This window comes from Engystomops pustulosus, chromosome 7 (assembly GCF_040894005.1).
Source record: "Engystomops pustulosus chromosome 7, aEngPut4.maternal, whole genome shotgun sequence".
Lineage (NCBI taxonomy): Eukaryota > Metazoa > Chordata > Amphibia > Anura > Leptodactylidae > Engystomops > Engystomops pustulosus.
In genome coordinates, this window is record NC_092417.1 from 127,409,904 (window position 1) to 128,563,336 (window position 1,153,433).

Here is a 1,153,433-nt window from a genome sequence, read left to right on the forward strand (position 1 = left end):
GGAGGAGAAGGAGGAAAATGAGGAGGAGGAGGAGTGGATCAATTATTCAGGTTGAGCTTCCTTCACCTGGTGGAGATTGGAAATTATGAGAAATCCAGGCTTTATTCATCTTAATAAGCGTCAGCCTGTCAGCGCTGTCAGTCGACAGGCGTGTACGCTTATCGGTGATGATGCCACCAGCTGCACTGAAAACCCGCTCGGACAAGACGCTAGCGGGAGGGCAGGCAAGAACCTCCAAGGCGTACAGTGCCAGTTCGTGCCACATGTCCAGCTTTGAAACCCAGTAGTTGTAGGGAGCTGTGTGATCATTTAGGACGATGGTATGGTCAGCTACGTACTCCCTCACCATCTTTCTGTAAAGATCAGCCCTACTCTGCCGAGACTGGGGACAGGTGACATAAAGCTGGCAAAGCTTTGTAAAGCGTACCCTTGCCAGTGCTGGACAAGCTGCCTGCTCGCCTACTCTCCCTCGCTACTTGTCCCGCAGAACTACGCTTTCTGCCGCTAGCGCTGTAAGAAGGGAAATACTGTTTCAGCTTGTGCACCAGGGCCTGCTGGTATTCATGCATTCTCACACTCCTTTCCTCTGCAGGGATGAGAGTGGAAAGATTTTGCTTGTACCGTGGGTCCAGGAGAGTGAACACCCAGTAATCGGTGCTGGAATAAATTCTTTGAACGCGAGGGTCACGGGATAGGCAGCCTAGCATGAAATCTGCCATATGCGCCAGAGTACCAACGCGTAAGAATTCACTCCCCTCACTGGCCTGACTGTCCATTTCCTCCTCCTCCAACTCCTCCAACTCCTCTTCTTCTGCCCATACACGCTGAACAGTGAAGGACTCAACAATGGTCCCCTCTTGTGTCTCGCCAACATTCTCCTCCTCTTCCTCCTCATCCTCCTCCACCTCCACCTCCTCCGATATGCGCTGAGAAACAGACCTAAGGGTGCTTTGGCTATCAACAAGGGAATCTTCTTCCCCCGTCTCTTGTGACGAGCGCAAAGCTTCCGACTTCATGCTGACCAGAGAGTTTTTCAACAGGCCAAGCAGCGGGATGGTGAGGCTGATGATGGCGGCATCGCCACTGACCATCTGTGTTGACTCCTCAAAGTTACTCAGCACCTGACAGATATCAGACATCCACGTCCACTCCTCATTGTAGACTTGAGGAAGCTGACTGACCTGACTACCAGTTCTGGTGGAAGTTGACATCTGGCAGTCTACAATCGCTCTGCGCTGCTGGTAAACTCTGGATAACATGGTCAGTGTTGAATTCCACCTCGTGGGCACGTCGCACAACAGTCGGTGAGCGGGCAGTTGGAGGCGGCGCTGCGCTGCCCTGAGAGTGGCAGCATCTGTGCTGGACTTCCTGAAATGCGCACAGATGCGGCGCACCTTCGTGAGCAAATCTGACAGATTGGGGTATGTCTTGAGGAAACGCTGAACTATCAGATTTAACACATGGGCCAGGCATGGCACATGTGTCAGTCTGCCAAGTTGCAGAGCCGCCACCAGGTTACGGCCGTTGTCACACACAACCATGCCTGGCTTCAGGTTCAGCGGTGCCAGCCACAGATCAGTCTGTGCCGTGATGCCCTGTAATAGCTCTTGGGCGGTGTGCCTTTTATCGCCTAGGCTCAGCAGTTTGAGCACCGCCTGCTGTCGCTTAGCGACGGCACTGCTGCTGTGCCTAGAGCTACCGACTGATGGCGCCGTGCCCACGGATGGTAGTTCGGAGGAGGAGGTGGAGGAGGGGTGGGAGGAGGAGGAGGCATAGTAGGCCTGAAACACCTGGACCGAGGTAGGCCCCGCAATCCTCGGCGTCGGCAGTATATGACCAGCCCCAGGGTCAGACTCGGTCCCAGCCTCCACCAAGTTAACCCAATGTGCCGTCAGCGATATATAGTGGCCCTGCCCGGCAGCACTCGTCCACGTGTCCGTGGTCAGGTGGACCTTGTCAGAAACGGCGTTGGTCAGGGCACGGGTGATGTTGTCTGACACGTGCTGGTGCAGGGCTGGGACGGCACACCGGGAAAGTAGTGGCGGCTGGGGACCGAATACCGAGGGGCGGCCGCCGCCATGAGGTTGCGAAAGGCCTCGGTCTCTACTAGCCTATAGGGCAGCATCTCCAGGCTAAGCAATCTGGAGATGTGGACATTAAGGGCTTGGGCGTGCGGGTGGGTTGCACTATATTTGCGTTTCCGCTCCAGCGTCTGGGGTATGGAGAGCTGAACGCTGGTGGATGCTGTGGAGGATCGTGGAGGCGACGATGGGGTTTTTGTGGCAGGGTCCTGGGCAGGGGGCTGACTATCAGCTGACACAGGGGAAGGAGCAGTGGTGTGCACGGCCGGAGGTGAACGGGCTTGTTGCCACTGAGTGGGGTGTTTAGCATTCATATGCCTGCGCATACTGGTGGTAGTTAAGCTAGTAGTGGTGGAACCCCTGCTGAGCCTGGTTTGGCAAATGTTGCACACCACAGTCCGTCGGTCATCCGGTGTTTCCTTAAAGAACCTCCAGACTTCTGAAAATCTAGCCCTCGCCGCAAGAGCCCTCGCCACGGGAGCTTCACTAGTTGACACATTTGGCGCTGATGCACCAGCTCTGGCCCTGCCTCTCCGTCTGGCCCCACCACTGCCTCTTCCAACCTGTTCTGGTCGAGGACTCTCCTCCGTCTCAGAAGCACTGTGTTCACCCGGCCTATCAACCCAGCTTGGGTCTGTCACCTCATCATCCTCCGATCCCTCAGTCTGCTCCCCCCTCGGACTTCCTGCCCTGACAACAACTTCCCCACTGTCTGACAACCGTGTCTCCTCATCGTCGGACACCTCTTTACACACTTCCACTACGTCAAGAAGGTCATCATCACCCACAGACTGTGACTGGTGGAAAACCTGGGCATCGGAAAATTGCTCAGCAGCAACCGGACAAGTGGTTTGTGACTGTGGGAAGGGTCCAGAAAACAGTTCCTCAGAGTATGCCGGTTCAAATGGCAAATTTTCCTGGGAGGGGGCAGACTGGGGGGGAGGAGGCTGAGGTGCAGGAGCTGGAGGAGTGCCGATTTCGGTGACATGGGTAGACTGCGTGGAAGACTGACTGGTGGACAAATTGCTCGAAGCATTGTCGGCAATCCACGACATCACCTGTTCGCACTGTTCTGGCAGTGCTCTACCACGAGTCCCAGTAACTTCAGACATGAACCTAGGCAGTGTAGCTCTGCGGCGTTCCCCTGCTCCCTCATAAGCAGGTGGTGTCTCACCCCGCCCAGGACCACGGCCTCTGACCCCTGCAGTAGTTGGACGCCCACGTCCCCGCCCTCGTCCTCTAACCCTAGCCCTCGGGTTAAACATTTTGAAAATGAGAGTTATAACTTTAACTTTTTTTTAACTTTTTTTTTGTGTTTTTTTTTTTTTTTTGAGTTTTTAAAACCAAACGATGCTATCCTATTGCTATGGCTATTTTCTAGCCAAGTATGAAAGCACACTACTATGCCAGATGAGATGACGCAGAGTTATGAAACAAAATAAACGTAAAATAAAAAAGGAAAAATGGCAGACTGTGCCTAATTGAAATCCAACCCCTACTAAATTTTCCCACTTCGGTCTTTGCAATGGATATGTGCGTCACTAAGCGCAAAACACAGCGGTCGCAAGTCTCACTACAAATTGCTCACAATTGGCTAGTAGATGCACTGCAGCAAGTACAGCCACCAGCAGATCAAGCAGAAATCAAATATATATAACGCTACTGTAGGCGTAAGTAAGCCGTTTAGATTCTCCTATGGCTATTTTCTAGCCAAGTATGAAAGCACACTACTATGCCAGATGAGATGACTCAGAGTTATGAAACAAAATAAACGTAAAATAAAAAAGGAAAAATGGCAGACTGTGCCTAATTGAAATCCAACCCCTACTAAATTTTCCCACTTCGGTCTTTGCAATGGATATGTGCGTCACTAAGCGCAAAACACAGCGGTCGCAAGTCTCACTACAAATTGCTCACAATTTGCTAGTAGATGCACTGCAGCAAGTACAGCCACCAGCAGATCAACCAGAAATCAAATATATATAACGCTACTGTAGGCGTAAGTAAGCTGTTTGGATTCTCCTATGGCTATTTTCTAGCCAAGTATGAAAGCACACTACTATGCCAGATGAGATGACACTGAGTTATTAAAAAAATAAACGTAAAATAAAAAGTAAATGGCAGACTGTGCCTAATTGAAATCAAACCCCTAATAAATTTTCCCACTTTGGTGTTTGAGGTGGATATGTGTGTCACTAAGAGCTAAACACAACGGTAGCAAGTCCCCCTGCAAATTCCTCACAATATGGTACTAGCTGCAAATAAAAAAAAAAAAGTAGAACGTTATTGTAGCCCTAAGAAGGGCTGTTGGGTTCTTGGAGAATCACTCCTGCCTAACAGTAAGCTAATAGAACACCCTAACGCTTTCCCTGACCAGCAGCAGCTCTCTCCCTAGCGGCATCCAGACACAGAATGATCCGAGCAGCGCGGGCAGCGGCTAGTCTATCCCAGGGTCACCTGATCTGGCCAGCCAACCACTGCTATCGACGTGTAAGGGTACCACGTCATGCTGGGTGGAGTGCAGAGTCTCCTGGCTTGTGATTGGCTCTGTTTCTGGCCGCCAAAAAGCAAAACGGCGGGAGCTGCCATTTTCTCGAGCGGGCGAAGTATTCGTCCGAGCAACGAGCAGTTTCGAGTACGCTAATGCTCGACCGAGCATCAAGCTCGGACGAGCATGTTCGCTCATCTCTAAATGGCACCTGTACCTCGCTTTATTAGGTGCCTATGCAAACCTCTACATGGGCACCTTTGAAAAAGAATACATCCATGGCCCAAACCCATTCCACCACAACATCATTTTCTTCCGCCGTTACATAGAGGATTTAGTCTTCATCTGGGAAGGGAGTCCAGGCACAGCAAATGAATCAATCTCATAACTAAATAACAACAAGATGGGCCTCATTTTCACCCACAACCACTCAACCACACAAATCGATTTTCCATACAGTTGAATAGCAGAGTCATCCTCTCCACTAGCCCCCATTTTAAATTTGTAGATGTTAATAGCTACTTGAACTTCTGTAGCGCACATCATACACCATGGCTTCCCAACATATCTTATGGCCAATTCAAACCGATCAGAAAAAAATGTTCTGATACCACCACCATCCTTTCTCAAGCACAAGTCCTCAAACAACGTATCAAGGAAAAACACTACCCAAAAATATTGGTGCATGATGCTTTCACTAAAACGCTATTCTTCACTCAGAAACAATGCCTTCATTCAAACAAACAAGGAACCCACTCCCCAAAACCCCTCCACTCAACTTCATCACTGCACACAATACCTATTGACCCTGAAAGCGGCTTTCTAGTGCTGGTCTTCAAAATGCCTGTACTGTCTAAATATCAAACACAAGAGAAAATCCTTCAACTCAATCACCTCTGGTGAAAACTTTGAAATACTCTTTCCTTAACTGTCACTTCACTTATATCATTTAATTACTCGAATGTCCATGCAATCTTCAGTATGCAACCCCCCAGGAACTGCACATCAGAATCAACAACCACAGGTCCAATATCAACAATATCAATTCATTTTGCTCTCAAGCACAAGAAAGACTTCAGTGGCAACAGGATCACTCCGATAGAACAGATACCCTCCCCCATCAGCAACAGATTTCATAAACTCCGTCAAAAGGAGTCGTGCTGGATCTACAAACTGGACACCCTTTTACCCTCAGGCTTGAACCATATGGTCGAAACATCATTTTAACTCCGCCACTTCTGGTCAAACCCCCCTCTAACCCCGGGACTATACGGAGGCATTCCGATTGCATGACCTTAGGATCCAATACGACTCCGACACCTGTTGAACTCCACACTATTTACTGTTGGTCTGTGGCTTTAAAATGATGCATTGTGTGATATTTTTTACACTAATGAACTGGGACACGATAAGGCTTGAGGTATTTCTCTTGATTAGATGGTTGATAATACATTAATGTGGTTCTTATTGAAGACATTTTTGAGTAACAATTAAAAGTTAAGTTTTATTTATAAGATTGGAACATTCTGCTTGTCCCCCCACTTTTGCCCATCCAATTGTCCTATATGTTTGGATCTACTCCCTGACCCATACCTTAGGTCATTCACGTGCCTCCATACCAGTGTGCCTGCGCACTCTTCCTCCACTCTTGCTTCCAGCTGACGCGGCTATCAATAAGACCGCACCGATTCTGACGCACACCCTTAGCCACCTTTCCTGGCAAAATAAGCATCATGGTAAGATAACTGATACCCCCGAATCTCATCTTTCACCCTCCTTTCTGCTATTTTGCTGTTCTGGCTCTTCATCTCTATTTATATTCCTTTTAAATAGGGTTCAGACACCAGCAAGAGATCAATCTGTGCCAGTCCGCTCTTTCAGGTACACCAATACTGTAATCCTAGTCTACACTACACAGCTCATCCCCAGCCACTTCATTCCATTTATTTATTTATCCAATTAATTTATCTACATATTTGCATCAAATTACTATATATATATATATATATATATATATATATATATATATATATATATATATCACATGCATTTTTGTTTTATTTAGGCAGTGAACTGAGAAATTGTTCAAACGTTTATTTATCTGCTCTGCGCGGTCCTAATGCTTTTATTGGCCTGATTGAACTGACTCACTGGCCATTTTATTAGGTACACCATGCTAGTAACGGGTTGGACCCCCTTTTGCCTTCAGAACTGCCTCAATTCTTCGTGGCATAGATTCAACAGAGAATAGCATTCCTCAGAGATTTTGGTCCATATTGACATGATGGCATCACACAGTTGCTGCAGATTTGTCGGCTGCACATCCATGATGCGAATCTCCCGTTCCACCACATCCCAAAGATGCTCTATTGGATTGAGATCTGGTGACTGTGGAGGCCATTTGAGTACAGTGAACTCATTGTCATGTTCAAGAAACCAGTCTGAGATGATTCCAGCGCATTATCCTGCTGAAAGTAGCCATCAGATGTTGGGTACATTGTGGTCATAAAGGGATAGATATGGGCAGCAACAATACTCAGGTAGGCTGTGTCGTTGCAACGATGCTTAATTGGTACCAAGGGGCCCAAAGAGTGCCAAGAAAATATTCCCCACACCTACCTTGGTTGTAACGGGTGGCGATTTGAGTCACTGTTGCCTTTCTATCAGCTCGAACCATTCTCCTCTGACCTCTGGCATCAACAAGGCATTTCCGCCCACAGAACTGCCGCTCACTGGATGTTTTTTCTTTTTCGGACCATTCTCTGTAAACCCTAGAGATGGTTGTGCGTGAAAATCCCAGTAGATCAGCAGTTTCTGAAATACTCAGACCAGCCCTTCTGGCACCAACAACCATGCCACGTTCAAAGGCACTCAAATCCCCTTTCTTCCCCATACTGATGCTCGGTTTGAACTGCAGGAGATTGTCTTGACCATGTCTACATGCCTAAATGCACTGAGTTGCCGCCATGTGATTGGCTGATTAGAAATTAAGTGTTAACGAGCAGTTGGACAGGTGTACCTAATAAAGTGGCTGGTGAGTGTATTTATTGACTGATTATTGATTCTTCTTTGATTACTATTTATCGATTATGTATATATTCATTTATTTTATTGATTTAGCATTTATTTCATTGATATTTACCCTATTGATTTCCATGATACGACACTCTCCATTTATTTACATATATTTACATATATTTTTAATATATTTAAACATTTTTTTTAATTTTGATTCATATTTATATATTCATATTTCATATTTTTATACATTTATATTCCCTATCCACCATCGGTTTCCATATTTATATTTAAATTTTTCATTTACATATGATATATCTACTTTTCTACAGATATTTGTTTTATGTTTCTTATTTGTATGCTACTTGCTACTAATTAGCCTTTTTTATTTTGTTTGTTTTATTTCATTATGACTATAGACTCTGACCTGATGAAGACACCAATACAGTGTTGAAATGCAATATCAAACAATAATTACTAGTAAAAACTCTAACATTGAACTTTGGAAGTAGCGCATCAATCAATTCCCCTTTTTTCTCTACTTGCATTCATTGCAGGTCACAAATATATCTACATATATAAATAAGATCAGCTCTATTGGTTACCTAGTATCCAACTCCATCTTCCAGAAAGCCACTCAATGTATGAACCCAATTGCCTCCTCTGTCCGGGGCAGGGACAGACTGGGAAATTAAAGAGGCCCTGTAAAAAATTCTAAGAGTGGCCATATTTTGTGGGTGGAGTCAAATGAAGTAGCAGGGGTGATGTGATGTAGGTGGAATTTGCAAAATGTTAGTATCTTTATAGCTTTTCTTTCTTGTAGCGCTATATCAGCGCTATATCCTCCTACAAGTCCTTGTGGCTATCCAAGGATGCTTTGCTGGTAAGATCGCACAAGCGCCCTTGGATACCCATAATTGCGCATGGCATTGGCTTGTTGGAGGATGCAGTGCAGAAGCTTTATTTAATCTCTGGTCCCATTACAGCAAAAAAAAATTGAAACTCCAATTGTCACTGTGGCAAAAAAAAAAAAAAACTACAATTTTAAAACATACAGTTTCGACTTACATGCAAATTCCATTTAAGAACAAACCTATGAACTAACTTTTTAGTGGCACAATTTAATATTCAATGCAATGTACTGGAAAGCTGAAAAATTCCAAGTTCCAGGATTTACAGCTTTTTCTGTGGGTTCTGTTTTTATGTCTTTCATTGTGTGCTCTGCGCCTGGAGTGCCCGGGGCTTCTGCGCCTGGAGTGCCCGGGGCTTCTGCGCCTGGAGTGCCCGGGGCTTCTGCGCCTGGAGTGCCCGGGGCTTCTGCGCCTGGAGTGCCCGGGGCTTCTGCGCCTGGAGTGCCCGGGGGGCAGGAGCTGGGCACAATATGGCATAATGGATATTTTTTTACTATGTACTTTCCATTATGGCATCAACAAATGTTTCATAATGGCAAAAAGAAAAAAAATTGTCTGTGCTCCAATTGCCAGTTATTCCCTTTTGAGCCCTGCTGTCTCTGCATCCTGCATATTATTGCCACATATGGGGTATTGCCCTAACCGGGGTAACCTGTTGAATGATTTTTGATGAATCTTTCGCCAGTGGCAATAGTTGAGAAAAATACATTTGTCACTACAATGGCATGTTTGATAAATTGCAATGCAATTTTTACTCTGAACTGCTCACTTTGTATTAAATTGGAGCCAGCATCTTTAGGGTTAAAATGCTCATACAACCCTACATACATTCTTTGATGGTGCCCTTTCCAAAATGGAGTCAGTACTTGGGGGTTTCTATTGTAGTGGTACCTCAGGGGCACCCCCAACACCAATCTAGTGAAAACTGAGCTTCTTCCCTTGTCAGCCATGCTGTGTGCCCAGCCTGTGAATTATTAGCACGTGTGGTATTGCCGTTCTCGCAAACCCGCAGAATGATTTTTGGGGTGTTTGTTTAAAGTGGCATGGGTTGGGCACAATATATTAGGCACTAAAATGAAATGTTTGCGATAAAACACAATTTTTACTCTGCACCTTTTACTTTGCATTAGATTTTGGCTAGCATGTTGGGGGTTAAAATGCTCACCTTAACCCCAGATAAATTCTTTGAATGGTATAGTTTCCTAAATGGTGACATCTTTGGGGATTTTCTATTGTACTGTTATTTCCGGGGCTCTGTGGCACCACAAAACATTTGCAGCCAAATTTACCTTCCAAAAACCCAATAGCAGTAACTCTGTTCTGGACATCGCTGTGCGATGAAACAGCAGTTGACATCCACATCTCTGGTATTGCCGTACTCAAAAGAAGCAGGGCAAAAATTTGGGGATATATATTTATTTATAGGTGCGGAGGTTTACATTGAAATGTGTGTCCATTCATATGCCTTAAAAAAATTTTTTTGGTCAGTACACTCAAATAAGAGCTACAATTTAAAGAGAACCCGTCATGCAAAATAACCCCCCTAAACTAAATATATTTTCATAAACTGCCATTAGAGAGCATTGCCTCTATCCCTTCATTGTCCCTCTACATGCCTGTAAACCTAAGCAATGAGGTCCTAAAGCTGTATGCAAATGTCCAATGAAGCATTAGCATATTCAAGCTGTCCACTCTATTCATGAGTGGGAGGCACAGCCACACCCCCAGTGCTTGACTGACAGCCTGTATAATGGTGTGAGGCTGTATAATGATGTGCTTGCTGGTGGCCATGCCTCCTGCAGCCTGTGTGTGCATGTGTGTGTGTATAGCAGCTCCAGGCAGCCATGTTACAGCAGAACATGTCAGATTCATGTGTAGCTGATGTCTGTGTCTCTGTGTATTAGGAGGATGCAGCATGTCAGCAGATGCAGCACAGACACACTAGCAATGCTTTACTATACATTACATACAGGCATGAGCAGGGGGAGGAGAGGGGAGGGGTAACAGGGGTGACATCACTGTCTATGACCATGTGACCAGCCTCATTTACATAATAAAAAATAGATGATTTTACAATGAATAATGTATGAAATAACTAGATAAAGGCTGGGATGGATCCTTGTGAGCTGCTCCAACAGGTAGTAGTGACACAGACCTGATGACAGGTGTCCTTTAAAATATTAATTGAAATATTAAATATGTAGTTTATTTGATTTTTTGTGAACAATGCTATTTGCAGTACATCGGTAGTACAAAGAGACCCTTTATGGTTTACTTGCGCAAACATATGCTACTAGGAAAGATCAGTGTTCAGCTGAAATAAGTAAATATGAGCATGTCAGGTGTATCTAGACATTGAGTAAAAAATTGTGTTGGGGGATTTTTTGAGCCAGGCGCCAAGATATGTGTGCATACACAGGGGAGGGGGGGTTGATGTTTTAGGTCACGGTGGAGTTGCAGCGTCAAACCCTGGAGCTGGATGGCAGTCCAGAAGAAGTGTATAGCCAAGGAAGGAAAAAAGCACAGGGTCATATGGATTGACGCGCTACATTCAGAATAAGGTAATGTGTGCTGCGATTGCTCACGGTGGACAGCGGATGTGGCTGTTAACTTCGAAGTAGTGTTTGGAGCAATTTAAGTGAGATCTGAAGGAGCTTTGCGTCGGGTTGTCGCTGTTGATGAAACATGGATTCATCATTACTAGAGATGGGCGAATCGATTCTAATAATTCTAACTTCGGTAAGAATTTCATGAAAAATTTGATTCATCACAAAGCCAAAGTTTATGCTGATTCGCGGGAACGAAGTTGTTTTTTTCCCCTCATGTTTCTGCTAAATGGGCGCGAGAACAACGTGTTACATGGGGCAGAGAACTCTGGGAAGGAGAAAGGAACATCTTCCGATGACATCTGCAGACCTGTAAGCCAATCAGCGACCGGCAGGCTTATGTGATGTCACACAGCCCTATAAAACCCAGCCATTTTCTATCTCAGCACTTCACACTTCATGTTGTAGCGTCCAGCTGCTGCTATTGTGCTGTATGATTCTTGCTGCAATCCCTCGCTGTTCTCTAAGGGGGTTCTATATGCCCCAAATAGCAGTTCTTTTTAGTGACAAAATCCAATAGGAAGAAATCTGTTTGACTTTCATGCATCTGCAGTAGAGATTGGTGGACCAATCCCTGGTTGTTCTTTAAGGGGGATCTGTATACCCCAAATAGCAGTTCTATTTAGTGACAAAATCGAATAGGAAGAAATCTGTTTGACATTCATGCATCTGCAGTAGTGAGCTGTCAGTTGTGGGGTATCTGTATAACGCACATTGCCATACCTTATTGTGGCTCTAGTTTACAGCCAGATTTACGTGTCAAATCCACATACTTTATACAGTGATTTTCGCTGAAATTACACCGTCAGTTGTGGGTTATCTGTATAACGCACATTGCAATACCTTTTGGGGGCTCTAGTTTACAGCCAGATTTACCTGTCAAATCCACGTAGTTTATAAACCACTATGTCAGACAGAAAGGTGGCAGGTGGAGCAGGCAGAGGTGGCAGCACAGTAAGGGGATGATGCAGCAAGGGTGACTCTGTGAGGCCAGAACTGCTGTTGTCATCTAGTGGCAATGTGTTGATCAACAACCCAAAGGTTGTTGAATGGTTGACTAGGTCATCCAATTCCTCAAATATAACATCTAACAACCCTAGCCAAGAGTCCGTGGGTTCCGCTGACACAACAGTTAGTTGGCATGGCCCAGGAGCAGGTCAGCGGCCCTCACCTGTCCTCAACCAGGCTCTGTCCTGTTCCTTTCCCGCAGCCAGAGAGCTACTAGGTGGTCTGGGCTCTGCGCCACTATTCAGCGAGGATGAAGTGTTTGAGGACAGTCAGCAGCTGCTTTGCAGTGAAGAGGTGGGGCAGACTTGCGCTGCTTCCTGCAGTAGGCAGGCTGTGCATACTGACACTGGTGAGGAGAGTAGCAGTGACCAGTAAACGCAAATTGACGACGATGTAGCCGATCGCACTTGGAAACCGGGTGTGGCAGGGGATTCATCATCGTCGGGCGGAGAGAGTGTCAGCTTACGGAGCAGGCAGCAAGTCGCTACTGTGGCTGTGAGTCAGCAGGGTGGCAGCAGTGCGAGGACGGGAGCCAAACGTCAGCGGGGTACAAATCCTGATTCGCAGGCCCAAATAAGCAGTGGCACAGGGGCTCAGCGAGGCTACAGCGGTAGTAGTCGCTCAGTGCAGAGTGTTGGCAGTAAAATTACCACCTCAGAGGTGTGGCAGTTTTTTGTGAAGACACCAGAGGAGCCGAGCAGGGGTATATGTCGTATCTGCGGGCAGAAAGTGAAGCGTGCCCAGGGAGCTAACCTTGGCACCACGGCCCTGCGCCAACACATGCAGCATCACCATCCAATGGCCTGGGAGAAACGGGTGTCAGATGCGGTCCATCTTAGTGGCACACATGCTGTTTCAGCAAGTCAAGGCTCCAGCTCCTCTGCCGAAGGGAGCTGTTTGTCTTTGACATCATCTCCAGGTCCAGATGCTCCTGCTCCTTGCTACGCATGGCGCCTGCAGTCGTTGAGCGGGGCAATTAAAGAAGAAAAAAAAGACACCGTGGCAGTATACTGCGGATATGGAGGCCGGGAGTCCCTCAGAGTCACTTGCGCAGATGGCCCGCAGCATTTTACTTTGCCTAACTAGTGACAGCTGAATAGCCAACATCCGGCATAGGGATGACTTTTGGCTCTACACCCTATTGGACAATCGCTACTGGTCCAAAATGGGTGACTTTTTTCCTGCTGCTGAGAGGAAGGAACAACTGGCATACTAGCGAGAAATACTGAGCACACAGTTGGCCGCTGCCTATGTGCGCCATTGTCCATCCTCTGTCAGGTCTGACCAGGGGATTCCTGGCAGTCATTGCTCACGTACTACTACCACAGCTGCTGTGGGGAGCTGGGGGGGTAGGAGCAGTAGCAGTTCCATCAACAGTCGCTTAAGTCTGGATTCCTTAATGAGCAATTTCCTTCACCCACCTAGTGAGGAGGGTAGCCGCCACCAGCAGCAGCAGGACATGAAGCAGACCCTGCAACAGCAGGTGGTGGCTTACTTGGACATCACTTTACCACCTGAGGTAGAGGATCCCATGGACTACTGGGAAGCCAAACTTGATGCGTGGCCGCGACTTGCAGAGTTTGCAGTAGAGAAGCTGTCCTGCCCGGCCAGTAGTGTGGCATCAGAGCGGGTGTTCAGTGCGGCGGGGCCATCGTTACCCCCAGGAGAACCCGCTTGTCCACCCGTAATGTGGAGAGACTGACCTTTGTCAAGATGAATCAGGCTTAGATTGGCCAGGATTTCAACTCACCAATGCCTAATGCATCAGATTAGGTCAGCCATGACGCCTCCTCCAAACGTTGAGAAATGTTTGGAGGAGGCTCTAACTACATGCCTTAGCTACTACTGCTGCCCCCTGCCTGATGCCACACATCTGCTGCTAGTTGCACCATCTGCCTCCTACCATCTTTACCAGGGACTGGAATTGTTCGCCACCTCCACACTATATCATGGTGCCACTCTGCAGGCTCCTGCTGCTTCTGATGCCACCTTCACACTATATCATTGTGCCACTCTGTGGGCTGCTGCTGTTACTGATGCCACCAACACTCTATATGATTGTGCCACTCTGCGCGCTCCTGCTGCTGCTTCTGATGCCACCTTCACACTATATCATTGTGCCACGCTGCGGGCTCCTGCAGCTGCTGCTTCTGATGCCGCCTTCACACTATATCATTGTGCCACTCTGCTGGCTCCTGCTGCTGCTTCTGATGCCACCTTCACACTATATGATTGTGCCACTCTGCCCCTCTTGCTGCTTCTGATGCCACCTTCACACTATATCATAGTGCCACTCTGCGGGCTCCTGCTGCTTCTGATGCCACCAACACACTATATCATTGTGCCACTCTCTGGGCTGCTGCTACTGATGCCACCTTCACACTATATCATTGTGCCACTCTGCGGGCTCCTGCTGCTTCTGATGCCACCTTCACACTATATCATTGTGCCACTCTGCAGGCTCCTGCTGCTTCTGATGCCACCATCACACTATATCATTGTGCTACTCCTGCTGCTGCTGCCACTGATGCCACCTTCACACTTTATCATTGTGCCACTCTGTGGGCTCCTGCTGCTTCTGATGCCACCTTCACACTATATCATTGTGCCACTCTGTGGCTATCCCTGTTGCTGCCACCATGTTGCTGCCACCTGTGGGCTCCTGCTGCTGCTTCTGCTGGCGCCACCTCCACGCTCTTATCATTGTGCCACTTTGTGGCCTACCATGTTTCCGCCACCTCCATAATTTGTCATTGTGCCACTCTGCAGCCTACTCATGCTGCTGCCAACTGACCGCTGTCTCCCTGGAACACCCTGTGATTTCCATAATGCTGTTTTCACCCTCCATCACTCTATGACGTTGCCACTATGTTTGGTTTTCCCCTTTATTTCATCTGTCAGAAGGATGAAAAGCTTCAGGATTGATAGCCAGAAGCAGGAGTTGAGTCAGAACACAGATGACATGCAAGTATCCCATTTGCTGCTCATCTCTATTCTGGATCAACTCCTGTTTGTTTTTGGCTTTAGCAATACTGATGGATTATTGACCGATTGAAAGAGGACACTGACGTGTGAAAAGAAGGGCAAAATGATCAATGACGTCAATGCAAAATTACTGCCAACATCCTCTGCACTCTTTTGGGGGGCTTTCACATGTATCCGCGTTTAACAGAACAGGTTCTGTCGTAATCTATGGAATCATCTAATGTCCGTGTAAATAGAGTGCACTCTTTGATGTTATAGTGTGATCTTGGCCCTCCTTTCGAGCTGGCACAGACGTTACCTTGTCAGGCTGCGTTCCCGCTTCGCTTATTTGGGGAAGTTGGCCTATGTAAGTGCACATGGAAGTGAAGAGTGAAGCGATTCTAAGAGCCGCGGCTGTCATGTGCGTGTCATACTAAAACACAGCACTGTTTGAAGACCAAACATCGCTCCCTATGCGTATTTAAGCTTGGCACAACGTTATACAACACCCTACAGGCTCTATGCAGCCATGAAAGGCCTGTTTTTTAACGTGATTCGATTTGATTCGGGTCGAATCAAATTTTTTCGAAAAATCGGGACGAAACGAATTTTAACAAATTCGCTTATCTCTAATCATTACACACCAGAAACTAAGCAACAAACAATGGATTTCTCCCAGTGAATCTGCTCCAAAGAAGGTGAAGACTGTCCCATCAGCCGGAAAGGTCATGGCGATGATTATTTGGGATGCGAACAGTGTAATCTTCATGGGTTTTTTAGAAAAAGGTAAACTGATCACTGGACAATACTCCAGTGAGTTATTGAAGGAGACACGGTCGCACTTGGCGAAAAAAAAGGTCCTGTTTCACCACAATAATGCACCAGCACATTCATCCGGAGTAGTCGCCGCCAAACTGCATGAATTGCATTATAAATTGCTGCCACACAACCCCTTCTTTCACCAGATCTGGCTCCCTGCAACTTTTTCTTGTTCCCGAACATGAAGAAATGGCTTGCGGGAAAATTTTTTTAGCTGAAACGAGAAAGTCATCCCCCAGGACAGAGGCGTATTTTGGAGAGTTAGACAAAGCCTATTTTTTGTTGGGGTTAAAAAAAATGGCAGGAACGTTGGGAGAATTGTATCTTTCTAAAAGGGGACTATGTTGAAAATATAAAAAAAAAAAATTGAAAAAATGGTGTCTTCATTTCTAACACGGGTACTTATTGAACCACCCTCGTAAATATGCAAATAATTTTTACAGGATGGTAAAAGGAAAACTCCTCTTTTAGCTACCTTGTAAGGCAGCCTCCTGAACATCAAGCATGACCAGGAAGCCTAATGACATGAAGAAACTATTCCAGAAGAAACAAATTCATAGCTGTAGACAGCACTGTTTGGGCCTGTTTGGGTCTCTTCAGTACAAAGTGGGGAACTGGTTTGAGAGGCTTTTTGCCAGTTAGGGCCACATTGTAGATCCCTTCCCTCACTTCTGGGACGTGCCAGTCAGATCCCTTCCGGGTCTGACTGTAAAGTGTCTGCGCATGCTCTGCATGCTCAGACAGTTTACACTGCTCTACAATGGAAAAGTATTGTAGAGCAGTGTATTGAACTTGAACCAGCGATCAGATCATCGCTGCTTCAAGTTCAAGTAAGTATAAGTAAAAACAAGTAAAATCACTGAACAATACACATTAGAATAAATAAAAAATAAATACATAAAAATATAAGCCCCTAAAATGACATTTTCCCATAAAAACACTTAATAAACTATTAAAAATACAAACACACAAAAAACTGGCACATATTTGGTATTGCCGCGTCCGAAACAATCTGTATAATAAAACAGAATCGTTACTGGACCTGCACAGTAAACGCGGGGGGGGGGGGGACGCCAAAAACTTTTCAAAAAAGATCATTTTTAATTAATATCTTTTTAAAAAAATGATCTAAAAAGTGATTAAAAATATGTTACGCACTCTAAAATAAGACCACTAAAAAGAACTTTTCTTCTCACAAAAATAAGCCCCTAACCAGATTTGTCAGCTGAAAAATAAAAAAAAGTTATGCATATAAAAAGATGGTGATGCTAAAATGAACAACATTTTCTCCAAATTAGTTTTTATACAGTAAAATTTAATAAAATGCACAAAACCCCCACATATTTGGTATCACTACGTCTGTGAATCTGCATAATAAAACAGAATCATTATTGGACCCGCAAAGGGAACCCCATAAAAAACAAACTCAAAAAACACTCCGAAAAAAGATTATTTTTAATTAATACCCTTTAAAAAATGCTCTAAAAAGTGATTTAAAAATGTATCGCACGGTAAAATAAGACCACTAAAAAGAACAATCCTTCTCGCCAAAAATAAGCCCCTAACCAGATTTGTCAGCTGAAAAATAAAGTTATGCATATGAAAAGATGGTGATGCTAAAATGAACAAAATTGTCTCCAAATTAGTTTTTATTCAGTAAAGTTGAATAAAATACACAAACTCCCCACATATTTGGTATCCTTGTGTCCGGAACAATCTGCATAATAAAACAGAATCGCTATTGGACCTGCAAAATGAACCCCTTTAAATAAAATCTCAAAAATGCTGCGAAAAAAAGATAATTTTCAATTAATACCCTTTAAAAATGCTCTAAAATGTGATTTTAAAAAGTTATGCACTCTAAAATAAGACCACTAAAAAGAACATATATTTTCGCAAAAAATAAACCCCTAACCAGATTTGTAAGCCGAAAAATAAAAAAGTCAGTGATGCTAAATTTAAAATTTTTGCCTAATTACTTTTTATTCAGTAAAATGGGATTTTAAAAAAAAAAAATAATATATATATATATATATATATATATATATATATATATGGTCTTTTCGTAATTGTGGAGACCCATAGAATAAAAATAATATACTATTTTTACGGTACGGTAAACGGCCAAAAAAAAAAATACTAAAAACGTTCCTAAAAACTGATGATTTTCATTTTCTCCACCAACAAAGAGTTAATAAAATCTCACCAATTAGCTATAGATGCCCCTAAATTATGTACCAGAAAAGTGCATCTCATGTGGCAAAAAAATAAGCCCCTATAGGTCCACAATAAAAAAAAAACATAATAAATTATAGCCTGTACAATGTGGCATAGCAAATCTGATCTGCATGGCGCCTCCTTCCCTTCTATGACCGGCCGTGCGCCCATACAGCAGGTTACCACCACATATGGGGTATCAGTGTACTCGGGAGAAATTGGGTATCAAACTTTGTGGAGCCTTTTTTCATTTTATCCATTATAAATGTTTAATTTTTCACCCAAAATGAATGTATTGTCAAAAAATATTACAATTTGTAGACCATACCTCCATTTTGTTTTAACCCCTATAAAATACCGAAAGGGTTAATAGACTTCTTAAAAGGGGTTTTTCATACGTTGAGGTGTGTAGTTTCCATAATGGGGTAATTTATGAGTCTCGCTTTTATTTAGGCCGCTCACCATCAATTAAAAGTTGAGCAGGTCCATCTAAGTATTAGTTTTGGAGATTTTCCCAAAAATTTGAAATATGGCACCCAAGTTCTGAGCCTCATAACATTCTAGTAAAATATGTGGAATCTTAAAAAACCATGCCAACATAAAGCAGACATTTGGGAAATGTAAGTTATGAATTTATTTGGGTGCTATGACTATCTGCATCAAAAGTAGGGAATTTAGAACTTTGAAAATAAAGAATTTTTCCAAATTTTTGCCAAATTTAGTTTTTTTTCATAACTAAACACAAAAGATATCATCCAAATTTTGAAATTAATTTGAAGTACAATGTGTCACGAGAAAAAAATCTCAAAATCTCCTGGATATCTTATATTGTTCCAAAGCTATAACCACTTTTAGTGACACAGGGCAGATTTTACAGCTTAAGGCTCAGCCCCATTTTTTGGATTCTGGCTTGCGTCGCTTTATATGGTCATAACTTTTGGACACTGTAACTTATCAAAGGGATTCTGAGATAGTTCTTTCCCCACATGTTGTACTTCATTTTAGTGGTAAATAATTGATGATAAGTTTTGTGTTTATTTACAAAAAAATGATGAATTTTCTGAAAAATTTGCCATTTTCGAAATTCAAAATCACCACATTTTCAGGGTGATAGATTTACCACCTAAATAAATTGCTGAATAACATTTACCATATGTCTGCTTTACATTTTTATAATTTTTGAAATGTCTGAATAATTTATTTTGATGTCACGCGGCTTACAAATCGAATATCGATTTTCCGTATTTTCAGAATTGACTATTTTGTGGATAAATACCGTTTTGAATGAAATTTTACACATTAAACATAAAAAACTCCCAATATACTCAACCCATTTTCAAATTTGCACCCCTCAAACTATCAGAAACAACTTTTAGGAAGATTGTTTACCCCTTGAGATCTTCATAGTAATTGAATCAAAATGGAGATGAAATTCAGAATGGGCAAATTGTGCTGGTTACATGTTAATTTAACCCTAAAATTTACACATTTCCAAAAGTGTACAGAGACCCCCCACATTTGGCCCTACTTGTTTTAATGGGCGCACAGCACGGAGCAGATGGTAATAAGGGCCCTGCAACTGCCTGGATTTTAGTTTTCTTGTTTCCTCCTTTTGTAGGCTATAACATTTTTGCTTTTTCGTTATTGGGGCCATGTGATGCCATTTTTTTTACGGGATGAGATGCTTTTTCCAGTGTTACCATTTTGGGGTTGGTATCACCTATTGTATAAGCCAGAAAAGGGATGAGGGCGGCACTGTGAAGTGGATTCAAATCCAGGTGGGTGCAAGCTCTTTGGGCCCGACTCGAGGCACCAGAGGGATCCAAAAGAAACAGCAGGAGAGCAGCACTCCGTGGTGATTAGTATTTATTCAAACACCAGTGGTACAAATAAGCAACGTTTCGGCTAGCTCCATGCAGCCATTTTCATTGTATAAAATGTAGGAACTTGTTTTTGAGGGAAGAAGTAGAAAAGCATCATTTATGTACTGGCTTTTGACTTTTTTTTTTTTTTTCGTGTTCACCGTTTAGCCTAATAATCATGTCATCTTTATTCTACGGATCAGTGCGATTGCGGGGAAACCAGACTTGAATATATTTTCTTAAGTTTACTAAATTTGTCAAAGAAAACCATTTTTGCATTGCCGCCTTCCCAGTGGCATAACATTTTTACTTTTTTTTTACGTATGTTTTTTTGATTCCTTTTTATTGCTTTTTTGTAAGATTGAATGTAAAAATGATAATTTTTGGCAGGTTTTTAACAGCGTTCATTGTGCGGGTTCAATAATGATTTACTTTTATTCTACGGGTTGTTGCGGATGCGATGATACTATATATGTGGGGTTTGTGTTATGATTTAGACTTTTTGGGGGTTATGTGTCTCTTTATATGTTATGGGGCTTATTGGCATTTTTACTGTTTCCACGTGAACAAGATATAGCAGCGATTGGCGGCGCGGGGGCGCAAATCATGGGGGAAAGAACCCCCAAAGGCATGTTAAATGCCGCTGTCTCGCTGACCGTGGCATTTAACGGGTTAAACACCCACGATTGGAGCCCACTCCGACCGCGGGTGTTACAATGGGGTGTCGGCTATATGTTACAGCCGGCACTCTGTGTTTGCTAATGCCAGTTCGGCTCCGCTCCAGAGTCGGCAGCATCTCAGTGGCGGATATATCCACTGCAGAGCGTGATGGGGTTAAGAAACATTAAATCTGTTTTGTTTTTAACACCACATGGAAATCTAGTCTGAAGTGTTAATATCCAGTAAGCTTCTCAAGAAGGCAACAACATAGTCCAGTCACCTCCCCGTAGGGGGCGGGACACTGGTTCAATTGGGGTTACAGTCAGAGAAGAAACATCACAATGTTGATACTGTTATATCATAGAAATGTTGAGATAACCCAGATATGTCTGAGGGTAAAGTAGACTTTTGTTTGGTTGCTGTTGTACTATGTTCAGAGATTCTTTTTTTCAAACTGTGTATAGTGCAGTCCACATTGGACATTGCAAGGAAAATGGGGGCGTGGCTTGGCTGCTAGTGTGAATGGCCGCGTGAGTCCAGAGCTCTGCCACTCCAGCCGCCTAAAAGCGACAACAACCAGCACCAAATCGCACCAAAAGCTGGTAAAATGCCCAACAACATCGGGGGACAGCCTGGCAGAAAGCGGGGGGCTAAAGAACAAGTAAACAAGCCAATTCGGCAGTACTTTAACTCTGCTCCGTCTAAAAATCAAGATGGCGCCGGAGACATGCTGCAGACACCTAGCACACGCTCCAGAGGAGCACTGGATCGTCTTACCTTCAGCAGCCAGCTGGGAAAGAACAGGAGTCCACACAGCTCCCAGAGGCTCCAGGACACACAGGAGGGCAAAAGTAAGTGCCATCAACAGCCCTTAACAAAGGGAAACTCACCATCACACTCCCCTGCATACACTGAGGATGAGAGCAGCATGCCCCCACTGCTATTAACCCAGAGCAACAGCCCTGCAAGCTCCTCTCCCTCGGCATCTAACAGCTCAACCTCAATCAGCATGGGAAGAATGGAATCACCCTCAGGAAGCCCTGCAAAGCAAAAGCAAAGGCAGAACGATCCATATGAGCAGGAGGTGAGCAACTCTTCACAATATAACACCATTAATGATGAGGGGAATGACATGTTTGCTTCTATTCAAGCATCAGACAAATACATATCTGAGAACATGCTTAAAAATATGCTGACAGCATTAAGATCTACTCTGCAGAGGGACATTTCCTCCTTGATTAAACCACTCCAAAGCTCTATTGAGGAGGTGGGGGATAGAGTATCCCACGTGGAAAACAAAATGGCAGAATACGCCAATGCCTTTAACGAATTAGCAGACTCACATAATGAGCTAGAAGATTCAGTAACAGCTATACAAGCAAAGTTAATAGACACAGAAGATAGAGACAGACGAAACAATATCAAACTAAGAGGAATACCAGAATCAGTACTGAACTCTCAACTACGCACATATGTACAACAAATGACGAAAACGATTTTCCCAAATCTAGCAGAATATGAGCTCAGCATAGACCGAGCGCATCGCGTTCCTAAACCCAGCAACCTCCCAGAAACAACACCGAGAGATGTACTTGCTAGATTCACCTTTTACCATGTCAAAGAACAACTACTGTCGCAGGCAAGAAAATTATCAACACTACCGGCTCCATATGACTCAATAAAATTGTATGTGGACCTCTCGGCTGCCACTTTACAAGCAAGAAGAAATTTTGGGCCCATTACCTCCCTCCTAAGGGATCACGAAATCCAATACAGATGGGGATTCCCCACCAAAATCTTGGTAAAACGGCAAAATGCTATCATACCAATAAGGTCACTGGAGGAAGGATTCGGATTATTGGAAACCTGGGGCATACCCAAAGAAAAAATAGAATTGATGAAAACAAGACCCAACTCCACTCCAAGGCTGAACCCAGAATGGCAAAACATCCCCAGATGAAGAACTCTCTCTTAACACAGGAACTCTGGCGGTTTGGGACGGTATACTCTGGATCTTCACGTTTCCACAGAGACGGTTTATACCCTTTTCCCACATCAGTACTAAGCAGGTGATATTAGTACTATTTTGTTATATACTGTGGTTTTTAACCAGTTGTTAATCACAGTTGTTATGTTTGACTTAAGATCTTACCACTTGGATCACTATCGACCATTTATAGGGCAACTAACACTTTCTAGACAATATAAAAAAGTAGTTATTCATCATAGCGTGTTCCACTTTATTCCACCATGAGTATTAAACTACTTTCCCTTAATGCCAAAGGACTTAACAGCCCTTTTAAAAGATCAATGCTATGGAAACAGGCTATGGAAAGCAAGGGGGACATAGTTTGTATCCAGGAGACCCATATATGTGTAAAAAACCCTCCAAAAATAGCACATGCCAGGTTCCCTGAAATTATTATGTCTTCTTTTGACAAAAAAAAAAGAGGGGTGTTAATAGCATTTAAGGACACACTTGCTCTGTCAGTGCACATTGGACATTGCACATTTCACAAAACTTCATGGTCACGTAAACAATTCAGATGAGTATTTATATTGAAAGATTTTGTAGTGACAAAAGATGTAAAATGTGACATTATCTGAATATGTATTTGCATAAATTACAATGTCTATGTCCACATTTAGCACTACCTTTGTACCCTAGCCAGGATGTTTTTTTTGTGTTAAAAACATGTTTAGAGCAATGATTTTACCCAATGAAGGGGCATTTAGGGATATATAACGCACGCCATTATTCACTACTTCAGATAAAATGTTATCTTGATTAAGGATGGGTATGTGTTTCTTTACTATATGCTTGACATCTTGATATTGGGGGCTGTATTCAGTGCTAAAAGTAATCAGATGGGATACACTAGTATTGTTTTTTCTGTTTGTTAGATTTGGTGTGTAACATTTACTGTCTGGTTTTGCTATTAAGGGAGGAGTTTTTACAGGGGACATTATTCATAACTGGACCCTCTGCTCTATTATTATATATATTACATATAGTGTAAATGGATTCAGTATATACTGATAGCAGTCACTGATACTCTGTGGTGAGATGTCAGTGTGTACTGAAGCCATTGGGTCATTAACATATCAAAAGGCTTTGAACAGTAAGAAGCCACCATGAACCAGGTGTGAGATTCCCTGCACACACTGGGGTCTATCCTAAGAGGGTCTTAGGGTGGAGTTATAGGTGGTGGGAAGGGATTACACACAAGGATATTTAAGCATGGTAAAAACAGAAATCAGTCTTTTTTTGTCTCTTGCTTCCTGACCCCCCACTTGGATGAACAGCACTTACCTAAGGGACCAGGTCATATATTGTGTGTGCTTTCTGTGTATGTATATAACTTTATAAGAGTAATTATAACATAGTACTTATTATAATATAGTAGACTTTATACGTGTACCTATAGATATTCCAGGTGTTATGTGTTTTACCATATATATACATAGCTACAGTGAGTGTGTATATATTAGTGTAACTACATGTATAACCTATAGCCGTATCCCATTCACACGTGGATCCCTGCACGTGTATTGGAGTAGATATATAGATGCTATTGTGCATGAGTCTCTATATGTACATGTATATGGTCAGGTACTGGATGTGACTCCTGCTTCAGGATATATCCAAGAGCTTCTGTAGTGTTAGAATATATTGTATATACATACACATTACTGTGTCCGGGAGGGGTCAGGAGAAGAAGGTTTGTGTGTAGTTGTGTTCTCTATGTATTTTGTATTGTATTTTATGTAGTTACTTTGTCACATGTATGTTGTTAGTAAAGTCTTTTTGTATATAAGTATCTGCGAGGGTTGTATGTTATTCCTGTGATATATGAAGGACTGGAGTGGGTGCTTATGGTAAATAGCACAGACTAAGGGGCTGGACAGAACCACTGTAGCCTAGAGGAACTCAACAGAAACCCAATTCCCCAACCCCCCTTTATCAATGGCGAGCCAGGCCCAAATGTCATGATCCATCTATATTAGGATATAGTGATGAAATTGTTGTTATACTGTGAACTTAGGTTACTAGACTGGGTAGGTTCGGACAGGTAGCACAGTTTCATCTGAGGCCTAGTATGAGTGTGGTTATTGGCAGCGAATCTATATAAGTTCAGTTCTTAGGATTCTGGTTGTTTTCTGTTATCAGACCCTTGTGAGGTGACCCTGGTGTGAGGGTCTTTGCTTTGTATAGTCCTTAGTACAGGAGTAACACAGATCGCAGGGATACAATGACTGGCAAAGTGGAACATGTGACTTTTGAAAAGTTGAGTAAATATAGTTCGTTTAACCCTGTGTTATCTAAGAAAGAGGAATCTATTGAGCTGCTATGGGAATCCCTGGTAGAGCAGGCGAATTCCTATGATAAGTTGCATATTGCTAAGCGCAGTGTACTGAACCAGACATCTAAGAGGCTCCATATGATGTGTGTGTATTTGAGGAGGCCATTAGTAAGATGGACAAGATAGATGGAGACAAAGGATCAAAGGTTCCTGAAGATTTGCATTGCAATTGTTGTAAGGAAGGGGTTAAACGGCTGAACAGCTTAGAGACACAAATGGAGGCTATAAAAGATAGGGAAAGCCGCATGCACACCTTGCAGTCTCAGGTCGCTGAGAAGGAGAAGTATTATGCAGATGTGGATAAGGTGTTTATACAGTTATACATGGAAATAACCGAATATAAGCAAAAAGCAGCAACTACTGAGGTGATTATTGAGAACTTGAAATGTGAAATAGCAAAAAGGGATGAGATCATCTGTAGCAGGCAGACGTCCATCAAAGAGTCTTTGCCCACGAAACAAGTTTGTGTTTCGAGTGCAAACAGGGGGAGAGATGAGACTGAACCTGCGGCTGCTACAGATCACTCTACACCCCTGCTTGTTACTAGGCCTGGACTAGTGGGCAGTGTAATAGATGGAGGGACAAGCATTGCTGGTGGGATAGATGGAGGATTAGAGGGCGACTCAGAGACGTCACTGATCAGCCATAACCTGCATGTGTGTGACAGTAATGTACAGGAAGCACAATCTTCCCATAAAATGGAGAGGATGCAATATCTGTTGAATATATGTAAATATATCCCAAGCTATGATGAAAATTTAGATCCGTTCACTTCCTGTGACATGTTTGAAGGTTATTGTAAGAAATTTTCTGTTCCAATAGAACATCGCATGGAGCTGTTCAAGCTATGGCTACCAGCACATCTTTATCAAAGATATGAGGCCATAGGGAAAGCAGCCCCCAGTAACGGCCAATTTCATGATGAGGGAGACAGACTTTCCATCCTCATGAAATTGGTAACAGGGCATTAGGATGTCACCCCAGACATACTGGTTAACTTCAGACCAACCATCTATGATGAGCCCTTGTCTCTGTGTGGGAGGTTTGAAGTTATGTATAGAAAGGTGACTAAGAATCATAGTCCAGGAACCCCACAAGGCATGATCCGGATGTTTGTGGAGAAGTTTACATACCTTGATACCACAATTAGATTGAATGTAGCAAAAGAAGCTTCACTCATGGAGGCTGCCCTGGTAATAGAACAGGTCAGACAGGATCTACTCAAAGATAGAAGGTCTATAAAGATCAAGAAACAGATAGCAATTCACCCCAGACTGCAAGGAACCCATGTACAAAAGAAAGCATCTCCCAGCCAAATACTGAGGAAGTGGGGGAGTGTTAGGTGTTTTCACTGTTTACAGTATGGACATATAAAGAGGTTCTGTCCACAAAGGGTTAACTTGTATGAACGGGGGATGGTCTCACAAAATGAGGGGCACAAATGTGTGGCTTCACATGGAGCAGGACCACACAACTGTACAACAGACAGCCCTACTGGGAATCTGCTGCAATAGGCTTAAAGTTGGGGATCCATAATATACTTGGCCAAAATTAGTAAAATCATGGATTCCCCTTATAATGGCCAGGATGTGTATTGTAAACCTCATTAGCTCTCATTGCTTGGTGATGAGATTCAGTCACCTAGAAGGGGGGAGGGAGGAGGTTTACTGTTACTGAACCTGTGTAAATAGTCTGTTTGTAACAAGTGTTAATGAGGTCCAGTCCTTTTGTTTTCAACAGCTCAGAGGAGCAGAAGTACAAGGGAAGTGTATTGTTCAGTCATTTATGGCTCAATCCTGAAGTCAGGCCTCTGCCTGTAAAGACAAAGGTGTTAATCGTAAATAACAAATTTGGTCCTTTCTTTATGTTTGCATATTTGTTTTGGCAATATGATGGTTCTTAAGTAGAGATGAGCGAGCACTAAAATGCTCGGGTACTCGTTATTCGAGACGAACTTTTCCCGATGCTCGAGTGCTCACCTCGAATAACGAGCCCCATTGAAGTCAATGGGAGACTCGAGCATTTTTCAAGGGGACCAAGGCTCTGCACAGGGAAGCTTGGCCAAACACCTGGGAACCTCAGAAAAGGATGGAAACACCACGGAAATGGACAGGAAACAGCAGGGGCAGCATGCATGGATGCCTCTGAGGCTGCTTAATCGCACCATTATGCCAAAATTATGGGCAACAGCATGGCCATGACAGAGTGACAGAATGAAGCTAGATAGCATGTAAAACATCCAATAATTGACCCTGACACTATAGGGGACGGCATGCAGAGGCAGCGGCAGCAGCGGCAGGCTAGAGAGTGGCATGGCGACATACCATAAATGGACTCAGGCTTCAAACCAATGGGTGGCAGAGAGGAACCAAAGGAGGTGAGCAAGAAGCGCTCAAATAATATCGGTACATGATAAAAGTTTGCCAGTATATTTTGTGGATTACACAGCAGGGTGGCGACAAAGTTAACATGGAAGCCATGAAAACAACCCAAAATTCTGCCTGACACAGCTCGTTTGATAAGGGGACCATGTATGGAGGCAGTGAACTAGTAGTAGATTAAAGGTGCTGCAGTTAAAACTATGTTAGTTGGATCTTGGCATGGAGCTGGCGCTCCGCTGCCAGGCGAGCTTTCGCCAATCCAAGCCCCTGTCTCTAGGCTACTCCCCAAACAGCACTTCTAAGAACCTTTTGTATAAGATCAAGTGTAGTAGCGTTCTTATAAGTTTGGGATATGGCGGGTGAGGGGAATGTAAACATATGCGCAAGAAGCGCTGAAATAATATCGGTAAATGATAAAAGTTTGCAAGTATATTTTGTGGATTACACAGCAGGGTGGCGACAAAGTTAACAAGTTTGATGTGGAATGCCCTGTAATAGCTCTTGGGCGGTGTGCCTTTTATCGCCTAGGCTCAGCAGTTTGAGCACCGCCTGCTGTCGCTTAGCGACGGCACTGCTGCTGTGCCTAGAGCTACCGACTGATGGCGCCATGGCCACGGATGGTAATTCGGAGGAGGAGGAGGTGGAGGAGGGGTGGGAGGAGGAGGAGGTATACTAGACCTTTGAGACCTGGACCGAGGTAGGCCCCACAATTCTCTGCGTCGGCAGTATATGACCAGCCCCAGGGTCAGACTCGGTCCCAGCCTGCACCAAGTTAAGTGTAGTAGCGTTCTTATAAGTTTGGGATATGGCGGGTGAGGGGAATGTAAACAGATGCGCAAGAAGCGCATGATGCGCATGGAGCTGGCGCTCCGCTGCCAGGCGAGCTTTCGCCAATCCAAGCCCCTGTCTCTAGGCTACTCCCCAAACAGCACTTCTAAGAACCTTTTGTATAAGATCAAGTGTAGTAGCGTTCTTATAAGTTTAGGATATGGCGGGTGAGGGGAATGTAAACAGATGCGCAAGAAGCGCTGAAATAATATTGGTAAATGATAAAAGTTTGCCAGTATATTTTGTGGATAACACAGCAGGGTGGCGACAAAGTTAACAACTTTGATGTGGAATCCATGAAAACAACCCAAATTTCTGCCTGACACACCTCGTTTGATAAGGGGACGATGTATGGAGGCAGCTATATGGACGACTTTTGGAGGTAGCAATGGAGACAACGTGTGGAGGCTGCTATGGAGACAATTTAATTTGGATAGTGCCTGTATGTGGCAGTCCAAAAAAGTTTTCAAACCAGAGGAGCAGGTAGGTGGCCCTCCAGAAAAATTGAATAGATTGAGTGCCTGTATGTGGCAGTCCAAAACACTTTTCAAACCAGAGGAGCAGGTAGGTGGCCCTCCAGTAAAATGGAATAGATTGAGTGCCTGTATGTGGCAGTCCAAAAAAGTTTTCAAACCAGAGGAGCAGGTAGGTGGCCCTCCAGAAAAATTGAATAGATTGAGTGCCTGTATGTGGCACTCCCAAAAATTGTTTAAAACAGAGGACCGGGTAGGTGGCCCTCCAGAAAAATTAAATGCATAAAGTACTATAGCTAGAGCCAGTGGGCCCTGTCAAAGAATAGCCAGTTTCCTCTGCTTTAGTGTACAAAGAGGAGGAGAAGGAGGAAAATGAGGAGGAGGAGGAGGAGTGCATAAATTATTCAGGTTGAGCTTCCTTCACCTGGTGGAGATTGGAAATTATGAGAAATCCAGGCTTTATTCATCTTAATAAGCGTCAGCCTGTCAGCGCTGTCAGTCGACAGGCGTGTACGCTTATCGGTGATGATGCCACCAGCTGCACTGAAAACCCGCTCGGACAAGACGCTAGCGGCAGGGCAGGCAAGAACCTCCAAGGCGTACAGCGCCAGTTCGTGCCACATGTCCAGCTTTGAAACCCAGTAGTTGTAGGGAGCTGTGTGATCATTTAGGACGATGTTTTGATCAGCTACGTACTCCCTCACCATCTTTCTGTAAAGATCAGCCCTACTCTGCCGAGACTGGGGACAGGTGACAGTGTCTTGCTGGGGTGACATAAAGCTGGCAAAAGCCTTGTAAAGCGTACCCTTGCCAGTGCTGGACAAGCTGCCTGCTCGCCTACTCTCCCTCGCTACTTGTCCCGCAGAACTACGCACTCTGCCGCTAGCGCTGTCAGAAGGGAAATAGTGTTTCAGCTTGTGCACCAGGGCCTGCTGGTATTCATGCATTCTCACACTCCTTTCCTCTCCAGGGATGAGAGTGGAAAGATTTTGCTTGTACCGTGGGTCCAGGAGAGTGAATACCCAGTAATCGGTGCTGGAATAAATTCTTTGAACGCGAGGGTCACGGGATAGGCAGCCTAGCATGAAATCTGCCATATGCACCAGAGTACCAACACGTAAGAATTCACTCCCCTCACTGGCCTGACTGTCCATTTCCTCCTCCTCCAACTCCTCTTCTTCTGCCCATACACGCTGAACAGTGAAGGACTCAACAATGGTCCCCTCTTGTGTCTCACCAACATTCTCCTCCTCTTCCTCCTCATCCTCCTCCACCTCCACCTCCTCCGATATGCGCTGAGAAACAGACCTAAGGGTGCTTTGGCTATCAACAAGGGAATCTTCTTCCCCCGTCTCTTGTGACGAGCGCAAAGCTTCCGACTTCATGCTGATCAGAGAGTTTTTCAACAGGCCAAGCAGCGGGATGGTGAGGCTGATGATGGCGGCATCGCCACTGACCATCTGTGTTGACTCCTCAAAGTTACTCAGCACCTGACAGATATCAGACATCCACGTCCACTCCTCATTGTAGACTTGAGGAAGCTGACTGACCTGACTACCAGTTCTGGTGGAAGTTGACATCTGGCAGTCTACAATCGCTCTGCGCTGCTGGTAAACTCTGGATAACATGGTTAATGTTGAATTCCACCTCGTGGGCACGTCGCACAACAGTCGGTGAGCGGGCAGTTGGAGGCGGCGCTGCGCTGCCCTGAGAGTGGCAGCATCTGTGCTGAACTTCCTGAAATGTGCACAGATGCGGCGCACCTTCGTGAGCAAATCAGACAGATTGGGGTATGTCTTGAGGAATTGCTGAACTATCAGATTTAACACATGGGCCAGGCATGGCACATGTGTCAGTCTGCCGAGTTGCAGAGCCGCCACCAGGTTACGGCCGTTGTCACACACAACCATGCCTGGCTTCAGGTTCAGCGGTGCCAGCCACAGATCAGTCTGCGCCGTGATGCCCTGTAATAGCTCTTGGGCGGTGTGCCTTTTATCGCCTAGGCTCAGCAGTTTGAGCACCGCCTGCTGTCGCTTAGCGACGGCACTGCTGCTGTGCCTAGAGCTACCGACTGATGGCGGCATGGCCACGGATGGTAGTTCGGAGGAGGAGGTGGAGGAGGGGTGGGAGGAGGAGGAGGCATAGTAGGCCTGAAAGACCTGGACCGAGGTAGGCCCCGCAATCCTCGGCGTCGGCAGTATATGACCAGCCGCAGGGTCAGACTCGGTCCCAGCCTCCACCAAGTTAACCCAATGTGCCGTCAGCGATATATAGTGGCCCTGCCCGGCAGCACTCGTCCACGTGTCCGTGGTCAGGTGGACCTTGTCAGAAACGGCGTTGGTCAGGGCACGGATGATGTTGTCTGACACGTGCTGGTGCAGGGCTGGGACGGCACATCGGGAAAAGTAGTGGCGGCTGGGGACCGAATACCGAGGGGCGGCCGCCGCCATGAGGTTGCGAAAGGCCTCGGTCTCTACTAGCCTATAGGGCAGCATCTCCAGGCTAAGCAATCTGGAGATGTGGACATTAAGGGCTTGGGCGTGCGGGTGGGTTGCACTATATTTACGTTTCCGCTCCAGCGTCTGGGGTATAGAGAGCTGAAAGCTGGTGGATGCTGTGGAGGATCGTGGAGGCGACGATGGGGTTTTTGTGGCAGGGTCCTGGGCAGGGGGCTGACTATCAGCTGACACAGGGGAAGGAGCAGTGGTGTGCACGGCCGGAGGTGAACGGGCTTGTTGCCACTGAGTGGGGTGTTTAGCATTCATATGCCTGCGCATACTGGTGGTAGTTAAGCTAGTAGTGGTGGAACCCCTGCTGATCCTGGTTTGGCAAAGGTTGCACACCACAGTCCGTCGGTCATCCGGTGTTTCCTTAAAGAGCCTCCAGACTTCTGAAAATCTAGCCCTCGCCATGGGAGCCCTCGCCACGGGAGCTTCACTACGTGACACATTTGGCGCTGATGCACCTGCTCTGGCCCTGCCTCTCCGTCTGGCCCCACCACTGCCTCTTCCAACCTGTTCTGGTCGAGGACTCTCCTCCGTCTCAGAAGCACTGTGTTCACCCGGCCTCTCAACCCAGCTTGGGTCTGTCACCTCATCATCCTCCGATCCCTCAGTCTGCTCCCCCCTCGGACTTCCTGCCCTGACAACAACTTCACCACTGTCTGACAACCGTGTCTCCTCATCGTCGGACACCTCTTTACACACTTCTTCCACTACGTCAAGAAGGTCATCATCACCCACAGACTGCGACTGGTGGAAAACCTGGGCATCGGAAAATTGCTCAGCAGCAACCGGACAAGTGGTTTGTGACTGTGGGAAGGGTCCAGAAAACAGTTCCTCAGAGTATGCCAGTTCAAATGGCAAATTTTCCTGGGAGGGGGCAGACTGGGGGGGAGGAGGCTGAGGTGCAGGAGCTGGAGGAGTGCCGATTTCGGTGACATGGGTGGACTGCGTGGAAGCATTGTCGGCAATCCACGACATCACCTGTTCGCACTGTTCTGGTATCAACAGTGCTCTACCACGAGTAACTTGAGACATGAACCTAGGGAGTGTAGCTCTGCGGCGTTCCCCTGCTCCCTCATCAGCAGGTGGTGTCTCACCCCGCCCAGGACCACGGCCCCTGCAGTAATTGGACGCCCACGTCCCCGCCCTCGTCCTCTACCCCTAGCCCTCGGGTTAAACATTTTGAAAATGAGGGTTATAACTTTAATTTTTTTTTAACTTTTTTTTGTGTTTTTTAGTTTTTAAAACCAAACAATGCTATCCTATTGCTATGGCTATTTTCTAGCCAAGTATGTAAGCACACTGCTATGCCAGATGAGATGACGCTGAGTTATGAAAAAATAAACGTAAAATAAAAAGGAAATGGCAGACTGTGCCTAATTGAAATCCAACCCCTAATAAATTTTCCCACTTTGGTCTTTGCGATGGATATGTGCGTCACTAAGCGCTAAACACAGCGGTCGCAAGTCTCACTCCAAATTCCTGACAATTGGCTAGTAGATGCACTGCAGCAAGGACAGCCACCAGCAGATCAACCAGAAATAAAATATATATAACGCTATTGTAGGCGTAAGTAAGCCGTTTGGATTCTCCTTTGGCTATTTTCTAGCCAAGTATGAAAGCACACTGATGAGATGACGCTGAGTTATGAAAAAAGAAACGTAAAATAAAAAGAAACTGCCAGACTGTGCCTAATTGCATTCCAACCCCTAATAAATTTTCCCACTTCAGTCTTTGCGATGGATATGTGCGTCACTAAGCGCTAAACACAGCGGTCGCAAGTCTCACTCCAAATTCCTGACAATTGGCTAGTAGATGCACTGCAGCAAGGACAGCCACCAGCAGATCAACCAGAAATAAAATATATATAACGCTATTGTAGGCGTAAGTAAGCCGTTTGGATTCTCCTTTGGCTATTTTCTAGCCAAGTATGAAAGCACACTGATGAGATGACGCTGAGTTATGAAAAAATAAACGTAAAATAAAAAGAAACTGCCAGACTGTGCCTAATTGAAATCCAACCCCTAATAAATTTTCCCACTTCGGTCTTTGCGATGGATATGTGCGTCACTAAGCGCTAAACACAGCGGTCGCAAGTCTCACTCCAAATTCCTGACAATTGGCTAGTAGATGCACTGCAGCAAGGACAGCCACCAGCAGATCAACCAGAAATAAAATATATATAACGCTATTGTAGGCGTAAGTAAGCCGTTTGGATTCTCCTTTGGCTATTTTCTAGCCAGGTATGAAAGCACACTGATGAGATGACGCTGAGTTATGAAAAAATAAACGTAAAATAAAAAGGAAATGGCAGACTGTGCCTAATTGAAATCCAACCCCTAATAAATTTTCCCACTTCGGTCTTTGCGATGGATATGTGCGTCACTAAGCGCTAAACACAGCGGTCGCAAGTCTCACTCCAAATTCCTGACAATTGGCTAGTAGATGCACTGCAGCAAGGACAGCCACCAGCAGATCAACCAGAAATAAAATATATATAACGCTATTGTAGGCGTAAGTAAGCCGTTTGGATTCTCCTTTGGCTATTTTCTAGCCAAGTATGAAAGCACACTGATGAGATGACGCTGAGTTATGAAAAAATAAACGTAAAATAAAAAGGAAATGGCAGACTGTGCCTAATTGAAATCCAACCCCTAATAAATTTTCCCACTTCGGTCTTTGCGATGGATATGTGCGTCACTAAGCGCTAAACACAGCGGTCGCAAGTCTCACTCCAAATTCCTGACAATTGGCTAGTAGATGCACTGCAGCAAGGACAGCCACCAGCAGATCAACCAGAAATAAAATATATATAACGCTATTGTAGGCGTAAGTAAGCCGTTTGGATTCTCCTTTGGCTATTTTCTAGCCAAGTATGAAAGCACACTGATGAGATGACGCTGAGTTATGAAAAAATAAACGGTAGCAAGTCCCCCTGCAAATTCCTCACAATATGGTACTAGCTGCACTACCAGTGCCAGCAAGCCCCGCCACAAGCAAACAAAAAAAAAAAAAAGTATAACGTTATTGTAGCCCTAAGAAGGGCTGTTGGGTTCTTGTTGAATCACTCCTGCCTAACACTATTCTAATAGAACACCCTAACGCTTTCCCTGACCAGCAGCAGCTCTCTCCCTAGCGGCATCCAGACACAGAATGATCCGAGCAGCGCGGGCAGCGGCTAGTCTATCCCAGGGTCACCTGATCTGGCCAGCCAACCACTGCTATCGACGTGTAAGGGTACCACGTCATGCTAGGTGGAGTGCAGAGTCTCCTGGCTTGTGATTGGCTCTGTTTCTGGCCGCCAAAAAGCAAAAAGGCGGGAGCTGCCATTTTCTCGAGCGGGCGAAGTATTCGTCCGAGCAACGAGCAGTTTCGAGTACGTTAATGCTCGAACGAGCATCAAGCTCGGACGAGTATGTTCGCTCATCTCTATTCTTAAGCTAATGTTGCACACAGAACTCTCTGCTCTCAGTGATTGGATATTCACCTGGTAACATGTTGGACAGTTACAAAATAATATCCACTAAGATTGGTTGTATAATCTCTCTAATTTCTGGCACCTCAGTAATTAAAATTCGGGTAAAGGGGTGATTACCTGCCCCTGTCTAAGTGCAATAGGTCTCAGGAAAGAAAGTGGTCAACTATCTCTAGGACCTATGGAGCGTACAGTGTAATTCGCCAGCAAAGTCCGCGGCGCAGCCAATAGTCCGTGGGGCATAGCTCTCGCTATTGGGGATCCTGCAGGGAGTGGGTAAAACCACGGTGAACCGCAGAGGCGCATTACAAAGACTGTTCAGTCGGACGCGGGTCTTTTAAGCTGCCGTTCAAAGGGGAAGCACCATAGGAGTGACATTCCCAGCCTTGGTTTATACCGTGTGATCTGAAGGTGCCAGGTATACAGTATATAAAGCTTGCTTTTTGCTAACCAATGTCTTAATGGTATATCTGAGGTAAACGCTCTGTCCACAGGGGGAGAACATCATGTCTCCTGATTGATGAGGTAAACCGAGAGAATAAACCATGGTGGATGTACAAAGAATAAATGTATTGCAGGTTGCGTTCTGTATCATGCGGCAGTCACTGAGGATTCCTCCTCTATGCAGTGTCCTCTTCCATTGATCATTCCAGGTGGGAACACACAGAGAAGCAGCGAGTGTCTGTCTACTGAAGGAAGTGCAACTAGCCAATCCCTCTTCTACAAAGATGGCGTGAAAGCTGGAACCATTCATCCAAAGAGCGAGCCAAAGATGCAAATGAACTTGTGATGTGCACTCAAGACCATATGGACTGTGACCTCTAGATGAAATATAATCTTAATGTCTTTGTTTTTATTTTACACCCATACATGAAAGGGTGATTTTTGGTTGTATTTGTCTTTATTTTGTACTTAGTTTGTTTTATTTTATGTCAAACATCATCACATAGAAGAGCAGACTCCAGCATAGTGTGTCAGGCGTCTGACATCAGGGGGAGATGTTACAGGGGACATTATTCATAACTGGACCCTCTGCTCTATTATTATATATATTACATATAGTGTAAATGGATTCAGTATATACTGATAGCAGTCACTGATACTCTGTGGTGAGATGTCAGTGTGTACTGAAGCCATTGGGTCATTAACATATCAAAAGGCTTTGAACAGTAAGAAGCCACCATGAACCAGGTGTGAGATTCCCTGCACACACTGGGGTCTATCCTAAGAGGGTCTTAGGGTGGAGTTATAGGTGGTGGGAAGGGATTACACACAAGGATATTTAAGCATGGTAAAAACAGAAATCAGTCTTTTTTTGTCTCTTGCTTCCTGACCCCCCACTTGGATGAACAGCACTTACCTAAGGGACCAGGTCATATATTGTGTGTGCTTTCTGTGTATGTATATAACTTTATAAGAGTAATTATAACATAGTACTTATTATAATATAGTAGACTTTATACGTGTACCTATAGATATTCCAGGTGTTATGTGTTTTACCATATATATACATAGCTACAGTGAGTGTGTATATATTAGTGTAACTACATGTATAACCTATAGCCGTATCCCATTCACACGTGGATCCCTGCACGTGTATTGGAGTAGATATATAGATGCTATTGTGCATGAGTCTCTATATGTACATGTATATGGTCAGGTACTGGATGTGACTCCTGCTTCAGGATATATCCAAGAGCTTCTGTAGTGTTAGAATATATTGTATATACATACACATTACTGTGTCCGGGAGGGGTCAGGAGAAGAAGGTTTGTGTGTAGTTGTGTTCTCTATGTATTTTGTATTGTATTTTATGTAGTTACTTTGTCACATGTATGTTGTTAGTAAAGTCTTTTTGTATATAAGTATCTGCGAGGGTTGTATGTTATTCCTGTGATATATGAAGGACTGGAGTGGGTGCTTATGGTAAATAGCACAGACTAAGGGGCTGGACAGAACCACTGTAGCCTAGAGGAACTCAACAGAAACCCAATTCCCCAACCCCCCTTTATCAGGAGTTAATATGAGTAAGAGAGTTTCTCTCATAACTAGAGATGAGCAAGCACTAAAATGCTCGGGTGCTCGTTATTCGAGACAAACTTTTCCCGATGCTCGAGTGCTCGTCTTGAATAACGAACCCAATTGAAGTCAATGGGAGACTCGAGCATTTTTCAAGGGGACCAAGGCTCTGCACAGGGAAGCTTGGCCAAACACCTGGGAACCTCAGAAAAGGATGGAAACACCACGAAAATGGACAGGAAACAGCATGGGCAGCATGCATGGATACCTCTGAGGCTGCTTAATCGCACCATTATGCCAAAATTATGGGCAACAGCATGGCCATGACAGAGTGACCGAATGAGGCTACATAGCATCTAAAACATCCAATAATTGTCCCTGACACTATAGAAGACGGCATGCAGAGGCAGCTGCAGGCTAGAGAGTGGCATGGTGACATACCCCAAATGGACTCAGGCTTCAAACCAATTAAAAAAATTCCTTTTGGCAAGGATAACGTGTAGCACTGTAAGTCTCAGTATTTTGCCTGGTTAAGGCGGCAGAGAGGAACCAAAGGAGGTGAGCAGGAAGCGCTGAAATGATTTCCTATGTGAACAAAAGTTTGACGGTATATTTAGTCGATAACACAGCATGGTGGCGACATAGTGACCAAATTTCATAACGTATCTGGTGAAACACCCGAAAAATGAGCCTGACACAGCTCGTTTGATAAGGGGACGACATGTGGAGGCAGCCATGGAGACAACATGGGGCATCCATATGGGGCATCCATATTGCGCTGCCTTGATTGAAACTTCAGGTCTCCAGCATGGCGGCGACAGATGCGCCAAGTTCCATTATGTATCTGGTAAAACACCTGAAAATTCTGCCTGACACAGCTCGTTTGATAAGGGGATGATGTGCTGTATATCCTCTCGCGCTCCAGCGTCTGGGGTATAGAGAGTTGAAAGTTGCGCATGGAGACATTGGTGGACACTGTGGAGGATCGTGGAGGCAAAATGGACAGGAAACAGCAGGGGCAGTATGCATGGATGCCTCTGAGGCTGCCTAATCTTGGGATGGAGCTAGCGGTCCGCTGCCAGGCGAGCTTTCGCCTGTCGAAACCCCTGTCCCGGGGGCCAGAAACGTTTACTTTGAAAAAATTATAATTTTCAAAGCAGGTGGGGTCGTTTGAATATTTAATCTAGGAATAATGGAATAGCATAGCGGTTCTATTTTTAATTGTTTTTTCGGAAATGGTTCCATTCTCAAGAGTGACAGTATGGGGCATGCATATTGCGCTGCTATGATTTAAACTTCAGGTCTCCAGCATGGCGGCGACAGATGGGCCGAGTTCCATTATGTATCTGGTGAAACACCCCAAAATTCTGCCTGACACAGCTCGTTTGATAAGGGGACGATGTATGGAGGCAGTAAAGTAGTAGTAGGTTAAAGGTGCTGCAGTTAAAACTATGTTAGTTGATTCTTGGGATGGAGCTGGCGGTCCGCTGCCAGGCGAGCTTTCTCCTGTCCAAGCCCCTGCCTCTCGGCTCCTACCCACCCAAAATGGGCCTGGGGGCCAGAAGCGTTTACTTTGAAAAAATTATAATTTTCAAAGCGGGCGGGGCTGCAAACAGCACTTCTAAGAACCTTTTGTATAAGATCAAGTGTAGTACTGTTCTTATAAGTAATTGGCTTGGTTGTGGCAGGTGAGGCGAATGTAAACAGATGCGCAAGAAGCGCAGAAATAATTTTGGTAAATTATAAAAGTTTGGCAGTATATTTTGTGGATAACACAGCAGGGTGGCAACAAAGTTAACAAGTTTGATGTGGAACCCATGAAAACAACCCAAAATTCTCCCTGACACAGCTCGTTTGCTAAGGGGACGATGTATGGAGGCAGCTATATGGATGACTTTGGGAGGCAGCTATGGAGACAATTACATTTGGATAGTGCCTGTATGTGGCAGTCCAAAAAAGTTTTCAAACCAGAGGACCGGGTGGGTGGACCTCCAGAAAAATTAAATACATAGAGTACTATAGCTAGAGCCAGTTGGCCCTGGCAAAAAATAGCCAGTTTCCTCTGCTTTAGTGTACAAAGAGGAGAAAAAGGAGGAAAATGAGGAGGAGAAGTGCATACATTATTCAGGTTGAGCTTCTTTCACCTGGTGGAGAATGGAAATCCTGAGAAATCCAGGCTTTATTCATCTTGATAAGCGCCAGCCTGTCAGCGCTGTCAGTCTCCAGGCGTGTACACTTATCAGTGATGATGCCACCAGCTGCACTGAAAACCCGCTCGAACAACACGCTAGCGGCAGGGCAGGCAAGAACCTCCAAGGCGTACAGTGCCAGTTCGTGCCACATGTCCAGCTTTGAAACCCAGTAGTTGTAGGGAGCTGTGTGATCATTTAGGACGATGGTATGGTCAGCTACGTACTCCCTCACCATCTTTCTGTAAAGATCAGCCCTACTCTGCCGAGACTGGGGACAGGTGACAGTGTCTTGCTGGGGTGACATAAAACTGGCAAAGGCATTGTAAAGCGTACCCCTGCCAGTGCTGGACAAGCTGCCTGTTTGCCTACTCTCCCTCGCTACTTGTCCCACAGAAGTACGCCCTCTGCCTCTAGTGCTGTCAGAAGGGAAATACTGTTTCAGCTTGTGCACCAGGGCCTGCTGGTATTCATGCATTCTCACACTCCTTTCTTCTCCAGGGATGAGAGTGGAAAGATTTTGCTTGTACCGTGGGTCCAGTGAATACCCAGTAATCGGTGCTGGAATAAATTCTTTGAACGCGAGGGTCACGGGATAGGCAGCCTAGCATGAAATCTGCCATATGCGTCCCAACTCGCAAGAATTAACTCCCCTCACTGGCCTGACTCTCCATTTCCTCCTCCAACTCCTCTTCTTCTGCCCATACACACTGAACAATGAAGGACTGAGCAATGCTCCCCTCTTTTGTCTCACCAACATTCTCCTCCTCTTCTTCCTCATCCTCCTCCACCTCCTCCGATATGCGCTGAGAAACAGACCTGAGGGTGCTTTGGCAATCAACAAGGGAATCTTCTTCCCCCGTCTCTTGTGACGAGCGCAAAGCGTCCAACTTCATGCTGACCAGAGAGTTTTTCAACAGGCCAAGCAGCGGGATGGTGAGGCTGATGATGGCGGCATCGCCACTGACCATCTGTGTTGACTCCTCAAAGTAAATCAGCACCTGACAGATATCAGACATCCACATTCAGTCCTCATTGTAGACTTGAGGAAGCTGACTGACCTGACTACCAGTTCTGGTGGAAGTTGACATCTGGCAGTCTACAATCGCTCTGTGCTGCTGGTAAACTCTGGATAACATGGTTAATGTTGAATTCCACCTCGTGGGCACGTTGCACAACAGTCGGTGAGCGGACAGTTGGAGGCGGCGCTGCGCTGCCCTGAGAGTGGCAGCATCTGTGCGGGACTTCCTGAAATGCGCACAGATGCGGAGCACCTTCGTGAGCAGATCAGACAGATTGGGGTATGTCTTGAGGATCCGCTGAACTATGAGATTTAACACATGGGCCAGGCATGGCACATGTGTCAGTCTGCCGAGTTGCAGAGCCGCCACCAGGTTACAGCCGTTGTCACTGGTTCAGCGGTGCCAGCCACAGATCAGTCTGCGCCGTGATGCCCTGTAATAGCTCTTGGGCGTTGTGCCTTTTATCGCCTAGGCTCAGCAGTTTGAGCACCGCCTGCTGTCGCTTAGCGACGGCACTGCTGCTGTGCCTAGAGCTACCGACTGATGGCGCCATTCCCACGGATGGTAATTCCAAGGAGGAGGTGGAGTAGGGGTGAGAGTAGGAGGACGCATAGTAGGCCTGAGAGACCTGGACCAAGGTAGGCCCCGCAATCCTTGGCGTCTGCAGTATATGAGCATTCCCAGGGTCAGACTCGGTCCCAGCCTCCACCAAGTTAACCCAATGTGCCGTCAGCGATACATAGTGGCCCTGCGTGCAGCACTTGTCCACGTGTCTGTGGTCAGGTGGACCTTGTCAGAAACTGCGTTGGTCAGGGCACGGAGGATGTTGTCTGACACGTGCTGGTGTAGGGCTGGGACAGCACATCTGGAAAACTAGTGGTGGCTGGGGACCGTATACCGAGGGGCGGCCGCCGCCATGAGGTTGTGAAAGGCCTCGGTCTTTACCAGCCTCTAGGGCAGTGGTGGCGAACCTATGGCACGGGTGCCAGAGGTGGCACTCAGAGCCCTTTCTGTGGGCACTCAGGTCATCGCCCAAGGACCAAATCCATCAAATCTTCCTGCATTCCCAGGCAACTGCTATTTTAAAGCGACACTTGGAGAGAAGCTACAATGATAGTCTGAATTTGCCCTCCTTCTTTCAACTGTATTGGTGACCTCAGGTAGCCGATACAATTGAAAGATGTGGAAGAACAGGTTATAGTGAGTTACTGCTTAAAATGCCATGTTGGCACTTCACAGTAAATAAGTGGAATTTGGTAGTTGTTTGGGCACTCCGGTCTCTAAAATGTTCGCCATCGCTGCTCTAGGGCATCATCTCCATTCTAAGTAATCTGGAGATGTGGACGTTGAGGGCTTGGGCGTGTGGGTGAGTTGCACTGTATTTCCTCTTGCGCTCCAGCGTCTGGGGTATAGAGAGCTGGACGCTGCGCATGGGGACATTGGTGGATGCTATGGAGGATTGTGGAGCTGAAGGTGTGGTTTTTGCACGGGAGGTGTTTGGGCAGGGGGCTGACTAGCAGAGGTAGCAGATGACACAGGGGAAGGAGCAGTGGTGTGCCCGGCCGGAGGTGAACGGCCTTGGTTCCATTGAGTGGGGTGTTTAGCATTTATATGCCTGCGCATACTGGTGGTGGTTAAGCTGGTAGTGGTGGAACCCCTGCTGATCCTGGTGTGGCACAGGCTGCACACCACAGTCCGTCGGTCATCCGGTGTTTTTTTAAAGAACCTCCAGACTTCCGAAAATCTAGCCCTTGCCACGGGAGCTTCACTACGTAAAACATTTGGCGCTGATGCACCAGCTCTGGCCCTGCCTCTCCGTCTGGCCCCACCACTGCCTCTTCCAACCTGTTCTCGTCAAGGACTGGCCTCCGTCTCAGAAGCACTGTGTTCACCCGTCCTATCAACCCAGCTTGGGTCTGTCACCTCATCATCCTCCGATCCCTCAGTCTGCTCCCCCCTCAGACTTCCTGCCTCCTCTCGTCCGACACCTCTTTACACACTTCTTCCACTACGTCAACAATGCCATCATCACCCACAGACTGCAACCGGTGGAAAACCTGGACATCGGGAAAGAGCTCAGCAGCAACCGGACAAGTGGTTTGTGATTCTGGGAAGGGTCCACAAAACAGTTCCTCAGAGTATGCCGGTTCAAATGCCAAATTTTCCTGGGAGGGGGCAGACTGGGGGGGAAGGAGGCTGAGGTGGAGGAGCTGGAGGAGTGCTGATTTCGGTGACATGGGTGGACTGCGTGGAAGACTGACTGGTGGACAAATGGCTAGAAGAATTGTCCGCAATCCACGACATCACCTGTTCGCACTGTTCTGGCCTCAACAGTGCTCTACCACGAGTCCCATTAACTTGAAACATGAACCTAGGGAGTGTAGCTCTGCGGCGTTCCCCTGCTCCCTCATCATCAGGTGGTGTCTCACCCCGCCCAGGACCATGGCCTCTGACCCCTGCAGTAGTTGGACGCCCATGCCCTCGTCCTCTACCCCTACCCCTAGCCCTCGGGGTTCAACATTTTCAAAATTAAAGTGTAATGATGATTGCTATGGCTTTTTTCTAACCTACACTGACAGCACACAACAGGATTTTGTGCTGTGCCTGTGATGACTTTCGGTTTTGAAAAAAAAAAAAAAAATCGGCAGACTGTGCCTAATTCAATCAAACCCCTAATAAATTTTCCCACTTAGGTGTTTGAGATGGATATGTGTGTCACTAAGAGCTAAATAGAACGTTTGCACGTCTCCCTGAAAATTCATCACAATATGGTACGAGCTACACTACTAGTGCCAGCAAGGTCAGCCACAAGCAAATAAAAAAAAAATATATATATAACGCTATTGAGGCCCTAAGAAAGCTGGTTGGGTTCTTGTATGGCTAGTTTCTAACCTACACTGACCGCACACAACTGGATTTTGTGGTGTGCCTGTGATGACTTTCAGTTTTGAAAAAAAAAAAAAAAATCGGCAGACTGTGCCTAATTCAATCAAACCCCTAATAAATTGTCCAAGTTAGGTGTTTGAGATGGATATGTGTGTCACTAAGAGCTAAATAGAACGTTCGCACGTCTCCCTGAAAATTCATCACAATATGGTACTAGCTGCACTACTAGTGCCAGCAAGCCCAGCCACAAGCAAAGAAAAAAAAATATTCTAGCCCTAACAAGGGCTGTTGGGTTCTTGTAAACTCACTCCTGCCTAACAGTAAGCTAATATAACACCCTAACGCTATCCCTTCAGCAGCAGCAGCTCTCTCCCTAACAGCATCCAGACTGAGAATGATGCGAGCAGCGCGGACAGGGGCTAGTCTATTCCAGGGTCACCTGATCAGGCCAGCCAACCACTGCTATCGACGTGTAAGTGTACCACATCCTGCTGGGTGGAGTGCAGAGTCTCCTGGCTTGTGATTAGCTCTGTTTCTATCCGCCAAAAATCAAAACGGCGGGAGATGCCATTTTCTCGAGCTGGCGAAATGTTCGTCCGAGCAACGAGCAGTTTAGAGTACGCTAATGCTTGAACGAGCATCAAGCTTGATTGTGTTCCCTCATCTCTAATCATAACCCTTGGATTTTAATCTCTTTGTAATATGACCAATAGTATGATTATACAAGTTATCATTGGAGCAGATATATTTTGCTTGTATAAATTCACCTTTGGTTAAATTATGCAATACTGTGGGAGGTGGCATGTATTTGCAAAAATTAGGTTTTCCTGATATAGGTTTTCTAAATAAATTAGTTTATATATAACCTGTATTTTGATCCCCTATTAATTTGACAACCAAAAAAGGAATGGATGTGCTAGAAGAATCACTTAACAGGTTATCCATGTCTTGTTTTCAGTCTAACTAATTTTATCCATGGTTTTGAGAACCTCAACACTATCTTTAACCACTTCCCGAAGCATGCAGTAATAGTACGGCACACGGCGAGTGCATACTGCATATTGCAGTAGAGGCTTACTGGTAACACCCACGATCCCGCCGTTCAGCGGGAGCAAAGCAAAGATGGTGGCGCATTTTGCCGAAGATCATAAATAAAATTATAATAAAAAAAACATAAAAATTCTAATCACCCCCATTTCCATAGAAGTCATATAAATACAAATAAAAAGTAAAAATCACAAAACATTAGGTATCGCCACGTCCAAATGCCCGAACTATCAAAATATAATAACGGATTTTCACTGCGTTTAACCTCGTAACGGAAAATGTTGCAAATAAACACGTTCCACCAACATTAGAAATTGGCCCATGATGGGAACTTGTGCATTAACTTGGTAGAAGTAAGGATTAGATGAACATAATAATCATAATAAAATGTTGACTGGCCCCTTAAATTATAAACTTTTGTTGATGTGGGTCAACAGTATCTGCCTCAAATAAAATGTCTCTTGAGTGTTAAGACGTACAAATTTGTTAACATCTTTAATAGTTTATTACAACTTCGTGTTTGTGCTAGGAATTAAATGTAATCCTTTAGGCAAGGCATAAATTTGTTGCTATGTGCATGCTGACATATTGATAACATTGTAATCACCACAGCATTTAATGTTTTTTGTGATCAATGTTTTCTTCCTCCTCTTCATTTGTTTCTTCTCTTTTTTTGTTGTGTTTTGCTTTTCTCCCAAAGGAGTTCACGTTTTTTGTCTGTTTGGATTCCATTTTGTTGGTTTTCGGTGCATTGTCCACTGTATCATTAAGTTCATAATTAGAAAAATCAATATTAATATCTGTGGTAATACAATTGGAGAAACTAAAAGTTGCATGAGACTGATTGTTCACATATTTGCGTTTTTGAAGATAGATCTGGGTGTCTTATTCATCTTATTCCGCAAAGTGTAGACTGAGTCAGATTGATAATCCTGTAAATCATTTGTACATTTATTCTTTTTCGTTGTAACGATGGTGGCCTCAAGTTTTTTAAAGTTGGTTTCAATTTTGGACATTAAGATTTTATATTCTCGAAAGTTAAAGGAAACCTACCACTTCTGAAGGTAGGTATGAGATACAAACACCGGGCACCAGCTCAGGGTGAGCTGGTGCCGGTGCTTAGTCTCGTTAGTGTTAAAACCGCGGTATCGCGGTTTTAACACTTTTGAAACTTTCTAGCAGAAACTGCTTCGGCGCTGCGCGCGACCGTGCGCGCGCAACGCCTGCGGCGTTTCCAATGTAGGCGCGCGCACGATCGTGTGCACGAAGCGCCGAAGCAGTTTCTGCTAGAAAGTTTCAAAAGTGTTAAAACCGCGATACCGCGGTTTTAACACTAACGAGACTAAGCACCGGCACCAGCTCACCCTGAGCTGGTGCCCGGTGTTTGTATCTCATACCTACCTTCAGAAGTGGTAGGTTTCCTTTAATCCATGCTGGACTCCAAGTGGGTAATTTGTTGGTCTAGATCTGCGAGTTTAGCTTCTTCATTCTGAACAATTAGTTTAATAAGTTTAGAAGAACAGTCCAACAAAATATTGTACCATTGTTTCGTGAACTCCTCTGAATATATGGTTGTTGGTAATTTATAAAGTCTCAGACAGAAGGGTGTTAACATGCCTACAAGGTGGTCCCAGTAGCCTCTGCAGTTAATTTACATATTACTAGAATAAAGTTTTTTTAACAATTTAGGTTAAGATCCAGGGTTATTAAATTATAGATTATAGCATAGGTAGGCAATTGTAATTGTTTACTTTGAGTAAGTCTGAGACCACTTTTTCTCTCTTCCTATTATGTTGTATCTCTATTTGTATTATTGCCCCTCACACAGCTACTTGATTACCACAAATTAAATAAGTCTACCTCTAATTCTACATTATGATGGAAGTAGTCTATGATTGCTTGTGATATTATTCTTTTATATGAAGGGAGGGTGAATAGAATTGGTTGGTTATGCCATCTATTCTGGTTAGGTATGAGGTGAGAGAAAGATAGAGTAGTAAATGTAGGTGAGTGGTCTGACCATATCGTTGTTCCTATTTCTGATTTGCTGATTTGTGTCAATGCTTCTCTATCTGCTAAACAAAGATCTATCCTAGTACATGACCTGTGCCTGTGTGAATGGAATGTATATTCTTTTAATGAGGAGTTTAAACAACGAAATGTGTCATATAGGCCTTCTCTATGTAGCCAAAACAATAGAGATGGGGGGCACCCTGTCCCTACCAGTTGAATCCAACTTAGGATCAGGACTGTCCTGCCCCCACTTCACGTACCCCCGGGGTCTATGCGGAGCTCGACAGGCAGTTAAACGCCTTCCTACAGTTCAACAAATAAGACTGGCTGAAAATCTGTAGATGTCCTCTAACCCCTTGCTGCAGCATAACATTCCCCAACGTCATGGTGCAGCAGCCAGTGTATGATGCATAATGCAGCAAACACCTATGATCAGTATTGGCACCAATTGCAGGTGTTAACCCTTTACATGCCACCGCCAAAGAATAAAAAATGTTAGGTATCGCCACCTCTTAGTAGTCCCGATCTATCAATATTAAAAACCGGTTATTCCCGTTGGTGAACTCTGTAATGGAAAATAGCGCCCAAATGTTTCAAACACCACTGCTTTGCAAGACATAAAAATGTTTATTAAAAGCGATTAAAAAAAGTAGGGCAGCATGGTGGCTGAGTGGGTACCACTACAGCCTTGCATCGCTGGGGTCCAGGGTCTTAATAGTCCCACCCAGGTCAATGTCTGCAAAGAGTTTGTATGTTCTCTCCGTGTTTACATGGGTTTCCTCTGGGTCCTTCGGTTTCCTCCCACACTCCAAAACATACTGGTAGGTTGTTTAGATTGTAAGCCCCATGGGAACAGGGACTGATTTGGATAGCTGTAAGCAGCGCTGTGTAATCTGTAGGCGCTATATAAATAAAGAATTTATTATTATTATAAAATGTCGTACAGTCCCAAAAATGGTATTAATGTAAACGTCATCTCATACTGCAAAAAGGACACTTTAAACAGCTCTGTACACTGATAAAAAAGTAATTGGTCTCAGAAGAAGGACATCTGTCACTGTTCTTTGGGTTTTATACTGTTCTCTAACTAATGCTTGTTACCTATAGGGGATGTTCTCACTTCTTTCTGCTAGTTTCCTGGCTCCTGCATCACGGCAAAAATGACTTTATAATCTTCACTGAGCTCAGTAAATTATGCAGCCCCCCGGGTACTCTCTATCGTGATGTCATGTGGCTCCCCCGAAATCTTGCGCATGCACGAGAACTTGTCTCTTGCTCAGCCCACAGGTCACCACTGCAGCTGTGCAAGGGAAACAGAAGATGTCGGAATTTACCAAGGCCGGTAATTATAATTTTTCCCTACTGTGCTCACTGCCCATACCTCCAACGTATCTACTGCCACCAATGTATATACAGCAGCATATACACTCACCGGCCACTTTATTAGGTACACCATGCTAGTAACGGGTTGGACCCCCTTTTGCCTTCAGAACTGCCTCAATTCTTCGTGGCATAGATTTAACAAGGTGCTGGAAGCATTCCTCCGAGATTTTGGTTCATATTGATATGATGGCATCACACGGTTGCCGCAGATTTGCCGGCTGCACATCCATGATGCGAATCTCCCGTTCCTCCACATCCCAAAGATGCTCTATTGGATTGAGATCTGGTGACTGTGGAGGCCATTTGAGTACAGTGAACTCATTGTCATGTTCAAGAAACCAGTCTGAGATGATTCCAGCTTTATGACATGGCGCATTATCCTGCTGAAAGTAGCCATCAGATGTTGGGTACATTGTGGTCATAAAGGGATGGACATGGTCAGCAACAATACTCAGGTAGGCTGTGGCATTGCAACAATGCTCAATTGGTACCAAGGGGCCCAAAGAGTGCCAAGAAAATATTCCCCACACCATGACACCACCACCACCAGCCTGAACCGATGATACAAGGCAGGATGGATCCATGCTTTCATGTTGTTGACGCCAAATTCTGACCCTACCATCCGAATGTCGCAGCCTAAATTGAGACTCATCAGACCAGGCAACGTTTTTCCAATCTTCTACTGTCCAATTTCGATGAGCTTGTGCAAATTCACTGTTGCCTTTCTATCAGCTCGAACCAGTCTGCCCATTCTCCTCTGACCTCTGGCATCAACAAGGCATTTCTGCCCACAGAACTGCCACTCACTGGATGTTTTTTCTTTTTCGGACCATTCTCTGTAAACCCTAGAGATGGTTGTGCGTGAAAATTCCAGTAGATCATCAGTTTCTGAAATACTCAGACCAGCCCTTCTGGCACCAACAACCATGGCACGTTCAAAGGCACTCAAATCACCTTTCTTCCCCATACTGATGCTCGGTTTGAACTGCAGGAGATTGTCTTGACCATGTCTACATGCCTAAATGCACTGAGTTGCCGCCATGTGATTGGCTGATTAGAAATTAATTGTTAACTAGCAGTTGGACAGGTATACCTAATAAAGTGGCCGGTGAGTGTATATACACACATATATTGCTGTTTAACCCCATCACCAATGTATATTTATACATATAATTGTGGGGCATATTCCACTCCCCCTAGACAACAAGCATGCCCCCCCCCAACAACGAGCCTGGCCCCCCCAACAACAAGAATGTCTCCCCCTGTGGCTGCGTGCCCTTTTTTGTGTGTGTGTGGTTTTTTTTGTCTTCCAGGACCGTGCCTGCAGTGGATTACTTTGGATTCGAAGGATTACGTTGATGACCAACATTTCTAACAAATAAAATGCTCAATGAGGGTGTGTCTGCGTTTTGTCTGCGTTTTTCGTTCAATAAAATTATCTGTTTGTTAAAAACAGTGTGATTTTTTTTTTGCAACACTCTTCATAGTTTGCCATAGTAAAATTCACACTAGGGCCACGAGGGGTTCCGGGAAGAGCCGGGTACAAACTAGTACCTGACCGTCTATAAATGGTCAGGTAGTGGGGCGGCTGCAGGCTGTTATTGTTGCGCTGGAATAGCCCCCTAACAGTGGGCTATCCCAGCTCCATAATGGCAGGCTGCTGCTGCTTTATTGTATCTGGCTGATTTGTAGCCCCCCCCCCCCATTTTTGAAAAAAAAAACGACGTGGGGGACCTCTCGCCGTTTTCCCATCTTTACAAAAATATGGGGAAAAAAACGGCGTGGGGTACCCCCTATTCTCCAACTCAGCCAGATACAAAAAAGCAGCTGCTGCCTGCCATTAATGAGCTGGGATAGCCCACTGTTAGGGGGCTATTACAGCGCAACAATAACAGCCTCCAGCCGCCCCAGCACCTGACCATCTATAGACGGTCAGGTGCTGGTTTGTACCCGGCTCTTCCTGGCACCCCTGGTGGCGGTGGGTACCGGGGTAATGGTATGGGCGTTAGTGTGAATTTGCCAAAAAAATTAAGGCAAACACTAAGGCCAGCCCTTAGTAATGAGCACCGTCATCTAGCCGGCACCACTACTATGGCAAACTATGAAGAGTGTCGCAGAAAAATAAATCACACCGTTTTCAGCAAATAGAAAATTTTATTGGACAAAAAACGCAGACACACCCTCGTTGACCATTTTATTTGTTAGAAATGTTGGTTGGTCATCGACATAATCCTTCGAATCTGAAGTAGTCCACAGCAGGCACGGTCCTGGAAGACAAAAATAAAAAAAACTCCACACACAAAAAAGGGGAGCCACAGGGGAGGACATGCTCGTTGTCTAGGGGGGGGGGGGGCGAGGAGACATGCTCGTTGTCTAGGGGGGGGGCGGGGAGACATGCTCGTTGTCTAGGGGGGGGGGGGCGGGGAGACATGCTCGTTGTCTAAGGGGGCGGGGAGACATGCTCGTTGCCTAAGGGGGCGGGGAGACATGCTCGTTGTCTAAGGGGGCGGGGAGACATGCTCGTTGTCTAAGGGGGCGGGGAGACATGCTCGTTGTCTAAGGGGGCGGGGAGACATGCTCGTTGTCTAAGGGGGCGGGGAGACATGCTCGTTGTCTAAGGGGGCGGGGAGACATGCTCGTTGTCTAAGGGGGCGGGGAGACATGCTCGTTGTCTAAGGGGGCGGGGAGACATGCTCGTTGTCTAAGGGGGCGGGGAGACATGCTCATTGTCTAGGGGGGAGACATGCTCGTTGTCTAGGGGGGGACATGCTCATTGTCTAGGGGGCGGGGAGACATGCTCGTTGTCTAAGGGGGGGGACATGCTCGTTGTCTAGGGGGGGAGACATGCTCGTTGTCTAGGGGGGAGAAGACATGCTCGTTGTCTAGGGGGGGAGAAGACATGCTCGTTGTCTGGGGGGGGAGAAGACATGCTCGTTGTCTGGGGGGGGGGAGAAGACATGCTCGTTGTCTGGGTGGGGGGGAGACATGCTCGTTGTCTAGGGGGGGGAAGACATGCTCGTTGTCTAGGGGGAGTGGAATATGCCCCCCAGTTATATACATTAATATACTTTAGTGGCAGGGGGGTTAAACAGCAATATATGTGTGTGCATATATGCTGCTATATATACATTGGTAGCAGTGGATGCGTTGGAGGTACGCTCGTACCTCCAACGCATGAGCACAGTGGGCACAGTGGGGAAGAATCATATTTACCAGCGCACACCCGAATACAATAAACTCCAACGTCCTCTGAAGATCGCCGGCTGACATCTTCTGTTTCCCTTGCGCAGCTGCAGTGGTGACTGCGGGGGGAGTCAAGTGAAAAGATCTCCTGCATGGGCGAGATTTGGGGGAGCCGCATGATATCCGGGGGTGGGGTGGGGGGTTTGTCTGGAAATTGGAACGGAGACGATATGAATAGCAAGCAGCCAGGGGGCCACATAATTTACTGAGCCAGTGACATCACCCTAAGCGCCTCCATATTTGCAAATATTATAAAATCAATTTTGCCGCGACCCAGGCAACTAGCGGAAAGAAGCGAGAACATCCCCTACAGGTAACGAGCATTAGTTAGAGGACATTATGAAACCCAAAAAATGGTGATAGATGTTTTTTAATTTTTTTAAATCTACTTAAACGTAATAAAATCTATATAAGTATGATATTGCTGTGATTGTACCAAACTAAAGAGTAAAGGGGAGGGATCCTATGGAGTGCAGTGAAAGCCATGAAAACCACATTTGATATTTTCTTTCCCGCTTCCCAGTACAGGGCCTGGAATATTTAATACCGTCACTAGGAAGTGTAATTTGTTACGCAGAAACAGGCCACACACAGCTCTGTACATGGAAAAATAAAAAAGTTATTGATTTTTGAAAGTGGGGAGTGAAATATGGAAACGCAAAAATTAAAAAGCGCCATATCCTTATAGGTGTTTTCCTGCAAATACAAATTAGGCCCTATCCACGGGATAGGGCCTAACTTGCTGATGTGTGGGGGTTTCAGTGATGAGACCCCCACAGATCATGAAAACGAGGGATCCTACGTACCTCCATCAGACCCCTCATCGCTCCATCAGAGTAATGGAGCAGACGGCTGCGCATGACCGTTCTGCTCCATGAATCTCTATGGAGCTGACGGAGATCGTCGAGCGCTCCCTCTGGACATTTTCATTTCGCTCGGCGATCTCCATCAGCTCCATAGAGATTCATGGAGCAGAACGGTCATGCCCAGCCGCCTGCTCCATTACTGTCATAGAGCGATGAGGGGTCCACCTGAGGTACATGGGACCCCAACAGACCCCTCGTTTTCATGATCTGTGGGGGTCTCATCACTAAAACCTCCACACATCAGCAGGTGAGGCCCTATCCTAGGGATAGGGCCTAACTTGTATTTGTGGGAAAACCCCTTTAAGGGTTAAGTATATGGTACAATAAAAACAGAATAGAAGGACACTGGGGGGATTAGGGATGGGGGCAGGGGGTCTATGGGGGAAAGTGAAGTAGACTCTTATATACGTGTAAGGTTCTGGTAGCTTTTGCGCTTTTCTAAAGTGAAGCATGAGGGAGTAATGCAGTCTCGCAATGGCCTCTCTAGGCAAATTGCCTGGAATCAATTTTGGTTTGGGCAGCCTATGTGCCCTGTCTATAAGACACTCCACTAGTGGGATTGTGGATAGTGTAGCATGCAGGAGTGCTGTGAGATAATGTTTTAATTCAGCCGGAGAGACAGATTCCGGGACGCCTCTAAATTTCACATTGTTGCGTCTCCCGTGATGATCCCATGTCTTCTATTTTAAGTTTCATGGCTTCCACCTTCTCTTCCAGTGCATAATGTGCTTCAATCAACTTGTTATGGGAGTTCATGACCTCCCCCATTTTATCTTCCAAGTGATTAACCCTTGTCCCCAGCTCATCGACCAATGCTTTAGTCTGATTGTACATACACATAAAGGAGCTCAGTTACTAAGGGTCCGAACACCACACTTTTGTCGGGTTTCCCGAATATTTCCGATTTGCGCCGAATTGCCCAGATCGGATTGTGGCGCATCGGCGTCAGCTTTCACGCGACAGAAATCGGGGGGCATGGCCGCCTGACAACCCGACAGATTAAGAAAAAACGCTGAATTTAAAAAAGAATTTGTGTCGCAAGATCAGCACTTACATGCACTAGGAAGAAGCAGGTGAACTCCGGCGGACATTGGCACAGCAGCGACACCTGCTGAATATCGGGCGCACAACCTTGGTGAATCCCAGCAGACCCGAATCCGCGTCGGACATCACCAGTGCTGTAGGTATATCTTGCTCTCCTTCAGACTGTGGATCTGACCAGTGGGGTCTCAGCTTATCTGGGCTGTAGCTTGGTAACGTTGGTTGCCACGTGTGGTCAGGTGCCATTTTGTGTCTCCCGCCTCCGGACTGTCGCTGCTATGGATTCAGGTTCCTCGGGCTCTGCCTCTACAGTGTATGCAGCATTTGACGAAGATGGGCTCCTCTGCTGTAATGGGGAGCTTGCTGGGGAGGATGATGGGGCTGGGGAGTTCACTTTACCTCCCATCTCCTCATGTCGTGTTCTCACGGCACCATCTTGAAAAGAAGTCAGTAAGACATTTAGGGCCGCTTTTGGCTGTTCTCTTGCGAGTCATAATATTTCTGGCAGCTTCTGAGATGTCCGTAGGTTGTTAATTATGCTCGGTATCGAAGATGGAGTTCAGAGCTACACGTCTGCTCTCAAGCTCATCCAGGCCACGCGCCCCCAAAGTTAAAAGCACTTTTAATTTCTCTGAATATGCAATAAGAGTTTACAGACAGTCTCCTTTTCTTTTGATCCACTGAAACGGTTTCTCAGACGGATCTTATATGGTTTTATCGGCTTCTTTATGTGCGCTTAAGAGAGAACAAGTCCATAGTGCAAATTGCCCACACTTTTTTAATGCTATTAAAAGTATTTATTATACTCAAAAACAACAATAAAATGCACTTTTCACAAGCCAGCAAATATATCTGTCCAACCCTGGGTTTCGCCGTTCCGAAGCAAAACACCTGATGTCACAGCTGTCCAACACTGTCGGACAGATCGAACAGAAGACCTGCAGGGCGCCAGAAAGTTTTAACTTATTTTTTTTTAAGCAGGACAAGGGGGCGGCTGGCTGCTTTATACTGTGGGGGCTGCTGGCTGCTATAAACTAGTGGGGCTGCTGGCTGCTATATACCGGGGGGGTCTGCTGGCTGCTATATACCGGGGGGGTCTGCTGGCTGCTATATACTGGGGGAGCTGCTGGCTGCTATTTAATGTGGGGGATGCTGGCTGCTATATACTGGGGAGGACTGTGACCAATGCATTTTACATTCCAGGCTTATACTCAAGTCAATAGGTTTTCCCAGTTTTTAGTGGTAACATTAGGGGCCTAATACTGGCTAATGGTGGAGGCCCTGTGACTATTCTAGCTAATTAGGGGGGCCCTGTGACTATACTAGCTAATTAGGGGGACCCTGTAACTATACTGGCTAGTTAGGGGGCCCCTGTAACTATTCTGGATAATTATGGGGGCTCTGTGACTATACTGGCTAATGGTGGGGGCTCTGTGACTATACTGGCTAATGGTGGGGGCTCTGTGACTATACTGGCTAGTGGTGGGGGCTCTTTGACTATACTGGCTAATGGTGGGGGCTCTGTGACTATACTGGCTAATGGTGGGGGCTCTGTGACTATACTGGCTAATGGTGGGGGCTCTGTGACAATGACTATGTTGACTGCAGTATTGTTACTGCTACAGTATTGACTGTTACAGTATTGGCTACTGTAGGGGCACTGTGCCCAATTGTGGGAACACCATTAGTATATTGAGTACTGTGTGGGAATAGTGATTATTTTGGCTTCTGTGCAGGGCACTGTTAATGTTTTAGCTACTGTTTGTGAAGTATGGAACTTAAAGTTTTGGAACTTAAAGTTGTATTGCTAAATCTGCAGAGACAAGTCCTTGACTTCAATATGCTAACATGGCGGACATGGAAGATGATAGAGACTCCGCATATCAAATCGTGTCTGTAAGTCGACAGATTTAAAGTAAATGCTGATATTTCTCCAACACGCACAATGCTGCAGCATCTCTCTGTGCTGTGACTGTTATTTTCTACTAGGATGAAAAAATAAGACTAGCTACAGCTGCAATACACAGCCATACATGGGGCTCCAGCCGCAGTACAAAGGCATACATGGAGCTACAGCCACAGTACACAGCCAAACATGGAGCTACAGCCGCAGTACACAGCCATACATGGAGCTACAGCCGCAGTACACAGCCATACATGGAGCTACAGCCACAGTACACAGTCACACATGGAGCCACCTCCACAGTACACAGCCATACATGGGGCTCCAGCCACAGTACACAGCCATACATGGGGCTCCAGCCACAGTACACAGCCATACATGGGGCTACAGCCACAGTACACAGCCATACATGGAGCTAAAGCCACAGTACACAGCCATACATGGGGCTACAGCTGCAGTACACAGCCATACATGGAGCTACAGCTGCAGTACACAGCCATACATGGAGCTACAGCTGCAGTACATAGCCATACATGGAGCTACAGCCACAGTACACAGCCATACATGGAGCTACAGCCACAGTACACAGCCATACATGGAGCTACAGTTGCACTACACAGCCATACATGGAGCTACAGCCACAGTACACAGCCATACATGGAGCTACAGCCACAGTACACAGCCATACATGGAGCTACAGGAGCAGTACACAGCCATACATGGAGCTACAGGAGCAGTACACAGCCATACATGGAGCTACAGGAGCAGTACACAGCCATACATGGAGCTACAGAAGCAGTACACAGACTTACAATAGAATGTATTCCCACTGTGTATGTAGCTCAACCCAGTGACAGGAGAAAATATAGCACCCAGAGGAATAACACAAGCACAATTGAGAATTGTAACTATGCTGGCTACTTGGGGGCTGTGACTATACTGGAAGATGATAGACTATACTGGCTTGTGCATTATAATTGCATAGCTCCCAACCGTCCCGATTTTGACGGGACTTTCCCGTTTTTCTTACCTCTGCCCCGCGTCACGGGCAGCTATGAGATTGTCACGGATTTTCCCCCCAGGTCCCGCTGTGTCCCGGCGCTGTGTCCCCATAGTAAATACTTTGAAAGCCAGAACTCACAGTACAGAATCGGGAACCCTCTACAGACATCGGGAGGGAATCTTTTTCAGAGAAGTGTCGGGCTTAGCAGAGAGCAGGGACCAAGTCATCAGCTTCAGATCAGCATCTGTCCATATATGATCACTGCATCTCCTAGGGTTCCCCAGAGCAGACATCGGGCAGGGAATCCTTTTCAGAGAAGTGTCGGCTTAGCAGAGAGAGCAGGGACCACATCATCAGGTCAGATCAGCATCTCCAGGGCTTCCCCAGACACAAGCTATTTATTTAATTAAATTACATAAAGTATTGCCCTGAGATTCGAACCTGGGACCTTGTGCACCATAGACAGGAGCCTTAACCAACTGAGCTATAAGCTCAGTGATACAGAGTTTAGGATTTCTGGTAACTAAGAAGTGTTATCTGCCATTTACACTGTGACACAGACTAATGCACTGATATATAGAGAGGGATCTTCTCAGAGATTATTATTGTAATTATTGAGACTATTATTATTATTATTATTATAAATTTTATTATTTTTATTATTATGGAGATGATTATTAATAATAGTAAAAATAATAATAATCATCTCAATAATCATCTCCATAATAATAGTAAAAATAATTACAATAATCTCTGAGAAGATCCCTCCCTATATACCAAAGCATTAATTCTGTGTCACAGTGTAACAATAGTCATAGTTCTTAGTTACCAAAATTCTACACCTTGTTAATTGCTGAGATTATAGCTCAGTTGGTTGGGACACTGTGTCATTATTGTACATCAGTGGTTCTCAACCTGTGGGTCGGGACCCCAGCAGGGGTCGAACGACCAAAACCGGGGGTCGCCTAAAGCCATCAGAGCCGCAATTTTACTGTGTTTTTACTGCGAGTTGCATGGTGCATGGGGTCACCACAGCATGAGGAACTGTATTGTGGGGTCACAGCATTAGAAAGGTTGAGAACCACTGTTGTACATGGACACTGCAGGTTCTGGGTTCAAATCCCAATGAGGATAATTTTTTTTTTTTTATTGAGATGATTTTTATTATTATAATATGGCTAAAATGTGGGGCGTGGCCAGGGAGTGATTGGGGGTGTGGCTACGTTTCTTTTTCTTCTATAAGATGATTGCATATTAACCCTTTAACACCAAAGCCACTTTTCACCTGAGCAGTGGACCACCCCATCCGTTAAGCACCATGGGGGTTACGACTACCTTAAAATTCCCTTTACACACAGTGTTCAAGCATGCCCGCGGCATTTAAGGGGTTAACACCCGCGATCGGAGGAATCACTGATCACGGGTGTTAGAGGCGGATGTCGGCTATAATATACAGCCGACACCCGCAGCTTCTGGTGCCTGAAGCTTGACGTAATAGCACTGCAAAATGCGGGAATGCACCTCCCGCCATGCAATACTATAATGTCAAATGTCGGGAAGGGGGGTTATTGTGTGTGGGCATTATTTGATATTTAGCTGTGTTTACTAGAGATGAGCGAGCACTAAAATGCTCGGGTACTCGTTATTCGAGACGAACTTTTCCCGATGCTCGAGTGCTCGTCTCGAATAACGAGCCCCATTGAAGTCAATGGGAGACTCGAGCATTTTTCAAGGGGACCAAGAATCTGCACAGGGAAGCTTGGCCAAGCACTTGGGAACCTCAGAAAAGGATGGAAACACCACGGAAATGGACAGGAAACAGCACGGGCAGCATGCATGGATGCCTCTGAGGCTGCTTAATCGCACCATTATGCCAAAACTATGGGCAACAGCATGGCCATGACAGAGTGACAGAATGAAGCTAGATAGCATCTAAAACATCCAATAATTGACCCTGACACTATAGGGGACGGCATGCAGAGGCAGCGGCAGCAGCGGCAGGCTAGAGAGTGTCTTGGCAACATACCCCAAATGGACTCAGGCTTAAAACCAATGGGTGGCAGAGAGGAACCAAAGGAGGTGAGCAAGAAGCGCTCAAATAATATCAGTAAATGATAAAAGTTTGCCAGTATATTTTGTGGATTGCACAGCAGGGTGGCGACAAAGTTAACAAGTTTGATGAGGAAGCCATGAAAACAACCCAAAATTCTGCCTGACGCAGCTCGTTTGACAAGGGGACCATGTATGGAGGCAGTGAACTAGTAGTAGATTAAAGGTGCTGCAGTTAAAACTATGTTAGTTGGATCTTGGGATGGAGCTGGCGCTCCGCTGCCAGGCGAGCTTTCGCCAATCCAAGCCCCTGTCTCTAGGCTACTCCCCAAACAGCACTTCTAAGAACCTTTTGTATAAGATCAAGTGTAGTAGCGTTCTTATAAGTTTAGGATATGGCGGGTGAGGGGAATGTAAACAGATGCGCAAGAAGCGCTGAAATAATATTGGTAAATGATAAAAGTTTGCCAGTATATTTTGTGGATTACACAGCAGGGTGGCGACAAAGTTAACATGGAAGCCATGAAAACAATCCAAAATTCTGCCTGACACAGCTCGTTTGATAAGGGGACCATGTATGGAGGCAGCTATATGGACTAATTTTGGAGGTAGCAATGGAGACAACGTGTAAAGGCAGCTAAAAAGACGACGTGTGGAGGCTGCTATGGAGACAATTTAATTTGGATAGTGCCTGTATGTGGCAGTCCAAAAAAGTTTTCAAACCAGAGGAGCAGGTAGCTGGTCCTCCAGAAAAATTACATAGATTGAGTGCCTGTATGTGGCAGTCCAAAAAAGTTTTCAAACCAGAGGAGCAGGTAGCTGGTCCTCCAAAAAGATTAAATAAATTGAGTGCCTGTATGTGTCAGTCCAAAAAAGTTTTCAAACCAGAGGAGCAGGTAGCTGGTCCTCCAGATAAATTACATAGATTGAGTGCCTGTATGTGGCACTCCCAAAAATTGTTTTAAACAGAGGCCCTCCAGAAAAATTAAATACATAGAGTACTATAGCCAGAGCCAGTTGGCCCTGGCAAAAAAATAGCCAGTTTCCTCTGCTTTAGTGTACAAAGAGGAGGAGAAGGAGGACAATGAGGAGGAGGAGTGCATACATTATTCAGGTTCAGCTTCTTTCACCTGGTGGAGAATGGAAATGCGGAGAAATCCAGGCTTTATTCATCTTGATAAGCGTCAGCCTGTCAGCGCTGTCAGTCGACAGGCGTGATGATGCCACCAGCTGCACTGAAAACCCGCTCGGACAACACGCTAGCGGCAGGGCAGGCAAGAACCTCCAAGGTGTACAGCGCCAGTTCGTGCCATATGTCCAGCTTTGAAACCCAGTAGTTGTAGGGAGCATTGTGATCATTTAGGACGATGGTATGGTCAGCTACGTACTCCCTCACCATCACCAGGGCCTGCTGGTATTCATGCATTCTCACACTCCTTTCCTCTCCAGGGATGAGAGTGGAAAGATTTTGCTTGTACCGTGGGTCCAGGAGAGTGAATACCCAGTAATCGGTGCTGGAATAAATTCTTTGAACGCGAGGGTCACGGGATAGGCAGCTTAGCATGAAATCTGCCATATGCGCCAGAGTCCCAACGCGCAAGAATTCACTCCCCTCGCTGACTGTCCATTTCCTCCTCCTCCAACTCCTCTTCTTCTGCCCATACACGCTGAACAGTGAAGGACTGAACAATGGTCCCCTCTTCTGTCTCGCCAACATTCTCCTCCTCTTCCTCCTCATCCTCCTCATCCTCCTCCACCTCCTCCGATATGCGCTGAGAAACAGACCTAAGGGTGCTTTGGCTATCAACAAGGTAATCTTCTTCCCCAGTCTCTTGTGACGAGCGCAAAGCTTCCGACTTCATGCTGACCAGAGAGTTTTTCAACAGGCCAAGCAGCGGGATGACGAGGCTGATGATGGCGGCATCACCACTGACCATCTGTGTTGACTCCTCAAAGTTACTCAGCACCTGACAGATATCAGACATCCACGTCCACTCCTCATTGTAGACTTGAGGAAGCTGACTGACCTGACTACCAGTTCTGGTGGAAGTTGACATCTGGCAGTCTACAATCGCTCTGCGCTGCTGGTAAACTCTGGATAACATGGTTAGTGTTGAATTCCACCTCGTGGGCACGTCGCACAACAGTCGGTGAGCGGACAGTTGGAGGCGGCGCTGCGCTGCCCTGAGAATGGCAGCATCTGTGCTGGACTTCCTGAAATGCGCACAAATGCGGCGCACCTTCGTGAGCAAATCAGACAGATTGGGGTATGTCTTGAGGAAACGCTGAACTATGAGATTTAACACATGGGCCAGGCATGGCACATGTGTCAGTCTGCCGAATTGCAGAGCTGCCTCCAGGTTACGGCCGTTGTCACACACAACCATGCCTGGCTTCAGGTTCAGCGGTGCCAGCCACAGATCAGTCTGCGCCATGATGCCGTGTAATAACTCTTGGGCGGTGTGCCTTTAATCGCCTAGGCTCAGCAGTTTGAGCACCGCCTGCTGTCGCTTAGCGATGGCACTGCTGCTGTGCCTAGAGCTACCGACTGATGGCGCCATGCCCACGGATGGTAATTCGGAAGAGGAGGTGGAGGAGGGGTGGGAGGAGGAGGAGGCATAGTAGGCCTTTGAGACCTGGACCGAGGTAGGCCCCGCAATCCTCCGCGTCGGCAGTATATGACCAGCCCCAGGGTCAGACTCGGTCCCAGCCTCCACCAAGTTAACCCAATGTGCCATCAGCGATATATAGTGGCCCTGCCCGGCAGCACTCGTCCACGTGTCCGTGGTCAGGTGGACCTAGTAGGAAACGGCGTTGGTCAGGGCACGAAGGATGTTCTCTGACACGTGCTTGTGCAGGGCTGGGACGGCACATCGGGAAAAGTAGTGGTGGCTGGGGACCGAATACCTAGGGGCGGCCGCCGCCATGAGGTTTCGAAAGGCCTCGGTCTCTACCAGCCTATAGGGCAGCATCTCCAGGCTAAGCAACTTGGAGATGTGGACGTTGAGGGCTTGGGCGTGTGGGTGGGTTGCACTATACCTCCTTTTGCGCTCCAGCGTCTGGGGTATGGAGAGCTGAACGCTTGTGGATGCTGTGGAGGATCGTGGAGGCGAGATGGGGTTTTCGCACGGGAGGTGTTTGGGCCGGGGTCCTGGGCAGGGGGCTGACTAGCAGATGACACAGGGGAAGGAGCAGTGGTGTGCCCGGCCGGAGGTGAACGGGCTTGGTGCCATTGAGTGGGGTGTTTAGCATTCAGATGCCTGCGCATACTGGTGGTAGTTAAGCTAGTAGTGGTGGAACCCCTGCTGATCCTGGTTTGGCAAAGGTTGCACACCACAGTCCGTCGGTCATCCGGTGTTTCTTTAAAGAACCTCCAGACTTCTGAAAATCTAGCCCTCGCCACGGGAGCTTGACTACGGGCAACATTTGGCGCTGATGCACCATCTCTGGCCCTGCCTCTCCGTCTGGCCCCACCACTGCCTCTTCCAACCTGTTCTGCTATAGGACTCGCCTCCGTCTCAGAAGCACTGTGTTCACCCGGCCTATCAACCCAGCTTGGGTCTGTCACCTCATCATCCTCCGATCCCTCAGTCTGCTCCCCCCTCGGACTTCCTGCCCTGACAACAACTTCACCACTGTCTGACAACCGTGTCTCCTCATCGTCCGACACCTCTTTACACACTTCTTCCACTACGTGAATAATGTCATCATCACCCACAGACTGCGACTGGTGGAAAACCTGGGCACCGGAAAATAGCTCAGCAGCAGCAGGACAAGTGGTTTGTGACTGTGGGAAGGGTCCAGAAAACAGTTCCTCAGAGTATGCCGGTTCAAATGCCAAATTTTGGTGGGAGGGGGCAGACTGGGGGGAAGGAGGCTGAGGTGGAGGAGCTGGAGGAGTGCCGATTTCAGTGACATGGGTGGACTGCGTGGAAGACTGACTGGTGGACAAATGGCTGGAAGCATTGTCCGCAATCCACGACATCACCTCTTCGCACTGTTCTGGCCTCAACAGTGCTCTACCACGAGTCCCAGTAACTTGAGACATGATGAACCTAGGGAGTGTACCTCTGCGGCGTTCCCCTGCTCCCCCATCAGCAGGTGGTGTCTCACCCCGCCCAGGACCACGGCCTCTGACCCCTGCAGTAGTTGGACGCCCACGTCCACGCCCTCGTCCTCTACCCCTAGCCCTCGGGTTAAACATTTTCCAAATTAAAGTGTAAACTTGAAAAAAAAAAAATTGTGTTTATTTTTTTTTAGTTTTTTATTTTTTTTAACAAAACGATGCTATCCTATTGCTATGGCTAGTTTATAACCTACACTGACAGCACACAACTGGATTTTGTGCTTTGCAAGATAAGTTTGAGCTATAAAATGAAATAAAGGTAAAAAAAAAAAAAATCAGCAGACTCTGCCTAATTCTACTCAAATCCCTAATAAATTGTCCCACTTCGGTGTTTGAGGTGGATATGCGTGTCACTAAGAGCTAAACACAACGGTCGCAGGTCTCCCAGCAAATTCCTCACATTATGGTACTAGCTGCACTACTAGTGCCAGCAAGCCCAGCCACAAGCAAACAAAAAAAAAGGAAAATATAACGCTATTGTAGGCCTAAGTAAGCCGTTGGGGTTCTCCTATGGCTATTTTGTAGCCTACAATGAGAGCACACTGCTTTTCAAGAGGAGTTTGAGCTATAAAATGAAATACAGCTAAAAAAAAAAAAATCAGCAGACTCTGCCTAATTCTACTCAAACCCCTAATAAATTGTCCCACTTTGGTGTTTGAGGTGGATATGTGTGTCACTAAGAGCTAAACACAACGGTAGCAAGTCCCCCTGCAAATTCCTCACAATATGGTACTAGCTGCACTACTAGTGCCAGCAAGCCCAGCCACAAGCAAATAATAAAAAAAAAAAGTATAACGTTATTGTAGCCCTAAGAAGGGCTGTTGGGTTCTTGTAGAATCACTCCTAACACTATTCTAATAGAACACCCTAACGCTTTCCCTGACCAGCAGCAGCTCTCTCCCTAGCGGCATCCAGACACAAAATGATCCGAGCAGCGCAGGCAGGGGCTAGTCTATTCCAGGGTCACCTGATCTGGCCAGCCAACCACTGCTATCGACGTGTAAGGGTACCACGTCATGCCGGGTGGAGTGCAGAGTCTCTTGGCTTGTGATTGGCTCTTTTTCTGGCCGCCAAAAAGCAAAACGGCGGGAGATGCCATTTTCTCGAGCGGGCAAAGTATTCGTCAGAGCAACGAGCAGTTTCGAGTACGCTAATGCTCGAACGAGCTTCAAGCTCGGACGAGTATGTTCGCTCATCTCTAATTTTTACTAATTTCATTCTTTGTTGAGATTCGTCATTTCATATACATGTTTCCCCTCCCCCCTTTTTCCCATTCTTTCCCATGTTGTCATATCCACGCCCGTGGAAGGGGTGTTCCCTATGACCTTACCGGAAATTTGTTCAGGATCACCACTTGGTGTTATTTAAACCCTGTAATAAGTTACTTGAGTTAGGTATGAGTAAGGACTAGGTAGCTTAAGTCCGAAACGCGTTACCGCAAGCTCTGTTTCTGTGTCATGTCTCGTGTGTACCCATGCCTGTTTTCTTGCCATTGCAAGTTTTTAAACTGAAGATGAAATAAATATTTTTTGAAATTTTTATACAAAAAAATGAATTCTTCTACATTTCTGCTGCTGGAGTCTTTGCCTTTGGATATTAGCCTCTCTGGCGGTCCTGATACCGGATCGGACCTTGGACTCCATGCAACCTGTCGTTCTAAGGCCACACAAGATTCAGTTTGGGTGAGCTGTTTTTCAATACCTTTTTTCTTGTATCTGCATAACTACTATAATACTGCCCCCTATGTACAATAATGTGACTACTATAATACTTCCCCCTATGTACAAGAATATAACTACTATAATACTGCCCCCTATGTACAAGAATATAACTACTATAATACTACAAAAATCTAAAATGGTGGCACTCCAAGTTCTTGTGAAAAAGGAATTCTTTTATTCCAAAAGTGCTTTTTTATACACCAGTATAGAGCTCTTGCTATGACTCAGACATAAAATGAATGGTCCCAGCCTGTCACAGACATAGAATTAATGGCCCCAGCCTACCCCAGACATAGAATTAATGCCCCCAACCTACCCCAGACATAGAATTTATGCCCCCAACCTTCCCCAGACATAGAATTTATGCCCCCAACCTTCCCCAGACATAGAATTTATGCCCCCAGCCTATCCCAGACATAGAATAATGCCCTCAGCCTACCCCAGACATAGAATAATGCCCCCAGCCCGGCCCAGACATATAATTAATGCCCCTTGCCTGCCCCAGATATAGAATAATGCCCCCATGCCCCAAACATAAAATCAAAGTCCCATGCCAGCCCCAGATATAGAATAATGCCCCCAGCCCGCCCCAGACATATAATTAATGCCCCCTTCCTGCCCCAGACATAGACTAATGTCCCCTCCCACCCCAGACATATAATTAATGCCCCCTGCCAGCCCCAGATATGGAATAATGCCCCCGCCCCAGGCATATAATTAATGCCCCATGCCAGCCCCAGATATAGAATAATGCCCCCCCCCCGCCCCAGATATAGAATATTTCCCCCCGCCCCAGACATATAATTAATGCCCTCTGCCTGCCCCAGACATATAATAAGTGACCCCCACCCCAGACATATAATTAATGCCCCCCATTCTATAATTTAAACAAAAAAAACACATAATACTCACCTCTGTGGCGCAGGTTTCTTCCTGTCCCTGGTCTTTGGTAGCTTGGTGTAGAGACGCTGGATAGTGACGTCACTGCTCCGCGCCTCTTACATCATATACTGGTTTTTTCATCTACTTATTTTGCAAAAATGTAAAATAAGGGCATAGAAGGCTGTTCAAGTAGACGCAGTCTGGGGAAGTTAGTGAGTAGCACATCTGCCTTGCAGCACTGGGGTCCTGGGTTCGAATCCCACCCAGGTCAACATCTGCAAAGAGTTTGTATGTTCTCTCCGTGTTTGCGTGGGTTTCCTCCGGGTACTCCGGTTTCCTCCCACACTTCAAAACATACTGTTAGGTTGTTTAGATTGTGAGCCCCATGGGGACAGGGACCAATTTGACATGCTTTGTGCAGCGCTGCGTAATCTGTGTGCGCTATATAAATAAAGAATTATTATTATTATTATTATTATTATTATGCCGTGGAGCTACACAGAGGGCCGGACAGCCGGTAAGTGTCAGCACTCCTCCACGCTACACAGGTCGCGCAATGACGTAAATTGCGTGACCTGTGTAGCTGCGTGTATTAAATGAAAAGTTGAAGGGAGGGAGTGCCCCTGCTTTTGGTCATTGTGCATTATGGAGCATACCTCCAAATTATGCATGAACTATTTAGGGAAGAAGCAGTTTTCTATCTGTAACGGAGTGGCCAGCCCAGTTACCAGATCTCAACCCCATTGAGCTGTTGTGGGAGCAGCTTGACCGTATGGTATGCAAAAAGTGCCCGTATATACAGTGGGAAAAAAAGTATTTAGTCAGCCACCAATTGTGCAAGTTCTCCCACTTAAAAAGATAAGGGGCCTGCAATTGACTGCATTGGTAGTCCTCAACTATGAGAGACAAAATGAGAAAACAAATCCAGAAAATAAATTCTGATTTTAACCCCTTACCACCGAAGGCACTTTTCACATTCCTGACTTGGACCATTTTTTCAAATCTGTCCTGTCACTATGAGTGGTTAATAGATGCAAGGGGTAATAAATGTTACGGGGAAATAGATCGACGCGCTACATCCAGAGTGAAATAAAGGGAATTGTATTCGTATTTATTGACAATGCGTTTCAACACCGTAACGGTGTCTTCATCAGGTCAGACTATTATAATAGCATAAAATGAAACAAGAACAAAAACATATAGAGTAGATTAGTAAATTAATGAATTAGTAAATTAGTACTTATCCATGTGTAAATATAAGATAATTAGGTACATGTATGCAGGTAAAGGTAATTAAAAGGATAAATGCACAAAACACTGGTCCATCTTACTCAGTGATCCACACCTTAGACTCTCTTTTCCCAACCGACCGTCAGTCACTTTTAGGAGGGCTAGAACCCTCCGAAACATACTTGCCCCCAGTAAACTGAAGGCAGAGACCAAGACCCAATCCACCACTTTCTTGACCCTAAAAGGAGCTTTCAAATGTGGCTCCTCCAGATGCCTGTGCTGCCTGAATATTCAGCACAAGAGAAAAGTCTTCCACTCCATCACCACTGGAGAAACCTTCGAAATTCTCAATTGCCACTCCTCCTACATAATCTACTTACTTGAGTGCCCATGCAACCTGCAATACATAAGCAGAACCACCCAGGAACTGCACACCAGAATACCTTCCACCATCATCAATAGATTCCAGAAACTGCGCCAACGTGAATCCTACTGGATCTACAAACTAGATACCCTCTCACCTTCAGGTTTGAATGACATGGTCGAAACATCATTTTAACTTTTAATTTTTTTTCTTAATTCCACTGCCCCGGGACTCATATCTTTACCTCAGGATTTTTTACATATATGTTTATATATGTATTATATGTTATATATTATATATTTTATACTGTATTTTACATTACATTATTTATATACTTCATATATTATGTGTTATGTATCATGTTGTATTATATTATATATTATACATTGTTTATTATGGAACTTATATTGAATTTTATATTGATTTTATAGATATGTGACTTTCATCTGTCCACCATTACTTCATTTAATCACCAATGACATTGATTGTTGATTTTTCAATATTTCAATATTTCATATTTCATTCATTCCCCTAGTATCGACTACCCAGTATACACTTCCATTTTAGAGTCATTCACTTCTTGAACCATTCCCCTAATATACTATTCATTCATGCATGCATTTATTATTTATTTATCAATTTATTTATTTATGTTTAACCTATTCTCACCAACACCATGATAAATGCATCAGCCCACTATATCGCTACTGTCCTCCTTCCCTCTCTCATCCCTCCCCTCGGCCACAGCCGCACACGACAGCGCATGCGCACCGTTATCCCATCACCTGGTACCAGCCCGATGCGTCTTATAACCGTGCGTCTTTCTGGCGCGCGATTCCTCCAAACCGCTCCACAGTCCCTAGGCAGCCGTGTTCCCCGCGACACTGGAACCAACGGTAAGCCCTTCTCTCCACCATTCCCATGCACCTCCCTTCCGATACCCGTTTCACCCCCCCTTGCTGGTCCTTCTTCTTTTTCTCCCTCAGGTTTGGTCACCGGCTCTGGGGGAGGGGTGGCAGAGCCCACACTCTGCCACCCCTCCTGCAGGACCCTGAAACATCCCCCCTCCCAATCTATCCCCATCCTATGTATATGCATATACTTATTTCTATCTACCCGATTTGCACTATTAGCATCATTGTCATTTATTACTATTATTAGCATTATTACTTTGTGGATCAGTTCATCACCACCTTTATCTTTTTACTGCTTTTGGATTTTAACTAGTATCTACTTGTATATCGATCTGTGCATATATCCTTTTAATTACCTTTACCTGCATACATGTACCTAATTATCTTATATTTACACCTAACATGGATAAGTACTAATTTACTAATTCATTAATTTACTAATCTACTCTATATGTTTTTGTTCTTGTTTCATTTTATGCTATTGTAACAGTCTCTGACCTGATGAAGACACCGTTACGGTGTTGAAACGCGTTGTCAATAAATACGAATAAAATTCCCTTTATTTCACTCTGGATGTGGCGCGTTGATCTATTTCCCCGTACCATTTTTTACCCCTTGCATCTATTATCTCAATCTGGACCACCATCCAGCATCGGGGCCCGACGCTGCAACTCCTTCCTGACCTGAAAAGTAACTCCTCATCTGCCCCCCCCCCCCATTTGTGCACATAATCATAGGCGCCTGGCTCAAAAAAATCCCTCAACTCCATTTTGCATCCTAACTCCACTATGAGTGGTTATAACTTTGGAATGCTTTAACATATCCAAGTGATTTTGAAATTATTTTCTTGGGACAATTTGTACTTTATGTTAGTTGGAAAATTGTTGTGGTATGTTTTTCGTTTACGAAAAAACTGATATTTGGTGATTTTTGAAATTCAAAATGTTCTACTTTTTATACAGTCATAACAGCAAAAATCTTGATAGCTAACATAAACTGAATGTCTGCTTTGTCTCCATGGTTTTTATGCATGCTCTCATTTTTATGGGCCTTTAAACTTTAGGTGCGATTTTTCACATTTTCATTTTTTGGACAAATAAGGGCTTATTTTCTGCGACATTGGCAGCACTTTACAAAAACTTCATTTTAGTTGATTATTAGCTTATTGATAAGATTTTGTTAACTCTTGAATGTATGGGGAAAAAGAAAATCATAAATTCTTGTTTCCTTTTTTTCTTGTATTTTTTTAGCGCCTGTATACCATAATAATAACATATTATCTGTATTCTATAGATCACTCAGATTACTGTGATACCTCATTTACATAAGGGAGTCCCCGGGTTACGTACAGGATAGGTTCTGTAGGCTTGTTCTTAAGTTGAATTTGTATGTAAGTCGAAACTGTATACTTTACAATTGTAACCCCAGTCAAAAAAAATTTTCATATCTGTGACAATAGGATTTTAAAAATGTTGGGTGTTCATAAGAATCACGATTAACACTAAAGCCTAATTGCAGGCACCTTTACTATTCTAACTGTTTATTGTAACCTAAGGCTAAAGTACAGAAAATTACCAACATCCGGAGGTCCGTGTAACTAGGGGGTCGTCTGTAAGTTGGGTGTTCTCAAGTAGGGGATTGCTGTATTTTTACAATTTTACTGAAGAAAAACTTATATAGTGAAAATCTCGTTATTTTCGTATCGTCATATTTTCGGAGACTTAACTTTTTTAGTTGACAGAGCTGGTTTAGTGCTTATTTTTTACCTGTTTCGTTGTCCTTTTCAGTGGTACCATTTTGGCAAACATAACTTTTTTTCATCACTTTTTAGAACATTTTTGTGAAGGGATTCTATCAAAAATGTTTCAGGTTTTGTATTTATGGCACTCACCGAGCGGGTCTCATAATATTTGAATTATTGTACAGATAGTTACAGACGTGGCAATACGAAATATGTGGGGGTTTCGGTGATTTTTTTTTTTTTTTTTTACTTATTAAATATGAATATATCATTCCTCCATGCAGATCTCTTCTAGAGCAGTGATGTTTTGGGGCTGTAAACTCCAAAGGTTTTCTATAGGGTTGAGATCTAGAAACTGGCCAGAACTGTGGTTCTGGGATTTTTGTTCCCCATTCTTGCGATCCTTTTTAACCCCATGGAGTGAGATCTTTCGTGAAGCGCCTGACCATCAGTAGTCAGTAGTAGATTATCAGTAGTCATGTATGTCTTCCACTTTTTAATTATTGCTCCCACATTTTTCAGATTTCTTTACATGAAGCAGCTTGCATATTGCAGATTCAGTCTTCCCAGCTTGGTGCAAGTATTCAAGTTTGTTTCTGGTGTACTTCGACAGTCTTCACCATATTGAAGTTTGAAGTGTGACACTATGAGATATCTTAAAAAAGTTGCAGCTGACCAAATAATTCTACATAATTTGCAAATAATTAGAAAACCGGTTAACATACACGGTTTATTTCTTGAAGGAATCCCCTGAGGGGATTATCCCACTTTCTATTTTATTGACATATGTCAATGCTGTTGTTTTTTTGGTTCACATTGATGTTCACAATGTTAGGCAAGCAGTATCTTTATGACTTATTGTAACATGCGGGATTAACACAATTTCTAGGTTATTGCATGTGCTATATCTGATTGGTCACTATGGTGATCCGAATTACCTCAGACAATGTCAAGGGGCTTAGTAGCCCCTATAAGAGGTCTAGGATGTGGAAGGAGGCTTAGGATTCTAAAGCAGATGTATTTTGTGTGCAGGAAAACGCATTTAGAACAAAATTATCTGTTTACATCATCCTCATTATCCACATATATTTGCTGCACCAGCTATGAGTAAAAAGGGAGTCCTTATAGCAAAGTCCATAAGGGCGTCAAGAATTGTCATAGGTATTAAAGTGGCTTCACAGGAGCACAAAATTGGTTTATTTGCCGATGATGTGATCATTGCTTTAACTGATCCCTTGAACTCCCTACCTGAGATGTATTCGGTATTAGAGCAATTTGGGAAAATGTAATGCTTTAAATTAAACGCCAGTAATTCTCTCATTTTGGGGATGCACATTCTGACTAAAACAATTGAAAATATAGAAACTTGATTTCGCTTCCAGTGGGCCAAAGATGGTATATCTCATCTTGGAATTGAAGGGGTATTCCCATGAAGACAGGTTTCTTAAATACCGTATTTTTCAGACTATAAAGTGCACCAAAAATCCTTTGATTTTCTCAGAAATCAAAGGTGCGCCTTATAGTCCAGTGCGCCTTATATATGAACCGTACTTACAGGCAACAGCTGCCTTGAACTGAGCACAGGTCTGCCACCTGCTGATCATTCATCCTTATAATCAGGTGCGCCTTATACTCCGGTGCGCCTTATATATGAACCTAGACGTTTTAGCAGGCATTTATTGATGGTGCGCCTTATACTCCGGTGTGCCTTATAATCCGAAAAATACTGTATAATCAGGATAACAAAATAACACAATCTCTAATTCACTGTTAATAATATAATATTAATTATTAATAATATCATGTGTTATAGGAAAAAACATTTGTTTAATTTTAAAGGGCTGGACTTGATGGACTTTTTCCAGCATTCTATACTATGATACTATAGCATTTCAGAAATCTAATTCAAACCTGTCTCTATCAACCCTGGTGTATACAATTTCACGTGCCCCTGGTTTCCGATACTGGATCTTATGACTTTAGGCTCTGCAGCCATCTTGCTTTTCCCTTAGTTGATGGTGCCACACAGAAAGGGGAATTATGATGCATACGTTTTGGCAACGCTCAGCTATACCAGGATTATGAAGCCAATTACAAATTCTATTACAAAACGTAGAGGTTGGCCACTTTTCAATAAATCTCTTCCATTAGACGTGTCTCTGCATGTATATGTACCTGTGTCTTTGCCTCCTGTTAGTGCTTCAGTGCATTCTCTGTTATCCCCATACTGCACTTAGCATCTCTACACAACTTCCTGTTTCTCACTCCTTCAGTCCATCTGTAATGGCAGCCTGCAGTGTTTTTATTTCTCTGTCCATCTTACTGACAGACACAGGGAGAGGGGAGGGAGGGCAGCAGGATAAGTCATAATCTCCTGCTGCAGCGCCATCCTATTATCAGTGTTCAGACATGTAAACGAACATCCTACAGAGTGCACTGAGAGTCTGCACACAGCAAGGAAGCCTCAGGGATGAGGAATCAATTGGTGAGTATTCAGGGATTATTATTAAGGCAGTAAAAGCACATGGGTAATTTATGTAAAAAGAGTGGCCAACCCGTTTAATAGGGCACCCATTGGATTTTTCCCCAGCTCTAGCATTATTAGGTTTTGGCATAGCAGACTGTTTACCATGTGAAAGAATAGTAATTTTTCATATAACCACAATTGCCTCTCTTTGGAAGTCAACGGAGGTCCCATCATTCACTGAGATAAATATATGAATGAAAAATACCTGTAATCTAGAAAGAATGTTAGCATTTCAAGCTGGACACTGTAGCAGAAGTTACAAAAACTTTGATTTATTGACAAAATTCTGTACACTATAAAGCCTCTACAACAGCTATACCTATACCATCAGAGCTTGATAGGCGTTAAAGTTTGTATAATGTGGTAATTTATGGGGTTTTACTATTATTTAGGCATCTCAAAGTAACTTGAAATCTGAGCAGGTCCCTCAATAGCATGAGTTTTTTATGAAAATGTGAAAAATCGCACCTAAACCGCGTTCAAAACCCCAATAATATCCTACAAAAATGAGAGGATGCATAAAAAACACCATGTCCACCGAAGAAGACATTCGGTTAATGTTAGTTATCAAGTATTTTTTGCTATTATTTGAAAAGTCCTTTGTGGTAGCACACCAACTCCACCAGTTTTTTGTACATTACCTGTATCCCTGCATCCACTATGTTTCCTAGTAATCTGTCATTTTAGAGAATAATAATGGTATTTATTTTTATAATAATTATGATATTTTATAATAATAATAATATACCGTATATACTCGAGTATAAGCCAACCCGAGTATAAGCCGAGACAACTAATTTTACCACAGAAAACTGGGAAAACATATTGACTTGAGTATAAGCCGAAGGGTGTAGTATACAGCCAGCCAGCCCCCATGTAGTATACAGCCCACCAGCCCCCATGTAGTATACAGCCAACCAGCCCCCACGTAGCATACAGCCTTCTCCCATGTAGTATACAGCCAGCCCCTATGTAGTATACAGCCTGCCCCCATGTAGTATACAGCCTGCCCCCATGTAGTATACAGCCTGCCCCCATGTAGTATACAGCAGCCCCTAGTAGTATACAGTCTGCCCACATGTAGTATACAGCCTGCCCCCAGTAGTATACAGCACTAACCCCAGTAGTATACAGCACTGCCCCCAGTAGTATACAGCACTTCCCCCAGTAGTATACAGCCTGCCCCCATCAGTATACAGCCTGTGTAGCATACAGATAAAAAAATAAACTTAATACTCACCCTCCATTGTCCCTGATGTTCGACACGGCTCCCGGCGGCTTCCGATCCCCATCGCAGCTCCCGGCGGCTTCTTCACTCTTCTATCTTCTCTGGCCGGGAGATCGGGCCGGCCGTCGCTTGGCCGGGCCACGGATGACGTCATCAGCAGCGACACCACCGCATCATAGTGTGCGACAGCCGGCAGATCGCATGGACGCGACTCTGCTGGCTAGAGAAGTATAAGCCGAGGCGAGGTTTTTCAGCACATTTTTTGTGCTGAAAAACTCGGCTTATACACGAGTATATACGGTAATAATAATTCCTTTATTTATATAGCGCACACAAAGTTTTTGTCCTGGCATGTCTATATTTTTGTATAAAGCAATAATGTTGTTTTTTTTTCCCAATTTTACTTTAGGCACAATTGATAAAGGATAGAAATTCTATCATTCGTTTAGATGGCATGTATTCTGACGAGGAAGAGGAGATTGAGATGGAACCCCAGAACATTCACATGACTTGGACAACAGAGAGACACAGTGCTGAGAAGCAAGGGAAAAAAAAATCATCAGAACACTTCAGGGATCTTGTTAACATAAAACCGTATGTTGGTTTTAAGAATTTTTTCATTTAGACCACAAACTCACTGGCATCTAACATACAATAGTAAACTAGATGTCCGACAGCATAAAAAAACCTATTGGTTGCCGGGAACCTCCGCGGTTCCTCCTGGTGTGTGCCGTGCTGCCGTCACGCTGTTCTTTGCTCCATGTAAACAAACAGGGGTACGGAAGCCACGTAGCATTCAGCTTCTTTCCGGCCATGCCCACCCATGCCTATTCCCAGCACTGTATCATGCAGGACGGGTGGGCACAGCCGACCACCATGGCCGGCCTGAAGCTGAGCGTACATTTGTTTACATGGGGCACGGACGTAAGTGATGGCAGCGTGGGACGCCTGCAGGGATTGCAAAGAAAGTAAATGTTAAATTTTTTTAACCGGCCCCCTCCCAGCCACCAGTAGGTTTTTTTGCTGTTGGACAACCCCTTTAAAACAAGTTGCATCCACACCTTTTAAGTAAATTTTTCCTGTGTTCTATACCAAAGGGCACCAGATATGTGGTTGGGGGGGTTAGCCATGGTGCCTTGCAGATTCTGCAGTACGATTATCCTAGATTGCTGCAGCTGAAGGCCAGGCACACACATAATTTACACCAAGTTCTGCCTTGTCCAGTGCTCCCCGCTTTCTCCTAACTCCTTTATTTTGATTGATGGATCTAGTCCACACTTATTATGGAATTAGATGAGATGTCTTCTTCTGACTGCCTGACCATGTCCAGCTGGATAGGTAAGTGTACAGTAGTGTGTATGTATGTGTAGAGAATGTGTGAGTAATGTGTGTGTTGTGTGTATATACACTCACTGGCCACTTTATTAGGTACACCATGCTTGTAACGGGTTGGACCCCCTTTTGCCTTCAGAACTGCCTCAATTCTTCGTGGCATAGATTCAACAAAGTGCTGGAAGCATTCCTCAGAGATTTTGGTCCATATTGACATGATGGCATCTCACAGTTGCCGCAGATGTGTCGGCTGCACATCCATGATGCGAATCTCCTGTTCCACCACATCCCAAAGATGCTCTATTGGATTGAGATCTGGTGACTGTGGAGGCCATTTGAGTACAGTGAACTCATTGTCATGTTCAAGAAACCAGTCTGAGATGGTTCCAGCTTTATGACATGGCGCATTATCCTGCTGAAAGTAGCCATCAGATGTTGGGTACATTGTGGTCATAAAGGGATGGACATGGTCAGCAACAATACTCAGGTAGGCTGTGGCATTGCAACGATGCTCAATTGGTAGCAAGGGGCCCAAAGAGTGCCAAGAAAATATTCCCCACACCATGACACCACCAGCCTGAACCGTTGATACAAGGCAGGATGGATCCATGCTTTCATGTTGTTGACACCAAATTCTGACCCTACCATCCGAATGTCGCAGCAGAAATCGAGACTCATCAGACCAGGCAACGTTTTTCCAATCTTCTACTGTCCAATTTCGATGAGCTTGTGCAAATTGTAGCCTCAGTTTCCTGTTCTTAGCTGAAAGGAGTGGCACACGGTGGGGTCTTCTGCTGCTGTAGCTTATCTGCCTCAAAGTTCGACGTACTGTGTGTTCAGAGATGCTCTTCTGCCTACCTTGGTTGTAACAGGTGGCGATTTGAGTCACTGTTGCCTTTCTATCAGCTCGAACCAGTCTGCCCATTCTCCTCTGGCATCAACAAGGCATTTCCGCCCCCAGAACTGCCGCTCAATGGATGTTTTTTCTTTTTTGGACCATGCTCTGTAAACCCTTTGTAAACTTTGGGGCAATTTACTTACCCGGTCCCACGGAGTTCATGAAAGGGCATTGTCAGGCGAGAATGCACTTTGTCACGATTCACTAAGATTTTGCACCTGATATCCTGCATGTGTCACTTCCCCGCTCAGGTCCGATGAAGTTCATTGTCTTGCGACACAATTTGAATCTTAAATCCCGTGCTCAGTCCAAATCGGTAGGATCGTCCAACGGCACCTCCCCCGATTTCTGCTGTATGGAAGCCAGCGCAGCTGTACCACTATTCGATCATGTGCGACACAATCCCAGCGCAAACCCCTATTAAATACCTGTCAAAGCTCTGCAAATCCCGTAAACCGTGAACAGTCCGACGAATGTGCAATCCACGACCCTTAGTAAATAAGCCCCTTTGTGTCTCAACTCTCTGAAATGCCTTGCTACTCCTGTTTCGTGTTTAACCCTTTTAGTGTCTTCAGTTTTTTTAACCTCTTCATCCGTTTTTGTCATGTACTGTACTTATGGATTTATGTTCATTTACACTTCATTGCACTTCTTGATGTCTGGCCAACATATTCTAATCCACATGAACATTTTAACAAATAAATTATATGTAAAAAAAACCTCTTATATTTATGTTGATTCCATATCTTGGATGTCTCACAGTATTTCCTTTAATTATATTGGGCAATCAAGCAAGTGTGCCGCTTCTTTTAGTAGATGAAAATGTTTGACGTGATACTTTTCTGTATGTCTGACCTGATTAGTTCATTACCAATCGAGTGACCTTTCTTGTAAATGAACCTTGGGGGATCTTTAAGTGACTTGCTATATTTTGGATTGTGTGATAATATGGGACAATTTTTCAGAAATACTTTTTTTAATCATATGTGCATGTTTATCATATTTTGACGTGAAAGTTACATTTTCTTTTTGATCTTTAATTTTTCGGAACCTCACTTTTTCAATGGGCTGTTTTAATATATCCATCCCTACTTTGAATTCCTCTGCTTTTGGATATCCTCTATCTTCACATTTTTGGACTAGTTTATTCATCTGCTTAACATAGTCTTTGTCTGGGGGCGTGGCCTGTGTGCTGATGTGAGCGGTCGTGTGCGAGAGGAGCTCCCGCTTGCAGTTTCTTTTTAACCCTGCATTTTGGCCCGATTCAGGGGTAAGAAGGCTCGCACAGCAGCACCCTAAGTCACGGAGCCTGCCGGCGATAGAATCCCGGCTTCTAAGCAGAGCATGACACGCTACGGCTCCCGAAAGCTGAAGCCAGGGAAGAGCAGCGTGGCAGGCAATATGGCGGTGGAGCGCTGCACAAAGGATGAAATGGCGGAGATAGATGCCCGCTTGGGAAAATATGCCAGAGATGGGAATGCTGCCATAAGAACCCCTGAGGAGAACCTAAGCCGAGAGGGTGTCTCAGTTACACCATGCCTGGTGGTGCAGGCTGATATCCATGCTGAGGGGACGCAGGAGGACAGCATGGAACACTCATCTGCAGAGAGTGAGAAGGAAGAACTGCCGGAGACTACCCCAATAGGAACTCCTGAGCTCCTAAGAACACCGGAGCGGCGACTCAAGTTAACCAACCCGGAGGCCACAGCAGAAGAGGTGAGCCAGACTGATAAGGAACCCACACTGAGAGATGTATTACTGGCAGTTACGTCCTGCATAGCTGACCTGGCCAAACAACTGGGAGGCCTCACAGAAGAGGTTGTACTGATCCGCCATGACAGGCAGAAGGTCATAGAGAGGGTGAAGGAGGTGGAAGATAGAGTAAGTAAAGTTGAAGATCAGCTCCCTCCTATGACAAGGGACATGAGAAGAGTTATATCCACTACCCAAACTCTCATGTCCAAAGCGGATGACCTAGAAAATAGGCTCCGTAGGAACAACGTCAGAGTGGTGGGAGTCCCAGAGAAGTCTGAGGGGAATAATCCTGTGGACTTTTTCAAAAAATGGCTGAGAGAGATTTGTTGCCCTGATGTCCTTTCACCATTCTTTGCAATTGAAAGAGCACATCGAGTTCCTACCCGACCATTACCACCGGGCGCTCCACCACAGTCTATTCTTATTAAGCTTTTGCACTATAAGGACAGAGATACTGTTCTCCGCAGAGCAAGAGAACTCAGATATATCCCTGAATGGGAAAAGAATCTCATTTTATCCGGACTTTTCTACAGAAGTCCAGAAGAAAAGGGCGCAATTTACAGATGTGAAGCGCCGGCTGAGAGAGTCGAATGTGATCTACTCCATGTTATACCCAGCGCGGCTGCGCGTGGTAGCGCAAGGAACAACACCAAAGACGTCTAGCCAGTCCAAAGATGCAATGGACTGGCTAGACGTCCAAGGAAACAGAATCCGAGCCGAACGTCGTGGATCACCAGAACACTGATCTTCAAACCGCTTGCAAAACCTCGTTGAGAGAGAAGTCTAAAACATGGGCCAAAATGAACGTTAACCTAAGTCAAATGGCGGGACTATTCTTGTTATTTGTACAATTGCTAGTTTCATTATAGGACTGCAAGTAAAGGGAGACACTCTTTCCCCGACTCCTACCTCCGGTGGGAAATGTCGAATGTGTCTACGTTTTTCTGTTGTTCCCTCACAGGAGTTTTGGTTTTTCTTCTTTTTGTTAAAATATGTTTGGGGGGTAAGGGAAGGGGGGAGGGGCTCAGACTGAGATATTGTGCGACACAATGGGGTACGATTGAGTTACCGTCTATGCAGGGGGGGGAAAGAAACTTGAGTATATGTGGGTATGGCTAAGGTCAATATTTTGGCGTGGAACGTCAGAGGTACAGGAGACGCTAATAAGAGATATGCGATATATAGGTCTCTACTGAGCCTTCAACCTGCAATTTTATGCCTCTCTGAGATGCATCTAGTAAAGGAAAATATCCCTCTTCTAAATAGAACATGGGTGGGACATCAGTATCACTCAGTCTACTCCACACATGTGAGAGGAGTTAGCATTTTAGTGCATTGTAATGTGAAAGACGAGTGGCATGTCAGGAGGACGGGTATATATGTTTACAGTGTTCTATATACGGAATTAAATGTATAATTGCTGCAGTGTATGTCCCCCCTCCATACTCCAATAAAATTATTAAAAAAGTTATCTCATTTGTGGACCAGTCCCCAGCGATGCCGGTGTTGATAATCGGAGACTTTAATAATTATTTACATCCCTTCTGGGATAAGTTTCACGCTGGCACCATCGCGGGGTCGGCCTCACTGACCATGTTGGCGCGCTTGCTAAATGAGGTGGGTTTATGTGATATTTGGAGGGAAAGGAATGTAGGGGTCAGACAATACTCATGCTACGCAGCTTCTCACCGCTCCCTATCCAGGATAGACCTGGCACTGGGTACACAATCTCTTCTCCCCTTTGTCGCAGATGTTAAATACATGGCTTGAAGCATATCAGACCATTCTCCGCTTTTGGTTTCATTGACCATGCGCCCAGAAGTGGGACCTAGAGGAGGTTATTGGAAGGTTAATCCATATTGGCTTCAGATTGTGGGTGGCATTATCCCGGAAGCCTTACAGAGATATTTTGATAGAAATGACGGGTCTGTCCCGGAGAATGCTAACTGGGACTCCATGAAAGCACATATAAGGGGGACCCTACACCAGGCTATAATTAGACATAAAACTAAATCAAGAGACCTGCATTTGACACTGATAAATAGGGTGACGGAGACGGAGGGCAAATACATTTCTGACCCATCAGATGACCACTTGAAAGAATGGACAGAGACCCAAACCACATATAGAGACCATATGTTGAGCTCCGCTGCTAACAAGATGTACTTCATGAAACAGAGGTACTTTGAGGAGGGTGAGGCGACAGGACATCTTTTGGCAACCATAGTACGGGCACAGCAGGGAATGGGACATATTACTTACTTGGATAAGGGGGACGGGTCTAGAGTGACCCAGGATAGAGAGATATTGGATGTCTTTTATACATACTATAAGTACCTATACATGTACACTATTATAGACACCTGGGAGGACATAATGCAATATATAGAATCCCTGCCCATCAAAAAGCTTTCTGACACAGCAAGACAAACCCTGGAATCCCCCATAACCCTTGAAGAACTAGAGACTGCAACAGGGACCATGCATAACGAGAAGCCCCAGGGATGGATGGACTCCCAGCGGAGTTATATAAGACCCATGGAGACATTCTCCTTCCCAGATTATTATCAATACTTGAGCAGGCATATGAGACAGGTAGACTTCCCAATTCCATGTTAGATGCAGTAATAGTGGTAATTCTCAAGAAAGGAAAAGACCCTGCTAATCCGGAATCATATAGACCCATTTCTTTATTGCCTGTAGATGTTAAAATATTTGCCAAAGTACTAGCTATGAAATTAAATCAAGTAATATCTGAGGTCATACACCCCGACCAAACTGGGTTTATCCCAGAGAGGGTTACATCCATTAATTTAAGGAGGCTATTTCTGAACCTACAACTCTCAGAAAAGGGAGCTGGCGAAAGGGCAGTCCTCTTGCTCGACGCTGCCAAAGCCTTTGACAGCATCGAGTGGAGATATTTTTGGGCTGTCCTGGATGTGATGGGTTTTGGACCTAGATTTACAGCCTATGTCAGATTGCTATACTCCTCCCCCAGAGCTCGGGTGAAAGCGAACGGTTGCGTATCAGAGGCCTTCTATCTAAACAGGGGTACGAGGCAGGGATGCCCCCTATCTCCCCTCCTGTTCGCCCTGGCTATCGAGCCGCTGGCGAGTCTGATCAGGCAGTCACCGGACATTGTAGGGTTTAAGAGAGGGGGAGGTAGAAGAGCGCGTATCTTTATACGCAGATGACATGCTACTATACTTAGGAGACGTGGAGGCCTCCCTGACACCTGCCATGGATATAATCAGAGCATTTGGCCAGAAATCAGGACTCAAGATAAATTGGGGAAAGTCTGTGCTGCTACCGGTTGATACAATCCCGGACTCTCTTAATTTGGAGGAAACACATATTAAATTAGTACAGTCCTTTAAATACCTAGGAGTGATGATCTCCAAAAACTCTTAAGGACTATGTTTCTCTTAATGTAGAACCACTACTGGAAAGAACCAAGACTAAAGTCCAGGCAATTGTGGGGCATTGTAATCTGATTAAAATTCATTTGGATTCCACTAAAGCTATTTAGAAAATTGGATGGGGTATTTAGAACTCTGATCTGGAGAGGGAAACATCCCCGTATTAGACTGGAGACGATACAGAGAGGGAAAGAGGATGGGGGCTTGGCACTCCCCAATCCTTAGATTTACTACTTGGCTTCCCAATTGCAACATCTAAAAGGATGGCATAGAGAGGAGGGACTGGGCTCAGCCGAGAGGCTGATTAGTGAAGGTTCACCATGGAGCATTCTGATGTACATAGTAGAAGTAATGGATAGCCACAAACAATGGAAAGATGCACCGACGATACAGCTGATATACAAGGTGTGGGACAGAGGCAAGAAATGTGTGGGATTCTAGGGCTACACTAAGTACGTTCCAGTATGACATAATAATGCTTTCCCGGAAATTAAAAAACTAGAAGGGGTTAATATGTGGATAATGGCGGGTGCGGTGATGATCTCTCAGTTATTAGAGGATGGAAAGCTCAAGTCGTTTGAGCAACTACAAGAGCAATTTAATATTCCCCATCGCGCTTTCTATCAGTATATCCAGCTTCGCCATGTGTGGTCAAGGCAGTTCAAAGAGGAGGATCCGTCAGTGGGGACCCTCTCCTTTTTGGGATTACTGGAGCGCTATGAAAGTACGAAAGGTCTTATATCAGCATTATATAATTTGCTGTTATCCAAACACTTGGAAAAATGCCCCATTCAGACTAGAAATAAATGGGAAATAGTGGGACAGCTAACAGATTACCAATGGAATGCTATATTAGAAATGACCCCACAGCTATCTCTCTCCGAGTCACATAGGTACTCACAACTTCTGTTAATCCACAGAGCATACAAGTCGCCTGACCTTCTGTGGAAAATAAGGGCTTGGGACACTGCAAATTGCCCCAAGTGCGGCATAGATAATGCCAGCCTTATGCACATGTTTTGGAGGTGCACTAAACTTGGAGCGTACTGGACTGACGTGCTGGTACTGATCAGAGAAGTGTACTCTTTGACCCTTCAACCCTCCCCTGTAACCTGTGTGCTAGGTTATTTAGATGAGGTCTGTGATGTCAGACCGGTTAAGCTGACCACAGCACATATATTATATCAGGCCCTCAAACTTATAGCAGCACACTGGATCCAGACTACTGTCCCCTCTTCTGCGGAATTACGCAATAGATTGAATAACTATATAAGACTAGAACGAGCAGTATACAAAAAGAGAAATGCATTAAAGAAATTTGATGCCATCTGGGGAAAATGGATGGATACTCCTGGGCTCTACTGACAGACGCTTTACTGCATGTGTAGGGCTATCGATTGTGCAGAGAGAATGTTACTGTGGTGAACCTGCTATTGGAAAAGAGTTACACTTAGGAGTTCAGTCCCTGAATATTGATATAAGTGTATACCTTACTGCATAGTGGTCAATTATATATCGCAGTCTGGACAGAGGGGGGGAGGGACGGACGGGAGAGGTGTTTGTGTTTAAATGTTAGAAACGGTTAAAATTTTCCTATTGTATTACTGTTGCCTGTGCAATGTCTGTACTGGATTTGTGTAATGAAAATGGAAAATTGGTTAAGTGGTTAATAAAAACGACTTGATTTAAAAAAAAAAAAAAAAAAAAAAACATACTCTTTGTACTGCATATTCTACGGGCTCTCATGAATTGGCCTTTTGGGATACATCTAAATGTTTGGGGGGCATGAACTAATTTATCTTCTTCATCATTTTTTTGTAATTCCACATCTAAATAATGTAAAGTATGAGTATTTTCTCTAGTGTAAACTAAATCAAAGAATGGCAACCATTGAGATAGCTAATAAAGTCAGCTAGGTCTTTTTCAAGAAAATGTTTCTAAAGACTATGTGAAACAATTAGAGGTATTAAAAAATGTGAAGTCAATTTAGCCTTGCTTTCCTCCACACTGACTATGTGAAGACCCAAAGGATTCCAAGTGGAATGAGATGCAACCTACGCCCTTTGTTGTTGAAAGATGACCCATTGTTTGTGCAAAAATGGTTTGCTTTGTGCAACCATCATTCTGTGGATTTAATGCTATTAACAATTCAGCACCTACAGATATGTAGCATATAAATTAGAAGAGTATAATAAAATTGAGGATGAAAAAAAACTTAACATGGAGAAACTAAGAGATAAATCGAAAGAAATAAAAAGTATTTTGATTCTAGCCAGATGGAAAGCAATTATACGGATACAGAGAAAAAGAAAACAAAGAAGAATTAAAAATATCTATATCTAAATGGATATAGTCCAAAAGAGAGATCTACTGTAAATCTTTTTAATCAAAGGAACAGACAGACCAAACAGACGAGGGAGATACATTAAGCGAGGGGGCAAGTGGAATAATGCAGAAAGGGATGACGACGAGGTTAAAACAAAAACAGAAGTGACAGAACTTGCAATTAATATCTCCTCTAGAGAACTGACAGAAGGAGAAAAAGATGTTATTTATAAAGGATTAGGTTTTGTTTCTACTCAAGAATGTGATCAATTTGCGTTTACTGTAGACTTTTATAAGTTCTGCGTAATTTAAGAATGAAAATGTTTTTTCAAGGACAACCAACAAAAGCACAACTGATTCCTGCAGCGTTGAAGAAGAAAAGTTTGTTCGACCCCAGCATATCTTCCACATTCCTAGAGACTTTTCAAAAGATTGTTACAGGTGAAGTGTCCAAAAATTGGACTTGTGTAAAAATAATATTAGGAATAACATGCCAAACAAAGAAAGAGAAGCCCTTAGATCACTAAAACAAAATCAATCTATTATCATTAAGAAAGCCGACAAAGGTGGAGCAACTTTAATTATGAATAAAGATGAATATTGTCAAGAGACAGCTAACCAATTGAGTGACACAAACGTGTATTGTAAATTAAAGAAAGATTCTACTGAAGATTTCAAGAAAGAGATTGATAGTATTCTTCATGTGCTGTGTTAATGGAGATAATCCCAGATAGCTTGAAAAGAACACTGGTAGTTGAAAATCCAGGAGTTCCAGTTATTGTATTTGTTGCCGAAAGTGCACAAAGGGTTAAAAAAACCTCCTTGGTGACCTATTGTCTCCACTGTGAATTCTTTGCAACAACCATTGTCGATTTATGTGGATGCGTTTTTGCAAAAAATGACCTGGTTGTGACCTGGGATTTAATATTCAAATTGTGTCACAACCAATGCACTTACATACACTGGGAAGAAGGTGAACTCCGGCAGACTTGAGCAGGGAACCAACAGATGCAGGAAATCGGGCGCACAATCTTTGTGAATTGCGACACAGTGCATTGATGTGGGACAATGCACTTTGGGTGAACTCCGGGTTAGTAAATGTGACCCAATAGCTTTCATGCCCCCCAAAAACTCAGCTGCATCCCAAAAGGCCAGTTCATGAAAGCCCGCAGTACAGAAGAAGAGTATGTTAAGCAGATAAATAAACTTGTCCTAAAATTTGGAGAGAGGATATCCAAAAGCAGAGATATTCAAAGTAAGGATGGATAAATTAAAACAGCCCAATTGAAGAAGTGAGGTTACGAAAAATTAAAGATCAAAAAGAAAATGTAACTTTCGTGTCTTAATATGATAAACATGCACATATGATTAAAAAAGTGATTCAGAAAATTTGGCCCATATTATCACACAATCCAAAATGTGGCAAGTCATTTAAAGATCCCCCAAGGTTCATTTACAAGAAAGGTCGCTTGATTGGTAATAAACTAATCAGGTCAGACATACAGAAAAAAAAAGTATCACGTCAAATATTTTTATCTACTAAAAGAAACGGCACATTTGCTTGTTTGTCCTGCCAGAATTGCTTCGGTATAATTAAAGGAAATACTGTGAGACATCCAAGATATGGAACCAACATAAATATGAGGTTTTTTTACATGGGCCATTCAGTGTGTAATTTATTTGTTAAAATGTCCATACGGATTAGCATATGTTGGCCAGACGTCAAGAAGTGCAAAAATTAGATTAAATTAACATAATTCCATAATTAGACAGTACATAACAAAAATGGATGAAGTGGTTAAAAAAACTGAAGACACTAAAAGGGTTAAACAAGAAACAGGAGTACCAAGGCATTTTGCAGTACAGGTGTTTGCAGATAACCTATCAAAACCAGCATGAAGTCTTTTGGATAACTGAGCTAGATACATTGTTGCCTTTTGGGTTAAATAAACAGTGAAATTTTAATGTATTTTTGTAGTACTTACAATTAGGATAGATGTCTATTTTCTGTAGACTATTTCTATGATGTTTTTAAGATTGTTTAAAACCCCCCCTCCCAAGAGTTATACTGGTATGACAAAAAAATTATTGAATCAGAATTGCTATCAACTATAAATATCAATGTGACTCCGATCCCTAGTGCTATTCGGGATCATAACCTGGCAACAACTTGGTGGAGAGAAAAAAGTCTCAGCAATCGCTAACTGCAAGTGAGCAATATTAAAAGGATACCCCCACTAGTGGCAGGGCCTTCTCAGGGTAGAGGACCTTTGGAAGACCCCCTGGAGGGCTGCCGTCTTCTTTTCTTGTGAATTGTGTTCGATACTGGTGGCAGCGTTGGGGGGGGGGGAGTAGTCCAGTTACCAATCGCGGATGGGTGGGAACGGATCGCCCATGTGCTGCAGAAGGACTCGAGATCCCAGTAGGAGTGTAATGTGGTTGATCTACCATCCTTGGTTGCAGAAAGTGTGAACGAGAAACCCCATCTGTAGAGAATGCCATGGTTTTTAGCACATCTAATAGGGGGTATAACTGTATTCTGTTCTGCAATGTCAGCCAGGACTGATCTTGATATAATTGATTCCTTCAAAGTCAACATCTCTGCACTTCCTGGCCGCTGTCATAATTCACTCTTTCAGTCCGAAGTCTTGTAGACTACATATAATGTCTCTGAGAATTGCAGACGAGGATTTCGGGCGTAGGGCCCTATGGGCTCTGTCAAGCTTTATCCGAATGGATTCATCTCTCTGGATTGTTGCGAACAAGGATTTCAGGGTAACTTTCACATCTTCTCTCCCCTCAACCTCTGGGTAAGGCAGGAGAAAGAGTATGGTATTGCGGATGGGTGCGCTTGTAACCAGGAATGAATTACCAAAGCGAAATTTGGTAAAGGTTTGGATCGTCTTTATTATAAGTGATAAACAATGTTTTGGTTCATAGGTAACGCGTTTTGGGATAACCCTTCATCAGACCAATACTAGAAAATATTAACAACAAAAAAACACAGAACATATATAAAAAATTTATAAAATATAGGTCAACACATAAAATTAAAAGTATAATTTAAATTAAAAGAAAGGTAAAAATGTTGACCGGTCATGTTAGTAAGTGCATTTAAGCAAGCATAAAATGATGCAGAATTATATGTAGGAATGCAAGATTGTGGAAACGTAAAGCAAGGGGGGAGGGAAGGGGGGATTTGATGCAAATAGATAAAAGGAATATAAGGAATATAGCAGTGCAGTTAAAGAGAGTGGATATTATTGGTAGATGCATCTGTGTGTGCAGATGAATTAATAAATAAATAAATAGATAAATACGGATGTTGGGACAAGAAGTCTATAATTAAATAATTACCTTATATACTCAAGTATAAGCCTAGTTTTTCAGCACAAAAAAATGTGCTGAAAACCCAAACTCGGCTTATACTCGAGTAAAAAATATATAGGTTTTACCAGGTTTTTGTGGTAAAATTAGGGGCCTCGGCTTATACTTGGGTCGGCTTATACTCGAGTATATACGGTAATAGTATATGGACGAGGAATGTATAAATAAATAATTAAATAAATGGTTGAATAGAAAGGAGACTAAAGCAATTATAATGCATATGGCTAAAGTAGTATATTTGCATATTGTAAGTAAAGTCTGTTGCTTTGCAACAGGGGATTGCGGTACTTACATGTTCTAGCCGGGCAGGAGATGTGCGGCGGCTGTAGACAAGAGGGCACTATTGTGCCGTCTGAATTTAACAAAATGCGGACGCTGGCGCATGCGCAGTGGGATCGCGCGCCTAATATCGGAGAAGGGAGAGAAAGGTGCATGCGCAGCGGGATCGTGCGCACACGCCTAATCTCAGAGAAGGGATACAAAGGAGCGTGCGCAGTGAGTGTATTATGGATCAGGCGCTCGGATGAGGGGAGATAGGAGAAACAGTGCATGCGGATATGCGCCTGGGTGTGATGGAATATATTGCTAATACCGGGAGAAGTCGCAATGATGGTGAAGATATAAGATATATAATATATTATATTTTATTACCTAGCCAAGGTACACAAAAATATCCACAATCTGCCTGGTCGCCCTATTATTTGAGGGATAAACTCCCTTACCGCTAACTTATCACACTATGGATCTTTTTCTACAAAAACACGTAAAAAAGCTAAAATCTTTCACTTTAGATACCTCAGATTTAATCAAACATGTCTTACCCATACCCTGGGAAGATTTTTACTACTTGGATATTTCATCTCTCTACACGATTCCACTTGACTTAGGAACACAGGCCATTTCCCACTACCTCAGAAGTGACGAAGCCATGTCCGACATTCAGAGCAGCTTCATGCTTAGAGCTATCACATTTATTCTCTCCCATAACTTTTTCAATTTTCAAAGCCAAATCTTTATACAACAGAGAGGTACAGCCATGGGCAGCAAATTCGCCCCCAGTTACGCGAATCTCTACGTAGGTCTCTTCGAGGAAGTCAACATCTTCACCCACCCTGAATATGAGAAGTGTGTAGTATATAAATGTTGCATAGACGACATTTTTATAATTTGGAGAGGTAGTAAAGAAGAGGCCCTTAGTTTCATCCAACATAAACGATAACAATTGGGCTCTAGAGTTCACCTCTAATATAACCACAAACGAAATAGAATTCCTCGATGTTGTGGTCTACCATACTAATCAACAAATCAACACCAGAACCTTTTTCAAACCAGTAGACAGCAACAGCTTTCTAGACTTTAGCAGTAACCATTTTAAAAAATGGAAAACCAACATACCTTATGGTCAATTCAAAAGGATTAGGAGAAACTGCACTACCAACGACGATTACACAACACAGAGCAGAGTCTTATATGATCGTTTCAAGGCCAAAGGGTACCCCCCTCCCCTCTTGTCGTCTGCATGCTCCAAGGCGAACACCCTGAGCCAAATTGAATGCCTCAAACCAGGGTCTAAAAATGACTCCGAAACACACAAGGAGGTTAACTTCATCACCACCTTTTCAGATGACGGTAGTGAGATTAGGAAGGTACTTAGAAAAGATTGGAACCTATTACTTCATGACCCGCATCTTAAGAATAGTCTGCCTAGTAACCCTAAAATCACATTTAGAAGATCCCGCACCTTGAAAAATATCTTGGCTCCCAGCAGTTTACGTGAGCCCAGAAACCAAACCACTTCTTCTTTTTTTCCAAAGATCATAGGGAGTTTTAAATGCGGTCACAGATTGTGCAAATGCTGTGAAACTATTTGTCATAAAAGGTCTTCTTTTACATCCAATAACTCTGGTGAAGTTTTTCAGATTAAAAACTTCCTGAATTGTAGTTCCAACTATGTCATTTACCTGATTGAATGTGGTTGCAAACTACAGTATGTGGGCCGTACCATCCAACCCTTGAGAGAACGCCTTAACAAACACAGAAGTAACATCAATAATGGCTTCCCTCTACACAGCGTATCCAGGCATGCAGCACAGTACCATAAGCGAGATTATAAAGAGTTTAATATCACTCCAATAGAATACATCCCCCCGTCTACCCCACAGAGATACAACCATCTGATCAAACAAGAAATGTACTGGATATTTAAACTCCAAACTCTCACACCAGCTGGACTAAACAAATCACTAGAGAATATCTACTAATATCTTTCAATATCTCTATTTTATACTCCTCTTTCATTCATTCATTCCAAACAATATTAAGCCCTAATCACCTACCACATGTGACCTGGGTCATTGTTCTATTGCTCAGTTTATTGTGTTTCTGTAACATCTGTTTTACCCATTCCATTGATTTTTATTGAATTTTATGTGTCTCTGAAATTGTTTCATAGTTGTAATAATTTTTACTTGTTTCATCAACATTATTCATTTTACTATCAAGTATCAATCTTACTATAAGCATTCCCACATGCTCTTCATCTTTCCACTAAAAATACTTTTGATGTTTTCGATATGTTAATATATAAGTTAATATATATGTTAATCTACTTGTGCATTTCCCATCCTAATTTCTGCATATCTGATTTTTAATCCATATTTTATATTTATATGCCTTTATATCTAACTGTGTTCCAAGTCTCACTCACATAATATAGATTCTTATTTAAGTGTTTACATCCACATATACACATTCCGCTTCACCATCGTTGCGACTTCTCCCGGTATTAGCAAAATATTCCATCACACTCGGGCGCATATCCGCATGCGCTGTTTCTCTTATCTCCCCTCATCTGAGCGTCTGATCCATAATACACTCACTGCGCACGCGCCTTTCTCTCCCTTCTCTGAGATTAGGCGCGCGCGATCCCACTGCGCATGCACCAGCGTCCGCATTTTGTTAAATTCAGTCGGCACAATAGTGCCCTCTTGTCTACAGCCACCGCACATCCCCTGCCCGGCTAGAACATGTAAGTACCGCAATCCCCTGTTGCAAAGCAACAGACCTTACTTACAATATGCAAATATACTACTTTAGCCATATGCATTATAATTGATTTAGTCTCCTTTCTATTCAACCATTTATTTAATTATTTATACTTACTAACATGACCAGTCAACATTTTTACCTTTTTAATTTAAATTATACTTTTGATTTTATGTGTTGACCTATATTTTATACATTTTTTTTATATGTTCTGTGTTTTTTTTGTTGTTATTAATATTTTCTAGTATTGGTCTGATGAAGGGTTATCCCGAAACGCGTTACCTATGAACCAAAATGGTGAATTAGTACTCACCGGTAATTCGGTTTCCATCTAGTCCTCCATGACGGCCCACTTGGAGGATGCCCCTTGACCTCTGTAGGGACAGGAAGCAGAGAGGTTAAAAGCCTCCCCCCCCCCCCATCCTCCCGCCAGTGTCTACCAAATAACTACACCGGAGGAAGGTAAAGAAAAATTTTTTATTTGTATGTTGAATATTCACATACATTTACAGTATAGCAAACCATAGGGAGGGAAAATATATAGGCCGTCATGGAGGACTAGATGGAAACCGAATTACCGGTGAGTACTAATTCACCATTTCCAAAACGTCCTCCATGACGGCCCACTTGGAGATCTACCAAATAAGTAGAAACTCTAGGGTGGGATGACTGCTTGTAGAACCTTTCTTCCAAAGGAGAGATCCTGAGACCCTGGTAGGTCCAGGCGATAATGTTTTATGAAGGTCGAAGGCGAGGCCCAGGTGGCTGCCTTGCAGATCTGCTCAAGTGATGCGCCTCTTCTTTCAGCCCAGGAGGCTGACATAGCCCTGGTGGAATGAGCCCTTAGATTGGTAGGAACCTCTTTCCCTTGTAGTGTGTAGCAGGTGGAAATAGCCAACTTCAGCCATCTTGCTATCGACGTTTTGGAGGCTTTTTTCCCCTTATTTTTCCCCTGGAATTGAATGAACAAGTTATGATCCCTGCGCCAGGGTTCTGTAGCCTGCAAATAAGCTAACACAACACGTCTTACATCCAGAAGATGCCACGAGGCTTCCTCATTAGAAGAAGGATCCTCGCAGAAGGACGGAAGGGTAATCTCCTGATCCCTGTGGAATTTGGATACCACCTTGGGAACGAAGCCAGGATCTAAGGTAAGAATAATACGGTCAGGAAGAATGCGCATATAGGGTTCTCTGATGGAAATAGCCTGAAGTTCCCCCAATCTCTTGGCTGTAGTAACAGCAATCAGAAGGGTAGTCTTTAGCGTTAAGTTTTTAATGTTGGTACTATCCAGAGGTTCAAATGGAGGTCTGGAAAGTGCATCTAAAACTAAGGTGAGATCCCACGTAGGGGTCTTCCTAAGGACTTGCGGTCTGATTCTGGAGGAGGCTACAATAAATCTTTTGACCCACCTGTGGTCTGCAAGGGGAAAATCGAAAAATGCGCCCAGGGCCGAGACCTGCACCTTCAGAGTGCTAGTGGATAGGCCCAACTCCAATCCTTTCTGCAGAAAGTCCAGGATCTGGAAAATATTTGGGTTAGGTTGAGATGGGGGATTGTCCCCACAAAAAGTCACAAATCTCTTCCAAATTTTGTGATAAATGGCAAAAGTAACTTTTTTCCTACTTGCCTTAAGTGTGGATACCACCGCTCTGGAAAGACCCTGCGATCTTAAGAAGTCGGACTCAGGATCCAGGCCGCTAACTGAAGCTTCTCCGGGTCTGGATGCAGAATAGGACCCTGGTGCAGAAGGTCCTTCCTTGGAGGCAGTATCACTGGTTGCTGGATGGCCAGGGATGTCAGCAGAGGGTACCAGCCCTTTTTTGGCCAGTTCGGGCAGATGAGTATTACCCTTGCCTGGTCCATAAGGATCTTCCTGAGGACCCTTGCGACCAAGGGAATAGGGGGAAAGGCGTAGGAGAGAGGTTCGGTCCATGGGTGACTGAAGGCGTCTAGTCGATCCTTCGGCTCCCTTGCCTCCAGAGAGAAGTATAGATGACACAATGAGTTCTCTCTTGTGGCGAAAAGGTCGATTCGCGGAGTGCCCCAAAGATCTGTCAACTGGCAGAAAATTTCCTGATTTAAACACCATTCGTTGGGAGAGACCACTCTCCTGCTGAGGAAGTCTGCCTCCGTGTTCAGGACTCCTTTTAGATGAGTTGCAGAAAGAGAGAGTATGTTCTCTTCTGCCCAGGAAAAGATGGTGCGAGTCAGGGAGGAGAGAGCTACCGACCTTGTACCTCCTTGTCGCCTCAGGTAAGATACCACCGTGGTGTTGTCTGTCAGAATGTGGACGTGCTGATTCTTCAGAAGAAGAGGATTGGTCCTTAAGGCTTCCCAGACGGCTCGTAGTTCCCGATAATTTGATGGTTTCTTTGCTAGTGAAGGGGTCCAGGATCCCTGGGCGTAATGCGAGGGGAAGACTGCTCCCCAGCCCAGACTGCTTGCATCGGTCGTGATGGTAAGACACGGAAGGCAGTGCCAAGGAACCCCTTTTTTCAGATGCTTTACCTCCAACCACCATAGCAGATCTCTTTTTACCGAGGATGGAATGGTGATCTTTTTGTCCAATCCCGAGGTTCTCCGGTTCCAAGAACGGAGGATCCAACTCTGTAGGGTGCGACAATGGCTCTGGCTCCAGACTACAGATGGAAGGCAGGCCGTAAGAAGACCCAGGATCTTCATAGCTCCTCGGACTGTAATGGAGGTTCTTCTTCTGAAGGAGCGGATTTGAAGCCTTAGACCGTCGGCTTTTTCCTGAGGGAGAAAGGACATCATAAGAGTAGAGTTTAACATTACTCCTAGAAACTTTTTGTGCGTGGAGGGAGACAGATCTGACTTTTGGGTGTTGATTAACCACCCCAGATCTGAGAGTTTCCTCATGGTAAAATCTCTTGCGGTAATAAGATCTGATCTGTCTCTTCCTATAATCAGAAGGTCGTCTAAATATGGAACGATAGACACCTTCTGTAGCCTCAGGAAGGCAACAACCTCCGCCATGATTTTTGTAAAAACTCTCGGAGCTGAGGAAATACCAAAGGGGAGAGCCCGAAACTGAAAGTGGAGGATAGAGCCCTCTGGAGAAAAGACTGAAAATCTGAGGAATCTTTGAGAAGAGTAGTGAATTGGAACGTGGTAGTAGGCGTCCCGAAGGTCTATCGTGCACATATAGTGGTCGGTATATATAAGCTGAGTAGCGGATCTTACCGATTCCATGTGAAATCGCCTGTAGGTGATGAAGCTGTTTAGGGATTTCAAATTTATGATCAGCCGATTCGATCCATTGGGTTTCTTGACCAGGAACAATGGAGAGTAGAAGCCCGTCCTTTCTTGGTCTTGAGGAACTGGAACCACCACTCCCGAATGGATGAGGGATGAAACTTCCTGCCAAATAAGAGAATGGGTAGAAGAAGAGGTAGAGGGGGATGGTGAAATAAATCTTGAGGGGGGGTAGGTGCTGAATTCTATTCTATAACCAGACCTGACAATATTCAAGACCCAAGGGTTTGAAGTAATATCTGTCCATTGAGTGGTGAATTGTAGGAGACGCCCCCCCACTCTGGCGTCACTGCTTCTTTCCCCCCGAGTTGTCTGGAGGATTAGAGAACAGGAACCCCCTACCTCTGCCTCCCTTAGGGTAGCTCCAGCGCCCCTGTTTACCTTTCCCACGAAAGGAATCTTTAGGGTTCTTGAAGGGGCGAAAGGAAGGTTTCCTGGAAGATGCTCTGTTTTCAGGAAACCCCTTCTTCTTGTCAGAGGCTTTTTCTAAGATGGCGTCCAACTCTGGGCCGAAGACGAAATCACCTGTGAATGGTATACTGCAGAGTTTGGACTTCGAGCGTATATCGCCGCCCCACTGTTTGAGCCATAAGGCTCTTCTTGCTGCATTTGTTAAAGCCCCTTCTTTTGCAGCGAAGCGAACACCTTCGGCGGAGGCGTCCGCCAAGAACGCCGTGGCAGATCTTAATAGTGGAATGCTGTCCAGTAGAGATGCTCTGGGAGTACCTTCTCTAATATGTGATTCCAGTTCATTCAGCCAGAAGTAGAGGGTCCTGGCAACGGATGTAGCAGATATGTTGGATTTTAAACTAAACATCGATGTTTCCCAGGCTTTTTTCAGAAGAGCGTCGGACTTCCGGTCCATGGGATCCCTGAGTTGTGCCGAATCCTCAAAGGGAAGATCTGTTTTTTTGACCACCTTCGTCACCTGCACGTCTACCTTCGGGACTGAGTCCCAAACCCTGGAGACCTCCTGATCGAAGACAAGGCGTTTCTTAAAGCTTTTGGAAGTTAGGATCTTTTTTTCTGGGTCCTTCCATTCCTCCGTGATTAACCCCTTCAAGGTTTCGTTAACAGGAAAGACGCGTTGTTTCTTAGCCCTTAGGCCCCCGAACAATTCGTCCTCCCTAGACATACAGGGAACCTCCTCTTCAATGTTAAGTGTCTCACGGATCGCCTTCAAGAGGTTATCCAGATCTTCTATCTGAAACAGGTGACGGGAATCCAATTTCTGACTAATGTCCTGGGAATCTTGCTCCTCAGTATCCACTAGGGAACAGGACGGACCCTCAGAGTCATAGTTTTCCTCATCAGAAGAAGAGATATCCGCCAGTCTAGGTTTTTTAGGAGGGGGATCTTTTTGTGTCGCTGACGCCACTGATGCTACCACCTTATCTTCAATAAAGGATTTTAGCTCATCCATAAATGATGCTTTTTCACCCCGCATAAATTCATCAATACAGGACCTGCATATAGGTTTTGTGTATGATTCGGGCATAACCTGGAGACACATATTACATTTCCTAGCAGAGGTCCTACTCTTCATAGTACGGTCGGACTTGCTGGATTTCTCAGACCTTTCGGGTCTGTCCTCTTTGCCTTTCCCCTTAGACCCTTGATCCTTATCCTAAGAGGGAAAGGTGAGGAAAGTAACTAACTTGGGGTTCACTATGTATCATAGATACTATGAGAACATGCCATACAGCACCACTTACGTGACCAGGAGGGTGGAGTAGGCCCAAGTCTGCCTCATCAGCCATAACAAAAAAGTCTGGGACGGCAACCAACCAACAGCACGCTGTATAATCACAAACGGACGCCGAAACAGACAACCGGATGTTTTAAATACCTTATCGGGGAGCCCATCCCCCATGCAGGTGGCAATCTGCTGTCTCTGGTGGTTTCCGTGACGCTGCGGCCCCACTTCCGGTCGCGGCCGGAAGTCGTCACGGAGTGCAAAGGACGCCTGGGAACGGAACCTCCCCCAGGCGCCGCGCGTCCTCGCGTGAGCCCGAAGTCGGCCGCGGGTGAAGGACGGATGCCGGATCCACAGGGACCAGGGAGGAAGCATCCGGCCGCGGTCCCGATCCGGAGGGGAACTACAGCCTGCAATAGGCTGGCGTAACCCCAGGTAATATAGAAATCGAAAAAAAAAAACGTCCCCCCCCCCCACTTGGAGGAGAGAGAGACCCTCTCTTGCCTGCCCTCTGTAGGGACAGGAAGACACTGGCGGGAGGATGCGGGGGGGAGGCTTTTAACCTCTCTGCTTCCTGTCCCTACAGAGGTCAAGGGGCATCCTCCAAGTGGGCCGTCATGGAGGACGTTTTGGAAATATTGTTTATCACTTATAATAAAGACGATCCAAACCTTTACCAAATTTCGCTTTGGTAATTCATTCCAGGTTACAAGCACACCCATCCGCAATACCATACTCTTTATCCTGCCTTACCCATATTCTCACGGTTCCGTTGGACACCGGTTATTGGAGCGTTTGGGAGCTGCTGAAGTGACCTAAAAGAGAAGTATCTACCAAGGGTAATTGATACCCCCTCAATTGTTTTCTGCAACCTTGCAGGTTGCTACCAGGTGAGCACCTCTCAATACTTACCTGATAACCAACTTCTGTGACGTTATCACAAGAGGCGCTGTCCTCTCTCGTTGTCTCTTTTTTGTTTTCTCTTTCTTCCTCAACCTCTGGGATATCCCTTACTCTTATTTTACTGTGTCTGCCCCTGTTGTCCAGGTCCTCCAAGTGCTTTGACATTTCTCTCAGGACATCCGTTTGGGAGGCAACTGTCATCTGTACTTGCCACATAGTGCATCTAGTTTCATCTGTAGCTGACTCTAGGCTGTCTACTCTCCCCGCCATAGATTGGAATTTGTTTTGCATCTCAGCTATCTTGGATTTAAATGCATCCTTCACCTGTGCTATCAGTAATTTAAAGTCCTCTGGAAAGTAGGAAAGTTTGTATGGAGGTTATCTCGATCGGCGGGGAATGCATATTTCCCTGGGTCTCATAGTTTGATTCTGGGGATGAGGCCCACACTGGGAAGGGCTCCGGATGTCTTGTGGAGGTTGGGGTAGCCCCGACATTCTCCTCCTTTATATCATGTGATCCCCAACATAGGTTTGCTGTCATTGGTTCAGTGTGGTTAGATGGCTTTCTTTGTGGCTTTGGGAGGTGAGGGGATGTAGGGTCTGTACAGAGTAGAGAAACATGTTTTGTAGTTGGATCACACATGTTCTTTTGTGCAAGATGACTGTGGTTTGAGGGGGATCCCTTTAGTGCCTCAGCTTCTGTGGTGCTAGGTTTAGCTGTTGCTTTTCCCCTCATTGGGGTACATCCTCGTTTGAGGTCTCATCCTCCAGGTTCCCCATTGGCGGGGAGGTGGAAACTGCTCTTCACCAGTGGTTGCTGCTGGCCTGTCTGTGCCCCTGCTCCCCTTGCCTTTTCCAGGCTGCGTTAGTCTGCGGTGCCATGCTCACCGAGGACTCACCCCTGTCCATTTTCTGAGGCTGTGTGTCTCATTTCGCTTGTGCTGCAAGTGACGTCGCTCCACTGCGCTCCACAATGCTCTCCTCCGCTCTGGCTCTGCAAGATGGCATCTGCAAATGTGAGCAGTGAAATGGCGAGGACTTGAGCAGCTTCAGGTAGCGGCTGATGGGGGAGATTTTCTGCCGATTCAGCTTGGAGGCTATTGTGGGGTTCTCTGGCTCCTTGCTGAAGCGTTTTCGAAGGTTTGGTGCCAAGGTGTTCAGATGTTTTGGGGCATAATTAGCACCAGGGCTCCGGAGCTCTGTGCCTAAGCAGCCATCTTGGTCGGTGGTTGGTCACGCCACCCCTCCCCCTCACACACATATATTTACTGTCTCTTACATCAGCTTTTCTTTTCTTTAACAAGGACATTTTAAAGAGAAAGTGTCAGGTGAATTTGGGACACTAAACTGGCCACAGGTCCTTATGGGGTCTATATTTAGCTACATGTGAATCCAATGAGGAGGAGCATAACTTAAAGGAAACCTACCATGTCTTTTGATGCCAAACATACCTTGAGAATGCTGTAGCTTCACTGAAGCAGTATCATATTTAGTTTGAATGAAAAAGGATGTCCATCGGCAGCAGGCGAAAAAAGTCAGTGGCTGGTACTAAAAGGCTTTATTGAAAAAACAATGGTTAAAATAGGATACCATGGTAGCAGGTTACGCGTTTTGGACCCCAGAGAGCGGGTCCTTAGTCATACCTAAGAGGTAAAGCAATGAACTGGTATTTAAAGGAAAAGGAAGTAAACCATTGAGGTACTCGGTAACAGGTGATGATATTCAAATGAGCACAGGCACAGAATATACAAAAGATGCAAAAATTATGCGTGAAAAAACAACAGTGTATGACCACAAAGACCAAAGCACTTATATAGAGAGGCAGAGAAAATAATAAATTTAGTAAATATATAGAAGGTCACTTTTGTAGTTAAGACCAAGAGGATGTCTGGTATCAAGCAGCAGGATCCATTTGGCTTCTTTAAGATGTAAGGTTTTAACCCTGTCACCGCCACGTTTCTGTGGAGGGACATGATCGATGGCACACACTTTGAGGGACGTCATATTTCCCAGATATGTGTCTCGGAAATGCTTCGATAGGCCTGTTAAATTGCGGGTGCTGGCGATGGTATTTGGGTTGGCACCGGTTATATGTTCTGAGAGCCTATCTTTAAGCTTCCTGTAAGTGCAGCCTACGTATTGCAGTTTACAGGTAACACACTCGGCTAAATAAACAATATGCGAGGTTTCGCAATTCATGTGTCTGTTGATGTTGTAATTAGTATTGGTGGACACGGATGTGAAAGTAGATGTTTTTTTCATATATTTGCAAATATTGCATCGAGAGCCCCGCAGCAGAAACTGCCCTTATACGATAGCCACGTACTGCCCTGGGTAGAAGCAGTGAAAGTGTTTGGAGAGATATTGGCCAGAATCGGAGCGCGCCTGGATGTACACATGATGCCTTCTTGAAGGGAGGAAAGACTTGATGGCTTTTTGGGAGGAAAGACACCTATACAATGCCAACAACCCATTTGTTCACATGATAAAATGGTACGGTAGATACATCGACGACTGCCTCCTGGTGTGGACTGGGCACCGGGAGGCAGTCGTCGACTTTATCTCCTACATCAATGCCAACGATCTTAACTTATCTTTTACTTTTGAACTTGGCAACAATTCTATTTCCTTCTTGGACATCATGCTCACCGGTAACTCGAACGATGGTACAATTCACACAGCCCTTTACCGCAAGCCCACTAGTGGTAACACACTCCTCAGAAAAGATAGCTGCCATCCAGCTCACATTACAAAAAATCTACCTATAGGAGAGTTTATTAGAGCCAAACGTGCGTGTTCTGACAATATTTCTTATGAAACCGAGGCCATTAATATGACATCTCGCCTATATCAAAGAGGCTATTCTAATTCTGATTGTCTACGAGCCCAAAATATTGTGAACGCAAAACCTCATTCACACTACTTAAATGAAAAACCAAATAAGAGTAATACTGCCATCTCCAAACCGGTGTTTTGCACTTGTTTTTCTCCTATGTACACTCAAATTGTAAATACTGTAAAAAAAATATTTACCCATCTTACAATGCGATCCCACGCTTAATCAAATCCTTCAAGAAGGCATCATGTGTACATCCAGACGCGCTCCGATTCTGGCCAATATTATCTCTCCAAACACTTTCACTGCTTCTACCCAGGGCAGTACGTGGCTATCGTATAAGGACAGTTTCTGCTGCGGGGCTCTCGATGCAATATTTGCAAATATATGAAAAAAACATCTACTTTCACATCCGTGTCCACCAATACTAATTACAACATCAACAGACACATGAATTGTGAAACCTCGCATGTTGTTTATTTAGCCGAGTGTGTTACCTGTAAACTGCAATACGTAGGCTGCACTTACAGGAAGCTTAAAGATAGGCTCTCAGAACATATCACTGATGCCAACCCAAATACCATCGCCAGCACCCGCAATTTAACAGGCCTATCGAAGCATTTCCGAGACACACATCTGGGAAATATGACGTCCCTCAAAGTGTGTGCCATCGATCATGTCCCTCCACAGAAACGTGGCGGTGGCAGGGTTAAAACCTTACATCTTAAAGAAGCCAATTGGATCCTGCTGCTTGATACCAGACATCCTCTTGGTCTTAACTACAAAAGTGACCTTCTATATATTTACTAAATTTATTATTTTCTCTGCCTCTCTATATAAGTGATTTGGTCTTTGTGGTCATACACTGTTGTTTTTTCACGCATAATTTTTGCATCTTTTGTATATTCTGTGCCTGTGCTCATTTGAATATCATCACCTGTTACCGAGTATTGAAGGGGCGTAACCCTCAATGGTTTACTTCCTTTTCCTTTAAATACCAGTTCATTGCTTTACCTCTTAGGTATGACTAGGGACCCGCTCTCTAGGGTCTGAAACATGTAACCTGCTACCATGGTATCCTTGTTTTAACCATTGTTTTTTCAATAAAGCCTTTTTTTACCAGCCACTGACTTTTTTCGCCTGCTGCCAATGGACATCACTTTTCTATGAATAGTGCCCTATAAATCAACCATTTGAAACCATTTTTTTGTTTCATCAAGTTTTACTTCTTTCAAATATATACATGTATTTACATCAATTCATTTTCATTTTCTTAAATCTTCTTATATATTACAACATTTTTTCGGCTAGTGTAGGTACGTCCTAGTGAGTGTGCTATCACATGATTTTTAGAGATATAAAGAAATTCACCTCATTTGGCGTTCTAGTAGTTTTTTTCTTCGCAACACTCACATGTTTGGAGGCCCCAGGGCTGAGACTGCCTTGTCTCTGACTGTTGGACAGAGTGGTATCGTCCACCTGCTGTGACGTTTCGAGGGACACGCCCCCTTCCTCAGACGTATACGACACACCTCTCCAAGGTATTTAAACCCTGTTGGCCGGAAGTTACCGTATTGTGCATAATATAAACTTAGCAAATGCATACAATAACTAAATGTGAATACAAATTCAATCTACGATCTAAATGGTGGCATAACATTAGGTATATAGACGTCAAATATCAAAATGTGCAAATTTAACAATATGTAAACATTTTTTCAAATGTGTAAACATTTTAAAAGTGTAAACATTTTTTAACATGTGTAAACGTCATTTTTTCGGTATATTTTTTTGATATATTACATTACCCTGTTATATGTTATTATAAAAATACTTTATAGTTACAATCCTCATTTAGACCTTTAAGACTTAGAGGTTCCAAACGGTTAGTCCAATAGACTTTTCTTCTGAGTAATCGAGTTTTTATTTGTTCGCTATCACTGCCTTCAATGTGCATACAAATTCAATCTACGATCTAAATGGTGGCATAACATTAAGTATGTAGACGTCAAATATCAAAAATGTGTAAACTTAACAATATGTAAACATTTTTTTCAAATATGTAAACATTTTTTAACGTTTTTTAACATGTGTAGACGTCATTTTTTTCAATATATTACATTACCCTGTTATATGTTATTATAGAAATACTTTATAGTTACAATCCTCATTTAGACCTTTAGGACTTAGAGATTCCAAACGGTTAATCCAATAGACTTCTCTTCTGAGTAATCGAGTTTTTATTTGTTCGCTATCACTGCCTTCCACTTCTTCGATAATCATCCATCTAAGATCTGACACTTGATGGCCTCTTTCTACAAAATGTCTTGCTACTGTCGTCTCTCCATATTTTTTATTACTACTCTTGTCCTCTTTTTTTATTGTTCCTGTTTTTGAATGTGTTCTTATGGCACTCTTGTGTTCGTTTAACCTGATTCTGATGCTTCTAGATGTCTGTCCTATGTATGTTTTCCCACATGGGCATTTCAACATATATATAACATTTTTACTGTTGCAGGAGTGCCAACCTTTTATTGGAATGGGTGTACCTTGAGTAGGATGGTATAATATGTCGTCCTTTATAATGGAATTACAGTTTTGACATGATAAACATGCAAATGTACCTTTGTGTTGTGCTTTAAGGAATGATTGTTTTTTAGATTTATTAGAGTTCTTTTCTACATCTGCTCTGATTAGATAATTCGCTAATGATTTTCCTTTTCTGTAGACGAAACGTGGTTTGTTCTTGAACATTTTACCATAATTGGGGTCACATTGGAGTATATCCCAATGTTTCAATATTGTATTCTGAATCATTCTTGAATGTTTGTCATATGTGGAGATAAACGTCAAATTGTCTCTATCTGTATTATTGATGGGATTTCTTTTAATTCTTAATTCTTTCCAATTTTTTTGTGCTACTGTATTACCTACTTGTATAATATCACTCTTCTTGTACCCTTTCTCTACAAATTTTCTTATCATTTTTACTTTATTAATTTCGTATTCTTCATCAGTGTTACATATCCTGCGGGCTCTAGTAAATTGTCCCTTTGGGATCCCTTTGAAGGTATTTGGATGATGGAAACTTGATCTCGATAAGAGATTGTTTTTGTCTGTAGGTTTGGAATATAATGTAGTAACTAAGGTATCGTTTTTTCTATTAATTTCTACATCTAAAAAATGAATTTTATCGGTGTGATATTCTACTGAAAATTCAATGAGTGTATGAATTTTATTGATCTCGGTGACCTATTCTGTAAGCTCTGTGTCGCTACCCCCCCAGGCAACAAAGACATCGTCCACATAGCGAAGCCAGAGGACCACGTGCTGGCTAAGGGGGTGCGACACTAGAGCTTCTGTTTCAAAACTTGACATAAATATGTTAGCTAAACTTGGTGCAACAGGGGACCCCATTGAGGTCCCCTATAATTGTAGAAAAAATTCTGATTGGAACCTAAAATAGTTCTTTTTGAGGATGATTTCTAATAGTGTTATCAAAAAACCTATTTCAGCATTGGATATACAAGGGTTTTCACATAGTTTGTTCCTGATAGCATGTATTCCTTCATCTGTAGGGATGTTAGTATATAGACTTTTAATGTCCATAGTGCATAACAATTTTACATTCTTCATGTCTAGATCTTCGATACGTGTCAAAAAGTCGCTGGTGTCTTTAAGGCACCTCGGTAGTTTTTGTACAATTGGTTGTAAGTAATTGTCCACATAGATCGCTAAAGGGTACATAAGAGAGTCAATTCCTGAAACGATTGGACGTCCAGGGGGAGTTTTTAAATTTTTATGTATTTTAGGGAGTAAATACAGAATTGGTATTCTTGGGTGATCTTTTGACAAACATCCTCTTGTATATTCATTTATAATATTTTCTATTACTGCTTCTTCCAATATATTGTCGATTTCTCGTTTAAACACCTTGGTGGGATCTTCATTCAACTTTCTATATACTTTTTCGTCTGATAGTTGTGTTATGGCTTCATTGATATATGCATTTTTGTCCCATACTACTATCGCCCCCCCTTTATCTGCTCTTTTTATGATGATTTGATCATCATTCATAAGTTTTTTCAGAGCTTCGTCTTCTTTTTTAGACAAATTATTTTTAACGTTTGTCACAGATTGCCATTTATCTTGTATTTCTTTAAGGACTACCTTTTGGAAGCTTTCAAGCATAGGGGTATTGATATCCGGATCGAATGTACTCTGTTCTCTAATCTTATTAGGTATCTTATTTCTACTTCCAATTATCTCTTTTTTATCTTTGAAGAACATTTTTAATCTTAAGTTTCTACAGAAACGGTAAAAGTCAACTGTAAAGTCAAAATTTTGAATTTCAAAAGTAGGTACAAAGCCCAATCCTTTGTTCAGAACATTTATTTCTATTTCTGTGAGGGTCTTATCCGAGATATTAACCACAAGATTTACATCCTTTTGTTCTTTCTTCTGTTGGAAGCTTCTTTGTTCGCTCTTTCTGTTAGTGACTCTTGTGATGAGTTCGTTGTCGAACTTTCTCCTTTGTTTTTGTCTAAAAAATTATCTCTGGATTTTTGTGTAGAACGTAGAGTCATTCGTTCTGTTTTCTTGGGTTCATCATTTTCCGAAGATCCATGTTCAGAACTTGTAGTGTGTTTATTGTATAATTTTCGATTGCGTCTAATTTCTTTCCTTTCTTCTGACCATGTATAAACTCTATTGTGAGCATAGTCTTGCATGTCACGTGCAAATTTCTGTAATTTGCCTTCTAATATGATGGTTCTTTGTTGTTCCACTGTGATCTGTATATTTTCTAAGGTCGATTTATATTCTGTTTCTGCGCAATTTTTCTTAAGTTCATCGTTAATGTTTGTTATTTCATCTTGTAGAGTTGTGATAGCTTTTTGTAAATGTTGTATTGTAAGAAGGATAAGGTCTAAAGAGTAGCGGTTACTAATTGCAAACCATCGCTGTAGATATATAGCGTCTTCTTTTAGAAAAATTGGTCTTAATGGACTTCTCATTCCTCGAGGTATTCTTTGTACTTTTATGTACTCTGTAAGCGTGGAGGCGTGTAGTTGTAAGTTAATCTCTCTTTTTTTAAGTTGTTCAAGTCTTTTTGGAAGGTTTTGTTTGGAGTCTTTCTTCGCTCTGTCGAGCGTAAGTCCAGCTGATTCGGCTGAGCGCATGATTAGCTCCCGGTCAGCATCAGTCATTGAGAATGTCTCAGCCCTATTCGGGGTAGAACTAGCCATTTCTTCAAAAGACATTTTTCTTTCAAATTATCCTCTGTATTTTTATCGGAGAAAATGCAACTGGACAGACGTATTTGATAATAAGATACAGAGGTATTTTAGTGAATCTTAGGTCTAGGGCTTCGGGGATCTCCTGGTCCACCAAATAAACTCATCTATGAATAGTGCCCTATAAATCAACCATTTGAAACCATTTTTTTGTTTCATCAAGTTTTACTTCTTTCAAATATATACATGTATTTACATCAATTCATTTTCATTTTCTTAAATCTTCTTATATATTACAACATTTTTTCGGCTAGTGTACGTACGTCCTAGTGAGTGTGCTATCACATGATTTTTAGAGATATAAAGAAATTCACCTCATTTGGCGTTCTAGTAGTTTTTTTCTTCGCAACACTCACATGTTTGGAGGCCCCAGGGCTGAGACTGCCTTGTCTCTGACTGTTGGACAGAGTGGTATCGTCCACCTGCTGTGACGTTTCGAGGGACACGCCCCCTTCCTCAGACGTATACGACACACCTCTCCAAGGTATTTAAACCCTGTTGGCCGAAAGTTACCGTATTGTGCATACCCGGCCAACAGGGTTTAAATACCTTGGAGAGGTGTGTCGTATACGTCTGAGGAAGGGGGCGTGTCCCTCGAAACGTCACAGCAGGTGGACGATACCACTCTGTCCAACAGTCAGAGACAAGGCAGTCTCAGCCCTGGGGCCTCCAAACATGTGAGTGTTGCGAAGAAAAAAACTACTAGAACGCCAAATGAGGTGAATTTCTTTATATCTCTAAAAATCATGTGATAGCACACTCACTAGGACGTACGTACACTAGCCGAAAAAATGTTGTAATATATAAGAAGATTTAAGAAAATGAAAATGAATTGATGTAAATACATGTATATATTTGAAAGAAGTAAAACTTGATGAAACAAAAAAAAGGTTTCAAATGGTTGATTTATAGGGCACTATTCATAGATGAGTTTATTTGGTGGACCAGGAGATCCCCGAAGCCCTAGACCTAAGATTCACTAAAATACCTCTGTATCTTATTATCAAATACGTCTGTCCAATGGACATCACTTTTTCATTCATTCTCATTTCATGTGCTTGGAACCGGACCTGCAACCAAACCATCTGTGCACGGCATACACGAGCTTACTACAAACTCAGGGGTGAGCATATACCACTGCATTTTTTGCTTTGTTATTTGTACATCATATTTTGTTTATTCCCTTAGTTGAGTGGTTTTGCAAAAAAAAAATTATAAAATTCAGGACACTGGGAAAGCTGGGTGATGCTGACTGCCTACATAAACATTTTACACATGGAGCTTGTCATTACACACGGAGCTTAGTCAGGACATGACTAATCAATCTGAGCTGTATCACTCATACACAGCAGCTGAGGGATGGTGCAGCTATTGAGTATTCTGCCTTTAAGCACAAAATGGTGATTACATTATCCTGTAAGCAGTGTGTAACTAACGTGCTAGGAAACGCCCAAAGGATAGTCACAGCTTCATTATCATAATTTTATAATTGTTTTATCAGCAAAACCACTCAGCCCAGGGATTAACCAAGATATGTTTCTGCATCAGTGCAGCTACAGCATTCTCATGGTATGTTTGGTTCAAACATACTTAATATAAATCATACATTATAGTCGGGAGCTTGGCACTGGGGGTCCGTCAGCCCCAAGTTATGCCACTGTCGATGAGGCAGATTGAACTCACATTTGGAGCTCTCCTTGCCTCCCCTGTTAATGCTTTAACGAAGCTGGAATAACACCACGGCTTCATAGTGCATGCTACAGTGCTTGTGCAGCAAAATCGGGGTCTACTACACCAAATTCCTAGTGCACACTGCATACCTACAGCGCTTGTGCAGTGAAGCCTAGGTGCACTACCTTGGCTTTACTAGCAGCATCAAGGTGAGTAAATGTCAGGTTGGGTATAATTTGAAGATTTATGGTGGTTTAATGTTCCAAATTGCAATGCAGTGAGGAGGAAATTTGAGGTGGTAAAACAGAGGACTCAGAGGAATAGATATGAAAATAACAGTGCAGGACGAAAAAAATTGTTGAGGGATTCCCTGTGTCCTCCACAACGCCAGAAAATGTTTGCTGTATCTGGAACAATTGATGAGTCTGGGAAGAATTGTGATTCCAGTGAAACAGCAGCTTATATTTAAATTAATTTTCTTAATCGTATAAAGCAACATTTTAGCAACATAACATCATGTTGTGAAATTAGCGGGAACCTAGCGCTGCAAGTGCGCCAAATTTTAAGTGTGAAGATAAAAGGACCCATTATATGGTCTGAAGGAGGTCTGTACTGGGTGTTGGTAAGAATTTGGATGGAATGGGACAAGCCATTGTTTTTCTATTTCCATCCACTATGAGTAGGCCCAAAGGTTAGACCATGCTGAGATCAGTGGCATAAAATCCTCACCTTCTTTTAGAAGGATTGTCATGTCAACATTCCCCAACGTAATGGAGCGGCATTGGGTGCATGAAGAGGGTTCACGGGCAAAGGTCACTTAAAACACATTGGGGGTCATTTAATAAGGGCCCAATTCGCGTTTTCCCAACGTGTTACCCGAATATTTCCGATTTGCGCCGATTGTACCTGAATTGCCCCGGGATTTTGGCGCACGAGATCGGATTGTGGCGCTTCGGCGCTGGCATGCACGCGACGGAAAACGGGGGGCGTGGCTGAATGAAAACCCAACGGATTCGGAAAAACCGCCGCATTTAAGAAAAAAAATGTGTCGCGAAAATTACACTTACCTTCACCGGTGAATTTCAGGGCATTCCAGCGCGCCTCCGGGGAACTTCAGCGCAGCAGCGCCACCTGGTGGACGGCGGAGGAACTACCCTAGTGAATCCTGGCCGGACCCGAATCCACCACAGAGAACGCGCCGTTGGATCGCGAATGGACCGGGTAAGTAAATCTGCCCCATTGTGTGCTTGCTGCATAATGCAACAAACACCCACGATCGGTGCAGACGCCAGTCAAGGGTGTAAACCATCTTGACTCTGATTGCTGTTGATCAGTTGCTGTGACAAGTCTCGATTTCTGCTGCGACATTCGGATGTTATGGCATCCAAATGTCGCAGCAGAAAACGATACTCATCAGACCAGGCAACGTTTTTCCAATCTTCTACTGTCCAATTTCGATGAGCTTGTGCAAATTGTAGCCTCAGTTTCCTGTTCTTAGCTGAAAGGAGTGGCACCCGGTGTGGTCTTCTGCTGCTGAGGCCCATCTGCCTCAAAGTTCGACGTACTGTGCGTTCAGAAATGCTCTTCTGCCTACCTTGGTTGTAACGGGTGGCGATTTGAGTCACTGTTGCCTTTCTATCAGCTCGAACCAGTCTGCCCATTCTCCTCTGACCTCTGGCATCAACAAGGCATTTCCGCCCACAGAACTGCCGCTCAATGGATGTTTTTTCTTTTTTGGACCATTCTCTGTAAACCCTAGAGATGGTTGTGCGTGAAAATCCCAGTAGATCAGCAGTTTCTGAAATACTCTGAATTCTGAAGACCAGCCCTTCTGGCACCAACAACCATGCCACGTTCAAAGGCACTCAAATCACCTTTCTTCCCCATACTGATGCTCGGTTTGAACTGCAGGAGATTGTCTTGACCATGTCTACAAGCCTAAATGCACTGAGTTGCCGCCATGTGATTGGCTGATTAGAAATTAAGTGTTAACGAGCAGTTGGACAGGTGTACCTAATAAACGCGCGTCGAGGCAATCACCGGGCGGAGACCTCCCCACTGGTGACCGGCACAAACTTCCTATCCCTGGACAAAAAAGGTAAAAGTATATATTCTACACATAGCGACTATATAGCAAATACAATGGTAATTGCAAAATACTAATGTAACTATGTTTTGGCCGGGCAAATAATGATGCAATATCTAGCTTTCTCATTCACCAGCCGGGACCCCCTCTTTGCCCAGTGCATAAGTTTTAACATTTCTTACTCTTTTTCTTACGTTTTTAAAAATTGTTTGTTGGTACCCACCTAAACTTTTCTCTATGCAAGAGATGGGCATCTTATAAACAAATTGAAAATTTATGAATGTATTGCATTTTAACTGAAGTCTAAATAAAATAAAAATTTTTTAGCACTCTACTGCCATCTGGTGTCACTAAGTTATAGGTGCAGTTGGTAAGACTAAATTATGATATAGAGTCTTCTGTACTAGTGGACATATATATGTCTGTGAGAGGACAACTCCTTTGTGAAATATATATTATATATATTATACATATAATATACATTTTTAAAAATCTGAAAGTTCAAATCACCCCCCCCCCCTTTCTTTAGAACTGCGCCAAATGTTATGACAAAATTAAATAAAAAGCAATAAAAATGTTGTACAGTTCCCATGATGGTATAAAAACGTATAAGGTATAAAAAGGCATAAAGTATAAAAAGCTATTGGTCTATGGAAAAATGAAGTAAAAATGAATATTTTTTGTACAAAAGATTTTATTTTTTTAAATCTACCAAAACATAATTAAACTTATATAAATGTAGTATCTTCATTATTGTACCGACAAAAAAAATAAAGGGGAGGTGTCATTTGGAGCACACTGTGAAAGATGTTAATACAGGGCCCTAAAGAAAATGGCGCAAATATCTTCAATTCTCCACATTTTGGATTTTTTCCATTTTAGCAGTACATGGTATGGAATATTAACCCCTTCCCGGTGCATGGAGAAGGCTCTCCATAACTGGTAAATCTTTGCTGCCGGCAATGCTGCGGCCGGCTTCAAAAAGCCATTGGGGAGCGGCGATCCGTCGCCATGACAGCCTCAGGTCTTTCAAAGATCCGAGGCTGTCTCGTTTTAACCCATTCATTACAATGTGCAATTAGCACGATGTAATGAATGAGGAGGAAAATCCCCATATGCTGCCATACTGTAGTATCCATTTTTATTTAGTAAGCTCAATTTTTATTTTATAAGCTCAATTATTCTTATAGTATTGTCACCTCCCTAACCAAAAGGCTGTATGGGGAAGCCACAGAATCAGTTGGTTTGACAAAATCAGCAAGGTTATATAGGAATAGATGAGGAGGTTGGGTATGGATCTTCTTCCAAAAAAGCATTAAATACTTGTGTCACATGAGGGGGCACAAATAGTAAAAATGTTTAATACAGATATGTAAAATTGTAAGTTAAATCATCATGGATATGTAGCTTTCAGCAGTGCTTCGTTCCACTGCCAGTGGCAGGAATGTGTAGACCTCAATATAATTTAAACTAATTTAAATCTAATTTTACAACAAAAAAAGAGAAAACTTATGTCCAGTAGCTTCTCCTATTAATTAAATGCCCATCAGCCTCCCTCCCTTATGAAATGCCCATCAGCCTCCCCTCACTCATGAAATCCCCTGCAGCAGCCCCTTATATAAATGTAATTGTATAAATACATAATAAACTTAGTACTCCAGTGCTCCTTACAGATCCTTTTCCCAGCTTCATGTGAACACACACAAAGTATGATGTTATCTGGTGGTGACAAAACTGGGGCTCATTTACTAAGGGTCCGCGGACCGCATTTTCTTTGGGTTTCCAGACGATTTCCGTTTTGCGCAGCATTCAACAGGGGTTTTTGGCGCACGCGATCAGGGTTGTGCCCGTTGGACAACCCGATAGATTCGGACTACGTGCAGGATTTAAAATTCCAATTGTATCGCAAGACATGCACTTACAAGCACTGGGAAGAAGACGGTGAACTCCGGCGGACCTGCAGGATCTTGGGCGCACGAGCTAGGTGAATCGCGCCGGATTTCATCTTCGTCAGACCGTCTGGATCGGGAATCGCAACAGGACCGTGTAAGTAAAATTGCCACACTGAGTCATAGTTTGTGCACATGTGATAACATAGGAAGTTTAAAGAGAAAAAACTGGTTTGACTGACGTGCTGTCCCGAAGACTAACCTATAGACATATGTTCAATAAGAGTCTTACTAGGAGAATGTGGACTATGTGTTTCAGGGACAAATTGTCCCCATCACCGGCTGCGAAAGTTGTATATGTGTCTTTGTTATGGTGAGATCGGCAGTGTTTGGAGACACTGGTAATGAGGAAACCTAATTTAATTGTATTTCTATGTCTATTCATATGCTCTTTGTTTGCATAGTGCGACCTACATATTGTAAATATTGTAATGAATTGTCTCTACAGCTTTCAGAACCCTTGATAGCTCAGAACAAGCTCACACAATCTGAGTAGAGGAGAAAAAAGGTTGTTTAAGCAACTCACACAAAACCTTACCCAAGTCATCAAACTTGCTCACAAGGAGGGGGGGGGGGCACTGTCCTTCTTAACAGACCATATCACAGAGTAAGAACATCCTCTCTGACTCACAGTACTTGACCGTGATTCCAAAATGAAACATGTTGAGTTACTTAACTCTCTAGTATTGTATCTATTCTCAGAAGGCATACTCACAAAAGAAGGAAAGAAATCCAGAGCCCCCCCCCCTTTTTCTACTATTTACCCAAAATACACAAAGGTCTCATAAAACCACCTGGTCATTCTACTGACCATGTGGAATTGAGAACAATTCCCTTTATGTTCCAAGAACAAGAGCAGGTCATGCAATCCTTTAAAGGTAAGGGGGGGGGGGGGGCAGAATATATATAAATGCTATAGTAACCATATAGTTTCCTGTATAGAAAGACGTATCTCCCTTATTTTCTGCTTGCATGTAACAATGTCGATATCTGCGTGAATCAACACTGTGACCTCTCTGGAGGAGTAAATACTATCAAAAGAATGATTTTCCTTAACAACCCATTTTTTCCTAAATCTATGTACATATTTTTCAATTAAATGGGTTTCAACAAACAGATAATGGCTGGCAAATGTTTATTCACAATGTCAAATATCTGACATCATTTGATCTTATCACTGGCCCCACGGATATTCCATGTTACTTTTCTAATGCTATCTGCCATTCAGGGAAAAAGAGAGAAAAGCAAAAAAAAAACCCACCTCCCTGATGGGGACCCTCCCCCCAACTTCATACACCCCACATGACCCATCTTAATTGTTCTCAACAGGTCCCCTAAGACATTAGCCTCATCATCCCACACCCCTCCTGCCCTGACCACTGTCCAGTTTTACCAAGAAAGAAAATACCTATATTCCCAAAGAGGCCTTCTCTATGTCCTTAAAGGGGTATTCCCATATCAGCAAATTAATGATATTGTTTGTCTTATAAAAAGTTATACAACTTTTCAATACACTTTCTGTATCAATTCCTCACATTTTTCTAGATCATTGCTTGCTGACCTTCTATAGAAAGGTTCTATGTTTACTTCCAGTGGACAGAAATCTGACCATGGTCACACAGGTGCATGGCTCGTTATAACACACAGCTCTGATTACTCTATGTGATACTAACGAGCTTGTACACCTGTGTAAACATGGTCAGATTTCTGTTCCCTGGAAGTAAACTTAGAAACTTTCTATAGAATGACAGCAAGCAGAGATCTAGAAAACCATGAGTAATGGATACAGAAAGTATATTGGAAATTTGTATAACTTTTTATAATACAAAAAATAACATTAGTTTGCTGAAATGGGAATAACCCTTTAAAGGAAACCTACCACTTAAAAATGTTAGTTAAAAGCCTGAAATACCTTGCACCAGCTCATATCTTACTAATTTTCTAATTTTTCGCTGTATCGCTTGAAAAATTTCTTTATTCATTTGATTTCAACCCCCCTTCGGCGACCATGCGTGCGCCTGAATAGGCAGTGGCGGAGAGCCAGTGACGTCACCGAGCTCTTGGGCAGACATGCACCTGCGCAACTCAAAGTTGAGCAGGCGTGAGTGTGCCCGAGAGCTCGCATGGTGCTCATGGTGCGCCGTGAACCCGTTATGGTGCGCCGAAGGTGGGTTGAAATCAAATGACGCAAATAACGCATATTGTATCCCAGCTTCTGCCATACTTCTCTTTACTCCTTTAAAGCTGGCCCTGGCTCTCTGTGTCTGTGAGAAATCTCTGTGAGAAATCCTTGCTCCCAAAAGTATTAGCCAGCCATTTTTGTATTGGTTCTATGGTGTAGTGTTACTACATTAGTTAGGGCTCCTGTTAGCACATGACTGAATCCTGGAGTACTGAGATAAACAGTTGAATGCAGTGAAAGGAGAGACAGGGGAGGTGTCTCCCTCCATAGTCAGCTCCTCAGTGAAGACGGAATGTGCCTAGCAACAGCTATCTGATAGATCACTGACAACAGGGGGAAAGCTCCAGAATACAAGAGGAAGGAGCAAGATTCAGTTAACTAATCCAATTGCAAAATCGCTTAAAATTATCTGTCCTACAACATATCAATGTTTTTTTTGATGACTGTTACTCTTTAAAGTAAAGTGCAGCCAATCAGTTAGTAACTATAGGGCATAAAGTAATCCAAAGCAAACAATTAAGTAGTATTCAACTTGCAAAACAATTGACATACATAGCTGCCTCTTCCACACCCATAGAGAAAGCACAGATTTATACAACCTGATTTATACAAGATTCATACAATGTTAGCAGATATTAAATTGATGTTTTACTATTACCAGCAAATGAAGACAGGGCCAAAATCTTTCAGCAGTTAAAGGCAAATGCAGTTAAGATAATGGCAATTGGACTAAAGGAACTGAAAGTTGGTCAATGAAATAATATTAAACTTCCAGAATAGGTTTTATTTACTTGTGAAGTTTATGGTCTTAGAATACTTTTATTTGGGATACATATTTTAAACAGTTTTTTAATATATAACGTTTTAAAATAAATGATTTCTTTATTTTTATCAATGTGAATATACACATAAGATCTAGTCAATTTATAACATTAGTTAGTTTCAGTCATTTTGAATTTATATTGCCTATATACCAACTAGCTTTTTGATTTTATAATATTTTCTGGTCTATGCATCTTTTGGACCTGATATAGCAGGTTGTCACCGAAACGCATAGTCCTGTTCGCCACCCCCCTTTTTTTTTTGTCATAAGCTTAAGGCCATTCTCACGGTTAATGGAGACATCATGTCCTATTACAGAATATGAATAGCAATATTTGCAGCTATGTGGAATACCTTCGCATATCTACCATGCATCTCCCTAATATCAACTTATAACTGCCTCATAAATATCTAGAATATTTTGACAACTACAAAGAGAAGTAAATGGATATATATCTACTGTTTATAAGATTCTGCATACACCCATTTACTATGGTGTGCACATTCTACCATCGTATTGACAAGGGGATAGGTTTGTAGCACATAGGTGGATAGCCTCCAGCAATAAGAGTTAAAGATGTAGAAAACAAGTTTATTTACCTCTTGTGCTTTCCTCTAAGTCGGAACGCATGTGCGAATATATATCAAACACCGATGCAACCGTAGCAACGGAGGTCCAACAATGATGACAAAACAGTAAACACTAGAGATGAGCGAACACACTCGTCCGAGCTTGATGCTCGTTCGAGCATTAGCGTACTCGTAACTGCTCGTTGCTCGGACGAATACTTCGCCAGCTCGAGAAAATGGCATCTCCCGCCGTTTTGATTTTTGGCGGCCAGAAACAGAGCCAATCACAAGCCGGGGTATTCTGCACTCCCTCCAGCATGACGTGGTACCCTTACATGTCAATAGCAGTGGTTGGATGGCCTGATCAGGTGACCCTGGAATTGACTAGCCCCTGCCCGCACTGCTCGCATCATTCTCTGTCTGGATGCCGTTAGGGAGAGAGTTGCTGCTGCTGCAGGGATAGCGTTAGGGTGTTATATTAGCTTACTGTTAGGCAGGAGTGGGTCTACAAGAACCCAACAGCCCTTGTTAGGGCTAGAATAACGTTATATATATATATTTTGTTTGCTTGTGGCTGGGCTTGCTGGCACTAGTAGTGCAGCTAGTTCCATATTGTGAGGAATTTGCAGAGAGACTTGGGAACGTTCTATTTAGCTCTTAGTGACACACACATCTCAAACACCTAAGTGGGACAATTTATTAGGGATTTGATTGAATTAGGCACAGTCGGCTGATTTATTTTTTACTTTTATTTTTTTTTATAACTCAGTCATCAGGCACAGCACAAAATCCAGTTGTGTGCTGTCAGTGTAGGTTAGAAACTAGCCATAGCAATAGGATAGCATCGTTTTGTAAAAAAAAAAAAAACACATAAAAACAAAAAAAATCCCCAAAAATTTACAGTTAATTTAATTTTGAAAATGTTGAACCCGAGGGCTAGGGGTAGAGGACGAGGGTGTGGACGTGGGCGTCCAACTACTGCAGGGGTCAGAGGCCGTGGTCCTAGGCGGGGTGAGACACCACCTGCTGATGAGGGAGCAGGGGAACGCCACAGAGCTACACTCCCTAGGTTCATGTCTCAAGTTACTGGGACTCGTGGTAGAGCACTGTTGAGGCCAGAACAGTGCGAACAGGTGATGTCGTGGATTGCAGACAATGCTTCTGGACCATTTGTCCACCAGTGAGTCTTCCACACAGTCCACCCATGTTACCTAAATCAGCACTCCTCCAGCTCCTGCACCTCAGCCTCCTTCCCCCCAGTCTGCCCCCTCCCAGGAAAATTTGGCATTTGAACTGGCATACTCTGAGCAAATGTTTTATGGACCCTTCCCAGAGTCACAAACCACTTGTCCTGTTGCTGCTGAGCTCTTTTCCGATGCCCAGGTTTTCCACTGGTCGCAGTCTGTGGGTGATGATGACATTGTTGACGTAGTGGAAGAAGTGTGTAAAGAGGTGTCGGATGATGAGGAGACACTGTTGTCAGACAGTGGTGAAGTTGTTGTCAGGGCAGGAAGTCCGAGGGGAAGCAGACAGAGGGATCGGAGGATGATGAGGTGACAGACCCAAGCTGGGTTGATAGGCCGGGTGAACACAGTGCTTCTGAGACAGAGGCGAGTCCTCGACGAGAACAGGTTGGAAGAGGCAGTGGTGGGGCCAGAACTGGTGCATCAGCGCCAAATGTTTCACGTAGTGAAGCTCCCGTGGCGAGGGCTAGATTTTCCGAAGTCTGGAGGTTCTTTAAAGAAACACCGGATGACCGACGGACTGTGGTGTGCAGCCTGTGCCACACCAGGATCAGCGGGGGTTCCACCACTACTAGCTTAACTACCACCAGTATGCGCAGGCATATGAATGCTAAACACCCCACTCAATGGCACCAAGCCCGTTCACCTCCGGCCGGGCACACCACTGCTCCTTCCACTGTGTCATCTGCTGCCTCTGCTAGTCAGCCCCCTGCCCAGGACCCCAGCCCAAACACCTCCCGTGCGAAAACCACATCTTCGCCTCCACGATCCTAAACAGCATCCACCAATGTCTCCATGTGCAGCATTCAGCTCTCCATACCCCAGACGCTGGAGCGCAAAAGGAAGTATAGTGCAACCCACCCACACGCCCAAGCCCTCAACGTCCACATCTCCAGATTACTTAGCCTGGAGATGCCGCCCTATAGGCTGGTAGAGACCGAGGCCTTTCGCAACCTCATGGCGGCGGCCGCCCCTCGGTATTCGGTCCCCAGCCGCCACTACTTTTCCCAATGTGCCGACCCAGCCCTGCACCAGCACGTGTCAGACAACATCATCCGTGCCCTGACCAACGCCGTTTCTGACAAGGTCCACCTGACCACGGACATGTGGACAAGTGCTGCCAGGCAGGGCCACTATATGTCGCTGACGGCACATTGGGTTAACTTGGTGGAGGCTGGGACCGAGTCTGACCCTGCGGCTGGTAATATACTGCCGACGCCAAGGATCGCGGGGCCTACCTCGGACCAGGTCTCTCAGGCCTACTGTGCCTCCTCCTCCTCCCACCCCTCCTCCACCTCCTCCTCCGAATTACCATCCGTGGGCATGGCGCCATCAGTCGGTAGCTCTAGGCACAGCAGCAGTGCCGTCGCAAAGCGACAGCAGGCGGTGCTCAAACTGCTGAGCCTAGGCGATAAAAGGCACACTGCCCAAGAGCTATTACAGGGCATCACGGCACAGACTGATCTGTGGCTGGCACCGCTGAACCTGAAGCCAGGCATGGTTGTGTGTGACAATGGCCGTAACCTGGTGGCTGCTCTGCAACTCGGCAGACTTTTTTGCTGCCTCCACACGTTGTCTCCATTGCTACCTCCACACGTCATCTCCATAGCTGCCTCCAAAAGTCGTCCATATAGCTGCCTCCATACATCATCCCCTTATCAAGCGAGCTGTGTCAGGCAGAATATTGGGTTGTTTTCATGGCTTCTCCACATCAAACTTGTTAACTTTGTCGCCACCCTGTTGTGTTATCCACAACATTTACTGGCAAACTTATCATTTACCGATATTATTTCAGCGCTTTTTGCACATCTGTTTACATTCCCCTCACCCGCCATAACCAAAACTTATAAGAACACTACTACACTTGATCTTATACAATAAGTGCTGTTTGGGGAGGAGCCGAGAGACAGGGGCTTGGACAGGCGAAAGCTCGCCTGGCAGCCGACCGCTAGCTCCATCCCAAGATTAGGCAGCCTCATGCATACTGCCCCTGCTGTTTCCTGTCCATTTCGCCCCCACGATCCTCCACAGCGTCCATCAATGTCTCCATGCGCAACTTTCAACTCTCTATACCCCAGACGCTGAAGCGCGAGAGGACAGCACATCATCCCCTTATCAAACGAGCTGTGTCAGGCAGAATTTTTGGGTGTTTCAACAGATACATAATGGAACTCGGCCCATCTGTCACCGCCATGCTGGAGACCTGAAGTTGCAATCAAAGCAGCGCAATATGAATGCCCCATACTGTCGCTCTTAATCATGGATCCATTTCCGAAAAAACTATTAAAAATAGAACCGCTATGCTATTCCATTATTCCTAGGTGAAATATTCAAATGATCCCACCTGCTTTGAAAATTATCATTTTTTCAACTTAAACGCTTCTGGCCCCCAGGCCCATTTTGGGTGGGGAGGAGCCGAGAGACAGGGGCTTGGACAGGCGAAAGCTTGCCTGGCAGCGGACGCCAGCTCCATCCCTAGATTAGGCAGCCTCAGAGGCATCCATGCATGCTACCCCTGCTGTTTCCTGTCCATTTTTCCTCCACGATCCTCCACAGCGTCCACCAATATCTCCATGCGCAACTTTCAACTCTGTATACCCCAGACACTGGAGCACGAGAGGATATACAGCACATCATTTAGGGCCGGATTAAGGTTGGTGGGGGCCCCTGGGCGCAAAATCTGGTGGAGGCCCCCACTGAGTGCAGCGTGCATACACGTCCTCCTGCTCACTATCCACTATCCCCGCAGTAACACCGCTACATACAGCCGCCTCGCCCCCGGTAACACAGCTACATACAGCCGCCTCACCCCAGTAATACAGCTACATACAGCCGCCTCGCCCCCAGTAACACAGCTACATACAGCCGCCTCACCCCAGTAACAGAGCTACATACAGCCGCCTCAACCCCAGTAACAGCTACATACAGCCGCCTCACTCCAGTAACACAGCTACATACAGCCGCCTCACCCCAGTAACACAGCTACATACAGCCGTCTCATCCCCAGTAACAAAGCTACATACAGCCGCCTGGCCCCCAGTAATACAGCTACATACAGCCACCTCACCCCAGTAACAAAGCTACATACAGCCACTTCATCCCCAGTAACACAGCTACATACAGCCGCCTCGCCCCCAGTAACACAGCTACATACAGCCGCCTCATCCCTAGTAACACAGCTACATACAGCCACCTAATCCCCAGTAACACAGCTACATAAAGCCACCTAGCCCCGAGTAACAGAGCTACATACAGCCGCCTCACCCCCAGTAACACAGCTACATACAGCCGCATCACCCCTAGTAACACCGCTACATAAATCCGCCTCGCCCACAGTAACACAGCTACATACAGCCGCCTCATCCCCAGTAACACAGCTACATACAGCTGCCTCATCCCCAGTAACACAGCTACATACAGCCGCCTCGCCCCCAGTAATACAGCTACATACAGCTGCCTCATCCCCAGTAATACAGCTACATACAGCCGCATCACCCCAGTAACACAGCTACATACAGCCGCCTCGCCCCCAGTAACACCGCTACATACAGCCGCATCACCCCTAGTAACACAGCTACATACAGCTGCCTCATCCCCAGTAGTACAGCTACATACAGCCGCATCACCCCAGTAACACAGCTACATACTGCCGCCTCGCCCCCAGTAACACCGCTACATACAGCCGCCTCACCCACAGTAACACAGCTACATACAGCCGCCTCGCCCCCAGTAACACAGCTATTCACAGCGGCCTCGCCCCCAGTAACACAGCTATACACAGCCGCCTCGCCCCCAGTAACACAGCTATACACAGCCGCCTCGCCCCCAGTAACACAGCTATACACAGCCGCCTCGCCCCCAGTAACACAGCTATACACAGCCGCCTCGCCCCCAGTAACACAGCTATACACAGCCGCTTCACCCCCAGTAACACAGCTATACACAGCCGCCTCACCCCCAGTAACACATCTTTGTATCTACCTTCTCTCCTACCAGATATGCAGTCCCATTTAACATACACCTCAGCCCGCACCAGACATCCAGTCCCACAGTTTATACAATTACACACATTTTTACACTGATATATCCACACCTTTATATACACACATAAAGTTCTACACTCATATGCTTGCACCCATATATATACAAGTATACACACACATTTATGTATCCATATACATTTATACACTAATACACAGAGTATAAACAAACTCATAAAGTATATACACACATACAGTATATAAACATCACACAAACGGCATACACTTTATATACAATATATATATATATACACACATAAAGTATACAGTGACCATATATACACATACATGCAGTATAAAAATACCATATACACACATGCTGCATATACATACAGAATATACACACATACAGCAAATTAACACACATTCAGTATATACAGCATGTTCATACACATACGGGAAATACACACACATTCAGTATACAGAGCATATACATACATACCATATACACAGCATATAAACATACATCATATATATAAATATATGCGTGAATAAATACAGTAAATGCATATATACACAGTATATACATATGTAGACAATAGATGCATATATACACAGTATATACATATATAGACAGCAGATGCATAAATACAGATATACACAGTATATACACAGTATATACACATATACACACAGGGGAGAGCGGAGGAAGGCCGCTTGTTCCGCCGGGGGGTAGGAGCAGAGGAGAGCGGAGGCCGGACGCTTGTTCGGGCGCGGGAGGAGGGAGCGCAAACGGGGTTTCGAGCGGGTGGGGAGGCCTGGCCATGCAGTGGGATGGGCAGGCAGGGAGGTGGGAACCTTTGCCGGGGGGGCGGACAGCTCGGCTATGCACCTGAAGGGCGGGCAGGGAGGCGGTTACTTGTGCTGGGGGGCGGACGGCTCAGCCATACAGGGGGATATGCGGGGAGGCGGTCACCTGTGCCGGGGTCGGGCGGATGGCTCAGGGAGGTGGCGGATGAGGAGGGAGGTGGCAGCTGAGGAGTCAGGGCCCGGGGGGCACGATCTGGTGGGGGCCCCCTGGGGGGGGCAAGATGGTGGGGGCCCCGGGGCTCGAGCCCCGCCTATAATCCGTCCCTGACATCATCCCCTTATCAAACGAGCTGTGTGAGGCAGAATTTTCAGGTGTTTCACCAGATATATAATGGAACTCGGCACATCTGTCGCCGCCATGCTGGAGACCTGAAGTTTCAATCATAGAAGCAATATGGATGCCCCATACTGTCACTCTTAATCGTGGAAGTCATCTCCATGGCTGCCTCCACATGTCGTCCCCTTATCAAACGAGCTGTTTTTCGGGTGTTTCACCAGATACGTTATGGAACTTGGTCACTATGTCGCCACCATGCTGTGTTATCGACTAAATATACCGTCAACCTTTTGTTCACATAGGAAATAATTTCAGCGCTTCTTGCTCACCTCCTTTGGTTCCTCTCTGCCACCCATTGGTTTGAAGCCTGAGTCCATTTAGGGTATGTCGCCATGGCACTCTCTAGCCTGCCGCTGCCTCTGCATGCCGTCCCCTATAGTGTCAGGGTCAATTATTGGATGTTTTAGATGCTATCTAGCCTCATTCGGTCACTCTGTCATGGCCATGCTGTTGCCCATAATTTTGGCATAATGGTACGATTAAGAAGCCTCAGAGGCATCCATGCATGCTGCCCCTGCTGTTTCCTGTCTATTTCCATGGTGTTTCCATCATTTTCTGAGGTTTCCAAGTGTTTGGCCAAGCTTCCCTGTGCAGACCCTTGGTCCCCTTGAAAAATGCTCGAGTCCCCCATTGACTTCAATGGGGTTCGTTATTCGAGTCGAGCACTCCAGCATCGGGAAAAGTTTGTCTCGAATAACGAGCACCCAAGCATTTTAGTGCTCGCTCATCTCTAGTAAACACCAAAAAGAACCAATCGCATGTCGAGTTTGGGGAGGGCTGGTGAACAGCTGATACGTCGAAGGACATACTTGCAGTTGATTGGCCTTTGTGTATACACCCATCTTTGATGATGTAATGGAACAAGGTTTTAAAAGGTGATGGGAGCACACCAAGCGCATTAGTCAGCCCCGTTACCCCCTGAGGACGGCATGAATATGGCGAAACATGTCGCTGTATGAGCGTTCATATTTTTAACAGCGGATCAATGTCGTACTGCAGCGATATATAGGACTAGGAGATGTAATCAACTGGAGAAGTTTTAGGGATAACAGGGTTAGAGGAGTATCCACAGCAATCTAACATTTCACAAACAGGGATGAAATGATTAGCGGTGAATGAGAGAGCTGCTTAGGCAAACAGAGGTAGCAGTGTGTGTGGGGCTAGTAGGAGATACATTAGAAGTGGAGTCAAAAATCTTACAAGTGGGACACCTTGCACATCCATTCTCACTCGGTATCACAAACTAACAAAAAATCTCCATTCCAACCAGAGATTGATATCACGATCTCCTAATACAGATGCACTAGAGTGCAGGCACACTTACTCCGGATATACCCAATACCTTCATTCCATATAGTGTGAATCAGAAATCTACTCCCACCCCTACTTTTTAACTCATTGGTTTGCACATATATTCCAATTAAACTTAAACACAGACCGTTCTGATTTTATTAATTGAAAGTAATAAAAGTAAATTTTTACTCTTGGTCTATGGAACTGAGAAATAGTGTGCCTGCAGTTATCAGTAGCAGTCTCCAAAACTTCCACTCTATGCACTGTATATGGAAATCTTTGATACAGCTGTCTCAGATTTGGAAGTGTCTTTGGCTTCTTATCTAAGCAATTGAAAGTCGTCTTTAGCGCTGAGGTTTTGAAGCTGTGCTTGCCAAGAGGTTGCCAAGGATGAAACATCAGTATGAGATTCAGAAGATGAGGGCCAATATTAACGGTATGTGGTGAGAGTAGGAGTAAACTCTAGATCATAAGGAGGGCAACTGGCGATGATGGGACAATTGAGGGAGGGGGGGGGGGGTCAAAAGCTTACTGTACTTGCAGCTGTATGAGATTGTATCCCATTATCAGTAGCTGCGATATTGTCATTGTTACCCTGCAGTCTAGGGATCTTCCTTGGGAGGAATTACTCCTTCTGAACAGTACCCCGTGGTTCCTGGTTTATAGTGAGAAACAGAGACCTAGGTTGGATCAAGGTACAGTTTATTTCTGCCTCTGTGAGATGGGGCTGCTCTGAAAGCTGCTGCTGCGGAATTTGTTGCACAGCCTCCCCACATGTTTTAATATGGGTTTTGTTGCCAGGGTGCAACAAACCTATTTCCTATCTCCATACTGCTCTCGGTACTTGGTTAAATAATTTTTGTAATCAATTTTTTTCATTATCAGTCTAGTCTATATTTCCTGCTTTGTCTTATTTCTGCTCCTAGTGAATAAAAATACTGTATTTGCCTTTGTTTCCTTTCACCCCTTCCTTCATGTCATCAAAAATAATACTGATAGTGTTGTCTTTTCAGGAACCATTACAATGTCCGGAGGATGCACACTGCAGTGAAGCTGAATGAGGTCATAATCACAAAATCACATGATGCTAAATTAGTACTTCTCAACATGCCAGGTCCACCTAAAAATACAGGCGGGGATGAAAACTGTATCCTTTTGCACCCAGTAATTTATCACTACAAAACCATCATTCTTTTTCTGGAAATTCAGTTTGGAGCCACTACTTGCTTTTTCAGGTAAAAAGGTAGCTAGGATTCTCCAAGGGTTTCCCACTAAAGTCAATACAGTCTCCTAGTGCTATTCCAGCTAGATAGCAGGCTGACTGTTGTTAATTCTTTATTTGCGACTAAATGATCTAAAAGAGTGTCCCTGCTGAGGTAAGTTTTGTACCGAACAGAGCATTTCATTGCCAAATCCTGCCACCATCGGGGCCTAGCAAGTCTGTGTGTGTTAGCCTATCTATCTGTATGAGCTGACAATACTAATAAACTGCAAAATAATGCAAAAAAATATTGCATAGAAAATAAGTTCTGACCGGAGCTCCCGATTCTCTTGCTTCCGTGTGTTCTTCTTCCAATATGTCACTCCCAAAATAGAGTAGTTCACACTCCTCCAGCACAAATTCCTGAATCCTCCGATAGAAATATACCGCTGTTCAGACCAACACTCCTGTGTTTCTCCTGTGACCTCCTCCGTTTGCACCATATGTTGCGGTGGATCGCTAGAAGAAATTCACCCGCAGATAGCGTAGTATACAGTTTAACACTCAGGATTTATTTAGATTAAAAACATACTCGCAAAAAAGCTATAAAAATGTGCATTTAAAACTCCTTGCCTGACCCTGGATTTCGCCCTATATGGTTTCTTCTGGGGCGTTGCTAACGTCCAGTCCCAATTACTCTTTATACCCAACATGTGCTGTAACTTACATTGAAAAACATTTATAAATATCCGTTTACAACCTATTCGTTCCTATACATATTTCATCTCACTGTAGTTTTTGTACACCTTTATAAAACCAATTCCTCAACCATACGTTGTTTATCCACTGTATTCATTTCATTCATAGATGTGCACGTTAACAATAATGAATTGAACATTCCATAAGGCTCCAACTACTTTCTGGATTTTTGAGCGCCGGTCCATTTCATTATCATTCTTCTACAGGCATCTGCAGAGTAGCAATCTCTCATCTCTACTTCCTGCTGCCTACTTCCCCCCCTGTGGTCTGCAGCTACACGGCTACATGAAATCATATGACTATGCCTCTGACACACCCCTGGGGTAAGAGCGCTGGCTGACAGTGAGTACATAAATGTGTGTATGAGTGTATAAATGTATGTGTGTGTGTATCTCATGTATGTGTGAATATTCTGTGTACACTATATATGTGTATATTCTGGGTGTATATCATGTATTGTGTGTATATATTTTACTTATGTGCGCACATGACGTCTATGTACTTTATGTATTTGTGTATATGCTTTATGTATGTACATGGCCAGATTATAGGGAGGGCTCCAAGGGCACACGCATCAGGGCCCCACCACTTTAATCATAACTGGGCCAACACCTGCATGTGTGCCTACTTCCTCACTGTGAAATTGACTCTCAGTGTGAGTGTGGCTGCCCAGCGATAATCAATCACATTTTGCATGCAGCTTGTACTACAGAAACTGCCACTGTGCCAGCTAGGCCAGCAGCTATACTAATACCACTGTCACTGTGCCAACTGCCCAGCAACTAGACTAGCATGTAGGTAGAAGAAAGTTTAGAATATCAATGATAATTTAGAACATTAACGTTTACCACTGTGCAAGCTACATTCAGTGGGACCCCCACTTTCCATTTCGTCACCATGACGGCCCCACTGGAGGTTGCTTCCCCTTCCTCTGTAGGGACAGGAAATTGAGAGCATTAAATAGCCCCTCCCTCAACCTCCCACCAGTGTTTTTCCTGTCCCTACAGGGAAAGGTTGAGAGTAAACCTCTCTCTCCTCTCGGGGGGGGGGGGGGGGGAGGTGGAACCTCGTACCTCTCGTGGGTGCTTGTTTCCCCGGGGCTTCCCTCGTCTGGCCTCCTCGTGAGTCCTACTTGGGGTCTCCAGGTCCCGGAGTGCCAAAATTGGATCTCCTGTGGCGTGCAGGAGGCAGCGGGCAGTGCCGGCAGCTTTTTACGGCCCTCTCGGGGGTCCGCGGCTGCCGGCATATAGTGCATCTTCAGGCGCTCGGTCACTTCCGGTATACGAAGCGCGAACCGGAAGTGACGTCAGAGACCTCAGCGTCTCGGCCTAGGAGACAGGCCATTAAAGATGACGTCAGACGCCAGAAGGTAAGCAAGGAGAAGCTTCCACCAAGTCTGCAGGTCTGCTGAGGTCTATGTGGAGCAGCGAATATCCCAACATGGATGAGGCGGAATTCTGTTCCTTAACCCTGGGCTCTGTAAGTAGGACATTAGCTGAACGCCAATAGGTTTTGGCACTATTTTTTATTTTTGGATGAATTGCGTGTTGTTATGCGTGAAGAGATTAGGGCATCAAAGAGCCCACCACATAAAAAAATTAGGCAGAACCCTGTATGTCTGGATTCAGATGATGAACAGCCCTCTTGTTCCTATGAGCTAGACATGGAAGAACAGGATATGATAACGCATCCATCGATACCAAATGACCCCAAATATTTATTTCCTAATGAGGATTTGGATGGGCTGATAAAAGCATTAAGGGATACCTTAAATATTGAAGACACTATAGAAGAAAGGTCGGTAGTAGATGAATTGTTTGGTGGATTAAGAAGAAAGAAAGTTAGAGTCTTTCCCGTTATTGAAAACTTGAAGGATCTTATCCAGGATGAATGGAAAGAACCGGAGAAGCGTATAACAATGCCTAAGGAATTTAAAAACCGTATGTTATTTGATCCAGAAGAAACAAAAGTCTGGGATAGTGTTCCTAAAGTTAACATCCCTATAGCCAAAGTAGTTAAAAAAAACTGATCTACCCTTTGAAGATTCCACCCAACTAAAAGATGCCATGGACCGTAAATCAGATTGTTTGCTCAAAAAAGCTTGGGAAGCTTCCATGGCAATCCTAAAAACAAATATTACTACTACCTCTGTATCACGTACTCTGTTTTTTTGGCTAGGACAGCTGGAGGATCATCTTAGAGAAGGCACGTCCAGAGAAGAAATGCTAGACTCCATTCTGTTATTAAGATCAGCAGCAGCCTTTCTGGCAGATGCCTCAGCCGAAACCATCCGGTTTTCAGCAAGAGAAGCTGCATTATCTAATGCAACCAGAAGAGCCCTTTGGTTAAGGCAATGGTCTGGAGATGTGCGCTCAAAAGCCAAACTGTGTAGCCTGCCTTTTTCGGGTGATTTTTTATTTGGACCAGAATTGGATGAAATCCTAGCTAAAGCAGCGGATAAAAAGAAAGGGTTTCCGGAGGCCAAACAACAACCCAAGAAGCAATTTTTTCGGAGCTTTCGCCCCACTAAAGAACAGCCAAGATTCAGGAGCAAGCAGACCTGGAAACAGGGGTACTGGAATACAGCCAAAGGAGGAAAGAACAAGTCCTTTCTTTTTGGTGCCTCAAGTAAACAAGAGAAGAAACAATGACGCCAGAGTGGGGGGAAGATTGAAAAATTTTCTCCCCCATTGGAAAAATATAACATCCAACAGGTGGGTACTCTCTATAATAGAAGATGGCTATTTTATGGATTTTGTGTCACCTCCTCCTCACCGGTTTATCCTATCCAGGCAACCATCGTACAGACTAACATGTCACCTTTGGAAGGAAGTTTCTGACCTGCTAAAATTGAATGTCATCTGTCCAGTCCATCCAGAAGAAATAGGTACGGGTCATTACTCACCTTTGTTTTTGATAAAAAAGCCAAATGGGACTTTCAGATTAATTACAAACTTGAAATACTTGAACAAATGGGTAACCTATGTCAAATTCAAAATGGAATCAATCAAATCTACTACGCCTTTGATACCTTACAAAGCTTGTTTATGTACCTTGGATCTCAAGGATGCCTATTATCACGTACCTATCCATACGAAATCACAAAAATACTTAAGATTTGCCGTATTATCTCCCTCTGGGGAAGAATTTCATTTTCAACTTACTGCATTACCCTTTGGTCTCTCCTCAGCCCCCCGGGTTTTTACCAAGGTCATGGCAGAAGCAGTAAAATATCTCCGAACAGAAGAAATCAACGTGATTCCATACTTAGACGACTTCCTAATAATAGGAGATTCAGTAAGTCATCTAGAAAGCCAAAAGGATACAACAATAGAAGTTTTACAATCTCTGGGATGGATCATAAATTTAGACAAATCAGACTTAATTCCGAGTCACATAAAAGAATTTTTAGGAGTGTCTTTAAATTCTCTAACCCAGACCTCTTATCTTCCACAGGAAAAGAGGGAAAATCTTCTTGGGAAAATCAAGAAATTCGAGAAGAGGAAGTCTGTCTCAGTAAGGACAGCTATGAGTCTTCTGGGGACCATGACATCATGCATCCAGAGTGTGGCCTGGTGCCAAAATCACTCCAGAACACTACAGTCATGGATTCTTACAAAATGGGACAGAAATCATCATCATCTTCATTTTCCATTGATAATCCCCTCAAAAGTGAAGGAATCACTAAGATGGTGGAAGAATCCCGGGAATCTACGGAAAAGCGTAAATTGGGTCCAATGGCCGTTAACCCAGATCCAAACAGACGCCAGCAGCTCCGGATGGGGGGCTTTCCTTCCAGGCAAATATATCCAGGCTTACTGGACCCGGGAAACAGCACATACCTCTTCGAACGAGAGAGAACTAAGAGCGGTCCTGAACACTCTAAAATCCTGTACCAGCGAGCTGAAAGGTCACCATGTGAAAATTATGTCAGACAACACTACCCCCAGACGAAGGCTAGCGGCGAAACGCGCGTCGGGGAACCTGTTTGTGGCAGACGGGTGGTGTATGATGGCTAAAGGTATGCTTCCATTTTAGGATTTGCACATGCATTGAGCACTTTATATACCTACAGGGAACCTATGTACATTAAGCTGTATGGCAAGCACTTTATTGCAGTATTTGCACAGCAACCCACTATTGGGTATAAATTGCATTATGCATTTGAAATTGTATATGTATGTGATCCATATGACTATGTACCCCACCTTTTGATCCCGTCCCACATGTTTTTAACATTTCTATGTGATAGCCCCACTGACCCACATGCTTCTCCCTGTTGAACTGTATATGTACTGTAATTTTTGGTTTTTGTTTTTACTGAATATGCAATAAAATAAATGTAATTTTTGAATTGGCTTAATGTTCTGTTTGTAGGTGTTTAGTATTTGTTAGCCAATTTATGATTTGACGCATTAAGGAAAAAGGGAATCCCCTCTAGGAGTGCATCATGGCGATGCTATAATGGAGAAAAAATGCACTAATTTGATATCCCTTTTAGCATATGTAGCCCGTATTTTGGTGTTACTACCACAGTTGCCTATCTAAGAAGACAAGGAGGTACCAGATCAAAAAAGCTACTGAAAATATCACAACAAATATTTTCCTGGGCAGAAGAAAATATCCAGTCGATCTCGGCCATCCATCTGAGGAGCTCAGAAAATATAGTAGCAGATTACCTCAGCCGGTCTCAAATCCTTCCCCACGAATGGAGTCTGAACGAGGAACTCTTCCAAGAGATTGTTCTAAGATGGGGACTGCCGGACATCGACTTGTTTGCCTCCAGGAAGAATTCCAAAGTGAAAAAGTTCTTCTCCTTGAACCCAAAAGAAGTCCCCTGGGGACTAGATGCTTTTTCACAGACCTGGAACCAGGACCTAGTGTATGCTTTCCCTCCGATTCCATTGATAAGCAAGGTGTTGCAAAAACTACTAGTCAGTCCAACCAAGCTCATCTTAGTAGCACCCTTTTGGCCAAAGAAAAATTGGTTCCCAGGTCTACAAAAATTGGCGATAGACCTTTCGTTTATCCTACCCAGGAGGCCGGACCTTCTACATCAGGGACCAGTCCTTCATCAGAACCCAGGGTTCCTAAACCTAGCAGCCTGGATCCTGAAAGCACCTTCTTAAGATCAAAAGGTTTATCATATAAGGTAATAAAAACCTTAAAGAATAGTAGAAAACCTGTAACCCATGCCATATACTTTAAAATATGGAAAAAGTTTTGTTCCTGGTCAAAAGATATGCCTAACCAGGGTTCCCCAAATATCTGTCAGATTCTTGATTTTCTGCAGGAGGGGTTCGAGAAGGGACTACGACCTAGCACCCTGAGAGTCCAGGTCTCAGCCTTGAGCGCCTACTTCGATACAGCGCTGGCAGAACACAGGTGGGTAAAGAGGTTCTTTCAAGCCTGCTCACGCTTACGTCCTACTGTTAAAGATTCATCCCCTCAGTGGGATCTATCTCTAGTTCTAGATGCTTTAACTATGGGGCCCTTTGAGCCAATCGACCCTAGTCATATGCGTTTTTTGACACAAAAAACTGCCTTTTTAATCGCCATTACATCTGCTAGAAGACTGGGCGAGTTACAGGCCTTGTCCATTTGTGAACCCTATTTATCTGTGTCAGAAGATAGGATCACGCTCAGACTTGACAGAAATTTTTTACCAAAAATTGTCTCAAATTTCCATAGGAACCAGGAAATAATCTTACCTACGTTTTGCCATCATCCAAAAAATCCTGTGGAAGAGAAGTGGCATCTACTGGATGTAAGACGTACTGTTATTAAGTATCTCGAAGCATCCAATCCTTGGAGAAAAGATTTAAATTTATTTGTTCAATTTGCAGGAAGAAATAAAGGCAAGAAAGCTTCAAAAGCCACTATTGGACGCTGGATTACAGATACCATCAAAGAATGTTATAAAATCAAAGGTGTTCCACTACCTCTCTCCGTCAAAGCCCATTCCACTAGGGCCATGTCTACATCTTGGGCTGAGAGAGGAGGTGCATCCATTGAAGAAATCTGCAAAGCCGCTACGTGGAGTACAAATGTCACATTTGCAAAGCCCTATAGGCTAAATGTCTTAGCTGCCAAAGATCTGGCATTTGGCCGAAAAGTGCTTCAGGCTGTAGTCCCTCCCTAAACTGGGCATAAATTTGGTATGTCTCCAGTGGGGCCGTCATGGTGACAAAATGGAAAAAAGGAATTAGTCCTTACCGGTAATTCAATTTCCATAAGTCCACCATGACGGCCCTGATATTTCCCTCCCATGTATATAAAAGTATTTTCCTTTTTTGGATCTTTGCCTATGTATGTGAAATTTAACATACTAAATAAAATTATGTTGCAACCTATACTGGTGTAGTTATTTGATAAACACTGGTGGGAGGTTGAGGGAGGGGCTATTTAATGCTCTCAATTTCCTGTCCCTACAGAGGAAGGGGAAGCAACCTCCAGTGGGGCCGTCATGGTGGACTTATGGAAATTGAATTACCGGTAAGGACTAATTCCTTTTTTCCATTTTGTCACCAATTTTTCACCCCAGAGCCACCAGCTTATTTAATCTGCCCTCTTTTGTACATTCAGTATGTTTGTATATTGTGTGTTTATACTATATATATATATATATATATATATATATATATATATATAGTGTGTATATGCTGTATGTCTAAGTGTATAATATTTATAAGTGTGTATATATGTGTGTACTATACAGTGTGTGTATATACTGTATGTGTGTATGAATGTGTAGATGTGCACATACTGTGTATTTAAATGTGAGTTTAGAAATGTGTGGTTGAACTTGATGGACAAGTGTATTTTTTCAAGCGTATAAACTATGATACTTTGAAGTATATAAATGTATGTATATACAGTAAAGACCAAAAGTTTGGACACAGCTTCCCATTCAAAGAGTTTTCTGTATTTTCCTGAATATAAAAATTGTAGATTCACATTGAAGACATCAAAACTATGAATTAACACATGTGGAATTATATGCTTAACAAAAATGTGTGAAGCAACTGAAAATATGTCCTATATTCTAGGTTCTTCAAAGTAGCCACCTTTGGTTTGATGACTGCTTTGTAATACTTTTGTCATTCTCTTGATGCGCTTACCGAAGTAGTCACCTGAAATGGTCTTCAAACAGTCTGGAAGTAGTTCCCAAAGATGCTTAGCACTTGTTGGCCCTTTTGCCTTCACTCTGTGGTCCAGCTCACCCCAAACCATCTCGATTGGGTTAAGGTTTGGTGACTGGGGAGGCCATGTTATCTGGCGTAGTACCCCATTACTGTACTTCTTGGTCAAATATCCCTTACACAGCCTGGAGGTATGTTTGTGGTCATTGTACTGTTGAAAAATAAATGATGGTCCAACTAAACGCAACCCGGATGGAATAGCATGCTGCTGCAAGATGCTGCTGCTGCAAGATGCCGTAGTAACCATGTATATCTTTAATTTAGAATTTTCGTTCACCTTTTCTGCATCGCACAAAGACACGGTGGACACTGTGTGGCATTGACCTGGTCTCTAATAATGGGGTGCTGTTAACCTGCAATTTCTGAGGCTGGTGACAAGGATGAACTTATCCTCCACAGCAGAGGTGACTCTAGCTCTTCCGTTGCTGGGGCTGTCCTCACGTGAGCCAATTTCTTTGTAGTGCTTGATGGTTTTTGCAATTTCACTTGGGGACACTTTCAAAGTTTTCCCAATTTTTCAGACTGACTGACCTTCATTTCTTAAAATAATGATGGCCACTCGTTTTTCTTAGCTGCTTTTTTTCTAGCCATTATAAAAATTGTAACAGTCTATTCAGTAAGATTATAAGCTGTGTATCCACCTCACTTTTGCACAGCACCACTGATGGTCCCAACCCCATTTATAAGGCAAGAAATCCCACTTATTAAACCTGACAGGGCACACCTTTTCAGTTGTTTCACACTTTTTTTTTATTTATTTTTCACACTTTATTAGTATATAATTCCATGTGTTAATTCATAGTTTTGATGCCTTCATTGTACAATTTTTATAGTCATGAAAATACAGAAAACTCTGAATGAAAAGATGTGTCTAAACTTTTGGTCTGTACTGTATGGGTGTATAAATGTGTGTGCTTGTGTAAAGGATTGTGTACAAAAATGAACAAAAAGCAATCAAAAACTCTTCCTGCGAAGAAACAAGCCATCACACAGCTCCATACGAAAATAAAACAAACAAAAATGTTCCGTCTCCCAAAAGAAGGTGATGCAAGTAGCACAATAAGTTATGCCTAGCTTGTGTTCAACAGGATAGCCCTTGTTACAGTTTTTGGAGTGTGCGTCTCTGTGGGAACAAGTGTGGTACAACCTATTGGTCACTGAAATGGCATATCAGTAGAAAAACTCAGTACTATACAGCTCCTGCATCGACTAACATCCGTAATTTGTGCAGATAAACTGTTAAGTGCCAGGACCAAAGACCCAAACGGAGCACCTTATCAGCTGACATCATCGGAGGGTCCCGGTCAATTGGCAGGACTTTGAATTTTCTTTATAGCCCCCACAGTAGCGGAGATATCAGTCCAAGTAACTGACCATTGTCTACTGTCAGAGAGGAGGTGCTGGAGCTGGAGGAGGGGACACATTATTCTAATCTTCTCTGATACTGTTCAATAAGTGGCAGACAAATTACTGTAGAGTACACACTGTGATCACTTTTTGCTCATCTGTTGCTGTGCTGTAAAAGTGTGTTTACATAAACATAATGGCTGAAATATATCGGGGTACATTTACTAAGAACAGTGCAAACTGCAATATGTACAGTATAGTGCAGAGGGTGCCAGATTCAGGATTACTGGCACATAATTTGGCAACCTGTGCACTGCACTGATAGAGTACACACTTTTTTTTTTTTTTGGTGCACCCTTAACATGGGCCATGCAACACACTTTTATTGGACTTTGCATGCTAAATTTGTGTTGCGGGCACTTCTCTTCAAGCAGGTTGCACAGAAACAAACGTGCAAAGTCTGACAGAAAACTGGCACACGGCCCTTAGTAAATGTGCCCCAGTGTTTCTGTGTCAGTTTTTTTGTCTAAGTTTGCAAAGTGTCTTTGGAGCTTGCACATATATTTTTATGTGTTTGCTCCAACATTTTTGTCGCAATTTGTGTTGCATTTTGTCCTGTACTTTAGAAAATTGTGCACGTAATAGTGCTTGTTCATAATTTTGAGACACAATTTTCTCGCACAGAGTAGATTAAAACTGCACCAGAAAAAAAGATGAAATCCTGAAAACAGACAAAATTAAGTGTGGTGCAAAGTGCACATTATTGAGACAAACTGCACTAAGGTAGATTGCACTAAATTTCATATATATGGACCATTGTTACGGAATTGTGAAGTAGTCAGAATGTAAACATGAAGTAAATCTTATAGAGATGTGAACATAAGCAAATGCAATATGAACGAAACGGGATGATAGCACAGTGTAAACGCAAACACAATGTAACTGTAATGTAAACGCAATGATAGCGCAGTGTAAACGCAAACACAATGTAGCTGTAATGTTAATGCAATGTAAATACAATGTTCGTGCAAATGCAATGTGAAAGTGTTGAGTGTGATGCAAACGCAATTTTACCATAAAATTTCAAATGCGATATTTACCTTAAAGAGAACCCGTCAGGCAAAATAACTCCACTATACTAAATAGATTTTCATAAACTGCCATTAGAAAGCATTGCTTCTATCTCTTCATTGTCCCTCTACATGACTGTAAACCTAAGCAATGAGGACCTAAATATGTATGCAAATGACCTGTGAGATGTCCATTGAGTCATTAGCATATTCAAGCTGTCCAGCTTATTCATGAGTGGGAGGCACAGCCAAACCCCCAGTGCTTGACTGACAGTCTGTATAATGGCTGTTACATGTTCTTCCTGGTGCTGGAGGCCACGCCCCCTTCAGCCTGTGTGTGAATAGGAGAGATACAACAGCTTTAGGATGCAGACATGTTATAGCAGAACATGTCAGGAACTTGTGTAGCTGATGTCTGTATCACACATGTTATAGTAGAACATGTCAGGTACTTGTGTAGTTGATGTCTGTGTCTCTGTGTATTAGGAGGATGCAGCATGTCAGCAGATACAGCACACACACTAGCAATGCTTTACTATACATTACACACAGACTTGAGTAGGGGGAGGAGGGGGAACAGGGGTGACATCACTGCCTCTGACCATGTGACCAGCCTCATTTACATAATAAAGAAAAGATGATTTTATACTGATTAATACTTCAGCCGTATATATGTCCCCCATACGTGTGTGAATGTAGCCTAATGTATGAAATAACTAGATAGAGGCTGGGATGGGATCCTTGTGAGCTGCTCCAACAGGTAGAGGTGACAGAAATAGCGACAGAGACCTGATGACAGGTGTCCTTTTAAAGAGGCCCTTTCACCACCAGCATGCCATTCTGTAGGGGCTGCTACATAGATTCACGGGCACTTTGAATTTCTAGCCCCCACGGTTATTAGTCCCGCGATGTGGTCAGAGAGGATGAGCTGGGGCAGGAGCTGGGGGTGTGTGTTATGCTTATCTTCTCTCATACTCATAGTGGTGAGAGGTAATTTCTCTATGTGTATCTAAAGGCCTCATAAATGTGATGCAAATTCTGCGTGAGCGTAAACGTGACGCAAACGTGGAAAAGTAAACGTAATTCAAACGCAACATAAGAGTAAATGTGACACAAACGGCGAGTAAGTGTAAACGTGATGCAAGCACGGCGTAAGTGTAAACGTGATGCAAATGCGGAATAAATGTAGGCTGCCCTCAAACGCCGCATAAGTGATACAAACGGCGCATAACCATGCCGCAAGGGCTGTGTAAGTGTAACCGTGCCGAAAGCGCTGCGTAAGTGAACCATGCCGCGAGGGCTGTGTAAGTGAACCATGCCGCAAGCGCTGCGTAACTGATCCATGCCGCAAGTGCTGCGTAAGTGTAACCATGACGCAAACGCCACGTAAGCATAACCGTGATGCAAACGCAGCATAAGTGGAAACGTGACGCAAACGCCACATAAGCGCAAACGTAATGCAAATGCCGCATAAACGCAAATGTGCCGTAAGCTGCGTGTAAGCGGATATGTGACACAAACGCCTTGTAAATGTGATGCAAACGGCGCGTAAACGTGATGCAAATGCTGCGTAAGCGTAACCGCGACGCAAACGCCACATAAGCATATCCGTGATGCAAACGCGACATAAGCGCAAACGCCGCAACGTGCCGTGTAAGTGTAAATGTGACGCAAAAGCCTCGTAAACGTGATGCAGACGGTGCGTAAACATGACGCAAACGCTGTGTAAGCATAAATGTTACATAAACGTTGTGTAAAAGTGAACGTAATTCAAACGCCACGTAAAAGTAACTGTGTTGTAAACGCAGCATAAGCGTAAACGTGGTGCAAACGCAGTGTAAGCACGACGCAAAAGCCGCATAAATGCAACCGCAAGCAAAACTGACAAAACATTGTGATTATGTTAACACAATGTCAAGAGAATATGAGCAGAATGTGTGTGAACACAGCCATTAGGTGAACATAGAAAAAACTCATAGCTCAATATTCATAATAACTACTCTGACATTGCTTGCCTCTGATTGGACAGTATGAGAGAAGAGAGAGAAGATTAGAATAACACACGCCTCCAGCTCCAGATCTCGGAGACGCACTGAGAGCCTAGGGAAAAGGGAGATGCAGTTTATTAGCACTTCTCCCTTCTCCGCTCCACACAGCATCACATTGAAGTATTGCGATGCATAAAGGAGCAGAGGGCTTCCGTCGGCTCTATAGACTCGGTGGTCACTTGAACACCGAGTCTAAAGAGTTCAACCAGAGCTGCGGGGTCTAATCAGACGCAGTACAGCTCTGATCAGCATCAGCCCTCACATGGGTAGTTTCCCCCTGTTACTGGGACTCTTATAGATGCCCCAGTTACAGAGTAAAACTTGTTAAAGAAAAAAATCTACATTGGCCCATCTATATTTGCTGAACCCAGGAGTGACATAGATAAAGGGGAAAGGATGGAAGAAGGCACTGGGTGGTGGAAGTGTATGTGTGTTATTGTTGTGGAGTCGGAGCCCAGATGAGCTTTGGTTATATCCCCCAAATCATTTCAGCCTCATTTTTATATTTTTGCTGTGAACTTTTGGCACAGATTGAGCAGCTGGAAAATAAAAAGCAAAGGCATGTGTGAGCATAGCAATACATAGCATAGTTAATAGTTTTTGTTGTTAAATCATGGTGATGGAGGCCATTTAACCCCTTTAGAATACAGCCAGTTTGTTTTTAATCTTACCAGTATCTCTTCCTGTGGTAATAAATAAGTCAAAGTGTTGAAAAGTTAAGTGAGAATTCTGAAAATGTTCAGAATTCTTGTGACACATTGTAGTTTATTACTTCTGATATAGAGCAGGGGCACTATATTTGAATATTCACATATATTGGAAGATACTGCATATAGAGATCGTCTAGGATTAGGCTAGGGTTTTCAGGGAAGAGGGGATGCTCTGCGGGAGCGTTTCTCTGGGACGAATCATTTTGCATTGTATAGAAACGCTTATTCTTGCCTACACTACTTGGCGTTCGCAACTGAATTTAATTGCTGGCGCCAAGTAGTGTTGCTATGCAACTGTAATACACAAAGTTAAAAACATCTTATTGGTTAAAATCAATCTTATGGGAGGAGTATTTCTTGTGGACACTACCCATAAGTCATATTGGCAAGTCAGGTCGGACCTGAAGGAGAACTTTATTCTTTTCTTTGGACCAATCAAATTGCAGTAGGCGGAGTTTTAGTGCTCTTTTACAGCGAACCTTAAGGAGAACTACAGGATATTTCACTGACCAAAAGTATCAAATGGGACGAAAAAGAATGCCAAAGAAATGCTCCTGCAGAGCATCCCCTCTCCCCTGTATTGTCGCAACCTGTATTTTAAAGGCATGAAATAAAGGAATGCTTTTAGACTGGCCATTGTTAGTAATGTTAATAGTTTAATTTGCTGATCAGTTAGGGGTTTTTGGGATAAAAATTCAACAATTTAGAAATAATTAGAAAAATTTTTCAAATACAAATGTTTTATTCATTCAAAATACACTTAGATAGATGCCATGCATCAAAATACATAAAAACAATTGAAAGTGTGAAAACACACATCACTTCTTGATGTGTGTTTTCACACTTTTAATTGTTTTTATGTATTTTTGATGCATGGCATCTAAGTGTATTTTGAATCAATAAAACATTTGTATTTATTTGTGCCTATACACACTAGCCTTTTCTTGTATTTAGTGTGTTGACTACCTTACAACTATCTAGTTACTGTACATCTCTCCATTCATTAAGTACAAATGGTTTCATTATGTAGGCATGACTTTTTAGATGATCCCAGAAGAAAAAGTCTAATGGAGACAAGTTAGGAGAACGAGCAGACCACTCAATATTGCCTCTTCTTCCAATCAATGGTCTAAGAAAGTGGCCATCAAAAAAATTGTCGAATTGTTACAGCAGAGTGTGGTCCTGCACGGGAAGAGGTAACTTGTTGAATATGGTAACATTGGATAGTTTTTAGAAAAATATTGCATATGTATAGTTTAACCCCTTTATGACTGATGGTCATTGGTGCCTTAATGTCCAGGTCAATTTTTGACATTCACTTATGTGCTTCTTTAATGACGATATCTCTGGAAAATCTTTATATATTTTTACTTTTTTTTTTTTTCATGGCATGTGAGACTCTAACTTGATAGGATAGTTTAATTAATAACATATTTTTTGCTTTATAAAATTTGCCAATAATTGACTACAAATGTGAAAAAAGAAGCTTTTTGTCATTTTTCCAATTAAATCTTTTTTAAATACGTACCATATATACTTGTGTACAAGCCGAGTTTTTCAGCACAAAAAATGTACTGAAAATCCTCACCTCGGCTTATAGACAAGTCAACACAGAGCCCAGCACTTTAAAAAAAAAAAAAACTTTTATATTCACCCTACGGCGGCCCCGATGTCAGCGCGGCTCCTCCTCTGTCTTCCACGCCTGTCTTCTTTCTTCGGTAACAGTCTGCAGGGTGCAGCCATGTTTTCTCGCAGTTGGCGCATAGTATGACGTCAGCAGCGGCAGCGCATTGTATTCGCCTACGGCCGGGAGGAAGCATGGCCGCACCCTGCAGGCTGTTACCAAAGAAAGAAGACAGGCGCGGAAGCCAGAAGAGGAGCCGCGCTGACATCGGGGCTGCCGAAGGTTGAGTATATAAGGTTTTTTTGGTTTTTTTTTGTTTTTTTTTAGTGTTTGGCTGACTATATACTACTGGGAGCAGGCTGGGCTGGCTGTATACTACTGGGGGCAGGCTGGGCTGCCTGTATACTACTGGGAGCAGGCTCAGTTTTTGGTGGTAAAATTAGGGGTCTCGGCTTATACTCGAGTATATACGGTAGTAACTTTTACCAAAATGTTATAAATCTATACAGCATTATTTCATCACCCTTTTCCAGGTTCAGCTACGGATGCAGAGGGTGCATGTACTTCAGCAAAGTGTAAAGTAAAGTCTCCAGCAGCTCCTTCTATATTGTGCCTTCAGCTGACAGGCTGGAGGGGGGCTTACTTCAAACGCTTATATCTCCTGAACCCTTGCACGTAGAAACACAATTTTAGTGTCATATTAAACTGGAGAGTCTCTTTAATAAGATTTTAGAGGCATGAATATCTTCGCTTCTGTTAAGCACTCATACACAACATTTTATCCATATCCATATTACATATTAAAGGGACCTGGCTGCTGCATTAAGATTAGAGGAGATTGTTTAGTAAGTCGGAGACCTATTAGTAGCATATGGTAGTCTAGACAACAGTGGATCAGAGCGACAAATATAATATTTTCAAGTATAGAGTGCATGACGGAGTAAAAATGAAATGGAAGGATGGATGAGCTGGATGGTGGACACTGTTGGGATGGATGGATGGATGGATGGAAGGCAAGGAAAAAAACTGTTAACATTAGTACGTCATTAAAGATGTTGACAAAAATGCTAAATAGCAATAGTAATGTTTTTTTCTTTGTAAGCTTATTTTCCTATTGCCTTTTCTAATTGCTGTTATTATAATTGCTGTGTTCTAACACTCTGGCAGATTGGACACAGGTATCCTAAGATTTGTATATCTTAAGCAAGCTCAAATTTAAAGAGTAGGGACAAGGCCTAATTCAGATTGTAAAGCACTTAAATACAACAGACAGCAAATGACAAGACGGTGCTTTTGCAAAGAAAAACTAAAATAGTTGCAGTCAAAGAAATCAATTAAAGAACATCAAAAGGATTTTAAAAGTTAGGGTGGGTTCAGATTGGTGTTTTTTCACGGAAGTGATTTTTCACTGAACCCATGTTGGCATATGGACACATACTGATTGAAAAGAATGGTTCAGTAAGGCATCAGTGAAAATCCAGGAAGAGAAAATCAAACGTCTTTTTCACACTTCATTTTTTTCCTACTGACCCAATGTTATCATTCAACACAAAAAGAACAGGTTCTAAATTGACGACTAATTGGTGAAAAAAAAAGAATGTGTGTACATATGCCACCAGATATGCCCTTAGTAACAGGAATTTAATCGAAGCTATGTACTAGCTATACATAGCTGACTAGGCATTCCGGAGTTCAGAAATATGAGTAGCACAGAAATGTGACAGCAAGCAGGGATGGTGAATATAGCATGTATCAGCTAGACATTAAAATACACTATACAGTACAGACCAAAAGTTTGGATCCACCTTCTCATTCAAAGAGTTTCTGTATTTTCATGACTATAAAAATTGTAGATTCACACTGAAGGCATCAGAACTATGAATTAACACATATGTGGAATTATATACTTAACAAAAAAGTGTGAAACAACTGATAATGTGTCTTATATTCTAGGAATAGAAGTAGCCACCTTTTGCTTTGATAACTGCTTTGCACAGTCTTGGCCATTTCTTGATGAGCTTTAAGAGGTGGTCACTAGAAAAGGTTTTCACGTAACAGGTGTGCCGTCAGGTTTAATAAGTGGGATTTCTTGCCTTATAAACGGTGTTGGGACCATCAGTTGTGTTGTGCAGAAGAAAGGTGGATATCAGCTGATAGTCCTACTGAATAGACTGTTATAATTTGTATTATGGCTAGAAAAAGCAGCTAAGAAAAACAAGTGGCAATCAATACTTTGCAAAAAGTGCATTTGCAAAAAGCATCGGGCGCTACAAAGAAACTCAGTCACATGAGGACCACCCCAGGAAAGGAAGACCAAGAGTCACCCCTGCTGCGAAGGATAAGTTCATTCAAGTCACTAGCCTCAGAAATCGCAGGTTAGCGGCAGCTAAGATTAGAGACCAGGTCAAAGCCACACAGTGTTTTAGCAGCAGATACATCTGTACAACAACTGTAAAGGGAAGACTGTCTGCTGCAGGCCTTCATGGTAAAATAGCTGCTAGGAAACCACTGCTAAGGACAGGCAACAAGCAGAAGAGACTTACTTGGGCTAAAGAACACAAGGAATGGACATGAGACCAGTGGAAATCTGTGCTTTGTTCTGATGAGTCCTAATTTGAGATCTTTGGTTCCAACTACCGTGGTGAAGAATGGACACCGTGTGATGTAGTGGGGGTAGTTTACTGGTGACATTGTTTGGGATTTATTCAAAATTGAAGTGTGTTTAGTTGGACTATCATTTATTTTTCAACAGAACAATGACCCCAAACATGCCTCCAAGGCTGTGTAAGAGCTATTTGACCAGGGAGGAGAGTGATGGGGTGCTACGCCAGATGACCTGGCCTCCACATTCACCACACCTGAACTTAATCAAGATGGTTTGGGCTGAGCTGGGACCACACAGTGAAGGCAAAAGGGCCAACAAGTGCTAAGCATCTTTGGGAATTACTTCAAGACTTTTGAAAGTCTGGCGACTACCTTTTGAACCTCATCAAGAAATTGCCAAGAGTGTGCATCACAGTAATGAAAGCAAAATGTGGTTACTTTGAAGAACCTAGAATATAAGACATATTTTCAGATGTTTCACACTTAAGTTAAGTAGTGTATATAATTCCACGTGTTAATTCATAGTTTCAATGCCCTAATTGTGTGAATCTACAATTTTTATAGTCATGAAAATACAGAAAACTCTTGGAATAAGAAGGTATGTCCAAACCTTTGGTTTGTACTGTAAGCCGAGTTTATACTGAACTAGGCTTATACTCAAGTCAATAAAAAAAAAAAAAAACACTTTTCCAACACCCCCCGCAGGTTGTCTTCTTTTTCTGGCGATGCTCCAGCTCGATGTCCCTCCGCATTGGTGGACCCACAGACCAAGACGTCAGGGAGCTGGAAGACGCTGGAAGAGCTGGATCTACTGTGGCTTAGTATCATACAAGTTGGAGATCTCATATGCACCAGCACTGCGTCCGCCAGGATGACAACTTAGTTTGCATAAAAGAGCCGATGCGCGATGAGAACTTTACAAACAATCAGCTTTTATGCAAATTAAGTTGTCATCCTGTCAGTATACATACGAGATCTACCACTTGGGCGATACTACATCCCTGCATATCTGCCATTCTGGGTTAGCAGACCTGCATCTCATGGCCAGCTGTGTCATCATCCATCATTGTGGACTCACTGAAGTCCGATATTCTTTTGATTAAGCTATGCAATGTGAGAGTCATTTGTCTTTACCAATAGCTACATTCTAACAATACACTTGAGTCGTTGAGCTCAAGGGACTGCAGGCTATACTAGGGCTGAATTGCTATTTACAGTGGGCATGGACTGCTGGTTATATATTGGGGGTTGGGGGATTCTGGCTATTTACTTGGGCAGGGGCTGTCACGCTAAATTCTAGGGGCAAGCGATAACTGGCTGTAAACTGGGGGCAGGGACTGGCTGGCTGCTTATATACTGGAGGCAGGGGCTTGTTGTATTTATAATGGGGACAGAGGGCTGGCTATATACTGGCTGGAGGCTGTGACAAATGCAATTCCCACCCTAGGTTTATACTTGGGTGAATAGGTTTTCCCAGTTTTGTTAGGTAAAATTAGGTACCTCAACTTATAGTCGGGTTGGCTTATTCTCAAGTATATATGGTATATTGTTCTAGCGTATATTAAATTGTACCTGAAGAAGGGTGTTCCCAAAACACTTAGTTCACTATTTTACTATTAAATAGATTGATCCCCATATCATCTCTGGACAATCATTGTGGTACTATGAAAACTCCACCTGTTTTTAACAGCTGTGAAGTCCAATCAGGGCCTCAGGGCTGACCGCAGGCAGTGCCTGTAAGATTCCATCTGTGACGGCCATAGTGTCAGCCTATGCATGCTTCAGTGTTGCATGGTATTATCATAAACAAGCAACCAGCTCTGTAGCCAAAAAAATAAAATGTTATGCCACTTGGATAATAAAAGATATTTTTTCTTACATTTTAGTAAGTTTGCGAAAAAACCTAAATCCCTGTAATTGTATTGTCCCATTGATGCTTTTCTTCTCCTCAGCCCCCCCCCCCCCTCTCAAGTTAAGAGATTTTCAACACAGCAACCACAAAATGTTATCACTGGAAAATCTCCTCCCACAATGCCAGCCACATGCCCCCACTAACATAAAAATGTTATATAACTGGCAACTACATGGCGCTCCTTCCCTTCCGCACCTCGCTGTGCGCCCATAAGACATGTAATGGCTACATGTGTGGGGGGTCTCTGTACTTCTGAGAAATTGCATAACAAATTTTAAGATGGGTTTTCTTTTTCATCTTTTGGAAATGTGTACATTTTAGGGCTGAATGAATGCATACCAACAAATTTAGACCTTTCTAAAGGGTTAAAATTCTTCATAAAAGCAGATTCTTGAAGTTTGAGGGGTGTACTTTTGAAAATGGGGATTCTTAGGGGGGGATTCAAATCATTTATATTTGAAACTCATTAAAAAAAAAAGAAAACAGAAATTTCAATCTCAAATTCTGGGAAAAAATTAAAATCTTTACCATTTGTAAGCGGTCCACCGTCATATACGAATAATGAAGTATAGTTTTTTTCTGTTTAAAAAAACATGAAGTATAATCTCAAAATTATTTTGTTATGTTAGTGTTCAACAGTTACAACCATATGCAGTGACACATGCCAGATTACAAAAAAAGAATTTGAATTTGAATGTTTCAGGATGATTCTAAGGTGGTTACAAATTTTAATGCTAATTTTAATATTTTTTTAATACCTTTACTTAATTTATAAAGATATGGAATTCCTCGAGGTGTTAACAGAAGGTTTGGAAAGAGTGCTATTAGTTCGAGGAGGAGGAAGAGAAGTTATCACCATCTACTCCTGATCTTATAGATCTTTTTCTTCTAGTAAAAGGTTTTAGAAGAAAAAGTACATTTATGAATCTTAAACATTTGCATATCTGTTTACTGAATTTGAAATGGTTTAATGTCTGAAGTTGTATAAAAATGTATTTATTTACATAGATGGCTGACTATCTTTAATTATTTGGCTTAAGCCAAAATTTGTTAATAGCTTGGCATATACAATTCAAGATGAGATGATTTATATAGTGTTGAAAAGTAAGACATTAGATGTAAATTGTCAACTTTTGAAAGATATCTATTGAAAACAAAATGGTACCAGAAGTTCTTGATAAATGTGGTACAAGACAGTTTTTGGCACAAGTTGAGACTGATTTCTGAAACTATGTAAACGGGAAAATTGCACAATGCAACAATAAAATTTGTGAGCTAATAAGGGTTTTTAAAAAATATTATACAGCATTGACCAACTAATTTTAATGTTAAGTAAATTATAGGCACACAGCATATCTATTGGAGTGTAGTAGAGATACCTCTCTGCCTTCTACAAAATGGAGATTGGGTAGCCCGTATATTTCTTCTAGTTTTAGTAATTATATTGCTAAAGCGTATTTAAAATTAGATGCTTAATTTATAAAAAAAACAATAATGATTCTAATGAGGCAGTATAATGTTTGTTTTTCACTCTACCGCTAGTCTGAAGCCACATGTTTTTGGTCCAAGTGTAGGAATACTCAAGTTGCATGAAGATTAACTTTCTTGTCATTTTTCTTTAGTGAAGAATATCAGTGTTAGAAATAGATATTTTTGCATAGTTTAAAATTTGAATAAAATGGGTGATTTATGCATTTAAACATGTATTGTTCATTCTTAGTAAATGAGTTTTCAAAGTCCAGTTACAAAATCTAGCAAAGTTTTGAAAAAAGAATATAAAAGTTATTTGCTCTTTGCATTCTCAATTTTTTTTTTATATCAAAGCTACATTTATTTTCATTTAGAGAATTTGAAAAAATGGAATGCCAAGTTTAAAAAAATAATTTTTTTACAGCATTGGTGCAATGTCCTGAATTAAAGGACCGTGACAAAAACCTCATGTGGGAATGCCTGTTTGCAATGACATTATTATTCCTTTTTAGTACAGTAACTAACAGTAATCTTTTTACCGTGTGCAATTTACCTTAATGTGTTTAATATTTGGACTTGTTTTTGCTCTGTTATTTGACATAAAATGTGTTTCTTGCTTTTTTACTAATATAATAAAGTTTAGCAATTTTATTACTACACTTTTTTTTGGAATACTTGAAAGTAGATACAGTATGCTTTAAGTACTTGGCTTCACTGCACTGCCTTTTCAGTTTCAAATTAGCAAACACATTAATGGGATGTAAAATGGTAGTGCATGATTCACTCCAGCATCTCAAACTATGTCTGGACATCTGCAACCACTTTGAATCACTGCCCATGGAAGCTGAGCTGCAAGGCCTCCAAAACACCTGGAGGCTTCAAGAAGGTGGAGCACAGAATTGTGGATGCTAAGTCGGCTCAGGAGGTGTGTGGGATCATTTAGAGCTAGCTGCACACATAAATTCTGGGTTTGGTAACCACCTCACAATTGTTCCCGTAAAAAAAAAATGGAGTGCCCCGCTTTGACTTTAACGCCTACCCATACAATACCCGATTTCCTGAAGCCTTCCATATCAAATGCCTGTTTCCTGCACCGGCCCATTGTCTGTAACTCTCATTTATAGTATCCCTTTTTCTGTACCCCCTCCATTTTCTATAGCACCCTTTATAGTGCTTTCTTTTCTGTACCTCCATTGCTCCATGTACATACATTGCTCCCCTCCTAACAGTTCTTCTTTTTCTGTAGCTCCTTTTTCTGTTGACTGTATTAATAAAAAAATGACCATAGAAAAGGATACATTATAATACCCCTTTTACTCTAGACCCCTCCCCACGCACAATTACAGGCAGTCCCCAGGTTACACACAAGAAAGGTTCTTTAGCTTTGTACTCAAGTTGATTTTTATGTAAGTCAGAAGAGGTATATTTTATAATGTTTTCTCTACATAAATCAATTGTTGTCCCTGTGACTATTGTTGCTGTTATGTTTTATTGGTGATCCTTGTAACTAGAAATTGTTGAATCGATTCTAATGAAGTGGAATTCGGTCCAAATTTGAGGGAAAATTTGATTCGTCTGAAGTGTATGGTGATTCGTGGGAACAAAGTTTTTATTTTCCTCCTTAATTACCAAAATGGGTGCACAACATGTTACATGGGGCACAGAACTCTGGGAAAGATAAAGGAACACCCTCGATCACATGTGCAGACCTGTAAGCCAATCAGCGACCTTCAGGCTTATGTGATGTCACACAGCCCTATAAAAACTGGTTTTCAATCTCGGCATTTCATACTGCATGTGCGGTCTGTAGCGTCCAGCTGCTTGTACTGTGTTGTAGCGATTTCTGCTTCATGGGTGTCCTTTTTGGGGGATCTGTATACCCCAAATAGCAGTTGCTGAAGTGAATAAGAAGAAATCTGTGTAAAATCAACATACTTTCTGTAGTGATTTCTACTCGTATCCCTGGGTGACTGTTTTGGGCCATCTGTATACCCCAAATAGCATTTCTTTTTTGTTGCTGAAGTGAATAGGAAGAAATCTGTGTAAATACCACATAGTTTCTAGAGTGATTTCTGCTCGTATTCCAGGGTGTCTGTTTTGGGGGATCTGTATACCGCAAATAGCAGTACTTTTTTGTTGCTGAAGTGATTAGGAAGAAATCTGTGTAAAATCCACATATTTTCTGTAGTGATTTCTGTTAATATTCCAGGGTGTCAGTTCTTGTGCTATACCCCAAAATTCAATATTTTTTTTTGGTAGATAAAGTAGATCCGTATCAAATCAACATTAAAGGGGTATTCTCATCTGGACATTCACTTTCAATTTCATTAATCTGGTGGTCAGGAAGAGCTCATTAGCGCATGTCTGGCCACCGCTGCCAGAGTGTGATGTGGTCGTATCCGGGGAAGCCATCTCGTTTCTAAGGGACTACATGACTACATTTATGAGAAATTATCTTCACACAGGAACATTTTTTTTTAATAACATCCAATTGAAGAAATGTTTGCATATGGCAAATGAATTTAATTAAATGTGAATGCCAAGATGAGAATACCCCTTTAACCAATATGTCACACAGAGAGGTTGCAGGTGGAGCAGGCACAGGTCGCAGCAGGGGTGACTCTGAGGCCAGAACTGCCGGTGTCATCTAGCGGCAGTGTGTTGATAAACAATCCAAAGATTGTGGATAGGTTGACTCGATCATCCACTTCCTCCCAGATGACAACCTCAGCCAAGAGTCAGTGGGTTCATCAAACACAACCCTTGCGGGCAGAAAGTGAAGTGTGGCCAGGGAGCTAATTTTGGTACCACAGCCCTGCATCAACACATGCAGCGTCACCATCCAATGGCCTAGGAGAAACGTGGTACAGATGTGGCAGCACCTAGGGGCACACATGACATTTCAGCCAGGGAGCGGTTTGTCTTTGACATCATCTCCCGGTGCAGATGCTCCTTCTCCTCGCTACGCATGGCAGCAGCAGTTGTTGCACGAGGCAATTACAAAGAAACAACTGTATGCATCCAGCCATCCTAAGGTGCAGAAGCTGACCATGTTCCTGTCCAAGTTGTTGGGTATTGTAGTCCCTCTTTTTCCAAGTCGTGGACTCTGCACCCTTCAGAGAACTAATGGCTTGTGCCGAACCGAGTTGGAGAGTTCCAAGCCGATATTTTTTTTTTTCCAAAAAGGCAGTGCCAGCCCTTCCTAAATATGTAGAATAGAAGGTGGGCCAGTCCTTGAGCTTATTTGTTTCTTCCAAGGTGCACGGCAGCACTGACACATGGAGCTGTAACTATGGTCAGGGCCATCACATGTCCTTTATGGCCCACTGGGTAAATGTGCTTCACGCTCAGCCACACCAACAACTTGAACAAGAGACGCCGCTTTCTCCTCCACTTTGTCAAACTCCTGCTCATGCGCCACTGTCTGCCTCCTCCTCCTCCTGCTCTGCCTCATGCAAGAAGAAATCAATGTGGGGCTTTCTCTGCGACAACTGAAAATCAGAACCATTGTGACAGACAATGGGAGGAACATGGTGTCCGCGCTGCACCGAGGAGGGATGGCCCATGTGCCCTGCATGGCGCACGTATTCAATCTTGTTGTCAACAGGTTCCTCAAGTCTTCCACCCAAGGTTCCAAGTTTTCTTCTGCAAGACATTCTAAAAATGGCAAGGAAACTGTGCATGCACTTCAGCCCTTCTTACAAAGCCAAGAATACCCTCCTCGAGTTGCAGCGGCAGAACGTCCTACCCCAACATAGTCTGATATGCGATGTTTCCACCCGTCGGAATTCCAGCCTCCGTATGTTAGACCACCTGTATGAACAAAGAAAAGCCATTAATGATTTTTTTTAAACGATGCAAGCGGAACGGCGTACTCCCCTGTGTAACTTTGATGTCATCCACTGGCAGCTCATGTGTGACACCTGCCATTTGCTCAGGCCCTTTGAGGAGGCTACGTTATTTGTCAGTCGCCAGGACTGCGGGATGAATAATATCACTCCACTGCTTCATGTCCTGGAACTCATGCTGCAAAATCTGTCCGGTCAGGGCACTGGAGAAGTGGGGGCTGGGGGGCTGAACTGGAGGAGGACATTGGAGCACAAGCAGAATCTGGTGAAATCAGTGTTTTTTCCACTCAGGTGACAAGAGAGGAGGAACAGGAGCATCTGGAGGAGGTAGAAGACGAAGCAGATGAGCCAAAAGCACCATGGCAGTATACGGTAGAGATGGAGGCCGGGAGTCCCTCAGAGTCACTCGTGCAGATGGCCCGCTGCATGCTGCTTTGCCTATTTAGTGACAGCCAAATAGTCAACATCTGGCATAAGGATGAGTTTTGGCTCTCCACCCTCTTGGACTTTTTTCCATCTCCCAAGAGTGAGGAACAACTGGCATACTGTAGAGAAATACTGAAAAGAAAGTTGGCCACTGCCTTTGTGCGCCATTGTCCATCCTGTGTCAGGTCTGACCAGGGGATTCCTGGCAGTGATTCGCTCACGTACTACTGCCTCGGCTGCTGTGGGGAAATGTGGGGGGGGGGGGGGGTAGGAGCAGTAGCAGCTCCATCAGCAGCAGCTTAAGACTGGAGTCCATAATGAGTAACTTCCTTCACCTGCCTAGTGAGGAAGTTTGCTGCCACTAGCAGCAGCAGGACATGGCGCAGATCCTGCACCAGCAGGTGGTTGCCTACTTTGACAGCACTTTACCACCCCAGGTAGAGCATCCCCTGGACTTCTGGGCAGCCAAACTTGATGCGTGGCCACAACTTGTGGAATCTGCAGTAGAGAAGCTGTCCTGCCCGGCCAGTAGTGTGGCTTCAGAGCGGGTGTTCGGTGCCGCGGGGGCCATCACTACCCCAAGGAGAATTCACTTGTCCACCCGTAATGTGGAGAGACTGACCTTTGTCAAGATGAATCAGGCTTGGATCGGCCAGGATTTCCACACACCAATGCCTTATGCACCAGAATAGATCAGCCATGATGCCCCCCCAAAACATAGAGAAATGAGTCTGGATTCTAACTACCTGCCACTATTCTGATGCTGCCACCTGCCTGATGACATACATCTGTTGCCAGTTGCTCCATCTGCCTTTTCCATGGACTGGAATTGTCTGCACCCCCACAATCTGTTATTGCGCCACTCTGTGGGCTCCTGCTGCTGCTACTGACGCTACCTCCGCACTGTATCAGTGTGCCACTTTGTGGCTTACCATGTTGCTGCCACCTCCACACTCTGTCATTGTGCCACTCTGTGGGCTCCTGCTGCTGATGCTACCTCCACAATCTATCATTGTGGCACTCTGTGGCCTACCATGTTGCTGCCCCCTAAAGAATTTGTCGTCATGCCACTCTCTGACCTTATGCTGCTGCCATCTCCACACTTTGTCATTGTGCCACTCTGTGACCTGCCTTGTTGCTGCCACCCCAACACTCTGTCAGTGTGCCACTCTGTGGCCTCCTGCTTCTGCCGCCTCCTCCACACTCTGTCATTGTGCCGCTCTGTGGCCTACCGTGTTTCCACCACCTCCATAATTTGTCATTGTGCCACTCTGCTGCCGCCTCATGCTGCTGCCAACTGACAACTGTGTCCCTGGAACACCCTGTGATTTCCATAATGCTGTTTTTACCCTCCATCAATCTATGACATTGCCACTATGTTTAGTTTTCCCCTTCATTTCTTCTGTCAGAAGGAATGAAAAGCTTCAGCATTGATAGCCAAAAGCAGGAGTGGATACAGAACACAGAGGACATGCAAATATCCCATTTACTGGTCATCTCTGTTCTGGATCCACTCTTGTTTGTTTTTGGCTTTAGCAATACTGATGGATTATTGGCCGATTGAAAGCGGACACTGACGGATGAAAAGAAGGGCAAAATGATCAGTGAAATGAGCTGGTGCAGACGTTACCTTGTCAGGCTGTGTTCCCACTTCACTTATTTGGTCCCTGTAAGTGCACATGGAATTTAAGAGTGAAGCGAAGTGAAGAGTGGCAGCTGTCATGTGCATGTCATACTAAAACCCAGCATTGTTTGAAGACCAAACCACACACCCTATGCATATTTGAGCATGGCACAACGTTCTACAACACCCTATAGTCTCTTTGCAGCCAGGAAATACCTGTTTTTTTAACCAGATTTATCATGATTCGGGTCGAATCCAATTTCAACAAATTCGTCCATCTCTAATGCTAACCACTAAGCCACCATGCCGCATCTAGACTCCACTTGATCTGTCTGCCAGGTTCCTGTTCTTGACATGCAGCATTGACACCATTGTATATGCCCATAATGCTAGCCAGACCAATTTAATAATAATAATTCCTTTATTTATATAGCACACACAGATTACGCAGCACTACACAGCTTGCTAAATCAGTCTTAATTGAATTCTCAGATTTCTTAATACGCACTTTAGATGAGCCTCCCACCTTCTTTATGGGTTCCCTTCTGCTTTGTGGTGACTTAACTATCTTCTTAACATGTCTTCAGGTAGATAGGAAGGGTTATTGCTTGTTCTACCCCGTGCATGATTCATATAGCCGCATAGATTATATCTTTGCACGCCAAGATTTCCTATCTCAATTTTTATCTCTTTTGTTAGTAACATCTGTCTGCCTGTCCCATCAACTAGTAGACAAGGTTTTACCTGGCAGCTTAATGAGTCCCTGCTTAAGGATGCGGTCTGCCTCTGACCTACGGGCTAAAGTTCTGCAATTCATCCTTTACTATGCCCTTACAAAACCTAGAAGCGAAGCACAAATGCTACAACAAGATACTCTACATGCCTTTATTAAGGTCTGACATGAACTGAAAGCCCCACTAGATCATGGTCAGAAGCACCTCTACGAACTCTGCTCATGCTCCTACTATGGTGGGACAATAAACCTAGTGCCACGTAGGCCAGGGCATTAAGGCCACATCCTACATGTCCACCATCACGATCGCCTCAGGCTCACGAGTCCATAAGACATGGGAAAAAGACGTCTTTACAGAATTTTACATGGAGTTATACAACGTTTCCTCCCCTCCTTGACATATCCCATTCCTCCTTTTACTGATGATATGGATACATTTGGCAGGAACACAACTCTGCCTTTACTCAAGCCTGATAAAGTAGCCGATCTGGATTAGCCGTTTTTACTGAATGAGTTGGCGACAGTTATCAATTCCCTCCTGTTGGGTGAACTACCAGACCCAGATGGTTTCACAGCCCCCTTCTTTAAATCTCTCCTAGACAAACTGTCCCGGGATATATGCGTTCAGCCTTTAATCACATTACCGACCACAACATTCCATCCCTCCTTCCTACTTACCCACATCACAGTTATGCCCAAGGAGGGGAAAGATATGCAGCGTTGCGCCAGCTATCGACCCATTTCACTATTTGACAATGACGCTAAAAAATACCCTAAACTGATCACCAATTGTCTGTCTCGCCTCTTGGCGTTGTCTCCTATTGTGAAACAAGAGATAACACTCTTAAAGAGGGCCTGTCACCAGATTTTGACCACTCTGAGTAACAATGCCTGCTGATAAAGGGTTGCAAGTGCTCCCCACATCACCTAAAATTAGCTGCCAGTGGGGCACTGTACCTTAGACATTTTTTCTGACAATTTTTTTCTTAGACAATTTTTCTGACATGTAAATAAGCTTTTGTGACATGTCTGCTCTTTGTGACTCTTCTCTTTCTCAGGCTGGCAGTGAACCACCCCTTTATTTTGACTAGAGTCGTAATGAAGGTAAATCGCGGCACTTCCGTAAAATCAATATCTTTATTCCAAACGAATTAAAAACATAGTGGGGTTGGCAGGTAAACGCTGAGGCGTTTCGGGCAGCTTGTGCCCTTAATCATGGCATAGAAACAATGAATCACATTACAAATTTAAAGGAAACATCCACCAATCACAAAATGAGGGTGTGTATGTCATGTGATGCACCACGTCATCAAGGGGGCGTGTGCAGCAGACGAAACCGGGAAGAGAAACAGAATGTAATAACTTCTCCCCATATGGTGATAAATATCATACAATATTCATATAGGAATACAAATTTTCATTTGAACATACAAAAAATTCAGACATGTTGGTACAACAGTAAGAAAAAAGACTTCAATTACAAAATGTCTTAAGAAGCAGCAGGGTTCTCGTTCAATAACATGGCAAAATAAGAGACTCTGACAGAAGGCTACTGACAACCGTAAGCAACGTGTCACCTCTCCAAGGTGTCCGACCAATATCAGTGATAAAACACCAAAGGACGGGTGAATCGTTGCCATCAATCGCTGTAAAACTAATGGATGTTGGGCAGAAATTTTTGCCGACTTAGATTTGGACCGATTAATAAAAATATGAGAAGTTTGTTCTAAAATTTAGACCGGTAGGGAATCGTGTGCCTAACCTTGACTGACAGCTCTGTGTATCTTTAAATCACTGCCCTGCCTCCTTGTACTTGGAGACCGTCTGCTAATATTCAACTACAGACATATAAAGCTCTATGTACAGATGGGAAATATGGTGTCAATCTTTTTACACTGTGCCTTGTGTTACATTCATGACATGTGACCAGTGACATCATCACAGGTCCTTTAGCCTTCTAAGAATAGAAAACTGTACACCAAGTAAGTGATTACATGAAATCACAGCCCCCATGGAGGATGGAAAGAAGTAGAAGTCCATGGAGGCTTCATGTGGTGAGATACATGCATGTGGTACAGTTTACTATTATTAAGAGGCTAAAATACCGGAGATGTCACTATGGTCACATGACATTAATAGTGAACAGTAAGAAGGCACAAGGCATGGGGAGGATTATATGGGAGGGGCCAATCGAGCAGGACACACCCTCCTTTGATGCCAGGTAATAGAAGATATAAGGTGATTTATGTGGATGTAAGCTAAACAATTTTTAGCTAAAAGAAGGGTGTCCGTCACTTAATAGGGCTCTATATGAACCTGTGACTGGCTGTATATGTGCAAATGTGGTGACAGGTTCCCTTTAAGACTTTCTTCTTAATTCAATATGTCCGTCAGGCAAAGCTCCATTTTCTTCTGCTCTATCTGGATGCTGAAAAGCCATTTGATCGGATAGATTGGGGATTCCTTGATTCCAGGAGTTGGGACCAATATGTTCTTGCGCATCCTTGCTCTCTAGAACAGCTCAAATATGGTTAAAAGGCTCTTTCAAGTCCCTTACCATACACAATAGCATGCACCAGAGCTGTCCTATTTCCCAACTATACCCTAATGATGGAACACCTGCTAATAGCAATCCCCTTCAACCCTGATATTAACCCCTGATAGCACATTGTAATGAATGGGTTAACCTGAAGTAGCTTGGGGTCTTCGTGAGACCCGAAGCTACCATGGCGACGGATCGCCGCTCCCCGATCACGTCACGGGGAGCGACGATCCTCAGAAAGATGGCATCTTTTTGAAGGCTCGCAATCGGTGCCGGCCCGCGAGCCCTCTCCATGCACCGGGACCCGACATGTAACGTACTATTACGTCACATGTCGGTAAATGGTTAAGGGTTTTATCTAGGGCAGCCACCACTGCAAGTGGCCTGCTTTCGCCAACAATGTGGCTTGATATCTCTCTGATAGAAATGCTTCATAAAATTTGTTTCTTTTGCAACTACAAGGTCTACGCCAGCATTAGTGAAAGCTATGAACGTGGGTCTGAACCCCATGTTAATTTGCTCCTTGAAAACCATGTACCCTTTCTCCTTGCAAGAGAAATTGCTCAAATACTTATGGGTCTAAATTCCTAAAAACATGGAAGACACCTACTCACTGAATTTTGCCCCTCTTGGCCAGTGCGGGTCAGTTTGATAAAAATGACAACAGCAGGAGGACAAACAAACAATAAGCTGAATTTGGAGTTCTGCACCATTGCGCAACCTTTTCATGTTAGCAGTTTTAATACTACTGCTCATAAAAGTTCCCACCTTAGTCATTGAAAGTACGCATCACACTAATTCCAAAGGAGGGCAAGGATGGTTATTTTTGTGCTGATAAACTTACTATTTAACACTGACTGACCAAAATGCCAGCATACCATGTTAAGCAATTCTTTGCCTCCCTTATCCGCCCAGAACAAGTACTGTAGTCTTTTGTCCTTTTTGGAAAATGGAAGAATAACACTACCAGACTTATTAATTTAATTCACTGCACAAACAACAGCAAAACAACCCATGTCCAGTTATGTACCGACACAGAATAAGCTTGGCCGAGTTAGCTGGCCTTACATGCAAGCAACGATTTTCAAGTTGGTTTCCCCGAAAAACTTATAAACGCAATCTTCTCCCTGTACATATGCTCCTTATTTAAATTAAGAATTATTAAAAACAAGTCATCTGTGTATAACATTAATAACGGCACTTAACAGAGGTGCCCACCCTCCCCAACCCATTTTATCCTAGTCATAGAGACAATTATCTAAACCTTTAAAGAGGTATTCCCATGAAGATACATTTCTTAAATGTACTCAGGATAACAAAATAACACATTCTCTAATTCAATGTCATTAACAAAAATACAACATTTCACAGATATAAGATAAACCTGTCTCTTTCAGTCCTACTGTAGAGGTCCGACCACTAATTTTCTCACTTTAGGGTTGGGAATGATGGATTCTTCTCATGAAGAGATTCACCAGTCTCTCTGTATCACCCTTCCCCCCCCCCCCTGCATTCCAAGACAAGCTCACACACACCGACTCACTCACATTTCCAGACGGCAAACAGCAGTCTGAGGAGAGTAAGTCTACAAGCTACAGACATATAAGGTCTTTATAGCAGGGGAAGGAGGTACAGCAGATCTGACCGCGTGTGTGATTTAGCTGAGTTAGCATAGCTGGAGAGTGTAAATGAGTCATTCATCCCATGGATCTCATCATCTCTCATCTGTCTCATCTCTCTTTTTTTCTATGGGTCAGATACTAGTGAATGTTCAGAAACTAAATGAAAGTGTAGATATGCCTGGAACCTGATAATGTAACTACATTGTGAGAACATAGGATTTATATAATGTGTCTGCTTTGAGAGTTTCTGCCCACACTCTGGAATTTTACACTGATCATCACTGAGTTACATGAGCTGAAACGGCAATAAAACAAGTAAAATTGTAAAGTAAGGGGTTAAAAATGGTGTTTATAGTGTAACCATTACTAGGGGTTACAATTTGAGAGCTTTCTTTCATGAGAAAACTCATTTAAGGGTCTCTCAGGTGAACCCATTCACCCTTATTCTCCTACCTCCTTTAAGCTTTAAGATGGAGAATGCTGCTGAAAAATTCCGCTTTTTACTTCCATGGGAAAAAATGCTTGGCATGAACTTCACAAGAGAGGAGTCAAGTTTAATACAGGCGGCATGACAGCGGAATGACGTGAGACGTCGTGTTTCCGGCTCCTCCCCTCTCTCCATATGGAGATGCTTCTCTCAAAATTGCCCTGCGGGACTCGGCGTGTTCTGGCCTGCCGGATTTCCCTGCAGTAGGAGAAGTTGTCTGCGGTCGGTGCTTCTGGAAAAGGACAGGTTGTAACGGACAGGCAGGGCCCTTACCTCACAAAGCGGATTATCCGCCACTTCCTCCAGTGCTACCCGCCTGCACAGCAGCAATGCATGCTACATTTATCTACTATTTGTGTCCGACGAAGGTCAGGGATTGACCGAAATGTAACACATATTTGCATTACTAAATAAAATTACAAAAAAGCAACCAGAATCAGTGTGACTGGATTCCACAATTTATTTACTTATGGGATTGGGATTCCAGAGCATCTGAATTGATAAAATTATTGGTGTGCGGTACAACTCCTAGACAACAGGCAGCAGTCCTGATCGTGACCCTGGAGCACCGCCTGAAAGTCGGACATCATAACGGACGGGTGGCAGCCGTTCCGGTCGGGATCTATAAAGTACCGCCTGGAGGAGAAAGCCAGACAGCGTGTTCGAAGCAGAGGATCTGCATGGGCCATGGCTATGGGGGCCATCTGCTCTTGCTGAGAAGTCCAGGATGGGTATAGGAATAGCTGGGACCCTTCTATAGTCTATGTGGGGAGGTGAGAATACAGGCTCACAGCAGCATAAGGAGTGAGCATCGCCAAACAGGTATCCATATGATATGTTAATATGCTCCATGTAGAGGCTTGTCTGAAATGATCATTTCATTAAAAAAAAACAAACAAAAAACAACGGAAGATCTTGTTTAATGCCTCCTTTGAGAAGTTTTAAACCTTTCTGAAAGTCATATCGTATTATGCTTGTATACATCAACATTCAAGACTAAGGTAAAGAAATTATATTGCCTTGATGACTAACTGCTGTGACTAATCTTTGTAAGAATCTCAGAATGACTAACCTGTGAATCAAAGGCTTGCATAGTCCTTGTTGGGATAATTTGCATCATTAACCTATGTTCTAACAAAGATAAGGGGTTATCCCTGCTGGTTGACTAACTGTTGCATGGATCTCAAAATGACTAACTAACCTGGAGATAAAAGTTTTGACTAATTTTTACTGGGATAACTTGCATTACTAACCCTCACATTTAGAAGATAGGGGTGTCACCCCTGGCATTTGACTAACCTTTGCATGGACACTTGATTGGCCAACTAATCTGCAGATTAAAAGCTCTGACTAAACCTTACATGTATAACCTGCATTACTAACTTTTTCACCAATAATAGGGGGTGATCCCTGTTGTTGGATATTTCCAGACTAAATATACGACTGGACATTTTTGAGAAAGTTGGAGATTAATTGTAAAAACTAACTCTCGATAGGACATATTGTCTGAATTTTCCTATGCTCTAACCACTGTTTTGATGAATAGTCTGACTAATTTACATTCTGTTTTATGCACGGCTAATTGTGTATGGTGTTAAAAGCGGTGGTTTACCCCCACTCTGCCTGAAGTTCACTCATTTCATGGTGAGACAATTTGAGTGACAAATATATGCTGTGACAAAGACGGTAGTTGACCTCTGCTGGATTATATTTCTGATTAAGGGTCTTTTATTAGTTGTCCACACAGCAGCGGCACGACTAAGAGGTGTCAGGACTTAGGAGATAGATCTTGATATCCAGTATTTGGAAGATGGACTCCAAAAGTAGGAAATGTGCAGGAGGTGGTTCTCCTAAGGAAATTAAAGATCTGTCAGGGTGGAAAAACAAGACTAAATTAGATAAAATATGGAGTTCTCCAATCACCAAAACAAGACATACAGCAAAGGTAGCCGGGGTGGGGGTGAAAATGTCAATCCCATCATGACAGAAATGCTATCTACTGTACAAAAACAGGGGTGATAGTTGAGGACCTAGTGGTACAGGTAGGGACCATTACTTCAGAGACAGGCTTAATTAAGGATGAGATAACTGACATATAAGAAAAAATATTAGGTACAGTGGCTCAGGTCAAGGTCTTAGAAGTAGAAACAAAAGGTATAAAGGAAGAGGAAGAATTAACTGAACTAGAAGATCGGTCACAACGATCTAATGTTGGAATCTTGGGGCTTCCACAAGTGGTTGGTTTAGATGGGTTAGAAACATTCCTACAGAAATGGTTATCAGAGTAAATTGGCCCAGATCTGTTCTCTGGGATGTTTATGGTGGGAAAAGCCCAGCCGGGTGAGGTTTATGTATTTTTTTTTGGCCCCTTTTCTTAAGATAAAATGGCAGTTCAATTTTTTACATAGAATGTTAGGGGCCTAAATGATTGTAAAAAATTAAGTATGGTGGAAGATGTAATGACCCGACATTTACCAAGAATAGTCTGTTTAATTGAAACCCACCTAACCGAGGAGACGTCAGGGTGGTTGAATAAAAAAAGGTGAGTTTAGTTCTTATCCATAATAAGGTGAAAATAAAAAATTTTTCCACTAGATTAGACAAGCAGGGGAAGGTTCATCTTTATCCATTGTTATTTATGTAAGATAATATGTATTTTATCATTTGTTTATATACCACCTCCATTTTATTGATCTAATTCATTGCAGATAAACCCGATTGTCCGATTTTGGTTTTAGGAGACTTTTGTTAGACAGGTTGAGTATGAAGGGATCCCAGACAGTAGGAAGGATAACAGGGTTGAAGGATTTTTGTGAGGAATGGAACAGTAAGGATGTTGAGTGAGTAAAATAGTTAGACAAAAAGGCCTTTTCCTGTATAAGCCGAACACACTCCACACTGTCCAGAATTGACTGACTTACATTGTGAGGATGAATTATGAGTCTATTATTACTGATCATGTACTGACAAATGTAGCTGTGAATATGGTGGAACGGGTTTCTTTGGGTGGGACTAAGCCCTTCCGGTTGAACCCCCATTGGTTGGTGGTTCTGGACAGTGCGATGAGGATGTCAGTACTTATAACAGAGTTCTGGGAACAAAATAAAGGCTCCAATAATCCATTAGTGGTCTGGGATATGTTGAAAGCATATGTAAGAGGAATGTATTATAATGACATCTCCTGGGCAAAAAAACAATTTGGGAGGGAGGAATGCTTAGCGATAATGATTAGAGAAGCATAATGGATTAGGGGGTGGGGGAGAGAGGGACTTATCCCTCTCTCCCCCACCCCCTAATCCATTATGCTTCTCTAATCCATTATGCTTCTCTAATCATTATCGCTAAGCATTCTACAAATAGAGCATGCCACGAGATAAAGAAAAAGAGTTTGACAACATACTGTTGATACTAATCCTGACGTTTGGGGAGCTAAAAAGAGTACAAACCCAGACAATAAACCCTTCCCCAAGACCAAAGCTCTCCAGGACTTTCCACAGATACCGCCACTCCACCTTGTCGATTGCTTTAACAGCATCTAAAGACAGGATGGAGTGGTTTTCCCCTGCTCCCAACTGAATATCCCTGTACGCAGATGATATTTTGAGGACTATACAGAGACCTGAAGAAATCTTGGGAGATATTTTCAGTCTGGTTAATAAGTTTGGCCAGTTCTCAGAACTAAAGATAAATTGGGAGAAAACTGTACTACTTCCATTGAATGGCGAAGTGCCCAACCCTGGGATACAATTAAGTATTTTACGTAGGGATGGTTACTTCAAATACCTGGGGGTGTATGTAACAGCAGACCCAGGTAGTTACGTGGATTTAAATATCTTACCGATTTTTAGCAAAAATTCAAGATAGTATTTCAAGTTGGTTGAAAAATGGCATTCTCGAGAGCGGATAGGGTTGTATTGATCAAAATTATTTTATTACCTCAATTATTGAATCAGCTAGCGGTTTGTCCAACATGGAGAAGATTTTTAAGTTATTAGACTCTATTTTCAACGACTTAATTTGAGGGAATAAAAGGGTGAGGTTGAAACCCACTTTCTTGTGTAGGACAATAGACCAAGGGGGGCAAGGCATTCCATGGGTGTTCGGATATTATATTGCATCGCTACTTAAATTTTTAGTCAGTAGAAGAAATTGTTGTGCGTTTCACATGTTAATTAATCAGTGTTGGAGATAGAGATATGATTTTCACTTGATTGGAGATTGGTTATTTAACACGGTTTATATAGAGCTTTAGCTAAAGCAGTATTATTAGATAAAGTTTGGAAGACACTAAAGGGGATACTTAAGATCTGTAGGGGATTTTATCCTTTTCACCTTTCTGGGAAAATTAAAATTTTGAAAAATTTAGGCTTATTTCGGGAAAGGCTTATTGGATACAGAAGGGAGTGATATATTTTTCACAGATTGTGCTGGAAGCACGGATGATAAACTTTGAGGAACTGCGGTCACAGTTTGGGGAAGGGGATACAAGTTTTTTTTTTTTTTTAAATCCCTGCAGTTATATTATGCATGTATGAGATTGGAGGATAAGAGGATATTTAGTCTAGTGATAAGTAACTGAATAGAATTTTTGAGACATACTAATGACACTAAGAAAGGAATTTCATATATGTATATACACTTATTTTTCAGGCATGGATGGAAACGGAAGCCTGCCCTCTTGTAAAAAATGGGAAAGGGATACTGGAAAAGCAAATGTGTAATTTTGGAAAAAATGCTATAAGGGAATATCTTTCTAATCTTTGTCTTAAAATCACAAAATGGTGCAGTTTAATTTTGTACACCAGTTGTATTATAAACCTAAACTTTTATATAACATGAAAGTAAGACAGAGTTCTGCTTGTGTTAGAGTCGAGGGGGCAGATTTCGTGCTTGTGGCCTGGTCCTGCCCAAAATTGGGGACTTTTTGGAGGGAAATTTTTCAATTTATAAAGTAAGAGTTGTTTATATCTATACCAGGTTCAGTTCAAGTGACTATTTTGGTTGTCTATGATTTCGAGAGGTATGATTTGGGGAAAACACAGGTACTTAGTAAAATTTTACCACCTGCGATATTGGGAAAAGCCAGAAAATGGAGTAGTGCGCAATGTCCATGAGCTGATTAAAAAGGTCAAATCCTGGGAAAGTATTTGCTATGCAAGACAGGGGTCCCTGCATAGATAGAGGAAGATATGGTTATTAGGGGGGCAAAAATTTCAGGAACTCACTCGGCTGGTAGGGGTTGGAGGGGAGGGAGGGTAAGGTAAAGATAAAAAGTTGGGTAGATGTTGTACTGAGATAATGACTGTAATTGTCTATTGACTGTTGACTATTTTGAAAAGTACAGTATTTATATTTTTGTATGTTATGAAGAAATTAAAAAAAAAAAGTTTAAAAATTAATACAGGCAGTCCCCGGGTTATGTATGCAAGTAGTAACTGTATAGTTTATAATTGCAAGTCCAGACATTTTTTTTTGGTCTCTGTGACAATTGGATTTAAAAAATGTTGGATTGTCATCACCAGGATTTACAGTAAAACTAAATTGCAGACACCTTTAATAACTGTTATAACTCTTTATTGTAGCCTATGGTTAAAGTACAGTAGATTACCAATTACCAGTGGTCCATTTGTAACTAGGGGTTGTCTGTAAGTCCGGTGTTCACCGGTATTCGTACTTCTTTGACTCTGATGATTTATTCCACCTTAAAGGGAACCTGTCATCAGCAATTGGCCTAATAAACCACTACCAGTATATTGTCAGGCAGCATAACGCCGTCTACTTTTTGTTTCTTTCATGGCCCAGTGTGGTGGTATCATACAGAAAATCAACTTTGAGGTCATATGTAAATTGGTTCTATAAAGTCAGGGAGGTGGAGGGTTTAATGAAGGTGGAGAACTCAGAACACCTCTTCCATCATGTATCAGACATCAGGAGATCTGCTTAGTGGTGCCTCTGGATGAGGACCATTAATTACAGCAAAGGCAGCTGGAGTGTGTATTTAGAGGTTCTACGGCAGCTGTGTTATGTATGCAGAGGTTCTGTGGCAGCTAAAGTGTGTATGTACAATTTATGTAACAACTGAAGTATACATAAAGAGGTTCTGCGGCAGCTGAGGTGTGCATGGAAAGGTTCTGAAGCAGCTGAGGTGTGTATGTAACGGTTCGGTGGCAGCTGTTGTGTGTGTATATATATATATATATATATATATATATATATATATAGAGGTTATGTGATAGTTGAGTTGTGTATGCAGAGCTTCTGAAGCACCTGAGGTGTGTATGTAGAGGTTCTGTGGCCGCTAATGTGTGTTTTTAAAGGTTCTGCGGCAGCCGGGGCGTGTATGTGGAGGTCCAGTGGCAGCTGAGGTGTGTTTTGCCAGCGGAGTTGTATATAAATAGCTTCTCAGCTCATATCTTAGATATCTTTATAAGTGGAAAAAAATAAATTATTACTATACAATACATTTCATTAATACAAATACAATACCAAAAAATTATCTTGTCAAAAAACAGCTTAGAAGTTCTATATAATTTTTTCTTTTGCTCCTGCATCCAGGATCTCAGAAATTAGTATCCCCTAAGTCTTAATTTACACTCTATTTTCTTATTTACACTCAACATTTTTTCAATCTTTTTCCCTCTTCCTTAACCCCTTTTTTCGTTAATTTTTACTCTCAACAATTTCCATAACTTTTTTCATTTATCTGTCTACTGAGGTGTTTAACCCCTTAACGACTTGGCCTTTTTTAGTTTTTTCACTTCCATTTTTCACTCACCACCTTCAAAAATCTATAACTTTTTTATTTTTCCACATAAAGAGCTCTGTGATGGCTTATTTTCTGTGTAACAAATTGCACTTCGTAGTGACGGTATTTAATATTCCATGGCGTGTACTGAGAAGCAGGAAAAAAAATCCAAATGCAGTAAAATGGTGAAAAAACACATATGCGACATTTTCTTGTGGGCTTGGATTTTACAGCTTTCATTGTGCGCTCCAAATGACATATCTACTTTATTCTTTGGGTCGATATGATTACGTGGATACCAAATTTGTATAGGTTTTATAATGGTTTCATACATTTAAAAAAAATTAAAACCCCCTGCACAAAATTTTTTTCTGGTGCCAATAACTTTTTCATACTTTGGTGTACGGAGCTGTGGGTGGTGTTATTTTTTGCAACTTTTGATGGCGTTTTCATGGCTGTAATTTTTAGGACTGTGTGACCTTTTGATCACTTTTTATTGATTTTTTTATATTTTTCAAAATGGCAAAAAAAATACAATTTTCGACTTTGGACGCTATTTTCTGTTACGGGGTTAAACGCAGTGAAAAACCATTATTTTATTTTGATAGATCGGGCATTTTCAGACGCGGTGATACCTAATGTGTTTATGATTTTTACTGTCTATTTATAATTTTATCAGTTCTAGGGAAAGGGGGGTGATTTTAATTTTTAGGTTTTTTTATTATAATTTTTGTTTCTTAAACTTTTTTTTATTTTTACTTTTACTATTTTTCAGACTCCCTAGGGTACTTTAACCCTAGGTTGTCTGATCGATCCTACCATACACTGCCATACTGCAATATGGCAGTATATGGGGATTTTACTCCTCATTCATTACAATGTGCTGATAGCACATTGTAATGAATGGGTTAAAACGAGACAGCTTCGGGCCTTCGTGAGACCCGAAGCTGTCATGGCAACGGATCGCCGCTCCCCATGACGTCATCGGGGAGCGAAGATCCGCGGCAAGATGGCGGCGCCTTTTAGAAGTCGTCGCCGATCGACGTTAAAGCATCCGCGATTGGTGCTAGCATCGATCGCGGGTGTTACTGGTAAGCCTTTGCTGCATTACGCAGCAAAGACTCACCGGCTATGGAGAGGGCTCAGCCCGCGAGCCCTCTCCATGCACCGGGACCCGGCGAGCCGTACTAGTACGGCGCGCGTCGGAATGGGTTAAGGAGCTCCTTTTCTTTATAACAAATTTTACTTTTCAATGATGTTATTTATTATTTCATGCCATGTATTGGGATGCTGGAAAAAAATCCAAATGTGGTGACATTGGCAAAAAAATGCATTTGGGTCACTTTTTTTGTAGTCTCAATTTTTACGGCTTTCAAGGACGCTCCTAATAACACCTTTGCTTTCTTTTTTGGTTAAATAAGATCACAGAGATACCACATTTGTATAAGTTTTATTGTGTTTTAATACATTTTCAACAATTGAACAAATGTGTACAAAAAATTATTTTTCACCATCTTCTAACGCTAATAACTTTTTTTCATAATACAGTGTACATAGCTGTGTGAGCTGTTACTTTTTGGGAAATAAGTTGACATTTTAATTGCTACTTTGAGGTCTTCTGATCTTTTTTATTAAATTTTTTTTGTGATGTAAAATCGTGTAAAAGTAGCGTTTCGGACTTTTGGGCACTTTTTTCCGTTTTGGAGTTCACCTCTGGCAATAAGTTTTTATATTTTGATAGGGCATTTTGAGACTCGCCCATACCTAAAATGTTTGTGAATTTTACTGTTAATTATGTTTTATATCAGTTCTGGGTTTTTTTATAAGGTTTTTTTTTTTTACAATTTTATAGATCTCTAGGGTACTTTAAATCTAGATAGTTTGATCGTTCCTACCAAATACTGCAATATTACTGTATTGCAGTATATGGCATTTTTACTAAGTATTCATTATATTGAGCCATATGGATGTTTGATGCAGTATACAGCAAACCCCATCTCTGTATGAAGAGGGCTCAGCCTGTGAGCCCCCTTCATATAGTCTCCACACCTCTGTGCCGTTCATGTATGGCGCAGACCGTGAAGGCGTTAAAGAGTAACTGTAAAGTTATAATGATTTTATCAAAATACTATATGTGATTGCCCTTTTAACCCCTTAAGGACGCAGGGTATTAAACAAATGTGTACTTTTTCATACTTTGGTGTACGGAGCTGTGTGAGGTGTCATTTTTTTTTTGCCAAATGAGCCGACGTTTTCATTGCTACCATTGTGAGGACTGTGCAACATTTTGATAATTTTTTATTACATTTTTTATGTCATGTAAAAAGGTGTAAAAGTCACGTTTTGGACATTTGGCCGCCATTCCACATCTCGGAGGTCACCGCCGGTTATAACCGTTTTTATATTTTGATAGATCGGGCATTTTGGAACGCGGCGAGACCTAATGTGTTTGTGATTTTTCACAATTTCTTAGACCATCTAGGGTACATTAACCCTAGATGGTTTGATCGTTCCTACCATATACTGTAATGCAACTGTATTGCAGTATATGGCATTTTTGCACATGATTCATTACAATGAACCACTGGCTCATTGTAATGAATACTCAGAAACCAGGTAGCCTCGGGTCTCAGGAAGACCCGAGGCTACCATGGCAACCGATCGCCGCCCCTGATGACGTTCGGTGGAGCGACGATCGAGGGTAAGATGGCGCCGCATGGGCCGGCGGCAAACAACAGGTTAACACCCGCGATCGGTGCAAGCACCAACTGCGTGTGTCAGCGATGGGTCTTTGCTGCGATATCCAGCAAAGCCCATCTCTGTATGAAGAGGGCTCAGCCCGTGAGCCCTCTTCATACACCCTTCACAGCTCCGTGGCGGATATATCCGCCACGGAGCGAGAAGGGGTTAAAAACAAACAGAACAATGCCTACTTTTCATTGGCATTTCTTCTCTGAAAGTGTTTGACAAAAATGGTGAAGTGGGCGGAGACGAATGTCTGTCTGTCTATGCCCTCAAGCGGAGGCCAGTTAGCTTGACTACAGATCCCATGATGCCTTGTGTTCTCTCCCAAATTAATTTACGATCAAATCCATTTAGTTTCCCAGAAATTAATCCACTGAACACTGCGAAATGCACATACTGGATGTATATGGTGACTAACCTGGCAGCTGCCATCACATGGAGGAGTAGAGACATGTAATAAGTGAAATAAATCATAAGTAAACCAGTTACATGAAATATATAGCCTGTGCTGTGTGAGCACTAAGGGTTAACAGCATATTCTATAGAATCAAAGACTGGGATGTGGAGGGACTGATAGGGAGGTCGTGTACCTCACTATTCTGTGCAGGAGACTTCTGTATCCACAATCTTGAATACATCCAGTTCTGCTTTATACACAGAGAGAGCTCTGTCACATGACCTCCTTCTCCCAGGAGTCGATAGTTTGTAGAGTTTGTTAATACTATGGACTCCAGGGCTTGTCAGCACAGCCAGAGGAAGCAGCCACTGCAGTATTTGGATAATCTGAGGGCTATAACAAAGAAACAGCTGGATTTAGGTAACAAAGATAATAGGCAAAGTTGTTTTTCATCCCAAAAGCTATTGATTTGTGAAAAAAACCTTTACAGTTACTCTTTAACCATTCTCCCCTCCCTAAAATAAAACCCTCACCACACTAAAAAAATGTGGAGAATCTCTCCCTTCTCCCTATCTCTTTCCATTCCATTTGTTTAACATTTTTCCAATGTCTATACATGTATTTATCCAAATATGTTCTTCCAACACTTTAGGAATATTCATACATTGATTTCCCCTTATAACACGCAAGTAGTATAGATATTAAAGAAAGTAAATGCTGCTCACCCAGATGTTTCGGTGTTCAAGGTTCTCCATATGTTGAATCCTTTGATGTCAATACTTGACGCTCCTGGAGACAATGGACTCAGCATTCCTGAAGGTAGTAGTAGGATTTTTTGCACACGAGGAACAAATCAATATGGGTGCTCACCGACTTTTAGGAGTGTATAGCGCGTAGCCTGCTAGGACTGCAGGTGGAAGTCTTCATCTATCCAAAAAAGCAAGAGATTTTCGGCACGTCCTTAAAACAATATACATCTTTATTTCAACCTCTTAAAATCACAGAGGTACGGCAGAAAATGGCCTACATGTTTCAAGCACTATGTGTTCTTAGTCATACTTGGGTGAAGGAAACATTAATTGAGTTAACCTCTTGACTTAGCGCCCAGCATCCGATATATCGGACGCTGAGCTGATGCCGGTTCAGCTCAAGATCCCGGCATCGGGAAACACGGGGTGCTGGCTATAACTAATAGCCGACACCCCAGTGTAACACCCGCGGTCGGAGTGGGCAACCACGGCATTTAACATGCTTTTGAGGGGGTCTTTCCCCCACGATTGCCCCCCCCTCCCCCCGCATAGTTTTTGGGGGGCACCGATCGTTGCTATGTTCCTTCTTCCCCCAGACTCCTCTGTCCTCTTCCCCCAGACTCCTTTGTCCTCCTCCCCCAGACTCCTCTGTCCTCCTCCCCCAGACTCCTTTGTCCTCCTCCCCCAGACTCCTCTGTCCACCTCCTCCAGACTCCTTTGTCCACCTCCTCCAGACTCCTTTGTCCACCTCCTCCAGACTCCTTTGTCCACCTCCTCCAGACTCCTTTGTCCACCTCCTCCAGACTCCTTTGTCCACCTCCTCCAGACGCCTCTGTCCACCTCCTCCAGACGCCTCTGTCCTCCTCCTCTGTCCTCCTACTCCAGACCCCTCTGTCCTCCTCCTTCAGACTCCTCTGTCCTCCTTTTTCTCCAGACCCCTCTGTCATCCTCCTCCACACCCCTGTGTCATCCTCCTCCAGCCCCTCTGTCATCCTCCTCTAGACCCCGTTGTCCTCCTCCTCCAGACCTCTCTGTCCTCCTCACCTAGACTCCTCTGTCCTTCTTCTCCACCAGGCTCCTCTGTCCTTCTCCTCCAGGCTCCTCTGTCTTCCTTAACCAGGCTCCTCTGTCCTCCTCCAGACTCCTCTGCCATCCTCCTCCAGACTCCTCTGCCATCCTCCTCCAGACCCCTCTGTCCTCCTCCTCCAGACCCTTCTGTCTTCCTCCTCCAGACCCCTCAGTCCACCTCCTCCAGATCCCTTATTCCACCTCCTAAAGACCCCTCAGTCCACCTCCTCTGTCCCCCTCCTTCGGAATCCTCTGTCCTCCTTCTCCAGACTCCTCTGTCCACGTCCTCCAGACTCCTCTGTCCACCTCCTCCAGACTCCTCTGTCCACCTCCTCCAGACTCCTCTGTCCTCCTCCTCCAGACTCCTCTATCCTCCTCCTCCAAACTCCTCTGTCCTCCTCCTCCTCCAGACTCCTCTGTGTCCTCCTCCTCCAGACTCCTCTGTCCTCCTCCTCCAGACTCTTCTGTCCTCCTCCAGACTCTTCTGTCCTCCTCCTCCAGACTCCTCTGTCCTCCTCCTCCAGACTCCTCTGTCCTCCTCCTCCAGGCTCCTCTGTCCTCCTCAATCAGGCTCCTCTGTCCTCCTCAATCAGGCTCCTCTGTCCTCCTCAATCAGGCACCTCTGTCTTCCTCAATCAGGCACCTCTGTCCTCCTTTTCCTCCAGACCACTCTGCCGTCCTCCTCCAGACCCCTTTATTCTCCTCATCCAGACCCCTCTGTCCTCCTCCTCCAGGCCCCTCTGTCCTCCTCCTCCAGACTCCTCTGCCCTCCTCCTCCAGACCCCTCTGCCCTCCTCCTCCAGACCCCTCTGCCCTCCTCCTCCAGACCCTTCTGTCCTCCTCCTCCAGACCCCTCTGTCCTCCTCCTCCAGACCCTTCTGTCCTCCTCCTCCAGACCCCTCTGTCGTCCTCCTCCAGACCCTTCTGTCCTCCTCCTCCAGACCCTTCTGTCCTCCTCCTCCAGACCCTTCTGTCCACCTCCTCCAGACCCCTCTGTCCACCTCCTCCAGATCCCTTATTCCACCTCCTCCAGACCCCTCTGTCCTCCTCCTCCAGACCCCTCTGCCCTCCTCCTCCAGACCCCTCTGCCCTCCTCCTCCAGACCCCTCTGTCCTCCTCCTCCAGACCCTTCTATCCTCCTCCTCCAGACCCTTCTGTCCAGCTCCTCCAGACTCCTCTGTCCTCCTTCTTCAGAATCCTCTGTCCTCCTTCTCCAGACTCCTCTGTCCACCTCCTCCAGACTCCTCTGTCCACCTCCTCCAGACTCCTCTGTCCACCTCCTCCAGACTCCTCTGTCCTCCTCCTCCAGACTCCTCTGTCCTTATCCTCCAGACTCCTCTGTCCTCCTCCTCCAGACTCCTCTGTCCTCCTCCTCCTCCAAACTCCTCTGTCCTCCTCCAGACTCCTCTGTCGTCCTCCTCCAGACTCCTCTGTCGTCCTCCTCCAGACTCCTCTGTCATCCTCCTCCAGACTCCTCTGTCATCCTCCTCCAGACTCCTCTGTCGTCCTCCTCCAGACTCCTCTGTCCTCCTCCTCCTCCAGACTCCTCTGTCGTCCTCCTCCAGACTCCTCTGTCCTCCTCCTCCTCCAGACTCCTCTGTCCTCCTCCTCCTCCTCCAGACTCCTCTGTCCTCCTCCTCCAGACTCCTCTGTCCTCCTCCTCCAGACTCCTCTGTCCTCCTCCTCCAGACTCCTCTGTCCTCCTCCTCCAGACCCCTCTGTCCTCCTCCTCCAGACCCCTCTGCCCTCCTCCTCCAGACCCCTCTGCCCTCCTCCTCCAGACCCCTCTGTCCTCCTCCTCCAGACCCCTCTGTCCTCCTCCTCCAGACCCCTCTGCCCAGTTCCTCCAGACCCCTCTGCCCAGCTCCTCCAGACCCCTCTGTCCAGCTCCTCCAGACCCCTCTGTCCAGCTCCTCCAGACCCCTCTGTCCAGCTCCTCCAGACTCCTCTGTCCTCCTCCTTCAGAATCCTCTGTCCTCCTTCAGAATCCTCTGTCCTCCTTCTCCAGACTCCTCTGTCCACCTCCTCCAGACTCCTCTGTCCACCTCCTCCAGACTCCTCTGTCCTCCTCCTCCAGACTCCTCTGTCCTCCTCCTCCAGACTCCTCTGTCGTCCTCCTCCAGACTCCTCTGTCGTCCTCCTCCAGACTCCTCTGTCGTCCTCCTCCAGACTCCTCTGTCATCCTCCTCCAGACTCCTCTGTCGTCCTCCTTCAGAATCCTCTGTCCTCCTTCAGAATCCTCTGTCCTCCTTCTCCAGACTCCTCTGTCCACCTCCTCCAGACTCCTCTGTCCTCCCCCTCCTCCAGACTCCTCTGTCCTCCTCCTCCAGACTCCTCTGTCCTCCTCCTCCAGACTCCTCTGTCCTCCTCCTCCAGACTCCTCTGTCCTCCTCCTCCAGACTCCTCTGTCCTCCTCCAGACTCCTCTGTCCTCCTCCTCCTCCAGACTCCTCTGTCCTCCTCCTCCTCCAGACTCCTCTGTCCTCCTCCTCCTCCAGACTCCTCTGTCCTCCTCCTCCTGGCCCCTCTGCCCTCCTCCTCCAGACCCCTCTGTCCTCCTCCTCCAGACCCCTCTGTCCTCCTCCTCCAGACCCCTCTGTCCTCCTCCTCCAGACCCTTCTGTCCTCCTCCTCCAGACCCTTCTGTCCTCCTCCTCCAGACCCTTCTATCCACCTCCTCCAGACCCCTCTGTCCACCTCCTCCAGATCCCTTATACCACCTCCTCCAGACCCCTCTGTCCTCCTCCTCCAGACTCCTCTGTCCTCCTCCTCCAGACTCCTCTGTCCTCCTCCTCCAGACCCCTCTGCCCTCCTCCTCCAGACCCCTCTGCCCTCCTCCTCCAGACCCCTCTGTCCTCCTCCTCCAGACCCTTCTGTCCTCCTCCTCCAGACCCTTCTGTCCTCCTCCTCCAGACCCTTCTATCCACCTCCTCCAGACCCCTCTGTCCACCTCCTCCAGATCCCTTATACCACCTCCTCCAGACCCCTCTGTCCTCCTCCTCCAGACTCCTCTGTCCTCCTCCTCCAGACTCCTCTGTCCTCCTCCTCCAGACTCCTCTGTCCTCCTCCTCCAGACCCCTATGTCCTCCTCCTCCAGACCCTAATGGTCCATATGTTCAAGAATATAACTACTATAATACTGCCCCCTATGTACAAGAAAATAACTACTATAATACTGCCCTCTATGTACATTATACACATTTTTCAGAGTTTTTTTTTGTATTGCCTCTTTGTTACGTTGGATTGATCAGTATTGTTTGTACTCAAATGTATGTTTCTTTAGGAACAAAATGACATTATATTATATCATGACCTGATATTTTTGTATCATATCCAGTAGGGAATATTTCATTCGCCGACTGGCTTGATCTGTTGCTTTGTATTACATTCAATGAGGAATGTCTTCCTTGTTGGATTGCTATTATTTAGCAAATACCTTGAAACAACAGGTCAAACTGTTTTAAAAATCGCCACAATAAATAGATCCCTATTCAAGCACAAATAGACAGGTCCGTGAACATATAGGTCTATTTCATTTTCATATTAATCCAATGTCAGCAATGTTCAACTCTGTATTGTCAGATTAATGAATGTTTCCTGCACCCAAGTATTTCCCATATTTTTAACAATATGATACAATATAACACATACAACGAAATCAACACATACTGGAGGAGGTCCGCTGTGGAGGGTGTAAAGGAAGTGTCCATTCATGTACATAGATATTTGTAATATATATATATATATATATATATATATATATATATATATATATATATAAAAAATATCCCTCTGTCATATTCCTATCCCCTGGGAAAGAACACACCTGCTGTCTTACTCAGGATGTACTGAGGGCCTTTGGCAACAGGAGGTCAACCCCCTTTATTATGGGAAAGTCATTCAAACTCCTCAGGGTCAGTTATTCGGAGACAATTTATATCTCTATATCTGGATGGGAATCCAGGTCCTTTTGTCTCTAAAGTTGTTTAACTACCCAGGGTCAGATATTCGGAGACTATATGTCTGGATGGGAATCTAGGGTCTTTTGTCATTTCCCACCTGAGGGGGGCTGAATGGGTGACCAAATGGATATACAAGATATGAAGGTAAACATCTGTTGTTCACCATTCTGGGGGGGGAAGGGACAAGGGGCAGACTTATAAGGGCATGAGTGTGGAGGAGAGAGGTAGAAATCTTCCATGGAGACCAGCTAGGAAAGGAGGAAGAAAAATCTTCCCTACAGACCAACTAGGGAAGGAGAAGGAATCTGCCATCACCACCAGCTAAGAGGATCACCATAGAGAAGACACTATAGCACCTTCCCGGATTGGGCTAAGTACCTGTATCTCTGTACCCCTGCTTCCCCGCTTCGATCTATTAACCTATCTCTGTACCCCTGCTTCCCCGCTTCCATCTATTAACCTATCTCTGTACCCCTGCTTCCCTGTTTCCATCTATTAACCTATCTCTATACCCCTGCTCTCCTGTCAATCTCCCTGTCCCCCTTCGTTCTCTGTAATAATAGGGATAGTTAGGTGTGAGGATTATTATATTGTGTGTGTGTGTGTTTATATGCATTGTGGTGGGTTGGATTCTGTGGGTTTGTGGGTATTGTGATTAACATTGTATACTTCTAGTGTGTTAATAAATATTATTGGTATTAACCCTGAGTGTGGTAAATTATAGTGTACAATACAGAGACTAGAAACAGAAGATATAGAATATAGTAAACAGTACAAGGAAGGTAGAGACACTAATCGTTATATCGCATAACAATTTTTGGAACTACCAGCGTCCTACTACATTGGCGAGCCAGGCCCGACTGTTAATTAATTTGTTCTTATGTGTTCATTAAGTTTAGCTGTTTTATACTGTGAACTAAGATAGGTAGAAGCACGGACAGGTGACATTGGTACACGGTGTAGTGTGGTGTCATACTGTGTGCAAGGCCTTGAAGTTCGGACAGGTAACACAGCTGTGCTTGAGAGGACAAGGAAGAATTAATAACAGAGAACCTATTTTAATTTTTTTGTGTACTGTTGTATGATTATTAATAATTTTCTGTTTTCTTTGCAAATCTGTGTGAGGCTCTTTGAGAAGGAGTAGTTGGAAGAGAAATCCATCCGGGTGTCGTTCCACTGCATCAATGTTGGTGTTCATGTTGTACGGTTGAAGTCCAGTTGGTCGGGAAAAGGTGTTCCGGAAGATAAAGGACCTTTTTCAAGCAGCGCAGACAAAGAGGACAGCACCAACAGCGGAGATGGCCATGGAACAAGTAAGTATGGATCTTTCCACACTGTCGAAGTTAGCTAAGAATAGTAAATTTAACCCAGAGCCACCCACATCATACAAGTCAGCTGAAACGCTGTGGTCTGATTTGTTAGAACAAATGCAGAATTATGACAAGGAATATATGAAGAAGCAGTCAATATTAAATAAGGCTACTAAAAGGCTCCACATGCTGGCGAAACTTATTTATGTTTATAATGAGACGCTGTGGAGGCCAGAACATGGTGTTTTGGTGACAAGTAATAAATGCCCAGAATCTCACTGCAAATGTTGTGTCTATAACGCTAAGCAGGTTTGTGCCTTACAGACACAACTGGAAGAGAGTGAGAATCTGGAGTCAAAACTGATAGAAATTGGAAAGCACAATGCTGATATTGAGGCACAGTTGACTCAGTCCTATACTGAGGTCAAAAGATTTAAGGATCAGGCAGCATCTACTGATGTAGTGATTGCTAAGCTCAATGATGAACTTGCAGCCAGGTCTCAACTGATATCTACCTTGCAAGACATCATTAGTAATTTTTCCAAAATTGTGCCAGCCTTGTCTTATACCTTAAAGTCAAGGCTAGAGTCCTCAGAAGTTTTGCCCTCTGCAGGGCAAAAAGGGGGGAATAAAGCTTGCAACAGATTAAACATCCCCAACAGTGATCCTAGCCAGAAAGGTAAAGGTAAAACATTGCTTTCTGGTATAGTAAGGACCTGTAAAAGTAGGATTGTCAGAAGTGCATCCCTAGCTATGGAGAAGTTTAGAAGATGTAGAGACAATCTAAACTGTCCTAAGCCAAGCATGAAAGGTATTACATGTTTTTCTTGTGGTGGCTTAGGTCATATAGCTAAGGATTGTAAATTGGCAAATAGTGAAAGGCAGAAGAAACACTGCTTTGTGAAATGTTTTAAATGTGGCAGCTTTGGTCATATTGCTAGACATTGCTCGTGTGCAAGTAGCTGTAAGATGTCTAGCAACATCACCATAGAAAATTCATCTGTGTGGCACAAAGAAAATGGTTATAAAAGGGTTTCTTCCCAGCCACATGTGCCCCACCATGTGCTAATGACCAGTTAAAACTGGGGAGGATAATCACAAGTAGGCCCTAAATTACATTCTGTGGTCCTGTCTATGTGGTGTCTGTTTGTGATTACCTGTTGTCTTTGGTTTTATGTGTAACCTGTATGTGTAATGTTTGTTTTCTTGTGATAGATCCTTATATGTAAACTGCACCCTGTAGGCACATTGTATGCTGAGGGATTCAGGGGGATGTAGGCCTCACACAATTTAAAGACCAATTGAAATGTTAAAGTTAAACTGCAACAACTCTGTTAGAATACTATGAAATGATCTGCAGCCTAGTAAAACTGGAAAGCTTATGTAGAGCAGCAGTGTGAAGGTACAGGCTGATGGACTAGATCAGAGATATAATCAGATAGAGAGATCTTCTTCCATATGATCATTTATGTTTATCATTATGGGGACAGTTGTGTACAGGAGGTGGCATAACACTACTTTGTCACCTATGCAGAACGGGTATTAGATACTGTAATGGTAATGGCAGATACTAATCCATAGAGATGGAATATGGTATGTAATGGAGTGGATTCTCTAATAATTGTCATATGGTAGGGACCCCTATGACTGAGGTATACTGTGGCAGATATAAATCAGCAGTTTGAAGGTACATGCTGATGGACTCGATCAGATACATAATCAGATAGAGAGATCTTCTTCCATACAATCATTTATGTTAATCATTATGGGGACAGTTGTGTACAGGAGGTGGCATAACACTACTTGTCGTCTATGCACAATGGGTATTAGATACTGTAATGTTAATGGCAGATACTAATATGTAATGGAGTGGATTCTCCAATAGTTGTTGTATGGTAGGGACCCCTATGACTGAGGTATACTGTGGGAGATATAAATTTCCTGGTGGAAAGTGTCCCAGAGAGACTGTTTGGATACAGCCCCAAAGCAACTTTGTTCTTTGATATGCTAATTTGCCCAATGACAGAGATTCTTCTATTCCTGGTCTCTGTTATGTATAATGGACTATTTTCAAGTTAAAATTAGAGAGGACTGATCAACCCTCACAACAGAGACAGGAAGAGCATCATGGACTCATAAGAGGGCAGACGTTAAGAACTTGATGACTACAGACTACAGTCCTTACTCTAATTGGGTTAATTTTTATATTTTTTTTAAATGATGGGAATTTGTGTGTTTGGTAGATGAGGGTGACACAATGGGGCAGATTTACTTACCCGGTCCAGTCGCGATCCAGCGGCGCGTTCTCTGCTCTGGATTCGGGTCCGGCCGGGATTTATGAATGTAGTTCTTCCGCCGTCCACCAGCTGAAAGTCATCTCATCGCGCCGGAATGCACCACCTCGGACCAGGTGAAGGTAAGCGCTCCCCAAGCGACACTTTTTCGGTTTTTAAATGCGGCGGTTTTTCCAAATACGTCGGGTTTTCGTTCGGCCACGCCCCCCGATTTCCGTCGCGCGCATGCCGGCGCCAATGCGCCACAATCCGATCGCGTGCGCCACAATCCCGGGGTCATTCAGGTACAATCGGCGCAAATCGGAAATATTCGGGTAACACGTCGGGAAAACGCGAATCGGGCCCTTAGTAAATGACCCCCAATATTTTGAGTGTGCCTGTGTTATTTATATGTGTAGGGACCTTAGGGACAGGTAAGGTATCCCCACACGATGGTGAGTAATTGCCTTTAAACCTTATATATGGTATGATTAATAACAGGATGGATTGAATGTCAGGTATTGGGGACACGGGAGGCAATGCCCCTCCCCACAATTTGACCTTAGGTTCTGAGACATCGCCTCCCATTCTAGTCTGCTGTTTTGCCTTGGTAAAGATCCAGGTTTTCTGTCCATGGATACCACTTCAATCAAGGTTCTTCATTGTTCTTCATTGTTAACACCTCTGATGAAAAGTTGCTGCCTGTGTGACAGATTGGATGATGACTCTACATGACCATAACACCAGATCAAGGGTGGTGCTGCATGTGCTAAATGGCCTTTCTATCAAACCTGCCTGTGGGAAGTATTAAAGAAGTCCTATATTGTTCAGGATAACAATTGAGATTGGCTACAGCAGGAGACTGGCAACACAGACAAGGTCAACCAAAGAGACTCATACCATAGTAAAGGACTGTGATTCAGAGAGGAAGAGACAAGAAGCAGATGACGTTCTCGGTGGGCAGAGGATACTGGGTTACGGTGACGGGCAGGAAGGTGGCTCTGTGGGAAAGTGATGTCTTGGTACCTAAATCCAAAATTATACTTCGTTCCATCCTGAATCATTACCAGGGATAAATATGGTTAAATAGGCAAATTCAATAAAACACTTCCCTCAAATTTAATTGTCACGTCCCGTGAAACAGGGGGAATGTAAAGGAAGTGTCCATTCATGTACATAGATATTTGTAATATATATATATATATATATATATATATATATATATATATATATATATATAAAATATCCCTCTGTCATATTCCTATCCCCTGGGAAAGAACACACCTGCTGTCTTACTCAGGATGTACTGAGGGCCTTTGGCAACAGGAGGTCAACCCCCTTTATTATGGGAAAGTCATTCAAACTCCTCAGGGTCAGTTATTCGGAGACAATTTATATCTCTATATCTGGATGGGAATCCAGGTCCTTTTGTCTCTAAAGTTGTTTAACTACCCAGGGTCAGTTATTCAGAGACTATATGTCTGGATGGGAATCTAGGGTCTTTTGTCATTTCCCACCTGAGGGGGGCTGAATGGGTGACCAAATGGATATACAAGATATGAAGGTAAACATCTGTTGTTCACCATTCTTTGGGGGAAGGGACAAGGGGCAGACTTATAAGGGCATGAGTGTGGAGGAGAGAGGAAGAAATCTTCCATGGAGACCAGCTAGGAAAGGAGGAAGAAAAATCTTCCCTACAGACCAACTAGGAAAGGAGAAGGAATCTGCCATCACCACCAGCTAAGAGGATCACCATAGAGAAGACACTATAGCACCTTCCCGGATTGGGCTGAGTACCTGTATCTCTGTACCCCTGCTTCCCCGCTTCGATCTATTAACCTATCTCTGTACCCCTGCTTCCCCGCTTCCATCTATTAACCTATCTCTGTACCCCTGCTTCCCTGTTTCCATCTATTAACCTATCTCTATACCCCTGCTCTCCTGTCAATCTCCCTGTCCCCCTTCGTTCTCTGTAATAATAGGGATAGTTAGGTGTGAGGATTATTATATTGTGTGTGTGTGTGTTTATATGCATTGTGGTGGGTTGGATTCTGTGGGTTTGTGGGTATTGTGATTAACATTGTATACTTCTAGTGTGTTAATAAATATTATTGGTATTAACCCTGAGTGTGGTAAATTATAGTGTACAATACAGAGACTAGAAACAGAAGATATAGAATATAGTAAACAGTACAAGGAAGGTAGAGACACTAATCGTTATATCGCAAAACAATTTATGGAACTACCAGCGTCCTACTACAGAGGGTGTCCATCCAGTATGACACACCTCCTCACAGGGATAGGTTGATGTGTATTTTAAATATTTTTACTTTTTTATGGAATGTTATGCCATGACTAAGAGCACGTAGTACTCAAAACTTGTAGGCTGAGGGGCGTGGCTGGACCCTGAACCTGATGGCCGCACATTTGATAGAGCTCCGCAGCCCCGGTGCCTACTTTGCCCTAAAGGAGGGGACCTACCCTGGCCCCCAAAGTTAAAAAGACTCCCAGAAGGGGAGCGAAGTCTTCGGGACCTCAGGGAGCGGGTCGAGCAGGCGAAACGCCACTTACCTGCTTCTTTCTCCGTTCCTCCACCGCAGCCAGCGCAGGACCACGTGCTGCCCGGAACCCCGGTGACCCGCAGAAGACACAGCCGCAGCCTGCAGAAGCCCCCAGCATGGCCCCCACACCTGCAGCGGGTAAGCGGGGATCCGCGGCGACCACTGCCGCAACGCCTCCACATACAGGCCGCAGCGATCCCACCAGAGCTCCCCAAGCCGTGCCGAGCCGCCATCTTGGCCCTCTGCCAGACAGGCAGCGCGGCTCCCCTGTGGTGCAGCAGCACCAGAATAAAGTGGCGCTCCCACAGATCCCTGATCAGGGGGACAGCCAGCGACACACTGGGGGGGGGGGAAATCCCTCCATCCAGAGAAGGCTACCCTGCCACAATTGAAGACCCCAGAAAAGGTCCATGGCCCTATGGAAGAGGAACAAGGAGAAAATGGAGGGCAGGGGTGACATCCTGGGGGCCTTCCACTGAGATCTCCCCAACTCCCACAGCCAGGGGAATTTGTTCCCGGACTCCCGTTTGTCCCCAGATCACAAGGGACGGAAGATGAGCTGGGTGCTACCCCCACTCTCGCCCGCTATGCTGCACCTTCCCCAGAGTGGGCATCATCGCCTGAGCAATTTAGTATGGACACTATGTCAGATAAGAGACCATCGACATCAGAACCGTTCTGGCACACCCACCTCCAGAATCTGCCTACTAAAGAGGACTTTAAATCTTTAATTGCTGATGTCAAAGAGGCATTCAGATCTGAAATATCGGAGGTACGACGTGATATTCAGAGTATGACGCAGAAAATTTATCATCTAGAAGCTGAACAGGCAGACTCAAGGCGTCAGATCTCACATACGCAACATGCTTTGCACTCTCAATCGGTTACTCTACAAGATATGGCCAGGCACCTGCAAGACCTCGACAATAGAGGAAGGGGTAATAATATTAGGGTGAGGGGTCTATAGGAGGTGGAGGGCAAAGAGGATGTTCGTGCCACACTACAAGCACTTTTTTCAGCGTTACTGGGGGAGCCGGAAACACAGGTGAAGCTTGATAGAGCTCATAGAGCATTGAGGCCTAAAGCAATGGGAGGAAACCCGCGGGACGTTATCTGTTGTGTGCATGACTTTGAACTAAAGGAACGCCTCATGTTTGCGGCTAGGAAGAAAAAGAATTTTGACTTCAACGGAGATCCCATACAGCTTTACCAGGATCTCTCTGGGATCACCCTTCAGAAGAGGCGGATTTTACGTCCGCTGCTGGACATCTTACGAGAAAATGACATTTCCTATCGCTGGAACTTTCCTTTTGCCCTGTCGGCCACCAAAGATGGAGTAACGGCGACGCTCTCTGTGATGGAGGACCTGCAGGAATTCTGCGACATTTGGAACATCCCGACTCCACGAATGGACGCCTGGGGGGGTCTCCCCCCTCAGTTGCCCCAAATGCAGAATAAGAACCAACCGCAACAAAAGAGGCAAAGACCAAGAACCAGAGCTCCATCCCAGGACTCTTATGATTAGAGGAGAACTCCTGCTGAACATATATCCTTTATGGTTCTTGCATTTGATTGTTTGAAGGGGGTCTAATGTTTGCTTATGTTTGTGCAACATCCCCCACCGGGGCCTAGCCTTTTCTTGGGGCCTGGAGTCAGCCGGGGCCCACAGTACCTGAGTGGCTGGCGGTTGCGGCCTAGGCACGCTAGTGTCACGGTGCTTGGTATGGGGGAACCGGAGGGCTGTCCTACAGCCTGGCAGGTCTCCAGCAGGGTGGTGTTGGCAAGAAATGATGAGGGAGAGGCTGTTTTAGCGGATCTCCCTGGGGCAACCCTTTGGTGTCTAGAGTATGGGTCTCTGTGTGGTGGACAGGGTGCCTGTGATGGTGACAGCCGTAGTAGCAGGGACCAGACGGAGGCAGACGTTGAACAAAAACAACCTACAGTTCTTTATTGGAACCCGACAGGAACCGCAGCAACGTGCCTTAACAAAATGGTGGAGTGCTGAGATGTACTTGGAGGGAGCCACAGGAGGGATCATCAGCCTGGATGCAATGGCAGGCTGGGAGATAGCTGTGCCCTAGTAGGATGCTTCAGCTTGTCCTGGGTTGCTTCAGGTATCACCCTGGAAGGTAGGATGATACCCCTTTCCTCTCTCTGTCTAATTCACTACACTCTACTGTCTCACTGCTTGGTCTGACTGGCTAGTCTTTCTGACTGAATCCTGTCAGACTCACTTCTCTGACTGAACTGGCTGTTGGAAATCTCCAACCGTCACTTTTTCTCAGCTCTTGGTCATGTGGTGGTTACTCCTCCAATTACATCCCAGCTTACAATACATTAGGATAATACATGTGATTGGATGACACATTTTACATCACATAAAGCAATTAACTCCTGCCTTACCAGGCAGGATCTACCACTGCAGAGTTTATCTGTGTTATCTAGTGTTATGTAGTGACATGCTGTGAGGCTAATCAGACCCTACACAGGCTGCAAGCTACATGGTGGGACGTATTTGCAAACACAGCTCTGCCTTGCATCGGTGAGGGTGTTGCATTTTCTTATATTCGGGGTACCCTTCCCCTCCTTAGTAATTTTGGGAGTAATGTGCATAAGGGCACCGGGGTTAGTGTCTGGATAGTTAGTGATATATCTCAGTTTTTAACCTTGTGTATTACTACATTTGACCTATTTCCTTTTTTTCCTTTAAAAGGTTCCATTGCCACGTTTTTCCCCACTAGGTGGGTCTTTTCTGGATCCCGCCCTCTGGCCCTGACCTAGGGCTAAAACAGGAGGTGGTGAATCCAGATCAGCCGACTATTCTCCCCCACTTTAGGGTCAGACCGGCTGAGCAGACCTGCACTAGGGTCAGGAGGCTTCTCCTCTCCCTGGTTATAGAATTGGGTATTTACCCTTGTTTTCTTGTTATTTTCTTACCTGTTTTTCTTTTTATCTGTATTGATTGTTTGTCTTGTGTGCAAGTTTTGTCCCCCCCCTTGTCATTCTCCTTGTCCGTCTTTCCTAGTGTCCCTGGCGCCCTAGGCCTCCACACACCGACACACTCCCTCACTCCCGCACCAGAGCCTTAAGAAAAAGCTACATATAGCCTCTCCTACCCCCTTCCCCCCCCCCCCCCCCTCCCCAGAGCTTGTTCAGTCGAGTCTTATACAGGAGCGCCCGCACACCTTGACCAGGGGTATCGGTTAGTTAATTCATCATGGTCCAGCTTTTGACACTAAATGTAAAAGGGCTCAACTCAGCTCGCAAGCGACGACTCATGCTTAATGAGCTGAAGAGAAGTAGAGCAGATGTGGTGTTTTTGCAGGAGACGCATTACGATGCTACGGGGAATTTTAATTTTGCTAAGCACCTTTATCCGGTATCTTATATTGTGTCCACGGAGAACAAAAAAGCGGGAGTAACGATCCTGTTCTCAACCTCGTGCCCCATAGTGCCTGAAACTGTGACGTCAGACCCTATGGGTCGCTTTATCATTGTACAGGGTAAAATGTTTGGTTCGCCTGTACTTTTATGCAATATATATGCCCCCAATTCATCACAGGTCCGCTTTATTACCAAAGTTCTGAATAAATTAGCTAGACTTCCACCAGCACCCTTACTGATAGGAGGGGACTTCAATGTCATCTTTTCAGAAAATATGGATCGGCTAGTGATCGATCCCAACCCCGCTACTAGGTCGCAGAACACTATTTCAGCAGCTTTCCGTAGAGTCATTAGGAGGTTTGCTTTGTACGATTTATGGAGAGTGGGTAACCCGGGTGACCGTTCATTTACCTTTTACTCTGCGCCACATGACACCCATACCCGTATAGATTACTGGTTTGGAGATATACAAGTCTTGCGAATGATGCATTCCGTGGAGGTGGGAGACATATTGTGGTCAGACCATGCACCAGTTTTAATGCAGCTTAGAGAGGGTCCCTCCACAAATAGGGTATGTCACTGGCGCTTAAATGAATCCCTTCTTAAAAAACCCTTGATCAAGGAGGAGCTAAATGGAGCTTTACGGGAATATTTCCAGTTTAATGAAGATTCAATTCCCTCTATCCCTATAATGTGGGAAGCCCATAAGGCAGTTTTCCGAGGTCATTGCATAGAGCAGGGAACCAGATTGAAAAGAAACAGGGCCCATCTGGAAAAGGAACTGAGAAAAGAGATTGGTAAGCAGGAGGCAGCTTTGTTAGCTAAACCAACTAGGAGGAGACTACAACAGCTAATTGAGGTTAGGGAACAGTTGCGAGAGGTACAGACCCAAGCGGTAGAGAAATTACTGGTGTTTACTAGGCAACGGTACTATGAGCAATTGAACAAACACCATTCTCTCCTGGCACAGCAACTGAGGGAGAAGAGAGACCACCAAATTCCCCATATTATACGGGATTCTGGGGGGAACCTACTACATGACCCGAGAGCGATTGCCTCTCGCTTCCAAGAATTCTATGCTAAATTGTATTCTCTGCCAAACACCCTACCCCTGGATGAGGGCCTTAGAAAAACGTTGCTGTTAGATTTTTTGAACTCTTGTTCCCTTCCTGGACTCCCCAGAGGCTATCGACACACTCAGCTCAGAGTTAACATCGGAAGAGATAGAGGAGGTGATCAAAGGAATGCCTAATGGGAAATCCCCGGGCCCAGATGGGCTCACATATCTATACTACCAAACCTTCTCCCCTTTGTTGTTGCCACATATGACAAAAGTGTTTAATGCGTTCTTACAAGGTGAACCCATGCCTACAACTTTTACTCATTCTTACATCACCCTTATCCGCAAGCCTGGGAAAGATGCAACTGATTGTGCTAATTACAGACCGATTGCACTTTTGAAAGCAGATTTGAAAATATTCACAAAACTACTGGCCAATCGCCTGATTCAGTGGATCCCTCAGGTAATCCATAAGGACCAGGTAGGCTTTGTACCAGGACGACAAGGTGACGACAACACGAGGAGAACAATTGATCTCATTGATGTAGTGAACAAACAAAATGACTAGGCCCTGATTCTTAGTTTAGACGCTGATCGTTTGATCGCCTCAGCTGGCCCTTCATGTTTCAAGTATTAGAACACATTGGCATAACAGGTCCCTTTCTCCAGGCTTTGAGGGGGTTATATTCAAATCCTACAGCTGAAAATAACCACATGCATCCTCCCCACCTCTGTGGATAAGAAACGGTATACGTCAGGGCTGCCCACTTTCGCCTCCATTATCCGACAGGACCCTAATATCTATGGTATTATGGTTAGAGATAAGGAATTCAAATTGTCGTTATTTGCAGATGATATCCTACTCACTATTACTCAACCTCTAATCTCCCTACCCAATCTACAAGCCAGATTACAGCAGTATTGCCTTCTTTCTGGCTATAAAGTGGACACTTCAAAGACGGAGGCCTTGCCTCTTAACTTTACCCAACCGCTGGTGGATCAACTGAAGGCCACATTCAATTATAATTGGAAGACAGATGCTATTAAGTATCTGGGGATACTTCTGACCCCCTCTTACAATACACTCTATGGGCAGAACTTCCCTGGCAGTTTTCGGGAAATAAGGACACTGCTCGATAAATGGAATAGTCTCCCCCTCTCTCTTTTTGGCAGGATAGCAAGCTGCTTTATCTTTTTGAAACCCTACCAGAGCCAGTCCCGTTGGGTATTCTGAGGTCTCTGCAAGCATCAATACTGCATTTTATCTGGGCGAAAAAGAGACACAGAATCTCTAGGTCTGTTCTAATCTCCCACAAATCTAAGGGTGGCCTATCGGTGCCGGATATAACCAGATACTACTGGGCAACACATCTCCGGCACATTCTAACATGGTCCAACTTGCTGGCATTCTCCAAATGAATGGAGATAGAGAAATTATGGCTGGCCCCTTTTCACCCTAACTCTTACCTCTGGCCTAAAGAGGCGCCTGCATTGCCAGACCCCCAATTGGGCCCTATTTCATTCACGATTAAATTGTGGAGGGCATGTTTTACCAGTATCTCAGTGTTCTCCCATGCAATCCTTTTTACACACCCCCCTTATGCAACAGGCAGGGGTTGGGCAGGAAATGAAACCTTGGCATGAGAAGGGATTGTTTAGATTCGCAGACATTTTGGACTACCAAGATAGGAAGATTTTGCCTTTTGCCACCTTGCAGGATAAATTCCATCTCCAGCATGCGGCCAATTTCCACTATATTTGAATTAGGCACTTCTTACAGTCCCTGAGCAGTACTGAGAGGGTTTCGGCACCCACCACGTTTGAGCACATTTGCAAAACTGCTACCCACACTTCTGGTCTTATATCAGATATCTACACTCACCGGCCACTTTATTAGGTACACCTGTCCAACTGCTCGTTAACACTTAATTTCTAATCAGCCAATCACATGCTGGCAACTCAGTGCATTTAGGCATGTAGACATGGTCAAGACAATCTCCTGCAGTTCAAACTGAGCATCAGTATGGGGAAGAAAGGTGATTTGAGTGCCTTTGAACGTGGCATGGTTGTTGGTGCCAGAAGGGCTGGTCTGAGTATTTCTGAAACTGCTGATCTACTGGGATTTTCACGCACAACCATCTCTAGGGTTTACAGAGAATGGTCCGAAAAAAGAAAAAACATCCAGTGAGTGGCAGTTCTGTGGGCGGAAATGCCTTGTTGATGCCAGATGTCAGAGGAGAATGGGCAGACTAGTTTGAGCTGATAGAAAGGCAACAGTGACTCAAATCGCCACCCGTTACAACCAAGGTAGGCAGAAGAGCATCTGTAAACGCACAGTACGTCGAACTTTGAGGCAGATGGGCTACAGCAGCAGAAGACCACTTTGGGTGCCACTCCTTTCAGCTAAGAACAGAAAACTGAGGCTCCAATTTGCACAAGCTCATCGAAATTGGACAGTAGAAGATTGGAAAAACGTTGCCTGGTTTGATGAGTCTCAATTTCTGCTGTGACATTCGGATGGTAGGGTCAGAATTTGGCGTCAACAACATGAAAGCATGGATCCATCCTGCCTTGTATCAACGGTTCAGGCTGGTGGTGGTGGTGTCATGGTGTGAGGAATATTTTCTTGGCACTCTTTGGGCCCCTTGGTACCAATTGAGCATTGTTGCAATGCCACAGCCTACCTGAGTATTGTTGCTGACCATGTCCATCCCTTTATGACCACAATGTACCCAACATCTGATGGCTACTTTCAGCAGGATAATGCGCCATGTCATAAAGCTGGAATAATCTCAGACTGGTTTCTTGAACATGACAATGAGTTCACTGTACTCAAATGGCCTCCACAGTCACCAGATCTCAATCCAATAGAGCATCTTTGGGATGTGGTGGAACAGGAGATTCGCATCATGGATGTGCAGCCGACAAATCTGCGGCAACTGTGTGATGCCATCATGTCAATATGGACCAAAATCTCTGAGGAATGCTTCCAGCACCTTGTTGAATCTATGCCACAAAGAATTGAGGCAGTTCTGAAGGCAAAAGGGGGGTCCAACCCGTTACTAGTATGGTGTACCTAATAAAGTGGCCGGTGAGTGTATATGGATGTGTCCATTGGTGCAGCCTTTTTGGCAGGAGGTAAAGTCTCGCCTCCGGGAGGTCGTAGCGGTTGGACATTCCACTTTCCCCATTATATTACTTGTTGAACGTCTCTCCTCAGCCCATGGCCAAGACGGCTACAAAATTGAGCCTGCACATACTCACAGCTGCAAGGTGCCTGATAGCGCAATTCTGGAAAAGACAAGCCGCCCCCCCCCCCCCCCTCCCGAATGGACCTTCTCTCCAGGGTAAGGGAAACTCGCAGTATGGAATATCTCACTGCCTCCCTGAATAATCGTATCCCATTATTCGACAAAACTTGGGAACGTTGGGACCGCTACTGGATAGAAGAACGAGCAGGAGGAGGAGAGTGATATGGTCACCCCTTTAGTTTCTACCCAAGTGTCAATTGTTGTTATAGTGAGTATGTATGGATGTCTTTTGTCTGTACCTTTTTCCCCAACCCCTCTAGACCGGTTAGGCATAGCGTTGATGCCGTCCTTGGTATTTGTTTTATTACCATAAACATATTACACTGTTAGACTTTGCACTCTGATCCGCAAATGGAAGAATTAAACTGTTGATATCCTGATGGACAAATCTTGTCTTTCAATTGTATTACTGTTGAAAAACTTCAATGTGAAACATGTGCATGATAACTTGTCTGTTATGTATCTTTGAAAAATATTAATAAAAATACAATTATATAAAAAAAAAACTTGTAGGCCGTTTTCTACCGTACCTCTGTTATTTTAAGAAGATTAAAATAATATTTATATTGTTTTAAGGAAGTGCCGGAAAACTCTTGCTTTTTTGGATACATATTGATTCCCCCTTATTGGGGTAAATGGAAGCATATCTTTAATTTGCCAGAGTGCTTTGATTTTCATCCATATCTGTGACATTAGATACAAAGTAGGTCATCATTTTTTTATTTAATTTCTGTCCCACTTACCAGTCTCCAAAATTTCTAATATATAATATCTTACTACCCTGTCCCCTAAGACAGAGATCTTTGGTTGGCAACCCTGAATAGCCAGGGTTGCCTACCCCTCCAAACCAATTCCCTAAAACCTTTTATTGGGGAGATTGATAAAACATAAAGAATTTTGGGAAGAAGTTGCATTTTAATCAAGGCAATTCTGACAAGCATGTTAATGGGTAAGTTTTTTAACCTTACTTCTAATATATCTTAACACTGGCATAATATTATTCTAACATAGCCAAAAACATCATCCCTAAATATTCTACACTACTCCTTAAGTCAATAACTTTAATCTCTCTTGGGGAGAGATTGAAGGATCAAAGGATCTGCTGGGAGGCATTCAGACTTATGCCATTTAATAGTCAGGCCCGATCTTAGCGCATATTTCCCAAATATTTGGAACACACTCTATCCCCATTTATAACAGACTATCATCTGCATGGAGAGAAATCTTTGCATGTACCTCCGACTGTTTAATACCAATTACAGCAGGCTTTTGCCGGATCCTACATGCAAGAGGTTCAATTGATATATTGAACAATAGGGTGTATAATGGGACACCCTTGTAGCAACCATAGCTTTTACATTCCCACAGACTTCTTCTATGCAATTGTCAATTTAACAGACGCTTAAAGGGGTTGTCCACTCTCAGTAAATAATTGGTATTGTTTGTGTAAGGAAAAGTTATACAATTTTCCAATATACTTTCTGTATCAATTCCTCACGATTTTCTAGATCTCCTCTTGCTGTCATCCTATAGAAAGCTTCTATGTTTACTTCCAGAAGATAGATACCTGTCCATGGTCTTGTGATGGACACACAGATGCATGAGCCATTCGGCTCTAATTACTCTCTGTGATAATAATTGGCCATGCACCTGCATGGCCATCACAAGACCATGGCCAGATTTCTATCAACTGGAAGTAAACCTAGAAGCTTTCTATAGAATGACAGCAAGGAAAGATTTAGAAAACCACAAGCAATTGATACAGAAAGTATATTGGGAAATTGGATAACTTTTCCTTACACAAACCATATCAATTATTTGCTGAAAGTGGCCAACCCTTTTAAAAGTAAATGGAGCACCACGGAAAATGTAATAATTTCTTTATTTATATAGCGTCTACAGATTACGCAGCGCTGCACAGATCTTGCCAAATCAGTCCCTGTCCCCAATGGGGCTCAAGATCTAATCAACCTTCCAGTATGTTTTGGGGTGTGGGAGGAAACCGGAGGAAACCCACACGGACACGGAGAGAACATACAAACTCTTTGCAGATGTTGACCTGGTGTCAAAGCTTTATTTACAGGGGTAATTTCATCTCTGTTTAACTACTACTACCTCCAGTAATCTTACATGTTAAACTATACAGTAAATATTGGGCATACTCTATAAATATAAATATTCTGAAAAGTGGTGCCTGGTACTTCAGAAACATTGCTTCCTTCTTCCAAAAACAGCACCACACCTGACCATGGTTTGTACAGGTCCAGTTCAGACATATAGAAATAAATAAATCTTGGTTATAATACCAGGATACTTTTGGAAGAATGTAGACATTGTCTTTAAGCCCTCGAAGAACCCCCTTGAAGGGGTATTCCCATTTCAGCAAATTAATGTTATTAACTTTAATCATTAGTCAACTTGCGTGTCTGATCCACCTTTACATTGGGAATAATTCTCTGATTCACTAGAAGAAGACCTAACCAAATCAGGCGAGAATACTTATTTAATCTTGCATAGGCGTTTTCCCTTACTTTTTCCATTTTCTTTTGAACCTAAGAAGTAACTATTCCTTTGGCTGGTTTCTTAGTATTGGGCATCTGTACCCTACAAAAAGACAGTTAATCACAGCACCTAAGACAACTCTAAACACCACCCCTGAAAAAGAGAAGAAAAAAGTTTCACTCTTTCTTTCTTTCACTCCCCTTTTCTTCTTTTCTTCTTTCCTTTTTCCCTTCTTTATCCCTCTATCCCTCCGCCTTTGTTTCTTTCCCAGCAAGTATGGCTCACTAAACAACTGCAATTCCTCAAAATTATATTTATATGTATATATATATGTATGTATATTTTTTTCTCAGAAACAATATCCACATACCATTTTTTGGGGATTATTACCACTGGACCTGAACTAAAAATATAAAATATCTAAATACAGACTGCTATTTTTATGCAGAAAAATAGAAATTGGAAATTAAACACAAAAAAGATTAAAAAATGGAATATGCCAATGATTTTAACTTATAAGTGAGCAAATCCGTTCAGACATCAAGAGCAAAAATACTGTTAATGGATCTTTCTAGCAACAATTTTCCATTATATAGAGAAAATGTTGATATGTGAAATGATGTGGTCATTAATAATTTAACCACAAAGGGTTCAAGCTCTGGAAGGAAAAATATTAAATCACAGACTAGAATTAGTTGTAGAGTATTTTATTTAATTAAAGAATAATATATAGCCATCCAAAGTCATAGAAAGTGTTAGTCATTTAGTTACAGTAATCCAACACTGGACGTGGAGATGTTAACTATCTGGGTCAGTAAAAGTCATTATAGAATGCAAAGACAAATAATTGGTAATAAAAAAATTGTTTACTCAAACGGCAAGCAGTTAGTAAGGAACATCATGTTCATTTATGATGAGATTTCATAAGTCTCACCCCCATTTGCAAAAAACATTTAAAAAATTAACTGACTGGAGCATTGAACACAACCCAAAATTTGTAGGATTCAAAGCATTTATTTCTTCCAGACAGGGAACATCAAATAGAATCCGTCAAATCCATCCATCCAGGTCTCACAAAACTGCACCTGTCCCGTTTCACAAGCCTTCACCAGGCCTCCACACCTGCTTCTGCGGATGTGGGGCCCTCCAAAGTGTGGCAACAGGATGCCTGGCAGATTTCCGGGAAACATGCTTTTCCACATGTCCCTCTGGGTAATGAGCGATCATCTTACCAACACTCCGGTTTCCCCACAGATTAGGGACCCAACATCCACAATCTGTGGCTGGTTCGCAAAAGGCAGTAGCGAATGGTCAAAAACTCAATGATAGCTGCACATGAGGCCTTAGCAGAGTAGGAGGCTGAGGTGTATGTAGCAGTCCTACGGCAGCTGAGGTGTATGTAGAGGTTTTATGGCAGCTGAGGTATATATATGTAGAGGTTCTGCAATAGCTGAGGTGTGCATGTAGAGATTCTGTGGCAGGTCAGGTTTGTACGCATGTTCTGTCACAGCTGAGGTGTATATAAAGAGGTTCTGCAGCAGCTGAGGCATGAATGCATAGGTTCTACAGCAGCTTGCTTGCATGCTTATGCATAGGTTCTGCAGCAGCTGAGGTTTGTGTATCAAGAGATTCTGTGGCAGCTGAGGTGTGTTTACAGAGGTTTTGTGTCAGTTGAGGTGTGTATGGTGAGGTTCTGTGGCCTCCTATGTGTATATGTAGATGTTCTGCGGCAGCTGAGGAGTAGGCAAAGGTTCTGTGGCAGCAGAGGTGGGTTTGCAGAGTTTCTGAAGTAGCTGTAGTAGGTCTGTGAATGTTCTGTAGCAGCTGGTTTATTTGAAGAGGTTCTATGGCAGATGAGATGTGTATAAAGAGGCTTTGCAGCAGCAAAGGTGTTTATGTCAAGATTCAGTGGTAGCTATGGTGTGTAGGAATAGTTCTGTGGCAGCTGACGTTTGTATGTTGAGATTCTTTGGCAGCTGTGATGTGTGTGTAGAAATTCTGCTTCAGCTGCAGTGTTTATGTAAGGTTCTGCGGCTGCTATGATGTGTATGAATAAGTTCTGTGGCAGCTCAGCTGTGTATGTAGAGGCAATGTGGCAGCTGGGGTGGGTATGTAGAGGTTTTATGACAGCTCAGGTGTGTATTCGGAGGTCCTTTGGTAGTTGAGGTGTCTAGAGGTTATGTGATGTGTATCCAGAGGCTCTGTGGCAGCTGTGGTGTGCATTATGGTAGCGCCATCCCTATCTTGTGACCATTCCCCGGTTGAACCCAAAAAGGTTTGGGTTAGAAATGGAATAGAGATGGGTGGCTGGATGACTTAAAAGATCAAGTTCAGGATAGTGAGTTGAGCCTAATGATCCGGATCACTATAAAGAGCCCATTACTAGTTCCAACTGTGAAGGATTTTATGTGACCTCACTCAGGGCCGGATCATAGGGGGGGCTCCCGGGGCTCGAGCCCCGGGGCCCCCACCACTTTACCTTTAAAGGGGCCCCCACCAAGTGCGGGTGATTCGGGCGGACGCATGGCCGTCGGCATCACCCACTATATGTTTTGGTCGGAGGCGTGCGTACCTACCATACCGCAAGTTCCCCACTTTGGACTTTTTGAAACAGTGCTGAAGGCAGCCAGCACGCAACAGTATGATCGCTGAACTTCCTGGCTGCAGGAGGAGAGGTCCGCAGGGCAGCGCTTCTTGGAGGTAACTGCTTACTTTCTGGCAGCAGCTGAAAAAGAGAGGAGCTGGGATTCTGCAGAATGCAGGGTGGAACTCACTGGAAGGCCTGGCCCTGGAAAGACCCTCTCTTCTTCAGTCAAAGTTAACCCCCCTGTCCGGGAGCTGTCGGGGGAGGGGGACATCACGGAGCTAGAAGAGCACATGGTAAGGAGAGCTGTGAGCTCCTGCCTGTGCTTTTATCCCCTACTACCCCCCTGTAGTGGATGCACATGGCTGCCCTGGGTGCTGGGGGTGAAGACTTCTCTTCCAGCACATAGGTGAGTTTATGTATATATTGTACTGTGTGTTTATGTGGATGTATACAGTATATATGTAGTGTGTGCATGGTGTCAGTGTGTGTATACAGTATATATGTAGTGTGTGCATGGTGTCATTGTGTGTATACCGTATATATGTAGTGTGTGCATGGTGTCATTGTGTGTATACAGTATATATGTAGTGTGTGCATGGTGTCAGGGTGTGTATACAGTATATATGTAGTGTGTGCATGGTGTCAGGGTGTGTATACAGTATATATGTAGTGTGTGCATGTTCTCAGTGTGTGTATACAGTATATATGTAGTGTGTGCATGGTGTCAGGGTGTGTATACAGTATATATGTAGTGTGTGCATGGTGTCAGTGTGTGTATACAGTATATATGTAGTGTGTGCATGGTGTCAGGGTGTGTATACAGTATATATGTAGTGTGTGCATGTGTCAGTGTGTGTATACAGTATATATGTAGTGTGTGCATGGTGTCAGTGTGTGTATACAGTATATATGTAGTGTGTGCATGGTGTCAGTGTGTGTATACAGTATATATGTAGTGTGTGTATGGTGTCAGTGTGTGTATACAGTATATATGTAGAGTATGCATGGGGTCAGTGTGTGTATACAGTATATATGTAGTGTGTGCATGGTGTCAGGGTGTGTATACAGTATATATGTAGAGTGTGCATGGTGTCAAGGTGTGTATACAGTACATATGTAGAGTGTGCATGGTGTCAAGGTGTGTATACAGTATATATGTAGTGTGTGCATGGTGTCAAGGTGTGTATACAGTATATATGTAGTGTGTGCATGGTGTCAGTGTGTGTATACAGTATATATGTAGTGTGTGCAGGTGTCAGTGTGTGTATACAGTATAAATGTAGTGTGTGCATGGTGTCAGGGTGTGTATACAGTATATATGTAGTGTGTGCATGTGTCAGGGTGTGTATACAGTATATATGTAGTGTGTGCATGGTGTCAGTGTGTGTATACGGTATATATGTAGTGTGTGCATGGTGTCATTGTGTGTATACAGTATATATGTAGTGTGTACATGTGTCAGTGTGTGTATACAGTATATATGTAGTGTGTGCATGGTGTCAGTGTGTGTATACAGTATATATGTAGTGTGTGCATGGTGTCAGTGTGTGTATACAGTATATATGTGGTGTGTGCATGGTGTCAGTGTGTGTATACAGTATATATGTGGTGTGTGCATGGTGTCAGGGTGTGTATACAGTATATATGTAGTGTGTGCATGGGGTCAGGGTGTGTATACAGTATATATGTAGTGTGTGCATGGTGTCAGTGTGTATACAGTATATATGTAGTGTGTGCATGTGTCAGTGTGTGTATACAGTATATATGTAGTGTGTGCATGGTGTCAGTGTGTGTATACAGTATATATGTAGTGTGTGCATGGTGTCAGTGTGTGTATACAGTATATATGTAGTGTGTGCATGGTGTCAGGGTGTGTATACATGTGTATATATGTGTATATATATGTAGTGTGTGCATGTGTCAGTATGTGTATACAGTATATATGTAGTGTGTGCATGGTGTCAGTATGTGTATACAGTATATATGTAGTGTGTGCATGGTGTCAGTGTGTGTATACAGTATATATGTAGTGTGTGCATGGTGTCAGTGTGTGTATACAGTATATATGTGGTGTGTGCATGGTGTCAGTGTGTGTATACAGTATATATGTAGTGTGTGCATGGTGTCAGTGTGTGTATACAGTATATATGTAGTGTGTGCATGGTGTCAGGGTGTGTATACAGTATATATGTAGTGTGTGCATGGTGTCAGGGTGTGTATACAGTATATATGTAGTGTGTGCATGGTGTCAGTGTGTATACAGTATATATGTAGTGTGTGCATGTGTCAGTGTGTGTATACAGTATATGTGTAGTGTGTGCATGTGTCAGTGTGTGCTGTGTAGTGGAAAGCTGTATTCATTACGGGGGTCCATATATTACTGGCATTGTTTACAAAAATTGTGGGGCGGGCCCCCACCAGTTTGCGCCCAGGGGCCCCCACCAGCCTTAATCCAGCCCTCATTACGGGGGTCCATATATTACTGGCATTGTTTACAAAAATTGTGGGGCGGGCCCCCACCAGTTTGCGCCCAGGGGCCCCCACCAGCCTTAATCCAGCCCTGACCTCACTGGTTTCGTGTGGCAGTCTCACGTCACATGATCCAGAAGCTGAGACTCTGGATGCAGTTACATGGAGACTGTCAGTAGCTATGGGGCTGCCAGTCATCTGGGGAGCTGCAGGAGATGGATGGGCAATTTATACTAAGGGCATAAGGAGCTGGGGGTGATAAAAAGCTGATCAGGGGGCAGGGGTATAACTAATGTGATAAAAGCCATAGCAGCTGCTATGTGGCCTGCCGTGCCAGGGAGCCCTGGCATCTGACCTGACACACTAAAGAATGGAGGTTGTGTACCATTATATACATATTATGCTGGATATTATACACCTTAATATATAACATTGCACATCTTCCATCTGTCTGTCTCCAAAAGGTTCGCCATTACTGGTATATCGTATGTATATACTGTATATGTATATATTCTATGTGTATTTGATGTGTATATACTGTATGCCGAAATGTAGTATCCGTACATAAATGTGTGCTCTTGAGTGTATGTGTGTATGATGAGTGAAGAACTGTATGTGAATGTATATAAATGTGTTTATATATGAGTTTATAAATGTGTGTGATTATAACAATTTTGTGACTATACAAATATGTATATTTATCAAGGTTGAATGAGGGCCCCTTTCAGAAGCTTGCTATGGGGCTCTGTCTGTACACCCCTAGTGTGTGTGGGGGGGGGGGGATTATAATGGGTTTACAACTGATGGTGTGCGTATGTAGGTAAACTGAGGGGATAGGGAGTTGATGGAATTTAGTAAACATGATAGATAGGGAGCTGATGTTACAGGAGGAGTTAGTCATTATATGAAGTTGAAAGCTAATGGTGGGGGGCTTGTATGTAGCAGAGCTGTGTGTCTGCATTTAGCAGAGCTGTGTGCGATTGTAGCAGAGCTCTCTGTGTCTGTAATTGTAGCACAGCTGACTTCTATTGTTAACGTTAAAAACTCTCTGTGTAAGCATGTAGTGGAGCTATTCCAAAGAAGTTTGTGTGACCAGAGAATTTTTAATTGGTGTCCAAATCTGGGGTGGTTCTTTTAGTCTGAAAAATACTGTAGTTTGCAATCTGTATACAAATTGAAAACATATATACAAATTTTATATGAAAAGTGCCTTTGTCTTCATTAAATTTGGTTAACAACCTCTCTTGTTCCCATTGCAAACTGCTTTTTACTTTCAGGGTCTTATATTCTGGATCTGGATTCCCTGGTACCTGAGTTGCTGGTTTGTGGTGCGGCCTAGTGCCAGAGTTAAGCCATGGGTCGCTTGGTCCAGGTCAACAGCCCTCATTCACGCCCATTGGGGCTAACAAGGGGATTTAAGAAGTGGGGGAGGCCACAAATGGAACTAAGGGCTCAACTTGGGGCAAAGCCCATGATGTTAGTGGCAGCAGCCAGGGATCACAAGTGGAGAGTAGGATGGTGAAAATTAAACTTTATTAGGCAAACAGTCTAATGCAGAAGGTAACAGGCTGTGATGGTTACTCTCTGCAGGCTTCAAACAGGCTCCAAACAGCGTTGGTTAGATCTGTAGCTTGGTCTTGGGGAGAGCACCTCAGCCCTGATCCAGCAGGTAGGGGCTGGATGATAGCTTAGGAGGCTTAGGCAGCTATCCGGGGCATTCTTTATGGAATTTGGCTCACAGAGCTGCAGGTCTGGCAGAGGGGTACTACTTTGAAGCGAGACAGCAACTGTAGGCTGACTCACTCTTAAGACCGACAGAAAGACTGAAGTAGAAAGACCCAGAAGTCCAGCCAGAGGGAATATTTATAGACTTCCAGCTTTGGGAGGATTTCCAATTATCCAACCAATGACTGGCCTTGGGCTACAGAGAAGAATTACAAGATAAAACATTTAATATAAACATGGTAAACATTAACCCTGTAACATCCAGATATAGCACATGTCAGGTGCAGTAAAACATTGTCACTAGATGGTGGTGTAGGATGAGCAATAAAGAAGGTATCCAGTAAATGATAAATTAATACATAAAATCTCTATACTGGCAGGACACTGTTAGTTAGCCAGGAAGCCAACTGGAGTTAATTACCCGGTCCAGTGGGCCATTATACCTGCACAGCTACGGCTTGTGGGAATTCTGGTAACCTGCTCCATAGCCCTTTTGTCTCTTGAGCATATTAAAAACTGTGGTGCCTGAATTTATGAGAGTGTCCCTGGTTTATCATACTTGATTTTGATGGTAGATTTTCTTTAAGCACAGTAGTGAGTTACAAAACCAAAATAATGAGCAATATGATAAGTATCCCAAACTGTAAATGGGAACACACGACCGAACATACACATTTATTTGGTAAGTTGGTCAAGAGGAAAAAGTTGCTTAATTGACTACAGAAGCAGCAAATGAAGTAGCTTCCAGCACCTTTACAATCAAAGGCATGCCCTCTGTAGGATAGTCATGCCTTTGGTTGGCTGGGATATACATGTGACTCTGCAGTAAAATAATAGGATCACATGTCCAGACGCCATTACAAACAGGAGACGACTAAGAAGAGCTTGTGACTCATAATCGTGTTAGTAAGCTAGGCAGGGACTTGTAAAACAGCAGCAATTACCCTGGCCGGGACACTGACGTGTGTAGAAAAGGCTCCTATTATTAGGGTCTGGTAGAAATCTGAAATAATTGCCCATATATTGGCAGTGTAAAGAATTGAATCAGTCAAGGGATATTTTTACTGTTTGTGCAGGATTCTACAGCAATATTTGCAAAGACCAGACTTGATTATTAGCATGTACTACAAAAACCAGCAAGATCTTAAAGATCCCTTCTTTGTCTAGTTCAACCACAGAAAAATCATAAATCATTATCATTCCTTGTTTGCAAAGTTGCTCCTGTCAGAGAATGTTACCTTTTTCTACCTGGGTTTCAACACACAGAAGCCCTTTAACCGGAGTGAGAGGAAGGATGTCTGGTTTTTATTTTGACACTTTAATCCCTATTAAAAAACTGGGTCGGAACACCTTAAACCACTTTTTAATGATATTTTTCTTTATTTTTTTGTGGGCAGGGCAACTGCATTGTTATTCTCAACATTTTTTAGCCCCTACTTGCCCCATTTTACAGCCATTTTAAAATGTGGGCCCCCATTGGATTCAACAGGGTTAATGTTTAGCTTGAAGTCCAAGTCTTGAATTGTGTCGTGAAATTTGAACAAACCAGTCTAACCTGAATCTGTCTAACCAGTCTAACCTGAACCTGAAACCACATCTGCTCATCACTAATTATGAATACAACACATTCCTAAAAGTATGGGTATTCCTCCTATACACACACTACTAATTGTTAAAGGATTAGAAAATATTTTTAAAATGCAAAATACATTTTATCATCATATTTGAAAACATAGATTGTCTCTTCTTTTTTATATACTTTATGCAATAGAATCAACATCATTTTACAGTATGCTTTAAAAAGGGTAATACAGTGTAACTATTATCAAGATATAATATAGTTTCTAAAATAAATACAGGACATTACATAAGTAATTAGAGTAAATGCTGGCATGCTTCTTTCTTGAACACCAGATGCCTTTTTACTTTGTTGCTGAAATTTCCGCAGGTCTAAACGGCAAGAATAATTCAGCTCACCCTCTGGAATTTCAACTTCAGAGGGTCTCAAGGTTACCAAATCATCTCTTACCTGCAGAAAAAACAGAATATATAAGGCATATACACATACAGGGTAATAAACAGTCTGGGTCACAACTGAGAGAGCATATAAGGAACAGAAGCAGGCTTGCCTTCATTCTCTGTGTCAGACCATGCTTCAGCTCCCTTAGGATGCGGGCGGCATCTCTCTCTTTTTCTTAAAGGAACAGGAAGTTTCTCAGCTAGACTGTCTCAGCCTATCAGCATGCACCTTGTGTCATATAGTCCAGCATGCCCTATTCTCAGGGGCATAACGGGCCCTTTGGTAGGGATGGGCCGGGGCTGTAACTTAAACCTTTACTGTGACAGCCGTGGCCAGGCATACCTGTCAGCGGCGTTCTCCCAGCCTATCACTGCCCAGCGGTGTGGGCCCACTGCCTGCCCACACAGCCGCCCCTCCCACCTCCCCACAAGCCCGCACCCACCTGTGCCATTTATATGTGTATATATATATATATATATATATATATATATATATATGTGTGTGTGTATATTCTGTATGTGTGTTTATGCAGTATGAGGATATATGTGGTGCATGTATATGCTGTATGTGTGTGCATATACTGTAAATATATCTGTTTGTGTTTATACTGTATGAGTTTGTATATGCTGTACGTATAAATGAATATATGACTACATAAGAGTGTGCGCATAAGTGTATAGATGTGTGTAAGAGTACATAAAAGTGTGTGTATGAGAGTAGAATTTTACGGGGCACATTTACTAAGAACAGTTTAGCTGTGTAGGGTGCAGTGGGCGCCAGGTTCAGGATTCTTGACGCATGTTCTTCATGAATCTGGCAGCCCCTGCACTGCCCTTTGGGTGCACATTTAACATGGGGCGTGCAACAGAATTCTGTCAGACTCTGCATAATAAATGTGGCACAACGCCCCCTAATTCTTGTCACATGAAGAATAAAGCATCTAAGCCACAAAACCGTTGTGTGCAGCACAAATGTGGTGCAGACACTTCTTTAATACCTGTGCTAGCAGTTTGAACCTAAAAGAATATGCAAAGTCTGACAGAAAGTCAGTAAATGTGCCCCATGTGTGTATACAGTATATAAACATGTGTGATTGTGTAAGTGTGTGTAGAAATATGTATATGTACAATTTATAGTATGGGGAACATGTTTTCGTAACTGCAGGAACTGCAGGATGCATCTAAAAGAAAACAGAAAAATATGCTGATAAGGTGGAGGCCCTCGTCACCTGCGCGACTCTTGGTACTGAAGACTCCAGAGAAATATGTACGCCCACACTCTTTGAAGTTGAGCCTGGACCCGCCTCCTGATCCATTCACAGGCTTTGATGTCACCAGTTGTCTTCTGACCAGCGGAAGGGACCTGGCTCAACTTCAGAGTGTGGGGGCGTTTAATTTAATTGGTCCGGAGCCAAGAAAAGCGCTGCTGAAGTAGGCCTCTGGCTCATTAGCATATTTTTATTACTTCTTTTCAAACACATGCTGCAGTTTCTGAAGTCGCAATAACCTGCTTCTCATTCTATAAAATGCATAAGCAAAGTAAGTTTGGACAATTTCATTCTGCTAAATCTGCTATGGGTCCTAGTCTCTAGTTATACCCCTGCCCCGTGTCATATATATTCTGCAGTGGTACACTAACTAATATGCGGGGAGGGGGACCCGTCACCCGCGGCTGCAGTCTCATGTCGTTGTCTGATTCCCTAGTGAAGCTTTTAACTGTATTGCCCCGATACTGCTGAAATCCGAGTAAGAAGTGATACATACAGACAATTCTTGCTCTGTCACACTAATGTGTAACGCACGGACGCAGCGCCGACAGCATAATGATGACAATTTTTTGGGGGTAGAATAGGAGCAGGGCCCCATTAGGAACTTTGTTCCAGGGCCCAGTGGACTTTAGTTATGCCACTGCCTATTCTCCTTTCCTGAGCAAGGTTGTTAGCTAGTTCTAACTTGATGTATTGTGTCTGTATCTGCTTGTCTTCCTGTGTGTGACCCTGGCTTGTCTTCTGAAGCTGTCCTGCCAGCCACCACCGTTGGCTTGTTTATGTTTCTGCTAGTATCTTGCCTGTCTCGACTTGGACTGGCTTTGACTACCCGCTCTGCCTGACACCTTGGTATCACGTACCAATGTCTCTTTGCCTGCTGGGCCAGTTGCTATCCACACTGGGACCACCACAAGAGGAAGCGGCCTTGCGATCTCTGCAGCAAAGTCCAGGTCCCTGTATAGGGGTAAAATGGTGAATACCACAGAGGTCCAGGGATAACGCCCTTACTGTGTGGCCCAAAGTCAAACTAGTTGGATAGCACAGTGGGTTCACAAACCGCTACACGTTAAAACTAGTAAATGCATTTATCTAGTAATTAATAAGTTGCGTGAAGGATATTTATAATAAGGAGGAACTCTGCTCAAGGTGGTAGGCGCAGTCACTCAGTCACATGGTATTAAAGGACGAGAACTTGTCGTTCCTGCGCAAGGTTTCTTACAAGCCGGCTGACGTCATGGGAGGCCGGGGAACTGTGATGGAGTGGGGCTATGCATATCAATTAGCGGGGAGTGCATAAATTACTGAATGGAGGAGCTTAGATGATGTGATCCAGAGCACCACCAGTACTATTTGCTAAGTTTATAAAGTAATTTTATCGGCAATTCTGGAGCCTTAAAAACTAAACTGAAAAAAGCAAGATCATCCCCCTACAGGTAACGAGTATGAGTTATAGGACAATCTAAAGTGGTGATAGATGACTCCTTTGACTCTTTCTAGTCCAGAACCTGGTGGCAGCCAGCGACTAGAACATAGTTCACACTGCAGGTTGAGAGTAAACCACAGGACGGTGTTTTAACCTATATGCACAAATTGATAAAGATGCAGACACGGACATTACAGTACCCCCACTCCTACAAGGGGCCACTGGATCCTCATTATGGGGATGATGTTGGCTAAGGAGGCACGGTGCATGAAGATCTCTGCCAGAGATGTGTATATGCTTGTAAACAGAAACTTTCAACCTCAAATTTTAGTTCTCCCTCAATAGGGGTTGATGAGTTGGACCATGGTAAAACAGAATGTACTTTTTGAATAGGGACTTGTGGAAGACATTATGGATATGAAGGGTATTGAGTAACTGTAGTCTGAATGACACTTAGTTAAAGGGGTTATGCCACGAAACAATTGACTACAAAAAGCTGTCAAAGAGGTTAAAATATTTCAAAAATCTATTTGTAATGGTTACCTGGAATTAAAGATACCTTTCTATTTGTTATTATGATGCTTGTTCAGCCTCTATTCTGCTCCACACAGAAACAGATGTGGGAGGGGCCTAGCCAGGCACATGCACAGCACTCACAGCGGCAGTTATTGCACAATTCATCGCTGCAGAGCACTCAGCCTTCAGAGTCTCCTTCCACCTGCTGTTCTCAAATAGTCCCTGCAATTACTGATCCAATAGAAGTCCAATAGAAATGTGTCATACGCCCCATGTTAAAAGTGCTAAAAAAAAAGTTGGTGCAGTCTTTCAAAGCAGTGCAGGGGGCACCAGATTCATGAAGAACGTGCGCCAGAAATCCTGAATCTGGCGCCCCCTGCACACTACACAGGACACTGCACATAGTAGACTTGTACTATGTATTCTCACAGCATCATGGTCGGTCAGGCTGACATGCATGGCGGAAGTCTAGGTGGGTGCAGGGGAGGCAAACCCCACATGTATTGTCACTCCAAAGTCACTTCGAAGTGAGGATACGCATGGAGTTTGCTGTTCCTGCATTTTTCTAGACCTTCGACATATTTACACTTTACTGTCCGCCTGACCTACCCTGATGCTGTGAGAACACATTGGGGTAGATTTATCAAGTGTCTGAAAGTCAGAATATTTCCAGTTTCCCATGGCAACCAATCACAGCTCCCCTTTAAAATATTCATGAGTACTGGTAAAATGAAAGCTGAGCTGCGATTGGTTGCCATGGGTAACTAGAAATATTCTGACATTCAGACAGCTTGATAAATCTGCCCCATTGTTTTGCTCTACTTGTATGCATTGATTGTACAAAATTAGGTGCATTAACATGGACCTTTTTAGTTGTTTTTATGACTTTTACTAATAAACTTTTGTATTTTTGTATGTTACTTTGGGGCCGTTAATTGCATCTCTTTCTGTGTATTTTGTAAGGAATTTCAACTAAATCACTAGATAGATAGATAGATAGATATTTATGAGATAGATAGATGGATATGTGATAGAAAGATAGATATGAGATGGATGGATAGATAGATAGATAATAGGACTTGGATAGATAAATAGGTGACAGCTTCTCACATGTTGCTGATCTTTAGCTACTTTCCTGCTAGTCAGGGACAGGGGCCCATTTGCAGGACAGAAGTGTAGCATGGAGGGACAGTGTATGGTGGAGAGAACAGGAGGAGGACTGCATCAGGAGAGGTCAGAGCTCAGCCCGTTACTTGTGTTATCTCTGCAGCATCATGTGTGACCTTACTATTGGTGGAGGGAGGAGAGGGCTGCTGCATTGCTATGATCCATGTTAGGGGAGGACTCCTCTGTGCAGCATATAGTCATGTCTGGCTGCAGTTACCTTGTATCTGCTGCTGTATGCTCCTGTGGAGCTGGTAAGCAGTGGACATTACAGCACAATCCATGACCTTCCTCCTCTCTCACTTCCTATTGGCTGCAGTGTGTCAGCTGATCTCTCAGTGTGGAGAGGAGCTGTGAGCCCGTGGAGTGATCTGTAGTGCAGAGCAGCTGCTGACTCCTTGTGCGCAGACTCGGCCAGATCAGCTTTAGCTCAGGACGGGACACAGCTACCACCAGGGGGCGCCAGCAACCAGAACAAAAGGAGTAATCTCAGTAAGCCTGCAGATTTTGTAATAAGTGTAAATGGTGAAAGTATTTGTCACAATGCATTGGACCCAATTACAGCCATTTGCTATGGTGACACAACCCCTTTAATTATTTTAATTATAGTAGTATTTTAACCCACATAGCAGGCAGATAATTTTCTAGAAGGAACCATGGGACACAGGTTATTGTTAGATAATCACACATGCTCTCCCCATGCATAGTCAGGACCAGGATTTAAGTGTCAGTCCCAGTTACTAGGAAAGGAGAATTCAGCTCAACAAATTATAAATCAAGAGTGAATACAAAATTCAAATTGATCATCAGCACCTGAATCCACAAAGGCCTTGCGAGAAACGTTTCTCAAAAACTGAAAGGTTACAGACAATACAATTTTCAAAACTGTCTGCCGAAGTGACCACCTAAAGGTCACTTAGGCACTTGTAGTTCTCTGGTGCTGGTCTCATTGTACAGGACTCAATCAGATGACCAGATTTACCACTGCAGAAACAAAGACATGACTCCAACCTGTATGGGTTCTTCATAATTCAGCACAGTGTTTTTAGAGGATGTAGATGAGACAGTGGAAGAAGACAATAACAATCTTTTTTTCATCTACAATTATGACAAATCCACCATTAACTTCCTTGAAATCCCTCTGAAAGCAAACACAAGATTATGCCTATGTTCTCTAAAGCGGCTATCTAGCTGGTCATGTCAGGATTCTCATATTTCGATCTTAAAGTAGAAAAAAACGAATCTACTGAAGAGATCTCTGGATCATCATGGACTAGAGAAAATGCCCATTCCTGAGGGTTTCTACACCAGAGTGAAATGATCATTTCTACCCTCAGGGCGTCATTACATAAAGACTAGAGTCTACAGCCGAAATACAGCTTTTTTAATTATAAAAAAAATATATATTTTCACTCAAACGTCCAGCTTTCAAAATGCTGTAGAACAGGATTTAAAACAACTTGCCAAAATGGAGATTTTTAATCAATCATGGAGAAAGGCTCGAAAAGAACTAAAACAAAATCCCTATATTGTTATCAGGAATGCCAGTAAGTGTGGTTCAATAGTTGTGCTAGACTCCATGAAAATGAAATAACCACTTTGCTGAGCAATACTACCATGTACAGAAAACTCAACAATAACCCTACTGAAGGGAGATATCTTAATATCTTTGAAGGAAGCACTGCAGAAACCCTTCAACCAGATCAACCCAAGTTACCCATCCAAAAATATATTAGGCAATTTTTCCTCCCCTATGTGTCCTATTATCTCTGGAGTGGGTTCACTTACCAAACTGTAAATGGTTAGACAACTGGTTCCAACCACCAGTCCTACATATTTATGGGTATTGTCACGGTTCTTGAGGGGCGAACCATCTGAGAGTCTCTTTGGGAAGAGTCTGTGGACCCTCTGGACCACCGCAGAGGATGGTATGAGACCCGCGGTGGCAGCCAAGGTAATAAATGCAGGAAACAGTCACAACCTAAGATGACAGCAGGAATGCAGAGCAGCACTGGTATCGCTGGTACGGAGTGAAGACACAGTTGGGCTGGAACCCTGGAAGGCACGACAGAAGCACAGGAATGCAGGGGGTCACCACTGGGCTGGAACCCTGGACAGCACAGCAGGAGCACAGTCGTACGGGAACAGACCACAGGATATGGACTACAGCATACAGACCACAGGATACGGACCACCGGGCCCTGACCACAGGATACAGACCACATGACACTGACAACAGGACACGGACCACCGGGCACAGACCACGGGATAGGGACCACAGGATACAGACCACAGGGCACTGACCACAGGATACGGACCACTGGGCACGGACCACGGGATACGGACCACCGGGCACGGACCATGGGATACGGACCACAGGATACAGACCACCGGGCATGGACCACGGGGCACGGACCACCGGACAAGGACCACAGGATACGGACCACCGGACACGTACCTCGGGATACACACAGGAACGGGACCTCAGGATACACACAGGAGGCTTTCACTTCAGTTAGGAAGACTTGAAGATCCGGCGGGGAGTGAAGGGAGCCACCAGGCTATATAGGAAACCCGGAAGTGACCAGCGCCAATAGGAAGGACGCTGGCCCTTTAAGTTCAGAGAAGTCAGCGCACACTCGTGCCCTAGCAGCAGGAACACGCGGCCTGGAGACAGGAGACATGTGGCCTTCACGCCGGAACCCGGACCACAGCCAGGAGAGGTAAGTGCGGGCAGGGGGACGGGGACAGGCAGCCAGCGGAGCACAGGTGTACTCGCAATCCGCAACCTGGATCACAGGAACACCCATGACAGGTATATTTAAGAAAGTAAAGAGGTATTAAAAAGCGTATTACATTTCCCTTGGGATGGAAATCTAAGTTATTATTTAATTTAATAATTAAACCTTAATTATTCAGTTGAATTAGAAGAATTTATCCTTGATGTATTATGGTTTGCTTTTATTTGCAAGTACAAGGTTGCCCAGTGGGGGCAAAATTCTTCAACATTTATATGGCACTGTGAGAGTAACACTTTATACATATTGAACACAATCCATTCATTAATTCTACACTGGAGATACATCAATGATTGCATTGTGTGGTCTGACCCCACATGTAATATTCCCAAATTCTTTGATTAGATCAATAACAATAACAATCTTTTTTTCATCTACAATTATGACAAATCCACCATTAACTTCCTTGAAATCCCTCTGATAGGCAATACTGATCTCAATGCTTTTTCTACATGTTTATATTGTAGCCCACATCGGGCAAAACCCACATTACATGCTAATTGTGCCATCCCAAACACATTATCCGATATTTACCTGTTAGGGAATATATCAGAGCATGTTCTAAAAATCAATCTTTTACTTAAGAAATAGAAATTATGGATACATGTTTATAAAATTTAGGATATACTGAAGACATTAGATTGTCAACAATATAGTTGTGACTATACTGTGCTGTGGGCAAAATCTATAATAATTAGCTTCTTGTTTTCCAGGATCCAAAAAAATACTAGCCAGCAGTGTACAATGTGTTGCCAAGCAGCCTCCTACTATAGTAAATTTGAGTTCTCCCAATATGTACAAATAGTAAAAATACCAGCACCAAATCCACTTAGTTAGAACATAAAGTTATTTTAGGTATGGCCAATACTAATATGGCTAATGTAAATATATGGAAAAAACTACATTTAGCAGCTATGTTATATCTAAGCAGAATATATATGACATATAAATGACATGTCAAAAACCTGTATGTATACACATATGAAAGAGGTAGGTAAAACTGTCGCCCACAATATTTTTAATGTATCGAAACACTTAAAAACTATGCACTATGCATCATTTATTTGCCTCGATGTCTATCAATGTCATTGAAAGAGTGTCTATCCCCAAAAGAGATGGTGATTGGAGGAAATTGTTGTTTTTTTGGGAGGATTTTTGGATACTTATTCTTAGTAAAAGTTTTCTGAATGATGTCAATTAGAGATGGGCAAATTGATTCTAACAAATCGGAATCCATTCCAAATTTCAGGAAAACTTTGATTTGTCACGAATCTGAAGTTTACAGCGATTCATGGGAACAAAGTTTATTTTTTTCCCCCTTTATTAGCAAAATGGGCATGAAGACAATGTGCCACATGGGGCAGAGAACTCTGAGAAGTAGAAAGGAACACCCTCGATTACATGTGCAGACATTTAAGCCAATCAGCGACTGGCAGGCTTATGTGATGTCACAGCCTTATAAAAACAGGCAGCCGTTTCACACTGCATGTGCTGCTGTCTCTAGCATCTAGCTGCTTCTACACAGTAGTTGCTGTAGTGATTTGTGCTCCAATTTCAGGATGTCTGTTTTGGGGGATCTGTATATCCCAAATTTCAGTTCTTTTTTTGTTGCTGAAGTTAATCGCAAGAAATCTGTATGAAATCCACATAGTAGCTATTCCAGGATGTCTGTTTTGGGGTATCTGTATACTGCAAATTTCAATAGTTTTTTTGTTGCTGAAGTTGATTGCAAGACATCAGTGTCAAATCCATATAGTTGATTAACCAATATGTCAGACAGAAAGGTGGCAGGTGGAGCAGGCAGGGGTCGCAGCACAGTAAGGGGACATCGCATCAGGGGTGACTCTGTGAGGCCAGAACTGCTGGTGTCATCTAGCGGCAGTGTGTTGTTTAACAACCCAAAGGTTCTCGATTGGTTGACTAAGTCATCTACTTCCTTCCAAATTATATCTGACAACCACCGGCCTAGAGTCCATGGGTTCGTCAGATACAACCCTTAGTTGGTATGGCCCAGGAGCAGGTCAGTGTCCCTCACCTGTCCTCAACCAGATTCTGTCCTGTTAATTTCCCTCAGCCAGAGATCTACTAGCTGGTCTGGGCTGGGCTCAGAGCCACTATACAGCGAGAACAAACTCTTTGAGGAGAGTAAGCAGCTGCTTGGCAGTGAAGAGGTGGGGCAGACATCTGCTGCTTCATGTAGTAGGCGTGAAAGTAGAGATGTGGAGAGTGGCACGGGAGGTTATGTTGCATTTGCGTTCCGTCACTCACCGTGACTTCATCAGGGGAAGTCACCGTGAGTGACGGAACGCGTGGGGCGGTAGCGTCTTTGCCCTGATTGCATTGGTGCTCTTTCCTCTGTAGCCATGACTGCTTCAGACTGAGATATTGGTATTTGCATGGGGAACACTCTATCTTGGCTATTTTGAGTTCATTACTTTGGTTTACATTGTCATTGCGTTATTGCATAGTGTGCATTGATTGTTTACATACCATGTACTTAGACTTATGTGCTATATTTATTGTTGAGCTCACACCTTTTGTATTTGTGCAATCAGGGTTTAAGTGCTGGTAAATATATCACATTCACCGCAAGGAGTTTCTAGTGTCATTGTTACAGTTTTTGTTTTCAATAATTTTTATTGAGTTTTTTAAAGCAATAAAACATTTTAAAACATGAAATCTTGTTTGTCAGTTATGTAGCAACATAGATACATTTTTCATAAAGTATACAATATGTATATTCTTATAATTAGCTTAAATAGCCCAGCAAAGATCTCTGAAGCTGAGGCTCTATAATACATCCAAATCCTTCTGACAATACAGTAAAACCAAAAAAATAAAAAATAAATAAAAAAAAGGAGGGGGGAATGGAGGAAGATTGGGTACCCCTGGCCTGGGGTGAGAGTCCGAAAAAGGACCTAAAATACCAGTAACACTACTCATTCAGTAGAGGAATATGTGATCCAGTCTTGCCAAATTTTTTAAAAAATCGCTTCTTTATCATGTAACATACTGAATAACTTATCGTTAATCATAATCCAATTTAGCTTAGATTTTACCAAGTGTAATGGAACAACAGCTTTTTTCCACGAAGTTGCTATTGCGATCTTAGCTGCTAAGAAAAGGTTAGAAGTAAATCTATGTTGTGCAATCGAGAGGTCTGGTATTGCTCCATTCAGAAGTGCGTACACAGGAGAAAGCTTAAGATTTATTTGCGTTATGGAATATAACATGTTAAATATGCATCTCCAGAATAGCTTGACCTTAGGACAATGCCACCATATGTGAGCATGAGTGCCCTCCATCCCGCACCCTCTGAAACATTGAGATGATACTATGGGAAAAAATTTTTGACAGGCGAGAGGGCACCATGTACCATCGTGAAAAGACTTTAAAATTTGCCTCCACTAAATTAGCATTTATCGAGATCTTAAAGGTGCGCTCCGCCATGTCTTGCCACTCTCTCATTGTTAGGTTGATAGCAAAATCCTTTTCCCACTCTAGCATATAAGGAAGTTTATTGACAGAAGAAACCATCATAGTATATATTTGGGATAAAGTACCTCTCCCCGTGTTACTGTGTAAACAGAGTGTTTCAAACATTGTTCTAAGACTTATATCAGGAGTTACTTTCGTAAGTGATTGCAAAAAATGTGTAATTTGAGAAAATCTGAACAATTCTGTATCTGGAAGATTATGTATAGAGCGAAAGTACGACACAGACCGTATTCCCAGCCTATCAATAAAGTCAGCGATTCTATATAGGCCTTTGTCCAACCACCATTGAAAAGCTGGTGGTGATAAGCCCGGAGTAAAGCTTGGATTGGAGAACAGCCTCGCAGCTGGTGTATGAGAAGAAACCATCTTAAACCTTCGCTTCAACCTATCCCAAATTGCTAAGTTAGAAGAGAGGAGTGGGCACATTATAGCCGGTCTGTCTTTAGGCGCCATCCAAGGTAGCAGATCTATAGGAGTCGGGGAACATGCCGTTTGTTCAATAAGACCCCACAGAGGGAGTCTAGACCTTCTGTGTAGAGAAACCAGTGGAGCTAGTCTAGCTGCATAGTAATATTTTGTAACATTTGGAACCCCCAGTCCCCCATCTATTCTTGGGGTGTACAGAGTGGTTTGCACTATCCTACTACGTCTTTGCCCCCATATAAATTTATTAAACATAAACTGGAGATTCTTCAAATATAGTCCTGGAATATCAATAGGTATAGTACAAAAAAAGTAAAGCAGGCGAGGTAACAAAGTCATCTTTAATGCCGCAATGCGACCAAGCCATGATATCTGCAAGGAGGACCAAACTCTCAGCTCATCTAAAAATTTGTTGTATAGTGGTTTGAAATTCACTTCAAATAACTTGGCAAAATTTGACGTCAGATTGACCCCTAAATAGGAAATCTTCCCTCCAGCACATCTCAAAATTTAATTGTATTAATTTAGCCATGCGAGTGGGGACAGTTAAATTCAGGGCTACATATTTGTCATGGTTAATCTTAAGGCCTGAAAGGGAACCAAACCTATCCAGAACCTGATACAGATTTGGTAGCGTAGTTAGAGGGGATGTTATCATAAATAAAATATCGTCCGCGAACAAGGCACACTTATGTTCCCTACCTCCCACTCCAATTCCCTTAATATTACAATTTATCCTGACCAAATGGGCCAAGGGTTCAATGGCTAGTATAAAAAGAATGGGAGAAAGGGGACATCCCTGTCTAGTTCCACATTTAATTTTTATGCGATCTGACATGAACCCCTTAATATTAACTTCTGCAGTTGGTGCAGAATACAAGCTAGACAGTATTGTTATAAACTTTTGCCCGAAACCCCAATGTTTGAGTATATAAAAAAGATAATCCCATTGGAGGGAATCAAATGCTTTATGGATATCAATTGCTAAACACATAGCCTGTTTTGGTGGGGTGTTATCCCACTTAGCGTGAACCAGGGAGATCAAATCTATCACTCTCCGGGTTTGGTCTGCTGCCTGTCTGTGGGGTACAAAACCCACCTGATCAGGATGAATATATCCCTCCAGAAAAGTGTTAATTCTCATGGCCAGAATTTTTGTAAGGATTTTCACATCATTATTAATCAAAGATATTGGCCTATAATTTTGACATTTAGTGCTATCTTTCTCTGGCTTGGGTATTAGAGAAATATGAGCCACTAGGGCTCCCGGGAAGGGAAGCGATCCCTCTCTAATAGAATTAAAGTATTGTACTAAGTGAGGCACCAATAGATCAGCAAATTTCTTGTAATAAAAATTTTAAAATCCATCCGGACCTGGACATTTAGATGGTTTAAGCGATTTTATAGCCTTCAGCACCTCCTCATGGGTGAAGGGGGCATCAACCAGGTCTTTGTGTGATTCACTTAGTACTGGAAGCTGAATATCCGCGAATAGGCGGTCAGGAGACCGACCAGGAATTTCCTGACTATAAAGCTCTTTGTAGTAATTTGCAAAAATTTCCAATACTTCTTTTGGATGTTGGGTTAATCTACCATCTGACTTCCGAATTTTAGGAAAAGAAAAGGTTTGGGGACGGAGAGTTAGCCTACGGGCTAGTAAAGTACCAGTTTTATCACTTTGAGAAAAAAATTTAAATTTGGACCATCTAATACTACGCTCCGCCGCAGAAGTAAGGCACAAGTTAAGTTCCGTCCTCGCCTCCTCAATTTGGGCCTTAAGGTCCTTATCAGGGTTCTCTTTGTGGTAGGCCAATAAAGAATAATATTTCCTTTCCAATTCCTTTCTCAATGTATCCCGCTGTTTCCTCAATCTAGAAGCCGATTGCATAAGTAAGCCTCTAATTAAGACCTTATGTCCCTCCCAGCTCGCAGCTGATGAAGTAGGAACCCTTTGTTCTTCACTATAATATGCCTTTATAGCCTTTTCTATTCGGTCTGCTATTACCGGATTTGTGAGCAATGATTCATTAAGTCTCCAAGGAGAGCTTGGGGGTCTCAACCAAAGAGACTCCAGAGTCAGTGAAATTGCGTCATGGTCAGACCACGATATAGGGATTATTTTGGCAGAAATCAGATGGAAAGTAAGATGCGACTGAATAAAGACATGATCTATTCTTGAATAAGTGGCATGAGCCGCCGAAAAATAAGTGTAGTCCCTAGCTGACAAGTTTTTGGTCCTCCATGCATCTATCAGATCAAAAGAATGTAAAAGCTTAGCTAAGCTAAGCCCCTGTTTAGGTGTTGGGCGCAATGTAGAGTTAGAGGAACGTGACCGGAGCTCCCTGAATCGAACCAGAAATTAGTATATACCTGCCATTTGGGTCACAAATCATATGTTTCAATGAGAATGGAACCTTTTTGGAGAAAAATATGCCCACTCCTCTCTTTTTTTCTGACGACAGCGCCAAGTAAAACAATGGATAATGATGGTGCATATATCTGGGACAGGATGTGGTAGAGAAATGTAATTCCTGAAGGAAAATTACATCACTGTGCATAGAATGAAATAATTTAAAGGCCGCTCTCCTTTTAATCAGAGAATTAAGACCCTGTACATTATGGGAAATTAATTTAAACGCCTGGGTAGATGTAGAATTTTCAACAGCCATCATCATCTTGTTGTACTCTGGGCAGACCTTCACTCTCACTTAAATCCAGGCCAGGGGGGGAAAGGAATCTGGGGGAATGGGGAACATCATACAATAAAATTAGAAAAAAATGTAACATATACAGAACCAAAGAAATATTAACACTCTTTATCAATGTAGGGTCATGGTCGAATACCATGACCCCAAAGTAGAATTCTGATCCGTCTCGGTAGCAGATCAGCTAACTACCAGGGTGGGTCACAAATTCAGGGGAGGCCAAGCGACAACCTCCCAGACCTAAGGCAGCAAAGGTATCCTCCTAACCCTCATTCTACATCAAAACGAATAAACAATTTTGTTATTTGAAAATGAAACGTCAACAATAAGAGACTTTCTACGTCATAATGACTGATTATCAGCAGGTTGATAATAAAGTGAAACCTCAGGTCGTCGGCAATTTTCTCTTCCATATTGGAGAAAGAGGCGCAGTCTTTCGAGGCGGTCGAGTAACGGTGGATTTCTGGGAGGATCGCAATTCCATACGTACAGGTTCCTTTTGCAACAGTCCCAGTTCAGTTAAGACTACTTCTCCCTCCTCAGGCTGTTCTGAATCAGTGGAGGCCGCTGAGCTCTGCTGGCTGAAGGCAATTTCAGCCATAGCTTTGTCCATTGCTCCTTGTGAATCCTGTGAAGCTCTAAGGCTTTCCTGAGAAGGATCTGGTGTGGTTATAGCTGGAGTTCCCTCAGGAAGGTTCGCCATATCCTCATATAGCTGAGGAGAAAATGGTGCCGCGTGTGAGACTGCGTCTTCCATCAAAGATGGCGGCGGCGGGAAATCCTGGGTGGGCTCCGGAGCCGATTTCACTGGAGCTCCCGTCTTTTTTTGATTGCCTTTGGCCATCACGGGTAGCCCGCTGTCTTCCTACGTCTCCCGGTGAGCTGTGTAGAGGGTAAGTGCTGAGAGTCGCTTATAATAGCTGCTTGCGGTCTGAAGAGGCGCGGAGCTCTACGTGCTCGCTGCCGTCTTGAGCGCCGCGCGCATGCGCCTCCCTCATTATTACACTTTTTAATTGATTTTATATTGTTTGTCTGGTCTTTTTCAAGTATTTCACTAAAGCATTGATTTTTCAATTTATATTTGTTTGGGTTCTAATGGCACATCTTTCTTGGGAATTATTTATGACTTGTATAGTGCCCATATACCCACTATTGATGTTTGGCTGTGCAGGATCCCCGTTTGTTTGTATTCAATGAATGATGCATGTGGCATCTGTAATCTTCAGGAGAGGATTATTTAAAATTTGTATTAATGTAAATTCAAATTTAAATTTAAAATGTCAACTTCAAATAAATTAATTTCAAAATTCTAAATGAAATTTTTTCAATTCCGTATTTGAATAACTGGATCTGAACACCCATAGCACTTTTAACTACAGTGAGAGGAAGGTCTTTGGTTTTCCCATTGTTTTTTTTATTCCTATGTTGAAATCAACATGATTAACCCCTTAAGGACGCAGCCATTTTGTAGGTTAAGGCTCAGCCCGATTTTTTGGATTCTGACCTGCGTCGCTTTATACGGTTATAACTTTTGAACACTGTTACTTATCAAAGCGATTCTGAGATTGTTTTTTCCCCACATGTTGTACTTCATTTTAGTGGTAAATTTTGGCTGATAAGTTTTGCGTTTATTTACAAAAAAAAAGAAAATATGATAAATTTTTGGAAAAATTTGCCATTTTCGAAATTCAAAATCATTGCGTTTTCAGGCACATCGATTTACCACCTAAATAAGTTGCTGAATAACATTTCCCATTTGTCTACTTTACATTTTCATAATTTCTGAAATGTTTGGATAATTTATTTTGATGTCACGCGGCTTACAAAAAGAATATCGCTTTTCCGGATTTTCAGAATTGACTATTTTGGGGATAAATACAGTTTGGAATGAAATTTTACATATTTAGCATCAAAACCCCCGTATATAACCAACCCATTTTCAAATCTGCACCCCTCAAGCTATCAGAAACAGCTTTTACGAAGATTGTTAACCCCTTGAGATCTTCATAGTAATTGAATCAAAATGGAGGTGAAATTTAGAATGGTCATATTGTTCCCTTATACGTTCATTTAGCCCTAAAATTTACACATTTCCAAAAGATAAAAAGAGAAAACTCACCATACAATTTGTTCTGCAATTTCTCCTGAGTACAAAGACCCCCCACATGTGGCTGTGACTTGTTTTATGGGGGCACAGCAAGGCGCAGAAGGGAAGGAGGGCGCTGCAGCTGCCAGGATTTTAGTTTCCTCATTGGCCCCTTTTGAAGGCTATAAAATTTTTGCTTTTTCGTTATTGGGGCCATGTGATGCCATTTTTTTTGCGGGATGAGATGCTTTTTCCAATGTTACCATTTTGGGGTTTGTATCACCTATTGTTGAAAATTTAGGAACTTTTTTTGAGGACAGGAGTAGAAAAGCATCAATTCTGTACTGGATTTTTTACTTCTTTTTTTTTTGGTGTTCACCGTATAGACTAATAATCATGTTATCTTTATTCTATGGGTTGATACGATTACGGGGATACCAGACATGAATATATTTTCTTACGTTTTACTAAATTTGTCAAACAAAACCCTAATGTGGGGAAAAATCTATCATTTATGTATTGCCGTCTTCCAAGTGGCATAACTTTGTTACTTTTTTGGCTACGGAGCTGGTTGATGGCTTGTTTTTTGCGGGACATGTTGTACTTTGCACCAGTATCATGTCGCAGTACATATGGTTTTTTGATCACATTTTATAGCATTTTTTGTGGGATTGAAAAGGTAAAAATCATAATTTTTGGAGGGTTTATAACAGTTTTTTTTTTACGGCGTTTATCGTGCGGGTTCAATAATGATTTACTTTTATTCTACGGGTTGTTACGGACGCGGTGATACTATATATGTGGGGTTTGTCTTATGATTTAGACTTTTTTTTTGAGTTATATGTCTCTTTATATGTTTTGGGGGTTTGGGGCATTTTTTGTGATTTATGACTTTATTTTTTTATTGAATAACTTTTTTTTTTTACTTTTTCACTTTTATACCATGGGACATGAAGAAGCAATCATCTGATTGCTTCTTCATGCTAATATTCTGCAATACTGATGTATTGCAGAGTATTATCAGTGTCAGCCTATGCACTTGCATAGGCTGGCACTGTGCCAGTAAGATGACGTCACAGACGCCATCTTACTGGCAATTCTTGCAGGTAACTCTGGGGTCCAGATCGGACCCCAGAGTTACTATAGCAACGATCGGCGCACCCCGAAAACGGTTCGGGGGGGCCGATCGTGGGGGAAAGAACCCCCAGCTGCATGTTAGATGCCGCGGTCGCGCTGACCGCGGCATTTAACGGGTTAAGCACCCGCGATCGGAGACAACTCCGATCGCGGGTGTTACACTGGGGTGCCGGCTATCAGTCACAGCCGGCACCCCGTCTTTCCCGATGCCGGTTCGGCTCAGATCTTGAGCTGAACCGGCATCAGCTCAGCGTCCGATATATCGGACGCTGAGCGCTAAGTCACTGCGCTCAGCGTCCGATATATCGGACGCTGAGCGTTAAGAGGTTAAATTTCATATCAATTAAAGTCGCAAGAAGGTAACCGAATGGGCAACACCCTGATAGGGATCACAAATGGACAGTTGAAGGTTAACCCTATTGTAAACCAATTGATGGTATCAAACTCCTGGAGTCGGTCTCTCCCATTATTATGGGGCGTAAATCAGTCACATTGTGTAATTTACTAACAAGTAGTGGAATGCTGTGCCCTCTTATCATGGTTATGTGAGGGGAACACCTGGAGGGCCAACTGTGGTTGTTTACTGGGTTGCTGATACTGCCATAGGCCAATATGACACAGAGTCTACCAGAAGAACAAGGAGTACAAAGGAGAACACTTTGAGAATGGTGAACTGGGTCTGAACACCTGTAACACCATTAACCGGTGTGACCTAAATTTTCAAAAATGAAATTTAATTAATTCTATGGTTTTTCTTAAAAGGTTCTTTTAAGAGATAGCCACGAGAACAACGTGTTACATGGGGCAGAGAACTCTGGGAAGTAAAAGGAACACAGTGTCCGTGTCAAATCAACATAGTTGATGGAGTGATTTTTTTCTCCAAGTCCAGGGTATCAGTTTTTGGGGTTCTGTATTCCCCAAGTCTGGAGTCCTCAATGAGCAGCTTCCTTCACTTGCCTAGTGAGGAGGGTGGCCTACTTGGACAGCACTCTACAACCCCAGGTAGAGGATCCCCTGGACTACTGGGCAGCCAAACTTTATATGTGGCCGCAATTTGCGGAGTTTGCAGTAGAGAAGCTGTCCTGCCTGGCCAGTAGTGTGGCATCAGAGCGAGTGTTCAGTGAGACAGGGGCCATTGTTACCCCAAGGAGAACCCGCTTCTCCGCCTGTAATGTGGAGAGACTGACCTTTGTCAAGATGAATCAGGCGTGGATCGGCCAGGATTTCAACACACCAATGCCTCATGCATCAGATTACATCAGCCACTACGCCTCTCCCAAACATTGAGAAATTAGTCTGCATTCTAACTACCTGCCTTATCCTTAGCTGCCACCCGCCTGATGCCACACCTCTGCTGCCAGTTGCTCCATCTGCCTCCCTCCATCTTTACCAGGGAATGGAACTGTCACCCACCTGCATTGCACCACTCTCTGGCCTCCTGCTGCTGCTGCCGGCACTTCCACACTGTGGCCTACCATGTTGCTGCCACCTCCGCATTGTCTTTGTGCCTCTCTGTGATCTACCATGTTGCTGCAACCTCCAGAATTTGTCATTGTGCCACTCTTCAGCCCACTCATGCTGCTGCCAACTGACAGGTGTCTCCCTGAAACACCCTGTGATTTCCATAATGCTGTTTTCACCCACCACCACTCTATGACGTTGCCACTATGTTTGGTTTTCCCCTTCATTTCATCTGTCAGAAGTCATGAAAAGCCTCAGGATTAATAGCCAAAAGCAGGAGTGGATACAGAACACAGAGGACATGCAAATATCCCATTTACTGGTCATCTCTGGTTTGGATCCACTCCTGTTTGTACTGATGTATTTTTGACCGATTGAAAGCGGACACTGATGGATGAAAAACAGGGAAAAATGATAAGTGATGTCAATGCACAATTACTGCCGACACCACCTCCACTCTTTTGGGGGGGGTTTCTACACGTATCTGCGTTTAACAAAACCGGTTCTGTAGTAATCTATGAAATCATCTGATGTCAGTGTAAAAAGAGTGCACTCTTTGATGTTATAGTGGGATCTTGGCCCTCAGCTCAGTTCTTTTGAGCTGGCCCAGACACTACCTTGTCACGCTATGATCCCGCTTCACTTTTTGGTGAAGTTGGCCCCTGTAAGTACCCATGGAATTGAAGAGTGAAGTGATTTTAAGAGTGACGGCTGTCATGTGCGTGTCATACTTAAACACAGCATTGTCACAGGTTTTTCCTCTGGTTTTTTCCATCTTTGGATTCTTTTGTGTGATGACGTTAGACATTTCTTCCTTTCATGGGTGTTTCTTTTTGTTTTAAATGTCCTCCGTTCCTCCTCATGTTTAATGGCACTATGACTAAGAATTAACTTAATCTGTCTTAATCTGTCTTATTAATTATTATATTTTTTTAACATGCCTTAATAAAGGTTAGCTTTATTTACAAGTACTACATTTTGTTAGGGTTGGGTAACACAGAAGACAGGGGATAGTGTGCTCTGAGCTTACCCCAACCTCTGTCCCTTCCTATAGCCCCCCATGCTAAACTGTGGGGCGACTACTTGAAGGCTCGAAAACACGAACAGACTAACAAACATAAAACACAAAAGAGTAGTTAACTAGCCAGAGTCACAACAAGAGGGTACGTCAAGAGCAAAATCAGTAAGCTAAAGGGTCAATGTCAAAAACCAGCCGAGATCACAACAATTCAGACAACAGCGCAAGTCAAACCAACAGCAAGGAGCAAGCGATGAAAGGGATTTCAAACACTGGCACAGGTGACTAGTGAAGCTGCAATTTATGCAGCCAGGACCCCACCTCCAGAACCTCATAGGAGCTGGACAACTTCTGGGAATCAACCCCTCATGGTGTAGAATAACCAAGCACAATCACAGGTACCATGCAGAGGTACAACAACTCCCAGCAGTCCAGAGCACAACCCCTAAACTGCGTGATGTCTTAGCAGCCACTACCCGGGGAGCTCGCCAGAGACCGCTGGTAGCGGACAAGAGGTGGAGTTTGCACAGATAGGCACCGGAGGTCGGAAAACACTGCTGGAACAACCAGAAGTCCCAGCATTCTCCCCTGCAAACCTGACAGTACCCCCCACTAATGGGGGGGGGCCTTCGGACCCCTAGATCGGAAAGATGGCTTCCGAGGATAGGCCTGATGAAATAACCTGAGTTACCGCAGAGCACGAACATCTCAAGGCGCAACCCAAGACCTATCCTCAGGACCAAAAGCTTTCCAATGGACCAGGTACTGCAGGGAGTTACCTACCCATCTGGAATTCATAACCTTTTCCACCTCAAACTCCAGATTCCCCTCCACAATAGATGGAGAAGGAGGGTCAGAAAGCGGCAAAACTGGCTCAACATATCGCTTAAGAAGACTCTTATGGAAGGTGTTATGAACCCGCCACCCTACTGGAAGAGTAACCTTGAAGGAAACCGGGTTAACAAAAGGACTTACAAACCTGGGCGCAAACTTCAAAGATGGGACCTTCAACTTGAAGGAAACCGGGTTAACAAAAGGACCTACAAACCTGGGCGCAAACTTCAAAGAGGGGACCTTCAACTTAAGATTTTTTGTGGATAACCACACTTTATCCCCCACCACAAACGTATCGGGGTTAGTGCATTCAGAGGGCACAAAATTCTATGGTGCAACAGACTCAAAAAAGAGTCTGTTGGACCATAGAATTTTGTGCCCTCTGAATATTCTACTGAACTTATCACCAGAGCGTGCGCAACTTGGACGTATTAGCTTAAGCCTTAGGAATATTAGGGACAGGCACAGATGAAAAGGAGAAACGAGGATGAAAACCATAGTTGTAGAAAAAAGGAAAAACCTGAGTGGAAGAATTAGTGGTTATTAGTAGCACATTCTGCCAATGGAAGGAATTTCACCCACTGGTCCTGACTGTCCGAGACAAAGAGTCGCAGATATTAAATCATCTCCTGATTCATTTTTTTTCGGACTGACCATTAGTCTGTGTGAAACGCCGACGAGAACGACAAATTCACTTCCAGTCTAGAACAAAATGCTCGCCAAAACTTGGAGACAAATTGTAAGCCCCTGTCTGTCACAATATCATCTGGTATACCATGGAGGCGTACAATATTCTGTATAAACAATTCAGCCAACTCCTCAGCTGAAGGTAACTTTTTAAACGGTCCACTACCACCCAAATCACCGTATACCCTTGAGATGCTGGCAGATCAGTGACAAAATCCATAGACACTTTAGACCATGGCCTGGTAAGAACTGGAAGCGGAAGAAGAGGTCCAAGGTACTCTGCATTCCCAGATGACCTGCCAATATGGAGCAATGCATCTCCTCCAACACTCTCAAACAACAAGAAAGAGGAACAAATAATTTGCCTTCCAGAAGGTCTTTAGGTGCAGATCTTTGTCCTGCTAAAATTTGAGTGGAGTTTGCGCAGTTATGCACCAGAGGTCGGAGAACATTGCTAGCACCACCAGAAGAACCAGAAGATTTTAATTTTTGATATTCCAATGCATGTAATTGTATACTTGCATAACTGTATTTTTGGCTGTGTGTGATAATATAGGTGTGTATATTTCTGTTTACCAAAACCACCTGAACAACCAGGTATAGGGAACTCTCAAAATATTATAAATCATAGGGATAATCCGATGTTTAATGCAATTTAAATGTTTAATATGTGGAGCTGTCAACCAGTATAAACCTTGGATAAGAACACGACAAGCCACGACTGATGCAATATACCATAAAAATATATATATATTTTTTTTTCTTTATGTAACATACAAAGCTACATAGTCTTACAACATACACTAAAACTCTACATTTCATGGCCGCCAGCCTGAAGGCTACCAAATATAAATATATATTTCGTAGCCTTCTGTTAAATATATGCTGATATATTGTTATGATTTATGTTATCAAAATTTTTATAAAATTTTTATAAATAAAATTGAAAAAAGATTATGGATATATTTATGTTTAGATATAACTTTAAAACGTGGTGACAAAGTAATTTGCATATATAGATTTAGAAGGTTGACTCAAGTAGGAAAACTGTTGAGGAAGAAGACAAATAAATTAAAGGGAAAATGAAAGAACTCAGGGAAGATAACCAATTGTTAAAAGCATAAGTATGAGATTTAGAAAATTTTTAAAGGAGAATAAACATTAGAATAATCGGTTTTCCCAAAGACAATAATCAAAGAGATGGTATCGGCTCAGTTAACTTCCCACTTTCTAGCGGGACCAGGCAAGTTTGCCTGCCCCCTCTCCTCCTTTTCACACTATTTATTAAACCTCTGGCAATTAAAATAAAATCGGATGATAGAATAGAGGGAGTGGAGGATCGCAGAATACGCTTTGCCTTTGAGGAGTTCTCTAACCTTTGTGGTGAGGATAATGGAGATTATTGAAGAATTTTGGCAGGTTAGGAGATAAATTGGAATAAATCTAGTCTTGGTTTTGGTGTCCTTTACGGCGCAGGAATGCAAAATCAAACGGACATCTGCTCCTGGATCTTTTCTCCAGCTCAGGGCCAGTACCTTCCTCTTACATCATGGCTGGGTGGCAACTAGGAAGCAGGTGTCCCTCCCCTGCTTCCTAGCTGTCCCCCATCGATGAAATCAGAGGAAGGGACTGGAGCATGTGGGCTGAGGAAAAGATCCGGAATTTGTGCCCCCAGGACTCAAATTCTTGTAATGAGTGGGAGGTGATCAGGCATACATCAGCCGAGTGTCTCCTGTCTCCGGTCGCTAATAAATTATGCACACCCCCATAATAAAAATTCATTTAATGTCCCAGTCCCAGTGATGTCACCCGGGTGTCTGCAAGTCTCACGCATACGTGGTAGCACTTTTCTTGCACAGCCAGCTGGAGACCAGCTGGGTTTCCTTACGCAGCCACAGTGGTCTCCATTCGGCTGCGCAAGAAAAGTGCGACTGCAAATGCACGAGACTTGCAGACAGCCAGGTGACAGCATGCATAATTTGTAAGTGACTGTAGCAAGGAGATGCTCGGCTGACTGATAGCTGATCGCCTCCGGCTCATTACCATATTTTTATAAAATTGTTTTCTTGGAGAAACGGACCTTACCAAGAAGCCGAAAACCGATGCAGAAGACCCCCTAAGGTAACAAGCATGACAGCTGGGACAGTCTTCCACCAGTAAATCTTTAATTTTCACGTATATATTTTCACAGGCATTTATATTCACATCATTTTTATTCATATAGATTAATGGATGTATATTTGTCCAGATACTTATACAGACATTTTATCAAAATATTTTTAAATCGTTTTTTATAGTTGTGTTCATTTATTATGATACATTATATTTTAGACCGACGTTGATCGTGTATGAGATATTATATTGGATGTATTTGTCTGTATTCAAGCAAGATATGAAACTCATGCTTTTAGTAGGGTTAATGTTTGGTATGTTGGATGCTAATGCATGCTAACATATACCACCACTTAGCTTTGTAAGGGCATTATGGTAATAATCATATTGATGGCCACGACTGCTACCTATACTACTATTTATGCTACGGACTAGTGGAGATTTACGGACTGGTGGCAATTTACTGCCTGGTGTTATTCTCCTATTAAATAACTTCCTGTGTGCATGCATTGGGCGGATGTCTGTCCTGGCTCCACAATATGAAGTAGAGATGAGGGGGGCCACAATATGTGCTGAAGGTCGGGGGCACAATAATATTGGGAGATGAAGGGCAGCAATAGATTTATTTAGTCTGGAAAAGAGACGACTACGAGGGGACATGATTAATTTATATAAATATATGAATGGTCCATACAAAAAATATGGTGGTAAATTGTTCCAGATTAAATCAAATCAAAAGACGAGGGGGCACTGTCTCCGTTTGGAGAAACCAAGGTTTAATCACCGGAGGCGACAGGGCTTTTTTACTATGAGAACTGTCAATCTGTGGAATAGCTTGTCTCAGGAGCTGGTCACAGCAGGGACAGCGGAGAGCTTTAAGAAGGGTCTAGATGCCTTTTTACACCTAAATAACATTGATTGTTATGCTATATAGGATTGTTTCCCCTAAATCCCTTCCTCATCCAATCCCTACCCTTCCTTGGTTGAACTTGATGGACAAGTGTCTTTTTTCAACCGTATAAACTATGAAACTATGAAATATGAGGGGGGATGGACAGGCACCAATTGCTTTATGCCGAACTTTAAAGGGGTATTCCCACAAAGACAAGATTCTTAAATATACTCAGGATAACGGAGTAACACATTCTCTAATAAGCTTTTATTAACAAAAATACTACATTTCACGGATATAATTCCAACCTGTCTCTATCAGACCTGATGTTTACAATTTTGGTTGTCCCTGGGTACAACCGTAAACCTTCTGACTATGGGCAGATTCTTCTCATGAATAGCTTCTTGTTTCTGCACACTGCAGTACTCTCTGCCTCCTGCCCCTCCCCCCTGCATTATAACACCAGCTCAGACTCATGAGAGCAAGCAGCAGTGTGCTAAGATAAGCAACAGACAAATAAGGTTTTTTATAGAAGAGCGGAGTGTCATTACGTGTTATATCCATCTCATTGATCTTATCATCTCTCTTTTTCTATGTATCATTGCATCATAGTTTATGCTGTTAAAAAAAGACATTTGTCCATCAAGTTCAACCAAGGAAGGGAAGGGATTGGATGAGGAAGGGATTTAGGGGAAACAATTCTATATAACAAAACCATCAATGTTATTTAGGTGTAAAAAGGCATCTAGACCCTTCTTGAAGCTCTCTGCTGTCCCTGCTGTGACCAGTGCCTGAGGCAGGCTGTTCCACAGATTGACCGTTCTCATAGCAAAAAAGCCCTGTCGCCTCCGGTGATTAAACCTAGATTTCTCCACACGGAGACAGTGCCCCATCGTCTTTTGATTTGATTTAATCTGAAACAACTTACCACCATATTTTTTGTATGGACCATTCATATATTTAAATAAATTAATCATGTCCCCTTGTAGTAGTCTCTTTTCCAGACTAAATAAATCTAGTTGTTTTAATCTTTCCTCATAACTGAGACCCTCCATACCCCTTATCATTTTTGTGGCTCTACGTTGAACCCTCTCCAGCTCCAGGGCATCCTTTTTATGGACCGGTGCCCAGAACTGGACAGCATATTCCAGGTGAGGCCGAACCAATGCCTTATATAGTGGTAATATTACATCCCTACCACTTTTGATACATGACAAGATCCTACTAGCTTTAGAGGCAGACCCAGATTTACTCCCCTAAGTACAAATTTTGCCTTTGGATTATTGGCCCCCCAGGTGCATAACCTTACATTTATCCACATTAAACCTCATTTGCCAAGTGGATGACCAAACATTCAGTTGTCACCCTGCAGTATATAGAAGCAGATCAGGTTAGTGTGACAACTTCTATTCTTAGTAAACCAATGCTGGCTGTCACTTATTATACTATTTGATGTCACATACTCCAGTATATAGTCTTTTACTAACCCTTCCAGTATTTTCCCCATAATGGAAGTTAAGCTTGCCTGGCGAAGTTCTAGAGCCATTTTTATATATTGGCACCACATTTGCCTTGCGCCAGTCACTTGGCACCACACCAGACATTACGGAATCCCTGAAGATTTTAGACAGCGGGACAGCAATAAAAAGAGGGAAGTTGATAAAATGTCTCCCCTTCACAGATGAAAAAGAGCCCTGACCCCAATTTATATTTGGAAAGTTAAAGTCTCCCATTATCACTACGGCCCCCTCCTGTGCAGCCTGCTCCATCTGTTTATATAGGTGACCCTCTATTTCCTCAGAGTTCTTTATTTTTTTTTTTATTGAAAAACATTTTTTTTTACTATTTACCATGGGACATTTACCATGGGACATGAACAAGCAATCATCTGATTGCTTGTTCATGATAATATCCTACAATAATCATGTATTGCAGGGCAGAGTCAGAGTCAGCCTTTTGCGGGACATGTTGTACTTTGCACCAGCATCATTCTGGAGTACATATATGTTTTTGAACACTTTTTACTGCATTTTTTGTGGGATTCAATAGGTAAAAATCATAATTTTTGGCGGGGTTTTTAACAGTTTTTTTAACGGCGTTCATCGTGCGGGTTCAATAATCATTTCGTTTTTATTCAGCGGATTGTTACGGACGTGGTGATACTACCGTATATACTTGTGTATAAGCCGAGTTTTTCAGCACAAAAAATGTGCTGAAAATCCTCAACTCGGCTTATACAAGAGTAAATAGCCAGCCCAGCACTTTAAAAAAAAAAAAACTTATATACTCACCCTCCGGCGACCCCGATGCGCAGAGCTGCTCCCCCGATGTCCACGCTGCTCCCCTGATGTCAGCGGGGGTCCTCTTCTGTCTTCTATCTTCTTCTGTCTTCTTTCTTCGGTAACATCCTGTAGGGCGCCACCATGAAGAACGTGGCGGCGCCCTGCAGGATGTTATGGAAGACGTACTGACATCAGGGGAGCAACGCGGACATCGGGGGAGCAGCGCTGCGCATCGGGGCCACCGCAGGGTGAGTATATAAGTTTTTCCTTTTTTTGTTTTAGTGCTGGTCTCGCTGTATACTACACGGGGCAGGCTGTATACTACACGGGGCAGGATGAGCTCGCTGTATACTAGTGGGGGAAAGCTGTATACTACACGTGGCAGGCTGGGCTGACTGTATACTAGTGGAGGCAGGCTTTATACTACACGGGGCAGGCTGGGCTGGCTGTATACTAGTGGGGGCTGGCTGTATACTACTGGGGACAGGCAGGGCTGGCTATATACTACAGGGGGAAGGCTGGGCTGGCTGTACACTGCAGGGGGCAGGCTGGGCTGGATGTATACTACAGGGGGCAGGCTGGGGTGGCTGTATACTACTGAGGGAAAGCTGGGCTGGCTGTATATTACTGGGGGCAGGTTGGGCTGGCTGTATACTACTGGGGGCAGGCTGGGATGGCTGTATACTGCAAGGGGCAGGCTGGGCTGGCTGTATACTACAGGGGGCAGACTGGGCTGGCTGTATACTTAAGGGGAAGGCTGGGCTGGCTGTATACTACTGAGGGCAGACTGGCTGTATACTACTGGGGACTTGCTGGCAATATACTGGGGGGGTCTGTGATAAATGCATTTCCCACCCTCGGCTTATACTGAAGTCAATAGTTTTTCCCAGTTTTTGGGGGTAAAATTAGGGGTCTCGGCTTATACTTGAGTATATACAGTATATACACTCACCGGCCACTTTATTAGGTACACCATGCTAGTAACGGGTTGGACCCCCTTTTGCCTTCAGAACTGCCTCAATTCTTCGTGGCATAGATTCAACAAGGTGCTGGAAGCATTCCTCAGAGATTTTGGTCCATATTGACATGATAGCATCACACAGTTGCCGCAGATTTGTCGGCTGCACATCCATGATGCGAATCTCCCGTTCCACCACATCCCAAAGATGCTCTATTGGATTGAGATCTGGTGACTGTGGAGGCCATTTGAGTACAGTGAACTCATTGTCATGTTCAAGAAACCAGTCTGAGATGATTCCAGCTTTATGACATGGCGCATTATCCTGCTGAAAGTAGCCATCAGATGTTGGGTACATTGTGGTCATAAAGGGATGGACATGGTCAGCAACAATACTCAGGTAGGCTGTGGCGTTGCAACGATGCTCAATTGGTACCAAGGGGCCCAAAGAGTGCCAAGAAAATATTCCCCACACCATGACACCACCAGCCTAAACCGTTGATACAAGGCAGGATGGATCCATGCTTTTTTTATGTTGTTGACGCCAAATTCTGACCCTACCATCCGAATGTCGCAGCAGAAATCGTGACTCATCAGACGAGGCAACGTTTTTCCAATCTTCTACTGTCCAATTTCGATGAGCTTGTGCGAATTGTAGCCTCAGTTTCCTGTTCTTAGCTGAAAGGAGTGGCACCCGGTGTGGTCTTCTGCTGATGTAGCCCATCTGCCTCAAAGTTCGACGTACTGTGCGTTCCAAGATGCTCTTCTGCCTACCTTGGTTGTAACGGGTGGCGATTTGAGTCACTGTTGCCTTTCTATCAGCTCGAACCAGTCTGCCCATTCTCCTCTGACCTCTGGCATCAACAAGGCATTTCCGTCCACAGAACTGCCGCTCACTGGATGTTTTTTCTTTTTCGGACCATTCTCTGTAAACCCTAGAGATGGTTGTGTGTGAAAATCCCAGTAGATCAGCAGTTTCTGAAATACTCATTACTTTATTTTTTTATTGATAAACATTTTTTTTTACTATTTACTACTTCCACCATGGGACATGAACACGCAATCATCTGATCCCGATCGGACCCCCAGAGATGCCATAGCAACGATCGGCGGCCCTCGAACATGGTTCAGGGGGAACGATCGTGGGGGAAGGCACGTTAGATGCCGCGGTCGCGCTGACCTCGCCATTTAACGGGTTAAACACCCGAGATAGGAGCTCACTTCATGTTACACTGGGGTGCCGGCTATATGTTACAGCCGGCACCCCGTGTTTCCCGATGCCGGTTCGGCTCAGATCTTGAGCTGAACCGGAATCAGCTCAGCGTCCGATTTTCGGATGCTAAGCGTTAAGTCACCGCGCGTTAAGAACTCAGGGGTGTAACCCATCTGGTCCAGGAGATTTGTACACATTGATTTTATTAAGCTTAGATTGATTGTCTACATTCAGCCAGTCTAGTATATTACAGGATGCATGACCAACACTGGAACCACCCACGTCAGAAGTTATTTCTTCTATCGTATAAACGGAGCTAAAAAACCTATTAAGTATCTCCGCCTTCTCTTGGTCTCCAGTCACCGATGCCCCATATTCAGAATAAAGGGGTCCAACCTGTTCTGACCTTTTTTTTTTTTGCATTGATATACTTAAAAAATTTCTTGGGATTTGTTTTGCTATCTTTAGCCATCTGTCTTTCATTTTGTATTTTGGCTGATTTGATTTCCTTTTTACAGATTTTGGTAAGTTTTTTGTAAGTATTGAAAGCCTCAGGTGACCCATCAGATTTATATTTTTTGAATATATTTTTTTAGATACTAGTGGAATGTTCAGAAGCTAAATAAAAGTGTAGATAAACCTGTAGCCTGATAATCTAAGCGCATTGTCAGCACACACAATATCATAGCACAGGAGAATCATAGAGTGTCTTCTTAGAGAGTCCCTGCCCACTCACTGGAATTTTACACTGACCATCACTGAGTCATAGGAGCTAAAACAACAATAAAACTGACTAAAAGTAAGGGGTTAAAATTATCTTTATTGTGTAAACCTCACTAGGGGATTAAATTTGAGAACTTTCTTTCATGAGAAAACCCCTTTAAAGGGAAACTGTTATCATAGAGAATAATGTACACATTGCTAAAGAGTTTCTATAGTACAACTGGCTTTTTCCGAACAAAGATAAGTTAGATCAAAGTTTATCTTTCTGTATGCAGAGCTGTATCCGTAGTATCATGGGAGTGGCAAGTGAGAAGCGGTCGCCCCCACTGTCTGGAAACTGCTCCATCATCCATCGATTGCAAATACAAAAAAACCTCCCATGTCTCTCCCCCCCTGTTGCTTCTCCTCCCAGTACGTCATACATACCAGCCCCACTCCTCATTGGCCAATCCCATGGGACTACGGCCAAAGCTCTGCATACAGAAAGCTAAACTTTTAGCAACATCCCCCACCGGGGCCTAGTCTTTTCTTAGGGCCTTTAGGCAGCTGGGGCCCAGAATACCATAGTGGCTGGCAGTTGCCTAAAGCACTGGTGTTACGGTGCTTGGTATGGGGACCGGAGGGCTGTCCTACAGCCTGGCAGGTCTCCAGAAGGGGGTGTGTGCAAGAAAGATGGAGGGAGAGGCTGATGTACTGAATCTCCCTGGGGCAACCTCTTTGGTGTCTGTAGTATGAATAATGGATGGGGCGCCCTTGGTGTTAAAGCCATATTCAGGGAACAGACGGAGGCAACGTTGTGCAAAATAACTCACGGTTCTTTATTGGAACAACTGCAGGCAACGGGCCAAACAATCTTGTACAGATGCTGGATTACTGAAGAGTCCGGATTACTGGAGTGATCATGTAGAATGATCCTCAGGTGTTGCACTTTGATATAACTTATAACCAATTGTACAATTAAACATTACCTGTTTGGTAAGTAGCAACATGTGTTTTGCGATGTTAAGAAAACATTTGTTGCTGCTTGGTAGACGCAAGTGTTTAGGTCTAGACACATCTGTGTTCAGAGAGGAGATATTCCGAACATGCTTGATGCGCGTTTCAAAATACAATTCAATTGCATTTTAAGAATATGGCACTATGCAGCGTTCACACAATGGGGGAGATATATTAATCTGTCCATAACAAAATTCTGTCATAGTTTGCACTTAAAAAGTGTCTGCACCACATTTATAAAGGGATTTAGACAGTTTTGTGGCTCTGCCACGACTAGCTTGACAAAAGGGGACGTGGCCTAAGAAAAGTGTGTGTGGTCATGCACATAAAAGGTCTGTGCCTCATAAATATGGCTAACCAGACAGAATTGAGTCCTAACTTTCGGCATTAAGTAAGCAAACTAATATGAGGTTCAGGATACTAGACTAGACTTTAATATTTCTTGTGCAAAGACATTTTAATAACTAATAAACGTTATATTTTATCTGCCACAATTTCTCCCAATTTTTCCCTTCCCTTTCTGTAAATAGTAAACTACTGTTGGTGGTGTATACTGGGTAGAAAAGGACAACCTGTCTTTTGTATTAATCCTTACTAGTTTTATACTAGGACAGATTTATCATCACCCCTCAACGTATGTAAAACAACTTCTATTAAGTCCATTAACCCTGTGTTACACATGGGTTAAAACAATATGGACCTGCGATTTAGAAACTATGGAATTTTTTGGGAAAATATATTCATTTAGGCCAAACTGACAGTTTCAGAATAAATTAAATGATGAAACGCACTGCAATGTTTGATGCCCAATTCCTCCCGAGTGTACTGATACCCCATATGTGGTGGTAAACTTCTGTACGGGCACACGGCCAAGTATAGAATGAATGGAGGCGCCATTCACAGCAGATTTGTATTGTCACATTGTACAACCTATACATTTTAATTTTTTTTGGTAATGCAAGCATACGAGGGCTTATTTTTTACGGGATGAGATACAATGTATAGATAATTCATTTTGGGGGTCTATACCTTATTCATGAGATTTTATTAACTATTTCAAGGGACACAAACAAAATCATCAATTTTTATTTTGGATTTTTAGCATCCCCCCCCGCTCACCGTAACATAAAAATAATATTTTATCTTTATTCTCTGGTTCACTACGATTGCGGTGATACCTCATTTATATAGTTTTTCTTATCTTTGCTCAATTTTTCAGAGCAAAACCAATACAGTATTGGAGAATATCGCATTGGTTTTACTATTGACAAATTTTTAGGGCCATAACTTCTGTATTTTTCTGTTGTCAGACCTCGTTGAGGGCTTATTTTTTGGAAAAAGAGTTGTTCTTTTCAGTTGTATCATATTAGGGAACGTAACTTTTTTTGATCACTTTTTAGAGCATTTTTTGTGATGGTGTTTGATGAAAAATTGTATATTATGGGAAGTTTTTCAAGTTTTTTTTTTACGTCGTTCACCGTAAGATTGATTTAGATTTATTGTACAGATTGATACAGACGCAGTGATATTAAATATGTACGTGTTCTCTGGGGAGATTATGGGACTTTTATTTATTTATTTAATTATATAATAAAATGATTTCATCTTTTTTTTTTTTTTTTTTACATTTTCTACTTCTTGGCTAGAACAAGCGATCGCCTTTACACTGCAATAAACTCATGCTCAGTTACTTACAGCCGGGTCCTGCCATGAAGGCAGAACACAGCAAGAAGAGGAGCAGGAAGCCCCGGGTCACTCGTCGGAACCCGGGGCTGCGGCTTGAGGGATCGGATCCCCTGGTAAGCACACCGGGGGGTCCAATCCACGCGGGACACGCTTATACACCGCGGTCATGCTTGACCGTTTCGTGTATGGGGTTAAACACCCGTGATCTGAGTTTTTCCTATCCCCGGTGTTAGTGCCGGGTCTGGGCTGTAAGATCTTACAGCCCGACATCGGCACCAGCGAGACCCGGTGTCCCGAAATCTTCTTCTGACGCGCCGCCGTAGAAAGGCGTACGCGTCAGAAGAAGTACCCTTAATGACCGCCGTAAAAAGCTGATAGGTCGGTCATTAAGGGGTTAAAAAGGATTGCAAGCACGACGAGAAAAACACAACTCAAAACAGATCTGCATTTTTACTATTCTTAACACCTTAACGACAAAAGGTGACATATATTGTCTTTTTCAGCGGGTACTTTGCACAAAAAGACAATCTACACTCACCGGCCACTTTATTAGGTACACCTGTCCAACTGCTCGTTAACACTTAATTTCTAATCAGCCAATCACATGGCGGCAACTCAGTGCATTTAGGCATGTAGACATGGTCAAGACAATCTCCTGCAGTTCAAACCGAACATCAGTATGGGGAGGAAAGGTGGTTTGAGTGCCTTTGAACGTGGCATGGTTGTTGGTGCCAGAAGGGCTGGCCTGAGTATTTCAGAAACTGCTGATCTACTGGGATTTTCACGCACAACAATCTCTAGGGTTTACAGAGAATTGTCCGAAAAAGAAAAAACATCCAATGAGCAGCAGTTCTGTGGGCTGAAATGCCTTGTTGATGCCAGAGGTCAGAGGAGAATGGGCAGACTGGTTCGAGCTGATAGAAAGGCAACAGTGACTCAAATCGCCACCCGTTACAACCAAGGTAGGCAGAAGAGCATCTCTGAATGCACAGTACGTCGAACTTTGAGGCAGATGGGCTACATCAGCAGAAGACCACACCGGGTGCCACTCCTTTCAGCTAAGAACAGGAAACTGAGGCTACAATTTGCACAAGCTCATCGAAATTGGACAGTAGAAGATTGGAAAAACGTTGCCTCGTCTGATGAGTCACGATTTCTGCTGCGACATTCGGATGGTAGGGTCAGAATTTGGCGTCAACAACATGAAAGAATGGATCCATCCTGCCTTGTATCAACGGTTCAGGCTGGTGGTGGTGGTGTCATGGTGTGGGGAATATTTTCTTGGCACTCTTTGGGCCCCTTGCTACCAATTGAGCATCGTTGCAACGCCACAGCCTACCTGAGTATTGTTGCTGACCATGTCCATCCCTTTATGACCACAATGTACCCAACATCTGATGGCTACTTTCAGCAGGATAATGCGCAATGTCATAAAGCTGGAATCATCTCAGACTGGTTTCTTGAACATGACAATGAGTTCACTGTACTCAAATGGCCTCCACAGTCACCAGATCTCAATCCAATAGAGCATCTTTGGGATGTGGTGGAACGGGAGATTCGCATCATGGATGTGCAGCCGACAAATCTGTGGCAACTGTGTGATGCCATCATGTCAATATGGACCAAAATCTCTGAGGAATGCTTCCAGCACCTTGTTGAATCTATGCCATGAAGAATCGAGGCAGTTCTGAAGGCAAAAGGGGGTCCAACCCGTTACTAGCATAGTGTACCTAATAAAGTGGCCGGTGAGTGTATATTGTCATGCATTGAAATCGTCACCCTGTGTAAACACATGGTGACAAGTCTATAACAACAGCTATCACCGACAGCTGATCGTAACTGACATCGGGCCAGGGACCAATCACAGCCGTCCATGCTTGACGATCACTGTGATTGGTGAGTAAATCCAGCCTGACCAATCCCAGTTCAAGAGGGAGGGGAGAGCTGGTTCCCAGGTCTGATTCCGTCATATTTATTCCATGTACCTGAATGCCCCCCTGTCCTGGTAAAATTGTGTGGGATCTTTTATTCCCCCTGCTGGGTAAAGGCTATCACCTTTACATTGATAATTTCTATACAAGTGTCTCTCTCTTTTAGTGCCTCCTTGAAAAAGGAACAGTGTCCTACGGAACAATAAGGAGGAATCAAAGAGGCAGATTACAGCACCCCTGTCTCTGTTTCAGGAAAATGCCACAGTCCTCAAGCCAGTTTGCATATAGGAGTACAGCCAACACATGGGAGGGGTTGATCTAGGTGATCAAATGTGGATGTTGTATATCTGGACTTTTCAAAGGCATTTGACACCGTGCCACATAAAAGGTTGGTATATAAAATGAGACTGCTGGGAATAGGAGAAAATCTGTGTATTTGGGTAAGTAATTGGCTTAGTGATAGAAAACAGAGGGTCGTCATTAATGGCACATTCTCAAATTGGGTGGACGTTACCAGTGGAGTGCCACAGAGGTCAGTATTGGGGCCACTTCTTTTTAATATTTTTATTTACACAGTCAAGTTTCAATATTTGCAGATGATACTAAGCTGTGTAAAGTAATAAATACTGAGGTCGATAGCTTAGCATTACAGAGGGATTTGTGGAAGCTTGAGGAGTGGGCAGAGAAATGGTTAATGAGGTTTAATGTAGATAAATGTAAAGTTATGCACTTAGGCCATGGAAACAAAAAGTATAATTATGTTCTAAACGGTCAATTACTTGGTAAAACTGGAGCTGAAAAGGACTTGGGGGTATTGGTGGGTGGTAAACTTAATTTTAGTGACCAGAGCCAGGCGGCTGCTGCTAAAGCAAATAAAATTATAGGATGTATCAAGAGAGGAATAGATTCTCATGATAAAGACATAGTTTTGCCCTTATACAAATCCCTGGTCAGACCACACATGGAATATTGTGTACAGTTTTGGGCACCAGTGTATAAAAAGGATATAGTAGAGCTGGAACGGGTGCAGAGGAGAGCAACCAGGATTATTAGGGGAATGGGGGGATTAGAATACAATGAAAGATTACAAAATTTGGGATTATTCAGTTTAGAAGAAAGACGACTGAGGGGAGACCTCATTACAATGTATAAATACCTGAACGGACAGTACAAGGATCTCTCCAAAGATCTTTTTATAGCTAGGCCTGTGACCAGGACAAGGGGGCATCCTCTACGCCTACAGGAGAGGCGATTCTACCATAGCCATAGACAAAGGTTCTTTACTGTAAGAGCAGTGAGACTATGGAACTCTCTGCCGCAGGAAGTTGTTATGGTGGACTCTATGTACATGTTCAAGAGAGGCCTGGATGCCTTTCTGGAGAGAAAAAATATCACGGGTTATGGGAATAAAACATTTATTTAATTCTTAAAGGTTGGACTTGATGGACTTGCGTCTTTTTCCAGCCTTATATACTATGATACTATGAAATGCTACAGCGATCCAAAAGGTTGCAGTGCATTTAATGCAAACTGCATTGTATAAATCATTTATCATTTACCACGAGACCCTGCAACAGGTAACCTACTTTGCATATCAAGAACAAGTAATAAGCAATTACTGTTCCAAGAGGGTGAAGAGGGTGCAAGCACTTTCCATGCTACTCATGGCAGCAATTGTGCCGGGACAAAATTTCCCATCTGAGATCCCCCCACAGAAAAGAAAAGACGACAATACAAAATATTTTTTTATGATCCTGAACAAACATACCCAAAATTTCATTGTTGGCCATTAAACAAATTGATATTATACCTAAAATTTAAAACCATTTTGCCTGGAATTAATTTTACTAGCCGCAAAAACCTTCATTATACCCCTAGATGAATACAAAAGGAAAAAGTTTTCTTCACAACATATGCAAATAGATTTTGCCTGCATTTCATTTTAGTAGCACCAAAAACTTTCATTATACCCCTTGTTTTCAATATGTTTCACTTATGGTGGTGTTACATTATTCTGTTAGCTCAAATCTACTATAAGTGTGGAATGGGGCCTATAAGTCACTATTGCTTTATCCTGGAAGCCTTTAAGGGTTTAATTTCCAAAATGGGGTTACTTTTTGGGGTTTTTAACTGTTTCCATTCCCCGGAGTCTTTGTAAATGAATGATGGTGGCCTAAAACTGTTTCAGTTTTATCTTCCTACTCAAATCTTCCTACTCATAATCAAATGGTGCTTGCAATGGTGCATGACGGGAACGCGTGAGGTGCATGGCGGGGACATGTGTCGGCATGACATAAGAGAGACGTCGAGGCCGCTCCTCCTCCCCTCCCCTCTATCCCGTTTGACGCTGTGGTGTCCACTGCAGCGCAGTCGACCACTGACTACAGCAGGGGTCTGGGTCGAGGTGTCCGGAGACAGCACACTGCAGGCGTGTGATAGAAATCTCCCGGGAGACTCTACAGATGCAGGACGACCCAGGGATGATGGTGACAAACTTGGGCTAAGTGGCGGGCAGGAGCTGACCTAGTGGTGGAGCGAGGCTGGATACAACGCTGAACCTCTGGATGGCTCGGGTAAACTAAGGGGCGAAAGCACCAGCAGTGGCTGAAGTGGGCTTTGTAGAAGGCAAAACAGAGGAAATGAGTAACTGCCCGGTAGGCTAAGTACTGTTAAGCATATCCTGATTGTACAACTGGTCTGCTGTGCCTTATCGTGCCTTCCCTGCTTGCTATTATTGTGTGCCCGGTGGAAAAAAGAGGCGCTCCGTGGAGCTATCAAGTGGAGCATTTTCCTAATAACAGCCTGGGACTAGTCTGGTTGGTCTAGGTTCCGTATTATTAACCTACTGTTGACTGTGCTTGCTTTGCCTGTTATTACCGTATGCTCTATGCAAAAAGGTGGTGCTCGGTGGAATTATCATGTGGAATACTCTCCTAAAGACAGTCCGGGACTAGTCCTTGTTGATCTATATTTTGCATTACTAACTTACGGCTGAATGTGCCTGCTTTGCCCGTTAGATACCAAATACCAAAAGGAGGTGCTCCGTGGAAAGTATCAAGTGTAACCCTCTCCTTAGGACAGTCTGGGACCAGTCCTGGTTGGTCTACACATGGTAACACTAACATACTGCTGAATGTTGTGTCCTATTGTGCCTTAATGTGCCTGTTATTACTGGGTAAAAAAGGAGGTGCCCCATGGAGTGATCAAGTGGAGCACTCTCCTATAATCTGGGCTTACTCCTTGTTGGTCTATTTATTGCATTACTAATTTGTTGCTGAAGGTGCCTTCTCCACCTGTTACTTCTGTATGCTCGATGCTAAAAGGAGGTGCTCCTTGGAATTATTAAGTGGGATATTATCCTTAAGATAGCCCAGGACTAGTCCTTGTGGACCTATATTTTGTATCTTTAACCTACAGCTGATGTGCCTGCTCTGCTTATTATTATTGTGTACCACACACTTAAAGGTGACACACAAAAGGTGTGGAAATTATTAAGTGGAACATTTCCTAAGGACAGTCTGGGGCCAGTCCTGGATGGTTTACACATGGTAGCAGGAACATAACGCTGAACGCTGTGCCCTATCGCACCTTAATGTGCCTGCTCTGCCTGTTATTATTTTGTGTTCTGTGCAAAAAGGAGGTGCCCCGTGGAGTGATCAAGTAGAGCACTCTCCTAAGTACAATCTGGGGGAAGTCTTTGTAGGTCCATTTGCTGTATTACTACCTTGTCGCTGAATGTGCCTGCTTTGCCTGCTATTACTGAGTAATCAAGTGGAGCATTGTACTAAGTACAGTCAGGTCTAGTCCCTGTTGGCTTATTCATTGTATTACTAGTTGCTGAATGTGCCTGCTCTACCTGTTATTATTGTGCATCCCATGCAAAAAGGAGGTGCTCCTTAGTATACTCTCCTAAGATCAGTCTGGGACCAGTCCTGGTCGGTCTATATATGGTATTATTAACCCATTGTTGAAGGTGCCCGCCCTACCGGTGATTATCATGTGTTCTAGGTAAAAAAACGGGGTAGGTTGTTTGGGGCTGTGCCTCTTGTTAGGGGTGTGGTAAAGCAATACCCTTACAGAATTCACTTAGGTTTGGCCAGGAAGAAAGGTCCAAAAAAAAAAAGATGATCAAGGGTCCTTAATCTACCCAACGGAAGTTAGAGGGGAAGAAGTTATGGAAAGGGTCCCCCGTAAAAACCAGACAAAACCCAAAGGAGACAGAAGGAGGGTCAGAGGGGGGTTCCAGATTCACGGCCTTGCAGGTGGAAGAATTTTATTTCTGTGCCTTATGCTGTCACTTTGAACTGTCGTTTTATAAAGACTGTGCTGCCTAACCCTGCTGCCAAGTGATTGTGATTTACAAGAAAGATTATGTTATTTTGTCACCACGTGCTATGGAGCGCTGCTCCAGCACCCACGAGGTTAATCCCTGCAAAGATCAGTGTCGGCTCTGCTAAATCCGGCGCTGCAGTTAACATCTGGAAGACTGTGTGGTGGAGCAAGGAATTCCAGTCCACCAAAATCCTCACTGGCGGGAAACCCAGACTGCTCACTAAGCTCCACCCCCTGTGGCGCAGAGTACCTTGGAGGAGGAGCCGGAGCGACTGTGGCCCAGTAAGGAAGAGGGTTAATCGGCCATCTTGGATTTCAGTCCACGCTGTGGCCGAGTCTGCTGACCACGTGCGCACCATCCGGAGTGCTGACCTAAGTGCCCTGCATTCGGAAAGGAGAACTGCTTACCTCCGGTCATTAATGGAGCGTGGCTCTCTACCCGCACTGCATTCCTCCGCTGCCATCCTTCTCTGTGCCAGGTCCAAAATGGAAGACCATTCCCAGCAGCCATCCTCTCCAGCTGGGACTCTGGGTCCACCCCTACAGAGGACCCTCTCCGTTATCAGAGCTCCTATTCCGGACCTCCAGAGCACCACCTCTGAGGTGAGTACCATGGCCCCCAAGAAAAGGCTAGGCCCTGGTGGGGGATGTTGCAGATGCATAAAACTGACACTTCTACTTAGAAATAATATTACGCTTGCAGTGAACACATATGTGCAAGTTTGTGCCGAGTACTTATACATAACACTGACGTAGATAGTTAGCCAAACAAAAACATGCTTGCAGGGACAACTTAGTGCAAGTTTGTGATTATGAAGAAAACTGACACTGCTAGTTGGCAAAAAAATATGCTTCAAGTGAGCATGTATGTGCAGGTTGTTCAAGTGTGTAAGTGATTATGGCAGTGATATACAGCAAGAAACTGCATACTTTACATAGACAGTTGTAAGAATATGCAGTACAGTACAGAATATTACAGAATCATTATCCCTCCACCAAAACCCCTCCCCAACTCAGTGCCACGAACAATCAACTCTGTACTCTAGCCCCCAGCCTTTTGTCCAGTCTGATATACCAAGTAATTCCACAGCCGTATCCGCATTCTAAGCAACATTTCAGTCCCCAATCCCGGGCACTCCAACCATTTGTGCCATTGCTTTTCAAACTGCATTCTGTTTTGCGCTCAAACGTTTGTCTTGCAAACAAACAACACCATCACGTGTGTTTCACTGGAAAACATGTGAGATCAAACCAATGCCTGTCCTAGTGTCACATGTGAACACGCCCTAAGAAATGTGCCCCATACATCCCCCCAAGTAACGTGCGCCACACAGTTACATCCCCAGAAATTTGCCCTACACAGCCCCTCCCCCCAGTAATGTCCCTCATTGGCAGGTGTCCTGCTGAGGCGGGGAGATCCGGGGCCCCGTATCTTTTGACCTAGCGATGCCCCTGCCAATGTAATCGGAAACGGACCTAGTAATCCATATCTAGAGGTACTTAAACAACCTGGTAAACCCCATCTACAAAACTGGGTCGAGTTAGTCTGAGACGGCAGCAGAGCAGACTTTGTCCAATTAATACGGATGCATAGATAATCCCCAAATCTTGCAATAACAACCATTCCGGTAGTGACTGTTGTACTTTGGAAAGAAAAAGCAATACATCATCCGCATATACCGTGATTCCCTCCTCCGTTCCACTATATCTAAAGCCAGAAATATTAACATGCTGCCCCCTGCTGTGTGCCCCGCTGTAAAGAGAACTGCTCCAAGATGGCACCATTCACCCTTACATTAGCCGGTGCCTGATAAAGCAAGTAAACTAATATGATAAAGATGGGGAACAAATCCCAATTTTTCCAACACAGTCCACTCAAACCCCACTCAACATTATCAAAGGCCTTAGCAGCATGTAAGGAAACAAACCACATTATCCAGATCCTTTCAAGTCAACCTCAATAAAGCTGTATCCCGGACCACTCCTGTCGCTCTGAAAAGGGTCAGGGCAAACATATAAAATACTAGCATACATCGTAAATAGGACCACTAATAGATGCCTGCCTGCTGCAGTCTCACTTACCCCTCCGTGCTCCAGAAGGATCTTCCGCGGCTCGGCGTGCGTCGACATCTCCTAGAGAGCGTGTGCGCCGGCGCTGTAAAATTTAAAGGGCCAGTGCACCGGTAATTGTCACTTGTCAGCCGTTGACCTGTTAAATAGCCAGCCTCTTCCTATGGTAGCACCACCTGTACTGCTTTACGCAGGTCATAGCACACTGTCCTTGAATCCGGTACCATTCCCGCTTTCAGAAATTACAGAATACATTCCAGCATATAGACATATTAAGACAAAATTAGAATATACAACCTGGTCATGAGTCTCCAGGCACTAATAAATCTCTCCCTCAAACACCAACTGTAGCAAGAATAAAACGTGCATTAGTCCCATGTTGTTTCATAGGCAAGCAGAGGCATAGATTAGTCCACTCGTGGCTCCTTATCCGGCCTTCTCAGTCACACTTCATTGGCATGCAGCCACTGCAAAGCAACTCTCGGTGTGTCATTAAAATGGGAAAAAACTATTCAGGCATGCAAGGTACAACATAGAGTAGGATACTTCCATAGCCCTTGATATCCAGAAATTGCATCCACTTCTTCTGAACCATGGCCAAGAAATCTTGGAAGAAAGTGAACTTTATTCTGTTCACTGTGATACCATTCTGGTCTCAGGCCAGTCGGAGAATATGATCTCGGTCATTATAGTGCAACAGCTTGACAAGCTCAGGGTGTGGTGATCTGCCCAGCAGCCCCGGTCTGGCACCAGATGGACCCTCTCAACCACAAAGAAAGGAGTAAGGCTGTCTAGCCCAAAAATTTCCAGGAGCCACTTTTTAAAATATTTATCCGGGTCTGGCCCTTACACTTTCTCTGGAATCCTGGCTATATTCAGCCTTGGCCTGCAGAGCCAACACTGCTTTTGACTCATCTCTATTCTCAGAGTGGAAAGCACCCACTCCCCTTTCCTGTACTCTGTTTTCCAACGCAGTGGTTCTTTCAGTCACTTTATGAAGATCATGCACATTAATATAATGTTCTCTTTCAACCTATCCACATGACCTTTCAGCAGAGTTAATGTAGTATGTTGCACAGTTCTTGAGACATCTGCAAGTGTCCCGTCCACCTCATCTTCGGGCATTTCTTCCTCTCCTGGCAGGGATTCCCCCAGAACAAAAAACCTAGTCTGGGGACTTACTGGAGTGCGCCTCCTGTAGTGTCATCTGCTCTCGACACTTAAGGCACACGTCCCCCAGCTGACTGCTGGGCTCCGCTCCCCATGCTTCTCTGCCGACTTCTGCCCTCTGTTTCCATTCATTGCGATCCAGAAACCACTGCACCAGTGCCTTCAAATATTTCCCTGGGACGTGTGCCATTCCACCACCGATCAGGTCGGGTATAACCGGATTATGCAGTATTACCATAGTGGAGCTTTGGCACCTTGCTGTTTACTCTATCAGCAGCTAGGCCACACCCCCCTGAATCAATCTTTGTATGCCTCAGAACACCTATTCTTCTGCAATTGGAATTATACACCAAACTTCAGGAAAGCTAGTTATTTGGGTCCCTAGATGCAGAGCCATCAAAAGCAGTGAAATATGCATTCTGAAGCAAGATGTTTATGTCTTGTAAAAAATACTTATTTAGTAAAAAATTTTTAGGAATAATGTAGATATGTCACTCACTTTTTCAACTTTTTTAAACACTCTCAAGAAATTTTTCCTCAAAACACCTTTAATTTCTTCATCTTGCCATCCACGTATCAGTAGTTCCTGAATCAGCTGTGGATATTTTGACACATCTTCAAGTCCTTCAGGAAACCTAAAAATGTTAATTATTTGTTTAATAAAAAGATCAAAATTAACTATCATATTTAAATAACATTCAATGGAAATAGGTTCTTAATCAGCAATGTGTAGTAATAGCTCTATTAGAATCCCAACATTTTATGGCTTGAGTGGCTTGAGACAATGTAAGTGTCTCTATGGACAAAGGGAGAAATAGGCTTAAAGGGGTGTTCTCACCTGGGCATTCACATTTAATTTATTTGCCATATACATACATTTCTTCAATTTGACTTTATTAAAAAAACTGAAGTAAGTGAAGAAAATTTCCCATAAATGTAGCCACGTTGTCCATTAGAAACCATCTGGCTTCAATGGATACGGCTACCCTGCAATGGATATGGCTACCCTGGTATTGAGTTCTGCCTGACCTCTTGGATTAAGAATTAATTGCCACAGGATGGCTTTAGGGCATGAAATCACTTCTGGACATTTTATATGCAAAACCAATTTTTTCTTTGTGAAATTACTCAAGGACTAGAATCTTGTTTCTGAGGGACAAAATTACTACAGTTATGGGAAATTGTTTTCACACGGGTCTATACATTTTAATAACATCCAATCGAAGAAGTGTATGTATAAAGTGGACAAGTTTAATTAAATGTCATTGCCCAGGTGAAAATACCCCTTTAAATGGCTATGCAATACTCATGACAATCACACAAAGAAGGTATCTCGGAAGACAAGATTTTACCTATTGACCTCTATGAACTGGATTATGTCATTGAAATAAGAGAAAAATTGTTAGCTAAACCTCGGCCACAGCCTAAGATACACATTGTACAATTATTAATACACCACATGAAAAAGGTACCAATAAAATGCATTAACTGTATAATTAATGACAAAACTTTTCTGTTTTTTTAAAGACAATAAGAGGTTCTCTGCATATAGTGCTACTTAGCCCTTTTTCCATCTCATTCATATCCTAATAAATATTAACAGGGAACCAGCTACCAAAGCAAGGAGTATTGTACTAGTTTATTTCCATAATCCATATTTACTTTCTCCAATTATTGGGGTTGTACCAAATATTAATGGGATTTCTTATCCACAGGATATGCAAAAACAATCTCTGTTCAATACTATGGGAGATGTAATCTTTCCAAAACAGAGAAGTCTTTCATTAACTGCAATTCCTGTAATGTTATTTATGTTATACATTGTACTGAATGTAATTTTATGTATTTTGGCCAAACTTCACGCAAACTAAAAACTAGGTTCCTGGAACACCTTAGTGACATTAAGAATCCAGAAAACCGTAATCTTTCAGGAGCATCAAAACATTTTTTTACAGGTACATCATACAAAAACAGAATTTATCTGTGTTTATGCAATAGAGAAAAGCGCTAGACCCCCACAAGGTGGCAATGTAAATGTTCTACTGCGTAACCAAGAAGCTTTCTTGATTTTTACTTTAGATTCACGTCATCCCTTAGGCCTTAATCTAAAAAAAGAACTCATATACCACTACCTTTCGTAAATTTAATATATATATAACTTTCAAAATGTATAGAATTTTAGATGTTTTTCTCTTTATGATTTAGTATATTTTTTTCTTCTGGCTTTTTCACAATGTTTGTTTTTAACCATGATTGTTTGTTTTTAACTCTTTTCAGACTTTGTTAGGGCAACTTCGAGTACCATGGCCGTTCCGGATAATTTCCTGACTTTTCCCCTTTTCATTTACTGACTTTTCATTTACCCTTTCTACACCGGCAATTATTGTATCCCCGACTTCCCAAAAGAAGTGAGCTAGCACTATCTTTATACATGCGCACCATCTCTACGGTATAATGTTACCATTTGGTTGATTGTTATTAGAGATGAGCGAACATACTCGTCCAAGCTTGATGCTCGTTAGAGCATTAGCGTACTCGAAACTGCTCGTTGCTCGGACGAGTATTTCGCCAGCTCGAGAAAATGGCATCTCCCGCCGTTTTGCTTTTTGGTGGCCAGAAACAGAGCCAATCACAAGCCAGGAGACTCTGCACTCCACCCAGCATGACGTGGTACCCTTACACGTCGATAGCAGATAGCTGGCCAGATCAGGTGACCCTGGAATAGACTAGCCCCTGCCCGCACAAGCCCCTGCTATAGCAGAACAGGTTGGAAGAGGCAGTGGTGGGGCCAGACGGAGAGGCAGGGCCAGAGCTGGTGCATCAGCGCCAAATGTTGCCCGTAGTCAAGCTCCCATGGCGAGGGCTAGATTTTCAGGAGTCTGGAGGTTCTTTAAAGAAACACCGGATGACCGACGGACTGTGGTGTGCAACCTTTGCCAAACCAGGATCAGCAGGGATTCCAGCACTACTAGCTTAACTACCACCAGTATGCGCAGGCATATGAATGCTAAACACCCCACTCGGTATTCGGTCCCCAGCCGCCACTACTTTTCCCGATGTGCCATCCCAGCCCTGCACAAGCACGTGTCAGAGAACATCATCCGTGCCCTGACCAACGCCGTTTCTGACAAGGTCCACCTTACCACGGACACGTGGACTAGTGCTGCCGGGCAGGGCCACTATATATCGCTGACAGCACATTGGGTTAACTTGGTGGAGGCTGGGACCAAGTCTGACCCTGGGGCTGGTCATATACTGCCGACGCCGAGGATTGCGGGGCCTACCTCGGTCCAGGTCTCAAAGGCCTACTATGCCTCCTCCTCCCACCCCTCCTCCACCTCCTCCTCCTCCTAATTACCATCCGTGGGCATGGCACCATCAGTCGGTAGCTCTAGGCACAGCAGCAGTGCAGTCGCTAAGCAACAGCAGGCGATGCTCAAACTGCTGAGCCTAGGCGATACAAGGCACACCGCCCAAGAGCTATTACAGGGCATCACGGCGCAGACCGATCTGTGGCTGGCACCGCTGAACCTGAAGCCAGGCATGGTTGTGTGTGACAACGACCGTAACCTGGTGGCGGCTCTGCAACTCGGCAGACTGACACATGTGCCATGCCTGGCCCATGTGTTAAATCTCATAGTTCAGCGTTTCCTCAAGACATACCCCAATCTGTCTGATTTGCTCACGAAGGTGCGCCGCATTTGTGCGCATTTCAGGAAGTCCAGCACAGATGCTGCCATTCTCAGGGCAGTGCAGCGCCGCCTCCAACTGCCCGCTCACCGACTGTTGTGCGACGTGCCCACGAGGTGGAATTCAACACTAACCATGTTATCCAGAGTTTACCAGCAGCGCAGAGCGATTGTAGACTGCCAGATGTCAACTTCCACCAGAACTGGTAGTCAGGTCAGTCAGCTTCCTCAAGTCTACAATGAGGAGTGGACGTGGATGTCTGATATCTGTCAGGTGCTGAGTAACTTTGAGGAGTCAACACAGATGGTCAGTGGTGATGCCGCCATCATCAGCCTCGTCATCCCGCTGCTTGGCCTGTTGAAAAACTCGCTGGTCAGCATGAAGTCGGAAGCTTTGCGCTCGTCACAAGAGACGGGGGAAGAAGATTACCTTGTTGATAGCCAAAGCACCCTTAGGTCTGTTTCTCAGCGCATATCGGAGGAGGTGGAGGAGGATGAGGAGGAAGAGGAGGAGAATGTTGGCGAGACAGAAGAGGGGACCATTGTTCAGTCCTTCACTGTTCAGCGTGTATGGGCAGAAGAAGAGGAGTTGGAGGAGGAGGAAATGGGCAGTCAGGCCAGTGAGGGGAGTGAATTCTTGCGCGTTGGGCGTATATGGTAGATTTCATGCTAGGCTGCCTATCCTGTGACCCTCGCGTTCAAAGAATTTATTCCAGCAGCGATTACTGGGTATTCACTCTCCTGGACCCACGGTACAAGCAAAATCTTTCCACTATCATCCCTGGAGAGGAAAGGAGTGTGAGAATGCATGAATACCAGCAGGCCCTGGTGCACAAGCTGAAACAGTATTTCCCTTCTGACAGCGCTAGCGGCAGAGGGCGTACTTCTGCGGGACAAGTAGCGAGGGAGAGTAGGCGAGCAGGCAGCTTTTCCAGCAGTGGCAGGGGTACGCTTTACAAGGCCTTTGCCAGTTTTATGTCACCCCAGCAAGACACTGTCACCTGTCCCCAGTCTCGGCAGAGTAGGGCTGATCTTTACAGAAAGATGGTGAGGGAGTACGTAGCTGACCATACCATCGTCCTAAATGATCACACAGCTCCCTACAACTACTGGGTTTCAAAGCTGGACATGTGGCACGAACTGGCGCTGTACGCTTCCGAGGTTCTTGCCTGCCCTGACGCTAGCGTGTTGTCCGAGCGGGTTTTCAATGCAGCTGGTGGCATCATCACCGATAAGCGTACACGCCTGTCGACTGACAGCGCTGACAGGCTGACGCTTATCAAGATGAATAAAGCCTGGATTTCTCCGGATTTTCATTCTCCACCAGGTGAAAGAAGCTCAACCTGAATAATGTATGCACTCCTCCTCCTCATTGTCCTCCTTCTCCTCCTCTTTGTACACTAAAGCAGAGGAAACTGGCTATTTTTTGCCAGGGCCAACTGGCTCTAGCTATAGTACTCTATGTATTTAATTTTTCTGGAGGGCCACCTACCCGGTCCTCTGTTTTAAGCAATTTTTGGGAGTGCCACATACAGGCACTCAATTTATTTATTTTTCTGGAGGACCACCTACCTGCTCCTCTGGTTTGAAAACTTTTTTGGACTGCCACATACAGGCACTCAATTTATTTATTTTTCTGGAGGACCACCTACCTGCTCCTCTGGTTTGAAAACTTTTTTGGACTGCCACATACAGGCACTATCCAAATTAAATTGTCTCCATAGCAGCCTCCACATGTCGTCTTTTTAGCAAGCTCCACACGTTGTCTCCATTGCTACCTCCACACGTCATCGCCATAGCTGCCTCCAAAAGTCGTCCATATAGCTGCCTCCATACATGGTCTCCTTATCAAACGAACTGTGTCAGGCAGAATTTTCAGGTGTTTCACCAGATACATAGTGGAACGCGGCCCATCTGTCGCCGCCATGCTGGAGACCAGAAGTTGCAATCATAGCAGCGCAATATGGATGCCCCATACTGTCGCTCTTAATCATGGAAGTCGTCTCCATGGCTGCCTCCACATGTCGCCCCCTTATCAAAAGAGCTGTGTCAGGCTCATTTTTCGGGTGTTTCACCAGATACGTTATGGAACTTGGTCACTATGTCGCCACCATGCTGTGTTATCGACTAAATATACCGTCAACCTTTTGTTCACATAGGAAATCATTTCACCTCCTTTGGTGAAACCTGATTCCATTTAGGGTATGTCACCATGACACTCTCTAGCCTGCCACTGCTGCCGCTGCCTCTGCATGCCGTCCCCTACAGTGTCAGGGTCAAATATGCTATCTAGCCTCATTCGGTCACTCTGTCATGGCCATGCTGTTGCCCATAATTTTGGCATAATGGTGCGATTAAGCAGCCTCAGAGGCATCCATGCATGCTGCCCCTGCTGTTTCCCGTCCATTTCCGTGGTGTTTCCATCCTTTTCTGAGGTTCCCAGGTGTTTGGCCAAGCTTCCCTGTGCAGAGCCTTGGTCCCCTTGAAAAATGCTCGAGTCTCCCATTGACTTCAATGGGGCTCGTTATTCGAGACGAGCACTCGAGCATCGGGAAAAGTTCGTCTCGAATAACGAGTACCCGAGCACTTTAGTGCTCGCTCATCTCTAATTGTTATGTATTGTATAAATGTTGGCATTACTATTTTATTTCACATGTTTCGTATTCCATCATGTTACTTATAATCATGCGATTTTCTATAAGTTTATGTACCGTAATATTGCTTTGCACATGTAAAGAGATTAGTACAAATATGTATTTATCGGTGCCTTCACTAACTCCCCCCCTCCCCCATTATTCATGTTCTCCGAGAATTCCAGAAACAACACATATTACGTCATTAACTTGGGGAGTGTCTGTTTTCACCCATATGTTTTTAGATACTCTTATCATTTAGTCTTGTGTTAGCCATGACTAAGAACGGGGTTACCGATTGAAACACGTTGGTCAATAACTCACTTGGATTTTAAATACAGGCGGTCCCCTACTTAAGGACACCCGACTTACAGACAACCCATAGTTACAGACGGACCCCTCTGCCCAATGTGACCTCTGGTGAAGCTCTCTGGATGCTTTACTATTGTTCCAGACTGCAATGCACAGCTGTATGCTGTCTGTAATGAAGCTTTATTGATAATCCTTGGTACAATTACAGCAAAAATTTTGAAACTCCAATTGTCACTGGGACAAAAGAAAAAAATTTGTCTAGAGCTTCAATTATAAAATATATAGTTTCGACTTACAGACAAATTCAACTTAAGAACAAAACTCCGGACCATATCTTGTATGTAACCCGGGGACTGCCTGTACTATGCCTCGATAAAGCTAGAGTTGCCTTGGACATGACTGGATATGGAATTTTCTTTCCTTGTACAAGTACGCTATCCTTTTAGTCTGGATCCAGCAGGGTCATCCCCCAGTATTCGGGACTGTTGAGTATCTGGACAACACCGCACTGACCCATATAGTGGTTCATGTGGGCAAAACTGCCCAGGGGCAAGGACAAGCTGTCCTAGGGAGGAGTCTCCTTCTTGTCTGCAACTCTCCAGCCCCACTCCACTGATGAGCCCTTAGCTGCTTTAGGTGTTATCCAACTCTTCCTCCTGCTCCAAACCTGTTCCTTTGCTGAACTGTACAATAGGAGACCACTGGTTCGGAACCCACCATTTAAGCCTTTGTTTGGACTGGGCTGGCAACTCTTTATCACGTTCTTCCTCGTCTTCATCCATCATGGCTTTTTCAACCAGGGAAAATATGGGGATGATAGAGCTAACAATGGCATCATTGGCACTGACCATTTTGGTGCGGTGCAGCACTGAACAAATGTCCCTCACAGTGGCCCACTCATTGGTGAAGTGCTGCTGGTCACTACTTCTACTTGCCTGGGCATTCTAGACCTAAAATTCCACAATTACCTTCTGCATAAACACACCCTTTCCAGCATGTGTAATTGCACCTAATTAGTAAATCACAAATGAGGTGGTATGTGGGCAACCCAAAGTTTCTCTGCAGTACAGGCAGGCAAGCAGCAGGGTTTAAACCCCTAAAATATGAATGTATGGCAAGAACTATCACACCACCAAGTTGAGCACGTGCACAATACATGGGATGTATGTCAACTTGGCTCAGTCCAAAGACCGTTCAATTTTCGGCCGCGAGCGGAGATGGCAGCATAGAACCTGTGCTCCGCGCTCACCTCGCCTCAGGACACCAAAATCTCGCCTAATATCTCCTAAAAATGGGCAAGAGTAACAAGGATGAGACCAGAGACACCCCAAGCCCTCCCAGTGGAGGTAAATCCCAGAGATATTTAGAAAAATACCTCAGATAGAAGCTCTTGGTCTCCCCAGCACGAGGTCTCAAGATCGCGCCTGGAGCAGCAGCAGAGCAAGGCCTGGAGGAGGACTCTGAAGCCGACAGCGTTTTCAATAGCTCTGAAACAGGAGGTGAAGACACAGATTCCACAGCCTCCAGAAGCTTTATCAAGAGGGTCCTCTTTCAGGCACTAAGCCCTATTGATAAGGACTTAGCAGAGATTAAGACCGACATAACATCTCCAGGTCCGCAAAGGGGGGACAAAACCTTGACCCTTGACCCTAAATGTGTGCCCTGGATGGATAGGGTAAATATACAGCACTCAAATTTTCAAAAAGTCGCCCGGCTTGCGACCAATAAACCCACCAGGGTATTAGTAGGTATTAAAAAGTAACTTTTATTAGATATTTATTAGATATTTAAGTGAACCGTGTATTAAAAACACAGCTAGACAGTATCCACACTTTTGATTATCAGGGATACAGGGCCTCCTGCCTAGAGACTGTACAGTCTTGTAATATGCAGAGGGTTTGATCAGTTCCCTCTATAATGAATAATTGCGTATAGTATACGCCAACTGCTCCAGGAAGAGATATCCCTGTTTATCCCTGTTGTGTTAACGCACTCTACCACTGGACACTCACTACGAGTCCCTAGAGAATAGCTTTCTCATTGTCCCTTATAATTGTCACAAGAGGTGGAAGCCTGCCTGCTGCACTTAAAAAAAAACAGATCAGCTAAGCCCACCCGACATGTTTCGCCTGAACCAGCGTCATCAGGGGTAAGGGCTGACTGCAGCGTGATCACCTATATCTGAGGTTTATATAAACTACCCCACTGAAATCATCAGTATGCGTCATGTAAGGAGAGGTTCATATACCAATGAGGTATCGTTACGAACTTTTCCCGATGCTCGAGTGCTCGTCTCGAATAACGAGCCCCATTGCAGTCAATGGGAGACTCGAGCATCTTTCATGGGGACCAAGGCTCTGCACAGGGAAGCTTGGCCAAACACCTGGGAACCTCAGAAAAGGATGGAAACACCACGGAAATGGACAGGAAACAGCAGGGGCAGCATGCATGGATGCCTCTGAGGCTGCTTAATCGCACCATTATGCCAAAATTATGGGCAACAGCATGGCCATGACAGAGTGACAGAATGAAGCTAGATAGCATGTAAAACATCCAATAATTGACCCTGACACTATAGGGGACGGCATGCAGAGGCAGCGGCAGCAGCGGCAGGCTAGAGAGTGGCATGGCGACATACCCTAAATGGACTCAGGCTTCAAACCAATGGGTGGCAGAGAGGAACCAAAGGAGGTGAGCAAGAAGCGCTCAAATAATATCGGTACATGATAAAAGTTTGCCAGTATATTTTGTGGATTACACAGCAGGGTGGCGACAAAGTTAACATGGAAGCCATGAAAACAACCCAAAATTCTGCCTGACACAGCTCGTTTGATAAGGGGACCATGTATGGAGGCAGTGAACTAGTAGTAGATTAAAGGTGCTGCAGTTAAAACTATGTTAGTTGGATCTTGGCATGGAGCTGGCGCTCCGCTGCCAGGCGAGCTTTCGCCAATCCAAGCCCCTGTCTCTAGGCTACTCCCCAAACAGCACTTCTAAGAACCTTTTGTATAAGATCAAGTGTAGTAGCGTTCTTATAAGTTTAGGATATGGCGGGTGAGGGGAATGTAAACAGATGCGCAAGAAGCGCTGAAATAATATTGGTAAATGATAAAAGTTTGCCAGTATATTTTGTGGATAACACAGCAGGGTGGCGACAAAGTTAACAACTTTGATGTGGAATCCATGAAAACAACCCAAATTTCTGCCTGACACACCTCGTTTGATAAGGGGACGATGTATGGAGGCAGCTATATGGACGACTTTTGGAGGTAGCAATGGAGACAACGTGTGGAGGCTGCTATGGAGAAAATTTAATTTGGATAGTGCCTGTATGTGGCAGTCCAAAAAAGTTTTCAAACCAGAGGAGCAGGTAGGTGGCCCTCCAGAAAAATGAAATAGATTGAGTGCCTGTATGTGGCAGTCCAAAAAAGTTTTCAAACCAGAGGAGCAGGTAGGTGGCCCTCCAGAAAAATTGAATAGATTGAGTGCCTGTATGTGGCAGTCCAAAAAAGTTTTCAAACCAGAGGAGCAGGTAGGTGGCCCTCCAGAAAAATTTAATAGATTGAGTGCCTGTATGTGGCAGTCCAAAAAACTTTTCAAACCAGAGGAGCAGGTAGGTGGCCCTCCAGTAAAATGGAATAGATTGAGTGCCTGTATGTGGCAGTCCAAAAAAGTTTTCAAACCAGAGGAGCAGGTAGGTGGCCCTCCAGAAAAATTGAATAGATTGAGTGCCTGTATGTGGCACTCCCAAAAATTGTTTAAAACAGAGGACCGGGTAGGTGGCCCTCCAGAAAAATTAAATGCATAAAGTACTATAGCTAGAGCCAGTGGGCTCTGTCAAAAAATAGCCAGTTTCCTCTGCTTTAGTGTACAAAGAGGAGGAGAAGGAGGAAAATGAGGAGGAGGAGGAGTGCATAAATTATTCAGGTTGAGCTTCCTTCACCTGGTGGAGATTGGAAATTATGAGAAATCCAGGCTTTATTCATCTTAATAAGCGTCAGCCTGTCAGCGCTGTCAGTCGACAGGCGTGTACGCTTATCGGTGATGATGCCACCAGCTGCACTGAAAACCCGCTCGGACAACACGCTAGCGGCAGGGCAGGCAAGAACCTCCAAGGCGTACAGCGCCAGTTCGTGCCACATGTCCAGCTTTGAAACCCAGTAGTTGTAGGGAGCTGTGTGATCATTTAGGACGATGGTATGGTCAGCTACGTACTCCCTCACCATCTTTCTGTAAAGATCAGCCCTACTCTGCCGAGACTGGGGACAGGTGACAGTGTCTTGCTGGGGTGACATAAAGCTGGCAAAAGCCTTGTAAAGCGTACCCTTGCCAGTGCTGGACAAGCTGCCTGCTCGCCTACTCTCCCTCGCTACTTGTTCCGCAGAACTACGCACTCTGCCGCTAGCGCTGTCAGAAGGGAAATAGTGTTTCAGCTTGTGCACTAGGGCCTGCTGGTATTCATGCATTCTCACACTCCTTTCCTCTCCAGGGATGAGAGTGGAAAGATTTTGCTTGTACCGTGGGTCCAGGAGAGTGAATACCCAGTAATCGGTGCTGGAATAAATTCTTTGAACGCTACGGTCACGGGATAGGCAGCCTAGCATGAAATCTGCCATATGCGCCAGAGTACCAACACGTAAGAATTCACTCCCCTCACTGGCCTCACTGTCCATTTCCTCCTCCTCCAACTCCTCCAACTCCTCTTCTTCTGCCCATACACGCTGAACAGTGAAGGACTCAACAATGGTCCCCTCTTGTGTCTCACCAACATTCTCCTCCTCTTCCTCCTCATCCTCCTCCACCTCCACCTCCTCCGATATGCGCTGAGAAACAGACCTAAGGGTGCTTTGGCTATCAACAAGGGAATCTTCTTCCCCCGTCTCTTGTGACGAGCGCAAAGCTTCCGACTTCATGCTGATCAGAGAGTTTTTCAACAGGCCAAGCAGCGGGATGGTGAGGCTGATGATGGCGGCATCGCCACTGACCATCTGTGTTGACTCCTCAAAGTTACTCAGCACCTGACAGATATCAGACATCCACGTCCACTCCTCATTGTAGACTTGAGGAAGCTGACTGACCTGACTACCAGTTCTGGTGGAAGTTGACATCTGGCAGTCTACAATCGCTCTGCGTTGCTGGTAAACTCTGGATAACATGGTTAGTGTTGAATTCCACCTCGTGGGCACGTCGCACAACAGTCGGTGAGCGGGCAGTTGGAGGCGGCGCTGCGCTGCCCTGAGAGTGGCAGCATCTGTGCTGGACTTCCTGAAATGCGCACAGATGCGGCGCACCTTCGTGAGCAAATCAGACAGATTGGGGTATGTCTTGAGGAAACGCTGAACTATCAGATTTAACACATGGGCCAGGCATGGCACATGTGTCAGTCTGCCGAGTTGCAGAGCCGCCACCAGGTTACGGCCGTTGTCACACACAACCATGCCTGGCTTCAGGTTCAGCGGTGCCAGCCACAGATCAGTCTGCGCCGTGATGCCCTGTAATAGCTCTTGGGCGGTGTGCCTTTTATCGCCTAGGCTCAGCAGTTTGAGCACCGCCTGCTGTCGCTTAGCGACGGCACTGCTGCTGTGCCTAGAGCTACCGACTGATGGCGGCATGGCCACGGATGGTAGTTCGGAGGAGGAGGTGGAGGAGGGGTGGGAGGAGGAGGAGGCATAGTAGGCCTGAAAGACATGGACCGAGGTAGGCCCCGCAATCCTCGGCGTCGGCAGTATATGACCAGCCGCAGGGTCAGACTCGGTCCCAGCCTCCACCAAGTTAACCCAATGTGCCGTCAGCGATATATAGTGGCCCTGCCCGGCAGCACTCGTCCACGTGTCCGTGGTCAGGTGGACCTTGTCAGAAACGGCGTTGGTCAGGGCACGGATGATGTTGTCTGACACGTGCTGGTGCAGGGCTGGGACGGCACATCGGGAAAAGTAGTGGCGGCTGGGGACCAAATACCGAGGGGCGGCCGCCGCCATGAGGTTGCGAAAGGCCTCGGTCTCTACTAGCCTATAGGGCAGCATCTCCAGGCTAAGCAATCTGGAGATGTGGACATTAACCCCTTAAGGACGCAGCCATTTTGTAGCTTAAGGCTCAGCCCGATTTTTTGGATTCTGACCTGCGTCGCTTTATACGGTTATAACTTTTGAACACTGTTACTTATCAAAGCGATTCTGAGATTGTTTTTTCCCCACATGTTGTACTTCATTTTAGTGGTAAATTTTGGCAGATAAGCTTTGCGTTTATTTACAAAAAAAAGAAAATATTATAAATTTTTGGAAAAATTTGCCATTTTCGAAATTCAAAATCATTGCGTTTTCAGGCAGATAGATTTACCACCTAAATAAGTTGCTGAATAACATTTCCCATTTGTCTACTTTACATTTTCATAATTTCTGAAATGTCTGGATAATTTATTTTGATGTCACGCGGCTTACAAAAAGAATATCGCTTTTCCGGATTTTCAGAATTGACTATTTTGGGGATAAATACAGTTTGGAATGAAATTTTACATATTTAGCATCAAAACCCCCTATATAACCAACCCATTTTCAAATCTGCACCCCTCAAGCTATCAGAAACAGCTTTTACGAAGATTGTTAACCCCTTGAGATCTTCATAGTAATTGAATCAAAATGGAGGTGAAATTTAGAATGGTCATATTGTTCCCTTATACGTTCATTTAGCCCTAAAATTTACACATTTCCAAAAGATAAAAAGAGAAAACCCACCATACAATTTGTTCTGCAATTTCTCCTGAGTACAAAGACCCCCCACATGTGGCTGTGACTTGTTTTATGGGGGCACAGCGAGGCGCAGAAGGGAAGGAGGGCGCTGCAGCTGCCAGGATTTTAGTTTCCTCATTGGCCCCTTTTGAAGGCTATAAAATTTTCGCTTTTTCGTTATTGGGGCCATGTGATGCCATTTTTTTTGCGGGATGAGATGCTTTTTCCAATGTTACCATTTTGGGGTTTGTATCACCTATTGTTGAAAATTTAGGAACTTTTTTTGAGGACAGGAGTAGAAAAGCATCAATTCTGTACTGGATTTTTTACTTCTTTTTTTTTTGGTGTTCACCGTATAGACTAATAATCATGTTATCTTTATTCTATGGGTTGATACGATTACGGGGATACCAGACATGAATATATTTGCTTACGTTTTACTAAATTTGTCAAACAAAACCCTAATGTGGGGAAAAATCTATCATTTATGTATTGCCGTCTTCCAAGTGGCATAACTTTGTTACTTTTTTGGCTACGGAGCTGGTTGATGGCTTGTTTTTTGCGGGACATGTTGTACTTTGCACCAGTATCATGTCGCAGTACATATGGTTTTTTGATCACATTTTATAGCATTTTTTGTGGGATTGAAAAGGTAAAAATCATAATTTTTGGAGGGTTTATAACAGTTTTTTTTTACGGCGTTTATCGTGCGGGTTCAATAATGATTTACTTTTATTCTACGGGTTGTTACGGACGCGGTGATACTATATATGTGGGGTTTGTCTTATGATTTAGACTTTTTTTTTGAGTTATATGTCTCTTTATATGTTTTGGGGGTTTGGGGCATTTTTAGTGATTTATGACTTTATTTTTTTATTGAATAACTTTTTTTTTTACTTTTTCACTTTTATACCATGGGACATGAAGAAGCAATCATCTGATTGCTTCTTCATGCTAATATTCTGCAATACTGATGTATTGCAGAGTATTATCAGTGTCAGCCTATGCACTTGCATAGGCTGGCACTGTGCCAGTAAGATGACGTCACAGACGCCATCTTACTGGCAATTCTTGCAGGTAACTCTGGGGTCCAGATCGGACCCCAGAGTTACTATAGCAACGATCGGCGCACCCCGAAAACGGTTCGGGGGGGCCGATCGTGGGGGAAAGATCCCCCAGATACATGTTAGATGCCGCGGTCGCGCTGACCGCGGCATTTAACGGGTTAAGCACCCGCGATCGGAGACAACTCCGATCGCGGGTGTTACACTGGGGTGCCGGCTATCAGTCACAGCCGGCACCCCGTCTTTCCCGATGCCGGTTCGGCTCAGATCTTGAGCTGAACCGCCATCAGCTCAGCGTCCGATATATCGGACGCTGAGCGCTAAGTCACTGCGCTCAGCGTCCGATATATCGGACGCTGAGCGTTAAGAGGTTAAGGGCTTGGGCGTGCGGGTGGGTTGCACTATATTTACGTTTCCGCTCCAGCGTCTGGGGTATAGAGAGCTGAACGCTGGTGGATGCTGTGGAGGATCGTGGAGGCGACGATGGGGTTTTTGTGCCAGGGTCCTGGGCAGGGGGCTGACTATCAGCTGACACAGGGGAAGGAGCAGTGGTGTGCACGGCCGGAGGTGAACGGGCTTGGTGCCACTGAGTGGGGTGTTTAGCATTCATATGCCTGCGCATACTGGTGGTAGTTAAGCTAGTAGTGGTGGAACCCCTGCTGATCCTGGTTTGGCAAATATTGCACACCACAGTCCGTCGGTCATCCGGTGTTTCCTTAAAGAACCTCCAGACTTCTGAAAATCTAGCCCTCGCCGCGGGAGCCCTCGCCACGGGAGCTTCACTACGTGACACATTTGGCGCTGATGCACCTGCTCTGGCCCTGCCTCTCCGTCTGGCCCCACCACTGCCTCTTCCAACCTGTTCTGGTCGAGGACTCTCCTCCGTCTCAGAAGCACTGTGTTCACCCGGCCTCTCAACCCAGCTTGGGTCTGTCACCTCATCATCCTCCGATCCCTCAGTCTGCTCCCCCCTCGGACTTCCTGCCCTGACAACAACTTCACCACTGTCTGACAACCGTGTCTCCTCATCGTCGGACACCTCTTTACACACTTCTTCCACTACGTCAAGAAGGTCATCATCACCCACAGACTGCGACTGGTGGAAAACCTGGGCATCGGAAAATTGCTCAGCAGCAACCGGACAAGTGGTTTGTGACTGTGGGAAGGGTCCAGAAAACAGTTCCTCAGAGTATGCCAGTTCAAATGGCAAATTTTCCTGGGAGGGGGCAGACTGGGGGGGAGGAGGCTGAGGTGCAGGAGCTGGAGGAGTGCCGATTTCGGTGACATGGGTGGACTGCGTGGAAGACTGACTGGTGGACAAATTGCTCGAAGCATTGTCGGCAATCCACGACATCACCTGTTCGCACTGTTCTGGCCTCAACAGTGCTCTACCACGAGTAACTTGAGACATGAACCTAGGGAGTGTAGCTCTGCGGCGTTCCCCTGCTCCCTCCTCAGCAGGTGGTGTCTCACCCCGCCCAGGACCACGGCCCCTGCAGTAGTTGGACGCCCACGTCCCCGCCCTCGTCCTCTACCCCTAGCCCTCGGGTTAAACATTTTGAAAATGAAAGTTATAACTTTAATTTTTTTTTAACTTTTTTTTGTGTTTTTTTGTGTTTTTTAGTTTTTTTTTGTGTTTTTTAGTTTTTAAAACCAAACAATGCTATCCTATTGCTATGGCTATTTTCTAGCCAAGTATGAAAGCACACTGCTATGCCAGATGAGATGACGCTGAGTTATGAAAAAATAAACGTAAAATAAAAATAAACTGCCAGACTGTGCCTAATTGAAATCCAACCCCTAATAAATTTTCCCACTTTAGTCTTTGCGATGGATATGTGCGTCACTAAGCGCTAAACACAGCGGTCGCAAGTCTCACTCCAAATTCCTGACAATTGGCTAGTATATGCACTGCAGCAAGGACAGCCACCAGCAGATCAACCAGAAATAAAATATATATAACGCTATTGTAGGCGTAAGTAAGCCGTTTGGATTCTCCTTTGGCTATTTTCTAGCCAAGTATGAAAGCACACTGATGAGATGACGCTGAGTTATGAAAAAATAAACATAAAATAAAAAGAAACTGTCAGACTGTGCCTAATTGAAATCCAACCCCTAATAAATTTTCCCACTTCAGTCTTTGCGATGGATATGTGCGTCACTAAGCGCTAAACACAGCGGTCGCAAGTCTCACTCCAAATTCCTGACAATTGGCTAGTATATGCACTGCAGCAAGGACAGCCACCAGCAGATCAACCAGAAATAAAATATATATAACGCTATTGTAGGCGTAAGTAAGCCGTTTGGATTCTCCTTTGGCTATTTTCTAGCCAAGTATGAAAGCACACTGATGAGATGACGCTGAGTTATGAAAAAATAAACGTAAAATAAAAAGAAACTGCCAGACTGTGCCTAATTGAAATCCAACCCCTAATAAATTTTTTCCCACTTCAGTCTTTGCGATGGATATGTGCGTCACTAAGCGCTAAACACAGCGGTCGCAAGTCTCACTCCAAATTCCTGACAATTGGCTAGTGTATGCACTGCAGCAAGGACAGCCACCAGCAGATCAACCAGAAATAAAATATATATAACGCTATTGTAGGCGTAAGTAAGCCGTTTGGATTCTCCTTTGGCTATTTTCTAGCCAAGTATGAAAGCACACTGATGAGATGACGCTGAGTTATGAAAAAATAAACGTAAAATAAAAAGAAACTGCCAGACTGTGCCTAATTGAAATCCAACCCCTAATAAATTTTCCCACTTCGGTCTTTGCGATGGATATGTGCGTCACTAAGCGGTAAACACAGCGGTCGCAAGTCTCACTCCAAATTCCTGACAATTGGCTAGTAGATGCACTGCAGCAAGGACAGCCACCAGCAGATCAACCAGAAATAAAATATATATAACGCTATTGTAGGCGTAAGTAAGCCGTTTGGATTCTCCTTTGGCTATTTTCTAGCCAAGTATGAAAGCACACTGATGAGATGACGCTGAGTTATGAAAAAATAAACGTAAAATAAAAATAAACTGCCAGACTGTGCCTAATTGAAATCCAACCCCTAATAAATTTTCCCACTTCAGTCTTTGCGATGGATATGTGCGTCACTAAGCGCTAAACACAGCGGTCGCAAGTCTCACTCCAAATTCCTGACAATTGGCTAGTATATGCACTGCAGCAAGGACAGCCACCAGCAGATCAACCAGAAATAAAATATATATAACGCTATTGTAGGCGTAAGTAAGCCGTTTGGATTCTCCTTTGGCTATTTTCTAGCCAAGTATGAAAGCACACTGATGAGATGACGCTGAGTTATGAAAAAATAAACATAAAATAAAAAGAAACTGTCAGACTGTGCCTAATTGAAATCCAACCCCTAATAAATTTTCCCACTTCAGTCTTTGCGATGGATATGTGCGTCACTAAGCGCTAAACACAGCGGTCGCAAGTCTCACTCCAAATTCCTGACAATTGGCTAGTATATGCACTGCAGCAAGGACAGCCACCAGCAGATCAACCAGAAATAAAATATATATAACGCTATTGTAGGCGTAAGTAAGCCGTTTGGATTCTCCTTTGGCTATTTTCTAGCCAAGTATGAAAGCACACTGATGAGATGACGCTGAGTTATGAAAAAATAAACGTAAAATAAAAAGGAAATGGCAGACTGTGCCTAATTGAAATCAAACCCCTAATAAATTTTCCCACTTTGGTGTTTGAGGTGGATATGTGTGTCACTAAGAGCTAAACACAACGGTAGCAAGTCCCCCTGCAAATTCCTCACAATATGGTACTAGCTGCACAACTAGTGCCAGGAAGCCCAGCCACAAGCAAACAAAAAAAAAAAGTATAACGTTATTGTAGCCCTAAGAAGGGCTGTTGGGTTCTTGTTGAATCACTCCTGCCTAACACTATTCTAATAGAACACCCTAACGCTTTCCCTGACCAGCAGCAGCTCTCTCCCTAGCGGCATCCAGACACAGAATGATCCGAGCAGCGCGGGCAGCGGCTAGTCTATCCCAGGGTCACCTGATCTGGCCAGCCAACCACTGCTATCGACGTGTAAGGGTACCACGTCATGCTGGGTGGAGTGCAGAGTCTCCTGGCTTGTGATTGGCTCTGTTTCTGGCCGCCAAAAAACAAAACGGCGGGAGCTGCCATTTTCTCGAGCGGGCGAAGAATTCGTCCGAGCAACGAGCAGTTTCGAGTACGCTAATGCTCGAACGAGCATCAAGCTCGGACGAGTATGTTCGCTCATCTCTAATCGTTATACATTTAATGGGAGGGCAATATGTTGTAAAGACAATATACATAGGTGACTGGTGGCCACCACATCGTACCTGCGCCGGATGTCTACATCGGTGTAATAGTCGTGTAGAGATGACGTCAGATGACCCTGTCGCACTGTGATGGCGGCAAGGGTAACGCGCATGCGCAGTGATCCGGATTGTCCGTCAACAGGGAACGAAGTTGCGCGTGCGCACATCGATGGTTGGATACACAGAGCGATGCTGCAGCGCATGCGCTCTCGAGATCTATAGATTATTCTTCAAGGTACTCTCGAGATCCAGTTGAGGTTCCTCTTCTAGGTAAGTATAAGGTGTAATCATTGTAGAAGAGAACACTTGGTTCCAGTATTTCTCGTCTCAAGTTGTACAAAAACAAATAAAGCTTCCCTAGTTTTGAGTATGATGATTAATGCATCATATTTGAGGTGGCTCAAAGAATATCAGCTGTTCATAACGTTGTAAATCATGAGGCTAGTAATCACGTGTAGGGAAGCATAACACACCAGATGAATATATGGTTTGTAAGAGGTGGCAGTTTTTATAGAAAGGGTGAGAAAGAGAAGCCCTTATTTAGACCCTTCGGGCTTAGGCTGTCCAGCCTATAGATCCATTTAGCCTCTTCTTTTAGTGGTTTCTTATTAAGATCTCCTTTCCGTGGGCCCAATTTAACCTGTTGTAAGCCCCAAAAGGTCATACATTCCAAATTACCATCATGTATTTGTCTAACATGACAGGAAATGGGTGTATCCTCTCTGTTTGGAATGGTACTGAGATGTTTGGAGATTCTCCTCCGAAACTCCTGAACGGTCTTCCCAACATAAAGTTTCGGGCAGAGGCATCTGGCAACATAAACTATGCCAGAACTGCGACAGTTGAAAAATTGACAGATGGTGTAATTTTTGTTATTCACCGGATTGGTGAAGTTCCTTAGCCGAGGTAAAAATGAGCAAAAGGAACAATTTCCACAGGGATGTGACCCTATGGTGGCTACAGTAAGCCAATTAGCAATTGGTTGTGGTCTGTGGTCCAGATAGCTATGCACCAGAAGGTCTCGTAAATTTGGGCCTCTGCGATATGTGAGTTTAGGATAAGGCATTATATGGCATAGTATGGCATTTTTGCAGCACATTCATTACAATGAGCCACTGGCTCATTGTAACGAATCTGCAGATGCCAGATAGTCTTGGGTCACACGAAGACCCGAGGTTACCATGGCAACCGATCGCCGCCCCCCGATGACGTTCGGGGGCGCGGCGATCGTAATAAAGATGGCGTCTTTGAAAGGGTTAATAGCCGCGATCGGTGCAAGCACCGACCGCTGTTATTAGTGGTGGGGGTTTGCTGCAATATGCAACAACCCCCACCTCTGTATGAAGAGGACTCAGCCCATGAGCCCTCTTCATACATCCCTTATACCTTAAGGGGTTAAAGGGCAAATAGGAACAGAAACAGTTACTATTGCTAACGCATATGCGCTCAATTCAGGACAAGCTCTGTGGGTTACCCCTCTCTGGATTCAACAAATCCAAACTACACCTCCAGCAGAAAACTAGCGCTGATTTCCAGAGCTTTATCGGACCTGGAACTTATTGATATCTGGCGCACACACTCAAACCAAAGAATATACATACTTCTCTACTCCACACGGAACGTACCATAGACTTGATTATCTATTTATTTCCAGAAAATTTCTCCCTATGACAAAATCGGTAGAAATAGGCAGTATTCATATATCTAACCATGCACCTGTGTCAGTCTCCTTGAATTTTCATAAAATACTGTGACAAGGTCACTATTGAATTGGAGAGAAAAGCGGTGTTTATGTGAATAACTGTGACTACAATGTGAATTGGGTCACACTAGAAGCTGTTTTCCATGTGTTGGTCTCTGGGAAGACCTGGTACAGGACTTTAATTGCTGGAGTGCTGGAGAGACCAAGTGCGATCACTGCTCCAGACCAAAGCTTCCACATTACAATGGATCTTACAATGCACCAGGTGTGCAATCCCTTAACCCCTTAACGCGTTTTCATTTTTCACTCCCCACCTTCATAAATCTGTAACTTTTTTATGTACAGAACTGTTTGATGGCTAATTTTCTGCGTAACAAATTACACTTCAAAATGTTGGTATTTAATATTCCATGCCGTGTACTGGGAAGTGGGAAAAAAATTCCAAATGCAGTGAAATTGGTAAAAAAACACATTTGTGCCGTATTCTTGTGGGCTTGGATTTTACGGATTTCACTGTACGCCCCAAATGACATGTCTACTTTATTCTTTAGGTCGGTACGATTACGGGGATAACAAGTTCATATAGGTTTTATAATGTTTTCATACATTTTAAAAAATTAAAACCTCCTGTACAAAATATTTTTTTGGGATTTTGCCATCTTCTGGCGCTAATAACTTTTTTATACTTTGGTGTATGGAGCTGTGGGTGGTGTCGTTTTTTGCAGATTTTGATGATGTTTACAATCTTATCATTTTTAGGACTGTGCGACCTTTGATCACTTTTTATAGAATTTTTAATTTTTTCTAAAATGGCAAAAAAGTGCCATTTTCGACTTTGGTAGGAGAGATAAGCAGCTACTTATTTGACCACAGTGACTGGGTGTGTAGTAGAATATCAAAGAGAGAAAAAGGTTTGTCCTATTGGGACAATGCCACCCATTTGTCACATAAAATTTAACTTTTATTACTAGTTATCTTAAAAGGTAAGGGGATGGAACGAGATCATTAAACTATATGTGAAATTTAAAATTAACAGACAGTCGCATTCGGCGGATGGAGCGATATGGGGCATAAAGGGCAAGTAGCGATAGGTTCTAAGTAAAGGACTATATGTAAACCAACCGGGTCCTCAGTTCATTTCTCAGCTGGGTAACCCCACTTCAGTGTGACCCTCAGAACCTCCAGTATGTAGGCTATGGTGCGGCACATTCAAAACACAGCACTACTCCTATTATATAGCCTCAACCAGCTGAGGGGAAGGGGGAGTAAAATTCCTATCTCTTGCCGTAATGCTTAGTCTCCAATCATTCCATCATATATGCAAGCATATAGCTCATGCAATCGCTAGATTGCGAAGCGTTTAGCACACTGCTGAATCTAAAACATACAAAACAGCCCCCCCGACATGTTTCGCCACTGCACGTGGCGTCCTCAGGGGTACCGGAGCTATAGTGCGGCACACCAAGCACAGCTGCGGAGTTTAAAGACTCTCGTAGTGACGTATCCATGGAGGGGAGGGGGTGGGCGGATCCACTGCCATTGTCCAATCATAACCCCAGAGGCTCGTCCCTTCTTACCCAGTCAAGGCGCGGAGGACCGTGCGTCACACCTGTTAGGGGCGTAACTCAGGCGCATCTCCCTACTTTCCAGTGCGCGTGTCTGTGTGTCGCGTACTGGCGAGACCACACTGCGCATGCCCAGGGACTTTGTTCCCAGCTACCTCGATGGCCGATCTGCGCATGACGGGGGACTTGTACTTAGTATTCCCTTCGGTAGGGCTGGACTGCGCCTGCCCAGGGACTTAGTTTCCAATTGTTGTGGTTATCGCATATGTCCATAGCGGGAAACTTGGACACATAGATTAGGATGCTGTCGGTGAGCTGTTAAGGGCAAATGGGTATGTGACAGGACGAGGTTAACTTTTTAAGGGGACTAGAGCAAGGTAGTTGGTGTCCATCATTGATGGATTGTGGACTTATTGCTTCCACAGATACTTATATTCCTCCCAGCCATAGGTCTAAATGGGTCCATGATTCGATGTCATGTGTAATAGGTTACGGAGCTTCAAAGTCTGTGCTACTACGATTTAGCGGTAAGTATATTGTGTATTGACTGTGTCTTATCTGTCAAGCGATCTGAGTCTCAGTGTGCCTTAGTAAAATAATCAAGTCCTATCATTTTTTAGATCCATGTCACTTCTCATAGGAATGCTGCGAACGTGAACCCCTCATTAAGGCCTTTGGGGCTGAGTGTTCCCAATCTGTAAATCCACTTCGCCTCAAGTTGTAGAAGTCGACGATCTGGGTCACCCCCTCTCGGGCCCATTTTAATGTGATCAATACCCCAGAAACGTAACTGTTCGAAGTCTCCCTTATGTACTGAAAGCATGTGTCTGGATAAAGTTGTGTCCTTATTTGTTCTCATAGTACTCAGATGTGAGGATATTCTTCATCTCAGCTCTTGTATCGTTTTTCCTACATACGGAATAGGGCATTTACATTGCGCTATGTATATGACCCCAGTCGACTTACAGTTTATATGCTGTTTATGAGAAAAAGAAGAAAAAGGTTTTCAGCTCACCGTTAGTTGCTCGTTCTTGTGCTGGCTGCTGCTCCCGGACCAAAGGAGTTTATTCGAAGTTAGGCAGAAGAAAAAATCGCATGCCGCACCAAAAAAGTTTTGTTGATAAAAAACAATTAATTTTTATTTCATGAAAAAATTCTTAAAAAACAGTAGTACACTGGCAAAGAAATAGTGAGACAACCTGATTGGCTTGAAGTGGAAAAGAAAAGGCTGGTGGATCGCCTACGCGTTTCGGGCGTGAAAACCGCCCTTACTCATGGCTGGTTTCAAGACAAGTGAGGTGTGAATATATAGTCTTATCCTGCCTCCACATCAGTGCACTGATGATGTGCACATGGTGGGGAAGGAGGACTTCGGACCTTAAAAACATACAATAAAAACCTTCATTAAAGAGACAAAGTAGAAAATATCAAACGATTATTAGTCATATATATAATATACATGTATACCTTTTTATAATTATAAGAATGTTACTCCACATACGTTTTATGATTTTCGGGAAGACTGTTTCCGGAAATACGTCATTGGCTACGTTGTTGCATGGACCGGAAGTATACTTCCGATGTTCCCATGACAACATGAAGCTACAATCATCGGGACTCCTAAGTTGACTATGATAGGGACATCCAGTCTCATCAATGGATGACAACTATTAGTATCAACATCATCAGAAGCGGCCCCAGACCTCCCAGAGGGAAGCAGCAAGAACAACAGACGTGATAGATTGGCGGGTAATGAACAGATGAGTAGGTAAGTAAAACTGGAACTAATGCTCTGTAAATCGCTAGATGTATAATACATATTGTAAGTACACTTAATATTCAATCTAAGGTAATTAACCATGCATATGAGGCAATATGGCAATGTTGTTATATTCATATATATTTGGAGTCAATAGTGGAACATGAACTCCCGTTTGAAGTTCATTCCTGCCGGAAATCTAGTGTTAAGGGCAAAGATCCAATATGCCTCCCTGTCTAATAACAATTTGTGCATGTCCCCACCCCTTTGGGGCCGATGGACCTGCTCAATGACAAACGTTTCCAGTGAAGAAACTCCTCCATGATGCCTATCAATAAAGTGTCGTGCCGCCCCAGAGAGGGACCTCTTCTTCTCCAATTGTTGTAATGCATTGAGATTATTCCAGTTGCGTATGTCTCTGAGGTGTTCTAAGAACCTTTGTTTGAATTTTCTGATTGTGCACCCCACATAAAGCTGGTTGCACAATGTGCATTTAATAACATATACTACATGATTTGAGTTACAATTCAGAAAACCCTGTATATCGTATGACTGTGAGTTGGTAGAATCAGAGAAAGATTTTGTAGGTGTGACGAAAGAACAGGTTTTACACGGGTACGAGCCACATTTGAAAAAACCTTTGTGGTGTAGCCACGTTTGTCTATATTTGTTTTTTGTACCAAAATAGCTGGGCGATATTCTATTGCCTATTGTAGGTGATTTCCTGGGTATAACTTTAACGCCATTGGTTAGTAAACGTGACACTTTTTCGTCAGCTTGTAAAATAGGTATGTATTTCAAAAAAATGTTCTTAATATCTGTGAACTGGTTTGAGTACTGTAGTATTAAACATCGTTTGATATTTTCTACTTTGTCTCTTTAATGAAGGTTTTTATTGTATGTTTTTAAGGTCCGAAGTCCTCCTTCCCCACCATGTGCACATCATCAGTGCACTGATGTGGAGGCAGGATAAGACTATATATTCACACCTCACTTGTCTTGAAACCAGCCATGAGTAAGGGCGGTTTTCACGCCCGAAACGCGTAGGCGATCCACCAGCCTTTTCTTTTCCACTTCAAGCCAATCAGGTTGTCTCACTATTTCTTTGCCAGTGTACTACTGTTTTTTAAGAATTTTTTCATGAAATAAAAATTAATTGTTTTTTATCAACAAAACTTTTTTGGTGCAGCATGCGATTTTTTCTTCTGCCTATATGCTGTTTAACCTGATAGGTATGGAGATTAGTGGAGTCGAAAAATTCCTTTTTTCTTGTCATATATTTGCAGAAGGAGCATCCACCACAGGGATATGATCCCATGGTTCGAGATGGTAACCATGTTGAAACCAATGTTTGTTTGTCAGTGTAGTGGCTTCTTACGAGCATGTCTTTTAAATTCTTACCTCTACGGAAGGTAATCGAAGGATGGATAGTTAGGACAGGGCGTAAGTCCTCGTCTGCCATTAGGAGGGGCCAATACTTCTGGAGTATGCCCTGGACTTGTGTTGTATAGCCATCAAAGGTTCCTATACATCTAATAGGGCCTTTTTCTTGTTTTTTGGGGTCACTAAGTGTATCTTCATGACTCATGGTTTTTGCTCTTTGGTAGGCTCTATGCAATGTTTTCTTAGGGTATCCCCTTGCGATAAACCATTTGTATAGTTCTTCGCATTCCCTCTCGAATTCTATGTCTGTGGAACAATTTCTCCTAGCCCGGAGATATTGTCCAAAGGGTATACCCCTTTTAAGGGGAGTCGGATGCCAGCTTTGCCAACTTAATAAATTGTTAGTTGATGTTTCTTTCCTATAAATGGAAGTTTGGATTTTTCCCTCTTGGTCTATATAGATGTTCAGGTCCAAGAAACAGATGTGCTCGTGGTGTATTTCTGAGGTGAAACGCATCCCAATTTTATTGTTATTGAGGTGATGGACAAATTCCTTAAAAGTTTCGATGGGTCCCTCCCACAGGATCAGGATATCATCGATATACCTTCCCCAGTAAATAATATTTTTCGTGAAATGTGTTATATCATCAGAAAAGACTATTTTAGATTCCCACTACCCTAAGAAAATATTTTCGTATGTGGGTGCACAGATGGTCCCCATGGCGGTGCCTCCCACCTGTTGGTAGAGGACACCGCCAAAGAGAAAATAGTTATGAGTCAAAAGGAAGTGAAGAAGTGACAACAGAAAAGTGTTGTGTTTTCTGTATTGTGTGCCCTTGGTGCTCAGAAAATAGGATACTGCCTGTAAACCAAGTGAATGTTGGATATTGCTATACAGGGCTTCCACATCTTGGCTTGCCAGGTAAGTTTCTTTGGTCACTGTTATATCTTGTAGTTTGGTAATTACGTCTTTCGTATCACGTAAATAAGAAGGGAGTGAGATAACAAATGGTCGTAGTAGTTTGTCTAAATATTCACTTATCCCCTGTGTGAGGCAGTCAGTGCCCGAGACAATAGGTCTCCCGGGTATTGGCTTGACACATTTATGCACTTTGGGTAGGGCATAAAAGGTTGGTATCACTGGTTTCTTGTTAAGTAGATATTTATGCTCATCTTTTGAGATCATGTTTTCTTGCAGAGCCTCTGTAAGTATGTCCGATAATTGTTGGACAAATTTATCCGTGGGGTCTTTCTCTAACGGTTTGTAGGTATTCCTATCGGTCAGTAGGCGTTTCACCATGTCCACATATTCTTCTCTATCCATCACTACCAGGTTACCCCCCTTATCTGAGGGTTTATCTATCACCTCATTCAGGGAAGTCAATTCTTCTAAAGCCTTCTTCTCTGCTGGATTAAGATTTGAGGCTATCACTTTTCTATTGGGTCTTATTTGCTCAAGATCCTTGGTTACCATGTTGACAAATGCCTCAATTAATGGGTATTGGGAGAATAATGGCGTATTCTTACTCTTCAGTTTTAGATTTGTAAGTAGGGGGGTAATGTCTGTAGGCGTTACTGTATTTTCTTGTTCAAGTTCTAAGAGGAGTTGTTCCACCTTCTCATCGTTCATTAGGGGACCTGATTCAAGCCGCATATGGTGTTTATGTAGTGCCATTTTCGAGCGAATAAGTTGATGTCCTTTATCCAGGAGAATCTATCAAAACTCGGCACAGGGGTGAAGGATAGACCCTTCCGAAGTACTCTGAGCTGGGTCTCGCTCAGTGTAAATTTCGAGACATTGATCACCAATCTATCTCTCTGATTCAGTTCAAATACATTATCCCTCACTTCCCGTTGTACCCCCATTTTTCCCTGTCTCTTGGGGGCATGCTGGGCGTTGGTCCTAAAAAAGGAACCAGTGTGGACTGCGTCTGTTGGGAATTTCTGTTTGTGACCACCTGTATCGGGGTGGTCGTAGTTACCACAAAAGGGGTGATGGTATTGAATGTTCCCGGTCCCCCAGTCAAGTTGACATGTGACGTCACCGGGATATTCCCTGGTGTGTGCAACATAGAGGGTTGTGAGGAGGCCCCAGAGGACGATAAGGTGTTCGTATGCTCTGTGTTTTGCCATTGTTTCGGTTCCCTCTGGGATTGGTCACTTCTATTCAGTTCTCTTTGGGGATAGTAAGATACAGTAGATTCAATTTTCCGCTGTGTTACAGACGGGGGTCGCCCTTCTCCCAAATGTGCCGGTTTCTTGGGGTATTGTTGGTACGCCAGCCTCCTATTTCTATTTTTTCGTTTCTGACCACTCCTACCCAGCCCTGAGACCCTCTCTTCTGAGGCTGAGTTATCAGACTCCGAGATGTCGGTATAGTGGCTTTGGCGTGAATTACCTCTGGTGTTATATATCTGGCCTGACTCGAAATCATTGTAGTCCCTTATGTACTTGTGGTGCTTCCTTTCCTTAATTTCATCCTTCGATTACCTTCCGTAGAGGTAAGAATTTAAAAGACATGCTCGGAAGAAGCCACTACACTGACAAACAAACATTGGTTTCAACATGGTTACCATCTCGAACCATGGGATCATATCCCTGTGGTGGATGCTCCTTCTGCAAATATATGACAAGAAAAAGGAATTTTTCGACTCCACTAATCTCCATACCTATCAGGTTAAACAGTATATAAACTGTAAGACGACTGGGGTCATATACATAGCGCAATGTAAATGCCCTCTTCTGTATGTAGGAAAAACGATACAAGAGCTGAGACGAAGAATATCCTCACATCTGAGTACTATGAGAACAAATAAGGACACAACTTTATCCAGACACATGCTTTCAGTACATAAGGGAGACTTCGAACAGTTACGTTTCTGGGGTATTGATCACATTAAAATGGGCCCGAGAGGGGGTGACCCAGATCGTCGACTTCTACAACTTGAGGCGAAGTGGATTTACAGATTGGGAACACTCAGCCCCAAAGGCCTTAATGAGGGGTTCACGTTCGCAGCATTCCTATGAGAAGTGACATGGATCTAAAAAATGATAGGACCTGATTATTTTACTAAGGCACACTGAGACTCAGATCGCTTGACAGTCAATACACAATATACTTACCTCTAAATCGTAGTAGCACAGACTTTGAAGCTCCGTAACCTATTACACATGACATCGAATCATGGACCCATTTAGACCTATGGCTGGGAGGAATATAAGTATCTGTGGAAGCAATAAGTCCACAATCCATCAATGATGGACACCAACTACGTTGCTCTAGTCCCCTTAAAAAGTTAACCTCGTCCTGTCACATACCCATTTGCCCTTAACAGCTCACTGACAGCATCCTAATCTATGTGTCCAAGTTCCCCGCTATGGACATATGCGATAACCACAACAATTGGAAACTAAGTCCCTGGGCAGGCGCAGTCCAGCCCTACCGAAGGGAATACTAAGTACAAGTCCCCCGTCATGCGCAGATCGGCCATCGAGGTAGCTGGGAACAAAGTCCCTGGGCATGCGCAGTGTGGTCTCGCCAGTACGCGACACACAGACACGCGCACTGGAAAGTAGGGAGATGCGCCTGAGTTACGCCCCTAACAGGTGTGACGCACAGTCCCCCGCGCCTTGACTGGGTAAGAAGGGACGAGCCTCTGGGGTTATGATTGGACAATGGCGGTGGATCCGCCCACCCCCTCCCCTCCATGGATACGTCACTACGAAAGTCTTTAAACTCCGCAGCTGTGCTTGGTGTGCCGCACTATAGCCCCGGTACCCCTGAGGACGCCACGTGCAGTGGCGAAACATGTCGGGGGGGGCTGTTTTGTATGTTTTAGATTCAGCAGTGTGCTAAACGCTTCGCAATCTAGCGATTGCATGAGCTATATGCTTGCATATATGATGGAATGATTGGAGACTAAGCATTAGGGCAAGAGATACGAATTTTACTCCCCCTTCCCCTCCTCCCCTTAGCTGGTTGAGGCTATATAATAGGAGTAGTGCTGTGTTTTGAATGTGCCGCACCATAGCCTACATACTGGAGGTTCTGAGGGTCACACTGAAGTGGGGTTACCCAGCTGAGAAATGAACTGAGGACCCGGTTGGTTTACATATAGTCCTTTACTTAGAACCTATCGCTACTTGCCCTATATGCCCCATATCGCTCCATCCGCCGAACGCGACTGTCTGTTAATTTTAAATTTCACATATAGTTTAATGATCTCCGTTCCATCCCCTTACCTTTTAAGATAACTAGTAATAAAAGTTAAATTTTATGTGACAAATGGGTGGCATTGTCCCAATAGGACAAACCTTTTTCTCTCTTTGATTTTCGACTTTGGGCACGATTTTCCATTACGTGGTTAAACGCAGTGAAAAAACTTTATCATATTTTGATAGATTGGGCATTTTCGGACGCGGCGATACCTAATGTGTTTATTATTTTTACTGTTTATTTATATTTATATCAGTTCTAGGGAAAGGGGGTGATTTGAGTTTTTAGGTTTTTTTATTATATTTTTTATTATATTTTTTTTAAAAACTTGCCAAACAGGCAAGGATTTTTTTTTGATGTTTCGTTTGATACTGATGTTTTTCTGGAATAAATGCACAGTTTCAACTTGAATCCTGCTGTCCATGAGAGCTTTGTCATTGCCGACCCCCACATTTGAGCTGATCCAATGACACAATAGTCGCAGATCCTGCCCATAAGGCGGTTATTGAGGCAAAACTCAAGGAACACTTCAGTAGTACCCCACCAGGAGATGTATCACCTTCAGGACTATGGGAATCACACAAACTTATTGTGGCTGGCGAAATGATCTCAATAGGCACATACCTAAAATGCAAACGTTCTGAGAATTTAGATGCACTTTTTAATCGCATATCATCCCTTGAAGCATCACATAAAAAGAGATCAGAAGCACATGTCCTATTGGAACTTCAGAACCTTAGGAATCAAGTTAAAGATCTACTCAACACTCAATCATATAAAGCATTCACCAAAACTAAGTTTAAATACTATGCCCATGGGGATAAAGACAATAAAATTATGACAGCTCTTATTTGTATGCAGAGAGATAAAGCACACATTCGTTCTATTCAACACGATTCTAAAGGTAGAGTAACATCCACTGAATTAATTGGTGACGCTTTTAAAAAATTCTATGAATCATTATTAGAGATGAGCGAACATGCTCGTCCGAGCTTGATGCTCGGTCGAGCATTAGGGTACTCGAAACTGCTCGTTACTCGGACGAATACTTCGCCCGCTCGAGAAAATGGCAGCTCCCGCCGTTTTGCTTTTTGGCGGCCAGAAACAGAGCCAATCACAAGCCAGGAGACTCTGCACTCCACCCAGCATGACGTGGTACCCTTACACGTCGATAGCAGTGGTTGGCTGGCCAGATCAGGTGACCCTGGGATAGACTAGCCGCTGGCCGCGCTGCTCGGATCATTCTGTCTCTGGATGCCGCTAGGGAGAGAGCTGCTGCTGGTCAGGGAAAGCGTTAGGGTGTTCTATTAGCTTACTGTTAGGCAGGAGTGATTCTCAAAGAACCCAACAGCCCTTCTTAGGGCTACAATAACGTTCTACTTTTTTTATTTTAATTTGCATCTATTACCATTTTGTGAGGAATTAGCAGGGGGACTTGCTACCGTTGTGTTTAGCTCTTAGTGGCACACATATCCATAGCAAAGACCGAAGTGGGAAAATTCAGTAGGGGTTGGATTTCTATTAGGCAATAACTCAGTGTCATCTCATCTGGCATAGTAGTGTGCTTCCTTTGATACTTGGCTAGAAAATAGCCATAGGAGAATACAAACAGCTTCTTGAAGCCTACAGTAGCGTTCTATATATTTGATTTCTGGTTGATCTGCTGGTGGCTGTAGTTTCTGCAGTGCATGTACTTGCCAATTCTGAGCAATTTGTAGTGAGACTTGCGACCACTGTGTTCTGCGCTTAGTAGCGCACATATCCATAGCAAAGGCCGAAGTGGGAAAATTCAGTAGGGGTTGGATTTCTATTAGGCAATAACTCAGTGTCATCTCATCTGGCATAGTAGTGTGCTTCCTTTGATACTTGGCTAGAAAATAGCCATAGGAGAATACAAACAGCTTCTTGAAGCCTACAGTAGCGTTCTATATATTTGATTTCTGGTTGATCTGCTGGTGGCTGTAGTTTCTGCAGTGCATGTAATTGCCAATTCTGAGCAATTTGTAGTGAGACTTGCGACCGCTGTGTTCTGCGCTTAGTGGCGCACATATCCTTAGCAAAGGCCGAAGTGGGAAAATTCAGTAGGGGTTGGATTTCTATTAGGCAATAACTCAGTGTCATCTCATCTGGCATAGTAGTGTGCTTCCTTTGATACTTGGCTAGAAAATAGCCATAGGAGAATACAAACAGCTTCTTGAAGCCTACAGTAGCGTTCTATATATTTGATTTCTGGTTGATCTGCTGGTGGCTGTAGTTTCTGCAGTGCATGTACTTGCCAATTCTGAGCAATTTGTAGTGAGACTTGCGACCGCTGTGTTCTGCGCTTAGTGGCGCACATATCCATAGCAAAGGCCGAAGTGGCAAAATTCAGTAGGGGTTGGATTTCTATTACCCTGTTTCCCCTAAAATAAGACATCCCCCGAAAATAGGACCTAGTACAATTTTGATCAGGTTTATCAATATAAGGCCTCCCCTGAAAATAAGACCTAGCGGCAGTCATTGCAGCAGTTCCCCCCATGCCATACATTAGTATTAGTATTGGTAAATCTTTTAGATGCTGCAGAAGGTTGTGACATGGAAATTCAGAGTTTGGAGAGTCATAAGATTGTTAGAGAAGTAGATTTTTTGTTAAATGATAGATTTTAATTCTTGTTCATGGAAAAATTAGAAATCCCTGAAAATAAGACCTAGTGCCTCTTTAGGAGCAAAAATTAATATAAGACACTGCCTTATTTTCGGGGAAACAGGGTAGGCAATAACTCAGTGTCATCTCATCTGGCATAGTAGTGTGCTTCCTTTGATACTTGGCTAGAAAATAGCCATAGGAGAATACAAACAGCTTCTTGAAGCCTACAGTAGCGTTCTATATATTTGATTTCTGGTTGATCTGCTGGTGGCTGTAGTTTCTGCAGTGCATGTACTTGCCAATTCTGAGCAATTTGTAGTGAGACTTGCGACCACTGTGTTCTGCGCTTAGTGGCGCACATATCCATAGCAAAGGCCGAAGTGGCAAAATTCAGTAGGGGTTGGATTTCTATTAGGCAATAACTCAGTGTCATCTCATCTGGCATAGTAGTGTGCTTCCTTTGATACTTGGCTAGAAAATAGCCATAGGAGAATACAAACAGCTTCTTGAAGCCTACAGTAGCGTTCTATATATTTGATTTCTGGTTGATCTGCTGGTGGCTGTAGTTTCTGCAGTGCATGTACTTGCCAATTCTGAGCAATTTGTAGTGAGACTTGCGACCGCTGTGTTCTGCGCTTAGTAGCGCACATATCCATAGCAAAGGCCGAAGTGGGAAAATTCAGTAGGGGTTGGATTTCTATTAGGCAATAACTCAGTGTCATCTCATCTGGCATAGTAGTGTGCTTCCTTTGATACTTGGCTAGAAAATAGCCATAGGAGAATACAAACAGCTTCTTGAAGCCTACAGTAGCGTTCTATATATTTGATTTCTGGTTGATCTGCTGGTGGCTGTAGTTTCTGCAGTGCATGTAATTGCCAATTCTGAGCAATTTGTAGTGAGACTTGCGACCGCTGTGTTCTGCGCTTAGTGGCGCACATATCCTTAGCAAAGGCCGAAGTGGGAAAATTCAGTAGGGGTTGGATTTCTATTAGGCAATAACTCAGTGTCATCTCATCTGGCATAGTAGTGTGCTTCCTTTGATACTTGGCTAGAAAATAGCCATAGGAGAATACAAACAGCTTCTTGAAGCCTACAGTAGCGTTCTATATATTTGATTTCTGGTTGATCTGCTGGTGGCTGTAGTTTCTGCAGTGCATGTACTTGCCAATTCTGAGCAATTTGTAGTGAGACTTGCGACCGCTGTGTTCTGCGCTTAGTGGCGCACATATCCATAGCAAAGGCCGAAGTGGGAAAATTCAGTAGGGGTTGGATTTCTATTAGGCAATAACTCAGTGTCATCTCATCTGGCATAGTAGTGTGCTTCCTTTGATACTTGGCTAGAAAATAGCCATAGGAGAATACAAACAGCTTCTTGAAGCCTACAGTAGCGTTCTATATATTTGATTTCTGGTTGATCTGCTGGTGGCTGTAGTTTCTGCAGTGCATGTACTTGCCAATTCTGAGCAATTTGTAGTGAGACTTGCGACCGCTGTGTTCTGCGCTTAGTGGCGCACATATCCATAGCAAAGGCCGAAGTGGGAAAATTCAGTAGGGGTTGGATTTCTATTAGGCAATAACTCAGTGTCATCTCATCTGGCATAGTAGTGTGCTTCCTTTGATACTTGGCTAGAAAATAGCCATAGGAGAATACAAACAGCTTCTTGAAGCCTACAGTAGCGTTCTATATATTTGATTTCTGGTTGATCTGCTGGTGGCTGTAGTTTCTGCAGTGCATGTACTTGCCAATTCTGAGCAATTTGTAGTGAGACTTGCGACCGCTGTGTTCTGCGCTTAGTGGCGCACATATCCATAGCAAAGGCCGAAGTGGGAAAATTCAGTAGGGGTTGGATTTCTATTAGGCAATAACTCAGTGTCATCTCATCTGGCATAGTAGTGTGCTTCCTTTGATACTTGGCTAGAAAATAGCCATAGGAGAATACAAACAGCTTCTTGAAGCCTACAGTAGCGTTCTATATATTTGATTTCTGGTTGATCTGCTGGTGGCTGTAGTTTCTGCAGTGCATGTACTTGCCAATTCTGAGCAATTTGTAGTGAGACTTGCGACCGCTGTGTTCTGCGCTTAGTGGCGCACATATCCATAGCAAAGGCCGAAGTGGCAAAATTCAGTAGGGGTTGGATTTCTATTAGGCACTAACTCAGTGTCATCTCATCTGGCATAGTAGTGTGCTTCCTTTGATACTTGGCTAGAAAATAGCCATAGCAATAGGATAGGATTGTTTGGTTTTAAAAACTCAAAAAAAAAAAAAAAACACAAAAAAAAAAAAAAAAACACAAAAAAACACAAAAAAAACAAAAAGAAGTAAAAAAAAAAAAAAAGTTATAACTCTCATTTTAAAAATGTTTAACCCGAGGGCTAGGGGTAGAGGACGAGGGCGGGGACGTGGGCGTCCAACTACTGCAGGGGTCAGAGGCCGTGGTCCTGGGCGGGGTGAGACACCACCTGCTGATGAGGGAGCAGGGGAACGCCGCAGAGCTACACTCCCTAGGTTCATGTCTGAAGTTACTGGGACTCGTGGTAGAGCACTGTTGAGGCCAGAACAGTGCGAACAGGTGATGTCGTGGATTGCTGACAATGCTTCGAGCAATTTGTCCACCACCAGTCAGTCTTCCACGCAGTCCACCCATGTCACCGAAATCCCCACTCCTCCAGCTCCTGCACCTCAGCCTCCTCCCCCCCAGTCTGCCCCCTCCCAGGAAAATTTGCCATTTGAACCGGCATACTCTGAGGAACTGTTTTCTGGACCCTTCCCACAGTCACAAACCACTTGTCCGGTTGCTGCTGAGCAATTTTCCGATGCCCAGGTTTTCCACCAGTCACAGTCTGTGGGTGATGATGACCTTCTTGACGTAGTGGAAGTGTGTAAAGAGGTGTCCGACGATGAGGAGACACGGTTGTCAGACAGTGGGGAAGTTGTTGTCAGGGCAGGAAGTCCGAGGGGGGAGCAGACTGAGGGATCGGAGGATGATGAGGTGACAGACCCAAGCTGGGTTGAGAGGCCGGGTGAACACAGTGCTTCTGAGACGGAGGAGAGTCCTCGACCTGAACAGGTTGGAAGAGGCAGTGGTGGGGCCAGACGGAGAGGCAGGGCCAGAGCTGGTGCATCAGCGCCACTGTCAACTAGTGAAGCTCCCGTGGTGAGGGCTCTTGCGGCGAGGGCTAGATCTTCAGAAGTGTGGAGGTTCTTTAAGGAAACACCGGATGACCGACGGACTGTGGTGTGCAACATTTGCCAAACCAGGCTCAGCAGGGGTTCCACCACTACTAGCTTAACTACCACCAGTATGCGCAGGCATATGAATGCTAAGCACCCCACTCAGTGGCAACAAGCCCGTTCACCTCCGGCCGTGCACACCACTGCTCCTTCCCCTGTGTCAGCTGCTAGTCAGCCCCCTGCCCAGGACCCTGGCACAAAAACCCCTTCGTCGCCTCCACGATCCTCCACAGCATCCACCAGCGTTCAGCTCTCCATACCCCAGACGCTGGAGCGGAAACGCAAATATAGTGCAACCCACCCGCACGCCCAAGCCCTTAATGTGCACATCTCCAGATTGCTTAGCCTGGAGATGCTGCCCTATAGGCTAGTAGAGACCGAGGCCTTTCGCAACCTCATGGCGGCGGCCGCCCCTCGGTATTCGGTCCCCAGCCGCCACTACTTTTCCCGATGTGCCGTCCCAGCCCTGCACCAGCACGTGTCAGACAACATCATCCGTGCCCTGACCAACGCCGTTTCTGACAAGGTCCACCTGACCACGGACACGTGGACCAGTGCTGCCGGGCAGGGCCACTATATATCGCTGACGGCACATTGGGTTAACTTGGTGGAGGCTGGGACCGAGTCTGACCCTGGGGCTGCTCATATACTGCCGACGCCGAGGATTGCGGGGCCTACCTCGGTCCAGGTGTTTCAGGCCTACTATGCCTCCTCCTCTTCCCACCCCTCCTCCACCTCCTCCTCCGAACTACCATCCGTGGGCACGGCGCCATCAGTCGGTAGCTCTAGGCACAGCAGCAGTGCCGTCGCTAAGCGACAGCAGGCGGTGCTCAAACTGCTGAGCCTAGGCGACAAAAGGCACACCGCCCAAGAGCTGAACCTCAAGCCGGGAATGGTTGTGTGTGACAACGGCCGTAACCTGGTGGCGGCTCTGCAACTCGGCAGACTGACACATGTGCCATGCCTGGCCCATGTGTTAAATCTGATAGTGCAGCGTTTCCTCAAGACATACCCCAATCTGTCTGATTTGCTCACGAAGGTGCGCCGCATCTGTGCGCATTTCAGGAAGTCCAGCCCAGATGCTGCCACTCTCAGGGCAGCGCAGCGCCGCCTCCAACTGCCCGCTCACCGACTGTTGTGCGACGTGCCCACGAGGTGGAATTCAACACTGACCATGTTATCCAGAGTTTACCAGCAGCGCAGAGCGATTGTAGACTGCCAGATGTCAACTTCCACCAGAACTGGTAGTCAGGTCAGTCAGCTTCCTCAAGTCTACAATGAGGAGTGGACGTGGATGTCTGATATCTGTCAGGTGCTGAGTAACTTTGAGGAGTCAACACAGATGGTCAGTGGCGATGCCGCCATCATCAGCCTCACCATCCCGCTGCTTGGCCTGTTGAAAAACTCTCTGGTCAGCATGAAGTCGGAAGCTTTGCGCTCGTCACAAGAGACGGGGGAAGAATATTCCCTTGTTGATAGCCAAAGCACCCTGAGGTCTGTTTCTCAGCGCATATCGGAGGAGGTGGAGGTGGAGGAGGATGAGGAGGAAGAGGAGGAGAATGTTGGCGAGACACAAGAGGGGACCATTGTTGAGTCCTTCACTGTTCAGCGTGTATGGGCAGAAGAAGAGGAGTTGGAGGAGTTGGAGGAGGAGGAAATGGACAGTCAGGCCAGTGAGGGGAGTGAATTCTTACGCGTTTGTACTCTGGCGCATATGGCAGATTTCATGCTAGGCTGCCTATCCCGTGACCCTCGCGTTCAAAGAATTTATTCCAGCACCGATTACTGGGTGTTCACTCTCCTGGACCCACGGTACAAGCAAAATCTTTCCACTCTCATCCCTGCAGAGGAAAGGAGTGTGAGAATGCATGAATACCAGCAGGCCCTGGTGCACAAGCTGAAACAGTATTTCCCTTCTGACAGCGCTAGCGGCAGAGTGCGTAGTTCTGCGGGACAAGTAGCGAGGGAGAGTAGGCGAGCAGGCAGCTTGTCCAGCACTGGCAAGGGTACGCTTTACAAGGCTTTTGCCAGCTTTATGTCACCCCAGCAAGACACTGTCACCTGTCCCCAGTCTCGGCAGAGTAGGGCTGATCTTTACAGAAAGATGGTGAGGGAGTACGTAGCTGACCATACCATCGTCCTAAATGATCACACAGCTCCCTACAACTACTGGGTTTCAAAGCTGGACATGTGGCACGAACTGGCGCTGTACGCCTTGGAGGTTCTTGCCTGCCCTGCCGCTAGCGTCTTGTCCGAGCGGGTTTTCAGTGCAGCTGGTGGCATCATCACCGATAAGCGTACACGCCTGTCGACTGACAGCGCTGACAGGCTGACGCTTATTAAAATGAATAAAGGCTGGATTTCTCAGAATTTCCAATCTCCACCAGGTGAAGGAAGCTCAACCTGAATAATTGATCCACTCCTCCTCCTCCTCCTCATTTTCCTCCTTCTCCTCCTCATTTTCCTCCTTCTCCTCCTCTTTGTACAGTAAAGCAGAGGAAAATGGCTATTTTTTGACAGGGCCCACTGGCTCTTGCTATAGTACTTCATGCATTTAATTTTTCTGGAGGGCCACCTACCCGGTCCTCTGTTTGAAACAATTTTTGTGAGTGCCACATACAGGCACTCAATCTATTCCATTTTTCTGGAGGGCCACCTACCCGGTCCTCTGTTTTAAAAAATTTTTGGGACTGCCACATACAGGCACTCAATCTATTCCATTTTACTGGAGGGCCACCTACCTGCTCCTCTGGTTTGAAACATTTTTGGGACTGCCACATACAGGCACTCAATCTATTCCATTTTACTGCAGGGCCACCTACCTGCTCCTCTGGTTTGAACAATTTTTGGGACTGCCACATACAGGCACTCAATCTATTCCATTTTACTGGAGGGCCACCTACCTGCTCCTCTGGTTTGAAACATTTTTGGGACTGCCACATACAGGCACTCAATCTATTCCATTTTACTGCAGGGCCACCTACCTGCTCCTCTGGTTTGAAGAATTTTTGGGACTGCCACATACAGGCACTCAATCTATTCCATTTTACTGGAGGGCCACCTACCTGCTCCTCTGGTTTGAAGAATTTTTGGGACTGCCACATACAGGCACTCAATCTATTCCATTTTACTGGAGGGCCACCTACCTGCTCCTCTGGTTTGAAACATTTTTGGGACTGCCACATACAGGCACTCAATCTATTCCATTTTACTGGAGGGCCACCTACCTGCTCCTCTGGTTTGAAAAATGTTTGGGACTGCCACATACAGGCACTATCCAAATTAAATTGTCTCCATAGCAGCCTCCACACGTTGTCTCCATTGCTACCTCCAAAAGTCGTCCATATAGCTGCCTCCATACATCGTCCCTTTATCAAACGAGGTGTGTCAGGCAGAAATTTGGGTTGTTTTCATGGATTCCACATCAAAGTTGTTAACTTTGTCGCCACCCTGCTGTGTTATCCACAAAATATACTGGCAAACTTTTACCATTTAGGGATATTATTTCAGCGCTTCTTGCGCATCTGTTTACATTCCCCTCACCCGGCATATCCTAAACTTATAAGAACGCTACTACACTTGATCTTATACAAAAGGTTCTTAGAAGTGCTGTTTGGGGAGTAGCCTAGAGACAGGGGCTTGGATTGGCGAAAGCTCGCCTGGCAGCGGAGCGCCAGCTCCATGCGCATCATGCGCTTCTTGCGCATCTCTTTACATTCCCCTCACCCGCCATATCCCAAACTTATAAGAACGCTACTACACTTAACTTGGTGCAGGCTGGGACCGAGTCTGACCCTGGGGCTGCTCATATACTGGCGACGCAGAGAATTGCGGGGCCTACCTCGGTCCAGGTCTCAAAGGCCTACTATACCTCCTCCCACCCCTCCTCCACCTCCTCCTCCTCCGAATTACCATCCGTGGGCATGGCGCCATCAGTCGGTAGCTCTAGGCACAGCAGCAGTGCCGTCGCTAAGCGACAGCAGGCGGTGCTGAAACTGCTGAGCCTAGGCGATAAAAGGCACACCGCCCAAGAGCTATTACAGGGCATTCCACATCAAAGTTGTTAACTTTGTCGCCACCCTGCTGTGTAATCCACAAAATATACTGGCAAACTTTTACCATTTAGGGATATTATTTCAGCGCTTCTTGCGCATCTGTTTACATTCCCCTCACCCGGCATATCCTAAACTTATAAGAACGCTACTACACTTGATCTTATACAAAAGGTTCTTAGAAGTGCTGTTTGGGGAGTAGCCTAGAAACAGGGGCTTGGATTGGCGAAAGCTCGCCTGGCTGCAGAGTGCCAGCTCCATCACAAGATCCAACTAACATAGTTGCAGCACCTTTAATCTACTACTAGTTCACTGCCTCCATAATAATAATAATCTTTATTTATATAGCGTCATCATATTCTGCAGCGCTTTACAAATCATAGGAAACAAATACAAATGTAATGTAACAGAGCACAACATTTGTATGGAACAACAGGAGTGAGGTCCCTGCTCGCCAGAGCTTACGGTTTATGAAGATGATGGGGTAACACGAGGTAAAAGAATATTTAATGGTCAAGCCATTCTTCTTAGGGAATAGAAAAAAATATAATAAATGGAATTGCTGTCGCTTGAAACACTCAGCCGTCATCTTATATACCAGGTCCAGGGTGAATGGGACTGCAGAGAAGTCTGGTGCCTGTTGGTTGCTGGATAACAGATGGGAGGACGACACAGGACGGGTTAGTAGAAGAGTTAAAACTTCATGCAGTTAATGAGTGTTATAGGCTTGCCTAAAGAAATGGGTTTTAAGAGCACGTTTGAAACTTTGGAGGTTAGGTATTAGTCTGATAGTCCGGGGCAGAGCATTCCATAGAATTGGTGCAGCTCTAGAGAAGTCTTGGAGACGCGAGTGGGAGGTCCGCACTAGGGTAGAGGTTAATCTAAGATCACTGGCGGATCTAAGAGCACGGGTTGGGCGATAGACTGAGATAAGAGAGGAGAGGTAGGGGGGTGCAGCATTATACAGAGCTTTATGGATGAGGGTTATTATTATTTTAAACTATTCGAAAGGAGACTGGCAGCAAGTGCAGCGACTGGCATGAACTGTAAGCATACAGGGTCCCCTTATCAAACGAGCTGTGTCAGGCAGAATTTGGGGTTGTTTTCATGGCTTCCATGTTAACTTTGTCGCCACCCTGCTGTGTAATCCACAAAATATACTGGCAAACTTTTATCATGTAGCGATATTATTTGAGCGCTTCTTGCTCACCTCCTTTGGTTCCTCTCTGCCACCCATTGGTTTGAAGCCTGAGTCCATTTAGGGTATGTCGCCATGCCACTCTCTAGCCTGCCGCTGCTGCCGCTGCCTCTGCATGCCGTCCCCTATAGTGTCAGGGTCAATTATTGGATGTTTTAGATGCTATCTAGCTTCATTCTGTCACTCTGTCATGGCCATGCTGTTGCCCATAATTTTGGCATAATGGTGCGATTAGGCAGCCTCAGAGGCATCCATGCATGCTGCCCCTGCTGTTTCCTGTCCATTTCCGTGGTGTTTCCATCCTTTTCTGAGGTTCCCAGGTGTTTGGCCAAGCTTCCCTGTGCAGAGCCTTGGTCCCCTTGAAAAATGCTCGAGTCTCCCATTGACTTCAATGGGGTTCGTTATTCGAGACGAGCACTCGAGCATCGGGAAAAGTTCGTCTCGAATAACGAGTACCCGAGCATTTTAGTGTTCGCTCATCTCTAATCATTATATAATATCCCAAAACCCTCCTCTTCAGAAGATTGGACAATTAAGCTTAGAGACTTTTTATCTTCTTATCAATTACCAAACATATCCCCATCAATGGTGGAAAGCTTAACCGCCTCTTTTACAGAAAAATAACTCCTTAAAGTGCTTTCTTCAATCATATTGGGCAAAAGTCCAGGGCCCGATGGGTTACCCATCTCCTACTATAAAATGTTTAAAAATATTTTTTTGCCACAATTCACCTCTCTCTGTAACTTCCTCCTTCAGGGCGGCTCTCTTTCTAAACAAGCCCAAGAGGCACATATAACTATTATACCGAAAGAAGGTAAGGATGCTGAATTATGTAGTAGCTACTGTCCCATATCCCTTTTAAATTGTGACCTTAAATGGTGGGCCAAAGCAATGACCTCCAGATTAAACACACTCCTTCCGAGTTTGGTGGGTGGGGAACAGACTGGGTTCGTACAAAGTAGACAGGGTAAAGATAATACCTGTAGGCTTATTCACCTCATCGAACATGTCAGAAATAACCACCTGCACAGATCCCGAGAAGGCTTTCGATAGAGTTAGCTTGGACTTCCTCTATGCCACTTTGGCGCAATTTGGAATCCCATCTCTATTCATCCATGATATCTCCACACTATATAGCTCTCCTAATGCTAGAGTCAGAATAAACGGAGCCCTGTCTGCTCTGTTCACAATACACAACGGAACCAGACAGGGTTGCCCATTGTCCCCTTCCCTGTTTATTTTAGTCATGGAGACTTTGATTAGGAAAATTAGGCTATCACCAGGCATACAAGGCATCCAAATAGACGGCTATGAACATAAAACAGCATCCTTTGCGGATGACTTGCTCATACTCACCTCGAACCTAGCTGTTTCCCTACCTATTATTACCCAACTCTCTGAAGAATTTGGAGAACTCTCTAATTTTAAAGTCAACTTTGCAAAGTCAGAGATACTTAACATCAACTTACCATCCACCCTGTCGAAGGAACTTCAAACTAAATCACCTTTTCGATGGCCTAGAGGGAAAATTACATACTTAGGTATGTTTAATTATCTCCCTCTAATTCAAAATATTCAAAAACAACTAAAAGATTTACAACTTCCATACATGTCCTGATGGGGCAGGAAAAATCTTTTGCAAGCCTACATCATTCCTATACTCATATATTTATATCAAACGGTTACCTAATCCTTCTTTAGCAAAATTAAAAAGGCCTTTTCACAATTTCTATGGAAAAATAAAAAACCCTGAATGTGGGCTAGTCTCCTCAACTCAAGACCGGAGCAAGGCGGAATAGGCCTTCCTGATCCCAAAATATACTACCAAACTTGCCAAATCTCAAGGTGACTATCAATCTCCCAATCACCGGAACATAGTCTATACAATAAACTAGAAAACTCCCTATTAACTTTGGATAGTAGGGCCGCCATTTGGGGGTTCAGAACTCCATCTAAGGACTCCAAGAAATGCAGCGTATTGCATAAAGGATTAAGCCACGTACTTTCACAAATCACTAAAATATCACCAGCTTTCTCAGATATTAGCCCCCTGATACCCCTAGATCTACTTCCCATTAGGGAGAACACACACACCTTCTGGAACAAACTGTGCCATACTTCACTAGAGTCATTTTTTTCACTCAAATTGTGCTTAATTTATATCAAGATCAAATAGCAATTTGGTTGGAAAAACTGGCTTCTTCAACCTCCCTTTCCAAAAAGCTATTGTCAAAGACATACCAGGCGATTGTTAAATTACAAAATTCCACTAGCCCCTACCTCCTAGCACAGTGGGAAAAAGATTTGCAAGAGGTCTTTACAGTAGAAGACAAAACAGCTATGTTAAAAGCCTCCAATGGGTTCTCGAGGTGCATTAGAATCAGGGAAAATGCATACAAAATATTATCAAGGTGGTACAAGACGCCCCACTGGCTCCAACAAATATTCCCACAAATAGATAATAAGTGCTGGAGATGTAATACCTCAGTGGGTACTACCATTCTCATATCAGCTGCTAACCTACTAATTCCACGCAACTGGAAGACAAACTTGGTCCCTTCCCTCTCTCAGTGGAGAGACTAAGTCTCAGAAATATGTAGATTCGAGGAATAAGCCCACTGGGAGGGGGAGACAAGAAAGAAATTCTTAAAAATCTGGACCAAAACAGTTCTGCTACTTGTCTACTACCCCCTCAAACATCTCCATCCCCGCACCTAAGATTTCCCTATACCTTCCTCCCCTGTACCCCCCCCCCCCTAATCTGCCTGCTCTGAATGGAAAGAAGGTTTTTCCTACTGCATTAAGCTTATTCACAAATATTGCCTAAGTTTATGGTTATTATGTTAATGTTTTATCTTTTACACTCTGTAAAATATGAAAAAATGTACAATGCACAGCTCTATACTTGAAATATAATTGTATATTCATATTTGTACATAATAAAAACAGTTTTCAAACAGAGACTGTTCAATTTTCCAGTTGACACACACACCACCTGATGGTCTTGAGGTTCAGCGACAGCAACCACTCATCTTTCTGCTCCCGGATACCAATACACAGCTCCCTGGCAGTGTGTGGACTATTGCCCAGACAGTGATGGTGTGGATGCTACACTGACTGGATGAGGAAGCAGAAGAGGAAGCAAAGTAGGAGGAAGAGGCAAATGAAGGCAAGGTGTGATGTTGGGTAATCCTGGGTGGGTGCAGAATGTAAACCAGAGCACCTCCTGCCACTGAACAAGCCGCCACTTCAATAGCCCAACAGGCAGTTAAGCAGAAGTAACATCCCTGCATTTTCTTACTGGACCACATGTCAGTTGTGTGGTGCACTTCTGACATTGAAACCGGTGCATGTATCTGAGTATCTGAGTCGGAGTCAGTATGTGGTATCACGAAGGAAGAAGGGTTGTCCAGAACTTGGTCAAATCCATACACAATTTATTCCATAATTTGAAAAAATTTCTATTACTCCCTATTGGAAAGAATGTCACAATGGTGTGATACAATGCTTCAGCCTTTTTCCCAAAGAGCACCAGGGTATATTAAAGATAGCTTCAAGGTCTTCAAAATGTTAAACAATGCTACTTGGTTCCGACATATGGGTTACATGTTACGTTGTAGCCCTCTACACATCCATACCTCACACTCAGGCAATCAAAGCCGTTAAGCACTATTTAAATAAGTACAGTAATTTTTCAAACACACTGATTCAATATATTCTTGACATATTTTGGTTTCTTCTTTCCACTAATATTTTCATGTCTGCCAATGACTACTTCTTACAATTACAAGTGTGCCCTATGGGCTCAAAATTTTTGCCGTCTATGCCTCCTCCTCCTCCCACCCCTCCTCCTCCGAATTACCATCTGTGGGCATTGCGCCATCAGTCGGTAGCTCTAGGCACAGCAGCAGTGCCGTCGCTAAGCGACAGCAGGCGGTGCTCAGACTGCTGAGCCTAGGCGATAAAAAGCACACCACCCAAGAGCTATTACAGGGCATCACGGCGCAGACTGATCTGTGGCTGGCACCGCTGAACCTGAAGCCAGGCATGGTTGTGTGTGACAACGGCCGTAACCTGGTGGCGACTCTGCAACTCGGCAGACTGACATATGTGCCATGCCTGGCCCATGTGTTAAATCTCATAGTTCAGTGGTTCCTCAAGACATACCCCAATCTGTCTGATTTGCTCACGATTTGCGCATTTCAGGAAGTCCAGAACCAGATGCTGCCACTCTCAGGGCAGCGCAGCGCCGCCTCCAACTGCCTGCTCACCGACTGTTGTGCGACGTGCCCACGAGGTGGAATTCAACATTAACTATGTTATCCAGAGTTTACCAGCAGCGCCGAGCGATTGTAGACTGCCGGATGTCAACTTCCACCAGAACTGGTAGTCAGTTCAGTCAGCTTCCTAAAGTCTACAATGAGGAGTGGACGTGGATGTCTGATATCTGTCAGGTGCTGAGTAACTTTGAGGAGTCAACACAGATGGTCAGTGGCGATGCCCCCATCATCAGCCTCCCCATCCCGCTGCTTGGCCTGTTGAAAAACTTTCTGGTCAGCATGAAGTCGGAAGCTTTGCGCTCGTCACAAGATACGGGGGAAGAAGATTCCCTTGTTGATAGCCAAAGCATCCTCAGGTCTGTTTCTCAGCGCGTATCGGAGGAGGTTGAGGAGGAAGAGGAGGAGAATGTTGGCAACACAGAAGAGGGGGGTATTGCTCAGTCCTTCACTGATCAGCATGTATGGGCAGAAGAAGAGGAGTTGGAGGAGGAGGAAATGGGCAGTCAGGCCAGTGAGGGGAGTGAATTCTTGCGCGTTGGGTGCATATGGCAGATTTCATGCTAGGCTGCCTATCCTGTGACCCTCGCGTTCAAAGAATTTATTCCAGCACCGATTACTGGGTATTCATTCTCCTGGACCCACGGTACAAGCAAAATCTTTCCACTCTCATCCCTGGAGAGGAAAGGAGTGTGAGAATGCATGAATACCAGCAGGCCCTGGTACACAAGCTGAAACAGTATTTCCCTTCTGACAGCGCTAGCGGCAGAGGGCGTACTTCTGCGGGACAAGTAGCAAGGGAGAGTAGGCGAGCAGGCAGCTTGTCCAGCACTGGCAGGGGTACGCTTTACAAGGCCTCTGCAAGTTTAATGTCATCCCAGCAAGACACTGTCACCTGTCCCCAGTCTCGGCAGAGTAGGGCTGATCTTTACAGAAAGATGGCGAGGGAGTACGTAGCTGCCAATACCATCGTCCTAAATGATCACACAGCTCCCTACAACTACTGGGTTTCAAAGCTGGACATGTGGCACGAACTGGCGCTGTACGCCTTGGAGGTTCTTGCCTGCCTTGCCGCTAGCGTGTTGTCAGAGTGGGTTTTCAGTGCAGCTGGTGGCATCATCACCGATAAGCGTACACGCGTGTTGACTGACAGGCTGACGCTTTATCAAGATGAATAAAGCCTGGATTACATTCAGGATTTACATTCTCCACCAGGTAAAAGCAGCTCAACCTGAATAATGTATGGACTCCTCCTCCTCATTCTCCTCCTCTTTGTACACTAAAGCAGAGGAATCTGGATATTTTTTGCCAGGGTCAACTGGCTCTAGCTATAGTACTCTATTTATTTAATTTTTCTGGAGGGCCACCTACCCGGTACTCTGTTTTAAACAATTTTTAGGACTGCCACATACAGGCACTCAATCTATTTATTTTTTCTGGAGGGCAATCTACCTGCTCCTCTGGTTTGAAAACTTTTTTGGACTGCCACATACAGGCACTATCCAAATTTAATTGTCTCCATAGCAGCCTTCACACGTCGTCTTTATAGCTACCTCCACACGTTATCTCCATAACTGCCTCCAAAAGTCGTCCATATAGTTACATCGTCCCCTTAGCAAATGAGCTGTGTCAGGCAGAATTTTGGGTTGTTTTCACAGCTTCCACATCAAACTTGTTAACACCCTGCTGTGTTATCCACAAAATATACAGCCAATCTTTTATCATTTACTGATATTATTTCAGCGCTACTTGCCCATCTATTTACGTTCCCCGTCCCCGCCATAACCAGGCCAATTACTTATAAGAACAGTACTACACTTGATCTTATACAAAAGGTTCTTAGAAGTGCTGTATGTAGCCCCCGCCTGCTTTGAAAATTATAATTTTTTCAAAGTAAACGCTTCTGGCCCCCAGGCCCATTTTGGGTGGGGAGGACCCGAGAGACAGGGGCTTGGACAGGCGAATGCTGGAGACCTGCAGTTTCAATCATAGCAGCGCAATATGGATGCCCCATACTGTCGCTCTTAATCATGGAAGTCATCTCCATGGCTGCCTCCACATGTTGCCCCCCTTTGCAAACGAGCTGTGTCAGGCTTATTTTTCGGTTGTTTCACCAGATACGTTATGGAACTTGGTCACTATGTCGCCACCATGCTGTGTTATCGACTAAATATACTGTCAACCTTTTGTTCACATAGGAAATCATTTCAGCGCTTCTTGCTCACCTCCTTTGGTTCCTCTCTGCGGCCTTAACCAGGCAAAATACTGATACATACAGTGCTACACGTTATCCTCGCCAAAAGGAATTTTTTTAATTGGTGTGAAGCTTGAGTCCATTTGGGGCCATGCCATGCCACTCTCTTGCCTGCCGCTACCTCTGCATGCCGTCCCCTATAGTGTCAGGGTCAATTATTGGATGTTTTAGATGCTATCTAGCCTCATTCGGTCACTCTGTCATCGCCATGCTGTTGCCCATAATTTTGGCATAATGGTGCGATTAAGCAGCCTCAGAGGCATCCATGCATGCTGTTTCCTGTCAATTTCCGTGGTGTTTCCATCATTTTCTGAGGTTTCCAGGTGTTTAGCCAAGCTTTCCTGTGCAGAGCCTTGGTCCCCTTGAAAAATGCTCGAGTCTCCCATTGATTTCAATGGGGTTCGTTATTCCAATCGAGCACTCGAGCATTGGAAAAAGTTTGGCTCGAGTAACGAGCATTCGAGCATTTTAGTGCTCGCTCATCTCTAGTTACCATACTACAGAATGGTTACAAATTCATTTCAAGAAATGCCTGCTCCATAGGCTCAACTCTTTCACCAAATAACTTCTCTGTTCTGGACAAAAAAAACAACTTGGTTACATACCACAGGTAGTCACAAATGTGGTGGCTTAAGATGCAATCTTTGTAAATTCATAGAAGTTACATCTAATTTCGCGGATGCAAATAATCACACTTATAACATAAAAAAATTTTGAAGTGAGAGTCCGATCACATTGTATACCTTATCAGATGCACAGACTGCAAAGTCACTTATGTGGGTTAAACCATCCGAAAATTAAAAATCTGAATATCAGAACATCTTACAGATATACGCAGTTCTTCTTTAAATTTTGCAACAACTATGTCCGGTGCTTCGAAACATCTCAGAGAAGTACACTCTGGTGACATCAAAACTTTTAAACTAATGCCTATAGAAAGAGTTGACAGACTCAAAAGGGGCATAGATTTGGCGAACAAACTATGGGCCAGAGAAGCTTTCTGGGTCCTTACATTAATCCCTTAAAGGGGTATTCTCGTCTGGGCATTTACATTTCAGTTTGATAAATCTTCCATATATAAACATTTCTTCAATTAGATGTTATTAAAAAAAAATGTTCCTGTGTGAAGATAATTTCTCATAAATGTAGTCATTTTATCCCTTAGAAACGAGATGGCTTCCCCGGATACGGCCACCTCTGCCTGAGAGATTGCACAGATAAACAAAAAGTTTTGTATATGAAATGTCCGGGAGTTACTGCAGGTCCTACACCCGTACTGTAGTAATGATTGCTGAATCCTGGTGGTCCGGCAGGACTCTATACCGCATGTCTGGCCACCGCTGCCAGAGTGTGACGTGGTCGTAACCGAGGAAGCCATCTCGTTTCTAAGGGACAACATGGCTATGTTTATAGGAAATTATCTTCACACAGGAACATTTTTTTTAATAACATCCAATTGAAGAAATGTTTATATATGGAAGATTAGTGAAACTGAATGTGAATGCCCAGATGAGAATACCCCTTTAAGGACGCAGCCATTTTACAGCTTAAGGCGCAGTCCCATTTTTTGTATTCTGACTTGCATCTCTTTATATGGGTATAACTTTTGAACTCTGTTACTTATCAAACCGATTCTGAGATAGTTTTTTCTCCACATGTTGTACTTTATTTTAGTGGTAAACGTTGGCTGATAAGTTTGGCGTTTATTTAAAAAAAACAAAGAAAAAAATTTTTTTGAAAAATTTGATGATATTTGAAATCATTGCGTTTTCAGGCAGATTGATTTACCACCTAAATAAGTTGCTGAATAACATTTCCCATTTACATTTTCATCATTTTTGAAATGTCCGGATAATATATTTTGATGTCACGCGGCTTACAAATAGATTATCGATTTTCCGTATTTTCAGAATTTATTATTTTGGGGATAAATACTGTTTTGAATGACATTTTACATATTTAGCATTAAAACCACCCTATATAACCAACCCATTTTCAAATCTGCACCCCACAAACTATCAGAAATAGCTTTTAGGAAGATTGTTAACCCCTTGAGATCTTCATAGTAATTGAATCAAATGGAGGTGAAATTCAGAATGGTCAAATTTTGTCGGTTATACTTTCATTTAGCCCTAAAATTTACACATTTCCAAAAGTACAGAGACCCCCCACATGTTGCCGTGACTTGTTTTATGGCTATAAAATTTTGCAGGCTATAAAATTTTCGCTTTTTGGTTATTGGGGCCATGTGACGGCATCGTTTTTGCGGGACGAGATGCTTTTTCCAGTGTTACCGTTTCATATGTTTTGTTGATCACTTTTTATTGCATTTTTTGTGGGATTCAATAGGTAAAAATTATAATTTTTGGCAGGTTTTTAAAGTTTTTTTTACGGCGTTCATCGTAGGGGTTCAATAATTTAATTTTATTCTAAGAATTGATACGGATGCAGTGATATTATATATGTGGTTATTAGAGATGAGCGAACATACTCGTCCGAGCTTGATGCTCGTTCGAGCATTAGCGTACTCGAAAATGCTCGTAGCTCGGACGAATACTTCGCCCGCTCGAGAAAATGGCAGCTCCCGCCGTTTTGCTTTTTGGCGGCCAGAAACAGAGCCAATCACAAGCCAGGAGACTCTGCACTCCACCCAGCATGACGTGGTACCCTTACACGTCGATAGCAGTGGTTGGCTGGCCAGATCAGGTGACTCTGGGATAGACTAGCCGCTGCCCGCGCTGCTCGGATCATTCTGTGTCTGGATGCCGCTAGGGAGAGAGCTGCTGCTGGTCAGGGAAAGCGTTAGGGTGTTCTATTAGAATAGTGTTAGGCAGGAGTGATTCAACAAGAACCCAACAGCCCTTCTTAGGGCTACAATAACGTTATACTTTTTTTTTTTTGTTTGCTTGTGGCTGGGCTTGCTGGCACTAGTAGTGCAGCTAATACCATATTGTGAGGAATTTGCAGGGGGACTTGCTACCGTTGTGTTTAGCTCTTAGTGACACACATATCCACCTCAAACACCAAAGTGGGAAAATTTATTAGGGGTTTGATTTCAATTAGGCACAGTCTGCCATTTACTTTTTATTTTACGTTTATTTTTTTAAAAACTCAGTGTCATCTCATCTGGCATAGCAGTGTGCTTTCATACTTGGCTAGAAAATAGCCATAGGAGAATCCAAACGGCTTACTTACGCCTACAGTAGCGTTATATATATTTGATTTCTGGTTGATCTGCTGGTGGCTGTCCTTGCTGCAGTGCATCTACTAGCAAATTGTGAGCAATTTGTAGTGAGACTTGCGACCGCTGTGTTTTGCGCTTAGTGACGCACATATCCATCGCAAAGACCGAAGTGGGAAAATTTATTAGGGGTTGGATTTCAATTAGGCACAGTCTGCCATTTCCTTTTTTATTTACGTTTATTTTTTTAATAACTCAGCGTCATCTCATCTGGCATAGCAGTGTGCTTTCATACTTGGCTAGAAAATAGCCATAGGAGAATCCAAACGGCTTACTTACGCCTACAGTAGCGTTATATATATTTTATTTCTAGTTGATCTGCTGGTGGCTGTACTTGCTGCAGTGCATCTACTAGCAAATTGTGAGCAATTTGTAGTGAGACTTGCGACCGCTGTGTTTTGCGCTTAGTGACGCACATATCCATCGCAAAGACCGAAGTGGGAAAATTTATTAGGGGTTGGATTTCAATTAGCCACAGTCTGCCATTTCCTTTTTTACTTTACGTTTATTTTTTTAATAACTCAGCGTCATCTCATCTGGCATAGCAGTGTGCTTTCATACTTGGCTAGAAAATAGCCATAGCAATAGGATAGCAATAGCATCGTTTGGTTTTAAAAACTAAAAAACACAAAAAAAAACAAAAAACACATAAAAAAGTTAAAAAAAAATTAAAGTTATAACTCTCATTTTCAAAATGTTTAACCCGAGGGCTAGGGGTAGAGGACGAGGGCGGGGACGTGGGCGTCCAACTACTGCAGGGGTCAGAGGCCGTGGTCCTGGGCGGGGTGAGACACCACCTGCTTATGAGGGAGCAGGGGAACGCCGCAGAGCTACACTCCCTAGGTTCATGTCTGAAGTTAGTGGGACTCGTGGTAGAGCACTGTTGAGGCCAGAACAGTGCGAACAGGTGATGTCGTGGATTGCCGACAATGCTTCGAGCAATTTGTCCACCAGTCAGTCTTCCACGCAGTCCACCCATGTCACCGAAATCGGCACTCCTCCAGCTCCTGCACCTCAGCCTCCTCCCCCCCAGTCTGCCCCCTCCCAGGAAAATTTGGCATTTGAACCGGCATACTCTGAGGAACTGTTTTCTGGACCCTTCCCACAGTCACAAACCACTTGTCCGGTTGCTGCTGAGCAATTTTCCGATGCCCAGGTTTTCCACCAGTCGCAGTCTGTGGGTGATGATGACCTTCTTGACGTAGTGGAAGAAGTGTCTAAAGAGGTGTCCGACGATGAGGAGACACGGTTGTCAGACAGTGGGGAAGTTGTTGTCAGGGCAGGAAGTCCGAGGGGGGAGCAGACTGAGTGATCGGAGGATGATGAGGTGACAGACCCAAGCTGGGTTGATAGGCCGGGTGTACACAGTGCTTCTGAGACAGAGGAGAGTCCACGACCAGAACAGGTTGGAAGAGGCAGTGGTGGGGCCAGACGGAGAGGCAGGGCCAGAGCTGGTGCATCAGCGCCAAATGTGTCAACTAGTGAAGCTCCCGTGGCGAGGGCTCCTGCGGCGAGGGCTAGATTTTCAGAAGTCTGGAGGTTCTTTAAGGAAACACCGGATGACCGACGGACTGTGGTGTGCAATATTTGCCAAACCAGGATCAGCAGGGGTTCCACCACTACTAGCTTAACTACCACCAGTATGCGCAGGCATATGAATGCTAAACACCCCACTCAGTGGCAACAAGCCCGTTCACCTCCGGCCGTGCACACCACTGCTCCTTCCCCTGTGTCAGCTGATAGTCAGCCCCCTGCCCAGGACCCTGCCACAAAAACCCCATCGTCGCCTCCACGATCCTCCACAGCATCCACCAGCGTTAAGCTCTCCATACCCCAGACGCTGGAGCGGAAACGCAAATATAGTGCAACCCACCCGCACGCCCAAGCCCTTAATGTCCACATCTCCAGATTGCTTAGCCTGGAGATGCTGCCCTATAGGCTAGTAGAGACCGAGGCCTTTCGCAACCTCATGGCGGCGGCCGCCCCTCGGTATTCGGTCCCCAGCCGCCACTACTTTTCCCGATGTGCCGTCCCAGCCCTGCACCAGCACGTGTCAGACAACATCATCCGTGCCCTGACCAACGCCGTTTCTGACAAGGTCCACCTGACCACGGACACGTGGACGAGTGCTGCCGGGCAGGGCCACTATATATCGCTGACGGCACATTGGGTTAACTTGGTGGAGGCTGGGACCGAGTCTGACCCTGCGGCTGGTCATATACTGCCGACGCCGAGGATTGCGGGGCCTACCTCGGTCCAGGTGTTTCAGGCCTACTATGCCTCCTCCTCCTCCTCCCACCCCTCCTCCACCTCCTCCTCCGAACTACCATCCGTGGGCATGGCGCCATCAGTCGGTAGCTCTAGGCACAGCAGCAGTGCCGTCGCTAAGCGACAGCAGGCGGAGCTTAAACTGCTGAGCCTAGGCGATAAAAGGCACACCGCCCAAGAACTATTACAGGGCATCACGGCGCAGACTGATCTGTGGCTGGCACCGCTGAACCTGAAGCCAGGCATGGTTGTGTGTGACAACGGCCGTAACCTGGTGGCGGCTCTGCAACTCGGCAGACTGACACATGTGCCATGCCTGGCCCATGTGTTAAATCTGATAGTTCAGCGTTTCCTCAAGACATACCCCAATCTGTCTGATTTGCTCACGAAGGTGCGCCGCATCTGTGCGCATTTCAGGAAGTCCAGCCCAGATGCTGCCACTCTCAGGGCAGCGCAGCACCGCCTCCAACTGCCCGCTCACCGACTGTTGTGCGACGTGCCCACGAGGTGGAATTCAACACTGACCATGTTATCCAGAGTTTACCAGCAGCGCCGAGCGATTGTAGACTGCCAGATGTCAACTTCCACCAGAACTGGTAGTCAGGTCAGTCAGCTTCCTCAAGTCTACAATGAGGAGTGGATGTGGATGTCTGATATCTGTCAGGTGCTGAGTAACTTTGAGGAGTCCACACAGATGGTCAGTAGCGATGCTGCCATCATCAGCCTCACCATCCCGCTGCTTGGCCTGTTGAAAAACTCTCTGATCAGCATGAAGTCGGAAGCTTTGCGCTCGTCACAAGAGACGGGGGAAGAAGATTCCCTTGTTGATAGCCAAAGCACCCTTAGGTCTGTTTCTCAGCGCATATCGGAGGAGGTGGAGGAGGATGAGGAGGAAGAGGAGGAGAATGTTGGCGAGACACAAGAGGGGACCATTGTTGAGTCCTTCACTGTTCAGCGTGTATGGGCAGAAGAAGAGGAGTTGGAGGAGTTGGATGAGGAGGAAATGGACAGTCAGGCCAGTGAGGGGAGTGAATTCTTACGCGTTGATACTCTGGCGCATATGGCAGATTTCATGCTAGGCTGCCTATCCCGTGACCCTCGCGTTCAAAGAATTTATTCCAGCACCGATTACTGGGTGTTCACTCTCCTGGACCCACGGTACAAGCAAAATCTTTCCACTCTCATCCCTGGAGAGGAAAGGAGTGTGAGAATGCATGAATACCAGCAGGCCCTGGTTCACAAGCTGAAACAGTATTTCCCTTCTGACAGCGCTAGCGGCAGAGTGCGTAGTTCTGCGGGACAAGTAGCGAGGGAGAGTAGGCGAGCAGGCAGCTTGTCCAGCACTGGCAAGGGTACGCTTTACAAGGCTTTTGCCAGCTTTATGTCACCCCAGCAAGACACTGTCACCTGTCCCCAGTCTCGGCAGAGTAGGGCTGATCTTTACAGAAAGATGGTGAGGGAGTACGTAGCTGACCATACCATCGTCCTAAATGATCACACATCTCCCTACAACTACTGGGTTTCAAAGCTGGACATGTGGCACGAACTGGCGCTGTACGCCTTGGAGGTTCTTGCCTGCCCTGCCGCTAGCGTCTTGTCCGAGCGGGTTTTCAGTGCAGCTGGTGGCATCATCACCGATAAGCGTACACGCCTGTCGACTGACAGCGCTGACAGGCTGACGCTTATTAAGATGAATAAAGCCTGGATTTCTCATAATTTCCAATCTCCACCAGGTGAAGGAAGCTCAACCTGAATAATTTATCCACTCCTCCTCCTCCTCATTTTCCTCCTTCTCCTCCTCTTTGTACAGTAAAGCAGAGGAAACTGGCTATTTTTTGACAGGGCCCACTGGCTCTAGCTATAGTACTTTATGCATTTAATTTTTCTGGAGGGCCACCTACCCGGTCCTCTGTTTTAAACAATTTTTGGGAGTGCCACATACAGGCACTCAATCTATTCAATTTTTCTGGAGGGCCACCTACCTGCTCCTCTGGTTTGAAAACTTTTTTGGACTGCCACATACAGGCACTCAATCTATTCCATTTTACTGGAGGGCCACCTACCTGCTCCTCTGGTTTGAAAAGTTTTTTGGACTGCCACATACAGGCACTCAATCTATTTCATTTTTCTGGAGGGCCACCTACCTGCTCCTCTGGTTTGAAAACTTTTTTGGACTGCCACATACAGGCACTATCCAAATTAAATTGTCTCCATAGCAGCCTCCACACGTTGTCTCCATTGCTACCTCCAAAAGTCGTCCATATAGCTGCCTCCATACATCATCCCCTTATCAAACGAGGTGTGTCAGGCAGAAATTTGGGTTGTTTTCATGGATTCCACATCAAAGTTGTTAACTTTGTCGCCACCCTGCTGTGTTATCCACAAAATATACTGGCAAACTTTTATCATTTACCAATATTATTTCAGCGCTTCTTGCGCATCTGTTTACATTCCCCTCACCCGCCATATCCTAAACTTATAAGAACGCTACTACACTTGATCTTATACAAAAGGTTCTTAGAAGTGCTGTTTGTGGAGTAGCCTAGAGACAGGGGCTTGGATTGGCGAAAGCTCGCCTGGCAGCGGAGCGCCAGCTCCATGCGCATCATGCGCTTCTTGCGCATCTGTTTATATTCCCCTCACCCGTCATATCCTAAACTTATAAGAACGCTACTACACTTGATCTTATACAAAAGGTTCTTAGAAGTGCTGTTTGGGGAGTAGCCTAGAGACAGGGGCTTGGATTGGCGAAAGCTCGCCTGGCAGCGGAGCGCCAGCTCCATGCGCATCATGCGCTTCTTGCGCATCTGTTTACATTCCCCTCACCCGCCATATCCCAAACTTATAAGAACGCTACTACACTTAACTTGGTGCAGGCTGGGACCGAGTCTGACCCTGGGGCTGGTCATATACTGCCGACGCAGAGAATTGCGGGGCCTACCTCGGTCCAGGTCTCAAAGGTCTAGTATACCTCCTCCTCCTCCCACCCCTCCTCCACCTCCTCCTCCTCCGAATTACCATCCGTGGCCATGGCGCCATCAGTCGGTAGCTCTAGGCACAGCAGCAGTGCCGTCGCTAAGCGACAGCAGGCGGTGCTCAAACTGCTGAGCCTAGGCGATAAAAGGCACACCGCCCAAGAGCTATTACAGGGCATTCCACATCAAACTTGTTAACTTTGTCGCCACCCTGCTGTGTAATCCACAAAATATACCTGCAAACTTTTATCATTTACCGATATTATTTCAGCGCTTCTTGCATATCTGTTTACATTCCCCTCACCCGCCATATCCTAAACTTATAAGAACGCTACTACACTTGATCTTATACAAAAGGTTCTTAGAAGTGCTGTTTGGGGAGTAGCCTAGAGACAGGGGCTTGGATTGGCGAAAGCTCACCTGGCAGCGGAGCGCCAGCTCCATGCGCATCATGCGCTTCTTGCGCATTTGTTTACATTCCCCTCACCCGCCATATCCCAAACTTATAAGAACGCTACTACACTTGATCTTATACAAAAGGTTCTTAGAAGTGCTGTTTGGGGAGTAGCCTAGAGACAGGGGCTTGGATTGGCGAAAGCTCGCCTGGCAGCGGAGCGCCAGCTCCATGCCAAGATCCAACTAACATAGTTTTAACTGCAGCACCTTTAATCTACTACTAGTTCACTGCCTCCATACATGGTCCCCTTATCAAACGAGCTGTGTCAGGCAGAATTTTGGGTTGTTTTCATGGCTTCCATGTTAACTTTGTCGCCACCCTGCTGTGTAATCCACAAAATATACTGGCAAACTTTTATCATGTACCGATATTATTTGAGCGCTTCTTGCTCACCTCCTTTGGTTCCTCTCTGCCACCCATTGGTTTGAAGCCTGAGTCCATTTAGAGTATGTCGCCATGCCACTCTCTAGCCTGCCGCTGCTGCCGCTGCCTCTGCATGCCGTCCCCTATAGTGTCAGGGTCAATTATTGGATGTTTTACATGCTATCTAGCTTCATTCTGTCACTCTGTCATGGCCATGCTGTTGCCCATAATTTTGGCATAATGGTGCGATTAAGCAGCCTCAGAGGCATCCATGCATGCTGCCCCTGCTGTTTCCTGTCCATTTCCGTGGTGTTTCCATCCTTTTCTGAGGTTCCCAGGTGTTTGGCCAAGCTTCCCTGTGCAGAGCCTTGGTCCCCTTGAAAAATGCTCGAGTCTCCCATTGACTTCTATGGGGCTCGTTATTCGAGACAAGCACTCGAGCATCGGGAAAAGTTAGTCTCGAATAACGAGTACCCGAGCATTTTAGTGCTCGCTCATCTCTAGTGGTTATGTGTTTAGACATTTTTTTGGGTGTTATATTTCTCTTTAGATGTTATGGGGCTTATGGACATTTTTATTGACTTATTACTTTATTTTATTGAAAAACTTTTTTTTTCTACTTTTTTATTATTTCCACCATGGGAAATCATCTGATTCCTTGTTCATGAGAATACTCTGCAATACTTATGTATTGCAGGATGTTAGCAGTGTCATGCACATGCATATGCTGACACTGTGCCTTTAAGATGAAGTCATAGACGCCATCTTTCAGGCACTGCCAGCAGGCAGCTCTAGGGTCCTGATCGGAGAGACCGCAGAGACCTTATGTACATTTATTAAATTGTATCTATATTTTTACCTTTAGATGCAATTCCTCTTCTAAGCGATCCTTAATATAATTAAATATTAAGGAGCGCTTAGATCTGAAACGCGTCAGTTTTTCTTTATTTGTCATGGCAAATGTTTTTTAAAATTATGGAATAAATTGTAGTTTAAACTCTACTGAATTATCGTATGGATATGGCCAAGTGCTGGACAGCAGTTCTGATATTGTCCACAAACTGTTGGAGCAGGGACTGCCTTCTGGGAAAAGTAGTGGCGGCTGGGTACTTCATATGGTGGCCACCAGATCTTTAAAGCTTGAAATATGGAAATGCTCTTATTTAGGACCAGAGCATGTGACAAATTTTTGATTTCTCTCATTTTTTGGGGGGTGGATGGCGGAACTGAAGCAACTCATTTTTACTCTGCAGATGCCTCATCATACATGAGGTGCTCAGATTGGCCTTTGTTTCATCGGCGTGGGCAGTAGCAGTCAAGATTGTGGCTAGGTGATGACTGCTACACTTTTGCCCTCTTTTGCTTGTTCAGCTGGCTGCCCGTGGCTTCCTGACCACCACCTTTTTGTCAAAAGTTTCTATATATATCGGTTTAAGGACCTCCTTGACACATCACTACTTCTACCACCAAACCCTCAACACTGCCCTCCTTTTGTGTCTTGAGCACTCGAATGAAGTATTAGTGCATACTATTTACTGACCATTGATAATGAATTATGTGCTGTCATCAACCAAAAAACAAAAAAGCTCTGTAGCGTGTGACTCCTAGTGTGTACACCGGTCTACAAATGAGGGCTCTCATAACCCATTAACCAAGCATTTAGAGACATATGACCGGAGTCAGCAATATAAATCAATTTTTCTTTATATCCAAATGTGAAAAGACATAAAACACCAGTACATCACCATATTTTCGGCAAACAGTGTCAATTGTCCATAAAATTGTAGCACGCTAGGAGATCATGGCTTTTCACTGAGCAACCGACGCCCGTATGGTCTAGTGTGATGTTTCGGAGGTGTGTCCTCCTTCCTCAGACATGCGTGATACTAGGTAAGTGGAGATTTAAATGCTTTCTTAATACTCATAGTTATACATAACTTATTATATAGCAAAATCTACATTATATACCACTAACCTAGAAACGAAATACAACAGACATACATACTTACAAAAATACATTAAAATGACATTGTTCGTTCAGACCACGGGGCTGGACGGTGTCCAACGCTGTAATCCAGTAAACTTCACGCTGAAGTAACATTTTCTTAAGAGCGGTCTCTTCTTTTATTTCCACACTCTCTAGCACTAGCCATCTAAGATCACTGACATTATGTCTATACTCACGAAAGTGTTTGGCAACACCAGTCTCATGTTTAACCCTTTCACTGACGCTTTTAAGCTCCTCCTCCGTTTTACTAAGGAACTGTCTAATAACAGATCTATGTTCATTAAGTCTAGTTTTGATGGATCTTGTTGTTTGCCCTACATATGCCAAGCCGCACGGGCATTTTAACATATACACGACTGACTGAGTATTACAGGTAAAAAATCCTTTAAAATTTGTAAAGAGAGGCTATCTGAGAAAAGAAGTAGAAAGAGTTGGCATCGAAGTTTCCCGTCTACCCAGAGACCAAGTTAGGTCATTTAAACCTAAGAATAACCAAGAGAGGATATCGTATATATCCCAATTCGAAAAACATGCCCATTTGGTTAAAAAGACCATAACCAAACACTGACCTATACTTACCCACGATCCGAAGTTTGGATCACTATTCAAAAGCTGTCCTAAATTCATTTATAAGAAAGGGCGCTCGATCGCCAACGAGTTAATTAGATCTGACATTGCAGTAAAGAAAAATACACGACAAACGTTCTTAGCTACAATTAAAAAGGGTACATTTGCTTGCCTATCTTGTCAAAATTGTACAGGTATTATTAAAGGAGACACTTTTAACCACCCTAGGAAAGGGACACCAATACAGATTAAAGGATTTTTTACCTGTAATACTCAGTCAGTCGTGTATATGTTAAAATGCCCGTGCGGCTTGGCATATGTAGGGCAAACAACAAGATCCATCAAAACTAGACTTAATGAACATAGATCTGTTATTAGACAGTTCCTTAGTAAAACGGAGGAGGAGCTTAAAAGCGTCAGTGAAAGGGTTAAACATGAGACTGGTGTTGCCAAACACTTTCGTGAGTATAGACATAATGTCAGTGATCTTAGATGGCTAGTGCTAGAGAGTGTGGAAATAAAAGAAGAGACCGCTCTTAAGAAAAAGTTACTTCAGCGTGAAGTTTACTGGATTACAGCGTTGGACACCGTCCAGCCCCGTGGTCTGAACGAACAATGTCATTTTAATGTATTTTTGTAAGTATGTTTGTCTGTTGTATTTCGTTTCTAGGTTAGTGGTATCTAATGTAGATTTTGCTATATAATAAGTTATGTATAACTATGAGTATTAAGAAAGCATTTAAATCTCCACTTACCTAGTATCACGCATGTCTGAGGAAGGAGGACACACCTCCAAAACGTCACACTAGACCATACGGGTGTCGGTTGCTCAGTGAAAAGCCATGATCTCCTAGCGTGCTACAATTTTATGGACAATTGACACTGTTTGCCGAAGATATGGTGATGTACTGGTGTTTTATGTCTTTTCACATTTGGATATAAAGAAAAATTAATTTATATTGCTGACTCCGGTCATATGTCTCTAAATGAATTATGTGCTGCCCACTGGCAAATGTTATGCAGGTTAAATGATGTTCATAATTTGTCCATTATGTAACAGAGGTTTGTTTGCAGGCGCCATCTAATGGCCAAAGTTAATAACTACTTACATTCTGTTTTCCCCACCCACTGGCAGATACAAAGGATTGTGGGTAGGAGAAGGGCAGTTCCCTTCATGTCTACACAGAGAGAAGACCTATATTCATCCATCTTACCCCTTGTTGTAGTATAGCCGGTAAGGAGACTGTCTATAAGAATCTATAGCTACTAGCAGTTATAGGACCACTCTGTATAAACTTTGTTATATGAAGTGTAATCTATAGATTTGTAATTGCACTGTAATTGCACAGATAGGCCCAACCTCATGGTCGGCCATGTTTGGTCCCAGACTATATGTATCAGCTTGTTTCCTGTTATATGCTAATGTAATGTATGTAACATGCCCTTGTTATATTATTGTACTATTCTAATAGATTGTACACTCCTGTTTTTCTTCAGTTTTACCCTAATCCTACATCAGTTTAATAAAGCTACGGACTTTGAACCAGTCTCATTTGTTGAACTGTAGGAAGGCGTTTAACTGCCTGTCGAGCTCCGCATAGACCCCGGGGGTACTTGAAGTGGGGGCAGGACAGTGAAACGGCTGCTGGAAACTAGCGGGAAAGATTTAGACTACACAGGGGTCTGCTACTGTCTACACAGTCACCTGCAAACAGGCAACACAGCAATCTCTAAACGGTCAAAGCATGTCACAAAGCCAAGCGTCTTCTATCAAGACAAGATCACGGGCCAGTTCCTAAAAAGCATCTACCACTATCAATGCAGCCGCCAGCGCAAAAGCGGAAGCAGCGAGGACACGGGCTACCTTTGCTGAACAAGAGATGCAGTTGAAATTACAACAAGCCTCCTTAGAAGCAGAAAGGGCACAAGAACAGGCTTCTCTAGACTTAGAAAGAGCACGCTTGGAAGCAACACTTGAGAAGCTGACAATTGAGAGGGAAGCAGCAGCTGCCATGGCGGAAGCAGAAATCTTAGAGGCAGCCGCGTTCTCTCACAGCGAGCCCAGCAGACACAGTAGCATGCCTGATCTGGAACAAGAACCCCAGGATACACTAGAACGCACTTCAGAATATGTCCTTCAACATCCTGCGTGTAATCCTCAGACTACACATGAAACAAAGTTTAACAACTGCGAGTCAAGTCCAAGGCATCATATTTTATGTCAAGAAGTGGACCTCAGACCACAGTTCTGCAAGCAAGAGAATGACACGGCTCAAGTCAACTTCCCTGCCTACCAGAGAACCCAAGCTTCATCCCAGCATCCAGGAAGTTACTACACTCCCAGACAGTGTGGCACTGTGAAACCTAAAGAAGAGACTTCTGACAGGTATGGCTACACATAACACTCTCATCAAGGCAACCATTTGCCAACCTGTCTCAGCACAAACCAAGCCACAATAGACTTTGCTAAGTTCTTTGCTCGATGTGAGCTTGTCACCAAAGGACTTGTAAAGTTCAATGATCGCCCTGAGAACTATAGGGCTTGGCGATCCTCATTCCACAGTCTTATAAGAGACTTATACTTGTCTTCTAGGGAAGAGCTAGATCTACTGGTGAAATGGCTTGGAGATGAATCTGCTGAGCATGCTAAGAGGATCAGAGCCATTAACATAAACTATCCAGAAACAGGGTTAAAGATGATCTGGGATAGACTCGATGAGTGTTATGGCTCAGCAGAGGTTATAGAAAATTCATTATTCAAAAGAATTGATGACTTCCCTAGAATAGCTAGTAAGGGCTACCAAAAACTTAGGGAACTAAGTGATCTGTTAACTGAACTACAGGTTGCCAAAGCAGAAGGACATTTAATGGGACTTGCATTTCTTGACACAGCCAGAGGTGTCAACCCTATAGTGCAAAAACTTCCTCACAACCTGCAAGAGAAGTGGGTCAATCATGGTTTCAAGTACAAGGAAACCCATGATGTACAGTTTCCACCCTTCAGTGTATTTGTGGAATTTATTACTCAGCAAGCAAAAATCAGAAATGATCCCAGTTTCGATTTTACTCTATCCTGTGCCACTCCATCTGGTCTTAAACAACATAAAACTCCGGTAGCAGTTCACAAAACTAATGTTTCTTCTAAAAGTAATTCTTACAGGCCTTCAAGCTCCTCCCACCAGGATGGAAGATTCATGGATCCAAGTAAGCAGTGTCCCCTGCACAAGAAGCCACATTCCCTACTGATATGCAGAGGCTTCAGAGAGAAGTCCATGGAGGACCGCAAAGCTTTCCTCAGGGAGAACAAAATCTGTTACAAGTGCTGCTTAGCAACATCACACTTTGCAAAGGTTAAATGTACAGAATGTGACAGCACAGATCACAACTCAGCTTTACACCCTGGGCCACCACCGTGGGCCTAGTCTCATATAGAAAGTGGCCAGGAACAAGGTGGAGAGGAGGGAAATACTGAAACAGAGACACCAGATGTTACTTCTCAATGCACTGAGGTCTGCAAAGGACTTGTATATGGCAGGTCCTGCTCAAAAATCTGTCTTGTCAGAGTTTACCCAACGGGCTGCAAAGACAAAGCCTTCAAACTATATGCCATTCTTGATGACCAAAGTAATAAATATCTGGCTAGATCTACTTTCTTTGACATTTTCAACATTAAGGGACCCAGCTCTCCCTACTCTCTAAAGACTTGTGCAGGCACTGTTGAGACGGCGGGGAGAAGAGCTACTGGTTACACAATAGAGTCTATAGATGGTCGCACCTGCCTGACTCTACCAACCATAATCGAGTGTAACCAGATCCCTGATAACAGGTCTGAAATCCCTACACCAGATGTTGCAAAACACCAACCCCATTTGAAGCATATAGCCCATCTCATACCAAAATTAGATCCTCAAGCTCAGATAATTCTGCTCCTTGGAAGAGATATCTTGCAAGTTCACAAGCCTAGACATCAAATTAATGGTCCTCACAATGCTCCATTTGCCCAGAAACTTGACCTAGGGTGGGTGATTGTAGGTGATGTTTGTATAGGTGGTGTGCACAGACCCACTTTGGTGAACAACATGCTTACCAGCACATTAGAGAATGGACGCCCTTCTCTCTTTCAACCATGTTACAGTAACATCTTCATAAAAGAGCTTCCACACAGCATTCCTCTATCCTGTCATATCACTAGCAACCTTTGTGACAACCATACTTGTACTAGTGACCATGACCACTTAGGATGCACAGTCTTCCAGAGAACAAAAGAAGACAATCAACTGGCAATGTCCTTTGAGGATAGACTGTTCTTAGAAATAATGGAGCAAGGAATAGTTAAAGACGAATCAAATAGCTGGATAGCACCTCTTCCCTTCAGACCCAAAAGGCAGTGTTTGCCTAACAATCGAGAACAAGTTTATAAGCGCTTTGCTTCCCTTAGACGGAATCTTCAGAAGAAGCCTGATATGAAAGACCACTTCTTTAAATTTATGGAAAGAGTATTTGAGAACTCCCATGCAGAGATAGCTCCAACCTTAAAAGATTCAGAGGAATGCTGGTATCTACCTATATTTGGAGTTTACCAGGAAACCAGGACAGATAAGAGTAGTATTCGACTCTAGTGCCAAATTTGAGGGTGTTTCCTTAAATGATGTCCTACTGCCAGGTCCAGACCTCAACAACCGACTCCTTGGAGTGCTCCTCAGATTTCGCAGAGACTCTGTTGCATTTATGGCTGACATCCAACAAATGTTCCACTGCTTTCTTGTTAAAGAGGAACACCGAAATTTCCTTAGGTTCTTTGGGTTCAAGGACAGCAACTCCTTGTAAGAGCCCATCAAGTATCGCATGCGTGTGCATATCTTTGGTAACAGCCCTTCCCCATCAGTGGCTATATATGGACTTAAACATTCAGCCAGGGAGGGTGAGAAAGAATATGGTTCAGATGTTACACAGTTTGTCAAAAAGGACTTTTATGTGGATGACTGTTTAAAATCGCTACCTACAAATGAGTCTGCAATCAGTCTTCTTAAGAGAGCTCAAGAAATGCTTGCTAATTCAAACCTGAGGCTCCATAAAATTGCCTCCAACAGCAAAAAATTAATGGAAGCATTTCCTTCTCATGATTACAGCAATGATTTAAAGGACTTAAGTACTGACACTTTTCCAATGCAACGTAGTCTTGGACTGCTCTGGGACTTAAAGTCTGACACCTTTACCTTCCAGGTAAACGAGGAAGAGAAACCCTTTACTCGGAGAGGAGTACTATCTGCTATAAACAGCTTGTATGATCCTTTAGGGTTTGCAGCTCCTGTTACCATCCAAGGTAAAACAATACTTAGAGATTTGACTCATGATGCCTCCGACTGGGATGAACAACTTCCCAATGAAAAGAAAGCACTGTGGGTAGAGTGGAAGGACTCTCTAACAAATCTCTCTCATCTACATGTTGCACGCTCATATGCCCCTGTGCCATCTACAGAGGTTCAGCTACAAAGACTTTGTGTTTTCTGATGCTTCTATCAAAGCCATTTCTGCTGTGGCCTATCTTAAAACAGTAGACATTAAAGGACAATGTCATAAAGGATTTGTCATGGGCAAAGCAAAACTTGCACCACTCCCTGAGCACACTATACCGAGACTAGAACTTTGTGCTGCAGTATTAGCAGTTGAGCTAGCTGAGATGATCGCAACAGAGATGCATTTGGAGATCAAAGATGCTGTGTTTTACACAGACAGCAAGGTAGTCTTGGGATATATCTACAACGAAAGCCGACGCTTCTACGTGTATGTCAACAACAGGGTTCTACGAATCAGGAGGTCAACTTTGCCAAAACAGTGGCATTTTGTTCCTACTGATCAAAATCCTGCAGACCAAGCAACTAGATCTGTTGTTGCCAACCGCCTTAAAGACACTAAATGGTTTACAGGTCCTGCCTTTCTATACAGCTCAGAACATGGCACTACGGATCTTAAAACATTTGAACTTGTGGATGCTGACAAGGATGCAGAAATCTATCCCAAGGTGTCGACACTACACACAGTGACTTCAGACAATTACCTTAAAGGGCACCTACCACCACAAATCTACCTATAAAGGTAGATTGGGTGGTAGGTGCATCAATGGGACGTGAGGATAGCCCTTTTAAGGGCTAATCCTCACGTCCCCTCACTTTTTTGGTAACTTTTATTCCACATATATTTCAATTTACTTATGCGGCTACCGGGGCGTGGAGTAGCCGCATATGAGATTACATGAGGCGGCTACTCCACGCCCCGGTACCCACTTTACTCCTCCTACTCACCCATCTTCGTCACGCAGCTCCGCGTAGCTGCGCGCCCTCGTCCGGCGACCCTGCCGTCTGCGCATGCGCAGAAGAGCAGGCCCGCGCCTGCGCGGTCACTGCTCCGAAACAGGCGCGGGCCTGCTCTTCTGCGCATGCGCAGACGGCAGGGTCGCCGGACGAGGGCGCGCAGCTACGCGGAGCTGCACGCCGAAGATGGGTGAGTAGGAGGAGTAAAGTGGGTACCGGGGCGTGGAGTAGCCGCCTCATGTAATCTCATATGCGGCTACTCCACGCCCCGGTAGCCGCATAAGTAAATTTAAATATATGTGGAATAAAAGTTACCAAAAAAGTGAGGGGACGTGAGGATTAGCCCTTAAAAGGGCTATCCTCACGTCCCATTGATGCACCTACCACCCAATCTACCTTTATAGGTAGATTTGTGGTGGTAGGTTTCCTTTAAGTCCCACCGATTCAGCAGGTTCTCAACCTGGAAAACACTTGTTCATGCCATCACTTTCTTAACCCACATAGCTCGTTCTTTCAAAAATACCAAGCTTGCTAATGTGAAGGATAGTAAAGGCTGGCACCTCTGCAAAAATGTTCATGCAGTGTCTGAACTAGATCAGTCAAAGCATGTAATCATTCGGACTCTCCAACATGAAGTTTATGCTAAAGAAATTGACAGTATCATTAATCACAGACCTATTCCTAAAGATAGTGTCTTAAAGAAACTTGATCCCTTCATTGATGCAGATGGCCTATCAAGGGTTGGAGGCCGCCTCAAGGAGGCAAAAATAGACTTTGAAGGAAAACATCCGATATTAATTCCTGGGCATCATCACATTTGCTTGTCCGACATTACCATGAACAGGTAAAACATCAGGGCCGGTTGTTCACAGAAGGGGCTTTACGAGCTGCTGGACTGTGGATTGTTGGAGCAAAACGATGTGTTAGCAAGTTCATTTTCAAATGTGTCACATGCTGCAAACTTCGGGGTAATTTCAAAACACAGAAGATGGCCAATCTTCCATCTGACAAACTGAGTACAGAACCTCCATTCACTAATGTCGGGCTTGATGTATTTGTTCCATGGTTTGTGGTTACCCGACAAACCAGAGGAGGTCAAGCAAACAGTAAGTGCTGGGCAGTCTTGTTCACCTGTATGTCTGTCCGGGCCGTGCACATAGAGGTAATTGAATCAACGGACACCTCAAGCTTCATAAATGCTCTTAGACGCTTTATTGCCATTAGGGGGCCTGTGAAACACATTCGCTCTGACAGAGGCATCAATTTTGTGGGAGCAGCCAAAGAGTTACAGATTCCTACAAACCTGGATACTGTCAGTGTAAACAGATACCTAAGTGAACAGGGTTGCACTTGGACTTTCAATCCGCCACATTCCTCCCATATGGGTGGAGCTTGGGAGCGAATAATAGGCATAGCCTGTAGAATTCTGGACTCTATCTTTTTACAGTTGGGTATGGCCAGACTAACCCATGAGTGCCTAACTACTTTCATGGCAGAAGTATCAGCCATCATTAATGCCAGTTACCAGCGATCCTGATGATCCGATGATACTTACTCCTGCAATGTTGCTTACTCAGAAGACTAAGACAACCTGTTCTCCAGCTGGAGAATTTACTACCAAAGATGCCAATTTACTACCAAAAATGCCAATGGAGGCAAGTACAAAGTCTTGCCAATACCTTTTGGGATAAGTGGAAAAAGCAATACATCTCCACACTACAACCAAGAAATAAATGGCAGAAAACCAAACCCAACCTCAAAGTCGGTGATGTTGTGCTGATGAAAGACTGCCAGTCACACAGAAACGCGTGGCCTTTAGCTCTTGTTACTAAAAGTTTCCCAGGGGAGGATGGGAATGTCCGCAAAGTTGAAGTCAAGGTCCATGATCAGAATGAAACCAAAATGTTCTTCAGATCAGTAACTGAGGTTAAATGATGTTCATAATTTGTCCATTATGTAACAGAGGTTTGTTTGCAGGCGCCATCTAATGGCCAAAGTTAATAACTACTTACATTCTGTTTCCTCCCACTAGCAGATACAAAGGATTGTGGGTAGGAGAAGGGCAGTTCCCTTCATGTCTACACAGAGAGAAGACCTATATTCATCCATCTTACCCCTTGTTGTAGTATAGCCTGTCTATAAGAATCTATAGCTACTAGCAGTTATAGGACCACTCTGTATAAACTTTGTTATATGAAGTGTAATCTATAGATTTGTAATTGCACAGATAGGCCCAACCTCATGGTCGGCCATGTTTGGTCCCAGACTGTATATGTATCAGCTTGTTTCCTGTTATATGCTAATGTAATGTATGTAACATGCCCTTGTTATATTATTGTACTATTCTAATAGATTGTACACTCCTGTTTTTCTTCAGTTTTACCCTAATCCTACATCAGTTTAATAAAGCTACGGACTTTGAACCAGTCTCATTTGTTGAACTGTAGGAAGGCGTTTAACTGCCTGTCGAGCTCGGCATAGACCCCGGGGGTACGTGAAGTGGGGGCAGGACAAATTATGTTTTTCCTGGAGATGTATACTATACAAAGTCAAGATCTTGCTGGATGATACAGTAAATGCTAAATCTCTGTCTGGTCAACAAACATGTCTATTTTACTAATCGTATATCTTTCCCTCTAGTAATTCCAGAAGGCTCTTCAATACTCTTTATCAGCAATTGTTGATTATTAGAGATGAGCGAACATGCTCGTCCGAGCTTGATGCTCGGTCGAGCATTAGGGTACTCGAAACTGCTCGTTACTCGGACGAATACTTCGCCCGCTCGAGAAAATGGCAGCTCCCGCCGTTTTGCTTTTTGGCGGCCAGAAACAGAGCCAATCACAAGCCAGGAGACTCTGCACTCCACCCAGCATGACGTGGTACCCTTACACGTCGATAGCAGTGGTTGGCTGGCCAGATCAGGTGACCCTGGGATAGACTAGCCGCTGGCCGCGCTGCTCGGATCATTCTGTCTCTGGATGCCGCTAGGGAGAGAGCTGCTGCTGGTCAGGGAAAGCGTTAGGGTGTTCTATTAGCTTACTGTTAGGCAGGAGTGATTCTCAAAGAACCCAACAGCCCTTCTTAGGGCTACAATAACGTTCTACTTTTTTTATTTTAATTTGCATCTATTACCATTTTGTGAGGAATTAGCAGGGGGACTTGCTACCGTTGTGTTTAGCTCTTAGTGGCACACATATCCATAGCAAAGACCGAAGTGGGAAAATTCAGTAGGGGTTGGATTTCTATTAGGCACTAACTCAGTGTCATCTCATCTGGCATAGTAGTGTGCTTCCTTTGATACTTGGCTAGAAAATAGCCATAGGAGAATACAAACAGCTTCTTGAAGCCTACAGTAGCGTTCTATATATTTGATTTCTGGTTGATCTGCTGGTGGCTGTAGTTTCTGCAGTGCATGTACTTGCCAATTCTGAGCAATTTGTAGTGAGACTTGCGACCGCTGTGTTCTGCGCTTAGTGGCGCACATATCCATAGCAAAGGCCGAAGTGGGAAAATTCAGTAGGGGTTGGATTTCTATTAGGCAATAACTCAGTGTCATCTCATCTGGCATAGTAGTGTGCTTCCTTTGATACTTGGCTAGAAAATAGCCATAGGAGAATACAAACAGCTTCTTGAAGCCTACAGTAGCGTTCTATATATTTGATTTCTGGTTGATCTGCTGGTGGCTGTAGTTTCTGCAGTGCATGTACTTGCCAATTCTGAGCAATTTGTAGTGAGACTTGCGACCGCTGTGTTCTGCGCTTAGTGGCGCACATATCCATAGCAAAGGCCGAAGTGGGAAAATTCAGTAGGGGTTGGATTTCTATTAGGCAATAACTCAGTGTCATCTCATCTGGCATAGTAGTGTGCTTCCTTTGATACTTGGCTAGAAAATAGCCATAGGAGAATACAAACAGCTTCTTGAAGCCTACAGTAGCGTTCTATATATTTGATTTCTGGTTGATCTGCTGGTGGCTGTAGTTTCTGCAGTGCATGTACTTGCCAATTCTGAGCAATTTGTAGTGAGACTTGCGACCGCTGTGTTCTGCGCTTAGTGGCGCACATATCCATAGCAAAGGCCGAAGTGGGAAAATTCAGTAGGGGTTGGATTTCTATTAGGCAATAACTCAGTGTCATCTCATCTGGCATAGTAGTGTGCTTCCTTTGATACTTGGCTAGAAAATAGCCATAGGAGAATACAAACAGCTTCTTGAAGCCTACAGTAGCGTTCTATATATTTGATTTCTGGTTGATCTGCTGGTGGCTGTAGTTTCTGCAGTGCATGTACTTGCCAATTCTGAGCAATTTGTAGTGAGACTTGCGACCGCTGTGTTCTGCGCTTAGTGGCGCACATATCCATAGCAAAGGCCGAAGTGGCAAAATTCAGTAGGGGTTGGATTTCTATTAGGCAATAACTCAGTGTCATCTCATCTGGCATAGTAGTGTGCTTCCTTTGATACTTGGCTAGAAAATAGCCATAGGAGAATACAAACAGCTTCTTGAAGCCTACAGTAGCGTTCTATATATTTGATTTCTGGTTGATCTGCTGGTGGCTGTAGTTTCTGCAGTGCATGTACTTGCCAATTCTGAGCAATTTGTAGTGAGACTTGCGACCGCTGTGTTCTGCGCTTAGTGGCGCACATATCCATAGCAAAGGCCGAAGTGGCAAAATTCAGTAGGGGTTGGATTTCTATTAGGCACTAACTCAGTGTCATCTCATCTGGCATAGTAGTGTGCTTCCTTTGATACTTGGCTAGAAAATAGCCATAGCAATAGGATAGGATTGTTTGGTTTTAAAAACTCAAAAAAAACAAAAAACACAAAAAAAAAAAAAAACCCACAAAAAAACACAAAAAAAAACAAAAAGAAGTAAAAAAAAAAAAAAAGTTATAACTCTCATTTTAAAAATGTTTAACCCGAGGGCTAGGGGTAGAGGACGAGGGCGGGGACGTGGGCGTCCAACTACTGCAGGGGTCAGAGGCCGTGGTCCTGGGCGGGGTGAGACACCACCTGCTGATGAGGGAGCAGGGGAACGCCGCAGAGCTACACTCCCTAGGTTCATGTCTGAAGTTACTGGGACTCGTGGTAGAGCACTGTTGAGGCCAGAACAGTGCGAACAGGTGATGTCGTGGATTGCTGACAATGCTTCGAGCAATTTGTCCACCACCAGTCAGTCTTCCACGCAGTCCACCCATGTCACCGAAATCCCCACTCCTCCAGCTCCTGCACCTCAGCCTCCTCCCCCCCAGTCTGCCCCCTCCCAGGAAAATTTGCCATTTGAACCGGCATACTCTGAGGAACTGTTTTCTGGACCCTTCCCACAGTCACAAACCACTTGTCCGGTTGCTGCTGAGCAATTTTCCGATGCCCAGGTTTTCCACCAGTCACAGTCTGTGGGTGATGATGACCTTCTTGACGTAGTGGAAGTGTGTAAAGAGGTGTCCGACGATGAGGAGACACGGTTGTCAGACAGTGGGGAAGTTGTTGTCAGGGCAGGAAGTCCGAGGGGGGAGCAGACTGAGGGATCGGAGGATGATGAGGTGACAGACCCAAGCTGGGTTGAGAGGCCGGGTGAACACAGTGCTTCTGAGACGGAGGAGAGTCCTCGACCTGAACAGGTTGGAAGAGGCAGTGGTGGGGCCAGACGGAGAGGCAGGGCCAGAGCTGGTGCATCAGCGCCACTGTCAACTAGTGAAGCTCCCGTGGTGAGGGCTCTTGCGGCGAGGGCTAGATCTTCAGAAGTGTGGAGGTTCTTTAAGGAAACACCGGATGACCGACGGACTGTGGTGTGCAACATTTGCCAAACCAGGCTCAGCAGGGGTTCCACCACTACTAGCTTAACTACCACCAGTATGCGCAGGCATATGAATGCTAAGCACCCCACTCAGTGGCAACAAGCCCGTTCACCTCCGGCCGTGCACACCACTGCTCCTTCCCCTGTGTCAGCTGCTAGTCAGCCCCCTGCCCAGGACCCTGGCAAGAAAACCCCATCGTCGCCTCCACGATCCTCCACAGCATCCACCAGCGTTCAGCTCTCCATACCCCAGACGCTGGAGCGGAAACGCAAATATAGTGCAACCCACCCGCACGCCCAAGCCCTTAATGTGCACATCTCCAGATTGCTTAGCCTGGAGATGCTGCCCTATAGGCTAGTAGAGACCGAGGCCTTTCGCAACCTCATGGCGGCGGCCGCCCCTCGGTATTCGGTCCCCAGCCGCCACTACTTTTCCCGATGTGCCGTCCCAGCCCTGCACCAGCACGTGTCAGACAACATCATCCGTGCCCTGACCAACGCCGTTTCTGACAAGGTCCACCTGACCACGGACACGTGGACCAGTGCTGCCGGGCAGGGCCACTATATATCGCTGACGGCACATTGGGTTAACTTGGTGGAGGCTGGGACCGAGTCTGACCCTGGGGCTGCTCATATACTGCCGACGCCGAGGATTGCGGGGCCTACCTCGGTCCAGGTGTTTCAGGCCTACTATGCCTCCTCCTCCTCCCACCCCTCCTCCACCTCCTCCTCCGAACTACCATCCGTGGGCACGGCGCCATCAGTCGGTAGCTCTAGGCACAGCAGCAGTGCCGTCGCTAAGCGACAGCAGGCGGTGCTCAAACTGCTGAGCCTAGGCGACAAAAGGCACACCGCCCAAGAGCTATTACAGGGCATCACGGCGCAGACTGATCTGTGGCTGGCACCGCTGAACCTCAAGCCGGGAATGGTTGTGTGTGACAACGGCCGTAACCTGGTGGCGGCTCTGCAACTCGGCAGACTGACACATGTGCCATGCCTGGCCCATGTGTTAAATCTGATAGTGCAGCGTTTCCTCAAGACATACCCCAATCTGTCTGATTTGCTCACGAAGGTGCGCCGCATCTGTGCGCATTTCAGGAAGTCCAGCCCAGATGCTGCCACTCTCAGGGCAGCGCAGCGCCGCCTCCAACTGCCCGCTCACCGACTGTTGTGCGACGTGCCCACGAGGTGGAATTCAACACTGACCATGTTATCCAGAGTTTACCAGCAGCGCAGAGCGATTGTAGACTGCCAGATGTCAACTTCCACCAGAACTGGTAGTCAGGTCAGTCAGCTTCCTCAAGTCTACAATGAGGAGTGGACGTGGATGTCTGATATCTGTCAGGTGCTGAGTAACTTTGAGGAGTCAACACAGATGGTCAGTGGCGATGCCGCCATCATCAGCCTCACCATCCCGCTGCTTGGCCTGTTGAAAAACTCTCTGGTCAGCATGAAGTCGGAAGCTTTGCGCTCGTCACAAGAGACGGGGGAAGAATATTCCCTTGTTGATAGCCAAAGCACCCTGAGGTCTGTTTCTCAGCGCATATCGGAGGAGGTGGAGGTGGAGGAGGATGAGGAGGAAGAGGAGGAGAATGTTGGCGAGACACAAGAGGGGACCATTGTTGAGTCCTTCACTGTTCAGCGTGTATGGGCAGAAGAAGAGGAGTTGGAGGAGTTGGAGGAGGAGGAAATGGACAGTCAGGCCAGTGAGGGGAGTGAATTCTTACGCGTTGGTACTCTGGCGCATATGGCAGATTTCATGCTAGGCTGCCTATCCCGTGACCCTCGCGTTCAAAGAATTTATTCCAGCACCGATTACTGGGTGTTCACTCTCCTGGACCCACGGTACAAGCAAAATCTTTCCACTCTCATCCCTGCAGAGGAAAGGAGTGTGAGAATGCATGAATACCAGCAGGCCCTGGTGCACAAGCTGAAACAGTATTTCCCTTCTGACAGCGCTAGCGGCAGAGTGCGTAGTTCTGCGGGACAAGTAGCGAGGGAGAGTAGGCGAGCAGGCAGCTTGTCCAGCACTGGCAAGGGTACGCTTTACAAGGCTTTTGCCAGCTTTATGTCACCCCAGCAAGACACTGTCACCTGTCCCCAGTCTCGGCAGAGTAGGGCTGATCTTTACAGAAAGATGGTGAGGGAGTACGTAGCTGACCATACCATCGTCCTAAATGATCACACAGCTCCCTACAACTACTGGGTTTCAAAGCTGGACATGTGGCACGAACTGGCGCTGTACGCCTTGGAGGTTCTTGCCTGCCCTGCCGCTAGCGTCTTGTCCGAGCGGGTTTTCAGTGCAGCTGGTGGCATCATCACCGATAAGCGTACACGCCTGTCGACTGACAGCGCTGACAGGCTGACGCTTATTAAAATGAATAAAGGCTGGATTTCTCAGAATTTCCAATCTCCACCAGGTGAAGGAAGCTCAACCTGAATAATTGATCCACTCCTCCTCCTCCTCCTCATTTTCCTCCTTCTCCTCCTCTTTGTACAGTAAAGCAGAGGAAAATGGCTATTTTTTGACATAGTACTTCATGCATTTAATTTTTCTGGAGGGCCACCTACCCGGTCCTCTGTTTGAAACAATTTTTGTGAGTGCCACATACAGGCACTCAATCTATTCCATTTTTCTGGAGGGCCACCTACCCGGTCCTCTGTTTTAAAAAATTTTTGGGACTGCCACATACAGGCACTCAATCTATTCCATTTTTATGGAGGGCCACCTACCTGCTCCTCTGGTTTGAAACATTTTTGGGACTGCCACATACAGGCACTCAATCTATTCCATTTTACTGGAGGGCCACCTACCTGCTCCTCTGGTTTGAAACATTTTTGGGACTGCCACATACAGGCACTCAATCTATTCCATTTTACTGGAGGGCCACCTACCTGCTCCTCTGGTTTGAAGAATTTTTGGGACTGCCACATACAGGCACTCAATCTATTCCATTTTACTGGAGGGCCACCTACCTGCTCCTCTGGTTTGAAGAATTTTTGGGACTGCCACATACAGGCACTCAATCTATTCCATTTTACTGGAGGGCCACCTACCTGCTCCTCTGGTTTGAAACATTTTTGGGACTGCCACATACAGGCACTCAATCTATTCCATTTTACTGGAGGTCCACCTACCTGCTCCTCTGGTTTGAAACATTTTTGGGACTGCCACATACAGGCACTCAATCTATTCCATTTTACTGGAGGGCCACCTACCTGCTCCTCTGGTTTGAAGAATTTTTGGGACTGCCACATACAGGCACTCAATCTATTCCATTTTACTGGAGGGCCACCTACCTGCTCCTCTGGTTTGAAACATTTTTGGGACTGCCACATACAGGCACTCAATCTATTCCATTTTACTGGAGGGCCACCTACCTGCTCCTCTGGTTTGAAAAATGTTTGGGACTGCCACATACAGGCACTATCCAAATTAAATTGTCTCCATAGCAGCCTCCACACGTTGTCTCCATTGCTACCTCCAAAAGTCGTCCATATAGCTGCCTCCATACATCGTCCCTTTATCAAACGAGGTGTGTCAGGCAGAAATTTGGGTTGTTTTCATGGATTCCACATCAAAGTTGTTAACTTTGTCGCCACCCTGCTGTGTTATCCACAAAATATACTGGCAAACTTTTACCATTTAGGGATATTATTTCAGCGCTTCTTGCGCATCTGTTTACATTCCCCTCACCCGGCATATCCTAAACTTATAAGAACGCTACTACACTTGATCTTATACAAAAGGTTCTTAGAAGTGCTGTCTGGGGAGTAGCCTAGAGACAGGGGCTTGGATTGGCGAAAGCTCGCCTGGCAGCGGAGCGCCAGCTCCATGCGCATCATGCGCTTCTTGCGCATCTGTTTACATTCCCCTCACCCTCCATATCCCAAACTTATAAGAACGCTACTACACTTAACTTGGTGCAGGCTGGGACCGAGTCTGACCCTGGGGCTGCTCATATACTGGCGACGCAGAGAATTGCGGGGCCTACCTCGGTCCAGGTCTCAAAGGCCTACTATACCTCCTCCCACCCCTCCTCCACCTCCTCCTCCTCCGAATTACCATCCGTGGGCATGGCGCCATCAGTCGGTAGCTCTAGGCACAGCAGCAGTGCCGTCGCTAAGCGACAGCAGGCGGTGCTGAAACTGCTGAGCCTAGGCGATAAAAGGCACACCGCCCAAGAGCTATTACAGGGCATTCCACATCAAAGTTGTTAACTTTGTCGCCACCCTGCTGTGTAATCCACAAAATATACTGGCAAACTTTTACCATTTAGGGATATTATTTCAGCGCTTCTTGCGCATCTGTTTACATTCCCCTCACCCGGCATATCCTAAACTTATAAGAACGCTACTACACTTGATCTTATACAAAAGGTTCTTAGAAGTGCTGTTTGGGGAGTAGCCTAGAAACAGGGGCTTGGATTGGCGAAAGCTCGCCTGGCTGCAGAGCGCCAGCTCCATCACAAGATCCAACTAACATAGTTGCAGCACCTTTAATCTACTACTAGTTCACTGCCTCCATAATAATAATAATCTTTATTTATATAGCGTCATCATATTCTGCAGCGCTTTACAAATCATAGGAAACAAATACAAATGTAATGTAACAGAGCACAACATTTGTATGGAACAACAGGAGTGAGGTCCCTGCTCGCCAGAGCTTACGGTTTATGAAGATGATGGGGTAACACGAGGTAAAAGAATATTTAATGGTCAAGCCATTCTTCTTAGGGAATAGAAAAAAATATAATAAATGGAATTGCTGTCGCTTGAAACACTCAGCCGTCATCTTATATACCAGGTCCAGGGTGAATGGGACTGCAGAGAAGTCTGGTGCCTGTTGGTTGCTGGATAACAGATGGGAGGACGACACAGGACGGGTTAGTAGAAGAGTTAAAACTTCATGCAGTTAATGAGTGTTATAGGCTTGCCTAAAGAAATGGGTTTTAAGAGCACGTTTGAAACTTTGGAGGTTAGGTATTAGTCTGATAGTCCGGGGCAGAGCATTCCATAGAATTGGTGCAGCTCTAGAGAAGTCTTGGAGACGCGAGTGGGAGGTCCGCACTAGGGTAGAGGTTAATCTAAGATCACTGGCGGATCTAAGAGCACGGGTTGGGCGATAGACTGAGATAAGAGAGGAGAGGTAGGGGGGTGCAGCATTATACAGAGCTTTATGGATGAGGGTTATTATTATTTTAAACTATTCGAAAGGAGACTGGCAGCAAGTGCAGCGACTGGCATGAACTGTAAGCATACATGGTCCCCTTATCAAACGAGCTGTGTCAGGAAGAATTTGGGGTTGTTTTCATGGCTTCCATGTTAACTTTGTCGCCACCCTGCTGTGTAATCCACAAAATATACTGGCAAACTTTTATCATGTAGCGATATTATTTGAGCGCTTCTTGCTCACCTCCTTTGGTTCCTCTCTGCCACCCATTGGTTTGAAGCCTGAGTCCATTTAGGGTATGTCGCCATGACACTCTCTAGCCTGCTGCCGCTGCCTCTGCATGCCGTCCCCTATAGTGTCAGGGTCAATTATTGGATGTTTTAGATGCTATCTAGCTTCATTCTGTCACTCTGTCATGGCCATGCTGTTGCCCATAATTTTGGCATAATGGTGCGATTAGGCAGCCTCAGAGGCATCCATGCATGCTGCCCCTGCTGTTTCCTGTCCATTTCCGTGGTGTTTCCATCCTTTTCTGAGGTTCCCAGGTGTTTGGCCAAGCTTCCCTGTGCAGAGCCTTGGTCCCCTTGAAAAATGCTCGAGTCTCCCATTGACTTCAATGGGGTTCGTTATTCGAGACGAGCACTCGAGCATCGGGAAAAGTTCGTCTCGAATAACGAGTACCCGAGCATTTTAGTGTTCGCTCATCTCTATTGATTATCAATTGTTATCAATTGAATTATAGTCCCCAATTTCGTGACATTAAGGACATCATTCTCCCACTTCTCAGGGAAAATCCCATTCTTGAAAACATTTTAGCAGGTGGATGTGGCATAGTGTCTCGGAGGAATAAAACCTTGGGAAATATGCTATCACCATCTTTAATTAGTTCAGGGAACAGCAAAGGAACATGGTTGGAGACCGTAGGTTTTTACAAATGTGGAAGCACCCCATGCAAAACATGCTCCTATGTAAAAAATGAAAAATTTAACATTAGAGAATATATCATTTGTAATAGTACGAATGTAATTTATACCATATTCTGTGAGGAGTATCACCTACAATATGTGAGTCAGAGAGGACGTAAATTCAAAACAAGGTTCGTTGAACATCTCAATGACATTCAACATCCGGATAATAGGAACCTTTCGGGTGCCTCCAAACATTTTGTCAATATACATGAGGGCAGAACTAACACTTTGAGGGCATTTGCTTTTGAAAAAGTTTGCATTCCAGAGAGAGAGGGAAACATCAACTCCCTTTTAAGGAATAGAGAGGCCTATTGGCAATTAACGCTAAAGTCTTTCTTTCCATATGGCATGAACTATAAAAATGAGTTGATGTGTCATTATTGAGTATAAACACTTGCATTAGGTTAAGACAGATTTAGCTTCAATTCTGTTAGTTGTATAATCACAATCTTATGTAGGTGACTATTGACTTGAATTTTAAATTGTTTTAATACTTTGTTTTTATTCTTATTATGTTTAATCTTAAAGACTCCTCAAGAGTCGGTTTCCATCGCCTGACCAACCGGTGAACAGTTCATATTTAATAATCATTTATTTTGATACTCACCCGGATGTTTCGTCTGGCCGGTTGGCCTTGGATGGACCCGATGGACCGAGGGTCAGGTGACGTGATCACATGACCAGACAAGGAGCAAAGTGTGGAGTTCCCACGACAATGCTGTGTAAACTTGCGGATTGCAATCTTATTGAAATACAGTTACCATTATGCCTGGATTATCAATTATTGCTAAAGTATTGTACATAGTATTTTGGGGATTGTTTGTTTAACCCCTACGGGACTCGGCCTCTTTTGGCCTTTAGGACGCGGTCCCATTTTTCAAATCTGTCCCTGGATATCCAGGGGATTTTGAGATTGTTTTCTCATGACACATTGTACTTCAAATTAGTTTAAAAATTTGGATGATATATTTTGTGTTTAGTTATGAAAAAAACTAAATTTGGCAAAAATTTGGAAAAATTCTTTATTTTCAAAGTTCTAAATTCTCTACTTTTGATGCAGATAGTCATAGCACCCAAATAAATTCATAAATTACATTTCCCAAATATCTGCTTTATGTTGGTATGTTTTTTTAAGATTCCACATATTTTACTAGAATGTTATGAGTCTCAGAATTTGGGTGCCATTTTTAAATTTTTTGGGAAAATCACCAAAACTAATATTTAGATGGACCTGCTCAACTTTTAATTGACTGTGAGAGGCCTAAAGAATTGTTAATGACCCCATTATGGAAACTACACATCTCAACGTATGAAAAACCACTTTTAAGAAGTTTGTTAACCCTTTAGGTGTTAAAACAAAATGGAGGTGTGGTCTACAAATTGTAATATTTTTTGACAATACATTCATTTTGGGTGGAAAATTAAACATTTGTAATGGATTAAATGAAAAAAGGCTCCACAAAGTTTGATACCCAATTTCTCCCGAGTACACCGATACCCCATATGTGGTGGTAACCTGCTGTACGGATGCAAGGCCGGGCATAGAAGGGAAGGAGGCGCCATGCAGATCAGATTTGCTATGTCACATTATTTTTTTGGCACATGAGATGCACTTTTCTGGTACATAATTTTGGGGCATCTATAGCTAATTGGTGAGATTTTATTAACTCATTGTTGGTGGAGGAAATGAAAATCATTAATTTTTAGGGAACTTTTTTGTGGGTTTTTTTTGGCCGTTTACCATACCGTAAAAATTGTATATTATTTTTATTCTATGGGTCTCCACGATTACGAAAAGACCTCATTTATATAGTTTTTTAAAAAAATGTTTCCCATTTTACTGAATAAAAAGTAATTAGGCAAATATGTAAATTTTAGCATTACCAACTTTCATATGCATAACTTTTTTTATTTTTCGGGTTACAAATCTGGTTAAGGGCTTATTTTTTTCAAGAATGATTGTTCTTTTTAGTGGTCTTATTTTTAAGTGTGTAACTTTTTTAAATCACTTTTTAGAGCACTTTATAAAAGGGTATTCATTAAAAGTTCTTTTTTTCTGAGCGTTTTTGAGGTTGTTTTTTACGGGGTTCATTTTACAGGTCCAATAATGATTCTGTTTTATTATGCAGATTGTCAGGGACGTAGCGATACCAAATATGTGGGGGTTTTGTGTATTTTATTAAATTTTACTGAATAAAAACTAATTTGGAGATAATTTTGTTCATTTTAGCATCACCATCTTTTCATATGCATAACTTTTTTATTTTTCGGCTGACAAATCTCGTTAGGGGCTAATTTTTTGCAAGAATAGTTGTTCTTTTTAGTGGTCTTATTTTAGAGTGCATAACATTTTTTAATCACTTTTTAGAGAATTTCTTTAAAGGTATTTATTAAAAATGATCTTTTTCGTAACATTTGTGCGTTTTTTTCCCATGCGTTTACCGCGCAGGTCCAGTAACAATTCTGTTGTATTATACAGATTGTTACGGACGCGGCAATACCAAAAATGTGCTGTTTTTTTGTGTGTTTGTGTTATTTATACTTTATTAAGTGTTTTATGGGAAAGTGTCATTTTAGGGACTTATATTTTTATGTATTTATTTTTTATTTATTCTAATGTGTTAACTTTAGAGAGGGAGAAAAATTGTGGGGGATTTGTTTCGAGCCAGGCGCCAAATGATGTGTACACAAAAGTGGGGGAGGAGAGTTTGGGTTGGAGTTGCAGCGTCGGACCCCGGAACTGGAATATGGATCCAGATAAAATGTGCGAGGAAATGGAGAAAAAGACAAACACTACCCCAAAAAACTGGTACAAGATGCATACACCAAAACACTATCCCTTACCCAGAATCAATGTCTTCAACCTAGCAATCCAACAATACACCAGCAACGAAACAAAAAAACCCCTCCACTCAATTTCATCACAACATACAACACCAGCCATAGCAACATCAAACGCATTCTGACAAAACATTGGCCCATTTTACTCAGTGATCCACACCTCAAACTCTCCCTGCCCAACCGACCATCGGTCACTTTCAGAAGAGCCAGAACCCTCCGCAACATACTCGCCCCCAGCAAACTCAAGACAACAACCAAAACCCAATCCACCACTTTCCTGACCCTCAAAGGATCGTATAAGTGTGGCACTCCCAGATGTCTGTGTTGCTCAAATATCCAGCATAAGAGGAAATCCTTCATCTCAACCACTACCGGTGAGTTTTTCGAAATTAACTCCTTTCTCAATTGCCACTCATCCTTTATCATTTACCTCCTGGAATGCCCATGCAACTTGCAATACATCGGCAGAACGACCCAAGAACTACATGTTAGAATTAATAACCACAGGTCTAACATCACTAATGGCTATCTGAAACATAGTGTCTCAAGCCATTTCGCTCTCAAACATGGTAAGGACTTTAGCGACATCAGAATTACTCCAATTGAAGAAATACCCCCCTCCACCAACAATAGATTCCAAAGATTGCGCCAACGGGAATCCTATTGGATCTATAAACTGGACACTCTTTCACCCGCTGGTTTGAATGATGTAGTTGAAACATCATTCTAAAACCAACCCCCATCACCTCATTTCCTGGACCTCACCGCCAATACCTCTGGATCACCTTCAAACAATCCTTGTAATATCCTTGCAAATTGCTAATTCTATTGTCTGTGCCAATGGTGCACATACACCACTGCCGTTCCGCACGTTCCTTTCACTACACCATGCCACACTCATGTGTGTGTATGTGCTAAGGTTCATGCACACGCGCATGGTACCATCAGTTTGGTTTTTGCTGTTTTGTTATTCTATTTTATTTTATTTTATCTCTATTTGTTATTTCCATCCATTACCATTACTATTATTATTATTATTATCATTATTATTATTATCATTATAATTATTGTTATTATAATATTTGTTATTATAATTATTGTTATTATTACCATTAATATTTATATTTATATTTACATTTATATTGACTATCACTATTTACTAATTATAAACTATGGAACACGCATTGCATACATTCTTTATGTATTTTAACCCATTTTATTTCCGTGATCATATTTGCATTAGTGTTTATATACACATGGATGTAGGTTGTATACATAGGCATCTCTTGTACCTCTATGTATGTTATCATATATAAGAATTTTTCTCTCTCTCTCTTTTGCAAATAATTATGAATCATATAATATTGGTCTTATCTGTCTGATATATGACTACCTTACTCTGTGTCACACAATCACATCCCCTCATTTATATCCATATTAACATACTGACATCTACAAGCCCATTCCACTCAATTCCCCCATGCAAACCATCCCATCGCCTCATCTCACACTCTCATTCATCGTATCTCTGCTCCGAGACCGGCGCATGCGCATTGTCACCGCCCCAGTCCGGCTGTCAATCAATATAAACCGTGTGTCTTCTTGGCGCGCGCCCTGTTCATCCCGCGCCAGTGACAGCACGCAGCCTTCTCACTGCTGCACTGAAACGCCGCGGTAAGTATCTCCCACACCACATTACCCGGACCCCATCTGCTCACTTTGATTGTCGGCATCATTTTTACCCGTTCCTCTCCCACCAGGCTTGAACACCCAGGCAGCATAGATTCTGCCACAGAACCAGCAGGACCCCCTGCAGGTACTTCTACTCCGCATCTATTCAATTAATCAACCAACTATTTATTTCTTTATTTAATATTTATTTATTTATTCATTTAATTAATTTATTTATTTATATATTCATTCATTACCCATTCGCCTGCTCATTTATGCACTTACCCAGCCTACTCAATCCATTTTATCATACAGTGTTCCCACTATCATTTGCTTATCCAGCTATTTATTTATTGATTCATCACTTTCTATATATGTGTTAACAATACTCCTATATAAGTCCAATTCTATACATGTTTATTCAGATGTCTATACACTGTATATGTGAATCATCTTTTTAACCATTGTTTTACTATATCATTGTTTTTATGAAATCTTGTGTCCGTTTAAGCTCACCTAACCATAATACGTCATGTTCTGCTTCTGTTTTTGTCTCGTATTATGTAATTGTACAGTGTTTGACCTGATGAAGACACCGTTACGGTGTTGAAACGCGTAGTCCTACTTCCCAATAAAAATATTAATACCATTTTGGATGTAGCGCGTCTCAATGTGTTAACTTTAGTGTTTTTAACTTTTTTAACTTATATATACTTGAACTTGAACCAGCGATGCTCTTATCCCTGGTTCAAGTTCAATACACTGCTCTACAATACTTTTTCATTGTAGAGCATTGTAGACACAGTTTACATTCAGACCCGGAAGGGATCTGACTGCCAGGGATGTCGGGCAGCCCCGGAACACTCGAAAGACTTCGGGGCTGCCCAGAAATGGATCGGATCCCCCGGTAAGCGGCACGGGGGATCCGATCCATAGCAGGTACACCCTTAGGTTGCATTCACACACATGTATGGGGGACGTATATACGGCCGACGTAAAAAAAAGCCGATACATCCCCCATATACTCAAGGTGCCCTACAGGTGCGGCACCGTATCGCTCCGTACCCGGGAAAAAGATAGGACATGTCCTATCTTTTCCCGTAATACGGCGCCGTGTGCCATTTATCCCTATGGTGCCCCGTGCTATGGTGCGGCGGGCAACGGCAGTGTGCATGTAGCCTTACACGGCGCAGTCACCCGTGTTACCCGTGCGCTTTAATTCCATTTCTAAACACAGTCAGCGCGACGTGTGACATCACTGCTTATTCTACATCAATACTTAATACGGTTAATCAAAGAACTACAACTTTCAGCATCCCATTCAATTGCTGGGAGTTGTAGTTCTTGAGTCCACTATTATTCTGTATGTATGTACACATTGCAGGGATGTAATGAGGTGCACTGTGTGTGTGTAAATGTGATGCACTTTTATTTTGTAAGAAATACCTTTTTCTTGTGCTGGAAGCCATCATGGGGTGAACAGCAGCTCCTCATCCATCCTGAGCTCCCGCACAAGAGTGCATCCTGTGCTGTGCCAGGGGGAGGACACTTCAGCATGACCAGGAGGAAGGGGGCCCACTGTGACAACTAGGGGGGCCCCATCCTCTGGTCTGTAATTAGTGACAGCTTACTGTCTGCTCCTCCAGCATGACCAGGAGGAAGGGGGCCCACGTCCTCTGGTCTGTAATTAGTGACAGCTCACTGTCTGCTCATCCAGTGAGGCAGCAGTAATGAATCAGGGGCCATGTTCTCCTGCAGTGACGCAGGGGCTGAGGTGCTCAGAGCAGAGTAAATGTCTTACTCACTGCCCCAGCGCTGCTGTGTGAAGTGCAGAGAACCTCTCTCTCCCTCCTGCAGGAAGTCGTTGTCCCCCCTGATCCCCCCTCCTCTAGCCTCAGCTGAATGTGCCTGCTCACAGACACAGATATGATAAGGTTTATTCAATATATCTGCGCCTACTAAAGTTGACAAAACACTAAATCACACAGCAACTGTGGTACCAATACCTCAAATGCACTCATATACGTGTACCCAATGCGTCGTTTAGTAGTGTAACTCAAACACATAAAATTGTATGGGTACCTGAGAATGTAGTGGTGACTTGTTGCTTCCGGATATTGAGTTTTCCAAATGCTGTAATAGCACGGACCTAGGTGGGGATCTATGTCCGTGCTATTACAGCATTTGGAAAACTCAATATCCGGAAGCAACAAGTCACCACTACATTCACAGGTAGTGAATACCCCTTTAACTCTCCTCATTATTCTGGATCTCTCTACAGCATTTGCTACTGTGAACTTCCAGATCCTTCGCAGGATGCTTCACTCCATTGGCCAGAAGTACACTGTGCTTTAATGGTTTTCTTCCTAGCTCTCTGATTGTACAGTGTCTACTTTTCTGGGTCTCTCTCTTCTTCTCTTTCTCTCACACTTGGGGTTCCTTAGGGTTCAGTCCTAGGTCCTCTTTTCCCTGTATACTGCCCCATTAGACAAACCATCAGCAGACTTGGTTTCCAGTATAATCGCTATGCCAATGATACGCAACTATATAATTCTGTATGTAAAATCACCCATGCCATACTTCAGAACGTATCACAGAGACAGTCACTGGCGATTGTCTCTCTCTGTATTTAACAACATGTTCTTTCTCTTCTTTAAAACTTGATCTTTCTAAGACTGAACTTCTTGTCTTTCTGCCATCTATTAATTGACCCAACCTTGACCTCTCTATCTCTGTCTATGGATCACCATAACCCAGAGACAACAGGCCTCCTGTTTTGGGCTTGTGCTGCACTCTGACCTCTCCTATACACCGTATATCCAGTCACTTGCTCACTCTTGTTGCTTGCATCTCAGAAACATCTCTAGAATCTTCCAATTTCTTCCAATTGAAATATCTAAAATGCTAATGCTAGATGGCGGCTGATGGCTGGTTCAAGCAGCAGCATCTTTATTTATAAAATTGTTTTATTCTGTTTTCTTATAAAGAATGCCTGGAGCACAATACAAGCTCTTTTTGTGTGACCCCCTTTAACACTCATAGTCAGTAAGCTCTTGCTAGCAGGACTCTTTCTCCTACCGTTCCACATGACTGTTTGTACTCTGTAATGTCTTTTTATTTGTAAATGTCCCACATGATTTGTAAAGTTCTGCAGAATATGATGGAGCTACATTAGGATTATTTTTATTGATAGCATAATTACTGACCTTTCCAAGAATTGCTTATTAATCCTCTATGATCACTAATAATAGCAATATCTCTGCACCATAGCAGCCTATGAGTAGCCTAAAGCAGAGTGCTTTAATAAGGGTGATTATTTGAGATTTCCAGCCTTCCCAAATATATCAGCAGCCTCCTCTATACAACTAAGTGCCCTGAAAAAAGGCAATTGCAGGTTTTTGCAAGGTGCTTTTCTACTTGACTAACCATATAATGAGCATCAACATCTCCCTAGCTGTGTCCTGTATGTAATGGGCATCTGGACATGTGACCCTTGTGTGAGTCACAAGTACAGCCTAGCCAATCACAAGCATGCCTTCAGAGTACATGTCTGTGGTTGCTATGGGCTGAAAATTGCTTGATTGGCTGCTTCACCAGTCATTCAAGCTCTTTGATGCTTTTCCCAAACACTGACCCAGATCCCGGAAAGCATCACTTGCTTGGTCTCTGGGTCTATTTGTGCCAGTCCTGCAAAATTTTGGCTGAGACCCAGTTTGGGTCCGCTTATCACAGTATAGCAGTAATATTAATCACTATGTGAAGGTAGAATTCATCACTGTAAAATCAGTTACTGTATGACAGTAATATTAATCACTGTATTTGCTACTGGTATGGTGATATGATTGCAAAAAGAAGCAAAATAACCACTGTAGATTGCTTTCTTAAAAATATCTTTGCTTTATATATCTCTTTCAAAAAGTTGATTACATAAATACATGTACATTACATTATAGAAAAGACATTATTCTTATTAATTCTTTCTGAGGATATACCTCTAGATAAAGTCCTTTGTTATTTATGTGGGTTGCATTCATACAATTCCCTCACAGAGTTTCGCTATACCACTAGTAGAGACGTTTCACAGTTATTTTTTTAGCAGAAGGTAGGTTGCGTGTCAACAGTCACTTCTTTAGCAGAGACGGCGCTCGCAGGATTTCTGTGACGTTTCGGAGGTCACGCCTCCTTCCTTAGACATGCGCATCTCTGTCTCTCCTTCACACTTATACACAAATCGCCGGAAGTGTGACGACATATGGGTATACTTTTATATATATTCCTTATTCATCTACATATACAAAAAATCATAAATATCTTAATTACAAAAGGTTTTTTTTATCATACATGTTAAAAAATTCATATGCAAAAAAACGGAGGACTGCCACTGTACAAACAAAGAAGGCTGATAGCAATCCAATATATTTATTTTAATTCAAAGAAATACATTAAAATTACATTCTTCATTTATTCCGTTAGGAGTTAAAGTTTCAATTTTATAAATCCAATGGACATCCCGTTGGAGTAGGTGTCTTTTCATACATTCTTTATCATTAGCTTCTATTTCTTCTAAAATTGTCCATTTTAATTCTGATACATTATGTCTATATTCAAAAAAATGCTTAGCTAGTGAGGTTTCATGATATTTCTTTCCTTTCTTTTCTTTTGTATTTTGAATTAGATTTTTTTTTAATTTTTTTATAGCTGCCCTATGTTCATTAATACGAATTTTAGCTTGTCTTGAAGTTTGACCTATATATGCTTTGCCACAAGGGTATTTAATCATATAAATTACGTATGATAACCATGCAAATTTAATTAAAAAAAAATATTAAAACACAGGAATCTCTTAAAATGTGATCCAAAATATAATAAGTTATTTATTGAGCCCCCTTGTTTCATTTATAGAAAAGGTAAATCTATAGCAAATCATATTGTGAGAACTGATATAAAAAAGAAAAAATCCTCTAAACAAGAATTCTTGCACTTGAGGCATACTGGGACTTTCCCATGCCTCACATGCCAGAATTGCAATTCAATTATAAAGGGAAATAAAATCTCACACCCAAGCAAAGGGGCTCAAACTAACATCAAAGGTAGATTTATATGCGACAGTAAAAACGTAATTTAGAAGAAGTAAAAGCTAATGATAAAGAAAGTATGAAAAGACGCCTACTCCAATGGGAAGTCCATTGGTTTTATAAATTTGAAACTTTAACTCCTAACGGAATAAATGAAGAATGTAATTTTAATGTATTTCTTTGAATTAAAATAAATGTATTGGATTGCTATCAGCCTTCTTTGTTTGTACAGTGGGAGTCCTCCATTCAACAGGAGGACTTCCCTCTGTACAAAGGAAAGTTCTTTTTTCGCATATGAATTTTTTAACATGTATGATAAAAAACCTTTTGTAATTAAGATATTCATGATTTTTTTGTATATGTAGGCGAATAAGGAATGTATATAAAAGTATACCCATATGTCGTCACATTTCCGGCAATTTGTGTATAAGTGTGAAGGAGAGACAGAGATGCGCATGTCTGAGGAAGGAGGCGTGACCTCCGAAACATCACAGAAATCATCTCTGCTAAAAAAGTGACTGATGACACGGAACCTACCTTCTGCTAAAAAATGCCTGTGAAACGTCTCTACTAGCCACGGTACAGCGAAACTCTGTGAGGGAATTGTATGAATGCAACCCACGTAAATAACAAAGGACTTTATCTAGAGGTATATCCTCAGAAAGAATTAATAAGAATAATGTCTTTTCTATATGATGTATTTATGTAATCGACTTTTTGAAAGAGATACAGTATATAAAGCAAAGATATTTTTAAGAAAGCAATCTATAGTGGTTATTTTGCTTCTTTTTGTACTAGTGATCCTGGACAATTAAGGGAGTCCAGTGTGTTCCACTAATCTTCAAAAGTTTTGCCAATTAATATTTATACAAAGATGGTGATATTATTGGTAATATTGGTGATTGGTCAACAGTATTATGCTATGTGCATTGGTGTAAAGGTGGTGATCATCACGTAGCACTATTAGTTGGCCGTCCTATAGTAGAGGGTATAATTATAATATTGTTAGGATTGGTTATCGGTCATCAGTATTATGTTGATTGCATGTGTGTAATTGTGGTGATCATCAAGTGGCAGTATTATTTGATCATCCTACAGTTGTATTATGGGTGCTGTATTATAGGTGGCACTGTGATAGAAAAGTTGGCTTTGGTGTGCAGTTTGCGCACTAGGTCCCTTAAAGGTTTACCATCACTGCCCTAGGGTACCTTTTCCCTATGGAGTCTGATTGCTTTTACCATACACTGCAATGCTACTCTATTGCAGTATATGGATAATTAGCTATAGATCTGTAAAGATGTGCCACCAGCACACTGTTACATATCTTCAGCAATGAAAGGTCCTGCAGTCTCTAATAAAAAAAAAATCTGATTTGATATAAAGTTATTAGAAGAATGTTAGAAACGGGGATGTAAAACACAGACTTTTAAGGGATATTAATATAGATATAAAAGTTGTATGGTACACAGTTCATGTAGATCACTAAATAAACCAAAGGACAAATAAATAAACAGTATAGTATAATTAGTTTATGTAAATAAATCCAAAAGACAAATAAATAGGAAATTAATAAGTTTATCAAAATAGGGATTCAAAACACACTTTTAAGGGATGTTGGTACAAAGAAAATACCGTATATACTCGTGTATAAGCCGAGCTTTTCATCACAAAAAATGTGCTGAAAAACCTCAGCTCGGCTTATACGTGAGTCAAGTAATAAATAAAAAACTTAATACTCACCCTTCGGTGTCCGGATCGTTGGCGCGGGTCCCGATCTTCAGTGCGGTACCAGGCAGCGGCTCCTCTTCTTTCCTCTGTAACGGGCAGATCGCGTCCTTGCGATCTGCTGGCGGGTGCACAATATGATGCAGCGGTGTCGCAGCTGATGACGCGTCCATGCGATCTGCCGGCTACAGAAGAAAGATGAGATGAGGAGCCGCCGCATGGTACCGCGCCGAGGATCGGGAGCCTCGCGCTGAAGGTCGAGACCCGCGCCAACGATCCGGACACCGGAGGGTGAGTATTAATTTTTTTATTTTTTATACGCTTGGCAGGGGGAAAGCTGTATACTTTATGTTGGTGGCTGTATACTTTAGGGGGGCTGGCTATATACCTCATGGGGGACGGCTGTATACCTCATGGGGGATGACTGTACACCTCATGGGGGATGGCTGTATATACGGTAATAGTATTGTACACTTAGTTCATGTAGAGATCAATAAGTCAAATAAGTAAAATTAGATAAATGGTATGATACACTTAGTTCATTTAAATAAGTCAAAAAGACAAATATATAGGAAATTAATAAATAGATTAATAAATAAATAGTGAGATATTAGGAATTGGTATGATTAAAAATATGATTACACATCATTAAAAGTTTAAAATTTATGTGTCAAATATTTTTTAACCCCTTACTGCCAAAGCCCATTTTTATCAAATCTGACGTGTCACTATAAGTGGTTATAACTTCAGAATGCTTTAACATATCCAAATAATTTAAAAAAAAAATCATTTTCACATTTTCATAAAAAAATGCAAAATCATGCTTTTCAGGGACCTGCTCAGGTGTCAAGTACCTTTGACAGGCCTAAATAAAAGTAAAACCCCATAAATTACCCCATTATAGAAACTACACCACTAAACATACGTAAAACAACTTTCATTAAGTAAGTTAAACCCTTTAATTGTTTTACAGGGGTTAAAACTAAATTGGATGCAATTTTGAAATTAAATTTCTTTTGGCTAAATGAATATGTTTTTCATAAAATGTACAAATTCTCAGTGGATAAAATACCAAAACGCTCCACAAAGTTTGATACCCAATTTCTCCTGAGTATTGTTATATACCCCATATGTGTTAGTAACATGCTGTATGGGCACACGCCAGGGCATGGAAGGGAAGGCACACCATTCAGAGCAGATTATGCATAGTCACTTTTTATTGGCTATTCAATCTCTTTTTTTGGCAATTTGGACATGTAAGGGCTTATTTTCTGCGACATTAGATGCACTTTACAAATACTTCATTTTGGTTGGTCTTTAGCTTATTGATGAGATTTTATTAACTTTTGAATTTATGGAGGAAAAGAAAATCATCAATTTTGGTTTCCTTTCTATTTGTATTTTTTTGGGGATGTATACCATACACTAAAAATACTATATTATCTTTATTCTATAGATCACTACTATTTATATAGCTTTTTATATATTTTTACAATTTTAATGCAAAAAAACTAAAATGGAGAAAATCTCATTTCTTTTCGTATTGCCATCTTTTTGAAGACATAACTTTAATATTTTTTGGTTGACACAGCTTTTTTGTGATGGGATTTTATGAAAAATTTTTGGCAAGTTTTTCGGGTTTTGTTTTCAAGGCATTCACCGAGCACTAATGTTACTGAATTATTGTGCATATTCTTACGGATGCAGTAAAATACAGCTGACACTCGCAGCTTCTGGTGCCAGCGCCGTTTAGCAGCCAGTTCTAGAAGCTTGACTTAATAGTACTGCAAAATGTGGGAACGCACCTCCCGCCATGCAGTACTATTATGTAAAATGTCAGGAAGGGGTTAAAAATCTATCCAATGATACCAAACTAGGCCACCTGGGAGAGGGGGTAAAAATAAAAGGCCAACTTAAGTATCACTGGATAGATTTTAAAAAATATTTATATATTTGTCTCATTTTTTTTTTCTATAAATCAATAGCTCTTGGGATGTAAACTTTTTATTAAATTGTTTATTTAATTTCAACTTATTATACCTTTATTATTTCCTTTTTTTATTCCTACTTTTATGCAGAACTTTTTCTGCTATTTTTAGACCTGATGGAGCACCCACAGTAGAGGTTCAAAATGGGTTGTCTTAGTGGTTACTTTTGTCTTCAATATACAGTTTTTACACTATCTAACGTATGACTAGCCTTGCCCCCTTGAAACTTCTGTTGCTTTTTCTTGGGTCTTTGTTGACATCCATTATCACAATTTAGACTCACAATTACAAACTTGCAACAAATAAGAGTGGTTAGACTAACTGTCCGATTAGCATAACTGTTAGAAATCAGAACATCACAAATATTTTTACATTTTCACCAAATTTCAATTTTTATTTTAAAGATACATGCAAAACATAACAACTAAAATATACCACTAACCTAAAGTACAAAGTGTCACTAAAATCATGAAAAAAAACTTCCTCAAAATGACTTGGGTAAGGAAAGGATTTAAAAGAAATCTTCCATTTGTTTTTATGCATTATGAACCACACATACCTTGAGAATGCTGTAGCTACACTAATGAAGAAATATATCTTATTTTTATATATCATTTTATATATCATATTTTTATTTTACAAATACATGCAAAACACCTCAACTAAAATATACCACTAACCTGAAGTGTCACTAAAATCATGAAAAAAGCTTTCTGAAAATGACTTGGGTAAGGAAAGGATTTCCCCCGAAAAATACCCCCACCAAATATGTTCCCCCTAATCCTGTCCCCAGCTCCTTTATATTTATTACATTTTTATTACAATTTGTGTGTGCAAACAACATAGTTTTAATCAATTCGACCTCTCACCAAATAAGAGGTCGGATTGTCGTACAGGTCCCCGGGCAGTCGGCCGTATTTATAAGGGGGCCGGCTCAAAAACCCCCTTCCACGCCCCTGTCAGTCAGGGACCTGTAAGAATCACCGGCAGCAGCGCACGTATTGCTCTATCGCTGCCGGCTCTATGCGATGTGGCACTGTGAATAAGCGTGGCGCAGCCGCTGTTAGTGGGGACCTGTACGATGATCCGACTTCTTATTTGGTAAGAGGTCGGATAGTTTAAAACTATGTTTGCACACACAAATTGTAATAAAAATTTAATAAATATAAAGGGCCTGGGGACAGGATTCGGGGGAACATATTTTTCGGGGGTGACAGGTCCTCTTTAAAGGAAATCTACCATTTATTTTTATGCATTTTGAACCAAACATACCTTGAGAATGCTGTAGCTACACTAATGCAGAAACATATCTTGTTTAATCCCTGAACTGAGTGCTTTTGCTGAAAAAACAATTATAAAATTATGATAATGAGACTCTGTCGCTTCTATGGCTGGCCCAGAGCTCTCCTCACTCTAATTTTGTACTTCTTCAGCCTTGTCCTTCCCAGCATAAGCTGGGAATACGTCATCACTGTGTGTATTCACAGAAGTAATCATTTGCTGCACCATCCCCCAGCTGCTGTATATGAGTCATCCTGCTTAGGTTGATTAGTACTGTCAGGACAGTTCAGGCAGCTCCAGTGGATGTGGATGTATTGTGTTTATGTACAGCAGTCAGGGCACCTAGCTTTTCCAAGATCCTGAATTTTATAATTGCTTTTTGAGCAAAACCACTCAGTTTAGGGATTACTGTTTCTGTATCCGTTTGGCTACAGCATTCTCAAAGTATGTTTGGTTCACAATGCATAAAACAAATGGTAAATGTTCTTTAAAAATTTTAATAAAAGTATAACATATGCAACATATTAGAATCAAAATATAGCAAAAAAGGGGAAAGGAAAACAAGGAAACAAAAGGAGTACAACAAATACATTACAGTCATACTTGGTCCCCCAGCCATGGGAAGTATTTTGTGCATAGAGCTCTTTAACCCCTTAAGGACGCAGCCATTTTGTAGCTTAAGGCTCAGCCCAATTTTTCGGATTCTGACATGCGTTGCTTTATATGGTTATAACTTTTGATCACTGTTACTTATCAAAGTGATTCTGAGACTGTTTTTTCCCCACATGTTGTACTTCATTTTAGTGATAAATTTTTGCTGATAAGTTTTGCGTTTATTTACCAAAAAAAAGAAAGAATGATTAATTTTTTAAAAAATTTGCCATTTTCAAAATTCAAAATCATTGCGTTTTCAGGCAGATAGATTTACCACCTAAATAACTTGCCGAATAACATTTCCCATATGTCTACTTTACATTTTCATAATTTGTGAAATGTCTGGATAATTTATTTTGATGTCACACGGCTTACAAATCGAATATCACTTTTCCGTATTTTTCCGAATTGACAATTTTGGGGATAAATACAGTTTTGATTGAAATTTTACATATTTAGCATCAAATCCCCCTATATAACCAACCCATTTTCAAATCTGCACCCCTCAAACTATCAGAAACAGCTGTTATGAAGATTGTTAACCCCTTGAGAGCTTCATAGTAATTGAATCAAAATGGAGGTGAAATTTAGAATGGTCAAATTGTGTCGGTTATATGTTCATTTAGACCTAAAATTTACACATTTCCAAAAGATAAAAGACCATACAATTTGTTCTACAATTTCTCCTGAGTACAGAGACCCCCCACACATGCTCGTGACTTGTTTTATGGGTGCACGGCGAGGCGCAGAAGGGAAGGAGGGACCTGAAGCTGCCAGGATTTTAGTTTCCTCATTGGCCCTTTTGTAAGCTATAAATTTTTCGCTTTTGCGTTATTGGGGCCATGTGACTGCATTTTTTTGCGGGATGAGATGCTTTTTCCAGTGTTACCATTTTGGGGTTGGTATCCCCTATTGTTGAAAATTTAGGAGCTTTTTTTTGAGGGCATCAAATATTTGAAAAGCATCAAATATGTACTTGATTTTTGACTTTTTTTTTTTTTGGTGTTCACCGTTTAGCCTAATAATCATGTTATCTTTATTTTACGGGTCGATACGATTACGGGGATACCATAATTACGTTTTACTAAATTTGTCAAATTAAACCCTAATGTGGGGAAAAATTGATCATTTTTGTATTGCGTCTTCCAAGTGGCATAACATTTTTATTTTTTTGGCTACGAAGCTGGTTGATGGCTTGTTTTTTGCGGGACATATTGTACTTTGCAACAGTATCTTGAGTACATATGTTTTTTTGATCACTTTTTATAGCATTTTTTGTGGGATTGAATAGGTAAAAATCATAATTTTTGAGGGTTTATAACAGTTTTTTTTTACGACGTTTATTGTACGGGTTCAATAATTATTTTCTGTTATTCTATGGGTTGTTACCGACGCGGTGATACTATATATGCAGGGTTTGTGTTATGATTTAGACTTTTTTTTTTTTTTAGCTATATGTCTCTTTATATGTTTTGGGGCTTTTGGGCATTTTTAGTGATTTATTACTTTATTTTTTATTGAATAACCTTTTTTTTTTACTTTTTCACTATTTTACTATGGGACATGAAAAAGCAATCATTTGATTGCTTGTTCATGATAATATCCAGCAATACAGAAGTATTGCAGGGTATTAGCAGTATCAGCCTCTTGCATAGGCTGGCACTCTGCCAGTAAGATGATGTCACTGACGCCATTTTACTGGCAGTGACTGCAGGCAGTGCTGGGGACCAGATCGGGTCCCAGCACTGCCATAACAACGATCGGTGCCCCCCGAAAATGGTTCGGGGGGACCGATCGTGGGGGAGAGACCCCCTAGAGGCATGTTAGATGCCGCGGTCGCGCTGACCGCGGCATCTAACGGGTTAAGCACCCGCGATCAGAGCAAACTCCGATCGCGGGTGTTACACTGGGGTGCCGGCTATCAGTCACTGAGCTCAGCGTCCGATATATCGGACGCAGAGCGGGAAGGGGTTAAAGTGTAACCGTCATTCTGAGCAAAAAAAAACAAAAATACATAATTCTGCTCCAGGTGTCCCTGGGAATCATTCCTCAAAGTATTTTGCCTCTCGGTCCCCACTTAGTACCTTTTGTCCCATAGCAACCACAGTTTCCAGCTCTCAAAAAAACTACTACATCTATCTATCTATCTATCTATCTATCTATCTATCATCTTTCTAATATCTATCTATCTCATATCTTTCTATCCATCTATCTATATATCCCGTATCTATCTATCTATCTAATATCTATCTATCTATCTATCTATCTATCTAAACAACATTTGAAAAGTCCAGCAGCACCATAATCCACACATTCCTGTCTGTGTGGATTATGTGTTTATACAGTATACAGGTGTAGGGAAAGCTGAGAAGAGAGAAGTGTAGGTGTTTTGTTATTACATTATTCATGGCTTCTCCCTGCACATGACAGTGCTAGAGCTGTGAGACATGACTGCTGCAGCAGTGAGCCATGAGGTGATCAGCTGTAACCTGAGTGAAGTTGGCCCCCCCACCTTGTTCAAATTAAACAAAATTGGTGTCAAACGTTTGTGCTACATTTGTGCTGGTTTGTGCAGCAGAAATTTTCGTTTGTGCCACTATCGTTTTTAAGATTTTAATGAAAGTTTCCAGAGGTCATCAGAGGTCAACCAGCCCCCCCCAAATTGCCCAAATCAAACAAAACTGGTGCCGAACAATTCTGCTACGTTTGTGCTGGTTTGTGCTGCGCAAATTTTTGTTTGTGCTGCTTTTGTTTTGAATATATGAACAAAAAATTCAAGTTCAAAAGTTCAAGCAGCCCCCCCACATTAACCGAATCAAACAAAACGGGTGTCAAACGTTAGTGCTATGTTTGTGCTGGTTTGTGCAGCAAAAATTTTCGTTTGTGCCGCTATCATTTTTAATATATTCATACTTTTTTGCAGAGGTCATCAGAGTTAATTTCTTCCAAAGTACAATGTGTTTGCTAGCTCCCCCTGGTGATCAAACCAGGGAAGTGTCACTAGGTTTGTTTTTTACCAGTTCATCCTAAACACCTCAAACACCTGAACATACCTTAAAAATTATAGCGGCACAAACAAAAATTTTTGCTGCACAAACGTAGCACTAACATTTGACACCAGTTTTGTTTGATTCGGTTAATGTGGGGGGGCTGCTTCAACTTTTGAACTTGAAATTTTTGTTCATGTATTCAAAACAAAAGCAGCACAAACAAAAAGTTGCGCAGCACAAACGTAGCAGAATTGTTCGGCACCAGTTTTGTTTGAGTTGGGCAATGTGGGGGGGCTGGTTGACCTCTGATGACCTCTGGAAACTTTCATTAAAATCTCGAAAACGATGGGGGCACAAACAAAAATTTCTGCTGCACAAACCAGCACAAACGTAGCACAAACGTTTGACACCAATTTTGTTTGATTTGAACAAGGTGGGGGGGCCAACTTCACTCAGGTTCAGCTGTATGCAGGGGGAGGGGGCGTGTCTCCTGTTGTAGTCTTCTTTATGAAGACAGAATATCCATAGTAACAGCTATCTGAGCAGTCACTGCCATCTAGGGGAAGTCTGCAGAATACAAGAGGAAGGAGCAAGATTCGGGTAACTAATCCAATTGCAAAAGTGCTTAAAATTACCTGCCCTACAACATATCAAAAGTTTTTTGAAATGTCGGTTACACTTTAAATTTATAATGACAAAAAAAAAATCTGGTTGTTTCCTAACGATAAAAATGAGCTCTGTCTTTAAGGGGTTAAACCAGTAACATGCATCTCTATCAGTAACTCTTATTAAGACTTTTCAGTAAAGATGTCATGAATTGCTGAGATAAGAATTCCCTTTTTAGTTACTTTATTAAGCAATTCACTGTATAATTTTATAAGAACTGGTTACTGGATATCTCCACAATCTCATGGAGTCAATCAGTCACTGAACACAGAAATACCTACCCAGTCACTCCATCATAATCTGCTCCAATTCCAATTGATTCTGGTCCTGCTACCTTTTTTATGTAGTCAAAATGGTCTAAAGAAGAAGAAAAATACAAACAATTTATATGCAGGTTAATTTTTCTATAACTTTTATCTCAATCTATGATAACCTTAAATAGGTTTATACAGCTACATTTTTTGCCTAACCGGCTTTTTAAAAGGGTTGGCTGAGCGTAAAAGTGAGGTAAACCGGCTACAGCCACCTCGCTTTTTTTAATTACTCTCGAACAACCCTTTTAAGTCTACATTTTTGGATTTTTGAAGGCAAAGGTTTTTTAATGTGTTAATAGTGAATCTGTTTACAAACATAGCTATTAGCCACTTCAGGACTCAGCCTATTTTGGCCTCTAGGACAAGGCCCCATTTTTCAAATCTGCCCTGTGTCACTATAGGTATCCAGGGGATTTTGAGATTGTTTTCTTGTGACACATTGTATTTCAAATTAATCAAAAAATTTGGATGATAAGTATTAGTTAAAAAAAAAAAATTCTTTATTTTCAAAGTTTTGAATTCTCTACTTTTAATGTAGTTAGCACCCAAATTAATTTACAACTTACATTTCCCAAATGTCTGCTTTATGTTGGCCAGTTTTTTTAAGATTCCCTGCATTTTATCAGAATGTTATGAGGCTTAGAATTTTGGTGCCATTTTTAACAGTTTTTCTTGTTCAAATGACTGTGAGAGGCCTAAATAATACCAAGACTAGTAAATTACTCCATTATGGAAGCTACACACCATAACATTCGAAAAAGCACTTTTAAGAAGTTTGTTAACCCTTGAGGTGTTTAATAGGGATTAAAAGAAAATGGAAGTGCAGTCTACAAATTGTAAAATTTTATGGACAATACATTCATTTTGGGTGAATACTGAAACATTCGCAATGGATTAAATGACAAAAAGCTCCACAAAGTTTGATACCCAATTTCTCACGAGTACACCAATACCCCATATATGGTGGTTACCTGCTGTATGGGCACACAGCCAGGTATAGAATGGAAAGAGGCGCCATTCAGAGCAGATTTGCCTATCAAATTCTACAGGCTATAATATTTTTCTTTTTTTAATGTGGATATACAGGGGCTTATTTTTTGCCACATGAAATTAACTTTTCTGGTACATAATATTGGGGCATCTATAGCTAATTGATGAGATTTTATTAACTCTTTGTTGGTGTAAAACATGAAAAATATCAATTTATGGTAAGATTTTTTTTGGTTTGTTTAATCACCGTACCATAAAAATACTATATTATTTTTATTCTATGTGTCGACATGATTAAAATACCTCATCTATTTAGATTTTACCCCACTATTTTACTGAATAAAAACTAATTTGGAGAAAATGTTGTTAATTTTAGCATCACTGTTAGAGATGGGCGAATTGATTCGAACAAAGTGGTGATGTCATAGCCCTATAAAAACAGTCAGCCATTTGCAATCTCGGCATTTCATACTGCATGTGCTGTCTGTAGCGTCCAGCTGCTTTTACTGTACTGTGCTGTAGTGATTTCTGCTCCAATTCCAGGGTGGGCGTTTAGGGGGATCTGTATACCCCAAATAGCAGTTCTTTTTTGTTACTGAAGGCACTAGGAAGAAATCTGTGCTGTATCAGCACAGCTGCTCTAGTGATTATTGCTCCTCTCCCAGGGTATCTGTTGTGGGGTATCTATAACGCAAATTCCCATACTTTTTGTGCTGCTAAAGTTGAGAGCAAGACATACGTGTCAAATCCACGTAGTTGATTAGCCACTATGTCAGACAGAAAGGTGGCAGGTGGAGCAGGCAGTGGTTGCAGCATGGTAAGGAGACGTCGCAGCAGGGGTGACTGGTGTGAGGCCAGAACTGCCATTGTCGTTGGTTGGTTGACTAGGTCACCCAATTTCTCAAATATAACATCTGACAACCCCAGCCAAGAGTCAGATACAACAATTAGTTGGCATGGCCCAGGAGCAGGTCAGCGGCCCTCAAATGTCCTCATCCAGCCTCTGTCCTCTTCTTTTCCCTCAGGCAGAGAGCTACTCGGTGGTCTGGGCTCAGTGCCACTATACAGCGAAGTGTTTGAGGACAGTCAGCAGCTGCTTGGCAGTGGAGAGGTGGGGAAGACATCACTGTGCATACTGACACTGGTGAGGAGAATAGCAGTGACAGGGAAACGCAAATTGATGATGATGTAGCCAATCGCACTTGGGAGCGGGGTGTAGCAAGGGATTTATCATCGTCAGGTGAAGAGAGTGTCAGCTTGCGCGTCGGGCAGTGGAGCAGGCAGTCGGCCATCTCTAATCACTGTCTTTTCAAATGCATAGCTTTATTTTATTTTTTGGCTGACAAATCTGGTTGACAAATACAGATGGTCATGGGCACAGCGATACCAAATATGTGGAGGTTTTGTGTATTTTATTCAATTTTACTGAATAAAAACGAATATGGAGAAAATATTGTTCATTTTAGCATCACTATATTCAGATGCATAACTTTATTTTTCAGCTGAATATTCTTGTCAAGGGCTTATTTTTTGCAAGACGAGTTGTTCTTTTTAGTGGTCTTATTTTAGAGTGTGTAACATTTTTGAATCACTTTTAAGAGCATTTTTTAAAGGGTATTAATTAAAAATTATCTCTTTTCAGAATGTTTTTTTGGGGGGATTGGGTGTTTACCGTGCGGGTCCAGTAAGGATTCTGTTTTATTATTGTTATGGACGTGGCGATATTGAATATATATGGCTTTTTTTGTGTATTTGTGTTTTACTTTATTACCGGTCTGTGTTTGTATAGGGCTTATATTTTTTTATTTATATTAAGGTTTTAAACTTTTTTTTTTTCACTTTTTTTTACTTATCCCCTTAAGGATGCAGGGTTTTTTTTCCGCTCATTTCTTGCTCTCCACCTTCAAAAATCCATAACTTTTTCATTTTTGCATATACAGAGCTGTGTGAGGGCTTATTTAGTACGTAACAAATTGTATTTCTCTGTGTCATGTTCTTGTTGGCTATTTTTTTACGACTTTCACTGTATGCTCCAAATAACACCTCTACTTTATTCTGTGGTTTCGGTACGATCACGGTGATACCAAGTTTATGCAGGTTTTATTGTGTTTGAATACATTTTCGAAAATAAAACAAACGTGTACAGAGTGTCATTTTTAGCAAAATGAGCTGACGTTTCAATTGCTACAATTTTGAGGTCCTTGCAACATTTTGATCACTATTTATTCCATCTTTATGTGATGTAAAATGGTGTAAAAGTCATGTTTCGGACATTTGGGAGTTATTCTCTGTTATGTGGTTCAGCGCCATCAGTAACCGTTTTTATATTTTGATAGATTAGGCATTTTAAGACATGCTGATACCTAATGTGTCTGTGAATTTTACTGTTTATCACATTTATATCAGTTCTAGGGAAAGGGGGGTGATTTGAACTTTTAGGTTTTAACTTTTTAAATTATTTTAAAACTTTTTTGAAAATGTTTTTACTACTTTTTTAGACCCCCTAGGGTACATTAACCCTAGATGGTCTGATCGTTCCTACCATATATACTGTATATTTACATAGTATACATTACAATGAGTCACTGGCTCATTGTAACAAAACTGCAAAAACCAGACAGCCTTGGGTCTGACAAAGACCCGAGGCTGTCAAGGCAACCAATCATCAAGGCAACCAAATGATCGGATCCAAGATGGCGGCGCCCACGCCTCTTGTGTCAACCCCTTCAACCTCTTAGAATGTAAGCTCTTGCAAGCAGGGCCCTCACTCCTATTTTTCCATATGACTGTTTGTACTCACAAACATTACATTACAATGTAATATTATATTTGTATAAGTTCCCTATGATTTGTAAAGTGCTACGGAATTTGATGGAGCTATATAAAAAAAACATTATTATTATTAAGATCCAACAAGAGAGGATGCTTTGTTGGACTTGTGATTTCTAACAATTCCAAAATGTCAGTGTCTGAGAAACCCTTGGGAACAACAATCATAACATAATTATTTTCCGTTTGAACTATAAAAAGTGAAAACATATAGGAAAATCAAAAACATAGAATTTTAATAAAGCTAATTTCCTGAAATTCCGGGCTGTACTACTGAAATCAGATCCTGTAACGTGTTGATACTAATGTTAAATGGGAGGCATTCAAATCTGTACTGGGTACAATATACTTCTAAATGTATTCCTATAGGTAAAAGTTTAGACAGGCTAGCTTACAGGTACAGTTAATTACAATGAATGATAAAAAGGGGCATTCAAAAAATAAATCTGAAGGGTCACCTGAATCCTTCAATAATTATAAAATACTTACCAAAATCTATAAGAAGTAAATGAAATCAGCCAAAATACAAAATGAAAGACAGGTAGAAAGCCTAAGAAATGTTTCAAGTACATAAATGCAAAAACATAGGTCAGAGCAGGTAGGGCTCCTGTATACTGAAAATGGGGCTTTGGTGGCTGGGAGACCAAGAGAAGATGATGATACTTAAGAGAACTTATGACGTGGTTGGTGCAACTGTGGATCATACATCCTGTAATATACTAGACTGAATGAATTTAGACATGTGTACACGGCCCCTGGACTAGATGGGTAACGCATTCCAGAGTTATTGAAGAACTCTAACATTTTAAAAGGAATTTATACAGAAGGTATATTCTGTGATGTTGTTACATAGCTCCCAACCGTCCTGTTTTTGCCGGGACAGTCCCTATTTTTTTACCTCTGCCCCGCGTCACGTGCAGCTGTGAGATTGTCCTGGATATTCCCTCCAGGTCCCGCACTTGCTGGGGTTGTCCCGGCTCTGTGTCCCACATAGTAAATAGTTTCAAAGCCAGAACTCATAGTACTGAATGGCTTCTACAGACATCGGGCAGGGAATCCTTTTGAGAGAAGTGTTGGGTTAGCGGAGAGCAGGGACCACGTCATCAGATCTCTATCCATATATGGTCACTACATCTCCTAGGGTTCTCCAGAGCAGACATCAGGCAGGGAATCCTTTTGAGAGATGTGTCGGGTTAGCGCAGAGCGGGGACCACGTCATCAGGTTCAGAACACCATCTTTCAATAAATGGTCTTCTAGGGATTCCCCAGACACAAGCCCTTTATTTAATTCAATTAAATAAATTTATACCCAGTCTGGGATTCGAACCCCAGACCCTCTGTAATAGAGATAGGAGCCTCTACCCACTAGGTAGAGGATTTTATGTAACTAAGAGTTTCAGTGTTACATTGTGACACACTGATACATAGAAAGGGATCTTCTCAGAGATTATTATTGACATTATTATTATGGAGATTATTATTATTGAGATGATTATTATTAAAATGATTATTGAGATTATTAGTATTGATATTATTGAGATTATTAGTATTGAGATTATTGAGATTATTATTATTATTGAAATTATTGAGATTATTAGTATTGATATTATTGAGATTATTAGTATTGATATTATTGAGATTGAGATTATTATTATTATTATTGAGATTATTATTGAGATTATTATTATTAAAATTATAATAATAAGTCTCCATGATAATAATAATAAAAATAATAATAATAGTCGTCTCAATAATTACAATAGCAATTTCTGAGAAGATGTATCTCTATATAACAGTGCATGGAGCCTGTGTCACTATATGACAGTAAAAGACTTAGTCACATAAAATCCGCCCATCAATAACCACTGGGCCAATAGCCTAGTGCAGGGGTCAGGAACCTTTTTGGCTTGGAGAGCCATGAACGCCACATATTTTAAAATGTTATTCCGTAAGAGCGTCTGTGGAACAACCTGGCGATACCACGCGGTGGGCTCTGGTGAAGACCGAGTGCCACTTACATTCTGGTCCCAGGTGTCTGCTTACATCATCGTCCGCGATGGTCCAGGGAGTTCACTACTCCAAATCCTGACACCCAGTAGATAGGTAATCCCAGCACATGCCTCCCAGCAGATAGGTAGTCCCAGCACATGCCTCCCAATAGCTAGGTAGCCCCAACACATACCCCCAGTAGATAGGTAGCCACAGCACATGCCTCCAAGTAGATAGGTTGCACATGCCCCCAAGGCTTAGATGATGGCGGCAATGGCACCTGGGTTGTACAAAGGACGTAGGCACCGGTAACATCACAGCCATCCCTATTTATTAAAGATATGTCTGTGAGCCAGATGCAGCCAACTGCAAAAGAGCCATATCTGGCTCCCGAGCCATAGGTTCCCTACCCCTGGCCTAGTGGATAGAGGCTCCAACTCAGTTGCATGTAGAGTGTAGAGTTTGTGAGTTCAATTCCCAAGCTGAGCAAAGTTTTTTTTTTTTATTATTATGGAGAGGATTATTATTCTTATTATTATGGTGATTATTATTATTATAATGAAGATAATTATTAGTAATAAAAATTTGGGGTGTGGCCAGGGCATAATTAGTGGTGTGGCTTAGGGGGAATCGCCTCTGTTATTTCAGTAACATAGAACATAGTTACATAGAAGAGCCACCTAGACTGTGATATTAGCACCCTACCTATATTCCCTTCCTTTGATGTGTACCAGTCCCAGGCAAACTTAGGAACATGCTGGAACAAGTGGCTAAAACGTTTTGAGTTATTTTTGTAAGCTCTGAACATCATTGGCAATGCAAGAAAGAAAGCCATGCTGCTGCAATAGGGTACATTCACACAGCAGTATGGCCACCGTGCGAGCATACCGCCGTGTGCTGGAGAGGAGGAGGAGGCGGCCCCTCCTCCCTCCATAGAGAATAGCGGCGCACGGCCACACACACGCCAAAAGATAGAGCATGCTCTATCTTTTTGCGGTGTGCGGGCCGGATCGGTGTGGCACCGCATCTGCGCCGCGCCGCTATTGCCGTCTATGGGGACGTACATGTACGTCCCCGCAGGTGGCCATGTGAATGTGCCCTTATGGTGAAAAGCAGGTCTATGATATTTACACAACTCTGCCTAGCACAGGATATAACACTGACTATGAGCCATGTAAAGCAGCAATAAGCACTTCTTTCCACACACAAATCCAGATTTTGAGGTTTTCAAGTTTAGAAAGTCCCCATCAGAAAGCATTGCTGAATATCATGTCGGGCTTAGATATATTGCCAGTTACTGCGAATTTGCAGACATTGACAGTGAAATACAAATGCAAATCATACAAGGATGCATCTCTTCTAAACTAAGGGAGCAGGCGCAGAGAGATCCCACTATGACTGTTGCAAAGTTGCTGGAGTCTGCACATATAAATGATACTGCAGAGAATCAGGCTAAACTCATAGAGACCAGGGCAGAGCCAGAGCAGCCATCTTGTACAGCAAAGCTCACCCAGAAACCACACATCCCTCATACACAGGGTACAACCTGCTACAACTGTGGTGGTTCATATCCTCACCAGAAAACCTGCCCAGCAAAGGGAGCAGCCTGCCACAACTGTGTAGACAGTTCTGTGAAACGGAATCACTTTGCGAAAGTCTGCAGATCCTCAGCTAAACCACAAGGTCGTCTCCCTTATAAACAGCCTGTGTCACAGAGAGTCCATTCAATGCAGACAGTGCTACCTACTGATGAATCCAGCAGCACTTACCTATTCTCAGTCACAGAAGAGGTCTCTCACACTGTGCACTTTGCTGATCCCAAACCAGTCTTCTTCATAAATGGCAGTCCTGTGGAAATGCTTGTGGATACAGGGGCATTTGTTAATGTCATTAGTCAAGCTGTCTATGATTGTCTTAAGAACAAACCTGCTCTGCAAAATTCCAACCTGAAAATATTTCCTTATGGTTCAGCTACTGCCTTACCCCTGTGTGTTAATTTCAGTCAGAATGGGCAATTGATGGGAAGTCTATAAGAGCCACATTCTATGTAGTGGACTGCACAGCAGACACGTTTCTGAGCTGCAGTAGTTCAGTAGCTCTAGGTTTAGTAAAGCTGCTCAACAGTGTCAACAATTCACCTGTTCCAAAAGTTGTAACTAAATATCCCCATCTCTTTTAGGGACTTGGCAAGCTAAAAGACTTTCAAGTAAATTTACTCATTGATCAGTCAGTAAAATACAGTGCAACCGCATAGGGGCATCTTATTTCATGTCAGCAAGCTGGTGGAGCAAGAAATTCAAGACTTAGAGGCTGAAGATAATATTGAAAGACTGGAAGGCCCAACACCCTGGGTGTCGCCAATTGTTGTTGCGCCTAACCAAAGCAGCCTGGTAAAATCAGATTATGTGGATATGCGAGATACCAATCGGGCTATTCAGAGAGAGAGGAACATCACACCTACCATTGACGAAAATTCTAACATATCAATGGCGCAAAAGTATTTTCTAAAATGGATCTCAAATCAGGTTACCATCAGCTTGAATTACATCCAGACTCAAGATATATCACCACGTTTAGCACTCATGTGGGGCTGCAAAGGTTCAAGAGGCTGAACTTTTGAATTTAATCAGCTGCTGAAATATTCCAAAACATTATCAGCCAAGTTCTTTCCGGAGTCCTCAATGTTAGTGATGACATCACCACCCAGGAGGAACATGACTCCCACTTAGAGCTTGTGTTTCAAAGACTGGGAACCTGCAAGCGAACACTGAATCCATCCAAATGTGAATTCAACCAGAAGTTGTAGAGTTTTTTTGGCTATATTTATCTCGAAAAATGGTGTATCAGACCCTCAAAAAGTTGATGCTATTAAATCAGCTAGTCAGCCACAAAATGTTTCTTAAGTTCACAGTTTTCTTGGACTGGTCACATACTGTGGACGTTTCATACCTGACCTGGCCACTATTTCTGAACCTCTGCGACAACTAACAAAGAAAGATATTCCTTGGTCATGGACAACTGCACATCAGACAGCTTTTCACACACTGAAGTCCAGCCTGACAACTGACCAGGTTATGGCCTATTTTGAGCTTCTGAAATCTACAGAACTTATCGTGGATGCCAGTCCAGTAGGCCTTGGTGCAATCCTCACTCAGGTGTCTGATAATGGTAGCATTTCTACAATCTCATATGCAAGCAAAGCCTTGTCAGAGACAGAAGAGCGCTATTAACAAACTGAAAGAGAAGCTCTGGTGGTTGTGTGGGTGTGCCTACATTTTCATCTTTACCTTTTAGGTCATCAATTCACAGTAATAAGTGATCATAAACCACTTATTCCAATCTTCAATAAGCATTCCTCAAAACCTCCCCCAAGAATTGAACGCTGGGTTCTCCAGCTACAAAGCTACAATTTTTCCCTGAGGTACGAGGCAGGAGTTGGAAATTCTGCAGATTATTTTTAAAACAACCCTCACCATACTCTGCCAAGGATGACACACCAGCAACTGTTCTAGCTGAAGAGCATGTAAACTTTGTTATTGAACATTCTGTGCCAAGAGCAATGAGTATTGAGGAAGTCAAACAAGCAGTGGATTCTGATCCACAACTTCAGCTGGTTATTGAAACTGTACAGTACAAAAATTGGAGTTCATTCAATACTGAGGCTCATCTTCAACAACCTAAACAAGCAGCATACCTGCAAAACTTCTCCAAAGCAAGGCATTCACTTTCGGTGTCAGACTCAAATCTACTCCTGCGTGACAATCGCCTTGTGATACCTCAGAAGCTACAGGACAGAGTGCTTGATTTGGAACATTTCATGCAATCTATCAACAAAACTCTAAAGAATTGTGCAAATTCCATAGACAGTACAGAGCCACACCACTCTCCTCTATGGGCACACTGCCCGCAACTGCACTTTTTAACAGGACTTTGCGCATCAAACTCCCAAATGGGCGTTCAGCTCCCATTGAGTCCCCAATGGCTCTCACGGATACCTTATCAAAAGGAAGGATGAAGAGATATGCTGATAGAGGCAAGGATCGCTACAAAAAGGTATTAATAAATGTGGGAGATTGGGTTAAGAGGTTGAGACCTAGTGACAAACAGTCTGACCAATATTATCCTGAACCCTTTCAAGTGACTTGGGTCAAAGGTACCATGATCACCGCGCAATATCATGGTCACAAGGAACGTGTCCCATTTCAAAAAGCTTGAAGGATATGATCCAGGAGTAGCTAGTTCAGAGCTGGACGAAGATGATTTTATTCCAGACACAAGTGTGGTCCAAAGTCCATTACTGGAGTTGAGATTGATTCCTGCTTCAATAACTTCACCAACATCTGATTCAGAAAACTTTCAAAGTAGCCTTTACAGTGGCATGGCTTAACGCTAGCTGACCGTTATGTCAGAAGAATATTAGTTTTTAGATGTAATTTTTTTCTCCTTGTTACTCTCCTGCCAGGTGTGCACCACCAAAGTTAGATAAATTGTAATTGAAAGGGAAGGGAAAAGTATAGGGAAAAGTGGCAGACAAATATAGCTTTTATTAATTATATTTAAAATAAATAGTAATTGTGAACAAAAATTCTAAACAAATAGGAAAAGTCCATGCAGATATTGACCCCTGTAATTTGACTTGCATGGGTTCCCTTAGATTGAGGGATTTGTTAGAGGATATTGTTATTATATTTTCTAGATATTATTTATAGTATTGTGTCCTGTGTTAAAATGATTATAGCCTTACGTCTCTGTCACCGTCTGTTAATTTATGTGAATGTTCAGGGAACGATGTTCACATAGCTGGTATCGCTACTGCTCTGTTACTGTGTACTCCTGCAGAGTTATCAGATGCAGTCCATATAGCAAAAGATTGCCGTGTCGGGACTGCACTCTGGCAGTAACGCTCTCTCACTATATGTGTGAGTGACGAGTGGCTATGCACGATCGCGGCTTCACTACTCCTCTTATATGATGCCGTTCGTATGCCGCTATCTAACTCTACGACTTTATACTATGTATCCCTCGTTGTATTGAAAGGAACTTTCCCTAATAATACTGGCGCAAGGCAAATGTGGTGCCAATATATAAAAAGGGCTCTAGAACTTCGCCAGGCAATTACAGGCCTGTAAGCTTAACTTCCATTGTGGGGAAAGTGTTGGAAGGGTTAGTAAAAGACTACATACTGGAGTATGTGACCTCAAATAGAATAATAAGTGATAGCCAGCATGGGTTTACTAAGAATAGAAGTTGTCAAACTAACCTTATCTGCTTCTATGAAGAGGTGAGCAGGTGCCTGGATGGAGGAGCAGCTGTGGATATTGTGTTCTTGGACTTTGCAAAGGCATTTGACACTGACCCTCATAGACGCCTGATGGGTAAAATTAGGGCTATTGGTTTGGCAGAAATCATTTGCATTTGGATTGAAAACTGGCTGAAGGATCGTATCCAGAGAGTTGTGGTCAATGATTCCTACTCTGAATGGTCACCAGTTATGAGTGGTGTACCTCAGGGTTCTGTGCTTGGCCCACTACTATTTAATATATTTATTAATGATATAGAGGTAGGAATTAATAGCACTGTGTCTATTTTTGCAGATGACACCAAACTGTGTAGTGTAATACAGTCTATGGAGGATGTTCGTAGGCTGCAGGGTGACTTGGACAAACTGAATGTTTGGTCATCCACTTGGCAAATGAGGTTTAATGTGGATAAATGTAATGTTATGCACCTGGGGGCCAATAATCCAAAGGCAAAATATGTCCTTGGGGGAGTAAATCTGGGAGAGTCTCTTGTTGAGAAGGACCTGGGGGTACTAGTAGATCATAAATTGAATAACAGCATGCAATGTCAATCAGCTGCCTCTAAAGCTAGTAGGATCATGTCATGTATCAAAAGTGGAATGGACTCTCGTGATAGGGATGTAATATTACCACTATACAAGGCACTGGTTCGGCCACACCTGGAATATGCTGTCCAGTTCTGGGCACCGGTCCATAAAAAGGATGCCCTGGAGCTGGAGAGGGTTCAACGTAGAGCCACAAAACTGATAAGGGGTATGGAGGGTCTTAGTTATGAGGAAAGATTAAAACAACTAGATTTATTTAGTCTGGAAAAGAGATGACTACGAGGGGACATGATTAATTTATATAAATATATGAATGGTCCATACAAAAAATATGGTGGTAAGTTGTTCCAGAGTAAATCAAATCAAAAGACGAGGGGGCACTGTCTCCGTTTGGAGAAACCAAGGTTTAATCACCGGAGGCGACAGGGCTTTTTTACTATGAGAACTGTCAATCTGTGGAATAGCCTGCCTCAGGCGCTGGTTACAGCAGAGACAGCGGAGAGCTTCAAGAAGGGTCTAGATGCCTTTTTACACCTAAATAACATTGATTGTTATGCTATATAGGATTGTTTCCCCTAAATCCCTTCCTCATCCAATCCCTACCCTTCCTTGGTTGAACTTGATGGACAAGCGTCTTTTTTCAACCGTATAAACTATGAAACTATGAAACTAAATACCCTACAGCCGTTTCGCCGCCATGTTCTGGCTTCATCTGGGGGTGTCGGTGCCCGTTTCCTGGCGCTTTATATTCCAATCAGAATGATTGACGTTTCTCGTCACCAATCGGATTGGATTCATTGTTCAATTGTTTTGGAAGTGAATTCTTTAATTTTTGTATGGCGAATTCATAGTCAGTGCTGACAGTGTCTTAATAATCATATCATTCATGTGTACATAGGATGAGATTTATTTTTTATTAAAGGAATTTTTTTGGAAATTTTTTAAGAAATTATATTTTTGTTATTTAATATTTTTGTTATTTTTATTCTTGTATAGTTCTCAATCGTATTCAATATTTTTCACTAATATTGCTTATTGCTTATTGTAATATTGTTATGCTTGTTGGTTGTGTCTAGAGATGGGCATATCGATTCTAATGATTCCAACTTCGGTTATAATTTCAGGAAAAATTCGATTTGTCACGAAGCCGAAATTTATGCTGATTCTGGGAACGAAGTTGTTTTTTTTCCCCTCATATTTCTGCTAAATGGACGCGAGAACAACGTGTTACATGGGGCAGAGAACTCTGGGAAGGAGAAAGGAACACCCCGATGACATCTGCAGACCTGTAAGCCAATCAGTGACCGGCAGGCCTGTGATGTCACACAGCCCTATAAAACCCAGCCATTTTCTATCTCAGCACTTCACTCTTCATGTTGTAGCGTCCAGCTGCTGCTATTGTACTGTGCGATTCTTGCTGCAATCCCTGTTCTCTAAGGGGGTTCTATATACCCCAAATACCAGTTCTATTTAATGACAAAATCGAATAGGAAGAAATCTGTGTGACTTTCATGCATCTGCAGTAGCGATTGGTGGACCAATCCCTGGTTGTTCTTTAAGGGGGATCTGTATACCCCAAATAGCCATTCTATTTAGTGACAAAATCAAATAGGAAGAAATCTGTTTGACATTCATGCATCTGCAGTAGTGAGCTGTCAGTTGTGGGTTATCTGTATAACGCACATTGCCATACCTTTTGGGGGCTCTAGTTTACAGCCAGATTTATGTGTAAAATCCACATAGTTTATACAGTGATTTTCGCTGAAATTACATTGTCAGTTGTGGGGTATCTATATAACGCACATTGTCATACCTTTTGGGGGCTCTAGTTTACAGCCAGAATCGCGTGTGAAATCAGCGTAGTTTATACAGTGATTTTCAATGAAATTACACTGTCAGTTGTGGGGTATCTGTATAACGCACATTGCAATACCTTTTGGGGGCTCTAGTTTACAGCCAGATTTACGTGTCAAATCCACGTACTTTATAAACCACTATGTCAGACAGAAAGGTGGCAGGTGGAGCAGGCAGAGGTGGCAGCACAGTAAGGGGATGTGGCAGCAGGGGTGACTCTGTGAGGCCAGAACTGCCGTTGTCATCTAGTGGCAGTGTGTTGAATACAACAATAAGTTGGCATGGCCCAGGAGCAGGTCAGTGGCCCTCACCTGTCCTCAACCAGGCTCTGTCCTGTTCCATTCCCGCAGCCAGAGAGCTACTAGGTTGTCTGGGCTCAGCGCCACTATTCAGCGAGGACGAAGTGTTTGACGACAGTCAGCAGCTGCTTTGCAGTGAAGAGGTGGGGCAGACTTCCGCTGCTTCCTGCAGTAGGCAGGCTGTGCATACTGACACCGGTGAGGAGAGTAGCAGTGACCGGGAAACGCAAATTGACAATGATGTAGCCGATCGAACTAGGGAGCCGGGTGTAGCAGGGAATTTATCATCGTCGGGCGAAGAGAGTGTCAGCTTGAGGAGCAGGCAGCAAGTCGCTACTGTGGCTGTAAGTCAGAAGGGTGGCAGGGTACCCCGAGGACGAGAGCCAAATGTCCGCGGGGTACAAATCCCGATTCGCAGGCCCAAATAAGCAGTGGCACAGGGGCTCACCGAGGCAGCTGCGGTATTAGTCGCTCAGTGCTGAGTGTTGGCGGTAAAATTACCACCTCAGCGGTGTGGCAGTTTTTTGTAAAGACACCAGTGGAGCCGAGCATGGGTATATGTCGTATCTGCGGGCAGAAAGTGAAGCGTGGTCAGGGAGCTAACCTTGGCACCACGAAACGAGTGTCAGATGCAATCCATCTTGCTGGCGCAGCAACAGCAGCACCTAGTGGCACACATGCTGTTTCAGCAAGTCAGGGCTCCAGCACCTCTGCCGAAAGGAACTGTTTGTCTTTGTCTCCCGGTCCAGATGCTCCTCGCTACGCATAGCGCCAGCAGTCGTTGAGAGAGGCGATTACAAAAAGACAACTCTATGCGTCCAGCCATCCTAAGGTGCAGAAGCTGACCGTGCTCTTGTGGAAGTTGTTGGTACTGCAGTCCTTCCAAAAAGGCTGTGCCCGCCATTCACCAATTTGTACAACAGAAGGTGGGCCAGTCCTTGAGCTTATCAGTTTCTTCCAAGGTGCATGGCAGCGCGGACGTGTGGAGCTGTAATTATGGTCGGGGCCAGTATATGTTCTTTACGGCCCACTGGGTGAATGTGCTTCCCGCTCAGCCACACCGACAACTTCCACAAAAGACGGCTTTCTCCTCCACGTTGTCAAACTGCTGCTCCTGCGCCAGTGTCAGCCTCCTCCTCCTTCTCCACCACCACCTCAGCCTCCACAAGTGCTACTCCATCATACCACATGTCCAGGGCACAGAGGTGTCACGCAGTTCAACACCTGGTTTGCCTGGGCGAACGAAGTCACACAGGGGAGGAACTGCTCCGCGTCATACAAGAAGAATTCAATGTGTGGATTTCTCTGTGACAACTAAAAATCGGAACCATGGTGACAGACAATGGGAAGAACATGGTGTCCCTGCTGCACCGAGGAGGGATGGTCCATGCGCCCTGCATGGCGCAAGTGTTCAATCTGGTAGTCAACAAGTTCCTGAAGTCTTACACCCATCTGCAAGGCATTCTTAAAATGGCCAGGACACTGTGCACGCACTTCAGCCATTCTTACAAAGCCAAGCACACCCTCCTCGAGTTGCAGCGCCAGAACGGCCTACCACAACATAGTCTGATGTTCCAGCCTCCATATGTTAGACCGCCTGTATGAACAGAGAAAAGCCATTAATGATTTTTTGATGATGCAAGCGGACCGTAGTACTCACCTGTGTAACTTTGATGTCAGCCACTGGCAGCTCATATGTGACACCTGCCGTTTGCTCAGGCCTTTTTGAAGAGGCCACGTTATTTGTCAGTCGCTAGGACTGCGGGATGAATAGCGTCATTCCACTGCTTCATGTCCTGGAACTCATGCTGCAAAATCTGTCTGGTCAGGGCACTGGAGAAGTGGAGACTACATCTCATTGCCACATGAGTCTGTTGGGGGCTGAACTGGAGGAGGAGGAGGAGGACATTGGAGCACAAGTAGAGTCTGGTGCAATTTGTGGTTTTTCTACTCAGGTGACAGGAGAGGAGGAGCAGGAGCATCCAGAGGAGGTAGAAGATGAGGCAAATGACCCAGAAGCACCGTGGCAGTATACTGTGGATATGGAGACCGGGAGTCCCTCAGAGTCACTTGCGCAGATGGGCCAAAGCATGCTGCTTTGCCTAACTAGTGACAGCCGAATAGTCAACATCCGGCAGCTCCTGCTGCTTCTGATGCCACCAACACATTATATCATTGTGCCACTCTGTGGGCTCCTCCTGCTGCTGCTGCTACTTGTGCCACCTTCACACTATATGATTGTGCCACTCTGTGGGCTCCGGCTGCTGCTGCTTCTGATGCCGCCTTCACACTATATCATTGTGCCACTCTGCGGGCTCCTGCTGCTTCTGATTCTGCCTTCACACTATATCATTGTGCCACTCTGCGGGCTCCTGCTGCTTCTGATGCCACCTTCACACTATATCATTGTGCCACTCTGCCACTCTTGCTGCTTCTGATGCCATCTTCACACTATATCATTGTGCCACTCTGCGGGCTCCTGCTGCTTCTGATGCCACCAACACACTATATCATTGTGCCACTCTCTGGGCTCCTCCTGCTGCTGCTACTGATGCTTCCTTCCCACTATATCATTGTGCCACTCTGCGGGCTCCTGCTGATGCTGCTTCTGATGCCACCTTCACACTATATCATTGTGCCACTCTGTGGCTTTCCCTGTTGCTGCCACCATGTTGCTGACACCTGTGGACTCCTGCTGCTGCTTCTTCTGTCGCCACCTCCACACTCTTATCATTGTGCCACTTTGTGGCCTCCTGTTGCTCCTGCTGCTGCTGATGCCACCTCCACACTATATAATTGTGCCACTCTGTGGCTTTCTCTGTTACTGCCACCATGTAGCTGCCACCTGTGGGATCCTGCTGCTGATGCCACCTCCACACTAAATCATTGTGCCACTCTGTGGCTATCCCTGTTGCTGCCACCATGTTGCTGCCACCTGTGGGCTCCTGCTGCTGCTTGTGCTGCCGCCACCACCTCCACACTCTTATCATTGTGCCACTTTGTGGCCTACTATCTTTCCGCCGCCTCCATAATTTGTCATTGTGCCACTCTGCAGCCTACTCATGCTGCTGCCAACGGATCGCTGTCTCCCTGGAACACTCAGTGATTTCCTTAATGCGGTTTTCACCCTCCATCACTCTATGACATTGCCACTATGTTTGGTTTTTCCCCTTCATTTCATCTGTCAGAAGGATGAAAAGCTTCAGGATTGATAGCCAAAAGCAGGAATGGATACAGAACACAGAGGACATGCAAGTATCCCATTTGCTGCTCATCTCTATTCTGGATCAACTCCTGTTTGTTTTTGGCTTTAGCAATACTGATGGATTATTGACCGATTGAAAGAGGACACTGACGCGTGAAAAGAAGGGCAAAATGATCAGTGACGTCAATGCAAAATTACTGCCGACATCCTCTGCACTCTTTTGGGGGGCTTTCCACATGTATCCACGTTTAACAGAACAGGTTCTGTCGTAATCTATGGATTCATCTGATGTCAATGTAAAAAGAGTGCACTCTTTGATGTTATAGTGGGATCTTGGCCCTCAGCTCGGTCCTTTTGAGCTGGCACAGACATTACCTTGTCAGGCTGCGTTCCCGCTTCGCTTATTTGGGGAAGCTGGCCTATGTTAGTGCACATGGAAGTGAAGAGTGAAGCGATTCATGTGTGTGTCATACTAAAACACAGCATTGTTTGAAGACCAAACCACGCTCCCTATGCATATTTAAGCATGGCACAACGTTCTACAGGCTCTCTGCAGCCAGGAAATGCCTGTTTTTTAACGTGATTCGTTTTGATTCGATTCGGGTCGCATCAAATTTTTTTGAAAAATTCGGTGAATCGGGTCGAAACGAATTTTAACAAATTCGCCTATCTCTAGTTGTGTCTTATCAGTTGTAATATTGATTATATAGTTGTAATAGTATCAAGTCATGTGGGAATTGCAAAGATCTTTTCATTTTCTTATGAGAAAGTGGCAATGCTACCCTACAGAGAAACAGTATACCACCATGTTGTTCTAAAAAACATGGAACGAATACAAGCAAGTAATATTTTTGCTGGAATTATATCTTTTTTTTTTTTAATGGTGAGATTGGATCAAATTCGAATTCTCCCAGATGGGAGAAGATCAATCTTTCACCATAGCCAGGTGTAGGTACGCCTGACCTAGCACTTAAATTTTTATTACAGAAAGCATCCAAAGTTGAAGGTTTCATTAAGTCCTTTAGGGCTGACTGAATTCATTTTAAATATCCATTCACTTTACTTCTGAAGAAGGATCTTATCCAGGTCTCCTCCTCTGATATTTAGTTTTTAATTCGCTGATTTTCCCTTTGTGGACCGCATTCATGTGTCTGGCTACTGGTGTCCGTTGAAAATGACTTTTTCTCTTCTGCATTTTTCTTCTTTTTTCGTATAGTTTTTTATTTTATTCAGATGTTCTCTGATTCTCACTTTAAGTTCTCTCTTGGTTTTTCCCACATAATGGAGATTACATGTGCACTGCAGTATATAAATAATGCCTTTTGATGCAAATGTGATGTGTTCTTGTTTTGGGATTAGATTTCCCTTGTCATCCAAAAAGTTTTTCTTCTTTATGAGAATTTTGCATCCTGTGCACATTCCACATGGGAAGAATCCTGGATGTTTGATTTTTTCGGGGTTTTTTTGGTGGACGTAGTGACTACTCGTAATCAGATCTCCTATAGTAACACTCTTCCTCTATCCACAGCTTGCTTTTTAACTTATACAGTTGTTGAGATCTGGGTCTGATTGTAAAATTTCCCAATGTTTTCCTAAGATAGTTCTTATGTCTGTCCTTTGGGTGTGAAAGCGGGTCATAAATCTTATCTCCATCTTTTTTCTTTTCTTTCACTTTTAGTAAAGTTTTTCTGTACATTCTTAGCACTGTTATATGCAATTTTTATTTATCTGTTACTATAGTGAAGTTTTTTAAGGCGTTCTTTTAAGTCTTTCATCCCTTCTTTGAACTTCTCAAAAGTGGAGCAGTTTCTCCTCATCCTCAAGAATTCTCCTTTTGGGATGCCCTGGATGATTCTAGGCAGGTTGGGCACTCTGGGCATCCAGAATGCTATTGGTTGCCGTCTTTTTTCTGTAAAGCTTGCTTTCGATCTTTCTATTTTCACCTTGGTATATGGTGAGGTCTAAGAAGGGTATTTGACTTCTGCTAGATTCTACTGTGAGCTTGATGTTAAGTTCATTCCTACTTAAGGCCTGGAGTTTGTTTTAGTTGCCTTTTCATATGCATACCACATCGTCTATGTAACGACGCCATAGGACTATGTGGTCTTTACATCCTAGATAGTTTTTTTTAAAGACCACTTCTTCCTCGCACCATCCTAAAAATAAATTTGCGAATTTCGGTGCGTAAGCGACACCCATCCCCCTTTCATGAGTTTGTAAATAGAAGCGGCCACAGACGGTGAAATAATTCCGAGTAAGGACGAAATGCAGGAGTCTGAGTAAAAACTCTCTGCGGATTGGGTTGTAGTCAGGGTCTTTAAGGATTCTCCGTCCCTTTTGTGATCAGGGTGAAAGATTCATGGTCTCCCATCTGGGAGAATTCGAATTGGATCCACTCACAATACAAAAAAAGAAAAAAAAATTCCAGCAAAAATACATGGACAATCCCCTATTGGAACTATTACCTTGTATTACTTGCCTGTATTCGTTCAGGGGGAACTTCCTCCATCATGTGTTTTTTAGACAACATGGTGGTATACTGTTTCTCTGTAGGGTAGCATAAGAAAATATCTCTGCAATTCCGGCATGACTTGATACAATTACAGCACATTATTACACAACCAACAAGCATAACAATCTAAGCAATATTAGTGAAAAATTTTAAATACGATTGAGAACTATACAAGAATAAAAATAACAAAAATATTAAATAATAAAATAATTTCTTAAAAAATTCCCCCAAAAGTTCCCAAAATTAATAAAAAATAAATCTCATCCTATGTACACATGAATAATATGATTATTAAGACACTGTCAGCACTGAATTCGCCATACAAAAATTAAAGAAAACGCTTCCAAAACAATTGAACAATGAATCCAATCCGATTGGTGACGAGAAACGTCAATCATTCTGATTGGAATATAAAGCGCCAGGAAACGGGCACCGACACCCCCAGATGAAGCCGCAACATGGCGGCAAAACGGCTGTAGGGTATTATTAGGGAAAGTTCCTTTCAATGCAATGAGGGATACATAGTATAAAGTCCTAGAGTTAGATAGCGGCATACGAACGGCATCATATAAGATGAGTAGTGAAGCCACGATCGTGCATAGCAGCTCGACACACACTTATAGTGAGAGAGCCTTACTGTCAGAGTGCAGTCCCGACACGGCAATCTCTTGCTTCACGGACTGTATCTGATAACTCTGCAGGAGTACACAGTAACAGAGCATTAGCGATACCAGCTATGTGAACATCGTTCCCTGAACATTGGGATCGATGCCACATCAAACGCTCTACTAAACGCTACACTTTGTGTATGCAGTGTGTACAAGACAACACTTTGTACACACATTAATTACAACAAATAGTGTTGCTAAAAGTCTCATAGCCCAGACATACAAATGCAAGAGAGTTACAAAGTATAAATAAATTAATTATAGACATAAATTAACTAACAGACGGTGACAGAGACGTAAGGCTATAATCGTTTTAACACAGGACACAATACTATAAATAATATCTAGAAAATATAATAACGACACCCTCTAACAAATTCCTCAATCTAAGGGAACCCATGCAGATCAAATTACAGGGGTCAATATCTGCATAGGGAGAGACATCCCCTGAACTTTTCCTATTTGTTTCGAATTTTTGTTCACAATTACTATTTATTTTAAATATAATTAATATAATATTATATAACCAAAAGGGAGGCTAAGGAGCAGCACCGCGTCAAGGGAGAAAAACTTGGGCGCAGGTCTTCACCAGAGGGTCCAACACCGACCAGTACATTCAGGAAAAAATAGCAGCACTCCAAAATGCAGTCAAGTGATTTTATTCCACCTTCATGATGCGACATTTCGTCTTTTCAATCAAGACATTCTTAAGCATATATATATATAATATATAATTATAATATAATTACTGCCACTTTGTCCCTATACTTTTCCCTTCCCTTACAATTACAATGGTTTAACGCTATCCTAGACAGGAAAATTGCCATCCACCAGATCACCTTACGGACTACATTCTTCAGTGAATCTTCTAACCACAAAGAACTCTAAAAATTCTTGAAGAATTAAACTTGGATTTACGGGCAATATAAGTGCCATGTTTATGGTTGTTTTTATTTTTTGTAAGGAGGGGAGAGATGTGATGTTGTTATATGTGTTCTGCTAAAATGTTTACTGTCAATGTGTTTTGCATGTTCCGCCCAGCAACAGTGAGGTGCTGAGGAGGAGGAGCAGTCTGGTCTAGGGCAGTTGTTACAGACAGAGCAAGGAGAAGCATGGAATAAAGTTGTCTCTGAGCCTGCAGTCCAGTGATCCAGTGTGGGTTCCTTCTAAATCATACAATTTCCTATTTATGACATTACAGTTTCTTACTTCCGTGTACACATTATGGAATAATACCTTCACTACAAAGTACAATTTGTTATGCAGAAAACAAACCCTTACACAGTTCTGTACTTGGAAAAATATCAGTTTTAGATTTTTGTGGGAGAGAGTTGAAAATAGCAATGCAAAATAACAAAAAAGGGCCAAGTGGTTGGTAAGAATACATACACAGCACTTGACACTGCTTTAAAAAAAGCTAATTATTTAAAATTTCTAGTTTTCCCACAATGTCATAGTAGCTGTCTCCTCTCCCACAAACAATGCTGGGGGGTCCACTTATCACTACCCATGCAATCTTTTAGCATAGTGACATTGACAGCATTTTACAATAATATTATTTTATTTCTTAGTTTAATTTTTTGCTATAAATGTGGTCGCAATACATGTATAACATGCTCACATTTAACACCCACCAAAACATTCACGTCAGTAGTAACGGGGGAAGAATATCAAATTAAACGTTATATAAACTGTAACACTTCCTATGTTATTTATCTTATTACCTGCACCTCCTGTAACCTACAGTACGTCGGGTGCACTACGAACACCTTAAAAACCAGAATACGCAGGCACATATCTGACGCTTCTAGTAACACCGCAGTCAATGTGTATCCCGGCACTTCCGTGACATACATGCAGGGAATTGCGGGACCTGTAAAGTAGTAGCTATTGAAAAAGTTAGCAAACCTAAAAGGGGAGGTGACCACAGAAGATGTCTCCTTAAACGGGAGACCTTCTGGATCTTCCTCCTACAAACCCGCACCCCCACAGGTTTGAACAGTCGCCAAGACGTGATCTATTTTTATTAACCATTTCAAATCTAATATCATCACATTTTCTTATTCTGAGTCTAAGAATAGTGGATAGATAGGCATAAGTTTAAAATGTAAATTTACTTTGATAAACAAACTTGCCTTCATTTCCATTTGTTCATTCCCCCGTCTCGGAACGGAACTGGTAATCACATGACACCAGCTCATTAGGGGAATATAAGTCAGGGTAGCGAACGTACACGCTAAGCCATGATTAAGATGTTTTATTGAAACGCGTAGGCTTTGCCTGCAGACCGTTTTTTGTTTTTCTATCCATGTTTTCTATGTGGGATATCTCCCTATTTTTAAAGTTGTACTGAATAAATCTTGAAGATTTTATGATACTGCATATAGAAGCTGGATCTATGGGCACTTTTCGGGTTGAAGTCTGGGTCCACACCAAATTTGGACGTAAAATTTGGAAAAACTGTTGATCTACATAATGCCATAATACAATATGGCAGTATATGGGGATTTTGCACACCATCTATTATAATGTGCATATCGCACATAGCCTAAAACATGATAGCCTCGGATCTTTGTGTGACCCGAGGCTGTTACGGCAATGGATCGCCTCTCCCCAATGACATCATGGGTTGCAGTGATCTGAGCGCCCAGGTTCCACTGGTTCGTTAATGGCGCTGGCGATCAAAGGGTTAACACCCGCGATCGGTGGTAGCACAGATTGCGGGTGTTAGCAACGGCCGTTTGCTTCATTGTGAAGCAAGCACCGAGTGCTTGCAAGTGCCCGTGAGCCCTTTTCATACTCCCTTATGCGCAACAAAACATAAAGGTACGTTTTATTGCGCTATGGGGTAAATAGTGCGGCACCATCAAATGAATTTTTTTTTGTTAAAGGATTTTTTTTTACCTCTCTGTTCAGAGATAAACTGAATGTAACAGCTAGACAGGATAGGGTCTAAATTTCTGACAGTTCTGGAGTTGCGCATGCGCCAGCTGCTTTATCCATCTCTATGGTGTTGAGCGACATTGAGATTAATAGGGCACACTGGCACTCTGGCTGCTCTGTTCATCTGGGAACCAATGGGGGCACAACTATTTAGGTAAGATTTTATGGAATAAGTCTGTTGCAAATAAAGTAAATGTAGGACCTGTGTTGATAATTGATCATACTTTAAAGCAGGCCACATTTATGACAGCCAGGGTATTGCAGCCATGCTTGTGTGTCAACTCTACTAGAAAAGTAGCTAGGGGAAAGAAGTAAGCAGATGCCAGTGGCAATACTACCACTAGTAAGTGTATTTTGTCATGTTTTGCTAGTATGGGCACATATGTTTAGCTGTTGGTTGCATGGGTTCATTGAACAGATTTTGTTGATTTCAGGCATTTCTTCCCCAAATGCTGTGTCATAACCTTGGTGGAGCTATATTTTAAATAGGTAAAGGTGTCTCACATGTTTAGATCATTAGTAAGGTGTAAAGTTGAAACGTATCTTTTTACAAATCAATGGTAGCTCTAGAGCAGTGGTGGCGAACCTATGGCACGGGTGCCAGAAGTGGCACTCAGAGCCCTTTCTGTGGGCACCCAGGCCTTCACCCCAGCACAGAATTTGCTAGATGTGACTAATGGCGGTCCAAGACAGCCATGGACATGCCATGCTAAATCGACACCTCCTTGGCTGCCAGGACTACACAAGAAGCGTGTGGACAGAGATGGATTATCATTGGAGCTCCTGCTCTGGGTCCCCTAATTGTTTCTCTTCAGGGGAACCTGGAAGAAAACTATAATTTCTCCATCTTCTTTCTGTTGTATTGGTGTCCTCAGGACGCCAATACGATTGAAACTTGTGATACAGCTGGGATCAATAGGTTACTGCTTAAATTGTCATGTTGGCACTTTGCGACATAAAAGTAGGTTTTGGTTGTAGGTTGGGCACTCTGTCTCTAAAAGGTTCGCCATCACTGCTCTAGAGAAAAGGTAATTCTTATCCAGATTCCTCAACACTTTATTGGGTACCATTTGGGTTCATAAAAATGCCATTCTGTTTATTGCACCCAAAATGGTACAGACAAAGTTTATAAAATGCACTACATAATGCATATTTTTGTTGGTATGCATTCACACATATGAAAGGCTTTTTGGTGTTTACTTTGTACAGAATCTACTAATATAAGGGCACATTTACTAAGGGCCGTGCGCCAGTTTTCTGTTGGATTTTGTAAGTTTTTTTAGGTGTAAACTGCTTGCACATCGTTTTGTGGCGCGACTGCACTATACTTCACACGACTCAAATTTCTGCACTGAAGGGGAAGTACCGGTACTCAGTCGGACCATGCGCCAAATTTAATTTGCAAAGTCCTATAGAAATGTGTTGCACGCCCAATGTTAAAGGTGCACCAGAAAATAAGTGGTGCATTCTTTCACATAGTGCAGAGGGCACTAGATTCTGCAGAACATGCATCAGAAATCCTGAATCTAATGCACTGTGCAGTATACACAGGCAAACTGCAGTTTGCACTGTTCTTAGTAAATGTGCCCCATAGTCTTTTTTTTTTCCAACCTTCACAAAAATGTTTATAATCATTGGTCCTTAATTCATTGGTTCAAGGAATTCCATATAAAAAAAATAAAATTATTAAAAAAAAAACAATAACATGAAAAGTCAAACCTGCCAATGTCGAGATGTTTGCATATTTGCTGCAAGAAATGAATTCTGTATGAAAGTTCACCATCACCAATCCTCCATTCTTTTTCTAAAACCAAACAGAAAACAACTCATTTATATATTGCCACAATAACAATTTCCAAATTTAACTGCTATTTCCTAGGGTCAAAGCAGTCATTTTGAGGTTTACATTTTATTTTATATAAACAGTCACAAAACACATACACGTCTCTAGCAGGCTGTTTGGTACCTAGAGCTCCATGGTCCCATAAAATAGTTATCTAACTCGCAGGTCATTTGGTGAATAGGAATATTTTCCATACACAGATAAAAAAGAATTTCTATTAGTCGGATATATCCGCAATAGTCACTCAAACTAGATATTTTACATGCAGGTCTTATGGATAAACCTTCCAAATGGTACACAGATAGGAACATGTCTATTGGAATTGCTACTAGTCATATATAACTGTTCTTGTCTTCTAAGCCTAGGCCACTAGGTGCCTTCCCTCCCTTCCATGCGATCAGTGGCGCCTGGCCCTTCCCTCTCCCTAACCAGGCAGACCCCAGTTTCTGAGTGTGACCCTGAGTTGCTCCATCAGGTACCATTTTGTTAGAGTAAATTGTTGGAAGATACTGTCCGGTCCCGGGAGGAAACATGGTGTGCCAAGAAACTCTTCCATCTTCTAAATAATTTCCCTGTCAGCTTGGTCTTGGCCTTTTCCACTTGCAACCTCTTCAGTTGAAAGAGTTGAGTCATTTGATCCAGTACTTTGGACACCGGGGGAATCCCTGTTTCTAACCAATGGTGCAATAGGCACCTCTTTGCCACCAGACTGACTACATGGAACAACTTTGGCAGTACACCCAACGTGGGTGAGGATTTTATCTCGGGTGGTAGAGAGCTTTTCTGGACGTGCAACAGGGTGTGAAGGTCCCAAGGGGAGCAGTAGTCTGATTCAAGCTTCATATTTGAGTAGCAGTTGCTATCCAGTACATGTCATGTAAGGCAGGCCAAGTTGTAGCATCTGATGTCAGGCAGGTTCATTCCCCCCTGGCCCTTTGTCGTGGTAAATTTTGAAAACCCAATTCGTGGTCTTTTTCCCCCACCACAAAAAATGTGATACCTCCTTATTGAGGCTCAAAATGTCCTTGTGCTTTAATAAAAGGGGAATTGTTTGCATGGGGTTCAGCAACTGGAGATTCTCATCATCTTAACCAGATTATTTAATCCCAATAGTGATATGGGCAACGCCTGCCACTGTCACAGTTCCTGTGATATCTGTTGGGTCTTGCCTATTTTTATTCCAAAGTAGCTGATCCAGGAGGGGGAAACCAGGATGCCTCCAATCTCAGAGACTTGTGGGACTTGTTGGTTTGATCCCCCTAAGAAAAGGATCTCACACTTTATGTGGTAGCCCGGAAATTCCTGTGATCAGCGAATAACTATAGGAGTGCTGAATACAAAAAATGGGACCAGCACTGCACAAAATGAGGTCAGGTAAAGAGTCTAAAGGTCAATGCATGTAAAAATAGCTCAAACCACAAGACACAGAAAGGATACAAAGAAAGGATGCCAAGTGACCAAGACAATACATTCTTTATTCATATATCAAAGAAACACCACAACACAAGAAGAGAATAAAAACCATTAAAAAATGTGAACAATCTCAGAATAATATACCACAGGAAAACCAAACATGTGATAGTGTTAGTGATCCTGGGACCACCAGCTCCCCCTGGAGACTAAAGCCTTATGTAACACAAAAAGAGATACAACAATATTATCCTACAAGGGATTACACATTGGGCTAGGGAAAATGCGGTACCAATATATAATGTAAGCGGATTGCAAAAAAGTCACATGTATGGAGCATGAGTGTATGCAAGCAAAAGTACATAAATAGATGGTATCACACTGCTAACCTAAATCAAGAGATAAGCAAGTATTACCTGTGCGGCAAACATACACACAAGAGGGAGCTGGGGATAACCGCCCCACGCGTATCGTCACCTGCTGTGGCTTCATCAGGGGTATCTGTATGGTGTGGTGCGTCCATTTATAAAGGAAGATCCCATGTGTTGGTAGTGAGCTAAATTAGCTCATTTCCAGCATTAAGCACTCAATGTGGTGCAACAGAGAAATATGTCCCCGTGTTCTCAATGTGTTCTCATCCTAGGGTGAATTCCACCTGCCTTGGTGTTATTAGTGTGGGCAGTATCCGAGGGAGCCTACTCGCGAATATTCTGGATATGAGTTTAAAATCTACTTTTATTAATCATATTGGTCAGTACGAGGCTGGGTCTTCTGAATCTTTTCCCTCCTTTGGGATTAATTTAATGTATGCCGTGTTAAGGTGCGTCTAAAGGGGCATGCCCTGCCCTAGTTTGGAAAATAGGATGGCTAGTACCGAGGTCACTTATAAAATTCTCCTGGGTACCCATCCGGTCCCGGCGCTTTTCTGTTCGGTATACTTTTAATTGTACGCTGGACATCCTCCGCAGAGATAGGGGCATTTAATGTTAGCAATTGATCTGGAGTCACTTTGAGCAGCTCTACTCGTTGTAGGAACTGTCTCCCCCGTATGTCTCCCCCTGGCGTGTCGGTACATAGAGCTGCGTAAAAATCCCCCAAAATGGAAGTGATCTTTGCCGGGTCAGTGTGCACATTACTTCTACTGTCCTTGAGTTTCAGAATATAAGATCCCAGTCCCCTCCCCTTTGCCAGGTTTACGAGCATTTTCCCTGACTTGTCTCCAAACTTGTGCAAGTCCAGCTGCAGCTGGGCTATTGGGACTTTTAATACCTGCGCAACTACAGGCAGTCCCCTACTTAAGAACAATCGACTTACATACGACCCCTAGTTACAAAGGGACCTCTGGATATTGGTAATTTATTGTACTTTAGTCCTAGGCTACATTGAGCAGCTGTAACAGTTATCACAGGTGTCTGCAATGAAGCTTTAGTGTTAATATTGATTCTAATGACAACCCAACATTTTTCAAATCCAATTGTCACAGAGACCAAAAAAGTTCTGGCTGGGATTACAATGATAAAATATACAATTCCGACATACATACAAATTCAACTTAAGAACAAACTTACAGACCCTATCTTGTATGTAACCCGAGGACTGCCTGTACTCTGTCCAATAGGATGCATGCTTCACACTTCCTGTATCACTAATGTACACTCACCGGCCACTTTATTAGGTACACCATGCTGGTAAAGGGTTGGACCCCCTTTTGCCTTCAGAACTGCCTCAATTCTTCATGGCATAGATTCAACAAGGTGCTGGAAGCATTCCTCAGAAATTTTGGTCCATATTGACATGATGGCATCACACAGTTGTCGCAGATTTGTCTCCTGTTCCACCACATCCCAAAGATGCTCTATCGGATTGAGATCTGGTGACTGTGGAGGGCATTTGAGTACAGTGAACTCATTGTCATGTTCAAGAAACCGGTCTGAGATGATTCCAGCTTTATGACATGGCGCATTATCCTGCTGAAAGTAGCCATCAGATGTTGGGTACATTGTGGTCATAAAGGGATGGACATGGTCAGCAACAATACTCAGGTAGGCTGTGGCATTGCAACGATGCTCAATTGGTAGCAAGGGGCCCAAAGAGTGCCAAGAAAATTATTCCCCACACCATGACACCACCAACACCAGCCTGAACCGTTGATACAAGGCAGGATGGATCCATGCTTTCATGTTGTTGACGCCAAATTCTGACCCTACCATCCGAATGTCACAGCAGAAACCGAGACTCATCAGACCAGGCAACGTTTTTCCAATCTTCTACTGTCCAATTTCGATGAGCTTGTGCAAATTGTAGCCTCAGTTTCCTGTTCTTAGCTGAAAGGAGTGGCACCCGGTGTGGTCTTCTGCTGCTGTAGCCCATCTGCCTCAAAGTTCGACGTACTGTGCGTTCAGAGATGCTCTTCTGCCTACCTTGGTTGTAACGGGTGGCGATTTGTGTCACTGTTGCCGTTCTATCAGCTCGAACCAGTCTGCCCATTCTCCTCTGACCTCTGGCATCAACAAGGCGTTTCCGCCCACAGAACTGCCGCTCACTGGATGTTTTTTCTTTTTCGGACCATTCTATGTAAACCCTAGAGATGGTTGTGCATGAAAATCCCAGTAGATCAGCAGTTTCTGAAATACTCAGACCAGCCCTTCTGGCACCAACAACCATGCCACGGCACTCAAATCACCTTTCTTCCCCATACTGATGCTCAGTTTGAACTGCAGGAGATTGTCTTGACCATGTCTACATGCCTAAATGCACTGAGTTGCCACCATGTGATTGGCTGATTAGAAAGTGGCCGGTGAGTGTATACATTTTATATTTGTAAAATCTTTTCTAGTTACTACCAGACTAATATAGTTTAAAAAGGCTACTTGAGGAGTTATTGTATAGACCTCTGTTTGTGATGACACAGTGGGGCAGATTTACTTACCCGGCCCATTCGCGATCCAGCGGCGTGTTCTCTGAACAGGATTCGGGTCCGGACCGGATTTATGAAGGTAGTTCCTCCACCGTCCACCAGGTGGCGCTGCTGCACTGAAAATCATCTGAACGCGCCGGAATACACCGAGCTGGACCAGGTGAAGGTAAGCGCTTCCCAAGCGACACATTTTCGGTTTTTAAATGCGGCGGTTTTTCCGAATACGTCGGGTTTTCGTTCGGCCACGCCCCCCGATTTCCGTCGCGTGCATGCCAGCGTCGATGCGCCTTAATCCGATCGCGTGCACCAAAATCTCGGGGCAATTCAGGTACGATCGCCGCAAATTGGAAATATTCGGGTAACACGTCGGGAAAACGCGAATCGGGCCCTTAGTAAATGACCCCCAATGTTTTGGTGGGAACTTGCAGAATTGTAATATGTCACAGGAACCAGAGGTGTATCCTTCCCCTTTATTCTAAAGTTAGTTGATTGCGGAGGAAGCACTCCAGAGATGTCTCACTTCAGAAGACCTGATTTGGATGTATCTCTGCTCATATCTTTACTAAATTATTTAATATTTTTGGTCTCTTTTGTGGATTTTCCTTTTTTCTACTGCAATGTGTTTTGTAATATTCAAATATAGTGCTATGTGCCTAATAATTGCAGAGTTTTTTAAATCTGTTTTAGCTTAAATGTTAGCTATAATTATGTAAATTTTCAGTGGAATGTTTACATTTTGATATCCAATTTATTGTGTGGCTAATGTAAAAGAGGATCAGCAGCTATTAGGGGTCCTATAGTGTGAGTGGTCTGTCACCCGACATAACACACTGCTGAATGTACCATGTACCATCATATATATTATGCTGTGCAATGCGCAGCACAATATGTATATAAGTCCATGACTTTTACAGAAATCTGAGACAGCAGTTCATGTAATAAATTTATGCAGAAAGACTGCAAAAATAGTCTACGCTCAGCTTTACTTCTTTATGACTACTTTCCCCATATAGTGTACATTTAAGTGCTCTAATTAAGTGATATATTTTTCCCCAGACTTGGGATAAGAAGACTGCCTGAGATTGACTGGTAAAGGAAAGAAAGAATGGAACAGATATCCGCCAATCGTATGTAACAGAAATGATCAATTCTAATTTCTAGTTTATAATTCTAATATATTATATAACTAGCTGTAGATCCAGGCGTTGCCCGGGATAGTAAATAACTGCTCTTAGCTATACCAAAATAGAATTAGTTAACAATTCTCTGTCTCTGTCACTCTCCCTGTCTGTCTCTGTCTTTCACTCTTGTACTCTTCCTGTCTGTCTCTCACTCACTGGCTGTCTCTCTATCTCACTCACTTACTCTTCCTGTCTATCTCTAACTCACACTCACTGGCTGTCTCTGTCAATCACTCTCCCTGCCTGGCTCTCTGTCTCTCAATCACTCTTCCTGCCTATCTCTCTGTCTTTCACTCCCTTACTCTTCCTGTCTGTCTCACACTCCCTGTCTGTCTTTCTGTCACTCATTCTCCCTGTCTGTTTCTCTGTCACTCACTCTCCCTGCCTGTCTCTCTGTCACTCACACTTCCTGTCTCTCTGTCACTTGTTGTGCATAAACCACCTTACCTCACACATAAGAGTCTTATACGCATTGCCTATAGTAACCAATCAAAGCTCAGAGCTCATGTTAATGACCTGTGGCAGAATAGCAACCAATCACGGGTCAGCAGACGACAGCTCCTGCATATGGTGGTTAAAAAGTGGATTTTGGAAAGCGTGTGGTAAAGTTTTTGGCTTGTATCTCACTTCCCCCATCTGTCTCACACCCACTGGCTGTCTCTCTGTCACTCACACACTCTCCCTGTCTTGCTGTCACTCATTCGCTTTCCCCATCTGTCTCTCTGTCACTCACTCACTCTCCCCATCTGTCTCTCACTCTCTCTGCCTATCTCTCTATCACTCAATCTCCCCACCTGTCTCTCTGTCACTCACTCTACCCAACTTTTTCTCCGTCACTCACTTTACTTCACACATAAGCTTTTTATATTCATTGGCTATAGTTACCAATCAAAGCTCAGAGCTAATATTAATGACATGTGGCAAAATAGAAGCTGAGCTGTGATTAGTTACTTATTGCCTCAGCAGACAATGACTCCTGTATATGGTGGTTATCATATTACCTCACAGATTACTTCACATCTTACCTCACACCTTAGACTGCATTCACACGTTGCATTTTGTTTGTGTTAGGCATACGTTTTGAAATGCCTCACAACAGTTGAGCAAATGAGATTTTCCTAATTACATTGCTGTCAACATTAAATGTATGCAATGTTAACACACATGTTAACATTTTATAAACATATGTGTTAAAATATCATAAACATATGTGTTAACATCACGTTAACACTTGCATTTTGTAAATGCAATGTTGACAACAATGTAATTAAGCAAATCTCTTCTCACCTGTTGTGATGAGTTTGAAAATGCATGTGTTAACGCAAACAAAACGCAACTTGTGAACACAGTCTAAGCTGTTTTGTACTCATTGCCTGTAGTAAGCTATAAAAGCACAGAGCTCATATTGATGACCTATGGCAGAACAGCAACCAATCACAGCTCAGCTTCCAACAACCACAGCAGCAAACAATGGGTCCTGTATATGGTGGTTAAAAAGTGGATTATAGAAAGTGTGGGTTGAAAATTTCAGGACAAAACCTAGTCTATGACTTTCCATGACTCACAGAGAGTGACTGTGCAAAATTTGGTTACTGTAAACATGACTGTGCAGATTCCTCGAGCGGACATTCACACACACATACACTCAGCTTTATATATTAGATATATAAAAAAAATATACACACATTTAATAAAAAGATTAGGTCATGCCTCTTTATAGTCTTTATTTATGAACAATGAATACTAATCTGTTCTTAGATGTGAGATAAGTGAACTTGAATGTGAACGAAACCATAATATGGACGCACCATGGAATTCCAATCTGCACTTAGATATAAATATGATATTCCATGGAAGCCTAATGAGTAGAGATGGGTGAATTTGTTGAAATTAGGTTCGACCCTATTCGCCAAATATTTCGAAAAAATTTGATCCGAATCGAATCATGACGAATAGAGATGAGCGAACATACTCGTCCAAGCTTGATGCTCGTTCGAGCATTAGCGTACTCGAAACTGCTCGTTGCTCGGACGAATACTTCGCCCGCTCGAGAAAAAGGCATCTCCCGCCGTTTTGCTTTTTGGCGGCCAGAAACAGAGCCAATCACAAGCCAGGAGACTCTGCACTCCACCCAGCATGACGTGGTACCCTTACACGTCGATAGCAGTGGTTGGCTGGCCAGATCAGGTGACCCTGGAATAGACTAGCCCCTGCCCGCGCTGCTCGGATCATTCTGTGTCTGGATGCCGCTAAGGAGAGAGCTGCTGCTGGTCAGGGAAAGCGTTAGGGTGTTCTATTAGAATAGTGTTAGGCAGGAGTGATTCTACAAGAACCCAACAGCCCTTCTTAGGGCTACAATAACGTTATACTTTTTTTTTTTTATTTGCTTGTGGCTGGGCTTGCTGGCACCAGAGCCGGATCCTCATTGGCGCTCTTGGAGCACCAGCGCCGGGCCCCCGGATCCAGATTTATTGCTTAGGGGCCCCCAGCCTGGCACTCCAATAGCGCCAATGATTAAGCTCCTGCTGGGGCCCCCGCCGGACACATCGGCAGTCGGGCAGGGGCCTCCGTCCGTCCGGACCGGAAGCTCCTGCCCGTCACTGTATAGTGCTCGATGCGGCCGTTTCCGGCCGCTCGAGCACTATAACTGGAGCGATGTGGCCGGAAGACAACCCCGGCGCACATCGCTCCATGCACTAGGATGCGCGGCCGCATGATGTCGTCATCACGCAGCCGCGCACCCTTTTCTGCCCAGACGCGGCAAGAAGAAACAAGATGCGGGACCTGAGGTGAGTATAAGGTTTTATTTTTTTAATAGAACAGCAGTAAAAGATGGTGGGGGCCCTAAATATATAAAATAATTAATTGGGGGTGGGGCTGAATATTAAATAGTTAATTGTGGGGCGGGCAGCAGCATATCAACTAATTAAGGGGGGCATCAGCATATTAACCAATCAATTGGGGGGGGGGGCAGCAACATATTAACCAATCAATTGGAGGGGGGGCAGCAACATATTAATTAATGAATTAAGGGGGCAGCAGCATATTAACTATTTATTTGGGGGGGCAGCAGCATATTAACTATTTATTTGAGGGGCAGCCGCATATTAAATAAATAATTCTGGGAGGGACAGCATATTAAATAATTAATTGTGTGTGGGGGGTTAGAATATTAACTATTAACTCCTTCACCCTCTTCAGCATACGTGTACGGCGTAGCGGTACGGGGGCTGTATGAAGAGGGCTCACGGGCTGAGCCCTCTTCAAACAGAGGTATGGTTTTCTGCATATTGCAGCAAAGACCCACTGCTAATAACCGTGATTGGTGCTAGTCTGATGCCGCCGGCAACATTTAAAGGATGGTGGCACGTTGGTGCAATCATCTTACAACGTCACCGTACGACGTCATCGAGGCAGCGATCGGTTGCCATGACAGCCTTGGGTCTTTGTCAGACCCAAGGCTGCATGGTTTCTGCAGATTCGTTACAATGTGCCAGTGGCATATACTGCAATACAGTTGTATAGCAGTAGTATTGCAGTATATGGTAGAAATGGGTCTAAAAAATAGTAAAAAAGAACTGATATTAAATTTATTAAACAGTAAAAATCACAAACACGTTAGGTATCGCCGTGTCTCAAAATGTCTGGTCTTTCAAAATATAAAAACGGTTATTGCTTGAACCACATTGCTGAAAATTACGCCCAAATGTCCGAGATGTGACTTTTACACCATTTTACATAACATAAATAATGTAACAAAAACTGATAAAAAGGTCTCACAGTCCTCAAAATGATAGCAAAGAAAACTTCAGCTCATCCCGGCAAAAAAATTACTCCTCACACATCTCAGTACCTTATATACTCAAGTATAAGCCAACCCTTATATAGCCAACACCTGCCCCTGATATAGCTCTCCTCCTGCACCTGTATATAGCCTCCCTCCAGCCCCTATATAGCCAGCCAGTCCCCATATACACCCAGGTCTTGCCCCTGATGTAGCCTGCCCCCCTATATAGCCAGCTCCTGCTGTGCTATAAAGCTTGCACCTGCCCCTGATATAGCTCTCCTCCTGCCCCATATATAGCCAGCCAGTCCCCATATATACACAGCACCTGCTCCTGATATAGTCTCCCGCTGCCCCCGTATACAGCCAGCTCCTGCCCTGGTATATAGCTTGCACCTGCCCCTGATATAGCCAGCTCCTGCCCCCGTATATAGCCAGCTCCTGTTCTGGTATATAGCTTGCACCTGCCCCTGATATAGCCAGCTCCTGCCCCTGATATAGCCAGCTCCTGCCCCTGTATATAGCCAGCTCCTGCCCTGGTATATAGCTTGCATCTGCCCACGATATAGCCAGCTCCTGCCCTGGTATAAAGCTTGCACCTGCCCCCGATATAGCCAAGCTCCTGCCCCCGATATAGCCAAGCTCCTGCCCCTGTATATAGCCAGCTCCTGCCCTGGTATATAGCCTGCACCTGACCCCATATATAGCCAGCTCCTGCCCTCGGTAGCACTTAAAAAATGAAAGTCAAAACTCACCTTTCCGACGCCACCTTTCCATCAGCAGCGGCAGGTCTGTATATGCTGTTGACGGAACAAGAGAAGACCTGCTCAGGTCGGAAAGGTGAGTTTTGACTTTCTTTTTTTTTTTTCTTGACTCGAGTATAAGATGAAAAGCTTGGCTTATACTCAAGTATATATGGATGAAAAAGTTATTAGCGTCAGAAGATGACAAAACCCCCTTTTTTCGTGATGAGGTTTTAATTTAACTCAATAAAACCTGCATAAATTTAGTATCCCTCTGATCTTACTGACCCAAAGAGTGAAGTGTACATAATTAATTTGGGTGCCCAGTATAATTAATGGAGGGAGCAGAATATAAAATAATTTACAGAGGAGCCCAGTGTATGAAATGTATTGGGGGTGAAGCCCAGTATGTAAAATAGTTCAAAGGATGGGGGAGGCAGTATATTAAATAACTAAATGGGGTGGGGCAGTATATTAAATCATTACTTGAGGGGCCTCTAAAATTCATGTGGCACCCCATTATATTAGAAAGGGCCATAAATAGGGAAATTAATTCATTAAAGGGATCAATGTATAAATTAAGTCATGGGGGAACCATTTATTGTGTAATTGGGAGGTGACATATAATTAGGGGTGCAGTATTACTCCGGGTCTGTAGTATAGTAATATATGCAGGGAACACAGGTTTTATTATGGGCTATATTTGGGGGGGGGGGGGGCATATTTCTGTTATCCAGGTGGCATTGTACTGTGAGTAACTGTGGTATTTTTAGGTGCACAGTGTGGGGCATGTGCTGTCGGGAGCTGGAGACATCTGGTGGAAGATTCTTCAGCCATAAATTACGCCGATTCTGGCCCTGAAGGAGAAGACATGTCACCTGTGAGGTACTAGAGCACACTTCTGTCTGTGTCAGATCAGTATTGTACTCACTGACTAACCTTCTAGTGTGAGACAGCTCTCAGCCTGTACTGTACATGTACTGTTATATTCATAGTGTCTATAGTGAGGCAGCATTGGGGTGTGGGGTTATTGTCATCAGTTATTGTTATGGTTTTATCTTATTGATAATGCTGGTGCTGTGACTTCACTGTAATACCCCCTGTTCTGTGACATCTGTGTGTGTGTATTAACCCTCTGTCCTGTGACATCACTGTGTGTGTATTAACACTGGTCAGGGGTACAGTGTGGGGGGTATATGTGTGGGTACAGTGTGAACAGTTGTGGTGTGAGGGGTATATATGATATATGTGGGTGAGCAGAATATATGTGGGGAGTACAGTGTGAACAGTTGTGGTGTTAGGAGTATGTATGATATATATTGGGGTACAGTGTGAACAGTTGTGGTATGAGTATATATATATATATATATATATATATATATGGGAGGGACAGTGTGGTCAGTTGTGGTGTGAGGGGTATATATGACATATGTGGGCTACAGTGTGGTCAGTTGTGGTGTGAGGGGTATATATGATCTGTACGGGTACAGTGTGGTCAGTTGTGGTGTGAGGGGTATATATGATATATGTGGGCTACAGTGTGGTCAGTTGTGGTGTGAGGGGTATATATGATATATGTGGGCTACAGTGTGGTCAGTTGTGGTGTGAGGGGTATACATGTGGGGGCACAGTGTGGTTGTTGTGTATGTGACGGTCAGGTGTGAGGAGAATAAAGGATGATGTCAACCATGTCTGTTTTATAAACCAGCAGAGATGAGTCATGGCTGGAAGAAGTCTCCTGGAAGATCAGAGAGAAGGGAAGAGACAACATGAGGGACGTCACCTGTAAGTCATTGGATGACACTGCAGCCTCTGTGCAGGACTGGTATATACTACTATATGGTCACTATATGCTGGTACATACTGGTCTGTGTGTAGGTTATCATATAGTATTGCAGTATTATCCAGTCATTATGTAGTGGTGATAATCCTGATGTAATGTTATTATTTGGGCCCTGTACAGCGGTATCATTAGTGATATTGCACTTTGCTCGGTGGTGTTTGTATTATAACAATACAGATCATCAGTAAATGGAGTTTATAGTTGGTAAATTATTGGTAATACTGGTCATGTTGTGGTAATCCTGTGGGTCAGTTTCAAGGGATCACTTGCAAATTGTAGCGCTATTGTTTGGAATATTGGAATTATGTTAGTTCTTTTGGTACAGTATTGTGGTATCATTATTCAGTAATAATATGTTGGTAGTATTTTTTTAGTTTGTCATGGACCAAAATTGGAAATCATTTAGTAAAAGTAGGAATTTATTAGAGATGAGCGAGCACTAAAATGCTCGGGTGCTCGTTACTCGAGCCGAACATTTCCAGATGCTCGAGTGCTCGTTTCGAGTAACGAGCCCCATTGAAGTCAATGGGAGACCCGAGCATTTTTCAAAGGGACCATGGTTCAGGAATAAAATGTGTTATTTAATTGAAAAATAATGTCTTCTGATAATTTGCAAACATCTGCGATCTATTCTTCACTGTTCCGCGCGTATATTATCTCCCGACAATAAAATGTAAAGAACAGTGAAGAATAGAATAAAAACAGTGAACACAGTGAACACAGTGAACACAGGATCATTTAAGATAAAAACACAGTGCAGAACACAGTGCAGAATAGATTACAGATGTTCGGCACATCTGCTTACTTGTCGGGAGATACGCGCGGAACGGCGCGAACAAAATAGCATGTGAAGAACAATATATATGTGTGTGAAGAACACATTGCAGATGTTTAAATACATCTGCAATGTGTTCTTCACACATATATATTGTTCTTCACATGCTATTTTGTTCGCGCTATTTTGTTCGCGCCGCGCCGATCTGTAATCTATTCTGCACTGTGTTCTGCACTGTGTTTTTATCTTAAATGATCCTGTGTTCACTGTATTTATTCTATTCTTCATTGTTCTTCACTGTGTTTTTTTTAATTAAATGCTCGATCTCGAGCAGGGGAAATACTCGTCCGAGCAACGAGCCGTCTCGAGTACCCTAATGCTCGACCGAGCATCAAGCTCGGACGAGCATGTTCGCTCATCTCTAGAATTTATCTAAAACTAAAGATTCCTTTGTTTCTAATATCTCTAGAGCTTTGAAACTGTGTAACTATGTGATATCTTTTACATATATTGTTATGGGAGGGGGCCCCGCATTGGCTGCTGAGCTGGGGGGGGCCCCATCCTAAATGAGGTGCTCCATAACGCTGGGACTTTTAATCTGGCCCTGGCTGGCACTAGTAGTGCAGCTAGTACCATATTGTGAGGAATAATCAGGGGGGCTTGCTACCGTTGTGTTTAGCTCTTAGTGACACACATATCCACCTCAAACACCAAAGTGGGACAATTTATTAGGGGTTTGAGTAGAATTAGGCAGAGTCTGCTGATTTTTTTTTTTTTTTTTAGCTGTATTTCATTTTATAGCTCAAACTCATCTTGCAAAGCAGTGTGCTCTCATTGTAGGCTACAAAATAGCCATAGGAGAACCCCAACGGCTTACTTAGGCCTACAATAGCGTTATATTTTCCTTTTTTTTTGTTTGCTTGTGGCTGGGCTTGCTGGCACTAGTAGTGCAGCTAGTACCATATTGTGAGGAATTTGCAGGGGGACTTGCGACCGTTGTGTTCAGCTCTTAGTGACACACATATCCACCTCAAACACCAAAGTGGGACAATTTATTAGGGCTTTGATTAGAATTAGGCAGAGTCTGCTGATTTAATATTTTTTTTTTATCTTTATTTCATTTTAAACTCAAACTCATCTTGCAAAGCAGTGTGCTTTCAATGTAGGCTACAAAATAGCCATAGGAGAACCCCAACGGCTTACTTAGGCCTACAATAGCGTTATATTTTCCTTTTTTTTGTTTGCTTGTGGCTGGGCTTGCTGGCATTAGTTGTGCAGCTAGTACCATACTGTGAGGAATTTGCTGGGAGACCTGCGACCGTTGTGTTTAGCTTTTAGTGACACGCATATCCACCTCAAACACCGAAGTGGGACAATTTATTAGGGGTTTGAGTAGAATTAGGCAGCGTCGGCTGATTTATTTATTTTTTTTACCTTTATTTCATTTTATAGCTCAAACTCATCTTGCAAAGCACAAAATCCAGTTGTGTGCTGTCAGTGTAGGTTAGAAACTAGCCATAGCAATAGGATAGCATCGTTTTGTTAAAAAAAATAAAAAACTAAAAAAAATAAACACAAAAAATTTTTTTTTTCAAGTTTACACTTTAATTTGGAAAATGTTTAACCCGAGGGCTAGGGGTAGAGGACGAGGGCGTGGACGTGGGCGTCCAACTACTGCAGGGGTCAGAGGCCGTGGTCCTGGGCGGGGTGAGACGCCACCTGCTGATGGGGGAGCAGGGGAACGCCGCAGAGGTACACTCCCTAGGTTCATCATGTCTCAAGTTACTGGTACTCGTGGTAGAGCACTGTTGAGGCCAGAACAGTGCGAAGAGGTGATGTTGTGGATTGCGGACAATGCTTCTAGCCATTTGTCCACCAGTCAGTCTTCCACGCAGTCCACCCATGTCACCGAAATCGGCACTTCTCCAGCTCCTCCACCTCAGCCTCCTTCCCCCCAGTCTGCCCCCTTCCACCAAAATTTGTCATTTGAACCGGCATACTCTGAGGAACTGTTTTCTGGACCCTTCCCACAGTCACAAACCACTTGTCCTGCTGCTGCTGAGCTATTTTCCGATGCCCAGGTTTTCCACCAGTCGCAGTCTGTGGGTGATGATGACATTATTCACGTAGTGGAAGAAGTGTGTAAAGAGGTGTCGGACGATGAGGAGACACAGTTGTCAGACAGTGGTGAAGTTGTTGTCAGGGCAGGAAGTCCGAGGGGGGAGCAGACTGAGGGATCGGAGGATGATGAGGTGACAGACCCAAGCTGGGTTGATAGGCCGGGTGAACACAGTGCTTCTGAGACGGAGGCGAGTCCTATAGCAGAACAGGTTGGAAGAGGCAGTGGTGGGGTCAGACGGAGAGGCAGGGCCAGAGCTGGTGCATCAGTGCCAAATGTTGCCCGTAGTCAAGCTCCCGTGGCGAGGGCTAGATTTTCAGAAGTCTGGAGGTTCTTTAAAGAAACACCGGATGACCGACGGACTGTGGTGTGCAACCTTTGCCAAACAAGGATCAGCAGGGGTTCCACCACTACTAGCTTAACTACCACCAGTATGCGCAGGCATCTGAATGCTAAACACCTCACTCAATGGCACCAAGCCCGTTCACCTCCGGCCGGGCACACCACTGCTCCTTCCCCTGTGTCATCTGCTAGTCAGCCCCCTGCCCAGGACCCCGGCCCAAACACCTCCCGTGCGAAAACCCCATCTTCGCCTCCACGATCCTCCACAGCGATCCTCCACCAGCGTTCAGCTCTCCATACCCCAGATGCTGGAGTGCAAAAGGAGGTATAGCGCAATCCACCCACACGCCCAAGCCCTCAACGTCCACATCTCCAAGTTGCTTAGCCTGGAGATGCTGCCCTATAGGCTGGTAGAGACCGAGGCCATTCGAAACCTCATGGCGGCGGCCGCCCCAGCCCTGCACAAGCATGTGTCAGAGAACATCCTCCGTGCCCTGACCAACGCCGTTTCTGACAAGGTCCACCTGACCACGGACACGTGGACGAGTGCTGCCGGGCAGGGCCACTATATATCGCTGACGGCATATTGGGTTAACTTGGTGGAGGCTGGGACCGAGTCTGACCCTGGGGCTGGTCATATACTGCCGACGCCGAGGATTGCGGGGCCTACCTCGGTCCAGGTCTCAAAGGCCTACTATGCCTCCTCCTCCTCCCACCCCTCCTCCACCTCCTCCTCTGAATTACCATCCGTGGGCATGGCGCCATCAGTCGGTAGCTCTAGGCACAGCAGCAGTGCCATCGCTAAGCGACAGCAGGCGATGCTCAAACTGCTGAGCCTAGGCGATAAAAGGCACACCGCCCAAGAGTTATTACAGGGAATCACGGCGCAGACTGATCTGTGGCTGGCACCGCTGAACCTGAAGCCAGGCATGGTTGTGTGTGACAACGGCCGTAACCTGGTGGCAGCTCTGCAACTCGGCAGACTGACACATGTGCCATGCCTGGCCCATGTGTTAAATCTCATAGTGCAGCGTTTCCTCAAGACATACCCCAATCTGTCTGATTTGCTTACGAAGGTGCGCCGCATCTGTGCGCATTTCAGGAAGTCCAGCACAGATGCTGCCACTCTCAGGGCAGCGCAGCGCCGCCTCCAACTGCCCGCTCACCGACTGTTGTGCGATGTGCCCACGAGGTGGAATTCAACACTAACCATGTTATCCAGAGTTTACCAGCAGCGCAGAGCGATTGTAGACTGCCAGATGTCAACTTCCACCAGAACTGGTAGTCAGGTCAGTCAGCTTCCTCAAGTCTACAATGAGGAGTGGACGTGGATGTCTGATATCTGTCAGGTGCTGAGTAACTTTGAGGAGTCAACACAGATGGTCAGTGGTGATGCCGCCATCATCAGCCTCACCATCCCGCTGCTTGGCCTGTTGAAAAACTCTCTGGTCAGCATGAAGTCGGAAGAGGAGTTGGAGGAGGAGGAAATGGACAGTCAGGCCAGTGAGGGGAGTGAATTCTTGCGCGTTGGGACTCTGGCGCATATGGCAGATTTCATGCTAAGCTGCCTATCCCGTGACCCTTGCGTTCAAAGAATTTATTCCAGCACCGATTACTGGGTATTCACTCTCCTGGACCCACGGTACAAGCAAAATCTTTCCACTCTCATCCCTGGAGGAGTGTGAGAATGCATGAATACCAGCAGGCCCTGGTGCACAAGCTGAAACAGTATTTCCCTTCTGACAGCGCTAGCGGCAGAGGGCGTACTTCTGCGGGACAAGTAGCGAGGGAGAGTAAGCGAGCAGGCAGCTTGTCCAGCACTGGCAGGGGTACGCTTTACAAGGCCTTTGCCAGTTTTATGTCACCCCAGCAAGACACTGTCACCTGTCCTTAGTCTCGGCAGAGTAGGGCTGATCTTTACAGAAAGATGGTGAGGGAGTACGTAGCTGACCATACCGTCGTCGTAAATGATCACACAGCTCCCTACAACTACTGGGTTTCAAAGCTGGACATGTGGCACGAACTGGCGCTGTACGCCTTGGAGGTTCTTGCCTGCCCTGCCGCTAGCGTGTTGTCCGAGCGGGTTTTCAGTTCAGCTTGTGGCATCATCACCGATAAGCGTACACGCCTGTCGACTGACAGCGCTGACAGGCTGACGCTTATCAAGATGAATAAAGCCTGGATTTCTCCGCATTTCCATTCTCCACCAGGTGAAAGAAGCTGAACCTGAATAATGTATGCACTCCTCCTCCTCATTGTCCTCCTTCTCCTCCTCTTTGTACACTAAAGCAGAGGAAACTGGCTATTTTTTTGCCAGGGCCAACTGGCTCTGGCTATAGTACTCTATGTATTTAATTTTTCTGTATGGGAGTGCCACATACAGGCACTCAATCTATGTAATTTTTCTGGAGGACCAGCTACCTGCTCCTCTGGTTTGAAAACTTTTTTGGACTGCCACATACAGGCACTCAATTTATTTAATCTTTTTGGAGGACCAGCTACCTGCTCCTCTGGTTTGAAAACTTTTTTGGACTGCCACATACAGGCACTCAATCTATGTAATTTTTCTGGAGGACCAGCTACCTGCTCCTCTGGTTTGAAAACTTTTTTGGACTGCCACATACAGGCACTATCCAAATTAAATTGTCTCCATAGCAGCCTCCACACGTCGTCTTTTTAGCTGCCTTCACATGTTGTCTCCAATGCTACCTCCACACATCATCGCCACAGCTGCCTCCAAAAGTAGTCCATATAGCTGCCTCCATACATGGTCCCCTTATCAAACGAGCTGTGTCAGGCAGAATTTTGGATTGTTTTCATGGCTTCCATGTTAACTTTGTCGCCACCCTGCTGTGTAATCCACAAAATATACTGGCAAACTTTTATCATTTACCAATATTATTTCAGCGCTTCTTGCGCATCTGTTTACATTCCCCTCACCCGCCAGAACCCAAGCTTATAAGAACGCTACTACACTTGATCTTATACAAAAGGTTCTTAGAAGTGCTGTTTGGGGAGTAGCCTAGAGACAGGGGCTTGGATTGGCGAAAGCTCGCCTGGCAGCGGAGCGCCAGCTCCATCCCAAGATCCAACTAACATAGTTTTAACTGCAGCACCTTTAATCTACTACTAGTTCACTGCCTCCATACATGGTCCCCTTATCAAACGAGCTGTGTCAGGCAGAATTTTGGGTTGTTTTCATGGCTTCCTCATCAAACTTGTTAACTTTGTCGCCACCCTGCTGTGTAATCCACAAAATATACTGGCAAACTTTTATCATTTACCAATATTATTTCAGCGCTTCTTGCGCATCAGTTTACATTCCCCTCACCCGTCATATCCTAAACTTATAAGAACGCTACTACACTTGATCTTATACAAAAGGTTCTTAGAAGTGCTGTTTGGGGAGTAGCCTAGAGACAGGGGCTTGGATTGGCGAAAGCTCGCCTGGCAGCGGAACGCCAGCTCCATCCCAAGATCCAACTAACATAGTTTTAACTGCAGCACCTTTATTTCTACTACTAGTTCACTGCCTCCATACAGTGTCAGGCAGAATTTTGGGTTGTTTTCATGGCTTCCTCATCAAACTTGTTAACTTTGTCGCCACCCTGCTGTGTAATCCACAAAATATACTTTTATCATTTACCGATATTATTTGAGCGCTTTTTGCTCACCTCCTTTGGTTCCTCTCTGCCACCCATTGGTTTTAAGCCTGAGTCCATTTGGGGTATGTTGCCAAGACACTCTCTAGCCTGCCGCTGCTGCCGCTGCCTCTGCATAGTCCCTTATAGTGTCAGTGTCAATTATTGGATGTTTTAGATGCTATCTAGCCTCATTCGGTCACTCTGTCATCGCCATGCTGTTGCCCATAGTTTTGGCATAATGGTGCGATTAAGCAGCCTCAGAGGCATCCATGCATGCTGCCCCTGTTGTTTCCTGTCCATTTCCGTGGTGTTTCCATCCTTTTCTGAGGTTCCCAGGTGCTTGGCCAAGCTTCCCTGTGCAGATCCTTGGTCCCCTTGAAAAATGCTCGAGTCTCCCATTGACTTCAATGGGGCTCGTTATTCGAGACGAGCACTCGAGCATCGGGAAAAGTTCGTCTCGAATAACGAGTACCCGAGCATTTTAGTGCTCGCTCATCTCTTATGACGAATCATGTTAAAAAAAACAGGTATTTCCACGTGCAGACAGCCTGTTTGGTGTTTAAGAACGTTGTGCCATGCTCAAATATGCATAGGGAGTGTTGTTTGGTCTTCAAACAATGCTGTGTTTTAGTATGACACGCACATGACAGCCGCCGCTCTTAGAATCACTTCACTCTACAATTCCATGGGCACTTATAAAGACCAACTTGACCGAATAGGTGAAGTGGGAACGCAGCCTGACAAGGTCTGTGCCAGCTCAAAAGGACTGAGCTGAGGGCCAAAATTCCACTATAACATCAAAGACTGCACTCATTTTACACTGACATCAGATGATTCCATAGTTTACGACAGAAACTGTTCTATTAACGCAGATGCATGTAGAAAAACCCCAAAAGAGTGGAGAGGGTGTTGGCTGTAATTGTGCATTTATGTCACTGATCATTACATCCATCAGTGTCCGCTTTCAAACGGTCAATAATCCATCAGAGTTCATAAAGCCAAAAACAAACAGGAGTGGATCCAAACAGAGATGACCAGTAAATGAGATATTTGCATGTCCTCTGTGTTCTGTATCCGCTCCTGCTTTTGGCTATCAATCCTGAGGCTTTTCATTCCTTCTGACAGATGAAATTAAGGGGAAAACCAAACATAGTGGCAACGTCATAGAGTGGTGGAGGGTGAAAACAGCATTATGGAAATCACAGGGTGTTCCATTGAGAAAACGGTCAGTTGGCAGCGGCATGAGTAGGCTGCAGAGTGGCACAATAACAAATTCTGGAGGTGGCGGAAACATGGTAGGCCACAGAGTGGCACAATGACAAAGTATGGAGATGGCAGCAGCAGCATGAGGTCAGAGAGTGGCACGATGACAAATTCTTTAGGTTGCAGAAACATGGTAGACCACAGAGTGGCACAATCACAAAGTGTGGAGGTGGCTGCAACATGTTAAGCCACAGAGTGGCACAATGACAGAGTGTGGAGGCGGCAGCAGAATGATAAGCCACAGAGTGGCACAATGACAATGAGTGTGAAGGTGACGGACAATTCCAGTCCTTGGTAAAGATGGTGGGGAGCAGATGGAGCAACTGGCAGCAGATGTGTGGCATCAGGCGGTTGGCAGCATCAGAATAGTGGCTGGGGCAGGTAGTTAGAATCCAGACTCATTTCTCAACGTTTGGGGGAGACGTCATGGCTGATCTATTCTGATGCATAAGGCATTGGTGTGTTGAAATCCTGGACGATCCACGCCTGATTCATCTTGACTAAGATCAGTCTCTCCACATTAAGGGTGGACAAGCGGGTTCTCCTTGGCTGCGCAGTAGTCCAGGGGATCCTCTACCTGGGGTGGTAAAGTGCTGTCCAAGAAGGCCACCACCTGCTGGTTCAGGGTCTGCTCCATGTCCTGCTGCTGCTGGTGGTGGTTACCCTCCTCACTAGTGAAGGAAACTGATCATTAAGGACTCCAGACTTAAGCTGCTGCTGATGCAACTGTTACTGCTCCTCACCACAGCAGCTGTGGCAGTAGTATGTCAGCAATGAATGCCAGGAATCCCCTAGTTCAGACCTGACAGAGGATGGACAATGGCGCACATAGACAGCGGCCAACTGTCTGCACAGTATTTCTCCATAGTACACCAGTTGTTCCTCCCTCTCGGCAACTGGAAAAAAGTCACCCATTTTTGACTGGTAGCAAGGATCCAAGGGGGTGGAGAGCCAAAAGTCATCCCTTTGCCGAATGTTAGCTATTCGGCTGTCACTAGTTGGGCAAAGCAGCATGCTGCGTGCCATCTGCGCAAGTGACTCTAAGAGACTCCCGGCCTCCATCTCCACTGTATATTGCCACGGTGCTTCTGGGTCATCTGCCTCATCTTATACAGTGCCTACAAGTAGTATTCAACCCCCTGCAGATTTAGCAGGTTTGATAAGAAGCAAATAAGTTAGAGCCTTCAAACTTCAAACAAGAGCAGGATTCATTAACAGATGCATAAATCTTACAAACCAAAAAGTTATGTTGCTCAGTTAAATTTTAATAAATTTTAAACATAAAAGTGTGGGTCAATTATTATTCAACCCCTCAAACCACCAGAATTCTGTTTGGTTCCGCTAAAGTATTAAGAAGTAGTTTAGGCACAAAGAACAATGAGCTTCACATGTTTGGATTAATTATCTGTTTTTCCAGCCTTTTCTGACTATTTAAGACCCTCCCCAAACTTGTGAACAGCACTCATACATGGTCAACATGGGAAAGACAAAGGAGCATTCCAAGGCCATTAGAAACAAGATTGTGGAGGTTCACAAGGCTGGCAAGGGGTACAAAACCCTTTCCAAGCAGTTGAGCCTACCTGTCTCCACTGTTGGGAGCATCATCCGGAAGTGGAAGGCTTATGGAACTACTGTTAGCCTTCCACGGCCTGGACAGCCTTTGAAAGTTTCCTCCCGTGCCGAGGCCGGGCTTGTCCGAAGAGTCAAGGCTAACCCAAGGACAACAAGGAAGGAGCTCCGGGAAGATCTCATGGCAGTGGGGACATTGGTTTCAGTCAATACCATAAGTAACGTACTCCACCACAATGGTCTCCGTTCCAGACGAGCACGTAAGGTACCTTTACTTTCAAAGCGTCATGTCAAGGCTCGTTTACAGTTTGCTCGTGATCACTTGGAGGACTCTGAGACAGACTGGTTCAAGGTTCTCTGGTCTGATGAGATCAAGATCGAGATCTTTGTTGCCAACCACACACGTGACGTTAGGAGACTGGATGGCACTGCATACGACCCCAAGAATACCATCCCTACAGTGAAGCATGGTGGTGGCAGCATCATGCTGTGGGGCTGCTTCTCAGCTAAGGGGCCTGGCCATCTGGTCCGCAACCATCCCCCATCACTCCCCCTCACTGCACTTTATTACTTTTAAGTAAAAAAATGTGGATGTACGCACACCATAGGTATTCCAATTGATTTATTAATTATAAATGTTGATATTTCATCTTCTATAAAGGTCCATGTGTAAATTTATCAATGATAATGTTAAGAACTTGTAAAAAATCTATGTGATGAAAAGAGAAATAATCTGTTTTATCCAATTGATTATTGAAGGAATTCTTTATGCACTTGTCACTTTACCTCCTAAACATTGCACAAATTTCATGTGTTTGTCATGTATAATTCATTCACTTTTTCCTTAAATATTACACCAATTTTAGGAGTCTGTCTTGTAAAATATAATTTATTTAATTTTTTCTTCAGAGTTTGCATTATAATATTTGGTTACACCAGGTCACAGTATTGAACTACTAAATGCACTTTATTTAATCTTCACACATTCGTGATACTTACCCTTTGCAACTAAACTGGTTCAGTGCAATATATATTACATCAAATATCTTTCTTTACTCTGCAATCGGATATCCTCTCTATAGGGGGCGCCAGACATACATGCACTTTATAATGCCTATTTCTTGCGCTTTTAGACTAACAACTAATACATGCTGCAGTCTCGCGATATTCAGTCACGTGACCTGATGACGCTATTGGTCACATGACATATCAGACACCACCTGATTTTTTGACACGTGACTCTGTGACGCCGCGGGTCACGTGACAAACCTCACACCATCTGTTTCTGCAATCAGCAGGTTTGTGACCACACGTAATTCTCCCCACAACGCCTATTGGCTCTTTTTCCTCTTATATACACCTCCTACACCACATTGACGCCAACCCCCAGACGAAGGCTCAGCGCGAGCCGAAACGCGCGTCGGGGACACGGTACACCCTGGACAGTGGAGGACCCTTACATCCCTTACCTGGTAGGAGCTGTTGCTTTCACTTGGCTTTTATACTTACCTATTTACCTTTTCTGCAGGCATTTTTTGTCCCACTTGGTGGGCACTAATGCCCAGTTGATGGATCAATATATTGACATTACACCCTCAGTGAGATACACATTCTCAGGCCCAGCTCCATTCGTTTTATTGTATATACCATCTCCTTCCACTTTGTCCAGGTAGTCCCGTTTCTGTATCTGCTACACCCCACTACCTGTTTTTGCCATTTTTTCATATAAATTTTAATCATATATCAGTGTCTTATCTTTGTCACTTGTATATATTTTTACAAGTTTGCATTGTGCCACCAATAAAAATGTACTTTTATTCTAACAACAGTCTTTAGTGTTTTTCCAACTTCCCCTACAATGCAAGGGGTACCCCTCTTAACCATGGGAAGATGGATAGCACGGCCTACTTGGAGATTTTGGCCAAGAACCTCCGCTCCTCCATCAAGGATCTTAAGATGCGTTGTCATTTCATCTTCCAACAAGACAACGACCCAAAGCACACAGCCAATAAAACCAAGGCCTGGTTCAAGAGGGAACAAGGTGTTGCAGTGCCCTAGTCAGTCTCCTGACCTTAACCCAATTGAAAACTTGTGGAAGGAGCTCAAGATTAAAGTCCACATGAGACACCCAAAGAAGCTAGATAACCTGGAGAAGATCTGCATGGAGGATTGGGCCAAGATAACTCCAGAGACCTGTGCCGGCCTGATCAGGTCTTATAAAAGACGATTATTAGCTGTAATTGCAAAGAAACGTTATTTCACAAAATATTAAACCTAGGGGTTGAATAATAATTGACCCACACTTTTATGTTTAAAATTTATTAAAATTTAACTGAGCAACATAACTTTTTGGTTTGTAAGATTTATGCATCTGTTAATAAATCCTGCCCTTGTTTGAAGTTTGAAGGCTCTAACTTATTTGCTTCTTATCAAACCTGCTAAATCTGCAGGGGGTTGAATACTACTTGTAGGCACTGTACCTCCTCCATATGCTCCTGCTCCTCCTCTCTTGTCACCTGAGTGGAAAAACTACTAATTTCACCAGACTCTGCTTGTGCTCCAATGTCCTCCTCTTCCAGTTCAGCACCCACCGTACTCATGTGGCCATGACATGTAGTCGCCACTTCTCCAGTGCCCTGACCAGAAAGATTTTGCAGCATCTGTTCCAGGACATGAAGCAGTGGAATGACGTTATTCACTCCGCAGTCCTGGCGACTGACAAATAACGTGGCCTCTTCAAAGGGCCTGAGCAAACATCAGGTGTCACGCATGAGCTGCCAATGACTGACATCAAAGTTACACAGGGGAGTACTCCGGTCCGCTAGCATCATCAAAAAATCATTAATGGCTTTTCTCTGTTCATACAGGCGGTCGGACATATGGAGTCTGGAATTACAACAGGCGGAAACATGGCATATTAGACTATGTTGGGGGAGGTCATTCTGACGCTGCAACTTGAGGAGGGTGTGCTTGGCTTTGTAAGAATGACTGAGGTGCATGTACAGTTTCCTGGCCATTGATAGAATGTCTTGCAGACGGGTGGAAGACTTGAGGAACCTGTTGATAACCAGATTGAACCAATGTGCCATGCATGGTGCAGCGCGGACACCATGTTCCTCCCATTGTCTGTCATCATGGTTCCGATTGCAGTTTTCCTGGAGAAAGCCACACATTTTTTTCTTGTTGCATGACATGGAATATGTTCCTCCCCGTGTGACTTCGTTCACCCAGGCAAACCAGGTGTAGAACTGTGTGACACCGCTGTGCCCTGCACATGTGGTATGATGGAGCAGCACTTAGACTTGTGGAGGTTGAGGTGGTGGTGGTGAAGGAGAAGGACACTGGCGCAGAAGCAGCAGTTTGACAATGTGGAGGAGAAAGCGGTGTCTCCTGTTCAAGTTGTTGGTGTGGCTGGGCGGAAAGCATATTCATCCAGTGGGCCATAAAGGACATGTACTGGCACTGACCGTAGTTACAGCTCCACACGACCATGCTGCTGTGCACCTTGGAAGAAACTGATAAGCTCATTTATCAACACACTGGGGGAGATTTATCAAGCTGTCTGAAAGTCAGAATATTTCTAGTTGCCCATGGCAACCAATCACAGCTCAGCTTTCATTTTACCAGTGCTCATGAATATTTTAAAGGGGAGCTGTGATTGGTTGCCATGGGCAACTGGAAATATTCTGACTTTCAGACACTTGATAAATCTGCCCCACTGCCTCTAGATGACACCGGCAATTGTGGCAGAGTGCCTCACTGTGCTGCGACCTGTGCCTGCTATACCTGCCACCTCTCTGTCTGACATAGTGGTTAATCAACTATGTTGATTTGACACGGATCTACTTTATCTAACAAAAAAAGATTAAATTTGGGGTAGACAGAAGCACAAGGACTGACACCCTAGAAAAGGAGCAGAAATCACTCTAGAAACTATTCACTTCAGCAAAAAAATAATGCAATTGAAGAATGCATTTTGGGGAATACAGATCCCCCAAAACGGCCACCCTGGGATTGGAGCAGAAATCACTCCAGAAACTATGTGAATTTTACAAAGATTTCTTCCTATTCACTTCAGCATAGAAAAAAATATGCAATTTGTGGTATACAGATCCCCCAAACCGGACACCCTGGGAGATCAAAGCAGAAATCACTCCTGAAACTATGTGTATTTTACACAGATTTCTTCCTATTCACTTTCGCAAAAAAAAATGCAATTTGCAGTATACAGATCCCCCAAATTGGACACGCTGGGATTGGAGAAGAAATCTCCAGAAACTTTGCATATTTTACACAGATTTCTTCGTATTCACTTCAGCAACAAAAAAAATATGCAATTTGGAGTATACCGATATCCCAAAACAGACACCCTAGGATTGGAGCAGAAACTATGTGGATTTTACACATTTTTATTACTATTCACTATTCAGATACAGATCCCCCAAAACGTAAACCCTGGGATTGGAGCAGAAATCAAAACAGAAATGTGGATTTTACAGAGATTTCTTCCTATTCACTTCAGCAACAAAAAAAAATATGCAATTTGCGGTGTACAGATCCCCCAAAACACACACCCTTGGGATACAAGCAGAAAACACTCCAGAAACTATGTGCATTTTACACAGATTTCTTCCTATTCACTTCGCAAAAAAAATATATATATGCAATTTGTGGTATACAGATCCCCCAAAACGGACACCCTGAGATTGGAGCAGAAATCACTCCAGAAACTATGTGGATTTTACATAGGTTTCTTCCTATTCACTTCAGCAACAATAAAGAACTGCTATTTGGGGTATACATATCCCCCAAAACGGACACCCTTGGAGCAAAAATCACTACAGCACAGTACAGTACAAGCAGCTGATTGGTACAGAAAGCACATCTAGTGTGAAATGCCAAGATTGAAAATGACTGCCTGTGAATGACTGCCGGTCGCTGATTAATCGAATTGTCCCTGAAATTCACACCGAATTCCACTTCGTTAAAATCGTTTAACCCAACTCTACTATCATTCGATTTTTCAGGGAAAATTGGGAACACCCCTTTAACACTCATGTGTTAAAGGGGTGTTCCCACTTCAGGAAATAAATGTTATTGTTTGTATGATGAAAAAGAATAGAATTTTCTAATATACTTGCTGTATTAATTCCCCTCAGTTTTCTAGATCTCTGCTGTCGTTCTATAGAAAGCTTCTATGTTTACTCCCAGTGGACAGAAATCTGACCCTGGCCACACAGGTGCATGGCTCATAAGTATTATAGAGAGTAATAAGAGCTGTGTGTTATAACAAGCAATGCACCTGTGTGACCATGGTCAGATTTCTGTCCACTGGAAATAAACATAGAAGCTTTCTATATAATGACAACAAGCAGAGATCCAGAAAACTGTAAAGAATTGATACAGAAAGTATATTGGAAATTTGTATACATTTTCATTATTCAAACATATTAATTACTTGTTGATATGGGAATATCCCTTTAAGTCATAAAATGGATACTCAATAGCATTACAATGTGAACTAATACATAGGAATATGTTTCCCAAATGTATCAACATTTTTCTTCTTTTTTCATGTACACATGATAACCTTTTAAAACACACTGGATACATTTTGTTTTTAACTTTTTTCTTTTCCACGCTGGAGCAACCATTATATTGCATTTCTCAGGTTATCTTGGAGCAGTCTGACTTTATCTCAGATATCCATGCTGTGGAAACTGCTTTTGATTGGGAGACTCCCTCCATTTGGTGAGCTGGCCTGTGCCCCCTTTTTCTTATATTTGTTTTATTTTTTGCTAAACTTAATGAATGTTATTGGTCAATGATTCATACAATTCCGGCACAAAAAATTCAACCATTTGATCTAGGTATTTCTTGCACGCTTTTCACTATTCTGTGAAAACAACACTTTTCTAAGCCACATATTAGTGTGCCCTATTCTCACTGACAAAAAAACTTATCTGACAGAAACAACTTTGCAAACAAGGTATGATTGGTGCCGATGAAGAATGATTTTTCTGTGGCTGAATACTATAACGAGACAGGACCTTCAAGATGTTGCTGCATCATGCAGTAAATGCTAACAATACGGTCTAGTCTTTGCAAGTATTGCTGTATAATCCTGTATTATTAGTAAGAATATCACTGCAATTTTTCACTGTGCCCTTATAAGGGCAAATATTTCAGATTTCCACTTGTCCCTAATAATTTGAGCCTCTTCTATACAACTAACTGCCCTGGTCAAGGCAATTGCTGCTGTTTCATAAGTCCCTGCCTAAGTACTGACCCTATAATCAGTAGCAAGCTCTCCCTATCTGTCTCGTGTTTGTAGTGGCAAACAACCACAACAATAGAGACAATCAAAAAAACTATTCAAATACTACAGAGTACTTCACTGGTGATTTTTTTGTCCACAGACACAAACGACCAAGATACTGGACAAGAATGGGTCAACAAGAAAAAGAAGGATCAAAAATGGAGAATGTTCTCCAATCAATAGGAGATACAAAAGGAGTTACAGGCATCATTAGACCCCCAAAAAAAATTGGATCTAGTGAGACTCAACATCAATTACAGGTGATTAATCTAACCACACATTATCCAAAACTGAATGGGTACATTCAGCATTACAAAAAGGTTTGACTTTCACACTCACAAACAGGCTGGACAAGTTTGTTAACCCCTTAAAGGAAACCTACCACTGCTAATGGTAGGTATTAGCTGTAAACACCGGGCACCAGCTCAGGGTGAGCTGGTGACGGAACTTACCTTTGCTAGTGTTTTAAACTGCTATATCGCGGTTTAAACACATTTTGATGAACAGCCCCGACCTACGGAACTTTCCACCGAGGCGCGTGCAGCGCCGAAGCTACCTCGGGGCTGTAAATCAAAATGTGTTTAAACTGCGATATAGCGGTTTAAAACACTAGCAAAGGTAAGCTCCGGCACCAGCTCACCCTGAGCTGGTGCCCGGTGTTTACATCTAATACCTACCATCAGCACTGGTTTCCTTTAAGGATGCAGCCAGATTAGAGCTTAAAGGGGTATTCTCATCTGGGCATTCACATTCTGTTTCATTAATCTGCCATATATAAATATTTCTTCAAAACAAGACTGACTCCTCTGATACGGCCACCTTTGCTGAAGGGATTGCTCAAAGAAACAAAAGGTTTTTGTATATGTAATGTCTGGGAGTTACTGCAGGTCCCACAGCCATCCTGTGGTAACGAGCGTTGAAGCCAGGAGGTCAGACAGGACTCAATAGTGGCATAGTAATGCCACTGCTGCCAAAATGTGAGGTGGTTGTATCCGAAGAAGCCATCTCATTTCTAAGGGACAACATGGCTACATTTATGAGAAATTATCTTCACACAGAAACATTTTTTTAAGAACATCCAATTGAAGAAATGTTTCATATGGCAAATGAATGAAATTAAATGTAAATGCCCAGATCGGAATTCCCCTTAAGGCTCAGCCCCATTTTTGGATTCTGACTTACGTTGCTTTATATGGTTATAACTAGAGATGAGCGAACATACTCGTCCGAGCTTGATGCTCGTTTGAGCATTAGCGTACTCGAAACTGCTCGTTGCTCGGACGAGTATTTCGCCAGCTCGAGAAAATGGCATCTCCCGCCGTTTTGCTTTTTGGCGGCCAGAAACAGAGCCAATCACAAGCCAGGAGACTCTGCACTCCACCCAGCATGACGTGGTACTCTTACACGTCGATAGCAGTGGTTGGCTGGCCAGATCAGGTGACCCTGGAATAGACTAGCCCCTGCCCGCGCTGCTCGCGTCATTCTCTGTGTGGATGCCGCTAGGGAGAGACCTGCTGCTGGTCAGGGAAAGCGTTAGGGTGTTCTATTAGGAGTGATTCTACAAGAACCCAACAGTCCTTCTTAGGGCTACAATAACGTTTTATTTTCCTTTTTTTTGGTTTGCTTGTAGCTGGGCTTGCTGCTATTAGTAGTGCAGCTAGTACCATATTGTAATTTGCAGGGAGACTTGTGTTTAGCTCTTAGTGACACACATATCCACCTCAAACACCGAAGTGGGACAATTTATTAGGGGTTTGATTTGAATTAGGCAGAGTCTGCTGATTTATTTTTTTTTACGTTTATTTCTTTTTAGAACTCACAGTAATCTGCCAAAGCAGTGTGCTTTGAGTGTGGGCTAGAAAATAGCCATAGGAGAACCCCAACGGCTTATTTAGGCCTACAATAGCGTTATATTTTCCTTTTTTTTTTTAGTTTGCTTGTGGCTGGGCTTGCTGGCATTAGTAGTGCAGCTAGTACCATATTGTGAGTAATTTGCAGGGAGACTTGTGTTTAGCTCTTAGTGACACACATATCCACCTCAAACACCGAAGTGGGACAATTTATTAGGGGTTTGATTTGAATTACGCCGAGTCTGCTGATTTATTTTTTTTTATGTTTATTTCTTTTTAGAACTCACAGTAATCTGCCAAAGCAGTGTGCTTTGAGTGTGGGCTAGAAAATGGCCATAGGAGAACCCCAACGGCTTATTTAGGCCTACAATAGCGTTATATTTTCCTTTTTTTTTGGTTTGCTTGTGGCTGGGCTTGCTGCTATTAGTAGTGCAGCTAGTACCATATTGTGAGTAATTTGCAGGGAGACTTGTGTTTAGCTCTTAGTGATACACATATCCACCTCAAACACCAAAGTGGGACAATTTAATAGGGGTTTGATTTGATTTAGGCACAGTCTGCTGATTTATTTTTTTTTACATTTATTTCTTTTTAGAACTCACAGTAATCTGCCAAAGCAGTGTGCTTTGAGTGTGGGCTAGAAAATAGCCATAGGAGAACCCCAACGGCTTACTTAGGCCTACAATAGCGTTATATTTTCCTTTTTTTTTGGTTTGCTTGTGGCTGGGCTTGCTGGCATTAGTAGTGCAGCTAGTACCATATTGTGAGTAATTTGCAGGGAGACTTGTGTTTAGCTCTTAGTGACACACATATCCACCTCAAACACCGAAGTGGGACAATTTAATAGGGGTTTGATTTGAATTAGGCAGAGTCTGCTGATTTATTTTTTTTACGTTTATTTCTTTTTAGAACTCACAGTAATCTGCCAAAGCAGTGTGCTTTGAGTGTGGACTAGAAAATAGCCATAGGAGAACCCCAACGGCTTATTTAGGCCTACAATAGCGTTATATTTTCCTTTTTTTTTTGGTTTGCTTGTGGCTGGGCTTGATGGTATTAGTAGTGCAGCTAGTACCATATTGTGAGGAATTTGCTGGGAGACTTGCGACCGTTGTGTTTAGCTCTTAGTGAGACACACAAATCCACCTTAAACACCGAATTGGGACAATTTATTAGGGGTTTGATTTGAATTAGGCACAGTCTGCTGATTTATTTATTTTTTACGTTTATTTCTCTTATAACTCAAAGTCATCTGGCACAGCACAAAATCCAGTTGTGTGCTGTCAGTGTAGGTTAGAAACTAGCCATAGCAATAGGATAGCATCGTTTTGTTTAAAAAAAAAACACAAAAAAAACACACAAAAAAATTTGAAGTTTACACTTTAATTTTGAAAATGTTTAACCCGAGGGCTAGGGGTAGAGGACGAGGGCGTGGACATGGGCGTCCAACTACTGCAGGGGTCAGAGGCCGTGGTCCTGGGTGGGGTGAGACACCACCTGCTGTTGAGGGAGCAGGGGAACGCCGCAGAGCTACACTCACTAGGTTCATCATGTCTCAAGTTACTGGGACTCGTGGTAGAGCACTGTTGAGGCCAGAACAGTGCGAAGAGGTGATGTCGTGGATTGCGGACAATGCTTCTAGCCAATTGTCCACCAGTCAGCCTTCCACGCAGTCCACCCATGTCACCGAAATCAGCACTCCTCCAGCTCCTCCACCTCAGCCTCCTTCCCCCCAGTCTGCCCCCTCCCAGGAAAATTTGGCATTTGAACCGGCATGCTCTGAGGAACTGTTTTCTGGACCCTTCCCACAGTCACAAACCACTTGTCCGGTTGCTGCTGAGCAATTTTCCGATGCCCAGGTTTTCCACCGGTCACAGTCTGTGGGTGATGATGACATTATTGACGTAGTGGAAGAAGTGTGTAAAGAGGTGTCGGACGATGAGGAGACACGGTTGTCAGACAGAGGTGAAGTTGTTGTCAGGGCAGGAAGTCCGAGGGGGGAGCAGACTGAGGGATCGGAGGATGATGAGGTGACAGACCCAATCTGGGTTGATAGGCCGGGTGAACACAGTGCTTCTGAGACGGAGGCGGGTCCTATAGCAGAACAGGTTGGAAGAGGCAGTGGTGGGGCCAGACGGAGAGGCAGGGCCAGAGCTGGTGCATCAGCGCAAAATGTTGCCCGTAGTCAAGCTCCCGTGGCGAGGGCTAGATTTTCAGAAGTCTGGAGGTTCTTTAAAGAAACACCGGATGACCGACGGACTTTGGTGTGCAACCTTTGCCAAACCAGGATCAGCAGGGGTTCCACCACTACTAGCTTAACTACCACCAGTACGCGCAGGCATCTGAATGCTAAACACCCCACTCAATGGCACCAAGCCCGTTCACCTCCGGCCGGGCACACCACTGCTCCTTCCCCTGTGTCATCTGCTAGTCAGCCCCCTGCCCAGGACCCCGGCCCAAACACCTCCCGTGTGAAAACCCCATCTTTGCCTCCACAATCCTCCACAGCATCCACCAGCGTTCAGCTCTCCATACCCCAGACGCTGGAGCGAAAAAGGAAGTATAGCACAACCCACCCACACGCCCAAGCCCTAAACGTCCACATCTCCAAGTTGCTTAGCCTGGAGATGCTGCCCTATAGGCTGGTAGAGACCGAGGCCTTTTGAAACCTCATGGCGACGGCCGCCCCTCGGTATTCGGTCCCCAGCCGCCACTACTTTTCCCGATGTGCCGTCCCAGCCCTGCACAAGCACGTGTCAGAGAACATCATCCGTGCCCTGACCAACGCCGTTTCTGACAAGGTCCACCTGACCACGGACATGTGGACGAGTGCTGCCGGGCAGGGCCACTATATATCGCTGGCGGCACATTGGGTTAACTTGGTGGAGGCTGGGACCGAGTCTGACCCTGGGACTGGTCATATACTGCCGACGCCGAGGATTGCGGGGCCTACCTTGGTCCAGGTCTCAAAGGCCTACTATGCCTCCTCGTTCTCCCACCCCTCCTCCACCTCCTCCTCCGAATTACCATCCGTGGGCATGGCGCCATCAGTTGGTAGCTCTAGGCACAGCAGCAGTGCCGTCGCTAAGCGACAGCAGGCGGTGCTCAAACTGCTGAGCCTAGGAGATAAAAGGCACACCGCCCAAGAGCTATTACAGGGCATTACGGCGCAGACCGATCTGTGGCTGGCACCGCTGAACCTGAAGCCAGGCATGGTTGTGTGTGACAACGGCCATAACCTGGTGGTGGCTCTGCAACTCGGCAGACTGACACATGTGCCATGCCTGGCCCATGTGTTAAATCTCATAGTTCAGCGTTTCCTCAAGACATACCCCAATCTGTCTGATTTGCTCACGAAGGTGCGCCGCATCTCTCAGGGCAGCGCAGCGCCGCCTCCAACTGCCCGCTCACCGACTGTTGTGCGACGTGCCCACGAGGTGGAATTCAACATTAACCATGTTATCCAGAGTTTACCAGCAGCGCAGAGCGATTGTAGACTGCCAGATGTCAATTTCCACCAGAACTCGTAGTAGCCATTTAGGGTATGTCACCATGACACTCTCTAGCCTGCCACTGCTGCTGCTGCCTCTGCATGCCGTCCCCTATAGTGTCAGGGTCAATTATTGCATGTTTTAGATGCTATCTAGCCTCATTCGGTCACTCTGTCATGGCCATGCTGTTGCCCATAATTTTTGCATAATGGTGCGATTAAGCAGCCTCAGAGGCATCCATGCATGCTGCCCCTGCTGTTTCCTGTCCATTTCCATGGTGTTTCCATCCTTTTCTGAGGTTCCCAGGTGTTTGGCCACGCTTCCCTGTGCAGAGCCTTGGTCCCCTTGAAAAATGCTCGAGTCTCCCATTGACTTCAATGGGGCTCGTTATTCGAGACGAGCACTCGAGCATCGGGAAAAGTTTGTCTCGAACATTTTAGTGCTCGCTCATCTCTAGTTATAACTTTTGAACACTGTTACTTATCAAAAAATTCTGAGACTGTTTTTTCCTCATATGTTGTACTTCATTTAGTGGTTAATTGTGGCTGATAAGTTTTGCATTTATTTGCAAAAAAATAGAGAAAATGATGAATTTTTTGAATGGTCAAATTTTGTCGGTTATACGTTCATTTAGCCCTAAAATTTACACATTTCCAGAAGATAAAAAAGAGAAGACCCACCTTACAATTTGTCAATTGAATCAAAAATGGAGGGGAAATTTAGAGTGGTTTAAATTTAGAATTTCTCCCAAGTACAGAGACACCTGACTTGTAGCCATTACTTGTTTTATGGGCAGAAGGGAAGGAGCTTAGATTTTAGTTTCCTCATTGGCCCCTTTTGCAGGCTATAAAATTTAAGCTTTTTTGTTATTGGGGCCATGTGATGGCATCTTTTTTTGCAAGATGAGATGCTATTTCAAGTGTAACCATTTTGGGGTTGGTATCCCCTATTGTTAAAAATTAAGGAACTTTTTTTTTGAGGGCAGGAGTAGAAAAACATCAATTCCGCACTAGATTTTTAATTTTTTTTTTACGTATTCACCATACAGCCTATGATTGTGAGGATACTATACTTTTTATAATTTTGGCTATGGTTGATGGCTTCTTTTTTGCGGGGCATGTTGTACCTTGCAACAGTATCATTCTGGCGTACATATGTTTTTTTGATCACTTTTTATTGCATTTTTTCGGTGGGATTCAATAGGTAAAATTTTTGGTTGTTTTTTTTACAGTTTTTTTTTTTTTACGGCATTCATTGTGCAGGTTCAATAATGATTTACTTTTATTCTACAGGTTTTTATGGACGTGGTGATACTATCTATATATGTGGGGTTTGTTTTATGATTTTGACTTTGTTTTGTGATATACAGGCAGTCCCCGGGTTACATACAAGATAGGCACTGTAGGTTTGTTCTTAAGTTGAATTTGTATGTAAGTCGAAACTGTATATTTTATCATTGTAGTTCCCGACAATTTTTTTTTTTGCCCCAGTGACAATTGGAGTTTCCAATTTTTTTGCTGTAATGGGACCAAGAATTATCAATAAAGCTTCATTACAGACAATTTTAAGCTGATTATTGCAATCTGGGACTATTTTAAAGCATCCAGAGAGCTTCACCAGAGGTCACAGTGGGCAGAGGGGTCCGTCTGTAACTATGGGTTGTCTGTAAGTCGGGTGTCCTTAAGTAGGGGACCGCCTGTATGTCTCTTTATATGTTATGGGGCTTATGGGCATTTTTATTGATTTATTACTTTATTTTTTATTGAATAAGATATTTTTTTTACATTTTTTACTGTTTCCACCATGGAAACTAATCCACTGATGTATTGCAGGGTATTAGCAGTGTCAGCCTATGCACATGCATCATCGACGCCATCTTTCAGGCACTGCCAGCAGGCAGCTCTGGGGTCCTGATTGTACCCCAGAGCTGCCATAGCAACAATTGGTACCCACCGAAAAACAGAGTTGGGGGTATCATGGGGGATAGACCCCAAAGGCGGGTTAAATGGCGTGGTCTCACAGACTGCAACGTTTAATGGGTTAAACACACGCAATCGGAGCCCACTCCGATCATGGGTGTTACACTGGGATGTCGGTCAGTAGTTCCACTCAGTTCAGCTCAGATCTTGAGCTGAACCGGCATCAACTCTGCGTCCGATATATCGGACGCTGAGTGCTAAGGGGTTATAGATCTGTATTTATTTTGTAGGGAACTAACATTTAAAATATTTTTTCAGCCTTCAACAGTGAACATGCTTTTTGAGAATGGTTGCAGGGTATTTAGAAATCTACTAGACTTACTAGAACAAAAAGGAAAGCAATACCCCTAAGAGAACAATTTCCCACAACCGTGTTCCCTCTCAATCCTCGCCATCATTAAGCTTCTGCTCAGCTATTAACATCTTTTTTCAAATTACCTACAGGGACATTCAAGCATTACCAATCGATACTGTAATTGTCAGTACAACTATTTGACCAGACAGGAACAAAGGGTATTACAATCACTACAGGAGAATAAGTCCTTTCTCATGAAAGAGGGGGACAAAGGAGGTAACATCGTCCTTTGGTCTGTGGAAAAATATTTGGCAGAAGCCAAAAAATAAGGTAAAGTAACCAACGCTTCTATTGTATCTTGCCCTTAGGTCCAACGGATATTTTTAAAGGAAAACTAGATCGTTTAATCAGCACAGCCTTTATGAAGGGTATAATCAATAAACAAAAGATGAAATACCATCTCAATGAATCAATCAGTGGATGAACCAGGAGTACCAACATTTTACCTTGCTTCAAAGGTACATAAATCTCTTGTTACCCCACCTGGAAGACCGATAGTGGTGGGCATTGGTAGCATATGTGAAAAAGCTTGTGTCTATCTGGATTATTTCTTGCAGCCCTTTGTTTTGGAATTGGACTCCTATCTACCTGACTCCATGCATCTCATTGAACAACTGAAGGCTATTCAGATACCAACAGGTACGCTAATTGAGATGCCCCTCAAAACCAACATTGCACATGTTGAAGGTGTAGGGGCAGTGACTTACTTTCTTGATACCAGACAAACTAAGATAGGGGGCGTGACTCTTTCTTGCTAGAATTACTAGACTTTGTGCCCAGGGATAACTATTTTGATTTTGACAGAGCCTTTTACCACCAAGTGTCTGGAACTGTGATGGGTGCATGCTGTGCTCCTTCCTATGCCAACTTCTTTTTGTTTGGTGAGAGGAGACCAGGGTGTACCCATTGCAATCCTTTCAGACCATGGTCACGCATTGGCATCGTTTTGTTGACGGCATTGTCTTTTTTGGCAGGGCACTTATCAGAAATTTCTTCAGTTTGTGGCTGAACAAATTCATACAACATCTATTTGGTCCCCCAGATTTCTGAGTCAACAGTAGAGTTCTTGGACTTGAAATTGACAATACAACACATTGATTGCCACTAATAATTTACTTCATTACACAAGCTCCTACCCAAAAGATCAAAAAGATGGCATACCGGTAGGATAATTCATGAGAATAAAAAGAAATTGTAGTGATGATAAAGAGTTTAGGAAGCATACGCCAGAGCTTACGGAAAGACTAAAAGCAAGAGGTTATCCTAAAAAGATAATCTCCAAGGCCTACATGAGAGCAAAGAATTCCAACAGGGAAGATATCCTAAAACCTAGATAAAGAATATCTAAAAATAAAGTTAAACTCATTACCACATATAATAATCAGTGGTGAGACAATTTTCAGATTCTTGGAAAAATTGAAACATACTTTTAAGTGAACCCAAATTAGAGGCTTACATTGACACTCATCCAACCATCACAAGAAAACCACGGAATCTTAAATATATCTTGGTCAAGAATCACTTCAAACATCATGTAAACACAACGGGAGGAATTAAATTAAAAGGATCATATGCATGTGGGAATTGCAATATCTGTCAGTACATGGCTCCAGTCAACCATTTTGATGATCCCATTGATGGTAAGAGATATTAACTTAAGCACTATATCAATTGCCGAAAAAAAGATGTTGTCTATGCGATTATATGTTCTTGTCCCAAGATATTAATAGGACAAAATACACAGGAATTACGAAAGCGAATTCAAAAACATATATCCCCTATTTCCACAGCAAGATGGGATTTCAATAAAGATAAAAGCCTCACCTCAGTTGCCTCTCATTTTCATGGACATCATAGAGGTAAGTGTAAAAAGATCAAAATCCTAGGGATAGAGAAAGTCTTCTCAAATATAAGGGGAGGAAATGTAACTCTATGTTTATTAATAAAAGAGACTAAATGGATTTACCAAACTCAGTCTATGGCAAGAAGAGGACTCAATGAAGAGTTCCTCTTTACTGGTTTCGATAAAAAATTAGACATTTATCTTTCATTATAGTATTTACAGTTGGGCGAATCGATTCGAATGAAATTTCACGGAAAATTCGAATTGTCATGGATCCGAAGTTTACACTGATTCATGGGAACTAAGTTCACGAGCACAACGTGTTACATGGGGCAGAGAACTCTGGGAAGGAGAAAGGAACACCCTTGATGACATCTGCAGACCTGTAAGCCAATCACACAGCCCTATAAAAACAGGCAGCCATTTGCAATCTCGGCATTTCACACTGCATGTGCTGTCTCTAGCGTTTAGCTGCTTCTACTGTGCTGTGCTGTAGCGATTTCTGCTCCAATCCCAGGGTGTGCGTTTGGGGGATCTGTATACCCCAAATAGCGGTTCTTTTTTGTTGCTGAAGCCACTACGAAGAAATCTGTTTAATATCCACACAGCTGCTGTAGTAATTTCTGGTCCTCTCCCAGGGTGTCTGTTGTGGGGTATCTGTCTAACGCAAATTCCCATACTTTTGTGTTGCTAAAGTTGAGAACAAGAAATACGTGTCAAATCCATGTAGTTTGTTTAGTGATTTTCGCTCCAACTACAGGGTGCCTATTGTGGGGCATCTGTACACAACTTTTGTGTTGCTACAGTTGAGAGCAAGAAATATGTGTCAAATCCACATATGTTATACAGTGATTTTCGCTTGAGTTACAGAGTGTCTGTTGTGGGGTATCTGTATAATGCAAATTCCCATAATAATTCTTTATTTAATAATTCTTTATTTATATAGCGCACACAGATTACGCAGCGCTGCACAAAGCATGTCAAATTGGTCCCTGACCCCATGGGGCTCACAATCTAAACAACCTACCAGTATGTTTTTGGATCTTGGGAGGAAACCGGAGGACCCGGAGGAAACCAACGCAAACATGGAGAGAACATACAAACTCTTTGCAGATGTTGACCTGGGTGGGATTCGAACCCAGGTCCCCAGTGCTGCAAGGCAGAAGTGCTACTCACTCAGCCACCGTGCCGTCCATTCCCATACTTTTGTGCTTGCTAAAGCAAGAAATACGTGTCAAATCCACATAGTTGATTAACCACTATGTCAGACAGAAAGGTGGCAGGTGGAGCAAGCAGAGGTCGCAGCACACTAAGGGGTCGTCGCAGCAGGGGTGACTCTGTGAGGCCAGAAATGATGTTGATATCTAGCGGCAGTGTGTTGATCAACAACCCAAAGGTTGTTGATTGTTTGACTAGGTCACCCAATTCCTCAAATATAACATCTGACAACCCCAGCCAAGAGTCTGTGGGTTTGTCAGATACAACAATTAGTTGGCATGGCCCAGGAGCAGGTCCGCAGCCCTCATCTGTTCTCAACCAGCCTCTGTCCTGTTCTTTTCCCTCAGCCAGAGGGCTACTAGGTGGTCTGGGCTCAGCCCACTATTCGGCGAGGACGAAGTGTTTGAGGACAGTCAGCAGCTGCTTGGCAATGAAGATGCGGGGCAGAAATCTGCTGCTTTGTGCAGTAGGCAGGCTGTGCATACTGATACCATTGAGGAGAATAGCAGTGACAGGGAAACGCAAATTAATGGTGAGTTAGCCAATCACACTTGGGAGCTGGGTGTAGGGATTCATCATCATCGGTTGAAGAGAGTGTCAGCTTGCGCGTTGGGCAGCAGAGCAGGCAGAAAGTCGCTACTGTGGCAGCCGTGGAGTTCAAAATCTGTCTGCTCAGGGCACTGGAGAAGTGGAGACTACATCTTATGGCCACATGAGTCCGGTTGGGGCTGAAGTGGAGGAGGAGGACATTGGAGCACAAGCAGAGTCTGGTGAAAATAGTAGTTTTTCCACTCAGGTGACAAGAGAGGAGGACCAGGAGCATCCGGATGAGGTAGAAGACGAGGCTGATAACCCAGAAGCACTGTGGCAGTATACAGTGGAGATGGAGGCCGGGAGTCACTTGCGCAGATGGCCCACAGCATGCTGCTTTGCCTAACTAGTGACAGCCGAATAGTCAACATCCGGCATAGGGTTGACTTTTGGCTCTCCTATTCGACCCTCGCTGACCCGCAGCTGACTTTTTTTCAGCTGCCGAGAGGGAGAAATTACTGGCATACTATAGAGAAATACTGTGCAGACAGTTGGCTGCTGCCTTTGTGCGCCACTGTCCATTCTTTGTCAGTTCTGACTGAGGGATTCCTGGCAGTCATCTCTCACGTAATACAGCTATGGTGTCACGGGTGCTCCCACCATCCATGTCAAGGATCGCGGGTGCACCCATGCTCCGCTGCCTGCCGGTCCCCGTCTTCCTACAGTGCCCGGCGTGTAGGCCGCACGCTCCCGCCACTAGGGGGCGTATGCGCGAAATTCTCAAGCCTTAAAAGGCCAGCATCCTCCTGATTGGCTCCTGCTAATCCGGCTCGCCCTTATAATTTGGCACCTCCTTTCACTCCCGGATGGATTCTAATGGAACTTCCAAGGTTTCCACACCTCGCTTCCCACAGCGGTTCCTGTTGAAGTGATTGCCCATCAGCGTTTCCAGGCGCTCCTGTCTTCCAGCGTTTCCAGACGCCTCCGTGTTCCTCCAGCTTTTCCAGACGCCTCTGTGTCTCCTGTCTCCAGTGTTCCCATACGCTTCTGGTGTTCCTGTCTCCAGCGTTACCAGGGCCCCTCAATGTGCTCCTGCCAACCTGTGTCAAGTGTTCAGTCTGCCTCCGTGCTTCCTGCTGTGCCTTCCAGGGCTCCAGTCCAGCGGTGTCTCCAGTCCGTGCCAGCGTTACCAGTGTTCCTCTGTGTTCCTGCTGTCATCCCAGGCTTGGACTGTTTCCTGCACATCCCTGTACCTTGGCTGCCTCATACCAGTGGGTCCACTGGTCCACAGACTCCTCCCTCCGGACTCCCTTTCCATAGAGACCTTTAGTTCTGTCGTCTGTGTGACCCTTTACACGCGGCTGCTGTGGGGAGATGGGGGCTCTTGCTGCTGCCACCTCCACGTAGTATCATTGTGCCACTCTGTGGGCACACCCTCTGCACTCTTTTGGGGGTTTCTACATGTATCCACATTTAACAGAACAGGTTCTGTCGTTATTAGAGATGAGCGAGCACTAAAATGCTCGGGTACTCGTTATTCGAACTTTTCCCGATGCTCGAGTGCTCGTCTCGAATAACGAGCCCCATTGAAGTCAATGGGAGACTCGAGCATTTTTCAAGGGGACCAAGGATCTGCACAGGGAAGCTTGGCCAAGCACCTGGGAACCTCAGAAAAGGATGGAAACACCACGGAAATGGACAGGAAACAGCAGGGGCAGCATGCATGGATGCCTCTGAGGCTGCTTAATCGCACCATTATGGCAAAAGTATCGGCAACAGCATGGCAATGACAGAGTGACCGAATGAGGCTAGATAGCATCTAAAACATCCAATAATTGACCCTGACACTATAGGGGACTATGCAGAGGCAGAGGCAGCGGCAGCAGCGGCAGGCTAGAGAGTGTCTTGGCAACATACCCCAAATGGACTCAGGCTTAAAACCAATGGGTGGCAGAGAGGAACCAAAGGAGGTGAGCAAGAAGCGCTCAAATAATATCGGTAAATGATAAAAGTTTGCCAGTATATTTTGTGGATTACACAGCAGGGTGGCGACAAAGTTAACAAGTTTGATGAGGAAGCCATGAAAACAACCCAAAATTCTGCCTGACACAGCTCGTTTGATAAGGGGACCATGTATGGAGGCAGTGAACTAGTAGTAGAAATAAAGGTGCTGCAGTTAAAACTATGTTAGTTGGATCTTGGGATGGAGCTGGCGCTCCGCTGCCAGGCGAGCTTTCGCCAATCCAAGCCCCTGTCTCTAGGCTACTCCCCAAACAGCACTTCTAAGAACCTTTTGTATAAGATCAAGTGTAGTAGCGTTCTTATAAGTTTAGGATATGGCGGGTGAGGGGAATGTAAACAGATGCGCAAGAAGCGCTGAAATAATATTGGTAAATGATAAAAGTTTGCCAGTATATTTTGTGGATTACACAGCAGGGTGGCGACAGAGTTAACAAGTTTGATGTGGAAGCCATGAAAACAACTCAAAATTCTGCCTGACACAGCTCGTTTGATAAGGGGACCATGTATGGAGGCAGTGAACTAGTAGTAGATTAAAGGTGCTGCAGTTAAAACTATGTTAGTTGGATCTTGGGATGGAGCTGGCGCTCCGCTGCATGGCGAGCTTTCGCCAATCCAAGCCCCTGTCTCTAGGCTACTCCCCAAACAGCACTTCTAAGAACCTTTTGTATAAGATCAAGTGTAGTAGCGTTCTTATAAGTTTAGGATATGGCGGGTAAGGGGAATGTAAACAGATGCGCAAGAAGCGCTGAAATAATATTGGTAAATGATAAAAGTTTGCCAGTATATTTTGTGGATTACACAGCAGGGTGGCGACAGAGTTAACAAGTTTGATGTGGAAGCCATGAAAACAACCCAAAATTCTGCCTGACACAGCTCGTTTGATAAGGGGACCATGTATGGAGGCAGCAATATGGACTACTTTTGGAGGCAGCTATGGCGATGACGTGTGGAGGTAGCAATGGAGACAACGTGTGAAGGCAGCTAAAAAGACGACGTGTGGAGGCTGCTATGGAGACAATTTAATTTGGATAGTGCCTGTATGTGGCAGTCCAAAAAAGTTTTCAAACCAGAGGAGCAGGTAGCTGGTCCTCCAAAAAGAGGATGCTCCAGCGTCTGGGGTATGGAGAGCTGAACGCTGGTGGATGCTGTGGAGGATCGTGGAGGCGAAGATGGGGTTTTCGCACGGGAGGTGTTTGGGCCGGGGTCCTGGGCAGGGGGCTGACTAGCAGATGACACAGGGGAAGGAGCAGTGGTGTGCCCGGCCGGAGGTGAACGGGCTTGGTGCCATTGAGTGGGGTGTTTAGCATTCAGATGCCTGCGCATACTGGTGGTAGTTAAGCTAGTAGTGGTGGAACCCCTGCTGATCCTGGTTTGGCAAAGGTTGCACACCACAGTCCGTCGGTCATCTGGTGTTTCTTTAAAGAACCTCCAGACTTCTGAAAATCTAGCCCTCGCCACGGGAGCTTGACTACGGGCAACATTTGGCGCTGATGCACCAGCTCTGGCCCTGCCTCTCCGTCTGGCCCCACCACTGCCTCTTCCAACCTGTTCTGCTATAGGACTCGCCTCCGTCTCAGAAGCACTGTGTTCACCCGGCCTATCAACCCACCTTGGGTCTGTCACCTTATCATCCTCCGATCCCTCAGTCTGCTCCCCCCTCGGACTTCCTGCCCTGACAACAACTTCACCACTGTCTGACAACTGTGTCTCCTCATCGTCCGACACCTCTTTACACACTTCTTCCACTACGTGAATAATGTCATCATCACCCACAGACTGCGACTGGTGGAAAACCTGGGCATCGGAAAATAGCTCAGCAGCAGCAGGACAAGTGGTTTGTGACTGTGGGAAGGGTCTTGAAAAAAAAAATTTTTTGTGTTTATTTTTTTTTAGTTTTTTATTTTTTTTTAACAAAACGATTCTATCCTATTGCTATGGCTAGTTTCTAACCTACACTGACAACACACAACTGGATTTTTAGTTTGAGTTTGAGCTATAAAATGAAATAAAGGTAAAAAAAAAAAATAAATCAGCAGACTATGCCTAATTCTATTCAAACCCCTAATAAATTGTCCCACTTCGGTGTTTGAGGTGGATATGCGTGTCACTAAGAGCTAAACACAACGGTCGCAGGTCTCGCAGCAAATTCCTCACAGTATGGTACTAGCTGCACTACTAGTGCCAGCAAGCCCAGCCACAAGCAAACTAAAAAAAGGAAAATATAACGCTATTGTAGGCCTAAGTAAGCCGTTGGGGTTCTCCTATGGCTATTTTGTAGCCTACAATGAGAGCACACTGCTTTGCAAGATGAGTTTGAGCTATAAAATGAAATACAGCTAAAACAAAAAAAAATCAGCAGACTCTGCCTAATTCTACTCAAACCCCTAATAAATTGTCCCACTTCGGTGTTTGAGGTGGATATGCGTGTCACTAAGAGCTAAACACAACGGTCGCAGGTCTCCCAGCAAATTCCTCACAGTATGGTACTAGCTGCACTACTAGTGCCAGCAAGCCCAGCCACAAGCAAACTAAAAAAAGGAAAATATAACGCTATTGAAGGCCTAAGTAAGCCGTTGGGGTTCGCCTATGGCTATTTTGTAGCCTACAATGAGAGCACACTGCTTTGCAAGATGAGTTTGAGCTATAAAATGAAATACAGCTAAAACAAAAAAAAATCAGCAGACTCTGCCTAATTCTACTCAAACCCCTAATAAATTGTCCCACTTTGCTGTTTGAGGTGGATATGTGTGTCACTAAGAGCTAAACACAACGGTAGCAAGTCCCCCTGAAAATTCCTCACAATATGGTACTAGCTGCACTACTAGTGCCAGCAAGCCCAGCCACAAGCAAACCAAAAAAAAAAGTATAACGTTATTGTAGCCCTAAGAAGGGCTGTTGGGTTCTTGTAGAATCACTCCTGCCCAGGGGCGGACTGGCCATTGTACCCACCGGGAATTTTCCCGGTGGGCCGGTCGGTCCTGGGCCGGTCTGGGGCCGGTCCGGAGCTGGTGCGGGGCCGGTCCGCACTCGCTAAAACTTTTCACATAATCTATAGTACCTGCATCGTACGATGCAGTTACTATTGATTAGTACACAGACGCAGCGCAGCACCGCTGCTTCTGCGTCTGTGTATAAACCCAGCTACACAGGTCGCGCAATCAACGTCATTGCGCGACCTGTGTAGCGTGGAGGAGGCTGGCACTTACCATGTCAGCTGTCGCCTGCCTCCGTGTAGCTCCGCGGCTTGGTGTGGAGGCGCGGAGCAGTGACGTCACTATCCCGCGCCTCTACACCAAGCCACCGAAGACCGAGGAAGACGGGAAGAAACTGCACCAAAGGGGTGAGTATGATGTTTGTTTTTTTAAAATTACAGAACGGGGGGCATTATTTATATGTCTGGGAGGGGGGGCTGCATTATTCTATATTTGGGAATGGCAGTGGGCATAAATTATATGTCTGGGGTGGGGGGAATTATAGTATATATGGGGCTGGCAGTGGGCATAAATTATATGTCTGGGGTGGGGGGGGGATTATTGTATATATGGGGCTGGCAGTGGGCATAAATTATATGTCTGGGGGGGTATTATTGTATATATGGGGCTGGCAGTGGGCATAAATTATATGTCTGGGGTGGGGGGTATTATTGTATATATGGGGCTGGCAGGGGGGCATAAATTATATGTCTGGGGGGGTATTATTGTATATATGGGGCTGGCAGTGGGCATAAATTATATGTCTGGGGGGGGTATTATTGTATATATGGGGCTGGCAGTGGGCATAAATTATATGTCTGGGGTGGGGATTATTGTATATATGGGGCTGGCAGTGTGTATTAATTATATGTCTGGGGTGGGGGGGGCATTATTCTATATCTAGGGCTGGCAGGGGGGCATTAATTATATGTCTGGGGCGGGGGGGGGCATTATTCTATATCTAGGGCTGGCAGGGGGGCATTAATTATATATCTGGGGCTGGCAGGGGAGCATAAATTATATGTCTGGGGGGTATTATTGTATATATGGGGCTGGCAGTGGGCATAAATTATATGTCTGGGGTGGGGGGGATTATTGTATAAATGGGGCTGGCAGTGGGCATAAATTATATGTCTGGGGTGGGGGGTATTATTGTATATATGGGGCTGGCGGTGGGCATAAATTTTATGTCTGGGGGGTATTATTGTATATATGGGGCTGGCAGTGGGCATACATTATATGTCTGGGGTGGGGGGGATTATAGTATATATGGGGCTGGCAGTGGGCATAAATTATATGTCTGGGGGGTATTATTGTATATATGGGGCTGGCAGTGGGCATAAATTATATGTCTGGGGGGGGGTATTATTGTATAAATGGGGCTGGCAGTGTGTATTAATTATATGTCTGGGGCGGGGGGGGGGCATTATTGTATATATGGGGCTGGCAGTGTGTATTAATTATATGTCTGGGGTGGGGGGGCATTATTCTATATCTAGGGCTGGCAGGGGGGCATTAATTATATGTCTGGGGCGGGGGGGGGCATTATTCTATATCTAGGGCTGGCAGGGGGGCATTATTCTATATCTAGGGCTGACAGGGGGGCATTAATTATATGTCTGGGGCGGGGGGGCATTATTCTATATCTAGGGCTGGCAGGGGGGCATTATTTATGTATCTGGGGCTGGCAGGGGGGCATTAGTTATATGTCTGGGGCGGGCTGGGGCCATTATTTTTATGCCTGGGTCATAGTAGGAGCTCTATCAATACTGGGTTGGGTCGGTGGTGGTGGGGGGTTAAAGGAGAGAAAGAAGAAATAAATTATCTTTCCCATTACAGTTACATTATGGGGCACTATTTGTGTGGTACTAACATTGTAGGGGGCTCTATTACAGTATTTGGGGCACAGTATTGGTGGTAGCAGAAGAAGGGACAGTTAAGGGACAATGGGAAAGTGCAGAACATAAGACGTCTGTGTGGTAAACTCTGCAGGAAAGCTGTGTACCTGGAGGAAGAGACAAGGAGATGTTGGAGAAGATGGAGAAGATGAGGAACGAGAACAATCCGAGGAGACGTCACCTGATGTCACTGAATGCAATAGGTGAGAATCTCATGTGTTTTCTGTAGCTGTATATGATACATACTGATTTTTTTCATGTTCGCTTCTGTGTATATATGTAGTATTATAGTAGTTATATTCCTGTACATAGGGGGCAGTATTATAGTAGTTATATTCCTGTACATAGGGGCAGTATTATAGTAGTTATATTCTTGTACATAGGGGGCAGTATTATAGTAGTTATATTCTTGTACATAGGAGGCAGTATTATAGTAGTTATATTCTTGTACATAGGGGGTAGTATTATAGTAGTTATATTCTTGTACATAGGGGGCAGTATTATTGTAGTTATATTCCTGTACATAGGAGGCAGTATTATAGTAGTTATATTCTTGTACATAGGGGGCAGTATTATAGTAGTTATATTCTTGTACATAGGGGGCAGTATTATAGTAGTTATATTCTTGTACATAGGGGGCAGTATTATAGTAGTTATATTCTTGTACATAGGGGGCAGTATTATAGTAGTTATATTCTTGTACATAGGGGGCAGTATTATAGTAGTTATATTCTTGTACATAGGGGGCAGTATTATAGTAGTTATATTCTTGTACATAGGGGGCAGTATTATAGTAGTTATATTCTTGTACATAGGGGGCAGTATTATAGTAGTTATATTCTTGTACATAGGGGGCAGTATTATAGTAGTTAGGAGGCAGTATTATAGTAGTTATATTCTTGTACATAGGGGGCAGTATTATAGTAGTTATATTCCTGTACATAGGAGGCAGTATTATAGTAGTTATATTCTTGTACATAGGGGGCAGTATTATAGTAGTTATATTCCTGTACATAGGGGGCAGTATTATAGTAGTTATATTCTTGTACATAGGGGGCAGTATTATAGTAGTTATATTCTTGTACATAGGGGGCAGTATTATAGTAGTTATATTCTTGTACATAGGGGGCAGTATTATAGTAGTTATATTCTTGTACATAGGGGGCAGTATTATAGTAGTTATATTCTTGTACATAGGGGGCAGTATTATAGTAGTTATATTCTTGTACATAGGGGGCAGTATTATAGTAGTTATATTCTTGTACATAGGGGGCAGTATTATAGTAGTTATATTCTTGTACATAGGGGGCAGTATTATAGTAGTTATATTCTTGTACATAGGGGGCAGTATTATAGTAGTTAGGAGGCAGTATTATAGTAGTTATATTCTTGTACATAGGGGGCAGTATTATAGTAGTTATATTCCTGTACATAGGGGGCAGTATTATAGTAGTTATATTCTTGTACATAGGGGGCAGTATTATAGTAGTTATATTCCTGTACATAGGGGGCAGTATTATAGTAGTTATGAATGAAAAAAGTGATGTCCATCGGCAACAGGCGAAAAAGTCAGTGGCTGGTAAAAAAAGGCTTTATTGAAAAAACAATGGTTAAAACAAGGATACCATGGTAGCAGGTTATGCGTTTCAGACCCTAGAGAGCGGGTCCTTAGTCATACCTAGGAGGTAAAGCAATGAACTGGTATTTAAAGGAAAAGGAAGTAAACCATTGAGGGTTACGCCTCTTCAATACTCAGTAACAGGTGATGATATTCAAATGAGCACAGGCACAGAATATACAAAAGATGCAAAAATTATGCGTAAAAAAACAACAGTGTATGACCACAAAGACCAAAGCACTTATATAGAGAGGCAAGGAAAATAATACATTCAGTAGATATATAGAAGGTCACTTTTGTAGTTAAGACCAAGAGGATACCTGGTGTCAAGCAGCAGGATCCATTTGGCTTCTTTAAGATGTAAAGATTTAACCCTGTCACCGCCACGTTTCTGTGGAGGGACATGATCGATGGCACACACTTTGAGGGACGTCATATTTCCCAGATGTGTGTCTCGGAAATGCTTAGATAGGCCAGTTAAATTGCGGGTGCTGGCGATGGTATTTGGGTTGGCACCGGTGATATGTTCTGAGAGCCTATCTTTAAGCTTCCTGTAGGTGCAGCCTACATATTGCAATTTGCAGGTAACACACTCGGCTAAATAAACAACATGCGAGGTTTCACAATTCATGTGTCTGTTGATGTTGTAATTAGTATTGGTGGACACGGATGTGAAAGTGGATGTTTTTTTCATATGTTTTCAAATATTGCATCGGGAGCCCCCGCAGCAGAAATTGCCCTTATACGATAGCCACGTACTGCCCTGGGTAGAAGCAGTGAAGGTGTTGGGAGAGATGATATTGGCCAGGATTGGAGCGCGTCTGGATGTACACATGATGCCATCTTGAAGGATTTGATTAAGCGTGGGATCGCATTGTAAGATGGGTAAGTATTTTTTTACAGTATTTACAATTTGAGTGTACATAGGAGAAAAACGAGTGCAAAACACCGGTTTAGAGATGGCAGTATTACTCTTTTTTGGTTTTTCAGTTAAGTAGTGTGAACGAGGTTTTGCGTTCACAATATTTTGGGCTCGTAGACAATCAGAATTAGAATAGCCTCTTTGATTTAGGCGAGATGTCATATTAATGGCCTCGGTTTCATAAGAAATATTGTCAGAACACGCACGTTTGGCTCTAATAAATTCTCCTATAGGTAGATTTTTTGTAATGTGAGCTGGATGGCAGCTATCTTTTCTGAGGAGTGTGTTACCACTGGTGGGCTTGCGGTAAAGGGCTGTGTGAACTGTACCATCGTCCGGGTTACCCGTGAGCATGACGTCCAAGAAGGAAATGGAATTGTTGCCAAGTTCAAAAGTAAAAGATAAGTTTAGATCGTTAGCATTGATGTAGGAGATAAAGTCAACGACTGCCTCCCGGTGCCCAGTCCACACCAGGAGGCAGTCGTCGATGTATCTACCGTACCACTTTATCATGTGAACAAATGGGTTGTTGGCATTGTATAGGTGTCTTTCCTCCCAGAAAGCCATGTAGAGATTGGCTAAGGATGGGGAGAAGCAGGCACCCATAGGGCAGCCGGTGACCTGCAGATAGAAAACATCATCAAAAAGAAAAAAGTTATTATGCAACAAAAAAGACAAAACTGATACAATGTAGTCCTGTAGTGATGCAGAGTACGTGCTGTATTTTTGTAGATGATAGGCTACAGCATGGCATGCTAGTCTGTGCGGGATGGATGTGTAAAGAGAAGAGACGTCACAAGATAGCCAGGTATCATTAGGGTTCCATGTGAATTCGGTCATAGCCGATAAGACGGCTTTAGTGTCTCTGATGTAGCCAGGCAAACGGGTGACGAGAGGTTGTAGAAGATCATCCAGCCAAGTTCCAAGTTTTTCCAAGAGAGAACCGATACAAGACACTATTGGACGAAAGGCTGGTGGAAAGCCTTGTTTGTGCGTCTTTGGAAGCATGTAGAAATTTGCACACGTAGGTTTCTCGGGAATGAGGTATTCTGCAGTCCGGGTATCAATAATTCCTAGATGTAATCCCTCGTGGATTAGGGATGTCATTTGGTTTTTTATGCGATTGGTGGGATCAGAAGATAGGCAGTGGTAGGTACTCTTATCAGTCAGCATCATGTGAGCTTGAGTGCGATATAATTCTTTGTCAAGAACTGTGATGCTTCCTCCTTTGTCTGAAGGTCTTACAAGTATGTATGGATTGGTCCTCAGTTCTCGTATAGCGCGTCTCTCTTTGGAGGTAAGATTTTGTTTACATTCAGGCATATTGGAATAAAGAAATCTCAAGTCTCTTTCAATAGACTCCTGAAATAGGTCCATAACAGGTACTCGTGAATTTATGGGGTAAAAATATGGGTTTTTTGTGGTAGAAAAAGAGGAAGTATTAGTTATGGTATCAGGTTGTGGAATATTGGTTGTATTTTGATGTTGTAGACTGATGAGAGTAGAAAGATTTAAATGTTCATTGAATGTTGCGGATAGTGTGAAAGCGTTAGATCCCAGTTCATTTAAAGGAGTGGTCGGAACGGTATTATAGTAGTTATATTCTTGTACATAGGGGGCAGTATTATAGTAGTTATATTCCTGTACATAGGAGGCAGTATTATAGTAGTTATATTCTTGTACATAGGGGGTAGTATTATAGTAGTTATATTCTTGTACATAGGGGGCAGTATTATAGTAGTTATATTCTTGTACATAGGGGGCAGTATTATAGTAGTTATATTCTTGTACATAGGGGGCAGTATTATAGTAGTTATATTCTTGTACATAGGGGGCAGTATTATAGTAGTTATATTCTTGTACATAGGGGGCAGTATTATAGTAGTTATATTCCTGTACATAGGGGGCAGTGTTATAGTAGTTATATTCTTGTACATAGGGGGCAGTATTATAGTAGGTATATTCTTGTACATAGGGGGCAGTATTATAGTAGTTATATTCTTGTACATAGGGGGCAGTATTATAGTAGTTATATTCTTGTACATAGGGGGCAGTATTATAGTAGTTATATTCCTGTACATAGGGGGCAGTATTATAGTAGTTATATTCTTGTACATAAAGGGCAGTATTATAGTAGTTATATTCTTGTACATAGGGGGCAGTATTATAGTAGTTATATTCTTGTACATAGGGGGCAGTATTATAGTAGTTATATTCTTGTACATAGGGGGCAGTATTATAGTAGTTAGGAGGCAGTATTATAGTAGTTATATTCTTGTACATAGGGGGTAGTATTATAGTAGTTATATTCTTGTACATAGGGGGCAGTATTATAGTAGTTATATTCCTGTACATAGGGGGCAGTATTATAGTAGTTATATTCTTGTACATAGGGGGCAGTATTATAGTAGTTATATTCTTGTACATAGGGGGCAGTATTATAGTAGGTATATTCTTGTACATAGGGGGCAGTATTATAGTAGTTATATTCTTGTACATAGGGGGCAGTATTATAGTAGTTATATTCTTGTACATAGGGGGCAGTATTATAGTAGTTATATTCTTGTACATAGGGGCAGTATTATAGTAATTGGCTTGTACATGGGAGAAGGTATTGTAGTAGTTTTATTTTGTATATAGAAGGCAGGATTGAATGTGTTATTCTAAATGTGTTATTGTAGCATTATTCCTGTACATAGGAGGCAGTATCAATATATTCTTTCTCTGAATTCTACATGTATGGCACAGGGGAAAGGTAATTAAGGCATAATTTACTGATCGACAGGTCACAATCCTTGCACATTCTATTCACTTACTAGCAAAAGATGTTCTTGTTTTGCATTAAGGCCATCTACCAACAATTTGTCTGTTATAACTCCACCCACATTATCTAAACACACCCACTTGTTTTGACTCCGCCCATAAGATGGGGCCACTTTTATATTTTTTTCCAGGGCCATTTTAAATTCCCAGTCCGCCCCTGCTCCTGCCTAACACTATTCTAATAGAACACCCTAACGCTTTTCCTGACCAGCAGCAGCTCTCTCCCTAGCGGCATCCAGACACAGAATGATCTGAGCAGCGCAGGCAGGGGCTAGTCTATTCCAGGGTCACCTGATCTGGCCAGCCAACCACTGCTATCGACGTGTAAGGGTACCACGTCATGCTGGGTGGAGTGCAGAGTCTCTTGGCTTGTGATTGGCTCTGTTTCTGGCTGCCAAAAAGCAAAACGGCGGGAGATGCCATTTTCTCGAGCGGGCGAAGTATTCGTCCAAGCAACGAGCAGTTTCGAGTACGCTAATGCTCGAACGAGCATCAAGCTCGGACGAGTATGTTCGCTCATCTCTAGTCGTTATCTATGGAATAATCTGATGTCAGTGTAAAAAGAGTGCACTCTTTGATGTTATAGTGGGATCTTGGCCCTCAGCTCAGTCCTTTTGAGCTGACACAGACGTTACCTTGTCAGGCTGCATTCCCGTTTTGCATATTTGGTGAAGTTGACCTCTGTAAGTGCACATGGGAGTGAAGAGTGAAGCGATTCTAAGAGCGGTGGCTGTCATGTGCGTGTCATACTAAAACACAGCATAGTTTGAAGAGCAAACCACGCTCCCTATGTATATTTAAGCATGGCACATCATTCTACAACACCCTACAGCAGTGGTAGCGAACCTATGGCACGAGTACCGTAGGTGGCACTCGGAGCCCTCCTGTGGGCACCCAGGCCATCACCCCAGAATGGAGTTCACCAGACAGGGCTCAAAGAATGCTGGCCCAACAATTCTTCCTGTACACAGGGATCCTGGAGAGAAGCTGCAATAGCCCAAATTTGCCCTCCTCCTTTCAACTGCGTTTGTGTCCTCAGCAATAAATGACTGCCTAAATTGCTGTGCTGGCACTTTGCCATAAATAAGTGGCTTTTGAAGTTTGGGCACTCGTGATCTAAAAGGTTTGCCATCACTGCCCTACAGGCTCTCTGAAGCCAGGAAATACCTGTTTATTAATGTGATTCGTCGCAATTTGATTGGGGTTGAATATATTTTTTTTATATATTTTTTTTTTAATTCGGCAAATCGTGTGGAACCGAATTTCTACAAATTCGCCCATCTCTAATAGTATTGTTTATACTTGAATACTGAATAATTTATTATAACAAATATAACATATATAACATTATAACAAATATGTATATGCTAAAATATGTACTTGTTTTTAGTTTATATGGATGTTAATATATGTATATATCCCTTCCATTCACGTTATTCAATATCACCTATTGTCTGTTAAAGGGGTTATACGGCCGTTCTATCCAAAAATCAAAAATCATTCCATCCCTTTTTTATGTTCCCTTTTTTAATATACCCATGTTTTTCAATTTTCCGGTTATTAGAATGAATTTTTAATACATATTTTACCTTTTATTGCTGGTGGCATGAAATGATGTCTAAAGATGGCCGCCACGCTCTGCATGATAACATTAGTTCCCAGGATACCACGCTTCCAAGGAGCACTTTTTTGCGCGCCCACATCACATACTCTTCTTCTATTGGCTGTGCAGCAGGCAGGGACAGCGTGCATGGCAGCCGTGCACGCTATGTTTAGACAACTAGTTATATCTGGTCTGGCAGAGTGAACGTCGGAGCATCAAACATGGTGAGTAGAAGTATCTAACCAACCTGCATCCCCACAGTATATATCAAGACCCCTGCCCCAGTATATAACCAAGCAGCATCCCCCCAGTATATAACAAGCCCCCTGCCCCAGTATATAACCAACATGCATCCCCCCAGTATATAACCAACCTGCATCCCCACAGTATATATCAAGACCCCTGCCCCAGTATATAACCCACCAGCATCCCTTCAGTATATATCAAGACCCCTTCCCCAGTATATAACCAACCTGCATCCCCCCAGTATATATCAAGACTCCTCCCCAAGTATATAACCAAGCAGCATCCCCCCAGTATATATCAAGACTCCTTCCCAAGTATATAACCAAGCAGCATCCCCCCAGTATATAACAAGCCCCCTGCCCCAGTATATAACCAACCTGCATCCCCCAAGTATATGACCAACCAGCATCCCCCCAGTATATGACAAGCCCCCTGCCCCAGTATATAACCCACCAGCATCCCCCCAGTATATAACCAACCTGCATCCCCCCAGTATATATCAAGACCCCTTCCCCGGTATATAACCAACCAAAATCCCCCCAGTATATAACAGACCAGCATCCCCCCAGTATATAATCAACCTGCATCCCCCCAGTATATATCAAGAACCCTTCCCCAGTATATAACCCACCAACATCCCACCAGTATATATCAAGACCCCTGCCCCAGTATATAACCCACCAGCATCCCCCCAGTATATAACAAGCCCCCTGCCCCAGTATATAACCAACATGCATCCCCCCAGTATATAACCAACCTGCATCCCCACAGTATATATCAAGACCCCTGCCCCAGTATATAACCCACCAGCATCCCTCCAGTATATATCAAGACCCCTTCCCCAGTATATAACCAACCTGCATCCCCCCAGTATATATCAAGACTCCTCCCCAAGTATATAACCAAGCAGCATCCCCCCAGTATATATCAAGACTCCTTCCCAAGTATATAACCAAGCAGCATCCCCCCAGTATATAACAAGCCCCCTGCCCCAGTATATAACCAACCTGCATCCCCCAAGTATATGACCAACCAGCATCCCCCCAGTATATGACAAGCCCCCTGCCCCAGTATATAACCCACCAGCATCCCCCCAGTATATAACCAACCTGCATAAACAACCGTGCATCTCGAAATCTTTATCATCTTTCAGATTTATCTTCTATCATCCATCTACCTATAATTGATTTCTTATAAATCCTCCAACAGTCACATATTACAGATACTTACCCGACGACTACTAGTAAAGCACAAAGGGTTATTACAGTGTAGCGATCAAGGAGCATTTTTTTTTGTGTGTGTGTCTGAAAAACTTGCCATATTCACAAGTGCAGCTGGTATGTGCCTGAATTTGTTATCCTTTGAAAGATAAGTGTATGATTGATCATGGTTGTACAATTGAAATAGCAAGGCCCCATGTTAGGCATTGAAATGTGTAAAACCGCACTGTAGTATTATTACAGGAATTTTATAAAATGCTAATTAGCTTTTCGGACTCATGTCTCCGGCCTCTTACACTTCTCTCTCTGGATGCCAGTGAACCATGCTACATTTATCTTTCTAAAGCTTTGAAATCCAGTCACACTGATTATGGATTAAAGTGAATGATATCTTTATTCAGCAAACAAATATAGTGACGTTTAGGGCGCCTTTACTGAACCCGCATAGCAGTCATGCATCTCCTATACCTTTTCAAACTGAGTCTGATGAAGGTCGGAGTGTGCCCGAAACAGCACTGTATTTGTTTGCTGAATAAAGATATCATTCACTTTAATTCATAATCAATGTGACTGGATTCCACATCTTTATTTGCTTAATGGATTGGCTACCTATCCAGAGCACCTGAATACACAAAGCCACTGGTGTGCGGTACAAGTCCTGGACAACATTTTTCTCTCTGACAGCTCTACATCTCTTCAAATCATTGCTCAGCCTCCTTGTACTTAGGGATTGTATGCTAATATTGTGCTACATATAAACCTCTATGTTCCAATGAGAAATATTGTGTTCCTTTTTTGTTTGTGTTACATCCATGACACGTGAGTTGTGAGATCAATGCAGTTCAATCAGCATTAGAATAATAAAAAAATGTACATCATGTATGTGAGAACATGAAATCACAACAGCCTCCATAGAGGACGAAGAGTAATAAAAGTCCATGGAAGCTGCTATGACTACATGTGATAAGATCCTTGCAGGAGGTACAGTTTGCTATTGTTATCATGCAAAAATACCCAAGATTATGTTAATCTGGTCACATGACTTGAACTGTGACCAGTTAGGAGGCATAAGGCATGGGGAGGACTAGATGTGCGGAGACGACTAAGTAGGACACACACCCCTAAGATGCAAGGTATTATAAGACAAAAGGTGATTTATGTGGATCTAAGTTAAACCTTTTTAAATAATAATTTATTTCCCTCTACATTATCTAAAGGCTTCTGCTGCTTATTGCAATGATATTGAAGAATATATGTTAGAAGAAGATATCGTTTTAGTCACTGATGAGGTAAAAAAAAGATTTAATATTTTAAAATATTTGTGTTCGTTAAAATGTAATCTTTTATTAATAGCAATGTAATAATCTACTTTAAAATAGGTTAGTCAACCAGAGTCAGAAGAAGAAGTAGAAGAGGGTGACAGAGAAGTACCGACTACAGACAGAATCCACAGTGCGGTACGAAAACTGTTGCCTCAACCCTGCCGAATATGTATTCAAACTATCTTAGATGTCGAACAAGCATCAATAAACGTCCTTTTCATTGATGCATACAACAAAATAGAATTTACATCGCATTTTTTAAAAAAAGTGTAAATTCATGTTTGTGTGGCTGCCTGTTGGTACACACCTAAATATAAATTTTAGTTTATGTTGTATTTAGAGATGAGCGAACATACTCGTCCGAGCTTGATGCTCGTTCGAGCATTAGCGTACTCGAAACTGCTCGTTGCTCGGACGAATACTTTGCCCGCTCGAGAAAATGGCATCTCCCGCCGTTTCGCTTTTTGGCGGCCAGAAACAGAGCCAATCACAAGCCAGGAGACTCTGCACTCCACCCAGCATGACGTGGTACCCTTACACGTCGATAGCAGTGGTTGGCTGGCCAGATCAGGTGACCCTGGAATAGACTAGCCCCTGCCTGCGGTGCTCGGATCATTCTGCGTCTGGATGCCGCTAGGGAGAGAGCTGCTGCTGGTCAGGGAAAGCGTTAGACTGTTCTATTAGAATAGTGTTAGGCAGGAGTGATTCTACAAGAACCCAACAGCCCTTCTTAGGGCTACAATAACGTTATACATTTTTTTATTTTATTTGCAGCTAGTACCATATTGTGAGGAATTTGCAGGGGGACTTGCTACCGTTTTAGCTCTTAGTGACACACATATCCACCTCAAACACCAAAGTGGGACAATTTATTAGGGGTTTGATTTCAATTAGGCACAGTCTGCCAGTTTCTTTTTATTTTACGTTTAATTTTTCATAACTCAGCGTCATCTCATCTGGCATAGCAGTGTGCTTTCATACTTGGCTAGAAAATAGCCATAGGAGAATCCAAACGGCTTACTTAGGCCTACAATAGCGTTATATATTTTATTTCTGGTTGATCTGCTGGTGGCTGGCCTTGTTGTAGTGCATCTACTACCATATTGTGAGGAATTTGCAGTGAGACTTGCGACCGTTGTGTTTAGCGCTTAGTGACGCACATATCCATCGCAAAGACCGAAGTGGGACAATTTATTAGGGGTTGGATTTCAATTAGGCACAGTCTGCCATTTACTTTTTATTTTACGTTTATTTTTTCATAACTCAGCGTCATCTCATCTGGCATAGCAGTGTGCTTTCATACTTGGCTAGAAAATAGCCATAGGAGAATCCAAACGGCTTACTTAGGCCTACAATAGCGTTATATATTTTATTTCTGGTTGAGCTGCTGGTGGCGGGCCTTGCTGTAGTGCATCTACTACCATATTGTGAGGAATTTGCAGTGAGACTTGCGACCGTTGTGTTTAGCGCTTAGTGACGCACATATCCATCGCAAAGACCGAAGTGGGACAATTTATTAGGGGTTGGATTTCAATTAGGCACAGTCTGCCATTTACTTTTTATTTTACGTTTATTTTTTCATAACTCAGCGTCATCTCATCTGGCATAGCAGTGTGCTTTCATACTTGGCTAGAAAATAGCCATAGGAGAATCCAAACGGCTTACTTAGGCCTACAATAGCGTTATATATTTTATTTCTGGTTGATCTGCTAGTGGCTGGCCTTGCTGTAGTGCATCTACTACCATATTGTGAGGAATTTGCAGTGAGACTTGCGACCGTTGTGTTTAGCGCTTAGTGACGCACATATCCATCGCAAAGACCGAAGTGGGACAATTTATTAGGGGTTGGATTTCAATTAGGCACAGTCTGCCATTTACTTTTTATTTTACGTTTATTTTTTCATAACTCAGCGTCATCTCATCTGGCATAGCAGTGTGCTTTCATACTTGGCTAGAAAATAGCCATAGGAGAATCCAAACGGCTTACTTAGGCCTACAATAGCGTTATATATTTTATTTCTGGTTGAGCTGCTGGTGGCTGGCCTTGCTGTAGTGCATCTACTACCATATTGTGAGGAATTTGCAGGGAGACTTGCGACCGTTGTGTTTAGCGCTTAGTGACGCACATATCCATCGCAAAGACCGATGTGGGACAATTTATTAGGGGTTGGATTGAAATTAGGCACAGTCTGCCATTTACTTTTTATTTTACGTTTATTTTTTCATAACTCAGCGTCATCTCATCTGGCATAGCAGTGTGCTTTCATAGTTGGCTAGAAAATAGCCATAGCAATAGGGTAGCATCGTTTGGTTTTAAAAACTAAAAAACACAAAAAAACACAAAAAAAAGTTTAAAAAAAATTAAAGTTATAACTTTCATTTTCAAAATGTTTAACCCGAGGGCTAGGGGTAGAGGACGAGGGCGGGGACGTGGGCGTCCAACTACTGCAGGGGTCAGAGGCCGTGGTCCTGGGCGGGGTGAGACACCACCTGCTGATGAGGGAGCAGGGGAACGCCGCAGAGCTACACTCCCTAGGTTCATGTCTGTAGTTACTGGGACTCGTGGTAGAGCACTGTTGAGGCCAGAACAGTGCGAACAGGTGATGTCGTGGATTGCCGACAATGCTTCGAGCAATTTGTCCACGCAGTCCACCCATGTCATCGAAATCGGCACTCCTCCAGCTCCTGCACCTCAGCCTCCTCCCCCTCAGCCTCCTCCCACCCAGTCTGCCCCCTCCCAGGAAAATTTGGCATTTGAACCGGCATACTCTGAGGAACTGTTTTCTGGACCCTTCCCACAGTCACAAACCACTTGTCCGGTTGCTGCTGAGCAATTTTCCGATGCTCAGGTTTTCCACCAGTCGCAGTCTGTGGGTGATGATGACCTTCTTGACGTAGTGGAAGAAGTGTGTAAAGAGGTGTCCGACGATGAGGAGACACGGTTGTCAGACAGTGGTAAAGTTGTTGTCAGGGCAGGAAGTCCGAGGGGGGAGCAGACTGAGGGATCGGAGGATGATGAGGTGACAGACCCAAGCTGGGTTGAGAGGCCGGGTGAACACAGTGCTTCTGAGACGGAGGAGAGTCCTCGAGCAGAACAGGTTGGAAGAGGCAGTGGTGGGGCCAGACGGAGAGGCAGGGCCAGAGCTGGTGCATCAGCGCCAAATGTGTCACGTAGTGAAGCTCCCGTGGCGAGGGCTCCCGCGGCGAGGGCTAGATTTTCAGAAGTCTGGAGGTTCTTTAAGGAAACACCGGATGACCGACGGACTGTGGTGTGCAACCTTTGCCAAACCAGGATCAGCAGGGGTTCCACCACTACTAGCTTAACTACCACCAGTATGCGCAGGCATATGAATGCTAAACACCCCACTCAGTGGCACCAAGCCCGTTCACCTCCGGCCATGCACACCACTGCTCCTTCCTGATAGTCAGCCCCCTGCCCAGGACCCTGGCACAAAAACCCCATCGTCGCCTTCACGATCCTCCACAGCATCCACCAGCGTTCAGCTCTCCATACCCCAGACGCTGGAGCGGAAAAGGAAATATAGTGCAACCCACCCGCACGCCCAAGCCCTTAATGTCCACATCTCCAGATTGCTTAGCCTGGAGATGCTGCCCTATAGGCTAGAAGAGACCAAGGCCTTTCGCAACCTCATGGCGGCGGCCGCCCCTCGGTATTCGGTCCCCAGCCGCCACTACTTTTCCCGATGTGCCGTCCCAGCCCTGCACCAGCACGTGTCAGACAACATCATCCGTGCCCTGACCAACGCCGTTTCTGACAAGGTCCACCTGACCACGGACACGTGGACGAGTGCTACCGGGCAGGGCCACTATATATCGCTGACGGCACATTGGGTTAACTTGGTGGAGGCTGGGACCGAGTCTGACCCTGCGGCTGGTCATATACTGCCGACGCCGAGGATTGCGGGGCCTACCTCGGTCCAGGTCTTTCAGGCCTACTATGCCTCCTCCTCCTCCCACCCCTCCTCCACCTCCTCCTCCAAACTACCATCCGTGGGCATGGCGCCATCAGTCGCTAGCTCTAGGCACAGCAGCAGTGCCGTCGCTAAGCGACAGCAGGCGGTGCTCAAACTGCTGAGCCTAGGCGATAAAAGGCACACCGCCCAAGAACTATTACAGGGCATTCCACATCAAACTTGTTAACTTTGTCGCCACCCTGCTGTGTAATCCACAAAATATACTGGCAAACTTTTATCATTTACCGATATTATTTCAGCGCTTCTTGCGCATCTGTTTACATTCCCCTCACCCGCCATATCCCAAACTTATAAGAACGCTACTACACTTGATCTTATACAAAAGGTTCTTAGAAGTGCTGCTTGGGGAGTAGCCTAGAGACAGGGGCTTGGATTGGTGAAAGCTCGCCTGGCAGCGGAGCGCCAGCTCCATCTCAAGATCCAACTAACATAGTTTTAACTACAGCACCTTTAATCTACTACTAGTTCACTGCCTCCATACATCGTCCCCTTATCAAACGAGCTGTGTGAGGCAGAATTTTCAGGTGTTTCACCAGATACATAGTGGAACGCGGCCCACTTGGTGGAGGCTGGGACCGAGTCTGACCCTGCGGCTGGTCATATACTGCCGACGCCGAGGATTGCGGGGCCTACCTCGGTCCAGGTCTTTCAGGCCTACTATGCCTCCTCCTCCTCCCACCCCTCCTCCACCTCCTCCTCCAAACTACCATCCGTGGGCATGGCGCCATCAGTCGCTAGCTCTAGGCACAGCAGCAGTGCCGTCGCTAAGCGACAGCAGGCGGTGCTCAAACTGCTGAGCCTAGGCGATAAAAGGCACACCGCCCAAGAACTTTTACAGGGCATTCCACATCAAACTTGTTAACTTTGTCGCCACCCTGCTGTGTAATCCACAAAATATACTGGCAAACTTTTATCATTTACCGATATTATTTCAGCGCTTCTTGCGCATCTGTTTACATTCCCCTCACCCGCCATATCCCAAACTTATAAGAACGCTACTACACTTGATCTTATACAAAAGGTTCTTAGAAGTGCTGTTTGGGGAGTAGCCTAGAGACAGGGGCTTGGATTGGCGAAAGCTCGCGTGGCAGCGGAGCGCCAGCTCCATCTCAAGATCCAACTAACATAGTTTTAACTGCAGCACCTTTAATCTACTACTAGTTCACTGCCTCCATACATCGTCCCCTTATCAAACGAGCTGTGTGAGGCAGAATTTTCAGGTGTTTCACCAGATACATAGTGGAACGCGGCCCATCTGTCGCCGCCATGCTGGAGACCTGAAGTTGCAATCATAGCAGCGCAATATGGATGCCCCATACTGTCGCTCTTAATCATGGAACCATTTCCGTAAAAACAATTAAAAATAGAACCACTATGCTATTCCATTATTCCTAGGTGAAATATTCAAATTACCCGGCCTGCTTTGAAAATTATAATTTTTTCAAAGTAAACGCTTCTGGCCCCCAGGCCCATTTTGGGTGGGGAGGAGCAGAGAGACAGGGGCTTGGACAGGCGAAATCTCGCCTGGCAGTGGACCGCCAGCTCCATCCCAAGATTAGGCAGCCTCAGCGGCATCCATGCATGCTGCCCCTGCTGTTTTCTGTCCATTTTGCCTCCACGATCCTCCACAGCGTCCACCAATGTCTCATTTCAACTCTCTATACCCCAGACGCTGGAGCACGAGAGGATATGCAGCACATCATCCCCTTATCAAACGAGCTGTGTCAGGCAGAATTTTCAGGTGTTTCACCAGATACATAGTGGAACTCGGCCCATCTGTCGCCGCCATGCTGGAGACATGAAGTTGCAATCATAGCAGCGCAATATGAATGCCCCATACTGTCACTCTTAATCATGGAAGTCGTCTCCATGGCTGCCTCCACATGTTGTCCCCTTATCAAAAGAGCTGTGTCAGGCTCATTTTTAGGGTGTTTCACCAGATACGTTATGGAACTTGGTCACTATGTCGCCACCATGCTGTGTTATCGACTAAATATACCGTCAACCTTTTGTTCACATAGGAAATCATTTCACCTCCTTTGGTGAAACCTGAGTCCATTTAGGGTATGTCGCCATGAGACTCTCTAGCCTGCCACTGCTGCCGCTGCCTCTGCATGCCGTCCCCTATAGTGTCAGGGTCAATTATTGCATGTTTTAGATGCTATCTAGCCTCATTCGGTCACTCTGTCATGGCCATGCTGTTGCCCATAATTTTGGCATAATAGTGCGATTAAGCAGCCTCAGAGGCATCCATGCATGCTGCCCCTGCTGTTTCCTGTCCATTTCCGTGGTGTTTCCATCCTTTTCTGAGGTTCCCAGGTGTTTGGCCAAGCTTCCCTGTGCAGAGCCTTGGTCCCCTTGAAAAATGCTCGAGTCTCCCATTGACTTCAATGGGGCTCGTTATTCGAGACGAGCACTCGAGCATCGGGAAAAGTTCGTCTCGAATAACGAGTACCCGAGCATTTTAGTGCTCGCTCATCTCTAGTTGTATTCATATATTTTTTTGTAATGTTTTTATTAAGAAATCCAGGAATTGATTGAAGACTTGCGTTCCTCCATCCGATCCCAATACAGTACAAATGACTTCTGCTTCACAAATGACCCCCAATGGGCACCGGGTGAAGAGAGACCACAGGACGACAGGGACATCGAAGGCCGTCTGCTCAACACTGACTGGTGTCAGTGTACCAATTGCTCCCGAATGAATTCTGTGCCTGAATCCATTTGCTGCAGAGAGTGTGATGAACTGAGAGACCTCCTAGATTGACTGCATCACTCGCCATAGACAAGCGATGTCTATCACAAGAACAACTGATACATACCTTATACCTAATAGGCACTTTTACTGGAAGGGTTCAAAATGTGCATGCCAACAGGTAAATTTTTTTTTTTTTTGTGTGTGTCGTAAAATCATTTTGTTCTACAAAATCTTTTTCCCTATTTAAAAATCTTTTGTCTTCTTAGGGTGTTAATTTTTTCATAACATAATATAAATATATAAAGACTGTATCTACTAAAATATATGGAAAGTTTTTCATTAAAAAAGTGCTCACAAACCGTAGCTCGGTTTATACTATAGTAAATAGGAAAAAAGTCTACTCACCTTCCAACGCCTCCAATCCGGCAGGTACTTTTTTATCCATCATTGTCCCTAAATCATCTCCATCTACTGGTCCATCACAAACACCGTGAGATCATCCGTGCAGTGACATTATAATGTGTGTGCATGATTATACTATAGTCAATAGGTGTTACAAACTTTATTTGTTAAAAATAGGCTTCTTGGCTTATACTCATGTGGTTTTTTAGTCGAGCATACATGGTATATATATATATATTTATCATTGTAACATTTATTTATTTCTGTCTTTCTAGATCCTTATGTTATGCTGCATACAGATCCTACACTGCATGGGTACATGTACACCTTGGCAAGCATTACAGAATTCCCATTCCATCTTGTGTGGTTTCTAAAATTCGTAATTCCTACCCTGAACAATCCGGACAATACACAGGTTTCCGTTATTACATGGATATGTCAATCAGTAACACCGATGCAGAAATGAATTTTTTTTAAAAGGTGTAATGTTTTCAAATTTGTTATTTATGTTTATAAATATACTATATTGTTATTTATTTGTTTTATGACAGATTTTAAGGTTGTTTAACATTTTTACATAAAGTTTTATTTTTATAATCTAAACCTATGATCCTTTTTTACAATCGGTATTATTGTTCTGATTTATCAAGTTCGGCCTTATGCATCTAATATGTATCTTTACCTAGCATTGTGTCTAGCCTAGAGAATTCTTTATATCAAATTTCTGTCCATAAAGCTTTCTTGTAATAAAACTTTTTGAAGATTTATCATTCTCTGGCTGTTGTAAATTTTATTAGCAATGATTCCTTTTTTCAATACTAAGGTTGTTCCCACGAGTATGTTTCTATACCTTTAATAATAGCAAACATTGGGGTGATGCAAGAAATTAAAAAGCACAAAGATTTCAAAAAACTGTATATAGATTTTTATTTGTTAATTTATCAGGATCAAACAAAAAAGGCACAATTGTGTCAGAAATCAAATTTTCTCACAAAAAATAGGAACTTTTCTACTTAAAACATACAGGCTGACAAAAAATGTAATTTCAAACAAAATTATAGGGCTAATATTCCACTCAGCAATAACAACACATATCTTGACATCCTCAGTCGAGAAAGGCTCTTATTTTTTCTAACAATCTTAGAACTATTGGCTATCACTATTTTTATTAATTGTTCTACAAACAGATTTTATTGGGGGGGGGGGTTAATTAAAAAAGACTAAGGAATTTTTCAATCAGTTCCTCTTTTGGGGGGCACGGTATTGAAGCAATATTTTTTGGTAGATTTACTGCTACAGAATGCCATTCAAAAATTTTTTCACCGGACAAGAACAATAGCACATCGTTGTTGATAGCTCTCGCAAACTGACTTAATTTTGGCTCATATAGTACTTTTACTACCCACGCCTTACGAGCCTTGGAATATTCAATGCAATGTCTTTGTCTGTGTTGTTCTTCCGCTGTTTCATTACCAAAACTGCCAGTCAGAGTCGCCTGCAATCTGCCAACATTTTCATTATGGTCTATAATGGCCAACTGCGTTCTGGCCACCATAGAATCATTAAAAAAATGCACCCTTTTTGGTCTATATTTTAAAACACTGGCATGAAATACTTCTAGGGCTCCTGTGTGACAGAAATTTGAGAGATGGCGAATGTCCCTTAAAAGAAAATTATGTTCTATCACAGATTTAAATTTGACATGGGCTGCACTTTCTTCTTGTAGCCATTTAGTTGTATGGGGCAATGTAGGATGGCAACACTGATGGTATAGTTGGCCATCGGCCCACTCATGTTTGTTTACCACATGTTTGCTTACTGATAGCCATTTTTCAACAAGTAGTTCTGGATTGCCCTCACAGTTTCTTGCACTCCACCACAAGTGATTTTTTACTGGGCCAATCCAGGCTGAAATTGAAATTGAACATGATCTAATTTTAGAGGAAGCAAGCAATTTTTGTCCAACAGATTTTGCCAAATGCCACACATCAAATTCATGAATAATGTGTTGATAATTTTCTCGCATAAGTTTCCGAATTCCTACATGGCGATCCATTGCTATTATTCCAACATTGACTCCTTGTGCTATCAAAGAGCATAAAGTCTTCTCAAAAGCTATTTTTTCAAGTAAAACTGAGGTAGTGGGAGGTATTAGCTGTTCAACTGTAAACCCTACAATTTTTTGGCTTTTGACTACCATCATTGTCTATACAATGATGGAAGTCAAAAGCCAAAAAATTGTAGAGTTTACAGCTATTATATTTAGCAGAAAAGCCAGGGCTGTCAGCCTGTCCATCTCCTGCTAAGCAAACAGCTTTGTTTCCATATGTGGATATAATGGTTTTTTGCTGATGCAATCAATAATTATGTATTGGTGCATAAAGATATTTTGGTTGATGCTCATAGTATGTTGTATGTGATATCCCCTGTACATTCAATATATGGAAGAAATTAGAAATGCGTAGAAAATTACAACCGCTCATCAACACACTTGAGGAAATAAGAACCTTGCCAGCTGGCACAGAGTTGATTCGAGGCTGACTACGCCATATACAGCTGATATGTCCACTCTGACATTGAACGTCAACTATAATTTGACTTCCAAACCTCCTTCTACGGAAATGGGTTAGTTTATCCTTACATCGTTTTCTGTAAGGGCATGCAATCATAGATATTAAATATTTTAAAGAACTTTGGAACACTATATATTTCTCTTCATCAGCATAACTCAATTCTGAAGAACCAAGCAATTCAAAGTCACTTGATGATTCCACCAATGTATCATCAATCTCAGAAAAACAACTTTCTTCTTCACTCTCCTCTGCAACATTAGAAAGATGGAAGGAAGTATCCTGTTCGTGGGCACTGGGGAACGTTTCTTCAAGTAGATTTTCAAAGTCAGTTGAAATGTTTCTTAGTGATGAAGTACCCAAACTAACTTGGGGTTGTTCCTTGTTGGAGATGTCGCTTGTAACAATTGTCGTCACGGCCCTTTGCTTCTTTGATTTTGAGTCAGTTTCTGCTATTGGACTACCTAAATGTAATAGTGAAGAGATATTTGATACAATTGATCCTTTCAAAGGGGTAGAAGAAAGTGGAGGATTGTCTGATGGCATTGCTGCTGTAGACTCAACTAGTTTTCTTTTACAACCCTTTTGTGTCCGTTTCAATTCTTTTTGTGATTTTGTTTGTTCAATTTGTAAGGTGTCTTTAATTGTAGAATGTGATTTCAAAACCAGGGATGCAGGAGTCGGATTCTGCATCTGGCCAGTTTTTTCTGTAAGTAGATCACATTGTATGCCAATGCTACATTTTTTAATTTTCAAAAAAGACGGCCTATTATAAATAAAAACTGGTTCAGTCATGACTGCACGTTCAGTGGTCTCTACAGATTTTGATGCTTGCTGCAGTATTGTTGGTGTTCCTTGGATTGCCAGAGTTCCTGGATTGTGTTCCATTACCTTATGACACATTGCAAAGGGCACTTCCACAATAATAGTGTCCCCCGCTTCTATCATAGTGGCTGGAACAGAGATTTGTTGCGGTGCTGAGAATTGGTAATTTTTTTTAGTTGTGGTTATTTCTTGATTTTTGTGGCTTGAGGATGGAATTTGATCTGGAATGTGAAACAAAGTTGGAACCGCGTCTGGACGTAGTCTTCGCTTTGTTCCTTCGTAGAAATAACTATCATGTTCAAAGTGTTGTGAACACATCCTATACACATCTGTTTTTTTCCCCCAAATAATTTTTTCAACCCAAGACTCAATATTTTCAAAAAACTGTGGGGCTTGACGTAGCCATGCACGGATCCGTTCCTTGTCGTTTGGGCACTGCGTAGTGCATTTCAGTGCGTAGAAGGCACTGCAGAGAGAGCCTTCTACGCATGCGCGGACGGAAGACGCTGGTCGTTACCTTAGAGATCAGTAAGTGTAAACAGCTTCGGTTTGGCAAACTAATAATTACATTATCTTACAAATAATGAATTATTCGTAATAACTGTAAATTGGTGATTGCAAAATCTGTCTTTATTGCACCTTGTGGCTAGCAATGTCCGTGGCCATACAACCCCTTTAATATTATTTTCCTTTTTTTTCCTTTAAACATCATAACTCTATGGCTGATTACATATTCTGCACTTTACTGTGTAGAATTTATCATCAATTTAAGAAATCATATTATAGATATCACAGTAGATAAAAAATATATGCACGATTGCACTTTATTTATGTAATAGTCATACATTCTTTTTCATTTGTGTAATATAATTAAAACTGTTTATTTTTGAAGTATAGAATACCTTACACTAAGGAACCCACGGTTGTGTATTTTTTGCGAATAATGGGTCTTATTTACTAAGGGTCCGCGGATCGCATTTCCGTCGGACTTCCCGACATTTTCAGTATTTGGCAATCAGATTTTGGCACAGCGGCGCCGGATTTCATACAACAGAAATCGGGTAGTGGGTCATCAAACGATCAGACTGATTCGGACTGAGCGCAGGATTTAACATTCAATTTGTGTCACAAGACATTGCACTGACATGCACCAGGAAGAAGAAGGTGAACTTTGCAAGATCTTTGTGAATCGCAGCAGATGTGCATTCCGGTTGGATAATGCAGTTTTGGGGATCGCACAGGACGGGTAAGTAAATGTGCCATTTTGTCTCATGTGGACTGTTTGTAGACCACACTAGTTGTTTAGAATGGTGTTTGTAATGGTGTCTAGATGTGTGACACTGCTCCTATACTGGACTGCAAGCCACATGCCCAGCCCAGCCAATCACAAGCAACTTAATTGTCTGCTTTTGCAATTAATCAAGCAGTTTCACACTTTTTCCCCAAAACATGGACCCAGATACTGAACCGTGTGCGCCAAACCCATAAAATTCTGTATGAAATGATTTTTGCGTATCCAACCAAACAAAGAAACACAATAAAAAGTGATAAAAAAGTCACATTTGCCCTACATCATACCAATAACAAGTTCAACTCCTCCCATAAAAAGTAAGCCCTAGAACAGCTCAATTAACAAAACAATAAAAATGTGACACCGCTTAGTAGGAGACAGAGATTTTTCTCTCCAAATGAGTTTTTATTCTTTTATTATATCACCATTAGGAGGTGTGATTTTTGTTTTTTTCCTGAAAATCTTCAAAACCTATTTTTGTAGGGACCAATTGAGTCAGAAATGACTTTATAAGGCCTATATGATTTAAAACCCCCAAAAATGACACATTTTAGAAACAGCGCCCTTCAAAATATTGAAAACAAAATTTGTGAAGTTTGTTAACCATATCAGCGTTGAGGTTGAAAAATAAAAGGATGTGAAATGATGAAAATGTAATTTTATTAAACAATATACTCATTGAACACTAAAATTTGTACCTTATCAAGGGGTTAAAAAGAAAAATGCATCTCACAATGTTTGGTGCAATTCCTCCTGAGTAAGCCAATACCCATTTTGTCACTGTATACTGCTGTGGCACTTGGAAAGAAAATAGCGCCGTTCAGTTTTTGGAGGACAAATATGGCTAGAAAATGTTTCATGTGCCCGGAAGCATTTAAGAGCCATATAGGTTCCAAAAACAGAGGTAAGTACACCCCTTGTAGAATTTAGCAAGGTGTAATATGTCATTATGGCCAATTTTACCCCTAATTTTAACAACACCACAAGGGAAAAAATGATCATGAAGATGATGTGCAATGGATGCTCAAGATGGAAATTGAAATTATTTCTGGAAAGTTTGGTGCTCATTATGTGATGCCCAATTTATGGCAATGTGAAACTTAAGTCCTCTGATTAGGAATCATGCTTCATGACGCGAAAGACTCATGAAATACTATCCAGAAAATACAACAGGTCTCTGCGATGATAAAGCACCATGTGTATTTGAGGCAGAATTTGGAGAATTACAAAGGATGTGCTAACAAATCCATAGCCTTGTTGGGGAAATAGATTACCTAAAAAAAATAAAACCAACAAGTGACCCTAGTTTGCAAACTACACCCCTCAAGAAAATAATCAAGGGGTATAGTTAGCAATTTGACCTAACAGTTGTTACAATATTCCTTCTACCAAAATTTAATTCACAACAAAGGTTGGACCTAAATTGTGTAAAATGTGAATGCATTGTGTGTAAGGTGGTAAAATACACCAGGGGATAAACTAAAATTTTCTTACTCTGAAGTTGTATGGTATGTCCTGAATAATTATTTCACGCAGTGACCAGGTTTTCAGGTATTTAGTGTTCTTCCTAACCCCCTGTATCTTTCCTGAGCTGTTCCTCTAGAAGCATTCTGGGGGCTCTCACAGGGAAAATGTTGGCACAACACTGGGACATCTAATCCAGAGGTACTGGGGCCCTGTCCTTCTTGTCTTAATATTATTGCCTTAATCACCACCCTTTGAAAATTGAGAAATGATAAGACATACAGCATAGCAGTGCTGACTTTATGTTTTATTGATTTGTTGAGGTAGCAAAGCTGAGTGTGTAATTTGTCTTATATCTATCTCATAACTCTGATCTGTCTGATCTGTCTTTTTCTTTGTGTCAGATACTAGTAGAATCTACAGACGCTAAATAAAAGTGTAGCTAAACCTTGTACCTTGATAATCTAAGCCCATTGTCAGCACACAGCATCTCGTAGCACAGAGGAATCATGAAGTGTGCCTGCCCACACTGCTGAATTTTTCACTGACCAGCCTAGTTAAGCATGAGACACTCAGGGCTAGTGAACCACAATACCACCTTTGGCATATTTATTATAAATTCTAGCTAGCTCTAGCATAACACCATACTCGGATCATGGGATTTTATGGGAAATTATGACTATATGGGTGAGATTTGTGTTTTTTAAAACCTCAGCCTGCTTTCACACAAATGTGTGCTTTCTTGGCTACAAACGAAGTGACCCATATATCATCAGTGTGTTAGATAATAGAAAAGACTGACTGAGCCATTGATATAGCAGGAATAGGTGTCTTTTAGAGTTGCACACTAATACACAGAAGGGTAAAAAAGCATGTTACTTACAATGTCTAGTAGAATGTCATCAGGCACATTACGCTTTATCCCACATAAAGCAAAGACTGCAGAGTGACTGAATATGACTGGTGCTTTAGAAATTGCAAGAACTTCCCGAGATGTGTTGGAAGAGGTATGAGATAGATCAATGATCATACCCAATCGGTTCATTTCTTTTACTACTTCCTAAAAAAAAAACAATAAAATAATCTTTGTTAGTAATTGTGGCCATCTATTTTAAAATTTCAATGGGCTCTAGGAGAACATCCAACTAAAACTTGTTCTTTACATAGAAAAGACTTACTGCTCTGGTTATTAACCCAAGTCAGGTAGCTGCCTTATTTAACTATTTCACTGCCAAGGACATCCTTACAATGTAGCAGCTCAGTGGTCAAGGACAAATGTAATATGTCCTAGACACTGAAAGCTATAACTTTGCATTGGTGTCACCTAAAATCCTCTGGTGTCATTTGAAGGATACCATTCCATATGGTACCATGATTGTGTTTCGAAGTGCAAGAAAACCAAAGTTATTCCCAGTTAAAGTGAATTTAGGCTGTGTGGTCTTTATATATACGATTCTCACTCCTGATTTTCACTTTAACAGTTAATATCTTTGGTTGCCTGGAACCTAGAAATAAATTAAAATCATGTGAAAGAAGAGATTCGAATGACAACAGAACTATAAATCTGCCATCAATCTAGAGTTATAGCCTTCTGAAGTGTACCCCCCCCCTTCCAGTCCTTTAGTCATCAGGCAGCAGGATGAAGAAGGGAGCTACAGAGAGGGATCACCCACAGCTTGCAAATAACCTAAATTTTATCTTACTTATTTTCTACTTTTACTTTTATCTTTACTTATGTTCATGTCATTAACCCTCTCTTACCCAGATCGAAGAGGACACTTGCTGTACGATTATCATATATTGAGTGATCTTTTATTTTCAGTATTTTTAGCAGGTGAACAGTTGATCCTCTCCACCTAATTTGGCCACCCTGTGCTTAACCAAACAGTTGCAGGTAACACGTAATCACATTCCTGTTTTTTTATTTTACACTATGCCTCTATTAATTATACCTACGTTAATTAACATATGTATATGTTACCCTGTTGCTTTGCAGTTGTGTGAAATCATATATCTGTGTGATTCTGGATGCTATTTTCTGCAAAAAATGTGGCGGATCCCACATTCCCTTTGAAGCAAAGTCATTTGAATATACAGTATACATGTGGGATATGTATCAATGCCTCTCATCTTACTGTTTTTTGAAAGCACATAAAAAAAGAACATATAATAAAGCAGAAAAATTACTTTATCAGATAAATACATACAATTCATAATATAGACACCAGACATACACAATAAAACAATTAAAAAGGGTAAAATAATTACCATACGCAGTGGAAAAAGAGAGGGCATTCATCCACATATATATGCGGTTCATCATATATCAATTTTGATCTCATCTTAAGCAGACTTAGGCACTTTTTGTCATCTTGGTGTCCCATAGGAACAGGTCCTTACATATATTAATCCCTCCTTTTGTGGTTTCAAATATTTTGCTGCATATAAGACTTGGTTTATATTTGCATATTGTGGTATATTTCCATCATACCATCTTTATTAAGATTCATGTACCTACAGGCTTATTGTTATTTGTAATAAATACTGACGGTAGGTTGGAGATATTTGCTACATCCTCGATCATTCTACCAATTTTGTACTGTATTTGCCATCTAGTTGTGACTTAGTTTGTTGACCTCTCCTTTGTTATTTGTCTTATTTGTTTACCCTTGGCATAGGAAGTGGATTTTGTCCAGCTATTGGCCACCATTTAGGGTGGACCCAATAAGCAGGCAGGTAACAGTTTAGAGCTCACTGTCCTTGTTTGTGTCCTGCTATTACAGATTGACCAGCCCAAACAAATAATATACCTTACTGGAGGCAATTGGCAGTCAGTTACAGAGCCATGTTTACATGGCACAGGATCTGGCAGAGTGGGTTCAAGAACAGGAACTATGCCCCCTTCAGGTCAGTTTGTGTCTTAATTTACAGGAAAGTCTTTAAACAACCCACATTCTCTGATCATAAAAGCAGACATCATTGGTAATAATTAATAACACTTCCACGGTATGTTATCGGTCCACAATTAGAAGGTAGACCTGGCTCACTAGTACTCTGTCACTCTGACACTTCACATACACACAATAAAGTTGGGAACTCACTGGTGAATATCTACTATATCAGGATGAAAATTTCATCAGGACTTCTCCTGGCTGTGAATCAGGATTCTTGCACGTTTATCGCTCTGGGTTCAGCTCATGAAAAAGTTCCTCTTGGAAAGTTATTTGTTCCACCCACTAGTGTTACCAGGGTACCAAGGCATTGCTGGAACCAAGCATCTACTGTCTAGGTCCTATTAGTGGCCATCCTGGTCACGTGACGTTGAATGCTTTCCTTAAGTTTTGAGGGGATCCTTCATCCACTGCCTCTTCCTAATAAGCCTTGGACTCATATTTGAATGGCCCTGAGGAGTGTAGATGGATCTCTGGCAAAGACCCTGCATATCCTCAGGTTGTATTATCACCAGAACTCTTTCAAACTTGATGAACCTAATGAAGGTCTAGTGGCCTATCATAGTCTGTTCAGCTCTGTTATTATCTGCTATTTGAATTCTCCTTTTCTTGCTTCTGGTTTCTGAATATTTGGTACATCCTCAATTATTCTACCATCTATACGAGTCTGTACTGTATCTGCCATCTAGTTGTGACTCGGATTGGTCACCTCCCTTTTATGTTATTTGTCTGTTCTGTTACCTGTTCACATTTGGCGTAGGAACGGAACGTCATGCAGTTATTGGCCATTGTTGTTTGGGTAAACCAAATAAGCAGACAGGAGACAGTTTGGGAGCCTTGGTTTTAGGCCTTACTGTACTTCTTTGTATCCTGCTTTTGCAAGTTATTTTGTAGTTAAATAGGCCTTTTGTTAAAATTGAAAAATTGTAAATGAAGTGGTTAAGAATCTCTGCTTATTTTGTAAGGAAACAGGTTGAAAAGTATCCCTCAGTAAGACCCCTAACACACTTGGATACACCACAATAGCGAATGTGTAAGGGACTTAACAGTTTAACTTTTCTGTTGTCAAGGCAGATCTGTCTACCAGATCTGGAGATATTCAGCTCACCTGATTAACCGCCTACTGACTGTTCCCAAGCAGAACTCTAGTTACAAGATTCAAAACAAAATCAGAATGACAGCCGACTCATTTCTGGTGCAAATGTGTCCCATACTGTATGGCTAAATGTAATACAAGCAATTTAAAGTCCCTCCCCCTATTTTCTAAACCATGTCCATTGTCCTCCCATTTCCTTACCCACAAGCATAGTATAATATCGACCTTAATGCAACTGAACAACTTATAATATCTCCTCTTTAATTTTCTCTCTCCAAAATTATACCAAAGCTTTCTGTACTCTTACCCATACCACTACTCATATGGTGTGGACCCTGTCCTCCATCCCCCTCATATTTTGGCCTCCTGTCCTCTATCCCACTCATATTTTGACCACCTGTCCTCCATCGTTCTCTTATTGGGGCCTCCTTCCCTATATCCTCCCTCATATTGTTGTGTCTCGTCCTCCATCCTCCCTCATATCATGGCCTCCTGTCCTCCATCCTCCCCCATATCGTGGTCTTCTGTCCTCCAACCTCCCACATGTTGTGCCCTTCTGTCCTCCATCCTCCTTATATTGTGGCCTCCTATTCTCCATCCTACCGCATATGGTGGCCCCCTGTCCTTCTTGCTCCCTCATATCGTGGGCTCCTGTCTTCCATCCTCCATATTGTGGCCTCCTCCCCTTTATCTTCCAAGTATTGTGGCCTTGTGCCATGTGCCACCTCCCCTTCATCCTCCTCATATTGTGGCCTCCTGCCCTCCATCCTCTTCATATTTTGGCCTCCATTCTCTTCATATTGTGGTCTCCTGTCCTTCATACTCCTATTGTGGCCTCCATTCCTCCATTATCTTCATCCTGTGGCCTCGTGGCCTCCATTCTCCTCTTCCTGTGGCCAACTGTCCTCCATTCTTCTCTTCCTGTGGCTTCTCGTCCTCCATCCTCCCTCTCCCCTGTTTCTGAGTATTAAACAAAAAAATCTGTTACTTACCACAAAGTCCTTGAAACAAAAAAGATGAGCGGGCAGTACCTATATAATATTATGCATAATAATATCCACGCATCCCAAGCAGCAATATGTAACCACAACAATAGACAAAGGTGGATGCGTATACAGGATATAACAATAATAAAGTTTATTAATTCATAAAGTAACTATACATACAGGACAATCAAAAGATTAAAAAAACTTAAAAAATACATCCACCGGATGTATACAGCTACCAAGGGCAAGTGATGCCCAAATATTCCCTATCCCAAGTTGGTCAATCTAATATCCGCACACAGGTACAATACTCAATAATAATTCATGTATAAACAATCAGTAAACAAGGTACATAAAGTGGCCTGTGCAGATAAGGTGCATGAATGAAGTTGTCCCTGAACCTGGTCATACAATACCAAAGGTGGTCCCAGAGTAGGAGAGTGACAGGTTAATGCGAACTGGTTGCAGGGGCAGCCAAAAGGGGGAGGAGGGAGTAAGGCAGACCCCATGCATATCGTTACCCGAACTGGTGACTTCCTCAGGGGTAAATGTGTGTATAGTGTGATGGTCCTGTTTAAATACCCCTCCGGGAGGCCACACCTCTAAAAGTAAGGTCCATGATTGGATGCAACAAGCTACCTGGAACGTTGATATGCTTCCAAAGGGGACGGCGTGTGGGCGGTAACTACCACGCATGTCACATGACAGGTCACATGACAGGTCATATGACAGGTCACATGATCGAAGATCCGGTTTAATGAGATTCTTTCTTCTTCTTTTTTCAGTCCCCCCTAATTGTCACTTCACTGAGTATGCATGTATTCACTCACTTCATTTCTTATCACCTTAATTAGGGTTGGTTCACCCCCATCCATGTATCACCACACGAGAGCTTCTCTCCTTATTGACACTCATTCAGGTGTGGGTCACTTTTTTCACTTTCTTACCCCTGCGGCAGGACCTTATCCTTTAAGACATTATCAACATATAATATTAATGGGTTGTGCTCTTCACTTGCAGAATTTTGCACGTATCCTAGAACTATGCCTTATGAGGATTTTTCGCTAACACTCAAGTTTGTTTATACATGAATTATTATTGAGTATTGTACCTGTGTGCGGATATTAGATTGACCAACTTGGGATAGGGAGTATTTGGGCATCACTTGCCCTTGGTAGCTGTATACATCCGTTGGATGTATTTTTTAAGTGTTTTTAATCTTTTGATTGTCCTGTATGTATAGTTACTTTATGAATTAATAATCTTTGTTATTGTTATATCCTGTATACGCATCCACCTTTGTCTTTTGTTGTGGTTACATATTACCACAAAGTCCTCCTTCCTCTTCTCCTGTACTCTGACTGTGGCTTGGAAGAGAAGATTTTTAAATGTTTAAATCACTTGACCTAGTTCCTCAGAGCAAGTTCAAGAAATATTGTGGTTATATGAGGTCACATGACCTAACTAAATAGACAAACAGTGTTTATCAGAGTAGCTGAAAAGATGACTACGGTATATTGATTATGTAAGTAATATGAAATGTATGTATGAAAAAACATCTGATGGAGTACATATACGATAATGTGGGTAAATATACCATAAACAGTTAATTAATTATCACCACAAGTGGATTACAAAATGTCAGTAATTGATACATTAATATAGCTCTGTAATCTGACCCATTCATGAACAAGAACATTCTTTATACAATTTCGAGTAAGTGGCTTTCTATTTGCAGGTGTTTTGCATTGGGGTTCTGTGATATGTCCTATATGCTAATATGTCCTAATAGCATGTCTACTGGTGTATTAGTTAGCCTTGAGTTACCATGGGCCATGTACATCGGAAACGCGTTGGTTGTCATCTTGTCCAGTGTAAACCAGCATTGTGATTTTGGACAAAAAAGATCTCTAATTTTATTTCAGAATTGTTTACCAGGCTGAAGACAGGACTTTCTCTCCTCTGCTTTCTGCTTAATTATACAAATCTAAACACCCTAGTTTTAGTATGGTAAGGGCATTACTTTTAAACAACAATATGAGTGAAGAGTGAAGTGAAGAGGTTAATTCCACATGCACACTATCCAGCTTAAAATAAAATGTAACACACCAAACAGAAAAAAGGGGGGTAGGAATTTAGGGCCATATACCGCCCCCTAAATAAATAGAAAACCCATCAAAGAAGAATGAGAGTACCAAATTAATAAAGTATAAAACAATGTAAACTTTATTAGATACAAATAATGACATCAATTGTAAAAAATAGGCAAACAAGATGAAAGGATAACAAACAGACAAGAAGTGTAACTACAAGGGCCCGGGTGTAATCATATAAAAGACGTATGTAAACATATCCTGTATATCACTTAAAGTGCTTAGTAGGACCAAATCCGGCCAAAATCTGTAAACAAGTGAGCAGGACAAGTAAGTATGCGCATACAAACCATGGACCCAAGAGAGGAAACACAGCCCCGACACGTGTTTCGCCACGGAATGGCTTCTTCTGGGGGAGTTCTGGAAAATGGAGCAGCTGGGTATTTAAATAGCCAAGGACCAATCAGGTCGCTTAAAGTGTAGGGCGTGGATATCCTGGGATCGTAGCCGTGTAATTGAAACACGGTACCGGCATCGCGTCACGGTATAGTGACTCTCGTTATCGCGAGATGTAGTCACATGACCGCAGCACAGAGGCCGGGCCCAGAGGCAAGGTGAGGGCGGTGACAAAGATAGAGCTGCCCAATAGAACGGCTCGCAGAGCCGCGTATCCAAGGAAACCCCCAGTCAACTGAATAAAGGTAGGTGAAAAAAGTTATAAATATGTGAATGAACGTATACAGTGGTAGGAGCGTGGTCCGAATAGTAACTACACTAAAAGTGGAAAAGTTTATACAACCTGGGTGAAGATTAAGTAATTATCTATACCTATAGTGTAAGAAGAGGTAATCGCCTCTATAGCTATAAAATGCATCAATGTATGCAAGTAATCAATGCCATAGGTGAAACTCCAGGACTAGAGTGCGAGATACTGTACAAGTATATATATAAATAACAATGGCAAATATGGCACATAAAGTGGACAAATGTAAAAGCAGGGCAACAACATATGAATAGTAAAAGAGTAAAAAACCTATAGTGTATACCTATAAATGTAGTGCATGATTATGTGGTACAAATAGAATCAATGGTATATAGTATGGAATGATAACGTCAATGTATTTGCAAAGACATGGGATAAAAATATTGTACACAAATAGTAAAAAATACAAAAAATACAAAAATATGTATGTATGAGGTGACATGCAGTGCTCCCCAAGTGCATAAAGTGACAAGTGCAAATAAAATAGCGTGAAGATGACTGAATAGTCCTGAGACAAATGGACAATGGGAGTGGGTAAGAAGATCCTGGGTGTAGACATCAAACAGGGGGTTCCTTCAGGGTATCCATTCAGGTAGAGAAGGTCCATAAATGGGGTCATATAAATTGCGGAGAACACACCAGCTAGCTAAGAAAAAAATGCAAAGAAGGAGAAGAAGAAAATTAAAAAGTTAAAACCAACATATTAAAAAAAGACAGTATATACATCAGCTCCAATTTCAAAGCACCTGGATCCGATACCAAAGCAATTCAAAGGAAAGATACAAAACTTAAATTTTCATTTAACCCATTGGGATCTACAGTATTCAGTCTGAAAATCCATCTGGCCTCTTTCTGTGCCAGAATGCGTCTCCAATTACCACCCCTATAATCAATCAAGACCCTGTCGATGCCCCTTACCTTAAGAAGTGAGCCGTCACAGTTATGATGTAATTTGAAGTGTCTTGGAAAGGTGTTTAGATTCTTGTCAGCCTCCTCGTTCTTGCTGGCTTCTTTCCCCAGGACGTGCTCTCTAATTCTTCTCCGTAGCTCCCTGGAGGTAAGGATCAAATAGCGATCCTGGAAACTACAGACCCGTAAGTCTAACTGCTGTGGTGGGGAAAATATTTGAGGGGTTTATTAGAGATGCTATCCTGGAGTATCTCACTGTGCACAACCTTATAACCCAGCGTCAGCATGGGTTTATGAGAGATCGGTCCTGTCAGACTAATCTGATTGGTTTCTACGAGGAGGTAAGTTCAAGACTGGATCTGGGGGACGCTGTGGATGTTGTATATCTGGACTTCTCAAAGGCATTTGACACCGTGCCACATAAAAGGTTGGTATATAAAATGAGACTGCTGGGAATAGGAGAAAATCTGTGTATCTGGGTAAGTAATTGGCTTAGTGATAGAAAAAAGAGGGTGGTCATTAATGGCACATTCTCAGATTGGGTTGATGTTACCAGTGGAGTGCCACAGGGGTCAGTATTGGGGCCACTTCTTTTTAATATTTTTATTAATGACCTTGTAGTGGGTTTACACAGTCAAGTTTCAATATTTGCAGATGATACTAAGCTGTGTAAAGTAATAAATACTGAGGTCGATAGTTTAGCATTACAGAGGGATTTGTGGAAGCTTGAGGGATGGGCAGAGAAATGGTTGATGAGGTTTAATGTAGATAAATGTAAAGTTATGCACTTGGGCCATGGAAACAAAAAGTATAATTATGTTCTAAACGGTCAATTACTTAGTAAAACTGAAGCTGAAAAGGACTTGGGCGTATTGGTGGATGGTAAACTTAATTTTAGTGACCAGAGCCAGGCGGCTGCTGCTAAAGCAAATAAAATAATGGGATGTATCAAGAGAGGAATAGATTCTCATGATAAAGACATAGTTTTGCCCTTATACAAATCCCTGGTCAGACCACACATGGAATATTGTGTACAGTTTTGGGCACCAGTGTATAAAAAGGATATAATAGAGCTGGAACGGGTGCAGAGGAGAGCAACCAGGATTATTAGGGGAATGGGGGGATTAGAGTACACTGACAGATTACAAAATTTGGGATTATTCAGTTTAGAAAAAAGACGACTGAGGGGAGACCTCATTACAATGTACAAATACCTGAACGGACAGTGCAAGGATCTCTCCAAAGATCTTTTTATACCTAGGCCTGTGACCAGGACAAGGGGTCATCCTCTACGCCTAGAGGAGAGGCGATTCTACCATCACCATAGACAAAGGTTCTTTACTGTAAGAGCAGTGAGACTGTGGAACTCTCTGCCGCAGGAGGTTGTTATGGCCGACTCTATGTACATGTTCAAGAGAGGCCTGGATGACTTTCTGGAGAGAAAAAATATCACGGGTTATGGGGATAAAACATTTATTTAATTCTTGAAGGTTGGACTTGATGGACTTGCGTCTCCTTCCAGCCTTATATACTATGATACTATGAAGACCCACATAGGACAAGCCACAGGGGCACGTCGCCAGATAGATGACACCTACAGTGGTACAGTTGATGGAATGAGTAATGGTAAACTCCCTGTGGTGGGGGGCATCCCAGAATGTATTGGTCTTCTCCATATTGGGGCATGCAACGCATGAACCGCATGATTTTGAGCCCCATTTAGGACCCCTTGAACCAAAAAGTCTGTTGACCAGTTGACCTTAGTGGTAACTTCTAACTAAACAATCTTTAAGGTTTTTTGATCTTCGATAGGTAATGGATGGGTATGTTGGAAGGTATTGTTCCAATGTATGGTCAATGCGTAACACTGACCAATGTTTGGCCAAGATGGATCGAACAGCTTCACTTTGGGAATCATATGTGGTGATAAATCTCACTAGATCTCCCTTCCCTGCCTTTTTCCTTTTCTGAGTTAGGAGGTCCGTTCTCTTCGTTCGTTTGGCACGTTGGTACCCTTGCTCAATAGTTCTTATCGGGTACCCCCTTTCTCGAAAACGTACCTTCATATCTGTTGCTTGTCTTTCAAAGTTTGAGTCTGTGGAGCAGATTCTCCGAATCCTTAAGAACTGTCCAGTTGGTATACTTCTGATTAACTTTGGAGGGTGTGACGATGATGCGTGTAACAGCGAATTAGTGGAGGTTTCCTTCCTGTATGCATCACTCACAATTCCCATTCTCGTCGATGTTAAATAATACATCTAGGAACATCTAGGTCTTGATTGATAATAGGGGTGGTAATTGGAGACGCATTCTGGCACAGAAAGAAGCCAGATGGATTTTCAGACTGAATATTGTAGTTCCCAATGGGTTAAATGAAAATTTAAGTTTTGTATCTTTCCTTTGAATTGCTTTGGTATCGGATCCAGGTGCTTTGAAATTGGAGCTGATGTATATACTGTCTTTTTTTAATATGTTGGTTTTAACTTTTTAATTTTCTTCTTCTCCTTCTTTGCATTTTTTTCTTAGCTACCTGGTGTGTTCTCCGCAATTTATATGACCCCATTTATGGACCTTCTCTACCTGAATGGATACCCTGATGCCTCAGAGGAACCCCCTGTTTGATGCCTACACCCAGGATCCTCTTACCCACTCCCATTGTCCATTTGTCTCAGGACTATTCAGTCATCTTCACCCTATTTTATTTGCACTTGTCACTTTATGCACTTGGGGAGCACTGCATGTCACCTCACAATTTGTTTGCGCTTTATCACATATTTTTGTATTTTTTACTATTTGTGTACAATATTTTTATCCCATGTCTTTGCACATACATCGACGTTATCATTCCATCCTATATACCATTGATTCTATTTGTACCACATAATCATGCACTACATTTATAGGTATACACTATAGGTTTTTTACTCTTTTACTATTCATATGTTGTTGCCCTGTTTTTACATTTGTCCACTTTATGTGCCATATTTGCCATTGTTATTTATATATATACTTGTACAGTATCTCGCACTCTAGTCCTGGTGTTTCACCTATGGCATTGATTACTTGCATACATTGGTGCATTTTATAGCTATAGAGGCGATTACCTCTTCTTACACCCAGGTTGTATAAACTTTTCCACTTGTAGTGTAGTTCCATATGATATGTTACTATTCGGGCCACGCTCCTACCACTGTATACGTTCATTCACATATTTATAACTTTTTTCACCTACCTTTATTCAGTTGACTGGGTGTTTCCTTGGTTACGCGGCTCTGCGAGCCGTTCTATTGGGCAGCTCTATTTTTGTCACCGCCCTCACCTTACCTCTGGGCCCGGCCTCTGTGCTGCGGTCATGTGACTACATCTCACTATACTGTGATGCCGGCACCGTGTTTCAATTACACGGCTACGATCCCAGGATATCCACGCCCTACACTTTAGGCGACCTGATTGGTCCTTGGCTATTTAAATACCCAGCTGCTCCATTTTCCAGCACTCCCCCAGAAGAAGCCATTCCGTGGCGAAACACGTGTCGGGGCTGTGTTTCCTCTCTTGGGTCCGTGGTTTGTATGCGCATACTTACTTGTCCTGCTCACTTGTTTACAGATTTTGACCGGATTTGGTCCTACTAAGCACTTTAACCCCTTAGCGCTCTGCGCCGTAGCTGTACTGCGCTGAGTCCCGCGATTAGCGCTCAGCGCAGTACAGCTACTGCGCAGAGCCGATGCCGGTTCAGCGCTGCATAGCAGCCGAACCGGCATCGTTAGCCGCGGGAATTCAGCGAAATTTACCGCTGACATCCCCGGCTAACACCCGCGGTCGGAGTGGGCTCCGATCGCGGGTGTTTAACCCGTTAAATGCCGCGGTCAACGCGACCGCGGCATTTAACATGCCTTCTGAGGGTCTTTACCCCACGATCGCAGTGCATAGGCTGGCACTGCTAATACCCTGCAATACATTAGTATTGCAGAGTATTATCAAGAACAAGCAATCAGATGATTGCTTGTTCATATCCCATGGTGGATCATGTAAAAAATGTACAAAATAATGTTTTTCAATAAAAAATTACTTTATAAATCACTAAAAATGCCCATAAGCCCCAAAACATATAAAGAGACATATAACGCTCAAAAAAGTCTAAATCATAACACAAACCCCACATATATAGTATCACCGCGTCCATAACAATCCATAGAATAAAACTAAATAACTATTGAACCCATATGATGAACGCCGTAAAAAAAAAAGTCAAAAACCCGCCAAAAATTATGATTTTTACCTATTATATCCCACTAAAAATGCAATAAAAAGTGATCAACAAAACATATGTACTCCAGAATGATATTGTTGCAAAGAACAACATGTCCCGCAAAAAACAAGCCATCAACCAGCTCTGTAGCCAAAAACGTAACAATGTTATGCCACTTGGAAGACAGTGATGCAAAAATGATAGATTTTTCCCCACATTAGGGTTTTATTTGGCAAATTTAGTAAAACATAAGAAAAAATATTCATGTCTGGTATCCCCGTAATCGTATCGACCCATAGAATAAAGATAACAGGATTATTAGGCTATACGGTGAACACGAAAAAAAAAAAAGTAAAAATCCAGTACAGAATTGATGCTTTTCCACTCATGACCTCAAAAAAAGTTCCAAAATTTTCAACAATAGGTGATACCAACCCCAAAATGGTAACACTGGAAAAAGCATCTCGTCCCGCAAAAAAATGCCATCACATGGCCCAAATAACGGAAAAGCGAAAATTTTATAGCCTTCAAAAGGGGGCAACCAGAAAACTAAAATCCTGGCAGCTGCAGGGTGCTCCTTCCCTTCTGCGCCTCGCTGTGCCCCCATAACACAAGTAATGTCCACATGTGGGGGGTCGCTGCACTCAGGAGAAATTGTAGAACAAATTTTATGGTGAGTTTTCTCTTTTTATCTTTTGGAAATGTGTAAATTTTAGGGCTAAATGAACGTATAACCGACAAAATTTGACCATTCTAAATTTCACCGCCATTTTGATTCAATTACTATGAAGATCTCAAGGTGTTAACAATCTTTGTAAATACTGTTTCTGATAGTTTGTGGGGTGCAGATTTGAAAATGGGTTGGTTATATAGGGGGTTTTGTTGCTAAATATGTAAAATTTGATTTTAAACAGTATTTATCCCCAAAATAGTCAATTCCGAAAATACGGAAAATCGCTATTCGATTTGTAGGCCGCGTGACGTCAAAATAAATTATCCAAACATTTCAAAAATTATGAAAATGTAAAGTAGACAAATGGGAAATGTTATTCTGCAAGTTATTTAGGTGGTAAATCTATCTGCCTGAAAACGCGGTGATTTTGAATTTCGAAAATGGCAAATTTTTCTAAAAATTCATCATTTTTTTCTTTTTTTTGTAAATAAACGCAAAACGCAGCCAAAATTTACCACTAAAATGAAGTACAACATGTGGGGAAAAAACAATCTCAGAATCACTTTGATAAGTAACAGTGTTCAAAAGTTATTACCACAGGAAGAGACACTGGTCAAATTTAAAAAAAAAGTTGCGAGCCTTAACCTGCAAACAGGCTGCGTCCTTAAGGGGTTAAGTGATATACAGGATATGTTTACATACGTCTTTTATATGATTACACCCGGGCCCTTGTAGTTACACTTCTTGTCTGTTTGTTATCCTTTCATCTTGTTTGCCTATTTTCTACAATTGATGTCATTACAGGCGGTCCGCCTACTTAAAACACTGGATGTAATCACAGGAGATAAGTGCTGATATATTTAAAACATTACAAACAGATATAAAAATCCATTGTTGCAAGAATTAAATAAACATTAATATTAGAAAAAGAGAAAACAGGACATAGTATATATGGGAAAACAAAAGAACCATCTTACATTACAATCTGTTGTAGTTCTTTTCTTAATACTGACAAATGACGTCTAGTCTTTTGTTTAACCCTTTTGCTACTTGAGTTTCAAGAGAGAAAATCCAATAAGTTTCCCGGTTGAGAAGCTTTCTTTTGTGGTCGCCTCCCCATACTGGTCTACACACTTTTTCAATGCCCAAACATCAGAAAGTACTGCAATCTCCATCATGTTATCTTCTTTAAAAAAAATCAAAGAGAATATAACTAAACTTGAACAAAATATTATGGATTTGAAAAAATCTAAGTTCCAACGTGATACACAGGACTATGCTCTTGATAAAGTGTATGATTGGAGAAAGACTAAATCTCCTGGTCCGGGTGCCACTAAAAAGTCAATTTTAAAAATACAAAGGGTAATAAAACCGACCTTAAAGTGAGTTTCTCGGACACAGAACAGGAAACTTCTTTTAATGCTACTTCTGGCGATGCATCGGACTCATCTGCAAGTTCCAGTTCAGTGAAAAACAAAAAGAAAAACGCAAGGATAATAAAACATCAAAAAACGGAGAAGAGCCGGAGAAGAGCCGGACGAAAGCACAGGTAAACGATATGTGCTGAGACAACAGACAAAAAAGGACAATCCAGTAATCAATATTTCCAGTTACATTGTGTCAAAAGAACACACTGAGTTACTTTCAAAGGGCTTGGGTTTCTGTCCATCTGCGTCATTTGATGTTTTTTCATACATTGTTGGACGTTAATAAATTTGCTAGAAATGTTACTTTAAAAATACATTTTTCTTCCATGAAAGACAACGATTGTAGAAATAGTAGTGTGGATGTAGTCAATGAATGCAATCATCCAAATTTGTCTCTCAATACCTGAACGAACTCGTCCTTGGACCAAATGCACATTACTATGCTTAGATGTCTAGCTGCTGAATCAAAAGATAGTATAGTGGTTGATAGAAAGCAGACCTTTAGAACGTGTAATCAATATTTTTATCCTGTCCAATCGCGTCCTGACTACTTAGATGTTTTCATAATAAAGTGGAACAGGATTTAATCAAACTAGACAAAGTTGTCTCTGATAACAAACAGACTGGGGCACATTTACTAAAGGGTCCGCAGCCGCGAATCCGTTGGGTTTTTCCCGAATATTTCCGCTTTGCATTGTATTTCACGGGATTGTGGCGCACGCGATCGACTTTTGGCGCAATCGCGCCGACTTTCGCACGACAGAAATAGGGGGCCGTGGCCGCCGGACAACCCGAAGAATTCGGAAAAACCGCGGAATTTAAAAAACCATTTGTGTCGCAAAGATCAAGATCAAGCACTCACATACACCAGAAAAAAGCAGGTGAACTTCGGCGGACCTCGGCGGACCTCGGCGCAGCAGCGAAACATGGTGAATATCGGCGCACGGACCAGTGAATCCCGGCAGAACCCGAATCAGCGTCGGAGAACCCGCCGCTGGATCGCGACTGGACCGGGTAAGTAAATAAATAATCTTTATTATAATTTTTAACAATAAAAACATTTACATCGAGACACAGACCAAGCAACATTTTTCAGGTACAATAGATGAAATGTCATTTCAAAATATCACCAATGCGTCAACGTATAATTTTTCAGTTGAACTATCTTAACTTTTATCATCTTGGTCCTATGTAAAATGTACTTTGAACCAGATATCCCTCCCTCACCCTCCCCCTGAGAATCCGCTGGGTACCCGAGCAAGCATGGAAAGAGAAAAAGAGGAAAAAGGAAAAAGAAAAAAAAAGGGGGGGGGGAATAAAGAAGCCCCTTCCCTTTCTCTCCTCCCCCTCCCCCGCTCCCCAACAGTTTTAGTTTCTCAGCACCAATTATCCCAACATTTAGTTCTCTAAAGCCCCCATAACCTGTTCTTAACACAGATGTCTTAATATTTTTTAATTTGGCAAGAAAGATGGTACCAACTTTCCATTTTTGGATAATCATTGGAACCCCATTTCCTGGCTATACAAGTTAATGCAATGTTCATTAATTTAATAATCAAATTTCCATATTGTCTCTTTACTAAACCCTGGTCCAAAAGACCAAAAATAGCAGTAGTGAGCGTTGGTTCCAAGGAGATCTTAAGAGTAACCGAGATCTTCTTCCCAATAAGTTCTAATACCTGGACATAACCAGGCCAAATGGATAAAATTTGCCTCTGCGGCTTGACATTTTCAACAGTTCGAGTTCTCCCTAATCTCCCTAATTCTGTGTAAATCCAATGGTGTGTAATATAGTGCAAAAAGAAAAATTGTATAAGCTTATGGTTCCAATTACTGGAACCTTTCTTAGTGTTCCTGTGTATTTCGCTCCATTCATTCTCGTTCATCTTCCCTATTACTTTTTCCCATTTATTGCGTGAGTTGTGTTCCATATGTGCTGAATAATCATTTCTTAGGTGTTTTTATATTTCAGATATGATTTTATTACAATCGTTTGTGTTACGAATAAAATCAAGACATTTTTGTGTTACTAAAGAAAGTTTGCTATATTGTGATTTACTGTTTATTATATGTGATAATTGATTGTAACGCAACCAGTTCTCTTTCTTCAAACCATAACTGGAACATAATGCAGAGAAGGACATCATTTGGCCGTCAGTCATAATTTGAGAGAGGTATCTAATCCCTGTTCTCCACCAAAAGATTTTATCTTGGAGTATCATTGGGTCTCTTAAAAACGAGTTAAACCACAGTGGGGTCTCCTGTATATATCCTTGAAGACCAAGTGCAACACCCTCGCCGATGCAATGGCGAAGGAGTGCTTGCGAATAAGCCCCACAGCATGTCATCACATAACACAGGGGACATTGCAGTGGTTAATCCTGCCTGGCAAGGCAGAAGTTAATTGTTCTGTGTGATGTAAGAGTCTAGTAACCAATCACATGTATTGCATCCTGTCTCTGTAAGCTGAGAGGTAATTGGAGGAGCAGCCACCACCTGACCAAGGGGAGATGATAAAACCCCTGGCCCAGAATGTTCTAGGGACTTGAGACTTAGGTCTTAGGAATGTGAGGAGTTAGTAGCTAGCTGAGCTGTAGCTCAGGGGGAGACTGGAGTCTCTCCAGTACAGGCTCTTAGGAGTCTGTACCCTTAGCACACCAGACCAGAGCAGGAAGAGCCTAGCCCCTGCCTCTGAAGAGTGGAGCACGAAGACTAGAGTTAGTGTAGTGAGGAAAGGGGTATCATCCTACCTTTAAGGGTGATACCTGAAGCCCCTGAGACCAAGCTGAAGCATCCTACTAGGACCCAGCTACCGCCCAGCCTGCCATCTGTATCCAGGCTGGTGCTCTACTCCTGTGGCTCCCTCCAAGTACCTCTCCAGCACTCCACCATTTGGTTCACGGCATGTTGCTGAAGTTCCTGCGGTTCCAATAAAGAACTGTAAGTTGTTTTGTTCAACCTCTGCCTCCGTCTGGTCCCTGCTACTACAACTACCATCATCACCGGCACCCTGTCCACCACACAGAGACTTACACTCTAGACACCAAAGGGTTGCCCCAGGGAGATCCGCTATAGCAGCCGCTCCCTTATCATTTCTTGCCAACACCACCCTGCTGGAGACCTGCCAGGCTGTAGGACAGCCCTCCGGTTCCCCATACCAAGCACCGTGACACTAGCGTGCCTAGGCCGCAACCGCCAGCCACTCAGGTACTGCGGGCCCCGGCTGTCTCCAGGCCCCGAGAAAAGGCTAGGCCCCGGTGGGGGATGTTGCAAGTGGCGTCACGAACAGGATTGATACTTCTGTGCCTTATTACGGCATTAAAGACTTTCCTTTATTGAAAAGACTGTGCTGCCTAACCCTGCTGCCATCCGGGTTTAGGCCCAAGTACTTGTGTGTTTCTGGACTGAACTGTGTTATACTGCTGCCACCTGCTGTCGAGCGCCGCTCCAGCACTCAAGAGGTTAATCCCTGCAAGAACTGTACCAGCTCTGCTACATCCGGCGCTGCCGCGCCTAAAGATTTTACCTCAGAAACTGTGGCGCAGCAAGTAATTCCAGCCCGCCAAAATCTTCACTGGCGGGAAACCCAGACGACACACCAAGCTCCACCCACGCGCGAAGGGCGCGAACCCCGCCACAGCTCTTGGCGGGAAGGACTTGGACTCCTCCCACTGGCTCGACGCAGACTTCCTGCCCCGCCTCAACAGAACGCCAGAACTCATGCGGATCTTGGACTGTGAGGCCAACACCATGTGGGGTCCTCCGCCATTCCCTCCTGTGGAGCGTCCAGAGTTTTACGAAATGCTGGAGACCATGGTGGTGGTCTCTGCGCAGCCGGTCCGGAGGCCCTTTGCTGGGCACCGGCTGCATCGAGGACTGACCCGAGCATTCGTCACCCGGAGGTATGTCCAGACGGTGACGGAGTACCAAGTACCACCCGGGCGGTTCCTCGTACCTATCCCGGTTACCATACCGGTACCGCAGGCCCACGTGGAGGCGCCACGTGGGGAGGCCCCGACTCCTGTCGAGCCAGCGCCTGGGCCTACTGCTGCTGTGCCACCTGCTCCAAGGCCTACTGTCCCTGCTGTTTGGCCTGCTAGCCCTGCTGAAACGGTTCCTGATCCTCCGGCTGCTCCTGCTCCTGTTCCGGCACCTACCCGACCAACACGGAGATCCGAGCCTGCACCGGAGCCACGAGCCACGAGCCCCAGCACCGGCACCTTCGAAGCCTCGAGGCCGAGGTGAGGCCGCCCGCCAGCGACTCCGGGACGCTGTCTCGGAGCAGCGGCGCCGCGAGAGGGAGGCCCAACGCTACATGGCCGGCCAGTCTACAGCTGGAGCCTGGGTGGAAAAGAACCGCACCACCGGCATGGTCCGGTACTTTGACAAACAACGCGGCTATGGCTTCGCCACCCAAGACTACACCGGACGGGAAGTATTTATACCCCGCTGGTCTGTCAAGAGGCCTGATCTGCCGGAGAGCCAGCACAACCTGAAGCCAGGCGAGTGCATTGAATTCTCCCTGCAAGAGGGGCCCCGAGGACCCTGGGCGGCTGGTGTGATCCGGATCCCCGACTCCGATGAGGACCGCTACTTCCCGCACGACGACTGGTATGAGGACGACGAGTGGCCGGAATCCCCGAACACCTCTTCTTCCTCGGCTGCGAGTCCCCGGGCGGTGACCCACGTGAATGCCCCATCCACGGTAATCGTGAGTACGGGTCCCATTGCCATCCATGGGCCGGGCATGATCCAGGGCGCCACCCCCACCGTCTCCCCTGCCGGGAGTATTGCCAGGTCCCGCGGCTCTTCTGTGGGAGAAGACATCCAGGCTACTGAACCTTGTCCGGAGGTTCCGACGAGGCCTACTTCTCCACTTGCCGGTTACCAATGGGGTGATGACCCGGCCCCAGAAGAACCGGAGCTAGAGGGAGCCATGGCGCTGCCGCAGGCCCCTATTTATTTACTGCTGGACCCCTCTGTGGTCCCTGGCTCAGTTGAGCCCCCGGCTGGAACAGCCGACATCCCGGGCGACAGCGCTCCTCCCCCTGAAAGTCAGGAGGATGTTGCTGCACCTGCAGTACCCGCTACTGCCACCGGGTGTCCCCAGCCGGAACCCACTCCTGCTGAGGATGTACAGGATTCCCTGCTGGAACCGGATCCTGTCTTTGCTGAACTCAGCGATGCCGAGTAACCCCTGATGGGCTGAAAGCCCTCTTCAGGTACTTTGTCCAGTGTACATATTGTATATTTGCTTTTTCCTACCCTATAGAGCCAGAGACTTTCCTGAGACTCTTACCCTTATTTATCTCAGTCAAGAGATTTTCCACTATTATGTGCTATGATACCACCCCTTCCTCTGCCACAGCAGAGATTCCTTCAAAGGACTCTGTGCCTCTACACATAGAGGAGACCCTTTGCAACTTTATTGCACTTTTCCCCACATCAAGGGCTGTGCCCAGAAGATGGACTTTCCTATTGGAGACCTTCTGAGAGACTGTTGCCAATCTTGAGGAAAAGTTGCCATGTAATTTATTACTATTTTGCACTTAATGCCTTCCTTCTTAGGTACGGACATTATGCTTGCACCTTTTCATGCCTTTCCTTTGCAGGAAAAGAGACATTTGATCCTGCTACCCTGAGTAGCCTAACTTCCTATGTAACGTTTGCAACGTTTAAGATGTGTACCCATTGAGCTCCTAAGCCAATGTGAGCTTACAATATGCTTGCACCCTGTCTATATGCCAGTAGTTTGCATTAACCCTGTCTTAGGCTTTCCAGGTTGTAGTGTGGCTGTGTCGGACCGTCTTTTTGTGTGAAACACTGACTGTTACCTTATCCCCAAACCGAGGTTTGCACATGGGGGTAGTCCGTAAACTGCGGGTCCTTCGGGGACCGGGGGTGTTACAGAGATAGCACCTGGATGCCACTCATACTATGGGTAAGGACGTCAGGAGGTACTCGTGTCGCATATGCTAAGGCAATGCAGATATACACATTATATAATTGTCGCCAGGGAAGAAGTGTTTACATAACAAATATACAGGCCTTGGTGCAAGGAGTGGATTACAGGACATGACACCACACCTTTCCTACTGTACAGTTCGGTTTAATGGCGTTAGCGACCAACTGTCTTACTTCGCATCTACATATATGTGTCTTAGTCCGACACCAACCCAGGTGCCTGTCTCCAGGACCATGGGCGGTTTGTCCCTACACCTTCACATAGCCTGCACTTCCCAGAAGTGCCCTTAGCCCCCTCTGTGCCCTAAAACATCTATAGTCGAGCCGAGGGCGGCTCTTTCAATTGCCCCCGGGGTATGCAACACCCTCACCGATGCAATGGCGAAGGAGTGCTTGCGAATAAGCCCCACAGCATGTCATCACATAACACAGGGGACATTGCAGTGGTTAATCCTGCCTGGCAAGGCAGAAGTTAATTGTTCTGTGTGATGTAAGAGTCTAGTAACCAATCACATTGCATCCTGTCTCTGTAAGCTGAGAGGTAATTGGAGGAGCAGCCACCATCTGACCAAGGGGAGATGATAAAACCCCTGGCCCAGAATGTTCTAGGGACTTGAGACTTAGGTCTTAGGAATGTGAGGAGTTAGTAGCTAGCTGAGCTGTAGCTCAGGGGGAGACTGGAGTCTCTCCAGTACAGGCTCTTAGGAGTCTGTACCCTTAGCACACCAGACCAGAGCAGGAAGAGCCTAGCCCCTGCCTCTGAAGAGTGGAGCACGAAGACTAGAGTTAGTGTAGTGAGGAAAGGGGTATCATCCTACCTTTAAGGGTGATACCTGAAGCCCCTGAGACCAAGCTGAAGCATCCTACTAGGACCCAGCTACCGCCCAGCCTGCCATCTGTATCCAGGCTGGTGCTCTACTCCTGTGGCTCCCTCCAAGTACCTCTCCAGCACTCCACCATTTGGTTCACGGCATGTTGCTGAAGTTCCTGCGGTTCCAATAAAGAACTGTAAGTTGTTTTGTTCAACCTCTGCCTCCTTCTGGTCCCTGCTACTACAACTACCATCATCACCGGCACCCTGTCCACCACACAGAGACTTACACTCTAGACACCAAAGGGTTGCCCCAGGGAGATCCGCTATAGCAGCCGCTCCCTTATCATTTCTTGCCAACACCACCCTGCTGGAGACCTGCCAGGCTGTAGGACAGCCCTCCGGTTCCCCATACCAAGCACCGTGACACTAGCGTGCCTAGGCCGCAACCGCCAGCCACTCAGGTACTGCGGGCCCCGGCTGTCTCCAGGCCCCGAGAAAAGGCTAGGCCCCGGTGGGGGATGTTGCACAAGTGTTTCCTTGAAACCCTTCCAAGCCTTCACCAATGTCTTCACTACTATCCAGTTGTTGTAGGATCTTCTTTCAAAAGAGAACTTTCTAGTAGCTCTAGGATGTTTTCCACTTTCCCATCTGCTAGTTGAACCATTTTTATGAATAAGGGGTTTTCTTTCCATCCTACTAATCTGCCCATCTGCGCCACCAGGTAGTAGCCTTGGAAGAAAGGTAGTCCTAGTCCCCTTTCTCCAATCGGTCTATATAAGTATCCCATCTTCACTCTAACTCTTTTCCTCCCCCAAATTAATTTATTCAATATTGATTCTAACATTTTAAAAAAGGAGGTTAGTAGTAGGATAGGATAACCGGATGTAATATCACGCTGCTTAGTGGATTAGTAGAATTAGTGTGCTGCGTGCTGGGCTTTGTAAAGTCAGACTATTCATAAAGGCAGAGATAAGTACATATTAATGCAAGTATTAATCATAAAAACATGATTATTATTTTTATGATTAATATTTGCATTTATATGTTCTTATCTGTGCCTTTATGAATAGTCTGACTTTACAAAGCCAGCACGCAGCACACTAATTCTACTAATCCACTAAGCAGATATTACATCCGGTTATCCCAGAGCCGGATTAAGGAGCCCCTGGGCGCAAAATCTGGTGGAGGCCCCCACTGATTGTAGCGTGCATACACGTCCTCCTGCTCACTTTCCACTATCCCAGCAGTAACACAGCTACATACAGCCACCTCGTCCCCAGTAACACAGCTACATACAGCCGCCTCACCCATAGTAACACAGCTACATACAGCCGCCCTATCCCCAGTAACACAGGTACATACAGCCACCTCGCCCCAAGTAACACAGCTACATACAGCCACCTCGCCCCAAGTAACACAGCTACATACAGCCGCCTCGCCCCCCAGTAACACAGCTACATACAGCCGCCTCATCCCCAGTAACACAGCTACATACAGCCGCCTCATCCACAGTAACACAGCTACATACAGCCGCCTCGCCCCCATTTACACAGCTACATACAGCCGCCTCACCCCCAGTAACACAGCTACATACAGCGGCCACACCCCCAGTATTACAGCTACACACAGCCGCCTCATCCCCAGTAACACAGCTACATACAGCCGCCTCATCCCCAGTAATACAGCTACATACAGCCGCCTCACCCCCAGTAATACAGCTACATACAGCCGCCTCACCCCCAGTAACACAGCTACATACAGCTGCCTCGCCCCCAGTAACACAGCTACATACATACATACAGTCGCCACACACATTCAGTAAATAGAGCATATACTTGTATATGCTGATATAAATGTATGCATGTATAAATACAGTATATACATATATACACAGTATATACATATATACACAGTAGATACATATATACACATATATACACAATATTTTCACATATATACACAGTATATGCATATATCTTGCGGGTGTTTGTTCGGTCGGTTGCTTGTACGGGCGGGGGGGGGGGGGGGGGTTGGTGCTTGTTCGGCCGGGAAGGTGGGGGAGATGTAGGGGGGGGCAGTGTTCAGACGGGTGCATTTTCCGGCTGTGGGGGAGTTGCGGTGGGCAGGTGCTTTTTCGGGCGGCAGGCGGTGGGAGTACAAGCTGGGCTGCTTGTAAGTGGGGGGGGTCTGGTAGACAATGTTCGGGCGGATCCTTTTCCCGACTGGGGGGAGTTGCGGAGGGAGGGTGCTTGTTTGCGCGGGGGGGGGGGGGTCGGTGGCGGGAGTACGAGTGAGGTTGCTTGCTTGGGTGGGGGGTTGGTGGCTCGGGCATGCAGGGGCATGGGCAGGCATGGAGGTGGTCATCTGTGCCGTGGGGCGGGTGGCTCGGGCTTGCAGGGGGGCTTACAGTATTGGTAGGCTTGTCTATGCAGGGGATGGGCAAGGGTATCAGTCACCTGTGCCGAGGGGCAGGTATCAGTCACCTGTGCCGAGGGGCGGGCGGGCGGCATAGGAGGGGAGGTGCGGGGGGTCGGTGCGATCAGGTATAATTCGGCCCTGGGTTATCCTATCCTACTACTAACCTGTCTTACATCAGGATCTCTTTCCTGCACACCGGAATCTGCAGCAGCTCACATTTACTAAGTCACCAGGGGCGCAATTCCCCTTCTATATCCAAATTCGGTAGTCACCATTTAATCCCCTCTTACTCAACCCTTCATTCCCATGGTGCGCGGTGTCCCCTTATAACAAATTACATTTTAAAAAAGGAGGCGTCAATCCAGATAGGGGATGCGGAGAGAACATACAAGATCTGGGGGAGCAAAATCATTTTGATTAGCCCAATTTTGTCTGCTTTGGACAGGAGCAATCCACTCCACCCTTGTATTCTTTTCCTCAGGTTTTTAATTAAGGGGACTACGTTAAGTTGGTAGAATTCTCCTATATTATGAGATATCTCAATGCCTAAATATCTCAGGCTGCCTACACATGAGAAGCGTCCTTCCCGTCTAACCCATTCTTTTACTTCATTGTCCAGGGGGATTATGTTGGACTTGTTCCAATTTACCCTGAGACCCGAAATGGTCCCGAATTCTTCCACCAGATGGATTGTTTTAGGAATAGTGTTGGGGGAGTTACGAAGGTATAGCACCACGTCGTCTGCATAGAGGAAGATTTTATCCCCTAGGCCACCACATCCCCTACCCTCTATCTGTACTGAGTTTCTTATATTAATCGCTAATGGCTCCATATATAGGACAAACAGTAGGGGGGAAAGGGGACATCCTTGCCTAGTACCCCGGGTTAGTTGGAAGATCCCTTGTCCCCAACTCTAATTCTGGCTTTCGGGGAATTATACATGCATCTCAACATGTTGGTGAATTTTTCCCCTTAGCCAAATTTCAACATAACCTCCCATAGGACAGGATGGAGCGGAGCTCCCCTTTTTATTTTTTTTTTAACATTAATTTTTATTGATTTTCCAGGAGTAATGATACATACATGTTCAATAAAATGCAATCATAAAAAATTGTTTCCGATGTTATACATAGTTCGTACAGGAAATATCAATAAGCCAATGTAGAACGGAAAACCGTAAAGAGAGAACAAATAACCAAAAGAACATAAACTTGGTGACAAATTTGAATGTACAATGAGTTGCAGTGGTTGTATAGAAAGAATTGCATAGTTATACATTGATGGTATTGTATGACGAGCTTAGCCATATATCCCAGTTGTTAAAGAATTTAGGGATCGTATGTAGACAATGGGCGATGGTTTTTTCGTATAGACAGTTTTCATTTATTGAGCTAATGACTTCTGCAAGAGGCGGTAGGGCAGGGTCTTTCCAGTATTTTTTTAGTATATTTCCATATTCATGTACTTATTGCAGCCAAAATCAAAATTGCCAAATACTGGAGCTCCCCTTTTTATTAGAGTCCCTAATAATACTGCCGTTGTTTCCCTTAATTGCTGTTATGGCAGATTTCACTGCAAAATTCTGTATCCTACTGGTCAAGTACTTTCCTGGTTTGCCACCCTCCACAAATTGGTTTTGCGCTCACTGCTCCCTTTAGATATGCTTTAAAACAGTTAAAGAACAATAATTATTTGGTTATACGCCAAACAATTAACAATGGTGGCTATTGATGAAAGAATTGTGGAATATCTTGTAGTTATTAATCCAGTGGTCCCCATTTTTCAATCCCTACCTAAAATCCACAAAGAAATCCCCCCCCCCCCCCCCTTAGACCTATAGTTGCTGGTATAGAGTCTCTCTCTCTGGATATCTATGTGATTCAAAACATATTATTTCATTATTAGATGGATATGTATGGATAGGGCACATACTGTTGGCTAACATGTGATGTAGTCTCTGAGCTCACTCTCATATTTTCTAACATATTACAGCAATTATGACCCTTGTGTCAAGGATTTTTTTATTCTATCTATGGATTTTTTTATTGTCCAAGAATTTTTTTCTTTTGATGGTAGATTTTTTGTTCAGCAGTACGGAGCGGCAAAGGGGGATAAATGTTCTCCCCCCTTGGCTAATATTTATATGGTGATGTGGGAACAGGATTTTTTGTTTTCCCCTGACAACCCTTTTCTCTCCCATATCGGGTGGTATGGTCGTTATATTGACGCCCTGCTCCTGATATGGGAGGGAACTGAGTTGCAAGCATTGGATTTTGTTGGATACATGAACAGAAACCACATGAACTTAAAGTTTACTTCAGGATTCAATCGGGACATAACAAACTTTTTGGATATTATCCTCAATAGTGGTGAATTTGTATCTGTCACCCCATATGTTAAGCCTACAGCAGTAAATTCAATTTTGGAAGATACATCGTGCCATGCTTCCCATAATATAAAAAATATACCAGTAGGGGAATTAATTAGATTGAAGAGAAATTGTACTGATCCATCAATTTATCCATCAAAAATCGTAAAGTCTGTCAGGGATTACGTAAAAGGAAGTATCCGATGTGGATGCTAAAAAGAGCCACCAATATTATAAAGAACATTCCCAGAGTAAATGGTAATCAGAAAAAATCATCTAGTAAAGTTCAAGGGTGTCCGATCACTTTTTCTACAGCCTTTAGTTCTCAATACTCAGAAATTATTAACCCCTTAAGGACGCAGCCATTTTGCAGGTTAAGGCTCAGCCCGATTTTTTGGATTCTGACCTGTGTCGCTTTATATGGTTATAACTTTTGAACACTGTTACTTATCAAAACGATTCTGAGATTGTTTTTTCCCCACATGTTGTACTTCATTTTAGTGGTAAATTTTGGCTGATAAGTTTTGCGTTTATTTACAAAAAAAAAGAAAATATGATAAATTTTTTGAAAAATTTGCCATTTTCGAAATTCAAAATCATTGCGTTTCCAGGCAGATAGATTTACCACCTAAATAAGTTGCTGAATAACATTTCCCATTTGTCTACTTTACATTTTCATAATTTTTGATATGTCTGAATAATTTATTTTGATGTCACGCGGCTTACAAAAAGAATATCGCTTTTCCGGATTTTCAGAATTGACTATTTTGGGGATAAATACAGTTTTGAATGAAATTTTACATATTTAGCATCAAAACCCCTATATAACCAACCCATTTTCAAATCTGCACCCCTCAAGCTATCAGAAACCGCTTTTACGAAGATTGTTAACCCCTTGAGATCTTCATAGTAATTGAATCAAAATGGAGGTGAAATTTAGAATGGTCAAATTGTTCCCTTATACGTTCATTTAGCACTAAAATTTACACATTTCCAAAATATAAAAAGAGAAAACTCACCATACAATTTGTTCTGCAATTTCTCCTGAGTACAAAGACCACCCACATGTGGCCGTGACTTGTTTTATGGGGGCACAGCGAGGCGCAGAAGGGAAGGAGCGCCCTGCAGCTGCCAGGATTTTAGTTTCCTCATTGGCCCCTTTTGAAGGCTATAAAATTTTCGCTTTTGCGTTATTGGGGCCATGTGATGCCATTTTTTTTGCGCGATGAGATGCTTTTTCCATTGTTACCATTTTGGGGTTGGTATCACCTATTGTTGAAAATTTAGGAACTTTTTTTGAGGGCAGGAGTAGAAAAGCATCAATTCTGTACTGGATTTTTTACTCTTTTTTTTTTTGGTGTTCACCGTATATCCTAATAATCCTGTTATCTTTATTCTATGGGTCGATACGATTACGGGGATACCAGACTTGAATATATTTTCTTACGTTTTACTAAATTTGTCAAACAAAACCCTAATAAGGGGAAAAATCTATCATTTATGTATTGCCGTCTTCCAAGTGGCATAACATTGTTACTTTTTTGGCTACGGAGCTGGTTGATGGCTTATTTTTTGCGGGACATGTTGTGCTTTGCACCAGTATCATGTCGGAGTACACATGGTTTTTTGATCGCATTTTATAGCATTTTTTGTGGGATTGAATAGCTAAAAATCATAATTTTTGGAAGGTTTATAGCAGTTTTCTTTTACGGCGTTTATCGTGGGGGTCCAATAATGATTTACTTTTATTCTACGGGTTGTTACGGACGCGGTGATACTATATATGTGTGGTTTGTGTTATGATTTAGACTTTTTTTTTAGTTATATGTCTCTTTACATGTTTTGGGGGTTTTGGGCATTTTTAGTGATTTATTACTTTATTTTTTTATTGAATAACATTTTTTTTTTTACTTTTTCACTTTTATACCATGGGATATGAACAAGCAATCTTCTGATTGCTTCTTCATGATAATATTCTGCAATACTGATGTATTGCAGAGTATTATCAGTGTCAGCCTATACACTTGCATAGGCTGGCACTGTGCCAGTAAGATGACGTCACAGACGCCATCTTACCGGCAATTCTTGCAGGTAACTCTGGGGTCCAGATCGGACCCCAGAGTTGCTATAGCAACGATCGGCGCCCCCCGAAAACGGTTCGGGGGGGCCGATCGTGGGGAAAGACCCCCCAGAGGCATGTTAGATGCCGCGGTCGCGCTGACCGCGGCATTTAACGGGTTAAGCACCCGCGATCGGAGTCAACTCCGATAGCCGGCACCCTAACTAATAGCCGGCACCCCGTGTTTCCCGATGCCGGCTCGGCTCAGATCTTGAGCTGAACCGGCATGGGCTCAGCGTCCGATATATCGGACGCTGAGCGCTAAGTCATTGAGCTCAGCGTCCGATATATCGGACGCTGAGCGTTAACGGGTTAATATTATCAAAAAACATTTACCACTTTTGTTTACAGATGAGACTATTGGCAAATATTTAAAAGAAAATGTTAGGGTTGTTTCTAGGAAAGCCCATACATTAGGAAGTATTTTGTCTCCTAGTTTATTTAGTTCTTTGGAGAATAAAAAGAAAACCTGGCTTTCTACTGTGGGCTTTTTAAAATGTGGCCACACTAAGTGTATATGTTGTGATCATGCCTCTCCTTCTAGAGAGTTTGTATCCCTAAGTACAGGTAAACAATAAAAAAGTTGGTCACTTTATTAACTGTAACTAGAGATGGGCGAATTGATTCTAATGATTCTAACTTCGGTTAGAATTTCAGGAAAAATTAGATCCGCCACGAAGCCGAAGTTTATACTGATTCGCGGGAACGAAGTTGGTTTTTTTCCCTTCATGTTTCTGCTAAATGGGTGCGAGAACAATGTGTTACATGAGGCAGAGAACTCTGGGAAGGAGAAAGGAACACCCCCGATGACATCTGGAGACCTGTAAGCCAATCAACGACCGGCAGGCTTATGTGATGTTACACAGCGTCCAGCTGCTGCTATTTTGCTGTGCGATTCTTGCTGCAATCCCTCACTGTTCTCTAAGGGGATCTGTATACCCCAAATAGCAGTTCTATTTAGAGACAAAATCGAATAGGAAGAAATCTGTTTGACTTAAATGCATCTGCAGTAGCGATTGGTGGACTAATCCCTGGTTGTTCTTTAAGGGGGATCTGTATACCCCAAATAGCAGTTCTATTTAGTGACAAAATCGAATAGGAAGAAATCTGTTTGACTTTCATGCTGGTTGTTCTCTAAGGGGGATCTGTATACCCCAAATAGCAGTTCTATTTAGTGACAAAATCGAATAGGAAGAAATCTGTTTGACATTCATGCATCTGCAGTAGTGAGCTGCCAGTTGTGGGTTATCTGTATAACGCACATTGCAATACCTTTTGGGGGCTCTAGTTTACAGCCAGATTTACATGTGAAATCCACGTAGTTTATACAGTGATTTTCACTGAAATTACACTGTCAGTTGTGGGGTATCTGTATAACGCACATTGCAATACCTTTTGGGGGCTCTAGTTTAGAGCCAGATTTACATGTGAAATCCAAGTAGTTTATACAGTGATTTTCACTGAAATTACACTGTCAGTTGTGGGGCATCTGTATAACGCATATTGCAATACCTTTTGGGGGCTCTAGTTTACAGCCAGATTTACGTGTGAAATCCAAGTAGTTTATACAGTGATTTTCGCTGAAATTATACTGTCAGTTGTGGGGTATCTGTATAACGCACATTGCAATACCTTTTGGGGGCTCTAGTTTACAGCCAGATTTACATGTGAAATCCACATAGTTTATACAGTGATTTCCGCTGAAATTACACTGTCAGTTGTGGGGTATCTGTATAACGCACATTGCAATACCTATTGGGGGCTCTAGTTTAGAGCCAGATTTACATGTGAAATCCAAGTAGTTTATACAGTGATTTTCACTGAAATTACACTGTCAGTTGTGGGTTATCTGTATAACGCACATTGCAATACCTTTTGGGGGCTCTAGTTTACAGCCAGATTTACGTGTGAAATCCACGTAGTTTTTACAGTGATTTTGCACTGAAATTACACTGTCAGTTGTGGGGTATCTGTATAACGCACATTGCAATACCTTTTGGGGGCTCTAGTTTACAGCCAGATTTACATGTGAAATCCAAGTAGTTTATACAGTGATTTTCACTGAAATGACTCTGTCAGTTGTGGGGTATCTGTATAACGCACATTGCAATACCTTTTGGGGGCTCTAGTTTACAGCCAGATTTACGTGTGAAATCCACGTAGTTTTTACAGTGATTTTGCACTGAAATTACACTGTCAGTTGTGGGGTATCTTTATAACGCATATTACAATACCTTTTGGGGGTTCCAGTTTACAGCCAGATATACATGTCAAATCCACGTAGTTTATAAACCACTATGTCAGACAGAAAGGTGGCAGGTGGGGCAGGCAGAGGTGGCAGCACAGTAAGGGGATGTCGCAGCAGGGGTGACTCTGTGAGGCCAGAACTGCCGTTGTCATCTAGTGGCAGTGTGTTGATCAACAACCCAAAGGTTGTTGAATGGTTGACTAGGTCATCCAATTCCTCAAATATAACATCTGACAACCCCAGCCAAGAGTCCGTAGGTTCCTCTGATAAAACAATTAGTTGGCATGGCCCAGGAGCAGGTCAGCGGCCCTCACCAGTCCTCAACCAGGCTCTGTCCTGTTACTTTCCCGCAGTCAGAGAGCTACTAGGTGGTCTGGGCTCAGTGCCACTATTCAGCGAGGACGAAGTGTTTGAGGACAGTCAGCAGCTGCTTTGCAGTGAAGAGGTGGGGCAGACTTCCGCTGCTTCCTGCAGTAGGCAGGCTGTGCATACTGACATCAGTGAGGAGAGTAGCAGTGACCGGGAAACGCAAATTTGACGATGATGTAGCCGATCGCACTTGGGAGCCGGGTGTAGCAGGGGATTCATCATCGTCGGGCGAAGAGAGTGTCAGCTTGCGGAGCTGGCTGCAAGTCGCTACTGTGGCTGTGAGTCAGCAGGGTGGCAGCAGAGCGAGGACGGGAGCCAAACGTCCACGGGGTGCAAATCCGGATTCGCAGGCCCAAATAAGCAGTGGCACAGGGGCTCAGCGAGGCAACGGCGATAGTAGTTGCTCAGAGTGTTGGCGGTAAAATTAACACCTCAGCGGTGTGGCAGTTGTTTTGTAAAGACACCAGAGGAGCCAAGCGTGGGTATTATATCATATCTGTGGGCAGAAAGTGAAGCGTGGCCAGAAAGCTAACCTTGGCACCATGGCCCTGCGCCAACACATGCAGCGTCACCATTCAATGGCCTGGGAGAAACGGGTGTCAGATGCGGTCTATCCTGCAGGCGCAGCAACAGCAGCAGCACCTAGTGGCACACATGCTGTTTCAGCAAGTCAAGGCTCCAGCACCTCTGCCGAAGGGAGCTGTTTGTCTTTGACATCATCAGCCGGCCCAGATGCTCCTGCTCCTCGCTACGCATGGCGCCAGCAGTCGTTGAGCGATGCGATTACAAAGAGACAGCTCTATGCATCCAGCCATCCTAAGGTGCAGAAGCTGACCTTGCTCTAGTCGAAGTTGTGGGTACTGCAGTCTCTCACTTTCCAAGTCGTGGACTCTGCACCCTTCAGAGAACTAATGGCTTGTGCCGAACCGAGGTGGAGAGCTCCAAGCCGCAATTTTTTTTCCAAAAATGCTGTGCCAGCCCTACACCAATATGTACAACAGAAGGTGCGCCAATCCTTCCAAGGTGCACTGCAGCGCGGACGTGTGGAGCTGTAATTATGGTCAGGGCCAGTATGTGTCCTTTACGGCCCACTGGGTGAATGTGCTTCCCGCCCAGCCACACCAACAACTTCCACAGGAGACGGCGCTTTCTCCTCCATGTTGTAAAACCGCTGCTCCTGCGCCAGTGTCCGCCTACTCCTTCTCCACCACCACCTCAGCCTCCACAAGTGCTGCTCCATCATACCACATGTGCAGGGCACAGCGGTGTCACGCAGTTCTACACCTGGTTTGCCTGGGCGAACAAAGTCACACAGGAGAGGAACAGCTCTGCGTCATGCAAGACAAAATCAATGTGTGGCTTTCTCCGCGACAACTAAAAATCGGAACCATGGTGACAGACAATGGGAGGAACATGGTGTCCACGCTAAACAGAGGAGGGATGGTCCATGCGCCCTGCATGGTGCACGTGTTTAATCTGGTAGTCAACAAGTTCCTGAAGTCTTACACCCATCTGCAAGACATTCTAAAAATGGCCAGGACACTGTGCACGCACTTCAGCCGGTCTTAAAAAAATAAAGCATACCCTCCTCGAGTTGCAGCGCCAGAACGGCCTACCCCAACATAGTCTGATATGCGATGTTTCCACCCGTTGGAATTCCAGCCTCCATATGTTAGACCGCCTGTATGAACAGAGAAAAGCCATTAATGATTTTTTGATGATGCAAGCTGACCGTAATACTCCCCTGTGAAACTTTGATGTCAGCCACTGGCAGCTCATGCGTGACACCTGCCGTTTGCTCAGGCCTTTTGAAGAGTCCACGTTATTTGTCAGTTGCCAGGACTGCAGGATGAATAACCTCATTCCACTGCTTCATGTCCTGGAACTCATGCTGCAAAATCTGTCTGGTCAGGGCACTGGAGAAGGGGAGACTACATCTCATTGCCACATGAGTCCGTTGGGGGCTGAACTGGAGGAGGAGGAGGAGGACATTGGAGCACAAGCAGAGTCTGGTGCAATTTGTGGTTTTTCTACTCAGGTGACAGGAGAGGAGGAGCAGGAGCATCCGGAGGAGGTAGAAGACGAGGCAAATGACCCAGAAGCACCGTGGCAGTATACTGTGTATATTAAGACCAGGAGTTCCTCAGAGTCACTTGCTCAGTTGGCCCGCAGCATGCTGCTTCGCCTAACTAGTGACAGCCCAACAGTCAACATCTGGCGTAGGGATGACTTTTGGCTCTCCACCCTCTTAGACCCTCGCTACCGGTCCAAAATGGGTGACTTTTCTCCTGCTGCTGAGAGGAAGGAACAACTGGCATACTATAGAGAAATACTGAGCACACAGTTGGCTGCTACCTATGTGCGCCATTGTCCATCCTCTGTCAGGTCTGACCCCCGTCAGATTCCTGGCAGTTATTGCTCATGTACTACTACCATCGCTGCTGTAGGGAGCTGGCGGGGTAGGAGCAGTAGCAGTTCCATCAACAGTCGCTTAAGTCTGGATTCCTTAATGAGCAATTTGCTTCACCCGCCTAGTGAGGTGGGTAGCCGCCACCAGCAGGAGCAGCAAGACATGAAGCAGACCCTGCACCAGCAGGTGGTGGCCTACTTGGCCTACCTGAGGTAGAGAATCCCATGGACTACTGGGCAGCCAAACTTGATGCATGGCCGCAACTTGCGGAGTTTGCAGTAGAGAAGCTGTCTTGCCCGCCAGTAGTGTGGCATCAGAGCGGGCGTTCAGAGCGGCGGGGGCCATCGTTACCCCCAGGAGAACCCACTTGTCCACCCGTAATGTGGAGAGACTGATCTTTGTCAAGATGAATCAGGCTTGGATTGGCCAGGATTTTAACTCACCAATGCCTAATGAATCAGATTAGATCAGCCATGACGCGTTGAGAAATGAGTCAGGGTTCTAACTACCTGCCTCAGCTACTATTCTGATGCTGCCACCCACCTGATTGCACACATCTGTTGCTAGTTGCACCATCTGCCTCCTACCATCTTTACCAGGGACTGGAATCGTCCGCCACCTCCACACTATATCATTGTGCCACTCTGTGGGCTCCTGCTGCTGCTTCTTATTCTGCCTTCACACTATATCATTGTACCACTCTGCGGGCTCCTGCTGCTTCTGATGCCACCTTCACACTATATCATTGTGCCACACTGCGGGCTCCTGCTGCTACTGATGCCACCTTCACACTATATCATTGTGCCACTCTGCGGGCTCCTGTTGCTTCTGATGCCACCTTCACACTATTTCATTGAGCCACTCTGCGGGCTCCTGCTGCTACTGATGCCACCTTCACACTATATCATTGTGCCACTCTGCGGGCTCCTGCTGCTGCTTTTGATGCCACCAGCACACTATATCATTGTGCCACTCTGCCGCTATTGCTGCTTCTAATGCCACCTTCACACTATATCATTGTGCCACTCAGTGTAAAAAGAGTGCACTCTTTGATGTTATAGTGGGATCTTGGCCCTCAGCTCAGTCCTTTCGAGCTGGCACAGACCTTACCTTGTCAGGTTGCGTTCCCGCTTTGCTTATTTAGGGAAGTTGGCGTATGTAAGTGCACATGGAAGTGTAAGGAGATGCGACATTGAAGCGATTCTAAGAGCCGCGGCTGTCATGTGCGTGTCATACTAAAACACAGCATTGTTTGAAGACCAAACCACGCTCCCTATGCATATTTAAGCATGGCACAACGTTCTACAACACCCTACAGGCTCTCTGCAACCAAGAAATGCCTGTTTTTTTATGTTTTTTTCGAAAAATTCGGCGAATCGGGACGAAACGAATTTTAACAAATTCGCCCATCTCTAACTGTAACACCACATTTGTCATCTATATATTTACATGTATTTCTTGTCAGGTACAATACGTGGGGTGTACGAGTGGACCGTTAAAAGTCTGCATTCGTCGTCACCTTTCCGATGCCAGGAATGGGGAAGCCGTCCATGTTTCTATAGCTTCCAGGCATTTTCATACTGTACATTATGGAGATTACAGTACTTTCAGATGTATGGGCATTGAAAAAGTGTGTAGACCGGTACGGGGAGGAGACCACAAAAGAAATCTTCTCAACTGAGAAATTTATTGGATTTTCTCTCTTGAAATTCGAATACCAAAAAAGGTTAAACAAAAGACTAGACGTCATTTGTCAGTATTAAGAAAAGAACTACAACAAATGTGTCTTGCCGATTGTAATATAAGATGGTTCTTTTGTTTTCCCATATATACTATGTCCTCTCATTATATAGTTAATATATTCGGTCTGAACTCTCAATTATCTTGGTGCGTCTGATCCAGGGATCCAACCCCATGTACAGTAAAGTAAAATTGGGACCACGCACTCCAATGGGTTTTAACATGCATTTAATGTCTTCAAAGTGATAGATTACAGCAGTAATACTTGTGTGACGTTTCGGCCACAAGGGCATTTCTCAAACACTGTAAATCGAACATATATACAACATCAATATTGACATGAAATATACAAGTGGATATAAGGTACATATATACATAAATACATAATAGTGAAAAAATCCAAAGGAACATCAATACAATATCCATGTAGTCAGTTCAACGTGGTAGTAGTCTAAGATTCTCAGAGCCAGGATTCATCAACAAATGTAGTTCACATCATTACATGATACTAGTAAGACAACAGGGTATCAGAGTGAACAAAGCTGTGCAGACATATACCAGTAGTATCTAAAATCAAAGAAAACAGGTTAATGCTCACCATAAGCTGTCTACCAAAGAGTATCTGGGTGCTGGCGCTTAGTATTGTGCTTGCTGCACACAGGAGGATGCGCTAGTGACTCTGTGTGTGGGCCGACTATTTAAACAGGAAGTCCCTCCCCCAGGGGGCGGGGGCGGATGATGCGAACAATGGGGCAGATTTACTTACCCGGTCCATTCGCGATCCAGCGGCGCGTTCTTTGCGCTGGATACGGGTCCGGCCGGGATTTAATAAGGTAGTTCATCTGAAGGCGCCGGAATTCACCGAGGCCGGCTGAATTCCGAGACGCGTCCCGAGCGACACATTTTCCGTTTTTAAATGCGGCGGTTTTTCCGAATACGTTGGGTTTTCGTTCGGTCACGACCCCCGATTTCCGTCGCGCGCATGCCGGTGCCGATGCGCCACAATCCGATCGCGTGCACCAAAATCCCGGGGCAATTCAGGTACAATCGGCGCAAATCAGAAATATTCGGGTAACACGTCGGGAAAACACGAATCGGGCCCTTAGTAAATGACCCCCAATGCGTCAGGCCTAGTCCTGTTGCCTCCTATGTAAGGAGATGCGACAGATTAGGCGCACGTGAATATGTGTCGCATCAAAAGGACAGCTGTTTAGTAGAGAGATAAGAATGAGCTCATGTAATCTAGGTATGTAGGGACTGGATACATGTCAGATAATAGGATGGTGTATTATCATAGTTATCACTCTATGTGTAGAACCACAAAAGAAGAAAGCTAGTATGCATAGGCATAAAATGGTACAAATTTTATTGAGGTATCATTATTCACATGCAATAAGGTAAACCTTTAAAAACAATTAAAAAGTGTAACAATACACATACACAGACAACACAGTGGATCCCGACACAATAGGTCAATCCACATACAGCCCAAAAGTGTCTTTGATCAATCCCCACAATCAGGTACGGATAACCAATGTCTAAATGCCCTAAGCAGACAGGGACCTCTGCAGTAGTCCCTGTGAAGGTCACCAATGGTAACCCCAAAATGAAATGCCGCAACAACAGTAATAAGGTCAAGGTCGTACAAGAGGTAAAAACTAAGTAGATACAGAGGCAGCAGAGGGGGAGGTGACAAAAGCCTAGGGTAAAGGGGAGAGTACAGTTACCGGTGAAGAGAGGGCTGGAGGCACCCCACGCGTTCCGTCGCACTCCTGCGACTTCCTCAGGGGTAAGTGCCAAGTTGTTAGCGGATATTACCTTTAAAGGTCCCGGGGTGGTTACCTCCTCCAATCAAGGTGGCGAGTCAGCGCCATGTGACAGCCGTGAACACACGTTCTATGAGCATGCGCCCAATTATGCGCATGCGCTAATGATTTTGCGCCCAAATCCATGTGAAGGAGATCTCGCGATATTATGCGCATGCGCAGTGACGGCGACACACAGAATGAAGTACGCATGAGACACAAAAGGTAATATGCACATGCGCATTGATTTCGCATAAACGCGCCTGCACCGTATTGTAAGGAAATAGGAAGTAAATAAATAAAGGTATTTGCAAATACACTGCGCTCAAATGTAAGGGGGTGAAATAGAATGAGATTCTTATCTAATATTAAATCTGGATAAGCCTAGAAAGTGAAATTGTGCAGTCAAGGTGAATATTAGTAACAATTATATCAATAATGTCAAAAAAAGGGGGGGGGGGGAGGAATCACCCCGGGACGCGGCGATATCCCGAATAAACAGTACATTAGCATTAATACAAAATTTTTTTCTTTTCCAAAATACCTTAATGCAGATCGTATCAAAAAGAGCAGTAAATAAACAAAAAAGGATAATACAAGATAAATAATATCAAAAGATAGATGAATTAATGAGATCCAAAAAGCAAGAAGGCTATTCAGGTAGGCTGGATAGAATCCGAGGTTGAGGTCAGAATGGGGAAAATAATGAATCGTTTTTGTCTCGTTTCATTCTTCCATTTCTTCATTCCTTCTAATATCATAGATAATTCTGGGAAATGGAAAGAGGTTCTGAAGGGACGAGGGTACCTCAGCCGTCGGTCCAGATGAGCAGGCGTGAGAAGTAACAGGGTCAGATGCATTAAAAAATGGTTATATGGAAGAGGCTCCTCCATAGCAATAAAGACAGGTGAGAGAACTACAGGAAACATCAAAAAGTAATAATAATTAGTAATTCTGTTTATATCTAAAAATTGTGAATGATTTAATGGAAAAGAGGATATAATATTAGATGAACAATGGATGTGACTAGTGAGAAAGATCTGAGTGACACCATTGTGTAAAGATAAGTAGTGAGAAACACGTGAATCAGTGTAAAGGGGGCCATAGGGGTCCAAACTATCAGGGGAGAAACTCCCATAATGTGTAAGAAGAAACGTGTGGGTAGTGAGTGAAGGATCACAGTTAGGTAGGGTGAAGTGAGGAAAAGGTGATTGGGTGAGAAAAAAGTGGATAGATAAAAAAGGAAGAAGAAGGGGGGAAGGGACAAAGGGGAGGAGGGCGGAAAGGAAAGTAGGGAAGAGAGAGACAGTGAAAAAAGGGACAAAGAACACTTACCCGTTCTAGCGAATTGCCTGAGCTCGATCACCGCTGTTTGTAGAAGCCTGAAAGTAAGAGGTCCTCATTAATCCCCCGGGGAGCAAGGCTCCCTAAATTGTAGATCCACCGAGCCTCCCTTCTGAGGAGTTCAGGGGTTGGACTCCCACCCCTGATGCTGGGTTTCACAATGTCAAGACCCACAACTTTGATACCCCGGGTCTTACCTTCATGTGCACGTCTGAAGTGTGTAGCCACGGTTGAGAGGACCTTGCCCTGGTTGAAGTGGGAGTTCGCATTTACAATGCTCGAAAGGTGCTGTTGCACCCTTTTTCTTAGCTCCTGCGTGGTCTGCCCAACATAGAGTTTTTGACATGGGCAGATTAGAGCATAAACCACATTCCTGGATTTACAGTTTATGAACTCCCGCAGCCTAAAGGTTTTTTGTTTGGCCGAGTCCACAATCTTCTTTCTCGTCTGCATGAGTGGGCAAATCGAACATTCGCCGCAGGCATGAGATCCCGTGAGTTTAATCCCTCTCATCAGAGATCTTTTCGGTCTTTGATAATGACTGGATACCAAGCGATCTTTAAGGTTTTTGGCTCTTCTGGCTAACAGGCAAGGTTGCTCCGATATCAGATGGCACAGTTTTGGTTCTGCCAGGAGAATATTCCAATTTCGATTCAAAATGTGTCGGATATCCCTCCATTGGTTGTTAAAATTGGTAATGATGCCATATCTGGGTTCCTTTGCCTGTTGTCTAGGTTGTAGCAAATCTTCTCTTTGTGAGTCACGCGCTCTCCGAAAAGCCCTTGAGATTGATTTTTTAGGGTATCCTCGATCTCTAAAGCGCTGTGTGAGGTCACCAGCGTTCCTCCGAAAGTCACCAAGAGTAGTGCAGTTCCTCCTCACCCTGATAAACTGTCCAGTAGGGATTCCATTTTTTAGATGTTCGGGATGAAAGCTGGAGAAGTGCAATAGACTATTCGTTGCGGTGCTCTTTCGATAAAGGTCAGTTTGTAAATTGTGTCCCACCACGCTGACTCTCAAGTCCAGGAAGTCTACCAAGGTCTGTGAAGAGTTACAAGAAAGGGTGATGTTAAGCACATTACGGTTCAATGATGTAATGAATTCTTCACATAATTTAAATGGTCCATCCCAGAGTAACAGGATATCGTCGATGAAACGAAACCATCCCAGCACATGTTGACATAAATAGGGGGATGGGTACACGTGTGCGTCCTCCCACCAACCCAAAAATAGGTTGGCATAGGAGGGCGCACAACGTGCACCCATTGCTGTTCCCGAAGACTGTCTGTAATGTCTACCATCAAACACAAAGTAGCTCTGTCTCAAGACAAACCCCAAGAGGTCAATCAAGAAAGAGTCGTGTCGTCTATCGCCAGTTGAAAATCTGTCAAAGAAAGTGGAAATGGCCAAAATACCGTCACTGTGGGAGATATTAGTATATAAAGATTCGACATCTAATGTTACCAACCAGACCTTCTCCGGTACATTGATGTCACAGATTTTCTGTATTAGATCCGTAGAATCACGAATGTATGACCTCAATTCTAAAACAAGTGGTTGTAAGAAGTGGTCTATGTACATACATGGCTTCTCACAAAGTCCACCTATCAAGACTTTCTTGATTGACCTCTTGGGGTTTGTCTTGAGACAGAGCTACTTTGTGTTTGATGGTAAACATTACAGACAGTCTTCGGGAACAGCAATGGGTGCACGTTGTGCGCCCTCCTATGCCAACCTATTTTTGGGTTGGTGGGAGGACGCACACGTGTACCCATCCCCCTATTTTTGTCAACATGTGCTGGGATGGTTTTGTTTCAACGACGATATCCTGTTACTCTGGGATGGACCATTTGAGTTATGTGAAGAATTCATTACATCATTGAACCGTAATGTGCTTAACATCACCCTTTCTTGTAACTCTTCACAGACCTTGGTAGACTTCCTGGACTTGAGAGTCAGCGTGGTGGGACACAATTTACAAACTGACCTTTATCGAAAGAGCACCGCAACGAATAGTCTATTGCACTTCTCCAGCTTTCATCCTGCACATCTAAAAAATGGAATCCCTACTGGACAGTTTATCAGGGTGAGGAGGAACTGCACTACTCTTGGTGACTTTCGGAGGAACGCTGGTGACCTCACACAGCGCTTTAGAGATCGAGGATACCCTAAAAAATCAATCTCAAGGGCTTTTCGGAGAGCGCGTGACTCACAAAGAGAAGATTTGTTACAACCTAGACAACAGGCAAAGGAACCCAGATATGGCATCATTACAACTTTTAACAACCAATGGAGGGATATCCGACACATTTTGAATCGAAATTGGAATATTCTCCTGGCAGAACCAAAACTGTGCCATCTGATATCGGAGCAACCTTGCCTGACAGCCAGAAGAGCCAAAAACCTTAAAGATCGCTTGGTATCCTGTCATTATTAGAGATGAGCGAACATACTCGTCCGAGCTTGATGCTCGTTCGAGCATTAGCGTACTCGAAACTGCTCGTTGCTCGGACGAATACTTCGCCCGCTCGAGAAAATGGCAGCTCCCGCCGTTTTGCTTTTTGGCGGCCAGAAACAGAGCCAATCACAAGCCTGGAGACTCTGCACTCCACCCAGCATGACGTGGTACCCTTACACGTCGATAGCAGTGGTTGGCTGGCCAGATCAGGTGACCCTGGAATAGACTAGCCCCTGCCTGCGCTGCTCGGATCATTCTGTGTCTGGATGCCGCTAGGGAGAGAGCTGCTGCTGGTCAGGGAAAGCGTTAGGCTGTTCAATTAGAATAGTGTTAGGCAGGAGTGATTCTACAAGAACCCAACAGCCCTTCTTAGGGCTACAATAACGTTATACTTTTTTTTTTTTTTTATTTGCAGCTAGTACCATATTGTGAGGAATTTGCAGGGGGACTTGCTACCGTTGTGCTTAGCTCTTAGTGACACACATATCCACCTCAAACACCAAAGTGGGAAAATTTATTAGGGGTTTGATTTCAATTAGGCACAGTCTAACATTTACTTTTTATTTTACGTTTATTTTTTCATAACTCAGCGTCATCTCATCTGGCATAGCAGTGTGCTTTCATACTTGGCTAGAAAATAGCCATAGGAGAATCCAAACGGCTTACTTAGGCCTACAATAGCGTCATATATATTTTATTTCTGGTTAATCTGCTGGTGGCTGTCCTTGCTGCAGTGCATCTACTACCATATTGTGAGGAATTTGTAGTGAGACTTGCGACCGTTGTGTTTAGCGCTTAGTGACGCACATATCCATCGCAAAGACCAAAGTGGGAAAATTTATTAGGGGTTTGATTTCAATTAGGCACAGTCTGCCGTTTACTTTTTATTTTACGTTTATTTTTTCATAACTCAGCGTCATCTCATCTGGCATAGCAGTGTGCTTTCATACTTGGCTAGAAAATAGCCATAGGAGAATCCAAACGGCTTACTTAGGCCTACAATAGCGTTATATATATTTTATTTCTGGTTGATCTGCTGGTGGCTGTCCTTGCTGTAGTGCATCTACTACCATATTGTGAGGAATTTGTAGTGAGACTTGCGACCGTTGTGTTTAGCGCTTAGTGATGCACATATCCATCGCAAAGACCGAAGTGGGAAAATTTATTAGGGGTTTGATTTCAATTAGGCACAGTCTGCCAGTTTCTTTTTATTTTACGTTTATTTTTTTAATAACTCAGCGTCATCTCATCTGGCATAGCAGTGTGCTTTCATACTTGGCTAGAAAATAGCCATAGGAGAATCCAAACGGCTTACTTAGGCCTACAATAGCGTTATATATATTTTATTTCTGGTTGATCTGCTGGTGGCTGTCCTTGCTGTAGTGCATCTACTACCATATTGTGAGGAATTTGTAGTGAGACTTGCGACCGTTGTGTTTAGCGCTTAGTGACACACATATCCATCGCAAAGACCGAAGTGGGAAAATTTATTAGGGGTTTGATTTCAATTAGGCACAGTCTGCCATTTACTTTTTATTTTACGTTTATTTTTTCGTAACTCAGCGTCATCTCATCTGGCATAGCAGTGTGCTTTCATACTTGGCTAGAAAATAGCCATAGCAATAGGATAGCATCGTTTGGATTTAAAAACTAAAAAACACAAAAAAACACAAAAAAGAGTAAAAAAAAAATGAAAGTTATAACTTTCATTTACAAAATGTTTAACCCGAGGGCTAGGGGTAGAGGACGAGGGCGGGGACGTGGGCGTCCAACTACTGCAGGGGTCAGAGGCCGTGGTCCTGGGCGGGGTGAGACACCACCTGCTGATGAGGGAGCAGGGGAACGCCGCAGAGCTACACTCCCTAGGTTCATGTCTGAAGTTACTGGGACTCGTGGTAGAGCACTGTTGAGGCCAGAACAGTGCGAACAGGTGATGTCGTGGATTGCCGACAATGCTTCGAGCAATTTGTCCACCAGTCAGTCTTCCACGCAGTCCACCCATGTCACCGAAATCGGCACTCCTCCAGCTCCTGCACCTCAGCCTCCTCCCCCCCAGTCTGCCCCCTCCCAGGAAAATTTGGCATTTGAACCGGCATACTCTGAGGAACTGTTTTCTGGACCCTTCCCACAGTCACAAACCACTTGTCCGATTGCTGCTGAGCAATTTTCCGATGCCCAGGTTTTCCAGCAGTCGCAGTCTGTGGGTGATGATGACCTTGTCAGGGCAGGAAGTCCGAGGGGGGAGCAGACTGAGGGATCGGAGGATGATGAGGTGACAGACCCAAGCTGGGTTGAGAGGCCGGGTGAACACAGTGCTTCTGAGACGGAGGAGAGTCCTCGACCAGAACAGGTTGGAAGAGGCAGTGGTGGGGCCAGACGGAGAGGCAGGGCCAGAGCAGGTGCATCAGCGCCAAATGTGTCACGTAGTGAAGCTCCCGTGGCGAGGGCTCCCGCGGCGAGGGCTAGATTTTCAGAAGTCTGGAGGTTCTTTAAGGAAACACCGGATGACCGACGGACTGTGGTGTGCAACCTTTGCCAAACCAGGATCAGCAGGGGTTCCACCACTACTAGCTTAACTACCACCAGTATGCGCAGGCATATGAATGCTAAACACCCCACTCAGTGGCACCAAGCCCGTTCACCTCCGGCCGTGCACCCCACTGCTCCTTCCCCTGTGTCAGCTGATAGTCAGCCCCCTGCCCAGGACCCTGGCACAAAAACCCCATCGTCGCCTCCACGATCCTCCACAGCATCCACCAGCGTTCAGCTCTCCATTCCCCAGACGCTGGAGCGGAAACGGAAATATAGTGCAACCCACCCGCACGCCCAAGCCCTTAATGTCCACATCTCCAGATTGCTTAGCCTGGAGATGCTGCCCTATAGGCTACTAGAGACCGAGGCCTTTCGCAACCTCATGGCGGCGGCCGCCCCTCGGTATTCGGTCCCCAGCCGCCACTACTTTTCCCGATGTGCCGTCCCAGCCCTGCACCAGCACGTGTCAGACAACATCATCCGTGCCCTGACCAACGCCGTTTCTGACAAGGTCCACCTGACCACGGACACGTGGACGAGTGCTGCCGGGCAGGGCCACTATATATCGCTGACGGCACATTGGGTTAACTTGGTGGAGGCTGGGACCAAGTCTGACCCTGCAGCTGGTCATATACTGCCGACACCGAGGATTGCGGGGCCTACCTCGGTCCAGGTCTTTCAGGCCTACTATGCCTCCTCCTCCTCCCACCCCTCCTCCACCTCCTCCTGCGAACTACCATCCGTGGGCATGGCGCCATCAGTCGCTAGCTCTAGGCACAGCAGCAGTGCCGTCGCTAAGCGACAGCAGGCGGTGCTCAAACTGCTGAGCCTAGACGATAAAAGGCACACAGCCCAAGAACTATTACAGGGCATCACGGCGCAGACTGATCTGTGGCTGGCACCGCTGAACCTGAAGCCAGGCATGGTTGTGTGTGACAACGGCCGTAACCTGGTGGCGGCTCTGCAACTCGGCAGACTGACACATGTGCCATGCCTGGCCCATGTGTTAAATCTGATAGTTCAGCGTTTCCTCAAGACATACCCCAATCTGTCTGATTTGCTCACGAAGGTGCGCCGCATCTGTGCGCATTTCAGGAAGTCCAGCACAGATGCTGCCACTCTCAGGGCAGCGCAGCCTCCAACTGCCCGCTCACCGACTTTTGTGCGACGTGCCCACGAGGTGGAATTCAACATTAACCATGTTATCCAGAGTTTACCAGCAGCGCAGAGCGATTGTAGACTGCCAGATGTCAACTTCCACCAGAACTGGTAGTCAGGTCAGTCAGCTTCCTCAAGTCTACAATGAGGAGTGGACGTGGATGTCTGATATCTGTCAGGTGCTGAGTAACTTTGAGGAGTCAACACAGATGGTCAGTGGCGATGCCGCCATCATCAGCCTCACCATCCCGCTGCTTGGCCTGTTGAAAAACTCTCTGATCAGCATGAAGTCGGAAGATTTGCGCTCGTCACAAGAGACGGGGGAAGAAGATTCCCTTGTTGATAGCCAAAGCACCCTCAGGTCTGTTTCTCAGCGCATATCGTAGGAGGTGGAGGAGGATGAGGAGGAAGAGGAGGAGAATGTTGGCGAGACACAAGAGGGGAGCATTGCTCAGACCTTCACTGTTCAGCGTGTATGGGCAGAAGAAGAGGAGTTGGAGGAGTTGGAGGAGGAGGAGATGGACAGTCAGGCCAGTGAGGGGAGTGAATTCTTGAGAGTTGGGACTCTGGCGCATATGGCAGATTTCATGCTAGGCTGCCTATCCCGTGACCCTCGCGTTCAAAGAATTTATTCCAGCACCGATTACTGGGTATTCACTCTCCTGGACCCATGGTACAAGCAAAATCTTTCCACTCTCATCCCTGGAGAGGAAAGGAGTGTGAGAATGCATGAATACCAGCAGGCCCTGGTGCACAAGCTGAAACAGTATTTCCCTTCTGACAGCGCTAGCGGCAGAGTGCGTAGTTCTGCGGGACAAGTAGCGAGGGAGAGTAGGCGAGCTGGCAGCTTGTCCAGCACTGGCAAGGGTACGCTTTACAAGGCTTTTGCCAGCTTTATGTCACCCCAGCAAGACACTGTCACCTGTCCCCAGTCTCGGCAGAGTAGGGCTGATCTTTACAGAAAGATGGTGAGGGAGTACGTAGCTGACCATACCATCGTCCTAAATGATCACACAGCTCCCTACAACTACTGGGTTTCAAAGCTGGACATGTGGCACGAACTGGCGCTGTATGCCTTGGAGGTTCTTGCCTGCCCTGCCGCTAGCGTGTTGTCCGAGCGGGTTTTCAGTGCAGCTGGTGGCATCATCACCGATAAGCGTACACGCCTGTCGACTGACAGCGCTGACAGGCTGACGCTTATTAAGATGAATAAAGCCTGGATTTCTCATAATTTCCAATCTCCACCAGGTAAAGGAAGCTCAACCTGAATAATTTATGCACTCCTCCTCCTCATTTTCCTCCTTCTCCTCCTCTTTGTACACTAAAGCAGAGGAAACTGGCTATTTTTTGACAGGGCCCACTGGCTCTAGCTATAGTACTTTATGCATTTAATTTTTCTGGAGGGCCACCTACCCGGTCCTCTGTTTTAAACAATTTTTGGGACTGCCACATACAGGCACTCAATCTATTCAATTTTTCTGGAGGGCCAGCTACCTGCTCCTCTGGTTTGAAAACTTTTTTGGACTGCCACATACAGGCACTCAATGTATTTCATTTTTCTGGAGGGCCACCTACCTGCTCCTCTGGTTTGAAAACTTTTTTGGACTGCCACATACAGGCACTCAATCTATTTCATTTTTCTGGAGGGCCACCTACCTGCTCCTCTGGTTTGAAAACTTTTTTGGACTGCCACATACAGGCACTCAATCTATTTCATTTTTCTGGAGGGCCACCTACCTGCTCCTCTGGTTTGAAAACTTTTTTGGACTGCCACATACAGGCACTATCCAAATTAAATTGTCTCCATAGCAGCCTCCACACGTTGTCTCCATTGCTACCTCCAAAAGTCGTCCATATAGCTGCCTCCATACATCGTCCCCTTATCAAACGAGGTGTGTCAGGCAGAAATATGGGTTGTTTTCATGGATTCCACATCAAAGTTGTTAACTTTGTCGCCACCCTGCTGTGTTATCCACAAAATATACTGGCAAACTTTTATCATTTACCGATATTATTTCAGCGCTTCTTGCGCATCTGTTGATTACACTGCTGTGTAATCCACAAAATATACTGCCAAACTTTTACCATTTACGGATATTATTTCAGCGCTTCTTGCGCATCTGTTTACATTCCCCTCACCCGCCATATACCAAACTAAGAACGCTACTACACTTAACTTGGTGGAGGCTGGGACCGAGTCTGACCCTGGGGCTGGTCATATACTGCCGACGCCGAGGATTGCGGTGCCTACCTCGGTCCAGGTCTCAAAGGCCTACTATACCTCCTCCTCCTTCCACACCTCCTCCTCCTCCGAATGACCATCCGTGGGCATGGCGCCATCAGTCGGTAGCTCTAGGCACAGCAGCAGTGCCGTCGCTAAGCGACAGCAGGCGGTGCTCAAACTGCTGAGCCTAGGCGATAAAAGGCACACCGCCCAAGAGCTATTACAGGGCATTCCACATCAAACTTGTTAACTTTGTCGCCACCCTGCTGTGTTATCCACAAAATATACTGGCAAACTTTTATCATTTACCGATATTATTTCAGCGCTTCTTGCGCATCTGTTGATTACACTGCTGTGTAATCCACAAAATATACTGCCAAACTTTTACCATTTACGGATATTATTTCAGCGCTTCTTGTGTATCTGTTTACATTCCCCTCACCCGCCATATCCCAAACTAAGAACGCTACTACACTTAACTTGGTGGAGGCTGGGACCGAGTCTGACCCTGGGGCTGGTCATATACTGCCGACGCCGAGGATTGCGGTGCCTACCTCGGTCCAGGTCTCAAAGGCCTACTATACCTCCTCCTCCTCCCACACCTCCTCCACCTCCTCCTCCTCCGAATTACCATCCGTGGGCATGGCGCCATCAGTCGGTAGCTCTAGGCACAGCAGCAGTGCCGTCGCTAAGCGACAGCAGGCGGTGCTCAAACTGCTGAGCCTAGGCGATAAAATAGCCCAAGAGCTATTACAGGGCATTCCACATCAAACTTGTTAACTTTGTCGCCACCCTGCTGTGTAATCCACAAAATATACTGGCAAACTTTTATCATTTACCAATATTATTTCAGCGCTTCTTGGGCATCTGTTTACATTCCCCTCACCCGCCATATCCTAAACTTATAAGAACGCTACTACACTTGATCTTATACAAAAGGTTCTTAGAAGTGCTGTTTGGGGAGTAGCCTAGAGACAGGGGCTTGGATTGGCGAAAGCTCACCTGGCAGCGGAGCGCCAGCTCCATCTCAGGATCCAACTAACATAGTTTTAACTGCAGCACCTTTAATCTACTACTAGTTCACTGCCTCCATACATCGTCCCCTTATCAAACGAGCTGTGTCAGGCAGAATTTTCAGGTGTTTCACCAGATACATAGTGGAACGCGGCCCATCTGTCGCCGCCATGCTGGAGACCTGAAGTTGCAATCATAGCAGCGCAATATGGATGCCCCATACTGTCGCTCTTAATTATGGAACCATTTCCGTAAAAACAATTAAAAATAGAACCACTATGCTATTCCATTATTCCTAGGTGAAATATTCAAACGACCCGGCCTGCTTTGAAAATTATAATTTTTTCAAAGTAAACGCTTCTGGCCCCCAGGCCCATTTTGGGTGGGGAGGAGCCGAGAGACAGGGGCTTGGACAGGCGAAAGCTCGCCTGGCGGTGGACCGCCAGCTCCATCCCAAGATTAGGCAGCCTCAGAGGCATCCATGCATGCTGCCCCTGCTGTTTCCTGTCCATTTTGCCTCCACGATCCTCCACAGCGTCCACCAATGTCTCATTTCAACTCTCTATACCCCAGACGCTGGAGCACGAGAGCATATGCAGCACATCATCCCCTTATCAAACGAGCTGTGTCAGGCAGAATTTTCAGGTGTTTCACCAGATACATAGTGGAACTCGGCCCATCTGTCGCCGCCATGCTGGAGACCTGAAGTTGCAATCATAGCAGCGCAATATGAATGCCCCATACTGTCGCTCTTAATCATGGAAGTTGTCTCCATGGCTGCCTCCACATGTCGTCCCCTTATCAAAAGAGCTGTGTCAGGCTCATTTTTCGGGTGTTTCACCAGATACGTTATGGAACTTGGTCACTATGTCGCCACCATGCTGTGTTATCGACTAAATATACCTTCAACCTTTTGTTCACATAGGAAATCATTTCACCTCCTTTGGCGAAACCTGAGTCCATTTAGGGTATGTCGCCATGAGACTCTCTAGCCTGCCACTGCTGCCGCTGCCTCTGCATGCCGTCCCCTATAGTGTCAGGGTCAATTATTGGATGTTTTAGATGCTATCTAGCCTCATTCGGTCACTCTGTCATGGCCATGCTGTTGCCCATAATTTTGGCATAATGGTGCGATTAAGCAGCCTCAGAGGCATCCATGCATGCTGCCCCTGCTATTTCCTGTCCATTTCCGTGGTGTTTCCATCCTTTTCTGAGGTTCCCAGGTGTTTGGCCAAGCTTCCCTGTGCAGAGCCTTGGTCCCCTTGAAAAATGCTCGAGTCTCCCATTGACTTCAATGGGGCTCGTTTTTCGAGACGAGCACTCGAGCATCGGGAAAAGTTCGTCTCGAATAACGAGTACCCGAGCATTTTAGTGCTCGCTCATCTCTAGTCATTATCAAAGACCGAAAAGATCTCTGATGAGAGGGTTTAAACTCACGGGATCTCATGCCTGCGCCGAATGCTCGATTTGCCCACTCATGCAGACGAGAAAGGAGATTGTGGACTTGGCCAAACAAAAAAACTTTAGGCTGCGGGAGTTCATAAACTGTAAATCCAGGAATGTGGTTTATGCTCTAATCTGTCCATGTCAAAAACTCTATGTTGGGCAGACCACGCAGGAGCTAAGAAAAAGGGTGCAACAGCACCTTTCGAGCATTGTAAATGCGAACTCCCACTTCAACCAGGGCAAGGTCCTCTCAACCGTGGTGACACACTTCAGACGTGCACATGCAGGTAAGACCCGGGGTATTAAAGTTGTGGGTCTTGACATTGTGAAACCCAGCATCAGGGGTGGGAGTCCAACCCCTGAACTCCTCAGAAGGGAGGCTTGGTGGATCTACAATTTAGGGAGCCTTGCTCCTCCGGGGGATTAATGAGGACCTCTTACTTTCAGGCTTCTACAAACAGCGGTGATCGAGCTCAGGCAATTCGCTAGAACGGGTGAGTGTTCTTTGTCCCTTTTTTCACTGTCTCTCTCTTCCCTACTTTCCTTTCCGCCCTCCTCCCCTTTGTCCCTTCCCCCCTTCTTCTTCCTTTTTTATCTATCCACTTTTTTCTCACCCAATCACCTTTTCCTCACTTCACCCTACCTAACTGTGATCCTTCACTCACTACCCACATGTTTCTTCTTACACATTATGGGAGTTTCTCCCCTGATAGTTTGGACCCCTATGGCCCCCTTTACACTGATTCACGTGTTTCTCACTACAGGCAGTCCCCGGGTTACATACAAGATAGGGTCTGGAGGTTTGTTCTTAAGTTGAATTTGTATGTAAGTCGAAACTGTATATTTTATAATGGAAGTTCTAGAAAAAAAATTTTCTTTGCCCCACTGACAATTGGAGTTTCAAAATTTTTGCTGTAATGGGACCAAGAATTATCAATAAAGCTTCATTACAGACATCTTCCACCTGATCATTGCAGTCTGGGACTATAGTAAAGCATCCAGAGAGCTTCACCAGAGGTCACAGTGGGCAGAGGGGTCCGTCTGTAACTATGGGTTGTCTGTAAGTCGGGTGTCCTTAAGTAGGGGACCTCCTGTACTTATCTTCACACAATGGTGTTACTCAGATCTTTCTCACTAGTCACATCCATTGTTCATCTAATATGAAAGAGGAGCCTCTTCCATATAACCATTTTTTAATGCATCTGACCCCGTTACTTCTCACGCCTGCTCATCTGGACCGACGGCTGAGGTACCCTCGTCCCTTCAGAACCTCTTTCCATTTCCCAGAATTATCTATGATATTAGAAGGAATGAAGAAATGGAAGAATGAAACGAGACAAAAACGATTCATTATTTTCCCCATTCTGACCTCAACCTCGGATTCTATCCATTCTACCTGAATAGCCTTCTTGCTTTTTGGATCTCATCAATTCATCTATCTTTTGATATTAATTATCTTGTATTATCCTTTTTTTGTTTATTTACTGCTCTTTTTGATATGATATGCATTATGGTATTTTGGAAAAGAAAAAAATTTTGTATTAATGCTAATGTACTGTTTATTCGGGATATCGCCGCGTCCCGGGGTGATTCCCCCCCCCTTTTTTTTCCATTATTGATATAATTGTTACTAATATTCACCTTGACTGCACAATTTCACTTTCTAGGCTTATCCAGATTTAATATTAGATAAGAATCTCATTCTATTTCACCCCCTTACATTTGTGCGCAGTGTATTTGCAAATACCTTTATTTATTTACTTTCTATTTCCTTACAATACGGCGCAGGCGCGTTTATGCGAAATCAATGCGCATATTACCTTTTGTGTCGCATGCGTACTTCATTCTGTGTGTCGCCGTCACTGCGCATGCGCATAATATCGCGAGATCTCCTTCACATGGATTTGGGCGCATAATCATTAGCGCATGCGCATAATTGGGCACATGCGCATAGAACGTGTGTTCACGGCTGTCACATGGCGCTGACTCGCCACCTCGATTGGATGAGGTAACCACCCCGGGACATTTAAAGGTAATATCCGCTAACAACTTGGCACTTACCCCTGAGGAAGTCGCAGGAGTGCGACGGAACGCGTGGGGTGCCTCCAGCCCTCTCTTCACCAGTAACTGTACTCTCCCCTTTACCCTAGGCTTTTGTCACCTCCCCCTCTGCTGCCTCTGTATCTACTTAGTTGTTACCTCTTGTACGACCTTGACCTTATTACTGTTGTTGCGGCATTTCATTTTGGGGTTACCATTGGTGGCCTTCACAGGGACTACTGCAGAGGTCCCTGTCTGCTTAGGGCATTTAGACATTGGTTATCCGTACCTGTTTGTGGGGATTGATCAAAGACACTTTTGGGCTGTATGTGGATTGACCTATTGTGTCGGGATCCACTGTGTTGTCTGTGTATGTGTATTGTTACACTTTTTAATTGTTTTTAAAGGTTTACCTTATTGCATGTGAATAATGATACCTCAATAAAATTTGTACCATTTTATGCCTATGCATACTAGCTTTCTTCTTTTGTTGTACATTGCCTTCCTGTATGCGGGCAACTTTATGACTTTTCTGAGTACTTTAACACCTCCCCCACCCATCTAGTATTACATTTTCTATGTGTAGAACCTTACCCATCAGTGTATAGGAGGGAATTAGCGTCTCTGTGGAAAGAAATAGAGTAATGTTATTATGGAAAAATTAAATGACACACAATACATGAAAAACAGGATCATAAGATAACATCTCAAATGAAGCTATGTATGTCATATTCCCAGTTGAGTCCCTGTGGTTCCAGTGTTTGTAGCGTGTGGATCCAGTATGCCTCTCGTTTCTTAAGCAACTGGATCCTATTGCCACCTCGCCTTGGAGGTGGTACATGTTCAATCACCTGGAATTTAAGTTGTGCCAGATTATGGTGCATGGCATGAAAATGTGCTGGTAGGGGTAGATATTTATTCCGTATGGTGGACTTGTGCTGTCCAATCCGTTCCTTAACGCTCTGTGTTGTCTCACCAACATATAGAAGTCCGCAGGGGCATTTAATGAGATAAACAGCAAAGTTAGTATGGCATGTAAAGTAGTCCTTTATGAGAAATCTTTTCCCAGTGTGAGGGTGAAAAAAGCCCTCGCCCTTCTGGACATTCGAGCATTGCATGCACTTAAGGCATGGAAATGTGCCTTTACGGGGAGATCTTAAGAATTCTTGTCTCAGTACCCTCGAGCTTGAGCCAATGTCTGCTTTAACCAGTCTATCCCTAAGGTTTTGTGGACGACGTCTGCATGGAAGTAGGGGGGCCCTAAATTCGTTGATATGTGGAAAGGCTTTGGTAAGTATGTGCCAGTGGCCTCTGAGGATGTTAAGTATCTTATTGGATGTGGGGTGGAAGGTGTGTACAAATGGAATACGTTTCATTTTAGGTTCTTTTTCCCTATTATGTAACCTTGATTCCTGTAGGTTCTGTTGTATGACACCCTCAGGGTAACCCCGTGATCTAAAGCGGTCTGCCATTTCATCCAATCTTTTAGTACGTATGTTGGGATCTGACACAAGTCGTCTAACTCTAGTGAACTGTGACTTGGGAATAGAGTTAAGTGTGGCTGGAGGGTGACAGCTAGTGAAGTGCAACAAACTGTTGCGATCCGTGGTTTTGCGGAAAATGTCCGTTTGAAGAGAACCCTCCTGGTTCTTAGAGACCATGGTGTCTAGGAAACTGATCTCAGTATGGCTGCATTGAAGAGTGAATTTAAGTTCATGAAATATGGAATTGATATGTTGATGAAATGAGAGTAGGGACTCCAACGTTCCCACCCATATGCAGAAGATGTCATCAATGTAACGTTTCCAAACAATAGAGCTAAACACAACGGTCGCAAGTCTCCCTGCAAATTCCTCACAATATGGTACTAGCTGGACTACTAGTGGCAGCAAGCCCAGCCACAAGCAAACCAGAAAAAAGTAAAATATAACGCTATTGTAGGCCTAAGTAAGCCGTTGGGGTTCTCCTATGGCTATTTTCCAGCCTACACTGAAAGCACACTGCTTTGCCAGATTACTTTGAGTTATAAAAAGAAATAAACGTAAAAAAAAAAATAAATCAGCAGACTGTGCCTAATTCAAATCAAACCCTTAATAAATTGTCCCACTTCGGTGTTTGAGGTGGATATGTGTGTCACTAAGAGCTAAACACAACGGTCGCAAGTCTCCCTGCAAATTCCTCACAATATGGTACTAGCTGCACTACTAGTGGCAGCAAGCCCAGCCACAAGCAAACCAAAAAAAAGTAAAATATAACGCTATTGTAGGCCTAAGTAAGCCGTTTGGTGTTCTCCTATGGCAATTTTCTAGCCTACACTGAAAGCACGCTGCTTTGCCAGATTACTTTGAGTTACAAAAAGAAATAAACGTAAAAAAAAATAAATCAGCAGACTGTGGCTAATTCAAATCAAACCCCTAATAAATTGTCCCACTTCGGTGTTTGAGGTGGATATGTGTGTCACTAAGAGCTAAACACAACGGTCGCAAGTCTCCCTGCAAATTCCTCACAATATGGTAGTAGCTGCACTACTAGTGGCAGCAAGCCCAGCCACAAGCAAACCAAAAAAAAGTAAATATATAACGTTATTGTAGCCCTAAGAAGGGCTTTTGGGTTCTTGTAGAATCACTCCTACCTAACACTATTCTAATAGAACACCCTAACGCTTTCCCTGACCAGCAGCAGCTCTCTCCCTAGCGGCATCCAGACAGAGAATGATCCGAGCAGCGCGGGCAGTGGCTAGTCTATTCCAGGGTCACCTGGCCAGGCCAGCCAACCACTGCTATCGACGTGTAAGGGTACCACGTCATGCTGGGTGGAGTGCAGAGCCTCCTGGCTTGTGATTGGCTCTGTTTCTGGCCGCCAAAAATCACAACGGCGGGAGATGGCATTTTCTCGAGCTGGCGAAATACTCGTCCGAGCAATGAGCAGTTTCAAGTACGCTAATGCTCGAACGAGCATCAAGCTCGGATACATACCGGGTTTCAAATGCATCCATGTAGCAATTTGCATATCGAGGGGCCATATTGGAGCCCATAGCCGTTCCCTGACATTGCACAAAAAACTGATCTTGAAACAAAAAGTAGTTTTCTCCCAAGACTAGATGTAGTATGTCCAGATAGAAGGCTTTTTGTGTGGGTTCAAAGTTATATTTGTCGAGTAGGTCTGCTACCGCCTGTATACCCTTATCGTGCTGTATAGCGGTATACAGGCTTGCTACGTCCCAGCTCACCAGGAGGCAGTCTTGTGGTATGTTCCTCAAGGAGCCGTTGAGCTCCAGAAATGCGGATGTGTCCAGTAAGAATGAGTGTGTTTCTTTGATAAGTGGGGTAAGGACTTTCTCTAACATAATTGATAGTGGGAACAGAATAGAATCTGTAGAGGCCACAATGGGCAGTGTATAGAATACCGGGGTAACTGGATGGGGGTTAGAAAGAAATCTGGCAGTATGGTCATCAATTGTTCCTAATTGTAAGTAGTGTCTCAGGATACGTTGTATTTTGTCTCTGATCCTAAAGACTGGGTCCCCTGGGATCCTAGTGTATACCTCAGTATTGTTCAGCTGTCTTAGGGCTTCATTTATATAGTCGTATCTGTCCATAATGACTAACGCTCCCCCCTTGTCGGCTGGTTTGATTACTAAATTTTTATTGTCAGTAAGAGTTCTAAGGGCTTGGTGATCTAATGCACTCATGTTGGAGTGCGTTCTGTAATGTCCTAGCTGGAAGTCATGTCTGAATTTGCCTAGATCTCTAGTAACCAGTTGTATATAGGTTTTCACCGGAGCATAGGACCTTGGAGGCATATATGAGCTCTTAGTCCGTAATCCGAGATCTCTAGTGCTGATGCACGTAGATGGGGGTCCGCTCGTAATGGCAGGAGTCTCTGTGGAGTCCTGGAAATGGGACCATAGCCTCAGGGTTCTATAGAACCTCTGTAGGTCCATTTCCAGCTGAAAAGTATTCAGCTGGTAAGTGGGGCAGAAAGAAATGCCTTTGTGTAAGATGGAATATTCTGCTGGGTTCAGGGAATAGGAGGAGATGTTCATTATTAAAGAGTGTGTAGGGTCATCGGAAAATGTCCTACCTGGGAGCGGGTTGTCATTGGATCTCCGTAGGTGCTTGTGCCCTCAGCCCCTCCTCGTCTGTGTGATCTTAGTCGTCCCCAAGTTCCTAAAAAAGATTGTTGAGAGTAGTGGTTTTCTGGGCCAGAATCTGTGTAAGAGGAATCTCTGGACGAGGATCCGCTGCGTGGGTGTCCTAATCGGAAGTATCCTTCCTTCCATCTGTAGACCCGTTTCATTTTATAGTCCTCGGTGTCCCTTTGGAATTTCTTTCTTTTAGTGTTCTCCACTGTGGTACGATGTTCGAGAAGAAGCTTAGACAGGCGTTCTTCGTTCTTTGAGTTGTGTGAACTCTTCTGAGGCTAAGGAATCCTGTAACTGTTGCTCGATTACACTGATTTGTTCCTTCAGTGTAGCGATGTTTTTCTGTAGGTGTGCGACATTAAATGTCATCAAATCAAAACTGCACTTGTTGAGGATCTGCTCAAATTGGGCACAATAGTCCTGTTCGTCACTGAAAATCGTTGGTCTAATTGGGACCCAAAGGCCTCTTGGGATTCTTTCCACCTTGAGGTATTCTGCTAGAGTAACACAATGTAATTCATAGTTTGTCAACCGACGGGAGGCCTTTTCCAGGTCCCTTGATCTGAATTCTGATGCAGGCGTTTGAAGAAACTCACGGGATAATGTGATGTTTTCCCAATCAGTCTATCCCTAAGGTTTTGGGGACGACGTCTGCATGGAAGTAGGGGGGCCCTACATTCGTCAATATGTGGAAAGGCTTTGGTAAGTATGTGCCAGTGGCCTCTGAGGATGTTAAGTATCTTATTGGATGTGGGGTGGAAGGTGTGTACAAATGGAATACGTTTCATTTTAGGTTGTTTGTCCTTGTTATGTAACCTTGATTCCTGTAGGTTCCGTTGTATGACACCCTCAGGGTAACCCCGTGATCCCTACTCTCATTTCATCAACATATCAATTCCATATTTCCTGAACTTAAATTCACTCTTCAATACAGCCATACTGAGATCAGTTTCCTAAGAACCAGGAGGGTTCTCTTCAAACGGACATTTTCCGCAAAACCATGGATCGCAACAGTTTGTTGCACTTCACTAGCTGTCACCCTCCAGCCACACTTAACTCTATTCCCAAGTCACAGTTCACTAGAGTTAGACGACTGGTGTCAGATCCCAACATACGTACTAAAAGATTGGATGAAATGGCAGACCGCTTTAGATCACGGGGTTACCCTGAGGGTATCATACAACGGAACCTACAGGATTTAAGGTTACATAACAGGGACAAACAACCTAAAATGAAACGTATTCCATTTGTACACACCTTCCACCCCACATCCAATAAGATACTTAACATCCTCAGAGGCCACTGGCACATACTTACCAAAGCCTTTCCACATATTGACGAATTTAGGGCCCCCCTACTTCCATGCAGACGTCGTCCCCAAAACCTTAGGGATAGACTGATTAAAGCAGACATTGGCAGACAGTTGCTCGAGGGTACTGAGACAAGAATTCTTAAGATCTCCCGGTAAAGGCACCTTTGCATGCCTTAACTGCATGCAATGCTTGAATGTCCAGAAGGGTGAGGGCTTTTTTCAACCTCACACTGGGAAAAGATTTCTCATAAAGGACTACTTCACATGCCATACTAACTTTGCTGTTTATCTCATCAAATGCCCCTGCGGACTTCTATATGTTGGTGAGACAACACAGAGCGTTGGAACGGATTGGACAGCACAAGTCCACTATACGGAATAAAAATCTACTACTACCCCTACCAGCACATTTTCATGCCATGCACCATAATCTGGCACAACTTAAATTCCAGGTGATTGAACATGTACCACCACCAAGGCGAGGTGGCAATAGGATCCAGTTGCTTAAGAAACGAGAGGCATACTGGATCCACACGCTACAAACACTGGCACCACGGGGACTAAACTGAGAATATGACATACTTAGCTTCATTTGAGATGTTATCTTATGATCCTGTATTTCATGTATTGTGTGTCATTTAATTTTTCCATAATAACATTACCCTTTATTTCTTTCCACAGAGACGCTAATTCCCTCCTATACACTGATGGGTAAGGTTCTACACATAGAGTGATAACTGTCATAATACACCATCCTATTATCTGACATGGATCCAGTACCTACATACCTAGATTACATGAGCTCATTCTTATCTCTCTACTAAACAGCTGTCCTTTTGATGCGACACATATTCACATGCTCCTAATCTGTCGCATCTCCTTACATAGGAGGCAACAGGACTAGACCTGACACATTGTTCGCATCATCTGACCCCGCCCCCTGGGGGAGGGACTTCCTGTTTAAATAGTCGGCTCACACACAGAGTCACTAGCGCATCCTCCTGTGTGCAGCAAGCACAATACTAAGCGCCAGCACCCAGATACTCTTTGGTAGACAGCTTTTGGTGAGCATTAACCTGTTTTCTTTGATTTTAGATACTACTGGTATATGCCTGCACAGCTTTGTTCACTCTGATACCCTGTTGTCTTACTAGTATCATGTAATGATGTGAACTACATTTGTTGATGAATCCTGGCTCTGAGAATCTTAGACTGCTACCAGGTTGAACTGACTACATGGATATTGTATTGATGTTCCTTTGGATTTTTTCACTATTATGTATTTATGTATATATGTACCTTATATCTGTTAGGATCAGTGGATCCTCTGGACCACCGCGGGAGATGGAACTAGCCAACACCCGGAACCGGAGCCTAGCGGCACCTGGTATTCACCAGAGCCCGCCGCAAAGCGGGTTGGCCTTGCTGCGGCAGGATACCACTAGGTCGTTCCCAGGTGTGACCAGCCCACGATGGCAGCCGAGGTCGAGGTATCTTAGCGGATGACAATCTCGTAGACAGGTCCAGGCACAGGGTCAGGGCAGGCGGCAGAGATGCAACATCAGGTCCAAGTCCGGGGTCAGCAACAGGAGGTCCAGGCAGGTGGGAACGGGAACACAAGCACACAGCAACACGGAGGAACTCAGGTAACACGGCAACACAGGACTCAGGAACGGGAACACACAGGAATACACAGGAACGCAGGAATACGCAGGAACACAGGAATACTCGCTTGGGAGCTTTCTCTAAGGCTATGCACAAAGATCCGGCAGGGGATGATGGGAGACAAAGGGTTAAATACAAGACAGGAATGACCAGCGCCAATCACCTGCGTGCTGGCCCTTTAAATCTTGAGGGCGCGCGCCCTAGGCCGGACAGGAGCGGGAGCCAGGAGGGATGAGTGCACAGGAGCGGGACAGGGGCAGCGGAGAGAGGCACGGGTGCACCCGCGATCCGCGGTATGGATCGCGGGGGTGCCCGTGAAAGTACCCCCCCCCCCCTTTGGCCTCCCCCTCTTCTTCTTGGTCCCAAGAAACCTCTGGAGGAGAGTCCGATCAAGAATATTCTCTTCAGGCTCCCAGGATCTCTCCTCAGGCCCGAACCCCTTCAAATCCACAAGGAAGAACCGCTTACCACTTACGAACTTCATGTCCAGAACCTCCTTGACTTCATATACATCTGGAGAATCAGCCTCAGGAACCGGAGGAGGGGATTGCTGGGTGAAGCGGTTCAAGACGACTGGCTTCAGGAGGGATACATGGAAGGAGTTCGGGATGCGCATAGATGGAGGAAGGCGGAGCTTGTATTCCACTTGATTAATGCGCTTGATTACCTCAAAGGGGCCAAGGAACCGGGGCCCAAGTTTATAGCTGGGTATCTTAAGCCGGACGTATCTGGAGGATAGCCATACTTTGTCACCAGGAGAGAAGACAGGAGGAGCTCGACATCTTTTATCAGCCTGGGTCTTGGTACGGTCTGTAGCTCGTAGAAGGGACTGGCGGGGCTGGTCCCAAACAGCCTTGAGATCCTGCACCAGATCCTCCACCGCAGGGACAACAGAGGGAGTAGACAGCGGGGGAGGTGGGCGAGGAATACATCCATAGACCAAAAAGAACGGAGCCGAACCAGTAGATCCCGAGTCCAGTGAATTGTAAGAGAACTCAGCCCAAGGTAGAAGGTCAGTCCAATTGTCTTGACGTGCAGAGACGAAGTGGCGCAAGTAGCAGCCCAAAGTCTGGTTCACCCTCTCTACTTTACCATTCGACTGAGGGTGGTAAGCAGAAGAAAAGTCAAGGATGACCTGCAGCTGGTTACATAAAGAACGCCAGAATTTTGACACAAACTGGACTCCTCGATCGGACACAATGTGAAGCGGAAGGCCATGCAGCCGGAAGATATGTCTGAAGAACAAACTGGCAAGCTGTGGTGAAGACGGAAGACCTGGAAGGGGAACAAAATGGGACATTTTGGAAAACCGGTCCGTCACCACCCAGATGACAGTATTGCCCGAGGAGACAGGCAGATCGGTAACAAAGTCCATTGCCACGTGAGACCACGGGCGACTGGGTAGTATAGGTAACGGGAGTAACAGTCCAGCTGGTTTGAGACGAGAGGCTTTATTGCGGGCACAGGAGGAGCAGGATCCCACAAACTCCCGAACATCTTTGACCAGGTCTGGCCACCAGTAATAGCGGGAGATGAGTGCCACGGAGCGTTGCACCCCAGGGTGCCCAGCCAGACAAGAAGAATGTCCCCAAGACAGAATCCTCTTCCTGAGAGCAGGTCTAACATACGTCTTGCCAGGAGGTAGCTGCAGAAGGTCCACCGGAGCTGCAACAACAAGCTGATCAGGAGAAATTATGTGCCGAGGAACTGGTTCATCTCCAACAACATCTGAAGAACGGGACAGAGCATCAGCCTTGACATTCTTGTCTGCCGGACGAAAATGAATCAGCAGGTCAAAGCGGGAGAAGAAAAAAGACCACCGGGCTTGCCTGGGATTCAGGCGCTGGGCTGTCTGGAGGTACAGAAGATTCCTGTGGTCAGTGTACACACAAACAGGATGGAGAGCTCCCTCCAGAAGATACCGCCATTCTTCAAGAGCAAGTTTGATGGCTAATAGTTCTCTGTCTCCAATGGAATAATTTCTCTCAGCTGGGAAAAAAGTCTTGGAAAAGAAACCGCAAGTCAAAGTTCGGCCCTTGGGCCCTTTCTGAGTGAGCACCGCTCCAGCTCCTATGGAGGATGCGTCCACCTCCAGAAGAAAGGGTTTGTCCGTATCTGGCCTAGAGAGCACGGGAGCCGAGGAAAAAGCAGACTTTAACTTGGAGAAGGCTATTTCAGCAGCTGGAGACCAGGAACGTGGATTGGCACCCTTCTTGGTGAGCGCCACGATGGGAGACACCAGAGTGGAGAAATGGGGAATAAACTGCCGGTAATAGTTCGCATACCCCAGGAACCTCTGTATGGCTTGGAGGCCCTCTGGACGTGGCCACTGAAGAACTGCAGACAGCTTCGCGGGGTCCATCTGGAGGCCTCTGTCGGAAATTATGTAACCGAGGAAAGGAAGGCAGTGCTGGTGAAACAGGCATTTTTCTAACTTGGCATAGAGGTGATTGGCACGAAGTCGACCTAGAACTTGCCGTACGTGTGCCTTGTGGGACTCAAGGTCTGGAGAGTACACCAAGATGTCATCGAGGTAGACCACGACACATGTATAAAGAAGGTCCCGAAAAATGTCGTTCACAAACTCCTGAAAAACAGCAGGGGCATTACACAGTCCAAAGGGCATTACTAGATACTCAAAGTGCCCGTCACGGGTGTTAAACGGCGTCTTCCACTCATCACCTTTGCGGATCCAGATGAGATTGTAAGCACCACGGAGGTCCAGCTTGGAGAACACCTTGGAACCACGTATGCGATCAAAGAGTTCTGTAATCAACTGCAGGGGGTAACGTTTTTTTACCGTGATCTTATTCAGCCCACGATAGTCTATACAGGGACGTAGGGAGCCGTCCTTCTTGGTAACGAAGAAGAAACCTGCGCCAGCCGGAGAGGAGGACTTGCGTATGAAACCCCTCTGCAGATTCTCCTTGATGTAGTCGGACATGGCTATAGACTCAGGTACCGAAAGAGGATAGACACGACATCTGGGAGGAGTGGCGCCAGGAAGAAGATCCACAGGGCAATCATAGAGACGATGTGGTGGTAGAATCTCCGCCTGCTTCTTGGAGAAAACATCCGAGAAATCCCGATAACAAGCTGGCAGACCCTCCAGAGACTTGGGAGCCAGAGTCGAAGTCCTCACAGGTAGCGGGCGGAGAATCTGCATCAGGGGCGGACTGGGAATTTAAAGTGGCCCTGGAAAAAACTGTTAATGCGGCCCCATTCTGTGGGCGGGGTCAAAACAAGTAGGTGTGACCATGTGATGTGGGTGGAGTTACTAAACTGCATACAAACTGTTTATAGAAGGTCTAAATCAACATGTACAGCACAGTGAAAGAAACTCATACTACCTCCCTTATACAGGAATAAAGCTTCTTTTTTTAAGAGAACACAACTTAATACTGCAATACATTCTCCGATAACCAAGAAAGTAACTACTATAATACTGCCCCCTATGTACAAGAATATAACTACTATAATACTGCTCCCTATGTACAAGAATATAACTACTATAATACTGCTCCCTATGTACAGGAATATAACTACTATAATACTTCCCCCTATGTTATAACTACTATAATACTTCCCCCTATGTACAAGAATATAACTACTATAATTCCCCCCTATGTACAGGAATATAACTACTAAAATACTGCTCCCTATGTACAGGAATATAACTACTATAATACTTCCCCCTATGTACAAGAATATAACTACTATAATACTGCCCCCTATGTACAGGAATATAACTACTATAATACTGCCCAATATGTATAGGGATATAACTACTATAATACTGCCCCCTATGTACAAGAATATAACTACTATAATACTGCCCCCTATGTACAGGAATATCACTACTATAATACTGCCCCTATGTACTGGAATATAACGACTATAATACTGCCCCCTATGTACAAGAATATAACTACTATAATACTACCCCCTATGTACAAGAATAAAACTACTATAATACAGCCCCCTATGTACAAGTATATAACTACTATAATACTGCTCTCTATGTACAGGAATATAACTACTATAATACTGCCCCCTATGTACAGGAATATAACTACTATAATACTGCCCCCTATGTACAGGAATATAACTACTATAATACTGCCCCCTATGTACAAGAATATAACTACTATAATACTGCCCCCTATGTACAAGAATATAACTACTATAATACTGCCCCCTATGTACAAGAATATAACTACTATAATACTGCCCCCTATGTACAAGTATATAACTACTATAATACTGCCCCCTATGTACAGGAATATAACTACTATAATACTGCCCCCTATGTACAGGAATATAACTACTATAATACTGCCCCCTATGTACAAGAATATAACTACTATAATACTGCCCCCTATGTACAAGAATATAACTACTATAATACTGCCCCATATGTACAAGAATATAACTACTATAATACTGCCCCTATTTATAAACATACAATTACTATAATACTGCCCCTATGTACAAGAATATAACTACTATAATACTGCCCCCTATGTACAAGAATATAACTACTATAATACTGCCCCCTATGTACAAGAAAATAACTACTATAATACTGTCCCCTATATACAAGAATATAACTACTATAATACTGCCCCCTATGTACAAGAATATAACTACTATAATACTGCCCCCTATGTACAGGAATATAACTACTATAATACTGCCCCCTATGTACAGGAATATAACTACTATAATACTGCCCCCTATGTACAGGAATATAACTACTATAATACTGCCTCCTATGTACAGGAATATAACTACTATAATACTGTCCCCTATGTACAAGAATATAACTACTATAATACTGCCCCCTATGTACAAGAATATAACTACTATAATACTGCCCCCTATGTACAGGAATATAACTACTATAATACTGCCCCCTATGTACAAGAATATAACTACTATAATACTTCCCCCTATGTACAGGAATATAACTATTATAAACTATAAACTTCTATACAACACAGCTACATACAGCCGCCTCGCCCCCAGTAACACAGCTACATACAGCCGCCTCGCCCCCAGTAACACAGCTACATACAGCCGCCTCATCCCCCAGTAACACAGCTACATACAGCCACCTCACCCCCAGTAACACAGCTACATACAGCCGCCTCACCCCCAGTAACACAGCTACATACAGCTGCCTCATCCCCCAGTAAACACAGCTACATACAGCCGCTTAATCCCCAGTAACACAGCTACATACAGCCGCCTCACCCCCAGTAACACAGCTACATACAGCCGCTTCACCCCAGGTAACACAGCTACATACAGCCACCTCATCCCGAGTAACACAGCTACATACACCCGCCTCGCCCCCAGTAACACAGCTACATACAGCCGTCTCATCCCCAGTAACACAGCTACATACAGCCGCTTCATCCCCAGTAACACAGCTACATACAGCCACCTCACCCCAGTAACACAGCTACACACAGCCGCCTCATCCCCCAGTAAACACAGCTACATACAGCCGCCTCATCCCCCAGTAAACACAGCTACATACAGCCGCCTCATTCCCCAGTAAACACAGCTACATACAGCCGCCTCATCCCCCAGTAAACACAGCTACATACACCCGCCTCATCCTCAGTAACACAGCTACATACAGCCGCCTCATCCCCCAGTAAACACAGCTACATACAGCCGCCTCATCCCCCAGTAAACACAGCTACATACACCCGCCTCATCCTCCAGTAAACACAGCTACATACAGCTGCCTCATCCCCCAGTAAACACAGCTACATACAGCCGCCTCACCCCTAGTAACACAGCTACATACAGCCGCCTCGCCCCCAGTAACACAGCTACATACACCCGCCTCGCCCCCAGTAACACAGCTACATACAGCCCCCTCGCCCCCAGTAACACAGCTACATACAGCTGCCTCATCCCCAGTAACACAGCTACATACAGCCGCCTCGCCCCCAGTAACACCTCTACATACAGCCGCCTCACCCCCAGTAACACAGCTACATACAGCTGCCTCACCCCCAGTAACACAGCTTACATACAGCTGCCTCGCCCCCAGTAACACAGCTACATACAGCCGCCTCGCCCCCAGTAACACAGCCACATACAGCCGCCTCACCCCCAGTAACACAGCTACATACAGCCACCTCGCCCCCAGTAACACAGCTACATACAGCCACCTCACCCCCAGTAACACAGCTACATACAGCCGCCTCGCCCCCAGTAACACAGCTTCATACAGTCCCATGTAACATACAAACCAGTCATGCAGTCCCATGTAACATACAAACCAGCCATGCGGCCCCATGTAACATACAAACCAGCCATACAAATTATACACTTACCCTGTAAGTTCTCTTCTCATTACCAAAGCTCGTCTTCATCCTGGACTTAGAGGAGGTAAGATAGCTTCTTGCGATCCAGGAAAGGGGGGGGGGGGGGCGATCGCGGGGGGGGGGGGCTGTGTGGTCTCTGAGCTGACTGCTCACAGCAGTGCTCGGGGCCTTCAAACCTAGCAGGAAGAGATGCTGGCCTGCGCGGGGGACGTCATGACGCGGATCACGTGACACAGGTATCAGAGAACAGGAACACAGCAGGGGGATGTGCCTGCAGCGCTGCACCCGGCCTCACATTCCTAAGGCCTTCAGCGCGATCTGAAACTAAATGTTTTTTTTTCTTTTTTCACCGGCCCCACCAGTGTCAGACCCCTGATCTGCATAAAACGTGAAGCACAGTTCGGTCCCCAATGGAGGATTTGCCCGGAGGACGAGTCCAGTACAGGGGCATGAAGCTGCAACCAGGGGAGACCCAGCAGTAGAGCAGATGTGCTTTGGGGCAGCACAAAAAAAGAAAGTCTCTCTTGATGTAGGGCACCAACTTGCAGAAGCAGGGGTTCCGTGCGAAACCAGATGGGCACGGAGAGAATCTGACCATTGACCGAGGCAATAGACAATGGCTTCTCGAGACGAACCACCGGGAAGTGATGCTGAGAGACCAAGGCTGCATCCACGAAGTTCGCTGTAGAGCCCGAGTCCAGGGAGGCAGAAACCTGGATCTGGGTACCGGTGCCAACGCTGAGGAGCACGGGAAGAGTCAGACGTGGAGAAGCTGTACTTACACCTAGGGACGCTTCTCCCAAGAAGCCTAGGTGCTGGCGTTTCCCTGACGTCGAAGACGGACAGGACAGAAACCGATGAAGTGCTCTGGGCTGGCACAGTACAGACAGAGGTTCTCCTGTCGGCGTCTTGAACGCTCCTGCAGGGAGAGCCGGATTCTGTCCACCTGCATGGGTTCCTCAGCAGACAATTCAGGCGAAGGCTGGAGAGGTCTTTGAAAGGTAGGAGCCAGGCGAGGAAAACGTCTTACCCGGGCTTGAGGGTGCTCGGTGCGGAATTCCTCGGCGCGTTCCTTGAACCGAACATCAATCTGAGTGGCCAGTGTGATAAGACCACTCAGAGTTGACGGCAGATCCAGAGCAGCCAGAGCGTCCTTAACCTGCGCAGAGAGTCCCTTCTTAAAGGTAGCGATGAGGGCTGCATCATTCCAGGCAAGTTCAGAGGCCAGGGTGCGGAACTGAACCGCATACTCTCCCACAGACGAGCTGCCTTGGCGCAGGTTCAGTAAAGCAGTCTCGGCAGAAGAGGCCCGTGCAGGTTCCTCAAATACAGCCCGGAACTCTGCCAAAAAAGCCGTGAGAGTAGACGTGACTGGGTCGCCTCTATCCCAAAGAGGGGTAGCCCAGGCCAGGGCTTTCCCAGAGAGGAGACTGACGAAGAATGCCAGCTTCAGACCGTTCCGAGACAAATTGTGCAGGCATCAGCTCCATTTGCAGAGAGCACTGAGTTATAAAGCCCCGGCAGTCCTTGGGGTCTCCGTCAAACTTGCGGGGCATAGACAGCCGTAGTCGGGGTTCAGCGGCAGGAGGGCAAACTGGACCGGCTGGGGTTGCGGGAGCGGACACAGGAGCCTGTTACTGTTGCTGGGCGGCTAGCAGCTGTTGCAGCATGGTGGTGACTGGATCCAGCTGTTCACGGTGAGCGGCAATCTGCCGGGATTGCTGGACCACAATGGCGGCAAAGTTGGGCCGAGTAGGAAGCGGAACCTCGGCGGGATCCATGGCCGGATCTTACTGTTAGGATCAGTGGATCCTCTGGACCACCGCGGGAGATGGAACTAGCCAACACCCGGAACCGGAGCCTAGCGGCACCTGGTATTCAACGGAGCCCGCCGCAAAGCGGGTTGGATATGCTGGTCACCAGGTGTGACCAGCCCACGGTGGCAGCCGAGGTCGAGGTACCTTAGCGGATGACAATCTCGTAGACAGGTCCAGGCACAGGGTCAGGGCAGGCGGCAGAGATGCAACGTCAGGTCCAAGTCCGGGGTCAGCAACAGGAGGTACAGGCAGGTGGGAACGGGAACACAGGCACACAGCAACACGGAGGAACTCTGGGAAACACGGCAAGACAGGACTCAGGAACGGGAACACACAGGAATACACAGGAATGCAGGAATACAGGAATACGCAGGAACACAGGAATACTCACTTGGAAGCTTTCTCTAAGGCTATGAGGCACAAAGATCCGGCAGGGAATGATGGGAGACAAAGGGTTAAATACAAGACAGGAAATGACCAGCGCAAATCACCTGCGCGCTGGCCCTTTAAATCTTGAGACAGTGCCGCGCGCACGCCCTAGGGAGCTGGGCCGCGCGCAAGACCTAGTCCGGACAGGAGCGGGAGCCAGGAAGGTTGAGTGCACAGGAGCGGGACCGGGGCAGCGGAGAGAGGCACGGGTGCACCCGCGATCCGCGGTATGGATCGCGGGGGTGCCCGTGACAATATCCACTTGTATATTTCATGTCAATATTGATGTTGTATATATGTTCGATTTACAGTGTTTGAGAAAGGCCCTTGTGGCCGAAACGTCACAAAAGTATTACTGCTGTAATCTATCACTTTGAAGACATTAAATGCATGTTAAAACCCATTGGAGTGCGTGGTCCCAATTTTACTTTAATGTCCTCTCATTATGTTTTCTCTTTTTCTATTAATGTTTATTTACTTCTTGCAAAAATATATTTTTATATCTATTTGTAATGTTTTAAATATATCAGCACTTATCTCCCGTGATTACATCCAGTGTTTTTCACTCGATCATGGTCACGAGTTTGATTGGAGTTGCTGCTATTTAAAAACTTTGACCACTTTGAATGTATGCCATGAATAAGGGTAGAGTGTCTACCTGAAACGTGTAGGCGATTGTTTTTGATTCATGTGACGACTCCGTGGGATTCTATTTTGTACCCAAGAAGTTTTGGAAATAAAGGTTTGGTACATTTTAAACAAGTGGACTCCTTGATAGGATAGTGTGCATGAGGTTGCCTAAACTCTAAAGGAAGCTGGAGGAATCGTGCTTGATTGAGTCTACACTCCAGGTGAGCTGACACAACTCTTTTGCTGTGGACAAGAGGTTAATTCCTACTGCTCAGAGTAGAGTAAAAAAAGAAAGGGATACTAGATGTAGGCTCATATTTATAATTATTATACACATACTATGTAGGCTGGAATAGAATCTTTACAAGATGAAGCTCTGTAGCCTGTTTTTTTTTTTTTTTTTTTTTACAAATTAGGCAGAATTTAGCAGAGTTTTAATGAAGTATATTAGAAAAATGTTAACAACAATCCCCATGACACCCACAATATTATCCCCTACCTAACGCTATGCCAGTGGTGGCGAACCTATGACACGGGTGCCAGAGGCGGCACTTAGAGCCCTTTCTGTGGGCACCCGGGCCATCACCCCAGCACACCAGACAAGACTCAAAGAATTTTCCTGCAGTTCCAAGCAACTAAAAAGATGCTGCTTCCAGCATACTTAATTTGTTACTTGGGATTGTAGGAAGAGGGGGAATTAGACAGGGTCGAATTATTTTTGGAGGACCTCCTGCTGGCCCCAGAGGGGAACTGGAAAGAAGCTAAAATGATTAAAATTTCCATCTATTTACTGTGATGCTGTCCTCAGGAGGCCAATATGATTGAATGTTGTTGAACAGGGTGCAATAAGATACTGCTTTAATTTTTGGTTGGCACCAAGCGATAAATAAGCGGGGTTTTGGGTTGCAGTTTGGGCACTCGACCTCTAAAAGGTACGCCATCACTGCGCTATGCAATAGTACAGCGCGGCAGGAAGGTACTTCCGACCTCCACCTTACTATTACGGCACGTCAGTTTCAGTTTTATAATACAGCTGCCACCCTGCTCTTACAACCACGACTAAAGATGCCTTTGATTGAATGACCGTGACGTGTAAGGGGAATACTGACATCTTTCTCCCTGGATCTGACCCCCTGAATCACTTACTGGAGGGAACCAATCCTTCCTGTGGCAGATCCTGGGTCCTATGAGTACCCTGGGGCTGCCCGAGGTCCCTGCACAACAGGCCATGGCTACTGGCAGGACCCAACTGTAACTAACTGAGCATGAGTTAGCATGCTCCGTGAGGTAGATAAAACACTGCAATACATTTATATTTCCGTTTGTTATGTGTTTATGAGCTTAAACAAGCAATCAAGGCAAGCTGTGGAAAAAGTTTTTTAAAAACTTCCCTAAAAGGTTGATTTTTCATCAATAAATGTTCTAAAAAGTGAAAAAAAAGATGTTCCCGAAAATGATACTACTGAAAAGACCAACTTATACACAAAACTTGTACACAAAAATCAAACTTGTACACCCATCAAACGAATATTCAGAGGCCATGAATACATTCCAACATCTTGTGGTCCGTGATATAAAGAAGATACCAATAAAAACAAAAAAACAGTCTATTTATGGTAACAATTTAACTAGGAAAGAAATCGAAGCCATCAAATCTTTACAAAGAAATGAACAAATAGTGATACGTCCAGCAGATAAAGGGGGGAGTATTGTTATATTAAATCAGGATGATTACAACAAAGAATTAGTACGCATATTAGGAGATAGCCGCACCTATGAAAAATTAAAATCTGACCCAACAAATCAATATAAAAAAGAGTTGGACACCCTCTCCAAAAAGGGTAAAACTCTAGGCATCTTAACAAAACAGGAATATGATTTTATTAATAACCAAAATCCGCATTTGGCGGTACTATATTACTTACCAAAAATTCATAAGTCTTGCATTAACCCACCCGGACGCCCCATTGTATCGGGCATTGATTGCCTGACCTCTAATTTATCTCAATATGTGGATCACCAACTTCAGAAGTACGTATGTATGCTACCAGCATACCTACGAGACACCAAACACATTTTAGAGCAATTAAAGGACATTGTATGGCAACCCCACTATATTTTGGGAACATTAGACATTACATCATTATATACTGTCATCGAACATCTTAAAGGTTGTGAGGCTGTTAAACATTTTTTACAAAAAAACCAATGATTTACCTGAGTCCCAAATCAATTTTGTAATCGATTCCATATTATTTATTTTACATCATAATTACTTTCTCTATGAGGAAGAATTTTATAGACAAAAATGGGGAACAGCCATGGGGACCAAGTTCGCACCGAGCTACGCCAATTTATATGTAGGGCGATGGGAGGAAGAAAATATCTACCCTACTGGCGGGCTCGGTGCGAACTTGGTCCTATGGCGTAGATTTATAGATGATGTCATCTTTATTTGGGCTGGAGGGGAAGAATCCCTAAAAAGATTCTTAAGGGATGTAAATATAAATACCTTCTTTTTGGAGTTCACCTCAACCTACAGCCAGGAAGAAATACACTTTCTGGATCTAACAATTTATATTGATAAAGGAAGAATTAAAACCAAAACGTACAATAAACCAACTGATAGCAATAGCCTGATCCTTAGAAATAGCTGCCATTTGCCCATATGGCTAGATAACATCCCCAAGAGTCAATTTCTACGTCATCGGAGAAATTGTACTGAATTGGATGATTTCCTGAAAGAAGCGGACCATCTAGAGAATAAATTTATTCAAAAAGGATATGAGCTAGATCCTATTAGGTCAGTAAGAACTGAAATAGCTAACATTCCTAGAGACACATTGTTAGCCACTGGGCGAGACAGAAAAGGAAGCCCTCCGAAAGAAAACGGAAAAGATGATATAGCGAGTATTCCAATAATTACACAATTTTCAAAAGATTATTTTTTGTTCAAACGAATTATCCAAAAACATTGGAGTATTCTCAAGCAGGATAAAACCATCGGTGAATACATCCCAAAAAAACCAAAATTCGTGTTTAGGAAAGCACAGAATCTGGGAAACATGATAGCACCGACTGTTCAAAATAAAAATGAAAAGAAAAAACCAACAACTAATTCTGGAACATATAATAACAACTTTCTGAAACAACCAGGTTTTTACCCGTGCAGACACTGTACAGTATGCAAGAGTATAAAAGCAAGATCTATAGTACATACATTCGGAAATAAGAACAACTCCTTTTCAATTAAACAGCATATCAGTTGCAATACAAAAGGAGTCATATATTGCATACAGTGTCCTTGTGGGAAAAGTTACATTGGAAGGACAAAAAGAAAACTTAACATAAGGATAAAAGAACATTTGCGGAATATAAAAAAACAATTTGATGGCCACCCACTATCACGCCATTATAAGGATAAACACAATGGAAAAATTGAAGGAAGTGTAATATTTGGCATTGAACAAGTGAAAAAGAACTGGAGAGGGGGCAATTATATCAAATGTATGTCAAAGGCAGAAAGTCGATGGATATTCGAGCTAGACACGCTAATTCCTAATGGTTTGAACAGTGAGATTGAATTATTTGCATTTTGAGTGGAAGATTTATACTGGTACCCACTGCCTAATTGAAATATACTGATATATATATATATTTTTTATTATTTTTTATACATTTTTATACTATAGTCTATGGCTACATATATATATATATATAATTTTCAGGAAGACAATTAATTAATTAAAACAGTGGTGGAAACAATGATTTTTTAACACATTGTTTTTAATAATAAATATATATGTTTTTTGTTTTTTGTTTTTTTTTTTGTACTTTTTATAAATAAAAATGTTTTTGAGAACGGCATTTTATCTGGATATAGTGATATGATAACATTATAAAAAGATGTACTTTAAAACTATACAGAACGAAATTAATTGTCCAGACCAACCACAAGAACTTGATCAGCTCTCTCCCTAACTTGATCAGCTTTCTCCCTAACAATGGTACCTATAAGAATATCCGTATTAGTGAGATCAGGAATTCAACCCTGAGGAAGAGAGCCGGAGCTCTCGACAACGCGTCGGTGGAAAAATTCTCTTTGTCCCACTAGACGGACTGTACCTAGGGTGACGTCACCGGTACCTCTGTTAGTCAGATCCAGCGAAGCTACCGGCCGGGGCTCGCGTGTTGATCTGCATCTTGTGGATTACTACTTGGCTGGAAAGCGCTATCCGAAGTGAAATACACTTCACGAAAAGACTATTGTTCTACATAAGATTCACGGGACCTACGGGACAAAACCTCACTAACGGAGGGAGTCGAACTTCCCACACGGGAGGGGAGCCACGTGCAGGTTGGTACATCGTGCACACTGATGTTTGAATCATTGTAGATCTATTAGTGGTATGGCGTTTTTTTGAACCTATTAGTCTTAATTTTGTAGCCAGCGCAGGTATCTTTGTTTTTACAAAAAATAAACCTTCACCAGCTATGTCAATGAAAAAAATTGTAAACTCATACCTCTGGAAAGATGGCAATAATAAAAAGAGATTTCCTCCATTTTTATTTTCATTCAGAAAAATTGGGCAAATATAAAAAAAAACATACAAGTCAGGTATCACCATAATTGTAGTGACCCAGAGAATATAAATAACATATTGGGGTGGTAGGGGTGGAATTTTACAATGTGTCTCAGGTTCCGCCAGTCTCTAGGTGGAAACACTAGTCTTTTGATGTGCCAGATTTTTAACTGTGATGAATTCTGGTGCAGCCTAAAACTGTCGGTTCCTACTTTAGACCTACTTTCAGTTGGTTTAATCTGTGCGCAGTAAGGCCACCCACATCTTCCCAAAAAAAGTCTTAAAACCTTGATAAATGTGGTGTGAGGCATTTTAGACAGTGTTTTGGTGCATAACAACCACAATTGTGGTGCAAGTATCCCCCCAATTATTTTTATGGTGCGAGGAAGGGCTCCCCAAAAGTATGCTAAAAATAAAGTACCGTATATACTCAAGTATAAGCCGACCCAAGTATAAGCCGAAGCCCCTAATTTTACCACAAAACCTGGGAAAGCCTATTGACTCGAGTATTAGCCGAGGGTGGGAAAGGCATTGGTCACAGCCTCCCCAGTATATAGCCTGCCGGACCCTGTTCCATAGTATGTAGCCAGCACCTGTCCCCCAATATTTAGCCTGCCAGCCCATATCCCCCAGTATATAGCCAGCCCCCTGCCCCAGAATATAGCCAGCAGCAGGAGAAGCAAGAAACGTGAATTTTGATATATTTTTTTTACTCGAGTATAAGACGAGTTTGGGTTTTCAGCACATTTTTTGTGCTGAAAAACTAGGCTTATACTCGAGTATGTCTGTAAAGTGCATTTCATTCTGCAAAAAGTAGGCCTACATATGTCAGAGAAAAAGTAAAGATTTTATAGCCTGTAGAAAGGGACAATTAATATTTCTCCCTAATGGTGTGTCTTCCCTTCAATATCAGATACTGTTATATCAGAAATTGGTTATCCAACATTGTGGAGCATTTTAGAATTTGATCTATTATGAATTAAAAAACACTTTTATTTAGATCAAACATTACAATTTTTTAATTGCACCTCCATTTTTTTTTAACCCCTGTGAAACATGTTAAATGTTAACAAACTTCCTAGAAGTACAGGCGGTCCCCTACTTAAGAACACCCAACTTACAGAAGACCCCTAGTTAAAGACGGACTAGGGGGGCGTGGCCTGATGCCGGACTGCGGAAGACGTGTGCCTGAGAGATCCTCAGCTCTGTACCCCATCACCCATCCCAGGTAGCCATTATTGTTCTTCCGGGGCCCCAGCTACCTGCCTCTCTGTTCCGGCACTGTGGTGCAGTGGTGTCGGCTCCGCTCCAGCCCACAGCAGGTGCCGCACGGGGAATGAGGCATAGCCGACTCCGCACCAGTGACTGCCTGCCGGCCCACCACCAATCGCCCGGGTGCCACTCTCCCACGGCCTCCCATCGATGCCTCTGTGGACCCCGCTTTCTTCCTCCGGCCAGCATCTTTGAAGACGCCATTTAAGGACATCCTCTCCTGCGTTGCCTGCATCTTCAGCGCGGGAGTCAAGAACCTACCCTCCAGCACAGTATACAGGAAGAGGTAGGATAAATATTGCAGCAATCTTCCTCACCCCTGGGACTCCCAAGGCTCCATACACCGCCAGGCACTGCATGAGCCCCTACATATGCCCTGTGGATCTTCTTATGCTGGGCCTAGTTGTATATTAACCCTCTCAGGGGAGAATTTCATCAAGGGGCAGTTTCTGCACCTCTCTAAATGCTTGGCACCTTATCTCTGCAGAATACTGGTGTCCTGTGAACCTGGCCTGGCCTACTACCCATCCCCTCTGCCCTGACTGTCATTATGGGTAACAGGAGAAAGTGCATCTACACCTCCTTGATGAATCCATCCCAGAGGACCCCCGCTCCAGCTAGACGCTCAGGAATGTTCCGTCTCCCAAGCTGTTCTGGCGCAGATACAGTCCAACGCTGCAAAAAAGCTGGGGAAATTTTCTTGCCCACAGCCCTGCTCTCCTCAGGAGTCCCCGGACCCCTCTCCATCCCTTCTTGACTGCTTTCAGAGCCCACAACAGCTGATGAGCTATGCGGACACTACTGACCCCACCAGTTCACAGAGGTGCGGCGGCCATAATCATGTGCGAGTCTAAACTTGTTACCAAAGTGGATGAGCTAAGGCAGGACTTTGTTATACTGAGACACAATGTTCATAGAGCCAAAGAGCAAATTACAGAAACAGGACTATGCTAACGCAGATCACTGAGCTTCAGCATCAACTGTCTGCATCAACCGTCTAAGAAGGAACAACATCTGGGTGGATTTTGAAAGCTGGCTCAAAAATATGCTACCACCAGAAATGTTTCCTCTTTTCTTTACAGTTGAAAGGGCCCATCGGGTGCCAAACCACCCTGGCCCACCAGGGGGACACCCAAGACCCTTTCTGGCCTGGCTGCTACATTTTAGGGACAGAGGCTCTATCCTTAGGGTGGTCCGCACTAAGGGTGAAATTCGATATGGTGATAATAGAGTGTCCTTTTATCCTGACTTCTCTGCATTAGTAAGAAAACAAAGATCCCAGTTTACCAAAGTCCTTGCTCGCCTCCAGGACAAGGGATATAAATATTCCATGATACATCCCTCAAGGCTCCCTATTGTAGATGGTCAAAAGACTCGATTCTTCACCTCTCCAGCCGAAGCCCTTCACTGGGTCTATACCGCCCCTCGAGTAGCTGCTTGGAGGCCCCCACCTCCTGAATAAAAATGGACCGATATCCTTTGTGATTTACTTTTATGCTGTACAGATCTTGTCGCATAATTGAATGTTAATGAGACTTCTGTCCTCCCGCACTTCCTGTGCTACCACTACCAATGAGGGGCCTGTATATTGCATTCTGCTCTTAGTCTCAATTCTGTTTGCCTCCTCTCTGTCAACATGGCCTGTTGTGTGTTGTATGGTTTTGATGCCTACCTGCCTCCTCCCTCCCACTTCCCCCTTTCCTATCCCCTTTACCCCCCCCCCCCCCTCCTCTTTCATTTTTTCAAAATCTGGCTGCCTTAAAAGTACCAATGATGCATATGTATTAATGCGTTAGGGTTCCGGGACAAACAGTGTAGGTTTGTCTTAAGTTAGGGACCACTGTTCTGCTAATTAGTTGGTTCGTCTACACTACACTACTGCTGTTAGGATGCTAGACAGGGGATTTAGAATTTTTCCTTTTGGAGTATTTGTTATGTCTCCTGTTGATTGTTTGCTTATGTCTTCCTGGTATGAGAGGATGAATGCCTGCTTGCTTACGTCTCCTTACCCATATCCATTTCCCTTCGGCTAATATGGCTTCCTTCAAAATTATGAGCTGGAATCCTCAACTCCAAATTTAAGCTGGTCTTGAACTTGGATGTTATCAAACAAAAGCCCTTCACATTGTGTGCATTCAAGAAACCAACTGACGGGCCTCTCTCTGAAGCAGGCATGGTTGGCCAGAGGTTATGATATTGTGTTTATGCTAGGGGAATATGCATGCTCATATCCAAGGCACTTTCTATAGAGGTTCTATAGAGGTTATACAAGTGGCACTGGACTATTTTGGGCGCTACATGCACTGTACCCTGTGGGGAATCGCTTTCACAATAGCATCAATTTATGCCCCCCTCCCTTTGACCCAGCTTTCCTACACATAGTATCTGGTAAATTGTCAGCAATGCCTCCGGGTCCGGTAATCTGCATTGGAGATTTTAATGCGGTTCCCAACCCCTCCATAAATCGCACTAGTGGCTTAGACACATCCTCGGTCCATCTGAATGAGTGGCTCCCATCTTTGGACCTAACTGATATATGGCGTAGTAAACACCCTAAGGAAAGAGAATATTCCTTTTATTCCTCTGTACACAGAAGTTTTTCTCATATTGACCTGGCCTTTGTCTCCTCAGATATGTTGCCTCACGTTGATCATGCATCATACTACCCACGCAGCGAGTCAGACCACTCAGACATGCTCATCTGTCTCCTTCTACTACCTCCCAGCAACTCCCGCCTGTAACGCCCAGCTTGACTCCTATCCCCAGCGGTCCAGAGCAATGTTAAGGCAGCGCACAATGAGTTCTGGGATACACACCCAGCTCACCCAGACCCTCTCCTTCCTTGGGATAAATCTTCAGTTAGGGGTGCATTCATCTCAGATTTAGCAGGGCATAGGAAGATTTTGAATGCACAGTGCTTTAAGCGACTTTGGGTACCTTGAACACCCCACTCTGGGGAGGAAAAGTGCTTGGGCGCAGGCACAAAGGAATCATCTGGCTGTGGTAAAAAAAACGCACCAATAAGTGCTTGCTCGCCAGGGAGGCATCCATATTTGAGTTTGGAGATAAGAATTGGATACTGCTGGCATACCTCTCATGGGCTGAGCGACCTTGTGCCTCTGTATCTTCTATCCTTGATGGCAGCTGAGCACTGGTTACAGAACCCCGATCTATAAACACAGCGTTACATGAATTCTATTCTCTTTAAATTTGCAGGTTGTCCACCTCTTCCGTTGAGATGTCCCAATTCCTTCATAATATTCCATTGTGGAGGCTTGACGCTCCAGTCTTGGCGGAGGAGGTGGAACTGGCTATACAGTCGCTCCTCCCTGGTAAGACACCTGGCCTTGATAGGTTGGTGGGTGCGTGGTATAGGTTGGTGGACAGTTAGGCGCCGCCTGGAGTGGCAGCCTGTTACAGCAGCTCCTGCTCACCTATGAGCTTATTCTCTTTTTTCTTTTTTTATTACTTCTATTACTCTACTTAAGAGAGATTGAACTATGGGCCGAGGATCTATAGTCTACACTAGGGAACAGCTGCTGGAGCTCAGTGACACATCAGGGCAGCATGCTATCAGGCCTGACATCCCCCAAGAACTGAGGAAAAGAAGGAGATGAGGATGTAGGGCTGGAGCTCTTTGGAGAGCCAGGAGGAGACGTCATAGACCTGTTATACCCTCCATCATTATGGGCAACGTAAGATCTCTCTCAAATAAGATGGAAGAACTGTCGGCGCTGACCCGGTATCAACAGGAGTTTCGGGAGTGCAGCATGATGCTGTTTACAGAGACTTGGCTTACTGGACTTACTCCGGACACACTTGTCTCCTTGGGTGGTTTTAAACTCTTTCGCGCAGACAGGACAAGGGATAGCGGTAAGAGGATAGGAGGAGGGCTGGCAATATTTGTGAATGAAAGATGGTGTGACCCTAGGCACATTACAATTAAGGAGCAAACTTGCTGTAAAGACATTGAACTGTTAGCTATGAGTATGAGACCTTTTTATCTGCCAAGGGAACTATCGCTTGTCATTGTCATAGCTGCTTATGTGCCCCCCTCTGCGGATGCTGATACTGCCTGTGACGTCCTACAATCTGCGCTGAGCCGGCTGCAGACACTGCATCCCCAGGCCCTCTTTCTGGTGTCTGGAGCACAAGGGAAAATAAAACACTGAACCTCTTTTTTGCCAACATAAAGGAGGCATATAAGTCATCAGCCCTACCTCCCTTGGGAAGAGCAGATCACAACATTGTGCACCTATGCCCTGTGTACCTACCCCTTGTACAGAGAGAACCAGTTGCTATCCGCACAGCGAGGATATGGTCTGCGGAGGCTGAAGAGGCTTTGAGGGATTGTTTCAATACAACTATATGGGAAGTCCTGCAGGATTCTTATGGGGATGACATTGATGGCATCACTGATGCCAACACTGCATAACGGATTATATTAACTTCTGTACAGAGAACACGGTACCCACAAAAATGGTGAGGTGCTTCTCTAACAACAAACCCTGGATTAACCCTGATACAAAAGCTCTTCTTAAAGAGAAAAAGAGATTTTTTTAGATTAGGTGACAGGGAAAACCTGAGGATTGTTCAAAAGGAGCTGAGGCGACAAATAAGGGAGGGGAAATCCAGATACAAGAGGAAGATAGAGGAGCAGATGCAACAGAAAAACATCAGTGGGGTCTGGAAAAGCCTCAAATCAATATCTGATCACAGATAGCCTGTCTCTCATGTTACAGCAGATACGGAGTGGGTTAATGAACTTAATCTATTCTTCAATAGGTTTGATCACACACCTGCCTCTCCCACCTCACAGGCTTCCCTCCTGAGACAACATGAGTCCATGTCATCAGGAAACCATTCTATTGTCTCCTCCACACTCAATGTCTCCCCCACTAGATCCCCTGCTGTTAGCCCTCATCCACAGATCAGTCAAACCAGCTGTCAGTGATCAGGCTACAATTTGATCCTTACAAGTGCCCAGGTGAGAAAAGAGCTGAAAAGACTCAAAGTGGGCAAGGCTGCAGGACCAGATGGTATCAGTGCATGATTAATCAAAACCTGTGGTGATCAGCTTTGTGGTATCATTGCACATATGTTCAACATGAGCCTGGAGTTGGGAAGGGTACCACAACTGTGGAAAATATCTTGTGTGGTACCAGTTCCAAAAACACTTCACCCATCGGACCTCAACAGCTACAGACCGGTGGCATTAACATCCCATTTGATGAAGGTCTTCGAGAGGTTGGTTCTCACACATCTTCGCCCTCTAGTGAGCTCATCTATGGACGCCCTACAGTTTGCTTATCGGCCAGGCATTGGTGTAGATGATGCCATCATCCACCTTCTACACCGAACTCTTTCTCACTTGGAGAAACTTGGGAACACTGTGAGAATAATGTTCTTTGATTTCTCCAGTGCTTTCAGTACCATACAGCCAGGGCTACTAAGGGACAAACTGGATCTGGCTGGAGTGGACCACCATCTCTCTAGTTGGATCCTAGACTACCTCACAAACCGACCTCAATATGTGAGAGCCCAGGACTGTGTGTCGGACACTGTGATGAGTAGTACAGGTTCACCTCAAGGTACAGTTCTGGCTCCCTTCCTCTTCACATTGTACACAGCAGACTTCAGGTACAATTCATGTAGCTGCTACCTCCAGAAGTTCTCTGATGACTCTGCAATAGTAGGCCTCATTACAGGTGAGAACGACAGGGAGTACAAAGAACTGATACGGAAATTTGTGGACTAGTGCCAGCGAAACCACCTTAGGATTAATGCTGGGAAGACCAAGGAGATGGTGGTGGACTTTCGTAAGCACAGTCCTCCTTCTCAACCGGTGGTTATCCATGGGACAGACATTGAGGCAGTGAAGTCCTATAAGTACTTGGGGGTCCTCCTCAACAATAAACTGGAGTGGGCAGAGAACATAAACGCACTTCACAGGAGGGGTCAGAGCCGGCTACACCTGCTGAGGAGGCTGAGGGCATTCGGAGTGCGGGGGGCTCTTCTTAAGACCTTCTTCAACTCTGTAGTGGCACCAGCCATCTTCTTTGGCATAGTCTGTTGGGGAAGCAGCATCTCAGCTAGGGAGAGGAGCAGACTGGACAAACTGATTAGGAAAGCCAGTTCTGTCCTGGTGGGTCCTCTTGACATAGTGCAGGTGGTAGCTGAGAGGAGGACACTGGGTAAGTTGAAGTCTATTCTGGAGAATAGCTCCCATCCCTTGCATGAGACTGTGGTGGCATTGGGGAACACATTCAGTGACCGACTGCTTCACCCCAAGTGTGAGAGGGAGCGTTATCGGAAGTCATTCCTCCCCGCTGCCATCAGGCTGTTCAACAAACAAGGCCCAAACAGAAGTAAACTGCGCCCCCCACCTAACCAGTCCCTGCAGGTCCCATCCACAGACTAAACATCAAACTGCCAATCATTGCTTGTCTCTTTTTTGTCTTTTTATCCCCCCTTTTCTTTTTGTTCATTTATCCCTAATATTCTCTGTACCCTCTGCTCCTGTAACGCTGTGAATTTCCCCACTGTGGGACTAATAAAGGATTATCTTATCTTATCTTATCTTAAGGACAACTGTGAGACCTCAGTTCCCCGTCTCCTAAGCCTGTACTCTAATGCGCTGGAAAGTGGCTTCCTACCTGACTCCATGTGAGAGGCCCTCATTGTAGTTCTGCCTAAGCCTGGCAAGGATCCCCTACTCCCGACTCATATCGCCCAATTTGCCTTTTAAACTCTGATAATAAAATATTAGCAAAAATACTAGCCACAAAACTCAACAAGGTTATACTCTCCTTGATTCACCCGGACCAAACGGGCTTTAAGCCTGGTAGGGAAACTGACATTAATATACAAAGATTGCATTTAAACATTGCAGAGGCTCCTCAGATCCCGGGTTCATACTATCCCTAATTGCAAGGCCTTTGACTCGGTTGAATGGCCCTGTTTGTGGGCCCTCATGCCTAGATTGGGTATTGGCTCCCGCTTTAAGGCACTAGTTAAACTACTATATAACAAACCTAAAGCTAGGGTTGAAATTCGTTGGACAACTCCTGCAGAATTACTTAGCTTTATTGAGATAAGAGGAAGATATATACCGTACCCGCTACTGCCAATTTCCACTATACACAATAACGACATGCCTTCAGGGCCCAGTTTGGTTCCCTCAGCCTGACACTGAGATTCTCCAAACTGGAAACTTTGATGAGCACCCCAGATCTCCCTAAGCCACTCACCCAGGTCTATGCCCTGCTACAGGAACAAAAAACCAGACCATTTGATAGGGCCCTCCAATGTTGGAAGTGTAATATCCATAACCTGTGAGGAATGAGGATTGGAGGGAGGTCAAATTATCCTATTTTACATCTATGTTGAGTGCGAGGGACTTCCTAATCCACTGCAAATTTCTCCACCGAGTGTATTTCGCATTGGGGTAATGCCCAATGACCTATGTTTCCATTGTCAGGTTTAAGCTGGTTCCTTCCTGAACTGTGTGTGGACCTACCCTAAGATCCATATTTTCTGGTCTGAAGTGCTGGAATTCCTTAATTCCGCACCTCATGTCCCCCTTTGTATGTCTTCTTGGCATTATGAATGAGGTTATCAATGGCCAGTACGATAAAATCTTTTTCAGGTTCCCCCTATACTATGCCCGGAAAGTAGTGGTGATGTCATGGAAGGACCAGGATCCCCCCCATTAAAACAGTGGATATTGCTCATTTTATTTATGTGTTATTCCCCACTACCGGTACCTGTATGTTAACAGGAAGTGCCCCCAGAAGTTTGAGCACATCTGGTCTAGATGGTGTGTGAATCCCTTAACCGCCTTATAAATTTCTTCGGTTTTTGTCTATTACCATAACGAAGGAGAATGAGTGCATTGGTATGTGTGTGTGAGTGTCTGATGGTCTGGCGCCAATGTTAATTAATGATTAATTAATTAATGATTAATCATGATAGTACAGCAGGTGGACTGGCTACACTATCTTGTTCTCCTTCTTGAAGCTTGTACAATATGCCACATATAATGTATGGGCATTGTAATACCCCGACTGTAACTTCTTGTAGACAATTGCTACTTCTGTAATGTGGCTATGAATGAGTCATAGCCAGCAATCTAGTTATTCAGTTTTGTTTATTGTACTTGTAGATTTTTTTTAAAACTTGCAAAAAAAACGAAGACGGATGCCTCTGCCCACTGGTGAAGCTCTCTGGATGCTTTACTTTAGTCCCATGCTGTAACGATCAGCTTTAAGGTGTCTGTAATGAAGTTTTATTGATAGTCCTTGGTCCCATTACAGCAAAAAACTTTGAAACTACAAAAATTTTTTTGTCTGGATCTCCAATTATAAAATATATAGTTTCGACTTAAATACAAATTCAACTTAAGAACAAACCTATGGACCCTATCTTGTACGCAACCCGGGGACTGCCTGTAGTAATCCATATAATGCAGTTTTATATGGAGTTTCACTATTATTTAGGCTTTTTTAAAAAAATTACTGGATATGCAGACAAAATATATCACTTGTATAGTGGCATCCAAGTCCTCTAAGTCCAAAGAGTTCCCTGTATTCCTTCTACCCTCAAGGGAACAGGTGGATTTACACAGTTTGTAACTTTCTGTTGTTTCCTCCTTTTTTATCATACATTTTTAATTGGAATTTTACAAATGGTATAAAAAAACATTGGTTTGGGAGCAGTAAACCCAAGCATGTGCACAGAGTTACAAATGTATACATATACAGGGAAAGTAACTTGGAATAAAGTGGAAAAATCCAACATAGATCAGAAAGTCACCATACCATTTAAAGTAAGAAGGCTTGTACAGTCATGGCCAAAAGTTTTGAGAATTATACAAATGTTAATTTTTAGAAAGTCGACTGCATCAGGTTTTATAATGGCAATTTGTATATACTCCAGAATGTTATAACGAGTGATCAGCTTTACAGCAATTAATTGCAAAGTCAATATTTGCCTAGAAAATGAACTTTTCCCCCCCAAAATACATTTTAACTTCTTTGCAGGCCCTCCTTAAAAGGAGGCTGGTGCTAGGCATCATTGCTTCTCTTCTGTTGACCATGGTTATCTCTAAAGAAACATGTGAAGTCAACATTGCACTGCACAACATTGGCCTAACAGGGAAGAGTATCGCAGATAGAAAGATTGCACCTCAGTCAGCAAACTAACGCATCATCAAGGAATTCAAGGAGAGAGGTTCCATTGTTGCCAAAAAGTAAGCACCAGGACGTCTCTTAAAAGTGTTTCAGCTTCAGAATCGGGCTACCAGCAGTGCAGAGCGATATCACCAGTCTTGTCTCATGCCAACTGTAAAGCATCCTGTAACCATTCATGTGTGGGGTTGCTTTTCAGCCAAGGGAATCGGCTCTCTTACAGTCTTGCCTAAAAACACATCCATGAATAAAGAATGGTACCAGAATGTCCTCCAAGAGCAACTTCTCCCAACCGTCCAAGAGCAGTTTGGTTATCAACAATGCCTTTTCCAGCATGATGGGGCACCATTATGGATAACTAAATGGCTCAGGGAACAAAACATAGAGATTTGGGGTCCATGGCCAGGAAACTCCCCAGATATTAATCCCATTGAGAACTTGTGGTCAATCATCAAGAGACGGGTGGACAAACAAAAACCAACACATTTTGACAAAATGCAAGCATTGATTGTGCAAGAATGGACAGCTATCAGTCAGGATTTGGTCCAGGAGTTGATTGAGGCAACAGATCATGTGAAAATATAATATTCGTGTCATTCTCAAATCTTTTAGCCATGACTGTAGGCCAAGATGCAAAACACCTTTTTATAATATACACAGTAGATCTGAAGGGTGCTAAGAGCCTCTGGGACATTTACTTCTAGCTACCTCAAACATCCGAGTTGCGCCTTGGAAGGCTTCTCATTTAGCCCAGATTTTGGAGTGGCGGGCTGATATTCCTAATCTACTGATAATCAATTGTTCCATCACCTGACTTAACTGGACTTCATGAATGATAGCATAGTATTAGGGACCTCCGTAAGAATGTGAAATGCTACATATCTATCTTCCCTCTTAAAAGAGTCTACCACTACCACCAATGCGAGAAATAGAAAAGGCAAGCCTGAAATGTTTCTTTCGTTGTTAATGTTGTTAAGTTTAATAAAGCAGTATACATTAGCAGAAACAGTGAAGCTATTATGTAGCTATTAGAGATGAGCGAACATACTCGTCCGAGCTTGATGCTCGTTCGAGCATTAGCGTACTCGAAACTGCTCGTTGCTCGGACGAGTATTTCGCCAGCTCGAGAAAATGGCATCTCCCGCCATTGTGAATTTTGGCGGCCAGAAACAGAGCCAATCACAAGCCAGGAGACTCTGCACTCCACCCAGCATGACGTGGTACCCTTACACGTCGATAGCAGTGGTTGGCTGGCCTGATCAGGTGACCCTGGAATAGACTAGCCCCTGCTCGCGCTGCTCGGATCATTCTCTGTCTGGATGCAGCTAGGGAGAGAGCTGCTGCTGGTCAGGGAAAGAGTTAGGGTGTTCTATTAGAATAGTGTTAGGCAGGAGTGATTCTACAAGAACCCAACAGCCCTTCCTAGGGCTACAATAACGTTATATATTTACTTTATTTTGGTTTGCTTGTGGCTGGGCTTGCTGCCACTAGTAGTGCAGCTAGTACCATATTGTGAGGAATTTGCTGGGAGACTTGCGACCGTTGTGTTTACCTCTTAGTGACACACATATCCACCTTAAACACCGAAGTGGGACAATTTATTAGGGGTTTGATTTGAATTAGGCACAGTCTGCTGATTTATTTATTTTTTTACGTTTATTTCTTTTTATAACTCAAAGTCATCTGGCAAAGCAGTGTGCTTTCAGTGTAGGCTAGAAAATAGCCATAGGAGAACCCCAACGGCTTATTTAGGCCTACAATAGCGTTATATTTTACTTTTTTTTGGTTTGCTTGTGGCTGGGCTTGCTGCCACTAGTAGTGCAGCTAGTACCATATTGTGAGGAATTTGCTGGGAGACTTGCGACCGTTGTGTTTAGCTCTTAGTGACACACATATCCACCTCAAACACCGAAGTGGGACAATTTATTAGGGGTTTGATTTGAATTAGGCACAGTCTGCTGATTTTTTTTTTTTTTCACTTTATTTCTTTTTATAACCCAAAGTCATCTGGCAAAGCAGTGTGCTTTCAGTGTAGGCTAGAAAATAGCCATAGGAGAACCCCAACGGCTTATTTAGGCCTACAATAGCGTTCTATTTTCCTTTTTTTTGGTTTGCTTGTGGCTGGGCTTGCTGCCACTAGTAGTGCAGCTAGTACCATATTGTGAGGAATTTGCAGGGAGACTTGCGACCGTTGTGTTTAGCTCTTAGTGACACACATATCCACCTCAAACACCGAAGTGGGACAATTTATTAGGGGTTTGATTTGAATCAGGCAAAGTCTGCTGATTTATTTTTTTTTACGCTTATTTCTTTTTATAACTCAAAGTCATCTGGCAAAGCAGTTTGCTTTCAGTGTATGCTAGAAAATAGCCATAGGAGAACCCCAACGGCTTATTTAGGCCTACAATAGCGTTATATTTTACTTTTTTTTGGTTTGCTTGTGGCTGGGCTTGTTGCCACTAGTAGTGCAGCTAGTACCATATTGTGAGGAAGTTGCTGGGAGACTTGCGACCGTTGTGTTTAGGTCTTAGTGACACACATATCCACCTCAAACACCGAAGTGGGACAATTTATTAGGGGTTTGATTTAAATTAGGCACAGTCTGCTGATTAATTTTTTTTTTACGTTTATTTCTTTTTATAACTCAAAGTCATCTGGCAAAGCAGTGTGCTTTCAGTGTAGGCTAGAAAATAGCCATAGGAGAACCCCAACGGCTTATTTAGGCCTACAATAGCGTTATATTTTACTTTTTTTTGGTTTGCTTGTGGCTGGGCTTGCTGCCACTAGTAGTGCAGCTAGTACCATATTGTGAGGAATTTGCTGGGAGACTTGCGACCGTTGTGTTTAGCTCTTAGCGACACACATATCCACCTCAAACACCGAAGTGGGACAATTTATTAGGGGTTTGATTTGAATTAGGCACAGTCTGCTGATTTATTTTTTTTTACGTTTATTTCTTTTTATAACTCAAAGTCATCTGGCAAAGCAGTGTGCTTTCAGTGTAGGCTAGAAAATAGCCATAGGAGAACCCCAACGGCTTATTTAGGCCTACAATAGCGTTATATTTTACTTTTTTTTGGTTTGCTTGTGGCTGGGCTTGCTGCCACTAGTAGTGCAGCTAGTGCCATATTGTGAGGAAGTTGCTGGGAGACTTGCGACCGTTGTGTTTAGCTCTTAGTGACACACATATCCACCTCAAACACCGAAGTGGGACAATTTATTAGGGGTTTGATTTGAATTAGGCACAGTCTGCTGATTATTTTTTTTTTTACGTTTATTTCTTTTTATAACTCAAAGTCATCTGGCAAAGCAGTGTGCTTTCAGTGTAGGCTAGAAAATAGCCATAGGAGAACCCCAACGGCTTATTTAGGCCTACAATAGCGTTATATTTAACTTTTTTTTGGTTTGCTTGTGGCTGGGCTTGCTGCCACTAGTAGTGCAGCAAGTACCATATTGTGAGGAATTTGCTGGGAGACTTGCGACCATTTGTGTTTAGCTCTTAGTGACACACATATCCACCTCAAACACCGAAGTGGGACAATTTATTAGGCGTTTGATTTGAATTAGGCACAGTCTGCTGATTAATTTTTTTTTTACGTTTATTTCTTTTTATAACTCAAAGTCATCTGGCAAAGCAGTGTGCTTTCAGTGTAGGCTAGAAAATAGCCATAGGAGAACCCCAACGGCTTATTTAGGCCTACAATAGCGTTCTATTTTACTTTTTTTTGGTTTGCTTGTGGCTGGGCTTGCTGCCACTAGTAGTGCAGCTAGTGCCATATTGTAAGGAAGTTGCTGGGAGACTTGCGTCCGTTGTGTTTAGCTCTTAGTGACACACATATCCACCTCAAACACCGAAGTGGGACAATTTATTAGGGGTTTGATTTGAATTAGGCACAGTCTGCTGATTAATTTTTTTTTTACGTTTATTTCTTTTTACAGGCAGTCCCCGGGTTACATACAAGATAGGGTCTGGAGGTTTGTTCTTAAGTTGAATTTGTATGTAAGTCGAAACTGTGTATTTTATAATGGAAGTTTTAGACAATTTTTTTTCTTTTGCCCCAGTGACAATTAGAGTTTCAAAATTTTTGGTGTAATTGGACCAAGAATTATCAATAAAGCTTCATTACAGACATCTTACAGCTGATCATTGCAGTCTGGGACTATAGTAAAGCATCCAGAGAGCTTCACCAGAGGTCACATGGGGCAGAGGGGTCCGTCTGTAACTATGGGTTGTCTGTAAGTCGGGTTTCCTTAAGTAGGGGACCGCCTGTATAACTCAAAGTCATCTGGCAAAGCAGTGTGCTTTCAGTGTAGGCTAGAAAATAGCCATAGGAGAACCCCAACGGCTTATTTAGGCCTACAATAGCGTTATATTTTACTTTTTTTTGGTTTGCTTGTGGCTGGGCTTGCTGCCACTAGTAGTGCAGCTAGTACCATATTGTGAGGAATTTGCTGGGAGACTTGCGACCGTTGTGTTTAGCTCTTAGTGACACACATATCCACCTCAAACACCGAAGTGGGACAATTTATTAGGGGTTTGATTTGAATTAGGCACAGTCTGCTGATTTTTTTTTTTTCACTTTATTTCTTTTTATAACCCAAAGTAATCTGGCAAAGCAGTGTGCTTTCAGTGTAGGCTAGAAAATAGCCATAGGAGAACCCCAACGGCTTATTTAGGCCTACAATAGCGTTCTATTTTACTTTTTTTTGGTTTGCTTGTGGCTGGGCTTGCTGCCACTAGTAGTGCAGCTAGTACCATATTGTGAGGAATTTGCAGGGAGACTTGCGACCGTTGTGTTTAGCTCTTAGTGACACACATATCCACCTCAAACACCGAAGTGGGACAATTTATTAGGGGTTTGATTTGAATCAGGCAAAGTCTGCTGATTTATTTTTTTTTACGCTTATTTCTTTTTATAACTCAAAGTCATCTGGCAAAGCAGTTTGCTTTCAGTGTATGCTAGAAAATAGCCATAGGAGAACCCCAACGGCTTATTTAGGCCTACAATAGCGTTATATTTTACTTTTTTTTGGTTTGCTTGTGGCTGGGCTTGTTGCCACTAGTAGTGCAGCTAGTACCATATTGTGAGGAAGTTGCTGGGAGACTTGCGACCGTTGTGTTTAGCTCTTAGTGACACACATATCCACCTCAAACACCGAAGTGGGACAATTTATTAGGGGTTTGATTTAAATTAGGCACAGTCTGCTGATTAATTTTTTTTTTACGTTTATTTCTTTTTATAACTCAAAGTCATCTGGCAAAGCAGTGTGCTTTCAGTGTAGGCTAGAAAATAGCCATAGGAGAACCCCAACGGCTTATTTAGGCCTACAATAGCGTTATATTTTACTTTTTTTTGGTTTGCTTGTGGCTGGGCTTGCTGCCACTAGTAGTGCAGCTAGTACCATATTGTGAGGAATTTGCTGGGAGACTTGCGACCGATGTGTTTAGCTCTTAGCGACACACATATCCACCTCAAACACCGAAGTGGGACAATTTATTAGGGGTTTGATTTGAATTAGGCACAATCTGCTGATTTATTTTTTTTTACGTTTATTTCTTTTTATAACTCAAAGTCATCTGGCAAAGCAGTGTGCTTTCAGTGTAGGCTAGAAAATAGCCATAGGAGAACCCCAACGGCTTATTTAGGCCTACAATAGCGTTATATTTAACTTTTTTTTGGTTTGCTTGTGGCTGGGCTTGCTGCCACTAGTAGTGCAGCTAGTACCATATTGTGAGGAATTTGCTGGGAGACTTGCGACCGTTGTGTTTAGCTCTTAGCGACACACATATCCACCTCAAACACCGAAGTGGGACAATTTATTAGGGGTTTGATTTGAATTAGGCACAGTCTGCTGATTTATTTTTTTTTACGTTTATTTCTTTTTATAACTCAAAGTCATCTGGCAAAGCAGTGTGCTTTCAGTGTAGGCTAGAAAATAGCCATAGGAGAACCCCAACGGCTTATTTAGGCCTACAATAGCATTATATTTTACTTTTTTTTGGTTTGCTTGTGGCTGGGCTTGCTGCCACTAGTAGTGCAGCTAGTGCCATATTGTGAGGAAGTTGCTGGGAGACTTGCGACCGTTGTGTTTAGCTCTTAGTGACACACATATCCACCTCAAACACCGAAGTGAGACAATTTATTAGGGGTTTGATTTGAATTAGGCACAGTCTGCTGATTATTTTTTTTTTTACGTTTATTTCTTTTTATAACTCAAAGTCATCTGGCAAAGCAGTGTGCTTTCAGTGTAGGCTAGAAAATAGCCATAGGAGAACCCCAACGGCTTATTTAGGCCTACAATAGCGTTCTATTTTACTTTTTTTTGGTTTGCTTGTGGCTGGGCTTGCTGCCACTAGTAGTGCAGCTAGTGCCATATTGTAAGGAAGTTGCTGGGAGACTTGCGTCCGTTGTGTTTAGCTCTTAGTGACACACATATCCACCTCAAACACCGAAGTGGGACAATTTATTAGGGGTTTGATTTGAATTAGGCACAGTCTGCTGATAAATTTTTTTTTTACGTTTATTTCTTTTTATAACTCAAAGTCATCTGGCAAAGCAGTGTGCTTTCAGTGTAGGCTAGAAAATAGCCATAGGAGAACCCCAACGGCTTATTTAGGCCTACAATAGCGTTATATTTAACTTTTTTTTGGTTTGCTTGTGGCTGGGCTTGCTGCCACTAGTAGTGCAGCTAGTACCATATTGTGAGGAATTTGCTGGGAGACTTGCGACCGTTGTGTTTAGCTCTTAGTGACACACATATCCACCTCAAACACCGAAGTGGGACAATTTATTAGGGGTTTGATTTGAATTAGGCACAGTCTGCTGATTTAATTTTTTTTACGTTTATTTCTTTTTATAACCCAAAGTCATCTGGCAAAGCAGTGTGCTTTCAGTGTAGGCTAGAAAATAGCCATAGGAGAACCCCAACGGCTTATTTAGGCCTACCATAGTGTTCTATTTTACTTTTTTTTGGTTTGCTTGTGGCTGGGCTTGCTGCCACTAGTAGTGCAGCTAGTACCATATTGTGAGGAATTTGCTGGGAGACTTGCGACCGTTGTGTTTAGCTCTTAGTGACACACATATCCACCTCAAACACCGAAGTGGGACAATTTATTAGGGGTTTGATTTGAATTAGGCACAGTCTGCTGATTTAATTTTTTTTACGTTTATTTCTTTTTATAACTCAAAGTCATCTGGCAAAGCAGTGTGCTTTCAGTGTAGGCTAGAAAATAGCCATAGGAGAACCCCAACGGCTTATTTAGGCCTACAATAGCGTTATATTTTACTTTTTTTTGGTTTGCTTGTGGCTGGGCTTGCTGCCACTAGTAGTGCAGCTAGTGCCATATTGTGAGGAAGTTGCTGGGAGACTTGCGACCATTGTGTTTAGCTGTTAGTGACACACATATCCACCTCAAACACCGAAGTGGGACAATTTATTAGGGGTTTGATTTGAATTAGGCACAGTCTGCTGATTAATTTTTTTTTTACGTTTATTTCTTTTTATAACTCAAAGTCATCTGGCAAAGCAGTGTGCTTTCAGTGTAGGCTAGAAAATAGCCATAGGAGAACCCCAACGGCTTATTTAGGCCTACAATAGCGTTATATTTTACTTTTTTTTGGTTTGCTTGTGGCTGGGCTTGCTGCCACTAGTAGTGCAGCTAGTGCCATATTGTGAGGAAGTTGCTGGGAGACTTGCGACCATTGTGTTTAGCTCTTAGTGACACACATATCCACCTCAAACACCAAAGTGGGACAATTTATTAGGGGTTTGATTTGAATTAGGCACAGTCTGCTGATTAATTTTTTTTTTACGTTTATTTCTTTTTATAACTCAAAGTCATCTGGCAAAGCAGTGTGCTTTCAGTGTAGGCTAGAAAATAGCCATAGGAGAACCCCAACGGCTTATTTAGGCCTACAATAGCGTTCTATTTTACTTTTTTTTGGTTTGCTTGTGGCTGGGCTTGCTGCCACTAGTAGTGCAGCTAGTACCATATTGTGAGGAATTTGCTGGGAGACTTGCGACCGTTGTGTTTAGCTCTTAGTGACACACATATCCACCTCAAACACTGAAGTGGGACAATTTATTAGGGGTTTGATTTGAATTAGGCACAGTCTGCTGATTTAATTTTTTTTACGTTTATTTCTTTTTATAACTCAAAGTCATCTGGCAAAGCAGTGTGCTTTCAGTGTAGGCTAGAAAATAGCCATAGGAGAACCCCAACGGCTTATTTAGGCCTACAATAGCGTTATATTTTACTTTTTTTTGGTTTGCTTGTGGCTGGGCTTGCTGCCACTAGTAGTGCAGCTAGTGCCATATTGTGAGGAAGTTGCTGGGAGACTTGCGACCATTGTGTTTAGCTCTTAGTGACACACATATCCACCTCAAACACCGAAGTGGGACAATTTATTAGGGGTTTGATTTGAATTAGGCACAGTCTGCTGATTAATTTTTTTTACGTTTATTTCTTTTTATAACTCAAAGTCATCTGGCAAAGCAGTGTGCTTTCAGTGTAGGCTAGAAAATAGCCATAGGAGAACCCCAACGGCTTATTTAGGCCTACAATAGCGTTATATTTTACTTTTTTTTGCTTTGCTTGTGGCTGGGCTTGCTGCCACTAGTAGTGCAGCTAGTGCCATATTGTGAGGAAGTTGCTGGGAGACTTGCGACCATTGTGTTTAGCTCTTAGTGACACACATATCCACCTCAAACACCGAAGTGGGACAATTTATTAGGGGTTTGATTTGAATTAGGCACAGTCTGCTAATTAATTTTTTTTTTACGTTTATTTCTTTTTATAACTCAAAGTCATCTGGCAAAGCAGTGTGCTTTCAGTGTAGGCTAGAAAATAGCCATAGGAGAACCCCAACGGCTTATTTAGGCCTACAATAGCGTTATATTTTACTTTTTTTTGGTTTGCTTGTGGCTGGGCTTGCTGCCACTAGTAGTGCAGCTAGTGCCATATTGTGAGGAAGTTGCTGGGAGACTTGCGACCATTGTGTTTAGCTCTTAGTGACACACATATCCACCTCAAACACCGAAGTGGGACAATTTATTAGGGGTTTGATTTGAATTAGGCACAGTCTGCTGATTAATTTTTTTTTACGTTTATTTCTTTTTATAACTCAAAGTCATCTGGCAAAGCAGTGTGCTTTCAGTGTAGGCTAGAAAATAGCCATAGGAGAACCCCAACGGCTTATTTAGGCCTACAATAGCGTTATATTTTACTTTTTTTTGGTTTGCTTGTGGCTGGGCTTGCTGCCACTAGTAGTGCAGCTAGTGCCATATTGTGAGGAAGTTGCTGGGAGACTTGCGACCATTGTGTTTAGCTGTTAGTGACACACATATCCACCTCAAACACCGAAGTGGGACAATTTATTAGGGGTTTGATTTGAATTAGGCACAGTCTGCTGATTTAATTTTTTTTACGTTTATTTCTTTTTATAACTCAAAGTCATCTGGCAAAGCAGTGTGCTTTCAGTGTAGGCTAGAAAATAGCCATAGGAGAACCCCAACGGCTTATTTAGGCCTACAATAGCGTTCTATTTTACTTTTTTTTGGTTTGCTTGTGGCTGGGCTTGCTGCCACTAGTAGTGCAGCTAGTGCCATATTGTAAGGAAGTTGCTGGGAGACTTGTGTCCGTTGTGTTTAGCTCTTAGTGACACACATATCCACCTCAAACACCGAAGCGGGACAATTTATTATGGGTTTGATTTGAATTAGGCACAGTCTGCTGATTTATTTTTTTTTACGTTTATTTCTTTTTATAACTCAAAGTCATCTGGCAAAGCAGTGTGCTTTCAGTGTAGGCTAGAAAATAGCCATAGGAGAACCCCAACGGCTTATTTAGGCCTACAATAGCGTTATATTTTACTTTTTTTTGGTTTGCTTGTGGCTGGGCTTGCTGCCACTAGTAGTGCAGCTAGTGCCACATTGTAAGGAAGTTGCTGGGAGACTTGCGACCGTTGTGTTTAGCTCTTAGTGACACACATATCCACCTCAAACACCGAAGTGGGACAATTTATTAGGGGTTTGATTTGAATTAGGCACAGTCTGCTGATTTATTTTTTTTTTTACGTTTATTTCTTTTTATAACCCAAAGTCATCTGGCAAAGCAGTGTGCTTTCAGTGTAGGCTAGAAAATAGCCATAGGAGAACCCCAACAGCTTATTTAGGCCTACAATAGCGTTATATTTAACCTTTTTTTTGGTTTGCTTTTGGCTGGGCTTGCTGCCACTAGTAGTGCAGCTAGTACCATATTGTGAGGAAGTTGCTGGGAGACTTGCGACCATTGTGTTTAGCTCTTAGTGACACACATATCCACCTCAAACACCAAAGTGGGACAATTTATTAGGGGTTTGATTTGAATTAGGCACAGTCTGCTGATTTATTTTTTTTTACGTTTATTTCTTTTTATAACTCAAAGTCATCTGGCAAAGCAGTGTGCTTTCAGTGTAGGCTAGAAAATAGCCATAGGAGAACCCCAACGGCTTATTTAGGCCTACAATAGCGTTCTATTTTACTTTTTTTTGGTTTGCTTTTGGCTGGGCTTGCTGCCACTAGTAGTGCAGCTAGTACCATATTGTGAGGAATTTGCTGGGAGACTTGCGACCGTTGTGTTTAGCTCTTAGTGACACACATATCCACCTCAAACACCGAAGTGGGACAATTTATTAGGGGTTTGATTTGAATTAGGCACAGTCTTCTGATTAATTTTTTTTACGTTTATTTACTTTTATAACTCAAAGTCATCAGGCACAGCACAAAATCCAGTTGTGTGCTGTTCGCGTAGGTTAGAAACTAGCCATAGCAAAAGGATAGCATCGTTTTGTTTAAAAAAAAAAAAAAACACAAAAAAACTAAAAAAATTTTAAAGTTTACACTTTAATTTTGAACATTTTTAACCCGAGGGCTAGGGGTAGAGGACGAGGGCGTGGACGTGGGCGTCCAACAACTGCAGAGGTTAGAGGCCGTGGTCCTGGGCGGGGTGAGACACCACCTGCTGATTAGGGAGCAAGGGGACGCCGCAGAGCTACACTCCCTAGGTTCATCATGTCTCAAGTCACTAGTACTCATGGTAGAGCACTGTAGAGGCCAGAACAGTGCAAACAGGTGATGTCGTGGATTGCGGATAATGCTTCTAGCCATTTGTCCACCAGTCAGTCTTCCACGCAGTCCACCCATGTCACCGAAATCAGCACTCCTCCAGCTCCTCCACCTAGCCTCCTTCCCCCCATTCTGCCCCCTCCCAGCAAAATTTGGCATTTGAACCGGCATACTCTGAGGAACTGTTTTCTGGACCCTTCCCACAGTCACAAACCACTTGTCCGGTTGCTGCTGAGCTATTTTCCGATGCCCAGTTTTTCCACCGGTCGCAGTCTGTGGATGACATTATTGACGTAGTGGAAGAAGTGTGTAAAGAGGTGTCGGACGATGAGGAGACACAGTTGTCAGACAGTGGTGAAGTTGTTGTCAGGGCAGGAAGTCCGAGGGGGGAGCAGACTGAGGGATCGGAGGATAATGAGGTGACAGACCCAAGCTGGGTTGATAGGCCGGGTGAACACAGTGCTTCTGAGACGGAGGCGAGTCCTATACCAGAACAGGTTGGTAGCGGCAGTGGTGGGGCCAGACGGAGAGGCAGGGCCAGAGCTGGTGCATCAGCGCCAAATGTTTCACGTAGTCAAGCTCCCGTGGCGAGGGCTAGATTTTCAGAAGTCTGGAGGTTCTTTAAAGAAACACCGGATGACCGACGGACTGTGGTGTGCAACCTGTGCCAAACCAGGATCAACAGGGGTTCCACCACTACTAGCTTAACTACCACCAGTATGCGCAGGCATATGAATGCTAAACACCCCACTCAATGGCACCAAGCCCGTTCACCTCCGGCCGGGCACTCCACTGCTCCTTCCCCTGTGTCATCTGCTAGTCAGCCCCCTGCCCAGGACCCCGGCCCAAACACCTCCCGTGCGAAAACCCCATCTTCGCCTCCACGATCCTCCACAGCATCCACCAGCGTTCAGCTCTCCATACCCCAGACGCTGGAGCGCAAAAGGAAGTATAGTGCAACCCACCCACACGCCCAAGCCCTCAACGTCCACATGTCCAAACTGCTTAGCCTGGAGATGCTGCCCTATAGGCTGGTAGAGACCGAGGCCTTTCGAAACGTCATGGCGGCGGCTGCCCCTCGGTATTTGGTCCCCAGCTGCCACTACTTTTCCCGATGAGCCGTCCCAGCCCTGCACAAGCACGTGTCAGACAACATCATCCGTGCCCTGACCAACGCCGTTTCTGACAAGGTCCACCTGACCACGGACACGTGGAAGAGTGCTGCCGGGCAGGGCCACTATGTATCGCTGACGACACATTGGGTTAACTTGGTGGAGGCTGGGACCGAGTCTGACCCTGGGGCTGGTCATATACTGCCGACGCTGAGGATTGCGGGGCCTACCTGGGTCCAGGTCTCAAAGCCCTACTATGCCTCCTCCTCCTCCCACCCCTCCTCCACCTCCTTTTCCGAATTACCATCCATGGGCATGGCGCCATCAGTCAGTAGCTCTAGGCACAGCAGCAGTGCCATCGCTAAGCGACAGCAGGCGGTGCTCAAACTGCTGAGCCTAGGCGATAAAAGGCACAACGCACAATAGCTATTACAGGGCATCACGGCGCAGACTGATCTGTGGCTGGCACCACTGAACCTGAAGCCAGGCATGGCTGTGTGTGACAACGGCCGTAACCAGGTGGCGGCTCTGCAACTCGGCAGACTGACACATGTGCCATGCCTGGCCCATGTGTTAAATTTCATAGTTCAGCGTTTCCTCAAGACATACCCCAATCTGTCTGATTTGCTCACGAAGGTGCGCCGCATCTGTGCGCATTTCAGGAAGTCCAGCACAGATGCTGCCACTCTCAAGGCAGCGCAGCACCGCCTCCAACTGCCCGCTCTCTGCCCCTGTTGTGCGACGTGCCCACGAGGTGGAATTCAACATTAACCATTTTATCCAGAGTTTACCAGCAGCGCAGAGCGATTGTAGACTGCCAGATGTCAACTTCCACCAGAACTGGTAGTCAGGTCAGTCAGCTTCCTCAAGTCTACAATGAGGAGTGGACGTGGATGTCTTATATCTGTCAGGTGCTGAGTAACTTTGAGGAGTCAACACAGATGGTCAGTGGCGATGCCGCCATCATCAGCCTCACCATCCCGCTGCTTGGCCTGTTGAAAAACTCTCTGGTCAGCATGAAGTCGGAAGCTTTGCGCTCGTCACAAGAGACAGGGGAAGAAGATTCCTTTGTTGATAGCCAAAGCACCCTCAGGTCTGTTTCTCAGCGCATATCGGAGGAGGTCGAGGAGGATGAGGAGGAAGAGGAGGAGAATGTTGGTGAGATAGAAGAGGGGACCATTGTTCAGTCCTTCACAGTTCAGCATGTATGGGCAGAAGAAGAGGAGTTGGAGGAGTTGGAGGAGGAGGAAATGGACAGTCAGGCCAGTGAGGGGAGTGAATTCTTGCGCGTTGGTACTCTGGGGCATATGGCAGATTTCATGCTAGGCTGCCTATCCCGTGACCCTCGCATTCAAAGAATTTATTCCAGCACCGATTACTGGGTATTCACTCTCCTGGACCCACTGTACAAGCAAAATCTTTCCACTCTCATCCCTGGAGAGGAAAGGAGTGTGAGAATGCATGAATACCAGCAGGCCCTGGTGCACAAGCTGAAACAGTATTTCCCTTCTGACAGCACTAGCGGCAGAGGGCGTACTTCTGCTGGACAAGTAGCGAGGGAGAGTAGGCGAGCAGGCAGCTTGTCCAGCACTGGCAGGGGTACGCTTTACAAGGCCTTTGCCAGTTTTATGTCACCCCAGCAAGACACTGTCACCTGTCCCCAGTCTCGGCAGAGTAGGGCTGATCTTTACAGAAAGATGGTGAGGGAGTACGTAGCTGACCATACCATCGTCCTAAATGATCACACAGCTCCCTACAACTACTGGGTTTCAAAGCTGGACATGTGGCACGAACTGGCGCTGTACGCCTTGGAGGTTCTTGCCTGCCCTGCCACTAGCGTGTTGTCCGAGCGGGTTTTCAGTGCAGCTGGTGGCATCATCACCGATAAGCGTACACGCCTGTCGACTGACAGCGCTGACAGACTGACGCTTATCAAGATGCATAAAGCCTGGATTTCTCAGGATTTCCATTCTCCACCAGGTGAAAGAAGCTCAACATGAATAATGTATGCACTCCTCCTCCTCATTGTCCTCCTTCTCCTCCTCTTTGTACACTAAAGCAGAGGAAACTGGCTATTTTTTGCCAGGGGCAACTGGCTCTAGCTATAGCACTATCCAAATTAAATTGTCTCCATAGCAGCCTCCACACGTCGTCTTTTTAGCTGCCTCCACACGTTGTCTCCATTGCTACCTCCACACGTCATCGCCATAGCTGCCTCCAAAAGTCGTCCATATAGCTGCCTCCATACATGGTCCCCTTATCAAACGAGCTGTGTGAGGCAGAATTTTGGGTTGTTTTCATGGCTTCCACATCAAACTTGTTAACTTTGTCGCCACCCTGCTGTGTAATCCACAAAATATACTGGCAAACTTTTATCATTTACCGATATTATTTCAGCGCTTCTTGCGCATCTGTTTACATTCTCCTCACCCGCCATAACCCAAACTTATAAGAACACTACTACACTTGATCTTATACAAAAGGTTCTTAGAAGTGCTGTTTGGGGAGTAGCCGAGAGACAGGGGCTTGGATTGGCGAAAGCTAGCCTGGCAGCGGAGCACCACCTCCACCCCAAGATCCAACTAACATAGTTTTAACTGCAGCACCTTTAATCTACTACTACTTCACTGCCTCCATACATGGTCCCCTTATCAAACGAGCTGTGTCAGGCAGAATTTTGGGTTGTTTTCATGGCTTCCACATCAAACTTGTTAACTTTGTCGCCACCCTGCTGTGTAATCCACAAAATATACTGGCAAACTTTTATCATTTACCGATATTATTTCAGCGCTTCTTGCGCATCTGTTTACATTCTCCTCACCCGCCATAACCCAAACTTATAAGAACTCTACTACACTTGATCTTATACAAAAGGTTCTTAGAAGTGCTGTTTGGGGAGTAGCCGAGGAACAGGGGCTTGAATTGGCGAAAGCTCTCCTGGGAGCGGAGCGCCAGCTCCATGCCAACTAACATAGTTTTAACTGCAGCACCTTTAATCTACTACTACTTCACTGCCTGTCAGGCAGAATTTTCAGGTGTTTCACCAGATAAATAGTAGAACTCGGCTTATCTGTCGCTGCCATGCTGGAGACCTGAAGTTGCATCATAGCAGCGCAATATGGATGCCCCATACTGTCGCTCTTAATCATGGAACCATTTCCGAAAAAACAATTAAAAATAGAACCACTATGCTATTCCATTATTCCTAGGTGAAATAGTCACCTAGGCCTGGCCTGGCCTGACCTGGCCTGCTTTGAAATTTATAATTTTTTCAAAGTAAACGCTTCTGGCCCCCAGGCCCATTTTGGGTGGGGAGGAGCCGATGAGACAGGGACTTGGACAGGCGAAAGCTCGCCTGGCAGCGGACCGCCAGCTCCATCCCAAGATTAGGCAGCCTCAGAGGTATCCATGCATGCTGCCCCTGCTGTTTCCTGTCCATTTTGCCTCCACGATCCTCAACAGCGTCCACCAATGTCTCCATGCGCAACTTTCAACTCTCTATACCCCAGACGCTGGAGCACGAGAGAATATGCAGCACATCATCCCCTCATCAAACGAGCTGTGTCAGGCAGAATTTTCAGGTGTTTCACCAGATACATAGTGGAACTCGGCCCATCTGTTGCCGCCATGCTGGAGACCTGAAGTTGCAATCATAGCAGCGCAATATGAATGCCCCATACTGTCGCTCTTAATCATGGAAGTCGTCTCCATGGCTGCCTCCACATGTCGTCCCCTTATCAAAAGAGCTGTGTCAGGCTCATTTTTCGGGTGTTTCACCAGATACGTTATGGAACTTGGTCACTATGTCGCCACCATGCTGTGTTATCGACTAAATATACCGTCAACCTTTTGTTCACATAGGAAATCATTTCAGCGCTTCTTGCTCACCTCCTTTGGTGAAGCCTGAGTCCATTTAGGGTATGTCGCCATGACACTCTCTAGCCTGCCACTGCTGCCTCTGCATGCCCCTATAGTGTCAGGGTCAATTATTGCATGTTTTAGATGCTATCTAGCCTCATTCGGTCACTCTGTCATGGCCATGCTGTTGCCCATAATTTTGGCATAATCGTGCGATTAAGCAGCCTCAGAGGCATCCATGCATGCTGCCCATGCTGTTTCCTGTCCATTTCCGTGGTGTTTCCATCCATTTCTGAGGTCCCCTCGAAAAATGCTCGAGTCTCCCATTGACTTCAATGGGGCTCGTTATTCGAGACGAGCACTCGAGCATCGGAAAAAGTTTGTCTCGAATAACGAGTACCCGAGCATTTTAGTGCTCGCTCATCTCTAGTAGCTATGTGTAATATATACACAAGGAAAAATGTTTAAAGACTATAAGCTGCATATGTAATACCAGACAGGAAATGTAATTGTGGTCAAAACAAATGGAACTCATGTGAACTATAAACAGCAAATGTTAATGTAAAAATATACATGTTTATGCTTATGTTATGTAATGTAATCAAAAACTCAATAAAAATCTATTTTCATTAAAAAAAAAAGAGTCTACCACTAAATTTAGTAAATCAGCTGGGGCCCCATGGGATGGGGGGGGGGGGGGGGATACAGCAGGATCCTTTTAAGCAAATCAAAGACTGATCTCCATAGTGGTTTCAGCTTTCTAAATGTAATAATGACCCAATATCAGGTTGACAACGGCAGCAGATCTGTGAAGAGTCTGGGTTCCTTTTGGACAGCCTAAATGGGGTTAGGTACCACCTATAGTTAGGTACCACCTACAGCTTACGAGAAATTTCAAAATGATTTATGTATCTTGATGCTTTAATACACAATTCATAGTGTCATTGGTCATCCGTGAACTGCTGATGCAAATCCTTTTCCCATTTTTCCTTGGGCACGAAAGAGTGTGGGCAGGGAGGGTTTATAATGCTAGTTTAAGCTATGGATACTCCCTTCTTCTCCTCACTGGGGATGAGAAGTATAGTTTTTTTCATGAGTTACTTTACCTTCTCTTTGGGGATTAGTACTATTAATTTGGTGGCAAATTTTTGTAAAATATTTGTAAAATTCTGAGTTGGGTAACTGAAATTTTTTAGTGGTTCCTTCAAAAGAGGGCAAATTCTTATCCTCAAATACACTCACCGGCCACTTTATTAGGTACACCATGCTAGTAACGGGTTGGACCCCCTTTTGCCTTCAGAACTGCCTCAATTCTTCGTGGCATAGATTCAACAAGCTGGTGGAAGCATTCCTCAGAGATTTTGGTCCATATTGACATGATGGCATCACACAGTTGCCGCAGATTTGTCGGCTGCACATCCATGATGCGAATCTCCCGTTCCACCACATCCCAAAGATGCTCTATTGGATTGAGATCTGGTGACTGTGGAGGCCATTTGAGTACAGTGAACTCATTGTCATGTTCAAGAAACCAGTCTGAGATGATTCCAGCTTTATGACACGGCGCAAAAGTAGCCGTCAGATGTTGGGTACATTGTGGTCATAAAGGGATGGACATGGTCAGCAACAATACTCAGGTAGGCTGTGGCATTGCAACGATGCTCAATTGGTACCAAGGGGCCCAAAGAGTGCCAAGAAAATATTCCCCACACCATGACAACACCACCACCAGCCTGAACCGTTGATACAAGGCAGGATGGATCCAAGCTTTCATGTTGTTGACGCCAAATTCTGACCCTACCATCCGAATGTCGTAGCAGAAATCGAGACTCATCAGACCAGGCAACGTTTTTCCAATCTTCTACTGTCCAATTTCGATGAGCTTGTGCAAATTGTAGCCTCAGTTTCCTGTTCTTAGCTGAAAGGAGTGGCACCCAATGTGGTCTTCTGCTGCTGCAGCCCATCTGCCTCAAAGTTCGACGTACTGTACGTTCAGAGATGCTCTTCTGCCTACCTTGGTTGTAACGGGTGGCGATTTGAGTCACTGTTGCCTTTCTATCAGCTCGAACCAGTCTGCCCATTCTCCTCTGACCTCTGGCATCAACAAGGCATTTCTGCCCACAGAACTGCCGCTCGCTGGATGTTTTTTCTTTTTCGGACCATTCTCTGTAAACCCTAGAGATGGTTGTGCGTGAAAATCCCAGTAGATCAGCAGTTTCTGAAATAATCAGACCAGCCCTTCTGGCACCAACAACCATGCCACGTTCAAAGGCACTCAAATCACCTTTCTTCCCCATACTGATGCTCGGTTTGAACTGCAGGAGATTGTCTTGACCATGTCTACATGCCTAAATGCACTGAGTTACCGCCATGTGATTGGCTGATTAGAAATTAAGTGTTAACGAGCAGTTGGACAGGTGTACCTAATAAAGTGGCCGGTGAGTGTAGGTCATCTATACACGATATCCCTTTGCTGATCCAAGTCAAAGTTGGAGTTGGGGATCACGCATTAAATGCATATCGTAGGCATGTTTCTAATGTTGAGGGGTAGCATGTCTGGAGGAGCCAGGACTGTTTTAAAGATTTTTTAAAGGAGTTAGTATTTTCATCAGTAGTCTGGCGCCCCTTGATGAACCCCTCTTAGTCAGGCCCTATTATCCGGGGTAGGACCTTGACCGAGCTTGCCACCAGTATTTAGTCATACAGCTTTATGAGATGTGTCTAAAGTTAGTGGGAGTAATGATGGGCTTTCCAGATTTGGGAAGTGTTATCTCTTATGCTTGTAGCATTTCTGCTGGAATTGATCCTGCTGCCATAAACTGATTAGGATCCTGCTGCCATAAAGAGTCTGGTTACGTACGGGGTAAGGGTGTCTTTCTGCAATTTTAAGTACTCAATTGAATAGCCGTCCGGCCCAGGGGCCTTATTCTTTTTGAGGAACGAGATGGCTTTCCCCACTTCCTGAGGTGTAAAAGGCAGATACTTGGAGATACTCTCCAAAAGATTTTTTTTCTATTTTATGCAACCAAAGAAAATCTAGAAACGATTGGATGTGCGATGTCATGTCCCGGGACTTGTTTCTATTCATTGACATGTATATGTGTTATGCTCCTTTTCCTTTTGACCCTCCTGTCTTCCTGTCCTCTAGCTGCAGTATTGTAACTCCTCCCCTCTTCCTCATGTTAGCATCCTTTTTATGTCAGGAAAGAGCAATTATCTGTATGTTCCTGCTACTCTGGCATACTATATCCTTTTCATACTGTTGTAACCAGCATTTTTTCAAGATTTCTGCACCAAATAAAGCTAGAATCTTCCTACATACCTTTACAATGGAGATGACGCTATCTGACCGCATGTGACTTGGTGTACTGGTTGAAGCACAGATATAAGACTATCTATAAAACCACCTGCTTACAGCCAGGTTATTGAGTCAGAATATTCGCCTCATTAGGTTGGGCCACTGTATCATTCAATTTTAGGTTATACAGTGAGCCGTAACAATTTGCAAAGGAATCGGGTCCATTACTTTTGTTTTCTGCTCACTTATTATACATGGAATTCAGGATTTTGCTATTTTAGCCTTGAGGCTTCTAGCTAAAAGGGCGTTGGACCTGTTTCTCATCCAACAATATGTCATCTTTAACCTCTGGAGTCTGAATAGATTATTAGCATATGGGGTTTGCGCTTGATGGGTGCTACCCAAGGTAGAGTCCATTGATGGCCATATCACCTGGTTAAAGTCCCCTGATAAAATTAGTTGGCCTTCTTTAACATTTGTTATTTTTGCAAGGACAAAACTATGTTGCTTTGCGTTAGGGCCATACACCATAGCTATTGTAAATTGGATATTATTAATGGTACACAACACAATAATGTATCGTCCCTTCGCATCAGTGATTACCTCTTTTTGTTCGTAGGAGAGTGTATCACAAAAGACGATGGTGACCCTGCCCTTCTTTTCCGTTGCATGTGCATGATAAAGATAAGGAAACCTCTTATTTTTTTTAACCCTTTATGCTGTCTGTTTGGTTTAGCCTAGTTTCCTGTAGACATAAAGGGGCTCATTTACTAAGGGTCAGAATCGTGCACTTTCGTCAGGTTTCCAGAATTTTTCAGATTTGAGCCGAATCGCCCTGGGTCTTTGGCTCACGCAATCAGATTGTGGCGCATCAGCGCCGGCTTTCACGCGACAGAAATCGGGGGGCTTGACCATCTGAAAGCCCAACGGATTCAGAAAAACCGCAGAATTTAAAAAACAAATTGTGTCACAAAATCAATCACTCACATGCACCGGGAATAGGTTGGTGAACTCCAGCGGACCTTGGTGGATTTCAGCGTAGCAGCGACACCTGGTGGACATCGGGCGCATGACCTTAGTGAATCGCCGGAAGACCCGAATCCTTGTCGAAGAACGCGCCGCTGTATCGCGACAGGACCGGGTAAGTAAATGAGCCCCATAATGTCTGCATGTGACTTATGAGCGTCCCTCCATATAGTGGATCTTTTAAATGGGGAGTTAAGCCCCTTCACATTAATTGATGATATTTCAAATACCATTGGAGTATTCTTATCGACGGTGCTTTGCCATGCTACTGCAGACAAGAGGTGCAGGATCCCCCCGGTCTGAAACTCCACACTTGCATAGTAGTAAGCGCCTTAAGCCATAATGAAAATTTTCGACATGCCTGATCGAACATGGGGATAAACAATAAAAACATTAAATGCCCCTAAATGGGCAACCTCTAAACAACAGTAATAGAAACAAGTAGAGTATATTGCCATATTGGGATCCGGTCTTATGTCGACCATGTCGGCGTCCCAACAGTGGAGGTAACCAAATACGCACAGCTTCTAGGGCTGCACTCAATACCTGAAGGGCCCGGTGGGCAGACAGAACTCCTATACCTGCTAATGTCCAAATGACCTCAGACATTTGCGTTTCTTGTTGTAGTGCACTGTGGACCATTCTTTAGGTACCACACCCGAGGGCTGGTATGTTTTTGTTGAAGTTGGGGCTTCCACCTCCGTTAAGTCCCATTGCTTACATAGCCGGAACCCTTCTTCTGGGGTCAAGGCCACAGATTTGCTACCATTCCTGGTGATGATCAGTTTCACTGGAAATCCCCAGCGGTATGGGATCATAATATATTAGTGTGGTTGGAAAACGCTCTCCTTCTAGCCAACGTAGCTGCAGAAAGACCTGTGTACATGGAGATATCTGTAAAACACAGGGGTAGAGTAGGCGGTGATCTGTCCGCCATAGCTATTTTTTCTTTAGTATAGAAAAAATGGATGCGGCAATTACATCTCTTGGGGTTGTTGAAGGCAAATGCTTCAGCTTTGGGAGCCTGTGAGCCTTATCAATAATAAGATCCATCTGATTTGCTTCAGGCAATAGGCAGGTGAAATAGTCAGTAAGCAGTTCAATGAGCTCCTTGCTTAACCACCTCAGGGATGCCCCGGAAACGCAAGTTGTTCCTGCGGGAACGGTCCCCTATATCAGCTAGTTTGGCCCTTAAGAAGTCTTCCCTAGTGGTTGAGACTTCAACCACTTCATTATAAAGTGTTGTCAGCTCTGCCACCTTTGTTTCTATATGTAAAGTGCAGTCCCCCAAAGAATTCACTTCGGTTTTGAGTGTCCGAATAGAGAGGTGTAGATTTTTAGTAAAATTAGCTTGCAGCTCAGCTAGCAAAACTTTCATAGAGTTCATAGTAATGGCTGCTTGTGCGGTTTCGCAGTCAGGAGATGTAGGTAGTTGGGGGGGGGGGGATTGTGACTGGGGCAACCCACATACGTGCAGCCTGCTGGAGGTGATCTTTTGGCGCCTGCTGCAGTGTAGCTCTGAGTGGGGGAGTCAGCGTGATCAGTACCTCCACCTCTTATACTGACTCTTGCCTTGCTAATGATGCAGGACTGCTGGCAGAGGAGTCTATGGATAACAGCTGCTCCGAGAGTAGAAGGTCCTCATCAGATTTTGGGGGAGGAGAAGGTGGAGGTTCGCTCTCTTGATAAGTTTCAGCAGGCTCTTCTTTCTGCAACCTTTCGCCATCTCGGTTGTGATCCACGGTCACTCGAAAGAATTTGTATGCACTTCCCACTGGTAGGTCGTTAGTTATGTGCTGCTAATTGCCACTGTGCAGTGGAGCCAGCGCTTTACACGTCTGCCTCCATGCGCAGATTGATGTGCTGTATTTAATTTTAATTTTTATTATTTTATCATTTTTGTAAGCACTGAACCCTCTTGCCACAGAAGTCTGTTTTCACCTTTCTAACTTGGCCCTATTTAGGATATAACTTTGGAACACTTTAACATATGCAGAGTTAAAAGATTCTGTATGTTTGTGTTCTGTAAGTTTGTGTTCTATTCAGATATTGTCTTAAACCATGCCTGATAAAAAGACCTATGTAGTCTCCAAAGCTAACAAAATCCTTTTAAGTTGGCCAACAACTGAGGAATCTCAACTTTTATCTATTTAACAAATGCAGGTGATTTTTTTTTTTTAATTAGTAAACACACCAGGTACAAACAAAAAATACAATGGTTTGTATGAGTCAATAATCAGAATACAGGAGAAGAACCCTGTCTATACATACCAAAATACCAGTTCATGTTGATATCTGCAATCTAACTGCTAGTTTTATATTAAAGGAAACCTACCATTTAGAATGGCAGGGGTAAGCAGTACTTTCGTTACTTTCGTTAGTGTTATAAACCGCTGTATCGCGGTTTTAACACAGTGGGCCCACCTCCTGGTCCTGACCAATGGGAAGATAGCTTGTAGCTGAGGCATCATCACTCTGCCCCACCTAACCATGAGCTGCACGCTGGCGGGACCTGGGTGCTGAAGAGCTGTTCCCTATCCTCATATCTGCATGGTGGCCTCCTGCACAGAACATTAGGTATTTACAACAATAAACTGCACTACACTAACTTCCCATCTGAGAACTACAACTCCCAGCAGCTGAAGGAGCTGCTGAAAGTTGTAGTTCTTCAGCCCACTCTAATTTTGGGTTTACTTTAAACCACTTTGCCCCCTCCCCCCCCCCCCCTCCACCAAAGAATTTCCAAAATGCATATTCTTCATAAAATGTTATCAATACAAACGTCAGCTTACCCCATAAAAAATGAAATCTTACCTCACTGAAGTATAAAAAACCACAACTTTCTATTGATTACCTTTCAGAAAAGTTAAAAAAAAAACCTTTTATAAATCACCCTGTTTTATCCCCATGATCGTTTTATGGACTGTTTTATGGACTGTTTTATTCTATCGCATCTGATTTTTTTTAATGCTTCCCAGTACACAGAATAGGATATACTGACAAAAATGCAGGATTACTTATGCTAACTGCACGTCTATGGCCTAGATTTATCAAAAGTGAGGCAATGTGCGGCAGATGACTGCATACCGATGCATGGTCATCAGTAATCTAACACCCCCTGCACTGCTCAGGAAGTGGACACCATTTTTTTTGGTGCACCTTTAACTTACAGCATGCAACAAATTCTGTCAAGTGGCAGCAATAACTTTAACTCGAACTAAGCAGTAACTCGCCCCATTAGGTGTAAAACACAATGCAGCTGCGGCACAAAACTGGAGACAATATAAATACCTGTGCAAGCTCCAAAATGTTCTTTCTAGTCAAAGTCAACAGAAAACTGGCGCAGCCAGAATAATAGACCCAGGCCTATGTGTCATCAGAGTGTAGACGGTTTCTGAGCCATATGTAGTCTCTGTCTGATCTGTGTGTCATCTATTTTTGCAGAGCCACCAAAAACGTAAGGTTGTCACCAAAGATTACATGATTATGTTCAGCAGGGTGGCTCAGTGGTTAGCACTACAGCCTTGTAGCACTGGGGACCTGGGTTCAAGTCCCATCCAGGTCAACATCTGCAATGTATTTGTATGGTCTCTCCGTGTTTGCATGGGTTTCCTGCAGTTGTCAATTTAACAGCCGCTTAAAGGGGTTGTCCACTCACATGGCTCTAATTACTCTCTGGGATAATAATTGCCCATGAACCTGCATGACCATCACATGACCAAGGACTGGTTTCTATCCACTGGAAGTAGACCTTGAAGCTTCCTATAGAATGACAGCAAGCAGAGATTTAGAAAACTGTGAGAAATTGATAGAGAAAGTATATTGGAAAATTGGATAACTTTTGCTTTCACAAACCATATCAATTATTTGCTGAAAGTGGACAACCCCTTTAAAAGCTAATGGAGCACCATGGATACATTTAATAATAAATAATAATAATTCCTTTTTTTTAAATAGCGCCTACAGATTCGGCAAGGGCTGTAAGTAGCTTGCCAGATCAGTCCCTGTCCCCATGGGGCTCACAATCTAATCAACCTACAAGTATGTTATTGGAGTGTGGGAGGGAACTGGAGGAACCAGGGGAAACCCACGCAAATACAGAGAGAACATACAAACTCTTTGCAGATGTTGACCTGGTGTTAAAGCCTTATTTACGGGGGTAATTTAATCTATGTTAAACTACTTGTACCCCCAGTAATCTTACGCTACATTCACACGACATTATGCCCGCCGGGCGCGCATACCGCTAGGCGCTGGACAGGAGGAGGGGGTGACCACTCCCCCCTCCATATGAAACAGAATGGTGGAATGGTGCCACACATGTACCGCAGCCGGGCTGCCATTGCCGTCTATGGGGGCGTATATGCGGCCACATGTATGTCCCCACAGACGTCCGTCTGAATGAGCCCTAACATGTTAAACTATACTGTAAATATTGAGCAGACTCTATAAATACAAATATTCTTAAAAGTGGTTCCTGGTACTTCAGAAACATTGCTTCCTTCCAAAAACAGCACCACACCTGACCATGGTTTGTGCAGGTAGTCCAGTTAAGATTTATAGAAATAAATGAATCTTGGTTATAATTTCAGGATGTTTTTGGAAGAAAGTAGACATGTCTTTAAGCACTCGGACAACCTCCTTAACATTTCTCTACCAAATGCCATGTTTGCATTGCTAAATAAAAGAAAAGCGCACTTTGCTATACAGTAGTTGTAATTGTAATTTGCACTATAATCCACTTATCCATATGCAGAGGCCTTAAAATGGACACATAATATTTCCATGTAGCAGTAGGTTGGCTCCCCATAATCAATTTCACTGGTGGGCCCTAGGCATCCCAGTCCGACCCTGGGTATAAGATCTTTATGTTTTTGACTACATAGCTGGTTGATGGCTTGTTTCTTTGCGGGACATGTTGTACTTTGCAACCGTATCATTCTGGAGTACATACATTTTTTTTCATTACTTTTTATTGCATTATTTGTGGGATTAAATAGATAAAAATCATAATTTTTGGCTGGTTTTTAACAGTTTTTTTTAACAGCGTTCATCATGCGGGTTTAATAATTATTTACTTTTATTCTACGGATTGTTATGGACGCGGTGATACTATATATGTGGGGTTTGTGTTATGATTTAGACTTTTTTTGGCGTTATATGTCTCTTTATATGTTATGGGGATTATGGGCATTTTTAATGATTTATTACAAATTTTTTTATTATTTCCACCACGGGGCATTGTTTGTGTGTGATCCTCTCTCTGGTATAGTATTGCAGCCATTGGTTTTCAGCCTTGCGATGCATATTATTTGCTAACTTATTCTTGGGTACTTACTCATGCTATTGTCTACTCATTGCTGTTACACAGTGTGATATGTTTTACAGTGGCTAGTTACCACCGTTATTTGGTATACACACAATTTTATATTTTTGGTGTCCGTTCATGTATGCTGTATTATGTTTGGTTTTTATCTTCTATATTTTTTGAAATAAAGTATATTTATGGTTATTATCTCTTACTGTGTTCTTTTTGAACCTTCCTTTTTGGTATTAGTAAAATTGTAAAGTAAAGGGTTAAAAATTAAATTCATTGTGTTAACATCAGTAGAGGATTGAAATGTGAGAATTTTCTTACATGGGAAAACCCCTTTAATAATAATTCTTTTATTTCTACAGCGCCAACTTATTCCGCAGCGCAGAACAGAGCTTGCAAAATCAGTCCCTGTCCCAAATAGGGTCACAATTTCTCCCATTATATTATGGAGTGTAGGAGGAAACCGGAGGACAAGGAGGAAATCCACGCAAACATGGAGAGAACATAAAAACTCTTTGCTGATGTGGACCTGGATGGAACTTGAACCCAGGACCCCAGCACTGCAAGGATGTAGTGCTAACCACTGAGCCCCTTTTTTTACTACTCAAACACATGAGGCAGCCAACTCTCCGCAGTCCTCTGTTTTTACCTTACTACTGACTTTTGATATTCATAAGGCAACTCTGCTTTGCCAGGATCTAGAGGAGTTGGCTAAGCTAAGTAACTTTTAATGCAATCTGAAAGTGATTCCTGTAAGATTTGGAGTGTAACGATTCACGTTTGAAACAATCATACAGCACTGAGATTGCTGTTCTGCGTGAAGACGTACAGCAACTGCAGAATCAGTTTTTCAGACTACCTTAACCTCTTTACATCGCAGAATTTTTTTCATTCATTTTTCATTCTCCACCTTCAAAACTTTATTATTTTTCTTTGTGCAGAATTATGTGAGGGCTTATTTTCAGTGTAACAAATTTTACTTCTCAATGACGTTGTTGATTATTCCATGCCATGTACTGGGAAGCTGGAAAAAATTCCAAATGTGGTGATATTGGTGCAAAAAACGCATTTGAATTACTTTCTTGTGAGCTTTTTATGTCTTTTACTGTGTGCTCCAAATCACCATTGATATCAAATTGTATTCAAAGATGTGAGCGGATTGGCTGACTCCTCATATCCCTTTTCTCATCAACTCCGACCAGATGTTGTTTGAATAAAAGGTGATGAATAAAACCTTCCTTTGATGCATCAGGCCCAATTTCGCACTCTTCCTTCCTTCCTTCTTCTGATGGTTGATGCCGAAAAGGAGGCAAGACGGGACATGTTACACATTTGGTGGGGATCCTCTTGAACTTCTGGGATCAGGTGTACACAGCATACCACTCTATCTCGGAAGTCTTTGTTGACAATTCCCCTTCTGTGACCCTGCTATCGATGCTTCCAGGTTCCATTAGAAGCAAGACGCACTGTGGTATGCACTAAATGCCATACTGAATGGAGATGTTGACTGTGACATGAGTTAAGGAGTTGTCAGCAAAGGAAACCTGCCTACAAAATAAATTTCTGAAAATCTGGCAACCTTGGATGTTATTCAAGGATTAACCATTATTCAAAGAATTCCTGGATGTTAAATGGGGCACTTAGTTCCCCTGCCACTGAGATAGTGGAGCCACATCCCATTCTTTCCTCCCCTAAACTATCCACCTCTCCCTTTCCCCTTTTCTTTGTTTCTTTTCTTTTTCTTCCCTTTCTTGTCTAATGTTTTAACATTGTTTTCTTTGCTTGGCTGATATAGGTCTCGCATTTTGCCATAATCCACTAGTATTTGTGGGGTTTCCTCAATCTATCGTGTTCTGCCTAATGTGAGAGGTGCAGTATCCCTTAGTAAGACTCATACTTTTTCTCCTCCATTCTGTTACATGGGGATAAACTCTAGTTCTCTCTGTACCAATAATGGGGCTACATAGATTACCCTTTGATGTGAAACTTTGATACTAAAAGTGGCAACTTTTATCATTCATCAGTATATGATTTGTCCTTACTGCATGGGGTAATAGTTTCAGTATTATTTAGCTATCAACTATCTGCAAACTTTGCGAGATCTTTGTTGACACAGATTTCATAAAGACTGCTCTACATGGAGCATACTGGTTTTTTTTAGGATAATGTAATTTACATTGCCTGCATATGTTTGCTTTATACTGTATTGTATAAAAACTTCCTATATAATGACAGCAAGCAGAGATCTAGAAAACTGTGAGGAATTGATAAAGAAAGTATATTGAAAAATTGTATTACTTTTCCTTACACAAACCATATCAATTATTTGCCGAAAGAGGACAACCCCTTTAAGTATCAATCAGACACATGAATGCCATGTGAGTATCACAAAATGTTTTAACTGGGCTCCATTTTTAGATTGAATTCTAAAATGATTTTTAGAAATAAAAATAAACTCTTCTTACTGTGCCAAATTCTGACAAGCTTTTCCTTCCTTGATAGAAATTGTGGGGGCCTCCACCAGCGGTTTCTGCCCTGTAGATAGAAATAATGCAATTCAGATAATGATGGCAGGAAGCTTTATAGTTAGGGTGTGGTGGATTGTGAAGCTGCAGCTCCTGAAATAATGTTAATTTATTGCCTTTCCTCTTCAATAAAGAACATAGATTGTTATCCAAACTTTGCCCCTGCTGTACATTTTGACCTCTAAAATACTATTCTTGATGTCCTTCATTATGATAAGTTGATAACTGTAAAATGTCATTTTTATTATGCTAATATTGAAAAAGTTACATGAATAGAAAATCCATGCATCTGATATTTCTTTTAATACTTTATTATTTTATACCCTCCAGAGTCAAGACTGTCTGGCAATAATTTCTGTGTTAGAAGTAGGCAATGACGTTTACCTTCTGAACATACAGCACTCCTAACTTTAAAACGAAAAATCCACATTTTTACAAACATCTTTATAAACTGGTGGCAATCTTTCTCAAAAACTACAACAGTCTATTCTTATAGTTAAAAACAGTTTAGAACTTACTGTGCAGATTTCTTAAAATTCTGCAAGCCAGTTTCAAATGAAACATAAAGGTGTTTTCCGTCCAGGAAAAAGGCTTATGAAACCATCTTAGAAGGAGAAATAACACAAACAGATTCCCCAGTGCTTCAATCTTAAAGCTCTGTGGTGCCACATAGATCTCTAATTCTTTGACAAACCCATTTAAGTTAAAGAGAAAGATAGTAAATAAAGCTTTGTGACTACTAATGGATGGGTTGGGCAAAATTCGGGTTCAGTCTAGGACCCAGACTTTGGTACAGAACTTTGACCTGAACAGAAACCCCATTGAATGAGGACCCGAATGTTATCACTCAAAAATCGCTAGTAAGGACTAGAGGGCTGAAAAATGGTGGGAATATTGGGGCAATTAAAGCCGACACCCGCCTCTAACACCCGCGATACGAGATTCTGTGGCTCTGATGGCAGCTCAGAGTTCGGCCAGTGCCCTGGGGCTGTGTGATCTGTTCTGATCTGTTCCTGGCTATAAAACACTGAGCATCTGTATTACACTGTTTAGGCGAAGAAGAGCTTGAACAAGCGATCGGACCATTGCTTGTCTAAGCCAACCTGTAGAAAAATAAATAATTTTAAAACACTGAAGTCTTTTTTTTTTGTAAATAATTATATAATAATAATGTGAAAGTCCCTTAAACACCAACATTCCCTATACACATTTAAAAAGCTACAAAAAACACAAAATCACACAAAACTCCCCACATATTTGGTATCGCTACATCCTTAACAATCTGTAGAAAAACAGTAACATTATTGGACTCTCTTGTTGAACTCCGTAAATAGAATACCTTTACATCAAACTTTCCAAAAGGTGACCAAAAAAATTTATCTGCCCATATTGGATATTGTTATACTCGGGAAAAATTGGTTATCAAACTTTGTAGAGTATTTTGGCATTTTAGTCAGTGAGAATGCCATGAAAACACACGAGTTTAACCCCTAGGGGACACAGCCTATTTTGGCCTTAAGGACGCGGCCCCATTCTTCAAATCTGACCTGTGTCACTATAAGTGGTTATAGCTTTGGAACGCTATGAGATATCCAGGGGATTTTTAGATTGTTTTCTCGTGACACATTGTACTTCAAATTAGTTTAAAAATTTGGATATCTTTTGTGTTTAGTTATGAAAAAAAACAAAATTTGGAAAAAATTTGGAAAAATTCTTTATTTTCAACGTTCTAAATTCTCTACTTTTGATGCAGATAGTCATAGCTCCCAAATAAATTCATAACTTACATTTCCCAAATGTCTGCTTTATGTTGGCATGGTTTTTTAAGATTCCACATATTTTACTAGAATGTTATGAGGCTCAGAATTTAGGTATAATTTTTCACATTTTTTGTAAAATCACCAAAACCCGCATTTAGATGGACCTGCTCAACTTCTAATTGACACTGAGAGGCCTAAATAATAGTGAGACTCGTAAATTACCCCATTGTGGAAACTACACACCTCAACGTATGAAAAACCACTTTTAAGAAGTTTAACGCTTTACGTGTTTTATAGGGGTTAAAACAAAATGGAGGTGCAGTCTGCAAATTGTAATATTTTTTCACAATACACCCATTTTGGGTGGAAAATTAAACATTTACAATGGATTAAATGAATAAAGGCTCCACAAAGTTTGTTACCCAATTTCTCCCGAGTACACGGATACTCTATATGTGGTGGTAACCTGCTGTATGGGCGCACGGCCGGGCATAGAAGGGAAGGAGGCGCCATCCAGAGCAGATTTTCTATGTCACATTGTACAGGCTATAATTTTTTTCTTTTTTTTTAATGTGGACCTATAGGGGCTTATTTCTTTTGCCACATGAGATGCACTTTTCTGGTACGTAATTTGGGGGAATCTATAGGCTAATTGGTGAGATTTTATTAACTCTTTGTTGGTGGAGGAAATGAAAATCATCACTTTTCAGGAAGATTTTTATGGGTTTTTTTTTTTGCCCGTTTACCATACCATAAAAATAGTATATTATTTTTATTCTATGGGTCGCCACGATTACAAAAAGACCTCATTTATATAGATTTTTTATTTTTTTCCCATTTCTACTGCATAAAAAGTAATTTGGCAAAAATGTTGTTAATTTTAGCATCACCGTCTTTCATATGCATAACTTTTTTATTTTTTGCCTCACAAATCTGTTTAAGGGCTTATTTTTTGCGAGAAGGATTGTTCTTTTTAGTGGTCTTATTTTAGAGTGCATAACATTTTTTAAATCCCTTTTCAGAGCATTTTTATAGTGTATTAATTGAAAATGATCTTTTTTCTGGAGCTTTTTTTTGTTTTGTTTTTTACGGGGTTCACTTTGCGGATCTAATAACGATTCTGTTTTATTATGCAGATTGTTATGGACGCAGGGATACCAAATATGTGGGGGTTTTGTGTATTTTATTCAATTGTACTGAATAAAAACCAATTTGGAGAAAATCTTGTTCATTTTAGCATCACCATCTTTTCATATGCATAACTTTTTTATTTTTCGGCTGACAAATCTGGTTAGGGGCTTATTTTTTGTGAGAAGAGTTGTTCTTTTTAGTGGGCTTATTTTGGAGTGCATAACATTTTTTAAATTACTTTTTAGAGCATTTTGTGATAGGGTATAATTAAAAATTATCTTTTTTCGGAACGTTTTTGCGGTTTTTTTTCTACGGCGTGTACCGTGCGGGTCCAGTAACGATTCTGTTTTATTATACAGATTGTTACGGACGCGGCAATACCAAATATGCGGGGTTTTTTGTGTTTTTGTGTTTTTTATACTTTATTAAGTGTTTTTATGGGAAAGTGACATTTTAGGGGCTTATATTTTTATGTATTTATTTTTTATTTATTATAATGTGTAGTGTTAAGTGTTTTTGCATATTTTTACTTATACATACTTGAACTTAAACCAGTGATGCTCTGATCACTGGTTTAAGTTCAATACACTGCTCTACAATACTATTTTATTGTAGAGCAGTGTAAACTGTCTGAGCAAGCTTGCGCATGCTCAGACAGTTTACAGCCAGACCCGGAAGGGGTCTGGCTGCCATGGAGACCGGGCATCTCCGGGGCACATGCCAGTCCTCGGAGCTGCCCAGAAGTGGATCGGATCCCCCGGTAAGCGGCACGGGGGATCCGATCCACAGCGCAAACACCCTTACACGCCGCGGTCATGTTTGACCGCGGCATGTAAGGGGTTAACACCCGCGATCGGAGCCGGCTCCGATCGCGGGTGTTAGCGCAGGCTGTCAGCTGTACTAGACAGCTGACAGCCGCTGCTTCTGGTACCGGCTCCGTTCGTGAGCCGGTGCCAGAAGCAGGACGCTATAGAACGTCCCCGTGCGCTAAGCATCTAGCCCCGGGGACGTACTATAACGTCCTGGTGCGCCTAGGGGTTAAACAAATACTTTTGTTGTGTAAATAGAATACCCATTATAGATTTAAAATAACAAACAACACAGGATCCTGGAGAGCTGACATCAGTGGGTTAGGGAGGAGCTGTACAGGAGCACAAGGTGTGGGTCGAGAGCTGAGCAGTTTGCAGCACAGACAAGTCGCATGTTGTTTTTTGAAATCAAAGCCCAACCCTTATGATTACACAGAGGATTCTGTCAGGGTGCAAGGTAAGTTATAACACACAATTATGTTGTAATGCAAATGCTTACAGAAAGCAGAAATGCATATTTGCAATGCAACTGTAATGGCCTTTTGCAACCTGTCTTTAGTGAAAATGAGGTCCCTGGTGACAGTTTCCCTTTAAGATCGTTGGAATTTCCTTGGAATTGCAGGTGGAGCTTGTTGTGATTGGTTTCAGAGAAGAAAAAAGATGTGTTCTGAGTATGGTGAGCAAGACTACTGATATGATTTTTACGGAGTAGAGCAGCTATAAATTCTATTTGATATGGTGTTTTACCCTTCACCAATTTATTTAGATGCTGGCACAGACAAATCACATTGGATCCATTACTGGTACATCTTAATACATGAGAGGATGTTCACATTGGTCATAGATTGGTGATGACAACACAGGTGGTGCTAAACATGTGCTCTGACAGCACACATGCTGAAGAGCAGGAGATCAGGTCGAGCTCAGGCCACAGTTCAGAGGCCAAGGTGTGGAACTGTACTGCATACTCTCCCAAGGACGAGTTCCCCTTGCACAGGTCCAGAAGCGCAGTCTCAGCAGAGGAGGCCCGTGCTGGTTCTTTGAACACGGACCAGAATTCTGCCAGGAATGCCATGTGAGTAGCTGTGACTTGATTGTCTCTGTCCCAAAGAGAGGTAGCCTAGGCCAGGGCCTTCCCATACAGGAGACTGATGATAGATGCTGCCTTGGATCGCTCTGTGACGAACTCCAACAGAGTTCAATGTGCATGCAGCACTGCGTAATAAAGCCCGGAGCAAGAGGTCAGGGCTGGCAGCGGAGGAGCGAAGTCGGGAACAGGTTCGGGTCACAACAGGAAATCAAAACACAAGCACGAGGCACTGGGAATGGCTTTCTCATCGGCAATAGCATGAAGATTCAGTGGGGAATGCTGGGAGAGTCCGACTTTTATCAGTTTCCTGGAAATGGCCAGCACCAATTAGCGATGTGCTGGCCGTTTAAATCCTTGAGTGCCGACGCGCACGTGCCTGAAAAAGCAGGTACGCACGTGGCAGACTGCCGGAGCAGGAATGCGGACAGATAAGGCGGAGCTGGGGAGGGGACAGAGGGGAGCCTGGGGCCGCTGGGAGACACAGGTGTGTCCACGACCCGGGATGTGGGCCGCGGGGACACACGGGTGTGCCCGCAAGCTGGGTTGTGGGTTACCGAGGCACCAGCACACCGAGGGGCACGGGTGTGTCCGCTACTCGGAACATGGGTCGTGGGGGCACCCGTGACAGTGTGTTTAATTTGAAAAAATTCCTGGGTGATATTAGATTTAGAAGTATTTTTATTGTGGTAGAGGTTTTGAAAATAAAGACATAGCCGTTGTCCACATCTTTAGTCATAATTTCTTTATCTAAGTTAGTTTATGTTGTTTAATCTGGCTTGGGTACAGCATGTTTTTGGTGTGGCAGCTTTTCTGAAATTAAGTAAGGGATACTTAGGAATGATTGTCTTAAAGAAACTCTCCAAAATATATCAATGTTTTTTAAAGATGTTCCTTATATCTTTATGTTTATCATTAAATCTAGAGATAAAATATAATGTAAAAGCTGTAAAATAATGTAAAATCCATGTTTATTTTATCCCTACATTCTTATAGAGGGTACATTCACACTTATTTGAGGTACCTTTGTTTGTACAGGGCCTGCTGTAGAAGCTACATATTTACAGGAGCACTTCAATTGAAACCCTTAGGGAATATATTCTACTATGGATTGTAACCAGGGTCAAAGAGTTAGACGCGCTACATCTGAGGTGTATTATTGATTATTGGAATGCTTGAAACTGGACAACACACGTAACCACTCCGCTTCAAACAACACTCCAGACCACCCCGCACCACCCCCACCTGGACCGGTTTCTACACGGCCCATCCATTCAACCAACCCAGAAAACAGAAATACAAATAGAAACAACACTACCCACCACCAAAGAAAGACATCAACAACAACAACAAAGAAGCCTGAACACAACCGAAACAGCAATCGGAGGGCGCCCCCCTCCCAAACTCAACCGACTAAGAACAGAACCTTCCGCAAAACCACTGCACCCACACTATCCCCCAGCCCCATGAACGCCGCCTCCATATAATCCAAACCCCCATTCTCAACCCAACAATAACCATCCCACCCCCCACTCCACAAACAAACCCCCTAGGCCCTATTCCCCTCAACGCCTTCAAAGCTGCCGATTTGGAAGCCCATCTAGCCAACCTCCCTGTCAACATTACCATCCACACCACACATGAGCCCACAGACAACCTTAATTTATCACTACTGTCAACCCATGATGAACCCCATTCGCCCACCCAATCCCTTCCCATACCGCCAACACCCCCTGGGTTACCCTCCACCTCCAGTACCTCTTCCACTGAGTCTTTTTTAGCCCTTCCCACCCATCTCTCCAGATCCCCGAGTCTCTCCCCCCACACCTCCTCCCTACCCCTACTTCCAATCTTAACCAGTCCAATCAAAATAACCCAATTCTTCTCCCTGAGTCACAAAACCTCCACCTCAACAAAAAGAAAAATAGACCACGAGGCTGCCGCGGTGGAACCACTAAAAGAAGAACCAGCAGCCAAAAACACAAGAATCCAATAAACACGAAAAGAGAACCCAACCAACCCATTAAGATCTTCAACCTCTCCAAATACAACCTTCAACAGAACGAGATCGACCTCCTATCCAAAGGCTTATCTTTCTGCCCTACCGCTCCTGCAGACGACTTTCAACTCTTTCTAGACCTCAACAGTTTCATACGCAAACTCACTCTAAACCGACATTTTGCTATACAGTCTGTCCAATCTGAAACACACATGTCCACCACCCCATCTCCCGAATTACCCCTCACTTCCCCCACGAACCTCGCTCCCATACCAGTTCATGTCCACCCTCCCTCTCACTTCTACCCCCTACACCATAAGGGGCCAGCCATCGACACTAGAGATGAGCGAACATACTCGTCCGAGCTTGATGCTCGTTCGAGCATTAGCGTACTCAAAACTGCTCGTTGCTCGGACGAATACTTCGCCCGCTCGAGAAAATGGCAGCTCCCGCCGTTTTGCTTTTTGGCGGCCAGAAACAGAGCCAATCACAAGCCAGGAGACTCTGCACTCCACCCAGCATGACGTGGTACCCTTACACGTCGATAGCAGTGGTTGGCTGGCCAGATCAGGTGACCCTGGGATAGATTAGCCGCTGCCCGCGCTGCTCGGATCATTCTGTGTCTGGATGCCGCTAGGGAGAGAGCTGCTGCTGGTCAGGGAAAGCGTTAGGGTGTTCTATTAGCTTACTGTTAGGCAGGAGTGATTCTACAAGAACCCAACAGCCTTTCTTAGGGCTACAATAACGTTATACTTTTTTTTTTTTTTATTTGCAGCTAGTACCATATTGTGAGGAATTTGCAGGGGGACTTGCTACCGTTGTGTTTAGCTCTTAGTGACACACATATCCACCTCAAACACCAAGGTGGGAAAATTTATTAGGGGTTTGATTTCAATTAGGCACAGTCTGCCATTTACTTTTTATTTTACGTTTATTTTTTCATAACTCAGCGTCATCTCATCAGTGTGCTTTCATACTTGGCTAGAAAATAGCCAAAGGAGAATCCAAACGGCTTACTTACGCCTACAATAGCGTTATATATATTTTATTTCTGGTTGATCTGCTGGTGGCTGTCCTTGCTGCAGTGCATCTACTAGCAAATTGTGAGGAATTTGTAGTGAGACTTGCGACCGTTGTGTTTAGCGCTTAGTGACGCACATATCCATCGCAAAGACCGAAGTGGGAAAATTTATTAGGGGTTGGATTTCAATTAGGCACAGTCTGCCAGTTTCTTTTTATTTTACGTTTATTTTTTCATAACTCAGCGTCATCTCATCAGTGTGCTTTCATACTTGGCTAGAAAATAGCCAAAGGAGAATCCAAACGGCTTACTTACGCCTACAATAGCGTTATATATATTTTATTTCTGGTTGATCTGCTGGTGGCTGTCCTTGCTGCAGTGTATCTACTAGCAAATTGTGAGGAATTTGTAGTGAGACTTGCGACCGTTGTGTTTAGCGCTTAGTGACGCACATATCCATCGCAAAGACCGAAGTGGGAAAATTTATTAGGGGTTGGATTTCAATTAGGCACAGTCTGCCAGTTTCTTTTTATTTTACGTTTATTTTTTCATAACTCAGCGTCATCTCATCAGTGTGCTTTCATACTTGGCTAGAAAATAGCCAAAGGAGAATCCAAACGGCTTACTTACGCCTACAATAGCGTTATATATATTTTATTTCTGGTTGATCTGCTGGTGGCTGTCCTTGCTGCAGTGCATCTACTAGCAAATTGTGAGGAATTTGTAGTGAGACTTGAGACCGCTGTGTTTAGCGCTTAGTGACTAACATATCCATCGCAAAGACCGAAGTGGGAAAATTTATTAGGGGTTGAATTTCAATTAGGCACAGTCTGCCATTTCCTTTTTATTTTACGTTTATTTTTTCATAACTCAGCGTCATCTCATCTGGCATAGCAGTGTGCTTTCATACTTGGCTAGAAAATAGCCATAGCAATAGGATAGCATCGTTTGGTTTTAAAAACTAAAAAACACAAAAAAAAAAAAACCCACAAAACAACAAAAAAAAGTTAAAAAAAAATTAAAGTTATAACTTTCATTTTCAAAATGTTTAACCCGAGGGCTAGGGGTAGAGGACGAGGGCGGGGACGTGGGCGTCCAACTACTGCAGGGGTCAGAGGCCGTGGTCCTGGGCGGGGTGAGACACCACCTGCTGATGAGGGAGCAGGGGAACGCCGCAGAGCTACACTCCCTAGGTTCATGTCTGAAGTTACTGGGACTCGTGGTAGAGCACTGTTGAGGCCAGAACAGTGTGAACAGGTGATGTCGTGGATTGCCGACAATGCTTCGAGCAATTTGTCCACCAGTCAGTCTTCCACGCAGTCCACCCATGTCACCGAAATCGGCACTCCTCCAGCTCCTGCACCTCAGCCTCCTTCCCCCCAGTCTGCCCCCTCCCAGGAAAATTTGGCATTTGAACCGGCATACTCTGAGGAACTGTTTTCTGGACCCTTCCCACAGTCACAAACCACTTGTCCGGTTGCTGCTGAGCAATTTTCCGATGCCCAGGTTTTCCACCAGTCGCAGTCTGTGGGTGATGATGACCTTCTTGACGTAGTAGAAGAAGTGTGTAAAGAGGTGTCCGACGATGAGGAGACACGGTTGTCAGACAGTGGTGAAGTTGTTGTCAGGGCAGGAAGTCCGAGGGGGGAGCAGACTGAGGGATCGGAGGATGATGAGGTGACAGACCCAAGCTGGGTTGAGAGGCCGGGTGAACACAGTGCTTCTGAGACGGAGGAGAGTCCTCGACCAGAACAGGTTGGAAGAGGCAGTGGTGGGGCCAGACGGAGAGGCAGGGCCAGAGCAGGTGCATCAGCGCCAAATGTGTCACGTAGTGAAGCTCCCGTGGCGAGGGCTCCCGCGGCGAGGGCTAGATTTTCAGAAGTCTGGAGGTTCTTTAAGGAAACACCGGATGACCGACGGACTGTGGTGTGCAACCTTTGCCAAAACAGGATCAGCAGGGGTTCCACCACTACTAGCTTAACTACCACCAGTATGCGCAGGCATATGAATGCTAAACACCCCACTCACTGGCACCAAGCCCGTTCACCTCCGGCCGTGCACACCACTGCTCCTTCCCCTGTGTCAGCTGATAGTCAGCCCCCTGCCCAGGACCCTGGCACAAAAACCCCATCGTCGCCTCCACGATCCTCCACAGCATCCACCAGCGTTCAGCTCTCCATACCCCAGACGCTGGAGCGGAAACGTAAATATAGTGCAACCCACCCGCACGCCCAAGCCCTTAATGTCCACATCTCCAGATTGCTTAGCCTGGAGATGCTGCCCTATAGGCTAGTAGAGACCGAGGCCTTTCGCAACCTCATGGCGGCGGCCGCCCCTCGGTATTCGGTCCCCAGCCGCCACTACTTTTCCCGATGTGCCGTCCCAGCCCTGCACCAGCACGTGTCACACAACATCATCCGTGCCCTGACCAACGCCGTTTCTGACAAGGTCCACCTGACCACGGACACGTGGACGAGTGCTGCCGGGCAGGGCCACTATATATGGCTGACGGCACATTGGGTTAACTTGGTGGAGGCTGGGACCGAGTCTGACCCTGCGGCTGGTCATATACTGCCGACGCCGAGGATTGCGGGGCCTACCTCGGTCCAGGTCTTTCAGGCCTACTATGCCTCTTCCTCCTCCCACCCCTCCTCCACCTCCTCCTCCGAACTACCATCCGTGGGCATGGCGCCATCAGTCGCTAGCTCTAGGCACAGCAGCAGTGCCGTCGCTAAGCGACAGCAGGCGGTGCTCAAACTGCTGAGCCTAGGCGATAAAAGGCACACCGCCCAAGAACTATTACAGGGCATCACGGCGCAGACTGATCTGTGGCTGGCACCGCTGAACCTGAAGCCAGGCATGGTTGTGTGTGACAACGGCCGTAACCTGGTGGCGGCTCTGCAACTCGGCAGACTGACACATGTGCCATGCCTGGCCCATGTGTTAAATCTGATAGTTCAGCGTTTCCTCAAGACATACCCCAATCTGTCTGATTTGCTCACGAAGGTGCGCCGCATCTGTGCGCATTTCAGGAAGTCCAGCACAGATGCTGCCACTCTCAGGGCAGCGCAGCGCCGCCTCCAACTGCCCGCTCACCGACTGTTGTGCGACGTGCCCACGAGGTGGAATTCAACATTAACCATGTTATCCAGAGTTTACCAGCAGGGCAGAGCGATTGTAGACTGCCAGATGTCAACTTCCACCAGAACTGGTAGTCAGGTCAGTCAGCTTCCTCAAGTCTACAATGAGGAGTGGACGTGGATGTCTGATATCTGTCAGGTGCTGAGTAACTTTGAGGAGTCAACACAGATGGTCAGTGGCGATGCCGCCATCATCAGCCTCACCATCCCGCTGCTTGGCCTGTTGAAAAACTCTCTGATCAGCATGAAGTCGGAAGCTTTGCGCTTGTCACAAGAGACGGGGGAAGAAGATTCCCTTGTTGATAGCCAAAGCACCCTTAGGTCTGTTTCTCAGCGCATATCGGAGGAGGTGGAGGAGGATGAGTAGGAAGAGGAGGAGAATGCTGGCGAGACACAAGAGGGGACCATTGTTGAGTCCTTCACTGTTCAGCGTGTATGGGCAGAAGAAGAGGAGTTGAAGGAGTTGGAGGAGGAGGAAATGGACAGTCGGGCCAGTGAGGGGGGTGAATTCTTACGCATTGGTACTCTGGCGCATATGGCAGATTTCAAGCTAGGCTGCCTATCCCGTGACCCTCGCGTTCAAAGAATTTATTCCAGCACCGATTACTGGGTATTCACTCTCCTGGACCCACGGTACAAGCAAAATCTTTCCACTCTCATCCCTGGAGAGGAAAGGAGTGTGAGAATGCATGAATACCAGCAGGCCCTGGTGCACAAGCTGAAACACTATTTCCCTTCTGACAGCGCTAGCGGCAGAGGGCGTACTTCTGCGGGACAAGTAGCGAGGGAGAGTAGGCGAGCAGGCAGCTTGTCCAGCACTGGCAAGGGTACGCTTTACAAGGCTTTTGCCAGCTTTATGTCACCCCAGCAAGACACTGTCACCTGTCCCCAGTCTCGGCAGAGTAGGGCTGATCTTTACAGAAAGATGGTGAGGGAGTACGTAGCTGACCGTCCTAAATGATCACACAGCTCCCTACAACTACTGGGTTTCAAAGCTGGACATGTGGCACGAACTGGCGCTGTACGCCTTGGAGGTTCTTGCCTGCCCTGCCGCTAGCGTCTTGTCCGAGCGGGTTTTCAGTGCAGCTGGTGGCATCATCACCGATAAGCGTACACGCCTGTCGACTGACAGCGCTGACAGGCTGACGCTTATTAAGATGAATAAAGCCTGGATTTCTCATCATTTCCAATCTCCACAAGGTGAAGGAAGCTCAACCTGAATAATTTATGCACTCCTCCTCCTCCTCATTTTCCTCCTTCTCCTCCTCTTTGTACACTAAAGCAGAGGAAACTGGCTATTTTTTGACAGGGCCCACTGGCTCTAGCTATAGTACTTTATGCATTTAATTTTTCTGGAGGGCCACCTACCCGGTCCTCTGTTTTAAACAATTTTTGGGAGTGCCACATACAGGCACTCAATCTATTCAATTTTTCTGGAGGGCCACCTACCTGCTCCTCTGGTTTGAAAACTTTTTTGGACTGCCACATACAGGCACTTAATCTATTTCATTTTTCTGGAGGGCCACCTACCTGCTCCTCTGGTTTGAAAACTTTTTTGGACTGCCACATACAGGCACTCAATCTATTCCATTTTTCTGGAGGGCCACCTACCTGCTCCTCTGGTTTGAAAACTTTTTTGGACTGCCACGCGTTTAGGGATATTATTTCAGCGCTTCTTGCGCATCTGTTTACATTCCCCTCACCCGCTATATCCCAAACTTATAAGAACGCTACTACACTTAACTTGGTGCAGGCTGGGACCGAGTCTGACCCTGGGGCTGGTCATATACTGCCGACGCAGAGGATTGCGGGGCCTACCTCGGTCCAGGTCTCAAAGGCCTACTATACCTCCTCCTCCTCCCACCCCTCCTCCACCTCCTCCTCCTCCGAATTACCATCCGTGGCCATGGCACCATCAGTCGGTAGCTCTAGGCACAGCAGCAGTGCCGTCGCTAAGCGACAGCAGGCGGTGCTCAAACTGCTGAGCCTAGGCAATAAAAGGCACACCGCCCAAGAGCTATTACAGGGCATTCCACATCAAACTTGTTATCTTTGTAGCCTCCCTGCTGTGTAATCCACAAAATATACTGGCAAACTTTTATCATTTACCGATATTATTTCAGCGCTTCTTGCGCATCTGTTTACATTCCCCTCACCCGCCATATCCCAAACTTATAAGAACGCTACTACACTTGATCTTATACAAAAGGTTCTTAGAAGTGCTGTTTGGGGAGTAGCCTAGAGACAGGGGCTTGGATTGGCGAAAGCTCGCCTGGAAGCGGAGCGCCAGCTCCATCCCAAGATCCAACTAACATAGTTTTAACTGCAGCACCTTTAATCTACTACTAGTTCACTGCCTCCATAATAATAATAATAATAATCTTTATTTATATAGCGCCATCATATTCCGTAGCGCTTTACAAATCATAGGAAACAAATACAAATGTAATGTAACAGAGCACAACATTTGTATGGAACAACAGGAGTGAGGTCCCTGCTCGCCAGAGCTTACGGTTTATGAAGATGATGGGGTAACACGAGGTAAAAGAATATTTAATGGTCAAGCCATTCTTCTTAGGGAATAGAACAAAATATAATAAATGGAATTGCTGTCGCTTGAACCACTCAGCCGTCATCTTATATACCAGGTCCAGGGTGAATGGGACTGCAGAGAAGTCTGGTGCCTGTTGGTTGCTGGATAACAGATGGGAGGACGACACAGGACGGGTTAGTAGAAGAGTTAAAACTTCATGCAGTTAATGAGTGTTATAGGCTTGCCTAAAGAAATGGGTTTTAAGAGCACGTTTGAAACTTTGGAGGTTAGGTATTAGTCTGATAGTCCGGGGCAGAGCATTCCATAGAATTGGTGCAGCTCTAGAGAAGTCTTGGAGACGCGAGTGGGAGGTCCGCACTAGGGTAGAGGTTAATCTAAGCTCACTGGCGGATCTAAGAGCACGGGTTGGGCGATAGACTGAGATAAGAGAGGAGAGGTAGGGGGGTGCAGCATTATACAGAGCTTTATGGATGAGGGTTATTATTTTAAACTGTATTCGAAAGGAGACTGGCAGCCAGTGCAGCGACTGGCATGAACTGTAGGCATACATGGTCCCCTTATCAAACGAGCTGTGTCAGGCAGAATTTTGGGTTGTTTTCATGGCTTCCACAACAAACTTGTTAACTTTGTCGCCACCCTGCTGTGTAATCCACAAAATATACTGGCAAACTTTTATCATTTACCAATATTATTTCAGCGCTTCTTGCACATCTGTTTACATTCCCCTCACCCGCCATATACTAAACTTATAAGAACGCTACTACACTTGATCTTATACAAAAGGTTCTTAGAAGTGCTGTTTGGGGAGTAGCCTAGAGACAGGGGCTTGGATTGGCGAAAGCTCGCCTGGCAGCGGAGCGCCAGCTCCATGCCAAGATCCAACTAACATAGTTTTAACTGCAGCACCTTTAATCTACTACTAGTTCACTGCCTCCATACATGGTCCCCTTATCAAACGAGCTGTGTCAGGCAGAATTTTGGGTTGTTTTCATGGCTTCCATGTTAACTTTGTCGCCACCCTGCTGTGTAATCCACAAAATATACTGGCAAACTTTTATCATGTACCGATATTATTTGAGCGCTTCTTGCTCACCTCCTTTGGTTCCTCTCTGCCACCCATTGGTTTGAAGCCTGAGTCCATTTAGGGTATGTCGCCATGCCACTCTCTAGCCTGCCGCTGCTGCCGCTGCCTCTGCATGCCGTCCCCTATAGTGTCAGGGTCAATTATTGGATGTTTTAGATGCTATCTAGCTTCATTCTGTCACTCTGTCATGGCCATGCTGTTGCCCATAATTTTGGCATAATGGTGTGATTAAGCAGCCTCAGAGGCATCCATGCATGCTGCCCCTGCTGTTTCCTGTCCATTTCCATGGTGTTTCCATCCTTTTCTGAGGTTCCCAGGTGTTTGGCCAAGCTTCCCTGTGCAGAGCCTTGGTCCCCTTGAAAAATGCTCGAGTCTCCCATTGACTTCAATGGGGCTCGTTATTCGAGACGAGCACTCGAGCATCGGGAAAAGTTCGTCTCGAATAACGAGTACCCGAGCATTTTAGTGCTCGCTCATCTCTAATCGACACCTTCTATAACTTAGCCCTTGATGACCTCAAAAAACGTCCTCAATCAAACCCCCAAGGTACCAATTCCAACCTCTCCGCTACTGAAAAAAGAGCAATCAAATCCCTTAAGGACAATGATACCATCATCATAAGACCAGCTGACAAAGGCGGAGGCATCGTAATCCAAGACCGTCCAGATTACATTGCCGAAGCAAACAACATTCTATCGGATTCATCCTTCTATGAACCCCTACAAACAAACCCCCTTCCAACCGATTATACCACTTACACCAATTTGATTCATGAAGCCTCCTCCCAAAATTTGCTCAGCAAGAAAGAAAAACAATTCCTCACCGTCAGCAACCCACCCCTCCCCTTCTTTTACCACCTACCCAAGATCCATAAATCCCTTACCAACCCACCTGGCCGCCCCATTATCTGTGGTATAAACTCTTTAACTTGCAATCTGTCACACTATATAGACCTCCACCTTCAACCCTTTGTCCTACAGTTACCATCCTATCTAAAAGACTCAACCCAACTGATCAATGAACTTCTACGACTCAACAACCTTACCAACCCCCACAATAACTGCAAAGCTTGGTCGCTACTAAAAGCTGACGTATCAGCACTGTATTCCAACATCCCACACGCCCTAGGAATCAAATCCATTGAGAACTTTCTATCATCAAATCCGAAGATGCCCCCAGCACAGACTGCCTTTCTTCTTGAAAGCATTAACTTCATTCTCCACCACAATTCCTTCTCTTTTGATAATAACATTTACCGCCAGATTAAAGGCTGCGCAATGGGCACAAGATTTGCCCCATCGTATGCAAACCTGTATATGGGCACTTTCGAACAAGAATAAATCCTCGGCCCCAATCCCTTCCGTGATCACATCATCTTCTTTCGCCGTTATATAGACGATTTGTTCTTCATCTGGGAAGGCAACATAGACACAGCCACTGAATTTATCAACCACCTGAACAACAACAATATGGGCCTCAGTTTCACCCACAATTTTTCCACCACACAAATCGATTTCCTGGACCTCACAATCCAACTCAGTGACACAGGCACCTTCTCCACCAGCACACACTTCAAATCTGTGGATGTAAACAGCTATCTGGATTTCCACAGTGCACACCACACCCCATGGCTCCGCAACATCCCCTACGGACAATTCAAACGCATCCGAAAAAACTGCTCAGACACTACCACTTTCATCAACCAGGCCAAAATCCTCAAACAAAGGTTTAAGGACAAACACTACCCCAAACAACTAGTACAAGATGCATATATCAAAACATTATCCCTCACCCAGAATCATTGTCTTCAACCAAGTAAGCAATTACCTCACCAACAACCAAACAACAATAAAACTTCCCCACTCAACTTCATTACAACATACAACACTAGTCACAGCAATATTAAACGCATCCTGACTAAACACTGGCCCATTCTACTCAGCGACCCTCATCTCAAACTCTCTCTACCCAACCGTCCATCAGTTACTTTCAGACGAGCCAGAACCCTCCAAAATATACTCGCTCCCAGCAAACTCAAGATGACAACTAAGACCCAATCCACCACCTTCCTGACACTCAAAGGATCCTACAAATGTGGCACACCTAGATGTCTATGTTGCTCCAACATCCAGCACAAAAGAAAGATCTTCATCTCAACCACCACCGGTGAGTCTTTCGAAATTGCCTCCTTCCTCAACTGCCACTCTTCGTTTATCATTTATTTGCTTGAATGCCCATGCAACCTACAGTACATTGGCAGAACTACCCAGGAATTACACATCCGTATGAACAATCACAGGTCCAACATTACAAACGGCTATCTGAAACACAGCGTCTCGAGCCACTTTGCTCTCAAACACGGCAAGGACTTTAGCGACATCAGGATCACCCCGATTGAAGAGATCCCCTCCACCACCAGCAACAAATTTCAAAAACTCCGCCAACGAGAATCATACTGGATCTACAAATTGGACACCCTCTCCCCCGCTGGTCTTAATGATATGGTCGAAACATCATTCTAACCCCATATTCACACCTCCCCTTCCTCTGGATTCCACTACGGACCTCCTCTGACTACCCCCTAACAAGACTCTAATTAATCAACTAATTAATTAACCAAGGAACAATGACTTTTTAATCTAATTTCTAATTTTTAATCTTTATTAAGAACTATCTGTATTGTCTCGGCTCATTTTTGTCATTCTTAATGCCTCCATTATACTAATTCAATTTATTACTTTGTCCTGTACTTAACTATCTAATTATTTATCTAACCAATCATCCAATTGTTTATATTTATATATTTACATGTATATATATATATATATATATGTGTTTTTATGTATATTTATTTATATATTTATTTACTTAATTATCTATCTATGCATTTAACTCTGTATTTAATTTTTGGTTAATTTATCCACTCATGTAGCCTATATTATATCCATTTATCCATTTATGCTCATCCACTCATACACCCAAGTCTGCCAAGACTCTCATCTATTTATCATATCTTCATTTATTATTATTTCTTCATTATTTTCTTATTTATTTATTTCCATCAATCCCCAATAATAACTTTTCTCACATCTCCATTCAGTTTAACCCCATCCCATCTCCATTTCATCCTCATTTATACACACACATTCAGTACCCGTTACACACACGATTTCATTACAGAATCTGTAACCACACAATCTCATCACCCCACCGGCATGTACTCACCTCGTACATATTTCACATCTCCGCTCCGTAACCCGCGCAGGCGCATTGCCCCCACATCTCCCTGATCCAGCCGCCTACCAATCAATAAAAAAAACGCGCGTCTTCCCGGCGCGCTTTCAGTCCATCCCGCGCCGGTGACAGCACGCAGCCCTCTTCCCCGCCACACTGAACGCAGCGGTAAGTAAGCTCTTAGCTCTATCCTCCATCTGACCCCACCGCTATCATTTTTCACCCCGATCTCATTCTGCATTACATTCCTCAGGATTGGACCTTTAGGCAGCACAGCATCTGCCTTAAGACACCGCAGGACTCACTGCAGGTATTTTCCTCTATACACACCGATTATATTAGCATATACCTATCTATATATATATCCATATGTTCACCTATTCATTCATCACCAACCATTTAATTTACCCTTCTTTAGCTCATCTATCTCATATATTTATCTATTTGTTCATATATTTATATTTACTACTATTACCATTATGCTCATTACTAACCAACTATTTGACCAAATACCTGTCCAAACTATCTCAAACTAGACTCCCGGTTTACATTTTACATTTTATACATACACACCTCCTTCATCCTAACCCTGGCTTTAACTCTTGTTTTAACCCTTTTACATTCATTTTTGTGTTTTAAATTTGCATTTTATGTTTATGTTTATGTTTACTAACCTATTAACTATTAACTACTAACTATGATATTTTATGTTCTTTACTATGCAACCCCACAGTGTTTGACCTGATGAAGACGCCATTACGGCGTTGAAACGCGTAGTCACATTTCCAATAAAAATAATCAATGATACACCTCGGATGTAGCGCGTCTAACTCTTTGACCCCGTTTTTTCTCTATTTCTACACAACACATCTGGATCCACATCCAACCCCGGGGTTTGACGCTGCAAATCCACTCCATTATCTCTCTCCCCCATTTTGTGCATAGTTTTGGCGCCTGGCTCTAGACAAATCCCTCACAATTTTTTCCTCTCTTCCTCATGGATTGTAACCAAAGACAGATACATTTCCTAGATTTAAAATGACAGAATAAAGAAGAAATTACTCCTAGATTTATAAGATGTGGACAACATCTATGTCTTTGTTGCCAAAACATATCCCACAATAAAACGTCTTTTAATTCACCCGGAATTTTTTCTCAAATGAAACACACTATGACATCCACAGACTCACTATCTTATTTACTTGCTTGAATACCCTAGCGGACTCCAGTATGTAGGTAGAACAATTCAAACCCTACATGACCATATGAATGTTCATCATGGGAACATTTAAAAAGGGTTTCTTCTTCATGGGGTGTCAAAACACTACCTCATTAAACATCAAAGAAATGAAAAAGCCTTGCAAAAGTGTTCTGGATGTCCAAACTCCACACAATGGGGCAGATTTACTTACCCGGTCCATTCGCGATCCAGCGGCGCGTTCTCTGTGCTGGATTTGGGTCCGGCCGGGATTTAATAAGGTAGTTCCTCCGCCGTCCACCAGGTGGCGCTGCTGCACTGAAAAGCATCTGAAAAAATATATAAAGAACAAAGGGATGCAGTAGTGACCCAAATATACAAAAATCTTTATTTGAATAGAAACAACATACATGAGATAAAAGCATCTAAAAATGCAACCAGATGCGTTGCATAAACCACTGTGCTCCTGAGAGTACTAAGCAGGGCTACAGTGACAATCCCCTCCAAACACTGCCTATAAATATAAAGGTACACACAGAACAAGCCAATTCAAAAAAGTCAAACAATATACACAAGTCCAAAAGGATCCCTGTAATGACCTTGACACAGTATATGGATGTACACGTCACATCGATATCCAATGCTGAATAATCAAAAAAATTTGTAGATAAGGTGCAACAGTATAGCAGCAGAAAAAGGTCAAGGCATGTGGAAAAGAGAAAATTGCTTTCCACATGCATTCAGTGGATTGTGATAAGTAAAGGAGATAAAGAGTGGCAAAATCTCACGGTATATGGATGGCAGGTTGGGGGGGGGAGGCAATACCCCACGCGTTTCGTCACCAATGTGACTTCCTTAGGGGTAGACTCTCAGGAGCACAGTGGTTTATGCAACGCATCTGGTTGCATTTTTAGATGCTTTTATCTCATGTATGTTGTTTCTATTCAAATAAAGATTTTTGTATATTTGGGTCACTACTGCATCCCATTGTTCTTTATATATTTTTTGAGATGTATTTTTGATGCATGACCAATCTCTATTACACTTTGGATTACCAGTGCCAGCCTTGTTTTTGTTGGTTCACTGAAAAGCATCTGAACGTGCCCTAATTCACCGAGGCCGGCTGAGTGCAGGTAAGCGCGTCCCGAGCGACACATTTTCCTTAAATGCGGCGGTTTTTCAGAATACGTCGGGTTTTTGTTCGCCACGCCCCCCAATTTCCGTTGCGCGCATGCCGGCGCCGATGCGCCACAATCCGGTCGCGTGCACCAAAATCCCAGGGCAATTCAGGGAAAATCGTCGCAAATCGGAAATATTCGGGTAACACATCGGGAAAACGCGAATCGGGCCCTTAGTAAATGACCCCCATTAAGTCCCTCTGGTCTCAATGAAGTATCAGAGACTATTATCTACTAAAAGCTAAAGAGATAAGGCCGTTAGCTTTATGTCAACTGTTTAAACCCTTCAAGATGTAGCCAGTTTGTACCTTAAGACGCAACCCCATTTTTCGTATTCTAACTTAAATTGCTTAATATGGTTATAACTTTAAACACTTATACTTATCAAAGAGGTTTTAAGATAGTTTTTTCGACACATGTTGTGCTTTATTTTAGTGGTAAATTTTGGCTGATAAGTTTTGCATTTATTTATAAAAATTTTAGAAAGGATGAATGTTTTGAAGAATTTGCCATTATCTTGTTTTCAGGCAGATAACTTTCCCTATATGTCTGCTTTACATTTTCATAATTTTTGAAATGCCTGGAAAATTAATTTTCATGTCACATGGCTTACAATTCAAACATTGATTTTTCAGATTTTCAAGGAGATTTCAGAATTTACTTTTTTGGGGATTGTTATTATTTTTAATAAAATGTTAAATATATAATATTAGAAATACCCTATATATCAACTAGAGATGAGCGTTCGAGCATTGGCGTACTCGCAACTGCTCGTTGCTCGGACGAGTATGTCGCCAGCTCGAGAAAGTGGCATCTCCCGGCGTTTTGATTTTTGGCGGCCAGAAACAGAGCCAATCACAAGCCATGAGACTCTGCATCATGTGGTACACTTACATGACGATAGCAGTGGTTGGCTGGCCTGATCAGGTGACCGTGAAATATACTAGCCCCTGCCCGCACTTCTCGGCTCATTCTCTGTCTGGATACCGTTAGGGATAGAGATGCTGCTGATCAGGGATAGCGTTAGGGTGTTCAATTAGATTACTGTTAGGCAGGAGTGATTCTACAAGAACCCAACAACCCTTGTTAGGGCTACATTAGCGTTTTTCAAAAGTTAAAGTGACAGTCACAGCACAAAATCCTTTTGTGTGCTGTCAGTGTTGGTTAGAAACTAGCCATAGCAATCATGGGTGTGGGCATCCAATTACTGCAGGGGTCAGATGTCGTGGTCCTGGGCGAGGTGAGACACTACCTGCTGATGAGGGAGCAGGTAGGGAGCACTCCGTAGCTTCATGTCTCAACTTACTGGGACTTGTGGTAGAGCACTGTTGAGGCCACAACAGTGCGAACTGTTAAATAATATACTAATCTTTAAAATACTAATCATATAGATTGAGTGAAAGATCAGTACCATATATGGCCAGCACTCGAGTTGTATGGACATTCTTGATATATACTTAAAATTCAATGGAAGGAATCATTCCTTCCCCCAACTACATCCATATGGCAAGTTAGCCTTTACCATATAAGGGTCCCTTTAGGTCCACTGGTCTTAGAGTAAGGGTCCTAGGAATGTTGCCATATATGGTTGTGAACAAGGCCAATGGATGAATTTGACTTACAATGCAAGTCTATGGGAGTTTAGGGTTTAAAAGGGGGTCCTATTCAAGGGGTTTGGGGGGAGCTTTACACTGAGCTCTCTTCACACATCACACACATATTTTTGTATTTTGGGAAACTATTTTATTTTACTTTTGAATTTCTTATTGTCTCTTATTTTTTGCTGTGTTATTTTATCCCTTTAAATACTATTAAAATATTTTTTCTCTTTTGGTGCTAATTAAACAATTTTTGTTCAACTTAAACTCTTATATTTTATCTGAGCTCACTCTCTGCATTTCTTGTCAAATCAAGAACTGCTAAGGACATTCAACAGAACAGGTGATGTCGTGGACTGCGGACAATGCATCAACTCATTTGTCCACCAGTCAGTCTTCCACGCAGTCCACCCATGTTACCCAAGTGAGCACTCCTCCAGCTCCTCCACCTCAACCTCCTTCCCCCAGTCTGCCCCCTCCCAGGAAAATTTGGAATTTGATCCAGCATAAGCTGAGGAACTGTTTTCTGGACCCTTCCCAGAGTCACAAACCACAAAACAGCTCTTTCCCAATTTTCCAACGTTTTCCAATGGAACTGTGGGTGATGATGACATTGTTGACGTAGTGGAAGAAGTGTAAGGGATTGAGCATGCAAGATCGGAGCTCACTCTGACTGTAGGTGTTACACTGGGGTGTCAGCTGTTTATTGAGGTGTCGGCTGTGTCGCTAAAAGCCCAGTGCTCTGTGTCTAATATATCAGAAACAGAGCACTAAGGTGTTGAGCTTTCCTATTCTTGGTTTTTCTGTATTCTCTAATAAACATTTTTTTTTCTGCAGTCCAAGCCTCTTTCTCATGAATGACTGAATCCAAGCCTCATTCACTTGCTTTCCACTTCTCCAAGTCTCATTTGGTTACCCAGCATTACCTAGCATCCATCTAGCCTATCTGACTATAAGAGTGCGAGGCTCTGAACCTCTCAGCACTTTTTATGCTCTCCAGTTCACTCACAGACCAACCATATAGGTAAGAACAATGTTATCTCTTGTAGCTTATCTTATTTGACTATGGAACTCTATTATAGGTCTTCTACTACAGTAAAATACATACCTCAAGTATAAGCCGACCCGAGTATAAGCCGAGACTGCTAATTTTACCACCAAAACTGGGAAAACCTATTGACTTGAGTATAAGCCAAGGGTGGGAAATGCATTGGTCACAGACCCCCCCCCCCCAGTATATAGCTAACAAGCCCCCAGTAGTATATAGCCTGCCCCCAGTAGTATATAGCCTGCCCCCTGTAGTATACAGCCAGCCGAGCCTACCCCCAGTATTATACAGCCAGCCCAGCCTACCCCCAGTAGTATACAGCCAGCCCAGCCTGCCTTCAGTAGTTTACAGCCAGCCCAGCCTACCCCCAGTAGTATACAGCCAGTGCAGCCTACCCCCAGTAGTATACAGCCAGTCCAGCCTGCCCCCAGAGGTATACAGCCAGCCCAGCCTGCCCCCAGTAGTATACAGCCAGCCCAGCCTGCCCCCAGTAGTATACAGCCAGTCTAGCCTGCCCCCAGTAGTATACAGCCAGCCCAGCCTGCCCCCAGTAGTATACAGCCAGCCCAGCTCCTCTTCTGTCTTCCGTGCCTGTCTTATTTTTTCTCTATCAAGAACAATGCGATTACTAAGAGTTTACCCACTACAAAACCGAGAAGAGCAGCAAGATTCACCAAAATAATTTTTTCACAGAAGTACAATATACACAATTCTTCTGAAAAAACACAACGAGACTGACGGGACGGGTCAGGGGAAACTAAGAAAAAAGCCAAAAACAGCAATAGTCCAGAAGAAGTGACGGGAACCCCATTTCTGGAGACAGAGCACTAGAGGTACTGTGTAAATTAGTTTAACACTTTTAAAGCGTGCCTGCCCCACACATGGTGGAGCTGACAGAGACGTTGAAGCTGTGAATAATTATTATTTCTTCTCTATCAGCCTGCAGGGCACACCTATGTTTCTTCCTTGGGCTCGTGTGTTGACCCGTGTAAAAGCCGAGTTGAGGATTTTCAGCACATTTTTTGTGATGAAAAACTTGGCTTATACACGAGTATATATGGTGTGAGACTCCACGGTCTCTACTGGGCCAGATCTCCCACAATGGTATATCTGTGTCTGGTTTTAATGGTCTATTAAATTGTTTTATTTTATTCTATTTTTATAATTTAAGCTTTGTTGTTATAGATTTTTATGCAAATTTAGATTAAATGCATAGTAAATACTGGTATGTGGTTAGAGGATGGTATAATATGTATAAAAGAAAATGGCATGTATAAATGAAAAGACACATGAAAATGAATGGTTTTGATGCAACTGAAAACTACACTGCCCCAGCATCTTCCAGATTTTCTACTGGAACAGTGCCTTTCATATTTTGATGCAACTGCAAAGTATAATGCAACACCATAAAATTTTGATGAAACTGAAAAATATGCTGTAACCAGGTTTTTTTAAAATCTTTATCAATAAGTTTATTGAACGGCATTTGTCAAAAAGAGAGTATACAAACGTTAGCAAAAGTAAGTACAAGGAAACCTTTTGTGCTGGCAGGCGCTGAAGAATATAGAAGCATGTTCACAAGATGTCAGTACGGAGAAACCCTTCGTGCTCACAGTCGTCTGGGAACTTAGTAAATGTGAAATCTTTTGAGACACAGCAAAACTTTGCAGAAATTTCAACATTCTCAGATACTTTTGCTTAGTGGCAAAGTATACACACATATGTACTAGGCAATATAACTGCACATAACAAAAACTTTGCTAACTTAAAAAATTATGTCAGACAATTCAGCCTTTCAGATTTTGATGCAACTTCAAACTATAATGCCACAGCATTTTTCATATTTTCATGGAACTAACTATACTGTAATAAATCTTTTTAGATTTTGATTCCTCTACAAACTACATTGCGACAGGAAAAATCCAATACGTGTAGACAAAAACAACTTGTATTTCATTCCGGTTAAAAACATATTCTTATTGCCATGACAAAGAGCCAAAAAAACAAACACGTTTCTTAACCCCTTTACGACCTAGCCCCTTTTTTTTAATTTCCATTTTTCATTCCCCACCTTCAAAAACCTATAACTTCTTTATTGTTACACATAAAGAACTTTGTGATGTCTTGTTTTTTTTATGTAACAAATTGCACTTCATAGTGACGGTATTTAATATTCCATGCCGTGTACTGGGAAACCGGAAAAAGATTCCAAATGCAGTGAAAATGGTGAAAAAGCCGTTTTCTTGTGGGCTTGGATTTAACGGCTTTCACTGTGCGATCACGGGGATAGCCAATTTGTATAGGTTTTATGTTTTTATATATTTACAAAAATTACAAAACCCCTTGTACAATTTTTTTTTTATTTTGCCATCTTTTGGAGCTAATAACTTTTTTATACTTTGGTGCACGGAGCTGATGGTGGTGTCATTTTTTGCGACTTGTGATAACATTTCCAATGATACCATTTTTAGGACTGTACAACCTTTTGATCACTTTTTAGAGAATTTTTTATATTTTTCAAAAAAAAAGTGTCATTTTCTCTATTTCCATTATGGGGTTAAATGCAGTGAAAACCGTTATTATATTTTGATAGATCGGCATTTTCAGACGCGGTGATACCTAATGTGTTCATGATTTGAATTTTTAGGTTTTTTAAACTTTTTTATTTTTACTAATTTTCAGACCCCCTAGGCTACTTTAACCCTCTTTTGTCTCATTGATCCTACTTTATACTGCCATACTACATGCACCTCCGCCATCTTTTTGAAGCCACCAGCGGAGATCAACGGAATAACACCCGCGAAAGGTGCTAGCACTGATCGAGGGTGTTACCACTAAGTCTTTGCTGCAATATTGCAATATGCAACAAAGGTTTATCGGTTATGGACAGGGCTCAACAAGTGAGCCCTCTCCATGCAGTGAGCCCTCTCCATGCACCCGTAGCGGGAAGGGGTTAATTGTAGTCCAAATTATACAGATGGCAAACAAATGTTAAATAGCCTCATTGGTCTCTAAACCTCTCCGAAACTGGCATCAGACATTACAGGGTGTTACTTTGGGTGAGTTAACGCCTTATTATTCAGAATTTAGTATTAACAATGTTTACAAAACACTCTGAAATTTAAAAATATACATTAAATCTCTGCAGTAGTTTAACCCTATGGTAACCCATGTGTTTAATGTAAGTATCCGGTATGCTTCTCTGGATCATAGTTTTGTCATCCAAACCGACCACTTCGAGGATTTTTTACACATGCTATAGGAGCGACAGTGAGGAACTTTGTGCTACCCACATGGATTTCTTTGAAGTGTTTGGGTGCACCTGACAATGTAGTGGATACAGTACGGCAATTGGACATTGCTGTTATGTGCTCCCCTATACAAGTTTTTAATTTTTGTATTGCGCATTACAGTCTAGATATCTATTGATATTGTAGGTGTGATTGTCTGACAATTTAAATTGGGATTTAACTTCTATGAATTTACGTAGAATACATCTTGAACCCCCGCATTTCTGGCTACCAGTTGTATGTAGCCAAGTTGGTTTTTAATCTAGTATTATGAATTGAGTGGGTGATTAAAATGCACCAATTGCACGGGCGTTTTAGTGACAACTCTACAACCATTTTATGGGATACTTGCTAGCTCCTTGTCCTGATATAATTGCAGGAAATGTTTTTTAATCATTTTTAATGTTATTGAACTGTCCAGCATATGTATTACTAAAAGCAGCCTGATTAGTGTTTTGAGACTCTTGATCTTTTTTGTATGTTGTTGAGTATTCTAGAAACAGTATGCCTGTAGCCTCTGTCCAATAAATGTTGTGATTAGAGATGGGCGAATTTGTTAAAATTGGGTTCGTCCAGATTTGGCAAATTTTATGAAAATATTTGATTCGGTCTGAATCGAATCGTGATGAATCACGTTAAGAAAACAGGTATTTCCTGACAGCAGAGAGCATGTAGGGTGTTGTAGAACATTGTGCAATGCTTAAATATGCATAGGGAGCGTGGTTTGGTCTTCAAACAATGTTGTGTTTTAGTATGACAAGCACATGACAGCCGCTGCTCTTAGAATTGCTTCACTCTTCAATTCCATGTGCACAGGTGGCAGCAACATGGTGGCAGCAACATGGAAAGCCACAGAGTGGTCGAATGACAGAGTGTGGAGGTGGCGGCAGCAGCAGTGGCAACAGGAGGCCACAAAGTGGCACAATGATAAGAGTGTGGAGGTGGCGGCAGCAACAGGAGCCCACAGGTGGCAGCAACATGGTGACAGCAACATGGAAATCCATAGAGTGGTCCAATGACAGAGTGTGGAGGTGGCGGCAGCAGCATCAGCAGCAGCAACAGGAGGCCACAAAGTGGCACAATGATAAGAGTGTGGAGGTGGCAGCAGCAGCAGGAGCCCACAGGTGGCAACATGGTGGCAGCAACACAACATGGAAAGCCACAGAGTTGCACAATGATATAGTGTGAAGGTGGCATCAACAGGAGCCCACAGGTGGAAGCAACATGGAAAGCCACAGAGTGGTCCAATGACAGAATGTGGAGGTGGCAGCAGCAGCAGCATCAGCAGTGGAAACAGGAGGCCACAAAGTGGCACAATGATAAGAGCATGGAGGTGGCAGCAGAAGCAGGAGCCCACAGGTGGCAGCAACATGGAAAGCCACAGAGTGGCACAATGATATAGTGTGAAGGTGGCATCAACAGGAGCCCACAGGTGGCAGCAACATGGTGGCAGCAACATGGAAAGCCACAGAGTGGTCCAATGACAGAGGTGGCGGAAGCAGCAGCATCAGCAGCAGCAACAGGAGGCCACAAAGTGGCACAATGATAAGAGTGTGGAGGTGGTGGAAGCAGCAGGAGCCCACAGGTATCAGCAACATGGTGGCAGCAACCTGGAAAGCCACAGGGTGGCACAATGATATAGTGTGGAGGTAGCATCAGCAGCCGCAGAAGCCTACAAAACCCACAGCAAAGGAGGCCACATTGTGGCACAAAGATGCGGTTTGAAATTAATTCGAATTCGAAGTATTCAATGTAAATTTTAATTTGTATATTTTAGACGCCACATCCATTATACATTAAAGTTTTCCTGAAAAAATCAGGTCTTTGACAAAAAAGAACTCCAAAGGTGGCACCAGCAGCAGCAGCAGCATGAAGTCAGAGGTATGGAGGTGGCGGCAACATGGTAGGCCACAGAGTGGCGCAATGATATAGTGTGGAGGTGGCATCAGTAGCAGCAGGAGCCCGCAGGGTGGCACAATGATAGATTCTGGAGGTGGCATCAGCAACGGCAGCAGCAGGAGCCCGCAGAATGGCACAATGATATAGTGTGAAGGTGGTAGCAGTAGCGGCAGCAGCAGGAGCATGCAGGGTGGCACAATGATATAGTGTGAAGGAGGCATCAGTAGCGGCAGCAGCAGGAGCCCGCAGGGTGGCACAATGATATAGTGTGTTGGTGGCATCAGTAGCAGCAGCAGGAGCCCACAGAGTGGCACAATGATATAATGTGAAGGAGGCATCAGTAGTGGCAGCAGCAGGAGCCCGCAGGGTGGCACAATGATATAGTGTGTTGGTGACATCAGTAGCAGCAGCAGAAGGAGCCCGCAGAGTGGCACAAAGATATAGTGTGTTGGTGGCATCCGTAGTAGCAGCAGCAGGAGCCCGCAGAGTGGCACAATGATATAGTGTGAAAGTGTGTTTGACTGGTAGCGAGGGTCCAAGAGGGAGGAGAGTCAAAACTCATCTCTATGGCGGATGTTGAATATTCGGCTGTCAATAGATAGGCAAAGCAGCATGCTGCGGGCCATCTGCGCAAGTGACTCTGAGGGACACCCGGCCTCCATCTCCACAGTATATTGCCACGGTGCTTCTGGGTCATCTGCCTTATCTTCTACCTCCTTCGGATGCTCCTGCTCCTCCTCTCTTTCACTTCCAGTCACCTGAGTGGAAAAACCACTGATTTCACCAGACTCTGTTTGTGCTCTAATGTCTTCCTCCTCATCCTCCTCCAGTTCAGCCCCCACGGGACTCATGTGGCCATGAGATGTACTCTCCACTTCTCCAGTGCCCTGACGAGACAGATTTTGCAGCATGAGTTCCAGGACATGAAGCAGTGGAATGACATTATTCATTCCGCAGTCCTGGTGACTGACAAATAACGTGGCCTCTTTAAAGGGCCTTTGCAAACGGCAGGTGTCACGCATGAGCTGCCAGTGGCTGACATCACAGTGTTACACAGGTACACAGGGGAGTACTACGGTCTGCTTGCATCATCAAAAAATCATTAATGGCTTTTCTCTGTTCATACAGTGGGTCTAAAATATGGAGGCTGGAATATCAACGGGTTGAAACATCGCATATCTGTCTATGTTGTGGTAGGCCGTTCCGACGCTGCAACTCGAGGAGGGTGTGCTTGGCTTTGTAAGAATGGCTGAAGTGCGTGCACAGTGTCCTGACCAGTTTTAGAATGTCTTGCAGATGGGTGTAAGGCGGTGCAGGGAAGACACCATGTTCCTCCCATTGTCTGTCACCATGGTTCTGATTTTTAGATTTTGCGGAGAAAGCCACACATTGATTTCTTGGTGCATGACACGGACCAGTTCCTCCCCTGTGTGACTTTGTTCGCCCAGGCAAACCAGGTGTAGAACTGCGTGACACCGCTGTGCCCTGCACATGTGGTATGATGGAGCAGCACTTGTGGAGGCTGAGGTGGTGGTGGAGAAGGAGGAGGCGGACACTGGTGAGGGAGCAGCAGTTTGACAACGTGGAGGAGAAAGCGCTGTCTCTTGTGGAAGTTTTTGGTGTGGCTGGGCGGGAAGCACATTCATCCAGTGGGCTGTAAAGGACATGTACTGGTCCAGACCATAGTTATGGCTCCACACGTCCGCGATGCCGTGCACCTTGGAAGAAACTGAAAAGCTCAAGGACTGGCCCACCTTCTGTTGTACATATTGGTGAAGGGCTGGCACAACCTTTTTGGAAAAAAAATTGCGCCTTGGAACATTCCACCTCGGTTCGGCACAAGCCATTTTCATGGGTGGTCCCAGGCTCACCCGTGCTCCCCAGGGCTCGCAGGCGCTGCGCCAGTGCAGTTCACCAGTCCCCGTTCCTGACTTTCAGCTGAGTTCTTGCTGCGTGCATCCCCGTCTCCTAGGGTGTGCGATACCTTCAGGAAATTTAAAGGGCCAGCGCACCATTAATTGGTGCGCTGGATGATCACTTCCCCTTTAAAAATCCAACACCCTCATTATTGCCTTGCCGGATATATTTGCCTGAGAGAAAGCTCTTCTGCGATTTACCTGCGTTCTAGTGTCTCCTGCGTTCCAGTGTCTCCTGCGTTCCAGTGCCTCCTGCGTTCCAGTGTCTCCTGAGTTCCTGAGTCACTCCGCGTTCCTGTGTTACCTGAGCTCTTCCGCGTTCCTGTGTACCAGTGTTCCTCCGTGCTGCTGTCCTGTGTGCTGTGCTCTTGTACCCTTCTGCTTGGACTTCCTGTTGCCGACCCCAGATTGGACTCTGACATTGCATCTCTGCCGTCTACCCTGACCTTACCTCGAGATTGACTGCCGTTCCTGTACCTCAACCTTGGCTCCCACTGCAGACAAGTCACACCAGAGGAACGACCTGGTGGTATCACGCTGCAGCTTGTCTAACCCGCCTTGCGGCGGGCTCTGGTGAAAACCGGGTACCACTTAGACTCCCAGGTAGTGGCTTGAGTCATCGTCTGCAGTGGTCCAGAGGATCCACAAACCCTCAAGCCTGACAGCCATTAGTTCTCTGAAGAGTGCAAAGTCCACGACATGGAAAGGGAGAGACTGCAGTACCAACAACTTCGACAAGAGCACGGTCAGCTTCTGCACCTTAGGAAGGCTGGATGCATAGAGTTGTCTCTTTGTAATCGCCTCACTCAACGACTGCTGGCGCCATGCGTAGCAAGGAGCAGGAGCATCTGGACCAGCTGATGATGTCAAAGACAAACAGCTCCCTTCGGCAGAGGTGCTGGAGCCTTGACTTGCTGAAACAGCATGTGTGCCACTAGGTGCTGCTGCTGTTGCTGCACCTGCAGGATGGACCACATCTGACACCTGTTTCTCCCAGGCCATTGGATGGTGACGTTGAATGTGTTGGCGCAGGGTCATGGTGCCGTTAGCTCCCTGGCCACTCTTCACTTTCTGCCCACAGATACGACATATACCCACGCTTGGCTCCTCTGGTGTCTTTACAAAAAACTGCCACACCGCCGAAGTGGTAATTTTACCGCCAACACTCTGCGATTACTACCGCCGCTGCCTCGCTGAGCCCCTGTGCCACTGCTTACACTGCTGCCACCCTGCTGACTCATGGCCACAGTAGCAACTTGCTGCCTGACCCGCAAGCTGACACTCTCTTTGCCTGACGATGATGAATCCCCTGCTACACCCAGCTCCCAAGTGTGATCAGCTACATCATCGTCAATTTGCATTTCCCGGTCACTGCTACTCTCCTCACTGGTGTCAGTATGCACAGCCTGCCTACTGTAGGAAGCACCGGAAGTCTGCCCCACCTCTTCACTGCCAAGCAGCTTCTGGCTGTCCTCAAACACTTCTTCCTCACTGAATAGTGGCGTTGAGCCCAGACCACCAAGTAGCTCTGTGGCTGCGGGAAAGGAACAGGACAGAGTCTGGTTGAGGACCTTCTCCTAGGCCATACCAACTAATTGTTGTATCTGAGGAACCCACAGACTCTTGGCTGGGACTGTCAGATGTTATATTTGAGGAATTGGATGACCAAATCTGGCTGTAAACTATAGCCCCAAAAATGTATGGCAATGTGCGTTATACAGATACCTCACAACTGACAGAGTAATTTCTGCGAAAAACACTGTATAAACTATGTGGATTTCACACGTAAATCTGGCTCTAAACTATAGCCCACTCTACCAACCTTATATATTCCCCCCCCCCCTTCCTTCATTTCCCCGTCATTTCCCTGTTTTTCATATATATTCCTGTTCTCTAAACGATATATGCCACATCCATCATGCTGTCACATCCATAGTAAATGCCACATTTATGTATTCCATATCTACAATGCTTATGTGTCTTACAGCAACATGCTTATTATATCCTCCGAAAGTTTCCACCACAATCCTCATTTACACCTGACATTTCCATTTTGATTCTTGCTAGTCCCATGTATACAACATCGCTTACAGCCAGACACCTCCCCATCTTACCATAACAGCCGGACGCTATCCATATCGCTGACAGCCAGAGATTTTCCCCAGTCACCATGACGACGCATCCTATGCACAGGCGCACATTACCTCTCCTCCCCAACACTCCACTCGGACCGCCCAGGGACGGATTTTTCTCCGGCTCACCATTCTCCTGACGCACAGCGGACATGTCACTGGTGTCCCACGTGACATGCATGTCACCAGGTGGGATAGTTGGGAGGCGGTCCCCGGTGCATTTAAACCCTGCAGCCGCCATATTCAAGCTGCACGCTCTCCAGCTGACACATAGGGGGAGATTTATCATAAGTCTCTTAGAGCAGAACTGCTCTAGTTGCCCATGGCAGCCAATCAGAGCTCAGCTTTCATTTTCCCACAGCTGTTTATAAAATTAAAGCTGAGCTCTGATTGGTTTCCATGGGCAACTGGAACAGTTTTACCTCAGAAATTGATAATAAATCTCCCCCATAGTGTCTATACCAATTGCTCGCCATACCAGCCAGCCTTATTTCCACTCTCTACCTGATCGGTAACTATGTCTCTATTTTTTCCAGGCATCCTAGGTCGCTCATTTCTGCTGAATGTGTGGTGTTTTCATTCTCACCCAGCTAATACAGGCTTACTTTATAGTGTCATGGCTCTCACCTGTATCTATGCTCCACACTTATTATGGATTTGATAGTACCAGGGATACTTCTGTAACTTTATAATATGCTATACTTTAGATGTTGTTTTGCAGCACCATATTCATGCTTCATGTGTACTTGGATGTAACTTATCTAGGGATATTTTGATACTATACTGTATCTATACCTAACATTAGGTATATTCTATGCTGCTATTTTGGGTGTACAGATCCCCCTTAAAAAACAACCAGGGATTGGTCCACCAATCGCTACTGCAGGGCATGAAAGTCAAACAGATTTGTTCCTATTCGTTTTTTGTAACTAAATAGAACTGCTATACGTGGTATAGAGATCCCCCTTAAAGAACAACCAGGGATTACAGCAAGAATCGTTACTACACAGAACAGTAGCAGCAGCTAGATGCTACAGGCAGCACATGAAGTGTGAAGTGCTGAGATTGAAAATGGCTGGGTTTTATATCTCGAAGTATTAGAGAACATGGTATCTGTGGAACATATTCTTCTAGCTCCAATGAATTCCCCTTTAGGAAGATTTTGAGCAATGTGTGGGGGAAGGAATAAAGTGGCATGCAGTATAGTGTTACCCGCTGTTGGCTTTCTACAAAGGTTTGTTTCTACTTTAGCTGTAACTGAATTACAGTAGTAGTAACAAATCCAAAAGGGAAATTTCCTTGGTAGAATAATTGAGGGTAAATTTCTGATTAAAATCATTATTATTGAGATACTGTTCAAATTCAGAAATCTAATAAAAGGAACCAGTCCAAATTAACAAGCAGTCATCTATATAATGATTGTAACTTTTGATATAGGTAGAAAAAGGATTATTTTCATTTAATATTATATGTTCCTTGTACCATAACATGTATATGTTCGCCAGTTAGGGTGAAAACTTACAGCAGCATTGGGCTGCAACCTTTTAAAGCAAATTGTTTCTCCTTGGCTGGAACAGCTCTGTTGGGCATTTGGGGTTTTGTACCACCTAGTTAGCGATTTAAATGAGTTATCTTGGATTCTGATGCATCTTGAAAAGCCCAAAGAGTTGCCTAATATACGTTTTGTATCTGTCTCTGAGAACTCCTCACCTATTTCCTGTTCCCACTGCAGAATGTATTTTGGTTTCCTACCTTGTGTCTCAGTGGTCAGTGTGCGGTAAATCCAGGCAACTCTCCATTTGGTAGGCATGACCCTGGAGATATCTGAGTCATTAGCTGTAGTGGTTGGTAAATTTCTTAAAGAGCTGCCGCTGCCCGCTTTATCGCGTGTTTCTGGAGGAAGTCCGTAATATTACATTCTGAGCTTATATATGTCACTATTTCCGTAGCGTTTCTATCTATTGTAAAGATATCTCTGAGCAAGTTGCCCCTCATTTTGTCCCAAAATGAGTTTGCTGGATGTCGCTTTTTGTCTATTAGGAAGGGGATAAGAGACGCTGGGGTAAGGGAAGAGAGACTATTTTTTAATAACAGTCTGGTTTTCAGCATACTTTGTGTTACCTCAATAGGGCCTTGGACAAGTATTCCTTGCCTACCCTCTCTTGCTCTCAAGTTATCTACACCCCAAAGAAGCAACTGGTTATTCACTGTTAGCTGTGATCTTTTCAGGTCTAGATATAGATTTTTACATAGGAGCGAAAGCAACTCAGCCCATCTGTTTAACTGTACTGCTCTGTAATAATACATTTTGTTGGGCATATTAATTCCCCCTTCTAGTTTCCTAGCTGGTAGCTAATGCGTGGTTTGCCTCTGTCCCAGAGGAATCTTGTGAAAAGCTTTTGCATCTTAGTAAAAAGGGTCGTCTTGATCCTAATCAGGCCACCTGCAGAAGATATGTGATCTTAGGCATGACATAAGTCTGTAACAAGTTCTTTCTACCAAACCATGAAAGAAAGGGGATCTGCAGGTTAGTAAGCTGTTTTCAATTGAGGTCAGAAGAGGTTGATAGTTTAGATCAAAGATATTAGTTAGGTTTGCTGGAAGCTTTATTCCCAGATATTTTATATATTCCTTGGCCACTGTAATGGAGACACATTTTTGAGGGCTTCTACTTTGTGTTGAGGGAGTTTAATAATTAGAATTTCAGATTTTTCTAAGTTTATCTTGAAAAAGGAGAGCCTTCCAAACTCCTCAAACATACCTGTCAACACTGGTAAAAGACACCTCCGGGTTAGTGGTAAAAACCAGCAAGTCATCCGCAAAAGCGGCGGTCTTGTGCTGGTATCCTCCTACTTCCACTACGTCCCCATCACCAATATGAACAGGTATGGGGACAGGGGTCATCCTTGCCACTTCCCATTCATTATCTCAAAGAGTTTAGACAATGTGCCATTGACTTTAACAGAGGCGCTTAGGGAAGAATATAGGGAGAAGACCCCTCTTATAAATTCTGGTGGAAAGTGGAAGGTCTCCAGTACTCTCTGCATAAATGTCCAATTAACTCTATCAAACGCTTTTTCAGCGTCAGTCCCTATCAGCACCAAAGGTATATTGTGTTGTTTTGCGTATTCCACTAAGCAGATGGTCCTGCATGTGTTTTCATGTCCCTGTCTGCCTTGTACAAAGCCCGTTTGCTCATGTGATATTAACTTGGGGAGCAATTTTCTCAATCTGGCTGCCATGGCCTTAGCCCACCACTTTACGTCCGTGTTGAGCAGCGAAATGGGTCTGTAGCTGCTACAAATGTCTGAAGCCTTCCCATCTTTGTGTATTACATGATATGATATGTGCCTCCAAGGATTGCCTTGGCAGAACCTCAACTCTCATTAAACTATTGCAGATGGATGTAAAGTGGGAGACCAGGAGTTTTTTATAATAAATAATGGGGATCCCATCAGGACCCGGAGCTTTCCCACAGGGATAGAAAGAAGCACCTTTCCAAGTTCTTCTATTGTGAATGGAGCTCGCAGTATTTCTTGGTCCTCAGCTGACAAGGTCGGAACATTAAGTTTCTCTAGAAACCTATCGATGTCTCTCACATCTGATGATGTTAAAGACAAAGACAGATTATAAAGGCTTTCATAAAATTCCCTAAAAGCGCTTGCGATCTATTTTGTATTCTGCGTCTTAGCTCCCGATGATGTCTTGATCTCTGCCACGAAAGTTTTTTCCTTTTTCTTCTTGACCCACTAGGACATCAGTCTGCCTCCCCTATAACCATGAGCATAGAATTTACTTTTCGTTGCTAGCATTAATTTAGCTGTTTTAACATTGAGTATGTTCTTGACTTCCTGCCGTAATTTTGTAAGTTCTATTAATGTCTCGTGGTTTTTTGATTTTTTGTGCTGCTTTTCAAGAGAGGAGATTTTTTCTAGCATGTCGTTAGTCATACTAATCCTTTTTTTTCTTTAAAAAAAACCCCTATAGAGATGAATTCTCCCTGCAATGCTGCCTTGTCCGCCTCCCAGAGTAATGTCGGGCCATGTTTTCCTCCTTGTGCCTCTGAAAATACTCTTCTATCTTGTTTTTCATGTGAGAGAAGTGCTGCGGGTCTTCAAAAATGGTGTGGTTGAAGGACCACCGGATTCACCTTTGGTCAGTCCTGGCGTATTTATAGAGCACAACATTGGAGCATGATCAGATAGTAGAATGTTTCCCACCGAGGCCTGTCGGAGCAGCGAGGCATGGCACTGTGATATGAATATGTAATCTGGTCTGCTATATATTTGGTGTATCCTGGAAAAATATGCATATTCCTTCAGGTCCGGGTTGAGTAACCTCCAGGTATCTAAAAGTTGAAGTCAAGCTAATGTCCCTGTCAGGGCTTTTAATTTTTTATTAGCAATACAGTGTGAACCCGTAGTATCCAACACAGGGTTCATACTCACATTTAGATCTCCCCCAACTACACTTAATCCCTCTCTAAATAAGTCAAACCTATTTAGGGCCTCAATCAACCATTGGGTTTGCTCTGTATTAAGAGCATAAAGATTCGCTATAGAGATCATCTGATTACCTATTCTACCTTTCACAAAAAGAAAACGTCCATAGGGGTCGCTAAGCTCTGCTGTCAAAATAAAGGGTGTATTTTTTGCTAACAGCGATACTGACCACTCTGGACGCAGATGAATATGTGTTATGGAATCACTTATTATAGGCATCTCGGGGGAGAAGTGGTACTCTGCCCTCCTTCAGATGAGTCTCCTGCAAATCTAAAGTCTAAAATTTGCCTTATATCTTTTGAGATATCTGAAGATTTGTCTCCACTGACATGGTTCATTGACGCCTTTGACATTGTAGGTAGCAAATGTCAAATCCGTCATATCAAGACAATGAGGTTCGGTTCCTCACAGAACCTAAGGCGGATGTGAGATGAAACAATAGAAAGGGTGAGGGAAGGAGACCTAGGAGAGGGTGGAGGGGCGGTGGAGAGGGGGGGGGTCTGATCCTCCTGCCCAAGAGATTGTGGTAGCTGTTGCAGACAACATTAACTGTATAAACAGAGGGAGTGGATGCTCCCAACCTAAGTGTACCCACTTTCTAAGTATCCTCTCTTGCCCTAGAGAGGAAGGGTACCTTGCAAGAGTCTGTATTGATTGGGGGGGGGGGAGTAGGTAGATTAACTTGGTGGAAGTTCAGAGGGCCCTATTTGACCTCTGGCCTCATGCCCTCAAATATCGCATTAATTATTATTATTAAAGATATATTCTGAAAGAAAAGAGAGACAAAGCAAAATGAAGGGAAGAATATGAGGGTATTAAGGGTAGTTGTATGATATGAGGTTACATGTCTCTGTGTATGAAAGAAAAAGGGGGGGTGGGAGGGGGAGAGAGTGGGGAAAGAGGGAATTGGGAAAGGGGGGGAGGAGGGTGAAGTTGAGGGGTATTGGAGAGCAGGTAAAGGGGGGAAAGGGAGGTGGGGAAGAAGTGATTATGAATTTTTCCTCATCTCAGTCAAAGAAAAAGAGAATGAACAGTATTAACCTTTATTTTAAGTGAACGATCGTCTATAACCATCGTATGCATATCACTGACAAAGAATGTTATATAACACAGCATCAACAAGATCAATGATCAGTTACAGGAGCTACTCACGCATCCTGAAAAACATATAATGGGATGGAGACAAAGTCTCTATGCCTCTCAAGTGGGCCCACTCGCGCCCCTGGTTTCTTGCCGTTTCTACTTCAACCTTGCTGCTTTAGTGGGTCCCTTCTTGCTCCAGGCTTCCACCGTAGGTAGTGCCGGTAGAAGTGGAGATGATGTGGGATCTTCAGTCTTGGAAAATGCAGTGCATCACACGCCGCTTCTATGTCTTCTGGCGTTTTAACAGTAATTGTCCCTTCTTCCCCGGTGATAAGAATGCCAAAAGGGTAAAGTCAGCGAAAACGTATATTTTTAGCCCTCAGTTCATCCGTGAATGATTTTACAGCTTTCCTCTTAACCAAAGTGGAGGGTGAGATGTCTTGATACACTTGCAGCTTGGCGCCTTAAAATATCACCTTGTTAGCCTCTCTTGCTCCTTTCAGGATTGCTGCCGCATCAGTGTAGGCTAGAAGGCCACAGATTACATCTCTGGGGGGGGTCGGTATTCTACGGTTTTAGGGGCAAGGCTCTATGTATTCTTTCTTGCTTCTTCATGGCCTAGTAGACTTGCAAAAACTGTCTCCGCCATCTTAGGCAAGGCCTCATGCGCCACCAATTCTGGGACCCCTCAAAGCCAGATGTTCTTGCGGCAGCTTCTGTTCTCCTGATCCTCTAACCACAGGTAAGCCGAGTTAATCTGATCTGTGTGACTTCTCACGGTGTTTTTAACTCCCTTGCTGAACTCTAGGAGCTCACTCTGTGTTTGCTCTATCTGCTCTATTTGCCCGCCAATGTGACATAAGTCGTCTTTAATGTCTGAGAGCTCTTTTGCTACTGGGGTGTGCTTTATTTAATGTCTGCTTGATGAAGTTTTGTGAGATTGGAGCTATCTCTTCCTCTCCGCTCACCTCCCGTAGCGCTCCCTGCCTCCGAGTCCTCCTCTGGTTTTTCAGGCTCCTCGCGTCTCGCCGCCATCTTGGCCTTGCTGCCCGGCTTCTTAAAAAGAAATTGGTCGAGGTCCGATTTTTAGCTACATCCTTATTTAAAGGACACCTGTCATCAGGTCTGTGTCAATTGTCCTGTCACTACTACCTGTTGGAGCAGCTCACAAGGATCCCATCCCAGCCTTTATCTAGTCATTTCATACATTATTCATTGTAAAATCATCTATTCTTTATCATGTAAATGAGGCTGGTCACATGGTCAGAGGCAGTGATGTCACCCCTGTTACCCCCCCCCCCTCTCCTCCCCCTGCTCACATCTGTGTGTAATGTATAGTAAAGCATGGCTAGTGTGTGTGCAGCATCTGCTGACATGCTGCATCCTTCTAATATACAGTTGAGAGACACAGACATCAGCTACACATGAATCTGACATGCTCTGCTATAACATGGCTGCCTGGAGCTGCTGTATCTCTCCTAAACACACACACATGCACACACAGGCTGCAGGGGGCGTGGCCACCAGCACCAGGAAGCACATCATTATACAGCCTCACATCATTATACAGACTGTCAGTCATGCACTGGGGGTGTGGCTGTGCCTCCCACTCATGAATAGAGTGGACAGCTTGAATATGCTAATGCTTCATTGGACATTTCACAGGTCATTTGCATACAGCTTTAGGACCTCATTGCTTAGGTTTACAGGCATGTAGAGGGACAATGAAGGGATAGAGGCAATGCTCTCTAATGGCAGTTTATGAAAATATATTTAGTTTAGGGGGGTTATTTTGCATGACGGGTTCTCTTTAACCACGGTTCCGGTTCTCTTTCAGCGCTTTAGGGCAATTATAGCCAGAGCCTGCGAAGAGCCGAAGTCTCAAGCGTCCATCTCAGTTCGTGTCCTGACTCCGCCCCCCCCCTTTTCGATTTTGATGGAAAGGCAAACTTTACAGCATCAGCACATTTCTAATATGGATGACACTGACCCCTTAACGCCGAAGCCACTTTTCACCTTCTTGACACGGCCCATTTTTTCAAATCTGCCCTGTGTCACTATAAGTGGTTATAACTTCGGAACGCTTTAACATATCCAAGTGATTTCAAAATTGTTTTCTCGTGACACTTTGTACTTCATGTTAGTAGTCATAACAGCGAAAAAATTTGATAACTAACATTAACCGAATGTCTGCTTTATGTCTCCATTTTTTATGCATTCTCTCATTTTTATAAGATGTTATGGGGCTTTGAACTTTAGGTACGATTTCTCAAATTTTCATAAAAAATACAAAATCATGCTAAAATAAAAGGCCGAAATAAAAGTAAAACCCCATAAATTACCCCTTACAGAAACTACACCTGTCAACGTATGTAAAACAACTTTGATGAAGTTTGTTGACCCTTTAATTATTTTACAGGGGATAAAACAAAATCGGATGCAATTTTGAAATTTACATATTTTTGGCTAAATGAATGTCTCTTTCAAAAAATGTACAAATTCTCAGTGGATAAAATACCAAAACGCTCCACAAAGTTTGATACCCAACTTGTTCTGAGTGTAACATTCAGAGCAGATTAAGCATTGTCCTTTTTTTATTGGCTATACAATCTTTATTTTTTGGAAATTTGGACAAATAAGGGCTTCTTTTTTGCACTTACAAATACTTCATTTAAAAGGGTCATTAGCTCATTGATGAGACTTTATTAACTCTTAAATGTATGTAGGAAAAAAATGTAAATTTTGGTTTCCTTTCTTTTTATATTTTTTGGGGGCTTTTCTCCGTACATATTGGGGCAGATTTATCAAGCTGTCTGAAAGTCAGAATATTTCTAGTTGCCCATGGCAACCAATCACAGCTCAGCTTTCATTTTACCAGTGCTCATGAATATTTTTAAGGGGAGCTGTGATTGGTTGCCTTGAGCAACTAGAAATATTCTGACTTTCAGACAGCTTGATAAATCTGCCCTATTATCTTTACTCTATGGAACACTATGGTTATGGTGATACCTCATTTATATAGTTTTTTTTATATATTTTTACAATTTTACTGAAGAAAAACTAATTTTTCATATCGCCATCTTTTTTGGAGACATACCACTAATATTTTTTGGTTAACAGAGCTGGTTTAGGGCTTATTTTTTGTGTATTGAGTTGTCCTTTACATTGATACCATTTTGGCACACATAACTTTTTTGATCACTTTTTGGAACATTTTTGTTAAGGGATTTTATGAAAAATGTACATTTTTGGCGAGTTTTTAGGGTTTTGTTTTTACGATGCTTACCAAGCGGGTCCAATAATGTTACTGGGTTATTGTACAGATTGTTACGGATGCGACAAAACCAAATATGTGTTTTTTTTCTGGTGACTTTGTGTTTTTTTACTTTAGTAGATATCTATAGGGAATGTTTGTGTTTAGGGTTTTTTTTTACTTTTACAGGTTGGTTTGAACAAGGGATACTCTGATCACTTGTTCAAGCTCTTCTTCACCTAATACAGTGTAATACAGATGTATTACACTGTATTATGTAACACACTGAGCATGGTGCCTTCTGGCAGGACCCGGCTCCCGGAAAAAGCCGTGCAGCCCCAGGGCACTAGCAGACCCTGGGGCTGCCAGCGGAGGATCAGACCCCCGGGTAAGCACCGCGGGGGGGGGGGGACAAGGGTCCAATTTGGCACATGGGACCCTTAAGGGGTTAATGCCCGTGATCGGAGGATACTGCGATAGCGGGTGCTGGAGACGGCTGCCAGCTGTAACATACAACTGGCATCCGATGCTTAAGGAACTGGCTCCGTTTAGGAGCCGGTGCCAGAAGCATGACATAATAATACTGCAAAATGCCGTATTATTATTGCAGTATTATTATATCAAATTGCAGTATTATTACGTCACCACAAGGGGGGGGGGCGAGGGTCCAATTTGGCACATGGGACCCTTAAGGGGTTAATGCCCGTGATCGGAGGATACTGCGATAGCGGGTGCTGGAGACGGCTGCCAGCTGTAACATACAACTGGCATCCGATGCTTAAGGAACTGGCTCCGTTCAGGAGCTGGTGCCAAAAGCATGACATAATAATACTGCAAAATGCCGTATTATTATTGCAGTATTATTACATCAAATTGCAGTATTATTACGTCACCACAAGGGGGGGGGGGGCGAGGGTCCAATTTGGCACATGGGACCCTTAAGGGGTTAATGCCCGTTATCGGAGGATACTGCGATAGCGGGTGCTGGAGACGGCTGCCAGCTGTAACATACAACTGGCACCCAATGCTTAAGGAACTGGCTCCGTTCAGGAGCCGGTGCCAGAAGCATGACATAATAATACTGCAAAATGCCGTATTATTATTGCAGTATTATTACGTTAAAGTCGGAGAACCTTTCAGATTTTGATACATATACAAATTATAATGTGACAGCGGCTTTCAGATTTTGATGGTGCTATAAACTATACTGTAAGAGCAGCTCTGAGATTTTGATGCAACTGAATAATATACTGCAACATCACCTTTTAGACTTTGATGCAACTGCAAAGTATTATGCGACAGCACCTTTCACATTTTTATAAAACTGCAAACTATACTGAAACTACCTTTAAGATTTTGATACTGTAAACTATCACATCACAGAACCTTTAATAATAATAATAATGTTTTATATGGCACAATCAAATTCCATAGTGCTTTACAGATTCTGTCGAACATATACAATTAAAATACATTATAGAGTAATAACAGTCATATGAAACAATAGCAAGAGGGCTTTAAGATTGCAAACTATACTGCAACTTGGTCTCACAGATTTTGATGGAACAGCAAACTGTAATGCAACAACACTTTTCAGAATTTTATGGAATGGCAACTAGAGATGAGCGAGCACTAAAATGCTCGGGTACTCGTTATTCGAGACAAACTTTTCCCGATGCTCGAGTGCTCGTCTCGAATAACGAGCCCCATTGAAGTCAATGGGAGACTCGAGCATTTTTCAAGGGGACCAAGGCTCTGCACAGGGAAGCTTGGCCAAACACCTGGGAACCTCAGAAAAGGATGGAAACACCACGGAAATGGACAGGAAACAGCAGGGGCAGCATGCATGGATGCCTCTGAGGCTGCTTAATCGGACCATTATGCCAAAATTATGGGCAACAGCATGGCCATGACAGAGTGACAGAATGAAGCTAGATAGCATCTAAAACATCCAATAATTGACCCTGACACTATAGGGGACGGCATGCAGAGGCAGCGGCAGCAGCGGCAGGCTAGAGAGTGGCATGGCGACATACCCTAAATGGACTCAGGCTTCAAACCAATGGGTGGCAGAGAGAAACCAAAGGAGGTGAGCAAGAAGCGCTCAAATAATATCGGTACATGATAAAAGTTTGCCAGTATATTTTGTGGATTACACAGCAGGGTGGCGACAAAGTTAACATGGAAGCCATGAAAACAACCCAAAATTCTGCCTGACACAGCTCGTTTGATAAGGGGACCATGTATGGAGGCAGTGACCTAGTAGTAGATTAAAGGTGCTGCAGTTAAAACTATGTTAGTTGGATCTTGGCATGGAGCTGGCGCTCCGCTGCCAGGCGAGCTTTCGCCAATCCAAGCCCCTGTCTCTAGGCTACTCCCCAAACAGCACTTCTAAGAACCTTTTGTATAAGATCAAGTGTAGTAGCGTTCTTATAAGTTTAGGATATGGCGGGTGAGGGGAATGTAAACAGATGCGCAAGAAGCGCTGAAATAATATTGGTAAATGATAAAAGTTTGCCAGTATATTTTGTGGATTACACAGCAGGGTGCCGACAAAGTTAACAAGTTTGATGTGGAATGCCCTCTAATAGCTCTTGGGCGGTGTGCCTTTTATCGCCTAGGCTCAGCAGTTTGAGCACCGCCTGCTGTCGCTTAGCGACGGCACTGCTGCTGTGCCTAGAGCTACCGACTGATGGCGCCATGCCCACGGATGGTAATTCGGAGGAGGAGGAGGTGGAGGAGGGGTGGGAGGAGGAGGAGGTATAGTAGGCCTTTGAGACCTGGACCGAGGTAGGCCCCGCAATCCTCTGCGTCGGCAGTATATGACCAGCCCCAGGGTCAGACTCAGTCCCAGCCTGCACCAAGTTAAGTGTAGTAGCGTTCTTATAAGTTTGGGATATGGCGGGTGAGGGGAATGTAAACAGATGCGCAAGAAGCGCTGAAATAATATCGGTTAATCATTAAAGTTTGCCAGTATATTTTGTGGATAACACAGCAGGGTGGCGACAAAGTTAACAACTTTGATGTGGAATCCATGAAAACAACCCAAATTTCTGCCTGACACACCTCGTTTGATAAGGGGACGATGTATGGAGGCAGCTATATGGACGACTTTTGGAGGTAGCAATGGAGACAACGTGTGGAGGCTGCTATGGAGACAATTTAATTTGGATAGTGCCTGTATGTGGCAGTCCAAAAAAGTTTTCAAACCAGAGGAGCAGGTAGGTGGCCCTCCAGAAAAATGAAATAGATTGAGTGCCTGTATGTGGCAGTCCAAAAAAGTTTTCAAACCAGAGGAGCAGGTAGGTGGCCCTCCAGAAAAATGAAATAGATTGAGTGCCTGTATGTGGCAGTCCAAAAAAGTTTTCAAACCAGAGGAGCAGGTAGGTGGCCCTCCAGAAAAATTTAATAGATTGAGTGCCTGTATGTGGCAGTCCAAAAAAGTTTTCAAACCAGAGGACCGGGTAGGTGGCCCTCCAGAAAAATTAAATGCATAGAGTACTATAGCTAGAGCCAGTTGGCCCTGGCAAAAAATAGCCAGTTTCCTCTGCTTTAGTGTACAAAGAGGAGGAGAAGGTGGACGATGAGGAGGAGGAGTGCATACATTATTCAGGTTGAGCTTGTATGTATGCCTGTATGTGGCACTCCCAAAAATTGTTTAAAACAGAGGACCGGGTAGGTGGCCCTCCAGAAAATTTAAATGCATAAAGTACTATAGCTAGAGCCAGTGGGCCCTGTCAAAAAATAGCCAGTTTCCTCTGCTTTAGTGTACAAAGAGGAGGAGAAGGAGGAAAATGAGGAGGAGGAGGAGTGCATAAATTATTCTGGTTGAGCTTCCTTCACCTGGTGGAGATTGGAAATTATGAAAAATCCAGGCTTTATTCATCTTAATAAGCGTCAGCCTGTCAGCGCTGTCAGTCGACAGGCGTCTACGCTTATCGGTGATGATGCCACCAGCTGCACTGAAAACCCGCTCGGACAAGACGCTAGCGGCAGGGCAGGCAAGAACCTCCAAGGCGTACAGCGCCAGTTCGTGCCACATGTCCAGCTTTGAAACCCAGTAGTTGTAGGGAGCTGTGTGATCATTTAGGACGATGGTATGGTCAGCTACGTACTCCCTCACCATCTTTCTGTAAAGATCAGCCCTACTCTGCCGAGACTGGGGACAGGTGACAGTGTCTTGCTGGGGTGACATAAAGCTGGCAAAAGCCTTGTAAAGCGTACCCTTGCCAGTGCTGGACAAGCTGCCTGCTCGCCTACTCTCCCTCGCTACTTGTCCCGCAGAACTACGCACTCTGCCGCTAGCGCTGTCAGAAGGGAAATAGTGTTTCAGCTTGTGCACCAGGGCCTGCTGGTATTCATGCATTCTCACACTCCTTTCCTCTCCAGGGATGAGAGTGGAAAGATTTTGCTTGTACCGTGGGTCCAGGAGAGTGAATACCCAGTAATCGGTGCTGGAATAAATTCTTTGAACGCGAGGGTCACGGGATAGGCAGCCTAGCATGAAATCTGCCATATGCGCCAGAGTACCAACGCGTAAGAATTCACTCCCCTCACTGGCCTGACTGTCCATTTCCTCCTCCTCCAACTCCTCTTCTTCTGCCCATACACGCTGAACAGTGAAGGACTGAACAATGGTCCCCTCTTGTGTCTCGCCAACATTCTCCTCCTCTTCTTCCTCATCCTCCTCCACCTCCACCTCCTCCGATATGCGCTGAGAAACAGACCTAAGGGTGCTTTGGCTATCAACAAGGGAATCTTCTTCCCCCGTCTCTTGTGACGAGCACAAAGCTTCCGACTTCATGCTGATCAGAGAGTTTTTCAACAGGCCAAGCAGCGGGATGGTGAGGCTGATGATGGCGGCATCGCCACTGACCATCTGTGTTGACTCCTCAAAGTTACTCAGCACCTGACAGATATCAGACATCCACGTCCACTCCTCATTGTAGACTTGAGGAAGCTGACTGACCTGACTACCAGTTCTGGTGGAAGTTGACATCTGTCAGTCTACAATCGCTCTGCGCTGCTGGTAAACTCTGGATAACATGGTTAATGTTGAATTCCACCTCGTGGGCACGTCGCACAACAGTCGGTGAGCGGGCAGTTGTAGGCGCCGCTGCGCTGCCCTGAGAGTGGCAGCATCTGTGCTGGACTTCCTGAAATGCACCTTCGTGAGCAAATCAGACAGATTGGGGTATGTCTTGAGGAAACGCTGAACTATCAGATTTAACACATGGGCCAGGCATGGCACATGTGTCAGTCTGCCGAGTTGCAGAGCCGCCACCAGGTTACGGCCGTTGTCACACACAACCATGCCTGGCTTCAGGTTCAGCGGTGCCAGCCACAGATCAGTCTGCGCCGTGATGCCCTGTAATAGTTCTTGGGCGGTGTGCCTTTTATCGCCTAGGCTCAGCAGTTTGAGCACCGCCTGCTGTCGCTTAGCGACGGCACTGCTGCTGTGCCTAGAGCTAGCGACTGATGGCGCCATGCCCACGGATGGTAGTTCGGAGGAAGAGGGGGAGGAGGGGTGGGAGGAGGAGGAGGCATAGTAGGCCTGAAAGACCTGGACCGAGGTAGGCCCCGCAATCCTCGGCGTCGGCAGTATATGACCAGCCGCAGGGTCAGACTCGGTCCCAGCCTCCACCAAGTTAACCCAATGTGCCGTCAGCGATACATAGTGGCCCTGCCCGGCAGCACTCGTCCACGTGTCCGTGGTCAGGTGGACCTTGTCAGAAACGGCGTTGGTCAGGGCACGGATGATGTTGTGTGACACGTGCTGGTGCAGGGCTGGGACGGCACATCGGGAAAAGTAGTGGCGGCTGGGGACCGAATACCGAGGGGCGGCCGCCGCCATGAGGTTGCGAAAGGCCTCGGTCTCTACTAGCCTATAGGGCAGCATCTCCAGGCTAAGCAATCTGGAGATGTGGACATTAAGGGCTTGGGCGTGCGGGTGGGTTGCACTATATTTACGTTTCCGCTCCAGCGTCTGGGGTATGGAGAGCTGAACGCTGGTGGATGCTGTGGAGGATCGTGGAGGCGACGATGGGGTTTTTGTGCCAGGGTCCTGGGCAGGGGGCTGACTATCAGCTGACACAGGGGAAGGAGCAGTGGTGTGCACGGCCGGAGGTGAACGGGCTTGGTGCCAGTGAGTGGGGTGTTTAGCATTCATATGCCTGCGCATACTGGTGGTAGTTAAGCTAGTAGTGGTGGAACCCCTGCTGATCCTGGTTTGGCAAAGGTTGCACACCACAGTCCGTCGGTCATCCGGTGTTTCTTTAAAGAACCTCCAGACTTCTGAAAATCTAGCCCTCGCCACGGGAGCTTGACTACGGGCAACATTTGGCGCTGATGCACCTGCTCTGGCCCTGCCTCTCCGTCTGGCCCCACCACTGCCTCTTCCAACCTGTTCTGGTCGAGGACTCTCCTCCGTCTCAGAAGCACTGTGTTCACCCGGCCTCTCAACCCAGCTTGGGTCTGTCACCTCATCATCCTCCGATCCCTCAGTCTGCTCCCCCCTCGGACTTCGTGCCCTGACAACAACTTCACCACTGTCTGACAACCGTGTCTCCTCATCGTCGGACACCTCTTTACACTCTTCTTCCACTACGTCAAGAAGGTCATCATCACCCACAGACTGCGACTGGTGAAAAACCTGGGCATCGGAAAATTGCTCAGCAACAACCGGACAAGTGGTTTGTGACTGTGGGAAGGGTCCAGAAAACAGTTCCTCAGAGTATGCCGGTTCAAATGGCAAATTTTCCTGGGAGGGGGCAGACTGGGGGGGAGGAGGCTGAGGTGCAGGAGCTGGAGGAGTGCCGATTTCGGTGACATGGGTGGACTGCGTGGAAGACTGACTGGTGGACAAATTGCTCGAAGCATTGTCGGCAATCCACGACATCACCTGTTCGCACTGTTCTGGCCTCAACAGTGCTCTACCACGAGTCCCAGTAACTTCAGACATGAACCTAGGGAGTGTAGCTCTGCTGCGTTCCCCTGCTCCCTCATCAGCAGGTGGTGTCTCACCCCGCCCAGGACCACGGCCTCTGACCCCTGCAGTAGTTGGACGCCCACGTCCCCGCCCTCGTCCTCTACCCCTAGCCCTCGGGTTAAACATTTTGAAAATAAAAGTTATAACTTTAATTTTTTTTTAACTTTTTTTTGTGTTTTTTTGTGTTTTTTTTTTTTTTGTGTGTTTTTTAGTTTTTAAAACCAAACGATGCTATCCTATTGCTATGGCTATTTTCTAGCCAAGTATGAAAGCACACTGCTATGCCAGATGAGATGACGCTGAGTTATGAAAAAATAAATGTAAAATAAAAAGGAAATGGCAGACTGTGCCTAATTGAAATCCAACCCCTAATAAATTTTCCCACTTCGGTCTTTGCGATGGATATGTGCGTCACTAAGCGCTAAACACAAAGGTTGCAAGTCTCACTACAAATTCCTCACAATTTGGTAGTAGATGCACTGCAGCAAGGACAGCCACCAGCAGATCAACCAGAAATAAAATATATATAACGCTATTGTAGGCGTAAGTAAGCCGATTGGATTCTCCTTTGGCTATTTTCTAGCCAAGTATGAAAGCACACTGATGAGATGACGCTGAGTTATGAAAAAATAAATGTAAAATAAAAAGGAAATGGCAGACTGTGCCTAATTGAAATCCAACCCCTAATAAATTTTCCCACTTCGGTCTTTGCGATGGATATGTGCGTCACTAAGCGCTAAACACAAAGGTTGCAAGTCTCACTACAAATTCCTCACAATTTGGTAGTAGATGCACTGCAGCAAGGACAGCCACCAGCAGATCAACCAGAAATAAAATATATATAACGCTATTGTAGGCGTAAGTAAGCCGTTTGGATTCTCCTTTGGCTATTTTCTAGCCAAGTATGAAAGCACACTGATGAGATGACGCTGAGTTATGAAAAAATAAACGTAAAATAAAAAGAAACTGGCAGACTGTGCCTAATTGAAATCCAACCCCTAATACATTTTCCCACTTTGGTCTTTGCGATGGATATGTGCGTCACTAAGCGCTAAACACAAAGGTCGCAAGTCTCACTACAAATTCCTCACAATTTGGTAGTAGATGCACTGCAGCAAGGACAGCCACCAGCAGATCAACCAGAAATAAAATATATATAACGCTATTGTAGGCGTAAGTAAGCCGTTTGGATTCTCCTTTGGCTATTTTCTAGCCAAGTATGAAAGCACACTGATGAGATGACGCTGAGTTATGAAAAAATAAACGTAAAATAAAAAGAAACTGGCAGACTGTGCCTAATTGAAATCCAACCCCTAATAAATTTTCCCACTTCGGTCTTTGCGATGGATATGTGCGTCACTAAGCGCTAAACACAACGGTCGCAAGTCTCACTACAAATTCCTCACAATTTGGTAGTAGATGCACTGCAGCAAGGACAGCCACCAGCAGATCAACCAGAAATAAAATATATATAACGCTATTGTAGGCGTAAGTAAGCCGTTTGGATTCTCCTTTGGCTATTTTCTAGCCAAGTATGAAAGCACACTGAGGAGATGACGCTGAGTTATGAAAAAATAAACGTAAAATAAAAAGAAACTGGCAGACTGTGCCTAATTGAAATCCAACCCCTAATAAATTTTCCCACTTCGGTCTTTGCGATGGATATGTGCGTCACTAAGCGCTAAACACAAAGGTCGCAAGTCTCACTACAAATTCCTCACAATTTGGTAGTAGATGCACTGCAGCAAGGACAGCCACCAGCAGATCAACCAGAAATAAAATATATATAACGCTATTGTAGGCGTAAGTAAGCCGTTTGGATTCTCCTTTGGCTATTTTCTAGCCAAGTATGAAAGCACACTGATGAGATGACGCTGAGTTATGAAAAAATAAACGTAAAATAAAAAGAAACTGGCAGGCTGTGCCTAATTGAAATCCAACCCCTAATAAATTTTCCCACTTCGGTCTTTGCGATGGATATGTGCGTCACTAAGCGCTAAACACAGCGGTCTCAAGTCTCACTACAAATTCCTCACAATTTGGTAGTAGATGCACTGCAGCAAGGACAGCCACCAGCAGATCAACCAGAAATAAAATATATATAACGCTATTGTAGGCGTAAGTAAGCCGTTTGGATTCTCCTTTGGCTATTTTCTAGCCAAGTATGAAAGCACACTGCTATGCCAGATGAGATGACGCTGAGTTATGAAAAAATAAACGTAAAATAAAAAGTAAATGGCAGACTGTGCCTAATTGAAATCAAACCCCTAATAAATTTTCCCACTTTGGTGTTTGAGGTGGATATGTGTGTCACTAAGAGCTAAACACAACGGTAGCAAGTCCCCCTGCAAATTCCTCACAATATGGTACTAGCTGCAAATAAAAAAAAAAAAAAGTATAACGTTATTGTAGCCCTAAGAAGGGCTGTTGGGTTCTTGTAGACTCACTCCTGCCTAACAGTAAGCTAATAGAACACCCTAACGCTATCCCTGCAGCAGCAGCAGCTCTCTCCCTAGCGGCATCCAGACACAGAATGATCCGAGCAGCGCAGGCAGGGGCTAGTCTATTCCAGGGTCACCTGATCTGGCCAGCCAACCACTGCTATCGACGTGTAATGGTACCACGTCATGCTGGGTGGAGTGCATGCTGTGTGTAGGTGAGCAGCAGCAGTAGCAGCAGCATGAGGCCAGAGAGTGGCACAATGACAAATTTTGGTGGTGGCAGCAACTATGTGGATTTGACACGGATTTCTTGATATCAACTTTAGCAACAAGAAATAATTGAAATTTGTAGTATACAGATCCTCCCAAAACGGACACCCTGGACTTTGAGCAAAATTCACTCCATCAGCTGCTGAGTACAAGCAGCTAGACGCTAGAGACAGCACATGCAGTGTGAAATGATGGGATTGCAAATGGCTGTCTGTTTTTATAGGGTTGTGACATCACTTAAGCCTGCAAGTTGCTGATTGGCTTACATGTCTGCACATGTGATCGAGGGTGTTCCTTTCTTCTTTCCAGACTTCTCTGCCCCATGTAACATGTTGTGCAAGTGGCCATATTGCTAATAAAGGGGAAAAAAAAATTTGATCCCACAAATCAACGTAAACTTCGGATTCGTGCAGAAGTCTTCCTGAAATTCTAAACAAATTCCACTTCGTTAGAATCGATCTCTAGTTATAATCTTAAAAAAGGTAAAGTGGGGATTTTATGTGACTAAAATGGGATTTTTGGATCAGGACTATTCCAATTTTATGTTTTTTAAGTATTCTCAATACCTGGCTTCTCTTCTGTGGGGTACCACATTCTTTTATGATATTGTTTGATCATGCAGGACCAGCAAAGTACAATGCTACAACACCTATAAGATTTTGATGGACTGGCAAAGTATCCAGTATTGAATAGAACAGAAAACTATGCTGAGATTGTATCAACACATGGAGGAAGGAAGGTCTGGAATGCACATTAACACCCAATGCAATGTTCTATTGCCAATAGATTACATAAACCCCTCCCCTTGCGAACACAGGCAGTTGTAACTTCCTGACCAATGCCATACTATTATGTCCTACTTATGTTACAGTGAATACCCAAAAGTAAGACCCATGAGCGGAGATTTCTCTGATCGTGTTTGTTAACCCCTTACACTCTGCAGTCATGTGTGACCACAGCATGTAAGGGGCTTACAATATGCTTTGTATCCCCTCCGCCACTGACTGGAAGGGTCCGAACCTCCAATGGGATATCCTCTGACCGCCCTTCCCTGACTCCAGGTAGGACCCAGCTGTAATCTACACAGCATGTGCTCGTCATAAAAAAGAAACTGATAAACTTGCCAAAAAAGTAAAAAAAAAAAGTTATGTGCGCCAGAATGGTACCACTGAAACTCATCATGCAAATAAAAGGCCTTAACCAACTATGTGAACCAAAAATTACTAAAGTGTAAGTGTTTTCTTTAGTAAAATTATAAAAATATCTAAGAATAAAAATATATATCTGGAACCAGATGAAGTGCTTGGTCCAAGCCCAAAACACGTTGTTCTGATGAATTTTCTTATTATTGTTTTTATGGAAATAATTTTGCAAAACTAAATCAACTTTTTGTCCACCATGACGGTTATCTAGCGCCATTTAGTGTTCTCAAGAAATCCTTATTTGGAATACAAATACGTAGCTGGAATCTGTTCTCCAATTTGGAGAAAGAACAGCCTCACTAGTGCGGCGACAGGAGGATTCATTAATAAGAGAAGGAAGACAAAAATATTTTTCACAAAATTAGTTCACGTGGAGCGCTAATAGTAATATTTACCCAAAATATGAAATATACCAGTTATTACACCAATTATTTAGGTCATAAGAATAATTTATTAAAGCTCAAAGTAAAATATACCTATAAAATGGTCTAAATAACGCGTTTTGGGTCACAGACTCACAGAGTGGGTAAAAAGAGTCGCGAAATGCGAACACCGGCGCGCCAATGGCATCCGTCGAGTGGCGCATGCACAGTATAGTGGTTAGGGCAGGAGATACCGGAAGTATCGGAAGTGGTTTGTGGTGGAGATCGCGACAGTCGGCCGTCATAGAAACGGAGCATGCGCATTAAATGCTCCAGGTTAGAAGTGCTGGGAGCGGCATCTGTAGGTTACTATGACGAAGACAGTAGTCCTTAGTGCGCATGTCTAATGATAAAATGATGCGCTGGTTTGATTAAGAGGCATAAAAATACCAGGGGCATATCGGGCAACAGATTATGCTGAGTACATACTGTATTTTTCGGCCTATAAGGCACACCAAAAATCCTTTAATTTTCTCAGAAATCAAAGGTGTGCCTTATAGGCCAGTGCGCCTTATATATGAACTTATACAGAAATGTACTATAGACAAGATGTACTGTACATTTACCAGTGTTTAATAGCTCCATCCTCAGAAATTTCATGCACCTTCCCACACAGTATACAGGATCCCAAGCTCCTGAAGTGCCCTGGCACCACAACTAACATTGTGCCCATCCTGCCCTCCCCTAGCTAGCACGGAGACACCGGAGCTGCCATAGTGCCGACCACGAGGCAATCATCATCATCAGTAAACAATCCCCCATACCTGACAGCCCTGTAACAGGGGAAAAAGAAGGAGCCACAGGGAACCCCACAGGAATAACACCCTGGCTGAGGAGGGAAGGAGAAGGGGCAGAGGGAGACAGCTTAATCCCTGCTGCATCACCCTGCATTAACCCCCAGCAGCCATACCTCTGAGATCGGAGCTCTCTGACATGCTGAAGACAAGTTTCCCGGGAAGTGTAGCTGGCTTGAACTGTGCACAGGTCTGCCACCTGCTGGTCATTTTTAGGTACTGCATTTGATCCTGCGCCTTATACTCCAGTGCGCCTTATATAAGAACCTAGATGTCTTAGCAGGCATTTATTAGAGGTGCGCCTTATAGTCCGGTGCGCCTTATAGGCCGAAAAATACGGTAATTGGTTAAAATAGAGAAATTACGCAAATACGGAATAATAAATAATTAAATAAATAATAAAATAATTGAATGGCAGACAGTGAATGATAGGAGCTAATGGGAGAAGGATACAGAAGCAAATTTAGAAAAATAACAGTTGCAAGTTAAAGGCATTCATTAATCAGGTTAATCGATGTATAATGCAAATGAGCATATATAATTACAGTTACAGGTAAATGAATAATTAGCAATAGATATATGGTCAAACAGGAGACATGTAGATCATTAAGAACAATGTATAAATAAAAAGAAAGTACTACCGGGTGTTAAAATATATATATATTTGCTTAAAATATATATATAAAAGACATAAATAAATACATGAATAAATAGGAAATCAAGAGGGAAGGGGGGGGGGTAAAGAGGGGGATCCATAAAACACTTGAAACTGTAGCCTGGAAAACATTTTCCAGGCTTTCATTCAGCCCGGTAGGTGTCAAACACTGTAATTTAAAAATCCAATACATTTCTCTTCTTTTTAAATAATTGAATCTCTGTGGTGTGTTGGGTTTTATGTGTTCGATAGGGGTTATACTAAAATCACTCATATTGCAACCATGATGGGTTGCTGCATGTCGTGAGACACTATGCAGAGCAAAGCCTTTTTCTATGTTTTGTCTGTGCTTATTGAGCCTCTCTCTCAACGGTTGGATGGTGCGTCCTATATATTGGAGTTTGCACTTGCACTCAATCAAATATATGATATATTTGGAGCTACAGTTTAAGAAACTTTTTATTGGGAACACTTCTCTGGTGACAGTGGACGTAAAATTACTTTGTCTATTTGTTATCGACTCACAACATTTGCATCGGTTGTGACCACATTTGAAGCTTCCTAACATCTTGGGAAAGACAGAAGACTTAACATTTTTTGTAACTTCCTCTGGCCGAAGACGGCTCGGTGCTAAGATATTCTGGAGGGTTTCTGACCTTCTGAAAGTCAGCTGTGGTTTTTTAGGAATGGATTCTCTCAGATAGGGATCGTGCATCAGTATTTCCCAATGTTTATTTAGAATAGTATGAATGCTTTGACTGTCAGTTGAGAAGGTCGTAATAAAATTGACGTTAAAAAGAGTTTTGTTTGTGTTTTTGATTCTTGGAAGTAAACATGTTTCTTGTGATAGGGAACCTGCCATTTTGGCGGCCGTTTGGATAAGAGGAGGAGGATATTTCTTTGCAACAAAGTGTTTTGTTAAAATTTCACTTTGGTGTAGATAATCTGTATCGTCCGTACAATTACGCCGAATTCTTTTGTACTGCCCATATGGTACATTTGTGAGTAGAGATGAGCGAACACACTCGTCCGAGCATTAGCGTACTCGTAACTGCTCGTTGCTCGGACGAATACTTCGCCAGCTCAAGAAAATGGCATCTCCCGCCGTTTTGATTTTTGGCGGCCAGAAACAGAGCCAATCACAAGCCAGGAGACTTTGCACTCCACCCAGCATGACGTGGTACCCTTACACGTCGATAGCAGTGGTTGGCTGGCCTGATCAGGTGACCCTGGAATAGACTAGCCCCTGCCCGCGCTGCTCGCATCATTCTCTGTCTGGATGCCGTTAGGGAGAGAGCTGCTGCTGCTGCAGGGATAGCGTTAGGGTGTTATATTACTGGACTAAGCTCCATGACTAAGCTCATCTGAGCGAAACGCGTTGGACTTACCCTGTGTTTCCCATTGTGTTGTGCACTCTGCCACCACTTATGCTTTTAAAGAGGTACGAATAAAGAAATTACTATTTTTACTGCTACATTCTTCTGAAGCGCTGGTCTTTTCTACGAATATATATTTTGTTGATTTGCTTGTGGCTGGCCTTGCTGGCACTAGTAAGTGGAGCTAGTACCATATTGTGAGGAATTTGCAAAGACACTTGGGAACGTTCTATTTAGCTCTTAGTGACACACACATCTCAAACATCTAAGTGGGACAATTTATTAGGGGTTTGATTGAATTAGGCACAGTCTGAAGATTTTTTTTTTCAAAACTCAAAGTGACTTAAAATCCAGTTGTTGTGTGCTGTCTGTAGGTTAGAAACTAGGCATACAAGAACCCAACCGTCTTTCTTAGGCCTACAATAGCATTATATATATATATATATATATATATTTTGTTGATTTGCTTGTGGCTGGCCTTGCTGGCACTAGTAGTGCAGCTAGTACCATATTGTGAGGAATTTGCAGGGAGACTTGCGAACGTTATATTCAGCTCTTAGTGACACACACATCTCAAACACCTAAGTGGGACAATTTATTAGGGGTTTGATTGAATTAGGCACAGTCTGACGATTTTTTTTTTTTCAAAACTTAAAGTCACTTAAAATCCAGTTGTTGTGTGCTGTTACAAACTAGGCATACAAGAACCCAACCGACTTTCTTAGGCCTACAATAGCGTTATATTTATATATATATATTTTTTTTTGATTTGCTTGTGGCTGGCCTTGCTGGTACTAGTAGTGCAGCTAGTACCATATTGTGAGGAATTTGCAGGGAGACTTAGGAACGTTCTATTTAGCTCTTAGTGACACACACATCTCAAACACCTAAGTGGGACAATTTATTAGGGGATTGATTGAATTAGGCACAGTCTGACGATTTTTTTTTTTTCAAAACTTAAAGTCACTTAAAATCCAGTTGTTGTGTGCTGTTAGAAACTATGCATACAAGAACCCAACCGACTTTCTTAGGCCTACAATAGCGTTATATATATATATATATTTTGTTGATTTGCTTGTGGCTGGCCTTGCTGGCACTAGTAGTGCAGCTAGTACCATATTGTGAGGAATTTGCAGGGAGACTTAGGAACGTTCTATTTAGCTCTTAGTGACACACACATCTCAAACACCTAAGTGGGACAATTTATTAGGGGTTTGATTGAATTAGACACAGTCTGCTGATTTTTTTTTGCCTTTTATTTTTTTTTATAACTCAAAGTCATCAGGCACAGCACAAAATCCAGTTGTGTGCTGTCAGTGTAGGTTAGAAACTAGCCATAGCAATAGGATAGCATTGTTTTGTAAAAAAAAAAAACACAAAAAAACACAAATAAAAAATCCAAAAAAATTTACAGTTTACACTTTAATTTTGAAAATATTGAACCCGAGGGCTAGGGGTAGAGGACGAGGGCGTGGACGTGGGCGTCCAACTACTGCAGGGGTCAGAGGCCGTGGTCCTGGGCGGGGTGAGACACCACCTGCTGATGAGGGAGCAGGGGAACGCCGCAGAGCTACACTCCCTAGGTTCATGTCTCAAGTTACTGGGACTCGTGGTAGAGCACTGTTGAGGCCAGAACAGTGCGAACAGGTGATGTCGTGGATTGCGGACAATGCTTCTAGCCATTTGTCCACCAGTCAGTCTTCCACGCAGTCCGACCATGTCACCGAAATCAGCACTCCTCCAGCTCCTCCACCTCAGCCTCCTTCCCCCCAGTCTGCCCCCTCCCAGGAAAATTTGGCTTTTGAACCGGCATACTCTGAGGAACTGTTTTCTGGACCCTTCCCAGAGTCACAAACCACTTGTCCGGTTGCTACTGAGCTCCACGATCCTCCACAGCATCCACCAATGTCTCCATGCGCAGCGTTCAGCTCTCCATACCCCAGACGCTGGAGGGCATAAGAAAGTATAGTGCAACCCACCAACCCACCCAAGCCCTCAACGTCCACATCTCCATAGAACTTAGCCTGGAGATGCTGCCCTATAGGCTGGTAGAGACCGAGGCCTTTCGCAACCTCATGGCGGTCGGCCGCCCCTCGGTATTCGGTCCCCAGCCGCCACTACTTTTCCCGATGAGCACGTGTCAGACAACATCATCCGTGCCCTGACCAACGCCGTTTCTGACAAGGACCACTATATATCGCTGACGGCACATTGGGTTAACTTGGTGGAGGCTGGGACCGAGTCTGACCCTGGGGCTGCTCATATACTGCCGACGCAGAGGATTGCGGGGCCTACCTCGGTCCACGTCTCTCAGGCCTACTATGCCTCCTCCTCCACCCACCTCTCCTCCACCTCCGATTTACCATCCGTGGGCATGGCGCCATCAGCCGGTAGCTCTAGGCACAGCAGCAGTGCCGTCGCTAAGCGACAGCAGGCGGTGCTCAAACTGCTGAGCCTAGGCAGTAAAAGGCACACCGCCCAAGAGCTATTACAGGGCATCACGGCGCAGACTGATCTCTGGCTTGCACCGCTGAACCTGAAGCCAGGCATGGTTGTGTGTGATAACGGCCGTAACCTGGTGGCGGCTCTGCAACTCGGCAGACTGACACATGTGCCATGCCTGGCCCATGTGTTAAATCTCATAGTTCAGCGTTTCCTCAAGACATACTCCAATCTGTCTGATTTGCTCACGAAGGTGCGCCGCATCTGTGCGCATTTCAGGAAGTCCAGCACAGATGCTGCCACTCTCAGGGCAGCGCAGCGCCGCCTTTAACTGCCCGCTCACCGACTGTTGTGCGACTTGCCCACGAGGTGGAATTCAACATTAACCATGTTATCCAGAGTTTACCAGCAGCGTAGAGCGATTGTAGACTGCCAGATGTCAACTTCCACCAGAACTGGTAGTCAGGTCAGTCAGCTTCCTCAAGTCTACAATGAGGAGTGGACGTGGATGCCTGATATCTGTCAGGTGCTGAGTAACTTTGAGGAGTCAACACAGATGGTCAGTGGCGATGCCGCCATCATCAGCCTCGTCAACCCGCTGCTTGGCCTGTTGAAAAACTCTGGTCTGCATGAAGTCGGAAGCTTTGCACTCGTCACAAGAGACGGAGGAAGAAGAGTCCCTTGTTAATAGCCAAAGGTGGAGGAGGATGAGGAGGAAGAGGAGGAGAATGTTGGCGAGACAGAAGAGCGGAGCATTGTTCAGTCCTTCACTGTTCAGCGTGTATGTGCAGAAGAAGAGGAGTTGGAGGAGGAGGAAATGGAGAGTCAGGCCAGTGAGGAGAGTGAATTCTTGCGTGTTGGTACTCTGGCGCCTATGGCAGATTTCATGCTAGGCTGCCTATCCCGTGACCCTCACGTTCAAAGATTTTATTCCAGCACCGATTACCGGGTATTCACTCTCCTGGAGCCACGGTACAAGCAAAATCTTTCCACTGCTATGACGCCACCCCCAGACGAAGGCTCTTTCCTGAGCCGAAACGCGCGTCGGGGCGAGCGGTTCAGTCCAGGCAGTGGAACACTTTGTCACCACCCTAAATTGGTAAGGACCTTCTTTATCACTGGGCAGCTTCCCAAACCATTGGTCTAAATACCGGGCATGGTAGACATTACCAGCCAGCACCTGAGTGGGTTCCTCCCCCCTTTCTTTTTTTGGTCCACAGTCCATTATGTCTCACATTCTTAGGTACCTCCACTGCCTTAGGCTCTGATCGCTATTCTCTCTGTGTCATCACCATACTGTATCCCAATAAGTTCATATGACTTGCTTTTTCAATTTTGTTGATTAAAATAAAAGTTTTCCAATTTTTAATTCATATATTTTGTCGTGGTTACTCCTCTTTTCCCCCTGGGTTTGTCTTGGGGGGATACTATTAGTTTCTTTCCAGCACTGGCAGGGGTACGCTTTACAAGGCCTTTGCCAGTTTTATGTCACCCAAGCAAGACACTGTCACCTGTCCCCAGTCTCGGCAGAGTAGGGCTGATCTTTACAGAAAGATGGTGAGGAAATACGTAGCTGACCATACCATCGTCCTAAAAGATCACACAGCTCCCTACAACTACTGGGTTTCAAAGCTGGACATGTGGCACGAACTGGTGCTGTACGCCTTGGAAGTTCTTGCCTGCCCTGCCGCTAGCGTGTTGTCCGAGTGGGTTTTCAGTGCAGCTGGTGGCATCATCACCGATAAGCGTACACGCCTGTCGACTGACAGCGCTGCCAGGCTGACGCTTATGAAGATGAATAAAGCCTGGATTTCTCAGGATTTCCATTCTCCACCAGGTGAAGGAAGCTCAACCTGAATAATTTATGCACTCCTCCTCCTCATTTTCCTCCTTCTCCTCCTCTTTGTACACTAAAGCAGAGGAAACTGGCTATTTTTTGCCAGGGCCAACTGGCTCTAGCTATAGTACTCTATGTATTTAATTTTTCTGGAGGGCCACCTACCCGGTCCTCTGTTCTAAACCATTTTTGTCTCCATTGCTACCTCCACACGTCATCTCCATAGCTGCCTCCAAAAGTCTTTCATATAGCTGCCTCCATACATCGTCCCCTTATCAAACGACCTGTGTCAGGAAGAATTTTGGGTTGTTTTCATGGCTTCCACATCAAACTTGTTAACTTTGTCGCCACCCTGTTGTGTTATCCACAAAATATACTGGCAAACTTTTATCATTTACCGATATTATTTCAGCGCTTCTTGCGCATCTGTTTACTTTCCCCTCACTCGCCATAACCCAAACTTATAAGAACACTACTACACTTGATCTTATACAAAAGGTTCTTAGAAGTGCTGTTTGGGGAGGAGCCGAGAGACAGGGGCTTGGACAGACGAAAGCTCGCCTGGCAGCAGACCGCCAGCTCCATCCCAAGATCCAACTAACATAGTTTTAACCGCAGCACCTTTAATCTACTACTACTACCTTACTGCCTCCATACATCGTCCCCTTATCAAACGACCTGTGTCAGGCAGAATTCTGGGTTGTTTTCATGGCTTCCACATCAAACTTGTTAACTTTGTCGCCACCCTGCGGTGTTATCCACAAAATATACTGGCAAACTTTTATCATTTACCAATATTATTTCAGCGCTTCTTGCGCATCTGTTTACATTCCCCTCACTCGCCATAACCCAAACTTATAAGAACACTACTACACTTGATCTTTTACAAAAGGTTCTTAGAAGTGCTGTTTGGGGAGGAGCCGAGAGACAGGGGCTTGGACAGGCGAAAGCTCACCTGGCAGCGGACCGCCAGCTCCATCCCAAGATCCAACTAACATAGTTTTAACTGCAGCACCTTTAATCTACTACTACTTTACTGCCTCCATACATCGCCCCCTTATCAAACGAGCTGTGTAAGGCAGAATTTTCGGGTGTTTCACCAGATACATAATGGAACTCGGCCCATCTGTCGCCGCCATGCTGGAGATCTGAAGTTGCAATCATAACAGCGCAATATGGATGCCCCATACTGTGTCAGGCTCATTTTTCGGGTGTTTCACCAGATATGTTATGGAACTTGGTCATTATGTCGCCACCATGCTGTGTTATCAACTAAATATACCGTCAACCTTTTGTTGACATAGGAATTCATTTCAGTGCTTCTTGCTCACCTCCTTTGGTTCCTCTCTGCCACCCATTGGTTTGAAGCCTGAGTCCATTTAGGGTATGTCGCCATGACACTCTCTAGCCTGCCGCTGCTGCCGCTGCCTCTGCATGCCTTCCCCTATAGTGTCAGGGTAAATTATTGGATGTTTTAGATGCTATCTAGCTTCTTCTCACTCTGTCATGGCCATGCTGTTGCCCATTATTTTGGCATAAGGGTGCGATTAAGCAGCCTCAGAGGCATCCATGCATGCTGCCCCTGCTGTTTCCTGTCCATTTCCGTGGTGTTTACATCATTTTCTGAGGTTTCCAGGTGTTTGGCCAAGCTTCCCTGTGCAGAGCCTTTGTCCCCTTGAAAAATGCTCGAGTCTCCAATTGACTTCAATGGGGCTCGTTATTCGAGACGAGCACTCGAGCATCGGGAAAAGTTTGTCTCGAATAACGAGCACCCGAGCATTTTAGTGCTCGCTCATCTCTATTTGTGAGCCATTTTTTAAAATGACTACTGTTAAAATCTAAAAAACTATTGCTGTCTACCTGTTTAAAAAATGTTTTTGTCTTAATATTCCCATCTGGAGTGTGAAAAATGACCACATCTAAAAATTCGGCATGATTCCTGGTAACGCTGCAGGTGAATTCAAGACCCCAAGAGTTCTCAATAATATCCTTAACGAAATTCAATGCTTCTTCCTCTGTAGCTTTCCAAATAATAAAAATGTCATCAATTAATCTTTTGTAAAAATAACAGTGTGAAAAAGCAGCATGCTCGAAGATGACCTGTTCTTCGCAGAGTCCGACAAACAAGTTGGCAAAGCTGGTGGTAAACCTGCTCCCCAAGGCTGTGCCACGTTTTTGTAAAAAAAATTTATTGAGAAAAGTGAAATAGTTATGTTTAAGGATGAAGTTCGTCGCCCGTAAGAGAAAGTTGGCCTCCAGTTTTCTAATACAGGCGGTCCCCTACTTAAGGACACCCGACTTACAGACAACCCATAGTTACAGACAGACCCCTTTGACCTCTGGTGAAGTCTCTGGATGCTTTACTATAGTCCCAGATTGCAATAATCAGCTGTAAGGTGTCTGTAATGAAGCTTTATTGATAATCCTTGGTCCCATTACAGCAAAAAATGTTTAAACTTCAATTGTCACTGGGGCCAACATTTTTTTTGTCTGGATAAAAAAATATACAGTTTCGACTTACATACAAATTCAACTTAAGAACAAACCTCCGGACCCTATCTTGTACGTAACCCGGGGACTGCCTGTATTAGGATCTTTGTCCAGAAAATGGGAAATGGCATGTATTCCTAAATCATGTGGGATGTTCGTATATAGTGATGATATATCCATTGTTATGAATAAAAAGGAATCTTCCCATTTATATGTAACTATTTGTCTAATCAGATCAGAGGTGTCTTGCATACTTCTGCAAGTATAAATCAACATAATGTGACAAGTTAGAGGTGAGTGACTCTATGCCAGCAATAATTGGTCTCCCTGGGGGTTTCGATGGTGCTTGTGCACTTTAGGTAGATGGTAAAAATGTGCAATTGCAGGTTCTTCTACTTTTAGGTATTGGTGTTCTTTTTTATTTAGAATTCCGGTGGAGAGGCCTTCATTAAGGAAACTATATAATTCCTTTTTAAATTTCGGAGTGGGGTCTGTGTCTAACTTCAAATAAAAATCAGCATCAGATAGGAGCCGCATGGCTTCTGCTACATAGTCAGCCCTATTCTGTAAGACTATGCCCCCTCCCTTATCAGCTGACTTGATTACTAGGTCATCTACCGTGGATACATTTTTAAGTGCAATTCTTTCTTTTTTAGTAAGATTATTTTTCTTAGGAGGATTTTTGTCTCTATTATTCTGGGAATACATATTGTAAAATTCAGTTGAGACTAGGGTATAAAAAGTTTCAAGATAATTGCCTTAATTGTGAGAAAGATAGAAGGTTGACTATGGTTTTAGGTTGGTGTGTATTGGGACTACCCTATCAACGGTATTGGTCATGTCCAGAACAATATCATTAATATCATGGTGTACTATTTCTTCCTTATTGTTGCTAAGTAGATTGAAATGCCTTTTGAGCGTTAGGTTTCTTATAAATCTATTCAGGTCAATGAATAATTCAAATTCATTAGACCATTTAGTGGGGCAGTAAGACAGTCCTTTTTGTAGTACTTTGGTCTCATAGATTGAAAATCTATCTATTCTAAATAAAGATTGGGAAATACTGATGCACAATATCTATCTGAGAGAATTAGAGATGAGCGAGCACTAAAATGCTCGAGTGCTCATTACTTGAGTCAAACTTTTTCCGATGCTCGAGTGCTCGTTTCAAATAACGAACCCCATTGTGGTCAATGGGAGACTCAAGCATTTTTCAAGGGGACCAAGGCTCTGCACAGGGAAGCTTGGCCAAACACCTGAAAACCTCAGAAAATGATGGAAATACCACGGAAATGGACAGGAAACAGCAGGGGCAGCCTGCATGGATGCCTCTGAGGCTGTGTAATCGCACCATTATGCCAAAATTATGGGCAACAGCATGGCGATGACAGAGTGACTGAATGAGGCTAGATAGCATCTAAAACATCCAATAATTGACCCTGACACTATAGGGAACAGCATGCAGAGGAAGAGGCAGCAGCGGCAGGCTAGAGAGTGGCATGGCGACATACCCCAAATGGACTCAGGCTTCAAACCAATTTAAATAATTCCTTTTGACGAGGATAACGTGTAGCACTGTATGTATCGGTATTTTGCCTAGTTAAGGCGGCAGAGAGGAACCAAAGAAGGTGAGCAAGAAGCGCTGAAATGATTTCCTATGTGAACAAAAGGTTGAGGGTATATTTAGTCGATAACACAGCATGGTGGCGACATAGTGACCAAGTTCCATAACGTATCTGGTGAAACACCCGAAAAATGAGCCTGACACAGCCATGGAGACCACTTCCATGATTAAGAGCGACAGTATGGGGCATCCATATTGGGCTGCTGTGATTGAAACTTCAGGTCTCCAGCATGGCGGCGACAGATGGGCCGAGTTCCATTATGTATCTGGTGAAACACCCGGTCTTTCTCGGCGGGTTGAAACACGCGTTGGGGAATTCTTACTGACCAGGTAACTATGAATACAGGGCTTCGGTGCACAGCTTTTTTTATTGTATATGTCCGAGGATTAGTCTCTGCTCATGGTCTTGCATTGTTACTGCTGTTAAACCGTTTAGGCATACATAATGCTGTAACTCAGTTTTGAGTTTGTTATCAGCATGCCATTTACTATTGTTTACTTATCACCTGTATCTCATATTTCCTGGTCTTTGTGAACTTCTGCCTCTCCTGTAAGCCATCCTTTTTATCCATTATGCTTTAAACTCACATTGTAACTAATAAAGCATACATTTTTTTTTTCACTTTCAACTCATCTCCATTCTCAGAGGAGTAGGTAGGTGGCCCTCCAGAAAAAATAAATAGATCGAGTGCCTGTATGTGGCAGTCCAAAAAGTTTTCAAACCAGAGGAGCGGGTAGGTGGCCCTCCAGAAAATTTAAATAAATAGAGTATCTGTATGTGGCACTCCCAAAAATTATTTAAAACAGAGGACCGGGTAGGTGGCCCTCCAGAAAAATTAAATACATAGAGTACTATAGCTAGAGCCAGTTGGCCCTGGCAAAAAATAGCCAGTTTCCTCTGCTTTAGTGTACAAAGAGGAGGAGAAGGATTAGAATGAGGAGGAGGAGTGCATACATTATTCAGGTTGAGCTGCTTTTACCCGGTGGAGAATGGAAATCCTGAGAAATCCAGGCTTTATTCATCTTGATAAGCATCAGCCGACAGGAGTGTACGCTTATCGGTGATGATGCCACCAGCTGCATTGAAAACCTGCTCTGACAACACGCTAGCGGCAGGGCAGGCAAGAACCTCCAAGGCGTAGAGTGCCAGTTTGGGCCACATGTCCAGCTTTGAAACCCAGTAGTTGTAGGGAGCTGTGTGATCATTTAGGACGATGGTATGGTAAGCTATAATCTCCCTCACCATCTTTCTGTAAAGATCAGCCCTACTCTGCCGAGACTGGGGACAGGTGACAGTGTCTTACTGGGGTGACATAAAACTGGCAAAGGCTTTGTAAAGCGTAACCCTGCCAGTGCTGGACAAGCTGCCTGCTCGCCTACTCTCCTTCGCTACTTGTCCTGCAGAAGTAAGCCCTCTGCCGCTAGCGCTGTCAGAAGGGAAATACTGTTTCAGCTTGTGCACCAGGGCCTGCTGGTATTCATGCATTTTCACACTCCTTTCCTCTACAGGGATGAGAGTGGAAAGATTTTGCTTGTACCGTGGCTCCAGGAGAGTGAATACCCGGTAATCGGTGCTGGAATAAATTCTTTGAACGCGAGGGTCACAGGATAGGCAGCCTAGCATGAAATCTGCCATATGTGCCAGAGTCCCAATGCTCAAGATTTCACACCCCTCACTGGCCTGACTCTGCATCTCCTCCTCCTCCTCCTCCTCCTCCTCCAACTCCTCTTCTTCTGCTCATACAGGCTGAACAGTGAAGGACTGAGCAATGCTCCCCTCTTCTGTCTCGCCAACATTCTCCTCCTCTTCCTCCTCATCCTCCTCCACCTCCTCCGATACGCGCTGAGAAACAGACCTGAGGGTGCTTTGGCTATCAACAAGGGAATCTTCTTCCTCCGTCTCTTGTGACGAGTGCAAAGCTTCCGACTTCATGCTGACCAGAGTTTTTCAACAGGCCAAGCAGCGGGATGACGAGGCTGATGATGGCGGCATTGCCACTGACCATCTGTGTTGACTCCTCAAAGCTACTCAGCACCTGACAGATATCAGGCATCCACGTCCACTCCTCATTGTAGACTTGAGGAAGCTGACTGACCTGACTACCAGTTCTGGTGGAAGTTGACATCTGGCATTCTACAGTCGCTCTGCGCTGCTGGTAAACTCTGGATAACATGGTTAATGTTGAATTCCATCTCGTGGGCACGTCACACAACTGTCAGTGAGCGGGCAGTTGGAGGCGGCGCTGCGCTGCCCTGAGAGTGGCAGCATCTGTTCTGGACTTCCTGAAATGCGCACAGTCGTGAGCAAATCAGACAGATTGGAGTATGTCTTGAGGAACCGCTGAACTATGAGATTTAACACATGGGCTAGGCATGGCACATGTGTCAGTCTGCCGAGTTGCAGAGCCGCCAGACGGTTACGGCCTTTGTCACACACAACCATGCCTGGCTTCAGGTTCAGCGGTGCCAGCCACAGATCAGTCTGTGCCGTGATGCCCTGTAATAGCTCTTGGGCAGTGTGCTTTTTATCTCCTAGGCTCAGCAGTTTCAGCACCGCCTGCTGTCGCTTAGCGATGGCACTGCTGCTGTGCCTAGAGCTACCGACTGATGGCGCCATGCCCGCGGATGGTAATTCGGAGGAGGAGGGGGCATAGTAGGCCTGAGGGACCTGGACCGAGGTAGGCCCCGCAATCCTCGGCGTCGGCAGTATATGAGCAGCCCCAGGGTCAGACTCGGTCCCAGCTTCCACCAAGTTAACCCAATGTGCCGTCAGCGATATATACGTGTCCTTGGTCAGGTGGACCTTGTCAGAAACGGCATTGTTCAGGGCACGGTTGATGTTGTCTGCACGTGCTGGTGCAGGGCTGGGACGGCACATCGGGAAAAGTAGTGGCGGCTGGGGACCGAATTTCGAGGGCGGCCGCCGCCATGAGGTTGCGAAAGCCTATAGGGCAGCATCTCCAGGGTGTGTAATTTGGAGATGTGGACGTTGAGGGCTTGGGCGTGTGGGTGGGTGGGTTGCACTGTATTTCCTCTTGCGCTCCAGGTGTGGTTTTCGCCCGGGAGGTGTTTGTGCCGGGGTCCTGGGCAGGGGGCTGACTAGCAGAGGCAACAAATGACACAGGGGAAGGGGCAATGGTGGACCCGGCCGGAGGTGAACGGCCTTGGTTCCATTGAGTGGTGTTTAGCATTCATATGCCTGTGCATACTGGTGGTGGTTAAGCTGGTAGTGGTGGAACCCCTGCTGATCCTGGTGTGGCACAGGTTGCACACCACAGTCCGTCGGTCATCCGGTGTTTTTTTAAAGAACCTCTAGACTACCAGAAAATCTAGCCCTCGCCACGGAAGCTTCACTACGTGAAACATTTGGCGCTTATGCACCAGCTCTTGCCCTGCCTCTCCGTCTTGCCCCACCACTGCCTCTTCCAACCTGTTCTGGTATAGGACTAGCCTCCATCTCACAAGCACTTTGTTCACCCGGCCTATCAACCCAGCTTGGGTCTGTCACCTCATCATCCTCCGATCCCTCCGTCTGCTCCCCCTCTGACTTCCTGCCCTGACAACAACTTCACCACTGTCTGACAACCGTGACTCCTCATCGTCCGACACCTCTTTACACACTTTTTCCACTACGTCAAGAAGGTCATCATGACCCACAGACTTGGACCGGTGGAAAACCTGGGCATCGGGAAAGAGCTTCAGCAGCAACCGGACAAGTGGTTTGTGACTCTGGGAAGGGTCCAGAAAACAGTTCCTCAGAGTATGCCAGTTCAAATGCCAAAATTTCTTGGGAGGTGGCAGACTGGGGGGAAGGAGGTTGAGGTGGAGGAGCTGGAGGAGTGCTCACTTGGGTAACATGGGTGAACTGCGTGGAAGACTGACTGGTGGACAAATGGCTAGAAGCATTGTCCGCAATCCACGACATCACCTGTTCGCACTGTTCTGGCCTCAACAGTGCTCTACCACGAGTCCCAGTAACTTGAGACATGAAGCTAGGGAGTGTAGCTTTGCAGCGTTCCCCTGCTCCCTCATCAGCAGGTGGAGTCTCACCCCGCCCAGGACCACGGCCTCTGACCCCTGCAGTAGTTGGACGCCCTCGTCCTCTACCCCTAGCCGTCGGGTTCAACATTTTCAAAATTAAAGTCTATTATGTAGACAAAACAGAAATATAAACTGTAAATTTTTTTGTGTTTTTTTGTGTTTTTTTATTTTTTGTGTTTTTTTATTTTTTTTTATTTTTTTGTGTTTTTTTATTTTTTTATAGAACAAAACGTGCAGAAAAAAACCACACAGCAACCACAGAAGATGATAAATGCTATGGCTAGTTTCTAACCTACACCAACAGGATTTTGTGCTGTGCCTGTGACTTTCAGTTTTGAAAAAAAAAAAAATCGTCAGACTGTGCCTAATTCAATCAAACGCCTAATAAATTGTCCCACTTAGGTGTTTGAGATGGATATGTGTGTCACTAAGAGCTAAATAGAACGTTCTCAAGTCTCCCTGCAAATTCCTCACAATATGGTACCATCTGCACTACTGGTGCCAGCAAGCCCAGCCACAAGCAAATTAAAAAAAAAAATTATAACGCTAATGGAGCCCTAAGAAGGGCTGTTGGGTTCTTGTAGAATCACTCCTGCCTAATACTATTCTAATAGAACACCCTAGCGCTATCCCTGACCAGCAGCAGCTCTCTCCCTAACGGCATTCAGACAGAGAATAATCTGAGCAGCGCTAGTATATTCCAGGGTCACCTGATCAGGCCAGCCAACCACTGCTATCAACATGTAAGTGTACTACTTGATGCTGGGTGTAGTGCAGAGTCTCCTGGCTTGTGATTGGCTCTGTTTCTTGCCGCCAAAAATCTAAACGCCGCGAGATGAGATTTTCTGGAGTGGGCGAAATACTCGTCCGAGCACCGAGCAGTTGCGAGTATGCTAATGCTCGAACGAGCAGCAAGCTCGGACGAGTATGTTCGCTCATCTCTAGAGAGAATCCATTCCTAAAAAACCACAGCTGACTTTCAGAAGGTCAGAAACCCTCAAGAATATCTTAGCACCGAGCCGTCTTCGGCCAGAGGAAGTTACAAAAAATGTTAAGTCTTCTGTCTTTCCCAAGATGTTAGGAAGCTTCAAATGTGTTCACAACCGATGCAAATGTCGATAACACATAGACAAAGTAATTTTACGTCCACTGTCACCAGAGAAGTGTTCCCAATAAAACGTTTCTTAAACTGTAGCTCCAAATATATCATATATTTGATTGAGTGCAAGTGCAAACTCCAATATATAGGACGCACCATCCAACCGTGGAGAGAGAGGCTCAATAAGCACAGACAAAACTTAGAAAAGGCTTTGCTCTGCATAGTGGCTCACGACATGCAGCAACCCATCGTGGTTGCAATATGAGTGATTTTAGTATAACCCCTATCGAACACATAAAACCCAACACACCACAGAGATTCAATTATTTAAAAAGAAGAGAAATGTATTGGATTTTAAATTACAGTGTTTGACACCTACCGGGCTGAATGAAAGCCTGGAAAATGTTTTTTGAAAAACACTCATTCGCCTCTATTCTTATGCAGCTACAGTTTTAAGTGTTTTATGGATTCACCTCTTTATCCCCAACCCCCCCCCTTCCCTCTCCTTTTCCAATTTATTCATGTATTTATTTGCGTCTTTTATATATATATTTTAAGCCAATATATATATTTTAAGCAAATTTTTATACCTGGTAGTACTTTTCTTTTTATTTATACATTGCTCTTAATGAACTACATGTCTCCTGTTTGACCATATATCTATTGCTAATTATTCATTTACCTGTAAACTGTAATTATATATGCTCATTTGCATTATACATCGATTAATCTGATTAATGAATGCCTTTAACTTGCAACTGTTATTTTTCTAAATTTGCTTCTGTATCCTTCTCCCATTAACTCCTATCATTTACTGTCTGCCTTTTAATTATTTTATTTATTTAATTATTTATCCTTTAGTATTCGCGTAATTTCTCTATTTTAACCAATTATGTACTCAGCATAATCTGTTGCCCGACATGCCTGTGGTATTTTTATGTATTTTTATGCCGCTTAGTCAAACCAGCGTGTTCGCATTTCGCGCCCCTATTTACCCACTCACCTTACAGCATTCTAATTGTAAGTAAACACTTATATTTTATTTAACCCCTTAACGCTCTGCGCCGTAGCTCTACGGCGCAGAGGTATAAGGGAAGTATGAAGAGGGCTCACGGGCTGAGTCCTCTTCATACAGAGGTGGGGGTTTTTGCATTTTGCACAAAACCCCCACCGCTAATAACCGCGGTCGGTGCTTGCACCGATCGCAGCTATTATCCCTCTAAACGCCGCCCGCAAAGTCGCGGGCGGCGTTTAAAAGACGGCGGCATGCGGGCGCCGCCATCTTTTTTTCGATCGCCACGCCCCCGAACGTCATCGGGGGGCGGCGATCCGTTACCATGGTAGCCTCGGGTCTTCTCTTGACACGAGGCTACATGGTTTATGCAGGTTCGTTACAATGAGCCAGTGGCTCATTGTAATGTAAGACCTGCAAAAACGCCATATATTGCAATACTGTAGTATTGCAGTATATGGTAGGAGCGATCTGATCATCTAGGGTTATTGTACCCTAGATGGTCTAAAAAATAGTGAAAAAAAAAAGAAAAAAAAAAGTTTAAAAAATAAAAAAAATTAATAAAATATTAAAAGTTCAAATCACCCCCCTTTCCCTAGAACGGATATAAAACATAACAAACAGTAAAAATCACAGACATATTAGGTATCGCCGCGTCCCAAAATGCCCGATCTATCAAAATATAAAAACGGTTACGGCCGGCGGTGACCTCCGAGGCGGGAAATGGCGCCCAAATGTCCGAAATGCGACTTTTACACCTTTTTACATAACATAAAAAATGAAATAAAAAATGATCAAAATGTCGCACAGACCTCTAAATGGTAGCAATGAAAACGTCGCCTCATTTCGCAAAAAATGACCCCTCACACATTTCCGTGCGCCAAAGTATGAAAAAGTTATTAGCGTCAGAAGATGGCAAAAACATTTTTTTCTTTTTTGTACACATTCGTTTAATTTTTGAAAATGTATTAAAACACAATAAAACCTATATAAATTTGGTATCACCGCGATCGCACCGAACCAAAGAATAAAGTAGGCGTGTTATTTGGAGCGAAGAGTGAAAGTCGTAAAAACTGAGCCCACAAGAACGTGACGCACGTGCGGTTTTTTTTCAATTTTTCCACATTTGGAATTTTTTTTCAGCTTCGCAGTACACGGCATGTTAAAATAAATAACATTACGGGAAAGTAAAATTTGTTACGCACAAAATAAGCCCTCACACAGGTCTGTACACGGAAAAATGAAAAAGTTATGGATTTTTGAAGTTGGAGAGCGAGAAATGAGCCGGAAAACCCTCCGTCCTTAAGGGGTTAAAGACCACTGCTATGTATGTATCTACTTGTGTCTTGAATTTGATAAAGGGTCTGCGACCTGAAACGCGCTATTTGGACCATTTTATAGGTATATTTTACTTTGAGCTTTAATAAATTATTCTTATGACCTAAATAATTGGCATAATAACTGGTATATTTCAAACTTTGGGTAAATATTACTATTAGCGCTCCACGTGAACTTATTTTGCAAAAAATATTTTTGTCTTCCTTCCCTTGTACTTCCGGACCCCTTTGGGACCCCGGCGCCTCTGAGTTGTGATAGCTGCATATATAGTATATGAGCCCTAGAAGTATACCTTATAGACATATATATATATAAAAAAAACTAATAGCCAGCTATTGCAACATGATACCTCATCTCCTGGAACGTGGGATTCTATCCTATTCTATATGTCTATGAACCAAGAATATACCAGGTGAGCACCCTCTATTCTCCATTGAATTATCATCCATCACCAAAGTTATCACCCGAGGCGCCGTCCTCTGTGTTTCCCATTTTTGTGTTTCATGGCCTTTATTAATTAAGAAGCTGTGTTTGGAGTTGTGCCCCATTGTACAACCTCCTCAGGTGAGTAGTCCTAATACTTCCATTCATATAATCTGTTGAAGGGTACTACACCATAGGAGCACCCCTTGTCTCTCTGTTATATCTTTTTATATATTATTTTTATTTCATGCTCCAAAAATAATACAAAAAAGCTGAAACAAGAATTGATGATTTTCTTTTCCTCCATACATTCAAGAGTTAATATAAGTGTAAATGTGTGAGTATGTATATTTTTCAAGTGGGATGGGGGGCCCCATGCAGTAGCCTGCTAGGGGGCCCTGTCTCTCCTAGTTACGCCACTGTCTGTGACAGCTTGCTGTTGGGACGCTTGTTTGCTATAATCCTGGACTTACAAGTACTATCCAATTTTGTTTCTTTTGTGGGACACGGTTGCTAATACTGCCTGTTGGAACTGTGGTCTCACTTCAACATTGTCTGTCATTAATGTGGACTAATATTCATGTGCGTAAATGTTTTTGCTGCTATAGATAAAGATTTGCCTTCTGTGTCTCTGGACTAACTCTGGATTCTGGATTAACAAACATTATTTTTGGCCCGTTTTTACACCATGCATATGGTGTTTAAGCTACCCTTCAGGATACTGGACTAACACCTAACCATAAAATTATTTGCTGTTAACATCGCTTTTTAAAATGGATTAATACATGCAGGTTTTTGGAAGTAGGATTGTGGCTTGACATCCTTTATGGTTTTGGAGGTGGCTTAGTAACGTGGTAATCCACGTTAGTAAAAGTGGAAAAAGTGGATCAGTATGTCATCTTAAACATCACTCTGTATAGGCTGGGCTGTTGTAATTTGCTGTAATCTGCCATTGAGAATGGTTCATCTTAAAATTGTTTGTAATTATTTTTGGAAATAACTGATATTGGATATGCCACCTAAAGGAAGTGTGAGGAAGTCATGGGGGGCCTGGATAAAATATGGAAATCACCCCCTTTGAAAACCAAACAAAGCGCTCAAGATATAGCTTAAGACTCGTTGACAGGGGGAGGGGATTCTTGGTTTGGAAACTCTGCAAAGAGAGGGTCTCCCTCAAGAATTGAACTCCCTTTTGACAGAAATATTGATGACGGTCAGAGACACTAAAAGCTCGGTGGAGGAATCGAAAGCTGCAATTGATAATGTTAATGAACAGATTTGTAGCCTAAACGCAGATATTAAATTTATCTGTGAAGAATTTAATAAGATAAAAGATAAGAACAAGGAAATGGTGAATAACTGTAAGAAATTGGAGCTATAAGTAAAAGATCTTAAAACAGATAAGGAAAAGGTTAAAAAAGAAAATATATGGAGGATAGGTCGAGGAGAGAGAATATAACAGTAGTGGGTTTTCCAGAAGGAGAAGAACCTAGGGACCTATCTAAAATGATACAAAAATGTCTGGAAGACACTTTCGGGAGAGTAGACTTCTCTACAGTGTTTGGCATGGAGAGGGCGCACCAGGTCCCTTTTAAAGGACACCTGTCATCAGGTCTGTGTCACTAGTCCTGTCACTTCTACCTGTTGGAGCAGCTCACAAGGATCCATCACAGCCTTTATCTAGTTATTTCATACATTATTCATTGTAAAATCATCTTTTCTTTATTATGTAAATGAGGCTGGTCACATGGTCAGAGGCAGTGATGTCACCCCTGTTACCCCTCCCCTCTCCTCCCCCTGCTCATGTCTGTGTGTAATGTATAGTAAATGCTCCATCCTCCTAATATACAGGTGAGAGACACAGACATCAGCTACACATGAATCTGACTTGTTCTGCTGTAACATGGCTGCCTGGAGCTGCTGTACCTGTCCTATACACACACACAGGCTGCAGGGGGCGTGGCCACCAGCACCAGGAAGCACATCATTATACAGCCTCACATCATTATACAGGCTATCAGTCAAGCACTGGGGGTGTAGCTGTGCCTCCCACTCATGAATAGAGTGGACAGCTTGAATATGCTAATGCTTCATTGGACATTTCACAGGTCATTTGCATACAGCTTTAGGACCTCATTGCTTAGGTTTACAGGCCTGTAGAGGGACAATGAAGGGATAGAGGCAATGCTCTCTAATGGCAGTTTATGAAAATATATTTAGTTTAGGGGGGTTATTTTGCATGACGGGTTCTCTTTAAGAAATTGGCACCAGGCTCTCCTCCTAGAGCCATATTTACTAAACTAATCAGTTCTCAGGATCGAGATTTGATATTGAAGAAGTGCAGGGGAAAACAAATAATTGTTAATGGTCAAAAGATTTATATTTACCCCGACTTTTCTAGGGAGCCTCAGAAGGCTAGGGCTAACTTCAAAACAGTTAAGAAAAAAAAGATTTGCAGAAGCTGAGATACAATATGCACTAATGTTTCCATCCAAATTAAGGGTCATATTTAAAGATCGGACTTGGTTTTTTAGAGATCCAGAGGAAGTATCTGAATGTTTGGACCGCAGGCCGGAGGGGTGTGGAAGGATAACGTCAGGGTTTAAGGAGACCTGTTAGGAAGACGTAAGACGGGTCATGTAGGGGAGGGGTTTTGAGGAATGAGGTGGGAAGGATTTTTTTTTTATTTGTGTTTTTTTTTTTGAATGGCTGACACTGTTAGAATAATTTCTTGGAATATCCGGGGAACTAGTGATAGGATTAAAAGATGTCAGATATTTGGTGCTGTGAATAAACACCTGCCTGCTATCATTTGCTTATTAGAAAAATAAGCAAAAAAATGTGCTGAAAACCCAAACTCGGCTTATACACGAGTAAAAGATACATAGGTTTCACCAGGTTTTTGTGGTAAAATTAGGGGCCTTGGCTTATACTTGGGTCGGTTTATACTCGAGTATATACGGTAATTGAAAAATATGTGTATAGATTTAAGAAAAGGTGGGCGGCTCTTGAAATTCACACTTTTGGCAGCATTTATTCCAGAGGGGTTACAGTATTGATCCACTGTTAAGGATATTGCACTGGTTTCAGACGCCATCTTGCGTACTGTCAGCCATTTTAGATACAGCGGCCATCTTGAACCAAGAGCACCAAAAAGCGGCCATGTTAGTTCTGACCTGGGGGGGGGGGTTATGTTGCCCACTCAGAAGCTATATGGTTAAAAGTCACTATTCAAACTTCATCCGGTGTGAAAGTGTTCACTGTTTTCTTGCTCCTCTCTATTTAACCCCTTAAGGACGCAGGGTTTTTCGGCTCATTTTTCGCTCTCCAACTTCAAAAATCCATAACTTTTTCATTTTTACGTGTACAGACCTTATTTTGTGCGTAACAAATTTTACTTTCCCGTAATGTTATTTATTTTAACATGCCGTGTACTGCAAAGCTGAAAAAAAATTCCAAATGTGGAAAAATTGGAAAAAAACTGCACGTGCGTCACATTCTTGTGGGGTCAGTTTTTACGACTTTCACTCTTCGCTCCAAATAACACGCCTACTTTATTCTTTGCGATCGCGGTGATACCAAATTTATATAGGTTTTATTGTGTTTTAATACATTTTCAAAAATTAAACGAATGTGTACAAAAAAGAAAAAAAATTTTTTGCCATCTTCTGACGCTAATAACTTTTTCATACTTTGGCGCATGGAGATGTTTGGGGGGTCATTTTTTGCTAAATGAGGCGACGTTTTCATTGCTACCATTTTGAGGTCTGTGCGACATTTTGATCATTTTTTATTTCATTTTTTATGTTATGTAAAAAGGTGTAAAAGTCGCATTTCGGACATTTGGGCGCCATTTCCCGCCTCGGAGGTCACCGCCGCCCGTAATGGTTTTTATATTTTGATAGATCTGGCATTTTGGGAAGTGGCAATACCTAATACGTTTGTGATTTTTACTGTTTATTATGTTTTATATCCGTTCTAGGGAAAGGGGGGTGATTTGAACTTTTAATATTTTATTAATTTTTTTTATTTTTTAAACTTTTTTTTTATTTATGTTTTTCACTATTTTTTAGACCATCTAGGGTACATTAACTCTAGATAGTCAGATCGCTCCTACCATATACTGCAATACTTCTGTATTGCAATATATGGCATTTTTGCAGCACATTCATTACAATGAGCCACTGGCTCATTGTAACGAATCTGCAGATGCCAGATAGTCTCGGGTCAAACGCAGACCCGAGGCTACCATGGCAACCAATCGCCGCCCCCCCGATGACGTTCGGGGGCACGGCGATCGTAATAAAAATGGCGGCGCCGTCTTTTAAACGCCGCCGGCAAAGTCGAAAAGGGTTAATAGGTCGAAAAGGGTTAATAGCCGCGATCGGTGCAAGCACCGACCCCGGTTATTAGCGGTGGGGGTTTGCTGCAATATGCAACAACCCCCACCTCTGTATGAAGAGGACTCAGCCCGTGAGCCCTCTTCATACATCCCTTATACGTTAAGGGGTTAAAGGCCATGTTATGACTAACTAACAGAGCTAACAAAAGGTTATTACAGTATTCTATCTCCTTGTCACGCCCCTTTGATGATGATGTTTCTGTCTTTTTTTATATGCAATTGAGGACTAATACACTGGGAGAAGATTTCCACATAAACTAGAGACTGATGTGTCTAGGTTTGTTTTCATCCTGGTACCAGGGAGCCAGTTTTGGCCATAAAAGAGTTAATTTGAAAGTCATCTGTACAACTGAAGTAAGGGTGGTTAAGCCCTAGATAAAAATCTCTAACATCCAGGCAGACATTGATTTTATGTAAACAGCGTATCGATAAAGAGGGAAGATATATTTTTTTATTTGGGAAACTCTATGGAATTATGGTCATTTTGGCATTTATTTATATTCCGCCCCCCTTCTCTTTCAACGTATTGAAGGATTTGCTCTCATTTGTTGAAGATAAAGGAAATTGTGCTTTAATGATTATTGGCGATTTCAATGCAACCATGGACAATCATCGCGATAGAATATCATTGGATAGTAAGTTAATGGTTGGGAGCGGGAGCCTTTGGCACGTTTTTGTGATGAGTTAGAGTGAACAGATGTATGGCGAAGTCTATACGGTAATCGAGAGAGATCCAGACTTAGAAAAGGTAACTAGAAACGCACCTATAGTAGCCTTTAGACGAAATCCAACTATGAAAAATTTGTTGGTTAAAAGCAGATTTGGAGAAAACACGACCACTTGGTTAGATAGAGAAACTCTGAAAGGTCATTTTCAATGTCATAATTGTAACTTTTGTAAATTCCATCTTACAACCAATGTCCTCCAGATTGGGGGCACCACAACGTTAATGAAACAATTTATCAGTTGTAAAACGGACTATGTAGTTTACGTTATCTTCTGCCCCTGCAAATGTTTCTATATAGGAAAAACAATTCGATCCCTCTATATTAGATTTAGGGAACACTATCGCTCTATACATACAGGGAAAGGCTCCTCAAGACTCATACAGCATGTAAGAACAGCTCATGCAGGTAATCCAGATGTGCTTTCTTTTGCAGGCATCGAACGGGTTTTGACTAATACTAATGGGGGAGATAGACATAGAGAACTGTTGAGATGTGAGGCAAGATGGATTCTAAAGACAGAAGCAGAGGGCCCAATTGGCCTTAATGATAAGAACGATATAGCAGTATTTTTATGATTCATGGTTGAGTTGATAATAATATGCAATAGTAATACTCATCAATTTTTTCAGTATCACATTGTTCATGTGGAGTGATATTAATACGCTTTTGCTATGTGATGTGATGTCATAATGTATTTGTTATTTTACCTTCGTAGTTGCGGCGATCACGTAGGCCCGGAATAAAAATGTGCATTTGACTGCGGTCACATGACCGGATCACGTGACGCCCACTACGAACACACACACACCCTTGTTTCCCCTCATCAGATGACACTCCATGACGTGTGACGTCAGCGGGGGGTGTATATACGCCCACATCCGCCCACGTCTCCCATACGGCCAGACAAAGCGCAAGAGTGCGCGAAACGGTCCGTTGCCGGATTCACAGCGTGTAGCACCTCCCTGCCCCATGCACCGCTTTTGAATAAAAAGAAGAGTCTCCTATTTGGGTGAGTGCCGCTTTTTCATTGTCTTTTTTGACTCATAATAATATTATTGAGTTCATATTATATCCTCCATATTATTTAATATATCATTTTCAAAATGGGATATTTGTAAATCTTTATGTAAATCATGGCTAGAACTGAAGAAAATATTAAGTGTTCAAGGATTTATAGAAGAAACATCACTGTGGTTTAACGATTATTTACCTGACTTGAAATCATATAGCAGATATGGGGTTTTGGATTAAAAAAGGTGTGAAATATGTATCACAAGTAGTGTGTGAAAATAAGGTAGTTATGTTTGAAGAATTAAAGATGAAATACAGGTTGCAAGGGAATGATATATTTAGATATATGCAACTCGCACATGCATTGAAGAGAGGTAAACACTTGATTAAATTGAAGAGAGAATCTCACGAGTGTTTGGAATTGGTTAAAAAGGTCACAAGCACTAGTAAAATAGTATCTAAGATTTATAAGTTTATTGTCTAAAGTAAAATGGCAGGAGGAGATTGGGGCCCCTGATAGTAAAGAATGGGGGGTTATATACAGGAACATGAAGTGTTGCTCATTCAATTGTAATTTTAGGCTGATACAGTTTAATATGGTGTATAGAATTTATTATACTTTGGTTTTATTGTTTTGAATGAAAATTCATGAGGATTCAAGTTGTTATAAATGCAATAAAATGGAGGCTAGCTTCCTACATGTTATTTGGGAGTGCTCGGAGATGAGTACATTTTGGGGAGAAGTTTTTGAATATATTTCTAGAATTTGGGGTTGGGAATGCAGTCCATCAGTGAAAACGGCTATTCTTGGGTTGGTTGAATATGAAGGGGTATCCAAGGCTCAGAAGGATTAAATAGCAAGGGTGATGAACCTCACATTAGTTTGTGTAGCACGTAAGTGGGGATATATCCCCATAAAAGGAACTTTGGTATCGAAAAGTGGCGAGGCAGACAACTAAGTTGGGAAATATATAGTCCATTTGGCATTGAGAAGCAGAGTAGGTGTTTTCTTTTTTCCTCCTGCTGAGGGGTGTGGGGGGGATAAGAATGGGTGACGGGATACAAGTTGGTTATCGTATGTACAACATCTTATATTGTTAAAATTATCAGTTGGGCGCATGGCCTGACACCGCATGGAGTAGGACGCATTCTCCTGAGCTTCGGCTACATAAGCGACTAGAACCCTGGCTACACGAGCCAAAAAGGGTCCCAGAAAGGGACAGGACTCCCCTCCTGCTGCCCCCGGGAGAGTGGTGACGATGGACCGCTTCGTGACCCCGTCGCAGGCGGCTAAGGATCGTGCGGCAGGCACAACCAAGAGGTCCCCCGCCGGCGAACTAGCACCACACCGAGCCAACAGCCACCGAAGATCCCGACACCAACAGAATTACCAGGGGCCAAGTGGATGCATCAGCTACCATCGGCCGGCCGGGATGCAGAACCTCCGGAGCAGGCCCAAAGCCAGAACGGAGAGGAGCGGGTGCCATCTTGGGAGCAGAGTGAAGATGAGTTCCCGCCACTGCAGCACAACACAGAGCGGATGAAAGAGGCCGGATGGCAACCCTCACCAGCACGTCCTCCAGCTGCCGCATGGGATCCAGGCGCCACAGGCAAGGTACCGCAAGCACCGGAGCTGGCCCCCCTCCGAGCACGGCCCCGCTTCCCCCTTTACACAGCCATCAGGGAGGGGGAGGTGAGGAGACCCTGGGCTCAGAAGCCAGGAAGGAGTGGGGAGAAAGGCAGGTAGAGAGCATAACCCCACAAGCCCGATCACCGACCCTGCCAAAAGCCTCCCGGCAGCAGTTAGATGAAAGGGCACCCACCAGCACCATGGAGCCCCCCGCAGAGGAGCTATTCAACAAAGTTCTGGGTGAACAGGCTATGCACAAGATCAAATTTGATAGAGCCTGTAGGGCCCTGGGCCCAAAGGGTTCGGCCACCAGACCAAGAGACATTATCTGTCGTCTAGCGGACTATGAAGTCAAAGAGCGCATTGCAATGAAACCTAGGAAGATCGACTCCCTTGACCTGATTGGGACAAAAGTACAGATATATGCCTATCTCTCCTGGATAACTCTCCATAAACGGAGACAACTGAAACCCTTGCTGACACAACTAAGGGACAATAATATCCCCTATCGTTGGGGATTCCCATTTGCCTTAATAGCCTCTCACAACGGCCAGACACTCTCCTTGCAGTCTCATGCAGACCTCCACAGCTTCTGTAAGGCCTTAATATGCGAGTCCCAGATATCCCTGACTGGGAGATAGCCCCACCGCCTCTGTCTCCACTACCAGAATGGATAGTAAACAATAAAAGAAGGCGCCCTCCCACTAGAAGCTCGCCTAGGGGCTCCCCGGAGTGAGGTTCAAGGGCCGAATCCCTTTTCTTTAATAACCCTGTCCCGGTGCCTTCCACATGGACGGTTTTGGATCCACAACAGGGTTCTACTTTTCCCTCCTGCAATTAGGTGTTAGGAGGGAGGAGCTTGTTTGTAGATGACTGAACTTTATACATTCCACTCCACTTATTGAGGCTCTCCCCCGAATCCTGAATACTCTAAGGGTTAATCTGGGGTTGTAGGATTACCCTCCAGTTAAAAGGGTACGCGGTGGCAGAAAAACCTCAGTGAACCCAGTTATACCCTAGTTGATCTGGCAACCGTCAAGGAGGCCAGACCCATAGAGTTGGTAATATCTATGTCTTGTTGTTTTGTGTCCCCCCCCCCTCTCTCTCCTTCCCCCCTATTCCTCTGTTCCCCAACAGGTCGGATCTCGGGCCTCACGGCCCTACCACTACGCACTGAGGAGTTGATGGTTCTCGCTTTGGTTTCTTGGGGACCCCAGACGGGTAAGCCCTGCTATAGCAGGTGGTTCCTTCCCTACAGGTACGATGATTAAAATCCTGACTCTAAATGTTAAGGGTCTAAACTCTCCCAGTAAGCGCAGGCTAGCCTTGACGGAAATGAGAACCCAGGGTGCGGAAGTAGTCTTCCTACAAGAAACTCACTTAGAGTCCACAGACTCCCTAGATTTCGCCAGAGGTCACTACCCTAGGACATACCAGGCAGTACGCGAAGGGAAAAAATGCGGGGTAGCCGTCCTACTAACCCCCTCATGCCCATTTCAGACTTCCACAGTGCTATCGGATCCTGGGGGTAGATACATCATCCTCCATGGCACTGCAAGGAGCTCCTGTGACTCTCTGTAACATTTATGCCCCTAACTCTGGTCAGATACGTTTCCTAAGACAGGTTTTTAAAAAGCTGATGACTTTACCAAAGGCGACTATCCTAATGGGGGGAGACTTTAACATGCCCTTTTCGGCCTACACCGACAGATTGACACTGAACGGCAATTCCCCTTCGCCCCAACTACGTAAACTGACCCAAGACTTCCGAGCATTGATAAGGCAATATGGTCTATACGATCTCTGGCGAATCGATAATCCTAAGGAAAAATCTTTCTCATTTTATTTTGCCCCCCACAAAACACACACAAGGATAGACCTCTTTTTGGGCTCAATCCAAGTCCTGCGAACGATGTTACGTGCAGAGATAGGCCCAATAACATGGTCTGACCACGCCCCCCTTATCCTGACCCTGAAAGACACTTTCTCCTCCTCAAAAATGTGCCACTGGAGACTCAATGAAAGCCTCATTAAAAACCCAATACAGAGAGATGCATTGATCACGGCTGTTAAAGAGTTTTTCCAGACGAATGAGCCACTAGTGTCTCTCCCAGCTTTGTGGGAATTGCACAAAATGGCAGCTAGGGGGCAATGCATCTCTATAGCCACAGGCCTAAAAAAAGAGAGGACGGAGCAGGAAACTCAGTTGAAGACAGATTTGTCCCGTCAAGAGGCCCTTTTAGCAGCCCGACCCACTATAGGACTCCTCAAAAAAGTGATAGACCTTAGGGAGAAACTGAAAGAACTAGCGATGTTACGCACAGAAATGCTCCTACTCTATACCAAACAGAAATATTATGAAAAAGGAAACAAAGCCCATACCATACTGGCCAGACAATTAAAGGGCACCTACCACCACAAATCTACCTATAAAGGTAGATTGGGTGGTAGGTGGATCAATGGGACATGAGGATAGCCCTTTTAAGGGCTAATCCTCACGTCCCTGCACTTTTTTGATAACTTTAATTTGATATTTATTCAAATTTACTTATGCGGCTACTGGGGCGTGGAGTAGCCGCATATGAGATTACACGAGGCGGCTACTCCACGCCCCGGTAGCCACTTTACCCCTCCTACTCACCCATCTTCGGCGCGCAGCTCCGCGTAGCTGCGCGCCCTCGTCCGGCGATCCTGCCGTCTGAGCATGCGCAGAAGAGCAGGCCCGCGCCTGCGCGGTCACAACTCCGAAACAGGCGCGGACCTGCTCTTCTGCGCATGCGCAGACGGCAGGATCGCCGGACGAGGGCGCGCAGCTACGCGGAGCTGCGCGCCGAAGATGGGTGAGTAGGAGGGGTAAAGTGGCTACCGGGGCGTGGAGTAGCCGCCTCGTGTAATCTCATATGCGGCTACTCCACGCCCCGGTAGCCGCATAAGTAAATTTGAATAAATATCAAATTAAAGTTATCAAAAAAGTGCAGGGACGTGAGGATTAGCCCTTAAAAGGGCTATCCTCATGTCCCATTGATCCACATACCATCCCAATCAACCTTTATAGGTAGATTTGTGGTGGTAGGTTCCCTTTAAGGGAAGAATCTTCCAGATCCACAGCTCAATCCTTAAGGCGAGCTGATGGTTTGATTACCCATGACCCCAGAGAAATATCGGAATTGTTTAACGAATTCTACTCCAAATTGTATAACCTCCCATCTGATCTTCCCTGCGATCCTGCCCAGAGAAATGCCAAACTAGATGAGTTTTTAACTACCTGTCGACTGCCCCATCTCCCTTCGGAAGCGCTGACAGCCCTCAACACCCCGGAGGAACACCACAGCGGAGGAATTATCGGATACCCTGAAAGAACTGCCATCAGGAAAGACCACGGGTCCCGATGGGCTCACATACCTTTATCACCAGACTTACCAAAATGTGTTATCCCCATATCTAATACCCCTGTACAACAGCTTCCTTGAAGGCAAGCCCATCCCGCATAACATGACTAACTCCCTCATTACTCTCATCCCCAAACCGGGGAAGGACCCGCTCGACCGCTCTAACTATAGACCTATAGCCCTGTTAAATACAGACTATAAGCTCTTCACAAAAATCCTAGCCAACCGGCTACGACAGTGGCTCCCCCAATTGATCAATAAGGATCAGGTGGGTTTCATCCCCGGCAGACAGGGAGGAGACAACACTAGACGCACCATAAACTTGGTAGATGCAATTAATCAAACTAAGGGCGAAGCACTATTGCTGAGCCTAGACGCCGAAAAAGCGTTTGATCGTTTGGGATGGCCCTTTCTATTTCGCACCCTAGAGACGTTAGGGCACTTTACTCAAACTGCCTCTATCAAACTGCCCCACATCCATTCGCCCAGGTTTGAAATTAGAAATGGTACCCGTCAGGGCTGCCCATTATCACCCCTCTTGTTTGTGCTCCCTACCCAATTTACATAAATTACTGGACTACTACGGCATGCTATCGGGATACAAGGTGAATATGAGCAAAACTGAGGCACTGCCTATTAACATCTCGAAAGATACTCTGGCTCAACTCCGCTCTTCTTTTAATTACAGATGGTAGACATCCACCCTGACATACTTGGGGTTAAGATTTCCACCTCCTACAGAACCCTATTTAACCAAAATTTCCCACCCCTCTTCACATCCCTGAATCAGCTCATGAACAGATGGGATAAACTGCCCCTCTCGTTCTTTGGCAGGATCACAGCGGTAAAGATGACAATTCTACCAAATCTCTTATACTACTTTGAAACTCTTCCGGAACCATAAACGCCATAGATTATCGGGGCAAATAATGACCCTGCCAAGAGACAGAGGAGGGCTAGCGCTTCCTGACATGCTCAAGTATTACTGGGCCACACATTTGAGAAGGATACCTGCTTGGTCTACCTTATATGCATATACCAGATGGATGGAGGTGGAGAAATTGTGGAGCGCCCCAATCCATCCCAATGCCTTCCTGTGGGCCACGGCTCCCACCCCGCCACCCTGTAGACTGCTGGGCCCCATGACCCACACTAGATCAATTTGGGCATGCTGTGCCTCAAAATTCAAATTACAGTCAGAGCGCTCTCCAATTACTTCTTTCCATACCCCTGCACTTCTTCACCAGATCTACCCGACATCTCCGGATATTTGTTGGAGGTGTGGAGGAGGGGGAGTGGACGTACCTCACATTTTTTGGATCTGTGCATTTATTGTCCCTTTTTGGCGCATAGTCGAAAGCCTACTGGAAACAGTACTGGGCAGCAAAATACCCATGGACCCTGCTACGTACTTACTTAACGTCTTCCCTATGGGTCTGCGGAAACAAAACGCCAAACTTTTACTTCATCTTCTAACAGCGGCAAGATGTCTCATTGCTGCCAAATGGAAACAAGCTGCCCCGCCGTCACGGCTCGAATTAATTACGCGCATTGAAGAAGTGAGAACAATGGAGCACCTGACGGCGCTTTTACAGAATAGAGTTGACAAATTCGATTTGGTTTGGGCTCCCTCGGATGACTACTGGTCCAACACATCCCAGGTATAAGTTAGCCTCTCTCATTGGCGTGTCCGCTCCCCCCCTCCACGCTGCAATAGTGTGATCCGAGACCTGTATTACTTTCCCTATTGTTTGTCCCCTTGTCTTGTGATTGTAAGTCTAATGTTTCATCTGAAGGCAGGTTTCAGCTATTCAGGGGTTCTAAAGTTTATTATAATTCCTATGTTAGGTCACAGGCTGAGCCAATTGCCTCAACCCCCCCCCCCCCCCCCCCCCAGAGGGGATATAGAGATTAGAGGAGTAGATTGCACAATGCTAATGCTCTATTATATGCTCCTCTGACATCGATGTAATGTACTACAGAGATCTTGTTTAAAGGACTATTGTTACATGTCTTATGCTATTGTATTCAAAAAAGACAAAATTCTTTAATAAAAATACAGATGAAAAAAAATTATCAGCTGAATGTGTACATTAGTGCATATATAATGTTGTAAGCATTGTTAAGATGTTGTACACTTGCCTAAATTAATGGTTGGAGAATTAATGCTTGTTGAAGCATATAGTTGTACTATGTGAAATATTTAATAAAGGAATTACCGTATATACTCGAGTATAAGCCGACCCGAGTATAAGCCGAGACCCCTAATTTTACCAACAAAAACTGGGAAAAACTACCAACTCGAGTATAAGCCGAGGGTGGGAAATGCATTGGTCAACCCCCCCCCCCAATAGTATACAGCCTGCCAGCCCCCAGTAGTATACAGCCTGCCAGCCCCCAGTAGTATACAGCCTGTCAGCCCCCAGTAGTATACAGCCTGCCAGCCCCCAGTAGTATACAGCCTGCCAGCCCCCATGTAGTATTTAGCAGCCCCTAGTAGTGTACAGCAGCCCCTAGTAGTATACAGCAAGCCCCTAGTACTATACATCAGCCACAAGTAGTATACGGCAGCCACAAGTAGTATACGGCAGCCCCTAGTAGTATACAGCAGCCCCTAGTAGTATACAGCAGCCCCAAGTAGTATACAGCAAGCCCCTAGTAGTATACAGCAGCCCCTAGTAGTATACAGCAGCCCCTAGTAGTATACAGCAGCCCCTAGTAGTATACAGCAATCCCCTAGTGGTATACAGCAAGCCCCTAGTGGTATACAGCAAGCCCCTAGTAGTATACAGCAGCCCCTAGTAGTATACAGCAAGCCCCTAGTAGTGTACAGCAAGCCCCTAGTAGTATACAGCAAACCCATAGTAGTATACAGCAGCCCCTAGTAGTGTACAGCAAGCCCCTAGTAGTATACAGCAAACCCATAGTAGTATACAGCAGCCCCTAGTAGTATACAGCAGCCTGCCCCCACGGACCTTAAAAAAATAAACTTAAATACTCACCCTCCGATGTCAGCGCGGCTCCCCGATGTCGGCACGGCTTACCGATGTCCCCGATGTCAGCGCCTCCAGTTTTCTTTCTTCTCCGCAGCTCCTCTTCATTCTTCCGGCATGGACGCGGCCATCTCTTCTTCTAGCAGGCGCATACTATGACGCGGCCGTCAATGCCGGAAGAAAGAGGAGAGAAGAGGAGCCGTGGAGAAGAAAGAAGAAAGGACGCGCTGACATCGGGGACATCGGTAAGCCGCGCCGACATCGGGGAGCCGTGCTGACGTCAGAGGGTGAGTATTTAAGTTTATTTTTTTTAAATTGTGTAATTTTTTTTTATAATAGACTCGTGTATAAGCCGAGGGGACGTTTTTCAGCACATTTTTTGTGCTGAAAAACTCGGCTTATACACGAGTATATACGGTAATTAAAATAAAAATTTTAATTTAAAAATTGCATCTGATTTTCATTCAACCTCTGTGAAACAATTAAAGGGTAAACAAAATTCATAAAAGTTGTTTTACATATGTTGAGTGGTGTCATTTCTAAAACTGACTTGAACAAAGTGGGGCAGATTTATCAAGCTGTCTGAAAGTCAGAATATTTCTAGTTGCCCATGGCAACTCCCCTTTAAAATATTCATGAGCACTGGTAAAATGAAAGCTGAGCTGTGATTGGTTGCCATGGGCAACTAGAAATATTACTTTCAGATAGCTTGATAAATCTGCCCCAGTGACTTGAAAGCTAAGCAGGGCCCTCAGAAGTATCATTTTGCTTTTTTTTATGAAAATGTGAAAAATCGCACCACATAACCTAAGCCTCATGACATTCTACATAAATGAAAGAACGCATACAAAACCTTGTCAACATAAATCAGATATTCGGTAAATGTTAGTTTTCAAGTTATTTTGGTGTTATGACTATTTGTCGGAAAAGTAGAACATTTTGAATTTTGAAAATAGAGAATTTTTTCCAAATTTTGCTGTGTCAGTGAAAGTGCAAAATGTTAGGTGAGATTTAATCCTTTGCTAATCAAACCTTGTTCACACCATTCCCTTGTAGTCTGAAACATACTGAAACAGACTGGCTTGAATTTGGGGTAAGATTTAATCACACCATTCCCTTGTTGTCTGAAATAGTAACTAATACAAAACAATGGGGCATATTTACTAAGGGTCCGAATCGCATTTTTCCGCCTGGTTTTTACGAATTTTACCGTTTCGCGCGAATTGCCCCTGGGTTTTTGGCGCACGCGATCAGATTGTGTCACTTGGCCTTCGGAAAAATCGTGCTATTTAAAAAAAAAAGTGTCGCTTGACACACACTGACATGCACTTGGAATAGGATGGTAAACTCCAGCGTACATCGGCGCAGCAGCGACACCTGGTGGTCATCGGGCGCACGACCTTAGTGAATCGCTGGAAGACCTGAATCCTCATCGGAGAAAGCGCCGCTGGATCGTGACAGGACCGGGTAAGTAAATGTGCCCCTATGTGCATTCAGCAGACAAACTTAAAATTTTTGCAACAAAAAAAAGTAATGTGTGAAAGCAGCATCAGGCTTTCTGCACACTACACTTGTGCAGTTCTTGGGATGTAAACGATAGTCCCATGGAAAGTTGTTTGAGGGTTGCTTGTCACCGGGATGTAAGTACATAATAATAGCCTGAACCGCAAACATGGTTAGGACCTGCTCTGTCATTTGCAGCTCAGGCAGTCGGCTCATAAAAAGGGCTATGAAATACACAGGCATGTGCATGAGCCCATAGAAGTGAATGAGGACGTGTACAACAATCCTGCAGAAAGCAAGCCTCAGGCCCCATTCACACTTTTTGTTTTTTGATGAGTTTTAACTGCATTGGAAACCGCAAATGGCAGGGGCTTTGCCAGAACACATATGTTTTTATACTGAAACACTTTTGTTCTGGAATGAGCCCCTCCCTGTTGCGTTTTTAAATGGCATTAAAACAGATCAAGAACTGTGAATGGGGCCTGAGGCTTGTTATCTGCCGGACTGTTTAACCCCTTAACGCTGAAGCCACTTTTCACCTTCCTGACACGGCCCATTTTTAAAAATCTGACGTGTCTATTTAAGTGGTTATAACTTTGGAACGCTTTAACATATCCAGTTGATTTTGAGATTGTTTTTTCGTGACACATTGTACTTCCTGTTGGTTGAGAAATTTAATCAATATATTTAGTATTTATTTATGAAATAAATGGAAATTTGGCATAATTTTTGAAAAAAACAATGTTTTCCAAATTCAAAATTTTCTACTTTTTGGAAAGTTGGTCATATCACTAAAATAACTTGATAACTAACATTTTCCATATGTCTGCTTTAACTTGGCATCATTTTTCAAACATCTTTTCCTTTTTTTAGGATGCTAGGAGGCTTATAACTTTAGGTGCAATTTTTCAGATTTTCACGAAAATCATCAAAACCTACTTTTGGAGGGTCAATTTAGTTAGAAGTGACTTTATAAGGCCTACATGACAGAAAACCCCCACAAATGACACCATTTCAGAAACTACACCCCTCAAAATATTCAAAACAACCTTTGGGAATTTTGTTAACCCTATGAGCGTTTCATGAGGGTGAAAGATAAATGAAAGTGAAATTACAGAAATGTAATTTTATTTTACTATAGATTCATTGAACACTAAAATTTGCACCTTCACAATGGGTTAAAAAGGAAAATGCATTTTACAATGTTGAGGGCAATTCCTCCTGAGTATGCAAATACCCATTTTGTCACTGTACCCTGCTGTACGGACACAGTGGGGCACCTGGAAGGGAAAGAGCTTTGTTTCGTTTTTGCAGGGCAAATATGGCTGAAAAAGTTTTCATGTGTCAGGATGCATTTGGAGAGCCATAATGGTACCAAAACAGAGGAAAGCCCCAACAAGAGACACCATTTTGGAAAGTACACCCCTTGGAGAGTTTAGCAAGGTGTAATTTGTGTAGTTGCCCCAACAGGTGTTTGATTCATTTAGGCCCCAAAAGGGAAAAAAGGTGAACATTTTCTCAAAAAAGTCACTTTTACCCCAAATTTTTGTAAGCCACAAGGGATAAAAGATTAAACAACCCCCATAAATGTGTAAAACTATTTCTCCTAAGCACAGAACTGCACCACATTTGCATATAAAGTGTTGTATGGGTACACAGTGGGGCTCAGAAGGGAAAGAGGGGCGTTGGCCTTTTAGAGGCCAGATTTGACAATCATCCTTTACATGTGTCAGGATGCATTTGGAGAGCCCTAGTGGTACCAAAACAGACGGGAACCCCAATATATGTATTTTCCCCTACAGGTGTTTGCTTCAATTAGGTCCCTAAAAGGAAAAATATGAACATTTTCCCAAAAAAGTCACTTTTACGGCTATTTTTTGTATCCCATAAGGCATTAAAGATAAAACAACCCCAAAAAATGTGTACTAGCATTTCTCCCGAGTATAAAATTGCCCCACACATGCAAATAAAATGTTGTATGGGTACGCAGTGAAGCTCAGAAGGGAAAGAGGGGCGTTGTCCTTTTAGAAGCCAAATTTGACAGACATCCTTTACATGTGTCAGGATGCATTTAGAGAGCCATAGTAGTACCAAAACAGACGGGAACCCCAACAAGTATCACCATTTTGTAAAGCACACCCCTTAGAGAATTTAGCAAGGTGTAATATGTGTATTTGTCCGTAAAGTTGTTTGATTTCATTAGGACTTAAATAGGAAAAAGGTGAAAATTTTCTTATAAAGGTCATTGTACCCCTAATTTTTTATAGCCACAAGAGATAAAAATATGTAATAACCCCCCAAAATGTGTAAACCTATTTCTCTCGAGTATAGAAGTACCCCACATGTGTATATAAAATGTTGTATGGGCGCACAGTAAAAGGGAAGGGGGATGTTTGCCTTTTAGAAGCCAAATTTGACAGAAATGTTTGACATGCATTTGGAGAACCCTAGTGGTATAAAACAGATTAGAATCCGAAAAGTGACCCTAATTTTTGAACGCACACCCCTTAGAGAATTTTGCAATGTGTAATATATGTATTTGCCCCTACAGGTTAATGATCCAATTAGGCACTAAACATTAAAAAGGTGAACATTTTCCTATAAATGTCACTTTACCCCTAATTTTTGTAAGCTACAAGGGATCATATATTAAATAACCCCAAAAAAGGTGTAAAACTATTTCTCCCGAGTGTAGAAGTACCCCACATGTGCATATAAAATGCTTTATGGGCGCACAGTAGAGGAAAAGAGGGATGTTTGTCTTTTAGTGGCCAAATTTGACAGAAATCCTTCACATGTGTCAGGATACATTTGGAGAGCCGTAGTGGTACCAAAACAGAGGAAAACCCGAAAAGTGACCCTAATTGTTGAATGTACACCCCTTGGGGAATTTAGCAAGGTGTAATATGTGGTGTAGGGTAATACACGTCGTGAAATGAGCATTTTGAACATATAGGTGGTTTCCAAATATGATGTGCAATGGAGTCCAAGATGGAAATTGCAACTATTTCTGGAAAGTTCAGTGCCCGTTATGTGGCGCCCCTTATGAAATAATGGAGGGGTATAGGGAGCAACGTAACCTAACAGTTGTTACAATTATTAATTTTACCTAAATGAATTCACAACAGCTTGGGCGTGAATTGTGAATGTGTTGCGTATAAGGAGGTAGAATATACCAGGGGACCAACTAAACTTTTGTCACTCTGGAGGTGTCGCAGGTCTATTAGTAGTATGTAGTGTCCATCCTAACTCCTCTTTTGGATCAGACTCTTTATTGAGTCCTACCTTTAGAAGCAGCAGAATTCACCGGGAAAATGCTGTCCTGGAACATCTAAACCAGAGGTACTGGGGCCCGTCCTTCTTGTCCCAATATTAGTTTCCTAATATCTTCCTCTTGAAAACGGAGAAATGATACGGCAGGACCTGCACATCGAAACGGCTCGTAAGAGTTGTACAGCATAATCTGTACAATGTGCATGGCCAGCGCTTTTGTACCAAATCTTCGTTTTCCGTAGGGAAATTATCGCCAAGTGTTGCTCTTATTCACCCTAGCGATGCCCATTGTGACGAATATTGCTGCTTTTGGCTGGACCAAATCGACCAGCCAATAGCGGCAAAGATGGACAGAGGGGGGCAACAAAACCCCTCTGAATCACAAGGCACAATTGGTGGCTGTCAGGAACAGCCGCCACCCTGCCCCGATCACCGTGTCTACAGACATAGTGACCAGTATTACTGACGTCATAAGTAAATTCGCTTCTATTGGCTGGTCTGAATTGATGAGCCAATAGCAGCGATCATGAACTGGGGGTGTGGGGGGGACGGAACCCTTCTGGTCCATGGGGCAGGATGGATGGCTGTCAGGAACAGCCGCCATCTTGCCCTGATCACTGTGCCATCACAGTGTTGGCAAGTCACTACCCGCCGCACCGTTCTATAACAGCGCGCGTTGGGAATGGGCTATACAATCTTTATTTATTTTTTAAGCAATTTAGTCAAATAAGGGATTATTTTTTGCGAGACGAGATGCACTGTAAAAAAACCCCTTTATTTTAGAGGGTGTTTAGCTTATCGAAGCAATTTTATTAACTTTTTTCATGTGGAGGAAAATAAAATCATCAATTTTTGTTTTGGATTTTTAGCATTTTTTGGGGGGGGTGTTCGCTGTAGCATAACAATAATATATTATCTTTATTCTACGGATCACTACGATTACGGTGATACCTCATTTATATAGTTTTATTTATATTTGTCCAATTTTATTGAAGGAAAACTAGAATAGAAAAAATTACATTTGTTTTAGTATTGCCATTTTTATAGCGGCATAACTATAGTATTTTTTGGTTGACGGAGCTGGTTGTGAGCTTATTTTTTGCGTGACAAGTTGTTCTTTTCAGTGATATCATTTTGGCGCTTATAACTTTTTCGGATCACTTTTTAGAACATTTTTTGTAAAGCAATTTGATAAAAAGTTTTAATTTTTGGCAAGTTTTTTTTTTTTTTTTTTTACCACGTTCACCTAGAGGGTCCAATTATGATTAGGATTTATTGTACAGATTGTTACGGACGCGGCGATACCAAATAAGTGGGGTTTTTTTGTGATTTTGTGTTTTTTATACTTTATTACTTGTGTACAGGGAAATGTGGTGTTTGGGGGGACTTTCACTTTCTTTTATTATTTATTTTTATTTTAAAAAACCTTTATTTATTGTTTTAACTTTTTTTTACAGGTAATGACATCTAAGCTTGAACAAGTGATCTTCTGATCACTTGTTCAAGCTATTTTACAGGTTACACAGTGCAATACAGATGCATTGCACTGTGTAATGTAACACACTGAGCATGCTGCGCATGCCCAGTGTCTTACAGCCGGGTCCTGCCAGGAGGCAGGGACCCGGCTTCCGGATGAAGATCTCGCAGCCCCGGGCACCGGCAGTCCCGGGGCTGCGATCGGAGCAGCGGACTACCCCGGTAAGCGCCGCGGGGGGGTCCGATTCACTTTAACTTGCATTTAAATGCCTCTGACACGCCGCGGTCGCGCTGAAGAGAAATCTCCGATCGCGGGTGTTAGAGGCAGGTGTCGGCTATAATATATAGCCGACACCCGCAGCTTCTGGCGCCGGCTCCGTTCAGGAGCCAGCGCCAGAAGCTTGACGTAATAATACTGCATTTTGCGGGAACGCACCTCCCGCCATGCAGTATTATTACGTCAAATGTCGGGAAGGGGTTAACATTCCTGGAATCAGTATTTAACCTCTTAAAGGACATCTATCATCAGATCAAGGATTGTAAACCAAACATACTGGTTTTTGTCCCCTCTGGCAGGATCTGCTCTTCTTTAAGGTGGCTATGCCCTTGTTTTTACGAAAAAAGGGCTTTAAAAAATTATGCAAATTAGTCTGAGGGGCTCCAGGTTCCATTAACTCCTATGAAGCCTGAGCCCTTCAGACTCATTTGCATCATTTTAAAAGACTTTTTTTTTTTGTTAAAACCAGGGAATAAGAAGCTAAAAGAAGAACAGATCCTGCCAGAGGGGGTGCACACCAGCATGTAAGTGTGCTTCGTTTACAATCCTTGATCTGGTGATAAATGTCCTTTAAGGACTGAACATAGTACATGTATGTCCTTAACAGGTTTCAGGTACAGGTGGTCCCCTACTTAAGGACACTCGACTTACAGGCAACCCCTAGTTAGAGACGGACCCCTGTGCCCACTGTGACCTCTCTGAATGTTACTTTAGTCCCAGGCTGCAATAATCAGCGGTAAAGTGTCTGTAATGAAGCTTTATTGATAATCCTTGGTCCCATTACAGCAAAAAAATTTAGAAAATCCAATTGTCACTGGGACAAAAAAATTTTTGTCTGGATCTACAATTATAAAATATACAATTCCTACTTACATACAAATTCAACTTAAGTACAAACCTAAGGAACCTATCTTGTAAATAATCCAGGGACTGCCTGTATATGAAGAAGGTTCACAGGCTGAGTACTCTTTATACACACCGGGGAGGGGGGGGGGGGTATGAAGAATTTGCGATTATAAAAGCAATTATGCCACCTCTATGACATGTGGGCTTGAAGGGGTGCAGGTTGGGCGCGGGGCTTGCCTGAATTATTTCGAAAAACCTACAAACTTTTGTTTGCTGTTTTTACACAAAACTACATCAGGATGGACCTGGTATGATTTTGCCCAGCGGCTGCTTTTTCCAGGAGATACATCAAGAGGCCTCAGGGTGCTGTCACATGTTAGGGTTTTGATTCGAATTTGTAACCAATTTGGACATCATGACGAGTGGGGGGTTCGTTGGTAATACTGAGGCTGCAGTCACAGGTAACGTGTGCCCTGTGTGCCCTTCAGCCCTGGCATTTGGACAATACAAGACACCGTGTGCAGGTTACCGATCGCATGCGTTTGCATAGAAGCCCATCCTGCCCCCCGTGCGCTTTGATTCCAATTCTAAACAGAGTCCACACGTTACATGTGACATCCTTATTCTACATCAATACTTAAAACAGTCAATCAAAGTACTACAACTTTCATCATCTCATTCAACTGCTGGGAGTTGTAGTTCTTGAGTGCACTGTTAGTCTATATATATGTACTCATTGCAGGGATGTAATGAGGTGCACTGTGCGTGTGTAATGTGATGCACTTTTATTTTGTACCTTTTTCTTGTGCTGGAAGCTGTCATAGGGGGAGCAGCAGCTCCTCATCCATCCTGAGCTCCTGCACACATGAGGGCAGCTTGTTCTGTGCCAGGGGGAGGACACTCCAGCATGACCAGGAGGAAGGGGGCCCACTGTGACAACTAGGGGGCCCACGTCCTCTGGTCTGTAATTAGTGACAGCTTACTGTCTGCTCCTCCAGTGAGGCAGCAGCAATGAATCAGGGGCCATGTTCTCCTGCAATGACTCAGGGGCTGAGGTGCTCTGTGCAGTGAGGAGGAAATGTCTTACTCACTGCCCCAGCGCTGCTGTGGGAAGAGCAGAGAACCTGTCTCTCCCTCCTGCAGGACGTCATAGTCCCCCTTGCTACCCCCCTCCTCCAGCCTCAGCTGAATGTGCCAGCACAGACACAGGCAGGAGATGGTGACTTATAAGTTATAATAAAAAAACCTGAAAATTCCTTTCCCTAGAACTGATATAAATATTAATAAACAGTAAAAATCAATAAGTATCAACACATTAGGTATCACCGCGTCCGAAAATGCCCGATCTATCAAAATATAATAACAGTTTTTCACTGTGTTTTAACCACATAATGGAAAATAGCGCCCAAAGTCGAAAATGGCACTTTTTTGCCATTCTGATAAAAATAAACAAAATCAATAAAAAATGAAAAATTATAGCAATGAAAATGTCACCAAAAGTCGCAAAAATGACACCACCCACAGCTCTGTACACCAAAGTATGAAAAAGTTATTGGCGCCGAAGATGGCAAAATTAAAAAAAAATAAATTGTACAGGAGGTTTTCATTTTTGTAAATGTATGAAAACATTATAAAACCTATACAAATTTGGTATCCCCATGATTGCACCAACCCAATGAATAAAGTAATGACATGTAATAAATAAAGACATGTAATTTGTAGCGCACAGTGAAAGCTGTAAAATCCAAGCCCATAAGAAAACGTCTCAAATGCGGTTTTCACCGTTTTCACTGTATTTGGAATTTTTTTTCCTCTTCCCAGTACACTGCATGGAATATTAAATAACGTCACTATGAAGTGCAATTTGTTACACAAAAAATAAGCCATCACTCTTTATAAGCTCTTTATGTGAAAAAATAAAAAAGTTATAGATTTTTGAAGGTGGTGAGTGAAAAATGGAAGTGAAAAACTAAAAAGGGCCAGGTTGTTAAGGAGTTAAAAGGACAATCATTGGTTTTTGAGAAGTCCCTGCTATTCAGAAGCACCTTATGAACAGCCAAAACCTCTCCCTAGCTCTGTCTCCTGTCTGGATCTGTGACCCCGCTCTTATACTGCTTAGGCATATGTCTCGCCTGGCCAGATACCACCATGCCCACAGAGGGCATGACTCTGATCGGCCAGTGGCTGCAATCTGGTTGATTGATGGCTCAGGAGTTAATCAACCAGTGTGGGCTTTTTTCTAGAACATGCTCCCGAAGCAAATGCTCCCCAAATGCTGTTGGCTGTACGGCTTTCGGGGTCATGGGTGTCGAACCTACAAAATTTAGCATGTACCAAAATTTTGCTGTTCAGGTTCACTCATCACTAATCCTGTATTTTGATGATTCTGAATTTGTTGATAAAGTTTATATGTTTTTCTAACTTTTATACCATTTTTGGTTGAGTAAGTTTTCCCTTACCTAGTCTGCTAGTTTAGTGCTCTTTGCTAGACAGATTCTGACAGTATCATTACGGATCCTTCCAGTTACTCAGGCCTTGCAGTTTTAATATCCCCCAGTTTCAAGATAAATTAAGCCTCATATTTATGAAAAGTATTTTACCACATTCCCCTCCTGTCTTTAATTGTTTTACTTTTCATGAGCATCTACTATCCTCCTGCATGTCTGCAGATTGAGCACACAAACTACCACAGTCATAGCCACTGATCAGGCTTAGATACAGCATCTCAGAAGTACACTGCCCCAGAATATACTTTATAATAAAAAGCAGCACTACCCCTCTATAAATAATAAGCTTTTTTTCAGCACCCAGGGTCAGCGCCAGCACTGGGCATACCGGGGCAAGTGGGCTGGGGCCCACATATGTAGATAAGGGATCCCTGGGGGTGAGAGGGGTGTATCTAATGAATCCATAGGGTGTATGGGGGACTGTATATAAAATAACCATGAGGGGGCTACAGGAGACTGTTTTAGTTTCTGAATATTTAATGCTGCCACGTAAGTTCACTGCACTGAGGCTCTGTCACCCAGGGGCCTACTGTTAACTGAAGCCGACCGTGTCAGCATCACTAATTAATTTATGAAAGAATACCTCTATATTACCATTTGATAGATAAATTTGTGGTACTGGAAAAAAGCTATATAATTACCAAATTAAATCACTATGCCAAATACTAATATAGCAATGCATGTTACTTACAACATTTGGCAAGAGTTATAGGATGTACCATTCTATCAGTCTCTCAATCCATCTCTTTAATGATATAATTTAGACCAGTATATGACACAGTTGTTATTTTTTTTACTTTGTTGCATCCATTTTTTATATGGTTACATTGTTTTATGGATCCATAGATTTAAATGGCCTACCCTGAAGCACACACACATTTTCATTAATAAAGAAACTTTTACATGAGCCCTGCATAGGTCAGTGTGATTTCCATTATACAATAACACATATTAGATTTATACATTACCATGGAGTATTACATGTGTGAGTTAGTGTCATATATCTTGCTCCGAGTTCATAGAACATCCGAAGGGTTCCGAGGCTACTGTCTATAATGTGCCCTCCTTCTAACCCAATTAGACAGGCAATCTTTTTGGTGTTTTCAATACCTTAAATGGGTAAAAATAGGAACGTATGAGAACACTGTCAACAGAACACTTAGCAATAAGATGCAAAAAATAAACATTTTCTATGAATTAGCTACTATGTATTGATTGTATGTTTCTTTGTGGCAGGGCATTCTACAACAACTCTTTCTCAAAGTGCCTCCAACATGTTCTGTCTTCTGCAGCCCAATGGAGTTTTTGAAGCTGTTTAGTCCTAGCGTAACCTTGGAAGTAAACATGAGCTAATTGGTTGAAATTGTTGTTTGAGGGGTTCATCCAAAACTCGTCTGGAAACAGGATGTCAGGCAGAACTTTCACCTGAACATGGACCACATTAAAGTCAATAGGGATCTGATTATTTTTACACCATAAAATCGCTGTAAAATGGTCCAGAGAGCTGAAAAATGGTGTTATAACATGGCAGTTGCCCACAGGGCCCACAATATTATGAGGAACCATTTGTATATGAATTATGCTTGTTCCTGGAATACCCCATTTGATTAAGAAGCAGGAGAGGAGGAAGTGGAGTAGGAGAAGGTACCTGGAGGCATCATGTCCTGGGTGGTGGCAGAATGTGAGCCAAAACGCTTCCTGCCTCAGGACCAGTCACCACTATATTAACTCAGTGGACAGTTAAGGAAATGTATCTAGACTCATCCTGAATATGTTTCCATTTTGGATGTTCTTAAAATAAGCATTAGCACCCCTACTTACTAGAGATGAGCGAACATACTTGTCCGAGCTTGATGCTCCTTCGAGCATTAGCGTACTCGAAACTGCTCGTTGCTCGGACGAATACTTCGCCCGCTCGAGAAAATGGCATCTCCCGCCGTTTTGCTTTTTGGCGGCCAGAAACAGAGCCAATCACAAGCCAGGAGACTCTGCACTCCTCCCAGCATGACGTGGTACCCTTACACGTCGATAGCAGTGGTTGGCTGGCCAGATCAGGTGACCCTGGAATAGACTAGCCCCTCCCTGCGCTGCTCGGATCATTCTGTGTCTGGATGCCGCTAGGGAGAGAGCTGCTGCTGGTCAGGGAAAGCGTTAGGGTGTTCTATTAGAATAGTGCTAGGCAGGAGTGATTCTACAAGAACCCAACAGCCCTTCTTAGGGCTACAATAACGCTATACATTTTATTTTTTTATTTGCTTGTGGCTGGGCTTGCTGGCACTAGTAGTGCAGCTAGTACCATATTGTGAGGAATTTGCAGGGGGACTTGCTACCGTTGTGTTTAGCTCTTAGTGACACACATATCCATCTCAAACACCAAAGTGGGACAATTTATTAGGGGTTTGATTAGAATTAGGCAGAGTCTGCTGATTTATTTATTTTTTTTACCTTTATTTCATTTTATAGCTCAAACTCATCTTGCAAAGCAGTGTGCTTTCAGTGTAGGCTACAAAATAGCCATAGGAGAACCCCAACGGCTTACTTAGGCCTACAATAGCGTTATATTTTCCTTTTTTTTGTTTGCTTGTGGCTGGGCTTGCTGGCATTAGTAGTGCAGCTAGTACCATATTGTGAGGAATTTGCTGGGAGACCTGCGACCGTTGTGTTTAGCTCTTAGTGACACGCATATCCACCTCAAACACCGAAGTGGGACAATTTATTAGGGGTTTGATTAGAATTAGGCAGAGTCTGCTGATTTTTTTTTTTTTACCTTTATTTCATTTTATAGCTCAAACTCATCTTGCAAAGCAGTGTGCTTTCATTGTAGGCTACAAAATAGCCATAGGAGAACCCCAATGGCTTACTTAGGCCTACAATAGCGTTATATTTTCCTTTTTTTTGTTTGCTTGTGGCTGGGCTTGCTGGCATTAGTAGTGCAGCTAGTACCATATTGTGAGGAATTTGCTGGGAGACCTGCGACCGTTGTGTTTAGCTCTTAGTGACACGCATATCCACCTCAAACACCGAAGTGGAACAATTTATTAGGGGTTTGATTAGAATTAGGCAGAGTCTGCTGATTTATTATTTTTTTTACCTTTATTTCATTTTATAGCTCAAACTCATCTTGCAAAGCAGTGTGCTTTCAGTGTAGGCTACAAAATAGCCATAGGAGAACCCCAACAGCTTACTTAGGCCTACAATAGCGTTATATTTTCCTTTTTTTTGTTTGCTTGTGGCTGGGCTTGCTGGCATTAGTAGTGCAGCTAGTACCATATTGTGAGGAATTTGCTGGGAGACCTGCGACCGTTGTGTTTAGCTCTTAGTGACACGCATATCCACCTCAAACACCGAAGTGGGACAATTTATTAGGGGTTTGATTAGAATTAGGCAGAGTCTGCTGATTTATTTTTTTTTTTACCTTTATTTCATTTTATAGCTCAAACTCATCTTGCAAAGCAGTGTGCTTTCATTGTAGGCTACAAAATAGCCATAGGAGAACCCCAGTGGCTTACTTAGGCCTACAATAGCGTTATATTTTCCTTTTTTTTGTTTGCTTGTGGCTGGGCTTGCTGGCATTAGTAGTGCAGCTAGTACCATATTGTGAGGAATTTGCTGGGAGACCTGCGACCGTTGTGTTTAGCTCTTAGTGACACGCATATCCACCTCAAACACCGAAGTGGGACAATTTATTAGGGGTTTGATTAGAATTAGGCAGAGTCTGCTGATTTTTTTTTTTTTTTTACCTTTATTTCATTTTATAGCTCAAACTCATCTTGCAAAGCAGTGTGCTTTCATTGTAGGCTACAAAATAGCCATAGGAGAACACCAACGGCTTACTTAGGCCTACAATAGCGTTATATTTTCCTTTTTTTTGTTTGCTTGTGGCTGGGCTTGCTGGCATTAGTAGTGCAGCTAGTACCATATTGTGAGGAATTTGCTGGGAGACCTGCGACCGTTGTGTTTAGCTCTTAGTGACACGCATATCCACCTCAAACACCGAAGTGGGACAATTTATTAGGTGTTTGATTAGAATTAGGCAGAGTCTGCTGATTTTTTTTTTTTTACCTTTATTTCATTTTATAGCTCAAACTCATCTTGCAAAGCAGTGTGCTTTCATTGTAGGCTACAAAATAGCCATAGGAGAACCCCAACGGCTTACTTAGGCCTACAATAGCGTTATATTTTCCTTTTTTTTTGTTTGCTTGTGGCTGGGCTTGCTGGCATTAGTAGTGCAGCTAGTACCATATTGTGAGGAATTTGCTGGGAGACCTGCGACCGTTGTGTTTAGCTCTTAGTGACACGCATATCCACCTCAAACACTGAAGTGGGACAATTTATTAAGGGTTTGATTAGAATTAGGCAGAGTCTGCTGATTTATTTATTTTTTTACCTTTATTTCATTTTATAGCTCAAAGTCATCAGGCACAGCACAAAATCCAGTTGTGTGCTGTCAGTGTAGGTTAGAAACTAGCCATAGCAATAGGATAGCATTGTTTTGTTAAAAAAAAATAAAAAATAAAAAAAAATAAACACAAAAAAAAAAATTAAAAGTTTACACTTTATTTTGGAAAATGTTTAACCCGAGGGCTAGGGGTAGAGGACGAGGGCGTGGACGTGGGCGTGGTCCTGGGCGGGGTGAGACACCACCTGCTGATGAGGGAGCAGGGGAACGCCGCAGAGCTACACTCCCTAGGTTCATCATGTCTCAAGTTACTGGGACTCGTGGTAGAGCACTGTTGAGGCCAGAACAGTGCGAACAGGTGATGTCGTGGATTGCGGACAATGCTTCTAGCCATTTGTCCACCAGTCAGTCTTCCACGCAGTCCACCCATGTCACCGAAATTAGCACTCCTCCAGCTCCTCCACCTCAGCCTCTTTTCCCCCAGTCTGTCCCCTCCCAGCAAAATTTGGAATTTGAACCGGCATACTCTGAGGAACTGTTTTCTGGACCCTTCCCACAGTCACAAACCACTTGTCCGGTTGCTGCTGAGCAATTTTCCGATGCCCAGGTTTTCCACCAGTCGCAGTCTGTGGGTGATGATGACATTATTCACGTAGTGGAAGAAGTGTATAAAGAGGTGTCGGACGATGAGGAGACACGGTTGTCAGACAGTGGTGAAGCAGACTGAGGGATCGGAGGATGATGAGGTGACAGACCCAAGCTGGGTTGATATGCCGGGTGAACACAGTGCTTCTGAGACGGAGGCGAGTCCTATAGCAGAACAGGTTGGAAGAGGCAGTGGTGGGGCCAGACGGAGAGGCAGGGCCAGAGCTGGTGCATCAGCGCCAAATGTTGCCCGTAGTCAAGCTCCCGTGGCGAAGGCTAGATTTTCAGAAGTCTGGAGGTTCTTTAAAGAAACACCGGATGACCGACGGACTGTGGTGTGCAACCTTTGCCAAACCAGGATCAGCAGGGGTTCCACCACTACTAGCTTAACTACCACCAGTATGCGCAGGCGTATGAATGCTAAACACCCCACTCCAAGCCCGTTCACCTCTGGCCGGGCACACCACTGCTCCTTCCCCTGTGTCATCTGCTAGTCAGGCCCCTGCCCAGGACCCCGGCCCAAACACCTCCCGTGCGAAAACCCCATCTTTGCCTCCATGATCCTCCACAGCATCCACCAGCGTTCAGCTCTCCATACCCCAGACGCTGGAGCGCAAAAGGAAGTATAGCGCAACCCACCCACACGCCCAAGCCCTCAACATCCACATCTCCAAGTTGCTTAGCCTGGAGATGCTGCCCTATAGGCCGGTAGAGACCGAGGCCTTTCGAAACCTCATGGCGGCGGCCGCCCCTCAGTACTCGGTCCCCAGCCGCCACTACTTTTCCCACTGTGCCGTCCCAGCCCTGCACAAGCACGTGTCAGAGAACATTATCCGTGCCCTGACCAACGCCGTTTCTGACAAGGTCCACCTGACCATGGACACATGTACGAGTGCTGCCGGGCAAGGCCACTATATATCGCTGACGGCACATTGGGTTAACTTGGTGGAGGCTGGGACCGAGTCTGACCCTGGGGTTGCTCATATCCTGCTGACGCCGAGGATTGCGGGGCCTACCTCGGTCCAGGTCTCAAAGGCCTACTATGCCTCCTCCTCCTCCCACCCCTCCTCCACCTCCTCCTCCTCCGAATTACCATCCGTGGGCAAGGCGCCATCAGTCGGTAGCTCTAGGCACAGCAGCAGTGCCATCGCTTAGCGACAGCAGGCGGTGCTCAAACTGCTGAGCCTAGTCAATAAAAGGCTCACCGCCCAAGAGCTATTACAGGGCATCACGGCGCAGACTGATCTGTGGTTGGCACCGCTGAGCCTGAAGCCAGTCATGGTTGTGTGTGACAACGGCCGTAACCTGGTGGCGGCTCTGCAACTCGGCAGACTGACACATGTGCCATGCCTGGCCCATGTGTTAAATCTCATAGTTCAGCGTTTCCTCAAGACATACCCCAATCTGTCTGATTTGCTCACGAAGGTGCGCCGCATGTGTCCGCATTTCAGGAAGTCCAGCACAGATGCTGCCACTCTCAGGGCAGTGCAGCGCCGCCTCCAACTGCCAGCAGCGCAGAGCGATTGTAGACTGCCAGATGTCAACTTCCACCAGAACTGGTAGTCAGGTCAGTCAGCTTCCTCAAGTCTACAATGAGGAGTGGACGTGGATGTCTGATATCTGTCAGGTGCTGAGTAACTTTGAGGAGTCAACACAGATGGTCAGTGGCGATGCCGCCATCATCAGCCTCACCATCCCGCTGCTTGGCCTGTTGAAAAACTCTCTGGTCAGCATGAAGTCGGAAGCTTTGCGCTCGTCACAAGAGACGGTGGAAAAAGACACCCTTGTTGACAGCCAAAGCACCCTTAGGTCTGTTTCTCAGCGCATATCGGAGGAGGTGGAGGAGGATGAGGAGGAAGAGGAGGAGAATGTTGGCGAGACAGAAGAGGGGACCATTGTTCAGTCCTTCACTGTTCAGCGTGTATGGGCAGAAGAAGAGGAGTTGGAGGAGTTGGAGGAGGAGGAAATGGGCAGTCAGGTCAGTGAGGGGAGTGAATTCTTGCGCGTTGGGACTCTGGCACATATGGCAGATTTCATGCTAGGCTGCCTATCCCGTGACCCTCGCGTTCAAAGAATTTATTCCAGCACCGATTACTGGGTATTCACTCTCCTGGACCCACGGTACAAGCAAAATCTTTCCACTCTCATCCCTGGAGAGGAAAGGAGTGTGAGAATGCATGAATACCAGCAGGCCCTGGTGCACAAGCTGAAACAGTATTTCCCTTCTGACAGCGCTAGCGGCAGAGGACGTACTTCTGCGGGACAAGTAGCGAGGGAGAGTAGGCGAGCAGGCAGCTTTTCCAGCACTGGCAGGGGTACGCTTTACAAGACCTTTGCCAGTTTTTTGTCACCCCAGCAAGACACTGTCACCTGTCCCCAGTCTCGGCAGAGTAGGGCTGATCTTTACAGAAAGATGGTGAGGGAGTATGTAGCTGACCATACCATCGTCCTAAATGATCACACAGCTCCCTACAACTACTGGTTTTCAAAGCTGGACATGTGGCACGAACTGGCGCTGTACGCCTTGGAGGTTCTTGCCTGCCCTGCCGCTAGCGTGTTGTCCGAGCGGGTTTTCAGTGCAGCTGGTGGCATCATCACCGATAAGCGTACACGCCTGTCGACTGACAGCGCTGACAGGCTGACGCTTATCAAGATGAATAAAGCCTGGATTTCTCCGGATTTTCATTCTCCACCAGGTGAAAGAAGCTCAACCTGAATAATGTATGCACTCCTCCTCCTCATCGTCCACCTTCTCCTCCTCTTTGTACACTAAAGCAGAGGAAACTGGCTATTTTTTGCCAGGGCCAACTGGCTCTAGCTATAGTACTCTATGTATTTAATTTTTCTGGAGGGCCACCTACCCGGTCCTCTGGTTTGAAAACTTTTTTGGACTGCCACATACAGGCACTCAATTTATTTAATTTTTCTGGAGGACCACCTACCTGCTCCTCTGGTTTGAAAACTTTTTTGGACTGCCACATACAGGCACTATGAAAATTAAATTGTCTCCATAGCAGCCTCCACATGTCGTCTTTTTAGCTGGCTCCACACGTTGTCTCCATTGCTACCTCCACACGTCATCGCCATAGCTGCCTCCAAAAGTCGTCCATATAGCTGCCTCCATACATTGTATCCTTATCAAACGAACTGTGTCAGGCAGAATTTTGGGTTGTTTTCATGGCTTCCACATCAAACTTGTTAACTTTGTCGCCACCCTGCTGTGTAATCCACAAAATATACTGGCAAACTTTTATCATTTACCGATATTATTTCAGCGCTTCTTGCGCATCTGTTTACATTCCCCTCACCCGCCATATCCCAAACTTATAAGAACGCTACTACACTTGATCTTATACAAAAGGTTCTTAGAAGTGCTGTTTGGGGAGTAGCTTAGAGACAGGGTCTTGGATTGGCGAAAGCTCGCCTGGCAGCGGAGCGCCAGCTCCATCTCAAGATCCAACTAACATAGTTTTAACTGCAGCACCTTTAATCTACTACTAGTTCACTGCCTCCATACATCGTCCCCTTATCAAACGAGCTGTGTCGGGCAGAATTTTGGGTTGTTTTCATGGCTTTCACATCAAACTTGTTAACTTTGTCGCCACCCTGCTGTGTAATCCACAAAATATACGGGCAAACTTTTATCATTTACCAATATTATTTCAGCGCTTCTTGCGCATCTGTTTACATTCCGCTCACTCGCCATATCCTAAACTTATAAGAACGCTACTACACTTGATCTTATACAAAAGGTTCTTAGAAGTGCTGTTTGGGGAGTAGCCTAGAGACAGGGGCTTGGATTGGCGAAAGCTCGCGTGGCAGCGGAGCGCCAGCTCCATCTCAAGATCCAACTAACATAGTTTTAACTGCAGCACCTTTAATCTACTACTAGTTCACTGCCTCCATACATCGTCCCCTTATCAAACGAGCTGTGTCGGGCAGAATTTTGGGTTGTTTTCATGGCTTCCACATCAAACTTGTTAACTTTGTCGCCACCCTGCTGTGTAATCCACAAAATATACGGGCAAACTTTTATCATTTACCAATATTATTTCAGCGCTTCTTTCGCATCTGTTTACATTCCCCTCACCCGCCATATCCTAAACTTATAAGAACGCTACTACACTTGATCTTATACAAAAGGTTCTTAGAAGTGCTGTTTGGGGAGTAGCCAAGAGACAGGGGCTTGGATTGGCGAAAGCTCACCTGGCAGCGGAGCGCCAGCTCCATCTCAATATCCAACTAACATAGTTTTAACTGCAGCACCTTTAATCTACTACTAGTTCACTGCCTCCATACATAGTCCCCTTATCAAACAAGCTGTGTCAGGCAGAATTTTCAGGTGTTTCACCAGATACATCAGGGGTCCTAAACTCGCGGCCCGCGGGCCAACTGCGGCCCGCGGGACAATATTTTGCGGCCCCCACCTAGTCGCGCTGCATGGAGAGGGCTCACGGGCTGAGCCCTCTCCATAGCCGGTAAGTCTTTTCTGCATATTGCAGCAAAGGCTTACCGGTAGCACCCGCGATCGGTGCTAGCACCGATCGCGGGTGCTTTCACAGCGATGGCTGCCGACAAAGCTGCCGGCAGCCTCAAAAAGATAGCGGCGCATGGGCGCCGCCATCTTACCTGGGATCGCCGCTCCCCGTGACGTCATCGGGGGGCGGAGATCCGTCTCCATGGTAGCCTCAGGTCTTCCGAAGACCCGAGGCTATTTCGTTTTAACCCCTTCATTACAATGTGCTGATAGCACATTGTAATGAATGAGGAGGAAAATCTCCATATACCGCCATACTGTAGTATGGCAGTATATGATAGGATCGATCAGACAACCTAGGGTTAAAGTACCCTAGGGGGTCTAAAAAATAGTATAAATAAAAATAAAAAAAAGTTTAAAAAAAAAAAAAAAAATAAAAAAACTTAAAATTTCAAATCACCCCCCTTTCCCTAGAACTGACATAAATATAAATAAACAGTAAAAATCATAAACATATCAGGTATCGACGCGTCCGAAAATGCCCGATCTATCAAAATATGATGACGATTTTTCAGTGCGTTTAACCCCGTTACGGAAAATAGCGCCCAAATTCGAAAATGGCACTTTTTTGCCATTTTGAAAAATATAAAAAAATCTATAAAAAGTGATCAAAAGGTTGTACAGTCCTAAAAATGATATCATTGAACATATTATCAAATTTCGCAAAAAATGACAGCACCCACAGCTCCGTACACCAAAGTATGAAAAAGTTATTAGCGCCAGAATTTGGCAAAATAAAAAAAAATATTTTTGTACAGTAGGTTTTAATTTTTGTAAATGTATGAAAACATTATAAAACCTATACAAATTTGGTATCCCCTTAATCGTACCGACCCAAAAAATAAAGTAGACATGTCATTTGGGGCGCTCAGTGAAAGACGTAATATCCAAGCCCACAAGAAAATGGCGCAAATGCATTTTCATTGCATTTGGAATTTTTTTCCCGCTTTCGAGTACATGGCATGGAATATTTAATACCATCACTATGAAGTGCAATTTGTTACGCAGAAAACAATCCATCACACAGCTCTTTACGTGTAAAAATAAAAAAGTTATAATTTTTTGAAGGTGGGGAGTGAAAAATGGACATGAAAAAACAGGAAAGGGCCCATAACCGGTTAATACCCTTCCCTCCGGTACTTGAAGAAGATGAAGTCGCCGCTCTGAACGCACTTGGTGCAGGTCAGAGCGGCGACTTCATCTTCTTCGATGGGAGGGACACGGGGAGGCAAGTACCGGGTGGGGGTGGGGGGGGAATGGAGTGTCCCTGACTGGGCTCAGTGCGGTAGGAGCTTGGGACCCCTCGGTACACAGGACGCGTTCATAGAGAAAACATGTCTCCCAGCTTGGGGCTTTCCTTGCACTGGGAGACGCCGTGACATTTGAATCTCAATAATGATATTTTGTAAGCGCATTTTGTGTGGAAAACTTGATGCGGCCCAGCCTTACCCAGAATCTACCTCCAACGGCCCCCAGGTAAATTGAGTTTGAGACCCCTGAGATACATAGTGGAACTCGGCCCATCTGTCGCCGCCATGCTGGAGACCTGAAGTTGCAATCATAGCAGCGCAATATGGATGCCCCATACTGTCGCTCTTAATCATGGAACCATTTCCGTAAAAACAATTAAAAATAGAACCACTATGCTATTCCATTATTCCTAGGTGAAATATTCAAACGACCCGGCCTGATTTTAAAATTATAATTTTTTCAAAGTAAACGCTTCTGGCCCCCAGGCCCATTTTGGGTGGGGAGGAGCCGAGAGACAGGGGCTTGGACAGGCGAAAGCTCGCCTGGCAGTGGACCGCCAGCTCCATCCCAAGATTAGGCAGCCTCAGAGGCATCCATGCATGCTGCCCCTGCTGTTTCCTGTCCATTTTGCCTCCACGATCCTCCACAGCGTCCACCAATGTCTCATTTCAACTCTATATACCCCAGGCGAGAGGGCACGAGAGGATATGCAGCACATCATCCCCTTATCAAACGAGCTTTTTCAGGCAGAATTTTCAGGCGTTTCACCAGATACATAGTGGAACTCGGCCCATCTGTCGCCGCCATGCTGGAGACCTGAAGTTGCAATCATAGCAGCGCAAATGAATGCCCCATACTGTCGCTCTTAATCATGGAAGTCGTCTCCATGGCTGCCTCCACATGTCGTCCCCTTATCAAAAGGCTCATTTTTCGGGTGTTTCACCAGATACGTTATGGAACTTGGTCACTATGTCGCCACCATGCTGTGTTATCGACTAAATATACCGTCAACCTTTTGTTCACATAGGAAATCATTTCCCTTTGGTGAAACCTGAGTCCATTTAGGGTATGTGGCCATGAGACTCTCTAGCCTGCCACTGCTGCCGCTGCCTCTGCATGCCGTCCCCTATAGTGTCAGGGTCAATTATTGGATGTTTTAGATGCTATCTAGCCTCATTCGGTCACTCTGTCATGGCCATGCTGTTGCCTATAATTTTGGCATAATGGTGCGATTAAGCAGCCTCAGAGGCATCCATGCATGCTGCCCCTGCTGTTTCCTGTCCATTTCCGTGGTGTTTCCATCCTTTTCTGAGGTTCCCAGGTGCTTGGCCAAGCTTCCCTGTGCAGAGCCTTGGTCCCCTTGAAAAATGCTCGAGGCTCCCATTGACTTCAATGGGGCTCGTTATTCGAGCTGAGCACTTGAGCATCGGGAAAAGTTTGTCTCGAATAACGAGTACCCGAGCATTTTAGTGCTCGCTCATCTCTACTACTTACTACTACTTACTACTTACTTTTTGCAGATAGCTGTCACCCAAGACATATAATTTACCTGTGGGGGAGTTTATCAGGGCAAGATGGTGCTGCAGTAACGGTGTTGATTTTGGAGACTAATGTGTCCCTATATCCAAACAATTATCCCAAAGGGGATATACTACACAAATGATGAAAAAAAACATGGACAATATCCTGGTCAAAGGACAGGGAAAGTTTGTTATTTGGGTCACCTAAGATACAAGATGTTTCTAAAAGTATGGTTACATTTTGAACCAGATATAGTACTGATTTTCCCAATTTAGTTGGTACAATTAAAAATATCTGTACATTTTACAGTACAATGACAAACTCAAAGATATCCTACAGGAAGGATGCAGATTTGTATTGTCCCCTTCTTTATAAAAACCTAACCAGATCGGATATAATTGGCTCAAAACAGCAGGATCTTACAGATGTGAAGGTACCCATTGCAATCCCTGTTCTTACATTATCATAGAAAAAGTCACTAAACCGATTAGAGGAGGCAATTGGTTGTACAAACTAAGAGATAGGATGCTTTTTGGATTCTAGAATTAGATACCTGGTATTTGAAGGGCTTTAATAATAGGACAGAGTTATGTACTTTTATGAGCCACCTTAAGTTTTTTCCTTGTTTGTCTCCTCGTTGTCTATTTTTTGTCTCTCATAAAAGACATCTACTAGTATATTACATTTCCACTCTTTTAACTGCATTGTTCTGCTAAGTGGTGGTGATTAGAGCACTAAAATGCTCGAGTGCTCGTTAATCGAGATAAACTTTTCCCGATGCTCGAGTGCTCGTCTCAAATAACGAGCCCCATTGAAGTCAATGGGAGACCCGAGCATTTTTCAAAGGGAACATGGTTCGGGAATAAAATGTGTTAATTAATTGAAAAAGAATGTCTTTTGATAAGTTAGCAGATGTATACAAACATCTGCAATCTATTCTTCACTGTTCTGCGCGTATATTATCTCCCGACAAGTTAGCAGATGTGAAGAACAGTGAAGAATAGAATAAAAACAGTGACCACAGGATCATTTAAGTGAAAAACACAGTGAAGAATAGATTGCAGATGTTCTGCACATCTGCTTACTTGTCGGGAGATACGCTGTCCCGGGATCCGCTGCTCTTCTTCCACTGAAGTCTCACCGATCTCTCCGTGCTGCCCCATGTCTCCCTGCTGCCTGATGTCTCCCTGCTGCCCCATGTCTCCGTGCTGCCCCATGTCTCCGTGCTGCCCCATGTCTCTGTGCTGCCCGATGTCTCCCTGCTGCCCGATCTCTCCCTGCTGCCCGATCTCTCCCTGCTGCCCGATGTCTCCGTGCTGCCCTATCTCTCTGTGCTGCCCGATGTCTCCCTGCTGCCCGATGTCTCCGTGCTGCCCGATGTCTCCGTGCTGCCCCATGTCTCCGCGCTCCCTGATGTCTCCATGCTGCCCGATGTCTCCCTGCTGCCCGATGTCTCCGTGCTGCCCCATGTCTCCGTGCTGCCCGATGTCTCCCTGCTGCCCGATCTCTCCGTGCTGCCCAATGTCTCCCTGCTGCCCGATCTCTCCGTGCTGCCACTGCCCCATGTCTCCGTGCTGCCCGATGTCTCCCTGCTGCCCGATGTCTCCCTGCTGCCCGATGTCTCCATGCTGCTGCTCCCTGGTGTCTCCGTGCTGCCGCTGCCCCATGTCTCCGTGCTGCCCGATGTCTCCATGCTGCTCCCCGATGTCTGCACATCTGCTTACTTGTCGGGAGATACGCTGTCTAGGGATCCGCTGCTGTTCTTCCACTGAAGTCTCACCGATCTCTCCGTGCTGCCCCATGTCTCCCTGCTGCCTGATGTCTCCCTGCTGCCCCATGTCTCCGTGCTGCCCCATGTCTCCGTGCTGCCCCATGTCTCCCTGCTGCCCGATGTCTCCCTGCTGCCCGATCTCTCCCTGCTGCCCGATCTCTCCCTGCTGCCCGATGTCTCCGTGCTGCCCTATCTCTCTAAACTGCCCGATGTCTCCCTGCTGCCCGATGTCTCCGTGCTGCCTGATGTCTCCGTGCTGCCCCATGTCTCCGCGCTCCCTGATGTCTCCATGCTGCCCGATGTCTCCCTGCTGCCCGATGTCTCCTTGCTGCCCCATGTCTCCGTGCTGCCCGATCTCTCCGTGCTGCCCAATGTCTCCCTGCTGCCCGATCTCTCCGTGCTGCCACTGCCCCATGTCTCCGTGCTGCCCGATGTCTCCCTGCTGCCCGATGTCTCCCTGCTGCTGCTCCCTGGTGTCTCCGTGCTGCTGCTGCCCCATGTCTCTGTGCTGCCCGATGTCTCCGTGCTGCTCCCCGATGTCTGCACATCTGCTTACTTGTCGGGAGATACGCTGCCCCGGGATCCGCTGCTGTTCTTCCACTGAAGTCTCTCCGTGCTGCCCGATGTCTCCGTGCTCACCGATCTCTCCGTGCTGCCCGATGTCTCCCTGCTGCCCGATGTCTCCCTGCTGCCCCATGTCTCCATGCTGCCCCATGTCTCCGTGCTGCCCCATGTCTCCCTGCTGCCCGACGTCTCCCTGCTGCCCGATGTCTCCCTGCTGCCCGATGTCTCCGTGCTGCCCGATGTCTCCCTGCTGCCCGATGTCTTCCTGCTGCCCGATCTCTCCCTGCTGCCCGATGTCTCCCTGCTGCCCTATGTCTCCCTGCTGCCCGATGTCTCCGTGCTGCCCCATGTCTCCGTGCTGCCCCATGTATCCGTGCTGCCCCATGTCTCCGTGCTGCCCGATGTTTCCATGCTGCCCGATGTCTCCGTGCTGCCCGATGTCTCCGTGCTGCCCGATGTCTCCGTGCTGCCCGATGTCTCCATGCTGCCCGATGTCTCCCTGCTGCCCGATGTCTCCGTGCTGCCCGATGTCTCCGTGCTGCCCGATGTCTCCTGTCTGCCCAATGTCTCCGTGCTGCCCGATGTCTCCCTGCTGCCCCATGTCTCCGTGCTGCCCCATGTCTCCGTGCTGCCCGATGTCTCCCTGCTGCCCGATGTCTCCCTGCTGCCCCATGTCTCCCTGCTGCCCGATCTCTCCGTGCTGCCCAATGTCTCCCTGCTGCCCGATGTCTCCCTGCTGCCCGATGTCTCCCTGCTGCCCGATGTCTCCCTGCTGCCCGAGGTCTCCGTGCTGCTGCTCCCTGGTGTCTCCGTGCTGCCGCTGCCCCATGTCTCCGTGCTGCCCGATGTCTCCGTGCTGCTCCCCGATTTCTCCGTGCTGCCGCTTCCCGGGGTCTCAGTGCTGCTTCCCGGTGTCTCTGTGCTGCTCCCCGGTGTCTCTGTCCTGCTCACCGTGTTCTTCAATGTGTTCTTCACACATATATATTGTTCTTCACATACTATTTTGTTCGCACCATTCCGCGCGTATCTCCCGACAAGTAAGCAGATGTGCCGAACATCTGTAATCTATTCTTCACTGTGTTTTTCACTTAAATGATCCTGTATTCACTGTGTTCACTGTTTTTATTCTATTCTTCATTGTTCGTCACTGTGTTTTTTTAATTAAATGCTCGATCTTGAGCAGGGGAAATACTCGTCCGAGCAACGAGCCGTTATGAGTACCTTAATACTCGAACGAGCATCAAGCTCGGACGAGTATACTCGCTCATCTCTAGTGGTGATCTGTTCAGTCCGGATCCTTCCCCTTTTCTGTCACATGGCATGAGTCTGGTGATAGTGGATTGGGGAAGTAGTTTCTGCATATTATTGGATTCTAATGTGAATGTGTTTCTCTGACTAAGAAAATTCTTTCACTAATTTTGAATCAATTCAGGTAAGTAATTTAGGTGTGTTTTATTTAAATATGTGTGTTCAGCAAAGGGCAAAAAGTCTTGAAACATGTAGGTTTACCTAATTTTTACGCTATTATTGGATTTTATTTTTGTATTAAGTAAAGGAACTAAGATTTTTTTACCATATTTTTTGTGTGCTGGAGGAGCAAATTAATTTCCTTGAATCGTATTATAAACATTTATAGTTGTGCAGCCGGACTTCTATTGGATCCAACCGAGACCTTTTTGGTAGGTTTATAAGAGTGATTGCTTTGTTTTCACTTTCATTTTTCCATGGTTCCCATAGCAAGGATAACTAACGATGTTTCCTAGTTGCCAGCTTTTCCATGCGATTAATATTATCTATTTTGTCAGCCCATTCTGTTATTGAGAAGACTCCTTTCTGAAACCATTTGGATGGTATTACCAACTTTGTAGCTTGGACTAAGATTTGTTAGGGAACCATAGTAATCTGATTTAGGGGTGAGAAGTAAAACTTTCCATAATCATAGTTAGTATTTTCTAAACTTTTGACCAAAAACTCTGTATATTAGGACAAGACCATAATATGTGGCCTAAAGTGCCTGTGGAGTACCCTACCTCTAGCATAGGTCTATATCAGTTAGCCCTTTTCGCTTCAACACCACTGGTGTATTGTACCAACGCGTCACTGTTTTATAGGAATTCTCTTGAGAAAGCATGAGATCTACTATGCATTAAAGCAATCTGATAGTCTGTAAAAGTGACACTAACATCTGTTTCTCATCCCAGGATGTTTGTAGTGTGGAACTCCAGTTATTCTATTTATAATATTATCTAAGAATGCAACTTTTGCTTTTTAACCCCTTTACGCTCTGCGACGGATATATCCGCCACAGAGCTATGAATTGTGTATGAAGAGGGCTCACGGGCTGAGCCCTCTTCATGCAGAGATGGGCTTTGCTGCCCAAGGCTGAATGGTTTCAGAAGATTCGTTACAATGAGCTAGTGCAAAAACTCCATATGCTGCAATAGAGGAATGATCTGACCATCTAGAGTTAAAGTACCCTAGAGGGTCTAAGAAACTGTGAAAAAAAGAAAAAAAAAGTTTAAAAAATGTAAAAAAATTAATAAAATATTAAAAATTCTAATCACCCCCCTTTCCCTATAATTGCTATAAAATATAATAAACGTTAAAAAAAACAAACACATTAGATATCACCACATCCCAAAATGGACGATCTATCCAAATATAAAAATGGTTATAACCGGCGGTGACCTCTGAGACGGGAAATGGCGCCCAAATGTGGCCTTAACATTACATAAAAAATGTAATAAAAAGTGATCAAAATGTCACATAGTACTGAAAATGGTAGCAATGAAAACGTTGGCTCATTTCACAAATAATTTCTTATCACACAGCTCTGTGTACCAAAGAATGAAAAAGTTATTAGAGTCAGAAGATAGCAAATTTTTTCTTTACTTTTTCGTACACATTCGTTTAATTTTTGAAAATGTATTAAAACGCAATAAAACTTCTATAAATTTGGTATCAACGCGATCATACTGAACGAAAGAATAAAGTAGAGATGTTATTTGGAGCGCAAAGTGAAAGTCGTAAAAACTGAGCCCATAAGAAGGTGACGCACAAGCGTTTTTTTTTCCATTTTTCCACATTTGGAATTTTTTTCCTGCTTCTCAGTACACGTCATGTTATAATAAATGACATCATGGGAAAGTAAAATTTGTTATGCACAAAATAAGCCCTCACACAGCTCTGTTATGGATTTTTGAAGGTGGAGAGTGAGAAATGAGTGAAAAAACCATGTGTCCTTAAGGGGTTAAATGTGGACTTAAAAAGCTCCCACAACATTCTAGGTTCTGTGATAGTTGCTGAAAGTGCATGCAGGGGGAGGGAATCTCCTTCTGAGTATTACATCACTCTGTAAAATGAAGTAGAAGAATGTGAATACATTTTTTATAATAGCCTGCAGTCATGCTTTTCCCTGTGGGCAAATCAAGTCAGGCTGATCTAGGGTCGACAGCTAACTTTTCTAAAATTTCCTTTCTCTTTTAACCTTATCTAAAAGAGAAAGGATGAAAAGCTTCTGCTATTTTGTTGGTTTTGCCATCATGGGCCTCTTTCTCTCTTTCTTTGTAAGATCAGTTTATTTCTTCTGTCTTCTTGTGCTTTATAGTTGAATGTAGTATATTGATACTGCTTTGCTGCTGTTGAGGAGGTGTAATGATTTTTTCTGAGTTTGCTTAATTCTTCCAAATTGGTTTCTACACTGGACCTTCTAGCTACTAATTCTAATGCAGAGATGTATGTGAGAAAGTCTTGAAGTTGAACAATCATTTGCTTTATCCATGCTCCAAATGACAGTATTTCTCCCCTTATCGAGACCTTATTATGTCTTTGATAAGAATCTGCATGGTGTCTTTAAGCAAATTCTTACCAAACTAGAATTTCAACTTGTATGACATCATCTAACAGCATCTCATTAAGGCGCGATAGTCATGGTTTATGTGATAGGTCATAGAGGGTTAGGGAATGGAGACTGGGGCGTGGTTGGAAACTGTGGATGGTTAAATATTCACTGATTTAATAATATTGGGGCAAGTTATCGGAGTGAAAATATAATTTAAAAGTTGTTAAAATTAATGTACCAATGAAAAGTGAGAATAATCTTTCTCTTCTGGTTGGATCAATCACTAAGCATCTAGTACTCTGAAATCATGTAGGGCTTTCTAGGCAATTTTAAGTGATTTTTGCAAGTGAGAGGAAGTTCCCATGGAGAATAAGTGGGTAATAAGTGTGCAATATTGATATTTCCTCCTATTATCCTAGCCCCTCCGACATACTTTACACTTTCTGTAAGGATTCTCATAGGCAGAATGTCTGACCATAGTTCGGGTAAATATAAAAATATTAGTGTGACCATAAAAGGGCCAATTTTCCCCTTAACTAAGAGAATTCTACCTTCAGTATCTGTTCAAGTAAAGTTGTGTGTCAACACCCCTCTTGTCGCTTTGCAGTAATTGCCATTTTATGTGTGTCTACTACAAGAAACAAATGTTCGACTTATCTTTGTTAAGTAGTTGGAGAACCTTTGACCTGTTTCTGTGAGTTTAGCCCTGGCACATGGAATGTGGTAACCTTAATAGTTGCCAAGTCTTCTTAAACAATGCAGTGGATATTAAACAAACAAAATGTAAGCTTTATTTCTCAACACATTCTGATAGAAGAAGAACTGCTGGGGGGCAATGTTGCCCAAGTGAGTAACCAGAGGGCCTTGAATACCAACCTCGTTTCCTGTGGATGGGATAACAGGGGTTAGGGTTGGTCAGTGTAACTAGTAATCACCTGATCGGTTGGTTCAGGCCTGTCACGTTGAACCATAAGGGCAATGTACAAAGTAATTTATTGCTAAACCAATAAGGTCATAAGTACATTCTGGTACAAATAAAACTTGAAGAAAATAAATATTGCTATAATTCTAAAAGCTAAACAGGTAAATAGCTAGTAACTTTTTGTATGCGCAAACATTGGGGCACATGTATCAAATGTCAGTATCAGTGGTAGTGGATCCTCTGTACCACCGCGGATGATGACGTTAGCTGACACCAGGGACCAGAGTATAAGTGGTACATGGTTTTCACCAGAGCCCTCCGCAAAGCAGGTTGGACTTGTTGCAGCGTTGTACCACCAGGTCGTTCCACAGGTGCGACTGTGTCCACAGTGGCAGCCAAGACGCAGTACAGAATCGTACGGCAATGTCATGATCAGGCCAACGAGCACGGAGGGGCACGGGCGAGTCAGCAGGTCACAGAAGCAACTGTGATTGAACCCCCACACACACTTTGGCCTCCCCCTCTTCTTGGACTCAAGAAATGTCTGCAGAAGGCTATCATACAGAATGTTGTCTTCTGGCTCCCAAAACCTCTCCTACGGCCAACAAGTCAACAAGAAAGAAGTCAACAAGAAAGAAGAACCACTTCTCTCTGAGCGACTTCATACCCAAGAGGTCTTTTACCTCATAGACATCGGTGGAATCCACCTCAGGAGCTGGAGGTGGTACTTGCCGGGAGAAGGGGTTCAGGATAACAGGTTTCAGAAGGGAGACGTGGAAGGAATTAGGGATGTGCACGGTGTGAGGAAGGCAAAGCTTATAGGCCATGGGATTGATGCGCTTCAGCACCTCAAATGGACCTAGATAACGAGGATCAAGCTTGTAGCTGGGGATCTTCAGCTGAACGTATCTAGAAGACAGCCACACTTAATCACCTGGAGAGAAGACTGGAGGAGACCTGCGTCTCTTGTCAGCCTGGGCTTTGGTGTGGACTGACACCCGAAGTAGAGACTGATGTGTTTGCTCACAGATTGACTTGAGATCTTGAACCAATTCCTCCATGGCAGGAACATCAGAAGGCTCAGACAGGGGAAATGGTGGGTGTGGATGTCATCTAAAGACAACAAAGAAGTGAGCGGCAGATTTGGAGTCAAGAGAATTATATGAGAATTCTGCCCAAGGTAGGAGAGAAGACCCATCATCCTGACGAGCAGAGACAAAGTGCTATAGATAGCAGTCAGAGTCTGGTTAACCCCCTTCACTTGACAATTAGTCTGTGGGTGATATGCAGAACAGAAGTCCTGTTTAACTTGCAGTTGACTGCACAGGGACCACCAGAAACAAGAAACAAACTGGATCCCACGTTCTGAGACAATGTGCAGGGGAAGTCCATGTAGCTGGAAGATGTGCAGGAAGAACAGGCTGGTGAGGCGTGGAGCTGATGGCAGACCTGGCAAAGGGACAAAGTGGGACATCTTAGAGAAGCAATCCATTACTACCCAGATGACTGTATTACCGGAAGAAGATGGGAGATCCGTAATAAAGTCCATGGCTATGTGAGTCCATGGGCAACTCATTTTCAGCAGCGGTAGGAGCAGACCTGCTGGCTTGAGACGTGATGACTTGTTATGGGCACAGGAAGCGCAGGAACCCACAAAATCTCAAACATCCATGACCAGATCTGGCTACCAGTAGTACCAAGATATGAGAGCAATAGATCTCTGACCCCAGGGTGCCCAGCCACACGAGAGCAATGTCCCCAAGTTAGTATCCTCGACTTAGGTCTTGCCTGGAGGAAGTTGCCAAAGGTCCTCAGGTCACCGCCACAATAGGAGATACAAGAGAGAAATAATTGGGAAAACCCGGGGGGCGTGGCTAGCAGCCAACATGGCCGGACATGTTTGAGAGCACTCCGTGTGGACCCCTAGTTATCCTGGCCAGAATCCTGAGACACCGGCAACCAGAGGCGCCACAATCCTCCTGACTATCACGGTTCCCAACCGCTACCCACCTGCGTGGTCCGGGAGAGAAACGGAGCGGCAAGTGAGGACTTCACGACGGTGCGGCCTGCGGCACGAATAAGAGCGCGAGCCCGGCCGGAAGTGTCGCTCCTTCCCCAGCAGCTCCTGCCAACAAGTTTCCCCGGATAACAAGCGTCCCCGGACGGGACCCCGAGGGAAGCAGAGATACCGCTCTGCCAACGTCAAACAACCTCGGGTAAGCAGTGGAGCAGGGAACATCATATCTGCGAGCTGTTTCTGCCACCCGATAGAACCGGAAACAGCGCCATTACTTCCACCTCGTGCTGGCGGTCCCAGCAACAGAGCCCTGGTGTCTTCTCAGACACACTTCCCCACAGACCGACACGGGAAGGCCCTAAATTTGCCCAGGAAACTACCGGACAGCATTAACCTAATCCTAAAGGGACTAATTCATTTAGTAAAGAGTGCACTGATCATCCTATTTAACACTTACCAAAATGAGCCCCACAAAGGCAAACGCCGCCGCCGTTTCGGGGTCCAAGAAACCCCTTTATCAAGTGAACAAGAAGAAAACTTCCCGGGTTGTAGTCTGATAACCTGAGCACGTAGCTCAGGTTATCAGACTACAACCCTGGAAGTTTTCTTCTTGTTCACTTGATAAAGGGGTTTCTTGGACCCCGAAACGCGTTGTGCTTTTAGACTTCTATTAAAATCTATATGCTAATTCCACTCTGAGTGCGCCACCTTATTGGATTACCAATCCTACAATACTGTAATAATATAAGAATCATAGGTCTCCCAGAATGCACCGAAAGCCGCTCACCAGATAATTATGTAGAGAGATGGATAAAAGACTTATTCCCAGAAGCGCACTTCTCTGCAGCATATGCACTAGAAAGGGCACACAGAGTACCAGCCAGAGCTCCACTTCCAGGGGCTCCTCCGAGGCCACTACTTGCCAGATTCCTGAACAGCAGGGATCGTGACCTCATCCTACAACAAGCCCGCAGAAAGGCCAACATCAGAGTGGACAGTGCAAGAGTATCTATTTTTCCAGACTTCTCGCTGGAGCTGCAAAAGAAGAGAGCAACGTTCATGGACGTCAAAAAGAGGCTCCGTGACAAGAACCTCCCGTACTCCATGGCCTCTCCTGCACGCCTCAGAGTCGTGGATGGTGACAGAGTCTTGTTTTTTGTGTCCCCGAGCGAAGCCAATTACTGGCTGGCACAACATAGGAGGATCGCTAGAAGAGTGGATCCACATATTGAGACTTCTAGTATCCTTTAAATATTAGATAGTACCAACAGAAAAAGGAAATGAGCAAGGATCATAATAAAAATGCAAAAGTTTATTGAAATCACTTTAAAAATAGAACATAACAATAGGGTAGTGTGATATGGGTGCTGGGCAGCGGGCACACAATGGCTTACAATACATTAGAAAAGTTTAAAGTGCTTAGTGCATGGCCAAAAGGTGCGATTACATCAGAGAAGCGAGTCATGTGGCAGCAATGCATATATAGGGAGCGCACAAAAGGGAGTAGTGAACTATACCTGGTGAGTCTGAGATACAGAGGCGCAAGGGAGAGGATGCTGCCCAGCACCTCCCCTATGCTGGGCAGCGTCCTCTCCCTTGCGCCTCTGACTAAACCAGACCTATAATACATGTACCCTAATGTCCCAAGAGGTACTGTAATACTGTCAGAATCTTATATTGTGACCTTAGAAGGCCACTTCCTATCATGGTTTGATTACTCATGAAATATGTTTGCGCTGACACATTGGGGCAGATTTACTTACCTGGTCCATTCGCGATCCAGCGGCGCGTTCTCTGCTGTGGATTCGGGTCCGGCCGGGATTCATTAAGGTAGTTCCTCCGACGTCCACCAGGTGGCGCTGCTGCGCTGAAGTTCCCCGGAACGCACTGGAATACACCGAGCCGGGCTGAGTGAAGGTAAGTGCACGCTCCGCAACACATTTTTTTTAAAAATGCGGCGTTTTTTCCGAATCCGTCGAGTTTTCGTTCGGCCACGCCCCCGATTTCTGTCACGTGCATGCCAGCGCCGATGCGCCACAATCTGATCGCGTGCGCCAAAATCCTGGGGCAATTCAGGGAAAATCGGCGCAAACCGGAAATATTCCGGTAACACGTCGGGAAAACACGAATCGGGCCCTTAGTAAATGACCCCCATTATATCTCTGTACTTTTTGTGATTCGTTTCTCACACCGTTTTAAGACCATATTAATATTACACATAACATAACATTTTATCTTGTATAATTGTGGTATAATGTTCGATTTCACTAAAGCACTTTATGGTATCTTATATCAAGAGGTGCCAAAATAGGTGCTTATCTTAAATGGTCACTTATGTTAAGTAATATAATAATAATTATAGATGTGTTTGTGACAATATGTACACCCGCAGCAAACCATGTTATTTGTGCGTTTTTATAGCGTCAAGGTATACATGCATTTCCTCCAGTGATAGCCCTTTAGGACTGCCAAGGCTCGTGTTTGGTTTTTAGAGAATCATAGTTGTGGATGTTAATGAGTAGGATCGCTGCAGAGATCCACTATTCCAGACCATACGATTGAGTAGCTACTCATCCTGTGATACTTACATATGAAAAATAGCATCAATTGAAAAGAATGATCCCGGCACTTCGATGTAGGTCAAATAAAATGAAATGCTTTTAAATTCACAAAATATCACGTGTAATACATGGCATACCGCAAACGCGTTTTTCGGCTCCTCCCGAGCCTTCGTCAGCTGATGTACTGCTGAGTAGTTCAGGTTTTTAAGGAGATAGGTAACCAATGAGTGTGTGGCGCGTCATCCGTCTGCCGCGTCAACTGACACGTGTCTTCCGGGTCACGTGATCGATCATTCCTTTGCGTTATCGGTCACATGATTGTATCATGTGATCTATCCTCCGTGACATGCTTGTCAGCCGCATCTCCGCGAATGCATCGAGTGATATACACTGAGGAATATACAGGTAACAAGGTAAATCTTATCTTAGATCTAATAGTATTAAAGCATTAGTAGCAGGTTAGTTATATTTAGTATAAAAAAAACAAAAACAAGGAAAACCGAATCCGCTGTAGGGAACGGCGTAACGGCGCAAGAGAGACAAAAAACGGATAAAAGTCCAAATATCCAAACGTAGAAATACAAAAAATGCAAAAGTCCCTCTGCATCAACGTCCTCCGTAAATATTTATATAAAAAATTATTAAAAAATAGTCAATAAGAAAAGACACAGTACCTCTCCATTTTCAAACATATGTACCCGAGTAGAGGCAAAAAAACCTTATTTGTGCGGCTCCCACTGGAGATGCGGTGCGAGTGTCCGGTCTTCAGACCCAGAAACTCAAAATCCTCCAATGTTGGTTCTGCTACGGTCCGGAAAGGGAACACTTCAAGTCCATTCACCAATAATGGTGCAATGGTGCAATAGTGCAATAGGTGCAATAGGGTTTTGCATAAAACTTTTTCTTTTTATTTCGTATACTCACAAAAAAACTTCTGATAAAAAGGCCTTCTAAGAATAAAATGGTTGCACGTCCGACATTAGCAGCCCGACTCCGAGTTTCGCCAGGTGGCTTCAAGCCTCGGATGAAGCCACCTGGCGAAACTCGGAGTCGGGCTGCTAATTTTTTTTGTGAGTATTTCTACGTTTAGTTATATTTAGTACAGCATATAACTTGCAACCAAATGTAGAACAGAAAATATACATTATTTCTCAAAAGGGTTAGTTGTTACTGTGTAAATAACAAGAGGTTAATGGTATCTCATATATGGTACAGTGGCATCAGGGGCGTAACTAGGAGAGGTTGGGCCCCATAGCAGATTTCTGCATGGGGCCCCCCTTCCCCTTAAAATATATATATATGGCAGGCACACATCGAGCGCGCTGGAGAGGAGGAGAGGTGAGCGCAGCTCACCCCTCCCCTCTCCATATAGAATAGAGCCGCATGGCCGTTCTTACGGCCATAGATAGAGCATGCTCTATCTCTTTTGCTCAAAACAGTGAGTACTCGTTGTGCTCACCGTACCGAGCCCTGGCGTATAGAAGCCTAAGGGGGAAGTATATCCGGCAGCAAATTTGCGGCCAGATATACGTCCCCCATATGTTCTTGGGTAGGTACCTCTATACAGACATGTTTATACAATTACACACATTTATACACTGATATATACACACCTTTATATACACACATAAAGTTCTACACTCGTATACTCGCACCCATATACATACAAGCATACACTTATACACACATTTATGTACTCATATACATTTATATACTAATACACAGAGTATATACAAACTCATACAGTATACACATTATATACATATAATACATTTACAATACACACACACACATACATATATATATATATATATATATATATATATATATATAGATATATACATACACACATACAGAATACACTGACCATATATACACATACATGCAGGATAAAAACACCATATACACACATGCTGCATATACATACAGAATATACACACATACATTTCCGTAAGAGTAATTTGGTGATGTCTCCCCCTCTACTAGGTGAATTAATTTTATCGATATTTACCTGATATTTTAATCGTGGTAAAGAATGATTACATTTTTTAAAATGTGCAGGTATTGGCAACAGGAGATTTTCCCTCCTAATGGTAGACTTATAACACTGAACAAAAATGTTTATACTAGATAGTCTGAAGTTAACTCTGTACAATAATTTTTTCATGTTTCAAGATGAGTTTTATTTATAGAAACGCGGTATGGCCATGGGGTCGAATGTGGCCCCCCCATATGCAAATTTGAAGAATCTAGACAATCATCCCATACTAGAATTAGAGAGAAATCCACAACTAAACCTCGTCTACCGTTTGTAAGACAGTTTCATCCGTTAATGTATAAAATCGGTACCATAAGAAAACACTGGCATTTATTAAAAGACACATATCAAAACATACCAGAATTTCAAGAACCCCCCTTAATACGTAACAAAAAATTGCCCACATTACGGAATAGACTGGCGAGAGCAGAATTCGGAAATGGTAAAAAATCCACTAGACAAACCCTATTGACCTCAAAGAAAAATGGCACCTTTCCTTGTTTAAGCTGCCAGCAGCGTAGCAATGTTAATAAAAGTGATACATTCTTCCACCCCCATTCAGGACGAGCATTTAAGATAAAGGGTTACTTTACCTGTCACTCCAAAGACGTAATATTTACTCACTGGCCACTTTATTAGGTACACCATGCTAGTGACGGGTTGGACCCCCTTTTGCCTTCAGAACTGCCTCAATTCTTCATGGCATAGATTCAACAAGGTGCTGGAAGCATTCCTCAGAGATTTTGGTCCATATTGACATGATGGCATCACACAGTTGCCGCAGATTTGTCGGCTGCACATCCATGATGCGAATCTCCCGTTCCACCACATCCCAAAGATGCTCTATTGGATTGAGATCTGGTGACTGTGGAGGCCATTTGAGTACAATGAACTCATTGTCATGTTCAAGAAACCAGTCTGAGATGATTCCAGCTTTATGACATGGCGCATTATCCTGCTGAAAGTAGCCATCAGATGTTGGGTACATTGTGGTCATAAAGGGATGGACATGGTCAGCAACAATACTCAGGTAGGCGGTGGTGTTGCATCGATGCTCAATTGGTACCAAGGGGCCCAAAGAGTGCCAAGAAAATATTCCCCACACCATGACAACACCACCACCAGCCTGAACCGTTGATACAAGGCAGGATGGATCCATGCTTTCATGTTGTTGATGCCAAATTCTGACCCTACCATCCGAATGTCGCAGCAGAAATCGAGACTCATCAGACCAGGCAACGTTTTTCCAATCTTCTACTGTCCCATTTCGATGAGCTTGTGCAAATTGTAGCCTCAGTTTCCTGTTCTTAGCTGAAAGGAGTGGCACCCGGTGTGGTCTTCTGCTGCTGTAGCCCATCTGCCTCAAAGTTTGACATACTGTGCATTCAGAGATGCTCTTCTGCCTACCTTGGTTGTAACGGGTGGCGATTTGAGTCACTGTTGCCTTTCTATCAGCTCGAACCAGTCTGCCCATTCTCCTCTGACCTCTGGCATCAACAAGGCATTTCCGCCCACAGAACTGCCGCTCACTGGATGTTTTTTCTTTTTCGGACCATTCTCTGTAAACCCTAGAGATGGTTGTGCGTGAAAATCCCAGTAGATCAGCAGTTTCTGAAATACTCAGACCAGCCCTTCTGGCACCAACAACCATGCCACGTTCAAAGGCACTCAAATCACCTTTCTTCCCCATACTGATGCTCGGTTTGAACTGCAGGAGATTGTCTTGACCATGTCTACATGCCTAAATGCACTGAGTTGCCGCCATGTGATTGGCTGATTAGAAATTAAGTGTTAACGAGCAGTTGGACAGGTGTACCTAATAAAGTGGCCGCTGAGTGTATACCATCAAATGCCCCTGTGGTCTCCTATACGTTGGCGAGACACGTCCACTTGTAGGCGATCGCATAGGACAGCATAAGTCTACCATTAGGAGGGAAAATCTCCTGTTGCCAATACCTGCACATTTTAAAAAATTTAATCATTCTTTACCACAATTTAAAAATATCAGGTAATCGATAAAATTAATTCACCTAGAAGAGGGGGAGACATCACCAATTTACTCTTACGGAAAGAGGCATATTGGATACATGAGTTAAAAACCCTGGAACCATATGGTCTGAATAGGGACTAAGAAATTTGTCACTTTTAGTCTGACCTCTTATTGTTTTTTTACAGACAGAGAATATTTGAGTTCTACAGATATGGGGGAGAAGACATTGTACAGAGAGTTCTTATTTATTTTTCCTGCTTGATATTAACATCTAACTAATATGCCACTGTACCATATATGAGATACCATTAACCTCTTGTTATTTACACAGTAACAACTAACCCTTTTGAGAAATAATGTATATTTTCTGTTCTATATTTGGTTGCAAGTTATATGCTGTACTAAATATAACTAACTTGCTACTAATGCTTTAATACTATTAGATCTAAGATAAGATCTACCTTGTTACCTGTATACCTGTATATTCCTCAGTGTATATCACTCGATGCATTCACGGAGATGCGACTGACAAGCATATCATGGAGGATGGATCACATGATACAATCATGTGACCGATAACGCAAAGGAATGATCGATCACGTGACCCGGAAGTCACGTTTCAGATGACGCGGCAGACAGATGACGCGCCACACACTCATTGGTTACCTATCCCCTTAAAAATCTGAACTATTCGGCAGTACATCAGCTAACGAATGCTCGGGAGGAGCCGAAAAACGCGTTTGCGGTATGCCCTGTATTACATGTGATATTTTGTAAATTAAAAAGCATTTCATTTTATTTGACCTACCTGAAAGTGCCGTTTTTATTCCTTTCAATTGAAACTAGTACATTTATCCACGAGCACGAGGGAAGAGTCACCGAGTGCCGACCAGCTATACACAAATATAAAAAAATAGCAGCCTAACATGTGAAATTTTAAAACAGTTGAGTGTGATTATTTAATAATTTAATAAAAGTTAAGTTTTAGGCCTGACCAATAAGGCTTTTTTTCTTTCTTAGGACAGTTTTGAAAATAAGGTATACATGCGGTTGCAAACCTTCCTCTCATCCAGGACCTGCGCTCACAACGGGGCGACCCATGTCCTTGGCAACCCTCCGGGTCACATGTTTGCACTTGCTGTGCATCATGTGTCATGTGGTCATGTGTTTGCCTCTGTCACACCCTTGGAGGGGCTCTCACAAGATTGGGGGATGAGCTACACACATGCGTGATTAGTTGACAGCCATATTACATCTGTTCAGCACACATGGTAAGTCTCATCTCCAATTGGTTATGGGATCCTTTTTTTAGCTAACAGGATTTAGAGGAAAGCGCATAACGCTGAAACGTGCGTTGGGTAGGTGACCTGCAATAACCTATGGGTAAGATGTTGCTGCCATATGTAATTTCTATTTAACTTCTTTGGTATGAATCCTGACCAGTGGCTTTGACTTGTGGCACTTTATATTTAGGCATCAGTCGTGCTACTCAGTCTAGTATGCATACTGTCATTTGCCTATTCAATATTGGCAGCTCCTTGTCCCATTGGTCCTGGTATATGCATTTGTGAATGCACTTGCACTTTATTTTAATTAATTCATGTATTTATACATTAATTTGTTTATATTCCTTGAACATGGCCAACATTGTTTATAGTTTTGAATAAGTGAGGATTAGAGATGGGCGAATGGATTCTAAAGATTCTAACTTTGGTTAGAATTTCAGGAAAAATTCAATTTGTCACGAAGCCGAAATTCGATTTTTCACGAAGCCGAAGTTTATGCTGATTTGAGGGAACAAAGTTGTTTTTTTTCCCCGTCTTTTATCAGCTAAATTGGCACGAGAACAACGTGTTACATGGGGCAGAGAAATCTGGGAAGGAGAAAGGAACACCACCGATGACATCTGCAGACCTGTAAGCCAATCAGCGACCCGCAAGCTTATGTGATGTCACACAGCCCTATAAAACCCAGCCATTTTCAATCTCGGCACTTCACACTTCTTGTAGTGTCTAGCTGCTGCTACTGTACCGTGCAGTAACGATTCTTGCTGCAATCTCTGGTTGTTCTTTAAGGGGGATCTGTATACCCCAAATAGCAGTTCTATTTAGTGACAGAATCGAATAGGAAGAAATCTGTTTGACTTTCATGCATCTGCAGTAGCGATTTGTTTATGGAGCTGCTGTAGTGATTTGTGGACTTCTCACTGGGTGTCATTTGTGGGGTATCTTTATAATGCACACTGCCATAACTTTATGGGGCTATAGTTTACAGCCAGATTTACGTGTCAAATCCACATAGTTTATACAGTGATTTTCGCTGAAATTACACTGTCAGTTGTGGGGTATCTGTATAACGCACATTGCCATACCTTTTTGGGGCTATAGATTACAGCCAGATTTACGTGTCAAATCTACATAGTTTATACAGTGATTTTTGCTGAAATTACACTGTCAGTTGTGGGGTATCTGTATAACGCACATTGCCATACCTTTTTGGGGGCTATAGTTTACAGCCAGATTTACATGTCAAATCCACGTAGTTTATACAGTGATTTTTCGCTGAAATTACACTGTCAGTTGTGGGGTATCTGTATAAAGCACATTGCCATGCCTTTTTGTGCTATAGTTTACAGCTTCATTTACGTGTAAAATCCACATAGTTTATACAGTGATTTTTGCTGAAATTACACTGTCAGTTGTGGGGTATCTGTGTAACGCACATTGCCATACCTTTTTAGGGTTATAGTTTACAGCCAGATTTACGTGTGAAATCCACGTAGTTTATAAACCATTATGTCAAACAGAAAGGTGGAGCAGGCAGAGGTGGCAGCACAGTAAGGGAACGTCGCAGCAGGGTTGACTCTGTGAGGCCAGAACTGCCCTTGTCATCTAGCAGCAGTGCGTTGATCAACAACCCAAAGGTTGTTGAATGGTTGACTATGTCATCTTATTCCTCAAATATAACATCTGACAACCAAAGCCAAGAGTCCGGGGCTTCCTCAGACATAACAATTAGTTGGCATGGCCCAGGAGCAGGTCAGCGGCCCTCACCTGTCCTCAACCAGCCTCTGTCCCGTTCCATTCCCGCAGCCAGAAAGCTACTAGGTGATCTGGGCTCAGCGCCACTACTCACCGAGGACGAAGTGTTTGAGAACAGTCAGCAGCTGCTTGGCAGTGAAGAGGTGGGGCACACTTCCGCTGCTTCCTGCAGTAGGCAGGCTGTGCATACTGACACTAGTGAGGAGAGTAGCAGTGACCGGGAAAAGCAAATTGACATTGATGTAGCTGATCACACTTGGGAGCTGGGTGTAGCAGGGGATTCATCATCGTCAGGCGAAGAGAGTGTCAGCTTGCGTGTCAGGCAGCGGAGCAGGCAACAAGTTGCTACTGTGGCCGTGAGTCAGCAGAGTGGCAGCAGTGTGAGAACTGGAGCCAAACGTCCTACAAATCCCGACTCGCAGGTCCAAGTAAGCCGTGGCACAGGGGCTCAGCGAGGCAGTGGCGGTAGTAGTCGCTCAGTGCAGAGTGTTGGCGGTAAAATTACAACCTTGGCGGTGGGGCAGTTTTGTGTAAAGATACCAGAGGAGCCGAGCATGGGTATATGTCGTATCTGTGGGCAGAAAGTGAAGCGTGGCCAGGGAGCTAATATTGGCACCATGGCCCTGCGCCAACACATGCAGCGTCACCATCCAATGACCAGGAAGAAACGGGTGTCAGATGTGGTCCATCCTGCTGCCACAGCAACAGCAGCAGCACCTAGTGGCACACATGCTGTTTCCGAGAGTCAATGCTCCAGCACCTCTGCCGAAGGGAGTTGTTTGTCTTTGACATCATCTCCCGGTCCAGATGCTCCTGCTCCTCACTACGCATGGCGCCAGCAGTCGTTGAGCGAGGCGATTACAAAGAGACAACTCTATGCATCCAGGCATCCTAAGGTGCAGAAGCTGACCGTGCTCTTGTCGAAGTTGTTGGTACTGCAGTCTCTCCCTTTCCAAGTTGTGGACTCTGCACCCTTCAGAGAACAAATGGCTTGTGCCGAACCGAAGTGGAGAGTTCCAAGCCACAATTTTTTTTCCAAAAAGGCTGTGCCAGCCCTTCACCAATATGTACAACAGAAGGTGGGCCAGTCCTTGAGCTTATCAGTTTCTTGCAAGGCAGCGCGGACTTGTGGAGCTGTAACTATGGTCAGGGCCAGTACATTTACTTTACAGCCCACTGGGTGAATGTGCTTCCCACCCAGCCACACCAACAACTTCCACAAGAGACGGCGTTTTCTCCTCCACGCTGTCAAACTGCTGCTCCTGCGCCAGTGTCTACCTCCTCCTCCTCCTTCTCCACCACCACCTCCGCCTCCACAAGTACTGCTCCATCATACCACAAGTGCAGGGCACAGCGGTGTCACGCTGTTCTACTTCTGGTTTGCCTGGGCGAACGAAGTCACACAGGGGAGGAACTATTCCGCGTCATGCAACAAGAAATCAATGTGTGGCTTTCTCTGCGACAACTAAAAATCGGAACCATTTTGACAGACAATGGAAGGAACATGGTGTCCGCGTTGCACCGAGGAGGGATTCATGGCACACATGTTCAAACTCGTAGTCAACAAGTTCCTAAAGTCTTCCAGCCATCTGAAAGACATTCTAAAAATGGCCAGCAAACTGTACACGCACTTCAGCCATTCTTACAAACCAAGCACACCCTCCTCGAGTTGCAGCGTCAGAACAGCCTAACCCAACATAGTCCGATATGCGATGTTTCCACCCGTTGGAATTCCAGCCTCCATATGTTAGACCGCCTGTATGAACAGAGAAAAGCCATTAATGATTTTTTGATGATGCAAGCGGACCGTAGTACTCCCCTGTGTAACTTTGATGTCAGCCACTGGCAGCTCATGCGTGACAGCTGCCGCTTGCTCAGGCCCCTTGAAGAGGCCACGTTATTTGTCAGTCACCAGGACTGCAGGATTAATACCGTCATTCCACTGTTCCATGTCCTGGAACTCATGGCCACATGAGTCCGGTGGGGGCTGAACTGGTGGAGGATGAGGAGGAGGACATTGGAGAACAAGCAAAGTCTGGTGAAATCAGTGGGTGGAAAGAGAGGAGGAGCAGGAGCATCCGGAGGAGGTAGAAGATGAGGCAGATGACCCAGAAGCACCATGGCAGTTTACTGTGGAGATGGAGGCCGGGAGTCCCTCAAAGTCACTTGCGCAGATGGCCTGCAGCATGCTGCTTCGCCTAACTAGTGACAGCCGAATAGTCAACATTCGCCATAGAGATGACTTTTGGCTCTCCACCCACTCGGACCCTCACTACCGGTCAAAAATGGGTGACATTTCTCCAGCTGCTAAGAGGGAGAAACAACTGGCATACTATAGAGAAATACTGTGCACACAGTTGGCCGCTGCCTATGTGCGACATTGTCCATCCTCTGGTCTGACCGGGGGATTCCTGGCAGTCTACTGCCATGGCTGCTGTGGGGAGCTGGGGGGGGGGGGGGTCGGAGCAGTAGCAGCTCCATCAGCAGCAGCTTAAGTGTGGATTCCTTATTAAGCAACTTCCTTCACCCACCTAGTGAGGAGCCGCCACCAGCAGCAGGACACGGAGCAGACCCTACACCAGCAGGTGGTGGCCTACTTGGACAGCACTTTACCACCTCAGGTAGAAGATCCCATGGACTATTGGGCAGCCAAACTTGATGTGTGGCCGCAACTTGCAGAGTTTGCAGTAGCGAAGCTCTCCTGCCCGGTCAGTAGTGTGGCGGGGCCATCGTTACCCAAAGGAGAACCCTCTTGTCCACCCGTAATGTGGAGAGACTGACCTTTGTCAAGATAAATCAGGCTTGGATTGGCCAGGATTTCAATACACCAATGCCTAATACATCAGATTAGATCAGCCATGACGCCTCCTCCAAAGGTTGAGAAATTAGTCGGGGTTCTAACTACCTGCCTCAACCACTATTCTGATGCTGCCACCCGCCTGATGCCACACATCTGCTGCCAGTTGCACCATCTGCCTCCTACCATCTTTACCAGGGACTGGAAATGTCCGCCACCTTCACACTATATCATGGTGCCACTCTGCAGGCTCCTGCTGCTGCAGATGCCACCTCCACACTACATCATTGTGCCACTCTGCAAGGTCCTGCTGCTGCTGATGCCACCTCCACACAATATCATTGTGCCACTCTGCGAGCTCCTGCTGCTTCTGATGCCACCTTCACACTTTATCATTGTGCCACCTTGCGGGCTCCTGCTGCTGCTGCTACTGATGCCACCTTCACACTATATCATTGTGCCACCCTGTGGGCTCCTGCTGCTGCTTCTGATGCCACCTTCACACTATATCATTGTGCCACCCTGCGGGCTCCTGCTGCTGCTGCTACTGATGCCACCAACAGACGATATCATTGTGCCACTCTGCGGCCTCCTGCTGCTGCTACTGATGCCACCTCCACACTATATCATTGTGCCACTCTGTGGCCTACCATGTTGCCACCACCTCCACACCTCTGACCTCATGCTGCTGGAGCCACCTTTGGAGTTCTTTTTTGTCAAAGACCTGATATTTTCAGGAAAACTGTAATGTATAATGGATGTGGCGTCTCTAATCTACATATTAAAATTTACCTTCACACTCTATCATTGTGCCACCCTGCAGGCTCCTGCTGCTGCTTCTAATGCCACCTTCACACTATATCATTGTGCCACTCTGCGGGCTCCTGCTGCTGCTGCTGCTACTGATGCCACCTCCACACTATATCATTGTGCCACTCTGTGGCCTACCATGTTGCCGCCACCTCCACATCTCGGATCTCATGCTGCTGGAGCCAGCTCTGGAGTTCTTTTTTGTCAAAGACCTGATATTTTCAGGAAAACTGTAATGTATAATGGATGTGGCGTCTCTAATTTACAAGCTAAAATTTACATTGAACACTTCAAATTCAAATTCATTTCAAACTTCATCGTTGTGCCACAATGTGGCCTCCTCTGCTGCGGGTTTTGTGGGCTTCTGCTGCTGCTGATGCCACCTCCACACTATATCATTGTGCCACCCTGGGGGCTCCTGCTGATACTGATGCCACCTCCACACTATATCATTGTGCCACTCTGTGGCTTTCCCTGTTGCTGCCACCATGTTGCTGACACTTGTGGGCTCCTGCTGCTGCCACCATCTCCACATTCTTATCATTGTGCCACTTTGTGGCCTCCTGTTGCTTCTCCTGCCGCCACCTCCACACTCTGTCATTGGACCACTCTGTGGCTTTCCATGTTGCTGCCACCATGTTGCTGCCACCTGTGGGCTCCTGCTGCTGCCGCCACCTCCACACTCTTATAATTGTGCCACTTTGTGGCCTCCTGTTGCTGCTGCTGATGCTGCTGCCGCCACCTCCGCACTCTGTCATTGGACCACTCTGTGGCTTTCCATGTTGCTGCCACCTGTGGGCTCCTGTTGATGCCACCTTCACACTATATCATTGTGCCACTCTGTGGCCTACCATGTTGCCGCCACCTCCACACCTCTGACCTCATGCTGCTGTTGCTGGTGCCACCTTTGGAATTTTTTTTTGTTAAAGACCTGATTTTTTCAGGAAAACTGTAATGTATAATGGATGTGGTGTCCCCAATCTACAAATTAAAATTCATTTCAAACCTCATCTTTGTGCCACAATGTGGCCTCCTTTGCTGTGGGTTTTGTGGGCTTCTGCTGCTGATGCCACCTCCACACTATATCATTGTGCCACCCTGTGGCTTTCCCTGTTGCTGCCACCATGTTGCTGACACCTGTGGGCTCCTGCTGCTGCCGCCACTTTGTGGCCTCCTGTTACTGCCGCTTATGCTGCCGCCACCTCCACACTCTGACATTGGACCACTCTGTGGCTTTCCATGTTGCTGCCACCATGTTGCTGCCACCTGTGGGCTCCTGCTGCTGCTGCCGCCAGCTCCACACTCTTATCATTGTGCCACTTTGTGGCCTCCTGTTGCTGCTGCTGCTTCTGCTGCCGCCACAACCTCCACACTCTGTCATTGGACCACTCTGTAGCTTTCCATGTTGCTGCCACCTGTGGCCTCTTGTTGCTGATGCTGCTGCCGCCACCTCCACACTCTTATCATTGTGCCACTTGTTAAGCCTACTCTTGCTGCTGCCAACTGCCTGATGTCTCCCTGGAACACCCTGTGATTTCCATAATGCTGTTTTCACCCTCAACTACTCTATGACGTTGCCACTGTTTGGTTTTCCCCTTCGTTTCATCTGCCAGAAGGATGAAAAGCTTCAGGATTGATAGCCAAAACTTGAAGTGGATACAGAACACACAGGACATGCAAGTATCCCATTTGCTGCTCATCTCTGGATCATATTCTGGATCAACTCCTGTTGGTTTTTGGCTTTAGCAATACTGATGGATTATTGACCAATTGAAAGAAGACACTGACGGGTGAAAAAAAGGGCAAAATGATCAGTGACGTCAATGCAAAATTACTGCCGACACCCTCTCCACTCTTAAGGGGGGTTTCTACATGTATCAGCGTTTAACAGAACAGCTTCTGTAGTAATCTATGGAATCATCTGATGTCAGTGTAAAAAGAGTGCACTCTTTGATGTTATAGTGGGATCTTAGCCCACAGACGTTACCTTGTCAGGCTGCGTTCCCGCTTCGCTTATTTGGTAAAGTTGGCCTATGTAAGTGCACATGGAATTGAAGAGTGAAGCGATTCTAAGAGTGGCGGCTGTCAGGTGTGTGTCATACTAAAACACAGCATTGTTTGAAGACCAAGCCATGCTCCCTATGCATATTTAAGCATGGCACAACGTTCTACAACAACCTAAAGGCTCTCTGCAGCCGGGAAATACTTGCTTTTTTAACGTGATTCGTCTTGATTCGTTTCGGGTCGAATTTTTACAATTTTAACAAATTTGCCCTTCTCTGGTGAGGATCGTTAATGCACTTTATCAATCAGTTTACGTGTGAATGCTGTATTTCCATCTTTTTATGTATATATGAGTGATTTTATTAAGTGTATTAATTAAGCCTGGTTTGTTATACTATGGTGGTTCCTCCTTTTTGGTATTTTACATTACTATTATTTCTCCTATGATGGAAATGGGAAAATCTAGGTGTTGGTTCTGCACTGGCATCCATGAGGAGATGTCAAGCGAGCTGTGCCAGGCTTGATGGTACATCTCTGTCAAATCTTTGTGAAACTTAAGCTGAATAGGAACATCCATCTGAACATGATCATTTATTCCTTCAGATAATCAGTCAAGGGAAGCAGAAGCCTCCTCTTATACAGGGTGCAAGGGGCTAAATTCTGGAATACTGCTATATATTTGCTGACCATCGACTTCTTTTTACAACACTCCTTTGCTGCTTTAGCTACTGTGTCGTGATAGCTTAGCAGGCCACAGACAATTTCTCTCAGCAGGTCTTGAGGCTTGATCGGTGGTCGGCGCGAGTGTCTTAGTGAGTAGGTGTGCAAAGAGCTCTTTTTGCTTTACCTATTCTCACATTTCTCCTCCGGCTCCAATTCTCTAGATCTTTTGAAAGGCTCTGTGCCACAGCCGTAATGTGCTCTATTACTAAAGCCTGGTTGGTTTCTAGTGCTTCAACCCTCTGCCTTGTGGCACCAACCTCTGCATGTATGAGTCTTCCAGCGTGCCAGACTCTTGAGTAACGGCTACCATCTTGTGTGAGGGGGCTTATGGACAGACCAGCTTCTTATGGACGAATTTCTCTAAATCCCCTGTCTTGGACCCAGGGGTAGGTTGACGTTCCAAGAAGTGATCTTTCTTGTTTTTACCCCTTTTATAGTGGATCTAACCACTAAATATCTGTGTAACAAGCACAAGATAAGCATGACATAAGTGTTCCACTCTGCAGTACAGTCAGGCTCCACCTCCCACAAGACATTTTTTGAAAGTTGATTTTAAAAAATGTTAAAGATTATGACTACAGAAAGGCAAATGGAAAAAGAGGCCCTCCAAGCATTAGAGGACATATTGCAGGAACAAACCTTGCAAGTTTTAAGGTAGGTTCCCAACTACGGTCATTCCAAAGGCTGCATGTTTCCCCTCCTTGTCCACAAATTAACAGGTGGTTAACAAAAAATTTTGAGTTGCTATTTGTTAATAGATATAGAAACAACATGACTGCCCTGGAGTGTAATGCCCCTCGAGAACTACAGTTGATACAGTAATTAAGGCTGTGGACAAGGGGGTTATCCTATTGTCTCAGGGCTAGGTTGACCATGTGATCCACCTTATTAATTCATTTATCATTGATTAAAGTCTGGATGTCCTGTCGAAGGTCGATTGGGTCTTCTTGAAGTAGCATTAGACATGAGGACGGTATGAAGGCTGTCAGGTTTTTGGACCACCAACTGTTTAGAAAATGACTTATGTGAGATGATTTTGGAATTGCTTCAATGTATTTTAGCTCACAATTTTTTTTTCCAAGGACAATTTCTACTTGCAAAAGTGTGGCACTGCAATGGGGGCAACCTCTTGCTTGGATTTTGGGATAGGTTGATTGTTGGGGATGTCGCATGTGTGCCGCTTCCCATGTGATATTTTGATAATGTGTTGTTCATCTGGCAGGGATCTAAGGTGAAACTGACAAGGATCATTCAGGATCTGAATGAGAACAATTTAATTGTCAGTTACAGTAGATATTCACATATCAGTGGATGATTATGGCTTTTTACAAACAGATATATATAGAAAGTCAACATCTCAATCCTGCGCGCCTTGTTGGCTCCCCTTACATCAACCACAAAGGCCATACCAACTGACCAAATTCTAAGAGCCAGACGCAGATGCTCATCAGATGTGTCCTTTGACAGACAGGCATGTTATTTGAAGCAGCATTTCAGGCATAGAGGGTACAGTAACAGAAATATCAAAAAGGGTTATCTAAATCTAAACAAAATAAATCTAGAAATGAGTTGGTGGCTGTTAAAGGGTATTTCCATGAAGACAAGTTTCTTAAAAGTACTCAGGATAACAAAATAACACATTCTCTAATTTACTGTTATTAACAAAAATGCAACCTGTCTCTATAAGTTCTTGTATACACAATTTCAATTGCCCATAGACCGTGTAACTTCTGACTTAGGGTCGGAAAAGACATCTTGGATTTCTGTGTGACGGCTGTGGAGCTCTCTCTCTCTCTCTCTCTCTCTGCTCCTTGCACTCCAGCCCACCCCCCTGCAGTCCAGGAAGGAGCTCACACTGATGCACATGCATTGACTTCCACCTATGATACACAGACACTGAGTTCCTGTCAGCAGCAGCGTGAGGGGAACTACAAGCAACAGACATCTAAGTTCTTTATCTGGGAAGGCACAGCAGATCTAGTGTGTTGTTAAATAGCAGAGATGTATTTCTCTCATCTGTATCATCTCTCATTCTATGTGTCAGATACTAGTGAATATACAGAAGGTAAATGAAAGTGTATATAAACCTGTACCATAATAATTTAACCACATCGTCGACTCACAGAACTAGATGGAGCATAATGGACCAGATTTATCAAGCTGTCCGAAAGTCAGAATATTTCTAGTTGCCCATGGCAACCAATCACAGCTCCCCTATTCATGAGGACTGCTAAAATGAAACCTGAGCTGTGATTGGTTGCCATGGGCAACTAAAAATATTCTGACTTTCAGACAGCTTGATAAATCTGCCCCAATGTGTCTGGCCATCATTGAGTGATAGGAGCTAAAACAGCAATAAAACGGAGTGAAATTGTGAAGTAAAGGGTTTAAAATTATTTTTATTGCATCACTATGGGATTGAAATTTGAAATCCAACTGATCCAACTTTGTATATAATGTCCTTAAAGCAAGTCTAAATGAGGCTCAGTAATGTGTGTGGCCTTCACGTGTATGTATGAGCTCCCTACAACTCCTCGGCATGCTCCTGATGAGGATTCGGCTCATGGACATAACATGGCGCAACATAACGTTGGTGAATGGAGCAAAACATGATGTCCAGATGTGCTCAATTGGATTCAGATTTGAGCAACAAGCAGATCAGTCCATAGCTTTAATGCCACATGGTAGCATTGCCCTGCATTAGGAGAAACTGTCAGGGTTCAAGGTTGTGGATCCTCTGGACCACTGCGGACGATAACACAAGCCACAACCTGGGACCGGAGTCTAAGTGATACCCGATTTTCACCAGAGCCCGCTGCAAAGCAGGTTGGTCTTGCTGCGGCGTGGTACCACCAGGTCGTTCCACAGGCGTGACTTGTCCGCAATGGCAGCCAAGGTCAGTGTACAGAAATGGCAGGCAAACTCGTAGTCGGGGACAGGCAGGAGGTCAGGACGGACAGCACAGGATCGGAGTCAGAGACGTAGCAATAGGTCAAGGCAGGCGGCAAAGGAGCAAAGTCAAAAACAGAACCAGGGTCACAACGGAAAATCACATAAACAGCGCACGGCATAAACAAAGCTTTCTCCAAGGCACAGGGCACAAAGATCCGGCAGGGATCACAGGAAGAGGCAGGAATAAATAGTTTACCTGAAATGGCCAGCGCCAATTAGCGGCGCGCTGGCCCTTTAAATCTGAAGAAGTTGGTGCGCGCGCACCCTAGGAGCCGGGGATGCGCGCGCACGGCCGAGGACGGAGGAGCAGCGGCAGCCGGAACTGGAGAGGCCGGGACAGGAGCCGGGACACGTAAGCTGCGCTTGCGGCGCGCAGGCGGGGAGCGAGAGGCACGGATGACCCCGCGATCCGTGATATGGATCGCGGGACCACCCGTGACAGCACCCCCCCCCTTCGGCCTCCCCCTCCTCCTGGGCTGGAGAAATCTCTGCAAGAGGTCCTGGTCCAAGATATTGTCCTCGGGCTCCCAAGATCTCTCCTCTGGCCCGAACCCCTTCCAGTCAACCAAGAAGAACCGCTTACCCCTCACTGTCTTCATATCCAGGATTTCCTTAACCTCATAGATGTCAGAGGAGTCGGCCACAGGGGCAGGAGGGGAGAGTTGACGGGAGAAGCGGTTCAAGATAACAGGCTTAAGCAAGGAGACATGGAAGGAGTTCGGGATGCGCATGGTGGGAGGGAGACGCAGCTTGTAGAAAACTGGATTGATGCGATTCAGCACCACGAAGGGACCCAGGAAACGAGGACCAAGCTTGTAGCCAGGAATCTTAAGTCGGACATACTTGGAGGACAACCAGACTTTATCACCAGGATTGAAGACAGGAGAAGGCCTGCGTCTTTTATCGGCCTGGGACTTGATTCGAGCCGAAGCCTGTAGTAAGGAAAAACGAGTCTGTTCCCAAATGGTCTTAAAGTCCCGCACCAATTCCTCAACAGCAGGAACTTCCGATGGCACAGGCAGGGGCAGAGGAGGGCGGGGATGCAATCCATAATTAACAGAAAATGGGGCAGAACCCGCGGATGAAGAGTCCAAGGAGTTATAGGAGAACTCTGCCCACGGCAACAGAGTGGACCAATCGTCCTGACGGGCAGAAACAAAATGGCGTAGATAGCAGCCCAAGGTCTGGTTGACTCTTTCCACTTGTCCATTGGACTGGGGGTGATAAGCGGAAGAGAAGTCCAATTTCACCTGAAGTTGGCTGCAGAGAGAACGCCAGAATTTCGAGACAAATTGAACCCCACGGTCAGAGACGATGTGCTGGGGAAGTCCATGGAGTCTGAAGATGTGATGGAAGAACTGGCTGGCAAGATGTGGAGCAGATGGTAAACCTGGAAGAGGGACAAAATGGGACATCTTCGAAAATCGGTCAGTCACCACCCAGATGACGGTATTGCCAGAAGAAGGCGGTAGATCCGTAATAAAGTCCATGGCGATATGAGTCCAAGGACAGCTGGGTATCGGCAACGGCAGAAGAAGACCAGCAGGCTTGAGACGTGACGGCTTATTTCGGGCACAGGAAGCACAGGAACCCACAAAATCCCGAACGTCCTTGGCCAGATCTGGCCACCAGTAAAACCGGTAAATGAGGGCGATAGAACGCTGCACCCCAGGGTGCCCAGCCACACGTGAGCAATGTCCCCAAGACAGAATCTTCCTACGTAGAGCAGGTTGTACGTATGTCTTGCCAGGGGGTAGTTGACGAAGATCCACAGGCGCAGCCAGTACCAGTCGGTCAGGAGTAATGACATGCTGAGGAGCCGGTTCCTCCCCAAGAACATCTGAGGCACGAGAAAGGGCGTCAGCCTTGATGTTCTTCTCGGCAGGGCGGAAATGAATGAGGAAATCGAACCGGGCGAAGAAGAGTGACCAGCGGGCTTGACGTGGATTTAGTCGCTGAGCAGATTGGAGGTAGAGAAGGTTCTTGTGGTCCGTATAAATGCTGACCGGAAACCGAGCTCCCTCCAGGAGGTAACGCCACTCTTCTAAGGCAAGCTTAATCGCCAACAGTTCACGATCTCCTATGGAATAATTCCTCTCAGCGGAGGAGAAACTCTTGGAGAAAAATCCGCAGGTGACAGTTCGGCCTTTGGAACCCTTCTGCGTGAGCACTGCACCGGCCCCCACCGAGGATGCATCTACTTCCAGATGGAAAGGTTTCTCTGTGTCAGGACGTACCAATATTGGGGCTGAAGCGAACTTGGACTTTAAGTTCGTGAAGGCCTCCTCAGCGGACGAAGGCCAGAGTCGGGGGTTAGCACCCTTCTTGGTGAGCGCCACGATAGGGGATACCAGCGAGGAGAAGTGTGGGATGAACTGCCGGTAGTAATTCGCAAAGCCTAGAAACCGCTGTATAGCGCGTAGTCCTACTGGACGGGGCCACTGAAGAACCGCAGACAACTTTGCAGGATCCATCTGAAGACCTCTGTCAGAGATTATATAGCCAAGAAACGGGAAACTCTGCTGATGGAATAGACACTTTTCTAGTTTGGCATAGAGGCGATTGGCCCTTAAACGACTGAGGACTTGCCGTACATGAACTTGGTGGGTCTCAAGGTCCGGAGAGAAAACCAGGATATCATCCAAATAGACCACAACACAGACACAAAGTAAGTCTCTAAAAATGTCGTTAACGAATTCCTGGAAGACGGCCGGTGCGTTACAAAGTCCAAACGGCATTACCAGGTACTCGAAGTGACCATCACGGGTATTAAAGGCGGTCTTCCACTCATCTCCCTGGCGGATACGAATGAGATTGTATGCCCCTCGAAGATCCAATTTGGAGAAAATCTTGGCTCCATGAAGACGGTCAAACAATTCCGTGATCAACGGCAATGGATAGCGGTTCTTAACGGTGATCTTGTTAAGTCCGCGGTAGTCAATGCACGGACGGAGTGACCCGTCTTTCTTGGTCACGAAGAAAAAACCTGCACCAGCCGGAGAAGAGGACTTACGAATAAATCCTTTTTGCAGGTTTTCCTTGATATAGTCAGACATGGCCGCTGTTTCAGGTACTGATAGCGGGTACACACGACCCCGCGGAGGAGAGGTACCCGGCAGCAGATCCACTGGACAATCGTAAGGACGGTGAGGCGGCAATGTCTCGGCTTGCTTCTTAGAGAAGACATCAGAAAAGTCCTGATAGCAAACAGGAAGACCCTCCAGGGCCTTGGGAGCCGCAGCTGAAGCCAGGACTGGTACTGGAAGAGACATCTTCACACAGCGGGACAAACAATTAGGACCCCACTGAAGGATCTCCCCCGACTTCCAGTCAAGAACGGGTGCGTGGAGCTGCAACCAGGGTAGGCCCAACAGGATGGAGGAGGTGGAGCGCGGAAGTACATAAAAAGACAAACTCTCCCTGTGCAGCTCACGACTTGCATGGACAGAGGCTTGGTGCAGTACTGGACCGGGTCGGAGAGGATTTGGCCACTGACAGAGGAGATGACCAAAGGCTTTTCTAGACGAACCACAGGGATGTGATGCCGGGAGACCAGGCCGGCATCCACGAAGTTCCCTGCAGAACCGGAGTCCAAGAAAGCTGAGACTTGGATCTGGGTGCGGGTACCAACACAGAGAAGAACAGGAATCATCAGGCGTGGAGAAGCTTTACTTGCACCTAGGGACGCTTCTCCCAAGAACCCTAGGTACTGGCGTTTCCCGGACGCTGGGGACGGATGGGACAAGTCCCAAGGAAGTGCTCAGGGCTGGCACAATACAAGCAGAGGTTACCCTGACTCTTCTATTGCGTTCCTGAGAAGAGAGTCTGGCCCTGTCCACCTCCATAGGCTCCTCGGCAGATGGTGCTACAGGAGGCTGGAGCGGCCTGTGGAAAGTAGGTGCCAGGCGGGGAAGACGTCGTGGGTGGACTTGGGGTTGTTCAAGACGTAACTCCTCGACACGCTCCCTAAAACGCACATCAATACGGGTGGCCAAGGTAATGAGAGCATTCAGGGTAGGCGGCAAATCCCGGGCGGCCAGAGCGTCCTTAACGTGAGAGGAGAGTCCCTTCTTAAAAGCTGTGGACAGAGCCTCATCATTCCAGGAGAGTTCCGAAGCCAGAGTACGGAACTGGACGGCATACTCTCCCACGAAAGAGTTCCCCTGGCGTAGATTCAACAGTGCCGTCTCAGCAGAAGAAGCCCGTGCTGGTTCTTCAAAGACAGACCGGAACTCTGCCAGAAATGCCGTCAGATTTGCCGTGACCGGGTCGTCTCTGCCCCAAAGTGGGGTAGCCCAAGCCAGGGCTTTCCCGGAGAGGAGGCTGATGAAGAATGCCACCTTGGAACGCTCCATGATGAATTGGGATGGCATGAATTGTATGTGCAGGGAGCACTGGGTTATAAAGCTCCTGCACATCTTAGGATCACCATCAAACTTGCTGGGCATAGACAAGCGTAGCCTGGGTTCAACGGCGGGAAGACTAGCCGGGGTAGCGGGAGCCACGGGAGCAGCCACAGGAACCTGTTGTTGTTGCTGGTTGGCTAGCAGTTGCTGCAGCATGGCGGTAACCTGTTCCAGTTGTTCACGTTGGGCGGCAATCTCCCGGGATTGCTGGACCACGATGGTAGCCAGAGTCGGCCGAGTGGGAAGCGGAACCTCGGCGGGATCCATGGCCGGATCTTACTGTCAGGGTTCAAGGTTGTGGATCCTCTGGACCACTGCGGACGATAACAAAAGCCACAACCTGGGACCGGAGTCTAAGTGATACCCGGTTTTCACCAGAGCCCGCCGCAAAGCAGGTTGGTCTTGCTGCGGCGTGGTACCACCAGGTCGTTCCACAGGCGTTACTTGTCCGCAATGGCAGCCAAGGTCGGGGTACAGAAATGGCAGGCAAACTCGTAGTCGGGGACAGGCAGGAGGTCAGGACGGACAGCACAGGATCGGAGTCAGAGACGTAGCAATAGGTCAAGGCAGGCGGCAAAGGAGCAAAGTCAAAAACAGAACCAGGGTCACAACGGAAAATCACATAAACAGCGCACGGCATAAACAAAGCTTTCTCCAAGGCACAGGGCACAAAGATCCGGCAGGGATCACAGGAAGAGGCAGGAATAAATAGTTTACCTGAAATGGCCAGCGCCAATTAGCGGTGCGCTGGCCCTTTAAATCTGAAGAAGTTGGTGCGCGCGCCCTAGGAGCCGGGGACGCGCGCGCACGGCCGAGGACGGAGGAGCAGCGGCAGTCGGAACTGGAGAGGCCGGGACAGGAGCCGGGACACGTAAGCTGCGCTTGCGGCGCGCAGGCGGGGAGCGAGAGGCACGGGTGACCCCGCGATCCGTGATATGGATCGCGGGACCACCCGTGACAGAAACCTGGTGCCAATCGCACTAGCATATGGTCTCACAAGGGGTCTGAGGATCTCATCTCGGCAGTCAGGCTACCTCTGACGAGCATATGGAGGGCTGTGCGGCCCTCCAAAAAAAGGCCACTTTTGTCACATGTAATCAGTGCAAATTTGCCAATCCGGGTGTTCTCTGGCAAAATAGCCAAGCGTCCTGCACGGTGTTGGGCTGTGAGCACAACCCCATCTGTTGGGCTCTCATATCTTCCGTGTGGAGTCGGTTTCTAACCATTTGTAGCCTGCTGGACGTCATTTTTCAGGGCTCTGTCAGGCTCCTTCTGTATCTCCTTGCACAAAGATGGGGGTAGTGGTCCTACAGTACTGCTAGGTTGTTGCAGTCCTATGGACCCCTCCATGTCTCCTGGTGTACTGCCTTGTCCCCTGGTAGCACCCCTTCTATCCCATCCCACTACTTGTGTGAGTTGTAGAGTTCATCTCATGCTACCACAAGTGCAAAAGCAGCACACAAAGTGAACAAAACATAAGCCAGAAAGTGGCTGCAGAACCACTCCTTTAATACTTCTTGCTAATTGCCAATAATTTCTGTAACCCCTGCTAAGAGCACAACATGTGAACAGGACAATGTAATTGCTGGGCAGCAGAGGTTAAGACAAGCAGCTAGCAGCACCTACTCCTCAAGAGCCGACTGGACTACATCTCCCAGCAATCCCTGCTGCTCTGTGCCACTGACACTGATTGGAGGAGTTGCTGGAGAGAGGGCTGATGGGAAAAACAAGGGATTGTGGGAGAGAAGGGATAAAGACCTCATGTGCAGCACATGGCAGAGAGTAGAGAGTCCTGCACTGAGACTGACACAGCAGAGGACAAGAGACAGCCCAGTAGCTCAGCCCTAGAGGAGAAGCGGAGCTTCTGGAGAAGCCCCACCTCTGCACCACAGCCTGATCCCCAGGAGGTCTCCACATCCACCACAAAGGAGGTTCCTGCCAGCCCCTCCATTACCATCCAGGTGCCTGAACACTGCAGCCTCAAGCAGAAGCCTTGGTACAGTTACTCAGAGTTGTGAGTAGACTTCATTGTTAGTAAGGAATTTGCAAGAAAATAATTTCCAAGAGTACTGAGAGTATTTAGTGCACCAACTTTATGGAAAGCATGGACGGTGTCATATGTATAGCTGCAGCATAAGAGTATAATCCTGTGCAGGTAGAGAGGGCGTGTTGTCACCTGCAGAGTGTGTGATAGTGAGTTGCGTCATTTGTGTTGTGTTCTGATTTACCCCTTCGTTGCTCACAGAGCTCATTATTTAACGGGACCCTTCTCCACCACTATCCTAACCAGGCCTGGGGAGTGCAGTTACCCTTTATTACCACTAGTAGTAGTCTTAGGCACGCCGGAGAGACCCGGAGTTAGAGCACCAGCCCCGGGGGAGACATGTGGGCCGCGAAGCTGCTGCTCCGCGTCCTTTTCCAACTCTCCCTGCCCGCAGCTGCCTGCGTTTATGTGATCGGCAGGACCAAAGAGCAGTGCCGGGTGAGTGTACATTGTGTGCAGTATGAGTGTGCAGTGTTCTATGAGTGTGTGAGTGTTCGGTGAGTGTAGTGTGTGCTGTGTGAGTGTGCAACGTACTGTGTGGTGAGTGTGTGCAGTGTGTGCTGTGTTGTGAGCAGTAAGTGTGTGTAGCGTGTGCTGTGTTGTATGTGCTGTGTTGTGAGCGGTGAGTGTGTGCAGTGTTATGTGTATGCGGCGAGTGTGTGTGCGCTGTGTTCTGTGTGAGTGTGCTATATGTGCGGTGTATTACCGAAATTTTCATACTCCTCAAAAATGGTGAGAGGAGTATTTTTACCCTTCTAGAAAAATGTTAGTGCGACCTCTGCATTTGTAGAGGACTGTAAGCCAAGCACACTGACATACTGGCAGCGTCGGCACGAGATTTCAGTAGGCCCCTGGGCGACAGAGCTTCAGTGGCCTCTGTTGCAGTAAACTCACATGGTGGCATTAAAAAATGAACAGTCTTTTGTTCCCTAAAATATTGCCCAGTTTACCATCCCAAACATCCCATCCACAGTTAACCCCTTCAGTGTCTCACACCTGGTTTATAGTTAATAAATTATGCAAATAAGCCTATGGGGTTCCAGGCTTCATAAACCTTAATGGAACCTGGAGTATAGCCTAATTTACTTAAAAACAAGGGCATAAGAAGCTAAAAGCAGAGTGGATCCTGCCAGAGGGGGCACACACCAACATGCCAGTGAGCTTGGTTTACAATCCTTGATCCTGATGGTAGATGTGCTATAAGTGTTCCCTTTATTTTTTGAGCTGTGTATCTAGGGTGAAAAGAAATGGGGACGGTACAGTGCCTTGCAGTGCACCTCAATGGCTGACTACTATGTGCAATCTTGCACCACATATTTGGACATAGTGAGGCCTATTCCTCAGGAAGTCAAGGGTAAATTTAGTAATCATTGGATCAATGTTAAGGTTTGCCATTTTTCCCTCATGAGAAAGGGATCAATGGTATTAAACACCCTTGAAAAGTCAAATTAGAGAACTGTTCCAGATATGTGTATGTCATGTGAGGGAGAAACTGGATGGCATTGTCCAGAAACTGGATGGCATTGTCGGCCTTTTGTCAGTCCTTTCTTTCACCACTCGCTTCAGGTGTAACAAGATCACTTTTTTGAATGTCTTCATATGTGAGAGGTCAGAACAATGGGTCTAATGTCCCCATATTGGGTAGGTCATCTTGTCTTCTTCAGTGGAAGCACACGTTAGTTTCCAGATGTCAAAGACCTTTCTGTAGCTAAGGCTTGCAAAAGGTTTGCAAATTTCTGGCTTAGCTCATTAGAGTTCATTCCTAGTAGTCTGGGGCAAATTCAGTTGGGACCATGGGCATTTTTCATGTGTAGCACATTCTTTTCCCACTCTTCACTATGCCTCAATTTTTCACCTATGCCAGTTCTTTTAACTTTCCCCAAATCTCCTTTGCGTTGTTCTTCCCTAACTGGTCCTTCAATGTTTTCCCATATTCTATCTTGCACTTGCAGATTTTGGTATTGATTTCTGTTTGGATCTTTTTAATGGCTGTGCTGTCTCTGTTCCTGAACACTTTCTTATTTATATTTAGTAGCTGTTTAAGGTCCTTGGTTACCCACAGATTGTTGTTGGGGAAGCAACAAACATTTTCCTGAGTCTTGGCAAAAATTAAGGTATCCTGTGATGCTATTCACCCACACATTAATATCCTCAGCCTTGTAGACACTCCAGCCTCAATGCATGCCCGTAACTCCTCAGCCCTATGATCTGACCACATATTTTTTAAGTTTATCGGTCGATCTTTTGACAAGCTGCTGGTACACTGGTTAACCAATTACCATATTGTGATCGGACCTCCCCAGAGATTGCCAAGTCTTAACGCTATAGGCTTCCTCTGTGTCAACAAAATCTAGGTCTAGAGTTTTATAATCTCTAGTGGCAGTTTTCACATCCTGGTGGAATTCAGACAAGATGTTTTATACAAATCCTCTATTAGCATAATAAAAAAGGAGGTATGTTTAGTCCGCAGTTCACTGATTCTATCTACAAGTATGTCACAGGCAATGTTTGTGTCAGTAGATGGTGGTCTGTACATTACACCTAGTAGGACAAGTGTGAATACTCTCTGTAAATAGTATAGATGAATGCCAACTCGTAGAATGTTTGCTCAACAATGTTGTTTTATCATGGTAGTGTAAGAAGGGTTGCTCTATGTGTCATTTATGTATAACATGACAATTCCCCCTATCCTTTTTTCATACCACCTTCCTGTATGCTCTAATAACATGGTATCCCAAGATGTTGATTCCAGAATCATCAATTCAATTCCTTTGTACAACCATGTATCAGTTAACACCACCAAGCAGCTATTCTTGTAGCCCTTGATGTATTTTCATATCATTGTTAGCTGATCTTTTTTGTTGTGTATAGCCCTGACATTCCCCATGACAAATGATGGGACTGGTCTCCTACCCCTTGGTTTTTTCCTTATGTCATATATTGCCTAATTCTAAAACTTTTGTGTTTCCGAAGTTCGAGTGGGCAAACCCTAGAGTATTGGATAGTTTTGGAGTAGGCAGAGCCCAGTTCTCTCATGCATCCCTTTTCATCAGATCACCTACCTACTTAACCTGTTTACATCTATGCAATCACCTGTGGCCATAATTATGTGCAGTCTCTGGCATTCCGTGACAGGCTATCCACAAAAAGAGGTAGGTGAAAGGTGGTGGTAGTCAGGAAGTAGGAGGAAGGTCTCTGGTGTGGCAGTGCTATCCCCAAAAAAGTGATGGGTGGATGTGGTTCTCAAAAGGTGACCCTGCAAAGTTTGCAAGGCTATTTGGGAAGCTGTGATCACAGTGTGCATCCATAAAGGAAATGGTCTCTGGTTTACAGTCATACTAGTCCTAGTGATTGTGATTTTTCCTGGTGGTAGCCTTGGTAGGGGCTGAGCTGAAGTCTGCCACTATTAATGCTGGTAATGCTGCCATTATTGATGCTGGTGCCATTATTGATACTTTGCCGATGTTACCAGTGGTGTCGATGATGCTGTCAATAGGGGTTGCTTGTCATTGATGGCACCACTGGTACCTTTTCAATGTTGCCTGTGCAGTGCTGCTGGTGCCACGATGGTGCTGCTAGTACGGGGCACCGTACTAAGAAGCCTAAATTAAATTTAAACTAGATATAACACATAAACTAAAACTAAGAACTAAAAAAAATAAGAAAAATTAAATTTGTTTCTAAAAAACTGGGGTAAATTAAGAGAAAAATTAAGGAGTAACTGTAAAGGTTTTTTTTCCACAAATCAATAGCTCTTGGGATGTAAAACAGCTTTTCCTATTAACTTTGTTATCTATGTCCAGCAGTTTCTTTGCTTACCCCTCAGATTACCTCAGTGCTTCAATGGCTGCTTCCTTTCCATGTGCTGATAAGCCCTGTGAATCTTTACTTTGTTTACACTTTGTTTCTCTGCTTACAGAGGAGGAGGTCATGTGACAGTGTATGTAGCAGAACTGGATGTGTGATTGCAGATGTCTCCTGTACAGAGAAGTGAGGTACAAGATCTTACCTGTTCCCTATCAGTCCCTCCATCTGAGCCTATGATTCTACAGAACTTTCTTTGTCTCTCTTTACCTCCTGCTACTCCCTTCCCCCACCTTGTCATGTGCAGTATCAGCTCTGTGCAGATAAGCTATTAACCCACAGTGCACAGCAACACAGCACAGGCTATAGAATGAGTGTACTAATGATTTCTACCACTTATTACATGTTAACTGCTCCTCCATATGATGGAAGCTGCCAGGCTAATCACCATATACATCCTGTATGTACACTGTTCTGTGGAGGATTCTGGGCTTTCAACTGAGGATGATTACGATTAAGATAATAACATGGAATTTATTACACTGTCTGCCATGTAATTGACCCACTTTGTGTGACCTATGTGTTCAGTGGACTTACTTGTGGGAAACTAAATTGATTTAATGCTATATTACTTTGAGAGAGAACACAAGGCATCATGGGATCTGTGGGCAAGTTAACTCGCCTCAGCTTGAGGGCATAGACTGACAGATATTAGTCTCTGCCCTCTTCACCTCTGGTGAGAAAGATTTTTGTTAAACGCTTTCAGAACAGAAAAAAACATAACGTTGGAAAGAAAAAGGAGTTTTGTTTGTTTTCAAAGGGGAATCACATATAATAATTTGGTAAAATCACTATAACTTTACAGTTACGCTTAAATAAAAAGAAGATAAATGCTGATGTACAGGCAGCTGCCTAACACGGTGCTATGCACCCTTGTTGGGTCTAGAACCTCACAACATCCCTCACTTCTTCCATCACCAAACCTTTAGAAAGCCACAGCCTGTTTCATCGTCATCATAGGTCTCTTCTTATGGTCTACCATGCACATCCTCCAATAAAAGTTTTTGGCAATCTTGGAACTCTATCTCTTCTAATGGGGCAGGTAAATGGGTCATGGTATTTCAGCCAGGAAAGTCATTGTACAGCATTCCTACTGCTCCATGACTTGTGTCTGGAACGGCTATGCTACTTTAAAGAGAGATGAGGTGGATTCTGGGCTTTCAACTCAGGATGATTATGATTAAGATAATAACATGGAATTTATTACACTGTCTGCCATGTAATTGACCCACTTTGTGTGACCTATAAAGGCCTACCAATATACGCTATTCACACTGGAACTTGAAGCAGGCAGAGACAGAATACGTCTTCTCCCTGCATCACCACCAGCAGAAGCGGCACCACTGTCAAATCTCTGGCCCTTAATTGATGCTTTCTTCATTTTAAAAGACCTGCGGTGCCTAACTATATGGTGACAATAACTTTATGATCTAGGTATTAGTGCATGCTAGTCAAAGACAACAGCACCTTTGTGATCTAGGTATTAGTGCAAGCTGTTCACTGACAGATGCAGCTTTATGATTATCACATCTATACAGATATGGGACCTGCAAGATCTAAGTGGATGAAGGAGTGAATTCTAATATTCCAATATGGTATTTCTAAGTATTGCTATATAAACCTCTACAAATAGTAAGAATATCCCTGCATTTTAGCAGCCTATGAGTAGCCTAAGGTGGATCTACAGAGTGCCTAACAGTCATTGATGTTCTCTAAGTTTTTTGCAAAATAATGGTTTTATGTTGAATTACTTTTTTATATATTGTCAAAGTGCAGGATATGCACTATATTTTGTATTATACTGGTACATATGCGGTATAGTGATTGCAGGGATACCATTTGAGCATATGAAGTGAAATAATTACCTGCACCGGGTATACCTGCACCTGGATGACCCGGGGTCTGAGATTAGGATAATGTTTTTCAACTTTGGCAGTGCCTTTAACAGGATAATCCCAGAACATCTATGTCAGAAATTTGGCAAAATGGGGGTTGGTACTGGCCTAATCCAGTGGATCTTTAATTATCTGACATTAAGACCACAGAAAGTGCAAATTGGAAACACTGGGGCAGATTTACTTACCTGGTCCATTCGCGATCCAGCGGCGCGTTCTGTGTGGAGGATTCGGGTCGTCTGGCGGTTCACTTAGGTAGTTCCACCGATGTCCACCAGGTGTCGCTGCTGAGCTGAAGTTCGTCGGAATGCACTGAAGTTCACAGAGCCGGGCCTAGTGCAGGTAAGCGTTTGTCAAGCGACCCTCTTTTCTTTTAAATGCAGCGGTTTTTCCGAATCTGTTGGGTTTATGTTCGGCCAAGCCCTCGATTTCCGTCGCATGCACGCCGGCGCCGATGCGCCACAATCCGATTGCGTGCACCAAAAACCCGGGCAATTCAGGAAAAATTGGTGCAAAATGGAAAAATTCGGGTAACCCGCCATTAGAACGCGATTCGGGACCTTAGTAAATGACCCCCACTTTTTCGGATGTGGCTGTGAGTAACATTGCAGCACCGCAGGGGACTGTCCTTGCCCCGTTCTTATTTACCATCTACACTGCTGACTTCCAAAAAAATCGAAGTCAGTGTTTCTTGCAGAAATATTCGGATGACACTGCGATAATAGGATGCATAAAAGAGGGAGACTTGTCAGAGTATTGGTCGACCATTGACTTGTTCTCGGAGTGGTGTGACACAAACGGATTGGAATTGAATCTATTGAAGATTTCCGAAAGGAACGGAATACTGATTGTGAGCCAACAAAGATTAGGGGTGTCACAGTGGAACGTGTCACAAGTTATAAGTATTTGGGCATCTATCTGGATGATAGGCTGTTGTGGCATATAAATTCTGAGAAATTGTAGAAGAAGGCGTCCGGGAGACTCTACTTCTTTAGATCCCTTAAGTCTTTTGATGTGGACCGTAGGATGTTGATGTCCTTTTACCATTCTGTAATTGGGAGTGTCCTATTTCATGTGGTAGTGTGCTGGGGAAATAATGCACGTTGGATTGACGTAAACAAATTCAAGAAATTGGTTAGGAAGGTGAGCTCAATTATTGGCTCTAAGACGGAGGACTGGGAGTCAGTCTTTTGTGTACGTATGCGCTCCAAATTCGAGTCCATTGTAAGTTATGAGAAAAATCCATTGCATAACATACTAATTGATCAACGCAGTACATTTAGTGAATGGTTTCTGCATATTAAATGTAGAACGAATCGTTTTAAAAACCGACACTAAAGCTGGGTGCTGCTGCAATGAAAAAGCATTGAACTGTGCCTTCCCCCAGACCAAAGCAGACTATTGCAACATGCCACACTGGGGCCTAGCCTTTTTCTGGCCTGGCATAGCCGTATCCCTGGGTACCTGAGTGGCTTGTGGAGTGTGGTATTGTGCTTGACTGCGGTCACATTGCTGGCTACCAGGGAACACAAGCCTCATCCACAGTCTGGCAGGTCTCTGGCAGATGGAAGTACAAGAAATGAGGGAGAGGATGAAGTTGTAGATGGTTTCTCCCTGGGGCAACCCTATGCATATATAGGGATCCCTGGTAGGGGTGAATAGGGCGCCCTTGGTGGTAACAGCCTTATCCAAGGATCACTTGGAGGCAAAGAATGTAAAGCATTCAACTTACAGTTTGTTTATTCTGAACTTGGCAAAGGCCACAACAGCAGTAACATCAACTGGGTTGAGATGTCTGCTTGGGTCTGGTTTCCAGACTGGCCATGTGCTAAGGAGTGCAGTGCCTCAGCACTCTTTGGAAAGACCTCAGGATAAAGAAACCAGATCCTTCCACCCCAAGGGTTTATATAATCTTTGGGTGTGGTCAGCCCAGGTGTCTCATTCCACCAGCACCTATGTACAATACAACAACAAAAGTGCATATGATTGGTCATTGTTAGTAACATTCCATCACATGCAGATATTCAAGCAGATATTCAACAGTTGATCCGGCCGTTTATTGAATGGAAAGGAATGTTGATTTTGCAACACTAGGTTTGCGCTGTGTTGGCAAGGGTGCTGCACTATACTGGTTGATAAAGGCATCTTTTTTGCCTCTGCCTGCTCAGTATACATCACATGCAGCAAGAAACACTGGCTGAAAAAATGCTGTGCTATTGGGACACCCGAAACATTGGGAGTTGCAAGGGATTTTTTTCTGATGATGTTTTGGGTGTCTCCATGGTGCAGGGTTTTGTTTTGCACTTCACTCGTTTCACTTTCAGAAGGGGAGGGGCTGAACCAGGGAACATATCCAACTGTATGAGCATATAGCCCTCTAATGTGATTGTTCCAATGTTTCCCTACAACAGAAGGAATAAAATGAGATTTCAGATAAACTAGCTTATTAAAACTCACCTTGGGATGAAGTAACAAACTCTAATTCTTCATATTCTTTACACATTCTCTTGATGACATCAATTTGTTCCAAGGCCAGCCTAACCGCATCTTTATCTTGTGCACTGCACAAAACGTACGCAGACCAGAACTAGAAAAAGCACATTTTTCCATTTTCAATATAACAGACCAAAAGTAGCACTTGCTACTAGCAAATATATGATAAAATTACATTTTATACACTCTAATGTAAAACTTAAAGAGAACATGTCTTCAGCAATTGGCCTAATAAACCACTACCAGTATATTATCAAACAGTGCAATATCTTCTAGTTTTTGTTCTTTCATGGTCCAGTCTGGGGTATTATCTAGAAAATCATCTTTGAAGTGAGCTGTAAATTGATTGTATAACGTCAAAGAGGCGGAGAGTACAACACTGAAATCAAGGTGGGGAACTCTTAACGCCTCCTCCTCTGAATGGCATCATGCATTGGACTTCTAGAGATCTGGTTAGTGATGTCTCTGGATGCAGGACCATCAGGGGGCTTTCCGAGGAAGAGAGAGCTTCACTTTAGTGTTTAAAATCTCCACCTCCTTGACTTTATGCAAGCACTTTACATCTCACTTCAAAGTTGATTTTCTGGATGATGCCACCAAACTGGGTCATGAAAGAAGGCGTAAAGCTGTTTGGCAACATGCTGGTGTTAAAGATATTACACTGGACTCAGACGCCATCTTACGTATTGTCGGACATTTTAAAGACTCAGCATTCATTTCATATAACTTTGTGTAGTGATAACTAAGTTTTGGTGTTTCCCTCAGCAAACAAAGGCTTAGTGCTCACTAGCAGCACCTAGTGGAAGGTATCCAGGCAAGCACCTGGGAAGTTTCAGTATTTGCATGTAGCCAATAGTATTAGACTCCTTTGTGTGCTTACATCCAATAGTGTTACATTTCCTGGGTGAGAACACCCAATTATAGTTGTTGCTTTCCTAATTACACGCCTTATGTAAAGTGCCTTATGGTTTTCTATAAATGTCCGTCCCTCAATAAACTTATCAGTCTTGTTGCTAACTTCCTGCAAGGACAGGTCTTGTCTTTTCATTCAAGTTAGTCAATTCCAGCGCTGGACACAGACTCATTTAATTTGAAAGTCACCTTACAATGATTAGGGGTTTGAGCCCCAGATATAAATCTATAAGAATTGGCGTTTCCTGGGTGGCCATACTTTTATGGACATCTAACCATCGAGGTGACCTCCGCAAGAGTCCAGGCGGCCAGTGACCAGAACTGACAATGAGCGCTCGTCGGGGTAAGTCAAGTCTATTTTTGTCTACCTTGACTGTAGTTCTGTTTCACTGGCTGAAAGGGACTGGGTAAGGTCATCTCCTTGTGTGATAATATGTACTTTGCCTTATATGTCCATATATAATAGTATGTTCACTTTAATTGTGATAAAGGATCTCTTGTAAGGTGATTGACTGACAGAGACTGGACGTGACAATGTATGTTGTAGAAAAAGGTCTGCAGTGCCCTCTTGTGAATTGTTGATGTAGTTCAGAAAGTTTGTGATGGTGTTGAGATTTTGTTCATGTAAGCGAGGATAGAATCTGGAAGTTTGCAGAGACAAATTCTGGCCAAATTTACGTATCGTTCCTTCGGGATTGATGCGGCCCCGTGATGCGGAAAGGACAGTAGAGACAAGAGGGACACTGACGGGAATTTTACAGTTGAGCGTTAACTCCTTGATTTCTGAAATATTGTGTGAAGGTCTCTAATTTGTACTTACTGATAGTTAGCGGGGTAGTCTGGAGCTGTATGTACGGAGGATATCTATAGCCCTTGAACAAAATCAGGTATTCCACAGATTCCATAAAATGGGTAGTGAGCAAAGTAAGACTGTAGCTGGACACTGCAGACCTAAAAAGGCGACTGACATAGTGTAACACAGGAAAGGTAAAGAGTGGGTAAAAGGAAGTTATGAGGTATTGAAGTTTTGGGTATGTTAGATGATCCCCTGAGTGTGCAGAGGTAGGAGACAGCACTTGATGTAAATGGTGGCTGGCTCAAAGACAAAAAGTGGCTTACCCAGGCAGAATGTTGTTTTGATGTAAGTAGAGAGTTAATGACAAAGGAAAGTGGATGGGGTTGATTACTGGAGACTTAGACCAGTGACTACGGACGGACCAGGACAGAGGGACAGGAATCCTAGAGAGTGCTCATTAAAAAAAAAAAAAAAATCTTTTGGAATGCAGAGCAGCACCCTCTTAGACTCCACCCCCGTATCTGGGGGGTTAGAGAAGATGACACGCCCTACCATCTTTTAGTGGTGGCCATCTTAAGACAGTATATTCTTTTCAAGTCCCTGAAAGTTAATTGCCTATAACTCTATACTGTAGGCTGGTTCTAGGATAGCAGCAGCTTCACCCTTGAGGCATCATGACGGATGTTTGAAATAAATGCCGGCAGGTGAATATTTTCACCAATTTCAAACATTTGCTAAGGGTCTTGAGTGTGCAACGCTGTTTGTTTATTTTATTTTAAACTTATTTGATCTTGACAATTGCAGAAAAATTACTAGAAAAAGTGTTGCAATGTCTCTGGTACCTGCTTTCTGGAGTTGAAAGAGTTAATCAGGGGGAGATCTGTGGGCAGCTGGGCTTTGTTTTGTCTTATGTATGTCTGTGAGAAGTGGCCTTGAAGCACACAGAAAGCATCTGTGTTGAGTGGGGGAGACAGAGCTGACAATCTAAAAGACGTAAAGGAATTTGCTTGTGATAAGAATACAAAGAGACACACTCTAGGAAACCTAGACGGCCCGAACAGGGCGGGACAAGGGGGGTGGTAATGGACAAGGATGTCCCCCTCTTCTGAAAGCCCCCCCAAATAGAGTTAGTGCCTTTCATTGTAGAACTCTTCCCTGTTGGCAAATGTTTTCCTCTCTGCGCCCCTACATAAAGATTGCCAGTACCTATTTGCCTTTACCAGTGTAGTATTCCAGTATATCTGATGCAGATTCCCACAAGGGGGGTAAAACTCCCCCAGCCAGTACTCCATACTACACGGCCCCATGGCCCTACAGGGAGTAGACTGGCAGACTAGCCCCTTACTGGATGTTCTCCTTTTCAGTATGCGGAGGACCTACTGTTGTTGTTTGCCAGGATGCATGTACTGACCTTATGTGTTTTCTGTTCCAGAAGGGTTACAAGGTTTCCAGAGATAAGTTTCAGTACTGCCAGGAGAAGGTAGTCTTCCTAGGCCACTGCTTCTCAGCCACAGGCAGATACCTGACAGAGGAAAGAAAGCTGGCAGTCCAGAATGTGCCCCTGTCCTGAGGCCCTAAGCCTCTGCACATGTTTCTAGGACTGGCCAGCTCCTGCAGCCTGGGATAAGGTCTGCTGCCTCCAGCCTGATGTTGCCCCTTTCTGACTGCATTGCCTCTTCCCCATTTGCCCTTAGTCAAGAGGCAATTGATGCATTCTATAACCTTAAGGTGGCAAATCCTTTGTGCCCCGGCCCTAGGCACATCCCACTGGATCAAACTTTTGTTTTATTTTGCACTGAGTATCTAGGCCAGGCCACAGGTGTCGAGTCCAGGAATGTGGTGGCCTCCCCAGTGGCCCACTATTAGGCCCGGTTAGACTCAGTCGTGAGGGGAGCCCCTCATGTGTCTGCAGTAGCTGCAGCAGCAAGGCCAGTGAGTTGATCCTAGATCACTCAGTTACTGTGTAAACCCCACATACCTTGCACAGTGTTCTCACCCAAATACAGCCCAAGCATCTGAGCAAAGGCCAGACAGCCCAGACTCCAGTGTGCACTCCTGATGCCCCAGGACACACTGATAAGGTGCACAGCTCTGAATCCTTCGTTCTATCGCCAGTCTTCCAGGATTCAGAGAGGGGGGAGAGAAGGGTGATTAACCCAGATGTTGAGTTTTTCTCATAGATGGCTCCAGGTCTGCAGGAGGACAGACGGTTCTACACTGGATATACAGTGTTCAGTGGCGCACATGAGGTAGTACAAGCAGAACCACTCCCTCCACACAGGTCAGCGCAGGAGGTGAAGTGACGGCACTCAGGGAAACGCTACAGCTGGTGGAAGGTAAAAGGGCAAATATCTATACTCAAGGTATAGGTCTGGGGTCTAAACACGACTATGAACCCTTATGGAAGGCTAGAGATTTCCTCACCTCTGCAGGGACCCCCTTTAAGCATGGCACGCTGGTTATAGAGCTCATGGATGCTCTCTTACTTCCACAAGAGGTGGGGGATAGTAAAAGTTAAACCACACACAATTTGGTAACTCCACAAGCCAAGGGCAAGTATGTGGCTGATGGGATGGCGAAGGCAGCTGCACAGATGGAGCCCAGAGACTGTCCTGAAGTCTCAGCGGTGAGTTCTGAGCTAAAAGTTTGATCCACAGGTGTTCCAGTCCCTGGTGGCCCGAGAGTCATCAGAAGTGAAGGGAGTGTGGAGGAAAGCTGGAGCCCAGATGCCTATGGGACCTGGATGCTGGGAGAGAGGGTGTGCCTGGCCGGAGCCCTGCACCCGACAGTAAGTCAAGTAGCCTACGGACACATACACATCCAAAATGGCAATGCTAGTGCTCATAAACCATCAGTGGTTTGCCCGGGCATTACTACCCCTGTCACTAGACTAGTGAAAGCCTTTATAGTCTGTAAAGACCCCACAGAAGGTGACACCCAAGCCGCTGTATCCCTTCCAGAGACTGCAGATGGATTTTATCCAGCTACCAAAAGTGGCACGTAGGAGTATGTGCTTGTGTGCATTGATCTCTTTCCAGGGTGGCCAGAAGCTTCTTTCATGACCAAGGCTACTGCCAGAGCTGCAGCCAAGAAGGTGGTGAGTGAGATTTTTCTGCAGGTTTGGACTTCCAGAGACCATAGAGTCTGGTCGCAGAACCCACTTCACTGGACAGGTAAAAACCTAAAGCCTTGTCCCTCCTGGGTGTAGAAGAGGCCCTGCACACCCCTTCCTGAATTAGTTGTGGGTTTGAGAGAATAAATGGCACTCTTAAGTTAGAGATACGGGAGGCCATGGAAGTAACAGGGAAACCATGGCGTGAGTGCTTTCCTGCTGCCCACCATACAGTTAGGAACACCCCCAACAGAAAGATGGGATTGTTCCCCTTTGAAGTATTTTTTGGCTATGCACCCAGACTAGGCCTCTACTTCCCATAGACCCTATAGCTGATGGCAGGAAACCAGGTGGAACATGCCATACAGTTGAGCCAGGCCTTGGAAAAGGTCCGCAAAAGTGTTTCTGATTACTTTTTCAGATCCAGACAGAGACCTCAGGATACATAACCTGAAGCCCGGAGACTACGTGGTGGTAAAGAGACACCAGAGAGAGAGTCTGGAGCCTCACTATGATGGTCCTTTCCAAGTACTGCTGACCAGTGCCACGGCTGTGAAGCTAGAGGGAAGTCAGCACGCTTCCCACACTTACTATTGCAAACTTATTCCTCTTGCTAGCTGGTTTCTTCTGACTGACTGTATGCTCAGGGACACCCCAACCATGACTATCACTGTATCTATAGGGCTGACCAGCATGCCCCCAGGGTAGGAGACTTTACCTACGGCTGGTGCAACAGGACAATGACCTTCTTTAACATTGACAGCACAGGTAACCCTGTATTAGCAGTGTCTGATGTGTACTGGATTTGTGGGGATAGGAGAGTCAGGCCAGGCCTAGAGGCTGGGAAGGTGAGTGTACTGTGATAACACTTGTGTATTCCTTCTTCGTGATCCCCAGGGATAAGTTTGATCAGACACATAAGAAAAGGTAGAGAATCCCAAAGGATTCTGGAGGTCTGAGAGAGAAGCACCTAGAGGATACCGTCTTGTTGAAGAACCAGCCTGTTAATAAACCCATAAACTATGGAAACACAATTATGTAATTTGAGTATGCAGGCCTGTAACCCCCGAGTGACTGGCCTCCAGGGGATCTGGTGAAGAGTTAACAAGTCCAGCAGGTAAGGGCTTAGCCTACCTGTGGGTACCTGGAGTTTGAGGAGGTCACCCTGGACAAAAGTTACAGGCCATGCAAAGCTCAAAAGGGGGGAATTGTTAAAGGAAACCTACCACTTGTAGTGGCAGGTTTCCGATGGCAATACCGAGCACCAGCTCAGGGTGAGCTGGTGCCGGAGCTTATTTTAGTTAGTGTTTTAAACCGCGGTATCGCGGTTTAAAACACTTTTTAAACTTTATAGCCGGCGCAGGCAGGTACGCGCTCGGCGCTTACCGTGCACGCGGCTACATAGGAAGTGAATGAGAGCTGCGTGCACGGTAAGCGCCGAGTGCGTACCTGCCTGCGCCGGCTATAAAGTTTAAAAAGTGTTTTAAACCGCGATACCGCGGTTTAAAACACTAACTAAAATAAGCTCCGGCACCAGCTCACCCTGAGCTGGTGCCCGGTATTTCCATCGGAAACCTGCCACTACAAGTGGTAGGTTTCCTTTAAAGATATTACACTGGACTCAGACGCCATCTTACGTATTGTCGGACATTTTAAAGACTCAGCATTCATTTCATATAACTTTGTGTAGTGATAACTAAGGCTTTCACAAAGGCTTAGTGCTCACTAGCAGCACCTAGTGGAAGGTATCCAGGCAAGCACCTGGGAAGTTTCAGTATTTGCATGTAGCCAATAGTATTAGACTCCTTTGTGTGCTTGCATCCAATAGTGTTACATTTCCTGGGTGAGAACACCCAATTATAGTTGTTGCTTTCCTAATTACACGCCTTATGTAAAGTGCCTTATGGTTTTCTATAAATGTCCGTCCCTCAATAAACTTATCAGTCTTGTTGCTAACTTCCTGCAAGGACAGGTCTTGTCTTTTCATTCAAGTTAGTAAATTCCAGCGCTGGACACAGACTCATTTAATTTGAAAGTCACCTTACAATGATTAGGGGTTTGAGCCCCAGATATAAATCTATAAGACTGGTATTGGTTTATTAGGTCAATTTATGCTGACAGGTTTCATTTAACTATGACTATAGGAGCTGTTCATTATACATTTTTGCTTAATTTCTGATCAATTTTTTGGTTTGTGCATGTTCCAAATAGGGATACAGTGCAATTCCCTGCCATTTTTCCACAATTTAAAAAAAACAAAACAGTTGAAAATCAATTATGCTGCATACAACATATAAAATAAACTATACAAATATATTATTAAAAAGATTGTGTGAAAAAAAGGGGCATAGAATGGAAAATAAAAATCATATTCTCTTGATGAATGTTTCCCTGCTACTCTCTTTTCTTTATCCAAAAGAACATCTGAATGTTACAATGAATGGAACCTTGTGTCTCTGCATTCATGCACTGTCATGCTTGATGTCAAGATAGCTGCCTTACAAGGTAGCTAAAAGAGGCGTGGCTATAAGACCGAGGAGACCCAATCAGGTTGAAACAGTCCTATGAACAGTTGGGAATCTGTTCCTTCTGGAATAGATATACTGGTTTGGTTTAACAAAGTTTGACAAAGACCTGCTGCGATTGAAACTTGCGTCGGGGTGCACACCAGGTAATATCATGTCGCATTAGCTTTCACTTAGTCTGTATTATTATATGTGTTTATCACTGTTCATGATTTAGCTTCTGTGACCTCTGTCATTACTACAGGATACTTGTCAGTTACATAAGGGCTCTACACCATTATTATTTGATAGCTACTTCTGTCTAGTACTGTTTACCATATTTCTGGGTCTCTCATACTTTATATTGTATATTTAGTTCATGTATCTTAGGACGTATCACCTGGCGTGCTTTCTTGTATCCATTCTGAGATGCTTCTCAGTCTATTTTATACACTTTTATTGTTGTTCACTAATAAAGATTTTCACCTTTATGTTGTTGCATTGAAGCCTTGTCTTTTCCTCTTGTTTTCTCTTGTTTGGTGGTTTTTTTTTTTTGGTTTGGTTTAAATCCCGCATCATGTCATAAGGCCACTTGTAGGTCATGCTTGATGTCAAGGGAACTGCTAAAAGTAGGTAGCCAAAAGAGGCATGGTTTTCCTTATCCCATCCTGGAAAATGTTCCGTACATTTTTTATGCACTGTACACCTTTAAACACTGAGGTCTGCCTGACAAGTCAAATATTACAAAATAGTGTATTTTTGTCTGATACTTCTGATGCTTGATATTTGACCTGGGACTTCTCATAACTGACTTCAGACTCTTATACTGCACTTCGAATCAACAGCTGATTTCTCTGTTTTGTTGAAACAGACTGTTCCACAAAACTCCAGATTTGGGCTCAGTTATTCAGTTTATTTTCAGATTAAGGTAATTTTTTCAAATACATTATAGGCAGTCCCGGGTTATGTACTAAATAGGTTGTTAAATTTGTATGTAAGTCTGAACTGGTATATTTTATAATTATAACTCCAAACTAAGTATTTTTTTTGCCAACTGGATTTTCAAAATTTGTTGCTGTCATGAGAACAAGGATTATCAATAAGGCTTCATTACAGACACCTTACAGCGGGACATTACTGGATGAGACTAAGGGTCCATTCACAGGCGGTATGCCCGCCGTGCGGGCATACCACCGTGTGCTGGAGGTGAGGAGGAGGTAGCCCCTCCTCCCTCCATAGAGAATAGCGGCGCACAGCCGCACATCCGCCGAAAGATAGAGCAAGCTCTATCTTTTTGCAGTGTGCGGCCCGGATGGGTGGCACCGTAACTGCACCGTGCCACTATTGTCGTCTATTTGCGGCCGTCTATTTGCGTCCCCGCAGACGGCCATGTGAATGAGCCCTAAAGTACTCAGCCAGAATCGAGGTATGTATTGCGTTCCATCTATGCGGTCCACCGAGACCGCGGCACATATGTTTATGGTTTATGATCCAGCGGTTCTACACCGATCGGAAGGAATGGCGGAGACGGAGAGGCATCTGAGGACCCCACATAGAGGTTGGGTTTTTGCACAAAAGCACAACAGCACTTTTTACACTTTTTATGTCCTGGAACGGAAATGTTCCTTTACAAACGTGACACTAAATGCACAAAATATTGTCTCTATGTTTATACATTAATATTGAGCATTTGCATACACTGTATATGTTATAAATTTGTAATTTGTATGTATTTTTATACAATTGTTATCACAAATATGCTAATATGGTGGGCGGTTCACCATGGGTCATGTGACCAGATTTTTGTATATATATCCACCATTTGCACTGTTTAGACAGCTTGAGGAAGGCTCTCTTGGGCCGAAACGTCGCTGTATGTTACTCACTATGGAATAAAAGATTTTACTACGTTTCACGAAATTGGAGTGCTGCACATTTCTTCGAAGTATATATATATATATATATATATATATGTATCTATAACAGAGGGATAGAGATACTAAAAAATTGCATGTAAAAAAAGAGGTCCTGCCCAAAAGAAGTACATCAATGGCTATGACAAGAAAGCTCAAAAAATAAACATATCCAACATCCTTATCCTATAGTGGAATGTTAATGTGGTGACCAGGTATGTGACTCAACATGCGTTTCATTGTATTGTCTCTTTAGGAGGTGTGTGAGTGGATACATGGCCTGGACCTATCATGGACATGGAGAGGTGTCAGGTGCTATAGTGAGAACTACAAAAGCTACTGACAGTCAAGTTCTTTATCTGGGGAGGCACAGCAGGTCTAGTGTGTTGTGGAATAGCAGGGATGTAGGAGAGCTGACTGTGTCATTGTGTGAAATAGGCATCTAATGGATCTCATCATCTCTGATCTGTCTCATCTCTCTCTTTCTATGTTCAGAAGCTAAATGAAAGTGTATATAAACTTGTACCCTGATAATTAACCACACTGTCATCTCACAGAAATGGATGGATTATTATGTGGCCCCACTCACACCCTGGAATTGTGCACTAGCCAGTCTAGGGAATGATAGGAGCTAAAACACCTATAAAACTAAATAGAATTGTGAAGTACAGGGTTAAAAATGATTTATTGTGTTTACATCACCAAGGGATTGAAATTTGGGAATTTTCTTAAAGAATAACCTAAGTAGGCAAGGGAGGGAAGAAAGAAAACTAAAAGTGAAAGTAGAAGAATTTGAGAGAAGCAATAAAGAATAAAATAATGAGAGTATAAATAGTGCAGCATGATAAAATAAAGAGTGAAAGTGTCATGTGTGCCCCTCTGCCTCATTTGCCTCTCCGGGTTCCAGCGGCATCTCCCACGGCTTGCCTTAGGAGGCGGGGCCGCATGCTGGTTCTATGAAATTTAAAGGGCCAACGCGCCTCTAATTGACGCTGGCCACCCGCTGACCCATAAATGGTCTGCCTCTTCCTGTCACCACTGCCGGATCTTTGTGCCTTGTTGCCATTGAGAAAGCTTGTTTCCTATGCCCTGTGCTGATATTATGATTTCCTGTTGTGACCCTGGTTCCGTTATTGACTTCGATCCCATGCTGCCTGTCCTGACCTTCCACTACTACCCCGTCTCCAATCCTGTGCTGCCTTTCCTGACCTCCTGCCTGTCCCCGACTTTGATTCTGCTATACGACTTTGTATTTCTCCTGTTCAGCGACCTGGTGGTACCACGCCACAGCAAGTCCAACCAGCTTTGCGGCGGGCTCTGGTGAAAACCGGGTGCCACTTAGACTTCGCTCCCAGGTGTCGGCTTACGTCATTGTTTGCGGTGGTCCATTGGGTCCTCTACCCCTGGTGCCTGACAGCAAGATGACCATGGATCTTGCCAAGGTCCTGCTACCTGACTTGGCCGATCTTACCACCTTCATGGTCCAGCAGTCTCAACAGAGAGCTTGGACAAGTTTCCGCCATGTTGCAGCAATTGATGGCTACTTAGCAGCAGCATCAAGTCATGCAGCTATTCCTACTACTCCAGTTTGTCTACCATCTGCAGAACCCAAGCTGAGAGTCTCCATGCCATCTAAGTATGATAGGGATCCCAAGTTGTAAAGGGGCTTTATCACCCGGTGCTCTGTGCACATTGAACTTATGTTGACACAGTTCATCACGGAATGGTCTAAGGTGGCGTTCATCATCAGCGTCCTCTCGGGGAAGGCCCTGGTGTGGGCTACTCCCCTTTGGGACAGAAAAGGCTTGATCACAGATAATATCACCTCCTTCTTCACTGAGTCACAGTCTGTCTTTGAGGAACCTGCATGGGCGTCTTCTGCTGAGACCGCACTGCAGAACCTGCATCAAGGGTCTGCATCAAGTCTGTTGGTGATTATGCTGTTCAGTTCCGTACCCTGGATCTGAGCTAACCTGGAATGAAGCAGCCTTGGTCGCAACATCTAAAAAGGGATTTTCAGGACCTACCATCTACACTGTGTGGTCTCCTTCTTCACTGAGTTACTCCAAGCTGAGAGTCTCCATGCCATCTAAGTATTATAGGGATCCCAAGTTGTAAAGGGGCTTTATCACCCGGTGCTCTGTGCACATTGAACTTATGTTGATGCAGTTCATCACGGAATGGTCTAAGGTGGCGTTCATCATCAGACTATAATATGCCTTTTTTTATATGAAAATATCTTGCTAAAATGCTACTGCATCTTATAGTCCAAAGTTCTGGAGGATACAGCACTGCCAGATCCTACTGACCACTGTAATGGAGATTGGGGGACTTGCTGACATAGCACATCACGATCTCCTAGAGAGCCTAAGCACTGCTCTCTCCCGGGTGCCCCAATACGATTATTACAGGACCTGAGGTGATGTCAGAAGCATTTGACTGATCACATGCTTCCTACCTCAATCAAGGCCCTCACACTGCTGAGGATGGGACAGAAACTTAGAAATTTGAGAACTTAAAAGAATGGGAAAATGGTAAAAAGAAGTGAGGGAGTGGTTTTTGTGTGTGTTTGTTTCTGTGTATAGCAGTGCGCAGTGTGCTCCTTTTGTGTGTTGTATAGCAGAGATGTATTTGTTTCTGTAATATAGCAAAGCCCAGTCAGTGTGTTTATATGTGCATAGCAGAACCTAGTGTATGTAGCAGTGCTATTGTGTGTAGCAGTGATAAGTGTATGAAGCAGTGCTTTGTGTGTTCCTATGTGTGTGTGTTCCTTTTTTCTGTTCGTGTGTGTAGATCTATGCTGTGTGTGTGAATAAATGGATGTAGTAGAGCTGTACGTGTAAATGTATGCTTATAGCAGAGATGTTTATGTAAATGTATGAATATATCAGAGCTAGGTGTGTAAATGTATGGATGTAGCAGAGATGTGTGTGCTGTGGTGAAACCAACAGGAATATTTTTATTGATGTAAAATATATTTTTACTTTTTTTGGAAGACTAATTCTGGGGTGGGTCTTATAGTCCAAAAAATATGGTAAGTGTTTGTGTAAATGCTCTTATGTCCACTTTAATGTTGTTTGAAAAACCTGGATCATCCCAGGCTGATGTGAGACATGGTCTGGATTATGAATACATCTCCATATTTCACAAATAGTAATCTAGTCCAAATAGTATAGGAATATTATTGCATATCCATAAAAATAGAAATAAAAATGGCACACCATCTTTAATACCTCAAAAAACAGCTGACTGGTACAGCCATGGGCACCCGATTTGCACCAAGTTATGCCTAACTATTTATGGTATTTTGGGAAACCAACACTATGAGGTACATGTATGAAACTTTTGGCTTGCCTTTTTCTTTAATTTTAGAAAGACTTTTCATGGTTCTTGTGCTCATTTGCGGTTTTCTTTTTTTTGCGCCTAAAACTGTCTCCCTTCAAAGTTTGCCATTGTCTGGTTTCCTGCAGTGTTGCCTGAGTTCACGTTAATCCAGATGTAAAAAGACGCAAATTCACTACAGACAAAATGCCACATGTATCCATAAAGAAAAAACGTTAAGAAAAATTTGACTAGCATGAATGCCAAGAAAAGTCTCAAAGTCTCAAAGACAGAAAAAGCCAGACATATGATACATGTGCCCCTATAAATCCCAGACTCTGGGAAAGATTCATTGAAGATGTCATATTGATTTGGCCGTACGGGGGAGAAAGTTTGGACCAATTTATATCTGATCTAAAATGTAAACATTTTCAATCTTAACTTCACTCCAACCATAAGTGAATCATATATTCATTGTTTTGGGAATCAAAAATTTGTACTGAAAAAAATAAAATCATTTGCTCCACATTCAGAAGATCACCTCCCCAGTTGGTTGCTTAATGTACCATAAGGACAGCATAGGCATCTTTGCTGTAATGGCGGATTAAAACATAATTTTGATGAAGAAGCTAAATTTATACTACAAAATTTTAAGATATAAAAAAAATATCCAGAATTGTTACTCAAAGGATATCTACCACAAGAATGAAAGACTGTATGCAAATGAAAAAGTCAGGGAGCTCGAACGAGAAACTTATTTGAACATTACAGGTGCACCCGTGCCCCTCTGCGCTGCTCTGGGCCACCGGTGATTCACTCACCTCGCCACAATCCAGCATTGACTCCGGGAGCAAGACGCGCGTCCCCGCCTCCTAGGGAATGCGTGTGCCGCCTTCAGTAAATTTAAAGTGCTAGCACGCCGTTAATTGGCGCTGGCCACTTTCAGCAATATTATTTAAGCCTTCCTTAGTATGGCTTAGAGAAAGCTCCCTAGCAATATTCTTGAGTTTTTGTGTCTCCGGCGTTCCTGTGTGTCCTGCGTTCCAGTGTGTTCCCGTGTATCCTGCATTCCTGCTCCTGAGTGTTCCCGCTCCTGTGTGTTTCTGCTCCTGTGTTCCTGCGTTCCTGTGTGACAAAATGGCACATGTATCCATAAAGAAAAAACGTTATGATAAATTTGACTAGCATGAATGCCAAGAAAAGTCTCAAAGTCTCAAAGACAGAAAAAGCCAGACATATGATACATGTGCCCCTATAAATCCCAGACTCTGGGAAAATGAAGATGTCATACTGATTTGGCCGTATGGGGGAGAAAGTTTGGACCAATTTATATCTGATCTAAAATGTAAACATTTTCAATCTTAACTTCACTCCAACCATAAGTGAATCATGTATTCATTGTTTTGGGAATTAAAAATTTGTACTGAAAAAAATAAAATCATTTGCTCCACATTCAGAAGATCACCTCCCCAGTTGGTTGCTTAATGTACCATAAGGACAGCATAGGCATCTTTGCTGTAATGGCGGATTAAAACATAATTTTGATGAAGAAGCTAAATTTATACTACAAAATTTTAAGATATAAAAAAAATATCCAGAATTGTTACTCAAAGGATATCTACCACAAGAATGAAAGACTGTATGCAAATGAAAAAGTCAGGGAGCTTGAACGAGAAACTTATTTGAACATTACAAGCGCACCCGTGCCCCTCTGCGCTGCTCTGGGCCACCGGTGATTCACTCACCTCGCCACAATCCAGCATTGACTCCGGGAGCAAGGCGCGCGTCCCCGCCTCCTAGGGCATGCGTGTGCCGCCTTCAGTAAATTTAAAGTGCTAGCACGCCGTTAATTGGCGCTGGCCACTTTCAGCAATATTATTTAAGCCTGCCTTAGTATGGCTTAGAGAAAGCTCCCTAGCAATATTCTTGAGTTTTTGTGTCTCCTGCGTTCCTGTGTGTCCTGCGTTCCAGTGTGTTCCCATGTCTCTTTATATGTTTTGGGGGTTTGGGGCATTTTTAGTGATTTATGACTTTATTTTTTTATTGAATAACTTTTTTTTTTTTACTTTTTCACTTTTATACCATGGGACATGAACAAGCAATCTTCTGATTGCTTCTTCATGATAATATTCTGCAATACTGATGTATTGCAGAGTATTATCAGTGTCAGCCTATGCACTTGCATAGGCTGGCACTGTGCCAGTAAGATGACGTCACAGACGCCATCTTACCGGCAATTCTTGCAAGTAACTCTGGGGTCCAGATCGGACCCCAGAGTTGCTATAGCAATGATCGGCGCCCCCCGAAAACGGTTCGGGGGGGCCGATCGTGGGGGAAAGACCCCCCAGATGCATGTTAGATGCCGCGGTCGCGCTGACCGCGGCATTTAACGGGTTAAGCACCCGCGATCGGAGACAACTCCGATCGCGGGTGTTACACTGGGGTGCCGGCTATTAGTTACAGCCGGCACCCCGTGTTTCCCAATGCCGGTTCGGCTCTGATCCAGAGCCGAGCCGGCATAAGCGCCGTGGCGGATATATCCGCCACTGAGCGCTAAGTCACTGCGCTCCGTGGCGGATATATCCGCCACGGAGCGTGAAGGGGTTAAGGTGTGTTGAGAAAACAAGGATATCTGCTCACCTGAAGACACCTTGTGTCTTATACGTTTAGAGCAGATATCTGTAGTTCCATCTATCCTTCAGAAGTCGTTGGTAGGGTATGCTGAGTCTTCCCGGAGTCCGGTACTGGATTGTGCCGGATAAGGAATCACACGGATAAAGAGTTACAAAAACCCGGGTTTGTATAAGACGCGCTGCCCGAATAGGTCCGACACAGGTAGTAGGGTTCAAGGTTATGTTTATTTGTATATAAAAAGGACTACACGTTTCAGGGGTGGTCCACCCCCTTCATCAGGTCCGTGGTAGATACTAAATAAAATAGTACAGTAAAACAATATTTATGTAAAAGGTCATTTGAAAATATGAAAATCTTACTCAAGCGAGGATTAAGGTAGTGTATACATAAAATACGGTACAAAAACGGGTAATATGTGAACAAACGTAATATAAATAAATTAATTAATAAATTAGTAGATTCATAAATTTCAAAAAATCAATTTTCATAAAAACAGTCACAGAGGGAATGAATTCATAAAAACAGTCACAGAGGGAAATAAATTCATAAATTGATACACATGTAAGTCCATGAAACCAATCACAAAAAGGAATTAAAATGTCTCTATGGATCAAAATTGGTGGGGCAGATAAAATTATGGAGGGGGGAGCCTTGGTACAGTAGATATGGAGAGTGAAAGAATAAAATGAATTAAAGAATTACCTTAAGCACCAAAGATGATGGGACTAGGCAGGGTGAGAATCCCAAAGCAGGCAGAGGACGGCTATTGAAGGGTAAAGGTAGATGAGGATATATGTATCTTCACATGTATAGTGAAATTAGATCAAAGAGATAAGTGGAAACTTACTTTGTCCGGAGGTGATAGTTGTTAGCCTGGATTTGGCGCGCAGTGAGCGTCCCCTGTGATTGGGAGCTCTTTATGTGCGCGGGACTGAAAGAGAAACTACGCGCATGCGCAGTCGGTGTTTGGATCGCTACTGTGGTATTGATGGAGTGAGTGTAGCAGATTGGCTGAGCGCGTTCTAGGATAGCTGGGTAGCATGACCTGGGATGTAATGTGGGAACTATGTGAGTAAATGGTATGTCCTGATATAGATGTTTTGTGTATGTGGGGTATATTTCTAACGATGGGTGTGAGTGATGGATGTGTGGATGTGTGAAAGTAGAGGAAGTGTGAATGTAAGGAGCATGTTCTGTATTAAATGGTTGCATGAAGCGGGATGTATGTATATGTATAGGAGCCTATACACATAATCTACTTTACTGTAATAATAGTGTGAAATGAGAGTCGATGTAAGTAGTATGTTAAGGTGGGATGGATATAAATATATATATAAATATTGGTAAGAGAGTGGTGATGCTGTTAGTAATGGCGACAAATGGGGAAAAAAGAACACACAAGAACAAAGGAAAATGAAAGATTATATTATATGTAACTACCATTGCAGTTGTGTTATAGCTATATTCATAAGACATTATTCTAGCATGCCATTGTTCTCAATGATTCAGATACGTTCGATCAGTTCGTTCAGGCCACTGGGGGTCAAGGTGTTTAATTTAAAAATCCCAAAATTTTCTCTACGGACCAGTTGGTTGAACCGATCAGGATGCGAGGTTGGAATTTGTTCTATAGGAATCAATTTCAGTAAGGATGGATCTTTATTGTGATAGGATGTGAAATGGCGAGACACGCCGTGTAAGGGATAGCCAGAACTAATTTTGCTCCGATGCGTATTCATAGACATAGACTCTGGGTGGTCCGTCCTACGTATTGCATGGAGCATGGGCATTCAAGGACATAGATGACAAAATCTGAGCCGCAATTGATAAATGAATTAATCCTGAATGATTCTCCCGTGGACAGAGCCTTGAAATCCTTTGTTTTGTTACACAGGATGTCACAAGTCTTACACCTTTCTTTATTGCATTTGTAGCATCCTTTTAATTCAGGAAAAAAGGAGAGAGTGGGTTTCTTTTTTTCTTTCCGAAGTCTTGTGGGGGCTAGAATGTTTTTAAGAGTAGGCCCTCCTAAAGGTAGTGATGAAATAAACATAACCTTGAACCCTACTACCTGTGTCGGACTAATTCGGGCAGCGCGTCTTATACAAACCCGGGTTTTTGTAACTCTTTATCCGAAGAATTTGTCAACGACATCTTCAGGGATCTGCTCTATACTTGTGTCATAGTCTATCCTGACAACATTCTGGTATTCATCTCTGATCGGGGGGTCCAGTTTGTTTCACTCTTCTGGCGTTCTCTCTGCAGTCAACTTCAAGTAAAGTTGGATTTCTCCTCGGTGTACCACCTTCAGTCCAATGGACAAGTTCAGAGGGTTAACCAGACTCTCGGATGTTACCTCTGTCATTTTGTTTCTGCCCAACAAGACGACTGGTCCACTCTGTTGCCGTGGGCAGATTTCTACTATAATTCCCTGGACTCCAAATCTTCTGGATCTGCCCCCTTCTTCATTGTCTATGGACAGCATCCTCATCCACCTTTCCCTCTGCCTACGATGTCCGATGTTCCTGCTGTGGAGGAATTCGTCAGAGATCTTGAGTCCATCTGGAAGCAGACTTGTCTCTCCCTACTTCGGGGGCCCACCCCCACCAAGACCCAGGCCGGCAAGAGACGCAGGCCTCCTCCAGTAAAAACAATAATGAAGCCAAAAAATGGAAGAAAAAATGGAAACGGCTCACCCCTTGTATACTGCACTCTTTTCCACAACGATTTTGGCTGTGTGAACGGGATGTTCCCAAAAAAAAATGGTGCAAAAGTCCAGAGTGGTATGCAATAATGGCAGAAAAAAACTTTAGAAGAAAAGGTGGGATATCCAGCATCCATACAAGTTGATCCACATGTAGACAACTGTTAAAACAACTTTAAAAGTTTAATCTTCATTTTTCTAAAACATCTTCATATAGTGCAATGACATGGACACAAAGAAAAAAACTGAAAAACACAAAAAAAGTAAAAAAGGGTTTGCAGCGGTAATGCGTTTCGGACTCTTACATGTTAGTCCTTAGTCATACTTAACCTGCTTTGCCCCGCTTCAAGTTTAAATAATACTACATGAGGTGTGTGTCTGCGGGTTTCCGTCGTGGGGATTACATGCCCAATGGCGTTTCTTCGGCTAGCTATTGGATTACAAACAGGTAACTATATTTGTATAATATTCATTTTTATCAATAGAAATATAATAAATCCTGTTTGTAGTGTAGCCCCTTAGGGAAACGAGTGTCAAGGCTCAGGATCCAATATGTTTCTCTGGATAAGAGCAATTGTTTCCAGTCTCTTTCTCTGGTGGGATGTGCCACCTGGACATGCCGTTCATGATGCCTGAGTGGATTTCTTTAAAGTGCCTAGATATCCCTGATAAGTTACGGGTGCTAGTGATTGTCTTAGGCCCCTTCCACACTGGCCATGCATTTCACGTCAGGGTGCAATGCGTGAAAAACTGACGTTTTTGGCTGCGTTTTTGTTCGGACATGCCGTTCATGATGCCTGTGTGGATTTCTTTAAAGTGCCTAGATATCCCTGATAAGTTACGGGTGCTAGTGATTTTTCTTAGGCCCCTTCCACACTGGCGTTGCATTTCACGTCAGGGTGCAATGCGTGAAAAACTGATGTTTTTGGCTGCGTTTTTGTTCCATTTTTCCTTGGAGTAATTAGCATTTTTGCGTTTTTCACGCGCGTGTTGTTAGCGTTTTTTTGCGTTTTCGGCGCATTTTTCACGCGCGAGTCAATGGGAGACTTGAGCATTTTTCAAAGGGACCATGGTTTGGGATTAAAATGTGTTATTTAATTGAAAAATAATGTCTTCTGATAAGTTGCAAACATCTGCGATCTATTCTTCACTGTTCCCCGTGTATATTATGTGTGTGAAGAACAAATTGCAGATGTTTAAATACATCTGCAATGTGTTCTTCACACATATATATTGTTCTTCACATGCTATTTTGGGCGCACCGTTCCGCGCGTATCTCCCGACAAGTAAGCAGATGTGCCGAACATCTGTAATCTATTCTGCACTGTGTTCTGCACTGTGTTTTTCTCTTAAATGATCCTGTGTTCACTGTGTTCACTGTTTTTATTCTATTCTTCACTGTTCTTCATTGTGTTTTTTTAATTAAATGATCGTTCTCGAGCAGGGGAAATACTGTTATTCATGTCACCTAGCAACCCTTACGTTTAAAACGCATTGCACTCGCATTGCACTTGCAATGATTGCGAGTGCAATGCGTTCTTGATGCATCTCCATAGACTTGAATGGGGCGTGAAAAACGCCCGTGACTTGCAAAAGTAGAGCATGCTGCGATTTTGACGCGCGTGAAAACGAACGCAAGCACGCGCGTGAAAAACAACGCTAATGAAGAAAGACCCATTGAATACAATGGGACAGAGTGCAATGCAAGTTCTGCGCGTCAAATGCACGCGCAGAACTCGCGCGTGAAAAACGCCAGTGTGGAAGGGGCTTTAAGGTTAGCACCCGTGATGTGTTCGCTAATGCGATCTTTTAATTTCCTTACTGTACAACCCACATACTGCACCGAACACTTGGTGCAGTGTATTAGCCGGTTAAGGACCGGCCCTTTCCTGTTTTTTTATGTCCATTTTTCACTCCCCACCTTCAAAAATCTATAACTTTTTTATTTTTACACGTAAAGAGCTGTGTGATGGCTTGTTTTCTGCGTAACAAATTGCACTTCATAGTGATGGTATTAAATATTCCATGCAATGTACTCGGAAGCGGGAAAAAAATTCCAAATGCAGTGAAAATGGTGAAAAAACGCATTTGCACCATTTTCTTGTCGGCTTGGATATTACGTCTTTCACTGAGCGCCCCAAATGACATGTCTACTTTATTCTTTGGGTCGGTACGATTAAGGGGATAACAAATTTGTATAGAATTTATAATGTTTTCATACATTTACAAAAATGTAAACCTCCTGTACAAAAATAATTTTTTTGACTTTGCCAAATTCTGGCGCTAATAACTTTTTTATACTTTGGTGTACGGAGCTGTGGGTGGTGTAATTTTTTTTTACATTTGATAATATTTTCAATGATATCATTTTTAGGACTGTACGACCTTTTGATCACTTTATAGATTTTTTTATATTTTTCAAAATGGCAAAAAAGTGCCATTTTCGACTTTGGGCGCTATTTTCCGTTGTGGGGTTAAACGCATTGAAAAACGGTTATCATATTTTGATAGATTGGGCATTTTTGGACGCTTCGATACCTAATGTGTTTATGATTTTTACTGTTTATTTATATTTATGTCCGTTCTAGGGAAAGGGGGGTGATTTGAAATTTTAGGTTTTTTTATTATAATTTTTTTTTTTAAACTTTTTTTTATTTTTATTTTTACTATACAGAGTATGTACTTGCGATGTCACATCACTTTACACATGCATTCCACATAAACAGGGCATAGCGGCCATTCAATCCATTTTTGAAGACTATAAAAATATAAGCAGTGAGCAGAAGGACTTTATCATTCAATTGATTAAGTTTGGTTTAGAAAGGAATTATTTTTGGTTCGAGGGGTCATTCTTTCTTCAACAAGCTGGGACGGCAATGGGGGCGAAATTCGCCCCCTGCTACGCTAATTTATATATGGCATCATGGGAGAATCAATATATTTTCCATAATAACCCTTTCCAAAGTCATCTAAAATTATATAAAAGGTATATAGATGACGTGGTCTTTTTATGGCAAGGTAGCCAGGAGATTTTAAACAACTTCATCCTATATTTGAATACAAATGATCGGAACTTGGCTTTTACCTCAAATTACAGTAAAACGAACGTCTCCTTTTTAGATCTGGAGTTAATAAAAGAGAATAATGTCATATACACAAAAACTCATTTTAAGGAAACTGACTGCAATAGCTTTATTGAACAAGCCAGCTGTCACTATGCTCCCTGGCTAAAGAACATCCCAAAAGGGCAGTTTAAACGAATAAAACGTAACTGCAGTAAGAAAGATGACTATAATGAACAATGTCTGCTGTTAAAAAATAGGTTTTTGGAGAAAAACTATAGGCCAGCAGATATTGATCGAGCAATAAAAGAGCTAGAGAGTGTGGACCTTGAGAAAGAAAAAAAGCCCCCTTCAAAAAGTGTACAGGAGGAGAAAAAACAAATTGTAGTCCCATTTATCACGGAGTATACAGAAGATTCTTATCACATCGGACGAATCATTAAGAAGAACTGGCACATTCTGACATATGACCCGGTGATAGGACCCACCCTTGCTGCACCCAAATTTATACACAGGAGAGCGAAAAATATCAAGGACCACATAGTACATAGCAGTATTAATGATAAAAAGCTTGGTGAACCGACAACACACACCGTTTTTTTTCGGTGCACACATTGTAAAGCTTGTAGAAGTATTGGTAGAATTATAACTGGAGGAATTCATAATTTTTCAGCAGCTGACAAGTCCCTCACATATAATATAAAACATTTTGCCACTTGCGACACCACTCAGGTCATTTATATGATAGTGTGCCCATGTGGGTTGAAAGATGTAGGAAGGACCATCAGGAAATTGAAGACTAGGCTGAATGAACACTTCAGAAATATAAGAAAAGGGAAGTTAGATCATTCCCTGTCAGCCCATTACGCGAGATACCATCAAAAAAACCCTATTGGTACCTCCTTCTTTAGTTTAGAACGAGTCTCACCACATTGGAGGGGGGAAGACATTATTAAAAAAATTAGCCAAAGAGAATAATTTTGGATCTTCCACCTTAAAACTTTAATTCCACTAGGATTGAATGCAGATCTCGAGATAAAATGTTTTTTATAAAATAGTTTATAAAGTTTTATGCACATCAGCACTTTATTTCAATATCACCAAGCACTTTAATTTTAATATATAATACTTACTATACCCAAAGCACACTGTTCCGTTTAGGACCTTTTAAAAAACTTTTCTATATTAGGATGTCGGTTTGGTAAATATTCAATATGTAGTACATCAGCTCTGTAAAACATGGTTTACATGAATACTTGAAAATATTACTAAGCACTTTAATTAGGTTCACACGTACTTTTTTAGCACTTTATTATTGACTACTTTAGAGTTAGTAGCATCCCCTGTTTAAAATTTTCCAATATCCTGCAAAAATTTCGGTTGTTGGCAAATATGTTAACAAATTTGTTAACAAATATGACTGTAAAGTTTACAAATAGGACTGTTAGAAATTTCATCTGTTAAAATAAGACTTTGTCATTTACTTTAAACTGTCGGTTTGGTAAATATTCAATATGGAGTACATCAGCACTGTAAAACATGGTTTACATGAATACTTGAAAATATTACTAAGCACTTTAATTAGGTTCACACACACTTTTTTAGCACTTTATTATTCACTACTTTAGAGTTAGTAGCATCCCCTGTTTAAAATTTTCCAATATCCTGCAAAAATTCGGTTGTTGACAAATGTGTTAACACATTTGTTAACAAATATGACTGTAAAGTTTACAAATAGGACTGTTAGAAATTTCATCTGTTAAAATAAGACTTTGTCATTTACTTTAAACTGTCAGTTTGGTAAATATTCAATATGGAGTACATCAGCACTGTAAAACATGGTTTACATGAATACTTGAAAATATTACTAATTAGGTTCACACGCACTTTTTTAGCACTTTATTATTCACTACTTTAGAGTTAGTAGCATCCCTTGTTTAAAATTTTCCAATATCCTGCAAAAATTCGGTTGTTGACAAATATGTTAACAAATTTGTTAACAAATATGACTGTAAAGTTTACAAATAGGACTGTTAGAATTTTCATCTGTTAAATCAATGACTTTGTCATTGATACGAACATTATTGAAAGAATTGCATGAAAACAGTTTATTTTATTTTGAGAAAAAAATTGTGAGAAATGTTTTGCATATGAATTGAATTTGCATATAAAAGACACGTAGCCCAACACGCCGGTAAGCCCCGGAAGAAGCCATATCAGGCGAAACTCGGAGTCGGGCTGTATACCGAGCGTGTTTGTTTTATCCATAAGGCCTTTTTAATCTTTACTCTTGTGAGTATTACCATTAAAACAATTTTAAAGTACTGCACCATTGTTTTTTTCCTTTCTCTTCCCAAATCGAATAGTAATTAGAAGAAGGAACGAAGAAAGTGGAACGAGTAGTGGAGGAACAAGTTCCCGGGTGGGAACAATTAGGAGTAGCACTGAAGCTACGAGCTACCTTGAGAATCCCCAGGAGGGACGCCATGCCGAGCTACCGTACCATGTATGAGGATTTTTCATGCCCTGGGCATGCAACGCTGAGGACATTGGGTATGGACTAAGGACTGTCCCCGTGAGTACCAAAAATCTCTGGTTGGAAAGGTACTGCATCTTTTTTTCCTAAATGTGGAGTGGATGAACGTAGAGGCGGAGGATTAATCAATTTTGTACTAACATTTACTGGTTATTTTTTTGGATCTTTTTAACCTGTATCCTCCTTGCGCCGTTTTTTTCCATTTTTTTTTGCGAGTAAGGGTAAACTGAATATCGTTCTTCTAAGTGATCATAAAGTCCTGTAGTGTAATGTCATAATTGCTGAATTTTCTGAGGTGGTACTGCAGAGCTTCATTGGCCAGTTTGGGTGGAATAGAGGTATAAAGCACGGTGATATCGCATGTCAGCCATCCAGATGTGGAGGTCCAGTCAAAATCTTCCATAACTGATAGCACCGCTTTCGAATCTTGTATAAATCCTGGAAGACGAGTGACCAGAGGTTGCAATAATTTATCTAGCCAGATGCCAAGTCTTTCATTCAGGGATCCTACGCTGGACACTATAGGTCTGAGTCGAGGAGGAAAAATGGATTTGGGTAAGACATAAAAAGAAGGGATGACAGGATCCATAGATAGTAAAAATGGGGTTGTCTTCTTATCAAAAACACCCAATTGTAAACCATCCTCCAATAGAGATTGTAGATTTTTTGTTATAGTTGGAGTTGGATCTTCAAAAAGTCTCTGGTAGACATTAGCATCATTTAACATATTTTCCACCTCACGTTGGTATAGATCATTCTAGAACGACGACCAAGCCTCCTTTGTCCAATGGACGTATGTAGATATATGGATTATTTTTAAATTGGCTTATGGCCCTACGTTCCTGTTTAGTTAAATTACTTGTCAGTTGAGTGGAGTTGGAGTTGTTAAAAAGTTCCTTCAGTTCTTCTTCAATAATTTCCTGAAATAAGTCCATCTCATTAGCTCTGCTACTAATAGGATAAAAAGAAGCGTTTTTGGTAGTGACCAGATGAGAAGTATCCAAAATGGATGTGGAATTCCCCTCTTCTGTGTCCATGTCCAGCAAGTTCATAAGTGTGATGTGTTTTTTTTCGAATTAAATTTCTCTTGTCCCTTGTTGTTAGTCAATGTTGGAACCAGAGGTCGCATAAACGCCTCACCACGCGTCATAGACGCGTGATGAGGCGCCATTACCCCCCAAAATAATTGCCATGCGTAAAGTTACGCTTGGCAATTATTCTCTGTAGCGCGCAGGCTGAGCGGTTCCGCACACTCAGCGGGACACGTGACTAAGGGCGGGCCGGAGTGAGAGCACCCGCCCCAGGGGAGACATGTGGGCAGTGGCGTACCGTCCGCGGTCGCCATTGAGACCGGGCCCATCAGAAGGGGGGGCGGGGCTGTCACTAATGCCGCTCTTTCCCCAGCTCTCCGCTCTCCCCTGAACCCCTCCCCCCTCGTCCGTTGCTCGGCTCCTCTGCTCCCCTCGACTCATCTGCTCCACTCGGCTGTAAGTCCCTCTGTGTGTGTGTGCGCTGTGGTGTGTGTGTGCGCTGTGGTGTGTGTGTGCGCTGTGGTGTGTGTGTGCGCTGTGGTGTGTGTGTGCGCTGTGGTGTGTGTGTGCGCTGTGGTGTGTGTGTGCGCTGTGGTGTGTGCTGTGTGTGTTGTGTGTGCTGTGGTGTGTTGTGTGTGTGTGCGCTGTGGTGTGTGTGCGCTGTGAGTGTATGAATATGCTGTGTGAGTGTATGGCGTGTGCGGGTGTGTGTGCACTGTGAGTATGATTATGCTGTGTGAGTGTATGGTGTGTGCGGGTGTGTGTGCACTGTGAGTGTATGAATATGCTGTGTGGGTGTATGTGCTGTGTGTGTTTATGCTGTAGGTATGCATATTTGTTTTGTGTATGCAGCGTGTCTGTATATACTGTATGTGTGTACATGCTGTATGTATGAGGGGGTAAGCAGCGCTCACCCCCTCCTCCTGTCCCGTGTGCCGACGTGTGCTCGCCGTGCACATGATGGTGCACACGTCGCCCTAAGGGGAAGGGGAGCCCCATGCAGAAGTTTGTCATGGGGCCCAGCCTCTTCTAGTTATGCCACTGCATGTGGGCCACGAAGCTGCTGCTCCCCGTCCTGCTCCATCTCTACCTGCCCGCAGCTGCCTGCGTTTGTGATCGACGGGGCCTAAGAGCAGTGCCGGGTGAGTGTAGTGTGTGCTGTGCAGTGTGAGTGTGTGTTATGTGTTGTGTTGTGTGTTGTGAGTGTAGTGTGTGCAGTGCAGTGAGTGTGTGCGGTGTTGTAGTGTTTGCTGTGAGAGGGGAGTGTGTGCGGAATTGTGTGCTGTGAGTGTAGTTTGTGCAGTGCTGTGAGTGTGTGCAGTGTGAGTGTGTGCTCTGCTGTGAGTGGGGAGTGTGTGCTGTGAGAGGGGAGTTTGTGCGGAGTTGTGTGCTGTGAGTGTAGTGTGTGCAGTGCTGTGAGTGTGTGCTCTGCTGTGAGTGGTGAGTGTGTGCTCTGCTGTGAGTGGTGAGTGTGTGCTCTGCTGTGAGTGGGGAGTGTGTGCGGTGTTGTGTTGTGTGCTGTGAGTGTGTGCTGTGCTGTGAGTGGGGAGTGTGTGCTGTGAGTGTGTGCTGTGCTGTGAGTGGGGAGTGTGTGCGTTGTTGTGTTGTGTGCTGTGAGTGTGTGCTGTGAGTTGTGAGTGTGTGTGTTGGGTGAGTGTGCTATGTGTATTACCGAAATTTTCATACTCCTCCTCGGGTAAAAATACTCCTCAAAAATGGTGAGAGGAGTATTTTTACCCTTCTGGAAAAATGTTAGTGCGACCTCTGGTTGGAACCTGACTTGAAGTGGCCGGTGTAGCATCCTCTAGAGTGCTGAAAAAATGCTTCTTTACTGTTATTAATCGCATAAATTTATTCACGTCTTTTATTTTTCTATACAAATTCATGTTATTGGTTGGAGCAAAAATTAACCCTTTGATTACATTACTGTTGTTATTTGTATGCCTTACTTTATTTGACTCATGTACAAAGTCTTGTTTTTCATGTGGCATGGCCTTCCATTAGACGTCTCTGTAGTATGATATTTCTGGATTGGAGTCCAGGTTATTTCTTGGTTTGGCAAGTCGTGTAATTCCTGGTTTGTGCGTCTTTTGGATTGTTTTCTACCCGCTCTTCTGTACTTTTTGGGGCTTTTTTTGCCCTGGTCTTGTCATTTTTTGACACATTATTGTATTGGAGTCTCGTGTGGTGTCTGTATCAGACATATCGGTATTAGGTTCCGATTCACACTCTGAGGACGAAAAGGTAACTTTTAGTTTCGATTTCCTGCGTTTTGGTTTCTGACTTAGAATTGACTTGTATCTTGACTGTGTCGGTTTCAGAAAAACCTGGTTAGTTAGATAATCTTCTAAATCCCTATTAAACTTTTCCTTTTAAGTGTTAGTGATTTGTACTTCCAGAGAATTTAATTTATCTTGTAGTTTTTGATGGGATTGGGCATATTTTTCCGATTCAGCAAAGGGCTGGAATTGGCTGATTGATTTCTTCCTGTAGTGTTTGTAACTGATCCTGTTCATTTTGTACATTTAACGCCATTAATTGTAAGGAGAAAGAGGAAAAGATTTTATTCCACTGGATTTCAAATTCTTCTTTTTGGGTTATTGAAGGAAATTTTTTAATGAGAAGGCCTCGCGGAATCATGTCCTTGGCTATATAGTTCCACCATATCCTTAATTGATTAGTTGATAGTTCTTCTAATTTGTGTAGAAGACTGCGCATTTGAAAATCAGAGTCCTGTTTAGGGCCCGTTTGAGAAAAAAGTGCTTGTGCTTTATTCAGACGGTCCGGGTTATGCAAAGGGGGTATCGATGGTATAGCCGAAGCACTGCAGTTAGCTGTATCCATGGTAAATTGTTTAATGTGAAATTTAGTAAGAAAAATGTTACAAAGATCTTGTATGATAACCGGCCATGCTCTACTGAGCGATAATTAATGTCCCAAAACTCTGTGTGAGCATAAGCAACAAATCGTTTTAAGCAGTACTATAGTTAGGACTAGAGATGAGCGAACATACTCGTCTGAGCTTGATGCTCGTTCGAGCATTAGCGTACTCGCAACTGCTCGTTGCCTCGACGAATATTTTGCCAGCTCGAGAAAATGGTATCTCCCGCCGTTTTGATTTTTGGCGGCCAGAAACAGAGCCAATTACAAGCCAGGAGACTCTGCACTACACCCTGCATCACGTGGTACACTTACATGTTTATAGCAGTGGTTGGCTGGCCTGATCAGGTGAGCCTGGAATATACTAGCCCCTGCCCGCGCTGCTCGGATCATTCTCTGTCTGGATGCCGTTAGGGAGAGAGCTGCTGCAGGTCAGGGATAGCGTTAGGGTGTTCTATTAGAATAGTGTTAGGCAGGAGTGATTCTACAAGAACCCAACAGCCCTTCTTAGGGCTACCATAGCGTTATATTTTATTTTTTTTTATTTGCTTGTGGCTGGGCTTGCTGGCATTAGTAGTGCAGCTAGTACCAACATTTTGACGAATTTGCAGGGAGACTTGCGAACGTTCTATTTAGCTCTTAGTGACACACATATCCATCTCAAACACCTAAGTGGGACAATTTATTAGGGGTTTGATTGAATTAGGCACAGTCTGCCGATTTTTCCAAACTGAAAGTCACAGGCACAGCACAAAATCCTGTCAGTGTAGGTTAGAAACTAGCCATAGCATCATCTTCTGTGGTTGCTGTCAGATTTCTTCTGCACGTTTTGTTCTATAAAAAAATTTAAAAAAACACAAAAAAAAAAAAAAAAAAACAAATAAAAAACCACAAAAAAATTACAGTTTATATTCCTGTTTTGTCTATATAATAGACTTTAATTTTGAAAATGTTGAACCCGAGGGCTAGGGGTAGAGGAAGAGGGCGTGGGCGTCCAACTACTGCAGGGGTCAGAGGCCGTGGTCCTGGGCGGGGTGAGACTCCACCTGCTGATGAGGGAGCAGGGGAACGCCGCAGAGCTACACTCCCTAGCTTCATGTGTCAAGTTACTGGGACTCGTGGTAGAGCACTGTTGAGGCCAGAACAGTGTGAACAGGTGATGTCGTGGATTGCGGACAATTCTTCTAGCCATTTGTCCACCAGTCAGTCTTCCACGCAGTCCACCCATGTCACCGAAATCAGCACTCCTCCAACTCAACCTTCTTCCCCCCAGTCTGCCCCCTCCCAGCAAAATTTGGCATTTGAACTGGCATACTCTGAGGAACTGTTTTCTGGACCCTTCCTACAGTCACAAACCACTTGTCCGGTTGCTGCTGATCTATTTTCCGATGCCCAGGTTTTCCACCGGTCGCAGTCTGTGGGTGATGATGACATTATTGACGTAGTGGAAGAAGTGTGTAAAGAGGTGTCGGACAAAGAGGAGTCACGGTTGTCAGACAGTGGTGAAGTTGTTGTCAGGGCAGGAAGTCCGAGGAGGAGCAGACTGAGGGATCGGAGGATGATGAGGTGACAGACCCAAGCTGGGTTGATAGGCCGGGTGAACACAGTGCTTCTGAGACGGAGGCGAGTCCTATACCCAAACAGGTTGGAAGAGGCAGTGGTGGGGCCAGACAGAGAGGCAGGGCCAGAGCTGGTGCATCAGCGCCAAATGTTTCACGTAGTGAAGCTTCCGTGGCGAGGGCTAGATTTTCGGAAGTCTGGAGGTTCTTTAAAGAAACACCGGATGACCGGCGGACTATGGTGAGCAACCTGTGCCACACCAGGATCAGCAGGGGTTCCACCACTACTAGCTTAACCACCACCAGTATGCGCAGGCATACGAATGCTAAACATGGGTTAACTTGGTGGAGGCTGGGACCAAGTCTGACCCTGGGGTTGCTCATATACTGCCGACGCCAAGGATTGCGGGGCCTACCTCAGTCCAGGTCTCTCAGGCCTACTATGCCTCCTCCTACTCCTACCCCTCCTCCCACCCCTCTTCCGAAATACCATCCGTGGGCATGGCGCCATCAGTCGGTAGCTGTAGGCACAGCAGCAGTGCCATCGCTAAGCGACAGCAGGCGGTGCTCAAACTGCTGAGCCTAGGCGATAAAAGGCACACTGCCCAAGAGCTATTACAGGGCATCACGGCGCAGACTGATCTGTGGCTGGCACCGCTGAACCTGAAGCCAAGCACGGTTGTGTGTGACAACGGCTGTAACCTGGTGGCGGCTCTGCAACTCGGCAGACTGACACATGTGCCATGCCTAGCCCATGTGTTAAATCTCATAGTTCAGCGGTTCCTCAAGACATACCCCAATCTGTCTGATTTGTTCACGAAGGTGCACCGCATCTGTGCGCGTTTCAGGAAGTGCAGCACAGAAGCTGCCACTCTCAGGGCAGCACAGCGCCGCCTCCAACTGCCCACTCACCGACTGTTGTGCGTCATGCCCACTAGATGGAATTCAACATTAACCATGTTATCCAGAGTTTACCAGAAGCGCATAGCGACTGCCAGTTCCATCAGAACTGGTAGTCGGATCAGTCAGCTTCCTCAAGTCTACAATGAGGAGTGGACGTGGATGTCTAATATCTGTCAGGTGCTGAGTAACTTTGAGGAGTCAACACAGATGGTCAGTGGCGATGCCGCCATCATCAGCCTCACCATCCCACTGCTTGGCCTGTTGAAAAACTCTCTGGTCAGCATAAAGTCGGAAACTGTGCTCTCGTCACAAGAGACGGGGGAAGAAGATTCCCTTGTTGATAGCCAAAGCACCCTCAGGTATGTTTTTCGGTGCGTATCGGAGGAGGATGAGGAGGAAGTGGAGGAGAATGTTGGCGAGACAGAAGAGGGGAGCATTGCTCAGTCCTTCACTGTTCAGCATGTATGGGCAGAAGAAGAGGAGGAGGAAATGGAGAGTCAGGCCAGTGAGGGGAGTGAATTCTTGCGCGTTGGGACTCTGGCGCATATGGCAGATTTCATGCTAGGCTGCCTATCCCGTGACCCTCGCATTCAAAGAATTTATTCCAGCACCGGTTACTGGGTATTCACTCTCCTGGACCCACGCTACAAGCAAAATCTTTCCACTCTCATCCCTGGAGAGGAAAGGAGTGTGAGAATGCATGAATACGATCAGGCCCTGGTGCACAAGCTGAAACAGTATTTCCCTTCTGACAGCGCTAGCGGCAGAAGGCGTACTTCTGCGGAACAAGTAGCGAGGGAGAGTAGGCGAGCAGGCAGCTTGTCCAGCACTGGCAGGGGTACGCTTTACAAAGCCTTTGCCAGTTTTATGTCACCCCAGCAAGACGCTGTCACCTGTCCCCAGTCTCGGCAGAGTAGGGCTGATCTTTACAGAAAGATGGTGAGGGAGTACGTAGCTGACCATACCATCGTCCTAAATGATCACACAGCTCACAATTACTGGGTTTCAAAGCTGGACATGTGGCCCGAACTGTACGCCTTGGAGGTTCTTGTCTGCCCTGCCGCTAGCATGTTGTCAGAGCGGGTTTTCAATGCAGCTGGTGGCATCATCACCGATAAGCGTACACGCCTGTCGACTGACAGGCTGATGCTTAACAAGATGAATAAAGCCTGGATTTCTCAGCATTTCCATTCTCTACCAGGTAAAAGCAGCTCAACCTGAATACTGTATGCACTCCTCCTCCTCATTCTCCTCTTTGTACATTAAAGCAGACGAAACTGCCTCTAGCTATAGTACTCTATGTATTTAATTTTTCTGGAGGGCCACCTACCCAGTCCTCTGTTTTAAACAATGTTTGGGAGTGCCACATACAGGTACTCTTATGTATTTATTTTTTCTGGAGGGCCACCTACCTGCTCCTCTGGTTTGAAAATTTTTTGGACTGCCACATACAGGCACTATCCAAATTTAATTGTCTCCATAGCAGCCTCCACACGTCGTCTTTATAGCTGCCTGCACACACTGGGGGTCATTTACTAAGGGCCCGATTCGCGTTTTCCCGACGTGTTACCCGAATATTTACGATTTGCGCCGCTTGTACATGAATTGCCCCGGGTTTTTGGCGCACGCGATCGGATTGTGGCGCATCGGGGCCGGCATGCGCGCGACAGAAATCGGGGGGCGTGGCCGAACGAAAACCCGACGTATTCGGAAAAACCGCCGCATTTAAAAACCGAAAATGTGTCGCTTGGGGAGCGCTCACCTTCACCTTCTATGGGATGGTGCATTCCGGGGCGTTAAGATTATTTTCGGCGCTGCAGCGCCACCTGGTGGACGGCGGAGGAACTACCATCTTAAATCCCAGCCGGACCCGAATCCTGTGCAGAGAACGCGCCGCTGGATCGCGAATGGGCCGGGTAAGTAAATGTGCCCCACTGTCTCCATTGCTACCTCCACATATCATCTCTATAGCTGCCTCCAAAAGTCGTCCACATAGCTGCCTCCACATATCGTCCCCTTAGCAAATGAGCGGTGTCAGGCAGAATTTTGGGTTGTTTTCACAGCTTCCACATCAAACTTGTTAACTTTGTCGCCACCCTGCTGTTTTATCGACAAAATATACCACCAACTTTTATCATTTACCGATATTATTTCAGTGCTACTTGCGCATCTGTTTACGCTCCACTGCCCCGCCATAACCAAGCCAATTACTTATAAGAACAGTACTACGCTTGATCTTATACAAAAGATTCTAATAAGTGCTGTTTGTAGCCCCCGTCTGCTTTGAAAATTATAATTTTTTTAAAGTAAACGCTTTTTGCCCCCAGGCCCATTTTGGGTGGGGAGGAGCAGAGAGACAGGTGCTTAGACAGGCGAAAGGTCGCCTGGCAGCGGACCGCCATCTCCTTCCTAAGATTGGGCAGCCTCAGAGGCATCCATGCATGCTGCCCCTGCTGTTTCCTGTCCATTTCGCCTCCACAATCCTCCACAGCGTCCACCAATGTCTCCATGCGCAACGTTCAACTGTCTATAAGCCAGGCGCTGGATCGCGAGAGGAAATACAGCACATCATCCCCTTATCAAACGAGCTGTGTCAGGCAGAATTTTCGGGTGTTTCACCAGATACATAATGGAACTTGGCCCAACTGTCGCCGCCATACTGGAGACCTGAAGTTTCAATCATAGCAGCGCAATATGGATGCCCCATACTGTCGCTCTTAATCATGGAAGTCGTGTACGTGTCGGGCAGCTCGTGCCCTTAGTCATGGCATACAAACAATAAATCACTTTACAAATTTAAAGGAAAAGACCACCAATCACAGAACGGGGGTGTGTACGAGTCATGTGATGCAAAATGTCAGCAAGTGGGCGTGTGCAGCAGGTGACGCGTCATGTGATTCATCACGTCATCAAATGGGCGTGTGCATCAGATGACGCTACGATACGGAAAGAGAATACAATGAATTCCCGTAATCTACTGATCGTTATCGTCCAATGTTCAGACAATAGGAATAGCATATGAATATGTGAATATAAGCCATTATGAATTCATGTTAATGCCATAATCGAAAGACTTTGTATACAAGGTAACAGAGAAGATGATAATTAAATTACATTACATAGCGAGGTGAGGACACCTTGACACGAAGTGTGTATTGATAGACAAAAAATTAGCTGTTTAACCCCTTAAGGACGCAGCCTGTTTGCAGGTTAAGGCTCGCAACTTTTTTTTGAAATTTGACCAGTGTCTCTTCCTGTGGTAATAACTTTTGAACGCTGTTACTTATCAAAGCGATTCTGAGATTGTTTTTTCCCCACATGTTGTACTTCATTTTAGTGGTAAATTTTGGCTGATAAGTTTTGCGTTTATTTACAAAAAAAGGGAAAAAATGATGAATTTTTAGAAAAATTTGCCATTTTCGAAATTCAAAATCACCGCGTTTTCAGGCAGATAGATTTACCACCTAAATAACTTGCAGAATAACATTTCCCATTTGTCTACTTTACATTTTCATAATTTTTGAAATGTTTGGATAATTTATTTTGACGTCACGCGGCCTACAAATCGAATAGCGATTTTCCGTATTTTCGGAATTGACTATTTTGGGGATAAATACTGTTTGAAATCAAATTTTACATATTTAGCAACAAAACCCCCTATATAACCAACCCATTTTCAAATCTGCACCCCTCAAACTATCAGAAACAGCATTTACAAAGATTATTAACCCCTTGAGATCTTCATAGTAATTGAATCAAAATGGCGGTGAAATTTAGAAATTTCAAATTTATCAAATTTTGTCGGTTATACGTTCATTTAGCCCTAAAATTTACACATTTCCAAAAGAGAAAAAGAGAAAACTCACCATAAAATTTGTTCTACAATTTCTCCTGAGTGCAGCGACCCTCCACACGGGGCCGTTACTTGTGTTATGGGCGCACAGCGAGGCGCAGAAGGGAAGGAGCACCCTGCAGCTGCCAGGATTTTAGTTTTCTGGTTGCCCCCTTTTGAAGGCTATAAAATTTTCGCTTTTCCGTTATTTGGGTCATGTGACGGCATTTTTTTTGCGGGACGAGATGCTTTTTCCAGTGTTACCATTTTGGGGTTGGTATCACCTATTGTTGAAAATTTTGGAACTTTTTTTGAGGTCATGAGTAGAAAAGCATCAATTCTGTACTGGATTTTTTACTTTTTTTTTTTTCCGTGTTCACCATATATCCTAATAATCCTGTTATCTTTATTCTATGGGTCGATACGATTACGGGGATACCAGACATGAATATTTTTTCTTATGTTTTACTAAATTTGCCAAATAAAACCCTAATGTGGGGAAAAATCTATCATTTTTGCATCGCCGTCTTCCAAGTGGCATAACATTGTTACGTTTTTGGCTACAGAGCTGGTTGATGGCTTGTTTTTTGCGGGACATGTTGTTCTTTGCAACAATATCATTCTGGAGTACATATGTTTTGTTGATCACTTTTTATTGCATTTTTAGTGGGATATAATAGGTAAAAATCATAATTTTTGGCGGGTTTTTGACGTTTTTTTTTTACAGCGTTCATCATATGGGTTCAATAGTTATTTAGTTTTATTCTATGGATTGTTACGGACGCGGTGATACTATATATGTAGGGTTTGTGTTATGATTTAGACTTTTTTGAGCGTTATATGTCTCTTTATATGTTTTGGGGCTTATGGGCATTTTTAGTGATTTATAAAGTAATTTTTTATTGAAAAACATTATTTTTTACATTTTTTTACATGATCCACCATGGGATATGAACAAGCAATCATCTGATTGCTTGTTCTTGATAATACTCTGCAATACTAATGTATTGCAGGGTATTATCAGTGCCAGCCTATGCAGATGCATAGGCTGACACTTTGCCTTTAAGATGACGTCACAGACGCCATCTTAAAGGTAAACCCTCCAGGCTTCTCTGGGGTCCCGATCGGACCCCAGAGGAGCCAAAACAGCGATCGGCCCCCCCGAAAACGGTGCGGGGGGGCCGATCGTGGGGTAAAGACCCCCAGAAGGCATGTTAAATGCCGCGGTCGCGTTGACCGCGGCATTTAACGGGTTAAACACCCGCGATCGGAGCCCACTCCGACCGCGGGTGATAGCCGGGGATGTCAACGGTAGATTACCGTTGAAATCCCGCGGCTAACGATGCCGGTTCGGCTGCTATACAGCGCTGAACCGGCATCGTCTCTGCGCAGTAGCTGTACTGCGCTGAGCGCTATTCGCGGGACTCAGCGCAGTACAGCTACGGCGCAGAGCGCTAAGGGGTTAACCAAAAATGTGGATGACCAAGGTAAATATCTATTAATAGAAATAAGAGAAGTCCATTCTGAAGTTCAAGCCGTCTGGAAATCGAGTGCCTAGCCTGAAAATCCAGAGGACTTCTCTTTGTAGCAGAATATTTTTTTTATTACCTCCTCTTTTAGAGGGAAAGATTTTTTCAATACCCACGAAACGAAAAGTGGCTGTTTCGCCAGAGTGTACACTCGCAAAGTGTCTGGATGCACCTGACATGTTACAAGACAAATCTTTCATGCTGTCTCTTAGATGTTCTGCTATCCTAGTTTTTAATTTGCGGGTATTAGAACCCACATAAAAGACTTTGCATGTAGTGCACTCAATAGTATACACAACAAAACTTGTGTCACAATTAATAAATGACTTGATGGGAAATTTACATGTGCCATCGGAAGAGAGAAAATGGTCAGAACGTTTGGAATAGGTGCACACATTGCAACGAGATGTACCACAACGAAAAAACCCCTGAGTGTCCAACCATGTTCTCGTATCCGGATTTACACTGGTAAATAAACTCGGAGAGAGTATAGAGCCTAAGGTCTGTCCCCTCCTGGACACAAAATTACATCCATTCTTAAGGATGGCATTAAGTTTGTCATCCTGATATAATATTGGAAGATTTTTTTTGAGGACATTGACTATTTGGTCAAAATTGGAACTGTATTGGGTGGAAAAAGTGACTGCAGAATTGTTGGGTTTGTTCTTGGTTATCCTGTCTTTTCTGGTATAAGATAGCATGGTTGAACGATTTTTATGTTTCCCTATCTCAAAACCCCAACTCAAATAGGTCATCCACCCATTCGCAGAGTTTCTCGTTAACCGAACCTATACCTGAAATAATCGGTCTGAGGGGAGGTGGAATGAGTCTTTATGGATTTTCGGTAACCCATGAAATATGGGAATAATAGGATTAGTGGGGCATAAATGGTTGGAATGTTTTTCAGGAATAATTCCTATATCTATAGCTTCTTGTACAATATTTTGTCATGTAATGTGTATGTAATGTAATGTGCTATGTAATGTAATTTAATTATAATCTTCTCTGTTACCTTGTATACAAAGTCTTTCGATTATGGCATTAACATGAATTCATAATGGCTTATATTCACATATTCATATGCTATTCCTATTGTCTGAACATTGTACGATAACGATCAGTAGATTACAGGAATTCATTGTATTCTCTTTCCGTATCGTAGCGTCATCTGATGCACACGCCCATTTGATGACGTGATGAATCACATGGCGCGCCACCTGCTGCACACGCCCACTTGCTGACGTGTTACATCACATGACTCGTACACCCCCCCGTTCTGTGATTGGTGGTCTTCTCCTTTAAATTTGTAAAGTGATTTATTGTTTGTATGCCATGACTAAGGGCACGAGCTGCCCGAAACGCGTCAGCGTTTTTCTACCTCCCACAGGATGTACTTAACCATACTGGAATAAAGATTTCGTTTTTATGGAAGTGCTGCGATCCAATCTAATTTTTGTATCCATGCCACGACTGCGATCCCAGCAGACATCGCTTTTGCACTCCTCGTGTGGTGGATTCACACGCTAGATATACCCCATTGTGCCTGGATTTTCATCGAAGACCTACGAAAGGGTGAGCCGCACGTACACTTTTCTTTATCATGTTTTAGATGCTATCTAGCCTCATTCGGTCACTCTGTCATCGCCATGCTGTTGCCCATAATTTTGGCATAATGGTGCGATTAAGCAACCTCAGAGGCATCCATGCATGCTGCCCTCGCTGTTTCCTGTCCATTTCCATGGTGTTTGGCCAAGCTTCCCTGTGCAGAGCCTTGGTCCCCTTGAAAAATGCTCAAGTCTCCTATACTTCAATGGGGTTCGTTATTCGAAACGAGCACTAGCGTATCGGAAAAAGTTTGACTCGAGTAACGAGCACTCGAGCATTTTAGTGCTCGCTCATCTCTAGTTAGGACCCCTAGTAGTTAAAAATTGCAAAAATAAAATTACTTTTCCAAACAATAGGAGGGGTTCCTTAAGGGGAAGCACGTTAAGCCAAAACTGGATGCAATAATAACAATAATGAAGCCAAAAAATGTTAAAAAAAATGGAAACGGCTCACCCCTTGTAGACTGCACTCTTTTTCACAACGATTTTGGCTGGGTGCACGGAATGGTCCCAAAAACACTGGCCCGCAAGTCCAGAGTGGTATGCAATAATGGCAGAAAAAAACTGGGATATCTAGCATCCATACAAGTTGATCCACATGTAGACAACTGTTAAAACATCTTCAAAAGTTTAATCTTCATTTTTCTAAAACATTTCCATATCGTGCGATGACATGGACACAAAGAAAAAAACACTGAAAAACACAAAAAAAGAAAAAAAGGGTTTGCAGCGGTAACAAATTTCATCCAAAATTTTTGGAATATTACTATCCTGGGAGACATTGCCACTAGTAAGGTCCAGACTTCACTATTCCAAAAGAAAACATCTGGCAATACATTATTGCACTCTTCCATGCTCCACATACCATAAAAAACCTCACTATCGGGGATATGGTATGTGGAGCATGGCAGTATGTGGAGCATGGCAGCTGGAAAAGTGCATGTAAGGGCCAAGAGGAGACAGAGTGCCCAAGCTACAACCAAAACCCACTTATATGTTGCAGAGTGCCAACATGACAATTTAAGCTGAAATTTATTGCTACTTGCTGTAGCACAGGTTTTAATCATATTGGTCTCCTGAATTCACCAATACAATAGAAAGATGATGGATTGTAGCTTCCCTCCAGGGTCCCCTGGAGAGAGAGAATCGGGGGACCCAGAACAGGAGCTCCAATGACAATCCATCTCTATCCAGCCCTTCCCGCTCCTCCTGTGGTCCTGGCAGCCAAGGATGTCGCTTTAAAAAAAAAAAAGCCAAGCATGTCACTTTCTGAGCTGTATTGGATCACAGGAGAAAGCCTAACTAGCAAACTCTTTGTTGGGGTGAAGGCCTGGGTGCCCATAAAAAGGGCTCTGAGCCATAGGTTCCCCACCACTGGTTTACAGGCTATACAAAAAATATACAATAAAAGGGCTATGAATATAGTCAGTAACAAGTCTCAGTCAGTTTATTTACAGCCCACAAACAAAAGCATAAAGGAAAGACCCAAATTAACTTCCAGCACAGAATATAGCACCCAATGTTATGATATTATAAAAATATTAAAAAGGCACTTACCCATCTTACAACATGAACCAACTTTAAAGAAAATTTGGGCCAATGGTGTCTCAAATGTGTCTACTAGAGCTAAGACTTTTGGGGATATCCTGTGTCCTAAGGGGGATTGGTATACCACAAATAGCAGTTCTATTTAGTGACAAAATCGAATAGGAGGAAATCTGTTTCACTTTCATGCACAGTAGTAGCAATTGACGGACCAATCCCTGGTTGTTCTTTAAGGGAGATCTGTATACCCAAAATAGCAGTTCTATTTAGTGAAAAGATCGAATAGGAAGAAATCTGTTTGACTTTCATGCACAGCAGGAGCTATTGACAGACCAATCCCTGGTTGTTTTTTAAAGGGAACCTACCACCATGAATCTACCTATAAAGGTAGATCGGGTGGTAGGTGGATGTAAGGGACGTGAGGAGAGCTCTTTTTAGAGCTAATCCTCACGTCCCCGCTAACTTTTGGGAAACTTTATTAACCTAATATGTAAATTTAGTTATGCGGCTACTGGGGCGTGGAGTAGCCGGCACGAGGCTACACAGCGCGGCTACTCCACGCCCCAGTAGCCACATTACTCCTCCTACCCTGTTGTGTGCGGCTCGCAGCTCCTCGTAGCTGCGCGCCCTCGTCTGACAAGCCGGCTACTGCGCATGCGCAGTAGCTCCGGCCTCGGAGCTGGGACTGCTCAGCTGGCGTTCTGCGTATGCGCAGAACGCCATCATATCGGACGAGGGCGCGCAGCTACGAGGAGCTGCGCGCCGGACACAACAGGGTAGGAAGAGTAATGTGGCTACTGGGGCGTTGAGTAGCCGCACTGTGTAGCCTCGTGCCGGCTACTCCATGCCCTAGTAGCCGCATAACTAAATTTACATATTAGGTTAATAAAGTTTCCCAAAAGTTAGCGGGGACGTGAGGATTAGCTCTAAAAAGAGCTCTCCTCACGTCCCTTACATCCACCTACCACCCGATCTACCTTTATAGGTAGATTCGTGGTGGTAGGTTCTCTTTAAGGGGGATCTGTATACCCCAAATAGCAGTTCTATTTAGTGACAAAATCGAATAGAAGAAATCTGTTTGACTTTCATGCATCTGCAGTAGCGATTTCTTTAGGCAGCTGCTGTAGTGATTTGTGGACCTCTCACTGAGGGTCAGTTGTAGGGTATCTGTATAACGCACATTGCCATATCTTTTTGGGCCTATAGTTTACAGCCATATTTACGTGTCAAATCCACGTAGTTTATACAGTGATTTTCACAGATATTACACTGTCAGTTGTGGGGTATCTGTATAACGCACATTGCCATACCTTTTTGGGCTATAATTTACAGCCAGATTTACGTGTCAAATCCACGAAGTTTATAAACCATCACAGTAAGGTGACATCACAGCAGGGGAGACTCTGTGAGGCCAGAACTGCCGTCGTCATCTAGTGGCAGTGTGTTGATTGAATGGTTGACTAGGTCATCCAATTCCTCAAATATAACATCTGACAACCCCAGCCAAGAGTCTGTGGGTTCCTCAGATATAACAATTAGTTGGTATGGCCCAGGAGCAGGTCAAAGGCCCTCATCTGTCCTCAACCAGCCTCTGTCCTGTTCCTTTCCAGCAGCCAGAGAGCTACTAGTTGGTCTGGGCTCAGCGCCACTATTCAGCGAAGACTAAGTGTTTGAGGACAGTCAGCAGCTGCTTGGCAGTGAAGAGGTGGGGCAGACTTCCGCTGCTTCCTGCAGTAGGCAGGCTGTGCATACTGACACCGGTGAGGAGAGTATCAGTGACCGGGAAATGCAAATTGATGTTGATGTAGCTGATTGCACTTGGGAGCTGGGTGTAGCAGGGGATTCATCATCGTTAGGCGAAGAGAGTGTCAGCTTGCGGGTCAGGCAGCGGAGCAGGCAGCAAGTTGCTACTGTGGCCGTGAGTCAGCAGGGTGGCAGCAGTGTGAGAACTGGAGCCAAACGTCCACGGGGTACAAATCCTGACTCGCAGGTCCAAGTAAGCAGTGGCACAGGGGATCAGGGAGGCAGCGGCGGTAGTAGTCGCTCAGTACAGAGTGATGGCGGTAAAATTTTTTTACAATTTTTTGTAAAGACACCAGAGGCGCCGAGCGTGGGTATATGTCGTATCAGCAGGCAGAAAGGGAAGCGTGGAGCTAACCTTGGCTCTATGGCCCTGCGCCAACACATGCAGTGTCACCATCCAATGGCTTGGGAGAAACGGGTGTCAGATTTGGTCGATCCTGCAGGCGAAGCAGCAGCAGCAGCTCCTAATGGCACACATTCTGTTTCAGCAAGCCAAGGCTCCAGCACCTCTGCCGAAGGGAGCTGTTTGTCTTTGACATCATCTCCATGTCCAGATGCTGCTGCTCCTCCCTACGCATGCCGCCAGCAGTCATTGCTCTATGCGTCCAGCCATCCTAAGGTGAAGAAGCTGACCGTGCTCTTGTCGAAGTTGTTGGTACTGCGGTCTCTTCCTTTCCATGTCGTGGACTCTGCACCCTTCAGAGAACTAATGGCTTGTGCTGAACCGAGGTGGAGAGTTCCAAACCCCAATTTTTTTTCCAAAAAGGCACTGCCAGCCCTTCACTATTATGTACAACAGAAGGTGGGCCAGTCCTTGAGCTTATCAGTTTCTTCCAAGGTGCACGCCAGCACGGACGTGTGGAGCTGTAACTATGGTCAGGGCCAGTAAATGTCCTTTACAGCCCACTGGGTGAATGTGCTTCCCTCCCAGCCACACCAACAACTTACACAAGAGACGGTGCTTTCTCCTCTGCATTGTCAAACTGCTGCTCCTGCGCCAGTGTCCGCCTCCTCCTCCTCCTTGCTGCTCCATCATACCACATGTGCAGGGCACAGCGGTGTCACACAGTTCTACACCTGGTTTGCCTGAACACCTATTGACTTCATACGCAAAGCCAATAAATCAGAATAAAAATATACAATAAAACATGGTAAACTTTATTACTGATAATCAATGTTACATAAAATACAGTAAATCTGCAGGCAGTGTAAAGGGACAGACAGACAAAAAAGAGTACATAAAGATGAGCGAGCACTAAAATGCTCGGGTACTCGTTATTCGAGACGAACTTTTCCCGATGCTCGAGTGCTCGTCTCGAATAACGAGCCCCATTGAAGTCAATGGGAGACTCGAGCATTTTTCAAGGGGACCAAGGCTCTGCACAGGGAAGCTTGGCCAAACACCTGGGAACCTCAGAAAAGGATGGAAACACCACGGAAATGGACAGGAAACAGCAGGGGCAGCATGCATGGATGCCTCTGAGGCTGCTTAATCGCACCATTATTCCAAAATTATGGGCAACAGCATGGCCATGACAGAGTGACCGAATGAGGCTAGATAGCATCTAAAACATCCAATAATTGACCCTGACACTATAGGGGATGGCATGCAGAGGCAGCGGCAGCAGCGGCAGGCTAGAGAGTGTCATGGTGACATACCCTAAATGGACTCAGGCTTCAAACCAATGGGTGGCAGAGAGGAACCAAAGGAGGTGAGCAAGAAGCGCTGATATGATTTCCTATGTGAACAAGGTTGACAGTATATTTAGTCGATAACACAGCATGGTGGCGACATAGTGACCAAGTTCCATAACGTATCTGGTGAAACACCCGAAAAATGAGCCTGACACAGCTCTTTTGATAAGGGGACAACATGTGGAGGCAGCCATGGAAACGACTTCCATGATTAAGAGCGACAGTATGGGGCATTCTTATTGCGCTGCTATGATTGCAACTTCAGGTCTCCAGCATGGCGGCGACAGATGGGCCGAGTTCCACTATATATCTGGTGAAACACCTGAAAATTCTACATTTCATAAGGGGATGATGTGCTGCATATACTGTCGTGCTCCAGCGTCTGGGGTATAGAGAGTTGAAAGTTTCGCATGGAGACATTGGTGGACGCTGTTGAGGATCGTGGAGGCAAAATGGACAGGAAACAGCAGGGGCAGCATGCATGGATGCCTCTGAGGCTGCCTAATCTTGGGATGGAGCTGGCGGTCCACTGCCAGGCGAGCTTTCGCCTGTCCAAGCCCCTGTCTCTCGGCTCCTCCCCACCCAAAATGGGCCTGGGGGCCAGAAGCGTTTACTTTGAAAAAATTATAATTTTCAAAGCAGGCCGGGTCATTTGAATATTTCACCTAGGAATAATGGAATAGCATAGTGGTTCTAATTGTTTTTTAGGAAATGGTTCCATGATTAAGAGCGACAGTATGGGGCATCCATATTGCGCTGCTATGATTGCAACTTCAGGTCTCCAGCATGGCGGCGACAGATGGGCCGAGTTCCACTATGTATCTGGTGAAACACCTGAAAATTCTGCCTGACACAGCTCGTTTGATAAGGGGACGATATATGGAGGCAGTGAACTAGTAGTAGATTAAAGGTGCTGCAGTTAAAACTATGTTAGTTGGATCTTGGGATGGAGCTGGCGCTCCGCTGCCAGGCGAGCTTTCGCCAATCCAAGCCCCTGTCTCTAGGCTACTCCCCAAACAGCACTTCTAAGAACCTTTTATATAACATCAAGTGTAGTAGTGTTCTTATAAGTTTGGGTTATGGCGGGTTAGGGGAATGTAAACAGATGCGCAAGAAGCGCTGAAATAATATCAATAAATGATAAAAGTTTGCCAGTATATTTTGTGGATTACACAGCAGGGTGGCGACAAAGTTAACAAGTTTGATGTGGAAGCCATGAAAACAATCCAAAATTCTGCCTGACACAGTTCGTTTGATAAGGAGACCATGTATGGAGGCAGCTATATGGACGACTTTTGAAGGCAGCTATGGAGACAACGTGTGGAGGCAGCTAAAAAGACGACGTTTGGAGGCTGCTATGGAGACAATTTAATTTGGATAGTGCCTGTATGTGGCAGTCCAAAAAAGTTTTCAAACCAGAGGAGCAGGTAGGTGGTCCTCCAGAAAAATTAAATAAATTGAGTGCCTGTATGTGGCACTCCCAAAAATTGTTTAAAACAGAGGATCGGGTAGGTGGCCCTCCAGAAAAATTAAATACATAGAGTACTATAGCTAGAGCCAGTTGGCCCTGGCAAAACCTAGCCAGTTTCCTCTGCTTTAGTGTACAAAGTGGAGGAGAAGGAGGACAATGAGGAGGAGGAGTGCATACATTATTCAGGTTGAGCTTCTTTCACCTGGTGGAGAATGAAAATCCGGAGAAATCCAGGCTTTATTCATCTTGATAAGCGTCAGCCTGTCAGCGCTGTCAGTCGACAGGCGTGTACGCTTATCGGTGATGATGCCACCACCTGCACTGAAAACCCGCTCGGACAACACGCTAGCGGCAGGGCAGGCAAGAACCTCCAAGGCGTACAGCGCCAGTTCGTGCCACATGTCCAGCTTTGAAACCCAGTAGTTGTAGGGAGCTGTGTGATCATTTAGGACGATGGTATGGTCAGCTGCGTACTCCTTCACCATCTTTCTGTAAAGATCAGCCCTACTCTGCCGAGACTGGGGACAGGTGACAGTGTCTTGCTGGGGTGACATAAAACTGGCAAAGGCCTTGTAAAGCGTACCCCTGCCAGTGTTGGACAAGCTGCCTGCTCGCCTACTCTCCCTCGCTACTTGTCCTGCAGAAGTACGCCCTCTGCCGCTAGCGCTGTCAGAAGGGAAATACTGTTTCAGCTTGTGCACCAGGGCCTGCTGGTATTCATGCATTCTCACACTCCTTTCCTCTCCAGGGATGAGAGTGGAAAGATTTTGCTTGTAACATGGGTCCAGGAGAGTGAATACCCAGTAATCTGTGCTGGAATAAATTCTTTGAACGCGAGGGTCACAGGATAGGCAGCCTAGCATGAAATCTGCCATATGCGCCAGAGTCCCAACGCGCAAGAATTCACTCCCCTCACTGGCCTGACTCTCCATTTCCTCCAACTCCTCTTCTTCTGCCCATACACGCTTAACAGTGAAGGACTGAACAATGGTCCCCTCTTCCGTCTCGCCAACATTCTCCTCCTCATCCTCCTCCACCTCCTCCGATATGCGCTGAGAAACAGACCTAAGTGTGCTTTTGCTATCAACAAAGGAATCTTCTTCCCCGTCTCTTGTGACGAGCGCACAGCTTCCGACTTCATGCTGACCAGAGAGTTTGTCAACAGGCCAAGCAGCGGGATGGTGAGGCTGATGATGGCGGCATCGCCTCTGACCATCTGTGTTGACTCCTCAAAGTTACTCAGCACCTGACAGATATCAGACATCCACGTCCACTCCTCATTGTAGACTTGAAGAAGCTAACTGACCTGACTACCAGTTCTGGTGGAAGTTGACATCTGGCAGTCTACAATCGCTCTGCGCTGCTGGTAAACTCTGGATAACATGGTTAATGTTGAATTCCACCTCGTGGGCACGTCGCACAACAGTCGGTGAGCGGGCAGTTGGAGGCGGCGCTGCGCTGCCCTGAGATTGGCAGCATCTGTGCTTGACTTCATGAAAAGCGCGCAGATGCGGCGCACCTTCGTGAGCAAATCAGACAGATTGGGGTATGTCTTGAGGAAATGCTGAACTATGAGATTTAACACATGGGCTAGGCATGGCACATGTGTCAGTCTGCCGAGTTGCAGAGTCGCCACCAGGTTACGGCCGTTGTCACACACAGCCATACCTGGCTTCAGGTTCAGCGGTGCCAGCCACAGATCAGTCTGCGCCGTGATGCCCTGTAATAGCTCTTGGGCGGTGTGCCTTTTATCGTCTAGGCTCAGCAGTTTGAGCACCGCCTGCTGTCGCTTAGCGATGGCACTGCTGCTGTGCCTAGAGCTACGGACTGATGGCGCCATGCCCACGGATGGTAATTCGGAGGTGGAGGACGGGTGGAAAGAGGAGGAGGCATAGTAGGCCTTTGAGTCCACAAAAAAGAAATTTCCGGATCCAGCTAGGTGCAGATTAAAATCGCCTTTATTCGATTTTCAGGGCATCCATCAGATAAAATACAGGTGGCATGATTAAGAGCACTTGTATGTGCTAGAAACGCGTTGACGATTATACCATGCCACCTGTATTTTATCTGATGGATGCCCTGAAAATCGAATAAAGGCGATTTTAATCTGCACCTAGCTGGATCTGGAAATTTCTTTTTTGTGGATTACATCGCCCAGCAGCGGGGTGGATCCGTGCTAGCGGACTAAGTTGCCGCATGATCCAGGTGAGCTGGAGGACTTTTTGTATATATAGTAGGCCTTTGAGACCTGGACCGAGGTAGTCCCCGCAATCCTCGGCGTCGGCAGTATATGACCAGCCCCAGGGTCAGACTCGGTCCCAGCCTCCGCCAAGTTAACCCAATGTGCCGTCAGCGATATATAGTGGCCCTGCCCGGCAGCACTCGTCCACGTGTCCGTGGTCAGGTGGACCTTGTCAGAAATGGCGTTGGTCAGGGCACGGATGATGTTCTCTGACACGTGCTTATGCAGGGCTGGGACGTCACATCGGGAAAAGTAGTGGCGACTGGGGACCAAATACCGAGGGGCGGCGGCCGCCAAGAGGTTTCGAAAGGCCTCGGTCTCTACCAGCCTATAGGGCAGCATCTCCAGGCTAAGCAGTTTGGAGATGTAGACGTTGAGGGCTTGGGCGTGTGGGAGGGTTGCATTATACTTTCTTTTGCGCTCCAGCGTCTGGGGTATGCAGAGCTGAACGCTGGTGGATGCTGTGGAGGATCGTGGAGGCGAAGATGACTAGCAGATGACACAGGGGAAGGAACAGTGGTGTGCCCGGCCGGAGGTGAACAGGCTTGGTGCCATTGAATGGGGTGTTTAGCACTCATATGCCTGCGCATACTGGTGGTAGTTAAGCTAGTAGTGGTGGAACCCCTGCTGATCCTGGTTTGGCACAGGTTGCACACCACAGTCCGGCGGTCATCCGGTGTTTCTTTAAAGAACCTCCAGACTTCTGAAAATCTAGCCCTCGCCACGGGAGCTTAACTACGGGAAACATTTGGCACTGATGCACCAGCTCTGGCCCTGCCTCTCCTTCTGGCCCCACCACTGCCTTTTCCAACCTGTTCTGCTATAGGACTCGTCTCCGTCTCAGAAGCACTGTGTTCACCCGGCCTATCAACCCAGCTTGGTCTGTCACCTCGTTATCCTCCGATCCCTCAGTCTGCTCCCCTCGGACTTCCTGCCCTGACAACAACCTCACCACTGTCTGACAACCGTGTCTCCTCATCGTCCGACACCTCTTTACACACTTCTTCCACTACGTCAATAATGTCATCATCACCCACAGACTGCGACCGGTGGAAAACCTGGGCATCGGAAAATAGCTCAGCAGCAACCGGACAAGTGGTTTGTGACTGTGGGAAGGGTCCAGAAAACAGTTCCTCAGAGTATGCAGGTTCAAATGCCAAATTTTGCTGGGAGGGGGCAGACTGGGGGGAAGGAGGCTGAGGTGGAGGAGCTGGAGGAGTGCTGATTTCGGTGACATGAGTGGACTGCGTGGAAGACTGACTGGTGGACAAATGGCTAGAAGAATTGTCCACAATCCACGACATCACCTGTTCGCACTGTTCTGGCCTCAACAGTGCTCTACCACGAGTCCCAGTAACTTGAGACATGATGAACCTAGGCAGTGTAGCTCTGCGACGTTCCCCTGCTCCCTCATCAGCAGGTGGTGTCTAACCCCGCCCAGGACCACGGCCACTGATCCCTGCAGTAGTTGGACGCCCACGTCCACGCCCTCGTCCTCTACCCTAAGCCCTCGGGTTAAACATTTTCCAAGTTAAAGTGTAAACTTTAAAAAAAATTTTTTGTTTTATTTATTTTTTTTTTTTTAAACAAAACGATGCTATCCTATTGCTATGGCTAGTTTCTAACCTACACTGACAACACACAACTGGATTTTGTGCTGTGCCTGATGACTTTGAGTTATAAAAAGAAATAAACGTAAAAAAAAATAAATCAGCAGACTGTGCCTAATTCAAATCAAACCCCTAATAAATTGTCCCACTTCGGTGTTTAAGGTGGATATGTGTGTCACTAAGAGCTAAACACAACGGTAGCAAGTCTCCCTGCAAATTACTCACAATATGGTACTAGCTGCACTACTAATGGCAGCAAGCCCAGCCACAGGCAAACCAAAAAAAAGTAAAATAAAACGTTATTGTAGCCCTAAGAAGGGCTGTTGGGTTCTTGTAGAATCACTCCTGCCTAACACTATTCTAATAGAACACCCTAACGCTTTCCCTGACCAGCAGCAGTTCTCTCCCTAGCGGCATCCAGACAGAGAATGATCCGAGCAGCGCGGGCAGGGGCTAGTCTATTCCAGGGTCACCTGATCAGGCCAGCCAACCACTGCTATCGACGTGTAAGGGTACCACGTCATGCTGGGTGGAGTGCAGAGTCTCCTTGGCTCTGTTTCTGGCCGCCAAAAATCACAACGGCGGGAGATGCCATTTTCTCGAGCGGGCGAAGTATTCGTCCGAGCAACGAGCAGTTTCGAGTACGCTAATGCTCGAACAAGCATCAAGCTCGGACGAGTATGTTTGCTCATCTCTAAGAGTACACACAGTTCAATCAAGGTAACAATAGACACTAAGGGTTCCCAGGTAAGTATGGCTACGGAAAGTAAATGGTGGACACAAATAACGCCACCCACACCTATATCCGCAGTAAAAATAACATAAATCCAAAGTGGAGGCTTAGGGAAAACAAAAATGCAATACAGACCAAGAGCGTGTGTACCCCAGAAGAAGCCTATCGTGCCAAACACGTGTCGGGGTGGTATACACGCTCTTGGTCTGTATTGCATTTTTGTTTTCCCTAAGCCTCCACTTTGGATTTATGTTATTTTACTGTGGATTTAGGTGTGGGTGGCGTTATTTGTGTCCACCATTTACTTTCCGTAGCCATACTTACCTGGGAACACTTAGTGTCTATTGTTACCTTGATTGAACTGTGTGTTCTCTTTTTTGTCTGTCTCTCCCTTTACACTGCCTGCAGTTTTTCTGTATTTTATGTAACATTGATTATCAGTAATAAAGTTTACCATGTTTTATTGTATATTTTTATTCTGATTTATTGGCTTTGCGTATGAAGTCATTAGGTGTTTAGTCTCCTTGGTGGTGACTGGTTATGGCCCCTTTCTGACCAGTTTCACCCCGTGAACTTTTTTGTGGTTTACCTGGTTTGCCTGGGCGAACGAAGTCACACAGGGGAGGAACTGCTCCATGTCATGCAACAAGAAAGCAATGTGTGGCTTTCTCCGCGACAACTAAAAATCAGAACCATGGTGACAGACAATGGAAGGAACATGGTGTTCGCGCTGCACTGAGGACGGATGGTCCATGCGCCCTGCATGGCGCACGTGTTCAATCTGGTAGTCAACAAGTTCCTGAAATCTTCCAGCCATCTGCAAGACATTCTAAAGATGACCAGAACACTGTGCACGCACTACAGCCATTCTAACATAACCAAGCACACCCTACTCGAGTTGCAGCGTCAGAATGGCCTACCCCAACACAGTCTGATATGCGATGTTTCCACGTTTTGAAATTCCAGCCTCCATATGTTAGACCGCCTGTAATGATTTTTTGATGATGCAAGCGGACCGGAGTAGTCCCCTGTGTAACTTTTGATGTCAGCCACTGGCAGCTCATGCGTGACACCTGCCGTTTGCTCAGGCCCTTTGAAGAGGGATGAGTTTCGTCATTCCACTGCTTCATGTCCTGGAACTCATGCTGCAAAATGTGTCTGGTCAGGGCACTGGAGAAGTGGAGACTACATCTCATGGCCACATGAGTCCGATAGGGGCTGAACTGGAGGAGGTTGAGGTGGAGGACATTGGAGCACAAGCAGAGTCTGGTGAAAACGGTGAAAGAGAGGAGGAGCAGGAGCATCCGGAGGAGATAGAAGATGAGGCAGATGACCCAGAAGCACCATGGCAGTATATTGTGGAGATGGAGGCCGGGAGTCCCTCAGAGTCACTTGCGTAGATGGCCCGCAGCATGCTACTTTGCCTAACTAGTGACAGCCGAATAGTCAACATCCGCCATAGGGATGACTTTTGGCTCTCCGACCTCTTGGACCCTCGCTACCGGGTAGCTGCTGAGAGGGAGAAACAACTGGCATAGTATAGAGAAATACTGTGCACAGAGTTGGCTGCTGCCTATGTGCGACATTGTCCATCCTCTGTCAGGTCTGACCGCGGAATTCCTGGCAGTAATCGCTGGTGTACTACTGCCACGGCTGCTGTGGGGAGCTGGAGGGGTAGGAGCAGTAGCAGCTCCATCAGCAGCAGCTTAAGTCTGGATTCCTTATTGAGCAACTTCCTTCACCCGCCTAGTGAGGAGGGTAGCCGCCACCAGCAGCAGTAGCAGGAAATGGAGCAGATCCTGCATCAGCCACTTTACCACCTCAGGTAGAGGATCCCATGGACTACTGGGCAGCCAAACTTGATGCGTGGCCGCAACTTTTGGAGTTTGCAGTAGAGAAGCTGTCCTGCCCCGCCAGAAGTGTGGCATCACAGCGGGTGTTCAGTGTGGCAGGGGCCATTGTTACCCCAAGGAGAACCCGCTTGTCCACCCGTAATGTGGAGAGACTGACTTTTGTAAAGATGAATCGGGCTTAGATCGGCCAGGATTTCAACTCGCCAATGCCTAATGCATCAGATTAGATCAGCCATAACGCCTTCTCTAAACGTTGGGGTTCTAACTACCTGCCTCGACCACTATTCTGATGCTGCCACCCGCCTGATGCTACACATCTGCTGCCTGTTGAACCATCGGCGTCCTACCATCTTTACCAGGGACTGGAATTGTCCGCCACCTCCACACTATATCATGGTGCCACTCTGCAGGCTCCTGCTGCTGCTACGGATGCCACCTCCAGACTCTATCATTGTGCCACTCTGCGGGCTACTGCTGCTGTTACTGCTACTGATGCCACCTCCAGACTCTATCATTGTGCCACTCTGCGGGCTCCTGCTGCTGCTACTGATGCCACCTCCACACTATATCATCGTGCCACTCTGTGGCCACCACTTCCACACATCTGACCTCATGCTGCTGCTGCTGGTGCCACCTCTGGAGTTCTTTTTTGTCAAAGGCCTGATATTTTCAGGAAAACTGTAATGTATTATGGATGTGGCGTCTCTAATCTACAAGTTAAAATTTCAACTTCAAATGTATTTCAAACTTCGTCATTGTGCCACAATGTGGCCTCCTCTGCTGTTGGCTAAATGGGCTCCTGCTGCCGCCACCTCCAGACTCTGTCATTGTGCCCCCCTGCGGGCTCCTGCTGCTACTGATGCCGCCTCTACACTGTATCATTGTGCCACTCTGTGGCCTACCTTGTTGCCAACACCTCCACACCTCTAACCTTATGCTGCTGCTGGTGCCACCTTTGGAGTTCTTTTTTGTCAAAGGCCTGATTTTTTTCAGGAAAACTATAATGTATAATGGATGTGGCGTCTCCAATCTGCTGCTACTGATGCCACCTCCACACTATATCATTGGACCACTGTGTGGCTTTCCCTGTTGCTGCCACCATGTTGCGGCCACCTGTGGGCTCCTGCTGCCGCCACCTCCATGCTCTTATCATTGTGCCACTTTGTGGCATTCTGTTGACGCTGCTGATGCTGCTGTTGCCACCACCTCCAAACTCTGTCATTGGACCACTCTGTGGCTTTCCCTGTTGCTGCCACCATGTTGCTGCCACCTGTAGGCTCCTGCTGCTGCCAACACCACCACACTCTTATCATTGTGCTACTTTGTGGTCTCCTGTTGCCGCTGCTGATGCTGCTGCCGCCACCTCCACTGTCTGTCATTGGACCACTCTGTGGCTTTCCCTGCTGGTGCCACCATGTTGCTGCCACCTGTGGGCTCCTGCTGCTGCCGCCACCTTCACACTCTTATCATTGTGCCACTTTGTGGCCTCTGGTTGCCGCTGCTGATGCTGCTGCTTCCGCCACCTCCACACTCATTGGACCACTCTGTGGCTCTCCATGGTACTCCCGCCTGTGGCCTCCTGTTATCAATGTGGCCTACCATGTTTCCGCCACCTCCATAATTTGTCATTGTGCCACTCTGCAGCCTACTCATGCTTCTGCCAACTGACCGCTGTCTCCCTGGAACGAACATCCTGTGATTTCCATAATGCTGTTTTCACCCTCCACACCACTCTATGACATTGCCAGTGTTTTGTTTTCCCCTTCATTTCATCTGCCAGAAGGGTGGAAAGCTTCAGGATTGATAACCAAAAGCAGGAGTGGATACAGAACACACAGGACATGCAAGTATCCCATTTGCTGCTCATCTCTGGATCATATTTTGGATCAACTCCTGTTTGTTTTTGGCTTTAGCAATAATGATGGATTATTGACTGATTGAAAGAAGACACGTGAAAAGAAGGGAAAAATGATCAGTGACATTAATGCAAAATTACTGCCAACACCCTCTCCACTCTTTAGGGGGGTTTCTACATGTATCCGCGTTAAACAGAACAGGTTCTGTCGTTAACTATGGAATCATCTGATGTCAGTGTAAAAAGAGTGCACTCTTTGATGTCATAGTGGGATTTTGGCCCTCAGCTGGCACAGACGTTATCTTGTCAGGCTGCGTTCCTACTTTGCTTATTTGGTGAAGTTGGCCTCTGTAAGTGCACATGGAAGTGAAGAGTGAAGCGATTCTAAGAGCGGCGGCTGTCTTATGCAAGTCATACTAAAACACAGCATTGTTTGAAGACCAAACCATGCTCCCTATGCATATTTGAGCATGGTACAATGTTCTACAACACCCTACAGGCTCTCTGCATGTTGCAATATATGTAAATATATCTGCAAAACAACTTCTTTTTCTTCTGTCAGTACCAACATTACATACAGCATTAAAACGTACATGAATTGTGAATCATCCCATATAGTCTACTTAATACACTGCACCAAGTGCTCGGTGCAGTATGTGGGTTGTACAGTAAGGAAATTAAAAGATCGCATTAGCGAACACATCACGGGTGCTAACCCTAAGACAATCACTAGCACCTGTAACTTATCAGGGATATCTAGGCACTTTAAAGAAATCCACTCAGGCATCATGAACGGCATGTCCGTCACAGCTATAGAGCAGGTGGCACATCCCACCAGAGGAGGAGACTGGAAACAATTGCTCTTATCCAGAGAAACATATTGGATCCGGAGCCTTGACACTCGTTTCCCTAAGGGGCTAAACTACAAACACGATTTATTATATTTCTATTTATAAAAATAAATATTATACAAATAAAGTTACCTGTTTGTAATCCAATAGCTAGCCGAAGACACACCTTTCATTGGGCGTGTGATCCCCACGCTGGAAACCCGCAGACACACACCTCATGTAGTATTATTTAAACTTGAAGTGGGGCAAAGCAGGTTACGTATGACTAAGGACTAACATGTAAGAGTCTGAAACATGTTACCGCTGCAAATCCTTTTTTTCTTTTTTTTGTGTTCTTCATTGTTTTTGTTCTTTGTGTCCATGTCATTGCACTATATGAAGATGTTTTAGAAAAATGAAGATTAAACTTTTGAAGATGTTTTAACAGTTGTTTACATGTGGATCAACTTGTATGGATGCTGGATATCCCACCTTTTCTTCTAAAGTTTTTTTCTGCCATTAAGGCCTCCTCCAGTCTTCTCTCTGGGTGATAAAGTGTGACTGTCTTCAAGATATGGCTGAAGAACCCCAGCTACAAGCGGGGTCCTCGCTATCTGGGTCCGTTTGAGGTGCTGAAACGCATCAACCCCGTGGCCTACAAGCTACGCCTTCCTCCCACTATGCGCATCCCGAATTCTTTCCACGTCTCCCTGCTGAAACCTGTCATCCTGAATCGATTCTCCAGGCAAGTACCTCCTCCTACTTCTGAGGCTCATACTTCTGATGTTATAGGTCCCTCAGAGCCATCCTAAGTCTAGGAGGGGAATAGGTAGTCCCCCCATATGTGATCGAATTTGCCTGGTTTTTGTCTGTGTTTCTAAATTATTTTTTCATATGGCAGGATTTGATTCAACCTCAACACTATACACTTCCGGGCCAAAAATAAATTTTCATGCATGAATATTATTTGGTAATGAGTCCAATCTGCTTCAGGAAGTAGGCCCAGTAGACATATCTCCGGGGCGTGTGGTACTGGGGCTGGTAAGATACCCGTGAGAAAGTTTGTTATATTTTTCCAAAATTTTTGAATTGGTGTGCAGCTCCAGCTCATGTGCCAGAAGTCTGCACCCATGTCCCCACACCTGGGGCACGCTGTGGTCGGTATCCGACCCATGTCTCTCAACTGGACTAGAGTTAAGTATGCTTGATATAGCTGGATGAGTTTATTATTTACTGAGGTAGAGACCTTGAGATGTGAGGGCAGGATGTCTGGAATGGATTCCTCGTCTAACGAGGGAATAATTGTTTTCCATTTATCTATTACTGGCAGTGGAGTTTTTAGAATCTTTGAATGAAATGAGTGTAGAGTGCTGAAACTAATCCTCTGGGTCCCTGAGTCCTATATATGCCAATTAGCGGATAAGAGGATATGGCAGGGCGGGGGTTTGGGAACTGAGCGTCCAATGCATGTCTGAGCTGTAGAAACCTGTAGAAATAGGATCTATCCAGATCATATTTGTTTTGCAATTCATGGAATGAGCAGAGAATGTGTGTGTTGTATACATCCCCTAGTGCAGTTGTGCCTTTTTGCTTCCATAAGCACTCTGCCTCCAAAACTTGTATATGTGTAGGGTTATGCCACAATGGGGTCTCAGCTACGATATCCGTAAAACTTGCTAACTACTTATCCGCCCCCATACCTGTCTAGCTAGTCTGTGCAATGGTAACAAGGAATGGTAACAAGGATTTAGGAGGCGGTTCCAGGACCGGCAATAGTGTGTTGAGGCCCATATAATATTGCAGGTGATGCTCTGAGTTTGGCAGGGTCTTCCCTCCTGTCCAGCAATATAGGTTTCTGAGTTGTCCCGCTACATAATAATTATAGAAATCAGGAAGTGCCATTCCTGCCTCGTCTTTTGGTCGCTGGAGGGTGTTTATATTAAGTTTGGCTCTGGCGGTGGCCCATATATATACTCCTGTTAAGGAGTGGAGTCCTTTAAAAACTTTTTGGGGAGAGGGATCGCCGCATGTAGAGACATTTCGGGAGAATTATAAGTTTGACTAGGTTTATTCTGCCAGCTACTGATAGTGGCTGTTTTTTTCACGCTTTATAATTCTCCTTTCCAAAGCTAAGAAGTGGGCCCGTGATGTATTTAAGCACATCTTGTCATCTGGTAATCATCACCCCTAGGTATTTGAATTCAGAGACCACCGCTTGCCCCTCGACTATGGTAGGGCCCTCTCATGGGCACGGGCCAAGTGGCATAAATATCGATTTTGAACAGTTCACCTGCATCCCTGAATATGTGCCAAATTCGTTGAGGAGTGTGATAGAATGTGGTAGTGATGTGGTGACATTGGATAGGAACAAAATCATGTCTTTGGGAAGCCCATCTGGACCGGGTGATTTATCATTATTTAGTTGATCTATTGCAGTTTCTACTTCATCCATGGTTAGTGGCTGCTCTAGGAGATCTGCTTGTTCAACTGTCAAGACTGGTAAGGTGATCCTGTCCAAATATCATTCTATGTCTCTGTCTGTCTTCTCTAGGTATGAGCTATATAAGTCTGTAAAATTCTGTAAAAATGAGTAAAATTCTGTGAACCTAGCTATCATATTTGAGTGGGTTTGTAGTATGTCCCCACTTGATGAGCATATGCGCAGGATTGGGGGGGATAGCGAGTGTTGCCTGGCAATATGCACAAGTAATTTCTCTGACTGGTTACCTAGCTCAAATGCGGTTTGTTTCTAAAAGAACATTTTGTTGCTTTTTCATTGAGCGTGTGCAGGTATAGTCGGACGGATGGCTGATTGTATGCATGTGCGTAAATATGCTTTCATAGCATCCCATTGGGCTCTCTGATCCTGCTCTAGGGGGTGGGCCTGGAGGAAGCTGGTGAGCTGATCTGGTACTCTATCCTGGGGGCCCATCATTCTCACCCAGAAGGGCTGTATTGCTTGCCTATACATTATGGAGGTAGACCACGTGCCCATTGTGCACATCACGGAGAATGATCTGAAACTCCCCTGGGGAGATAATGAACGTCCTGTATGTGCGGAATCACTGGGGTTGAGCCAACTATGCAGTCAATTCGGGATGTTGATTTGTGGATTGCACTATAACAGGAGTAGATCAGTGTCTGGGGGTTTTGGTATCTCCAGAAGTCTATCCAGCCCACTTGAGCCAACAGGGTCACTAGAGATGTGGATCGGGGTACTGTGGCTGGAGCCCTCGTGTCCTGAAGTCTGTCCAGATGTGGTTGCAATGGGGTATTAAAGTCACCCATACACAGGTTCAGAGTGTGAGGGTACGTTACTGCAAATAGTGCAGCACCGTTAATGAGGCGGGTGAAGGGATATATATTCCCAGGATATTGTATGCTACCCCATCAATATATGCATGTAAAAATGCATATTTACCGTCTGTGTCCTTCAGTGGGGCTTTTTCCTCCCATCTTAGCGAACCTCTATACCAGAAGGGAGACTCCTCTAGAGGCTGAGTTATAGCACAAGTGCAGTCCCCATTGTACCCATGGTTTATGTAGAAGTGTGTTTTGGTTGGAAGCAGGTCTCCTGAAGGCAAATAATATGGGGGTTCTGGGAGAATACCATTATTCGCTTTCTCGGGGTTCCTAGTCCTCTCATATTCCATGAAAGTAACCGTATTTCGATTACCTGCTCGATAGTAGCATATATATGTTTGCATATACATGTGTCCCATCCTTCTCTTTTATTGTAATTACATCCCTACCCTGGTATACTTGATAAACATTAAGCTTATCATAAAATATATTGTTGGTACTCAACGGAATAACCTCTCCGCCTGTCAGACCTAACTTTGGTCATCGTGGCGGTAAGGCAGTCCTGAACAAACCGGCTAGAAAACTGGGATATTCATGCCATATCTGGTGGTTTGTAGGCATACCGTTAGGCATAACGGTTATACAGAGTATAGCCATTAGCCCTAGAGACACGTACTCTTGGATAGTTGTCCCCCAGGCATTGGTCAACTGTTATTGTACTATAGGACCCCCTCAGAATCCCAAACATTCTCTCTCAAACTAATACATGTAGTAACAATAATTAACTGTCTCAGTATCTCTGGGAATTATTAAACACAATGCCCTTATGCATCCACATTCCCCCATCTCACGTGTTCCTCATTGTAATGGTCTTTTGGATTCCTGCTGCTGCAGTCCTCACCGATGTCGCGGGGATGCATTTCTGTGCAGTTCCAGCCGGCACCCTATGTGCCCTTTGACCATGAAGGCTGCTGAGAATTTCACTGCTGGAAACAGATCTTGTATCCATTTTTCAATGAATTCTTCAGGGGATCGCCCCACTGTTCTCTCTGGCATGCCTACATGAGCCCAGTCTGGCGGCTTTCTGCTTCTCTACCGTGTAGTATCGCGTCGGTATCTCCACCAGCGGGCTTCCTTCCTGCCAGCAAAGCAGTGAAACAGCACTCACCATTCCAAGATAGCGGCCGGTACTGCACCGCCGCTCACTTCTCGTCCCTCAGGCCGGAGCAGCTATACAGCCAGAAGTCCCGTCAATTGTGTCAGCAGAAGCTGCGAACCTCCTGCACTGCGGCAAGTCGATGTAGGCTCAGTGATCCTCTCTGGTTAGTCTCCGGTCAGTGTGCAGGTTGCGGCCGTTCGATGGTCTGCTTCTGCGCTTACTCTGGCTCCTCTCTCCTTCCGCCTGTCACTGCGATTCACCTCCATAGCTTCTTGTGGTTGTGTTGCATGGGGTCATCAATTTTTTAGCATGTTGCCTGTGTGGGTCAGGATTTATCCCCCGGGATTCAGCGGGTCCCCGCGGAACTCCTTTAAACACAAGGAGATCTTGTGCAGTGAGCTCTGCAGATTTTTGTGGCAGATAACTTTTAAAAAAGCATTAGCAAAGCGAGTGTATGAGCTTGGCGGCGAGTGTGCATTGATCTGAAGTGTGTGCAGTGTCTTAAGTGTGACTTACGTTTAAGGGACTTAAGTTTGAGGGGCTTTAGCAGGTAACTTCTGTGTTCTGTGTTACTCTGACTGTAAATTCTTCTTTCTGTGCATATTTCTATTGTAATCCCCATTAGAATAATGGACTCCATAAGTGGCATTGCTACACGGTGTACATCCTGTGCCATGTATGCTTTCCTTGAACAGCCGTTCGAGGGGGAATACTGCTGTGTGGGGTGTGTGAAAATTGCTCATCTGGAAGCCCAGATTCTAGATCTAAATGAACAAGTTTCAAGGCTGCGGGCAATTGATAATATGGAACGAAGTTTGCTGCTCCTGGAGCACAAACTCTCTGGGGAAGATGGTTGTGGGGAGAGAAGTATGGAGGTGCAGAGTGAGGGGGCAGCTAGTTGGGTAACATGTAGAAGGCGGGGTAGAGGGAAGAGTTGTAGAGAGTCTAGTCCTGATCTGGTGCACCCCAATAAGTTTGCCAGGCTGGCGGATGAGGGGGATATCAGCTCTGGGGTAGCAATGCTGCAGAAAGATGTGGCCGCTAGCAACCAGGGGAATGTGTGCTCCAGTAAGAAGGGTAATGGGAGCACAGGCAAGGTCAGACAGGTGCTGGTAGTGGGAGATTCCATTATTAGGGGAACACACAGGGCAATCTGTCACAAAGACTGTGCTTACCGAACAGTGTGTTGTTTGCCAGGTGCTCGGGTTCGGCATGTTGCGGATCGGGTTGATGGATTACTGGGAGGGGCTGGTGAGGAACCAGCGGTCATGGTCCACATTGGCACTAATGACAAAGTAACAGGTAGGTGGAAGGTCCTTAAAAATGATTTCAGAGATTTAGGCCATAAGCTCAGGGCAAAGACCTCAAAGGTAATTTTCTCCGAAATACTGCCTGTACCACGTGCCACACCAGAAAGGCAGCGGGAGATCAAGGAGGTAAATAAGTGGCTCAAAAGTTGGTGTAGGAAGGAGGGGTTTGGGTTCATGGAGAACTGGGCTGACTTTTCTGTGGGCTACAGGCTCTACAGTAGGGATGGGCTGCACCTCAATGGGGAGGGGGCTGCTGTTTTAGGGGAAAAAATGGCTAGAAGGTTGGAGGAGTGTTTAAACTAGAGACCTGGGGGGAGGGCAACTACACTTGTGCAGGGCAACTAGACGGTGTACATAGAGAGCTGGGAAGAGCCATAGTCCATGGGGGAGGAAGGGGGGCTGGAATGAGATTGGGAAATAAGGACAAAAGGAATATGGACAGGGAAAACCATATTAAGTGTATGTACACAAATGCCAGAAGCCTCACAAACAAAATGGAGGAACTGGAACTCTTGATGTTGCAAAGGAAATATGATATAGTGGGTATCAGCGAGACATGGCTGGACAGTAGCTATGACTGGGCTGTTACTATAGATGGTTATAGTCTTTTTAGAAAGGATCGTATAAATAAAAAAGGGGGAGGGGTTTGTTTATATGTGAATTCTTGCCTCAAGCCCGTCTTGCGAGATGACATCAGTAACGCAAATGTGGAGTCCCTATGGGTGGAGATAAGGGGAGGGAAAAAGAATAATAAAATATTACTAGGGGTTTGTTATAAGGCTCCAAATATAGTGGAGGCAGCAGAGGAAATGCTGATAAGTGAAATGGATGCGGCTTCAAAGCATGGTGAAGTACTTATCATGGGGGACTTCAATTACCCAGATATTGACTGGGGGGCAGAAACCTGCAGGTCCTTCAAAGGTAGCAGGTTCTTGTCAACATCAAAAGACAATTACCTGTCGCAACTAGTCCTGGAGCCAACAAGAGGGGGGGCACTGCTGGACCTTATCCTTACCAACAGACCTGATAGGGTATCAAAACTACAGGTTGGGGGGAACCTGGGGAATAGTGATCATAATATCATTGATTTTGTATTACGCTTTACTAAGCATGTTAGTGAAGGGGCAACCAACACTCTAAACTTCAGGAGGGCAAATTTTCATCAACTAAGGGAAGACCTTAAAGGCATAGACTGGGATAATGCTCTCAAAGACAAAAGCCCCCCCCAAAAATGGGACTTTTTCTCATATATTCTGAAAAAGTCCTGTGAGAAACACATACCTTATGGGAAAAAGCATAAAAGGAACAAGAAAAAGCCTATGTGGCTAACTAGTCTTGTAAGGAAAGCAATAAGCGAGAAAGATAAAGCGTTTAAGGTGCTAAAACGTGAAGGTAGCGATGAGGCATTACAGGATTATAGAGAGAAAAATAAATCCTGTAAAAAGCAGATAAAGGCCGCAAAAATAGAGACTGAAAGAAATATTGCCAGGGAGAGTAAAAATAATCCCAAATTATTTTTCAAGTATATAAATGATAAGAAACTAAAAACAGAGAGTGTGGGTCCCCTTAGAAATAACATGGGGGTCATGGTGGAAGGAGATGAGGAAAGGGCCAATCTACTGAATGTCGCCTTCTCAACTGTCTTTACCCAGGAAAATCCCCTGGTGGAAGACACAATGAGGAATAATGTAAATTCTTTTTATAATGTCAACAGTTTAACCCAGGAAGAGGTACGGCGCCGCCTCGCAACCACTAAGATAGATAAATCACCTGGGCCAGATGGCATACACCCCCGGGTTCTGCATGAATTATGTACGGTGATAGACAGACCGTTATTTTTAATATTTGAAGATTCACTGAGGACTGGTTATGTTCCACAGGAATGGCGCATAGCAAATGTGGTACCAATATACAAAAAAGGATCAAATAGCGATCCTGGAAACTACAGACCCGTAAGTCTAACTGCTGTGGTGGGGAAAATATTTGAGGGGTTTATTAGAGATGCTATCCTGGAGTATCTCACTGTGCACAACCTTATAACCCAGCGTCAGCATGGGTTTATGAGAGATCGGTCCTGTCAGACTAATCTGATTGGTTTCTACGAGGAGGTAAGTTCAAGACTGGATCTGGGGGACGCTGTGGATGTTGTATATCTGGACTTTTCAAAGGCATTTGACACCGTGCCACATAAAAGGTTGGTATATAAAATGAGACTGCTGGGAATAGGAGAAAATCTGTGTATCTGGGTAAGTAATTGGCTTAGTGATAGAAAACAGAGGGTGGTCATTAATGGCACATTCTCCGATTGGGTTGATGTTACCAGTGGAGTGCCACAGGGGTCAGTATTGGGGCCACTTCTTTTTAATATTTTTATTAATGACCTTGTAGTGGGTTTACACAGTCAAGTTTCAATATTTGCAGATGATACTAAGCTGTGTAAAGTAATAAATACTGAGGTCGATAGTTTAGCATTACAGAGGGATTTGTGGAAGCTTGAGGGATGGGCAGAGAAATGGTTGATGAGGTTTAATGTAGATAAATGTAAAGTTATGCACTTGGGCCATGGAAACAAAAAGTATAATTATGTTCTAAACGGTCAATTACTTAGTAAAACTGAGGCTGAAAAGGACTTGGGGGTATTGGTGGATGGTAAACTTAATTTTAGTGACCAGAGCCAGGCGGCTGCTGCTAAAGCAAATAAAATAATGGGATGTATCAAGAGAGGAATAGATTCTCATGATAAAGACATAGTTCTGCCCTTATACAAATCCCTGGTCAGACCACACATGGAATATTGTGTACAGTTTTGGGCACCAGTGTATAAAAAGGATATAGTAGAGCTGGAACGGGTGCAGAGGAGAGCAACCAGGATTATTAGGGGAATGGGGGGACTAGAATACAATGACAGATTACAAAATTTGGGATTATTCAGTTTAGAAAAAAGACGACTGAGGGGAGACCTCATTACAATGTACAAATACCTGAACGGACAGTACAAGGATCTCTCCAAAGATCTTTTTATACCTCGGCCTGTGACCAGGACAAGGGGGCATCCTCTACGCCTAGAGGAGAGGCGATTCTACCATCACCATAGACAAAGGTTCTTTACTGTAAGAGCAGTGAGACTGTGGAACTCTCTGCCGCATGAGGTTGTTATGGCGGACTCTATGTACATGTTCAAGAGAGGCCTGGATGCCTTTCTGGAGAGAAAAAATATCACGGGTTATGGGGATAAAACATTTATTTAATTCTTGAAGGTTGGACTTGATGGACTTGCGTCTCCTTCCAGAATCATATACTATGATACTATGATACTATGATACAACCAATCATCTTGGCCGCTAGCCACTCCCCGCTGCATACATTGTTACATTGCTGCTTTACATATTATTGCAATTGGATTTTGTTACAGAAACATGGTTGCAATTGACTACTAAAGGTTTCAGAGGTATATTTTTAAAAACGTGAACTGTTCTTATCCCAAAAAGATACTGAACACAAATGGAAGTTAGATTTGCTGGCAAATATCAGGGCATACTTTTTATGAAATTTGAATGTTTAATGTAAGGGCCCTGCATCACATAGAAACCAATCTCAAAGCAGTTTAGTGACTGCATTCTGCAGATTAACTAGGAACTTCTCACTCTATGACCTCTGCCCGTTTTGCAACCCCAAATGAGGGGTTACTGTATAGAACATGGGGAAAGGTTATGTAAAATGACAGTGTCCATGGAAACTTCACCACAAAACCCTACAAAGGACATCTGCAACGTCTGGTGGAGCTTAGAGAATCACTACAGGAACTCCAATTTAAGCAGGTAGAAAAACTGGTATATTCTAAGCAGCACTACAATGTGAGGGGTAAAAAATCCCACACGCTACTCAGGAGGCAGTTCAAGGAGAGACAGAATCCAAGAGCGATAGCAGGCCAATTTCATTCATACTTCTCAAAGCTGTATGATCTTCCCAGTACTCTCACACATTCTGTTTAGAAAAGAAAGAAGGTCTTAACTGAATTTCTGGATTAATGCTCCCTCCGAGGCTATTGAAAAAGGCCTACTGCTCTCTTAATGTCCCTATATCTACCAAGGAGATAGAGGGAGTGACTAAAGATCTACCAAGTGGAATGGCGCTAGGACCTGATGGGCTGACATATCTATATTATCAATCGTTCTAGCAGGTCTTTGTTCCCCATATGGTGTGACTGTTTAATGCATTTCTGGAAGGGGAATCTCCTCCATCTACTCTCACCCATTGTAATATAACTTTAATACCAAAGCCAACCAACCAACGGGCAAAGAACCAACAGGATGTGCAAAGTATAGGCCAAGCTCACTCCTAAACATCAATCTCAAGAGCTACACTAAGATCCTGGCTAAACGGTTGTTACCTTTGCTTTCCCATGTGATCGATAAGGACCAGATGGGTTTTATACCATGCGATTAGGACAGGGACAATACAAGGAGGATGAGTGATCTGATAGTCGTGCTAAATAAAATGAACTAACAGGTACTCATCTTCAATTTAGACACAGGAAAAGCATTTGATATGCTAAACTGGTCATTCATGTTTCAGGCACTGGATAATATAAGTAATATAAAATGTGTGCAATCAAAGCCCTCTTCCCCACACCCACAGCGGCGATAAAACTCATGCCTTTTCTATGCCTATACAAATTAGGAATGGCACTAGACAGGGGTGCCAACTTTTCCCGCTCCTCTTTGTTCATTGTCATTCATTGCCAAAAGCACCTTTATGATTTAAGAATTAGTGTAGGCTATGCACTGACAGCAGCACCTTTATGACCTAGTTGTGCACAGTATTCACTGACAGCAGCACCTTTATGATCTAGGTTTTCGAGCAGGCTGTTCATGGACAAAAGCCTGTTTATGATCCAGTAATTGTGCACACTATACACTGATAGCCCCTTTCTCATAGTATCGTCTAATATATAAAGTTGAGTGTATGTATTGTGGAAGATTTGGCCCGGTAGAGACCGTGGTAGCGGGGTGCTGTGATGTAGTTCAAGACAGTGACACCAAGGTACAGTCCAAACAGGTCTCGCCTGCGTTTATTGCAGCAAAAATAAACCAGCCTTTACATTCAGGTATTTGAATAAACAAACAAAAACCTACCCGTCAGGGTGCTAACTATACAAATAGTCCACTAACTCACACTATACAAAGATCACGTGGCTGCTCCAGGCACAGAGGTCAGGGCTGTGTCCTCTCAGCCTCCTTCCACAGAGAGACAACACACTCAACTCTGCTGAGTGATTTTATGCAGGCTCATTAGTCTGCACCCATCACCTGTGTCCAAGGTGCTGGACAAACCCACCTCAGCACTAAGGCCTTGCATAGAAGCAAAACCTAGGGGAAACATACCGCCCATCCACAGTTAACCCCTTCAGTGTCTCACATACCCTCCCCCTCTGTTTGACCCTGTGGGGACGAACACTTTTGGCCATCAGACAGTGGGTACGGGATAGGGCATCGGCATTCCCATGCAGCTTTCCTGCTCGATGTTCCACCGTGAATTTAAAATTCTGGAGCATTAGGAACCACCTTGTGACCCTGGCGTTCCTCTCTTTGGCCTGACTCATCCAGGTGAGGGGAGAGTGATCGGTCACTAGTGTAAACTGCCGCCCCCAACCAAATAATACCTCAGGGATTCCAGAGCCCATTTTATTGCCAAGCACTCCCTCTCAACTATACTATAGTTCTTTTCAGGAGGTGTGAGCTTGCGGCTCAGGAATGTTACAGGATGTTCCTCACCCTCCACCACTTGGGACAGGACAGCCCCCAAGCCCACGTCAGAAGCGTCAGTCTGCACAATAAAGGTCTTGGTGAAGTTAGGGGTGATCAGTATCGGCCCCTCACACAAAACCGTCTTAAGTCGCTGAAACGCCCCCTCAGCCTCTTCACTCCACTTTACCATCACCGCCCTGCTGCCTTTGGTCAGGTCAGTCAGGGGTGCCGCTATTGTCGCAAAATCGGGGATAAATCGGCGATAATAGCCCACTATGCCCAGAAAAGCCCTCACTTGCTTCTTGCTCAAAGGTCGTGGCCACTGCTGGATCGCCTCTACTTTATTTACTTGGGGTTTGATGACCCCTCGCCCAATACGGTACCCCAGGTAACGGGCCTCTTCCAGACCCAGTGCACATTTTTGGGGGTTCGCTGTCAGCCCTGCCGCCCTCAGGGAGTCTACCACTGCTTGTACTTCGGCTAGATGACTCTCCCAGTCGTTACTATAGACTATGATGTCATCCAAGTAGGCCGAGGCATAACTCCGGTGAGGTTTTAGCACGAGATCCATTAACCTCTGGAATGTGGCGGGAGCCCCATGTAGCCCAAAGGGGAGTACCACGTACTGAAAAAGCCCATCAGGGGTAACAAAAGCGGTCTTCTCTTTAGCCCTGTCAGTCAGGGGTACCTGCCAATACCCTTTCGTCAGGTCAAGGGTGGAGAAGAACCTAGCCTGTCCAAGTCGTTCTATCAACTCGTCAACCCTGGGCATGGGATAGGAATCAAATTTGGACACCTCGTTCAACTTCCTAAAATCATTGCAGAACCGTAGGGAACCATCAGGTTTGGGAATCAACACAATAGGACTCGACCAGTCACTTTTAGATTCCTCGATAACCCCCAGGTCTAACATCTGCCTGACTTCTTTGGATATGGCAAGCCGGCGCGCTTCAGGGACCCGGTAGGGTTTTTGGTGTATCCGGATGTGGGGTTCGGTTATGATGTCATGCTTGATGACTGAAGTACGTCCCGGTAACTTAGAGAACACATCCATATTTCGGAGCACAAACTCCTTCGCTTCCTGAATCTGGGCCCTGGAGAGGGACTCCGAGATCCGTACTTCAGGCACCTTGGCATCGGGTACACCTACCTCCGGTGTCCCCTTCTTGGGGACAGACGCCTTCTCTACTCCCATGGCCATCATGGACTCTCTTTCCCTCCATGGCTTTAGGAGGTTCATGTGGTATATCTGTTCGGGTTTCCTCCTCCCCGGCTGAGATACCCTGTAGGTTACCTTCCCCACTCTCTCCATTACTTCATATGGTCCTTGCCATTTTGCCAAGAACTTGCTCTCCACGGTGGGCACCAGAACTAGCACTCTGTCGCCTGGGTTAAAGGTCCTGAGTCTGGCTGACCTATTGTAGACCCTAGACTGGGCCTCTTGTGCCCTTGTCATGTGCTCCTTTACAAGGGGCATTACCGCCGCTATGCGGTCCTGCATAAGGGAGACGTGTTCTATCACACTACGGTGGGGGGTACTCTCCTGTTCCCAGGTCTCCTTGGCTATATCCAAAAGCCCACATGGGGAACGGCCATATAACAGCTCAAAGGGTGAGAAACCCGTGGAGGACTGGGGAACTTCCCGTATGGCAAACATCAAATAGGGCAACAAACAATCCCAGTCCTTCCCATCTTTGCTGACCACCCTCTTAAGCATCCCCTTCAAGGTCTTATTAAACCTCTCGACCAGGCCATCTGTCTGAGGATGATACACAGAGGTGCGGAGCTGTTTTACCTGTAGTAACTTACACATCTCCTTCATTACCCTAGACATGAATGGGGTACCCTGGTCAGTCAAGATTTCCGTGGGGAGGCCTGTGCGTGAGAACACCTGGAACAGCTCCCTAGCAATATTTTTGGAGGAGGTGTTCCTTAATGGAATCGCCTCGGGATACCGCGTAGCGTAGTCCAGGATAACTAGGATGTATTGGTGCCCCCTGGAGGATTTGGCTATGGGGCCAACCAGATCCATTGCAATCCGTTCAAAGGGCACTTCTATGATTGGTAGCGGGACCAAAGGACTCCTGAAGTGGGAGACCAGGGCAGTAAGTTGACACTCAGGGCAGGAGCTACAATACCGGTTTACCTCCTCCCACACCCCGGGCCAGAAAAATCGCTGCAGGATCCTCTCTCGGGTCTTCTCAGCACCTAAGTGCCCTCCCAGCACATGTTTGTGTGCCAACTCTAGCACCAGCCTACGGTGAGATTGGGGTACTACAAGTTGCTCAACCTCCTCACCCCGTATCTGGTCGACCCTGTACAACAGTTCCCCAATAATCACCATTCGGGGGTATATTTTATCAGCCCCTGGTATTTGGAGTACCCCATTTATCACCTTAACATTCTCCCGTGCTTTAACCAAGGTAGGGTCCTGTAGCTGTGCAGCCCCAAAATTTTCACGGGAAATCTCAAGGTCCAGCACGTCGGCCACCTCCTCGTGGCCCTCAACCTCACCAGCTAGGACCTCTAGGGGAGAGAATTCATCACATGGGGTCACCCCTACTGCTGGTGTGTGTGTACGTCGGCCTCAAAGGGTTCAGGGGCCAAGGCCGGACATACCTGATGTCCAATATCTGCAACAGCACCTGAGGTGGGTCTTTGTCTCCAGAGGTCCCAAAACACCGGTAAGTCTCTGCCGATAATAGCCTCATGAAAAAGGGTCCCCACCACCCCCACTTCATGGGTAACAGTACCACAAGGGGTATGTAGGTTGATGACAGCAGTGGGACATTCGCGAGTGTCCCCATGTATACACAACACTCCCACTCTCCGCCCACTGTATAGTCCAGGATCAACCAAAGTTCTCCCGCACCAGGGTGACCAGACTCCCTGAGTCTAGCAAGGCTTCCACTGTGTGACCACCGATTGTGACCATGCATACTTGGGGTTCTGCATCCGTGACTGACTCAGCCGCCAGAACTGGCCGGGCAAACAGTGACACTCGCCGGGTCTGGTTGCAGTCCATTGGCTCCACTGACAGTGGACAGTTGGTAGCAATATGACCCATTTCATGGCACCGCCAACACTGGATACGGCCATGACCTCTGTCACGAGCCTCACTGGGTTTCTGGGTATCCACGCCCCCCAATGTACCCCCTCCCAACCTGACATGTGTCCCCTTTTCCGCAGTAGCAGTCTTACCAGCTGGTTTGGTGCCCCTGTCACTGGCACTGCTTCGTGTCGGAGAGGTAAGTAGAAGGTCCTCCGTAGCCCGATACCTCTCTACTAGGGACACAAGCTCCTCAGCTTTTGTGGGACCGGCCTGTCCAACCCACCGCTGGAGCCGAGAGGGCAGAGAACGGGTGAATTTGTCGAGGACCACTCTCTCTACCATCTGTGCGGGGGTGCAGTCCTCTGGTTGTAGCCACTTCCGGACAAGATGGATCAGGTCATGCATTTGGGAGCGTGGGGGTAATTTTTCTGAGTAAGCCCACTGGTGGACCCGGCTCGAGCGAACTTGAACGGTGACCCCAAGACGAGCCAGAATCTCCGCCTTTAGCTGGGGGTACTTACGGGCCTCCGTTTCACTCAGGTTGTAGTAAGCCTTCTGCGACTCGCCAGTCAGGAACGGTGCCAGGACATCTGCCCACTGCTCAGCCGGTAACTCCTCTCGCTCAGCTACTCGCTCGAACACGGTGAGATACGCCTCCACGTCGTCGGTCGTCGCCATTTTTTGTAAAGCCTTTTGTACTGCAGCCCGTGCGGAACGCTGGACAACCAGGTACCCTTGCAGACCAGTATGGGACCCCTCAGTAGTCGTCGCTTGCGGTGCTGCCATAATGCCAGAAAACTTCTCCATCATCAGCTGGAACATGGCTCGGGACTCTTCCTGCTGTTGCTGTAGCATGGCTCGGGACTCTGCCTGCTGTTGCTGGAGCATGGCTTGCTGCTGGCGGGACCTCTCCTCCTGCTGCTGGAGCATGGCTTGCTGCAGCCGCCGATTAGCCAGGGACTCTTCCTGCTGCTGCTGCCGATTAGCTCTGGCCTCCTCTTGCAGGTATTTAATAAAGTCCTCCATCTTGGCTTTATCCTGCACTTTGCCTGCTGCTTTCACCCAGGCCATGCAATGTTGCAGGATGAAGCAAGCCTTTCAGGTGTATGTCTTTTTGAACTGCCCGCAATCCGAAGCACCATATGTGGAAGATTTGGCCCGGTAGAGACCGTGGTAGCGGGGTGCTGTGATGCAGTTCAAGACAGTGACACCAAGGTACAGTCCAAACAGGTCTCGCCTGCGTTTATTGCAGCAAAAATAAACCAGCCTTTACATTCAGGTATTTGAATAAACAAACAAAAACCTACCCGTCAGGGTGCTAACTATACAAATAGTCCACTTACTCACACTATACAAAGATCACGTGGCTGCTCCAGGCACAGAGGTCAGGGCTGTGTCCTCTCAGCCTCCTTCCACAGAGAGACAACACACTCAACTCTGCTGAGTGATTTTATGCAGGCTCATTAGTCTGCACACATCACCTGTGTCCAATGTGCTGGACAAACCCACCTCAGCACTAAGGCCTTGCATAGAAGCAAAACCTAGGGGAAACATACCGCCCATCCACAGTTAACCCCTTCAGTGTCTCACAGTATGTATGTATGTATGTCCACTAAAGGAATCTGCACGGTCACGTTTACAGTCAGCAAATTATGCACATCCGCTGTCTTTGACTCAGGGAACATCATAGACTCAGTTTTGAGCCAGAATTTTCACCCCACGCTTTCCAAAATCTACTTATTATCCACCATATACAGGAGCTATTGTCTGCTCCTGCTGTGGTAGTTGGACGCTGAGCCGTGATTGGTTGCTGTTCTTCCACAAGTCATTAATATGAGCTCTGAGCTGTTATCGGTTACTATAGGCAATGAGTATAAGAAGCTTATGTGTGATGTAAGATGGACACAGACATAGGGGAAGATTTATCAGAAGTGTCTGAGGTAAAACTGTTCCAGTTGCACATGGAAACCAATCAGAGATCAACTGTAATTTTATAAACAGCATTTCAAAAATGAAACTTGAGCTCTGATTGGTTGCCATTGGCAACTAGAGCATTTCTGCTCTGTCACTTCTGATAAATCTCTCCATAGACAAAGTGGCAGTTGGAGACCGAGACAGTCACTGGAATGAGAGTGCCAGAGACAGACAATTACTGGAATGAGAGTGCCCGAAAAAGACAGTCACTGGAATGAGAGTGCCTGAGATAGACAGTGAAAGGAATGAGAGTACCCAAGACACAGTCACTGGAATGGGAGTGCCCAAGATGGACAGTCACTGGAATGAGAGTGCCCGAGGCAGACAGTCACTGGAATGAGAGTGCCCGAGGCAGACAGTCACTGGAATGAGAGTGCCCGAGGCAGACAGTCACTGGAATGAGAGTGCCCGAGGCAGACAGTCACTGGAATGAGAGTGCCCGAGGCAGACAGTCACTGGAATGAGAGTGCCCGAGGCAGACAGTCACTGGAATGAGAGTGCCCGAGGCAGACAGTCACTGGAATGAGAGTGCCCGAGGCAGACAGTCACTGGAATGAGAGTGCCCGAGGCAGACAGTCACTGGAATGAGAGTGCCCGAGGCAGACAGTCACTGGAATGAGAGTGCCCGAGGCAGACAGTCACTGGAATGAGAGTGCCCGAGGCAGACAGTCACTGGAATGAGAGTGCCCGAGGCAGACAGTCACTGGAATGAGAGTGCCCGAGGCAGACAGACAGTGACAAAGACGGTCAGTGACCGAGACAGTCTGAAACAGTCTATATATACATATAAAATATTTTTTGGAAACCCATTCCATTTAGGGCTTTCTTCCCATAGGCCCATGTTCACATTTGTATGATTAGTGATCTCTGTTTAACATAGGCCAGCAATTCAAAGGTTAATGTTGGTTTGCACCTTTTCCCCTCCCACTGGACATAAGGTCTAGGTGAGGAGGCTTTTTTAAACCGGGTTTGTTCACACAATTTTAGATCAAAGCTAATATTATGATGTACCTGTATTTGTGATTGCGGATTTTAACCTATAAAGAAAAGGATTTCTTCACCTAAATTGTGAGTGCCGGATCCTCTTCCCATTCTATTTTGTTACAGCTAGGAGCAGTCATTTACTATCCGGGGTAACTCCCAGAGCTACAGCTAGTAGTATTTAAGGTTGCAATAGACAGTCCATCTTGACTTGAGAAGTCCATCAAGTCCAACCTTTAAGAATTAAACCATTGTTTTTCCCCATTAGCTGTGATATTTTTGCTCTCCAGAAAGGCATACAAGCCTCTCTTGAACATGTACAAAGTAGGCGCCATAACAAACTCTTGTGGCATCCTCTTGTCCTGGCCACAGACCTAGGTATAAAAGGATTTTTGGAGAGATCCTGTACTGTTCTTTCAGATATCTGTACACTGTAATTAAGCCCCCCTCAGCCATCTTTTTTCTAAACTGAAAAATCCCAAATTCTGGGTTGTTATCTAGTCCCCCCATTCTGATCTTGGTTGCTCTTCTCTGCACCCGTTCCAGTTCTACTATTCCCTTTTAATACACTGTTGCCCAAAACTGTCACAATATTTCATGTGTGGTCAGACAACGGATTTGTAAGGGCAAAACTATGTCCTTGCCGTGAGAATCTTTTTCTTTCTTGATATATCCCATAATTTTATTTGCTTTGTTAGCAGCTGCCTGGCCCTGGTCAATAAATTTAAATTCATCATCCACCAATACCCTTAAGTCTTTTAAGCTGCAGTTTTACCAAGTATCTCACGGGCCTCACGAGTCCTCTTCATACACAGGTGGTGGTTGTTGCATATTAATTACAAATCTGTCCTGAGACAGAATGATGCCTTCTTGGTCAGGCCTAAAATGTAACTTTTATTAAATTCCAAAGTAAGACATAACCTAACTGAAATCACACTAATTTCTTTAAAACTGCATGTTTGGGCTGCTGCCGTAACTATATATATATTGAAAAATTAGTGTAAACTCAATGTTGCCCCGATCCCCTGATGATGCTAGTTTTTCTGCGAAACATGTCGGGGGGCTAGAGTGTGTTTTTAAGGGTCATGCTTGTGGCCGTTAACAAGTAGGATCGCTGCAGGGATCCAACAATGAGAATTACCCATTGAGTTTACACTCATTTTTCTATGTATATATAGTTACGGCAGCAGCCCAAACATGCAGTTTTAAAGAAATTAGTGTGATTTCAGTTAGGTAATGTCTTGCTTTGAAAGTTAATAAAAGTTAAGTTTTAGGCCTGACCGAGAAGGCATCATTCTGTCTCAGGACAGATTTGTAATTAAGGCGTTGATCTGCCTTGGCAGTCCTAAAAGGGCCAATCATTTTGTAGAATTGCTGGTTGTTGCATATTGGAGCAAACCCCCACCGCTAATAACCACGGTCAGTGCTTGCACCGATCCGGCTATTAACTACTCCGATGTCGACGGCATTTAAAAGACTTCGGCGCGTGGGCGTCGGCATCTTGGATCTGATTGTTGCTCCCCCGAACGTCATCAGAGGACAGCGTTCGTTTGCCGTGACAGCGGCTCATTTTAACGTATACTGTGCAGAAATGGCATATACAGACGGTCCCCTACTTAAGAACACTCGACTTACATACGACCCCTAGTTACAAACGGACCTCTGGATATTGGTAATTTATTGTACTTTAGTCCTAGGCTACAATAATCAGCTGTAACAGTTATCAAATGTGTCGGTAATGAAGCTTTAGTTTTAATATTGATTCTTATGATAACCCAACATTTTTAAAATCCAATTGTCACAGAAACCAAAAAAGTTCTGGCTGGGATTACAATGATAAAATATACAGTTCCCACTTACATACAAATTCAACTTAAGAACAAACCTACAGACCCTATCTTGTATGTAACCCGGGGACTGCCTGTACTGCAATATAGTAGTATTACAGTATATGATAGGAATGATCAGACCATCTAGGGTTAATGTACCCTAGAGGGTCTAAAAAATTGTAGAAAAGAAAGTTTCAAAAAAAGTTCAAATCACCCCCCATTGCCTAGAACTGACATAAAACGTAATTAACAGTAAAAGTCACAGACATAATAGGTATCGCTGCATCCCAAAACGCCCAATCTATCAAAATATAAAAACGGTTATTGCCAGCGTGACCCCCATAACGGAAAATGGCGCCCAAATGTCTGAAACAAGACTTTTACACTATTTTACTTCACATAAAAAAATGGAATAAAAAGTGACCAAAATGTAGCACAGTCCTCAAAATGATAGCAACGAAAACATTGGCTCATTCAGCAAAAAATGATATCTAACACAGCTCCATGCACCATAATATGAAAAAGTAACTGATGACCAGTAGACAAGAAAAATAATTCCTGCTCCTTTCAGGTATTGAAAATTTTTTATAAATACGTGTGGCATACAAATGGAATTTGTATAAGATGCCATTTTATTAAAAAAATGAAATAATAAATGTCCCTAGATTGGACGCTTCGTCAGGTCTGTAATACATGTTTCAAACTAATGGTTTTTAAATATACCGATGTCATGATGACCAATGTACCGATTTTCCAATCAATCAATAATATAACTCGCTTGTACTGACTAAAAGGGATGTTAGTCAGGAGAACACAGCTTTTAGTCAGTACAAGAGAGTGAGGAAGAACTGTACTGACCCTCTTATTTTTAAAGAGCAAGCCGCGATCCTGAATAAACGTTTTTTTAGAGAAGGGTACCCAATACATATTTTGAAACAGAGAACAAGCGCTCTAACCTAGCATGATTGCCTTTCTAACAACGAGACAAGAGGAAAAGACGTTACTTTAGTTCTGAAAAAAAAAAATTCCCAATTAAAATGAATATGACGTGCCAGTCCAGCTTTGTTATTTACCTCATAGAATGTCCGTGAGGTCTACAATATGTAGGTAGGACCACACAGGAACTTCACGATCGTTTAACTGGCCATAGGGCTAATAATAATAAAGGGTTTCTTAAATATGGTCTTTCTAAATATTTCTTATGTAAACACCAAAAAAATAAAAAATTGATGGGAATCAGTCCAATCCACGAAAATACACATCACCGATACCAGACCTTATGTAGAAGGGAAGTATACTGAATTTTTAAATTGCAGACATTAGAGAGAGAGACCATAGTAAAAAAACGAAGAGAATAGTTGCCATCGGAAGATCTCCACACATCTGATGTCCTATTGTTCCTAATTCAGACATCCCGGTGATGTCTCCTTACTTACCTATTCTTTCCCTTTATGGCCACTGTCGTTCCTTACTGAATCCATCCGGATGATGTTATCATTGGACCACGGAGCAACTTCTCCGTGTGTTCTTCCGGAGCACATAACTTCTGGGTGCATTCCATTCACTGGCGCCCTCCCCTTATCACCGACACTAGTTTTCAGTTGAATGACCAGACTCGATTTTTCAAATCTGACATGTCTCACGATAAATGGTTATAACTTTGGAACATTTTAACATATCCAGGTGATTTTGAGAATGTTTTCTCAGGACGCATTGTACTGTAGTTGTAGAATTAGTTGTAAAATTTAAGTGATAAGTTTTGCGTTTCGGTCTGAAAAAAGCGAAAATTTGGCAAAAGTTCGTAAAAAATCTTCATTTTCCATCGTTTGAAATGTTCTGCTTTTCAGACAGGAAATAAAACCACCCAAAAAGCTTGACAATTAACATTTACGGAATGTCTGCTTTATGTTGAGATGCTATTTTATGTGCCCTCTCATTTTTCTAGGATGTTATGAGGCGCAGAACTTTGCGATTTTTCTCATTTTCATGAAAATTGCCAAAACTCACATTATGAGGGACAACTCAGCTTCCAAGTGACTTTGAAAGGCCTAAATATTAGTAAAACCCCATAAATTACCTCACTATAGAAACTTCACCCCTCAACGTATGTTAAACAACTTCTATTGAGTCTATTAAGTGTTTCACATGGGTTAAAACATTACGGACCTGTGATTTAGAAACTTTTGAATTTTTTTGGAAAATAAATTTATTTAGTCCAAAACTGATGTTTTCATTATAAATTAAATGATGAAATGCTCTACAGCACTTGATGCCCAATATCTCCCGAGTGTACTGATAACCCATATGTGGTGGTAAACTAATATATGGGCGCACGGCCGCTCATAAAATGAAAGCAGCACCATTCACAGCAGATTTGTATTGTCACATTGTACAAGCAATACAATTTAATTTTATTGGCAATGCAAACATATAAGGGCTTATTATTTGCGGGATGAGATTCAATGTATAGATAATTATTTTGGGGGGGTCTTATTTGTGAGATTTTATTAACTATTTCAAAGGGGACACAAACAAAATCATCAATTTTTATTTTGGATTTTTAGCACTTTTTTTCCCTGCTCACTGTAACGTAAAAATAATATTTTATCTTTATTCTCTGGTTCACTACGATTACGGTGATACCTCATTTATATAGTTTTTCTTATCTTTGCTCAATTTTACTGAGCAAAACAATATTGGAGGAAATCACATTTTTTTACTATCGACAACTTTTCAGGGCTATAACTTTGTATTTTTCTGTTGTCAGATCTGGTTGAGGGCTTATTTTTTGCATAAAGAGTTGTTCTTTTCAGTCGTATCATATTAGGGAACGTAACTTTTTTTATCACTTTTTAGAACATTTTCTGTGATGGTGTATATTACGTAAAGTTTTATGTTTTTTTTTTATGTTGTTCACCGAACGGGTTCAATATTGATTTAGATCTATTGTACAGATTAATACGGACGCAGTGATACCAATATGTATGTTTTATATACTTTATTTGCATTTCATGTGTAACTGGGGAGATTATGGAACTTTTATTTTATTTATTTAATTATATAATAAAATGATTTCATCTTTTTTTTGTTTTTTTTACTTTTTTACATTTTCTACTTTTTGGCTTGAACAAGCGATCGTCCGATCAAGCCTTTACACTGCAATACACTTGTATTGCAGTGTATAGTGTAAGTAACTGAGCATGCTGAGCACAGAGAGGAGCCCGCAGCCTCGGGTCACTCGCTGGATTGAATCCCCCTGTAAGCACACCGGGGGGAAGGGGTCCGATCCACGGTGGGGACAATTACATGCCACGGTCATGGTTGACCGTGGCGTGTAAGGGGTTAAACACCCGGGATCTGAGTTTTATCGATCCCGGATGTTAGTGTCGGGTCTGGGCTGTGATATCACAGCCCGACACCGGCACTATACTGACCTGATGCCCCAAAATCTTCTTCTGAAGCACCGCCGTATAAGAAGTACCCTTAATGACCGCTGTAGAATCTCAATAGGGTGGCCCTTAAGGGGTTGATAACTGTTGTATTTATTTATTTGTTAAGAATGTAATATTATTGATTGATTGAAAAATTGATACATAGGTCATCATGACATCGGTATATATAAAAACCATTAGTTTGAAACATGTATTAAAGAGCTGACGAAGCGTCCAATCTAGTGACATGAAACGCGTTGTCCTGTACGATTTTATTATTTCATTTTTAGAATTTTTAGAATGGCATCTTATACAAATTCCATTTGTATGCCGCATGTATTTATTAATTTTTATTGGGTTGCGCCGGACTTGACGTCCAATTTTTTACAATACCTGAAAGGAGCAGGAATTCTTCTTCTTGCCTACGGGTCATCAGTTACTGCTTTCATCCGGAGGTCATGACATCTATCATCTCCATACGTTATTGCACCAGGAAGCGCTCTTCTATTTTTCTGTCTTTATTATAGTATGAAAAAGTTATTAGGGTCAGAAGATGACAAAAAAAAAAGTGTCTTTTTTGTACACATTTAATGTGTACAATGTATTAAAACACAATAAAACCTGTATAAATTTGGTATCACCGCGATCGTACCAAACCAAATAATAAAGTAGAGGTGTTATTTGGAGTGCGTGGTGAAAAACAGAGCCCACAAGAACGTGACATGTTGTTTTTTTCAAATTTTTCCACATTTGGAATTTTTTTCCAGCTTCCCACTACAAGGCATAGAATAATAAATAATGTGACAGAGAAGTAAAATTTGTTACGCACAAAATAAGCCCTCACACAGCTCTGTGCACGGAAAAATGAAAAAGTTATTGATTTTTGAAGGTGGAGAGCAAGAAATGAGCGAAAAAAAAACCATGCGTCCTTAAGGGGTTAATGTTATACTATCAGCCTCGGTATTAATTACTTTACACAGCTAGTATCATCTGCAAATATTGAAACTTGACTGTGTAAACCCTCAATAAGGTCATTAATAGAAATATTAAAGAGAAGGGGACCCAATACTGATCCTTATGGCACCCCACTGGCACCCAATCTGAGAGCGTGCCATTAAATGACATCTATCACTGGGATCCTACCAGAGGGGCACACACACCATGTGCATATCAGCTTATTTGGTTTACAATTCTTGATCCTGGGGGTAGATGTCCTCTGTTTTCTATCACTAAGCCAGTTGCTTACCCACATAGTCCCTGCAGTCTCATTTTATGTACCAACCTTTTATGTGGCACTATATCAAATGCCTTGGAAAAGTCCAAATACACAACATTTACAGCCTCCCCAGGTTCAGTCTAAAACTTACTTTATCGTAGAATCAAATCAGATTAGTCTGACAGGACCAATGCATAATAAACCCTTGTTGATTCTGGGTTACAAGGTTATGTACAGTAAGATACTCCAGGATAGCATCTCCAACATTCAACTCAAATATTTTCCCCAGATCCTGGTCTGTAGTTTCCAGGATCGCTTTTTGATTCTTTTTTTATATTGGCACCACATTTGCTATTATAGTTATCAGGACTCACAAATTGTAGTGATGAGATCAGGTTTCAGGCTTCTTTCTGAAAAACCACACCCAGAGCTGCCTGTGATTGACAGCTTCATTTCTGATCCTGGGAAAGCTGAGTGTGCCTCTGAACTCGTTTTGCCTGCAGCTGTGGTTTGAGTGATGGACGGCTGAGCCAGTCAGTGCTGGAGGCAGTGTCCATTACTGCCTTATATTCTGCTCAGCCCCTTCATTTGGTGCTGGTTATTGCAGTCTATCTGTGTATCTAGTGCTCTTGCCATTGCGTTTCTTGCTATTCTGTGTACTGACTTCTGCTTTGCCTACTGACCATTCTATTTGCTATACGAATCTGTACCTTTGCCGCCATCTTGGTTTTGACCCGGTTTGTTTGACTTCGCTTGTCTGTCTGTATCTGTTGTTTGTCCCTCATTATCGTTTATCTCATAGTGTGACCCCACCTTCCTGTCTGTCTAGTGTCGGTTTCTGTTACCAGTGTGAGCACTGACCTATATCTGTATCCCGGTTACCTGTCCGCTCCACCATCCTGCAGCTGCCAGACGAAGTAGGTTTTCCCTGTCATCTTGTAGGGCGGTTTATCTGCTTTAGGCAGGGCCTTAGCCCGCAGGGATGTCACAGGGTGAGTTCGCCACCACCTACCTAGTCTGTCAGCTAGCGCTAAGCCTGGTTGTGGTTGCTCAATTGCTGGACAGGTGCTGACATAATAACCAGCCTTACTTACACTATGGAGGCCATGGAAGCTGTTGTTAGTCAGGAACAGAGTTTGGCTCACATGGTTCAGAATCTGTCTGAACGTGTGCAGCAGCAGGAACAGCGCCTCCATTTGATTTCAGGTCAGTCTGTGTATGAGCCTAAGGTTAAGCTTCCTGATCTCTTTGCTGGAGACAGAAGATTTTTTTTTTCCCTTCAGGGAGAGTTGCAAGCTGTATTTCCGCCTTAGGCCCCTTCTGGTAATGATGCCCAGAGGGTAGGCATCATCATGTCACTTCTGCGTGGTAGCCATTAGGAATGGGCATTTTCTTTAGCCCCTGATGCCCCAGAGGTGTCCTCAGTAGACCTTTTCTTTTCAGCCTTGGGGTCTTTATATGAGGTGCCAGATAAAACCAGTTTTACTGAGGCTCAGTTGACTGCCTTACATCAGGGCAAACGTGCTGCGGAGGATTATTGCTCAGAGTTCAGGAGATGGTCCATTCCAAGTAGCTGGAATGATAGAGCCTTAAGATACCAGTTTAGATTGTGCCTGTCTGATGCTATTAAAAATCTGTTAGTGGGACATCCTGAGCCTAAGACCTTAGAACAGGCCATGACTCTAGCAGTCAGAGTAGACAGACGTCATAGAGAACGTAAGCATGAACATGAGTCTGTTTTTCCTCATCCTTCTTCTGTACCTTCTTCCACTGTCCTACCTGCTCTATCTAAAGAGCCCCTAGAAAATACTGTAGAGCCCATGCAAATAGAAGGGGAAGAGCCCATGCAGATCGAAGTGGGAGTCATGTCACCTCAGCTACACAGAGATCTACGTAAGAGGAATGTCCTGTGCTTCTACTGTGGGAACTCCTGTTATTTCATCAAGTCCTGTCCAGTCAGACCTCCAGTGAAGAAGCATAAGCATCTAAGTGATGATCGAGGAGGTCACTTAGGTGCCCAGGTGTTTCCGAAACCTCAGATGAGGTCACCTGTTATTGGTTCCTTGACTAAGATCTAAATTTTGCTTACCTGAAAATTTCTTTTCCTCGAAGTCCAAAGGCAGCACTGATGGGTAAGAGTCTAGAGTCCTAATTATGACAGAAGAACACAATAACAATGTTAATTAACAATAAATCAATTAACCGACTGCCCTATAAGTATCCTAGGAGTCAAGGAAGAGGCGTGTTTTATGCAGCAAAAAAAAATTATTTTATTGGGAGGGAATATAATAGTGCTGCCTTTGGACTTCGAGGAAAAGAAATTTTCAGGTAAGCAAAATTTAGATCTTCCTCTCGTCCTACAGGCAGCACTGATGGGATTTAGGTAGCAAATCAAAGGGGGGGACAAATTTCCGAAGCCACTGTAGATAGCACCGATACGCCAAAGGCTGAGCCAGCTGAGGAGACAGCCAGCCTGTAATGTTTAGCAAAAGTATTAGAAGAAGTCCAAGAAGCTGCGTGACAGATCTGATCTATAGAGAGCATTGCATACTCTGCCCAGGAAGTAGCAGTAGATCTTGTAGAATGAGCCCTAATCTGTAAAGGTGAAGGTTGTCCCAAGGCTCTGTAAGCCATAGAAATACTCTGCTTTATCCATCGAGAGAGAGAGGCTGCAGAGGCCTTCATCCCTTTTCTTGGACCTTGATATTGGAGAAACAGAGATTCAGATTTTCTAAAAGATTTTGTCTTCTCTAGATAAGTCAAGACGGATCTTCTAACATCCAGAAGATGCAGAACTTGCTGATGAGCATTAGCAGGAGTTGGACACAAAGCTGGAAGATAATATTCCTGATTTAAATTAGAAACTGAGGCCACTTTAGGAAGAAACGATGGAACGGTTCTTAGTATGATGCAGTCTGGTCTTATCTGTAAGTATGGCTCTTTGCAGGATAAGGCTTGCAGCTCTGAAATTCTTCTAGCAGTGGAAACGGCAACTAAAAAGAAGGTCTTCCACGATAAACATTTGAGAGAAGCTTCCTGTATAGGCTCAAAGGGAGGTTCTGTGTGATGATGTAGGACCAAGGGAAGATCCCACTGTGGACATGGTGGTCTAATAGAAGGTTTGATGTTCCTTAAAGCCTTGAAGAATCTCCGTACTAAATGATTAGATGAGAATCTATTGTTATTTAAAGCATTGATTGCAGCAAACTGAAGCTTCAAGGTAGCAGGTTTTAAACCTTTATCAAGGCCATCCTGTAGAAAAGTAGGAATATCTGAGACTGAAGGTTCAGATACAGAATTATCTGAACACCAGGATGTGAAGACTTTCCAAACTCTACCATAGGACTTAATGGTCGCTGGTCTTCTAGCTGACAACAATGTCTTTATAACTCTGGATGAAAGACCTAGACCTGTTAGGGTCTTCTTCTCAATCTCCAGGCCGTAAGCTGTAGCTTCTGTGGTGATGGATGGAAAAACCCCATCTGTTCCAAGAGATGTGGAACTGCAGGAAGTTTCCAATATTCGCCCTTGGACAACCTCATTACAAGAGGAAACCATACTCTGCGTGGCCAAAATGGTAGGATCAGAATTGCATTCGGTTTCTCTTCTTTGATTTTGTAAAGTATCCTCTGAATGAGCGGTATCGGAGGAAATATGTAAATGAACAGGTTGGTCCAGGGAAGAGACAGGGCATCCACTGCATAGGGTTGGTCTGACCTGTAAAGAGAGCAAAACATTGGCAACTTCGAGTTCTGTTTGGTCGCCATCATGTCCATTTGTGGACAACCGAACCGACTGACAATCTGTTGGAAGATAACACTGTTCAGGGACCATTCCCCTGGTCTTAGTTGAGAGCGGCTTAAAATGTCTGCCTGAGTGTTCAGAGACCCTCGAATGTGGACTGCTGACAGACTCTGAAGGTTTTCCTCGGCCCAGGAGATAATCTTTTGACACAGTTTGATGAGGGGTGTGCTCCTGGTACCCCCTTGCTTGTTTATGTAATAAACACATGACAGATTGTCGGTCTGTACCTTCACATGCTGTTTTTTCAGCTGGGTCTGAAAGAATTTCAGGGCTAAATAAATGGCTTTCAATTCTCTTTGATTTGAGGACAGAGTCCTGTCTGTGTAATTCCATTTGTCCTGAACCCAGAGATTGCCGAGGTGGGCCCCCCAACCTGAGGATGAGGCATCGGTTGTCAGGATCTGGGGTTGAACAAAATGTAAAGATCTGCCGTACGCCAAATTCTTCCTCAACCACCAACCGAGGCTGACTCTGGTCTGAGGAGTTAGTACAATCGGTTTGTAGAATCCTGCTGGAGATTTGTTCCTAACAGCCAGAATGTTGAGTTGTAGCTGTCTGAAATGTGCCTTTGCCCAAGGAACTGCTTCTATTATTGAAGTCATCAGACCCAGGACCCTCCCTCATGGCTGTTCTGACCGTTGTGCATCTTGTCTTGATAAGGTAGTGCACGGACTGCTTGATTTTCAAGATTCTCTCCTGAGGAAGATGAATAGTCATACTGCACGAGTCGAGAATATACCCCAGGAACTGAATTCTGGTTGTTGGAATAAGAAGGGATTTTTCCCATTTGATTAGGAAACCCAGTTGTTGTAGAAGATCGATTGTCATCTGAAGATGAAGTTTCAAGAGAGATTGATTCTCTGCTATGATCAGCCAGTCGTCCAAATAGGGCACGATCTGTATCCCCCGAAGTCTCAGTGCAGCCGCCAGAACTATGGTGGTCTTGGTGAAGACGCGAGGGGCTGATGTAATGCCGAATGGCAGACAGGTGAACTGGTAGTGAAGAGTTCTTGAATTGGTAACAATTGCTATTCTCAGATATTTTCTGTGACCTCTCCTGATGGGAATGTGGAGATAAGCATCGGCCAGGTCTATTTTGGCCATGTAGTTGCTTTGCTGTAGAATGGCGGTGGCTGATTTTATGGAGTCCATCTTGAATGCAATTTTGGTCAAGAATTTGTTTAGATAGCGGAGGTCTATAATTAATCTCCACCTGTTGTTTGGCTTTGGTACAGCAAATATGGCGGAGTACACTCCTTTTCCTCTTTCTGACAAAGGGACTTCTTCTAGAGCTCTTTTTTGGATAAATTCATGCAACAAGGGAAGGATCTGAGATTTTTCGATTTTTGTACTCAAAAATCTTTCTGGCGGAATCTTGTCGAATTCCAAAGCGTATCCGTTTTTTACTGTGGACAGTACCCAAGCATCGGATGTGATGTCTGTCCATAAGTGAGCGAAGTCTGCCACCCTTGCACCTACTGGAGACAGACCTGGCATGGCGTCAGAAGTCAGGCTTCTCGTTTTTTTTACTGTGGAAGACAGTTCTGTCTTTAGACTTCTGAACTCCTCTACGTCGGTTACGAAATGCACGAAAAGGTCTTTCCGGTCTTGCTTTTCTAGGTGGAAAGCTCGGTTTTTTGGAGGTACTGGCTACTTGTGGAAAAGAGTTCCCCTTATCTTCACTAAGATTCTTCAACACCTCCTTCAGGTCTTTCCCAAACAAGGAAGATGGGTGGAAGGGAAGTGAACAGAAGTGATGTTTGGAGGCTACATCCCCTGTCCAGGGTTTTATCCACAGGGCACGACGTGCAGAGTTAGCCGTTAGCATGTTCTTAGATGCAAGTTTTAAAGAGTCAAGAGAAAAATCACACAGAAAATCGCCTGCAAGTTTAACAGAAGACAAATTCTCATAAATTTCTTCTCTAGGGACTCCATCCAAAATGTCCCGACCAATCTGGCTTAGCCATAATCTTAAGGCTCGTGCAACAGGCACAGTAGCAAGAGATGCCTTAGCCATGGCTGCTGAGAGTTGATAGCTTCTGCGGAGCATAGCGTCAGCTTTCCTGTCAAGAGGGTCTTTAAGTAAAGAAGATTCATCTGCAGGAAAAATAGATTTTTTAGATAGTTTAGCCACTGGGATATCAATCTTGGGAGGCAATTCCCATTCTTCAGATTCTTTTGGGTCGATTTTGTATACTGCTCGAAAACGAGACCCCAAATCAAATCTTTTTTCAGGCTTAGACCAACCCTGTTCAAAGAGGACTTTAATATCAGGATGACTAGGCAATACTTTGGCTTTTTTTTCTGGGAAAATAAAAAAGTGCATCTTGGTTAACAGAGTCATTATGAGACTCATCTGTCTCCATTACACTTTTAACCGCCTTGATCAATTTAGAGGTTTTATCTTTGTGAAACAGAAAAAAATCCTCAGATACATCTGGCCCAGAACCTTCCGATTCAGGGCTATCCCCAGAAATTATCTGGGCTTCTGAGCAGCTACTAGAAGGTAAAGATGTAGAAGATGATTGCCTATGATGTTTTCTACGTTTATGATGTCTTTTAGACTTCTTTTTCTTTGAACTCATCTCATCAAATACAGCAGACATTTTTTCCTTCATCCACTGAAAAAAATACGTCTCCTCCTGACGTCTGAGCAGGAGCTGCACAAGGGGCACAAACATCATCAGGGCAATCATCCGGTATAGGCTGCTCACAGCTAATACAGTCTCTATGATGAGACTTTCTCTTCCTTTTACCAAGGCTGGACATCTGTAACACAAACAAACCTTAAGCTCAGACTGACTCTGCTGCCTGGCAGGTGCAGAGAGCATACCTGAACAGTACAGCCTTAAAACATTCCCAACAGGAAATGCAATGCACCTGGTCAGAGGCGACACCCGGGCTAACAACCAAATCCTTCTAACATAAGAAAAGGATGCAGGGGACGCGCTGAGCCCTAAGGTTAGCAAGAGCTTTGTTCACAACAATATAGAAACCACCTTACGGTACATTGTAGATGGTGGCTTCAGGAAGGGGGAGATGCGGCAAAACAGCAGCTATATCCCAAAGTATTGAGTGCAACACAAATCTGACCTCCACTTCTCTTCTTATTCAAAAGCCGTACCTGAGAATACAGCGGTTCCCGCTTCCAATGGGAGACGCAGTAGGAGGGGAGTTTATCCAGAAACTCCGAAAATACTGGACTTCCGCCACCACGGGGGGAAGGACAGCGTCAGAATGTAGTTTCACCAAGATTGCCACTGGTAAGACATTTGCTTCTACCCTGCTGGACGTGCACAACAGCCCAGGCCTCAGGGGAGCAAGAGGATACTGGCAGTAAACCTAATTAGGACAGAAGAAAAAAACACGCCTCTTCCTTGACTCCTAGGATACTTATAGGGCAGTCGGTTAATTGATTTATTGTTAATTAACATTGTTATTGTGTTCTTCTGTCATAATTAGGACTCCAGACTCTTACCCATCAGTGCTGCCTGTAGGACGAGAGGAAGGATAAGATGTCTGACACGGCCATTGTTGACTCTGGGTCTGAGCACCACAAGTCCATTAACTTTGAGTTATGTGGTATACAAAACCCTGAACCTGTGTCTGTTTTGCCTCCTAAGGTTAATGTGTCTGCTAGTGAGCCAGATTTATTTACTGTCATCTGTGATGATCAGCATCTGGCTCCTGATAACACCCCTGCAGATAAGCTATTTGTACCTGCCCAACACCAGGTCAAGGTTATGGAGGAATGTCATGGTACTACACTTGCTGAACATTCTGGAGTCGCTGCTACTAGAAATGTGATTTCTGAATCTTATTGGTGGCCTGAATGGTCACATGATGTTGAGGAATATGTTGCAGCATGTAATTGTACTAAGACCAAGGTTTCCAGAGATTGCCCAGTGGAATCCTCTGCTCTTCATTCTGTTCAGTGTAAACCATGGACACATGTATCTATGAAATTTGTCAAAGAATTGCCACCTTCTCAGGGCATGACAGTAATTTGGGTGGTTATTGACCGTGTATCTAAAATGTGTCATTTCTTTCCGATAGAGAAATTGCCTAATGCCAAGGAATTTGCCACTCTGTTCATTGACAATGTTCTTAAACTGCATGGGGTACCTGAGTCTGAGTTTCTGAAGTGAGTTCTGTAAAAAGTTGGGGATACAACTGTCTGGAACACCGTCTTGTCATCCTGAGACTGCTGGGCAATCTTATCAAGACAGTTTGTGGGTTGAGCAGTACCTCAGAAATTTTGTTTCCGACTGCCAGGAAGATTGGAGTACACAGCTATCTATCGCTGAGTTTGTGTACAATCACCAAGACTCCCCATCTACTGCCAAGTCCCCATTTCTCTGCAGTTATGGTTTTGTTCCCCGTTTCTCTTGTGTGTCTATGGATTCGTCCAGTAACCCGCATGCAGATGCCATTGTGTCCAGCCTATGCTCTGTTTGGGCACAAGCCCGCAAAAGTCTGCTAATGGCCCGAGATCTTATTTGCATGGGAACGGATGGTGCATCTGTTGTTGAGGGTACAGTGGCCCCTCATAAAAGGGGTCAGGATTAGTGTCAGGACTCACAAATTGTAGTGATGAGATCAGGTTTCAGGCTTCTTTCTGGAAAACCACACCCAGAGCTGCCTGTGATTGACAGCTCCATTTCTGATCCTGGGAAAGCTTGGTGTGCCTCTGAACTCGTTTTGCCTGCAGCTGCGGTTTGAGTGATGGATGGCTGACCAGTCAGTGCTGGAGGCAGTTTCCATTACTGCCTTATATTCTGCTCAGCCCCTTCATTTGGTGCTGGTTATTGCAGTCTATCTGTGTATCTAGTGCTCTTGCCATTGCGTTTCTTGCTATTCTGTGTACTGACTTCTGCTTTGCCTACTGACCATTCTATTTGCTATACGAATCTGTACCTTTGCCGCCATCTTGGTTTTGACCCGGTTTGTTTGACTTCGCTTGTCTGTCTGTATCTGTTGTTTGTCCCTCATTATCGTTTATCTCATAGTGTGACCCCACCTTCCTGTCTGTCTAGTGTCGGTTTCTGTTACCAGTGTGAACACTGACCTATATCTGCATCCCGTTTACCTGTCCGCTCCACCATCCAGCAGCTGCCAGACGAAGTAGGTTTTCCCTGTCATCTTGTAGGGTCACTCAGGTACCATCAGTTAGGTTCCTGGTAGTGGGTTCGCCCTTACCAGGGCGGTTTATCTGCTTTAGGCAGGGCCTTAGCCCTCAGGGACGTCACAGGGTGAGTTCGCCACCACCTACCTAGTCTGTCAGCTAGCGCTAAGCCTGGTTGTGGTTGCGCGATTGCTGGACAGGTGCTGATAATAGTATTATAGTATCATAGTATATAAGGCTGGAAAAAGACACAAGTCCATCAAGTCCAACCTTTAAGAATTAAATAAATGTTTTATCCCCATAACCCGTGTGTCAGCCCTGTAGAACAGAACCTGTCCTTAACCCTTTCAGGACCTGGCCCTTTTTTGTTTTTTCATTTTCATTTTTTACTCCCCATGATCAAAAATCCATAACTTTTTTATTTTTCCATGTACAAAGCTGTGTGATGGCTTATTTTCTGCGTAACAAATTGCACTTCATAGAGATGGTATTGAATATTCCATGCCCTGTACTAGGAAGCGGGAAAAAAAATCCAAATGCAGTGAAATTGGTAAAAAAATGCATTTGTGCCGTCTTCTTGTGGGCTTGGATCTTACGGATTTCACTGTGCGCCCCAAATGACATGTCTACTTTATTCTTTGGGTCTGTGCGATTACCAAATTTATATAGGTTTTATAATGTTTTCATACATTTAAAAAAATTAAAACCACCTGTACAAAAAATGTTTTGGGGGATTTTGCCATCTTCTGGCGCTAATAACTTTTTTATACTTTGGTGTACTGAGCTGTGGGTGGTGTCGTTTTTTGCGGATTTTGATGACGTTTACAATGTTATCAATTTTAGGACTGTTCGACCTTGTGATCACTTTTTATAGAATTTTTTTATTTTTTTAAATGACAAAAAAGGACCATTTTTGACTTTGGGCGCGATTTTCCGTTACGGGATTAAACGCAGTGAAAAACCGTTATCATATTTTGATAGACCGGACATTTTCGGACGCGGCGATACCTAATGTGTTTATGATTTTTACTGTTTATTTATATTTATATCAGTTCTAGGGAAAGGGGGGTGATTTGAGTTTTTAGGGTTCTTTATTATAATTTTTTTAACTTTTTTTTATTTTTAGTACTTTTCAGACTCCCTAGGGTACTTTAACCCTAGGGTGCCTGCAGGATCCTATCATATACTGCCATACTACAGTATGGCAGTATATGGGGATTTTACTACTCATACATTACAATGTGCTGATAGGTTACCATGGCGACAGATCGCCGCTCCCCGATGACGTCATGGGGAGCGGCGATCCTCGAAAAGACGGCGGCGCCCACACGCCGCCATCCTTTTGAAGCCGTCGGCAATATGCAGCAAAGACTTACCGGCTATGGAGAGGGCTCAGTGTGTGAGCCCTCTCCATGCACCCGCGGCCGACCCGTGACGTGCTATTACGTCACGGGTCGTGAACGGGTTAAAGACATCTATCAGCAGGATGATGGATTGTAAATCAAGCACAATGACTTACTGGTGCACACAGTCTCTGGCAGGATCTGCTCTTTTTTAAGCTTTTTAAGCCCTTGTTTTAATGAAAAAGGGGTTTTAAAAATGATGCAAATGAGCCTGAGGGCTTCTGGTCTCCATTGATGTCAATGGAGCCTGGAGTGCCTAAGGCTCCTTTTAAAAGGACATTAAAAGTTAAAAGAAAAGATGATCCTGCCAGTGGGGGCGCACCAGTATATCATTGCTTGGTTTTCAAGCTTTAACCCCTTAATGACCGCCCTCCCTATCGGCTTTTTACGGCGGTCATTAAGGGTACTTCTTCTGACGCTTACGCCTTTCTACGGCGGCGCGTCAGAAGAAGATTTCGGGACACCGGGTCTCGCTGGTGCCGGTGTCGGGCTGTGATCTTACAGCCCAGACCCGGCATTGACACCCGGGATCGGAAAAACTTTGATCCCGGGTGTTTAGCCCCTTACACGCCGCGGTCAAGCATGACCGCGGCGTGTCCCGCGTGGATCGGACCCCCCGCTGTGCTTAACTGTATGTAACTGAGCATGCGCAGTTACTTTCACTATACACTGCAATACAAGTGTATTGCAGTGTAAAGGCTTGAATAAGCGATTGGACGATCGCTTGTTCAAGCCAAGAAGTAGAAAATGTAAAAAAGTAAAAAAAAAAAAAAAAAAAAGATGAAATCATTTTATTATATAATTAAATAAATAAATAAAATAAAAGTCCCATAATCTCCCCAGTTACACATGAAATGCAAATAGAGTATATAAAACACAAAAACACGTACATATTTGGTATCATCGCGTCCGTATCAATCTGTACAATAAATCTAAATCAATCTTGAACCCGCTTGGTGAACGGCGTAAAAAAAACTCGAAAAACTTCCTGTAATATACAATTTTTCATCAAACACCATCACAAAAAATGTTCTAAAAAGTGATCAAAAAAAGTTACGTTCCCTAATATGATACGACTGAAAATAACAACTCTTTTTGCAAAAAATAAGCCCTCAACGAGGTCTGACAACAGAAAAATACAGAAGTTATGGCCCTAAAAATTTGTCAATAGTAAAAACAATGCGATAATCTCCAATATTGGTTTTGCTCAGGAAAATTGAGCAAAGATAAGTAAAACTATATAAATGAGGTATCACCGCAATCGTAGTGAACCAGAGAATAAAGATAAAATATAATTTTTATGTTATGGTGAGCAGGGGGAAAAAATGCTAAAAATCCAAAATAAAAATTGATGATTTTGTTTGTGTCCCCCTTGAAATAGTTAATAAAATCTCATGAATAAGCTATAGACCTCCTAAATGAATTATTTATACATTGTATTACCAAAAAAAAGAAATATTTATAGGTTGTACAATGTGACAATACAAATCTGCTGTGAATGGCGCCTCCTTTCATTCTATACTCGGCCGTGTGCCCGTACAGAAGTTTACCACCACATATGGGGTATCCGTATACTCTGGAGGAATTTTGCATCAAACGTTGCAGTGCGTTTCATCATTTTATTTATTCTGAAACTGTCAGTTTGGCCTAAATGAATGTATTTTCCAAAAAAAATCCATATTTTCTAAACCGCAGGTCTATATTGTTTTAACCCATGTGAAACACTTAAAGGGTTAATGGACTTAATAGATGTTGTTTTACATACGTTGAGTGGTGAAGTTTCTATAGTGGGGTAATTTATGTGGTTTTACTATTATTTAGGCCTTTCAAAGTCACTTGAAAGCTGAGTTGTCCCTCAAAATGTGAGTTTTGGCAATTTTCATGAAAATGAGAAAAATTGCACCTAACGTTCTGCACCTCATAACATCCTTGAAAAATGAGAGGATGCATAAAATATCATCTCAACACAAAGCAGACATTCCGTAAATGTCTGTAAATTTCAATCTTGGAAAATGAAGAATTTTTACAAACTTTTGCCAAATTTTCACTTTTTTTCAGAACGAATCGCAAAACTTATCACTTACATTTTTTAACTAACATGAAGTACAATGTATCACGAGAAAACATTCTCAAAATCACCATGATATGTTAAAGCGTTCCGAAGTTATAACCAATTATCGTGAGACATGTCAGATTTGAAAAATCGAGTCTGGTCATTGAGCTGAACACTAGAGTCGGTGATAAGGGGTTAAACCTTGTGGTAGATGTCCTTTAAGGAATCTTCAAATATTATGAATAATGGTCTGTATATCACAGCACATTATTCATGCAATATCCTGGGTCGTATGCCATCTTGGCCTGGTGATTTGTCCAACCTGGTGGTGATCAGGCAGCGCCACACCTCTTCCTGGGTTAAACTGTTTATGAGGAGTAATGTAAATACTCTTTTGAATTTCATGTCTTCTACCATGGGATTTTCCTGGGTAAAGACAGTTTAAAAGTCAACATTCAATAGGCCCTGTGGTCTGTATAGAGATAATAAAATAACACTCCGCGTGGCAGTCCTGCTGCGTGTTGTGCATAGCGAGAGTGCTTGACAAAGTCCCAGGGGGCTGAAACGTCCCAGAGACACTGTGGGGCACATTTACTTACCCGGTTCTGTCGCGCTCCCCAAGGTGCGTTGTCCAACGAGGATGAAGTCTGGAGTGATTGTGCTCCCGTTATCCTGCATGTGTTGCCTTCTTCTTCCCGGTGTATGTAACTGCAAGTCTCGTGTCACAATTTGAATTTTAAATCCCGTGCTTAGTCCAAATCAGTCGGGTTGTCCGACGGCCACGCCCGCCGATTTGTGTTGCATGTAAGTTGGTGCGGTTGTACCAAAATCCAATCCCATGCACCAAAAACCCCTGTTAAATGCGGTGCAAATCAGAAATAGTCGGAAAACCTGACAGAAATGCGGTGTGTGCCACTGTGTGTCAATAAAAACCATAATTGCATGATAACCAAGAATTGTGCAAAGCTGTTTTGTTTTCTAGGTATTCTGGAGTAGGAACCCTAGATTGCAGCACACTTTTCTTACTAAATGTGCGAACAGTTTACATAATCTATACTTGAAAAATAATTTAGGATAATTTTTACTTTGCTTGGTAATATTTCTTTTCTAGGGATCTAGGTAGTAGGGCACGCTACTCACTGACAACAGCATATTTATGATTTTAGGTATCAGTGCACACTTGTCATTGAGGTATTAATAAATTTAATACTGCAACTTTATGATCTAGTTATTAGTGCATGCTATTCACTGACAGCAGCACCTTTATAGTTTTTTTCTGGAGCTGAAAACTATACAGAGACCTTTAAGATCTTGCTTGATGAAGCAGTTAAATGGAGTTGGTCACTTATACACACATTAAAAAACATGAGTTTAAGTGTGGGGGGAAGGATATTAGGTAATTTACCAATATAAGTCTATTTAAAGTTATGCTCTGCTTTCTTTATATGTGAAGTGAAGTCTTCTGTCTTTTACATGATCAGCCAGACATTCCTGTCCATAAAATGGCCGCAGATAGGGTCATTTGATCTCTAACTGTCAATGAAAAATGGACAGGAATGTCTGGCTGATGAGGTAAAAGACAGGAGGCATCACTTTTAATATCAAGAAAGTGGTGCAGAACTATTAATAGATGTATATTGGTAAATTACCTAATATCCTGCCCCCCCCCCCCCCCACACACACACACTTACACGCACATTACAAAAACAGGAGGTAAAGTTGGCGCCATCCTCTTTAATTCTCTATTTCTGTATAACCCTCTATAAGCTGTAAGAATAACCCAGCACTATAGCAGCATATGAATAGCTTAATGCAGTTCTTCAAAGTAATATAAATAGGGCAGTTGTTTCACCAGACCCAAATAACAGCAGCATACTCTCTATACCAGTGGTGGCGATCTTGTGGCATGGGTGCCAGAGGTGGCACTCAGAGCGCTTTCTGTGAGCATCCAGGCCTTCACCCCAACACAAAGATTGCCAGACAGTGATGGCGAACCTTTTAGTTACTGAGTGCCCAAACTACAACCAAAATCCACTTATTTACCGTGAAGTGCCAAGTGGCATTTTAAGCAGTAACCTAATGCTATGTGTTCTTCCACATCTTTCTATTGTATCGGCCGCCTAATGCCACTAATACAGTTGAAAGAAAGGGCAAATAGCTTCTCTCCAGGGTCTCCTTGTAGAGGAAGAATGGTGGGTCTAGCAGGAGGACCTCCAAAGATAATGCGGTTCGGTCAACACCTTCTCACTTTTCCCGCAGTTCCAAACAGCCAATAAAGTTTTGCTTTAAAATAGTGCTTAGAGCAGCATCTCATAAGTTGCCTGCGACTGCAGAATGATTTATTCCTGTTTGGTGAACCCTGTCTTTGGATGATGGCCTGAGTGCCCTCAGAAAGGGCTCTGAGTGCCACCTCTGGCACCCGCGCCATAGGTTTGCCACCACTGGCCTATGAGGTGCCATGCCCAGCACCATTTTAAAGTGACATCCTTGGCTGCCAGGGCTACAGGAAGAGCCAGAAGGTGTGGATAGATTATTGTTGAAGCTCCTGCTCTGGGAACCCTGATTCTTCCTCTTCATGGAACTCTGGAGGAAAGCTACAATCCAAATTTCTCCATCATCTTTCTATTGTATTGGTGAACGCATGACGCAGAAGCAGCGGCTGTCAGCTGTCTAGTACAGCTGACAGCCTGCGCTAACACCCGCGATCGGAGCCGATCGCGGGTTTTAACCCCTTACACGCCGCGGTCAAACATGACCGCGGCGTGTAAGGGTGTTTGCGCTGTGGATCGGATCCCCCGTGCCGCTTACCGGGGGATCCGATCCACTTCTGGGCAGCTCCGAGGACTGGCATGTGCCCCGGAGCTGCCCGGCCTCCATGGCAGTCAGACCCCTTCCGGGTCTGACTGTAAACTGTCTGAGCATGCGCAAGCTTGCTCAGACAGTTTACACTGCTCTACAATAAAATAGTATTGTAGAGCAGTGTATTGAACTTAAACCAGTGATCAGAGCATCACTGGTTCAAGTTCAAGTATGTATAAGTAAAAATATGCAAAAACACTTAACACTACACATTATAATAAATAAAAAATAAATACATAAAAATATAAGCCCCTAAAATGTCACTTTCCCATAAAAACACTTAATAAAGTATAATAAACACAAAAAACCCCGCATATTTGGTATTGCCGCGTCCGTAACAATCTGTATAATAAAACAGAATCATTACTGGACCCGCACGGTACACGCCATAGAAAAAAAAACGCAAAAACGTTCCGAAAAAAGATAATTTTTAATTAATACCCTATAAAAAAATGCTCTAAAAAGTAATTAAAAAAATGTTGTGCACTCCAAAATAAGCCCACTAAAAAGAACAACTCTTCTCGCAAAAAATAAGCCCCTAACTAGATTTGTCATCCGAAAAATAAAAAAGTTATGCATATGAAAAGATGATGATGCTAAAATGAACAAGATTTTCTCCAAATTGGTTTTTATTCAGTACAATTGAATAAAATACACAAAACCCCCACATATTTGGTATCCCTGCGTCCGTAATGGTAAACAGCCAAAAAAAAAAACCCCATAAAAATCTTCCTGAAAAGTGATGATTTTCATTTCCTCCACCAACAAAGAGTTAATAAAATCTCACCAATTAGCCTATAAATTCCCCCAAATTACATACCAGAAAAGTGCATCTCATGTGGCAAAAGAAATAAGCCCCTATAGGTCCACATTAAAAAAAGAAAAAAATTATAGCCTGTACAATGTGACATAGCAAATCTTATCTGGATGGCGCCACCTTCCCTTCTATGCCCGGCCGTGCACCCATACAGCAGGTTACCACCACATATAGAGTATCTGTGTACTCAGGAGAAATTGGGTAACAAACTTTGTGGAGCCTTTATTCATTTAATTCATTGTAAATGTTTAATTTTCCACCCAAAATGAGTGTATTGTGAAAAAATATTACAATTTGCAGACTGCACCTCCATTTTGTTTTAACCCCTATAAAACACGTAAAGCGTTAACAAACTTCTTAAAAGTGGTTTTTCATACGTTGAGGTGTGTAGTTTCCACAATGGGGTATTTTACGAGTCCCACTATTATTTAGGCCTCTCAGTGTCAATTAGAAGTTGAGCAGGTCCATCTAAATACAGGTTTTGGTGATTTTACAAAAAATTTGAAAAATGATACCTAAATTCTGAGCCTCATAACATTCTAGTAAAATATGTGGAATCTTAAAAAACCATGCCAACATAAAGCAGACATTTAAGAAATGTAAGTTATGAATTTATTTGGGAGCTATGACTATCTGCATCAAAAGTAGAGAATTTAGAACGTTGAAAATAAAGAATTTTTCCAAATTTTTGCCAAATTTAGTTTTTTTTCATAACTAAACACAAAAGATATCATCCAAATTTTTAAACTAATTTGAAGTACAATGTGTCACGAGAAAACAATCTCAAAATCCCCTGGATATCTCATAGCGTTCCAAAACTATAACCACTTATAGTGACACAGGTCAGATTTGAAGAATGGGGCCGCGTCCTTAAGGCCAAAATAGGCTGTGTCCCCTAGGGGTTAAACAGCAGCACTTGTTCGATCTCTGGTTCTATACGGAACTTTGCAGTTCAGGTTTACTCCTCACTCCTCCCCTTCATATTGTGGTACCCCTCATCTCCCTCTTATTCTGCAGGCACCCATCATCTCCCCTCAGGGGCGTCGGTAGGTCAAAAGATCCGGGGCCCGTGCCCCGAATCTCCCTGCGCTGCATCAGCGATATCACCTCTTCCTGCATCCACTGCGGAGCAGCATAGAGCATTAAGCTCCATTCACTGCTACAAAGTCCCTGCAGAGATAAGAACTCAGCAGGCAGGGCATGATGCTGTTGTGGCTGGTGGTGAGGAGGGAGGAGTAATCGCCGCCTGCCCCGCCCCCACATCAGAGTCTGACAGGAAGGAACAGCAGCCTCTCACTTGCAGAAGGAGAAGATGCCGGGACCGCGGGTAGTGGGCGGAGCTAAGAAGAAGGAAGTAGGAGAAAGCCAGCAGATGAGTGACACCTAGACAAGTGAATCAAAAGAGGTATCTGCAGGGATCAGAGGTGTGAGCAAGGTTTCAGTGGATGTGAGCAGGAGGTGTAAACAGGGTCAGGAGGTGTGAACAGGGGTCAGGAGGTGTGAGCAGGGGTCAGGAGGTGTGAGCAGAGCTCAGGGGATGTAAGCATGGACCAATGGATGTAATCGTGGGCCAGGGGATGTGAGCAGGGGATGTGATCAAGGGTCAGGGAATGTCACCAGGGGTCAGAGGATGTAAGCATAGGTCAGGGGATGTAATCGTGGGTCAGGGAATGTGACCAGGGGATGTGATCAAGGGTTGGGGAATGTCAGCAGGGGTCTGAGGGTGTGAGCAGGGGTCAGGGGATGTGATCATGGGCCAGGGGATGTGAGCAGGGGTCAGGGGATGTGATCATGGGCCAGGGGATGTAATAATGGACCGGGGGATGTAATAATGGGCCAGGGGATGTGAGCAGGGGTCAGAGGGTGTGAGCAGGGGTCAGGAGATGTGAGCAGGAGGCGTGAGCAGAGCTCAGGGGATGTAAGCATGGGCCAGGGGATGTAATCGTGGGTCAGGGAATGTGACCAGGGGATGTGATCAAGGGTTGGGGAATGTCAGCAGGGGTCTGAGGGTGTGAGCAGAGGTCAGGGGATGTGATCATGGGCCAGGGGATGTGATCATGGGCCAGGGGATGTGAGCAGGGGTCAGGGGATGTGATCATGGGCCAGGGGATGTAATCATGGGCCAGGGGATGTGAGCAGGGGTCAGAGGGTGTGAGCAGGGGTCAGGAGATGTGAGCAGGAGGCGTGAGCAGAGCTCAGGGGATGTAAGCATGGGCCAGGGGATGTAATCGTGGGCCAGGGGATGTGAGCAGGGGATGTGATCAAGGGTCAGGGAATGTCAGCAGGGGTCAGAGGGTGTGAGCAGGGGTCAGGGGATGTGACCAGGGGTCAGGGGATGTGAGCAGGGCTCAGGGGATGTGAGTCGGGGTCAGGGGATGTGAGCCGGGGTCAGGATGGGTGATTAGGAGATGTGAGCAGTGTTCAGGGGATGCAGGATATGTCATAAACACTGTAAGGGTACGAATATACCCCATGGCCAGGACACAGCGAAGATGCGATGTGATGCAGTGGGATGGATCAATTAATGGATTGTGTCAATAATTCATAACAAAAATATTTAGTAACACTTTCATGTTAACAAGACATGAAACGGTTACTAAATGATAATGGTGTTATAGGTTATCGGCACAATCCATTAATTCATGTGGCTGGCTGCATCACATCGCATCTCTGCTGTGTCCTGGCCATGGGATATAGTTGCACCTTAAAAGGGTTTGCCCATGAAAGAGAATTCACAAATCTCAATCCCCTAGTGATGTTTACACAAAAAAGATCATTTTAACCCTTTACTTTACAATGTTACTCAGTGTTATTGCTGCTATCACTCAGTGATGGTCAGTGTAAGATTCCAGAGTGTGAGCGGGGACTCTCTAAGCAGACACTTCATGATCCCTCTGTGCTATGAGATGCTGTGTGCTGACAATGTGCTTAGATTATCAGGGTACAGGGCTTAGCTACACTTTTATTTAACTTCTTAACATTTACTAGTATCTGACACATGGAAAAAGAGAGACGAGACAGATCAGAGATGATGAGATCCATGATGATGGATATAACACACAATGACACTTTCCAGCTCTTGCTACATCTCTGCTCTCACACTATCAGAGATGATGTTCCTGCCTCCCCCTCACCGTATAATGAACTTATCTTCCCGTAGCTTGTATTTCTCCTCTCGCTGCTGCTCTTGTATACCGGCAGGAAGTTAGTCTGTATCAGTGTGAGCTCCCCCTAGAATGCAGGGGGTACGGGCCGCTGCAGAGAACAGTTTACCTCCACAGCATCAGACATGATGGCTGCCGACCCGAAAGTCAGAAGACAGAGGGTCAGAAACCAGGGGCAACTGAAATTGTGTACACCAGGACTGATAGGTTGGACTTTTATCTGTGAAATGCTGTATTTTTGTTATTAACAGAGAATGTGCTATTTTGTATATTTTAGTATTCGTAGGAATACCCCTTTAAAGCTATTTGCACAGGTCGCAGATTTTACATGCAGATTTTTGTGTAGAAAATATGCAGTGTAATACAGTATCAGTAAAGTTAATGGGATTTGGAAAAAGTCATGCAGATGATGCTTAAGAATTCCGCAAAGAAATTGTTCCTCAGTGTGGAAAATAAATAATGATCATGTTACTTTTCTTGCGCATACTCTCAAATTTTTGCAAGCGTTTTTCTACGGAAGAGTAAAAATCTGCAACAACACTGCGTCACCATGCTGTGGAATGTGATGCAGATTCTTGCTTGAAATGACATCAGATCAGGTGAAACAAAACGTAAAAAATTAATGTGGAAAATCTGCATGAAATCTGCAACATGTACAGTGGGGTCTCTCTTTTATAAAGACAGGTGTATGGCCTTCCTCTGGTCCTGTAGAAATATCACATATACATGAGAAAATATTTCAGTGTTGGGGGCAGAAAGATGGGCAATATTGGTGTTGTTGGCATTATTGTCATTTCACAAAAGGGCATTTTACAGTACAAGGTAGAATAGGGAGCATTTTAGAGTATTATTTGTGTAGTTCTTGTGTAATCCTATTGCAGTGTTTGGGGTAGCTGTATTAGGGGTAGCAGCAGGATGACAATGTTTAGGGACCACAATAGAGAAAATAAAGGTGGGCCTGATGGAGAAAGCAGAAAACTACAATCCAAGAACACGTCACCTGCTGTCACTAATGAAACAAGTAGGTATTTTATATTATTGGTACTACTGTTGTGACCAAGTGCATGTGGGGCGTAGAGCACGTAGGTGGACACTACTGAGAATTTGGTAGATATACATTGGGGCCCGTGCCCGGATCTTTTGTGTAGCTAGCAACGCCCCTGTCTCCCCTTCATATTGTGGCTCTCCCTCATCTTGTGGTAGCCCACTCTTCCTCCTTTTCTATTTTCAACTTAAATAAAAAATAATAAACACCACATACTCGCCTTTCCCCAACAGGTGTCATCTTCTCATCTTCCTCTGCTGCTGCTGTATGCTTTGATGCCACCAGACAGCTGCAGCAGCGAAACAGTGATAATGTAGAAAGCTGATGCCTTTCTGCACCATCATCTCATTTAACTCTGTATGTGTCAATTAAGGCTGCCTTGTAGGTGTGTGGAGACTTATAGCCATTAACGCTCCACTAGGGGATTCTAGAGAAATATGTAAATATGTTTTCCAGGGTAGAAGAAGGATAACCACACCTCTTTTCGGTACCTTGCAAGGTCCCTTGACATAAAGCGTGACCTTCAGGAAGCCTAATGACATGATGCAAAATTAAAACTAAACCAGTAGGTGCAGTTGTGGAGCTCAGACATATTCTACTGAGCTTTGTGCCTGAGACCTTGCTGCCGCAGCCAAACACTAGCTTCCAGCACCACTTCTGAACTCTATGAACCCAAGGATAGGGCTTCTTCCAGACCCACAATATAGCTGACTTATTGGCCCAACAACAGCAGGCAGCATCTTCTGTCATGGCGCAACGTGCCGCCAGATTCCCGCCACATATGCATTCCCCAGCCCTCCGTTTCCCAAGTACCTCACTTGCTGCCTAGGGCTCATTACTCCCTACAGTCAACCTCCTCCAGAGCATCCAGGCTACATTTAGAGCGTAGCCCTCGTCGGCTATAGATAAGTTTACTGCAAAGTTGCAAGACATTTGCGGCCCGTGATAATCCGAACTTACCTGCAGCACATAGTAAAGCTGTTCACAGACATTAGCCCTGCAACGCTCACTAGAAGTAGAGCTTTTCACACCATCACTGGAGTTCTGTAGGCAACACAGGTGGAATATAAATGTGGCTTCCCTCTTGACTTATCCTTCTATTATGAAAACCGGAGCTATGTTATTTGTACACTTGAGGAAGGCATGCAAGAACTAGCACATAGTGGCATTTTAATTCCCGAAACAGCCTCGAGACAATGTCAATCACCGCAACCTTCTAGAGAATGGCAAGAGATCAAGTCCACACCCCATGAACTCTCAACTTCAGATTGAAGCCGGCTTGGTATCCTCAAGTCTCTTATTTTTGCTTCAGTTTTGCGAAAGTGACGGATCGGGCAATGTTACAATTGTTGCTATTTTTGTACCTAAATAGTTCTGGACTTTTCTCTTTCTCTTCTAGAGCGGGTTTTTGGATTTGGGGTATGCCAGGATTAATGCTGCCCCCTATTGGTGAAGTTTGAAGATTGCATAAAATAATTTAATATTAGGCCCTCTCCTCTCTCCGGAAAAGACAGTTTTTCTGTTTTTGTTGCTGTTCTTTTTTCTTGTATGTCTTTGTCTCTGTCTGTTCCCCTTGCTTTCCCTTTTGTATCCATCCCTTCCCCCAGATGTAGGCCGTGAGGTATATCGCTGTACCAGCCTTATGTGAGTACATGCTTGTCAAATGTATTTCCTATTTATGGCCAAGGCCAGACTTGCACTACATATTATGCAATATGCAGAAGGCAACTGGCTTATCTTTTTAGGTCAAATTGCTTAGCAGACACCTGGAGGGGGTGCCACCAGGGTATCGGAGGCTATACATACTATTCACCTGCACACGGGTCTTACTCACGTATCGATCTTATCCTTACTAGTATGCCCATCAGTTTTATATTCCAGATATATACCCTCTGCATGATCAGACAATGATGTGGTGCTCTCAGTTTCTAAACTTACTATACCCACTACCTCTTTATATCATTGGTGTTTCAACAAGGCAATTTTTCAGGATGCACTTGTAAAGAGCCAGATTGAGGAGCATATTAAGCAATACGTCCAGAACAACCGCCCCCCTGTGATGCCCACAAGGGATGACTGGGTTTCACATAAAAAGTACATTCAAGGCATACTGATAAGTTTAGCAGCCCACCGTAAAAAAGAAAGGAATAGGATGCAGCTTGAACTGGAAAAAAAGCAGTGATTGGAGCAAGCCAACCAATTGTCGCCATCTATGTATCTTTAAAGACCAATCTATGAGGCAGGAGAGGTGGGGAGCTTGCAGCACCGACTTGGGTTGTAACTGTTAGTTGACAATGGATAAAATTGCCAATTCTTTATTTTATCTTGATTAAAACTTCTTTAACAGCTTAAAGTCCATCATGATAGAAAGGATTTTTAGCACCTGCTAATAGGATATATCAGGATTTTTAACACCTGCTAATAGGATATATCAGAATTACCATAATTTCTAAAGATCCCTATATTCTCAATATCAAAATTTTAGTCCCCAGACAATGGATGACTTCATCTCTACCCTGCACCTCCCCACCCCTACCTAATCAGCTGCTTCAGATCTTAGAAACCCTATCATAGGTGAGGAGATCTCACTAACTATTAAAAATCGAAAAAGTCCCCAGGACCCGATGGCCTGTCAACACTTTATCAATTCTCCCACTTTCTGTTGCCCCATATTCTTTCCTATTGTAATGACATGATGAAAGGTGTGCAAATGTCCACCGAATTCTATCTCGCCCATGTAGTGGTAATCCCACTACATTGGGTAAAAAATTTACTTCTAAATTTTCACTTCAATAATGACCTGTAGAATTAACCAATTCCTCCCTTTGTTGATTAACGGAGACCAGGTGGGATCTATCGCTAGAAGGCAAGCTCCAAACAACATTAGGAGAGCTGTAAACATCATTTACATTATTTGGTCCAGAAAACTTGTACGTCTCTAATTACCCTTTCTTTAGACATAGAGAAAGTATTTGACTTTGGGATTGCCTTGGGACTTTCAGTATTAACTAAGTTTGGATTTCACCCAGCCCTTATCTCATCTTTAAAACTATTTTATGATACCCCAGGTGCCACCTCATTATGGAACAAGGAAATTGAGCAGATTGGATACTGCTGCGTTCATTGAAGCTGGGACCAGGGAAATTAGGATTGTCTTCATCTGTGTGAGCTGGACTTTTTAGCATGCTTTCTACATTTGTACTGAGCTCCATCCCCCCCCCCCCCCCCCCACCATTTCCTCTTCCCTGTGTCTTAATGTGATAATATTTGTTAAGTGTATTCTGTGTATTACTTTTACATTAAATTTTAAGGTCTGTACTATTAAATATAATGAATAATGTTCTATATGACACATTACACCCCTTCAGCCTTTTTCACATGTCAACCCCAAGGGTGTGTTGTAGCTGTGAGGGATTGTACAGCTTGTTTCATGTTTTAATAAAACTATTCAGAAACTAAAACCAAACCAGTATATCTATTCCAGAAAGAACAGAGGATACAGTCTGGGTAGGAGAGGAGTCAGCAGATGGCAGGGGTTGTAGTCAATGGACACTGGTTACCAGTAGGCCAGTGTGAAAAGTGGATTAAGACTTAAAGAGACATATTCAGTGCCACTTTTGCTATAAAGACTTAGAGAGATGAGAGTGGCACAAGTTCAGAAGGAAATGAGGGGGCCACAATATGATTTGCAGATGTGGGTCCACAATATGAGGATGAGGGTGATGGGCCAAAATATGAGAAAGGCAACATTATCAGAGAGAGATGAGATTGGGTAAAAATAGGAGGGAGAGATAAGGAGGCCACAATATGAGGGTGGGATGAGAGGGGTCCAATATCAGGGGTAGATGAGAGTGGCGAGGGGCCACAGTGGAGGAGTAGTTGGCGGTGGCACAGGTTGCTTTTAATAACAAGTACTACCTAATGCTGGAACTAAGCCTAAGAATGTACAGGTAATATTTCCATGTCGTATTTGGTGGGTCCCCAGAATCAATCGTGGGCCTAAGAACAGTACAAAGGTGACAAGGCCCAATTTCTTTCATTACTATATTAATATTTCCTCCCATCAGGACCTAATATGTAAACATACATTTAAATAATAAGTTGTAATATATAATAGAAAGGTACCTGAGCTCCAACATGACCAGTTTTAAGTTTCTGCAAATTGGTCCTTGTGCTATTGATAGTTCGGAGATTAATTTCTGATATCCTGTTTTTGTAGATTCTTCTGAGCTGCAATGCAAGGTCATTGTGTCTGGAATTAAAATATATATATATAGAATTGTTAATAGTATTTTGAAACATTGATATGAATCATCTGCTGATAAGATTAATAAATGACAGCATTAAATTTCATCAATAGCCCTTTCCCACCAGGACCTCTATAGAAGTAATTTCGGATCGCGGGTGCACCCGTGCCTCCCCGGGGTCTGGTGGCCGGCATCTCTCACCTTCCCCGGCTCCCACGGCGTCCTCTGCTGCTCCCGCTGCTCGGCGCGTGCGTCCTCGTCTCCTAGGGGGTGCGCGCGCGCCGGCTTGCTAAGATTTAAAGGGCCAGAGCGCCATTAATTGGCGCTGGCCATTTAGCTAATTCTATATAAGCATGCCTCTTCCTGCAAGCCCTTGCCGGATCTTTGTGCCTCACACCCTGAGAGAAAGCTATTCTGCGATTTGCCTGCGATTCCTGCATTCCTGTGTCTTCTGCGTTCCTGTGTCACCTGTGTTACCTGACCTCCTCCGTGTTCCTGTGTTACCTGACCTCCTCCGTGTTTCTGTGTTACCTGACCTCCTCCGTGTTCCTGTGTTACCTGACCTCCTCCGTGTTCCTGTGTTACCTGACCTCCTCCGTGTTCCTGTGTTACCTGACCTCCTCCGTGTTCCTGTGTTACCTGACCTCCTCCGTGTTCCTGTGTTACCTGACCTCCTCCGTGTTCCTGTGTTACCTGACCTCCTCCGTGTTCCTGTGTTACCTGACCTCCTCCGTGTTCCTGTTACCTGACCTCCTCCGTGTTCCTGTTACCTGACCTCCTCCGTGTTCCTGTTACCTGACCTCCTCCGTGTTCCTGTTACCTCACCTCCTCCGTGTTCCTGTGTTACCTGAGCTCCTCTGTGTTCCCGTGTACCAGTGTTCCTCCGTGCTGCTGTCCTGTGTGCTGTGTTCCCATACCTCCTGCTTGGACCTACTGTTGCTGACTCTGGACCGGACTCTGACATTGCACCTCTGCCGCCTGCCCTGACCTTGTGCCTGGACTTCGACCACGAGATTGTCTACTGTCTCTGTACTTCTACCTTGGCTGTCACTGCAGACATGTCACGCCTGAGGAACGACCTGGTGGTACCACGCCGCAGCTTGTCTAATCCGCCTTGCGGCGGGCTCTGGTGAAAACCGGGTACCACTTAGACTCCGGTCCCAGGTAGTGTCTTGTGTCATCGTCTGCAGTGGTCCAGAGGATCCACACCTGCAAGCCTGACAGTAAGATCTGGCCATGGATCCCGCCGAAGTTCCATCTCCTAGCAAGCCAGACCTCGCTACTATTGTGATCCACCAGTCCCGGCAGATTGCTGCTCAGCGAGATCAGCTGGAGCACGTCACCGCTATGCTGCAACAACCGTTAGCCAACCAGCAACAGGTTCCTGAGGCTGCTTCAACGACTCCGTTACCGACTAATCTGCCTGCCGTTGAACCGGTGAATGCGGTTGTCCATGCCCAGCAAGTACGATGGCGATCCTAAGATGTGCAGGAGCTTTATTACTCAGTGCTCCTTGCACATAGAACTTATGCCGACTCAATTCTTTTCGGAGTGATCCAAGGTGGCATTTATGATCAGCTTTCTCTCCGGGAAAGCCCTGGCCTGGGCTACTCCTCTCTGGGATAGGAATGACCCAGTTGCAGCATCTCTGGCAGCCTTCTTATCTGAATTCCGGTCCGTATTTGAAGAACCGGCTCGGGCCTCCTCCGCTGAGTCTGCCTTATTGAATTTGCGTCAGGGGAATTCCCCCGCGGGAGAATATGCGGTCCAGTTCCGTACCTTAGCGTTGGAACTTTCCTGGAACGATGCGGCCTTGTCTGCAGCTTTCAAGAAGGGCCTATCCTCTCAAGTCAAGGACGCTCTTGCCGCTCGTGACCTGCCATCTTCCCTGAGTGGTCTAATCTCCCTTGCCACCAGGATTCATGTGCGTTTTAGGGAGCATGCCGAAGAGTCACGTTTTGAGCAACTTCCAGTCCACGGTGTCTTCCTCATCTAGCTCCAGCTTTCCAAAGACCTTTCCAGCTTCCAGTCTTACAACCTGCTGAGGAGTCTATGGAGGTGGACAGGGCCAGGAAACGCCAGCACCTAGGGTTCTTGAGAGAAGCGTCCCCCTGCTTTTCCATGCCTGTTGATTCCAGTGCTTCTCCGCGTTGGCTCCGGTAACCAGACTCAGGTCTCAGCTTTCTTAGACTCCGGCTCCGCTGGGAATTTCATGGATGCTGCATTGGCCTCCCGGTACCAAATTCCAGTGGTTCTACTTGACAAACCACTGGTTATTTCTTCGGTTAGTGGACAAGTCCTTTCAGACCCTGTACAGTACCACACGGAGCCGATAACCATGCAAGTCGGTGCTCTGCATAAGGAGAGTCTGTCCTTCCTGGTTCTGCCACGCTCTACCTCGTCCCTCCTGCTGGGTCTTCCATGGTTGCAGTGCCACGCACCCGTCCTTAATTGGAAGATGGGAGAAGTTCTCCATTGGGGCCCGGACTGTCAGTCTCGTTGCCTAGAAGTTCCTCACACAGTATCTGTCTTTCCAACTATCCGGGTTGACAAGCCTCTGAAGAATCTTCCAGCATGCTACCGAGACTACGCCGATGTTTTTTCTGAAAAACAAGCGGAGGTTCTGCCTCCACACCGCCCCTATGACTGTCCCATTGACCTGCTGTATGTCTCCTCCACAAGAACGAGTATACCCGTTGTCGGTGCCTGAGACTTCTCCCACTGGTATTGACTTCTTCTTTGTATCCAAGAAGGATGGCTCCCTCCGTCCGTGTATAGATTACCGCGGTCTCAATAAAGTCACGGTGAAAAACCGCTACCCGTTACCTCATCACCGAACTCTTTGACCGACTGCGGGGTGCCAACATTTTCACCAAGCTGGATCTGCGAGGGGCATACAACCTCATCCGTATTCGGGAAGGCGATGAGTGGAAGACAGCTTTCAATACCCGTGACGGACATTTTGAGTATCTGGTAATGCCCTTTGGACTCTGCAATGCTCCAGCAATTTTTCAAGAATTTGTTAATGACTTCTTCAGAGACTTTATGCTTGTGTCATAGTCTACCTGGATGACATTTTGGTGTTTTCCCCAGATTTTCAGTCTCACCCGATCCATGTCCGACAGGTCTAACCGTTTATATGCCAAACTTGAGAAATGCTTATTTCACCAGAGTAGTCTTCCGTTTCTGGGATATGTCATTTCTGATAAAGGCCTTCAAATGGATCCTTCCAAGTTGGAAGCAGAACTTCAGTGGCCTTGCCCAGTGGGATTACGTGCCATACAGAGATTTTTGGGCTTTGCCAACTATTATCAACAATTTATTCCCCACTTCTCCTCCTATTGTGGCATTGACTAAGAAGAATGCTAATCCGAGACAATGGCCTCCGGCTGCTGAAGATGCCTTCACTAGGTTGAAGTCTGCTTTTGCCTCTGCGCCTGTACTCACAAGGCCTGACACGGAAAAGCCTTTCCAGTTAGAAGTTGATGCTTCATCCGTTGGTGCCGGGTCCGTCCTTACCCAGAAGGGGCCCAAGGGTCGTACCTACACCTACGTTTTCTTCTCAAAGACATTCATACCTGCCGAAAGGAATTATTCCATTGGAGATCGGGAACTCTTGGCCATAAAGCTAGCTTTGGAGGAATGGTGCTATCTTCTGGCAGGAGCTCGTCATCCGGTGCATATTTATACCGACCACAAGAATCTCCTGTATCTCCAGACTGCTCAGCGTCTAAATCCTCGTCAGGCTCGTTGGTCTCTTTTCTTCTCCCAATTAGATTTTCTCATACACTTCTGCCCTGCAGAGAAGAACATTAAGGCCGATGCTCTTTCTCGTGCTTAAGATGTGGTTGGTGAAGATCCTGCTCCTAGTCATATTGTACCTCCGGAACGGCTGGTTCTTGCTGCTCCAGTAGACCTGCGGCAGCTTCCACCAGGCAAGACGTATTTTTGACCTGCCCTACGTAGGAGAATTCTGACTTGGGGACATTGATCTCGTGTGGCTGGACACCCTGGAGTACAGTGTCAATAGCCCTCATCTCCCGTTACTACTGGTGGCCAGACCTGACCAAAGATGTGCGAGATTTCGTGGGCTCCTGCATTTCCTGTGCTCGTAACAAGCCATCACGCCTCAAACCTGCTGGTCTCCTGATGCCGTTGCCGATACCCAGCAGCCCGTGGACTCACGTGGCCATGGACTTTATTACAGACCTTCCACCATCCTCTGGGAATACTGTCATCTGGGTGGTAACCGACCGGGTCTCAAAAATGTCCCATTTTGTTCCATTGCCTGGTCTGCCGTCTGCTCTGCGCCTCGCCAGCCTATTCTTCATCCACATCTTTCGGCTTCATGGACTTCCAATGCACATCGTTTCGGATCGAGGGGTTCAGATTGTCTCTCGCTTCTGGCGATCTCTGTGTAACCAGCTAAAGGTCTTTTGGATACCATCCGCAGTCTAATGGACAGGTAGAGAGAGTCAACCAAACTCTAGGCTGCTACCTTCGCCATTTAGTCTCGGCCCGCCAAGACAACTGGTCTGCTTTATTGCCATGGGCGGAGTTCTCATACAATTCTCTGAACTCTGAAACTTCTGGTGGTTCTCCCTTCTTCATCGTTTATGGACAATATCCACGTCCTCCTCTTCCACCGTCTATGCCCACGGAAGTTCCTGCAGTTAATGAGTTGATACACGATCTGAAGACCATCGGGGAGCAGACTTGCCTTTCACTGCGGCAGGCTTCCACCTGTACCAAGCTCCAGGCTGACAAGAAACACAGGCCTCCTCCCATCTTCTCTCCAGGGGATATAGTGTGGCTGTCCTCAAAATATGTTTGATTAAAGATTCCCAGCTACAAGCTTGGTCTTCGCTATCTGGGTCCATTTGAGGTGCTGAAGCGTATCAACCCCGTGGCCTACAAGCTCCGCCTTCCTCCATCCATGCGGATCGCAAACTCCTTCCATGTCTCCCTCCTGAAGCCAGTCATCTTGAACCGCTTCTCCCAACAATCCCCTCCTCCTGCTCCTGAAGCGGATTCCCCAGATGTTTATGAAGTGAAGGATGTTCTGGACATGAAGATCGTGAGGGGTAAGCGGTTCTTTCTTGTAGAATGGAAGGGGTTCGGGCCTGAGGAGATATCTTGGGAGCCCAAAGAAAACATTTTGGATCGGACTCTCCTCCAGAGATTTCTTGGGTCCAAGAAGAAGAGGGGGAGGCCAAAGAGGGGGGTACTGTCACGGGTGCTCCCGCGATTCCTGTCTCGGCGGCGCCTACTCGCCAAGATTGAAAGGGCCAGTGTGCCATTAATTGGCGCTGGCCATTTAGCTAATTCTATATAAGCCTGCCTCTTTCTGCAATCTTTGTCCCTCACAGCCTGAGAGAAAGCTTTTCTGCGATTTGCCTGCGATTCCTGTGTCTCCTGTGTTACCTGACCTCCTCCGTGTTCCTGTGTTACCTGAGCTCCTCCGTGTTCCCGTGTACCGGTGTTCCTCCGTGCTGCTGTCCTGTGTGCTGTGTTCTCCCGTACCCCCTTGCTTGGACCTCTTGTTGCTGACTCTGGACCGGACTCTGACGTTGCACCTCTGCCGCCTGCCCTGACCTTGTGCCTGGACTTCGACCACGAGATTGTCTACTGTCTCTGTACTTCTACCTTGGCTGTCACTGCAGACAAGTCATGCCTGAGGAACGACCTGGTGGTACCACGCCGCAGCTTGTCTAACCCGCCTTGCGGCGGGCTCGGGTACCACTTAGACTCCGGTCCCAGGTAGTGGCTTGTGTCATCGTCTGCAGTGGTCCAGAGGATCCACACCTGCAAGCCTGACACATTATATATACACTGTGTAAAAAAAATACACTCTATAAAATTCAATCTATGTGGTAACTAACACATTGGGGCACGTTTACTAAGGGTCACACTGTGCACTTTTGTCACAAGGTTAGTATGGATGGCTCATTTTTGCTCAGGACTATATCTACGAGAAGCGCTGAATGGCAGGAAGAAATAGCGTAGGTGTTCCCCGAGGGCATCACAACTACAGATGGATCCATACTAACCTTTTTGGCACAAATTCTTATCCGTAGTTGTAGTTTTAACAGTAGGAACCAGATTTTAAGTCACTGCAGTTGCATTTTTATTAAAGATCATTTTGAATAACATCTAAAACAATGTTTATTACATTTTGTTTTTAATTTGCTAATTAATCATTCTGTTATATCTTACCTGTCCATCTGTACCAATCCAGCTTTTTTCATTGTCGGAAATGAAGTCATCAGTCATTGTTGGAGGTAAGCCTTTATAATGTAGTATTCTTATCATATTGTTAGGAACCAGATGAAGCGATCCGCAAGAGCGCAAAACGCGTTGTTCTATATGAATATTTTAATATATGGAAATAAAACTACCTTTTAAGAAAAAGTTTTAAGAATTGGAGTCATCCAGCACCGGTCCAAAAACGGTCAAAGTCAAGTCCAACGGACAAATCCAGGATTCTTCACTTGTGTCAAGTTCTTCATATCCCGGGGTAGGAACTACCGCAAGAACATTGGCAGCAGGAGGACAAGGAACTAAAGATATACGACTACGGGTGTTGTGCCTCATTGCACAACCTTGTCAGGCTAGTAGCTTCATGCATCGCTACTAACCACCTCACTTTTTAATATATTACACTACAGGAGCGCCCTTTTTCTCTCCCCTTATTTCTTTCTATAAAAATTTACAGAGGAGAGGGTGTGACACCTCCACTACTCCTGAATATGTGGTGGAGGTGGTACTGTGCACCACGCTCCACTGAGCAGATACATCCTGCTGCGCAGCTCACATTTGAGCTGACGGCTCCAGAGCCATGGCAAAAATTTTTTTTGCCATCTTCTGACGCTAATAACTTTTTCATACTTTGTGGTAAATGAGCGTTTTCATTGCTACCATTTTGAGGACTGTGTGACATTTTGATAATTTATTGCATTTTTTATGTCATGTAAAAAGGTGTAAAAGTCGCGTTTTGGACATTTGGGCACCATTTGCTGTTCCGGAGGTCACCGCCAGCGGTCACCGTTTTAATATTTTGATAGATCGGGCATATAGATAGATACAGTGTACATCTAGCGGCCATATATACAGCTTTCATAGGCCTACAATGGGTGCACGAATCAGTATGGAGCGGTCCATACACGGGCAAAAGATAGAACATGTCCTATATTTCCCCGTGTTACTGTGCCGTGCGCCTCTATGTACCTCTATGGATAGGGGAGGGGTCAACCCTCCTCCTCTCCAATACACTGAACTTATATCCGCCCGGCTAGGGCCCGGCAGACATACGTTCGTGTAAATGCGCCCCTAATCTGCTTTTTTCAAGTCAGATAGCATTCCTTCCCATCCACTCCGGACGTGACCTTAAGCGATTCCCTCGTGTTGTACCGGCTGTACAACCACAATAGGTGAGCATATTTCCATTTTCAAGAATAACCCATCGCAATTACTTATTCGGATTCACACATGTGGCGCTTCTATTGTGTCTCCTGTTTCCCCTTCTGACCTATCCCATCTATTCTATGCAGCATGGCCTACCTGCTGTTTATATCTACATATGTGACAGTGCGGTACTTGGGAAAACTTTAGATTCTGGGACACAGATTTAGGCTACATTCACACGATGTATGCCCGCCGTACCGTAGTACAGCGGGCATACATCGGCGCTGTGGAGAGGAGCAGGGGATGAGCGCTGCTCACCCCCGCCCCTCTCCATAGGAAGATACAGAGCAGAGCGCCATATCACGGGAAGAGATAGGACATGTGAGCCCATAGAAGTGTATGGGGGACGTATATCGGCCGTACATACGTCGGCCGTATATACGTCCCCCATACATGCGTGTGAATGTAGCCTTAGGCTCAATGCTTGCGGCCTGTGATAACAGGCGTATATGTCAGCCAATTTTTTTGCAATATAATTTTTTCTATATGTATTATTGTTATTAGAATTATTATTTATTTATAGAGCACCATTAATTTCATGGTGCTGTACAATCAGTTCGGTTCCCATACATTACATTAAGACAAAATACAAGTACAAAATAGAAAACTACAGTGGTCAGGAGACCAGTAGGAGGGCTCACAATATATATATATGTATCTCTATCTCTATATACATACTCACTGGCCACTTTATTAGGTACACCTGTCCAACTGCTCGTTAACACTTAATTTCTAATCAGCCAATCACATGGCGGCAACTTGGTCAAGACTATCTCCTGCAGTTCAAACCGAGCATCAGTATGGAGAAGAAAGGTGATTTGAGTGCCTTTGAACGTGGCCTGGTTGTTGGTGCCAGAAGGGCTGGTCTGAGTATTTCCGAAACTGCTGATCTACTGGGATTTTCACGACCATCTCTAGGGTTTACAGAGAATGGTCCGAAAAAGAAAAAACATCCAGTGAGCGGCAGTTCTGTGGGCGGAAATGTCTTGTTGATGCCAGAGGTCAGAGGAGAATGGGCAGACTGGTTCGAGCTGATAGAAAGGCAACAGTGACTCAAATCGCCACCCGTTACAACCAAGGTAGGCAGAAGAGCATCTCTGAATGCACAGTATGTCAAACTTTGAGGCAGATGGGCTACAGGAGCAGAAGACCACCGGGTGCCACTCCTTTCAGCTGAGAACAGGAAACTGAGGCTACAATTTGCACAAGCTCATCGAAATTGGACAGTAGAAGATTGGAAAAACGTTGCCTGGTCTGATGAGTCTCGATTTCTGCTGCGACATTCGGATGGTAGGGTCAGAATTTGGCGTCAACAACATGAAAGCATGGATCCATCCTGCCTTGTATCAACGGTTCAGGCTGGTGGTGGTGGTGTCATGGTGTGTTGAATATTTTCTTGGCACTCTTTGGGCCCCTTTGTACCAATTGAGCATCGTTGCAACGCCACAGCCTACATGAGTATTGTTGCTGACCATGTCCATCCCTTTATGACCACAATGTACCCAACATCTGATGGCTACTTTCATCAGGATAATGCGCCATGTCATAAAGCTGGAATCATCTCAGACTGGTTTCTTGAACATGACAATGAGTTCACTGTACTCAAATGGCCTTCACAGTCACCAGATCTCAATCTATTAGAGCATCTTTGGGATGTGGTGGAACGGGAGATTCTCATCATGGATGTGCAGCCGACAAATCTGCGGCAACTGTGTGATGCCATCATGCCAATATGGACCAAAATCTCTGAGGAATGCTTCCAGCACCTTGTTGAATCTATGCCACGAAGAATTGAGGCAGTTCTGAAGGCAAAAGGGGGTCCAACCCGTCACTAGCATGGTGTACCTAATAAAGTGGCCGGTGAGTGTGTAATATATATATGTATATATATATATATATATTGTAAAGGAGATATTAATCATGAATGTATAAGATTAGTTTAACTACTGGGTATTTGCAAACTTTGTTTAAATATATGACGATTAGCATCTATTGAAGTGTCCAGGCAGCTTTTATGACATCCTGGAGCTTTTACAGCCTGATAACCTCTGAACTGAAGACTGGTCAGTTCACACTCCAAAGGACAGACTGTTTAAATATTCCTGGAATGACCCTGTGGACTAATAAATGAATGGGAGGATCTGAATCCTGAACTAAGCAGACATCTTATAAAACAATAGGAGATACAGGAAATCGTATTCACATTTTGGGGGCTGCTTGACAAGCTGAGTGTGTTCCTTATTTCTCCCACCTCCAGGAAATCCGGATTTACTTTAAGTTGTAAGTTTCTGTTATTTCTCTCCCTTTTTATTTTATAACTGTTTTGCTGTGTTGTGTGTCATTTTATTATGTAATTCTTTTAACATTTTTTTTATGCAACTTTTTGTAATTAAAGCTTTTCACTTTAATTTTGGTCCCTGTATGCTCTGCGAACTCATAGCCTTGTAAAGTTTGGTTAGCTGTGTGACTGCTAGAGTGCTGAGTGTGCATGTGTAACAAGGTGACTGCTTGAGAGCAAGAGTTGACCTAGATTGGGATACTTATTGGTCCCAGTATAAATGCAATAAGTGGTGGCAGTGCTGGAGCTGTACGAGGTGTGATTTATGCTCGATTTGTGTCCTGAGGAAAGGTGAGCGCAAGTTTCAGTAGGCTAAATTTACCTGTACAGTTGCACCCCATGTCACGTGACGAGGCGGCGGCGTCCTCGCCGTGACAAATTGGTGGCAGCAGTGGCATAATAAATTCATTTTTGTCAGATCATTAAGTGTTGGGATTAAGTAACTAACCCCTGCACTAGTGGAATCCTTGCGAGGAGTACCTTAGTTTTACACAGACCAAATCAGTGCTGTTCTAAGACACACGTGCAAACAGTTATTCTTCCCTGTTTTTCTTTTGTACCTTTTATGTGGCAAAGGTTGCAGTGATGGCAACCATCTACAAGAGACAGAGCAAGGAGGCTCTAGTACACGTCTGTGAGCAGAGAGGTATCGATGCGGCTGACAAGTCCAAAGAGCTGCTGGTTTGTGCTTTGATGGAGCAAGATGCAGAGTAAGGATCTGGCACGGCTCAAGGGAGCCAAGATATGGACATTAATGTGGGAAGAGTTTCCCATGAGGCTACCCACAGCAGGAGCCCTCAGGTAGGCATGGATGTGTCTCTACAAATGGCCCTACATCAGCTAGGTGAATGTGATCCTAGCCTGCGCCTGCAGCTTATCCTTCAATGTAATCAAGCGGCCACAGAGTGAGAGAAGGAGAGATCGGCTGAAGAGAGAGAGGAGAGAGCAGTCGCAGTGCGAGAGCGGCAGGCTGATAGAGAATTCAAGCTGGAAATGGCGCGTGTTGAACGGTGTATCAATTCTGTGCAACCCCAATCCCAGGATGTAAACCCCAAAAGACCTCATCAAGAACATTTTCCAGTACTGGACAAGGATGGGGTCGTTTGAGAAGACCTGCAGACAATACCATCTGCCCCGAGAGCAGTGGGCACAGTATTTAAGCCCAGGGCTAAGAGGCAAAGCCCTGGAAGTATTTGCTGACCTTCCTCTTGAGCTTGATGAGGACTATGATGCTATAAAAGTTGCTTTGATTAAAAAGTACAACTTAACTCCAGAGGTGTACCGCAAGAAGTTCCGGAGCGTAAAGCGAGAACCAACTGACAGCTATGCTGATACAGTAGGCAACTTACAGACTACCTTTCTACAGTGGACCCGAGGACTTTCTGTCCACAGCCGTGAGGACCTGGAGGATCTCATGTTAAAAGATCAGTTTCTGTGCATTTGTCCTGTGGATGTACGACAGTTTGTTTTTGACAAACTGCGGATGAAGCTGTGCAGATTGCAGACTCCTGCAAAACGGATGCCCGAAGCCAAGAGGGAAACATCCCCCCAAAGGTCCACCAGCTGGAAGGAGAAACAAGCCAGGACACTCTCACAGCCTTCTGTCTCCAAAGTGGGTGGGCACAGGAGTGGCCAGGGGAGATATTACTTGGCCTTATAGACAGAACAAAGGACCAGATGGTTGATGTGCCCAGGTAATCACATCTTATGAGAATGGTTTTTATGATACTGAACTTCTGCAATGTATTGTTGGTAACTGGCTTGGGTAATTTTAAAATGGCGTGGGTCATTTTAAATTTGCACAATCTTGAAAGGGGTAGGTGTCAAGGAGATATCAATCGTGAATGAATAAGATTGGTTTAACTATTGGGTAATTGCAAACTTTGTTTAAATATATGACAGTTAGCATCTATTGAAGTGTCCAGGCAGCTTTTATGACATCCTGGAGGACCATCCTTGGGAGACCCCAAAGGACATTTGGTTTAAATATTTTAAACATTCCTGTTTAAATATTCCTGGACTCTCCCCCTCATTAAAACTTTTCCCAATTCTGAATGACCCTGTGGACTAATTAATGAATGTGAGGTTCTGAAACCTGAACTAAGCAGACATCTTATAAAACAATGGTGTCCTGAGGGAAAGGTGAGCGCAAGTTTGAGTAGGCTAAATTAACCCAATCCATACAATTGCACCCCACATCGCGTGACGAGGCAACGGCCTCACCGTGACATATATGTGCACCAGGTAGTATCTATCAAATCAGGCATGATGTCTAGGTGCAATAAGCTGCCCTGCAATTCTGATCCTGATGCCAGTGCTAAATTTCCAGCTTATGTACGATAGGTGATAGGTCGAATGATCCATCCTGATGCACATGCTATTTTGCAGACAGTCAGTGGGCAGTACAACTTTGCAACTCACAAAAAGTCAAAGGCATATGAACCTGTTTTTGAGAAGGCCAAAAGTACACTCAACAGCACTGCAGGTATTTTTATGGGCGTAATTAAATCTCCGCTCCTTATCAGCGGTGCGATTCAGGTAGTCATTAGCAACGGTGTCAGTTTCTATCCATCGTTGCCTAAATGTAGTGGGCAAACTTTAAAAATGATTTACATTTCATCACTTTTATTTATTTTTTTAAAAAGACCCACACTATACCACTTTGGCTCTGCATCAGATTTTGTTGGTCTGGAACATACTTATAATTTTCCATTGTCTGAAGAATGGACAGCAGTTCCAATGGTGAGAAATTCAAACAGTGTTTAAAAAAGAGGGGAATAAAGCAAATAATGTTTTTTAATCTCCTAGCCAGACAGTGAATGTAAGGTCCTGTGGAGGGGCCTCTGCTGATTCTGAGGTGGAAGTGAAGGACATGTTCGACCCCACAACACCAAACCTGGAACCCACTGCCCAGGAAGTAAACCAAGAACAAACAAAACCTAGCTGCAAAATTTAAGATGTGAAATATGTATAACTTACAAATGCTGTGAATTTTCTCTATAGATTATTGATGTGGAGGATGACAACGAGAGGATGGTGATATTGGTTCTGGTGCTGGTCCCAGGCCCACTAGCACAAGCCCAGCCACCAGAGGAAGCCGCAGTACCAGTGGCTGAAGAACAGCAGTTCAGTGACCAGCAGCTCATACTACATGAGCTGTGGTTGCTGAATGCTGTAATGGACCTACTGCTGTCCAAATTTGCAATGGTGGTATCCAATAAAATCTTTAATTTTTTTAAAATTCCTACGTTTCCACAGCTGCACCCCACCCCCAGGGACAGAAAACAAAGAACTGGAACTATTTAAATATAGCCCCTCCTCACAACTTGCACGTTTTTGTTACCTGTCCCTCGGGATGGACGGGCTTCACCATGAAGATCGTGCAGCTAGAGGACCCATTAAGGATATGGGGACAGGGGCTCCAGGCAACACATGCGCTTGCCTTCCCTATACCTCCGGCGAAAGTCCTCACACACGGGCAGCCCCAGACAATTCCCCACGCTGACTCAAGGGGGTTCCCGAGGGGGCGAGGTACCTCTGGTTTTTTTTTTTAAATAGTATTTTTTGTTGAGTTATAGGCAGAGCATACAAAATCTGTACTGTTCGCAGTCACATACATATGACTATTGTAATAAGTACTTGAAACTCACATTTTTTTCATATATAGAAGCCACAACTATAGTCAAAGTTCACGCCTGACTGAAATCACATCAACATCTTTGATTTCTAAGCCTCCACAGAATCCTGAGGGTGGCTTTGTAATAGCAGGAGGACAACCACCCCTCGTGCTATTACAATATTATTTATATTGCCCTCATTAAATGCTGCTGCCCTCTCAAGTATAGACTTATTATTTGTTCTATTTGTAAGAGATATTACTGTCATATCTTCTAGAGGATAATCCTCTAGAACTATGTCTAATAGCACCAATTCTGGAGTAAGCTGTATCGGAGTATGTAGTACTGACCGCAGTAATGAAGCCAATTATGTCCAAAATCCCTCTATCCTCGGGCACTTCCAGAATATATGTAGGATAGTTCCTTTATGGGCCTTACATCACCAGCATTTATTAGATACTGTAAATTAATGCTAATCTACTGGTAGAGAAATACCAATGATATAGTATTTTAAATGATCTCGTAGACACGGATCCAACACAAGAAGGCCTAGGACCTTTTACTAACCTATGCAACAAGAACACCAAGTCCCCTCCGGTAGATGATATTACTAGCATTAACGTATTTGCCAAATTGGTAACTGAGGATTTAGAAGAAAGTAATCTCAACACTACACAGTTTAATTGCACTCCTGAGGAACTTCAGGCCTTATCAACATTAGAGAAAGACCTAACCGTGACAATCAAGCCTTCCGACAAAGGCGGTAATATTGTCATCATGGAATCAGCACAATATCAATTAATGTGTCCTTATTGATGGACAAACAGAGTTACACCATTGTCCCTAGTGATCCAACTCAGTCCTTTCAAAATGAACTGAGAGACATCCTTATACCTGCCCTTGATAGTAAACTAATATCGAAGGAGGAATAATGTTTCCTCTTCCCTAAACATCCCATGGTAGCTACCTTTTACGGCATGCCAAAGATCCATAAGGGTCTGACCCCACTTAAAGGCAGACCCATTGTATCAGGTTTACATTCTCTTAGTGATACCTGGGCACTTATATCATCATAGTTTATCATAGTTTATACGGTTGAAAAGACACTTGTCCATCAAGTTCAACCAAGGAAGGGAAGGGATTGGATGCGGAAGGGATTTAGGGGAAACAATTCTATATAACATAACCATCAATGTTATTTAGGTGTAAAAAGGCATCTAGACTAGAGATGAGCGAACACTAAAATGCTCGGGTACTCGTTATTCGAGACGAACTTTTCCCGATGCTCGAGTGCTCGTCTCGAATAACGAACCCCATTGAAGTCAATGGGAGACTCGAGCATTTTTCAAGGGGACCAAGGCTCTGCACAGGGAAGCTTGGCCAAACACCTGGGAACCTCAGAAAAGGATGGAAACACCACGGAAATGGACAGGAAACAGCAGGGGCAGCATGCATGGATGCCTCTGAGGCTGCTTAATCGCACCATTATGCCAAAATTATGGGCAACAGCATGGCCATGACAGAGTGACAGAATGAAGCTAGATAGCATCTAAAACATGCAATAATTGACCCTGACACTATAGGGGACGGCATGCAGAGGCAGCGGCAGCAGCGGCAGGCTAGAGAGTGGCATGGCAACATACCCTAAATGGACTCAGGCTTCAAACCAATGGGTGGCAGAGAGGAACCAAAGGAGGTGAGCAAGAAGCGCTCAAATAATATCGGTACATGATAAAAGTTTGCCAGTATATTTTGTGGATTACACAGCAGGGTGGCGACAAAGTTAACATGGAAGCCATGAAAACAACCCAAAATTCTGCCTGACACAGCTCGTTTGATAAGGGGACCATGTATGGAGGCAGTGAACTAGTAGTAGATTAAAGGTGCTGCAGTTAAAACTATGTTAGTTGGATCTTGGCATGGAGCTGGCGCTCCGCTGCCAGGCGAGCTTTCGCCAATCCAAGCCCCTGTCTATAGGCTACTCCCCAAACAGCACTTCTAAGAACCTTTTGTATAAGATCAAGTGTAGTAGCGTTCTTATAAGTTTAGGATATGGCGGGTGAGGGGAATGTAAACAGCTGCGCAAGAAGCGCTGAAATAATATCGGTTAATCATAAAAGTTTGCCAGTATATTTTGTGGAAAACACAGCAGGGTGGCGACAAAGTTAACAACTTTGATGTGGAATCCATGAAAACAACCCAAATTTCTGCCTGACACACCTCGTTTGATAAGGGGAGGATGTATGGAGGCAGCTATATGGACGACTTTTGGAGGTAGCAATGGAGACAACGTGTGGAGGCTGCTATGGAGACAATTTAATTTGGATAGTGCCTGTATGTGGCAGTCCCAAAAAGTTTTCAAACCAGAGGAGCAGGTAGGTGTCCCTCCAGAAAAATGGAATAGATTGAGTGCCTGTATGTGGCAGTCCCAAAAATGTTTCAAACCAGAGGAGCAGGTAGGTGGCCCTCCAGTAAAATGGAATAGATTGAGTGCCTGTATGTGGCAGTCCCAAAAAGTTTTCAAACCAGAGGAGCAGGTAGGTGTCCCTCCAGAAAAATGGAATAGATTGAGTGCCTGTATGTGGCAGTCCCAAAAATGTTTCAAACCAGAGGAGCAGGTAGGTGTCCCTCCAGTAAAATGGAATAGATTGAGTGCCTGTATGTGGCAGTCCCAAAAAGTTTTCAAACCAGAGGAGCAGGTAGGTGTCCCTCCAGAAAAATGGAATAGATTGAGTGCCTGTATGTGGCAGTCCCAAAAATGTTTCAAACCAGAGGAGCAGGTAGGTGGCCCTCCAGTAAAATGGAATAGATTGAGTGCCTGTATGTGGCAGTCCCAAAAATTTTTTAAAACAGAGGACCGGGTAGGTGGCCCTCCAGAAAAATGGAATAGATTGAGTGCCTGTATGTGGCACTCACAAAAATTGTTTCAAACAGAGGACCGGGTAGGTGGCCCTCCAGAAAAATTAAATGCATAAAGTACTATAGCAAGAGCCAGTGGGCCCTGTCAAAAAATAGCCAGTTTCCTCTGCTTTACTGTACAAAGAGGAGGAGAAGGAGGAAAATGAGGAGGAGGAGGAGTGGATCAATTATTCAGGTTGAGCTTCCTTCACCTGGTGGAGATTGGAAATTCTGAGAAATCCAGCCTTTATTCATTTTAATAAGCGTCAGCCTGTCAGCGCTGTCAGTCGACAGGCGTGTACGCTTATCTGTGATGATGCCACCAGCTGCACTGAAAACCCGCTCGGACAAGACGCTAGCGGCAGGGCAGGCAAGAACCTCCAAGGCGTACAGCGCCAGTTCGTGCCACATGTCCAGCTTTGAAACCCAGTAGTTGTAGGGAGCTGTGTGATCATTTAGGACGATGGTATGGTCAGCTACGTACTCCCTCACCATCTTTCTGTAAAGATCAGCCCTACTCTGCCGAGACTGGGGACAGGTGACAGTGTCTTGCTGGGGTGACATAAAGCTAGCAAAAGCCTTGTAAAGCGTACCCTTGCCAGTGCTGGACAAGCTGCCTGCTCGCCTACTCTCCCTCGCTACTTGTCCCGCAGAACTACGCACTCTGCCGCTAGCGCTGTCAGAAGGGAAATACTGTTTCAGCTTGTGCACCAGGGCCTGCTGGTATTCATGCATTCTCACACTCCTTTCCTCTGCAGGGATGAGAGTGGAAAGATTTTGCTTGTACCGTGGGTCCAGGAGAGTGAACACCCAGTAATCGGTGCTGGAATAAATTCTTTGAACGCGAGGGTCACGGGATAGGCAGCCTAGCATGAAATCTGCCATATGCGCCAGAGTACCAACGCGTAAGAATTCACTCCCCTCACTGGCCTGACTGTCCATTTCCTCCTCCTCCAACTCCTCCAACTCCTCTTCTTCTGCCCATACACGCTGAACAGTGAAGGACTCAACAATGGTCCCCTCTTGTGTCTCGCCAACATTCTCCTCCTCTTCCTCCTCATCCTCCTATACCTCCACCTCCTCCGATATGCGCTGAGAAACAGACCTCAGGGTGCTTTGGCTATCAACAAGGGAATCTTCTTCCCCCGTCTCTTGTGACGAGCGCAAAGCTTCCGACTTCATGCTGATCAGAGAGTTTTTCAACAGGCCAAGCAGCGGGATGGTGAGGCTGATGATGGCGGCATCGCCACTGACCATCTGTGTTGACTCCTCAAAGTTACTCAGCACCTGACAGATATCAGACATCCACGTCCACTCCTCATTGTAGACTTGAGGAAGCTGACTGACCTGACTACCACTTCTGGTGGAAGTTGACATCTGGCAGTCTACAATCGCTCTGCGCTGCTGGTAAACTCTGGATAACATGGTCAGTGTTGAATTCCACCTCGTGGGCACGTCGCACAACAGTCGGTGAGCGGGCAGTTGGAGGCGGCGCTGCGCTGCCCTGAGAGTGGCAGCATCTGGGCTGGACTTCCTGAAATGCGCACAGATGCGGCGCACCTTCGTGAGCAAATCAGACAGATTGGGGTATGTCTTGAGGAAACGCTGAACTATCAGATTTAACACATGGGCCAGGCATGGCACATGTGTCAGTCTGCCGAGTTGCAGAGCCACCACCAGGTTACGGCCGTTGTCACACACAACCATGCCTGGCTTCAGGTTCAGCGGTGCCAGCCACAGATCAGTCTGCGCCGTGATGCCCTGTAATAGCTCTTGGGCGGTGTGCCTTTTGTCGCCTAGGCTCAGCAGTTTGAGCACCGCCTGCTGTCGCTTAGCGACGGCACTGCTGCTGTGCCTAGAGCTACCGACTGATGGCGCCGTGCCCACGGATGGTAGTTCGGAGGAGGAGGTGGAGGAGGGGTGGGAGGAGGAGGAGGCATAGTAGGCCTGAAACACCTGGACCGAGGTAGGCCCCGCAATCCTCGGTGTTGGCAGTATATGACCAGCCCCAGGGTCAGACTCGGTCCCAGCCTCCACCAATTTAACCCAATGTGCCGTCAGCGATATATAGTGGCCCTGCCCGGCAGCACTCGTCCACGTGTCCGTGGTCAGGTGGACCTTGTCAGAAACGGCGTTGGTCAGGGCACGGGTGATGTTGTCTGACACGTGCTGGTGCAGGGCTGGGACGGCACATCGGGAAAAGTAGTGGCGGCTGGGGACCGAATACCGAGGGGCGGCCGCCGCCATGAGGTTGCGAAAGGCCTCGGTCTCTACTAGCCTATAGGGCAGCATCTCCAGGCTAAGCAATCTGGAGATGTGCACATTAAGGGCTTGGGCGTGCGGGTGGGTTGCACTATATTTGCGTTTCCGCTCCAGCGTCTGGGGTATGGAGAGCTGAACGCTGGTGGATGCTGTGGAGGATCGTGGAGGCGACGATGGGGTTTTTGTGGCAGGGTCCTGGGCAGGGGGCTGACTATCAGCTGACACAGGGGAAGGAGCAGTGGTGTGCATGGCCGGAGGTGAACGGGCTTGTTGCCACTGAGTGGGGTGTTTAGCATTCATATGCCTGCGCATACTGGTGGTAGTTAAGCTAGTAGTGGTGGAACCCCTGCTGAGCCTGGTTTGGCAAATGTTGCACACCACAGTCCGTCGGTCATCCGGTGTTTCCTTAAAGAACCTCCAGACTTCTGAAGATCTAGCCCTCGCCGCAAGAGCCCTCACCACGGGAGCTTCACTAGTTGACACATTTGGCGCTGATGCACCAGCTCTGGCCCTGCCTCTCCGTCTGGCCCCACCACTGCCTCTTCCAACCTGTTCTGGTCGAGGACTCTCCTCCGTCTCAGAAGCACTGTGTTCACCCGGCCTCTCAACCCAGCTTGGGTCTGTCACCTCATCATCCTCCGATCCCTCAGTCTGCTCCCCCCTCGGACTTCCTGCCCTGACAACAACTTCCCCACTGTCTGACAACCGTGTCTCCTCATCGTCGGACACCTCTTTACACACTTCCACTACGTCAAGAAGGTCATCATCACCCACAGACTGTGACTGGTGGAAAACCTGGGCATCGGAAAATTGCTCAGCAGCAACCGGACAAGTGGTTTGTGACTGTGGGAAGGGTCCAGAAAACAGTTCCTCAGAGTATGCCGGTTCAAATGCCAAATTTTCCTGGGAGGGGGCAGACTGGGGGGGAGGAGGCTGAGGTGCAGGAGCTGGAGGAGTGGCGATTTCGGTGACATGGGTGGACTGCGTGGAAGACTGACTGGTGGACAAATTGCTCGAAGCATTGTCAGCAATCCACGACATCACCTGTTCGCACTGTTCTGGCCTCAACAGTGCTCTACCACGAGTCCCAGTAACTTCAGACATGAACCTAGGGAGTGTAGCTCTGCGGCGTTCCCCTGCTCCCTCATAAGCAGGTGGTGTCTCACCCCGCCCAGGACCACGGCCTCTGACCCCTGCAGTAGTTGGACGCCCACGTCCCCGCCCTCGTCCTCTACCCCTAGCCCTCGGGTTAAACATTTTTAAAATGAGAGTTATAACTTTAATTTTTTTTTAACTTTTTTTTGTGTTTTTTGTTTTTTTTGTGTTTTTTGTTTTTTTTTGTTTTTTTTGTTTTTTTTGTGTTTTTGAGTTTTTAAAACCAAACGATGCTATCCTATTGCTATGGCTATTTTCTAGCCAAGTATGAAAGCACACTACTATGCCAGATGAGATGACACTGAGTTATTAAACAAAATAAACGTAAAATAAAAAAGGACAAATGGCAGACTGTGCCTAATTGAAATCCAACCCCTACTAAATTTTCCCACTTCGGTCTTTGCAATGGATATGTGCGTCACTAAGCGCAAAACACAGCGGTCGCAAGTCTCACTACAAATTGCTCAGAATTGGCTAGTACATGCACTGCAGCAAGTACAGCCACCAGCAGATCAACCAGAAATCAAATATATAACGCTACTGTAGGCGTAAGCCGTTTGGATTCTCCTATGGCTATTTTCTAGCCAAGTATGAAAGCACACTACTATGCCAGATGAGATGACGCTGAGTTATTAAACAAAATAAACGTAAAATAAAAAAGGACAAATGGCAGACTGTGCCTAATTGAAATCCAACCCCTACTAAATTTTCCCACTTCGGTCTTTGCTATGGATATGTGCGTCACTAAGCGCAAAACACAGCGGTCGCAAGTCTCACTACAAATTGCTCAGAATTGGCTAGTACATGCACTGCAGCAAGTACAGCCACCAGCAGATCAACCAGAAATCAAATATATAACGCTACTGTAGGCGTAAGCCGTTTGGATTCTCCTATGGCTATTTTCTAGCCAAGTATGAAAGCACACTACTATGCCAGATGAGATGACGCTGAGTTATTAAACAAAATAAACGTAAAATAAAAAAGGACAAATGGCAGACTGTGCCTAATTGAAATCCAACCCCTACTAAATTTTCCCACTTCGGTCTTTGCTATGGATATGTGCGTCACTAAGCGCAAAACACAGCGGTCGCAAGTCTCACTACAAATTGCTCAGAATTGGCTAGTACATGCACTGCAGCAAGTACAGCCACCAGCAGATCAACCAGAAATCAAATATATAACGCTACTGTAGGCGTAAGCCGTTTGGATTCTCCTATGGCTATTTTCTAGCCAAGTATGAAAGCACACTACTATGCCAGATGAGATGACGCTGAGTTATTAAACAAAATAAACGTAAAATAAAAAAGGACAAATGGCAGACTGTGCCTAATTGAAATCCAACCCCTACTAAATTTTCCCACTTCGGTCTTTGCAATGGATATGTGCGTCACTAAGCGCAAAACACAGCGGTCGCAAGTCTCACTACAAATTGCTGACAATTGGCTAGTAGATGCACTGCAGCAAGTACAGCCACCAGCAGATCAACCAGAAATCAAATATATAACGCTACTGTAGGCGTAAGCCGTTTGGATTCTCCTATGGCTATTTTCTAGCCAAGTATGAAAGCACACTACTATGCCAGATGAGATGACACTGAGTTATTAAACAAAATAAACGTAAAATAAAAAAGGAAAAATGGCAGACTGTGCCTAATTGAAATCCAACCCCTACTAAATTTTCCCACTTTGGTGTTTGAGGTGGATATGTGTGCCACTAAGAGCTAAACACAACGGTAGCAAGTCCCCCTGCTAATTCCTCACAAAATGGTACTAGATGCAAATAAAAAAAAAAAAAGTAGAACGTTATTGTAGCCCTAAGAAGGGCTGTTGGGTTCTTGGAGAATCACTCCTGCCTAACAGTAAGCTAATAGAACACCCTAACGCTTTCCCTGACCAGCAGCAGCTCTCTCCCTAGCGGCATCCAGACACAGAATGATCCGAGCAGCGCGGGCAGCGGCTAGTCTATCCCAGGGTCACCTGATCTGGCCAGCCAACCACTGCTATCGACGTGTAAGGGTACCACGTCATGCTGGGTGGAGTGCAGAGTCTCCTGGCTTGTGATTGGCTCTGTTTCTGGCCGCCAAAAAGCAAAACGGCGGGAGCTGCCATTTTCTCGAGCGGGCGAAGTATTCGTCCGAGCAACGAGCAGTTTCGAGTACGCTAATGCTCGACCGAGCATCAAGCTCGGACGAGCATGTTCGCTCATCTCTAATCTAGACCCTTCTTAAAGCTCTCTGCTGTCCCTGCTGTGACCAGCGCCTGAGACAGGCTATTCCACAGATTGACAGTTCTCATAGTAAAAAAAAAGTCCTGTCGCCTCTGGTGATTAAACCTTGATTTCCCCAGACGGAGACAGTGCCCCCTCGTCTTTTGATTTGATTTAATCTGAAACAACTTACCACCATATTTTTTGTATGGACCATTCATATATTTAAATAAATTAATCATGTCCCCTCGTAGTCGTCTTTTCCAGACTAAATAAGTCTAGTTGTTTTAATCTCTCCTCATAACTAAGACCCTCCATACCCCTTATCATTTTTGTGGCTCTACGTTGAACCTTCTCCAGCTCCAGGGCATCCTTTCTATGGACCGGTGGCCAGAACTGGACAGCATATCACGAGAGTCCATACCACTTTTGATACATGACAAGATCCTACTGGCTTTAGAGGCAGCTGATTGACATTGCATGCTGTTATTCAATTTATGATCTACTAGTACCCCTAGGTCCTTCTCAACAAGGGACTCTCCCAGATTTACTCCCCCAAGGACATATTTTGCTTTTGGATTATTAGCCCCCAGGTGCATAACCTTACATTTATCCACATTAAACCTCATTTGCCAAGTGGATGACCAAACATTCAGTTTGTCCAAGTCAGCCTGCAGTCTAGGAACATCCTCCATAGACTGTATTACACTACACAGCTTGGTGTCATCTGCAAAAATAGACACAGTGCTATTAATTCCTACCTCTATATCATTAATAAATATATTAAATAGTAGTGGGGCAAGCACAGAACCCTGGGGTACACCACTTATAACTAGTGACCATTCCAAGTAGGAATCATTGACAACACCTCTCTGGATAAGATCCTTCAACCAGTTTTCAATCCAATTGCAAATGATTTCTGCCAAACCAATAGCCCTAATTTTACCCATCAAGCGTCTATGAGGGACAGTGTCAAATGCCTTTGCAAAGTCCAAGAACACAATATCCACAGCTGCTCCTCCATCCAGGCATCTGCTCACCTCCTCATAGAAGCAGGTTAGTTTGACAACTTCTATTCTTAGTAAACCCATGCTGGCTGTCACTTATTATACTATTTGATGTCACATATTCCAGTATATAGTCTTTTACTAACCCTTCCAGTATTTTCCCCATAATGGAAGTTACGCTTACAGGCCTGTAATTGCCTGGCGAAGTTCTAGATCCCTTTTTTTTTTCTTTTAAACTCTGTTTTATTTAAAGATTTGCAGGTATAAATTATGCACTTTGTACAATGTAGCATCGTATGACATGTCTTCATCTGAATCAGTATATCTGTACATAAACATGCAATAGCGGGTATAAATTCCTGCAAAAAGCTAAAATCACAGGATTAAGATAAAAACAATACAATGAACATAAGTGAACTAAACATTACACTCTAGCTGCCGTTGCACTCTTCTGAGAGATAGGATACAAATGCTGTCAGGTACATTCCCAAAATCGCGGGTATAGGTTGGCGTGCGGTAATTTCCGTCATGTGGATAAGCATCCAGTTTGTTTTAATATAAGCTATATAATCTAGGTCAATTCACTAATAGCTTCCGCTAGATCCTGTGGCTGGTGTGTTGTGAGGGGGGAGTCACACCACTGATCCCATATTTTGTTAAACTTGAGGGGGCACTTCCTATTCTTGTAAACAACTTTCTCATACGTTATTATTTTATTTGTGAGTTTTTTCCATGTGCTACACTTAGGGGGTCTTGAGTCCATCCACCTCAAAACAATTACTTTTCTAGCCATGAATAGAGACTCATTGAAGCATATTCGCTCATAGTGCGACCAGACCTCCTCATCCAGGAGCCCAAACAGACAGACTCCGGGAGAGAGGGGAACCGGCCTTCCCATTATTGACGTCAGTGTCGTTATGACCTCTGACCAATACCCCTGTAGAACTGGACACTCCCAGATCATATGGTGAAAGTCTGCTGGGTTGTGGTAACAGCGGTGGCATTGTGGAGCAGGTATACGTTTCATTTTATATAGTGTTATAGGTGTTAAATAGCTCTGATGTATGATATGTAGTTGAATCTTATTATTGACAGCGGAGTAGCTAGTGCCCTTGCATAGATAAGGTGGGAGTACAGCATGGAAATCAAGCCTCAAGGACCCTGGGATCTTACGACCAGGGGGTATTTGGCTACCGCAAATTGGGGATCCGGAAATTGTGCAGATAAGGCATGGCATAGTCTCAAGTATTTATAAAAGTGCGTGTTAAGCAGACCAAATTTATCCTTCAGATCTGCGAATGCTTGCAGTGTGTTATTTGAATATATGTCCCCCAGTGTCTTAATACCATATGAAGACCAGTATTGGTGATCCCCTAATTGCGTTAAGTGTGTGAGCGTGACATTTCCCCATAGGGGAGTCTCTGCTGGTGTGTCTGTCGGGGGTGCTATTTGTTTAGCAGCTCTTCATATCTTTTGGGCTGTGGTGTGAATGGGCAGAAGATGTCTCATGAATGGGGCCTCTCCCTCCAGAACAGACCAGAGGGTTCTCCCCTCTAGGTATGCAGACAGATGTGCTTCGGGAAACGTGGGTGTTGAAGGGCCCAACCATTTTGGTAAGTATTTCAACTGACCGGCCAGGTAATATAGGTAGACATTTGGTAGGGCCATTCCTGCTTGTTCTTTTGGTTGCTGTAGCTTTGCTAACTGTAGTTTGGATCTAGACTTGCCCCAAATAAAGGATATTAACATTGAGTCCAGTATGTCAAAAAACTGCTTGGGTATGGGTACATATATGTGTTGTAAGGCATATAAACATTTGGGAAGCACTATTAATTTAATTAGGTTGATCCTGCCCGGGACTGACAGAGGTAAGGAGGCCCATATCTTAAATTTGTCTCTAAATGTTATGAGAAGGGGATCTATGTTATATTGTAGCGAGTCTGTTGGGGTCTTGGTGAGAATGAGTCCCAGATATTTAACTCTCTCAGCCACCTGTAGATTACATACTTGCGGCGGTGAAGGGGCCCTGTTCGGAGAGAGGTAAAGTAAATAAGATTTAGACCAATTGATGGTCAACCCGGAGTAGTGGCTGAAATCATTAATAACATCGATTGCCCGGGGTAGTGTAGTGTCTGGATTCACCATGAATAAGAGGAGGTCGTCTGCATACAAAGCAAGACGCTCCTCGTGTTGTGTCCCAAGTACCCCCCTGTACAGCTCATCAGCTCTGATTCTTATGGCCAAGGGCTCAATAGCCAATGCAAATAGCAGGGGGGGCAGGGGACATCCTTGATGGGTGCCCCTGCCCAACCTAAAGCTTCTTGACTGTTGGCCGTTCAGGGCAACCAAGGCTTTTGGGTGAGCATATAACATGGAAATCCATTTAACAAAGGAGAGGCTAAATCCAAAATGCTCGAGGACTGCTATTAAGTATGGCCACTCTACGGAATCAAAGGCCTTGGTGGCATCTAATGATGCCAAGACTCAATCTTCTTGTCTAGCCTGTCCTATCTGCAGCACTACCTGTGTACGACGCAGGTTATCCGAGGTGCTGCGACCCGGCATGAAACCTGCTTGATCCGAATGGACCAGTGAGGAGACAACGGAATTCAATCTACGGACTAGAATTTTAGTTAGAAGCTTGTAGTCTGAGTTTAGTAAGGATATGGGTCTATAGGACCCACAATCCAGGGGGTCTTTTCCGGGCTTTAAAATTAGCACTATCGTGGCCTCGTAGAAGGAGGGTGGTAGGGTACCTCTTTCAAAGGCTTTTTGTAGAACCTAGAGGAGAGGGGGAAGAATTTGGTCCTGGTATTGTTGGTAGGTTTCAATCGGAAACCCGTCCGGGCCCGGTCCCCTCATTCATTTCCTACAATGCTTCCTTTAACTCATCTAGGGATATGGGGGCATCTAACATCTGGTTTTGTTCCTGAGTAAGACGGGGGAAGGTCAAGTCACCTAGGTATTGAGCTGTCTCTACTGGGGTTTTGTTACATCTCGAGCTGTAAAGGTCTTGGTAAAATGAAGTGAATGTGTTGAGTATGTCTGCGTTGTCAGTCTGTGTATTCCTATCCGCACCCATGATTTTGAGGATAGCTGGGGATGAATTGTTCTGGTGTACTATATGGGCCAGGAGAGCACTGGATTGGTTGCCCATCTCAAAATATTTCTGTTGCGTGAAAAACATACGACGTTTCTGTTTCTCGCGAAGGATTTGCACATATTTCCTACCAGCAAGAAGCCAGGCCTCTCTGTTGTTGTCAGTGGGGTCAGCAATAAACGTTGCATCTAGGGAGACGCACTGGGCCGCTAATGCCTCTTCTTCAGTGGCTGTGGCCCTTTTAATATGTTTAATGGCCGTCTGTAAGTATGATCTAAGCGAGGCTTTGAGTGATTCCCAAAAATAGGAAGGGTTATGGTCTGGGGAGTTATGTTCTAGAAAGGACTGTAGGTGCATGGGCGTTTGGTCACCGTTAGCTATTAGTGTTAGCCAGAAAGGGTAAATCTTCCTGATTCCCTGGACAGGGTTAGGAGGGGAGCACTGTAGTTCGGTCATGGGAGGAGAGTGATCTGAGAGCCCTCGGGGTAAGAATGTGATACCAGTCAGCCAAGTATGTGCCAGTGTGTTACCTAAAAGGTAATCTATTCGGGAGAGTGTATTTCTGCCTGGAGTGTAGCAGGAGTACTCCCGGAGCTGAGGATGGCGACATCACCACAGATCAATCCAGTCCATTTCAGTAAGGAGCATCTGCAAATTAGTGGTGCGTGGGATGGAGGGGGCCGTGCCCGGTGCCCAAAGTTTGTCAAGGGAGGGTTCCAGCATAGAGTTGAGGTCTCCCATGCAGAGGACCGTGGCATGGGGATAAGCAGCCGCGAATCCCGCCGCTTCATACAATATATCTAAGGAGGAGGCTGGGGGGATATACACGCCAATGAGTACGAATGGTTTGCAATTAGAGATGAGCGAACATGCTCGTCCGAGCTTGATGCTCGGTCGAGCATTAGGGTACTCGAGACGGCTCGTTGCTCGGACGAGTATTTCCCCTGCTCGAGATCGAGCATTTAATTAAAAAAAACACAGTGAAGAACAATGAAGAATAGAATAAAAACAGTGAACACAGGATCATTTAAGATAAAAACACAGTGCAGAACACAGTGCAGAATAGATTACAGATGTTCGGCACATCTGCTTACTTGTCGGAAGATACGCGCGGAACGGTGCGAACAAAATAGCATGTGAAGAACAATATATATGTGTGTAGAACACATTGCAGATGTATTTAAACATCTGCAATGTGTTCTTCACACACATATATATTGTTCTTCACATGCTATTTTGTTCGCGCCGTTCCGCGCGTATCTCCCGACAAGTAAGCAGATGTGCCGAACATCTGTAATCTATTCTGCACTGTGTTCTGCACTGTGTTTTTATCTTAAATGATCCTGTGTTCACTGTGTTCACTGTGTTCACTGTTTTTATTCTATTCTTCACTGTTCTTTACATCTGCTAACTTGTCGGGAGATAATATACGCGCGGAACAGTGAAGAATAGATCGCAGATGTTTGCAAATTATCAGAAGACATTATTTTTCAATTAAATAACACATTTTATTCCTGAACCATGGTCCCTTTGAAAAATGCTCGGGTCTCCCATTGACTTCAATGGGGCTCGTTACTCGAAACGAGCACTCGAGCATCTGGAAATGTTCGGCTCGAGTAACGAGCACCCGAGCATTTTAGTGCTCGCTCATCTCTATTTGCAATTAATCCATGCATGAATAAATATATAACGGCCCTCTGGGTCTTTATGCACCACATCGGGCTCCCATCGCACCGTGCGATGTATCATAAAGGATACACCTCTAGAATAGGAGGTATGTGTCGCGTGACCTGCCCACTGTATCCAGGGCTTTTTTAAGACTGAGGTGGTTTGGCTTGTAAGGTGCGTCTCTTGTAGACACATTAAATGTGGAGTGTGTCGTTTCATATAGGCAAAAAATATGTGGCGTTTCTTAATCTCCCCCAACCCCCTTACGTTCCATGAAAACAGTTTAAGTGACATATCAATTTAAGCACAATCAACAGCTAGCTTGCTAACTTAGCAAGTATAGATTGGAAAGAAGTCCGTGGACTAGTTTCCTGCCTGTAGCACGTGGCAGTAATAACGGGGTAGTCTGTGTTAGATGTAAAAAGTGAAAAAACAGACTATTGCTCCGTTCACTGGGGCCCCCAAAAGCTAATACATTTAACCAGTAAACATATATATTATCTTAGGTGACAAATAGACTATTAATATACATGTGCGAATATTAGTTACCAGGTTTATGTAACGTTACCCGATCCTCTGATGGAGGGTGAATATATGGGCTGTCCAAGACATTATGACCAGCAGAGCCAGTCGTAGAACACGACCACCCATCTCAATGACAGCCTTCCGGCTGGTGTTCAGCGCCTCGGTGATCTCCGCAGGGTGTTTATCCAGGAATCGACCTCAGTAGGAGACGTAAAGAAGTGTGAACGCTCCTCATAGATGACCCGAAGGTGAGCTGGAAATGTCATACTGTAATGAATCTGCATCTCTCTTAGACGTTTCTTCACTCCCATAAAGGAAGCCCTTGTTTTCTGCAGGGCAGCCGAGAAGTCGGGGAAGATCGATATGTTGGTGTTCTGGTAGGTTCTGGTACCTTTTCTTCTGGCTGCCTGTAGTAGTTGGTCTCGATCCTTGCTGCTCATGATCCTGGTGAGCATAGGCCGCGGTGGTGCTCCTGGTATAGGAGGCCTTCCAGGCACCCTATGTGCCCTCTCGATGGCGAAGGAGGTGGATAGGTTGGCATCTGGCAGCGTATCTTTCAGCCAGGCCTCCATGAAGGCTACCGGATCGCGGCCTTCAGCTCGTTCTGGTAAGCCAAGCATGCGGAGGTTATTCCGGCGCAGCCGGTTTTCTATTTCATCTGCGCGTTGCATCCATTGAGCAGTTATGCGCTCCAGGGCCTGTATCTGACCCGACTCTGGAGCAGATGAATCTTCGAGATGGGATATGCGTGTCTCCGTCTCTCTCACTCGCTCCCTTAGTTTCTGCATATCATGTCTAAGCAGGCCCACATCCACTTTTACCTCTTCAATCCGCGTAGTCAGCGAGGTTGTGGACTCATGGATAGCCATGAGCAGTTGCTGTGAAACCTCTCGGAGTGTAGGCTCGTGGTCATCATCAGGTATTTCAGGATCTGCCTGCTCTGGCCTAGGTGACGATGCTGGTGAGCGAGTGGCGGGAACTGCAACACGAGGTGAGTCGGAGCGTGCGAATGGTTTTAGCCGCTCAGCAGCGGCGGCAGCGGTGTTTTTCTGCATCTTTGCAGGGGTCCGACCGACAGCGGAGCCCCTTGACCTGGTTCCAGGTATATTTGCTGATTTAGGGCAGGATTATGTGGAGAAACCCCAGTGTAGCTGCGGAGCTCTCTCTAAGTGCAGCCGTTCATGTCGGCTGCTAGCCACGCCCCCCTAGAGCCCTTTTTATATATTGGCACCACATTTGCCTTGCGCCAGTCACTTGGCACCACACCAGACATTACGGAATCCCTGAAGATTTTACACAGCGGTACAGCAATAACAGAACTGAGTTCTTTAAGAACTCTGGGGTGTAACCCATCTGGTCCAGGAGCCTTGTACACATTGATTTTATTGAGCTTAGATTGGATCATGTCTACATTCAGCCAGTCTAGTATATTACAGAATGCATGACCCGCACTGGCACCACCCACGTCAGAAGTTTTTTCTTCTATCGTATAAATGGTACTAAAAACCCATTAAGTATCTCCGCTTTCTCTTGGTCTCCAGTCACCGCTGCCCCATTTTCAGAATAAAGGGGTCCAACCTGTTCTGACCGATTTTTTTTTTTATTTTTTTTTTATTTTTTTTGCATTGATATACTTAAAAAATTGCTTGGGATTTGTTTTGCTATCTTTAGCCACCTGTATTTCATTTTGTATTTTGGCTGATTTGATTTCCTTTTTACAGATTTTGGTAAGTTTTTTGTAGGTATTGAAAGCCTTAGGTGATCCGTCAGATTTATATTTTTTGAATGCTCTCTTTTTCTCATTAATTGCCCTTTTAACTGTAGCTGTAAGCCATGTGGGGTGTAATCTGGCCCGTCTATACTTGTTACCTATTGGAATAAATTTAGAATTATAAAAACCCAGGATAGATTTGAATTTCTCCCATTTAACATTCTTATCATCATTTGACAGTATCTGATCCCAGTCTACACTCACCGGCCACTTTATTAGGTACACCTGTTCAACTGCTCGTTAACACTTAATTTCTAATCAGCCAATCACATGGTGGCAACTCAGTGCATTTAGGCATGTAGACATGGTCAAGACAATCTCCTGCAGTTCAAACCGAGCATCAATATGGGGAAGAAAGGTGATTTGAGTGCCTTTGAACATGGCATGGTTGTTGGTGCCAGAAGGGCTGGTCTGAGTATTTCAGAAACTGCTGATCTACTGGGATTTTCACGCACAACCATCTCTAGGGTTTACAGAGAATGGTCCGAAAAAGAAAAAACATCCAGTGAGCGGCAGTTCTGTGGGCGGAAATGCCTTGTTGATGCCAGAGGAGAATGGGCAGACTGGTTCAAGCTGATAGAAAGGCAACAGTGACTCAAATCGCTACCCGTTACAACCAAGGTAAGCAGAAGAGCATCTCTGAACGCACAGTACGTTGAACTTTGAGGCAGATGGGCTACAGCAGCAGAAGACCACACCGGGTGCCACTCCTTTCAGATAAGAACAAGAAACTGAGGCTACAATTTGCACAAGCTCATCGAAATTGGACAGTAGAAGATAGGAAAAACGTTGCCTGGTCTGATGAGTCTCGATTTCTGCTGCGACATTCGGATGGTAGGGTCAGAATTTGGCGTCAACAACATGAAAGCATGGATCCATCCTGCCTTGTATCAACGGATCAGGCTGGTGGTGGTGTCATGGTGTGGGGAATATTTTCTTGGCACTCTTTGGGCCCCTTGGTACCAATTGAGCATCGTTGCAACGCCACAGCCTACCTGAGCATTGTTGCTGACCATGTCCATCCTTTTAGGACCACAATGTACCCAACATCTGATGGCTACTTTCAGCAGGATAATGCGCCATGTCATAATGCTGGAATCATCTCAGACTGGTTTCTTGAACATGACAATGAGTTCACTGTACTCAAATGGCCTCCACAGTCACCACATCTAAATCCAATAGAGCATCTTTGGGATGTGGTGGAACGGGAGATTCGCATCATGGATGTGCAGCCGACAAATCTGCGGCAACTGTGTGATGCCATGATGTCAATATGGACCAAAATCTCTGAGGAATGCTTCCAGCACCTTGTTGAATCTATGCCACGAAGAATTGAGGCAGTTCTGAAGGCAAAAGGGGGTCCAACCCGTTACTAGCATGGTGTACCTAATAAAGTGGCCGGTGAGTGTATATCCTGTATTGAGCCCTGAATTTCTAGAATTTAGCCCTCTTAAAATTCAAAGTTTTCGATTTTCCCACCTGTTTCTGTTTTTTACAATTTAAGATGAAAATAATTATATTATGATCGCTGTTCCCAAGGGGTTCCCGGACACTGACATTTTGGACAATCTCCTCATTGTTAGAAATCACAAGGTGATTGCGTCACCTCTTGTGGGATCTTCTACAAGCTGCACCATAAAATTATCCTGCAGAAAGTTGATAAAATGTCTCCCCTTCACAGATGAAGAAACGCCCTGACCCCAATTTATATTTGGAAAGTTAAAGTCTGCCATTATCCCTACTGTCCCCTCCAGTGCAGCCCACTTCATCTGTTTATATAGGTGACCCTCTATTTCCTCAGAGATGTTAGGGGGTCTATATATTACACCAAAAATAATTTTCTCAAAGCTCTCTTGACTTTGAATTTCATCCCACAAAGTTTCAGCCTCCTCACACTCTTCTGAGACCACTGTCTCATTCACAATTGCTTTTAAGTCTCTTCTGACATACAAACATACACCACCTCCCCTTCTATTTGCCTTGTCTTTCCGAAAGAGTGTAAAACCTTGAATATTAACACCCCATTCATGCGATGCCTCAAGCCATGTCTCTGCTACACCAACAACATCTAACTGTTCCTATAATACCAGAGCCTCAAGCTCACCCATTTTGCCTGTGATACTTCTGTCATTTGAGAACATGCAGTTTCATTTTCCACATGTATTTATCTGATTTAAAGGAATTTTACTGGCACATATATCCTCTTCACTGTTTTGCAACTGGTGGATCTCCTTATCCACTGCCTTGGTCCCACATACACCGCCCACCTCACCACCCACCAACAAAACCTACCCCTTCTCTGACCTGTCTACCCCTTCAATGTCTTCCTTTTCCTCCTTCCCCGATCCTAGTTTAAATACTCTGCCACCCCTGCTAGGATCTTCTCCCTCAGCACAGTTGCCCCCCCCCTTCCTTTTAGGTGCAAGTTAGCTGCGGAAAACAGCTTGTACCCCAATGAAAAGTTGGACTTCTAGCTATTTTTCCAGAATACCAAAAATTCCTAAGAGTAGCAATTCAGGTGGAGTCAGAAGTTTCCCATTTTCAATGCAGTTGTTACGTCTTTGCCTGTATCGTCTTCTGTCCGCGGTATGCGGCTTAGAAGGCGTTGAGGTTGTTCATTCTTCCTGTGTGTGAACTGGGACTGAGATTGCTGCAGGGTTGATTGTTGCACCACACCCGCTTCCCTGCAGTCTAGCAACAGTTAACCTGCTGTGAATGACAGATCTCTCCTCCAGTCACCTTGAGGGGAGGTTCCCCAGTCACCTATATTACTTCCCAGCACAGGTTCCCCAGCGCTGGTAATATTCGTATTTTTCAGCTCCCCAGTCCTTTCTGCGTTTTGTTTTGATATTGACTTCTCTGGCATTCTGACTTTGGCTTTTGTTACTTACCTCGGCTTTCGCTTTCTGATTCTGCTTATATATTGCTCTCTCCGTTGTGACCCGGTTTACCTGACTTCGCTACCTGTGTGTATTGTTTGTTTGTCGTGTTTTTTGTCTGCACTGTAGCCTAGGAAGGGATCGTCTTCGTGGTTGTCCCGTATCAATAGGATACCGGAGGCAAGTAGGCAGGTGACAGCATTGGGGGGCTCAGACTTAGGGCTCACTGTCTGGTTAGTTGCCCCTGAATCCCCGAGCCATCATTACATTATTACCAGCCCTTTAAATCCTTAGTTTGCTACGTCTTCCGGACCCGCCAGGATGAGCTCCATCCCGGATCTTGTGCATCGCATGGAAGGCCTAGCAGGCATTGTGGCTGATCTGGCTAACCAGGTCCATGTTCTAACTCAGTTTAGAGCAGAGACCCCTGCCACGTCTCCTGCTGCTCCACAACCTCCACTCCCCAGTATTAACAAGGTAAATATGTTACTCCCGGATCGATTCTCAGGTGATAGAGAGAAATTTGAGACTTTCAGGGAATCCTGTTTGCTTTATTTTCGGGTTAACCCGTTATACTCCCAGACTCAAATGGTAGGGGTGGTTATTTCCTTACTCCAGGGGGATCCCCAGGCATGGGCCCTGAAACTACCTCCAGCCGCAGAGGAGTGGTCCTCTTTGGAACGCTTTTTTCGATCCTTGGGGGCCATATACTCAGAACCCGATCATGTTGGGCTTGCGGAATCCAGTTTGCTGTCTCTTTCGCAGGGTACCCGCTCTGTGGAGGAATACTGCATGGAATTCCGCAAACACTGCGTAACCTTGAACTGGTGTGAACCGTCCCTGAAAGCCCTCTTCAGAAAAGGCCTGTCAGAACCTGTAAAGGATGCCTGGATTGGTCATCCTGATCCAAACTCACTGGAGCAAACCATGGCCTTAGCAGTCCGCATTGATCGTCGCCTACGGGACAGACGAAAAGATAGTGTAGGTGCGAGTCACTCCTCCGGGTCACCTTTACTTTCTCCTAAAAACTCTGTCTCTCCTATTTCTGAACAAGAACCTATGCAGTTGGGCACGGCGAGAGCCAAAACCCGGAAAGAGCATCGCCAGAAGAATCGTCTTTGCTTTTACTGCGGTGAATCTGGACACTTCTTGAGAGGCTGCCCTACCAGACCCAGGCCACAGGCGGAAAACTTCAGCGCCTGAGTGGTAATCGGGAGTGTCACTCAGGCGCACAGGTATCTTCCGACTCGGTATCTAAAATTTAGTTGCCAGTGTCTCTGTTTGCTAAAGATAAGTCTATATCTGGACAAGCTATGGTTGATTCTGGATCCGTTGCTAATTTTATTGACTTTGCTTTTGTTTCAGCCCTAGGGCTGGAGTTGGTTAACCAGAATCCTCCTGTCCTGGTTGTGGGGGCAGATTCTACCCCTTTAAGGGGGGTAGAGTTTGTTTCAGAACTCCACAGATAACCATGCAGGTTGGTGCTATTCACACCGAACGGGTAGTGTTTTTTGTTTTAAAAAACTTGTCCGCTGATGTCATTTAGGGGTTTCCATGGTTATCTGTACACAATCCTGTATTTAATTGGACCACTGGTGAACTGGTTAAATGGGATCCGCTGTGTTCCTCCCATTGTAATACGCTGTTCCTCTCTGAATGTCAGTCAGAGGAGGAAACTCTGCCTGAATTTATCTCTGATTTCTCTGATGTTTTTGATAAAAAGACTGCCGAGTCCCTGCCTCCACATAGGCCTTATGACTGTGGGATCGATCTCATTCCCGGGTCTAAATATCCCAAGGGAAGGATTTTTAATTTGTCTTCCCCAGAACGAGAGGCTATGCGAGAGTATATACAAGAGAGCCTTCAAAAGGGTCATATACGACCCTCGAATTCCCCTATGGGGGCTGTTTTTTTCTTTGTTGGGAAAAAAGATGGTGGACTTAGACCCTGTATTGATTACCGTGAACTGAATAACATCACTGTCAAAAACCAATACCCACTTCCTCTTATCCCTGATTTGCTTAACCAGGTGGTGGGTGCCCGCTGGTTCTCCAAAATTGACCTCCGTGGTGCCTACAACCTGATTCGCATCAAAAGGGGGGACGAGTGGAAAACTGCTTTTAATACCCCCGAAGGACACTTTGAATATTGTGTGATGCCCTTCGGGTTGTGTAATGCACCAGCAGTATTTCAAGAATTTGTGAATGATATTTTTCGTGATATCCTGGGTCAATATGTGGTAGTCTATCTGGATGATATTCTGATTTTTTCCCCTGACTGGTCAACTCATATCCGACAGATCAGGGATGTTCTCTCTAGATTACGTAAGAATTCCTTATGTGCTAAGTTGTCTAAATGTCTGTTCGGGGTCCAAAAGATTACTTTTTTGGGTTATATTATCACCCCTAAATCTTTTTGTATGGATCCACTTAAGGTCACGGCTATCGAGAAATGGGAACATCCCAACACTCTTAAAGCCCGTCAGCGGTTTTTAGGGTTTGCCAACTATTATCGCAAATTTATTAAGAATTTTTCTGTTGTGGCTAAGCCGTTGACGGATCTCACTAAAAAGGGTGCTGATCTGACCAATTGGACTCCAGAGGCGGAGCAAGCATTTGCACAGCTTAAAAGATGTTTTGTAACCGCGCCAGTTTTGACTCAACCTGATTTGAATCACCCTTTTGTAGTTGAAGTTGATGCATCCGAAGTAGGGGTGGGAGCAGTGTTATCTCAGGGATCAAAGTCTCTCACTAACCTAAAACCTGTAGCTTTCTTCTCCAGGAAGTTCTCCTCTGCCGAACATAATTATGATGTGGGTAACAGAGAGCTTTTGGCCATAAAATGGGCATTCGAGGAATGGAGACACTTCCTAGAAGGAGCTAAACATCGCATAACTGTGATTACTGACCATAAGAACCTGTTATACTTAGATAATGCTAAACGACTGTCCCCCAGACAAGCTCGCTGGGCACTCTTCTTTACTCGTTTTAATTTTGTTGTTACTTACCGTCCAGGCACTAAGAATATCAAAGCAGATGCTCTTTCACGTAGCTTTGGTAACGACAATACCCCAGAGGTTGTCCCAGATAAGATCCTATCACCTGGTATTGTGTTATCTGCCATTGACCATGACCTCGCCACCGCTATCTCGAACTCTCAAGATCTTGCGCCTAGTAATCTTCCTATGGGTAAATTGTTTGTGCCACATAATCTTCGTCTCCGGGTCTTAGAGGAGATCCATTGCTCTGTGCTCGCCGGACATCCTGGTATTGCCGGCACTAAGTATCTCTTAGAAAGGTTGTACTGGTGGCCCTCGTGGTCACGTGACGTTCAGGAGTTCGTAGCAGCATGTGATATATGTGCCAGGTCTAAGGTGCCCAGAAGAGTACCAGAGGGACTTCTCCCACCTCTCCCTCTGCCTAAAAAACCCTGGACTCATATCTCCATGGACTTTATAACTGACTTACCTGTTTCTCAAGGGAGAACTGTCATTTGGGTGGTTTGTGACCGATTCTCGAAAATGTGTCATTTAGTACCCCTCAGGAAATTACCCAGTGCTAAATTATTGGCCTCATTGTTCATAAACAATATACCAGAAAATATTGTCTCTGATCGGGGGGTACAGTTTGTCTCTAAATTCTGGAGAGAATTTTGTGGTAAATTGGGAATCTCTCTTTCGTTTTCTTCCGCTTTCCAGAGACTAATGGGCAGACAGAGAGACTTAACCAATCGCTTGAACAGTTTTTAAGATGCTTTATTTCCGATAACCAGGAGAAATGGAGATCCTTTCTCCCGCTCGCCGAATTTGCCTTAAACAACAGGGTTAGTACCTCATCTAAAATGTCGCCGTTCTTTTGTAATTACGGGTTCAACCCAAAGTTTTCGTCCTGCCAAGACATTGAGTCTGTTAACCCTGCCGCCGAAGCAACGTTCCAAAGGCTGAGCTTAGTCTGGGCACGGGTTCTGTCGAACCTGGTGAAAGCCCAAGATACCCAACGGCGTCAGGCTAATAAAAAACGATCTCCCGGTCCTGAATATAATGTGGGGGAACGAGTGTGGCTATCTACAAGAAATTTGCGTCTCAGAGTGCCATCTGGGAAATTTGCTCCTCGATTTATTGGGCCATACACGATTAACGAAATTATTAATCCCGTCTCTTTTAGGTTACAATTACCTAGCTCTCTTCGCATTCATAATGTTTTTCACAAATCTCTTCTGAAAAAATATATCCCTCCCGTGTTACCCGTGACTAAACCACCAGCTCCTGTGGTGGTCCAAGGTGAACTAGAGTTTGAGGTAGAAAAGATTTTGGATTCCCGCAGGGTACAAAACTCTGTCCAATATCTGGTCCATTGGAAAGGTTATGGCCCGGAACATCGTACCTGGGTTTCTGGTAAAGATCTCCATGCTCCACGTCTCCTCAACATATACCACTGCTGAAATCCTTCTAAACCAGGTGGGAATAATGAGGGTCCAGTGGCCCCTCGTAAAAGGGGGGGTACTGTTACGTCTTTGCCTGTATCGTCTTCTGTCCGCGGTATGCGGCTTAGAAGGCGTTGAGGTTGTTCAGTCTTCCTGTGTGTGAACTGGGACTGAGATTGCTGCAGGGTTGATTGTTGCACCACACCCGCTTCCCTGCAGTCTAGCAACAGTTAACCTGCTGTGAATGACAGATCTCTCCTCCAGTCACCTTGAGGGGAGGTTCCCCAGTCACCTATATTACTTCCCAGCACAGGTTCCCCAGCGCTGGTAATATTCGTATTTTTCAGCTCCCCAGTCCTTTCTGCGTTTTGTTTTGATATTGACTTCTCTGGCATTCTGACTTTGGCTTTCGTTACTTACCTCGGCTTTCGCTTTCTGATTCTGCTTATATATTGCTCTCTCCGTTGTGACCCGGTTTACCTGACTTCGCTACCTGTGTGTATTGTTTGTTTGTCGTGTTTTTTGTCTGCACTGTAGCCTAGGAAGGGATCGTCTTCGTGGTTGTCCCGTATCAATAGAATACCGGAGGCAAGTAGGCAGGTGACAGCATTGGGGGGCTCAGACTTAGGGCTCACTGTCTGGTTAGTTGCCCCTGAATCCCCGAGCCATCATTACAGCAGTGCAGTCTTCAAAAATAATGATAGTGTCAAAAATGGCAGCCCATATAAGAGAGGGTCAAGGCCTATTCGTTCCATATTTAGACAATTTCCTATTGGCAGGAGAATCAGAGCAGAGTTACAAATAAAACAGTTTCCTCTTATTTCACTCAGGTCAGCTATGTCTATGAATTTTCATAGTATATTTTATTCAAGTGAAAGTAGAGTAGCAATCCAAATTTACATGCAACATTTCGGTCTATATACATCAGACCTTCATCAGGCACTGAATAGGAAATGTGTATATAAATCAAATCAAAGATAGGCATAACATATTGATGACAACATATGGGTAAAGATTAGAGATGAGCGAACATACTCGTCCGAGCTTGATGCTCGTTCGAGCATTAGCGTACTCGAAACTGCTCGTTCCTCGGATGAATACTTCGCCCGCTCGAGAAAATGGCATCTCCCGCCGTTGTGATTTTTGTCGGCCAGAAACGGAGCCAATCACAAGCCAGGAGACTCTTCACTCCACCCAGCAAGACGTGGTACCCTTACACGTCGATAGCAGTGGTTGGCTGGCCTGATCAGGTGACCCTGGAATAGACTAGCCCCTGCCCGCGCTGCTCGGATCATTCTCTGTCTGGATGCCGCTAGGGAGAGAGCTGCTGCTGGTCAGGGAAAGCATTAGGGTGTTCTATTAGAATAGTGTTAGGCAGGAGTGATTCTACAAGAACCCAACAGCCCTTCTTAGGGCTACAATAACGTTTTATTTTACTTTTTTTGGTTTGCCTGTGACTGGGCTTGCTGCCATTAGTAGTGCAGCTAGTACCATATTGTGAGTAATTTGCTGGGAGACTTGCGACCGTTGTGTTTAGCTCTTGGTGACACACATATCCACCTCAAACACCGAAGTGGGACAATTTATTAGGGGTTTGATTTGAATTACGCACAGTCTGCTGATTCATTTTTTATTACGTTTATTTCTTTTTATAACCCAAAGTCATCTGGCAAAGCAGTGTGCTTTCAGTGTAGGCTAGAAAATAGCCATAGGAAAACCCCAACGGCTTACTTAGGCCTACAATAGCGTTATATTTTACTTTTTTTTGTTTGCTTGTGACTGGGCTTGCTGCCACTAGTAGTGCAGCTAGTACCATATTGTAAGGAATTTGCTGGGAGACTTGCCACCGTTGTGTTTAGCTCTTAGTGACACCCATATCCACCTTAAACACCGAAGTGGGAAAATTTATTAGGGGTTTGATATGAATTAGGCACAGTCTTCTGATTTATTTTTTTTTACGTTTATTTCTTTTTATAACTCAAAGTCATCAGGCACAGCACAAAATCCAGTTGTGTGCTGTCAGTGTAGAAACTAGCCATAGCAATAGGATATCATCGTTTTGTTTAAAAAAAATAAAATAAAATAAACACAAAAAAAAAAAAAATTTAAGTTTACACTTTAATTTGGAAAATGTTTAACCCGAGGGCTAGGGGTAGAGGACGAGGGCATGGACGTGGGCGTCCAACTACTGCAGGGGTCAGAGCAAGTGGTCCTGGGCGGGGTGAGACACCACCTGCTGATGAGGGAGCAGGGGAACGCCACAGAGCTACACTCCCTAGGTTCATCATGTCTCAAGTTACTGGGACTCGTGGTAGAGCACTGTTGAGGCCAGAACAGTGCGAAGAGGTGATGTCGTGGATTGCGGACAATTCTTCTAGCCATTTGTCCACCAGTCAGTCTTCCACGCAGTCCACCCATGTCACCGAAATCAGCACTCCTCCAGCTACTCCACCTCAGCCTCCTTCCCCCCAGTCTGCCCCCTCCCTGCCAAATTTGGCATTTGAACCGGCATACTCTGAGGATCTGTTTTCTGGACCCTTCCCAGAGTCACAAACCACTTGTCCGGTTGCTGCTGAGCTATTTTCCGATGCCCAGGTTTTCCACCGGTCGCAGTCTGTGGGTGATGATGACATTATTGACGTAGTGGAAGAAGTGTGTAAAGAGGTGTCGGACGATGAGGAGACACGGTTGTCAGACAGTGGTGAAGTTGTTGTCAGGGCAGGAAGTCCGAGGGGGGAGCAGACTGAGGGACTGAGGATGATGAGGTGACAGACCCAAGCTGGGTTGATAGGCCGGGTGAACACAGTGCTTCTGAGACGGACGCGAGTCCTATAGCAGAACAGGTTGGAAGAGGCAGTGGTGGGGCCAGACGGAGAGGCAGGGCCAGAGCTGGTGCATCAGCGCCAAATGTTTCCCGTAGTCAAGCTCCCGTGGCGAGGGCTAGATTTTCAGAAGTCTGGAGGTTCCTTAAAGAAACACTGGATGACCGACGGACTGTGGTGTGCAACCTGTGCCAAACCAGGATCAGCAGGGGTTCCACCACTACTATCTTAACTACCACCAGTATGCGCAGGCATATGAATGCTAAACACCCCACTCAATGGCACCAAGCACGTTCACCTCCGGCCGGGCACACCACTGCTCCTTCCCCTGTGTCATCTGCTAGTCAGCCCCCTGCCCAGGACCCCGGCCCCAACACCTCCCGTGCGAAAACCCCATCTTCGCCTCCACGATCCTCCACAGCATCCACCAGCGTTCAGCTATCCATACCCCAGACGCTGGAGCGCAAAAGGAAGTATAGTGCAACCCACCCACACGCCCAAGCCCTCAACGTCCACATCTCCAAAGTGCTTAGCCTGGAGATGCTGCCCTATAGGCTGGTAGAGACTGAGGCCTTTCGAAACCTCATAGCGGCGGCCGTCCCTCGGTATTCGGTCCCCATCCGCCACTACTTTTCCCGATGTGCCGTCCCAGCCCTGCACAAGCATGTGTCAGAGAACATCATCCGTGCCCTGACCAACGCCGTTTCTGAGAAGGTCCACCTTACCACGGACACGTGGACGAGTGCTGCCGGGCAGGGCCACTATATTTCGCTGATGGCACATTGGGTTAACTTGGTGGAGGCTGGGACCGAGTCTGACCCTGCGGCTGGTCATACACTGCCGACGCCGAGGATTGCGGGGCCTACCTCGGTCCAGGTCTCAAAGGCCTACTATGCCTCCTCCTCCTCCCACCCGTCCTCCACCTCCTCCTCCGAATTACCATCCGTGGGCATGGCGCCATCAATTGGTAGCTCTAGGCACAGCAGCAGTGCCATCGCTAAGCGACAGCAAGCGGTGCTCAAACTGCGGAGCCTAGGCGATAAAAGGCACACCGCCCAAGAGCTATTACAGGGCATCACGGCGCAGACTGATCTGTGGCTGGCACCGCTGAACCTGAAGTCAGGCATGGTTGTGTGTGACAACGGACGTAACCTGGTGGCGGCTCTGCAACTCGGCAGACTGACACATGTGCCATGCCTGGCCCATGTGTTAAATCTCATAGTTCAGCATTTCCTCAAGACATACCCCAATCTGTCTGATTTGCTCACGAAGGTGCACCGCATCTGTGCACATTTCAGGAAGTCCAGCACAGATGCTGCCACTCTCAGTGCAGCGCAGCGCCACCTCCAACTGCCCGCTCACCGACTGTTGTGCGACGTGGTGGAATTCAACATTAACCATGTTATCCAGAGTTTACCAGCAGCGCAGAGCGATTGTAGACTGTCAGATGTCAACTTCCACCAGAACTGGTAGTCAGGTCAGTCAGCTTCCCCAAGTCTACAATGAGGAGTGGACGTGAATGTCTGATATCTGTCAGGTGCTGAGTAACTTTGAGGGGTCAAAACAGATGGTCAGTAGCGATGCCGCAATCATCAGCCTCACCATCCCGCTGCTTGGCCTGTTGAAAAACTCTCTGGTCAGCATGAAGTCGGAAGCTTTCTGCTAGTCACAAGAGACGGGGGAAAAAGATTGCCTTGTTGATAGCCAAAGCACCCTTAGGTCTGTTTCTCAGCTCATATCGGAGGAGGTGGAGGAGGAAGAGGAGGAGAATGTTGGCGAGTCAGAAGAGGGGACCATTGTTCAGTCCTTCACTGTTCAGCGTGTATGGGCAGAAGAAGAGGAGTTGGAGGAGGAGGAAATGGAGAGTCAGGCCAGTGAGGGGAGTGAATTCTTGCGCGTTGGGACTCTGGCGCATATGGCAGATTTCATGCTAGGCTGCCTATCCCGTGACCCTCACATTCAAAGAATTTATTCCAGCACCGATTACTGGGTATTCACTCTCCTGGAGCCACGGTACAAGCAAAATCTTTCCACTCTCATCCCTGGAAAGGAAAGGAGTGTGAGAATGCATGAATACCAGCAGGCCCTGGTGCACAAGCTGAAACAGTATTTCCCTTCTGACAGCGCTAGCGGCAGAGGGCGTACTTCTGTGGGAGAGTAGGCGAGCAGGCAGCTTGTCCAGCACTGGCAGGGGTACGCTTTCCAAGGCCTTTGCCAGTTTTATGTCACCCCAGCAAGACACTGTCACCTGTCCCCAGTCTCGGCAGAGTAGGGCTGATCTTTACAGAAAGATGGTGAGGGAGTACGTAGCTGACCATACCATCGTCCTAAATGATCAGACAGCTCCCTACAACTACTGGGTTTCAAAGCTGGACATGTGGCACGAACTGGCGCTGTATGCCTTGGAGGTTCTTGCCTGCCCTGCCGCTAGCGTGTTGTCCGAGCGGGTTTTCAGTGCAGCTGGTGGCATCATCACCGATAAGTGTGCACGTCTGTCGACTGACAGGCTGACGCTTATCAAGATGAATAAAGCCTGGATTCTCCGGATTTTCATTCTCCACCAGGTGAAAGAAGCTCAACCTGAATAATGTATGCACTCCTCCTCCTCATTGTCCTCCTTCTCCTCCTCTTTGTACACTAAAGCAGAGGAAACTGGCTATTTTTTGCCAGGGCCAACTGGCTCTAGCTATAGTACTCTATGTATTTAATGTATGTAATTTTTCTGGAGGGCCACCTACCCGGTCCTCTGTTTTAAACAATTTTTGGGAGTGCCATATACAGGCACTCAATTTATTAAATTTTTCTGGAGGACCACCTACCTGCTCCTTTGGTTTGAAAACTTTTTTGGACTGCCACATACAGGCACTATCCAAATTAAATTGTCTCCATAGCAGCCTCCACACGTCGTCTTTTTAGCTGCCTCCACACGTTGTCTCAATTGCTACCTCCACACGTCATCGCCATAGCTGCCTCCAAAAGTCGTCCATATAGCTGCCTCCATACATGGTCTCCTTATCAAACGAACTGTGTCAGGCAGAATTTTGGGTTGTTTTCATGGCTTCCACATCAAACTTGTTAACTTTGTCGCCACCCGGTTGTGTAATCCACAAAATATACTGGCAAACTTTTATCATTTACCGATATTATTTCAGTGCTTCTTGCGCATCTGTTTACATTCCCCTCACCCGCCATAACCCAAACTTATAAGAACATTACTACACTTGATCTTATACAAAAGGTTCTTAGAAGTGCTGTTTGGGGAGTAGCCTAGAGACAGGGACTTGGATTGGCGAAAGCTCGCCTGGCAGCGGAGCGCCAGCTCCATCCCAAGATCCAACTAACATAGTTTTAACTGCAGCACCTTTAATCTACTACTAATTCACTGCCTCTATACATGGTCCCCTTATCAAACGAGCTGTGTCAGGCAGAATTTTGGGTTGTTTTCATGGCTTCCACTTCAAACTTGTTAACTTTGTCGCCACCCTGCTGTGTAATCCACAAAATATACTGGCAAACTTTTATCATTTACCGATATTATTTCAGCACTTCTTGCGCATCTGTTTACATTCCCCTCACCCGCCATATCCCAAACTTATAAGAACACTACTACACTTGATTTTATACAAAAGGTTCTTAGAAGTGCTGTTTGGGGAGTAGCCGTGAGACAGGGGCTTGGATAGGCGAAAGCTCGCCTGGCAGCGGAGCGCCAGCTCCATCCCAAGATCCAACTAACATAGTTTTAACTGCAGCACCTTTAATCTACTACTAGTTCTCTGCCTCCATACATCGTCCCCTTATCAAACGAGCTGTGTCAGGCAGAATTTTCAGGTGTTTCACCAGATACATAGTGGAACTCGGCCCATCTGTCGCCGCCATGCTGGAGACCTGAAGTTGCAATCATAGCAGCGCAATATGGATGCCCCATACTGTCGCTCTTAATCATGGAACCATTTCCGAAAAAACAATTAAAAATAGAACCACTATGCTATTCCATTATTCCTTGGTGAAATATTCAAACGACCCGGCCTGCTTTGAAAATTATAATTTTTTCAAAGTAAACTCTTCTGGCCCCCAGGTCCATTTTGGGTGGGGAGGAGCCGAGAGACAGGGGCTTGGACAGGCGACAGCTCATCTGGCAGTGGACCGCCAGCTCCATCCCAAGATTAGGCAGCCTCAAAGGCATCCATGCATGCTGCCCCTGCTGTTTTCTGTCCATTTTGCCTCCACGATCCTCCACAGCATCCACCAATGTCTCCATGCGCAACTTTCAACTCTCTGTACTAGAGACGCTGGAGCACGAGAGGATATGCAGTACATCATCCCCTTATCAAACGAGCAATATGAATGCCCCATACTGTCGCTCTTAATCATGGAAGTCGTCTCCATGGCTGCCTCCACATGTCGTCCCCTTATCAAAAGAGCTGTGTCAGGCTCATTTTTCGGGTGTTTCACCAGATACGTTATGGAACTTGGTCACTATGTCGCCACCATGCTGTGTTATCGACTATATATACCGTCAACCTTTTGTTCACATAGGAAATCATTTCAGCGCTTCTTGCTCACCTCCTTTGGTTCCTCTCTGCCACCCATTTGAAGCCTGAGTCCATTTAGGGTATGTCGCCATGACACTCTCTAGCCTGCCGCTGCCTCTGCATGGCGTCCCCTATAGTGTCAGGGTCAATTATTGGATATTTTAGATGCTATCTAGCCTCATTCGGTCACTCTGTCATGGCCATGCTGTTGCCCATAATTTTGGCATAATGGTACGATTAAGCAGCCTCAGAGGCATCCATGCATGCTGCCCCTGCTGTTTCCTGTCCATTTCCGTGGTGTTTCCATCCTTTTCTGAGGTTCCCAGGTGTTTGGCCAAGCTTCCCTGTGCAGAGCCTTGGTCCCCTTGAAAAATCGGGAAAAGTTCGTCTCGAATAACGAGTACCCGAGCATTTTAGTGCTCCCTCATCTCTAGTAAAGATAGTTAATCAATAATTCATATTATGAGATATACAGCAGGTATCATGTTAGATTGCCATGAGGAAGTGAATAAAAATATCAGCGGATATCAGCGATAGTGTCCCTAGGTAGGTGTATATATAACTTAATAAACGTTAACCGGGTTTATATTAGAATCAATCTAAGATAACATTTGTCATTTTTCTTAAAGGTCAAAATAGGACTTATTGGGCAAAGTAGGTTTCAGGGAGATCAACTGGATATAAAAGGTTTGCATGATGTAAAATAAACATAAATGAACCTCCATAAATGAAGGTAATACAAGCAAGGTATATCGGTAATATAGTGTAAAAACATCATGTAGATATGTGTGGGAATGTCTTTATACTCACCGGATTTCAAGGTATACAGGTATAATTGTAAAAACGCAGTATTATAACCGCTTAGGCGCAGGGTAGAGAGAATCAGCGGATACGTCCACTCAGGAGAAATGGCGCTGGCATTCTGGTGCGATCGCTGGGAATAAGAACTGGCGTGCCAGAAGCCGGAAGTGACATTCCGGCTTCTATTAATGCCGCATGCATTCCAGAGTGGGACGCAAGTGTATAACAAGTGTCCCTAGCGATCGCTCAGGGAACTAAGCTGGAGGAGAGAAAAGTAGAGCTAAGAATGAACTGTAATAAGCGTATAGATTTAATAAATGATGCAATGTTTAAAATTATGTCAGAATGTGTAAAAAAGATAAGGAACTATATAAATGTAACTGAATTGTGAGTAAGGGTGTAGCCTGGTTGAATGATAAGTAAAAATAGTGGCTAGTCCCAGAGAATCTAAAAAAAAAGGCCTCCCTTAGGTTCCATGCATCTCACGCTGGGCGCCTGCGCGGGCGGCCGGACGGCCATCGCATAGTCCGGATCACGTGACTGCTCCGGATGATGCGTGTGTCCCGTCCTCGTTCCGGCGCACATGCTCCCGGACATGCGCCATACATCTTACCACCTCCTACGTCTTTTCATCTCATCATCTTGCACAGGTGCGTTCTTAATCCCTATTGGTCAGCTCCAGTTTTTAATCTGCTCACACCTTTCTGGCATCCCCCCTTGGCAAAGTCCTGAGTGGACGAAACGCGTCCCTGGATTACTGCCACTGGATTTCAGGTATTACCACTACTTTTTATGGCTGTCTGTGTGCCTCTTATAATTGTGATGCAATAATACTTCTTCATTTAATGTTCAGTTCTATGCACTTTGGCACTCTGCTTATTATATCTGTATAACCTTATAGCTCACTGAACGTTTCCTGCTGCTCAGCACCCACATATGCTTGCTGCGTTATCACTCTGTCTTGTTACATGTTACCCTTTTTAATTATAACTAATAAAATTGTGGTTTTATTGTTACCATCGGTGCTCATTTTTTCCTTCCTTTTTCGGTATCGCATCTCACGAATTAGGTCTATCCGGGTCCTCAAAAGAATGCTATTCTCAAATAGCCTTTTGCGGTCCTAAAGGGACTTCAAGAGGTACTCCCTCTCCTAGCAGGCTTTGGGTTTTCAGTTACGTCTGCAGCTATTGCTATTGCTTATGTGAACAGACAAGGAGGGACAAAAAGTCCAGGTCTTATGCAGCTGACCTTTCTAATTATCTCTTTAGCAGAACAACATTTTGCATTCATAATAAGGGATTCACATAAGGTCGGTGGAAAACATTTTGACAGACTACTCAAGCAGTCAGCTGTTATATCACGAAAATTGGCACTGAGTCAGAAAGTCTTCCAAAAGATCAGTCTTCCAAAATATCAGCCCTTCAATTTGTGTAGCATGGAAGCCAGTGCAGCCGCACCTATAACAGATAATGTGCACCAAAATTCCAGCGCAGACTCTGGAGGACCCGAACCATAGATATTTTTGACACAAGAGAAAATTGTAAGTTTTTTCCCCTAAACAAAACAGATAAACCACTGGGCACTTGAATCACAAGTAAAGTGAACAAGCCCCTGAGAGTGCGGTCACACGTTGCAGTTAAAACTGCATCACAATTAGTTTTGAGGTGGCTTTTGGGTGCAATCACACATTTGTGAAACAGGTTTCCCCTCAAATTTGCCTGTTCAGTTCATGTCTTTTACCTGTTAAATTAACAAAACTGCACCTAAAACCACCTCAAAATTGATTGCAATGCAGTTGTAACTGTAACGTGTGACCGTGCCCTTTGATGCAGTTTTGTTAATTTAACAAGTGAAAGACATAACCAGAATAGGTGAATTTGAGTTAATGTCTTTCAATAGTTAAAATGAGAAACTGCACCTAAAATTACCTCAAAAGTGATCACGATGCAATTTTAACTGCAACGTGACAGCAACCTGAGTAAGTCGCTCTCCCATATTCACCTGTGTACACTAATCCCTCCTCCTAATAAGAAGGAGAAATACATCCACCAAACCGCAAAGTCACTCTCAGCACACAAAATTCAACTTTTGGGAATTCCACTGATAACATAAGCCACTTGAATTATAAGCAAAGTGAGCAAGTGTGGCACAGATCTTAAGTTAAAATTAAGAAAACCGGGCGCCAGAAGTCAAATGGCTTTCAGGACAGTAAGTAGGGCAGTAGCACCTACACAGTGCAACTGGAGCACATCAGTGTTGCACATGCATGACAGGAAAGCTCAATGTTGCAGGTGATTCTAACATTCTAACAAATAATGGCATGATATAAAATGACCAGCATATTAATCAAAAATCAAGAGCTTACAATTCAAATGTGTTTTGTTTTCTGTATTAGAAGTTATAAAGCCTTGTTTTTCTGTTCAATAAACTTTATTGAAATCGGCATATAACAATATTCAAGGTATTGTCAATGAGTCAATATATAATAAAGCAGTATACACACTTTAAAGCAGTCAAGCACAGATATAGCGCATCTAGTATTACAGCTGAATATATATGACCATTCACTTTGTGATCGAAACAATAGCAGTTCCAATATGAGGGCTAATTCCTTTGTGGAATGCATGGGGAAGTTATGAGAATAATCAAAACCACTACTAAAGCATTGTTTTCTCTTACTGTGGACCTATTGGGATCCACCAACTGGCTTTTCTTGCCTTCATTTGGATCAGCCCTATAGATATAAGATGGACTCGATGGATATGAATTTTTATTTAAACTTATTTAATTAAACTATGATACACTGGTTTTGTGACAACTCAAATTGTGGCATTATATAAAAATTAAGAAATAAATAAACTCACCCATCGATTAGAGGGGTTGACTCCATGAGTTTCTTTGCTCTTAGGGACAAATCATCAATGGAACAAGAAATAATTTGAGTGAAGATACACAATAAAAATTTACTCCACAAAACATTTTGAAAAACCATTTGTTTAATCCACAGACAACAAAATTAGTGGAACCTGTAATTAAAAGCATAAACATTAAGTGTTACTTTTGTTAACTGTTGGTTCTACTTCATCAGTATCATACTACAGTAATTTTTCATTTTAAATTATTATCATAAGATTACATATCCATCTTCCCAGCCTTTTCAAGTTAGTTTTGCTTTAGATATGGAACAAACTATAGAGGATCCAAAATAACAAATAGAATTTTATCAAACAATTAAATTGTAAAATGAACCGTAAAAAAATAGAATTTTTTTTTTTTAAATATATAAAATTAACAGATTGGCCCAGGTCCAATTTATAAGTATATACATTGTGCACATATATGTGCCTTCATTTTGTGTGATAGAACCTGAAAGGTAAGATTTCCCCAGAGGGAATTTTTAGAGAACTATATGTTAGTAAATGGGGCACATTTACTTACCTGTCCGCTGGAGTTCACCGAAAGTGCATTGTCCGACGATAATGTGCCGCGATTCACTGAGATAGTGTGCCCGATATCCTGCATGTGTTGCTTCCCTGCTCAGGTCCGACAGAGATCACCATCTTTTAAGTGAAGATGGACATGCAGGTCCACGAACGGTATTATCATTCAACTCCTATTACTCTCTGTCTATGTCCATCAGATCACATGGACAGATTATAACCACTGGAAGTATACAAAGAAGCTTTCTGTAGAAGGACTGCAAGAAGAGATCTAGAAAACCATGAGGAATTTATGCAGAAAGTATATTGGAAAACTGGATAACTTTTCCTTACACAAACCTTATCAAATATTTGCTGAAAGTGGGCAACCCTTTTAAATCCTGCGCTTAGTCCGAATCAGTTGGATCGTCTGACAGCATGCCCCCCAATTTGTATAGCATGGAAGCCAGCGCAGCCGCAACAATAACAGATCGCGTGCGCCAAAATTCCAGCGCAGACACAAATACCTGTCCAAACCTTGTAATCCCTGGAAACAGCGCAAAGTCCAATGAAAGTGAGCAGTGCAACCCTGAGTAAATGAGCCCCAATATGTTAGATCCTTTTGTTTGCAGTGGAGATAAGTAGAGATAAGCGAACACACTCGTCCGAGCTTGATGCTCGTTCGAGCATTAGCATACTCGAAACTGCTCGTTGCTCGGACGAGTATTTCGCCAGCTCGAGAAAATGGCATCTCACGCCGTTTTGATTTTTGGCGGCCAGAAACAGAGCCAATCACAAGCCAGGAGACTCTGTACTCCACCCAGCATGACGTGGTACACTTACACGTCGATAGCAGTGGCTGGCTGGCCTGATCAGGTGACCCTGGAATAGACTAGACCCTGACTGCACTGCTTGCATCATTCTCTGTCTGGATGCCGTTAGGGAGAGAGCTGCTGGTCAGGGAAAGCGTAAGGGTGTTATATTAACTTACTGTTAGGCAGGAGTGAGTCTAAAAGAATCCAACAGCCCTTTTTTTTTTTTCGTTGCTTGTGGCTGGGCTTGCTGGCACTAGTAGTGCAGCTAGTACCATATTGTGACGAATTGGCAGGGAGACTTGCGAACGTTCTATTTAGCTCTTAGTGACACACATATCCATCTCAAACACCTAACTTGGACAATTTATTAGGGGTTTGATTGAATTAGGCGAAGTCTGCCGAGCTACACTCCCTAGTTCATGTCTCAAGTTACTGGGACTCGTGGTAGAGCACTGTTGAGGTCAGAACAGTGCGAACAGGTGATGTCGTGGATTGCGGACAATGCTTCTAGCCATTTGTCCACCAGTCAGTCTTCCACGCAGTCCACCCATGTCACCGAAATCAGCACTCCTCCAGCTCCTCCACCTCAGCCTCCTTCCCCCCCAGTCTGCCCCCTCCCAGGAAAATTTTGCATTTGAACCGGCATACTCTGAGGAACTGTTTTCTGGACCCTTCCCAGAGTCACAAACCACTTGTCTGGTTGCTGCTGAGCTCTTTCCCGATGCCCAGGTTTTCCACCGGGCACAGTCTGTGGGTGATGATGACATTGTTGACGTAGTGGAAGAAGTGTGTAAAGAAGTGTCGGACGATGAGGAGACACGGTTGTCAGACAGTGATGAAGTTGTTGTCAGGGCAGGAAGTCCGAGGGGGGAGCAGACTGAGGGATCGGAGGATGATGAGGTGACAGACCCAAGCTGGGTTGATAGGCCGGGTGAACACAGCGCTTCCGAGACAGAGGTGAGTCCTCGACGAGAAAAGGTTGGAAGAGGCATTGGTGGGGCAAGACGGAGAGGCAGGGCCGGAGCTGGTGCATCAGCGCCAAATGTTTCATGTAGTGAAGCTCCCATGGCGAGGGCTAGATTTTCAGAAGTCTGGAGGATCTTTAAAGAAACACCGGATGACCGACCGACTGTGGTGTGCAACCTGTGCCACACCAGGATCAGCAGGGGTTCCACCACTACCAGCTTAACCACCACCAGTATGCGCAGGCATATGAATGCTAAACACCCCACTCAATGGCACCAAGGCCGTTCACCTCCGGCTGGGCACACCACTGCTCCTTTCCCCTGTGTCATCTACTGCCTCTGCTAGTCAGCCCCCTGCCCAGGACCCCGGCCCAAACACCTCCCGTGTGAAAACCACAGCTTCGCCTCCACGATCTTCCACAGCGTCCACCAATGTTTCCAAGCGCAGCGTCCCCAGACGCTGGAGCGCAAGAGGAAATACAGTGCAACCCACCCACACGCCCAAGCCCTCAACGTCCACATCTCCAAATTACTCAGCCTGGAGATGCTGCCCTATAGGCTGGTAGAGACTGAGGCCTTTCGCAACCTCATGGCGACGGCTGCCCCTAGGTATTCGGTCCCCAGCCGCCACTACTTTTCCCGATGTGCCGTCCCAACCCTGCACCGGCACCTGTCAGACAACATCATCCGTGCCCTGACCAACACTGTTTCTGACAAGGTCCACCTGACCACGGACACGTGGACGAGTGCTGCCTGGCAGGGCCACTATGTATCGCTGACTGCACATTGGGTTAACTTGGTGGAGGCTGGGACTGAGTCTGACCCTGGGGCTGGTCATATACTGCCGACGCCGAGGATTGCGGGGCCTACCTTGGTCCAGGTCTCTCAGGCCTACTATGCCTCCTCCTTCTCTCACCCCTCCTCCTCCTCCGCATTACCATGCGTGGGCATGGCGCCATCAGTCGGTAGCTCTGGGCACAGCAGCAGTGCCATCGCTAAGAGACAGCAGGCGGTGCTCAAACGGCTGAGCCTAGGCGATAAAAGTCACACCGCCCAAGAGCTATTACAGGGCATCACGGCACAGACTGATCTGTGGCTGGCACCGCTGAACCTGAACCCAGGCATGGTTGTGTGTGACAACGGCCGTATCCTGGTGGCGGCTCTGCAACTCGGCAGACTGACACATGTGCCATGCCCGGCCCATGTGTTAAATCTCATAGTTCAGCGGTTCCTCAAGACATACCGCAATCTGTCTGATTTGCTCACGAAGGTGCGCTGCATCTATGCGCATTTCAGGAAGTCCAGCACAGATGCTGCCACTCTCAGGGCAGCGCAGCGCCACCTCCAACTGCCCGCTCACCGACTGTTGTGCGATGTGCTCACGAGGTGGAATTCAACATTAACCATGTTATCCAGAGTTTACCAGCAGCGCAGAGCGATTGTAGACTGCCAGATGTCAACTTCCACCAGAACTGGTAGTCAGGTCAGTCAGCTTCCTCAAGTCTACAATGAGGAGTGGACATGGATGTCTGATATCTGTCAGGTGCTGAGTAACTTTGAGGAGTCAACACAGATGGTCAGTGGCGATGCCGCCATCATCGGCCTCACCATCCCGCTGCTTGGCCTGTTGAAAAACTCTCTGGTCAGCATGAAGTTGGAAGCTTTGCAGTCGTCACAAGAGACAGGGGAAGAAGATTCCCTTGTTGATAGCCAAAGCACCCTCAGGTCTGTTTCTCATCGCATATCGGAGGAGGATGAGGAGGAAGAGGAGGAGAATGTTGGCGAGACAGAAGAGGGGAGCATTGCTCAGTCCTTCACTGTTCAGCATGTATGGGCAGAAGAAGAGGAGTTGGAGGAGGAGGAAATGGACAGTCAGGCCAGTGAGGGGAGTGAATTCTTGTGCGTTGGGACCCTGGCGCATATGGCAGATTTCATGCTGCCTATCCCGTTACCCTCGCGTTCAAAGAATTTATTCCAGCACCGATTACTCTCCTGGACCCACGGTACAAGCAAAATCTTTCCACTCTCATCTCTGTAGAGGAAAGGAGTGTGAGAATGAATGCATGAATACCAACAGGCCCTGGTGGAACAGTATTTCCCTCCTGACAGCGCTAGCGGCAGAGGGCGTACTTCTGCGGGACAAGTAGCGAGGGAGAGTAAGCGAGCAGGCAGCTTGTCCAGCACTGGCAGGGGTACGCTTTACAAGGCCTTTGCCAGTTTTATGTCACCCCAGCAAGACACTGTCACCTGTCCCCAGTCTCGGCAGAGTAGGGCTGATCTTTACAGAAAGATGGTGAGGGTGTACGTAGCTGACCATACCATCGTCCTAAATGATCACACAGCTCCCTACAACTACTGGGTTTCAAAGCTGGACATGTGGCACGAACTGGCGCTGTACGCCTTGGAGGTTCTTGACTGCCCTGCCGCTAGCGTGTTGAGCGGGTTTTCAGTGCAGCTGGTGGCATCATCACCGATAAGCGTACACGCCTATCGACTGACAGCGCTGACAGGCTGATGCTTATCAAGATGAATAAAGCCTGGATTTCTCAGGATTTCCATTCTCCACCAGGTGAAAGAAGCTCAAGCTGAATAATGTATGCACTCCTCCTCCTCATTTTTTTCCTTCTCCTCCTCTTTGTACACTAAAGCAGAGGAAACTGGCTATTTTTGCCAGGGCCAACTGGCTCTAGCTTTAGTACTCTATGTATTTAATTTTTATGGAGGGCCACCTACCCGGTCCTCTGGTTTGAAAACTTTTTTGGACTGCCACATACAGGCACTCAATCTATTTAATTTTTCTGGATGATCACCTACCTGCTCCTCTGGTTTGAAAACTTTTTTGGACTGCCACATACAGGCACTATCCAAATTAAATTGTCTCCATAGCTGCCTCCAAAAGTCGTCCATATAGCTGCCTCCATACATCGTCCCCTTAGCAAACAAGCTGTGTCAGTCAGAATTTTGGGTTGTTTTCATGGCTTCCACATCAAACTTGTTAACTAGAGATGAGCGAACACTAAAATGCTCGGGTACTCGTTATTCGAGACGAACTTTTCCCGATGCTCGAGTGCTCGTCTCGAATAACGAACCCCATTGAAGTCAATGGGAGACTCGAGCATTTTTCAAGGGGACCAAGGCTCTGCACAGGGAAGCTTGGCCAAACACCTGGGAACCTCAGAAAAGGATGGAAACACCACGGAAATGGACAGGAAACAGCAGGGGCAGCATGCATGGATGCCTCTGAGGCTGCTTAAACGCACCATTATGCCAAAATTATGGGCAACAGCATGGCCATGACAGAGTGACAGAATGAAGCTAGATAGCATCTAAAACATGCAATAATTGACCCTGACACTATAGGGGACGGCATGCAGAGGCAGCGGCAGCAGGCTAGAGAGTGTCATGGCGACATACCCTAAATGGACTCAGGCTTCAAACCAATGGGTGGCAGAGAGGAACCAAAGGAGGTGAGCAAGAAGTGCTCAAATAATATCGGTACATGATAAAAGTTTGCCAGTATATTTTGTGGATTACACAGCAGGGTGGCGACAAAGTTAACATGGAAGCCATGAAAACAACCCAAAATTCTGCCTGACACAGCTCGTTTGATAAGGGGACCATGTATGGAGGCAGTGAACTAGTAGTAGATTAAAGGTGCTGCAGTTAAAACTATGTTAGTTGGATCTTGGCATGGAGCTGGCGCTCCGCTGCCAGGCGAGCTTTCGCCAATCCAAGCCCCTGTCTCTAGGCTACTCCCCAAACAGCACTTTTGTATAAGATCAAGTGTAGTAGCGTTCTTATAAGTTTAGGATATGCCGGGTGAGGGGAATGTAAACAGATGCGCAAGAAGCGCATGATGCGCATGGAGCTGGCGCTCCGCTGCCAGGCGAGCTTTCGCAAATCCAAGCCCCTGTCTCTAGGCTACTCCCCAAACAGCACTTTTGTATAAGATCAAGTGTAGTAGCGTTCTTATAAGTTTAGGATATGGCGGGTGAGGGGAATGTAAACAGATGCGCAAGAAGCGCTGAAATAATATCCCTAAATGGTAAAAGTTTGCAAGTATATTTTGTGGATTACACAGCAGGGTGGCGACAAAGTTAACAACTTTGATGTGGAATGCCCTGTAATAGCTCTTGGGCGGTGTGCCTTTTATCGCCTAGGCTCAGCAGTTTCAGCACCGCCTGCTGTCGCTTAGCGACGGCACTGCTGCTGTGCCTAGAGCTACCGACTGATGGCGCCATGCCCACGGATGGTAATTCGGAGGAGGAGGAGGTGGAGGAGGGGTGGGAGGAGGTATAGTAGGCCTTTGAGACCTGGACCGAGGTAGGCCCCGCAATTCTCTGCGTCGGCAGTATATGACCAGCCCCAGGGTCAGACTCGGTCCCAGCCTGCACCAAGTTAAGTGTAGTAGCGTTCTTATAAGTTTGGGATATGGCGGGTTAGGGGAATGTAAACAGATGCGCAAGAAGCGCATGATGCGCATGGAGCTGGCGTTCCGCTGCCAGGCGAGCTTTCGCCAATCCAAGCCCCTGTCTCTAGGCTACTCCCCAAACAGCACTTCTAAGAACCTTTTGTATAAGATCAAGTGTAGTAGCGTTCTTATAAGTTTAGGATATGCCGGGTGAGGGGAATGTAAACAGATGCGCAAGAAGCGCTGAAATAATATCCCTAAATGGTAAAAGTTTGCCAGTATATTTTGTGGATAACACAGCAGGGTGGCGACAAAGTTAACAACTTTGATGTGGAATCCATGAAAACAACCCAAATTTCTGCCTGACACACCTCGTTTGATAAAGGGACGATGTATGGAGGCAGCTATATGGACGACTTTTGGAGGTAGCAATGGAGACAACGTGTGGAGGCTGCTATGGAGACAATTTAATTTGGATAGTGCCTGTATGTGGCAGTCCCAAACATTTTTCAAACCAGAGGAGCAGGTAGGTGGCCCTCCAGTAAAATGGGATAGATTGAGTGCCTGTATGTGGCAGTCCCAAAAATTCTTCAAACCAGAGGAGCAGGTAGGTGGCCCTCCAGTAAAATGGAATAGATTGAGTGCCTGTATGTGGCAGTCCCAAAAATTGTTCAAACCAGAGGAGCAGGTAGGTGGCCCTCCAGTAAAATGGAATAGATTGAGTGCCTGTATGTGGCAGTCCCAAAAATTCTTCAAACCAGAGGAGCAGGTAGGTGGCCCTCCAGTAAAATGGAATAGATTGAGTGCCTGTATGTGGCAGTCCCAAAAATTGTTCAAACCAGAGGAGCAGGTAGGTGGCCCTCCAGTAAAATGGAATAGATTGAGTGCCTGTATGTGGCAGTCCCAAAAATTCTTCAAACCAGAGGAGCAGGTAGGTGGCCCTCCAGTAAAATGGAATAGATTGAGTGCCTGTATGTGGCAGTCCCAAAAATTGTTCAAACCAGAGGAGCAGGTAGGTGGCCCTCCAGTAAAATGGAATAGATTGAGTGCCTGTATGTGGCAGTCCCAAAAATTCTTCAAACCAGAGGAGCAGGTAGGTGGCCCTCCAGTAAAATGGAATAGATTGAGTGCCTGTATGTGGCAGTCCCAAAAATTGTTCAAACCAGAGGACCGGGTAGGTGGCCCTCCAGAAAAATGGAATAGATTGAGTGCCTGTATGTGGCACTCACAAAAATTGTTTCAAACAGAGGACCGGGTAGGTGGCCCTCCAGAAAAATTAAATGCATGAAGTACTATAGCAAGAGCCAGTGGGCCCTGTCAAAAAATAGCCATTTTCCTCTGCTTTACTGTACAAAGAGGAGGAGAAGGAGGAAAATGAGGAGGAGGAGGAGGAGTGGATCAATTATTCAGGTTGAGCTTCCTTCACCTGGTGGAGATTGGAAATTCTGAGAAATCCAGCCTTTATTCATTTTAATAAGCGTCAGCCTGTCAGCGCTGTCAGTCGACAGGCGTGTACGCTTATCGGTGATGATGCCACCAGCTGCACTGAAAACCCGCTCGGACAAGACGCTAGCGGCAGGGCAGGCAAGAACCTCCAAGGCGTACAGCGCCAGTTCGTGCCACATGTCCAGCTTTGAAACCCAGTAGTTGTAGGGAGCTGTGTGATCATTTAGGACGATGGTATGGTCAGCTACGTACTCCCTCACCATCTTTCTGTAAAGATCAGCCCTACTCTGCCGAGACTGGGGACAGGTGACAGTGTCTTGCTGGGGTGACATAAAGCTGGCAAAAGCCTTGTAAAGCGTACCCTTGCCAGTGCTGGACAAGCTGCCTGCTCGCCTACTCTCCCTCGCTACTTGTCCCGCAGAACTACGCACTCTGCCGCTAGCGCTGTCAGAAGGGAAATACTGTTTCAGCTTGTGCACCAGGGCCTGCTGGTATTCATGCATTCTCACACTCCTTTCCTCTGCAGGGATGAGAGTGGCAAGATTTTGCTTGTACCGTGGGTCCAGGGGAGTGAACACCCAGTAATCGGTGCTGGAATAAATTCTTTGAACGCGAGGGTCACGGGATAGGCAGCCTAGCATGAAATCTGCCATATGCGCCAGAGTACCAACGCGTAAGAATTCACTCCCCTCACTGGCCTGACTGTCCATTTCCTCCTCCTCCAACTCCTCCAACTCCTCTTCTTCTGCCCATACACGCTGAACAGTGAAGGACTCAACAATGGTCCCCTCTTGTGTCTCGCCAACATTCTCCTCCTCTTCCTCCTCATCCTCCTCCACCTCCACCTCCTCCGATATGCGCTGAGAAACAGACCTCAGGGTGCTTTGGCTATCAACAAGGGAATATTCTTCCCCCGTCTCTTGTGACGAGCGCAAAGCTTCCGACTTCATGCTGACCAGAGAGTTTTTCAACAGGCCAAGCAGCGGGATGGTGAGGCTGATGATGGCGGCATCGCCACTGACCATCTGTGTTGACTCCTCAAAGTTACTCAGCACCTGACAGATATCAGACATCCACGTCCACTCCTCATTGTAGACTTGAGGAAGCTGACTGACCTGACTACCAGTTCTGGTGGAAGTTGACATCTGGCAGTCTACAATCGCTCTGCGCTGCTGGTAAACTCTGGATAACATGGTCAGTGTTGAATTCCACCTCGTGGGCACGTCGCACAACAGTCGGTGAGCGGGCAGTTGGAGGCGGCGCTGCGCTGCCCTGAGAGTGGCAGCATCTGGGCTGGACTTCCTGAAATGCGCACAGATGCGGCGCACCTTCGTGAGCAAATCAGACAGATTGGGGTATGTCTTGAGGAAACGCTGCACTATCAGATTTAACACATGGGCCAGGCATGGCACATGTGTCAGTCTGCCGAGTTGCAGAGCCGCCACCAGGTTACGGCCGTTGTCACACACAACCATTCCCGGCTTGAGGTTCAGCGGTGCCAGCCACAGATCAGTCTGCGCCGTGATGCCCTGTAATAGCTCTTGGGCGGTGTGCCTTTTGTCGCCTAGGCTCAGCAGTTTGAGCACCGCCTGCTGTCGCTTAGCGACGGCACTGCTGCTGTGCCTAGAGCTACCGACTGATGGCGCCGTGCCCACGGATGGTAGTTCGGAGGAGGAGGTGGAGGAGGGGTGGGAGGAGGAGGAGGCATAGTAGGCCTGAAACACCTGGACCGAGGTAGGCCCCGCAATCCTCGGCGTCGGCAGTATATGAGCAGCCCCAGGGTCAGACTCGGTCCCAGCCTCCACCAAGTTAACCCAATGTGCCGTCAGCGATATATAGTGGCCCTGCCCGGCAGCACTCTTCCACGTGTCCGTGGTCAGGTGGACCTTGTCAGAAACGGCGTTGGTCAGGGCACGGATGATGTTGTCTGACACGTGCTGGTGCAGGGCTGGGACGGCACATCGGGAAAAGTAGTGGCGGCTGGGGACCGAATACCGAGGGGCGGCCGCCGCCATGAGGTTGCGAAAGGCCTCGGTCTCTACTAGCCTATAGGGCAGCATCTCCAGGCTAAGCAATCTGGAGATGTGCACATTAAGGGCTTGGGCGTGCGGGTGGGTTGCACTATATTTGCGTTTCCGCTCCAGCGTCTGGGGTATGGAGAGCTGAACGCTGGTGGATGCTGTGGAGGATCGTGGAGGCGACGATGGGGTTTTTGTGGCAGGGTCCTGGGCAGGGGGCTGACTAGCAGCTGACACAGGGGAAGGAGCAGTGGTGTGCACGGCCGGAGGTGAACGGGCTTGTTGCCACTGAGTGGGGTGCTTAGCATTCATATGCCTGCGCATACTGGTGGTAGTTAAGCTAGTAGTGGTGGAACCCCTGCTGAGCCTGGTTTGGCAAATGTTGCACACCACAGTCCGTCGGTCATCCGGTGTTTCCTTAAAGAACCTCCACACTTCTGAAGATCTAGCCCTCGCCGCAAGAGCCCTCACCACGGGAGCTTCACTAGTTGACAGTGGCGCTGATGCACCAGCTCTGGCCCTGCCTCTCCGTCTGGCCCCACCACTGCCTCTTCCAACCTGTTCAGGTCGAGGACTCTCCTCCGTCTCAGAAGCACTGTGTTCACCCGGCCTCTCAACCCAGCTTGGGTCTGTCACCTCATCATCCTCCGATCCCTCAGTCTGCTCCCCCCTCGGACTTCCTGCCCTGACAACAACTTCCCCACTGTCTGACAACCGTGTCTCCTCATCGTCGGACACCTCTTTACACACTTCCACTACGTCAAGAAGGTCATCATCACCCACAGACTGTGACTGGTGGAAAACCTGGGCATCGGAAAATTGCTCAGCAGCAACCGGACAAGTGGTTTGTGACTGTGGGAAGGGTCCAGAAAACAGTTCCTCAGAGTATGCCGGTTCAAATGGCAAATTTTCCTGGGAGGGGGCAGACTGGGGGGGAGGAGGCTGAGGTGCAGGAGCTGGAGGAGTGGGGATTTCGGTGACATGGGTGGACTGCGTGGAAGACTGACTGGTGGTGGACAAATTGCTTGAAGCATTGTCAGCAATCCACGACATCACCTGTTCGCACTGTTCTGGCCTCAACAGTGCTCTACCACGAGTCCCAGTAACTTCAGACATGAACCTAGGGAGTGTAGCTCTGCGGCGTTCCCCTGCTCCCTCATCAGCAGGTGGTGTCTCACCCCGCCCAGGACCACGGCCTCTGACCCCTGCAGTAGTTGGACGCCCACGTCCCCGCCCTCGTCCTCTACCCCTAGCCCTGGGGTTAAACATTTTTAAAATGAGAGTTATAACTTTTTTTTTTTTTTTACTTTTTTTTGTTTTTTTTTGTGTTTTTTTGTGTTTTTTGTTTTTTTTTGTGTTTTTTGTTTTTTTTTGAGTTTTTAGAACCAAACAATCCTATCCTATTGCTATGGCTATTTTCTAGCCAAGTATCAAAGGAAGCACACTACTATGCCAGATGAGATGACACTGAGTTAGTGCCTAATAGAAATCCAACCCCTACTGAATTTTCCCACTTCAGCCTTTGCTATGGATATGTGCGCCACTAAGCGCAGAACACAGCGGTCGCAAGTCTCACTACAAATTGCTCAGAATTGGCAAGTACATGCACTGCAGAAACTACAGCCACCAGCAGATCAACCAGAAATCAAATATATAGAACGCTACTGTAGGCTTCAAGAAGCTATTTGTATTCTCCTATGGCTATTTTCTAGCCAAGTATCAAAGGAAGCACACTACTATGCCAGATGAGATGACACTGAGTTAGTGCCTAATAGAAATCCAACCCCTACTGAATTTTCCCACTTCAGCCTTTGCTATGGATATGTGCGCCACTAAGCGCAGAACACAGCGGTCGCAAGTCTCACTACAAATTGCTCAGAATTGGCAAGTACATGCACTGCAGAAACTAAAGCCACCAGCAGATCAACCAGAAATCAAATATATAGAACGCTACTGTAGGCTTCAAGAAGCTGTTTGTATTCTCCTATGGCTATTTTCTAGCCAAGTATCAAAGGAAGCACACTACTATGCCAGATGAGATGACACTGAGTTATTGCCTAATAGAAATCCAACCCCTACTGAATTTTGCCACTTCAGCCTTTGCTATGGATATGTGCGCCACTAAGCGCAGAACACAGCGGTCGCAAGTCTCACTACAAATTGCTCAGAATTGGCAAGTACATGCACTGCAGAAACTACAGCCACCAGCAGATCAACCAGAAATCAAATATATAGAACGCTACTGTAGGCTTCAAGAAGCTATTTGTATTCTCCTATGGCTATTTTCTAGCCAAGTATCAAAGGAAGCACACTACTATGCCAGATGAGATGACACTGAGTTAGTGCCTAATAGAAATCCAACCCCTACTGAATTTTCCCACTTCAGCCTTTGCTATGAATATGTGCGCCACTAAGCGCAGAACACAGCGGTCGCAAGTCTCACTACAAATTGCTCAGAATTGGCAAGTACATGCACTGCAGAAACTAAAGCCACCAGCAGATCAACCAGAAATCAAATATATAGAACGCTACTGTAGGCTTCAAGAAGCTGTTTGTATTCTCCTATGGCTATTTTCTAGCCAAGTATCAAAGGAAGCACACTACTATGCCAGATGAGATGACACTGAGTTATTGCCTAATAGAAATCCAACCCCTACTGAATTTTGCCACTTCAGCCTTTGCTATGGATATGTGCGCCACTAAGCGCAGAACACAGCGGTCGCAAGTCTCACTACAAATTGCTCAGAATTGGCAAGTACATGCACTGCAGAAACTACAGCCACCAGCAGATCAACCAGAAATCAAATATATAGAACGCTACTGTAGGCTTCAAGAAGCTATTTGTATTCTCCTATGGCTATTTTCTAGCCAAGTATCAAAGGAAGCACACTACTATGCCAGATGAGATGACACTGAGTTAGTGCCTAATAGAAATCCAACCCCTACTGAATTTTCCCACTTCAGCCTTTGCTATGGATATGTGAGCCACTAAGCGCAGAACACAGCGGTCGCAAGTCTCACTACAAATTGCTCAGAATTGGCAAGTACATGCACTGCAGAAACTAAAGCCACCAGCAGATCAACCAGAAATCAAATATATAGAACGCTACTGTAGGCTTCAAGAAGCTGTTTGTATTCTCCTATGGCTATTTTCTAGCCAAGTATCAAAGGAAGCACACTACTATGCCAGATGAGATGACACTGAGTTATTGCCTAATAGAAATCCAACCCCTACTGAATTTTGCCACTTCAGCCTTTGCTATGGATATGTGCGCCACTAAGCGCAGAACACAGCGGTCGCAAGTCTCACTACAAATTGCTCAGAATTGGCAAGTACATGCACTGCAGAAACTACAGCCACCAGCAGATCAACCAGAAATCAAATATATAGAACGCTACTGTAGGCTTCAAGAAGCTATTTGTATTCTCCTATGGCTATTTTCTAGCCAAGTATCAAAGGAAGCACACTACTATGCCAGATGAGATGACACTGAGTTAGTGCCTAATAGAAATCCAACCCCTACTGAATTTTCCCACTTCAGCCTTTGCTATGGATATGTGCGCCACTAAGCGCAGAACACAGCGGTCGCAAGTCTCACTACAAATTGCTCAGAATTGGCAAGTACATGCACTGCAGAAACTAAAGCCACCAGCAGATCAACCAGAAATCAAATATATAGAACGCTACTGTAGGCTTCAAGAAGCTGTTTGTATTCTCCTATGGCTATTTTCTAGCCAAGTATCAAAGGAAGCACACTACTATGCCAGATGAGATGACACTGAGTTATTGCCTAATAGAAATCCAACCCCTACTGAATTTTCCCACTTCGGTCTTTGCTATGGATATGTGTGCCACTAAGAGCTAAACACAACGGTAGCAAGTCCCCCTGCTAATTCCTCACAAAATGGTAAAAGATGCAAATTAAAATAAAAAAAGTAGAACGTTATTGTAGCCCTAAGAAGGCCTTTGGGTTCTTTGAGAATCACTCCTGCCTAACAGTAAGCTAATAGAACACCCTAACGCTTTCCCTGACCAGCAGCAGCTCTCTCCCTAGCGGCATCCAGAGACAGAATGATCCGAGCAGCGCGGCCAGCGGCTAGTCTATCCCAGGGTCACCTGATCTGGCCAGCCAACCACTGCTATCGACGTGTAAGGGTACCACGTCATGCTGGGTGGAGTGCAGAGTCTCCTGGCTTGTGATTGGCTCTGTTTCTGGCCGCCAAAAAGCAAAACGGCGGGAGCTGCCATTTTCTCGAGCGGGCGAAGTATTCGTCCGAGCAACGAGCAGTTTCGAGTACCCTAATGCTCGACCGAGCATCAAGCTCGGACGAGCATGTTCGCTCATCTCTATTGTTAACTTTGTCGCCACCCTGCTGTGTTATCCACAAAATATACCGCCAATCTTTTATCATTGACCGATATTATTTCAGCGCTTCTTGCGCATCTGTTTACATTCCCTGCACCCGCCATGACCAGGCCAATTACTTATAAAAACAGTACTACACTTGATCTTATACAAAAGGTTCTTAGAAGTGCTGTTTGTAGCCCCTGCCTGCTTTGAAAATTATAATTTTTTCAAAGTAAACGCTTCTGGCCCCCAGGCCCATTTTGGGTGGGGAGGAGCCGAGAGGCAGGGGCTTGGATTGGAGAAAGCTCGCCTGGCAGCGGACCGTCAGCTCCATCCCAAGATCCAACTAACATAGTTTTAACTGCAGCACCTTTAATCTACTACTACTTTACTGCCTCCATACATCGTCCCCTTATCAAACAAGCTGTGTCGGGCAGAATTTTCGGGTGTTTCACCAGATACATATTGGAACTCGGCCCATCTGTCGCCGCCATGCTGGAGACCTGAAGTTTCAATCATAGCAGCGCAATATGCATGCCCCATACTGTCGCTCTTAATCATGGAAATCGTCTCCATGGCTTCCTCCACATGTCGTCCCCTTATCAACGAAGCTTTGTCATGCTCATTTTTCTGGTGTTCCACCAGATACGTTATGGAACTTGGTCACTATGTCGCCACCATGCAGTGTTAACGGCTAAATATACCGTCAACCTTTTGTTCACATAGGAAATCATTTTAGCGCTTCTTGCTCACCTCCTTTGGTTCCTCCCTGCCGCCTTAACCAGGCAAAATACTGATACATACAGTGCTACACGTTATCCTCGCCTAAAGGAATTTTTTTAATTGGTTTGAAGCCTGAGTCCATTTGGGGTATGTCGCCATGCCACTCTCTAGCCTGCCGCTGCTGCCACTGCCTCTGCATGCCGTCTTCTATAGTGTCAGGGTCAATTATTGGATGTTTTAGATGCTATCTAGCCTCATTCGGTCACTCTGTCATGGCCATGCTGTTGCCCATAATTTTGGCATAATGGTGTGATTATGCAGCATCAGAGGCATCCATGCATGCTGCCCCTGCTGTTTCCTGTCCATTTCCGTGGTGTTTCCATCATTTTCTGAGGTTTCCAGGTGCAGACCCTTGGTCCCCTGGAAAAATGCTCGAGTCTCCCATTGACTTCAATGGGGTTCGTTATTCGAGACGGGCACTCGAGCATCGGGAAAAGTTTGTCTCGAATAACGTGCACCCGACCATTTTAGTGCTCGCTCATCTCTAGAGATAAGGTCTCAAGATTAGCAACTTCCAGCTGAGTGTTCATGTGTATAAGCAGGTCTGAAAAGTAAGAGTTCTCCATACAGAGACTGCCAATTAAAACCGCTGTGTAGGCATATGGAGACTTATAGCCATTTATCACACAAAAACGAGTGGACCCTTTATCTCACTAGGGCATATAAATATTTAGTAGCAAAAACTGTTACAAACAGTTCAGAAAATGCCCATATTTCAGCTATACTAAAAACTTTTATTAATACTATAAGATCAATGAGATATCATAGGTGAGATTAAAGTACAGATGATGTTGAGTGTGATACAATGTAGAAAGTATCAAGAACCATAATCTGGTGTAATTTTGTTGGGATATATGATAAAAACATTGTTTACCCTACAAAATGTGATCATTAATTTTCATATCACTATTTCTACATAGGTACAAATACAAAGCCACTCTAAGAGGACAGTAGTGATAGTATCGATTGAATTTAGTAGCATCAGGTGTGTGCTACAGTCATCTAGCTGCTTAGCCTAGCATTTACGTATCAATAGAGTTTCGTGTCACACCTAGTCACTACACAAATATAATTTTTTGTCTGTATCAACAATCATTAAGACACTCAGTGGGCTCACAACTGACAGCGGTTAGCACGCTGACTGCGCCCGTAGCAGTGGTTAAGCAAATGCTCTGTAGTCTAACAGCTGGTGATGGCTGCCACACTATTTAGATGTAATAGCTTCAGATGTGTGCTAAAAACATATGGCTGCTTAGCCAAGAATCTATAGCAACAATAGAGTGTAGTATCCAACAACTATTAATGGCTGCCCGTAGGTCCTCAGTTTAGGAGAACAGCATCTGCCCTGTGTGCTCAGATACTGAGCAGACAGGTCGCAATGCACAGGTTAGATGCAGTTTTTTTAACAGGTTCACAACCGCCCGCCGTGTATTCACGGCGGCGGTCGGGTCCCGGTGCATGGAGAGGGCTCACGGGCTGAGCCCTCTCCATAGCCGGTAAGTCTTTGATGCATATTGCAACAAAGGCTTAACGGTAACACCCGCCAGCACTAAGCGCAGGTGCCAGCATACATTTTAATTTTTGTAAATGTATGAAAACATTATAAAACCTATACAAATTTGGTATCTGCGTAATTTTATTGACCCAGAGAATAAAGTAGATATGTCCTGAACCGGTTAAACAGCGAGCACCGCGGGCCCCCCTGATGCAGGACATGGCCGGGTGCAGGATAAGGTCTGTGCTCCTGTCAGAGGAGCCGCTGCTCTATAAGAAGTTCCCAGTGCAGGGCTGGGGGCAGGAAGCAGTGTGGGGAAGCTTGTACTCCTCCCCCTCCTACTAGGAGACCTGAAGTGGAGCCGGGACTGAGAGAGAGAGGGAGGGGTATGCCGTGAGCCGGAAGATCCAGAGGCTGCTTTGTGCCTTTCACATCGAAAACTGTAAGTGGACAGTGTCTTTAAGTTGTTTACATGTATATATATACCTGTATATATCTGTGCTGTGTATATGTGACATGTACACACATATGCATAACACAGATATATACAAACTGATATATGCATAACACGGATAAATAATATGTCTTTGTTAAACACACACACATCTGCATATGTGTTCTGCCATGCATTCTCTATATATGTGTGTACTGTTGTGTGTTATGCATATGTGTTTATATCTGTATTATGCATATATATGTGTATATATAGCTCTTTTATGCATGTGTATATATTTATATATATATATATGTGTGTGTGTGTGTGTGTTATGCATACTGTATATGTGTGTGTGTGTTATGCATACTGTATATAAATATGTGTGTTATGCATACTGTATATATGTGTGTGTTATGCATACTGTATATAAATATGTGTGTTATGCATACTGTATATATGTGTGTGTTATGCATACTGTATATAAATATGTGTGTTATGCATACTGTATATATGTGTGTGTTATGCATACTGTATATAAATATGTGTGTTATGCATACTGTATATATGTGTGTGTGTGTGTATATATATATATAATATATATATATATATATATATATATATATATATATTTGTGTGTATGTCTGTGTTATGCATATATGTGTGTGATTTATGTGTGTGACATATATTTGTATATGTGTATGACATACATGTATGTGTTGTAATGAGGCTATGAAAATCTGTTGCATAAACTATGTTATCACCATCGTTAGGCTGCATTCACATGACCGTTGGGGGAAGTATATATGTCCTGCACAGCCCAGCAATGGGCGCACAGAGTGGTTCCGGGCAGTACAGTGCCTTACATGTGCGGCACGGTACCACTCCGTACACAGGGAAAAGATAGGACATGTCCTATCTTTCCCCGTATTACGACGTCGTGTGCTGTGTATCTCTATGGAGAGGGGAGGGGTCAACCCACCTCCTCTCCATGGCGCTGGACGCATGTCTGTCCAGCTACGACCCGGCGGACATACATTCGGGTGAATGCGCTCTTAGTCGTAGAGGAGTTGAGAGCAATTTGTTTAACCTGCTTAGGGTGCCAAAATACCCGCTTCTCACAGGGGGCATCATGGTGAAGGGCAAAATTTGCAAAAAGGGTGGGGGCACTTGTCAAAGGGGTACATTTGTCAAAAACTTGGCATAAATATATGCAGTTACTTGGAAAAAAGGGGTGTATTGTAAAAAAAAATCTCCCTTGGGTTGTTCGGGAGTCTCGTGTTAAAAGGCAGAGGTATTATTAGTTATATAGGTAATTTTGTAGCGGGGCCTGTTACGCCACTCTAGTTACGCCACTGCCTGTATATAACCGTGTTTGCAATTTTAAAATGGCTCAATGTGCTCACAGCTAAGATCGGTGTGCACACTATAAGCGCCCATATCAATGATAGAACACATGCCACATGGTCCACAGCTGTTGATGGCAGCTACACTGTTGGCTGCTTCGATAAGTAGAACAATTACTTGCTCACACTCTTTACATACCCTGTTTCCCTCAAAATAAGACATCCCCTGAAAATAAGACCTAGCGGCAGTCATTGCAGCAGCCTCACCCCACGCCACACATTAGTATTAGGAAATCTTTTAGATGCTGCAGAAGGTTGTGACATGGGGAAGAGTTCATGGAATTAAGTCACTGGCTGTTGTGCTGCAAATGTGATCCCAGCAGCTACCAGGATAAGAAGGGTCATTATGGGAAGTGCTTTTACTAAACATGAGGCCAATGATTCTAATAGAAATGGAGTCACAAGAAATACAGCATGAAATTTAGAGTTTGGAGAGTTATAAGGATGTTAGAGAAGTTGATTTTTTGTTCAACGATAAATGTAAATTCTTGTTCTTGGAAAAATAAGACATCCCCTGAAAATAAGACCTAGCGCCTCTTTAGGAGCAAAAATCAATATAAGACACTGGGGCACATTTACTTACCCGGTTCAGTCGCGATCCAGCGGCGGGTTCTCCGGCGCTGATTCGGGTTCTGCCGGGATTCACTAAGGTCCGTGAGCCGATATTCACCATGTTTCGCTGCTGCGCCGAGGTCCGCCGAAGTTCACCTGCTTTTTTCTGGTGTATGTGAGGGCTTGATCTTGCGACACAAATGGCTTTTTAAATTCCGCGTTTTTTCCGAATCCTACGGGTTGTCCGGTGGCCACCCCCCCCCCCCTGATTTCTGTCGCGCGAAAGTCGGCGCGATTGCGTCAAAATTCGATCGTGTGCGCCAGAATCCCGTGAAATACAGCGCAAAACGGAAATATTCTGGAAAAACCCGACGGATTCGCGGCTGCGGACCCTTAGTAAATGTGCCCCACTGTCTTATTTTCGGGGAAACAGGGTAGTAGCTTGTGTCCTAATGAAATAAGTACTGTGTAATATTGGTTAGTAACTAGACTTCTTTACTTCAACATCATTTCTGCTAGCTAAAAACACTTTAACAGTACCCCAACATGTTTCACCGGAGAGGTGTGATAAATTCTAAAACATTCCTTCATACATAGGGCATGTGTATAGGCCATTAATAAATGGTGTTCCTCCTAATGCCTTTATCACACCTAACACCTTTTTTGAGTCCTTTGCATGATATGCACAGCCAGCTTCTTGTACCACATCCTTGATTTCTGCATGTCGTAAGCCTGAAGAACCTGGTCTAACAAGTCAACCTGTCCCATAAACCTATTATAGTCCAATATGCAGTCAGGTTTAGGGGTTTCTGTACTGGTACCTTGCACTGGGACATGGGTGCTGGTGTGCCCATGTATTGTTGTTAATACAAGGACTTCTCTCTTGTCCTTAACACATACAACAAAGTTGATACACAATGCCCAGCTCTCGTGTCTTCTAAGTTTTTCTCAAGCAGCAACTTTAGGAGGCCTCTTTGATTTCTTCTTACAGTGCCATGTGCCGCAGTATTTCTGGAAGGCAACTGAATAGTGTAACACTGGCATAATTGTCCAGGTAGAGGTGGTAGTCCTTGTCCAGTAGCGAGTTAACCATAACCCAAACCCAAACTATATGTAGTATTATGCCCCAATGTTTCTCTATTTCTGCTGCAGTGACAGTGAGGTCCACTTGTTAGGTTGTGCATAAAAAGTGGAGTTGTAGGTAATATGTACAGGAGCATATAAATTTATCTGGAATATCATCAAATTTATTAACTCATTGTCAAACAAAACTATGAAAAAAGACCACTCCTCTTAGCCCTGCCATATCAAACTGTATTCCAGTCTGACCCATAATGTCTGGTACCTGAGGGGCATAATTATATAGAGTTACCCATGTGGGGTGAGCAAAAGTCCCAGACTTCTGCAGAAGCCCCAGGCACTTCTTCCACAGAAGTCCTAGGACGCCTTCACAGGCTTTCTTCCAGGTCACCGGAAGATGAGGGGGATAAAAGGAAAAACGGGCCTTCATCCCTGCTAGCTAACTCAGCGTGTCACGCTTTTAACACAGTGTAGGGTTTTTGGGACATTATACTGGACCTAAATATATGACACTATATGCAATATGCAAGTATATGGCACACATAATTGATGGTGCATAGGAAAAAAATTATATCAAGTGTGCCTATCTATATGAGAAACCAAATAGAGGGCACACTGGAAAATTTATACCTGGTGTACCTAACTATAGTTGGGCAATATGTAGTCAGCAACTAATTGTGCAAGTGAGAGAAGCTTGTTATTGACATCATAGGTAGACCTCAACTATGAGAGACAAAATGTGAAAACAAATCCAGAAAATCACATTGTATAATTTTTTAAAATTTGGTGGAAAATAAGTATTTGGTCAATAACAAGTTCATCTCAATACTTTGTTATATATCCTTGGTTGGTAATGAGGTCAAACATTTTCGGTAAGTCTTCACAAAGTTAGCATACACTGTTGCTGGTATGTGAGCCCATTCCACCAATCAGATCTCCTCTAGCGCAGTGATTAAAGATGGGCAAATTTGTCAAAATTTTATTAGACCAGGTCCGGCGAATTTTTCGAAAAATTTGATTTGAATCGAATCATGAAGAATCACATTAAAAACAGGTATTTCTTGGCTGCAGAGAGCCCGTAGGGTGTTGTAGAACGTTGTGCCATGCTCAAATATGCATAGGGAGCATGGTTTGGTCTTCAAATAATGTTGTGTTTTAGTATGATCTAATTTGATGTATTAGGCATTAATGTGTTAAAATCCTGGCCGATCCACGCCTGATTCATCATGACAAAGATCAGTCTCTCCACATTACGGGTGGACAATCGTTTTCTCCTTGGGATAACGATGGCCCCCGCCGCACTGAACACCTGCTCTGATGCCACACTACTGGACGGCAGGACAGCTGCTTTACTGCAAACTCCGCAAGTTGTGGCCACACATCTAGTTTGGCTGCCCAGTAGTCTAGGGGATCCTCTACCTGGGGTGGTACAGTGCTGTCCAAGTAGGCCACCACCTGCCGGTGCAGGGTCTGCTCCATGTCCTGCTGCTGCTGGTGGCAGCTACACTCCTCCCTCAACGGGTGAAGGAAGCTGCACATTAAGGACTCCAGACTTGGGGAATACAGAACCCCAAAATCTAACACCCTGGACTTTGAGCAAAATTCACTCCATCAACTATGTTGATTTGACAAGGAGTAGTTCCTCCGCTGTCCACCAGGTGGTGTTGCTGCGCTGAAAAGCATCGGAACGCACTGGAGTTCACCGGGCCGGGCTGAGTGAAGGTAAGTGCAAGCTCCGCAAAAGATTTTTTTTTTAAATGCGGCGGTTTTTCCGAATCCGTCGGGTTTTCGTTCGGCCACGCCCCCCGATTTCCGTCACGTGCATGCCAGTGCCGATGCGCCACAATCCGATCGCGTGCGCCAAAATCCCGGGGCCATTCAGGGGAAATCGTCGCAAATCGGAAATATTCGGGTAACACGTCGGGCCCTTAGTAAATGACCCCCATTGTTCCTTTCCTCTTCACAGAGTTCTCTGCCCCATGTAACACATTGTGCTCACGGCCATCTCTAAACAGAAACTTTTAAGAAAACCCATGAAATTAATTAAATATCATTTCTGAAAAATTATGTCACTCCGGTAAATGGTGTTCAGACCCAGTTCACCATTCTCAAAGTGTTATCCTTTGGATTGCATCCTTGTACTTCTGGTAGACTCTGTGTCATATTGGCCTATGGCAGTATCAGCAACCCAGTAAACAACTACAGTTGGCCCTCCAAGTGTTCTCCTCACATAACCATGATAAGAGGGCATCGCATTCCACTAGTTGTTTGTAAATTACACAATGTGGCTGATTTACGCCCCATAATAATGGGAGAGACCGACTTCAGGAGTTTGAAACAATCATTTGGTTTACAATAGGGTTAACCTCCAACTGTCCATTTGGGATCCCTATCAGGGTTTTGTCCATTCTGTTACCTTTTGCAACTTTATTTTCACTGAAAATATTATGTCTCTGCCTGTTTTTTTTATTGGTTTTGCACCTACAGCACGAAGCAGCGGATCACTGCCAAGCAGCTGCTGACTGTGCTCGAAGAGTTAGTCCTCAATGTATAGTGGTGCTGAGCCCAGACCAGCTAGTGGATCTCTGGCTGAGGGAAATGAACAGAACAGAGGCTGGTTGAGGACAGGTGAAGGCCGCTGACCTGCTCCTGGGCCATTCCAACTGAGGGTTGTATCTGACAAACCCACAGACTCTTGGCTGGGGTTGTCAGATGTAATTTGGGAGTAAGTGGATGACCTAGTCAACCAATCGAGAACTTTTGGGTTGTTTATCAACACACTACCGCTAGATGACACCGGCAGTCCTGGCTTCACAGTAACCTCTACCTCGATGTCCCCTTACTGTGCTGCGATCTGTGCCTGCTCGACCTGCCACCTCTCTGTGTGACATATTGGTTAATCAACTACGTGGATTCTACACCGATTTCTAGCTCCCCCAAAATGGACATCCAGGATTTGTAGCAAAAATCACTGTAGCAAACTATGTGGATTTGACATAGATTTCTTGATATCTACTTTATCAACAAAAAAGCACTTGAAATGGGGGGTATACAGAACCACAAGAACTGACACCCTGGAATTTAAGAAAAAATCACTCCAGCAGCTACTGAGCACAAGCAGATATACGGTATAGACAGCACATGCAGTGTGAAATGATAAGATTGGAAATGGCTGCCTGTTTTTATAGGGCTGTGACATCACGTAAGCCTGCCGGTCGCTGATTGGCTTTCATGTCTGCACATGTGATCGAGGGTGTTCCTTTCTTCTTCCCAGAGTTCTCTGCCCCATGTAACACGTTGTATTCACGCCCATTTAGCTAATAAAGGGGGGGACTTCATTCCCAAGAATCACCATAAACATCGGAATAATGAGTTTTCTTGAAATTGGGAATAGATCTGTAGAATAGTAAGACCACTCCAGGACCTTTCAAATACTTCGTACAAAGCTACTCCTTCCTTGCTCTGGTGGTGTGATTGGTATTATAGAGATGGGCGAATTGGTGACGAATCACGTTAAAAAACAGGTATTTCCTGGCTGCAGAGAGCCTGTATTGTGTTGTAGAATATTGTGCCATGCTTAGGGAGCGGGGTTTGGTCTTCAAACAATGCTGTGTTTTAGTATGACACGCGCATGACAGCTGTCGCTCTTAGAATCACTTCACTCTTCAATTCCATGGGCACTTACAGAGGCCAACTTCACCAAATAAGTGAAGCGGGAATGCAGCCTGACAAGGTAATGTCTGTGCCAGCTCAAAAGGACTGAGCTGAGGGCCAAGATCCCACTATAACATCAAAGAGTGCACTCTTTTTACATTGACATCAGATGATTTCATAGATTATGAAATACATGTAGAAACCCCCCAACTTAGTGCAGAGGGTGTCGGCAGTAATTCTGCATTGACGTCACTGATCATTTTGCCCTTCATTTCATCCGTCAGTGTCCGCTTTAAATCGGTCAATATTCCCGGAGTGGATCCAAAACAGAGATGACCAGTAAATGGAATATTTGCATGTCCCCTGTGTTCTGTATCCACTCCTGCTTTTGGCTATCAATCCTGAGGCTTTTCCTTCTGACAGATGAAATGAAGGGGGAAACTAAACATAGTGGCAACGTCATAGAGCGATGGAGGATGAAATCAACATTATGAAAATCACAGGGTGTTCCAGGGAGACAGCGTTCAGTTGGCAGCAGCATGAGTAGGCCGCATAGTGGCACAATGACAAATTATGAATGTGGCAGAAACAGAGTGGCACAAAAATACTGCTCCATGTCCTGCTGCTGCTGGTGGCGGCTACCCTCCTCACTAGGCAGGTGAAGGAAGTTGCTCATTAAAGAATCCAGACTTAAGCTGCTGCTGATGGAGCTGCTACTGCTCCTACCCCACCAGCTCCGCACAGCAGCCGTGGCAGTAGTGTGTGAGCGATGACTGCTAGGAATCCCCTGGTCATACCTAATGGAGGATGGACAATGGCGCACATAGGCATTGGCCAACTATGTGCACAGTATTTCTCTATAGCATGCCAGTTGTTCCTCCCTCTTAGCAGCTGGAAAAAAGTCACCCATTTTTGACCGGTAGCGAGGGTCCAAGAGGGTGGAGAGCCAAAAGCCATCCCTGTGCTTGATGTTGACTATTCGGCTGTCACCAGTTAGGCAAAGCAGCATGCTGCGGGCCATCTGCGCATGTGACTCTTAGGGACTCCTGGCCTCCATGTCCACTGTATACTGTCACGGTGCTTCTGGGTCAACTGCCTTGTCTTCTACCTCCTCCTCCTCTCTTGTCACCTTAGTGGAAAAAACACTGATTTCACCAGACTCTGCTTGTGCTCCAATGTCCTCCTTCCCAGTTCAGCCCCCACCAGACTCATGTGGCCATGAGATGTAGTCTCCATGAGATGTGCTTGGCTTTGTAAGAATGGCTGAAGTGCGTGCACAGTTTCCTGGCCATTTTTAGAATGACTTGCAGATGGGTGGAAGACTTGAGGAATCTGTTGACTACCAGATTGAACAAGTGCGCTATGCAGGGCGCATGGGACATCCCTCCTCGGTGCAGCGCAGACACCAGTTGCTTCCATTGTCTGTCACCATGGTTCCGATTTTTAGTTGTCGCTGAGAAAGCCACACATTGATTTCTTCGTTCACCCAGGTAAACCAGGTGTAGAACTGCGTGACAACACTGTGCCCTGCACATGTGATATGATCGAGCAGCACTTGTGGAGGCTGAGGTGGTGGTGGAGAAGCAGGAGGCGGATACTGGTGCAGGAGCAGCAGTTTGACAACGTGGAGGACAAAGCAGCGTCTCTTTTGAAAGTTGTTGGTGTGGCTCGGCGGGAAGCACATTCACCCTGTGGGCTGTAAAGGACATGTACTCGCCCTGAATGTAGTTATAGCTCCACACGTCAATGCTGCCGTGCACCTTAGAAGAAACTGATAAGCTCAAGGACTGGCCTACCTTCTGTACATATTGGTGAAAAGCTGGCAGTGCCTTTTTGGAAAAGAAATTGTGGCTTGGAACTCTCCACCTCTGTTCAGCACAAGCCATTAGTTCTCTGAAGGGTGCAGAGTCCAAGACTTGGAAAGGGAGGGACTGCAGTACCAACAAATTGGACAAGAGCACGGTCAGCTTCTGGACCTTAGGATGTGCGGACACATACAGTTGTCTCTTTGTAATCGCCTCTTTCAACGACTGCTAGCGCCATGCGTAGCGAGGAGCAGGAGCATCTGGACCAGGAGATGATGTCAAAGAAAATCAGCTCCATTTGGCAGAGGTGCTGGAGCCTTGACTGGCTGAAATTGCATGTGTGCCACTAGGTTCTGCTGCTGCTGTTGCTGCAGCAGGATGGACCTCCACATCTGTTCCTCGTTTCTCCCAGGCCATTGGATGGTGACGCTGCATGTGTTGCTACAGGGCCGTGGTGCCAACGTTAGGTCCCTGGCCACGCTTCACTTTCTGTCCATAGATTCTACATATACACTCGGCTCCTCTGGTGTTTTAACAAAAACTGCCACTGAGGTGGTTATTTTACTGCCAACACTCTGTGCTGGGTGACTACTGATGCCGCTGCCTTGCTGAGCCTCTGTACCACTGCTTACTTGGACCTCCGAAGCGGGATTTGCTGCCACCCCTGCTGACTCACGGCCACAGTAGCGACTTGCTGCCTGCTCCACTGCGTAACGCGCAAGCTGACACTCTCTTCGCCTGCCGATGATGAATCCCTTGTTACACCCGGCTCCCAAGTGCGATCGGCAATATCATCGTCAATTTGCGTTTCTGTGTCACTGCTACTCTCCTCAACGCTGTCAGTATGCACAGCCTGCTTACTGCACGAAGCAGAGGTTGTTTCCCCCATCTCTTCATTGCCAAGCAGCTGCTGACTGTCCTCAAACACTTTGTCCTCGCTGAATAGTGGCACCGAGCCCAAACCACCTAGTAGCTCTTTAAGTGAGGGAAATGAACAGGACAGAGGCTAGTTGAGGACAGGTGAGGGCCGCTGACCTGCTCCTGAGCCATGGCAATTAATTGTTGTAGCTGACGAACCCACGGACTCTTGGCTGGTGTTGTCAGATGTTATATTTGAAGAATTGGGTGACACACCGCCGCTAGATGACAACAGTAGTTCTGGCCTCACAGAGTCACCCCCTGCTGCGACATCCCCCTACTGTGCTGCGACCTCTACCTTTCTGTCTGACATAGTGGTTTTGACACTTATTTGTTGCTCTCAACTCTAGCAACAAAAAGTATTGGAATTTGCGTTATACAGATCCCCCACAATGGACACCCTGTAATTGGAGCGAAAATCACTCTATAAACTACGTGGATTTGACACATAAATCTTGATCTAAACTTTAGCAACATTGATTTTTTCCTATTCACTTAAGCAACAAAAAGGAACTGCTACTTGGGGTATACAGATCCCCCAAAACGGACACCCTGGGATTGGAGCAGAAATCACTATGGAAAGTGATCCAAAGCATGATGTTGCCAGCCCCATGCTTCACAGTAGTTATGGTGTTCTTTGGATGCATTCACTCTACTCTAAACACGATGGGTTGTGTTTCTACCAAACAGTTCTACTTTGGTTTCATCTGACCATATGACCTTCTACCAATACTCTTCTGGAACATCCAAATGCTCTCTAGCAAACTTCAGATGGATCTGGATATTTACTGGCATAAGCAAGTTGACACAGGTCCCTGGTATAGTGTATTACTAATAGCAGTCTTTGTTACTTTGGTCCCAGCTTTCTGCAGGTTATTCACGAGGAGTTTGACTATTTGAGGTCGTGGACAGGTGTCATTACTGCAGGTAATGAGTGGAGGATAGTGGGCGGTGTACAGAGAGCTCACAGGCTGAGTTATTTCCATACACAACAGGTGTCACCTGTAGGATACTGCTGACAACTGCCTGTTACTGCCATGGTCAGTGCTGGCACAGATCGCGGAAGTTAACATGTTAAGTGCCGATGTCAAACCCGACCGTGGCACCTAAAATCGCTGCTAATGAGTGCTGCCATCTTGGATGGTTGATCGCTGCCCCCCCCCCCACAATGTCATCGGACGGTGGCGATCAGTTGTCACGGCAGCCTACGGTCTTATAGAGATTTGTAGGCTTGCCATGTAAAATGATCTCCAATAGCAGTCATCTCCAATGTCATTGGACGGTGGTGATCAGTTGTCACGGCAGCCTATGATCTTATAGAGATTTGTAGGCTTGCCATGTAAAATAATCTCCAATAGCAGTAGCAATACAGTAGTATTGCAGTACATAGTATGGACACAGCAAGGTTAAAGTACCCTTGAGGCTCTGAAATAATAGTGATATAAAGTTTAAAAAATAAAATAAATATCTAAAAATGTCTTAAAGAGTAAAAGTTTAAATCGCCCCTCTTTCCCTAGAACACATCTAAAAATAAATAAATGGTTGTAGGGGTTCAGCTCAAATGTGGGGGTCGGCAATGTCCAAGCTCTCTTGGACAGCAGGATTAAAGTTGAAACTGTGCATTTATTCCAGCAAAAACAGCAGTAACAAACAAAACATCAAATAAAATCCTTGCCTGTCCGGCTCTAACTAAACACTTGGCGGCCCTCACTAGCCACTGGAGGGCTTCTCCCTGCCAGCATGAAACATACGTTCAGTAACCCCGTGTCACTCACGTGTGGCTCTCACACAGTCCAGCTTCTGTGTCTCCAGGTAGAGAGCGACTTCTGACTGCTCCACACCCTTCTTTAAGGGATTGCACACCTGGTGCATTGTTAGACCCATTATAATCTGGAAGCTTTGGTCTGGAGCAGTGATCACACTTCTGTCTCCACTCCAGCAATTAGGGTCCTGTACCAGGTCTTCCAAGAGACCAACACATGGAAAACAGCTTCCAGTTTGACCCAATTCACATTCTAGTTGCTGTAATACACATAAACACTCATTTTCTCTCCAATTCAATAGTGACTTCGCCACATGGTAAAAAGCATTAACATATTACATATCACCACATCCCAAAATGCCTGTTCTAGCAAAATATAAAAAAGATTATTGCCGGCCATGAACACCGTAATGGAAAATAGCATCCAAATGTCGTAATCGCCACTTTTCCATCTTTAAATTAAAAGTTATCGAACAGTCATACAGTTCCCAAATTGATATACATTAACCCCTTAAGGATGCAGGGTTTTTCCGCTCATTTCTCGCTCTCCAACTTCAAAAATCCATAACTTTTTCATTTTACGTGTACAGACCTGTGTGAGGGCTTATTTTGTGCGTAACAAATTTTACTTTCCCGTAATGTTATTTATTTTAACATGCCGTGTACTGCGAAGCTGAAAAAAAATTCCAAATGTGGAAAAATTTAAAAACCGCACGACCGTCACGTTCTTGTGGGCTCAGTTTTTTCAACTTTGTGCGCTCCAAATAACACTTCAGCTTTATTCTTTGGTTCGGTGCGATCGCGGTGATACCAAATTTATATAGGTTTTATTGTGTTTTAATACATTTTCAAAAATTAAACGAACGTGTACAAAAAAGAAAAAAAAAATTTTGCCATCTTCTGACGCTAATAACTTTTTCATACTTTGGCGCACAGAGCTGTGTGAGGGGTAATTTTTTGCGAAATGAGCCGATGTTTTCATTGCTACCATTCTGAGGTCTGTGTGACATTTTGATAATTTTTTATTTCATTTTTTATGTGATGTAAAAAGGTGTAAAAGTCGCATTTCGGACATTTGGGCGCCATTTCCCGCCTCGGAGGTCACCACCGGCCGTAACCGTTTTTATATTTTGATAGATCGGGCATTTTGGGACACGGCGATACCTAATATGTATGTGATTTTTACTGTTTATTATGTTTTATATCAGTTCTAGGGAAAGGGGGGTGATTTGAATTTTTAATATTTTATTAATTTTTTTTCTTTTTTTTCCTTTTTTTTCCCACTATTTCTTAGACCATCTAGGGTACATTAACCCTAGATGGTCAGATCGCTCCTACCATATACTGCAATACTTCTTTATTGCAATATATGGCATTTTTCCAGCACATTCATTACAATGAGCCACTGGCTCATTGTAACGAATCTGCAGAAGCCAGATAGCCTCGGGTCAAACGGAGACCCGAGGCTACCATGGCAACCGATCGCCGCCCCCCGATGACGTTCAGGGGCGAGGCGGTTGCAATAAAGATGGCGGCGCCCGCCGCCGGCGACTTTGCCTGGCGGCAATGAAAGGGTTAATAGCCCTCAAAAACTCCCCACCCTTGTATGCAGAGGTATCAGCCCGTGAGCCCTCTTTATACACTCCTCATACCTCTACGCCGTAGAGCTACGGCGCAGAGCGTTAAGGGGTTAAAAAGCCTGCACATACTGCGCAAAATGCCACCTTGCATAGGTCCGTACACCAAAGTACAAAAAAAGTTATTGGCCTCAGAATTTGTCAAAATGGCAAATATTTTTTGTACAAAAGATTTATATTTTTTCTTATTCTTCTAAAACCTAATAAAACCTATATCAATTTGGTATCCCTGTGATGGTATTGACCCAAAGAATAAAGAGGAAGTGTCATAAGGAGCACAGAATAAAAGCCATAAAAACTTAGCCCACAAGAAAATTCAGCAAATTAGCATTTTTTGTCAATTTCACCATACTTGGAATTTTTTTCCAGCTTTCCAATACATTGGCTGTGAGAGCCAGAAATCTTTGTAGGTGACCAAATACTTATTTTTCAGTATGTGATTTTCTGGATTTATTTTCACATTTAGTCTCTTATAGATAAGGTGTACTTTTTCCCTACTGTATATGGCACAAAAAAACCTATGTACATAGCGCAAAAAGGCGCTACAAATGCACCTAACCTGTAATCAATATGAGCTCTACTCACACGGCGCACTCAGTAGAATAACGCTAGCCCAGCACACTGAAAACTGCATTTGATGATGGAAGTAACAGAAGTCTAATTAGCAAGGTGATCACACAGGGATTACACAGAACTCAGGAGAGGATCGGGGGATCAGGTAGGATCATGTGAGTGGCATCGTATGACCAATGTCAATGACACAATAGCAGTGTGCTCCTCTCTTCAATGACTCCAAAGTGAAACGGTGCTACTGAAGAGCAGGAATACACTAAAATATAACATTTCTGTAAAAAACGCATTGCGATTGACCGGGTGGTACCTCTCCGATCGGCTGGGTGATGTGGGCAGGTGGGTCTCCTGCTTCCATCACTAGAGTTTCATTGCGAATGTAAGTAGAATGCAGTTTATCCTTTTTCACTGTCTATTCATATCAAATGTATACAATCTCCGCATTTCCTTTCATCATTTAAACATTTCCTTTCATCATTTATTTCATCATTTATTAAGTATTAAACTAAAATCGTGCAATCTACATACAAAAACCAATTGTGTCCAATATCTAAATTGTTGTTTTGTAAAGTCCATTCTGTTAATTATAGTACTAGTACACAAACGTACCTATAACGAAGTATCAGACTATTGTAAGTGCTCCCAATATTTACTAAAACTTAGCTTTTAATTGGTACTCCCATGAAGACACGATTCTTAAATGTATTTAGGAAACCAAAGAAACACATTCTCTTCCAGCCTCTCTCTATCAGTCCTGGTGTTTACAATTGGTTGCTTCTGGATCCAACTGTAAACTCCTGACTATGGTTGGCAGTACAGACTGGGGCACTTCCTGGTTCCAGCAGCAGCATTTACAGGTTTAGAGTAGCAGCAGCACTAAATGCAAGATAATGTCTGGATCCAAGGGGAAGGGGTGACATAGCATTGCTGAATGTGTGTTTATTGATTAGTTGAGGCAGCAAAGCTGAGTGTGTTATTGTGTCTTATATCCATCTCATGATTCTGATCTGTCTCATTGCCCTTTTCAATGTATCAGATACTAGCAGACTGTTCAGAAGCTAAATGAAAGTGTAGATGAACCCTGTACCCTGATAACCTTAGTACATTGCCAGCACACAGCATCTCATAGAGGAATCATTAAGTGTCTGCTTGGCTAGTGCTCACACTGCTGAATTTTACACTGACCATCACTGAGTGATTGGTGCAAAAACAGCAACAAAACTGTCTAAAATTGCAAAGTAAGGGATTAACCCCTTAGGGACGTGGCCCTTTTTCATTTTTGCATTTTAATTTTTCACTCCCCACCTTCAAAAATCTGTAACTTTTTTATTTCTCCATGTAAAGAGCTCTGTTTGGGCTTGTTTTCTGCGTAACAAATTGCACTTCATAATGATGGTATTTATTATTCCATGCCGTGTACTGGGAAGCGGGGAAAAAAATTCAGAATGCAGTGAAAATGATGAAAAACCGCATTTGCGCCGGATTTTACAGCTTTCACTGAGCGCCCCAAATTACATGTCTATTTTATTCTGTGGTTCGGTACGATCATGAGGATACCTAATTTGAACAGGTTTTATAATGTTTTCATACATTTAAAAAAATTAAAACCTTCTGTAAAAAAAAAAAAAATTCTTCATTTTGCCATGTTCTGGCACTAATAACTTTTTCATACTTCAGTGCACGGAGCTGTGGGTGGTGTCATTTTTGCAACTTTTGATGATGTTTTTAATGCTATCATTTTGAGGACTGTATGGGCTTTTGATCACTTTTTATAGAATTTTATATGTTTTTCAAAATGGCAAAAAAGTGGCATTTTCGACTTTGGGCGCCAATTTCCGTTACGGGGTTAAACCCCGAAAAATTTTGCTAATATATTTTGATAGATCGGACATTTTGGGACGCGATGATACCTAAAGTGTTTATGATTTTTACTGTTTATTTATATTTATATCGGTTCTAGGGAAAGGGGGTTGATTTTAAACTTTCACTTTTTAAAAAAATTTTTTTACCAGTATTTGAGATCCTCCAGGGTAATTTAACCCTGCAGGGTCCGATTGCTAATACTATATACTGCATTACTACTTGAGCTCTCTCCATACACCCCTTGCGCAGCGAGGACGATATAGTTCCTCCTCGGTCGGCAAGGTGTTAAAAATTACCTTTATTGTGTAAACATTATGAGCGGAATAAAATTTGAGAACTTTATTTCATGGGCAAAAGTGGTATTTACCATTATACAATTATTCTTGTTACATGCTATAATGTTTTTATCGATTTATTTATTGATTTGCAAAATTTTAAAAATGTTATGTTCCAAAAACATTTTTATAACATCCATTACCAAGTATAAGTGTGTGAAAAAGGTACTACAATTCACCAATCTGTTGAGCCCAATTATACAACATGGTGAACTTATTTTCAAGTTTACAACCAAATAAATTACCTGTGCATCAAGAGGACAGTGATTTAACCATTTAACCAGGATAGGTCAAACCAAATTAATTAGAGAAATAATAAATGGTAAGATCTAACTTATCTAGCGGATAAATGGGGGCAGTGATCCAAAATGGAAGGTACATGAGAAGATAACATACAAGTGTCCAGGTCAGGATTCACCATATGTTGTAGACCCTTCATAAGGAAAATAGATAGTTCTCCTTAAATGGCCGGACGTGGCGCTGCAAACACAAGACAATTGTCCATAGGCAGACCTGACACAGTGATGCCATAACTCAAGCAGCATCACTCTGCTTTTTAATATCAATATTTAAAGGTTTCAAATCTAGTCCTACCCCCTAATTGAAACAACCACCCCCCATCATCTCCAGCTGCCAGACATTAAGCAGGCAGGTGAGAAAGCGAGGCGGATCCACCAATCACAGAGGGAGACTGCCTAAGAGATGTGACATAAGAAGCAAGATATTAACCCCTTAACGCTGAAGCCACTTTTCACCTTCCTGACACGGACCATTTTTTAAAATCTGACGTGTCTATTTAAGTGGTTATAACTTTGGAACGCTTTAACATATCCAGTTGATTTTGAGACTGTTTTTTCGTGACACATTGTACTTCCTGTTGGTTGAGAAATTTAATCAATATATTTAGTATTTATTTATGAAATAAATGTAAATTTGGCAAAATTTTTGAAAAAAACAATGTTTTCCAAATTCAAAATTTTCTACTTTTTGGAAAGTTGGTCATATCACTAAAATAATTTGATAACTAACATTTTCCATATGTCTGCTTTAACTTGGCATCATTTTGCAAACATCTTTTCCTTTTTTTAGGATGCTAGGAGGCTTATAACTTTAGGTGCAATTTTCACGAAAATCATCAAAACCTACTTTTGGAGGGTCAATTTAGTTAGAAGTGACTTTATAAGGCCTACATGACAGAAAACCCCCACAAATGACACCATTTCAGAAACTACACCCCTCAAAATATTCAAAACAACCTTTGGGAATTTTGTTAACCCTATGAGCGTTTCATGAGGGTGAAAGATAAATGAAAGTGAAATTACAGAAATGTAATTTTATTTTACTATAGATTCATTGAACACTAAAATTTGCACCTTCACAATGGGTTAAAAAGGAAAATGCATTTTACAATGTTGAGGGCAATTCCTCCTGAGTATGCAAATACCCATTTTGTCACTGTACCCCGCTGTACGGACACAGTGGGGCACCTGGAAGGGAAAGAGCGTTGTTTCGTTTTTGCAGGGCAAATATGGCTGAAAAAGTTTTCATGTGTCAGGATGCATTTGGAGAGCCATAATGGTACCAAAACAGAGGAAAGCCCCAACAAGAGACACCATTTTGGAAAGTACACCCCTTGGAGAGTTTAGCAAGGTGTAATTTGTGTAGTTGCCCCAACAGGTGTTTGATTCATTTAGGCCCCAAAAGGGAAAAAAGGTGAATATTTTCTCAAAAAAGTCACTTTTACCCCAATTTTTTGTAAGCCACAAGGGATAAAAGATTAAACAACCCCCATAAATGTGTAAAACTATTTCTCCTAAGCACAGAACTGCACCACTTTTTCATATTAAGTGTTGTATGGGTACACAGTAGGGCTCAGAAGGGAAAGAGGGGCGTTGGCCTTTTAGAGGCCAGATTTGACAATCATCCTTTACATGTGTCAGGATGCATTTGGAGAGCCCTAGTGGTACCAAAACAGAGGGGAACCCCAACAAGTGTCACCATTTTGGAAAGTGCACCCTTTGGAGAATTTAGCAAGGTGTAATATGTGTATTTGTCCGTAAAGTTGTTTGATTTCATTAGGACTTAAATAGGAAAAAGGTGAAAATTTTCTTATAAAGGTCATTGTAGCCCTAATTTTTTATAGCCACAAGGGATAAAAATATGTAATAACCCCCCAAAATGTGTAAACCTATTTCTCTCGAGTGTAGAAGTACCCCACATGTGTATATAAAATGTTGTATGGGCGCACAGTAAAAGGGAAGGGGGATGTTTGCCTTTTAGAAGCCAAATTTGACAGAAATGTTTGACATGCATTTGGAGAACCCTAGTGGTATAAAACAGATTAGAATCCGAAAAGTGACCCTAATTTTTGAACGCACACCCCTTAGAGAATTTTGCAATGTGTAATATATGTATTTGCCCCTACAGGTTAATGATCCAATTAGGCCCTAAACATTAAAAAGGTGAAAATTTTCCTATAAATGTCACTTTACCCCTAATTTTTATAAGCTACAAGGGATCATATATTAAATAACCCCAAAAAAGGTGTAAAACTATTTCTCCCAAGTGTAGAAGTACCCCACATGTGCATATAAAATGCTTTATGGGCGCACAGTAGAGGAAAAGAGGGATGTTTGTCTTTTAGTGGCCAAATTTGACAGAAATCCTTCACATGTGTCAGGATACATTTGGAGAGCCTTAGTGGTACCAAAACAGAGGAAAACCCGAAAAGTGACCCTAATTGTTGAATGTACACCCCTTGGGGAATATAGCAAGGTGTAATATGTGGTGTAGGGTAATACACGTCGTGAAATGAGCATTTTAAACATATAGGTGGTTTCCAAATATGATGTGCAATGGAGTCCAAGATGGAAATTGCAATTATTTCTGGAACGTTCAGTGCCCGTTATGTGGCGCCCCTTATGAAATAATGGAGGGGTATAGGGAGCAACGTAACCTAACAGTTGTTACAATTATTCATTTTACCTAAATGAATTCACAACAGCTTGGGCGTGAATTGTGAATGTGTTGCGTATAAGGAGGTAGAATATACCAGGGGACCAACTAAACTTTTGTCACTCTGGAGGTGTCGCAGGTCTATTAGTAGTATGTAGTGTCCATCCTAACTCCTCTTTTGGAACAGACTCTTTATTGAGTCCTACCTTTAGAAGCAGCAGAATTCACCGGGAAAATGCTGTCCTGGAACATCTAAACCAGAGGTACTGGGGCCCCGTCCTTCTTGTCCCAATATTAGTTTCCTATTACCTTCCTCTTGAAAACGGAGAAATGATACGGCAGGACCTGCACATTGGAACAGCTCGTAAGAGTTGTACAGCATAATCTGTACAATGTACACGGCCAGCACTTTTGTACCATATCTTCGTTTTCCGTAGGGAAATCATCGCCAAGTGTTGCTCTTATTCACCCTAGCGATGCCCATTGTGACGAATATTGCTGCTTTTGGCTGGACCAAATCGACCAGCCAATAGCGGCAAACATGGACAGAGGGGGGCAACAAAACCCCTCTGAACCACAAGGCACAATTGGTGGCTGTCAGGAACAGCCGCCAACCTGCCCCGATCACCGTGTCTACAGACATAGTGACCAGTATTACTGACGTCATAAGTAAATTCGCTTCTATTGGCTGGTCTGAATTGATGAGACAATAGCAGCGATCATGAACTGGGGGTGTGGGGGGGACGGAACCCTTCTGGTCCATGAGGCAGGATGGATGGCTGTCAGGAACAGCCGCCATCTTGCCCCGATCACTGTGTCTGAACAGTGTTGGCAAGTCACTACCCGCCGCACCGTTCTATAACAACGCTTGTTGGGAATGGGCTATACAATCTTTATTTATTTTTTAAGCAATTTAGTCAAATAAGGGATTATTTTTTGCGAGACGAGATGCACTGTAAAAAAAACCCTTTATTTTAGAGGGTGTTTAGCTTATCGAAGCAATTTTATTAACTTTTTTCGTGTGGAGGAAAATAAAATCATCAATTCTTGTTTTGGATTTTTAGCATTTTTTGGGGGGGGGGGTGTTCACTGTAGCATAACAATAATATATTATCTTTATTCTACGGATCACTACGGTTACGGTGATACCTCATTTATATAGTTTTATTTATATTTGTCCAATTTTATTGAAGGAAAACTAGAATAGAAAAAATTACATTTGTTTTAGTATTGCCATTTTTATAGCGGCATAACTATAGTATTTTTTGGTTGACGGAGCTGGTTGTGAGCTTATTTTTTGCGTGACAAGTTGTTCTTTTCAGTGATATCATTTTGGCGCTTATAACTTTTTCGGATCACTTTTTAGAACATTTTTTGTAAAGCAATTTGATAAAAAGTTTTAATTTTTGTCAAGTTTTTTGGGGTTTTTTTTTACCACGTTCACCTAGAGGGTCCAATTATGATTAGGATTTATTGTACCGATTGTTACGGACACGGCGATACCAAATAAGTGGGGGTTTTTTGTGATTTAGTGTTTTTTTATACTTTATTAATTGTGTACAGGGAAATGTGGTGTTTGGGGGGACTTTCACTTTCTTTTATTATTTATTTTTATTTTTAAAAACCTTTATTTATTGTTTTAACTTTTTTTTTACAGGTAATGACATCTAAGCTTGAACAAGTGATCTTCTGATCACTTGTTCAAGCTATTTTACAGGTTACACAGTGCAATACAGATGTATTGCACTGTGTAATGTAGGACACTGAGCATGCTGCGCATGCCCAGTGTCTTACAGCCGGGTCCTGCCAGGAGGCAGGGACCCGGCTTCCGGATGAAGATCTCGCAGCCCCGGGCACCGGCAGTCCCGGGGCTGCGATCGGAGCAGCGGACCCCCCCGGTAAGCGCCGCAGGGGGGTCCGATTCACTTTAACTTGCATTTTAACTTGCGATCTCCGATCGCGGGTGTTAGAGGCAGGTGTCGGCTATAATATATAGCCGACACCCGCAGCTTCTGGCGCCGGCTCCGTTCAGGAGCCGGCGCCAGAAGCTTGACGTAATAATACTGCATTTTGCGGGAACGCACCTCCCGCCATTTATTACGTCAAATGTCGGGAAGGGGTTAAAGGGGCTATGCACTTCAGCAAATAATGGATATGGTTTGTGTAAAGAAAAGTTATATAATTTTCCAATATACTCTCTGTATCAATTCCTCACTGTTTTGTAGATCTCTGCTTGCTGTCATTCTATAGAAAACTTTTATGTTTACTTCCAGTGGATAGAAATCTGCCCATGGCTCGTTATATCACACAACTCTAATTACTTTCTGTGATAATAACGAGCCATACACCTGTGGCACATAACAAGACCATGGACAGATTTATATCCAGTTGAAGTAAACATAGCAGCCTCCTATAAAAGGACAGCAAGCATAGATCTAGAAAACTGTGAGGAATTGACACAGAAAGCTCAACACCCCTGCCAATGTATAGGTAAGGAGTAGAGATGAGCGAACTTACTCGTCCGAGCTTGATGCTCGTTCGAGCACTAGCGTACTCAAAACTGCTCGTTGCTCGAACGAGTATTTCGCCAGCTCGAGAAAATGGCATCTCCCGCCGTTGTGATTTTTGGCGGCCAGAAACAGAGCCAATCACAAGCCAGGAGACTCTGCACTCCACCCAGCATGACGTGGTACCCTTACACGTCGATAGCAGTGGTTGGGTGGCCTGATCAGGTGACCCTGGAATAGACTAGCCCCTGCCCGCGCTGCTCGGATCATTCTCTGTCTGGATGCCACTAGGGAGAGAGCTGCTGCTGGTCAGGGAAAGCATTAGGGTGTTCTATTAGAATAGTGTTAGGCAGAAGTGATTCTACAAGAACCCAGCATTGTAGGGCTACAATAACGTTTTCTTTTACTTTTTTTTGGTTTGCTTGTGGCTGGGCTTGCTGTCACTAGTAGTGCAGCTAGTACCATATTGTGAGTAATTTGCTGGGAGACTTGCGACTGTTGTGTTTAGCTCTTAGTGACACACATATCCACCTCAAACACCGAAGTGGGACAATTTATTAGGGGTTTGATTTGAATTAGGCACAGTCTTCTGATTTATTTATTTTTTACGTTTATTTCTTTTTATAACTCAAAGTAATCTGGCAAAGCAGTGTGCTTTCAGTGTAGGCTAGAAAATAGCCATTGGAGAACCCCAACGGCTTATTTAGGCCTACAATAGCGTTATATTTTACTTTTTTTTTGGTTTGCTTGTGGCTGGGCTTGCTGCCACTAGTAGTGCAGCTAGTACCATATTGTGAGGAATTTGCTGGGAGACTTGCGACCGTTGTGTTTAGCTCTTAGTGACACACATATCCACCTCAAACACAGAAGTGGGACAATTTATTAGGGGTTTGATTTGAATTAGGCACAGTCTGCTGATTTATTTTTTTTTACATTTATTTCTTTTTATAACTCAAAGTCATCAGGCACAGCACAAAATCCAGCCATAGCAATAGGATAGCATCGTTTTGTTTAACCCCTAGGCGCACCAGGACGTTATAGTACGTCCCCGGGGCTAGATGCTTAGCGCACGGGGACGTTCTATAACGTCCTGCTTCTGGCACCGGCTCACGAACTGAGCCGGTACCAGAAGCAGCGGCTGTCAGCTGTCTAGTACAGCTGACAGCCTGCGCTAACACCCGCGATCGGAGCCGTCTCCGATCGCGGGTGTTAACCCCTTACACGCCGCGGTCAAGCATGACCGCGGCGTGTAAGGGTGTTTGCGCTGTGGATCGGATCCCCCGTGCCGCTTACCGGGGGATCCGATCAACTTCTGGGCAGCTCCGAGGACTGGCATGTGCCCCGGAGCTGCCCGGTCTCCCAGGCAGTCAGACCCCTTCCGAGTCTGACTGCAAACTGTCTGAGCATGCGCCTGCATGCGCAGACAGTTTACACTGCTTCCCAATAAAATAGTATTGTAGAGCAGTGTATTAAACGTGATCAGAGCATCACTGGTTCAAGTATGTATAATTAAAAAAAAGTCAAAAACACTAAAGTTAATACATTAGAATAAATAAAAAATAAATGTATTAAAATATAAGCCCCTAAAATGTCACTTTCCTATAAAAACACTTAATAAAGTATAAAAAACACAAAAACACAAAAAAAAACCCCGCATATTTGGTATTGCCGCGTCCGCAACAATCTGTATAATAAAACAGAATCGTTACTAGACCTGCACGGTACACGCCGTAGAAAAAAAACGTAAAAACGTTCCGAAAAAAGATCATTTTTAATTAATACCCTATAAAAAAAATGCTCTAAAAAGTAATTTAAAAAATGTTATGCACTCCAAAAGAAGCCCACTAAAAAGAACAACTCTTCTCACAAAAAATAAGCCCCTAACCAGATTTGTCAGCCGAAAATTAAAAAAGTTATGCATATGAAAAGATTGTGATGCTAAAATGAACAAGATTTTCTCCAAATTGGTTTTTATTCAGTACAATTGAATAAAATACACAAAACCACCACATATTTGGTATCCATGCATCCGTAACAATCTGCATAATAAAATAGAATCATTATTAGATCCGCAAAGTGAACCCCGTAAAAAAAACCAAAAAAAAGCTCCAGAAAAAAGATCATTTTCAATTAATACCCTATAAAAATGCTCTAAAAAGTGATTTAAAAAATGTTATGCACTCTAAAATAAGAACACTAAAAAGAACAATCCTTCTCGCAAAAAATAAACCATTAAACAGATTTGTGAGGCGAAAAATAAAAAAGTTATGCATATGAAAGACGGTGATGCTAAAATTAACAACCTTTTTGCCAAATTACTTTTTATTCAGTAAAAATGGGAAAAAATAAAAAATCTATATAAATGAGGTCTTTTTGTAATCGTGGCGACCCATAGAATAAAAATAATATACTATTTTTATGGTATGGTAAACAGCCAAAAAAAAACCCATAAAAATCTTCCTGAAAAGTGATGATTTTCATTTCCTCCACCAACAAAGAGTTAATAAAATCTCACCAATTAGCCTATAAATTCCTCCAAATTACGTACCAGAAAAGTGCATCTCATGTGGCAAAAGAAATAAGCCCCTATAGGTCCACATTAAAAAAAAGAAAAAAATTATAGCCTGTACAATGTGACATAGCAAATCTTATCTGGATGGCGCCTCCTTCCCTTCTATGCCCGGCCGTGCACCCATACAGCAGGTTACCACCACATATAGAGTATCTGTGTACTCGGGAGAAATTGGGTAACAAACTTTGTGGAGCCTTTATTCATTTAATCCATTGTAAATGTTTAATTTTCCACCCAAAATGGGTGTATTGTGAAAAAATATTACAATTTGCAGACTGCACCTCCATTTTGTTTTAACCCCTATAAAACACGTAAAGGGTTAACAAACTTCTTAAAAGTGGTTTTTCATACGGTGAAGGGTGTAGTTTCCATAGTAGGTCCATCTAAATACAGGTTTTGGTGATAAAAAAAAAAAATTTCAAGTTTACACTTTAATTTTGAAAATGTTTAACCCGAGGGCTAGGGGGCGTGGACGTGGGCGTCCAACTACTGCAGGGGTCAGAGGCCGTGGTCCTGGGCGGGTGAGACACCACCTGCTGATGAGGGAGCAGGGGAACGCCGCAGAGCTACACTCCCTAGGTTCATCATGTCTCAAGCTACTGGGACTCGTGGTAGAGCACTGTTGAGGCCAGGACAGTGCAAAGAGGTGATGTCGTTGATTGCGGACAATGCTTCTAGCCATTTGTCTACCAGTCAGTCTTCCACGCAGTCCACCCATGTCACCGAAATCAGCACTCCTCCAGCTCCTCCGCCTCAGCCTCCTTCCCCCCAGTCTGCCCCCTCCCAGCAAAACTTTGCATTTGAACCGGCATACTCTGAGGAACTGTTTTCTGGACCCTTCCCACAGTCACAAACCACTTGTCCGGTTGCTGCTGAGCTATTTTCCAATGCCCAGGTTTTCCACCGGTTGCAGTCTGTGGGTGATGATGACATTATTGACGTAGTGGAAGAAGTGAGTAAAGAGGTGTCGAACGATGAGGAGACACGGTTGTCAGACAGTGGTGAAGTTGCTGTCAGGGCAGGAAGTCCGAGGGGGGAGCAGACTGAGGGATCGGAGGATGATGAGGTGACAGACCCAAGCTGGGTTGATAGGCCGGGTGAACACAGTGCTTCTGAGACGGAGGCGAGTCCTATACCAGAACAGGATGGAAGAGGCAGTGGTGGGGCCAGACAGAGAGGCAGGGCCAGAGCTGGTGCATCAGCACCAAATGTTTCACGTAGTCAAGCTCCCGTGGCGAGGGCTAGATTTTCAGAAAATGTATCAAGAGAGGAATAGATTCTCATGATAAAGACATAGTTTTGCCCTTATACAAATCCCTGGTCAGACCACACATGGAATATTGTGTACAGTTTTGGGCACCAGTGTATAAAAAGGATATAGTAGAGCTGGAACGGGTGCAGAGGAGAGCAACCAGGATTATTAGGGGAATGGGGGAACTAGAATACACTGACAGATTAAAAAATTTGGGATTATTCAGTTTAGACGGCTGAGGGGAGACCTCATTACAATGTACAAATACCTGAACGGACAGTACAAGGATCTCTCCAAAGATCTTTTTATAACTAGGCCTGTGACCAGGACAAGGGGGCATCCTCTACGCCAAGAGGAGAGGCGATTTTACCATCACCATAGACAAAGGTTCTTTACTGTAAGAGCAGTGAGACTGTGGAACTCTCTGCCGCAGGAGGTTGTTATGGCGGACTCTATGTACATGTTCAAGAGAGGCCTGGATGACTTTCTGGAGGGAAAAAATATCACGGGTTATGGGGATAAAACATTTATTTAATTCTTAAAGGTTGGACTTTATGGACTTGCATCTCCTTCCAGCCTTATATACTATGATAGAAGTCTGGAGGTTCTTTAAAGAAACACCGGATGAGTGGTGTGCAACCTGTGCCAAACCAGGATCAGCAGGGGTTCCACCACTACTAGCTTAACTACCACCCGGTATGCGCAGGCATATGAATGCTAAACACCCCACTCAATGACACCAAGCCAGTTCACCTCTGGCCGGGCACACCACTGCTCCTTCCTCTGTGTCATCTGCTAGTCAGCCCCCTGCCCAGGACCCCGGCCCAAACACCTCCCGTGCGGAAACACCATCTTCGCCTCCACAGCATCCACCAGCGTTCAGCTCTCCATACCCCAGACGCTGGAGCGCAAAAGGAAGTATAGTGCAACCCACCCACACGCCCAAGCCCTCAACGTCCACATCTCCAAAGTGCTTAGCCTGGAGATGCTGCCCTATAGGCTGGTAGAGACCGAGGCCTTTCGAAACCTCATGGCGGCGGCCGCCCCTCGGTATTCGGTCCTCAGCCGCCACTACTTTTCCCGATGTGCCGTCCCAGCCCTGCACAAGCACGTGTCAGACAACATCATCCGTGCCCTGACCAACGCCGTTTCTGACAAGGTCCACCTGACCACGGACATGTGGACGAGTGCTGCCGGGCAGGGCCACAATATATGTCGCTGACAGCACATTGGGTTAACTTGGTGGAGGCTGGGACCGAGTCTGACCCTGGGGCTGGTCATATACTGCCGACGGGGCATATACTGCCCCGCCGATTGCGTGGCCTACCTCGGTCCAGGTCTCAAAGGCCTACTATGCCTCCTCCTCCTCCCACCCCTCCTCCACCTCCTCCTCCGAATTACCATCCGTGGGCATGGCGCAATCAGTCGGTAGCTCTAGGCACAGCAGCAGTGCCATCACTAAGCGACAGCAGGCGGTGCTCAAACTGCTGAGCCTAGGCGATAAAAGGCACACCGCCCAAGAGCTATTACAGGGCATCACGGTGCAAATTGTCTCCATAGCAGCCTTCACACGTCGTCTTTTTAGCTGCCTCCACACGTTGTCTCCATTGCTACCTCCACACGTCATCGCCATAGCTGCCTCCAAAAGTCGTCCATATAGCTGCCTCTATACATGGTCCCCTTATCAAACGAGCTGTGTCAGGCAGAATTTTGGGTTCTTTTCATGGCTTCCACATCAAACTTGTTAACTTTGTCGCCACCCTGCTGTGTAATCCACAAAATATGCTGGCAAACTTTTATCATTTAACGATATTTTTTTAGCGCTTCTTGCGCATCTGTTTACATTCCCCTCACCCGCCATAACCCAAACTTATAAGAACACTACTACACTTGATCTTATACAAAAGTTTCTTAGAAGTGCTGTTTGGGGAGTAGCCAAGAGACAGGGGCTTGGATTGGCGAAAGCTCGCCTGGCAGCGGAGCGCCAGCTCCATCCCAAGATCCAACTAACATAGTTTTAACTGCAGCACCTTTAATCTACTACTAGTTCACTGCCTCCATACATGGTCCCCTTATCAAACGAGCTGTGTCAGGCAGAATTTTGGGTTGTTTTCATGGCTTCCACATCAAACTTGTAAACTTTGTCGCCACCCTGCTGTGTAATCCACAAAATATACTGGTAAACTTTTATCATTTACCAATATTATTTCAGCGCTTCTTGCGCATCTGTTTACATTCCCCTCACCCGCCGTAACCCAAACTTATAAGTACACTACTACACTTGATCTTATACAAAAGGTTCTTAGAAGTGCTGTTTGGGGAGTAGCCGAGAGACAGGGGCTTGGATTGGAGAAAGCTCGCCTGGCAGCGGAGCGCCAGCTCCATCCCAAGATCCAACTAACATAGTTTTAACTTCAGCACCTTTAATCTACTACTACTTCACTGCCTCCATACATCGTCCCCTTATCAATCGAGCTGTGTCAGGCAGAATTTTCAGGTGTTTCACCAGATACATAGTGGAACTCGGCCCATCTGTCGCCGCCATGCTGGAGACCTGAAGTCGCAATGATAGCAGCGCAATATGGATGCTCTGTCGCTCTTAATCATGGAACCATTTCCAAAAAAAGCTATTAAAAATAGAACCACTATGCTATTCCATTATTCCTAGGTGAAATATTCAAACGACCCGGCCTGCTTTGAAAATTATAATTTTTTCAAAGTAAACGCTTCTGGCCCCCAGGCCCATTTTGGGTGGGGAGGAGCCGAGAGACAGGGGCTTGGACAGGCGAAAGTTCGCCTGGCAGTGGACCGCCAGTTCCATCCCAAGATTAGGCAGCCTCAGAGGCAATCATGCATGCTGCCCCTGCTGTTTCCTGTCCATTTTGCCTCCACGATCCTCCACAGCGTCCACCAATGTCTCCATGCACAACTTTCAACTCTCTATACCCCAGCCGCTGGAGCACGAGAGGATATGCAGCACATCATCCCCTTATCAAACGAGCTGTGTCAGGCAGAATTTTCAGGTGTTTCACCAGATACATAGTGGAACTCGGCCCATCTGTCGCGCCATGCTGGAGACCTGAAGTTGCAATCATAGCAGCGCAATATGAATGCCCCATACTGTCGCTCTTAATCATGGAAGCTGTCTCCATGGCTGCCTCCACATGTCGTCCCCTTATCAAAAGAGCTGTGTCAGGCACATTTTTCAGGTGTTTCACCAGATACGTTATGGAACTTGGTCACTATGTCGCCACCATGCTGTGTTATCGACTAAATATACCGTCAACCTTTTGTTCACATAGGAAATCATTTCAGCGCTTCTTGCTCACCTCCTTTGGTGAAACCTGAGTCCATTTAGGGTATGTCGCCATGACACTCTCTAGCCTGCCACTGCTGCCGCTTGCCTCTGCATGCCGTCCCCTATAGTGTCAGGGTCAATTATTGGATGTTTTAGATGCTATCTAGCCTCATTCGGTCACTCTGTCATGGCCATGCTGTTGCCCATAATTTTGGCATAATGGTGCGATTAAGCAGCCTCAGAGGCATCCATGCATGCTGTCCCTGCTGTTTATGTCCATTTCCGTGGTGTTTCCATCCTTTTCTGAGGTTCCCAGGTGTTTGGCCAAGCTTCCCTGTGCAGAGCCTTGGTCCCCTTGAAAAATGCTCGAGTCTCCCATTGACTTCAATGGGGCTCGTTATTCGAGACGAGCACTGGAGCATCGGCAAAAGTTTGTCTCGAATAACGAGTACCCGAGCATTTTAGTGCTCGCTCATCTCTAGTAAGGAGGCAGTTGCGAATAGGGCCCTCTGCCTGTTAGAACCCATCTAGTGAGTCTGATAAACTCATTATGGGAGAATGCAGTAAGTCTTAGGTAATTAGCAACTGTAGATCCTGCCTGAACAGGGAATGGAGTTCTCAGCCAATTGTATTTCACCATGTACAATGGAGTGTGATTGGAGAGTTAGCCACCACCTGACCAGGATAATTAAACCCCTGGGCAGGGGAGGGGCAAGTCCTCTTGATCACCAGCTCTCCCTAGAAAGCACATCCTCTCTGCATACAGAGTGAAGGGAGAGACCATGTCAGGAGACTCAGAGCTGCAGCTTACACAACTGGACACAGCTCCATCTCAGCCTGCATATACCATCAGACTGGTGCCCAATTCCTGAAGACACCTCTCCATTACCACTCCAGTACCAGTTCTGCTGTGAAATCGTTTAGGCCTGTTTGTCTGTTGTTGTTCAATAAAGAACCATGAGTTATTTTGCCTCCATCTGATCCCTGATACGGCTGTCACCACCACGGCTCCCCACCCATCACCCAGGGACATACCTTAAATACAAATAGGGTTTGCCCTAGGGCAGTGGTGGCGAACCTATGGCACGGGTGTCAGAGGTGGCACTCATAGCTCTCTCTATGGGCACCCTTGCCATCACCCCAGGGTAGAGTTTGCCAGACAGGACTCAAGGTCTCTTGCAGTCCCAGGCAGCCCAGAACTCCAAAAGGAAGCTACAATGATAATCCAAACTTCTTCTCCTTCTTTCTGTATTCGTGTCCTCAGGTACCTAAACAATTTAAACCTGTGAAAGAGTACAGAGTAATAAGTTACTGCTTAAATTGTCGCATTGGCACTTTGCGAAAAATATGTGGGTTTTGGTTGTAGTTTGGGCACTCAGTGTCTAAAAGGTTTGCCATTACTGCCCTAGGGAGAAACCAGTACATCAGCCTCTCCCTCCATATTTCTTGCACTCACCACCTCCTGGAGACCTGCCATTCTGTAGGACAGCCCTCCGGTCCCTATACCAAGCACTATGACATTAGTATGCCTAGGCCGCTACCGCCAGCCACTCCGGTATTCTGGGCCCTGGCAGCCTCCAGGCCCCAAGAAAAGGCTAGGCCCCGGTGGGGGATGTTGCAAATGTATTTTGGAAAATTGTATAACTTTTCATTACACAAACCATATCAATTATTTGCTAAAAGTGGACAGCCCCTTCAACCCAGCATATCAATAGTATAGTTCTACCTGCGCTGTAAAGCATGTGCAATTATTATGCGGCAAATTCCAGCATTTCCGGTCCAACAAACTAAGTCGGCACATCACTTCTGATTGGGCGACGCATTACATCATTCAGTTCAACAGCCACTATACACTCTGAACAGAGGATGGGGGTGGGGCTGTAGCCATGTTAGTTATGTATCCTGGCAACCAGACACACGCTCTAAAAATGGGGGTCATGCCAGCAATCAATATACACAGTACTAGGGCAACTGCTATGCATAAACCCCATTTGAGTACCATCACAGCAAGATGCACAATCATATCACCAAACATCCTATATTCAGTTAAGCCAACCAAAATGAACAGTGGCCCTTTCGAACTGTATATTTGTATATATTTTTTTAAGATAAGATAGACGGGTCTATACAATGAATGAGGTTTACTATGACCATTTACAAAGTTACATGTCATAAGAGGCTTGTTTAGTGGTGCTATAACTATGTGAGTCTTTCTACTTGTTTATACCAGATGAAGCGCACTCCAGCGTGAAACGGCCACCGTTTTTGTTTTTTGTGATGGCCAGCACTTGTTGTCCTCTGTCACCCTTATACTAACAGCACCATGCTGTTTTTGGTGAGTATGCACTTATAAACATCTAAGAAGATTCCAATGTGGTGAGTGCCATTTCTTCCCTTCTTTCTATGCATACCGTATATACTCGAGTATAAGCCGAGACCCCTAATTTTACCACCAAAAACTAGGAAAACCTATTGACTCGAGTATAAGCCGAGGGTGGGAAATGCATTGGTCACAGACCCCCCAGTATATAGCCAACCAGCCCCTTATAATATACAGCTGCCCCTGTAGTATACAGCCAGCCCAGCTTGCCCCCAGCAGTATACAGCCAGCCCAGCTTGCCCCCAGCAGTATACAGCCAGCCCAGCTTGCCCCCAGCAGTATACAGCAAGCCCAGCTTGCCCCCAGTAGTATACAGCCAGCCCAGCTTGCCCCCAGCAGTATACAGCAAGCCCAGCTTGCCCCCAGCAGTATACAGCCAGCCCTGCCTGCCCCCAGTAGTATACAGCTTGCCCCCAGTAGTATACAACCTGCCCCCAGTAGTATACAGCCTGCCCCCAGTAGTATACAGCCTGCCCCCAGTAGTATACAGCCTGCCCCAGTAGTATACAGCCTGCCCCCAGTAGTATACAGCCTGCCCCCAGTAGTATACAGCCTGCCCCCAGTAGTATACAGCCTGCCCCCAGTAGTATACAGCCTGCCCCCAGTAGTATACAGCCTGCCCCCAGTAGTATACAGCCTGCCCCCAGTAGTATAAGCCTGCCCCCAGTAGTATACAGCCTGCCCCCAGTAGTATACAGCCAGCCCAGCATTAAAATAATAAACTTATATACTCACCCTCCGGTGGCCCCGATGTGCAGCGCTGCTCCCCCGATGTCCGCGCAGCTCGTCTTCATTCTTCTGCTCCGTCTTCTTTCTTCTGCAGGGCGCCGCCATCGCTCTCCCCTGGCAGGCAGGCGCATAGTATGAGGCAGAAGAAAGAAGACGACGCGGAAGGCTGAAGACGAGCCGAGCGGACACCGGGGGAGCAGTGCTGCACATCGGGGCCACCGGAGGGTGAGTATATAACTTTATTATTTTTTAAGTATTTTTAAGCATTTTTTACGAGTATATTGACTCGTGTATAAGCCGAGGGGACGTTTTTCAGCACATTTTTTGTGCTGAAAAACTCGGCTTATACACGAGTATATATGGTATTTTTTTAAGATTGGCTGAAGGAAAAAAAATCTATCCAGAGACTAAATATTGTACTCTAACCCATACAGGGTATATAAAAAGATAAGTACCAAATTAGACGAGATAACATTTGTGTTGCGAAGGGTAAGAAAATCACTACACATCCAAAACAATCAAAAACAATTCTAAAAAAAGGAGCAAAAGGACAAATTTGAGCTCAGAAAATTAGGGGAGACAGTATCACACTTAAAGATACATCTGGTCTCTCTTTGTAAAATTGCTCAGTCCCTATCATCTCCCCTGGGGTAAGGAACAACACCAATACCCATAAAGCTGATGTAATTTGTGTTACCATGGTATGTATTCAAATGGCAAGCAACAGGAGTGATGTCACATGTTACCCACTTGATACCACCTGATATTTTATATCCTGTATCAAAGAAATCAAAGAACTGTGAATCAGTTACAACCAGCTTAGTAGTTTGTGTCTCTATCATGAAGAGGGGGCAACACCAGTGTGGCATAAATTGTAGATATAAGGTGAGATTTAGTACTCTGATCCAAACATAGCCAATGGCGGATCTTCATATAGGCGGTATGGGCAGGTATATATTTATACACTCACCGGCCACTTTATTAGGTACACCATGCTAGTAACGGGTTGGACCCCCTTTTGCCTTCAGAACTGCCTCAATTCTTCGTGGCATAGATTCAACAAGGTGCTGGAAGCATTCCTCAGAGATTTTGGTCCATATTGACATGATGGCATCACACAGTTGCCGCAGAAATTAAGTGTTAACGAGCAGTTGGACAGGTGTACCTAATAAAGTGGCCGGTGAATGTATAATATATATATATATATATATATTTGGCCCGGACGCATGACTATGATGAGCCGGTGTCGCGGCCGCGTGACATCATAGTATATGTGCAGCATGGGCCCTTACACTATGACGTCACTTGCCCGCGACACTGCAGAGCTTCAGGTGATACACAAATATTTACAGTATCAGGGGGAGTTCAGCTGCAGAGCCCTCAGAGGGCGGGCAGTTAGGCAGGGCCGGCATTATGGGTTGGCCAAGTGGGCATTTGCCCAGGGCCCCCTGAAAGAGGAGAATCTCTTCTTTCAAATTAATCTAGAATTAATCATGTGTGCCATGGTGCCATAGAGGTATTCAGGTTTAAAGTGAGAATTTCAGGTGCGATTTTTATATATAAAACTCACTCCCGACGGCATTTTAACAGTTAATATCTCCATTTTCCTGACACTTAGAAACACATTTAGATTCATATAAAAGAGAAGACTCTCTTCTTTCATAGGAAAAAGGAAGTGATGTTCTATGTGTCACAAAGCCCTCTGAACTGTGCCCCCCTCTCCTGATTCTTAGCCACCAGCTACAGGGAGAATTTGCTGCACCTCACATATTATGAAAATATTCACTTTATCTGTTACTACATTGTGATAAGGAATAAAATGTACTAATGCTCATGTTTTTAACCCTCTCCTCCCCACACTTTCTCTCTTATTGCCTTTTATTTCGTGATCTTTTTTTTTTTGTGAAAATTGACTGATTTACACCGCAACCAATAATGTGTCCATAAAGTTATATGTAACACCAAAAACACACATATGTTCCTAAATAAAGTGTTTATTTCATACCATCCTCCATTATTTACTCCTATGTTATGACGTTCTCACTCAAATTCTTATGAAGCGTGGGGTTCTGTTATTGTGTGGCTAATACATTGGCGCACATCTAAACGTGACTTTTGCTATCTTATTATCTTGGGTTATGGATATATAGTTATTATTTGGGTCACAATTGTGTCAGGGAGCAAACAATGATAGATCTCAATGCAATTTTCTGCAAAAATAGTTTGGTGTCCCCTGTGGATTTAACGTTCCCTTTGCTGCATATGATCTCCTCAGAGCTTGTTATTTTAGGAAAGTATGTTTTCTTTATATAAGAATCTGAATTTGTACATATTTTAGAAGAAATTTTTGATTTTCATGCAATTTTTGGGTAGTGTGTATAAATTTTAAAATTATTCTTGTTTACGTGGTGATTTCTGAAAAATTAGATTTTGACAGAATAGGAGCTTTTTATTTTGTGCGTTATATATTTTTAAACACATTTGTGGATAGCAACCAAATATTTTTTTTGTTTTAGCATTTTAGGGAGTGTAGATTCTTGATGTTGTGTATTGTGGTATTGTGGTATATATAAATCTGCTCACTTCCTATTTGTGCATAAACCTCCACTTCAACGTGAGTTTTATGTAAAAACGTTCATTATCAAGGCATTTGCAATACACTTTTTTTTTTTCAAATTCCTTTATTGAAAGCTAAATAATGTACATACATGAGATCAAAGCATAGTTAGCATGCAGTTACAAAATATTCGCTTTATGCGAAAGTAGCTTGTATCTACAGAAGTTGAAGACGCAACAGCTGTAGAAAGGGTACATTTTAGCAGGTATCGTCATAACAATATCTTCTATCATATAACAAGACAAATAAGAATGGAACAGAATCAAACTCAAATTCGGGTATGGGGAGGGTAAGAGGGGTAAGAAAGAAGGGGAGGGAAGGTTTGGGCAAAAGGGTCTTAGTCTGCAGGTGTGGTATAGGTCGGAGAACGCATAAAGTCCATCCAGGGCCCCCATGTCTGAATATGAATTTCTCCCGATCGGTGTAGTTCCGCAGATAGTTCCTCCATTCTCTGCAGGTAGAGGATTTCTGCGAACCATTCAGACATGGACGGTACTCGAGTGGATTTCCACAGTCTCGGGATTGACCGTGAGTGACCGTGCTGCGATCAGTAGGAAACCTGTCAGAGATCTTTTAGTCTTGGGGAGGGACATTGGAAGTATGGACAATAACAGTTGAGCTGGGTTATTATTCAGTGTATGACCGATCAGTTATCAAGTCCACAACCCTTATCCAGAAGGGCTGTAAAACCGGGCACTCCCACCAGATATGTTTCATGTTACCAATGGTCTGTCGGCATCTCCAGTATTCCGCAGGACATGTGCAATACACTTTTTGTTTAACAATTTGTGTTTGTCACAAAGTTACATGAGGGTGGTCAAATGTTAATTGCCAATGCATCTCCTGGTTGTCTGCTTTCAAAATTATATAGGTTTTATGGGTGCCTTTACTTTTTAATCTATTTTATTAATATTTTTTGAAGGTTGTGTGTAGTTATTTCAGTTTTAGTGATATTATATTGATTTATTCATGTGAACATATCAATATGAGGCATTTGTGAACTCTACACATGTCCATTTATAACATTTAGGAGATGTGAAGGTAAATATTTTCTGTTTGGAGAATATTTTTGGCCATCAAAGTAAAATTTTAAATATTTTTATAAAATGTTTCAGTATGAATCAAAATTGCATGAAGGCGTCTATGTCTATAAACTCTTTAATGTAATTTAGAAAATGGGGCAAATTTCTTCTTTCAGAAAATATGTGGTTTGTTGCGTTTTTTCTTTAATTTTTTTTCAAAATTGTAAAAATTGCTCTGGCCAATAACGCGACAAAATATCCAGAAATGCCTGGATGCAGTGAAAGGGTTAATGCCCCTTGGTTGAATTCCTGGGTGAAGATGCTGATCATCTATCTCCTGTCTATATATCTATCTGTCTAGTTCCCTATCTCCTATAATGCGACGATTTATATATCTCACTTTTTCTCTATCTATTTTTCAGGCAATCTTCTATTTCTCTTCTACTGTATTTATCTCTCATATCCATCTACTGTTTATATCATATACTTTATATACTGCATCTAGAAATCTTTATCATCTTTAATATTTATCATAATAAATATTATAGAGATGAGCGAACACACTCGTACGAGCTTGATGCTCGTTCGAGCATTAGCGTACTCGTAACTGCTCGTTGCTCGGACGAATACTTCGCCAGCTTGAGAAAATGGCATCTGCCGCCGTTTTGATTTTTGGCGGCCAGAAACAGAGCCAATCACAAGCCAGGAGACTCTGCACTCCACCCAGCATGAGGTGGTACCCTTACACGTCGATAGCAGTGGTTGGCTGGCCAGATCAGGTGACCCTGGAATAGACTAGACCCTGCCGCGCTGCTCGCATCATTCTCTGTCTGGATGCCGTTAGGGAGAGATACAGGGATAGCGTTAGGGTGTTATATTAGCTTACTGAGGCAGGAGTGAGTCTACAAGAACCTAACAGCCCTTATTAGGGCTAGAATAGCGTTATATTTTATATTTTTTTGTTTGCTTGTGGCTGGGCTTGCTGGCACTAGTAGTGCAGCTAGTACCATATTGTGAGGAATTTGCAGGGAGACTTGGGAACGTTCTATTTAGCTCTTAGTGACACACATATCCATCTCTAAGTGGGACAATTTATTAGGGGTTTGATTGAATTAGGCACAGTCTGACGATTTTTTTTTTTTTCAAAACTTAAAGTGACTTAAAATCCAGTTGTTGTGTGCTGTTGGAAACTAGGCATACAAGAACCCAACCGACTTTCTTAGGCCTACAATAGCGTTTTATATATATATATATATATATATATATATATATATATATAGTTAATTTGCTTGTGGCTGGCCTTGCTGGCACTAGTAGTGCAGCTAATAACATATTGTGAGGAATTTGCAGAGAGACTTGGGAACGTTCTATTTAGCTCTTAGTGACAGACACATCTCAAACACCTAAGTGGGACAATTTATTAGGGGTTTGATTGAATTAGGCACAGTATGCTGATTTTTTTTTTTACTTTTAGTTTTTTTTATAACTCAAAGTCATCAGGCACAGCACAAAATCCAGTTATGTGCTGGCAGTGTAGGTTAGAAACTAGCCATAGCAATAGGATAGCATCGTTTTGTAAAAAAAAAAAAAAAACACAAATAAAACAAAAAAAAATCCCCAAAAATTTACAGTTTACACTTTAATTTTGAAAAAGTTGAACCCGAGGGCTAGGGGTAGAGGACAAGGGTGTGGACGTGGGTGTCCAACTACTGCAGGGGTCAGAGGCTGTGGTCCTTGGCGGGGTGAGACACCACCTGCTGATGAGGGAGCAGGGGAACGCCGCAGAGCTACACTCCCTAGGTTCATGTCTCAAGTTACTGGGACTCGTGGTAGAGCACTGTTGAGGCCAGGACAATGCGAACAGGTGATGTCGTGGATTGCGGACAATGCTTCTAGCCATTTGTCTTCCAGTCATTCTTCCACGCAGTCCACCCATGTCACCGAAATCAGCACTCCTCCACCTCAGCCTCCTTCCCCCCAGTCTGCCCCCTCCCAGCAAAATTTGGCATTTGAACCGGCATACTCTGAGGAACTTTTTCTGGACCCTTCCCAGAGTCACAAACCACATGTCCGGTTGCTGCTGAGCTCTTTTCCGATGCCCAGGTTTTCCACCGGTCGCAGTCTGTGGGTGATGATGACATTGTTGACATAGTGGAAGAAGTGTGTAAAGAGGTGTCGGACGATGAGGAGACACGGTTGTCAGACAGTGGTGAAGTTGTTGTCAGGGCAGGAAGTCCGAGGGGGGAGCAGACTGAGGGATCGGAGGATGATGAGGTGACAGACCCAAGCTGGGTTGATAGGCCGGGTGAACACAGTGCTTCTGAGACGGAGGAGAGTCCTCGACAAGAACAGGTTGGAAGAGGCAGTGGTGGGGCCAGATGGATAGGCAGGGCCAGAGCTGGTGCATCAGCGCCAAATGTTTCACGTAGTGAAGCTCCCGTGGCGAGGGCTAGATTTTCGGAAGTCTGGAGGTTCTTTAAAGAAACACCGGATGACCGACGGATTGTGGTGTGCAACCTGTGCCACACCAGGATCAGCAGCTTAACCACCACCAGTATGCGCAGGCATATGAATGCTAAACACCCCACTCAATGGAACCAAAGCCGTTCACCTCCGGCCGGGCACACCACTGCTCCTTCCCCTGTGTCATTTGCTGCCTCTGCTAGTCAGCCCCCTGCCCAGGACACCTCCCGTGCGAAAACCACACCTTCGCCTCCACGATCCTCCACAGCATCCACCAATGTCTCCATGCACAGCGTTCAGCTCTCCATACCCCAGACGCTGGAGCGCAAGAGGAAGTACAGTGCAACCCACCCACACGCCCAAGCCCTCAACGTCCACATCTCCAAACTACTTAGCCTGGAGATGCTGCCCTAAAGGCTGGAAGAGACTGAGGCCTTTCGCAACCTCATGGCGGCGGCCGCCCCTCGATATTCGGTCCTCAGCCGCCACTACTTTTCCCGATGTGCCGTCCCAGCCCTGCACCAGCACGTGTCAGACAACATCATCCGTGCCCTGACCAACGCCATTTCTGACAAGGTCCACCTGACCGCATACACGTGGACGAGTGCTGCCGGGCAGGGCCACTACATATCGCTGACGGCACATTGGGTTAACTTGGTGGAGGCTGGGACTGAGTCTGACCCTGCGGGTGGTCATATACTGCCGACGCCGAGGATTGCGGTGCCTACCTCGGTCCAGGTCTCTCAGGCCTACTATGCCTCCTCCTCCTTCCACCCGTCCTCCACTTCCTCCTCCGAATTACTATCCGTGGGCATGGCGCCATCAGTCAGTAGCTCTAGGCACAGCAGCAGTGCCGTCGCTAAGCGACAGCAGGCGGTGCTCAAACTGCTGAGCCTAGGCGATAAAAGGCACACCACCCAAGAGCTATTACAGGGCATCACGGCGCAGACTGATCTGTGGCTGGCACCGCTGAACCGGAAGCCAGGCATGGTTGTGTGTGACAACGGCCGTAACCTGGTGGCGGCTCTGCAACTCGGCAGACTGACACATGTGCCATGCCTAGCCCATGTGTTAAATCTCATAGTTCAGCATTTCCTCAAGACATACCCCAATCTGTCTGATTTGCTCACGAAGGTGCGCCGCATCTGTGCGCATTTCAGGAAGTCCAGCACAGATGCTGGCACTTTCAGGGCAGCGCAGCGCCGCCTCCAACTGCCCGCTCACCGACTGTTGTGCGACGTGCCCACGAGGTGGAATTCAACATTAACCATGTTATCCAGAGTTTACCAGCAGCGCAGAGCGATTGTAGACTGCCAGATGTCAACTTCCACCAGAACTGGTAGTCAGGTCAGTCAGCTTCCTCAAGTCTACAATGAGGAGTGGACGTGGATGTCTGATATCTGTCAGGTGCTGTGTAACTTTGAGGAGTCAACACAGATGGTCAGTGGCGATGCCGATATCATCAGCCTCACCATCCCGCTGCTTGGCCTGTTGAAAAACTCTCTGGTCAGCTTGAAGTCAGAAGCTTTGCGCTCGTCACAAGAGACGGGGGAAGAAGATTCCCTTGTTGATAGCCAAAGCACCCTGAGGTCTGTTTCTCAGCGCATATCGGAGGAGGTGGAGGAGGATGTGGAGGAAGAGGAGGAGAATGTTGGCGAGACAGAAGTGGGGAGCATTGCTCAGACCTTCACTGTTCAGCGTGTATGGGCAGAAGAAGAGGAGTTGGAGGAGGAGGAGATGGACAGTCAGGCCAGTGAGGGGAGTGAATTCTTGCGAGTTGGGACTCTGGCGCATATGACAGATTTCATGCTAGGCTGCCTATCCCGTGACCCTCGCTTTCAAAGAATTTATTCCAGCACCGATTTCTGGGTATTCACTCTCCTGGACCCACGGTACGAGCAAAATCTTTCCACTCTCATCCCTGGAGAGGAAAGGAGTGTGAGAATGCATGAATACCAGCAGGCCCTGGTGCACAAGCTGAAACAGTATTTCCCTTCTGACAGCGCTAGCAGCAGAGGGCGTACTTCTGCGGGACAAGTAGCGAGGGAGAGTAGGCGAGCAGGCAGCTTGTCCAGCACTGGCAGGGGTACACTTTACAAGGCCTTTGCCAGTTTTATGTCACCCCAGCAAGACACTGTCACCTGTCCCCAGTCTCGGCAGAGTAGGACTGATCTTTACAGAAAGAAGGTGAGGGAGTACGTAGCTGACCATACCATCATCCTAAATGATCACACAGCTCCCTACAACTACTGGGTTTCAAAGCAGGGCATGTGGCACGAACTGGCGCTGTACGCCTTGGAGGTTCTTGCCTGCCCTGCCGCTAGCGTGTTGTCCGAGCGGGTTTTCAGTGCAGCTGGTGGCATCTTCACTGATAAGCGTACACGCCTATCGACTGACAGCGCTGACAGGCTGGCGCTTATCAAGATGCATAAAGCCTGGATTTCTCAGGATTTCCATTCTCCACCAGGTGAAAGAAGGTCAACCTGAATAATGTATGCACTCCTCCTCCTCATTTTCCTCCTACTCCTCCTCTTTGTACACTAAAGCATAGAAACTGGCTATTTTTTGCCAGGGCCAACTGGATCTAGCTATAGTACTCTATGTATTTAATTTATCTGGAGGGCCACCTACCCGGTCCTCTGTTTTAAACAATTTTTGGGAGTGCCACATACAGGCACTCAATCTATTTAATTTTTCTGGAGGACCACCTACCTGCTCCTCTGGTTTGAAAACTTTTTTGGACTGCCACATACAGGCACTATCCAAATTTAATTGTCTCCATAGCAGCCTCCACACGTCGTCTTTATAGCTGCCTCCACACGTTGTCTCCATTGCTACCTCCACACATCATCTCCATAGCTGCCTCCCAAAGTCGTCCATATAGCTGCCTCCATACATGGTCCCCTTAGCAAACGAGCTGTGTCAGGCAGAATTTTGGGTTGTTTTCATGGCTTCCACATCAAACTTGTTAACTTTGTCGCCACCCTGCTGTGTTATCCACAAAATATACTGGCAAACTTTTATCATTTACCGATATTATTTCAGTGCTTCTTGCGCATCTGTTTACATTCCCCTCACCCGCCATATCCCAAACTTATAAGAACACTACTACACTTGATCTTATACAAAAGGTTCTTAGAAGTGCTGTTTGGGGAGGAGCCGAGAGACAGGGGCTTGGACAGGCGAAAGCTCGCCTGGCAGCAGACCGCAAACTCCATCCCAAGATCCAACTAACATAGTTTTAACTGCAGCACCTTTTATCTACTACTACTTTACTGCCTCCATACATCATCCCCTTATCAAACGAGACTACCCCTGCTGTTTCCTGTCCATTTTGCCTCCACGATCCTCCACAGCGTCCACCAATGTCTCCATGCGCAACTTTCAACTCTCTATACCCCAGGCGCTGGAGCACGAGAGGATGTACAGCACATCATCCCCTTATCAAACGAGCTGTGTCAGGCAGAATTTTCAGGTGTTTCACCAGATACATAATGGAACTCGGCCCATCTGTCGCCGCCATGCTGGAGACCTGAAGTTGCAATCATAGCAGCGCAATATGGATGCCCCATACTGTCGCTCTTAATCATGGAACCATTTACGAAAAAACAATTAAAAATAGAACCGCTATGCTATTCCATTATTCCTAGGTGAAATATTCAAACGACCCCGCCTGCTTTAAAAATTATAATTTTTTCAAAGTAAACGCTTCTGGCCCCCAGGCCCATTTTGGGTGGGGAGGAGCCGAGAGACAGGGGCTTGGACAGGCGAAAGCTTGCCTGGCAGCGGACCGCCAGCTCCATCCCAAAATTAGGCAGCCTCAGAGGCATCCATGCATAATGCCCCTGCTGTTTCCTGTCCATTTTGCCTCCACGATCCTCCACAGCGTCCACCAATGTCTCCATGTGCAACTTTCAACTCTCTATACCCCAGACACTGGAGCACGACAGTATATGCAGCACATCATCCCCTTATCTTTTGAGCTGTGTCAGACAGAATTTTCAGGTGTTTCACCAGATACATAATGGAACTCGGCCCATCTGTCGCCGCCATGCTGGAGACCTGAAGTTTCAATCATAGAAGAAATATGGATGCCCCATACTGTCACTCTTAATCAGGGAAGTCGTCTCCATGGCTGCCTCCACATGTCGCCCTCCTATCAAACGAGCTGTGTCAGGCTCATTTTTCGGGTGTTTCACCAAATACGTTATGGAACTTGGTCACTATGTCGCCACCATGCTGTGTTATCGACTAAATATACCGTCAACCTTTTGTTGACATAGGAAATCATTTCAGCGCTTCTTGCTCACCTCCTTTGGTTCCTCTCTGCCACCCATTGGTTTGAAGCCTGAGTCCATTTAGGGTATGTCGCCATGACACTCTCTAGCCTGCTGCTGCTGCCGCTGTCCCTGCATGCCGTCCCCTATAGTGTCGGGGTCAATTATTGGATGTTTTAGATGCTATCTAGCCTCATTCGGTCACTCTATCATGGCCATGCTGTTGCCCATAATTTTGGCATAATGGTGCGATTAAGCAGCCTCAGAGGCATCCATGCATGCTGCCCCTGCTGTTTCCTGTCCATTTCCGTGGTGTTTACATCATTTTCTGAGGTTTTCAGGTGTTTGGCCAAGCTTCCCTGTGCAGACCCCCTTGGTCCCCTTGAAAAATGCTCGAGTCTCCCATTGACTTCAATGGGGCTCGTTATTCGAGACGAGTACTCGAGCATCGGGAAAAGTTTGTCTCGAATAACGAGCACCCGAGCATTTTAGTGCTCGCTCATCTCTAATTATAATGAATAATTTCTTTATTTATATAGCACACACAGATTACGCAGCGCGGCACTGTGCTTGCCAAATCAGTCCCTGTCCCCATGGGGCTCACAATCCAATAAACCTACCAGTAAGTTTTTGGAGTGTGGGTGGAAACCGGAGGACCTGGAGGAAACCCAAACAAATCCCGAGAGAACATACAAACTCTTTGCAGATGTTGACCAGCCCTGTAAGGCTGTAGTGCTAACCACTGTGCCACTGTGCTGCCTGTCACGGTTGTCCCTGCGATCCATGCCTTGCATTGCAGGTACACCCGTGCTCCTCTCCGTGGCGCGCACCAGCACTCAAGGATTTAAAGGGCCAGCGCACCACTGATTGCCACTGGCACTTCTGGATTTCCTTTAAAAAACGGTGGCTTCCATCACTCCCTGTCGGATCTTTGAGCTACCAACCTTAGCGAGATCTGGTCTGGATGGTAGTCGTGTGGATGGTTTCATGCAGTTAGGGAATGTGATCAGCTTTCTTAGATACAGTAGATGGGTTATAAGACAACGGTTGTAGTTCATCATTAAATTACTTTTATGAATAGTACAAGATTAAGGATATAGAGGATATAGAGTAAACAGAGTAATACTTAAGTCCTAACATCCGAGCACATGTTAGTTTGGATGTTGGGGGGGCATTTTCTGTGTAACAGATGGTACTTCCTAGTGACAGTATTTAATATTCTATGCCGTGTACTGGGAAGAGAAAATAAAATTCAAAGTGCGGTAAAATTGACAAGAAACCGCATTTGCGCCATTTTCTTGTGGGCTCTGTTTTTATGTCTTTCAGTGTGCACTCTAAATGACATCTGTAGTTTATTTTTTGTTTTTGTATGATTCTGGGGATACCAAATTTATATAGGTTTTATTAGGTGTTAAAAATGAAAACCTTTTGTCGAAAATATATATATTAATTTTGCCATATTCTGATTTCAATATCTTTTTCAGAATTGGCTAAGGTGTAATTTTTTCCGGAATGAGCTGACATTTTCATTGCTACCATTTTGGGGACTGTGCAACCTTTGTATCACTTTTTATAAAAAAATGTTATGTGTAGCAAAACAGAAAAAAGGGGTGATCGTTACATTTGGGCACATTTTTTTGTGGCGGGGTTCACCACCATGAATAATTTTTATATCTTTATAGATTGGGAATTTTGGGACATGGTGGTACCTAATATGTTGTGTTTTTTAATTTTTTTCCACTTTTTAAAAATCATTTATTGTTTTATAAGTGTTGATGGCTTTTGGGGCATTTTAATGATTTTGTTTTAAATTTTTATTTATTTTTTGTGTGTTTATTTTTTATTTTTACATTACTAGCATATAAACTAGTGATTATGTCATGACTAGTTCAAACTAATGCACTTCAATAACCATGTATTGCAGTGCATTTGAAGTGTCAGTCAATGCACTTGCAGAGGCTGACAGGCAGACTGGTCAGGCTTTACCGCGGACAGGGACCTTCATTAGGTCATCGGCTGTCCGGCAGTGAATCGCGGGGTCCCACATGATCGTGGGGTGCCGGGAATAGAAGGAGGGAGCTCCCTCCCTAAGCAGGCATTTAGATCCCGCGTTCACGGCATGGACTCATTACAATCTGGACTGTTAGAGCCGGGGCCCGGAAAAACCTGTTGGCCTAGCCCAAGGCCCCTTAGTGACCAACGGAGAAATCCGAATGGGTGGTCACTAAATTAAAAATTGTGAATCAAACACAATCAGAAAGTACATACATATAACAAGGGACTATGTGTAACAAGGGAAACACGAGGTGCGTACAAATACCACTGTAAACTAAAATTCATATATAGTGTTGACTATAAACACAGCAATAATTCATCTGTGTAACAATACTGAAAAAGTGCTGAAACCATAACAGAACCATGTAAAGTCCAAAGTGCCAAACAATGCAACTCAATGCATACCCATGATGTATTTCACAAGTGGTCAGCACTGAGACCCCACTGATCAGCAAGTTAGGCCCTATCCTGTGGGAAAAACCCTTTAATACCTACCACAGAGTCGCTGCATAGTGCCCTGCTCTTGTGCCTTCTAAGTTTTTGCCCCAGCAGCAACTCCGGAAGACCTCTTTGATTTTTTCTTACAGTATCTCATGCCAAAGTACTCCTGGAAATGAGGCACTTAAATATCGTTACACTGGTAGAAAAAATGTCCAGGTAAAGGTGGTAGCCCTTGTCCAGTATTGGGTGCACCAAATCCCAAACTATTACTCCAGTAATACCCAGGAAGGGGGACCATTATGGGAACTCTATCCTGGAGTCCCCTTATCTTTCCTGAGGTGGTAGATATACCCTCATGTACTCACACACAGCTTATACATCTGCAACGTCCTCCACCGGGGCCTATCCTTTACTTGGGGCCTGCAGGCAGCCGGGGCCCAGAATACCACAGTGGCCGGGAGTTGCGGCCTAGGCGCGCTGTGTCACGGTGCTTGGTATGGGGACCAGAGGGCTGTCCTACCGCCTGACAGGTCTCCAGCATGTGGAGTGTGCAAGAAAGATGGAGGAAGAGGCTGAGGCACAGGTTCTCCCTGGGGCAACCCCTTAGTGTCCGTAGTATATGTCCCTGGGTAATGGATGGGGCGCCCGTGGTGGTGATACAGCCGTATCCAGGGAACAGACCGAGGCAACGTTGAGCAAGAATAACTCAAAGTTCTTTATTGGAACAACTGCAGGCAACGGGCCAAACGATTTCCTAACAGATACTGGATTACTGCAGGAATTCCAGATTACTGGAGTGGTCATGGAGAGTGATCCTCAGGAGTAGATTCACCAGCCTGGTAGTAGAAACAGGCTGGGATGGAGCTGTGTCCAGATGTGGATGCTGCAGCTTGTCCTGTGATGCACAGACAATGTCTCCTTCTCTTAGTGTGTGTTCTGAAAAATGTGCTCTCTAGGAGAGCTGGGGCGTAAGAGCTGTTCTTGTGGTGAGAGCATGTGCTCAGAAGCAAGGCTTAGGCCTAAGAGAGGTCCTCTTGTGGTAAGAGCTGAGGCCTATTTAGATTTGCAGACATAGTGGATTATCAAACGAGGGAGATAATAGACTTCCCAGATCTACAGAACAGGTTTTCCTTACCTTCCTCCTCCCTATTCAGCTATATCCAAATCAAATCCTTCCTATTCACTACATATGGGGCAACAACAGTCTCAGTGCCAACCGAGTTTGAAAGACTATGCAAAGCAGGTACCTTTACCGCAGGCCTTATATCAGCAATCTATAGGATATTGTCTGATGCTTACATTAAAGAACAACCCGTCATAAGTATATGATTAAGTGGGAAAATTTCCTGGGCAGATCCCTACCCCCTCCTGTGTGGAACTCCATATGGGATAGAGCAGTTAAGACCTCTCAGTGCATTCAATACAAAGAGAACCAATACAAATATCTCCTGTTGTGGTATCATACCCCTGCACTTCTTCACCATATCTACCCGACATCTCCTGATATTTGTTGGAGGTGTGGAGGAGGGGGAGCGGACGTACCTCACATTTTTGGACCTGTGCATCCATTGTCCCTTTTTGGCGCATAGTCGAAAGCCTACTGGAAACAGTACTGGGCAGCAAAATACCCATGGACCCTGCTACATACTTACTTAACGTCTTTCTTTCTGCGGAAACAAAAAGCCAAATTTTTACTTCATCTTCTAACAGCGGCAAGATGTCTCATTGCTGCCAAATGGAAACAAGCTGTCCCGCCGTCACAGCTTGATTTAATTACGCGTATTAAAGAAGTGAGAACAATGGAGCACCTGATGGCGCTTTTACAGAATAGAGTTGACAAATTTGATTTGGTTTGGGCTCCCTGGGATGAGTACTGGTCCAACACATCCCAGGTATAAGTTAGCCTCTCTCATTGGCACGTCCGCTCCCCCCCTCCACGCGGCAATAGTGAGATCCGAGACCTGTATAACCCTGTGAGATCCCTATTGTTTGTCCCCTTGTCTTGTGATTGTAAGTCTAATGTTTCACCTGAAGGCAGGTTTTAGCTATTCAGGGGTTCTAAAGTTTATTATATTTCCTATGTTAGGTCGCAGGCTGAGCCAATTGCCTCTAGATCCCCCAGAGGGGATATAGAGATTAGGGGAGTAGATTGCACAATGCTTATATGTTCCTCTGACATCGATGTAATGTACTACAGAGACCTTGTATAAATGACTATTATTACATGTCTTACGCTATTGTATTCAAAAGAGACAAAATTCTTCAATAATAATACAGTTAAAAAAAAAAAAAAAAAGAGCTGAGGGCTAAGAGAGCTTGCCCCTTCCTGTCCAGGGGTTTTATTAGACCCTGGTCAGGTGGTGGCTCACTCTCCAATCACACTCCAGTTCACATAAAGGAATACAATCGACTAACAATTCCTACACATACCCTGTTAACCCAGGATCCACCAATGCTAATTACCTGTATAGGACTGTTTAATCCTTGGGGTGAGTTGTGCAGGCTCACCTGCTGGGAGAGACAGAATGGGGTTTATTCGCAACACTCCTCTGCTTGCTCGTTGGCAGAGGTGTTGCACGTCTTAACACCGCACCTAGCCCTCTTATTCGGTAGGTAATACAGGCTGGAGGAATTCGCCGATACCTCTCCTTGATAGGAGGATGAGAGCCAGTAGGGATGGTATGCTGGATCAGGGTAGTCTGCCCAGCGGGTGTTTGCTGAAGGCCTGGTGGTGCTTCATGATGACGTCCAGGACACCTTATACTTGGTATGCAGGAGTGATATCATCATCTCCAATATTGAGTTCAAGCCACCAGGATTGCTCGGCAGGCTCACCTTCAGCACATTGCTTCACCTCCAACTGTTGGGAGGCAGACTTTCCACTAGATCTTCAGGGTGGACACTGAAGAGAGTGGCTACGGCTTGGTATCAAAATAACCACTTTAATGATGAGTGTCATTTTTTACTTTGTTATGAGACCCCACTGGCCATTGTATGATGGTCCTTCCTGTTGTGAATTTGTAACGGGTAGCCCTAAGAGATTTTGGATGCACACCATTTTCTGATGTTTTGGGTAACTCAGTGCTCCCCGGCTAATAATTTCAACTGGATGTGCCAGTCGGGTAACTATGTTAGGGATCTTATTGTTGAGACTGGATACGACTTTACCTTATGATCCAATATTATCAGTAAGTCCCGCTGCAATATTTGTAGGCTGTAGAGTGGAGCCGCCGCATCGATAGGCTTAGCCTCACCACGCCTCCAAACTACCCTAGCGTCTCCTTGACGACGGTATACCAATGACACCGCACTCCAGGTTACCGGAAGTGACGTGTGGCCAAGACGGCCAGACCGGAAGTACAACGTCCTGTAGACGAGGAGACGCTGGAGGGAGATGGAGTAAACAATAGCCCCGCGATTGTTATGGACCGCCCAAATCCTACCATCACAATAATTTAATTATACCCACTGTGGGGTGGCTACATGTACCACTGACAGGTCATGATTGGTCCACATATGAGTATTTGGACCAATGAGAGTGAGGCTTGTGGATTGGGTGGGTGGTCACCCAACCACTGAAATGCCTTTAAATACTCTGATTCTGGACTTTTTGGTTGCTACAGGAATGGACTAGGCCATTGCTAATCCATGATGCTGACCACTGTCCTCCTTGCAGCAGGTCTATAAACTGACATTATTCCCCTGATGAAGGTTTCACTAATTGTGGCACTGGAAACGCGTCGGGAGCGTTGTTGGAATTGATACCCATAGGGCTTACTAGGGTAATTCTATGACTAGGGAGTACCTGGGACCGTCCTTGTAAGGACGGGAGCTATATTTGGGTAACCAGGGCGAGTGGAGTAGAGGGCGTACTAGGGGCAGTGCATCCATTTTTCTCGTGACCGTGATGTGCCTGAGACCCATGATTTACAACCCTCATCTTCTTCTACCTCGGGATGGGTGAGATCTGAACATTTTTTCTTTTCTACCTGTTGTAATGACAATACATTACCCCATTCAGAGTCTATAGTTTTGATGCTGTATGTGTTTGCACAAGGACCAACTGTTTCCTTCACAGGTTGACAAAACGTACTTATCAGTAATTTCAGTTCATGTACTTAATGCTGTTTGTGTTTGCATCAAACTTGGATGGTTGCTGTACCCGTCAGAGAAACCAACAGATTGACTTTGGTCAGCTTTTTGTTTATAATTTTATGTGATGGTTCACTCTGGTGTTTCTTTCTTTTAACCATAGTATTAAAAGTTACGTTTTATATGCCCTCACCTATTTCTATATGTTTGGTATCTTCTCAGATCCACTGGGGAGTCTCCCACATTTAACAGCCTGATGGGTACTTGTCCTCGTGATACTGTGACTAGACTCCTGGCTGTCAAAATGGGTAGGTCTTTGCCAGCCGGTAGAGGCTCTACCTGGTAGTCTTGACCAGGAGGTGAAGAAGCTGGTGCAAGAGATGAAGACAGCCAATTTTATCCAGGAGAGTCACAGCCCATGGGCTGCCCGGCTGGTCCTTGTGAAGAAGAAGGATGGAACCCTTCGCTTTTTATAGCGATTATAGGAAGATCAACAATATCACCCACAAGAACGCCTATCCGCTGCCTCAAATTGAGGAATCCCTCGCAGCCTTTGGATGGGCTGCCTACTTCTCCACCCTGGATCTGACCAGTGGCTACTGGCAAGTGGCCATGACGACTGAGGATTGGGAGAAGACGGCTTTCACCACCCCAGTGGGTCTGTTCGAGTTCAACAACATGCCTTTCGGCCTTTGCAATGCCCCAGGCACGTTTCAGCGGTTAATGGATAGATGTTTGTGTCATCGGAACTTCGAGACTGTCTTACTATATTTGGGCGACATCATCTACTCCAAGACCTACGAAGAGCACCTCCAACATCTGGCTGAAGTCTTCCAAATCCTGACCCAGCATGGATTGAAGGTCCAGCCGTTCAAGTGCCATCTATTACAGCCTAGCGCAAAGAACATGTGGTGAGCGCTGATGGAATCGAGCCAGACCCAAAAGTTGCATCTGTCCATGACTGGCCTACTCCATCTACTATGAGGGACATCAAAAGCTTCCAGGGATTTGCCAGTTACTAAAGGCGGTTTATCCCGAAGTTTGCCCAGCTGGCGGCTCCTCTGCAAGAACTCCTGAGGGGACTGCTGAAAGAGGGCCAACGGTCCCAAGGGCCCATCGAATGGACAGCAGAATGAGAAGCAGCCTTCTAAATGCTGAAGCAAAGCCTGACTGAGCCTCCGGTGTTTGGATGCCCAGATTACAATCTGCCCTTCACACTCTACACCGATGCCAGCAAGCAGGAACTAGGAGCTGTACTATCCCAGCTTCAGAATGGGACTGAAAGGGTGATAGCCTATGCCAGCCATTCCCTCCGAGAACCACAACAGAACGAACAGAATTACAGCTCATTCAAGTTCGAGTTTCTGGCGTTAGTCTGGGCTGTGACTGAAAAGTTCAAAGACTACCTGGCTGCTTCCTTCTTCACTGTCTTCACAGGCAACAACCGCATCTGAACACCGCCTGGCTTGGAGCGCTGGAGCAGCGGTGGGCCTCCACACTAGCGAAATTTTACCATCAAGTACCGGGCTGGCAAGACCATTGACAACACTGATGCTCTGTCCCGACTCCCTGACCAGTGGAAGGGACCCTCCACGGATGCTCAGTGGGAAGATGTGGAGATGCCGCGTTCTATGCCCGGTTTGTGCGCCAAGATGCCCAGAGAGTTTACTCCTTACCATCGGAAGCAGTACCTGCTACTCCACAAGAAGAGTCTGCGCCACCTGCAGAGAAAATCCTCTGGATGAGTCTTCAAGCTGATAGCCGCTCCATAGGAGAGATGATGGACTATCTCTCTAGTGGGCGAGTGCCTGAAAGAATTGATGAGGAATTGTCCCAATTGTGGCGCCAGAGGAAGACTCTGAGTATGCATGAGGGCCTGCTGAAAACGAGAACTCTGGATTCTATCACATATACCAGGCTGTACCAGATTGTGATCCCCGGAGGGACGCCAAGATAGTGCTGGCGACCAGTCCGGACACTTTGGCACTCAGATGACTGAAGCTACCCTCCGAAAGTGCTTCTACTGGGTGAACATGAAGCCCAACATTGAGGCCTGGTGCCGGGAATGCCCTGTGCCATCGCACGGGAGAGCGACACAATCAAAGGGCCCCTCTACATCCCATTGTGAGCCAACGTCCTTAAGTTGGAGCCCAGCAAGTCCTGTCACACATATGCTGTGATGGTAATTGACCACTGCACCAAGTTTGTGGTCGCAGTACCAGTCAGAGACTTGTCGGCCGGACCACTGCAGGGGCACTGTGGAAGAGCTTACGCCTCTCCGGATAAAATCCTTACGGACCAGGGAACAGCTTTTGAGTCTCAAATGTTCAAGGAGCTGTGTACCCTTCTATGGCTGCAAGAAGCTGAGAACTGTGTCAAGTGCTCTGACCCCAACTCCCAGTCTAAGAGACCCTGTGTGTTCATCTACCCCCAGTTTTCTTGAACTTGTGACTGTACCTCAGTTCTGTGTAATTGTTTCCACCCCAGTGAGAGCTACTCCGGAGAGGTCACCATCCCCGCCGCAGTCCCCGATACTGCTGCCTGTGGAGGATGACCTAGTTCCAGAACCTGTTGCCCTCATTGCATCTGAAACATCTATATCTCCAGCTCCAGTGCCTGATTCCGGAGATGACAACGAGGAGACTGTGATTTTTTCCCAACAGGAACTCTCTGTTGTATATATGTTAGCTTTTACTGCTAACTCCCAGTTGGGCTGCGCCCTCATACCCTGTGAGCCAGATACTATCCTAGGACTCTCCCCCTATTTTCCTTGAACTGTAATCCATTTATATGTGCTATGTAAGCACCAATCTCTGCTGAAGCAGAGTCACCAACATCTTCAAAGGTCTCTATCCCTCCACTGAAGAGGAGCACCTTGTCTGAACTTTTTCCCTACATCAAGAGCTGTAACCAGACCTTGGACTCTTTCTGGAAAGCCGTCTGAGAGACCCATAGCCAAGGGCAATAGCAAAAAGTTTCCATTCATTTTTGCTGTTGAAATGTTTGCCATTTATGCCTCATCTTTCCAGGAAAATGGACATTCATGCTACCCAGAGTAGCCATTTCTATGTAACATTTGTAACGTTCAAGTCACCTACCCATTGGGCTGCTTCATCCAACGTGCGTTTTGTATGTTTTGCACAACTATCAACATAGTATTGCCTGTCAGTTAACATCTTTTCAGTCTGTGCAGGACTGTAGATTAAGGTTGTGTCGGACCGTCCTTTGTATGTAAATCCTGACTGCAGGCTTACACCTCAAATGAAAACTTCGTATGGTATGGCACTGTAAACCGCGGTTCTTTAGGCGACTGGGGTTGTTCACCTAGGAATACCTAGATGTCATATGCAAGGGTAAGACTGTCAGATGGCAGGTAAATTGTATTGTATACACTACATATACTGTTAAGTGTATTATTATTTGTTGCCAAGGACGAAGTGTTTGCGAACAAATTGTCAGGCCATGGAGCAAGGAGTGGACATGACCGGAAAATACAGGACATGACACCACACCTTTCCCTCATCATACAGTTGGTTTAAGGGCATTAGCTACCAACTGTCACATATTCATTGTATTTTGTGTACTCAGTCCAACACCAACCCAGGTACCTGTCCCCAGGACCATGGGCGGTTTTTCCCCTACAATGCACATAGCCAGCACTTAACAGCAGGTGCACCTTTACCACCCACACCCTGACCTGCTGCAATGTACCCTCTGGAGGTCATCTGCTGATGGCCAGCGATGGTTATCTTTCACCCATCTGGTCCATAGCCGAGCCGTGGGCGGCTCTTTCAACTGCCCCGGGGGTATAGGCAGAGGGGTATTGCGAATGAGACCCTCCATCTGTATCTTCTCAGCAGGTGACCCTGTGCAACTCGCCTCAGGGAGAATACAGTCATTGTTAGGCACCAGCAGCTGTAGATACTGCCTGAACAGGCAAGGGTTAAGTACTGTCATCCAATGATATTCCTTTATGTGAAATGCTGTGTGATTGGAGAGTGAGCCACCACCTGACGAGGGTTTAACAAAACCCCTGGAAAGAAAGGGGTAATGGCTCTTAGGCCCCAGCTCCTGACAGAGGAGCAGTTCCTAGGCCTGAGCTCTCACCATAGGAGAAGCTCTTGGAATGTAGTTCATGACACAGGAGCAGTTTTTTCCACCCGCTCTCCCCAGAGAGCACAGGTCTATCAGTGACCAGAGAGACAGTGTCTAGCACACCTTCAGTGCTACACATAGAACTACCACTCAGGACAAAGCTGCAGCATCCAGACGAGGGTATCCCAAAAAACCCTTACAAAAGGCATATCGCAGGGCGGTACATACGCTCCGCGAAAGCCTGTTAAGGGTCACTTATCCTAAAGAACCTGCTAAGAAAATCATCCTCCGCTGCATTGGAACTTATGACGGATATGCTTCTGAAGTGACACGCATATTACAGAAGCACTGGGATATTTTGAAGTATGATCCTGACCTCAGTCATGTACTTACCAAAAATCCTAGCGTCACTTTTAGACGCAGCAAAAACTTGAAGGACCATCTGGTAAAAAGTTACCTCCCTGCTGAGGTTGGGGACTCAAATTGGCTGAGATCTAAAAGGGTCATATCCTTGTGGTAACTGTGTCTTCTGCTCTCATGTACCCAAAATCACTTCATTCATGAATCCAGTTGATAATCAGGAATACACAATTAAACAGTTTATAAACTGTAAGAGTACCAACATTATTTATGTAGCATCGTGTCCGTGCCCTAAGTTATATGTGTGTAAAACCACGCAAGAATTTAGACGCCGAATCAACTGCTCCAAATCAAGGCCAAATGGATTTATCAACTGGATACTCTGAGCCCAAAGGGCCTAAATGAGGGGTTCTCATATTCTGCTTTCCTGTAATACCCTTAATGTGCCTTAAATCTTATGAGGGAAAAAATATTTTTAGACAATATTATAGATCACACAGTTTTAGGAGCAATAATTATATGGGTGGGATGCTGTCTACAAATATACTTTACCTTAGGTTTTGAAGATGAACGTTTAGGTACAAAATAAATGAATGATGGGATTGAATACTATTTACCTTTAATCATCCTGGGCGAGATGGGTGACTCATCTATATATATATAGAACTATATATATAAAAAATTTCTACTACTAGGCAGGTGTAATTTAAAGCATATGGCTGTGATAATTTCAACTATGAAGAAACAAAAATTCATAAGATGCTCCGTGAGATCACTCATACGGTACGATACTGCACCGATGTAGTGGAGTATACCTTTAAGAAATGACTGACACCATCCAGACAATATGATTATTATTGGTATTGTTTTAATTCATAAAAGCCAGCAGTAAATCACATCAGTGTTGCCAAAAGTCTACCTATCTATAGAGTTATACTCATTCGATTCCTTCTGTGCGTTAGTAGCAGTACATCACATCTTCTGGCAGATTATCACTGGTTGATCTGCACATGCGTACAATGCCGGAGGGCTGCGGTGCCTTGAGAGAAAGGTCTCCTTCGTTCGCACGTGCGTCGACCTATGAGTGTTCCGCGCATGCGGAGACAGCCGGGGCCCCCGGTATTGTCGCGAGATTCCGTATACTTGGTCACAGCGACAGACGGACTATCGGCACTGACCAATGAGATCTGAGGCGTACGGATGAGGATGTATTCAGGACCAATGGGATGACAAATCTTGTATGAGGTAATCACCCAGCGCACATTGCTGTCAATGAGCCAGAAACTGATTGGTACACTGGGCTATCATGACATTGGGCTGAATGGCACATATCAACCTATCAGCTAACAGTCCCTGGTTTATCAGGTCATATCCTGGGTGTTGAATGAGGATGGACTATCATCCCCTATACCCATTGGTCCATGTACACATCAATAGAGGATTGCTAGCTAACACAATCAGAAGCCCTATACCATTGGCCCCTTGAGGTGATTGACATGCAGTAGTCCCACCCAAAAGTCATATATATTTATGTTAGCTCCTCCCACGAATCAGTAGCCCCTATCCCCTGATGACGCCAGTCGTTTGACGAAACATGTCGGGGGGGGAGGGGGGGCTTGTGTCTTAAATTTTAATATCATGATTTTGGCTGCTCAACCAATGTGATCGCTGCAGAGATCCAATACCTAGATAGATATAGTGAGGAGAAATTTATCCCAAATACCTGATGATAGCAGTCCAAACATGTATTTTTAAGAGTTAGTGTGATATAATTTGATTCAGTCTTAATTAGAACATTTAATAAAAGTTAAGTTTTAGGCCTGACCGATAAGGCTTAGGACAGATTTGAGAGTAAGGAGCATCCAGTATTGGACACAGCTACATCCCAGCCTGCATCTACTACCAGGCTGGTGAACCAATTCCTGAGGATCACTCTCCATGACCACTCCAGTAATCTGGAATCATCCTGTAATCTGGAATCTGTAACAAGATGGTTTGGCTGGTTGCCTGCAGTTGTTCTTATAAAGAACCGTGAGTTATTTTGCACAATGTTTCCTCCATCTGAACCCCGGATACGACTGTATCACCACCAGGGCTCCCCATCCATTACCCAGGAACATATATTACAGACACTAAGGGGGTTGCCCCAGGGAGATCCAGTACCTCAGCCTCTCCCTCCATATTTCTTGCACACACCACCTGCTGGAGACCTGCCAGGTTGTAAGACAGCCCTTCGGTCCCCATACCAAGCACAGTGACATCAGCGTGCATAGGCCGCAACCTCCAGCCAGCACCTCCGGGTGCCTCCAGGCCCCAAGAAAATGCTAGGCCCCGGCGGGGGATGTTGCACTTACGCCTTAAGAAAAAAAGCTACATTTTTATAATATGTAATGTTTTTCCAGACTGGTCTAAAGGGTCCAGTCATGTTTTCTCTTGCCTAAAGAGGGCCCACAACTTCTAACAAAATGAAATCTAACCATCAATGGACAACCTCAAGACCCTGATAAATCTTCTTACGACGGCTTTTCTGACTAAGAACAGTTCGAATGGCCATCAGGTGAACTGTTTTCTCCCCAAATGTATCTGCAGGTTGCATCCATCCCTGCAACTCTATGCCTTTCCTGCTTTAAAAGTTTGGCTTCTTCTTTTAGGTGATAGCAGCAAGATTTCTGTATCTCCTCTGTCGCTTGTTTTCATGCATGTCCAATGATATGTAAAGTCTAGTTTTACCTTGTTTTATATTAATAAATAGAACACCCATTGAGTGTAGAGAGTGGATGCTTATGCTAGCAAGAGTTTCGGACCAATATGTCAGCTAAAATCTTGAGTATGAATGCTAAGGAACTCAATATACCCTATAAAGGCAGTTTGGAGGGAGGCATTAGCAGCTAAGGCAGACATACTCAGCATGTAAGTGCAACACCCTCGCCGATGCAATGGCGAGGGAGGGTTTGCGAATACATCCCACCTGCATGTAATCACACTACACAACATGGTCCTGATAGGACATAGGGGTATTGCCTGGCAGGGCAGGAGTTAAGTATTTTTGTATGATGCAAGATGCTATTGTCCAATGATCTGTGTTACATCCTGTCCTTTGTAAGCTGAGATGCGATTGGAGGAGCAGCCACCACCTGACCAAGGGGAAGTAATAAAACTCCCTGGCCAGGAATGTTCTAGAGATCTTTTCAGAGAGATTCCAGTGTAGGAGAATCCTAGAGATCAGTGAGTGAGTGAGTAATCTCTGTCTAGCCCATACCAGAGCAGGAAGAGCCTAGCCCCTGCCTCTGAAGAGTGGAGTCTAAGACTAGAGTTAGTGTAGTGAGGAAAAGGGGTATCTTCTTACCTTTAAAGGTGATACCTGAAGCCCTAAAGGACAAGCTGAAGCTTCCTACCAGGACACAGCTGCCTTCCCAGCCTGCCCTCTACATCCAGGCTGGTGAACTATCTCCTGAGGCTCCCTCCAACTTACATCTCAGCACTCCATCTACCTGTTAAAGGCACGTTGCTGCGGTTCCTGCCGGTTCAAATAAAGAACTGTAAGTTGTTTTCTTCAACTTCTGTCTCCGTCTGGTCCCTGCTAATACGGCTGCCTTCATCACCGGCACCCTGTCCATCACCCAGAGACTCATACTCGGGACATCAAGGGGTTGCCCCAGGGAGATCCGCTATAGCAGCCTCTCCCTCATCATTTCTTGCCAACACCACCCTGCTGGAGACCTGCCAGGCTGTAGGACAGCCCTCCGGTTCCCCCGTACCAAGCACCGTGACAATAGCGTGCTTAGGCCGCAACCGCCAGCCACTCCGGTACCGCAGGCCCCGGCTGTCTCCAGGCCTCACCTCAAAGGCTAGGACCCGGTGGGGGATGTTGCAAGTGGCGTCACGAACAGGATTGATACTTCTGTGCCTTATTACGGCATTAAAGACTTTCCTTTATTAAAAAGACTGTGCTGCCTAACCCTGCTGCCATCCGGGTTTAGGCCCAAGTGATTGTGTGTTTCTGGATTGAACTGTGTTATACTGCTGCCACGTGCTGTCGAGCTCCGCTCCAGCACTCAAGAGGTTAATCCCTGCAAGAACTGTACCAGCTCTGCTACATCCGGCGCTGCTGCGCCTGAAGCATTTACCTCAGAGGCGTGTGGCGCAGCAAGTATTTCGAGCCCGCCAAATCCTCACTGGCGGGAACTCCAGAGGCGTCACTAGGCTCCGCCCCCTGCGCGAGTGGCGCGAACTACCGTGGAGGAGGAGCTGGAGCGAGTGTGGCCGGCAATGAAGAGGGTTAATCGGCCATCTTGGATTTCGGCGCAGGCCGCGCCTGAAGCCTGCCAGCAGGGTGCGCCTCATCCGGAGTTCCGGCGCACGTGTCCTGCGACTGGAGAACACCGCTGAGCATCACCGAGTCCTGCTGCCTGCCGGACATCGGGAACGGAGATCTTCGTGCACCGGAGCTGTCCTGTCACCGCGGCTGATCCTGAGTGAGTACCGCTGGGGAAGTTAAAGGGGGGTAGAGATTGTTTCCGACGCTAGGTTATTGGCTCACCTCCCAGGGAATAGTGACTGTGTCTTAAAGTGCCCACGTCCCATTCTAGCCATCGCCCATAGCAACGGACATTGTGTAACCCTACAGGCTTCCCTCAGCTAGGCCAGTCATGTCCACCCAGGACGAAGATACGGGACTGGAGCAAGTCCCGTCCCCTGGTCCCTCCTCAGGGTACCGGAGCATGTTAAGTCCTCCAGAGAGTCCCTTCAACCCTGCTACAGCTAGTGTCCCTGGGAATCCCACCATGATGCCTCTGACTATGCCCTACTATCTGGGGGCCCCCTGGTTACCCTACTACGAGGGAGAATCACATACTCTCCCTGAATTCAGGGACAAGTTGTTAGCCACCTTCGCCTTGCTCCCATTCACAGAGGAACAGAAAGTGGGCATCCTCATCGGGCAGTTGAAAGGACCCGCTCTCCGGGAAGTCAAGTCTTGGCCCCGAGAACAGTGTCAGAATGTGGTCCAGATTCTTGATAGGCTACGTAACACCTTTGACAAGTGTACTGTCTCCGAGTTGAAGCAGAAATTCTTCGGGAAAAGACAGAAGCCCCAAGAGTCCCTCCGAGACTTTGCCCTCTCCCTACAGGAGACATGGAAGGCCATCACCTGCCTTGAGCCCAAAGACGCTGAAACCTCTGATCAAACCTTAAGGGAACAATTTATTAATGGACTTGTTGATAGAAATCAAAGGTGTCAACTAAAGATCATCTCTTCTCAACATGCCCAGGCCTTTTTCCTTGAGTTTAAGGAAATTGCCATTGACATATTAGGAGACCGACCACCTACTGGGCCGCAGAAAGAGCCTGAATCCGTGGAAATGGAAGAATCTGCTCTCGCTTGCCATCCCACGCAGTCAGCATCACCTACTCCTGCGGCTATGGAAGTTACTGGCATATCAGGACCGGTCCCTAATCTGGCGGACACCCTGCATCAAATCCTCGATCGGTTGACCCAGTTGGAAGTAACTGTCTCCGCTATGAGGAGAAAACCTCCAGAGAACCCGGTACGGTCAGCTACTCCTCGTGAATCTCCGACTAAACAGCGCCCAAAAGAAGCGAAGTCGTTAAGCACCTGGAGTCAGAAGAAACCCCGCCAGCGGTGCAGCTAATGCCATAAATATGGGCATGAAGAGAATGATTGTCGTCAGTTAAACGACAAACCCTTGGAGCTAAGGGACGACCTCCAAGGGAAGAACTTGTAAGTCCCCGAGATGCTAACTGGATGCCCAGGTTCGTGGGGACTCGCCCCATGGTTCATGTAACCATCAACGGAGTTACCCTACCGGCCTTAATTGATACCGGCTCTCAAGTGACCACCCTCCGGAGTGCTGCCTTCGAGAAATGCCGAGGAAGAGCATCCTTAGTCCAGCCTCCAAAGGCTTACTTGAACATCATTGCTACGAACGGAAAACCCGTACCCATCCGCGGCTACTGGGAGCCCACGCTAACCATTGGAGACACTGAGTTAACCAGACAGGGCGTAGTGGTGACACGTGTGCCCGAAAACGGTAACTTCTCCCTGGTACTGGGTACCAATGTCCTCCGCAATTGCTACCCTGAAGTGCTGAAGGCTCTCCACGACTCCCTGTCAACAGTGCCCAACGGTTGCCGGAAGGTAATTCAGGAGACTATGCAGGTTCTAGCGGCACAACAGAAGTTTGCTGGCCCTAATGGAGAAATCTGCAGAGCCCGGATCAAGGATCCCCAACCTGTCCGCCTTCAACCTGGGACTGAGACGTTAGTATGGTGTCGAGCCTGCATGGGCGTCCAAGGTCAAGACTACCAGGCGATAGTAGAACCTCTACCAGCTGATGAAGACCTGCCCATTCTAGCTGCCAGGAGCCTAGTCATGGTATCCCGAGGACAAGTACCCATTCGACTACTAAATGTGGGAGACTCCCCAGTGGATCTGAGAAAGTACCAAGCCGTAGCCACTCTCTTCAGCGTGCATCCTGAAGACTTGGTGGAAACCTCTCTGTCTGCCTCCCAACAGTTGGAACTGAAGCAAAGTGCTGAAGGTGAGCCTGCCGAGCAATCCTGGTGGCTTGAGCTCAATATTGGAGACGACGATTTTACTCCTGCAGACCAAGTACAAGGTGTCCTGGATGTCGTTATGAAGCACCACCAGGCCTTCAGCAAACACCCACTGGATTTTGGGCAGACTACTCTGACCCAACACACCATCCCTACTGGCTCTCATCCTCCTATCAAGGAACGATACCGGCCCATACCTCCAGCCCGCTACCAAGAGGTGAAGAAACTGGTACAAGAGATGAAGACAGCCAATGTTATCCGGGAAAGTCACAGCCCATGGGCTGCCCCGCTGGTCCTTGTGAAAAAGAAGGATGGAACCCTTCGATTCTGTGTTGACTATAGGAAGATCAACAATCACCCACAAGGATGCCTATCCTCTGCCTCGAATCGAGGAATCCCTCGCAGCCCTAGGGTCAGCTGCCTACTTCTCTACCCTGGACCTGACCAGTGGCTACTGGCAAGTGGCCATGGCGCCGGAAGACAGAGAGAAGACGGCTTTCACCACCCCAATGGGCCTGTTCGAGTTCAATAACATGCCGTTCGGGCTATGCAACGCCCCAGGCACATTTCAACGGCTGATGGAGAGATGTTTGGGTCATCGCTAGTTCGAGACCGTCCTGCTATATTTGGACGACATCATCATCTACTCCAAGACTTATGAAGACCACCTCCACCATCTGGCTGAAGTCTTCCAAATCCTGACCCAACATGGGTTGAAGGTCAAGCCATCCAAGTGCCACCTGCTACAACCTAGCGTCAAGTACCTGGGACATGTGGTGAGCGCTCATGGAATTGAGCCAGATCCAGAGAAGATTGCAGCTGTCTACGACTGGCCTACCCCATCAACCGTACGGGACATCAAAAGCTTCCTGGGATTTGCCAGTTACTACAGGCGTTTCATCCCGAAGTTTGCCCAGCTGGCGGCTCCTCTGCAAGAGCTTCTAAGGGGCCTGCCAAAAGAGAGCCAACGTTCCCGAGTATCCATTGAGTGGACGGCCGAACAAGAAGCTGCCTTCCAGATGCTCAAACAACGGTTGACTGAGCCTCCGGTGTTGGGATACCCAGACTATAGTCTGCCTTTCACCCTATACACTGATGCCAGCAAGCAAGGTCTAGGGGCGGTATTATCCCAGCTCCAAAACGGAACTGAAAGGGTCGTAGCCTACGCCAGCCATTCCCTCCGAGAACCGGAGCAAAACGACCAGAACTACAGTTCCTTCAAGTTGGAGTTTCTGGCGTTAGTCTGGGCTGTGACCGAAAAGTTCAAGGACTACCTAGCTGCATCACCTTTCACTGTCTTCACAGACAATAATCCTTTGGCGCATCTGAACACCGCACGTCTTGGAGCACTGGAACAACGGTGGGCCTCCAGACTTGCCAATTTCAACTTTACCATCAAGTACCGGGCTGGTAAGACCAATGACAACGCCGACGCTCTGTCCCGTCTCCCCGACCAGTGGGAGGGACCCTCCACTGATGCTCAGTGGGAAGATGTCGAGATGCCAGCATTCTATGCCCGGTTTGTGCATCAAGATGCCCAGAGAGTTTACTCCCTACCGACAGAGGCAGCGCCAGCTACTCCTCAAGAAGAGTCAGAGCCCCCTGCGGAAAAGGACCTCTGGATGAGTCTTCAGGCTGATAGCCGTGCCACAGGAGAAGTAATGGACTATCTCTCTAGTGGGCGAGTGCCTGAAAGAATCCGGCGCAGAAGAGCTGATGGAGAACTGTCTCAATTGTGGCGCCAGAGAAAGACTCTGAGCATGCACCAGGGTCTGCTAAAGAGAAGAACTCTGGACCCTATCACTTATGACCGGCTATACCAGATTGTGATTCCCAGGAGGGACGCCAAGATAGTACTGGAAATGTACCATGACCAGTCCGGACACTTTGGTGCTCAGAAGACTGAAGCCACCCTCCGAAGGCGATTCTTCTGGGTCAACATGAAGCCCGACATTGAAGCCTGGTGTCGAGAATGCCCAGCCTGCGCCATCGCTCGAGGAGAGCGACACAATCAAAGGGCCCCTCTACGTCCCATTGTGAGCCAACGGCCCTTGGAGATCCTGGCATTGGACCACGTGAAGTTGGAGCCCAGCAGATCCGGTCACAGTTATGCTCTTACGATCATCGACCACTATACCAAATTTGTGGTTGCAGTACCTGTCAGAGATCTGTCTGCAAGGACTACCGCAGCGGCCCTGTGGAAGAGCTTCATCCTCCCCTATGGCTGTCCGGACCAGATCCTTACAGACCAAGGAACAGCATTTGAGTCCCAAGTCTTCCAGGAGCTGTGCACTCTATATGGCTGCAAGAAGCTGAGGACCACAGCCTATCATCCCCAAGGCAACGGGCTTTGTGAAAAGATGAATCAGACTCTAATCAATATGCTGAGTACTCTGACCCCTGCGAAAAGGGCTGACTGGCCAAAACTGTTGCCCGAATTAGTGTACCTGTACAACAATACCACTCATTGCTCCACAGGATACACCCCGTATTATCTGATGTTCGGGAGGCACGGCCATCTCCCTGCGGATATGACCTGGGACATGGAGTCCCCTGATTCCCAGTCTTTACTCCCCCAGACTGACTGGGTTCACGAACACCAGAGGCGCCTGGCGGATGCCAGAGAAGTTGTGGATCTGCGGTTAGAAGAGGCCCGGGAGAAACAAAAAAGGGACTTTGATCGTAATGCCTGTGCTGAGCCTTTTGCCCCAGGAGATCGAGTGTCGCTGCGCAACAACCATCCTACCAGTAAGCTAGATGGGCGTTGGGAGCGTGAGCCATACCTAGTTAGGGACAGTCTCTCCCCTGAAGTCTATGAGATTTCAAGAGGAGACCGTCCACCACTCCGGGTACATAGGAACCGGCTGAAGAGATGTCTTCGTCCTTTTGCCCCTATGTCAACACCTCTCACCTCGACCCCCAACTTACAGACCTCCTTGTGTTCGCCTACCCCCAGTTTCTTGGAACTTGTGACTGTGCCTCAATTCTGTTTTGTTTCCACTCCAGTAAGAGGTACCTCGGAGAGACCATCATCCCCACCGCAGTCTCCAATAGTGCTGCCTGTGGAGGATGATCCGGCTCCACTGTCTGCAACCCCTGAAACATCAGAGCCAGCTGAGACTCCGACTCCAGCGCCTGAAACAGAGGAGGACGATGAGGAGATTGTTATCTTCTCCCAGCCGGAACTGCGGAGGTCTCAAAGGGAGACAAAAGGTAAAGCTCCTGCGTACCTGCAGGAGTACCAGCTGGTGTCACACAGAAGGAGGAGGCAGGTACGTTTTTCTGACACCGAAGTACTTACCACCGAAGAAGATACTGAGTAACCCCTGATGGGCTGAAAGCCTTCTCCAGGTACTATGTCCATTGTACATATTGTATATTTCTGTCCTTTCCCTAAAGAGCCAGAAACTGTCCTGAGACTCTTACCCTTATTTATCTCAGTCAAGAGATTATACACTGTCATGTGCTATGATAGCACCCCTTCCTCTGCCACAGCAGAGATATCTTCAAAGGACTCTGTCCCTCTACCCAAAGAGGAGACCCTTTGCTTCTCAGTGCACTTTTCCCCACCTCAAGGGCTGTACCCAGAAGATGGACTTTGTTAATAAAGACCTTCTGAGAGACTTTTGCCAACTCCAAGGAAAAGTTGCCATTTAATTTATTATTATTTTGCACTTAATGCCTTCCTTCTAGGTACGGACATTATGCTTGCACTTTTTATGCCTTTTCCTTTTCAGGTAAAGAGACATTTATCTTGCTACCCTGAGTAGCCTACCTCTGTAACGTTTGTAACGTTCAAGATGTGTACCCATTGGGCTCCTAAGCCAATGTGAATTTACCACCTGTTTGCACACTGTCATATCTGCCAGTAGTCTGCATTAACCCTTTCATAGGCTTTACAGGTTGTAGTGTGGCTGTGTCGGACCGTCTTTTTGTGTAAAACACTGACCGCTACCTGATCCCTCAAACCGAGGTTTGCACATGGGGGTAGTCCGTAAACTGCGGGTCTTTAGGGGACCGGGGGTGTTACAGAGTTAGCACCTGGATGCCACCCATACATGGGTAAGGATGCCAGTCAGGAGGTACTTGTGTCGCATATGCTAACGCAATGCAGATATACACACTATATAATTGCCGCCAGGGAAGAAGCGTTGATATAACAAATATACAGGCCTTGGTGCAAGGAGTGGATTACAGGACATGACACCACACCTTTCCTACTGTACAGTTCGGTTTAATGGCGTCAGCGACCAACTGTCATACAGCTACATGTTTCTGTCTTATTCCGACACCAACCCAGGTGCCTGTCTCCAGGACCATGGGCGGTTTGTCCCTACACCTCACATAGCCTGCACTTCCCAGAAGTGCCCTTAGCCCCCTCTGTGCCCCAAACCATCGGTAGTCGAGCCGAGGGTGGCTCTTTCAATTTCCCCCGGGGTATGCAACACCCTCGCCGATGCAATGGCGAGGGAGGGTCTGCGAATACGTCCCACCTGCATGTAATCACACTACACAACATGGTCCTGATAGGACATAGGGGTATTGCCTGGCAGGGCAGGAGTTAAGTATTTTTGTATGATGCAAGATGCTATTGTCCAATGATCTGTGTTACATCCTGTCCTTTGTAAGCTGAGATGCGATTGGAGGAGCAGCCACCACCTGACCAAGGGGAAGTAATAAAACTCCCTGGCCAGGAATGTTCTAGAGATCTTTTCAGAGAGATTCCAGTGTAGGAGAATCCTAGAGATCAGTGAGTGAGTGAGTAATCTCTGTCTAGCCCATACCAGAGCAGGAAGAGCCTAGCCCCTGCCTCTGAAGAGTGGAGTCTAAGACTAGAGTTAGTGTAGTGAGGAAAAGGGGTATCATCTTACCTTTAAAGGTGATACTTGAAGCCCTACAGGACAAGCTGAAGCTTCCTACCAGGACACAGCTGCCTTCCCAGCCTGCCCTCTACATCCAGGCTGGTGAACTATCTCCTGAGGCTCCCTCCAACTTACATCTCAGCACTCCATCTACCTGTTAAAGGCACGTTGCTGCGGTTCCTGCCGGTTCAAATAAAGAACTGTAAGTTGTTTTCTTCAACTTCTCTCTCCGTCTGGTCCCTGCTAATACGGCTGCCTTCATCACCGGCACCCTGTCCATCACCCAGAGACTCATACTCGGGACATCAAGGGGTTGCCCCAGGGAGATCCGCTATAGCAGCCTCTCCCTCATCATTTCTTGCCAACACCACCCTGCTGGAGACCTGCCAGGCTGTAGGACAGCCCTCCGGTTCCCCCGTACCAAGCACCGTGACAATAGCGTGCTTAGGCCGCAACCGCCAGCCACTCCGGTACCGCGGGCCCCGGCTGTCTCCAGGCCTCACCTCAAAGGCTAGGCCCCGGTGGGGGATGTTGCACAAGAATCACACTTTGCTAAAGATAAATGTCCGAGATTCTCACATAATAAATTTCCTACTGTAATACAGGTGAACGCAGATTCGGTTGCTTTTAAAAAGCTCTAATCTATAGAGAATGATAAGGGGTGTTATATTATTTTGGCGTGCAAAATAGATTTAGTAATATTCACAATATTTAATATCTACTGCACAAACACATCCCAGATACGCTCCCTCAACAAAATCAAGAGGAAAGTTTTGAAAATTAAAAGCGGGAATTTAATACAATGTGGTGTCTTTAATCTGGTGCGGTACCACAAGATGGATTCCACGAATCAGGGTAGACTGGCCTGCCCCTAGTGGCTAACCATTGAGGGTTTATTTGCCCCGTACTCAAGATTTTGACCAATATGTCAGTTAAAATCTTGAGTATGAATGCTAAGGAACTCAATATACCCTATAAAGGAACCCTATAAAGGCAGTTTGGAGGGAGGCTTTAGCAGCTAAGGCAGACATACTCAGCATCCAAGAATCACACTTTGCTAAAGATAAATGTCCGAGATTCTCACATAATAAATTTCCTACTGTAATACAGGTAAACGCAGATTCAGTTGCTTTTAAAAAGCTCTAATCTATAGAGAATGATAAGGGGTGTTATATTATTTTGGCGTGCAAAATAGATTTAGTAATATTCACAATATTTAATATCTACTGCACAAACACATCCCAGATACGCTTCCTCAACAATGTCAAGAGGAAAGTTTTGAAAATGAAAAGCGGGAATTTAATACAATGTGGTGTCTTTAATCTGGTGTGGTACCCCAAGATGGATTCCACGAATCAGGGTAGACTGGCCTGCCCCTCTAGTGGCTAACCATTGAGGGATTATTTGACGCTATGACTGTTCGCTGACAAAGTTCCTCTTCCAGGGAATTTACATTTTTCTCAAAAAGACATAACTGATTTTCAAGGATAGACCTTTTTCTGGTTCAGAGAGACACAGTGGGGCACATTTACTTACCCGGTCCAGTCGCCATCCCGCGGTGCGTTGTCCGACGAGGATTCGGGTCTGCCGGGATTCACTAAGGTAGTGCGCGCGATATCCAGCAGGTGTCACTTCTGCGCCGAGGTCTGCCGGAGTTCACCTTCTTTTTCCTGGTGCATGAAAGTGCTGATTTTGCGACACAATTCTTTTTTTTAATTTTGCAGTTTGTCCGAATCCGTCGAGTTGTCCGCCGGCCACGCCCCCTGATTTCTGTTGCAGCGCCGATGCGCCACAATCCGATCGCATTTCAGCGCAAAAGGGTGCAAATTGGAAATTTTCCAGAAAACCCGATGGAATCGCGGCTGCAGGACCCTTAGTAAATGTGCCCCATTATCTTGGGTAACAAGATCCAAGATTACGGGCTTTGTAGACACCCCATCTGCATATTTCATATACCATAATGTGCAACTAAAATTGAAAGGGGTATGCATTAATATTTCTCTTCCAATAATAGGGATTATATCTTTCATATATACTTATGGGCAGCCCATAAAATTGCAATTAGGGGTACCATAAAAAAACAAGGGAAGAGAAAATAGACGAGAGCTTGAAAAAATTCCAGCAACTGGAAAAAACCCTTCAAGGGGATTTGGAGAAAGAAGTGTATAATGATATAATTCATGCCTGTCATTCGTTAAGAGCTGCTTTGATAGATTAATAAGAGAAATATCTGACATCTAGCAGCCGTTTACACATCCTTTAATAAGCTTAGCAAATTGTTGGCCTCCCGAGTGATACAGAAACGTATAAAAACTAAAATACCCTTCCTCTACAACCCACAATCTCCAATTGGTTTTTGGAGCAAAGTGCTTTCTCGCCGGACAATGCACTTTTGGTGAACTCCTCCGGATGGGTAAGTAAATGGGGACCAATATGTTTAAATCTATCTTTGAAGATCTCTACAATCTTCTTAGGGAGCATTATACTGCTCAACCCACACAGGCAAACAAACCTACCCTTCTTATTCACAGCGGAGAAACTGGCTTTTTCCCAGCCTGAGTTAATAGATATTGGGGGTCATTTACTAAGGGCCCGATTCACGTTTTCCCGATGTGTTACCCGAATATTTCCGATTTGCGCCGATTTCCCCTGAATTGTCCCGGGATTTTGGCGCACGCGATCGGATTGTGGCGCATCGGCGCTGGCATGCACCCGATGGAAATTGGGGGTCGTGGCCGAACGAAAACCCGACGGATTCGGAAAAATCGCCGCATTTAAAACAAAAAATGTGTCGCGGAGCTTGCACTTACCTTCACTCAGCCCTGCTCGGTGTATTCCAGTGCGTTCCAGGGAACTTCAGCGCAGCAGCGCCACCTGGTGGACGTCGGAGGAACTGCCTTAATAAATACCGGCTGGACCCAAATCCATCGCAGAGAACGCGCCGCTGAATCGCGAATGGACCGGGTAAGTAAATCTGCCCCATTATATGTAATTCCAAAGAAGGTAAAGCGCCAGGCCCTGATGGCTTTGGTAATGAATATTCTCAATAATTACATCTTGTTCTAGGGCCTTTTTTGCTAGCAGGCTAGGGCTAATGGCTCGCTGCAACCAGCCATGTCAGCGACCATAGTAACCCTGCCAAAATTAGAGAAAAATCTGATGATCCAGCATAATTTTAGACCTATCTCATTGCTTAAAGGGAACCTGTCACCAGGGACCTCATTTTTCACTAAAGACAGGTTGCAGAAGCCCATGACACCAGCAGTGCAAATATGTCTCTCTGCCTTTTCTATGCATTTGCATTACAATATAATTGTGTGTTATAACTTACTCTTGCTTCATGACAAAATCCTGGGGTAGTCACAGGGGCTGGACTTTGGTTTAGATGCATTTCAAAAAACAACATGTGATTTGTCTGTGTTACTCCTCAGAGCTTGGCCCCCACCTTTGTGCTCCTGTCTAGCTCCTCCTCCTGCTTCTTCTCAGAGGTCACAGCCTGGTGAGCTGACATCAATGGGGGAGGGACAAGCTGTACAGGAGCACAGACATGAAAGCAGCCTGCAGCTCAGATAAGTCACATGTTGTTTTTTGAAATGCATCCAAACCAAAGTCCAGCCCCTGTGACTACCCCAGGATTTTGTCAGGATGCAAGAGTAAGTTATAACACACAATTATATTGTAATGCAAATGCTTAGAAAAGGCAGAGAGGCATTTTTGCACTGCTGGTGTCATGGGCTTTTACAATCTGTCTTTAGTGAAAAATAAGGTCCCTGGTGACCGGTTCCCTTTAACTTTGACATGAAACTCTAAGCAAAAGAACTGGCCAGCCGCATGTTAAAGATTCTTCCTTGTTTGGACCATAGTGACCAAGTGAGGTTTACAAGAGATAGACAGAGAAAAAATAACTTGGCACTCCTTATTGGTCAAAAATTGAGAATTTATTTAGTGCAGAATAAACAGTATAGCAATCCAACAAAAATATTATTTTGCAATGTTTCGGTTTTGTAAAATCAGACCTTCGTCAGGCACTAGAATAGAAACAATGAACACATGATTATATAAATGTTGTGATTAAACAAGAGAGTATAATAACAGTGAAAATTCAGATAGGGCCTTGTCAACATAAGATTGGTGTCAGTGGACTCACTGGACCAACGCCAACAATGCTGTAAGCAGACACCTGGGACCTGTGGTCTTTCCACAGGTGCAACTTTGTCTGCGGTGGCAGCCAAGGCAAAGTACAGAGACGTTAAGCAGAATCGTAGTCGGGACAAGCAGGAGGGCAGGACGGGCAGCACGGGGTCGGGGACATAGCAACAGGTCAAAGCAGGCAGCAGAGGAGCGTAATCGGGAACGCAACAGGAAAACGCACTAATAGCAAAGGACATGGGAACAAGTTTTTTCTAAGGCTGTGAGGCACAAAGATCCGGAGGGGTGTGTAGGGAGAGGCTGGTATATGAGGGATTGTGGTTACGGCCAGCGCTAATCAATAGCGCACTAGGCCTTCAAATTTGCTAAACCCGGCGCACGCACCCTAGGTGACCATGAGCATCCAGACCTTAAACAGGAGCGGGGACAGGTGAGTAGGAACCGCGGGGGCTGGGGCACACAGAGGAGCACGGGTGAGCCCACAACCCGAGACATGGGTCACAGGAGCACAATTGGCCTCTTCGCAGATGATGTGGTCTTAACCCTGTCTAGTCCTCTCACTTCTTTAAGAGGAGCATCCTCATTATTGAAAGGCTTTGGATTGGTTTCATATTATAAAGTCAATAATACTTTTGGGGGTTAACGTTTCCCCATGTATAAAGAGAAATCTCTCACAAGAGTTTCCCTATAAATGGGAAGAAGAGAAAATTCCCTACCTAGGGATAAAAATATGTAGTCCCCTCACATGTAACAAAACATGTGTAACAAACATGTAAAGGTTATTTTTCCTCCCCTCATAAGCAAATTACATTTGGAACTTACTTATATTGCAAAAGGAAAAATATCCTGCATGGGCAGAATTATATTGTATAAAATACTAATACTCCCCAAGGATATTAGTGATAAGGATCCCTTACACAATGTTTTCTCAACTTCAGAAACAGATGCTTAATTTTATATGGAAGGGACGGAAAGCTAGAGTACCTGTGAAACTACTCCATGCTCCCAAAAGTTTGGGAGGTCTGGGGCTCCCAAATATTAAATTGCACCAAATAGCGATAATAATCTGGTTGGTCGAGTCCCAATTCAGCTGTATATGACTGTTTTTGAAAAAAAATATGACATGGAGTCCCCTTTATTTTCAAAATCAGCCAGATGCAAAAAAACTGCTTCAGTCTGCCTTTACTGAGCTGGGATAACCTATGTAAGGAGGCTATTCCTGCGCAATAATAACAGCCTGCGGCTGGCCCATTACGTGACGGTCATGTACTGGTTGTACCTGTCTTTTCCTGGCACCCCTGGTGGCGGTGGGTACTGGGGTATTGGTATTGGCATTAGTGTTTGCCATCTCTTTTGGCAATATTACACTAATGCCATCCCTAAGTAATGAGCACTGTCAACTAAACAGCATCATTACTATTGCAAACACACTTCACTGAATCTGTAACAGAAATGGATGTGGATGCTACAGAAAGTATATTGACTGCACTAACATTTGAAATGTTCTATCTAACAAGATAGAAGTGAGAAAGATACTGGCATGACAAGTGCTTTTGTTACAAAAATAAAAACAGCACACACAGTCCAGACTGACACGTTTCCAGCGAAAGCTCTTAATCATTGTCTGAATTATTAAGTTAAGAACAGCATATAAATAGAAAAAAAGTTTCCTTTCTTCAATGTTCTTGTTGAATATTTAAGATACACACAAAGACCTCATTGAATCTTAAACATGCCATTGGCAGAAAAAGATTGATAACTCTTATTAGAACAATGGCCATTCAAAACATTGCATTTTGTGTGAAAACTCAAAAACTATATTACACAAACAATGGCAACTTTCTCAAATTTGTGGAGGCGATAGCAGATTTTGATTCCATTCTAGAAAAAACATACAAAGCAGATAACCAACTATACCATTTACACTCACTACATTGGAAGTGGCACTGAATATCAAATAAGATAATCCAGTTACTAGCTACAGAAATCAAAAACTAAATTCTAACACAATTATCTGCTGCTAAACATTATTCTGTAATTTTGTACTGCAATTCTGATATGAGTCATAAGCAGGAAATTACCTTGATGGTCCGTTTTGTTACAGTCAAGGAGAGCTGTGATATTGAAAAACCTGAAGTAACAATAAAAAAACACTTTTTAGGGTTCATCAAAATAGATGACTCAACAGGAGCAAGCACGACTAAAGTACTTTTGCAATATCTTCAAGAAAATGGTGTTGATGTTGAGGATATGCTTGGCCAAGTTTATGAAAATGGCTCTAACATGAAAGGTCCACATCCACAGGCTTACTATGTTCTTTGCAACACTCAAACTTTAACCTTAGTTGTTAGTGATGCAGCATTTGCCTGTGTTGAAGCTGTGGAGTTTTTCAACATAATTCAGAGTCTTTATAACTTTTTCTCTGTTTCCCTTCAATGGGCCATCCTTAAAGAGAAACATGGAGCTTCACATCAATTTCTTGGTACCAGATGGAAAAGCTGTTTAGATATCGGTGAACGATAGATGATGCACTTGCAAGCATTATGGAGGACAAAACTGCTCATTAAAAAACAGTTGCAGAAGTAAGGTGCATCCAGAGAAACATTTGCAATTTCACATTTTTGTGTGGATTAATTCTCTGGTATGATGTCCTATTCAAAATTAATATTACAAGCAAAAATTGACTGAGATTGATTTTGATATTTCAGGTCCAATGCAGCAATTAGAAAATGTAAAGCATACCTGAAAAGTTACCATTCAGATGAACAGTTTAAAAATCTTATTAGTAGTGCAGAGTCTTGCAGGAGATTTGGAAATTAAAGCAAACTTTCCAACTGTGGATAAAAGTAGAACACGTCGCAGGAAGAGACACTTTGATTATGATTCATTACAAGATGAACAAATTAGAGGTCCTCAACAATTATTTATGGTGGGATGTTTTTATCAGTTCCTAGGATGCGGGTAGTTCCTGCACCTTGATTTAGAATCACGTCATGGCGATCGCCCAGGCTCAGAAGCTGAGGCCGTGTGATCACCATTGGACCCTGGTCGTAGCCAGTAGCCGGGATCCCGCAGTAACAGCTGGGATCGCAACTATCGCAATCGCGCCTGTTTAACCCTATAGATGCTGCGGTCTATAATGCATCGCTGCAACGATCGAGACCCGATAAGGACCCCGTGATGATTGTGCTCTCTGCACGATCTAACAGTGCAGCTGTCAGCCTATGCAGAATGCATAGACTGACTATGTAAAATGTATTATGTAATATGCTGTAATACATTAGTATTGCAGTATATTACAATGAACAAGAGATCAAATGATCACCCTGGGACGAAATAAAACTGTGAAAAAAGTATTTTTTTAAAATACAATTTAAAAAATTAATAAAAAAGAATAAAATTCCCATGAAATCCCATCCCATGTAATAATTAAATAAAACATTAAAAAGTAATAATCACCTAAAATACCACAACATATTGGGTATCACGATATCCGTAACAACCCATACAATAAAATAAAATTGTCACTGAACCCGTACAGGGAATGCTGTAAAAAAAACACAAAAAACCAGCACAAAACTTATGAAATTTTCACAACTGACCTCATAAAAAGCACATAAAAAGTGTTTTTACTCTGTAAACAAAAAAATATAAATGCTATGCCCATTGTTACATGGCAAAAACAAGCAAACTTCTCAAAAAGTTAGTTCTATATTCTGAAAAACAAGTTAACCATAAAAAAAGTTATATAAATGAGGTTTTCGCCATAATCGTGATGAACCATAGAATAAAGAGAATACATTATTTTTATGGTACGGTGCACGTCCGGGAAAAAAATGCTAAAAACCATAAACAAAAATTAATGATTTTTTTAACCGACACCAAGAAAGAGTTACCGTATATACCGGCGTATAAGATGACGTTTGAAGACTGAAAAATCTTCTGTCTGGTCTGGGGTCGTCTTAATGTTTCTTCTCACCTTTTCCGCGATCCACCGAAGCTCCGCTGCTACGCTCCGGCCGCCGGTGACAGCTCCGTGGGTGCCGGCGTCGCAGAGAATATGACGTCGGCATGCGGCTGCCGTCATATTCTGTGAGCCCCCAGCGCTCAATGAGCTGTCACCGCCAGCCGGAGTGTAGCAGCGGAGCTTCGGTGGATCGCGGGAAAGGTGAGAAGCTGTTGTATTATTAATGTGCCAAGCAGGCTGGCTATATAGAGGAGGAGGCGGCAGGATGAAAACTGGGGTGCCAGCATTCTGCACAATTGGGGGGCCGCCAGGCTGTATAATAGCTGGCTGTATACTGGGGGTACAGGCTGGCAGTATACTAGGGGGGGCAGTTTGGCTATATACAGGGGGGCTGGCTGTATACTGGGGGTACAGGCTGGCAATATACAGGGGGAGCTGGCTGTTGGAAAAGGGGTAGTCTTATACGGCGAATATATCTTAAACTCTATATTTTTAACAGGAAAGTAGGGAGGTCGTCTTATACACCAAGTCGTCTTATACGCCGGAATATACGGTAATAAAAGCTGATGATTTAACCCCCGGAAATTATATACCTGAAAAGTGGATCTCATCCACAAAAAAATAATCCCCATATGTCCAAATTACAAAAAAATAAGCATTTTATAGCCTGTAAAATGTGACAAAGCAGATCTGCTCTGAATGTCTCCATGCTCGGCCGTGTGCCCATACAGCAGTTAACCGCAACATATGGGGAATCCTCATACTCAGGAGAAATTGGGTATCAAACTTTGTGGAGTTTTTTCGCATTTGATACTTTGTGATGGTTTAATTTTTGGCCAAAATTAATACATTGTCTAAACCCCTGTTGTTTTAACCCCTGTGAAACATCTAAAGAGTTAACAAACTTCAATGTGTGTTAATCAAAGAAGGGTAAAGTTTCTAAAATGGCATAATTTATGCGGTTTTACTTCTATTCAAGCATCTTAAAGTCACTTAAAACTGAGCAGGTGCCTATAAATAAGGATTTTTGCGATTTTCATAAAAATGAGAAAAATTGCACCCACAATTCTGAACCTCCTAACAACCTAAAAAGAGAGAGGATCTATAAAAAGCCATGCCGACAAGCAGACATCTGGGAAATGTCAGTTATAAAGTTACTTGGGTCCTTTCCATTATTTTCATAACTAAACACAAAAGATACCATCAAAATGTTTCTATTACTTTGAAGTGCAATGTGTGATGAGAAAACAATCTTAAAATCCCCTGGATATGTTAAAGCATTACAAAGGAATAACCTGCTATAAAGACACAGGGCAAATTTTAAAAATGAGAACAGGTCCTAAAATTGCTTAGACCAGAAGCGGTTAATGCCGCTATTCATTCTATTGAAGATCGCTTCTTGCAGTTGAGAGAATAGAGCAACGTATTTTGATTACTATACAATTTACAACAAATGAAGTATCTTAACAGAAAACCTTAGAGAGCAGTGGGATGAACTTGAAAAACAACTGTCCCCTGATAACTTGCATGACATTAATGGAGCTGAACTATGTTGTGAGCTTAAAGTTAGAGGTGGATGATGCAATTCATGCATTTGCATCTCAAAAGTCGCACAAAGCACCCATCATGTGATTTACTGTATATACTCGTGTATAAGCTGAGTTTTTCAGCACAAAAAATGTGCTGAAAAACATCATCTCGGCTTATACACAAGTCAGTTAAAAAAAATAACCATACATACTCACCCTCCGGCGCCCCAATGCACGACACGGCTCCCGATCCTCTGTGCAGATCCTGGCACTCCTCTTCTGTCTTCTCTCAGCTGTATTAGCCGGAAGAGATGCGTCCATGCAATCTGCCGGCTGATGCACACTGTGATGCGGCGATGTCGCCGCTGATGACGTCATAGCGAGCGCTGGCCGGCAGGTCGCATGGAAGTGTCTCTGCCAGCTGTTACAACAAAGAGAAGAAAGAAGAGGAGTCGCGAGGACCAGAGCATCGGGGAGCTGCATCGGGACCAAAGGGGAGTATGTAAGTTTGTTTTTTTTATGTTCTGGACAAACTGCGGGCTGGCTGTATATTACATGGGGCTGGCTGTATACCACATGGGGCTGGCTGGCTGTATACTACATGGGGCTGGCTGTATACTACTGGGAGCTGGCTGTATACTTCTGGGGGCTGGCTGGCTATATACTACTGTGGGCTGACTGGCTGTATACTACAAGGGGGCTGACTGGCTGTTTACTACTGGGGGCAGGCTGGACTGGCTGTATACTACTGGGGGCAGGCTGGGCTGGCTGTATACTACATGGGGCTGGCTGGCTGTATACTACATGGGGTTGGCTGGCTGTATACTACATGAGGACTGGCTGTATGCTAATTTGGGTTTGCTCGCAGTATACTACATGGGGCTGGCTGGCTGTATACTACATGGGACTGGCTGTATACTACTGGGAGCTGGCTATATACTACTGTGGGCTGACTGGCTGTATACTACATGGGGGCTGGCTGTATACTACATGGGGGCTGGCTGGCTGTATACTACATGGGGCTGGCTGGACTGGCTGTATACTACTGGTGGAAGGTTGAGCTGGCTGTATACTACATCTGGCTGGCTGTATACTACATGGGGCTGGCTGGCTGTATACTACATGGGGTTGGCTGGCTGTATACTACATGAGGGCTGGCTGTATGCTACATGGGGTTGGCTGGCAGTATACTACACGGTGGGGGCTGGCTGTAAACTACATGGGAGCTGGCTGGCTGTATACTACATGGGGGCTGTCTGTATACTACATGGCGGCTGGCTGTATAATACATGGGGCTGGCTGGTTGTATACTACATGGGGGGCTGGCTGTAAACTACATGGGAACTGGCAGGCTGTATACTACATGGGGGCTGTCTGTATACTACATGGGGGCTGGCTGTATAATACATGGGGCTGGCTGGTTGTATACTACATGGGGGGCTGGCTGGCTGTATACTTCATGGGGCTGGCTCGCTTTATACTACATGGGAGCTGGCTGGCTGTATACTAAATGGGAGCTGGCTGGCTGTATACTACATGGGGCTGGCTGGCTGTATACTACATGGGGGGGGCTGTCTGGTTGTATACTACATGGGGCTGGCCCACTTTATACTACATGGGGGCTTGCTGACTGTATACTACATGGGACTAGCTGGCTGTATACTACATGGGGCTGGCTGGCTGTATAGTACACGGGGCTGGTTGGCTGTATACTACATGGGACTGGCTGTATACTACTGGGAGCTGGCTGTATACTACTGGGGGCTGGCTGTATACTACTGAGGGCTTGCTGGCTGTATACTACTGAGGACTAGCTGGCTGTATACTACATGGGGCTGGTTGGCTGTATACAACTGGGCGGCTGGCTATATACTACTGGGGGCTGGATGGATATATACTAAATGGGGCTGGCTGTATGGTACATAGGGCTGGCTGGCTGTATACTACATGGGGCTGGCTGTATGCTACATGGGGCTGGCTGTATACTACATGGAGTTGGCTGGCAGTATACTACACGGGCCTGGCTGTATACTATATGGGGCTGTCTGGCTGTATACTACATGTGGCTGGCTGGCTGTATATTACATGGGGCTGGCCAGCTGTATACTACTGGGGGCTGGCTGGTTTTATACTACTGGAGGCTTGCTATATAATACATGGGGCTGGCTGGCTATATACTACTGGGGGCTGGCTATATACTACAGGGGGCTGACTGTATACTGGGAGGCTGTGACCAATACATTTTCCACCCTCGGCTTATATTCAAGTGAATAGGTTTTCCTAGTTTTTACTGGTAAAATTAGAGGTTATAAAACTCGGCTTATACTCGAGTATAGTATAGATACTGTACTTTGTTACTCGAGTTTTGTTTCTTATTAAGTTTAACTTAAGTTCTGTAGTTGCAAAAAGGTTCTACTGAGAAATGTTCAGGTTTAAAGAAATTGAAGAAAAGAGATATTATTCATCAACTATTTTTACTTTACTGGTAAGTTTGTTTCTATTTTTTTTAATATAGATTCCAATACTTAACCCCTTAAGGAAGGAGGGATTTTTTCTAATTTCTTGCTCTCCACCTTTAAAAATCTGTAACTTTTACATTTTTTGTGATTTATACTGTTTAATCCATTTTATATTAGTTCTAGGGAAAGGGGGTGATTTGAGCTTTTAGGTTTTTTAAAAAAAAATTTAAGCTTTGTTTGAAACTTTTTTTTTTTACTATTTTTTTAAACCCTCTGGGGTTAATGTACCCTAGAGGGTTTAAATAAGTAGTAAAAAAAAGTTTCAAACAAAGCTTAAAATTCTGATTGTTACAACCAAATACTGCAATACTACTGTATTCATTACAATGAGCCACTGGACAAGTCCAGCTTAACTTGCAGTTGACTGCACAATGAACGCCAGAATTTGGAAACAAACTGGACATCTTCACGAACTGATCTGTGACCACCCAGATGACGGTATTACCAGAAGATGGCGGAAGATCTGTTAAAAAGTCCATGGCCAAGTGAGTCCATGGGCAGCTGGGTATCGGCAGTGGCAGGCCTACTGGCTTCAGATGTGATGACTTATTTCGGGCACAGGAAGCGCAGGAACTCACAAAATCTCATACATCCTTGACCAGACCTGGCCACCAGTAGAAAATAGAGATGAGAGCGACAGATCATTGCACCCCAGGGTGCCCCGCCACACAAGAGCAATGTCCCAAAGTTAATATCCTTTTTTAGGAGCAGGTCGGACATAGGTATTTCCGGGAGGAATTTACTGTGGACCAACAAGAGCGGCACCCACAAGTAGTTCAGAGAAGCAATATGTCAAGGACCCGGTTCTTCCACAACTACGTCAGAGGCATGAGAGAGGGCATTGGCCATAACCTTCCTCTACTGGACGAAAGAGGAATCAGGAATTTAAAACAAGAAAAAAAGAGAGACCGGCGAGCCTGTGGTGGATTGAGGCGCTGAGCAGTCTGGAGATATAGGAGGTTCTTGTGGTCAGTATAGATACAGACCGAATGACAAGCTTATTTTAAAAGATAACGCCACTCCTCTGAGGCAAGCTTTATGGCCAGAATTTCCCGATCCCCTATGGAATAGTTCCTCTCTGCGGGAGAGATGATTTTGCAGAAGAAACCGCAAGTGAGAGTTCGGCTATTGGGCCCTTTCTGGGTGAGAACGGCTCCAGCTCCTACCGAGGAAGCGTCAACTTCTAGCAGGAAGGGTTTCTCCATATCAGGTCGTGTAAAAACAGGAGCAGATGCAAAGATAGACTTCAACTTGGAGAACACTTCTTAAGCCGCCTGAAGCCAGAGTTTAGGATCAGGACTTGCGAATGAACGCCTTCTGCAAATTCTCCTTCACATAGGCTGAGATAGCCACGGTTTCAGACACAAACAATGGATATACCCCACCTCATGGAAAAGATGTGCCCAGGGAACATAGGGAAGTCGTAGGGACGGTTCCGTGGCAGAGTCTCCACTTGCATCTCCGAGAACACATCAACAAAGTCCTTATAAGAAGCGGGGAGACCCACCAGTGGCTTGAAGGACCAGTGGCTTGGAGTGTAACGCCCTAACTTGTAGACATAGAGGCTTGGTGCAGTACCAGATCACAGAGAATCTGTCCACTGACTGACGAAATGGCAACCAGTTTCTTAAGGCGGACCACAGGAAGATGATACTGGGAGACCAGGGCAGCATCCACAAAGTTTCCTGCAGAGGAGGAATGCAGGAAGGCAGAAGCTTGAAACTGGCTATCGTTGACCAAAGCTGAGTAGGACAGGTATGTTCAGGCGTGGAGAAGCTTTGCTCTCACCTAGGGATGCTTCTACCAAGAACCCTAGGTCCCTGCGTTTCCCAAACGCTGTGGACTGACTGGACAAGTATTAAGAAAGTGCTCTTGGCTGGCAAAATAGAGGCAAAGATTCTCCTGTCCTTGTCTGGAGCGCTAAGACAAGCTCTATCCACATGGATGGGATCCTCTGCAGCAGACATGGAGGGTGGCTGAGGTGGTCTTTGGAAGACCGAGCCAAGCGAGCAGTCATCGGGTCCTGATTTGCACTTGTTCAAGATGCTGCTTCTCAAAACGAGAACAGGATGTCGATTGGCCAGGAAGATAAGGTCACAGGGCATCTTTGATTCTACCAGATAGTCCTTTTTTGAAGGTGGCGACCAAGGCTGCTTCATTCCAAGAAAGCTCGGAAGTTAGAGTGCGTAATTAAACTGCACCAACAGACAAATCCCCCTGGCCCAATTTCAGCAGGGTGGTTTCAGCAGATGACGCCCGGGCTGGTTCCTCAAAGACGGACCGTAATTCAGCGAGGAATGTGGGGATATTGGCTGTGACCAGGTCGTTCCTGTCCCAGGTTGGGGTGACCCATGCGAGGGCTTTCCCAGAGAGAAGACTGATCATGAAAGCCACGGTTGGACCGTTCTGTGGCAAACTGCAAATTTATTTTTTATCAATTTATTTATTATTTATCAATTTATTAATGCAAGGAGCACTTCATGATGAAACCCTTGCACTTGGCGTCTCCGTCATACTTGGATGGCATGGATAATTGCAGTCTAGGTTCTGCAGTAGGTAGAGAAGCTGTAGTAGCGTGAGGTGGCGCAGGAACCGGACTGCTGGGTTTCCAACAATTGCGGTACAATGGTGGTGAGCTCTCCTAGTTGCTGTCCCTGCACGGCAATTTTCTGGGACTGCTGGTCTACGCTGGTGGGGAGAACAGCCAGTTCAGGTTCAACCTTGGTGGGATCCATGCCTGGATCTTACTGCCAGGTTCAGGGGTAGTGGACCCACTGAACCACCAGGAGTGATGATGTAAGCCGACACCTGGTAGCGGAGTCTAAGTGGCACCCGGTTTTTACCAGAACCAGACTTGCTACAGCTGGATACCACCAGGTCGATCGACAGGTGCAACTTTGCTTGCGGTGATGGCCAAGGCTAGGTACAGAATTGGAAGGCAGACAGAGTTGTGGTCAGGCAAGAGGTCAAGACTGGCAGCACGGGATCAGAGTTGGGGATGAAGTGGAAGGTCATGGCAAGCGGCAAAAGATCAAGTTCAGAAACATAGCAGGAGATCACAACTGGAATCACACAGGCAGAAGGAAACAGCTTTCTCTGAGGCATAGAGTCTAATGATCCGGCAGGGTTTGCAGAAAGAGCTGGTTATTTATTAAATCAAGGGAGGACCAGCGCCAATCAGCGGCGTGCTGGCCCTTTAAGTAGCGGAAAGCCAGTGTGCGCACACTAGGGGGCAGGTATGCGCGTCCTGAATCGCAGAAGACATTGTTAGACCTTGGTCAGGTTCACACTGCCGTGTCTGTGCTTGGGTGCGCCTGCAACCCGGGACATGGGTCGAAGGGGCATCCTTGACACATCGCTAGCGCTCAGCTTGATATTTTAAACCGTGTATGCAACAGTGTAAGCAAGATATACTATTGTGGGAGGGGGCCCCTCATTGGCTGCTGATTCAAGGGGCAATCCTAAATGAGGTGCTCCATTCTGCTGGGACCCTTAATCTGGCCCTTGTTACAGGGGGATGTCAGCTGAAGATTACCGCAATGTAAGATCGCAGTACCATAATAGTACGTCAAGAAGGGGGAACAGGTTAATTGGCATTATAGCCAGTTACTCTTTCGAGCTTCAGACTTGATGGGGAAAATGGAAGGTTGTGCTAAATGTATTGTAAACTGCGTGAACCTTTCATTAGGTTTAAAAGTCAAAACCTGATGATAGGATCCCTTAAATTAAATAAACCTGATTCTCACTTATATTTCTTTCATTCATGGTTTTAAAAGTCATCTTTGCATTTATTAGCATGCCTTGAGTGGAAGATTTAGCTATTACTCAGTTGTTTTAAACAAAAAAAAATTTCAACACCAGGAAATGTGTCATCAGCTGTTAATGACATTTCCAAATATTGTTGTCAGCAGAAGCACACAGGGTGTTTACAGACAGAAATAGTTGTACAGTTTCCTGCTTAAACCTATAATTAAAAAGAAAAAATACTTGTGTACTAATGTGTTCACTATGTGAGAAAACTTCATAAGATTCCCAAACAGACACTTAGAGCCGGACGGACGAGGACACAGTGACAGGAATCCTCCAGAGTGCCCACTGAAGAAAGAGACGGGTAATAAGGGACATTTCAAAGTTTTTGATGTGGAGAGAATTTGAGAAAAAGAAATTTTATGTATTTTCCTCCATGAAAAAAGGAAAAAAAATATGGTGTCTAGGATCCAGACTAGCGCCCTCTTAGTCTCCACCCCCTTAATGGAGACTAAGGGGCATATTTATCAGGACCTCTGCACAATGCTTATTGCTAGCTTTTGTGATTATTTGCCCCGATCTGCCACCTTCACGCCAGTGGGGCGTGAAGGGGGGGGCGCGGCCGGACGAGCGGAGGGCGCGGCCGTCCAGGAGTGGGCCGGCGCAGGGCGTTACTGCGCACTAGCTGCTGCCGGCGACTTTTCATATATGAAGCCTCTTGATGTATCGGGCTGCGAACATGCAGCGGCACAAGCGCCAGCATATGATAAATATGCCCCTAAGAGTCAGGAGAGATGTGTTATAATTGTGGTGCCCCTAGTTTCTCCCCACATCATGTCACTAGTCACAACCCTGTGACTACATTAGAGAAGATGACACGTCCTACCATCCCTCAGCGGTGGCCATCTTTGAACAGTTTACATTTGTCTGAGCCCTGGTGCAACAACATTGAGAATGTGATTTTCTCAAGTACCTGAAGTTAATTGCCTATGACGCTACTCTGTTTGCGGCCCTAAAGGCTGGTTGAGGATAATGTTTTGTTATCTCGTCTCGAAGAGCTGACAGGCTGGCAACCTTGAAGTCTAGAGAAAGGAGAATTTCTCCTTATTGAGCTGCTGGTGATCCAAGAATGCAGTGTGTCCTGCCTATGCCATGTAATGTGACTCTAAGATGGTGCAGATGTCCCCAACTCTATGACAGAGCCTATGACTTTAGTTAGGGGAGAGCCCTATATGTCTAGATGAGACAAAGCAGAGACCTAAACAGTTAGTGGAAGAGTTCCATGGAAAACTGTTTACAGCTTTTGGACACATGGGGTATAACCTGGCAGTACAGTGTACATCTAGTGCACTTGCCAGCTGTTTTGTTAATGGACTAGAGACATCGCTGCCAGACAAGCGTACAGAGGGACCGACAAGATTGTTAGAGAAAGCCAGGGGGAACTGAGATCAGACTTGGCTGCGAACAGACCACTGCCAAAGTGAGACTGACAACAGTTCCGGAAGTGCCAGCCGCCAGACCCAAGTTGATGTGCTTCAACTACGGGGAGGAGAGACATTGCCGAAGTGACTGAAGTGAGTGCCCACACTCTTGGAAACAGAGAGATGCCCCAACTAGGGGGGTGGTAACGGACGAAGACATCAGCAAGCACACCATCCCCAAGACAGAGTTAGTACCTTTTGTTGTAAAACTCCCCTGTTAGCCCAGTGATGATTAACCTGTTAATACAGGTAGGATGGTCCATGACCTCCGAGCTGTCAATGAGTTTACTGAAGCTATTACCAGTGGTCCCTAACCCACACACCTCACTGGCAGCAGTCCCCGAGAATGCCATATTCTTCACTGTTATTGATTTGGCAAATGTTTTCCTCTCTGTGCCCTTACATGGAGATTTCCAGTACCTAGTTGCCTTTACCAATTTAGTATTGCAGTAGACCTGGTGGAGATACCCACAAGGGGGGTAAAACTCACCCAGTCAGTAGTCCACAGCCCTACAGGGAGTATACTGGCAGACTAGCCCCTTACCAGATGATGTTCTTTTATAGTATGTCGATGACTTTATATGCCAGTATGTCCAGTACTGCCTGTGGCTGAGAAGCAGTGGCCTAGGAAGACCACCTTCTCCTGGCAGTACTGGAGTTTGTCTCCGAAAGCTTTGCAACCCTTTGCAACCATACTGTTATGTGCCTCCATTTTCGGTTTGCCAGGATGCATCTATTGACCTTATGAGTTTTCTGTTCCAGAAGGGTTGCAAAGCTTCCGGAGACAAACTCCAGTACTGCCAGGGGAAGGTGGTCTTCCTAGGCCACTGCTTCTCAGCCACAGGCAGACACATGACAGCTGGCAGTCTAGAATATGTTCCTGTCCCGAGGCCCTAAGCCTCTTCACATATTTCTAGAACTGGCCAGCTACTGCAGGCCTGGGATTAGGTCTGCTGCCTCCAGCCTGATGCTGCCCCTTTATGACTGTATTGCCTCTTACCCATTTCACCTTTAGTCAAGAGGCAATTGATGCATTCAACAGCCTTAAACTGGCAATCCTGTCTGCCCCGTCCCTAGGCACTCCCCACTGCAGCCAGCAATCTGCTCTGCAAGGCCAGTGAGTTGATCGTAGATCCTAGATCACACATTTACTGTGCAAACACCACATGACTTGCACAGTATCTTCCCCCAAGTACAGCCTAAACATCTGAGCAATGGCCAGACTCCACTGTGCACTCCTGATGCCCCAGAATGTCACACTGATAAGGTGCACAGCTCTGAATCCTGCCATTCTGTCACCAGTCTTACAGGATTTAGAGGGGGGGGGGGGGAGAAGTGTGCTTAACCCAGATAGGGGTTTTTTCTTGTATATGGATCCAGGTCTGGAGGAGAAGATGCATGGTTCTACACTGGATATGCAGCAGTCAGTGGTGCACTTGAGGTAGTAAAAGCAGAGCCCCTCCCTCCACACAGGTCAGCGCAGGAGATGGAGTTGACGGCACTCATGAAAGCACTACAGCTGGCGGATGGTAAAAGGGCAAACATCTATACTCAAGGTATAGTTTTGGGTTCTAAACACGGCTATGAACCCATATGAAAGGCTAGAGATATCCTCACCTCTGCAAGGACCCCTTTAAAGATGGCACACTGATTACAGAGCTCATGGATGCTCTCTTACTTCCACAAGAGGTGGGGATAATCAAAGTAAAAGCACACATAATTGGTAACTCCACAGGCCAAGGGCAATGATGTGGCTGACAGGGTGGCGAAGGCAGCTGCACACATGGAACCCAGAGACTGTCCGGTAGTCTCAATGGTGAGTACTGAGTCTGAGACGTTTGATCCACAGGTGTTCCAGTCCCTGGTGGCCAAAGTGTCATGACATGAGAAGGAAATGTACAGGAAAGCTGGAGCCCAGATGCCAATGGGACCTGGATGCTGGGAGAGAGGGTGTGCCTGCCCAAAGCCCTGCACCCAACAGTAAGTCAAGAAGCCCACGGACACACACACACAACCAAAATGGCCATGCTGGTACTCATGAACCGCCAGTGGTTTGCCCTGGGCATTACTACTCCTGTCACTAGACTAGTGAAAGCCTGTATGGTCTGTGCCGCCCCAACCCAGGTAAGGTGGTAAAGACCCCACAGAAGGTAACACCCGAGTCGCTGTCTCCATGCAGATGGATACCAAAAAGTGGTATGAATACGTGCTTCTGTGCATTGATCTCTTTCCAAGGTTGCCAGAAGCTTTCCCCACAACCAAGGCTACTGCCAGAACTGCAGCCAAGAAGTTGGTGAGTGAGATTTTCTGCAGGTTTGGATTCCCAGAGAGTCCGGTCACGGAACCCACTTCAATGGACAGGTAAAGACTGAAACCTTGTCCCACCTGGGTTAGAACAGGCCCTACACATATTATATGCAGCGCTACTTATTAAATAGAAGATATATAGATAATTAGAAAAAGCTACATAGATAAATGGTTAGATAGCTAAATATATAGATAGGAAATAGACAAATTATATGAGATGAGATAAATTATATGAGCTAGACGGATGATAAGAATCTTCTCCCGGGCATTCAACAAAGGGGTATTAAAAGAGCAATAAATCTTCTGTCCACAAAAGTCCACATGCAAGAGGCCCCTGGTGCAGCAAACTAGACCAACTAAAAGAAGTATGACTCTCCAGTCTTATTGTAGACCTGATTAATCATCCAGCATCAAACACAGTGCTAAATCTGGAAGATTATTTAGTAATGACTTAGAACCACTTTAATATATCTGTGGATTTTGAGACAGTTTTCTCGTGACATATTTGGGACGTTTTATTAATTTGTCAGTCTTTAGACCAGTGCAGAGTAGAAATAGACAGTTCTCTACTGCACCAAATTTATCACTGTGTCTGAAGCTGGTTGATTAATCCGGGGCCATATACAAGGTAGCTAAAAGAGGTGTGGTTTTCCTTATCCCATCCTGGAAAACTTTGCATATTTTCCCAGAATCCCCCTAGTGGAGCATACATGGCAATAAGACTCCACACGAATACATGGTTGCCTTAATTAGCAGTCTCTGTAAAGAAAACCCTTACTTCCCAACCTAGTCACAAGCCTCTCACTCAGCCAAACCAGCTCCCCAAGCTGTATCGAGTATACCCAATCAGGTCGAAACAGTGCTGTCTACAGTTGGGAGTCTCTTCCTTCTGGAATAGATATACTGGTTTGGTTTTAATCCCACATCATGTCATAAGGCCTCTTGTAGGTGTTTTAAGGCCTCATACTTGATGTGAAGGGAGCTGTCTTACAAGGTAGCTAAAAGAGGTATCGCTTTCCTTATCCCATCCTGGAAAACTTTGCATATTTTACGCTCACCCTCCACACATTCCAGCAGTTAAAAGATTCCTATGACTTGCCAAATTCCTTCCACCTGCTATATTTTCAAATCCGCCATGCTATAAACACACAGTTTCCCGGTGACCAGTTGGTAGAAAACTCCTTTAATGTTCCCCTCATCCTCTTGCAGGCCCAAGGAAGGGCCCTCATATCCTGGCTGTACAGAGAGTTACTATCCACTCACATCAAATGAACACCTGCACTGCCGAAGGTACGGTGACGGAGCGGGATCTTGCCCCCTCTTCGTCTAAGGTGGCCTCCTCCAACCTGACAGAATGTCCTAGGTATATATACTCTATTAAACATACCTAACTACTAGTAGAGTTATTAAATTTGGCCCAAAAACACCCTTAGTAAATAAGCCCGTTGTGTCCCCCCCACACATGGCTGCATCCTGGAGCAGTTGTATCTCATACACACACAGACTGCAGGGGGAGTAGCTGCCAGCACCAGGAAGCATATAGAAGAGCCAGCACCAGGAGTGTCACACCATTATACAGGTTGTCAGTCAAGCACTGGGAGGTGTGACTGTGCCTCCAACTCATGAATAAGCTGGACAGCTGAATATGATAATGATTCGTTGGACCACTCTCAGATAATTTGCATAAAGCTTTAGTACCTGATTGTTTAAGTTTACAGCCATGTAGAGGGACAATGTAGGGATAGGGGCAATGTTTTTTAATGGCAGTTTATGAAAACATATTTAGCTTTGGCTGGTAATTTGACTGACAGGTGCCCTTTAAAGGAAACCTACCATTTGATTTGATGCATTATGAATCAAACATACCTTGAGAATGGTGTAGCTACATTGATGCAGGATCATATCTTGATTAATCTCTGTGCTGAGACCATTCAGGACCTTGGGAAAGCTGGGAAACACTGGCTTACACATTACACAGGAGTTTGGAATTGCAAATGGCTGCTATGTAAAGACTAAGCATAACTAGTCAAGCACTAATCAACCTGAGCTGGATCACTCATACACAGCTGGGCGATGGTGCAGCAATTGCTTATTCTGCCCCCAGGCACAAGCAGATTACATCATTCTCTCCTGCAGTCAAGTGCTAAACAAGCGGTGAAGGAACCACAGAAGTGAGAAAGCTTTATAATCATAATGTTTTAACAGCAAAACCACTCAGCACAGGGACTAACCAAGTTATGATCCTGCATAACTGTAGCTACAGCATTCTCAAGGTATGTTTGCTTCATAATGCATAAAATCAAATGGTAGGTTTCCTTTAAGTAAACACACTAAACTACTGATTACTGCAAAGTCTGCTAAAAGGTGAGCTACTGTACACCTATTACATTTCACAATATGTTTCTGCTTTATTGAACTTACATAAACAAACATAATTTTTGGAATGCATTTATGGTTTTTGATTTACAGTACCATTACCGAGTTGTGAATTTGAGATAGGAATTTTTTAATGGTCACATTGTTTAGCTGCAACAGCCAATGGATAATTTTTTATAGTCAAGTATGCAATACCTCAGTACATCCTAGCAGGTAGCAGGCCATAAATTAATTTTGCTTAAAAACATATTTAATTATGCTATAGTCAACCTAATTTATTGATTAAGAGCCTGTTGAACTGAATATATTAAAGATAACTAATCATATTGCCTTTACAATGTTTGGTTTCATATTATAGTTAAATCAAAAATAGGCAAATTGCTCGCTAGTGCAGTTATCTCTAGTACCTACATTGACAGCAGAGTTATAATATTAGCCGAGCTTTTAGAGTTATAAGGACAGGCACAACTCTTGTATTTGCATTGAATGATATCCTGCAGCCATGACATGTCAAAAAGCACAGCATGCACCTGGATGATAAAAATGAGAATATAGGATCCCTCCACAAAAAGGGGAAAACGTAAAAACTGGCATTTTGAAGGCGCTGGATAAAGTATGGTGAAGGGATAACCTTTCATTTTCTGAAGATAAGTTCCTTTTTATTGAAGAAAAAAAGTTTGCCTATAGGAGGAGTATAAAACTGGCAATACATTCCATGAAGAGCATTTCATCTGATCTCTTTATCTTATAGTCCTCCATTTAGTTCTTCTGTACTTTAGTTCTATTACTATTAAACAATGTTGTTTGTTTAAAAGAATTTCTCATAAATCAATTCTGTAGAAACTAGCTATAAATGGTTATAAAGCTTTTGTAAATCATTTAAATAATGAAACAAGAGCACTTCTACAGTGGATACTATATGCTTCTATGGTAACAGACAAATGTAACAAAGCATAAAAGATTCTTTCTGTAGCACACGCAGGATAAAGGGTGGGTAATAAATATTGTTCCACTGGTACACACACCCAACAATATATAGAGATAAAGAGAAAATGTAAAACATTATACAATTCAACCAATATGCAATAAAAACTAACAGCTATAAACCATACCTTCCTACACCGCTGCATGAGATGATGTTTTATGTGGCAGGAAACTATACTACAAGGCTGACTGCAATAACATTCAGTTCCTCCTTTTCCGGTAGAAACAATTACATTGCATAAAGTCTGAACTGCACAATAAGTAGCTCTTTAAAATAGTTTAAAAACTTTGAATAAATATTCAAAAGGTCTTGCAATTAGACGTGTTGATGACAGGGCAAAGTGGGTTGCTTAAGTAGGTACCGTAAATGTTCAATTGACAATAAATATGGTGAATGCCTATGCTAAGTCTTGCATTCTGGTAAAGATTCTTTGAAAATCTTGCTTTCTGTGTAGTAGTATTAGCAGTATTATCCTGCTTAGAGAGGGACTAAGCGAAAGACATCTACCACTAGGATCAAGGATTGTAAACCAGCAGACTTACATGCCAGTGTTACATAGTAATATACAGTTGAACAAAGACATGTCCATCAAGTTCAACCTAGGAAGAGAAGGGATTGGATGTGGAAGGGATGTAGGGGGAATAATTCTATATAACACGACCACCAATGTTATTTAAATGGAAAAAGGCATCTAGGCACTTGTAGAAGCTCTCTGCTGTCCCTCCTGTGACCAGAGCCTGAGGCAGGCTATTCCACAGATTCACAGTTCTCATAGTAAAAAAGCCCTGTTGCCTCTAGTGATTAAACCTTGTTTTCTCCAGATGGAGACAGTGCCCCCTTGTCATTTGATTTGAATTAACCTGAAACAACTTTCCACCATAGCTAATAGTTAGTTTTATGTTAAATCAAATCAAAATATAAGGGGCACTGCATGTGCCCTCTGTCAGGGTCTGCTCTTCTTTTAGCTTCTTATGTCCTGGTTTTAGCATAAAAGGGCTTTTAAAGTTATACAAATGAGTTTGAGAGGATCCAGGTTCCATAGGTGTTAATGCAGCCTGCAGCCCCTGCTGCTCATAATTGTCTTTTAAGTTATTGCAAGAAGGCCTCAATACTGACTATGGTCAGATCCCAAATATTACCTGGATGCCTTGACAAATATGTTATGGTTCCACCTTGTACGGTCATGGCCAAAAGTTTTGAGAATGATACAAATATTATATTTTCACATGATCTGTTGCCCTCTGGTTTTTATGTGTGGTTGTCAGATGTTTTTTTTCACATACAGAAATACAAGTGCAATCATATTATGAGTAACAAAAGATTTTATTGACAGAAGGAGTTAATGCAGCAAGTCAATATTTGCAGTGTTGACCCTTCTTTTTCAGGACCTCTGCAATTCTCCCTGGCATCCAAATTAACTTTTGGACCAAATCCTAACTGATAGCAGTCCATTCTTGCACAATCAATGCTTACATTTTGTCACAAGTTGTTGGTTTTTGTTTGTCCACAAGTTCTCAATCGGATTAAGATCTGGGGAGTTTCCAGACCATGGACCAAAATCTCTATGTTTTATTCCCTAAGCCATTTAGTTATCACCTTTGCTTTATGGCAAGGGGCTCCATCATGCTGGAAAAGACATTGTTGATAACCAAACTGCTCTTGGACGGTTGAGAGAAGTTGCTCTTGGAGGACATTCTTGTACTATTCTTTATTCATGGATGTGTTTTTAGGCAAGACTGTGAGAGAGCCAATTCCCTTGGCGGATAAGCAACCCCACACATGAATGGTTGCAGGATGCTTTACAGTTGGCATGAGACAAGACTTGTGGTATCGGTCACCTTGTCTTCTCCGAACAAGCTGTTTTCCAGATGTTCCAAACAATTGGAAAGGGGATCCATCAGAGAAAATTACACTACCCCAGTCCTCAGCAGTCCACTCTCTGTACCTTTTGCAGAATATCCGTCTGTCCCTGATGTTTTTTCTGTAGAGAAGTGGCTTCTTTGCTGCCCTCCTTGACACCAGGCCTTGCTCCAAGAGTCTCCGCCTCACAGTGCATGCAGATGCACTCACACCTGCCTGCAACCATTCCTGAGCAAGCTCTGCACTGCTGGTAGCCCGATCCCGAAGCTGAAACACTTTTAAGAGATGGTCCTGGCGCTTGCTGGTCCTTCTTGGGTGCCCTGGAGCCTTTTTGGCAACAATGGAACCTCTTTCCTTGAATTCCTTGATGATGCGATAGATTGTTGACTGAGGTGCCATCTTTCTAGCTGCAATACTCTACCCTGTTAGGCCAGTTTTGTGCAGTGCAATGATGACTGCACGTGTTTCTTTAGAGATTACCATGGTTAACAGAAGAGAAACAATGATGCCAAGCACCAGCCTTCTTTTAAAAAACTCAAATTTTGTCTACCAAAAAATATTTTGTTTCATCATATTCTGACTCATCAAATCAAACACTTTTGTACAAAAATAATAAAGCTCCGGACTGCTTTTGATAAGTCTCTTATTTAGGCAATGTCAAGGTTAGCGAAGAAAAGTGCTGGGATCGGGATGAAGAGAAGTGTAGGTGAGTATGTGTAAATGTTTTATTCCTATTTTTTAAGTGGTAGATTTCCTTTAAGACCAGAAGTCACAAGCACATGTTCTCCTATGGTAAACTGGACTACATATCCCAGAAACACCTGCTTCTCTGTGGCACTGCCACCTAGAGGACGAGTTGTAGAGAAGAGGACCGATTGGCTGAGAAAAGGATAATGGGGGAAGGAAAATGAAGAAGATGGAGAGATCACATGTGTAGCAGAGAGAACTGACAGCACATGGCAAATGGAGAGAGTCCTGCACTGAGACTGACATAGCAAAGGACTTGACACTCAACAGCAGCTCAGTCCCAGAGGAAAAGAGGACCTGCAGTAGAAGCTTCACCTCTGCACTACAGCCTGATCCCTAGGAGGTCTCCAGATCGTCTACAAAGGAGTTTCCTGCCTGCAACCTCATTACCATCCAGGTACCTGAACACTGCAGCTACAAGCTGAAGCCAAGAGTGCAGTTACTTGGTTTGTGAGCAGAATTTATTGTTATTAAAGAGTTTGCAAGAAAATCATTACTAAGAGGACAGAGAGCATACCTCCCAACTTTTGGGCAAGAGAAAGAGGGAAAAAAGGCCCACCCCTTTTACTAAACCATGCCTCTTGCCCCACCCGCAAGCATAGCATAGTTTTGACCTATCCTCCATCCTCCCTCATATTTTGGCTCCCTATCCTACTGCCTATTCCTCCTATTTCCTCCAGTCCTCCAGCCTCCTCCTGTGGCCTCCAGCCTGCTCCTGTGGCCTCCTGTCCTCCAGCCTTGTCCTTTGGCCAACTGGTTATTTAAAAAGAAAACCTTACCTACCTTTCAATCGTTCCCCACAGTCCTGCCTCCTGCTCTCCCTGGGGTGCCAAGTGTGATGTGTATATGCTGTATGTGTATATATAGTTTATGAGTTTGTATGTTCTCTGTTTATTAGTGTCAGGTTCGCAGGGGAGAATGCTGGGACTTCTGGTCCTTTCTCCGATGCTTCTGGTGGTGCTTGCAGCGTTCTCCGACCTCCTGCGCGTCTTCGCACAGACTCCACCTCTCCGGGCAGCGGCTGCTAAGACCTCGCGCTGTTAGGGGTTGTGTTCTGGACTGCTGGGAGTTATTGTACCTCTGCATGGTGTCTGCGATTGTGCTTGTTTAATCTGCACCATGAGGGGTTAATTCTCAGAAGTTGTCCAGCTCCAATCAGGTTCTGGAGGTGGGGTTCTGGCTGCATAAATTGCAGCTTCACTAGACACATGTACCAGTGTTTGACATCCCTTCATCACTTGCTCCTTGCTCTGTGGTTTGACTTGCTCTGTGTTGAGCTCTGAATTGTTGTGATCTTGGCTAGTTTTTGACGTTGACCCTTTTGCTTACTGATTTTGCTCTTGTTGTGACGGCTGGTTTACTATTCTTTTGTGTTTTATGTTTGCTAGTCTGTTCGTGTTGTTCCATTCCTGCGTTTATCTAGTGTATTCCGACACTTCAAGTAGTCGCCCCACGGTTTAGTGTGGGGGGGGGGCTATAGGAAGGGGCAGAGGTTGGGGCAAGCTCAGGGCACACTATCCCCTGTCTTCTGTGTTGCACAGCCCTAACAATTAGTGTATAAATGTATATGAGTGCATAAATGTGTGTGTATACTTGTATGTATATGGGTGCGAATGTACGAGTGTAGAACTTTATTTGTGTGTATTGTAGAAAGGCACAAGGTGTTGTGGTGGATGGTAGATATGTGTCACCGTGGTGCCTGGCCTCGGTGAAGTAAAAACCAGTATTGCTGGTGTCAGCGGCGTTCGGCCACTGACACACTTTTGTTATTTTAGCATAGCTGCAATGCAGCTGATCCGGGACTGTTTTTTTCTGGAGCAGTCACAGTGCTGGGTGGGATGGCTGCTCCCACGTTCCAGGCCAGGGCTTGCAGCCCTATGTAAAGCCACCTGTGTCAGGAGAAGGGGGGGTGGTTCCCTACCTGTGTGTAGCTGAGTGGAACACAGGGAATAGCAGAGCCAGAGCCAGAGCTGAGCCTTACTGTGTGGGGAAGTCTGAGGACTGAAAAGGTGCTCCTAACCCAGGAGGGTGAAGTACGGTACTGTGTCTGTGAATGTGAACTGTGCTTGATAACATGGACTGAGATTTATCATATGGACTATGCATTTTGTTTTGCTGGCTGGAGCAAGCCCTCTTCCCTGTTATTTTTATGTCAAAATAAAGACACCTGTTTTGTTCACCTGAAAGACTGCTGCCTGGCGCTTCTCTAAAGGCTACCATTTGAGTGAATCCCTACAATTGGTTTTTGGATTGCGGGCGAGATTCCCCTTTAAAAGACTGCATGTCCTGGGTTAAGGCTGCTGCTGACATAAAAGTCCACAGAGAGAAAATGGAGGACCTTGTAAAGCATCTGGTGCAGGCCAGCGCTCAGCAGCAAGAGACAAACCAGCTGCTCATTAAACAGATGGCCATGATGGCAGAAGCAATCAGTGTCAAGGAGACCACAGCGCCACCTAGCCAGGTGGATGGGCAGCGTTTGAGAAAGGCAGTACGTGAGGCATTGCAGAAAATGACTCCAGAAGATGACGTAGAAGCCTTCCTTACAGTCTTTGAGAGGGTCGCTGAACGTGAGAGACTGCCAGCTGATCAATGGGCTGAAGTCTTGGCCCCGTTTCTCACAGGTGAGCCACAAAAGGCCTACTATGATTTGTCTCTGCAAGATGCCCGGGAATATGAAAAGTTGAAAGCTGAAATTCTGGCACGACTTGGTGTAACTGTTACGGTTCGAGCTCAGAGAGTGCATCATTGGGGTTACAAGAGGGACAAGCCACCAAGGTCCCAAATGTTCGACCTTCTGCACCTTGTCCAGAAATGGCTACAGCCGGATGTCTGTTCCCCAGCAAAAATGGTGGAGCGTGTGGTGATGGATCGCTACGTTCATGCACTCCCCAAGCCAGTGCAATGCTGGGTTGCACAGGGAAATCCCCAGACCGCAGATGACTTAGTGGGTCTGGTGGAGAGATATCAGGCGGTTGAGAACTCTAATGCGGACCCAGCACCCCTGACCTCTCCTTACTGGTGTGCCCGAAGTGACTCTGGAGGCCAAAGGAAGGGAGCCAAGCCCTCTCATTCCAAGGCCAAGAATGTACTTGAGACAACATCTAGACCCACCGTGAGAGAAATCATCTGCTGGAGATGCCATGCTCTGGGTCATATGGCGGCTCAGTGCCCTCTCAATGCGGAACCCATGGACTGTTCCGTTGGGAGGCGGAGCTCTATGTTTGCGCATCTTGTGTGCAGTGCTGTGCCAAATATGGAGAAGGGACCACTTTGTGCAATCAGGGTGAATGGTACCCCCATCATCGGACTCCTTGACTCAGGGAGTCTGGTAACACTTGTGACAGCCCGTATATCTCATGAGTTGGTCCCCGGGAAGACTTTGGGGGTCACTTGTATACATGGGGATACCAAGGTGTACCCAGTGGCCCAGGTTACCTTAAAAACAGATGGGGGTACAATATCCCACCAGGTCGGAATAGTGCAAGGACTGATGCATGACATAATTGTTGGTCGGGACTGTCCTTTGTTCTGGGGTCTTTGGGATAAGGTGGTACAGCCGAGACTCCCAGAGGAAAAGGACAGCCCCTTGAGCACAGACCCTGAGGTAGTCCCTGAATTTCCATTCTCTGTCATGTTGGGGGACAGGGAGCAAGAGTTAACTGTTGAAGATACTGTCCCAGACCTGGAGGTGTCTAGGGGTAACTTTGGGACGGCCCAACTTCAAGATGAAGCTCTAAAAGGTGCTTTTACTAATGTAATGGTAATTAATGGGGTTTCTCAAGAGCTAGGGGCAGACAAAAGATTTCCTCATTTTGCCATGAATGAAAATTTGTTGTACCGAGTGACTAAAATCCGCGAGGACATAGTGGAACAGCTCCTGGTTCCCAAACAGTATCGGCGCCTGGTAATGGACCTGGCACATAACCATGTGTTAGGAGGGCATTTGGGGGCAGATAAGACAGTAGAGAGGATTCTACGCAGATTCTACTGGCCGGGATGTTACCGGGAGGTCAGAGATTATTGTCAGTCATGTCCTACGTGCCAAGTAACTTCCCCGGTGGCAAACTTTCGCAGCCCCCTAATACCATTGCCGATTATCGAAGTACCCTTTGAGAGGGTTGCCATGGATTTGCTAGGGCCTCTGGTAAAATCGGCGAGGGGTCACCAGTATATACTAGTGCTAGTGGATTATGCTACCAGGTATCCAGAGGCCGTTCCCCTGAGAAAGGCCTCATCCAAGGTTATCGCCAGAGAATTGTTTCAGATATTTTCTAGAACAGGGCTACCTAAGGAGATTCTGACTGACCAAGGGACTCCATTCATGTCCAGGGTCATGCAGGATCTCTGTAAGGTACTGAAGGTTACTCAACTACGCACCTCTGTTTACCACCCACAAACAGATGGGTTGGTGGAACGTTTCAACAAGACCTTGAAGGCTATGTTAAAGAAGGTAGTTCAGAAAGATGGTAGGGACTGGGATTACCTTTTACCTTACCTGTTGTTTTCCATTAGGGAGGTACCCCAAGCCTCCACAGGGTTCTCTCCATTTGAACTGTTGTATGCTCGACACCCACGAGGTCTGTTAGACATAGCAAAAGAGACATGGGAGAGCGAAGTTACACCCTACAGAAGTGTCATTGAACATATTGCCCAATTACAGGATCGGATAGCTCAGGTCACTCCTATTGTCAAAGAGCATCTCCTGCAGGCTCAAGAAGCACAGGCTAGAGTCTATAACAGATTGGCTCGTCTTAGACAGTTTAGTCCGGGGGATCGAGTTTTGGTGTTAGTACCTACGGTGGAGAGCAAATTCTTGGCGAGGTGGCAAGGGCCTTATGAGGTTGTCGAGAGGGTGGGCGAAGTTAACTATCGAGTACATCAGCCAGGCAGAAGAAAACCCTATCAGGTCTATCATATTAACTTGCTTAAGCCCTGGAAACATAGAGATGTCCCAGAGGCCTCTTGCCTAGTGACCCAATCAGAGGTCAATACAGAGAATGTGAAGATAGCAGAGACCCTGTCCTCTGCTCAAAAACACCAGTGCAGACAATTGTTGGAGAAAAATAGAGATCTGTTCACAGAAGCACCAGGGCTAACTAATGTAATTGAACACGAGATAGTTACTGAGCCTCATGTGAGAGTGAACCTAAAACCATATCGGATTCCAGAGGCCAGGAGGGCAGTCATCACCAAGGAAGTGCACAGAATGCTGAAACTAGGGGTCATTGAGGAATCTAAAAGTGGGTGGTCCAGTACCATAGTGCTAGTCCCAAAGCCCAATGGAGAGTGGCAATTCTGTAATGATTATCGCAAATTAAATGAGGTGTCAAAGGTAGATGCATACCCCATGCCCCGGGTAGATGAGCTTATTGAGAGGCTAGGACCAGCCCAGGATATCACTACCTTAGACCTCACCAAGGGGTATTGGCAAATTCCCTTATCCAAGGAAGCCAGGGAGAAGACAGCCTTTTCCACACCTGAGGGATCCTTCCAGTATGTCAGGATGCCATTCGGTTTACAGGGGGCCCCAGCCACCTTCCAAAGGGCTATGGATCGGGTCTTAAGACCTCACAGAGAATATTCAGCCGCTTACTTGGATGACATAGTGATCTTTAGCCGGGATTGGGAGAGTCATCTTGGTAAAATCCAAGCAGTCCTGAATGCGCTTAGAAAGGCCGGTTTTACTATAAATCCAAGTAAGTGTGCCATTGGGATGGAAGAAGCCAGATACTTGGGCTATGTCGTGGGGAGAGGTGAGATTAAGCCCCAGATAAATAAGGTAGAAGCCATCCAGGACTGGCCCCGCCCACTTACAAAGAAACAAGTGAGGGCATTTCTCGCTATTGTGAGATATTATAGGAGATTTATCCCAAACTTTGCTGAAATAGCAGTACCCCTTACTGACCTTACAAAGGGAAAAAAATGGCCATGATCAAGTGGTCCCCAGAGGCTGAGGGGGGTTTCCAGAAGCTTAAGGTTGCTCTCTGTAGACAGCCAGTGTTGATAGCCCCTGATTTTTCTTGTGAGTTTGTGGTGCAATCAGACGCATCAGAGGTAGGCCTAGAGGCTAGAGGGGAGGAACATCCGGTGTGCTATCTCAGTAGAAAGCTGTCCCCAGCGGAACGTAACTATTCAATAATCGAGAGAGAATGCTTGGCCATCAAGTGGGCCCTAGATTAGTTCCAGTACTACCTCCTGGGTCGAAAGTTCAGGCTGGTATCAGACCACGCTCCTCTGAAATGGCTAAGGGAGAAAAAGGGTAACAATGCCCGTGTGACCCGTTGGTTCTTGGCTTTGCAAGACTTTAATTTTACAGTGGAGCATAGGCCTGGAAAATTACAAGGTAACGCAGATGCGCTGTCTAGGGTTTATTGCATGCTGGCTGAAGGTGCCCAGACCCCCTGTGTTGGGCAGAGGGGGGGGGGGGTATGTAGAAAGGCACAAGGTGTTGTGGTGGATGGTAGATACGTGTCACCGCGGTGCCTGGCCTCGGTGAAGTAAAAACCAGTATTGCTGGTGTCAGCGGCGTTCGGCCACTGACACACTTTTGTTATTTTAGCATAGCTGCAATGCAGCTGATCCGGGACGGGTTTTTTCGGGAGCAGTCACAGTGCTGGGTGGGATGGCTGCTCCCACGTTCCAGGCCAGGGCTTGCAGCCCTATGTAAAGCCACCTGTGTCAGGAGAAGGGGGGGTGGTTCCCTACCTGTGTGTAGCTGAGTGGAAAACAGGGAATAGCAGAGCCAGAGCCAGAGCTGAGCCTTGCTGTGTGGGGAAGTCTGAGGACTGAAAAGGTGCTCCTAACCCAGGAGGGTGAAGTACGGTACTGTGTCTGTGAATGTGAACTGTGCTTGATAACATGGACTGAGATTTATGCATTTTGTTTTGCTGGCTGGAGCAAGCCCACTTGCCTGTTATTTTTATGTCTAAATAAAGACACCTGTTTTGTTCACCTGAAAGACTGCTGCCTGGCGCTTCTCTAAAGGCTACCATTTGAGTGAATCCCTACAGTATATAAGTATATAAATGTGTGTATATATCAGTGTATAAATGTGTGTTGTTATATAAACGTGTCTCTATAAGGGTACATTCACAAGAACGTATGGGGGGGCGTAAATCTTGCCACAAATTTGCTACTGGATATACTTCCCTCATTGGTGTCTTTAGCGCCTGGGATCAGTACGGTGAGCACAACGTGTACTCACTGTTTCAAACCATGAACGGAAAAGAGATAGAGCCTGCTCTATCAATGGCCGTAAGGAAGACCATGCACCTCTATTCTCTATGGAGAGGGGAGGGGTGAGCTGTGATCACCTCTCCAGCACACCAGACGTGTGCCTGCCAGGCTTTAGCCGGGCCACCACACGTTTATGTGAATGCAGCCGACATATGTATATATTTTTTTAAAGGGGAACGGGGGCCCAAGCAGAATGCTGGGGGGCCCTATCTCTCCTAGTTATGTCACTTCATGGGGCTGCATGGCTGAGGTGTATGTTACATGGGACTGCATGACTGGTGTGGCTGAGGTGTATGTTACATGGGACTGTTTGTCTGGTGCAGGCTGAGGTGTATGTTACATGGGACTGCATGGTTGTGCGGGCTGAGGTGTATGTTCCATGCGACTACATATCTGGTAGGGGTGAAGGTAGATATAAAGATGAGTTACTGGGGGCAAGATGGCTGTATGTACCTGTGTTACTGAGGGCGACGCGGCTGTATGTAGCGCTGTTACTGGGGGCGAGGTGGCTGTATGTAGCTGTGTTACTGGGGACAAGGTGGCTGTATGTAGCGGTGTTACTGGGGGCAATGTGGCTGTATGTAGCGGTGTTACTGGGGGCGAGGTGGCTGTATGTAGCTTTGTTACTGGGGCGAGGCGGCTGTATGTAGCTTTGTTACTGGAGGCGAGGTAGCTGTATGTAGCGGTGTTACTGGAGGGGAGGTGGCTATATCTGGCGGTTTTAATGGGGGCAAGGAGGCTGTATGTAGCGGTGTTACTGGGGGCGAGGCGGCTGTATGTAGCAGTGTTACTGGGGGCGAGGCGGCTGTATGTAGATGTTTTACAGGGGATGAGGCAGCTTTATGTAGCGGTGTTACTGGGGATAAGGCGGCTGAATGTAGCGGTGTTACTGGGGATGAGGCGGCTGTATGTAGCAGTGTTACTGGGGGCGAGGCGGCTGTATGTAGATGTTTTACAGGGGATGACGCAGCTTTATGTAGCGGTGTTACTGGGGATGAGGCAGCTGAATGTAGCGGTGTTACTGGGGGCAAGACGGCTGTATGTACCTGTGTTACTGAGGGCGACGCGGCTGTATGTAGCACTGTTACTGGGGGCGAGGCGGCTGTATGTAGCGGTGTTACTGCGGACAAGGTGGCTGTATGTAGCGGTGTTACTGGGGGCGATGTGGCTGTATGTAGCGGTGTTACTGGGGGCGACTCGGCTGTATGTAGCTGTGTACCTGGGGCGAGGCGGCTGTATGTAGGTTTGTTACTGGAGGCGAGGTAGCTGTATGTAGCGGTGTTACTAGAGGGGAGGTGGCTATATGTGGCGGTTTTAATGGGGGCGAGGAGGCTGTATGTAGCGGTGTTACTGGGGGCGAGGCGGCTGTATGTAGCAGTGTTACTGGGGGCGAGGCGGCTGTATGTAGATGTTTTACAGGGGATGAGGCAGCTTTATGTAGCGGTGTTACTGGGGATGAGGCGGCTGAATGTAGCGGTGTTACTGGGGATGAGGCGGCTGAATGTAGCGGTGTTACTGGGGATGAGGCGGCTGTATGTAGCGGTGTTACTGGGGATGAGGCGGCTGTATGTAGCGGTGTTACTGGGGATGAGGCTGCTGTATGTAGCAGTGTTACTGTGGGCGAGGCGGCTGTATGTAGCAGTGTTACTGGGGATGAGGCAGCTTTATGTAGCGGTGTTACTGGGGATGAGGCAGCTTTATGTAGCGGTGTTACTGGGGATGAGGCGGCTGAATGTAGCGGTGTTACTGGGGATGAGGCGGCTGTATGTAGCAGTGTTACTGGGGGCGAGGCGGCTGTATGTAGATGTTTTACAGGGGATGACGCAGCTTTATGTAGCGGTGTTACTGGGGATGAGGCAGCTGAATGTAGCGGTGTTACTGGAGGGGAGGTGGCTATATGTGGCGGTTTTAATGGGGGCGAGGAGGCTGTATGTAGCGGTGTTACTGGGGGCGAGGCGGCTGTATGTAGCAGTGTTACTGGGGGCGAGGCGGCTGTATGTAGATGTTTTACAGGGGATGAGGCAGCTTTATGTAGCGGTGTTACTGGGGATGAGGCGGCTGAATGTAGCGGTGTTACTGGGGATGAGGCGGCTGAATGTAGCGGTGTTACTGGGGATGAGGCGGCTGTATGTAGCGGTGTTACTGGGGATGAGGCGGCTGTATGTAGCGGTGTTATTGGGGATGAGGCTGCTGTATGTAGCAGTGTTACTGTGGGCGAGGCGGCTGTATGTAGCGGTGTTACTGGGGATGAGGCAGCTTTATGTAGCGGTGTTACTGGGGATGAGGCAGCTTTATGTAGCGGTGTTACTGGGGATGAGGCGGCTGAATGTAGCGGTGTTACTGGGGATGAGGCAGCTGAATGTAGCCGTGTTACTGGGGATGAGGCGGCTGTATGTAGCGGTGTTACTGGGGATGAGGCGGCTGTATGTAGCGGTGTTACTGGGGATGAGGCTGCTGTATGTAGCGGTGTTGCTGCTGGGATGATGGAAAGTGAGCAGCAGGACATGTATGTATGCTACACTCGGTGGGGACCTCCACCACATATTGCGCCCAGGGGCCCACACCAACCTAAATCCAGCCCTGCCCTACTCCTCTGTCATATCTACCTTGTGACAAAGCTGTTTTGAGGTTCCTCAAGAAGAATGCACAAGCATTTACATATTTTTTTATTACTGCAGTCCTTACATTCTGAGTATACATTCACATCACATCAATTCCCTTGCACTTTAGATTGTACTTTGTATGAGATCTGCTGCACTTTTAGATAGGGTTGGATACATATCTGTGTATGTTCTATACTATGTATTAATATATGTATTGCACCTAATATGGAAGCCCATTTCTCCTACTCTATGCATGCTTTATAATATAGTGTTTGGATATGTAATGACAGGGTTAACCTTTTTTTCCATGCACCAATTCTGGTGCTATTGCTATTATGTAAAGTGTATGTAATACATAAGATATGTAATATGAAAGTTAAGTTTTATTCCGACCATCCGCCACAAGAGAGATCTAGATGAGATTTTGGGGAGAGTCAGAAATCAAGGAATTATAGGTTATAAGATGTTTGAGGGTCTAAATGTAGATTTACAGTGTTTCCTAAATTGTTTACAGTGTTTCTCCCAAAAGTTTACAAAGAGGCGGGCAGAAATGTCAAACGATGGAGCCAGGCTTCTTTGACATAGCTAGGAGCCCCTAAGGCTCATTTTCACATTTTTAAAAGACAGTTTTCTCAAAAAACAAAAAGAAGTACATATCCTGTTTCAGGAGGCAACCCCCAGAAAGTAAGTGTGCTTGCTGTAGAAGCACTGCTTCCATGTGATAGATTTCCTATAAGTGATTAAATGGCCAGGCTTCTTTGACATAGCTAGGAGCCCCTAAGGCTCATTTGAATAATTCGTTTTCTCAAAAACTAACTTGTTAGAAGAAAAAAGAAGAACATATCCTGTTTCAGGAGGCAACCCCCAGAAAGTAAGTGTGCTTGTTGCAGAAGCACTGCATCCATAGTGATTAAATGGCTGTATAAAACATGTTATCACCAAGTTGTCAGATGTGTTCCCAGTTCAGATGTGATTCTTTCAAGACCAGTTGCTATAGCTGTCTGTAGTACTAGGGCTTAGTTGGGTGCCCAGTGATGGTGAGTATACTTAGGCGCAAAAATGTGAGCAGCAAAGAAACTTGAAGGATAGAAAAGGAGGCAACAGGGAAAATAATTATTTGATTGGGGTGGGAAAATTACCTTGGAACTCCAGTGACTGTCCCAAGTAAGCCCTGGTAAAACCAAAAACATCCTGTTGTATCCTGAATGCCTCAACTCAAAGCTACCGCACTAAGAAGCTGCCACCCCGACTGGAAACTGTCCCTACATAGACAGTTCCTATTATACACCAATGCATGGGTGTAGGTCCCAATAAATAATAGCAGTTCACATTAGTTCTCATGTGAAATCGCTCCCAATAAGACAAAGTAGGTTGGACTTGTTGCAGCGTGGTACCACCAGGTTGTTCCACAGGAGCGACTTTGTCTGCGGTGGTGGCCAAGGCGTATTACAAAATCGTCAGGAAAACTCGTGGTTGGGGACAGGCAGGAGGTCGAGACAGGCAGCACAGGATCGGAGTCAGGGATGTAGCAATTGGTCAAGGCAAGCAGCAGAGGAGTGTAGTCAGGAACTGAACCGGAAAGGGGTAGGAATTTATCAGGGCAGGTGAATAGCCAAAGCCAATTATCGGCGAGCTGGCTCTTTAAATTTTACAGAGCTGGCGCTGGAGCCGGAAAAGGTGAGTTTCTAGCTGGGGCACAGGGAGGTACACGCGATATTGGTCGCAGGGCACCCGTTACAGTTTCACTTATCCTTTTTCCCACATAAGTGTTTTTACAGGCCTTTTTAGAATATTTTTGAAAATGTACCTTTTTTGTGGTGCTTTTGTTTTTGAAACCATCATCCGAGTTTATGCCTTTAAGGTCCTCCCTTAGCTGCTGAAAATTTACCCCTGTACTAACCATCTTAGTAAAGAGTAATATAAAATCAATGATGTTGGGGTCACTATGACCCAGGTGCCCCCCCCCCAACCTTTAATTTTGATATTCCGTCAGGTCTGTTGGTGAGAATAAGGTCCACCCCACCCCTTGGCTCCAGGACTAGTCACGACAGGTAATTGTCTTTTGATATTGACAAAAATCTGCTGCCTTTGTAGGGCCTGAAGGTTTCTGACCCCATGTCTATATTGGGTGACTGAAGTCCCCCATGATGAGTACTTCATCGTGTTTTGGTGCCGCATCTATTTGACTTATCAGCAGTTCCTCTGCTACCTCTATTATATTTGGAGCCTTATAACAAACCCCTAATAATATATTATAATTTTTTCCTCCCCTTATCTCCACCCATAGGGACACCACATTTTCATTGTCTTCACCATTGTCATCTTGCAGGATGGGCTTGAGGCAAGATTTCACATATAAACAAACCCCTTCCCTTTTTTGTTTATGTGATCATTTCTAAACAGACTATCTATATTAACAGCCCAGTCATAGCTGGTGTCAAGCCAACATTGAGACTTCCAGTTCCTCCATTTTGTTTGTGAGGCTTCTGGCATTAGTGTACATACACTTTATTTGGTTTTCCCTATCCCTATTCCTTTGCTTCTTATTCCCTGATCCTGTCCCAGCTTGGAAAAATTATTGTGGTACACCAGATCAGCCTTAGACTCCCTGCAACATTTCCCTCTACCCCGCCTTCTACATGTTACCCAACTAGCTGCACCCTCATTCTGAACCTCAATACTCATCTTCCCTAGTGAGTTTTGCGCCAGGATCAACAAACTCCGCTCAATATTGTTAATTGCTCTCTAGAACCAGAACCTGGAATTCCAGATGAGCAATTTTCAAACATCCCACACAGCAGTGTGCACCCTCAAGAAGTTGCTCAACCAAAGCATACATGGCACAGGATGTGTACTGTGTAGCATCGCCACTCAAGAAGTCTACTAATGGGGATTACAAGAAAACATATGTAAGAAAAGCAGTATTCCCAGAAAGAGTACCCCATAAATACAGCAGTTACCTCCTAAAGTCCCTCAATCTTGAGCCCCACTTTGGACACTGCACACATTTAGGATCAATGCACCTTCGCAAACTCTCCCAAAATCACTTTTCTGTTTGATATTTAACCCCTTAGCGCTCAGCGCTGTACTGGTACGCAGGCTCAGCCGATGCAGGTTCTGTTCTGCATCGGAGCCCAACCGGCATTGGGAGTCGCAGGATGTCAGTGGTAATCTACCGCTGACATCCCCGGGTAATACTCGCAGTCGGAGTGGGCGCCGTTCATGGGTGTTTAACCCGTAACTGCTGTGGTGACGCGATACCGCGGCATTTAACTTGCCTTTGGGGGGTCTTTCCCCCACGATCGGACCCCCCGTGCGCCGTCTTCGAGGGGCGCCGATCATTGCTATGGCAGCCCTGGGGTCTGATCAGGTACGTCACGGGTCGGCCACGGGTGCATGGAGAGGGCTCACGCGCTGAGCCCTCTCCATAGCCGGTAAGTCTTTGCAGGCTTACCGGTAACACCCGCGATCGGTGCCAGCACCGATCGCGGGTGTTTTCCCACTGATCGCCGCCGCCAAAGCTGCCAGCGGCTGCAAAAGGATGGTGGCACATGGGCGCCGCCACCTTTTTGAGGATCGCCGCTCCCCGTGACATCATTGGGGAGCGGCGATCCATCGCCATGGTAGCCTCAGGCCTCACAAAGACCCGAGGCTACTCCGGGTTAACCCATGCATTACAATGTGCTATCAGCACATTGTAATGTATGAGTAGTAAAATACACATATACTGCCATACTGTGGTATGGCAGTATATGATAGGATCGTACAGACAACCTAAGGTTAAAGTACCCTAGGGTGTCTAAAAAATAGTAAAAATAAAAATAAAAAAAAGTAAAAAAAAAATTATAATAAAAAGCCCTAAAAACTCAAATCACCCCCCTTTCCCTAGAACTGATATAAATATAAATAAACAGTAAAAATCATAAACACATTAGGTATCGCCGCGTTCGAAAATGCCCGATCTATCAAAATATGATAATGGTTTTTCACTGCGTTTAATGCAGTAACGGAAAATTGCACCCAAAGTTGAAAATGGCACTTTCCATAACGTCCCCCATGACGGCCCACTAGGAGGATGACCCTTGACCTCTGTAGGGACAGGAAGCAGAGAGGTTAAAAGCCTCCCCCCCACATCCTCCCGCCAGTGTCTTCCTGTCCCTACAGGGGTCAGGTCAAGAGAGGGTCTCTCTCCTCCTAAGGGGGGGGGGGGACGTTTTGGAAAAAAAAAAAAGAGTCTCCATACTCACCTAAGTTACCTGGGGTTACGCCGACTGCGGTCCAAGTTCCCCTCCGGACAGTCCTCGGTTGGCCCGGCGCTGCGGGCTCTCCCTGGACAGGAACATCGTCCGGATAGCGTCTTCTCCGGCGGGCTGGTCCGCCAGGCCCTCGCGCGGACGTGGGAACTACGATTCCCAGAAATCCTCCCGGCCGGTGACGACTTCCGGTCGCGACCGGAAGTGACCGCGGACGATAGCGCGGGACATGGAGGCGGCCACCGGCAGGGGGATGGGCTCCCCATGAAGGTATTTAAAACCTCAAAAGCGGGTAGTCAGTTGATCTGAGGTCTATGACTTGGGTTTTTGACTGGCCGTCCCAGACATCATAATGGCTGATGAGGCAGACTTGGGCCTACTCCACCCCCCGGTGCACGTGAGTGGTGCTGTGTGGCAAGATCTATAATTGTTATGTTTGAGATCACCAAGTCATTGTTTCCTTGCCTTCCTTCCCTAGGAGCAAGTTTCCAAGGGGAAAGGCAAGGAAGAAAAACCAGGGAAGTCTGAAAAAACTAGAGAGAAACTGGAAAAAAGCAGGATTCCTGTTAAAAAATGTAGTATGTGTTTTCGTACCCTACTTGAAGGATATAAGAAACCGATCTGCAAATCCTGCATTGAAGATTTCATGCGGGAGGAGAAAATGTCCTTTATGGACGAACTTAAGACCTTTATAGAAGAGAAAGTGGGCTCTTCGGTGGCGGCAGCAACTCAGGGAGCCCCCCCACGTAAAAAAGCTCGGATTGTATCTGCTTCCTCATCTGAGGAAGAAGAGGGGTGCATTTCAGACTCTCCTTCCTGTTCTCTGGCTGGAGACCAGGAACATCAGGATCGTGAGCAGGCAACAAGCTCCCGCTACTTATTCCAGAATGACGATCTGGACGACCTTCTGAAAGCTATGCGTGATACACTGAACCTTGAAGATGAGGAACCCCCTCTTTCTCGTGAAGACGAATTGTTTGGGGGACTTAAAGCCAAGAAACATCGCGTCTTTCCCCTTAACGATACCCTTAGGGGGTTAATTAGTCAAGAATGGAAAGACCCTGAGAGGAAAATCGCGGTCTCAAAGAACTTCAGAAAGTGCTTAGTCTTCGACCCAGAAGAATCAAAAGATTGGGACTCATTCCCCAAGGTTGATGTGCAGGTATCCAAGGTCTCAAGGAAGATGGATCTGCCCTTTGAAGATTCGGCTCAGTTAAGAGACCCGATGGATAGAAAATCTGAAGCCCTTTTAAAGAAAGCATGGGAAACATCCATGCTAGGCCTTAAATCAAACTTAGGAGCCACCTCGGTGGCGAGAACATTATATTTCTGGCTGGGGAAGTTAGAGTCCCATATTCGGGAGGGTACTCCCAGAGAAGCCTTACTGGAAAGCATACCGTTATTAAGATCAGCTACTGCCTTTCTTGCTGACGCATCTGCAGAAGGAATAAGGTTCGCTGCAAAAGAAGGAGCTCTTACCAATGCCACCAGGAGGGCCCTATGGCTAAAGCAGTGGGGCGGGGACATCCGCTCTAAATCCAAGTTGTGCAGCATTCCTTTTTCCGGGGACTTTGTGTTTGGACCCGAATTGGACGCCATACTAGAAAAAGCGTCTGACAGGAAAAAGGGATTTCCAGAGTCCAAAACAATACCCAAGAAGTCTTCCTTTCGTCCTTTTAGGAACACCAGAGAGACTTACCGTGGCAAAGGTAAGCAAGGACGCTGGAGTTATCCCAAAGGAGGAAGGGGAAGGGGTTTCCTTTTCTCTAACCCCCCAGAGGGTCCAGGAAACAAGAAACAATGACGCCAAAGTGGGGGGGCGTCTCCTGGGATTCCTATCCCAGTGGACGAAGATCACCTCGAATCCTTGGGTACTGACCATTATGGAATCGGGCTACAGGATAGAATTCTCATCACCCCCCCCCCTTCTCCAAGGTTCATCCCTCCTTTACCATCTCTCTCTCACTCTACACATTCCTTCATTTGGCAGGAAGTATTTCATCTAATCCACATGGGAGTGGTGGTGCCGGTTCCTCGAGAACAAGAAAAATTGGGATTCTACTCCCCGTTGTTTCTTGTCAAAAAACCAGATGGATCAAATCGCCTAATCATCAACTTAAAAGAGCTAAACCGCTTCATCGTTTACAGAAGATTTCGCATGGAGTCGGTAAGAACCGCTACCCAACTTATTCACACAGACTCCTAATTGTGCACATTAGATCTAAAAGATGCATACTATCATGTACCTATTCACCCCTCATCTCAGAGATTCCTAAGATTCTCGGTTCTCTCTCCCGAGGGCTCTGTCTTACACTTTCAGTTCCGTGCACTTCCATTCGGTATCTCATCGGCTCCAAGGGTCTTTACCAAGATCATGGTGGAGGTGGTAGCCTTTTTAAGACTACAAGATATATCCATAATCCCTTACCTAGACGACTTGCTAATTATAGGGAAAGACAAACAAAACCTAATTTTGGCAAGAGAGTCTTCCCTAAGAATCTTAACAGAGTTGGGATGGTTAATCAACCTGAAAACATCAAGTTTAATACCTTCCACTCAAAAGACTTTTCTAGGGATCATATTAGACTCAACTCACCAAATGTCTTTTCTTCCTCAGGAGAAAGTATCCAACATAAAGCACCAGATTCACTCATTCAGACGGAAGGACTCTATACCAGTCAGGCAGGCGATGAAGATCCTGGGGCTCCTTACAGCATGCCTACCTGCAGTCGCATGGAGTCAGAGCCATACTCGGATCCTTCAGAATTGGATCTTAACTTTCTGGAACAGGAAGTCTTCAGGGCTAGACAAGAAGATTCGGATTCCTTCCTTTGTAAAGAGGGACCTGCTGTGGTGGACGGAATCAAGGAACCTAGAGAAAGGAGTATGTTGGCACCACCTCCCAAGCATCACTATTGTGACAGACGCAAGCAGCTCAGGCTGGGGAGCAATCCTCCCTTCCCACTACGAGCAAGGGTCCTGGACCCTAGCCCAAGCAAGAAACAGCTCAAATTACAGGGAGTTAAGAGCAGTATGGGAAGCGCTAAAATCAAACACAGCCTATCTGAGGAATCATCATATCCACATTCTCTCGGACAACATCTCGACAGTGTCCTATTTAAGGAGACAGGGGGGTACAAGGTCCCCAGTACTATCGAAGCTTGCTCGTACCATCTTCCAGTGGGCAGAAGAAAACATCCTTTCCATCTCGGCCACTCATCTGAAGGGAACCCTAAACAGAGAAGCGGATTATCTCAGCAGGAGAGAAATCCTACCAAACGAATGGTGTCTCAACCAAGAGATCTTCTTACATCTAACCAGCATCTGGGGCATGCCCCAAATCGACCTGTTTGCCACAAGGGAGAATACAAAATGCCAGCAATACTTTTCTCTGGAGGCAAGCGAGTCCAGGGATCACATGGATGCGTTCAGCCATCGTTGGAATGGAAGTCTCATGTATGCCTTTCCCCCAATTCCCCTAATTGCGAGAGTACTCAGGAAAATCTTGCTCGACGGGACAAGGGTGATCTTGATCTGCCCAGATTGGCCAAAAAGAAGCTGGTATCCGCTGTTGAGGTCCCTATCTGTCCAGCAACCTTTTATGCTACCGGTTCGGAAGGACCTCCTGTACCAAGGTCCGATTTTCCACTCAGATCCAGGAAGACTCCGTCTGGCGGCTTGGATCCTGAGTTCGAGTTCCTAAGGTCCCAAGGTCTCTCTCGGGCTGTTATAACTACTTTGAAGGCAAGTAGGAAAAAGGTTACTTTCGCCATATATCATAAAATATGGAAAAAGTTTGTGACCTTTTGTGGGGCTAATCCCCCCTCCCAGACTAACCCAAATATTTTACAGGTATTAGACTTCCTGCAAAGAGGACTAGAAATTGGTCTTTCCACTAGCACCTTGAAAGTCCAAATTTCGGCTCTGAGTGCATTCTTCGACCATCCCCTGGCGGACCACAGGTGGGTCAAAAGATTTATTGCTGCTGCAAATAGAATTAGGCCTCAGATTCTGAAGCGGGTTCCCTCCTGGGATCTCTCCCTGGTTCTGGATGCGCTCTCCAGACCTCCTTTTGAGCCTTTAAAGGACGCTAGTATAAAAAACTTAACTTTAAAGACTTCTCTATTAATAGCTGTGACTTCAGCTAGATGGCTGGGGGAACTCCAAGCCATTTCTATTAGAGAACCCTATATGTGCATTCTCCCCGACAGGATAACTCTGACTCTGGATCCAAGTTTTGTTCCCAAAGTGGCGTCTGGATTTCACAAGGATCAGGAAATAATCCTTCCATCCTTTTACGGGAATCCTTCTTCAAGCAAAGAAGTAGCGTGGCATTCCCTGGACGTAAGGCGCTCGGTTTTAGAGTATTTAAAAGCCACAAAATCCTGGCGCAAAGATCACAATCTCTTTGTTCAGTTTCAGGGGAAGAACAAAGGGGTAAAGGCATCCAAAGACCACGATTGCCAGATGGTTAAAGACTGCCATAGCCTCTTGTTATACAGAGCAAGGGAAAGAAGTTCCTCCTAACCTTAAAGCCCATTCCACCAGAGCCATATCTGCCTCCTGGGCAGAAAAGAGGGGCGCTTCTCTTGAACAAATCTGCAGAGCTGCCACTTGGGCTTCTTCATCCACCTTTGCTAAACACTATCGGCTGGACTTACCTAACAGGATCTCGCCTTCGGTCAGAAGGTTCTCCAGGCTGTGGTCCCTCCCTGATTCTACTAATTTTGTAGATCTCCTAGTGGGCCGTCATGGGGGACGTTATGGAAATTGTGAATTAGACTCACCGGTAATTCGGTTTCCATCTAGTCCTCCATGACGGCCTATATAATTTCCCTCCCATGATTTTCTTTCACTTTGTTGTAAAATTCTGTATGTGATATAAACAGGCAGAATAAAAATACGTTGTATCTTCCACCGGTGTAGTTATTTGGTAGACACTGGCGGGAGGATGTGGGGGGGAGGCTTTTAACCTCTCTGCTTCCTGTCCCTACAGAGGTCAAGGGTCATCCTCCTAGTGGGGCGTCATGGAGGACTAGATGGAAACCGAATTACCGGTGAGTCTAATTCACAATTTTTTGTCATTTAAAAAAAAAAAAAAATTCTATAAAAAGTAATCACAAGGTCGAACAGTCCTAAAATTGATAACATTGTAAACGTCATCAAAATCCGCAAAAAACTACACACCCCCCCACAGCTTCATACACCAAAGAATAAAAAAGTTACTAGCGCCAGAAGATGGCAAAATCCCCCCAAAAAATTTTGTACAGGAGGTTTTAATTTTTTTAAATGTATGAAAACATTATAAAACCTATATAAATTTGGTATCCCCATATAAATAAAGTGGACATGTCATTTGGGGCGCACAGTGAAATCCGTAAGATCCAAGCCCACAAGGAAACGGCACAAATGCGTTTTTTTACCAATTTCACTGCATTTGGAATTTTTTTCCCGCTTCCCAGTACACAGCATGGAATAATAAATACCATCTCTATGAAGTGTAATTTGTTACGCAGAAAACAAGTTGTCACACAGCTCTGGACATGGAAAAATAAAAAAAGCTATGGATTTTTGATCATGGGGAGTGAAAAATGAAAATGAAAAAACAAAAAAGGGCAAGGTCCTGAAAGGGTTAAGATGGCATCTATGATGTCATCTTAATGGCACAGTGTCAGCCTATGCATGTGCATAGGCTGACACTGCTAATACCCTGCAATACATCAGTATTGCAGAGTATTATCATGAACAAGCAATCAGATGATTACTTGTTCATGTCCCATAGTGAAAAACTTTTTTAAAAAGTTATTCCATAAAAAATAAATTAATAAATCAATAAAAATGCCCATAAGCCCCAAAACATAAAAAGAGACATATAACACAAAAAAAGTCGAAATCATAACACAAACCCCACATATATCACCACGTTTGTAACAACTCGTAAAAAAATTTAAACTATTAGTGTACCCGTACGATGAATGCCGTAAAAATATTTTTAAAAACCTGCCAAAAATTATGATTTGCAATAAATGATGCAATAAAAAGTGATAAAAAACAAATGTACTGCAGAATGATAGTGATGTAAAGAACATCATGTCCCGCAAAAAAACAAGCCATCAACCTGCTCTGTAGCCTAAAAAGTAAAAATGTTATGCCACTTGGAAGACGGCGATGCAAAAATTATAGATTTTTCCCACATTAGGGTTTTATTTGGCAAATTTAGTTAAACATAAGAAATTAACATATGAAATATTCATGTATGGTATCCCCATTATCGTATTGACCCATAGAATAAAGATAACATGATTATTAGGCTATATGGTGAACACGAAAAAAAAATTAAAAAATCCAGTACAGTTTTTATTGCTTTTCTACTCCTAACCTCAAATAAAAGTTCAAACATTTTCAACAATAGGAGATACCAACCACAAAATGGAAAAGGCATCTCATCCCACCAAAAGAATGCCATCATATGGCCCCAAATAAAGTTTATAGCCTACAAAAGGGGCCAATGAGAAAACTAAAATCCAGGTAGCTGCAGGGTCCTCCTTCCATTCAGTGCCCCCATAAAACAAGTAACAGACACATGTGGGGGGTCTCTGTACTCGGGAGAAATTGTATAACAAATTTTAAGATGGGTTTTCTCTTTTTATCTTTTGGAAATGTGTAAATTTTAGGGCTAAATGAATGTATAACCGACTAAAATCAGACCATTCAAAATTTCACCTCCATTTTGATTCAATTACTATGAAGGGGTTAACAATCTTCCTAAAAGCTGTTTCTGATAATTTGAGGGGTGAAGATTTGAAAATGGGTTGATTACGTATGGTGGTTTTAATGCCAAATATTAAAAATTTCATTCAAAACAGTATTTATCCCCAAAATAGTAAATTCTGAAACTACGGAAAATCAATATTAGATTTGTAAGCCGTACGACATCAAAATAAATTATCGAGATATTTCAAAAATTCTGATGATGTAAAGTGGATATATGGGAAATGTTATTCAGCAATTTATTAGGGTGGTAAATTTCGAATTTCGAATTTCGAAAATGGCAACGTTTACAAATAATTTATTTAAAAAATACATAATTTTTCTTTTTTTTGTAAATAAACGCAAAACTTATCAGCCAACATGTGGGGAAAAAACTTTCTCAGAATCGCTTTGATAAGTAACAGTGTTCAAAAGATATAACCATATAAAGCGGGGCTGAGCCTTAAGCTATAAAATGGCTGCGTCCTTAAAGGAAACCTACCACTTGTAGTGGCAGGTTTCCGATGGAAATACCGGGCACCAGCTCAGGGTGAGCTGGTGCCGGAGCTTATTTTAGTTAGTGTTTTAAACCGTGGTATCGCGGTTTAAAACACTTTTTAAACGTTATAGCCGGCGCAGGCAGGTATGCGCTCGGCGCTTACCGTGCACGCGGCTCTCATTCATTTCCTATGTAGCCGCGTGCACGGTAAGCGCCGAGCGCGTACCTGCCTGCGCCGGCTATAAAGTTTAAAAAGTGTTTTAAACCGCGATACCGCGGTTTAAAACACTAACTAAAATAAGCTCCGGCACCAGCTCACCCTGAGCTGGTGCCCGGTATTGCCATCGGAAACCTGCCACTACAAGTGGTAGGTTTCCTTTAAGGGGCTAATAGAATGTTCCCATTAACCCCTAGGCGCACCAGGTCGTTATAGTACATCCCTGCGGCTAGATGCTAAGCGCACGGGGACCTGTTATAACGTCCTGCTTCTGGCAGCCGACAAGTATGACCGTGGCGTGGAAGGGTGTTCCTGCTATGGATCGGATTCCCTGTGCCGCTTACCAGGGGATCCGATCCACTTATGGGCTGCCCCGAGGACTGCTGATTGTATTGAACTTCAACCAGCGATCAGAGCATCACTGGTTCAAGTTCAAGTATGTATAAGTAAAAACTTGTAAAAATACTAAAGTTTACACATTATAATAATAAAAAAAAAATAAATACCATACATAAAAATATAAACCCCTAAAATGTCACTTTCCCATAAAAACACTTAATAAAGTTCAAAAAATTAAAAAAAACTCACATATTTGGTATTGCCACGTCCGTAACAATCTGTATAATAAAACAGATCTGTTACTGGACCCGGTAAACGGCAAACGCCAGAGAAAAAAAAATGCAAAAATGTTCCGAAAAAAGACCATTTTTAATTAATACCTTTAAAAAAAATGCTCTAAAAAGTGATTAAAAAATGTTCCACACTATAAAATGAGACCACTAAAAAGAACAACTCTTCTCGCAAAAAAAAAACCCTAACCAGATTTGTCAGCCAAAAAATAAAAAAGTTATGCTGTTACGTCTTTGCCTGTATCGTCTTCTGTCCGCGGTATGCGGCTTAGAAGGCGTTGAGGTTGTTCAGTCTTCCTGTGTGTGAACTGGGACTGAGACTGCTGCAGGGTTGATTGTTGCACCACACCCGCTTCCCTGCAGTCTAGCAACAGTTAACCTGCTGTGAATGACAGATCTCTCCTCCAGTCACTTTGAGGGGAGGTTTCCCAGTCACCTATATTACTTCCCAGCACAGGTTCCCCAGCGCTGGTAATATTCGTATTTTTCAGCTCCCCAGTCCTTTCTGCGTTTTGTTTTGATATTGACTTCTCTGGCATTCTGACTTTGGCTTTCGTTACTGACCTCGGCTTCCGCTTTCTGATTCTGCTTATATATTGCTCTCTCCGTTGTGACCCGGTTTACCTGACTTCGCTACCTGTGTGTATTGTTTGTTTGTCGTGTTTTTTGTCTGCACTGTAGCCTAGGAAGGGATCGTCTTCGTGGTTGTCCCGTATCAATAGGATACCGGAGGCAAGTAGGCAGGTGACAGCATTGGGGGGCTCAGACTTAGGGCTCACGGTCTGGTTAGTTGCCCCTGAATCCCCGAGCCATCATTACATATGCATATGAAAAGATGGTGATGTTAAAATGAGATTTTCTCCAAATAAGTTTTTATTCAGTACAATTGAATAAAATACACAAAACTAGAGATGAGCGAACATACTCGTCCGAGCTTGATGCTCGATCGAGCATTAGCGTACTCGTAACTGCTCGTTGCTCGGACGAGTATTTCGCCCGCTCGAGAAAATGGCAGCTCCCGCCGTTTTGCTTTTTGGCGGCCAGAAACAGAGCCAATCACAAGCCAGGAGACTCTGCACTCCACCCAGCATGACGTGGTACCCTTACACGTCGATAGCAGTGGTTGGCTGGCCAGATCAGGTGACCCTGGGATAGACTAGCCGCTGCCCGCGCTGCTCGGATCATTCTCTGTCTGGATGCCGCTAGGGAGAGAGCTGCTGCTGGTCAGGGAAAGCGTTAGGGTGTTCTATTAGCTTACTGTTAGGCAGGAGTGATTCTACAACAACCCAACAGCCCTTCTTAGGGCTACAATAACGTTATACTTTTTTTTTTTTTTTGCTTGTGGCTGGGCTTGCTGGCACTAGTAGTGCAGCTAGTACCATATTGTGAGGAATTAGCAGGGGGACTTGCTACCGTTGTGTTTAGCTCTTAGTGACACACATATCCACCTCAAACACCAAAGTGGGAAAATTTATTAGGGGTTTGATTTCAATTAGGCACAGTCTGCCAGTTTCTTTTTATTTTACGTTTATTTTTTTAATAACTCAGTGTCATCTCATCTTGCATAGTAGTGTGCTTTAATACTTGGCTAGAAAATAGCCATAGGAGAATCCAAACGGCTTACTTACGCCTACAGTAGCGTTATATATATTTGATTTCTGGTTGATCTGCTGGTGGCTGTAGTTGCTGCAGTGCATCTACTAGCAAATTGTGAGCAATTTGGAGTGAGACTTGCGACCACTGTGTTTTGCGCTTAGTGACGCACATATCCATCGCAAAGACCGAAGTGGGAAAATTTATTAGGGCCCGGGGTTGGATTTCAATTAGGCACAGTCTGCCATTTCCTTTTTTATTTTACGTTTATTTTTTTCATAACTCAGCGTCATCTCATCTGGCATAGTAGTGTGCTTTAATACTTGGCTAGAAAATAGCCATAGGAGAATCCAAACGGCTTACTTACGCCTACAGTAGCGTTATATATATTTGATTTCTGGTTGATCTGCTGGTGGCTGTAGTTGCTGCAGTGCATCTACTAGCAAATTGTGAGCAATTTGGAGTGAGACTTGCGACCACTGTGTTTTTGTGCTTAGTGACGCACATATCCATCGCAAAGACCGAAGTGGGAAAATTTATTAGGGCCCGGGGTTGTATTTCAATTAGGCACAGTCTGCCATTTCCTTTTTTATTTTAGGTTTATTTTTTTCATAACTCAGCGTCATCTCATCTGGCATAGTAGTGTGCTTTAATACTTGGCTAGAAAATAGCCATAGGAGAATCCAAACGGCTTACTTACGCCTACAGTAGCGTTATATATATTTGATTTCTGGTTGATCTGCTGGTGGCTGTAGTTGCTGCAGTGCATCTACTAGCAAATTGTGAGCAATTTGGAGTGAGACTTGCGACCACTGTGTTTTGCGCTTAGTGACGCACATATCCATCGCAAAGACCGAAGTGGGAAAATTTATTAGGGCCCGGGGTTGTATTTCAATTAGGCACAGTCTGCCATTTCCTTTTTTATTTTACGTTTATTTTTTTCATAACTCAGCGTCATCTCATCTGGCATAGTAGTGTGCTTTAATACTTGGCTAGAAAATAGCCATAGCAATAGGATAGCATTGTTTGGTTTTAAAAACTAAAAAACACACAAAAAAAAAAACACAAAAAAAAGTTAAAAAAAAAATTAAAGTTATAACTCTCATTTTCAAAATGTTTAACCCGAGGGCTAGGGGTAGAGGACGAGGGAGGGGACGTGGGCGTCCAACTACTGCAGGGGTCAGAGGCCGTGGTCCTGGGCGGGGTGAGACACCACCTGCTTATGAGGGAGCAGGGGAACGCCGCAGAGCTACACTCCCTAGGTTCATGTCTGAAGTTACTGGGACTCGTGGTAGAGCACTGTTGAGGCCAGAACAGTGCGAACAGGTGATGTCGTGGATTGCCGACAATGCTTCGAGCAATTTGTCCACCAGTCAGTCTTCCACGCAGTCCACCCATGTCACCGAAATCGGCACTCCTCCAGCTCCTGCACCTCAGCCTCCTCCCCCCCAGTCTGCCCCCTCCCAGCAAAATTTGCCATTTGAACCGGCATACTCTGAGGAACTGTTTTCTGGACCCTTCCCACAGTCACAAACCACTTGTCCGGTTGCTGATGAGCAATTTTCCGATGCCCAGGTTTTCCACCAGTCGCAGTCTGTGGGTGATGATGAACTTGTTGACGTACTGGAAGAAGTGTGTAAAGAGGTGTCCGACGATGAGGAGACACGGTTGTCAGACAGTGGGGAAGTTGTTGTCAGGGCAGGAAGTCCGAGGGGGGAGCAGACTGAGGGATCGGAGGATGATGAGGTGACAGACCCAAGCTGGGTTGAGAGGCCGGGTGAACACAGTGCTTCTGAGACGGAGGAGAGTCCTCGACCAGAACAGGTTGGAAAAGGCAGTGGTGGGGCCAGACGGAGAGGCAGGGCCAGAGCTGGTGCATCAGCGCCAAATGTGTCAACTAGTGAAGCTCCCGTGGCGAGGGCTCCTGCGGCGAGGGCTAGATTTTCAGAAGTCTGGAGGTTCTTTAAGGAAACACCGGATGACCGACGGACTGTGGTGTGCCACATTTGCCAAACCAGGATCAGCAGGGGTTCCACCACTAATAGCTTAACTACCACCAGTATGCGCAGGCATATGAATGCTAAACACCCCACTCAGTGGCAACAAGCGCGTTCACCTCCGGCCGTGCACACCACTGCTCCTTCCCCTGTGTCAGCTGATAGTCAGCCCCCTGCCCAGGACCCTGCCACAAAAACCCCATCGTCGCCTCCACGATCCTCCACAGCATCCACCAGCGTTCAGCTCTCCATACCCCAGACGCTGGAGCGGAAACGCAAATATAGTGCAACCCACCCGCACGCCCAAGCCCTTAATGTGCACATCTCCAGATTGCTAAGCCTGGAGATGCTGCCCTATAGGCTAGTAGGCTTCTGACAAGGTTCACCTGACCACGGACACGTGGACGAGTGCTGCCGGGCTGGGACCGAGTCTGACCCTGCGGCTGGTCATATACTGCCGACGTCGAGGATTGCAGGGCCTACCTCGGTCCAGCTGTTTCAGGCCTACTATGCCTCCTCCTCCTCCCACCCCTCCTCCACCTCCTCCTCCGAAAGACCATCCGTGGGCATGGCGCCATCAGTCGGTAGCACTAGGCACAGCAGCAGTGCCGTCGCTAAGCGACAGCAGGCGGTGCTCAAACTGCTGAGCCTAGGCGATAAAAGGCACACCGCCCAAGAACTATTACAGGGCATCACGGCGCAGACTGATCTGTGGCTGGCACCGCTGAACCTGAAGCCAGGCATGGTTGTGTGTGACAACGGCCGTAACCTGGTGGCGGCTCTGCAACTCGGCAGACTGACACATGTGCCATGCCTGGCCCATGTGTTAAATCTGATAGTTCAGCGTTTCCTCAAGACATACCCCAATCTGTCTGATTTGCTCACGAAGGTGCGCCACATCTGTGCGCATTTCAGGAAGTCCAGCACAGATGCTGCCACTCTCAGGGCAGCACAGCGCCGCCTCCAACTGCCCGCTCACCGACTGTTGTGCGACGTGCCCACGAGGTGGAATTCAACACTGACCATGTTATCCAGAGTTTACCAGCAGCGCAGAGCGATTGTAGACTGCCAGATGTCAACTTCCACCAGAACTGATAGTCAGGTCAGTCAGCTTCCTCAAGTCTACAATGAGGAGTGGACGTGGATGTCTGATATCTGTCAGGTGCTGAGTAACTTTGAGGAGTCAACACAGATGGTCAGTGGCGATGCCGCCATCATCAGCCTCACCATCCCGCTGCTTGGCCTGTTGAAAAACTCTCTGGTCAGCATGAAGTCGGAAGCTTTGCGCTCCTCACAAGAGACGGGGGAAGAAGATTCCCTTGTTGATAGCCAAAGCACCCTTAGGTCTGTTTCTCAGCGCATATCGGAGGAGGTGGAGGTGGAGGAGGATGAGGAGGAAGAGGAGGAGAATGTTGGCGAGACACAAGAGGGGACCATTGTTGAGTCCTTCACTGTTGAGCGTGTATGGGCAGAAGAAGAGGAGTTGGAGGAGTTGGAGGAGGAGGAAATGGACAGTCAGGCCAGTGAGGGGAGTGAATTCTTATGCGTTGGTACTCTGGCGCATATGGCAGATTTCATGCTAGGCTGCCTATCCCGTGACCCTCGCGTTCAAAGAATTTATTCCAGCACCGATTACTGGGTGTTCACTCTCCTGGACCCACGGTACAAGCAAAATCTTTCTACTCTCATCCCTGGAGAGGAAAGGAGTGTGAGAATGCATGAATACCAGCAGGCCCTGGTGCACAAGCTGAAACAGTATTTCCCTTCTGACAGCGCTAGCGGCAGAGTGCGTAGTTCTGCGGGACAAGTAGCGAGGGAGAGTAGGCGAGCAGGCAGCTTGTCCAGCACTGGCAAGGGTACGCTTTACAAGGCTTTTGCCAGCTTTATGTCACCCCAGCAAGACACTGTCACCTGTCCCCAGTCTCGGCAGAGTAGGGCTGATCTTTACAGAAAGATGGTGAGGGAGTACGTAGCTGACCATACCATCGTCCTAAATGATCACACAGCTCCCTACAACTACTGGGTTTCAAAGCTGGACATGTGGCACGAACTGGCGCTGTACGCCTTGGAGGTTCTTGCCTGCCCTGCCGCTAGCGTCTTGTCCGAGCGGGTTTTCAGTGCAGCTGGTGGCATCATCACCGATAAGCGTACACGCCTGTCGATTGACAGCGCTGACAGGCTGACGCTTATCAAGATGAATAAAGCCTGGATTTCTCCTAATTTCCAATCTCCACCAGGTGAAGGAAGCTTAACCTGAATAATTTATCCACTCCTCCTCCTCATTTTCCTCCTTCTCCTCCTCTTTGTACAGTAAAGCAGAGGAAACTGGCTATTTTTTGACAGGGCCCACTGGCTCTAGCTATAGTACTTTATGCATTTAATTTTTCAGGAGGGCCACCGACCCGGTCCTCTGTTTTAAACAATTTTTGGGAGTGCCACATACAGGCACTCAATCTATTCCATTTTTCTGGAGGGCCACCTACCTGCTCCTCTGGTTTGAAAACTTTTTTGGACTGCCACATACAGGCACTCAATCTATTCCATTTTTCTGGAGGGCCACCTGCCTGCTCCTCTGGTTTGAAAACTTTTTTGGACTGCCACATACAGGCACTCAATCTATTCCATTTTTCTGGAGGGCCACCTACCTGCTCCTCTGGTTTGAAAACTTTTTTGGACTGCCACATACAGGCACTATCCAAATTGAATTGTCTCCATAGCAGCCTCCACACGTTGTCTCCATTGCTACCTCCAAAAGTCGTCCATATAGCTGCCTCCATACATCGTCCCTTTATCAAACGAGGTGTGTCAGGCCGAAATTTGGGTTGTTTTCATGGATTCCACCTCAAAGTTGTTAACTTTGTCGCCACCCTGCTGTGTTATCCACAAAATACACTGGCAAACTTTTACCATTTACGGATATTATTTCAGCGCTTCTTGCGCAGCTGTTTACATTCCCCTCACCCGGCATATCCTAAACTTATAAGAACGCTACTACACTTGATCTTATACAAAAGGTTCTTAGAAGTGCTGTTTGGGGAGTAGCCTAGAGACAGGGCCTTGGATTGGCGAAAGCTTGCCTGGCAGCGGAGCGCCAGCTCCATCTCAAGATCCAACTAACATAGTTTTAACTGCAGCACCTTTAATCTACTACTAGTTCACTGCCTCCATACATGGCCGCCTTATCAAACGTGCTGTGTCAGGCAGAATTTTGGGTTGTTTTCATTGCTTCCACAACAAACTTGTTAACTTTGTCGCCACCCTGCTGTGTAATCCTCAAAATATACTAGCAAACTTTTACCATTTACGGATATTATTTCAGCGCTTCTTGCGCATCTGTTTACATTCCCCTCACCCGCCATATTCCAAACTTATAAGAACGCTACTACACTTAACTTGGTGCAGGCTGGGACCGAGTCTGACCCTGGGGCTGGTCATATACTGCCGACGCAGAGGATTGCGGGGCTTACCTCGGTCCAGGTGTTTCAGGCCTACTATGCCTTCTCTTCCTCCCACCCCTCCTCCACCTCCTCCTCCGAATTACCATCCGTGGGCATGGCGCCATCAGTCGGTAGCCCTAGGCACAGCAGCAGTGCCGTCGCTAAGCGACAGCAGGCGGTGCTCAAACTGCTGAGCCTAGGTGATAAAAGGCACACCGCCCAAGAGCTATTACAGGGCATTCCACATCAAACTTGTTAACTTTGTCGCCACTGTGCTGTGTAAGCCACAAAATATACTGGAAAACTTTTTTCATTTACGGATATTATTTCAGCGCTTCTTGCGCAGATGTTTACATTCCCCTCACCCGCCATATCCCAAACTTATAAGAACGCTACTACACTTGATCTTATACAAAAGGTTCTTAGAAGTGCTGTTTGGGGAGTAGCCTAGAGACAGGGGCTTGGATTGGCGAAAGCTCGCCTGGCAGCGGAGCGCCAGCTCCATGCCAAGATCCAACTAACATAGTTTTAACTGCAGCACCTTTAATCTACTACTAGTTCACTGCCTCCATACATGGTCCCCTTATCAAACGAGCTGTGTCAGGCAGAATTTTGGATTGTTTTCATGGCTTCCATGTTAACTTTGTCGCCACCCTGCTGTGTAATCCACAAAATATACTGGCAAACTTTTATCATGTACCGATATTATTTGAGTGCTTCTTGCTCACCTCCTTTGGTTCCTCTCTGCCACCCATTGGTTTGAAGCCTGAGTCCATTTAGGGTATGTTGCCATGACACTCTCTAGCCTGCCGCTGCTGCCGCTGCCGCTGCCTCTGCATGCCGTCCCCTATAGTGTCAGGGTCAATTATTTGATGTTTTAGATGCTATCTAGCCTCATTCGGTCACTCTGTCATGGCCATGCTGTTGCCCATAATTTTGGCATAATGGTGCGATTAAGCAGCCTCAGAGGCATCCATGCATGCTGCCCCTGCTGTTTCCTGTCCATTTCCGTGGTGTTTCCATCCTTTTCTGAGGTTCCCAGGTGTTTGGCCAAGCTTCCCTGTGCAGAGCCTTGGTCCCCTTGAAAAATGCTCGAGTCTCCCATTGACTTCAATGGGGCTCGTTACTCGAAAAGAGCACTCGAGCATCGGGAAAAGTTTGTCTCGAATAACGAGTACCCGAGCATTTTAGTGCTCGCTCATCTCTACACAAAACCCCCACATATTTGGTATTGCTGCATCCGTATCAATCTGCATAATAAAACAGAATTGTAATTAGATCCACAAAGTGAACCCCGTAAAAAAAAAAAGTTTCAAAAAATATACATTTTAATTAATACCCTAATAAAAATTGCTCTAAAAAAGGATTTAAAAAATGTTATGCACTCTAAAATAAGACCACTAAAAAGAGCAATCCTTCTCGCAAAAAAAAAAAACTTAAACAGATTTTTGAGGCAAAAAATAAAAAAAGTTATGCATATGAAAGATGGTAATGCTAAAATTAACAACTGCCACAATCTCAGGGAATAATCCCTTAGGACTAAAGTCTTGTGGACTCCCTGGACCACCGCGGGAGATAAAGATGCCAGCCGCAACCCGGGAGCGGAGTCTAAGTCGACTCTTGGTCTTCGCCAGAGCCCGCCGCAAAGCGTGATGGACATGCTGCAGCAGGAAGCCACCAGGTAGGGACACGGGGCAGGCAGGGCCACGGGAAGGCAGGACCACAGGAAGGCAGGACCTCGGGATGACAGGATCTCGGAAGGATGGCTGGCAGTACCTCGGAAGACCACTAGGATACCGGACCGCCACAGGATTACAGGACCACCACAGGATTGCAGGACCACCACAGGATTGCAGGACCACCACAGGATTGCAGGACCAAAACAGGATTGCAGGACCAAAACAGGAATACAGGAATACAGGACCAAAACAGGATTGGAAAACGGGAACACTACAGGAACAGCAGAGGAACATGGGAACAGCAGAGGAACACGGGAATACCAGAGGAACACGGAGGCGCCTGGAAACGCTCAGGAATCACGGAGGCGTCTAGAAACGCTCTGGAAGGCTTTCACTCCAGTAGAATGACCTGAAGATCCGGCAGGGGATGCTGGGAGTTGCCAAGCTATATAGCCGAGCCGGGAATGTCAGAGCCAATAAGGAGGACGCTGGCCCTTTAATGCTGGGAAAAGTCTGCGGGAGCGCGCAACTGCAGGGAAGAAGCATGCGGCCAGGAGAGGTAAGTGAGGGCAGGGGGAGCGGGGACCGCAGCAGCAGGTACGGGTGATCCTCGGTATGGAACCGAGATGGTACCCCCCCCTTAGGGCCCCTCTTCTCTTCTTCTTCAGCTTCTTCTTCTGTTCTCCTTTCTTCGCCCCTCCAATTCTTCTTGGTGATGAGACACCTTAGGAGGAGAGCAGGCACCAGGAAGACTTGGGAAGCCGCAGGCTGGGTCGGCTCTAGGCACACCGGAGCGGCCTCAGGGGGCTGGTGGAGACTCTGGAGCGGCCTCAGGGGAGGCTGGTGGAGACTCTGGAGCGGCCTCATGGGAAGGCTGGTGGAGACTCTGGAGCGGCTTCAGGGGAGGCGGGTGGAGACTCTGGAGCGGCCTCAGGGGAGGCCGGTGGAGACTCTGGAGCGGCCTCAGGGGAGGCCGGTGGAGACTCTGGAGCGGCCTCAGGGGAGGCCGGTGGAGACTCTGGAGCGGCCTCAGGGGAGGCCGGTGGAGACTCTGGAGCGGCCTCAGGGGAGGCCGGTGGAGACCCTGGAGCGGCCTCAGGGGAGGCCGGTGGAGACTCTGGAGCGGCCTCAGGGGAGGCCGGTGGAGACTCTGGAGCGGCCTCAGGGGAGGCCGGTGGAGACTCTGGAGTGGCCTCAGTGGAGTGGCCTCTGGAAAAGCCGAAGCAGCACTGAAAAGCTGCGAAGGCTGAGGCGACTTCTGGAGAGCCGGTGGAGCTCTGGCAAGCTGCGGAGGCTGCGGAGTCTCTGGAGCAGCTCTGGGAAGCTGCTGAGTCTCTGGAGCAGCTCTGAGAAGCTGCTGAGTCTCTGGAGCAGCTCTGAGAAGCTGCTGAGCCATTGGAGCACTCTGGGAAGCTGCCGAGCCACTGGAGCAGCTGTGGGAATTTGCGGAGCCACTGGATCAGCTCCAGGAAGCTGTGGAGCCACTGGAGCAGCTGCGGGAAGCTGCGGAGCCACTGGTGCAGCTGCGGGAAGTTGGGGAGCCACTGGAGCAGCTGCGGGAAGCTGCGGAGCCACTGGGGCAACTGCGGGAAGCTGCAAAGCCACTGGAGCAGCTGCGGTAAGCTGCGGAGACATTGGGGCAGCTCGGGAAGCTGCGGAGACTTGGGCGCTGCTGGAGCAGCTTTGGGAAGCTGCGGATGCTTGGGCGCCGCTGGAGCAGCTCTGGGAAGCTGCGGAGGCTTGGGCGCTGCTGGAGCAGCTCTGGGAATTTGCGGAGCCACTGGATCAGCTGTGGGAATTTGCGGAGCCACTGGATCAGCTCCAGGAAGCTGTGGAGCCACTGGAGCAGCTGCGGGAAGCTGCGGAGCCACTGGTGCAGCTGCGGGAAGTTGGGGAGCCACTGGAGCAGCTGCGGGAAGCTGCGGAGCCACTGGGGCAACTGCGGGAAGCTGCAAAGCCACTGGAGCAGCTGCGGTAAGCTGCGGAGACATTGGGGCAGCTCGGGAAGCTGCGGAGACTTGGGCGCTGCTGGAGCAGCTTTGGGAAGCTGCGGAGGCTTGGGCGCTGCTGGAGCAGCTCTGGGAAGCTGCGGAGGCTTGGGCGCTGCTGGAGCAGCTCTGGGAAGCTGCGGAGGCTTGGGTGCCGCTGGAGCAGCTCTGGGAAGCCTGCTGCTGGGTGCCTGCTGCTGGGAGGCAATCATCCGTAAAGTGGTAGCGAGTTTGTCCAGGAGGTTTTTTGCGCAGCAATCTCTTGGGACTACTGGGCAATAGTGCTGGGAAGGTCTGCCAGTGGCTGGTAAGAATCATCGACACAGTCCATGGCTTTTGTAGGATACAAGACTTTGGCGGAGTCCATGGCCGTATCTTACTGTTACAATCTCAGGGAATAGCCTTTTAGGACTAAAGTCTTGTGGACTCCCTGGACCACCGCGGGAGATAAAGATGCCAGCCGCAAACCCGGGAGTGGAGTCTAAGTGGACTCCTGGTCTTCGCCAGAGCCCGCCGCAAAGCGGGGTGGACTTGCTGCGGCAAGGAGCCACCAGGTCACTCCACGGGTGTGACTAGGCCACGGTGGCAGCCAAGGTAGGGACACGGGAAGGCAGGACCTCGGAAGGACGGCTGGCAGGACCTCGGAAGACCACTAGGATATCGGACCGCCACAGGATTGCAGGACCGCCACAGGATTGCAGGACCGCCACAGGAATACAGGACCACCACAGGATTGGAACACGGGAACACCACAGGAACAGCAGAGGAACACTGGAACAGCAGAGGAACATGGGAACACCAGAGGAACACAGAGGCATCTGGAAACGCTCAGGAATGCTTTCACTCCAGTAGAATGACCTGGAGATCTGGCAGGGGATGCTGGGAGTCGCCAGGCTATATAGCCGAGCCGGGAATGCCAGAGCCAATAAGGAGGACGCTGGCCCTTTAATGCTGGGAGAAGTCCGTGCGCGCCCCCCCTAGTGGCGGATCCGCGCAACTGCAGGGAAGAAGCATGCGGCCAACACGCCAGAAGCCAGAGTACAGACCGGAGCCAGGAGAGGTAAGTGAGGGCAGGGGGAGCGGGACCACGGCAGCAGGCACGTGACAACAACATTTTTGCCAAATTACTTTTTATTCAGTAAAAATGGGTAAAAAATAAAAAAATCTATACAAATAAGGTATTTCCGTAATCGTAGTGACCCATAGAATAAAAATAATATACTATCTGTATGGTATGGTTAACGGCCAAAAAATTTTCCTAAAAATTGATGATTTTCATTTCCTCCACCAACAAAGAGTTGATAAAATCTCACCAATTCGCTATAGATGCCACAAAATTACGTACCAGAAAAGTGCATCTCATGTGGCAAAAGAAATTTGCCCCTATAGGTCCACATTAAAAAAAGAAAAAAATTATAGCCTGTACAATTTGACAATGCAAATCTGCTCTGGATAGCGCCTCCTTCAATTCTATGCCCAGCTGTGTGCCCATACAGCAGGATACCCCGACATATGGGGTATCAGTGTACTCGGGAGAAATTGGGTATCAAACTTTGTGGAGCCTTTTTTCATTTATTTGTATACTAGGTCTAGTGGCACTTATTGATCTCTGTTGGACCGATTTTGGGTGCAACCACAATAGGTCTTAACACCAAAAAGACCCAAAAGGAGAGTTTGACAATGTTTGTGGATGTGGGCACGCTCAAAAGACGGTTTCAGAAATGAATAATAATTTTAATAACAGTTTCTGACAAAAATAGATAAAATTTCTTTTAAATTAACAACAAACACTTGAATTGCAAAAATAGATAAAATTTCTTTTAAAATTACAACAAACACTTGAATTGTAACCGACAATATAGCGTTTTTTTACAGATGGATATTGTATACACTTTGATGTTTCAACCATGGGGCACAAGGACTCAGTTGGTCCGTTTCTTACATATATATATATATAATATGTATATAAAATATCCCTTCTCATGAAGATAATCTGTGTGTAGGCTTATATACTATGATGTTACAAATTAGTTCTTTAAGTAAACAAATAGAGAAACTTAGTTGTTTCTTAATGTCTCTGGTGAGCGTATAGCAAAAATATCAAAAATGCATGCATGAAAAAAATAAGAATAAAAATAAAAATAAAAATTGTAGAAGTCAAAAATTTAAATTGCATCAAGGTTTATAGCTCTTTATGGTAGATTAGTGTCCAGGAGGTTTCGCTATTAAACAGGATGTAGGGCCCTACACCTGTGTAGACTCTTTTGTATATCGCTTTTAATTACCATTATGTAAGCAATATTAAATAGAGGTTTTATGCACTCACGATTAGTTGGCAGCAATTGGTATAGGTGTCCTTAGGGTTGTGTTGCTGCTTTTGCTATGTAGAAGAGGTCAAACTCCAAGTGCTCTGTGAATTGCTTGGTAGCCGTTGTTCACATGTGCTGGAATCTGTGATTGTCCACGTGTGATGGAATTTGTGGACGCCGTTCAGGAACGCGATCGGAAGGTGTTAAAGGATGTCTACTCACACGGTTCTACTTTGTCGCATAACCTCTCCTCTCCCAGTTCAGATTAGGCGACTGCAATGTGCGCAGATGATGTTGTGCTCATCAATGAGTGCAATCGTATCGGCCAGTGATCCAGGTGGTAGGCTCAAGTTCACAAGCGCTTCACAGGTAAGTATCCTCTTATTGTTTTTTGTAAGCGATAATATTGGTGGATCTGATGTTCAAGGGAATGTTCAAGTCCTATAAGAGTCTTGCAAGACTCTTTTTTGCAATTTTATCTATTCTTGCAAGACTCTTATAGGACTTGAACATTCCCTTGAACATCAGATCCACCAATATTATCGCTTACAAAAAACAATAAGAGGATACTTACCTGTGAAGCGCTTGTGAACTTGAGCCTACCACCTGGATCACTGGCCGATACGATTGCACTCATTGATGAGCACAACATCATCTGCGCACATTGCAGTCGCCTAATCTGAACTGGGAGAGGAGAGGTTATGCGACAAAGTAGAACCGTGTGAGTAGACATCCTTTAACACCTTCCGATCGCGTTCCTGAACGGCGTCCACAAATTCCATCACACGTGGACAATCACAGATTCCAGCACATGTGAACAACGGCTACCAAGCAATTCACAGAGCACTTGGAGTTTGACCTCTTCTACATAGCAAAAGCAGCAACACAACCCTAAGGACACCTATACCAATTGCTGCCAACTAATCGTGAGTGCATAAAACCTCTATTTAATATTACTTACATAAAGGTAATTAAAAGCGATATACAAAAGAGTCTACACAGGTGTAGGGCCCTACATCCTGTTTAATAGCGAAACCTCCTGGACACTAATCTACCATAAAGAGCTATAAACCTTGATGCAAATTTTAAATTTTTGACTTCTACAATTCTTATTTTTATTCTTATTTTTTTCATGCATGCATTTTTGATATTTTTGCTATACGCTCACCAGAGACATTAAGAAACAACTAAGTTTCTCTATTTGTTTACTTAAAGAACTAATTTGTAACATCATAGTATATAAGCCTACACACAGATTGTCTTCATGAGAAGGGATATTTTATATACATATTATATATATATATGTAAGAAACGGACCAACTGAGTCCTTGTGCCCCGTGGTTGAAACATCAAAGTGTATACAATATCCATCTGTAAAAAAACGCTATATTGTCGGTTACAATTCAAGTGTTTGTTGTAATTTTAAAAGAAATTTTATCTATTTTTGTCAGAAACTGTTATTAAAATTATTATTCATTTCTGAAACCGTCTTTTTTCATTTAATTTATTGCAAATGTTGAATTTTCCACCCAAAATGAGTGTATTGTGAAAAAATATTACAATTTGTAGACTGCACCTCCATTTTGTTTTAACCCCTATAAAACACCTAAAGGGTTAACAAATTCCTTCAAAGTGCTTTTTCATACGTTGAGGGGTGTAGTTTCCATAATGGAGTAATTTACAAGTGTAGCTATTATTTAGGCCTCTCAGTGTCAATTAGAAGTTGAACAGGTCCATCTAAAGACAGGTTTTGGTGATTTTACAAAAAATGTGAAAAATGGCACCCAAATTCTGAGCCTCATAACATTCTAGTAAAATATGTGGAATCTTAAAAAACCATGCCAACATAAAGCAGACATTTGTAAGTTATGAATTTATTTGGATGCTATGACTATCTGCATCAAAAGTAGAGAATTCAGAACGTTGAAAATAAAGAATTTTTCCAAATTTTTTGCCAAATTTATTTTTTTTCATAAATAAACACAAAAGATTTCATCCAAATTTTTAAACTAATTTGAAGAACAATGTGGCACCCATACGCCATCATCTTTTTGAAGCCAGCGGCAGCAATCAGTGGTAAAACACCTGGGATTGGTGCTGGCACTGATCGCGGGTGTTACCGGTAAGCCTTTGCTGCAAAATGCAGCAAATACTTACCGGCTATGGAGAGGGCTCAGCCCGTGTTCATGCCCATAAGTATCCATACCTATACGGTGTATAGTAATACACTGACATCCCTACCAGAGCCCTGCCAAGTGAATGGTGCCTGGCAGGCTAAGTCTGTGCATACATGCAGTGGCATCAGTCTGCATTTCCAATGAATCCTTCAATGGAGGGGAGGGTCAACCTGAGCAAAGGGATGAGGGCATAAAAAGTAGGATTTTTTTTTTGGTCCATAGGAACCAGCCTGTATTAACCTCTTAAAAAATAACTGTAACTGATTGTTTTTCCAGAAATCAATAGCTCTTGGGATGTGAAACAGCTTTGCCTATTATCTTTGTTACCTATATGCAGCAGTTTCCTTGCTATACCCTTCATATTAACTTAGTTCTGCAGTATCAGGTTCCTCTGCATGTGCTGATACGCCCTAGAGTTGGTAGTTTGTTTAGTTTGTTAATCAGTTGGTTTCATGGGAGGAGAGGGCCTGCTGCTCCATGCTCATAGAGGAGGAGGTCATCCTAGTCTGAGCTTTTCTGCTCCCCCATGTGATGGAAGCTGCCAGGCTAGTCAGTTTATTCATCCTGTATGTGCACTGTGCAATGTTCAGTGGATCTACTTGTGGGAAACTAAATGGATTCAGTACTAAATTATTTTGATAGAGAACACAAGGCATCATGGGATCTGTGGGCATAGACAGACAGATATTAGTCTCTGCCCACTTTCCCTCTGGTAAGAAAAGGGTGAGCAGCACAAAGTAGGTATCGTTCTGTTTGTTTTATATAATAATATGGTAAAATCATTATAACCTTCAAAAATCCATTACTTTTTTTATTTTTACATGTACAGAGCTGTGTGAGAGCTTATTTTCTGTGTAACAAATTTTACTTCGCAGCAAGGTTAATGTTATTCCATGCGAAAAACTAGGAAGCTGGGAAAAATTCCATATGTGGTGAAATTGGTAAAAACAGCACCCTTTCTTGAGGGCTCAGTTTTTACGACTTTCACTGTGTGCTCCAAACAATAACTCTGCCTTATTCTTTGGTTCGGTACGATCACAACGGCCATAACAAAGTTATTTAGGGTTTATTGTGTTTTGATACATTTTCAAAAATTAAACGAATGTGTACAAAAAAAGTTGACATTTTCATTGCTACCATTTTGAGGATGTTCACTTTTTATTTAATTATTTATGTGATGTAAAATGGTGTAAAAGCTGCGTTTCGGACATTTGGGCACTATTATATTTGAGACGTGGCAATACCTAACATATTTTTGATTTTTATTGTTTATTACATTTTATATCAATTCTAGAGAAAGGGGGCAATTTGAATTTTTTTTAAATTTTATTATTTTTAAACTTTCTTAACTTTTATTTTACTATTTTTAAACCCTCTAGGGTACTTTAAACCTAGATGGTCTGATCATTCCTAATATATAGTACAATACTACCGATTGCAGTATGTGACATTTTTAAACACTATCCATAACAATGAGCCACTGGATCATTGCAACGAACTGCAGATTCCATGCAGCCTTGGGTCTTAGGAAGACCAAGGCTGTAATGGCGACCGATTGCCACTTCCCTATGACATCCCGGGAAGCGACGATCAGAACAAAGATGACATGAGAATTAGACGCCACATCTCCAATGCAAGCAAGAGAGATGCCGTTAATACTTCTGTGGTATCGCGTCATCTTCTCACAATACATGATGTGGATCATTCTTGTCTCTCGACAAAAATATGATATTTTCACATGATCTGTTGCCCTCTGGTTTTATGTGTGTTTGTCAAATGATTTTATCACATACAGAAATACAAGTACAATCATATTATGAGTAACAAAAGCTTTTATTGACAGTTAGAATGAGTTAATACAGCAAGTCAATATTTGCAGTGTTGACCCTTCTTCTTCAGGACCTCTGCAATTCTCCCTGGCATGCTCTCAAACAACTTCTGGACCAAATGCTGACTGATAGCATACTGTTTTGTTATGGACTTTTTAAATGTTATAATAAAAATTTGGAATTTTTATTACACCATGAATCCATTTGGAAGCTGGATTTGTCTTTTTGTTTTTTGAGTGCGGAGACACCCCACATGTGGACATTGTCATGGGTGTTCCCGCTATCCCTGTCTCGGATCACGGGCACACCCGTGTCCCTCAGTGTGACCCTGCAGCCCAGCGGAACTTGCCTCTTTTGGCTCCGCTGGCGGTCTCTCTGGCTCCAGTGGCTCGGTACGCGTGTCCCTGGCCTGCTATAAGTGCCTGCCTCTTCCTGTGACCCTTGCTGGATCTTCAAGCCATCCCCTGAAGAGAAAGCCCCCCTGTGTATCCTGGGTTCCCGTGTGTCCTGCGTTCCCATGTGCCAGTCCGTTCCTGTGTTCCTGATCCGTTTGCCAGTGTGTTGCTGTGTTCCTGATCCGTGTGCCAGCTCCTGCGATTCCTGACGTGAGTCCTAGTGTGCCTTCCTGTGCTGTTCTCCCGCTGTTAGCCCGATTACAGACTGTCTCCTGCATTACCGTGGGCTAGTCGCACCTGTGGAACGACCTGGTGGTACCCCGCTGCAGCAAAACCATCCCACTGTGTGGCGGGCTCTGGTGAAGACCAGGTGCCACTTAGACTATGGTACGAGCTGTTGGTCAGCGGTGGTCCTGACAGATGTCACTTGTTGTATGGGCGCACAGCGCACAGCAACTTGCAGAAGAGAAGGAGCGCCCTGCAGCTGCCAGTTTTGTCCTCTAGACCAGAGGTCCCCAACCGCCGGTCCGCGGACCAGGACCGGGCCGTTGCAGTTTATCAGCCGGTCCGCGCAGGGGTCCACGGCTCCGCTCCCCCCGTTGAGTTGTCGGCTCAGGCTCCAGGCCGAGGCCTCATCAGCAGCACCGAGCTGACGCCATTGTTGTTCACGGGGGCCCCCGACACCGCGGCCAGGCCTCCGCCGCCTCTGAAGGCCAAGGTCCTGCGGTTCATCTCCGCACCTCACACAACACACGGGGCCCCGGGAGCGCCCGCGGGGGAACTGCTGCCTCCCCCCGGTACAAGACGTGATGTGCCCGCTGTGCGGTGCCGCTACTGCCGTGAGCTCTCCGCTCCCTCCGCCCCCGGCTCCCGGCTCTCTGCTCCTGCTCAAGCTCCACGCTCCCCTACCGCTCCCTCCGCTCCCCGCTCCCTCTGCCCCCCCGCTCTCGGTTCTTCACCTACCCACTTCCGGCTCTCGGCTCCCGGCTCCGCTTTCACTCGCGTCTCAACCCGGCTCCGCTAACGCCACCCCCCCCCCCCTCCAGGCTCCCGGCTCCCTGCTCCCCCTGCCCCCGCTTAAGCTCCAGGCTCCCTAGCCTCCCGGCTCTCACGACCTACCCGCTCCTGGCTACCTCACCGCGCCACCACCGCTGCAGGACAAGGCTGCTGGTGATACGCTGAATGCATTTTATACTACATGTGGGTACGCTGTATGCATTTTATACTACACGGCGACAAGCTGTATGCATTTAATACTACATGGCGGTATTCTGTATGCATTTTATACTACATGGCGATACGCTGTATGCATTTTATACTACATGGCGATACGCTGTATGCATTTTATACTACATGGCGATACGGTGTATGCATTTTATACTACATGGCGATACACTGTATGCATTTTATACTACATGGCAATACGCTGTATGCATTTTGCATTGCTTTATTTTTACACCAAACCGATATGATGGATCTGGTCCGGACACTCCCTGATATCTTATATTATAAGCTCCACCCCTCCATAACCCCACCCCATATGACCAAAGCCCCGCCCCCACCCCCACCGGGCCATGGAAAACTGGTCTAGCTTAAAGCCGGTCCCTGGTGAAAAAAAGGTTGGGGACCTCTGCTCTAGACATTACCACCCTTTTGCGGGACACTATGTATTTTCCAGTGATACCATTTTGGGCTTGGTATCCCTTGTTGTTGAAAACATATTGGGGCAGATTTATCAAGCTGTCTGAAAGTCAGAATATTTCTAGTTTCCCATGGCAACTGGTCATAGCTCAGCTTTCATTTTACCAGTGCTGATGAATATTTTAAAGGGGAGCTGTGATTGGTTGTCATGGGCAACTAGAAATATTCTGACTTTCAGACAGCTTGATAAATCTGACCCATTTACTTTTTGGGGGTGCATGGAGGAGTAGAAAAGCATCAATTATGTAATTGATTTTTGACTTAATATTTTTTGTTGTTCACCATATAACCATACCATACTTAGATATTTTTTCTTACGTTTTACAAAATTTCTCAAAATAATAACGGGAAAAATCTATTGTTTTTGCATCACCTTCTTCCAGGTGGTTTAACACTATTATTTTTTTGTCTACAGAGCTGGTTGATGGTTTGTTTTTGCGGGCCTTATAGAACTTTGCACTGGTATCATAGATTTATTTTTTTTATCACTTTTTATTTTTTGTAGGATATAATAGGTAAAAATCATAATTTTTGGCGGGTTCTAAAATTTTTTTTTACGGTGTTCATCATGTTTGTTCAATAATAATTATTTTTTATTCTAGTATGGGTCGTTACTAGAGATGAGCTAACATACTCGTTCGAGCATTAGCAAACTCGCAACTGCTCGGTGCTCGAATTAGTATTTTGCCTGCTCGAGAAAATGTAATCTTGCGGCGTTTAGATTTTTGGCGGCCAGAAACAGAGCCAATCACAAGCCAGGAGACTCTGCACTACACCCAGCATCACATGGTACACTTACATGTCGATAGCAGTGGTTGGCTGGCCTGATCAGGTGACCCTGGAATAGACAAGCCCCTGCCCGCGCTGCTCAGATCATTCTCTGTCTGGATGCCGTTAAGGAGAGAGCTGCTGCTGGTCAGGGATAGCGTTAGGGTATTCTAGTAGATTACTGTTACGCAGGAGTGATTCTACAAGAACCCAACAGCCCTTCTTAGGGCTACAATAGCGTTATATTTTATTTTTTTTTATTTGCCTGTGGCTGGGCTTCCTGGCACTAGTAGTGCAGCTCGTACCATGTTGTGACGAATTTGCAGGGAGACTTGCGAACGTTCTATTTAGCTCACATATATCCATCTCAAACACCTAAGTGGGACAATTTATTAGGGGTTTGATTAAATTAGGCACAGTCTGACGATTTTTTTTTTTTTTTTTCAAAACTAAAAGTCCCAGGCACAGCACAAAGTCCTGTTGTATGCTGTCAGTGTAGGTTAGAAACTAGCCATAGCAATCATCATCTTCTGTGGTTGCTGTGTGATTTCTTCTGCACGTTTTGTTCTATAAAAAAATAAAAAACACAAAAAATGTAAAAAAAAAACACAAAAAATAAAAAAACACAAAAAAAATTTACAGTTTATATTTCTGTTTTCTCTATATATTAGACTTTAATTTTGAAAATGTTGACCCCGAGAGCTAGGGGTAGAGGACGAGGGCGTAAGCTTCCAACTGCTGCAGGGGTCCTGGGCGGGGTGAGACACCACCTGCTGATGAGGGAGCAGGGGAACGCCGCAGAGCTACACTTCATGTCTCAAGTTACTGGGACTCGTGGTAAAGCACTGTTGAGGCCAGAACAGTGCGAACAGGTGATGTCGTGGATTGCGGACAATGCTTCTAGCCATTTGTCCACCAGTCAGTCTTCCACGCAGTCCACCCATGTTACCCAAGTGAGCACTCCTCCAGCTCCTCCACCTCAACCTCCTTCCCCCCAGTCTGCCCCCTCCCAGGAAAATTTGGCATTTGAACCGGAACTGTTTTCTGGACCCTTCCCCGAGTCACAAACCACCTGTCCGGTTGCTCCTGAGCTCTTTCCCGATGCCCAGGTTTTCCACCGGTCCCAGTCTGTGGGTCATGATGACCTTCTTGATGTAGTGGAAGAAGTGTGTAAAGAGGTGTCGGACGATGAGGAGACACGGTTGTCAGACAGTGGTGTAGTTGTTGTCAGGGCAGGAAGTCCGAGGGGGGAGCAGACTGAGGGATCGGAGGATGATGACGTGACAGACCCAAGCTGGGTTGATAGGCCGGGTGAACAGAATGCTTGTGAGATGGAGGCGAGTCCTATACTAGAACAGGTTGGAAGAGGCAGTGGTGGGGCCAGACAGAAAGGCAGGGCCAGAGCTGGTGCATCAGCGCCAAATGTTTCACGTAGTGAAGCTTCCGTGGAAAGGGCTAGATTTTCTGAAGTCTGGAGGTTCTTTAAAGAAACACCGGCTGATCGACAGACTGTGGTGTGCAACCTGTGCCACACCAGGATCAGCAGGGGTTCCACCACTACTAGATTAACCACCACCAGTATGCGCAGGCATATGAATGCTAAACACCCCACTCAATGGAACCAAGCCCTCAACGTTCACATCTCCAAATTACTCAGCCTGGAGATGCTGCCCTATAGGCTGGTAGAGACCGAGGCCTTTCGCAACCTCATGGCGGCCGCCGCCCCTCGGTATTCAATCCCCAGCCGCCACTACTTTTCCCGATGTGCCATCCCAGCCCTGCACCAGCACGTGTCAGACAACATCATCCGTGCCCTGACCAACGCCGTTTCTGACAAGGTCCACCTGACCGCATACACGTGGGCGAGTGCTGCCGGGCAGGGCCACTATGTATCGCTGACGGCACATTGGGTTAACTTGGTGGAGGCTGGGACCGAGTCTGACCCTGGGGCTGCTCATATACTGCCGAGGATTGCGTGGCCTACTTCGGTCCAGGTCTCTCAGGCCTCCTCCTCCTCCCACCCCTCCTCCACCTCCTCCTCCGAATTGCCATCCGTGGGCATGGCGCCATCAGTCGGTAGCTCTATGCACAGCAGCAGTGCCGTCGCTAAGCAACAGCAGGCGGTGCTCAAACTGCTGAGCCTATGCGATAAAAGGCACACCGCCCCAGAGCTATTACAGGGCATCACGGTGCAGACTGATCTGTGGCTGGCACCGCTGAACCTGAAGCTAGGCATGGTTGTGTGTGACAACGGCCGTAACCTGGTGGTGGCTCTGCAACTCGGCAGACTGACACATGTGCCATGCCTGGCCCATGTGTTAAATCTCATAGTTCAGTGGTTCCTCAAGACATACCCCAATCTGTCTGATTTGCTCAAGAAGGTGCACCGCATCTGTGCGCATTTCAGGAAGTCCAGCACAGATGCTGCCACTCTCAGGGCAGCACAGTGCCGCCTCCAACTGCCCGCTCACCGACTGTTGTGCGACGTGCCCACGAGGTGGAATTCAACATTAACCATGTTATCCAGAGTTTACCAGCAGCGCACAGCGATTGGAGACTGCCAGATGTCAACTTCCACCAGAACTGGTAGTCAGGTCAGTCAGCTTCCTCAAGTCTACAGTGAGGAGTGGACGTGGATGTCTGATATCTGTCAGGTGCTGAGTAACTTTGAGGAGTCAACACAGATGGTCAGTGGCGATGCCGCCATCATCAGCCTCACCATCCCACTGCTTGGCCTGTTGAAAAACTCTCTGGTCAGCATGAAGTCGGAAGCTTTGCACTCGTCACAAGAGACGGGGGAAGAAGATTACCTTGTTGATAGCCAAAGCACCCTGTTTCTCAGTATCGGAGGAGGTGGAGGAGGAAGAGGGGAGCATTTCTCAGTCCTTCACTGTTCAGCGTGTATGGGCAGAAGAAAAGGAGGAGGAGGAAATGGAGAGTCAGGCCAGTGAGGGGAGTGAATTCTTGCGCATTGGGACTCTGGCGCATATGGCAGATTTCATGCTAGGCTGCCTATCCCGTGACCCTCGCGTTCAAAGAATTTATTCCAGCACCGATTACTGGGTATTCACTCTCCTGGACCCACGGTACAAGTAAAATCTTTCCACTCTCATCCCTGTAGAGGAAAGGAGTATGAGAATGCTTGAATACCAGCAGGCCCTGGTGCACAAGCTTAAACAGTATTTCCCTTCTGATAGCGCTAGCGGCAGAGGGCGTACTTCTGCGGGACAAATAGCGAGGGAGAGTAGGCGAGCAGGCAGCTTGTCCAGCACTGGCAGGGGTACGCTTTACAAGGCCTTTGCCAGTTTTATGTCACCGGAGCAAAACACTGTCACCTGTCCCCAGTCTCGGCAGAGTAGGGCTGATCTTTACAGAAAGATGGTGAGGGAGTACGTAGCTGACATGTGGCCCGAACTGGCACTGTACGCCTTGGAGGTTCTTGCCTGCCCTGCCGCTAGCGTGTTGTCAGAGAGGGTTTTCAGTGCCGCTGGTGGCATCATCACTGATAAGCGTACACGCCTGTCGACTGACAGCGCTGACAGGCTGACGCTTATCAAGATGAATAAAGCTTGGATTTCTCAGGATTTCCATTCTCCACCAGGTCAAAGCAGCTCAACCGGAATAATGTATGCACTCCTCCTCCTCATTCTCCTCCTTCTCCTCCTCTTTGTACACTAAAGCAGAGGAAACTGGCTATTTTTTTGCCAGGGCCAACTGACTATAGCTATAGTACTCTATGTATTTAATTTTTCTGGAGGGCCACCTACCCAGTCCTCTGTTTTAAACAATTTTTGGGAGTGCCACATACAGGTACTTTATGTATTTAATTTTTCTGGAGTTCCACCTACCCGCTCCTCTGGTTTGAAAACTGTTTTGGACTGCCACATACAGGCACCATCCAAATTTAATTGTCTCCATAGCAGCCTCCACACATTGTCTTTATAGCTGCCTCCACATGTTGTCTCCATTGCTACCTCCACACGTCATCTCCATAGCTGCCTCCAAAAGTCATCCACATAGCTGCCTCCATACATCGTCCCCTTAGCAAACGAGCTGTGTCAGGCAGAATTTTGGGTTGTTTTCACGTCTTCCACATCAAACTTGTTAACTTTGTCGCCCTGCTGTGTTATCCACAAAATATACCGCCAATCTTTTATCATTTACCGATATTATTTCAGCGCTACTTGCGCATCTGTTTACGTTCCCCTCCCCCGCCATATCCAGGCCAATTACTTATAAGAACAGTACTACACTTGATCTTATACAAAAGGTTCTTAGAAGTGCTGTTTGTAGCCCCCGTCTGCTTTGAAAATTCAAATTTTTTCAAAGTAAACGCTTCTGGCCCCCAGGCCCATATTGGGTGGGGAGGAGCCGAGAGACAGGGGCTTGGACAGACGAAAGCTCGCCTGGCAGCGGACCACCAGCTCCCTCCCAAGATTAGGCAGCCTAAGAGGCATCCATGCATGCTGCCCCTGCTGTTTCCTGTCCATTACGCCTCCATGATCCTCCACAGCGTCCACCAATGTCTCCATGCGCAACGTTCAACTGTCTATAACCCAGACGCTGGAGCGCGAGATTAAATACAGCACATCATCCCCTTATCAAATGAGCTGTGTCAGGCAGAATTTTCAGGTGTTTCACCAGATACATAATGGAACTCGGCCCATCTGTCGCCACCATGCTGTGTTATCCACTAAATATACCGTCAACCTTTTGTTCACATAGGAAATCATTTCAGCACTTCTTGCTCACCTCCTTTGGTTCCTCTCTGCCACGTTAACCAGGCAAAATATTGATACATACAGTGCTACACGTTATCCTCGCCAAAAGGAATTTTTAAAATTGGTTTGAAGTCTGAGTCCATTTGGGGTATGTCGCCATGCCACTCTCAAGCCTGCCGCTGCTGCCACTGCCTCTGCATGCCGTCCCCTATAATGTCAGGGTCAATTATTGGATGTTTTAGATGCTATCTAGCCTCATTTCGTCACTCTGTCATCGCCATGCTGTTGCCCATAATTTTGGCATAATGGTGCGATTAAGCAGCCTCAGAGGCATCCATGCATGCTGCCCCTTCTGTTTCCTGTCCAATTCCGTGGTGTTTCCATCATTTTCTGAGGTTTCCAGGTGTTTGGCCAAGCTTCCCTGTGCAAAGCCTTGGTCCCCTTAAAAAATGCTTGAGTCTCCCATTGACTTTAATGGGGTTCGTTACTCGAAACGAGCACTCGAGCATTGGATAAAGTTCGACTCGAGTATTTTAGTGCTCGCTCATCTCTAGTCGTTACGGATGTGGTTTGGGGATTGTATTATGTGGAGATATGTTTGGGAATTGTGTTAAGATTTTGACCGTTTTCCATTCTGGGGCAGATTTATCAAGCTGTCTGAAAGTCAGACTATTTCTAGTTGCCCATGGCAACCAATTATAGCTCAGCTTTCATTTTATCAGTGTTCATGAATTTTTTAAAGGGTTCCTAGAAATATTCTGACTTTCAGACAGCTTGATAAGTCTGCCCCTACATGTCATTTTATGTGTTAATGGGGATTTGGGGCATTTTTATTTATTTTATAATTTATTTTTTATTGAATAACATTTTTTTTTACTTTTTTACCACCGCTACTGCAGCCTCACTTACCTTCCATGGCTCTACTTAAACAACATCTTGGTGTTCTCTTCTGACCTGGAGTCTCATCAAGTCCACGTACAACAAGTTCTTAGGCGCCTAAGGGCCAATTGTCTCTATGCCAAACTGGAGAAGTGCCAGTTCCATCTGATACATCATCTTTGATAAAGGCCTACAGATGGATCCAACCAAGTTGTGTGCGGTACTTCTGTGGCCTTGCCCTGTAGGACTCCGTACCTGTGACCCAATACTGATGCTACTTTCACCCATCATACTGATGTCACTTCCACCCCCAAAATACAGCAGATGGCTACTTCCGCAACAGGCCATTGCAAGCGGCCATCTTAGTACAAATTTGTTTGAGCAGCCTGCGCGCGATCCAAAGGGTACTTCTATGTAGTGTGATGCACACAATCTCATTGTAGGACGCGTAGCTTTAATTGCGCAGTAGATAGCCTGTAAGTCTATTTTATTATTATACCTGTTATGCCAGCAATATCTAAATGTATATTTATTGTTTACTACAGTTTAGCGCTGTGCATGCTTTCTTATTGTAGGGCGCTTTGTTTTGAAAAAGGGGTGCCACCCCGAAACGCGTAAACAAGGACATTTACTGTTCTTATCTTGTCATTTTATTCTATCATTGGATACTTTGTTTTTACATTGCTTTATATTATTAAAACCATTTAACTTTATTTGGAGTAAGAGTCGAAACTCCTTTTGATATAGACACTCCTATGTAACAATATAGTGCCTACTTTCAGCGTCTGTAGATCTGGCTGATGTTTGCCAGTTCCTATTTTGCCCACTCTTGGGGATTTAGCCATGCTCTATGCACCTGCATGAGTTCCTCTGAGGCAGACACGGAGGAAGATAGGCGGATTTTGAAAAACCGGGGCCAGGTGAGGAAAGTGACGGGTCCTGACTGGCGCTTGATCAAGACATTGCTCCTAGCCAAGGAGATAAGCTCACTCAGGGAAGACGGCAGGTCCAGTGCAGACAAGGTGGTCTGGAAAGTCCTTTTTTTAAAGGTAGCATGTAAGGCTGCTCCATTCCATTTCAGCTCAGAGGCAAAGGTACGGAATTGAACCATGTAGTCACCAACAGAAGAGCCCCCTTGGCGTAAGTTCAGCAGGGCAGTCTCAGCAGATGATTCCTGGGCTGGTTCCTGAAAGATGGATTGGAATTCTGTGAGGAACGTGGTAAAGTCAGCCATGACCGAGCCTCTCCTGTCCCAGAGGGGCATAGCCCATGCCATAGATGGAAGGCTGATTACGAAAGCCACCTTCGACTTCTCTGTGATGAACTGCGTGGGCATAAGCTTGATGTGCAAAGGGCACTGCGTGATGAAGCCCCTGCACAACTTGGGATCTCCATCGTATTTGGATGGCATGGATGGACGCAGTCTGGGTTCTGCAGAGGCCAATGCAGCCGCAGTAGCGGAGGGTACCGCAGGAACCGGATGCTGCTGCTGCCACGGGATGACAATAACTTCTGTAAAATAGTGGAGACTTGTCTGAGTTGCTGACCTTGCACAGCAACTTGCTGGGTCTGCTGATCCACGATGATGGCAAGATCAGCCAGAACAGGTAGCGAAACCTTGGAGGGATCCATGGCTGGATCTTACTGTCAGGATCAGTGGTAATTACACCATCGACGATGACATAAGCCGACACCTGGGACCAGAGTCTAAGCGGTACCCGGTTTTCACCAGACCCCACCACAAAGCAGGTTAGACTTTTTGCAGCGTGGTACCACTAGGTCGTTCCACAGGCACAACTTTGTCAGCGGTGGCGGCCAAGGCAAAGTACAGAATAGTGAGGCAAACTCGTGGTCGGGGACAGGCAGGAGATTGAAACAGGCAACACAGGATCGGAGTTGGAGACATAGCGGTAGGTCAGGATCAGAGTCAAAAATGAAACCGGGATCACAATGAGGAAACACAGCAAAACGCATGAAATAGCTTTCTCAGTGGTATTAAGCGTGAAGACCCGGTGGGGAATGCAGTTTTAAACAATTTCCTGGGAATGGCCAGCACCAATTAGAGGTGCGCTGGCCCTGCTGGCGTGCATGCCCTAGGGGGTGAGGACCTGCGTGCCGGGCTGCTGGAGCAGGAATTTAGACAGGTTGACCGATTACTGGGAGGGGCTGGTGAGGAACCAACGGTCATGGTCCACATTGGCACTAATGACAAAGTAAGAGTTAGGGGGGAGGTCCTTAAAAATGATTTCTGGGATTTAGGCCATAAGCTCGGGGCAAGGACCTCAAAGGTAGTTTTCTCCGAAATACTACCTGTACCATGTGCCACACCAGAAAGGCAGCGGGAGATCAGGGAGGTAAATAAGTGGCTCAAAAGTTGGTGTAGGAAGGAGGGTTTTGGGTTCATGGAGAACTGGGCTGACTTTTCTGTCGGCTACAGGCTCTACAGTAGGGATGGGCTGCACCTCAATGGGGAGGGTGCAGCTGTTTTGGGGGAAAAAATGGCTACAAGGTTGGAGGAGTGTTTAAACTAGAGACCTGGGGGGAGGGCAACTACACTTGTGCAGGGCAAATAGGGGGTGCAGGGGTCAGTATTGGGGCCACTTCTTTTTAATATTTTTATTAATGACCTTGTAGTGGGTTTACACAGTCAAGTTTCAATATTTGCAGATGATACTAAGCTGTGTAAAGTAATAAATACTGAGGTTGATAGTTTAGCATTACAGAGGGATTTGTGGAAGCTTGAGGAGTTGTCAGAGAAATGGTTGATGAGGTTTAATGTAGATAAATGTAAAGTTATGCACTTGGGCCATGGAAACAAAATGTATAATTATGTGCTTAAACGGTCAATTACTTGGTATAACTGGAGCTGAAAAGGACTTGGGGGTATTGGTGGATGGTAAACTTAATTTTAGTGACCAGAGCCAGGTGGCTGCTGCTAAAGCAAATAAAATTATAGGATGTATCAAGAGAGGAATAGATTCTCATGATAAAGACATAGTTTTGCCCTTATACAAATCCCTGGTCAGACCACACATGGAATATTGTGTACAGTTTTGGGCACCAGTGTATAAAAAGGATATAGTAGAGCTGAAACGGGTGCAGAGGAGGGCAACTAGGATTATTAGGGGAATGGGGGGATTAGAATACAATGACAGATTACAAAATTTGGGATTATTCAGTTTAGAAAAAAGATGACTGAGGGGAGACCTCATTATAATGTACAAATACCTGAACGGACAGTACAAGGATCTCTCCAAGGATCTTTTTATACCTAGGCCTGTGACCAGGACAAGGGGGCATCCTCTACGCCTACAGGAGAGGCGATTCTACCATAACCATAGACAAAGGTTCTTTACTGTAAGAGCAGTGAGACTATGGAACTCTCTGCCGCAGGAGGTTGTTATGGCGGACTGGAGGCCTGGATGCCCTTCTGGAGAGAAAAAATATCACGGGTTATGGGGATAAAACATTTATTTAATTCTTAAAGGTTGGGCTTGATGGACTTGCGTCTTTTTCCAGCCATATATACTATAATACTATGATACTATGATAGGGAGGGAAGCCGGGGACCACAGAGAGGCACAGATGTGCCCGCAAACTGGGATGTGGGTCATGGGGGCACCGGAACAGCGAAGGGGCAGTTCATCAGGTCTATGTCACTATTTCTGTCACCACCACCTCTTGGAGCAGCCCACAAGGATTCCATCCCAGCCTTTATCTAGTCAATTCATACATTTATCATTCTAAAATCATCTTTTCTTTAGTATGTAAATGAGGCTGGTCACATGGAGATCAAAGTGATGTCACTTCTGTTACCCCTCCCCTCTCCTCCCTCTGCTTATTTCTGTGTGTAATGTAAAGTAAGGCATTGCTTGTGTCTATGCTTTATCTGCTGACATGCTCTCCCTCCTAATACGCATGAATCTGACATGTTCTGCAATAACATGGCTGCCTGGAGCTGTTGTATCTTTCACATACACACACAGGCTGCAGGAGGTGTGTTCCCCAGCACCAGGAAGCACATGGAGCCATTATACCATTATACCTCACATCATTATACAGGCTGTCAGTCAAGCATTGGGGGGTGTGGCTGTGCTCAGCTGTGCTCATGAATAAGTTGGACAGCTGAATATGAAAATGATTCATTGGACATTCTCAGGTCATTTGCATACATCTTTAGTACCTGATTGCTTAAGTTTACAGGCTTTCTAATGGCAGTTTATGAAAATATGTTTAGTTTCGGGGGCTTGTATGATGGGTTCTCTTTAAGCCCCCTCACATTAAACATGCAAAATGATCTATGCTACCCATGCTGAGGAGAATTAGAGGAGTCCGAAGGACGGGGGAACAATAGGTGGGAGACAAATGAGAGATAGTTAGATCGGTAACGTGCACCGATACTAAGAGAAGACACGACATGTGACAGAAATAGAGAAGAAAAGGGAAACCAGAAAAGGAGAGGGGGGAAGAAAAACACACACTAAGGCTGGTTCCACACTTGCGAGTGTGATGCGATTAACTCGCATTACACTCGCAACACATGCTGCTCGGATCGCACGGCCCGAACGCTGCAAACCAACACTGAACTCTCCCCTAAGGGGAGACAAATAGAGAGAGAATGGGAGAAGACCTAGACAGCAAGAGCATCTGGTCTGTTCTCAGGTGTGGGGATACAATAAAATACGCACACAGACCAGCTAAGTGCAAGTCCCCAGTCGGGAGTTGAAACTAACTATAGAGGAGTCTAAACAGTGAAACCAGCTGACCACTCCATAAACAGCTACTCCCTCGATGTTCGGAAAACAGTGTAATGCCCTTCCAGCAAGTTGCAAATGACAACTTGCACTTCTACGGGATGTAGGTAAAAAATCTTCCTTTATTCCATATAATTAAAATCCATCATAGAGCTTACATGTATGCACCCGGACACAGCAAAAAAAACAAATAGGACTTAATCATGGTTACCTGTGTACAAATCTCACTTCCTTTTCTACCACAGTGATCGATTTTTCATTGATGGGAAACAGCCACATGATGTATGATGATAAATATCTAAGTTTTTAAGCATATAGTGACTGTTTTGAATGAAGAAAATCAAATTTAAAAGAAAACATCATTTATTTTCATTGATCATAACTAGAGATGAGCGAACACTAAAATGCTCGGGTACTCGTTATTCGAGACGAACTTTTCCCGATGCTCGAGTGCTCGTCTCGAATAACGAACCCCATTGAAGTCAATGGGAGACTCGAGCATTTTTCAAGGGGACCAAGGCTCTGCACAGGGAAGCTTGGCCAAACACCTGGGAACCTCAGAAAAGGATGGAAACACCACGGAAATGGACAGGAAACAGCAGGGGCAGCATGCATGGATGCCTCTGAGGCTGCTTAATCGCACCATTATGCCAAAATTATGGGCAACAGCATGGCCATGACAGAGTGACAGAATGAAGCTAGATAGCATCTAAAACATGCAATAATTGACCCTGACACTATAGGGGACGGCATGCAGAGGCAGCGGCAGCAGCAGCAGGCTAGAGAGTGGCATGGCAACATACCCTAAATGGACTCAGGCTTCAAACCAATGGGTGGCAGAGAGGAACCAAAGGAGGTGAGCAAGAAGCGCTCAAATAATATCGGTACATGATAAAAGTTTGCCAGTATATTTTGTGGATTACACAGCAGGGTGGCGACAAAGTTAACATGGAAGCCATGAAAACAACCCAAAATTCTGCCTGACACAGCTCGTTTGATAAGGGGACCATGTATGGAGGCAGTGAACTAGTAGTAGATTAAAGGTGCTGCAGTTAAAACTATGTTAGTTGGATCTTGGCATGGAGCTGGCGCTCCGCTGCCAGGCGAGCTTTCGCCAATCCAAGCCCCTGTCTCTAGGCTACTCCCCAAACAGCACTTCTAAGAACCTTTTGTATAAGATCAAGTGTAGTAGCGTTCTTATAAGTTTAGGATATGGCGGGTGAGGGGAATGTAAACAGCTGCGCAAGAAGCGCTGAAATAATATCGGTTAATCATAAAAGTTTGCCAGTATATTTTGTGGATAACACAGCAGGGTGGCGACAAAGTTAACAACTTTGATGTGGAATCCATGAAAACAACCCAAATTTCTGCCTGACACACCTCGTTTGATAAGGGGAGGATGTATGGAGGCAGCTATATGGACGACTTTTGGAGGTAGCAATGGAGACAACGTGTGGAGGCTGCTATGGAGACAATTTAATTTGGATAGTGCCTGTATGTGGCAGTCCCAAAAAGTTTTCAAACCAGAGGAGCAGGTAGGTGTCCCTCCAGAAAAATGGAATAGATTGAGTGCCTGTATGTGGCAGTCCCAAAAATTTTTCAAACCAGAGGAGCAGGTAGGTGGCCCTCCAGTAAAATGGAATAGATTGAGTGCCTGTATGCTGCAGTCCCAAAAATTTTTTAAAACAGAGGACCGGGTAGGTGGCCCTCCAGAAAAATGGAATAGATTGAGTGCCTGTATGTGGCACTCACAAAAATTGTTTCAAACAGAGGACCGGGTAGGTGGCCCTCCAGAAAAATTAAATGCATAAAGTACTATAGCAAGAGCCAGTGGGCCCTGTCAAAAAATAGCCAGTTTCCTCTGCTTTACTGTACAAAGAGGAGGAGAAGGAGGAAAATGAGGAGGAGGAGGAGTGGATCAATTATTCAGGTTGAGCTTCCTTCACCTGGTGGAGATTGGAAATTCTGAGAAATCCAGCCTTTATTCATTTTAATAAGCGTCAGCCTGTCAGCGCTGTCAGTCGACAGGCGTGTACGCTTATCTGTGATGATGCCACCAGCTGCACTGAAAACCCGCTCGGACAAGACGCTAGCGGCAGGGCAGGCAAGAACCTCCAAGGCGTACAGCGCCAGTTCGTGCCACATGTCCAGCTTTGAAACCCAGTAGTTGTAGGGAGCTGTGTGATCATTTAGGACGATGGTATGGTCAGCTACGTACTCCCTCACCATCTTTCTGTAAAGATCAGCCCTACTCTGCCGAGACTGGGGACAGGTGACAGTGTCTTGCTGGGGTGACATAAAGCTGGCAAAAGCCTTGTAAAGCATACCCTTGCCAGTGCTGGACAAGCTGCCTGCTCGCCTACTCTCCCTCGCTACTTGTCCCGCAGAACTACGCACTCTGCCGCTAGCGCTGTCAGAAGGGAAATACTGTTTCAGCTTGTGCACCAGGGCCTGCTGGTATTCATGCATTCTCACACTCCTTTCCTCTGCAGGGATGAGAGTGGAAAGATTTTGCTTGTACCGTGGGTCCAGGAGAGTGAACACCCAGTAATCGGTGCTGGAATAAATTCTTTGAACGCGAGGGTCACGGGATAGGCAGCCTAGCATGAAATCTGCCATATGCGCCAGAGTACCAACGCGTAAGAATTCACTCCCCTCACTGGCCTGACTGTCCATTTCCTCCTCCTCCAACTCCTCTTCTTCTGCCCATACACGCTGAACAGTGAAGGACTCAACAATGGTCCCCTCTTGTGTCTCGCCAACATTCTCCTCCTCTTCCTCCTTATCCTCCTCCACCTCCACCTCCTCCGATATGCGCTGAGAAACAGACCTGAGGGTGCTTTGGCTATCAACAAGGGAATCTTCTTCCCCCGTCTCTTGTGACGAGCGCAAAGCTTCCGACTTCATGCTGATCAGAGAGTTTTTCAACAGGCCAAGCAGCGGGATGGTGAGGCTGATGATGGCGGCATCGCCACTGACCATCTGTGTTGACTCCTCAAAGTTACTCAGCACCTGACAGATATCAGACATCCACGTCCACTCCTCATTGTAGACTTGAGGAAGCTGACTGACCTGACTACCACTTCTGGTGGAAGTTGACATCTGGCAGTCTACAATCGCTCTGCGCTGCTGGTAAACTCTGGATAACATGGTCAGTGTTGAATTCCACCTCGTGGGCACGTCGCACAACAGTCGGTGAACGGGCAGTTGGAGGCGGCGCTGCGCTGCCCTGAGAGTGGCAGCATCTGGGCTGGACTTCCTGAAATGCGCACAGATGCGGCGCACCTTCGTGAGCAAATCAGACAGATTGGGGTATGTCTTGAGGAAACGCTGAACTATCAGATTTAACACATGGGCCAGGCAAGGCACATGTGTCAGTCTGCCGAGTTGCAGAGCCGCCACCAGGTTACGGCCGTTGTCACACACAACCATGCCTGGCTTCAGGTTCAGCGGTGCCAGCCACAGATCAGTCTGCGCCGTGATGCCCTGTAATAGCTCTTGGGCGGTGTGCCTTTTGTCGCCTAGGCTCAGCAGTTTGAGCACCGCCTGCTGTCGCTTAGCGACGGCACTGCTGCTGTGCCTAGAGCTACCGACTGATGGCGCCGTGCCCACGGATGGTAGTTCGGAGGAGGAGGTGGAGGAGGGGTGGGAGGAGGAGGAGGCATAGTAGGCCTGAAACACCTGGACCGAGGTAGGCCCCGCAATCCTCGGTGTTGGCAGTATATGACCAGCCCCAGGGTCAGACTCGGTCCCAGCCTCCACCAAGTTAACCCAATGTGCCGTCAGCGATATATAGTGGCCCTGCCCGGCAGCACTCGTCCACGTGTCCGTGGTCAGGTGGACCTTGTCAGAAACGGCGTTGGTCAGGGCACGGGTGATGTTGTCTGACACGTGCTGGTGCAGGGCTGGGACGGCACATCGGGAAAAGTAGTGGCGGCTGGGGACCGAATACCGAGGGGCGGCCGCCGCCATGAGGTTGCGAAAGGCCTCGGTCTCTACTAGCCTATAGGGCAGCATCTCCAGGCTAAGCAATCTGGAGATGTGCACATTAAGGGCTGGGCGTGCGGGTGGGTTGCACTATATTTGCGTTTCCGCTCCAGCGTCTGGGGTATGGAGAGCTGAACGCTGGTGGATGCTGTGGAGGATCGTGGAGGCGACGATGGGGTTTTTGTGGCAGGGTCCTGGGCAGGGGGCTGACTATCAGCTGACACAGGGGAAGGAGCAGTGGTGTGCACGGCCGGAGGTGAACGGGCTTGTTGCCACTGAGTGGGGTGTTTAGCATTCATATGCCTGCGCATACTGGTGGTAGTTAAGCTAGTAGTGGTGGAACCCCTGCTGAGCCTGGTTTGGCAAATGTTGCACACCACAGTCCGTCGGTCATCCGGTGTTTCCTTAAAGAACCTCCAGACTTCTGAAGATCTAGCCCTCGCCGCAAGAGCCCTCACCACGGGAGCTTCACTAGTTGACACATTTGGCGCTGATGCACCAGCTCTGGCCCTGCCTCTCCGTCTGGCCCCACCACTGCCTCTTCCAACCTGTTCTGGTCGAGGACTCTCCTCCGTCTCAGAAGCACTGTGTTCACCCGGCCTCTCAACCCAGCTTGGGTCTGTCACCTCATCATCCTCCGATCCCTCAGTCTGCTCCCCCCTCGGACTTCCTGCCCTGACAACAACTTCCCCACTGTCTGACAACCGTGTCTCCTCATCGTCGGACACCTCTTTACACACTTCCACTACGTCAAGAAGGTCATCATCACCCACAGACTGTGACTGGTGGAAAACCTGGGCATCGGAAAATTGCTCAGCAGCAACCGGACAAGTGGTTTGTGACTGTGGGAAGGGTCCAGAAAACAGTTCCTCAGAGTATGCCGGTTCAAATGCCAAATTTTCCTGGGAGGGGGCAGACTGGGGGGGAGGAGGCTGAGGTGCAGGAGCTGGAGGAGTGGCGATTTCGGTGACATGGGTGGACTGCGTGGAAGACTGACTGGTGGACAAATTGCTCGAAGCATTGTCGGCAATCCACGACATCACCTGTTCGCACTGTTCTGGCCTCAACAGTGCTCTACCACGAGTCCCAGTAACTTCAGACATGAACCTAGGGAGTGTAGCTCTGCGGCGTTCCCCTGCTCCCTCATAAGCAGGTGGTGTCTCACCCCGCCCAGGACCACGGCCTCTGACCCCTGCAGTAGTTGGACGCCCACGTCCCCGCCCTCGTCCTCTACCCCTAGCCCTCGGGTTAAACATTTTTAAAATGAGAGTTATAACTTTAATTTTTTTTTAACTTTTTTTTGTGTTTTTTGTTTTTTTTGTGTTTTTTTGTTTTTTTTGTTTTTTTTGTGTTTTTGAGTTTTTAAAACCAAACGATGCTATCCTATTGCTATGGCTATTTTCTAGCCAAGTATGAAAGCACACTACTATGCCAGATGAGATGACACTGAGTTATTAAACAAAATAAACGTAAAATAAAAAAGGACAAATGGCAGACTGTGCCTAATTGAAATCCAACCCCTACTAAATTTTCCCACTTCGGTCTTTGCAATGGATATGTGCGTCACTAAGCGCAAAACACAGCGGTCGCAAGTCTCACTACAAATTGCTCAGAATTGGCTAGTACATGCACTGCAGCAAGTACAGCCACCAGCAGATCAACCAGAAATCAAATATATAACGCTACTGTAGGCGTAAGCCGTTTGGATTCTCCTATGGCTATTTTCTAGCCAAGTATGAAAGCACACTACTATGCCAGATGAGATGACGCTGAGTTATTAAACAAAATAAACGTAAAATAAAAAAGGACAAATGGCAGACTGTGCCTAATTGAAATCCAACCCCTACTAAATTTTCCCACTTCGGTCTTTGCTATGGATATGTGCGTCACTAAGCGCAAAACACAGCGGTCGCAAGTCTCACTACAAATTGCTCAGAATTGGCTAGTACATGCACTGCAGCAAGTACAGCCACCAGCAGATCAACCAGAAATCAAATATATAACGCTACTGTAGGCGTAAGCCGTTTGGATTCTCCTATGGCTATTTTCTAGCCAAGTATGAAAGCACACTACTATGCCAGATGAGATGACGCTGAGTTATTAAACAAAATAAACGTAAAATAAAAAAGGACAAATGGCAGACTGTGCCTAATTGAAATCCAACCCCTACTAAATTTTCCCACTTCGGTCTTTGCTATGGATATGTGCGTCACTAAGCGCAAAACACAGCGGTCGCAAGTCTCACTACAAATTGCTCAGAATTGGCTAGTACATGCACTGCAGCAAGTACAGCCACCAGCAGATCAACCAGAAATCAAATATATAACGCTACTGTAGGCGTAAGCCGTTTGGATTCTCCTATGGCTATTTTCTAGCCAAGTATGAAAGCACACTACTATGCCAGATGAGATGACGCTGAGTTATTAAACAAAATAAACGTAAAATAAAAAAGGACAAATGGCAGACTGTGCCTAATTGAAATCCAACCCCTACTAAATTTTCCCACTTCGGTCTTTGCAATGGATATGTGCGTCACTAAGCGCAAAACACAGCGGTCGCAAGTCTCACTACAAATTGCTGACAATTGGCTAGTAGATGCACTGCAGCAAGTACAGCCACCAGCAGATCAACCAGAAATCAAATATATAACGCTACTGTAGGCGTAAGCCGTTTGGATTCTCCTATGGCTATTTTCTAGCCAAGTATGAAAGCACACTACTATGCCAGATGAGATGACACTGAGTTATTAAACAAAATAAACGTAAAATAAAAAAGGAAAAATGGCAGACTGTGCCTAATTGAAATCCAACCCCTACTAAATTTTCCCACTTTGGTGTTTGAGGTGGATATGTGTGCCACTAAGAGCTAAACACAACGGTAGCAAGTCCCCCTGCTAATTCCTCACAAAATGGTACTAGATGCAAATAAAAAAAAAAAAAGTAGAACGTTATTGTAGCCCTAAGAAGGGCTGTTGGGTTCTTGGAGAATCACTCCTGCCTAACAGTAAGCTAATAGAACACCCTAACGCTTTCCCTGACCAGCAGCAGCTCTCTCCCTAGCGGCATCCAGACACAGAATGATCCGAGCAGCGCGGGCAGCGGCTAGTCTATCCCAGGGTCACCTGATCTGGCCAGCCAACCACTGCTATCGACGTGTAAGGGTACCACGTCATGCTGGGTGGAGTGCAGAGTCTCCTGGCTTGTGATTGGCTCTGTTTCTGGCCGCCAAAAAGCAAAACGGCGGGAGCTGCCATTTTCTCGAGCGGGCGGAGTATTCGTCCGAGCAACGAGCAGTTTCGAGTACGCTAATGCTCGACCGAGCATCAAGCTCGGACGAGCATGTTCGCTCATCTCTAATCATAACACATAAAAAATACAGAAAATAATTTCACTACTTTGGTGTAGCAAAAGCTCTCCCGCTATCTAAATATATGTACATACAAAATTATATACATACATGATGAGGTCATATATTCCATATAAACATACAAAATCATTTACATAATGACATCATATAAACAACATAACATTTCCTAGAGTCGCGCAGGATTTTTCTTTGTAGGACCCTGTTCACACACAGCAAGATGTCACAGCTAACCATATACATTTTGGTATAGGATTATTATAATCGTACATCGTACAGGATTATTCATTGTAGGACCCTGCTCACACACAACAATACAACAATATGTAACAGCTAACTACGTAAATACACTTTGGTATAGGATTATTATAATTGTACAGGATTATTCATTGTAGGACCCTGTTCACACACGGCAAGATGTAACAGCTAACCATAGCCATCTTGGTACAGGATTGTTGTAATTGCACAGGATTATTTATTGTTGGACTCTGTTCACACACAGCAATATGTAACAGCTAACTATATTCACTTTGGTATAGGATTAATATTATAGATTTTTGATGTTTACTCTGATAACTATGGTCTTTTAGCTTAGTTAAATCTCTTTCAACCAGTTCTTGAAATTTGTCCATTACCTCACTTCTAGAAGCTATTTAAACATCAAATAATGGGGCACATTTACTTACTCGGTCCTGTTGCGACCCCCAATCCGGAATGTCCGATGAGGATGAAGTCCAGCGTGATTCACCAAAACCGTGTGCCCGATATCCTGCATGTGTTACTTCCCCGCTGAGGTCCGCCGGAGTTCACCTTCTTCTTACCGGTGTATGTGAGTGCATGTCTTGCAACACAATTTGAATTTTAAATCCCGCGTTTATTCCGAATCAGTCCGGTTGTCTGAGGGCCACGCCCCCTGATTTGTGACACATGAAAGTGGTCGCGATTGCGTCAAAATCCAATTGCGTGCGCCAAAAACCCCTGTTAAATGCGGTGCAAATCGGAAATAGTCGGGAAACCCGAAGGAAATGCAGTCCATGGACCCTTAGTAAAAGTGCCCCAATGTTTCTGCAGTATCGAAACATTTTAGAACAGTCCATAAGGGCGATATCTCCTCCTTTGCATGGAAAGGCATGGAAAAAGTGTCCAGTCCCCCAAGGGGAAGAGATTATAAAGCCAAACTCATGGTCAGAGAAACTTTTTGATTTTTCTGGGCACAACTAGCGGTTTTCAACTTTAGAAGGGATCTTAACTAGAGATGAGCGAGCACTAAAATGCTCGAGTGCTCGTTATTCGAGACGAACTTTTCCAGATGCTCGAGTGCTCGTCTCGAATAACGAGCCCCATTGAAGTCAATGGGAGACTCGAGCATTTTTCAAAGGGAATATGGTTCGGGAATAAAATGTGTTAATTAATTGAAAAAGAATGTCTTCTGATAAGTTAGCAGATGTATGCAAACATCTGCAATCTATTCTTCACTGTTCCGCGCGTATATTATCTCCCGACAAGTTAGCAGATGTGAAGAACAGTGAAGAATAGGATCATTTAAGTGAAAAACACAGTGAAGAATAGATTGCAGATGTTCGGCACATCTGCTTACTTGTCGGGAGATACGCTGTCTCCGTGCCCCGCTGTCTCCGTGCCCCGCTGTCTCCGTGCCCCGCTGTCTCTGTGCCCCGCTGTCTCCGTGCCCCGCTGTCTCCGTGCCCCGCTGTCTCCGTGCCCCGCTGTCTCCGTGCCCCGCTGTCTCCGTGCCCCGCTGTCTCCGTTCCCCGCTGTCTCCGTGCCCCCATATCTCCGTGCCCCGCTGTCTCCGTGCCCCGCTGTCTCCGTGCCCCGATGTCTCCGTGCCGCTCCGTGCCGCTCCCCGATGTCTCCGTGCAACGATGTCTCCTTGCGGCTCCCCGCCGCTCCCCGATGTCTCCGTGCCCCGCTGTCTCCGTGCCCCGCTGTCTCCGTGCCCCGCTGTCTCCGTGCCCCGCTGTCTCCGTGCCCCGCTGTCTCCGTGCCCCGATGTCTCCGTGCCCCGCTGTCTCCGTGCCCCGCTGTCTCCGTGCCCTGATGTCTCCGTGCCCCGATGTCTCCGTGCCCCGATGTCTCCGTGCCGCTCCCCGATGTCTCCGTGCAACGATGTCTCCGTGCGGCTCCCCGCCGCTCCCCGATGTCTCCGTGCCCCGATGTCTCTGTGCCCCGATGTCTCCGTGCCCCATGTCTCCGTGCTGCCGCTGCCCCATGTCTCCGTGCTGCTCCCCGGTGTCTCTGTGCTGCTCCCCGGTGTCTCTGTGCTGCTCCTCGTTGTCTCTGTGCTGCTCACCGTGTTCTGCAATGTGTTCTTCACACATATATATTGTTCTTCACATACTATTTTGTTCGCACCGTTCCGCGCGTATCTCCCGACAAGTAAGCAGATGTGCCGAACATCTGTAATCTATTCTTCACTGTGTTTTTCACTGTGTTTTTCACTTAAATGATCCTGTGTTCACTGTGTTCACTGTTTTTATTCTATTCTTCATTGTTCTTCACTGTGTTTTTTTAATTAAATGCTCGATCTCGAGCAGGGGAAATACTCGTCCGAGCAACGAGCCGTTTCGAGTACCTTAATACTCGAACGAGCATCAAGCTCGGACGAGTATACTCGCTCATCTCTAATCTTAACTTATGCTACTAAAACGTCTTACTCTACAAAATTAGCCACTTGAGTTAAGTCCACCAAAATGGAAATGGTTAGCTGTTACATCTTGTAGTGTGTGAACAGGGTCCTACAATGAATAATCCTATACAATTATAATAATTCTATACCAAATCTAACTTAGTTAGATGTCAAGTATTGCTTTGTGTGAACAGAGTCCTACAATAAATAATCCTGTGCGATTACAACAATCCTGCACCAAAATGGATATGGTTAGCTGTTACATCCTGCTGTGTGTGATCAGGGTCCTACAATGCCGTTACATCTTGTTTACACCTCATCTCGGCTTATAATGGAGTTAATTAAAAAAAACTTACATACCGTATATATACTCGAGTATAAGCCAACCCGAGTATAAGCCGAGACCCTTAATTTTACCACCAAAAACTGGGAAAACCTATTGACTACAGTATAAGCCGAGGGTGGGAAATGCACTGATTACAGATCCCCCCCAATATATAGCCAGCAAGTACCCAGTTGTATATAGCCAGCCTGCCCTCAGTAGTATACAGCCACCCTGCCCCCTGTAGTATACAGCCAGCCCAGCCTGCCCCTGTAGTATACAGCCAGCCCAGCCTGCCCCCAGTAGTATACAGCCATCCCAGCCTGCCCCCAGCAGTATACAGCGAGCCCAGCCTGCCCCCAGTAGTATACAGCCTGCCCCCAGTAGTATACAGCCAGCCCAGCCTGCCCCCAGTAGTATACAGCCAGCCTGCCCCCAGCAGTATACAGCCAGCCCAGCATGCCCCCAGCAGTATAAAGCGAACCCAGCACTAAAAAACAAAACAAAAACGTATATAGTCACCCTCCAGCGGCCCCGATGCATAGCGCTGCTCCCCCGATGTCAGCGCGGCTTCTCTTCTGTCTTCGGCACCCGTCTTCGGTAACATCTTGCAGGGCGCGGCCATGCTTCTTCGCGGCCGGCGCATAGTATGACGCGGCCGCTGCTGATGTCATACAATGCGCTGGCTGTGAAGAAACATGGCTGCACCCTGCATGATGTTACCGAAGACAGAAGAGGAGCCGCACTGACATCGGGGGAGCTGCGCTGACATCGGGGAAGCAGCGTTGCGCATCGGGCCGCAGGAGGGTGAGTGTATACGTTTTTTTTAAGTGCTGGGCTGGCTGTATTGACTCATATATAAGCTGAGTTGAGGATTTTTAGCACATTTTTTGTGCTGAAAAACTTGGCTTATACACGAGTATATACGGTACTCATCCTCCGGTGCTCTGTGCGGCTCCTCTTCTGTCTTCTCTCTGCTATATTTAGATATTTGATGTTTTCTTTTAAATTTGATTTTCTTTATGGAAAACAGTCACTATATGCTTAACAACTTAGATATACACTCACCGGCCACTTTATTAGGTACACCTGTCCAACTGCTCATTAACACTTAATTTCTAATCAGCCAATCACATGGCGGCAACTCAGTGCATTTAGGCATGTAGACATGGTTAAGACAATCTCCTGCAGTTCAAACTGAGCATCAGTATGGGGAAGAAAGGTGATTTGAGTGCCTTTGAACGTGGCATGGTTGTTGGTGCCAGAAGGGCTGGTCTGAGTATTTCAGAAACTGCTGATCTACTGGGATTTTCATGCACAACCATCTCTAGGGTTTACAGAGAATGGTCCGAAAAAGAAAAAACATCCAGTGAGCGGCAGTTCTGTGGGCGGAAATGCCAGAGGAGAATGGGCAAACTGGTTCGAGCTGATAGAAAGGCAACAGTGACTCAAATCGCCACCCGTTACAACCAAGGTAGGCAGAAGAGCATCTCTGAACGCACAGTACGTCGAACTTTGAGGCAGATGGGCTACAGCAGCAGAAGACCACACCGGGTACCACTCCTTTCAGCTAAGAACAGGAAACTGAGGCTACAATTTGCACAAGCTCATCGAAATTGGACAGTAGATTGGAAAAATGTTACCTGGTCTGATGAGTCTCGATTTCTGCTGCGACATTCGGATGGTAGGGTCAGAATTTCGCGTCAACATGAAAGCATGGATCCATCCTGCCTTGTATCAACGGTTCAGGCTGGTGGTGGTGGTGTCATGGTGTGGGGAATATTTTCTTGGCACTCTTTGGGCCCCTTGGTACCAATTGAGCATCGTTGCAACGCCACAGCCTACCTGAGTATTGTTGCTGACCATGTCCACCACAATGTACCCAACATCTGATAGCTACTTTCAGCAGGATAATGCGCCATGTCATAAAGCTGGAATCATCTCAGACTGGTTTCTTGAACATGACAATGAGTTCACTGTACTCAAATGGCCTCCACAGTCACCAGATCTCAATCCAATAGAGCATCTTTGGGATGTGGTGGAACGGGAGATTCGCATCATGGATGTGCAGCCGACAATTCTGCGGCAACTGTGTGATGCCATCATGTCAATATGGACCAAAATCTCTGAGGAATGCTTCCAGCACCTTGTTGAATCTATGCCACGAAGAATTGAGGCAGTTCTGAAGGCAAAAGGGGGTCCAACCCGTTACTAGCATGGTGAACCAAATAAAGTGGCCGGTGAGTGTGTATCATCATGTGGCTGTTTCCCATCAATGAAAATCGATGGGACAAAATGTTTTTTTTTTGCGGTGTCCAGGTGCATACATGTAAGCTATATGAAGGAAACATTTTTAAGAAGTGCTGGACTACTTTTGTCATTTGTAACTATAGAGGAGGCCCAACCCATGGGCCGCTGTGTAAGAACTCAGAATAGGTATGAAGATTTCAGCTAAAAGACTAAGAGAGTAATGAGTGCAATGTAATGAACTAAAGAAGGTTACTAACACAAGGCATTCCTACAGAAAAAATGTAGAATGAATTATACTTAAAAGTAGGCACACATGAAGAGGTTACATGACATTCATATCACCCCAGGATACCAGTGTGGTATCATTCAGGGGTGCCCTCTGGTCTTCCTTGTTGTTCTCAGCTTTGCGGTTATCATCTTAGTCGCCGACTGGGGGGTTGCTAGGGCTGAGGTGGAGCCTCAAGACCCAGAGGTCCCGGCAGGGAGGCCAGGTCACGATGTCAGAGGCAGCAATGTTGCGTTTCGCAGCCACTCAGGGAACCTCATAAGGATGGCGTACAACATTGCCCCGATGGCAAATCTGGAGACGGAAGGGGAATCCCCATAAGTAGGGTATTTCTCTTTGACCTAGGGAATCCAGCAATGGTTTCAGAGCCTTTATTTTGTGCAACATTAACCTGGACAGATTGGGGAGGAGCTGTAAGTGATACCTTATATTCTATCTGTTCGATCCCACAGGATTTTTTCATGATGGCATTTTTCAGTTGAAATCGGTGTATCTGGCTAATTAAGTCTCTGTAGTGAGCACAGCCCACAAACGAAGTCCCTGTCCCCTCAGAGAGACAGCCCCAGTGGCCCTCCCTTCAGATGAAGCCGAAGGACATGTGTGGGCCTCAGTGCGGGTCACCAAAATGGCCGCTGATTGCCCCCTGTAGTATATAGCCAGCCCCCTGTAGTATATAGCCAGCCCCCAATAGTATATAGTCAGCCAGCCCCTAGTAGTCTCTGGGGTAGTCATCAACTGCAGGGCGGGCTTGAAGTTGCAGATTGTCCAACTCACCCGGGGAATCCTCCGGAGCTCCTAGTACAGAGCTGAATATTTATCGGAGCGTGTCATGAACAGGGGTTTGCGACACCTCCAAGACCACTAATTCTGTTTGACAGTTGTTGAACGTCTTCTCAAATCCCCGCTATCTCCTTACTATATGATTGTTCAAGTCTTGAGATATGAGACTCCATGTCTTCCTTTGTAGGAATTGCCCTCTTGTGAGATTTGAATGAGCACAACTGTGCCAGACCCTCTAATACTCGGGAGAGTAAGGAAGGCTGCATAGGGTTATACGGTGATGGTGAGGAGGCTACTTGAAGCGATGAATGTTCTGGACTGAACAGCAGGCCCCTTGCTCTCAGACAGCCACCTCTTTCCTGCCACTGTGGTGATCGGTATGGCAGGGCACCATCTCGTGGCTGGCGTGGAACAGGTGCTGTAGAAAAGGAGTGCTCCCATGAGTCTAGTGCTTGGTCCCCACTCCAGGGCTGCAGTCACCAGCCAGAGAAGAAGTAGAGAAGTGTGCAGCAACTCCTTCCCTGGGGTAAGAAGGTGAGAATACCCCAGGTGTAGAGGGTGATTGAGTATGTATGGTGGGGGAGGTATGACGGTTGCCTGGTTCTGGGTGATGCTTGTTAGTTTCCTATCAGGTATCGTGACTGTCCCTAAGTATGCTGTTGTCATGGTCCCATTGGTGGATAGGTCCCCAGACCGGTGTGGTGTCTGCCGAGTCTAAAGCGGACAGGTGTGGTAGTTTGGGCTCCATTGCCATGTCGATGCTCCCTGCCGAGTGCCGGGCAGGAGCTGCCATATCTGTGTATGGCGTGAAGGTTGCGCGCATCGGTCAGCTACTACCAGAACTGCCAGTGGCCATTTTGGGAAACTGTGGTATTTCTGCCGGTGATTCCCGTAGGCTAGGTGTGACGATTTCCGACTGCTCCGATGTCCACAGCGTCTCCTCCATTCCACCAGCCACAATCAGCTCTGCTGCCTGTTTCCCGGATTGGATCAGTGGCATCACCGGGCTGGAGTTCCGCTCTGAGGCCAGCTAATTTATGTGAGGTGTAGCCCCGGGGGGGGGGGGGGATAGGCGGCTGGGGCCCGGTAAAGAATATCTTGATGTCTCTTCCAGGTGTGAGAGTTTTCACTGGGGGTGCCGAGGATGCTCTTCCTGTCTTCCATTTCTTAGGGCCCATGATTAGCATGTCTTAAGTGCTCAAATCAGGGAAAAATGTGGCTTAAACCATGGAAAGAGCGGGAGCTGAGCTCACACACGTCTTATCTCTTCCACGGTTAAGAAATTCTTTGAACACAAAAAATATCATCCAATTTTTCCTATGTGACAAAAAAACTATACAAAAATTCAAAGGAATTGTTAAAGTGTTACAAAGTGTCAGGAGTCACTGAACCACCGCGAACGATGATGTAAGCGGAGTCTAAGTGGCAGCCAGTTTTCACCAGAGTACGCCATGGATAACATGGACGGGCTGGAGGTTAGGACAGGCGGCACAGGATCGGAGAAGGGTACAAGGCAGAAGGTCAGGGCTGGAAGCAGAGGAGAGAAGTCAGGGTTCACAACGGGAAATCACTATAAACGCACAGGACATAGGGAACAAGCTTTCTCTAGGGCACGAGGCACAAAGATATGGTATGGGACAGGGGAAGAAGCCATCCATTTATTTTTGCAGGTGGCCAGGAGCACCAATTAGCAGTGCACTGGCCTGCTAAATCTGGTGCGTGCACCAGATCCCCGGGAGACGCCGCTGGAGATGGGAGAGGTGAGTGTAGCTGCGGTTGGGCTGCTGGGCACAAGGAGGTACACGGGTGCCTCTGCAACCCAAGACAGCAGGAGCACCCATGACAGTACCCCCCCTTCGGCCTCCCCCTCTTCTTGGCCTTCAGGAACCTCTGAAGAAGACCACGGTCCAGGATGTTGTCCTCGGGTTTCCAAGTCCGCTCCTCCGGCCCGATCCCCTTCCAGTCAACAAGAAAGAACTGCTTCCCTCTAACCTACTTCATATTCAGGACTTCTTTTACCTCATAGATGTCACTGGAATCTGCCTCGGGAACAGGAGGCGGTAGCTGCTAATAGAAGCAATTCAGGATGACAGGTTTCAGAAGGGAGACGTGGAAGGAGTTTGGGATGCACATGGTGGGAGGAAGACACAGCTTATAGGCCACTAGGTTGATGTGCCTCAGCAACTCAAATGGACCCAGGAAATGCGGACCAAGTTGGTATCTTCAGCCGGACATACCTGGAGGGCAGCCAGACGTTATCCCTTGGAGAGAAGATCAGGTCTGCATTTTTTGTCTGCCTGGGCTTTGGTTCGAGCAGATGCCTGTAGTCAGGAAAGACTATTCTGTTTCCAGATAGACTTAAGATCTTGAACTAACTCTTCCATGGGTGCATGGGTATTGTCCATAGAAAATGAAGAAGGTTGCCGAGCCAGCAAGAGTTGTAGAAAATTATGCCCACGGCAACAGAGTGGACCAGTCATCCTGTCGGGCAGAGACAAAATGATGGAAAAAGCAGCCCAGAGCCTGATTAACTCTCTCTACTTGTCCATTAGACTGTGGATGGTACACAGACAGTCCAGCTTTACTTGAACAGGGAACACCAGAACAGGGAAACAAACTAGACACCTTGGTCCAAGAAAATGTGCAGAGGGATTACATGAAGCTGGAAGACGTGGAGGAAGAACAGGCTGGCAAGACGAGGAGATGAGGGCAGTCTGGGGAATGATGTGGGGCATCTTAGAAAACCGTCTGTGACAACCCAGATGACAGTATTACCAGAAGATGGAGGAAGATCTCTAACAAAGTCCATGGCTACATGAGTCCACGGCTATATGAGTCCACGGGCAACTGGGTATCGGCAATGGCAGGAGCAGACCTGCTGGCATGAGATGTGACAACTTGTTACAGGCACAGGAAGCACAGGAACTCGCAAAATCTCGTACATACTTGACCAGACAGATATCTGCACCCCAGGATGCCCAGCCACATGAGAGCAATGTCCCCAAGTTACTAACCTCTTCCGAAGAGCAGGTCGGACATAGGTTTTGACAGGAGGAAGTTGCCAAAGATCCACAGGAGCGGCAACAACCAGTCGGTCAGGAGGAACGATATGTCGAGGAGCCACTTCCTCCCCAATATCATCAGAGGCACTAGAAAGGGCATTAGCTTTGATCTTCTCTGCTAGTCGAAAGTGTATCAGGAAATTGAAATGAGAGAAGAAGAGGGACCAGTGTGGAGATACAGGAGGTTCTTGTGATCTGTATAGACACAGACCAGATGACGAGCTCCTTCCAGAAGATAGCGACACTCTTCCAGGGCAAGTTTTATGGCCAGAAGTTCCTGATCTCCTATGGAGAAGTTCCTCTCTACAGCTGAGAAAGTCTTTGAGAAGAAACCACAGGTGAGCATTCGGCCTTTGGGCCCTTTCTGGGTGAGAATGGCTCCCACTCCTACTGAGGAAGCGTCAACCTCAAGTTGGAATGGTTTCTCCGTATCAGGCTGCCTGGGAACAGGAGCAAAGGCAAAGGCAGACTTCAGCTTAGAGCCGCTTCTTCAGCCGCTGGAGGCCAGAGTTTAGGATTAGCGTTTTTCTTCGTTAACGCCACAATGGGAGACACGAGGGAGGAGAAACTGCTGGTAGTAGTTAGAAAAGCTCAGGAATCCCTGGATAGCACGAAGTCCTACTGGGCGGGGCCACTGAAATACCGCAGACAACTTGGTAGTATCCATCTGAAGTCCATTGTCAGAGATGATGTATCCAAGGAAAGGAAGATGCATTTGGCGGAAGAGGCACTTCTCAAGCTTAGCATAGAGGTGGTTTCCCACAGAGACGCCTGAGAACTTGTCGTACATAGGTCTGATGAGAGTCAAGGTCCGTAGAGAAAACCAGGATATTGTCTAGAAAGACCATGACACAGGTACATAGCAACTCTCTGAAATACGCTGGTGTGTTGCAGAGTCCAAATTGCATAACAAGATACTCAAAGAGTATTGAAGGCGGTCTTCCATTCATCACCTTCACGAATGCGGATGAGATTATATGCCCCACTTAAGTCCAATTTGGTATAGACCTTGGCACCAGGGATACGGTCAAAAAGTTCAGTGATCAGTGGTAGTGGATAGTGGTTCTTCACCATGGTCTTGTTAAGACTGTGATAGTCAGTACACGGATGGAGAGAACCATCCTTCTTGCCACAAAAGAACCAAGCACCAGCAGGGGAAGAAGACTTACGGATAAACCCCTTCTCCTTGACGTAGGCCGACATAGCCACAGTTTCGGGCACAGACAATTGGTACATCTGACCTTGTGGGGGAGACGTGCCCAGCAGCAGCTCGATGGGACAGTCCTAGGGACAGTGTGGTGGCAGAATCTCTGCTTGCTTTTCCGAGAAGACATTGGCATAGTCCATATATGAATTAGGAAGTCCCACCAGAGGCTTGGAGGACACCGAAGAAGACATGGTGGACACTGAGTGGAAAGCCATGAGACAGCGAGACTGCCACTCCAGTCCCCAAAGCAAAATCTCCCCAGTCAGCCAGTCCAGCACAGGTGTCTGTTGCTGCAACCATTAAAAGCCTAATAACACAGAAGTCGTGGACCATGGGGGCACATAAAATGATAGTCTCTCTTTGTGCAATGCCGCAACTTGCAGAGATAGATGCCCGGTGCGGTAATGGACCAGATCACAGAGGATCCGTCCACTGACGGACGAGATGAACATCGGCTTGTTAAGGCAGACCACAGGAAGGTGATACTGAGAGACCAGAGCAGCATCCACGAAGTTTCCTGCAGAGCCGAAATCCAGAAAGACCGAAAAGTGAAACTGGCTACCTGTCTCAGAGCTGAGTAGAACAGGTATGTTTAGGCGTGGAGAAGCTCTCACCTGTTTCCAAGAACCCTAGGTGCATGCGTTTTCCAGATGCTGAGGAGGGACTGGACAAGTTTGAAGAAAGTATTCCGGGCTGGCACAATAGAGGCAGAGGTTCTCCTGTGTTCGTCTGGAGGACTTCTGGGGGCTCAGCCGAGCTTTATCCACCTGCACGGGTTCCTCAGCAGCAGGCACAGAGGATGGATCGCTGCTCCTCTGAATGCTCAGAAAAGCGAATGTCAAACCGAGTGGCCAGGGAGATCAGGCTGCTCAGGGAAGAAGGCAGGTCGCGTTCAGACAGGGCGTCTTAATATGTCCAGAGAGGCCTTTTTTGAAGGTAATAAGCAAGGCTGCCTCATTCCAAGCCAGCTGAGAAGCTAACACGCGGAACTGGACCCCGCGTAGTCACCAACAGACAAGTCCCCTTGGTGAAAGTTCAGCAGGTAGGTTTTGGCAGATGACGCCCAAGCTGGTTCCTCGAAGATAGACCAGAATTCCTTGAGGAAAGCGGTGATATTAGCCATGACCGGGTCGTTCATGTCCTAGAGCGGGGTGGCCTATGCCAGGGCTATCCCGGAGAGAAGGCTGATCATAAAAGACACCTTGGACCATTCTGTGACAAACTGTGAAGGTATCAATTCAAAGTGCAAGGAACACTGGGTGATGAATCCGCTCCATAACTTGGCATCTCTGTCATACTTGGATGGCATGGATAGTCGCAATCTGGGTTCAGCAGTGGATAACTTAGCCGCCGTAGCGAGTCTTGCCACAGTTGTTGATAATTGAGCAGAGATAAGAAAAACTATATAAATGAGGTATCACCATAATCGTAGTGAACCAGAGAATATTGATAAAGTATTATTTTTATGTTATGGCGAGCGGGGAAAAAAAGTGCTAAAAATCAAAATAAAAATGGATAATTTTCTTTGTATCCCCCTTGAAATAGTTAATATAATCTCATGAATAAGTTATAGACCCCCCCCCCCCCCCAAATGAATTGTCTATACATTGGGGGATATGTATCATAGTTTTGTCTTTCTGTAGTGAATTTTTGAGACATTTGACAGCTCTTTCTTGCACCTTATGTATGATCATGTCTTTTTACTTGTGATGTTCAGTTTTTTTCTTTCCTAGCAGGCACAAATTTTGGCTTCTTTTTGAGACTTTTTGTTACAAATGTCTTAAATCCACATGGACACAAGGAGGTTATATGCAGGCGTGGACACTACTGTTAATCTGGGATTTGAGGCTGTGTCCTGCATTTTTAAGCACTCTAGTCACACCCCAGGGAGATGATGACATATGAGTCTGTTGTCACACATGGTGTTAAAGGACACCTGTCATCAGGTCTCTGTCACTATTTCTGTCACCTCTACCTGTTGGAGCAGCTCACAAGGATCCATCCTAGCCTTTATCTAGTCAATTCATACATTAATCATTATAAAATCATCTTTTCTTTATTATGTAAATGAGACTGGTCACATGGTCAGAGGCAGTGACGTAACTCCTGTTGCCCCTCCCCTCCCCTGCTCATGTCTGTGTGTAATGTATAGTAAAGCATTGCTGGTGTGTGTGCTGCATCCTCCTAATACACAGAGACACAGACATCAGCTACACAAGTACCTGACATGTTCTGATATATCATGGCTGCATTGTGGAGCTGTTGATTCTCTCCTGTACACACACAGACTGCAGGAGGCGTGGCCTGCAGCAAGCACATGTGACAGCCATTACACCATTATACCTCACATCATTGTAGAGGCTGTCAGTCAAGCACTGCAGGGGGTGCGGCTGTACCTCCCACTCATGAATAAGCTGGACAGCGTGAATATGCTAATGACTCATTGGACATTTCACAGGTCATTTTCATACAGCTTCAGGACCTTATTTATAGGCATCTAGAGGGACAATGAAGGGATAGAGACAATGCTTTCTAATGGAAGTTTATGATAATCTATTTAGATTAGGGGGGTTATTTTGCATGACGGGTTCTCTTTAAGGGTGCGGTCACAAGTTGCGTTTTAATTGCGTTTTGAAACCTATTACATCTGCTGAGAGGTGATTTGCCTAATTACATTACTGTTAACATTTGCATTTACAAAACGCATAGTAAAAGCAATGTTAACACATGCAAATGTTAACAGTAATGTAATTAGGCAAATCACCTCTCCTCAGCTGTTGTAGTAGGTTTCAAAATGCAATTAAAGATCAATTAAAACGCTACGTGTACCCTCACCCTTAGAAGTTACCAATAAATTTAAAAAAAAAATTAAATGCAAAAATGTCAGCATTTAAAAAAAACAGGTTATTGTTTTAAACATTTATAGCATGTGAAATAATTCCAATTTACATGTTAAAAAAGGGTCCATGAAAAAAATCCTTCCTTTGCACCAGGTGCAGATTTGCGCCTAAAAAGTTGCAAAAATAAGAAAAAAAAAGTGATACATAAGTGAAAAGTCGCACGGAACATCTGGGAAACAAAGATACATAATACACACTGCACAAGGTGCAGACCAAGGTGCACTTGAAAATTGACAGAGTAAAAAGTCGCAAAAACGACAAAATGAGACAATTAGACTAGCAGAAATAATGATACATGTCCCCCATTGTATCTCACCTCGCAACTAATAAGACCTCATATGTTCGCATTACCAAAAATAATTAAAATGTTATAGCCTGTACATTGTGACAATGCAAATCTGCTGTGAATGGCACTGCTTTCATCCTATGCCTGTGTGCCCATACAGCAGTTACCAGGGCCGGCGTCAGCACCCGGCATACCTGGGCAAGTGCCGGGGCCCACTGGAGCTGGCAGGGCCCACTGGAGGCAGGGGAGGTGTTCCGCGGTGATATAATAATGATGCAGAGAACAGTCACTCTCTGCATCATCAGTGTTGCCTGTGCAGCGTTTGCCCGGGTTCCTGTAGGGGCTGTGAAAACCTCCCAGGCACCAGCGCTGTTCGGGGGTCGGCCTGCCGCTGTATAAGCAGTTGCAGGAGGAAGACAGGCTGGACGCTGACAGCGGCAACATGTGCTGAACTTGTCACCTCCGTCTACTGATGTATGGTGACCCCCGTGACCCTGTGTGAGGAGGCTCCGGAGTACAGCATGGTAGGTGTCATTCCGCTGTCTTTTCAGTTAACCCTTTGCTGTCCTGCCCCTGACAGTCAGGTTTCTCATGCCACTGCCTAACTCTTACTTTTATAGTCCATCTATGCATAGTAGTCTAAAAGGGTTTGTATCATTACACCTGCTGATGTCTGCCATTCATTTTCTCCGTCCTACATTGTAAATTATTGTCCACTTTCTGCCCCCTGCTATTTTACCCCTGTGCCACCTGATCTACCTCTTTTCCAATGTCTCCCTTCCTGTTGACTCCCTCCCTCCTTTAAAACAATAACCCTGAAGATGCGTTCACACATGGGCCACATTTATTAAAGCTCTTGCGCCAGTTTTCTGTCTGAATGTCCAAATTGCTTGCACTTGTATTTATAAAGTGTCTTCACCAGTTTTGTGTGGCAGCTGCTCTGTAGCCGTCGCACCACAAAATTCTGCACATAAAGGGGCGTTCGGTCCACATTTATTACTGCAACTCGACAGGATTGCGTTGCACACTATTTTAACAGTGCACAAAAAAAAGGTTGGTGACCCTTCCCAAAAAGTGCAGGAGGTACCAGATTAATGAAAACCGTGCGGCAGTATTCTGTAATGTGCCACATCCTGCACACTCCACAGGCAAACTGCACTTATTGCACTACTTTTGATAAATGTGGCGCACGGTGTTTTCTGCACACATTTGTACGTATGCATAACACCGCATGTGTTTGGCTGCTTAGAAAGAGTTTTCTTTCATTGCTAGAGGTGTAAGCAGGTGTGAAAATGTAAACACATTAGCTTACGCTTCCATCAATGAAGATAATGGCTTTTAAAGCAGCCAAACACATGGTAACATAAAAAATGTATGGTGGGGCAACAGGAGGGGGCAAAAGCGGGCCGTGGCTCACTTTCTCGAATTTGGGAGGCATAGTAAAGGGGCCCACTGAGGCACTGGCGCCCAGGGGCCTACTAGAACCTGGAGCCGGCCCTGGCAGTTACCACCACATATGGGATGTCTATACACCAGGGAAAAATTGGGCATCAAACTTTCAGAGCATTTCATTATTTTATAAATTTTTTGGTGTAAATGAATGTACTTTCCAAACAAAGTCAAAAGTTTCTAAATCACACTTCCATTTTGTTTTAACCCATGTGAAAAACTTTTCATCTGTTTCATAATGAAATGCAAAACTTATTACTCAAATTTTACCACTATCATGAATGGACTCAGGACTGAGCTCTATCTTTTCTATGGCAATTGATTCCTTAAAAAACGCATTGCACTTGCATTGCACTTGCAAGTGTCTCAGAGTGCAATGCGTTTTTGATGCATCTCCATAGACTTGTATGGTGAAAAAAAATGCAAGTCTGAAAAGACCCATTGATTACAATGGGTCAGAGTGAAAAACGCAATTGTCAAAGGAGCCTAAAAGGCATTATAGGGGGAGATTTATGAATAGACCAGCTTTCCTTCCGAAGACCCGAGGCTGTCTCGTTTTAACCCATTTATTACAATGTGCTAATTGCACATTGTAATTGTCGTTGCAGCGGCTTACAGCAAGTAATCTATGGGTGTGAGAGTGAGAGAGACAGACTGACAGACATACAGAGAGAACAGAGTCATCTCCCATGGGAGATGGTGGGGGTAGGGAGTAGGGACAGAGACACAGGTGACACGTGCTTGCTTAGTGCTCCATCCACCTTCCCCCCCAGAGCATTCAAATAAACTTTATTATATATAGTAAAATCCTGGGATTGCCCCTCACAATCTACATAAACATGTGACTTATGACATAAGAGAACGCATGATGCCATATATGTCCTTTACATAAAGCTGATGATAAAGCTCGAATGTGCAACTAAATATAAAAATAGTCTTTAGTGAGGGGGCAGAGTCCAGCTACAGCTATCATTTACAAAGTTGTACAAAGTCTATTCTTGTCAGAGGTCAATGACCTAAGACAGCCTTTACAAGGCAATAATAGTGTTCACATAAACTTATTACATTTATTAATTTATTTGCATTCACATTTCCTCCTTTTGAACACATTTATTGCCTCCTTATTATGTTGTTGCACCCAAACAGCTACTTCTGGCCGGATCCCCCGGACCAGGACACTCGAACGTCATTCAACAGTTGGGCCGCAACCTTATAAGGAAATACTAACACTCTGCAGACCAGTCATTTCACTATATCTAAGGGATTGTATCAAATACATATCAAATATAGTATTGAAGTAGGGTGATCTTCTTATGCGGTGCCAAACTCCAGAAGTTCAAGGGTCACATCATCTGACTTCAGAAAGCTTTAATCATCTCCCATTGGACTCTGCTGAGCTTGGACCACACTGGACTTGTACTGTTTCAGCATCTTCAGTTGTTGCTTTAACCCCTTAACGACTTTTTTAGTTTTTTCACTTCCATTTTTCACTCACCAACTTCAAAAATCTATAACTTTTTTATTTTTCCACATAAAGAGCTGTGTTATGGCTTATTTTCTGCGTAACAAATTGCACTTCATAGTGACGGTATTTAATATTCTATGGCGTGTACTGGGAAGCGGGAAAAAAATTCCAAATGCAGTGAAAATGGTGAAAAACCACATTTGTGATGTTTTCTTGTGGGCTTGGAATTTACAGCTTTCACTCTGTGCCCCAAATGACATGTCTACTTTATTCTTTGGGTCGGTACGATCACGTGGATACCAAATTTGTATAGGTTTTATAATGTTTTCATACATTTAAAAAAATTAAAACCTCCGGTACAAAATATTTTTTTTTTATTTTGCTATCTTCTGGGGCCAATAACTTTTTCATACTTTGGTGTACGGAGCTGTGGATAGTGTCATTTTTTGCAAATTTTGATGGCGTTTTCATTACTATAATTTTTGGGACTGTGCGACCTTTTGATCACTTTTTATTAATTTTTTTATATTTTCCAAAATGGCAAAAAAATGCCATTTTCGACTTTGGACGCTATTTTCCGTTGCGGGGTTAAACGTAGTGAAAAAACATGATCATATTTTGATAGAACGGGCATTTTCGGACGCGGCGATACCTAATGTGTTTATGATTTTTACTGTTTATTTATTTTTATATCAGTTCTAGGGAAAGGGGGGTGATTTGAATTTTTAGGTTTTTTTATTATAATTTTTTTTTTTTAAACTTTTTTTTTATTTTTACTTTTACTATTTTTCAGACTCCCTAGGGTACTCTAACCCTAGGTAGTCTGATCGATCCTATCATATACTGCCATACTACAGTATGGCAGTATATGTGGATTTTACTCCCCATGCATTACAATATGCAATTAGCACATTGTAATTCATGGGTTAAAACGAAGTAGCCTCGGGTATTCGGAACACCCGAGGTTACCATGGTGATGGATCGCCGCTCCCCGTGACGTCATCGGGGAGCAGCGATCCACGACAAGATGGCGGCGCCATCTCTTTGAAGCTGCCGGCAGCATTGCCAGCGGCGATCGAGGTGAAAACACCCGCGATCGGTGCTAGCACCAATCGCGGGTGTTACCGGTAAGCCTTTGCTGCAATATGCAGCAAAGACTTACCGGCTATGGAGAGGGCTCGGCCATGCACCGGGACCCGGCGCGCGCCGTACTAGTACGGCGCACGTCGGGAAGGGGTTAAATTACCTTACACAAAAGCAAAACACAAGCTTAAAAGACAGCAAAAACAGCAAAAATACATATCCCTACAATCAATACATTTAAAATCCCTAAAATTGATTAATCTCTCAAGGCCACCACCAGTTAGATGGTTGATATTCTTCCCTTGACCTTTAAACTTGCTCAACATCATTTTAGACCCTCAAAGATCAATAGGATCTATATATAACGGATAGAACCCACCACCTGGCACATGTCATACTATTAGAAAAAACACTACTTTTAACAATACTATGCGAGGTCCCAATAATTTAACAAAAAACTACTTCCATAAATAGGAAACACTTATAATGATAATTATATTTTACTATGGTCACATGATGTTTAACAAGCTTATAGCCATAATACTCCTATATGAAAATTAAAAAAGCTGACATATAAACATCATACCTTCTGTCCACCTGAGAAGAGATCTGCACAGACCAGAACATCCTTATACTTACCAACCCTTGACAGTCTCAAGTTACCCTATGCAGTCGCTGAGATGTGTAAGCTGCTCTCTCCATGTGCCTTTCTGTAACTCACACAGTGTTGTAAGGTTATGGCAGACACATATATCATTGCACAAATCTGGCAGCATTGCTACATCCCAGGGTGACCCATCATCATGCAAACATAGTCCTAGTCCTGACACTTGTCCCTCCATTCTCAAACTAAACCATTATGGAAACGTAGTTCTAGGCAGGTACTATTTTATTCCTGCTCCCATCACTCCAAGATACACTGAAGGCTTCCCACTGCTTCCTCTCAGCCAGTGGGATCCATCCTTGCAGCTCATCTAACACAACTACAGGACCTTTATCCTCCACAGTCATGAAAGAGACCATATCCTATGGGAAAGGTAGAGCAGGGCAGCAGCCCCAGCTGCCTCATCAGATAACATATGTGTGCCCACACCTTGATAATACTAATAAAGAGGCAGTGTCAGGATCTCAAACACTCAGCAACATTTATCATGAGATTTCCCAGCAAGGTCTTAACATCTCCAGACATGGCCATAACCACAATACTAAAGACACCTTTTACCAGCTTACATGTATCAGCGAATGCCCTCAGCTCCCCCTCCTGTGATGACAGGGCAGCAGTGGTTCTCTTTTCCAGCTGTCAGAAAGGTAATAAGATCTCTGATCTAGTAGATCCTTCAGGTTGAAATCTACAAGACAACCTAAAGTATCAGTTAGACAATGAGCAATGTAGTCAACCTGTGTACTATGAGAATTTCCTGTGACCAGTCTGTATTCTATGTCATTCCTTATTTAACCATATCATATCTCCCGTCTTTTTGGACCCTGAATATGTAATATAGCAGGGTACAAAATACACCACTAATGATATAAAAACAGAATTAAATAAAGGAAGAATTTTATACCCATTGACACAGACAAATGTTCAATAGGAGACTGAGTATCTCACTAACTTAAACAACCAGACTAGAACATAATTGACGATAATATTTGTTTGTGACCTTGTAAATCAATATAAGAAGCAATTTGAATAGCTCAGGTATATAATTAAGCAAAACGCGTTCTATGAACAAATACAGAGTAAACATTTGGTGAAGATGCATAGAGAAACCATTCTATGCTGTTATTTCTGTATAACGAGCAATGATATCCCAATGATCCACACACAAGGAAACTTTGCACCTGTGGTACACAACAAACAAGAAATATAAATCACTGTATGTGTCAGCTGTCTGACACCACAGGAGAAACTAATGACACCAAAAAGGGTAGTACAAAATATATTTCACATAAATAGACAATGGGCCCACAAGACACTTGTGGCAAATTTCTCACTGGAGCTCCAACTACAACTGCGCAGAATTAGCACATAAAACACTTAATTGTAGATCACATATAAACAAATTAAACAAAAACATTACCAAGATCTTAATTGCAAATGTATTCAATCTTATAATTTACCTTATACATTGGATGACTGGGCAGGCCTTTACCCAGGCACCAAAAACCATAAGTAATACAGTTCCTAACATGAACAATAATACATTAACTTTACACTGAAGTGACATTTAAACAGACACCAAAAATGTGACATAAGCTATTCTTAGCCCCAAATGGTCACAGATGTCACTTTGCTCCTGTCAATCAATTGGCATGGAGCTTTCCAACATTCCACAACATGCAAATAACACCAGAAGCAAAGGCATGCACCTAAAAATAGGAACATCAAATTTTTACATCCACAAAAATGCACATGCAAAATTACACAAAAACAGACGAAATGCACACGGAATGCAAAATTTAGCCGAGCTCATTTGTTGTCACTCAACCTGGTACCAGTTAACCAATTTGAAGGATATCCGTTACATTTTACATTAATATGACAATACGAATAGTCAGTTCTCCCTTTTTACTCACATTACCTGGAAAAACGTAAACACATTAATTCACTTATACGAGTTCCAGATAAGGCACAATTCTTAAAGTAGTTAAAAGTTACTGTTAGTTCCTTATGTTGTGTCTCTCCAAATCACATCACTTAAATCTCTAGCTCCCAGCGGCCGCCTCTTTTAAACGCTATAATTCTAAATGGACTCAGCCCATGGTATCTGAACCCATTCTCTAACTCCCTTCTCCGCATTGTTCAGTAACTATTTCTGCTGCCGTAGCTCCCCACCCTCTGTGGTCATCTCTGCATTAGCTTTAGACCCCGATATTCCCATACTATCAGTCGGCACCTTACCTTAATGCAGGTGCAAAACACAAAAAAAATTAAAATAAACAAAAGAGGGTGATCAGACCTCTAATATCGGCTGCCTTTACGTGATTCCTGAAAATCAGTAACTATCCCCGGGTGTAGCGAAACCAATCTGCCCCCTACCCTCACAGCCAACCTGATTTCCAGTGGATTAAGCGTCTAGCATCAACTTGCATACCAAAGCTGGTTAAACTACCACCAGAATCCGCTAGTCTCCGTGCAGAAAGGCTTTAAACAACATCAATGAGTTACTTGTCATATGTAGGAGCACTCAAAACAATCTATCCTATGTTACATGTCACGGGTGCTCCCGCGATCCATGTTGCGGATCGCGGGTACACCCGTGCTCCGCTGCCTGCCGGTCCCCGTCCCCCTGCCCTCACTTACCTCTCCTGGCTCCTGTCTGTGCTCCGGCTCCCGTCGTGCAGGCCGCACGCCTCCTTGCCTGCAGTCGCACGCTCTCACCACTAGAGGGCGCGCGCGGACTTCTCAAGCCTTAAAGGGCCAGCGTCCTCCTGATTGGCTCCTGCTAATCCGGCTCGCCCTTATAATCCGGCACCTCCCTTCACTCCCTGCTGGATCTTCTCCTAGGATCTCCTATGGTTTCCATGCCAGGCTTCCCTAAGCCGTTCCTGTGGAAGAGAAAGCCCATTAGCGTTTCCAGACGCTTTCTTGTGTTTCTGTGTGTCTCCAGCTTTCCCATATGCTCCTGGTGTGTCCTGTCTTCCAGCGTTTCCAGACGCCTCCGTGTTTCCTGTCTCCAGCGTTCTCATACGCTTCCTGCTGTGCCTTCCAGGGTTCCAGTCCAGCTGTGTCTGCAGACCGTGCCAGCGTTACCAGTGTTCCTCTGTGTTGCTGCTGTCATCCCAGGCTTGGAATGTTTCCTGCACTTCCCTGTACCTTGGCTGCCACCGCAGGCCTCATACCATCTCCTGCGGTGGTCCAGAGGGTCCACAGACTCCTCCCTCCGGACTCTTCCCATAGAGACTTTTAGTTCCGTTGTCTGTGTGACCCGTTACAGCAAGATCCGGCCATGGACCCCGCCAAGGCCATGGATCCTGTCAAGGACATGGACTGTTCTAATGACTCAGACCAATTGCTGGCAGAGGTCCTCACCCAGCAGTCTCAACTGATTTTTTTCTTGGAGAAAGGATCTGAGCGGGGTTACCACCCTGCTCCGACAGCTGCTAGACTCTCGGCTATCGCAGACTCTACTTCCGCAGCTTCCCAGTGCTGCTCCGGCTTTCCAAGAGCCACTCCAGCCTGCCTCCATGCCTCTGCAGCTGTTTGATTGCCAGCAACCTCAAGTCCGGCTTCCATGTCGGCCTCGCTTGGCTCCGGTGTTCCAAAAGCCGGCCGCCGTGCTTCCTCAGCTTCCAAGCTCTATTCCTGCTTTCCAAGAACCACTCCAGCCGGCCGCCATGCTTCCACCGCTTCCAAGTTCTCCTCCGGCCTTCCCAGAGGTCGCTCCAGTGTCTCCACCGGCCTTCCCAGAGGTTGCTCCAGTGTCTCCACCGGCCTTCCCAGAGGTTGCTCCAGTGTCTCCACCGGCCTTCCCAGAGGTTGCTCCAGTGTCTCCACCGGCCTTCCAGAGGTTGCTCCAGTGTCTCCACCGGCCTTCCCAGAGGTTGCTCCAGTGTCTCCACCGGCCTTCCCAGAGGTTGCTCCAGTGTCTCCACCGGCCTTCCCAGAGGTTGCTCCAGTGTCTCCACCGGCCTTCCCAGAGGTCGCTCCAGTGTCTCCACCGGCCTTCCCAGAGGTCGCTCCAGTGTCTCCACCGGCCTTCCCAGAGGTCGCTCCAGTGTCTCCACCGGCCTTCCCAGAGGTCGCTCCAGTGTCTCCACCGGCCTTCCCAGAGGTCGCTCCAGTGTCTCCACCGGCCTTCCCAGAGGTTGCTCCAGTGTCTCCACCGGCCTTCCCAGAGGTCGCTCCAGTGTCTCCACCGGCCTTCCCAGAGGTCGCTCCAGTGTCTCCACCGGCCTTCCCAGAGGTCGCTCCAGTGTCTCCACCGGCCTTCCCAGAGGTCGCTCCAGTGTCTCCACCGGCCTTCCCAGAGGTCGCTCCAGTGTCTCCACCGGCCTTCCCAGAGGTCGCTCCAGTGTCTCCACCGGCCTTCCCAGAGGTCGCTCCAGTGTCTCCACCGGCCTTCCCAGAGGTCGCTCCAGTGTCTCCACCGGCCTTCCCAGAGGTCGCTCCAGTGTCTCCACCGGCCTTCCCAGAGGTCGCTCCAGTGTCTCCACTGGTCTTCCCAGTGACCTCTCCAGATTCTCTGGCTTTCCTAGAAGCCACTCAGGCCTCCGGCTTCCAAGAGCCGCTCCAGCCTCCGCAGCTTCATAAAGCTGTTCCAGCTTTCCAAGAGCCGCTCCAGCCTCCGCAGCTTCCTAAAGCTGTTCCAGCTTTCCAAGAGTCGCTCCTGCCTCCGCAGCTTCCCAGTGCTGCTCCGGCCTCCCAAGAGCCACTTCAGCCTCTGGTTGTACTGCTTGCAGAGGAGTCTATGCAAGTTTGTCCTGTCTCTGCTTTTCTTCTTAGGTGTTCCGTCACCAAGATGAATTGGAGGAGGCGAAAGAAGAGGCTGAAGAAGAAGAGAAGAGGGGCCCTAAAGGGGGGGGGTACTGTCACCGGTGCTCCCGCGATCCATGTCGCGGATCGCGGGTACACCCGTGCTCCGCTGCCTGCCGGTGCCCGTCTCCCTGCCCTCACTTACCTCTCCTGGCTGCTGTCTGTGCTCCGGCTCCCGGCGTGTAGGCCGTACGCCTCCTTGCCTGCAGTCGCACGCTCTCACCACTAGAGGGCGCGCGCGCGCGGACTTCTCAAGCCTTAAAGGGCCAGCGTCCTCCTGATTGGCTCCTGCTAATCCGGCTCGCCCTTATAATCCGGCACCTCCCTTCACTCCCTGCTGGATCTTCTCCTAGGATCTCCTATGGTTTCCATGCCAGGTTTCCCTAAGCCGTTCCTGTGGAAGAGAAAGCCCATTCGCGTTTCCAGACGCTTTCTTGTGTTTCTGTGTGTCTCCAGCATTCCCATATGCTCCTGGTGTGTCCTGTCTTCCAGCGTTTCCAGACGCTTCCGTGTTTCCTGTCTCCAGCGTTCCCATACGCTTCCTGCTGTGCCTTCCAGGGTTTCAGTCCAGCTGTGTCTGCAGACCGTGCCAGCGTTACCAGTGTTCCTCTGCGGTGGTCCAAAGGGTCCACTGGTCCACAGACTCCTCCCTCCGGACTCTTCCCATAGAGACTTTTAGTTTCGTTATCTGTGTGACCGGTTACATTACAAAGGCCCTTGGCCTAGCTTGTACTCCAGTACTTCTTAACCGCAGCATCAGTCCCACAACCTAGGAACATCACACAGTCAGTTTCTTATTCTAACAACAACTAAACATACACAACTGTACATATGCACAACCCATAGAAAACTAGGTCCATATACTTCCTACTAAACATCAAGAAAACAACACCTGGACAGCAGCTAATACAATTTTGTCAATTGTCTTACTCACCAGTCCAATAGTGCCATTCCCTGTTGTCCTGTTAGCCACTGCCCGCCATGAATTGTTTCTTTTGGTTCTTTCCATAATCGCGGACAAGAGCCCCCAAGTAATGTCGCTGTAATGGCTTTAACAGCTAGTCATCTATGGGTGAGAGACTGAGAGAGTGAGATAGACAGACTGACAGACATACAGAGAGAACACAGTGATACCCCCATGAGAGATGGTGGGGTTAGAGACAGAGACAGGTGACACGTCTTGCTTAGTGCTCCATCCACCTTCCCTCCCAGAGCATTCAAATAAACTTTATTATATATAGTAAAATCCTGGGACTGCCCCTCACAATCTACATAAACATGTGACTTATGACATAAGAGAACGAATGATGCCATATATGTCCTTTACATAAAGCTGATGATAAAGCTCGAATGTGCAACTAAATATAAAAATAGTCCTAAGTGAGGGGGTAGTGTCCTTGCAGAGTCCAGCTACAGCTGTCATTTACAAAGTTGTACAAAGTCTATTCTTGTCAGAGGTCAATGACCTAAGACAGCCTTCACAAGGCAATAATAGTGTTCACATAAACATACTGTAGTATGGCAGCATATGATAAGATCGATCAGACAACCTAAGGTTAAAGTACCCTAGGTAGTCTGAAAAATAGTAAAAGTAAAAATTTTAAAAAGTTTATAAAAAAAATTAAAATAAAAAAAACCTAAAAATTCTAATCAGCCCCCTTTCCCTAGAACTGATATAAATATTAATAAACAGTAAAAATCCTAAACACACTAGGTATTAACGCGTCCGTAAATGCCCGATCTATCAAAATATAATAACGGTTTTTTTACTGCATTTAACCCCATAACGGAAAAAGTAAAAAATGGCACTTTATTGGCATTTTGAAAAATATAAAAATCTCAATAAAAAGTGATCAAAAGGTCACACAGTCGTAAAAATCATAGCAATGAAAATGCCATCAAAAGTTGCAAAAAATGACATCACCCACAGCTCCTAACAACAAAGTATGAAAAAGTTATTGGCCCCAAAAGATGGCAAAATCAAAATTTAATCCAAATTTGTTGTCACCGTAATCGTACCGACCCAAAGAATAAAGTAGACATGTCATTTGGGGCGCACAGTGAAAGCTGTAAATTCAAACCCACAAGAAAACGGCGCAAATGCGTTTTTCACCATTTTCACTGCATTTGGAATTTTTTTCCCGCTTCCCAGTACACGGCATAGAATACTAAATATCATCACTATGAAGTGCCATTTGTTACGCAGAAAATAATCCATCACAGAGCTCTTTATGTGGAAAAATAAAAATGCTATAGATTTTTGAAGGTGGTGAATGAAAAATGGAAGTGAAAAAACTAAAAAGGACCAGGTCGTTAAGGGGTTAATAAATGTGCTTATGCTATATCTTGGATTTTCCATTCAAAAAGGCGCAAAAATACACCAGCAGGGAGTTTTAGTGACTATGCGAAAGTTATATGCAGCTCATCTAGTGCAAATCTTTTAATTTGCTTTGCCCTGCCTCCGTCTTCCTAATTGCCAGATAGATAGATCTATCGTGGGCAAAATTGAAAAAGAGCACATTTACATCATTGTGTATTTCATGACATGTGACGAGGGTGATATCATCTAAAGTATTTTTCCTAGGTACATTTACAACGTCTCACAAATGTATGTATCGGATCACATGAAATCACAGAAAGCCTCTTTGGAGGATGGGGAGGAGTGTAAGTAGATTGCATATCTTACTTGAGTAGGGACCTTAGATGACATCACCATGGTCACGTGTCATTACTTGCTTATCAGTATTAAAGGGGTTTTCCCACAAAAGAAAATTCTCACATTTCTATCCCATAGTGTTGTTAACACAATAAAGATCATTTTATCCCTTTACTTTACAATTGTACTCAGTTTTATTGTTATTTTAGATCTTATCTCTCCCTCGGTTGCTCAATGCAAAATCCCAGGTCGTTCACTACCAGTGTGCGCCTGATATCCTGCATGTGTCGCTTCCCCAATCAGGTCCGCCGGAGTTCACCTTCTTCTTACCGGTGTATGTAAGTGCATGGTTTGCAACACAAATTAAAATGTCAATTTCTGTCGCGTGAAAGCCGGCGCGAAGCGTCACAATTTGATCGCGTGTGACACAATCCCCAGTGGGTTCCCCAAAAAATTGTCCCGATGAAAATGCAGCCGCGGGACCCTTAGTAAATAAGCCCCATTATGCTCCATCTAGTTCTGTTGGGTGACAATGTGAATAGATTATCAGGGTACAAGGTGTATATGCACTTTCATCTGGCTTCTGACATTGTACTAACACACTGACACATAGAAAGAGATGAGACAGATCAGAGATGCATTAGATGATTACACAGAGGCTGATTACACTGTTACACTGAGAGCTTTGCTACATCTCACAGATAGGTGCCTGCCTCCACCTTCCCCTGGATCACTTATCTCCTTGTAGCTTGTAGTTTGCAGCCTCTCTCTATGCTCACGATTTCCTGGCAGGAAGTGATCAGTGAGTGTCTCTGAGCTCCGTGCAGGGGGCGTGGCTACAGCCACACAGCATAGACAGACAGAAATCTCATCTGCACAATCTCATCCAAGATGCCGCCTGACCCTAAGTCCGAAGTTACTGAGTTGTGCCTAGGGGCAACTGAAATTGTGTACAACAGGACTGATAGAAAAAGATTTGACTTATATCTGTGAAATGCTGCATTTTTGTTGATAACAGTGAATTAGAGAATGTGTTATTTTGTTATCCTGAGTACATATAAGAAACTTCTCTTCGTTAGAATACCCCTTCAATGCTGAGGCATGGGGATGAGTAGATGGCAGAGGCTTGCTTATCTAATATATAATGCTGTGCATATGCTGCTGTGCAGGGCTGCATCTGCCATGAGGCGAGATGAAAATCTCGCCTCAGGCGGCGGATGCCGAGCCCTGAATAAAGGCGGCGAAATTTTGGGCCATAATGTGGGCGATTCGGGTTGTGATTGCCGCCCGAATCGCCCACATGAAAAATCAATTGCGCCTGTCTCTTTAAGAAACAGACGCAAATGATCTACAGAGCGCTCTGTTGCTCTGGAGGACTCAGGCAGCGTGCAATGACGTCACGCTGCCTGGGTCCCCTCACAGAGCACAGGGCAGCCGAAGACCCGGGAAAAGGACGCGAGCGCCGCCGGGATCGTGACAGGAGTCTAGGTGAGTTGATTGCTTTATTATTTTTTATAAAAGGGGGGCTGCATATAATAGAAACCGGGGGTCTGTTTATATTAGAAAAGGGGGACTGTATATATGAGAAGAGGGGGATTGTGTATATAAGAAGAGGGGGACTGTATATATAAGAAGAGGGGGGCTGTATATATAAGAGGGGGATTGTATATATATAAGAAGAGGGGGATTGTGTATATAAGAAGAGGGGGACTATATATATAAGAAGATGGGGACTATATATATAAGAAGAGGGGGACTGTATATATAAGAAGAGGGGGATTGTATATATAAGAAGAGAAGGACTGTGTATATAAGAAGAGGGGGATTGTATATATAAGAGGGGGATTGTATATATAAGAAGAGGGGGACTGTATAAGAAGAGGGGGACTGTATATATAAGAGGCTGATTGTATATATAGGAAGAGGGGGATTGGGTATATAAGAAGAGGGGGACTGTATATATAAGAAGAGGGGGACTGTATATATAAGAGGGGGATTGTATATATAAGAGGGGGACTGTATATATAAGAGGGGGATTGTGTATATATAAGAGGGGGACTGTGTATATAAGAAAAGGGGGATTGTGTTTATAAGAAGAGGGGGACTGTATTTATAAGAAGAGGGGAACTGTATATATAAGAAGAGGGGGACTGTATATATAAGAGGGGGGCTGTATATATAAGAAGAGGGGGACTGTATATATAAGAGGGGGGCTGTATATATAAGAAGAGGGGGACTGTATATATAAGAAGAGGGGGATTGGGTATATAAGAAGAGGGGGATTGTGTATATAAGAAGAGGGGGACTGTATATATAAGAGGGGGGTTGTATATATAAGAAGAGGGGGACTGTATATATAAGAAGAGGGGGACTGTATATATAAGAAGAGGGGGATTGTATATATAAGAGGGGGACTGTGTATATAAGAAGAGGGGGATTGTATATATAAGAGGGGGACTGTGTATATAAGAAGAGGGGGATTGTATATATAAGAGGGGGACTGTATATATAAGAGGGGAACTGTATATATAAGAAGAGCGGGATTGTATATATAAGAGGGGGATTGTATATATAAGAAGAGGGGGATTGTGTATATAAGAAGAGGGGGACTGTATATATAATAAGAGGGGGACTGTGTATATAAGAAGAGGGGGACTGTATATATAAGAGGGGGATTGTACATATAAGAAGAGGGGGACTGTATATATAAGAAGAGGGGGATTGTATATATAAGAGGGGGACTGTGTATATAAGAAGAGGGGGACTGTATATATAAGAGGGGGACTGTATATATAAGAAAAGGGGGATTGTGTTTATAAGAAGAAGGGGACTGTATTTATAAGAAGAGGGGGACTGTATATATAAGAAGAGGGGGACTGTATACATAAGAGGGGGACTGTATATATAAGAAGAGGGGGATTGTGTATATAAGAAGAGGGGGATTGTGTATATAAGAAGAGGGGGACTGTATATATAAGGTGCTACATATTATTTAAGGGGGTTGTATCCTTATTATATAATAAGCAGCTCCTGTATTCTAATACAGGAGCTGCTTATTATATAATAAGGGGGCTGTATATAAGGGGGCTTTTTAATTTTCGCCTGAGGCAGCAAAAACCCTAGAATCGGCCCTGCTGCTGTGTGTATGTTGCATGCAAATTCTGTGTGTATGATGCTGTGCATGTTGCTGGGTGTATGTTGCTGTGCATTCTGCTGTGCATGTTTCTGTGTGTAAGCTACAGGTATGCTGCATGTATATGCTGTGTGTATGTTGTTGTGCGTGTTGCTGGGTGTATGCTGTGTGTATGTTGCTGCGCATGTTTCTGTTGTGGAAGCTACAGGCATGCTGCATGTATATGCTGTGTGTATGCTGCTGCCTGCTGTGTATGATGTTTTGTGTGTATACTGTGGATGTATATGTGTACTGTGTATATGTTGCATGCATAATTTGTGTGTATGATGCAGTGTATATGATGCTTCGTATGCTGCTGTATATGATGCTGTGTATGATGCTGCCTTCTGTATGTGATGCTGCCTGCTGTATGTGATGCTGTGTATACTGCTGCCTGCTGTATATGATGCTGTGTATGCTGCTGTCTGCTGTTTGTGATGCTGTGTATGCTGCTGCCTGCTGTATGTGATGCTGCATGTATATGCTGTGTGTATATGTTGCTGTGTATGCTGCTTCCTGATGTTTGTGATCCTGTGTATGCTGCTGCCTGCTGTATGTGATGCTGTCTGTATGCCGCATGTATATGCTGTGGGTGTATGCAGAGCCGGGCCCCCACCATATCGCAATTGAACTTAAAATCATGCGGGCATTAGATTTGCGGGGGGGGGGGGGGGGTCAACTGTCCTGGGATCAGGGTTTCTAGCTGTGGGGGGGAGAGGAGACTGTATATAGATGTATTGCAGGGGGAGAGGAGACTGTATATAGATGTATTGCAGGGGGAGAGGAGACTGTATATAGATGTATTGCAGGGGGAGAGGAGACTGTATATAGATGTATTGCAGGGGGAGAGGAGACTGTATATAGATGTATTGCAGGGGGAGAGGAGACTGTATATAGATGTAATGCAGGGGGAGAGGAGACTGTATATAGATGTATTGCTGGGGAGAGGAGACTGTATATAGATGTATTGCAAGGGGTGAGGAGACTGTATATAGATGTATTGCAGGGGGAGAGGAGACTGTATATAGATGTATTTCAGGGGGAGAGGAGACTGTATATAGATGTATTTCAGGGGGAGAGGAGACTGTATATAGATGTATTGCAGGGGGAGAGGAGACTGTATATAGATGTATTGCAGGGGGAGAGGAGACTGTATATAGATGTATTGCAGGGGGAGAGGAGACTGTATATAGATGTATTGCAGGGGGAGAGGAGACTGTATATAGATGTATTGCAGGGGGAGAGGAGGTGTGGGGTGAGGCGGCTGTATGTGGATGTATTACTGGGGGGTGAGGCGGCTGTATGTGGATGTATAACTGGGGGGTGAGGCGGCTGTATGTGGATGTATTACTGGGGGGTGAGGCAGCTGTGTTACTGAGGGGTGAGACGGCTGTATGTAGATGTATTACTGGGGGGTGAGGCGGCTGTATGTAGATGTATAACTGGGGGGTGAGGCGGCTGTATGTGGATGTATTACTGGGGGGTGAGGCAGCTGTGTTACTGAGGGGTGAGACGGCTGTATGTAGATGTATTACTGGGGGGTGAGGCGGCTGTATGTAGATGTATAACTGGGGGGTGAGGCGGCTGCATGTGGATGTATTACTGGGGGTGAGGCAGCTGTGTTACTGAGGGGTGAGACGGCTGTATGTGGATGTATTACTGGGGGATGAGGCGGCTGTATGTGGATGTATTGCTGCATGCATAGTGGATAGTGAGCAGGATAATTTGTATCTTTGTTGTATTCGGTTGGGGCCTCCACCATATTTTGCGCCCTGGGGCCACCACCAACCTTAATCCGGCCCTGGGTGTATGATGCTGTGTATGCTGCTACCTGCTGTGTATGGTGCTGTGTGTGTATTATGCGGAGTGTATGCTGCAGCCTGTTGTATGTGATGCTGCGGCCTGCTGTATGTGATGCTGCGGCCTGCTGTGTGTATGCTGCATGTATATGCTGTGTGTATGTGATGCTGTGTGTATGCTGCTGCCTGCTGTATGTGATGCTGTGTATGCTCCTCCTGCTTACTTATTTTGGTCAGCATTTGACCCCCTCGGTTACTCTTTTGCCCCCTCCATCTACCACCCACTGATGTACCAGCAAGATCCTCTGAAGAAGAATGGTAAGTCATGATTCATTATAGGAGTAGTGGTTTATTTCATATATGTATGTGCAACATCCCCCACCGGGGCCTAGCCTTTTCTCGGGGCCTGGAGTCAGCCGGGGCCCGCAGTACCTGAGTGGCTGGCGGTTGCGGCCTAGGCACGCTAGTGTCACGGTGCTTGGTATGGGGAACCGGAGGGCTGTCCTACAGCCTGCCAGGTCTCCAGCAGGGTGGTGTTGGCAAGAAATGATGAGGGAGAGGCTGCTATAGTGGATCTCCCTTGGGCAGCCCTTTGGTGTCTAGAGTATGAGTCTCTGTGTAGTGGACAGGGTGCCTGTGATGATGGCAGCTGTAGTAGCAGGGACCAGACGGAGGCAGAGGTTGAAACAAAAACAACTTACAGTTCTTTATTGGAACCGACAGGAACCGCAGCAACGTGCCTTTAACAGAATGGTGGATTGCTGAGTTGCAGTTGGAGGGAGCCACAGGAGGTAGATCGCCAGCCTGGATGCAGAGGGCAGGCTGGGAGGTAGCTGTGTCCTAATAGGAAGCTTCAGCTTGTCCTGGAGTGCTTCAGGTATCACCCTTAAAGGTAGGATGATACCCCTTTCCTCACTAACTCTTAGCTATTAGCTACACTCTTCAGGCAGGGGCTAGGCTCTTCCTGCTCTGGTCTGGTATGCTAGCTGCATAGAGTTTAGACTGGGGTTACTCCAGTCTGCTTCTACAGACTCCTAGGTCTGGCTAGAACTGGTCTCTTCTCTCTCCAGGGAGAGACTGCTCTCTAGTGTCCTGCAGACCCTCTGGTCTGACTGGAACTGACTTCTAGAACATTCCTGGTCAGGGGTCTTGTAACTCCCCTGGTCAGGTGGTGGCTGCTCCTCCAATTACATCTCAGCTTACATCTTAGCTCACAGAGACGAAATATAACAAAGGTGATTGGCTGACACATCTTACATCAGACAAAACACTTAACTCCTGCCTTGCCAGGCAGGATCTTACCACTGCAATGTTCCCCTGTGTCCTATAAGGACTATGTCGTGTGATGTAGTGACACTCTGTGGGACGTATTCGCAACCACCCCTCCGCCTTGCATCGGCGAGGGTGTTGCATATGTATAGATGAGAAATGTGTATTAATGTGGAATGTTAACGTAGTAAGTTGTATGTATATGTACAGCATGTATGTATATGTAGTAAGTTGTGTGTGTGTATATATATATATATATATATATATATATATGTGTATGTGTACAGATAGAATGTGTTGCGTATTTATGTACTTTTAGTGTAAATACTATTCAATTTATGGGGGACACTTATCACTTATGCCACTTTCTGGGGTAGAAGAAATACTCACAATTTTTGCAGCGGTAAGCAATCAGAACCCGGTGTTTTGTAGTATTTTATTGCAAGACACCGGGTTCTGGTTACCGATCACATGCATTTCCATAGAAAAGTATACGCGATCAGGCCAAGACCCGCCCCTGTTTGTAAACACAGCGCTAGTGTTAAGTTGCGTATGTAAATTCAGTGGGCTGAATATAGAAGGATATCAGGACTAGGATTTTTTTTTTTTAGGGGGGGGGGAGAGGGGCAGCATTTCGGGTTTTCGCCTCAGACGGCAAAAAAAGCTAGAATCGGCCCTGATCTGGACCCACCCTGTTCGGTGCTAGGGAATATAACATAAAGTAGATTTATGAGTATATGAGGGAAAACATTTTTAACTAAAAGAAGGGTGTTTCTTGGTTAATAGGTTGTATGAGAACCTATTACTAACTGTATTTGTTAAAATTTAGTGAGAGATTCCCTTTAATTGTTGTTGGGTAGCCATTCGGAGGTCTTTAACACAATAACAGCATAAACTGGGATGGAGTTATTAAGGAAAAGCGTGTAGCCAAAAGCAGACTAGTTCCCTTTAAAGTACATCTTCCACTAGGATGCAGGAATATAAACCAAGCACACTGACATACTGGTGCGTGTCAGGAGTCACTGAACCCCCTGGACCACCACGAGAGATGGTACTGCAACACCTGGGACTGGAGTCTAAGTGGCACCTGGTCTTCACCAGAGCCCGCAGCAAAGCAGGATGGACTTGCTGCGGCAGGGTGCCACCAGGTCGTTCCACAGGTGTGACTAGCCGAAGTGGAAGCCAAGGTTGAGGTAAAGATACAGTGGGTAGTCACGTAGTCAGGGCAGGCGGCAGAAATGCAAGGTCAAAGTTCAAGTCCGAGGTCAGGAGATCAGCAGAAACAGGAACAAGGAACGCAGGGAACAGGCAGCTTTCTCTTCTCACCATATAGCTCAAAGATTCAGTGGGGGATGATGGGAACCGCCGGATTAAATAGGAAACCCGGGAGTTTAGCATCTGCTGTGTGACTAGGCAGTTGCCAAATGGGAGGGACTGGAAAGGAGCAGTTCCCTCCCCCCACCCATGGGAAACATGTGACCTTTTCAAATATATGAATAACTCCCCTCACTCGGGATTGGCTGTAGAGGAGCAGGGGGTGTTTCTAAGCCAAGTAATGGGTGTTTTCATATATGAAAAGGTCACATGGAGTAGCTGTTCCCCAAGGGTGGGGGGAACAGCTCCTTTCCAGACCCTCCCATTTGGCAACTTCCTAGTCACACAGCAGATGCTAATGAAAGGTACAATATAACATATCTTTTTTTCTGTAAAACCAATTTTTAATACAAAAACACTTTGGCAGTATATGTACTATGCTCTGTGGGGACTGGGGGAGTGCTAAAAATGGGTCTCCTGGTGACAGGTTCCGTTTAATCCAGTGTGCAGCAATTAGTTTTCTGATCTGGTATAGAGACCGCTGAATCCCTATCATATTAGAGGCTGATACCCCATTTAAATCTAGAATCCCCATTAGACAAGGGAGGGGTGTTGCTGGGATGGCAGTTGAAAACACCCTTCCCAAGAGGTTCAGCGCTTCCTTCCAGAGCCCTTCTAATTCCTCGCACTCCCACATCATATGCAGGATACCTGCTTCTTCAGTCCCACACCTAGGACAGGTTGAGTCCCCTCGGGCCCCTATCTTGAATAGTAATTGTGGCGACCTGTAGGCCCTGTGTAGCATAAGAAGATGAGACATCCTGTAGGACGAACTAGGAGATAAGACAGGTACAATCTCCAGACAATCAGACCACTGTTCGTCTGGGATGGGTCCGATGTCCCCTACCCACCTAGCTCTCCATTTAATTGGCACATCTTTTTTTTAAAATCAGATCTTTTTTATTGAAACATCTCCATCACCTTTTTCCGTTTACAACAATGAAGACAATTCCCACCAAACCAAACCCCCCAACCCCCCCAGCCCCAAACCCGATACAATTCCGTAAGAGTCCATAACTTGGGCTTCTGCCATGGAGGTGATTCTGTTCATATTCTTGTATATCCGTCTTCATGGATTGCAGGATATCATCTTAATTATTCCAATTACCTCATACATGCATCACTCATTCCGACACAAGACAAAACAGAGACTATTTATATAACTGCACACAAGCATAATAGGGCGTCTCAAGAGCTCAGGGGGCTTATCAAGAACCTAGAGGGGAGACCTGGTGTAGCAATCCATGGTCCCCACACGGCGTCAAACTTTTTCATAGGCTTTCTTTTTTTGTATACTCCCTTTTCCAGCCTGATTACTTCATTGAGCCGTTCCTTCAGCTCCTTAATAGTGGGGGGAAGCGGTTGGATCCATTTGGACGCTATCAATTTACGTGCCTGATACAATATGCGGGACATGCCTATGATGTCCAGTGTGATGGTCATATCATCCTCCAGCAGACCCAACAGGCAGATCCGTGGGGATACTTCCAATCGTATGGAATATACCTTGAAGATAAGGTCCAGTACTTTTTTCCAATACTCACCCAATTGTATACATTCCCAGTACATATGCATTAAGTTTGCCTCAGGCATGTTGCATTTTGGGCAGTTTGAGTCCGACCTGGTCCCTATTTTGGCCAGCAGAGCTGGCGTTTTGTAGGCCCTGTGCAGCAATAATAGTTGTGAGAATCTCCTACTTTCGCTGAGGGAGAGCACTGGTGTTAGGGAATAGATAGTGTCCCATTGAGTGTCTGTGAGTGGCCCTATATCCGTCTCCCATTTGGATCTGCTAGGAAATGTGACGCCTTGAAGGAACTTGTCTTGCAGTGCCCCATATAGCATTGAAATGAGCCCCTTTAGAGGAGCCAGAGATCAGTAGTGATTCCAACACTCCCATTCTTTGCACTGTCATGTCTAAAGACTGCTTCTGGGACTCATATGCATGTCTTAACTGTAAATACCTAAAAAAGGCAGTGTTTGGCAGTTGATACGTCTCCTTAATGGTTTCAAAGCTTTTTAATTCCCCATCAGTCTGGATCTCTTTCATGGACACAATGCCCCTGCTGGACCAGAATTGGGGTTCTTCCATTTTTAAAAATTCCCCAAATGTTGTAATGTGCCAAATGAGTGTGTTGCCACTCACTCCAGGTCAATCCCATCATGCTCTTCCCCCTATCCCACACCTTATATTGTACGGCAATGTGAGGTATACTGGTCTCATTCTCTCCCCTCTTCCTGCTTCAAAAACGTGTATGTCCTATGGTGAGTCCTCCGCAACTATCCGTCCCCCTACTCCGTATTCCTCTCTTGTGCCCCATCCCCGGTAGTGTTGTAGCTGTGCTGCAATAAAGTATACCGAAGGAATTTGGTAACGCGAGGCCCTTCGTCCTCTTTTCCTCTCTGAAGGGATTCCAGTTTAATTCTGGGGTGTCCTTTTTTCCAAATTAGTCCCCTAAATATTGTGTCAACTTTGTAAAAGTGTTTCCTAGGTATCCATACTGGGTAATTGTGGATAATGTAGAGGAGCTGTGGCATTAAAACCATGTTGATTAAATTACATCTGCCTACTTCCGTTAATGGTAGCTTACACCAGGTGTTCACTTTAACCTGGAACCGGTCCAGTAATGATAGCAGATTGTACTGCACATATTCCTGTGGCCTGCTGGACACCACCACCCCCAAGTATTTAAACTCCCTAACTATTTTAAGGGAAAGAGAGTCAAACGGTACTTCAGAGTCCAGCCCATCCACCAGGATTTTGAGACCAGAGTGGCTGCTGTACTCCGTGATGATCTGTATCACTGGGTGCAGTGAACTATATACATCCCCTAGAAATAGCAGAAGGTCGTCTGCGTAGAGTGCAACCCGTTCTTTTGTGTTACCGCATTTAAATCCCACTATGTTTGGGGTGTCTCTGATCTGGCAAGCTAATGGCTCTATAGCCAGTGCAAAGAGGAGGGGGGGATAGTGGGCAGCCCTGCCTTGTCCCCCTTTCCAATTCAAAGCTGTCTGATAGCCTTACATTTGCTCTGACACGTGCCCTAGGTTCCGCATATAACAGCTTAGTGAGTTCAACAAATTTGGGTCCAAAACCCATTCTGCCCAATACCGCCCACAAAAATTCCCACTTGACGCTGTCAAAAGCTCTGGAAGCATCGAGAGAGAGGACCGCCCTTGTGCCGGTGTCCTGGGAGGAGACCTGCATGACAGTGAATAGTCTACGTATATTGGTAGCAGTAGATCTATTGGGTATAAACCCGGACTGGTCCGGGTGTAGCAGATTCTGCACCACCTCCGATAAGCGATTTGCCAAGACTTTAGCAAGTATTTTAATGTCTGTTGGGAGAAGTGAGATGGGCCTATAAGACTCAGGGTAGGGTCTTTGCCCGGTTTTGGCAACACTACCACTATGGCCTCCCGCATTGATGTAGGTAGCTTACCCTCCTCCGTTGCCTTTTCAAACACCGTCAACAGATCCTGGTATTTCTTAAAGAATTCCCCTGGTAGCCCATCCATCCCCGGGGCTTTATCTTTCGGGAGAGACTTCACTGCCTCTTCTAGTTCTGTAATTGGGGACTCCAGGTTTTCCATGGCCTGCTCCGTTAGGACTGGTATATTAATGTTTGCCAGGAATTCCTTTATCCTGTCAGGGGATCCCTCTAATTTAGTTTTGTACAGATGTCCATAGAATTCTCGCAGTATTTTAAGGATGCCTGCATCATCTGTTATCTCTTGTATCTCTTGGATATTGGAACTACTAATCTGATTTTTCACCACTGTGGCAAGTAGATGCCCAGAGGCTTCCCCTTCTGCGAAGTATTGTTGTTTCAAGAAGAACCTCTCATATCCAATATATGGTCCTTATATAAGGCTTGGGCCTCTTCCCAATTAGTTTTGGAGCTGTCATTTGGGCACTCTATGAACTCTCCCTCTGTAGCAATTACGCGCTTTTCCAGTTCCACCAGCAGTTCCCTGGATTTGGTTTTATACCTGGAGATACGGGCGAACAGTAAGCCCTTTGCTTCGCCTTTAATGGCGTTCCATAATGCAAGAAGCGGAACTGACCCTTCATTGTATTCTAAGAACCTTTGTAAATCCGCCTCCAACTCACTTCCTACCAATTCTAACCAAAATGGATTGACTTTCCATATTGGTCTCTCTCTACCACCTGTTCCAAAGTCTAACTCCACTCTCAGTGGTGCATGGTCCAAAATACTGCGGGCCAGATATTCTACGTCCTTTACCTTAGTCATCATATGTTCGGAACCTATTGCCAGATCTATTCTAGACAGGCTACGATAAGAGGCCGAATAGCATGAGTATGATCTCGCAGTAGGGTTACGGTATCTCCAAATGTCCAACAGCCCCACCTCCCCTAACACCCTGGCCAACGAAGTGTGAGGCGTGGTTTTGGCAATGGTGCCCTGATGGAATTTATCTAGGAACGGGTTCAGGTAGTTATTGAAATCCCCTACTATTAGGATTGAGTATGTGGGGGAGTCGGCAGCCAAACGTAAAATATGTTTCAGTACGTCCGCCGTGTATGGTAGTGGTATGTATAGAGCTACCAGAAGTATTCCCTAGGGAGGCCCCCCTTAACTAATAAAAAAAAAAGACCCTAGCTTCCTTCCCTATACAAATAATAACCTTATATACTTACCCTTGATGTCTTCTTCCGCGTACCTTCACTCCTAATGGCGATCCGGCCCCCTTCTGTAGCTCCTGCACCGCGCGCCTCTGGTCGCGTGACTTGCGTGACCTGACATCAGGTCGCGTCAGTCATGTGACGTACAGAACAGACACACATACCTGCCCTCTGAATCAATAACTTGTCTAGAGCACTGAAATGGTATAGACCTGTGGATGAGCACACTAACTCCCCTAGCATGAGTGGAGTGGAATTGCTGCCCTACCCATGACCGGCCGAACTTTCCCACAGTGTCAGCTGTATAGTGTGTCTCCGACAGGCACACAATTGCCGGTTGGTATTTTTTGAGTAGCTGGGACACAGCGCAACGTTTGTTTGTGTCTCCCATACCCCTCACATTCCATGCAATGACATTAAATGTATCCGCCATATCTTCCTAGGGCAGTGATTTTCAACCTTTTTTGAGCCGCGGCACACTTTTTATACTTAGAAAATCCTGGGGCACACCACCAACCAAAATAGCACAAAATAACACTAAAACAGTCATTAAAGGCCTCCCTTTACTAATAAAAAACCCCTAGCGGCCTCCCTTTACTAATAAAAAACCCCTAGCGGCCTCCCTTTACTAATAAAAACCTCTAGCGGCCTCCCTTTACTAATTAAGAGCCCCTAGCGGCCTCCCTTTATTAATTAAAAGACCCTAGCGGCCTCCCTTTACTAATTAAAAGACCCTAGCGGCCTCCCTTTACTAATTAAAAGACCCTAGCGGCCTCCCTTTACTAATTAAAAGGCCCTAGAGGCCCCCCTTTACTAATTAAAAGGCCCTAGAGGCCCCCCTTTACTAATTAAAAGGCCCTAGAGGCCTCCCTTTACTAATTAAGAGCCCCTAGCGGCCTCCCTTTACTAATTAAAAGACCCTAGCGGCCTCTCTTTACTAATTAAGAGCCCCTAGCGGCCTCCCTTTACTAATTAAAAGACCCTAGCGGCCTCCCTTTACTAATTAAGAGCCCCTAGCGACCTCCCTTTACTAATTAAGAGCCCCTAGCGGCATCCCTTTAATAATTAAGAGCCCCTAGCGGCCTCCCTTTACTAATTAAGAGCCCCTAGCGGCCTCCCTTTACTAATTAAGAGCCCCTAGCGGCCTCCCTTTACTAATTAAGAGCCCCTAGCGGCCTCCCTTTACTAATTAAAAGACCCTAGCGGCCTCCCTTTACTAATTAAAAGGCCCTAGCGGCCTCCCTTTACTAATTAAGAGCCCCTAGCGGCCTCCCTTTACTAATTAAAAGGCCCTAGAGGCCTCCCTTTCCTAATTAAAAGGCCCTAGAGGCCCCCCTTTGCTAATCAAAAGGCCCTAGAGGCCCCCCTTTTCTAATTAAAAGGCCCTAGAGGCCCCCCTTTCCTAATTGAAAGGCCCTAGAGGCCCCCCTTTCCTAATTAAAAGGCCCTAGAGGCCTCCCTTTACTAATTAAAAGGCCCTAGAGGCCCCCCTTTCCTAATTAAAAGGCCCTAAAGGCCCCCCTTTCCTAATTAAAAGGCCCTAGAGGCCCCCCCTTTACTAAGTAAAAGGCCCTAGAGGCCCCCCTTTACTAAGTAAAAGGCCCTAGAGGCCCCCCTTTACTAAGTAAAAGGCCCGAGAGGCCCCCCTTTACTAAGTAAAAGGCCCGAGAGGCCCCCCTTAACTAATTAAAAAAAAAGACCCTAGCTTCCTTCCCTATACAAATAATAACCTTATATACTTACCCTTGATGTCTTCTTCCGCGTACCTTCACTCCTAATGGCGATCCGGCCCCCTTCTGTAGCTCCTGCACCGCGCGCCTCTGGTCGCGTGACTTGCGTGACCTGACATCAGGTCGCGTCAGTCATGTGACATGGGCCGCACGGTGCAGGAGCTACAGAAGATGGGCGGATCGCAGACGCGGGGCTTGTAGGTAAGTATGGGGGCAGAAACAAGGGGGCGCGGCGGCAGCGCTAAACAGGGGCACCATAGTTTGGGGCACACAGGTTGAAAATCACTGTCCTAGGGTTATATATATTGACAGTTGCGTGTGTGATTCCCTACGTCGTGATGCAGTCATATGGGCCTTACAGTTAGCCAGAATTGTACCGGTACAACAACCCCCCTTACCCATTCCCGACAAAGACAAACATAGAAACAACATATACCACTCATACGACATCCTTTTCAACTTTGGATGCCGGGGTATCCAATATCCTGATCCTTGTAGCTGTGAAAGTACCTGGTTGGTGAGCAAGGAATCATCCGAGGTAGATTACTCCGGTGTGCATAACAATAGACGTGTAGTCCTGGCATCAAAACAACTCAACTCCAAGAACCTTAACTGCGGCAACTGAGTAGGTAGCTCCCACCCCTCCTAAGAGAGCAGGATATTAAACACACTCCAGCTTTTCCCAGGGTTAATTTCTTTCTGGTCGCCTTCATTGATATCTAGCCAATTCATGGCCTCTCTCGGCTGGTCGAAGAAGTGGGTCTCGCCCAAAGCTACTACCCGCAGTCTTGACGGGTATAGCATAGCATATGGTATCTGCGTCGAGCGCAGTCTCCTCTTCACGTCGTTAAAGAGGGCTCTCCGCTTCTGAATAGGAGAAGAAAAGTCCGGGTAGAAGGAGACCCTGTGGCCCTCAATTTTGATATCCGGTTTATTTCTCGTGTGACGTAGTATCAAATCACAGTCCCTGAAGTGAAGAAGCTTTATCAATATGGGTCTGGGGGCCGCTCCTGCTGGCAGGAGTCGAGTCGGGACCCTGTGGGCTCTTTCAATGGCAAACATGGTTGTTAGCTGGTCCCGCCCAAAGGTGGAAGTTAGCCACTGCTCAAAGAAAGTCACTGCATCTCTCCCCTCCGCTTTGTCTGGAACCCCCACCAGACGGACGTTATTTCTTCTAAGCCTATTCTCCAGGTCATCTGTTTTGTCAAATAGTGCACGAACATCCTGGTTACATCTTCTTATATCTCTTTGCATAGGTGGAACAGCATCCTCCACAGTGCTAATCCTTCCCTCCATCTCCTTCACTCTTTCATTAATCTTATACATATCATGCCTCATACGTGTGAGTTCTTCTTTAAGACCCTCCATGTGCAGATCAAGGTTGGAGTTACACCGAGCCACAGCAGATAGAACATCTTGTAGTGTGGGCTCTGCTGCTGCCTTCTCCTGCTCCTCTGCTGCTGCAGAATGTGTGGGGGTGCAGCTGCTCTTATCACGAGCAGGCACTTTGTGTGGAGTATGGATCCCCTGGAGAGGCTCTGAGGTGGGTGACACACTGGGGCTCGGAGGGTCTGCTGCTGCTGCCTCATCTAATGTACCAGCGCTGGGGCTGTCAGGGGCCAAGCTCTCTCACGGGGATGCCTGTGGGGAGGTGTGGGCGAACTGGCTGAGCCGCGCTGCGGCCGCCTCACTCCTCTCTCTGTGCTTACTTTCGCGCGTCGGCGCCATCTTGGCCGCGCGCTCCGGCTGCTTCCCCTTCTCTCCTTTGCGGGTCGCGGCAGTCGGTGCCGGCATCTGGTGTCTCCCGCTGGGTACCGGATGTGATGGGGTAGTGGTTTGCGGCGATTCGCTCACCGGTGACGCCAGGACTCAGGATTCTGTGGGGTATGTAACCGGAACTCCCTCAGCGTGCGTCCAATCACATCCCTGGTCAGGCCACGCCCCCAATTGGCACATCTTTTATCGTATTATTAAGTAGTACCTTATTATAGAAAGAGATTAACCGCTTAGTTGTACTGGACAGCAATACCCTATTAAGGGCTTCGCAGGGTCCTACCGTAATCGGTGTTAACCTGTGTTGAGTATCATAAGCGTGCCGCAGCTGCAGATATTGAAATAGCCAGGTCCTAGGAATTTGATAAGATGTACTAAGGTCTTCAAATGTTTTACATACACCATCACTACATAGGTCTTCTATGGTAAGTACTCCTTTTTCCTCCCAAGGTGTAAAACCCTCCAAATTAAAAATCTCTGGAAGCGCTGGGTTCCTCCATAAGGGGCTGTAAGGGGTGAATTTAGCGGTACCCAAGATGCCTTTTACCTTATCCCATACTTTCCCCATAAGTATCAATGTAGGCTTACTATTATGTGGGCTGCCATCAAAATTGGCCTCTAGTGCAGTGGTGGTGAACCTATGGCATGGGTGCCAGAGGTGGCACTCAGAGCCCACTATATGGACACCCAGGCAATCACCCCAGGGCAGGGTTCGCCAGACAGGACTCAACTTCTTTTGTAGTCCCAGGCAGCCCAGGACCCTTAAAGGAAACTACAATGATAATCCAAACTAGATAATGTAATAATTGCTGTAAAGGAGAACATAGGGGGGCACTGCACTTAGACAAACATTTGCAGATTTCTGGCAAAAGACTGCGCTTTGCACAAAGAAAAAAAGAATGTGTTTCAGGGGTCTCTGTCCGTATGAATGCTGGGGTGGTGCTCTAGCTTAGGAAAAGCAATAATAGCATCAAAACAAATGTTCGTAAGGATAGAAAAAGCTGGCACTCACCCAGTTAAAACTTCAAGGCTTTATTTCTTCAAAATAAAAGAGACATTGTTGCGGGAGGGAAGAAGTATGTACAGCAGGAGCCCACAAAAAAGGCTTTTTTGTGGGCTCCTGCTGTACATACTTCTTCCCTCCCGCAACGATGTCTCTTTTATTTTGAAGAAATAAAGCCTTGAAGTTTTAACTGGGTGAGTGCCAGCTTTTTCTATCCTTACGAACATAATCCAAACTACTTCTTCTTTCTGTTGTATTGGTGTCCTCAGGTGCCTATACAATTTAAACCTGTGACACCGCAGGGAGTAATAAGTTACTGCTTAAATTGTCGCATTGGCACTTTGCGAAAAAAAATGTGAGTTTTGGTTGTAGTTTGGGCACTCGGTGTAAAAAAGGTTTGCCATCACTGCTCTAGAGCATGTGCCGGGGTAGGGAAACCTGTCCATGCTTTTATCAAAGTTCCTGCCGCGTTGACTGCTTCTTTCTTCCCCCAACCCGCAAAGTGCTGAACCTGGGAGGCTAAGAAGTATAGCCAGGGATACAGCCCCCCTTCTGTTTTGCTCCTTTGAAGCGTATCCAGACTGATACGTGCCTGTTTGCCTTTCCATATCAGCTTACGAAATAAGCTCTGTATTCTATGGAAGTAATGTTGTGGCACCCATACCGGGGCATTATGTAGGACATATAGAAGCTGCAGCATTAAGACCATTTTTATCAGGTTCCCCCTTACTACTGGGGACAAGGGCTGCTTACACCACGTCTCTATTCTGGTTGAAGAGCGGGAAAGCAAGGGATCGAAGTTGTCCTTTATATAATCTTTCGGTCGGCTAGTCCCCACCACTCCCAAGTATTTAAGCTTGGTCGCCACTTGTAAAGGACCTAGTGTTTTGGGGGTCGCCCAGGATTGGGTCCAGGGGAAGTATAACGGATTTATCCCAGTTGATGTTAAATCCTGAGTATCCTCCAAAGGTCCTAATAATGTTCATGGTGCTGCTTAGGGATCTATCTCCCAGATATACCAGGAGATCATCGGCATAGAGAGACACCCGCTACTCTACCTCCTCTCCCCTGAAGCCCTGCAAGTCTGGGGTAGATCTAAGAATGGCCCCCAGCGGCTCTATTGCCAATGTAAACAGGAAAGGGGAGAGTGGACAGCCCTGTCTCGTTCCCTTCCTCAACTGAAATCCCTCCGAGACTAGGCCATTCACCTTTTATCCTTGCCTTTGGATCGGCATAAAGTAGCTGAATCCATTCAATATATTGAGGCCCAAATCCCAATTTCCTCAGTACAGCCCATAAAAAGTCCCACTCGACGCTGTCAAAAGCTTTGGCAGCGTCGAGTGGGAGAACCGCCCTGCCAGTCCTGCCCCCTCCCTCAGCCTGAATATTCAGGTACAGCCGCCTAATGTTGACCGAGGTGGACCTATCTGGCATGAATCCGGACTGATCTGCATGTATAAGGGAGGTATTAACACCTAAAAGATGGTTAGCCAATACTTTGGCTAATACCTTAACATCCACTGGAAGTAATGAAATCGGACGGTAGGAGTCTGGGCTCTGTAAGTCCTTATCTGGTTTCGGCACCAGCACCACAATCGCCTCTCTCGTTGACGGATGAAGAGTGCCTTGTACCTTGAGTCTTCCAGTGCTTTCAATAATCTGGGAAGCAATACTTCCTGATGCTTTTTAAAAAAAACTCCCCTGGTAAGCCGTCTAGCCCCGGGCCTTATCATTAGGGAGGGATATTATGGCCGCTTCCAATTCCTCCACCGTTAGCGGTGAGTCCATGCATTCCGCTTGCTCCTGTGTTGATCTAGGCAATTGTATGTCCTCTAAATATCTCTCTATTTCTGCCGTACTACATCTGAGCTGGGATTTATAGATGTCTTTATACATATTATGGGAGACACCCCTGTAACTATGGAGTTGTCTCTGTTATCTGTGTACGACCCTTTTGGGTATTGATTATGTTTGCCAACAAGTAGCCCACCACCTCACCCTGAACAAAGTATTTCTGCTTGAGGAAAAACCTTTTGTCCTCCGCTACTTTTAAGACATGCTCCTTCAAAAGATTTTGGGCTTCCTTCCAAGTGGCCTCAGTCCCCACTGAAGGATTTGTCATAAACTCCCTTTCTGTACAAAGGACTCTGTCCTGCAGATGGTCAGTCAACTCCCTCGACTTAGTTTTGTGTCTATTTATGTGTTGCCGGTATATGCCCCTGATGTACATCTTCATGGCATCCCACACTAAGCTAGGCGTTGTAGAGTTATCATTTCTCAAAAAGAAGGACTCCATTTAATTGCTGAACAGGCCCCCTTTATCCACCAACTGTATCCAGAAGTGATTTATTGTCCAGCTACCCACCTGCCGTGTGACTTCGGCTGGGACTACCATTTTTACCAGAACCGCAGAGTGGTCTGACACACTACGAGGTAGATACTCCATATCAGAGATGTGCTTATGCATATTCGGTGAGATGACAGCAAGATCTATTCTAGACAGTGTATTATGAGAACTTGAGTAGCACGAGTACTGTTGGTGTCCAGATTCCTACTTTTTTTTGTATAGGTTTTCATTTTTGTAAATTTAATTAAACATTCTAAAACCTATACGGTGTCGCTGAGTTTCCAGTGTTACGAGTATTCCTCTGTGTTCCTGTCATCCGTTCCTGCCTGCCTGTACCGTGTGCTAGTTCCTGTTCTGTGTACCAGTCCGTCCCCACCTGCCTGTACCGTGTGCCAGCTCCTGTGTTCCTGCCGTGAGCTCCAGCTTATCCTCCCAAGCTGCTCTCATGCGGTCATCCCAGGCTCGGACTGTGTCCTGCATCTCCATTCTACCTTGGCTGCCACCGTGAGCCTAGTCGCACCTGTGGAATGACCTGGTGGCACCCCACCGCAGCAAGACCATCCCGCTTTGCGGAGGGCTCTGGTAAAGACCAGGCGCCACTTAGACTCCGGTCCCGGGTGTCGACTAGTACCATCATCTCCCTCGGTGGTCCAGAAGGTCCACAGACTCATCCTGACCACTCCTGTGACCATGTCCTCCCTCAAGTGGGACATTCTGTAACTACTCACCATTGGTCTATCTTTGTATGCTGTGAAGGTGTATACTCTTATTTCATATAATTTACATTAGTTCTTCTCTATTGTAAACTATCGTACAATAAAACATTTTTTGATTGTTAACTTTCAAACTGCATGAGCATTGTGTTTTGAAAGTACCGTATTTTTCGGCCTATAAGGCGCACCAAAAATCCTTTAATTTTCTCAGAAATCATAGGTGCGCCTTATAGGCTGGTGCGCCTTATATATGAAGTTATACAGAAATGTACTACACACAAGATGTACTATACATTTACCAGTTTTTAATAGCTCCATCCCCAGAAATTTCCTACACCTTCTCAGACAGTATACAGGGTCCCTAGCTCCTGAAGTGCCCTGGCACCACAACTAACATTGTGCCCATTCTGCCCTCCCCTAGCACGGAGAGACCAGAGCTGCCATAGTGCTGACCACGAGGCCATACCTCTGAGATCCGAGCTCTCTGACACGCTGAAGACAAGTTTCCCGGGAAGTGTAGCTGGCTTGAACTGTGCACAGGTCTGCCACCTGCTGGTCATTTTTAGGTACTGCATTTGATCCTGTATTTCATGTATTTCAAAGGAAAATAATTTGTGATTGGGCCAAGCCCCACCAACACACTTTTGCAATGTGTTTATAAGCACCCGAGGGTATATTATTGTGCCTTTATACCAATTCGACTTCGATATACATGTTTGATTGTCTTTGATTTTCTTATTATCAAGATAACTTTTTTTGTTATATATGAAAAACACATTCAAATAACTAATTCAATCCTTTTTTTAACTTTTTTTTTTTAAAAACTTAACATAAAATCGTTTTAAAACATTTGTTATAAAATAAAAATATGATTCTTTTATATTAAGTTTCAGGGAGTCGCACTCACACTGATGCCCCTTCCCTGTAGCCAGGAGTCACACAGATGTCCCCCAGTAGCCAAGAGTCATTCTCATGCCATCCAATAGCCATACTCATGCTCCCCAGTAGCCAGGAGTCACACTGATGCCCCCCAGTAGCCATGCTCATGCTCCTCAGTAGCCAGGAGTGACAGTGATGCCCCCCAGTAGCCAGGAGACAAACTGAATGAATGAGGAGGAAAATCCCCATATACCTCCATACTGTAGTATAGCAGTATATGGTAGGATTAATGAAACAACCTGGGGTTAAAGTACCCTAGGGGGTCTAAAAAAATTGTAAAAAAAAAAAAAGTTTAAAAAAACCCCCCTAAAAATTCTAATCACCCCTCTTTCTCTATAAGTCATATAAATGTAAACAGTGAAAATCATAAAATGTTAGGTGTTGCTGTGTCCAAAAATTAAGTCTATCCCAAAATGTCAGATCAAAATATAATAACGGTTTTTCACAGCGTAATGGAAAATAGCGCCCAAAGTTGAAAATACCACTTTTTATAGAATTTTATATATTTTTCAAAATGGCAAAAAAAGTGATCAAAAGGCCGTATAGACCTAAAAATGGAAGCATTAAAAAACGTAATCGAAAGTCGCAATAAATGACACCAACCACAGCTCCAAACACCAAAGTATGAAAAAGTTATTAGTGCTAGAAAATGGCAAAACAAGTTTTTTTTGTACAGGTTTTCATTTTAGTAAATTTAATTAAACATTATAAAACCTATACAAATTTAGTATCCCCATGATCGCAACGGCCCAAAGAATGGAAGTAGACATGTCATTTGGGGCGCACAGTGAAAGCGGTAAAATCCAAGCCCACAAGAATACTGCGCAAATGCAGCTTTTCACCAATTTCACTGCTTTTAAAATTTTATTGCCGCTTCCCAGTACATGGCATGGAATATTAAATACCATCACTATAAAGTGCAATATGTTGGAGACACGTGGAGACACGTTTTGAAGGAGGGGAGTAATAAATGGAAAGCAAAAACGGAAAAGGGGCGTTGGCAGCGTTAAAGAGGACCCGTCAACTATAAAAATGGCACAAGGAGATGCTAACTAAAGTAAGCAGCTCCTAGTGCTAAAACAGACGCAGAAGTGTTATACTGATAGCGTTATCAGAAACTTCCAATAACGCTAGCAGACACTGCCACACTATACACTAGAAACACCGGCGCATTCATGAGGGGGGCAGGATTAGGGGAGGTGATTGCCGCATGACGCTTGCCAGTCACCGCCCCTCATGAATACGCCAGACCTCTTCCGGCGTTTCCAGTGTACAGCTCAGCAGTGTTAGTTAGCGTTGCGGAGGTTTCCGATAATGCTGTATCTGTTTTAGCACTAGGAGCTGCTAACTTTAGTAAGCAGCTCCAAGTGCTGTTTTTATAGGCAACAGGTCCTCTTTAAGGACATTGAGCAGAATAGTCCCAGGAGCATAAGATCCACCAGATTCTCTCTTGCATCTGGCACAAGCAACGAGCAGTGGACCCAGAGCTGGATGAAAGAAGAAGCTGCAGTATGGTGAAGGGCATAGAAGTGGAGCTAGGAAGGAAAGTATTTTTTGTCTGATCTGCTCTCCAGTAATATTGTCTACTCTGGGGTATCTAGCATCTGTCTTCTCTGGGGGTCTCTCCATTATTATAGTTGACAGCTCTGGGGTCTCCAGTACTATTATTGTCTGCTCTGAATGCAGTATTTGGTTTCTGGAGTGGTATTATTTGCTGTATTGTGGTATTTATAATTTCTGGAGTGGTATTTTGTTCTGTACTGGGGTTGGTGAAGCATCTTGGGTACTGATTACTGATGTGGCTCCTTAACCACTTCGCGCCCGCCCGCCGTGGATTCACGGCGGCGGTCGGGTCGCGCTACATGGAGAGGGCTCACGGGCTGAGCCCTCTCCATAGCCGGTAAGTCTAGCACCGATCGCGGGTGTTTTCACAGCGATGGCTGCCGGCAGCCTCAAAAAGATATTGGCGCATGGGCGCCGCCATCTTACCTGGGATCGCCGCTCCCCGTGACGTCATCGGGGGGTGGCGATCCATCTCCATGGTAACCTCGGGTTTTCTGAAGACCCGAGGCTATTTCGTTTTAACCCCTTCATTACAATGTGCTGATAGCACATTGTAATGAATGAGGAGGAAAATCCCCATATACTGCCATACTGTTTTTTAAAAAAAATTATAATAAAAAAAACCCTAAAATTTCAAATCACCCCCCCTTTCCCTAGAACTGACATAAATAAACAGTAAAAAATGCCCGATCAAAATATGATAATGGTTTTTCAATGCGTTTAACCCCGTAACGGAAAATAGCGCCCAAAGTCGAAAATGGCACTTTTTTGCCATTTTGAAAAATATAAAAAGTGATCAAAAGGTCGTACAGTCCTAAAAATTATATAATTGAAAATATTATCAAATTTCGCAAAAAATGACACCACCCACAGCTCCGTACACCAAAGTATAAAAAATTTATTAGCGCCAGAAGTTGGCAAAATCTAAAAAATAATTTTTGTACAGGAGGTTTTAATTTTTGTAAATGTATGAAAACATTATAAAACCTATACAAAGTTGGTATCCCCTTTATCGTACCGACCCAAAGAATAAAGTAGACATGTCATTTGGGGCGCTCAGTGTAAGACGTAATATCCAAGCCCACAAGAAAATGGCGCAAATGCGTTTTTTCACCATTTTCATTGCATTTGGAATTTTTTTCCCGCTTCCGAGTACATGGTATGGAATATTTAATACCATCACTATGAAGTGCAATTTGTTACGGAGAAAACAAGCCTTCACACAGCTCTTTACGTGTCAAAATAAAAAAAAGTTATAGATCTTTGATGGTGGGGAGTGATAAATGGACATGAAAAACAGGAAAGGGCCCGGTCCTGAACCGGTTAAAGACAATGCGGCCTTTAGACCAATGAAAGTTGCTAACCCTGCCCTAAATCTTTCGATCAGGAATAGAACAATCATTTAACAATTTTTGCAATTTATTGTTTTGGAGCGTCATTCGGTTTATTTTATCATGTTTCTGAATATACAAAAATTTTCACATATTGCAACTCCACTGCTCTGGCAACTATTCTGTGTGTTCTGACTGTTATCAGTCTGTGTACAATGCGGGGTACAGTGTGAAATGGCAGCTGGAAATATTTCCCTTGGTTTCTCCTCCAAAAGAATCTTTCTATATGAAAAACATTTATATTTTTGAGTTTTCTCCCCCTTCAAATCAATGTTAATTTAAGTATTAGTATCGTATAGTAGGATATTGTAACGGATATACAGATATTGCCACTGGCTACTTTTATTGCTTGAAGTAGAGCCACAAAATACTATAAAATCAACAGCCCTGGAATCCAATAATTAGATACTTAAACATGTGCAACTTACAGAAAAAATTTAAACAGTAATGTTAAATCTTATGTTCTTCTTTAATAATGTCACAAAAGTTTATAGGATCCTTTATGCTGGTTTTTAACCCTGGAAGACTGCTTCGCTTTCGAGCTGCCGTTTCAATTTTTTGTACCAGTTCTACATCCCACGCATGTGTGACAAAACTCACTACAATACCTTTACTTTCACTGCCAACACGACCCACCCTTCCTGCCCTGTGCAAGTAGTCCTCTAAGGTGGGAGGAAAGTCATAATTTACTACGGTGTCTACTCTTAGACTGTCCAGACCTCTTGAAGCAATGTCAGTGCAGATCAACACATCATAGTCACCTTTCTGAAAGCTTTCAAAGATACCCGAACGCATATCTGCAGGCATTTGGCCATGAAGCCTAATATGTTTGATGTTATGGTCATCTAATATATAACCAAGCCAGTTTACTGTACTTGCATTGTTACAAAAGACCAGCATCCCTATGTCAGGTTTCTCTGACACATGTTTCTTTAAAAGCTGCAGAAGTTCATGGGTTTTATCCAATGTTTTCAGTTTTTTAAACAGTTGCTGAATGTGGGGCATAAGAAAATGTAGTTTTTTGCTTTTGATGATGTCAATGCTAACAAGGTCTGTAACTTTGCTCAGAATTTTGCCGATACCTCGGGGAAACGTGGCACCAATAATTGCTAGTTGGGCTTTCCTTTGCAGCCCTTGCATATTGCTGGCTTGTGAAGCAATCTGAGTATGCATGAGAATTCCTTCAATTAGATCACAGAATGTGTCATCAAACAGCGTATCAGCCTCATCCAGGACAACATAATGGAGAGACGAAAAACTCACTTTATCCAACTTCAAGGCCTTTGAAAGGGCACCAGGAGTGGCCACTAAAATATCCGGGGAATTGCCAAAGAACTGCCCCCGAATAGCTTTATTTCCATGACCACCTCCAACAAACCTTACAGATATGTTTAACGGTGCACATATTTTTTTGGCCACAGAAGTAACCTGGCCTCCAAGTTCTCTGGAAGGAACCAGGATCAGGCCTTGCGGGTCTGATGAAGCTTCACTTTTGCATGACAAGAGTTTGTGCACCATCGGTAATAAATAGACCAAGGTTTTGCCACTGCCAGTCTCGGAGGCACATAGCACATTCCTGCCCTGCAGCAGAGCAGGTATAGCCCGTTTTTGGATCCAAGTAGGAACGGAGATGGAAAGGGCCTCCAGAGAAGACACCAGCCTGGAGTCCAGAGAAAGAGAATGGAATGTTCCGTCTGTTTCCGGCCAGGGGCGCTGTTCCCGCTGGCTGTTAATATTAAAGTAATCACCACGAGACTGTCGGTGTTTCCATCCACGGCTCACCAAAGGGGGCTGCTCCCAATTGCCACAAGTCTCTCTAGAGAACTGATTCAGCTCCGTTCTGCGAGTGCTAATGAGTAGCTTTCCGGCGCGGGGAGCTTGCACCGCTCCTGCTGACATCTTTTCTCGTCTCTCCAGATACTGCTGCGTCCGCCTCGGTATTTCAATCACCGGTAAATCTCTGGCGGTAGAATAACGGAGGAAACATCCCAGACTTGGGCTCCATGCCCGTATATTGCAAAGACAAAACGGATGCATAATATACACGCGCAGCTTTACGGTAACGAGGCAGAGCTCTGCCCATGTGGGAGTGAACCCTACAGATAGGCGCACAGGAAGTGACATAGAACTCTAACGTAAATACAGTGTCACGGCTGTCACACGTGCTGCTGAGGAGACGACAGCAGAGACCGGACTTACCAGGTTCATGTTCTTACTTATATATACCGATATAGATAATACAATGCAGATGCGAAAAGAAGTGGCAGGGTTTTATCTTGTATCGGTTGCCTAGTCAAACATTAATATGCATTATTTACACGTACTAAAAAGCTGTTATCGTTATTCACAGCCTGCTGGTCGCACTTCATGTCTGACTCTTAGGCTAACAGCCCTTTAGTGACATGTTCAAGGGAGCTGATACTTTGACCACTCACATTGGCAACGCAAGTCCCTTAAATGTTTCAGAAAGGAGCTGGAGTGGGGGTAAAAGGTGCAGGTCAGGGCTGCTGCCAATTTGTTAGTTATATAGACATGTCAATGTTGTATACAAGGCATGGCCTATCTTTTGATCATGGTGTGGCACTCTCACCAGAGTGCCACAAAACAGGCGTAAACACCATAGTAAATGTCACCCAGTGAGATTTTGGTAGCCGCTTTAACCCCTTAAGGATGCAGCCATTTTACAGCTTAAGGCTCAGTTCCATTTTTTGTATTCTGACATGCGTAGCTTTATATCAGTGGTGGCGAACCAATGGCACAGGTGCCAGAGGTGGCACTCTGAGCCCCATCAGTGGGCACTCAGGCTGTTGCCCTTGCAGAGAATTCAACAGACAGGACATAAGTGATCCTTCTGCAGGAACAGGTATCCCTGGACGTGACACACTCAGCGTTATTTTAAAGTTCAGCATCTCGGTCTACCAGTGACTGCAGGAAGAGAAGGTATGGATAGGGTCGGATTATCATTGGAGCCACTGAAGCTCCTGCTCTTGGCCCCACAATTCTTCCTGTTCAGTGGGTTGTCAAGGGAAGCTCCAATGGCAATCTGAATTTTCCCTCCTTCTGTCAACGATATTGGTGTCCTCAGGACTGTTGAAAGCTGTGGTATAGCACAGTGCGAGAAGATTTTAATAAGTTAATGCCAGAATTGCTGTGTTGGCACTTTCCAATAAGTGGGTCTGGGTTGCAGTGTGTGGGGTTGTGTGTGTGCAGAGGTCGCATTAACTTTTTCAAGGCAGAGTAAGGCTATATTCACACTGCCGTTGCCCGCCCGTACCGTACCGTAGCAGGCAACGGCAGTGTACGGGGAGAGGAGGAGGAGGTGAGCGCTGCTCACCCCCGCCCCTCTCCATAGCAACCTATGGCGCACGGCGCCGTATTACGGGAAAAGATAGGACAGGTCCTATCTTTTTCCCGGGTACGGAACGGTACGGTGCCGCACGTGTGCTGCACCGTACCGCTCCCGTAGGGTGCCGTGCGCCCATAGAAGTGTATGGGGGACGTATATCGGCCGTATATACGTCCCCCAAACGTTAGTGTGAATGTAGCCTAAAAATACTCCTCTTGGCATTTTAGAGGAGTATTTTTAGCCGACAAGGAGTACACACCATAGAAACACATAGGTTATTGTCCCAAGGCCCGTCCTCGTACGCTAGTGCTACGTTTGTAAATGCAGTGCTAGCAGTATGTGTGACCGCACCCTTACACATCACATGTGTTTCAGCTGAAACATGTATGTGATCGCACAAAGCAGCCTAAATTGTATTACCTTTACCCTGTAACCATATAACTGATAGTGATGCAATAGTAAACATGGGCAGGCGGGCTATCCTTGTCGTTAATGGTTCTCACTTTTTCTACTTTTTTTTTTTTTTGCCGAATTCCTTGTGGAGTAGGGGAGCATGTGCGGCACATTTACTAAGAACAGTGCAGTCTGTACTATGTGCAGATGCCTGTGTAATGTGCAGAAGGCACAGGTTACAGGATTTCTGGCGCACGTTCTTCATGAATCTGGTGCCACCAGCACTTCCTCAACACAGTGCACCACTTTTTTTTTTTTTCTGGTGCACATGATGATAAATCTGGCGCCCCGTTCAGTAAAGAAATTTGTGTCGTGTGAAGACTAGTGCAGCGCGGCACAAAACAGCAGCGTGCAACACTAATGTGGCATAGACACTTTTTAAATACCTGCACAAGCAATTTGCACCTAATAGAATGTGCGAAGTTAGACAGAAAACTGGTTCATTGCCCTTCGTAAATGTGCCCCAGTGTATTTACACAAACGCACATACCTGCTTACACATATATGAAGTGTTGTGTACAAAATACATACGTAAGATATTTTGACATATGTTCTCCCATGTCATACATGTCAGTCACATGTAAGGGAGGATGGCAGAGATAAATAACATGATAGATGAATGACAGGACACAGGGCTCCGCAGCTTACCAGATGCAGTTATTGACCTTCTATTGCAATGCATTGGCCTCTGTGCCCTGCAGTCCTATAACCAGAGCTGGCAGTGCCCCTGGGGACGAGAAGGGCAGCTGAGGGAGCTTGGGGCAGCTGAGGATGCGTCTGCACAACTTGTTGTTGCTCCTCTGCCATGATGATCACCGATGCTGGGCTCAGTGTGTGAGGGTGGGGTAGAAGCAGGACCACAGACGCAGCTCTGCACACTTGGCCTTTACCCCGACCTCCAGTATATCACCTCCCGTGGCTGTAGGGACATGACGGCGGCAGCTTGTCCGGGGGAGGGGAGTAAGGAAGGCAGCTAGTGCCATACAGCAGCGTGGAGCAGGGTTTGCTTGGGCTGGAGGACCGTACAGGGCCAGGTGATAGTAGCAGGATGGGAGCTGGCAAATAGCTTTTTTTTTTTTTTACCTGTTTCTGCAGTACTGTGGAGCAGAGGAGTGCGTGTGAATGAAGTCTGGCAGCCGCACAAACTAATGAAACATGACTCCAGTGTACTAATAATATACACACAGGCCCTTTGGATCCAGCTCAGGCCTGTACGCAGTCGCCCCCTGTGGCAGTGCCCATTGACAGGGATGTCAGACTCAGGTTGTCAGTAATGTCCGGACCAGACACCGCACAGTAATCTTTGGACCCTGTGAGGATTCCCCCCATCACCCTCTCCCTCATATCCCCAAGGTTTACACTTACTGGAAGGAAGTTATGGGGATCCCGCCCAGCACCCGCCGGGTCTCCCATGCAGAGCCTGACTAATCCATCCGCGACACCATGCTGTAGGGAGATGCACAGACTCGACCGATCTACCGGCGATACTTTACAGCCAATAACAAAGCCCCTTACATGCTGCTTAATTCTGGCAGCGTAAAGGAGCTTTGCTATTGATCTTGTGCTGAGCAGTGCCCGCGCCCTGTGATCACAGTGATACTCTCCTCTACTACTGCAGCGCGCTAGACTGCTTATCCAGCACCTTACAGGGGGATAATTGCCAAGCGTACTTTTACGCTTGGCAATTATTCTGGGGGGTAATGGCGCCTCATCATGCGTCTATGACGCTTGGTGAGGCGTTAATGCGACCTGTGTGTGTGTTTGTGTGTGTGTGGATGGATGGATGATGCTAGTCTGAGTGTGGATGGATGATGCAGGGCTGAGTGTGTGTGTGGATGGATGATGCAGGGCTGAGTGTGTGTGTGGATGGATGATGCAGGGCTGAGTGTGTGTGTGGATGGATGATGCAGGGCTGAGTGTGTGTGTGGATGGATGATGCAGGGCTGAGTGTGTGTGTGGATGGATGATGCAGGGCTGAGTGTGTGTGTGGATGGATGATGCAGGGCTGAGTGTGTGTGTGGATGGATGATGCAGGCCTGAGTGTGTGTGTGGATGGATGATGCAGGCCTGAGTGTGTGTGTGGATGGATGATGCAGGCCTGAGTGTGTGTGTGGATGGATGATGCAGGCCTGAGTGTGTGTGTGGATGGATGATGCAGGCCTGAGTGTGTGTGTGGATGGATGATGCAGGCCTGAGTGTGTGTGTGGATGGATGATGCAGGCCTGAGTGTGTGTGTGGATGGATGATGCAGGCCTGAGTGTGTGTGTGGATGGATGATGCAGGCCTGAGTGTGTGGATGGATGGATGATGCAGGCCTGAGTGTGTGTGTGTGGATGGATGGATGGATGATGCAGGCCTGAGTGTGTGTGTGGATGGATGATGCAGGCCTGAGTGTGTGTGTGGATGGATGATGCAGGCCTGAGTGTGTGTGTGGATGGATGATGCAGGCCTGAGTGTGTGTGTGGATGGATGATGCAGGCCTGAGTGTGTGTGTGGATGGATGATGCAGGGCTGAGTGTGTGTGTGTGTGTGTATGATGCAGGGCTGAGTGTGTGTGTGTGTGTGGATGGATGATGCAGGGATTAGTGTGTGTGTGTGTGTGGATGGATGATGCAGGGATTAGTGTGTGTGTGTGTGTGGATGGATGATGCAGGGATTAGTGTGTGTGTGTGGATGGATGATGCAGGGATTAGTGTGTGTGTGGATGGATGATGCAGGGATTAGTGTGTGTGTGTGTGTGTGTGTGTGGATGGATGATGCAGGGATTAGTGTGTGTGTGTGTGTGGATGGATGATGCAGGGATTAGTGTGTGTGTGTGTGTGGATGGATGATGCAGGGATTAGTGTGTGTGTGTGTGTGTGTGTGGATGGATGATGCAGGGATTAGTGTGTGTGTGTGTTTGTGGATGGATGATGCAGGGATTAGTGTGTGTGTGTGTTTGTGGATGGATGATGCAGGGATTAGTGTGTGTGTGTGTTTGTGGATGGATGATGCAGGGATTAGTGTGTGTGTGTGTGTGTGTGTGGATGGATGATGCAGGGATTAGTGTGTGTGTGTGTGTGTGTGGATGGATGGATGATGCAGGGATTAGTGTGTGTATGTGTCGATGGATGATGCAGGGATTAGTGTGTGTATGTGTGGATGATGCAGGGATTAGTGTGTGTATGTGTGGATGATGCAGGGATTAGTGTGTGTGCGTGGATGGATGATGCAGGGATTAGTGTGTGTGTGTGTGTGGATGGATGATGCAGGGATTAGTGTGTATGTGGATGGATGATGCAGAGCTGTGCTTTAGTGCGACCATCAGGGATATTTTAATCGGTGTAAAATATATTTTTCCTTTTTTTGGAAGCCTAAATCTTGGGTGTAAGAAGCGTCTTATAGTCCGAAAAATACGGTAATTAACCCATTTTCAAATCTGTACCCCCTTAAACTAACAGAAACAGCTTTTAGAAAGATTAACTGATTGAAACAAAATAGAGGTGAAAGGTAGAATGTCAAATTTTATCGGTTATACCTTCATTTAGCCCTAAAATTTACACATTTACAAAAGATAGATAAAAGAGAAAACGCATCTTACAATTGTTATGCAATTTCTCCCGAGTACAGAGACCCCCCCCCCCCCCCTTGTGGCCGTTACTTGTTGTAGGGGCGCACAGCGAGGCGCAGAAGGGGAAGAGCACCCTGCAGCTGCTAGGATTGTAGTTTCTACATTGGCCCCTTTTTGTAGGCTATAATATTTTTGGTTTTTCGTTATTGGGGTCATGTGACAGCATTTTTTTTGCAGGACGAGATGCTTTTTCCAGTGTTGGTATCCCCATTTGTTGAAAATTTAGGAACTTTCTTTTGAGGTCAGGAGTAGAAAAGCATCAATTCTGTACTGGATTTTTTCCTTTTTTTTTTTTATTTTCGTGTTCACCATATAGCCTAATAATCATGTTATCTTTATTCCATGGGTTGATACAATTATGGGGATACCAGACTTGAATATTTATTTCTTATGTTTAACTAAATTTGCCAAATAAAACCCTAATGAGGGTAAAAAGCTATCATTTTTGCATCACAGTCTTCCAAGTGGCATAACATTTGTACTTTTTTGCCTACAAAGCTGGTTGATGGCTTCTTTTTTTGCTGGACATGTACTTTGCAACAGTATCATTCTGGAGTACATATGTTTAGTTGATCACTTTTTATTGCATTTTTAAATAGGTAAAAATCGTTAATAGTTAACCGTTAATAAAAGTTTATTTATGGCGTTCATCTTATGGGTTCAATAATTATTTAATTTTATTCTACGGGTTGTTACAGACGCGGTGATACTATATATGTGAGGTTTGTGTTATGACTTTGTTTTAGTGTTATGTGTCTCTTTAGATGTTATGGGGCTTGTGTACATTTAATTTTTTATGGAAAAACATTTTTTTTACTATTTCCACCACTGGAATGAATCATCTGATTTCTTGTTCATGATAATATCCTGCTGTGCTGATGCATAGGTTGACACTGTGCCTTCAAGATGAGGTCATAGAAGCCATCTTTCAGACAGTGCCAGCAGGCAGCTCTGGGGTACTTATCGGACCCCGGGGCTACCATAGCAACGAACAGGGCCCCCCGAAAACTGCTCGAGGTGTCGATCGTGGGAGAAACACCCCCCCCCCCCTCCCTCCCTCGAAGGCAAGTTAAATGGCCCAGTCATGGAAACCGTGACATTTAACGGGTTAAACACCCGCGATCGGAGCCCACTCCGGCCACGAGTCTTACCCGGGGTTGTCAGCGATAGATTACTGCTGACACTCCGCACCCATGATGCCAGCTCGCCTTCAGTGCAAAGCCGCATCCCAGCCAGCCCAGTCCAAGTACGGTGCAGAGCGCTTAGGGGTTAAGGTAATGCCTGAGGGTGCATCAACACGTTCAGTTTTTTTATGCCCAAACCAGGAGTGGAGAGAAAATAGAGGAGGGGTTGCACTTCTTAACGAAAAGGCGCCTTTCACATTTGCTGCTTTATTATCATTATCTGCTTTAATAAAGTTTCTCAGATTTAAAAAAAAAAAAAAAAAAAAAGAAATAAACAGTAAAAATCATAAACGCTGCGTCCGAAAATGCCTGCTCTATCAAAATATAATAACAGATTTCCACTGCCCGTAAAACGCCCCGTAATGAAAAACAGCGCTCAGTCGAAAATGGCGCTCAGTTGAAAATGAAAAATAAAAAGTGATGAACAGGTTGCACACTCCCAAAAATATACAAAATAGTAGAAGATAGCGCTCGGCACAATCCAATTTCACTGATCGTGGTGCATGTCAATCCTACGGCACCGTTATATCACTGTAGCGGACTCCGATGATACAATCTTTATAATCATTAACACTGCTGGTGGCGCTCAGCTAAGTAGACAAAAGTCCAATAGATATTCAGGTGCGACAAGAAAAGAGAGCGGCACTCACCATTGCTGTGAAAGAAGTTGATTTCTTTATTTCGGGTGCATAGTACAGGGAGGAGCGGGACCGTGGCGACGAGTCGTTTCGCGCCTACTGCCGCATCATCAAGCCAATGACGTCACTCACCCTGGAGCAATACATACACACTGGCGTCTATTGACGTTGAAAGTTTGTATACCCGCATTCCCCAAGAATTGGGAGTACAGTGCATTCATGATATACTTACAAATGCTCAAAAAAGCCCACAATATATTGATTTTGTGTGTTCCAGTTTGCGATTTGTTGTCCCATAATGCCTTCGTGTTCAATGACAGATGGTTTGTCCAGAGAACGGGCACAGCTATGGGTACTCCTGTTGCTTGTACCTCTGCCAACTTATTTTTGGCTCGTTTTGAAAGCCGCTGTGTCTTTTCTCTGGACAACCCATTTGTCACGAACACGAAGGTATTTTTACGATATGTGGACGATATCTTTATAGTATGGGAAGGCACCCGTACCCAATTTTTTAGTTTTGTCGAATATCTGAATACCACTAATCAAATGAATATGCAATTTACAGCTGTATATGGAGAAAAAGAACTAGACTTCTTAGATGTAAAAGTCAAAGAGATGGGAGAGGAGCTATGTACATCCGCCTTTAGAAAAACCACGGCCACCAACTCCATGCTACACTTCAACAGTTTTCACCCCATCCACACAAAAACTAGCCTTCCATATAGTCAGTTCCTCCGTCTTAGAAAAATTAATAGCACGGATATACAATTTATCAATCAGGCAAAAGATCTAACTAAACGTTTGTTAGAGGATAACCCAGTGAAGTGTTAAAAGAAGCATATCAAAAGGTTAGCAATCTTTCCCAGGAAGCCGTATTGTCTGATGGAAGGGGACGGAGAAAAAACAGTGATCACCAAAAAAATCAAAAAGACGAGAAAAAATTTGCCTTTTCCTTTGAATATAGTCCATGTGAGGGTATTATACGACAGGCGATCCGAAAAAATTGGAACATTTTAAGACAAGATCCTCAACTTCAGGATATTACATCCACACATCCCGTAGCATTTAGACGTTGCCCCACGATTAAGCAAGCATTGGTCAAAAGTAGATTTTCCACCATACAACCAACATGGTTAGAAAAAAGTATCCCAAAAGGCAACCATAAATGGGGCTCATGCAAATTTTGTACTTTCAACAGTCAGTTAAAATCAATAGAATTTGGAGGTATATCCCAGAGGGTTGATTCCTTCATTACATGCAAATCTACATACATTGTTTATCTCATTTTTTGTCCGTGTAAACGGTTTTACATTGGAAAAACTACACGTAAACTGTATATTAGATTTAGAGAGCACTTAAGTCAATCACTACAGGGAATGGTTGTTCTCGACTCATAGAGCATGTCAGAAAGTGTCATGATGGCAACCCTGAAACTTTAAAATTTGCAGGCATCACACAGGTTATAATTAACCCCTCCGGAGGAAACAGGAACTTAAGTCTATTGAGAGAGGAAAGTAGGCAGATAATTGCCTTTAACGCCACTGGCGCTCTAGGATTGAATGAAATAAATGACTATAGTGTGTTCCTATAAAATGATCTTCTATAATGTTTATATACCCTCCTAAAAAATTAAATTGCTTCTGCCAGATCTAATTAGATCAATGTCCGAGTGCAGACATAAAAAATGTTAAATCACGCTCATTAGCAAAAGATGATTACGATTTTCTGTGCCTCTTATCAGCATGAATATACATGCACAATATCCTGTTATGTTTTTAAAAAATAAACTTTCGTATTATTGTTTTTATACTCACCATGTTTTCACGCATGTTCCTTGTTATTTGTATACTGTTCCCATGGCGACACTCACCGGCAACCGCGCATATAAAAGGCGCGGCGCGGGTGAGTGACGTCATTGGCTTGATGATGCGCCAGTAGGCGCGAAACGACTCGTCGCCACGGTCCCGCTCCTCCCTGTACTATGCACCCGAAATAAAGAAATCAACTTCTTTCACACTCCCAAAAATGGTAGCATTGGAGACGTCATCAAAAGTCTCAAAAAGTGTAAAACCAGTCTAAGGGTGGTTTTACATGTGGCGTTTTTGTCCGCTTTTCCCAATTATCTTAATTAAAAAAGATTGCAGCTATAAGCACCTGTGTGTTGGATCTTTTCCACCACAAAGCAAAAAAGCTATGGGTCAGCTCAAAAATGGAGCTTTCGTCCCCACATGTGTTGTTTTTTTTTCTGGTTGCCATAATCCATTACTTTACAATCCATTCAGTTGTCATTTGCCCTGAAGGGTATCCTACAGGCTTGGAGAAAGTTTGCATTTAAACTACAAATAGTGTCTGCAACTACAATTCGCTCCAGGGCTCAGCGCCTGCTCCCTCTTGGGGATAGATAGTGTATTTCCTAGAATCAGAGACGTGGAACATGAGAATGGACTATGCCCCTAATGGATATTGGCACTGGGAATACATCAGGTTCTTGGCTTGGCTATCTACAACTGAGACATTTTGTATCCTCTCTGGCAACCATGCCAACTCTTACATCCACCCTCACTACATTTGAAGAATTATGCCTCACTAACACTCAGTTCACTCAAACCGTATCACTTTTGTACGGTTTATTTTTGGCTAGGGTACTTAAAACCACATTATGCCAGGGCCTGGGAAACGGCACTGGGTAAAGAACTAACCACGGAGCAATGGTCTAGTGCATTCTCCTTGACTTATGTTCTCTCATCATCCTGTAGACTCCAGGAACAAAATTTTAAGATTCTCTCACAATGGTACAGCACCCCAGTTAAACTGAGACAAATTGTCCCTCCGATTTCGGACCACTGCTGGCTTTGCGAGAGTGATATAGGCTCCATGCTACATATTTGGTGGAACTGCCCTCTCATCACCCCCCTGTGGCAGAATAGTAATCAGTTATACAATGCATTGACCGAATCCCATGTGACCTTCACTACAGAACAGGCCCTTCTCTCTGCTCTTTCAGGACCTATCTCTAAAATTAAAAAGGGACTACTGAGACATTTTCTTGTAGCTACTCATCAGATCATCCCTCGCTGCTGGAGATGCTCAGCCCCTCCTTCCAGAGCCGACTGGGTTGCTGCCCTGAATCACATATTCAGAATGGAGTTGAGGGCAATTGACAATGACAGAATCAAGCAGTTTTACGCTTCATGGTTCTCTTTGGTGACCTTCATGGGAATCTCGCTCCTTTGCGACCTGGGTCACGTCTGGATCAATACTCTAAGGTTGCTTCATACAGCACTTTTTTTTTTAATCTTCTTACTCTTTTCTTCCTTAACCTATCCTGTTCTTGTACCCAATACCCAACCCTACCTTTTTCGTTTTGCAACCCAATGTTCTACCCTACCTATTCCTTAGTTACATGATTGTCTATTGGAGGCAACACGGCCTTGCCCAGAATTTGTTTGTTAACTCCTCTCTGCTTGCCCGCTGACTTTAGACATCAGCGGGCGCAGGTCCGCAGGTCTAAAGACGTCGCTGCAGTTTCTGCTGCTTCTGCGCTAATTGCGGCATCAGAACCCGATCTGCAGGTGTCAGAGGCACCCGGAGACCCTAGGGAGAAGGGAGATGCGGTTCGTTACCGCTTCTCCCTTCTCCGATCCTCCCTGCATTACGCTAAATGAGCGCGATGCATAGAGGAGCTGAGTGGCGTGGCCATCGGCTCCATAGACTCGGCGGTCAACTGACCAGGTCTAAAGGGCTTAATCAGAGCTGCTGGGTTTAATTAGACCCAGTACAGCTCTGATCACCTGTCCCCAGTGACAGGTGAAAAAAAGAAAAGAGACACAGGCGGCGCCCCTAGTGCAATAAGTCACTTGAGAGTATGGTGAAGTGTAAATGGTGTCTGCTCACCTGTAGACACTTTGTGTCTTATGCGTCTAGAGCAGATACTCGTTGTACCATCTAATCTCCAATGTTCGTTGGTAGGGTATGCTGCGTCTTCCCGGAGTCCGGTACAGTGGTAGTGCCGGATAGGGAATCACAAGGATATATAGGTTTGAAAAACCCGGGTTGGTGTAAGACGCGCTGCCCCAATTAGGCTAAGTTCGACAAAAATAGTGGGGTTCAATGTAATATTTATTTGAATGGTAAAAGGACTACGCGTTTCGGGGGTGGTCTACCCCCTTCCTTAGGTCCGTGACAAATACTAAACAGAATAACATAGTAAAAAGTATATATGTAAAACATGATTTGGAAAGAAATTTACATACATGTAGAAAAAGACATTTTTAAAATATGAAAATTCAATTTAAAAATTCAATTTTGAATTTAAAAATAGGGGTAGGTCTGTCGGGTACAGTCTTTGTGGTATATATAATAACATATAGTTAAAAGCATATAAGAGAAAGCATTTGGAGAATATGATAAATGAATAAATAAATAGATAATAGACAACACAAAATGATTTGTATTAAAATGTGGTTAGTAGATGTTAATTAATACACATAGTTATTATAAAAATGGATATAGATAGGGCAGATCAAGAATGGGGAAGTGATCCAGATGATAGTGGATGTAGAGAATGGGTAAATAATATGTAATGTTAATAGTAAATGACGTATGATGAATCAGTGAATAGTTTATGTAAATTGAAAGGAGAATTACCTTGAGCTCCAGGGTGCGATATTCAACCCAGGATAAGCACGGGACTGCTGATAGAGGATGAAAAGATGGTTTAGGAGATATGTTCCTGTGGTGGGAGCAATGTATAAAGTACAGGAAAGCAGTTGACGAACAAAACTCTCACCTAACCACCAAAACCTTTTTTAAAAGTGTAGACGTCAACAACTTTTTAGATTTTTCAAGCTCACGCCATAAGAAATGGTTACAAAATGTAAAAGGAGCCGCCGAAACTGTACCCGACCACAAAACTTTTCAGGCACAATCGAAAATTCTTAGGGATAGATTTACAGAGAAAGGCTATCCACCAGGACTACTAAAAAACGCATACCAGAAAGTCAACCGCCTTACACAACAGGATTGCCTTATTCCCCCTACAAAAAAAGCACATGCCCCCTCACACAAGTCCAACTTCATCACCACCTACACCACTGATCACAACTTTATTAGACACAAAACTTGAACATCCTCAAAAAAGACCCATACATTTCAGAATGACTCCCATCCAAACCACATCTCGCTTTCAGAAGGGCCCCTACCCTTAAAAATATTTTGGCTCCTACAAGACTCCGTAAAGAAAAAAAGCAACCCACTCTCTCCTTTTTTCCAGAACTGAAAGGTTGCTATAAATGCATCAAGGAAAGATGCAAGACCTGTGACATCTTGTGCAACAAGACCCAAGATTTTAAAGCCTTATCCACAGGAGAATCATTTAAGATTAATTCATTTATCAACTGTGGCTCAGATTACGTTATTTATGTCCTTGAATGCCTCTGCTCCCTGCAATATGTGGGGCGAACTACCCAGAGTTTAAGGGAACGCATCAATACCCACCGGAGCAAAATCAACTGTGATTATTCCTTACACAGCGTATCCCGTCATTTCACATCCCATCACAATAAAGATCCATCCCTATTGAAACTTATTCCTATCGAACAAATTCCTACCTCGCACCCAGACAGGTTTAACCAACTAGTCCGTAGAGAAAATTTCTGGATTTTTAAACTGAATACCTTGACTCCCAGCGGTCTGAATGAACTAATCGAACGTACCTGAATCCGTATATATTCACATACCCCTTTCAACAATTCTTCAATACATTTTTTATTACCGGTAATCAATTTATTTATTAATTAATTCATGTATATGGTTATTACAGTAATTGTTTTTATTTGTATCAACCACAATCCGTTCCAACTCTTGCATTAAGTCTTTACTACTATCTATTCATTTATTTATTTATATTTCTTTTATTACTACATCATTTGTTCCTATTTATTTATTTTTTTATTATTTATTATACCTAGAGATAACTATATGTCTACTCATCTGTATCTTTAACCCCTTAACGACTTGGCCTTTTTTAGTTTTTTCACTTCCATTTTTCACTCACCAACTTCAAAAATCTATAACTTTTTTATTTTTCCACATAAAGAGCTGTGTTATGGCTTATTTTCTGCGTAACAAATTGCACTTCATAGTGACGGTATTTAATATTCTATGGCGTGTACTGGGAAGCGGGAAAAAAATTCCAAATGCAATGAAAATGGTGAAAAACCACATTTGTGACGTTTTCTTGTGGGCTTGGATTTTACAGCTTTCACTCTGCGCCCCAAATGACATGTCTACTTTATTCTTTGGGTCGGTACATTCATGTGGATACCAAATTCGTATAGGTTTTATAATGTTTTCATACATTTAAAAAAATTAAAACCTCCTGTACAAAATATTTTTTTTTTATTTTGCCATCTTCTGGGGCCAATAACTTTTTCATACTTTGGTTTACGGAGCTGTGGATAGTGTCATTTTATGAGAATTTTGATGGCATTTCATTACTATAATTTTTGGGACTGTGCGACCTTTTGATCACTTTTTATTAATTTTTTTATATTTTTCAAAATGGCATTTTCGACTTTGGACGCTATTTTCCGTTACGGGGTTAAACGTAGTGAAAAAACTTTATCATATTTTGATAGATCGGGCATTTTCGGACGCGGCGATACCTAATGTGTTTATGATCTTTACTGTTTGTTTATTTTTATATCAGTTCTAGGGAAAGGGGGGTGATTTGAATTTTTAGGTTTTTTTATTATAATTTTTTTTTTTTAAACTTTTTTTTTATTTTTACTTTTACTATTTTTCAGACTCCCTAGGGTACTCCTAGGTAGTCTGATCGATCCTATCATATACTGCCATACTACAGTATGGCAGTATATGTGGATTTTACTCCCCATGCATTACAATGTGCAATTAGCATGCATGGGTTAAAACGAAGTAGCCTCGGGTATTCAGAACACCCGAGGTTACCATGGCGACGGATCGCCGCTCCCCGTGACGTCATCGGGGAGCAGCGATCCACAACAAGATGGCGGTGCCCATGCGGCGCCATCTCTTTGAAGCCGCCGGCAGCATTGCCGGCGGCGATCGAGGTGAGAACACCCGCGATCGGTGCTAGCACCGATCGCGGGTGTTACCGGTAAGCCTTTGCAGCAAAGACTTACCGGCTATGGAGAGGACACGGCCCGCGAGCCCTCTCCATACACCGGGACCCGGCGTGCGCCGTACTAGTACGGCGCGCGTCGGGAAGGGGTTAAACTACTGCATCTAGAGATTACACCCTCTCTGATATCTTTCCCTTCCGGTCCCACTCACCCTTCCAACTGTGTATCATGTACATTTCTTCCTCCGTTTCCAGCAGATCCCTGGACACACCATCACTCGAAAATATTCATACATTTATACATACATATACATTTCCATACCTTTCCACACATCACTCGCCCATACTCACTTAAATACACACACACTATAACAACACACTACACACCACTCATTCAACTCTATACACACTTACATTCACCCGTACAATCATACCCTCTATTATCTCCAATTACACATATTACATTCATATCGTCCAGCGCAAAACGATCACAATCTACAAAACACTTGCCCCAGTCTGTAGATTCTATTGATGTTACAATGTAACCATCTCTGTGGCAACACACCTCAACGATCCAATACATCCCCCGTCTCCACCGCAGCAGCGATCTCACCACCTACTGCGCATGCGCCCAGTTTCAATATTACTCCCGCACATTTAAAGGGCTCCCGTTCCCATTGGGCGCACACTTTGCGCCGAAACCAGGAATACAGCTTTCACCGCGGACCTAGTGAGTTCCCCCAACTCCTGCTTTCCTGTACATTATACATTGCTCCCACCACAGGAACATATCTCCTAAACCATCTTTTCATCCTCTATCAGCAGTCCCGTGCTTATCCTGGGTTGAATATCGCACCCTGGAGCTCAAGGTAATTCTCCTTTCAATTTACATAAACTATTCACTGATTCATCATACGTCATTTACTATTAACATTACATATTATTTACCCATTCTCTACATCCACTATCATCTGGATCACTTCCCCATTCTTGATCTGCCCTATCTATATCCATTTTTATAATAACTATGTGTATTAATTAACATCTACTAACCACATTTTAATACAAATCATTTTGTGTTGTCTATTATCTATTTATTTATTTATTCATTTATCATATTCACCAAATGCTTTCTCTTAAATGCTTTTAACTATATGTTATTATATATACCACAAAGACTGTACCCGACAGACCTACCCCTATTTTTAAATTCAAAATTGAATTTTTAAATTGAATTTTCATATTTTAAAAATGTCTTTTTCTACATGTATGTAAATTTCTTTCCAAATCATGTTTTACATATATACTTTTTACTATGTTATTCTGTTTAGTATTTGTCACGGACCTGAGGAAGAGGGTAGACCACCCCCGAAACGCGTAGTCCTTTTACCATTCAGATAAATATTACCTTGAACCCCACTATTTTTGTCGAACTTAGCCTAATTGGGGCAGCGCATCTTACACCAACCCGGGTTTTTCAAACCTATATATCCTTGTGATCCCCAGTGACAGGTGGGCATTTCCACTGTAACTGAGGCTCTTATAGATGCTTCAGTTACAGGATAAAACTTGTAATAGAAAAAAAAAAAGTAAAATGTAAAAAAAAAAAAGTGAAAATGTCCCCTAGGGTCTTTTATGACCTCATGGGGGACATAAAGTAAATCACACTCACACACCAAAAAAATTGAACGTGTTCACACTCTGCATCCGATATATCGGATGCGAGCGCTACTTGCATGGCATGACAGCAGGCGTCCTGTGGAGGAGCAGGCGTCCTGTGGAGGAGCAGGCGTAGTTCTGTGTTGTTCTGGTGACGGGGCAGCGCAAAACCGCCAATACACTCTTCTCTCAGACACTCCAAATTATTTGAGCATGCGTGCACGTTTTTGGTAAGAAAAGACAGAAGACTGAAGTTCTGTTTTATCCTTAGCTCATGCTCTTAACTTGCCATGCAGAAAAGAGAACTGAACTGAACTTTATTTCCTGATACATAACTTTTTATATTCATACAAAGAGGCGTGGTTCCATACATTAGAATCATTATAATTGGTTATAGCTTAGTATATAGGTGTGGCCTCCGACTCTTGCTGATTGGTCCTCAAAATCATCGTTGTCTACAGTAAATCGACCGCTAGTCTGGATGCTGATGCTATTCTTAGCAAACATCTGCTTTTTGATCATAAGACTTTTGCTGACAGTTGCATGTCTGGTTAAAACTGGTTTAAGGGAAAAGCTCTGTATTGCATAACAAACAGAGTACAAAAATGTAGGGCAAAGGGCACATGTATACAATCATAAAGCATATAATTATTATGGACATATAATCATTATCTTGACCCTCACACTGCGTAGGTTGTGTACTACCCCCACCATGTCCCAGAAGTCATACACTGACTTGGAGGTATATAATTATATGGCCTCCGATATGGAGTCTGCTAGTGGGGACGTTTTTGTTTGTGCACCTTTTCCTCATGAACCCCCGAGAAGGTGCTTTTGTAGTAGTGCTGAAGTGCCTAGGTACAAGGACAAGAGAGAGGTTGCATCTTATGATTCTTGGGGTGTTTGTCTCCCGTGGCAGGAGCTGGGCACAAGATGACATAATAGATATTTTGTACTGTGCACCATCCATTATGCATCATCCTTGGGGTCCACCTGTGGGGTTAAAATGCTCATTACACCCCTAGATTAATTCATGGAGGGATGTAGTTTTCAAATCGGGTCAGTTCTCAGGGGTTCCTACTGTACTGATAAAGGGCATCTACAAAAAAAATGTAAATGTCGGTACTCCAAATGCCATTTTCTTCCGAGCCCTGCTGTGTCTCCATCTTGTAGATTATTGGCATGTATCCGGCAGAACCTGCATGATGATTTTTGGGGTGTTTGACTCCAGTTGCATGAATTGGGTAAAATACTTTTGACACTACAATTACAAATTTAGAGAAATTGCAAAGCAAATTTTACTCTACACCATTCAATTTGTGTTACATTTGAGCCAGGATCTTATGGGTTAAAATCCTCATACAACCCTAAATAAATTCTTTTGAGGGTTGCTCTTTCCTAAAATGGGGTCACTACACGGGGGTTTCTATTGTACTGGTACCTCCTCAGGGGCACCCCAACACCAGTCTAGTGAAACGGGTGCTCCAAAAGCTAGATTTTTTATTGCTAAACATGGGGCATTGGGATGAGTTGGGCTGAATACATTTCTTCCTACTTTGGCACATTTGAGAAAACAATGCAATTTTTACACTGCCCCCATCATTTTGTATTACATTTGAACCAGCATCTCAGGGGTTGAAAAGGTTCATACAACCCTAGATAAATTCTTTGAAGGGTGCCCTTTCCTAAAATGGGGTCACTTCTTGGGGGGTTTCCATTGTACTGGCGCACCCCAACACCAGTCTAGTGACAAGGGTGCTCCAAAAGCAAAATTTCGCTCCTTCCCTTCTCAACCCTGCCGTGTGCCCAGCCTGTCAATTTTTGGCACATGTGTGGTTTTGCCGTACTCGGAACAACCCAAAGAATTATTTTTGTGGTGTTTGTCTGAAGTGACATGAGTTGGACACAGTAAATTAGGTGCTAAAATGAAATTTTTGAGATAAAAACGCAATTTTTAATATGCACCATTTACTTTGCATTAAATTTTGACCATCATGTTGGGGGTTAAAATGCTCAACACAACCCCAGATAAATTCTTTGAGGGGTCTAGTTTCCAAAATGGTATAATTTCTCGGGGGTTTCTATTGCACTGGTACCTCACGGGCCCTGCGAACATGACATGGCACTCCAAATCCAGACAGGTGAAAATGGAGCTCCAAAAGCAACGATTTGCTCCTTTCCTTCTCATCCCTGCTGTGTACCCAGCCTGTCAATTTTTGGAACATGTGTGGTATTGCCGTACTCGGGACGACCCGCAGAATGATTTTTGGGGTGTTTGTCTAATGTCAAACCAAACACGAGAAAAAGAATGCATCAAAAATGCTCATAGGATAATGCAAAAACATATATCAAGTTTTATTAGTACATGACACAATTCACAACACTAGTTAAAAGCATTTAAAACACATAATATACAGACCAGAACATTGTAAAGTGACCAGGTATTGGTGCACTGTAACTGCCCACTGTCAATCACTAAGTAGTGATATTAAACCTACATGGGCAAACTACATGGGGACTGTATATAAGGTGAGACACGCTTGTTTAGGGCTCTATACCCCTGAGGAAGTCGCCCTTTTGGCGACGAAACGCGCGGGAGCCCGATCAACCTCCTCCCACTGTATGCTGGTTCTTCTGTGGTAACATGTTATTCCCTGCTCATTCTCCTTTCTGATATTTTGTCACGCTTACCATTGGATTAACACCTTCTAGACCCAGAATTACTACACGAGTGGGAAACTTTCAGTCTTGTGTACACACAGATATGTGGACTTTTTTCTATGCATTTAGCATTCTTGGCACCTTTTTTCACTTATTGCTATGACCAGGCTGAGAATCATTTGGGAGGTTTAATATCACTACTTGGTGATTGACAGTGGGCAGTTACAGTGTACCAATACCTGGTTACTGTACAATGTTCTGGTCTGTATATTATGTGTTTTAAATGCTTTTAACTAGTGTTGTGAATTGTCTGTCATGTACTAATAGAACTTGATATATGTTTTTGCATTATCCTATGAGCCTTTTTGATGCATTCTTTTTCTCGTGTTTTGTTTGATATTGTTTTTTGTGCATTTGGCTCGCATACACTTGGGCTGTGCTACACCCCTTGGTTTGGTGTTTAATGTGTTTGTCTAAAGTGGCATGGGTGGGATACAATCTATTAGGCAGTAAAATTACATTTTTGAGATAAAAATGCATTTTTTACTCTGCACCATTTACTTTGCATTATATGTTGGCCAGCATGTTGGTGGTTAAAATGCTCACCTCCAACCCCGGATAAGTCTTTGCGGGGTGTAGCTTCCAAAATGGTATAATTTCTCAGGGGTTCTATTGCACTGGTACCTCACGGGCCCTGCGAACATGACATGGCACTCCAAATCCAGACAGGTGAAAATGGAGCTCCAAAAGCAAAATTTTGCTCCTTCCCTTCTCATTCCTGCTGTGTACCCAGCCTGTCAATTTTTGGCACATGTGTGGTATTGCCGTACTCGGGACGACCCGCAGAATGATTTTTGGGGTGTTTGTCTAATGTCAAACCAAACACGAGAAAAAGAATGCATCAAAAATGCTCATAGGATAATGCAAAAACATATATCAAGTTTTATTAGTACATGACACAATTCACAACACTAGTTAAAAGCATTTAAAACACATAATATACAGACCAGAAAATTGTACAGTGACCAGGTATTGGTACACTGTAACTGCCCACTGTCAATCACTAAGTAGTGATATTAAACCTCCCAAATGATTCTCAGCCTGGTCATAGCAATAAGTGAAAAAAGGTGCCAAGAATGCTAAATGCATAGAAAAAGGTCCACAATTCTGTGTGTACACGAGGCTGAAAGTTTCCCACTCATGTAGTAATTCTGGGTCTAGAAGGTGCTAATCCAATGGTAAGCGTGAAAAAAATTTCAGAAAGGAGAATGAGAAGGGAATAACATGTTACCACAGAAGAACCAGCATACAGTGGGAGGAAGTTGAAGCAACTGGTTCCCCACGCGTTTTGTCGCCAAAAGGGCGACTTCCTCAGGGGTATAGAGCCCTAAACAAGCGTGTCTCACCATATATACAGTCCCCATGTAGTTTGCCAACCTGACGGCATCTTACCGGATCAACGGCGCCTGACCGGATGTTGGTCGGCGTATAGCGGAAGTAGCTTAAATACATAGCCGTGCGCATCCCCGGCCGGGGTAAAGATGTTTAGATGTTGCCTTAGCAACGACAAGGTATACAGGACGGTCCGAGTATAAAGAGATATGTAATTACGGTGCCATATAACATAAGATGTAAAAAAAAACAGAAGTGGTCTGATACAGGTGGCAAAAAGGCGAGAACTGAAAAAGGATGAGTTTAACCCTATTGGTACTAAAATGCATAACAGATCATTAATAGTACTCTTGCTGAAATTATTATCTGTCATAGTGCACTTGTCATATAATAATATAGACATCAATAGTAAGGGGTATGTCCATGACAATGCTTAGTAAATGCAAGCTATTGTAAATTTAATATCGCACTCACCCCAGTAACATTGTTGGGAGTAGAGATATATTGGTTGTGACATTACCACATACAGGGAACTACAGACAAAAATCACAGTATGGAGAAATAATTTACAAGGCAAGAGGAATCTCAAACACTTGATGTTTTTATACAGGCAGACAAAGTGATTGGAGGCCAGAAGGTCAAACAGACCAAGATAGGGCAGAACAGTTAATATCTGAGGGTTCAACAATCCAGAACCTTGGTTATAGCAAAAGAGTCCATGAGCAAAACTTATAATAGTCATTGTCCCGCAATATACAACTCTGGGGCAATTCCATAAGGTAGATTTTTCTACTATTACACCAGGCAATAGAGCATCATTTTGTAGTTGGTTGGCTTAGCAGGAGCCTGTTTACGGCTTAGCCACCGGTGGGGCCATATTCTTGGATTCCGAGGGAACAGACAATCAGGATTCATTGGTGGCCATAGCTTTCTGGCATTTTGAATCCAGAGCGAAGGGCATCATCATAATAAAGATGTGGTGACGACATCCAGGAAATGGACACCAGGCTTCAGGATTAGATCTCGCTGGACCCTTGTGGAAGGTAAGAGCACGAACTCAAAGGATCAAGAAACCAAGCAGCAGAGCTTCATAGATGTATAGTTCTAGGGGGCCCTAGTCTCGTCCCAGTGCTAGGAAATCTGCTCATAAAGAAAGTTAGTTATAGAACTGCTGTGAGGCAATGCAACAGGGAAATGTAGGGAAATATATATATATGGATATACGAATGAAGGGAAACAGAAGAGTGAATAATAAATCATGTACAGTGGTATTGCTGAGGCTGAGTGATCTGCTAACAATTAAGGGGATAGTGCAATGGGGTGTGACAATAACGTGTGGACCATAAGGGTCCATGCCTATAAGGGGCCATAAGGGCCCAGACTACAAAAAAGGGGTGGCTAATACGTGAGAAGTGAAAAAGAAGAAGAAAAGGGAGAAGGGGATGGGAGAACAAGGGGGTGTGGGAAGAGAGAGTGAGAGGGGTGTGTAAAATAAATAATATTTTTATAATTGTGAATGAAATGGTTGTAGTGAAATTTAATGTGCTATCCATATTATATGGAGCAAGAAGTGGAGATCTCAGATTCTTTCCAGATAACCGGTCATCCAAGAACTTCTCAAGAGTTACCAGCTTCCATCTCTGTTTATAGAACCCTGTAAACAAAAGCTCTTCATTAAGGCCCTGGGGAGAAAGGCATTGTAATCTAAAGATCCATTGGGCTTCACGTAGTAATAGTTCTAAGGTGTTATACTCGGACCCTCCTGTATACCTTGTCGTTGCTAAGGCAACATCTAAACATCTTTACCCCGGCCGGGGATGCGCATGCGATATGTATTTATGCTACTTCCGCTATACGCCGACCAACTTCCGGTCATGCGCTGTTGATCCGGTAAGACGCCGTCAGGTTGGCAAACTACATGGGGACTGTATATAAGGTGAGACACGCTTGTTTAGGGCTCTATACCCCTGAGGAAGTCGCCCTTTTGGTGACGAAACACGTGGGAGCCCGATCAACCTCCTCCCACTGTATGCTGGTTCTTCTGTGGTAACATGTTATTCCCTTCTCATTCTCCTTTCTGATATTTTTGTCACGCTTACCATTGGATTAGCACCTTCTAGACCCAGAATTACTACATGAGTGGGAAACTTTCAGCCTTGTGTACACACAGATATGTGGACCTTTTTCTATGCATTTAGCATTCTTGGCACCTTTTTTCACTTATTGCTATGACCAGGCTGAGAATCATTTGGGAGGTTTAATATCACTACTTGGTGATTGACAGTGGGCAGTTACAGTGTACCAATACCTGGTTACTGTACAATGTTCTGGTCTGTATATTATGTGTTTTAAATGCTTTTAACTAGTGTTGTGAATTGTCTGTCATGTACTAATAGAACTTGATATATGTTTTTGCATTATCCTATGAGCCTTTTTGATGCATTCTTTTTCTCGTGTTTTGTTTGATATTGTTTTTTGTGCATTTGGCTCGCATACACTTGGGCTGTGCTACACCCCTTGGTTTGGTGTTTAATGTGTTTGTCTAAAGTGGCATGGGTGGGATACAATCTATTAGGCAGTAAAATTACATTTTTGAGATAAAAATGCATTTTTTACTCTGCACCATTTACTTTGCATTATATGTTGGCCAGCATGTTGGTGGTTAAAATGCTCACCTCCAACCCCGGATAAGTCTTTGCGGGGTGTAGCTTCCAAAATGGTATAATTTCTCAGGGGTTCTATTGCACTGGTACCTCACGGGCCCTGCGAACATGACATGGCACTCCAAATCCAGACAGGTGAAAATGGAGCTCCAAAAGCAAAATTTAGCTCCTTCCCTTCTCATTCCTGCTGTGTACCCAGCCTGTCAATTTTTGGCACATGTGTGGTATTGCCGTACTAGGGACGACCTGCAGAATGATTTTGGGGTGTTTGTCTAAAGTGGCATGGGTAAGATACAATATATTAGGCAGTAAAATTACATTTTTGAGATAAAAACGCATTTTTTACTCTGCACCATTTACTTTGCATTAAATTTTGGGCCAGCATGTTGGGGGTTAAAATGCTCACCACCAACCCCAGATAAATTCTTTGAGGGGTCTAGTTTCCTAAATGGTGACATCTTTGGGAGTTTTCTATTATACTGTTACTTCAGGGGCTCTTCAAGTACACTGTGGCACCACAAAACATTTGCAGTCAAATTGGCCTTCAAAAAACCAAATGGTACCAACTCTGTTCTGGACATTACTGTACGACTAAAGAGCAGTTGACATCTACATGTCTGGTTTGCCGTACTCGGAAGAAGCAGGGCAAAAATTTTGGGATGTATATTTACCTCAAATTCCTTCTGAATGTGTCCATTTTAGGGCTAAATGAAACTAATCTTATTCAAAAATTGAAATTTCTAAATTTTTAATCCATTTTTGTTTGCTTCCAGAGAAAGATTTAAAGGGTTAACAGACTTCTCAAATGCTGATTTGAATAGTTTGAGATGTTAGGTTCATAAAATGGTGTTACTTGTGGGGGTATATAGTACATAAGCCTTTATAGGGCACATCCAAACTGAATTGGTCACTAAAAATTTAGCATTTTTCAAATCTCCTGAAAATCTGAAACCTTCTCAGATCCGTAAAAAAAAATGGAAATGTAAAACAAATTATGGAAATAAAAATAAGACCAATGGGAAAAGATTTCTACAAGAAATTGTGGTATGTCTTTGTCTAAAAAGTATAACATTTGAAATTTGAAAAATGTAATTTAAAAAAAAAAATTTTTTCCTAAATTATTGATTTTTTTTTTTTTACCCCCCAAAAAGAAACTGATCACCAAAATGATAATACTAACATAAACTACAATACCTCACGAGGAAACACAAGGATATCTTAAAGTGTTGAAAAGTTATTACTACAGGAAGAGAAACTGGTCAAATTTTAAGAAAAAGATCTGAGCATTAACTTAAAAACAGGCTGCGTCATTAAGGAGTTACCGTATATATTTGTATATACGTATATACAAATTGTGCTGAAAAATGTCCCCTCAGCTTATACTCGAGTCACTTACTTACATTCTTTAAGTAAAAAATACTTAAAAAATAATCTTATATACTCACCCTCCGGTGGCCCCGATGTGCAGCGCTGCTCCCCCGATGTCTGCGCGGCTCCTCTTCTTGCTTCCGCGCCCGTCTTCTTTCTTCTGCTGGGCGCCGCCATGTCTTTCCCCTGGGCGGCGCCTAGTATGACGTCAACAGCGGCGCGTCATACTAGGCGCCGGCAGGGAGAGAGCAATTGCGGCGCCCAGCAGAAGAAAGAAGACGGGCGCGGAAGCCTGAAGACAAGCGGCGCGGACATCGGAGGAGCTGCGCTGCACATCGGGGCCACCGGAGGGTGAGTATATAAGTTTATAATTTTTTAATACTGGGGGCAGGCTGTATACCACTGGGGGCAGGCTGTATACCACTGGGGGCAGGCTGTATACCACTGGGGGCAGGCTGTATACCACTGGGGGCAAGCTGGGCTAGCTGTATACTATACTATATACTGGGGGGGTCTGACGAATGCATTTCCCACCCTCGGCTTATACTCGAGTCAATAGTTTTTCCCAGTTTTTGGTGGTAAAATTATGGGTCTCGGCTTATACTCTGGTCGGCTTATACTCGAGTATATACGGTAATTGCTTTATGTACTTGGTCTCTGACCTACATGATATGATATTCTACTTGCCATACAATTATGGGTTGTGAATCACTTCTTTTATTCACTATGCAATTGCTTCCTACCTGTGACAGATATGTTTATTGTATTTTGTATGTTTCAATAAAAGTTTGACTTTTTGATCACTTTTTTTTATTCAAATTTTTATTGAATATGGCTATATGGACGTTCTGGTGCTATTTTCTGTAAGGGGAATTATTCATAGGGAATAATTGTTTTTATATTTTATTAGATCGGGCATTTTGGAATGCAGCAATACCTAATAGGTTTATTATTTTGCTTGTTTATTTTTATAAAAGGGGAATAAATATTTTTAACTTTTCTAGTCTGATCCTACCATATACTGCCTGTCTACTGTATTTACATGGTTAACACCTGCGAACGTTGCCAGCAGCGACTGTGGGTGTTTCTTTTTTTCATATTTTTTGAAAACTATTTTTTTTTTTTACTATTATTTCAGCCCCCTGGAGTACGTAAACCTTTCAAAGAGGACTTCTGGCTAATGTAATTCTCAGGTTTTGTTCACAGTTTGCACTTGAATTGCGTTTAGAGGTTTAATTTAAGCTTGGCAGCCAGGATGAGGTAGATATTGGCTATTGCCACTGTTGTGATAACATCCTCATACAATTATATGATCTTAAATTGTCAGTCCACTTTATTCCACTCAACCAGTTACTAATCCAGGATAGACGACCTCTGCTCTTCTTCCAGAGACTTTATTGGATTTCAGGCCCAGAGACCCCCAGACGTAGACAATGATGTTAATAACAACCATGATAGCTCTGGCTTGCCAATATAGATGAATGTACTATCATACCCAGATCATACCTCCATTCATCTATATCAGTGATGGCAAACCTTTTAGAGGCCGAGTGCCCAAAATGCAACCCAAACCCAACTTACTTATAGCAAAGTGCCAACACAAAAAAAACAAAAAAAACACGGGACTTGTGTAATAAACGTTAGAAAATCCTGGCAGTGTACTGCTGCTGTCCTCTGCTCGCCTAAAACTGTTGTATACTGTTCAGCGGAAAGATTGGGGGCAGAGCTCAAGTACACCTGCAGCTGCTAACCAGCATCTGACCCCTATCTGTTACCCCAATCCCAGTGGCGTAACAAGACACCAGTGGGCCACGATGCAAACTCCAGATCGGGGCCCCCATATACTGTACCTAAAATATCGCCATTGCCCCTCCCCCGTCACATTATACAATATAAATACACATATATGTTACACATGCATATACCCACAGCACCATACTCGTACACCTTATACTTAGTGTCCAGCAGGAGCTTCTCTTATTAAAATATAATATATATATATATATATATATATATATATATATATGCACAATATATATTATTAATATATAGCAGCAGCCTCCACTCTGTAAAATAGCAGCAGCCTCCACTCTGTAAAATAGCAGCAGCAGCAGCCTCCACTCTGTAAAATAGCAGCAGCAGCAGCCTCCACTCTGTAAAATAGCAGCAGCAGCAGCCTCCACTCTGTAAAATAGCAGCAGCAGCAGCCTCCACTCTGTAAAATAGCAGCAGCAGCAGCCTCCACTCTGTAAAATAGCAGCAGCAGCAGCCTCCACTCTGTAAAATAGCAGCAGCCTCCACTCTGTAAAATAGCAGCAGCAGCAGCCTCCACTCTGTAAAATAGCAGCAGCAGCAGCCTCCACTCTGTAAAATAGCAGCAGCAGCAGCCTCCACTCTGTAAAATAGCAGCAGCAGCAGCCTCCACTCTGTAAAATAGCAGCAGCAGCAGCCTCCACTCTGTAAAATAGCAGCAGCAGCAGCCTCCACTCTGTAAAATAGCAGCAGCAGCAGCCTCCACTCTGTAAAATAGCAGCAGCAGCAGCCTCCACTCTGTAAAATAGCAGCAGCAGCAGCCTCCACTCTGTAAAATAGCAGCAGCAGCAGCCTCCACTCTGTAAAATAGCAGCAGCAGCAGCCTCCACTCTGTAAAATAGCAGCAGCCTCCACTCTGTAAAATAGCAGCAGCCTCCACTCTGTAAAATAGCAGCAGCCTCCACTCTGTAAAATAGCAGCAGCCTCCACTCTGTAAAATAGCAGCAGCCTCCACTCTGTAAAATAGCAGCAGCCTCCACTCTGTAAAATAGCAGCAGCCTCCACTCTGTAAAATAGCAGCAGCAGCAGCCTCCACTCTGTAAAATAGCAGCAGCAGCAGCCTCCACTCTGTAAAATAGCAGCAGCAGCAGCCTCCACTCTGTAAAATAGCAGCAGCAGCAGCCTCCACTCTGTAAAATAGCAGCAGCAGCAGCCTCCACTCTGTAAAATAGCAGCAGCAGCAGCCTCCACTCTGTAAAATAGCAGCAGCAGCAGCCTCCACTCTGTAAAATAGCAGCAGCAGCAGCCTCCACTCTGTAAAATAGCAGCAGCAGCAGCCTCCACTCTGTAAAATAGCAGCAGCAGCCTCCACTCTGTAAAATAGCAGCAGCAGCAGCCTCCACTCTGTAAAATAGCAGCAGCCTCCACTCTGTAAAATAGCAGCAGCAGCCGCAGCCTCCACTCTGTAAAATAGCAGCAGCAGCCCCAGCCTCCACTCTGTAAAATAGCAGCAGCAGCCCCAGCCTCCACTCTGTAAAATAGCAGCAGCAGCAGCCTCCACTCTGTAAAATAGCAGCAGCAGCAGCCTCCACTCTGTAAAATAGCAGCAGCAGCAGCCTCCACTCTGTAAAATAGCAGCAGCAGCAGCCTCCACTCTGTAAAATAGCAGCAGCAGCAGCCTCCACTCTGTAAAATAGCAGCAGCAGCAGCCTCCACTCTGTAAAATAGCAGCAGCAGCAGCCTCCACTCTGTAAAATAGCAGCAGCAGCAGCCTCCACTCTGTAAAATAGCAGCAGCAGCAGCCTCCACTCTGTAAAATAGCAGCAGCAGCAGCCTCCACTCTGTAAAATAGCAGCAGCAGCAGCCTCCACTCTGTAAAATAGCAGCAGCAGCCTCCACTCTGTAAAATAGCAGCAGCAGCAGTCACAGGGCCGTGTGCTCTGATATACAGAATAGTTTGATAGGCAGTCTCAGTGTGCGTTCACATGTGGTGTTTGCACTGCAATGCAAATGCCAGGGGTCAGTTCTTGGTCGATCGCATATGCATTTCCAGCAAAACACATGTGATTCCTAACAAACAAACATTGGATGCGATTGCTAATAAGTATCCATTTGACTGGAAATGTAGATCAGGCAAGATGCCGCCCTTGACCATTTGTAAATGCAAATGTAGATGTAGATATAAAGATATGAGATTGACAGATATATAATCGATAATAGATGGGAGATGGATAATGGATGGAAAGGTAAATATGAGATTGTTAGATGATAGATAGGAGATGGATAATGGATGGAAAGGAGATAGATAGGAGAAAGCTGGAAAGATATGCTGCATGATGTAGTAGCATGAATAGCTGCATGATGTAGTTTATCGATCTGCCTTGTTTACAGGCAGCTTTGTCAGGGGGGGAGAATGAGCTGATCCTTTACTTTATGTATGTCACTTGTTACCTTTCTATACTGCAGCTGCTACATGCAGCCCGGGCTCTAGTGATTCCTCTTCCCTCTGTGCCCTGTCCCTCTCTTCTCCTGTTGGCTGGTCGGGTCAGGTGACTCAGCCCTCTGTATGAGTCCCGGCTTTAGCAGGGGGGACGGCAGAGAAATGACTGGTGCCTTCCTGCCTACGTTACTTTACTCAGGGGTTCCGCAGCTGTCTGCTTTATCAAACTGCTCTCTTCTCCCGGCCGCATTGGCTTGTATGGGAGCCACAATAACATTCAGTGCTCCCCAGCCGAATGCTGAGTAACTGCGCATGCGCAGAGGCTCTGCAATGATGTCCATGGAGCGGCGTCTAGTTTCGTCCTTCCATAGACATATCTTTAGCAGGACAGGCAAAGACGCCTGTGCCCAGATGAACGGCTCTGCGTACCTCAAGTGGCACGTGTGCCATAGGTTCACCATCGCTGATCTATATCCTTCCCCAACCTCCATTCATCTGTATCCTTCCACCCTCATATCTAACTACAGTATTTTTCGGACTATAAGGCGCACCAGAGTATAAGGCACACAATCAATAAATGCCTGCTAAAATGTCTAGATTCATATATAAGGCACACGGGACTATAAGGCGCACCTTTGATTTCTGAGAAAATCTAAGGATTTTTTGTGCGCCTTATAGTCCGAAAAATACGGTACCTAACTTTATACAGATTTTCCATTAACTAGCATGTGGAAGATATCTTATTGGCTGAAACGGAGATAACTGAAGTTCCCACAGCTGTAATTGGCTAATTAGTGGGCATTGTTATTATGGTGAAAACTGAACAAACTTCTTCTCTTTGAAAACCAGAGGATTAGTTGTGTGGCAGGATAGACATTTGTCTCTGCGCTGACAATAGCAATAAACTAGATAGGATGGCTTCCTTTGTATAATAACATGTAAGAAGTCAACTGACACCTAATTCTTCCTCTCTATTAATAAGATTTGTCTACAGATAAGATTTGCACATGTAATATCTGATCTTTCCTGCTCTCATCTACACATCAAATACAACATTGAAGTTGGCATAAATAACCACCCATTGTTAACCAAAGCAATAGATGTCACCAGTTGTCATATAAAATATATGACTACAGCCATGTCCGTAACAACCCATACATTAAAATAAAAACTGAACTGAAACCGTATGGTGAACACCGTAAAAATAAAAAAAATGAAAAATATCAACTTCACAAGAAAAACAATAAAAACTGATCAAAAATCAACATTTACCTCTCTTCGAACATGGTTATTAAAAAAACAAAATAATTTCTCAACAAATGAGTTTCATATTCTGCAAAACAAGTCAACCATAAAAAAAGCTATATAGTTGGGATATTGCGGTAACCATGGTGACCCATAGATTAAAGATATTATAAGTACACCTTATTTTATAAGGTGTACAGCTAACAAAAAAAATCTAAAAACCCTGAAATTAATGAAAATCTGCTCTGAGTGGCGCTCCTTCCCTTCTATGTCCTGTCGTTTGCCCATAAAGCAGTTTACCAGCACATATAGGGCATAGGCATACTCAGAAGAAATTGGGTATCACATTTTGTGTAGCTTTTCAACATTTAATCCATTGTGTGTTTTACATTTTTGTGCCAAAAAAAATGTTTTGTCTAAAAAAAATTACAAACTGCAAATTCAACCTCCACTTTGTTTTAACCGCTTTAAAGTTGGTTTCTCATACATTGAAGTGTAGTTTGCTCAGTTTTTAAGTAATTTTGAGAGGGTAAAACTCCATAAATTGTCAGAATATACAAATGCCTGTAAATATGGATTTTGGCGACTTTTATAAAAATAAATTTGCACCCACAATTTTAAGTCCTACAACATCCTAGAAAAATGAGAGGATGCATAAAAAACATGCCAACATAAAGCATACTTTAGGGCAGTGATGGCGAACCTATGGCACGGGTGCCAGAGGTGGCACTCTGGGACCTTTCTGTGGGCACCCAGGCTGTCGCCCCAGGACAAAGTTCACCAGATAGGACTTAAAACTTCCTGTAGTCCTAGACAATTGAGATGCAGCTCTTGGCACTCTTTTAAGGTAACGTATCCTTGACTGATTGGAACTGCAAGAGGAGTAAGAAGGTGTGAACAGGGCCACAATATTTTTGGAGGTCCTACTACTGGCCCTACTATTCTTCCTGTACAGAGAGACCCTGGAGGGAAGCTACAATGATGTCTGAATTTGTCTTCCTGCTTTTAACTGTATTGGTGTCCTCAGGGGGCTGATACGATTGACTGTTGTGGAACAAAAGAGAGCAATAAGTTACTGTTTAAATTGTCAAGTTGGCACTTGATGGTAAATAATTAGGTTTTGGTTTAAGTTTGGGCACCCTGTCTCTAAAAGGTTCGCCATCACTGCTTTAGGGAAATGTTAGTTATTAAGTTTTGGGTGCTATGACTATCTGAAAAGAAAAAAAATGTAAAACTTTTTGCCAATTTAAATTTTTTTCATACTTAAATGAAAACAACATCATCCAAATTTTTCCACTAATCCTCAAAATTACCTGGATATGTTAAAGCATTTGAAGGTTATTACCACTTATAACCACAGGGCAGATTTAACCCCTTATCACTGACGCCAGTTTTTAGATTAATGAACAGACTTGATTTTTCAAATCTGCAATGTGTCATGATAATTGGTTACGCTTTAATATATCCAGGTGATTGAGACTCTTTTCTCGTGACACATTGGGGCATATTTACTTACCCGGGCCATTCGCGATCAAGCGGCAGGTTCTCTGTGGTGGATTCGGGTCCGGACGGGATTCATTAAGGCAGTTCCTCCGACGTCCACAAGGAGGGGCTGCTGCGCTGAAGTTGCCCGGAATGCTCCGCGACCCTTTTTTTTTTTATGCGGCGGTTTTTCCGAATCCATCCAGTTTTCGTTCAGCGACCCCCGATTTCCGTTGCGTGCATGCCAGCGCCGATGCGCCACAATCCGATCGCGTGCGCCAAAATCCCGGGGCACTACAGGGGAAATCGGCGCAAATCGGAAATATTCGGGTAACACGTCGGGAAAACGCGACTCGGGCTCTTCGTAAGTGAACCCCATTGTTCTTCATGTTAGTTGTAACATTTAAGTGATTAGTTTTGCGTTTCGTTCTGAAAAAAAGTTTGTTTAGTTTTTCTAGTAGTAGCTGAAAAACGATCTTTGTAAAGTAACTGAGCTCTAGTCTTGTGTTGTAAGTAATTTCGAGTACGTTTTATGTGAGTTTTATTGTATCCTCTCTCAGCCAATCGCTGGGATATTAAAGCAGATGTAAGTTCATATTGATCCTCTTGTGTACAGATACGTTTAGCCCAAATAAACTCTCCTTTTGGCAGATTTCTATGTTCATGTGGGGGATGGCAGCTGGTAGCATATAAAAGGGTATTGCCAGAGGTGGGTTTGCGATATAGATTGAAATTTACTTGTGATTCTGTGTATCAGCTGTTAAAGGAAACCTACCACTTCGGCACCAGCTCAGGGTGAGCTGGTGCCGAAGCTACCTCGGAGAGGTAAATCAAAATGTGTTTAAACCGTGATATAGCGGTTTAAAACACTCGCTAAGGTAAGCTCCGGCACCAGCTCACCCTGAGCTGGTGCCCGGTGTTTACATCTCCTACCTACCATCAGAAGTGGTAGGTTTCCTTTAAACATAAATCCAAAAAGGAAATAGTGGTGGGAGAGAGAGTGGGTGAAACGTATGTTGTATTCATTTTATTAAGATATTGCATGAAAGAAGATATGTTGTCTCTCTCGCCAGACCAGATTATAAGGCAGTCGTCTATGAAACGACCATAGTATTCAATGCAGTGAGAAAAAGGATTGTTATCCGCAAAAACAAAATATTCTTCAAACCATGACATAAATAAATTAGCTAAAGACTGAGAAAACCTAGAGCCCATGGGGGCAACCCTGTTTCTGTAAAAAAAAAATTCATGATCAAAGGAAAAATTGTTTTTAGTTAACAGAAATAACACATCCAAAATGTAAGAAATTTGAGATTTTGGAAAATAACTGTTCTTGTCCAAATTATATTCTATGGCAGTGATGGCGATCGAGTGCCCAAACTCCAAGCCAAAACCCACTTATCTACCACAAAGTGCCAACATGGTAATTTAGAGCAATATAACCTACGTAAGGGCCAAATAATACTGCCACATGTTTACCACCACTATTAGTATGCATAACACAGACATATACAGTACACACATATATACAGTATGCACAACAGACATATACAGTGCACACATATATACAGTGTGCACACATATATATACAGTGTGCACAACACAGACATATACAGTGCACACATATATATATACAGTGTGCACAACACAGACATATACAGTGCACACACATATATATATATATATATATATATATATATATATATATGCATACAGTGTGCACAACACAGACGTATATGAACTGTATAAACAAATTTTAGACACTGTACAACTTACAGTTATCTATGAGGAAGGCACACAGCAGCCTCTGGATTTTCCGGGTCACAGCATCCCCCTCTCTCTCTGTCCTGGCTCCACTTCAGGTCTCCTAGTAGGAGGGGGAGGTACAAGCTCTCCATGCTGCTTCCTGCTCCCAGCTCTGCACTGGGATCTTCTTATAGAGCAGCGCTCCTCTGACAGGAGCACAGACATCCTGCACCCGGCTGTGGGCTGCATCTGAGCGCAAGGTGCAGATGCTGTTCTTCTAAACTGTGGACCTGCGGGCCTCTGCACACGGTGGAGGATGATGGCATGCGTGCCAGCAGAGAGGGCTCTGCGTGCCCTAGGTTCGCCACCACTGCTCTATGGCTTGAATGGCTAAGTGATGGGGAATGCAGGTATATAATGAAACTACATCGCAAGTTAACCAGTAAAAGTTATTTTTCAAAACAACAGAATCCATGGTTTTGAGGACTTCAAAAGAGTCTTTGATGAAGGCTGGAGTTCTGGTAACAGCGGTTGAAGTATCGTATCTGGCCATGTGGATGTTGATTCTAAAAGTGAGCCAGATCCAGATATGATAGGACGCATAGGTGGAGGGAAAACCTCTTTATGGTACTTGGGTAACGCATAAAAGATTGCTGTATTGGGAAATTTAGGAATAAATGTATCCTTAATTTTTTCATTAAATATGCCCAAAGACGTGCCCTCTGATAATAGATTTGACAATCTGATAGAAATAACAGCTGTTGGGTCGGATTTCAATGGTGCATATATTTCTCTGTCATATAGCAACTTTTTACATTCTTGAGCATATAGTTCCTTATCTAAGACAAGGATAGAACCACCCTTATCCGACTGTCTGATAATGATGTATGGGTTGTTTTTAAGATCTTTGATGGCTTTCAATTCTGTTGGTGATACATTATTATTATTCACAGTGGTTGAAGAATTTTCATATAATTCCGCTAGCTCTTTTTCAACCAACATTTTGGAATTTATCCATAATGGGGGCTCTCGATTGGATAGGATAAAAATTGGGATTAGGTATGTGTATAATGTCAGATTAACATTTTGTTTCTTCTGGTTGTAAGGGAACAGTTTGTAGATCTAATAACTGCATGGTGGAAAGTTGATCTTTAAAATCAGGTATCTCAGATAGATGTCATGCCACGTAAATTGAAGAAGCATTGGATAGAGGAAGTGGATGAGTTATCCTTGTCTTGTTGAAAAAAATGTTCCACAGTTGTAGGAGCCGGTGCACGGATGTTCTGAGCCGAGTCAGGAACAAATGCAGCAAATGGAAATGTTTTAATCCAGCAACCAGGCAGGTATGAGTCCAGACAATAGTAGGATAAAACTTCACGTTTATTTCATCCAGTATAAAAATTAAAAAAGGTACCAAGGCAAGAAAAACTGGCGCGTTTCGAGCTACAACATGCTCTTAATCATAGTCTAGATTTAAATGTAACAATGATAGACTTATAAAGAAACGGAAGTGGGAGGCATACACGTCATGGATTACGTCCAATTGCGATTGGAAGAAGAGGAAAAGGACAAAAACACAATAAGAGATGCCAGAATGTCAGGAATAATATCAATACATATACATTAAATCATTTTTAAGATTTAAACCGTGAGGACTTCTGGTTTTCATGGTAAGTATCCAGTAAGCCTCTCTGTTGCGGAGGGCTTTAACCCAATCACCGCCTCTTTTAGGGCAGGCGACTCTTTCCACAGGTGTAACTGTCAGGCATGAAGTGTCACCATTATGAATGTCTTTACAGTGTTTGGAGACAGATGAAATGTTGCGTGTGTGAAACATATTTTGAGAAGAAATTGGAGTGGTGCATGCTCCTAATATATGTTCCGCAATTCTATGTTTGAGAGCACGTTTTGTACTGCCAATGTATTGTAAAGAACAAATGATGCACACAATAGAATATACCACGTAAGTGGTGTTGCAATTAAAGGGGTTGTCCGAGTTTAAAAAAATATATATATATGTGGCCGGGAGGGCTCTGACTAAAACAATAAAGCTGTACTTACCTTCCGGTGCCCTCCCGTATCCAGCGCTTCTGTCGCTCCGGTCCGGGTGCCATGTAAACAAACATGGCCGCCGGAGCAGCGCTGCATTCAGCTTCCGGCCGGCCGTGGCCGGGTACGCCTATCCGTCCCTATACACAGCATTCTGTATGGGGGCCGGAAGGTTGTCGTGTCCGGCCGGAAGCTGAATGCAGCGCTGCTCCGGCGGCCATGTTTGTTTACATGGCGCCCTGACCGGAGCGACAGCAGCGCTGGATACGGGAGGGCACCGGGAGGTAAGTACAGCTTTATTGTTTTAGTCAGCCCGCTCCCGGCCACATATATTTTTTTATCAAAACTCGGACAACCCCTTTAATGAATGACTTTATTTTGTAGTTAGTATGAGTAGATACAGAGGAGACTGTATTTGTTTTTTGTATAAATTTACATGTGGAGCAGCGTGTGGAGGCACATTTGTAACTGCCTTTGCTGGTAAGCCAGAGGAAGTGGATGAGTTATCCTTGTCTTGTTGAAAAAAATGTTTTTTGACGGTTAGGAGCCATACAAACTTGTTCACATCCTTTACAGTTTGATACAATCTCATATTTGTAGAAGGAATAAAGTTGAGTCCTTTAGATAACACCTTCATCTGTGCTACAGTAAGTATACATGCCGATAAGTTAACAACTGAAAAATTCTGTTGTGTATTGTCATTTTCTTCTTTTGGATTAAAGGCAGTTATTTGTTTTTGTCAGCTTTTTTGCCGATCGTCTTTGATTATGTTTTCTGCCTGCCCTGCGGTTGCGTTTGCACTTTGTACACTTCCCATTGGCTGCTCGTTTTTTGATTCCCGTCTTGTTTGAACTCCTAAAAACACATTTTTGTGTTGTCCCGATATTTCTGAATCCGAGATGTCTGTATATACATCTGATGTGTCGTATTCTGTTGAGCTCACTGACGATTTATAGCTTCTTCTTGTTTTATTTCTTAAAATGGACCTGGGATATCTTGTGGTTTTCCATGTATACACTTTATTTTGTTGATAATCTCTAAGGTCTCTATCGAATTTATTTTTTTTTGGTCTTACTAATAGAGTCCTCTAGATTTTTCAGTGTTGTGTTTAACTGTATTTGTAGGTCATTAAATTCAGGTGTGGCTTGATACTGTGTTAATTCCTGTTGTAGCGCTGACAGTTTTGCATCCAAATCGCAGAGTTTAATCTCCTCTTCTTTGATAGTTAAAGCAATCAGTTTTAGAGAACAGTCTGCCAGGATTCTGTGCCATTCAGTAGTAAAGTTATCGTTGTAAGTATTTGTGGGTAATTTTAAAATTTGTAATCCCCTTGGGATCATTTCACTTTCCAGGTATTTTGTCAAAGTGATAGAATCCCACCACACTTTTAAATGAGAGGTCATAGTTCTCTCTAATTCATGCATAATGCTTTTTAGAGTTCTATCCACAGTTTCTAGACTGATGTTAGTGGAAAATAATTGTTTGGCTCTGTTCAGCCGTTCCTGGTTGCAAGCTTCTAAGTATACTGATGTTATGTTTTCTAAATTGGTTGTTTGAGGGTCATTTACTAAAGGCCCGATTCGCGTTTTCCCGACGTGTTACCCGAATATTTCCGATTTTGCGACGATTTCCCGATATGCGGCAGAACAAAACAAAAAAGATTTATCTCAGCTCACCCTATAGCCACGAGTTGCCGGAGCCGGTGCATGGATATTCTGAGCCGAGTCAGGAACAAATGCAGAAAGGGTAAATTGCAATCTATATCGCAAACCCACTTCTGGCAATACCCTTTTATATGCTACCAGCTGCCATCCCCCACATGTACATAGAAATCTGCCAAAAGGAGAGTTTATTTGGGCTAAACGTATCTGTACACAAGAGGATCAATATGAACTTACATCTGCTTTAATATCCCAGCGATTGGCTGAGAGAGGATACAATAAAACTCACATAAAACGTACTCGAAATTACTTACAACACAAGACTAGAGCTCAGTTACTTTACAAAGATCGTTTTTCAGCTACTACTAGAAAAACTAAACAAATTGACAAGGTTACCAACCAAGTCACCTTCACAACAGACTTCACATGTCAATATAATCAAGTGACACAAATCATAAAAAAACATCTCCCCATTTTGTTTCAGGATCCTATCCTGTTTGACATACTCAAGACCGGCTGTCGTCGGTCTGTCTGCTAGAAGTTCAGCTACACTGGGTGACATGCTTTCTCCCAATTTATTCAGTTCTGTCAATTTACAGCAAACCTGGCTTACCAGCAAAGGCAGTTACAAATGTGCCTCCACACGCTGCTCCACATGTAAATTTATACAAAAAACAAATACAGTCTCCTCTGTATCTACTCATACTAACAACAAAATAAAGTCATTCATTAATTGCAACACCACTTAAGTGGTGTATTCTATTGTGTGCATCATTTGTTCTTTACAATACATTGGCAGTACAAAACGTGCTCTCAAACATAGAATTGCGGAACATATATTAGGAGCACGCACCACTCCAATTTCTTTTCAAAATATGTTTCACACACGCAACATTTCATCTGTCTCCAAACACTGTAAAGACATTCATAATGGTGACACTTCATGCCTAACAGTTACACCTGTGGAAAGAGTCGCCCGCCCTTAAAGAGGCGGTGATTGACATTCTTGCATTTCTTATTGTGTTTTTGTCCTTTTCCTCTTCTTCCAATCGCAATCGGACGTAATCCATGACGTGTATGCCTCCCACTTCCGTTTCTTTATATGTCTATCATTGTTACATTTAAATCTAGACTATGATTAAGAGCATGTTGTAGCTCGAAACGCATCAGTTTTTCTTGCCTTGGTACCTTTTTTTAATTTTTATACTAGATTAAACTCAGATTTCAAGTGACTGAAAAAAAAAAGCCTAAATAATAGTAAAACCCAATAAATTACCCCACTATAGAAACTTCAGCCCTCAACGTATGTAAAACAACTTCTATTAAGTTTATTAACCCTTTAAGTGTTTTACATGGGTTAAAACAATATGGACCTGTGATTTAGAAATTTAAATTTTTTTTGGAAAATACATTCATTTAGGCCAAAATTGACAGTTTCATAAACAATAAAATTATGAAATGCTTTTCAGCGGTTGATGCCCAATTTCTCCCGAGTGTAACAATACCCCATATGTGGTGGTAAACTGCTGTATGGGCGCACGATCGGGCATAGAATGGAAGCAGCGCCATTCAAAGCAGATTTGTATTGTCACATTGTACAAGCTATAAATTAAAATTTATTTTGGTAATTCAAACATATGAGGGCTTATTATTTGCAGGATGAGATACAATGTATAGATAATTCATTTTGGCGGTCTATAGCTTATTCATGAGATTTTATTAACTATATCAAGGGGGACACAAACAAAATCATCAATTTTGATTTGGGATTTTTAGCACTTTTTTTTTTTTTTTCACCCTGCTCACCGTTATGTAAAAATATTTTATCTTTATTCTCTGGTTCACTGTAATTACGATGATACCTCATTTATATAGTTTTTCTTATCTTTGCTCAATTTTACTGAGCAATACCAGTATTGGAGAAAATCGCATTGTTTTTATTATCGACAACTTTTCAGGGCCATAACTTCTGTATATTTCTGTGTCAGATCTGGTTGAGGGTTTATTTTTTGCGAAGAGAGTTATTCTTTTCAGTCATATGATATTAGGGCACATAACTTTTTTGTTCACTCTTTAGAACATTTTTTGTGATGGTGTTTGATGAAAAATTGTATATTACGGGAAGTTTCTTTTTTACGGCATTCACCAAGCGGGTTCAGTATTGATATAGGTTTATTATACAGATGATACCAAATATGTAATTATTTGTGTGTTTTATATACTTTATTTGCATCTTATGTGTAACTGGGGAGATTATGGGACTTTTTATTTTATTTCATTATTACCGTATATATACTCGAGTATAAGCCGAGATTTTACCACAGAAAACTGGGAAAACATATTGACTCGAGTATAAGCTGAGGGTGTTGCGTACAGCCAGCCTGCCCCCATGCAGCGTACAGCCAGCCTGCCCCCATGCAGCGTACAGCCAGCCTGCCCCCATGCAGCGTACAGCCAGCCTGCCCCCATGCAGCGTACAGCCAGCCTGCCCCCATGCAGCGTACAGCCAGCCTGCCCCCATGCAGCGTACAGCCAGCCTGCCCCCATGCAGCGTACAGCGCGCGGATGACGTCATCAGCGGCGACCGACAGATCGGGAGGGAAGAGGAGTTGGCAGCCTCGGGGCATCCGCCGGACCTCGGGCCTGCGGCAGGAGGGATCAGATTCCCCAGTAAGCACACACCGACAACGCGTGTAAGGGACAAAACACCCAGGATTGGAGGTTTTACGATCCTGGCCGTTAATGCAGGGTCTGGGCTGTGATGTCACAGCCCGACACCAGAGAGACCCGATGTCCCGAAATTTTTCTTCTGACGTTCCGCTGTAGAAAGGCGTTGTGTCAGAAGTAATGACTGCCGTAGAATTCCAATAGGGCGGTCATTAAGGGGTTAAAAATTGGTTTTGGTCCGAAAGCTCTAAAGTGGCTTGGTCCTTAAGGGGTTAAGCAATAATGCTTGCCTCAAAAAACATTATTCTCAGTGAATTAAATTCCACTTGATTTTAGGAAGAATTCCACCACCTGTAAACCCTTCTCATGGGGGATAAATGAATAAAGGGATTTCTACATCCATGCTGGCCAATAGATAGATCTTTTGAGAAGACTTGGTGGTGTGAAGCTAAGGTATCTTTGGTATAGGAGGGAACAGAAGTGACATATGGGTGTAATATCATGTCTAAGTAAATCCATAGATTATTTGTAATACTGTTCACCCTGACATGATGGGTCTGCCTTTCAATGGATTCAAACCTTTTATGTATTTTTGGAAGACAGTAGACAGGGGTGACAAGTTTGAAGGAACTTGTGTTCCCCCTTATCTATTAGGTTAGTATTAAGAGCTTTTGACAAAAGCAGTGTGGTCTTTAAAAATGTCAATACAGGCGGTCCCCTACTTAAGGACACTCGACTTAGACGACCCATAGTTAAAGACGGACCCCTCTGCCCACTGTGACCTCTGGTGAAGCTCTCTGGATGCTTTAGTATAGTCCTAGACTGCCAATATCAGCTGTAAGGTGTCTGTAATGAACATTTACTGATAATTCTTGGTCCAATTACAGCAAAAAATTTTGAAACTCCAATTGTCACTGGGGAAAAATACAGTTTCGACTTAAATACAAATTCAACTTAAGAACACACCTATGGACCCTATCTTGTACGTAACCCGGGGACTGCCTGTACACAATTTCTCATACTCATCTGAACCCAATATCGCCACATTTTCCTCCTTTACCAGGTGACTTAAAGGTGATGGATCTTTCATGTGCAGGATATCTTAAAGCTACCATTTTGTCTGTGTGAAAGGTACAAAGGAAGCTCGCCATCATATATATTCAATTAGCCTCAAAAAGGTATTGCCTGATTTTCTTCACTCTTCATGGCTAACACGGTACAAATCTACACTGAAAGGTACAGAAGTAGACAACATGTTTATAATATCATGAGTTACATCTCTCAGAAATGCCTCTATTTCTGATACCGGGGGTGTCTTTTTGCTACTTAGACTTGGGTCTGTAAAGGGGCCAGTCCCTTCAACTGTGGGACCTGCATCCTGCAGATTTAACAAGTTTTACATCTTCTAGCAGATCACCCGGTATACCAAGCTCGTTAGACATCAACCCCATACCGACATGTGACGTAATAGTATACCACATGTTGACTGCATGTTTTATGAAGAGGATTCACGGGCTGAGCCCTCTCCTTGCAAGGTGGGCATTAGCTGCATATTTCCCACCTTACTTTACCCACCGGTAACACCTGCAATTGGTGCTAGCATATTGGCTTAGATTGTCGCTCCCTGTGATGTCATCGGGGAGCAGCATTCTGTTACCATGACAGCCTTGGGTCAGACAAAGACCCGGGCTGTCTTGTTTTAAACTATCTATTGCAATGTGCGATTTGCAAATTGTAATAGATGTGCAAAATCCCAATATATTGCTATACTGTAGTATGGCAGTATATGGTAGGATCAATCAGACAACTTGGGGTTAATGTACCATAGAGGATCTGAAAAATAATTAAAAAAAATAATTCAAATTTTCCCCCCTTTCCCTAGAACTTTTTATAAATATAAATTGACAGTAAAAATCAAAAACATGTTGGGTATTGCCACGTCCAAAATGTCCGATATATCAAAATATAGTAGTGGTTTTTCCCAGTGTTTAACCCTGTAACGGAAAAAGGCAAAAATGCCACACTTTTTGCCATTTTGCAAAAAGAAAAAAAGTGATGAAAAGCACTACAGTCCTCATAATGGTAACATTGACGCATGACACCACACATGGCTCTGTACACCAAAGTAAGAAAAAGTTATTATTCCTGGAAGATGGCGAAATACATTAATTTTTGTACAGAAAGGTTTACATTTTTGTTAATGTTTGAAAACATTAACCTATATAAATTTGGTATCCTCGTGACTCTACCAACCCAAAGAATAAAGTAGATGTGTCATTTGGAGAAAGCCGTAAAATCCAAGCTCACAAGAAAATGCATTTGAATTTTTTTTTTCCTGTTTCCCAGTATGCGGCATGGAATATTAAATACCGTCACCTATAAAGTGCAATTTGTTAAGTATAAAACAAGCCTTCACACAGCTCTTTACATGGGAAAAATATTATAGATGTAGAAAAAGTTATAGATTTTTAAAGGTGGGGAGTGCAAAATGAAAATGTAAAAACGAAAAAAGGGCCTTGGCGTTAAGGGGTTATTATCTTCATAAATTCAAACAAATCAAAATTAGTTTTGGGTACAAAGGAAAGACCTTTTTCAAGGAGAATAATTTCTAGAGATGACAATTGACGGGAGGATAAATTGACTTTCTTATTGGATTACCAGTGACCTTTTCTAATTTTTAAAATTTAAATTAGAGGTTTAATTTTTTATTTTAGAAATTTCATCTTGCTCATTCTTATCTTCTCTGTAAAAGAAATTAACTTGGATGACTTGTTGGAGAAAGCAGAGGATAAAAGGAAAGGGTTCCCATTTTTTTATATGTTGCAAAATGGCGAAAAAGTGTAATTTTCAACTTGTGGGCACTAAAAAGGGATTCCAAGAGCATCAAAGAAAAAACATTTTCATTGTAACAAAGCACTTCTATGACTATCATGTAGACAAAAGGGATGACTTTGCAATAGAGCAAATGGGGACCTCTGTAAGAGGAGGAGAAAGTGAGAAGACTTTGAGGTACAGAGGTGCTTTTAGGATATTTCACTTTGGATCAGGATTCCAGGTGGGCCCAAGCTATAAAAATGAAATAATGTTTCCCTATTGATCCCGGGGACTTGTTTCCCTTGTGCAACATTTTCAATAAACTAATGTTTTAACCCCTTCCCGCGGTGACTATTAGACTCAGAGCCGATGCCGGTTCAGCTCAATATCTGAACCGAACCGGCATCAGGAAACACTGGGTGCCGGCTTTGACTGATAGCCGGCACCCCATTGTAACAATCACAGTCGGAGTGGGCTCCTATCACGGGTGTTTAACACGTTCAATGCCACGGTCAGTGCAACCGTGGCATCTAACATGCCTTTGGGGGGTCTTTCCCTCACGATCGGGAGGCGTCGATCGTTGCTATGACAACTCTGGGGTCCGATCAGTTGCCTGTAAGACTGCGTCTGTGACATAATCTTAAAGGCACAGTGTCAGCCTATGCATGTGCATCGCGGGACATTGGTGGCGCCGGAGGAGGTAAGTAGATGTTTATTATGTTTAACTAGCCCACCCCAACCCGGTCCTCAGTCATTTTTAACAGCCGGATAACCCCTTTAACCCGTTCACGACCCGTGACGTAATAGCACGTCACGGGTCGGCCGTCGACCCTCTCCAAATATGCAGCCCTTTGCTGCATATTTGCCAGCACCGATCGTGGGTGTTTTCCCGCTGATCGACACCGGCAAAGCTGGGCGCCGCCATCTTTTCGAGGATCGCCGCTCCCCGCGGCTACTTCGGGTTAACCCATGCATTACAATGTGCTATCAGAGTAGTAAAATACACATATACTGCCATACTGTAGTATGGCAGTATATGATAGGATCGTGCAGACACCCTAGGGTTAAAGTACCCTAGGGAGTCTGAAAAATACTAAAAATAAAAAAAAAAAGTTAAAAAAAAAAAAAATTGTAATAAAAAACCCTAAAAACTCAAATCACCCCCCTTTCCCCAGAACTGATATAAATATAAATAAACAGTAAAAATCATAAACACATCAGGTATCGCCGCGTCCGAAAATGCCCGATCTATCAAAATATGATAACGGTTTTTCACTGCGTTTAATCCCGTAACGGAAAATCGTGCCCAAAGTCGAAAATGGCATTGTCATTTAAAAAAATAAAAAAATTCTATAAAAAGTGATCACAAGGTCGAACAGTCCTAAAATTGATAACATTGTAAACGTCATCAAAATCCAAAAAAAATGACACCATCCACAGCTCTGTACACCAAAGTATAAAAATGTTATTAGCGCCAGAAGATGGCAAAATCCCCCAAAAAATTTTTGTACAGGAGGTTTTAATTTTTTTAAATGTATGAAACATTATAAAACCTTTATAAATTTGGTATCCCCGTAATCGCACAGACCCAAAGAATAAAGTAGACATGTAATTTGGGGCGCACAGTGAAATCCATAAGATCCAAGCCGGCACAAATGCGTTTTTTTACCAATTTCACTGCATTTGGAATTTTTTTCCCGCTTCCTAGTACACGGCATGGAATATTCAATACCATCTCTATGAAGTGCAATTTGTTACGCAGAAAATAAGCTGTCACACAGCTCTGTACATGGAAAAATAAAAAAGTTATGGATTTTTGATCATGGGGAGTGAAAAATGAAAAAACAAAAAAGGGCCAGGTCCTGAAAGGGTTTAAGTGTAACTGTCATTTCAAAAAACTTTTGATATGTTGTTGGGCAGGTAATTTTAAGCCTTTTTGCAATTGAGTTAGTTACCCGAATCTTGCTCCTTCCTCTTGTATTTTGCAGGCTTCCCCCTTGATGTCAGTAACTGCTCAAATAGCTGTTACTATGGACATTCTGTCTTTATAAAGAAGCAGAGACTACAGAGGGAGAGACGCCCACATTTCTCTCCCTGCAGCCAGCTGATTACCTTATGTCTCACTGCCCCAGCACTCAGTCATGTGCAGGGAGAAGAAGCCCTCACTAATGTAATAACCAGGCACCTAAACTCTCATCTCTTCCTCAGCTTTCCCTACACTTGTGTATAAACTAATAATCCACACAGACAGAAACTGCAGCCCCCCTCCCCCATCACCTCACGCAAGGAAGTGACAGGAGACACTGTACAAGTCTACGTGCTGTGCCCTCATGTGCTGTGCCCGAGTTTTACTTTGGTAGATAGACAGACATATAATATGATATAGATAGGATATACATAGATATGAGATAGAAAGATACATACATATATAGGAGATAGATAGATGGATAGATAGGAGTTGGATAAATATGAGAGATGGATAGAGAGATAGATAATTATGAGATATAAGATAGCTCTGGTGTCATTGGTCAGCAGCACGGCTTGTGATGAGGTGACAGAAGGCAGGTCCCGCCCCTCCTTCTTGCTGATTGTAGGTTTTTTGAGAGATGGAAACCCTGGTTGCTGTGGGCCAAAAAAAAGGTACTAAATGAGGACCGAGAGCCAAAATACTTTGAGGAGTGATTCCCAGGGAACCCTGGAGCAGAATTATGTATTTTAGTGTTTTTTTTGCTCAGAATGAAGGTTACACTTTTAACTACAAAATGGCTGTGTCCTTAACCCCTTAAGGACGCAGGGTTTTTCCGCTCATTTCTCGCTCTCCAACTTCAAAAATCCATAACTTTTTCATTTTTACGTGTACGGACCTGTGTGAGGGCCTATTTGGTGCATAACAAATTTTACTTTCCCGTAATGTTATTTATTTTAACATGCCAGGTACTGCGAAGCTAAAAAAAAAAGCTTCTTGTGGCCCACGGCCATGATTAAGGAGATGTTTCTCTGAAACGCGTAGGCTATTATCTGTCTCCTCACTACCCTTTAGTGTACTGCCGTGTTTACAGGCTGTTTGCCTCTACCATGTTTCTGTTTTAACGCTTCTACAATAAAGGTAACAGTTTTTATATTCACATGGATACCGTTTGAAGCTGGATTTTGTTTGCCATTTGGACAAACCAGAAGAACGGCGCATGGGGGGTTTATGTTGCCAGGGTGGGTCTAAATATATATATGGGTGGAATCTATTCTACTTTTAGTACATTTCCAAATAACCTTGGATATGTGACCAGGTTTTCACCTTGGGATACTTACCAAATAGAATTGGGAACTGGAGTATGACTTTGCCCAGAGAGGGTATGTTACTTTCTAGGTAGAAATATCAATGGGATTCAGTCTCGAGGGCGCATGTGTGGAGGCCATTGTTTTCTCCTCCCTAGGGATAATGAATCCACGTGTGCTGGGAACTACGTGTCCTGTAGTATGGAAAGTAGAGTAATGCTGACGGGAGGGATCCCTTTATATAGAGCATTATTATCCTGTAAAAGCATCATGGACTCTTGTACCTAAGTTATTGCAATCTCTAGCGGTTGTACATGTACCAAACTGAGGACTGACTGGTGGTATTGTGTACCATATTGAGGAGTGACTGGCGGTATTATATTTAAAACACTCTATCACACAAGTAAAAGCAGTTAAACCACTTAAAAACATCAATAGAAGTCCACCAACAACAGTGCTGGAGATGTTAAAAAGCAATGGTCCCTTAAAGCCCATTCTAAAAAGAGCATACGAATAAAAGCAAACTCTGCTCTTCTCCTTTAGACTTTAAAAATTCTGAAACAGATCCCGTTTTTACAGACATGAATATTTTAGGTTGGCCACCTATAGTGAAATGTTGTATGTCGTTTGGAGGTTCTTTAGAGCCCACGAGGCATTCTCAGAACCTCCTCTTCATGGCGTTCCTCCTGAGTCTTGCTGTGCAAATTTTCGGTGCTTAAGTGTGCCTTTCAGAATTTGTCCCCTGCAACCAGTCACGGCTTCAAAGGTTCCTCTCTGTCCATTGTATCTCAACATGAACTCACTTCACTGTGGTTAAAATGAACCAGGGCAATAGTGCACTAACATAGGCAAAAGTAAATAACCCTTTATTATATTCACAAAGCTGTTTAAAATACTGTATATACTGGTGTATAAGACTACTTTTTAACCCCTTAAAATAATGGCTACAGTGGGGGGTCGTCTTATACGCCGGATATACGGGGGCCACACTGTGTGAGGTGTTTTTTTTCCCCGTCAGCGCGCAGAGAGCTGCTTCCTGGGACATGCGCGGCAGTCCGCCTCTCACAGTCATTAGAAGAGGCTTAGTACGCGCTGACGGGGCGGCGCGTTGTATGCTAATGCAGCCGCCCTGTCACAGCGGTCGGCGTCACAGAGCTGGGGGTCACAGGCGGCACTTACAGAAGCATGTCGGATCTTCATTAATATCGCAGCTTACAGTTATGATCACCAGGCACTTGCTCTCTTGTTTGTTTTGCAAAGTTTTAAGCAGACTTTTTTTCATTTGGGAGAGGGGTAGTCTTATACAGTGAGTATATACCAAATTCTATATTTTTAGGGCAGAAGTTGGGGGTCGTCTTATACGCCCAGTCGTCTTATACGCCGGCATATACGGTAAATATATATATTTAAAAAAAAATAATTTCATCAATATGAAGTCTGGGTGGTTAGCGACCTGCCCGACTTGAATTTCGCCTCCTTAGCTTTATCTGGGGCATTGTGAGTTTTATACATATATCTTTTGCTCGTGCATACATCAGTGCACTATTGTTCTGGTTTATTTTATCCACAATGAAGTGAGTTTGTTGAGATACAACGGATAGAGGTACCTTTTGAAGTCATGGTTACAGGGCTACCAATTCTGCAGGGTGCACCTACACGCAAAAGTTTGTAAAGCAACCTCCAGGAGGAAAGCCGTGAAGCAGAGGGGACTGGGAGTGCCTAGTGGGCTCTGGAGAACCTCCGACCGACTTCATAATAGGTCGCCAACGGACTGTTGAGATTCTTTGAAATAGCTGTAACCTAAAACTTTAGTTCCTGGAGTAAAAATGGGATGTGTTGCATAATTTTTACAGTGTAAGAAGAGCAAAGTTTGCTTTAATTTGATGGTATTATATACAATACTGAAGACTAGCTATTATATACCGTACTGAGGACTAACTGATGGTATCATTTACCGTACTGAAGAATGACAGGCGTTATTATATACCTACTGAGGACTGACATTTTTAGATTCAATTAAAGCATCTCTGAATATGCATTATCTTTTTTTCTTTAGGAACTTTCAGAATGGTACTTTCTTTTTGTGATAAATTAATCCTGGCTCCTATGGTCCGTGTGGGAACTTTGCCTATGCGACTTCTTGCTTTAGATTATGGTGCAGATATTGTATACTGTGAGGTAAGTAAATCATCATGGCTTATTGATAACTTGATATGATTGATATTTTTATGCTTATATTTTAATGCATTTAGCGGCTCATCTATGGCGGCTCTGTGATGGGAAGCAAAGTCTGGCAACACAACTCCACCCTCACCCCTAGGCCTCATCAGAAGACTTCACCATATGCGAGGATGGGGATCCCCTCCTTTTCAGTGGTACCATTTTGGCGCACATAACTGTTAGAACAACTCAACACGTTAAAAATAAACCCTAAACTAACTCTGTCAACCAAAAAATATTAAAGTTAAATCTCCGAAAAGATGGCAATGCAAAAACAAATGAGATTTCCTGTATATTAGTTTTTATCCAGTAAAATTGTAAAAATAAATGAAAAACTATATAAATGAGGTATCACCGTAATCGTAGTGACCTATAGAATAAAGATAATATAGTATTTTTAGTGTACTGTGTAAGACCCCCCAAAAATATGAAAATAAAGTAAACCTAAATTGACAGTTTTCTTTTCACCCATACATTCAGGAGTTAATAAAATCTCATCAATAAGCTAATGACCCACTAAAACTAAGTATTTGGACATATAAGGACTTATTTTTGCGACATAAGATGCACTTTACAAATTGCCAAAAAAATAAAGATTGTATAGCCAATAAAAAGTGACAATGCATAATCTGCTCTGAATGGCGCAGCTTCCCTTCGATGCCCTGGCGTCAGGTTACCACCACATATGGGGTATTGTTATACGCGGGAGGGATTGGGTATCAAATTTTGTGGATTTTGGTATTTTATCCACTGAGAATATGTACATTTTTTGAAAAACACATTCATTTAGCAAAAAAAAATTTACTTTCAAAATTGCAATTAAAGGGTTAACAAACTTAATAAAAGTAGTTTCTTACGTTGAGGGGTGTAGTTTCTATAATGGGGTAATTTATGGGGTTTACTTTTATTTAGGCCTCTCAAAGGGATTTGAAACCTAAGCAGGTCCCTCAATAGCATGATTTTGCGTTTTTTATGAAAATGTGAAAAATCGCACCTAACGTTCAAAGGCCCATAACATCCTACAAAAATAAGAGTATGCATAACAAACCATGTCCACATAAATTAGACATTCGGTGAATGTTAGTTATTAAGTTTTTTTGCGGTTATGACTATGTATGGAAAAAGTAGAACATTTTGAAGTTCGAAAATCAAGAATTTTTCCAAATTTTCACCAAATATCTGATTTTCTCATAAATAAATGCAAAACATACCACCAAAATTTTTCAACTAACATGAAGTACAAAGTGTCACGAGAAAACAATTTAAAAATACTTGGATATGTTAAAGCGTTCCGAAGTTATAACCACTTATAGTGACACAGGGCAGATTTGAAAAAATGGGCCGTGTCAGGAAGGTGAAAAGTGGCTTCGGTGTTAAGGGGTTAAAGGTTCAAAGCTTACCATTGGTGTCAAACAATTTTAGTATAGCAGTGATAGATTTCCAAGGGTTAGTCACATAAAGATGCAGATCATCTACAAATAGGGACATCTTATGATGAGCGTTTCCCACCCTTAATCCCTGAACATTGGGGGGTAGTCCGGAGAGTGATAGCCATTACTAAGAGATATTGGAAGGGTGATAGAGGACTTCCTTGTCCCATTTGAAATGAAAAGTGGCAGTGAAAGTGCCCCATTAATTTTGATCCTGGCAAAAGGTCCATGATATAAGGCCATAATTCTCTCCCTTATGTGAGGACCCAGGCCCATTGAGTGTAAAGTGGCCTCCAGGAACGTCCAGTGTACGTGATCGAAAGCTTTCACCGCATCAACGGATAGCAAACACGTGGGGGGTCCTGGAGGCCTTGGCTCTCGCAATCAAGGAAGTTGTTTTGATCGTGTTGTCCCTGGCCTCCCTCTCCTGAACAAAACCCACCTATTTTTGATGTATCCAAGATGGGATAAAAGGTTGAAGTTGTAGGGCCAATAGCTTAGTCAATATTTATGGGTCCACAATCCAAAAGAGAGAGTGGTCGGAAACTCCCCCCATTTCTGTCACATGAAAGCCGGGGCCGATGCACCACAATCTGATCACGTGTGCCGAAATCCCAGGGCAATTCGTCGCAAATTGGAAAAATTCGGGAAACCCTGCGGAAAACCGTGATTCGGACCCTTAGTAAATGTGTCCCAATGCGCCTGGTCCTTCCCTGGTTTGGGTATCACCATTATATACGCTTGTAGGGCTAGGTTTGGAAAGTTCTCATAAATGGATTTGAAGGTCCTAGTAAGGAGGGACTACTGTTTACAAAATTTATAGAACCGGGGAGTGAATCCATTTGGACCTGGGCTTTTACCAGATTTGAGATTTTGATGACAAAAGCAATTGCCACTTCAGAAAAATCATTCACCAAAGAGGAGGCATCATCCAATGGGATGTTAGTCAAGAGATTTGCCTCTAAATAACTGATAGTTGCTGATGTAGAGGAACGGGCCCTACACATTGTTCCCGATATTATACAAGTTTGAGTAGAACTAAAGTTCTAAAGTCCGGTATTCCTTAAGAACCAATCCTTTTACGGGGAATTTATGAAAATATGGGTTGTTGGTGTGTGTGATTGTATTCCACTTGTCACCATATTCAAAGAAGCCCTTTTGCATATGCTCCCTAGAACATATTCTATCTAGAATGGAGAGAATTTCCCATGCCGTAGAGAAGAGATCTTTGCTTTCAAAGGCTCTGAGGAAGTAGACTTATTAACATATTCTTTGTCGGCTAGAAAGAGCAATAGTGACTTAAAGGAGTATTCCCAATTCGGTAATATAATGTTCTTGTTTGTGTGATGAAAAGTTATACAATTTTCCAATATACTTTCTATATCAATTCCTCACATATTTCTAGATCTCTTCATGCTGTCCTCTATAGAAAGCTTCCATGATGACTTCCAGTGGACAGAAACCTGACCATGGTCACACAGTTGCACTCTCTATGATACTAACGCGCTGTGCACCTGTGTGACCAGGTTCCGATTTCTATCCGCTGGAAGTTAACATAAAAGCTTTCTAAAGAAGGAATTAACACAGACAATATATTTGAAATGTTATAACTTTTCAAATATATTGTTATTTTATTTATTATATTCACAAACAATAACAATTTTCTGCAATGGGAAAACCCCTTTAAGTTTGTGGGCCCTCTCCTGTTTCAGACTGCGACTTTTGGCAAAGGAGACAGAGGACCTACCTGTAGTGGTATCCAGATGCACATCCATCACCATATTGAAGTCACCTCAATGATCATATCTGAGCCATCTGCAAATTCTGCCAGTGAACGCAGAAGTAAAACGCCAAAGGAAACATGATCGGAATTAAGGAAGTAGACTATAGCAATGGTGAAAACAACTCCTTGCATACTAATTTTCAAGAGTAGGAAACTACCTTCTGGATAGCACTTGGAGTTTAGTAGCACATATTTAAGAGATCTATGGAATGCTTTCGATACCCCACCCACCTGACAGTTCGGGTGTGGACAATGAAACCATTTTGAGTAAACCATTTGGGGTATTAATGATGACCGCTGTCCAGATAAGCCTCAGATAAGGTATATCTGACCAAAGAGAATATTGCCCCTCAATGCGTCCACAACCTCGTAGTCGTGCAGTCTAGTCAAGGTGATGCATCTAGGGAATACCAAGAGACCTGTAAAGAACATAAAACTTTGCACAGTTATGTATCCTGAGATGAAGCCTAGGTAAGATAGGCTGTACGTAACCTGCATCATTTTAGTAGTCCATGTTACTCATGCCGCTCGACCACCTTGACCCCTGTGTCTTGTAGGTCTGGCCGGGAGTGGAGGAGCCTCCCCCCAGGCCCTCTGAAATGGGGAGCCTCGGCCACTCAGTGATGGTGGGAACTGGGAAACCGAGGACAGCCGAGAGATCTGGTATGTCCGCTGGATGCCCCAGGGTATATCTCCTGTCCACATGGCGGATATGAAGGCAAAATGGGAACCCCCAGGAGTAGGGGATGTTTCGCTGTCTCAATTTTTCCAAGAAGGCTTAAAGGATTTCCGCTTGAGTAAAGTGAGGAGAGTGAGGTTCAGAAGCAACTGTAGACGTGTTCCATGGAAGACAATATTTTCTGCTTTTCTGACTTTGGACATGATTGTGTCTTTAAGTTGGTATTTATGGACCCTACATATAATGTCCCTTGCATTCGTGGGCTGTGGGTTTAGCTTCCGGGGAGTGATGTGTCCTATCCAGTTGTAGAGGCGTGTCAGCGGGGACTTTAAAGAGGTAATTAAACAGTTGTTTGAAGGTATCATGTAGGCGTGAGGTTTCCACCCTTTCAGGGAGACCATGGATTCGTATATTACAGCGGCTTCTGTTTTCTGTTTCATCCAGTTGGTTGGCTAGAAACTGAAGGTGAAATGTATGTTCAGCCAGAGTAAAATTGTGAGTGTCCACTAGATTAGTTAGCGCTGTATTGGTTATCATCCATAGCAGAAACGCTGCCAGTCAATCTCTGATCGTCTTCTCTCACCACAGCCAGCTCTGCACTGTATGACTGTTCCAACCGAGCCATGTAACTCTGTGTCCTCTCTAGTAGGGATAGAACGGAGATGTGTACGGAGCGCTCGCAACTCGGCTAGTCCGCCAAATTCTTGTGACAGCAGAGCGGGTGGGTATTCATGCATCATCATCACCTGGGACTTCAGGGGAAATGCAGCAGAATGTTCCGAACAGGGTGACATTCTGGGGTCCAACCCATTTGGGCCTTGGGGAGCAGAGGGTGGAAGAGAGGAGGATGGGATGAAAATGTTTTTTGGGCCCCATTGTTGGTGTAGGGGGCTACCCCTCCCCTTGTGTTGACCATAATACAGGCAAATGTAAAGTTTCTTTGGAGTACCTAGGCTGGGTGGGAGACCATGTGGATGTCAGAGGCTGCTCCAGGCCGAGGTGCACATGAGGAGTGTGCTGTAGCTCAGGAAGGGCCTTCTGCCAAGTGGGTGGGTGATGGGGTTTGAAGAGTGGGGGTGGCTGGTGGGGTTTGATTCAGGGTAACATCTGTCACCAATGGTGCATCCCAGTGGGGACCACAAGAGGGGGAGCACAGCTGATGTATGTAGTATGTATAAAAAAACGCTGTATATCTTTCAGGCTTAACATATCAGGCCATCTTTATTGCCTTACCTCATGAGGTTGTGTGCAAAAGGCAAGTATGTACCATATACCTCCTGTGTATATGTATCAGATATTTGACACATGCATATATATGTATACATAGGTGCTGTGTATAACCATTGGCAGTATTGAATCCTGCGCCATGGAGGCTGTGTCTATAGATCCCTCGCCTATAGCTCCTGTGAGTGGTTTCGGGGTGTCTATGTGTTACTGTGGGTTGTATCCTCACATACACAAGTTACTTATGTTACTATTAAATAGTAATACTATTCTCCTTCTCTGTTGGAAAGAACTGAAAGAGAAGGATAAACATAGAGAACCAAAGGATTTGCTTCCAAAAGCTGCAGGAAAAAGAAAAGTTACCTCCCGTAGATGCAATATGTGCTTTAACAAGTTATCTAATGACTTTAAGAGACTGTATTGATAGCCTCTTATAGAGGAGAAAACATCCTTTATGGACAAAATGAGAACCTTTATTAAGGGTTCAATGTTCATTAGCTTCATCTTTAGCTGATCTTTTGCCCCAGGAGCCTTTACCAAACAGTCATAGAGTAGAATATCAATCAGAGTTTGAAGTTGAGTCAGTAGACGATTCAGTCAAGGATTCATTAGATTTAGACTCTATTCCATCCACATCTGCTGTTAAGATGGAATCCAGATATTTGTTAATGTCAGAAGACTTAGAACCGCTATTGAAAGCCATGATAGAAACGCTTATGATTGAAGAACCAAAATCAATTCAGGACGAGCTTTTTGGGATTCTTAAAGCAAAAAAATAGATGTGTCTTTTCAATTAATAAAACCCTGAAGGATCTAATACTGGAGGAATGGAAAGATCCAGAAAACAGAATATCTCTATCAAGAGAATTTAAAAATCGTTTATCCTTCGATGAGAAAGAATCAAAGATCTGGAATTCTTTTCCAAAAGTGGATGTCCCAGTAACAAACATTGCGAAAAAAAAACGATCTTCCCTTTGAAGATGCTATCCAACTTAAAGATCCCATGGACGGAAAAGCAGATAGTCTGCTGAAGAAAACATGGGAATCGGCCATGTGGAATCTGAAGTCTAATATCGCCACAACATCGGTGTCTCGTACCCTATTTTTCTGGATGTCTGAGCTAGAAAATCATATCAAGGATGGTACACCAAGAGAAATTCTCTTAGAAACCACACCCATACTAAAGTCAGCAGAAGCCTTTGTTGCGGACACCTCAGCAGAAGGGTGTAAGATTCCGCGCAAAAGACGGGGCACTTTCCAATTCAGCAAGAAGAATGCTCTGGCTAAGACAGTGGACAGGAGCTTTCAGATCCAAATCTAAATTGTGGCCTTCCCTTTCAAGGAGAATACCTCTTCGGACACGAGTTGGAAACCATCCTTGAAAAGGCAGCTGATAGGAAGAAAGGCTTTCCTGAAGCAAAAGCGGCCCAGAAGAAACAGCCCCTTCAGGACCCGAAAGAGAAGAAATTCCATTACAGAGGGAAAGGAAAGCAGGGGAAATGGAGTTACCCCAAAGGGGGGAGAGGAAGGGGCTTCCTCCTTAGCTCCAGCAACACCACCCCATCATTCAGAAAATGACGCCAGAGTGGGGGGGGGGGGGAGACTCCTAAAGTTTTACCAGCAGTGGACAGACATCAGACAGAACCCCTGGATTCTAACAATTTTAGGCTGGAGATAACGTCTCTTCCTCCCCAGAAATTTTTTCTCACCAGGCAACCATCACCAGAACTATCCCTTCAGTTGTGGACAGAAATACAAAAATTACTAGATCTGGATGTCATCATCCCTGTTCCAGTATGACCGATAGGAGGAGGTCATTATTCCCCAGTATTCTTAATTTAAAAAAAAGTTTATTCAGGATGATATGAAACCTGAAAGGTCTAAATCAGTACATCCTATACAGGAAATTCAGAATGGAGACTGTAAGTTCAGCAATTAAGCAGATTCCTCCGGGGGCATTCATGTGCACAATCGACTTGCAGGATGCCAATTATCACGTACCAATATACAAAGCATCCCAGAAGTTCCTCAGGATTGCGTTTCTCAACCCAGAGGGTTTGATACACCATTTCCAATACAAGGTGCTGCCCTTCGGAATATCGTCAGCCCCAAGGACATTTTCAAAAATTATCATCAAAGTGGTGGCCTTCTTAAGAACAAAAAAGATGGTCATAATTCCGTATCTAGACGATTGGTAATCGTAAAATCCCTGTGTTGGATTAGCTCCTGTTCGGATCCTGCTACAATCAACAATTCTCTGACAACTAGGCTGGATCATAAATTGGAATAAGTCAAACCTGGAACCCAGCAAGATTACTACATTTTTGGGCGTCTCTCTGAATTCATCACTCCAGATGTCCTTCCTCCCACAGGAGAAAAGATTAAAAATTGTTCAGGAAGTCGAATTATTCTGAAAGAAACTCGATTGTTCCATAAGGAATGTAATGAGGCTATTAGGACAACTGACAGCATGTATCCAAGCAGTGTAGTGGAGTCAAGCCCATACTCGCAGGTTACAAAATTGGGTCTTATCCATGTGGGACAAGAACCCAGCTCTGGATTGGAAGATAAAAATCCCTGCAGAGATCAAAGACATCTTAGTATGGTGGACACATCAGGAGAACCTGGAAAAAGGGCTAACCTGGCATCCATGGCCTCTGTTATCACTCCAGACGGACGCAAGTTTGACTGGATGGGGAGCAAACTTTGAGGGGTCCCTTGCCCAAGGAAAATGGGCACTATCCGTTCAGAATCTATCTTCTAATTATCGAGAGTTGAGAGCTATATGGGAAGCCCTGAAAATCAGCAGAGATCTGATAGTCTCGCCATGTAAAAATATATTCAGACAACGTCACCACAGTGGCCTATCTACGCCACCAAGGAGGCACCAAGAATACCGACCTTCTTCTCTTATCGGAGAAAATCTTCAGTTGGGTAGAGGACAACGTATTATCCCTATCCGCAGTCCACCTGAAGGGAGAAGAAAATACAATAGCGGACTACCTCAGCAGAAAACATAACAACAACGAGTGGTGCCTAAACAACAAGGTTTTCAAACATCTAACCCAAAAATAGGGAGTCTTGGAAATAGACCTATTTGCAACCCGCGCAAACTCAAAGACAAAATCTTTCTTCTTGCTAGGCGGTTCAACATCGATGAACCAACTAGATGCCTTCAGACATCCCTGGAATGAGGCATTAATGTATGCTTTTCCACCAATTCCGGTAATTCCAAAAGTGGTAAAGAAGATTCAAAGAGAGGGCAAAAGTAATTCTAGTGGTACCCTTCTGGCCAAAGAAGATAAGGTTTCAATCACTCAGGAGACTAGCCCTGGAAGAACCGATTCACCTTTCTCCTCGTACAGATCTATTATTCCAAGGACCAGTACTGCACCCAAATCCCCAGGCCCTCCAGTTGTCAGCTTGGATCCTGAAGGGAAATTACTTAGAATCAAAGGCTTATCTCACAAAGTCCTATCGACCTTAAAGGCAAGTCGGAAACCTATTACTCATACTAGCAAAATTAACGATGAAGCAGCACTCCATATAGTGAAAAAATACTGGCTTTATTCCACCGTGAAAAACTGCAACATTTTACATTATCAATAAAGGCATTTTCAAGCTGCTACTCACTATACGGAGTGCTGCTTCTTGGTTAATTGTGCTACTACGGTGGGTTGTGTCTGAACCCGTTTGGAAGATTTTCTGCACCCGTTCTTTTCTTGCAGGTGCTGGAGCAGAAAAAGCTGCCGCTCTGCGGGTGGCTGCAGTTCATAATCCTCGTTGTGCTGCTCTCCCTGTCCGGCATCTTCGGCAGCCTCAACCTGGGGCTTATGGCCCCAGACTCCTTGGAGCTTTGAATGGTGCAGTGCTGCAGCTCCGATTAGGAGAGGAGGTACGCAGCCAGGATGGACCCCGGAAGTGTCCGGCTAGGGATGCGCTGGTGGTCGGCGGTGCTGGAGCTGTTCGTTCTCCGGCTCGGCTGCACGCTCTGCAGAGCCTCATCTCTCTGCTGGCAGATGCAGCAGGATGGTGCGGGGGATGTTCTCCTTCAGCTATGACATGAGATTTGCCTTCCCAGAGGATGAGGTCAACCCCATACTGTGCTGCGGGCCAGACACCGGGAACCCGTGAGTAACAGAGGCCCGGGCATGTGTATAACTCTACTGATACATACATTATGGATTTATAAACCCACCATACTGTTCACTAACATATATATAGAGATATATCTCCACCATACTGTACACTGATGTATACATCATAGATATACACCTGCCATACTGTGCAGTGATATAAATAAAGAACATATGTAATAGTGATTTAAAAAAAAAAAAAAAAAAATTATATATATATATATATATATATATAATATAGTGTGTGTGCTTAAAATATGTAATATAAAAAAGCAAAAAATGTATTAAAAATAAATTAAAAACTTTTGCCCCTCCAACCACCAAAAATGAATTAAATAAAAATTCAGATGCACTAGCCTATCTCATCTGGGGGGAGGGAGGGCTAGGGAATTTGGTAGATCAGCCCTATTCGCCTTGTAGGTTGAAATTTCTCAGGAGACGAAAAAAAGGTTGTTTGTCTTTATTTAATGCACAATTTTAAAATACTAGATTTGTCTCAATTGGCTATTTAATCACAGAAAACTGGGTTAAACACTAGGAGCTATTAATTTGTATGACTGGAAATGTCATACCTGTCTTTGGCTAAAAGTACTCCTAAAAAATTGTGAGAGGAGTATTATTACCCTTCTCGAAAAATGTTAGTGTGATCTCTGATACAGCCATTTTACAGCTTAAGGCTCAGTACCATGTCCCATTTAGTGGTAAATGTTGGCTGATAATTTTTGTGTTTATTTACAACAAAAAAAATTTTAAAAAATTGGCCATTTTCAAAATTCAAAATTGTTTTTTCAGGCAGATAGATTTACCACCTAAATAAGCTGCTAAATATAATTTCCCATATGTCTACTTTACATTTTCATAATTTTTGGATAATTTATTTTAATGTCACGCGGCTTACAAATCGAATACTGATTTTTTCGTATTTTCAGAATTGACTATTTTGGGGATAAATACTGTTTTGAATGAAATTTTACATATTTAACATAAAAAATCCCTATAAAATTAACCCATTTTCAAATCTTCACCCCCTCAAACTATCAGAAATGGCTTTACAGAAGATTGTTAACCCCTTGAGATCTTCATAGTAACTACATTAAAATGGAGGGGAAATTTAGAATGGTCAAATTTTGTCGGTTATATGTTCATTTAACCCTAAAATTTGCACATTTCAAAAGATAAAAAAAGAAAACTCACCTTACAATTCTGCAATTTCTGCACCTTACTGTTCTGCAATTTCTCCTGAGTACAGGGACCCCCCTCCCCCCCACATGTGGTTGTTACTTGTTTTATGGGAGCACAGCGAGACGCAGAAGGGAAGGAGTGCCCTGCAGCTGCCAGGATTTTAGGGGGAAAATCTATCATTTTTGCATCGCCATCTTTCAAGTGGCATAACATTTTTCCTTTTTTGGCTATGGAGCTGGTTGATGGCTTGTTTGTTTTTTTTGCGGGAAATGTTATACTTTGCAAAAGTATAATTCTGAGGGATTCAATAGGTTTTTGTGGTTAAAATCCAAATTTTTGGTGGTTTTTTTAAAGTGTTTTTAACAGTGTTCAATAATTATTTCATTTCTATAGGTTGTTACTGACGTGGTGGTACTGTATACGTGGGGTTTGTGTTATGATTTAGACTTTGTTTTTTGTGTCATATGTCTCTATATGTTATGGGGATTATGGGCCTTTTTATTGATTTTATTGCTTTTATTTTTTTTTTTTTATAACATATTAACATATAACTTTTATACTATTTCCACCATGGGACATGAACAGCAATCATACTGATGTATTGCAGGGTATTAGCAGTGTCAGCCTATGGCACGTGATGGTTCCTGATAGGACCTCGGGGCTGCCAGGGAAACGATTGGCGCCCCCAAAGACGTTGCGCGGGGGGGGGGGCAATCGTGGGGGAAAGGCAGGTTAAATGCCGCGGTCACATTTAACGGGTTAAGCACCCGTGTTCAGAGCCCACTCCGACCCTTGGTGTTACACTGGGGCGTCGGCTGCTAGTTACAGCCAGCACCCCGTGTATCCCGATGCCGGGTCGCCTCAGATCTTGAGCTGAACCGGCATAAGCTCTATGTCCGATATACAACGCTGAGCGGTAAGTTATTGCTTTCAGCATTCGATATATCGGACGCAGAGCACTAACAGGTTGAAAACAACATTTGCTAGACAAACTGGCTCATTTCATCAAGGCAGTCCAGCTCCTCAAATTTTTTCAACCTTCTTTGTAATGTTGGGTCTTGCCTAGACCACCATAGCAATTTCGGCTAATACTGAACATAATTGCACTATATTATAATAAATAGATGTTTATATAGCACCATCTTATTATGCAGCACGTTGCAGATGATATATAAAAATACATAAGATATTACATGAGCAATTACATGGTCATATGAAACCATAGGAATAATTTTCCTGCTTGCAAGATCTTACAATCTTTGCAGATTGTTAGTAAAAATTCTCATGTTTTACCTGTTTTACAAAAAACTGACGTCTGATTGTAGACTGTGTACTAGCAATTGTTTCTAGCACAAATCATCATATTTTAGTGTAATTTATACTATAGATTTTATACTATAACCATTTGATTATCAGATGATATGGCATTCATGTTGCATTGGCTATATTTAGTTACTGTTTATTTTGTTTTTGCATACATGATGGACTTTAATCTGTTTTCTTGTAGGAATTGGTGGATATAAAGATGTTGCAGTGTAGGAGAGTTGTAAATGGTAAGGTCTCTTTTTTCAAATTTTTTTTTTTTGTTTAACTGTATTTTTATTTCAATTAAAATATTTTATACAATATTCTTATGAGAAATCCAGATATCGTAAGCAATAACAGAACAGGAAATAAAAAAAGAGAAATCAACCATAGTCAACACTCAGTTGCAAAAGGTTAACCTTAAATCATCAGTTACATAGATCAGTAGTCAGATTTGTATCTATCATATACATCTTGCATGTAGTCATTACAAAAAGGATAGCTCACTCGGAGCCCAATAAACAACATTACAACAAATCCTTAAACCATGGGGGGAGACGTCAGACAAAGATACATAAGGAAAGAGGGGAGGAGGAGAAGAAGTAGAGATCTCTCTATAAGCTGTGCCTGCTTCCCGGTCAATCATCTCTTTGGTTTACCATACCCGCCCAATATGCATCCCATGGGGCCCAGATCTTGGAGAAAAGGTCTATTTTATCATCCATTGAGGCCGTCATAGATTCCATACTTCTGACCTCTCTCACTCTTGCCAAGAGGGACCCTCTGGTTGGCCGGTTCGACCTCTTCCAGTGTTGTGCTATCAAGCACTTGGCTGCTGTAAGGATATGTAAGGCTAACCTCATGGACAGCTTAGGTAGAGGCTGTGGTGCTATGTTGAGCAAGTAGAACAGGGGAGTAAGAGGGATCGAAACTGAAAGTGTGTCATGAATCAGGTCTTTAACCTCCTCCCAGAACGGCCAAATGTTTGCACAAGACCAGAAGATATGGTGTAAGTCACTACCTGTCTCCCTGCAACGCCAGCAGATGTCCTGAATTTCCGGAAATATCTGGTGTAATTGCGCTGGTGTATGATACCAGAAATATAACCGCTTATACTGGTTCTCCTTGTAAACAGTGCACGTCGATGATTTGGCTGCATAGTGCCATATACGACACCAGGTCTCCTGTGTGATTGGGGATCCTACCACCTGTTCCCACCTGGCCATGTAAGGGTGTGATACCTCCTCTGTTGGGTCAGGATGTAATAGAATCCTATAAATGTCAGAGATGAGTCCTGAAGTGTGTGTGGTGGTTTTACATAGGTATTCAAAAGGGGTAGGCTTGGAGACTGTGTCGGAGCTTCCTAGGGTTTGCAATAAGTGGCGGATTTGTAGGTAGTGATATTGGGAGGAAGACGGGATGTCAAATTTTTCCTGGAAGGTGCTGAAAGGAAGGATTGTCCTTGTACTATGATCCACTACATCTGCGAAACGGAACAAGCATTTGGTATGCCAGGGTCTTATTACTGGTCCTGGTGTATTCTGGGGCATAAGTGGTGTATATAAGAATGACTGCATGGGCGAGCTTTTTGAAATCAAGGGGAATCTAGAACAGCAGTTTCGCCAGAGGTGTAAAGTAAAAGCGATTGGGCCCAGCAGTGGGCCTTCTGGGGGTTGTATCCCTGGTGTCCATAAAAAAGCATTGGGGTGAAATGGGGCCAACCAGAGCTTCTCGACCTCCATCCACCTCGAGTAGGCCCACAACGTAGACCAAGCCGGGATTCGTCTGAGATGAACCGCCCAGTAATATTTAACTAGGTCTGGTACCGACAATCCTCCTTTGGATCTATGAGCAAGTAACACAGATCTTGCCACCCTGTGTCGTTTGTGGGCCCACACAAAGCAAATGAAAGCACTCTGTATCGATCTCAAGGTTCCTAGGGGCACTGGGATAGGCAGGGTTTCAAATAAATAAAGTAGTTTGGGGAGCAAAGTCATTTTTATGGCCGCAATCCTACCAAAGAATGAAATTGGGAGAGAATTCCACTTGTTAAGCAGTAGCCGTATTTCTTTAAACATATTTGGGAAGTTCTGGTCATATATTGTGCTATAAGTCTGCGTAATGTTTACCCCCAAATATTTAATGGCTGATGTCTGCCAACGAAACTTGTAATTAGCTCGTAATTGGTCTGTCTCTTGTGGTGTCATATTGAGCGGTAAAGCTTCAGTCTTGGTGGTGTTAACCTTGTACCCCGACAAGAGACCGTAGTGGTTTAGGCGGGCCTGGAGGTTTGGAAGGGACGTATGTGGTTGGGTCAGGGTAAGGAGGACATCGTCTGCAAATAGTGACAATTTGAACTCTCTATCCTTCACCAATACCCCACGTATATTTGGGTCTTGGCGTATCATAGCTGCTAGAGGCTCTATACATAGTACAAACAGGAGGGGGGACAATGGATATCCCTGCCTAGTACCATTTTTAATATTTATAGGGCTAGAAGAAGCGTGAGGGAATTTTATTGTCGCTGTGGGTTTAGCGTACAGGCCTGCAATTGCCTTCATGAACTGGCCCCCAAAACCCATAGCTTCCAGCGTTTTGAACATGAAGGGCCAGTTCAGCCGGTCAAACGCTTTTTCTGCGTCTAAGCTCAGTATGAGCGCACGTTCCTTTGCGTGGTTTAGGACCTCTATTAAGTCAATCGTCCTCCTAGTATTATCTCCCCCTTGGCGACACGGAATGAATCCCACTTGATTCTTGTGGATCATGTGGGGAAGTATAGGGAGCAGTCGGTTCGCTAAGATCTTTGTGTAAATCTTTAAGTCCGAGTTAAGGAGAGCGATTGGCCTATAGTTTGCACACTCTGTCGCGTCCTTTCCGGGCTTGGGGATTACTGTAATATAAGAATGAGTGAGAGTAGAAGGAAGAGATTCCCCCTCTAAAAGGGAGTTAAATAAGCGCGTCATATGGGGGAGTAAGGTTTGGAGGAATGTTCTGTAGTAAAGGTATGTTAGGCCGTCAGGCCCTGGTGCCTTTCCGTTGGGGAGTTCTTTGACCACTTCCTCTATCTCCTCAGGGGTTATAGGAGTGTTAAGGGATTCGACCGCGTCCGTGGACAGTCTAGGGCAGGGGTCTCAAACTCAATTTACCTGGGGGCCGCTGGAGGTAGATTCTGGGTAAGGCTGGGCCGCATCAAGTTTTCCACACAAAATGCACTTACAAAATATCATTATTCAGATTCAAATGTCATGGCGTCTCCCAGCGCAAGGAAAGCCCCAAGCTGGGAGACGTGTTTTCTCTATGAACGGTCCTGTGCACCGAGGGGTCCCAAGCTCCTACCGCACTGAGCCCAGTCAGGGACACTCCACCCCCCCCCCCCCTCCCCCCCGGTACTTGTCTCCCCGTGTCCCTCCCATCGAAGAAGATGAAGTCGCCGCTCTGACCTGCACCAAGTGCGTTCAGAGCGGCGACTTCATCTTCTTCAAGTACCTGAGGGAAGGGGATTAACCGGTTACGGGCCCTTTCCTGTTTTTTCATGTCCATTTTTCACTCCCCACCTTCAAAAATCTATAACTTTTTTATTTTTACACGTAAAGAGCTGTGTGACGGCTTGTTTTCTGTGTAACAAATTGCACTTCATAGTGATGGTATTTAATATTCCATGCCATGTACTTGGAAGCGGGAAAAAAATTCCAAATGCAATGAAAATGGTGAAAAAACGCATTTGCGCCATTTTCTTGTGGGCTTGGATATTGCATCTTTCACTGAGCGCTCCAAATGACTTGTCTACTTTATTCTTTGGGTCGGTACGATTAAGGGGATACCAAATTTGTTATAGGTTTATAATGTTTTTTACAAAAATTAAAACCTCCTGTACTAAAATTATTTTTTTGATTTTGCCAACTTCTGGCGCTAATAACTTTTTCATACTTTAGTGTACGGAGCTGTGGGTGGTGTCATTTTTTGCGAAATTTGATAATATTTTCAATGATATCATTTTTAGGACTGTACGACCTTTTGATCACTTTTTATAGATTTTTTATATTTTTCAAAATGGCAAAAAAGTGGCATTTTCGACTTTGGGCGCTATTTTCCGTTACGGGGTTAAAAGCATTGAAAAACCATTATCATATTTTGATAGATCGGGCATTTTCGGACACGTCGATACCTGATGTGTTTATGATTTTTACTGTTTATTTATATTTATGTCAGTTCTAGGGAAAGGGGGGTGATTTGAAATTTTAGGTTTTTTTATAATAATTTTTTTTTTTCAAACTTTTTTGTATTTTTATTTATACTATTTTTCAGACTCCCTAGGGTACTTTAACCCTAGGTTGTCTGATCGATCCTATCATATACTGCCATACTACAGTATGGCAATATATGGGGATTTTCCTCCTCATTCATTACAATGTGCTATCAGCACATTGTAATGAAGGGGTTAAAACGAAATAGCCTCGGGTCTTCGGAAGACCCGAGGCTACCATGGAGACGGATCGCCGCCCCCCGATGACGTCACGGGGAGCGGCGATCCCAGGTAAGATGGCGGCACCCATGCGCCGCTATCTTTTTGAGGCTGCTGGCAGCTTTGCCGGCAGCTATCGCTGTGCAAACACCCGCGATCGGTGCTAGCACTGATCGCGGGTGTTACCGGTAAGCCTTTGCTGCAATATGCAGCAAAGACTTACCGGCTATGGAGAGGGCTCAGCCCGTGAGCCCTTTTCAAGACAGCGTGACCCGACCGCGGTGCTTTTCCAGGTGGGGGCCGCAAAATATTGTCCCGCGGGCCACAGTTGGCCCGCGGGCCGCGAGTTTGAGACCCCTGGTCTAGGGAGAGAGCAGGAGAGCAAAAACTCTTGTATGGCTTTCTCTCTATCCTCTACTGTCAATGATTGAGGAATAGGTAAAGCATAGAGTTTGGCGTAGTAGGCCTGGAAATGGTCTGCAATTGCCTTTGGATCATGTAGCATAGACCCCAAGGGTCCTTTGATAACATGTGGAGTTTGGCTCTCACGTCTCTCCCGGAGCTGCCTCGCGAGTAGTGTGTGTGATTTATTTCCTTTATCATAATAACGCTGCTTTGAGAATACCAACATTCTCTCCACTTGCTTAAGTTGGAGTTCTCTCAAAGTCTCCCTAAGCTCAACCAGTCGTCTCAGTCGCCCTGTGGTCGGGTTTTCTGCCATATCAGACTCCATGGACTTTATTGCCCTACATAACTCCTTTTCCTGCCGCAACCTATCCCGTTTGGATCTTGTCCCTTGCTCTATGCAGTACCCTCTCATCACAGCTTTGTGAGCCTCCCAGAGTGTGGCTTGAGTCGATACTGAGTCTACATTAAAGCGGAAATATTCAGCTAGGGACGTGGATAACTCTTCCTTTATATGTGGGACTTTTAGCAGGGCCTCATTTAACCTCCAATGGCAGGTGCGTAAGTAGGTGAACTCGTCTCTAAGGTTTAGCACCAAAGGGGCATGATCAGACCAGGAAATGGTCCCTATTTCCGCATCTCTCATCATCCGCAGGATTTGAATATCTCCAAAGAAATAGTCAATGCGGGTATGGGTACCGTGTGAGGCAGAGTAAAATGTGTATTCTTTTTCTCTGGGGTTACAAACCCGCCATAGGTCGTATAGGGAGAAGCGCCGAACAAGGCTACGAAAGGCTGATGCCATGTTGTTTTGGAACGACTGACTGGGGAATTCGTCATTGCTAGCCTATCCATTGAAGTAGAGAAGATGAGATTAAAATCCCCTCCCAGTAATAGCGGCATTGGGGGCAATTTAGCTATTCTATTGAGTACCTTGGTGAGGAATCTCACCTGGGAGGAGTTTGGGGCATATATGTTGCATAGGCGGACTGGGTTGCCATGTAGCGTACCCTGTAGGATGAGGTAACGTCCCATCGGGTCAGCGATCACAGAGGAGACCTGCATCGGGCATGAGCTGGAAATCAGAATCGCTACCCCGGCTTTCTTACTGTCATGGGAAGCTAAATAGGCCTCTGGGTATAAGTGCCTGGCGAAGGCGAATGATCCTCTTGTGTCAAAATGTGTCTTCTGCAGGTAGACTATGTCCGCCCTACTGGATCTCATTTCCCTTAAGGCTAACCTGCTCTTGGTTGGAGAGTTTAGACCCTTGACATTCAGCGATAGTAGTTTTACCATTGTTATTCTCTAAATCCTGGGGTACTCACTGTTTACGACTTTTGAGCTGGAAGGTGTCCTTATTTTCTCCCTTCGAGATGAGTGGAGAAGGTCTAGGAGAGAGAAAGGGAAAAGGAGAAAAAGGGGAAGGGGGAAACACACCAATGGGTAAGGACGTAAAAAGACAAGATACAATAACACTTAAGTTATACCAAGGGTATAAACCAAAATGGGAGAGAAATATCGCTCCCTTTCTGGTTGGGATCTAAACCACCTTTTCCCTTAAAAAAAAAAAAAAAAAAAAAAAAGGAAAGGGAGAAAACCAGCAGGTGGTTGAGGGATCCTCTGGTGTATACCAGCGAGGTCACTCAATAGTCCCAGACGGGGTAATGTGAGTGTAATGCCAAGATGGGGTCACACAACCTAGGAGTGTATCTATTAATACTGTCAAAAATAACTGGAAAGTACGTCTGCAATCAGACCCCTGGTGCAGAGGTACGTGAACTTATGAACACATTGAAAAACTCGTTTTTGTCCAGGCTGAATAGCATTGTACTGTTAAGATCACATTCTAGAAAGGATATCTTCAGAGAGGATCTATCGGACCTAGGTAGGGGATTCTCCAGCAGACCCTCTTGATTGCGGTCGTCTCCTCTTTTTTTTGCACTATCCGCCATTCGGATGCAGGTATGGCTACTGGCGCTGAATATCCCGCTTCCCAGTCTTGCATAGGAGGCACATGTATGTCCCATGCCTCGCAGAATGGTATCAGATCCTGGAATGAGCGCACTGTCATCGTCAGGCCTTCATGTGTGGCTATTAAGGCAAAAGGATAGCCCCATCTATAGGTAATCCCATGTTGATGTAAGATGTCCAGGAGGGGGCACAGTTGTCTTCTCTTCTGCAGGGTCAACCATGAGAGGTCTTGGTATAGCTGTATCTTTGCACCTTGGAACTCATGCTCCCGTTGCTTCCTTGCTCTGAACATGATACGTTCTTTAAGTTCATAATCTTGTAGCCTGCAAATGATGTCCCTGGGGGCAGAGCCTGCTGACTTTGGTCTAAGGGCTCTGTGAGCTCTGTCAAATTTCATCCGGACAGAGGGGTCACCTAGTATAGAAGTGAATAAAGAGTGTAGCAAATCTTTTACGTTTTCTCTTCCCTCTACCTCTGGCACTCCCCTCACTCTTATGTTATTTCGTCTCCCTCTGTTATCCAGATCCTCCAAGTGTCTGGTGATATCTCGCATAGCCTCCGCTTGGAAGGAGACGAGGGATTGCAGCTGTGCCATGTTGTGCCTAGAGTCTTCTGTAGCCACTTCCAGAGAGTCTACTCTGCCCGTAACCAACTGCAGATCATTTCTCACTTCTGTTAGTTCAGCTTTCAAGGTATCTTTCACCTCTGTTATAAGAAGCTTGAAATCCTCTTTAGTAGGGAGGTTTTGTAGAAAAGCTTGTAGGGTGTTAAGTTCTGTGTTAGAAGCTGAGAAGCCCCCTGTTGGTTCTGTATGTGATTCAGGAGATGAAGCCCATGTGGGTGAGGGCTCTTGGTATCTTGTAAAAGTGGGAGTTAATGCCAAATCCTCCTCTCGCAGAACAGGGGATCGTGGTTGTGAGCTTGACTGCTTTTTCATAGGAGGGTTTGATGCCTGCTCATGTGGGCTCCTCTGGGATAGTGTCAGTGTTGGATTGAGGTGACCCAGCTCTGCCTCCCTGCTAACTCCCTGCTAACTCTCAGGGGAGATTACCTCAGGTTTTTGAAGCTGAGTTTTTTTCCATTGCATCCCCCCATAACAGCCCTCCACAGATTTGGGGCTGATGGGGCAGCAATGTGACTTGACCCTTTTAAGACAACCACAAGGCTGATGTGTCCACCAGTTTGACACCCCTGCCCTTCTTAAATTTACTTCTTATTAATAGCCAACTTGGAAGTGTAGATAAAGGATAAACCATTGATCCAGCCACTGTGACTATTGTAATGTTCTTATATTTGTTATTCATGGTCTCCCTCCTCCTAAAATCAACTTTTAAATTTATATTAATGAGCCTAAAGGGCTGTGAGGAGTGTTACCCAAAGCCTTCCATGCTGCAGTTTCACAGGCTGTTACACTCTCAAGGAGCACTTCGTACCCTGCTTTTGCTCCCTCAGAATTCCCCCCCCAACCAGATGTAATCTCACAGCAGCAGAGGAAGTTTAACCCCTTAACGCTCTGCGCCGTAGCTCTACGGCGCAGAGGTATAAGGGATGTATGAAGAGGGCTCACGGGCTGAGTCCTCTTCATACAGAGGTGGGGGTTTTTGCATTTTGCACAAAACCCCCACCGCTAATAACCGCGGTCGGTGCTTGCACCGATCGCGGCTATTAACCCCCTAAACGCCGCCGGCAAAGTCGCCGGCTGCGTTTAAAAGACGGCGGCGCGCGGGCGCCGCCATCTTTTTTCCGATCGCCACGCCCCCAAACGTCATCGGGGGGCGGCGATCGGTTGCCATGGTAGCCTCGTGTCTTCTTTTGACACGAGGCTATCTGGCAGCTGCATATTCGTTACAATGAGCCAGTGGCTCATTGTAATGAATGTGCTGCAAAAATGCCATATATTGCAATACAGAAGTATTGCAGTATATGGTAGCAGCGATCTGACCATCTAGGGTTAATGTACCCTAGATGGTCTAAAAGATAGTGAAAAAAAAAAGTTTAAAAAATAAAAAAAATTAATAAAATATTAAAAGTTCAAATCACCCCCCTTTCCCTAGAACGGATATAAAACATAACAAACAGTAAAAATCACAGACATATTAGGTATCGCCGCGTCTCAAAATGCCCGATCTATCAAAATATAAAAACGGTTACGGCCGGCGGTGACCACCGAGGCGGGAAATGGCGCCCAAATGTCCGAAATGCGACTTTTACACCTTTTTACATAACATAAAAAATGAAATAAAAAATGATCAAAATGTCGCACAGACCTCAAAATGGAAGCAATGAAAACGTCGCCTCATTTCGCAAAAAATGACCCCTCACACATCTCCGTGCGCCAAAGTATGAAAAAGTTATTAGCGTCAGAAGATGGCAAAAAATTTTTTTCTTTTTTGTACACATTCGTTTAATTTTTGAAAATGTATTAAAACACAATAAAACCTGTATAAATTTGGTATCACCGCGATCGCACCGAACCAAAGAATAAAGTAGGCGTGTTATTTGGAGCGAAGAGTGAAAGTCGTAAAAACTGAGCCCACAAGAACGTGACGCACGTGCGGTTTTTTTTCAATTTTTCCACATTTGGAATTTTTTTTCAGCTTCGCAGTACACGGCATGTTAAAATAAATAACATTACGGGAAAGTAAAATTTGTTACGCACAAAATAAGCCCTCACACAGGTCTGTACACGGAAAAATGAAAAAGTTATGGATTTTTGAAGTTGGAGAGCGAGAAATGAGGCGAAAAACCCTCCGTCCTTAAGGGGTTAATCACTCGATGGGAGGGGAAATTGCTTCTTATGCTAACTGCCTGAGAAGTCACTGCAAGGAGTAACACCCACGGGACTCTGGCTCATAAGCATGAGTTTAAAGGTTGGTTTTAGAAGGAAGGAGGCGTCTAGATTATAAAAACATTACCCATTCAAAGTGTTTGCAGTAAGTGTCCCTAGTTTAGCCGCTGATATCAATGCGGAGACGCACTGTGTGAATGTGTGTTAATATCAATATGTGTTGACAATCTATGAAACATATGACATCTGATCCCTGATGAATGTTATCAGGAAACACGTTGGATCTTAGTATCTATAGGAGTGCTAGCTAAAGATCTAGGGCAGTGGTGGCGAACCTATGGCACGGGTGCCAGAGGTGGCACTCGGAGCCCTCTTTTTGGGCACCCAAGCCATCGATATAGCACTTGACATAGAACTCAAAGAATCATCCTGCAGACCCAGGCGACTCACGAAATGCTGCTCTCAGTGCCATTTTAAAACAACACATTCTTGATTGCTGGGGACTGCAGGAAGAGGTAGAACGTGCATAGGGGATGATTATCTTTAGAGCTTCTTTAGGCTTCTTCCTATACAGGGGGACTAAAGCGAGATGCTACAACATTAGTCCAAATTTGCCCTTCTTCTTTCAACTGTTTTATTGTCTTCACGAGGTCGATATTATTGAAAGTTCTGGTAGTACAGGTAGCAATAAATAACTACAAGCGGTCCCCTACTTAAGAACACCTCACATACATACGACCCCTAGTTACAAACGGACCTCTGGATTTTGGTACTTTACTGTACTTTAGTCCTAGGCTACAATAAACAGCTTTCACTGGTGCCTGTAATTAAGATGTATTCTTTATCCTGGTTCTTATTACAATCCAACATTTTTTAAATCCAATTGTCACAGAGACCAAAAAAATTTTGACTGGGGTTACAATAATAAAGTATACGGTTCCGACTTGCATACAAACTCAACTTAAGAACAAACCTACAGAACCTATCTTGTATGTAACCCGGGACTCCCTGTACTTACTTTGCCGTGCTGGCACTTTGCAATAAATAAGTGGGTTTTGGTTGTAGTTTGGGCACCTGGTCTCTAAAAGGTTTCCCATCAGCTTGAGTAGGTTAGCAGTAAGTGAAGGCTCCATCTCCGCTAGCTAGCTGGCCCTCATCCAATATTTTATTAGCAGAAGCCTCCACCTCATTCTCTCTGCTCCCAGCTTTGGTTGGACTCGATATCTGAGAAGTGTATCTCATCATCTTTAGGAGGGTTGTTTTGATTGTGAGTGTACCAGATAGTCTTAGGACGAAATTGGTTGCATGTACTTGTCCCTGATCCATTAGACAGTGGGCTCTGTTTATCATATACCAACCTATATACCCCTTTTTCAGTGATGTATTAATTTATTTAGAGAAGTGAACAACTATATATTTCTATACAGTGAATGTGTCCCTAGTTTATCATGTTTGATTGTGTTGATAGATTTCCTTTTACAATGCAAATTTTAAAGAATCTGCATCCGGTTTTTAAAAACGCATGCGTTTAAAAAAAAAACGGATGCGTTTTTTAACACATGCGGTTTTTAACGCACCCCTGAGGGCGCGTTCACACTTTGCGTTTTGGTCACGTTTTCATTGCGTTTGAAACGCATACACAACAGCTGATGAGAGGTGATTTGCCTAATTACATTACCGTTTCCGTTTGGAAACGCAAGGTTAACACATGTGTTAACAAAATGCTATGTGTTAACACATTGTTAACGCACATGTTAACATCGCGTTTACGATGCATTTTGTAAACGGAAATGTTAACAGTGATGTAATTAGGCAAATCACCCCTCCTCAGCTGTTGTATATGCGTTTCAAATGCAATGAAAACGCAAGTCAAAACGCAACGTGTGAACGCGCCCTTAGGCTGTGTTCACTCATTCCAGTTGAACTGGGTTTTGAAATGCAATTCAATCGCAGTGGGACTTGTCCTGATCATGTATGTCTTTCAATTGACATGCATGCAATCGGTTAGATGTAAACAATGCAAAATATGTGTTGCTAGTTACTGATTTCAGTTTGAAACACATATGTGTTTGGGCAAACCCCACCAAATTGAGTTTGAATCTCGTCACAAAACCAATCCCACTGAAATCTGTGAATTCACCCTAAATATTGCTTACACATGATTTTTTATACTTTAAGGCTACGTTCACATTGCCCTATGGGGGACGTACATACGGCAGCACCGTACCGTTTCGTAGCCGTAGCAGAGGTATAAGGGATGTATGAAGAGGGCTCACGGGCTGCCATCTTTAGTGCGATCGCCGCGCCCCCGAACCTCATCGGGGGGGGGGGGGGGGGATCGGTTGCCATGGTAGCCTCGGGTCTTCTTTTGACACGAGGCTACATGGCTTCTGCAGATTCGTTACAATGAACCAGTGGCTCATTGTAATGAATGTGCTGCAAAAATGCCATATATTGCAATACAGTATTGCAGTATATGGTAGGAGCGATCTGACCATCTAGGGTTAATGTACCCTAGATGGTCTAAAACAGTGATTTTCAACCTTTTTTGAGCCGCGGCACACTTTTTATACTTAGAAAATCCTGGGGCACACCACCAACCAAAATAGCACAAAATGACACTAAAACAGTCATATTATACATATAGTTAATAATATAGATTCTAAATTTATTTTACTCACTCATTGTGAAACCTGGGCCTGTTTCGATAAACACAAAAGGGATATCCTGGCAGGAATGGTGGAAAGACACACACGAAGCTCTTCCTCAACAGTTCTCAGTTTCTCCCTGTTTTTAGTATATGGTGCTGATTATTTTGTGGCTCATATACTGCAAAATAAAGGGGTACAATGAGAAGTACTATGGCCATGAGGCCAGAGGACAAGTGCCAGCTCATATACTCAGCATATGAGCTGGTACTTGTAGTACTCCAGCCTCATGACTATAGTATTTCTCATTTTACATTTCTCATTGTTATATGCAGTATACTGCTGGAGTACTAAAAGTACCAGTTCATATGCTGAGTATTCTGCCAACAGTTCATATACTCAGGCAAAAGCTCATATAGTCAGCATTATTGGTGGGCAATACCTTGGCGGTGGGCAAATTCGGGAGTCTCTCCACTCTTAGGATGATGCGCCGGCCTTGGTGGCGTCATTTTGTCGCACGAGGTTCAAAGCTTGCACATGTGTTATTGTACACGTCTCCTACATTGTAACAAAAACACAGGGGTACCATAGTTTGGGGAAATTTCCCCGCGGCACACCTGACCATGTGTCGCGGCACACTAGTGTGCCACGGCACACAGGTTGAAAATCACTGGTCTAAAAAATAGTGGAAAAAAAAAGTTTTAAAAATAAAATTTTTTTAATAAAATATTAAAAATTCACATCACCCCCCTTTCCCTAGAACGGATATAAAACATAATAAACAGTAAAAATCACAAACATATTAGGTATCGCCGCGTCCCAAAATGACCGTTCTATCAAAATATAAAAACTGTTACGGGCGGCGGTGACCTCCGAGGCGGGAAATGGCGCCCAAATGTCCGAAATGCGACTTTTAAACCTTTTTACATAACATAAAAAGTGAAATAAAAAATGATCAAAATGTCGCACAGACCTCAAAATGGTAGCAATGAAAACGTCGCTTCATTTTGCAAAAAATGACCCCTCACACATCTCCGTGCGCCAAAGTATGAAAAAGTTATTAGCGTCAGAAGATGGCAAAAAATGTTTTTTCTTTTTTGTACACATTCATTTAATTGTTGAAAATGTATTAAAACACAATAAAACCTATATAAATTTGTTATCACCGTGATCGCACCGAACCAAAGAATAAAGTAGGCGTGTTATTTGGAGCGAAAAGTGAAAGTCGTAAAAACTGAGCCCACAAGAACCGTTTTTTTTTTACATTTTTCCACATTTGGAATTTTTTTTTCAGCTTCGCAGTACACGGCATGTTAAAATAAATAACATTACTGGAAAGTAAGATTTGTTACGCACAAAATAAGCCCTCACACAGGTCTGTACACGTAAAAATGAAAAAGTTATGGATTTTTGAAGTTGGAGAGCGAGAAATGAGCCGAAAAACCCTGCATCCTTAAGGGGTTAATTAAAACTTGAACCAAGTTCTGTTCCTAGAGTAGTTTCTAGTAGGAGGTTGCATGGTTGTCTTCCTGTCCTTATAAAGTATTCAAAAGATCCAGGGGACAAGTGGTGGTCTAGACCATATTGGTGGTCATATAAGAGTATACAATTGCTTGTAAAGCTTGTTTATTTTTAAAAATTTGAACACAATTTCAACTTATTTGTATATTGCTAGTTTCTGTGTTGAAATGAAAGCAAAAACACTGCATGGATCAGTGTGGGAGCATGGAATCCCTCAGTAGTATGACCTGTGCTGCTTCAGGGTCAAACACGAGGCAGGTGGATCAAATAGAAACTGCACATGTACAGATTGGCACTTGCAGTTAGGGTGCGGTCACACGTTGCGATTAACGCATGCATTTAAAAACGCATTGGAATAGCTAAAGAGTGATTTGCCTAATTAAACAGCTGTTAACACTTGTGTTTACAAAACGCAAATGTTAACAAACATGTGTTAACTGCGATGTTAACACATGCATTAACAATGTGTTTAGGGTAGCGTTTTGTAAACACACCTGTTAACAGCTGTTTATTTAGGTAAATCACTCTTCAGCTATTGCAATGCGCTTTTAAACACGTGTTAAATGCGACGTCTGACCGCACCCTCAGAGGGGAGGATTTAATGTTAACCACCGCCGGCCCATTTTACCGGCGGGCATGGCCCACTGCTCATAGTGGAGTAAGGCGGAGAATAGTCAAAATGTTAGTCCATGTTTTTATTAACTCCTTAGGGTGAAGACACAGGTCAACGCGACCGCGGTCAACGCGACCGCGGCATTTAACATGCCTTCTGGGGGTCTTTACCCCACGATCGCCCCCCCTCCCCCCGCACCGTTTTCGGGGGGGGGGGGGGGTATCTGTTTTGGCACCTCTGGGGTCCGATCGGGACCCCAGAGAAGCCTGGAAAGTTTACCTTTAAGATGGCGTCTGTGACGTCATCTTAAAGGCAAGTGTCAGCCTATGCATCTGCATAGGCTGGCACTGCTAATACCCTGCAATACATTAGTATTGCAGAGTATTATCAAGAACAAGCAATCAGATGATTGCTTGTTCATATCCCATGGTGGATCATGTAAAAAAATGTAAAAAAAAATGTTTTTCAATAAAAATTACTTTATAAATCACTAAAAATGCCCATAAACCCCAAAACATATAAAGAGACATATAACGCTCAAAAAAGTCTAAGGGTGAAGACACACATGGCGTTTTTGGGCCGTTTTTGCTAAGTGCGTTTTCAGATCGTTAAAAACGCATGCGTTAAAAAACGCATCCGGTTTTTGAAAACGCATGCGTTTTCAAAAACCGGATGCGTTTTTTAACGCATGCGTTTGTATCTCTTCCTGCGCTGACATTGCTGTTACTGTTTTTTGTTTTATCATAAAATTTAAAAAAAATACTAAAAACTAAAAAACTACAAAAAAATATAGTTTCTAGTTTTATAGATATAGTATCAGTATAGTACTGTAGGGATACATTATTACATCTACTTACACCTACACAGATCTTCAGTGTTCGTATCCCTTCCTGCGCTGACATTTCAGTTAGTTTTTTGTTTTATCATAAAATTAAAAAAAACTATTAAAAATACTAAAAAACTTAAAAAAAATACAAAGTATCGTTTCTAGCATGGCTAAACGGGTGTATTATACAGACACTGCAAGTGATGTAGAACACTTTCTAATGTCCTCCTCTAGTGACAGTGATGAACCCTCATAAAGAAGCAGTAGGAGAGCAGTCAAGTGACCCCAGTTGGGGGCTCCCAAATATGTTTTCTCCCCAAATTACAGCATTCAGTTCCAACCAGGAATAAATATTAATACGGATGGGTACAAGGAACTTGATTTTTTTTTTTCAAATATTTTTTTTTTTTTTTTTTTACAGAGGAATTTGTTGACCTAATGGTTACACAGACAAATCTCTATGCAGAACACTTTCTGGACGGTCACCCCACATCTTATTATGCTAGAAGCCAGAGTTGACACCCCACTAATGCCACAGAATAAAAAAAAAAATCTGGGGGCTCTTTCTTAATATGGGACTTCTTAAAAAGCCAAGCATCCGGTCATACTGGTCCAGTGATGTTTTATACCACACAGGGCTGTAATGACAAGACCACATTTTGAGGCGCTGTTAAATTTCTGCATTACAACGATAATAGTCAGTGTCCTGCTGCTGGTGACCATGCCCTAGACCGATTGTACAAAATTAGGCCAGTAGTGACTCATTTTAATGAGAAATTTATGGAGGCTTACACCCCACAAAAAAATGTAGCCTTCGACGAGTCACTTGTACTTTTTAGAGGTAGGCTTAAATTTCGGCAATATTTGCCAAGCAAAAGAGCTAGATACGGGATCAAAGTTTACGAGCTCTGTGAAATTGAAAGCGGATACACCTACAAATTCCGAATCTATGAGGGAAAGGACTCCCAGATCTGTCTACCTGATTGCCCACCTGTCCTAACCACAAGCAGTAAAATTGTGTGGGATCTTTTATTCCCCCTGATGGGTAAAGGCTATCACCTTTACATAGATAATTTCTATACAAGTGTCCCTCTCTTTCAGTGCCTCCTTGAAAAAGAAACAGTGGCCTATGTAACAATACGGAGGAATCAAAGAGGCCTCCCAAAAAAATCTGGTGGACCTTAAATTGAGACAGGGTGAAAGCAAGTCCTTGTGTCAGAGTAACATCATGCTGACAAGATATACAGTTAGGGCCAGAAATATTTGGACAGTGACACAAGTTTTGTTATTTTAGCTGTTTTAAAAACATGTTCAGAAATACAATTATATATATAATATGGGCTGAAAGTGCACACTCCCAGCTGCAATATGAGAGTTTCCACATCCAAATCGGAGAAAGGGTTTAGGAATCATAGCTCTGTAATGCATAGCCTCCTCTTTTTCAAGGGACCAAAAGTAATTGGAAAATGGACTTTAGGGGCTGCAATTAACTCTGAAGGCGTCTCCCTCGTTTACCTGTAAGCAATGAAGTAGTTAAAAGGTCTGGGGTTGGTTCCAGGTGTGTGGTTTTGTATTTGGAAGATGTTGCTGTGACCAGACAACATGCGGTCAAAGGAACTCTCAATTGAGGTGAAGCAGAACATCCTGAGGCTGAAAAAAAAGAAAAAATCCATCAGAGAGATGGCAGACATGCTTGGAGTAGCAAAATCAACAGTTGGGTACATTCTGAGAAAAAAGGAATTGACTGGTGAGCTTGGGAACTCAAAAAGGCCTGGGCGTCCACGGATGACAACAGTGGTGGATGATCGCCGCATACTTTCTTTGGTGAAGAAGAACCCGTTCACAACATCAACTGAAGTCCAGAACACTCTCAGTGAAGTAGATGTATCTGTCTCTAAGTCAACAGTAAAGAGAAGACTCCATGAAAGGGTTCACATCTAGATGCAAACCATTAATCAATTCCAAAAATGGACAGGCCAGAGTTAAATTTGCCGAAAAACACCTCAAGAAGCCAAATCAGTTCTGGAAAAGTATTCTATGGACAGATGAGACAAAGAGACAGCAGACAAGAGTAGCCGGATGAATTCTGAAGTGTACCGGGATATACTTTCAGCCCAGATTCAGCCAAATGCTGCAAAGTTGATCGGACGGCGCTTCATAGTACAGATGGACAATGACCCCAAGCATACAACCAAAGCTACCCAGGAGTTCATGAGTGCAAAAAAGTGGAACATTCTGCAATGGCCAAGTCAATCACCAGATCTTAACCCAATTGAGCATGCATTTCACTTGCTCAAATCCAGACTTGGGCTATATTCACACTGCCGTTGCCCGCCCGTACCGTAGCGGGCAACGGCAGTGTACGGGGAGAGGAGGAGGAGGTGAGCGCAGCTCACCCCCGCCCCTCTCCATAGGAAGTAATGACGCACGGCCATTTTCCGGGTGCGGCGACGTCTATGGAGGATGTATATCGGCAGTATATACGTTGGCCGTATATATGTCCTCCATACGTTAGTGTGAATGTAGCCTTAAGACGGAAAGACCCACAAACAAGCAAGACCTGAAGGCTGCGGCTGTAAAGGCCTGGCAAAGCATTAAGAAGGAGGAAACCTAGCGTTTGGTGATGTCCATGGGTTCCAGACTTAAAGCAATGATTGCCTCTAAAGGATTCGCAACAAAATATTGAAAATAAAAATATTTTGTTTGTGTTATGTTTATTTGTCCAATTACTTTTGCGCTCCTAAAATGTGGAGTTTGTAAAGAAATGTGTACAATTCCTACATTTTCATCAGATATTTTTGATCAACCCTTCAAATTAAACATTACAATCTGCACTTGAATTCTGTTGTAGAGGTGTCATTTCAAATCCAATGTGGTGGCATGCAGAGCCCAACTCGCCAAAATTTTGTCACTGTCCAAATATTTCTGGCCCTAACTGTAAGGACAAGAGATGTTTGTCCTCACATCTATCCATGCAGATTACAGCACTCCTGTCTCTGTTAGAGGAAACAATGCCACAGTCCTCAAGCCAGTCTGCATACATGAGTACAGCCAACACATGGGAGGGGTTGATCTAGCCGATCAAATGCTACAGCCACATGCAATGTGCAAGTCCTGCAGTTGGTAGATAAAGGTTGCAGTGCATTTAGTGCAAACTGCATTGTATAATTCCTTTATCATTTACCTGGCAACAAATTACTTACTTGGCATACCAAGAAAAAGTAATTAAGCTATTGTGTGTGTTACAAGAGGGGTTATCACAATGTCCGTAACAACCCGTCAAATAAAATAAAATGGTCACTGAACCCGTACGGTGAACGCCGTAAAAAAAAACACAAAAAAACCTCACAAAAATTATTAAATTTTCACATCTGACCGCATAAAAAGTGCATAAAAAGTGATCAAAAAGTAAAATGTACCCCAACATGATACCAAGAATAGGTACAGCTTGTCCCGCAAAAAATAAGCTCTAAACCAGCGCTGTAAGCAAAAAAATATAAATGTTCTGCCCATTGTTACATGGCGATACAAAAACAAGTAAATGTCTCACAAAATGAGTTCTATATTCTGCAAAACAAGTTCACCATAAAAAAGCCATGTAAATGGGGTATCGCCGTAATCGTGATGACCCATAGAATAAAGATAACACATTATTTTTATGGTACGGTGAATGTCCGAGGAAAAAAATGCTAAAAACCATAAACAAGAATTAATGATTTTTTTAACCATCACCAAGAAAGAGTTAATAAAATCTGATTATTGGCTATTGAGCCCCCCTGTAAATAATGTACCTGAAAAGTGGATCTCATCCACAAAAAAATAATCCCCCATATGTCCAAATTACAAAAAAATAAACATTTTATAGCCTGTAAGATGTGACGTTGCAGATCTGCTCTGAATGGCGCTGCTTCCGTTCTATGCCCGGCCGTGCGCCCATACAGCAGTCACCACCACATATGGGGCATCCTCTGACTCGGGAGACGTTGGGTATCAAACTTTGTGGAGTTTTTTGTAATTTAATACATTGTGACGGTTTAATTTTTGGCCAAAATTAATATATTGTCTAAAAAAAATGACAGCTTGTAAATTAGACCTCCATTTTGTTTTAACCACTGTGAAGCATCTAAAGGGTTAACATACTTCTTAAAGTTGATTTTTTACACATTGAGGGGTGTAGTTTCTAAAATGGCATGATTTATGGGGGTTTACTGCTGTTTAGGCCTCTCAAAGTCAGTTAAAGCTGAGGAGGTGCCTTTAAATAAGGGTTTTGGCGTTTTTCATAAAAATGAGAAAAATTGCTCCCAAAATTATGAACCTCCTAACAACCTAGAAAAGAGAGAAGATGCATAAAACCCTATGCCGATATAAAGCAGACATTCGGGAAATGTTAGTTATAAAGTTACTTGGGTGCTATGACTATCTGCCTGAAAAGCAGAACATTTTGAACTATGAAAATGAAGAATTTTTAGAAAATTTTGCCAAATTTAAGTTTTTTACATAACTTAACACAAAAGATATCATCAAAATTTGAATATTACTTTGAAGTTCAATGTGTGACGGTAAAACAATCTCAAAATCCCCTGGATATGTTAAAGTGTCAAAAAGTTATAACCTCCTATAATGACACAGGGCAAATTTTAAAAATCAGGCCTGGTCCTAAAATGGCATAGACACGAAGGGGTTAAGGGTTTTGTTTCCAAAATGGGGTCACTTGTTGGGGTTTCTAACTGTTTCCATCCCCCAGAGTCTTTGTAAATGAAATGTGGTGGCATAAAACGTTCAGGAAAATCTACCCACTCATAGCTAAATGGTGCTCATTGGTGCTCTGTTCTGTGCCCTGCTATATGCCCTAAATGCAGTTTACACCCACATGTGGGGTATTTCCGTGCTCGGGAGGAATTGTGCAATAAAATGCGGTGTGTGTTTTTTCCTACAACCCATCATAAATTTGTACATTTTAGGCCTAAATTAATATATTAGAGGAAAAAAATATTTTTCGGAATTTTACTTCTATTTCTCTTTAATTCCTGTGAAACACCGAAAGGGTTAATAAACTTTCTAAAAGTGGTTTTGAAAAGCTGGATGGGGGCATTTCTGAAAATGAAGTCATTTTGTGATGGTTTCTTATTGCAAAGTCTTTTAAAAAGCTCTTTCTTAATTGCAATAGTCCATAAACACTATTTCCAATTTTTCCTATAAATTGCCGTTATTATTGTAAGTTATTACTATATAATGCAGAGCTATGGTAAATGCTATGTATTAAGTAATTTGGATGGTAAGATTGTCGGTCTGAAAAAAAACATGTTAAATTAGGAAAATTGCTGATTATTTTTATTTTTTGCTACATTTCCTCTTTTTTAATAAAAAACATGAATCATATCAACTAACATTTACCACTTAAAGCACCGTGTGTCATGAAAAAACAATCTCAAAACAACATGGATAAGTTAATGTGTTCTGAAGTTATTATCAAACAAAATGATACATGTCAGGTCTGAAAAATAGGCTTGTGTCCTGAAGGCCATTTTAGGCTGTGTCCTTAACCCCTTAACGCTGAAGCCACTTTTCACCTTCCTGACACGGCCCATTTTTTCAAATCTGCCCTGTGTCACTACAAGTGGTTATAACTTCGGAACGCTTTAACATATCCAAGTGATTTTAAAATTGTTTTCTCGTGCCACATTGTACTTCAGGTTAGTTGAAAAAATTTTGGTGGTATGTTTTGCATTTATTTATGAGAAAATCAGATATTTGGTGAAAATTTGGAAAAATTCTTGATTTTCGAACTTCAAAATGTTCTACTTTTTCCATACATAGTCATAACCTAAAAAAAACGTAATAACTAACATTCAGTAAATGTCTGCTTAATGTGGACATGTTTTTTTATGCATACTCTTATTTTTGTAGGATATTATGGGCCTTTGAACATTAGGTGCGATTTTTCACATTTTCATAAAAAACGCAAAATCCTGCTATTGAGGGACCTGCTCAGGTTTCAAATCACTGTGAGAGACCTAAATAAAAGCAAACCCCATAAATTACCCCATTATAGAAACTACACCCCTCAACGTACGTAAAACAACTTTTATGAAGTTTGTTAACCCTTTAATTGTTTTACAGGGGTTAAAACAAAATCGGATGCAATTTTGAAAGTAAAATTTTTTTGGCTAAATTAATGTGTTTTTCAAAAAATGTACAAATTCTCAGTGGATAAAATACCAAACCACTCCACAAAATTTGATACCCAATCTCTTCTGTGTATAACAATACTCCATATGTGGTGGTAACCTGCTGTATGGGCACACGCCAGGGCATCGAAGGGAAGCTGCGCCATTCAGAGCAGATTATGCATTGTCACTTTTTATTGGCTATACAATCTTTATTTTTTTGGCAATTTGGACATATAAGGGCTTATTTTCTGCGACATGAGATGCACTTTACAAATACTTCATTTTAGTGGGTCATTAGCTTATTGATGAGATTTTATTAACTCTTGAATCTATGGGTGAAAAGAAAATTGTCAATTTTTGGTTTACTTTCTTTTCGTATTTTTTGGGGGTCGTACACTAAAAATATTATATTATCTTCATTCTATAGGTCACTACGATTATGGTGATAAATCATTTATATAGTTTTTCATTTATTTTTACAATTTTACTGGATAAAAACTAATATACAGGAAATGTCATTTGTTTTTGCATTGCCATCTTTTCGGAGACTTAACTTTAATATTTTTTGGTTGACAGAGCTAGTTTAGGTCTTACTTTTTACGTGTTGAGTTGTTCTTTTCAGTGGTACAATTTTTGTGCACATAACTTTTTTTGATCACTTTTTAGAACGTTTTTGTGTAGAGATTTTATGAAAAATGTAAATTTTTCGTGTGTTTCTCAGGTTTTGTTTTTACGGCGTTCACCGAGCGGGTCCAATAATATTTCTGAGTTATTTTACGGATTGTTACGGACGCGGCGATACCAAATATGTGGGTGTTTTTGGCGATTTTGTGTTTTTTTTCACTTTATTGTGGGGGCATATTTGTGTTTAGGGGACTTTAACTTTATTTAATTTATTTTTATTAAAAAATTTTATGTAATATTTTTAGCATTTTTTATTAACTTTTACAGGTAGCTTGAACAAGTGATCCACTGATCACTTGTTCAAGCTCTTCTTCACATTACACAGTGTAATACAGATGTATTACACTGTGTAATGTAACACACTGAGCATGCTGAGCATTTTCAAAGTTTGAAATGTTCTGCTTTCCAGGCAGATGGTTAGACTACCCAAAAAGCTTCATAACTAACATTTCTGGAATGTCTGTTTTATGCTGGAATGATATTTTATGCATCCTCTAATTTTTCTAGGATGTTATGAGGCTTAGAAGAATTTTCATGAAAATTGCCAAAATTCACATTTTGAGGGCCAACTCTGCTTTCAGTTGATATATGGTGGTAAACTGCTGTATGGGCACACGACTGGGCATAGAATGAAAGCAGCGCCATTTAGAGCAGATTTGTATTGTCACATTGTACAGGCTATAAAATTTTCAAATTTTTGGGTGCTGTGAACATATGATGGTTTATTATTTGCTCAGTGTGATACAATGTATAGATAATTAGTTTTGCGGGTCTACATCCTATTCATGAAATTTATTATTGTGAAAAGAGTTGTTCTTTTCAGTCGTATCATATTAGGGCGTGTAACTTTTTGCTCAATTTTTAGAGCATTTTTATAACAGTTTATAACAAGTTGTTCATCGAGCTGTTTCAATATTGAATTATATTTACTGTACAGATTGATACGGACGCTGTGATACCATATATGTACGTTTTTTTGTGTTTTATATACATTTATTTGGATTTTATATGTAACTGGGGCGATTAGGGGACTTTTTATTTAATTTTTCTTATAATGATGTTCAGTTTTTTAGACGCAGCCTGATCGAGGCCTGTAAGGGTTTAAACACTTGGGATTTTCTGATCCCGAGTGTTACTGTCGGGTCTGGGCTGTGATGTCACAGCCCGACACTGGCACTTGCAGGACCCGATGTCCCGCAATCTTCTTCTGACACACTGACGTAGAAACGTGTCGCGTCAGAAGTACCTTTAAATGGCCACCGTAAAAACATGTTTCAGCGGTCATTAAGAGGTTAAGATTGCATTAACACTTGTTTTGTAAACTCAAATGTTAACAGCTGTTTAATTAGGCAAATCTCTCTTCAGCTGCTGTTGCAAGTAGATCCCCAGATGGCACTCCAGGAACAGACGGATGGCATCAAACTTCCTCAGGGTGGTCCACATGTTCAGTTTTCAGTTTTTCATGTCTAAATCAGGAGTGGAGTGAAAATAGAGGAGGAGTAGCACTTCTTAGTCCTCTCCCATTCTGATCCACACCTGCTTTTGGCTTCAAAAATTGCATCTGAAAAACTGAACATGTGGATGCACCCTAGGTACTCCTCGCTTTTTGTAGACCCCCCCCCATTCCAGTCGTATATAATTGTTCAATCTACTATGCAATTATGTAATGCTGGGGATATTAGGTTAGATCCAGCGTGACACAATGGGGCACATTTACTTATCCGGTCCATTCGCGTTCCAGCGGCGGCATCTGACGAGCGTTCGGGTCTTCCGGCAACACATGTAGGTCCTGCGCCCGATGTCCACCAGGTGGCGCTGCTGCGCCGAAGTGCGCCAGAGTTCATAGTCTTCATCGTGGTGCATGTGAGTATGGACCGTGCGACCAATTTTTTATTTTTTTTTTTTAAATGCGGCGGTTTTTCCGAATCCGTCGGGTTTTCGTTCAGCCACGCCCCACGATTTCCATTGCGTGCATGCCAGCACCGATGCGCCACAATCCGATCGCGTGCTGCAAAATCCCGGGGCAATACAGGGAAAATCGGCGCAAATCGGAAATATTCTGGTAACACGTCAGGAAACCACAAATCGGCCAATGTTTATGTTCTTGATATTAACACCTTAAAGGAAACCTACCACTGCCCGCATGATAAAATCATGCGAGCAGATCACGCTGTAGGCTATTTAATACTGATGCCTGCACATAATTTAGTTAGGCACGGCGATCGTTAGTTTAGCTAAAAAAAATGTTTTACTTACATATGAAAATAGCCCTCCGGTGCTACCCCTACGTCATCTTCGGAAGGGAGATGCCTTCCAATCTTTAATTATTCCCGCCTCCTTCATTGTAGCCGTCCTCCTTCAGGTGCCGAGAGCCGTGACGTCACCAAGCTCTCTGCACCTATCGCCGTCCGGCTGTGTGAGAGTTAGTATTTGCGCGTGCGCAATAGGTGCCGAGAGCTTGGTGACGTCACGGCTCTCGGCACCTGAAGGAGGACGGCTACAATGAAGGAGGCGGGAATAATTAAAGATTGGAAGGCATTTCCCTTCCGAAGATGACGTAGGGGTAGCACCGGAGGGCTATTTCCATATGTAAGTAAAACCTTTTTTTAGTTAAACCAACGATCGCCGTGCCTAAGTATGTGCCGGCATCAGTATTAAATAGCCTACAGGGTGGTCTGCTGTGGTAGGTTTCCTTTAAGGACACAGCCTAAAATGGCCTTCAGGACACAAGCCTATTTTGCGTGAAACTTGTGATACAGCTGGGATCGATAGGTTACTACTGTCATGTTGGCACTTTGCAACATAAAAGTAGGTTTTAGTTGTAGGTTAGGCACTCTATCTCTTAAAGGTTTGCCGTCACTGATCTAAGGGTATAATGAAAGTTTTTGGGGCTAGTAAAATTAGATCCAGGCAAAATCTATTTGCATATCTTGTGAAGAACACTTGTTCCTTCTGTATTCATTTAGGGGTATAATGAAATGAAATGTGGTTTTAAATTTTAGGTATAATATCAATTTGTAAATGGCCAACATTGCAATGAAATTTGGGGCATGTTTATTCAGGATCTTGTAAAAATAACAAATGGTATGGTAAGAGCGGAAACCGTCTTTGATGCACAACCCTGGCTTATCTGGGTAAGTGTCTCATTGATAACCCGTATCTTTGCGTGTTCCCTTCTTGTAGCACACACGGCAATTTTTGTATGGCCATCTTTTCTTCTCTGTGGGGGGTATCTCAGATGGGAAATGTTGTCCTGGCACAATTCTGCTGGCGTGACTAGTATGGGATGTGCTCTAACCCTCTTCACCCTCTGGGAACAGTAATTGCTTAATTACTTGTTCTTGGTATGCCAAGTAAGTTATTTGTTGCCAGGTCTTGCGGTAAATAATAAAGGAATTATACAATGCAGTTTGCACTAAATGCACTGCAACCTTTTTGTACCAACTGCGGGACTTTCTCCCTGTACATTGTTGTGTGGTATAAAACATCACTGGACTAATACAGATGTTAGGCTTTTTAAGAAGTCCCATATTAAGAAAGAGCCCCCAGATTTTTTTTTTTCTGTGGCATTAGTGGGGTGTCAACTCTGGCTTCTAGCATAATAAGATGTGGGGTGACCGGCCAGAAACTGTTCTGCATACAGATTCGTCTGTGTAACCATTAGGTCTACAAATTCCTCTGTAAATTTTTGAAAAAAAAAATCAAGTTCCTTGTACCCATCTGTATTAATATTTATTCCTGGGTTGGAACTGAATGCTTGAATTTGGGTAGAAAACATATTTGGGGACTCCCAACTGGGGTCACTTGACTGCTCTTCGCTCTTCACTGCCTACTGCGCCTTTGTTAGGGTTCATCACTGTTACTAGAGGAGGACATTAGTAAGTGTTCTTCATCACTTGTATCTGAACACATGTAGGCATAGGCCTCATCCGCAGAATACACCCGTTTAGCCATGGTAGAGACTAAATTTTTTATTAATTTTTTTTTAAATTTTTTTTATAGTATTTTTTATTTTATGATAAATCAAAAAACTAACTGAAATGTCAGCGCAGGAAGGGATACAAACGCTGAAGATCTGTGTAGGTGTAAGTATATGTAATAATGTACCCCTACAGTACTAAACTGATACTATATCTATAAAACTAGAAACTATATTTTGTGTAGATGTGTAGAGGACAGTTTTTTGGTGAAACTTTTATATATATATATATATATATATATATATATATATATATATATATATATATATATATATATATATATATATATATATAATATTATTATTATTTTTTTAGTATTTTTAAATAATTTTTAAATTTTATCGTAAAACAAAAAACAGTAACTTAAATGTCAGCGCAGGAAGGGATACAAACGCTGAAGGTCTGTGTAGGTGTAAGTATATGTAATGTGTATATATATATAATGTATATAATGTAATGTGTGTGTATATATATATATATATATATCTCTATATCCCTAACCGCTAGCCCTAATCGCTGACCCTACTCACTATAGATATTCAGCAGCCCTAACCACTATCCCTGATCGCTGACCCTACTCACTATAGATATATAGCAGCCCTGATAACTACCCCTAATCACTAGCCCTGATCACACCAAAAAAAAAAAAAAATGACAGCTCCGACTGTAACACTGATAAGGAACAGGGATGCTGAGGGGTTGAAGTGGGTTTTGGGGGGTATTTGTATGTGAGGGGAGACTTTCCACACTGAGCTTCGGTTCAGGCTCTGATCCTGTCACTTCTGTCACAAAATATGGCAGAATCAGACCCGGGAACCAGCTCTCCCCTCCCTCTTTAACAGTGATTGGTCAGGCAGGATTCCCTGACCAATCACAGTGATCGTCGAGCAGGGACAGCTGTGATAGGTCCCTGGCCCGAAGTCCGTGACGATCAGCTGTCGGTGACAACTGTCGGTGACAGCTGTCGTCACGGACTTGTCACCATGTGTTTACACATGATGACTGTTTCAATGTATAACGATATAGATCGTCTTTTTGTGCGAAGTACCCGCGGAAAAAGACGGTCTATATTGCCTTGCGTCGCTAACGTGTTAAATCTATTCAATTGTAATTGATAAACGGGCCTAGCACACTAGTTATCGGAAAACGCCCAAAGCATAATAGAGCAGACTTCCTGTATTAATCCTAATACAGTTTAACACAGCCCCAAAACATATATAGCAAATTATCTACACCACATTTAGGGTAGTTTGCTGCATCTATTTTCTTTAACCCCTTACCAACATGTGATGTAATAGTACATGCCGGGTGCAGGTGCATGGAGAGGGCTCACGGGCAATATGCAGCAAAGGCTTTCCGGTAATACCCGCAATCAGTGCCAGCACCGATCATGGGTGTTTTCCCGCTGTTCGCCATGACAGACTCGGGTTTTCCGAAGAGCCAAGGCTGCTTCATTGTAGTGAATGAGGAGCGAAATCCCCATATACTGCCATGCTGCAGAGACAACCTAGGGTTTAATTACCCTAGAGAGTCTGAAAAATAGTAAAAATAAAAGCAAAAAAAAAAAACTGAAATAAAAAAACCATAAAAACTGAAATCACCCCCCTTTTTCTAGAACTGATATAAATATAAACAGTAAAAATCATAAACACATTAAGTATCACGGCGTCCGAAAATGCCCGATCTATCAAAATATAGTAAAGGTTTTTCACTGTATCGTAACGGAAAATAGCGACCAAAGTTGAAAATGGCACTTTTATGCCATTTAAAAAAAATAAAAAATTCAATAGAATGTGATCAAAAGGTTGTACAGTCCTAAAAGTGATAACATTGTAAACGTCTGCAAAAGTCGCAAAAAACGACACCTCCCAAAGCTCTGTATACCAAAGTATAAAAAAAAATGTTTTGTACAGAAGGTTTTAATTTTTTTAAATGTATGAAAACCTTCACTGCAATTTCACTGCATTTGGAATGTTTTCCTGCTTCCCAGTACACGGCATGGAATATTAAATACCACCATTTTGAAGTGTACCGTATTTTTTTTTTTATAAGGCGCACCTCTAATAAATGCGTGCTAAGACATCTAGGTTCATATATAAGGCGCACTGGAGTATAAGGCGCAGGATCAAATGCAGTACCTAAAAATGCTGACCTGTGCACAGTTCAAGCCAGCTACACTTCCCGGGAAACTTGTCTTCAGCATGTCAGAGAGCTCCGATCTCAGAGGTATGGGCTGCTGGGGGTTAATGCAGGGTGATGCAGCAGGGGTTAAGCGGTCTCCCTCTGCCCCTTCCCCTTCCCTCCTCAGCCAGGGTGTTATTCCTGTGGGGTTCCCTGTGGCTCCTTCTCTTTCCCCTGTTACAGGGCTGTCAGGTATGGGGGATTGTTTACTGATGATGATGATTGCCTCGTGGTCGGCACTATGGCAGCTCCAGTCTCTCCGTGCTAGGGGAGGGCAGGATGGGCACAATGTTAGTTGTGGTGCCAGGGCACTTCAGGAGCTAGGGACCCTGTATACTGTGTGAGAAGGTGCAAGAAATTTCTGGGGATGGAGCTTTTAAACACTGGTAAATGTACAGTACATCTTGTCTGTAGTACATTAGGGGGGGGAGTACTAACCCTCCTCCCCCCCCTCCTTCCCCCCCCCCCCACACACACATTTTTTAACACTAGCCCTGGCATACATCAAGATTTATAATGCACTGTAAAAATGTAAACTTAGATTTTTATGAGTGAATCATTATGCCTTACAGGGACCCTGTCACCAGGGACCTAATTAATCTACCTGGCCTCCTGACAAAATCCTCTGGTGATTCCCAGTGTATGTTTTCGTATGCATTTAAAAATATCTTTTCTGTGCTGCTCAATCACTCTTCAGCTCTCAGCCCCCACCTTTCTGCTAATGTACAACTCCTCCCTCCCCCACTGATGTCAGCTCACCATGTCAGGAGTTCTTTCCTTGTGTGAGTGAAAGAGCAGGAGGGAGGAGTTATACAGGAGCAGAAAGGTGGAGACTGGGAGCTAAGAAGTGATTTGAGCAGCACAGACAAGTCACATGTTTTTTTTAAATGCATCCAAACCAGTATATTCCCTGGGACTCCCCGAAGGATTTTGTCAGACACACAATTAGGTCAAGACACACAATTATTTTGTAATGCAAATGTTCTGAAAAGGCAATGCAATGTAATGGGTTTCTTTAGTGAAAATGAGGTGCCTGCTGACAGGTTCCCTTTAACGATGTGAATGTGCCTTATACATTTTTTTCCATTTATTTGAATATTGCTAGTTTAGGTTTGATGAAGATGCTGATACGATGTTGACAGTTGAAATTTTCATAACTGACAAGCTGTGGGGAAAAGTTCCTTCCCGGCCCCTAATATTGCAGTCATCATTGGTGAAAAAAATGAAAATGTGGAGTTCTTATGGGTGGAGATAAGGGGATGAAAAAGGAATAATAAGATATTAGGTGGAGGCAGCAGAGGAACTGCTGATAAGTAAAAGAGATGCGGCCTCAAAACATGGTGAAGTACTCATTATGGGGGACTTAAATTACCCTGATATAGACTTGGAGGAAGAAACCCGCAGGTCCTACAAAGGCAGCAGGTTTTTGTCAACAAAAAAAAAAAAAAATTCCTGTCGCAATTAGTCCAGGAGCCAACAATAGTGGAGGAGGGAGGGTACTGCTGAATGTAATCCTAACCAACAGACCTGACAGAAAATCTAAATTACAGGGGAAATTCTGGGAAATGGTGACCACAACATCATTGCTTTTATATTAAGTTTTACCAAGATGGTTAGTAGAGGGGCAACGGACACTCTAAACTTCAGGAGGGCAAATTTTCAGCAGCAAGGGGGGGCCTTAACCCTTTAATGGCACCTTTCTGACATGGCCCTTTTTGAAAAATTTGAAATCTCACTTTAAGTGGTTATAACTTTGGAACGCTTAAACATATCCAGTTGATTTTGAGATAGATTTTTCGTGACACATTGTACTTCATGTTGGTTGAGAAATTTAATCAATATGTTCATGAAATAAGCGGAAATTTGGCGTTTTTTTTTTTTTTTGTTTTTTTTTTACTATGTTTTCCAAATTAAAAATTTTCTACTTTTTGGAAAGTTGGTCACATCATCAAAATAACTCGATAACTAGCATTTCCCATACATCTTTAACTTGGCATCATTTTTTAAACACCCTCACCTATTTGTCCCAACAGGTGTTTGATTCAATTAGGCCCCAAAACGGAAAGAGATGAAAATTTTCCCAAAAAGACACATCATTTTTGTAAGCCAAAAGGGATAAAAGATGAAACAACACCCAGAAATGCGTAAAACTAGAAGACTAGAAGTGTAGAATTGCCTCACATGTGCATATAAAATGTTGCATAGGTACACAGAAGAGCTCAAAAGGGAAAGAGGGGCATTTTAGAAATCCTTTACATGTGTCAGGATGCATTTGGAGAGCCCTAGTGGTACCAAAACAGAGTGGAACCCCAACAAGTGTCACCATTTTGGAAAGTACACCCCTTGGAGAATTTAGCAAGGTGTAATATGTGTATTTTCCCCTACAGGTGTTTGATTCAATTTGGCCCCTAAAAGGAAAAAGATGAAAATTTTTAATTTTTACCCCTAATTTTTTATAGCCACAAGAAATAAAAGGGGACATAACCCCCATAAATGTGTTAAGAAAAGAGGTATGTTTGCCTTTTAGAAGCCAAATTTTACATACATTTTTAATGTTTTTAACCCTAATTTTTTAATGCATACCCCTTAGAGAATTTAGCAATATGTAATATGTGTATTTGCCACTACAGGTAAATGATCCAATTAGGCCCTAAAAATTTAAAAGGTGAAAATTTTCCTGTAAAGGTCACTTTTACTCCTAATTTTTGTAAACCACAAGGGATGAAATGAATATATATGAGTGGACGGCAGTCTGCTCCAACGGTGCCCAGGGTCCGGACCAAGTCGATATACAATCAGAAAAATAGAAATCCTGGCACTCGTTTTCTTCTCAAAGCTTGTAGGTTTATTAACGCATCATAGTTGAGAAAGGCTTGAGATACTGGCTGAAACGCGTCCTATTATTACTGTGATGTAGCTGTTTATGATGCGTTAATGAACCTACAAGCTTTGAGAAGAAAACGAGTGCCGGGATTTCTACAAGGGATGAAATAACCCTGAAAAAGGTGTAAAACTATTTCTCCAGAGTGTAGAAGTACCCCACATGGGCATATAAAACCCACCAGTTTGCAAACTACACCCCACAATGAAACTATCGAGGGGGAAAATGCTCTCCTGGCAAAACATGGAAACATCTAATCCAGAGGTACTGGGGCCCTGTCCTTTTTGTCCAAATATTAATTTCCTAATATCCGCCTCTTGTAAATGGAGAAATTATAAGACAGGACCTGCGCATTGGAACAGCGCGCGAGAGATTTACAGTGTACACAGCCAGCACTTTTGTAACATTTTCTTTTTCCGTAGGCTGCTGTACGGTGTCAGCACCTGACCTGCAGATCAAAACCACCCATGTGTTTATTGTGGCTTGGGGGCAGCGGTGGTGGTACCTTGTACCAGGGTGAGGGTGCTGGATTCCCCATGAATTGTGGTCAGAACAAGGACTGGGGGCAACCAAAACCCCTCTGATCCATGGGGCAGGATGGATGGCTGTCAGGAACATCCGCCATCTTTCCCCGATAGCTGTCTGAACTGTGAGGGCAATTTGGACAAATAAGGGCTTATTTTTTGGGAGACGAGATGCACTGTAAAAAAAAAACATATTGAAGAGATTTTATTAACTCTTTATGTGTGGAGGAAAATAAAATCCTCAATTCTTGTTTTGTATTTTTAGCATTTTTGGTGGGGGGATGTTCACTGTAGCATAAAAATTGTATATTATCTTTATTCTAAGGATCACTACGATTACCGTGATACCTTATTTATATAGTTCATTTATATTTGTCTAATTTTATTGAAGAAAAACTAGAATGGAAAAAAATTGCATTTGTTCTACTATCGCCATTTTTACAGCGGCATAACATTAGTATTTTTTGGTTGACGGAGCTAGTTGTGGGCTCATTTGTTGCGTGACAAGTGACAAAATGTCCTGTGAAAAATGCATATATACACCATATGGAGAAAAAGCATAAAAAGGAACCATGGTGGTTAACAAGTAAAGTAAGGTGAGTGATAAACGAGAAGGATAAGGCCTTTAAGTTGCTAAATCAAGAAGGTAGTGATGAGATGTTACAGGATTATAGAGAGAAAAATAAAGAAATAGAGAAATATTGCCAAGAAAAGGAAAAATAATCCTAATTTTATTTTCCAAGTATATAAATGATAAGAGACTGAGAGTTTGGGCCCCTCTGAGGAATAACCTAGGGATCGTGGTGGAGAGAGATGCCGAAAGGGCCAATCTACTTTTTAGCTGTCTTTACCCAGGAAAACCCCATGGTGTATGACATTATAAAGAATCATGTAAATTCTCTAAAATTTTAAGATTCCCTAAGGACAGGTTCTGTTCCATAGGGCTGGTGTACAAAAAATGTGATGCCAATATACAAAAAAGGAACAAAAAGCGATCCTGGGTACCTGGAATATTTAAAATACAACTTTTATTATTTATTTCATAAAAACATGCGGCTAAAGCGATGCCAATGTGAGACTATGCAGACTGTCAGATACTTTATAGGCATTACATGACTAACTAAGCCGAGATCAACAATGAGAAATGTGTTGAAATTAAGTAGTAAACAAGGAGGGGGGAGGAGGAGCAGGCATGGAAGGAAACTCTGACAATATTCACTTCTGATGAGTCCTGCTGACACAATGGGCAGGATGAAACGCATATGGTGTGAACAATAGTTGTGAACAGGACTATTCAACATATGTAAATAGGAAGTAGTCCTTGATATTTGAATTAGCCTTGCTGAAACAAACATGTAGGAAGCATTATAGATTTGCAGGAAGGGTGTCTATGTAGCTCCAAGATAGTGTGTGACATTTGAACCTGCAAAGTAATTTGTCCAAAAGCTGTCTAGTATTCTAGTGGGAAACCCGTGGGAGGCAGTTAAGCAAAGATACATGTACCATAGATCTACTGTATAAAGAAAAGAACAAACAAGATAATTAGCTCAAGAGGATAATATTAGCTCTAGGGGATGGGTAGATTGGAGTGCTGGATTTAATGATGTTGTTATGTTATATTGTGTACAATATAATGTTTGGGATATAAACCTTTGGTCTAAGTAAGAGTTGTAGTCTGGACCTAGGGGGGGCTGTGAATGGTGTTTATCTGGACTTTTCAATGCATTTGATACAGTGCCACAAAAAAGGATGGTGCATAAATTTAGCTGCTGGGACAAGGGGAAAATTTGTATAATTGGGTAAGCAATTGGCTTAGTGATAACAGAGGGAAAATGGACGGTTATCATTAATGGCACATTCTCAGATTGGGTTGATTGTTATCAGTGAGGTACCACAAGGATCAGTATTGGACCCCCTTCTCTTTTATTTTTTTTATTATTGACCGTATAGTGGGTTTACAAAGTCAGGTTTCTATATTTACAGATGATACTAAGCTGTATAAAGCAATTATTAAGGAGGCCGATAGTATAATATTACAGAGAGATTTGTGGAAGCTGGAGGAATGGGCGGAGAAATGGTTCATGAGGTTTAATGTAGATAAATGTAAGGTTATGTACTTGGGCCATGGAAACAAAAGCTACAATTATGTTCTAAATAGTAAATTACTTAGTAAAACTGCTGCTGAAAAAGACTTTGGGGTTTTGGTGGATGGTTAACCTAATTTTAGTGACCAACGCCAGGCAGCTACTAATAAAGCAGATACAATTATGGGATGCATCAAGAGAGGAATAGATTCTCAAGAGTCATAGTTTTGCCCTCACATGGTCAGGCCTCACATGGAAAATTGTGTACAGTTTTTGGAACCAGTATATAAAAAGGAAATGGTTGTACTGGAACAGTAAGACTATGGAACTTTCTGCCACGGGAGGTTGTTATGGTGGATACTTTGTACATGTTCAAAAGATGCCTGGATTCCTTTCTGGAGAGCAGAAATATCAGATTATGGGAAAAAAAAAACATTTCTTTAGCTCTTAGAGGTTGGACCTGATGGTTTTGCATCTTTTTCTAACCTTGTATACTATGTTATATACTATGATAGAATATCTTCCTGGATCAACAGAAACAATTTACAAAAAGTTTTTTCCCCAGAGGATGTGATGTTCTTGCTCTCCAGAAAGGCTTCCAGGCCCCTTCTGCACATGTTCAGCATCACTTGGCACACAGTTCCACAGTATCATTGCTCTTACAGTAAAGAATCTCTATGTTGATTGTTGAACCACCTCTTTTGTAGGCATAGAGGTTGTTTTGGCAACAGACTTAGTTATACAAAATTAAGTGGAAGGATCCTGATATTGGCCTTTCATGTATGAAGATTTCCCTAGTCCTCGCATGCTGAGCCCGCTTTCCAAAACTGTGATTGTTGTTTGCGGGTTTTTCTTGTATTGCTTTGGTTGATTTTTTCCTTTTGCCTCCTATTTATTTCAGTGGGCATTTGAAAGCGTTTTTTCCTTTTAACTAAAAACACAGCCAGCGTCGGACTCGCCCACCGGGGGGACCGGAGAAACCTCCGGTGGGCCCCTATGCAGTGTCAGGTATTACATCTGAGCTCTGTCTGGAGTGCCGGCGTGGGCAGGATCACTGAGTTCCGGCGCGGGCATTATTTCCTCCGCTGCCGGAACTCATAATTAGCTCTCCCATACAGCTCCGGTGCCGAGTGCCATGACAGACTTCCAGCGCATGCGCGATTCCTCTTAATTAGTTCTCCTGTAACACTCCAAAACGGAGTTCCGCCGCGGAGTGCAGGTACGGGCGCCATGACAGACTTCCGGCACGTGCGCGATTTCCTCCGCGGCCAGATATGCTGCATCCATCTGCCTGCACACCTATTTTTATGGACCGGGACCATACTGAGTTGCTCGGACTTGGGACTCTGCTGGGGAAGGGGGGCCCTGTGAGCTGGGGGAAGTCCCTATGAGCTGGGGGAGGTCTAAGACTAAACTGCTTTCTCGGGGGTAGGGGGGTTTGGGGGGGTTAGAGGGACTGTGACTGTACTGGCTAATAATGGGGGCCCTGTGCCTATACTGGCTAAAAATGGGGGCCCTGTGCCTATACTGGCTAAAAATGGGGGCCCTGTGACTATACTGGCTAAAAATGGGGGCCCTGTGACTATACTGGCTAATTACGGGGGCCCTGTGACTATACTGGCTAATTATGGGGGCCCTGTGACTATACTGGCTAATTACGGGGGCCCTGTGACTGTACTGGCTATTTACAGGGGCCCTGTGAGTTTACTGGCTAATTGTGGGGGCCCTGTGACTTTACTGGCTAATTACGGGGGCCCTGTGACTTTACTGGCTAATTACGGGGGCCCTGTGACTTTACTGGCTAATTACGGGGGCCCTGTGACTTTACTGGCTAATTGCGGGGGCCCTATGACTGTACTGGCTAATTATGGGGGCCCTGTGACTGTACTGGCTAATTACGGGGGCCCTGTGACTGTACTGGCTAATTACAGGGGCCCTGTGAGTGTACTGGCTATTTACAGGGGCCCTGTGAGTGCACTGGCTAATTGTGGGGGCCCTGTGACTTTACTGGCTAATTATGGGGGCCCTGTGACTGTACTGGCTAATTATGGGGGCCCTGTGACTGTACTGGCTAATTATGGGGGCCCTGTGACTGTACTAGCTAATTATGGGGGCCCTGTGACTGTACTGGCTAATTACGGGGGCCCTGTGACTGTACTGGCTAATTGTGGGGGGGGCCCTGCGACTGTACTGGTTAATTACAGAGGCCCTTTGACTATACTGGCTAATGGTGGGGGTCCTGTGACTATACTAGCTAATGGTAGGAGTGCTGTGATTATAATATCTAATGGTAGGGGTGCTGTGATTATAATAGCGAATGGTGGGGGCCTGGTGACTATAGAGGCTACTTAGGGGCTGTGACTATATTGGGGGGGGGGCTTTGACTATACTGGCTAATGAGATGGCTGTTACTGTACTGGGGGGTGGGCTGTGAGTATTCTGGTTACTGTGGCTACTGGGTGGGCTGTAACTATACTTGGGGGTGGGCTGGGAATATAGTGGTTAATTTGGCTACTGGGGGTGGGCTGTGACTATACTGGCTACTGGGGGTGGGCTGTGACTATACTGGCTACTAGGGGGTGCCTGTGACTATATAATGGTTACTGGGCTAATGGGGGGGGTCCCTGTGACTATAGTGGTTGCTGGGGGTCCCTGTAGTTATACTGGTGGCTGTGACTATATTGTATGTTGGGGTTTGAATCTACTGGCTGCTGGTGGGCCCTGTGACTATGTTGGCTACTGGGGGATGACTATACTGGGCTGCTGTGAGGGCACTGTGCATAAACTGGGTTTCTTTCAGGCTTTGCAATAATGGCTGTTGTGAAGCACTTTGTCTAACTAATGACTATGACTAATGACTAAGTTGACTACAGTATTGCGGTTATAGTATTGGCTACTGTATTTGGCACTGTGCCTTATTGTGGGAACACCATTAGTATATTGAGTACTGTGTGGGGATAGTGATTATTTTGGCTTCTGTGGGGTCACTGTTAATGTTTTGGCTACTGTTTATGAAGAATGGAACCTAAAATATTTGTATTGCTAAATCTGCAGAGAGAAGTCCTGGTGACTTCAATATGCTAACATGGCGGACTAAATCATGGAAGATGAAAGAGACTTGACATATCAAAACGTGTCTGTAAGTTGACAGATTTAAAGTAAATACTGGTATTTCCCCAACACTCACCATGCTGCAGCATCTCCCTGTGCTGTGTTATTTTCTCCTATTAGGAGAAGATAAGACTTTTACTTAGAGCTACAGCCGCAACACATAATACATGGAGCTACAGTGGTAGTACACAGCCATACAGGGTGCTACAGCCACAGTACACAGCCATACATGGGGCTACAGCAGCAGTACACAGCCATACATGGAGCAGTATACAGTCATACATGCAGCTACAGCCGCAGTACACAGGCATACATGGAGCTACAGCCGCAGTACACAGGCATACATGGAGCTACAGCCGCAGTACACAGCCATACATGGGGCTACAGGAGCAGTACACAGCCATACATGGAGCTAAGGCCGCAGTACACAGCCATACATGGAGCTACAGCTGCAGTACACCGTCGTACATGGAGCTACAGCCACAGTACACAGCCATACATGGTGCTACAGCCGCAGTACACATCCATACATGGTGCTACAGCCGCAGTACGCAGCCGTACATGGAGCCACAGCCGCAGTACGCAGCCATACATGGAGCCACAGCCGCAGTACGCAGCCATACATGGAGCCACAGCCGCAGTACGCAGCCATACATGGAGCCACAGCCGCAGTACGCAGCCATACATGGAGCCACAGCCGCAGTACGCAGCCATACATGGAGCCACAGCCGCAGTACGCAGCCATACATGGAGCCACAGCCGCAGTACGCAGCCATACATGGAGCCACAGCCGCAGTACGCAGCCATACATGGAGCCACAGCCGCAGTACGCAGCCATACATGGAGCCACAGCCGCAGTACGCAGCCATACATGGAGCCACAGCCGCAGTACGCAGCCATACATGGAGCCACAGCCGCAGTGTCTGAGAAAGAGGGCATGTCCCTCGAAAGGTCTTCAAACTAGTGAGTGTTGCGATTTCAGAAAAAGGTGGCTACAATGTATACACTCACTGGATGAATGTAATACTTGCAAGCTACAATGTACAAGAAAACAAATATCTATTTGTCTGAAGATGTATATTAAGATTGATTTATATATGCGAACATTGAAGTAAAGTATACAATAAAAATGTTGAAATTGTTCTGGATGGTCAATTAATAGGACACTATTCATTGATACGTTTTCTAGGAGGAAAGGGAGATCCTCCAGTGACCAACTGTACACCCTATGCTTTTGAATAGCTTTACCCTTACTTCTAATGAGCTACAGTCACAGTACACAGCCAGGGTGTTACAGTCAGTGACAGGAGAAATTGTAACACCCAGAGGAATAACACAAGCACAATTGAGGATTGTGACTATACTGGATACTTGGGGTGCTGGGTCTATTCTGGGGGGCATTGACTATACTGGCTTGTGCATTATAATTGTTTCATGGAAAGGACAATTATTTACTGTACACAGTATGTATCTGAGTTGCTCTTCCGAAGCTTGTTTCTGACAACATATTTATGCTGTATAGTATAGTGTTTATAAGAAGCTTATTTTGGTGCTGTATTTCTGTACTGGGCTTGTCTGGGGTGCTGCAGTTACGGACAGAGCTTGGCAGTGTAGTTTTTATACACGTTTGCGTGGTATAACAAAATGGGCTTTGTCATAATCTGGCATATTTTCTGGCATGATCTAAACCCACCAATAGGAGGTACAATTAGACATATTTTTAATACACCAGATTTATTATCCAGCACTGTAATGAATCGGGTGCAGTACAAGGCTGTCTGTCTCACTCCGCAATGTCTAATGTTTGCTTCTAATAAATTTGCTCAAACGTGTTTAATACCGTACAAGTAAATTTACATGTTTTATGCTTCAATTAGAAGTAGTCTGGTATTTCTTCTGTTTACATGAAGTGCCCCCCCCCCCCCCTCCAATTTTTCTCTGGTGGGCCCAAGGTACTCCAGTCCGACACTGAACACAGCTGGGGTAACTTGTATGTATCTAAACTTGTCTAAAAATGTATACATAAATTATATGGGTTTTTCAGATGTTTAAATAATTGGTATACTCAAAGGTTACATGGCAAATGTTAACTATTTCTACTTTATTTACTGCAGAAGTTCTACAGACAGTGGATTACATAGCTCCCACAGAAAGAGTCATTTTTCAGACTTGTGATAAAGAAAAAGATCGGCTTGTGTTTCAGTTGGTAAGGATGTTTCATTTAACCCCTTGAAGATTTAGCCAGTTTGTATGTTAAAGGAAAATTACCATCAAAATCAAGCATGATAAACCAGGGAAACTTAGGCCCCTTTCATACATGCTGTGTGGGGATGTATATCATACTGCCGGAAATATACGTCCGTGTAGACCGCTATGGCAATTCTGTGGCGGTGCAGTGCCACGCACATGTACCGTACATGGGGAAAAGATCGAGCATGATCTGTACAGCCATATGGAGGGAGAGGGGGGGGGGTCCATGTGCTCATCCCCCCTCCTCTCCATCAGGCTGCTGTATGTGTGTGTGAATGTAGCCTTACTCATAGATCCAGGCACCATGACTGTGGTAATGTTATATTTCTAATCCATAGCCTCTTTCCTTCTAAAGTAAATTTTTAAATTCCAACACTAACAGCTAATACTCACAATCGCGGCTATTTAACACTATAGATGTTGCCGTCATGGTACTTGCCTGAGGACCACTTCCATGGTGACCGAATGCATAGGCTGACTATGGTAATATGCTGCAATTTGTAATCATCAAATGATCACTTGTTCATGTCCCACACTGGGACAAAGTTAACCACTTCGCGACCGCCCACAGTGTATTCACGGCGGCGGTCGGATCGCGCTGCATTGAG

At 44.4% G+C, this 1,153,433-nt stretch overlaps 4 protein-coding genes and 1 long non-coding RNA gene across 15 annotated transcripts in view; 3 read left to right on the forward strand and 2 right to left on the reverse strand.

Annotated features, from left to right (window-relative positions):
- SLC12A4 (solute carrier family 12 member 4) overlaps positions 1-141,781 on the forward strand; it is a 743,054-nt gene extending 601,273 nt beyond the window's left edge. For 4 of the 8 annotated variants that reach the window (XM_072117770.1, XM_072117769.1, XM_072117774.1 and 1 more), the window contains 4 exons: positions 72,466-72,650; positions 120,243-120,464; positions 121,396-121,512; positions 140,484-141,781. In XM_072117770.1, coding sequence (XP_071973871.1) covers positions 72,466-72,650; positions 120,243-120,464; positions 121,396-121,512; positions 140,484-140,583 — 624 coding nt within the window. In that variant the 3' untranslated portion in view covers positions 140,584-141,781. The remainder of the gene's footprint in view (positions 1-72,465; positions 72,651-120,242; positions 120,465-121,395; positions 121,513-140,483) is intronic. The other 4 variants (XM_072117767.1, XM_072117768.1, XM_072117771.1 and 1 more) reach the window with 3 other exon arrangements.
- A 43,484-nt stretch (positions 141,782-185,265) lies between these two features.
- On the reverse strand, positions 185,266-940,776 carry LOC140070825 (dipeptidase 2-like). The gene is made up of 13 exons (XM_072117775.1): positions 940,732-940,776; positions 923,775-923,824; positions 836,140-836,301; positions 787,688-787,814; positions 686,786-686,915; positions 632,704-632,845; positions 536,271-536,340; positions 425,967-426,143; positions 355,896-355,980; positions 331,010-331,085; positions 235,206-235,341; positions 189,676-193,333; positions 185,266-186,936 (listed from the first exon to the last, which is right to left on the reverse strand). Exons 3-12 carry the CDS (start codon positions 836,265-836,267, stop codon positions 193,130-193,132), a joined length of 1,275 nt encoding a protein of 424 aa, XP_071973876.1. The 5' UTR covers positions 836,268-836,301; positions 923,775-923,824; positions 940,732-940,776; the 3' UTR covers positions 185,266-186,936; positions 189,676-193,129.
- On the forward strand, positions 366,805-384,059 carry LOC140070827 (uncharacterized). Its single transcript, XR_011848996.1, has 3 exons — positions 366,805-366,939; positions 367,766-367,839; positions 384,029-384,059. It is a non-coding gene; the product is annotated as an uncharacterized lncRNA (long non-coding RNA).
- Positions 940,777-1,049,497: 108,721 nt separating the features above from the next.
- Positions 1,049,498-1,054,697, reverse strand: DDX28 (DEAD-box helicase 28). Its single transcript, XM_072117776.1, has one exon. It carries the CDS (start codon positions 1,054,684-1,054,686, stop codon positions 1,053,013-1,053,015), a length of 1,674 nt encoding a protein of 557 aa, XP_071973877.1. The 5' UTR covers positions 1,054,687-1,054,697; the 3' UTR covers positions 1,049,498-1,053,012.
- The window catches only part of DUS2 (dihydrouridine synthase 2), a 301,883-nt gene continuing 203,078 nt past the window's right edge, over positions 1,054,629-1,153,433 (forward strand). For 2 of the 4 annotated variants that reach the window (XM_072117777.1, XM_072117780.1), the window contains exons 1-4: positions 1,054,629-1,054,764; positions 1,101,824-1,101,945; positions 1,113,929-1,113,974; positions 1,152,690-1,152,781. In XM_072117777.1, coding sequence (XP_071973878.1) covers positions 1,101,835-1,101,945; positions 1,113,929-1,113,974; positions 1,152,690-1,152,781 — 249 coding nt within the window. In that variant the 5' untranslated portion in view covers positions 1,054,629-1,054,764; positions 1,101,824-1,101,834. Of the gene's footprint in view, positions 1,054,765-1,069,717; positions 1,069,765-1,101,823; positions 1,101,946-1,113,928; positions 1,113,975-1,152,689; positions 1,152,782-1,153,433 lie in introns of those variants that run through there. The other 2 variants (XM_072117778.1, XM_072117781.1) reach the window with 2 other exon arrangements.

Coding starts and splice junctions, on each gene's coding strand:
- LOC140070825 (XM_072117775.1), bottom strand. CDS start 836,267: ATGGTTTTTCAAAATGTTTTGTGGAGTAAATTTTTATTGTGTATCTTC. Junction 686,916..787,687: donor CTGGTCATGTTGGAGCTCAG/GTACCTTTCTAT, acceptor TGCTTTTTCTAG/TTCTGGTCTGCGTACGTTTT. Junction 331,086..355,895: donor AAACATCTCGACATTGGCAG/GTTTGACTTTTC, acceptor CTTCTTCTTTAG/ACCATTTTGACTACATAAAA.
- DDX28 (XM_072117776.1), bottom strand. CDS start 1,054,686: ATGTCACTTCCTGTGCGCCTATCTGTAGGGTTCACTCCCACATGGGCA.